The following is a 1,097,840-nucleotide window of genomic DNA, read 5'->3' on the forward strand; positions in this document are numbered from 1 at the left end:
CAGGCTTAGTCTTCCCAAATCGTTATATATTATGGGATAAATACAGTTTAAGGGACTTCTGAGCGACTTTCGAGCAGGAGCTTGGAATGAATTACTTCACTTTTAAAAATTTTCCTCATTATGGTAAATGATGGAAACTTAATTTCTCAAAAAACGCAAGGAAATTCCCTCTGACACAGATTTTTTTAATGAATTTGCACCTATCTATGTAGCTACTTTGCGTGTGAAAATGGACAAATCAAACGCTGTCTAAGGTCAGCACTTATTCACAGACCAGGCACAACACAGGACTACACAGTGAAAATCCTTCAGCACTGGAGTAAAATGGACCTTTTCTTGAGGGATTCTTCTTCTCACATGAGCAGTTTTAGTGTTACTTCAGCTGTTTCTCTTCTGAGTAAACAAGATTTCACCGTAACAAATGCGATTGATTCTACCTACAATAAAAAAGTATAGATTTTCTTTGTGATTACTGTTCCTAGAGACACAGAAAGACTGATTTGCAAGAATGTCCTTTGGAATGTTCCTTATCTTAGGAACAATGAGAGAGTGAACAATGTTTTGTGAATATGTTAATATATTTATTTACAGCTATATTACTTTGGTGAATTAACCTTTTATAGTGTTTTACCCTGGGGTGTAGAGAAACACAGTCTTTCTATAGGAGAACGGATCCCATAATCCCACAGGGGATCAAACAAAGAAGGTGGTACTGGGATGGTCTCTATATTCTTTGGCCAGAGGAAAAAACACAATTAGGTTTAAAACAGGGAATGAAGTTTAGATTAGGCACTGGAGAGAAAATTTATTTTTGCAAGGATGGTGAAATACTTATACAGGTTGCCTGAGAAGACGGTTGAATTTTCATCACTGTTGGTTTTTAAAAACAGGTTAGAAAAACACCTACCTGAGAATGGGGTAAGTGCTTCTGATAGTGCCCTGGGGTGGGGGAATAGACTAAATGGCCATTTGAGATTCCTTCAAACATGATTTTCTATGATTTTTTCCTGAAAAATAATATGTATTCTCTCTGTTGGAGCAGCTATATTTGAGGAAGTAACTTCAACATTAAAAGATAAATAAAAAGCACATTTTTTTCCTTAAGCGGTAAACAGAAGCAAAAAAAGATGCTGTCTTTCCTGAACATTTTTAAAATACAATTGTTATTAATATTTAAATCATAGTGTGATAACTAAATAAAATTGGAAATGTTGAGGAAAAGAATTGGTCAATTTCAGTCAAGAGTTATACCTTTGGCAACTTCATTGACATATACCTTATTACTATTTAATGAGGAAAAGAAGATGACTACAAGATTCTTGTATATATAGAAATACATGCAGTGAAAATTTAAGGGAAATGTTATCTCCTCTAACAGTTATTGTTGAAGTTCCAGGATGAAAATCTGGAAAAGAAAAATTTTAATAGGTATAACTGGTGTGTAATTAAAGTAATTATAAAATCGTATGGTAACCTCAGCTGGGTGACACACATAAGCTTATTAAGTGATTCTGTTGGTGAGAAGAATAATATGCTTTATGAATCATTAGATGGCTTACCACTGAAAATTCAATTCATATCAACAGTTGCTATGCTTTCATATACACAGGTTAACATTTCCTGCATGTTCAGGGAAGTACTATGACCTCTCAGAGATCTCAGTTTGGTGATGATTCCCTTTGTGTGGCCTCCCCAAATTAGTTTACAGTTAAATTTAACCCCTTTGACTGAGCTTTAAGGCACCATCAAAAGTGGTTCCTTATCTCTGCGTTTTTGGCTGAATGTCTCAAATCTCTTATATGTCATGAATCACATTATCCTTACACTCCTAAGTGGCTAGTTCATTGATTAATCCTCTTGCCATGTTAACTTTCATTATCTTGTGCTGATTCTTTTCAGAAATTATTATAAAATGTGTCAAAATATGAGACTTGCAAAAATAATTTTGAAATGTTTGTAATAATTTAGTAGTATTACTAATTATTCAAAGAAATAATTCCTCTTCAAATTGTATTTCACCTCCGTTCACTCAATTTACCTACACAGGTGACATGGGAGAGTATTTTTTTAAGATTGGTTTGGACTAACATGTCCAGATTTGTGTAACTGTTTATGATTAAATCACTGTACCGTTCACTGCATAAGCAGAAATATTAGTATACTAGAAAAATTTATTGATGTATGTATTTCTACTTTTTTTTTTTTAACAAAAAAGATAAAAGATTCTGACATTGCATTTGATCTGAAAAACCCCAAAACTTCTTTCTATAGCTTCTCTTTCTTTTTCACTGGATTGTATTCCTACTCTCTGCGTATTAAATTGGATGAAACATTTCAGTAAAAGAGTTGTCAGCATTTTCAGATACATTCTTTTTATTCCTACATGATCAAATGCTCCATGGTGATGATGTTGTTCACGCATCTTACTCATGATTTCTGAATCTGGTTCTTCATAAGAAAAAGTTAGACTGTCATATCTGATTTCCATACATCCTCTCTGTAGAATGCAAATAAAATGTCATAGCAAATCTGGTTAACTTTCAGGTGCAATAATGATTGAAATCAGTGTCTCCATTTATATTTCTAAGTTAGAATGATGGAGACGTGTCAGAGACATGCAGAAGGTGTCTAGTCCACCTAGTGCTATACTGGAGTAGTTTCATTTCAAGTGAGGGACAAAACCACTCGTAATTGATAGAAACTATGGCACTTCCTTTGTGTCAGTGATAACATGCAAGTTAACGGGGATCTGTCTGCTGGGCTTTTCTCTGGCTGGTCATTTGCCTGTTTCTGAGGCCAAGTTTAAGCTCCAGAGTTGCTGTTGGGACATTAGGCTTTGCATTCAGCTGAAGTACCGTTCTGATTGTCCCTAACTTTTGATCTGTCCAAATTCAAACCCATATTTTTTATCTGAAAGTTTCTATGGAAAAGTGAGGCAATAGATCACTTTCTACTCAGAAGTTGTTCATTAACGTTGTAGGTGATCTCTTAATTATGTGAAGAGGAACTACATTTCAAACTGTTGCAGTAGGTATTTTATAGTATGATACAATAGTCTAAAGTAAAGTTATAGTTAAAGACTAAAATAGGGATACAACTCCTTTTATGTCCCTTACTTGGTCTTGGTCAAACATGGTGCCATTGATCCCTTCCTTTATTCCAAATACTTAGATAAAACTCATTGATTGAAAATCAAATCACATTAATACCTGAGTTTTGAAACCCTGTTTCATTAACATGAGTAGTTCTTGTTCTGTCTTTTAGTGTGTACATTGTAGAGGACCAAGAACGCAATGCTATGATCTCCATTGCAGACTCTATGCTTTACTGTAAAACAGGTAATATGATTAGGATCTATTTCTGGTTTTATTTCTATTACCTGTTCATTTCAAAGGTTGCAGTGTCATTTAGAAGAACCCAAACAAAACATAACAAGTCAAATCAGGCATTGGAAGCTGCCTAGTTGCTGCATAAGAGAGTAGTTTACACCAATATGACTAGGAAGTAAAATATATTGAGTATAGGAAGTCTCATTTTATTTAAGAGTTTTCCTTTGGGAAGAAATTCAGTCACAGAACATCTTAAGAGTCCTGTATTAAGACATGCCACCCATGCAAGGTTAGTAAAGAGACCTCATTTTATAAGTATTACATGTCAAATATACCCATGCTTGTATTAACCAAGTTCCTTTTCTTGGGAAAGACCTGAAATGTCATGAGGGGTGTGGGCTGGGTCAAGTCGACAATAGTATTAGTATTGGCACAATAATGTGAGATTACCACAAGTTCCCAGGGTACCCCTGCACTGGTATGAGGTGTTTTCCCTGTAATAAAACATTCAGAGGTTGAACAGCATTGTTTTAGCCCATGCCTTCCTTCACACCTTTTCTGCAACTCCAGTGCCAAACTTCAGGTTGTCATTCACAGGATTTTTGCATACAGAATAACCCTTCTCATGACTGGCTGCTTCTGCCATCTGTATCATTACTGTTTCTTTGCTTCAGATCTACCTGCAATAAATGCTGCTCTGCATTCTTGTCTTCCTCTTCTTCTTCCAACGTCCTTTATCTTCTTCTTGACATACCCAGTTGAAGACAACTTGGAATCTGGGGTTTTTTTTCAGAGTATTTGACATTACGTACAATGCTATATGTTCAGAGTATGACTCCCATTGGTTTCAGCAGTAACTGAATTCTCAGCACTTCTGCATGTTCAGTCTCAGTGTTTCAAGCTGATTGTCCAGAAAATGAAGAATGCACAGTTAAAATTATAATCTGATATAAATCTTTTAGCTGACATCACAAATGAACTTTGTGGCACTCAAGGAGCTTGATGATACTGTCCTTGCTCTTTTCAGCGTTTCCCTCATTCAAATTCCCACTTCAAATTTAAGTTCTGCAACAAACAAACAAATAGACAAAGCAGGAAATCGTAAAGACAATTTTACCAGAAAGATCCCTCAATGCTCTGAGTAAGAGAAGGTTCTACAGAAAAAATAATGTGCATCCTGTCCCATGAGGCGTATGAACACAGGGGCCAGAGTAAGGTTTCCATGTTTTCTGAACACATCCAGGATATCTCTGTGTATTAAGGGGATAAACACTTAAACCTCTTTATAGCTTGTAAACACAGACACCGCAACTGTGCAATACTAATATTTGCAATTGGTATTATAGACTGAAACATTGATGCCCACACACATACTTGAGGATGTATTTACATTGTGCAGTGGTGCATGTTGCAGAGATCCCTCTGCTAGCAAAGCCAAGGTAATTTATAACAGGAAACAGTGTCACTATATTGATATGAAGTTGTAACTAAGGGAATTTGCCTTTCTCTGAAGCACTCACACTGCAACACTGTGTTTGGGATCTGAGCTAACATCTCTACCCAGGGCTATACTGTGCCATATGGTCATAGCAGCACTGCCTAAAGCCAGCTGAAAGCTGGACTCTGTTATGTGGTGTCATAGTGCCACAAAATCAAAAATCAGTCTTTAGAAGCAATTGGTGTTTGCAGGCTCAGAGAAATAAATGGTACCACTAGTAAAAAAGTAGGTGAAACAGAGTGCTGAGCTGAGCTGTATATCTAAACCCTCAAAGGGACCTATTAGTGATGCACAATCTCAAAAAAGTCTACATGTTAGGATATTCTGGTGGACATCATTCTGCTGAATGACACTCATATACGTTTGTAACAATATGCACAACAGACTGTGTAAGAAGTGGAGATATATATATATACTATTTCCACTACTGAGTTTTGTCAGAAGTACTATTATTAGTGGAAGTTGTATAGTTCTTCTTCCACTGGACCCTTGCAAATATATGCTTAGTTTAAATGTGTGGCAGACTTTCTTTATCCAAAAAGTACATGGAAAATATAATCAAATGCATGTACACAAAGACAATCATGGAGAAGGAAACAAAACCCTTTAGTCCATGTATGATTCAAGACTCTGCAAAATTAATTAAATTTATAGCTGTGGTATAGAAGTTAGCAGAAACCTCTTTAGTATTTCGATTCAAATATTGCCATTCATTTTAATAATTAAAGTTTCTGCTATGTCATCCTTCTTGAGGGGATAACATATTGCATGGTGTGTGCATGTGTGTTGAATATCTATTGTAAAATAACTTCTAAAAGTTCCTTTTCTATATTTAACATTTCAGTTTACAAACTTACATAATAGTACAGCAGAAAGACTGAAACTGATGGAAGAGGTTGGACAAAATACAGGGAGGTACAAATTGGCCACAAATTAATTTCACGTGGAAATTTGAATAAGATTTGTCAGCATCAAAGATTTCCATCAGTTCTGCAAGACCTTATTGCAGTAGCAGGGATCAGGAACCTAAGTCCTGTGAAGACAATCCTGATGTTCATTCATGTGGTTATTGGTATGAAGCTTTATATTAACATTGTCTTCATCCATTGTTTTATTTTTAGTTTAGTAAATTTTATGCAAAGCTTCTATTTATCTTTATAAAATGTAATTAAGTTTGCAAGGTTAAAACACTGGGAGGTATTGGTGTTAAGATCATCAATGAATTTTCATGAGATAGTCTTAAATTACATGAGTGAAATATTATGTTTCTTAGAGGGTTCTTGCTTTTTTTTTAGACAGAGCTTAGATAATGAGTATCTCTTCAGTCATTTGTTCAATTATTTTTAACTATGTGTCCTAACACTTTGTTACTGTGTGTTACTCAAACCTTACTCTGAATACAGGTGCATCAATATCCTCAGTTACTTTTCTGTGGTGCCCATCACTGGAGTACCTGAGAAGTTCATCAGTAGTAATGTATTGCTTTTGAAAATATGTTTGGAAATACTTTATTATCTTTGTTTTACATATTGCTAGATGAGGCATGGAAACGTTATAAGTATCCAGTAATTTTGGGTGAACAGTCTAACACTCCCAGGATTGATTTGATTTATGTTGAGATTTATTTTGATTTATACTGAGATTTATTTTGGTAGTATGCATGTTTACAGTATAAACTTCAAATAGAACTGTGAAGGACCCACAGTTCTGCAGCTGAGATGCTGAAGTGTCCAACATGGCACCTAGAAGAAAGCCAATCACTGAGTGAAAATCGCAGTTTAAACAGATATGTGCAGCATCAAAAAAGAACTATTCAAATTGAATGAGAAATTTAATCCATTTCAACATGGTGACATCTGTGTGCTACATTTACTCTGCAACGGACAAATTCTCCAAGCAATGAGAGGACTGTGAATAACCATCACGCTCACAACATGTTCTCATTCAGCCTTGAATCCGGGTTCACCCTCCCTATAGCAGGTGCTTGATGTGCACCCAGTGAAATAGAAACCCAGTGGAGAACAGCAGGATCCAGTCACATACTTGGAGATTGTGTAATACTGCATACGCACAAAGATGGCACATTACGATTTCAGATAGCTTGCACTCATTACTCACGTAAGTAATCCTTCCTCATTGAGTCCGAGCGGGTAGAGGAGAACTCATGAGAAATTCTCATTTCTCTGGGCTCTGTGTAGTAAGTTATCACAGATCGTGGTTTTTAGATATGTTCTCTGAATATGCATCATGGAGGTGACTAATTGGTCTACACGGTTTGTTAAGCTGAGCTGTCAGCCTCCTTATCATTTTGGAATGCCAAAGTATGATATAAAACAAGAATGCTGTCAAACTTGAGCAGCTAGACTTGTACTGTATTGAACATTCAATACGTCAGTGGATGAATTGTCTGTTGACCTTTTTTATAGTCAGTTTTCGGCTTTATTGATCTGAAAACTATGAAAATCCTTATCTGCTTTGATCTGTTGCTGCAAGTGGCTAAAAACTGGTGTTGCATGTTCATGTTTCATACATAAGAACTGTATTGACTGAAATGTCTTCCCTTGACCTGAAATGACTGCCAGAGTTACTGGATGAGTAGAAGATGATTCTGCTCCTTTCTATTACCATAGTCAGGCAAACTCTATCAACGGCAGTTTGACTGCCAAAGTCTTTGGTAGGAATATGATGTTGTAAACTGGTAGTGATTGCTGTAGCCACTGTTTTATTTTGACAGAGTACATCTTCTAACTCTGCAGCTCCTTCGAGTGTTAACAGTATTTCTGAATAAATGAAGGCAAAGTCTACATTATTAGTAATAAAGTGAACAGAGAGAATCCCACGTGGACTTCAGATCTGAAGCAGACTTTGGTGAGCTGATGATTAGGAAAGTAAGACTAAATTATAAACTCTTCATAGTCACCCTAGAAATCAAAATAATGGTATTTCTATATTCCCTGGAGAGTGTCAAATTCACCTAGTTTTCATAGTAAGAATGGTATTCAAATACTTAATTTCTAGAGGACAGATTTGCCTTTTCACTTGCTTCTCCAGGTTTTCAAACATTTGATATTCTTCTGTATCTCATCTGTCTCTTGATACAGTGGCCATTGTGGTAAGGTGTAATATGTGGAACTTTTTCCGTCAAATTTTATCTTCCTAATACTTTTATCCTACATTTTGTTATCTTAAGACTTACTCTGTGTGTGGTTAGTTCTAATACATGCTTGTGGGCTGAAGCCATTATATAGATACAGAGTAGAAGAGCTATGCTTCCTTTTGTATGACACAACAAAGCACATTTATCTCCTGTTTATATTGCCCCACAACTAGCTTTAGGGAAACACCCCTCGCTCGGTTGTTCTTGTGTCTTCTGTACATTTTTTTCTTTCTTTTGAGAATATAGAACAAGAGTAATTTGAGCTAGAATGTATTTAACTTATTTGCTGCAATATATTATTTGTGTATGGTTCAATTTCATGACTGAAATAATAGTAGATCCTGCTTATTGGTGAAAGCACTAAGCCCTGTTATTGAGTAAGTTGAAGAAATTTTGTGGAGAGCAAGCTTTTGACTGTTGACTCAAACTAAGCTCAACACTGTTATCCATTGCCGTCTTAATAAAATAAGAATGTTGCTACTGTTTCTGGGAAGTGTTCTGGACACTACGGGTAGAAAACACTGTATTAGAGCAAATAAGATATGCGATAATGAATGCATCAAATGCAGCTCTGAACTGATAATCTTACAATGTCTACGCAGTGGATGCTGAAGAGATCTGAAGAAAGCTTGTCAATTGCAGAATTAATTACATGATCGTGGAAATGGCTGCAAAACATATTTCTGTAAAAGGATGACTTTTTTGGAAATTGTAAGTGAAGTAGGGTTTCTATATGGAAGTTTATCTCAGATTAATATTGACACAAAGGGTTGTCTTCCGTTATTAGCCTTATCAATGCAATAACAATTTTGATAGAGAAAATGTCATGAAATGAGGAGACATTTTTCATGACTTTACAAGAAGAAACAAATAAATTAGTCTACTACAATCCTTAGAAAGAAATAGAAAAAAATGACATATGCCTTATAGCAGTGAGCTCTTCAGCTTTCTGAAACAAACACAGTCCAGAAGGCTGTCCATCTCCATTTTCTGTTTCTGTCCAACAAGAAGAGAAACAGGAAAAGTAAGTTTGCTTTTATGGTGTGGATCCTGAAGTTTTGGAACTCCTTTGTATGCTTATTTGTTCTTTCTGAATCATTCTTGCAAACAGGTGGGGAGCGTTTTCTTTTCTTACAGGTTTTGGATTGAATTCAAGACTCCAGGAAACTCATGTCTCCAGGAAACTCATGTCTCTTGTGCTGGTGTACTTTCAAAGTAGTTCAGCATAACTCAGTTGAGCTGCACAGAAGTAAACCTACATATGGGTTCCATGGTCTTTCAGTGATATTCCAAGCAACAGCTAGTACATTTCAAGACCCAAATATTTAAAGCCATCAGAGATCATTGTGATCATTTTTGTTGAACAAGATCTCTTCTATAACCCACACTACACTCTCTTTTATCCCGACAATTTTTCATTTAACTTAGCGATTTACATTTGATTTAGAGCAAATCTTTTAGACAAATATCCCTTCTTGGCTCAGAGATTCCCAGTGACAGAGAGTTGTCCGCATATGTTGATAAGCTGTTCTAGTTGCTATATACTCAACATTGTTTAATGACAGCCTGACTTTTCTAAGGGAAGAATCGAGGGGAGGAAGCATACATACATCAGCAGCTGAAGCTTTGCCCAGCTGAGCACTAAGTTTGCCGAAGGACTGATGTTAAAATTTGGCTAAAACAGGTTTGAATGCCTTGGTTTTTATGGAGAGTTTGGGCTCCCAGGAGCTCAGTCCCTTTTCATCCCACACGAAGTGAAGATCAATCAGATCAAGACAAAATACTGCCTGTAGGCAAAAAAAGTGAGAGAAGCCATTCACTGTGTTAGAAATCATTTGGATTGCATGTAAGCAGAGGTGTTTGCCCACACTGGAGCTGTACAATGGTCACTTCAGCATACTCTTTTAGGCTTTGTGGGCTATTTCGCCTTTGCTGTAACTGCTGCGTATCAAAAGGCTTACATGATTTTGCATTTTGTTTTACAATTTGTATAACGCTTAGTAATTACTGAGCTGTTTATGCACGTTATGACTTGAAGCTCCATTGAGCTAGACCCCTGTTTGAATGAACTTGTCATCCATAGCTCACATGAATTCATTGTATTCACACTGATTAAGCTAGCTAAGGAAATAAAACATGTTTTCTTACTGCAATCACTTTCCCCTCTAGTGGTTCCAAGCTGAACTTCTAAATATCACTAAGAGTTCATAACGCAAATTTTGTACATTTTCTCTCATGCAACATTATAATAGCCTAGATTCTTAGGTAGCAGAAACAGGTTTCAGTGCATCTGACCTATAAAATCTTCTGATACTCAATTAAATTTTGTCCACTGAAGGATTCCTTTGCACATATTCACAAACTTACTGTGCTGTTCTCAAAGCCAAAAGCAAAACCTTTGCTCATCTTGCCCTCAAGTCTACAGGAAGTAATGATTATCTCTGTGTTGTGCAATCCATTAAATCCAGTGGTCCTGGGAGATGATCCACCTGGGTAAACAATGTTCTTTGACAATCTACTTTTCCACTAAAGAAGCTAGGGGGAAATACCATGGGCTTGGCATATGAGTGTTTTTACCTTCTAAAATGCAAAAGGTGGGGATTTTTTTCTGTGGTAAGCAAAAATAGATATGCACAGTTGGCATCTAGCTTAGAAGTTTAAAAATCAGAGGCATTGAAGGGATGGTGATTTGTGCTGGTTCCTACCTCAGTAAATAAAGGGATAGTGTGGAAATGCCTGAGAAACCCGGTCAAATCCAGAATTGTAAATGAATAGGTAAACAAATGGGTCTAAGGACACTTTCCCTGTGTAAAGAGCAATGGTTGTTTTACACTGCTCAGTTCCAACATATGAGATTAGCCAGGACAAATCCCATTAAAATCTTAAATACACAACAAGCCTAGCTACTGTCTAAGGTGGTGTATAACAAAGCTCAGTATTTAATAACACAGGATGGCAGGCTAAGTGCTAAGAAAGGGTGGAGGCCAGAGCTATGGCATTGATGATGATTTTAAGTGCCCACACTCTGGGTACAGGAGTTCAATCACTCTTCCCATTGCCATTCCCTGAAAACAAGGCACTTAAAACCGAGCCACATTTCATAGTGTGAAAACAGTATTTGTTGAAATACTGGAAGTCTGAAACAATGCTTTTGTTGGCAGCCCTCTTGACATGTGCCTATTCAAACCAGGGAAGAAATGGTGTGGTACACAGTATTGGAGAAACAGCCCCAGATAAAGATCTCCTCTGCATTGCTTTTTCTCTTCATTCCAATAACCACAAAGAATAAAGCTGTCCTTGATGGAAGTGCTGCCAGCAGGCATGCAGAGACTTTTCCTGTGCCCCTCTCATTGTAATTTTGGGAGATAAAGGAGGAAAAGTGGAAGGAATGATAGTTGTCCGTAGTATCTTGTAGAATGGTAATGTTGTGCCTTAAGTTCTGGCCACAATCACAAAAGAGACTTGCTTACAGCAAGTTGTTTCTTGAAATATTGCAACACTGGTTAAGGTGAGCTAAAAGAGCACCTTCTGGAAATGCAGTTGAGAGGGGCTGAGCTGAACTGAAGGTGTTATGAACAGACGTCTTCCTTCATGTGTCGCTAGCATAACCTGCAAGTAACATCTTTGAGCTTAAAGAGAAGGTTTACCCTTACAGTGAATAATGTATTTAGAGTTCTGCAGCTATCCAGCTTATTGGCAATTGCTCCCCATGTCCCCAACACTTTGGGTCTCATTAGTATAACCTTGACTGCTTTATTTGAGGATAGCCATAAGTCTGATGGTGATTCCTGACACTCTACTGTTGCTAGCAGGAAATGTAATCATTGTAAGAACCACTGGTAGTTACAGAAAGAAGTCTGATTTGAGAATTTCTCTAATAAGGATGAAGCTGCAGTGTAAATTCCTGGCAGCTTGCATATGTAAGATTGTGCAGCAGCGCTCTGGAAACACAAGAGTTTCAAACTTACTCAATGGTAAACAGAGAATAACTGAATGGAAGTAATATGATGCTATTTTACTAGTATGCTAATTGGAAATTACAGCAAACTGTATGCCACTTTCCTGGATGTTTTTTGGCACCTAATTCCCTCTGCATTTCCTAAATTCCTTTTGTCAACCCAAAATCAACTGCTCAAATAGTTTTTAAGTTCTGGTCTTAATTTTAGATATTTTTCCAGTTTATGTGGATAATTTTGATGCCAGTTCTTTTTTCCAGAGTACTTGTTGCCTATCCAAGGTTGGTATCATCAAAAGCACTATTATCCAAATCATGAATGAAACACTGGATGGAACTATATCCAGAACAGAGTTCATACAAAGTACTAGAATGATTTGTAATATTAGTATAATGTATAATATATAATAATAATTTGCTATATTAGTTTAATAAATCACTAATTTATAGAATTCCTGCCTTAGCAATTTCCTGTTCTGTTAGTTATTAGTGCAAAATCTGTGCTGTTTGAATATGTCAATATTTTTTACTGGAGTGAAGAGGGAATTCTTATCATGACAGTATTTTTAAACAAAATATTTAGCAAGTACACAGCCATGAGAATGTACAGAACTGCCAAAAAAGTTGTTCTCTCTGGTGCCAAAACACTAAATGAACAACTTCGAGCCAAGCATCTGTGAAAAGAAAGATTGACTTGTCCAAACCATTATCTAGGAGAACAAGAACAATAGCAAAGAATACCATTTGTTGGTTGGTTTCCACCCAGAAATGTATGTTTAATACTAAGTTGTGCTGTGCAGACAGGTATCTGAAAGGAAATTTCTCGTGTTCAATTAGAACAAAGTACAGAGCTCCCACTTCATTTTATCCCAGATAAATACCAGGCTTTCTCTTGATAGTAACCATACAGCCTATAACCATACACGTCCCAGATGTGGAATTCTTGTTCAGCCAAATTTCACATGTCAAACACCACGAGGTTAAATCTGTTTTTTTCTTCAGTGGCTGCAAAACTCAAAATTGCAGTTTTACTTGAAGGGGTCTCCTGGTCAATCTCATGGAAATAGAAGAATCATTTATTCCTGGTGGATATTGGGGAGCAACAAGAAGTTTAAATTTACTGACCTGAATACCACACTCACACAACATATACGTTAAGCATGCCAGTTACATACGGCTTCTGGGGGTGTCAGATGGCATCTTTTACACAACAGGAGACAAATGTTACTGTATCTGCCACAGGTCCTTGGAAACAACCCTGAACATCAGCACGAGCTTCAGTCTTGACTGACTAAACAGGGAGAAACACACCTGAAAGGGCATGTTCTGGTTGATAGCTATGGTGCAGCAACAGCAGGAAATAGAGTCCTTGGAAATTTGTCCTGCCACTGCGCATGTCTCAGGTTCTTTTCGTAATTACATTCACTTGCACATCAATACAATTCAGTCAGGAAATTTAACTCTATTTTGAGCCAAAACACCGTGATCGGGTTAAACCCCAGACTGTGAAGTATATTCTGTCTTTATCTGTCGTAAAATCTACAGCTGAAGTAGTGCAACATATTGACCCTATAGTCCTTGTAATTAATTACATCAAACTTCTGTATAATTATCCTGTGACTTCTGATTGTTTGCTTGGCTGTTCAAGAACATGACTACCTGCACTGTGCAACATCCAGTTGACAAGATCACACATTTTCATTGCTTGGAAAAGTACTACTTTAAATTCAGAAGATACTCTGGTGCTGCCCCAGTGAAATTCTGTCAAAATCAAGCCTTGTTCCAAGTCCCATTTCCCACTTGTTTGGCAGAGATTTGGCTGATGTGTCCTGACTGTGTCTCCTAGCAGGGCTACAGGGAGGCAGCAAGACTCTGCAATTGGAGAAAATCAGAATCTCTCTTTAGCTGCTTTTCTGTACTGGGAAGGAGTGAAGCAGGAATTCAAGGAACAAAGCTCATGGAGAATAGTGATGATGCTGAGGGAGTTGGAACTTGGCAGTTTGGATGAAACAGATTCCTATGGCACAAAGGGGAAAAAGGTTATTTTTCTAGTTGGTAGGGTCAGAAAATGAGGGAGGAAAGTTCTGACCCTTCTCACCATAATTTATTTCATTTTCAAATACCATGTAAAGAGGAAAGTCTGCATTCACATAAAATTAATGATCGATGGTTGTGGCTAGAGGTGCTTATTCTGACAACTATTTGTTTCAATACACAGCTTCCAGATCACCTAGTTGTATCTACCATATTTGGGAGTTATAGAATATTTGTCTACTTTTATTTGTTTAAGTTTCTATATTTGTTCAAGGTGCCAGCTGGGAAGTGGCTTTTAGTAAGAACAGAAAATAACACCTACCTTACAATGGAAAAGTTTTAGATTACATTTCGAACATGGTTCTTACACTGGGAAAAAGTGTGAAAGTGGTGCTTTCCACACTATAATGCCATCTTGGGATTATAGGAGAGTTATGTTTAATGCTGTTTGAGAGAGAAACAGGATTTGCCAGTAAGATCCAACTCCAAAGAAGGAGAGGGAGCCCAGCAGAGATTTCCAAGGCAAAATCTGAATTGCCTGAAAGTGCTGCATCTCTCCACTCAGTTAAGGACACAGATGCTGGAGTACTTTGTGTTTGTGGCAAGGCACCTCTGTCTCTTGCTGCATGTAGCAACCAGTACTGCAAAAGACTGGAAGAAGAGCTCTAGACGCTCAAAGGGTGAGGCAAAAGAAAAGCTGCCCGAAGGCATATCAGTCATGCAGATCTCTTGCTGGAGGAGAAGGAAATCATCTTGGTCTCAAATATCTTGAAGGGAATACACAAAACTGTAGAGAATTTCATAGAAATGCAATTTTTCATATGAAGGATGGGATAGAAGTCGGGTTTTTTGCAGAATTCTTAAGGTTTCTGTTTCCATCTGCTGTTTGATTATTGAACCTTAACTAGCTGAAGCAAGGAAGGCAGTGTCCTGGACCTGCTAACACTGGCTTATTCTGCCAGCTCAGACCCTCTGGCTCCTCTGTCAAATTGTTTCCTGTGACATTTTCTGATCTCATTTAATATCTCCTTTGATAAGCAGCCTTCCAGAGGTATCTGATCACCGCACTACCTCTGCAGCCAGCAAGACAAGAGACAGTAACCTTTGAAAAGCTGCCATCTCTGAGACCATTGCTGAATTTTTACAGACAGCGGCTTAAAGGAAATCCTGCTGACAATATTTGCTTTATAATTGTGTAATAATGTAATATTTAAAAATAAGATATTTATAACTTAGATAAGTCCTTTGGAAAGACTGAAAAAGGAAAAAAAAAAAAAAAAGTAAGTCAAACTAGGACTTGAGGTAAAGTTCAGTTAAACTTGCAAGTTAGACCTGGCAGAGTAACTATTGGCCAGCTCAAATTTTTTATTAATGGGCATAAATCCTCTGACTTTGATTTACAAGCACATAGAACTAGGTTTGCATTTTGCCTGCTCTGTAAAGGGGAATGATTACTATATGAGTGTATAGACAATTTTTAAACCAGATATAATGCTTTAGAATGGATGGAAATTCTTTCCTTTATCCCAAATCCAGTGGATGTGAGCATCTAGCTATAAAAGACCTGCATTTTTAATATGTGATCTCCCTAAACAGGGGATCACATTGGTCCCTTAAATGACTTTTCAGAACAAAAGTTGTGCTACACTTTAGTCTCACACTTAAGCCCTCTAAATATTTAAGTTGAAGCAGGATTCTAGCAGGGTATATATTCTTTGCTGTCTATCTATGAGAATTAAATTTAAGACAATGAGAATATTCATACACCTGTGACAGTCCTGGAGTCTTGAAATACTGTCCTGGTACAAATTGTCCCAAAAATCCCCTGAAATGTAACATTAATTTAAATAAATATTTACATCAAATTTCATAGGCAGCCGTTGTTTGGAAGCATCTGGCTGGAAAATTTCTATTGTATTACCAAAAATTAATGGAGGTAAATTCTTGAGTACTGTAAATCAGCTTTCTTCTACTTACTTACATCTAGCTCTGTCAATTTAATGATGAATGTGGTCCATGATATTCTGTAAGAGAGGAGCACACAGCCACTAGAGCTAACCTTTAAAAGAGGTGATAAACTAGGATTCTCTGCCCTCCACTGTGGCCAGTCAGATGTACATCTGAACATTAACACTGGAGCCATATTTCATGTCTTCCAAAAGCCTGAGAAAGTTTGGATCTGGATCACACTCTTTTCTCTTACCTCTGGTTACAGATTGGGCTTTGCATATTCCATATTTATGGTAGGCAAAGGTCTGTTATTTTGTACTACATGGCTCAGACCATGCGTCTACTAAAAATGAAGTGTTTGTGAATTGAGGGACGATGACTCAGTACAGGAACAATGAACTGAGAAAAAAGGAGAAGGATTTGAATGACCTACAACCAGTCTTGAGTAAGTTGCTGTGGAAGGTGGTGTGAAGTCATGAACGTACAAAGAGAAGCTGAACTGCTGTCCTTCTTTTATATATAAGTCTCAGGCCAAACATCTGCACATACATATATATAGGTTTCAGGACAAACCTCTGCTCTGCTAGATGTGTGTTTACAGGGCAAAATATTTCTCTCTGCCACAAGTGTCTTGCAACCAAAGAACAAAAAAACAGACGACAAAACGGTCTGCGAATGGCACACAAGTAATAGAGTATAGGGAAATGGTCTTAGTTAAAAACAAGTGCAAATCTAGAAAGCATGGAAGCAGGGTATAGTGCAACTGTTGCATGGAGCATGCACAGAGGACAACTCTTTGAGTAAATATTAGCAAAGAATTACTGCTGATATTTATCCAGGCCCCATGGAAATGGATGTGTGTGTGAAATCAGCTGATCAGTCACTACACACCTGCTCTCTTGGAGGCATTCCTTCGATTGGAAGGAACAAGTGCAAGACTGAAATGCCAAAACACCCTGCCAGAGCCCGTTCTGCCAGGCTCATGGTGTTGCATAAGACGCTCATAAAAGGAGAAACTCATGAAACTGCGTGCAAAATGAAAATACCCTGCAGGAAAAATGTCTGCCCCCTCTGAACATTTACCCCCAATATGTAACAGTTAAGGCTGGGACTAGGTCAAGGAGGCAAATGAGCTGCATTTTAAACTTCTTTACCCTCCAGTTATTTGTGTTCAGTCAGTCACCCACAGCTAATGTTTTTCCTTTTTTCCTCTCCCTGTTATGACAGACCTGAGCTAGACAAGACATGTACCATTTGTAGAAACAGCTCTTCATTGAAGAGTTCCACGAGGACCTCCTTCAAGATGTATTCACTGTCTCATGGTGCTGATGGAAGAAGCTCTTAACCAGTGCTCACACAGACAACCACTGTTTATTGTTGATTCAACAGTCATGTCAACAGAGACCAATGTTCAGAGTGGAGAATGGTCTTGATAATGACCTTTTCTAAATTTTCTTTTTTTGGTAATATTTCCTTTAAAAGCATGTTTGACAGTGCCACACAGATCACCAGTTCCCAACAAATTTGCTGTGCCAATAGGAAAGATGAGATTTGGAACAGAGAACAATCATGATTAAGACTTTTGGTCTGGCTGGGAGGTTGACCCCAGGCTTCCAGGAATTTCTGTTGCACTGAGCTCAGAGGAGCAGAGAGAGTGTTGGACTGAGGGGAAGAGAGCCAGGAGGTGAGAGGGAGGAAGGAAGCAGTGACTGGGCTGGAAGAAGTAAGAAGAAAGAGAAGAATGTAGCAACAATGAAAAAGGCTGGAAACGAGCTTCTTTTATACTGGGGTGGGAAAGATGATGTGATTTAAGTGAGATAACGGAAAAGGTGCTAGGTTTTTTTTAAGTGTACTGGGATTCACTGATATGTCTTTAAACATTTAATTAGGATGTCAGATAAAAAAGAAGATTCAAAAGCTACAATGAAAGTGAAGTTCCTGGCTTTCCATGTAAGGTTGTTTGAAGAGTTGTGAACATGTGTTTTACTAGTGTGATGTCTTTGATTTGTGGCAAGCAGGTGAAAATATTTTGGAGAAGCTCTGAATAAATTGCTGAAAAGCTCTTGGATCTTGTTGGGTAGCAATCTGAAACAGCAACTGGAACAGAACAGAGTTCAGTTCAGGTAAAAAGAGTAACAGTATGTGATTTTTTTTGTTATTATCATTTTAAAGACCTGTAGGTTAGAACCACATAATGCTGAGCACTGCACACATGTAGAGTGAAATTTAGTCCCTTCCTAGTCCAGCTCACACTCTGAAGAGATGGGAATACTGAGAAAGAACAGTCATGTAGATTGTTCTTTGCCCTCACATAAGTCTGTGGTGGAATTTGGGGGGGGACAGAAGCAACACTTCAACCTTTTACCTGGCACAGCACTTAGTCACAGGTTCCTACTGTCCTAGAGGTTGTGGAGCTCACCCATAACAGCTCTCCATCTGGGCCTGTTTGGATTTTGTGTGTGTGTCCAGGAAGGAGGGATAGCTGCACCACCAGTAGTGGGAAGGGAGAAAGCAGAAAAAATCTTGAGGCATGTAAACCCTCCACTGAACAATTGTCCTTGCTGATGTGCTAAAATATCTCTAGAAAGAAAGAAGTTATGCTGCCTACCAGCTATGGTTCTTTCACCTGATTTTTGGGAATAAGGTGATTGTTTGGCCATTTGCATGTTAGAATTGCAGCCAAAACTAGAAGAGATATGAAGCCATAGCAACATGGACCCTTCATAGATAATTATAATGGGATGTGGTTTAGAGGAAAAAAGTGTCAACTTCTTTTAAGAAACAGGTAAACCCTTTTTAATATCTAATAAAACAAAAGCAAACTCATTTACTCTTCTCTTTGACACACTAATGTGTCAGAGTAGAGCTCATATTCTCTATCTGGTCAATAAAAATGTTAGCGGTGTGCAGAAAAGAGAGAAGTACTTTCTTTTAAAGAGAACACAAAAAATATATAAAGAAAGTAGAGTACACATATAGGAAACCCATAAATGTTACAATAAAGAGCTTGAGATAGGTATATGTATCTCAGAAGAAAGCAAGTCAGAAGCTCATAAAAAGAAAAAGAGACTTATAAGGAAGAGGGAAAAAAATTGAATGGCATTAGCAGAGAAAATATCAAGCAGAAAGTTGCCTGGTTTAAAATAAATGAGAAAAAGAAATTCTAATTTTTTAAAGGAAAAATATGGACAGAGGAAAGAAAAAGGGTAAATGAAGCTGAAATAGTTTAATTTGAAATAAATTCCTTTGGAAACAAAACTAACAGAAGTGGCTTGTGATAGACATTATTTTCATATTAACAGGAAGCAGAGAAAAACTAAAAGCAAATATATAAAAATAATGCACAAGGGTAAAGATGATAGTTACAATTATGATTATTTTTCATTTATAAACTTGCAAAATCCCCCATTCCTCCACCTTTTTCACCAGACTATATTTGAAGTACATTTTTTTTTTCTTTTTCACATTCAATGTTATCATATTGTAGTGCAAGCATGGACAAGTGTTTCTCCAAATGGTAGCTCTAAGTGTAGTGCTATGTAGCATTAAAAATGGACTTCATCACCCATTTAGAACTTACATGTCTCAATCTGCTGCTCATTCCATGTGCAGCATTTGTGTCCTTGTAACTGCCAAATTCCTTGGCTTTACTTCTGAGTTAGAGCAGGTGTTTCTCAAAGAAACATTTAGACGGAGAGCATCTCTGAAAGTCCCCTTTATAGGTTCAAAAGAATGAATATTCACAGCCAAGTCCAAATAGAGTTTCCCTCCCCATCAGTGGAATAAACCATTTTTGCACTAGGATATGAATGCAAATACTTATTTCCTTTGAATTCAGGAACCCCCACCATTTACTGTCTGAAAATGGAGGTGAATGCTGAACCAGGAACCTCAGAGAAACCTAAACTCTCCCATTGACTGATTTAATGACTCAACACAATCTTGGCTTCCATGACAGCTTAGTAAGGTAGGTGCTATATGTTGTTTTCCAGGCATAATAGATAAATGTGTAATATTCTGTTCACCTCTGTGACACTTTCCCCTTAAAACTCTGATCACTTTAAAGTAGGAACCACTGCTGTAAGAAAATTTGTACAGTGAGTAGAAACCATGGTGGAAAATCACCTTTCCACAGGATATGTAGTAAAGATGTGTAAGGGGTGTCTAATTAACATCTTCAGTACATTCTGCTCCTTGACCTTTCAGATGCTTATGAAAATGAGAATGGAAAAAAAGTAATTTCTCTTGATTTTTTTTTTCTTTTCATTTTCTTTGGAGTTGTTTTTTTTTTAAAGTGAATTCACATTTACTCAAAAAGCCATTTTTATCTTTAAAACTGATTCTGATGATAAATTTTTTGACTACATTATTGTATATTATACCTAGAGAAGTAAAAGAAGTAGAATCTTTTCCTATCCTGTCATTTATTTTATGTCTTTTGATCTTGCCTCTGTCCCGGAGATAATATTACCATGGAAAGTCTGTGGTAAATCACCAGGGTGAGAAAGGAGCTTAGCTCTTTGAAATGAATGTAGTCAAATTTGTGTTACACCCTCTGTGATCTGATAACAACAAATTTAACATGCAAACCATTTCACAGACATATACATGCAGGTAATCCACTTATTTGCAGACTTGAACAAATATTGACAGAAGAAACACCATACCTGTGGGTAATGACCCACCACACTGATGACAGATCACAGCCCTAACCAGAGCTTGTGTATGAAAATACTGGATGTACGGGGCTTAGTTCTGTTTTTCCAGCAGTATAATGTGTTTTCTTCTTTTGCATTAAAATTGATCAAGTCAGAAGAGCAATACTTATCTTCCTGGGTCAGGTGTGAGAAGCTATTCCTGAATGCTGCTTTAATGGTGTTTGCTACAGAATAGTAACTTCAGGTGTAGATATGCCACATGTTCCAGTCAGATTTTAGGTGGTGTGTATTTTGTAGGTGTGATGCCAATGTGCAGCTACGTAGTCAGCGTATCACACCTCAAGCATGGGCCTTTCTGAGTCTCCTCCTGAGCATCTCCAAGGTGTTAGATTCCTATCAATACAAGGGCAGCTACTACAAGAACTGGTCAGGAACATTATGCCAGGATAATTTTGCTAAAAAGACCTTTCTAGCAACCAGTCCACTCCAAAAGAGAAACAACTCTCTCCCTTTATCCCTCCCCCCAAGTCAAAAGAAGAGGCTCTCCAGCTGCTTGCTTGGAAGGCTCACTTTTGGCTGCAAAGGACCTCGATGCAATCAGCAAGTGAAGACATCATAGGTTGATTCCCTCCCCCATATATTTTCACTTTTTTTTAAATCCAGATTTGGGGTGAACATTTCCTCTAAGCACATTATACCTTTTCCTTTTCTTTTTTAAAATAGAGAAGGTATGTCTGATTTTCGTAAATCTCTAATTATGTTCCATAACTTGCTGAAGTGAAGCTAAATTTACACCTTTCAAGATGACAGTGAATCAACTTTTCTACCTGTTTGGGTGGATATGAAGGCTTGTGTCCTCTTGATGCCATTGAGTCAGAATTGCTAAAGGAAGTCTGTGAAGGAAAGTTTTCTCTTATCACTTGACATTTCTGACTTGCTAATCTGATTTCAAAGAAAAATTGTTTATAGAAGTTCCTGGTTCAGATCCTCTTCCTTGCTAAAGTCGATGTCAAAGCACGTGCAACAGTAACTGGATGAGCAAGTCAAGCTTGCTGAGTTCAGACCCAGATATGTTAACAATTTACTGATTTAGCAGCTCTCAGATGCCAGTTAATAACCAGAGAAATAGCAACTCATTCAAAGTCACTCAGTCAGACAATCTGACTTCTTCCTGTACTGGTGCCAAAAACCAGGTCTGGGTGATGTTCCAACTCAACAAATCTTTGTGTCAATGACTATATTTATCTGATGCCCCTGGCTAGATAAACTGATAAAAAAACCCAGTCTGCATGTTCTCCCCTCCAACCCCACCCCCCTTTGCTTCCCATTGCTACTTACCTGGTTTTATTACCCACACTGTCTGACTCTTGCAGAATGGTCTGAACAAGCAAGTGATGTGGTGAAAGAGGAATGCAACTCAGGCTACTTTTTGTCTGCCCATTCAAGCCCCTTCCTGGCAGCAAGTGGGGAGTATCAACAATGACAGTCTGCACTCAGCCACATCAGAGAAAATATCTGCTTGGGAAAATTGTGAGGGGGGACAAGCTACATGGTACCCTTTACAGAATCAAATGGTATAGTTAAAGAAGGTGATGGGCCCACCACACTTTGCACAGAATAGTTAGCGTAGTCCAGATGTTTTCCTTGTACCTCAAATCAAGCTTCCAATTTGGTTTTTAAAAGTGTGTATTCCTGACAACGTGTCAAATGTATTAAAGGAAAGAGACATCCATGGTCCCAAGAAGAAGATAAAAATTTTCATGAGTTTTCTTTTTTTTTAAACCAGCTATATAAAATCATCTCCCTAAAGTATTGACTTGACTTTTTCAAGAGGGAGAGGCCTTGGGAAAGTCAATAATAGGACTCACTTATACTTATTTACTCCAAAGTAACAAAGGCTTCAACTTCATGATACCTTTAGGGACTCTGTCCATGTAGTCGGTAAGAATCTTCATGTTGATACCCTTCGGCATGCTCATCAACAGAAATCCCCCATCATTCAGTGCTAACAGGGAGGTGGAAATCTTTTGGGACACTACAGGATTCAATTCTGCATGGCTGCTGTCAGCACTCAGAGGCCATGGGGTCAGTTGATCAGCTTGTCTGCACCCATGGCCAGTGGCAAGCCACACTCATTTGCACCAGTTATACATCAGTTCCCTGGGAAAAAAAAAAAAAAATGGTGTCCCCGGAGGTGGGCCACTTGTATCCTGTTGGCACCATTCATGTTGTTCCTATTTGGCTTCATTCCTTTGAAGAGACGAAGAGCAGCTGTGCACCCACACTGCCTAATGGCTTCCTCCTGTACAAACAAACGGTGAGCTACACAGCCTGGTTAAAAGCATGCACAGTGGTGCTGGAATCGATTCTCCTCATGTGCATGGCCACCACATGACACCAAATGAGGGCTGCCATGACTGGTGAGCAGGCTGGAGATGTCACATAGCTGGGATCTGATCTCCACAGCTGCCAACACTGCTGAGGCTTCTGAATGACAACTCAACATACCCATCTCTTACTCAGCAGCCCCACTGGAAAAAAAAAAAAAAAAAAGGGTCTGTTCTTCTTGTCTGAAAACAGTTCTGGTTTTCTACAAAAATATTAAAAAAATTTCAGTTCTTTAATTCCATTATAAAAAGCTTTTAAGCCCTTTTCCACTGATTATTTTAAAAGTATATGTAGGGTTGTTTATCGATTTTTCAGAACTTTCAAAAGGATAGTGAAAGTCCTTCTGTGCCACATCACTGTGCCAACACTGGGTAGAAATGTAAGAGAATGTAAACCCATAAATACAAGAGAAAATATGAAAGTAAAAGAACCTGTGTCTTCTTATCATTCTATTTGTCCTAAAGAAAAGAAGGGCTTGGCCATGCAGAAAGAAAGGGAAAGAAGTCAAAGGAGGAAACAAAAATCTGATCGTTTGAAACATTCAAAAGAATATTTTCTAAGTATGCTTGAAGGAATGAAAGTATGTTTGACTTTAGTATAAAACAATCTCAGACATCTAATTTTTGATAGGCTTGTATGTACATGTGTGTGTGTGCATGTTTAAAACTGTAGACATTAATATATAGAAAAGTAAAGTATTTGGCTTTAGAAAATCAAAAGCTAATATGAGATGTCAAGTTTTAGTCGTGTGATTATTACAGAGGAGAGTGAAATTAGTTTGTAGACATAAACACCATACTATGCCTTCACAGCTAAAGACATCATCCAAACAGTCTCTGACTACCAAGTCTAGTTTCCTCTGCAGCAGACTGGCTGCATTCATGTTGGGAAGCTCTTGACCTGGATTTTCCCTGGGTGCTATGTGGGGCTTCTCTGACACTAAAACACAATTATTCTGTGTCTTGTTTGGGTTTTTTTCAGTCTAAAGTGCACCAATCAATGAGAGGGGAGAGGGGTGTCTTAAAGCATGATGTCAAACACTTGAGTTGTGAACCTTAGGCATGGGACCACAACATTTGATGATTTAAGACCTGGTTGGATAGTGCTAAAGGACCATGTAGTTCAGAGGCAGCTGGTCCTAACATGAGCTTCTCCATTCTGCCTTGAGAGGAAGGTCCCAAATGGAGGTATCACTCAAACCCAGGTTTCACCCTGGGTGGAGCTGGTCTGTTTCTGAAAAGGACCTGGGAGTAAGCTGGCACACATGTAACGTGAGTGAGCAGTTGAAACCAGGACATAAGAATGAGTGTGTAGAAAGGGTGTAGAAACTCAGATTTCATGTAAGGGAGGAACTAACATCTGACTTCCCAGATTCATGGAACCAGGGATGTGGAATAATTAGACTTGACAATATATACTTTCAACATTAATTTTTTTCTGTTCTGCGTTGATTTTTTTGGCAGACTGCCCACCTGAGAACTTTTGTTGACCTGCGGAGCCCTATTAGTCTTTAGGCTGAACTGTAATTAAGGGCTTTTCAAACCCATGGGTGGATTTTGTCCAAGTGACAAACACACTGAACCATTAAACATAGTCTTTATTGCAACATCTCTCTGCTTGGAAATCCTCATTTGGTTTTGGTCAAAGTATGAGCAAATATTTGAAGCAATGTGGAAATGAGATACTATAGATTCTTACAACAGCTTGTTGCTCTGAATCACTGTAAAGAAACATACACTGCTCTACTCAAAAAAGTTTGGGTAGTGTTCATTATAAAGTGCATGAGGTGTGAGGTAGAAAATGGGGAGATATTTGTAGGATTGACTTTACTTTACAGTGTACATACCTGTAGATTTTTCTAGTGGCTGCAGATGTGGTAGTTTTCAAATGAGCAATTCTCATTCCCAGTCACTTACTGTGACTTTATTTTTCTTTGGTTTCTTACCTTGAGTTCTTTTATTTAATCTGCCTGCAAGCTGACCTGAAAACAAGAGGAAATTATTTTTCTTTCATAAGAATGTTCATTTTACCACTGCATGTTAGTTTCAAGCTTGAGATGCTTGCAATGTTCATGCCTGACAGTGGATTTCAGGATTCATTTTAGTAGGAGAAAAGTTCATAGTCAGATCCAGCACCTAATTGACCCAAGATGATATATGTGAACATAGGATTAAAGACCTCACTGAAATGCAGATAGGTTTCTAAAAGCTGAAGCTACTGCTTTTTGGTGGAAAATTGATTGGATTGATCTTTAAGAAACCATTACATTTCACACAGAGATGGGAATCCTGTCTTTGTTTTATGTGACTGGCTTTTCTAACGATGCAGTAGATTGTTACAGTTCCAAGAGCAAGTACGTTGTTTTGTCATCACATAAGAAGGTGTTGTCACAGAGTGATTATACGGAATTCATGACATCTTTTTCCATAAAGAGAGAATAAACACAGATAAGGGAAAAATAACAAGCTGGTGAAAATAAAGTTATAGATCCATAAAATGTGACTTCCTCCTTTTTAAAATACGCTTACAAGAGTCAATCTAAAAGAAAACATAGCATTTTTTTCACCAACACAGAGAATTTAAAGCATTAGTGGCCTGCTGAAGGTTCCCTCTCATATCATGAAGTCAGATATGATTTGGAAAATGTTTGTAATGATAGCAAAGGCAGATCTACAAGTAAGGTAGAATTTGGAAAGACATTAATTGCTCAGTTATATGGACAATGAATATGTCTTCAGTTCTATTAGGTAAGCTATATACACCATATTTCAGAACATCTGCTAATTATTATTTGACAGGAATTAGATAGAAAGTTACAGTGTGGTTAAGTTACTTTTTATTTGGCTGATGCGAGATTTTTTGCACCAGGATGTTGATTTTGTTAGACCGCTGTAGCATCTCCTAGCCACCTAATGGTGTGAATTTTAATAGACACCAAAGAGTGGAAAAGATACTTCAATCTTATTTATTTTCTGTAATATTAAAATGGAAACAACAGGCTCAAAGAATGGAACACTGTATATTCTTACATTCTTGATGTAAGAGAAGGGAAAAGGCATCCTTCTCAGCTTGCTTTCCATGAATGATTGCTTATAATTTCATTTTGCAAGCGTTGTTGATGTAAATACAATTTGTTTATGTTTTCATGGGATAATTACAGTAGACCATGGATACTATTTCAGTTCTGTCAGGAGTTGTAGAAGGGCTTTCCCAGACTGTACAGGGAGTGGGCTTGTACTTATGACAAGAAGTCAAGCTCAACAGGTATCAGGTCACTGACATACCTGCCCAAGTCAAAGTGGATTTCAAAGCCCATGGAAACTCACTGTGCTTGTACACCTAATACCTTCCAGTGAGGTAGAATACCAAGAGCAAGATTCCTCCTCTTGATGCACCCTCTAGTGCTATAAAAGTATAAATATTAAGCTGCAATAATTTATGTTTGGTATGCATCTTAGCAAGAACATTGGAAAGACTTCACATGTTACTACTCTGAAAAAAAGGTAGTGCCTGTTTCATTCTTCAAGAATGCTTCCTTTTAATCTTTGACAAATTAACTAAAAACAATTTTCTCTTTGTGTATCTGTTTATTTACTCTGTACCTATGACTATTAATAATTTAGGCTTAGAAATTTAGGCTCTTACTGTCCATATGGCTTGAAAACAGGAGCTGGAATTTTCCATGGACTCTGTTGACAATGTATCAGATGAGATTGGGCTTGGATAGATCTTGCACCATTTTTATGGTTGTAGACAATGCAGCACATCACATTTTTCCTTTACATTTTCGTACAATCTTGTGCCCTCTCTCTTTTCCAAATAGGGCTGAAAGTGGAACCTGTTATCCCTCAAGAAAACTACTTGATACTTTAGCAAGGAGTTGCTACTTAAGAACGAGAACAAATGCTTCTTCCCTCAGCACTTTGTTATGTTTTTGCATTTGGGAATGCTGGGGAGTCCCAGGCACAGCCTGGTTTTAGACATCCTTCTTGAGACCCCAGAAGTAGGATTTAGTTGCCTGTATATAGTGCCAAAGAAAAAGCCTTGTGGTCCTTTAAATGGCCCAGGACACCTGAGATGCATAAACAGGGAATTTGTGCCCTTCTACCTCTGCAACCACAAGCAGTGCCAGATACTTGGGAAGGGCACCGTGTGCCTGTGTTCATGTGGCTGTATCCCACCTCTTCCACTGCTAGGGGAGAATAGCAACACGCTAAGTTTGAGGCTGTAAATATTCCACTGGAGCAGCTTGATTGCCTCCACTGACTTTAGAGGGAATGTGGTCTTCCACCTCAGGTGTCTGAGTTGCAATGCTGAAGTTGAGTTTTGTGACTATTCACTGCTGCTGCAGAGTTGACCAGTTGGGAGAAGGCAGCAAACCTAGAACCTCACAATGGCTACTGCTGTGCAACTTAGCCAGCCACACCATTGCGGCAGCCTTCAGCAATGGCTCACTTTGTCCCATTGAGAAGAATTCAAGCCTGTGGAATGAGGAGGTGAAAGAGAGATTGAATGAGTTTTTTGCTCTTGTCTTACTTTGGTATCACCTGTATTATTTACCACTGCAAGGGTTATTCACGCAGGCTGTGTGACTTCCATTCAGGCAATGAGCAAAAATCTGCTTGAAATTCTCCAAAACCTCACCCATTGCTTCCCTGCTGGCATAAAGATGCTATCATAAAAATCTGTCTGTTAAGTACCTCTCTCAGTGTAATCTTCTGCATACAACATACTTAAAAATCTGAGCTGCATTCACCTCCTTGGAAATCTGGAAATTAGGTCATTCTACATGACTATATTAAGAGCTGCCTTCCTGGAAGGCTGTTAGCAGTGGTGTGGTTTGATGGCAGTCATCCTAATTGGAAGCCTCTGAACTATAGCATGGGTTGAAGAGTAACATGTAGCAGTTGGGAGATGGTAAATCACAGTCAATGGAGTTAACGCTCAGAGTTGCCTCAGTGTTGGTAGAAGTAAGACTTTACATTTCAGTATTAATTCTCTAAGCCATTCTCTTGTAACACAGTGCATTGTTTTCTCTGACTTAAAGCATTAGCAGCTAGATGATGGCACTAGTACGGAAATATTTTTTATGAGGGGGCTTTGCTAGTATTCTCCTAACTGTTACTTGAATGCCTTGGTTTTGTTTATGGACTCATTCTCTCTTAATTTATGGACCAAAAAAAAAAAAAAAAAGGTAGCTAAGAAAACTCTAAGGCATTGGTTTTCATGCAGAAGTACAACACCAAAGAGTTAGGTACTTAAGAGTTGTAGAAAATCAAAGCCAGGGCTTGCCAAAAGTCATACAAGAATTCAGGTATGAAACTAGGAGTCACCACGGCCAGATCTCCTAGATAAGAAGTTCAGTGCTGACTGGCAGCCATTCTGAAGACAAATTTTGGTAAAACTGCGAAATACTGAAATTTGTAATTTTCTTTACCTAATATGATTGAGTCGATTGCCAGTTTAACCACACAAAACTCAGTGTACAGAGAATGCATTCAGCTTAGCTAAATCAAAATCTCAGCTATGGGGCAGTTGAAAATCAGTGGAACCACAGTTGTTTATGAGAAATTAGGCCCTGGGTTCAAAATGTCACACAGCATTGCCAAGGCAACAATATCAAATCATGATTAGTAGAATTACTCTGAACAGTAGACATAGCTTAAAATGAGGTTAAAACAGCTTTTTCTGAAGGTCGAAGAGGGCCAGAACACTCACTAGTTGACTTTAAGTAAACAGCACCTACAATACCTACAATATCTTTAGCCTCTCTAATGCATAGCATCGCCTTTGTGTTAGATATCCTATTGACTCTGTGTGACTCATATTTTATGACCTCACCAATGAGATAACACCCTTATTTGATGAAAGGCTATATCAATTAAGAAAAGCCCTGCTGTCTGATAACCTGATTAAGAGCTGAGTACTCAGGGTGGTGTTGTGAGACCTTTCATTTCTAATCACTTCTGGCTTCTTGTTGAGCAGCTTTATGGAATTAGCCAGCCTTTGGCAAACTTTTGTATGATGCTTATTGAACCTAAAGATAAATTATTCTTTATTTGTTCAATATGCTGTAAGGTGGGGCCCATCTGCTTGTAAGGATCAGTATTCTAAAGACTTGGTATCGGAAGGTTCATTTTCCATTTGAGTGTCCTTAGGGCTTTTGTATTTTTGCCATCTTTAGAAGTCAAAAAAAAGAAAAATAAAAAAAAAAAAGTAATGCAGAAACAAGAGTTTTAAGATCATAGCTGTACATGATGGTTTATAAGTTCTCTGACCAGAAATGTCAGTGATTTATACCAAATTTGAGAAAAATTCTCAAATCCGGAACTGGAAGCAATATCTTCCTTGTTTATGTAATCCAGTAAGTGTAGATTATAAAATATATTTGTTATTCCCACAACGTGGTCAAACCCTTCCCTCAGTGAAACTATTGTCGCACATCACTATCACAAAGTAATGGAAAATTTGATACATATTGTGAGACATCCTATTAGGGCTTACGTTCCCTTTTCCATGGGTGGAAACTTCTATGGGGAAAATGCCATGTAGTTCATAGTTTTGTTCTCCTTTTGCTGCTCCCCTTTGGATGTCTAATCTTAGAATCAGTGTTGAACTTCTGCTAACATGGCCCTTAACAAAGCACTTGTGTAGGAAGGAGATGTGTCCCTTTTTTTCTGTTTCAGTTTAAACAAGAAAAACTTCTGATAGCACTGATGTAGATAGCAGTGAGGTTTTGCTCCTTGGTAACAAGCAGTGTTTTGTGGTGGCAGCAGGAGCTCCAGGCAGTTCTGGAAGCTATTGTAGGAGCAATGGAGCTCAGGATAAGCCTGCGTCTGCCCTGCCTAACAACATGGAAGCAAACCAGAAAACTCTGAAACACTGTGCTACTTTTTTTTCTTTTCTTTTTTTTTTTTTTTTTGAGATTCAAGCCCATCTGTTTAAAACCTTCCTGTTACTGAGCTGGCTTTTGCTGTCAGGATGACTACAGTTTTACTTCATCATCTGAGACCCTGTTTAGAGAGCGTTTCCCCTGATAGCAACCTTTCACAATTATTTTAGAAGCTACTAAACAACATCCCCTCTCTTAGCCAAAGACTGTTGGATCAAAATTCATTCCTCCCAGGATCAATTTCAAAGTCCTGTGTCCATTCTTAGATTAAGTGTGGATTAGGTCACGTCTTTTGTGTAAATCAGACCCTTTTTTTTTTACCTCTGGTCCCTTTCATATTTTCATGTCTCCTGAACCATGTATATTCACTTAAATGTCACACTGCCCAAGCAATGCTTAGGTGAAAATAGGTATCTGAAGACATCTGACACTAGAAACGTCATTTCTTGTATGAGACCTCCCTTAGCTGACTCAGCTGATCAGAAAAGCCATTGTTAACAGACAAGTAGTAGTTATAACAATATATACAATAATCTTTAAATATTTTGTGTTCATGCATCAAATCATGCCTCAGTAAAATGTTTGAACAGTACATAATTTTACAACAGTCTTCAGAATACTTTATGTGAGAGCCTGAAGGCAGAAAAGCTGATAGTGCCAGCAAGTCTTGAAGGAACAGAGTGCCTAGAAAAGCACTTGCAGTGTTGGGAGAGCATGATGCCAGATACAAACTACAATCCAGGCAGATCAGGCAGGGGTGGGATCAAAACAGCCACCTGTCACTGCTGACAGAAGTGCAGACCAAGGGAACATCTGTGGGATCTCCAGAAGTGGAACAGAGACTGACACCAAGAATGTGGATGTTGTGGTCCAACAAATATTCTACCGAAAATATAAGAACCAAAAAAGTGTGAATAACTAGGTGAATAGCAGAAGATGTTTACAGAATATTGTGAGAACAGGGCGTGTGTAAGATACATTATTCCTCTGAAATATCTCAACCATACTTTACAATAAGCAGTTTAGGAATTTCCTGGAACACGAAAAACAACAAAAAAAAACCCCATCAAATATTTATACACAAGGCTAAGGCACCTCATGAGTCTTCTCCAGGTTAACCAATCCCAGCTCTCTCAGCCTCTCCTCACATGACAGATGCTTTCTTCCCTTAATCATCTCTGTGACTGTTTGTTGAACTTGTTCCAATAGTTCCATATCTCTCTTGTACCAAGGAGCCCAGAACTGCACACAGCACTCAGCATGTGCCTTACCAGTCCTGAGCAGAGGGGAAGGATCCCTCCCCCTCTCAACCAGCTGGCAACACTCTGCCCAGTGCAGCCCAGGAGGTTGATAAGACATAAATTGTACTGGCTGTACATGGATAGGTGGGGCAACGTACAATAAAAACATTCTGAGACAGTGGGCAAATGCTAATTGCAAGCTCACATTGCCCCTTCTGGATGAGAGTACCACCCACTACTGGGCAGCAATGCAGCAGAAACTGGATTCAGCCTCATTGCATAGAATCATAGAATCGCAGACTGGTTTGGGTTGGAAGGGACCTTAAAGATCATCTAGTTCCAACCCCCCTGCCATGAGTAGGGACACCTTCCACTAGACCAGGTTGCTCAAAGCCTCATCCAGCCTGACCTTGACCTAAGGCACGAGTACCGTAATGATGGGCCTTGCCCAGAATTGTACCAGGATGCAAGGACATATGGCAAGGAGACGGTCTGAAGGACTTCTGAGATTATACTAATCGTATCACATCATACCATATAATATCTAATAGATACGCATAAATATATACATATATGTACAAGCAAAGGCATAGAGGAATGTACTAGCAAATCTGTGAAGAAGAGGAAGACTTGCCCAGTTAACATGGTCACACTGGTAAATTCATAGTCTGGTAGGAGCGAGAAATCCTCCAGGTATACCATGGGTCTGCATGGATCCCAAACTGCTTAATAGTTGAAAAGCAATCATTTGCCATTACTGGTAGATGTACTATCTGACTTATCCTGTGAAAAATGTCCAGAGAGAGTGGTGGCACATTAAGTTAGATGAACCATCCATGGCATACCTTCCACTTGTTATCAGCTGTGGGTGATAAACCGATCCCAGAGAGTTTCCAATGTAAACTGAACTAGGAATATTGCAGACATAAAGTTTCTATTATGCAAGAAGTGAATATCAAGGAAGAGTCAGGATAGGAACTTGTTATTAAACTAATGCGGTTCAATGTACATTTATAGCAAAAACAGCAAATGGAAATGATAGAGAGCTGAGACCATATTTATTGGCTCTGCAATTAAGCAGTAAGGAAAAGCTTAATCAAAACTAGAGGGTGGGAATCCAGAAGTTGTGGCGACCTTTACAAATTATACACACTACATTCTTGTCCTGCAGTTTTTTTTCTCCTGCAAATATTTTCACTTTTTGTTTTCCCCCTCTGGAGTAATATGCCAGCTATGCAAATGTTTGACCCCATGAACACTCAAAAATTGATTGTGTTTTCTGGCTTTGCTGAACACAATCTAACCTGTGTCTGCAGAAGCAGTATTTTCCAGAAGCAACAGTGAGTACGCACAGACATGTGCTCTGCTTTAATAAGGACACTTGCCAAAGCCTTGTGAATATGTCTAGAAAAGAGAAATGTTCCTGGTCATTCAAATCACTCCAACCTTTACCATCAGGAGTCAGCAGAAACGATCCCCTTTTTAAATAATGACCTCTTATTTATGCAATATGTGTTATACAATAATAATGCGTTCCCTGGTGTAAACATCTGTCTGTTTCCCAGAACATTTTGTAGACCTTTGTCCAATTTCAATCAATTTTGGCAGATAGTTAGATGTCTCAAGTTTCTGTAAGGCTGGAGAAATTACTTAGCCAAGTAAAAGAAACTTTATTAGGATATCTCTGTCAAAGACCTTCCACTGCAGGAGAAACTTCAGTATTAATTTACCCCTTATTGCACATGGAACCAACACGAGAGCTTAACATCAAAATGATTATATGTTGGAAACAATGCTTCATTACCCCACACTGTAAAACACCTCTGACCTGAGGGATGAGTTTTGTGATGTCTACTACGATGTATATACTGACCGAAAGCTGGTGCATTCACAGCATTCTTACCTTGGATGAATAATGTGAGTGTAGGTCAGTTAAAATTCCATTTAGTTAACTAAATTAAAGTTTCAGTGGACCAAGAAGAGAGAATCCTCTAGGAAACCAGTATTTATTAGGTCCAATGCTTGTGGAATTACTGTTCAGGAAATTTTTTGCCCGGGAACTGAATGAATCCACTGTGGTTGTCCATCATCTTGCACTAGTGTTCTGAGAGGAACGAATGAGCTTCCCTTTTAGGTGTAAAAAAAGATGTACTTTTTTATGCAATCATGTACTTTTCAGTTGTTGTGAGTCATGAAGGCTCTCCTGCCCTTTCTTCCCAATTCTTCTTTCTCTGCAACACTGAGAGCATCTCGGTTCTCTGAACTAGCTCTTGTGCTCTGTTCTGCCCTCTGTGCACACCAGGATAATGTTCTTGCTTGTCTATGACTTTGAGAGCTTCATTCATCTTCCTACTTTCAGGCCTTTGTTCCTGGTACCTTTCTTGAACTGCTATTCCTCCTTTATAAATTCAGTCTGAATTTCAAATTTTTCTCTTGTTTAGCAAACTGTTGTTAATTCTTTACTCTTCAAAATTGTTTCTCTGGTATTCAGTCAGTTCTTCTGAAGTTTTCTCTTTGGGTCACAAGATGAAAACCAGTGTATTTAGGAGGTTATTTTGAGAGATACAAAACTGGAGGAATCCCACAAAAAAAGCAATACAGTTTCAGAGCCAGCTTCGTGTACCTGCGCTCATGAACAGGGCTAAAACCCACACAGTGCATCAGAACTTGCCACTATCAGAAATAAGGTTGCTTTCTCATTGTCTTACTTTTCACTGTCAGTCATCAGTGGTAGCTATGGAGAGAAGTGCTCCTGAATCTCTTCTTTCATCTTCATAGAGAGTCTTACCACTCAGTTTCCTCGGTGGGGTCACTTTCTTTATTTCTATTTATTTTTCACTATGCATCTTATTTGGGAAACAGTTCAGACCCAAATGCAGTCAAATTCAGAGTGACTCTTGACAGCTGAACAGAGACATCTGTCATGCCCCTTCTCAGCTTTTTTGTTTCTTAAGCCATGTGTTGAAAGGTGCATTTCTCAGAAATACCATAGCGGCTTCTCTGCACAGCAAGTAAGAGGTTATTTGCACAAAATCATGAGGGTGGGCTTCAAAGTGAACTACTGAGGAACAAATTCCAGTGCATTACCATGAGGGTGCAAACTGTAGTAAGAATAATGATTGACCTAATTCGGGCATGAGAATGCTCCCTCAGGCCTGCCTGTGAGAGAGCGTGAGCACTGCTTCCCCTTACAGATGTGTGTTGAGACAGGGAGCTCTCGGCAAGTGTTCTTCCTCACAAGATAAGCGCATTGCCAACCTGGTCCAAAGTTTCTTCTCATGGACTTGGGACCTTTGGAGGTAAGCTTGGTCTTTATTTGGGCAAGTTTTGGTACTTCTGGTAGAGGTGGAACTGTGGGAACACGATACAGATTCTACAGCCTCTGCTGATCACAGAATCACAGAATCGTCTAGGTTGGAAGAGACCTTGAAGATCACCCAGTCCAACCATTGACCTAACACTGACAGTTCCCAACTACAGCATATCCCTAAGCACTAAGTCAACTTTACTCTTAAACACCTCCAGGGATGGGGACTCCACCACCTCCCTGGGCAGCCCATTCCAACGCCTAACTACCCGTTCTGTAAAGAAATGCTTCCTAATATCCAGTCTAAACCTTCCCTGGCACAATTTGAGGCCATTACCTCTTGTCCTAAAGATCTCCCAGGCAGCTTTTCCCAGGTAAATCCATGAACCTATCTACCATGGCATTTGCCCAAGCAAAAACCTGCAGACCACAGTGCTGTACACCAGGTTCTGCATCAGCCCTCCTTGTCTCCCTGCAAACTGGGGTCTCTATGAAGTTAGCCATAGCCATCTTCTGGACAGCGTTTTGGCTTTGTCACATGCTCAAAGCCCAGTCCCATAGATGACTTCCTGACAGTCCTTAGTTTTGTACAAGAAATAGCCCCCTTTAACATATTGACCAACTTTTTCAGGAAAGAGGGACTGCTCTGTCATTCCCATAGTGCACAGGAAATGACTTTACACTCTGGAACTTAGGTCTAAATGCCTGTAGGTGAAGAGGTACTATTTTCTCAGTCAATTCTTGATGGAAAGTGGGCAGGATGGAGGCATTTCTGTCAGTTTATCAGGCAGAAGAGGCAGCAAACCGACACACCTTCTCAAATGCATGTATAGCTCCTGGAGAAATTGGGAAAGCAAGCTGGGGAATTTTAGCTCTCCATGAGACAGTATTTTCATTTTTGTTGTTCCTGGTATGACATGCACATTTTCCCCTTTCCTCCCCTCTCCTTAACCCACATGATTTTCGTGAAAGAAAATCTGTTCATGAATGATTTATCAAAATGTTACACAAGGTTCAGTTCTTCTGGTGGACTTGTCAAGTAATGTGACATATTGTATTACAGCACATGAGTTACTGGTCTTTGTCATGCTCCTGGGCGGGGGGTGTTTGGTTGCATTACCAGCAGTGTAAATTTTACTGTAGACCGTGTGTGACATAGGGATTCAGATTCTCTTCCTGGTTCTGCAAAAGTAACACATTTGTAAGGGCTAACGCAGTAAGTCCTTCAGCAGCTGGGGAGACTATTTGTGTTTCAGTTTTTCTGGAAAATACAATACAGGAAATAATAAAATTAATTTGTTTTCATTTGCCTGGGGGACTACTTTAACTCCACAACTTCATCATGAGTAATGTTCAACTCCAGATTCCTTCAGTCCACTTCTCTCTCTCTAGCTGACTTATTAAAGATGTGCTGAAGAAGACATATTTCCAGATCTGGTGTCCTGATTTTCTTTTTAAAGCAGAGCTCCCTTGGTATTAGCACAGTAGCAGAGCATAAAGTCTGACAGCCTGTGACATTAGAAGGTGGGAAGGGGCAAATGGGGAATGAACAAGTGTAGTTGGTCTTTCTGCTTTAGGTGAATACAGATAAGGAGCAAAATGTGTTGGGGACCAGGTAACTGAGGACAGATGGGACAAATTCAGAGGCAGCTTAAAAAATTAAGAAAACTGTTTCAATACTGATTTGAATTGAAAGAAGAGACCAAAACCTGTAGTAAATGGATTGTGTGTTTCTGTTCCCAGAGCAGCTTCAGAATTCTGAAGTCTGCAGTTTCACAAAGTGAGGCACAGGGCCCTCTGCTCACTTGGCTTTCATAACTCTTCTGAGTCACTCATATTTAAAGAAAAGAGTAAGATGGTTATTAAAAAAAACCCCAACCTTTGGGAGGAAGAGTAGCATGCAAGAGCTGGACTTAGAATCGATCATGTTTCCTTCCATCTTCCCTGTTTTGGATTTTTTGTAAGCTATGGCCTTTGTGAAGAAAATTTTTTTCCAAAAATGGGATTGAGAAAGGCAAGCAAAAGAGTTAGAAGTCTGGTTTTCAAGAAAAGGACCTTCATCTTATGAAAAAAATAGGAAATTTAGTAGTGAAATGAGTTTCATTTTGATATGAAATAACATCTCCCTATTTCTGGTAGGAGGGAGGTGATTAATAATATTTTTCTTCTTAGTGTAATGAAGTCCAAGATTGTATTTGCCTTACTGAATTATAGCTGATGCCTCCTTGCCCCTGTATTTCATATAACTGTGACTCACTTATTAAATAATAATAACCTTATTTATATTATTCCTCTCAACTTTTTATATTATCTGTATGTTTAGCTAAGGAGGCAACACATCATACAAGTTACCAAACAGAAAACAAGTTCAACAGACGAAGATTGCAAAAATCCCATGAGAGAAGTAAACACAAGAAATATAACGATATGTAAAATGGGAGTTAATCTCCAGAATACTTAGGTGGATGCAACTCTACAACCTCTTTGTCCTTTGACTTTTTCTTCTTCCACAGTGAAAATAAATTATGTGGTACATGGAAATCCTGAAGATCCTTCCTGGCTTATATGACCTCTCTACCTCATTTCTGTCAAAAAAGTAAGAAGAAATGGTCATGCCTTGAAGGAAGCACCTGAACAGTCTGTATCTGCAATCTTGTCATCAAACCTGCTCCTTCAGTTTAACTAGGCTTACCTTGAGTATTAGCTAGTGGAGGATCTGGTCTATTAACTCTCTAACTTTAAATGTTTCATGGAGATATGTTCCATGTGAAAGTTTAACTCCCCATTGAGAGGTTTTGTGAGGTTTTACTGCTGATGGAGAAACTATATAACAGGAAAGTGCAACTTCTTTTCTGGTTCTAGTTTTTGTGTTTGTGTGGCTGTTAAGGTAAGTTCCAACATGGCTGTAACACAAAAATATGCACAGTCTCTAATAAATAATATGCATCTTAGAAATTGTGTTGACTAAAGAGAAACTCTGTGATGCTGAGACAAGTAGGGGAGTAACTCTGCCATCTATGTGATTAAATGTGCTCACAAGGCAGTACTGACAGACTGAAAAGCATGTTAAGATACTACTGAACTACGTCTAGATGGGCAGAAAAAGACCTATTATTTATGTTGGAATTTGGGAATATAAGCATGCCCTAAGAAACAGTAGAGAGGTGGGTTTTGAGGTAAATACAGGGAAAAAGGAGAAATATGAATAAGCTTTTCTACTGAAAATCGAAAAAACATGAAGGTTTGAAGAGCCTGGGATTTCTGATTAGATTAATTTTTCAAGATGGGTTTTCATTTTCTCATGATTTTTTTTAAATCTCAATGTCTCTATAGATGTGGTTCTGTGTTTGTAATAAACTACAGGCACAAGCAAAGCTTCTAAGGGACATCAGTGTGCATACTTCTTTAATTTCAGTCTATATGCCTTTGATCTGCATATTTTTAAAGCAATAGAGTATGAAAGGGAATATTTTTTATCCTTTACCTCTCTAAATTAGACATTGTTCAGATTTAAAGGAAACTGCTAGTGTCTCAAGGAGAAAGGAACCCCAATCTGAATCCAAAGTCATCTTCAGTGCTCAGAGAGGGAGATGTCCTCCTCCAGAGGGATTCAGTCTTCCACAGGCTGGAACTGCCTGTCTCTCCTACCCATGGTCTGGCCTCCCAGAACCTTCTTCCCTCTCTGCAGTTTGTATATCCAGGGTATAAAATAACCCTTCCTCTTGGAATAAGAGGAATTGGTGCTGGCAGACTCCACGTACAGTCTTCTCAAGTGCTGGCAGTTCAAGAAGCCTTTCTGTGATTTCTTGGGAATTGCTGCGGAGCTGTTATGGTAGGAGAACACCAAGAACATATTTACAAAGAGGTGTGTCAGACTAATTCTGGCAGCCAAGCCTGCAAATCCTGTAAATTGCCTTTGGCAATGACTGGCCAAGCAGTGCCTTCAAAGGAAAGTGCAAGAAACCTCACAACAGACAGTGAAAAGGAATAGCTCACCAATAAGAGGAATTTACTCCTACCTCTCCTCAGGCAATGGAGCCTGAAGGTTTGTGTAATGGTATCTTCAGTATCTGTCTACTGGCCAGAGAGACATGACCACCTGCTGCATGGGGTTAGGGGCTGAGGGGTGGACTAGCAGCTTTGCTTACTGCTGTTGATGTGGATGTAGCTGCCATGTAGCTGACTTGTGTAAAGGAGCTTCAGTGATGTTCCAAAGAGAGGAATATACATGGGTTTGAAGGATATCCAAATGAACAGTAGAGACACAGGGGGTGATGAGCTTGTGGCAGGGGTTGGTAATTCTGGTGGAGTTCAGGATGACAAGTGAGGAAGGATGGAAATGCAGCATGCTTTGTATGAACTTCTGTATGTACCTCTCATGAACCAAGGGAATCCCTGATATTTTACCCTGGGGCTAGACTGAGCTAGCTTTGTCAGTCTCAGAAATAATTCTGCTACAGTAGTGTAACGAAACCTCTAGATTGAGACCAATACTCCGGCTATAAGTAAACATGTTGGGTCAAAAGCATAGATGTGCTACTGTTCACGTAAATGGTGTTTTATCAGTTTGCTTAAGTGCTGGCTCTGAGCTTATAAAACACTTGAATTTACTGTATAATACAGTCAGCTTTGAGAAACTGCTTGTAAATAAACGTTTCTGATGAAGACTGATAAGTCTCAGAGCCACAAAACCACTTTTGTTTGCCAGTTAAGATACAGTGGCCTGAAGAATAAGTAGATAAGGAAACAGATATTTGTTCTCTACAAATAGCTTCTTTTTACTTTTGGTAGTTCACGCATGTGTGAGATAAACACCAGATAAACAGGGATAGTTTCTAATTCTTTCTACATAGTGTCCAAGGAAGGGAAACAATGCCTTCAAGATTTTGTGCTACCTTTTCGACCATACCACTTATTTAAGAAAATATTGTTGATGTGCAGAAACAAGCTGCTTTTTGTTTTAAATGAGAGATATGAGAAAGAACCTATAACATGATGATTTTCATTATGTAGTGTCTAGTTTGTTTCATGGCTTTATTTTCAGTTGTTCATATTACTTTAAAAGAGCATTATAAATTACTGAACAAGTAGTACTCAAGTAGTACTGAACAGTGTACACCCAGCGGTATTCAGCCTACACTCAGCTCATTCACTGTCAAGGCTTCAGAGCTCTCAACACCTCACATGGATCACCCAACAAACTGACATCCCATTTCCCAAAGGCATGTCTACCCTGCTGTCACTCCAACAGCAGCAAAGTGCATACATACCACAAAACGTAGGTAAAATTAATCTAAATTAGCCTGTGCTGCTGCAGCTGATTTATAAAAGTGTCTGTATTTTTTTATGTAAGCTAAAATCTCTAAGGATATATGCTGTCATGTTAAGTGGGACTCCTTTCACTTAACCTGAACCATCTGAAGTCAACTCTCTGGCCTTATGGGTTCATACAGATCTCTGTTAGTCCAGAGAGAGAGATGGTCACCTCTAGAAGATGATTCCTCTCTCTTAGGGTGACTAGGATAGGGGAAGAGAGGTGTTTATCTGGTCTTATGTGCCCAAACTTCAAATCCCCAAAGTTAAGTGAAAAGAGCCTTCTGCAATGTGGTTGCTCTGTGTTTCTATCCAGTCACTGTACACTTACTCATCCCTCCAAACCAGGACTCAACTGTTTTTACATGTGGCACAAGAGCCCAGTAAGGTCCCTTGTCATGTCCCCACTGAAGGTCCTAATGCAGTTCTGTGAAGAACAAAGTCTGATGCGATGTTGCAGATGTGCACAGACAAAATGAGAGCTGAAATTAGTAGACTGTGTCAGGCTTTTTATACACCAGTACATGAATGTAGAAGGCGGTCAGCCGGTCATATAAAGGTATTTATTCACTATATTAAAGCTTTTAACGCTAATGGCCATAGAGCTGTGCAAACAGAAACCAGTAAGTGTTTGAGAGGCCTTGCTAAAAGCTGCATAATTGCTCGGACAGACAAAAAAAAGTATGAACATTGAACATGAGAATAAAATATTATGGTTTACTTTAATGTAAGATTAATAATATGAGAACAGTCACATGGCTGCCTTTCAAGGAACAATAAGAACAATTAATCTTGTAGTGCATTCGTGTAAGATTGAAATGTTTATGAATGTTAGTAAAGTGTTTTAGCATCAAATATCCTTTTAAGTCCAGCGGAATTTTTCAAGACATTTACAAAGTTAATATTTGACTTTATGTTTCTAGTGATATTAATAATATGAAAGCGATATAAAGTTAACCAATAAAATAAGGGGTATAAAATACAGAACCAGTGCAAGCCCCTTCAAAGCAACTAATCAAATAATTCTTCCTCTCCAACATCTGCTATTCTTGCTTCTCTTAAGCAAAAAACTTTGTGAGTATGAGAAGAAAAGCTGTTGTGATATGATATTACTGAAAGCTTCTAAAGTATTAGGACTGCTTAGAATAGTTCCTATTATACTGTAATAAATATTCTGATTGTATTGAAACATGATACTGATTTTTAAAAATAGCTTTTTAACTAACTTGTCATTATTTAACATTGTGTGCATGTATTTCTATATCACTGGCTTTAAATAGTTTAAATAGTTTGAAAGCCTTATTTAAATTTTTAGCTTTTACTCCACATTTTCCATGTTGGTAATCTCTGATTTTTGTCAAAGTTGAATATCTCTAATATTCAATACGTATTGACATTGTGACCTTTAATATACACTTTAACAGATGTTTTTGTAAGCTTTCATGACCATTGTTAGTGTGTATTTGCAGGTAAAACTTTGAAAGTTTAACAAATACCACTTAAGTCTGTTTTTGACAAGCTTATTATCAAGAATTTGTATCCAAAAACAAACTCTGAAAAATTTTAAAGCAGATAGTATAGTATATTGTTTTCATGTAAACCTGAAACCCTTTGGAAAGACCCATCAGTGTCAGAGAACTGGCTGGGGGAGCCCTGCTTCTGACAAAGACCCAGGCTTAGAAGCCCAAAAGCTGCCAGGGGAAAATGACATTCCTGGATACAATTTTTACTGAGTAACTGTGGCATCCTGGGAATAGGCTAGTGTTTTAAAACACCATGTGCTAGTTTATGAACTAGAGTTTTCTTTGCATTTCCAGCTTGCTTTTCTTCTGATTGGTTTGGTCAAAAACTTCCCCTTTGTTCTTTATCAGCATTAACAGTTACACTGCAGTCACTGGGCTGATGATGAAATTTTTTTTTTTGCAGTATTTGGAGCTATTAAATTCGTAACTAGGTATATACAGTAGATACTAACTTGAAGTATTTGTGTTCTGGTGACAGCTGTGAAGGCAGATATTCGTAGTTTAGCTATATTTGCTGAAAAACAGAGACAGCAAAGTAGTAAAGCTGAGAACAATATAACTGTAAGTTATTGTATAGAGTATCTACACTTGGAAGAAAATATAGACCTGGTACATTTACATTCAATCAGTGTATATTCTGATCATTTCCATGCAGTCCTCTTTTTTTGAAGTAATTTTTAGACTTGGACTGTTCAATAAATAAAGCTGTCCATGTGATGGTTTCCTCTGTTTTATTTATCACCAGATGGAAGTTCAAGCAAAACTTTAATTGCCGTTTCAGCAGTGACCACCAGTTTTTGGTGACGTGCATTCTTAATGTCAGCAAAGTGGCCACTTTTAATGTTCAAAATGTTTTCACAGACAGGAAAAAAAAAAAAGGTCCCTTGACAATTGCACAAGGGTTTGTTTAGTCTTAGTAGAAATGTTGTTAAGTATTGACCAGAAAAACTCATCCCTTCCTTTCTATTAACTGTAATCTAACACCCCAGCAATACGTATGTCCTTAGTTGATAGGTTCAGCATCTCTGCAGAGCTTCATCCTTGAGACCTGTTGCAATTCTTCTAAGTCAAAATTCCAAATCAAGGTAATGATAATAGACTTTTAAAATAATTTTCCCACCCTCCACCCCTTCTGTCCTAAAGCTTGACAGTCCTGAAATCAAATTACAGCAATTGCAGCCCATTCCCCAGAAAGTTGTAAGATACTGAGACAATCACTCGTGGAAAATATGTTGCAGGATGGTAAAAACTCATCAAGATCTTATGGGTTTATGTCCCATTTGGATTTAAAAGACCTCATTCAGCAAGATCAACTTCAGTAGCTTGTACGCTGTGTCCCTTCTTAAAGCATCTGGAAAGCTGCTGCAAGTTTTTGCTCTAAAACCCGCATGGGATACATAGGGTTACTTGCTACTTCTGTACTCTAAAGAGATATGAAGCATTGGCAGGCTAAAGTTGTAAGATTTTTTTTTAAACCTAAATACTTCTAATTGATTTGCAACTGAGACAGCCCCAGATGGCAGAACACAAAGTGGTATCATCTTGCAGTTCCCTTGTCCCTTCTACACCTTGGAAATGAATGAGAAACTGAAGTTTTTTGTTGAAGATGGGTTGAAAGGAGTGGTCCTCGTTGCTGGGTCTGGCTTGCTTCTGTATCACACAAGACTGAAGGCGATGCTGGGATGCCACATTAAGCTGATTTATTTTGCTCCAACATATTGCAGTTGATCGTTGCCACTGTGAGTCAAGATACTGTCTGGGAACAAGGAGAGTTTGGAAGAGATGCACCCACCAGGTGTGCAAAACACGTGGCACAGAGCTGACTGTGTGGTCATCCTTTGCTGGGGAGTCTCTCATTCAAAGTTTTCCTTCTCTCTTTAGCAAGGCTTTTTACACCATTCCTTTGTGCTACAAGACAACTGATCCTGGGGGGAGGGGGAAGCTCGCTGTGTGATTTTCCAGGTAAAGGGACTCTGTATAAGTGCATGAAGTTCATTGCCCAAGGGAGGAAAGCTTGGACTCCCTTCTTGCACAGGCAAAGCAACAAACCTTTCATTGTTATCTTGCTTCAGTGTTCCACAGCCACCTCTAGGCTCCTCTCACCTGCTGCTCTCCGCAATGGCCTTAGGCTTGCTGAGAAAGCTGTGCATCAGCACTACACCTCACTGCTCATCACCCGTCACCCCTTCCTTGGCTCTGCTGCAGGACCTGTCAGAAAAAGTGAACTGCTGAAAGCCACAGGGCCTTTCTGGAGATTCAGCTGTGCTAAGGGCATTTTTACATCCCTACCTTTAAGGTCTTTTTCTACCCCAGGTTGTGGTGCTCCATTTCACTGACGATGACTTAGGAACAGAAGGAGGAACAGAAAAGCAGAATATTGGACAAATTTACATTTCAGTGAGTATAAAAACCCGCTGCTGCTTCCATCTATCTACCGTATTGAATAAAACCTGTCTTTTTTCTTCTTGCTTCAGGTTTTTATGTGGGAGTTAAGATCATTCAGTGATGCAGCGTGGGTCTGTCTGTCTATTTGTCTACTGTTCCCAGACAACACTTGAAGTCAGTGGCTGATTTCAGTGAAATCTGACAGAGGTATGTGATCCCAGAGGCCCTAGATTCTTACAAGCTCCATGAAAATAGGGAGTCAAGCAAAAGAAAAAATGTCCCTATTAAAAGAAAGGCCATTGTGTGAGCTCAGTACTTGTTATCTATCAGAGAAGCCATGAACTAATCACCAATAATGCAGATCTGCATGAAACCAAGCCTTCTTGTTCCACAGCTCATGCAGCATGTTGCATTTTTCCTCATAACCTTGTTTATTCTGTTAAGTTTTACATGTATTCCTCTAAGCAGACAATTTTTTTCGATTGGTTGTTTTTGCTACAGATCTGTAAAAGTCATACGCCTTTACCAGAACAGAAAATGTAGCATGGGTGTAATTTGAGTGCTATACATGTGGTGTGTTCACAGTGTTTATTTCTGCACTAAGGGGAACAACTTTACAATAGAGTGTAATACCTCTATACTGCCATAATCATGGTCACACTGCGGACTGTACTGGTGCAGGAATAACAAATCATACCACAGTAGAATATGGCCCATTACTTTTCTTATTTGAAGTGATAAATTCTCATGTGGAGAAATCTCCACATGAACTTGCCCACAAGTCAAATGAACAAATGTTTTATAAAAAAGGCAAAAGATTTTACATACTTACAAATAATGAGACTTCACCTGTCTAGAGGTTGCAGTGCAGTTCACTTGGGCAGTCACCCATCTGGCTTATCTTTACTCCTCACTGTCCAATCCTTGAGCTGGGCACTGGATTTTTATCTTTATTATATCTATAATATTTACTTTTTATTGGGGGAACATATTTCACACAATCCAAGAAAATCCTGAAAATGTGTTCTGTGCCACACCATCAATGTAGTCCATGTTTCAACTTCTATGCGATGAAGTCATATGTGCATTACAGACTTTTGGATATTTGTCAAAAATTTTTCCTAGTGGAGTAATTTAATATGGGGCTTTACAAATTACTCTGTGCTGTTGCAAACCAGATCAGCCAGATTCAGACCTGGTGATCCACTGAGCTAGGGGTGTAGAGGGGAAATATAGCTTCTCCCTCGCTTCTCTGACTGTGCATAACACTTAAAGATAGTCACATATAACGATCATTCTCCCTTTGGTGCAGTATTCACCTGATTGACTCACTAGTACCAAGAGATACTGTACCCATGCATGGAGGAACAAAACCATCAGGCTGAAGTTGCCTCAAAAAAAGCAGGGGATGAATGTGTAGATCTTTATCTTTAGTAACCATAACAAACCTCACTACATTGTATTGCATATTTTTATGTTAACAATATTGAATGAAAGGGTATGACGTAAAGGAGCACCTCCCAATAGATCTGTAACAATGATAACAGTTTACAGATATGGCTGCTATTTCTAGAATGTAATGAATTAGACAAAAAAAAATGGACTTCATCTTACACCCTGTTGGATACCTGAGGTGTTTAGATCTATGCCTCTCTGCGCGATGTCTGAACAGAAACGGGCTCTTTTTTAACACTATTCACACAACACAATTCGTAACATAGTTCTGAAAGAGAGTCAGATGAACTTTATCATAAAAGTTATGGTCTCAGGGCTCATGTAAAAGAGGTTGTGAAAGGAGTGAAGTACTGCTAGACCTTCTCAAAGATTGTACAATCTCGTTACACTTTTGTCCTACTTCCATATAATGCAAGAAACTGGAATTAGCTGAAAGTTCAGTTAAAGAAAAACTGAGATAATTTATACGCAATTATCTAGTTTGTTCTGATGATGATTTATTTCTCTTTTTCGACGATTAACTTTCTACAGTAAAAATGTTATTTTCACAAGAGTTAGACTCAAGCTTCATCAGCGTTTGTGGACATACTTCTATCTGCTTATATCTTTGACTAATTGTATAAAATTTATCACACTTTTGAGATTGTCTCCAAAAGGGCTTAAACTTCCATTTCCTCAGAGAAATCTGTCAGTAATTTATCCAGAGCATCAGCCCTCCCTGAACTTGTTTCAGCCTCCTGAATTTCAGTTAGGTCTTGTGAAACATTGATTGAAATTCATTGACAGAAAAGAGAAACTCCTCTAACATAGATAATACTGCAGCATTTATTAACTTCAAAAAAATGGCTGTTTGAATCCCTTTTCATCTTCCTGAGGCACAGATAGGAGGTCAATCTGTGTATGGATGTAGACAGAACACCTGTTAACTCTTTTTTGGTTCAATAACATATTAAAGGCATTGATCAATAAGTAGACATGTGGCCAATGAATGAGCGGTGTACAGTAAGTTCTCTGAAGTCAATGGAAAGATGCACAGTGATTGTTTTTTGGAGCATGTCCTACCCAAGGAAGCAAAGCTCGGTTTCTCACCCTTGGGTCAACAACAGGCAGGCACCTGAAAGTTTATTGTGAAAACAGGTCAACACAGTTGCAAAAAAGGTTGCATCCAGTAAATTCACTGACAGGTTACTTAGATTCAAGAAAAACAAACAAACAAACAAACAAACAAACAAAAAACCCCAAACAATAAAGGATCTTCCAAGTTGTTCAAAACACTATTTACTGTATGTGACAAATAAATAAATAAAACAATTACAAGAGGAATTTGCTGAGGCAAAGTAGGAACTGGTTGCTGTAAGAAGTTTCCAAACCAATGTTAGATTGCCCTTCTGGATAGAAATCTGGTAGGATGTTACTGTAAATCAAAAGCACTCAGAAGTGTACTAGGCATGGACCAAAACCTGTTGAGCCACTCTAGTACAGTCACGCAAAGCTCGTCTACAGTATCTCATCTGTGATTAGATTATGTCTCATGAATGTTTCGACTAATCTTGTTGTCTAGGTAAAAACAGTGAACCAGCAGCAAGGTCTAAATAAATATCCATAGAGATTATATGGCAGTGTGTGTTGGTCACAATGAATGCCAGTAGTAGAGAACAGGGAAAGGTCTTTAGGAGGAAGTTTTGACCATATTCCTCATTTGTCTTCTGGGGTCTCTAAGATTTAAACACCTGATATCTTCAAGATGATCTCTACATTCCTAAGTATGCTTTTACTATACCAGTAATACTTTAAAAATTTGGAACAGTACTTCAAACTCTAGAGTAATTTGCCACATAGCTGTTCTTGGGGTTTTTTTCCTAGTAAAGCAGCAGCTAAAAATACCAGGAGTCTTGACTTTTAAACTATCAAAAATTGGGCAAGCAATGCATAAGTGGCCATTGGCTCATATCCATTAAAAAGTCAGTAATGTATGTACAAAATCACATACTTTCTGATTTGTTCCAATGGAAAATACAGCAAAATCTTAGGCATAGTGATCTTGATAAAAATGCCAATAAAATAAATGGAAAGGCTCCACTTGACCTCACTGTGTTTTAGAACAGAGCCACTATGATAGGAACTGTCAATAAACACTAAATTTTTAAATGGAGTCTAGAAGAACAAAGACCTGAGAGGTATGTTTGGATGTTGATTGTTAAGAGAAGCCCGTAAGAGCTTTGTTTTGGATATCTTTTCATTTGTGTGTGTGTTTATGAGTTTCTTAGTGTCATGAAGAACATGAAGCTTTAATGAAAACATTACTAAAGGGGAAGTAATTACACTTTCAGGAGAGTAAACTCAGAGAACAATTGCATATCTGAATTTAGCAAAGATTTCTGATATTTTGCTTCTTTAGTTTTCAATGCCAGTAAGTGCACATGATATCTGTGATTCCTGTACTTACTTTTACTGGATCCAGTCTGATCGCATAATCTCAGCCTTTTTGTGTTTGAATAGCACCTTTCAGAGACCCTTAGTGGGTGGCATAAACAATTCAGTAGGTGACTCACCTTTTATCCCAGCATTAGACCATTGTTTCCCATCCATCATGCACATCATTAGAAGATGATGTTTTGCTGAAAGAACAAAATTATACAGATAAAAATTGATCCTAAGAGGTAACTTCAGTAACAGAGAAGATACTAAACCTGTGGTGGTCTGATTCCAGTTTGGAGGAATTTTCGTGGTTAGAAAACTTGCCTTATATTTTCAGCTAAACATAGTACTATTATTATCCTCTATTCTGCAGTGTTTCTCTGCCTACAAAGGGAAAGCACCCATCCACACAATATTCTTAAAGCAGCTTGTGAAGCCATAGAGGATGAAAAGCCCTGAATTAACCTAAGGTAGTGTTATTACTGGGGATGTGTATGTGCTTGAAGTGCAGTGAATGCTACAGGTTACATAGTCAAAAGATTTATTCCAGTACTTTTCATTCTTATTCTGGTTCATTTTTGTCCTAATTGTCTAGTATTACAAACTAGCAGGATTAAGGGAAGTGAAAGACCAGCGGTTTTTTTTTTCTCCAGCTATGTCAACAATAGAGATTATCACTTGGGGAAACTTTTCTGGAGGAAGCCATCACCTTGCTGCTTTGCCTAAAGCTTAACCACTGCAAAGAGTAGGGTGACTCTTTGAATGCATTTAGTGAAGAATCTGTGCACGTTTGTTCTTACTCAGTTTTGCACAATTCTGTTATGTCAGTAAAGCTGTAGCTGTAATCAAAATTACATTGCCCTTAATGTTGACCTTGGACCCCTATCTGCCTTTCATCTCAACCCTAAATTGTTTCACTTGACCCCAGACAGCAGTACAGCTTGACCGTGGTGGAAGACCTGGTCACCTTCACGTAGCAGACTGACCCGGCCGCTGCTGACTTTCCAGCCGGTGTCTGTGGGGTTGGAGTCTACCCACGTGCAGATCTTAACACAGAAAGCCGATGGACAGGAATTGCACAATTCCTTGTTGCTGGCTTCTGACCTGTCAGCATGCCATGTCTCACATTCTGCATGGAGTAGAGATGTATGGAAGAGAAACAAGTGTCTACAGAGATATTCCTCACAGGAATGGAGATCACATGGCAAGGTGATGCCCCTTTGGCATTATCTGTCCTTTGGCAGGAATCTTGGTGCTGACTTAAGAAATGCACATAATATGTGTGATTTCAGTACAGGATACAGGACCTGATGTAAATGGGGGAGGGTGGCTGGTAGAAGGCAAAACAAGCCAACTCTGAACATCATCAGAGACAACTTCTAAGTGAACTTCATCCTTTGGCAACTGCAGAAAGGGTGTGCATTGAAGCCAGGTTCTAATCTACTTCCAAAATAAGACTGAACAGTTCTGGCACACTGATTGCTTCTAGTCCTATGTTTATAAATTAGTGTATGCATCCTTAAAGGATGTAGTAAAAATAACTCAATTCTTTGGGACAAGTCAGGTCTTTTCAAACATGTAGCAGATGTAGCAGCTTCCTGTTCTAAGTGGTGCAAAATGAGTGAATATGGTTAGCAGCAGCTCCTAGGGTTGATGGAGATGGGGACTGCTGGAAGCTGTGTTATCAAGAAAGCAGTGAAGGTATATGGGAAATTTAAAGCCTTAAACAAAGCTGATAAAGGTAGTGGCGAGACTCCTCGGGAATGTGATATGCTTTGAATGAAGACAACAACCAGTTTCTTTCATGATGTCTCTTTTCTTTCTATAATAGAGAAGGTAGTGGGTGGGGAGTCTCACAGACCTTGCTCGTCTTTTCCAATATTCCTTGCTTTTAACTTCTTAACTTTTAACTTCAAAGGGAATTAGACAGGCTTTTCAAACATCTGTTCATATAATTCCTAACACAAAGTTAGAAGTGGTATTTCTAAACAAGTTAAAATTTACATTTGGATAATACCTTTCATCCAGGAGGATTCCTGAGAGGATTCACTGTTACATCTATGCCAGAAACATCTTTATTTAAACAGCAAAATGAGGCCAGAGAAACACATCAGACAAGTTCTCATTCCTTAGGCAGAAATATGCAGAGATTTAAACTGCATGCCACAGACCTCCCAGGAATTTACATCTATCTAAAATTTCATAGCAGGGGGGATATCGTAAAAGGTAACTGCTAAAATGATATGGAGAGGGAAGTAAAAGCTTAAAGGACACACTGAGGGCTCATATCCTCATCAAGCTTAACCATCTGTATTTAGCCGGTGTTACTGCTGCAAATAAGTTTGTGCCTTATCAGCTTGACTGCAAAGGTTAATTAAGCTTCTTTCTGGATTTGATATCTTTCCAAGAACATGTAGCAAATGATTTGTAGAGGCTAGCCAGTTTGCTACAGGTAATGCTGTTATACACAAGAAAAAAAAATCAATCAGGGCACAATGAATCTATCAGAAGTCTGCCAAGAAAACAAGGAAAAGGTTCCACTCATGTCAAAGAGACTATATGCTTAAAGCCACGCTTGGTATCATTCACTGTTTCATGACAAGCCTGAGAGTCCTCTGGTGCCCATCTTAAAGCAAACATAGCTGATGTTGAGAGGTTGCATGAAAATCTCAACTTTCCATTCAATGCAGTGATAGCAGGATAAAGCTCTAAAGTGAGCATGGAGCTGTCAATAAAATACACAGTGCTATGTAGGCAGAAGACCTCATGGAAATGCTGGAGCAGATGTCTGCTTGTCGCTATTGCAGCGTAAGGGAGATGGCATAAATTTTAGATGTCACTGTGCCCTACTGTATTTTGTTTCCTAAAAGCATTTGCCTCGCCTCTTGAATGGATATCACATTAAAGGCACAGTTTTGAAAAACTGCTTTCCTAGACGAAACTCACCTGGAGGACAGAAATCAGGAAAGCATAAACAAAACAGCCTAGCCAGAGCCTATATCTTTAAAGACATCCCATAATGAGGAACAGAGCAAAGGATACAGAAAAGAATGGATGTAGGTTTTGCTATGTACATGGACTTTGATGAATCACACCCATATCAGAGAAAAGAGAGGAAACCCCCCAAACCCAATAACCCCATCCAATATACTTCAGTGAGAAAAAAATTCCTCTCTGCTCAAGACCTGGTTTAACTCTCTGTGTGCAAACAGGTTACGACAGCTGGGTACCCGTGAGAGGGGAATGCCACACGAATGCTGCACCCTCTAGCTGTGCCAAATCTCCAGAATTCAGAGTCTGAAAAACACACCTGGAAGCCAAATTATGCATGAAGGGACATGGGGGAAATTATTGTTTTGTGCTCTGTCCATCAACACCCTCCCTGTCCCTGGAGCTATTGCGAGGATGGGGGAGGTATCACAAATGTAAAATCTATTTCCAGGATTTCTCCTCCAAACGTACCTCAACTCTTCTGTAGGGATTGAGCTCCGTCTTCAAGTTATTTAGTTTTCTAATAGTCTTTTGAAAGACCAGTGTTAAATCTGGTACTTTCAAGGTCATGACCTCTTTATCACTGATACTTTACTTACTTCAGTTTCCAGTTTGCATCATGGTCTTCGCATCATTCTTCTCCCCACTTCAGATTCAAATGTTTTATGTATACACAATGTCATAACCCTCTTTGAACCTTTGGTTAAATAAGCTATGCTCTTTTAACTTATTTTAACAAACTACTTCATAGTCCTTACTCCTTTTGAGCAATAGAGACACAAGAAGAAAGAGATCACATGCTAAAATACATGTGTTTTATAGAAAAAGAGAAAGATTGAGCAGGTCAGACAAGAGAATGTTTAACTGAAAGACCTAGGAAAAGAAATTAAGCCATCTGTATTTATAGTCATATATGTATATGTATGAGTACATTTATGCAGTAATTTGTTTTTCTCTCCATATATACTGAGATTTAACACAACTTTATTATACTGAAAAGCTATGAACAAGATGTTTTAGTATGACAAGGAATTATGTACATTTAAAATATTAGGAGACACTCAAAATCACTGCCTAACTCTTCATTACCCTTCAGTAATTTCTGTCTAGAGAGGAGCAGCTAGTCAAGAAATTTCTGATTTCATGTGCAGTGAGAAAATACCTACATGAACTAAACCATTTTTTTTTTCTTTCTGGACATGACTGAAAATCAGAAGCTTTGCTGGGTGTCTTCCCAGGAATGACATCAGTTGCGAGCACTTAGGGATTTGGCTTTTTTTTGCTTGCTTTTTTTTTTTTTTTCTGTCTTAACCCATATCATAGCCAGTAGAGTGTGAATCTGCGTTTTGGCTCTGGGTAGGTTTTGTCTGTTCATTTGTTTTGTTCATGGAGCCTGTCAGTGCAGTAAGGCAAATGAAACTAAACCCTTCCACTTCCCAAGTGTCTGAAATTCAGATCTGGTTTATTTTATGGCTTGAGCCCTTTCTTACCTTCTTGCAGCCAGCAGCTGGAGAGTTAGTTAGCTCTCTGATTAGATGCTGCAGCAGACATTTACAGTGTTGATATAGATCCTCTGACTTTTCCTCTGGTTTCTGCGGAAATCTATATAATCCCTATAGTGATAGTTTAGTGATTATACAGTGATCTACATAAGCTCCTAAATCTGCTCTTCACTGTGTGTAGGATAAACCTGAACCAAGTTGTATCTATTAGGGGGATTTAAACAAATCAACACACAATACCAATATCAACTTTAAAGGTTTGTACTTTTAGGAAAACATGTTCAGACATGATGTCCACACATCAGGTGGCTTCCTCCTATCCATGGGAAAGCTGCACAATGACATTAAGCTTTATTGCTCACTCTGGTGGACCCTGTACTAGGTCCAAGCTCATCAGAGCATTTTAGGGCACTATCAGAGAAGTAGTTACCCATGAATAATATTGGATAAATGAAGATGTTATCATGTTAAGTTGAATGAATGCATTTTTAAGGTATAAACCGTCTATTTTTCCATTAGGGATCATAATCCACGTCTGGTTTTTTTTCTAGTTACTGTTTCAGAATATCTAGTAGAATTTTTGAGCAAATATGGTGTATAGTAGTAGTATGCTATCATTTTAACCCAAACTGCTGTGTAAATACAGAATACTAAAGGCAAATGACTCAAAGGTCGTGAACTGAGATAATCTCAAAAATATTAATGAAAATCCCATTGAATCATTTTTGCCTTGAAAAGGAAAAATAAGGGAAATATTTTGCAAGACCATGTTAAAGAAAATTATAATTTTATTCAAGAAAAAAAATGTTTCAGCAAGTTAAAAATGCCACTTTAGAGCCACTTTTTGTGACTCTAACTTGCATTAATTTTTGGTTCTGTTTTATGTTATGGGAAAATATCAATATAAAATATGTGGACTGTATTTAATACTAAGATAAATGTATGTGTATGTTTGTATGCTTATATGTGAGGACATTTAAGTAAATTAGAGCTATAATACTATAACAGATAAACTGAAAGCTGAGAAAAAAATTACTTTTTCCCCCTTTTGCCATATCAGAGAACTCATTTTATACCAACGTGGATGTAGGGTATCTCTTGATTTAGTTTTCTCATCGAAATCCAAGCAGCTAAACTTGTCAGCTGTGTTGCTTATAAACTTTCATGGTTCAGAAGGTGTTGACAAAAGATAATTTGCTGAAGAGGGGTCTGTCCATTTGTCAAGAAAAAGGGGTGAAGATACAAGTCCTCTTTATCGAAACTGTGTGGGTAGTATTCTGCACAGACAGCTGAGTGATTTGATTTTATGATGAGCAAACATTGCTTACTAAAAAGGGATTTATTACGATATATAAGACAGCTTACCTTCTGCTTTCCTGCAAGTGTCAACATTGCTAAAGCCTGATATTGTATAGACTTTATTACACTCTTAACTGGCGCTTGTCTGATCTTTGCTATTCATAGACCTTGATAAGGCACCATTGAGGCATTTAACTTGTTATAAATTATTTATATTTTTTCACTTGTAATCTTGTTATGCCACCACCAGATAGACTCTGAAACGTATTTATTGGTTCCAAATGAATTTTCTGTTTGCTCCAAGAAAACAATCTGTGGTTTTCTGTTGGAAACATGAGAAAAATCTTCTTACATGGTTACCAGGTTTCTGAGAGCCCCAGTGGGAATACAGAGGCATTTGGTAGTTTCCAGAACATGCTATTTTTCCTACATGATCAAGGTAATCATATTTTTTGCTAGCTCTTTAACATCAATTTATTGCTTGCCTGTCCCATTCCCCCTCCCCGCCCCATGCACGCACATGCAGGGTGGCCTAACCCCTCAGGTAAACTACACTACCATACATTCAGCCAAATCAACATTCCCTCCATAGTTTTGAATTAAATCTGCAAGATACTTCTGATCATACTGAAATTTATCCTCTTAAGATTTCATGCAATTGCATGAACTCCTTAACATCTGCAGGACTAGGACTTTCACATGTGGAATTAACCCATTCGTTTCACATAGCCTCAGGGCAGCATCTCTTCCAGGAGATTTTGGGGTACTTTTTCTTTTGGACTACTACCTCCTATTAAGTTTAATAGCAAATAGGATCCTGCCTCTTAAATAAAGAAGAAAAATCCTTTGGGTAAAATTTTCGGCCACTCTGTAATCAAGGCTTTGCTGTTTTACCTTCCCCATCTCTCTGTGGACTTGCTAGTCCTGCTCCATAGTAGTGCTAAGACAGATCCGGCACAAACTGAGACTGGTTTGAGGTAAGGAACTACTTCCCCTTTGGGTTAATGATTTCATATAAATATTTGGAAAAATAATTTGGAATGAAATGGGTGATACTATCATGATGAATAAGCACCTCAGTTCTCTTTAGCTGACTAATCTGTCACCGTTAAGCCATTGATATCACTGGCTTTCAAAGTTTGAAATAGCTCCCATGACAACTCGCATTTAGCTGTAAACGAGACTGTTTTGAATATGGGGAAGAGAAGCTGTAAACATATAAAATCAATGACTCCTGGCCATTCCAGTGGTGTAACATTTTTGCCAGGAGCCTGTTTATATCAGATTTTTAAGCATCCTGACCAATAACAATGTATGATTTATGGTACTTTAACCCTGAGAGCTGTCACGTAAGTAGGTACTATGAAGCAAACAATATGCTGTGCATTTTAACTACTTAGGCTATGGGGAAGGGTTCCCTGGGGGAAGAAGCAACCTCCTCAGCCTACAACAGATCATGTTTCCTTCACTTCTGTTTTTCTGAGACACGTGTCTGATGGATTTTGTATAGCAGCTGACCATTGTCCCTACTCTTATTGATCTCCAGCCCTGCCTACTCTGAAGTCATTCCTGCAGTGGAAGCCAAGGATTTCCTCCTGGCAGAACTGTCCCACAGTGTGCTCCATATTCCTCTTTGCTGATGCTACTCAAGCCTTTTCAATCCCTTCTGTGTCAGTAGGATTTCCAGCCTTGACCCATTGCTGCAAGGGTCCTGGCCTTGAATGTCCATCCAGTGAATGTTGCTGTGCTCCCCATTGGCAGCACAAACATCATCTTAAAAACTAAGGAGATGCCTGCTAGGAAAATAATTCTATATAGAGATATTCACTACTAAGAGATACTTACAGCTCAGTAACTTCTCCCTCTCTCTTGTTCCTCACCAATCCCTGTGTAAAAACTGGATGGGTGGATAGGAGGGGTGTATCTTCAGGAAGATTAGGGGAGGTAAGATAGGGAAGGGACTCGAAGTGGTAGAGCAGACCTTACTCCACCTCCCTGGCCAGCTATAAGAAATGATTAGGTCTAAATTGAGCAAGCCATATCATCCCTTTGGGGTTACCTCTGGTTCTGCTTCACCCAGTCAGTCAAAACAGACTGTTTAACATAGACTTGAACAAGTTTGTTTTTAAACAGGTAACAACATCCCAACAAAGGAAACATTCTGGTCAGAGTACAGCTATGCAAACATACAACCATTGTTTCATTGCTGCGTAAATGTTACTCCCTTTTATTTACCTATGACTTCATCTCCCCCCAAAGGTGATTAACATTCATTAACGCACATTTAGTTTTGCATAACAATTTGGTGATCATGTAAAACTATAGGAATGTTTTCTTAAATTCTTCTTAATCAGGATGTTTTTAATCTAAGAAACAAAGTCAAAGAAAGAAGTGTTCTTCTGAAACTGTGGCTGGAAAACCAACAAAATCCTCACATGTAAAAATGGTGGGCTTTTTGTCTTATAATTCCAACAATTTAACAGTACCTTATACCATTATTTCTCAGAGATGATAGGAAAACTTAATCCATAAAGAATGGTTTAATTTTCCTGGGTCTTGTAAAATTGACTGTCCCTGCTATTTTACATAAAGGCTTTGTGGAAGGTTGGTAAACAGGTAGAGGCCAAAAGTAGGATAAAAATCTGGCAGCTGAATTTAGTAGGTGGGTCCTATATTTTAAAAAAGTATTAGGCTTCATTAAGTGCCACTTCGTAGAATAACATACAATATGAAGAACCTCAGTGTCCTGATAACATCAACAAAGGAACCTAGTAAGTGTAAGCTTGCTGTGATGGATGGGATGAAGAGAAAGAGCTGGGAGGGGAATTCACAATGTGAAGTTATTTGTGGAATACAAGGAGGTTGGATGAACTGATGTTAATAAAGGTGTATTTTTATTTAATATTTATTAATTTAATATTTATTTAATGTTACATTTTGCAAAAAGAAATATTCTTTATAATTAATTTTAGTCATGTTATAGGAAGTTCACAACCACTACCACTGTTCACCAGCAGTGGATATTAAGAGCAGATGTGGAGGCATAAAGCCTTATTCATACTGACTAATTTTCTTGCTGAGTTATTTCTGTTGTTCTGCTGAAGAAGGTCCTTTGATTTCCTGCAGCCCCGGCACAGGAATTCCCTCCTGGCACCCTGTATTACAAGTAGCAACAACTCTATTTTGGAGTGCTTCCTTTTGTGTCAGCTGATACACAAAATCACCAGAGGCAGTGAAATGAAGATGACAGATGGGATCCAAACACAGCTGTAGTCAGTGAGGATCTTTCCCTTGCCTGCTCTGCCCTTGAGATCTGACGCTTTGTATTAAATGGACTGGTTCACTCAGGATGCTGAAACTGTCTCCAGACGCTAAAATATGGTCCTTCTTGGAAGCTCACATGTCTGCTGGTGTGAGCTGACTTCCATGAAATGCCACTGATCACAAAAGCACACATGATGAGGATGATGCTAGGATGGGGCAGCTTTGCAGGACTAAGAGATGGAATCAGTGACTGCCTTCAGAAATCAAAGCAATATTTAATTTGACATTTGCTGACAGCACAACTGAACTCTGCTTCCCCAATGTTATGGAAAATTTCCTTGATCATGAAGTTACTACCATTTTTATGGTGCCTTTCCAGTCTTCACTGTCTGTAATCTCCAAGCAGACCCATCTCAGGATTTTTTGTGTCAATTGGTGTATGACCGCATGTAAATGCAGGTTAGACTGTGAGCTTTGTGGATAAGGCATTCAGGTCCTCCAAGGAGCCCACAGAGGAGTTGTAAAGTATCTGGACAATAAATTGCAGGATAAAGAATGGAATGTCAAATCTGGGGCCTGTTTCTGATGAGATTTCTCTCCATATCAAACAACAGACACTTGATGGGTTACAGATAGAGAGGCTGAGAAACATTTTGTGCTTGGAAAGTCAAGGCTGGAGCCCAGCTGAGCATCTTTAAATGATTACTGACAATATATTCCAGTTTTAATGGATGCCAAAAGCTTACATATCAATAAAATATGAGGGCCCTAAATAGTCTCAGTCTGACATGGGCACTTAACTGAGGTATTTAAATTAGGACCTGAGTCAGTGGAGAGTAACACAAGGAGATTTGTATCTCTAATGGGCTCAACTGCCTTGGTGGGTTATGGACTTGGTGGGCAACTAAGGGTCTTAACTCACTAAGACACTTAAACAGATGAAATTAGGTACTATAAGCCCAAGGTGACATTTGGGGTATTCAGGGTCTGACCTCATCTATACAGATTAACACTTGAAGAGATCATAGAAAGCAAAAGTTAATTTGATGAACTCCTGACACACAAAATTTGTATTTATGTCAAGTGCCATTGAACTAGGGAAGTCTCCTTGAGGTCTGTAGGTGTGAACTACTGCATAAGACCTGACAGCTGATCTGCTAGGAGTTTCTTTCATGCCTAAGCATTGTTATAATACATATAATAGATGTTGTCTCTTGTTTCACAGGGCTACGATACAACATGCATTTCCATCATGCTACGATACAGTATGCTTCTCCACCAAGCAAACTTGTGCTCCAGCTCTTCTTCTTAGGCACCTGGCTCAAGTAAACATAAGAACAGATGGAGCAAGGATCTACATGTTATTGTACATCATGCTCCACAAGATTTGTGACCAGTGTTGGTATTATGCCAACCTACAATTATGCAGGGTAGGTCAAGCAGCAGGTTATATTTTCTCATTAAATGAGCTTAAACTGATGTTCCTATGGAACTGAACTGCTGAGTACCTTTGTGAAGAATGCAAGTACTTAGAAAACATCTTAACTTGAGAAGAAGCAGTCATCTAGGGAAAGACAAAGCATGCTATGGGAGAAAAAGAGACTGAAAATTATATCTACTGGTCAACAAGTAAGCGGAGACACTGTCATGTATTGTTTGGTACTGAGGAATCTGCATAACAGTTTTTCTGGAGATATTTCTTCTAGCTGCACTCATTTCTTTTTCTAGAGATAAATTTTTTTTACAGATAGTTCTGCATAGCAGCTAATGTTTTATTGACCAAGTGGATAACATCATTCTTAGAAGAGGTATTTAAGAGGATGTTAATACAATGGATAGCCATTTTTAGTGATTTACTGTTAAGACTGGTTTTTCTATGTGTAACTCGAGGTGCTTTGGACACCCTTCTAAACACTCACCTCTTTCAGCTTTGGCCAGTCACTTCCTACTGTTCTCCATGTTTAGCAGAGCAGGAAGACTCAGGCTTACATATATCCATCCAGCACACTTCTCCTTTCCCATTGCTACAACTCCAATAACAGATGTTAAACACTTCATCTCTGATCACAGGTGTTAAATCTTCACCGAATGATATATCAGGAGGAAGTCTGACCAACCTCAAAAGTTTCAGTTTACTTGGAATTGTTTGGAGTAAATTGCTAAGATATTTTTTTCTAAAGGTGTGACCAGACTCTACCAATCCCAACTGCCTATAACAGGAAAAGTTTTGGCTTTCCTCTCCCTGTATGAGCCATTAATCCAGAAAACAATGCCTCAATTCTTAACTTCTCTCCCTCCTCTCAAGTTGCCTGTTGCCATTTACTGTTCATTAACTCTTCCAGCTCTACAAATGTAGTAATCTTGGGGCTATAACATTTCTGCTGTGAGCATGGGTTGTGAGGCTACGGCCACGTGCTGTTCCTGCAGTTGCATCACAAGCACATGATATAGGAAAGAATGAGTAGAGGAATGAAGATAAGCAGTGGGTGAGGCAATTGAAAAGGAGCTTAGTCTCTGCAATGCAAAGCCACATCCTTCTATTTTCTCATTTAGAGGACTTGTGAAGTAGGGAAACATCCCATATGGAAAAGCAGAACACAGAATTTGAACATTTTAAAGTTTGGTTGGTTTTGGTTCCAGGATCTGGTTTGAAAAATACTTGAAGTCTTTCTGGTTTGCTTGAGGGAGGAAAAGGGTTCTAGCCTTGGGCATAAGGAACAGTGGTGTACACATAAGGCCTTTGTTTATTTAGTAACTGAAGATGGTTAGTAGTGAAAGCTGTTCTAATTACTCTCACTTAGAACTTTATGAGTTTAGAATCTTTTCCTTCATTTTCCCAGAGAGAAATCCCAGCTGATACAAAGGAAGATTATCTATCTCATTTCAAGCTCCTTGTTGTTCTGCAAAGATGGAAGCTACCAAAACAACAGGAATGGCCGCTGGAGAACATTAATTGCATGGGGTGGGTGCGGGGGTCTCACATCATGTAACAGTAACAACCATGCATGAAATGAGTTGGGAAGGGCACTGCACCCTGAGGAGCCTTTCTCTTACAGCATAGTTTTGAACATCATTGAACTGGCCTATTTACACCAAAGATGGACAGGTCCCAACAAGGGCAGGGTCTTTATTCAAGAAACAAACTTTAGCATCTGTTTCACTTTAGGCCTAAGTTCTACTGGCTTCACATAAAGTCTCATTCAACTAAGGACCAGAAAAGTGACATTTTAAGTTGGGGCTTTTTTTCCATTTATATTGTATTTCAGTGACTCTGTGCTTCTTGCTCTGGTTTTCCTTTGGAAAGAAGGCTATAGACCAATAGCAACTCTGGTTATCAGCTGTGCTGATACTGTTCTTGGCAATGAACACAGGGAGACTGGAAAATTATTTTATTGATGGAATTTCCTCTATATCTTTGTCATTAGACACAATAGAGTGAACATGACTTTGACGTAACAAATTCATTGGGATATTTGTTTAAGATCAAACCCCCATTACTCTTGAACTTAACCTCAATCAAGAGGGGATGAGCTGGAAGTTCATTAATTAACTTTTTAAAGAAAAATATCTTTTTTTTTTTTTTTAGAAATATACACAACTTTAGGATCTATAAAGGCAACAGGTTGACAAACTAAGGATTTTTTATTATTAGGACAGACATGGTCCATCAAACACTCAATACTTCTGATATAGTATCAGCAAAAATGTAATCAATTTACTGGTACTGTGTGCATTTTGAAGTCACAGAACTGCATGCTGTGACCCTTTAAGAAACAGAGAAATTTCTCTATAAATTTGACATGATAGAATTTTTTTTTTTTGTCTTAAAACTGTCTCCGCCTCCTTCTACCACCTCCTCGTTCTTGCACTAAGCAGCAAAGGATTGGCAGCTACAACTCTGAATTTGAAAGAAACCAGCGTAAAGAGCTATCAATTAGCAACTGGTCCAAGATCGGACTAAACAATGACTAAAATTTAATGGTAACCAGTTCTCACTTGGTTTCCAGAAAATGGCTAAAGTTTGAAGCAGTGGAATTTTCCCAAAGTAGAACAAAAATCTGGAGATGTGTGTGAGATATAATACTGAATATCTGAGGATGGCAAGAAGGGCAAGAGGAAGTAAATTCTGGCCATGCAGAAGCCTGTTTCTGACTACAAATTCAACTAAGGTCAAAGAAAATTTATCTAGAGGGCAGTGAGTCAATGATTAAGAGAACATGGTAAAGAGATCAAATAAAAGATCCTGTACATGCTGCAGTGGAGAGGCACAACCTTTAGTTCCCCAGGAAGCCAGACTTTGATGACCCCCCAGCAGGACTGGCCAGACCTGTCCAGGGCCACAGAAGGCCCAACGCGTTCCACCGCACATGTGCCTTCTCAAACTGGAGTAGCAACTCTCTGCCTCTCCACTCTTTCTAGTCCTCCCTCCTTATGTTGCCTGACCCACACCTCCCTGGGGAAGAGGACACCAGTTCTCAAAGGAGAAATTTCCCCAATTTTCCCACAAGGAGTCCCACAAGATGTGAGCCAGTGTACAGGCAGCGGGTCCATAGCTGTGGCTTCAGCTGCACCACAACAATTTCTATCTGCAGGCATCTAGTCTGGGGGACATATGAAGTACACCAGAAAAAAAAACAGGAAGGGGGGAGAATTCTCCATGCAGGCGCATGCTCTGAAGTTGGTAGCCAGATGTAATTCGGTGAGGGGTAGAGATGGCCTACAGGACTGTCAGAAGGTCAGGACTCCAGGTAGTGCTTATGCCTGGAGCTGCCAGAAATTAATCCATGGCCTGGAAGAAGGTCCTTGGATAATCTTGAACAGTTTGCAGCTGCCACTCCCTTCCCTCCCTCTCCAACCCCACCAAGCACTCCTACCATAGGCAAACAAGGCAGCTGGGATGCAGGACTCATTCTCAGAGAGTGCTCCCAGCTGGTGAGAGAAAGGAGATCGGGCAATCCATAAATGTTTTAGCAATATCATTCAGGATGCACTCTCCCCACCCACCCCCCCGCCACGTAGCTTTTTGTGCTATTTAAAGAGGAAATGTGTTGACAAGTCTTAGCAAAGTCTGACTGGGATTGCTGTCAATCCAAAACACCCGTTGGGCTAGAGATCCGGCAGAGCAGATGGTGATGCCGAGGGTGGTGATGAAAAAGCAGCGCCAGAGCTCTTTCACTCCTTCTGGGAGAGAGGCTGTGCCAAGAACATGTAATTGAGGGACAAAGGGAAAAGCCGGCAGTAAAATCCCCATCTACCTGGGGAAGCTTAGAGCCAAATGGGCTCAGCGTAGGGCCCAAATGCATCTGGCTGAGGTCCATCTAGTTCTGTGACAGATGCATTCATTCAGAACACTGGGTTGCTTTTTTTCACTTACAGCAAGTTAAAAAAAAAGTAACCAAATACAGCAGAGTGAAAAAAAATGGCAACACAGGCTTCAAAAGGCTGCAGGACATGGAATAGAGGGGTTTTTCCTCTCGGCTCACATGTGCAGAAGCATTATGTAACTCTGTTTTGTAAGAGGCACAACGATCTTCTGGCACTGAAAAAATAGATGTTGACCACAAAAATGGGAGAGCCAGGAATGTATAGGAACAGGTCTTGCCAAAGTAAGCAAAGTCCAAACATCCCACGCTTCCCAAATTATCTTTCTTTCCTGCTTAATGCACTGTAAATGAAATTCAGTTGGACTTTGACATTATCGTGGACTGGATTCAATCCCACTTATATTGTGCATAGATAGGAACTGATGATAAAATGATATTGTTTGAAGAAATAGCTCACTTCCTTGCAACAATTCTTACACTTGTTAACATATTAATAATTATAATCACGTGTTGCATTTATAATAGAGCCTTTCTTCACCAAGAATCCTAATGCTCTTATGAAATAAAGTGATTGTACTGTGTGTGCTATCTTAACTGGAAACATATCCTACATCCCAGCACTGCCTGTAAATCATGATTTAAAATGTAAGTAGATTAAATTTCCTACCAATCTATTGCATTTTCAGTGCCTTTTTTATTGTTAAACATGCCTCTGCTCTTTCCTCCACAGAGCTTACAAAATGTTTTCCACCAAAATAAATGTGTAAGAAATCTGCAGCATTAGGCAATCTGTCTAGGGGAACTCTTCATTTCTTTTCAGTGCTACAGCCATTAGCTGAGTTAAGTTTGACTTCTCTTGATTTTCAAAAAAACAAGACAAAAATCAGTGGCTGAAAAAAGACTCCTTAATGAATAATATTAGTATTTGAATGGTTCTGTTCAGCCATTACCGTTGACACTCTGGCTGTGCAGAAAACATGAGGTAAGCCCTCATTGCCCAGTCTTGAGTGAAGCAGGAAAGTGCGTGCTGTTTTTACTCAAGAATGGTATGTGAGATCAACCCTGGGAAAAACCCTCTTAAAAGTAACTCATGCTGCTTAATGTCATTAGACTATACAACCTGGCAATTTAGGCTAGGTATCCCAGTTAAAAATAAACAAACAATCCCTACATCTTTATGTAGACGAATGAACAAATGTCTTCTTAATTCTTGATTCAGTAAGCACAGATGGGCTGCAAGGCTCATATAGTTTTGTTCAGGTCTGCAGGGATAGTTGCATCAGAAACTAAAACAAAGAAATGTTTAAGGGAGTTGGGTATGTCTTTAAATCCAAGGATTGCTCTTTCTCTAACTGCTCAAGGGTTAAACACAGATGGTTTGGAGGAATTTGTTAGGAACTGGACAGTGAAATGCTTACTACCATGTATGGCACATAGAGTCTGTCCCATCACTGCCTTCACTGCCTCAACATCTCTGAGTGATGGGGGCAAGAGCACAGAATCTGTGCTACTCTAAGAATGCTGAGAAATGATTAATTCTTTTTTCCCTCTTAGGATCTGTGACTATATTATTATTATCATTAGACAATGTAGATAGTAGAATTAGTCAATTTTGGCACTGCTTACAAGACCAGTGTCAAGATTTAATCAATCTCTATTCTTCTTGCTGTAGATTTTCATTTGTGATCTTAGAGATAGTATGTTAATTATACCTACTGGCCCTTTTAACGATACCTAAGGATCAGAAAATAGGGAAAAGAGAAAGAATGGCAATTACTCATGTCAGAGGAAGAAGTCAAACTGCATTTCTGAAAAAAAAAAAAAAAAAAAAAAAAAGAAATCTGGAAACTATTTTTCCAGTAAAACAAAACAAAACAAAACAAACTCCAAATCTCTTGTTGGCCAAGCATGGAAAATGCCTATTCCTTAGGTAAATGTTTGAGTAGTTAAAAGAATGAAGAAAAGACAGTGTTAGCTAAAATGTTTTGTGCATGGGTGATACAATGAGCTTTCTTTACCAGACAGATGTAATAACAGGGCAAGCTGTAGGAATGCCCTGCCCTGTGAGTCAACAGACTGACAACATGGATGTTATTTGCCAGTTTAGAAGAAGAAGCAAATGCTTTGGCTACAGGAGCTGAAACTACAGGGTAATCAAATTGGAAGTATGCATGCTGGAATATATCCAAGGTGCCATGATGCTAACATTTCTACCTCTATGAAAAATATTATGAATACTGTATTGCCCACGAAGAAGCAAGAATTATAAATGTCCAAGGTTCCAGATTATGCACAGAAGGCATATGGAGACTTAACAGCAGCAAATATATGTCTTTTGTCTCAACCGATATCAGCTCTTGTGGGTTATGGAAAAGGTGGCGTGTTCATGCTTGATGCTCTATAGGGCCAATAGCACAGCCCTTGTCTTCCAGCACTTCCTGCCTCTTTTGAACATCTCATGCTAGGACTTACACTCACTCCCTGTGTGACCCTATTATCCCAGTACTTTGTAGATGAAGGGAAATCAGAAAAAAAAAGCTTTCTGAAGCTGGAAAGAGCATCTTATTCTGAATTGGCTTTGTGCACAGACCACTCTTAATTCCCAGATAAGAGCAATCATCCAGGAAGCCAATCAATGACAAGCAGCACATTTTAAATTCATACACACACCCTTAATCCAAATTCACTTCCATAAAGAGATAAGCTTTCAGTAAATTCACTAATCAACCGGTATACGTCGAGAAAGAAGAACGGGAGGTGTGGTTTCACCACTTCATTTATTTTCCAGGATTTACATTCAATTTAAGTCAAAGGTAAAATGACAGAAGTACTCCCATACTAGTTTCCATCAGAAACATTTCTTTTTCAACAAGCCAGCATTTGCTGATAAACTCTGCCAAAAAAAATAATCTGAGAACCAAGACATAAAATGGTTGCAAAATTATAAAAAAACATTGACAAGGACAGGCTGAATGTAAAGGAAAGTAAAACAAGGTGAGGAACCTCATTAAGCAGAAGCTTTTCCAAAGCCAGTGGTGTCATTGGGAGTGGTTTTACTGTATACTTGAACCATTCAGGACATTGGGTGATGTGTAATACATCTGACAAGCTTAGAGGCAAACCCTCCAGTGACTATGCTAACATTTGGCTCTGCAGACTCACTCTTGGTCGGTCATCAAAAGAAACTGAAATCTGCTAAAAAATAAGGAATCTTTAGTAACATCACTAGGAGAAAACATGAATGCAGCTAGTTTTAGCCCATTATTTAGGAAGTTTGTTGCACAGGAACATTTCCACATTGTGAACCTGAGGTACAGTTTAAAAGGGAGGAGATGGGTCCATCATCTTTGCAACTAAGCTGATTCTTTAAGTCTGGGTCATTTTTACAGGAAAACGGTAGTCCTGTCTAGCAGACCTGGGTTTGTTTCATTCCTGCTTCATTAGCATCTCCAATAGCTACTTTAAAAGCCTTTTGCATCAGTACCTTTTTGTAGTATTGGCCCTTGTCATCCTCCACTGTACGTGTTTTGAGCAACAGGCCACAGGACTTCTCCAGACCCCGTGTAGATCATCTGCTGTTCCCAAGGTAGCTCCTGTCACTTACGCTGACATTGCAAATTTACTAAACTCCCAAATTTGTTTACCTTTGACATGGAGTTCACTGGTACATGATGGAAAAGACTTGGGGCTGGACATGGATAGGAAGAATGAAGTCTGTAGTGTCTTAAAAGCCTTCAAAAGCGCTTGCTCAGCTGCAGAACATAAGTTTTGTCTGGTAGGGCTTTGTCCTGTTTCCAGAAATGCAATGACTTTAAACTGAAGCTGCTTCCTCGTAATTAACTAAGCACAAAAGCTGAACCCGTGGAAATTGTACAGTAAACACTACTGCTTACTGGTACACGGGAAAGAACAATGAGGGCACAGACTCCTATGCTAAAACCTAAAAGCAACACAATATACTGTATTTTGGGGTGATTCCATTGTGCTGGCATTTGATTTAGGGAGAAAGAGTTGCTTTTGCCAACACAGAAACAAATTTTCTCCTGCCATTATGTTTGGGCCCCTTTTCACCTCTCCTGTGTACAGTGTTTGCTGAAGTCTGCCTGGCCAGTTAAGCAGGAGGTTAGCTGTGCTGCAGAAGACATGTGGAAAGCAATTAAATGATTTATTACCTCTATTGAACATGGGTTTTGAAAAGCAAACATTGTCCAGTGCAAGAACACCACTAGTGACACACAGGAGTTTGTTTCACTAAAGTTCCTTTGGGACCTCCCAAAGCATGGCAGTATACCACTGCAGTAACACTTGGTCCCACAGGATATGGTATCCTAAAAAGAAAATATGGCTGATCTAGGATGAAGGAGGTACAGGCACTTTTTCTGCAGTAGAAACACCCAAGAGAGTCTGAATTTGTGACGGTGAATTTCAAATAACTTGCGAATCATGAAACTGGGACAGTCTTTCAAACCTCCATATCTCCCTGTCAGGCACAGCAGAAAAAAAAAAAGTCAGGTCACTTGATTTAATGTCAGGCTTTGAGATTGGCACGTTCATGGTGAAGAAAGGGTCACAGATAAGACAAGGTGACATTCAATGACATTACTGCAATAGAAATTATAAAGCTAGTGTTAAAAATCCAGTGTGGGAGCTGAGTAAGGAACGTAAGCTGAGTTCAGGACGTAAGCTACGTTCAATGCTCAGTCTGGCAAAGGTCCTGGACATGCTGTTGCAGCCATGATTTATGTCATATCAGGTACTGAAAGCAAGAGGATGAAGTTTAACTTGGCTCTCTGGACAGAAATACACCAACGGTCAGGAACATGCTGTTCAAATAGGCAATATGGGCTTTAGCGTGCACTAAAAGCCTCAACATGACCCTCCTGACTTGTGCCACTAAAACTCATGTCCTTCGTCTAGCCATGAAATTTATTAAGAATCTCAAAGTGGAAGAGAGTTCTCAGGTCACCAGATTCCTTTCTTGGAGGTAGAAGGAATCACAGCAGGTAATCTTGCATAAATGTATTGATGTCTACCTTAAACCTAATCATTTTTTTGCCTTTGCCATTCGCTAAGAAAAATTGTTTCAGGACTTTTCATGTTTGATGGCTTACAAACTATGTCTGATTTCAAATTAAGGAAGAAAAAACAAATACCTCTGTAAAACTTGTTGATTATTCCACCCTTCTTGTATTGACTTTCTGGGTGCAGATGGTGTGTGCACCAAAATATGCAAATCAGCTCTTTATCCTTCACCTGAGAGAGCTCTGTCAGCATCAAATCTTTTTGGTTCTCAGCAAACATTCATATTTACAGACAGAGAGATTATGGTTGTAAGTAGGAATTAGGAGAACAGGATACATGCAATAAGAGGATTGGTATACAACCAAATCTCCCGAAGTGGTTTAAAAAGAATTTTTCTCATGTTTCCCTTAAATCCAAAAATAATCTCCAGTAAATCAAGAAAACATTTACCTAGGATTGACACATGATCAAACTGTAGCTTTTTTGCCTTAAAATTTCACCTTTGTGGATTCAGTTTAGTCTAATCCTTTATCAAAACATGAGGAAGCATCTTGGTAATTTGAGGTGTAACATAGACTTTTGGCTTTTAATTTGCTAATAGCTTCATTGTATTAATTGTGCTCCCTATATATCATAAAGGAAAGACCAAGGCCTGCCAGAATGAATGAACTGGCACTTTATAAAGTTTCATTTCTGGAATGCCTACAATACCCGTGGTACAATTTAAAAGCCAGAGCACAAATATATTATGAATATAGCAGTATAGCAATCTAACCTAAGTCAAACAGTTTTAAAAAAATTCATTTCTGGATTATTTTTAACCTTGACAATTTGCCACATTTAAAAACACTGCAAAAGGTTCAGATGAAGGTTATTTTCTGACACGGTATTTCAAATCTTTGCTCAAAGAAAACCAGGATTTATGTAAAATAAGCAAGATGTCATGCTGAGTGTTTGTAGTGAGTCCAGGAGTAACAACATCACTGAAGAGGAAGAACCGATTCACAAGAGGTTTCTGTTGCAGTGATGCAGCTATGCATGAAATTTTTTAACAGCAGAAATTACTACAACTTGTGGTTACTTTGCTAACATTTTTTTGGAACAAAAATCTGGGGTATGACTATGCAAAAAGGCTGACACCAGCAGCAAGTTAAACAACTAGAAAGCCAGCCGCTGTGCCCTGACAGGTTAGAGACAGGGGCCCAGAGAACAAGCAAGGAGGGATTTTTGGTGGTGGTGGGAGGTACAAGAGTGGTTTCCTCTGCCTAAGAGGGATGCAGAGCACTGGCATGCTTTTCACTGGTCTTTGTGTTTATTAAAAATAAAAGGCCCCAAAGTAACCAGTACTGATTTTCAGTTTGGTGAAATAACTGCTGTTTGTTGCACGTTCTGTTAAAGAGTGTGTCTCTGTAGAGAAGAAGAACACTTAGAATCATAGATTCATGGAGTGGCTTGGGTTGGAAGGGACCGTCAAAGCTGGTCTAGACCAACCCCCCTGCAGGGGCACCTTTTACTACATCAGGTTGCTCAAAGTGCTGTCCAACCTGACTTTGAACACCGCCAATGATGGGGCACCCACAACTTCTCTGGGCAACATGCTCCAGTGTCCTTATATCCAATTTAAACCTACCCTCTCTCAGTTTAAAACTGTTGTTCCTTGTCTTGTCACTACAGGCCCTGGTAAAAAGTCTTTCTATATCTTTCTTATAAGCCCATTTTATATATCATAAGGTCTCCCCAGAGCCTTCTTTTCTCTAGGCTGAACAATGACAAGTTTCAAGCTCTCTTCATAGGAGAGGTGTTCCAGCCCTCTGATCATTTTCATGAATCTCCTCTGGACCTAACAGGTCTGTGTCCTTCTTACGCTGGGGGCTCAGAGCTGGACACAGCACTGCAGGTGGAGTCTCACAAGAGTGGAGCAGAGGGGCAGAATCCCCTCCCTCAACCTGCTGGCCACACTGCTCTTGACAGTTGGCTTTCTGGGCTGTGAGCGCACATTGCCAGCTCACATCCAATTTTACATCCACCAGTATCCTCAGGTCCTTCTCCGCAGGACTGCTCTCAATCAATTCATCACCCAGTCTGCACTGATACCAGGGGTTGCCCAGTACTTGTTGCAGCCTGAAGTAGACCCTCTTGAGGAAGGAGAGAGGTCTCCTTTCCTGAGAGTAACTGCACAGGCTTGTTTGGGAGAAGATTTGGGAGGTCAAATGGATCTAGACTGGGTGTGAAAGATATGGGATGAGCCTGCAACTGGAGTGCAGACAGGGAGAGAAGAATCAGGGGCTTTCTGCAGCCAAGAGCAGACCCAAAGCCAAACATGAGAGGTGAGGGAGAGAAAGAGGCTGGATGTCACCTTGAAGAGATCTGGCAACCCCAGTGGTCTGTAGGGGCTGGACTGGGGGAAAGGACCCACTCTTCATGAACACAGTTGACAAGAGACCTATTTAATCAAACTATTTAAAATCAGATTCGTCCAGCAGCTCTGTAGTTCCTCTGCTGAGAGCCATCCTGTTGCAGATTATTATTTTGCACTCTGGTAAAATCCAGCTGTAGAGACTGGAAGTATCTGGTATTTTTTTGGCATGGGAGAACCCTTTTTGCTTTAAAAACATTCCACTTCAGTGAACTGGCTGGCTGACAGTGTTTCTGTCACATCATAACGCCGCTTTCAATGTCAGCTCGTATCGAATGACAGGTTGGGTTTTTCATGGAGAGTAAGAGCTTCTCTCACTTTCAGATTCTGCTGCTGTAAGCATATATTTCACTCTAAAGACCAGTACTGACCCATCTCATTTCTCCAGCTGTAGTGTAGATTGAACATATAATTAATCTGTATTTCAAAGAAAGCTGTGTAGACCAAGCAAGACCTGCTAGTCCAGTCAGAATCCATTAGCAACAAAGATTACATATTTCAATGTCTGCTGTGTTGTTTTGACTGTGGGAACAAGGAGAAACAGTTCTTAATTACTAATAATCCCTTGCATGCATTATTAACAGACTATTTTGTCCAAATAGTTGGAGCCTGCAGTGTTTTACAAGCTCCATTTACAAAGTATTCATCATGGCTGATGATAATGAAAAACTTTGTTGTTTATTGTTTTGTTAGGAGATTCTTTCTTAGGCAAGGCAGACCACCTTGTAAGGGAAATAAAAACTAAAAATGTAGTTCAGTTTTAAAGATGTAACAAAAAACTGTGATTAAAAAAAAGAAAAAAGATGATTCCTGAATTATTCCAGATCTATAAACTAGAAACTCGAAGAGAATCAGGCCCAAAGCTATTAAAAACGAGGGAATTGAAAGTGATTCAGTACCAGTATGAGTAACTATATTATGGAATTCCCCAGTATCTACAAGTACTTACACAGTGATGTAGAACTGTTCATCAAATAAAATAACGACTCATTTCTTTAGGATTTTTTTAGAACAGACAATTTTCTTATCAGAAGTGTCATGTTATCTCAGGACAAATATCAGTCAGGTAGACCTAAGACACAGTGGTAACACTCATGTCAAGGATGCAAAGAAACTCCTTTTACTGAGTCTTACTCTGCAGTGAAAAATCGACATCAAAATCAAGCAGCTTAATTCATTAGTTATTAATTAAAACATGCCAGGGAAGTTGAGCATTGCTCTGAAAGCAAAATATGAGACCACTGGGAAAACTTTGTTTGTTTTTTTAACTTTTTTTTTTTTCCCCAGATGTTTTTCAAGTCTTTGAGCTTGAGAAAAAGATTAATTAATAGACATAGCTTCTGTTTCTGCCAGACATCTTCACATGACCAGGAACTGAATCCTAATTATCCAATTATGAAAGTGTGGATGTTGGGTGAGAATGTGCTTGAAACTGGTTTTCCTTTTACAAAGGCTATAAGGGTCATTATTATAACCTAGTCTGAGCAGCACAACATAGGATACAAAAATGTCACACAATCAACTACGTGCTGCTGGAAAGATGTCCAGTCCAATTTATTTGGTGATGGAGAAGAACAAACATCCACACTGGTGCCACAGTGCTATTCTGGTTTTCAGTAAATAGCCTCCAGACAGGCACTTCACGGTACAGAGCAAGCATTGCAGGCTATAAAAATTCTTTGAAGGATTTCCCAAACTAGTTATTTAGGAAGGGTGTGATGAATTGTAGCAGTTCCTGAAAATGTTCCTGGGGTAACAGTAGAAGAAGACGGATTTATAGCATATATCGCATATGCAGGAAATGTTTTCCATGCCTAATCTGAAATGACTTCACCTAAAAAAGCCAGAGAACATCATCAAGAACAAACAGAAAGCATAAGTGGGCAAGCTAGAAGTAAATTGGGGTGCTGGTGGATCTAAAGGTATCTGCTGTGGTCCATGAGAGAGCTAGCCCTGGGGGAAAAACTAATTCCAGGCCATAAAGTAGCAGCTGGTATGTCTACATTGCACTTTGGTAGCCTTTTGTTTACAGAACAATGCTTACCGAGGGTCAGATTAAACCCTGGTTTTAAGCCAGGTTTTTATGGCGTTACGGGAAATGGATCGGTCAATATAGAAAAATGTCCGGATATGTAAAGATGTGAAGGCAAGATGCTGTAAAGGAGTGGCAATGCACTTGCCTCATGACCATCTTTGAATAACAGTGTAGGGACAGGTGGTGACATGGAAAAAAACATTTCAGAGCTGGAACATAAAAGGGTTTATGGACTTCTTCAGTGGCCTTCAGAAATTCAAGCTGAATCTAACATATAAAACACACAGGAATGGCAGCAAATTCCCTGCCTGCTAAGGCAATTTTAATCTCCCTTTGATTTGCTGGAGTCACGCTAAGGGACATTGCTGTCGGTCAAAATATGACTCACTCTGTGTCAGGGTGGAGAATGAGATCAGTTACTAAAGCCTACATTTAAAAAACCAAAAGGGAAGAAAGGGAAAATTCACAAGACCGCTATAAACGTTAAAAGCGAGTGAGAAGAAGTCCTTGCCAAGGAACCTATCAAAAATAATGAAACTGTTCTCAGCATCATATTTATCAGAAATCAGGGTGAAAGGGTCTTTCACTGGAAGTCCTGAGGATGATGGAGATGTTGAGGCAGGACATAGGGTCGTCAGAATTTTCAGTAAATAGCTGGTGCTTCCCGTTACAAATATATAAAATTGGCATTTGGGATCAACTTCTTACATTGCTTTTGAAGGATTTAGAGAAGATAGGACTGTACTTACCTTAGACTGCCTATAAAGTCAAGAGGGAGAGATAGGGGCATTTCTAGAAGACAGTTGAGCTCTCAGGTAAGATGCATAGCAATTTTCAGTAACTACACAGAAATTTTACAGTGCCTCAAGCCCTAATTTATACATATGTTTTTTTAGGTAGATGGGATGAACCAGAATCTACGCAACCAGTCCTCCTTGATTTCTTCACTTGTATCAATGGGACACCTCACTGCACAGGATCCTCTGGAGGATCAGTAGTTAAATAATTTTCTTTCCAATAAGGAGGTTATTTTAAAAGCAGGCCTCCACAAAAAGCAAGCTTTAGTGAAACAGGGGCGTCAACCTATAGTTACAGGAAGCCACTGGACAGATTTCTTTGAATAAAAAAAATCATTTAAATTAAAGCCAGTGATTATCTATTAACCTGCCTTAGAGACTACTGATGAAAACTGGGTCTTCACACCTAGAGAAAAGGAAAGTGCGTAGCAATTACAACCTCTCTATAGGTTCGGGATCAAACCCTGGCCTACTTTTGACACAAAGCCAATCGCCTGGGCACACTGCCGATGGAGTAGCTTTCCCGAGAGAGGGATTATGGTTGTTAAAGAATTAAATGGATGTGAGAATGGCCTCGTACAAGGTAAACTGAGACTCCATTGTTGCCCTAAAGATACTAAATAATCAGATCCTTTGAAGTGTAAAAACCAGAAAGATTTTCACAACTGATATCTTTGTCTTGGTGTCTTTGGAAAATTGTCACAGTTCTTTCTCCTAAAGGATGTTTGGGATGCCTGACAAAAGTGAGTCTAGCCGCTTCAGGTTTGCAAATAGCATGTTATACACTACTGCAAAAAGGCTTTATGAACTTAAACGTTACAATCACATAAAGGGAACAAAGGCCCACCTTCATCTTTATCTTAGATCAGAAAGGAAATATAAACAAGGCCAAGAACGTGTATTTGAGCACACAATCTGTAGAAGAGTCAGGCACAGCTCTCAGACCACCCAGAGCTTGGTCTCCCCCCTATGTGAAAGACGTTCCATCAAATTTACCTGGTTCATTACTAATCAAGATAACTTTCCTGAGTGATATTTAGACAAATTTTTTCATGTTTACATTGTAACTTTCTAAGTGTTAAACCAGTATGCTGAAACAAAATAGGTGCAGCATTCTTTTAAACAATCCCTTCTGTATTAGAGAGCATTTACAGTTCACAGTCTTTGTTTTCAGCTCAAGATTCTAGATACCAGAATAGATTGATATCGATACAGCACACCGTAGATAACACTAGAGTTCCGATTCCACCACCAGGGGATCTGCTCAGTGGAAAAGTTTGTAAAAGAACAGTGCCTCTCCCCAAATTAAAATACAGAGCACACCTTTAATTGTCTTTTCCTCCTTGCAAACACCAATAATTGGTAACAAAAGCCAAACAAAAATTTAGCTAAACTACGTCAAAGTAGTGATGGGAACTGACCTTTCCAAGCCACAAAACAATACGCAAGTCAGAGTTCATCTCATAATGCCAGACTCAGACTCAGAGCGCACTGGTGAAATGATAAAGTGTCTTAGGACTTGTTCACCTGACACAAGGCAGTATCTCTGGCAAATATTTATTTTTGCAATATGGGACAGTACTTCCTGGTGTGTTACCTCAGAACTGTTCAGTGAGTGGGAGTACCATCCTTGCATGATAAGAAAAGAATGGCTACAGGCTGAAACCAGCTGAGCCCTGGCCCAACTGGCTCAGCTGAACGCTGGTTCTCCTGGGGTTACCCTATTGAAGTGGATGCTGGTGTAAAGAATTCACGCAAGAGGAAGAAACAGTACTTGGAGCATTGCCACTGATTTTTCTTGAGTTACACCAGGGAAACATTTGACTTGCAGAGACTAGTCACTAACTGGAAGAGATGGCCTGGGGCTACAGATGAGGGCTTGACCGCACACACGTGAGAATCAGCCACACAGCAGCGGCTGCAGGATCATGGCCAAGTCAAGCTTTTACAGAGAAGCTTTCCCTGGAAGAGCTGCCTTTGTTTAACTTTGCCAGTTCTGGGGGTGTCTTGTGACAACAGCCTAAAGAAAGACACACAGACTTTAGCTGCAGTCCAGCTTGCTCCATGCAAGCAACAGTGCTGCTGCATGCAGAGGCAGAGACATTCAGTGAGAAGGGCCAGCTTACAAGTGGGTCATTACATCTATTTACTTCCAGTGTAACACTTTCCCAAGATTGAGCAGCTTGCAGGCTGGTTTTTGTTTCTGTGCATTTGTGTGTGTGTGAGGGGGCCAGAAATGTTTGACCCATTGACTGTCTGAGCTGAGGAAGCTGAAAGTTCTCATTAAAGAGGCTTTGCCTTGCTGGCAGCATCTCAGCTAAACAGGACTCTGCACCTTCAAGCAGAGGACCAACGAGTTCAGCTTAATACCCGGCCATCGGAGCTGCAAATCATATTGCACAGGCCAGTTAGATGCTGGACTGAGTGAGTAAATGAAGTGCCAGGTGTAACTGGGAATGGAGGAGCATGTGAGGTTTCACATAATCCTCTATTCAAAAGCAATCTGGAGATGAGAATATGCCTTTGGTTACAGCATTTCACTTGCCTGAAAAGCAAAATACATGCCAAAAATGAATAGGAAAGTATTCCTTTAAGTCGATGTCATCCTCAATTTCTGTATAAAGTTCATCATCACTAAAACACACAGGAGACAAGAAATCTAAGTACGCCGGGTAAAATTAGATTGTGTTTTGTGCCCTTCTCCCACCTGAAGTTAATGCAGAGATGGGAAAGGATGCTGATTGTGTTCTTGCTGAGCCATCCTGCTGAGAATGATTGATTTGCAAGGTTTACATGAGTGTGTAGATACTACTGACAGAGTCTGTTTATTCTTCTGATGACAAAAGCATGCAGGAAGGATTTCTTCCCCCTCAGGGAAAGGCAAAGAGGAAAGAAAGGAATGTCCTTTTTTGTTGCTGTTCTTTGCATTGTAAAAGCATGCATGCACTTGATTTGTATCAGTAAGAATGTTTTCTGGGCTAATGTGAAATTGGAAGACATGAGACTCACTGTCAAGCAATTGCAACACATGTCTTCCAAGGGAGTTGCATTGCACTGACAGTTAACAAAGATTCCTATCATTTATAATCAAGCAAACTGGTCCACTGACTAGTGCAGAGGCTGGGAATAGGAGCGTTAGCTTCAATTCGATGATCTTTATAGGTCCCTTCCAACCTGAGGTATTCTATGATTCTATGATTCGTTACTTCAGCACAAACACCTTGTTGGCTTTTGTCGTCCATATTTCCCAAGGATACCTGCAGTGCACCTATTCTCACGGTGATCCTTAGGTACACCCAGCATCTTTTTTATTGTTTATAAGGAAACAGAATAAAAACAAAGGATAAAATTCAGCTTCTCTGACTTCAGCTAAGCCAGCTACCCTAGCTCTCAAAATACCCAGTGCTGAGAAACTGATATCTTCCCAAGGGCTCTTACACCAGTCTTAGCCTGAGACAAATCATTCCAGAAAGGGGCTGGAGAATGGGTTAATTAGAACAATCTGAGCTGAATCCTGCATAGGTATAACAGACTGCCCTATTGCATCACAGTGATGACCCAATAAACGTGGGACTCTCAGGTGAGAGCGGAGAAAAACATGTACCATTCAACTCCTATGCCTATTCAAAGTCCCACAGTCTTAAGATTGGTGATACCATAACGAAACAGAACACATGAAAGTAATCTGATGTCAACTGAAATGATTTATTATGAAAAAGAATTAAATTAAATTAAAGATGACTTGGGGCTCAGTACCTGCAGCATTTTAAAATGGAAAGCTAAAGGTTAATGCACTTCATATCTACCTGGTCACTTCAAAAGTATTCCCTTCAAAAGAATTCCCAAAAGCCCACACAGAGCAGGCTGCAGGACACTGAACTCTAAGAAAGTCACAGTATTCAGTTCTCTTTCAGGTTACAAAAGACCAAATTCCTCAAGGCAGTGCCTTCTTTGCATACTCTGAAGGTATTGTTGGACCATTCTGATGCCTGTCCACATAAGATACTACCACCAGTACCACTGGACGTGCTAGCTGGGAGTCAATCATCTATAACACAAATCATAGTCATGTAACCAGTATTGAGACTGAACATCAGTCACCTGACATACAGCTCAGAGTTTGGTGTTGGCAAATAATAAAACACACCAGTGAGAAAAGGGCTCACAGTAAGGGTGCAAATATAATAATTTTGTAGTGCATGTGTAAAACGTGTTTTTTACACTCCTGATGTTGTGCTTAATGTGCAGAAGGAAAAAAACACCTTGCTGACTGAACTGCAGCTGTGGAAGTGATTGCTGTTTGCCTTCTAAGGGAAATGAAGCAATGCGAGTGGTTATGGTTTTACAATGTGCATTTTCTTCAGGGAAGACTTTTGAAAGGCATCATCTGTCTCTAGAGTTCTTGTAATAACCTTGGTTTATACACCACCTTGGGATTAAAGACATTAACCACCTTGCCCTGTTTAGCAGCATCACTGAAACAGCAGAACAAGTCCTCTTTGAAATGCAGTTTATTCTACAAACATTTAGAGTAAAATCTTGAGCTAATTTCCATAAATGCTTATAATACCAGAAGGAAAAGGCACAAGAGAGAAGTATGGTCATTTGAATTTTACTCACAGCTGTTTTCTAAACTACTCACTTGCTAGGGAAGCATTAAATGGGAGCTGAAATGTTTCCTTTAGTTCATGCTCATGTTGTCCTCTTTGAGCATTTTGTTTCCACACATGCACATTCATCTACATGCACGTATGTGAACTGGACTGTCTTATGCTCAGAGCAAACCAGTTCCACCTTCACTTTGTGACTCCTTTTTTCATGGCAGCAAATGCACTTGTGTTCCATTTCATTGGCCTCAAAGGAATACCTATAGAAATGAGATTTGCACATCAGTCTGCTGCCTGTTGTCTTCCCAAGCTGATCAGTATTTGCTGCTCCAAGTGGAGGTACTTCTAAGGAGCAGAGGAGGAAAATTTCCCATCTATTGTTCTGCTTATCCATAACAGTCTTTCCTCAGGATGCTATTAGCCACGCAGGGCCAGATCATCTGACACCAATGGGGAAAATCCCAGTAACTTCAGTGAATTTTGGATTAAGCCCATTCTGGCAAGGCAGAAAAGAACAATTCATGCAGAGACCAAAGAGCAGGAAAAAACTCCACTAAACACCAGTCCCGCATAAGGACATGTTTAAAAACAGGTAGTTAATAAATTTAGCTGATGCCTTATCAAAGGGACCTATTTTTCTAACTAACTCCTGTCACACTAAAGACATTTAGTCACATTGCTAAAGACTGCTGTTCTGCACACCCAGTTTCATCAACAAGGTCCTTTTAAACAGCAGAAAGGGGACAAACAGCTGCAGCCCATTGGCGACAAGAACCCAGGAAGACCAGACATGGGGGAGGACAGAGAAAGGTTTCCTACTTACACAGAATAGGTACTGCATGTCCCTTCACAAAAGGGCACTGGGACTGGAGCAGCTGACTTACAGTTGTTGTGGACAATAAACTGCTCTTTCACATTGCGTTTGCATTTATGCGGCAGGTCGATACCTGTGTAGGAGAACATTTCTGTTAGATTTCTTCAGACTGGGGAGTAAATGTTTTGAAAGGTATCTTACAGGAAACCAAGGGCAGATCATCCTACTAAAACTTTTTACAGTTCAAATGATAACCAGAAAAACGAATGAGAGTGTGAAGAGGCACTAATTCAGCAAAGCGATTTCCTGCTGGTCAAGGTACTTTTTTATTTACAGAACAGCTTAAATGAAAACTTATGTATAAGTCCATGTAAAGATTCTGTTCAACCAAGACCTAAAGGAGACATGAAGGATTTGTTTTTTTAAAAATTGTTATAAATTATATTTAAGCTTTAGAATTTTGACTCTAGAATTTTGACATTTGTGACTCTATAACAACCTATGATTTCTGGGTGGATGATACAGAAAAAAGACCCTTTTTTTCCATGCAGTTTCCAAATGGAAGAATACAGAGCATATTTGATACAAAACTTCTTATCTGGAGTATAGTTCAAACCAACAGTATATCAACTATTTAAAAACATAGAAAAAGAGATCAAAGAATTTTAGTGTCCTGATTGGAAGAATGAGGCAGATTTTTAGCCTCAGCTGTGAGTGGATTTTTAGCTTCAACTGTGAGGTAAAAAACAGCTCTGCTGCTCTAAGAACAGCCTTCCAGTCTGTGGAAACTGAAGACTCTCGGTGCATGCAGAAACAAAACTACAAGCAGGGAAGAAGCTAACAGCATTGGAATAGGAAATCAGTGATTTAATGCACTCACATGTTTTACAACAGCCATCTGAAGTCACATCAACTGTCCCCTGTATTGAAAGCAAGTGTAATCAGAACAGTTCAGATGCACGCATTGTTAAGCAGCTAGTAGCAATGATGAGAGTGCAGGTATATTCCCTCATCTCTAACCAACACAGATTCCTCATCAGACCCATTTGTGTACCAATTGTCTATAAAACTGCTTTAAAAAAAATCCAGCAAAGAAGGGAGTGAATTTTCTTAAAACTATATATCCTCTCAGAAGCCAATTAAGATGTCCTGCAACACATGCCTGACCTTAGGTAGGTGCTATTGAAGTCAGCAGAAAAAACCCAGCCCCAGAGAGTGACAGCTGCTTCAGGAATTGAACAGCCTGACCTGCACAGAACCTACGCCAAAGCTAATTCAAGTCAATGGCCATCTTTGTCCCTGCTTTGGTTTTCAGATCTGCTGCGAAGCCCCACAAAGCTTCTGAAAGTTACTGGAAACCACTAATTGCTGAAAGCCAGGGCTTGACGGATGCCCCTTGCTCATCCATGTACCACTTCTTTGCTTTGCCATGTACCAGAAGACACTGTGTTCATCAGTTCCCCCAGGTGTCCATGGTGAGTTACCATTTGCTCAATTGCATTTTGTAACACTGGTGTTTCTCAAATGATGAAAAATACCAGCTATTGTCCCAATATTCTTCTCTTTCATGTTCTAGTGCTTATCCCACAAATAAAATGCATAGGTTGTTTGCGAATAGTTTTGTTTTACTTCCATGGGACACTCCATTCAGGACAGAAAAAGCACATTTCCTTCAAACAAGGATGATCAGCTCAGAAAGATCAAGAAATACTGAAGTGGTTCATTCAAAACAGTAGAGAAAGCTCCCAGACCATCAGTCTTTTTTTCTGGCTCTAAAATACTTACTGGGACACAGTTTGATTCTTCAAATGGTAGGCAGACCTTTACTCTACTAGTCAAGGAAAACTGGCCCGCTGATTCAGTGCATGTGTACTGAGTGCAGTTATCGTATGGAGCTTTGTAACTCTTTCCAACCTGAATAAAAACCGGAAAAAAACCCCAACCCAATATAGTATAGCAATAAAAATAGAATAACACAACAGTTACACAGTCAATGAACTGGCAGAGGGACTATATAACTCTGAAAGTGCTGAGATGTCTAGAACTCACATCTGCAAATTAGGTACCAAGCTCACCCACTATCAGCCTATGCAAAATCCCTTTTGTGACCACCTAAGTGGAAAGAATCAAAAGCTGGTGGCAGAATGAGCATAGAGGTATGAACAGAAATGCCAGAAGGTAGGTGTGTTAGTGCATGTGGAATAAAATATACACAAAAGAAAAATAGTTATTTTAAAGGATTTCAACAGTTTTATTTTTTAATAGATGGAAGAAAAGCTAGAAGTGTGAAAGAGAAGTCTTCATAATTGAGGTTAATGAATAAATGCAAAGCCTCCTCATGGAAACATAAAAATTGTATATTGGCACTGGAGAAGTTAGCTTGCATGATAAATTATCAAGGAATAAAAGGATGAAAGAGAAAAGATACAGAATAGAAAAGATGCAAGAGCTACCAGAGAAGCAACAACATGTAAGACAATAGTCACTGGTTGAGAGAGGAGTAGCAGGCTGTAGTAAAACCAAAGAGCTACCCTGAGGCTCAGCCCATGTCTACACAACGCTACGCTCACAAGATGATGTATTATTACCTGGGCGTGTTACCGAGGCACACTACACTATAGCAGCTACCCCACTCCTGATTTCTGCCTCAGCAAGTTCAGAACTAGTGGTAGTACGGCTGTACCAGCTCGCTCACACTGCGCAGCCCTGTATCTCCAGGGCAAGATAATGACACTGTTTCCAGATTGGAGCAGTATGATGTGAAGGCAGCTCACGTGTCTCTGCAAGAGCATTACCACACAACATCATCATTCCCTCCAAATTCTTTCTTTCTGTTGCATGTCAGGAGGTGGGGGTGTAACATGATTTCCATTCCTGACAGAGATGTGTAATTTTCAACACAGTGGTGCCTGTGAGATGCACACAGCAGAGAGCAGCTGTATAAACATCTACATTTACTTTGGAAATACAGACATTTTTAAATCTCCTACAGGTCTTCTCAGCCTCAAAATGTATGACACTAGTTCAAAAATGCTGAGGTCTTTTTGATAATTCAGCTGTCTGTGCAGAGCAAGGGAGAGCTTACCTCAATGGTCACATTGCCAAATGGAAAATTTGCCACACACGCCACTTGCTGACACTGGCTGCAGCACTGGCCCTCCTCTTCCACGTAGCGGAAACCCTGTGGGAATAATATTTCCATTTAGCCATGTTATCTGTTGTCTTGTTCATGAAGCAACTTTGGATCAAAGCCACACTGGAGATGACAGAGGAAATGAGCCAACCTTCTGGTTTCATTTCTGTTGTCTTTAGAAACCTGTTGGAACAACTTTAAGTCTGACAATCAAAGATGAAAATTTCTTTCTCTTATTGAATAGTGACTTCTGGGCCCTTCATTTACCATGAAGACATTGTCACTGTCTATTCTTCTTTGGGCTAACACACAAGTCAGGCCAAGTAAATTAATTCAGCAGATGATTACTTGCACAATATACCACCAGTGCTTGGTCTGATATGATTATCCACAAGAATTGCTGCTGTCAGATATGTGAAGATCATGCATCAGTTATTTCCTCCCCTGTGTTTTAGGTATCCATTGGTCTCTTGGAGGGTGTGGCTGGCTTCAGGATAAAGAATAATGGTTTTATCCATTTTTAGGATTGGTGGTGGGTTTGGCCTTAACTGGGCAAGAATGGAAAAGAAACCACTCTTTTCTTACATTCGGTAATAGACTGAACAGCTTGTGTGCAGACTCTCAGCTGACTCTGTCTGGAAACATATAAACCACCGTGGAGTTTCTTCACAACCTGAATTTTTGGGTGGACAATGGGCAACACCAACAGAACGACACAAACACTGTCTTTCAGCAGTTGGACTTCTCTTTAACAGGTTCGCAATCATTCTCCCTCAGGGCATCTTTCCAAGAGCGACCTCTAAATTTGCTAGAGCAAAAGTAACCAGCACCCTAAAAAGGAATTTGCAAAAAATATAGTAGAAGATTGTATCCCGCTATCTTTCAGCGAGGAAGCAGTTATACTATCCCAGTTTTATAGTACATCCCCTCAGCAGCCATTGTTTGTGGTCGGGGAGGCTGAGCATGCAGCGCTGACCTGCTGGCAGGTGGTTTGGCATTTCACTGGAACACACTGGATGTGGTTGGTCCGTGTCACAACGTCCTGCTCATCTGTGCAAACACAGTCCTCACAAGAGCTTTTAGGCACCATTGCCCCAGGCTGGAAATACAGAGGAGAGAGGAGACAGGCCATGGCAAGAATTCACTGGGTTCTAGAATAAACATAGATCCCCTGGACTATGAATGCTTCTGTCTGGGATTTATTTTTGGAAGGACTTCCTGAAATGAATACCTCCAGATCTCTAAAACCTCACACTGTCAGTATCACAAAACAAACACAAGGCTGACACTCCCAAGTGCATCAATCACATTAACTGAGTTATTATGTTATCTCATATATTCCATGCACCAATTTTCACTCAGTTTGACCTAGTAATTAATCTTACAACATCCAATGAGATTTAAAATTTGTATTCAATCACAAATCTAACTTCTCAACTCTAAAACACAGGTAAAATCTCTAAGCAAGCTACTGGCCTCTAGCATTATTTATTCAGTAATGTTTCTAATAGTACATAAGACTACTGGCAGGGAAAAATTACAGGTCATTCTAAATCCTGTTTTTTATGTGAGTGTTGACAATAACAATTTCAGGAAACTCTGTCTCAGGCAGCATTAACCTGTGGAAAGAAGTGTCTGGAAGAAGACCTACCTTAAATTCAACTCCTTCAGAAACACATACACCTTTAGGTACTGTAAGAAAAAATAAAATGAAAAGGATGTGCTAGGAGTGATATAAACAGTTACTATACTCATCTCTGAATTGTGAGTGATTTAGAGGAGACAAAGAGTAGAACTAGGTTTATTCACTAGCCTTAATAGCCTGCTCAAAAGGAGGGGGAAAAAATACATGGTGCTAAGTGTTACTTGGAAGCCCACATGTAACATCTGCTCAGAGAACAGCCCTGAGAAGGACTTAGGAGTAGTAGTGGGTGGAAAACTGACTATGACCAACAATGTGCATTCACAGCCCAGAAAGCCAACCGTGTCCTGGGCTGCATCAAGAGGAGTGTGGCTAGCAGGTCGAGGGAGGGGATTCTGCCCCTGTACTCTGCTTTCATGAGACCCCCCTGCAGTGCTGTGTCCAGCTCTGGGGGCACCAACATCAGAAGGACACGGACCTGCTCAAGCGGGGCCAGAGGAGGCCATGAAGATGCTCGGGGGGATGGAGCACCTCCCCTGTGAGGACAGGCTGAGAGAGTTGGGGGTGTTCAGCTGGAGAAGAGAAGGCTCCAGGGAGACCTTTTAGCGGCCTCCCAGTACTTAAAGGGGCTACAGGAAAGATGGGGAGGGACTCTTGATCAGGGGTGTAGAGATGGGTGAGGGGTAACGGTTTTAAACTGAAAGAGGGTTGATTTAGATTAGATATAAGGAAGAAATTCTTACTGTGAGGGTGGTGAGGCCGTGGCACAGGTTGCCCAGAGAAGCTGTGGCTGCCCCCTCCCTGGAAGGGTTCAAGGCCAGGTTGGACGGGGCTGTGAGCAACCTGGGCTAGTGGAAGGTGTCCCTGCCCATGGCAGGGGGCTTGGAACTGGGTGATCTTTAAGGTCCCTTCCAACCCAAACCAGTCTGTGATTCTATGATTCTATGTTATGTATGAAGTGGAGGGTAATTCTATATCCTCTATTTTCCATATGGAAAAATTTATTTACCTCATGGTTTTTTACTTATACTTGAAATTAGTTGAGGCTTTCTTTATTGCTAAGCATCTTGCTAGTAACAGAGCCAATGGGAAGCTGGGTCAGGTATGTCAATCTGGAAATATAATTTGGCAGCAGAGCTTGTGGAAGGGTTCAATGAAACTGACGTTCAGTATCTGATCCATAACTTTGAATACTAGCTACAGAGAACCTTCAGCAGTTACTGTACCTCCACAAAATAAACCTCCAAATGTAAAGGCTGAGAGGGAAGGTGAGAGACTACTGCTTATGATTTTGACTCATTTAGAAAAAAATAAATAGTTCAAGGAATAAATAAAACACCTTAAGGAAACATGGTACTTACTACAAGAGAAGATAGGACAACAACCGTCCTCAGATATAGCAACCACTGGTTGGAAGCCTAAGTCACATGTTGTTTTGTTGATAATGCAGGCTTTTATATCACATTCTGCAATAGACAACAGAGATAAAGTAAGCCAAAGCATCATCTAGAAATAGATGACTCTTGAACCACCCATTTTTGGAGTTTGGGACATATTCAGGTGAAGTATCTCTAAGCTTTCTCTATTGTAAAGCTCTTCCCTGGACATATACTTCTGGCCCTTGTTCCTGCTTTGCTTCCCCACTGGATGTCATCTCAAAAAAACTCAAACACCCTCATTTCAGAGAAATGAGACATACAAGTTGGAGTAAAGGTAAATGACTCAGAGAGTGAAAAAAATCAAGAGGTAGTAGATGAGAGCCAAAGATGTAAAGGCTAGGGCACGCAAGGCAAAACACCATGACAGTGCTCACTGGTCCCTCAAGGCATCCAAGGAGCCTAATGGACCTCTGCCTGGCAGCATGAAGGGATGAGGAACAGAAAAACATCCCACCAGCATTGCCAGGATTCCCTGTCTTGCATCTTCCTACAGGTGTTGGGAATGGCCAGGGTTAGGAGCAGGCTGATGAGGAGGTCCTGTGCTATGGTGGACATTTTGGACTTGGAGAGTGCAAATGGAAAGGTGAAGGCAAACATATATCAAGAACCTCCACAGAAGGCCTTGGGTGAACCTGGAAGATGAGCACATCCTCCCTTACTGGATGGATCTCTGTGCAAGGATCACCCTCTCCTCTCAGAAGGGAGAAGAGTCGGAGGGTCCTGTGAAACACCTGGTGGTCCCAGTGATCCATGGGGGTTTTTCCAATGTAAATATCTGACAGGTCATGGCACTGGTTTAGAATACAAGCTGGACCAGAGGAGGTCTCTGCTGATAACAAGAGCTCCTGATGGAAGAAATGACCACTCCAGTGTGTTTATTTGAATCTGGTACCTGTGGGGTACCAGATCTCAGTTGAGGATTGCTGCTAAAGGCAAATGATGCCACATTATGACATCTGAATTATCTACTCACCACAGACTGTTTCTGTGCAGCATGGGTCATCCAGACGTGTTTTTATTTTGCGTACAAATCCCTCTTTAGTGCAGTTGATAGGTGGAGATTTAGCACAAGGGCGGGGGAAGCAAGAGATATTCAAGGTCGCTTCATCGCAAGCACAGTATTGACAGTTGTGCTCCCAAGCCTCTCTAGGCTGTGAAAACAATAGGGACTGTTCAGAGAGCAAAAACTAGCAACATTATATTAATGGATGCCTGTTGCAAGACAGTGTAGGGCTGGGTTGTCCTAATTTATTATGTAGGAAAATCACAGTTCAAATCCCAGAGGGAGGAGAAGGGAACAGTAAGAAAAAGTGCTATTATCTGCTACCTTCCTTTGCAGGTTTACATGTTTCCAGAAGGGAAGCCTGGTTCTACCAGGAAACAGTGATTCCCACAAACTGCTATTTCTGCTTCTGTACCTCAAGTGATTAATAAAGTTCTGGAGTTAATAAAATCTTCTGTTTTCTTCCCCGCTGTCATTGCAGTTCATTGATATTGAAGCTTAGAATTAAAAGAAGAAACTCATGCAGTCATTTTTACAGGAGGTCGCAGCACCCAGCTATAGTATAAAGACAGTATTTTCCTTTTTCTTACCTGTTTCACTGACCCATCTTGTGCAGTACAACCTATAAAATGAATTACAAATTCCTTTAGGGATAACTGAACTGGGGAAAACAACAGAAGCAGGATGACAGAAATAGAAGGAAGGTCTTGAAATCTGAGAAACAGTCACAAGGAGAGAGATCCAGAGTGCAAAGTCACATCTTAAAGATCCTCCTCTTCGTTCTTTTGAAAGTTGCACTTTATGCATAAGAGCAGGCAGAAACTGCCAATTTGAAACATTCCCAGCCTAACTAGAAAGAGTCAGTATCAAGGTCTCCCCCGTTTCCTCTGAACCCAGAACATCTGCCTTAATGTGCACTTCTAGCCAAGCTCTTATCTCCCCTTCCCATCCCACCATTTACATTATTTCTTACCACAGACAGAAACACAAATGCCATCATGATCATTCAGCAGAATTTTTCTATCAGGGCAGTAACATCCCTCAACAAACACTGGTGTGTTATTTTGGGAGCTGAAGGTGTCCATAACGACTTCTCTGCACAATTACAATGTAAACAAGAATGAATGAGAGGCAGAAATGTACCCCAGGGCAATCAGACACCCATCCCAAGCGAATGTGAACTTCCAGCCTTCCTTGGTGATTTTCAAATTATGGACTTGAAAAGTGCCTTAGGAAATGACCCACCTGTTGAAGCAAGTGTTTCTTTTTGCTTCCCCACATGGCTTGTAGACCTGATCCTGAGCACAACTGGCCTCTGTGGAGCATTACAACGCACAGGTTAGAAAGCCCAGACCCGTGTGTACCCTTTGATGCACAATGGAGGAACCACGCACGCTAACGCAGCCCACCCCATGGGTCCACAAAGCCCAGGCTCCTGCCCAGCGAGGGTGTCCCTGCAGCTTCAGCAAGAGCTGACAGTGGATTCAGCAAGGTGGTTGCGACAGTACCCCTGAATCCCTGGGTCCCCCCGAGCGGAGCAAAGCATGCGGAGAGAAGCTGTGCGTTGCCATCTAGTGATGAAGCTCTAGGTAGCACACAGGGTTCCTCAGCAGAGCTGCTCAGGAGAGACTATGGGCCCGTTTCCCCCTTGTTTTGCACCAGTTCTGGACTGGAACAACCACTCTGATTTGTTCTTGCTTTCTCTCAGGCCCAGAGCAGCTCAGGAAAGATTGAAGCCTGAGGAACACAAACAGGTGTGTAGGTGAGGAAAGAACAGACCGGAGTTGCTTCACCACCAGCAGGTCTTTCGCAGGCTTACCACACTGCCCATTCGCCTGCCTCCTCCAGTCCACGCAGACCCCGTGGAGCCCGCACAAGGCTGCGTACATCTGCATGCTCTGGCACTCAGTGCTGGGGTGCTGTTTGGAGCACCCGCTGGCCACACACGCCTCGTAATAGGGCTGGGGGGGGATCACACCATGGCACTCAGTCAGGTTCCTTTGCAAAGCAAGGAGACAGACATGGCATTTCACTTCCTTGGGCTACTTCCAAAGAAGAATTCAACTCAGAACCAAACCCATCCCCACCCAGAGAAAGCTTCAAGGTAAAGATACAACTACAATTTGCTCAGATAGGCAATACACGCATACAGCTTAAGAATGAGTTTTACCTCCCTTTCTTTACAATGCTTTGAAAAGAAGCAATTTTATGTTGGCCTGATAACTTCAAAGAAAAATCTCCTGCACAGCTCACAGCTATATTTCTATATGCTGACATTTTTACGTCAGCATGTTTGACTATCCTGTTTTAAACCACAAAATTATTTTAAAAACAGACACACCTTTGCTTACTATATTCTGACTGTGTTCCTTTTCCTCCAGAGCTTTCAGATACTGAATTATAGCTAGTTCCTGGTTGGCTTCTCCAGAACTGGCAGGCAGAGGGACTGCCAAGCAACAGACACTACTAACGGAGGACTGATTTTGATGACGCTGCTGGAAAATATCTGCCAAACTCAGGAACATACACGTATCAGTTCACTGCTCAGTTTTCCAAGGTATACTAGTCTTCATATTTTCATCATGTCCTATAAGCAGTTCACCCAAGTCATGCAGTGAATCACAAAATTGTCATGTGGACTTATTTTTCTGGCACTTTTGGGAGTTGTCTTACCAGATGATTTTACACAGATTGGAAGGCTCACAGTGTTGATGATATTCAATCTCAGCTGGTTCTAAGACACCTGGATTACAGTATCTGTTGGTAGGATCTGGGACTTTCCAATCTAATGCCATGTCTTTGAAGGACTCGATAACCTCACCATTCCTCTTCATAGCATCATCAGACTTCTGGTTGGTGCAGGTACCTGGTAGCAACATAGAAGCAAAGTGACAGTTCGAGAACAGTTGATGCTGATGAAGACACTTGTAGAGAAAACCTGGAGGGAAGTTCTCCCTGGGGGAAGGTAACAACATGTGGGGTCCTGGATGAGTTCACAAGAACTTTTTGTAGGAAGATAAGTCTAGAAGAAATAGTTTGCCAGTTACTTATGAAAACCAGAGCTGACATGTTGGTTGATGCATTTCTCGTGGTGGCTAAAGCAACTGAGATGGATCTGCCTAGCACAGGACTCTCCAGATTTCATATATTCCCATACTGAGTAGGTATAATCAAGAGAAAGGGCTTAGAAAGAGCCTATCTCCATCCACCAACAGATTGTGAACAGAACAAAAGAAAGTGACTTAAAACTCTGTCTCCTGACAGTCTTTCCACCAAACAGAGATAAATTTATCAAAATTAGTGAGAAATAGAAATCATTGGAGTTGCAAGCATTTAGAGATGTTTACAAGGGGATGAGAGAAAGAAGGCGGAAAACTTATTGCATTTGTTACTGTCAGCTGATGACGACACTCACCACACAGTCCCATGGTACTGTTATAAAACATTCTGAAAGGGAGTTTTATGTAAAATGTAAGTCGACTGTAGGAGACATAGACTTCTAATTCAGGTATTTCAACTATGACGTAAAGGCCAGAACTGGTTATCGTGATACCATTCTTGGAAATGTCTGGAACAACTTTCTTACCATTAAACAAAATCTGAAAATAAGAGAAACAAAAGGTTTCTATGGACATCCTTCCGGTTTGTGCCACTGGAAAGTAGAGGAGCACAAATTCAGACCTCAGGTGCACCAAATGAAGTCTGTTAAATGCAGTCATTTAAGCAGTTCTGTATGATTTCTTTTTAATATGTTGTAATTTATATTTGAATACCCACATCAGGAAGAAAACCACAATTTTAAATTATGTGATAATTTCCCAAGTTCTTAGAATATACAAATTTTTGTTGACACAAAGGAAAAAAGAGAGAGAAAGCAATGTAATTGCATTTCCTACCCATTCCATTTTTTACAAGCTTCATCCTTTGTCCTGACAGGACAGTTGGCAGTAGAGTAATATAACTACAGTGAAATAATATTGACAATTCATTTTAACACAATACTTTACCAAGTTTGTTTCTTTTCCATGTTCCATTGCTTGTGTCAGAATAACAACAGAGTTGGAATGAAAAATGAGAAGGGACATTGAACAAATTGCTCCATCAACAGCACCACAGTAGTAGTTGTCTATATGAATCCAGAAGTTGTGATGAATTGACTTCACAAGGACATAGGTGCAGTTTTCTTTAAAATGATAATATGTTCCGTCAAAAGTCACATAATGCTCATTTCCCCATCCACTGCAAATACCTGGAAGACAAAGTGACAGGCAAAAATTTAGCCTAGCAAGGACACTTATCTGCTCTTAACAGCCAATTTTTAGATGGGATTTCTGTTCCATTACATCTTACTGAATTAATATGAACGTAATATAGATGTTGACCACATAGACTTATGTTTCTCAAGGCCCAGCTGAACATAACGCAAGTTGCAGGAAGCCTCCTGCTGCAGTACTTACACTGACACTCAAAGACTTCACAGCAACCAGTTTCATCGTAGTGTTTTGTGAATGGGAAACCATTGACACAGAGTTTCAGTTGCTGAGGAGGGCAAGTCATACTGGACAGTTTAATATTGTTTCCTTGTCCCAGGCAAGTGGCAATCTGGCAGTTTCCAAAATTCCATGTTTCATTAAACTATTGATGGATTGAATAAGAAGAGGAGAGGCACATTACAAAGTAATGTAACAAAACTTGTAAAATCACGCACAGCTACTACGCTCCATTCAGTTAATTGCCTAGCATGGCTTTATTTGCTATCTACTCTTTCTCTAGAAACTTGGCAATATGAAACATATAACAATCAACAGAACCTTGATATCTAATTCCGTTCTACAACATTTTGTATAGGACTCAATATTAAGGTCCTGACCACTTCTGATGATAGAACACTGCCAGATGTGGTTTCCTAACCTTTTTTTCAGCTTAGGTAGTTCTGCCCACATACAATCATTTAGATGTTTTAGGAGAACAGAATAATCTTCAAGTTATTCCCTCAATTATTTGGGGGCTTCTGGTATACTTCTCTATCATCTGAATCATCTAATTCAACCACACCTACAGTCCAGCTGTAGCAGTAGTTACCAGCATCAGAAAAGAACACCAAATTTTGGCTGTAGGCAATGCTGTAACTGAAGAAAAAGTGTCTCACCTTTCTGGGAGGAATGAGCCCAAGACAATCGCTCACAGGAGTCTCTGTGGAAGCAGGAACCTGGCTTGTTGCACTGGGAGAAGATGTTGGTGGACAGGCTTTGGAGTCTGGATCACAGATCTTGAGGGCCTCAGCATGACCAATTTTACACTCTGCCCAAATTAATTCAATCTGACACGATGCATTGCAAATGGAGTAAGCACAATGACCTGATACATTCACTGGCAGAGAAACATTTTCTCCTGCAAGGCCAAAACCCAACTGTTAGTGCGGGACTGTGCATGAAAATGGTAACTGTCCAGGCCTGTGGGTCACAGATTGGACACATAGCCCTGCATTTAGCTAGCTGTGTCTGCCTGTACCCCATGGCCACATTCAGGTGTGACTGTCTGCCTGCAACTCCTTGAATTCAGTGACTGAACCAGGGCTCAATTCATCCAAATGGCAAAGGCTGAGGGAAGGCCACAGGTGCTCTTAAGTACATTAGTGGGAATTGTAAAACAGGAGAGAATACTGAATACATCACTGATTGCATCTGGTCTTTACAAAGAGCAGGAGATAGGTGGTTCGGGAGCTACTAAGACATGAAGAAGAGTCTTCCCTCCTTTGTTTTTGATATATGACTGTGGATTACAAGCCCATGTTCAGCAGTTTGGAATTCAGGGTTTTTGCTGGAGTCCACTAAAGGTAGCATCTAGTATAAGCTTCCTTACACCACGGATATCCAAACCAGGACAAAGTTATAGGGTATGGGAGAGTTGTAGCTCTGAAGGTGTTAGTTGCAGTTCAAAGTTGTAACAACTTGTGGTAAAGTGTAACTGCAGCAGGCTGAATGAGCACTTGCTGAAGCACCTTTATCTAACAGTACATCTTCCCACAGCAATGGTGCAGAAAAAAATTTGCTTGGTTTCTCACCCATTTGTATCAATTGTCCATTGTCATTGCAGAAGCAGGGAGTGGCTACCATTGACGATGGAGGTGCGGATGTTACAGGTTGCATATGTGGTTCTGCAGGAAATGAAATAAATTAATATTCAAATCCTCTGCTACTCTACTTTCAAGCCCTATGTCATCTATTACTTTCTCTACAATAACAAAAAGAGGAAAAAAATAATCATTTTTATGCCCCCACCACATTCTGTACATGTACACACTAAAACCATCCTCTCTGTATTTGTATACACTCTCTCTATTACACTGTATGCTACTAGAATAATGCACACACACTCCCCATTCTAGTTAGTTTTTTTCTATACAGACTACAATAAACCGCCCTTCTACTGTCACTTATTCATTCCAACTTAAGGTTTCTCTGAACTTTCTAATCCTGCAGGACTTAACCTGACTTTGGAGAGGTGATTTCCAGTGACACTCCATTTTGCCTTTTAATGCCTTGTTGCGAAGAATCTGTTGGTTTAAATACAGACAGTTCATTTAGACATTTTACTATGCCACCTACACTCTGCTTTCAGTAGTCCTTCCTTTCCTAGCTATTACTCCATTATACTTCTTATTCCACTTGTTAACACATTTAATAAATACCAAATGCGTGGTCTCACCATCAAGTCTTTAGCCCCTCCACTCCCTTGAGTAGAGAAGATAACTTTTAATTTTCCTTGTCCCCTCTGTATAATTTGCTACCAGGATAATACACATTTTCTTATGCACTTATTTTTCTTTGCTATAACCATGTGGCAAAACTCCACCTTTTCTTTATTTCTCTTTACATCTTATTTTCAGTTCATTCACATCCCCTTCACCCTGCAACTTCTCTTTTGGGAAGGGAGTAAACAGCCAGGCAGTTTTATTTTCTTGCTTCAGTGACCCATTTGAGACTGACTTATTCCAACGCAGAAAACAGTACAATAAGAACCACAGTGTGATATAGGTCATAAGAAGGAGAAAAACAAGGTTTAGAAGTATAAAATTCTGAGACTAATGCCACCAGTGTCAACTGTGATATGCCCAAAGTTATTGTAAAAGCTGTACTGAAAAATGGCCAAATATATCTCTTCTGTCTTTACCCCATTGACAGCAAGAATCTATACAAATTACACTTTTGGTCAACACCATGAGACCCACAATCTCTGAACCCTTGTTCCTGAACCTTCAGCTTCCTTAAATTCTGTGCTTAACATAGACATGCAGTAGGAGTCTTTTTCCAAGATGGAGGAATCTTATTACCATTACAGACATTCATAAAATCACCACCAAACCTCTCATAAATCTAGTACCTTGTGCTGGTGTGGATGCTGTTCTGCAAGGGATGGGTGTTTTAATGATCTCTCCGTTAGGGCCACAGACAGCATCACCACACTCGGTCCCATATACTTGGCTGTATACAGTTTCATTTAAGGCATAGGTCTTTCCATGGTAGCAGCAAAGGCAATCTGAGGCACCAAAAAAGCAAATGCCATGGTAACAGGGGACACTTGTAATGTAAATACAAACAAACAGAAAACCAAACTCTCAATTTACCCTTCTGTAACTAATCATCAAACATGATTTACCTGGCTGAAAAACTTTCTCAGTTTCTACTTGAGAAGTTGCACTGGGAGTCTACCTCATTTATTTAAAGTGGGTTGGATTTATGTTGGTGGTGGTGGTGTTTCTTGGAGTTAGCATGCATAGAGGAATTACTGGCTGGTGAAAGCATCAGAACTGGCACTGTCCTCACACAGCACAGGTGCGTTCCCTCTTGGCAGGGAATGTGACTGGGATTACTGCCTTGCTGAGTGATAAAACCCTGGCTCAGAAGGTGTTGCACAGCCATTTCCATCTACTAATGAGGAATGTGCAGTGATAAACAATTTCACTTAAATTTATGAGAAGTCCTCCAGGTTTTGGAGAATGTGCAGTCAGGAACCCAAGGGAATATATCTATTACTGTAACAAAATCAGCAAAACTGAAGATGTATTGTCTGCTGGGTCACCCTGCATTTTGGGATGTGGTTTCTCCCAGATATGGGAATGAACTGATACCATACCTTTAGGCACACAAACTTGTCTCTCATGATCTAGCTGTCTAGGCTTATTATGAGTTTAATAGACAGGAAATAGCACCTCTACAAGATTTGTCCTGTTTTAAAGGTGCTTATTAAAACAGGTACCATGAATGGCCTGCTTCAGACTACTTTCTGTCCATCTTCATTGACTCCAAGGAAGTATAAATCTGGAGAAGTGGCATTTACCTGGGTGAGATGAATCCCACATTTCACACCTCTCTACTTCCTCCCTGTGATTATCCTTTAGATAGTTCTTCAGGTCAAAGGCTGCATTTTGCTCATCAAAGTATATCTGTACACACATCCACCTATTGAGCTAGCTAGCTAGCTGGAGTCCTATTACCAATACACCTGCAGTAACATGTGTTGTTGGGTTGTTTCAGTCCTATCATCACTCAATGAAAGGTGAGGATGGTGAAAAGTTACCTTTGGAGTCTTCAATACATAGTTTCTCTTCAGGATTGCTGAAGATGAAAAGGAGAAGACTTGTTTTATTGACTTGAAGCAGTATGTGGAATAACGTGTGCAATGGTATCTACTTTTACATAAAAGCCTATTTCTGGAGGATTTAATTATAATTGCCATTGCTTGTGAACATAAACCAAACATTGCCTATCTTGTCCTTTCCAGTCTTCTTCTACCTCTCTCACCATCAACTGACCTACCATGAAGTGCAGTTGGGGAGGGAGACGCACTCCCTACTCTCCTCATCAAAATATGGCTTGTCAGGACTACACTCAGGGTAACAGCCTGGAAAGTTAAAGTAAACAAAGAATTCTTAGTCTGCTTTACATAGATCCAGGGAAAACACATAAATACCTCTATCAGATGCAGATTTGATCCCAAACTGTGGTCCCTGGATGAATGTTCTTCACCCTGTCAATTATTTTTCCATGTCCTCTTTTTCCCTCTATCCCAAAAGTTTTAATTAACTGTTTGTCAACAGATAATTATTCTTTGCAAATTTAGACTGAATGACCTTTTATCTATCACAGATTTAAAGGCAACAGGCAAATTATGCTATGAATGGCACCATTACATGGGGAATTCCTGGTGATGAATGGTCAATGAGTTTCTGGGGCAAATGGGATAGCCCTTCAGCAACTTTGATGCTTAAGACATTGAAAACCAGACTAATAGCTTGAACTCCCATAAACTGCATTGAAGTCAAGCAATAATTACCTTCTAAACTGTACAGCAAGTTGCCACACTTCCCATGTGGGTTCCTGCAGGTCTTTAGACAAGGGACTCCACAGGGTTTATAGAACCACTCATGTTTGTCGGGTGGATTGTAATAATCACAGAACACGGCTGGAACAGAAGAATAAAAAACCTCCAGTTCTCAGACGCCAGGCAGGGGTTATTTTCTAAATCTTGTAAACAAGAGTTTGTTAAATCACACATGCACAGCCATGTTAGAATTCTGCTCTTTATCTCCCATGTGCCTGAGTGCATGGAGCACTGCTTTTAGCTGTGCATTTTTAGTGCAATACTTACGGCAAATGGCAGGCGTTCTCCAGTCAATACAAACACCAGCTCTGCTACAACTTCTTGAATAAGCAGCAACTGAGGTACAAAAGCACTCGCAGTCTCCCACACTGTCACAGCCACAGAAGTCAGAAACACAAGATTCATAATACGGTATTGGGTTGACCTGTCAGAATACCAACAGATCTGTTACCACAGATGTACCTGGTGCACTGTGTTTTAATGAGAGAAAGGGCTCTGAATTTCTGCCATGAGCTGGCAGTTTCTTTGGCAGAACCAGGCCGAGTTTGTGACAGACTGGGTTTGTCATGAAGGAGCTATCATATTTTACAACAGGTAGTTTTCTATTTTCACCTGCCTGGTAGAATTAGACTCTAAATCTTCTCATTCTTGTGTGTGTAATACTGGCATTTACACCCAAAATGTCTTTCGAGTGTAATTTCTGCAGGACTGAACTACCTCACTTTGGGTTAGCACAGCTATATGGTATGTGCACTCTCTAATCACTGCGAGACAGTGATTAAGTGAGTATAAAAGGAAATCCTATTTCCACTGAGCTTCACTTCTGTTGTGTTTTAACCTGTGCCAACATGAACTAACCGAGGAAATTAAGCCAAGTTTGCTTTTGAAATGGCTTATTAAATTGCACTGAATCTATGCATAGACATTCTCATTAAGAACTAATAGCGTTGTTTCTGTTTAGATTAATTCAATTTGTGTCTAAAAAAAGACAAATAATTAATTTCTTCAGGTAAATTGAATAAACTTTCCCAAGGATTCCCATACAAACAGTCTTATGCTAACTTATATCTAGATTTTGCAAACAGATACCTAATGTTTTACTTCTAAAAGTAAAGTGGCCAACTATTATCCTCTTAGTCTTCGGTTGCTCAAAAGAGGCACTGTTGTTTCCTCAATACTGTGCAAGAGTATTCAACTGGTATAGCTGCAAAGTGGGATTTTGAAAGAGGTAGCTCTTGTACTTGAGGATGCTGTGTAATAGCCTTTAATATTAAAAATTTGTGTGCAAATGTGCTGCATAATAGCAGCAAATACCTAGTGTGAAACCAATGAGGAGGAGAGAACAGGCTTACCTTACTGTGACAGGCTTCAAAGATGTTACTCTTAATGATGCTGCAGTGCTTCTGTCCCAGGGCAGACTTGAAAGGTTGATCAGCACACAGGTCCGTCATGTTTAGATTTGAGCAGGTGCTTGTTATTTTCCAGCTATTTCCAAATTCCTGGATGCTCATCTCCATGGACTGCCCTCTGGTTGTGAAGTCATTCCTTGAGCGGCCATCAAAGTCCCCACAAAGGCCACAAACTTTTCCCTAGGTAATTTGTGTTGACAAAGTAAATGTCTTGGTTATTTTGAGTGAAGCCCACTGGTTGACAGAAATACACTACAGAACAGGCCAAGGCAAAATAGCTGCAAATTTCTAAGCTGCCATCAAAATACGGTTTAGAAAAAGCTGAACTTTGAGTGATAAAATGACTCTGTTAACCCTCCAATACTGCAAAGTCTCTGACTTCATTTCTAGCTCCAAATATTCTGGAGTGTTTCATACCGACTGAACAATGAAATAAAACACAAGACATGGCCTGCTTGCTTCCTTTTGTCCACTGAACTGAACACTTTTCCAAGCCCTGCTTTTCAAACTGGGACTCCAGTTCTGGATACATAACTTTGAGTTTAAAATCATAATTCTTAATCCATCTCATACGTACCTGGAAAGATGGTGCCACATGAACAACAACAGTAGTCTTCTGGTCCCACATGAAGTTCATCCCTTGATTTGTTTCAATCACAATATAACCTCCTCTGAGATCCACCTTGTAATTTTTCTCAGCTCCTGGATCAGTGGCTATCTCTTGAATTCTTCCTTCCAAGAGCCTGATTTCACTGCTCTACAAGGAACAGATACATTTCATGGAAGGAAGTCGAATAGAAAGCTTTGTGTAACAGCACTGGTATTCTGCCTCTTGTCCTTCATCTTATTTTTTCTGTAATCTTTGCACTACATCTTAGTCTATCACCAGACACGTGAGCCACAGATGAGACCCACTGAGTTCAATGGGAAACGTCTGCCCTTGTGGGACAAGTCTTACCTTGTGGCCACAGAAATTGTCTGCATTCTAGATGAAATCTGTTCTGCTGGCACAGCAGCTCCTGAGTGCACAGGCCACTGGGCACACTAGAACACCCTTTGTCGGTCTGCTTTGTTTCACCATCCCCTCACCCCCCACTATGGGAGAAATCTCTTTTTTTTGTGTACACTTTGGGGAAATGCTAAGCCTGAGCTGGAGGGAAGAAGCTCTTCCCTCTGTAGTTACACCTGCCCTGGGCTCATACCATGCTACAGAAACATGCTCCTCAAAACTTTGCTATCATTTCTATACCACTAACGTCACAGATGTAAATGCATAGGGTGCTGTTGACTCCCTGCATCTATGCCCTCACCTGCAGAAGTGTCCAGACCTGTTAACATCAAATACCTAAACCTTTCCCAGCATGCCTGCCTCTGCTTTCAGGCTGTTTGACTTCCATAGGTACTCTCTAGCAGCAACTGAGTTGGAATATAAGGGGATGCTACACTAATGGCTACAAAATCAAGACTACATCTCCTCAGTTATAACCTATTCTAGACAAACCTCAAAAATCAGTGTGATCTTCAGGGAGCAGATGGAGAGTGACTTCCCACAAGCGTTGTTCTGAATTACAATTCGGAAGGTGCCAGCATCCATGTTATTGGGGCAAAAATCCTTAGAAAAAGAGATAACATTGCATTAGATCTTTTCAAGCAACTAAACCAGTCTTAAACATGTTCAGGGGCTCTGAAGGAATGACACTCCAATATGACTTTTGCTATTTTGTCAGTTTTTTGTTCACCAAAACTCTGGGCATTTTTGAAGAATCTGATGGCAGCTGACCGGGTGGCAGGTTTGTATTTGACCAGGAATTTCAGAGAAAAGCTAAGGAAAAAAACCTGAGCTTTTTATAGCACCAGTCCCACGCAGTCAGAAAAGTAAAAATATTTTTTCTTAAAATTAACAAAACTGTAATTTGGGGATGACAAAATGTCTCACTGAGTACTGTCTCATTACATGTAATTATTATACATGAGGCTGACACGTTAATCTCTACGTGCTTCTGTCACAACAAAAATACTGTCAGTATTGGGTGGCTGAGAGAAACATCTAGCTTCTCAACACCACACCAATTCCTTTCCCTTGCAGATGCTGGAATTACATCAGGAAAGGGCTCTCCAGTCCAGGAGTTAATCGTTTAGGATCACACAGTGCCCTCTTGTGTCACTTCCGAGGGTTAATTGCTTGGCCTTTGTATGCAAAATCTCACTGTATCTCCTCTAGGTACAAGAGGAGGGCAGTAGGGTCTGCTCACCAGTGTTGACTATTTTTCATGGAATAGCCCTTTAATTACTCAGACTGAACCCTGCAGTGTAAGCTGTGAAAAGCATATGGATAGAAAAGTGAAAAAAATTGATACCTGAGCTAGGATATAGTCACAGTCTCCCAGGAAATCAAACTTCTCCCCATCAAAGCTCATGTAGTGCCCGTTTCCATACACAGTGCAGGTTCCCTTGCAGGGATTGTCTGTGCACTTCCACTGCCTTTTGTTACAGGTGCTGGGAGGCAAAATGAAGACAATCACAATGTTTGTATGAAACGTGGCTTTTCCTGAACCCCAAATAGGGGCAGAGTAATTCAAAGGTTTGTCTTCTGCAGTACATCAAAGAAAGCAATCATCTCTCACTCTTCCAGGCTTACCCTCTCAACTGTTTTGAGACCATGCCATGAGATGTCTTACTAATCAGAAAGTCCATGTTTACTACCAAGACACGTTTGAACTTTGTCTACTTTTATTCTATCTTTCCCTTCACATATCTTTTAAATCAAGTATTGGCAGCAGACAGTGGAGATTTAGGAGGTAAATTCAAGGTGAGGAACTGAATATTTCAACCATTTCTGAATATTAATCTGTGAGGTACCCTGTGGTCAGTTCTGTTCTTGACTACAGTGGCATGAACCAATATTATCCCTGCCTTCTCCTGTGGATTGGGTCTGGCTGAGATGGAGTTCATTGTCCCCGTAGCAGCCCCCACCGTGCTGTGCTTTGTGGGGGTAGCTAAAGAGGTGCTGATGACACCGCAGGGTGTTGGTTGCTGCCGGGCACAGCATCAAGGCTGAGTCTCCAATGCTCCCCCCTCACCAGTGGGCTGGGGGTGGGCAAGATCCTGGGAGGGGACACAGCCAGGAGAGCTGACACAAAGTGACCAAAGGGATATTCCATACTGTGTGATGTCTGCTCAGCAGTGAAAGCTAAGAGAAAGGAGGAGAGGGGGGGCATTCAGTATTGTGACCTTTGTTTTCCGAAGCAACTGCTACGCATACTGAAGCCCTGCTTGCTGGGAAGCAGCAGACATCGCCTACTGATGGGAAGTAGAGTATAAATCTTCTGTTTTCTTTTGCTTCTGCACATGGTCTTTGTTTTCATGTGCGACCTTTGCTTTTGTTTTATTAAACTGCTTTTATTTTGATCCACAAGTTTTTTCCATCTTATTTTCTGCCCCCAGCCCCACCCCGTCCTGCTGAGAAGGGGAGAGAGAAAGCAGCTTAGTGGGCATCTGGCATCCAGCCAAGGCCAACCCACCACACCTTGACAAACTTTATCTCCAGTTCAGGGGGACCACAGACAGAAAATTTTAGTTATACCCCTGACACAGAGACTGCAATTTTTTTCCAATGTGTGTCCTGTTCTCATAAGAGAACAAAGCCCTCACTGCAATAAAACTTCTTAATGTCCTCTGCAATATCAACAACTGCTTATCAGGGTTTGGCTTCACATGTTAGACTTGACTGCCTGTACAAGTGGTGATCTGCCCCTTATTTTCTGTGCATCCTCTTGGCAGGACTATACAGTCTCATCCTCCTAAATAATCAGTAAGGGTTCAAGGCATTTTACCCACCATGATCAGTAATAACAGTGAAGGCTATGGCAGAGTTATACCAGCAATTGGAGCAACTAGAGCATTCATTTATCTTATCTGAGAACTACGCACCCAGAAGCACTGCAAGTCACTGGAAGATTGTGGTTTTTTCCCTCCTCTAAATTCAATCCTTTTCTGAGGTTCAGCTGTGTCCAACAGACACAGACTCAATTTCCCCTTGTAGAATGACCAGCCACAGAGCAACCTGGATGAGGCTGGTACTTCTAAAGCTGGTGTGGAAGCAGTTTGAAGAAAAGGATGGAAATCATTTGACAGATCTTGGTACTTGTTCTCCCCAAGTGCAGCTTCATGCAGCATGTTGTAAAGAGGACATGTTTCCCCTTTTATTTTTACTAGAGGCCTGATGGCTCTAATGATGAAGAGGAAGGCTTCAAAATGCATCCTCCCCGATGGGTGCACTATGCACTGAAAATTTTAACAACCTTTGTAATAAAAAAAGGTTCCCTGGAATAACATACCATGTGTTGCAGTCCACTTTGATGGTTTCCCCAGGTTTATAAAAGTGTCCACCATGGACACATGGGCACTGATCTTTGGGAATACATCCTCCACTGCCATCCAATACCAGCCCATCAGGACACATGCAGCCAGAAACACATTCAGTGACATACTGCATATATAAAGACACAACACAAGGCAACTAATTAATGCACAGAAACTACAGGGAACCAGCAGAGATGCTAGCTCTGGATGCCAAACTTTTGAATTTTTTTTTAAATCCCATAACTGTAAGTTAATGACAGACAAACTACAAACATCACAGCTACATGGTTGAGCTGCTGTGTTATCAGTAAAGTAGTTGGTCTGTGAACAGTGTAACACGTTACCATCAGCATTTGTTAAGGACAATCATACATGTACAATCATGTCCCATGTTCCTGCTAGGAGGTAAAGTCCTTACACAGTGCATGTCCTGCGTCTTACAACTTTTCTGACATTCTGATCCAGTTGCACCGAGACCCGCAGAGCTGCAGTTGAAGTAATACATCGGAGCCGGGCAATCTATAGGAGGAAGAAAACATTTTAAGAAGATAATTTAGTGAAAGGAATAAGGATGCCATCAGCAATTGTAAACAGGAATAGAGCATTTCAGAGGTCAGCATGTGTCTCTCATTTACAGTTTTTATTAGCTTTTGCTCTGCCCACCAACAGCGTGGGGAGAAGGAGGCAGATACCTTCTAAGTTTTGGGTAATATCTTCATCATTTAAAGAATTCAGCAAGTCTGGTGACATTTTTACAGAGACAACTATTATCAATAACCAGCATATTTCAGGGAAAAGGCAAAAATCTGCAGAATACTAAAATGTTACGGAAAGTGAGAGATAACACAGAAAAACATCATAAATACTAATTGATACCGTAATGCCATTATTTAACAAAATCTTACCTTTTACCAGGACAGTTTCTCCAATGCAGTCTAATCTTCCTTGAATGCATTTGCTAAAGAGATTCCATAAAATGAAACACATCAGCTCTTTGCACATTTCTCTCTCACTAGAGAGAAATACACTGCAAAGCTTCACTAGACACACAAATAACAAATTCCTATCAAAATGAATATTTGTTACAGCTATCAGGTTCACAGACATGAATTATGATCCCCGGAAGGAAGATGAAGACACCCAGCTGTTAAATACTTTTCCTTCATCTGCCACTGCTTTACCGTGTATTTTCCTTGAATCAAGTTTTTTCTAAGCGTCTATTTTCTACTCCCTGAGATAAAACTTACACTTTCTTAAATAAGAGACCTCTTAAATTACTATGTGAATCTGTGTTTACAAAATAGTCTAGAATCTTCAGAAAAAGATATGGGAGTTGGAAGAAAGAGGTAGAGGATATGTAGATATTTAAAGATAGAAATAGTTTGAGAAAAACAGCCTTCCCCTGGTGTGTTTTCATTGTTGCCCTGAACTGACGGAAAATGAGAAAATGACAATTGTTTTTCCCTGCAGATGAAAATTAATTATGTTATTTTTAGTATTTTCCTCAAAAATTCTCTCTCTTTTTAAAAAACTCCTTTTAAAAACTGAGATTTTGGGGCTTTTTCCTGGATCATTTATATTTTTAAAACAGTCTGCAGGATAGTGTGTTGCTGTTTTTTTTTACTTTGGTTTTTCATTTCAAAGCCAGAAACTTCTGCAAGCCCCCCGTTTTCAAAAAAACTTTCTCCCACTGTGTAAGGATATTTTTTACACACAATAAACTCTGCATAGAGATAGATTGCAAATATTACTCTACTTAACATGTTTTCAGGTTCTTGTTTGCTACCAGGAACATAAGATCTTAACCTTTGCTGTGGCTGCACTTCCTGTCAGGGGAATATTTGCTTTGGTGTAATCTAGGAGAAATTTGTCATCATTCCTTTACGGTAAAATGATACCATTCAGGGATTAGAGCAGGGATTTCCCCAGTGTGCCCTGACATCCCCCAGGTATGCAGCCTTTGCATCATCAGAGCAGCTTACCACATCAATTTGTCCTCTTGGAAGGAGTTGCCAGGCTGAACAATCTTGCCTTTGTAGTAGCAGGGACAGTCATCTGGAGCTACACATTCCTCCTCATCATTGATGTAGGTCCCTTCAGGGCAACCACAGCCCTCCATTGGAGTGATCTGAACTTTACACAGCGGATCAGGTTCATCCAGCGAGCGGCAAGACTGGTTACAGTACTTCACACTATAGTTATAAACCATAGTCTCAGGACACTCCTCAGAGGGATCTTTGCAAGAGAAATAAAATGGATGTATGGCCTTCTCTGTGCAATCATCACTCATGCTGTTAATGCAGCTTTCTGCATGCTGGTACCCATAAATGTGCTTTTTTCAAACTAGAAGACCTTGTCTCCCAGTGGTCTGGGTGAAGTCTGCTCACATATCCTAAACTATGTGACACTGAATACTGAAATACTCAGCAGGGTATATCCTGACTGAATAAGGGAATCAGTATAATTTTGTAATTTGTACAATTAGCTATCTTATGCCAAGAACTGAAACCAATAACTTCTGTCTTGTCCTTGTAGTTAAAAATTAATTTTCTGTCCTTTACTAATAATTTCTTTGACTGGGAATAGTTAAAGAAATGAGCATATTTTGTAAAGGGCAGATTTTGACGTTAAATGGGTGGTACCAAGGAACTCTGTTAATCATTTGATGCTACTGAAGAAAGTGTGTTTGAATTCTCATAGGTGTCTTGAGGAAAACTCTTGTTGTCATCCTCTGGGGAAATAAGAAACAACAGTTTCTAAGAGCTCTGGGAGGACCAAACAGTTAAACACCAAAATCTAAAGAGCTCAACTGACTCTGTAAGACAGTGAAAAGCTGATTAATTTTCACAGGCTACCAAGAAACACCTTCAAAATTCTGCCATAAAATCTGCAGTAGTGATCCATAGGGATAACATCAAATATTGTCAGGAAATATCAGCCACATTAAGGTTGTGGCTTTCAAGAAAGCCTGACATCCAGATTCCTCTGAAATTCAACAAGAACTGGGGATCTAGTCATCTAGACCTCTTTCTAACTAACACCCATAGATGTAACCCCACGGCTCTTCTTCAGATACACAGATGTACTAGAAAGTACAGGGGAGTTGTTCATGGGTAATTGTGCTAATCAACTTTGCAGCAATGTTATCACCATATCGGCAACAGGTTCCGTGCTTAAACAAAGCTCTGTATGGCTTTCCAGTCCATGACCATAGTACACGTTCTTAGATTAATTAGTGTTCTAGGTTGGTGAATGCATTCAACTCCACCACCTCCACCAACAAAATCCAGCTGGTTTCCTGGTTTTAGCTGGAGCAGACACAATATGCTGTGTATAAATTGGGCAGGCCATATTCTCCTGCTTTATAGGCATACAATGAAGATGCAGCAACTGGTATTTGTAAATAAAAATAGGCCAAATAAGGAAGTTATTAATAAAGATGTTGAACATGAGTTGTCATAAGATTTACGTGAATGGATGTCTCAGTTGTTAGCTATTAATACAATAAAATAAGGTGTTTACTTTCTCCCTTTAATTTTTCATAGAGGAAAAAGATCAATTTTGGTAAAGCAAGATCTGGTAAGAAAAAAGTTATTTGATTGTAGTACTCATGGTCACAGATTTCTAATCTTAGATTACACACATACAGCTGGAGATGTGAATGCAGAGAATGTGAGCATACCAAAGATAGCTTCAAGCTAGCTTGCACAAGGAGCACTAGAAAAACAGACTTAACAGAGACTACTGACCCCAGTGGTCTTCTGGGTAACCAGTAACTCAAATAACAGCTCATGCTTCCACTAAAGATTGCATCACATAAGCACACTGCCAACAGTTAGCTAGTAGGATTTACTTATTTCATACACTCTGCTGACTGCAAGGTAGACGTGCCCTCAGGATATAACCTGCCTTGGATGCTGCCTGCAGCCCTGCTCAGCTGGACACAGCTGCAGGAGCTGGAAGAGCCCTTCCAACCCCCGCAATGGGACAGACCACAGGACTATTTATTCTTTCACTCATGAATAGCGCAACCTTCAATCTTATCACAGGCACGTCCCCAAAAGATTATTTCTTCTTAAATAAGGCCTGAAATATTTGCACTGATTAAGCCATTAGCATTTTTTTCCCAAGGTTACTGTAGTGCTTGAATCAATATGAACTGCTGTGCCATGAGTCCACAGATTTCAGTCTAACGCATGCTGCAAACCAGTCTTGTTTAGACATAAAAAATGTCAGTAATTCTATGTTGATAACAAGGCTTTCAATAAACACGGACTGTGTCTAGACATAAATCTTCTGATTATAGGATAATTTGCTGTGGACTACACTGTGTTCCCTTTGAATTATTTCAGCACAAATTTGTTAAATTGTTCTTACTGCAATTTTAAATGCCTTAGACAAAGCACCATAGTGGTTACATTGTTTGTCTCCATTAAATATCCCAGCTAGCCTCTAAATCAGGCAATTAAATAGATCATACCTGCATCAAATCTGCATTAAAATAATTGTTGTTATGTTTCCTATTCAGATGCTATTGGTCAAGAAACCAATATATCTATTTTCATGTCGATATAGACAAATCTCACTTGAACTATCTGATTGTCAGTGGAAAAATGGAAATGTTGAAGTAAAATTCAGAAGATGGGACTTGTGAGTTTTATCCTCAGCTCTGATACCATCTCATAATAAATTCTGGCTGTGCCAAAGATATATACATGTGGACTCCGAACCCAGGATTTAGTGACAGTGTGTGTGTCCAAGAAATTCTATTCATTTGTTAGCCAGTCCTGAGCTGAAAATGCCTTTAAACACTTCCACATTCTCAGATATCACCAATATATATTTACTAAAAACCATTACTATTTTACTGTAACATGGAAAAATACAGTTAATCAGAGTGATACCATTTGCATGGGAAATAGGGCTGACATAAACTGCAAAAAAAGTATCAGAATTAAAATGTATGAGGAGGTCCACGTGTTCAAAACTAACCTAATTGCAACTCCTTCTTGTGATTTGATTAATACACTTCATATTCTTTTGCTTCTCTGAGTACTGAAGTCACCTAGTATTTTGCACAAGGAACATGCATCATAAGAGCATTAAGTGGACATGAACTGATTTTGGCAGGCAAAAGTTTTTTATAAAGTATATGTTATACTGCTTTTCAAAGACCAACTAAGTTGATGACTAAGCACAAAGGTACTGACTGCCACAGGCTGCTCTCTCCTAAAGCTGTTCCCCAATATCCCTACCCAAGGTATTTTAGGATGCATACCACAGATGCCCTGCCTCCAGCCCTTCAGGGACACGCCTGCTGTAGCACAGTCTCTGGAGTAAGTAGAGAGCACACTACACAGTGCAACTTCACTCTTCTCAGCATTGCAGGTGTCATACATACATTTCTAGGGGACAGAAAAGGACATGGGTATTGTTATGCCCAGTTCACAAAAGAAACAGGGAAATACATAGCAATTTAAAAAGTAGCCAACCAATATATATATTTTAGAAAGTATTATTACCAATGAAACTTAATTTGTAATATCTCTAAGAGAAAATGTATGCTAATGAAATACCATGTAAACCTGAGAAATACGAAATCAATTACAGTCATGCAACAGCAACGATGTTATTTCTAACACAGACGAATAGATGAATAATAAGAATGATGAGGGCACCTATAATTCATTAATGCACTAAGAAATGTCTATACCAGCTTCCCATGAGGATGTACAATCTAGGACATGTCAAAATATGTCATGTGAAAATATACAGAGCTGAAAATACTGCACAGCGATGACTGGCACTTGTGTACCTATGTAGTGTATAGATAAGATACAACCAATCAAATGACAGGCACATAACAGTTTAATAGGAAATCGTATGTAATGACATCTAAAGAACTAGTTAGGTAAGTATAAAGGAGATTCAAAGCTCAAGTTCTTTTAACTGCGTGGCTGGACAGAAGAACCCAGATACAGCCAGTCACTCAAGAGCAGTAGGGTCATACTGCATAGGTGGTGACTTATCCCGCCATTACCGATGTTGTGGAGAATGCTTCCATGAATGATGGTTTAAAATCTGATGAGATCAGCAGGAATAACAGACATATCCATAAGAAACTGGTTTTTACTTTCCCTTAATTGAAAATTGCAAGTTCCTATTTTACTTATAGTTAAGATGAATTCTCAAGCAGACATATTTTCTGAGGGAAAGTTGGGAGAGGTGAAGCATGAGCCATATTTTTAAAAGTGCTTGAAGACATATTAAATTTTAGATAAAATTTCAGGCTTAGGTATTTTGTCAGTAAGTTGTATCACACACACCCACTCCATGAATTTTCTGTGTTTTTGCAGAAACTTTTTTACTATTCATATAAATGCGGCAACTCTCTAGCTCAGCCAACTTCCTCGGCAGCATTATAGAGCTGTACACCAAGAGTACTTATGGGCAGCTTCTTGCATTCTAAATATGAGGAGACTAACATGATTCCACAGTAATAAATGGGATATAAACAATGTAAATCTAGTATATATTCTCCCCCTAGATGTGACTTTTAAACCAAGCCAGAGGGAATCCATGGGGCTGAAAAAGATATCAGTTCAATTCCACACAGAAACACTGATTTGGCCTTTGAAAGAGTGAGCAGTTTTCAAGAACAGTAAACCCATTTTTTTTCCTGTTTCTGGATCATGCAACAGACCTGTCAGTGATGGCAGTCACAACATTTTCAGGGCTGCAGCCAAAAAGGTCCATCATATCTTGCATAAACTTTCATTTTGCTATTTTTCTCATCAGCATCGGTGAACTTCTTTGTAAAAAGGCATTACTGTAACCTATTTCACTGCCCTAGGCCAGACTACCTTCTTGGCAGATCAGTCTCTCAACTGGATTAAACCACCCATTTGGACCAGTGCCTTACCTTGATGTACACAGAAGTGTCTACAACAGAGTGGCAGGCAGCAAACACACTGCTTGTATTAGACAGAAGAGCACACCAGTGCTGGGCAAATTTTTCTGAAGCGGGAAAAAATATCATTGTCCATAGTCACTTAAACCACATTACTCTCTGAATCAATATTCTTATCAGGTATCACACAGAACTAGAATGTCTTGAAGTGTTCAGATAATGCCAGAAGGAAATACAGGGCATTAACATATCAAGGTGATAAATATAGTTGGATGGGTGAACAGCCACCTCCCTAAGAGAAAGGTTTCACCCTCCATGTACTAACACATTACTGTGTCTGGATTAGCAGAACATCTGCAAAAACTTCCCATTTTCATCATTCTCCATCAAACTTTCCTATTTCTTTGCAGTCAGGAAATTCTTTATAGTCAAGCAATAATACCAAGCATGTAATAATCAGTGAGCTGCGTGGCTCTGAGTGGCAGCTTTAATTACATGTGGCAATACCTAGAGAATATCAGTCTGAATCCTATATATATCCAAATCCAGTCAAAGTGAGAAATCAGACAGGGCACCAGGTATAGTACAATGCTTGCTGAAGTCAGTACTGTTGATAACTTATTCCTTTTGACTTCAGCACATCTGTAACAACCTAGATTGGATGACAATCTTGCCCAAATATTGACAACCAAATATGCTCTGCCTTAAACCTAAATTGTTCTCATTGATGCTGTGTGTGCTTTTCAAGTCATCAGTGAAGAAGGTGTTGGGTCTTTCTCCAGCAGTGAAGGTTTCTTTGTTTTAAAAGCAAAGCTGTCACCTTAAAGACCTGTAAAACCCAATGTGTTCTCTCTAGTAATAGCCTCAAAGGTGGTGGCTTTTGATGCTTGTGAGATTTCTAAAACTTTTTTAGTTATCTGTCATGTGAAAATTATTTAGCACTAGTAATCCAGAGACAAAAAGTCTGCTACCTCTATCCACACTGTTTGAACAAGGATCTTCAAAGCTGTCCTCAACATCAAAACAGCTGGCTCTAGTTTTCCATGAGTTACCAAAAGCAGAAGCTGAATCTTCCACAGCTCCAGTGACTGTTCTGAAGTCATCGGTTTGGATATTATTGAAATTGCCACAAAGACCTTGTGTGGGTAGAAGAAAAAAAAAGCAAAAGAAAAGAAGAAATCAATTCATGAGTGGAAGAGGAATGGCTTCTAGATGAACACTCTTAACTCTATAACGGACCTCGCCTGAGAGAAGCCCATTTTCTGTCAGACTTCCTGATGTTCCCACAAATCAGACAGGACCCTGTCTTTAGAGTGTAATTATTATTTTTCTGCATTACAGTAGCATTTAGTGAAGCACAGAGATTGGAAGCTGCTTAAATGTGCTTCAGTAAACACTGGCAGACAAAAAAAGTGCCTTCCCCAAAAGATTATAAGCAAAGGAAATTGCAAAAGCAAAACAAAATGGGTTGGAGAGACAGGATGTAATCCCATTACAGGGATAGCAAACAGAAGCACAAAAAGCTTAAATGATGTAAACAGGAGATTGGTGGAAAAATCAAGAGTATAGCTGGCATCTCGCAAGTCTCTGATGAAGGTCTGCTTTTACAGATAGAGTCTAAAAAACCTAGACACACTAAACATCACAGAGATTATCTAATTTTCTTCAGGAAATTGAAGGGTTTAGCCAACACTTTGTTTCAGGAAGGCTATAGATTTAACCAGGTGTTCTAACATATCAAAGTCAATATAAAATCAAATAATTTATTCACTTAAGGTGATAGACAAGCAGCTATAACTCAATTTAATAGTAAACTGAAAGAACATGATGTGTCCTACCAGATGTGCGATTCTGATAAGAATGATCGACTGTTAGGGAGAGCTGCATTACAGGTTTCATTTGCACTTGAATCCGTACTCCGGTTGAGCTCAAGATTTGGATGAAAAATGTAGAGGGTCTGAAGATGGTGATGCCATCTAAAGAGTTAAAAAAGAAAGAAAAAAGATGCATGTACCTGCAAATCTTTATGAAGCTGGGTAAATAGGAACTTCTGTTTACCAGTGCATCCAGTGTAACACAGGAATTCCCACGGAGTCCCAGACCTAGTATCCACCTGAGTCAAATGACCTAACAATGAGCAGGGTCGTGTGCTTTTCAAAGAAAGGAGCAGGAATCCCTGTGTAAATAGGTGTAGGCTAGTCTGGGGAAGATGTGAAGGACATTTACCTTTGCTTACTGGCAGCTTCACAATGAAATTGTTCATGTAGATATTTCCACAGGAACATATTTTTATAGTCTGCAGGGAAAAAGAAAAAGCCCACAGTAGTGAATGCATATGACATGAGACAGATAATAGTAACCTCACAAGCTTCATTAAGCATTAAGAAGTAGTGTCTTCAAAACATGATCACCTCTGGGGTCAATATAACTCAGTGTCTGGATGCCATACAGTAACTTGGAGCAAATCTCTAGGCCATTTTTATGGCCATTTTCATTTCATTTTTGTTAAAAATGAAAAACCCTCTCCATAAGCAACAGTTTTTATTGAGTGCAATCACATACCTAAGAGGTTAGTTAACTTTTTGAGAACAACATGTGAGATGTTACGTGTAGGTTTGGATCCACCCCATTGGAAACGTAACATACCCAAAATGAGAGCTATCTGACTCAAACTCCCTCAGTAACCAATGGAGGGAGACAGGCCCCTCCAGAAGGACTCGTCATACCTTGGGCTGACTTGTCCTTTGGAGATCCCCATCTTCCTTTATTGATTATAGAAGGAGATTAGGATGTTGGATCTCCTAACAAGGTTAGGACTGCACCAGTTAAGTTCCAGATGGACAGAATGTATCTGTATATCTTTAGGAGTGCAAAAATACCAGCCCTAACCCAGCTTCCACTGAATTAATTGAATCATGGCATAATCTTCAATAGGAGAAACTTCTGGCCTTCATTTGGAAAATTCCGCTATTTCACTCACTGCATTAGGAAAAACCTCTGGACTCAGAACTGTTGGAAAAAGAAGGGGATCTTTTCTTGTAGAAATATCAATCTTTCAAAAAGAAACAAGTGAAAAATTTTGAAGTCATGAAAAAGAGAGAGAAAGCCAACAAGGATAATTTTTAGCCATCTACCTCTAAAGAAAATGGGAAAACCAGAATCCAAAAGAACTTGAAAGGAAATAACTCTTGTAGAACAAAACTGAATAAACACATGCACTGCATCATCTGTTGGCATTAATCTTGCAGTCTCAGGACTGCAACAGATCAAAATGAGTCCGCAGTGTTAGAGAAATCCCATCTTTGAACCTAAATAAAAGTGACATATTATGTGTCACTGATTAAAGCAAGTTACTTACAGTTCTTCCTAGTGTGACTAATACATTCTTTAAGCAAGTCATTGTCTTTGATGTCCCACACTGGATGATCTCTCCAATCACCACAAATGTGTCATCAGTATTCTGAAAACATGTGAGAAAAAGGATGTGCAGACATTGTTAGTATGTTACAGGAAGGGAGCTAGAAGAGAAAAAAGGTGTCTCTGAAGAGCTGAAATGGAATAATGAAAGAACTGGAGCAAACTGTTTTATTTTATTGCCAAAATCAATAATGTTCACCGCCTTTCCTCTGTTTCCTTGCTATTAACTTGTGTGGATCACATATTTGCAGACTGCCACGTGGAATTCAATGTTTTTGCAGGAATTTTTGCTCATCCACTTCCTTTTAACAGTTATACATGAAGAAAGCTTCAGGAGAAATGCTTAAATCTACACTAATACATCCACTAAGAAAACTAATTCATTAAAAAATCAAAGATGTAAAATTACGTTGAAGCAGCAAAACTTTGATACTAAGCATCAAGCAATTGGCTTGCAATCCATTGCAAATGGGAAAATTTATGGGGTTTAAGACTGAGCATGTGTTGAAGTGCTTTGCTGGATTGGTGCCATTTAATTAAATTAAGCCATATCAAGCTCCAGCAGAGCTTAATGCCTCATGCTATTCAAGAGATTTAGGAATGAAATGGGAGATTGTTCATACCTTGGCTAAGACATAATGGCAGTTGCCATGAAAATTGAATCTCTTATTATCGAATGTTGTTATATGGAATCCTCCATCTATATTACAGCTTCCAGAACAGGGCAGAGAGATACAGCTCCAGTGACCTCCTTTGCAAGTACTGTACAAAACCCAAAAAGGAGCAGTTAGAATAAACATAGATTTAAAAGAGCAAAGGTGAAATAACATCTTGATCTGAATCTGCACAGATGACACCCTCTTTGTCTTTTTAACTTGTTATTTGGCTGCTTATTAAATTCCTGTGGGAGGAAGACTTTAAATTAGGCCCTTAAAGTGTGAAGGTTGAATGCTTCTTAGTGAGAGAGTTAACTGCACTGGGCTTTGAAGTAGCTACAGGGTCATCTCCAAAGGGAATCTTACAGTAAGCATCTACTACCGACCTCCAAACCAAGATGGTAAGGCCAACAAAACAATATTTCGGTCACTTAAGGAAGCTTTGGGTCAACAGAACCTGATGCTTCTGAGTGATTTCAACTACGCAGTATCTGCTGGAAGAACAATACAGCAGCTCACACGTCATCCATCAAATTCCTGGAATGCCTAGAGGACTGCTTCCTCATACTAATGTTAGCTGTGCCAACCAGGAATGAGGCACTGCTGGGCTTGCTACACACAAACCAAGAAAACCTGGTTTGTAATATCTTGGCTAGTGATAGCTTTGGCTGTAGTGATCTCAATATTGTGGAGTTTGGGAACCTGCTGAGCACACTGCAGGTTAGTAGTACTAAGACCAAGGATTTAGATTTTAGAAGGGAAAACTTCAGCTTGCTCAGAGCCCATTTGAGAGGGATTCTGTGGGAAGTTTCCATGGAGGATAGAGGAGCTAGCAAGTGCTGGGAGTTTTTCAAGAATGCACACCTGGAAGCACAAAAACAGTTCATCCCCTTTAAAGGTAAGGGAAGTAGGTGGAGCAAAAGACCCCATTGGCTTAAATATGAGCTTCTGAGTCTCTTCAATACCAAAAGAGAAGTGAACCAGAAATGGAAAAGCAGACAAATATCCGTTGAGAACTACATGGGCATTGCCAGGGCGTGCAGAGATGCAGTTGGAAAAGCAGAAGTTCATCTTGAATTGAAATTGGCCAGAGAATCATAAAATCCTTTAGGAGAATCATAGAATATGATTATCCTTCAGAGGGATACTGAGTTGATCAAGCAAGAAATGTTTTTCAGGGCCTAAATCATTTACTTGACTTTTTAAAGAAAGAACGAACTGCTTCAAGCAGGATCTTGCAACATTTTATGCTACTGATGCAACTGTTCAGCAAGTTGTTGATGCAGCATTTCAGCAACTAATTGTGAAGAAGCTGAGGTAATGAACAGGTAGAATTCTTAGAGCAGTGCACACAAGAGAACAGCCCAGTCATGTTAGCTCAGGCTTTGTGAGGAGTAAGAATGTGGCTATGTGGGAACCATTCAGAGCCCATCAAGTTCAGTTCCTCAAAACTGCAGGTTTTGAGGAGTATTACCTTAAAATGCAGGAAATATTCAATCCAGAGGGGTTTGCAGAACACCTGGCCTACCCCACTATGCACCACAGCATATTTCATTCCTCCCTATAGTAAAGGTTAGGCTATGTTCAAGAAATGATGCTGTGTCGCAGGAGCTCAAATAACACATACAGCTGTTCATTCACTGGATAACTATCACAGTAAGAAATAAAACTGTTTTGAGAATACTATACCTGAAGTCTTATCACCTTTCAGTAGTGTAGAGGGGAGATGGGTTCAAGCTACAGGGTTTTTTCTAAATCAAATCATTCTCAAGGATCAGGAATTTTGAGATCCAGGCCTTGAAAGAGCCTTTTGTAGATCTAGAGGTGGTTGGAACTGTAACTCATTAACACGGTATGGCTCCTTGCCTCACTTTAGTGGCCAATGCCTCTGAACTAATCATCAAAGAGTCTCATTCTTCTGCATTCTGAAATCTTGAGCTCAGTTTTTGCTGGCAGTTCCAAGTGAGGGTGATAACTATGTGAGGTTGTGGACTCACTTAAGTTTCACGTACTGTAGAAATTCAGACCCAGGTTTTGCATTGTTATTTAAGACAAATGTTAGGAATAGGGAAAAAAAAAAAAAAAAAAGAGCAGAATACAACTCATGAACACTCTGAAATAAACGCCTCTGCCTTGTTAGTGCAATCAAGTTCACAACAGTACCAGTTTTGGCAGGGAGTGGAGTAAGTCCCTCCAGATGAGTAGACTTTGCCTTGAAACATACAGGGGCAGCTGTCTCTAGGGATGCATGTTTTGCCACCGAGGTCATCAAGGATGGTTCCTGTTCGGACACATTGGCTAATTAATACGTCTTTGGTGAGTCTGGGAAACACCATCAAGGAAAATTAGAGTAAGGAAAAAACTCTAGAGTATTGAGCATTTCTGGATAGTGATATGTTTTAAGGAAAACACCACACCAGGCCCTTTCAGATGTTAATGGATGGGAAACATTTCTTACTAGAGCTCATACGAAAACAGTGCAAAACCCAAAGAATATCTCTTCATGCTACTGAAATTTGTCACTGCGAGCCAGTTTCCATCCTTTTCCAATAGTGAATCTAACAGAGATCAGACCCCCTATTTAGCCTCTACTTCATGTGCAAACTTACACATGCACAAACCTGGCGATACATTATTACGTGTGACTTCACCTACAGCAAGATCTAGCCCCATAACAGGGAGGCACCTCATCAGACATCTTCACCTGCATTCTTACTGTCTAGAGAACAACTCCCATTTTCCCACATCTGTACCATTTTTTTCTCTCTAGTCCTCAGAAACTTTTCCCTTCCCTCCTCCAGTGTCAGGATCTTGACTCTTTAGAGACCTAGCTCTTCCAGTAAGAAAGGGGTTAAATTATGCTAGAATAAAAAGTTTATTAATTGGTTTTAGTGTAAAATGTTAAAGGAAAAAAAATTGCCACTAGCTGAAAGGGAACAAACTCCCTCTTTGTCCCTTGATATGTGTGACCCATTGGAAGAAGCGCACTGCCTTACCAGGAGGACAGAAACAGCCATCTGTACATGGAGCTTTACAAATCTTGCTTCTTTCTGGGTCAGCGCATGTGTCAGCACAGGAGTTTCCACATTCCATGTACTCCATGTTGTTTGGGCATTCCTGATCTGCAAGACCAAATGAAAATAGGGTATGTTAATGGTATATTTATAAAAGCTCTCAAATCATTGTATCACCACCCAAATCCTTCTTCCTCCTTTCCCCCATATCTGGTTTGCTAAACTTTCTATCCAGATGTGTCATGTTTGTTTAAGCTCTAAAGGAACTCTTTATGGTCACTTTTACTTCATCTTTGGAGAAAACAGTACTGCTGGGAAATACTTCACATTATTTCACTAGCTCAGGGTTGGCTGAAGTCATGATACAAGCAAAGAACACTGGACTTATTTATGGAGTCATAATAGTTTATTTTTGCCTGAAGCATCAGTCATTCTGGCATTAATTTTCTATCCCAATCTACACCAGCAGTTTGGGAGAACTACTTGTAGTCTTCCCACTGGGTTTACTGAGTATGAAAACACAGGATAAGCTAAGGACAAACACATGAGACTTCTCAGTGACTTCTTCTGACTAGATGTCAACATTTAAAACAAGGCTATTTATGAGTTAACTGCATGGTAAAATTCAAAACAGAACTGGAGAAAACTTAGCCATAAGGAGGAGGGGGACAATATTAAGATATATTTGTAATTTAAGGAGCAAAGTCAAGTTGAATTTGTAGGAGCTTTTTCGTTAACAATATTTCTGTCAAAGTACTTCTATAGATTGATTCACAACAGTTAACAGATCTCCTAGTTTTGCTCTGCTGGGATCAGAATACATGCATATATGCCTAACCTGAAAGAAATCTCCAGAGCAGTAGTTACTCACAGCAAAGTTCTTTAGTTCTCCATTCCCCAGGGTCTCCCTTCCTGAGGACACAGTCTCGCGAATACTGGTTTAAAGTGCTGCATATGCAGCTGGAAACCAAATCAGAGTGAGAAGAATTAACTGCACAGTGGCACATGTCTTCGGTGCAGGTCTCGACATAGTCATCAAAAGCAACCACTTTGGGGCAATTACCAAAACGGGACATAAGTTTCTTGCATCTTTTTTTCTGTAAAAAAGAGAAGAATGAAAAGAAAAGTGACACTTGCCATTTTACCAGCTTTCAGATTTAAGGATGTGCACCCCAATTCTTGAAGGTGCAACTCCAGGGTTACAGGATAATTCAGGGTGGAAGGGACCTCAGGAGATTATCCACTCTTACTTTCTGTCCTGAGATCCTTTTTCTTGGACTGTAAACTCTCATTCAATTGTGCCTTTTCCCACTATCTATTTCTTTAACACTATAATAGGATATTCTTTCATCTATAAGATCAATATTTTTCTCAGATTCATGGGTAGACTCCCAAAAAATTCTGTTCAGTGCATGCTCTGTAATTAACACTTGCTTCAACACACTCTCTCCAGGGCTGTTGTTCAGGAAGGTTTATAGTTCTTGGCCATGCATACTTACGTATTTACTGCATCTATTGTCTTCCCTCCTAGGATGCCTTCCAGTGTGGTCATCTGGGCTCACATCAGCACACTTTTCTGATGGATCCTCTACTTTGTGAAAGTTCCCAAACTGCCTCGGATGCATTTTATACCCTGCAAAATCCCCAGATGCATCTGAGTAACTGCCTGCAATTCTTTAGATCAGTTAATGGGCTATAAAGATGCACTTAATCTTTGGGCTCTAAGGCAGTATTCTCTTCACCAAATGCCCCAATTTAACCACAGCATCCATATTGTAGAGGATGTCAGCCTGATGTAACTTCTGCTGAGCTAGAGTCAGGAATCTGGCACACTTCTATCAAGGTCTGCTGTCAGCCTGAGAATTTATAATCACATGAAGCCCTTAACCTTTCTATTGCTCCTTAACACTTCCAAAGACGTCTGTTTTTTATGGGTGTATTTGATCTTACAGAATTTTGTATTTGCATGTGTAATGGTCATACATTTTAGTTTGTCTTCTACTATCACAACCTAAAGTACAGCCTTAGGTGCATACGCTTGCAATCATCTGGAAATCTATTACTTTTTACAGGCTAGAAAAGTTGGGAAGACAGCGCAGGAGGAAGACAGGCACACAATACATGTATGTAACCATTACACTAGCTAGAGGAGTGCATTTTCCCAATGCATTACCAGAAACTCAATCCTGGATGTGAGAAATCTTTCTGACAAAGTTTGAAATTTATGTATTTTTATAGGGAGTATGCATTAATTGCCATTCTCAGATTATTTTTCTTTTTTTAAAAAAGGTTTAATAGACGGATTTCTGACCAGGTCTATTCTCTTATACTGGCTCCGTCCCTTAACTGAGTGCAGGCCTGAGAGAATGACTTCCACAAAAGCATTGTTTTCAGGTGCTTTACCACTAAGTTTTCTGGAAACAGAAGCCTTTCTAAAGCCCTGAGCTCTTGGAGCCAAGGCTCTCAACTGACATTAAATAATATGACGAATAAAGTTTCAAGAAGAGATACGCCACGCAGAAATAGGATTTTTCTTCCTAATAATTCTTTTCCTCGAGAGAAAAGAGTGTGAAAGCGAGAATAAATTTTGCACCTTTATGTGCAGTAGATCTCAGCCTGGGCAGGCAGACTGACTGCTGCCTGCTCAACCCAGGGAGAAGAATGTGTTCAGAGCAGAAAGGAGGGACGTGGGAGTCTACCTGGTCCACGGATGAAGGAACCTGTTATCTGTGGAACCAGACGCATAAAAGAAGAGCCTGTTTTTCTTAGAGCATTGCTTCTCAACAGCAAACTGTTTCTTCAGATAAAGTTGAGCCAGTTTTAATTTTCAGCTGTTGCGCTTGGGAAGTAAAGAGCAGAACCATGACTAAGATGTATCTAAAAATCTTAATATGAAATATGAAAATGAACCCCACTACAAGTGGTATTTTTAATGAAATCTCAGGATTCTTTCTGAATGGGTGAGATAGATGATAATATTTTTCTGGTGACTTAAGAAGCCCAAGCATTATATGAAGGGATGATGTTATAACTTTGGCTTCAGCTCTGCAGCTAATATCCCAGGGTGCAGGTTTCATTTCAGCTCATGCAATCTGCTGCGGGATTGTAGCCTCAGCTGTTTGCTGTGTTGGCCTCTTTCCAGTTCAGTGCAATATTTGAAGGTGTCAGTGGATGGCACCACGGTTTTTACAAAGATGCTCAGTGAAATCTCTCTGGCTCAGTGATGATGCTTTCATTTCATTACAGAGGCAAAAATTATCACACTTGATATCCAACTGTAAAATGATGAAAATGGAAGGACAGAAAATGCACTTGTGCCTCATTTGAGCCTACAAGTTCCTTAAAGTTTGCTACTATCAGTGGGAAACCTGGCAAAGTTGCTGCATGATAGTAAGGCAATTAATTTGGTTCAAAGAAGTTTGAGACTCTAGCGAGTTTGCAAACAGCAGAGGAATCCAAATCATCTCAGAACCTCTTAAAATACATCTCCTGTACATGGAAATGTTCATGTATTTCAGATTGTCTGTCAGAAAATCTGAAACCCTGCTTAGAAGAAGCAGATAGCAAGTTTTGTGTCATGTTTTAACAGTTCTGTTCTATGTGGAATACGATGTATTTGTGGCCTACCATCCAAAATCAAATCATTCTTCTCACTGCCATCATAGTTCCCACATAGACCACAGATTTTCTCTTTATATGTTTCTTCCAGGTCCAGCTACGAAACAAAAAGAAAGAGGAAACCCAGAGTTTAAAGGCTTTTCCCCACATCAGCAGCACATGTTACAAAGTGGTTCACAATAGAAAAGCATGGTAGCAGAAATGCTCATTACCAATTTGTAGCAGTCTCCTTTTCTGTTACAAAACTGCCATAAAACTTACCTGCAGACAGGTTGAACTAAATAGGAAGATAATCCGCTAGCAATTGTCATTCTTATCTACTAAAGAGCTAACTGAAACATGCTGAATACTGGACTAATCCTTTGACCTGTGTCTCCCAGTATAAAGAAACTGGTATATAGACAGGTGGTACCTCTTGCAAGGTACTACAGCTCCACCCTGGGCAGTTCAGATAATTGTGCTCTAATGCTGGATGCTGCAAAGAAGCAGCTTCTGGTCAGCTGCTAGCCATATCTAAGGCTTTTTCTAGTCCATAGGCTAAATGGGAAACTTCGCAGCATTTCAGGGGGGTGTCTGTCCAGCATAACTTGTTCTGCCCATCCTCAGGGGCAGTAAAGAGCCAGGTTAGCACATTATTGCCTTGCTAGATAAAATTATTGCACCTAATCACTCCTACATGCTTGGAGATTAGTACTGGCATCACTCAGGTCCACCAAGTCCACCAGTGTCTTTCCTACATGCGTGTCACCCTAAAACTGTGTCCACTCTACAGTGGTGCCTGTAATACTTCAGGTATTAATTAGTACGGGGGAAGGGGGGAAGCAAATACTTAATTAAACCAGAATTTGAATACCACTTGATTGCTTCCTGATTTTTTTTTCCTCTCTATTCACCTTCTGCCCTCTCTCTGTCTCTCTGAACTGCAAAATATGACATATAACTTTCATTTATTCAGTCTCAGTCCTGATGGTGGAGGATAAGTGTTCACACCCAAAAGTTTAAATACACTATTGCAAAAGAGGATATTGGGGGGGGGGGGGGGGGGGGGGGGGGGGTGGAGGTGGAATGTACAGAGGGGAATTCCCACATAGCAAGACTTTGGAATGAGAGAGGCCAAGGTCTGAACTGGCCACACAGATTAGTTTCCCACACAGGATGTGCATCGAGACAGAGGGTAACTAACAAGTCAGAGCTGGAGGGACTATCCATGCTGCTGCCAGTGCCCCATGGAGGAAGCAGATAACTACAGAGGTGCTATCTCCAGGGTTAACAGTGGCACCTTGTGTCACATAAAATTAGTTGGGAATTCCTGGGGGTTGTAACTCCATGCCCCTGCCCCATGAAACTATTACCTAGTTTAACATGTCCCTATCAGCTTGTGGATACAGTGATACCTGCCCCCCACAATCTCTTATATCAGCACGGTGCCTGCATCCAGCTCTGCTTTTCAGCACTAATGAGGTTCGCCAAGAGAAAAACAACTAACTGGCTGTTCATACTAGGAGAGTGTCAGCCCAGTTCCACTTGAGTGTCAGGCCCAGCTTGGAAGTGACTTGGAAGTAAGTACAGGTGTCCTCAATCAGGATGCTCTTCAAGCTGAAGGGCATGGGGATCCTGGAAATTGGAGGGAACAAAACAGATTGCGTTGAAAAAAAGACTGATGAAATCCTCTCAGAGATACAGGAAGAAAAACTAGAGTCAAAAGGAGTTAAATAAGCTATGGGGATGTTCTTTCCAAGGTCAGCCTTCATCCACACAATGCATTAAATTTAGGTATGATCACCTTGTCCACTGTGACCTTTTAACAACCTTAATCCGCAACACAATGTAGTATGGTCATGAGTGTGTCAATACTACATTAGCCACTTGACTGATACCAGTGCAGCTCTGTTTGTTTACATATCCCAAGGACCTAACCCAAAAGCCTATAAGGAACAAGTTCATGATACTGGGAAAATGACCCTCCACATGAGGATACTGCAGCTTCTCATCATCCCCTACAGCCTTTCCTTGGCATTTGGGATTCACAGAGGTGTGAAAAGAGCTCTGTTCTGTTACTCAGGTACTGACATGACTCAGACCTACATTATTTTTTTATCTCACCAAGGCACTTACAGTTCATTTTCCCGGAGTCTGAAAAACTTAGAAAATCAGAAAATTACTAAAAGATAGGAGATTTCTTGCTCCTTTTATTTAGAAGATACATACGGGCTTTGCTACTACAATTACATCTAAGTGATACTATTCTATATTTGGTTGTTTGTAGAAGGATGTCAAGAGAAGACAGCCCATATGTTTGCAATTTTCTCTCCAACAAGATTGTGAGGATTTTTCCCCAGAGTCAAAGCTTGTCTTGGCCCTTCATACCTATCTATATGCTGGAAGCAGGTCACTGCATTTCTCATGAGGGCTGCCCTTAAAATTGTGCCCAACTTTTAACTACTGTTGCATATGACATTTTACTTGTGGAGTATTTTTACCCTTCTGTTTGCAGTTTGCTTTCTGGTTCATTTCAGATTGGAATTAAAGGCATTGATTTTGACTTCTTGAAACTTCTGTCTTTTGTGTAAGAAGATCCCGAGACAAGCTGTGATCTGCAAAGCAGTCCAATTTTCTAGACTAATCTATCTGGAAACAGAAAACTTTTTCTAAAAGGACCATCTGTTCCTGAACAGCAACGTGTAACAGTAGGGTTAGAAATAATGTTCTGAGAAAAAAATACAAATTTTCTACAAAATCAAAACCTTCTATAAATAAAGTGTTGATTTCATCTCTTTCCCTCCACCCCTCCCTTCCGAATCAGGAAACCTAGACCTTCTGTTTTTATAACATAGACATTGCCTTTTGCTTAACATGTTGGTGTTGATCTGTGGGAGATGTAGTTTACATGCTTCTTGCCTCCTCTACCACTGAGGGTGGACTCTTCGTAATACCCTGTTCAAAGTGTTATGAACATATCATACACAGCCGTTTGCATCTCTGCAGAATAGGACCACCTTCTAGACAGACCACCTGTTGCTAATACATAGCAATAAAACTGCTGCACAAGAAAACAACAGTATGGTCTTTACTCACTTGTTCCCATTCACTGTGATGCCTGTCTCCTTCACCTCCAAGATCATTCCATCAATAGTGACAGTGAAGTAGATCAGGAAGCTATTCTTGTCACTGCGTCTGATTTGGATGTTAAAGTCCTGGTAGCTGTCATTGCAGTGTGAAGCGAAGACATATGTGCAGGTTCCAGGAAAAGTGAACTTAACATGGTCAAATGTATGAAAGTGGAAATTGCCCCAGGTGGCACATTCACTCCTACTGACGGTAGAGACCTGGACTAAAAAAAGAGCCATAGGAGGGGAGCTTAGTAATTCACCACACGTGAGGTGCTTAGCTTTTTTTTGTTGAAAAACATTAAAGGAGATATTTTCAAAGGCAAAAATGTCAACCCCTGGAAGATACTACCTTGTGGGAAGGAGTTTCACCTCACTGAACTTTTGAAGTCCATGCCAGAGATACCTCCAATGTGAGCAGGTGAGCCCAGGCTCCTCTGAAGTTAACAGTGAGAAGTAGAAGAGGTTCAGCTTCCCTATCTTACATATCTACCTAGGTTGAAGATGATCCAAGAGTGCATGTTTCTCCCCATTGTCTATAAAGGTTGCTGAGTGATGCCAATGTGGATGACATCCCTCGGCATTTACATTGTAAATACATTTCCACTCTAGATGTCTAAAATGAAGTGAGGGGAATCCCCTCCTGGCTGCCTAGATCTCATTTCTATTCTTGAAATCATGCTTCTTAACACAGGCAAGACTTTGGTCCAAAGTCTTAAACTGAGTCCCTTCCAGGAGATATCACAAGTGGCATGACTCTTCAGTAAAACGGCAGCTGCTGATCTCAGCGATTGAGGTTGCCACCAGATTCAGCAGTCAGCTCAGAGCTACTTGTTTTTCATCTCAACTAAAACTCATGCCTTGGATGTCTGACTTGTACCTCTGTCGAAGGTATTGATACATACTTTAAGTGCATATAAGACATGACTTCAGAAAATAGTTGAAAATGGGCAGAATTCTTTGTGCTGTTTATTGCAGCACATTCAGGAAAATCATCATAGCAACATCCATCACAGATCAAATCAAAACCAGTCATTAATGTACTCAGTGAACTCTAGAATATTATTAAATATTCCTACCTAAGAACCAGCAGGGGAACACTGAAAAATTCAGATCTTGATGTTAGAAATGTGTAACACAAACTCAAGTGACAAGAAGTCCTTACAGAAACAGCTATTTAGAGGGACTGTAATTTGCCATAGACATTTACAGCACTAAAATGGAGTAGGGTAATTTAGCACTTTTCTACACAAGGAGGGGAAACGAGGAAGTTTGGCTATTCTTGGAAGAGGAGTTGCTAGAGTTACTAAGACTGCAATAATTATCACATCAATTGTTTGTGTATTAAACAACTGGGAAAAGTGTAAGACATTCAAAACCAAACCAGGAGGTAACAGTGCAGCAGACCACAAAAAATGTGATTACTCCTAATGCAGTATTTCATACTGGTCAATCAAGCCTAGCAGGAATTATGGTAACATACTTCTATAAAGAAAATATGTGAAATGTGTTGAAAAGGGTGTCACCATTTTTTTTATAATGCAAACTTCTTCCAGAGAGTCTCCTCTTTAAGATTAGTCACTTAAGACATAAACCAGTTGATAAACTGCCCAGTAGTGAAAGAAAAAAATTAAAATACTTAAATGGTTGACATTAAAGATGACAATGTACAATGTTAAACAGTATCTGGCATGCCTACAGCTCTTACATGAATAAATTACACATTTTCATTTGACAACTCTATTTCTCACCTATGGGGAGCAATATGTGAGCAAATAATCTGAGAATGAGATTTTTTCTTACCTATCTGAACTGGTTCTTTGCCCTTGCAACAACTCCAAATTAGGCAGAAGATCCAAAATGACCTCCCCTTTTTCATTTCCATCTTGCCATGAAGCAGTAACTTGAAAATCCTTCCAGGGAAGTGTTTTTTTCTTGGCTTATAGGCAGATTTTTATAGTCCAGGAATTTGGCGTGAGAACAAAACATTGACGGCAGGGTCCCTGAAAGGTGGAGCTTCATTCAATTTTCTTTCAGTGGTTCACGTTTAGCACCCAGCAACTTCCTGTCTTTCAGACAAGACAGGTATAGAGTTCGCTCTTGCTTTATGTCAAGACAGAGAGCTGTCCTTTTCTTATTCCCTTTCTTTAATACAGGTCCCCCCACCCCCCACCTCTACACTGTTGCTTTCTCTTTGGCAACAATAGTTTTCTTTTTTATAGCGTCTGATTAGTAACAAGAAATCATTGCCCTCTTTCAGGGCTTTTTTCTGGCTTGCATATCAGCACAGTCCCCCAGCTCAAGAAAAAGTGCTGCCTCTGTTAGTTTGATGGTGACTTCAAAGTGTTAGAGCAAAAAATATTCTAAGGTCAGGTATAATGTATGGTTTATTTAGAGCAAAAACTTTTGGCAGGAGGGTAATGTCCTTTAAGAAGTGTATCCAAAATATCTTACCAAAAAGGCCAGAGATTTACTGCTTCAACAGACCAGGAGTGGCATTAGTGCACGAAGTGCAAATTTCTCACCTCTGCTGCACAAATGGGATTCAATTGCATCCGTCAGACATGGAAAGTTAATTTATTCTTTAAGCACACAGAAGTGGTGGTTTCTCCAAACACCACTTTCTCCAAACACCACTTTCTCCAAAAAGCAGGGCCCAAGTCCCACCAAAATGTAGACCACAATCCATTCCTTCACCTCCTAAATTACACTGTTGCAAAAGGGTCCCTTGGTGCTATCAGAGTGCTTTAATACCCTATCTCATACCCATAAAAAATTCAGTGGGCTCAGTCATGACCTGATCTACATTCCACAGTAGGACAGTTCTTAGATCCCCTGTCACAGATGTTTGATGTCAGTAATTTTAGGGTCTCTTTTAGAGATTTACTTGCTCTGTTGGCACAATCTGACCTTACTTGTGCCATGTGGGAACTGCTCCTGACAGAGAGGAAGCCTCTCACCTATCCCCTGCAAATCAAACACAGGGAACAGTCCTTCCCACACTTTCAACAGTTCCATGCCCCTTTGGGAATGTACTAATGCCAGAATGATTGCCAGTAGTAAGTGGGCACAAATACAGTTTAAAGTGGATGTAGTTTCACCCCTGTGGCAAGTCCTCAGGTCGAGTGTGTCCATGCACTCACTGGGGAATATGCACAGCCTTTTATCTGGTTGGCAGACAGCAAACTGGTCCTTGAGGACTGCGCCTTGCTCACTGCTTTACCAAGCTTTCTGGCATTTACTAAGTGTCCTAAAGCTGGCCCACTGTTTCTTTCAGTTGTTCCCCCTACGCAGTTATGACCTGCTTACCAAGTGACTTATAGAATTGCAGGTGCAAACATCTGCCAGATGAAGATTTGCTGCTGCTGTTGCCCTTAAGAAAATCCTGCACTAGCAGGCGAGAGCATTGTGCAGTACATGAAACATGAGTTCACGTTACCCCTTTCCCACTGTCTGTGCCCCATTAATCCCATTGTCAGTCGCACTTGAGGCAGGGCACTACTGGAAGGTAAAGTCTGTTCTTGAAGCCCTGCCAATTTGGCTGGAATACAGAACCAACAACCTTTACGACACCAGTAATGGAAGTAATAGGTTTCTGCTGGTTTTCCTTTTAATCACAACACATCTTCCCTGCTGATTGCCATCCAAATAGTTACAAAGTAAACCAGCAGAATATCTAGTAGATAAACTGAACCATGAGATATGACATTGTAGATATGAGAATGATCTGAAATCAAATACAGTGCAATAGTAACACTCAAATTTAGCAGATTCCCCATGGTAACTTTCAAATTGAGTTCTTGTTCATGCCACAGCGTTAATGGCAGGTGTGGGGAAGGGCTGTGAAGCCCAGGAGAAGAAGAACATAGGTCAGTAGACCACAGACACTGACAAATAGAGCTTAGTTGAGGATAAAGATGAAAAGCTGAAACCTATTAATTCTCCCAAATCAAAGATAGTGTCAAAATCCAAATGCAGAACTCTGCTGAGATAGAGTCCAATTTTTTTAATCATGGTCCTCTTCCTTTCCCATTCCCACCCAGTAAATCAAGACACCTATTTCATTCATATGAGAGCAGAAAGAAGAACAGGACTCTAGGAGTGTGATTCCTGACCCTAGAAAAAAATCCCTTTATTCCCAGCGGGCAGCACAAAAGCAGCAGGAACCGCATATGAACTACTTGCCAAAGATACCCTGTAGGTTGGAGTAGTCCTCAGATGACAAAGACATGGTGAGACTGACCACTGCAACTCCCAGCCCTTTGTCTTTTACATGTGGGGTGGTTCAGGGGAAACCCAGGGTGGGCAGGAAGGATGAGCTAAGGCAGGATTTCACCCTGCAAGCCCCACTTAGCACTTAGGAAAAACATTCCCAGCTTATCCTGGAAAAAACATGAACAGCACATGTTAAAATTGTGTCCAAGGAACAGACAGAATAAAACAAATAGTTCCTTGAACCACCATCCACTCAGCAGAGAAAGTAGTATTAGTCACCTGAGATACTCCCCTGAGAAAAGCAAGAGTACATCACTTGCTACTCAGAGAAACAGGAAACCCAGTCCTCTTGCTCTGTATCTAGCCAATTTCTTACCTCTGCTTGTCTGCTCTGTTATTTTTGCCATTCCTTTGCCATTTCTTGGGGAGAACAGTTCCTCTCAGTGACTAACCAGAGCTGCTTCTGACTTCTCCACAGAGAGTGCTAGCTACACTCCTTAGAAATCACCAGGTGCTTCAATCCCCTGCAATGATTTCAGGGCTACTGACAGGGGAAGGATATTTGCATTCAAATTATGTTTTTGTATTCAAGTGTGGCAACACTGAGGTTTTCAGAAGAAATACATGGTAGTTTTTCAGAAGGAAATTCAGACTGACAGGGAGCTTGTGAATATGTTGATCACTTACCACTGAATCACTGATATTGCAGGCATGCAAATTATAACTATTCCCCCTGCAGTGACATACTGGGATTAATAACTCCTCCCTTTATTGGGCCCTGCAGCATAAGAGGCCTTCAATCTGCTGCAGCTGTACTAGCAAAAAGAACAATTCCTCTTGGCCCCTTTACAGCCCATTTCATGGATCATTTGCCATTAAAGGGTATGTGATTTTAGTAAATACAATAGGTAAATATTAACTCAGCTTCTTTATCACCACTGACTCACTGGAGATAAACCACCATGAAGCTAATGTAATACACCAGTGACTCGCATCTCATATTTTTTAATACAGAATTGGTAAAGAGTCACTCAGATTGGGAGCATCTGGTGAATTAATGCCATTCATAGCCAGCCACCATACTGAAGCCTGGCAGCTGCATTTGTATCATACCCTTCTGTCAAAAGGTGATCCCATACGTAAAGTGTTAAGGATACCAAGACTTTTCTAACATACCATCCTGGGGCAGTCCAAGCACTGGTGGGTTTCAGTTTGGAAATTCTCTAATATTCTAGTTCATTTCAGGCAAAGCTGATACTGCTTCTTAAAATGTCAATCCACTATAAAATGGTGTTCTACAAGCACAGCCTAGATAATAACTCTAGAGAAATGCTGTCTCCTTCATTAACAAGATAATACTGGCTAGGAAAACAATATTTTGGGTTTGGTGTCAAGCCCTCTTGTGTTGATAATCCACATGATAAAAAAATCTGAAGTGAATTTAGCAAAATATTTTACATAATTGATGGTTACAACACTAATTTGCACATTCTAACTTGCCAGAAGAATTCAAGAACAATATGGATCATATTTTGACCCATGATATAATCACATAAAATTTAGTAAATTCACATCAAAGATTTATGTGATCCATCAGGTTTGCATTCACCACTCAGTTTGAAATGACTGGCAGTCAGGTGATAAGGTGATCTGTAACAGGCAGAGGAAAAGCTGGGAATGGATCTCTGTCATTAAATGTCAAAACATATGAAGAACGCCTTCAGTATTTTAATTTTGATAAGAGATGGTTGGGTGTTTTCTTACACTTTACCTTAGAATGAACACAAAGCTCCTTAACCTCTCATCTTGCCATAGGATTTATTGACTTTTCCTGAACTAATCAAGGAGATTAATTACTCCTGTTTGTAAGGAATCAGTTCAGCTGCTCTTTTCTGTTTTCTGGTGGAGTTTTTTGGGGTTTTTTTAAGATGTAGATCTTTCAAAATCCACATACAAGGAATAATGACATGGCTGATTTGTGTTTGTGCACACAGGTCTCATTGACCTATTGGCACTTCCTCACGTAAGAAAGACTCCCTGCATAGAAAGCCATCTCATCAGGAGGCTGGGCCCTTGAGCTTTTTCTACTTGAAAGATTTTTCTTTTTTAAACAACCTTCCTGATGAAAAATATGGAGTAGCAGAACAAAGGGAACCCAGGGCCCCGTGTTCCCTTTGGGGAAAGGATATGAACATTCTGCTTTAAGAATTTGAGCTTTATGGGTTTCAGTCTAGGGCAGATTCCACCCCTTCTTTTAAAAGCAACTTCTTATTTCATGGATGCCAAGACAATACAGAAAAAGCCACTGCATACTTAATACTGAAGTCTGTATGACCCTGAAAGTACATGAAATTTCATACGCAGTAACCACGTCCACCAAGACTGAAACTTATGGCAAGACAAAAGAAAAGCAGAGCGATAAGACAGAGAACAGGTTGAGGCGAGAAACTAAGCAACCTTGGCCTGGTTTTTCTTCTAAATTGGACTTACACTATGTCTCTATTAAGGATCTGATCTAAAATTCTGTCAGAGCATTTCTACTGGACTCATGAGATTATGATTCTTCCAGCATGAACTGTGGCACTTTGCAGTAAGCAACTGATTTTTTTATGTCATCCAAGTTTCAGAGCTTGCCTTTTCTTGAACACTGTAAAACCAAAGCTGTTTCGTAGGTAGCTGAATATCAATTTTCTTTTAAATTCAAATGACTATCCAGACTGAGGAAAAGCTAGACGAATGAGACCACAGTCTTTCCTCAGGCCTCTGCTTAGCGTGTTGCAGATTTAGCCACCCAATAACTAGCTGCCCTTAGTGTGCTGTGTTTAGCTCAGGCTCCCCGTGTTTTTAAGAAGAATGAGTGTACAGCTCTCATAGGTCCAAAAAATGCTCAACTGCACTAGTCCAAAGGTACAGGCTATGGAAATTTCAGTGCTGTGTCAGGTCACAGGCACTGTGTAAAGCCGTGTTCCTTGATCACAGTTCCTGTTGCCTTTTGTTACTGCTTGGAAGAGAGCTGCATGAAGCAAAGGTGCTCCTTCTCAACCCCAGCTCTGCCATACTTTCTCTCTACTTGATTTCTGCCAATTAGGGTAGTTGTATGCATGTTGCTTAATGTAATATCCGAAGTTTCTTCTCTATCCTGCTCCCCACATACATGTTAATCTTTGTATGATTTGAAAATCCGTGATGTTTTTCTTATCGTTAGGTCAGACTGAGATTAACAGCCTTGGTATGGTCAGGTGGTAGCTTCTATGTGCAAAGATAAGCATTTGTGTGACTAACTGAACTAGGATCTCATGATTAGTCCTTCTATTTAGCCTTCAAAGCAAATGAGAAGGTTTTCACCTGTCAAATATACAATTTAATATGACCAGGAACAAACTTCCAAATGATTCTTACCAGCTACTTTTTGTAAACCATTGCTTATCACTGGAAGATCCATGATTTCCTGGAATGAAGGAAACTCAATGGCAGTTGGGAGAACCTGTTTCTTTGTCAGATGCAGAGAGGAGGCTAGCCAAAAGGTAACATAAAGTGTTTTCTGTCTTTAAATCACTCTGCAACAGAAAGACATTCTGATATGCAAGTTGTTGCACTGAAGAAATTTCGAAAACACATTATGAGTTCTGCTATGTTTGGTGAGTTTTTTCAAAGTCTTGAAATAAGAAAAAAATTACAATAGTGTTTTTCACTGTTCTAGAGACAAATTTGTGAAAGAAATTCAAGAATATTACATGAGTGGTGAAAAAACTGGAACATTAAAGGAAGTCCAGTTTGAACATATCAGATTTTAAAAGGTTGACACTGAAAAAGATCTTAGAGGATTTTCTACGTTAGTGATGGAAATATGACTTACGAAGCCTGGTTGGAAGTTAGTCTGGGAGGTTGCCAGTTAAGAACACAGTTGTTTGTGGCAGCCTGAAAAGATGGAGTTAATTTAGTAAATCTGGCCTAGGAAGAGTGCTACTTAACTTGAAGAAGTTGTTCTGCCTTAAAATTCCCCTACCCCTCAAAACTTCTGCTGGGAGATGGAATTTCAGAAATTATAAATCAATGCTACAGTTATTTAGTTATTTCAGTTTTTGTGGGACCCAAAGTTCGCAAGAATTTTCTTTCCTATGATCTTAGAGTTTGTAAGTCTATTTCTGCCTCTTTTCCCAGTATCTGAGTTTGCTTTGCTCCACAAGTTCAAATAACAAGCACAGTAACTACATGATTATTTACTTTGGGTTTTGCCTTTGCTGGTCCTTTCATTGGGGCTTACGTGCAGAGTTACATGTACTTAGTTCAGTGAAGTGTGGTTTAGCAAAATACACTCCAACAGTAAACATACAGAAAATTTTATCTTCATCTTCCTCTTCTACAGCACAAAATGATAACGTTATAATGCATAGTTACATCACTAAACAAGGTAGTTATTAGATCAGAAATCTCTACCTTGATTATTCTGGGGAGGGTTTTTCGTGTTTTGCATGTGTCTTTTTCCCTTCTGAAGCCCATCTGCCTCACCTCAGATAGCAGCAGTGATTTTTCCATATTGCTAACAAGCATTTTTCTTTCTGCCCCTAGTGTTCCCAAAACGCTTGTCAGTAACAGTTCATACAGCTGTGTTCACTTTATCAGCAAATCTTCTGAGAACTCCTTTTTAACTCCAGAGGTGAGTTCTCACTGTATTACTGTAGAGTTATGTGAACAACACTGAGATTTCAGTGCAACTCCAGGTAACTAGGAAGAAATTGTCTGAGCTTCAGTCTACCTTGGAGAAGACTACAACTGGGAATGAAGCCCATGTACTTCCACAGATAAGGTGCATGCCACAATTGCCTTGCTTCCAGGGAAGCGTGTAACCTACCATAAGGAAGGCTTGGGGTGCATCTAAGGGAATACTCGTGTGTATCTCCCCTAAAGAACCCACACTGCAATGGGCTTTTTCTTTTTGCTTATTAGAGTGGCCAAGTGTGTCAAGAGCTGCACGGGAGGTCCTCAGCTGCAGTGCTCTTTACTCATGTGGCAACAGCACCCTCCCTGAGCTGCAGCCAACCCACGTGGGTTTGCTCCAGCATTTGGCAGTGGTCTCCTACAGCTAGCTCTATGCTGTGAGGAGCTTCCTGTATGACTGAAGCTGCCTGGGAAGGATTTTCTCGAGCTTCCAAATGCCTTAGAGGAGTCTGCACCTGAGGCAAGGACTCAAAATCACAGCCTCTGGCAACCAAGGCAATAATCATGCTACAGGTAAATCCCAGCTTCAGCCTGTATCTGCCCTTCCTTCCCTTAGGGAAAGCAGCAATAAGGCCATGATTTTGTTTTGTTTCGTTTTGTTTTGTTCACCAGAATGTCCAAGAGGGTTCAAGTCATTCTTTGAGGGCCTCAGGGACATGTTCAAACCCCATGTTTAGAGGAACTCTTCTCATCTGTTGTTTAGGGACAATGTGACAAAGTGAGGCCAAACCAAGCAGCTCTTGGAGAGCAAGACCTAGTATCCTGAATTTTGGTGCCTTCAAAGGCTGTGTGTCTAGAAGTCCCACTTGCCTCTCCCCTTTTTTCAAGGCAAAACTAAAATTGTTGAGTAACTGGAGATTAAGAAACTGGAGTAACTGGAGAAAAAGAAACAAAACAAAAAGAAACCCTTTGGCATCAACAAAAGTGGGAGGCTAGACAGAGTCTAAAGAAGAGATGAACACAGGACTTGGGCATGGAGGCATGACAATGTATTAGCCACTCTGCCACCCAGCTGAACTCTGCTGGGGCTCTTGCTACTGCTCCCTTCTTGCTAGACTCTAGAAACAAGGAAATTCCTGGAGAATGGAGTCATTCTTGGAGGCCGGTGGGAGTCAAGTACATTCTCTTCCAGCACCAATGCTTTTTATGAAGCTGCCAATGCCCTTTGCAGTAGGTCCTGCCTGGGACACAATGGGATCAGAAGGTTCCACCATCTCCTCTGAGCCCCTAAAGGGCTGACATTGCCTTGTGAGATATTTCTTCAGTTTGTCCCCTGGGTTTTTCAGATGAATCTCTGCTTGTGACCTGCAGACCCAACAGCTCTTTCTTAAGAAACAAAATGGTAGGACAGATGTCCATTTACTTCCAAGAGGGTTGTGGGAACAAGTAAAAGTGCTGCTCACTGTCACTAATACTCTCTTTGTAGAGATACACAGTTAAAATTTATTTCCTTCCTTCTCTCCAAAAGATGATTTGTGGATTTCTCTGCTGGAAAAAGTTTAATCTGTCCAATTTTGTCATCCAGTTCCAAAGGAAATACAGGTGTGAACTGAACTGCAAAGTTCTAGGTGACTAAAAGTGCAGAAAGGGGTGGAGGTTTGACATGTACAGTTTGACCTGGAACTGCCAAACACTTGTAAGCAAGAATTCTCTGACAGCACCCGCTTTGGAGCCTGCTTGTGGGCAGCACTGACCCAGCACCAAAAATGAAGCGGCTGCTATAATCCAGAGCACTGCAAGGAACACCAACACAAGGAACACTGCGCATGCGTGTAAATTCCTGTCAGAATAATTTTTTTTTTCAGTGCTTATTAAGAGCATACAAGTGTCTGCGGGGAAATACCAACATTCATTTTTCTCAGAGGTAGAACCCTGTACTTGAGGAAGTACAAACTCTCTTTTGGAGGCAGCTTGCTTTTTTGTGTCCTAAGTGATTTTACATTCTTAGCCATAGACTGCCCTGTAGTGGTGAAGCCAAAATCTGCAGCTTTACTGGCTTTTATGCAGGATCTTTTCACTTTCTTATTTAGAAGTAGTTTGTCCAGCACTAGAAGGGACAGAAAGAGACCATGCAAACTACAGAACAAACGAAAAAAATTAAGCAAGGGAGATTTTAGTCTTCAGTGTAAATATAGTGTGCAGCAAAATGCCACTACTGACTTGGAATATTTTAACTCTTTTTAATAGGAAACAAGACAGATTTGATCACACCTTGTATCTCCTTGTCTCCAGAAGGTATTTGCTGCCATCAGCCAAATTTAACTGCAAAAATTAAGATCTCAAAGACAGCTAAATGTCAACAGATTTTGAGAAAAGTGTTTTTTGCAAACGACTCAAGGAAAAGTATGGCTGTAGTGTCAGCCCAGAATTTGTTAGACAAGAAAGACTCTGCAGAGGAAAGTCATCTTGTAAATGGCCCAGGAGATAAGTCTCAGTCGCATCTCACAATGGACTTAGAGATAAAAATCCTTAGAAACTCATACTAAAGCAGAAACCGGGCTTCATTATTTCTGAAGCTTGCTTTGTAAGCTCACAAAACTTCCCCCCCTTCCCCCCCCCAAATTACCTCTCTAATCATAATATTCTAAAGATGCAAAACTTCTGTAGTTTCATTTTCTGTGCATTCCTACCAGTGTCTGCATTCTAAGTTGCAACACATTTGGCAGGGCTAGTAATAGCACAAAATGGTGCCATCAATCCTTTAGGTAGCAAAGATGTTTGTATTCAGGTTGGCTGTGGATCAAGCAGTTACTTTAAGTTCTCAGAAGGATAAAGCACAATTAGTGTTCATTAACAGAGCCAAAATAATACCAAAAGCATTTTCCACACACAACAGAAGGTGTGGATTACCCTCATTGTACTTCAGAAGATTCAAGAGAGATATCCATCCCTCAGCTAATCTCCTTCATCTCCCCTTACAGTAAGATCAGATAAACAGGCACTTTAGAATGCAATTCAGCTAACCTCCTTTGGATGTGTCCTTTATTGTGAGACAAATGAATGTCGAAAATGGCTATTTGTCTCCATTTCCTGTAAAGCCTTGTATTATTAACTTGGTGATGGGCATTTGTTTTGCAAACATTGGAATTTGGAGACCTCTTACTGTAGTACTAACTATACATCACTCAAACACTGACTGAACTTCATATTCTCATAGTTGAGGGACTACTTTCTTAGTGAAAATACATAATTGTGATGAACTGAGACAGTTCTAACATACACAGCTCTGCTAAAATGAGATCTAGTGCTGAACTAGAAGTTTCTCCAAGTCATCTGAATCACTTCATGATGCTTTATTCATCTTTGGCCTTGTTCTGGCAGACAACATCAAATCTGTCCCACCTTACACATTGGGTCCTCCAGACAGTAACTTCTGATATGTCAGTTTTTAAGGAGCGAGAGGTAGATGCCCCAGAAATTTAGGAAGTATGTCAGTTGACCTCCTATAACTTGAAAAAGAATTTTTCTTCTCTTTTAAAACTCAGGCTCATCAAGACAGCACGTGAATAAGTACAAAACCCGTGTTTTTTGAAATGTGCTTTTAATCATTCAGAGAAAATAAGCTGATTATAAAAGGATCCAAAAGGCTGTGCACTTGGAAGAATACAATTTTGTGTTCTTATTTTGTGCACAAATAAATAGAGCACTGTTAAAAACAATCGGAGAACAAACAGGATAAAGGAACTGGGAAAAGCGAAGTTCAAAAGCAGTCAAGGAAGATGGGAATGGTGCATAGTCCTTTTAGTTGAATGCTGGTAGGTTTTTTCCCCTTCATTGTGATGTTAAGCTGATGGCCCTCTTGATACGGTTCAAAGCGCTTGCCTTGTCATTTTCTTCTCTGCTCCGCGACTCTCTAGAGTGTGATGTGCTGCATGTGGTGTCTTGGCAGCTGCAGCTTTCCACATATATATACTTATGGGAAATTGAACGCCCATTGGGGCATTTCAGGTTCACTTTCTTCACAGTAGTCTTTGATTCCCTGCAGCAGGAACATCTGTGGTCCATGGAATTGGCCTCAGCAGAGTATCTGTTAACATGGAAAATGACAACATCACTCTGTGCCAGAAGCCAGCATACAGAAGAGAGGGTGAAATTAGGTACAAAACTCCTGGGAGAGGTTTGGAATAATATGTAGAAGAGCCACAGTTGTGGCTAATGGAAGTGTTAAGCTCATCTGAGAGAGCAGTGGTTATAACAATATGCTTTTAAAATTCATTGCATTTGCCGAGATTTTTTTCTGGTAAAACAATTAGTATCAAAGTCCTAGTAAAAAAACCCAGTGAGTTGAAGGAGCCCAGCTTCCTTAGATTCCTTTCCTCATCCCAGTGCTGATGGATGTTAAATACACCAGATCAACAATTAATGACAAAGCCCTGACCTGAACAAGAAAACTGCATAGACAAGTGGCTACAATGGCATCGCATCAATCAATTTGCTACAAGGGCTGCAATTGCATCATGTGAATCAAAATGCACATCCCAAACAGGCAGTGTTAACAGCAAGGGGAAGCAGCAGCAGCATTTTCTGTTCCTATCTCACAGCAAAGTAATTTTGCGGCCTTGTGTTCAACATCTTCCCAAACACCATTCCTAACATGCAGAATCTGTCAATATCAGGCTCCAAACTGTGTCAAGTGCCATCTTTTTCTTGTATTTGTGTGCAGAGGTCACCACAGCAAGGTTCTAAGATGATAAGGTATTTCAAAATACTAATAAACCCCCTTGCTAATTGGGGTTCAATCTGAGACTAAAGATCAGTTTTCTCCCCTGTAAGGTGCCCTGTGCCATATTCAGTGATAGGCATCATATCACAGTTTCTTTGGGGAGTTAGAATTATGTTTTTCCACTGTTTTAGTAGCTCAGTACCAGGTGTCCTACTAGCCACTTTCTTGTAGATTCTCTCATTTCACAGAAAAATGTACAGGCAAACTACTCTACTATCACCAACCCTAAAGCATTTGTTTTCTAATTTCTTTGCTGTATAAAAATTGTGTGTGTTTCAATCTTCCTTTAAAAGATGTATGTGTATTTCATTTTAGACATTAAATATTGAGAAGCAGCTTTTCAGCTTATGAGCATCAGATCTGGCTGATCTCTGGGCTCATTCCCATTACAGGAAATAATCCATTTTCTTCTGAGATGAAGATCAAGGTAGTCTGACACAAATGATAGCCAAGCCAGCTCTTAATAGATTAATAGACCTTATTATAGCTGTCTGAGTCCAAAGGCAAGTCAATACACTTTTCTGCTTTGTATTAGGATGAATCAACTGTTCAGCCACAGATTTCATTATTTTGTGCCCATGGTTTGGAGAGTTGATAGTTTCAGGTCTTCTACCATTCTGTAGTCTACCTATTCATTGTTCCTTTTATATAAACAAGCTCTCTGCCAGCAGAATTCAAATCTCATTGTCCGATCAGTTTACTTACAGTGAGAAGGTTCCACATGTTCCTTCACATTCAGTCATGACAACTCTGTCCACAGAGCGGCAACCGCGATGGACAATAAAGTCTTTTCTCTCACGGACAGAGCATGGTGAGGTACTATCCAGAGGTGCACCTATAGGGAAAGATTAGAAAATAGTTTCAGTGAAACAGCTTCAGAAGTTCCTTGCAGTTCAGCACTCTCTGAGCTTCACTAGTGCACTCAAAGTATTGTCTTCAGTGGTTTTTCTGCTTCAGTGTAAAATTTCCCAGAGAGATTGGACAGTGAATGCTTGGAATAACAAACATAAATACAGAAGTATCTATTTAAATACGAACATACGGTTGGAAAATAGGTTGATCTAAGAAGAAAATTAATTCTCTGTATTGTTGATTCAGGTACGCTGGCATACTTACAGGTTTTGCAACAACCGTTAGGTAAGAATGTAATAGTTCCCTAAAAGAACAAAGAAATAGGAAAAATAATATTATTTTCTTTTCCAGTATTAAAGAGGCTTTTAGACTAATAACCGAGGAGAGCAATTTCTCAATGACTGGAAATAACCAGCAAACACTGTAGCGTTGATCTGAATAAACAGAGATAATACTCTCTTCAAGACTTGAAATCTACCGATTTACAAGGGATTGTGGAAAAAAAAGAGAATGCTTGGAAGGAAGTCTACAGTTAACATCCTGCAATTTTTTCTCAGGAACAATTCCAAAAAATGTTTTCTCGGAGACTTCTGTATTTGCATGGGGAGTATGCACGGTATTACTAGCAGCCTACTGACTGAAGAGCTTGTGTTTCTGTCACATTCAAGAATACATCGTTCTTGTTCTGACAGGACACCACACAGAGCAGTCAGTGAGGACTTTATAGCTCAGAGCTGACCAGTGTTTTGGCTACTGAGAGACAGCTGCCAGTTATAAGCCTTGAACTCTCACCCAGATATCTTTTTTTATACACTCTATAGGTCTGTGCTTGGATGCAGCAGAAACTTTTGCCCTTGGGACTGAGAAACTTTGGTGAAAGGTCATCAGAGTTTAATTTGACTTTTGCTTCTAGTTAGATGGCTGAACTGAACTGAAGTAATCTATACATTTAGTACAGGGTAAGTTTTCCATATTTACTTACAGGTTTGCAGCTTTCCTCATTGAATGCTGGGCAGGTAATCTCAGATGTGGAAGAGACAAACTGGTTGTGGACTTTTACACAGCTATAAATGGTGCAGTTGTTGTAGGGATCATTTTTAAACTCTCCAGGCTGCAAGCAAAATACAAAATGTAATAAGGAAAGTTGAAGGGAGCTCAGACAGAAATTTTCCTGTCCTCTGATAATGACTTTCCTCTTGTTTCCCAGTCAATTATTTTTATGTTTTGGATACAGATTATTACATGTATTGCAGTATGCCATATGTGGATAGAATCTTCAATTTTACATGGTAATTCCCTTGGAAAAGAAAAATCCCTCTAAAGTGTTTAGAGTACGTTAGAGTTATTAACTAAATCATCGATGGATTTTGCCCAGGGAAAGCTAAACTGTTATATGGCAATTAAGAACAATCCTAACATTTAACCCTACATGGGTAATAAAATTGTTTCATATGCAGGTTTTACCAGTGTTTTTCAGTACACAGAAATCAAATCATATAAAAAAGCCCAAGCTTCCAGACATGGCAAGAAAAACCCTTCCAATGGCATTGGATTTGTCATTACAGGAAGAGCCTTCCAGAAAATTTGATTTAATGAGTCCTTCCTTCAGGCCAAAAAATTGTAGATAGGCTTTGCTTTAGGTGAGCCTCTGATCTTTAGGTGCAAACTTACAATAAGCCTTACATCTGACAAGGAGATGTTCCCTCTCTGAAAGGGGGAACTTTACAAATTTGATAGAGATGTAAGATGTAGAGCATACTTACACTCAAAATGAGGTGCGAATTATTTGCTGTATGTATAACACACTTAGTCTGCACACATCTTCCACAACATTCACCTTTCACTGGTTGATGTTCATATCCCTAGATATTAAAATTAATTAAGAATGAAAGCACGATACATTCATTTTTGAGAAATAAATGAAGACATACTAATGAATTAATTGATGATGCTTCGAAGTGCACTCTAGATTTGTGCCTTTCTATGTCTTTCTGTGTTCCACCCCAACGGAAGACAAGTAATAAAAGCAGGCTATGGATGGAATAAATTAAAGCACTATAAAAAATATTCCTAATAATTAAATATCACTCCATTAATTTCTCTACAGAAATTTCCCAGCTAATCATCCCAATGTGAACTGAATACTGTAAGTTACACAGTCAAGCTTCAAGCACTAGATAGCTCACAGACAGTTGGCATCAACGCTGGAGTTGGACTCTGGATTTCTGCTCCTGTCCTTCACTTATACCACTCATTGATCAAACTACTTTTAACGTACATGGGTATTTTGGTTTTTTGTTTGTCTGTTTTAACTTACCGGTTCACAATATGTGTTGCACGGAATATGTTCACATGAGATTATATTCAGTTGAGTGCTGACGTTAACTTCATTAGTGCAGAAACAATTCTGACATTTATCAACAAAGACTGAGGAATTAGGCTATAAATTTTAAGAAAAAAATGGTTCATATATTAATATGACACGTGTGACAGACATTTCTTACTTTTCAAAAAATCTGTAAACCAAGCAATAGCAAAGGAAACAATGATAAAGACTATTGGATAGCTATTTGTCTAGCCATTTATGAAGACAACATTTGAAATACTGGATTTAATTTAACATGTGTGTTTATTGAAGTCCTATATAGCAATTATAAACTCAGATGTTAAAAAGACAGGTGTACAAATATCTGCAATAAAACAATTACTAGACCCAACAGAATTTATTAGGAATCTAAGTCTGTTTAGAATAATACTTATTTACAAATCTTTTCATTTTTGAAAGCAGAGCCTTAAAACTGCAATAATGTGCTAACAGCAGATGTGGATTGACTTTTAAAATGTGTGCACACTTAACTCTAAACCCAAATCTCTTTCTGATACTGATATACAAACAACTCTTCAGTCTCTTTCATACACAACAACCTTTTCAGAAAAGATTTAGGCTTTGTGAAATTGATCAACTCCTGACAGGAATTAAAAAATTTCTAAAATATTGATTGTACTAGATAACCCTCCTCATAGAACTTCTGATAAAGTATATTAACTGGTCTTTTAAGCATCTTCAGAAGACTGTTGAAATAGAAACTTACCAAGAACTCAGCATTCTGATGTACACAAACCCTTTTGGGAACTGTTAACAAACAAGAAGTTAGGTGGTTACACAGGGGGAAAAAAAGAAAAGGTTTTCACCCCACTCTAGTCAAACTAAGTTCTTCCACAAGGAATCATATATGAATATGGTCAAATATATTGGTTATTCCCCATTTCTGGTAGCAGGTATGACATATATAAATACTGCATGTGCAAAAAGGGAGGAAGATTTGGCCCAGTATACACAATCCAACTCATAGCCAAGAATGTCCACTTAAAAGGTACAAGTAGTTCCTTGTTTCAATTACCTTTTGTAAAGCTATATTCTACTGAGGATGCTTACGGGGACATTTTGCTAGATTAAGGTGAGACTACAGTCCCAGTTAATTCTGTAGCTGTCTTCACATGTATTTACAACCAGGAAAATTGAACTTGAGCCACCTGAGCTATATCTGATTTCATAGCTGCTCTTCATAATCACAGCAGTAGTAACCAATGTTAACAGTAACCAATTTGTAGAATCTGACTGTGTTTAGTTCCTCTTTCAATAGGCTATTGCATACAGTCTTACCCTGATGCTAAATTATGTAATATACAATGCTAATAATTGTAATATATTTATATATTTTCAAGGGACTTACCACACTCGTACACAGGACAGCAGTGACCACTGGGAATATGAGAATGGACTTCAAATCCCAGTGTACATTTGGGGGCTTTAGTTGTACACAAGCTTGTATTGCATTCTGAAAAAAAAGGAATAAGCCAGAAAGTACACTAAATCACAGCTACTAGAAATGGACATCTATCTTAGTCTATCTTAGGATAGACTTTCCATTGCTAAGAAACAGTCCAGAACCTCTTCAAAGAAACAAATCGCAGAAAGAGAACATATTTTTCCTAGTGAATTCAGACACTGGACTGGAGGACTGCACTAGTTTATGAAACTTTTTCTACTATGTAATTACCAAGTGTAAAAAAAAAATCACAATTCTTTGCAGAGTAGAAGTGGACAACCATTACTGTCTCCAAGGTTGTAGGCAACTGTTGCAAAATGAAAACCCACATACAATTTCATAATCTCTCTGCATTTTACTTGAATTAATTGTGGTTGTGAACTCAATAACGATAGACTCAGTTACGTTGAATCCCATAATTGTAAATTCAATTATGCTGAGTCAATGCAATATTAAAACATATTTTCCCTAACAGTGGGCAAGCTGATTTTAAAAAGCGTGAGGAAAGATACTATTTTGTGACTCCCTGCTGCAGGTCTCTGGTGCTAAAATAGTTCAGTTCTCTTTTGCTTTCTATTTCTAAAAGGTATAGAAAGATTAGAAACAAAGTATAAACTCACTACAGGTGACGATGGGGCAGCAGAAGTCCTCAGAATTGACTTCATTGACCTCATAGAAGCCTTCTCCATCACAACTGGTCTTATTTTGTTTGGCACATACATGAGGCTCACACACAATGCCACTTCCACCTTCCAGGCAAATACAGTCCTGACAGTCTATAGTAAACTTTTCCCCAAACTGTCATTAAGGAAAACAAAGTGAGTGACGGCAGGGTTACCAATTTAAAAGAACAGAAGTAAAAACAAGAATGGGGAGACCACAAAACAAGACTGGATCAGTGGAGACCAGTCTCCTCTCCTCACCCCCAGCCTCTACTTGAAATACAAAAGTATATGGCAGCATACCTCTCTTGGTATCTTATCCACTCCAACACAGCCTGTGAAAATATAAAAATAAATTTCCATTACCACTCATAGAACAGTAGATATCTCTACTATTTGTTGTATGAGTACTGCATACAGTCAGATCTATGTTGCATACATTGAGAAGGAAACAACAAAGAGGAAACAAACATGCATCCAAGTGAAGCAGTAATACTCACCACAGGTTTTCACACAGACATCCACACCAGAGTCATACAGCATTGTTCCATTAGGACAGAAACAGCCTTCCACTTGTTTAGTTGAAGTTTCGTTTTGTTGACTGCACGAGACAAAATATCAGAGGTACACCAAGAGTGTCATGGGCATGGGGAGGAGGATTATGCCAAATAACCTTTCACTGGAGATACAGGGGCAAATGATCTGCACATTTGTGATTTAGGGATTGTCAGTGTTCAAGTTTGGTATAGCCAAACAACATAAACAGTACAGGCATACAGATTTAGGACAGTGGTACCAAATCTGACAGTCAATTTAAGACATGACAGGAGGCTGATTTCTCTCATCCACCTGTGCATTAGATGTGACTGAACAGTTGTATGAACTATAACTAACAGTGAAGAAATTATTTACCTTGATTTGCAGGTTGGCTCTTTAAGAGGACCACATGCTCTGTATTCTTTATCTGAGGGGCATTTATAAGCTGGAATGGGAGAATAAAAAGGAGGAAGAGCTCAATAACAATATCATATAAAAGCCCCATGACCTTATACCAAGAAATTAAACACTGACTACTCATTTTTCTATGTATCTTTGACAACCTTGAGAAGCGAAGAGGAAAAAAACCAGATATCAGACTCATGATTCTGAATGAAATTATCTTACTCAATTTAGCCATAGAGATATAGCACCATACTTTACGTTAAGGAGATAAAGCCAAGAGTCTACATCTTGATTACAATTTTTTTCATCATTTCAGTCTCTTTTGCACAAGTTCTCAGAGGGGAGTGTATTCCTACCCTCTGTCATCTTACTACAGCTGAAAATGAATTCATATGTCACTAAATACAGAGTGATCTGCTGATAGCTGCAAAGCACAAAACTGCCTGTGTACAAAAAAGTATCTACTGATACAGGTATTTCTGGCACAGTCAATAGATGTATATTTTTGCAGGCTGATTTATCATTTCCATTGTTAAAAATGTCACCTGTAAAATTACTTAAGTAGCTGGTGTGATTTATTGATGTCTTCATTGCTCGGAAAGCAGTATGACTTACTGTGACGACATTATTGCCAAAAAAGTTCCATATATGCTTCCCTAATAGTTCAAGATAAACAGCAAAATACTTACAGCAAACGCCATTGGTGTGACTTCTCCAGTCAATGCACACACTTTGATCAGCACAGGTGGCGGCATAGATCTGCAGACTTGAGCATTCCAGGTCTAAGTTGGGAAGCACACAACTATCAAATACGCAGGCTGCATAGTACTTTTCAGGCTCGACAAAGCCATGGCATGGCTCGAACACACTAGAGGCAGAAACATTTATCATTATTAGTTATTGAATAATCCATAAATTCTTCAATGTACATAACATGTGGCAACAGTGGTGCTTAAGGAGATGTGAACAAGGACTATTAGTGAGGCATTTTTACTAAGAGCACTTATCTAGATTGTAACTTTTCAACATAGCTTAAAGCATTCTCCCCTCGCCTACAAAACAGGCACCGATATTTTCTGTCCAGGAGCTACATGAATATTATCGACTCTAAACATGAACTACTTTTCTAAAGACATTTTGGTTGATTTTTTTTTTTTTTAAATTCTAACACAACACTCTAAAAATGAAGACCTCTGTTTTCATTGGACTATGGTTTCTGCTGAGTATGGGAAAAGGCAAGAGCATAGGACAATGGAAGGCAGACAGCACAGAATAACATGAGAACATCAAGAAAGGTTAATGTAGCAGCCAGAGGGTTGGAAGCAAACTGTCAGCAAAGAATGACATCTAGAAACAGTAAAAAGAATGGAAGCAACTCACAAAGCCACAAGAAATGGAGCGATAGTTAGAAACACTTTTTATTGAGAAATGAATCCTAAAATTGCCACTTAATTTGAAGATTAAAGCCTCATAACCCCCAGAGGAATGTGTACCTTCCCAGAAGAAGCTCGCAGATTAAAGATTCTTTGCAAGGCTTCACTGGGGTTGTGATAGGTGCTTTTGTAGGAGTTAAGCCTGGAGAGCACTGTGGTTTGGAGGGATCAACAACTTGCCAATGATCTGCCATGGTTTGACAGTTTTCTGCAATGTTTCCATTCGGCAACATGCAGTCATCTGCCGTGTTGTTATTGCAAGTACCTAAAATTGGTAATGGGAGAAAGAATTCACTCACAGATTTGTTATGAAATTCCATTCATCTTTGTGGCAAGGCTGTCATTTATCTGTTTGTGGTTTTCTGAGAGTACAAAAATTACAAGAGTAAGCCTTACCACACTGTCCATGAGTGTTGTTACCAAACAGGCTGTAGGGCATTCTGATGGAAAAGGACAAGCCATTGTAGGTCACATTCATCTTTAGTTCAGGGATTTCCACTACACGATTTATGCCTGACTCATAGATAGTCAAGCCAAATTTTTTATAAGGCAAAGCCACTGCCTGTTTGTTTACTGTCACCTAATAAATAAAAGAAAACAGAAAAGAAGCTTATATTTAGTTTGACTTTAGAAAACCATTGCCTGTTCATTACTTTGCATTGGAGGTAGAATGTAAAGGCAAATAATGTGCTTTAAGTTTGTAACAAGTATCCCTGTGTTTCTTTTTATTTTACTGGAAAGTCGAACTTTTCTGAGTCAAAGAATAGGCCTATGAGCTGCTGATAAACCAGGCTAAAATTCAGAGTTAAAACCAGCTAAATTCCAACACTCAACAGATTTATTAGGGTGACTATGGCATTGAGGACACCCTATGAAAGTGCAATATAAAATTCTCCTAAATTCCTAGTGCACACTGTTTTAACTTTCTTGGCATAAAGGGAACATGCTTGTAGGAAAATTAAATGAAAGAAATAAACCAAAATCTGTATCATTTATTTAAATACAGTAGCCATGATATATCTATGGAACTAACACTACTACTTTTACTCAGCAGTGGCAGTTTTCCTTGCTTTGGACAGGTCTAAATGTTGCAAATTTTCATAAATATGCTGCAAACTAACTTGTAATATACCCACACAGTAATGGACAAAAACTCCACAAAAGCCTGAAAATGAACTCTTCTCACCCAATTTTGAAGCCCCAAAGCTGGGCCATCATATTTATCAACAAAACAAATGCATAAGTGCCCCTATTCTGAAAAATTAAAAAGGTGACACCAATCAAAGCTAGCAATGGTACTTCTAAAAAATGCTTAAGCCCAGTACTTTATTGTTATGCCTAGTTTACATTGTATCCTCCCATTCAACATTTATTCTCTTCTTTTGTTACATTAATATTAATTATAAATTAATTTATTTTATATCCTTAACTCTTAGCAATTTGTCCATGTTTGTGTATTTAGGAGACATGAGGCAACTACTTGAGCTTAAAAAGGGAAGAAGTTGTAGAATTTTTTCCCCATATTCAGAGCCACAAAAGCAGTCCTTCAGAGATGTCCTATTTTATAATCCAAACTGATATTAAATCTAAACCACAGATTCCTTTTAAATTTTTTTCTAACATTGTGAATATGTTAGAATATGTTAGAATTGTGAATATGTTCACAATGTACAGGTTGAGGCTGTACTAGTATCTTAATCAAGAAACCAAAGGTAACATTATCCGATACCTCTACTTGTAGAGTATTAGGTTTGACTGTTGCCATGCGCACTTCCTGAGTCTCATGTCTCACAATGAGTGTTCGAGGACAGGAGACTACATCCCGTGCATCACAATGGTAGTTATCAATGTAGACACCAAAGTTGTCAACTTTCTTATTAATCTCCTCCACAAGGACGTATGTACAATTCCCTTGATAACTGTAGTACAGTCCATCAAAAGTCATGTAATGTGGGTCTCCCCAGCCAGTGCAGTAGCCTGCAAAAATGTACAGGTGGGTTAGCTTCTTATGGCAACATACAGAATCAGATCAGACTACAAACAAAATCTGTAAGCGTGGGATTCATCTCATCTAACTTAAATATTTAGATTTTTAGAGTGTATATGTCAATGCATGAGCTCATTATCTAGAACTCATCAATAACAGAGAAAAGCAGGCACTTTCAGGGCACAGGTCATCTGACATTTCTGATAGACAACTGAGAATAGGATTAACTGCACCCTAGCTGTAACTTTACCAATAGTCTGAACAAGTAATTTACATGTAGGCTTCCAGCCTGTAGATGTCTGCATCCGGACACTTAAATCCTGCCTTGGGAGACCAATTTATTCTACTAACACAATAACTATGTAGCAATGATGGTAATTTAAGTACAAGCCCCCAATTAGCTAAAAAGAAACAATTAAGCACACCAAACAGAACAACACTACAAGTCTGAGGGTCACAGCCTTGTGCGATACTTGTCCCTTGATAAATATTGTTGCTCTTGACAGTAATATTGTTCCCACAGGAGATAAAATATTCAACAAAATATATACTTACAATCACACTCCCAGTGCCAGCAGCATCCATCCTTATCAATGACTTGCACAGGAGAAAGCCCATTGGCACATGTAGGTTTAGGAGGTGGATTACAGACTATGGGAACCACCTGGATTATGTTGTCTTCTATACATATTGCCTGAAAGCAGTCACAGAGCCACCACGACTCACCTGGCTGTGTTTGGAAAGAGAAGGGAGGGGGAAGAGAGAGACAAACCTTATGAAGCAGTGGGACTGACAACAGTTATGCCTGCATAACTTTTGAAGAGTTTTAAAATGCCATATGATTATTGACAATTTTTTGCCCACCAGAAGTCTGAAAATGGGAAGGAAGTGCAGCAGTCAGCACCATCAAGGCCTGCAAGATGAGCTAGCACTACGGAGGGCTGCTAAGTGAAAAGCATTACTTATAAAAGTCAAGCCAGTAACCTGAAGTGGGAATTGACATTTTTAGTTTCAGCTACCTAAAAGTTAGATGTCTGATCTAATTTTATCCCTCTCTCATCAACAGTGAAAGACCCCAATCAATATCAGTGATCAATATATGGTCAATCCCCTTCCATGAATGCCTAGAACAGATTAACAGCTAAAGCTACACAGATAAATAAAGTTATTTGGGGAGTAATGTCTAAGGTGGTTATGTGCATACATTCTGACTGTATACAATTTTTCTACCTTCCACCAGTTTTTCAGCCATGTACAATTTTTCTCCCTGCATATCTACTGAGCAAGTTGGTAGACATTTAAGCTGTGAGGAGGCTTTAGAAATATAAAATACATTAGCTTGTCTGTCTCAGATGTGGAGGGTTCCAAAAAACTCAGAACTCAAATTTCACAAGCATTTGAATGTGGTGATCTGTTTCACAGTCCTCTCCTGAAACCAGACTATGATGAAGTATAACCTCATTCCAAACTCAGAATAGTACAGTGGTTTCTTGTTGGGCAGTACTGTAAACACACAAACAACTTTTCCCCACTCTGGACCTATTCAAAAGCAGAAAGAGAAATGATACTTTAGAACCACTTAGCCCTTAGTTACCTCTTCATCAAAGCCTTCCTACAATGAAGAGAAACATAGAGCAGTGATAGATTCTCTTGAAGAAAGCCTTTTTAAAAATATCCCTGAAGAATTCATAGCAGTATATAAGATATCAAACTGAAGATCATTGGAAGTCATGTTGATACCCAAGAAAACAGAAGGGAATAGAATGGACTGATACTTCCTTTTCTATCCAGATTAACACCAACTCTGTATGTTCCTAACACTGAAATATTTGTCTAGTTTCCATCCAAAGAAGAATGCTAAAAAAACTGCATGAAATCTACTTACTGCATAAGACTCATTAGGTAAAATAGAACAGTTTCTTCCAGGAGTGCTGGATGGTGGACTTGTAGTTGAACCAGGTGGAGTAACTGTGCTGTACGTAGAACTTCCTACAACAGTGACCGCACTTGATGTGGCAATTGGCCCAGAAGTAGTAGTTGAGACAGATGAAGTAATTTCCGAGGTGGTGGTGGTTGCAGTGACTGTTGTAATACTAACAGACGTTGTTCCTGAAGTGGTGGTAAAAGATTGTGTTGGAGTTGTACCAGAGGTGGTGACTGGCACTGGTGGTGTTGATCCTGTTGGTGGTGGTAGCGTAGTGCTGGCTGTAGACCCTGGGGAAGACGGTGCTGAGGTTGTGGTGCTGATGGTGGCAGTAGGTGGTCCTGTTGGAGGGCTCCCCGTCCCAGTGGTAGTGGTCTCCTGGGTAGACGTTTGCGTTCCTGTTGTGGTGGTGTGGGGAGTGGGTGGTGAGGATGTGGGGGTCGAAGGGGTGGTTTTGGTGGTTGATCCAGTTTCAGTGACTCCAGTGGTGGTGACTGGCACTGGTGGCGTTGATCCTGTTGGTGGTGGTAGCGTAGTGCTGGCTGTAGACGCTGGGGAAGACGGTGCTGAGGTTGTGGTGCTGATGGTGGCAGTAGGTGGTCCTGTTGGAGGGCTCCCCGTCCCAGTGGTAGTGGTCTCCTGGGTAGACGTTTGCGTTCCTGTTGTGGTGGTGTGGGGAGTGGGTGGTGAGGATGTGGGGGTCGAAGGGGTGGTTTTGGTGGTTGATCCAGTTTCAGTGACTCCAGTGGTGGTGACTGGCACTGGTGGCGTTGATCCTGTTGGTGGTGGTAGCGTAGTGCTGGCTGTAGACCCTGGGGAAGACGGTGCTGAGGTTGTGGTGCTGATGGTGGCAGTAGGTGGTCCTGTTGGAGGGCTCCCCGTCCCAGTGGTAGTGGTCTCCTGGGTAGACGTTTGCGTTCCTGTTGTGGTGGTGTGGGGAGTGGGTGGTGAGGATGTGGGGGTCGAAGGGGTGGTTTTGGTGGTTGATCCAGTTTCAGTGACTCCAGTGGTGGTGACTGGCACTGGTGGCGTTGATCCTGTTGGTGGTGGTAGGGTAGTGCTGGCTGTAGACCCTGGGGAAGACGGTGCTGAGGTTGTGGTGCTGATGGTGGCAGTAGGTGGTCCTGTTGGAGGGCTCCCCGTCCCAGTGGTAGTGGTCTCCTGGGTAGACGTTTGCGTTCCTGTTGTGGTGGTGTGGGGAGTGGGTGGTGAGGATGTGGGGGTCGAAGGGGTGGTTTTGGTGGTTGATCCAGTTTCAGTGACTCCAGTGGTGGTGACTGGCACTGGTGGCGTTGATCCTGTTGGTGGTGGTAGCGTAGTGCTGGCTGTAGACCCTGGGGAAGACGGTGCTGAGGTTGTGGTGCTGATGGTGGCAGTAGGTGGTCCTGTTGGAGGGCTCCCTGTCCCAGTGGTAGTGGTCTCCTGGGTAGACGTTTGCGTTCCTGTTGTGGTGGTGTGGGGAGTGGGTGGTGAGGATGTGGGGGTCGAACGGGTGGTTTTGGTGGTTGATCCAGTTTCAGTGACTCCAGTGGTGGTGACTGGCACTGGTGGCGTTGATCCTGTTGGTGGTGGTAGCGTAGTGCTGGCTGTAGACGCTGGGGAAGACGGTGCTGAGGTTGTGGTGCTGATGGTGGCAGTAGGTGGTCCTGTTGGAGGGCTCCCCGTCCCAGTGGTAGTGGTCTCCTGGGTAGACGTTTGCGTTCCTGTTGTGGTGGTGTGGGGAGTGGGTGGTGAGGATGTGGGGGTCGAAGGGGTGGTTTTGGTGGTTGATCCAGTTTCAGTGACTCCAGTGGTGGTGACTGGCACTGGTGGCGTTGATCCTGTTGGTGGTGGTAGGGTAGTGCTGGCTGTAGACGCTGGGGAAGACGGTGCTGAGGTTGTGGTGCTGATGGTGGCAGTAGGTGGTCCTGTTGGAGGGCTCCCCGTCCCAGTGGTAGTGGTCTCCTGGGTAGATGTTTGCGTTCCTGTTGTGGTGGTGTGGGGAGTGGGTGGTGAGGATGTGGGGGTCGAAGGGGTGGTTTTGGTGGTTGATCCAGTTTCAGTGACTCCAGTGGTGGTGACTGGCCCTGGTGGCGTTGATCCTGTTGGTGGTGGTAGGGTAGTGCTGGCTGTAGACCCTGGGGAAGATGGTGCTGAGGTTGTGGTGCTGATGGTGGCAGTAGGTGGTCCTGTTGGAGGGCTCCCCGTCCCAGTGGTAGTGGTCTCCTGGGTAGACGTTTGCGTTCCTGTTGTGGTGGTGTGGGGAGTGGGTGGTGAGGATGTGGGGGTCGAAGGGGTGGTTTTGGTGGTTGATCCAGTTTCAGTGACTCCAGTGGTGGTGACTGGCACTGGTGGCGTTGATCCTGTTGGTGGTGGTAGCGTAGTGCTGGCTGTAGACGCTGGGGAAGACGGTGCTGAGGTTGTGGTGCTGATGGTGGCAGTAGGTGGTCCTGTTGGAGGGCTCCCTGTCCCAGTGGTAGTGGTCTCCTGGGTAGACGTTTGCGTTCCTGTTGTGGTGGTGTGGGGAGTGGGTGGTGAGGATGTGGGGGTCGAAGGGGTGGTTTTGGTGGTTGATCCAGTTTCAGTGACTCCAGTGGTGGTGACTGGCACTGGTGGCGTTGATCCTGTTGGTGGTGGTAGCGTAGTGCTGGCTGTAGACCCTGGGGAAGACGGTGCTGAGGTTGTGGTGCTGATGGTGGCAGTAGGTGGTCCTGTTGGAGGGCTCCCCGTCCCAGTGGTAGTGGTCTCCTGGGTAGACGTTTGCGTTCCTGTTGTGGTGGTGTGGGGGGTGGGTGGTGAGGGTGTGGGGGTCGAAGGGGTGGTTTTGGTGGTTGATCCAGTTTCAGTGACTCCAGTGGTGGTGACTGGCACTGGTGGCGTTGATCCTGTTGGTGGTGGTAGCGTAGTGCTGGCTGTAGACGCTGGGGAAGACGGTGCTGAGGTTGTGGTGCTGATGGTGGCAGTAGGTGGTCCTGTTGGAGGGCTCCCCGTCCCAGTGGTAGTGGTCTCCTGGGTAGACGTTTGCGTTCCTGTTGTGGTGGTGTGGGGAGTGGGTGGTGAGGATGTGGGGGTCGAAGGGGTGGTTTTGGTGGTTGATCCAGTTTCAGTGACTCCAGTGGTGGTGACTGGCACTGGTGGCGTTGATCCTGTTGGTGGTGGTAGGGTAGTGCTGGCTGTAGACCCTGGGGAAGACGGTGCTGAGGTTGTGGTGCTGATGGTGGCAGTAGGTGGTCCTGTTGGAGGGCTCCCCGTCCCAGTGGTAGTGGTCTCCTGGGTAGACGTTTGCGTTCCTGTTGTGGTGGTGTGGGGAGTGGGTGGTGAGGATGTGGGGGTCGAAGGGGTGGTTTTGGTGGTTGATCCAGTTTCAGTGACTCCAGTGGTGGTGACTGGCACTGGTGGCGTTGATCCTGTTGGTGGTGGTAGGGTAGTGCTGGCTGTAGACCCTGGGGAAGACGGTGCTGAGGTTGTGGTGCTGATGGTGGCAGTAGGTGGTCCTGTTGGAGGGCTCCCCGTCCCAGTGGTAGTGGTCTCTTGGGTAGACGTTTGCGTTCCTGTTGTGGTGGTGTGGGGAGTGGGTGGTGAGGATGTGGGGGTCGAAGGGGTGGTTTTGGTGGTTGATCCAGTTTCAGTGACTCCAGTAGTGGTGACTGGCACTGGGGTTGTTGATCCTGGTGGTGTTGACTGTTGAATAGTGGTGCTTATCGTGGACACTGTACTTGTTCCTGTCGTTGTAGTTGTTGGAAATGGGGTAGATGAAGGGGTAACTGTAGTAGTTGTCTTTGTCGGTGTTCCTGGTTGAGTTGTTGTTTTCTCTTTAAGATGGAGAAAACACAGTAATTTATTTTAGTAGGCAAATTGCATTTATTAACTTTATTTCATTTTCTTATATGCAAATGAAATTCAACTAACCTAAGCATATGGTGTTGAGATAGGAATAAAGCAGAAAGTGTTTTACTAATGGCTTTTGCATAACAGATGGATTATTTAAAATATCTCCTGTCTTGAATGGGAGACATTGATGTAAACACTTTATGAACAGTTAATGCCGTATGGAACAGCTGTGTGTAGTTTTAACACTTTATACTGCATAGAAGAGTTCAGCAGTCCTAAATCCAGGGAACTGATTGATTTGATCAGTGAACTCTTTTGTTAATTCTGTATTGCTGTCATGCTATATTCTATAGATAAACCATTATTCCCTGTGGTACTTCATGTGGCATGTTCATACCAGCATTTATTGTGCTCAGAGTCATTTGATTCTAATGAAACTGAGCAGTTGCTGGATCAATTTGTGTTCCATATCTAACACCCAGGTCTGTAAGACTACTCACCCAGAAGCTATTTTGACATGCTAGGAACCCCATATTCACTTTTCTGCTTTTTCCTTCTCACATGAGCAAGACAGTTTTCAACTCTCGTGAGACCCCACCTGGAGGACTACCTCCAGCTCTGGGGTCCCCAGTACAAGGAAAGACATGAAACTCTTTGAGAGGGTCCAGAGGAAGGCGACAGAAATGGACAAGGAGCTAAAACACCTCCCCTATGAAGAGAGGCTAAGAGAGTTGGGGTGGTTCAGCCAGGAGAAGGCTCCAGGGAGACCTTATTGTGGCCTTTCAATATAGAAGTAGAGCTTATAAGAAAGACAGAGACTTTTTACCAAGGTCTGTAGTTACAGAACAAGAGGCAATGGTTTAAAACTGAAAAAGAGTAGCTTTAGATTGAACTTAAGGAAGAAAATTTTTATGATGAGAGTGGTGAGACAATGGAACAGCTTTCCCAGAGAAGTTGTGGATGCCCAGACATTAGAAACATACAAGGACAGGAAGAATGGGGCTTTGAAAAACGTGTTGCAGTGAAAGATATCTCTGCTCATAGCAGGGGATTTGGATTAAAAGATCCTTAAATGCATCCCTTCCAACCCAAACTATTCTATGTTTGTATGATTTTTTAGGAAACATGCATCAACTACACTCCCTCAGCTGCCAGTAAACCTGAATTTCTCCCATAACAAGGCAACAAATGACAAAGAACCAGAGAATTACTTATTTGTTCTGAAGTTGGAGGCAGAGGGGTTTTGGTGATTATTTCTGGTGTTGGGAACGTGCTTGCAGTGGTTGGAGTTGGTGCTGTTGTGCCAGTACCAGTCGTCGTTGTCCCTATGGTGCTGCTGGTGGTGCTGCTGGTGGTGCTGCTGGGGGGCATTGTGGTGCTGGTGGTGCTGCTGGGAAGCTCTGATGGTGTTGGCATGGGAGCGGTTGTCGATCCAGGTGGATGGGACACCGTGCTCATTGTGGACGAAGGTGGGGCTGTCGTGGTACTCGGGGTGGTACTTGGAATACACTCTGGTATGTCAGGAACGCAGCAGAGACTGATCTCATAGTTGAGGCAGACAGGCATTGGTACTATACCTCCTATGACCTGATCACTGTTGTTACAGATGAGCCCTGTGTTAACATTGCATTCCACTTTCTGCCCTAAATCTTCAATGCTAACATCAGGGAATTGCTCCGCTCTGCATGAAATATTCTCAGCTTTCGCGCATACCCAGGAGGAGTTGTGCTTCAGAATATTCTCAAAGGTTTCATAGTCACCACTGTTTCTGTCAGAACTATTTGGGTAACTCACATCAATCCAGTCCGTCCAGATGCAGTCACAGTCTGGGGGACAGCAACAAGAGGAACAGTTAGAAACAGACAGAAGAGAGACAACAAGCCGGGGCACCAGCACACTCGCGGGCGGTGCTCTGGGCGTCCACTGCACATAAGGGTGCCTCTCGTGCACTGCTACACCCGTCAGCCAACCATGGCCACAGCAAAGCTCACTTGAGTGTGCAGCCCTCCCCTTCTTGGCCCTACAAAGCATACTAGGGCCAAATCAGGATGCAGGCACTGCCAAACCATGTGTGTCTCCCCCTTGCACCTAGGGCACATTGCTGTATTGGGCTTCCCTTGTGCAAAAACACTCAAATAAGGGCAATATGTGAGGTGGGGAAGGACTAAGCAGGGACTCCTGCCATACTCTCACTTTCTCGTGCCACTCACACTCCCTCACTATCTCAGGGAGAAACCAAACACCAGGGAAGCCCGTGACCACAAAGGAAGCAGGCGCAGGATGCACAATACTGCCAAAACATCAGCTTGCTTCCCAGCTGCGTGCAGACAGCTGGAGAACAACCCTTGTGGGAAGACTGGGAGAACCTGTCTGCCCAGAGCCTTGGTCCGTAGCAAGGGGCAACCCACGCTCTGAAACCTTTTCCCAAGCCCTGCCAGGGAAAACCTTTAATGTTTCCTACAGCCAGAACTGCAGGTGAGTGGAGAAATGACCACACATGCGATGCAAGAGAAGAAAGGGAAGACAGTCCACACAACTGTGCCCAAACAGTGCCTGAAATGACAGTGCCACAAAACCAAGCCCCACTCCCATTGCACACCATGGGTCCCACTCAGTGCATTCTCTCCAGATGAAGGACGAGGTCCCACAGCAGCAAAAGCAAGATTTTCCCATCACTTCAGTATCTGTCTAAGCTGGGCAGAGGATGGAAAAGAGAAAAGGGTGGAAAACCTCCTAATGTTCCCAATAATCAAAGCAATAGAACCAAGAACCAGAAAGATATTGTGCACTTTCTCTCCTAAACGGAGAGCTCAGTACAGGACCCACTCTACTCCAGCTCTCGTGAGACCCCAGCTGGAGTACTGCCTCCAGCTCTGGGGTCCCCAGTACAAGGAAAAACATGAAACTCTTTGAGAGGGTACAGAGGAAGGCCACAAAAATGGTCAGATGGCTAAAACACATAGCAGGGGACTTGGATTAAAAGATCTTTAAAGAGGTTCTTTCCAACACAAACTATTCTATGATTCTATTATTTTTTTAGGAAACATGCATCAACTACACTCTCTCAGAGTGCAAAAATTAAGCCATACATTAAGTTGTCAATAAACCTTGATTTCTCCCATTATAAGACAACAAATGACAAAGAACCAGAGAATTGCTTATTGCTTTGAAGTTGGAGGCAGAGGGGTTTTGGTGATTATTACTGGTGTTGGGAACATACTTGGAGTAGTTGGAGGTCGTGTTGTTGTGACAGTACCAGTCGTCGTTGTCCCTGTGGTGCTGCTGGTGGTGCTGCTGGGGGGCATTGTGGTGCTGGTGGTGCTGCTGGGAAGCTCTGATGGTGTTGGCATGGGAGCGGTTGTCGATACAGGTGGAAGGGACACCGTGCTCATTGTGGACGAAGGTGGGGCTGTCGTGGTACTCGGGGTGGTACTTGGAATACACTCTGGTATGTCAGGAACGCAGCAGAGACTGATCTCATAGTTGAGGCAGACAGGCATTGGTACTATACCTCCTATGACCTGATCACTGTTGTTACAGATGAGCCCTGTGTTAACATTGCATTCCACTTTCTGCCCTAAATCTTCAATGCTAACATCAGGGAATTGCTCCGCTCTGCATGAAATATTCTCAGCTTTCGCGCATACCCAGGAGGAGTTGTGCTTCAGAATATTCTCAAAGGTTTCATAGTCACCACTGTTTCTGTCAGAACTATTTGGGTAACTCACATCAATCCAGTCCGTCCAGATGCAGTCACAGTCTGGGGGACAGCAACAAGAGGAACAGTTAGAAACAGACAGAAGAGAGACAACAAGCCGGGGCACCAGCACACTCGCGGGCGGTGCTCTGGGCGTCCACTGCACGTAAGGGTGCCTCTCGTGCACTGCTACACCCGTCAGCCAACCATGGCCACAGCAAAGCTCACTTGAGTGTGCAGCCCTCCCCTTCTTGGCCCTACAAAGCATACTAGGGCCAAATCAGGATGCAGGCACTGCCAAACCATGTGTGTCTCCCCCTTGCACCTAGGGCACATTGCTGTATTGGGCTTCCCTTGTGCAAAAACACTCAAATAAGGGCAATATGTGAGGTGGGGAAGGACTAAGCAGGGACTCCTGCCATACTCTCACTTTCTCGTGCCACTCACACTCCCTCACTATCTCAGGGAGAAACCAAACACCAGGGAAGCCCGTGACCACAAAGGAAGCAGGCGCAGGATGCACAATACTGCCAAAACATCAGCTTGCTTCCCAGCTGCGTGCAGACAGCTGGAGAACAACCCTTGTGGGAAGACTGGGAGAACCTGTCTGCCCAGAGCCTTGGTCCGTAGCAAGGGGCAACCCACGCTCTGAAACCTTTTCCCAAGCCCTGCCAGGGAAAACCTTTAATGTTTCCTACAGCCAGAACTGCAGGTGAGTGGAGAAATGACCACACATGCGATGCAAGAGAAGAAAGGGAAGACAGTCCACACAACTGTGCCCAAACAGTGCCTGAAATGACAGTGCCACAAAACCAAGCCCCACTCCCATTGCACACCATGGGTCCCACTCAGTGCATTCTCTCCAGATGAAGGACGAGGTCCCACAGCAGCAAAAGCAAGATTTTCCCATCACTTCAGTATCTGTCTAAGCTGGGCAGAGGATGGAAAAGAGAAAAGGGTGGAAAACCTCCTAATGTTCCCAATAATCAAAGCAATAGAACCAAGAACCAGAAAGATATTGTGCACTTTCTCTCCTAAACGGAGAGCTCAGTACAGGACCCACTCTACTCCAGCTCTCGTGAGACCCCAGCTGGAGTACTGCCTCCAGCTCTGGGGTCCCCAGTACAAGGAAAAACATGAAACTCTTTGAGAGGGTACAGAGGAAGGCCACAAAAATGGTCAGATGGCTAAAACACATAGCAGGGGACTTGGATTAAAAGATCTTTAAAGAGGTTCTTTCCAACACAAACTATTCTATGATTCTATTATTTTTTTAGGAAACATGCATCAACTACACTCTCTCAGAGTGCAAAAATTAAGCCATACATTAAGTTGTCAATAAACCTTGATTTCTCCCATTATAAGACAACAAATGACAAAGAACCAGAGAATTGCTTATTGCTTTGAAGTTGGAGGCAGAGGGGTTTTGGTGATTATTTCTGGTGTTGGGAACATACTTGGAGTAGTTGGAGGTCGTGTTGTTGTGACAGTACCAGTCGTTGTTGTCCCTATGGTGCTGCTGGTGGTGCTGCTGGGGGGCATTGTGGTGCTGGTGGTTCTGATGGGAAGCTCTGATGGTGTTGGCGTGGGAGTGGTTGTCGATACAGGTGGAGAGGACACGGTGGTCGTTGTAGACGAAGGTGGGGCTGTTAGAAACAGCAGGGACAGAGAAAACAGACAAAGGTGCAAGATGCATGAGTGGGACATAATACGCACTGAATACAAGTTACGCTTTAGGTAGCTACCAGAAACCTAAAGCTATCAGTCCACTCTTACCACAGTGAGTCACTAGGTCTACCTTTTTGCCCCTGGAAAGCAGACTAGTTCAAAATCAATGCATAGACAGTGTCATGACAATCCTTTCATAGCAAGGAGACTAGTAATGTTGTTGTAATACGCTTCTCACTAAATCAAAAATACCTACCAATTTTAAGTCATGAGGAGGAGTAAGGCTCTGTGAGGCTTTCTATCTCTACCTTATTACTTAGAACACCTTGCTGTCTTATGGAGTAAGTACTGAGAGGGCATGCTGTGGTCTGGGAAGGACCGCCTGATTGTCATGTAACTTCCCTGTGGTGCAATGTTGGCCTGATAAAGAGGTTCACAGAATATTACTGGACCTTGGCAGCTGAAGACCACACTTCACAGCAAGAGGTAGCCTGCAGAGTGAAACTCTTCCTGAAAGCCTGCCAGGGGAACCCTTCCTTCCTAGATCTATAACCACATGCAAACTTCAGCACTGACAGAGGGAAAGCAGGAGAAAGGGAAGGAATTCTGTATAGCCCCGCCCAGAAAATGCCTAAAATGATGGTACTCTTAATCAAGGCCTACTCTAATCCTGTACAATGCGTCCTTCTGGGAATTTGCTCTCCATCAGAAGGATAGAGCTCCAAACCAGCATCAGTAAGACTTCCTGCCAGCTCAATATCTGTTATGGAGGTGACATGCCTTTATTAGCCAACAGGCCTTTATTTCTCCTATGGCAAAGCAAGAACAGAGATTATTGGTCTGCTAAATACCTGGAGAGGTTGAAGTTACTGGGGTGGTGACTGATGGTGTGAATTCACTTGTAATGGTTGGGGTGGGTATGGGTGTGGTGGTACTTGCTGTTGGCCGCCTGGTTGTAGTGGTGATGACTACTGTTGTGCTGGTGGTTGTTGAAGTTGGTGTTGGAGTTGGTGTAGTCTCACAAGGAATTTCATACCACTCACAACAGTTTACCCTAATTTCATAATTATAGCAAAGTTGCCACATAGTTGGATCTTGGTCCTCATTCTTACAGATTAGTCCATATGTAACATTACATTCTACTTTCTGGCCAAGTTCCTCTAAGCTCACATCAGGCTTCTCTTTAGCCCTGCATTCAATTTTTTCAGGAGCTTCACATATTTTGTCTCCATGTTCATTTCTTATTGCATCGTAGGTTTCATAGTCACCACCATCTTCTTCAGGTTTACTAACATCAAACCACTCAGTCCAGTTACAGATTAATCCAAAGCATGGAGCTGAAAGAAAAGACAGAGATTCAGCATCTGAACTTAAAGAGAACATTCTGAGAAGATTAATTTTGTATTCTATTCCATCAAGGACGAGAGTAATGCATTGTAACTTGTCCTTTTTACCAAGAGAAAAAAGTTCTAAAATTGGTTCTATATTACCAGGTTTTTCAAAAGAAAGCTTTGCATCAAAATAAAATCACCAATCTGAAGCCTTCAAAGGTCTTTCTTCTCTCTATACTTATCATATTTTTGCAATTTAAAAAATGTATTTATTTGTGTTTTAAATATATTTTTCTGTAGTGGATGTGTTTAATTTACTCTTCCTTTAAATGTTCCTTTGACATTCTTTAACAACTTAGTTTTATATTTAAAACTTACTTGTAGTTACTGGAGGTCTTGTGGTGGTAACTGAAATAGAAAAAAAAAAGATTAATCCATCATCTCCAAGCTTTAGAATAATATATAATAATAGTTTTAAATATTTTAATTATCTTTTTTTTTTTTGCTGACACTACTGAGACAATTTCTATTATCCCAGCAGGATATTGAGATGTTAACCTGTTTTACAGAATTAGAAAGGCACCCTGTACATTTATATATTTATATTGTACATTTATACATTTATATATTCTCACTGAATCTTCTTCCATGAGAAGTAAATCAACTCAAAATGTTAAAAATCTTTCTTAGTATAGTGTGATAAAACTATTCATAAGTATCACTCTATCTGTGTCAACTATAAGCCCGTATACTTCTACATTCTATCTTTAAAGTATTTTCCTTGAAGAAAATAATTTTTAGATGTGCATCTCTGTTGAAGAGTTACCTGTGGTGGTAAGAGTACTGGTAGGAAAGGCGGTGGAAGTGGTTGTAGGTGAAGTAGATGTCGGACAAGGAAAAGTACTTCCAACAACTACAGAACCATTTTCTGCACAAATGTATATTATACATATGTTGCCATCTTGTATTTGTGCCACAACTTCACCCACTTCATAACTTGTTCCATTGATGACACAAGGACAGCCTGCAAAAAAGAGCAATTTTTCTACTACCAGGTAAGAGACAAAGGCAAAATACTTACGGACAAGGAAGCATTTGCAGGAATCATAGCTTTCAGAGCTATACCTGGAGTTAGATCTAATACATCACACTAATTTATCTTTATATTTAGAGGAATATTAAAACATATTTAATAAAGCCCTGCATAAAACACTTGGAAGAACAGACTTACAAACTAGGTTTTAAAATGTTCTGAGAGAAATAACAACTGCAATTTACTGTCTGACACTTTTCTATAATACTACATGTTCTGGGATGCAAAGTCTTGTAGTGAATTCCATTAGTTTAGGTATGGGACATGGGGAGAAACAATAAAAGGAAATGAGAAAAAGGTTGAAGAAGTACTAACAGCAAGGGTCAACAAAAGTGCTGATCAATTTTCTTTGGCCACAGCTTTCATTTGTACTGGAAAGGATTATTCCAAATCAGTACTAAGTGTTTTGTAGAGATGGACATAGCAGTTCCATGCATTTTTTTCTTTTTATCTGTAGAAAAACCCAAATGTTCTTTACCTGGGAGTGGTGTACACTGTATGGATCCTGAGGGTCCACAGACACTAAAAGCAAAATTTTCAAAAATTAAAATGTTTTATGGCACCTGTTAGCAGAGCCAAGAGCACAGAAATGTAGAAATTTGTCACTTGTCTTCAGTCATACTACTGGATATTTTTCTGGGTGTAATATTTTCCAATATTGCCTACCATTATTTCATTCAAACTAAGTCATCACTTTCATTCTTTAAGTATAACACCTTAAAACTATCATGAATTGCTTTGTGTCGCAAGTTGCAATAGTGCAATAATAAAAACTGTTTTTCAGAGCAGTGAATTTATAGCTAGATCGGGGATGGGGGGTGTTTGGTCACTGTGCGGAGTCATAGATGTCAGTGCTATCATTAGTAATGCTTTAGGAATGAGCAGTTAGGAGTCAACTATCTTTCAGGGCTAGTACAGATCATTTCAGATTACAATGGTTTTGAAATCCCAGTTTTAAATGAGAATGCAAGGCAGAGTAGCCCCTCTCTTCCTAAAGAGCCATGAGAATCAAAAGGTTGTTCTAGAGACACACCCAGGTTTCATGCCATTATATAATTTATGACACTTCAAAGACTATATATATATAATGAAATTGTTAACACACTTATTATAACAACACTATCATCTGGAAATCTTCATTATTACGGACTTGGAAAATTATGAATGAAAAGTTTAGAATCTATATGTATCGTAAGTGCAGCATTTTTTGTGTTTAAGTCTCAACTGGAATTAACAGCATTGTCCTCTGATTTGTGTAGATAAATGTTAGAATGAATATACCAGCTCTTCAGCTGAAGTTGCACATCTATTTGCTTGAGGCCCAATAAAATAAATGAAGGGCTCAGCATACATAAATTCTTTCCTGAACTACTGCAAATGTTTTTGCATTTTTTATATACCATTTTGTACAGTTGTCATCTGTGGGTATCTCCCCCCCAGGGGGCACATGGATTCCATTGACGTAACACCAACATAGATCTTCAGGCACACATTCCTTTGTCTCTTCATTATAATAAGGCTTGTCTGGAGGGCATCTGGGGTAGCAACCTGTGGATGACAAGAATAGTATACTGGATGAAGAAAAACTATAAAGAGTTAACTCAACGATAGGATAGCTTCTGAAGGTAAATGATTCTCACTGAATCAAGCACAGTGAAAGAAATAGAAAATTTCCAATGCAAATTAATCCTTGGACAATTAGTCTTTCCAAAAGATTTAAATTAACAGAATTCTCATTGATAATGCTGGGGTGTGGAGGATTAAATAAAAGTTTAGTCATGAAAACTAGGGTAGTTGTTTTTTCCTAATTTAAGATCTTGGAGAAAGCCCTAATTTGTATTAATTTCTATGGGCAGCTAGCAATTTTAAGACAAAGAAACTTCCTGATTTTTCTACAGATATTGAAATGTGATCACTATATCAATAATACTTTTGTGAAGAATATGGAAGTGGAATCATTAACAAACAGGTTTTTCACTACATTTATTGGAACACTAGACCTTGTTTATGTGCCTTTAATAAATGAGGTATCTCCACCCAAACAGATAATTTATCTGCATTTTTCCATACCTTTGGCCAGTGACCCAAACCCCACCTGCAAGGGATTGTCTGTCAATTCTCATTGCATTTTTCATGTAAACACACTTTTAAAAAATTATTGTGTCTTGCTTCCAAATAAACTCTCATGAAATCCGATTCTTAATTACTGTAACTCTACTGTACTGGAGCTCTAAATACCCTATGAACTGAATGACAACGTAAGTAACTGGTACTTAAAAGTTACTTCACACTGCCAGACTGTACTAAAGATGTCCTAACAAAAGTATGTGCTATATTTCCACTGAAGATGAAAATCAAAAATAATTTAGAAAGATAATTTGATATATAATAATCTGCCTTCTGATACTTCCCAAATTTTTCTAATAATTTAAGACAATTTATTTAAAAACATAGAATTAACTTGTTTTTAAAAAATATTTTGGCTAGGTTTTGGGTTTATTTTTGTTTTGTTACCAGAAGATCAAGGATTAAAATAGCAAAGTCAAACTCTGGGCATTTCTTTACAGTCCCTAAACTGGAGATAACTGCTTCCAGTCAAGACCAAAAAGACTGCATGGCCGAAACCATGGCTGTTTTCTCCAACTTTATCATGTGGTAAATGAAATATGTTTATAAAGTCATTCCATCCAATGAATGGATCGTTGGAGTCATGCAATGCAGTTACGACATGAGATTCCTTTTCAGTTATCAAGCACAAGAACTTTCACCTATTAATATCATATCTACAAATGAAATACACTAAAAATGCAGGTAGCGCCCTGTAGCCCTCTGACAACGTTTTGTGGTCTCCATTAAGAATTCAACATATAGCAGCATCAGTGTGTTTGATATCAAAGATATTTTCCATTGTAAAGATAGGAGGATGTTGCACATTAATCTAATAAAGTCAAGATTGATCTGATGCGTAAAGAATGATAAACTTAAAAACCCTCAACTATCAGTAACTTGCTTCTTTGCCATGTAAAAGGATTTCCTTCTCTTGAAATGCCCTTAGGATGGGATGCAAAATAACAATGGTGTAATAATCTTGCATGTTTCAGGATATTATCCAAGCAGAGACCTAGTTTTATGGTTCACAATAATGCAACTATCAGCCACTGATGTTCATAAATAATAAATTATATTATAGGAAACAGTTATCTAAGACTGGAGACAAATTCAACATAACAGATTTAGGAACAACTTGTCAAGCTGAGTGACTATTCCATATTTGTTAAATGATATGTGGACAAAGTTATACAAAATAAAATTTAAAAAATGGCAAGGAATTTATTACCTTCCAGGTATGGCACTGTAAAGTTGGTGCTGACATTATTAATCATCCTGCAGGTTGTGACATTACTGCCACAAGGCTCATAGTGCCAGTCGCACTCATTACGAGGGTTGTAGTAGTCACAAAATATCGCTGAAGAGAAAAAAAGAGAAGCTGATTAAAACCATGGTTGCCAGAATGCAGCTCTGATCAGGTCTTTAAAGGTACAAGCTAAATGAATCTACATGTTAAGACAGCAAGATTTCTCATGACATATAGGACCTGGACTTTCTTCTACTGTACTTAAACATCATCAAAATTTAGGATCAAAACTCTGGGGCCCAAGATTTTCATATTAAACACTCAAGCTTCAGGCTGAAAATGTTTGATCCAAATCACACAAATAATTAAAAAAAAAAAATGTTTATTTTAATTTAAAATTAAGGGTAAATTTCTGAGAGCATTTTTGTTCCCTAGCTACTAGCAAACACCTAAAAGCTCTTGCAGTATATTCAAAATAGTTCTGCCTTGCTGTATCACACGGGCTGTATCACATGGACAGGCCAAGAGCAAGCATATGAGATATTATGGATAAAACTTAAACCAGAATTCAGTTAGATGACTATGGACAGAGGAAGGAGCTTTTATAAACTTGTATCAGAGCTGATTGAAACTTATAACTTCTGTTTCACTGACTTCTTACACTTAAAAACTAAAAGTCTTAATTCTGAATCAGAATGAATTTTTTAAAAGAAAAATTTTATATTTCTGCCACTTAGAATCTCAAAATTTTGATTTGAGCACTTTTTTGGGAAATGTTATTTTAAATCTTATTTTACATTATTATATGACTACTGGTATGAGCATTAGCACTGCTAATGAACATTGCTTAATATACTCAATATTGGACACTGCTTAATATACTCAATACTGATTAGGTTCATCTACACAGGAGTACTTCTATATACTTTTGCTAAAATTAAATTCTGAAAGAAACAGAAACAGAGGAAGAAACAGAAAAAGAAAAAGAAGAAAAAGGAAAAGAAAAAAGGAAAAGAAGAAAAAGGAAAAAGAAAAAGAAAAAGAAAAAGAAAAAGAAAAAGAAAAAGAAAAAGAAAAAGAAAAAGAAAAAGAAAAAGAAAAAGAAAAAGAAAAAGAAAAAGAAAAAGAAAAAGAAAAAGAAAAAGAAAAAGAAAAAGAAAAAGAAAAAGAAAAAGAAAAAGAAAAAGAAAAAGAAAAAGAAAAAAAAGAAAAAGAGAAAAAGAGCCAGGCTAAATAAAAGATAATTGAAATATACAAATTTACTAGTTCTGTTTATTCCCTGATACGCTGCAAAAATGAATTACATTGCATGACCAGCGTAACCTTGCAGTTATAGTATTAATTTATTTGGTAGGCTTTCTGATAGCAGCCAGAAAGATAGAGTTGTGTTTAACTGTTACTCACGGCATATATCAGGAGTTCTCCAGAAAACACAGGCCTGAGCCTTGGTACATTCTTGAGCATATGCAGCAACTGCAGAACAGAAGCACTCACAATCTCCACCACTGTCACAAGAGCAGGCATCATGAACACAAGCGTCATAGAAAGGATTTGGGTCCACCTGTTGGGGAAAGAAACAATGCCCCAGTTCATCTCCAAAGTGGCTTTCAAACTAGTAAGCCTGAGAGAGCTCTTGAGATACGGGAATTGAGGTGGGCAGGAATGAGACTGTTTCTAAGAATTACCAAATTACAAACAAAGATATGCTTGAAGCTCCTTCATGTGTTTTGGATAATAATAGACTTAAAGGAATATAGTACCTTCATAATTTGCTATGACTGAAAAAATAAAATAACAGTTCTTGGAAGTGCCCACATTTTCTAACAGAGCCCTGTTTTACTGCTCTCATGCCAATGAAGTCTTATTTTCCAGCAAGCTTTGTCAACCAAGTGGTGAGCAAGGCCAACCAAGTGAGAAAGGCTGCACTTCACGGCAAATATGAAGCAGATAATTTTGTGCTTGCCAGTTTTTGGAGTTTATCCAATGACACATTAGCAAAAAATTTCCACTTTTTTGCTTGGGGTTGCAAGAGGAGAAACTGAGACTGGATTTTAGCTGCTGAAGGAATCAACATAGAAACACATACTAAGTCAATTAAATGAATAATTCTTTGTGACTTTTCCACTGTGAGTTAAGAATAGTTATATATAACAGAAATATAATAGTTTTTATATTACCATACTTTAGTAAAGAGACAAGAAATAGAGAGGAGTGCTCTCTGTGCACTGTTCTCTGAAAGCTGTGGGCCTGACACAGTGTATGCAATGACAGTTTGGAGGCACAATACTAGCAGCTAAGCCTGTCTAAACTGCACAATGTCAGTGGTTTCCAAGAAGATCCCTTCTGTGGGTTGAATATTACAAAGAGCAGTGGTCTCTTCAACAGCCGTCTTTCAATTATACTATGCATTTCTGTCAGAAGTGCGATCTCATGATCGCAAGGCCTTTTAGAACTTAAAGCAGTGACAGTCTCTCAACAAGAGATGGTGCAACGCAGACCTGTTCAGCACACACAGACCTATTCAGGCTAGATTTATGAAGCTAGCTTGCACAGCAGTAGCAGTGAAACTGAGTATGGGTTTGTACGGCTGTGGCTGGCACCACTACTGACACAGTCCCATTGCCACAGATAAATTACTTCGACTAAGGCTAGCTGAAATGTGATGACACCTGTAGCTGTACTGAAGACTTAATTGAAGATCACTCTATTTAACCATTTCTTCATCCATTTCTGATGGTCCCTCTGCTTCTGCAATAGCAGAAATGCCCTGTGCTGTGCCATCATTTGCTGCCCTCTACAAACCTTAGAGTGACAAATTTTAAAGACATCACTCCGGATGATGTTGCATTCTTTCTTTGCCCAGGACTCCCTGTGTGGTTTCACATCGCAGGGCTTAATCTCTTCTGTAACATCTGGGCACGTGGAAGACTGTTTCCAGGAATTCCCAAACTTCAGAGCGTTAGTCTCCTGCACCCCACTCCTTGTTGTAAAGTCGTTGTTAGACTTGTCATCAAAGTTGCCACACAAACCACACACTTTGCCCTGGAAAAGAAAATTAACAGCTTTTAAATCCACAGCTTTTAAATATACCATGAAAGTGAGAAACAGACTAGTAAATAAGAGGAAAACATTGACATTTAAAAGGACAACTAACTCTCCGTGTAAATTACATATTTTCATTTTACTTCCAAATCATTTCTACAGAAATTAAACCTTTATTTGTCTGTGTACTCAGTGAACTATTCATTGCCATGACTTCCTTCCTTGAAACCAGTTATATCTAGTGTATATATGTAGTGTATAATGTAGACACTACCATGTCTCTGTGGTGGCCCTTCATCCAACTCAAAACAGTAAAGGGTGGCTAAGCATCCTTCAGCTGAGCAGAATTGATTTGTTTTCCATTCTTCTCAATTTAGCATAACTCAGCTATTAATATAAGCCTGAGGGAATTTCATTCTGATCAAAAATGTTTTTATTAAAAGTTTCTAACATAATGAGTGCCTTTTCTTCACCCATGGGAAAAAAAATACAGGGACTCATTTTTTCTTGAAAGAAAGAATTTAGCAACTTACCCACAATAGTGAATTTCTGGTAGTGTTATTTAAGGTACATCAGCCCCCTCAAGCAACAGCATGTTCCTGTTTATACAACCCCACACCTCCTCATTCAGCCCAATGAATTCAGTACTCTATAATTCAGCATACTGATTTTCAGAAATCAGAACCATCTCCATACATTGCATAGGCAGTTGGGTTTTAACTCAGAGCTGAGATTCCATGCAGGTTTCCAAGTCAGTTCTCATCCCCTAAATTACTTTGGATGCTTGGCTCTTAATACTCACAAACTCAGAATGCCTTAGACATTTAGCTTTGTTGCAATCATACGCTATGCATCCTCTGCAATGCATTGTGATGGACTGTAAGGAACTCCAGCAGCACCTCTGCAAGCTGTGATAGTAATGACGCAAGCTAATGATCAGTGTGCAGAGGATACAGGGTTTAAACAGAGTCAGAATAAAAGAACATTTATGTTTCCTTATCTCATTTATCTATTCATACTACTACTTCAAAAAAAAAAGACAGACAGGTCCTAACTTTGTAATCAGGGGTCAGCTTGATGAAAACAGTAGTCTTCTTATCCCAGATAAGCATCACACCATTGCTGGCCTCAATAACGAGGTAGAGGCCTACTGTCGTGTTCCAATAACGCACATCATCACCAATATCTCGCTGAATTTCTTTATAATCTTTATCCTCCAATTTCAGTTCAGTTTTCTGAAAGATAAAAAGAGAAATAACACTAACTTTTATGATGAGATGAAATATTAGACGCTCATACGAATACAACTCATTCTGAATCCAAAACCTGCGATGACTTTCCAAGATGACAGAAAGTGGTGTAACACCTTTGATAGAATGAGAATGTACACATTTACAAATTAATTTGATAGGGCCTCTAACCTTCATTTGTTATATCTACTTTTTTGGCTGTGGCTTTGGAGCGTTACTTTTTTCGGAATACTTGAATGCTGATATATACTTACTGAGAATCATTACTCACCCCTAGAAACATTTTAATAGCCTTTGAGCAGGTGACTCCTGTAGTTCCACAAGGGACATTCTCTGTGATGATACTGAACGAGCCACTGGAATTTCTGTCACCACAAAAATCCTATTGAAAAAGAAAAAAATGAGCATAAGGAAACCAGGTAGAATATAAATATTCTACCTAGAATATAAATATTTAATTTCAAAATATTATTTAAATAATTTTAAATCATTAAATCTCCACAATGTATAAATTGTTATTGCTGCTTCATATGCGAAATCTTACATACACATATTTTTACAGACACACAAACATACGCACATGCATCTCTACATAGACATAGACAGTTAATATAGTCTCGTGTGTGGCAAAACCTGGGAAACAAGTGGGACAATAAACCAAAATGAGGAATATATCTTTAAATATAAATATCTTTGTCCTGTAAACTTAGAATTTTCATTTATTTCAGAACTGATAATGAACTCTTAGCTCTCACTATAAAATAGTCCTGTTACATACAATTTATGACCACTGTGTCAGAAAAAAAAACACATTCACACAGCTTGCCTGCACTGAAAATACAGAATTTATCTTGGCGGAATGTGAAAACACCTCAGGAACAGTGATGACAAGCAATAAGAAATGACAAAGCCAAAGATGAAAGTAGATCTTCAGGGCAATCAGATGCCATTTCAGCCCTCTGATGAGCATTACCTGAGTAGCCACATATTCACATCTTCCATCAAAGTCATAGAATTTTCCATCAAAGGTGATATAATGGCCACTTCCATATATTGTACAAGTCCCATAGCACACATGTTCAGTGCAGCTCCAAGATCCTTTTTGGCAGACACTAGAAGAGAGCAGAAGAATTTTATTTTCAGGTCTCACCAAGAGCGAACTCTTTGGAAAACTGCAGAACAAACCAAGCAGCTACCTGATACAATGTGATAATGTGCACAATATCCATTTCAGTGTTACAGACTGTCTTAAGTCTCAACTTCAATAGTTTAGCCTGCTTTTAAACCTATAGCATGACTTTTAAATCTTGCTGGATACACTTTTTAGATCTGATAGTGTTTATATTTAAAAAATGAGTGCACTTTCCCAATATGAGATGCCTACTTAAAACAGAAGTATTTATTATCCCAATATTTTCAGTACAATCTGCATTTCCTCAGATAGCAAAAAGTATGCCTGAAAATGTTTATTATTGCAGCTATCACAGCCACTGTAGTACATAAGCCTAGGCACGATTATTAATTTACTGCATAGAATATACTCTAGAAAAGAGTACAAAATTATAACTTGCCAGGTGTTGCAGTCCACTGTTATCTTCTGTCCAGAAGAATACCACTGGTTGTTATGAATGCATGGGCAGTCTTTCTCCTGAACACAGCCGCCTTTCCCATCATCAAATAGACCATCAGGACACACACAGCCTGAGACACACTCTGCCTGGAACTAGGGAATATAAGGAGAAATTGTTACTTTATGAAAAACACTGCACTTTAATTCCACTTCTTCATAAACATTCTGGTAAAAACTGCATTTATAACCAAACAGAATAATATTGATTAGTTTTATAAGATTCTTCTTTCTAGGCTTCTAAAGTTTTTCTTTATTGATTGTCTAAGAACCCAAATAATATTTCACTTGGGAGGTACAACTCTACTGAAGACACAGTAAAAAGAAAAAGGAGAAGGAGACCATAAGGGGAATCATCATAAAATTGGTAACAGAGTAATATCATTGGGGAGAAAAGACAGGAAGCTTTACCAAAGAGAAATAAACTGTTAGTTACAACTGCATTTTCTGTGTTGCACTGTGTCATTTAAAGCATAAAAAAATGAATAAAGGAAACATGACATGGGGAAAAATTGAATACATACATGATCAGTTCGAGGAGTATGACAGCTAAGTTGTACAGGTGTTTGCGAAGTCCACGTTGGGGATGTGTTGCAGTCAAAGTACCTCTTGTCAGAAGAACACTCGGTTGTATCTGAAAGGTACATTGTTGGTTTAGATGTATCAAGAAAAGACAAAAGAAATGTTCATGAAAAGTTGTAGTTACTGAGGCAGAAATTTCAGGGTATGTATATCCTTATGAAAAAAAGAGGATCAGAGAAGACAGAAGAAAGTGAAAATGCATAACTGTTTCACATAAAGAGAAAAAACAAACATGCAAAACAAGTGGAGAATTCAAATGGAAAGTGTAGGTTTGGGTTTGGAGGCTGGGTTATGGTTTTTATTTTATTTTATAGAATGTCACTTACTTTTCTTTCCTATTGTCACTGAAGTACAGTGGACCTTTGCATTTCGGCAAACACTAGAAATGAAATGAAGTAGCAGAAATTTTTTTTTAAAAAAGTAAGCTCAGTGTCTTCAATTTAATTCTGAGGATTTGTTTATATAAATTTGAAAGTATTTATCAGAGAGATCCTGCATAATTTCTACTGATATTGCAAGGTAGACTCTATCGAAGCGCACTCATGAATTTTCACTTGGAGAAAAGGTTATGTTGTAAGGAATGACAGCTACTCTATTAATACTTAATACTATGCTTTTTGATGACTCAGGAAACATATAATAATGAAACAGTTAATAATGATAATTTAAATCAAAGCCTTCATTTAGATACATAGTGTATTTTCATGCCTGTTCAACTCATATGCTGCAAATTTATTGGCCTGTATGCTTCATCTGCCAGATGAGAGAGGGAAGTATTTCATAGTTTGTACTGATGATTCATGCAGCAAACAGTTGTCAGAATTCATGATAAAAAATACCAGAACCATGAAAGTTACTTTCAAACACGTATGCTACAGTAAATACATATCAAGGGGACCTGCCTGCAGTGGAAAACAAAAGCAATCTGTCTCTTACAGAAAAGGAAACAGCAACATAACATTCTAGATGGTCTTTTATCTTCCTTTTACCCCCTGAACTATTAACAGTGCAGCTTCAGAGTAACATTTATCTGTGAAGGCCAGTACTCACACCTCCAAACAAAGCTGTACTTCTCAATTACTAATAAATTACACTGCAACAGGATGAAGATGTTGTGAAACATATTACAAATGTTCATTAAAGCACCAAAAAAAGCTAAGCAGCTTACACCTAATAAGCAAATTTAAAAAGGGCTTTTATTCCCACAAACAAGGAGCCACAATAAAACATACCAACGTTCTCCGTCTTTTCTGATGTATTCCCCCGGTTCCAGGTATGATCCCTTGTAATAACATGGACATTTGGAGATGGGCACGCAGGTATCCTGGTTATCCAAGTACGTGTTATACGGGCAGCCACAGCCATCCACAGGAGCAAAGTCTTGCAAGCAATGTTTTTCACCATCAGCGAGGGAACGACAGGTTTGCTGACACATTGTAAGATTGTAAAGGAAGATTTGATTTCCTGGACAGGCAGACACTTCATTAGCTGGAAGGAAAATAAACAAACTGATAAATAAGGGATGCAGGATGGACAATTTAACCTTGACATTTCTGGTTTTGGTTTCTCTGGCTGTGCAGCATGCAATGGTAAAAATACTCCCTTAGATTTTATTAAAGTACAAAAATATTGTAAGTCACAAGATAGCCTAACTTTGTTTACCAGTTGAAGACATCTTTTTAACTGCTACTAACAGTTTCTACTTTCACAGCCATATTTGTTTCACATGCCAGTAATCAGAGAGTACAATATAATGAACTTGTAGTCTCGACAGTATTGTACTGTTCATGAAAAGGAAGCACAATGATAAACAAAGGCACTGATAAGCAAAGACAAGGTAAAAGCTATGATGGCTGGGATTCCATTAGTCAAAGGTAGAAACAGCATTAGATATTTAAACTGGGGAAAGAAGGTGAAAGTGAAAAATATTGCTTTCTACTTTTAAATATGTCGTGAACAAATGACAGCTAAAGAATATAACGTGAGCTAGTAAACATTATAAGCATTGTCTCTTTTAGGTCCATTAAACGTTTCTAAGATACTCCAAATCCCTTAACACTGAGATCACTGACAAGCAAATTCAGAAGGTACTTGTTTATTTCTTATGACTAATGAATTCCATAGGGATTACAGTTCCACTACTTACTGCAGATACTTTTTCTCCAGCCTCCCAGTATGACCCCTTTGAAAGCACAGGCTCTTGAGTAAGAGGACAGGGCAGCACACAAGCATTCTTCATTGTCTTCACAGAGGCAGGTGTCATATTTACATTTCTGAAAAAAAACAAAAAAGGGGTCAGTAAGTCCACAGGAAACCAGTGGGCAATTGTAACTCAGTTGCTATGAAATGTCCATTTTTCTGATGTTGTTTTTATTAATTCCTATAATCAGAGAACAATAGAAGGAATGGCCACAGAGCAGAGACTGAAAGTGCTGCTTCATTTCATACACAATGGAAATGTTTGGATGCTTATCCTAACCTAGGCCAAGCCTCTTGAACCTTTAAAAAGTAGCCAGGCTCCTAACAGCAACTTTCTTAAAGGATTTTGGTACAATTCTTTCTCAGTTACAACTTAGAAATGCAGAGATCCATAAAAATTTAAAATTAAATTAAAAGCATTTAAAAAATTAAAAAAATAAAAATATTAAAAATCACAATGGCAAAATAGTAACCAGATCTATGAAGATGTTCACAGAATTTGAGCTCAGACTGAGTTCTAGGTATGAGCAAAGTCTTAGGAATTTCTTCTTTTTTGATCAGGTAAGCCTCACTTACCACTCAAAGTGATTAGCACAGGGGAAAAAGAAACCATGGAGATTCTTGCATGAAAATGATTTGGTGTTACATTCCAACCAACCCAGGAATTTTTTTTTTTTTTCCCTGGCTTAATAGCAACTAATGTGTAAGAGTAGCCTTAAAATTTCTGTGCACACCTGAATCTCTTGAATCATCTTTCCCGTTCAAATGTCTGGTCCAATAAAAATGCTAAATGCAAAACATAAGAAACCAGAACAAATTTACCTTTTATTCAGCAGCACTCTGTAAGAATCTCATCATAGGAGATACTTTGGATGCATGTTATGCTGCCTCAGTTAATCACTGCTAAAACTTCACTAGCTCTTATGGACAAGCTACTCAGTAATGTCTCAAAAGTTTGAAGAATGATAAATATTTACAGTCATCCATCTGAAATAAAGCAGTACTGAAAAGAATGCAAGATTACAATACCTTATAGTATTCTGAAGGATCAATGATTAAGTGACATCTTGCAAAAGGACCCTCTGGGTTTTTCAGCAAAGAACACCAATGCTCAGCATAATTTGCTGCAAAAAAAGGAGAAAAATGAAACGATGTCATTATATTCATTACATTCACTTATCTTTCTTGTGACATGTCTAGTTATGTTGTCACAGAATTGCAATGCAACAATACAAATGAGAGAACTGTGTGCACTTTGGGAAGTGGAGAAACTGCAGGCAATCACTGTACATATATTTCTATTCTCTAATCCAGTTATCTAGCAGTAGACATAAAATCAAAAACCATATCTTACTGCTGTAACTTGTCTACATGGAATTGTGACAGCTCTTTCTGTTTGGGGACCATAAAGTTAAGTTAAACATAGGGATAAATAATACTAGGAAATACAAGCTGCCTTTGTAGATAATATAAATGAATGACTTTGCTTCCCTATCTCCCAGCTCAGGCTTCCTCTACAATCATCCTCTAAACTTTCACTTCAATTTGATGGGAAATCAGTACTCATTTGTGTACATACTTGCAGAAATTAATTATTAATTTGACAGCCCTCTAAAAAAACTTCAATGCCACACTACAACTCTCATACACTTGTGGCAGTAATATGCAGCAAATGCTACTCATTCTGGCAGAAGCCAACCATCTGATTTAGTGTGCTTACCACTTTCAATGCTGAGACTGCAGGGGTCTTCCAACTTTTCTGCCTGGTCTGTACAGGTGGACTGAGCTTTCCATGTGTTAGCAAAGGCAGATCCTGTAGCTTCTACCAGCCCACTAGTTGTTTTAAAGTCATCACCTTCCATTCCATTAAAGTTTCCACAAAGACCTATTGAAAAAGAGGGTAAAAGTTTTACCTACTTATTACTCATTTTCATTTTAAAAGGTCAAAGGGAAAGGGACAACTGATCACAAGCATGAGAAACAGAAGTTCATATAGTTGATTATTCCACACTATTAATGCACACTATGAGTACGGAAGATTTAGGAGCCCTGTTTTAAATCTTCAACCTCTTAAGAATAGTCTTTATGAAGATATCTCTGACTCAGGAGATCACTGCCCTAATCTGTATTTCTTATGTTTTATGACGATATTAAAACCACAAAATGCACCCAAAAACCTGAGTTTGTGGATAGTTAAAAATTAAAGTGAATACAAAAGTAAGTCATATTGAATATATATTAATATTTTATATATATAATACACATATTCATGTACTGGCACCAGAGTGATAGGTCACTTCAATATGAAATAATAAAAAACATTTCTAGCTTGCTTGAGTCAATTCTCTTCCAATGTTTTGGTTTCTGCTTTTAGATTCCTCCTCTTGGATCAATAAGTAACACAAATGATCACTCATGTAAAGAATACATGACCCTTCAGCTGTGGAACAGCATGGATTTACTTCCATTTTAATAGACACTTGCCTTGAAGCTTTCCTTGAACTGATTGATCCACAGTTGCAAACAGCTGCATGACTGGAAACAACTGGATCTGCAGTTGAAGCCCAAAAGAAGTTTGTACAATAAGGTAGTGGGAAGATGGCTTGAATACTGAGAAGCTGGCTGAAAAACAAAACATGAATTGTGTAGTAAACACACACCTTAAGCTGCCAAAAGAAACACTTCTTATTAGATTCTAAGGTACCACCTGCAATGAAAACTCTGAGATCAGGATCAAATTACTAATTTTCTTCTAAAAATTGCTGGCCATCTAGATACAATGCTGGTCCTCGCTTACTTGATTATCTATAATGACCCATCCCTGGGATCAGAACCAACTTCAGATTTTCTGCAATACAGCTCCAGTGTTAACTCATTAATTCTGAGCAATTTGAAGAGCAAGAGATTTTCTGAGAAAACATTATCCCAGCACTGTTGCATGCAATAAGTAATAGGCATGACTCTACAAGCCAATACACAGCTAAATACTACTACTAATAAAATGTTAGATGCTTATACATAAGTTAATCAAGCCATTATAGAAAAATCAGCAGAACTGACATACAAAATCAGCACAGTAGAGGAACCAGGCTTCCTAATTAGAATCACAGAATCACAGAATGTCTCAAGTTGGAAGGGACCCATAAGGATCATTGACTTCAACTCCCTGCTCCTCGCAGGACTACCTAAAACCAAACCATATGACTAAGAACGTTGTCCAGATGCACCTTGAACTCTGACAGGGTTGGTGCCCTGTCCACTTCCCTGGGGAACCTGTTCCAGTGACCAACCACCCTCTCAGTGAAGAACTTTTTCCTAATGTCCAGCCTGAACTTCCCCTGACACAGCTTCATACCATTTCCTCATGTCCTATTACTGGTCACCGGAGAGAGGAGATCAGCACCTCCCTCTTCTGCTGGTTCACTTGAGGAAGTTGTAGACTGGCAGTAAGGTCACCCTGCAGCCTTCTCTTCTCTAAACTGAACAAGACAAGTGATCCCAACTGCTCCTCACAAGTCTTGCCCTTGAGACCTTTCACAATCTTGGTCACCATCACAGAATCACAGAATCATTCAGGTTGGAAAAGACCCTTGGGATCATCGAGTCCAACCATCGGCTCTACTCTGCAAAGTTCTCCCCTACACCATATTCCCCAACATCTCATCCAAACGACCCTTAAACACATCCAGGGATGGTGACTCCACCCCCTCCCTGGGCAGCCTATTCCACTGTCTGACCACTCTTTCTGTGAAAAATTTTTTCCTAATGTCCAGTCTAAACCTCCCCTGTTGCAGTTTAAAGCCATTCCCTCTTGTTCTATCACTAATTACCTGTGAGAAGAGACCAGCACCAACCGCTCTACAATGTCCTTTCAGGTAGTTGTAGAGAGTGATGAGGTCTCCCCTCAGCCTTCTCCTCCTCAAACTGAACAGTCCCAGCTCCTTCAATTGCTCCTCACAGGATTTGTTCTCCAGGCCCTTCACCAGCTTCGTTGCCCTCCTCTGCACTCGCTCCAGCACCTTGAGATCTCTCTCGTATTGAGGTGCCCAAAACTGGACACAATACTCCAGGTGTGGCCTCACCAATGCAGAGTACAGGGGTACTATCACCTCCCTACTCCTCTGGACACACTCTGATAGTTTGATGTCCTTCTCATACTGAGGCTCCAAAAACTGCACCCAGTACTTGAGATGGGGCAGCACCAGTGCGGTGTGGGACAATCCCCTCCCTCGACAGGCTAGCTGTACTGTGCTTGATGCACCCCAGGACACAGTTGGCCCTTTTGACTGCCAAGGCACACTGTTGACTCATTCCACATGCCGTCAACCCAAACCCCCAGATCTCATTCTGTGCAGCTGTTCACCATCCTCTCGTCCCCCAGTTTGTACTTATAACCAGTATTACCCCATCCTAGGTGCAGAATGAAGCACTTGCTCTTGTTAAGTTCATACGGTTGGTGATTGCCCAGCTCTCCAGTCTATCCATATGTCTCTACCCTTGCAGGAGTCCACAGCTCCTCCTAATTTAGTATCATTGGCAAACTTAATGAACATTTGACTTCTGCATCCAGGCCATTTATAAAAACATTAAAGAGTGCTGGCCCTAAAATTGAGCCCCTGGGAGCCCCACTGGTGACTAGCCGCCAGCCTGATGTAACCTCATTTACTGTAACTCTTTGAACCTGACCCATCAGCCAATTGTTCACCCAATGTATTTTGGACTTGTCTAACCGTATGCTGGATATTTTGTCCAGAAGGATGCTCTGAGAGACAGTATCAAAAGCTTTGCTAAAGTCCAAAAAACCAATATCTACTGGCTAACCAATGTTTTAGAACAAATCTATTACTATATGCTCTATTTATCTATTTAATCTACTTATTAGGTGGTCTATTTTACTGCCTAGAGCACTTTAATTTATCTAAACTTTCAGCTACACACTGTGATTGGCTTTGCACAAGCATTCATGAATGTATCATCCTGTGAATAATTGTCCTTTCAGATAAAGGATTATTTTCTTGCAAGTTACTTGCCATCTGCAGATAAGCCAGTAAATAAGAAGCAACACATACTGTGTCAGTATGCTGCCTAAACATATATAAATAGGAGTGATAAAGAGATGTTCTACATTCCTTTCAAAAGGCATTCCCAGAGCTCACAGCTGCTGTCTGATCATGACTTTCCACCACAAGTTAGTCTTCTGAATTAGGTGATCTGAGTCAGCCTCTGAAAGTGTCTGTCTAAATCCACTAATTATATAAAAAGATGCTGATGTCTCAAGTGATCTGAGAGATGAGAGGGTGCTACATAGTACATCCTTCTTTCCTGCCCTGGTTGACCAGAAAATACATCAGTTACTTTCTGCCAGGCTTTCTTCCCACAGGAAAAAAACCACAAGGAGAAGTCAGGTGGGGTAGACGTGCCCAAGCCTCACCATGACTGAGAGCCAGGGCATGCCCATATCATGTAGTCACACTTGGAAAGTGCTAAATACCCCTCTTTATAGGCAGGTTATCTACTTTAAATTTAAGCCATGACAATTCCTCTTTGCTGAGCTATGTGCTGAAGTATATTCAAGATGTATGAAAAAAGTGAAGGGATATTTTTTTCAGTCATCTGCCCATGAAATTCTCAGTGATGACTATTAAATCACATTCATCCCCAAAGTGTTCCAAAATCTGAACAAATTTCATATGCCTCTCTTCTACTTTTGCCTCTGAAAAAGTACACCCCCAGATGAGGTCAGGTATGTGACACATGACACACAAGGCTATGGCTCTTACCTGACACATGAGGCACGTTCACTGTCATCTCATTCAGTAACACACTGCCGTCTGATCTGAAAACCACCACCTGTATAATAGCAAATAGAATCAATGAGGCTCCAGGTACTGGGAGGAAAAGGAACTACTGGGAAAAAAAAAATTAAAAAAAAAAAAAAAGAGGGGAGACATTTTGTACATTTAGACTGTGACTAAAACTTAAAATCTTTGAAAGGAAGAATCTGTATGAAAATCGAAAGTGGCAGCAGACCTGTAGGATATAAGTAAGGTTTCACCTTGCTATTCAGTGTTTCACTTATACCTGCGTACAACAATTTATAGCAGTAATGAAATGTAAAGCTTGATTGTATTGGGCACTTTGGTTTCAGGAAGTAAAAGAAAATATTGGGCCTTCAGGATCTATAGCAAGTTCCTATTCCCTATAAAAGCATGTGCCACACCTTCAGTGGAATGGTTTAGTATGACTCTGGCATGGTAAGAAAGCAGTTTGCTAAACTTCCTCATAAAATTGTAGTCTGTACATACAGAAATGTAAAATGATGGATTTCTGGTTTGGTTTGGTTTGGTTCTAGTTATGCTGACAAGGACAAGGAAGACCAGAAACATGCGAGAAAATTATGTGTACGTGTATGTAAAATTATGTATAAATATATTCTAGATATTCCCATAACCAAACAGAATACTAAAGTGAATGCAAATATAAATATTTAAGAAGGTTGGATTGTACCAGCATTCAAAGATGGGATCTCTTCTGAAAAAGATGCAAATAGATCTATAAAATTAATTCTGAATAAAGTAAAATACTGTGAGGGGAGGAAGAATGGTGCTCTTACATCCAGCTAGGCTGGAATACAGTGAGAATAATCACATAGCACAGAGCAGAGAAGGGAAGAGGGGGAAAAGTCAGCTTTTTTGAATCTCATCTTTTTTCAGGTTAGGTCTATTTTGAGTGCTCGAGGCAGAAGTTTGAGCTGGTTTTCAGCCTGTCGGAGGCGCCTTATTTATCCACAATAGCGATTCCATAAGAATTAGTTATTGCTCCACGGTAAGGGAAATATGCTAATTTTCAACATATCTAGCAGAACCCACAGAACACTTACATTTTTTTTGTGATCTACTAACAACACAACAGTCTTCAAACACGTCTGCCTGTCTGTGGAGCCACAGGGAGCCAGCTCTGCCAGGAGAGCATGACTGTCACTCACAGTACCCTACAATCCCAGAGAAATACATGTCCATTAGTTGAATCAAAAATCTCACAGGATGTTTCCAAAACAAAGACAAGTAATCAGTTACAATAACAATTACTATAGAACTTAGCTATTAAGACCACCATTTCAGCACTAGCTCTGAAAGCTGAACCATCTTTCAATTTCAGTGGTATGGTTTCTAGTTCAACAAGATCTTTGTCATTCTCCAGAAGAAAGGCACCAGATATTTTTGGGACAGATGAATGAAATAGCTGCCTAGCTCCCTTTCCCAGCTGACTTTGACACTCAGACACAGAAACAGCTATTACAGATCTGGCTGAGAGCTTCTAATCCTGAGAACTGCCAATTTTTGCAGTCTACCCATCCATGAAGCCGGAGGGATCCTTTGATTTCTTGTAGATGAAGGACTCCACGGGATAATGACAGCATACATAGTCTGCTATCTCAGTGAACTACCCATTGCAGTAAGTGCCCAACTCCCCCCGGGGATATTACAGCCCATCCTGAATTTTTCAGTACAGCTTTTAACATTTCTTCTTCCCTCATCTCATAAAAATGGAATAAAACAGCAGTTCACAGCTGCTACGTATCAGCACACAGACACTTGTATTTACAAGAGAAAAGCCCTACAGTACACAGTACCTTGGCCAACACATAGTAACAGTCTCCATGGAAGGTGTATTTCTTCCCATCAAAGGTGGTAATATGGGAACCTCCTTCAACTGAACATGTGCCTGGACAGGGTAAATCTTTGCACGTCCATCTGCCTGAATTACAGGTGCTATAAACACACAAATAATTAAAAAATGCCTGTAGATTTTACAGATTTTTCAGAGCCTAGAGCACTGAAAGCATCTGTATACCTAGCAAAAAGCAAGATATCCCCAGGTGTTTTAAAACTGCATCTTTGACAATTTCCTTTAAGATTTCCCCTCTGCTATAGATATAAAAAACTTTTCAGAAAATTAGATGTGTAGACATGCAACATAAATGTTAAGTTTAGAATGTATTCAGGAAGTCTCCTATGACTAACTGGAAGGTTGAAAAATGCAGACCCATTTACAATCACTCAAAGAAAGGTGTATAAACAACCATGGTTCTTACCATTCTTCACATTCATTGGTAATGCTTTCTCCGGGTGAGTACTCCTTTCCATGGAGCTTGCAGTGGCACTGGCTAACAGGTATGCAGCCTTTTTCAGTGACATCATCATACACAGTTCCTGTAAAGCACAACAGTAAACTACTCCAGCTCTTTCTGAAATAAGCAATTTCCACAAAGGATAAACTCTCACTTGACACAGAAAGCAGAAACTGAGATTATCAAAACTGAATAATACAGTTTCTACCTTTTGTAACATAAAACACATGGAAAACCCTTTATCCACCTTTGAAAATCTAAATCTATCCATTTATATAACTATACACAGATGAAAATCTTAATATAAGTATACAAGAAGAATCTTAGAATTTTGCATGTTTAGATATTCAGTCCTTCTAGTATACTCTGTAGACTATCACTGTAATGTTTTTTCCTAAGGCTGACAGTAAGTCTGAGAATTTTATTCACTGTCCCTCATTATCACTCTCTGAGCAAATGATGTCCTTTGTCTCAGAATTATTCAACCTAGAAAGCATGATTTCCTATATATTAGCAGAAGTCCATTTGTTGAGAAGTAAAAAGCAGATTTATTACCTGTCATTGTGTTAATATGATTTAACTATAAAATCATTGATTACTTAATCAATTATGACCTCCTTTTTTAAAAAACTTATAATTATATTCCCCTAGAGGAGAAAATGATGAGTAACAGTACTAATTTTTAAGATATAATTTGACTACATTTGATATTCTAACCATGATCTCCTCTGCCAGAGCTCTTGGTTTTGTTCCATATACAATAGTTGGAATAACACTTGCCTTCAGGGCAGAAACAACCATCCATGTAGTGTTCCTCACAAAGGCTGCTGATCGCCAAGTGTGAGCAAGTATCCATGCAGGGTGAGCTGCTTTCTCTGTAGATCATGGTATCGGGACAGGACTTGGCTGAAAGAATGAGAAAGACACCAGCAGTTATTTGAGTGTAAAGTCCATCATTCTTGAGAAACCACAGATCATATCTCCTACTCCCCTCAAGTCAGTGGCATCCCAAGCCAGACTCCATCTGGTAAAGCATGTTTATTTCTGAACTGCTTCCCCTGCTTTTTATATTTTCTTCTTTTGGTTTTGAATAGATCAGATTATCTCAGTCATATGCAGCATCAGACCTCACATTTTTTCAATGGGAACAGAATTTCTACTTGATGAAAAACATCCATGAAATATTTGTTTCTTTGTAAAATTCATATAGTTGCTTACGGCAAAAGTACTGTGTCCTCCATTCACCCGGCCGGCCACCCGCATGTGAGCACTGGCGAGAATACTCAGAGATGGTGCTGCAGAGGCAGAAGGAGTCCTCATTTCCATTACATGCACACTTGTCCTGCATGCAGGCTTGGATGTATATTTCCGAATTAAGACGTAACCAACAATCAGCAAATGCAGAGGAAGTCAGCAACCTCTCACACTCGTCACGCTAAGGAGGAGGAGTAATAATATTTAAGAGATTTGTAAGCACGTAAGCTTCTAGATGCTTCCTGTCTGGTCATAAAAACTGTTGTCTTTTGAACAGCAACAGTTATTCAAGACAGGAAGAAGAAACCATTTGCCCTGGAAGGGGCAAAATCTTCCCAGCTCCTTACACACTAACTCCCCACAGTACAAGGACATCTCCATGTGTCTGTGCAAGTGAAGTTCACCACTAGGAATACTCACATGCCCATTACAGTTTGGAAGAGCCTGAGTTTCGTCAGGATCTTCACATTTGGAATTGGGTTTGCTGATCTTCTGTAAATTCCCGTATGTAATTGAATTGTAGCTTGCAACTATGAGAAAAAATTACAAAGACGACTTGCTGAGCCCCAAAAACTGACAACAAAGAGCATCTGATTCCTGGAACTCTACTGATCAAGGAAAACAGTTACTATGGTATCAACTATGCCTGTCAGACACAGATCTCTACTCTGAATTATGTCTATTATGTCTAAGTGTGCTTAAAAATTTAAAGTGGTAACAAGAAAAGAAGGCCAGTAGAGAAAAAACCAAGATGATTCATCTGGAATAAAATAACCTTAGACCAGGACTGCAGCACTGGAGCATAATGTTTATTCTGGGGCAATCACATAAATCTCTCAGGTGAAATTTGCTCTCCTGTGATGCTCCTATGCACAATGCTTATCAACCTATCTTCTGTGATAACTGTCAGTATGGTAGGATAACTCACATCCATCGATAAACTCATTGTAGATTGGAACTCCATTGTAATCCCCACAGAGACCACATGTATGGTTATTAAATTTGCTGTCCAGCTCCACCTAAGTAATGAAAAGAAATAATAATAGAAAAGAAATATCTGGAACATAAAGACCTTCCAAAGCACATATGTTTACTCAAAAGGGAAGTTGCTAAATGACTGAAGTGATGGTGCAAGTGAATTTGTAACATAGTTAATAAACACACAGTTAGATGCAAAAAGTAACATGGAAAATAGAAATAAGTGACTGAAGCTCCTGTATTTCAATGATGGCAGTAACCACCATGGTGATAAAGATGAAAAGGAAAGCATTCTTAAAATCAGAGGACTCTTTTTTTTTTCTCCTTTTTTCCCTACTAGGATTAAATTTAAGTCTTGCTATAAATTAGGAAAGTCAATGATGGCAGTCCTTTAAAAGACAAATGAAGGAACATGAAGATTGGATTGCAGGGGTGCTATAGCAAAAACATTAGCTATTTCTCAGAAAGCTCCTTCTCCCTTTCTTGAGGCCAGTAAGATCATCTGCATGCCATACTGTTACCTCCATCATATTGCAGAGACACACACCTTCTGTTTTTAAAATAAGGTATATTAGTGTCAGCTGGATGAGTCAGCCTAACACTCTAGCTCTGTTCATTTTGTGATATTCTACTTCTCTTCAGTATACAGTAGTCTGTCAAACCCAGGAAATGCCAAAAAAAAAAGACTTGGATCATACATACCATCAGTGAATCTTCCTGATTCCATATCAGAGTCAGGCCTAATTTGGCATAAACCTTAGTGTAAATGTCATCGCTCTCAATGAGCACACCAGAGCTGTAGTAAGGTGTCTTCACACTAGGAAGAAATTCAGACACTCTGCTTTAGTACAGAAGCATAAGAGGTGACATGAATGCCTGTAATAAGCCAAATACCCTACTGAACAGAGAAATCAGTCTCTGTCTACCTGATCCTATCTGCACAGGATGCCTTGTCTTAACGAGGCATAAAAACCTCTCTCTCTGACACTTCATGCAATAACTCATTGCCTTTAAAAGGCAAACCAATTTCAAAGGCCAAACCTCCCCAAGGGTATGGGTTCTTTAAGAAAAAAGCCAAAATTTCAGATGTCTTCAACTTAATCAAAGGAAAATCCATCATCATTCTGATATTAACAGAGGACATTCAAACACTCACTAATAGTTTACTTCCATGAAAGAAGAAACAACATAAATGGAAGATTTTCTTTACCAAAAGATCTGACAACCATTTCAGCAAGAATGAATGTTCCTTTGCAAGTATCTTCCCTCTCAAGAGAGAGTTCAAAAAGCACAAGCAGATACAGGGACTGCCAACAAAATTTTGAAAAGAAAGGAGTATGTTAAGAGGAATTCAGTAGTTTGTTTCAGTAGTTCATTGGTTTAGGATTGACAGGACCAAGTTTGTTAATGGTGGCACCAAGGCGTGTTAATGTGACAGAAGGTATTTTGCAGAAGTCTGAACATAAATGTTTTTGTTTGCTAAAGAATCAATTCACCAGATCTCTCTCCTGCTCTTGTACGTCTGTCTTACAGCACTATGTAACAAGTCACATTGCTGAATTTCATTCAGCAGTAAAGGGATTGTGGCAAGCAGCCTCATCCTATAAAAACTACTAGAGTCTGTTCAAACAGAACTAGTGTAAACTGGAATCCAGTCAAAATAACCAGTTCGTTTTCTACAGATTTGCCAATATAATTGTTACCTATCAAGATTCATGTCTGTCTATGCACATCTTCTCTTAACCAGTATCTGACTGGGAGAATTTTATCTCCTAATTTCCTGTCACTGGGATTTTTCCAACTATTTACCTCAGGCATTTTTAACATGGCCAAATGACTTACACATCTAAATACTAGGCGGGAACTCAGAAGCCATTATTGTTACTTTTGGCTGCATTGTTCATCCTCTGGCCAATGAGACCTTAAGAGATCATTGTTTTGGAGAGGGATTATAAAACATTGGGCAGCTTTTCACCTTTCAGCTATCACAACATGGAATATTTGGTTTTTTTTCTAATACTAAGACATTCAATCAATCAGTGGATCAGGTACCAAGAGGCAAATTCATACACTTTTCTACTTTACAGTTTTCACTTCAGTAGGGTAAAATAATATTTTACATGACAATGGATCATATGTAATTTAAAGAGCAAGATGGGAAATTAAGTTCTACAAAAAACTGAATTCCTCATGCAGCAAAAACCTGTTCACAAGGGATCTATTGTTTTGTGAACACTACCTAAGAAAAAAAGAGGATTGGTTTAAGCAAAACAATTTTAAACAATTTCTATATTTTTTTTCATGGATTTCTTTTCTGAGTACACTTTTTCAGTTTGGGGCAAGAATGCATTTTTTATAACTTCATGTCATTTTGTTATGCATTCTGGTTTAATCCTTGGAAAACAGAATGTTAGTTTCTATATATGAACAGATTTTCATTGCAGTGTCTTCCAAACTTCAGAGTAAAAGCTGAATTCTGGGCAAAACCCAGTCTTACCATGACAATAGAAAGGATTTTTCTTTAAATTATGCTAAAACAGACTAACAGCCAATTCTGTCTTCAGAACTATGTCTTAACTTATGAGTTACTTCACTTGTTTCAGTGTGTATATATACACACACTGAAAGGCTAGGTTAGCGATAGGAAAGGCTAGGTTAAGACACTACTTAGCACCAGTAGTAGTTCCTTGTGCGACCATGTTACAGGAGGACAAAAATACTACAGCTCACTCTGAAAAAGTACACATTGCCACACACAAATTAATGTAAATTTTGATCTACGTTATATCTGTTATAATCGCTTGAGGAATAGCCATAGGACCTTAAAGAATAATTTATGAAGATCAGAAAAAAACACCTCTCTTCTGCCACGACATAACATAAAAAGACTCTGGAGAAATGCATCTTCATTTTTGAGGATTTGCTAGACCTTCTGCTAAGGTAAACTCAAGGTGATGCCATAAAACAAATGAAGTTATGTCATTTTATGTCAGTGAAAGATCTGCTTCCTTAGCTGCATTGTTTCCTGCACAATCAGAAGAACAATTCATTCAAACCTCTTCCTGACTTGCATTTAAACAATCCCTTATATCAGTGTAGAAATGACGATTAATACTAAAGCTCCTCCTCAAAGTAGTTTTTATGCTGGATTTCAAAGGGCTTTTTTTTTTTTTTTCTTGTGAAAATGCTTGTAGCAGTTACCTTAATGGTAGACAGACACTTGTGTAAAGAATCAATTCTGCTTTTATCTTCCCAGCACATTTCCCTGAAATACTATTGCACTAAAGGTACTTACATCCGCCCATCCACCACAGCCACTTTTGGTCTGAGGTACATCGTAAAGTCCTTGATTGTTATCAGAATATACTGGATCTCAGGGTGGTTATTGCTATTCAGAGCACGCTGAATGTGGACAGAGAACTCCTTGTAAGACTCTCGGCAGTCAGAAGCAAAATTATACTCGCAAATGCCAGGGAACTGATAGATGTCTCCATCGAAAGTTTTGAAATGGTTGTTTCCCCAAGTGCTGCAGACATAGTGGCCATGGTTTCTTGTCCTTCCTGTTAAGTGATGAAAAAGATAAAGGCGTGAAAATAGTGAAATGAATGAGCTAACGTCAAGAAAAGGTAAGTGGTACATTTTACAGTAGAAACCACTTGCAATTATGTGCACAGTGATTCCACAGATCTCAAGCCTGGTCAAGTATCTGCCTATTAGGCAGAAGAGATGTGAATCTCTAGTGGAAAATAAGACATTAACAACTGCTGAGACCTGGGTATGTCTTCTAGTCCTCACTGAGGTGAAGGAAGTTGTCTGCATGAGGTGGGGAAACAACCCTCTGATCACTAACAAGCTGGGTACACCAGTGCAATGGAGCTGCTTTGCCAAACATGAATTTATCTGAATCACAGTATTATTTTTAGCAATATTAAATATTTCTAAGAGCTATTTTCTTCCCTGATGCAACATGCACTAGAAAGGAAACAGTTAGGAAACCAAGAAAGTACCACTTCTACTCTGGAAGACAAATAGGTTAAATGTTATGAAAGGACTTGTGCACAACAGGCGTTTTTAAAGAATTCCTTCTTTTCCTAACAGTGAATTAGTACAGAATAGAAATTCTTCAGAAGATAGATTAGAGAATAACTATGGTAGAAGCAAAAAAAAATTAAAAAATTTTTTTTTGCAATAGCAAAAGATGAAGATTATGATATTTGTTCCCTTCCCAGACATCTATACCAACAAAAAATACAAATTAATAGTATCTGATAAATCTCAAGATGCTGTAGATTAGGGGTGAACATAAAACCTGAGCATACTTGGGAAGCTTGCTAAGGTACAAAACCACACGTGCCACTCATCTTCACAAGGTTTTCTTGCAGTGTTTAATTTGAGAAATCAAAACTACCAAGTGGACCTCTAAGTTATTGTGCTTTGGTGGTATCAGTCATACCAGATACATCCAGCCAAGCTGGCATGCTTGTGTCCCCAGAGAAAAGGCTACATCAAGATTCTCCCAGAGCTCACAGCTGGGATACCAAATGCAAGAGAATGCTTTCCTCCTGTTGCTGAATTCAAGACGCAGAAGACCAAGACCAATACCCCAGACCTGATCACTGCACAAAATTCATCACCTATTCCTCCAAAAATAGTTTGCAATATGAGAGCTCCATTTCAACATTTCAAACAAAGTTGATAAGAAATAGAGTAAATTAGCGCTTTTATACAGAAGGCTTATTAAGTCTGGAATGACAAAATGGGCTTTGTCCAATGTTACTACATTCACTTCTGAAGAAAGTATTTATACATTCCAAAGTAACAGAAGGCATAATCATCCACTTTCTTCATTGCTGTAACAATGAACTTCCCAAACTCCTATAGTTGCTTTCTATCAAGTAGTTGCCATACCTAGAAAAGTATCAACACATGGAAAGAAAAGTAACACCGAAAATATTTTCCAGGCACATCAAACTAGAGATTAATGAAGTAGATATAGATATTAATATCTCCAAAGAAAGCGGTATCTATCTATGCTGGCTGAGCCATCCATGTAGCCTCAGTATTTGAAAGTTTAAGAAATTGAAGGCACCTTAAAAATCCAGTGCATTATTTAAATGCACTGTCTCCTTCTACCCCTGCAGTGGTATTTTAATTCTTTCCCTCTTACAGGAGGCAATCTGCTACCATTTAGTTTCTAGAGCTTACCTTTTCTTATTTCATTTGCATAGGAAAGAGCCAGCCAGAGCATAAAAAGGCTGGCAACTCTTAGCCCCATGGTGGCTAAGGTGGGTGAACTGGGAACTCCACTGAAAACTTTTCTTTATATAATATCCACTGCTGCAATTGATTCTATCACAGAGGAGGAGATACAAAGGGAGGAAGAAAGAGGAGGGGTAAAAAAATAGGCGTGATATTTACAGAAGATAAGGAGTAAACAGACAGGTATTTTTAACCATAAATTAAGGAATTCAGTATACAGGAAATGGTATAATATTGATTCAGCAATCATGCAATTTTTTATTGCTCTATTTCATCTACAGGATGCTATGCTTTTAAATCCTTCAAATGCTCACGTCAAGTTTAACCTTCAGTAACTCCTATAACAAATAGTGAATTTTGGAGTGGCCGAACAAAGAAATCCCTTGAAGGAAGTTTAGGATATGATACCCTCAAACAATGGCTTCAAAGCCAAAGGATTTTACGTTTTTCACCATCACATAGAATGATTTCTGTAAAAATTAAATGATGCGTGTGAAGCTCCTTGTAGACAACAGTAACTCTTACAAATAAAAAATTATACACCATGCATTGTAAAATTATTTTACAGGCAATTGTTGAATTCATTTCATTTGTAAATCACTGGGGAGCATCTAAAACAAGGTATAGCCCAGACTGCACATTGTGCCCAAAAGATAATTGAGATGGGGTGACAAGGTAAGCTCAAGGAATCTACAGCAAAAGAGATGTTCTGTCAAACATTGTCATGGTGCAACAGAAAGTCCATCAAAAAGGTTGTAGAGATTCTCACAACATATTAAGCTTGGGGGGGGGGGGGGGGGAAGGGGAAAACATCACTGTCCAGAATGAATAACAATTGTTTTCAGACAGAATCCCCCTAAACAGCTCATTCTTGCTTACCTTCTATGTGAATGATAAATTTACGGTCTATTGTCCCATGTCAGATCCTGCAAAAGCCATAGGGTCAGCTATGCTTTGTGCAGAGAAAGATGATGAGGGTCTTTGGGAGAAGAAGCATAAAACAGAACAAGGAACCAGTTTAGAATGCTGCTTCAGAAATACAAGATTTCCACACGCACTGTTTGTTACTCTGAAAAATTCCTTTGAGAAGGTGTTTCTGAAGCTCTCTTCAGAAGTCAAAACACAGACTCCTTGAGGTAAAATACACTTATTTCAACAGATCTTTTAACAGGGCTGCCTCATAGCACTAACAGGGTTTACTTTTTAAAGCTCCCAGCCCAGGCTCTGTATTTTCTCATAAAAAGTTTCTCAGTGCAGTGTCTAGAAATCTCTAATCCTCTTAATTGTTCAGAGTGTTCCTTACTTCATTGCTCAAATTACAAGTAGAACTTTTATATTTTGCAAAACACCAAGGAAACTCTTCACTTAGCCCTTTTGACAGCTCTAGCCAACTAGAAACACCCTTTTCTCATAAAGGCATGGTCTTTAGCTGTTGTTTTCTTTTATTTGCTATTTTTATCTCAAGTGCAGCCTAGCCTCAACCTGAATATATTCCTGTTTTTTCTCAATACATCTCAGAAGTTTTTAGACTTTCTGCTTTTTCTATTTGAGGATACAGATTTGCACTAATCTCACTCTTACATAGGTGGGACTCAACACTCATGACTGAAACTAAGTACTTGCCCTTTTCTCCTTTGGGAGTCTATCACTAGAAGAATAAAGAATTTATTTTCCTTCTTGGAAAATAAAAACAGTAACAACCAGTGAGAAAAAAAATTTAGAGAAAAAAGAAGAAACACTGTCTACAGAGACCTTTCCCAAATGGTTACTTTAGCAGGTCTACCTTCTTATTATACCTCAGAGCTATCTGCTGTCTTGGAATTTTCTGTCTTTTATGCCACCAAAACTCCTAGTTCAGAAATGTTTTCTAAAAATATTTAAGCGATTCCTGAAGGAATTTATTTTGAGCTTTTCTTTTCCTTTTATGTTTTTCCAGATAGTCTCCTGTCTGAAACAACTACTGCCCCAGAAAAAAGAGTCTCCATGACTTAATTCATATACAGTTTTTACAAACTGTGACAGCAACTCCACGTACACAGCAGACCTGACCCCTTTTTAGATTAAATTGGATGTGTATGCTCACAGGTGTAAGTTGGAAGCTTGCATATTTTCCTTTCAGGTTTCTTTGCCATGAAACTTCTAGATCTGGAACCAGCCTTTTTACCATTTGCTGGGACTGTGAAAGGTAATCATCCTTCACCTAAAGATGCACCATCCCTCAGTTCAATAAGCTGGTGTTTTTCTCCTATGCAGGTGAGAGATGTACCTTTCTTTGGGTGATACGGATAGGCTTAACCCCTTGTAGAGCTACTCTTAGCCAAGCACTGCTAAATTTTAATGACTGATTTTCTCTGCTCCAGCTCTGGCCTCCCTGTACAGCGAGCATGATTCCTTCTTGGGCTATAAAGTTAAAACAGGACTATTTTCCTTCTCCAGTCTTTTCTTCTCAGAGTAACCAACCATCTCTCATTGACCCTTCTTCTGACATATAGCTGTGGCATCCCAAACTGAAGAATAAGGGAAAGCAACATGCCTTTGAGCACTGAGACCACCCTTACAGAATTTGCACTCAAGCTTACATGGCTGTGCTGATCTGAGGAGAAGTGAGTACAGGTCCTTATCTTCAGAATTCATAAGTATTTGTACGTTTGCTTCATTAGAAAGTGTCCTAAACTATACCATCTCTGTTTCCTTATTGCCAGAAGGGTAATGATCCTGTCTACCATCTGCTTTATATAACTTTCAGAAATAATCAGTCTTTGAGGTAGACATCTTAGCCTGTTTTATTTCATGCTTAGTTACCTTACAGTTTATTGGATTACGCATTTTAATTCAGAAGAATCTTACTGTTAATACACAGACAACTCTGCAACCGTATGTACGTATTATTTATCTACTATAAATTGTTTGACAACCTGAAGTAATCAATCAATTTTGGAACAAAGATAATTCTGCTTTAATGTTAACATCTTTGCTTTAAGCTTACATCAGTTCTCTACATCTGAGTTGGCCTGTCTGTGGAACTTCATGCCATTCCTTCCTTCTTGTCATCTTAATCAGAAGTCATCTTCCTCTTTCCAATACGAGGTGTTCATTTGCCTTTAATACCAATGATACTTCTTAATTCTGCATGCACTTCAATCCTCTCCCAGTAGGGACACCACAGCTGAAATCGTATGGAATCTGAACTGGGTAAAAGCTATCACTGTGCAAGTGGCATCACCAGAAAGAGATGAGAAGGAATGTTTTCATATTTAGGTCCCACTGCTGAGTCTTAACAGAGATAGTTTTTTAAAAGTTCCCAAAGTCCATGAGTAGAAATACAAGTTCCCATAATCTTTCACTATATGCCTGACCTAGGAGCCCCAATACCAGTGCTACAGCGGCCAATGCTAAAATTCAAAGTTAAAAGAAAAAGTTCATTGCATGGCAAGTGTGTTTGTTATAGCAGCAGATGCAGAAGGAGAGATGAAAAATGTGTTTTGAGTCATAGTTGTGTCAATGCATTCAATGCTTCCCTACCCTTAAACTTTTATGAGACTATTTCTAATCATTCCATCAGCATAGCTAACTTTTAATGTTCATATTAATTACAATGTAAATTTATTTTGCAGTATACTTTCTGTTAAAAAAAGAACCTACACAGAAGATTATCTTCATTCTGACTCACACTGCAGAAGAAAATGGCCTATATGGAAAATTTCTATTACTTTAAAATAAAATTAAGCAGAGGCCTGACTAAGCTTATTGTTTTAGGAAGAATAAAATATTTTTTCAAGAATTTCGGGTCTGTTTCTATCTGTTAACATACCAAGAGGAAAACTCACTGCAGTCTTGTCACAGCAATCCCAGCATGACCACTGTACAACTACCTCAGAAAGAACAATTATACCTGGTGGCTCAAATTTTTTCCATATCTGCTTTTGTATTCCTGACTTGCTGTTGATCACAGGCTCTTAAACCAAGAAGCAATGTTCTATCGGTGGCGTTGCTCTGCAGAAGTAGCCACTGCATTTTGTTCTGCCACTCTTCTACCTGCCAACATTTCACCAGAGCACACAAAGCCTTCCACATGACCATCCAACTGCACAATATACACATCACTCCCTTTATCTCAAGCACAGAGATGGGTTGTCTGAACTCCCTGGCAGTCATTCTAAAATAGCTCTGGCAAAATATAGGCAGATTATGAATTAAGAGATGTCTGACACATAATCACAGTAGTTCCTTGACTGAGACACCAGTAAGCACTCCATAATACACCTTGACAAAAACTGAAGAAAGCACAGAGACAAGCAGCAGAATGCTGAACAGTACATGAAAGAGAGTTTTAAAGCAATAATGTAGAGGTAATGAGGATGCATTTCCTTTTGGTATGTATGCTGTCAACAGACTAACCTAAAATTATCAACACAAAAGGAGCCAGTATTTATATGGATGTGCAATTGGTATAAAATTACCAAAACTATTGATTTATAGGTTTTATGTTATTAAAGAGTTAGAAACAAACGGCAAAAACCATGGCTATAACCAATTTGTTGCTCTCTCAGACTTTCTAATGGGAAGTCGCTAGTTACTATTTTTACAAAAAGAACTTTTACAAAAAGTAAGGTATTCAACAGTCAAGCTTTTATTTAAGGAGATGTTACATAATTTTGATTGATCCTAGGTCCCTTCTGGAAACAGGTTAATATCGTGCAATTATCTATCCTATCATTTTACCCTAAGGTATTCAATTTCTGATTGGACTAATCTCAGCCCTACCACTAATTTAATCGTTGTGACCTTGAGCAAGTCTTTGGGTTATTTACATTCTTTTTTATTCAAACAAGTACAATACTGTAAGGTATCTGTTGATGCTAGCTGGGGTATAACATTCTCACATGCCCTTCCTTAAATGGTTTGGCATAGAAATTTTAAGATTAGCATCCATTTTCCACTCATAATACCTCCTTTTTGTCAGTAGCTCATACTCTGAGACTAAGGTTGCAAAACATTTCTTTCTCTTGCAGTTAAGTACAAATGGGGATAAACATGTGACACACAATTACTGGAGATTAGAAATGAATGTAATAAGTAATAACTTTAACTAGGAAACTTTCCTACTAACACTTACCTTCTAGAAAAGGTATGTCTGCAAAAAGCCTCAGCACGACAGCTTCTGTATCAATACACATGGAAAAATATTTGATGCTTTAAAAAAAGATTGGAACAGTTCTTTGCTTAAGCATCTATGGGATTTACAGGGCAATGGACAGAGCCAAGAAAACATGACACAGAAAAGGCATCAAGGGAATTGCACTTCACATTCCCTTCTCTCTGGCAATTTTGCCCCAGTGGAGTGGGATTTTCCAAATTTTTTATTTTCTCTCTAGGAAACACTGGGAAGAAAAATACTGGCAAAATGTGCATTTTTTCCTCTGTCTTCAGAAGAAGTTTTTTTTCTGAAAACACAGCTCCCTAAGAAGCTGGGAAACGTTTTAGGCAAAGCTTGTGTACCTAAACACGTGTTCTTTCAATGGAGCTCACATATCAAGGAGATGTTAGAGAGAGTGTGAACATGAAACAAAGTGAGCATACTTGATTTAATTGCAATTTTCCTCTACTAATATTTTCTACCATCTCCTTGTCCCAAAATTCCTATTGACACTGATGATGGAAATGAAGTAAGTTTGCATTTACTTAATATTTTCAGATGCCATATGGGAAATCAGACTCACCTTACTGTCACAAACAAAACTAGAGAGCAGACCCATCACTCTTTCCTTTTTGCATCAGTATACAGATACGGGCTCCAAGTCAAGAACTGCTACGAGTTATTTTTTAGCTTTCAAAACAAGAATTTTTGAATGACCCTCCAAATATTACTCTGAATGCCTGCTCAATACAGTATATCCTCCTATTTTACAAAATGTCCGGTCTGGGCACTTGGCTGATAGAATAAATTTTTCCCATTTTGTTTGACTCTTGATGGAATGGCTTTATTAATGGCATGCAGCCAATACTTCTACTGACCTGGCAGAATTTCATAAATTTAAAAGATTTAATATCAAATAGCTGAGTTAAACAATATTTTGAGCCATGGTATAACTATGGTGATGGTTCCACAGGACACTACAGAAACTTGAGTTCACTTGCATGAGCATTTAGCTAAGAACCTTTAGTCTTCCTCCTCCTACCATCAAATATTATGATTCTGCTGGTACAATTTACTACACTTGCCATAGTTATGGTAAACTAACTTTTTTTCTGTATGTTAAATAAGCAGTTACATAATTAATAATGCCTTCTGTTGTGTGTGAGGGGAAAACTACGTCAAATGCAAGAATACATCTGACTCATATCCAAGTCTTCCAGCTGCCATGCACATTTTCTAACCACATTACTTTATAATTAACTTTTGAATCATCAAAAAGATAACATTGTCAATATAGAAATCTGTATTGTGAATATAAGTGTATACTGAAGAACACTTTGAGAGCTGCTACCTCCCACACAGCAAAGGAGAGGGGAAGATGAATAAGACAACCTGAGAAATATTTTCCTTCACACACCTCCATGACATTTTGCACTATTTGTGTTTATTTTCCATTCATTTTCAAAACTTGAATTTGATCACTTGTTAAGGTGCCTTTTGAAAGGGAAAAAATAGAGAACTAAACCAGGAGGAAAACCAAAAAATACTTTTGAGCATTCCTTAATGCTGCTTCTTTTCAGTTACTGCTTTTTTAGATGCCCATTGTCAGAAACAGATCATCTGCACTATAAAACGCCAGCAGTGAGACTGACAGTCCATGTCATAGAGTGATGTATTGCATCTACTAGGACTACCTACATTCAATTTTTGGAAGGGCTGGATAAAAACAATTTGGAAAAAAAATTCTGATTATAACTTCAAATTGATGTCCAGAAGAACTGTTTCCCAGAGTATCGGGATACCTCACAGTTTTACTGTATGTGTCTCCACAAAACTCCTGTCCCAATATTTACAACTGCAGAATTAAACACACAGCCAAAGATACAGAACCACAAAAGTACTTAGGCACTATGCAGCAGGAGCTCAGAACAAGATGTACACATCCACCATTCTGAGCAAGGAGCTGCCTGGACCAGGTAAAAGGAAAATCTCGAAAAAAGGAATATATCTAAATTTTATCTCTTTTCTGTGGATCATGACAAATACCTTCATAGACATGACTCTCTTCATGAACATGGGTGCTTCGTGCCTGTCAAAAACCATCCTTTTCTCAAAATGATGGCAGAGGAGGACTCTTTTTTTCATTCTACAGCTCACTGAGTACTTATTCAGTGAGGGCTGACATATCTAAATCTGTCTTGGGGGACTCACATTCCCATCTCCTGTGAGAATACAGCTGGATTAGATGATTGTTGTAGGTCCCTTCCAACTAAACAATTCTATTCTAATACCTGAATCTTTGGGCTTAAGACTCCCTCCTCCTTTTGAAACTCTTCAACTTTTCACAGAATACTTAAGAGTTTCAATGTTCCAAAGACAAGGAAATCAGGAGTGAGCATGACTCTACAGCGCAGAAATTAGAGGGACTTGCTGTTGAGAAGAGGGAGGAGGGGCATGGTCTCAGTTAATCCAAACATTTGATATAAAATATAGCTCATGTCCTTGGAATAGGATCTTGGGTATGGATATAAGCCCAAATTGTTTAAGGTCATTTACAAAGATGTTTCTCAGTTTATGCAAAGAGAAAGATTAAAATAAAAAGTTAAATTCTTATCTTGACCTGGACAGTAAGACTTAGTTGAACATACCACACAGAATGTGTAAGAGCATGCAGAACATAGATAACAGAGTAAAATCCTCTTTCTCTGCCCAGTCTAAAGAACAGTTATTTTTCCGGCAATGCTTCCGTATGTTAGAAACATTACAGAGAAACAGTATTTCATAACAACTCTGTAAGAGATGTTTGCTGTAAGCAAATAGCTTAATAAAAAAGGCTAAGTTGAAAGCAGGTCCAGGAGATAAGTGATAATATCTTCTCTGTACTTTCCCAAGACAGAGACCAGAGTAAAGTTTCCAGTTCAGAACAGTACTTCATCAATACTGCATTAAGCGTTGCTCTAGTCAGGCAAACCTGTAATTAGATAAAAGGAGTATTTTTCCTGCTGTGGTGGGTTAACCTTGGCTGGCTGCGAGCCCTCACCCATCAGCTCTCTCACTCCCCCTCCTCAATAGGATGCCTCTTCCTCCTTTACAAAGTGTAAATCACACAGAATCACAGAACCAATCATCTAGGTTGGAAAGGACCTTGAAGACCATCTAGTCCAACCGTTAACCCAGCACTGACAGATCCCAACTACACCAGATCCCTCAGCACTATGTCGACCCTACTCTTAAACACCTCCAGGGATGGGGACTCCACCACCTCCCTGGGCAGCCCATTCCAACACCCAACAACCCGTTCTGTAAAGAAATACTTCCTAATATCCAGTCTAAACCTTCCCTGGCGCAACTTGAGGCCATTACCTCTCGTCCTATTGTTTAGCCATCATCTGAAAAATTATTGTTTTCTGTTAATGTTAAATACATTTGGGGGTAAACTTTTCCCTTTCTTTGCAGGAAATTTATGGGAATACAAATATGTTAAAGAAAAACCCATTTTTCAACTCTTTCACCTCTTGTCTTAAAGTCTTTGTTTTCATTTTGTCATCACAGGAATCTTTTCAGATTGGGTCATTCAAATCAAAGCAAAAAATCCCCCTGAATTGCCTGAGGGTGCATGAGATTTTAATTTGCTACTAACTATACAAGGGACAGTATTGATTATACACAAAACATATCAAACACAGATTACAAAACATGGATTATCTGAGTTTTAAGAGGAGCTACTCTGTAGCTGTTGTAGGAAAAACTTCCTCTTTTGATGAAACCACCATTTTCATGGTGTGACCCTGAACTTGCCAGATCTCTCTCATGCAAGCTAGTATGTGGAACATAGCCAAAATAAACTGCAAACAGAAAAAATAATTTTTAACTGAGGGGAATTCAGTGAACTTGGAAAGAACAATTCACCTCATCCTAAACTGGGATGGAGAGATGAGATTTTCATGAAGGGTGCAGGCAGTAATTTTGAACTAACAGATTTTTGTTTTATGAAGACAAACAGTATTTAAATAATCCTGTATGTTATCTTGATTCCTGTTATATAAATAATGTTAAAATAAGCCAGTAAACAAAGCACACCTGAATGAACTTGGAAGTGATTGATGCTTAACTCATGGTATTTACCTTCATAATAAGCTCTCTAATTGACTAAGAAGGTGTATCCTCTTTGTGTGATTGCTGAGACACTACCATACAATCTGGTAACTCCCATTTCACAAAGTAAATTTAAAAAATATAACAGGAATCTGATGTGCACATAAGATTAGTGCGTACTACTGAGTCACTGAGCGTAAGTTAAGTAAGAGTATATGCACAGTCTATGTGAGTCTTAGGAAAAAGCTTTCTTATTTGAACAGAGACAAGGATACATAGTGAAAAAGAAAATCATAGAAGATTTAAGTTTCTAACTTTCTACACAATCCATAAACAGATTCAATCCAAGAAAGGGATGTCAGAATAAGGATTGCCTAAATATTGTGATTTGGATAGAAAAATACACTGGATTTTAGTTCCTTCATATCTTTCATTGCCACCATTCATCTTCTCATTTCCTATTAGTAATCAAATATATCTCACATGTCTCGAACTGCTTCAATACAAAAATCACTAAACAAATATGAGTCAAAAGTTGCAAAAAAATGGTAAAAATCAAGATCTGTTTAAAAAAAAAAAAAAAAGTATTGTCAGTACTGTAAAATACCATGTAAAATACAGCAGTCAAGCTGTATTTCTGTTGTGGTTTAACCCCCGCTGACAGCTCAGCCCCACGCAGCCACTCATTCACTCCCCTACCCTGGTGGGATGGGGAGAGAATTGGAAAGGTAAAAGTGAGAAAACTAGTGAGTTGAGATAAAGAGAGTTTAATAGATAAAGCAAAAGCTGCGCACGCAAACAAAGCAAAACAAGGAATTCATTCATCACTCCCCATCAGCAGGCAGGTGCTCAGCCATCCCCAGGAGAGCAGGGCTCCATCACGCATAAGGGTGGCTTGGGAAGACAAATGTCATCACTCCAAACATACCCCCTTCCTTCTTCCCCCCCAAGTTTATATGCAGAGCATGATGCCATATGGTGTGGGATATCCCTGGGGTCAGCTGTCCCGGCTCTGTCCCCTCCCGACTCCTTGTGCACCCCCAGCCTGTTCACTGGTGGGGTGGGGTGAGGAGCAGAAAAGGCCTTGGCTCTGTGCAACACTGCTCAGTAGTAACAAAAACATCCCTGTGTTATCAACACTGTTTTCAGCACAAATCCAAAACACAACCCCATACTAGCTACTAGGAAGAAAATCAACTCTATCCCAGCAAAACCCAGCACAATTTCCCAGGAACCTTTTTCTTGACTCTGAGGAAAACCTAACGAAAATATTCAAATGATTCTGAGCATTGCTAGTTGTAAACATATTTCCATGGGACACAGCCTGATCTTTCTATACCTCCCCAGTGCTACTACTCATTAGTTTGTATACCTCCTCTGTAACATAGGTCCCGGACACAGTATTAGAAAAGGTAGATCTAGAGCACCTACAGGCCTAATACCTCTATCCATATGCTACATACATTTTTCAGAAAGTTGACATAGTAACCTCTTTCTTTTTGCAGGCTTATGGGTTATCCTTGTGGGATGTGTTGTTCAGATACTAAAACAGCAGCAGTTTTGAGTCAAGAAGTCATTTTTGTCTACATTATCAACATGTGTTTTTAAAGGTGACTTTTTTTTGCTTAGACTCACAAGTTCTATTATGACACATTTATAACATTAATTTATTTTTGCTTTAATGTTAGGGGGCAGGGTTGTTTGGGGGGATTTTTGTTTGTTTTTCTTGCATATGGGCATTAGCTAAGAATAAGATTTTCAGTAAGGCAGAGACTACCAGAGCTACAATGTTGGGAATCTGACTATCAAGTGCAGATAGAACTGGGTTTGCAATGTGTTTATGTGGGGACTTGTCTGCTATAGGTATGAATGGAAATATGAGATGCTATAATAATGCTTTAATGTACATAATTCAACACTTATAGGTATAATAAAGCCATTAATAGCAGATTAATAATTAACTTTAAAAATAGGAAATGCCCATGAACAAGTGAAACAGTCAAAATAAGGACTATACTGGTCACTGTTTGAAGGCATCATATTAGAGGCTCAGAATAGGTGGATACCACCAGTCAAAACAGACCTAAAAGGACTAGAAATAAGAACAAAAGCCAGCATGGCCAAACAACACAGTAGTAGAGACAAAATAACTTCTTAGTACAAACAAATAAAGGAAATAAGACCCAAATAATAACAAAAATATGAATTTTAATGTAAGACAGGCTTAAAAAGGCTTTAAGGAACAGTTAGTTCCTTGAGTCATTAGAAAACAATAACATAATATTCAATTCTATTAAAAGCAGGAAAATTGCTGCTTAATGAAGTGGAAGATGACAAAAACAATGTTCAAGGAAGAAACAATGACAGTAGTTAAATGATGTTTTTCTACCACTGTTCACTACAGAGGTGATAACACACTATGCAGAGATACTTCTACATAACAGCCACTTTTTATGGAGTATGAGTCAGGGGTATTCTTGCAGTTCAGGGTATGAAAACAGGAGATTTTAGAATAAATTGATAAAATGAACAGTAAACAAAAAGCTGGATGGCATTCCTTAAGTGTTCTTAAGAAGCTCAAGTATAAAACTGCTTCAACAAAAGCTCTTAAAAGGACAAGCTCCCGTAGGTGGTTACCTCCTGGATTAGCAACTTGCTTAGAGATTTAAACAAACTGTAGGAAAGTCAGTTGTCACAATAGACAGAATTAACTGACGGGCTCCATCAAGGTTCAAGAGCAGCGAAATGTGAAGTTACATGATTTGTTAAGATCCTAGATTATCCAGGAGAGCTGAAACTAAACTGGAAGAGAACTGCAGAATTGGCCTGCAATACTGAGAGGGAATAAAACAATAGACAAAAGTCAGTGACTACCAGTATAAAGCAGTGAATGCAAAAAAAAGAATTCCAGTGTGCCCACACTGTCTTCCTATCTCTCTCACACACACACACACACAAAAAGCACAATGTTAGTCATCAGCTCTCAGGAAAAATATCTTGAAACCACTGTGACATGTATCAGAATAATACCATCTGAGTGACCAGTGACAGTCAAAACTTTAATATAGTGTTAGTAAAGGCATAGATAACAAAACACAAAGTAACACTGTAATACTCTATATGCATTCATGGAGGGACCACATTTTAAAAAAAATTACCTCCCATTCTGATCAGTCTATTCCAAGAAGCATATTTTAAAACTAGAAAAGGTACAGAGAAGGAAAACAAGAGTCAGGATGGGATGCATTCCTGAAAGTGTCAAAAAGGTCACCTGTAAGGTTCTAGTGATGATCTGTTAACCACTTACCTTGGGTGTTTTCAGATGCATCTGATGGACTGAATATGGACAGTTATGAATGTGGACACTATGGTTGTGTGTCTTCTGCTACACCATTTTTTCCATTGCTATGTGTATATGTTATATATTAAGTGCCATTGAGTGAGGGTTAAACCATTAAAAGGCAATGATTTCCAGAACTAGATAATGGTAAGATCCACTAATGTTTTGGTAGACGATTCTAAAACCACAGCTTTGGTCTTTAAAGACTTTTTTTCTTAAAGAAATTTAAAATTGAATAAGTTCTCTTTAGCATAGGACACAGCAGGCTAGTAGGCAGAGACACAATCACGCGTCTGAAACAACATTACTAATTCATCGAGTAATGCCACTAGGACAAGAGATGCATATTAAACAACATATTTAAAATGAGGAAGTGAGAAGCATTAAGCTTTGGAAAATCTTATTATGTGCTTGGCTTGCTCACCATGAAACAGATCATCTCTTGTTGAGTACTCCTGAGATGCTTAAATGATGTTTCTATCCTGAAAGGTATCATAAGAGCAACATTAGCAACAGCCAACATTAACAACAATGTACGTGAGACAGATGAATTCTACAGCCTGACCAAACCAGAAACGTCCATTCAGTCACTAGTTATGACTCTGCAAAAAAACTGTTCAAGACGACAGATGAAAATAAAGATCCATTTCAGCCTATGAGAACTTCTTCAGAATTAATGGCACATGATTTGGGACTGGTATGAATGTGAATGTAATACGAATGGAAATGTGTATGTGTTTAAGTACTGGAAGAATCAGCAGAACAGGGTTGAAAGAACAGCATACAATTATAATGAAGAACACTGTTCCTAAGACACTGCTCCCTGGGATAAAGTGGAAGACTGTTGTTTACATCCAGAAAAGCCTGCACTCTCTTAAGACCACAGCACGGATGACGTGACAGAGGAAGACCATGCATCCTGATATCAAGGAGGATGGCAATGAAGCAGCAGCATGTTACATATACCAATCATTTTCCCATTAGTTCACCAAGAAAACAGACTAAAAACATATCATTCAAATGGAGAAAAACAGGCAATGAGCAGTAATTACATCTAAGATTTATGAAAGCTTAAATAAACCATATTCTGTGGCGAAGGACCACATCTTAACAGCCAATGACTACAAGATCTGTCCAAAGTAGTTTGTCAACACCGATCAAGAAGAAAAAAATGCAATGGGGACTTGACAGCAGTGTCTCTTGTCCTCAGCCCACCAACAATCCTGGGCAAACCTGCCAAAACTTGGTATCCCAGGCTCAATGCTTGTAATTATGTGGGTGTGCAAGGGCAAATGAGTGAAATTTAGGAGAGAAGGAAGGTAAAAGGATAAAATAAACTCATTTAGAGATTTTGTAAATAACTATCACTCTCCTTTACTGTAAGATCCCACATTTAATTTTATTACAGAAGTTCTCTTACAGAGTGATATGCTGCTGATTACAAACCGATTGGGGGCAGGGAACATAAGTTAAGAAGACTATTTTTATACTTGCGATTCAGAGACAGAAAGAGAAGCACAATCATGCACATCCTTCATGTACTGTATTCACTCCCTGAAGCTAAGCTATATGTTCAGATTCAGTTTTGAGTTTCTTATGCTTACTGTGTTTTTCTCACATATGTTTCCTAGAATAAACATTTGAACTCCTGACTTGTGGTGCTAAGAAAGAAACCAAGACACCACTGAAGAGGACGTGATTGTAGTTCCCTTTGGGCCTGATTTAAAATCTGGAAAAATCAATAACGTCTTTCATTTCTGATTAAGAGATCATAAATAATGTTGCAATTTACCTTACTTGCTGGTTGCTCTGATTTACAGGAGAAAGAAACACACTGTTAGTGGTGGACTATCAGGAGGAGGAAGAAATCAAGCAGTTTCATGCCTGGCAAATCTAGCTGACCATATCTTATTGATCATCCATTGAAAGTACAGCCAACAACATTTCCATGGTAAATTTCTTTTTATTACAAATGCTTTACACATTCTTGTATAAAGCACTTGCATTATGTATTCCTTGCCTCATGCACTGGCCATGGTGCTGAAAACAAAAACTAGCTCAGGCAAGTGTGTTCAGGGTTTTCTTTACTGCAAGAGTCGAGCTTAACTTCCTCACCTGTGGTGGTATGGGGCCAAAATCTCAGCTGAAGTAAAACAGTAGAGTTTGTTGGACCTAAACTATTCCACAACATGCTGCATTCAAAGGCCTTAAGAACGTATATTAACTCATCTGTAACCAATATTCTTCTGAAGGAAGATTTCAGAATAATGTACAGTCACTGGCACATAAAGAATAATACATTTCAAGAATAGAGGTAAGTCAACACACTCTGAGTACACTATATTGGCCATTTCTAGTTATGCAACCCCCAGAGCCTCTCAATAAAGGTGGTGATGAATACAGACACCCTAATAGGGTAACATAATATTTGGGATGGTCCTATCTCATATAACAATGGAATGTTTGATGAGTATTCCTTTCAAGTATTTTATTCAGCAAGCCAGAATACATCACTGTAGTATTTGCAGTACAGCTCCATAACTAGTTAGACTGACTGTCTTGAGAACTCACAGAGAGCACTCTGCAGAAAGCATGTTTAGTCAGTAATTCATTTCTCAAACTACTTTTAAAGGTTTTGGGGGTGGTGGTGGTTTTTTTCCCGCATGTATGTTTTCAAGAGTCCACAATCTTTGAAAAAAGAAAAAGTGTGAGAAAAACCAGTGCTAGTTCTTTTGAACATATAACTTCTGTGCGTGTACACTACAAAGCACGTACTCTGTTCTTTCAGTCTTATCTGCTTTCTCTCCTTCTTCTGACTCCTTCCTCCACTTCTGCCTCTTCCTATGTTGTATGTAAAATCAAAAGTGCATTAAAACAGCCCTAACATGTAACCAGCATCTTTCCTAAAGTAAGATAGGATTCTGTGTCTACAGCTAGTACCGTGATTTCTGTTAGTACAGTGATTTTTTGCTCGGTTATAAACACTGTTCAGTGCAGAAAAAGTTCTGAATTCTTCTTTGGCATTATCAGGAAAATGTATTATGTAGGAAGGAAAAAATACACCAATATTCTACACTTTCTACCAAGATTGGACTTGTGAAATAAAAGTCCCAGACTGACCCACAATTAGAACCACTAACTAATCCTCTCACTCTGAGGGCTTGACTGGTTATTACTGTCTCTTCCTATCAGTTTTGCAGTAAGATGTTATGTAATATGTGGGTACTTGGTAGACTTCTTTTACAGGGTTCATTTCTTAGACAAGACTTACCTTATCACCTTTATTTACCTACTTTATTTAAATGTATCCTTTTTATAAACTAAACTACTTATGTACACAATAGCTTTATAGACACTAGTTCTAGTTCCTTCTTACGTCATAAAAGTTATTTCAAGGTATTGCAAAAAAAGACCAACAAATAAAAGCCACAGTAAGAAAGAGTGAATATAAAGCTATATTTGATCAATCATGCACATATTGGCTTTTCCTGTCAAAGAATACAGACAAATGCGATTGAAAGATATTGCCTAACTTATTTGAATGCAGAGACACACACTTTTTTTATCTCTGCTTTTTGCAGACATGCTTGCTGCTGGAGTATACTTTTTATTTTCTTAAATCTAGCTGTAAATTATTCAAATGATGACATTTCCAGGAGCTTCCACTGTATAGTTTCCTTCTCTCATTTTTAAATTCCAGAAATAATTTATATTGCACTTCTTGACATTTATAGGCTTTGAGTAAGTGTGAGCAAGTATTAAATTTCCCTTGGTAGCTATCTACAGTTCTAAGTTTTCCTTATTCATGAGTTAATCATGCTGGCAACTATTAAACATGCATGAGTTATGCCCTTCTTAAACGTATGGTCATCTTTAGTGTGTAATAAACGTACACTTTTTGACAGTAGCAAAACTAACATATATTGTTAATACCTGCATTGCAATAGATTGTCGGGGACAATCTAATATTCCTCATCAAAAAGAGAAGGAAATACATTGATGTGGGAAGCAGAGTTTAAGGGGTAATAAATAAAAGCATGTCATTACAGCTTAACCTTTTCCTTTTATATGACATCTTAAAGTCACAACGAAGTCACTGCACACCCAGTTTGAAAAGAAACCTTCATAATTAAGGTAATTTTTCTAGTGATCACACATAAAAGTAAGCATGATTGAAAAAAAGGTCAAAAAATAAATACCAAGAAAGGTTGCACATAGGAAGTAAAAGCACGAAGCATGAAACAGGTATCATGGTTTGCATAGTACTGTACACTGCAGACAATTAATCTTAATATTTGTTAATGGGATTTAAAGCCTTTTTATAACTTGGCCAGAAATCGAAAACAATCTTAAATAATGGTGCTGAGTTTAAATCACTATAGCTTTAGTAGTATGCATATGAATGTGCTGTTTTCTTCATAGCTTCTGTAGGCAGGCATTCATCTGACTCAAATCATAATCAAATGCAACAATAATTCATATCTTTTTCATTACTGCCAGTGGTCACTCTGCATCAGCAAAACTGTGATGAGACAAGGTGAATCAGCACAAACTGGTACTGACAGTTATATCAACTCTGTGGTTATATTAAGTACTTTATGCCCCAGGCGTAGACATTTATTCTATTCCTTAAGTACTGAAGTATTTCTCTCAATTTAAAAATAGATACTTCACACCATGTTTCAGTGCACACATCCATTTTCAGAACAGTGAAAATTAGAAAACAATTACCATCTCTGTGCACTGAGTCTTCTTCCAACCCCACAAATACAGCCTGCTGCTTGTACAACTTACCAAACACCTTAAATCTATTCTCAATAAAGAATTTCTACCTTCTAGAATTGTATTGTAACAAGCTGCACTAACATGCAGCTCAACAGGTGAATGATATGTCATTGGACATAGCACATTTATTTTTTATTAACTGGATTCTCAGTCAAAAGATAAGGCCATTAATAGTCAGTGATTGCTCTTTGTGGACAAAAGCATCTTTGAAATTGGATCACTCTGATACAGAGAAAACTCAGACTGGTTCTGGGAAAGAACACTGAAGAGAAGCTGATGGATCTGAAGTAGTAGTTTTAAATTCTCAAAACACTGTAGTAATACTGAGATACTGAAAATGCAAACTCTTTTTACAATAGAGAAAGAACAGCACTCTCATTAAAGTAGCTGCCTGGCCCAAGATAAACATCCAGTAAGGACAGTCATTATTTAATCTCTGCCCAGTTTCTGAAGGGAACAAACAATAAACGTTCCGGGAGGAGCTGAAGAATTAACAACAGCTGCTTGCCACAGCTGATAAAAAAATAACGATTATGAGGTTGCATGTATGTGGAGTTTGCACACATCTTCACATTTGTGACCTTACTTATGGCAAGTTCCTGGTGCGAGGAAAGGGAGTTCCGGTTTTGTAAACAAATGCCCTTTTTACAGCTGTATGAATATAGGATTCTACTAACCATTTCCTAAGAAAATTAGCCTCTTCCTTTAACATAAAAATAGACAGTTCTCATACATGGTAACATAGTGACATTATATCATGTTTGCATGCAACAGAGCAGGTCAGTGAGTTTTGACTGTGACCATACCCTGAAACGCCACATATTCTGTTGCATGGTGTATTTTGTTATAATCATCATACTGAAATGAAGTGACTGTTAAAGCATCTGGACTGAAAACAGGGCTAGAAACCGAACTTTAAAATGTGAAAAAAACCCAATATTGTTTAGTTTATGTTTCTACGTTTAGGCTTTATAGTACAATATATTGTCCACTTAAATACATTCTATTTAATATAATTAAGTGCATAAGTATATTTTATTTTCCAACATTGCCTTACTGCTATTAATTTAAAATAATTTATATCCTTAAGTTTATGGGAGATTTGCCATTATTTTTTAATGAATGTTCTGTAACTACAGCTGTTGGAGCAGACTTAGACCAAGACAAAGAACTTTTAAAGATCTAGCCCTCCCATTTTACAGCAGTAGCATACATCTGTCCACCCAGACATGAACCTGTTTTGCTGAGCACTAAATAACCTCTCATTCAATTATATTCCTCAGCTCAAAGATCCTTTAATTCAATGTTAACCTTAATGGCATTCGCACAAATGTAACATTTTCATTATAAATGTGAATTCATTAATCTGATGGCAATTATCACCACTGAGTAAAAAACAACTTTTACATATTCCAAATAATCCAGCAAAAATCTTATCTTTCTAGAACAAACTATTTTGCTCAAGTAGGAATGAGTGCTGTATTTTGGTTAGATCTACCTAAGGCAGTTTAGCTGTTGTGGCCAAGACTGACAGCTGAGAAACTTCATAAAAGATTGAGGATGAATGCAACAAGAGAAGAAAAATGGAAATCTAAGGGCATTTAAGGAGCTGTGGTAGAAATGTCCCTAATAAAAATATAGCATATTTTGGAACTTCTCACATCTTATATAAAAAGAACATTTGTCATTTGGAGGAGTGACAATTTTGGCAAGAAAAACTTCTCTTAACAAGCCATACACTGACTCTAGCACTTTGTTTCACCAATTTTTTAAAAAAGGTGTTAGTGCCAATTTCAAATCACTCTTCTGTAGACTTTGCCTTGAGGTAGCATTCTGAGTGTTTGCATGCAATGTAATTAAATACTTATGAAAAGGGGCCAAAGTAAAATAAATCTTACTGTTCCACAGCTATGCTTCTACTGAAGTCCCACTTGGGACACAATTGTTTTTAAGCATCTGAGAAGTGTAATGGCAAACACAGAGATTTAATATGAATAAGAAATACATTCAGGTTGATATAGAAACTAAGAAAGCTGTTTCAGGTTATTTTCCGTAAATCACAATATTGATGGGTTCACAGAGTCACTTAGGCATTTGCCGTTATTGTGCATTACATTGCAATCACCAGGAGGCATTAGATCCAAAAAACAATGTAAGCTTTGTGTTCAGGGTCTCTCCACTTCTCAGCTGACTGGGCTCCCTCTTTCCTATCAGGGCTCCCTCTGATTGACTAGCTGACTTTCTCACAGTTATTTAGCCTCAGCAGGAAAGGAGGGATATCCGCCACTATATTCCCACAATTTTGGTGGTGAAGACACTCTCAAAATTCACATTGAAACCTTTTCAGGCTGCAGCAATATGTTTGGAGTTAGTGTTGGCCTAAGTCTGACTCAGCACAGTCAGATGGAGTTAGGTGTGTTCAGAGCATGCCAAACATGCCAGTCTCTTCAGAGAGTTTAAATGCAAGGTCACTTAGGTCCTGGATTTATAGTGCCAAGGAAGGAGATGGGACACATAGTAGACAGCTTAAAGCAAAGTTGCTGTTCATAAAGCATGTACATTAACATATCTTTAGGCACTTCAGGAATTTTCTGCTGGAAACCTCAGGCACAACACAGCATTTCAGGCAGCACTTTTTGGACTGATCTCATTTAGATGCCCCCGTGCTATTGTAGAGTTCAACTACTTTCTAATGTTATTTTCTAACATCACAACAAACCTTAACAAACTTTGGGTGTTGCAGTTCTATACTCCGACAAGTACAGTATTTCCCAAGAAGAGAATAAACCTATTTGCTGGCCTGCCATGAAAGAATCATTTAAAGTGTTGTACTTAAGTGATAACAAGTTCCCACACTGTTTTAACAGAGTGGATGATACTAAGGATGCTTTTACTGAGGATAGTGTCCTCTAAGTGTAGGTGAAGAGTCCCTGTATTAAACATGCTTGCTGTTGTCAGTTATGGATTCACTTCTGTGTCCATCTCTTCTCCCCAGTAACAAGTGATAGGACAAGAGGAAATGGCCTCAAGTTGCACCAGGGCAGGTTTAGATTGGATATTAGGAAAAATTTCTTCACTGAAAGGGTTACTAAGCACTGGAACATGCTGCCCAGGGAAGTAGTTGAGTCACCATCCCTGGAGGTGTTTAAAAGACGTGTAGATGTGGCACTTAGGGACATGGTTTAGTCGTGGACTTGGCAGTGTTAGGTTTATGGTTGAACTTGGTGATCTTAAAGGTCTTTTATAACCTAAAACCTAAATGATTCTATGATTCTGAGAGACACAGACAGAACAGGAACAAAGCCCAGCCAAAAGCTTAAGCATGCACCCTAGCTTTGCTAGCATTGGCATGAGATATAAGATAAAATACAAGGAAATTATGGAATATGATTTAACTGTCATTCATTCATATTAAGACATTTGGGTTGTTTCTCACAAGAATTTATCCTTCTCAAAAGATTAATATGGGGAGTCTGCTCACTGAGTTTGTAGTTCTCAGCCTCATTAATGTTATTGTTACTGTAACAATAGATATTACTACTGCTAGCTGTTGGAAAGATACATAAAAGTAATCCCATTAGACTTTACATTAAGGTCACATCCTTCAGTAAATTCATAGCGAGTGTCTCTAAAAGTTTAACTGTGCTTGAACGGGAAGGCAAGCTGAACAAACCTGAGTGACAAGCACTAATCCAAAACAGCTGTGCCTCCAGCTGAGACAGTGAGAAAATAATCAGAAAAAAAGAGTAAACATAAAGTAATCACCAGAAACTAAGCGTATTAGCTATGCAAGAATTTCAACTGCAGTATCACTTCACAGAGGTATGTGTTATTGTCAGTCTAACCTATTGAAAACCCAAGAGACGGAGAGTTCATGGATAGAGTTATAGAGTTTTTAATCACTCTTTTGGTTTATCTTTATTTTTCCCAAGTCCCCAGTACTCAAACTTAACATGGCTGCAGAACAAACAGCTCTCCAAAACATAGAGAAATAAGGTGATTTGGATTTTAATACAAGAGCTTTTAATATAAAATTAGGTTACAGGAAGTAACCTCGGTTACAGGAAAGTCCACCCTAGGATTCAGGGCATCCAACTCCCTCCCATTCCCCAAGTTCTAATTTATTCCCTTTGTGTTCACCTCACTCCACTCCTTCAACCCCCCAAATTAACTATACATGCTTTAGCTTCCTGCTTCCACTCCGATGCATGCTCCTATTATCCTCCAACCTTCCTCCTGGGCCTAGGTAAGAAATGGTGGGAGACAGCTCTGTGTCTCAACTACGTCCAGGGAGTCCCCTCTTCCCCTTTCCCTTCCTGGGTTATAAAACTGAGAGGATGAAGAAGCAATGGGAAGTCTGATGCCGTTTCAGCCACGTGGGGCAGGTAGGATTAGCTTTCAGTTTCTGCGTTAATCCTCTTTTCTTCTACAGGAGGTTTGACAAATACTTTCTCTCCAGTATACACTCATCCAAACACTGGTCTGTTCATTAGAAGCATGTCAAATATGCTCTGTTATCTGCAACAACCCAATGGGTTGCTTCGGTCTGGAGACAGGGAAGGAGGAAAGCTTTCAATACAAACAATGCCTGCAAGTCCTGCAAAGGCTGAGATCTGAGATCTATCAAGATCTGGCTACACTGGCATCAGCATAGGCCTAAACTATAGAGGGTTCTTTGCAAATTCTTATCATGTTTCCTTCCTCCTCCTTCCTTGAACTTAAGCAGAGTTTACTACAACTTGAACTTTAATTGCCAAAACCCCAGGAAGTCAGAATCTTTACTCTCTAAACATCTGTGCATTCACCATCCTGTAAGACAACCTTATCATACAAATGAGATTATTTCTATCTTATGAAAAGCAAGTGCTTCCTCTAGTCCAAAGCATTTGATCTCCAGCAGCAAATAAAGCACTTCTTAACATCCTTAGCATGAGACATAGCATTTGTTTACATAGAGGAGAAATGTATAACATTCCATTTCCAACCATAATGCACCTTGCTTCATCCTGAAGTTGGTGAAGGTGATCAACATCAGAAATATGGCTCTTCAGAGAGAATGGTGTAACATCACACAATCTTCAGAGCCCCTCTGTGGTTACTCATGAAAAAGCACTCCCATAGCCTTCAAAAGGCCTGGATTTTCAACCACCAGCATCCTGTGACCTAAATAAAATCTGTAAAATTAAGCAAGGTCAAAAGAGGAAACTTCTGCCATGTGTCTCCTCAGGATCAGCAATTTTCAGGAAAGAGGAAGAACAGTATCATTTACTTTGTGTTCAGAAGGCAGAAAGCAAAGACAAATGGGACTATAATAAAGCAAAATATATTTCAGATAAGGAAAAAAAGGCTGTTTACGAATCTTATTCTAGTGAATCCCTTTCTTTTTAATATAGTTCTTATACATTTTCTTTTCAATGTTTCCCAGATTCACCTGGTCATTTTGAGTACAACCTATGAACAGAACTTCAGATGTCCTCAGGTGACACAGTACTCTGGTGCATTCACAGGATTTTTTACTTCTTCTGCATTTCCGGGAGTTGTACTGAGGTAACAGTTAATACCTGGGGAAATAAGCAAAATGGGCTTATAAAATGGATCCAAGTTTACGAGTTAAAGACAGAGTCATTTTGCAAAGGACTTGAAAGAAAATATTTAATATCTGATGCTTTCTGTAAACTAAAGTGAAGTCAGTCTCAAGAAGTTTGCCTCAAAATGAGAAGAGTATTGTGAACTGCTCTTCCAAGATAAACTAAGAGAAGCCCTAGGATTGACCTGCCAGGTATGGCATCAGGCTATTAAGTGTCAGAGAGACAGTAATGTTTTTTCTGTGTCTTTCTAGACAGTGCCATGGGTCAGGCGTATCTAAAGAGTACATATGTCAATAGCAAAGAAGAACATGACAACTGCCATTGAATCAGTACCTTGTCCTGGTGTCCCTGTCCTTCCAAAGCAGCCACATAGTCACACCTTCCTGGAGAGCATGATACGACATTCATTCATGAACTAGGCATTGCAAGAAAGACCAGCAGGGTTTGAGGGACCTGTTGTCTCTTCCTCTTGGCTTTACTGCTGAGACCTCTGATTGAGGTTAGAACAGTCTGGAAATTCAGTTTACTATCCATGTGGTAATGAAAAGGACCTCCTGGCTTTACAACAAAGGCATAAATTTATTCCATTTTTCATTGGAAAAATTGTATTAACACTGTTTCACTCATTAATTAAATTATAATGAGGATCATGTTATTAATGTTTGGTTAAACTCCTTTATTAAGACAAAGCCAATGGGTACTTGGAAAAGTTTCTGTGTGCATGGTTTACTGATTCAACTCTTCATAACCCACAGACCTCACACAGAAATAATTGCCTCGGTGTGCTATATGTGACCAAGATCAATTAAGTAAACATGAAGAAAAAAAGGATTTGTAGCTCACCAGGGGAAGACACAAGCTGTATCAAGGAAGTACCAGAATCCAGAGGCAGTCTGGTGTCTGCCAGGAGATGGCATCATTACTTTGAGATGAGGAAAAGAGATCAAGGAAAAACATCCGTGTTCTTAACAAAAGCTATAGCCACTGCGTAGGTATTTTTGTTCTTTTATTTTCACATAAAATGGAATCCTTAGGTGCTGTTTTTGTATTCCAGTGGACAGTGACAGACAAAAGTAAGACCATACACAACCTGACCACACCAGGAGGCTGAGAGAAAGGGACAGAAAATGTTGAATCTCACTGTAATGGCAAACTAAAGATCTAGTATTTTGTGCCTGTGTAAAAGATGTGTAGAGAGAATTTGCAGAAACAGTCCTGCATCTAATTCAAAACCCATACATATTTCTAGATACTGAATAATTAGTTACAACATTTTCACCTACAAAAAATATTTTGTGCTCTTTTTTCTTTTAATCCTCCCATGCAGATGGACTCAGGCCCTGATTCACAACAATTTTAAACAACTCTTCTGTTTCTACAAATAGGTGGTGATGCAACTATTCATGAATAATTCTATTAAACAGAACTGCAGCCCCTACATAATACATAATGGTATGAAGCTGTGTCAGGGGAAGTTCAGATTGGACATTAGGAAATGGTTCTTCACTGAGAGGATGGTCGGTCACTGGAACAGACTGACCAGGGAAGTGGTCAGGACACTGAGCCTGTCAGAGTTCAAAGAGCATCTGGATGATGATCTTAGTCAGATTGTTTAGTTTTAGGTAGTCATGCAAGGAGAAGGGTGTTGAACTCAATGATCCTTATGGGTCCCTTACCACTCAAGATATTCTATGATTTGTATTAATATCTATTTAATATTTAATATTACATATTAAACAACCACAGCTCTCTACATCTAAAAAGGGTTGCAACAATCTTCTAGCATAGGTTAATTTTAACTGGAAATGTCTAGGTTTGGCTCTGTATAAAACAATGTTTTATAAAGAAATGCACACTAGAAAAGTATTTTTGTAAATAAAAATTACAATTCAATACAAATAGTTTATACATATGTATCAATGAAATAAAATAGGATGTCACAATCAGTTTGGTAAAAAAATAACTACAGTGCATAAAGTACTTCATTGTCTCCTTGTTTGGGAATTTTTGGTTTAAATGCTTTTTTCTCTGCTACTTTACAGAAGATATAGTATAACTGCAGATTTTAGCATAAAGGTATTTGCCACTCCATCTGAAACTTGACATTTTCTTATACCTGATAGATAGCAATTATTTAATATGTTCTGGGCCTTGTCCTGTACATTACAATAACATAATAGACCATTTAAAGTTGGCATACTGTACACAAAGCCGTATTTATTGTACCATTGCAGAATCATTAGTCTGTTGTTTTCTGTTTTATTCACTACATAACATTAAGCAAACTTTAGTGGTGTTCTGTACAGCAACTTTGATATTCAGTGCATAATGACAAACAGAGAAAGAGTAGGAAATATATTTGATTTAAGAGAGGTCATAATCCTAAATCATCCTTGTAAACAGTGGTTACAGAAAAAAAAACCTATCTGCAAGTTAGTGTTCATTAAAAAAAAGGCCCCATTTTTTCTCATATCTCCACAAATTTTGCATTCAGTATCTCAACTGCCTTATTTATTTTCAGCAACTACCACATCTACAGACTGAGGGCTGACATTTTTTCCTGAGGCCCTTAGAGCTCCTATGTTTTATCCTATATCTCAGTAATGACAACAGAGGGTGACTAAGCCGAACATTGGGAATAACTAGTGTCTTGTTAGGGATGTAGCCTCACAGTATTCCTGCAATATTCAGGATCTGTTCCAAAGCATTGCTTAAATAACAAACATACATTGCTGCTTCGTAGTCCTCTCCATCTCTAAGAACAGAACCCAGTGGAGATCAGCACACCCTTTACTACCTCATATTTAATTTTCCTCTACTGTAGATTGATCAGACAAACTACTGGAACCCAGCCTGTGAAAATACACAAAGCCATTCTAAAATGACTGTTTGACAATACTGTTCTGAATCTATTCAAATACTTGGCTAAGAGGTGTGAAGACCTGAGCCTGCCAAATTCCCTGAAAGACAGAATAAAAACAAACTAGTAAGCCAGCCTGGACAAAAAGGAGGTGGGAGAACTATGCTTTTATGTCAGGCTCTCCAGAAAAACATTTTATATTAATGCCGGCATCTAATTTGCTCTGATACAAACAACCAGAGACCCTTCTGTTTTTCAGCACTGAAGTAATTTCCCAACTGCACAATACAGAAGAAGTCTGCACGCATGCATGCAGCTGAAGAAATGTACTTCCAAAGCTGGATGCACACAGCTGCAACGAACCTTTCTGCTTACTATGTCTCAACATTGGGTGGGGCCAATAAATGCAGCTAATACAAAGGAAATCATGAGTCTGTCTTAGATTAGCTCCTAGATTACTTTTTTCTTTACAAGTGTGTATGTATATGTGTACACACCCACATATTCCTGCAGACATGTTCAATGAAATCCATTTACATACTACCTTTTATCCAGATAGCTGGAATTACTCCACTAGTACTACAGCCACTACTTTTGCTTAGAAATGTTAGAATAACTATCAAATAGGAAGACAGAAAATATTTTTTAAAATACTTCCTGCTAGGAGTAATTCCTGTATTATAAAATGATTATTTACCCACCACTGAGACATAGTCAGATCCAGTATGAAAAGTACAAGCTATTCAAGTCTAAGGAACAATAATACAAAACAGTTCTGGCAGTAATATGAAAATATATATCCATCTGCAGGATTAGTTAGACAGAAGAATATAATGCCCCAGAAGACAGAACCCTATCAGGCGTATTTTTCACTACACTACTCAGAGAGAAAACATGTTATTTGTGATGTTTAAAGATCATTCCAGGCCAAAGGTGCTTGAGCAATCAGTTCCATCTGTCTCCGCATTCCAGAGCATGAGTTTCTGCAGCTCCTCCATGGACTTCCTGCCTCCAGCCCCGAGCTCAGAGAAATGGTTCTCAAAGCCCTTACTGCCTCCTGACTCACAAACTGAACTCTCCTGTAACCACCCTGGTTTCTCTCTGCAAACTGAGAGGACCCACTGCACAGGTGGAGGCAAGAGCTGGGACTTCCAGTTCTGCTGAGTAAGAACTACAAGTCCCTCAACAACGGTGGCAGAGTGAAGGGATCCCTATGCGTCATCCACAAACACAGCAGTTCGCTGTGATTAGCTGTGCTCAGTTCACTGATTCACTGCAGCACTGTGTTTGCTGCAGCAGCTGCTTCCAGCTTCTCACTGCAACTGTGCTCACTCCATAGGCAGCTCTGCTGTCACCACTTCTCTCCATCTGCTCTTCCATCTCTCCCACACACACCACCAGCAAACAGAGTACAGGTGCTAGGTGACAGGATAAATTGAATGAGTGAAGCCGCAGTAACTGTCTGATGGAAAGCACACATAAAACAGTCATTTATACAATATTATAATTTATACAGTAAATTCTACAGTTTATGCAGTGCTTTAAGCTAATCTGTTTTACCTTGCATTGCCTCAAACTAGGAACATGATTTTCAAAGATCAGCTGATGTGGGCAAATCCACTGAATTGCTGAAATTACAACCTTATTTCTAAACTGTAAAATTAAGAAGGAAGTTCTTCCCAGCTTGGCACCCGATCTCCAAGAACCCAGGTCAAGCAGCCATGTCACCTGATGCTCTCCAGCATTCACATCTGGCAGCTACCTGCTCTGCAGTGCACATGTCTCATCCCACTAGATATGAAGAAAATGAGCACATGGAGCAAGACAAGATGGATGAAAAGGCTGACTGGAAGAAAACAAATAGCAAAAGCACCACTGTAGACAGAATCCTCAGTTTCAGCAGAGAATTACCTGGGGATGGAGTTGATTAGTGAGGAGAGGAGGAGCTTGAAAGGGTTCTTCTACGTGACTGATCAGAACACCATTACTTTCTTAATGAAAAGGTAAATTCCTTTCCTATAGGTACCATTTTCAGAGACAGTTCTGTACAGAGCTCTCGCTCTAGCAGCAATGCCAACAAGCTTTGTAATCTTGGATGAGTCACTTTTCCATCTCTTACAGCAAAACTAATACCACTTGTCTCCCTAGCCCTGTGAGAAAGTGCAAGCAGCAGAGAGCCTTTATACTGTGTTTCAAAGATGAAACAAACTGAATAAACATTAAGCAGTCATAATCCTGTCAAAATTCACTGGTAACATATGGTGGGCTGAAAAAATAGAGACGTTGCACAGGAAATGGAAAATAATAGGAAGGACCTTCCCCTGGTAGGAATTAATTGACCAAAGAAAGAGGGAAAGGACAGGAAGTCTGCAAACAGTAATGCTAGTCTCTCTTCATCATCATGTTTGCTCCCTTTATTCCTGGGCAAGTCCAAAGAATACAGACCCAAGCTTGTTCCCATAGGAGGGTGACACTTGCCAGTCTCATGCCCTGTGTGACCTCTAATGAGATTCTCTGTCAGCCAATTGTGCTGCCCAAATTCCAGAATACTGAAAAAAACCCAATAAAACAGCCTGTGACCTCCAAAAGTTTGCTATTTATTTTTCTGCAGTACATGAACTGCTGGTTTCCCATTGGGTTTTCCCTGCATATATTCCAACATACTTCAAAGTGGGCACTCAAAACAAGACACTGAGAACTGCTGCATTGTAAAGCATGCACCATGATCCAGGTCACTCACAATAAACTAACCTGAGGGCACTGTAACTTATTAACCAACTTTCTCTTTTGGCATTGTTCACAGTTCTACAGCCACAAACTGCTGGAAGCCTGCTGTAATCACCAGCATCCAGCTTATCTCAGGAAGTTAGTCTGGAGTACTACGAGTATGAAAAGCTGGTTTACACAGATTTCTTTGAAATAAGAGTAACAGGATGGCTCCAAATATGGCCTATTAAGGATCCACAATTAAGCTTTGCAGACACTTCCTCATGTAGTGATTCAGTGCGATGAGACACCTAATTAGTGTTCATTGAGAATTCATGATCTAATTTGGAGTGTTTTCTTTATATTATAGTATTTAAGTTAAACCAGTGCATTTTTTGTCCCAGATACATGGAAGAATAATGATGACTGGAAGGTTTTTAATTTCTCCTTCTACCTGACATAGTAGGCAGAAATACAGGATAGCTGTTTCCCAGGAGAGATGAACATGTCTCAGGGGAAAAAAAAAGGAGCCATCAACCTGTAAAAGCAAATAATGCTGGTTGTGAAAATCATGCGATGCTACTGTACTGGTTAAAGGTGAGACTGACTTTGCTCCAAAACAGAAAAGAGCTGCTCCTCCCAGAGGGAAGCGAGCACAAGGTTTACTTTCTGGAGTCGTGACATGCCTGAAGCAGCAACACAATGGCAATTCCAAAAGGGTAGGAACTCTACTGCAACCCAGTGAAGTTATAATTAAAAATCATGAGAAAATTAGAAGCAATGTGAGCATGCAGAACTAGCTCAGAGAGTGAGCTGTAGAAGGCAGAAACACAGCTGACCTTGAATGAAGATGGAAAGAAAATGGCATGAAGAAAACTCTACCACACTTTTTGCATGTACTGCTTGCTCTGGCATGTTACAGGTGGAAGTCACAGACATCACAGTGGGACTATTTAAATAACACAGAACAAGATAATCTATTTCACATAACTATCAGGAATAAGTTTTCCCTTTCTTTTTGCCAGTCAGTAAAACCTGCCACAGTAGAAAAACCACCAAGATAACTGCATTGAATTAATTACACAAGTCGTCTCTTACAATGTAGTCCTCAGAAGTCTGAAGTTCCAGTTTCCTGAGGTAAGCATTGGTGGAAAAGAGATATGCACATAAAAGTAAACACTGCCTCCATTCAGAATCGTCCACAATGACAAATTGTCTGTAAACACATCTTTCAAGTTATTGGTTTTGGGTTTTAAGCAGTGAGATCTGTACGCATTTAATATTTCTGTTTTTCCAAAGGACTGCAACAAACACAGGAATGTGGCTATGAACGTCCCATGAACCCTGCTGATCAACCTCCCTAGTCTGGGGTTATGCAAAGTCCACTAGGACATACAATTCAGTCCTTTCTAAACTGCATCCAAATATGTGTGAAATTATAATAACGCCGATGACACTGTAAAACAGGTACGAATTCCCCAATTAATGCTGGGTGTAAATGACAGCATAAAACTAGAATTTCGCGGGGCCAAATATGTAGATCTTTTCACCTCTCAGGTGAGTGCCCTATCTCAGGAAGCTACAGGACTGTGCTCCTTTGCATTTGTTTTATTTCTGTTCCCACGAGTCTTGCTGCACAGTGTCACAGCATCAATAAGACAGGAAAAAGGGGTATTGCTACACAGGCAAGGAGGCAGTGTAATGGTGACCAGTGCACCTCGCTGAACTGTAAGGGGTGAGGATTTGTATTCCCACAGGCTGAGGAGGAAACAGAACTGTCTTTCTGATTAACTTCTTAGAGAAGACAGGAGTTCCTCAGATTTGTTTTCAGCCACAAATCGTTCAGCAGGCAGAAAATATTCAGGGAGCATACTGAGAATTTATCTAACGCCAACATATGTACAGTCTGGCAATTGCAAATGACAAATGTTCCCATCAGTAAAAAACAACAAAGAGTTATTCCATGTCCCAGAACAGATTGCCTGGCGTTGCTTGACACTACGAACAGTCATTCTGCTCGTCTATTAGGGGTAATTATAATAATTGGATAAAATGATTTTTTCTGTCTTTTCCTGCATTCTTTTCATTATTCCCAAATCGCCATCACATAGAAAATAAGATACTGGTGTGGATTACTGGCCCTATTAAACCACAAGCAGAAATAGCAGAATATTGTTACTTTTATTATTTAGAAATACTATTTACAGTTAAAATCCTGTTTGGCTGAGCTGAAGTTAACTTCAAAATGTTTTCTAGTCAATAGGTAATAGCACAATTCTTACTAGCTGACAGAAATCTACAGTCTCCATTTTCAGAAGCTGTAAACTGCCTTTTAAAAAAATGCTAAGTAAGAATGCAGAGCAACTTGCCTGATTCAGACCAAGCTTTCCCCATTTATTCCATGCACATGGTATGCATTGAGAGAAGCGTTAACACACATCTGTGACCCGTCTCTTCTAGGTGTGGTAAGACTGCTCATTGGCCTACGTTTGGGAGTTTCTTGTTGTAAATTCCTTCACTTGCATTTCCAGCTCTGATAAATGAGCAGAGTATTTGTTGATCTGCCGTACTGCTTGGCAGGGGAGAGCCCATTCCCATTTTCCGCGAAAGTGTGACACACACAGCGTGCTCACTCAAACTCTACACACAGCAAGAGTTTATCCATAAAACTTTATCACTATGAAAACAAGCACAGTTCTTATATTTTCATTCTTCTGTACATTAAATCAGACTTGCAGGCTACATGACCAGGGTGGTTAGGGAAAATTAAAGAATCTTATCATGTTGGACTCCAAGATTACAGAACAGTTGCTATCTGTTAAAGCAATAGAAATAAACACATGGGGAAGAGGTTAAAACCCTGTCTCAGTATCAGCTCCAGATACCTAGTGTTGTTTTTAAGCTCTTGAAATCACAAGAAGAAATGACTCACCCATGAGACAAGTAGCATATTTTTCTTTTAAACCCAAGACATATTTCTAGCTGACATTTTTTATGCAGTCTACATTTTGTAACAAATACCTTAATTTATGGACAATTACAAAGCTATATAAGATCAGATATTAAAAACTAAAGAGCAGGTGTTTGGACTCTAGCCAGATATCATGAAATACCTGCTCAAACTGTGAAAAATCCTAACATAGAAACTTCCTATCTCCTGCATAATGGTGTGTACATCATATTATAGACACATGGGTCTTCATTATCCAATTGTCCAGAACATACTTCATGCTATTTATATAGCATTACACAACCATTCTCTTTGATTTTTAGCCAAGAATCTAACAAATTCACTGTGATAGCTCTACAGTCTGGTTTCTGAGAGGTGAGAAGAAAAAGGTAACAGTCATCTGGGCTTTCTTTTTAAAGTATACATTGACTTCAACAATTATTACGGTGGCTCAAAAGCAGATTTTTGTTGAGTTCTGTAAAAATCATGTTGGTGCCCCCTAACAAAAACTTTTCAGGCACTGAAAGACCACACATGAAACTCAGTTCATGAATATGATTTCTTTAAGTAATGTCGTCGTGTCTGCAATTCAAATAGTATTTTTTCTATCTAACTAATGGAGATGGTCTACTAGAAGTATCTATCAGCTTCTCAGAGCACTTTCTGACCACATACTAAATGAGATAACATCTCTGTTCTACAACTAGTCATGCATGAAAAATGATGCTTCCTCAGAAACAGAAATTGCAAAGGAATTTCCAGAATATAGCTGTCACTCTATTTGGATGACTGTCATTTCCTATCTCATCCCAAATGGGATTAACAGTCACCCTATAAAGCCCATACTATTTTAATTCACTAGCAGATATAAAGTCAATAAAAGGAAATGTTGCCTGCCTTTCCTTTGGACTGACTGGTCATTCTAGAGAAAAAAGAATACTAAGATACTTTTCCAGAAGACAAATGACTCATTAAATATTTTTCTAGCATTTGTTTTTTCTCCAGGAACATGGAAAAAGCATTTATATTCCTTCTATTACTAGTTTCCCAAAAGTATATTGTGACTTCAAGTTTTGCATTCAGGTATTTAAGCATACCATATTTCTAAGATTTGTTTAAGGTCTCATGGTTATAATTATGGTTTTGTTTTAGCAGTAATACCTTAAATTAGATACTAATTTTATTTTTCATTTGTTATTATTCCAGGGAGGCAATGGAGACAATACAACTTTTTAGGCCAACATCTCGCCATAAATGAGCATCAAAGAAAATAAGAAGTCAGGAACTGATGATGATCCATTCAGAGCACTCAATGACAAGGCAGTTCTTCAATTAATATGACACTATTAAAACACTATTATTGTTTATGATAACAAATATATTAAGATGTCTATTTTAAATTCAATCAGATGTTGGTAATGAAGTAAGGATCTTACTCCTGGGTTTGTTTTTAACATTACTAGGTGTCAAAACACACAATTTATATTTATATTCTGGAGTACTTATTCTCTCATTGTTTATTAGCATTCTAGCCTCAGCATCTTTTGCTTGTGGTGACATTTAATTGTGGTTTGTTATTGGTTCAGTTTTTTTCTGCATGGTTGGAAGACTTTTCATTACTTTTTAAGTTCTAAATTGTTTTACTTGTCTCATTCGCTATTGTATTTTAAAGATGGTTGCTAAACATTTTAAAAATAGAAATATCTAAACGTGAACAGAGGAAAAAAGTTTGTTCAATAACATCATTCTCTTAACATTACCTTTGGCAAATTCTGTTCCTTTATTTTTTAAATTTGCCACTTCCTCCTTTATCATCTCCATTTGTCTCATCTTTGCTATAACCTTCATTCTCCTTTTACAGCAGTAGGAAATCACACTGGATGATATTAATTTTAAGAAGGTTTATTTATGAGAGCAAATTATGTGCATAAACAGATGGATTTTGCCTTGATGAATCCCTCCACTGGCGCACTCCAATCATCTGAGCTATCCCACCATGTCTTCATTATCCCAGTGAGGTAACAGCCCTGTAACTACACTCAGACTTGTAACTTCTGCTTGTTCCCCATGCTGCATTCATCAGTGTAGAGGCATTTCAGAGAAGTGCCCAAGCATGTAATTTCCTCAGAACAGGCAAGACAGCTTTTACCATAAGGCTACTCTGCAAGCACTTTCATATTCATGTGTCTAAATCTAAGATTCCACTGCAGTTCTGCTCTGTTGATTACTATGCCCCTTCAGTTCCCACTACCTGGTGCCTTGGATTGCCTACCCTCTCCTTAACCTGTTTAGTTGATTTTTGAGGAAGCAATCCCTACCCCCTTGTTTCTCCTTTAAATTGCTGCCTACCAAATTGGCCATCTTGTTGGTAAAGATGTTTTTTACCCTATTCAGTCAGCTGGATCCCATCTCTTACAAGCAGCTGTGGACTCTCGAAGAGGGCAGCCCTGCTACCGACAACAGCTGCACAACTAGTTGTTAACCTGCAGGATCCATCAAGTCATCCTCAGAACCTTTCCCTCATTGGCAAGGAGAACATCACCTCCATCCCCATGCATTTGATCACTGCCCCAGTGCCCTTCAGTCATGCCCAATACTTCCCAGGTCACCCCTGGCAGTATTTTTGGCACCTACATGGAAGAGCAGCAGGGTGTAGTAGGTGGAGTGTGAGGCGAGCCTCAGTAGCTTCTCCACAGCGTCCCAAATTCAAGGACCCAGCAAGCAGCAAACCTCCCTAAATGACAGATAAGGTCAGCAAATGGAGACCTTTGTCCTCTGCAGTTGGGAGTCTCCAACAATGATCACTTGCCACTTCCTTCTAGTGGTTCCAAGGCTCAGGGTGAGCCACTGGAGATGCCTCATTTGATGGCTCTCCAAGTTCCTCAGCAGTTATGAGGGCAGCGAACCTATTCTGTAACTGCAAGTCATGAGGTGGAGCTGGAGCCTTGCTCTTGGTATGAGAAGTCACCAGCTTCCAGCCTTTGCCATAATGGGAGTTTCCACCTTCTGAATGCATAGACATAGGCTCTTCCCATCTCTCTGATACAGTTGAAGGTTGAGGTTTGTGAAGCTGCAGGGTCTCAGAGAAGTGCCAGTTGATAGCTTTCTCATCCTTTTGGATTCTGCACAGTTTGCTGACCTCCTCTCATAGCTCTTCCACTTGGAACCACAGCTCCTCAACAACTTTGCAACTCTTGGCAGGCCAGAAGACCAAGTGCCCCAGCCCCAGACACTCTGTGCTGCCTCAGATTTGAGAAGCTGCATCCTCTTTTTGAAGATCTGTCTGGATCCAAGAGTACAATAGTGAAGGGACAGTGACTCCAAACTTGAATTTGGATGTAAAATAGGCCTTGATTCATTGCTTTTAAGATTTATTTTTAAAATTACAGATAAAGAAACATGGGAATATTAAGAAGACATTTGTTAAAATCATAATAATAGATCACTCTAAATATCTAAAATCTTAAAAAACAGTAAAAGATAACTTTCACTGAAATTGTATATTGGCTTCTCTTAAAAATAATTAAAGCAAAATGAAAAAATAATTTACTTTTTTCCTCCAGCTATTTGTTTCCCTTTATCACCTGATTAACAATGGATACATTTAAATTAAATAAGGTAAATTCACTGTGGGCAAATTCAATGATTTGGTGATGAGATTTCTACAGATAACTTCCTCGCTCATGTACAAGTAGGAATTCAAAAAATTCCAAGCACTTAGCACTAGGCACACTTGCCCTTCAACTGCCAATAATGTACACAGTAACCTCTTGCTTACCACTTATCAGGAATGCGCCTGTCATGTCTGTGCAGTTCTTACATCAAAAAATATATCAATATGCATAAATATATATTTACAAGTAGATAAATGTTGACGTGCTACACCTGTGTAAATCCAGGTAATGACTCCTACGAAGCCGTAGAGCTTGTCTATGTATGTCAGGTCCAATTTTTTCCTGTTATATGTAAAGCCAAATGTGAAAACTTGTGAACCTTTTTTCCTAAATAATTAATTTGTACGTGGATCGAAGAAGAATTTTTTGGCTTTCAAACTCAGAAATGCCCAAATCACTTTGCACAATTGCATATAAAATATGGGCAGTGCTGTTACTGTGCTGTCAAATGCGACAGCCATTCTGTACTCAGCAATATTTCAAACACCATCCAAATGCCACCATACAAATGTCACGTCTGCCTATGGAGCTTTATAAATGAAGCAATATTAATCAATTAAGGGACAGCGGAGTGCATGCAGAAGCAGCCAAGTCTCCCTGAGGATTACAATGGGGAGTTCTGGGTGGGCAATCAAGTTTAAACTGCAGAACTGCCAAGGCACACGGATTCTCTGTAAGATAAAACGGATTTCCGGTCTCATACTGAGGGAAACCGATAAACTTTTGCCTATAGCCAGACAAGAGAAAATTTTGCTATTACACCATTTATCTACTATAAGCTATTATACCATCTACCAAATCTTTTTACTTCTGCTCACAGAAATGTATGATTAGGTATGTGGGAGGTCATCTACATATTTTCACTTCAAATTTCTGAAGAAAGCATCTTCATATGAATTGCCATGACACAGAATGATACTCCTCTCCTAGGCTACATGGTAAGGGAAAGTCCTGTCCAAGCCTTTCAAGCAGAAATGAAGACCCCCACACACATGAGCTAAAATGAAACTGAAGGTTCACTAAGTATGATTATAATTACCTATTTATCTTGTACCAAATAGACCAGGAGAGTAAAAATATGTCTTGCCCCTTTACATTTTATGTACTTGCTATGCTTAATGAAATTATTTTCTTTCCAAATTACCTCGTTTGGCATATCAGACCCCCTACTCCTGCAGCTTTAGGGGTTTCCTTTCACAGAGAGGAGGCAGCTGTACAGTATTACACACTCTTCAGAGGGGATGCTTTTCAGAGGGGGCAGTGCACACCAAATTAGTTTCTCTCCATCCGAGCTTTCTCATACTGTACAGGTTTATAAATTGCGCAGTGCTCTAATGATGTCAACCTTTCATTATAAACTAACCCAAAGAAACAGGATAATAGGTCCCCATTCATAAATGTTGTTATTCAGAATGACTGCCATCCTCCTTATCTTTAAAGTGGTCACACCTCAAAAGGGTTGACATTTCATCCAAGTTGTTACCACATATGAAGATGTGGGAATTATTTTCTAGCAGCATAAAATCGTTCTCAGGAGACATGGTTGCAGCTCTGTGGTGCCTACTCAGCCTACACAAAGGCCTACACAGCAGAAACAATGCAAAGCTACATGGAGTAGGTGACAGAAGCAGAGCATTGGAAGAAGATGTGAATCAGGATTTGCTTTTGGCATTGATAAAGTAGCCAGTCACTCAGAGTGATAGATTTTAAGGGACAATAAAACAACCAAAGACTCATATCTAGTTTTCTATAGCACAGGGTAGTGCAGAGGAAGTAGTCAGTTTGTGCTGGCAAATGGTTGTTAGGGGTACCCTGAGACACACAGGTCCTGCCATAAACTCTTGTCTGTTGAACAATCACTAAAGCCAGATCCAGTTCCAGTGTTATCTCTTCCTCCCAGTATCCTTATCTTTGGGTTGGCACAAATAAGTTTCTTCCTGCTTGGCAGAATAGTGTTAACCATAAGCCGCTTAGGAAGTATAAAGGAACAGTGCCATGGTAGTGGGAGTTAATAATAGAAGTGGGGAATAGAAGAGATTGAATGACAGCTCCCTACCTTAAAGTAGAAGTCACCTTGCTGTGCAATTCAAGGGAAGGCAGAGAAACCAGATCTTGCAAATTAGTAATAGCATTTTAGGCCTTGCAGGATAATCTCACCTTAAAACAGAAACAGCCTCTGCATCCCATGATTTCAGAGCTAGAAATCCAACCTAAGCTCTGTAGGAGACCTCTAGGTATGAACCGTCTGCAAAATGCTGTTTATCATCTCTGACTACCTCAAAAGTATCTCTACCTTGGACAAAGACATCAGCTTTTTGCCTCCTAGTGATTTCAGTCCTTCTGCCTGGCATTTGGGCAGAGCACGTGTGCAGTAGGCAGTAGCAGAGTGTCTAATATTTTTACGTGGTCCAGAACTAAGGGAGGCCATGGCACGTGAAAGGGATGAGGAGAGAGCTGAGGGACGATTGCTGGGATCTCAGCCATAAGTCATGTCCTCAGATAGCAGGAAGGAAAGATCACTAGAATAAACAGCAATTCGTTTTAGCTATTTGAACACTAACGGTTACCAACCTTAGTAATGATTCTCTTTAATGAACTATTTTTCTTATACTTAGCGAAGAATACAGAGACAATTGACAGGAGGCATGCAAAGAAATCAGAACAACTTAATATAATTCCTGAAATGTCTTGAATGTTGGAGATGCTAGTATTTTAAACAATACTTAAGAAATCTAAGTACTCCACTAAACCACAGAAAGAGATTTCTAGGGGTTAGGCTTTTCCAGTACCAAACAGAAGGTTAGCAACATTTATTTGAAAGTAACTGTTTCAAACTAATTGTAATACTTGACATACAAGGTGGGATCTTGGTACTTCCTCTAAGGGAAGCTCCCAGGAAACTAGAGGCCAGTCAGGCTCACCTCAATACCTGTGAAGGTGATGGAGCAACTAATCCTGGAAGCCATTTCCAGGCACATGAAGGACAAGGAAGGCATTACATGTAGTCAGCATAGATTCACCAGTGGGAAGTCACACTTGACCAACTTGGTAGCCATCTATGATTAAATTACTGGCTTGGTAGACAAGGGGAGAGCAGTGGATATTGTTTACCTAGACTTCAGTAAGGCTTTTGACACTGTCTCCCATAAGATCCTCATAGACGAGATGATGAAGTTGGCAGAAAATCTAGTTGGAGGCCAGTAACTAGCAGAGTACCCCATGGGTCAGTACTGGGTCCAGTTCTGTTTAATGTCTTCATTAATGATCCCGATGATGGGGTAGATGACAGAAAACTGGGAGGAATGGATGATATGCCAGAGAGTTATGCTGCAGTCCAGAGGAACCTGGACAGGCTGGAGAAGTGGGCTGAGAGAAGCCTCACGCAGTTCAACAAAGGGAAATGCAAAGTCCTGCACCTGGAGAGGAATAACCCCAGGCACCAGTAGGTGGTGCGGAACACCCAGCTGGATAGCAGTTTTGTAAAAGGCCTGGGGGTCCTGGTGGACACCAAGATGAACATGAACCAGTGATGCACCATTACGGCAAAGAAGGCTAATGACATCTTGGGCTGCATTAGGAGGAGTATTGCCAACAGGTCAAGAGCAGTGATCATTGTCCTCTATTCAGCACTGGTGAGGCCACACCTGGAGTGCTCTGTCCAGTTCTGGGCTTGCCAGTACAAGAGAGACATTGACATATTGAAGACAGTCCAATAATGGGCCACAAAGATAATTAAGGGACTGGAGCATCTCACATATGAGGAAAAGCTGAGAAAGCTGGGACTGTTTAGCCTAAGAAGAAAAGGCTGAGGGGATATCTTATCAATATATCTAAAGAGCTGAAGGGAGGGTGGTGAGAACATTGGAGCCAGGCTCTTTGCAGTGGTGCAAGGTTTTGGTATCAGGGGGGCTACAGGGGCAGCTTCTGTGAGAAGCTGCTAAAAGCTTCCCCCATGTTCAATGGAGCCAATGCCAGCCGGCTCCAAGACAGACCCACCACTGGCCAAGGCCAAGCCCATCAGTGGTGGTGGTAGTGCCTCTGGGATAATATATTTTAAAAGGGGGGGAGAAAAACCTACTGGGCAGCAGCAGCTGGAGAGAGGAGCGAGACTGTGTGAGAACAACAACTCTGCAGACACCAAGATCAGTGAAGAAGGAGGGGGTGGAGGTGGTCCAGGCGCCAGAGCAGAGATTCCCCTGTAGCCCATGGGGAAGACCATGGTGAGACAGCTGTGCCCTGCACCCATGGAGGTTAACAGTGGAGCAGATCTCCACCTGCAGCCCAGGGTGGACCCCACGCCAGACCAGGGGGATGCCCAAAGAAGGCTGTGACCCCATAGAGACCCTGTGCTGGAGCAGGCTCCTGACAGGAGCTGTGGCCCCATGGAGAGGAGCCCACGCTGGAGCAGGTTTGCTGGCAGGACCTGTGACCTCATGGGGGATCCACACTGGAGCAGTTCATGAAGAACTGCAGCCCATGGGAAGGACTCACGTTGGAGAAGTTCGTGGACAACTGTCCCCTGTGGGAGGGAGACCACACTGGAGCAGGGGAAGAGTGTGAGGAATCATCCCCCTGAGGAGGAAGGAGCGGCAGAGACAACGGGTGATGAACTGACCACAACCCCCATCCCTGCCCCCCTGTGCTGCTGGAGGGGGTGGAGGGAGAGAAAATTGGGAGTAGAGTTAAGCCCAGGAAGAAGGGAGGGGTGGGGTGAAGGTGTTTTAAGATTTAATTTTATTTCTCATTATCCTACTCTGATTTCACTGGTAATAAATTAATTTCCTCAAGTTTAGTCTGTTTTGCCTGTGAGCATAATTGGTGAGTGATCTCTCTGTCCTTATCTCAACTCATGAGCCTTTCATTGTATTTTTTCTCCCCTGTCTAGTTGAGGAGGGAGAGTGATAGAGCAGCTTTGGTGGGCACCTGGCATCCAGCCAGGGTCAACCCACCACATGTTCTTATTTCAGATAGACAATGCTTTACTCTGAAAGCTCTCCTATAAATTCAGCAACTGTCCCAAAGATGTCAAGCAACCATTTTCTCCACATCTGCTCTGGATTCAATTTGGTCCTTTGAACAAAATCTCTACAAATATCCTGAAAATTTCTTTAGATACAATAGGTACAAGATGAGATAAACTTGGCTGTTAGACCAGCAGTGTAAAAAAACCTGTATGGAACTTGCAGAGATATCACAATCTGGTATTAACATCATTACTGAATGCAAATATTACATAGTGACTCACTGACTGCTAGCAATATGTAAACATACTCTATCTGTTGATTGCATAGTTAAAATCCTGGAAACTTAGCTAAGAGTAAACATTTTAAATTTTATTGGATTCCTTGATATAAAAGTGATGCTGGAGACTATTAAGTTACTCAGAATCCTGGATTCCAGATATAGCAAAGTGCCTGTTGACCCTCTAAGATTTAAAACAATAATACTTACAACCAACAAAATTTAAAAAACTAACAAACAAACCCCCCCAAGCGCCCCCCAAATTATAACTGATCTACAAAATTAAAAACATTTTTTTAAAAAACCTATTATTTAATTTCCTACTCTTGGCCTAGAACATATGAACTGAACCTATTTCTTCGCAGGCTGGAGTTAAATTACATCAAAAAGATGACGCTTTTTGTTTTATTAGTTTTTCAATTATTGTGATGTACTTCAACAGAGAGTTTCAAAATTGCATGCTACAAATAAAGAAGATTTAGGTTCAAATTAAACTGGGGAAACAGGGCTGGGGGAGGTTTTCATTCACATGTAAGGATGTTGTATGCTTCAAAGTACAGACAGCTACAAAGACAACACAATCTTTGATAGCTGTAATAATTTGTTTTCTACCAGCAGGTACCCAATATTTACCAAGACTTTTTTTTTTTTTTGAGACACCAATATTCTCATTATTCACAACAGATTTTAAAACCACAGTAGTAAAATTTGGTGTTAAAAATCAGTCAGGTTGCCATGCTCTTAGAAGAGTACAAATGGAAGTGCTGCAGGCAGTGTCAGCATACACAACACTGAGACAGAAAACAGACCCAGGCCTGAAACAAACTCTACCGGGTTCACTCAGGCCAGCATCACTGACAGATATTTATACTTTGGTATAAAAAATGTTGGTATTGCCCAATGCTTACATGCCATTCCCACTTTGCTGCATGTGCCAACCAGCCAGCCAGGGTGCACCCAGTCCCACCACACACTCGAACCACTTACAGCAAGTGCCCCCTCCAAATGGTGGCTTCAGGGAGTTCTGACCACAGGTGTTACGGACCACAGGGTGATCACCGACCCCAAAAGTGGCGTCTGAGGGATACACCATGGGGATACACCATGGCTGCAGCGAGGTTTCAGAGCATGGCTTCCTTGGCCTGCTGACAGGGGAGGGCCCCACTCACCCTTCAGCGGTCAGGAAGTTCCTTAAGTGACTGGTGAAGGAAACTCGTGTTCAGGCAGCTCCCTGTCTTCTGACAAAACATAAATCTTCCTGACGTACAGGAACAGGAAGTAGATTTTAATACTAATAGTACCTCAACTCACCTCCCCATGAAACTCACCACCCAGACGCTCTCTGGTATCTGATGTGACATGTCACAAAACACAGTACTCATCATCAACAAGCTGTGTCAGCCTGTCTTCCCACTGAATTTTTTCAAAGTACAAGGGACAGTACATATTTTGTCCATTTATCTGCAACTTAGTGTGTATTTTATAGTATTTTGACATAAAAGAGGGCAGCTGAGTGGTAGAGGAGAAAATATTCTCCTCCTTCCTCATGGCAGTTGCCTCTTGGGTAAGATGTAGCCCTAAGGAGAGCTGGGACTTTCCCTGAGAGCACCCGGGCAGGTGGGAAGGGAAAGTTTCAGATGGAGGCTGGAGGGTTGTAGCTGAAATGGATGGAAAATGCTGTGAGAGAGCCTGCGGTACAGCACGCGTGGTGCTACTGGGAAGGGTAAGGAGCAGGCATGTCTTCCCAGGAGTGAGAGTCCTGAGAACCCACAAGGGACCATGCACAGGGTTGCTGAGACCATGGAGGTTTGCTGAGGGAAAGATGTGTTCCAAGTTAAAAGGCTGCACTGTGAGGATGCTGTGGGTAGAGAGCTGTGTTTAAAGTTTTCTCTCATTTTCTTCCATTACTTTTTTTTTTTTTTTTTTAAATCAACAGCATTTAGGGCCTTATCATTTATAATGGTAACTGTTCTAGTCTGTTTTTCAGGAAAACTCAGTTTTATTTAAAAGGCCATTGTAAGGCCTCAACATAGTCTGACTCCACTTACCACAGTGCAATGTTGAAGGCTCAGATGCAGCTGGTTTTGGTTAAATTCCTGAGTCCAAGAGGTGAAAGCACTCAAGTTACCAAAAAACCCACTCCATGAGTCACAAACAATTGCTGAAGGATGGGGAATGTTACAGCAGATGTTTGCAATGACACTAAATTCATAAGTCATTTCAAGACTACACTACCAGGAATTTGGGGGTTTTTCCCCCCTAAAAGGAGCCTACGAATAATCTAGAATCAATAGAGATCTTAGATCACAGAGTTCGGATCATTTCCCAGGGAAATACTGAAAAATTAGGTGACTCGCTGTATCTTGGGAAGTAATTTTGTCGTTTATCGTTTTCTGTGTGTTTGCAGTAGTTCTGAGTTGTTAGACATAACTTTTGGCTAACAATTTCGATTTGCATGGTAGCTGGATGTGCTACTTTCAACATAGCTGAAGTGATCAGCTAACCTCTTTCAGGATAGCCTGCCGTAAAGGCATTGCATTGTGAGTTTATAGGTAAAGGTTTGAGCTCACCAGATGGTTTTCTTAATCAGGCATCCCCTTCATGCCTGCATGAGCCTACATTGCTGTTGGAACTTTGAGAGTAATTTTCAAGACCTGAGTCTGTCTGAATATGGCACAGCAGCCAGCACAGTACAATCATGATCAATTTTCTTGGCTTGTAAGTAAGCCTGTCATGAATGATCAGTATTTAGTATAACATTCAATAACATGGGCAAACGGAAGAGTTAATTAGTTGTTGGAGAGGGAGAAATACTCTTTAGCACTGTGTTTCACTCTACGCAAGCCACAGACAAACTACTACAGTCATAATTACAGGGTTGGGTTTGTTTTTTGTTATTATTCCACTGATGAATGCTTCTGTGTCTGCTTCTGTATACTTCTGTTCAGTTAGTGCTAAAGCTGTTGGATAGTAGGCTTTCATTGCTTCAGGCCCATTCTAAGTTGGGCAAGGCTGAAAAGAGCTTCAATGTCATATGTCAAAATGTCACAGATAATCACCAGAAGTCTTGGTTTGTCATATTAGAAAGGATAGAACCACATCTCAGTAACTTCTTACTGGTTTTGAATGCTTCTGCCTATTTATGCAATGGTATCCATAGAACTTCAGTGTCAGAGAGGTAGGGGAGAACTTCAGCATTTTTTCATAATTTGAAATGGAAACCTGGTAAAGTTGAGGAATCAAAAAAATGTACAAGTCTAATGTTTGGATTTTTACTCCAGGGCATTATGAGTTGAGTTTATCTGATCTGTTCTCAGATGGATGCGATATAGCTCCAAACATCTTAAAGCTGCTCAGAAGTTTCTTTCTCAGGTGATCCCAAAGTAAGGATATCAGCAAAGCATAGTTCCATACGGAGTTTTGGAAACCAGCATCCACAGAGTACTGGAAAAAAAATCCCAGATAGAATGGGAATTTTGATTTGGAGGTGTCTGTCTCAGACACATGATTCATGAATATTTGCAGTGTCTTTACTGATGGTAAGCTGTTGGCACATTTGGACACTTGATCCTGATGAAAGCAGCAAGAAGTTGATTTGTTAAGATCACAACTCACAGATGCTTTGTAAACTGCCTTGTTAATAGAGCCTTTATAATTTCCACAAATTCTTATGTTGTTGTTCTGCTTTTGTAATGTTACATTGGGTACAGTGAATACAGCACAATTTTGTATGGGTGGTCAGACAAAGGCTCCCCAGTTCAGTGAGGTATTCCACCCAGTAGCAATCTTAAGCCACCAGCCTCAAGGTATGTTACTAGTCTTTATGTGGGTCATCGTTATTGTCAGATCCAGAAGGAGTTACCTTGATGATCTTTTATGTCTCCCCAGTCTGCAGAAGACAGCTGGGGAAACCATTATATGTCTTTTTTATTTCCTCTTCATTAATAATGTGGACATTTTAGATGGTGATACTTAATAATACATACTTTAGTGATGATGAGAGTTTCTTATCCCTCCCTCCTTGCCAGTAGCCACCAGTGAACATTCCCTTTGGTAGAACCAATAACCTGACTGCTCTAAATCCAAATGCTTCCAAATGGGCTGAATACCTGGAAAGGCAACATGAAAAGAACAGATGGATTGCATCTTCACTGACAATAAGCAATCAAAACCCCAGACTCAACTTCCATTTGTATATTCTTATATTTCTCTCTATTAGAGAACATTGCTGTAAATATCTCAAAGCCTCAAACCCCCAAGGATATCCTGATGTGGTGAACATGTTTATGTCATCGTTGAGATACCTGTTGAGTTTGATGCTTGCTGAGAAGAATTTTAATCGTGGTCATTTAACTACCTTCTGCTGGTCTCTTTAAGATTTGATTCAACAAATAGACAGTATTAAAGTGCTAAATCTCTAACATCATACACAATATGGTTTTTCAAATATTGTTAAAAAAATAATCTTGAGAATTATAATCTCAGTGATGCAACTCAATGTAGCAGTACAGACAGCAGTGTCCTAAGTGTTGTACTGCTGTTATATGAGAAACTGGAAAGAACTTTCATGCAGGGACAGGCAGTACAGGCAATAAATGTGCCTTCAGCAACCCACCGGTTTCCCTATCTGTCTTAGTGTTATGAAAGAAATTGTATATGAATGATCACATAAATGATGAATGCCCTTAGCACAAATAGTCAAGAGAATCATCAAGATTGTTTATCTTGTTCGCTCCAAGATAAAGTTCCTTCCAAGTGAGAATCCCATGATACAGGTTGTCTTAAGCCAACTTCCGTGATGTATTCTAGCATTGCCACATGAAGTTGCAGAAAACAGTGGAAAGCCTCCACCTCCTAACAGCAGCCGCTTCACTGTTCTTATTGCTTGCTCTCGGTGCTCTGAGTGTTCTCTGTTGAGAAACTAAGATCAGCAGTCACGGGCCTTGGAACAACTGTGATGTTAACTCAAATGGAATTACTGACGTCATACCAGAATTACATCTGTGAAACAAAACCTGGCCCTGCATTTTTTTCACATGCTTTGGACCATATTAAGCGCTTCGAATGCTCAAAGTTTTCAGATCTGTATAGAGTTGTCAGCAAATCTGACAGCAGCACAGTTCTCTGGACTCACCAGAAAAGGTCAAAAGAACAGTATGTACATACATATACATACTATATATATATGTATATACATATGTGTGTATATATATGTATGTGTGTATGTGTATATATGTGCATACGTGATATAAAATATATGTATACACTTATACACATAAAAATGTATATACACTGATATATAAAGTATTAGCAGGTGGAAAATATGTTGAGTCTTGTTATAATACTTAAGTCATCTAGCTTATTTGGATAAAATCTTAGATACATTTAACAATGTATGGTTTGACTTTTTAGGAAAATATCAGCATATTCTACCTTAGATAGAAAATACATTTGGTGAATATCTTGTTTATATTGTATTGTAGATACATAGCATACATGCATGTTTTTGTTACTCCTTCCTCTGTTCTTAAACTGAACAATAAGAAACTAGAGGCTTGAAGTCAGTAATTAAAGTAGTGGAGCATGTACCTGAAAGGAAAGAGAGTATAGAATAAAAAAGGTGGAGAAAAACTCATTGAGAGTACCTACTACTCATTTAGCAATTACTTTAACAAAGATCACAAGGGACTAGTCATACTCACAAGTGTAAGGACTAAAATTAAGTCTGGATTGTACCAAAGCTCTGTGAAATAGTTCTTTATATTTGTCCTGCACACTTGCACATGAGACACCTACCACCTGACCCAAGGGGAGAAAATCCAAGCTTGAGATATTAAAGATATCCACATGGCACAATGTAGCAATTCAGTGCTGTATTATGCTCAGTTTAAAAAATGAGAAGTGAAACTGCCAAATTGAAACTGTCAAATAAAGGTAATTTAATATATAGTTATCCTTTTCTGACTGATTCTTCATAGTTTGTTTAATATTCCTTAGGGACAAAAAAGTATTAAAAGTGCGTGTGCACTTAATTACACAGAACTTTCAAATAGTGGTTTTTTTTTTTCCTGATGAGAAAAACTATTCTTACTGTAACAATGTGACTGATAATAATAGCATATAGATTCAATTATATTTAAACGCACACGGAAGCAAAGAGCTTTCAGGTCTGAATCTGTAGCACATATTAGGGTGAAAAATGAGGACAAAAATGTCAAATCTTTGTGAAAAAACATAGTGCTGACATCTTTATCCTACACGAAAATAAACACAAAATGGCTGCCAGTCTCTCCAGGCAGTGAAGTCTTAATACGTTAAATGATCAGCTGACAGAAAGAAATGTGACAGAAACGTAGCTGTCTGGACTAAGAGGCCAGGCATCTGCAAATAATAGTTGGAAGCTTCAGCTGCAGTTCCATCACGTATTTGTACTAGTCAAAAGCAGATACACAAAAGCTATACAAGTTGTTCATTCTTGCTGCAAGAGAATGTATGATTTCTATGAATGCATTCTTCTTACGGTTCTCTATACATAGTGCTCTCTGGCCATGGGAAACATAGCCATACTCTCCTTTGTTCTTGAAACTGTATGCATGGAAACTACCTTCATTAATCCCTCCATGCTTTTTACAACCTTGTTTCATTCTCCCAATAGACTCATTTCTTTAGAATTGGAAAGAGGTTTCCAAATTTCAGAACAAGATATAACTCCTGTTTTTCAAATCTGTTCTGTCATGATTCAGAAGTCTAAAAGCTTTGGCAAAGTGAATATCTCTTTTTTGTTTGTTTGTTTGTTTTTTAAATACAAGTCAACCAAAATGCATGAAAAAGGACCAGAATGTATCAAGTAAAGGGTAAACAAAAGTATATGCTTGACCATATTATTTTAGCAGATACATTATATTAGCATCAGTTGGAGACTATCTGTTCTAAAATGCACACACATTAAAGGGCAAGTTTAAACATGTGATTGCCACTGACTTTCTGTTCCCAGCTCTTAATATTTGTGTAAATACAGGTTTTATTTTACTTCCTTACCAGTAGAGGTCAAAGCTTGTACTTAATGGATTCCTGGTTCACACAATATATTTGCTTTTCATTCTATATCTGGTCATAAAATCTGCCTGATTATTAAATTAATAGAGCTGTGATGTAACAAGTAGCAAATAACTTTATTTTTTCTAAGTCCGGTTTGAACATTAATTACAAACTATAGATTTAGCTCAGCTGCATGGCAATTATGAGTATAGCAATTAGGAGAGCTCAGGCTGTTTCCTGTTCATGTGACTTAATGAACTGAGTTCTAACTAAGCTAGAAACATTTGAACCTGCTGCTTTCATGTGTAATGCTCCCCATTCCTTTGCTGTATTGTATGGAGTCAAAATACCTGTTGCCCAGGAGAACTGCTGACATATAATTCAGGGTAATTCCCGAATTTCCCTTAGGAAAAAGAATACCAATTAATTGTTAAAGCCTAAAAGCTGGGGATAAAAAAAAATTTACCTGTGCTTTCCCAAATTTTTGCTCATAGGATAAATGTTCTCCATGCTAATACAACCTGGAGGAAAAAATTATGTCAGGAATTTAAAAAAAATAGTTGTATCAACATTTTATTTGGGAAAAAAAGGAGCACACCAAATTGGGATTCAGTTCAGCATAAAGTCTAACCTGTCTCTAGACTTTAATATGAGGTCATCATGAATAGTTAAGAAATAGCAGGAAGGAATACCTTTATTCTCTCTACTAGAAGCAAATGAAAGTGAGAAAATCGATGTCTTCCTCTACAGAATCCTTAAGTACTAGAAGATAAATTTGTCTTTAAGAGATACCGCATAGATTTTGTTCACAATTATAGTGTTTGAGGGAAATCTTAATTAAAAAGTCATAGACAAGTATCAAGAGATAGAAGACAGGCATGAATAAAGGAGACATTCCCTCTATGGTTTTTCTAACCACAATTGTATCGTTCTGTTCTTTTCTGTCAGCACTGTAGCTAAAATGACCAGAATTTAGGATTAATGTTATAGAACAAACTGTGCAGCCCAGACTGCTCCAGAGATCAGCATGAAAACCAGTTTGAGTCCAGTATCAACAACACAATTCAGGAGCAGGAGAGGAGAGTGTGGGAGATGAGAGCAAGTGGAGTTTGCCTTCCCTGTGTTCCTGTGCACAGCAGATAACATGGTATCGCGTGAGAGCGCACTCTCACAGTGGCAAGCCTTGCTTTGGTGTGGGTTTTTTTTTTTTCCCCCCACATGTTTTACTCCAGAAACACTTCAAATATTTTGTCCAAGTTTGTCTTGAGGGCAGCGGATATGCTTCAGAGAACTGTGGGAGTGGCAGGCTTTCTCAGCCTCTCATGTTGGCAGGATACAAAGAGTGAATGACACCAGCTGAGGTCCCCACAGTCAGAGTATCTGAGATATTCATCAGAGTGAATGCCAGAGGCATGAAGCCAACACAGGGAGGTCTCAGGCCATTGTCCCCAACAAATTATAATTAAAAGTTAAGTACCAATTGATTAAGTCTTTACCACTTTTAGACGCATGTGTTTTAAATTATTTTCTACATTTTTTTCTTAAGAAGTATATGGGAAAGACTTGACTTTACAATCAGTTAAGAACAAAAGTACTTTTGGAACTGTGCAAGTGTTACTTCTGGAACAGTGAAAGAGTGCTGTTAGTTATTTCTTAGCTTGTATTCACTTTTTGTCTATATGCACTATAAACCAAGAAATTAAATCCTCCATAACACCTACAGCCACTGCATCTCTGTACGTTGCGACAAAACATAATTTACATTGTTAAATTAAATTTTACATTTAAATACCTGTAGTCAGATACCCATGCTCCAAGTGAATGGCAGCCCTAACAGTCTACTTGGTAGCATTTTTTTTTTTTTCTGGTTGTGTGTGAGGTATCTCATCTATTTTGAATACTGTATCTGATAAATTCCAGAATTATGGACCATTTTCTAGGTACCAAAAAAGAGAATACTTATGATTTTGGTGTCCAAAAGGAAAACAGGAAGTGTGGATTTCTAGTAAAACCATAAGAGGTATTATTTAGTGTCTGATGGCACTATTACGCTGGGCTTCTTTTAGGTACTGTTTGGGGAAGAAGTTTAAGTGTACAACAAGCATGAAGAGAGGTGGATAGAAAGGCACACAGAAGGAACATACATATCAGGGGATTCTAAAGGTGAGACGTAGGCTGAGGATAAGGGCATAGCTGGTTATGATCTTTTGTGAATATTTTTCAGCTGAAAATTTCTCATTTACCACAATTGGAACATTCTCAGAATCTGTATCGATTTCACTCTCAGTTTCTTTGGGAAGCATCTTGGCATCAGGGACAACCAGCTGGCTGCGTGGTGCCTGCCTGCCTGCCTGTCTGCCTGCCATCCACTCACAACTAGACAGGCGCCCCTGATGGGTGCAGTAAGCTTAGCCTAGAGAAGCAGCAGTGTGTGATCCTTTGCTCCCTGGCTAAACTACCTGAAAGATAACAATGAGAAACCACCGGACAAAATGGGAGCTTGTTTTCTTATGTTTAGCACAGCCAGTTACGTTGGTCTTCTGGTTTATTTTAAAATAGTAGAATGGTAATGAAATTACCTTGCGTAAGGTGAAGCACTAATGCTTTCCCTTTTCATTCTGACTCGACTAGTCATTGCATCCCTCTTTTCCTTCCTGTCATATGTTCACAATACTGAATTATCTGGCCTTTATTTAAAGAGTCTTGTGTAAAACACCTAATACTGACTACTTGTCTTCCTTTCTTTAATTTTTCACTTAAGCTATTTTTGTGAGAACAGAAGACCAGGACATAAAATATTCAGTATGTGTTACAGCATAGGAATATTTCCTTTTAACTCCTTTCCACTGTAGTGAAGAAATCACAAATACTCCACTTTTTCCCACAACAGTACAGAGAAAAAGTTATTCAGTTTGGTGGTTTTTTTTTTTTGGTTGTCCATGTCCACAGCACAATTCTCATTCATTCATTTCTTAAAGCTTTGTTCAGTCTGTAGCTAAATTCTGTTTATATTAATAATTTGCAAATTTTGCATGAGAGATGCAGTCAGCATATATTTAGTTTTCCCTATAGGAATTTAATGTTTCTGCCTTATACAGCAGAGATACTACTGCTCAGTCAAAATCTTGTGTGATACGGATGTGCTTCTGCTCTTGTCCAATGCAAAATCCTTTAAGCAAGGCGAGATATTTCTGAGGACCTTCCCCATTTGTGACTATTGCACAGTGTTTAATTTTCCACAATGGGATCTTACCAAGATTTAAAAATGGATTTGATACTGAAGGAAACATTCTGTCGTACCTATTGTGAAATTTCTAAGGTAAATTCGCAGTGCTCTTTTGGACAGGGTACTGGATAAAAATTGGCCTACAATCTCCTTCATGTGGCAATCCTATTTTCCACTTTCATGTCTGAAGGATTTCAAACTTCTTTCCAAGTCTGTATTCATACCAGATATATTCAAATGTGCATGTAGTTAAGGTATGCTAATAGAGAGCAAATAGTGTTACCTTGAGACAGTCTATACCAAAAAGAAACCCACAAGTTTGCCTGGAATGTCAAACTTTCTTACTGAAATTTTACAGTCTGTTTGATTGCAGGTAGAAACTGAGATTGCCCTGCCAGTCAGTGAATGTCTCAGTCATAAAGAATAAAGATAACCCAGTTGTATTAAGAGCCTTACTTTACCTAATTCTGGTACAGCATTTTTAAGATACTAAATTTTATGTTCATTGTACATAAATGATGCTATCATGAATATTCTAAACCGTTTGTTTGAAGGCCAGTCATCTACAAAAATCCGTAAGTATGCATGATTTTAATAGTCTCAAGTTAAACCAATATATCTTACAATGATTCAAAATTTGAATAAGACAGAAAATCAAACATTGGAGCTCAAAGAAAAAAAAAAAAAAACAACCAGATCAGCTGTTCTGTCAGATTGTTATCAAGCTGAGGCCAGTATCTTTGCATAGCAGAAAGAGCAAAGGAATCTTACAGGCACAAGCTTCAAAAGTTGGAAATTAACTGAACACCCACGAGGCCTACGGCTAATCAAGTGCTTTGTTTTGGTTCGACTCTTTATATTCATCCGAATATATGCAAAGCTGCTAAAATCATACACAAAGACAGAGTATATTACTGGAAGTAGAGTGTTTTCTTAGTCATCTTTATAAAAGCATCAAAATATTCTAGAATTGATATATCTGTAATTTCCTAGATGAATTAAACTGTGCAAGATGGTCTGTTATTTAGTTGAAGGGCTATGACTATCTCAATATGCATAATTTCTGGCTTAACACAAATTCCTTTGACATTTCAAAATCTTCCAGAGGTATACATGATACTGGAAGGCAAACTATACCTAAATACTGAGAAACTTTTACTGGATAATGTATATGGCCACAATAATCTCTATTCACCAGTTTCTGGCAGTTAATAACATTACAGAATCAGTTATAATTATGACAAGGAAAAAACCCATTAATTAGAGGTGTCATTGTCTCACTACAGCTGGATAGACAAATTTTCACAAAGCTCTTCCACATAAAATAATTCGCTATGTACTGCGGACTTAGTCACTTCTCATAGTCCTGCAGCAAATGCTTTTTTTTGATCTGGAGTCTTGACTGAAATGTAGCTGTAGATGGATGCTTTTGATTAGTTGTATTAACATCATCATTGGATGTCGTCATAAAATAACAAGTTATTTGCTGAATCAGAAGTATTTAGGCTGATGAAATTCATTCCAAGGTAGCCGAAAGTAAAATCTTTATCCTGACTTCTCAGATAGAATGAGTGTCAGCTGAGAACATTGCTACAAATATGGGGAATTGGACACAACAATATTTTGGATAAGTATTTGTAATGACTTTTGCCAGGATTTGCATTTCATGAGTTCTTCTTAAGGTTCATATAATAAAGGCATGAAAGTTTTTGGTAAACATAAGGGCTAGAGAGTAAAGCTTGAAGCCATGGTGATGGAAGAGAAAAATTAGCTGTTAGATGGTATTTAAAGGCTTTGGTACCTTCTCACGCATTACTGGTGACCTTAGTTCCATGAGGTGTCAATCTGGTCCCTTTGATACCAAAAATGTTGCTCCCAAGTGCCCAGCTCTGGATATGAGCAAGTCATGGAATGCTCATTGATATCAGCTGTTTTAATTTATTACCGCTTGACAGAAAGATTATGTAAATCTGTAACAAATGAAAATAAATACCTATTTGACAACAGCGCTGAAATCTTTTTCATCTTTTCTGTCAGAGAAAGGTAAATTTCTGTATGACACCATCAGTGATCAAGTTTGAGTTGTTAAAGAGCACTACAGTTCCTGATCTTCACAGAGTGGTTTTTTCCTAAAAATGTGAAAAATGAAATACTGTTTTGGATTTCATTAATAAGAACTTAGAGCTGATTTTCCAGAAATTAATGATACATGCAGTTGTGAAATCTTACTAATTATAGATTAGTAGTATCAGTCAAATTATTCAGGCTGTGTTGAGGACTTCATATTTTTGCGCTTTGATCAAGACTTTCAGGAGTGACCAGTGATAGGGGATTTTTCTGTTGACACCTTTTGGAATAAGGTCCTTTATATTCAGAAAGTGCTGAGCAGTTATCATGCACTTTCAATGTATATGAACTCCTGCATCCCAGAAGGGAGGTATGTAAAAGCCACATACAAGATTTAAATATTGGAGTCGAATTGTAATTCTCACATTATTACATTTAATTTTAAAAGGATCAGTAAACAAAAAAATGATGCATCAAGAGTGACAGTCAAAGGTGATGAGATTGTTCTTGTCTTATCTTGTGGAGGATTTTAATACTAAATGTTCACAATCCAGTTGAAACCATGAGATATGCTGATGTATGTAGATGTGGTCAAATACTTGGTGTAAAATTCTTTCTTAAGCATCTGGGGTTTAACAAAACAGATTTTTTTTCTCACTGAAAATAATTTTTCTTGATTTTGTTCATTTACTTTGTTTTGTTATACGGCAGATGCAAAAAATTTTCAACAGAAATTTTGGAATTTAGGGTCACAATTCTATTATCAATAACCATATACTTTACCTGTCAGTTGTTGGGGAGGAAAGAAAAAAAGAAAAGGCAACAAAAATAAGGCAGACCTTCATTTCAATTAAAATTTGATGGGTTTATTTTAATTACGACTAGGTTGAGCCAGGGTTGAAATCACATTAAAGGTGGTTACTGTCTCTCCTGTGTTTCTTCCCACCACTCAGAAGGGATAACGCTGAAAACATGGTGAGGAGCCAGTTTTTAAGCAAAGGAATGATACCAGAGAAGGACAAAACAATAGAAATCCAGGAAAGTAATGAATTATATAAAATAAGTATTGCATAGGTGAAACACAAAAAGTTGAAGGCATTCATATGGAAAGGTAATCCATAACTTCTATATTTTATGGAGAAAGCTGACTTCTAATTAGACTATTTTTCCCTGAAGTAATTACTGTGCTAATGAAAAATGACAGGATGGAGCAAGCAAAGCTCTTCTTGTGTTGTGCCACTTCGGTGGTGTCAGTGATACAGCGCATTCAGCGTTTTACCTCTGATTCAAGTGTTGTGACAGAACTGGAACTGATCTTTTGGGATGTTGGTGGGAACTTGTCAGAGTTGCCAAAATACCACAGTGCAATAGTCTTTCCCATTTTGTAGCACAAGTTGCCCTGTGCCCTTGGCAGTGTTAAGGTGGTAGGGAAGGTCATACTTAGCTCCCTTGCAAACTCAGGAGAGAAGTTGTACCATAGACAGCCCTTTTTACTGAGTCAAAGTTTATCATTTTGTTTAAAAAGTCACACAAGGGAGAGATGAACACAATCACTCGGGAGAGCAAATAAAAGTTAATGAAAGAAGATTTAATTCAAAAATCTGAGATCTGTATCTCTTATCATCCATGCCTTACCATCTTTTATCCACAGATTCCTTCCAGCAGTTCCAAAACTTCTGCACTTCATTCTTCCACTTTGTGTACTGGTCCAATATTATTTCTCTCCTTATCAAATAGTGATCATAATTTGTGTATTATTTGTCTTTATGCATATTGCTTTTGGGTATAACACCAAATTTGTTCAGTAAATGAAGTTAAATGTGTTTGAGTTGTTACAAATAGAAGCCATTATAAAAACCTTGTAAGAATGATAATGAACGGGAGGAGGTTTGTGTTTTCTTTTTTTTTTCCTTTTCTTTCTAAATGCCATTTAGGTGTGTTAAACTTGATAAAGAGGAGATCCTGTTTGGCGGGTACTCTGCTGTTGCAATTTCTGAAAGCCATGGGAATGAGGGAGGGCATTGCAATTCTATATATAAAGCATCCAAGCTTGAAGAGGGAAGCCTAGAAAGTGGCAGCAGCACCACTGCCCATTTGGAACGGAGAGTACTGCAAAAAACTCTCCCGTGAGGGCATGCATCATGTTCCCGACAGTAGTACTGCTCATCTTCTGCAGTTTCCTGCAATCTGCTGGTAAGTCTAAGATGCCTGTCTTTTTCTTGGTATATGATTTGAAGGAAAATACACATGTACTGAAACAAAGTGGGTGACTCCATTTTAATATTAAAACACATGTCTTGCTCTCCTTTCCCCCATCCACCAGAATTAAGTTTACACATTTTCTTCTCCCTCACTGCATCTTAAAACACAGCTGCATATTTAATGAATACGTGACTGAAATAGAACTATTTATTCTTAAATTTTTTTTTTAGAAATATGGTTACTGATTTGTTGGATTGTTCCCTGAAACTGGTTCCCTAGATACAGGGAATAATTTTTTAATGGACTTATGTTGTGTTTCCAAGCTGCTAAGTGCCTTCATCTTTCATATGTTCATGATGCAGTGCTCTAGTGATGTTGTATACTTCAGTGTAGAGTTTGTCTACTTCTGTGTAGAGTGGTTATCAAAACTTTTTTCCTTTGTTATGCAAACTGCAAAAACTATTACGTATAAGCTATGTGGTGGCATTATTTTTTTGAAGAATGACATGATAGAAAGAATCCTATGCTGGAAAACAGGCAAATGATTCCAGTCTAAAAATTCTACATGACTCTTAAAGTATTACTCCATATATTATTCAATATAATTCTTTAGTCTTTTAAAGGGCTGTGTCTTACTTTTTCATCCAACCCATCTTAATATCAGGTGACTGTGTAATTTTTTAAAAAGATTTGACAAGTAAGTTCATTGACTCTGTAGCTACTCTGTCTTCTTACTCATTCCTCTTCCTGTAGTGTTTTCAATGGATTCTTTGAGAGTGAGTCTTTTTTTGCCATTTGGCATTGCTTAAGATAATGGTTTCTTTTTATCTCTCTGTATATTCTCTGTTATTATCAATTGTTACAGTTCTGATTCCAAGAACAGGTTACAAGCTGCTAAAAAGCATACTCCACTTGCTTTAGTTTGAACAAGGTTCAATTTATTTCTTCTGTATTGTGTTTACCACATTCAGTGAACCATATAGTTCAAATTGCATGAGGACATGTATTACTCTTAAATCACTGACTTAAAGTGTAGCGCTAAAAAAAATTAAAATATAAGGAACTCAACCCTTTTGTAGACTCTCGGAGCCAATTTCTAATCTCACCTATATTGTCATAAATCAGATACAACTCCATTCACTGTGTTAGCACCATTGTAACCAAGATCAAGACAAGTACCTGAACATGGGTCCTAACCATAAATACGGATGCCTGCAAGTTCTTAATCTACATGACTTCACATGTTATATGACCAGATATATTACTATAAATACTAATATTCATAATCAAATGGAAAATTACTGTTGACCCATACTCAGCCACAAGCCTCATGTATAAACTTGGCAATTACAAATAGGGCCTCATCTGTAAAAGACTGTGATGTCTAGGATCAAACTTCAGTTGAACTTAAACATAAAAGCTTAAAAGTAGGGTCTAGAAAATTCTTATAGAGCAGTCTTCTCACTTTGGGATGTATCAACATTTTGGGGCCTTGAAATGCCATGCAAGGTTGGAGACTGTGAAAACAAATAGAGATATCATTCTGTCAAGTAAGATTTTAAAATCAGACAATTTTTGGAGGCATAACGGAACCACAAGAGGTTGATCTGTATGTTCTAAAGCTGGCCAACATGCAGGATGCTCATTGTTTTGAACTCTAGATCCAAGTCTTGTCTCTTTACAATGAGTTAAATCAAAGCAAGGACTCCAATTGTCCTCTTTGTGATTCTGCATCCAAATTCCGTACCTTGAGCCTGTCTCTAGATATGTTAATATTCATTGTAAGGACATATATTTGATGTGAAGTCTGATGGAAACGGGAACACCCACTTCCTCTTTCCCTTGATAACTCATGAAAAGCAGTAAACATGCATTAGCCTGGTTTAAAAAAGCTACAGACATTTAAGACAAGATTGAAACTGTTATAACTTTCACTTAGTAAACTGAGATGCTGATGCATCGATTAAACTGAGGCTTCACCACTGTAGCTATTACAGTAGTCAAAACTGTGCATGGATCCTTAAGAGATGTTTATGTACAGTTGTGATTTCTTTTTGCTATGTAACTAGGAAGTCACCTTGATTTATGTGGTTCAGCCATCTTCTTTTGCAAGAGACAAAGGTAGTTAATAATTTCATATTGAAGAGAAATCATCACGAATATGTGCAGCTGATTACTAGTATTACAGCTAGTACTGCCCTTGCTGCTAAATTTCATTTTAGGCTTATATAACTTATTTTAAAGCTCTTGTCTTTTCCAGAACTTCTAACATTTCATCATTACTTTTTGTCCCAAATGAGAAGATAAAAACTGAACCGGGAAGATAAAAATGGAACACTTTACAGAACAGAAATCCTAAATTATTTCTGTTTGGAAGTACAAAAATTACTGCAGTTCAATGTTTTTCATCAAATGGAAATGTTTTCATTCATTTAGCTAATGTGAAATACTTTGATTGAAGTCATTACATAATAAATTTTTATTTTCCCATAGGGATGTCTCATAGTAACAGTAGTACAGGAACAAAACTACTTATTTCTTCACAGTAAATCATGTTTCTTGTTTGGATTGTATTGCTGTCATGAACTAGACAGATTGACCACACAGAAACTGCACTTTGACAGATATAATTCTCAAGGAAGTCGGGCCAGCTGGAGTAGAGTAGGAATTGAAAGTAAAACTTTCTTTATCTAAGAAAAGTGAAAGTCTGTTTAAAGTTCTTTTGAGATATTTCAAATTTAAGTATTTCGTGTCAACTCAGAATCGTTCCATTTCTCAAAGGAAAACAGAATACTTGCAGTAATAGTACAATGTATGTAAGGAAGATTTCAGTAGTTTAGAAATCTCATTTACCACTAGGACAGCCTTTCCAATGGAAAATTCCTAAATGGTTGGTAGATACAACTTCTACATGCGGTCATAGCATTTGCTGCATCTATACAATCTGCCATTTCATGTGGTTGTGAATGGTTAATAACACTGCCAGGATGATTTTACTAATCTCTTCAGAGTTAAGGGTGAGAAAAAGAATGTAAATGCTGAGAATAATTACTGTACTGTAATTAGTTTAATAGTTTGATCTGACACGATACAGACTGATTGGCAGATAGTCAGCAAATGTCTCTGTAGTTGTTTTACTAGCTATTCTTTGAGCAAAACATTAAAATGGATTTAATATCCTTAGTTATTTTCAATATAACTCTTGCACACCTCCATGTAATCCAGGATGATTCTTAAATTTGATTTTTTAATCTAAATACCAAACCTAGAGTATTTGTAACATTTTTTCACTGTTTGGCATGCTTAGACTTGTGAATTTTGAGTTTGAAAAGCTTACAAATAAGCTTTGTAAACCAAACTGTCTGTTCTGATCTAAAATATTTGTCCATAAAATATTTTTCACATCAAGCTCTCTAGATAGATATCACTTGAAATAATGTCTTAGGCATATCTTCAATTCCTGCAAATTTAATATCTTCTGAAGACAGCTGTTACACACTCTTAAATCCCATTAACGTACTGTTTGTAGTTTGAGATTAAACTGTGGCGATTGCAAAACTATTAAACCAACAGTAATAGATGATTGAACAAATGGAGATACCAAAATCAAGGGGTTCAAAAAAGGCAGCAGCAACTCTAGGTGTAAAGTGTGTTAGCTCAATAGCCACACAAACTGACTCTATTATGTTTTGTGGTGTACTTACTGTGATACGTGGTTCGCTAGGAACTTGGAAGGACAGGAAGAAACATGCTGTATTCTGGAGATGCCTGCTGAGTTGCAGGCTGACCATGGAGGTTGTACTGAAACACTGGCAATGTTTCAAACAATTATTGGCCGGTGCTGACAAATTATAGAGGGCAAGTCAGCGTGAGTGAGATATACAATGATTTTCTGATGAATGTGTCAGACAAGTGTAGAAGTGGAAGTGTTGGCCATGCAGTGAGTACAGCAGCTTGCAACTCAACAGCTAATGAGATCACTTTGTGCTGTTTCTTTCTTGTGGAAATGTTCTTGTTTAGTTTATCAAGAAGTTATTATGCTGGTAACTTACTCCAGTTTAGAAAAAAATATGTTATGTTGTACTCAAGTTTCATTTTTTGTTTGTAGAGCAGTGTCTCATTGAAATGGACAAAGTATCTAGGAAGAAGGATAGAGGGAATACATCTCACTGAACTTGTGCCTTGACATTTGCAATGCAGATAATCACCTAAGGTTTCCTTTACACCAATGAAGAGAAATAAAATTTTTATGTATAGTCCATTTGTTCCATGTTAGACACATATTTTGCAAGACAAACTGTACTCAGCAAATTTGTATTTGCTCTCACAGCCTGTGAGAACAGTCTAGAACACTGGCTGAGATGAATGTCATTTAAAGCTACTAGAACAACAATTGGGGTGGGAGCATGTCTGTCACTGAACTTACATCCTTGATTTATTTCCTTTCTGTCTAGATATTCATTGTACACAATTTTACCAGTGTTGTATTTTGTCTCTTAAAATCTTAGATTAGTTTATCCAGATAACATCTTTTTCAATAAGTATTACTTCAGAGAAAAACTGAGGCATAGACTGATGGGGAAGTTGGAGACATCTGGATCTCAGATACAAAGCAAAGACATGTGCTGAAACTCTTATTCTCCAAATTGCCCTTTTGTGCCTTAATTGAGCCTCGCATACAAGGCAGAACCTCACCTGTTTTCCTACAATCCTTGAGGTACCACATGATAAATATTACCTCACATTCAGCAGCACAGCATGGAATTGGCTGGAGAGTCTATTACAGTTGGTGAGCTCCCTAGAGGCTTTTATTCTCTTCAGTATATAAGGAAGCAACAGAAGCCTGCAGAGCTGTAGTGTGTATATAGATATGTATGTAGACTTGGACTAGTTTATGTGAATAAAGAAACCTTCTGCCATAACATTTTCTGTGTTACAAAAGATCCTAAACATATAATAGAGAATTATATGGTTTCTATAGGATATTTGCTCCTGCTATCTAAGAAATTCTGGACCTGACAGATGTTAAAAATGAGTAGCACATTTCTGAAGCACCCCAGGTCCTTTTTCTCAGAGCTTGCTTTGGTTGTTACCACCCAGCTATTGACTCAATGAAAGCTCAGTCCATGCATGCACCACCTCTGTCCCTGCACAGGGCTCACTGCTTGTAGGTTGGCTGTGGTGGCCCTTTTCAACATCTATCTTACTTTCTTCGCCCTTTGGGCAGGAAGCAAGCTGCTGGGCAAAAGACCCTTTGGGTACGTATGAGGACACAGTGCAGTTGTGCACATGTAGTAGGTCTGGGTTTGTGATGGAAGAGGGACCATACTGTACTCCACATTTGCTAAACATTCCTTGGCTTCTCACGACCAGAACAGGCTTTGTGAAGAGGTGTGTGAAAGGAAGCAGGTAACAGCTTTCATCATTCTGCCATAATGTGAACAGCAAAAGCAACAACCAGGCCTGGGGATTTCCCACTCTTCAGCTACAGATCCCATGATTCTTGTAAAGAACACATGGGACATTACTTTGCCCATATTTTCCCAGTTTTGGCTGTTCCCTCCACTACTTCTACCCAGATGGTGGAATAAGAATTCAAAAACATGAGGAAAGATTTATTTCACATTTTTTTAACAAGGATTTGAGGATGAAGTACAGAAAATTCCACATTGTATAGGATTTCTGGCAGGTTTTGGTAACATTTTACCAGTTGTAGAAGAATTTTTTATCACAAGCTGAATGATTTCAGTTCGGTTTTGTGTGGCAGGACACAACTCATTTGTGTTGACCCTGCTTTGACTTGTATCATGTTTAAAAATAAACAAATAAATATACAAATATTCAGCTTCCTTGTGCTCAGAGGATAACTTCTTCCTGTTGTCTTTTTCCTTTCATAGCTTTTGAAGGAAATTATTTGCCCCACTTTTTTCTCCAAAAACAGAAAGAATCTCTGCAAAGAAGTAAGTGCCTGACCTGGTATTTCATGTTCATGTTACAGCTATGAGTAACATCTCCATTCAGCATCAGTTCTATATTGCAGAAGACACTGTACAAAACACATAATAAAAATAAGTTCTTGCCTCAAGGAGCATATGTTTTAAAGCAATAGTTTTAGAAATTCTGAATTTAGAGTTTGCCTATAAAAAGACGGTAATATATGTTGTCTCACTCCGGTAAGTTTTATACTAACCTGAACGTGCTTTAGTGTGTCATGCTGAGGTTTTGATGCCTAAGGATAGAAACTGTGAGCAGTTTAGCAGCCTTCCACATTTAGAAATTTGCTATTGAGGTAATGCATGTAATCTGTTTGATTTTCGTTCCTGCAGATTACTTCCTAATAATATCTAAGAATTTAAGAAATGGATTCTTTTGATGCTACAAAATCCAGGAAATTAAATAAAGCTGATTCTCCATGTAGGCTACATCTATGAGATTATTTTTAAAACTGCAGGTTAAAGCAACTTTATGTGCAAGTGAAAGATCAGAATATGGAATAGTTCTTCCTCACCTTTATAGCCAGCAGCCAGTGAGGAGTCAGGGTATGGTCAGGTCTCAGCTTTAACATCTGGCTGTGCCAGCTGAAGCTACTGTTGCCACAGTTTTGGTAGTTTCCCAGAAGTTTTCCTTCTACGAAGAATGGCTTGTGTGCATGCACCCAAATCTGCGAGCAAAATTAACTCCAGCCACCTACTTACTGCAAATTTGCGCTAGTCCTTCTGAGTCTGCGAAATACAAAAGTTAGTAAGATACTACTATCTTACTTGCATAAAAATGTGTATGATGCCAAGGCACAAAACAATTAATATGTTATAGCTTTAAAGTACTAGAAATATGAGCTACCAGAAGTACTGTTAGAAAGGCGAGTATCATTAAAATGTTAACTCATAATTAAAACGGTAACTTTTGACAGCTGTGATTGTGGTATTTTCTGTTACAAAGAAATTTCACTTTAGTTCAGAAGGAGGCTGGACAAGTACTTGGAAGCCAGAGCACAATGGGGGTAAGCAGACAAATCCCAATAGCCTCACAAAGTCCCCGGAATTGAAAATACTTGGAGACTGAGAGAGTATCTGGGGAAGTATATGTGCTTGACCGGATGATACTCTTCCCTTGGGCAGTCCCTTAATGATCACTGCTGGAAATAAAAAACTGAGCTACCTCAACCCTTGGTCAGAACCAACACAACTTTTAACATGTTCTTTTCTGAAGAAATGTGAGGCACTGATTTTTCAGTTTAAATTTCATTCATTAAACATGTAATTTTCCACATCCATGACAAGAATGAATAAATGTCATCATGCTAACACGGTATACTGTATTTTACAAGACGTGTTGTTCCACTAAGACAGTATACAGAAGGCTATAAACCTTGTGAAAACACACAGTTTTTGCTAGATCCTTTCTAAAATAAATACGGCTCTCAGTCCTAGTATTCTGAACAATTTTTCTATCATATTCTATTTACAGACATCCTTCCTAGTAATCCATATTCTTAATGTTTTACGTTACAATACCGTGCTTTACTGCTGCATACCGTTAAAAGGCAACTCTGTACTCCAGAAGTTGCTGCATTTTAGTGGTTGACAATGAAATTCTTAACCCAGTTTGGGGAAAATGCAGAGGTGTAGAACAAAAAGAATTACATAAAACACAAATTTATTATAATGAGAAGTATTTCTTTAGGCAGAAGAAGCAGAGAGTGGTTTGAATTAGGTGAATTCGCATTTAGCATAAGCATCAAAAAGCTACATGAAGTTCATCCTAAATGTTAAAAATAGTTAAGTACTTGTGATCAGCCCAAAAAAAAAATAAAATTCAGCAATGCGTCGCTGTTTTCTGTTCTTGCACCAAGAGGAACACTAGGGCATGAATATACACAAATTAAAAGAAAATTACTAGATATGACTTACTAAAAACTGAATTGAAAAGACAAATATATAATCTAGTTTTAAAATTTCTTGAGTTATTGACATTCCCATTTGTTATTTTTCTCTGGTAAGCTTTAGATAAAAACAAACACACTGAAGACGCTCCTATATTTATAGAAAGGGACATCTAGCACACTCTGACTATTTTGCAACCCCAGGCAATCATTCCTTGGCACACTCTGAAAGAGCTGGGGTTTTCTGGTCAGTGTCACTTAAGCACAACATATTAAACTAGCTGGAAATGGGCATGAAGGATCAATGATAACAATTAGCCGATTCCTATTTTCCAGTCAGACGTTCTGGACAGCACAGAAGTATGGAAGAGGAGTGCTTTTTGCCAACAGGTAACACCTCATTGGGAAACAGTATTTTCTACATGACCTGAATAAAACCAGTAGCATTCTGTAGTCATTTGGTCACTCTTAAAGGGTAAAAAAAATTTTGTGGCTTTAAAGCAGTGAATATAAATTTCAGGTAGACTTTGCTAAACTTACCTGATACTTTGTGCTTCTAAGATATATTCTAAGATACCTGAGCTTCATATAACTCCATGAGCAAAAACAATTAAAAAATTCAAAGTAACGATCTGAGTCTGGAAGTATATAAGCAAGGACATGATTTTATTTACTTCAGTAGTTCCATCAACTTCAGAGGGACTGTTCAAATGCTTTAAGTAGGTATAGAAATATCTAACATCAAGTGCTGGAGTTGTATCTCTTTTTTATGATTCATTTCAACCTCCTAAAATTCGTCCATTCAGATGAAAAGTGATTACTTTTTAAAAATGAAAACTGATCAAAAGACTCCATATATTTACAAAGCTGGCTGGAATTTTGTCACACAAAAACAGAGCCAAAAAGGTGGGGACTTTTACAAGTTGGGCTTTGAAGACTGTGGTGTTAAAGTCTCTCCAGTAGCAAGCTGTCACTTTTGCAAACAGATTGAGCTGACTGAAATAAGAAGGTAAACCTTTATATGACCCAAAAAGAAGATGGAAGAGTGTTTCCCAAGCTAGGAAGCTAGGGAGCTCTCCTCTGCTTACAGTAAATTACAGTAAATTGCTCTGACTCCAATTATTGTTTCACTCTCCTGATAAGATAAAATTTTGAGGTTACCAAAAAAAAATTGGTTAGGGTGTTGTTTACATAATTAATCTGAGTAGAAACTTACTAGCTTTTTCTGCTATTTATATTTGAAATGGCAATCAGAATGAGCAAATATGCTGTTAGGAGACCTAAATCCATTTTTCTCTTTCACTTTTATAGTTTTGAGCAAGGATTCCTGTTCTACCTGGGGTGGAGGGCATTTTTCAACCTTTGATAAGTACCAGTATGACTTCACCGGGACCTGCAACTATATCTTTGCAACTGTATGTGATGAAACCACCCCAGACTTCAACATTCAGTTCCGGCGTGGGCTGGACAAAAAAATTGCGAGGATCATTATTGAGCTGGGACCTTCTGTTGTCATTGTTGAGAAAGGCAGCATTTTTGTCAGGAATGTTGGGTAAGATTATGGCATGAAGGGGTAAAATGTGTTTAAAGAAGGCAAGGATTTATATAGCAGTTGCATTAAGACTACATCATATCAAAAATTAATTAACAAATTACAGAGGTTAGCATACCTAACTGGACTCTACTCCCATTTCTTCCTATCAAGCATTCACACTTTCTAGATGAGCATTTAATTTGAAGTTATTTGAATCAAGTTTAGAGCACATTTGTGTAGGCAAAGGGATAAAATAACCTTCTCAGACTAAAACAGTTCTCACATTGAAACAACAGTCTCCTAGATACTACCAGTCTGCTTATGCTTATCTCTATTACAAGCACAGATGAAATGGCTTATACTCTTTAGCAGATATTAGCTGAAATTCCTGTGTTTTGCTTAGAGTTTGATTTCAGACTTCGATAACTCTGAACCTCTGTGCTAAAGATAACACATATATAGGCTATAGGAGAAACTTTGATCTATACAACCAACAGAGAAGTATTGGAGAGGCTTACAAAGAAGTCTTTGTGTATGACACCACTGACTGTTCACATTATTCCAAGTATGTCCAGAAAACAGCTGTTTTACTGAGGAATTACACTGATGGGAAACTTTGGGTTCGGCATCATTCATTCTTCTAGACAAATTGCTCCCATACAAGGAAATTTCTCCAGGGAAGTTTTCAGCATTTTTATCAGATAGACAGTGTTGAATTTTTGTCTGCAAGAACATGCAGATATGGGAAATAATTGACTGTGGATTGTCTGTATCTTATTATACTTACCTGGGTACAATAACCATCACAACAAAAAGACAACTTGCAGCTGTACCTTGAATTAGCAAACTGTATTTAGAAAAACTTCCTTTATTAATTTATGTTCCAGGAAAGCTATACAAATCTATGGGCCTAACCCAATGATCTGCATTTTAAATTTTGGTCCTACATTCACAAGAACTAAATGCCATGACCGACCTGCTCTAGTGTTGCACATAGCCCTGCTTAAGGTGGAAGGCTGGCCTGGGCAACTTCAGAAGGTCCCTTCCAACCAACTTTTCTATCATTATATCACATAGTTACTGAGTACTTAGCAAAATATATTTGTTCTCTCACATTGTTAGTTTGTAGCATTAGAATTCAGCTCAAGGATGAAAACCTAATTCTGCTACAACACTCTGGTCACGGATTTCTCTAACCTTGTCACTTTTAATATACAGCCCATATTAACAGGCTGTACTCCATAGGAAGCTCTTCAGGATAATCAACAATAGTCCTACCACGCAAACTGTATAATTACAAGTTCTGGAAACACATAGCTACACCCTAATAAAACCAAACCAAGTGAAGATGCCCAGTCCTGTGCAAACGTTTTCACTATGCAACCATCTCTGGGTGATTTTTCTATGAAACCACTGACATTGATTTTAAATCAACAGAAATTTTAATGTATCTTGAAATGCTAGTTACAAAGAAAAAAAATTCTATTTCATGGTGCTGCAAGTACTCAGACCGCATGTGTATTGTATCTAAAAAAGATAATACCTGCATGATATTGGCATGAGAAGGTCAGTTTCTCTTCTCGACTTATTACAGTGTCATTCAGTTGCCTTACACCAGCAACGGAATTCAAATAGCACCGTTTGGACGCAACATCCGTCTGGTGGCCAAGCTGATGGAGATGGAGCTAGTTGTCATGTGGAACAATGATGACTATCTCATGGTTAGTCAAATATTCTCATAAAGCAGAGGAGAAAATTCTCACTGACTTACTGGAATGACAAGATCTCTTTAGACTTAATGGGGGCTTTTTGCATGTGTTTACTATTTGAATAGGTATTCTTTTCCTGCTTCATCCGTTCCCTTTGAAATGCACTACTTTGCTTTTTATACCTTCATGTTCCTTTCACTTCCAGCGTTGGCAGTTAACTAAAGTCACCAATGCTGAGATTTGTGGATGCTTTCACAGACTTTAAACTTTCCTCAGGCTATTCCAGCAGCTACAACATTTTGCTAAAGGGATGTTGAAGTTGTTCAAAGTTGTGTAGAATTTAATAGTGTATGCCATAATTTTGTCATTTTTACTGTGCTTCCCCTGGACATCTTTTGGTTTCAAACACATGGTGCTCCTATCAACTCCTTTGTTTCTTTCCTTTTTCTGAATCTTTTCATGTTGCCCCTCCAAAATCCCTGATATTTTAGAGAAGAGGATACATTTTCTCAGCGTAACCTGTGATATTAATGCCATAAAAGACACTGAATTCTAAATTGGTAAGTTTGCTAAAACAGGGAGATTGTTATGTAATAAATTGGGAGATTTACCAGCATTACTATCACACATATAACAGGAAATGTTACTGTGATGGGTGCACACTATATTCTTCATATAGTCAGATTATTTCCTCTGATCTAAGGTTTTCATAATAAATCACTGATTGTAGCCAGTAGTAATATTACCACTTTACTTTCCAGAGCAATAGATAATTGAATAACCTTCTTCTGAAAAAATATTTTCTTCCTGTAACCTTCAATTTCTTAAGAGAAAAAACCTGAAATTTGTGCTCTGTCAACAATGAGCAAGGAAACACCATCATTTCCTTTTCTATTTTTTCTGGTTCCTTAGAATATTATCCTCCCCTAAATTCTTTGCAAATGTCTTAGAATCTTATTCTTTTATTACATCAAAAAATTGCAACAATCACTATTTGCCTATTGGGAAAAGAAGTTACTGCTTCCAAAACTTTTCCTCCAGTCAGGTCAATGAAATTAATGAGAAGGATCACCTTTAACTGCATCCTTGAACTGAATTTGTTTGAGAGAGGTGACGCTGTATAGATAATTTTACTTAGGATGATCCCTTTAAATGTTTTGTTTTATTTTATTTTAGGTTTTGGCTGAAAAAAAGTATATGGGGAAAACCTGTGGAATGTGTGGAAATTATGATGGTTATGAATTGAATGAATTTGTGACTGAAGGTAAGATCTAAGGACAGGTCAATGGAAGGAGAGCTAGTTAAACTGAGTCAAGGTGGAAATTTAATACTGTACTAACATTGCTCACTCAGTTTCAGAATTGAGTAAAGCACGTCCATAGGTCACCAACATACCTGTCACATGATTATGCACACTACTATTTGCTATGATAATATTGTGGAGTCCTCAGACAAGTGATAAGAACTCATATTTTAGAAACAGGTGGTAAGGATCACAGTCTCTCTCACCTAACTTTCAGAATAGTCTAGGCTCATAGCAAGACACAGTGAGGGAAATTATTACATTAAACAGAAGCAAGAATGAAGCTATAATAAAAAAGACATAGTGGACAATAACATCAACAAGTAGTGTGTCCCAATAAGGGTGGATCTTTAGAACAAAATAGTTGGTGCTGAGGTCTTGACCTCTGCACTCTATGTGGTTTGGGGTTTCATTTCAGAGTCACTCTAATCTGGTCTGTTGAACTCAAGCCCATGAACAGTTGTAGCTCATTACACATGCTCTTGGAGCACATCTGGCTTGGTTTCATCTTAAAGAAACTCTGTAGGCCAAGACCACTCCACAGTAGAAATCAGATTGTATGGAGTGGGGGTGTTTGGAAGATTTACTTTAAAAGCACACTGCTAATATGAAGTACAGTATTACTGTGGAGACATTAAAATGCACAGTAAACTAATCTCACCTCATCACAGACAGATGCAGTTTTCTGTACACATCACAGTTCTAAAAAGTATACAATATTTTTGGGGTTGTGATGAGTTTTCCCATGTAGGGGAAAATATAAGAATGAGGGATGAGGAGAAGGGGCATAAATTAACAGCTATCAAAAGATAACACAGCTCACAGAAAACAGTAGCAGCTGGTATCATGTAAAGTAGTAGATGTGATAGATTAGGAAACAACTCAGAGAAATGATCAAGGTGATAAAAGTATGTTTTACTGAATAGACTCCAGGTAAAGAGCAAAAGAGGTAGTTGTTATCATCAGGAAGATTAATTAGTAGGACCTTTCACAGTTAAAGAGTAGAATCTAAGTTTTGCTACATCACAGCAACAAGTAAACAACCATGTGGGCTTTTTCCTGACAAATTATAACCCTTCAATTTACAGGCAGATTGCTGGATACATATAAATTTGCTGCATTACAAAAAATGGATGATCCATCAGAGATCTGCCTGTCTGAGGAGATATCAACTTCCACCATTCCTCACAAAAAATACGTAAGAAAGATCTTGGCTTTTCTGCAACATGATTCTTAACAGAGGTGGAAAGATAGGTAGAAACGAACCAGAGAGAGACAGTGGAAACTTACTTCCATGAAAATGGATAAAGTCAAAATTTATATAAGATGATATGAGAAAGAATAAGAGTTCTTTGCATTTTGAAAAAGGCCCATGGGCATTTTTAAGGCTGGATTTATATTTCTCATATAAACCTACCAGCATTTAGCTCACAGCTTTCTGAAATTTGATGCAGGTCATCACAGGAAGTTCATCTTCACTGGTTTCCAAGCTTTAAAGAACTTTTTATTGAACAACTAGAGACCTGACATTATAAGCTATACAGACTTGAAGACATTCAACAATGCTTTAAACATACTGCCATATAACAGCGTTCATAACAGGGACAACCACTATCAACTGTTATCACTTCCAGTCCTAGATGAAAAGAAAATCAGTGTACCTGAAACATGATGCATCCATGTAACTATGGTTGAAAGAGGAAAATTGGTAGAAGCAAAGAACAAAAGGGCTTCTATTTCTTAGATTTTGCAGATACAGGAATCAAATCCTACTTAGTATGATCCTGTTAAGTTGTTTCACCAGGGAAACTCAAATTTTGCATTCCCACATTGATTTTACAGAATCACCAAGTGGTTTATCTTGGAAGGCATCACTTCAGATCATCTAGCCCAACCCCTCTGTTCAAGCAGGGTCAACAAGAGCAGGTTGTCCTGGCCAGTGTCCTAGGAGGTTTTGAGTAACTCCTGAGTGGATCTTCCAGGCTGAGGAGATGGAAACTACAATTTCTCTCAGTAACCTGCTCTTTTTTTCTGCCTAGGAGGTCATAAAGTCACCATATACCTAAAACATACCTAAAAATCACCATATACTTAATGTCAACCCTGATGGCTGTCCTCTGGAAAGCATTTCACTTTGCACAGATCATGCTCTTTCTTTGGTTTCATTTGTTCTTCCTCACAAGAACATGATCTTACTTTAGTAATTCTCATGTACTTATTTGTATACAGTATATAGGTTACTAGTAATTACAGAATGCTGAAAAAGTTTTCTTTTGAAATAGGAGATTTTTCTTCTTTTTTCCTTAATAGTTTCATCTTATTTTTCTAGCAACACAGGAATTTCTTAGGTTGAACATAGAAACCATTCCTCTTGCTAAAATGTTTAGCTTTCATACTACAGAGAAAGAGTCAGCTAGAATCCTTCTGAGATTCTCCTTTTCCCAGAACAGAAAAACAGGGAAACATTAGTTTTGTAGCATCTCTTTTACAAGAGCAGCAGGAGTAAAGGAGTTTCTGTGGGCCCTGTGAGGATGATACTTTTCTGAAGAAGATGGTTGTAAATATTACTTGCATTCACCCCGAAAAATTGCTCTGATCTAGTGGAGAACTTCTGTTGGTTGGGAGGTTTAACCTTTTTACACTGTTGCTCTCTTACACTGCAGTAAGCAACATGATAGGCAATACAAAGGTATCGATGTTTGCCTAGAGGGGAATGACTGTTGTTATCTTCACATTAAGGATGGTTGTTCTGGAACTGATTTCCATGAGACAACATACTTCCTGCCTGTAATGTTCTCAGCCATTTTTAAGGGTCCTGAAAGAATGACCGAATTTTCAACTCAATGAGAAGTGGAATTAATTCAACCTATCAAGATCCTTCTAGTATACAATGGATTTATATTCCCTTCTATTCATGAATTTCTCATGTATTTTAAGTCAAATACATATTACTAAACTGTAGGGGGAAAAAAGGCAAACTAATCAACAAGAAAATCATAACTAACAGTGATACTGTATTGTGTTTTCCATAGGGGGGAAACATTACTAGGAACAATTTTCTTTCTCCTTTTATTTAGGCCATGATCTGCTCTCAGCTGCTTAACTTGGTATCACCAACCTGCAGTGTGCCAAAGGATGGGTTTGTCATTCGTTGCCAGCTTGATATGCAGGACTGCAGTGAGCCGGGACAAAACAATTGCACTTGCTCTACGCTGTCAGAGTATTCAAGGCAATGTGCTATGTCGCATCAAATGGTGTTCAACTGGAGAACTGAAAACTTCTGCTGTGAGTTCAGATGTTTTATTCACAGAAGATTGTACTTAGCCTTGCTGTGTCTTACACAGAGAGAGAATGATGATTAACTGGAATTTAAATCAACTGATAGAAAAATTTCTACTGTCTTAAATCGAACAAATCATTTTCTTAAGAGAACAACAGTGGTCTTTGGTAAAGCATTAATAAGGAGAAGAAGGAAGCATGAAATGTATCTCCTACGACTAGATCAGTGACCATAAAAGAAAGAAACATCCACCAAGCGAAACCTTGAATTTCTCAGACTTCTGACAGGAGGCTCTTCTCTCTTAGTACATTTTTTTCATTATGGTACTTAGCAAATTAGTCAGTGAAAAGAGACAACTTTTAAATGGCATCTGAAGTCTTTGAACGTTTTTGCTAAAAATTGCCATAGCCCCTTTTACTCACATGAGATTTTCAGTGGTCCTTTTTCAGATGCTCAACCTTCTTAATTACAACTACTAATTGGAAGTAAATAGGAAGCAAATCGGAAGCAAATCTTCCATTACTCTCCAAGTTGTACATGACTGGACACACTTTTTTCGAGTGCCTGTTTGTTATCAAAGTTCTGATTCACTTTTTGCTGTCTTTTTGAACCTACCTGAAACTTCAATCTGCAGTCAATGTTATGTAGCAGGATTCATTGTTTTATAGAGAACATGGTGATCATAAAAAAATTCAAAGTATCTTAAACTGACATTGTTGTTTCTAAAACAACTCACACATTAAATTACCAGAGATGCAGCTCATGTCAAAAAAGACGACCTTTCAAAATTACCTTGCTTAATATGATATTGTCCTTCAGAAGCATATCATTTAATCATATTTTTATTTATCCTTTATATGAATATATAGTGATGGGCAGCAAATCCATAAAATAAATCGCTTTGACAGGAATATATTTCTCCTTATCCCTTTATTCTTATTCTGTTCCAAAAATCTTTAAGATTGGCTATCATTTAGATTTTAGCATAAAAATAGTGAAATCCCATGTGAATTATACTCCTGAAGTCATTGTTTACTTTGCCATAGTCTATGGTCTCACCATTGCTACTTATGAGGCCTTGCATCATTTTGCCATCCCTCTATCTACAGTGCCATATTCTATTCTCCTCTTGATCTTCACATACTGGTGCCACTCTTCATTTTTTGTTTTGTATTTAGCATTGAGTTTTCTTTCATTCTTTCCTCATACTTACTGAAAATGTTCCCTGCTAAGCTCCCTCATTATCCCTGGCACTTTAAAATTGCACCTCTTTCTAAAATAATTTTTCTCCTCCTCTTCTCCAAGGTTACCCATCTTACATCAATCAGCAATCTATTTTATTCTTTGGTTGGCCTGCAATTGGTTTTAATCCTTAAAAACTGTAAACTCCTCATGGCATTTTATAGATTCAGATAAATATTAGTAAGATAATGTGTGCATTCACAGAACTGTACAATAATTCTTACTAATTGCAGTAAAGTAATAGCCTAGTTTTCTTCAAGTCATACCAGTTTTCGTGTTGCCAGTTGACCACTACTAGAACTGGTAGTAAAGTGATAAAAGGCAAACCTTAAAAAAATAGGGGAATGGGAACCTTTGTTTCCCAGAAAAACAAAGGTATGAATCTAAGAATTGGCAAATAAATACCAAATATACAGAGGTAATTAACTTTTTAATCTTTATTGTTTCTTTGTCAGCCTCATCTCTAACTACCTTTATTTCCCTACCTCACTTATTTTTACTCTTCCAGATAAGGAAAAAAATCTCTGCTTGAATTTATTACATAATAAAACATGTTCTGAGTTTCATGTATTAGAATTGCTAGGTAGCTGCATTTTGAAAAGCAGATAATGTCTGAAAAGCAGGAACTATACAGAAGATCAAGAGTTATATTCTTTAAATCCTTCAAGTACTACAGGAAGTCTGATTTGTGGTAGTTTATTAGGCTGCAATATAGCCTGTTTGCCATTCTTCAAGCTTCTGAAAGGAGTTTCTAATAAATAGGGCATGAAAAATGAATAAAAGCTAGAGTGAATATGATGGTAATGATGAATACTGAGATGATGAAATGAGTATTGAGGCAGGATAAGAGAATGTTAGTGCCAGAAATCACAAGGTCTTCTCCATCTTAGGTGGTAGATGAGAGATTATTCTGTTTACACTTTAAAAATCTTAACACTTTCACTGTTTGTTGCAGCTGTGGGAAAATGTTCTGCTAACCAAATCTATGAGGAATGCGGTTCTCCATGTATTAAAACCTGTTCCAACCCAGAGTACAGCTGTTCCAGTCACTGTACCTATGGTTGCTTTTGTCCAGAAGGTACCATTTCTGTATTCATCATATCCTAAATGGCCCATACAAATGTTTTTGGCATATATCCAGTCAAGTGGAATAGAGTTCTTAATAATGAACTAGCAGTGCATTTCAGGGCATTGTGCTGCTAGAACTGCCATTTCTCAGGTAACAGAATATAACTGGAGTCTTGAATAGTCATGGTCCTTAAAGATCTTTGGTCACTATTTGCATGAACAGAGCTGTGAAAGCATTTTTCTCACAAGACTGTGATACGTGATGGGATAATTATATGCTGCCTGCCTAAAGTTCTGTATGATAATATACAGTGAGTAAGCTTAATTAATTTCCTATCCCAAACAGGTATCTAGCCTTTCAGGGCACCAGTAAGAGGTAGCATACCTCAGAGAAGTTCTGCAATATTATGGGCATTTTGTAAAATCCCTTTAAAATAGTTCAAGATTAACTTCCTACAAAAATTACAATTATGACTATCATTTGTATTGTTTCTTGAAATCTCAGAACTGAAATATCCTCCAAGGTTACTGTGACATGGGTATTGACATCAATATCATCACCATTTTATAGCAGTCAAAAGTAACGTGTTGTGAGCTACATATTTAAAACTAGACTTAATACTCTAGGAAATAGAATGTGTCCATTCTTCAAAATTCCCAACTTAATTGGAGTGTCATGGCAAAACCAAAACAAAAAAAACAAAACAAAACAAAAAAAAAAAAAAAAAAATCATTGAAGCTTACTGTTATTTCAAATTAAGTTCAAATTTCAAATTAAGACAATTGTCTGTACTTTCATGTACTGAAGTAGCCAAACACTGTTATCACTTGTAAAGAGTCAAGTTCTATTTCAGTTAAGAGAAAATGTCCTGCATGTTATACCTCTAAGTATGGGCACTGGCTGTGCAAGAATAGCATTCTCAAGCTAATTTTGGAAGGCATTCAAGCTCTAGTGCTAAGTAAGGATACAGAAAATATTTTGTTTATCTTCTTTGGCAGGAACTGTTCTTGATGACATCTCAAAGAATCGAACATGTGTTCACATTAAGCAGTGTCCATGTACATTGAATGGCAAAACCTATGCTCCTGGTGAGACAATGAAAGCAGCATGTAGAACCTGGTGAGCAGCAACAGCTACTTTCATGAGAGGATGAAGAGTATCCTGACCAAGCAATTGGAAAATTTAGATCAGTTTTTCAGAAGGCAGCTGCAAATGTGCATACCATCTCTGAGGCCACCTTCTCTGAGTGCCACAAATCATATATTTGTAACTGAAGATTTATAAGTCTCATTTCCTGATTAATCTGTACAAATATATATGCTCCTTCAGGCCACGCAAAACAGTAGCATTTTTATCTCCTTTGTGAAAGTGGATGTAAAATTAGTACAAAACAAATATCCAGTATTTACACTTTATTTCTGGCAATCTCAACATTTCTGACCACCAAATCAGTGCTGAAAATGAAATTTCTGTTTTGCAACATAAAATAATTACTTAAGATTATATTTTTTAAATTTTGAATTTTTTTTTTTTAAAAAAGTGGAATATATTTTTTTTTGGTGCTACTTCTCTTGTTATCATAATTCTAATAAATAAAATAAAGGATAAATAATGGAATTTGATCCTCAGGACTGTAACAATGAACGCACTTTCCATGATTAATCTATTCAGGAAAGTTTACCGATAATCCATACAAGAGTTCAGCAACTTTGAATTAAGATGAACAACTTCAACTGGTACAGATAAACAAAGAAAATCAAAGCATAGAAAGTATAAAGGGAAAAGTGGTACAAATGACATCTTCCATTACTACGAAGTAGCTGAGTTTTTAGAGCATAAAGAAAAGACATTTCAAAACAGTGGAAATAAAAGTTCAGAATGTGTATGTAAGTTACAATCTGTTCACTAACCAATTTTGCATGTTGATCACCTACAGCAAAACCTCCAGACAGGAGGATCAAATCCTCTGCTGGTAAATAGTGCCTTAGTATGAGAATAACCTTACACAGAATTTCTTGTTTTCCTCAGCAAATGTACGATGGGTCAATGGAACTGCAAAGACTTGCCCTGCCCTGGAAGGTGTTCACTGGAAGGAGGCTCCTTTGTTACCACATTTGATTCTAGATCATACAGGTTCCATGGCGTTTGCACTTATGTTCTTATGAAGGTAATTTCCTGCAGTCTAGAAACTATCAACACTATCAAATGGCTATATTTTAGTCTGCCTTTGGTTTCCTAATGGAACAGAAACTGAGGTTTTCCTACGATACACATTTATTCTAGAAATCTTTGTTATTCTGACACAAAATTCCTTTTTCACTATTTTCCTCCAGAGTTCCAGCCTGCCACACAATGGAACACTGATGGCTGTGTATGAAAAATCTGGTTATTCTCATTCTGAAACATCACTCAGTGCTATAATTTACATATCCACAATGGTAAGTATTCCCTCCACAGGTTCTATCCAGCATTTCTGTAACCAGATTAGCAAAATATTTAAAGCCATTGTTAGTAGCCTGAACTGAAACATTATTGGGGGTAGATACTAAAGATATGTTTCAGTTCACACATACACAATAAAGATCTCAGTTGCCACATCAACTCAGGAAGTTAGAGTATTTTCAAAGTGAAAACTGAAAGCAGCATGGAATAACACGTGAGAAAAAGCCTGAATCAATCTTTTCCTATTGTATAGGTCATTGACAACACAGTTACTTAAGTTAAAAACCATATAAATACCATCAGTACAAATAATTACTTCTGATTCCACGTCCTTTTCTTACAGGACAAAATTGTGATTTCTCAGAATGAACTCCTTACTGATGATGATGAACTTAAACGGCTACCTTACAGATCAGGTAAAGAAAAAGGGAATGTACATAAAAGTCAAATTACATAAAATGTCTGTTTTACACAACCCAGCATCTTTTCTCTTACAATTGCCAATAGCAGAGGTTTTAGAGGAAGGTTAAAATATTCCCCATTGCACCTGTTCCTCTATGGAGAGTTGTGTGTGGCAGGAGAAGGCCTGTAGACAGAACGCTAGAACACTTACATATGCATTAAAATCATTACTTTGCAATATCCTATGCATCAAAATCTCTATTTCTAAATATCCTTGTTCTTTTAGGAAACATCACTATTTTCAGACAGTCCTCAATGTACATCCAAATGTATACAACCTTTGGGCTGGAAGTTGTAGTTCAAACATCACCTGTGTTCCAAGCCTATGTGAAAGTTGGATCACAGTTCAAAGGAAGAACCCTAGGTAAGAAATCGAGTCCCCATGTGAAGGAGAAAATGTAGGTAGTGTAATTTTGAAAGCTTAGTACTTAAGCTTTAAGGAATAAACTTTCTTATTGGGATTCAAAGAAAAAAACCAACAAAAATACTTGCGTTAGAAAACCAATTATTTTTTGCTAATAACTTTAAAATTAAGCAAAGAAATTAGATGGGTGACACTTTTCATATGTAATATAATACTGTTTTTCACATGTTTTATGTGTGTCTTTTCCAATATGTGCTCTACTACACAATGAAGGGGCAACAAATTAGTCTGTGTGGTCTCTACGTCTTGGAGCACACGGTTCTTTGAACATAGTGCACGATCACTGTAAACACAATGAGCCTAAGAATCTAAAAGCTTCTCAGCTGATAAGCACCAGATGGAGATGTTTATGCTTATTGCACAGCGACATTAGCCACAAAGGCATATCCTGCATTCTAGTTATCTATGGGGAATTACAGAGACGCTTTAGTTTTTAAAAAAGTCTACATATATGTTCTTTGTCATTACAGATTTTATATACACGAGAAAATATGTGTAACAGTAAAAGTATTTCATGGTCTTTCTCTTTTACATGATTTGAAGCCACTAAAAAACCCTTCATTGAATAGAAGTGGACAATCTTAACTTGAGAAGGCAGAGGATCAGTGACTGAATGTGTACATAATTAAGATTTTCTGGCTATTTGATCTATAGAATTCACTGACACTCCATGTAGAACATTTGAATCAATTTTTTCACTATTACAGAATGAAACACAGACCATTGGGTACACATTCTTTAATTTTCAGCCATCCCTTGCATTTCTATGCTTTTAGGTTTGTGTGGCAATTACAATGGAGACACTACAGATGACTTCATGACTAGCATGGATATCACTGAAGGGACAGCCTCCCTGTTTGTAGATTCCTGGAGGGCAGGGAATTGCCATCCTGCTTTAGAGAGAGACACTGACCCTTGTGCTTTGAGTCAACTGAACAGTAAGTAGATGATCCTCTTGTAACTGATCTTTCCAGCTAACTTTGCCATAAGTCCATACCAGGGAAATGAGAGAGTTTGAGAGAAGCAGAGGCTGAGATGATTGAACATCACAAATTCTGTCACCAAGACATCTCTGATTTCTAGAATACATACCTAGTGAAAGCTTATCAGATCCTGTTTTAGAGATCTGGGATTGAGATGATGAATGAGAGGGTTTTGGTGATACTTCCAGTGAAATTGCAATGTCCATGGATGTCTTAGTGTTGCCCAGCAGGGCTATGACTGAAATCCAGGCTTTGCCTTCTCAAGTCGCTATTGCTATTGGTCTTTAAAAAAAAAAAAAAAAAAAAGCCCTACTGAGTTCTTTGAACTCTGCAAGCTAACAAGGTAAGAAGTTGTCCCTCCTTTTGTCAATCCATCATTGCCAAAAGTTCAGCTAGAGTAGTGTGTCCAGAGGTTTTTTTTTCATTTCTTTTTTTTAATTTTTTTTTCATTTTTTCATTTCTTTTTCCTAAATTTCTCTGTTTAATGTCCATTATTTACTTTCATCATTAGAAATATCTGCTGAGACTCACTGCTCCATTCTTACCAAGAAGGGCACAGTGTTTGAGAAATGCCATGCTGTGGTGAACCCTATACCTTTCTACAAGGTAGGAAATTATGATAGACATTGTACAGAGGGCGTTCAAGTACGGACCAGAATGTGCTCATATACACTATCCCACTCCTTTGGATCAGCAATGCATAGCAGCTAAGGAACAAGTGTGGTTTTGAGATTTATGTCTCCACAACACTAAAGGTCTGTTTGTTCATAGGCACCAGTCCCACCCCTATGAATCAGAAGGTATTTTTGCTCATGTTGTAGTTCTCCATGTCGACAACTTTAACTATGCAAAGTATTAATTTTCCCATATAACTGAGCTCATTATATTTGCCAATCTCCATAAAACATTTTGAAAATTAAAAATTAAAAGCAGTGAATCAAAGGCATTTTTTAGGTACTAAGTATATTTTATTCCTGTCAATCAGGCAATTATCTGATCTTTTTCATCAGTTTTAGTAATGCAATATATGTTTTGCATGATTTCCCTCTGCAATTCAGCATAGAATCATAGAGTCATTTAGGTTTGAAAAGACCTTTAATATCATTAAGTCCAACTGTAAACCTAACACTGCCACGCCCACCACTAAACCGTGTCCCTAAGCATCACATCTACAAATGTCTGCTCCCCAGTAACAGAGTACTCTCCATGTATTGGGTTTCAGAGATGTGTCTACCAAGCCTGTAATTACGAAGAGACCTTTCCCTATATTTGTTCCGCTCTGGGATCATATGCACGAACATGCAGTTCAATGGGTTTAATCCTTGAGAACTGGAGAAACAGTATGGACAATTGTAGTAAGTAACTGAACCAACTCTTAACAGTCTGCTATCAGATGAATGCACGCATACAGGTCTATCTGTTTCCATTTAGACTATTCCCATGTTTGATTCACCTATGACCAAACTGAATAAGAGGAAGAACATATTTTAAAACTACTTGTCAGTCATTAGAAAATAACTACTTACTGCTCAAGTTGTCCAACCAGCAGGTATAAAAGTCATATTCCCAGGAGCTGCTGACTTCACAGATGTGTCATAACACAACAAAAACCATAAATGGTAAAGTAGTGTTCTAGACAGTGGGCAAATAATTAGAGTAATGAGGAAAGCAGTGAACAGAAAGAAGAGGAAAGCAGAAATGGGATAACAGATAACTGAATTTTGAATATCCTTCTAGTCTGTTTCAGAAAGGATTGCTATTTTAAAACTACATGAAAAAGATTACTCGTATGCTTTGATGTGAGCATGTGGATGCTTCCAGGACTTGATAATTAAGTGAGAGAATAGACAGATAAATAAACCTATACTGTATAAGATGAGAAAGAACTAAGAAAAACTCAGTTTGCAGACGTAATTTTGCTATTAGACAACTTAGACATTGACAAAAATTTTCACAGTTACTCAAAAATACGTTGGTATTCCTGCAAAGCTTCTCTTTGCATTATTTTATTCCAAGATACACAAAGAAGCAATAAGATATTTAACCTTCATAAAACTTCCAAACAGCTACATGGTAGGTGTTAAGCCCTCATCTGCAATATTTTTTGCTAAAGCTCCACATCCATAGGAAGAGGAGCAATAGGAAGCATTAAGCATTGAAGCTGTTGGCACAATATATGCAGCACATTACGAGCACAGTTATCTTTCACAGGGAAGAGAATAAGTAAATGAAGTTTAACATACACTCTTGTCTTGTTCTACAGCCATTACTTGTACTGGCAATCAAACATTCAGCTACAACACTGAGGCATGTGACAGGACATGCTTGTCACTCTCCAACCGAGCCCTGGAATGTCATCCAACTGACATCCCTATTGAAGGCTGTCATTGTCCTAAAGGAATGTACTTGAACCACAAGAATGAGTGTGTTCGTAAATCTCATTGTCCCTGCTATTTAGAAGATAGGAAGTACATCTTGCCTGACCAGTCAACAATAACTGGTGGGATTACCTGGTAAGTGTGTCAATTTTAAAGATTACAAACTGAGAATGGAGACAATGGGTCTTCATTTGTCTCTGTTGAGGGTTAACGGCAGGAAGCAGCTAAGAACTACACAGTCACTTGCTCACCCCACTTCAGCCAGATGCAGAAGAGAATCAGAAGGGCAAAAGCAAGAAAATTTCTGGGTTCAGATAAAGACCATTTAATAACTTTCTTTGTTGTTAATAAGCAAAAATAAGCTTATTTAATAAGCAAAATGCCATGCACAATCAAAGCTAAGTAAGGAATTAATTCACTACTACTCATCAGCAGGCAGATGTTTAGACATTTCCTGGAAAGCATGAATTTGGCATGCACAATGGTTACTTGGGAAGACAAGCACCATAACTCTGAATATCCCTCCTTCCTCCTTCTTCACCTGAGCTTTTATTGCTGTTGTATAGTATGGAATATCTCTTTGGTCAGTTTGGGTCAGCTGTCCTGGCTGCGTCCCCTCCCAGCTTGTGCACTCCCAGCCTCCTCATTGGCGGGACAGCATGAGAAGAAGAGAAGGCCTTGACACTGTCCACCAGTAGCTAAAACGTCGGTTTATCAACACTGTTTTCGTCACAAATCGAAAACATAGCACCATCCAGCTGCTAAGAAAATTAACTCCATTCCAGCCAAAACCAGTATGATTTCCTTTACTTTTAATAGCAAAGGTTTATTTTTTAAGACATCTTTTTTTCCCTTTCCTAAAATACAAATATTTTTAAATGGGCAAAAAGCATTTGACTTACCTTAAGCTTGGAAATATTAAGGAAAAAATCAGAAAATAACAGGTGAGATCTGATTTCTAGTAGGTTTTGTCAACAGCATCTGGACAGCTATATACAAACCTCTACAAACCTCAGGAATTATTTGGTAGGTAATCATAATAGTGAATGGCCTACTATTCACTTTCAAAACTGATGTTATTCTATGCTAAAAAACTAGAGACAAGTTGACTCACGTTCCATTTTGAAGGATGGGGAGGGGTTAGTAACATAAATGAAACATTTACAATGATGAGAAACATGAAGCCATTTTGCAAAAAATTAAAACTTCTTTCTTAGGAGAGAATTTAATTGAATTTTTTTTTTTCCCCTAGCTACTGCGTTAATGGGAGGCTAAGTTGCACAGGCAAACCTCAAAATCCTGCAGGTATGGGTCTGATGTGGTTTACTTAGAAACATATTCTTTTCCTCTATGTTGTAAAATTGCTACGTCACAGTTTCTCTGATGTTTGTTTTTCTTCCTTTTTCCTAGAAAGCTGCAAAGCTCCTAAGAAGTATGTGTCATGTTCTGACAGTTTAGAAAACAAGTATGGAGCTGCATGTGCCCCTACCTGTCAGATGCTGGCTACTGGAATTGAATGTGTGAGTTTCATAGCTCTGGAATATTTATCCTCCTGAGAGAAGAAGAATGTTCTAGTTGTTACTTAGAACTTGGCTATGTTCCTTCTAGTGAAATGAAAGGAGATATTTGTTCTAACGTGATACAGCTAAACAGATTTCCTTCCACAGACTGTGGGCACAAAAAATTTACATATATTCAGGAAGCGATTAAAGTAATTAAACTGCATGAATTAATGAATTAAATTCTATTAAATGTCTAGAATAAAAATCCGTTAAGAATTCTTAACTACATGGCTATCGCTTCTGGCTCAGGTACTCCATAAGCTACATGTCGCTGGAAAATGACAGAACATGTGGTTTATGCTTTGTCTTCTATTCTTCCCCATCTGTTGTTGATGGTCCCAGGATGCAGGAGACCTAGGCTAAGTGGACTTCTGGTCTGTCCTGACAGGGTTTGCTTATGTGTTTATATTAAGGAAACAGACTAATTGGAAGAATTGCAATAGGCTTCCTTGATATAAAGAAACTTCTGTTGTACTCTGTCTGAAAGATTGGTAGCAATGAAAGATAATTTTTCCTGATGTTTAATATCTCACACAACAGGTATATCTTACAACTTTAGCGAAACTAGTTCAATTGACTAGATATTAGTACAGGGAAATATCACAAAACTGAAACCAAGTCTAAACTAGAACTTAGTACAGGTTGACTCTTGACACCATTCAGATAAAAGATAAAATGCATCTCACGTTTCTTCTCATTTTGCAATCTGTTGATCTTTACCAGATACCCACTAAATGTGAATCAGGCTGTGTCTGTGCTGATGGGCTCTATGAAAACCTCGATGGCAGGTGTGTTCCAGCTGAGGAGTGTCCATGTGAATATGGTGGTCTTGCTTACGGAAAAGGTGAACAGATCCAAACAGAATGTGAGATCTGGTAAGAATCACACAGTTTTCTATTGTGGAAGCTCTGTTTCACTAAACTGTACAACTATGTAACAAAAGCATTTAGTTGGCAGGAGAGTAGGAAACAGCAACAGCTGAACAAAAGGAATACAAAGCACAGAGGTGATAAAGAGAAGCTTAACATTTTGACAGTATATATGTACAGATAAAAGAGTCATGGTATTGGCTTCAGGGATAATTTCTGACATATCCAGGCATAAGGGCATCCAGTAGGGCCTGTAACTGGAAACTACATAAGGTCCAGGGTTAACAGCTCCACCTAAATAAAGATGAAAACATGATCGTAGATAAAAGCAACCCCCCAAAAGATTCCTTCCATCTCTTCAGCAGCATTCTCAAATTACTTTATTCTCTTTCCAGTAACTAACCTAGTATTAAAAAACCACCACCCCCTAAACTACACAAAACAGTGACATCTGTTCTCATTAAGAGCAAAAATAAATTAGTTTTATATTCTTTCTGTCTTGAAAAAAGAAAGGAAAAATTACTTAAGATTTCTTCTTTATCATGAATCAGTTTTCTAGTCAGTCCATAACTTTTAGTTATGGTTCTTATTTTAATTGTGACTTGGTCACCATGTACCCAAGTCAATTAAATGAACATCTTATCTATAAAAGTGTATGTATAGAAAAAGAAACAGGTTAAGGTGACATTTCTTTGAAATATCAGTATGGTTTCTCTTCTCACTCCCAGCACCTGCACTAAAGGCAAATGGAAATGTGTTCAGAAATCGAAGTGTTCCTCAACATGTAATCTGTATGGAGAAGGCCACATCACCACTTTTGATGGACAGCGTTTTGTGTTTGACGGCAACTGTGAATACATATTAGCTATGGTAATCTGCCTCTTACTGCTTATTTTGGCAGTCTCTTCACATGAAGAAATAGCTTGATTTAAATGGCTAATGAAAATATCCTTGGATGTATCTACAACTAATAGAGCACTTTCAATCTTTATAAATGCTTAATGTGTTTTTATATTTTCTGTTTATTTCAATACTTAAGATGAAAAGACTTCACTTCTCAAAACACTTTTTTTTCACACAGTTACATCCAATTTTAGATTTAGTAACATGTTTAAGTAGTCATTGATATGTATTCTGTACCAGCCAACTATATCCTTTAGAGAAGTGATATCAGTTTGACTACCAAATCAGAGGTCATGACCTCCCAAAAAGGCACAATCAAAGTCATGACATGTTTAAGCTTTCTTTACTTTTTTATGCTTTTATGTTTTGAGTTGGAAGACTCCAGACACAGACTCTATTGGGGTTTTGTGCTTTTTGTGATTTGTTTTGGTTTTTTTAGGATGGCTGCAGTGTTAATAGACCTTTTTCGTCTTTCAAAATTGTTACTGAGAATGTCATCTGTGGGAAATCAGGGGTTACATGCTCCAGATCCATCAGCATTTACCTTGGGGTAAGATGTTCATTCTGCTGTTATCCAGCTGAATAGCTATTTTAAGCCCATGTTTGCTTCCCTTTTGGAAGCTTTAGCTGTGTCTTTGAAGTAATGTTTTGCAAGTGAATTTATGCGCTAAACCTAGAGCTTCAGTTTTAGTAGGAATTGCCATCAGGTTTTTTTTCAATTCTCATGTCAATGTTTCATTCCCTGAACTTCTTGCCTACACAGAAGCCAAAAAATTTTGAACTTTACTGACTCAGCAGTGAATTGCTCAGTCAAAAGATAGTGATTTCCCCACTCTACCAAACTCAGGAAAACAGTAGTATAAAATTGAGGAATTCTCATCATGGATGATGAACGAAAGCTCTCGAATTTTCTCTAAGTCCAGATAATATCTGCAATTCAAAATATATCCAGATCTTACCTGAGATATATCAGTGAAACTACAGCAATAAGCAGTTATCCTCATTTCCACTGCTGTGTGGTAGGTTCCAGACTGGGTAAGTTTTACTGTTCTCAGTTCTATGGAACAGTAATGCTCAGTAGTATCAGATCATCTTACAGTCAGTCCTTCATTATCTGACAGAGAGAAGAATACGGATGGATGATATTTTAACCCAAGGAACAGTCACTAGGAGCAGTACACATTTGCCACATTACTGACTAAATACTGGCAGTTTCAGCTGGTCAGTGCTCTGGTGAAAAAGTTTGTTTGCTCAGGATCCAGTTTCATAAATGCATGCTCCAGACAAACCTTTTTGTTGATTATCTAGACACTGAAACACTACAGCATGACCGGAGTAAAGTTGTAAGAGTCCATATGAAAGTGGGAAATAGTAAAATACCTCAACACAGAGAGCTATTTTCTCTAACTTGATTATTCTTAGGAATACCTGGAAACATACTTCCTCTACTCTGCTGGCTGCATGTAGATGATGATATTATTTCCACCAAATGCAGTCAAAATGTTAGCACACCTAAAAATGAGGGTGGAATAATGACAGATATTTTTGTTTCCCATGAAAATTTGCATATGCATACAAAATAATTCCAAGGGGGTAAAAAAGCCTGTAAAATAGAATCATAGAATAGAAAAGAATTATAGAATGGCTTGGGTTGGAAGAGACCATTAAAGCTCATCTAGTCCAACCCCCCTGCAGTGAGCAGGGACATCTTCAACTAGATCAGGTTGCTCAAAGCCCCCTCCAACCTGACCTTGAATGTTTCCAGGCATGGGCCATCTACCACCTCTCTGGGCAACCTCTGTCAGTGTTTCACTACACTCACCGTAAAAAATTTCTTCTTTATATCTAGTCTGAATCTACCCTCTTTTAGGGGTAAAACCATCACCTCTCGTCCTATCGCTACAGTCCCTGTTAAAAAGTCTGTCCCCATCTTTCTTATAAGCCCCCTTCAAGTATTGAAAGGCCGCTATAAGGTCTCCCCAGAGCCTTCTCTTCTGGAGGCTAAACACCCCCAACTCCCCCAGCCTGTCCTCATAGGAGAGGTACTCCATCCCTCTGATCATCTTCGTGGCCTCCTCTGGACCTGCTCCAACAGGTCCATGTCTTTACTCTACTGAGGACTCCAGCACTGGACACAGCACTGCAGGTGGGATCTCACGAGAGTGCAGTAGAGCAGGAGAATCCCTCCCCTCAACCTGCTGCCCACACTTCTTTTGATGCAGCCCAGGAGACAGTTGGCTTTCTGGGCTGTGAGCACACATTGCTGGCTCATGTCCAGGTTTTCATCCACCAGTACCCCCAAGTCATTCTCCCCAGGGCTGCTCTCAATCCCTTCATCCCCCACCCTGTATTGATACCAGGAGTTGCCCAGACCCATGTTCAGGACCTTGCACTTGGCCTTGTTGAACCCCACAAGGTTCATACGGGCCCACTTCTTGAGCTTGTCCAGGTCCCTCTGGTTGGCATCCCATCCCTCAGGTGTGTCAACCGCACCACTCAGCCTGGTGTCATCTGCAAACTTGCTGAGGGTGCACTCGATCCCACTGTCTATGTTACCTATGAAGATATTAAACATCACTGGTGCCAGATCCCTGAGGGACACCACTAGTGACTGATCTCCATCCATACTTTGAGCTGTCAACCACTACTCTCTGAATGCAACCATCCAGCCAATTCCTTATCTACCAAATAATCCGTCCATCAAATCCATATCTTTTCCAATTTAGAGAGAAGGTTGTGTGGGGATTGTGTCAAAGGCCTTACAGAACTCCAGATAGATGACATCCATAGCTCTTCCCTTGTCCACTGATGTAGTCACTCCATTGTAGAAGGCTGCTAGGTTGGTCAGGCAAGACTTGCCCTTGGTGCAGCCAGGCTGGCTGTCTCAAATCACCTCCCTGTCCTCCATGTGCCTTAACACAGCTTCTAGGCAGATCTATTCCATGGTCTTCCCAGGTACAGAGGTGAGGCTGACAGGTTGGCAGTTCCCAGGATCCTCCTTTCTCCCCTTTTTAAAAATGCCTGCAGTATTTTCCTTTTTCCAGTCACCGGTGACTTCACCTGACTGCCATGACTTTTCAAAAATAAGTGGGAATGTCAAGACAGTCTGTAATAGCACAGCATCTGATCTTCAGCAATGTGACACAGAGTAAGGAAAATACTGAAGCTTGACAAGTTATAACATCCAGCTAAATTTTTTTCTAGAATTTGACATTCGTACTGCGAGATGAAACCTTCGCTATTTCTGGGAAAAATCCTGGAGTACGATATCATGTGAAAAAGAATGCCCTTCACCTGATGTTTGATATCATTATCCCAGGAAAATACAACATGACCCTCATCTGGAACAAGCACATGAACTTCTTCATCAAGATCTCTAGAGAAACACAGGTATTGCAGAATAACTTCCTCAGTAAACTGTCCTTTAATTCGATTGAACTGCACATTTGATGATGGTTGCCTTGACTCTCTATGATGGCAAAGGTTTTCAGAGATGCTACTAGCAATTCATCCATCATTATCTTCAAAACAGCAGAGATTTTCCTTAGAGGCTGATTTTTAAGTGATTACCCTACTGCATTCAGCTAAGTGCTTGTATTTTATACAACTGCATGGTCGAATTTGATCTCTAAAACATCAGTTCACTGTTTAGAGGAGAAACACATTCATCCACTGATGAACAGAACCTCATGCACAAAATGCTAAGAATGTGTGAGAGAGTATTTGTAGATCGCATTCACTACTAAAGCACACAAAACTGTCATTAATCAAAAGGGAAGGTGAGTAATTGTTACTTGCTGAACTGACATTGCTGCTTTCATTTAATCTAGGAAACTATATGTGGTTTGTGTGGGAACTATAATGGCAATATGAAAGATGATTTTGAAACTCGAAGCAAGTATGTGGCATCAAATGAATTGGAATTTGTCAATTCTTGGAAAGAGAATCCTCTCTGTGGGGATGTCTACTTTGTAGTGGACCCCTGTAGCAAGAACCCTTATCGTAAAGCATGGGCAGAAAAGACATGTGCCATCATCAACAGCCAAGTCTTTTCTGCCTGTCACAGTAAGGTAAGAATTGATTTGGCCTTCTTTTTTTAATAGGCATAATCTGTATTCTTCCAAAACGCTCACACTTGATTTTCTCTTCCCCAAAATGTTTTAATAAAACATATAAAAAATGTTTTATGGCTCTCATTTATGTTAATCTTCATCCTTTCTTATTTGTACTTCACCAGCCCTTCTTTAAGCACAAAAGCTAAGTATGACATTAACTGATTAGTTAAGAATATCAAAGTGAAAAAAGAATGAAGACTTAACTATCAGAAATTAGTCAGTCTGTTGATGGTGCCTGATACTGATCAATGCACTGTTTACTCTTTCGAAACCATTTAACCTTTGTTAGAAAACCAAACTTAAGAAAAGCCTCGTTCTCAACAGTAAATCAATAGCATTACTTAGAAGATGCAGATCAGCCCAAGAGCAAGATATCATCAACCCTTCTATTTGTTTTAAGTTGCCCACTTTGTAGAAACAAGAATATCTCAAGGTTCATCAGAACCAGGCCTTCTGAAGGAAAATCACTGTTTTCAGGAGGTGAAAACAAGTGAGAAATGAGGATAACACTGCAGTGCTCATGTAGATCTCTGAAGGGTATACAGCTGACGAACTTAGATACTTGTGCCTGAATGGATGTGGGGGTTTGGGGGTTTTCTAGCTGACGATACATAATATGTTCAGGACTAGTATGAATTTAGAAATACATATCTAGCAAAACATCATCAGTTTCTATTGTTGATGTGGAGACAACTACGTTCTTGCTAAAAAGATTTGAATGAAATGGGATTGTAATTCCTTTGATAAGTGTTCAGAGGAAATACTAGTCACTCTCACTTAATGGAACACGTATTGTTTAGCCCAGGGAAAAACACCTTCTTAACAAATAGGCACAAAGAATCCTAGAAAATTCATTTCTTCATTTTCCAATGCAGGTGAATCGTATGCCCTATTACGAGGCCTGTGTTCGAGACTCTTGTGGTTGTGACATTGGAGGGGACTGTGAATGCATGTGCGATGCCATTGCAGTATATGCTATGGCATGCTTAGATAAAGGGATCTGCATTGACTGGAGGACCCCTGAGTTCTGTCGTAAGTTTCTTTAAGCTGTCTTTAAACAGGTTTAAGAGATTATTATTGTTATTGTGAGTATATTAATATGGCAACATAGGTAATTGCTTAATAAGCACCTCGTAAGTTATATTTTCTTTATGGAGAAATAGTTGACTTCAGTCACATGGGTTTTGAAGTCTGTCGTTTTCATCTGTGCTAAACTAATCAAAATATTATATCTCTTTTTACCATGGAGTAATGAGAGAGCAAAGAATGTGGTCATAAAAGGCAGACTCTTTCCTCTGTCGCCTCTGTATAGTGAACTGTCAGTTTGTCAGCAGAAAGAGTATGAAATTTTTTAAAAAAATGTTTCATTTTAGCTGTGATGAAATCAGCTTCTGTGTGGATGTCAAGGAAATAAAGACAGCTGTGTTGGCTAGAACCCTGTAAAACAGGAAAAACATATCAAGGTGTTTCAGAACACTGTATATGGAGGAAAAAAGTGTGTTATAAATCAATGCTAGAGTTATCATCTTTGATGGTTTCTTTTCAACATTTCACTATTCTATGCATTAAAAGTTGTGGAAATGTCTGCGTAGTGCACTTGTGAAAAAGAAACTGACTTCACTGGAGTGTAAATTTCAATTTACATCAGAAGCCAATAACTTCAGCGACAAAATTTTTTCAAACATTTTTTTTGTCCTCCCTTTAGTCCTTTGAAACTTTAGTCCTTTGCCATTAATTTGAAAAATTCTGATCTCTCTCTTGCTTTTCCTTTTTTTTAGCTGTCTATTGTGAGTATTACAATTCTCATACAAATACAGGAAGTGGTGCTGCTTATTCCTATGACTACAACAACGACAACTGCACCTGGCATTACAGGCCTTGTAATTGTCCAAATCAAAACTACAAATATGTCAACATTGAAGGTAATAAGCTACAGTAGTGTAAACCAGGAAACAGTAACATAGTAATTATTTTAAATGGTGGTTTTTAGATCAGTCATACCACAGTTAAATAATGGTATTCTAACTGATGCTATCTTTGAAGCAGTTGTACTGATCTTTACCTTACTACTGCTGCTTTAAATACATAATCAATTCACCAGATCAAAAGAATATGCTGTACTTAGGCAACAGTTAGGAGTTAATATTTTTATTAGACAAATAGATGTAGTTGGAGAAACCAAAAAAAATTACTACATAGACAGACCCTTCTTCTGAGGATGACATTGGAAATGCTTACCTGAATAGATGATGCTGCAATCAATGCAATTTTTACAATTTTTTTAATAACAGAAATGTAAGATATTAGATTATATATAGTATAAATTAAATGTTCTTCTCTGAGAAATGAAAAAACAAACTGTTCCCCTTTCTTCAGGCTGTTACAACTGCTCTCACGATGAATACTTTGACCATGAGATGGGAGGATGCATGCCATGTGGTAAGCAGTGAGCTATATACTCATTTTCTTTCTCTACAGTAATTGGAAAACAATACTAAAACATTTGTGTATTCTCAAAGAAGGTATTTTTCCTAGTACCTCTCAATTAATGAGTGTTCATCCAAACATAACTTTCCTTCAAAGTAACCCCATTACTGTACTACCAGTATATAAAACTTCAGCTGACAAATAAAGGAATGAAAAGAACTAAATAAAAAAGGGATTAGGGTAGGGAATGCTATAATACAGAAGCTGGATGACCCTGACTGATTGGAGTTAGCAACATGAAAATTTACATTCATTGTAAACGTGAGTACTTTTCAAAATGTGGGTCTTTCTGAAAGTCTATTGGTGTTCTGATCTGCGTGAGGGGCTGCCCCAGCAGAGCTGTGGGTCTCAGATACATTCAACAGCTTTCATAAAAAAAATAGAATATATAGAAGAGGCTCAGACCTAGCTAATAGAATTACTTAGAAAATACCTTTTTAGAGGGCTTTTTTAAAATGTTATTTTAACTTCAGGTTTTGTACCATATGGTTTACTTCTATGAAAATCTATCTTATTAAATAACGTTTTGGATAGACTCTAGCTGCACATTTTGGATTTTCATGCAGACATAAAAACATTCAAGGACAATTTTTTTCATATTACAGAATTCTAACTTGTGTAACTGTGATCTCAGCTAGTGATCTCATTTACATACAGAAAACATGTTTCCATTATCCCTGAAAAGTGAGGTGCCCTTAAGCTTAAAAATAATAAGAAAGGTAGCAAAAACTTACTCATGTTCATTATTATTATGAGATGTATTCATTTCTTTGTTGTAGTTTAAGTCCTTTGATGTGACGTTTACCACTGAAATATATAATATTAAGCATTTTCAGGAATATCTCACTAATTAATACAATCCTTTGAATCCAATCTGAAATTTGTCTTATTTGAAATATTTTAATATGCTTTCATTCACACACTTAACCTATTCTACCTTTACACAACAGGACATGAAAGCACTAGTACCACACCAGAAACATCTTCACCTTCAACAGGTTAGTTTATATAGTTGACCAAACTAGTACTTACACACTGAGATATGTCCTGATATGTGTTTATGAGGTAAGCAGTATCCTTTTTTGCATGATATAGTAGCGTCACCAGTTTCAAATGTGTAAGATGCAAAGATGAAAAATAACTTGGTATCATAGTTATCACAAAATTTTTCCCAGAAATATTTGTTAGACATCTTAAGAAAAACAAATACTGAGAGAACAGTGTTTCCTGGGTATACATAGGCACTTCCAGATATCATAATGAAATATCTCTGTTAGTGAATAAGGACTTCTGTCTGGTCTCTGATGGACAGTGGGATCAAGCGCACCCTCAGCAAGTTTGCAGATGACACCCAGCTGAGTGGTGCGGTGACACACCTGAGGGATGGGATGTCATCCAGAGGGACCTGGACAAGCTCAAGAAGTGGGCCCGTGTGAACCTTGTGGGGTTCAACAAGGCCAAGTGCAAGGTCCTGAACATGGGTCCGGGCAACTCCTGGTATCAATACAGGGTGGGGGATGAAGGGATTTAGAGCAGCCCTGGGGAGAACGACTTGGGCGTAATGGCGGATGAAAACCTGGACATGAGCCAGCAATGTGTGCTCACAGCCCAGAAAGCCAACTGTCTCCTGGGCTGCATCAAAAGAAGTGAGGGCAGCAGGTCGAGGGAGGGGATTCTCCTGCTCTACTGCACTCTCGTGAGATCCCACCTGCAGTGCTGTGTCCAGCGCTGGAGTCCTCAGTAGAGTAGACATGGACCTGTTGGAGCGGGTCCAGAGGAGGCCACGAAGATGATCAGAGGGACGGAACACCTCTCCTATGAGGACAGGCTGGGGGAGTTGGAGGTGTTTAGTCTCCAGAAGAGAAGGCTCTGGGGAGACCTTATAGCGGCCTTCCAGTACTTGAAGGGGGCTTGTAAGAAAGATGGGGACAGACTTTTTAACAGGGACTGTAGCGATAGGACGAGAGGTGATGGTTTTACCCCTAAAAGAGGGTAGATTCAGACTAGATATAAAGAAGAAATTTTTTACGGTGAGTGTAGTGAAACACTGACAGAGGTTGCCCAGAGAGGTGGTAGATGGCCCATGCCTGGAAACATTCAAGGTCAGGTTGGAGGGGGCTTTGAGCAGCCTGATCTAGTTGAAGATGTCCCTGCTCGTTGCAGAGGCAGATGGACTAGATGACCTTTAAAGGTGCCTTCCAAACCAAACCATTCTATATTTCTACTATGTACAAAATCCCACAAAAATTTCATCACAGTTCTTGGTGGTGACTGGCCATATAACACTTTGACAATTTAAGGTCTTCATGGAAATGTAGGAATGAGCATACCAAAACTCTATAGCCTGATCCAGAAAGGAATCTATATATACTGACCTTAAGTTTTTTAGAAATTCCATTAATTTCCCTGAAGACAAATGGTATTGGGAAAACATTACACTCTCAGCTGTGTGAATAATAAAACATTATTCCATCTCTACTGCTATGCACAAGTATTTATGCCAAATTCACTTTAAGGTAATGAAAAAAAATGTATAAAGTTTCTGCAAGAATTCCTGTTTAATATATTTACTGCACATAAAAGCAAAGGAATAGATAGAAAGCTTATCTCAAATGTTTCATCTAAAAGCTAATGGTTTTCAATAGTAGTTACTACTAATAGCTATTAAGACAGTGATTTTACTTCAAAAATAATTTTCAATTTATACAGGTATATTATAAATGGATTATCAGGAGCTATTTCTAATCTTTAATTTTTTTTTCTCTTAGTAACAACTGTGCAGCCTGAAGTAACAAGAAGCTCTACCACAAGTACCCTACCAACAGTACCTAGTATTTCTTCTTCTGTAGCTACTGAGACTACAAATCCAACAATCACCTCAAAAATCACAGTTCCAAGAACTTCACCAGCATCACCTCTTGTCACAATAAAGTCAATAACTGGTAGGTTTTTAGTGTTACTGTCTAAAATAAATTCGAGTAAATAATATTCTAAATATAACTCTATAAATAGATATCACTCCACTAGGAAAGCATTGCATGCTGTCTCAACATCCAAGCATAAGAATCCATGAAGTAAGCAAAGCAGGCTTCCAGGAGGAGTCTGTAAACCAAAAATGTTCAGAAGTAGATTGAAAGTGTGTGGAAAGAGAAAGCACATAGACACTAGCTTAAAAATACAACCAAAAATCACTTGTGTGACTCATCTGAGAAGCACATTAGAAGTTCTGTAAGCAGTGAGCCAGCTCAGCTGCAGTTGGATTTGTTAGCTCAGTTTCAGCCTCTTTTCCACAACCAGTTCTGTTATGCAGTAATAGTCAAGGATCACCCAACCTATTAACTCTGAATAATATAAGCAGGCCCCAAAGCAGAATCACACAGGTACCGGTGCAGCAGCTTTGTCTAGGATTCTAGAGTCCTGCTCTCAGGAGGATGACTCCTCCAACATAAATTATTTTCTGATTCTATGGACTGTGGACACTCATAATAACATGTTGCTTCCCATCAACATGCACTCAACTAATAAGCCATCCTGGAACCAGGCTATCAGGGAAAGCAGATTTAAAAAGAGGTCCCACAGGAGTCAAAACACAACTTCAAAGGCTGCCATTGTAACAGATGATTTGTGCACTGGGACAAGGAAAGTCCTATAGTACGATGTTATTATCTTTGTAATACAAATTGTGGAAAGCTGAAACTGTGGCTGATAAGAATAGACAATGAAACTGTCATTTGGGCGAAGCTCATACAGACTTTAGCCAATGAATGACAACAAAGATAACTTCTTTAAAAAAGCATATAAAAAATAATCTAATACAGGAAAAATACAGAAAATGAGAACAAAAATATGAGATAACAGAAAACAAATACCAGTAGAGAAAGATTTGGCAAGCTTATGAGAACATGAATGTAAAAAATTACACAGAAAAAGAACAAGGATGAAAACTGGGTCTCTGGAATATGGGTAGCTTCTTCATAATTTATCTATTTTTAATTATTCAGTTGATTACTCACATTATATTATTTACCTTTACTCCAAAAGAACATACAACAACAATTTTTACCACACCGAATATGACTACAACCATCACTACTCCTTCCATAACTACCTCAACAAAAAGAACCATGACCACTCCACCAAAGCCTACACCTGTTGTCTCATCAACCACTGCATCAACAGAGACAGAACAAGTAAGGTTCGCCACACCACCCTTCAAGACCACTATCAAAAAGGAAACAACAGCCGCTTCAACACCTACTGAAACCACATCTCAGATAACAACTTTCAGCAAGCCTAAACTAACAACAGTAGGTAAATATCACTTTTTGATATCTGGCAGGTGAGGCTATCACTCACAAGACACATGTCAATGTATTCCTTATTAAAAAAACAGGTATTCTTACTAGTTGTCTTAACATTGCATATAGATAGGAAAGGACATGGATAACTGAAGAAGTGTGATAAAAATGGGAATTTATGTGTCTTGCCAATGGAGCAAGAATCTGACATCCAAATATCATCTTAAACCTAACATTTCTCTTCAAGGCTCTTCTTCCCCCAGGAAGAGGCAGGAAGTGCTGAATTGTCAGAGGGCACCCATCAGGCCCAGTTCTTGACCCATATTTGGGGGGGGGATCCACTGGCCCATTTCTCGTTCTTGCCCAGTAAGACTCAGTGTGGTCTGGTCCTGCCTTTCTTACCTCCACCCATAGCCTGGGCATTCTGTCTGGGAATTGCCCACTTCCTTTGCTTTCCCCTCTTGCCCTGCCACCCTCAATCAACCTCTCCTTTTATCTCTGTAGTTGTCACCCACAGCAGACCAACAAAGCCACAGCATCTTATCACGCAGACCACCTCTGCCACATCTGCCAGCAGCACTTCTGTCCCGAGAGAGGCCAGTCCTGCCAGCAGCCCAGAAGTCCCACTGACAAGGATAACTCCAAGCCCCAGCTCTTCACCTGCCACCTCAGCCTCATCTGTTTCTTCCCCCTCCTCAACTGTGCCCTCAACATGGTTGAGACCATCACATCCTGGTAAGACTCCCTCCTGCCCTTCCTGCTGCTCTGCTTGCTCCTTCCAGCTTCCACCATTCTCTCCTAAGCCATATGTCTCACATAGGCTTCAGTTTTAGTATTCATTCTCAATTCCCACTGCTCTTGGCATGGAACACCTGAGAGCCAGGCAGTGTGGGACTGGTCCACATATGACCCTGACTGCAACCTCCTCCCTTGCCACTTCAGGGGCTTGGCTCTAGGGCACAGGCCTTTACCAGGGTACAGACATCTGTGAGATCCTGCCCTACAACTAGCAATCAGAGACAAGCTAACACATTCCCTCCCCTTACAGTTTTGTCCTGAGAATGCACGGTGGGGGGGAATAGAAGGCAGCGAAACTGGAATCTCGTCTCCCATTTACACCTCAGGACAGTTTTGGGTGAGAGACAGAACACAAGGCATGCTCCCCATCAAAAGGATGCCCAGTCCCTAGAACAGCTATGACAAGTGTGGGTCAATAAATACCACCTCATTGGCCAATGCTGACCCTGGGTGTAAAAGAGTCACCAGGGGAGGGTGGGAAAGAAGGTGTACACTCAAATCCAGGCTAATATTCTCCCATTTAGACCCATCAGGCTCCACAGGCCTGGATTGTCTTGGTGTTGAACAGGACAGCTTCCTTTGAGGAGATGCTGAAACATGCTTCGACTAGAATCCTTCCCAAGACTCAACCATTCTTTTCTCTCATCCCTTTCTTTGTAGCAAGGGAGCCAACCAGAGCTAAGACTCCAACTAGTAAAGTAGTAACAGGTGAGTGCTCTGGTCAGGAGGGAGTTAAGAGCCATCCATGGGCAATGCCCGTCGCTTCAGTAGACTCAGGTCTCCCGTGGATCCTTTCCAGCAGAATCTACAGAAAGTAAATTGTAAACTGCCTGTCAACCAAAGAAACTGAACATGAAAGTAGATTGCCACTCAAGACCTGCAGGAGGAAGGAGACAGAGAACAATTGCTAGAGGACATCCTTCAAAACCATCACTAGTCTAAAATTCCCCAAAAAGGCAGGACAGGATGGGATAAGTTGCTGGTCAAGGCCCCATTCACTTATCTTTAAAACACAACAGATTAGAGGGACCCAATTCTCATTTCCTTACCCATACACTAGTACTAAATTTATACCCCAAAACTGCTACCAACAGATAGGGACCCAAAATAACTCATAAGCTTAAAATGACATGTACTTTCCTCCGACAGCCTTCACCCACAAAGAGACAACCGTGCCACACATTGCGCCGCCTCTGACCACGCAGAAGACCAGCGCCGCCACCTCCGCCACCAGCACCTCCAAGACCTCTGTCTCCAGAGAGGCCAGCCCCGCCACCAGCACAGAAGTCCCTCTCACAAGGACGTCTCCAAGCCCCAGCTCTTCGCCCGCCCACAGCAGCCCGCTCACCACCCGCCTGCCATCTCCCGCCACTTCCACACTCTCCTCCACAGCGGCACCAACCTCCAGCCCCAAGCCTACGCCTACAACCCTAACGCCCAAGCCTTCTTCCACCAGAACCGGTGCTCCAAAAGAGTTGCCTGCAACACAGTCTTCCGCACCCTCCACAGCCAAAACCAGCCCCCTGCCTTCACCTGCTTCTTCTCCCTCCTCAACTGTGTCCTCAACATGGATGAGCTCCTCACACCCTGGTACGGCTCCCTCCTGCCCTTCCTCCTGCTTCTGCCTGCTCTTACCAGCTCTTACTATTCCTTCCTTCCTTTCTGCCTTCCTCCCTTCCTTCTCTCCTGCCCTTCCTTCCCAGAACCATACACCCATGGGAGGTCGGGAGGGACTCCCTTTGCGTCTCATGGCTGGGTTTTGGCTTGTTTTCCCTTGCGTTTCTTCACTCTGGAAGCCCTCTGTCTCTGGAAATGTCGGCTTTTCTTGGCTTTTGCACTGCTGGTTCTCTCCCCCTTCCTGCTGAGGTGAGGGCAGGCCAGCGAGTGGCTGTTTGGTGGCTTAGTGTCCAGCCAGGGCCACCCCACCGCCCACTGCCACACACAGTGGCCCCGACGGCGTCTCGGCAGGACAGGGAGGCTTAGGGAAGCAGTCAGGAGCCCAATCCTCTCTCTCGTGCTCAGTGAGACTCAGTGCGATACACGGCTGTTTCTTTTCACCAAGGCCCTAGCCCAGGGCTTCTGCCCACCTCCTTTGCCTTCCCCGCTTGGCCTGACACCCTCAGTCAACCTGTGCTTTCCTCCGGCAGCCTTCACCCACAAAGAGACAACCGTGCCACACATTGCGCCGCCTCTGACCACGCAGAAGACCAGCGCCGCCACCTCCGCCACCAGCACCTCCAAGACCTCTGTCTCCAGAGAGGCCAGCCCCGCCACCAGCACAGAAGTCCCTCTCACAAGGACGTCTCCAAGCCCCAGCTCTTCGCCCGCCCACAGCAGCCCGCTCACCACCCGCCTGCCATCTCCCGCCACTTCCACACTCTCCTCCACAGCGGCACCAACCTCCAGCCCCAAGCCTACGCCTACAACCCTAACGCCCAAGCCTTCTTCCACCAGAACCGGTGCTCCAAAAGAGTTGCCTGCAACACAGTCTTCAGCACCCTCCACAGCCAAAACCAGCCCCCTGCCTTCACCTGCTTCTTCTCCCTCCTCAACTGTGTCCTCAACATGGATGAGCTCCTCACACCCTGGTACGGCTCCCTCCTGCCCTTCCTACTGCTTCTGCCTGCTCTTACCAGCTCTTACTATTCCTTCCTTCCTTTCTGCCTTCCTCCCTTCCTTCTCTCCTGCCCTTCCTTCCCAGAACCATACACCCATGGGAGGTGGGGAGGGACTCCCTTTGCGTCTCATGGCTGGGTTTTGGCTTGTTTTCCCTTGCGTTTCTTCACTCTGGAAGCCCTCTGTCTCTGGACATGTCGGCGTTTCTTGGCTTTTGCACTGCTGGTTCTCTCCCCCTTCCTGCTGAGGTGAGGGCAGGCCAGCGAGTGGCTGTTTGGTGGCTTAGTGTCCAGCCAGGGCCACCCCACCGCCCACTGCCACACACAGTGGCCCCGACGGCGTCTCGGCAGGACGGGGAGGCTTAGGGAAGCAGTCAGGAGCCCAATCCTCTCTCTCGTGCTCAGTGAGACTCAGTGCGATACACGGCTGTTTCTTTTCACCAAGGCCCTAGCCCAGGGCTTCTGCCCACCTCCTTTGCCTTCCCCGCTTGGCCTGACACCCTCAGTCAACCTGTGCTTTCCTCCGGCAGCCTTCACCCACAAAGAGACAACCGTGCCACACATTGCGCCGCCTCTGACCACGCAGAAGACCAGCGCCGCCACCTCCGCCACCAGCACCTCCAAGACCTCTGTCTCCAGAGAGGCCAGCCCCGCCACCAGCACAGAAGTCCCTCTCACAAGGACGTCTCCAAGCCCCAGCTCTTCGCCCGCCCACAGCAGCCCGCTCACCACCCGCCTGCCATCTCCCGCCACTTCCACACTCTCCTCCACAGCGGCACCAACCTCCAGCCCCAAGCCTACGCCTACAACCCTAACGCCCAAGCCTTCTTCCACCAGAACCGGTGCTCCAAAAGAGTTGCCTGCAACACAGTCTTCCGCACCCTCCACAGCCAAAACCAGCCCCCTGCCTTCACCTGCTTCTTCTCCCTCCTCAACTGTGTCCTCAACATGGATGAGCTCCTCACACCCTGGTACGGCTCCCTTCTGCCCTTCCTCCTTCTTCTGCCTGCTCTTACCAGCTCTTACTATTCCTTCCTTCCTTTCTACCTTCCTCCCTTCCTTCTCTCCTGCCCTTCCTTCCCAGAACCATACACCCATGGGAGGTGGGGAGGGACTCCCTTTGCGTCTCATGGCTGGGTTTTGGCTTGTTTTCCCTTGCGTTTCTTCACTCTGGAAGCCCTCTGTCTCTGGACATGTCGGCTTTTCTTGGCTTTTGCACTGCTGGTTCTCTCCCCCTTCCTGCTGAGGTGGGGGCAGGCCAGCGAGTGGCTGTTTGGTGGCTTAGTGTCCAGCCAGGGCCACCCCACCGCCCACTGCCACACACAGTGGCCCCGACGGCGTCTCGGCAGGACGGGGAGGCTTAGGGAAGCAGTCAGGAGCCCAATCCTCTCTCTCATGCTCAGTGAGACTCAGTGCGATACACGGCTGTTTCTTTTCACCAAGGCCCTAGCCCAGGGCTTCTGCCCACCTCCTTTGCCTTCCCCGCTTGGCCTGACACCCTCAGTCAACCTGTGCTTTCCTCCGGCAGCCTTCACCCACAAAGAGACAACCGTGCCACACATTGCGCCGCCTCTGACCACGCAGAAGACCAGCGCCGCCACCTCCGCCACCAGCACCTCCAAGACCTCTGTCTCCAGAGAGGCCAGCCCCGCCACCAGCACAGAAGTCCCTCTCACAAGGACGTCTCCAAGCCCCAGCTCTTCGCCCGCCCACAGCAGCCCGCTCACCACCCGCCTGCCATCTCCCGCCACTTCCACACTCTCCTCCACAGCGGCACCAACCTCCAGCCCCAAGCCTACGCCTACAACCCTAACGCCCAAGCCTTCTTCCACCAGAACCGGTGCTCCAAAAGAGTTGCCTGCAACACAGTCTTCAGCACCCTCCACAGCCAAAACCAGCCCCCTGCCTTCACCTGCTTCTTCTCCCTCCTCAACTGTGTCCTCAACATGGATGAGCTCCTCACACCCTGGTACGGCTCCCTCCTGCCCTTCCTACTGCTTCTGCCTGCTCTTACCAGCTCTTACTATTCCTTCCTTCCTTTCTACCTTCCTCCCTTCCTTCTCTCCTGCCCTTCCTTCCCAGAACCATACACCCATGGGAGGTGGGGAGGGACTCCCTTTGCGTCTCATGGCTGGGTTTTGGCTTGTTTTCCCTTGCGTTTCTTCACTCTGGAAGCCCTCTGTCTCTGGAAATGTCGAGTTTTCTTGGCATTTGCACTGCTGGTTCTCTCCCCCTTCCTGCTGAGGTGGGGGCAGGCCAGCGAGTGGCTGTTTGGTGGCTTAGTGTCCAGCCAGGGCCACCCCACCGCCCACTGCCACACACAGTGGCCCCGACGGCGTCTCGGCAGGACGGGGAGGCTTAGGGAAGCAGTCAGGAGCCCAATCCTCTCTCTCGTGCTCAGTGAGACTCAGTGCGATACACGGCTGTTTCTTTTCACCAAGGCCCTAGCCCAGGGCTTCTGCCCACCTCCTTTGCCTTCCCCGCTTGGCCTGACACCCTCAGTCAACCTGTGCTTTCCTCCGGCAGCCTTCACCCACAAAGAGACAACCGTGCCACACATTGCGCCGCCTCTGACCACGCAGAAGACCAGCGCCGCCACCTCCGCCACCAGCACCTCCAAGACCTCTGTCTCCAGAGAGGCCAGCCCCGCCACCAGCACAGAAGTCCCTCTCACAAGGACGTCTCCAAGCCCCAGCTCTTCGCCCGCCCACAGCAGCCCGCTCACCACCCGCCTGCCATCTCCCGCCACTTCCACACTCTCCTCCACAGCGGCACCAACCTCCAGCCCCAAGCCTACGCCTACAACCCTAACGCCCAAGCCTTCTTCCACCAGAACCGGTGCTCCAAAAGAGTTGCCTGCAACACAGTCTTCAGCACCCTCCACAGCCAAAACCAGCCCCCTGCCTTCACCTGCTTCTTCTCCCTCCTCAACTGTGTCCTCAACATGGATGAGCTCCTCACACCCTGGTACGGCTCCCTCCTGCCCTTCCTACTGCTTCTGCCTGCTCTTACCAGCTCTTACTATTCCTTCCTTCCTTTCTGCCTTCCTCCCTTCCTTCTCTCCTGCCCTTCCTTCCCAGAACCATACACCCATGGGAGGTGGGGAGGGACTCCCTTTGCGTCTCATGGCTGGGTTTTGGCTTGTTTTCCCTTGCGTTTCTTCACTCTGGAAGCCCTCTGTCTCTGGACATGTCGGCGTTTCTTGGCTTTTGCACTGCTGGTTCTCTCCCCCTTCCTGCTGAGGTGAGGGCAGGCCAGCGAGTGGCTGTTTGGTGGCTTAGTGTCCAGCCAGGGCCACCCCACCGCCCACTGCCACACACAGTGGCCCCGACGGCGTCTCGGCAGGACGGGGAGGCTTAGGGAAGCAGTCAGGAGCCCAATCCTCTCTCTCGTGCTCAGTGAGACTCAGTGCGATACACGGCTGTTTCTTTTCACCAAGGCCCTAGCCCAGGGCTTCTGCCCACCTCCTTTGCCTTCCCCGCTTGGCCTGACACCCTCAGTCAACCTGTGCTTTCCTCCGGCAGCCTTCACCCACAAAGAGACAACCGTGCCACACATTGCGCCGCCTCTGACCACGCAGAAGACCAGCGCCGCCACCTCCGCCACCAGCACCTCCAAGACCTCTGTCTCCAGAGAGGCCAGCCCCGCCACCAGCACAGAAGTCCCTCTCACAAGGACGTCTCCAAGCCCCAGCTCTTCGCCCGCCCACAGCAGCCCGCTCACCACCCGCCTGCCATCTCCCGCCACTTCCACACTCTCCTCCACAGCGGCACCAACCTCCAGCCCCAAGCCTACGCCTACAACCCTAACGCCCAAGCCTTCTTCCACCAGAACCGGTGCTCCAAAAGAGTTGCCTGCAACACAGTCTTCAGCACCCTCCACAGCCAAAACCAGCCCCCTGCCTTCACCTGCTTCTTCTCCCTCCTCAACTGTGTCCTCAACATGGATGAGCTCCTCACACCCTGGTACGGCTCCCTCCTGCCCTTCCTACTGCTTCTGCCTGCTCTTACCAGCTCTTACTATTCCTTCCTTCCTTTCTGCCTTCCTCCCTTCCTTCTCTCCTGCCCTTCCTTCCCAGAACCATACACCCATGGGAGGTGGGGAGGGACTCCCTTTGCGTCTCATGGCTGTGTTTTGGCTTGTTTTCCCTTGCGTTTCTTCACTCTGGAAGCCCTCTGTCTCTGGACATGTCGGCTTTTCTTGGCTTTTGCACTGCTGGTTCTCTCCCCCTTCCTGCTGAGGTGAGGGCAGGCCAGCGAGTGGCTGTTTGGTGGCTTAGTGTCCAGCCAGGGCCACCCCACTGCCCACTGCCACACACAGTGGCCCCGACGGCGTCTCGGCAGGACGGGGAGGCTTAGGGAAGCAGTCAGGAGCCCAATCCTCTCTCTCGTGCTCAGTGAGACTCAGTGCGATACACGGCTGTTTCTTTTCACCAAGGCCCTAGCCCAGGGCTTCTGCCCACCTCCTTTGCCTTCCCCGCTTGGCCTGACACCCTCAGTCAACCTGTGCTTTCCTCCGGCAGCCTTCACCCACAAAGAGACAACCGTGCCACACATTGCGCCGCCTCTGACCACGCAGAAGACCAGCGCCGCCACCTCCGCCACCAGCACCTCCAAGACCTCTGTCTCCAGAGAGGCCAGCCCCGCCACCAGCACAGAAGTCCCTCTCACAAGGACGTCTCCAAGCCCCAGCTCTTCGCCCGCCCACAGCAGCCCGCTCACCACCCGCCTGCCATCTCCCGCCACTTCCACACTCTCCTCCACAGCGGCACCAACCTCCAGCCCCAAGCCTACGCCTACAACCCTAACGCCCAAGCCTTCTTCCACCAGAACCGGTGCTCCAAAAGAGTTGCCTGCAACACAGTCTTCCGCACCCTCCACAGCCAAAACCAGCCCCCTGCCTTCACCTGCTTCTTCTCCCTCCTCAACTGTGTCCTCAACATGGATGAGCTCCTCACACCCTGGTACGGCTCCCTCCTGCCCTTCCTACTGCTTCTGCCTGCTCTTACCAGCTCTTACTATTCCTTCCTTCCTTTCTGCCTTCCTCCCTTCCTTCTCTCCTGCCCTTCCTTCCCAGAACCATACACCCATGGGAGGTGGGGAGGGACTCCCTTTGCGTCTCATGGCTGGGTTTTGGCTTGTTTTCCCTTGCGTTTCTTCACTCTGGAAGCCCTCTGTCTCTGGACATGTCGGCTTTTCTTGGCTTTTGCACTGCTGGTTCTCTCCCCCTTCCTGCTGAGGTGAGGGCAGGCCAGCGAGTGGCTGTTTGGTGGCTTAGTGTCCAGCCAGGGCCACCCCACTGCCCACTGCCACACACAGTGGCCCCGACGGCGTCTCGGCAGGACGGGGAGGCTTAGGGAAGCAGTCAGGAGCCCAATCCTCTCTCTCGTGCTCAGTGAGACTCAGTGCGATACACGGCTGTTTCTTTTCACCAAGGCCCTAGCCCAGGGCTTCTGCCCACCTCCTTTGCCTTCCCCGCTTGGCCTGACACCCTCAGTCAACCTGTGCTTTCCTCCGGCAGCCTTCACCCACAAAGAGACAACCGTGCCACACATTGCGCCGCCTCTGACCACGCAGAAGACCAGCGCCGCCACCTCCGCCACCAGCACCTCCAAGACCTCTGTCTCCAGAGAGGCCAGCCCCGCCACCAGCACAGAAGTCCCTCTCACAAGGACGTCTCCAAGCCCCAGCTCTTCGCCCGCCCACAGCAGCCCGCTCACCACCCGCCTGCCATCTCCCGCCACTTCCACACTCTCCTCCACAGCGGCACCAACCTCCAGCCCCAAGCCTACGCCTACAACCCTAACGCCCAAGCCTTCTTCCACCAGAACCGGTGCTCCAAAAGAGTTGCCTGCAACACAGTCTTCCGCACCCTCCACAGCCAAAACCAGCCCCCTGCCTTCACCTGCTTCTTCTCCCTCCTCAACTGTGTCCTCAACATGGATGAGCTCCTCACACCCTGGTACGGCTCCCTCCTGCCCTTCCTCCTGCTTCTGCCTGCTCTTACCAGCTCTTACTATTCCTTCCTTCCTTTCTGCCTTCCTCCCTTCCTTCTCTCCTGCCCTTCCTTCCCAGAACCATACACCCATGGGAGGTGGGGAGGGACTCCCTTTGCGTCTCATGGCTGGGTTTTGGCTTGTTTTCCCTTGCGTTTCTTCACTCTGGAAGCCCTCTGTCTCTGGACATGTCGGCTTTTCTTGGCTTTTGCACTGCTGGTTCTCTCCCCCTTCCTGCTGAGGTGAGGGCAGGCCAGCGAGTGGCTGTTTGGTGGCTTAGTGTCCAGCCAGGGCCACCCCACTGCCCACTGCCACACACAGTGGCCCCGACGGCGTCTCGGCAGGACGGGGAGGCTTAGGGAAGCAGTCAGGAGCCCAATCCTCTCTCTCGTGCTCAGTGAGACTCAGTGCGATACACGGCTGTTTCTTTTCACCAAGGCCCTAGCCCAGGGCTTCTGCCCACCTCCTTTGCCTTCCCCGCTTGGCCTGACACCCTCAGTCAACCTGTGCTTTCCTCCGGCAGCCTTCACCCACAAAGAGACAACCGTGCCACACATTGCGCCGCCTCTGACCACGCAGAAGACCAGCGCCGCCACCTCCGCCACCAGCACCTCCAAGACCTCTGTCTCCAGAGAGGCCAGCCCCGCCACCAGCACAGAAGTCCCTCTCACAAGGACGTCTCCAAGCCCCAGCTCTTCGCCCGCCCACAGCAGCCCGCTCACCACCCGCCTGCCATCTCCCGCCACTTCCACACTCTCCTCCACAGCGGCACCAACCTCCAGCCCCAAGCCTACGCCTACAACCCTAACGCCCAAGCCTTCTTCCACCAGAACCGGTGCTCCAAAAGAGTTGCCTGCAACACAGTCTTCCGCACCCTCCACAGCCAAAACCAGCCCCCTGCCTTCACCTGCTTCTTCTCCCTCCTCAACTGTGTCCTCAACATGGATGAGCTCCTCACACCCTGGTACGGCTCCCTCCTGCCCTTCCTACTGCTTCTGCCTGCTCTTACCAGCTCTTACTATTCCTTCCTTCCTTTCTGCCTTCCTCCCTTCCTTCTCTCCTGCCCTTCCTTCCCAGAACCATACACCCATGGGAGGTGGGGAGGGACTCCCTTTGCGTCTCATGGCTGGGTTTTGGCTTGTTTTCCCTTGCGTTTCTTCACTCTGGAAGCCCTCTGTCTCTGGACATGTCGGCTTTTCTTGGCTTTTGCACTGCTGGTTCTCTCCCCCTTCCTGCTGAGGTGAGGGCAGGCCAGCGAGTGGCTGTTTGGTGGCTTAGTGTCCAGCCAGGGCCACCCCACTGCCCACTGCCACACACAGTGGCCCCGACGGCGTCTCGGCAGGACGGGGAGGCTTAGGGAAGCAGTCAGGAGCCCAATCCTCTCTCTCGTGCTCAGTGAGACTCAGTGCGATACACGGCTGTTTCTTTTCACCAAGGCCCTAGCCCAGGGCTTCTGCCCACCTCCTTTGCCTTCCCCGCTTGGCCTGACACCCTCAGTCAACCTGTGCTTTCCTCCGGCAGCCTTCACCCACAAAGAGACAACCGTGCCACACATTGCGCCGCCTCTGACCACGCAGAAGACCAGCGCCGCCACCTCCGCCACCAGCACCTCCAAGACCTCTGTCTCCAGAGAGGCCAGCCCCGCCACCAGCACAGAAGTCCCTCTCACAAGGACGTCTCCAAGCCCCAGCTCTTCGCCCGCCCACAGCAGCCCGCTCACCACCCGCCTGCCATCTCCCGCCACTTCCACACTCTCCTCCACAGCGGCACCAACCTCCAGCCCCAAGCCTACGCCTACAACCCTAACGCCCAAGCCTTCTTCCACCAGAACCGGTGCTCCAAAAGAGTTGCCTGCAACACAGTCTTCCGCACCCTCCACAGCCAAAACCAGCCCCCTGCCTTCACCTGCTTCTTCTCCCTCCTCAACTGTGTCCTCAACATGGATGAGCTCCTCACACCCTGGTACGGCTCCCTCCTGCCCTTCCTACTGCTTCTGCCTGCTCTTACCAGCTCTTACTATTCCTTCCTTCCTTTCTGCCTTCCTCCCTTCCTTCTCTCCTGCCCTTCCTTCCCAGAACCATACACCCATGGGAGGTGGGGAGGGACTCCCTTTGCGTCTCATGGCTGGGTTTTGGCTTGTTTTCCCTTGCGTTTCTTCACTCTGGAAGCCCTCTGTCTCTGGAAATGTCGGCTTTTCTTGGCTTTTGCACTGCTGGTTCTCTCCCCCTTCCTGCTGAGGTGAGGGCAGGCCAGCGAGTGGCTGTTTGGTGGCTTAGTGTCCAGCCAGGACCACCCCACCGCCCACTGCCACACACAGTGGCCCCGACGGCGTCTCGGCAGGACAGGGAGGCTTAGGGAAGCAGTCAGGAGCCCAATCCTCTCTCTCGTGCTCAGTGAGACTCAGTGCGATACACGGCTGTTTCTTTTCACCAAGGCCCTAGCCCAGGGCTTCTGCCCACCTCCTTTGCCTTCCCCGCTTGGCCTGACACCCTCAGTCAACCTGTGCTTTCCTCCGGCAGCCTTCACCCACAAAGAGACAACCGTGCCACACATTGCGCCGCCTCTGACCACGCAGAAGACCAGCGCCGCCACCTCCGCCACCAGCACCTCCAAGACCTCTGTCTCCAGAGAGGCCAGCCCCGCCACCAGCACAGAAGTCCCTCTCACAAGGACGTCTCCAAGCCCCAGCTCTTCGCCCGCCCACAGCAGCCCGCTCACCACCCGCCTGCCATCTCCCGCCACTTCCACACTCTCCTCCACAGCGGCACCAACCTCCAGCCCCAAGCCTACGCCTACAACCCTAACGCCCAAGCCTTCTTCCACCAGAACCGGTGCTCCAAAAGAGTTGCCTGCAACACAGTCTTCCGCACCCTCCACAGCCAAAACCAGCCCCCTGCCTTCACCTGCTTCTTCTCCCTCCTCAACTGTGTCCTCAACATGGATGAGCTCCTCACACCCTGGTACGGCTCCCTCCTGCCCTTCCTACTGCTTCTGCCTGCTCTTACCAGCTCTTACTATTCCTTCCTTCCTTTCTGCCTTCCTCCCTTCCTTCTCTCCTGCCCTTCCTTCCCAGAACCATACACCCATGGGAGGTGGGGAGGGACTCCCTTTGCGTCTCATGGCTGGGTTTTGGCTTGTTTTCCCTTGCGTTTCTTCACTCTGGAAGCCCTCTGTCTCTGGAAATGTCGGCTTTTCTTGGCTTTTGCACTGCTGGTTCTCTCCCCCTTCCTGCTGAGGTGAGGGCAGGCCAGCGAGTGGCTGTTTGGTGGCTTAGTGTCCAGCCAGGGCCACCCCACCGCCCACTGCCACACACAGTGGCCCCGACGGCGTCTCGGCAGGACGGGGAGGCTTAGGGAAGCAGTCAGGAGCCCAATCCTCTCTCTCGTGCTCAGTGAGACTCAGTGCGATACACGGCTGTTTCTTTTCACCAAGGCCCTAGCCCAGGGCTTCTGCCCACCTCCTTTGCCTTCCCCGCTTGGCCTGACACCCTCAGTCAACCTGTGCTTTCCTCCGGCAGCCTTCACCCACAAAGAGACAACCGTGCCACACATTGCGCCGCCTCTGACCACGCAGAAGACCAGCGCCGCCACCTCCGCCACCAGCACCTCCAAGACCTCTGTCTCCAGAGAGGCCAGCCCCGCCACCAGCACAGAAGTCCCTCTCACAAGGACGTCTCCAAGCCCCAGCTCTTCGCCCGCCCACAGCAGCCCGCTCACCACCCGCCTGCCATCTCCCGCCACTTCCACACTCTCCTCCACAGCGGCACCAACCTCCAGCCCCAAGCCTACGCCCTTATCCCTTACTACTTCCCCTTTTAGGTCTGCTGAGAGCACTACGTATTTCTCCTTACAAAATACCACATTTTCTCCACATGTCAAAACATCTTCATCTGTAGTTCCTACCAGTATCTCAAAGTCCACTCCTCTTTTTATCCCCACGGTTTTATCTACAACCATTACTTTTGCTCCAAGTGTTATCACTAGTGCTTCTACAGAGTCAGTGGAAAGAACTTCTTTGCGAACAACAACATTAACCACCACTCGCACTACATCATCTCCTTTGACCTCTAGACTTTCAACATCCTTGTCTTCTGTTGTACCATTAACAGTGCCACAAGGTAAAGTATTTCCATACAGTTTCCTATATTATGTTTTCGGCTTTAGCACATCTTTTCTTTCATGAGTGTATGAACTTACATTACCTGTTCTTTGGTTGTGATACCATTTGTATGCATTGCCCCCATCTTTTCTTTCTGTAGTTATTTTTTGTAGACTAGTCATTATGAAATCAAAGATTTCAGACAACAGGTTCCCTGCTACACACTAATGTAAACATTAAAAAGTGCGAGTTAAGGAGGCTGACAGGATGTGTATCAGGAGATTCACAGAATTTTTGGGGTTTTAATCTTAAAATTCTAGTTAAGCAGTGTAAGTTATCTTTTATTTGGACAGGCTATCTCTTGAATTACCCTGCAGTAATAACTACCCAGAATTACCTCCTCTTAGCTCTCATATACTTTCTGCACAGTTGATCATTTTTGGGTATCTTTTCTGTAGGATACTGTCTTCTCAGTTTTCAAGGTACAGTGATGTTTTTTAGCTGATATGCGTAATTAAAAGCTAATATGTTTTGACTGAAGGAACAGCACATTCTACATACAATTTCTGCACAATTTCATGTGAAGAGAAGCACACAAAAAACCATCCTTTCTACTGGTTTTAAATGGAACCATCCTACTTTAGAAACCACAGTACAGGAGTCAGCAACACTGTCATGGATGCACAAGAGAGATCTATACATTTTTAACTTTTTTATGTATAGGTAGCAGAGCCTAGTTTCTAGTCCTAGTTATTAACAGTGAGGCAGTTTTTATTCCACAATTCCCAGGATATTAATTAACCTTTCTAAGAATAAACCAGATATCAACCATTCAATCTGTGAATGGAAGGTGGATTTCCCATGTAGTTCTTTTTTGTATGTTTGTTTAACCACTCTTTGAGGACCCAGGGAAGAGTTAATATCTCAATTTCAGCTACTTTGCATTCTCTTTTGGGAGAGTTCAATATACAAAGAAGAAACTATCTGGAAAATGTACTTCAGCCATATCATACTGCCTCTTTTCCTATTGCCTTCTCCACTCATATACCAGTTTCACTGTTCTCCTTTTCTGTGTTTAATTCCTAAAGAAAGTACAACCTCACCTCCACAAGTTACAATCTTCACTTGCCTTATCTTTGTTAAGATTTAGGAGGGATATGCAGCATCCTAAGAGGCCTGCTTAGTAATGAGATTATAAGTATTTGCATCTTCTGATCTTTGAAGCACGTGTTCAAAATTTTTCCAGAGACCTATATGCTATTTCCTTAGCTGTTGTGAATCTTCACACAAAATCCTCCGTTCCATCGTTATAATCAGATCAACTGAACCAGAAACATCTCCAACAGCAATAAAAAATGAACGAAGTCGAAGACCACACTCAAGTCATCCAAGACATCACCTACTGAGTCTTACTCCAGGAGACTGATTTACACAAAGGGTCCCAAATAGTCAACTAAGGAAACTGTGGTTGTGGTTAACTACTACTCTCAAATGGTGATGTGAGAATCAATATATAATCGATATATAAAAGTGGGTATAGTCACCTGCAGGAGAACCTTTCATCTCTGTTTTCACTGCTAACCTTGTCGGCAGAGTGCAGCTTGTACAGGTCAGTCAGCTCAGCCACAAGGCACGGCAGAAGGAGCTACCTGCAGAGTAAGCAATGGAATGTAGAGTCTGTCTTCCCTCCCACTGTTACACAAGTAATGCAGTACATAGACACTGGTTTCAGGTTTTTCAGCAGAAAGAAGGCTCAAATCGACTGATTACATGAGCAACAGGAAATGATAGTTTGACCCAAGGAGATGGGATTCTTTCTATTGTCCCACTCCCTTTGATCCTGCTTTCCCTTCATCCTCATAATTTGCACATCACAGAATGGGAATCCAAGTAGCAACTCTAATAAGCAGAAGGATTTCCCCCCAGTATAATTACACTTTTGGTGCCTGCTTTAGATTCTGTTCGCATTCTTTTTCTAAGAGAAGTGCTTCAGAACACTATCTTCCCAACTATACATTACCAGGTCTGTTCCTTGGAGTTAACAGGCGGTACCTCCCAGTACTTATTTCACGAGTTCATAAAGTCGAGAACAAGTTCTTCGTTCTCTGCACATTTTTCAGCCCTAAACTGAGCAATTCTGGTACTTTTCAGTCTTGCAGAATGTTAACAATACCTTCCAGTCCAGAAGGAAAAGGTAAATACTAGCCTAGCTCCTAGCTCTTCATTTATGACATAGAAGTATAGTGTCCAGTTATTAGTTGCTTTGTTTTCCAATGACAAATTCCCAAATTCCTACTACAGTATTAACTGAGCCTTCCCTGCAACAATGTGCAGGTTTCATCCATAACCTTTCTTCAAGCAGGGAACCTGAATGTGCTCAAAAGCGTGTTGTACAGGAGCAGCATGAGAGATGCATAAATTGCCTTCACAGTACTATTCAACACTTTTTGTTCTCCTTAATATAAACTTCAAAAAACAGTCTTTAAGCTTGTTGGAAAACCTGTGTTTTAAGTCAGCTTTTTGGTTCATAAAGTGTTTAGTGTCTTGCTTCAAGCCAGGAGAAAATGCAAGATCAATATACGTAATCATTACCTGCTATGTAGCATCACGCATTCTATCTAGTAAGGAAAGACAGACTTCGGGCAGGCATTTAAGTTGAACTCCTGGCTGCCTATAAATCAATCAATCCTTAAGATGAGTAAATGAAGCATTTTTCAATTAAGTAAAATCTATTAAAAGTTTGTCAACCAGAAATAATTCCACCAGACTTAGCCAGCTGGTTGTTTGATCAGCATCACCGTGTTCTCAGCAGTGGATTAGTGTTTTTTCCTGCTGGACTGAATTTGCATTATTTTCTTAACAGGAAATTTTTTTGCTCATTTCTAATTCCAGTAACTTGCATTTTCTTAGTTGTCCTCCAGGGTAACTATCTCAAACATCTTCAGTGCCTAGTTTAAAATCTTCTCTTGCTGTCTTACTTGTGACTTGTTAACTGACTCATGCAATAGGAATGGTTTTCCATGAAACCAAGTATGGAGGCTTTTGGCATCCAGCAAAGGTCCCTTGAGAAGACTAAGAAAAATTTCTGCTATAATTTTTTCTTTTTACATTTGACAGAGCGTTGCAGAGAACTCAAGTATGAAGAAAACATAACTTACAAAGGCTGTTCTACAAATGTCACTTTAAGCCGATGTGAAGGATCATGTCCATCTTCAACAAAGTAAGGATAGTTGAGAATGTATAGTACTGAAGTTGTTTCTTTTTCTTATTTGGCCATCTCTCAAGTAGTGATATTTGTTAATTATCAGTCCTTTATAACTCAGGGAGAAAAATGTGGTTGGCATCTACCCAGCAATACAACATTGCAGTATAAGCCAGCTAACTAGAAACAACACTAGTAAGGTCATTTAGTACATACGGATTTACAGTTTGAACAAGGAATGTTATCTCACTTCCTTAAGTTTTTTTTTAAAAGAACAGACATCAGTGATGCAGTTTGGGAGCTTTTTTGTTGTTTTGTTGGTTTTCTTCTCGTTGTTTTGTTGTTGCTGTTGCTTTTCTTGTTTTGGGGTGGTTTGTTAGTTTTTGGTTTTTTTTAAGATGGAAACATCAGTTAGACTACAATACTTTTTTTCAAATAGCCAAGACAGCAAAATAAGAAATTTATTTCACCTAAATACATGATGTCACTTCAGTTGTCTCATAATGTTCTTCTAATAGCGTAATTCAGGGATATTTTGTAGTTACAAGTGTGCTGTTTCAGTCTGTGCAGTTCTGCTTGCTCTCTGGGAGACTATTCAGACAGGGAATCAAGGCTTCAAATAAAACAACTCACTGTAGCAGTGTTACAGAGTTCACAGCTATCTGGGAAAAAAAATGTAAGTTCTTGTATTCCCAACAATCCAAGCAAATACAATGTCCAAGCAATGTTCATTGCTTTTACAAAAACTAATCTAAATTAATCCTGAGGCTAAAAGTTATCCCTTCAAAGTGAGTTCAGGTGTGCCTCAGCATTTTTAAAACCAAGTGACTTACTTTGCATTTTGAGAGTTTTCAAAAGGGGTGTGAAGCCTGGAGGAAGATTTTTAAAGTTATTAAGGTTCATCACAGTCACCAAGAAAGTTGTGGTTAAAAAACAGTTTTAACTGAAACCAAGCAGACTTGTCTCCCCTGTGTAGAGATTTTTACAAAAATATTTTTTCTGTAACTCTTGTTCCCATAACTGAATTCTAGCCTACATTTATATAACTTCCCACTGACAAAAAAAAAAAATAAAAATAGGAGCAAGACCAGCAGCAGTTGGCTGAACATGGTCAGAAAAGCAACACTATAATAGAACAACAGTATTATCAGAAGAGAACCAGGTGAGACCTAGATTATTCAAGCTATCACTTCACCAATCTGTGCTTTATTCCTGTTAATTCAGCAAGATATATGCAAGTCTACTACTACTTTGTTAACTGACCTCAGAGCCCAGAGTTGACATTACGCAGTCAGCAGCTCAGACTCTGGTGCTAGCAGTTCCGAGGAAGAAAGGGAACTTACTTCCTCCATGAACCGTGCAAAAGGAACATGCAAACTTTAGCATCCTTGTTAACAGGTCATACCAGAGACCTTTTGCAAACTCTTCAGTAGTCCGGTGCACAGCTTTACAAAATTTTAAATATATATATTTATATAAATATATATATATATCATAAAGTAACTACTTTATGATTTCCAGAAGTGCAAAAGGAGAACGGGGAAACTAAATCCTATTAGTTTCCCAGTGAGGTCTGAGGAATAGCTAAAAAATAGTTAAATATAGCTAAATATAGCTAAATAATAGCTAAAAGCCCTTTGAAAATTCAGTCTTAAAAAGGAAAGCAGCAGCTCAGTACACCTGAACTCCTGCAGAAGTCATCACGAGAACTTAAAATACTCAGTTGCTGCACTGTTTGTAGCTCTGTAGTTGACAGAACCTTAAACTCTAAGGGTTGTGCTCTTTCCTCTAAATGTTCTACCATTAGAAAAAAAAAAAAAAAGTGTTCAAATACTTGAAAAGCTGCAAGCCTAAAATGCTGTATACTAATCCTCCCTCTCTTCCAAACAGGTTGAATGTTGAGAAGATGGTGGTCACAACAGCATGTGGCTGCTGTAGGCCACTTCAGCTTCTTAAGAAGGAAATCCAACTACCATGCCAAGACCCAGATAACCCTGGAAAAAGGCTCATTACAGAAATAATTGTATTTAGTGGCTGTGTTTGTAACTTTGACAGTTGCATACACTAGCCAAACCTCCAAATGGCCGCAGATACCAATTTTTTTTTTAATTAAACACTGATCATAATTGAGTACTCCCACAGTGACTGCTCAGTGCTGGGAGTTCTCCTGTACTGATTATACAGGACAGCCTTGCAGTGAGGCTTCCTGAGCAGCTGCCAGGAGTGTCAATGAAGTTAACTGATAAATTATTCCTGATCAGCAGGGGGTTGGGGTGTGTGTGTGTGTGCAGGGGAGAAAGAAAAGAGGGGGGGGGGGGGGGGGGGGAGACCACGTCAGAGACTGTTTGGCGTTGCTCAGGGTGATATTTAACCAGTGGCTAAAAACTGGCCTATACACTGTGCAATAACAGAAATTTGACTTTCAAATAAAGTAGAAGGAATTGAATTTGCTAACTTATTTGTCATTATTTGACCAATTATTTTAACTGAAAATAGTCCATTAGGTTCACTACAGTTGAACTAGGACCTGTGGAATAGCCCATTACTGCACTGGGAAAGAGAGACCAGAGGTGACCTGTTCCCTTTCCTTTGAAAGCCTGTGCTTGTCACCCATACCCAGCTGCTGTCAAAGCAAGGTGCTCCATGAGCCAAAAGCTAATTGTGAGGTTTCTACGTGCACCCTTCATGTGGCGGGACATTTCTAGAAACATCATTAACGCAGACGTGTAGTGGCTTTTGGACAAAGCCAAAATTTGCAGGGCATTTCTCTGCACAAAATCAGCTCGTGTGAGTCTAACAGGACACAGGTAGTTCGCTCACAAGCCATTTCTACTTGCTGCTAGCAGAGAGTATTCTTTGTGTGCAATTCATTCAAGAAAAATTTGTATGAATGCACAAAAGCTCATAGAGCCCAGGTTTTGGCTTGGGTTTTTTTAGCAAGTTTGAGAGAAGTATTAAGAATCTGAAGCATACATTTAAAGCTTGAGTGAGGTTTTTTAGCAGTTTAGATACTCTTACACAATGTCAACTTTTTTTTTTTCATAAGTCCTGCCTGTGTGTAATACAGGTGTGTGCTTCATAGCCTCAACCATACCCCACTGTTACACCGGTTTGTAATGTTACACCAGCATGTACTGTTAATACAGTTACTGTTGTTAAACACTATAGGAAGAAAGATTTTTACATTGTTTTTTCTTACAGCAGAGTATTTGTAACATGTGACCAAACACACCAACAAAAAAGCCATAAACAAACCTACTGAGGAAGCAGAGATCTGCAGACTCAACTGAACACAACCCACCAGTAGTTTGCAGAAAAGAATTTACTATTACACATAAACTCATGTTCCATAACAACCATTCCATGCAAGTATTTTTTACACTTCCATGCCCCCAGACAAAAAAATGACAGTTTAATTACTGTTCTAATCATTTATTTAGTCTTAATACGGTCTTCTGATGAATATAGTCTAATATATAGTCTCCTATATGAAAATTCTCCACTTAATTTGACAGAACTTTGTTTTATACAAATAAGACAATCACCATAAATGTTACATACTGGAGTGTAGATCAAGAATGAACATATGCTACCTGTTTTGCTATTCAGTTATTTTCACATGTCAATGCCTGAAAATACTGTACTTAAAAACAATAACACTGTTTACTGCAGAAATTACTTGTCTGCTTGACAGGATACATCACTTTGGTAAGTTAACCATCATTCACAAAAAAATAATCAAGTATTTGTCTGAATTTGTTCACTTTTCTGCTCATGGCTTCATTGAGCTGACATTTAATACAAAGTGTGAACAGTCATAAGCTTAACACAGTCACCACTGAAAAGACACTTTCCCTTACCCCCCTTCTTCGCACATTTTTAATGCACATTTTAGCACAGCTTGAACCAAAGCAAAGTGAACTAAAGTAGTGCAGTGTCTCAAGGTGTCCTTTAATGAGGGCACAGAACATTTTCAGGGGGACAGATATACAACAGGATTTGGAAAAAATGAAATATAAGCTCCTCCCCTGTCTTTGCTAAGACTCCCTTTAGTTCAGCACATCAGATCTGTAATGTAGCAGCCAACAGCATGGTTAAGATAACAGGACTAATAGAGACATACGGCATCCAAAGGACAATTAGTATTTTGCCAGCTGCCCAACCTGACTGCAGGAACTGCTCATGAAGATTTTCAAAGACAATGTTTGTGATCAAAGAATCTTGATTAGCTACTTGAAAGGCCATAAAAAGGCCAATTGTTCAAGAGAACTTTTGCAGAAAGACCAGGACTATAGCCAAGTTTTCAGTCATAACATCCAGTTACCAGCGATTTCTGGAAAAACTAAACAAAAAAACCCTCCTGAAACCCACACACCACAGCCAAACCTTTGTTCTTCATTTTGCACTTAAGTATGATCACTAGCCTTCAACCGAACCAAATTATAATCACCCAGTTCCATCGTTTAACTCAAAACACTGAAGAAAAAAAAAGCAAGGCACACTCAATCATGTAGAATCCCGTCCCCTGCTGTGCACTGGGCAGCATGACAGGAGCTTCATTTAAATGTATTTTCAATGTCATCACTATATCACTCAAAACCTTTATTTCATGGGCATACTTGGCTGTGTGTGCTGTGAGACAGCAGTCTCAGGCTTCCTTTAAATAATCTTGAGGAAATCTTGATCTGAGGTTCACTTCTCACGTCAGCAGCAGCTGACTTCGTTCATCATGACCTACAGTACTCGCTGACAACTGCCCGCAGTTTCTAACTGTACGACCTCACCTGCTTTGTTTTAGCAGCCTTTGTTGCACCAGGCTTAAAGAGTGTGAGCCAAAATTGCGTCCACTTACTTCTGCAGAGAAGCTGCAAAGAGTTTGCTGACGTGAAGCAAGTTACAAAGGCTTTGGTCGTAAAAGCCACTACAAAAGCTGAACGTTTTTGGGCCTTCTATTCTTGGTCTCAACACAAGTCTCTACACCATGTTGGATATTTTTACCACCACTGACAGACAGGAAACTGTTCAGATATCAGTTATTCAACCTCTCGAGTTTTAACATTACTCTACACTGGGGAAAAAATAGTTTAAAATTACATTTTTGTCTAAAAGAGTACATGCCTTACAGCCCTTCAAGGGCCTATTACTTCCCACTCCTCCTTTTATACAACACCAGACTCTGCAGTTAGTTATATCACATCATTAGGACTATTACTTGCTAAGTCTGATGGGAAACAGAAAAAACACAGAACAGAATATTTAACTTCAGTTTGACTAACAATGAACAAGCATGTACTCATTCACCACCTACTAAACAAGCTCACCTCATTATTTGAGATAAGCAGAAGGCTTAAGAATAGCTTTTTTGTTCAATCCACTTTCCAAAGTTCAGAAAACATTAAGAAGTAAAGGATTACAAGATTAATACTCTAAGACTCTGGTCCTGTGGCATTTTTCAAATACAAAGATTGATGACAATCAACATAAATGTTCACTTGAATCCGATTCAAACACATCTTGGAATCTGCCATTCCACCCAGTACAAGACTTGTTCAACTTTACAAAGTTTTGACTCTACATTAATATCTGAACTAACCTTACTGAGCAGCATTACATTGGTTACTTTCAACTCAGAACAGAGCAAGTACCTGTTAAAGGCACTAAGGCAGAATGTTACTAGCCATTTCCAGTTGAAATCCTTGGTTACCACATCTAAATCAATTTCCTTTAGCAAATTTAAAAGCCTGACCTCTGCAAGAAAAAGGAGCACAAGACAGCCCTCCCACCCTTTGTGTAACACACTAAAAGCCATTTTTAATGTAAAAAGTCACTTCCGTGTACTGTACATTTTATAGTCTTATTTTCAAACAAGGGTCAAGTCCTATTAAGGCAGGGAGCTGGTATTGGTTAACATTGCAGTACTCAGACAGTGATGTACAAGATATTTATTTGCAGTATGATGACAGTGATATAAATGGAAAAACCAAAACTGACATGATTAATATTAAAACTGTTCTGACAGCAATTCACATAATCTCTGAGATACAGCTTCTTTACTTGTTCGTAGTGTGAGCCTATACATCTGAAAAAGAACATAAATATTATTTACATTTTAAACAGTTTGGCATTAAATGAATGCACAGTCAACTAGTGAAAGCTACCAGTTATCTCTTACCCGTTTTATTAGATTTGGTAGGAAAAAGACCTCAAGTTAAAACATTCAGAAGCAGCAGCCACTGAGTAATACAGCTTTTTCAAACCACAGGCTGGAGAACATATTCAAACCCTTGTTAAGAGTTACCATTGCTCTCATATTTTTAGGCTTTAAGAGCAAGGCATTGTCCAAAATTTTTCTTTAAAAGGAGTAAATGTTGTGGAAAAGTCTAAAGACTATCACCACTTCTTCAGAAAACAGGAAACTTACCACCCTAAAATTATTTTTAGTCCTCAGTTAACTTTGATAAAACCTCTATCAAAATGCTTGAGGAAAAATATTCTTTAACATTGTGTTCATTTGCTTACGTTTTCTCTTTTAGCCAATCATTCTTTTAGTAATTTAAAATGGCAAAGGGAATTATACTTAATCTTTCCAAGGTGCACAAAACAGAAACATTAAATGTTTCCAGCGTTCAAGAGAAGATGAGACTCCATGAACTGTCTGGAATAATACAATGATCTCTTCCAACAGGAAAGAGAATTGCTATGAAGCAGCAGCTTACCAAACTGGGCCAGGACCAGCTGCTACAATTCCATTTCTTGTTAGAGTCTGCAGTCACAATTAGCTATTGCAGTAGTGATTTTAAATAAATATCTTAAGGAGTTTCAGATATACACAGATAATTAGTTCAAACAAGAATCTGTATTTAAGCTGTAGATGCTTAAACAGATACCTGTGCCTGGAGGTTGGGTTCAAGGCGCAGCAAGCATCCAATCTGAGTAGTTTTTGTATGTATGATACCAGCACCGACAAAGTTAGCAGGATTGGGATCTACCTCCTCAAGCAGGGCTGATCCAAAGCCAATTATCTGTGAAAGAAATCCCGAAGACTTACATGTGGGGACAGTGGGACACCAATACCAAGTCTACCCAAGCACAGCCACCACCAACTAGCAAAACAAGTAGGAGACTAATTTTTATTTGAAGTGTTCAAGACATTAAAGAATTATCCCATACCAATTTTATTACAACAAATTTTTGAAGTGACAGAAGTGACCCTGATAATGTTCCTGAAAAAGAGGTTCTCGAAAACAACTGAGAAATAAGTTAGATTCAACATAAGTCTCCTGGTTTTGATAAAGCCATTCCTGTCTTACATTAGTCACTTCTGTTTTGCCTAAGGCAGCCAGTTCTATAACAGGTCGCTTGTTTTCTTTTGTTTACTTTTCTAACTAGTAACTCTAGTATAAATTAAGGCTTGAAGTATCTTTCAATTCAGTTTTAAGCACTGAATTAGTGTTTTCTTAAATACTTTCAAGTTTCCAGCTGCTATTGAAGATTACATCTAATTCAAGCCACATTGAGAAACAGTCCACTCAACCCGGCACTGCCAAGGGTCTGTTACACAACATGGACTCAAACTTTAACAGGACGATCCAATTGCCATGTAAACCAAGACAAACAAAGTTTGTTTATACTGCTACCCTTACACTCTGAATCAAAAATACCACACAACACCCACCTTTGCTTTTGTGATCTCTGCATCCATTGGGTGTTTTGCTTTAAAGATATTCTGTACTTCTTGTTTCGGACTGCAAGACAAGGCAAGATGAATACATGGTGTAGCACATGTATTGTGTACAGCACTGTTCAATAGCAACGGATTATACTGGGAGAGTTTATAACTCACAAGATTAAGTATGGGATGAGGCATTGCACCAGCTACATTCACAGTGTAACCTTTTTCTTCCCTTGGCCCACCACAAGAGCCCCAAGCCCAAATATAGACAAAGTCTTACTTGCTCAGTTGCTTCCAACGCTGAAAAAAGTCTTGAGAAGACATCTCTGTTGGCTGGAAAAATTTATTCAGTGTGATGGGTAATTTTACTGAAAGATTTTGAAATGTTCCGCCATACCTGCATATGGAACAGAAAGAACACTGTGTATGCAGCACAGTGTCAGCAGTCTCTCAGCCTAAATCAACCAAGGAATTGTGTATGATTAGCATTATCTGCAGTTCACAAATTTTATTTCTAAGGTACAGTTGTAATCCACTGTTAAATAAACGCATTTGCTCTGCTTAGATGGCAAATGAAAATGAATTGGCAGAACTTCTAATAAGGATCTCTCAGTTTCAACATAGGTTGTTATCCTTCTAGATAGCCCGCATCAAAGGTGTGAAAATACATCCCTGTGAAAACATACCAGGAAGAACCAGTTTAGACTAGAACATCAGAATGTAGCCCAGAAATCAGAATTTCCTCAGGGCTGATGTGAGTGGACATAACAAGATTCTGGTTATGGCTGCATGCATTTCCAGTCCAAGCTGTTTGCAGAAACGTTCTTGGTTTCCAGAAGGGAGAAGTTACTACGTATATTCCTATCAAGATTTCTTAAGCAAACAGGAAGACTGCTGTTTTATATGGATAGTAGAAAGAGAAGTCATGGAGACATTTTACCAGCAGCTGCTTCTTGATTAGTAAACCACATTGTTCCAAGTGGATTCCCTACCTTCCCTAGTAACTTAAAGCTTAGTTAGATCAATGTGTCCTTATTCTACACTTCAGTCAGAGGACCAGGACAAATTCAACATCTTCCATCCAATTAATTCACTAACATTGGAATCCTGTGTTTTACCTGAATTGAATGTTCAGGATTGGAGCTTCCATAAAGTCTGACACACATTCGATGTTTACAACCTGCTGAACCTGTGCACCTCCATCCACGGTGGGGTCAACAGGTTTTGTCTGAAGATTCAGGCATAAGAACTGCTTAAGGAAAGTGATCAATGAATTGGTAACTTTTTTTAAAAAAAAAAAAAAGCAAATCCTCCAATAAGATATATGAGGAATTACCATCATTCACTCATTCTCTATATGCTACTGAATATTCAAAGGCCAATTCTTGTACAGCAAGTTGTTTGGCTTTTTTTCATACTGACACACCTAGAAGCAATAACCCCCCACAATTCTCAGTTATTTGGATACTCTTAAAGAAAGGTGCCCTCAAAAAGATATGAAGGCACAGACAGACTTCACAATAGACACCACTGGATGTGAACGTCACAGTGATGCTTTGAGTCAAACAAGCTTGATTACACAGTCTCCCAGAAATCCTAAATTTGCAATACCAAGTGTTAAGGATGAACTGTAAATTTAAGAGCTTATTTTATATCACCATCTTTGTGCACATATATTCTTCTATCTCCATCTCGTCTGAGGTTATCTGCTAACACAGGACTTGAAGGACGCCACACCTATACCCCTGCTACTTCATGACAGTGGAGAAAGTTAGTTACATTACATATTTATTCAGCCAAATTTCTCCTTATTTCAACAGTAAGTTTGTGTTTGTAACAAGAGCTTTAAGGAGAGAATGTTCCCTCTCTGCTCAAGGCATGTTCTTTCCCCAAGAACTTTAGAAAGTTATCAGCAAGTTTCTCATTTCTTCATATTCAAGGACACCATGCCTTGATCCAGCAGCTTTACTATAATTTTGTGTGGCATAAAACACAAAACCCAAATAAGAACACACATGCTGCTTCATTTAAGGATATTTGACTGTAGGTCATCTGAGCAGATTACTGTTGGAGTAAAATTCAAGAACTGTGTTGATGTCTTATTACCATAGAATATGAACATACGTCCTAAAAAGAAAAGAATAAAAGACATCAGAATTTTTAGGTACATCACATATAATCATATTAAACTCTCTGTGCTTCAATTATCTAATACACTGTCTTTCTACCTTTCTTTAAAGCAACTTTTAAAAACAAAGCATGATTTACATGGTTTATCTTACCAAGATATTCACAGTTCAAAATGAAATAACAGATTAAAGCAAACCATGCAACTTCCCCCACAGTAGCTGTCACACAGGCAGTTAAAGAATCCATGGAAGTCTTTCAGAGAACATTACTTTTTATGTAAAGAAGCTGTTATGATACCAAAAGTGATGCAGAAGGGAGAAGCAAGCAATCCTAGTGCTGGCCTGTGTCTGATTCCCAGCTCTTTCCTAGATGTTTTCAGTACCTTGTGCATTAATGTATTATGATAGACATGTCCAAAATGTACTGTGTATCATATTATTACAATAAGCTATACTGTAAGATATAAAAATTGAGGAGAATGGTCCTTTATAACCCTGGCTGTACCAGTCTTACAAAGAGGCAGCAAGAGCTGGAGCTTACAGTACCACTTAACACTCCCAGTTCATCTCAGCTACCAAAACAACCCATAAGTTTAAGGAAACAAGAACCCACACAGAAGCCAGAGGCACACAAACAGTGAAGATCCTAAGACAGGTTAGGCCTGAAATCACATTTCCCTCTTAAGCAGATGAAAAGTAAGTCCCATCCATAACATCATGCTGGCATCGGGGTTGATAATGCAGACAGCTAACCACTTGGCCTGAAAGATCTTACCCAGGTTCTGTCGAAATTCAGACTTCAATCCAATTTGTAGCAACTGATTTTCAAATAAGACTCCATTATTTTTACACACAAACCTAGGGGAAGAGAGGGAAAACGTGTTTTAAATTGAGTTATATTAAATAATACTTAGAACCACAAAATTCAGGGTTTACACAGAGGATGAAGATTGTGGTTAACCTAGAGTGCATCAGTCTGTGAGAGAGGTCTTTGCAGAAAACTGCAGAGTTAGAAAAGACAATTTTACAACCAAAACCACCACTTGTAGGACACTAAAAGAACTGAAATTTTTATTTGATAGGATGTCTGAGAAACTATGAAGGAAGCCACAATGTGCTACACACACACACACACACTGTCTATAAAGGACCAGGCAACAGACTAGGATTTTTCTTATGCATATTCTTGACAACTTCTGAAACTCATTAGGTTGGTGCAGAATTGAAAAGTTTGAGGCTTTGACTGTTTAAACCTGAAAGAAAAAAGAATCCCTTGTTTTATCAGTTCTGTATCACATAAGTCAACTGAGAGCTGTATTATTTTTTTTTCCATTTTGAGAGAGGAAGCCCATTCTACAGTGATTTCAGTCCTTTCTGTCACCCTTCACATAAAAGTAGAAGAGGTGGTCAGCAAACATCAGCCTTTTGCATACAAGGCACTTAAAACATACTCCCAAGTATCAGTACTTTTGACAATTTACTCTTTTACGACTTTCCTTTATTTGTGAATAGTTGCAAAACTTAATCTACAACTGGCATTGCCTCATTTTAGAGCAGTGTGTGATAGCACTGACTCGTAAAGGCAACTCTAACCTGTGTATTCATGAACTTGTCATAAAATCCACAGCATCTACAGAGGTGCTCTAGTCACAAGTCTGACAGTACATGTTTCTCTAGTTTTGCTGGTATTAAGTTAATGCACAATAGAGTTTTGCTTTATAACTATAATCTGGAAGTTGCCCAGCCTTGCAAGGTTTTAGTATTGCTTACTTGTGAAAAAGCTCATCAGCATCATGCACAGTATCAGCTGGTTCCTCAGAAACTACCTCAGATGAAGCCAGGTCAGGGCTAGTTCAGGCAGCACAAAGGAAGAAAGGCAGTAGCGACAGAGATAGCAGGAGTTAGTAAAGACAGCTTAGTGCTTAGTTATTTCTTTTACCTCCTTCCTCAAAAATGGCAGTGCTGAGTTTAATGCATGAAAAATTTATTAGCTGCCCTAGCTCAGTACACCTAGAAAGGTTTTAGGCATTAGGCAATGTTTTCCCCCACTTCTCTCCCCCACCCCACCCCTCCCTGATTGTCAGGAACCAGCAATTCTTCCCCAAGACAGGAGACAGATGAAGGTGTTCAGTAGCTTAAATTTATACCTCTTAAAGAACCAAGTCCTTTTAGGTGTTTAATTGTGACAGCAGAAAACTTTTAGTTCAAAACCGTAAAGGGAGACGTATATTAACTACTACAAAGGTGCTCTTTGAAGCAGAGGCCTCATCAACCTTAGTGGCACTTCTAATTACAGCTGTACAATCTGTTCTTAAAAACACGCAACTATTAAGTGTAGGCAAGGATATACGGGCACACAGAGAATGACTTACCCGAAGTATCAGATTAGAAACAAAAGTGACAACAGCACTAAAAAGAGGCAGGAAACTGTAAAAGGCAACTTCTCAGTATCACTAGAGAAGCATTTCATCATCTACAGACAGACCAAGGGGTTGGGCAATGCTATACTTTCTTCTGCAGAAAGAGAAAACTCTTTTTAGGTAACTTTTGCTTATGAAGCTACTAGCATTGGTTTCTTTAAAAGAGGGAAAAAAACCAAAAACCTCTAACAAGCTTGTGTAGCTTCTTAAAGTCTTGGTATTGTATAGCATGATTAAACATCACTTATTGACTTCCAGGAAAAACACAGGATCAAGTCCCAATCACTGCAAACCTGCAACAATGCATTGCCTAGTATAAAATTTTGATGAAAGTCTCAATGATCCAGGCAGATTAGTTTCACTAATTATGTCTTTTATATTAAGATGCATTGTAAATCTGTCATGCCATCATTCAAAATTTGGTCCTTGACAATAGTAACACATTCTTTGGCCAATAAGATGAGATATTTTTAAAAGGCATTCTATGATTTTATACTATTTATTTCCAAAATTTTAGCCAAACAATTTTTGAGTGTAGCCACAGTGGCTTTTAATATTAACAGAATTAAGAACACCCTGCACCTACACTACACTTGGTAATGTAACTAGGAAGAAGATACTTGTATCAAATACCCTTAAAAAAAAAAAGCAAAGCACTTGTTTTTTTCCCCTTTTCACACCTGTTTGTCAGACAGTAGCAGAACAATTTAAGTGTATCTTGAAATTCTGAGAACCAGTATCTCTGGACATAATCCATCTCATTGTTCCAGTATCAGCTTGCCATAAGCGGAGACACACAAGAATACTTTATGGAAATAAGATAAGAATAAACATATTCATATCAGGCCAGATAACCCCCAAATTCAGGATGTATTGAGATGCACAAGCAGCTTACTTTAAGAAGCAAAACCAGCATGAAAACTAGGCAATATTGTGTGGCTAATATCCTCAGGTTGATTACTACAGACTCAGTTTTTCCATGAGCAGAAGTATTCAATAAAGATAGCACATCCAGCACAGAGTTCAAGAACACCTCTCTTGCTGTGCTACTACCACCCAGGAATGCATTCCATAAGCTGGAACAAAACTGGAAGTTATTGTACTTTTTTTCCTCTAATCCTGTTTTAAGAGACAAATTCTTCTTCAGATTCCTTACAGGGTGACTTAATTACCTCGCAAAGTTGTCATCAGAACCAGGAGCAAGAGGTGCAACTGCAGAAGCTGAATCTGAAAATACATCCACCAGCAGGCTACCACTAGAGGACGGTGGGGGAGCTGAATTGGTGAGAGGGGCAGCACCCAGACCCAGCAGATCCGCAGATGGAGAAGGAGTAGACTAGGGAAGACAAGACACTTTGGTGTTACACTACAGCAAAACTAAAACAAAGCTGTCTCTTTTGCATAGACAATTAAGCTATGGCAAAGTGTCTCTCCCCACCACAAATCAAGCTTTGGATGGACGTAGTAGGCCTCATGAATGCAGCTATCACCTTGCATTTCAACTTAAGCTCATTAACAGATGTGGGGTTTTTTTCTGTTGAGGAGAGTTTTATGTCCATCTAACCATTACATAAAAAACCAAAATTAATCTGTCTGGAATCTGATTCTGCAGAAGAAAGATGACACTTTTTCCCCCTCTCTTCTCACCTCTTAGTTTCAAGGGAAATTAAGTACTGTAGGGAACAAAATTCAAATGTGCTGCTTTTCTTTCATGAAGAATCCAGGAAGAAATGCAGTAGCTTTTACACAAACCTAAATTAAAACATCACAGCATCTTTTAAAATTGACTATCAGTTTAGTCCTGGGTTTTTGAAGCCTGGCAAACCTTAGAAACAATGTAAGACCTAACCAGCAAAAAAGCAGAGCCTGTAGCTAGTTCAAGCTGCAAACACTAAAGGTAGAGGTACAACCTTTGAAGTTTTTTTTTCTCAAATAGAACAAATCAGGTAGCCAGGACACAGAATCATGCAACAGAGGCTGCACATATGTCCCCATGTCACATGCAAGAACAAAGCACAGACTGTTAAACAAAATGTTCATGTATTAGACGTTAGCTGCCTACAATACTCCAGATACACTCAAGATGAGTCATGAGATGCATTTGGCTTGAGCCTGAAATTTTGGTTTTGTAAACTCAAAGTTATCATATACTCCAAAAATGGAATTTGATGCAGTGAAATGAAAAATTCCCTGGCAAAAAATATTTCAGAAGCCAATCGGTAAGAACTACTGAAAAAAAACAGCTGAAACTCCAATTTGGAACATATTCTTGGCATTTAAACCAGGGTCACACCAAAGCCACTGATGACAGTAACAGAGTGGAGTTTCTTACATGGCTGCAACCCATAAAGTGAAGCTCATAAAAGCATAACACAATTTTAACTGCCAGTCACCTCAGTCAATTTGGCATGCAAAGAAAACTTGGCAACTTTTCTGCTGGAAAGGTATTTCTGTCCATTCAAAGATTTTGCACTTGGAACATCTACTCTTACATACTGCAATGACTAAGAGTTAAAGGATTACACTTCAACAAACTGGGCAGAGAGTGTGCTACAGTATTTCCTCCTCTTAGGTATACTACTACTATGTCTCAAATGTAATTACAAGCTATGCTAGTCATTAAAACCAGAAACAAGTATTACATTATGGAAACAATTCATCCTCCCAGCTTTAACTGACAATAAAATGAGAACTTTCAGCTCAGAAGAAACAAGACTGTGGCCTTGTCTACCATAACTGAACTCAAATACTACTGTCAAATAAACAGTAACAACATTATATTGATTTAAGGACATCCATCTTAGTCAAGTGTCATCCACTTCTAGTAAAAACAGTAACAATTCAAAACAAGAGGCAAAATATCTACCATGTTAGACAAAGCAGAACAGCAGCTGATATATTGAAATTCAAGTCACTCCTTTTAAATATATGTTAATCTTATCATCTCGCCTTCAACTGCAATTTCACCAGCAAGAAAACTCCCATTTCTAAGTTTACAGCAATATTTTTCAAAGTAACAACATAAAAGGGATTCTTTTTTAGATAGTTTGTCCCCATTTACATAAGATTTCCAAAGAAAAACTGCATCCAAGCATGTGGTGGGGGGAAAGAAACTGTATGTTCCCCTGCTACTTTACAGCAAATACCCATAGTTTCAAACTCCTAAGAAGCCACTTTAAGAAAAACATTATTTTCTCACTTGCAGGCCATCTAAATTAGTGAAGTAACAGCTTTTAAACTCACAACAGCACTGGCATTGACAGAGGTGGGTTCAGCACTTCCATTCATATCGGAGCTCCTCTCCTTTTTGATCTCTTCCAGGTCAGTAACTGTGCCTGGGCCTTTCTTCTTCTTGAGTTTAGCCAAAATAGAAGATTCCCTCTCTGGAAAGGGAGGCATTTCTTCCAGCACTGTAGCCTTATCACAGAAAAAAAGTATTAGCTAAACTTACAGAAAAAGCCAAACCATCTTCTTTGAAGAGATACACCCTTACAGATTGCATGAGGCAAAAGCAGAAGTAATTATCCACACAGAAAGTGACGATGCAGTTTATTGTACAGTGATAGAATAGACCTGCTTTTTTAAAAAAAAAAAAAAAAATATTTAAAACTTTCTGAAGTCCTCCCAAAGCAGTTAAGAGAACAGGAGCATATCGATTCTCTGGTACAGTGCTGTTGAATTAAAAAAAAAAAAAAAAAAAAATTAGATCACAACAGGTCCTTATGTCAAACAGATCTAGACTGATACCACAGAAGATTCCCCAAGGGTCTAGTCAGACCTAAGCATTTATTAGCTGTCAAGACTATGTGTGCCATGCTCTGGCCAGACCTGAGAGTATCAGGTTAAAACACTGTGAACTTCTGGAGACAGAAAAAAAAAAAAATTAAAAAAACCCAAAATAGCAGAATTACAAGTTACCTGCCCACCATCAAGTAAGTCAAAACAAAGCACTACCTTTTGGTATCTGAATACTGTAGGACCCTGTACTATGCCAGCTTTCACTGGCTTCCCAGCTCCAGATTACCATGCTTCAGTGGTCATTTGTACCACTAAAGCAATAACAACTTGGATTTTAGCTCTAAATCAAAGGTGGCTGCAGCTGAGTTAGGCAGACTAAAAGAATAAGTGCCCACATTGTGGATCCTTAATCCTGCTTTAAGACTTCTGAGCAATCAGGTAAGGTTTAGTGGAATTTACTTGTTGACAGAAGACACAGCTACAGAGTTCCACACAATAAAAACAAATGATCTTTATACCTACCAATATATCAGTACTGGCAATAGTACTGAGCCTCAAATACTCAACAGCTCTCTGCTGCAGCTCAACATCAGCATTCTTTAACTGACTGTCACTGCGCAATACATCTTGAATTGTGGTTTTGATTTCTGGAAACAGGTTCACAAACTTGATGTAGGTAGACAGAAGCAGAGCTCGGGTAGGAACACTACACAGATGAAACTTGGAATGTAGCAAGTTGAACTGGATGAGGGGACTTAAAAGACGGGAAGAAAAAGAATTTGTTCAGTTCTTGTAGACATGATCATTCTTAATGCATTACTAGCAAGAGCTGAATCATTTGTTAACTGGCCTTTAGGAGTATTAAATAGACATTAGATTCTTAACAGAAAGTGTTACTACTTCAACTCAATATTTTAGAAGGTGTTTTACCTTGATCTTGGATCACCTGCTATCAGATTTCCAAATTCTCCCAAGATGTAGCCACCTACTTTTACAAGATTCTCATGGCATGCTGGAGCTTGAAGGGCCTGTAAGAACACATTAAATAGTCATTGATCAGCAGTATATCAAAACAAGATCTTTTCTGTCCCTTCCACGTCCAGTTTCCTAGTCTACTTTCCTGTAAGAGCAGACCATAGGTGTAGGCACTATAGAGCACTTACAAGAAAAGCATGATAGGTGGTATGACTTTACAGAAGAACCTTTAATATAAGTATTACTTGCTTAAGAGCTCTCTTAGGCCCACCTAGCAGCACTGTGGACTTCCGAGGACAGACACATCTGCTTAGGTTTCCCCTTACATCTTTAGGTGTCAGAAAGATATTAATATACTTAATTTAAACCTTGCAAGAATGTGTTGAAATTGTCCAGGATAAAAATACTGTCTTTATTGAGCATGAAGAAAAACATAGCAGGGATGAGTTCTGAAAGTCAACTTAAACATTCAGGAAAGGAAATAAAAAAAAGTGGAACGCCCATATGAAGAATCCAGTCAGCGCAACAAGGCCAGACATTTGGAAGTGTTCTCCTTTAATAGTTCAAATTCCAGTTTTATCAGAATGGATATATGCTTCCAGAAGGATCATCAAGGTATCATTTTGAGTGTTTTGGATTCCCCCATGCAGAAAACTCAAAAAAAAAAAAAAAAGCAAGCCACCCTGTAAAAAGCTTCTGTTTTTACTACATTTCAGTAATTTTCCAGGTAATGCAATTTCCTTACTAAGCCATCCATTCAATGCCATCCACCAAAATAACAAAACACCAGCATAACCTGCCCTGCCCTCCCTCACCAAAACCAGTACAGTACCAGGTGTATTCTACATTACTTAAGCCAGAGAAGCTTCTCCTCAACTTAATATAGTCTCTGACTCTGAAAATCTATGATGCTAGTTTTACAGAAAGCTTCAGCAGTCTTTTATTGAAATATTCAGGATCGTATTTTAACTCCTCCCCAACATGGGGAAGCACACAAATCTGCTAGATCATGTGGTGTTTACTTAATTCCTACTTCATTTTGACAGTGAATTGAAAACAGTTATTCTCACCTCAAAAACAGTCTTTGCTGCATACCCTTGAACATCATCCCTGTTGATGACAATCTGAATAACTCGATACCACACTTCTTCGCTGACATAGTCACCAGCAATGCGAATCAGATTCAAGATTGTGTCCACATACCAGGTATAATCCACTGCATACTTCTCAGCTAGAATTGCAACTTTCAGAACCTGAACACACATAAGAGAATAAAGAAGGTTGACTAGCTTCTACTATAAGCTGTGTATCAAGATTCACTTTCATACACACCTAGTGATACCCCATGGTAGCCCAGAAGCCTGTTTCAGATGCCCCCACAGCTAAGGTGACAGCTGAACATTGAAGTCTGTGCCAGGTACACAATGCTTTCCCCATAATGCATTTGAATATGTTGTGCCTGTGGCTTTCAACTGTGTAGCTAAGCAATCAAGAGCAATTTACTGAACATTTTTTGTTTGCTATAAATACACCATCTAAACCATCACCAAGACAGGACCAAGTAGGAAACTGGACACCTCTTAAAAAAAAGAAAAAAGTGGAAACTCAAGCCAGCAGAGAGAGACCAGAGTCGCCAAGACATAGCTGACTTTTTCGGGTCATACTGATCCCTAGATCCTGAAGCAAACAATCAGCATATGAAGAGACCTCCACATAATTTGTTATCAGTTGTATTTATACTGACATTCTTTTAGGAGTACTAAATTAACAGAACGAAATTCACACTATCTGCCAAGTCAGGGTAGATTGCCAATAACAACAAGACAGTACAAGAGGTAAATCACCTAACACTGTATTCTATGTTAACTTCTCTGATCAAGAAACTTTGGCACCTAACTAAGCTAAATGACTACCATAAGCACAGGTTTTGGCTACCATTCTAAGAAGGCTGTTGTTTTTTTCCTGCTGGGAGGAAGGAGACCGATACCATGCCTGTCTTTTACCTGATTATAAGGTACTGTTTTGGGGGATCCTTAGACTAAGAGAACGTTCTCACAGCATACACAGTATAAAGTTCTACCTACAAATAAGTATTTATCACACTAATTTTTGAAGCTATTAAACAACTAACTAGAGTAGGACATAACCCACAGATCCAGAGATTGTATTTGCTCAAGCATTGTTAAAATTCACTTCACTTTCTACATGCAATGCCCCAAGACAAAGACTAGTTTTTAAAATTCCTGGATTCCAAGGGCTTTTTTTTTCCCTTCTCCCATTAGTTTAACCTAAATGAAGAACATCCTTTGCTATTAAGACTACAAACTTAGGGGGTTTTGTTGGTTTTTTTCTTTCTTTGTTGGGTTTTTAAACCACTATGAAAAAGAATCTCTATCACAGACTATCCAGCATCACAATCAATAAATAAAACATAAGCTGCCAAAGCCAGCTATGAAAAAAATAAGGAAACACAAATATCTCACAATTTCTTCTCTAATAGAATAGTCAGCAGTCTCCAAGTAATTCAGCATTTCAGCCACAATCTGTTGGGCATTGCTCCGGTCACACATTGCGTACAGGAGATCTACAGCTCTTTGTCGTACGCTTACATCTCTTTCAGTCTGCAAAAGGACACACAGCAAAAGATCAAGATGATTTCATCTTTATTGGGAAAGCACATGCAACTTACTGAAGAGAGAAATCTTATAATCCACAGTCAAATTTAAAAGAAATATATTTTCATAATCTTTCAGATACAGAATGAGTTTAGATATACCCTTCACATAAGCTATGAGTTTTTCATGTCATTCTCACTTTCAGTCACCTAGAAGGAAGTCACTGGAGACTCAGACAGCTTCCTGGTCTTAGATAATATTATAAAAATAATCAGGTTTTGTTTCTGTAATATACATATTCAAATCTGTGCAAGCGTTGAAAGGATGGAGGAGTTTGTACAGAATACTCCACTACTACCGTAACGAGGGTGAATGAGTTTGTGGTCCACTGTGCACTGGGTAACTGGCACCACTGGCCACAAATGCACTAATTACTGGCTGAAACTGTCAAATCGTCACCAGGCCAATGGGCAATTGGCTACCTGCAGGTTTAGTGCTGGGCTTGTCTTGTATCAACAAAAGCCCAGGCAGAACAGATATGTACTTTAAAGTTAGACAAGTGTATTAAGCATGAGCTTGAAAGAAAACAATACACGTAAACACTGAAGTGTGCAAGTAAATTTACATGCAAATCAGCCTTTCTCTTTTGACTTCTGCTTTTTCACATAAACATGGCCTGGGAATGTGTCTTTCTGGTTTCTTGACTTTCTGATTCTGCAGTAGAAGTTGATCTGTTTTACTGCTCCCCATAAGCTACTGCAGTGAAGGAACAGCATCAGATACCAGCAAGACACTAATAAAACAAAGTCTTCCCAGTATTCTCAGTTTTGAAGTTCCATGTTTTGAAAGAATTATTCATCTTCAGTCCACAGCTTGACAAGATACTAAAGTGTTACAGGGGCCACAGCTACAAGTATCAGATTTAATAGTAAACTGCAGAAATAAACTGAAGCTGACCTCTATCGCTGCCAGCACAGCAAGGTTTTGAAGGATTGAGGAAAAAACCTAAAGCAGACTTCTGAGAATCACTCATTTGGTCCCCAAGTTTATTAGCTTAATTGGGGATGGGGGGCTTGGGGCAGTGGGGGGAGAGGGCATTGAGGCAGAGGAGAAGACAACACTCAGAACAGACTGCACACTTAAATATTTACCTTCAATGCATTGATAACTGTTTCTATGTGTGTTTTCACAGCCTCATGTGAGAATTCAGAGCTGGCAAGCGTGCACATGCTTTCCAGTGCTAGGTAACGCAAATTAGTTTCTCGGTGCTGCAAGAACTGACCTAGCTGGTTACAGGCACGGACTAGTAGATTTGGCTCACTGCACAGAACAGAAGAGAAAGTGAAAGGGTTAAAAGCAACAGGTTTGAGAACACCCAATACAGAATACTACTTCTGCAGTTGAAATTTCTTAAAATGCTTCAAAGTGTCTGCTAAAATGCCCTGATGACGAAATGAGAATTCAGATACTGTGAGCAAATACTCTCTGTTGGATTAGAGTGGTGGGGTCAATATAAAACACCAAAAAAAGAAGCAGCAAGAAACAAAGCAATAAAAATTACGCTGACAGCAACATGGTTCATTAATATTGTTGAATTTCATTGCTGTGGTTGTGTTCCAATCTAGCAAGCAACTTCATATTCTGTTCTCCCCGCCTCCTTCCCACCCCGAGAACCCCATTTAGTCTTCAAGACAAAGCTACAGCTTTTCACTTAAAAAAATCCTCTCATAATAGAAGTGTGACAGCTCACCTGTCATGATGTATAATTAAGCTTATTGCCTCAAACAGCACAGCGTTCTTTGCATTTGAGTGTTGTACTTTTTTTGACTTTGGTGGCTCCTGCGCTTTGTTAAGAATAGTTTCCAGACATTCTGTTAGACGACCACGTACCGCCGGGTCTTCTGGAGAAGAACAAGCCGTTGGACAACTTCATTTTGCTCACCACCCTAATCCCTACCTTAGGCCTTCCACCTCGCTAAATCTGAATAAACTGAAGTATTCTGATACATTAAAACCAGTTCACTGTCCCCCAAAATACAGTTGGCAAAAGAATTCCAAGCCACAGTTCTATCTGGGTGAGAACAAATGCCAAACATGATCTGCACTATAATATATTCCAAGACTTTAATACAGTTGATAACATTAAAGAATATTTAAAATGGCAGCTGCAACTGGTTTGTAAGATGCACACTGGTTTGACACTTTGCTCTAAGCTACGTGGCCTTTTGAATTATGTTGTGTTTAACAATCTGAAACACTCAAGAACACAGACTTCAGAATCCTTGTCTTAAGACAATGTGCTTGTGCTCTGAGTTACAGTAATGCTACTGCACCGTAGCTCTGTGGAGACAGCGTACTGCGTAAGAGAGGACCACTGTTGTGATTTGTGCATTACCTGGAGGTGGATAGCACTGTAACAGCCTCAGAAGTTTCACAGATAACCAAGGAGCAGGAACAAAGTAGTACGTATAGTCCTGAAGATCTGTTGATGCAGAAGTTACAATCTGTAAAATAAGCAGACAGGATGTTAGCTACTGAAGTTAAGTGATGCGCAATCACGAGAAGCACTCAAAGAACACTGTAGGTCAGCTCTGACAGAAGCTTACAAAACTATGTCACTAGTAATGTTTAATGCAGTACATTAGTTGGGTGTAAGTTGTCATACTGTGAGTATACCACCAGTCTAGGTTCCCTAGCAATAGAAATTCAGTTTTACAGATACATTAGTCTAGGAAGTCTCTTCCTGAAAGCATATGTGCTTTTCTTAAGAATGAAGATCACCATCTTGTAACACCAATATATTTAACTAGATGCTTGACTTTCTTTAGTTCAGCAATTCATAGATTCAGTTAACAGAACACCTAAATATAGTGTTATAGTTGACTGTTGATAGGTGAACTTGGAGTTCCATCACAAGATGCTACGACAGACGGAACTAAAGCAGGACCAACTAACACCTTCAGTAACATTCATACTCCAGAGCAATAAACAGATAGCTTTCACAGAAGAGGTTTATATGCATAGTGAAATGTGATACGGATTACATTAAGTTTTAGAGGGAGGAGCCCTCTTCATGGATTTATCTTCTCCCTTTGATTCTAGGGTAAGAATGAGTTTGGCACTAGCTTTGCTCAAAGAAATTCTATCTAATTCTTGCTGCTCCATTATCAACAGCCATGCACTTCCCCTAGCACTCTCTTACTTTTAAGTATTAGACAAAACCTTCGTATTTGAAAAGAAATTAAACTTCTCTGAACTACAAGTAACTTTGGGTATAACACCGCATAAATCTGGGTCTAAAATACATTTGTGAAGTATCCTCCCATGTCTTGCGTACCTTCCAAAAGACAAAAATCAAACAAAACAGTAATGTAAGTTTTCCAGCACGGAGATGCTAACTTACAGAAATGTCTCTCCACTCCTCTCTGTACCCTCTGTCCGGGTTTAGACCCCTACACCCATTTACAGAATATCAAATGTTTATGATTATTAAAGTAGCAGCAGCTCAAAAGAGAGAACAGGAAGAAGCCTCATCTTGTAAGAAGCTCAGATAAAGTCAGAAGTACGGGCTGTATTTTTGAGGGTTCTGCGCAGAAGTTTGCAGAATTGGTCTTTGATCCAAACACTCTGATGTTATAGTAACATAAAATGAAGACTAAAAACTCAACAGCATCATGGTGATCCTTTCAAATACAAGTAGCTGAGACAGACAGACAGACACCTTTTTGCTACATAGACTTGAAGCAAAGCAAGGATTACAACAAGAAAATTTGGGCAAGCTTACCAGTGTCCTGCTCTGGTAAGCAACAAGTGTTAAAAGAGGTTAGCTGAACCAGCTGCATGAAGTGAAACTGAATCATCTTCTCCTTTAACGGTACGCTAAACTGATCTGACCTAGGAACCTGAGTAAATTAAGCAACAGTGAAGTATTATCAGGGTTATCATTGGACTCACTCTGCTTAATCTAGACACTGCCAAGGAGACTGAAGTTTTAAACTCTTCTGGGTTCTTCTGTGCCAAAGTGGTGATCAGACTTGTAGCTGCAGTAACCACACCCTAGAAAAAAATCAAAGCAATACATTCAATTTTGTCACACTTTAAGAAGCTGCCCATTAACACCTTTTACTTCAAGTATTAATATACAATAAAACTAAATTTATCCCCATGACAAAGCCCCACATTAAAAAGCCCTTTATTTGGCTAGCAGCTAGACTAATTACACATCTTCAAAATCCAACAGGATTTTCACCAACATGATACACTGCTTGGCCCTGGAGGGAAGAGGAGCCCAAGAAAGCTGGTTAACGTTCAAGAATCACCTCCTCCAAGCTCAGGAGCGATGCATCCCAACAAAGAGGAAGTCGGGCAAAAACACCGGGAGGCTGCATGGATGGACAAAGAGCTCCTGGACAAGCTCAGACACAAAAAGGAAGCCTACAGAGGGTGGAAGCAAGGACAGGCAGCCTGGGAGGGATACAGAGAAATTGTCCGAGCAGCCAAGGATCAGGTTAGGAAAGCTAAAAGCCCTGATAGAATTATCAGGCGTCAAGGGCAACAAGAAAAACTTCTTGGTACATTGGTGATAACAGGAAGACTAGGGAAAGTGTGGGTCCTCTCCAGAACGAAACGAGAGACCTGGTTATGTGTGATAAGGAGAAGGCTGAGGTACTCAATGACTTTTTTGCCAAAACCTTCATTGGCAAGTGCTCCAGCCACACCACCCAAGATACAGAAGGCAAAGGTGGGGACTAGGAGAATGAAGAACTGCCCACTGCAGGAGAAGATCAGGTTCAAGACCATCTAAGAAACCTGAAGGTGCACAAGTCCATGGGACCTGATGAGACACATCTTCTGGTTCTGAGGGAATTGGCAGGTGAAGTGGTCTAGCCACTGTCCATCATATTTGAGAAGAAATGGTAGTCCAGTGAAGTTCCCCCGACTGGAAAAGGGGAAAGAAACATAATCCCCATTTTTTAAAAAGTTTAAAAGGAAGACCCAGGGAACTACAGGCCAGTTCCACCTCTGTGCCCAGTAAGATCACAGATTAGATCCTTCTGGAATCCATACTAAGGTACATGGAAAATAAGGAGGTGATTGGTGACAGCCAACATGGCTTCAATAAGGGCAAATCATGCCTGACACATCTGGTGGCCTTCTATGATGGAGTTACAGCATTGGTGGATAAGGGAAGGAACAACAGATGCTGTCTTCCTGGACTTTTGACACTGTCCCACATGACATCCTTGTCTCTAAATTGGAGAGACATGGATTTGATGGATGGACCACTCAGTGGATAAGGAATTGGCTGCATGGTCACACTCAGAGTTGTGGTCAATGGCTCGATGTCCAAGTGCAGAACAGTGACAAGTGCTGTTCCTCAGGGGTCAGGGTTGGGACCGACACTGTTTAACATGTTTGTCGGTGACATGGACAGTGGGATCGAGGCACCCTCAGCAAGTTCACTGACAACATCAAGTTGTGTGGCCAACACGCTGGAGGGAAGGGATCCATCCAGAGGGACCTGGATAGGCTGGAGAGGTGGGACCATGCATATCTCATGAAGTTCAACAAGGCCAAGTGCAAGGTCCTGCACATGGGCCAGAGCAATCCCAAGCACAAATACAGGCTGAGCAGAGAATGGACTGAGAGGAGCCCTATGGAGAAGGACTTAGGGGTGTTGATTGACAAGAAGCTCAACATGACCTGGCAATGGGCACTTGCAGCCCAGAAAGCCATTTGTATCCTGGGCTGCATCAAAAGAAGTGTGGCCAGCAGGTCAAGGGAGGGGATTCTCTATCTCTACTCTGCTCTCATGAGAACCACCCCTGCAGTGCTGTGTCCAGCTCTGGGGGCACCAACATCAGAAGGACATGGACCTGCTCGAGCAGGGCCAGAGGAAGCCACGAAGATGATCAGGGGCTGGAGCACCTCCCCTGTGAGGACAGGCTGAGAGAGTTGGGGGTGTTCAGCTGGAGAAGAGAAGGTTCTGGGGAGACCTTAGAGTGGCCTACCAGTACTTAAAGGGGCTACAGGAAAGCTGGGGAGGGACTCTTGATCAGGGGGTGTAGGGATAGGATGAAGGGTAATGGTTTTAAACTGGAAGAGTTTTATTTGTATTAGATATAAGGAGGAAATTCTTGACTGTGAGGGTGGTGAGGCACTGGCACAGGTTGCCCAGAGAAGCTGTGGCTGCCCCCTCCCTGGAAGGGTTCAAGGCCAGGTTGGACGGGGCTGTGAGCAACCTAGGCTAGTGGAAGGTGTCCCTGCCCATGGCAGGGGCGTTGGACTAGATGATCTTTAAGGTCCCTTCCAAACCAAACCATTCTGTGATTCTATAATACTGCCATGCCTACAGAACATTTCATGCTATTTTTGTATTAGCTCTGTCTCATGTTTGGATAGTACATCTAAAATAAGAGAGCTATATTAAAAAAAGCCTGGATGCAAATTATCTTATTACACAAGAGAAGCACGAGTAGAGAAACAGGATGCAGCAGATTATCCAGGAAAGAATTCTGACAACCCAACATTGGGAAGAAAAGGCTTTGCATAACACAAACATTTTATATTACTGCAGAATAAAGCACTCTTATTACTGTGGAAGCACGGGTCTTAATACCCTTACTTTCTTTAAGGAACTAGACAGGGGGAAAAATAGAGTCTCTTATCTAAAACAATAGGTTTTTTGGAACCAGCAAAATAAGAATGACAACAATGACACCACAGGAAGTCCAAGCACTGCGAAATCGGGCCTTGCATTTTTAGTGCACATCTAATCTTAAAAGGCCTAGAAAATTTGTATCACACCTACGCAATTATACTTAGGATCACAACACACAAGATTAATTTATTTGCAGCCAGAGCAAAAGAAGAACTTGTGCACTGCATTTTTATATCTCCAAGAAAAAGGTAAACAAAGCTTTATTAAACATTAATACATACAGCGACTAAGAAAGGACAACTCATTCCATCTCTTTCCCCAAGCCTGAAGAAAACATCAACCCACTTGCTTGAAAGACTCGAGAAGAAATAAATTAATCGTGTATTTAACTGCAGAAGTGACATCATTCTCTATACGGAGTAGGCCTGAGAAGCATAATGAAGCTGATTTACCAAGTGCTGGTCATTGAGGAGATGCACCACTCTAGATGTCCAGTCTCCCATGGGGACAAGGTCAGGAGAGGTTCTATATAAACGCAGCAAGCAAAGGGCAGCACTCTGCTTCACACTATCCATAGTATCTCTGCAAGACATAAATATGGATTTAAAATACAGTGGCTGAGTCACAGCAATACTTGCAGGCCAGCATTATGCTAGTCTTTGCACTGACTCAGCATCCCCAGCCAGGCAGCATCTTTTCAACAGAAGTTGAAAGAGAAGTTCACTAAATTCATCCTATGTTACAGTATTTGTTGTTCTTAATCTTGTCCAGCAGGTTTAACTAGTTTTCAACCATTACATATGTCTAGTAGCCTCTATAATGATATAATGATACTATAATGCAACTTAAAGTGACATTTCACATCTTTTTATCAGAATTGGTAAAAATTGGCTTCTTCATAAGAATCAGCTTCTTCCAAACTGACTCAAGACAAACACTTAAGGGACACTATTACGCATGTGACCAAAGCTGGATCTCCTGATATGCAGGACCTATCAGATACAAATCACTAACTACTCAACAGTTTCAGTAGCTACAGCTAGCATGCAAGTCAGCTAACTATCACCAAGCATGCAAACCACAAACCTATTCTCCTTGCCACCCGTGCTGCTGGAATAGAAATGGACTATTTTAAGCGCAGCATGCTACTATTCTAGTTCAGTGAATTCCCTTTCACAAAGTAGTCAATTAAGCATTTTGTATGTTGCACAACCAACAGCTAAAAAGTGTACAGAGCATTGTCACTGGAAGTTTTAAGAGGTAGTTTATGCTGTGCAATCTTGGTTAAATGTTCAGAAACCTCCACATTCCCAGTAGAAGTTCAGTCCACCTGTTCTTTACGAATTTACCAATTTTCCGTAAGATCAAACTGTACCTCAGTTAAGAAAAAAACCAAACCAACCTATTTCTCCCCTCCCCATCCTCTCTCTCCTTCCAATTTACATTCAAGCCAACGGAGCTAAAGTTGCAAATGTATCTGACAGTGCTCATTCTGCACAGGTCACTTAGATATAACATGTACCTATACATATATTCTCTTAGAAATGCAGAAGGAATGAGGCCCTGAAGACTGATCTCAGAATATAAATACAGCTCAAAGTTTAAACAAGTCTGAACTGAAGATGCTGTGCTCTGTCGGCAATTGATGACCCTAAGTAAAATTTGTGGAACTTTTAAAGGTTATCTTATTAAAACCCATGCCTCAGCATCGCAGTGTTGTCTCCACTATGCTACATGGAGAATAGCACCTGGCAAGGGCAGTGCAGGACAGTCACACAGGGCCCCAGAACGTTCCCATCTCTAAGCATGTGCCCCTACATAGGGAATTCCATGTCTGAGAAAGGTGGAATTACAGGATAGATTCTCTACCATTTCCTCCACCAGACCAGACCCATACTGAACATCAGGTGCTAGCTGCTCATTCTTCTCTTTCTGGCCCATACTACATTTCAGTTCTGCTAAACATTAACAGTGTTCAAGTGTGGCATTATAGAGACACTATTTCAAGAGTTCAGAAATATTTCCTAAGACTTTTGCCACAACTAGATATCACGTTATATCCTTCCTCTTGTCACCAACTCAGACAGTAGGCACAATAGACACAGTCAGAATTAGTGTTGCATAAGCACATCTCCAACATTTGCAAGCTCCAGTGTTTGTCATTTAGAGTATTACTGCAGTTCTTGCGCAACATGTTACTTCTTTATATTAATATAAGACATTAGTTTGCTATAAAACAAGATCTATGCATGTTCCAAAATATTTCATGTTCATAAGAGAGTTTAAAAGCAGTTTGCAACTTGGCCATTTTAAGTTTCAATATAAGTTAGCCCTGTAATCACAAGTTTTATTTTAGATTTACTTGACTCCAGTTCCAGACGTTTGCCAGGTCTGCTTAGAGACATCCAGTTATACAACAGGAAAGTTAGAAAGTTGGAGGTGACTATTTGCCATTTACAGGAATTGCTGTTTACATGACTAGTAGAGGAAGCAAGAAAGTTCACACAACAGAATATTCTCACATTCCTTATTAAGTCAGAACCATTTAAATAAGGGCTTCGGTTTATAACAAAATTTGCAGTGTACACATCTATTTAGGTTCATTTATTTCTTCTTTTCGTCAGGAGGGATAAGGGAAGTAAAACATACACAGTTCAGGGGTATTCACTGCCACACATTTATACAGAACTGGACCACAACAAAGCTGTAAAAGCCTATGCAAGATACTGCCATAGTCTGAACTTCCATGTTGTATTTGTACACTTACACAAGCAACTCCATGCTCAGGTATATCAAGGTATCTGCAGTTACTGGAAATTGTCACTATCTGTACTGCAAGCCCAGGGCTGTACAGCTCTAAGCATGGGTCAAGCTGCTGCAATGGAACTCAGTTGCTGAGAAGGTTTATTGATGTTGTATTTGAAGGGGGCATGTCATACCTACCCAGCTACAAGTATTTTTGGGATTTCTCCAGCAAATGCTTCCGCCATCTCCCGGCTACCCACATTAGCAATACAATGCAGAGCAAGCCCCATGAAGGTGGGGTTGCGGCTGGCCAGATCATTCTTGATCGCGTTGTTTATTAAGCGAATCAGCTCACTGTTAGAGTTCACTAGTACGGAGATGAAGAGATACCCCTGTGATTCAGAAAAAGGAAAATGAAAATTGATTTTAGCTGACTTAAATTATGTTTTAAGTTAATGCCACAAGTAATTCTTTGAAACATACAGTTCTCCTCCAATACCAAACATATGGGCAGAAATTAGATACTTAGATAGCAGAGCAAAGTCTAGAAAGATTGAACAAAAATAAATAAGTTTAGTGTTATCCTAATTTATCAGTTTTTAAGCGTTTCATCAATCTATTTCAGCATTTTAGATGAATGGGAGTAAATGAAGAATTTGACTTCTTATTCAGACACTAGTAAGTTACATGTACCTGATAAACACAACCTTACCTAAGAAGATTTAAAGAGATATTCTGAAAATTAAAAGGTTACTTACCTTTTAATGCAAGACTCAAGGCAGTTTCTTAACAAGAGTAATGATTTTATCCAAAGTGCACGTTTTAGCTTTTACAATTAATACAAGACTCCCTGTGCACAAAGGTGTTTAAATTTCAGAACCACTGCTAGATCCAAAATAAGGCTTTAAGATGGGGGCAGAAGGGTGGGAACGAAGCAAAGTGCTTTACAGACTATACAGCTGAGGTAGGATATTAGACAGAACAGCTTATCTTTTATAGAGACTGAGTTACTCACAATTTGTTTCTCTGTATATCTGTTGGAACTGAGCAGGTTTACAGCCTCCATGTGACCAAAGTCAATGTCATGCCCCAGGAGAAAGATGAAAAGCAGTTTGCAGACATATTTTTTCTTACTGTAACCATCCAGAGCCTTGTCACCTGGAAAGTAAGGAAACAAAGAACAATTAAGCCTATATTGTTCCTGTATCTGGTTCCTCCTGCTCCTCAGTTCCACTGAGGTATCTCATCATATCTTACAATAACAAGACTTACAGTTGTACCTAACAATTAAGACTGACATTTGATTCACTACGCATCACCCTACAGAAGAGGGATAGAGGGTTCAGCTATTGCAGTACTTGAATTTCACAAATTTTAAATGTATTATTTCAGCTTTTATTCACTATACAGCGAGCAAAATGCTAAATATATCCACTTATCTCTGACTTAAAGCACCATAAGTCTTTACAACATTTTGTGCTAAACACATGAAAGTTATCACAAACCATCATCATATGTCAATCAGATAACTCCTGGGTTTTAAAAAAAATTTTTTCCCAGTCACAGAACACAGGTAGCTTCCTAATGGTTCAAGACAGAAAAAGGCATAACTGAAAAAGCTGTGCTGTCGCTGAATCTACAAGACATTCACATGATACTAGTTTATCTAAATCTGAAATTCATGGAATCACAGAATCATATAGGTTGGAAAGGACCTTGAAGATCATCTATTCCAACCTTTAACCAAATTCATTTATAAGGAAAAAAACCCCACCAAAACATGAAGATTTTAGTGTTAATTCCATTTACCATTATCTACATCCTAAAGGACAGACATGAAATAATGCTATCATCTAGTCCCTGAATTATCCTGCTATGTCCTTAAAAGTATTTTCTTGTTAAGAGGCAAGTACATTATGTGTTTATTCAATTTTGATTTTCCTATTTAAGAGCAGCTATGTCTTCCATACACATGTTAAATCAATTATCAAACCTTTATCACAGTAAAATGTCTTAAGAAAGAAGAGAAGAAGATATTGAGAAGAAGGTCTTAAGAAAGAAGAAAAGAGAAAACTCAGTCGTAACAAAATAAAAACAGCAAGTCTTTTAGATAGATGGAATGATAGAGGTGTATCCCAAAGCCTTGAAAAAACACATGAAATGAGATTACCAGGAAAGCTTTCAAGTGCCTGTAAAATGACAGTATTCACAAGTATCTCAGTTTTAGAAGAAAAACGCACCCTAAATAGCTTTGGCCTTATGTTGCAGTATTGCTGTATTTTAGAAGCTTGTAAAAGCTACATGGAACAGTATGGCAGCTTACAGCTCATCAGGCAGACCACTTCTCCTGAAGAAAAGGGGTACATACGAACATGAATTTTTTGCAGAACATTCTCTCCCTACCCCAAATCAGGATATAAAGGAGTATCCACTAAATCAAGCTAGAATGCTAGAGAGTTCAGTCAGGGTAGCAGAATTTTGATAGATGCTGCTGCGTAAAAGGCTGCATAAGCTCCTTAGCCTCTGCATTCTGGGCCCGGAGTAACTAGTCTAATCAGTGTGTACTCCTTAGCGATGGGCAGGTTCAGCCAGAACAGTACAGCATAAAGTAAAGCTTAAATAAGATATCCCTAACTCATTGGCCTTACCAAAAAAGCTCTAAGCTGCATCTTTTTAAAACTTCAGATCTATGTAATAGGCAGCTAAATATATAATAAAGAATCTTAATAGTATAGAAGTTTCTCCTCCTTCCTTCTCATCCACTGGTGCAGAAGCAGGCCGGATTTCCCATGCCACATGCATCTAGAGTTCCCATAGATTTCACACTACATTCACTGACAGCATAAAAACAATGGAAACCTTACCACTACAAATTTACAGTTTGTGAAAGAATGAACCATCAGTGTGTGAGGCCACGTCGCGTTAGTAAACCAAGAGAAAGCATACTGGCACACTGAAGTAGACAACGATAAAAGGTTACACCTACAGGCTGCAATCATGCATTTTTGAAGGTTGCTTTCTATTTTGGCTCTAAAAACTTACTTTATTGAGTTTTATTTCAACTGAGAAAAAATAAGCACATGATTGCCATTTTAATATGAACAACAACACCCTTCAAGTCTGAGTTTTTAGACACCTGTTGATTTGTTTGGGGGTTTTTTTTGGCGGTTTTTTGTTTTTTAAAGTGGCACAGACAACAGCTGCCAACAACAAGAAGCATTACGTTAAAGCTATTTTTATGCCACACAAAGAAAAGTTGCCTTCAGGTCCATACCACAGAAGCCAATATGTGTCACATTTTACTTAGATATATGAAGCAGTGTTACTGAAGATACTCATGGCAGTGAAATCCTGCTATACCAGATCCTGACAAGATCCTCTGTCAACAGCCAGCTCTGCAGAAAGCTGCCCAAAGACATGTTTTCTTCAAGTCACATTTACAGTTTGCTGCCATAAGGCTATTTTCCTGTTGAGTCAGCCAACGAATCCAGGGCAGTGCAAAGCATTCAGACTGGAGCAGGAGAAAGTTGTGTTTTGGTTTTTTCCCCTTCTTTAGAAGCAATATGGCCAGAAGGAAAAGTAGATATTCAGCCATGTCTATTTATCTGCAGTGGCCTTCAAACTATGGCTTGAGCAGCAAAGGAATAGTCTTCTGTATTTATAACAGGGGAAATAATTACCTCTTGTTATACTATTTTCCCAATAAAATGGTACTCGAGAGCAGAAGCTTCCTCCCATACCATCACAGTAGGGAGATGCAGAGCAAAGATACCTTCCTTAGGAAAGGCAAGAAAAAAACCAACAACACAAAAAAAAAACAGAACAGGAAAAGGTAGTGACATCTTTAGTTTTTAAACATTAAGCTGCTGAAGAAAAGTTTCTACAAACTCTTAGGATTTTATTTTCAATTGATCTCCTCCATGAGATCTGGAAGGAAAAGAAATAATTAGTGAATAAACCAGGGGGGCTTTATATTGCTTAACAATAAAATATGCCAACTCATGACAAGCCAGCTGTTTCCAGGTGACCAAATAAAGGAACAGGTGATGCTGGATACTATTATGATTCACAGAAGGGGACACTAAACAAGCTGAATCTATTTTGGTCAGTGTTCCTCTGCTGGATGAGATCTACACAATTGAGGACTTGCTATGGTATTTAATAGCATTAGTATCATTACTTGCCTCTCTCAGAGATACAGACACACCAAAGGACATCAGAAAGTAGCTTTCACATGAACTTTACCGTAAGTGAAAAAACCCCAATCAGTCCCCAAGACTGAAGCTCCCAGGAGTCCGAGAGATTGAACTGCAGTGGCGTGTTAACTGTGCAATCCATCAGCAATACACAAAAGTCACAAGTATAAACCTTATTCTCTCATGTTCTCAAATGGCTCTGAATGTCGACTTTGTGAGATCAGAAGGGAAGAGGGAGTATAGAACACTGCAACCCAACTGCTTAATGAAGAAAAATGCAGATGAAAGTATACATACTCTGAACCACATCAACTTTCACAGCAAAGTATTTGTCATGGTTTGGCAATTCCTTTTTCCAGTTTTAGGACCCAGGTATTTAAAGCATTATATCCTTCCAAGATACCAGTATTTTAAGAGCTCAGATTAGCAAGGTCCTTGGATCTTGGGGTATTTGAAGCATTTTTGATGGAAGCTATGCCATGCAATCAAGCTCAAAACAGCACCATCCTATTGACAAGGAAAAAACACCCTTCTCCATCATGAGCTATCCAAGGACAATATTGTAAAAATCAGTACCTGAAACTTTTTCTTAAGACAGAAAAAATAGTTCACTGACTGCTTTCAAAAGCTTCCATCCTTTGTATGCAGAACTAAAGGCAAAGTGAAGGTTCTCAACAACAGGCAAGCTTATGAACTAAGTCAAGTAACAGTTACTAGAACTCTTCTTTACAGCCTTATTAGTTCCCAGCAATAATAGAACATCGTTGCCTTTTTGAAAATTTTTATTTAATTAGCTAGGCAATTTGAAAACAAGAGCATTGCAGTCAAAGGTCTTACTGTAGTTCTCTAACTCCAGCTATGTTTTGAAGTAGTCTTTGATTCAGACTCTTAGTGAAATTTCAAGTTTAACTATCCAATTCCTCTCCCTTCCGTGTAGCATTTACCAAGAGATAAAGATTCTATTTTAAACATTACTAACAAGTTTCATTGCTTAAGTATGTGCTAAAATAGTACAGCTTTCCCCAGCCTCAAGCAAACATCCGAACAGAGCAGAAGGAAATTTCACATGTTCTGTTATCTTTATTGCAATACACAATCATTTCTTTTAACTCAGCTCATTTTTAAATGCTTTTGGGAACATTTGCAAGTACTGCAAATCAAGTCAGCAGAAACAGGAAGGATTTGGAACACATCAGCAGGTTTTGAGCACAGTGGGCATTTCAAAGGCTACTTGCTTTCCCTGGAAAGTTTATTAGTCATTCTGCTAAGAAAAGAATTATTAACAGCTGATCAGCAAATAGTATTATTATTAAGAAGGAATTACTACCTGCACATTTCTGTGCATCACCTTTCTACCATTTCAACGGGGAAGTTTCAGTTTTCATTGTTCATACATATCTTTCACACAGCCTTCCAAAAAGGAAGAAATTAGGCATTATGAGACCCTTTGGTTCCCAGGCACAATCTTCTCTCTCTAAGTTCAACCACGAGTTAAAAAAACAGCACCTACTTTTGAATCTAATTCAGTATACTTCAAAACCAGCCTGCTGCACAGTTACAGAGCCTGCTACCAGCCAGGGGGGCAAGAAGGCAGTTTAGTTCTGTGGGATGTTCACTGGGGCACGGAGTGTGAGGAAGCCTGACAAGTCTAGTCTCACTAGCATACAGATGGTTGATTGCTATCTCAAATCAAGACAACCTTCAATTTAAAAACTGCAGTAATGACTTAGGCAAAACAGGATGGACAACACCCTTAGCTGTTTCTTTGCATTCAGCGTACCTCCTTCCTAGGTTGACACTGACCTACGTTCACGCAGCTGACAGCAATCCAGTGCTATACTGTATCACAAGGCCTACTACTAGCTTAGATGTTGAGACAAGATTTGTCTTTCTGTAAGAGTGACAGTCCAAGACCTCTAAATGGAAGGCTGAAAATTTGTGGCAGACAACCCATACAAAACCATAAGCTAGTATTTAGTTACCAGACTACTATCACCAGAGTATTACTAGAGCAGCCCCAAAATTCATGTGATATTTGAAGCCTTGTTTTGCTTCCAATAATTCACTCTGTCAGTGAAGACACTTCATTATTTTACTGTCCAGTTGCCTTCATACATCTCTTTGATGATCAGAAGACAACTTTCATAGACTGACAGGAAAGCAATTTACTGGTATGCAGCTCTGTTTAAAACAGGTATTCAGAGGCTTATCTTGAACTTCCTGCAAAGGGTGTAGTTTGAGGCAATAGAGAAGTCTTGCTTGAATTTGGGAAAAACAAGTGAGCTGAAGTTAAAAAAAAAAAAAAAAAAGCAGAGATTATCAACTGACATTGGGGAACTTCTGCACAAGCCAAAACTAATATACACTAGTATGTCTGAAATCTAGCAACTGCTCTTGTAACACAAACCCTACTAAGCAATTGGAACAGAACTAAAATCTAATGCCAGATCTGGAAAAAAGAACAAGCCTGAATCAAGCAGAGAACAAAGTTCCTTTGACTGCAGAAACAACTTATAGATTTGTGGGCAGTTTCATTAGTATACAAATTCTGCTATGAGAGATCAAAACAACAAAACAAATTAATAAACCAGATATTTTTTTCACTCATTTACAAAGCAATTACTACTCTGACAACCAGACTTCTAGTTTGGCTCAAGCATGGAAGCAAAATCAACTTACAGTCTGAACACATAAAACAGAAGGAATAGCATTCTCCACTTCACACTTACTTCCTACAACTTCTGCTTTATTACACTGGTGCAGCTTCTCTCTGCTACATGCATCTTATCTCAGTTAATGCAGAAGCATTTAAAGCAACTGTCAAGGACACACTGACCTCAGCAATGGAACTTCCTCATGCTGAAACAAGAGACAAAGTAACCTTAAGTACAGAGATCCTAGATTCCTTCTGAGCTTGCAGCACAGAAGCCAGATTAGAACCCAAAGCCATCGTGTACGTTCCATCAGTTCAAGAAAAGTATGGCTTTACTAGACAGTGCAGCCTCCTCCCAGCCTATTAAGTACAAGCATATTTTAAATAGCAGTTACCAAAACATAAGCAGGTAACAGGCTTGCCAGCTCTCGCATGACAGAACAGAAGTAGAAATACTTATACTCTATAAAAGAATGCATCTTGCAAGTTATATAGGGTGGGGGACTAGACACTACAACACTGTATGCTGAAGAGTGTAAAGGTTCAGAGGAAGGAAAGGATACTTGTGGTATACCAGTCTCTTATGCTAGTCTCAAGCAAGAACATATCTGTGTCAAGAGGCACTACTATTGGCCTTGCCTCACAGTCAGACTGCAATGCAGCCAGTTCAACAGGGGCATCTTCAGCCAAGCGATTAACCCAGGGCACCAGTACTCCCCACAGTTATCTAGCAAGGGACTCCATCTTAAGTTCACAGTCACACATTTGTCTCAATCCAAACTATTTAACACCATTTTTAAAAGTCAGAGCTAAGTAAAAAGAAACTGGGTTAAACTGATCTCCACTTAAACCAAGAATAAAATGCATTATGAAGGTCTGTTTATTTTTAAACAGCCCTTCTGCAAGAAAAAAACATGCAGCACAAAGCTGATGTAGAACTTCTGCAGTAGAAAGATACACAGCTATCACCTCCTCACACTCTCAAGGCCTTAAACAGTTACACAAGTTGTCCAAATTCAGCTTCTTCCAAATTGTGACATTTATGTCTAGTTTTTGTTCAGGCTACATCAAGTTATTGTCTTCAGTTAAGTAAGATTTTTTCACCTAAAATCCATACAAATTCATTCATAAAGTAGCCATAATAAAGATCAGCTTATGGGAATGTTTAGTTATCTTTCATTCAAGCTACTCAAAACTATTTAAACTGTGCTTAAAGGATGCTACTTTAAGTAGGCTAAAGTTATTGCAGGCTAAAATTATTGCACAACCTTGCTGAAAGCACTTCTGTTCTCTGATCATTGCCAATTCATGGTTCTACACAGCCAAAGCTTCCTACAGTCATAAGGAGTTGGGCTAGTAAGCAGCAAGTGAGATACTAACTCCTGTCTAAAAAGGATTACTTAGTAGGATTTGATCCCAGCCAAACAGCAAGAACTGGACTATACCCCTGCAAGTCAGTACTTAAACAGCCTTAACCATTTGAACTATCCTGCAATCCCTTACTGCATTCCTTTACAACAGCATGCTTAACTCCAGCAGTGAAGCGAGCAGGTCTGACAGAACCTTCTTCGTGCTTCAAGCACACTGGAACACACAGTAGGCACTGAGGTTCTACAGCAGCTTCAATAACTTTCTTTTTTTTACACCTTTTGAAGTTTGCAGACCTTCACTGCAGACCAAAGACTTAGTCTGATGAAAGCTTCTGGTTTCATTAGTGAAAAATTGATTAGGTTTTGTGAACAAACTAAAGCTTGCCCATCAAATCAAGATAAAAAAAGTGGTGTAGCCTGAAGTTAAATTGCTGAAAGAACTAGATTTCTGTGTTAGTGTGACTGCAGCAAGCTCTCCAGCTAGGCATTAACTGCTAGTTGTTCTTGATGACAGAAGGGGATAGGTGGAGTCACTTAACACATTTACAGGGAAAGTGACATGATGCTTTCTAGAAAAACCTGTCCTGTCTAAACAATTAAGTAAAGAATTTAGATGCTGACATGAATTTCAGCAATAGCTGACAACCAATAATGCCACTATCCGACAGCAAGTAGTTTTACAAACACAGACTAAGGGAAAACAAGCAGTCTTTCTGCCTGTGTCTTCCTATTAATCAACTTAAGATTAGTTGAAAGTGAAGTAACACAAAACTTTGACTAACTTAAGTGTACAGAAATTTCTTAAACAGTTTTTAATTAAACTCAGTCTCTATCTGAAAGATAATAAAAGATAATTAATTTGTCTAGTACAGATCTTGCTTGGAGATTAAACTGCTTTATTTAAGAGTTAAAATTTTATCCTTAAACTGACTAGGCAACAAGATGATCCACTTCGATCATACCGCTGCAACTATGAAAAATGGCTGTTACTCTTGTATGCAGGTTTCTAGCAGACCTCGAACAATGTGCTAGTTGCTCAGTGTGCACACGTACTCAGTACAAGGCGGCAGGATCTGCTGGTCACTGTCTGGAAAATGGACACAAGTTTTAGATTTGGATCGGGTGACAGAGAACAGTCTGTAGCACAGACTGTACAAAGCCTGCTATTTCTAGTAAAAATCAGACCAATGTCAGTGTTAGATGGAAGCTTTGCCATGAAAAGGAATTGAAAAACAACATGACACCATAGGGAGGTGACTAAATTAAAGTTCCTTTTTCTATTTACCCTAGAAAAATAGTCATTAAAATTTCCTCAGTTACCCTATGACTGACGTTACCAATCTGGATAAAGTATGCTGAAACTTCTAATAGAAAAATGTTAGACACATGTGATGGCTTCTAATTTAGAAGAATTTCCTAACTTTGAGTGTCTTGCACTGTGATCAACTTTTCCCTTCCAAACTGTTGTTGACACTCAAGTTTTTGCAGGTCTTCATATGCCTTTAAGAGATATACCACTTAAAAAGTAGCAACAGATCCCTGAAGTTCAAGAAAGTTATTTCAGGCTTTGTTAATGCATTGAGTGTTCCAAATAGATACACTAGTCTAAGTCATGATAGATAATTAAGGTAAACAGGTTTAATCCGAATACAAATACAGTAAATTCTGAAGCCACGCTCCACACTGCAATGCTTTATCTAGCTACACACACAGCCCCGTATCTATTTAAACAGAATGTTTGTCACAGCCACTCCTGGTAGAGCTCCATTCAAAAGCATCTAAACTTCCCTTCAGAATCTTTAAAATTTGAAGCCACACACACAACTTGAATACAGTTACAGCATGAGTTTTACCCCATGTTGTTTAAAAGTGAATTGCTGCCTCTTGGAATGCACAAGGATGGAATTGGTCACTGCATATCCTTTGTTTCACATGAATAGTTTGTATTGCTGTTGCTTATGAGAGTGGTGAAGATGTATGGCTTTATCAGCTACACATTTTTATCTTAATTTTGCTAGAAGACAGCCTAACCTATCACTTTGGTAAAGGGGACAGGGGGGAGGGGGAGAGGGGGAAATGAGGATAAATTTAAACAGATTCTCGTTTACTGGGAAATAATTACATCCACTCATGTTTCTTCAAACTAGTTCATGACCTTCTGGAAGAAAACAGACTGAGTAGTCACATGGTTAGGAGGCAAAGTATTAGAAAAAGTTTGTGAACAGTAGCTCAATTCTTTGATATAGGAGGGAGTTTTCTTCTGTTACAGCCAAGAATCACAGGACTGTCAGGAAGTTCTGTAGTTAAGAGAACACTTTGAATAGTTATTCTAACAGCCTGCTCTAGCATTTTGTTTGCAACAACAGTTGACAAAAAAGTCTAAACATATAAAACCAAAACAAAAACCTATAGAAGAATGTCATATGAGGAAGTATGCATAGTTTAATATGATCAAGTCACTTACCTTTAAATTTTGAACGAATGTTTGCTAGTTCTTTATTTATCCTCTTTATCTCTGCTTCTTTACTTTTGCCTGAAATCAAAAGAACACACATCAGGATACAGTGCTTTGGACAGCCCTCTGCCACTCTAAGCTTCTTTCCACCCAACCACGCTGTGTGAACATACAAACGTCAGGAGGAATTATTATTCTCCCTTTCCAGTATTAGGACTAGATGAAAGCAAACATCACAGAGGTAACTTAAGCATTGCTTTATAGAGGAATTTGAGAAGCTAAAGGACCTCCCTGTTGCAAGCAGCTTTGCAGACTTCAGACAGTATCAGTCACATACAATTAATCTGAAATGCCTTTATTACTGACTTTCACAAATCCTTCAGTTTTTATATTCCTTAAACTTGCAAGAGAAAACTGAATTTTACTTCCAATTTGATTACTAGGTTGACAGTGCTCTTAAGGAAAGAGTCTTCTAAACAAACATCTTGTGTTATCCCTCACCTTAAGGACAAGCCAATTTACTGTTTCTCAATTGAATGGTCATTCAATTCAACAACTTGAAAAACATTCTTAACAGACACTGAAGAGGAAAAGCAGTAAATCTAAAAGAAGCCCCAAGACTTAAAAGACCTCAGCAGATAGGATACATGTATAAGTTCAAACTTTCAATATGCCCCATGAAAGCCACTTGAAAAAACAGAAACATTTAAAATTCACATTTTATTAAGTGACTTTACCACCTTAGGCTTCTCAGTACAGTCTATATGAAATCAACTTTAGATTCCAAGAATAGGTGTTTGGAATTCTAGTGTCAATTCAAGTTAGATATTCAGAGAAATAAGCTGCAGTTTAAATTCTGATAATGCAAGCTTATTCGAGTAATACTTGCACTGTCCAAACCAAAGCAGCTTATTGCTCTTCACCATTTTAGTTTTGGGGGATTGAGATTCGACAGATGTCTCGGTCCATTATCTCCTGCATGAGTGAGCATGGTAGGGTAATATATCCAACTCGGGCACTATATTCAGTTGCTTGAAGTTGGGGGAAGCAAATTAAGTCCACTTCAGCAATGAATAACCAGCCATTTAGTTGTGTTGGAAATTCAGACCTGTACCTACTCAAACTTTCAAGCAGTTTCCAAAACATCAACTAGCAGCAGAAAAAAAAGACAGCTTCCTTTACTCTTCATCATATATATTTGGCTACAAGGTTATGAATAAAAGATACCTGACCCTGCTTGAAAATGGCCCAACCTTATAAGTAGTGGGGATCAGATGCTCTGCTTTCACACCCCACTTTCCCCCATACCACTCCAATCATGACTACAGCCATGTCACTGCATCGAGGGCATGTGACAAGACTTGAAGAACAGATCAGGAGCAGCGTTCGGATGCACCTCTAATCTCACTCGTTTCTTCCATACAAACAAAGCAACAATTCACAGCATTTAAACATCCTACTACATTTGCACGTCCGAACCCAAGCCTCCTGTGTCACCCAATGACTGTTAATCATGCCTTTACCATTCCAAAAATGATCTGACAGCAGGCCAGGTGAAAGATGATTAAGTAACTCAAGGAAACAAGTGCCTCATGATAGGTTAAAAGCAAAGTATTTAAAGTATAAGGGAATCCCATGACAAATACGAATTAATCCAGATTTTTTAATTTCTCTTTTTTTGAGTCTAAATCAAGAAACTGAAATTATGCACTTCCAAAACCAACTCTTCCATAAGATGCAGAAAACTGCTTTATAATAATATGCCTATAATGGCCACAAGAGTACAGACATGTAGCAAGTCTAGCACACTGTACAAATAGAAACATGTTAGGCCAAAACCAGAAGCAACTACTTTGCTTTGCCTTGCTATTTTAACAAAATACCTACAAATTTGCTTAAAATGGATTTTTTCCATTCTACAACCCTGTTTTATAAGGGACTCTGCTCAAAACACTGAAGTGCAGGGTGCCTTGGCAGGCACTCCACATGGCAAAAAAAACCCCTCAACTTCCCCTATACCCAACCCTGAAAACCTACTTACTTGTACCTACTCATCTACTTACTGCTTTTAAGTTAAGCATTTTCAGAGCTCAAGAATTCATGGTACCTGTTCTGAAACATAAATTGTAGCTGCTATCTGTAGGCATCTTGGTTTTCAGATAAAGCAGGAGATATGTCCACAGTTTTAATTTGACCTAGAAACTCCAATTAACTTCTAGAATTACAAGGCTAGAGATCACAGTTTACTTCCCTCAGTTTGTAAGATGCATCTGCTGGGATCACAAAGTTTACCCCGTTTTCACTAATATATCACGCAACACATTATAAGTTTTCTTCTAATTTAACTTGCCAACCTAAAGTAAACTGGTTTTAAAGCAGTAACACTATTTACTGTATAAATAAGCAGCAGCTTGTACAATCTAAGGCTTCAACTGTCTTCTACCATAGATCTTAGATTTGTCTTAATTGGATTAGATTCTTTGTCCTGTGCACATGGAAGAGACAGTCAAGTGTTCATGTCTAAGATACTTACCAGCACTGAGAATTCACTACTAGACTGAAGCAAGTCTTTTTGCTCCTAGGTCCGTACTCTACGAACAGAGGGCCACAGTAACATATGCCAAAAGTGTGCAAGTGTTTATGTAGATAGACAACACTCCCATTTTGTAAGCTATCACATTAGCACTCTTTTAAAAAGAAAAACACTTCCCTTATTTTCAGCAATTCATCTGCTCCAGATGAAAATATTAACTTCTAAAACTATTAATTTCATTTCCCTTTTACCAAGCAAAGAGTACACCTCATTCAAACGTTACTACCGAGACTGGAGATTTTGCACTTCATTTAGATTAACAGGGCAGAGAACACTGACCTCAGTCCGGGATACTGCTAACCCGAGTAGGATATTTAGTTACCTAAGTTTGGAAGTTAGGTCCTTGCTCTGTATCTTTAGGTTCTGTTTGTAAGGAAAGCACATTGCAGCATTTACTTTGAATTATTAGCAATTGTCTCTCTGACCTCAACAAGCACGGCAACAATCACCAATGTTAAAAATGGGGGGAGGAAGGGGGAACAAGAGTAAGTCAGCCAGTTTTTCTTAACCCAAGATGAAATCAAGGCCATCTTTTTTTAAAAAAAAAAAAAAAAAATCACCAAAACCTCTCCGCAAACTTCAAGCAGCATTATCTACTCGTTATGCTCACAGATTATCAGTTACTGCTAGAAACTGGGTTCTTTGTGTCCTCAGCAAGCAACTGAGCATTAAGGGAAGCCTGACTAAAATACTTCAGGAATCTGTGAAGTCAGCACCTTTGGTGGAAATGGACTGCAGCCTCAGCAACACAAAAATCAAAATCCCACCCCCTCTGCACACAGCTGTAGCAGTGAGTTGACAGGAACACCCACATTAAACAGCACATTCACATCTGAAGGTTCATTCTCTCAAAGTTAAAAACTTCCATAGCATATGAATAAAAGCCTGTTCTGAATAATTCCTTCAGGCTGTTGTATTTTGAATGCAGTATATAATCGCATCTAGACCTCGACCAAACAAACAGCATAGCAACTAGCTGGTGATAAAAGTTTAACTCCATACACAGTCTTAAGTTGTCTTCTTATTACCGATTACAGTCTATATGTGCCTGAAATTGCAGTTTTAGAGAGCAAGACCAGCACATCGAGTATTAAATGTCACTGAGGACAGTCACATAACAATGCTTAGGATAACACATGAGAGTTAAAACCAGGCTGAAGTATCTAAAAACAAATTTCCTGAACTCCAGCAGTTATACTGCATGGTAACCTTACTCAAACTTAATTTATTGTTTACATTAGAGGATGACAAAGCAAAATAAAATCTCACAGTGGCAGGTAGCTTCAGTTTGTTCCATGTACTAGGAAAAAGAAAATAGGAATATCAAAAACTAAGGACCAATTTATGTAGAGGTGGGGGGTGTGGGCAGGGGCTGTTAAAGAAAATGCATTTGATTAACTGAGAAGTTTTCATCACATTATTCAGCCCTGGTGACACTCACTGAAGAATTTCTACATGCCTATTTGATTTTTACCATCACTAGAAACACTTAAAAAGGAAGGCAAGACCACTACTGCTGACAGTTGAAGGATTGCTGTGCTGCAGAACTAGAGGCTTACATTTCAAAGCTTGCAAAGGCAATTGCTCCACCTCACTTCCAGGCTGTTACACAGCTCCCACTTTCAAGAAATTATCAGAGTTGTATTCCAACAAAACATGCTGTAGCCAAGCTAGTCAACTTGGAGAGGCTTAATAAAGGTCATGTCATGCACACAAACTGATGGGTAGGGCAGTATTTAAGCCAGAGCACAAGAAGATTATGTTCCACATCAGTTCAGGCCACATCCTTCTCACTTTCACTTATTCAGGCTTTTTCCACTTCAGCAAGACAATGATTAAATATCCATAACAAGTTATTAGAAGAGGTGATTGCAAGCCAGTAAGTTCTGGCTGGCTTTTTGCAGAAAAGACACAAACTGTTAACAGCCTTACAGCCCTAGTATGACTGCTGTTAGCCTTCTCCAAGATGAGCACCTGAGCAAACAGATACCCAGCCACAACACCGACCAAGGCGCTTGTGAGCGATTGCTTCACGTTTGTCAGTTTGCCCAGCTTCAGACTCCACTGTGCTGCCTACTGCCTTCATTAGGCAAGGTAAATTTAGTCTGCAATACACCATTATCTTTAATTATCATCTTGTTTAACAAAGATAGACTAGAGAACATCAAAAGTCATCCAGCTGTTGAGAGAACCAATTACTATTCTTAAATCTCCTGGTAATCCAGGCTAGAGTCAGAGCTTCAGTACTGCAGGAATAACACCTCCATATCTCAGTTTGGAGTTTTGCATTATAACCTACAGAAGAACAAGAAAACAGATGTGACAAAAAGGGGATTTGTTGAGTCCATTCATTTGAAGAGAACATTTTACATACCTTAATAGGAACTTGGCAGCGGGGTTGCAAGACTAAGCGAGTGCTTCCAGGCTGGAACTAGCGGGCTGCTTGTGGCTCACTTAAACAGTGACCTGCTCCATCAGGATTAACTTGTTACTATACTAACTGTAGACTGCCTAAACCAAGTTTGAGGCATGAAGTGCATCTGTGCTGATTAACTAGAACTGCTACAAGCTCTTAGCTTTCATACAAACCACTTAAGAGTCAGGTGTGTTTCTGAACCAGTCTACACATTTATTTCCCAAAGGAACAGAGAAGCACTTTTCTGTACAAGTGTCTACACAAATACTGAGCAGAGTAGATTTCTGCAGGCAAGTTCTTGAGATAGGTGTACTAACAACATTTAAAGCAAAAAAAAAAAAAAAAATTGCTTCATAAAAGTTTAGATGTTCCCAGTACTCATCTGACTCCAATCTGCTTATGGCCAGCAGCCAGTGGAATTGAGCCCACCAACAATTCATTTATTTTGAACTTATGCACAGGTCAGAACTGTTACATTGTATTACCTCGTAGCCTTCCTTGCCCTGTGGCCCTCTGACAATCCTATGATTATAGATGTGCCATTATTAGTGTGAAGAACTATAAAGCATGTTGGGTAGAAGGCTCTATTAGCATAAGAAAAAGCTTGCGAGCATTTTGTCATGCTTCTTGAAGGCAAGCAGTAGTGTTGGCTACTATGTGTGGCACTACCATTTGTCTAACAGAACATGCCTCTCTGTTCACATTCAATTATCGAACAGGCCTTGAAGACAGGACAACTCTAGTTTTCTGTTTAGGAGAGTAGTAATACAAATACTGCCAAGGTTAAGAGCAGCAGCTTCTCCTCTGAACTCTGTAGTGGCTAGGAACATCTATTTGGGAAGAATACAGTTCTTGCACAAAAGATAAACTCTCAATTTTAAAGATGTTATTAGATGTTTTCCTTGAGAGCTGTGAGTCATTGTTTTCCAAACATAAGAATTTTTCTGTTTTGTTATGTTTTCATTAGCCTCCACATTAGGAGCATCTAAGCTCATTGGCGAGTTAGGCAGGAGAGGCACCAGTCAAACTGCTACTAGCTTCCCTTCAGCAAAACACATTGATATAGTTTCATAATCAGCTTAATTCAAGGCTGTGCTTCTTAAAAAACAACTCCAGACTCTTCCTTAGCACTGCTCTCCTGGCTTATACATTCCTGCTACTGCCTTGCACCGCTGCAGGTCAGTTAGGGAGCCAAACAGCCAAAAGCAAGATTGGTTTATTATATTGGTAAGTCCTATCAGCTTTGCTACAAGTGATAATGCCAGCAGAAGATAGCAGAATACATGACCAGGTAGAGAGCAAGCTCACTATATTCACCTTCCAAACACACTTTAGTTGGCATAAAACAATCAAATTACCCATTTGTCGTTCCTCTTGTTAGAACAGCTTACAAGCATGATGCTAAGACTACACTCCATTCTTAAACCCTACTGTCAGGGGACAGAGAAAGAAGCTGGTTGAAAGAGGGGGCCCAAATCAAAACAAACACTAGCAACTCTACAGTAAAAATGGTGTAAATACTTATAGGAAAATATTAATGTAAAAGTAATCAGTGCATCCATTCCTGCCTTTGTGAAAGAGATTTTATAGTACTTACATCTCATATCAGTAAATTAAACCGCTACTTTACCTGCCAGCAGGACAGATCTAGAGTATAGATTAGCCATTTGCTATGCAGATCATTAGCTTCATGAAGTAAAACACCAAATCCATCCTCCACCTCCTCCTAATATCTCAGCTGGTTACTTAGCAGAGCAGGGAAGAGGGCCAAAAGGGAGGCAGGTGACACAGCAATACATTCGAGTGGTCTGTTTGCTGTGTGCCTGCCCTCACATTATGCGAGTTTGTCTGTGTAGCTCCTCCATTTGGCTGAAGTATCTAGAGCACTACCCTAGAGGTGCAAGTTCCAGGTCCACCTGAGTATGTCTGAAGGAGGATGCTGGTGCTATTGTTTACAAACTCACTGTGCAACTAATCCAAAGAGACCACTGTACCTTCCCAAGACATTCATTAGTAGGGCTTCAGTTTGGTTCAGAAATTGACCTGTTCAAGGCTGCAGAACAAGAAGCTTTTTGCTTAATGATGTATTAACATCCTGTTATGAAAGAAAACATGAGTGCATGCTGTTCTTTCACAAGATACATTTGATCAGAGGAAAGATGTGCCTGTCTGTCATGTTGAAGATCATGAATGGCATAAAGGCAGTCGAAGATCGCTGTGCCTTGGGCCATCCAGTGGTGATTAGATATCCATTACTACCAACAAAGAGATCAGTGACCAACTGATCACATTTATGAATGTTGTAGAGTACATTTTCTAAAATTCTGCACAGTAAGTGAAGTACTATCCACAGAACTGACTTCTTCCTCCAGTATGCTGCTAAAGATTTGACCCTGTAACACCACTTCTCATGAAACAGCAGGGAGTCACGGGCTTTACTGTAATCCAGTAATCCATTAACTCCTTGCCTCATAATGGAAGGGAAATAAATGCAAAAGAGCACACAGCAGCTTCCAAACACTATCACAATTGAGATACTCTAATTGCAGCAATTTAATACAAGTTTAATAATTTTAGGTGCCTACCATGAATGTTTTTTTCCTAACTAGGCACCACAAGTTAAGGAAAAATGCTACAGCTCAAACTGTGAAAGAGTTGGAGGAGTAACTAGGTAATAGGGTCTTAGCTTAAGACCACATATTTCCCCAAATGAACCAAAAACTTACTAGAAGCTCATATCCGAGTGACTCTATGACATGTAGAGCATCTATTTGGCAGTTTAGTTGACAAAAAGACTGACTCCTATCAAAAGAGAAGCTTTACGCTAAGAACATATGCAAAACCAGAAGTGCAAGGTTAGTCTACTACATAAAGCAGCTCTTCCTCCTTCATTAACTGAGCAGCATTTAAGCAGTCACTTCCTTGAACAGTATTTTCACACTGTACAGTTACACTTCCTTCAACAGGGTAAGGCAGTATTTGCAGTGATTTAGTACAAGTCACTGTGGACTCTCTTGTACCTTAGTTCACATTCAAATAATAGAAGAACAGTTTGAGGCTTATCCAAAGTCTCCTAGTTTATAATTTCTAAACTACTGTTTCAGGGGCCTTAAAAACAAATACCCTATATGAGCACATTAATTGATGCAGATATGTAATAGTCTCTGCAATAGTCCTTAACTTCCTCACCAGTCCTGATGGGCAGCCTTTATCCAAACAATTTCAAATTAAGCAGATGTTATATTTTCTAATGTCTCTAATGGAGAGGTTGGATGTCACATGAAGGATTCTAGCTCTTTACTACCTCTCATCTATTAATCATCATCTTTGCCTACTCTCCTCTTTTCTCAGTCAAACATGCAGAAATTCAACAAGCGTAAAAAAAAAAAAAAATAAACCCCAAACAAACAAAAAAACACACTCCAGAAAAACCCTCAGCCCCTTCGGGTTCCATGAAATGACCAGAAGAAAGCTAAGACAAAGAAGCCATGGGCAGAACACCTCTGGTTTTACACATCCTCCTCAGATTAATCTCATGCTAATTGTGTTTTCCCTAAATCACTCTCCTGCAAATAGTAGTGAGTGATGTAAGACTTACTGCTTATTATAGCTCTAAGCAGCACGACCTTAGGGCTTTTTCAGGCCAGAAACTGTCCACATTAGATGAGCGGCCATAGCCTTGCAAGAGAAATAGGAGAGCAAATCAAGATGCCTTGCCTTCAAATTTCTTCTAAGAGGTAAGTAATCTAAAAATACAAATAAAGTCATTGACTGTCTACAAAAGTAACTCCAGTCCTACTTTAAAACTATACCCAAAGCAAATGAGACTCTGCGCCTCAGAGGAGCGATGCAGTAGCTTTAGCCTACACGCTGAAAGCCATATTTTTGACATATAGCACAAAAAACAAGCTGTATGTGCCCAGCTCCCCCATGTGAAGTTTGTTTCACTGTGTGGCTGGCCTCACAGAGAACAAATAACTCTATACATATCCATCTGGTCATTTAATTCATGTATGTGCCCCTCCCACATACACAGGTAATGCGCTCCATTATCTACCATCCAGTCAAAAGGGTGATTATATGACAAATTTAATGAACCAGCCTTTTTTTAATCCCCACTTGCTCATCCATAACCTGATGCACCAGTCCCAATTCAGTGAAGTCTGACTACAGTAGCTTTGCTTCAAGAGGCCTCAGCCTCTGGACACTCTCCCTGTTCCGTACAAAGAATTAATGCATTAATTTCTATAAGAAGCGATAATCCTTTGTTCAATATATCTGTTGGGTTTTATTTAAGGAAAAAAAAATAGCCTGAGGAGAAAGGAACAGTACCTGGGAACAGAGCATATACAGAAACATTTGGAGAACAAAATAAAGGAATCCTTCCTCCCTCTGTCCAACTTCTAAGGTGACACTGAAAAGGTAAGGTAGTTATCTAAAGCAGTAAGGGAATTAAAGAACTGTCTTGTCCTCCAAGACTGTGGCAAAAGCAGCTTTTGCCTCTGGCAGATCCGTTTCATCAACCCCCGAGTAGATGACTTCCTGATTTTACAGTGGAGGACGGGGTTACCAGTCGTACACTGAATATTGTAGTAGAAACTGTTTCTACACTACCACCTCCAAAAGAAAGAAGAAAAGCAAGCTTTCCTAGTTTTCTGGGCGAATATCAGATAATACTGTTATTGCAACAGAATACGTTGAGGGTTGAGTGATAGATGACTTACAAGTACTTTATCACCAGATAAGCATAAAGCTATTCGAAAAAAAACCCAAAAAACCAAAAAACAACAGACTCCTGATGATGTATCTGTCAGCTAAGACAGCTGGAGAGTTTATAAAATACCATCTTGCATAAGCCAAATCATTTCATCATCTCTGCAGTACATACACAAAAAAAGATTTAACATACTATTTAAGAATTTCTTGCAGGAGTCCATTTGCTTGTAACACATGCAGATCTTGTCAGGTTTTAGTTCACGAGGAACTTCATTCAAGCAGTGACAAGGACTCTTCCTGACCTGAACTCCTAAATCTGGACGGCACTTCAAACCACAGGATACAGAGCTTTCCAGCTCCACTACCACCACCATCTATTTTACAGCATGGCCTCGCCTTGCTATTTTCTCAGTGGGCCACACTAACTAAGTGCTGATTAACTGGGCTATTTTAACCAATTACTTCAGCTTTCAATCTACAGTTCTCTTGCCTCTTCTCTGGTGTCTGCAAAAGATAAGACAAAAAGATATTTGCTGTACTATTTCATATATGTTATAAAACAATTCAAATGAGCAAGCTTCTAGAAAGGCCCATACATACTGGCAAGTTGTCAGGCATCTAAAAGGGTTATTTTCTTAACTCTTTTTTTTCCTGCCATCTCCACTAGGACCTCTATATGCAAAATAGAGAGGCTGCAACAAGAAGCTGCACTGAAACAAAATTGTGGAGAGCTATCGGGAACTGCAGTATATAATTTTCTTATATTACTGAACTTTGAAAATTCACTTGATATTTGTATGAATAAAGAACATTTCGCTTTAAAATATTACAGTTTCACAGAGACTAGAGCAAAGTCAAAGAGTTAAGAAGCACTTTTGGCCCTTAAAATATTTTACAATTGTTGCTACAAGTAGTATGCTTTTTTATGAAAAGTTTTACAGACTTTTGAGAAATCACCCCATTTTAAGCAGACCTTTTAAAGTCACATAGAAAGTAATTGTTATATTCAAAGTCATATGTTGCAGAGAAGCATTTAACACAGAGATCAAGAAGTTTAATAGATAACCCAAGTGCCAAAAACATGACTAACCAACACAGAAGTGACAACCAACCTTTTAACTCTTAAAGACAGACCAGCAGTATGAGCTGTTCATTCACTCAGTCAACTAGAGTTGTAAGCACTGAAGCTATCAAGTAAGACTTTTTTGAAGCCTGTAACAGACTGGTAAAAACAGACAGGCAAGACAAACATCACTCACAAATCAGAGAGCGATGCGTTATTTAGTGCTGCAGATGTTGTAGGTTAAAATGCCCAAGAAAGAACATTTGATGCAAGAAGATGAAGCATTTCCAAAGGTAGATGTCTAAATTTACATAAGCATTCCCCTGAAGTCACACGCACACAACTGCATTTTCAGTTTTCAGCAACATATATAAAGCAGATGCCTCATTTATGCAAAACCTTTCAGAAAAAAAACCCACACACCATGTTTCAACATTACTCATAATCTGGAAGGGCTGCAGGCAAACTAAAAATGTCAGGCCCTTATAGTAGTATTACAAAGAGATGAGTGCAACAAAGCCAAAATTAAGACTGAAATTCAGAATGCCAGCAGGCATTTTGCACATCAGTGCAACTGTCAGATATTTAGGTCCAACTTTAAGCCCAGAAACAGGTTAAGAACTGCAGTTGGTGTCTAGCTTCCCTCCCATCTCAGAACAGGAACATTTTTTTAGATTCACAAGTCAAAAGATTCTGTTCATCTAAACAGCTGTTATTCTTTGTTCTTGACAAATATCCAGTTCTCCACTCTGACAAGGGAAAGATGGATCTTAAGCCAATACCAGTGCCTACAAAGCACAGTCTCTAGAGAGTGCTCTCAAGTATTTTTGGGAACCTTAGTCAGCGTACACCAGCCCACGGTTAGCTGGCAACACTCAGAGCTCTCTTAAAGTAAAAAGATTCAAATCCATTAAACAGCTATTTGGAAGATGTAGTTACTTACTTCATTATGAAAATGAGAAAGACACAAAAGTAATTACAGCTCCCAAATAGCTGTCTGGACAAGGACAAAACATCTGAGAAGTATCAGTATTTGTTTAAACAGTGAAAGTGTTAATGTTTTATTTGTTTCACAAGCCAGTTCCATCTTTGTCTTTCTTGCAGAGACTGAGAACGTGAGAGGTTTGTTGTCCAGTCTGGACAGAGAGGTGGTTGTTCCATCAGAGTTCTCACACTGTCTATGCACTGGCAAGCTTGTGGGGAAATCAGCAGTTAATTTGTTCTATCCTACTACCTTAAACCTTGTTATTCCACATCTCTAAACATAGGTTAGGAACCTAAGAGCTTGAATGTTTGTTTCTGCTGTAGTGCATTCTACTGAATTCCACTGAAAACAAGAGTGGACAAATGTGTTAACCAACTGCAAGACATAAGAAATTGAAGAATAAATTCATACTACTTCCACCTAAATGAATGAAAACAATCATTAAAAAAATACCGGGTAGATACAAGAGCAAGTCTTCAATGCTATGACACCAGGTGAAACTATGTTACAAACACACCTTGCACAGAATACCAGGGCACTGGAAAATTTTTAGTAAATAGTTGGGCCAACCAGACAAAGCACAAGAGCATTCACGTAACCTTGAACTGATACCAACACCTTTTATAAGCCTTCTTCTACACATACAAGAGTGAAGTCTGAAGAAACCTCAGGACCTGGCAACTCTATTCTGAAAACATATTGAGACAGCTTCTGCTGTAAGGAAGATTAGCAACCTTGAATTTTACATACAAAGCCCTTGTTTACATGGCTAAACGTCCATATCATCTGAATTTAGTTTAAGGAAACTCTGCATTCAAATGGTCTAATATTATCAGTATAATTTTCTCCCCAGCTTTTTGTATTAGAAGTCAGAAGTTTTCCAAGCCAATGTGGTTATCCCAATACAAGCCTAGTTAGGTCATCATAATTCACATCAAAAAAATTCTCCAAATCCACTTTCATCTGTTAGAGAGGAAACCTTTCTGCCATTGCGTTCAAAGTAGCCTCAAGTAATCTACAGAGACACACAGGTGGACAAAATAGACCTGTTTCATCATACCAACCACAGTGACCTTAGCCCTTCCCCAGGCAATTCCTGCCACATCATACACTTAGATCTCTAACTCAGATTAATATTAAACTGCTATCACACGTAATTCTTAATCAAAATGTAAAGCTGGAGGTGCCCCCAGACATACATCTTCCCCCTGCCCCCCTGCCAAGCAGCAGCACATTTGTACTCCTCCTCTCTGCGCTGCACACACACGGTCCCTCCTCTCCCCTCAGGGGGACACTTACTCACACCCCTCTCGATCCCCTTTTTAATTACACAGATTCTAACAGCTGATTTCCGTCAAAGCAGAATTTTAAAGCAAATTTTAAGCCAAGCCTAGGCATAGCCACAGAAGGCCCTGCTCGCAGGCAGCCTTACAGAGGCCTGCTTTCCATCAGTGACGTTTTGAATTGAAAGCCGTTCAGGGATTTGGAAGGAGACCAGAGACGTTTCTCTCTGGCCCGCCACAGACCCACCCGCACCCCGAACACACCCCGACTTCGCCTCAGCGCCGTACAAACAACGGCGGCGGCGGGCACCAGCCTCTCGGCACCCCCTTCCGCCGGGGCAGCGACCACAACGCCGGGCACCCCTCCGCGACAGGGAAGGGGAACGGGGGAGAGGAGGTAATACACCAATCAACCCACCCAAAACGCACAAACCAACCCAAACCCACAGCCCGAAGCCTTCAGCTGCGCGCCCCCCCCCCCGCCGCCGCCGCGCCGCCTCCCCCGCCGCCCCCCAGGGCGCGTCGCCATTTCGTGAGGCAGGAGCGCTCCGAGCAGCCCGCTGCGGGGGGTGGGGGAAAGGGGAGAGCAGTGGGGAGGGGATTGAGGGAGAGAAGCCCCAGCCCCACGGGGCAACGGCCCATGGCAACGGCCGGCCCTGCCCAGGCCCCAGCCGCACCGCGCCTCCGCCGCCAACTCACAGTTCCGGATATCGGAGATGAAGACCGCCAGGCCCCGCATCCCATCGCCCTTCGACACCGCAGGCATCGTGGCGCGCGATCACGGCCGCCCAGCGACGCGACAAACCACCGCAACCACCGGGGCCGCCGCCGCCCGCTCTCCCCGCGGCGCTCTCCAGGCCGCGGCCGCCTCTGCAGCGCGCAGGCGCGGGGACGGCTCCCGCGCCCCCGCGAGCGCCCGGCGCGCGCGGCTCTGGCGCCACCTGCCGCGCGGAGGCGGGTGGGTCTCTGCGGGCCGGGCCTCACCCCCACACACCGGCCTCTCCCCCGGCGCCGCGCCCCGGGTGTCCTCGCAGGGGCCTGGGCGGTCCTGCGGGCCGGCTGTCTGGAGGCTGGGCCCCGGAGATCGGCTGTGCCGCTGCTGGGACACGATTACCAGTCACCGCCGTCAGGGCAGACGGGCCCAGGCCGAGGTGAGGGGCGGCGGGCAGGCGGCCCGTCCCCGTGAGGGGTCGGCAGGGCGGCTCAGCCGCTGGATCCGCGGGTGAATCCGCTGTATGCTCCCTGCGCAGGGACGGCCTAATCCCTTCCTCTCCCCGTGCCCCTAACGATCGAGAAGTTTTATGGTTTCTCAAGGAGAAATATCGGGCTTCACAGGCGCCTCAGAGGGTGTAACTTCTGACGGAGAAGGAGAGGGACGGCAGATTGGAAGACAAGAAGATGTCACTTCATCAGCAAGCTCTGGGCAGTCTGTTAACCTTGGATGTTATTTCTAAAATGTGGGAAGCAGGGTACAGACCTTCTGGTATGGTACGTAAGATCACACTTTCCACAGGGTAGACTGACAAAGGCCATGCATTGGTCATCCGGCTCAAAACGGGCCCAGAACAGTGCACAGGATCTACTTGACATACCCTGCAATACTCTGAACATTTGCAAGCCCAAGAGCTGCTATATGCAGAGCCATCCTTTGTCACATACCCCTCGTGAGCCTGCTCTCAGTTGCATAAGTGCCACAGTTGCTCTGCATTACATGTGACAATTCACACTCCTTGACTCCCTGGGCGTGCAAACCCAGGGCCACGTGTTTCTCATGAAGGCTGAGAACATGCAGAGCGACACAGTCCCACGCCACATTTACTCCTGAGATTGAAAACATTTCAAGGTTAAACTGTCTTAAACATGCCAAAGCGGTAGGACTGCACAGAGCGTTTAATCTCATCAGCTGAAAATAGATTCAAATGGTGTCAAAACTGGCCTAGTCTGCCCAACCAAAAGTATGCTGAGAGTTTCATTCGTAATGCAAGTGATTAGTATACTTAGTGGATTATAATGACCTGTAGAATCATGGGGTTTTAGGGCTACTGGAGATCAATCAGTCATTTCATCTGTTTTCCTCTATACTTCAAGCCATTTCATTTCACCTGTTTTGTTTTTTTTTTCCCCTGAATTGAGCATTTAGCTACAGCCTATCTTCCAGAAAGGCACTCAGTCTTGATCTGACACCATCAAATTCACTGTTTCCCTGCACAGTTTGTTTCCATGGTTAATCCTCCTCATTTAGAGCTTGCATCATATTTAAATTTATCAAGCTCCAGTGCCTTTAAGCTAATAATACATTTTTCTCTCATAGATAAAGAACTAATACTTGATACTGTATCTCTGATAGTGGCTGTACACCCCAGGTAGGCCACCTCTGACCTGTCTGTTCTGCATGTTTTCAGGATACATTGTTACATGAGTGCTTTTTAGTTGTGGAAGTATCAATTAGAAAGACAAGATGGCAGTACGTGGCAAGCACGCATCTATCCGTTTCTCCCTGGATCCATTTTGTAGACCAAGTACAACTACAAGCAGCCATGTACAACTTATATTCAACTCTGATACTCTGCATCTGCAGGCTTACATGAAGAAAGCTCTCCTTTTTCATAGCTTTACAAACAGATTTTGATGCTTAACTAATTTCCATTTGCCTTTGAAGCTGAAAACTGAAGATGTCACTAGGTAGGAGTTTCAGTTTCAGAAAAAAACATCTTTTTTGAGCTAGCCAAAATGTTGAACTAATTTGTACTCTTAAGAGCACAGTGACACCTAAAGGCTAAGTGTATCTGTCCTGTGGCTGTCTGCCAGTCAGTACTGCAACTGCAAGTCATGCAGGTACATGTAAACTATCTTTTAAGTGGTGGCTTAAATACTGCTAGCAGAATAGCTGTGGCAGCATGGGCTGCAAATTCTGCTTGAGAACTGGGGTAAATACTCAAGTAGTTAACCCGTATGGAGCGCTTTAGTTTTGTAACTATATTGCTAAATATTTCATTTGAAGTGGCCCACTATGCAGTACACATGCCCAGGTTATTTTAGGTCAACCTCCTTTGACTTTTGAGGCTTTACTATAGTCATCCTTGTTCCCTGTCTTCTTTTTGCCTCGACAAAGGCTCATGCAATTATGACAAACGTGTAGGTATACATCTGCCTTTACTGCCTTATAATTTAGAACTTATTAGTCCATTTCAGAGAGGGAGAGGATACAAATTTTATGTGAATAGTTAGCTAGAGGAAAGAGAGCCTGTAATGGTCTCTATATGTGTCCTGACTGAAAGAAACAGTGTAATGCTGTTATTATACAGCACAGAGTTCACATTAGGCACAGCACAAATGCACTGAGTTAATAAATGTGGAAAACATTTTGGTTTGAGCTTAACGTCTATAAAACACTGGTCTGTGAAAAAACAGACTTCACTAGTTCCATACATCCCAAGATGTTGTGATTTTTAAAAAGATTTCTTACTGTAAAACCAGCATTAAAGGGGAAATAGTCTCAAGAAATGCTTTCCTATTACACAAAATGTTTTGCAGCACATTTGTTTGCCAACAAACCCACAATGTCTATCCATTCTTTCCCATGTTATACATTAGTTGCTTTAATCATTTTCAGAATTTCATTGTACTTCGGTACAAAGACTTGAATAATTACACTGACCTTCCAAAAACTATTAACTGAATGAATTCAGCTGATGAGTATCCATTTGTGGGAACCACAAAGAGGAATTGTTCCTTTCCCTTTGTTACTTCTGTTAGATTTGTCCCTCACCCCATCCGTTATTGCTTTCTTCTGCTCCTCATTGTCATTCTAACCGTTACCAGAAGCAAAAAGAGCTAAGGAGAACACAGAATTGGTGGCTCCTCATGCACACTCAATCGTGTTTCTCTACCTGACATCTAATGTTCATTAGCCATTAACAGAGAGCACAGGTTTATCAGCAATGCCTTCTGCCATGTATCAGATGTGCTGCTTTCACGATTAAGAAACACAAAGTTAGGGTAATACCACCAGCATGAAACCCCAAACTTCCAGAAATTTGGGATGAATTTGCCTAGATCTTTTCTTTCCAGTGAGCTCCTCAATGACCAGAAGGGTTTTACACTCAAAACACAAGGTTTATATTAAAATGTAGAATAGAATACTTAAGCTTTAAAATGAACTCTAAGAGAGTAGATGAGATAAAATAAGGGTGAATAAAGGTTTTACAAACAAGATCTCCTTTGCCACCTGCATGCTGGCAGAGTAATGTCAGCCAGCTGGGTGGCTTTGCGAGTTGCACTGAACTCTGTATAACTCACTTTAGTTCACAGGAGTTTTTTTTTCATTTCATCTTTGAGGTTCTTCTGCTGTTTCTCTTAGCTTGCTTTCTCCTTAACTACAGGCTTCCACACATTTCTTGCTGCCACGACATTTTAATTTTCTGAGTACGCACAGTTACTTGCGAGGAAATCAGCACACTTCTACTCTCCCCCAGGTGTCCTATCTTGCTCAGGTACTGCTTTTTAAAAGGAAGACTGGTGTACAAACTGAAAAAAAAAAACAAAAAACAAAAACAAAAACAAAACAAAACCAAACCAAAACAGGAATAAAACTGATATGGTCTATCACAGGCAACCATACCCCATTTTTAAATTTATTCATGCCTATTTGAGCTGGCCACAAATGCATAGAATTAAAGCAAAAGATGACTTGTCAGTAATAATAATCAAAATCAGTAACTGCTAGAGTATGAGGAAAAGACAAACAGAAAACTGATCAGTATTTCATGTAAAATACCTTCAAAGCTCGAGGCCTTTTCTAGAAAAATTAAAAGTTAAGAAGCATAATTTCAGGAAAAGCAAAGTGAAATTTAATGAGTTACCATTAGTTACACAGGGGGAACTTAGGTGCTGAGATGCCCAGCATTGTGGCACCCAGCCTTCAAGTACATGGCTCAAGGATAGGAAGTCATAGTGCCAAGTTCAGTTACTGAATCTAGCAAGTAGTGCATGGGGTAGACAGTAGGAGTTAAGCAAGATATATTCATGATTCCCAGAACAGACAGAGATTCCTGTCTCTTTGGAGAACATTGAAAATGTAGAAGCACAAAGATCCCCTTACCTTTTAGTCTTGCTTAGTGGAATGCCAGTCTCTGGTGAAGACTGCCCAACACCTTGTAGAGCTGTTAAAAATTTGGGTGCATCCTTACATATAAGAGATAAGATCTGTGATTCCCTTACAGGTCTCCTCAATGGCAGCATGCACCCTCCCTGTCAACTATTTGCAGCAAACCTTTGAATCAGTCCCACTAAGGCTACAAGAAAGAGAGTCAACAGGAGAATATGATGGGAATGCAACACAGGAAATGATAGATTTCATTACAGAGAGACTGGAAACAAAACTGATTTTTCATGCCCTCATGCCTTCTCTCTGTTGTTCCTGCTACTTAGAAGTGTAACCTGGAAGCATTTAAAGTTTGTGAGAGATGAACAAGATGTTATGAAAACAACAGAAAATCTGGTACCACATTGACTGTAAACTACTTTAGGTACTGTAATTTACTTTAGGTACTTAGAAATTCAGGGCAGTTTATATATGAAAATGTACTGTGTTTCAAACACACTTATCAAGCAGTCCTACGAGACGGAAAAATTCATCACTTCTTGAGTGAAAGCTGAAGGATTCGGAGGTGTTTTGGTGACACTAAAGAAGTGGGATGACACATTCCTTTTTCCTGCTCTCTAGTCTGTAAGTGTGTGGGTCCAAACGTGCTAGTGAATTCCACTTTCCTTTCTGAAGTCCTTGCTAGAATTTAAATCTGGGTGATTTAGTGCAGAGAAACTGTACACATTCTCAGCACTTGCCAGAGAAACCATACATCCAGTTCACTGGCAAGACTTTTGTTCAGAGGAAAAACATTTCTATTTGTCTTTTCAGTGCTAAACAATGTTAACGAGGATCTTCATTACACAAGAGGGAATGAAAGAGGAAGACAAATCAGGAGAAAATAAGGTAACCTCTGCTTCAGGGAGGTCACACCAAGCTGTAACCAACCCAGAAAGCTGGTCACAGAAAAGCTTCTGTTGGGAAGCGCGCTGTCAGGGTAAACTAGGCTTGCCACTACATCACGACATAATGCATCTGTTTTTATCGAGTCTTTTGATATGGTATTTAGTCCCTGCGAGCAGCCCATGAAATAACAGGGTTACATCAAAATGTCCGCTGCAGTAAAAATAGCAGCAGCACAGCCATGTTGTATGTAAACCCACAAACTGCAGGTCAAAACAGGTAATAAAAATCTCAATTTAAAACATAAATTTTTATTCTCTGACCCCTCCTTTCTGCACACCTGGAGTCAGCAATACAGCTTGCTGACCCTCCGCAGCCACGCCTGTACTGTCGCCGTGTCTCCAGGCCACTGCACGGATTTTAGCCCCAACTCCCCGCTTACGTACACTATTTGCTACAGCCTGGAGTAAACCCAGAGGCCCTCCAAGGGAATTTACAGTTAGGCCGTGACTAGCACTTGCTTTCTTGGGGCGCTGAGAAGCCTCCCGCCCGCCCCGGGGAGCCGGCGCTGAGCCACAGCGCCGCCGCCAGCGCGGCCCCGCCGCCATGTTAGCGCCTCCGGCTGCTGGCAGCCGCCCGCATCCCGCCACCACCTCAGCGCTGCCCCGTCAGCCGGCGGGGCGGTGCCGCCCGCCTCTACTAACGAAGCGGCGGCGGGCGGTAGGTGGTGGCAGCGGGCGGCGGAGAGGGAAGGGGCGGGCGGTGGCCCTCGGCCTGCACCGTAGCTGCGGCGGGGGTTGACCCGGTAGCGGAGGGCGACCGGGGCGGCCCCCCGGGGTCCGAGCTCGAGGCGGGGCCCGCGCTGAGGGGACCCGCGCTGAGGGGGCCCGCTGGCTCGGCGGGCGTGCAGGCTCCGGCGGCCCCTCAGGTCTGCGTTGGAAGGCTTTGGGATCTCCAGAGTCAGACGGGTATGGGAGGCGATTCTTACTGTCACAGTAGAGCATCTTGCAAGAGTGGAGGGAGTAATGTTTACACAGGTTAAAACCGGTTTATTTTCACTCCTGAATCTAGCTTTTGTTGATTAAATTTAAAAACACATCAACACAATGCTTCCTGGGCTTCCTTTGCTAAGGGATGCAGGCTCCTTCTGCAGCAGCAGTTAGAATCTAGTTCCTTTAGAAATACAAGTATAAACATTAACTCTGATTTCCAAATAGTTACTGTGCCAGACTCCGAGATTACTTAGTTTCTTCGGTTGCTTCTTTGTACAGCCTAAATCTATGCTAGTGTTTCTCTCTTAAAAATAAAGCTGCTTTTAAAACACCTGACTAAAAGTATGTTACCTCATGTGGAGACTCAGGTTAAACAACATTTGTGGCCTGGCATAAAAACCTGTGCTTCAGATCAGTTTGTCAAAAGATGTTTTAAACTTTCAATTGTCCCTAGTATGAGTTGAACAAGGACACAGTCAGTCTTCAATTTTGCTTGTATTTTGCAATGATACAGGAAACAAATGAGTGCCAAACTCATACAGTTCTGCTCAGTTTAGTTAGTTTGACAAGAATTACACAGTGATGAAGGAAGGTTTGCAGAAAAAAAAACTTGACAGGGAACTAATTTTTGTAAAGCTTGCGAAATCCACGCTTATAGTTTCCATAAAGAGCATTTAAATTTTGACTAATTCATCTTCATGTAGTTGAGTGATGCTGTCTACTTAATTTTCAATAAACCAATGTTAGAGAACAAATTATTAAACGAAGGTTGCAACCAAGAGTCAATATTGGACTGTCACTGACAGAAACCATTTTGCACAGGTTCAGTACTTCCTATAGATCTAGGAGTGGATGTTGTCTTGATAGTAACTGGCAGATGGATATGATTGTGTCAAGGAAATGAGCACATTTTGATGCCTAATTAGAGTTCAGTGATGTTTTTTTAAACTTCTGTTCTTCAGCTGTTAAATATTAACTTTTCTTCAGGGAAGTGGATGCTGTTGCTAATTGTTTCTGAAAGTGAAATCCAACACCATAAAATCTATATATACCAGTTTCTGAAAGAATTGATATCCTGTCCAGATAGTTAAGACTTGTATTGACTATTCAGGCTCTCAATTGTTCCTCTCTGCAGTAGTTTATAGATCCTGCCAAGCTAGGAACAGGGTAGATGCTATCAAGAGCAACCTGCTTTGTCTAATTTTTTAGGATGTGGAAAACAAGGGGGTTACCTGTGACCTTGAAGTCAAAGTAGAAGCATAACACCTTAACTATTAATAATAGTGAATTTTAAATGGTACAGCAATTTAGCTTTTACCCCACCTTCTGGATCTAAGAGGTATTAGAAGGCTTTCTGCTTTTATCCTGCAGTCTTTATAAGACTTGACTAAAGCCTTCAACTCATTTTGTACATGAGGTCTTTGATGCTCTGTTCTTTGGTGCTAGTGGCATTGGTGTTTTCAAGCCCTTCTGGTGCCATCATCCTTCTTTCTTCCCTTATCACGTACTCCTCTCTTTTCCCGCAGAATCCCTAACTCCTGCAGTAAATATCCCTGCTTTTTAAAACCTCACTGCTAAGCTAGCCACATCCAAATATGTGTAAGTTTATCGGGTTGTTGATCTCATCTCTGCATTACCACTGTTAGCCTCAAATAGCTGCCGTTTCATTGAGTACACTTCCATGTAACCTTTAAGGTTCCTTCTGCCACCATGTTACTGCCACAGTGCTCCTTTAGAGTGCTCAGCCTGCTGTTGTGGGATCCCTCACCTGATGTTTTGTACAGAAACAAAGTACTCAGACTTTGGGCAGCTCTTGTTACCAGTGCCAACAGAACAAGTCTTATAAATATGACTTGAAGAAATGAGCTCATAAGTCTTTAAAGTAAATGGTAGAAATGTTAATTCTTCAGAGTAATACAGGAAGCATGAGAATTTTTTAAGTTTGACTGAACTTTAGAAAATTATGGGAATGGTAACCTTTTTTTCTTCTCCATTAGGATCTCATGAGAAGCAGCCTGATACGTTACCTAGTTTATTATAGATGAAAGCTAGTCCCAGTTTGATACTTAGGACTTCCAGAATTAGTAACAGGTTGCTTTTCTTCATTTTGGTATTCTACCTCCTTTGGCCCTGGTTCCCCTAATGCTAAATACTTGTTTTCTTCTTACCCACTTCTGAGAACTAGGCTGCAAAACCAGTGCAACTCATGAATGGGGAGAGGTTGAAAAACAAGCTCTGGCTGTATTTGAAATTTTTTTGGTAAAGTCTTTCCTCTGACAGAACTAAAGTGTAATAGATAAATAACACTGAACAGAACTGTTCTCTATTAAGTCTCAATTCTTTCATCTGGAGCTGGGACAAACTGTTAAAGTCATTCTTCTAGACCAAAAGGGCCCCTATTTTTTTTCAATTCTGTGTGTTTCACTGACTTGGCAAGGAATTGGAAACAAAGTTCTCACCTGTTAGGGTAAAGGCACATAGCTATAAGCATATGCCTATAATTCTTCCTGTCTCTTAATTAATTTGTGACTTGCTGACTGGGTTAGGCAGGAGCAGAAACAAATGGTATCTCTTATTTGCTATAGAAAAGGTAAGGTGGTGCTATCAATGTTCTGGGCAGCAAACATTTATCTCAGTTTCAGCTGTAAACAGTTATACTTCTTTAGGGATTCTTTAAAAGGGAAGCTTCAAGTGTCCAACCCACTTTCTCTATGATACACCTACTGAAACAAGGGACAAAAAAAGTCTAGCAATTTCTTAAAATACTCTGCTATTTTGCTGTCAGAGCAAAAGCACTATTAAAACAGTACTGTCTTAATAAGTCTGATTCTAGAGGACAGAATATAAGACAATTGCTTGACTTTCCTTAGACAAGAAAACTGAATTAAACTGTTACATTCTTCTGTTCACAGAGATTTGAAGCCTTATGTTTTCAGGGCAGAGAAACTTGACATGGGGAAAAACACCATGAGGCTTCTCTATGCTTCACTTTCTCTTACTATGATTTGTTGGCTAGTTGAAGGTACCCTGTCAAAAACAGATGCAAAGAAAGGAGCTGCAAAAAAACTGGAAGAAAAGGTAAGAGAAGTAACTGAAATGCTCATCTTCTCTAACATGTGCAGTGAACTAATTGAACTTTGGTAAATGGACTCTCGCTCTGCCAAAGCGGTATTAAAAGCAACCATGCATCTCCATGCTGAAGCTTATCCTCACAAATAATGCTACCTGAAACTGTCCTTTCCTTCAGCTTTTATGAGTGTCACACATTTGTTCACTCCTTGAACCAATATGCTGTAGACTTCTGGAGTTTTATCCCCCGTGCAAGCTGCAGAAGCAGGAAGTTTTTGCCCCCTCTTGCATAGCTAAAGGAGACATACTTCCATCCCTTTGGAAAGGGGGGTGGGGACAGTAGTTTGGGCCAGGAGCACTAGGTCATTTACTGGTGGAAGGGAAGGTGTTCTCAGCCTTGCCAATGGGAAGGCTGTGTCCTCATAGAAGAGTTTGAAGAGCCTTCTAACCAGCAGTTCTTTTGCAGGCAGAAATGATTCAGAGTCCTGTAGCAATCTGAGCAAGTGGAGCCAACGTGCTCAAGTCTCTCTTACCTTGCTGAGCATGTCCTTGTTTCCTGCCTGTTTTCTTTCAAAACTGCAAGAAGGCACAGCAGTGTAAGAGAAAGGGTGTGTATGGAGAGGAAGTATATTTACCAGTGCATATACCAAGTGTATGTATGTAGTGTTGCTAAGCATGTTAGGTAAAAAAGTAGACATGTTCAAAATCCTCTCCCATAAATTATAAGTATAGTTAATCCTTCATTATGCAGATACATCTCTCATTGTCTGTATTACTTGTTCAGTGTCTACCAGGAAGAAAATCTAGTCTGCAGGTAGTGAGGATAATACAAAGCGTTAAGACAGGCCTTATCCCTAAAGTCCTTCCACTGCACCAGTAGATGGTTTCTGCATACTTACCACGCACACTTTGTTAGGCCTTCTCACTCTGATTCTGTCTGATAAAACGATTTGTGCTGTTTTAGTTGAAGCAGATGTTCCTTAAAGAAAAATGTTCAGAACCTTGGCCTTCAATGCAGCATGCTCAGTCTAAAATATATCCAGTTTAAAAACCATCTTCAAATTCTTGGTTAAGAACTCCTAATCCCTTTTTGTCATTTTGAGGATAACACACCAGAAAGCATTGACTAGAGAGCAGAGCGCCATCAGCTGTGGTAAATTATGTTCTTTAATTTTGTCACTTCTTGATTTTTTTTTTTTGTTTGTTTTATATGCTTTTTGCCTTGCAAACAAAAATTTACTGATGATGACAAATAATTTCTGAGCACTTTCCTGTTTCAGTTTTAAATCGAACTGCTCTACATCATTTAAAAGGAGTGCTCAGAGTTTAATGATGTGATGGTTTTTGGGGGTTTTTTTTGAAGTCTGTTGCTACTGAAAGTGGCTGCTTTGTATAGCTGGTTCTAAAAACTGTCTTCTTCCCCCAGACACTGCATTCTGATAAAAATGTGCAGGACCGGGGCCTGGTAGTTGTGGATCCAAAGGCAAAGGATATTATACTGGAACACAGAAGTTATTGCTCCAAGAAGATGAAGGAAAGACATTTCTCAGGAGATGTTCTGGGATATATTACTCCCGTAAGTTAATAAAATGAATAAAATTGGTGTTTTGAATGAATATGCAGTGGACTGTGCTAATCTGCAGTCTGGCATCTGTGGTTTAAAAATGTTTTTATAATAATGGGAACTTCTGGTCAAATACAGTCAAATAGCCAGAGGATTATTGGAGAGCCGGCTTGGGATTCAGGTGGTCTCAAACCCTTGTTCTCCCATCCATTTCTTGCAGGATGTCTAGGTCATACTGTTTTTTTTTTCTCACCAGTAAAACAGAGGTGATAGTATTCTCTTGTCCTTGATGGGCCATGTGAAGTTGCAGTAAAATTAGAACAGGAGGGTGACTAAGTGTCATCATACCATGCAGCTACCAACTTGAACCTTCTAAATAAACAGTGCAAATTTTATGCTGCTGTCAAACTGATCTCTTTTGCTATTCAGTCTATTCAGAGCATCCTTTCTTGAATAATAAATGTTTCTTCCTTTTGTTTAGAGGATGCTTTTCACTTGTTTCAGTCTTACACTGCTCAAAAGAGAAATAGGTGCCCTATAAATTTTCACCTTTCTCAAATTGTCTTGAACATAAATGCAGAGGCTGTAAATTCAAAACTGTGTTGGCATCTACATGCAAATTCCTGTAGTTCAGGTGAATTTGCAAAATTTGGAGACTGCCTTTCATGTAGCTATCAGAGTTTCTAGAGTACTTTCTTGTTTAAATAAAAATAATGTCCCAAAAAGGTTTCTTCAAACTAACGAATGGGGATCTAGCAAATGATTAGATTTGTGTTAAAGAATTTATATTGGTCAAAAGTAAAGTGAACTGTTTATCTTGCTTTTGAGCCTCTCACTTTTTTTTTTTTTTTCCTGCTTTCTTTTGCAAGTGGAACAGCCATGGATATGACATTGCTAAAATATTTGGAAGCAAATTTACACTAATCTCACCAGTCTGGTTACAAGTGAAAAGGAGAGGGAAGGAAAGGTTCCAGTTCACTGGGCTCCATGATGCTGATAAAGGTGTTACTTTCTTTTTCTTTGAATATGCATTGCAAGTAAGATTACTGGTGTTGTTGCAGACTAGGTAACATTGGCAATAAATGCATGTGGGTTTTTCTGGCTCTGCCTCATGGTGAAGTACTTTAAACCGTTCCATTTGGGGAGGAGTTTTCTTTAGAGTGAACTTTCTTCTGTCCCCACCTAATCCCATATGTGTACATAGTTTATCTGTCCAAAGAATAAGTAGAAAGATTGGCTCTTCCATCAGGCTGTCTGCAAAGCCCCTCTTAAAAAAAGGAAGGGACAAAGCATCTGTACAGGCAGAAATAGTCTTTGGTGTTTGCGCTGTGCAGTCGTTTACCTACAAACCAAATTGTGGTTTGTTTTCCCTTTGCAAAAACCTTTGGGTGAATTTGTTCTGGGAACGGAGGTTAAATTTAATCTGAAGAGAATTTTTTCCTTCACTGTCAAGAAACTGGCAGCAAGTTCAGATTTCAGCTAGTATGTTCTTAAATAATAACTAAGTACTTTATGGTTTTGTACTTGATTGAACATGGAATCTCATTTGAAACAGCTATAATTCTTACCATGTTGGTACCTACTAACAAATTACTTTTAGTACAATGACTTCCAAGAGGAATGGATGGGACGCTTGCAAGTACCAACTTAAAAAAAAAAAAAAAATTCCTCCCAGGTAGTGCTAGGTGACTAGAGAAGTGTTGTTCTGAGTAGGCAGTAAGAAAGTTTCTATGATGAGGCAGAACTGTAAACAGCAGGGAGGGGTTGGGACTATTGTAAGGTTGTAGTAAATGCTAGTTATGCTGTAGTGGAGGTGAATAGCTTCAAATTCTGTGTGTCAGAGAATGTTTTGTCTGTGTTGGTTATGACTAGTAGTCTGTGGCAGGAACACAGATACAATGAAACTATGCTACATTATTTGAAGAATGCTTGAAAACATGTTGTCATTGTCAACATCATTTATATTTTAACAGTTGTTCTCTTACTTTATACTGTTTGACAGGCTGGATGAAAGATGTCAGAAAAACCTCCAAAACTGTCAAAATAGGTGAGCCTCTGTTTTATGTTTGTTTGGGTTTTGTTGGCTTTAACTGCTAGCAGAGCAAAAGAAGGCTTTGTTCCAGGTGTATATGGGAGAAGGGGAGGTTCCCTTAGCATAGTTGTATGAAGGAGGAAGTTCGTCAGAGTGAAGAGCAATTATATTAGTCATGGGATATGTTGTTTAGTGGCATCTCTGCTTGTATCTGCTGTATTCTACTTCTGCAGAAATAGTCCAGTGTAGATAATAAATGCTTAATTTTCACTACTGATTGACGACTTTGCTTGATAGTGCCTCGAATTTTGTTTGATGGCTGGACCTATCAGGACTTTGAGAGTGTTTTTGCCAGTGAGGATGAGATAGAGGAGCTTTCCAAGAACATGGTTCTGCTAGCCAAGGTAAAAAGACTTTCTGCTAATGCCTATAAAATAGTGTGAGATGGTATTTGATTCTTTTTGTAATCGGTGTTTTCTCATTTCCAGTAGAAATATTCTAGAAAATAAAATTCTGCTCAGCACAATAATGAGGCAGGATTCTTAATAGCATGTCCTAGTATGTGTCCAATTCCTGTAAATACAAAGTATAGCAACATTTAAGTGCAGTTAACTACAAGTCTAAAATGAGACTACGTAAGTCTGATCAACATAACCATATTAAGTTCTTGTTGGCAGCTGCACTGGTGATTTTTGCCTGATATAAATTGTGATTGATAACACCTGTGGCAAACAGCTGACAGGCTGAATGTTGCTGAGGCAGTAGTGGGTACCTGATAAATTTCTTATGGAGGTTACCTAGTGAACAGGCTTTTCTTTTAAATTTCTATTAAAAAACCTAAATCTATTTAGCAGGGGCTAAAGTGGTTAGTGGTGTTTTTTGAAAGAGGGTCACATGTCAATGAGTGCTGTTTTCTGTGTTACAGGAGTACATTCATGCTCAGTGTGCTAGAGCTAATGAGTCACTTCTAATACCAAGAATAGCTCACTGGGTATCTGTTACTGTACAGTTTTGCTCTGATAAACCAGTTTCCTTAAAATGTTAAGAGGCTAGGGAGAGGAGAAGAGGATTTCCTTTAAGGAATGGTTACTGTTTGCTAAGGTTTTCTGGGCAGCCCCTTAGCTAATGGCTTTAGAGCTATGCATGCATACAGCTTGACAAGTTGCACCCAAAAGACCTTCAACTTTAGTGGTTGATTCATGACAGCCTGCTTAATTATTGTCAGAATAAGGTTTCTCACTTGCTACATGATGCAAAGAAGTCTTAATGTGCTCTAGAGGAAGATGGATGTAGAGGTAAACTGGATAGTTTCTTATAATTGGTAGCCAATACATCAATTTTAGGTCCTCAGTAACAGTTGGCCTCTTGAGGAAAGGATACTCTAGTACAACAGTATCCTTGATCATGCTAAACATAATTATCACAAGTGAGATTAACTGTGGGAGATGTTTGGAATCATGCCTATGCCAAGTTAGTATTTACATCTTTAGACTCAAGAGCTCATGAATTTTTTCCCAATATACATGTAAATGTGTGTCAAATGATTTGCTTAACATCCATCTTTCATTAATGGCTGAATTTTCCCAATCTGATACTGGTTTATCCTGTAAGAGTAGAAGTCATGGATAACTAATAGAGATTTTCAACTTTTGCATGTTTGTTAAATAATTTGTGCTTCTCTTTGACTTCTTCATGAAATGCTGCATTAAAGACAAAGCTGGTATAAGAACACAAAGCATGTTCAATCTGTAACATTACAAGCAAAATTACAGTAATTGTGTGCTTTGATACTGTATTATCATCTCTGATACAAGCATAATGAATAAGCATGGTGATTAACTGTATATCGTTGTCGATTCCCTTTAGAATGAAAATTTTGATGGTTTTGTAGTTGAAGTTTGGAGTCAGCTGGGAAATCAAAAGCAAACGTGAGTATGAGTCTGTAGGATGTGATTCCTAAAAATTGGCTCTTTTAAAGCATCTTTTGAATTTGTCCGAGTTGATTTGAATTTGTCATTATAAATAAATACACTTCATTGTGGGACAACTGAAGATTGTTGCACTTAGAATGAAGTAGAAGAGTCTACTCCACTCTACATGAGCTCAAAGATTATATAATAATCTTCACAGTGGACCTAGCAGACCACATTAGCCTTTCATATTTGAGTTCTGCAAGATGTTGCTGTTGTACAAGGGTGAAGAGGGTATCTCAGTTGCTCAGACCTTGGCACTAGCCTTTATTATAACATTGATTGGTTTGGGTTACTGGGTGAAGCTTGGAAGTGTGGGATACTTTCAAGACCATCACATTTGAGTTGATTAGGAAACCTTCCAAACCTTTCTAGAGAGATCTTTTAGACATAGCAAATCTAAAACCAAAATCCCCAATCTGAAGCAAATCTAGGGAAAAACTGTCTTCCAGTTCTTGCAAGCACAGTATATTTTAAACTTTGGATTAATTGATTTACCTTTTGATAGCTCCACTATGAAGTTTCAGTGAGTCTGCATTAGTTGTAGCTGCTAAAACTAAAGGGCTTATCCATATTAAGTTGTTTTCTGACATTCTAATCTGTTTTCCTTGAGTAAAAGCCCCTTGGCTGCCTTGGCACCTTGGACAGAGTCAGGGTAAGGCGAGCTCCGAACTGCTGCTTCAGGAGGAAAAGGCAGAATGTGTGGTGAAATGAATGATTCAGTGCAGCAGTCTGAAGATTTTGTGTTAGTTCCCTCAGGAAATTCAAGCATCCATTCCCTAAAGCACAGTATTCCTACCAGCTCTCTATTGCCTAAAATGTGTGGGGGAAAGTTGTTTAAAAGAAAGCTCCACAGAATGCAGACTTCATTATGGGAGAATTTAACCTTTCAAAAATGGTTGCTTCAGGTTATTCTGTTTAGGGAAAAAGTTACTGTCTGATGGCATATAATAATTACTTGTGGAACTGAGTGTTCTATTAACAGAGTCCTACATTTTCCCTATAACATCAACACTTGGGAACAAAGAACTGAAACTGCAGAATCTTTGTAGCCTTGTCAGGGGCTCCACTATTTGCACTGGAATGAATAATCCTTAAAATAGATGCTCTTGCTCATAATTAGGTAATTTGCCAGGTTGTTCCTAAGAGTTAATCTCTATACTGAGTTCTGAACCTATTGCAATGTCTTAATAAGACAGCCAACGAGGTGATTTAAGCAATTAGTAACTGCCAGCCCGAAGCTGGGTGTAGTGGACAGTTTATCTCTTGTGCTTACTGTATTTTAGTAAAATTGATGCTTTTCCTATTAGTTATCTTAGACAAATGTAAGACACACTGTATTACTGTAATTTTAAGACTCACTGAAGGCCAATTTAAGCACACTAGTGACAACGTGCTGTATTGCAAATGACACACATGAACAAAGCATACATTTTTATTCGCTCCAGGGTGAGTTTACTTATGGCATAGTAAAAATGTTACTCTTTGCCAGGAATAATGCTGGCTCAAAACAGCATGGCTTGTCCCATCTTACGTGGTAAGAACTGTTTGTACTCGTGGAGGGAACTGCTGCGTAGTTGCTCTGGCCTTCAGTACCTGAGTGTTATTTAGGTGAAGTGTAGAAGCACCACTTACATATTCACTGTCTGTCTGTCATTGATAGACAGGAGTTGGAAGTATTTTCCATAACTTTGGAGAAGAAAAGGGTTATTCTCATAGAGAGAATTGTAACTGCCTCCTTTGCTCTGAGTCAGTAATGTTTGATCATATGTGGCCACCTGTGAACGAGACTTTAGGATTATCCTAACTAAAGATGTGAAAGATGATGTTTGGCAAAAAAACTGAATAGAAATAAAAGTTACAAACTGCAGATTTTCCTCCTCTTCAAGACCAATTTTAATTTAAGTGCTGAATTGTAAATTCATCTGTGTGGGGTTTTTTTTCCCCTCCCTTTATTGCCACTCCCCTAGAAATGGGTAGGGTGTTTAAGTTGCAGAATACCTTGTGTCAGGCTTGCCTCCTCAGAGACAAGCGTTCTGAATAAGGCTAATCTAGGTAACAAGCTGAAGCTAGACTAGTGTGTAGAATAACAGCTGTTTTGTGAAAATAGAAGTACATCATTACATTAAAATTTTTTCTCATGATGCTTGTAAGTTATGGGACCAGGGTCTTCATTTTAAGATTAAGTCAGTTTGTCCATCACTTGCTCTAAAACTGAGTGGCTTGGCTATCCGGTGCCACAGGGGTTTTCCCTGTCAATGTTTTTTAGAGTGAACAGGTGCATTGAACAGTTCTTAAGGGGCAGAATTAAGTGAATTTATCACCTTGCACATTGAGTGCCGTTGCTCCGGGACCTGTTCGTTTCCTTTTGAATAGCAGAGCAGAGTTATTCCCGAGAAACCGGCAAGCATGGACAGTCTTTTGCTTTGCTTGTCCCTGCCAGAAAAGACTTGGAGCAGCCCATGACCCCTCTAGCCACGGAGTGGCAGTGTTGTAACGCGAGTCACACCTGATCGTCCTGCTCAGATTGTCTTCCGAAAGCGACAACCACCAGTAGGAAAGCGCATTCTTAACCTTGGAAGGGTGAGGGTCAGTTGACAGGTCGGTGTCAACACAGAGATGACCCCTAATCCTTTGGAGATGTTCACAGAACAGCAACTGTGTATGCTCCGTACGAAGCGTCTGTATTAACTGTTAGGTACATAGTGTGGGCTTTCCAGATTAAGATCCTTCAAGGTCAAACACTTGAAAGTAGCTTAACCTACTTCTAGGTAAGGGAACAAAAGACTATAATGATGGTCCTGGGAACAGATAGTCTGCCTTCAAATTACTTCCAGAGCTGTCTGACAATATAAGGAAACAATGCTAACACAATTTATTCCTATTATTTAGTGTGAACATGTTTTAGTTTAAAAAGAAAATAAAAGAATCAGATGGACTCTTTTCTGAAATACAAGGACTAGTCTCACATAAGCAGTTAGCAACAGGTTATTGAGACTCAACACAGGTGCATAAAAGTACCTGGGGATATGCTGCAGCTGCAGCTTGCCTTACGAAATGAGAGAGCAGTGGCATAGATCTAAGTAAAAAATACTTCACTTGAAATCATTATGGTTTTCATTTTTCAAAACCTAAAGTAAGTGGATACCTAACTATTAATAAATAATAAAATGGCACTCAGTTATTCTAGTGCATCCTTTCATGTATCTGTGTTGAGGGGAAAGCTGTGGAAATGATTCCTGTTATTTTTTTGATAGTGTTATGGAAAAGATCTATGATCCCATCCCTTAGTGGTAGAGGAACACAGTATAGCACAGGTTTCTTTATCAGACTTAAAATGACTAGAGAGTGGGATTTGCTTATGGAACATTTGTGCTTGATACGATGCTTCAGCTATGAAATCAGCATCCACTGTCCAAAGACAATGTGCAGTGATACATCTTGGCAGAGTGCACCAGTATTTCCTGAGGCAGGTGAGTCTGCAAAAGAATCTGAAAACCTGCAAATTAGTGTCCTAACTAATAAATTGGGTTATGATTTAAGCACTACTTCATATATCAGAAAGCTGGATTAATTGCAGCTGAAGCTCTCTTCTCAGCAGACCTCAACTGAGCAAGTGTCCCCACAAGATACCTTTTTTTTCCAATAGCTGAACATGAATTTTGGCTGGACTAAAGAGGCATGATGACATCTTCATAGCACATGCTTCCCCCCATTTTCTTGATGTTGGGGCTTGAAACACTGAATTGCCTAAAGACCTTGTGACAATTTTTGTAAATATCTCTGTATAACAGGGTAACAGTGTTAGCTCTGTGCAAAGCTTCTGTAACCCCTAAATCCTGTGGCCAGCTTTTTCAAGAACCTGTGATCACTGAGCATTTTTAAAATGAGACAAATTTAGACACTTCTCTGTCAACCCTTTACATGTTTCTAGAAAATCTTGATTTTTTGGGTACTCATTTCAACATCAGAAACGAATGAAAATTCTCCCTGCAAGGCCTGAGGAGTTATCTAGAAAGAACCTTCAGTTTCCTGTTTATCCTAGCTGGCATTACAGATGAGGTGATATGTTGCTAAGAAATTATGTTGCTGGCACCCACTAAGAGATGAAATTCTGTGGTTTCAGGCTCACCATATATCTTCTGTTCTATACCTTCTTAAGCAGAACTAACTTAATCTGGTTTTGTTTGGTTTCAAGAACAAAAAATTTTCTAATCATTCTGGTTTGGGGTTAGAATTGCTCTGTAATGCTCAGCAGACTAAAGTCTTAGATCAATCCTTTGTGCTGCTTTCTTTTGCATATTCATTTAAATGTTGATTTTACCAACAGTATACATTTTATATAAGAGAAATATGTGCCTAAATATAGCTGCCCAGTTTCATGTTAGATATCCTAAGCAGCCTGGTCTCTGGCTGTTCATGTAGGGTCTTGAGTCTTACACAGCAATCCTGTATTCATGCTTTGTATACCTTTGGATGTATAAAATGGCATTAGGTTCTTATATTTAGATGCCCAAATACCACCTGTTCTACCTGAAGAATCTGAACTGTCTTGATATGTGTGTGTGGACCTAAGTTTTAGGGGGTTTATACTGACCAGTTCAGGCTCCTGTAGACGTCTGATACAAATACTTTGAAGTACCCTCTATAGTTGATACCTACTTCATTCCTGTGATTTCTGGGAATAGAATTATTGATACAGAAATCACAGTGAGGTCAAATTTAATGTGAAGTGAAAGACTGCATCTAACTGATTTTGCCTCCTCTCATGCTGACAATCATTACACAGGGAAAAAAGTATTCAGCTTCCCATCTTTTATCCTAACACAGAGGAAATTAGTCTCCTAACAAAAATCAAAATGAGCTAAGATATCCTATGTAGATACCACCTCAATTCTAATGTGTTTTGTTGGGTCTTATAGTTTAAACCTGCTTCTTAATTAAATAACTGTCTTTTAGATAAAACTTTCTTGGCTGATTCTGCAATAAAATATTCCAAGTTATTCATGCTGTGGCATTTAAGTTTAGAAATGTACATGGCAAAAATATTGAGATAACTGAGCAAGCAAAGGTTCTCTGTTTCTTTAGTTAACAGCTAGACAGGATGATGTCTCTCTTGCTAGTCTCACTTGTGGGTTTATTGGTTTTTTTTTTTCTCCAGAGACCTGGGTCATGTTGTGAAAAAGGCATGAATGTACCCGTCAGAATCTCACAGCATACATAAAAGTGCACACATTATTCTGATCAGTCTGGCATTAGCTGACAGATGGCACTGCCATCACACAGAATCAATCTGAAAAACGTGATTTTTTTTGTCACCACGTGCTGCAGGCACTTGGTATCATGCAGAAGATGACCTTCAGACATCTTATTAATGTTGGTAGGAGTATAGGAGCAAAAAACTCTTCTGGCAGTTCTATCCTTCATGTTAGTCCCTGAAAAATTAATCTATTAATCAAAGATTTGCCATAATTCACTCCAGTTTCTTGGTATTAACTAGGCAATGAAATGGCACAAAAGGGCAATTTCTTCTTGAAGTAGACAGCTTTATTCTGTCCAATTTTCTTGACAAGGCATAAATTTTAGAGAGTACTGACTACCAACTTGAGCAAAAAAGTGGCTGAAGTTGGAAAGTTGCAGAGTTTTGAAGGGTCACGTAACTGAAGGGAAGGATGTAACAGCATTATGTGTCTTCTGCAAGGCTTTTCAAATACACCTACAACCCACGCTTGTGCACTGAAGTACAGGGTGTCCCAAACACGATAGACCGGCAATGCTGGAAAAAGGGAGTTCTGTAAAAAATAAGCTTCCCTCAAACTTTGGTTGATGAAAATTTGGAGGTCTGCATACTTTGTAGGGAACAAGATACTTCAAAATCATGAACACTTGGAAAATTGACCTACCAAATGGTAGTGATAATAGAAGGCTTGAAATAGTAGGAATGAAGTAGACCTTAATTAGCTCAAGATAGAGTCTTAAAGCTGCCAATGTTTTAGTAGCTACTCTGAAGTTAAATTTGACAGTGGTGAAGTCTCTGGTAAATATTTAATGAAGCCTTTTCAGGAAGACTGATTCTATTCCCACTTTCCTTCACCTCATTATAATGTTTAAAATGTCTAGCTTTGCTTTCAAAATTACCTGTGGTAATATGGGAGGATATTGTGTTTAAAACAGTGGAAAGCACTGTTGGGACACCGCAAAGTTTTAATTTATAGAGCAATAAATGAGCATTCTGCTATTGCTGTTTGGGGGAGAGGGGAAGAGTGCGTATTTGATTTACATAGTCTGTCTTGGCCGACAAATGGAAGTGAGCCTAAATTAAGTGTTTAACCATTAATTGTATCTGATTGCTAGAATGTTTTCAGTGCCCAGAGACCTGGCTTGACAGGTTAGCGAGTAGATGTTAATCTGGGTTTCTTGAGCAAGAATCTGCAGTTGTCCAGCTACCACTTTTCTTCCTGACCTTCTCCAAGTTGAAACTAATTATTTTTTGGCCAGAGCTATGCTGCTTGGATTTGGTGGCAGGAGGAGAGGAAGTGCCTGTCTTGATGGAGTCTGTTTTCAGTCCTGTCTGCTAGCTACAAATTAAAACTAGCAATCTAAATTGCACTCCTGCCCCTCTATCAGGCCACAAATCTCTGTCCTTCGTTTACAGTTGTAGGTTGTAGTTCTACACTCTATGCCTTTCTAGTTTTAAAATATGACTGCTTTTGTGCAGTCACTGTTTTTGTGGGTGCATCACTGCTTTTGTGGACACATTTTTACCTCTGCTGGCCAACCACCAGTGTCTGACATTGCCAAGGAAGGGGGGAACCTTGAATTTAATATTCACTTGATTTATTTTTTTCTGCACCTGGTTCAAAATAGTCCCCGCTGCTTTTCTTCTTATCCTTCAGAGCATTGCTATCTGGGTAGAAAAATTTTAGGAGCTGAGGCAGATATGTGAAGATGCAGAGTGGCAGCGAGGGTGTTAGCCTTGTTTCTAAATGAAAAAGAAGAAGACATTATCTTGCTCTGCACCTATGTTAGGTTCTTTTGTGCTATTCTGCCCCTCCTACCCCCTCACCTTCTAAATAATTAAATTTAAAGTCAGCGAATATTTTGCATGGTATAGAGGTCTCAAAGTTCCTACAGCTAACAAAGGCAGCCAGGCAGAGAAGAGAGATCCCTGCTGATGAACAGTGTAGAATAATCTCAATGCCAGAGGAACTGATTCTTTGGTCAAATTTATCTTATATGTAGCATTTCTGACATCTAATAAAGGGTACACTCTTATTGCAGTTTGGGCATAATTAGTTAAAAAGGTCACTTAGCCTTGAGACACGAGTCAGTAGGAAAGAAGCTTAGCTAGTTTTAATACTGGTTTTGGTAAGATTTTGTCGTGTTGGAGCCGTGATGTGTATGTTGGAGTCAATAAATGTCTGTTTAGTTTAGTGTTGTGATTTTTTTAATGCATTCCTATGGCAAAGGATTCTTCTTCGCTATAATTGTTTTGTCTGAATAGTTGCGCTCTTAATGTGGAACGCACATGAAGGAAATGGGAGGGGAAGCACTTTTGCGCTACTGGAATGGGTCATGAAGTTGCTTTCTATTTGGTTCATGTTTAAGCATAGTTCTGAACAGATCTGGAATTCTGTGCTAATATCATCTGTCTGACTGCCTTCGTGGATCCATCTTACCAGTGGGTAAATATGAAAGTTGACTTTGTTCTGAAAAATCAGATGACTTAAAGAAGGCAAACAGAAGGGCCATATTTCTAGTGCAAATTTAAGGTAATATTGGACGCCTCTTAAAAATAGTCATTAAACTTTATTTCTGCAGTCTGTCTCTGAAGGATTTTCTATTAACATTGCCCTTCAAATCAGGAAGACTGGAAACAGTTTACATGAGAATTTTGGAGTTTATTTTCCTGTTGAAGTGTTTAGAATATGGGTATGAAAATCAGCTTTTGTGAAAGTCTTTAAATTATGCATATGGAAGGTGATACTTCCAGATATGACATTGTCAAACATTTATTTTGTAGCTATACAGTAACGTATAAACAAAAGAATTGTTCATACAGAAAAAAACAGCAGCAAAAATGTTTCTAAATACAGGCCTCAGAAATATCCCTTGAAGATAGCATGTCTTGCTGGGAAAGCATCTTTACAAATTCTCAGACCTCATATCCAGTAATACAGTGGCAACTTGAATTTATTCAACAGCTGCTTGTCTCAGAACAGTGTTTGGTTCTTCTATTGATCTAATTCTTTTTACTGAATATGATCTCAAGAGGTGACCTGCTCTGATAAAATATGCTAACAATGTGTAGTTAGATTAAAATAAAACTCGGAAACATTTTACCCCCAAGGTGATCACCAGTTCCAATAAAACTAAGACAGTCTCCAGCAGTTCAGTGTTCTTTGTCTTGGAAAAGGGTAAACCTCTGATGAGTCTTCCTAATTTTTTATTTTTTTTTCCTGCTATGGTCATTTCCTACAAACTGTGTTTGGCTCTCTTGCCAGCTGCATCTTTCAATTATTTCTACTGTTACTTGTTAACTTGTTCTTGCCAATATATAGCACCAGTTTTACTGCCTTTCCCTCTAACAATATATTTATATTTCAGGGAGTTGATTCACTTGCTCGTTCACCTTTCTGAAGCTCTGCATGAAGCACAACTTAAACTCATACTAGTCATCCCTCCTGCAGTTGCAGCAGGGTGAGTATTCCTATTTAGATGGCAGGTTCCAGATGAGAAACACTTTCTTGTTTGATATACAATAAATTCAAAGCTTTGTTTATAGCTATGCAACTTAAATGAATAAGAAATTATTTGAGTTTGATTGGTAGTCCTGTCTTCATGCGTGTTGCCCTGAATAGTCTTAGTAACTATGTGTGTTCATATATACCTCATAACATTTGATGTCAAAATAACTTGCAGAGGGACCTCCTATTGTGGTGTTAACCCAAAATGTCTGGTAAGAACTTCCAGGAGAATAAGAGCAAAAACAGTTGTGGAGCTTAATGACTTGTTGCCAAGGAGTGAAAAGGGTGTCATCAAGGTAGCATACAAAAGAACTTTGTGAGCCTTTGGGCACAATTTCAGCTATGATAGATAATAGTTATTCTTTAAGTAAGAAAAACAGAACTACAGGAAGGAATTATGTCTATAATAGGGCTGTGGGTTTTTAAAATTATTTATTTTGACTTGATAGTTCATATGTGCAGAAAATACATTTAGTAAGAGGAAAATATTTAGAATTTTTAATGATTCTGTTTATTTGTGCAATGATTCGAATCTGATGGATGTACCAGTTTATATGTTCTTCTGGCTCAACAGCAGCAAGCAGTTCGTATCCTTCAGTGTCTATAGCACAGAGATATTTACTTCCTAAGATTGTATTTATTGAAAAAACAAAACCTGTGTGGAAAATGAGACTGTAATTTAATTGTATGTGGAAGGAATTTGAATCCTCTTTAAGTTTTTACATTTTTAGGAAAAGATTCTACATTGTCTTTAAGTGATGTATAGTAAAACCAAAAAATCTCTGTTTTACTATATCTCTAGTCTTTTTCTGGGAAAAAAAAAAAAAAAAAGGCACTCCAGTATTCTGGTATTTTGGGGAGAGTGTGTCTAGGCCTTCTGGGTTTTGTATGATCAATCAGTGATTATCTCCATGTGAGAGTGAGCAGGTAGAGCTGAAGACAAGGGTGGAAGGTGATTCAGAATACCAGCAGAGTGATGTGACTTCATTATTGTAATTTCAATTTGAAATGTGGGCTATGCCAGTGTTATACAGCTTTATTAGCAAGAGTTTTGCCAGTATCCATCAGCCATTTGGTAACATTTGTTTGCATTTGGGTGCCCTTCCAGGTCAAAAGATGCATGGTATCCTTGCGTTGTAAACATAGCTATCTGTTGTGCTACCTTCTGGAATAGTGTTTATGGTATACAGTAGTGCTACAAGGATATACAAGGAATACATCATGCCTTTCAGAGAATTGTGGTAATAAGTGTTACCTTATTCCCAAAACTACCGGGTTCTGAATCTCTGTATTCCACCCTCCACTTTCCTTGCTTCTCAAAGGTAATGAGTGTCCCTGTTACACTGTGGATAGGCCGAGTGTTAAAGTTATGTATATGTCATGGATGATGGCCTTTTCCTGTCAGTTAGATGTTCCAAATTCCTATTAGTTGTTTTTAAGAGGTTTGGTGGGGGCTCTTGTCATATGGGACTGCAGAATAATGAAGCATAACCTATTGTAGAGGATTACATACCCAAAACAGTCTTCATAAAGTAATTATGTTGCAGTGGGTTCTGCTGCCTGCAGACGACAGATGGGACACACGTCCTAATCCTCTGTTTTGCTTATTCCATATCTCTGAATTTTACCTAATGAAACAGGTGCCTCCTCCTGGTTATGCAGATATTTTTGGCTTACTGGCCTTGACTTGCTGATAATGATAACTGGGGAAGACTCGCACAGTTGGCAATGCAAGATTTTTTTTTCCAAGTTTCCTTCTTCCTTCAAGCTCTTCAGCAACCTTACGCCTGCACATGAAAATTCAGTAATATAAGTCAATCTTAAACAGAGAGCTATTATTAGGTATTTTTCAGATGACAGTTAGTAGACAGCTAAAGAAAAATATTACAGCGTCTTATTTTTCTCACCTTGGGCTGTATAACAGTACGGACAGGCTCACAGCCACTACAGTTTATGACAGTTTAACAGCACAGTTTCAGGATGGTGGTGTACAACCTCCTAAATTTCTTGTAGGCTGTCACAATCTTTCAGTGTATATTCATTTTCAAGGTGCCAAAAAGGCTGAGAAAATGGAATGCCTGAGCAGGCTTGTAAATGTGTCTCTGCGGTTGGACTTTTCCCTATGATGGTCTCAAGTTTTTGTTGAGTTTTGTGGGGAGGTCCGATGGCATGAGGGGGAAACAAAGCATTTCTGCCTACAGATATCTGTGCAGACCTTAAATGCTGCCTGCTGAAAAGATTCAGGGACCCTGTAGTAGGTGACTAAAAACTTGTCTATGTGCTGAGATCAGTTAGCATCTGCACTGTAACTGTGATGTCCCCTCCTCTGTGGGTTAGTGATGTAACTCCATCCAAACCAGTTCCTGAACACAGGATATCTACTTTCTACCATCGTAAGACTGTAAGCTCAGAATAATATCTACCTGTAGTTTTGTTCTTCAACAGCTGTATGAAATCTGATTGCACTTTATTTTCTGTAAAACCATGTACTTCAGGATGGTTTTTGTTGCTTTTTTCCGCTATTGCACAGTATAACTGTTTTACATCCTTAAAATGAAGTAGCTAATTTAATGCAAAAATCCCTTTGCTTCCATGTGTGGCTGGCCACCAAATTTTGATAGGCAGAAACAGAAAAGCAATGTGTTGAAGAGTATGGCAAAAGCAAACAAAATAAATTCCATGTAAATTGGTAAAGTAATTGTAAAGTTATTGTGAAATAGTATCTGTGCAGAGCCCTTTTCTTTAGGGACTGAAGGTCTCTTGACAGCCTAGCTGCATTTTGAGGAGATTCCTTCCTATCACTCAAGCCCCTCTGTTTCTAACTCAGTTCTGGTGTTTTTTGCATCATGTTTTGTGAGACACGTTAGTCATAGAACAGAACTAATTTCTGGTGCATTATGGTATTAAGAGAGTAGATCCAAGTCTCAAGACAACACTAGACTTACGCTGTTGTTTCTTTTTCTCTAGACATGGTGTGGCTTGTTCCCTTTTCCTCCCTGTGCTCTGTATCTTCCATGGTCTTCCCATGTCAGAATACACACTCTATGATCCCGAGGCAGTTTGGCATGCTGCTACACTCCAAATCGTGTAATGCCCAAAATTGAATGCACTATATAAATGGGGTCAAGAATTTATTGTTTGTCCACTTATGTTTTAATGGTCTGATAGTCCCAATTATCTAGTTAATACAGAAAAGCCTCATTAACATTACAGCTAGAATTGTTATGCAGAGCCTTCCTGCTTTCTAACCCTTTTTTATGGTGTAATGCTCCTGTGGGTCCCGAGGTTGACACTCAGTATTCCTTCAGCAGAAGGATGACTCATCAGCATGGTGAGGTCTTTCTCAGGAGCAGTGTTTCATGCTGGAGGTTTCTTCTTTGTCAGACTTGGGTTTCACTTGGGGCTATTTCACATGTTTTCTAACAACGTGCTTCCTCTCCGTTGGCTCTCAGCCAAAGTTTGAAGTTTGTGCAAACTCTCCGGTTGGTCAGACCTCTTCTGTATGTGGCATTCCCAGAGCTGGAGGCAGTGGTCACTTGACCACTGCAGAATTACTTGAAAGAAAGTTCAGGCCATAAGATGCAAAGGGTTTTAAAAAGGAGGAAGCTTTTAATCAGCACTGTTTCTCAGGATGAGTCATCACATGTGTTGCAAGTAATCAGAGCTACAGGGCAGGTATGTTGTTCCCTACTGTCGTGGATGTCTTTGCGCAGCTGTTGAGAGCCACTTCTGTGGCTGGTAATACTTGAGTCTCAGGAAGCCAGCTTTCTCTGTCGAGAGAAGCTTGAGAGTCATTAAGGTTTGCTTCAGAATATAAATGCTTAGGTACTTTTTCTGACACATGGATGACTTTGCTGGTAAAACTTTCTACTATAGGGAAGGTTCCAGGAACTGAACCACGCTTTTTGCTATTGCCCTCTGAAATGCTAACGTGGCTCCCAGTAAGCCAAAGCGTTATATGCCTTGCTGTATTAACTCATTGCACCACAGAGCAAGAACTGTAATACTTCTTTATAAGTAAAGACATGGAAACTAAGTCCTTAAAAGTCTATTCCTAGCTCATGAGATAACCTTTGCAACATTCACAGACCATTAATACTCTCATTTCTTGCAGATTTCTCTGGAAAATTGGGGGTTGGTATGCCATGGATGTTCAACGGTGATAACAAATACTTTGAGATTCTTGTGCTTTCGTTAAGTTAAAAATAATGAGAAATTACAGTGTCTTCTCTCCTGTCATTTATTGCAATCTTTCACGCTGCCCTCTTATGATCTACAATTCATCCCAAATGATAGTTCCTTTTTAAAGCAATTTTCTCTTGCCATTAATTGTAGGCTCTTACAGATAAAGCAAAGGAGAACACTTTAAAACATTTTTCTAAAATGCTTTATCAGACACTTCATCACACAGATGCTTTTTAAAATGCTAGTGCATGCTCTGGTAGAATTTAAGTAATTGCTGTAAACAATGTTCACATTAAAGTGTATTTGCTCCTTTTGGTGGTAGAAAGTGGAGAATAGTATAGACCTTAAGATTCCTGTTCATTGTGATGCCTATTGACATTACCAGATTCAGTCTCATAGCCAGAGGGACCTAAAGTTGTTTTGTTTATATACAGTCACATGGGGCTCTACAGTCTAGTGTTTGTAAATCCTGAACAAGACTTGAAGCCACTATAAGCCCTCTGGATTCCTGACCACAGTTTGCCTTGACCAGAATTTGCTTTGTTATGGTAACTGTACCTTTCAGGAGTATTTCGCAGAGGAACACCACACTGAGGTTTGGACCTTGTGTTGTCATTGCCCCTCCTGCTGCTGTCCTGCACATAGACATGATAGTGGGCTCACAGTTCCAAAACCTTTCTGAACTGGGATTTAGAGATGTTCTCTAAATTAGAGAGCTGGGAAGAGCAGTCTGTCTAAAGTGAAATTTTTAACCTGAAATATGTATTGTGTGCTTGTCCCTAAATGACCTTATCAGTAGAGGAGTAGTGAAGTATTCTTGTTTTCTAGCTGTGGGAAGCAACTCTCATGGTTTATATGAAAGAATCCAAAAGTCTTATTCTCCTAAACCAATTATTTTGTTTCTTTATGCATTCCTAAAGTTTCTGGGATTTATTCACAAACCCTTATTGCCCAGGAGAATGCATTAGTCACTTTCTTTTCAATTAATGCTGTTATATAAGCCACCTGTCTGTCTTCCATGTATGTCTTCCTATTTCATTAACTAGAAAAAACACTTTAACTTCTTGAGTAAATAGGTAGCTGAAAGTACATTCATAAGTTAAGGAAACATCTGAAAACTTTCACAATGTCCATGCATGCTTTGAAGTTTAGAAGTACAATAAGCAGAATCCTGATATTTTTCTTTCTGCCTTACTTGATTTTTTAGACAGTAGTTGTACTTTAAAATTTTTGATTTGTAGGATAACAAGGCTTCAACTGAAAAGTGCTTCCTTCCCATTATGTATTAAATATCTTGTGTCCTGAAACTCACTTTGGGTTTTAACACTTACACGTGGTTGAAAGTGTGCTTAATGCATCTTATATTCTTTATTTTTTGGAATCACTGTAGACTGTTAATCAAAAATACAGCAAAAGGCATGGAAATAAGTACCATCAAGAATCAAATAATGTTCTAGAGTTCAGCAGCTGGCAAAAGACTGATAAAGGAGACATGAGCTGTGTGTGGAATACCCTAAGCAGCTGGGATGCTAGGAGCTGAAACATTGTTCCTTTTGTGTTCTACCCTGATTAAAATTTAAAGAGAGAGCATAGTTAAATGTAAGCAGTTTATTTAGGATTTGTAATTTAGACTTCTTTGATATGCATTAAGATCAAAGCAGTCTAGCAGCAAATGCTGTCTGAAAGGAGACACTTTTAAGAGCTAAAAATACTGTTTTGCTTAGGGAAAAGCAGTCTCGAAAATGCAGCATTGCACATGAGATCAAGTGCATGATGCAGGAAGGAAACATACTGGGTCATCTGTTTTTAACTTCTTGAATTCAGCTTTTGCAAGCAAAACCCGAGACTGATCCTCTAGCTGAAGCTTGTTTTCGTAACTAAAGGATCCAGGGAAGACTTTGGTTTTTGGTTTGCTTGTGAAATGTTCTGGCCTAAAAGAAAACTTCACTTGAAAAACAATTTAAGTTTTTTTTAAATTCAGACATTTTATATGTTCCTTTGCAGCATTTTTTTATGTATCTGCTTACAGCATTGTCCAGCGACAGCTGCACTAGCATAATCAAGGGGTGGGGACAGGTGTGGAGGCTGATTGGGAGGCCGGAATCTCTCTAGCAAGCTTTGCTGTCACAGAGAATGCATGTAGAGCTACCATGGTGGCAAACACAGATTGAGATACTTAGTATTTCCATCCACCTGATGTCCAGGAATTGCCTGATTTTCCTGCAAACATAAGTGATTTGCAAGAGAGAGGAACAGCAGGAGCCAAAGCTATGCTCTAAAAAGTGTGTGTGTTATGCTGTGACTCTCCTTAGGGGATGGGAGACTTGTGGTTGGGTATGTCTGAAGAGAGGTGCTAGGATTGCTGTGTTATGTAAATGGTTTCTAGAGCAGATGGTTTGCTGAAGAATTCCAGCCTGTCTTCGAACAGATTGTCTCAAAATGTTAGAGTGTTGCTGCTTTTAACATGCATGGATATGGATATGGATGCATGTATAAACTATATGAGTACCATTTCTAAAATGGCAATGGGTAGCCAGGCGTATTCTGGCCATTGGTGATGGTGGGTAACTCCATTTGTGCTGACTAATCCTGGGCTTGATTAAATTCCTGGCTTAAATATGTGCACTTTAATGATTATTGTACTGCAGAAATTATACTGGTGAAAACTGTGTGGATGTTTTTATACCGATACCACAAGCTTCTTTCTGAATAGGATGGCTGTGCTGGAGTGAGCTACCTTTATGCCTAAATATGCTGTCAAAAAAAAAAAAAAAAAGAGAGATGGCAAAGAGGTCTTGAAATTTGGATGCACCTGTTGTCTTAAATCTGTAAATCAGAGGGATTGAGCTGGTTACTTTATTTGTTTCTCCATACTTACATGCTTTATAATATGTTACGGATGCTTTTTCAAAGGCAAAAAGTGAGGCTTTGAATAGTAACGTCTTTCCTGTCTGCAAGTAAATTGAATTTAATGTGACTAGATTATTACATATTTTGTCCAGGTTCAACAACTGTTTTATGCATGGTGTTTCTCACTTACTGTGAAGAAAACAGTAAGTAGAGAAGATTCTTAAGTTTATTTAGATGAGCTATCATAGGAAAGAGCATCAGTAATACTCCTGTTTCCTGCTGTCCTGAGACAGAGCAAAGGCAGACAAAAAGCTCACAGGAAATAGCATGTTGTCTTTGCAGGGATTCTGAATCTAGCCTTGGTTGCATAACCATGGCCTTTCTGGCATTTGTGGTTTATTACAGACATTAGACACATGGTATAATTTTGTTAAGGATCAGCTTGGTATACACTAAGTAGTTAAAAGCTCTTAGTTTTGCTAAACACATTGTTAAATAACTCCGTATTTACAGACAGGTTGTTAGTGGTTACTTTTCTTGGACTTTTATTTTCCCCTAAAGTATAATCCTTTGCACAAAGTAGCAATAAAAAATGGCACTGCTCTGTCACTTCATAATATAACACTGTGCTCTTTACCTGCATTTTGATGGTTAGGATATGCACCAAGCAGTTTGTTCTGTGTGATGGATATGCTTTTAAAACACCTATCTTTAGGTTACAAGACAGTAGCCGCTCCTTGAATAGCAGATGATTCTTCATCTCTTGAAGTTGTATGGAATCTGTAAATGAGAAAAAGTAAAATCTCAAGTAAACAAATAAACTCAGTCACCGAGGCAAGCAGCTCTGGTGCCGGCACGATCCGCAGCAGGTTGCTCCAGTGGTGCACGGGGCGTTCCCGAACCGGAGGAGGCCCAGGGAAGCTGAGCAAGGCGCCATAAGCCTGCAGCTTGTGCCAACCTGGCTGGCGGGGCCTGGACTGGCCAGAAGCAATGGTGGCCAAGCCCCGCCACACGTATAAAAGCCCCTGGGGGGCATGGTGTGGCAGTTTGTGTGAAGGGCATGGAGGAAGCTCTGCCAGCTCAACCAGGGAGCAATGGTATCCATCTGGCAGAAAGCTGTGGCCTCTCTAAACTCTGCATCTGCCATGGCCGACACAGCTTCCCAGGCAGAGCTCTGGTGGGAACATGCTGGTGCCCCGGTGGACTTGCAGTGTTAGGTTAACAGTTGGACTTGATAATCTTAAGGGTCTTTTCCAAGCTACGTGCTTCTGTGAGATATCTTGACTTATCTGACATGCCATTGAGAAATTTTTTGGGGTCTTTTTTAAGGAAGATCACATTTTAGACACTAAGGGCTTGTTTTGTCATACCCTGAGTATATGATGAAGCTACAAAAAGCACTGGTTATTTTGTCACTGTTAAGAGTCTTAGAATTACAGACAAAAATCCTGTTAAAGTAGTGATTGCTGTGTTTCTGGGAAAAAACCCAAACAGATACTTAAAACCTCCAAAACTTTGCCGTTTTGTATGTATCAATCATAATTAAAATGCATGGAAGACAGTTTTAAAAGCAGATTGATTCAATTGTCTAAGCCCCAGGTAACACAAGGCAGCTTTATACTTCAGTAATTTTATCAAGTCTAGCATGATACTGCTAGATGTATATCAGACCTTGATCCTTGGTTTAAGTACTAGTATGCAATATAGCTGTTGTTCTTACCTGTGTCTTAATAACATGCTTACCAGTACAAAGCAGGGGACATTGAGCAGTATGTTTTCATTTAACCTTATGGGATGTGGTGTTTGGGATTGTTAGCAAGAATGAAGTACATCGTAAACAAATCATTGGAGGTATTACTGTCCTCATGAAGTTCTCGAAAATACTACTACTGGTAAATTGCATACACTTTAGCTAGAATAAATTGTTATCTCCTGGCCAGTTTCTGATAGTATATATCAAACTAGTATTTAAATTAAAAATAAGCATGTTTGTATTTGATAAAAGGGGCACTTAACCTCACAGTTTCACATCTGGCAGAAGGACTGGGAAGCATTAGTGGAAATATGAAATATGGTTCCTTGTCTCTAAAACAAAAGCTCTCAGTATGAATTTGATGTAAGTGCCAGCTTTCTTAAAATAGTCCACTCTGCAAATGTACGACTGTCAGACTAGGATGGCGTTTCAGGTGGTACCCATCAGCAAATCTTGTATGGAATAAATAAACCAAAGTCTGTTAATGTTTTAGTATGGGTCATATTTTCTAGACCTTGAATCGTTCTTCTCTGGATTATCTCTAAATCTCCTACATCTTCCTTAATATATGATTCCCTGAACTGTATATTTTAAGCTGTGGCCCTTGGATTTTCCGGGAAGAAATATATGTCCCTATGATACAGAGCAGAATATATAGGACAGCGCAAATCAATTGTATGGCACATGCCTAGCAAGTCTAGTATATTCTGGATACGTTACAGCTGTTTTATATGCAGTATAAATATCAATCTTTGCTGGTCCTCTGCAGAGGCTGCTGGACCTCTGTAAAATCAGGGCCAAAGAAGTGCTAGGGCAATATATCTCATATGAAAGTGACCTAAAGCATTTTCCTGAAACAGTAAGGCTGATGGATTGGTTTTAAGTATGTGGGAGATACAAGATTGGTCAGTAAACATTTAACAGGAGGTGATCAGATCTTGAAGTTATTCCAGAAACACTGAAAATTGCCTGGGATTAATTCCATGAGATTAAGTAATGATGGATATAAAATACTGTTTTAAGGAGGGAAAAGCAAAACATGGAAATGCATAGAAACTTTCTGGACAGACCTGTGTTGAAAGAGGATGAGACAATTTTAAAATGCCGAGGCAACAGTGCTGTGAGATGTAGGGAAAGGGACACTTTTCACTTTGAGATGATTGTCAGAGAGCTTTCAGGGTGATAAAAGGTAATTATTCTGTTCTCAGTGCTGGGTAGGTCTCATGGAAAACCGAGTCTGGGGTACTATATTTATAGGAGGATGTAGAAAAATGAGAGTGTTCAGAGGAGAGCAAGAAAAATGGCTAGAAGTATAGATAATGTCTCCTTTGAGGAAAGTTTGAAGAACTGTATTTAGTATATTAAAAAGAGGAAAAAAGTGTCAGGAGACATAATAAGTCCTCAGATGTGTCAACAGAGGCTGTACAAGTGACAGTGATACATTGGTCTTTACATCAGCTTGGAAGAAAAGGATAAAAATACTCTTAGTTTATGGTAAAGAATTCTTAGGTTGAACACTAGAAAGAGTAGTCAGGTGACAAAACATTGTAGAAACACCTAGGAAAATTTTGGAATCTTCATACACATTTTGAACTTACACATCTAGGTAGCAGGTGATGCACAGCAGTTTAAGGAGAAAAGGGAGAGCAGCACCTTTATTAATTTCTTTGGGTGGCAGAATTAATGCTCCATAATGTCTATTTGGCAGAAGAGTGCAAGGAAGCAGAGCTGAGCCAGTGGGAGAAAGAAGAAAGAGAGTACTCTCTGTTGTGAAACTTTCATCCTCTGTCCCAGAAACAAAGCAAACATTCACAAATACACCTTCCCTCTGTTTCTGTTGAAGAGCTGTGGGCAGGTCTTTGTGCAGCGGACTAAAGCTAGCCTTACTCTTTTTTTAATAGATACTTTTGAAGGCTTTCTTTGTTAAGCCTTCCTAATAAAGTTTTAGGTAAGCTAGAAATCTAGAGAAGTTTTTCTTCTAGTTGAGATTAAAAAAGGGTGAGTGGGGCCGACACAGCAAAGGAATGGAGAGAGCTGAAGATACCTAAGTCAGGTTTTGGCATCCTGTTCTTAAATTGAGACTTTATAGGCTTGCTTTTAGCCTCAGTGAATTAAAATGACAGGTAAACATTTCCAAAATAACGTCTAAAGCACGTAAGAAGCCCATACTGTTAAATTTATAACCTTATTTGAATTTTCATGAGTTGTCTAAATTTGACAAAACATGCCTATGACAAAACGCTTTCTGTCAGATACCGTGCTGGCTGTTTTCTCCTTGCTCTGAAAAGCTTGCCACATCTGTATGTGAAGCACAGAATCTCAAAGTGTGTTGCTGCTACCCATCCATTCTCAGCTAAGTGCAGTTACATCCCAACCATCATTTTTAACTGCTGCTTCTTCCTGTGGCTGATCTCTAGTTTGATTGGAGAAAAAAAAGTTGAAAATCGTAACACTTCTTACATTTCAAACAGTCTGAAGTCGTAAGATTTGGTAACTGATTTGGGTTATGCTGAGGTTAAGTGTTCTTGACACTACATTTTTTTTAAAAGCAATGAGAAGTTGTTGGCAGAGGGTATTTTTGGTTTATGTGTGTATTTTGAGACAAGGGACTTTGAGAAAAACTGAAAATATCTCAAGAGTATTACTGTTTTTAGAGTAGGGAGATTATAAAGCCTTAGCAGTGTTTTACTGTGATTCAGCAATTTTCCTCTTCTCAGCCTCAAAGTGATTTTGATTTAAGCCATTAAAGAGAATGCATTATATGTTCAAATGGCGCTTACTACTATTTTGAAATTTTTCATTATAGTATACTCGTTGTTCTAGGAGCTGGATCTGTTGACATTCCTGAACAAGGTCAGGAGGAATGTTCTGTACTGGTTTTGCTTTAGTTTTGTAATAGTGGGGGCGGAGGGTAGACAAGACTGATTCTAAATTCCTGTATTTTTGTCATGAAAAGACTAGCTGTCTTGTTTGGTAGCTTTGAAATGTCATTCTTCATTCACTGAACAGTAGGGTTTGCTATGGTGATACGTGAATATATGGAGCTAACCTAGCTTCTTTTAGGAGATTCCTGAGGAAAAAAAAGAGGCAGTTAACACAGATTCCTGTTTAGTGCCATGCTTTTTAAGCAGAATTATTCCAAGACTGATAGTAACCTGGACAAATACTTAGTCTTTTCTAAAAACATGTAGCTGAAATCCTTCCAGGACTATATGGGGGCTGTAAAGGTTAGAGTATACTAATCCTTTCTTTGGGAAGGAAGAAATTGTATTTTCAGGAAAGCAAGACTTTGTCTTGTTAAAAACACATTTTTTGGTGGAGTAGAAAGTGAAGAGAAAGCTTTTCTGTAGAAATTGGGAAGCTTTTCATAGTGTCTCTGCTGTTTATGACATATTTGTGTAACAGGGTTTTCCTCCTTTAGACCACTAGTTGACTGTTCAGAATAGATGGCTGTTTCTTTGTGTTTTTTATTTGTTGTGAGAATCAGCTGTCTCAGGCTTGACTATAAGTTTTATGGATCAAGATCCACCTTTGTATTAGGGGGAATGCTAGAATTGTTCTGTATGCTGTCAGCAAGGTATGTAACAATGGATTTGGGGCACACCCCCCACCCGAGTTTTTAAGGGATTTATCTATTTAAAATGTTCTTGCAAAAGTTCAAGTTATTACTACCTTTGTTATGCTATATTTAGTATAATCTCTTAAATGAAATACAATAAGAAAATGCTCAAACAATATACATTTGTTGTCTGAAGTTTAAAAGAAAGCCAGGCAACTGAATTAATGGACGTTACATGTTAAGCAGCTGGAAACGGAGGTGGCTGAAAAGCAAGATTTCCAATTTATGCCAAAACATCCTGCAAACCAGAAGTTTTTATATTCAGGTGCTTCAGCTTACTCCACTGTCATACTGTTTTAGTACCTGTTTGTTCTTTAGAGAGTTTGCAAAACACTTCTCTGCTATGCAGCAGTCTTGCTCACAACTTTTTACTTGCTTGTGAAACACATGCAGTTAAATCTGTAGCTGAGCATGTATTTCATTTTTCACTGTTTTAGATTCTAGGTTTTGAAAAGAACATATTAAAGCTACTGCAGTCTTGGCAAATAATCCATATCAAATTTGTCTGTCTTTATTGCCTCCTTTGAGATGCACAGCAGTAGTGCAGCTGCTTTCATTTGAAAGCTGCAGGAACCCAAACCACTTTTCTCTCTTCAGATACCTGAATGTAATGTATGCTCCTCATTCAGAATGCGGCAAGCATCCCTAACTTTGAATGTTTATATTTGCATATGTAAGAGTAAAAAAAAAAACAAACTACAGCCTTTCTCCCTGTTAGTTAAAGCTTCTCTAGGTACGTACGGTTAGTGTTTTCCACACCTAAACTTCCACTTCTCTAAAATTAAGATTTTAGCTACACAGTTAATTCTTTATTCTTGCTGCAAAAAACATTGTAGACGTGAAGGACTGTCTTTAGTAGCTTCAGCTCTTTCTTTCCAGAGCTGCTGTGCAATGAAAATTACCAGAATCTATGCAGTCTTCATTACTGCTATCCAGTAGCGGTGGATATCAGCTCAGTTTTGCTACCCTGCCTCTTGGGAAAGATTGGCAGCAGGGCAGACAACTTGTCCCTCATTTTACTTTGTACTGTTGTGCTCTTGTCCTCCTTTCCTATAAATACACATTTGTATTTGGCTGAAAAGTAGGAAAAGTACATAATGGGAAGTTGCTTGTTGGCCTCACAGTTGCCCAGTTCAATGGATGTCACAATTGACCAGTGTTTTGTATGTGTGATAAAGGAAACAGGTGTTTTAGTCTCTTAGAAGTTGATTATGAATGCATGCTTTTAATAATTAAGGTAATCTGTGTTTTCCACTAGGAGTCTGTCATCTTTAGAAGTTGCTGCAGATTCAATTGCCTTGCAATAGCTTTGTGTATACAGAATGATATGTTTGTGGGTTCACTGTTCCAGTATATATGCACAGTTTTCCTTAGGAGCATTTCTAGAAAGTAGTAATATGCAAGTCAACAGCAGGGTAATTTTTATGATAATGTTTGGTAAGCAAATTCAATTAAATTATAAACAGCTTCTAAGATGTCTCTGTTTTAGAGTGAAATGGGGACTGTCACTTACTTTCATCATCATTCTCAGGCAGGACTGTGTGGACCAGAATGTAAAGCCTTGAAATTTTGGTAAGTAAATAATGCCAGGGATCAAAGCAGCAAGGAAACCTAATGCTTGTTTCAGATGGAGTTTTAAGTTATCAGATTATGTCAAATAACAGCATACTAGAAAAAAAACTCTGTAGAGTAGTGTTTATTAAGTAGGATTCTGTTTTACCAATACTTACATTTGACGTTATGCAAGGTTAAAATGTTTGAGAAACCTGGACATAATCTTATTTTATTGGAATCAATAATACTCTTGCTGCACTTTTCTGATCTTTCTACATGTCTGATTATCTTCCTTACTTTTCCTTCAAATTTGACAAATGAGGTCACATAAAAGCAAACAATTCTAAAAGTGACCAGTGTGTATTCATTGTAGAATTAGCTAGTATATACACCAAGTATGCTCTCCCATGCTTGCTGTTGCTAATAAAAAATTTGATGCTGGAAGACAATCTTTTTTGGCAAGCGATATACAGAAGACGGGAGTTGGGAAGGAATATCTGTTTCCTCTTTGTTGTGCCTGGTTGATAATAGAACATTGCCCTCCATTATTCCTGTAGTCATCAATCTTCTGGTGAGTATCCTAAAAAAAAAAAAAAGGCAGTGTCAGGAATATGGAGAGTACAGTTACATATCAAGAGATTTTGAAATCAGGCTCAGTGCATAAAATTCAGCACTCAGAAAAGCATAGAAATGGCTCTTAAGTGGGCTGTCTAGGCTAGCTGACTGGCATAATAGTTTTTATTGCATATTAGAGAACCTGGAAAATACATGTGACTTGGATCACAAGATACAGCTTGAGATACGAGTTTATATTGAGTGGAGCAGAAAACTGGGTAGGCAATGACTACTGACTACTTCTGAGTAACAGTTATTGGAGAAAGTATAATAACCTTTTCAAATTACAGTAATACTGTTGAATCATACTCAGAGTCATGCTGTTGGGCTCATGGGTTTTGTTTCTTCCCTGTGTAAGTAAAGGCTTAAAATATAGGTCTGTCAGTCACATCTCTTTTTAACTGAATTCTGTTAGCTGCAGCAAATCTGGATGCTTGTTAATGGCTCTAAAATACATCTGTTTCCCTCGCCAATGACTTCCCTGGTTTTGCTGCTGTTTGTTGGGCTGCCAGCTCGGTACAGCATGGCTCTGACTACAGCCATGAAAGGTTCCATGCCTTTTGTATAGATTTAGAAAGGACTTGAGAGGAAGAGCCACTTTAAAAGTGGCTTTTTAAAGACTATGCCTTACTATATAAAATTAATGTAGCCAAGGTCTGACTGCACTGACACATGCTGAAGCAGGTGTACACATTTGTTTTTGAATTCCCACTAGGGGGAATCATTAAAATAATCTGTAGGTCAACTAACAATGGTCAAAGAGAAGAAAAAGTGGAATGTATTCCTCACCATGTCTGGCGTTTGTAGCTCTACCAATTCTGAGCCAGCTGCTGTAGAGCAATTACTGCGTAAGTTTCAGTGTGAAGTTGGAAAACTTTCAAAAAAAAAAAAAAATTATGAGCATTTTAATCTTTGCAAGGCAGAATTAAGCCTACATTTGGTGTGTTAGAGTTTTTAAATTAAGCTCATATGCTCCAGGGTGCAAGGCTGTTTTGTGTGATGTTCTCTATTGGAGCATGGCTTGCCTGGGCATTAAGCCCTGGCATGAAAGGCACTAGAATAGTTTGGAAATTGGGACAACCAAATGGTGACACAGTGGATGTTCATTTATGCATAGTCTTGCTTAAATGACTCCTCTGAAGAGTCTGAAGCAGCATAACAGAAACAGCATTAAAGGAGAGCAGTTAACCTCCCCAAAAATGGAAACACTAAATACAATGACAAGTATCAAAGGAAACTTTTTCTTCTTTGCTATTCAGATTGTCTGTTTTTGTCAGACAGGTGAATTTCTTATTTTGGCTTAAGAGTTTCAGATACAAATTCTTAAATTACTTGAAAAATACAGTGTAAGTGGTGCAGACTGGTTTGCCAGCATGCCTCAGCTCTGAGGACAGCAGTTTTCAGGCTCATTTGTCCCTAGGTGTCTGCTGGGATTTTATGCTTTCTTTTCAGGTTATATAATTGTTGGCATGTTTCTCCTTCTTGACTTCTGTTACTGGTTTAAACCAGATGGGCCACAGGTAATTAGTTTGGCTTCAGGAAACTGTGTAGGCTTCTCCATGACAAGAACAGATCCCGTGTTTCTCCCCATTTGGAGAGCAAGTACTGCAAAGGCAACAGCTGGGATGGGATGTGTATATTAAGGAAGAGTGCCAGCCCTCAATGTTCTGTAAAAATTTCATTTGGTACATAAATACCATTTTGTTTCCTAATGAAAATCCAGCAAGTTTTTACTTGTCAGTCTGTTATCATTTACAGTCCCTTAGTGATGTGAAGCACTCATATTGTGTGAGGTAACCACTCCCATCTCTTTTGTATTGTGAATCTGTAGTACTCCGTTGCAATGTTCTTGCTTGTCAAGCTGGCTAGGTTTTGTTGGTTTTTAAATGCCTATCCTAATCTAATCTGAGAATTTGGTAAAGAGATTATTGTCTTTAAGAAAATTTGAACATGGTTAGTAATACTAATAAAACCAGTCAGGTTTGTGTTCTTAGGATGCACTTGGTAGAGGGGTTTTTTTGTTTTAATATTTTGAATTGTGGTCTTTTCTGTGGACAACTGACAGGTAGCCCTTACGCTCTTTGAAGACATCTGAATTTTACTGTTCCTATCATGAAAACAGTGCAGCAGACAAAGACAGTGCACAAGTAGGGTTGTAGGCTTTTATTTCTGAATTTAAGCTACTATTCTGAATAGTAGAGAATAGTATTGGAAGGTGCATTATCATAAGGCAAAATAAACTGTAACTATGTGACTTTTGATATAAGTTTATTTAACAAGCTCCTAAAATCTACCAATGAATTAATGTTATTACAGTGGTCCCATACTACCTGCACCACTAGAAGGTTCTTCCTAATGTCTAGCCCAGGCCTGCTAAAGTAATTATCTTGGGATATTCAGGCTGTTCCAACTCATTAGAAATGAACTCTGAAATTGTCATGTTTCCATTAGAATTCCCCTTTTTTCATTTGCTCATTCTTTCATAATTTTTATTACTTGGAATGATGTTTCTCTGATTTATCAACAATAAGGTAATCTTTCGTATTACATGAGCAAAATGTGATTTGGAGATGTTAAGAAGATGGGGGTTAGTTGGGAGGGGAAGGAACTCCTGCTTTTTTCACTACTTTCATCTGTGCCAACACTTTTAGTGTGTGGAATTGGGAGTGTTCTAAGAGTTCTAAGAGAACCAGATGAAAAGCCACGCCTGGAAGAGTGTATGAGCAGTGGTGATTGCACTGGTTTTATGGAGTTACCTTTCAGTCTGATTTTTATTTCTAAGATGGGACTTTCATACAGATTGTAAAAAAAAAGGCAGAAATTTATACTAACTTGGAATCTGTGTTATTTGTTTCTCCCCCAACAGCCTGACCTCAACACTATGGTTCAATGGACTAACATCTTTGATTTTGCAATGTACAGTCCCTGATTTGTCATATTGATCTAGGTTTGAGGACACAAAATCAGATACTGTGTTTAAGCTCTGATTTAACTGAGATTTGGATCACATCACATCACTGCATGCAATTCTTCAGCTCTTGCAACTTTTTGTCCTTAGAAAGGAAATAGAGAAAAAGAATGCTGTATTACAAATACTTGTGAACATATTTGAATACTAAGTGTGCACATTTTCCAAAATTCTTAATGAGTAACATGCATCTCTGTAAAAGCCTTTATATGTTGTCTGCAAGTATGTTCTCACTGAGGGAGAGGTCAGAGATGGAGATCATGCCATGCTTTTTAAAATGTCCAGTCAACTGCATGGAATTCAGCCCCTACTATGTATTAAATCTGTTTTAATCTGTCTGAGAATCCCTCTTTTTTTGGTTAATCATTCAGTATGGTCACGTTCTGGTTTTGACAGCAAGGATTAGATCTGTAATTATTGTTCATGGCTTTGAACAGCAGTATTGTGTCAAGGTCCTGTTGTTGACTCGCATGCCTTATCCAATACTATTGCAGGCAAACCTTAATTCTATTTTTAGCACTTTTTCTGAGGAAACAAGGTGTCTGTAAGCTTTAGCTCTTCCATTCTTCATCTCTCTGCAAAAGCTTTTTTAGCATTTGACCAATTTAAAACAAAATTGACAATAGAGTTTTAATAGTCTCTGCCACTTCATGAAAATAGGCAGCTGGACAGATGAAGATGACCCATCTTTGTTTTCCAAAGACCCAGCAGTGAGAGGGCATTGTAAATGGAACATCTGTAAGACACTAGAGAATCTAGTTGCAAAACATCCATGGACACTAGGATCCATGTAGAACTGTTTTCTAAATATTTATAGTGGAGAATTACTTGAGTGAGCCGTCATCCTTACAGAGTTGTGGAGAACCTAACAAGAGAGAGGTTAGTTACAAAACTGCCAAGAGGATTTTTCCTGAAAAGAAAATGGTTTCAGATTTAACTTGTTTATGCACTTGACTGCTTCATTATCAATACTTATAATTGTGCGATGCACAGGGTAGAGATTTTAGCTCTTTCTCCTATTTTCTGTAGAACAGACTGGATGCAGGAAGAAACGGTGAATTTTTATTCAATGATTGTGCATTAACTGAATTCAGTGGTGTGTGTTCATAAAACACAATAGCGTTATACTTTAGTGCAGCTAACTGCAAGGAGCTATGAAAACCAATAATATCTGATGGTGAAGAAAGATGGGAGAAGGGAAGATTTGCAAACAGTTGCTTTACAGAGAAAACAGAGAATTATATGCAACAAGAAAATTAAGTCATTACTGAGAAGATGCCTTCTGAAATAGATATATACAGGAAACAGAAAATCAATCAGTTTTCCATTATGAAGGACTATTCAAAGACCCGAGGATACAGAAAACTACTCTTTTATAAGAGAGAGAGAAGGTGAGGTAACCAAACAAGTATGCAGTTCGAACTTGCAGGGAATAGCAGTCAGTTACAAGACTTTTTTTTTTTTTTTTTTTTTTTCCTTACCTTATTTCATTTTGAGAGTAATCATAGTGAGACAAGAAGTAATTGAGAATGTAGATTCATTAGAAAATAAATGAAGGTGGCTTGCATGGTTGAAGTATTTTTTCCAGTCTTTCAATATTAAAGTCAAAACCTTACAGAAATACTTATCAGTAAAGCACTAATGGGAATTTTGATACATATGACCATATGCTGTTTGAAAGATTCAGGTAATAGACATTCTAGGCTATAAAACAAACTCCCCTGCACTTATTTTAGATGTGAAAGGAGTCGCTGAGGCAATCAGCTCAGATGCAGGCACGTTCTACAGCAGAGCAGGGGGATCGTGGCATGCAAGGGGAGGTTTCCTGTGCTGGGGAAACCCCAGGAGAGTGTGGAGATCCACAAGGAGCCAGCAGCTCTCATGGGAGCAGCTGTCGAGGCGTGGGCAGGGCCAGGGTAACAGCAGCCACCCCCCACTCCCACAAAAGGCAGCCCTGGGGAGCACCAGCCACCAGGATGGGCAAACAGGCCGTGACGCGGCAGTTTGCACAGGAGGGTGCACAGGGTGGGTGCCTCTTCAAAGGAGGGACATTCCACTGGTCGAGTGGAGAGGCTTGAAGTACACAAAACCCAGCAACAGGGCACTGTTCTGTGACCATCTGCACAGGTCAAGGGCACTCATCCTACCTGATCTTCAAGGCAGGATGGTGGGCACTCATCTGAGAGCAAAGGCTGCAACTCCAGCTGAAGGTTCTGCACCATCTACCCCAGCGGTGGCCAATGTCTCCACGCAGATGGGGCTGCTGAAGCGGATGGCTGCGGTGCAGGCCTCAGGCTGCAGGATGTGTCCAGACCTTTCTCCCGGGGCAGGGACGGGTGGCAGACCTGCCTGCAAAAACTGTGCCCAGGTGGAGGAGATCCTGCAGCAGGTGGCTGAGCTGAGGAGGCGGTGAGAAGGCTGCGTAGCATCAGGGAGGTTGAGAAGGAGTTACATAGCTGGTTCCAAGTGCAGTGTGCAGTGAAACCACAGCCCACGGCCAAACAGCCAAAAACATCCCCACTGGCACGCACAGAAGGGAGGGGGCCAATGTTGCACAGGAATGGGACCTTGCATTGGCAAGAACCTGAAGGAGAAAGAGACTTCCCGCGAAGCCTGAGGTGCCCTTGCAGAACCCCCTCACCATGCTGCAAACTGAAGAGGAAAGACCCGTCACATCAGGAGAAATGCTGGAGCTGATCGAGTAAGGCAGCCTCATCTGCTCCCCGTATAACAACCAGCACAACTAAGAAAAGGCGATGGGTGATAGTAGTAGGCAACTCAATTCTGAGAGGTACGGAGGCACCATCTGCCGACCTAGTGCACTCTCTAGAGAGGTGTGCTGCCTACCAGGGGCTCGAATCAGGGATGTTGCCAAGAGACTACCAAGCCTTGTACAGTCCACTGGTTATTATTTCCTGTTGTTGTTTCATGTGGGCACCAGTGAAACATCCAGGAGCAGCCTGAGGAGTATCAAAAAGGACTGTAGAGCCCTGGGAGCAGCAGTAAGGGACTCTGGAGCACAGGTAGTTTTTTCATCAACCACCTCTCTAGGAATCCTGTTCCAGTGTTTGACCACCCTCCCGGTAAAGAAATGCTTCCTAATATCCAGTCTAAACCTCCCCTGGCACAGCTTTGAACCATTCCCCTACATCCTGTCACTGCGTACAGGGAGAAGAGCTCAGCACCTCCCTCTCCACAAACCCTCCTCAGGAAGCTGCAGAGAACAATGAGGCTGCCCCTCAGCCTCCTTTTCTCCAAACTAGACAAGCCAAAGTCCTCAGCCACTCCTCACAGGACATTCCTTCCAGCTCTTTCACCAGATTTGTTGCCCTCCTCTGGCAACATTCAAGGACCTTCACACCCTTCTTAAATGGTGGGGCCCAGAACTGTGCACAGTACTCAAGGTGATGCCACACCAATGCTGAATACAGCAGATAATCACCTCTTCTCCCCAGCTGGTCATGCTGTGTTGGATGCAGCCCAGGATGCTGTTTGCCCTCCTGGCTGCCAGGGCACACTGCTGGCTCCTGTTGAGCTGCTGCCCACCAGCACAAACACCTGGGATAATGTCCTATACACATTATGATGGACATTATATCCAGACCCCAGCTGAAATGAATGATTTGTTGTATATATAGTACCCGAGGTGTTTTTTTATTGCAGTTAAAGTGCCATAAATTTAATCTCTGTGATGAAGTTCTCCTCATGGAGCAACTTTTACAGTCCATATAGATACAGATTTTGCCAAGATTAGGTGGCCATTTCCAAACCTGAATAATTGGGGTTTTTGCTAGTATTTAATAAGTTTCAGAGGTTACTGTGTTGAACAATGATATAAGAATCACGTAAGAATATGAGTGCATTTAAGCAGAATGTTAAGGAAACTGAATGACATTTGCTTAAGGTGTTGAGTTAGAAAAATATAAATGCAAATATCATATGAAGTGTCTGGCTCTTAGAACAGCAATAAAAAGGATTTAGTGTAAGCTAACATAAAAAGAACACCCTTTTCTGCTTAAATTTACTTCTTGAATCCAAATTGTTTCATATTTATAGTGCATGTTGCATAATTTCAGTATATTTTTAGGCCAGTAGGAGCAGATTTCTTTAAACAGCAGATTTCTCTTGTATTCAGTGTTCAGCTTCACTATTTTAATGAGTACATTTGTTAGACTCCAAATCAGATATAATTTTTGAACTGTGTCTTACCATGAACTCGAAGATAAAGCAAACGAAGCAGTTCAGAGGTCAGGGTTAATTCCATGCAAAGAGACTTTTCAGATATATTAAATAATTTGCTTTTCCTATTATTCATGTTCATACACCTGACTTCTGCTGCTTCACATTGTGATGTTGATAGTGAGCAGATAAAATGACCAAGGTTTTAGTCATCTGACAATTTAATATCAAGCTGTCTTCAGTGTGTATATTATACAGTGCTGACACATGATGATGACATTTCTGCCACATTACTGCGTATTTTGGAAATGGTATTCAAGGCTTAGAAGAATGACAGGGTTTTGGTTTAGACTTGGAAACTTTTATTCTTATGGACTTTGCATATTCTGTGCCAAGTCTCTTGACTTTCTCTGTGCTAGTTTTCTCAACGATGTAGTCACTAGAACATACTTGCCCTTGAGTTAAGTTTACAATTAAATATACATTACACATAAAGATACAATTAAATATCAGAATGATTGGAAAACCTCAAAGGAGAAGCATCGTTGTTGAAAATATGTAGTTTTTATCCTTGAGTGCCAATTTTCTTTACTCAGAACAATTCTCAAGGCACAAATCAAATAGTCTTAATTTTGATCCGGTGGACAGTTTCCCAGAGTGCATGACTAGAGCAGAATTCACTGGTGGTGCTGCCTGAGCTGGTGAGTGGTGCTTGCTTTCTGTGAAGAGTGGTGGTGTTTTAACACTATCCATAAATGGACAAAGCATATTCATTGCTGCTGGGTTTGTTCCAAGTTGGAAATTTCCAAGTTGGAAAACCTTGCTCCTCAGATGGCACTCCTTTGTAGCGAAAGTAGTTCAGTTACAAGCTTGCTTTGGAGAAAATGATGACAATACCCATTTTAACCTGGGATTTTTTGTTTCTTTTTTTGGGGGGAGGATGGGGGGTGGGGATGGTGGGGTGGGGGTTGTTGGTGGTTTTTTTTCTATATTCCTTGACAGTATATATGAAAAATTGATGTAGAGGACAAGTCACATGTACAAATTTCATTAAAGTATCTTGATCTGTAAAGCAATCCAATTTGCCCTAATATCTAATACACATTATAATTACTTCTTATGCTTTCCCTTCATGAGTAATCACAATCAATTTACTGAAAATGTGTTTAGCTGGAATTGCGTTGGGGAATTGCTTTGCCTACAGACATCCAAGTTGCCATGACATTGTTTCAAAGATGTCTTTCGTTTTCTTTATTCTTGTAGAACAACTGTAGTTTGCAATGGCAATAAATGACAAGGAGATAACTATCCAAAAAGCTGAGGTCCACTAGTAGGTTCCAGAAGTGAAAATTTGTTTTAATTTGTTAAAACCGTGGAACGAAAGGGATGGAATTTCTCCTTAATCATTGTATATCATTGGTTTTGAAAACTTAAGACTTCCAGAACACCACTATGCTTCATACAAATTACAGCTACATAATCCAATGTATGTTTGGTCAGGTTCATTGATCTGACTTGCAAATATCATTCATGCTTTGCTCCCTTATAACATGACAGGTATGTGAAATGGTTTAATCTGCCCCACTTTGTAACCTGTACTCTGTTAACCTCTTTCCTAATGTGATGGAACAGAAAATGTCCTTGTAAACTGATAAATGAATGCTGTTACGCTCTGTCGATCCACTCAGCACATATTGTTGGAGGGAGAATTTGTACACTGATCCAAAAGTGATAAGGGTCAAAATAAGTGATTTTTCAGTTTATTACTTGCATCTGTCACTGATCATCCTTTTGATTTTTACATTTAAAATGGGAAGTGAGTGGTTTTAATGTGTACCCTGTCTAGACAAGGGTTGCCTACTAATTTCTAGATCAAGGAGTGGTTTCTGATATTACTGGGAAGGTGCTGGATTCTTTAGTCTCTCTGCTCTCTAGAGAAATCTTATACAATCCTCCTAAGTTTGCCTCTTGAATGGCAGGGCTGCACCACAGAGTTTGTAGCTGTTAAACCACCTTTTTTTTCTTTTCTTTTATAATGTTTCCCTATGAACCCTGCTCTTCCAAGCTATTTAGGACAATATGCTACTTCTCTACCTGTCTGTCTCATCTTAACGTGCTTCAGAGCCCTCTGGCTGAGGGCATGGTTCTCCTGGCAGCAGCTTCTGCTTTTTAGTTCAGTCCCATCTTTGCAATGTGCTTAAGGCTGCCTTATGTCCCCTGCTGTGCTATGTGAGCTGCTAGTTTGAAGTTAAAAATTCTCTTCAAACAGATTCAATGTTTTCAGGCAACTTGTGTCCATTAATTTTTTCCAAGTTGAATGGTTGAAGGAAGTCAGTAGTCTCTATGAGTTCCAAACTGTCAAAAATACACCCCCTCACCCATGAAGCTAAGGTAGATATTAACCCAGTGCTAGATTTTGTAAATCAAGGATAAGCAGAAAAAGGGGGAAGTAAGAATTGTGTTCCATATTTTATACAAAGATATGCAAAAGGCATAACTAGACTTTTGGCTAGAGAAGGTCACAGAATGGATTTCTTCCCCCCCCCCCCCCCCCCAAAAAAAAAGAAAAAAAAAAAGATGTGGTTTTGTCTGCAGAAAAGAGGTTTGTATAGTCTTTTGCTAAAAGCCAGCAGTTATATTTGCCTTCTGCTTTTTAGGACTTTTTTGTAAGGAAATGAAAAGAAACTAAAGTGTTTTTCACCAGTGAGACAAACTTTGAGTACAGTGCAAGCTGAAATTATTGTTCTTTTTGAGATTAATAAAAAAATTACCCTCGGTTTGTGTTTTTGTATCAACAGCTGCACCCATCCATTTATTTAAGTATGGCTCAGATAACTTAGTTTTATAAGTATCAAAAAAAGTTTGACAGGCCAAGCAATTAAATGTTTTGTAAAAGCTTTTAGAGTTCAATTGATTGCTACCTAAGGCAATTTGATTAGTCCACAGCCCTTATAATCACTATTGTAGCTGTGCTGGAAATGTTTATTGGGTAAGTATGCTGTGGAACTGGCAACATAAGTAGCATTGAATATTTTTTTTTCTTAGACAGTTATTATAAGAATGGCACTGAAATATCTTTTCTTGCCACTTCAGAATGAAAGATTTTTCTTACCTGATCAAATCATATGAAACCTGAAGGAGAGAATAAGCCAGGTTATTGTAGTAATTTATGTCTTCCTGTTGTTTTTGTTCTGCTTTGTTTTAAAAGGACTAACCAGCCAGGAATGTTCACAAAGAAAGAATTTGATCAGTTGGCCTCGGCAATAGACAGCTTCAGTCTCATGACATATGACTATTCTACACCACAGCGGTAAGACTCCATCTAATATTAGAAAAAAATTGCTGAAGGAACTGGTTCCCAGTTAAGTCACTATTAAATCTACAGTATGAGTTCATTTTTTTAGTAAAGTGGATAGTGTGTTTTAACTGTATCAGATACTAAAGTTTGGTTTAGTAATTAGGATAGGTGGTTTTTGCACAAGCCAATAGCTCATGACATTGTTTAACTGCAGTGTACCCAGATATTGTGAAAGGCTTTGTACTCAAGCTAAAAAAAATCCTTTTACTAGTTCCATGACACTTACTCTTCTCCAGGCCAAGTTCTTTTGGTTTTAGTTATTGTCATGGTTTAAACCCAGCCAGCAACTAAGCACCGCACAGTGGTTCGCTCACTCACCCCAGTGGCATGAGGAGGAGAATCAGGAAGAAAAAGTAAAACCCTTGGGTTGAGATAAGAACAGTTTAATAACTGGAATAAAATAAAATATGGTAAGAATAGTCATGAAAAGGAAGATAGCAAGAGAGGGAATTAAAACCCAAGAAAGACAATTGATGCACAATGCAATTGCTCGCCACCCGCTGACCGATGCCCAGCCAGTCCCCAAGCAGCGATTGCCCCCCCCCCCCCCCACCAACTCCCCCCAGTTTCTGTACTGAGCATGACATCCTGTGGTATGGAATAGCCCTTTGGCTGGTTGGGGTCAGCTGTCCTGGCTGTGCTCCCTCACAGCTTCTTGTGCGCCTGTGTGCTGGCAGAGCATGGGGAACTGAGAAGTCCTTGACTTAGGATAAGCACTGCTTAGTAACAACTAAAACATCAGTGTATTATCAACATTATTCTCATACTAAATCCAAACCACAGCACTGTACCAGCTCTTAGGAAGAAAATTAACTCTATCCCAAATGAAACCAGGGCAGTTATTTAGCACAGTTCTGCAGGATAGGTATACGGATAATCTAGCACATGTCGTTGTTGGTAAAATTAGCTTTAAAGCGTAACTGACAACTCATTTGCTTCCTCCTGAGGCAGCAGACTGCCTTTTGGCAGCACTGCTAATGTAGACATTCTTGAATATGTTTTTCCATTCTTCCACTAGTTCCTCCCTTGTACTGATACAGCTGCTCATGCAGCAGTTTGTCAAACCAGATCAGGGAGCTGATCTGACTGAAAAATAACACAAAACCCCACTCTTGTACATGAATATTAATTCTCAGGAACTTAATATTTTTAACTGTGTGAAAGTGGAACAGCAATTATAGTTTGAGAGGTCCTTAAACTCTACAGAGACTCTTTACGTTACTGTTCTCCAAAAGCATGGTTCATTTCACCTCCAAATTGCAGGTAAGGTTATGCTTTTGGAATTCCTGGGAGATTCCGTATATCTTGCTTCAAGGTGGCTGTCCAGGGTTAATGTTTGTGGTAAACTGGCAGATTTAGAAATGCCATCATTTTTGTGTTTATTACATCACTAAAACCTTTGTCACCTATAGTATATCAGCATTCTGATAATGTCTAGACAGACGTAACAGAAAGGAACTTTTGTCTCTTCTGAAAAGAATTTATATACCTCCTTCCTATCTCTCCCCAGGTCTGTCTCTACACCTTCAAGCCTAGCAACCTAGGGGAGAACAAACATAGGCAATAATGTGTACTGATGTTAGAACAGGTTTTTGTTGCTCCCCTGCTGGAATATGCAGCATAGATGTATCCAGTTTAGCTTTCCTCTAGGTAAATCTGACACCATGAAGATGAGGTGCTAAGGGCTTTTGTATAGGCTATACAAACCCATCTGGAACCCCGAATGCATTTTAAAACACTGTGCTGTAGGCTGCATCTTTCCTGTGTGGCAAAGCTGCACCATGCTTTATGCCGTGTTAAAATCACAGGTTCTGTTATGGTACAGTCACATCTTTATGCTTTTACTGGTGCTTTAAATTGCTTAGACCTGAATTGGGGCTGATAAGCTTTTTTACTTGAAAGGAGGAGGGAAGCACTCTTCAGTTCACACCCATTGAATTTGAAATAAATGTAGTTTGAGATGTAATGCTGATGTCTGAGAAAGGATTTGATAAAAAGAATTCAAATCTTTTTCACTTGAATTTGCTTTGATTGGACTGAATTTATGAAATACAGGATAATACATATGTTTTCTCACAATTTTTTTGCCTTTAAATATGAACACAATTTCCAGCAGCATTCCTGTACTGCACATTGAGTTTTAATGGCACAGATATCCCAAAGGCTTTGAGACAGATAATTAGTAGGGAGTAGAAGATGTTGATATTTGTAAGACTAGAATATGCTTTTCCTTTTATCATGTTAGTGAGTGTTTGCAATAAAGCCTGCTCTCCTCTCTGATGAGATAGGAATGGAATGAGGACAATATCCTGATACTATTATGTATGACAATTCAGTTACTCTGTGTATTAAAGCTCTACTCTTTTTCTTAATGTAGCTTTTTGTTAGGTAATTGCTTGTTTAGGGTTTTGTCCATAAATAAGTGTTAAACAATCATTGAAACCTGTCTTGCTTACCAGTCATTGATTTTATAGTTCTTTCTGTAAGTAAGTGGTGGATTTTGTCCCAATATGTTGTGCCAGTTTACAGTAAAAACATTCAGGATGGTATTGGAAAACAACTGAAGTCACAGAGAGTTTAGAGTTATTGTGTGGCCATCATACCAGGCCCGGTGACAGGGAAAATGTGCTAGGTGGAAACCTTTTCTTACCCACTGTAAGAAGTTTTGTGTCCCTTCACCTTAGAAATTAATCACAAAGTCAGAAGTGGGGCAAGCATGTTTTGTGCATCAGTACTTCAAGCCCCTGAAGAAATGTGTAGGTTAACCTTCACAATTTTTGTGTGCCATAATTTGCTCTGTACAATTACTCTCGTCAAAAAGAGAAGGCTGAGAATGAATGTGTACTTTTTCTGACAACCTGTTTGATTTTTGCTAACTTGACAGACCTGGTCCAAACTCCCCTCTTCCCTGGGTACGAGCCTGTGTTCAAGTACTGGATCCTGATTCCAGATGGAGGAATAAAATACTTCTAGGGCTGAATTTCTATGGCATGGACTATTCTGCTTTGGGAGCCTCTGGGGAGCCAATCCTTGGTGGCAGGTAAGACTTCTCTGAATAGTAAGTACTTATGTATGATATATTCTCACAAAACTCAGAAATTCACAAGTATTCTTGTTTAGAAATATGGATGTGTTAGTAAAATAGAAATGGTGATAAATCTGCACATGAAATAGTAGCTCACCAGATAGAGTAAGTCCTGTAACTTCTCTTCCCTGTACAGAAGTGCAGATAGATGGCACAGTTATCCTGTCAGAACTCCTAATTTGTGGTTTTCCCTCTTTCCTCTATCCCATGTTTGTACATGCAGTTTGCCATCTTTGTGTTCAAATGTTCTGCAGTATTCTCTTATGCTCTGTATCATTTTTGGGGTTCATACAATTGACCTAAAGATTGTTTCTCTCAGCTCCTGAAGTTCTTACCTGTTACTTTGAGATTTGATACTGGTTTCAAACACCAAGTTTCTTTTGAGTAGAAAAAGCTGCAATAAGCTCACCTGGAGACAAAAATCTATAACAAGATAAAAAGAAGTATTCCAAAGCGAGCCTGAAATTTTGTATTGATTCTCAGAGAAAAATGGTTGTTTTAGTTTTGGGTAATAACCACCTATAATAACAGTGAGCTTTGCAGAAATACAGTCAGGATATAGTACATCGAACTAGAAGAAAAAGCAAGAAAAACAGTGTGAATTTGGCAGGAAAATCAGGCTTGTCTGAAGTTTGTTACTAATTTATAAAATAAAACCAAGCTAAGGGGAAACAAACCTAAAGCTCAAGAGGTTCTCACTTTCACAGGTTACTAAGTTCAGTACACCAGGATATTTCAATATAGTAACCGATTGCTTGGTAGGCGTTGAAATACTATCTGAGGTGGATTGTATAAAGTAAGGGCCTGAATTTTGTGTGTCCATGCCTTCAGTTACACAAACACTTTGTCATCATTGCACTTGCCTCTGCTGTCTTCCTGCTTCACCTTGGTTGTTTGCAGAGGTATAACACCGTAGACACAGTTTTCTCCCAGTGCTGAATTGTGTCTGAATCTGGGTGAATAACAGAAAAAGACTACAGGGTGGGGAAAATAAAGCCATTGCCTACAGTGAAAGGTATATAGTGAGTATATCAGAACAGCTTCTGTAAAATTAGTTGTAGTGATTAGGCAGGAAAAATGTTCAATCATCAAAGCATTGTTGATTTACAAGCCATATTATACAAGCTCAGCACAATTACTGTAGCTTCACTGTAATATTTACAGTTCCTTTTGCAGGTAGGAATATAGCACTATCTAGCAGACTAAAAGGATCTTGTTTTTCTCTGAACTGCAACTTTTGGAATAATTTTTCCGCTTAAAAATATACTGCACATTAGGATGGCATCTACCTTTACTTTTCATAGCTTCTTCTGGACTGTATTATAGTATTCATTCATGCTGCTTTTTGATGAATGGCAAAAATGTCCTAGCTAAGAGTCATGTATGATTAATCTAACTTTTAGCAAAAGATGCTATGTTTACCTGTATGTAGGGCACTGGTACACAGTATTGGACAATATGTTTTACACAGAGAATAGTCCTGTTAACATATTCTTTATTGTCAGACTATGATATTGTTATTTTTCAGATATCTGCCAGAAGCAAGGTTCTGGACAAAGTCTTTAAGAGACTTTGAGTTTATACATAAAACATTTATTATCACTTTGCTGCCTTACCTATTAAATCTCAGTCAATGGTTAAGTTTATTTTTCTAGAAATATATTTTTGAGCATGCACAGTTATGTATTAGTCTTTGCTGTATACGTCATGTGTAGTAATGTAATAATACAATAGGTTCAAGGTCAACCAGCTTCAAAATAGGCCAAGTTTCTGACCTAAAGAAAACAGAAAAAAGGTTATTAGTGTAAAATAAGCTTTCTGCTACTTAATTGATAACAGGCTGTTTGTAAGGAAGTCTTTGAAAACTATCGCTATCGCTGTCCAATTGAATCCCAGAATGGGCACAGCTTGTTCAGAGATGCTCTTCCCCCCTTACCTCCAAAAAAGCTTCCCTCTTATTCTGTTATTAATACTCTGGCTACATCAGGATTTTTCATTCCCTAATAAGACACATGGCTGAGGCTGATCCTATTCCTTCTCATTTTCCTATCTGCCTCATACTACATAAAAAAGCAGCCCAGAAGCTGTGTCCAGTGTAAAGTGGATGGCTTGATTATTTATTTTTCTCACCTTGACTCTGTAGTGAATTTAAGCTTCCAGTTTCTTGATGACTGCAATCCAGTGTTACTCATGGCCTGTAAAAAGTGTTAAAGGATGGAGTCACAGCTCCTTTAAGGCACCCTCCATATGTTGTGGTGATAGTGATGCTAAGCTAAAGTACTGGTATTAAAATTAATTCAAAATCTATTCAGGTAAGCGCAGTATGGTGGGTATCAACTTTTTTGTTGTAGGTTTTTCTTCAGGTTTTTGCATCTGAAATTTATTACATGTACAAGTCTCCAACATGCCGGTGCTCCTTGGCACATTGTAAGGTGCACACTGTCTTGTTGAAGCATATTTGTCGGAATCTTACCAACTTTAATGAGAGAGCTGGAGAATTGTAAGCTTCAGTGACAAACTGTGTGTTCTCAAGTTGTTTGATGTAAATGTAGTATGCACTTAAATTGATTATTAGTATGGCTTATATGTAGGATTACATGCAGAGTGCAGAAACCTTTGCTGGGCTCATGTTTGTTTTTTTTCTTTAGGATAGGACTTATGTGATGGAAACAGGCTCTGAATGTAGGTAGATTTCATTCACTGAATTTTTTTTTTCAGTTCGGAAGGTCATAAAACAACTTTCAGTAAAATTCCTATTTGCATAAAATATTATCTGGTAGTGTTTTTTTATTGCAGAATGTAATCTAAAGGTAGAAGTACTTAGTCACCATTTTGCTGAAAAGATATACAACCTTTCCATGTAATATCTTTTTTCCTTCATACACACCATAAAAAGTAATATGTATATATGTATGTGCTTATGTACGTGTATATATATCTATACTGGGATTAAATTAAATGAAAACAATTTTTCTTTTACAGCACAATGTAGTTTGTCTTTGGCTGTTGTTACAGTAGGAACTACAGTTTATATTTGTAGTAACAATGTGTTTGTCTTGCAGCTCAGTCACAAGTATTGCTTGTTAATACAATGAGTCAATCTCAGAGATTACAGAACATTCTGGTGCTTTAATCAACCAGGTACCATTGTAGTTTAGCTGTAGGGAACCTATGTTCCTGTGTCTATTTAGTTCTGACATAATTTATATGAAATGCTAAGCCTGAAATAAAGGTGTTGGGCCTGTGATTCCCCAGATCACCTCTAGTGCTTCTGGCAATGTTTTCTGCCCTCTGGCTGTCAAGAATCAGGTGTCTGAACGGCTAAGATGTCGTCATTAAAACTTACCACTGTATTAAAATCCTGTCAGAACATAACCATCTGGTGTTGCTGATGTGCTGCTCTAATGATCAGTTTGTTCCAGCAGGTCCTCTATTGATACGACAACCTGACAGTATTTCTTCTTCACCTCAAAAGTGTATGTCTTGGGTAAATAATTCTTCAGTATACCCTGAAGCTTAAGAAGTTGTTCAACCTTTCTGCAGAATCCCTACTTTTGAGTCCATTTTGAGACCTGTAGTAGGTCAGCAAGCCCCTCAATCTCATGAGATTCTAACTTCGAGGTACTTTTTTTGACTTTAGCTATCTGCTCTTCAGAATCTCTCTTAATCATTGGGACATTATATTTCAGTTGTGGTACCCATTGTTTTCTTTTACCTTCTCATGGGAGGTTAGGCAGCAGTGCAGTGGTGTTTTCCATTACATGCCATCTAAAATCTATAGAATCTATGACCTGGGCCAACAGGGAACTGATAAACTTCATTGCTAGCTGTGAATTAAAAGCAATGTAAATCAAAGGCTATCATGTGGCAATGGTGTCCCTTACGTTTAATGAATCAGCCTTCTTTACTGAGCATATCCATGCTAAGTTTAATGTGTTAAAGACATTTTGTCCTTTTTTTGTGTAGTGTTGAAAAAGGGAAGATAGATCTCTGATGTTCCACCCGGCTGTATATAACTTTTGAATATATTCTGCATCCAGGCTGCTTTTGTTCCAAACGTAGCTGTTGAAAATAGATATGTGAATAACTCCATTGTTGTGGGACAATGCTGTGTGTGCTTGCCTTTTATTTAAAAGAATCTGAATAGGGATTTTTATGTTTATTTTTAAACACTTAAGAAGATTGATATAATAAATTGCCAGTTGAAGCAAGGGAGAAACTGATTTGACAATGCATTGTGCTACCCAGAGATAGAAAATAAGATGACTTGCAAGCTATGTGAGGATGTAGAGTTCTACTGAGAATTTTATTGGCTGCCTGCCATTCTGTAAATAGCAGGTAATAAAAAGTGGTACTTAGAAACAGTTAGAGGGGAGCTTTTTTCCTGAATTACCATGGCAGTGTCTTTATTAGCAGCAATTTAAGAATATTTGGGCCAACTGTGACTCATGATTTTGTCTTACAGAAAGTAGCAAAAAACTTGTGCAAGGGATGCTTTTACTCTTCAAGCTTCAAGGCTTTCACAACATTTCTCTTCATGCTGTAGTTCTCTCGGGATTTTCATTGCTTCCCTGCATACCAGGATTCTGTCTCCTGATTTCATCCATTTTGCTCATAGTTTATGTAACATTGGGGTATACTAATATTTCAAATAAACCAATGGATCAATTAGCTCTGTAGGATTGAACATCCTCTTGTTCTGTTGTCCTCCTCTCTGCTTCATTGGAGAAACTGTTAAGCTCTTTCTTCTTAAGTTGTACGCTGGATCAGATGGTAAAATCATGGAAGTGATAGGAGGAAGTTACAAATGGGCCTGGAATTGGAAAGAAGTTATTTCTATATTACAAATGTCTAAATAATTCAGGAGTGTTTCAAGAGGTTTATTCTATTAACTTCCCTCTGGGATATTCTGTTATGTGTAGCTTCCATGGTATATCTGTCCCTCCCTCCCTTTAGGAATGGAAGGTGAGCATAAGGTGTTACCCGAAAGTGGAATACTAGTTAATTAATATATTTTTTATGTATAATTCATAGATAGAACATCTTATGAAGTCAATTATTATCATATTTCAGCTTGTGCAAGTTGTAAATATGATGTTAAATACAAAAGCTGTTATAATTGGTTTTTATGTAAAACACATTCCTTATTTCTTTTGAAATGAAGGAAAGGTGCCTTATATTTATTAGGCACGATTGGTTCTGAAGTTCAGTTTTACAATGGCATATTGCCTGTGGGTGAGTGTGTACATCTCAGTGCATCTGTTTCAAAAAAATGTAGTTAGTTGAAAAAAATTTAGTCAGTTGTGATGTGCATTTTAAATGGTGGGCATATTGCTGTGAAATGTGCTCTTCTCTGTCTCTCAGGATCTTTTTTAATAGTAAATTTGCCACAGGCAATATTTAGGCAATCAAATGTTGTCTAACGATTAGAAGATAGCATGATGGAATTGGGAAAAATACTCTGTGGTTTAAAACAAATAAAGGGAAAAGCCAGAAACCTTTAGTTTAATTTAAATTTACTTAGGTTCATAGATTTGCATGTGAGTGTCTGCACCCAGTGTAAAGTGAAAGAAACTAATTGCTTTGGAAGCCTTATTTGTGCTTGTGAGATCACTAGTGGTGGATCTAAAACCACCACTAGCCCTGACTGAGTCTCTGCAAATACATGGGAATTAACAAACAACATAGAACAGGTAACACTATGTGTGTGTCCAGATTCCTCCGCTGTTAGTCCCTTACTCCATCCTATCTCATGTTCAGTGCTGAAAGGATAATGATTAATTTTTGCCTGGTGTTGACTGTCTCTCACAACATACTCCTTGTGTTCAGTTCCACTGCAAATCAATTGGGAATGAGTGTGAAAAGGGCCCCCTGAAAGTGCTTAGTGTCTTTATATGAGTTATCCCGGAGGTGGCTAAGTGCACTGTGCTGACCTGTTGGATCGTGTGCAGTTTAGATTCCTCTGGGAAGCTTCTGGTTCTGAAAGCATGAAGTCCTCCTCTTTTTGAGCCAAAAGACAGCAGCCTGGATGAAGTTTATCAGTTGCCCTGGGACCTAGCCACTACTGACAGGCAGCTGGATATTTTTCTTTTATTTCTAACCTGGGAGAGTTTGTGACCTTTTCCTGAGAAAAAGACATCCTGGGGTTTGGGTTTGGTTTTTTGTTTGTGGTTTGGTTTTGTTTTTCTTGGGTCTGTGTCGTGTCCCCCCTGTCCCTGACTGTTTTATGTCTAAATTACTTCCCCCATTGCTTTTGAGGAGGTGGACCACTTCTTTGTTGATGAGTGTGTCTGATGATTGAAAAATTGGGCTGGCTTGAAAAATAATGGAATGCATGTTTCTGAATACAGATCCTGTAAGACACGGCTTGTTTATCTTGCAACTTAAATAGAGCCAGACTCTGATTGTGTGTTCTCTTTACTAGAACATTGACAGTAATGAGATCATTTGTATTTTGTTGAAGGAGGGGCATTGTTTGATGTGTAGTGTATGCTTGGATTTTTTAACAGACAGGCTTTTCTTTTGTCTTGAAAGAAGCTTGGCGTGTTTGTAATCTTAAACTGATTTTGCAATCTTCATTACCTAATTTTAACATTAGTCCGTTCAGTGAATTGAATTGCCATGATTGCTGAGGAAGCGGTCAGAATTAAAACCAAGATATAGACCTGTTGAAACTAATCTGAATATCATCAGCATAGGTTTAAAAGTTGGAATGAACTTTCTCAGTAACTCAGATATAATTTCAGTTGGTTGAATATATAGGAAGACAATTATATACTCCTTCATTTGCTGAAGAGCACAACTTTCAAAGCTTTATTTAGCAAGCTCTAAAATTTAGGGTAAATCCTGATAGAGCACAGTTCTTTGCTTTTTTTTCCTGATCTGCTAAAGTTATGTCTTCATTGCTTGGCTATGTGTATGATGTCAAGCAGACTGGCACAAAGGTGGTGGCTGGGGACACAGTGCTGAGACAATGGGTCTTTGGGGCTTTTTTGTTCGGGATGACTCTAGTCTGGTCCTATGGACTGAAACTCACTAGCAGTTAGAGTGCCTCTTCTGCTGCTGTTTCATCCCAAAAACCCCGTCCATTTCATGCACTCTGAGACTGCTCCATGATGCAGACCAAAGTGTGGTGTTAGTTTTTCTTGTAAAAGCTCAATCCTGATGTGAACTAGAAGTTTGATGTGGGCAGAATCATACAGTCTAAATGCCGCCTTTCATTTTGAAACAATGCTTTTAAACAATACAGTTACGAAAAAGGTAAAGTTATAAAACATATTGATTACTCTTTTTATAAGGCAGTGGAAAAAATTCTGTAAGAATATTGTAACATTTCTCAGGGCTGTTTTTTGTGCACAGTTGTTTTGGAGGGCAAGAATAAATGTGCATGTTTATTACAGTTTTAGAGAAAAGTAGCAATGCAGCAACAAAGTATGCGGAGTGATTTAATACCTGATGGAAGGACTTGGTAACTGAGTCAAGAGCCAGCATGGAAATATGTAAGACTTAGGAATAAGCTTGGAGCCTTGTAGTAGTACTTACAGTAATAGAGCGTATAGCTACACAGTCTTTGAAATATTGGAAGTACAAGTATGTTCCACAACATTAACAGCTTTTGATTTGTGCAAACAGCCTGTTTATACTAGGAGTTATACAGCAGGTGATTGAATGAGGTTTCTGGTGATAACATTCAGTAGCAGTATAAGTTCCAATAAATTTTTTCTTTACATTTTTATGAGATATAACACCAGGAAGTAGAGGGAGGTGAGGTTTCCCCCCCCCCCCTAAATTACTTCATGCCTATTTTGGGAAAATGGATCTAGAAATGCTGAGTAATACATTTTAGCTAAAATAGTTCTTTGATTTTATGCTCTAAAAATAGGAGAGATTCATTTCAGAATGGTACTGAAACGTAGTGTTGTTCATGGCTAAAATGGAACTCAAGGCAGACTCTGATACTTAATCTACTTTTAGGAAGAAAATACAGTATTATAAAAATTACTACAAATGAGTTATTTGGAAACTCAATGAAATTACAAGATTATGCCCCAAATATATCTATATATCCTAAGTAGTTACCTCTTTCTGACAATTTTATGTATGTCATTTACATGTTAAAATCAAATGTTGGTTTTGTTACGCTATTTGGGAAAGAAACTGTCTTTGAAAAACCTAAAAATCTCTCCATATACCACATCTTTGTAAACCTTTTGCAAATAACTTTTGCCTTTTGTAATTTACCTGACATTAAGGTTGGGGAGGGGAAAGAAAATTCCTCTAGAAAGGTATTTCATGTAAAGTTCAAGGTAGCTGTATTGCTAGGCTTAGAGCAGGTACATGCACTTTCCTCTTTGTGAGTGAGGACGCTGATTGGGCAAGAGGGTTAAAATGGAGTCGGTAAGTTCTGTGACCCAATTTCTCTAAGACTGTGGATAGTCCTACTGCCAGCCTCAAATACAGGGTGGGGGTGTAGATGGCAGCTGGTGCTTGCAGTCTTGAATATAAAATTATCTACTATAGTGGTTAAAACCCAGGGGAGGTCGTCTTATCAAATTTACCAAAATTTAGGGCCAGCCTAGAGAAAAAAAGGCTTTAGGGAGACCTTATAGCAGCCTCCCAGTACTTAAAGAGGGCTACAGGAAAGCTGGGGAGGGACTCTTGATCAGGGGTGTAGGGATAGGATGAGGGGTAACAGTTTTAAACTGAAATTACTTAGACTAGATATAAGGAAGAAATTCTTGACTGTGAGGGTGATGAGGCACTGGCACCGTTTGCCCAGAGAAGCTGTGGCTGCCCCCTCCCTGGAAGGGTTCAAGGCCAGGTTGGACGGGGCTTTGGGCAACCTGGGCTAGTAGAAGGTGTCCCTGCCCATGGCAGGAGGGCTGGAACTAGATGATCTTTAAGGTCCCTTCCAACCTAAACCATTCTATGATTGTGATCAATGTTTTACAAGATTAATTTTTTCCTGTTTGAGTGAAAGCAAAATTTCCCTGAGTCCTGGGCTTTGAGTCCCAGTAGCTTATTTTCTTAAGTTGTTTCCAGCTTAGGAGCAGTTGTGGGTTAGAGGTTTGTGCTTAATATGCTGATCACTTGGAGCCATAAACCTGGAAAGGTAAAAGTCAATGAAGCTGTCACTTCCTATGTTCTTGCACTGCTTTGAATTAGTTTTAATGGATTTAGATATAGTTACTTTTCACTGGATTCTACATTTTATAGTAATGAGGCACTAGATAGTTTGAGAAAACTCAATATAGAAGTGGAATATATTTTAGTATTGACAGTGCAAGTGAAGTTATAATTGCTGTTGGGAATAATAATCTATAGAATTGGTCCTAGATTTTAGCATTTGTGGATTATGAGCATATGGAGAGAAATCAATGAGACATACATCCTTAGGGAGACCTTTATGTACCAGACCTGGGAAACTAATGTGATCATTGCAAACTGGCATTGCTGAGCCCTCATTATCCAGTGAATAAACGATGAAAGCATCATGGGGAGCATAGTGTCTCTGCAGTTAACACTGAAATTTTGAGCTATAAATATGATGTGAGTGTCTCATATCACCTTGATTTGCTGCTTACTTACAAATTAAAAACCTCATTTCTTCTGTATTGGTATTGCACAGTCTTTAACAATTTTTTTTTTTTTTTTTTTGGCATTAAGTCTTAGCTGGGTCCAGGCATTCTGAAGTGTTTAGTTTACCCTGGTTTTCTGTCTGTACTTGAGTTTGCATATTGAAGGCCTCCTGAACAATTCTGGTTTTGCTGATGCATGTATCCTTGGGAAAATGAATTAGAAGACAGGAGAATGGGTAGAATAGTTAAAGATGAATGGTAAATTGTTTGTCATTTGTAAATGCTCTTACATTTGACCCTGGGAACCAATATTGCAAGCATCTGTATGTGTAAAGTGGATATCATGTTGCAAAGGTTTAAATCTTAAGTGTCAGTGTCTCCATAAGCCTTACTTGAAGATGCCAACTGCAGGATTTTTAGAACGATGAGTTGATAAGGGCAGCAGACGCAGTGCTTCCATTTAAAAGCATAGCCAAGTGTAGCAGTGTCTGTGTGATTCTTTTTCTGATCTAGAAACAATTATACTCAAAAATATTTTAGCTGTTATGCAAATCTAATAATGAAAGAAAACTGATCAGTCTGGTGATGGAAACTGTAAAAGAAAACCAGCTTTGTCTTAAGAAAATCAATTAAAATCTAAGTCAGGAGAAACTAAGGTGCTAGATAAGTGTAACGTAAATTTAGCCTCTCCCCAGATAAAAAAAAAAAAAGCCCTGTACCACTGGTGGTAATATGTCAAGCTTGCAGAGAGCCACCAATAAATTTCAGTCAGGTCTGAAAACCTCTCCAAAAATGACGAGTTTTCTTCCTGCTCCTTACCCCTAGAGTCTTCCTTAAGAAAATTCATAAAGGTAATATTAGGCATAAGGTATGCCTGGAACTTGTAGTTGACTGGAGCATTTATTTAGCAACTGTATTAAGAATAGTTGAATATCTGTGGGTTTTTAAAGCAAAAATCTGATATTGAATCATGAGCTTTGCCTAAAGTAAAACACTGATAATTTGCAAAGAAACCGTTTGCCATTAGTCTTTTGTGAAATGGTCATTATCAAGCTGCATAATAAAGGAGTGATGGCATGCATTACTATGTACAATGAGATCTTCCAGGATAAGTAATTTTTTGTTAGAATCTGTTTTATAGTACTGTGAGAAAGAGATAAAAATTAGGAACATAAACTTAAAATCTTCAAGTGCATTAGATAGATTTAAGCAGTAGGGAGTCTGTGGCAACAGGTGAAACAATTTGTTCTGAAGGACTCCTCAGTAATCTTGTACTTGAATAGGAAAAGTAGTGATCTTTTAGCTGCAGTAAGGGAAAATAAATGTCTTCAAAAATAGTAGTAGTTTTGGAGCATGGAAAAAATTTTGTTTTCTAGAGCTGACATGGAGCCATTTGTTTCAAATGACATTAATGTGCGTATTTTGACACGTGCTGTTCAGAATTACATTCTAAATAATTTATTTTTCATACACTTTCTCCAGGTTCACTGCAGTTAGTTACTGGAATTCTCCTCTTAGCAATGGACACAATTTAAGATCACCCTCTCTGCTCTGCTATATGTTGACAGCTCCTGATTTGAAATTAGAGAGTTTCTGTTCACATGGATCTGATGGGGAGTTATGTTGGGAATTTTAACATTGTTATTTCAGTACATTCTCTGTAGAAAAAACACTGAAACAGTCTACTGCAATTCACTCCAATACCTATAGAGGGTTTAAAATTTTAAGAATGGGTTATTTCCAAAAAAATTTTTTTTTCCCTACCTCCTTAGTACCCAAATTCCAAAATGTGTGCACGGACCACTAGAGTAGTATTAGCTAATCTAGGTCATATTTTCCACTTGGCGGTTTGTATTTTGACCACTTTTCTGAATCTTTCTTGGATTCGACATCTATTTATCTGCTGTTTAAATGTGTCTGTTCCTCCTTGCATGACTTTGGGAATCTCTGCAATTAAAATATTTTGGCAGCTTTAATTTCTTTGGTATCTGAATTCTGGTTTCTTGAGCTGAAAATTTTTAAAAAGCTGCTGATTTATACAATAAAAAATTTTTGTTCACAGGATAATAAATTTATTTTCAGATCCTATTTTCACATTAAATTTTCAGCTTGAAATCTTTGTTTTGATTGTTATTATGAACGAGAAACACATTTTAACATTCATCTATTTTAGCATATTTTACACATAAAGCCTGCAGCTCAGATAATCCACAGCCATTGAAAAACTACTGGTTCATGAAAATGAGTCCTCAGCTGGCACAAAATCAGACATAATGGCAAGAAGAATAATGTGAGAGAGAAGGCTTTTTAAATTAACTTTCCCTCATTTATATAAATGCATAATGTGAAAAATGCTGGTATAGTTATTTATTCAGTGCTATTATGTCAGTTTTAAAGCTGATTTTACTTTCCACAGTCTAATTGTATTCTCTGGTAGCCAGTAATAGATACGTTGAGCTAGCAATATTTATAGAAATATGGGAAAAAAATCCTTGCAGAAATAAGTCTGAGTCATATTTAAAAAAACCCGAAAAGTAGGTTGACTGTTTCTATGCAGGTGCTGGGCCTTGAAGAAAGAAAGAAAAAACATAAAATTGTGGCATAAGTGATAGAACTATATACTTATTTACTTCAAAATGCTCAAATCCGAATTTCCTTATAAAACTGCTCATTTTGGCGTGTGGAGCAATGATTCTCTGCACGTAATCTTTCATAGCTCATGAAGGTTGGAGCATCTTGCCATTTAAGGATGCATAAAACCCAAGTAGTTTTAGTATTAGGCTATTAGGTGTAACGTACGTTGTAGATGACCATATTGTAACACTCTAGTGCAATGGCACAAAATGTCCTCAGTTTCCCTTGTTCTCTTCCCTCGGTGTTTTGTCATGTTAATCGATGTAATGTACGGACTACTTTTCTGTAGCCATGTTTCCAAGTTTAATGGAATAATAAAGCAATCATTTGATCAATGGAATCTTTATCTGGAATTATTGTTCCACTGTTTTTAACAAAAATGAGCAGCTTCTAATAGTCAGTTTGTCCTGAAGTAGCCATCTAATTTAAGGGATGCGTTTGTGACCTTTGAGCAGAACTTTCGAATCCCATCACCTGAAGCTATGCTTTTAACTAGATGACCTGCCTTGCCTTTTGCACCTGCATTGAACAGTTTATGTTTAAATACAGCTTTCATTCAAGATGAAGCTGTCCTTTAAACAACTTGACCGTGTGACCTAGGACTTTCCACCTTCAGAATGTTTTTTTGCTGGGACTGTCAGACTGAGGCCTACATCTTCCACCGCTGGCTACTGCCAACATGGTATCTGAGGAGAACAATGCTGTGTAAATGTTTTCCTTTCCTTTGTCTGTATTTTTGCTAAATCTGTATATTTCAGTCAATATGATAACTAACAGTGCTATGCCAGGGGGGAACAAAGTCCCCCATCCCCTCCAAAGCAAACTGTAGTATAAGACTAGAATGTTCTGGAGTTTGGAAAGCAAATGATAGGGAAGCTTATTCAAAACAGTCAGACATCTGTGGAGACAGACCCTTGCTCTTTTGGCTAGCAAGATAAAAATTCAAGGTTATGTTTCTGAAGGGAAAGGAAAGGAATATGATGGTGAAGAGGCAGAATCTTTAATAGAATTAAAACTATTCTTTTTCATTTTCTTTCTCAACTCTGCTGTTGACTTCACTGTAAAACCTTAGCAGTTTATTTAACCTCTTCCCGTTTGTTTGAACTGTCAGAAAAGCAAAAGTGTATGTATTTTAGTTCTAGGAGTATTGCTGGTAAGAGATCTGCCTTTGAACTTTGGCAAATACTGAGGTTTTTTAGTACAGGTGAAACAGCTTGGAATTAATTTCAATATGCAGTTTGTGCATTTGTAGCAATTCTGTATCTAAAATTGAAAAGATACCACTTAACATAAAAAGACTGGTACATTGTCCAGAGCAATGATGACTATAGGTAATGCAAAATTCAAGAACACTGGGGCAGTAATAGTATAATAAATATTTGGGTGTCAGCTAGAGACCTTAACTGGGCTGTGCTTGTGTTTTGGTTTGGGTTTTTCTGAGTTGTTAGAAGGAACATCTGACATTTTCACTGAAAGCAACTATGTGTTTTGCCTTATCCAATAGTAACTTTGTATTTTCCAGTTTCCTGAATTACATTAATCATATACATTTAATCAGTTATTTAATGAATCATAGACATTATCTCTTCTTCTTGATTCATGATTCCTCTGATTTCTCTTAAAGGCTTTTCCTATTACCATCACTTACTGCCTTGTATCCAGCACCTTCAGACTCTTGCTAGTTATTTGTCTTAATTTATTCCTAAATACAATCTTCATGAATGGAATTGCTTTGCCTTTTCTGTCCAGACAATTTGTCTGGAGGATAGATTTATGACAGTGAGAAAAAATGGCAAATGTGGAGTCTATTAAAAAAGCAATACCTCCACCAGGTTCGCTGTAAAGTTGGGGGAAAAAAATAATTCATTCTCATGGGAAACAAACTGAACTTTTCTTCCTAAACATGTGGTTCAGGTAAATTATTTTTATCATGCAAGTGATGGTGCAAGAATCATCTCATGAAATAAGCCAGAGAACTCAGCCTTTCTCCAGCCCTCCAGTGGATAACAATTCTGCCCTCTGTTCCCTTCTATTTATGGTTGCCAGAGCTACTGGGAGAGAATAAATAAAGGGAAGTCATAGAATATTCTACCTTATTTGATAGCCTGCTGAAGGGAAACTGTTTTGACCATTTTTTACAGCCTTTAAAAGAATAAGTTTAGAGTTTGGCAAGTGAGTTGCTTTATTGTGGAGTGGTTTAGGCCTTTATTAAGAATGATCCTGGAATATTGTGCAACAAGGGATCTTGGTTTGGATTTTGAAAATGTGTTTTTGAAAATGTTGACATTTGATACTTTGTCTTCCTTCACAGTATTAACTGGCAGCATTTTCCTCCATTATAGCTGAACAAGGAAGGTCATTTTATAGTGTCCTCTTTGTAGCAGGAGAAGATTGTCTCAAAACTGTATGTTCAAGGATAGTCTGGGGATGTTATAATATTTTCACTTACTTTTAAGGGACTTTGAGGAGATTCCAAGTTATTTGTCTGTCTTTTTTTTTTTTTCCCCATGTTATATTAGTGTGCAGAGTAAAAGTTCTGAATGTTGTCCATTCAAGAAAGATAATCTTTGTCAGAGAAGGATATATGATACTGTCTTGCAGCAGTACCAGAGGCCCATTGTAATGGGTTTCTTCTGTGCTGGAAACAAATAACAGTCCAATAACTTTGTCAGTGCTGTAAATCTTGTTATACTTGCTATGTTGTTCTATTCAGGCTTGTTATTTTTTCAGCTATTTATTCAAAATCTTTAATACTTCTACTACATATTTTTAATTTACCATTCACCTCATGGGAAGTTCATCATCCCCACAAATGATCTCTTACCCTCACTGTGCTAAAGACTGTGTATGTTTTTTAAAAGTGATTCTGTTTATAATGCCAAATTCTACTTTTTTTACAAACTTTGACACATTGATATAAAACTTTCTCAAATAAGAATGCTTCAAACTGGTATTGAGTGTGTTGTTTTCAGAGCAGCTTAAACCTTCTCCCAGTGTTGCAGCACCAAAAAGAGACATTCCTGGTGCCAGAGTTGGAATTTACCTAACCCTAATAAGGAACCAGAGAAAGTGAATTAGATTAACATCTGAAATTCAACTCAAGATCTGGTGAGGGGGGCAGAAGAGCACATTAATCTTAAAATAAATTGGAAATATAAATCAAATATTTGAAGTATTATGGGACTTTTGATCACCTTGACCTGCTTGTATTGAAAAAGAGCTTTATTTTAGGCAAGAACAAACTTATAAGGAAGCTAAGCAGAGAGGGATGAGGGAGGGATGCTAATCATTCACAGTTGCATAGTAGAAATATAACAACACTTGAAAAGCAGTAAGACTGGCTGAATAACTTGCATAAAATGTTTTTATTTACCCATGTTATGGCACTGTTAAATTCCAGAATTGTGCTTCCAACTGCTGAGAAATATAAAATGTATAAAACCAAATTCCAATTATTCATTAGAGTAGTCTGCAAAAAAAAATGGCTGTTTTGAGGACAAAGCTGAAGTAAATTATGTATTGAGATGCCAGGGAGTGATTTTTGAACTAGCAATGAATAATAATATCTCTTTACAAACTGCTTGAAGTTTCACTGAGTTCTATTTGCTTTTGAGGTACTTATGCATGTTTCATATATATTAGTGTTCAAACATTGTTTGGTTTTACTTTGATAAATTTCATATCTTGACTATTCTACACTCAGTCATCCACATTATTACCATTTTTCTTAATTTCTTAAGGAAATAAGTTTTATGACTCATGTTGTCCCTGCTGGTGAGCTTGATTTCTGCAGTGCCTTTTGGGTATATAAACTACTTTAAACGAAATTTGACAAAGACTGAAGTTCTCAAAGATATGAAAACTTTTCTGAATATAGGTGGCTTAGCAGTGCTGTAAATTGTAAGTTATGGTTGTGAAGAGAGTAAGCCTCCCTACCATAAGCTGATTGCCAGAGAATCTGTGTAAAGCTCAACTGGGAAAAGTTTGCATTTGATTAGGTAGAGGGAAATCCAGCTAGAAATAGGCAATCAGATTTCATGAGTTGTGCTGTGCCTAGAATTGCTTGCTATAGACCTTGATGTTTTGAGGGGAGAAAAGTTGTAGGAAATACCACTGTTTACAGTACTTCAGTCTCCTGTCTGCTGTGAACTGTGTACTCAGTTGGGCTACAGTAGGTTATGTGTGTGCATTTCTCACTGTGGTTCTTTGGATGTGGATTGCATGGAATATTGCAACCACTTTTGATGGGTAAACTTGGCTGCTTGATCATACATAAATTTGGGAAAAAGAACCTTCTTTGCTTTACACTCATCTGAGACTCAGAAAGATGATAAAAGTGTATTTGCTGTCAATTTGCACAGCAAGCAATATTCTGCCGGAAACAAGGTATGTAAACTTTTATTTTCTTAATACTATTTAAACTGACAGAAATGATACCCAAATCTGCAAGCCTGTCTAAATGATAACTGGTGTCAGTAATCATATTTAAGATTACCTCAGTAACATCCTCTATTAGCTGCTGTATCAAACACAGACTTCATCTTTCAATGGTTATTACTAGCTTGTTCTGTATCCTGAGGAAGAAAGTCCTTATATGTTACTTCTGCCAGTTCTTCCTGGTACTCAAGCTGAGCAGAAATAGTTTATCCGCATGAAAGTTTCAACAGTGAATAAAAATAAAATTTTATTCAGTATTAACAATTCTGCTCAAAACAAGTTATTTTTCAAAGCTGATTTTAAATTATAAAACTTGTTGTTAATGTACTGTTACTGTCACATTTGGGAACTAGGTCTTTAAAATGGCTTACTTCATAGATGCAGATGTATTTGATAGATACAGATGTAATATTAGGTAGATGTCTAATAATCAGTACGTTTCAGAGGAAACAACTTTATGTGTGCCTTTTGTTTTTTCTTGCATTGGTAGTGCTGGTCTTATTTCATTTTTCTCTTTATAGTCTTTCATCTCTAAATCCCACCAAAAACTTAAAAAAATAATCTCTGAATAGAGAAAAAGATTTTTTTGCCAGACTTCTGTCATACATTATTTGCACTGCAGTAGCATGTAGGAAACCCAGATGTGGACTCCATAAGCACAGTATAAATTAAAATTACACTGTCTCACCCTTAGCGATTTCGGTCCTATATAGATGCTTCATTACCCTAAGTAATCTTTCAACTGTCTTTCATATTTTTTTCCCCACAAGGTCTCTATTTTACATGACTGCAAACTGTTACTGGATTTTACACTCCTTAAGGAAAGAATTTGGAAAAAGTAGAGGTTTTTTGGGAAATAAAAAAAAAAAAAAAACAGGAAAAGAAAGACTGAGAAAGGTATTATTGTCACATTCAAATGCCAGGTAGGCGGAGGGATTTGTCAGTGAAGAATGATTTAGCTGGGTTACATCATTTCTGTTTATCAAAGATACTGTTCTCAGAGAACTAAGGCTATTGATGTAGTAGGTGGTTTTCTGGGAAACAGGTAGAAAGTGGCAATCCTGTTTGTCTCAGGCTACTGTAAACAACCCTTCTTTTTTTCATTTCTCCTTCTTCCTTTCAAAACTGTTTGGCAGATGCTAAGGTTAATGAATTTTAATTTTAATTTGGCCTTTTCCTTGGGTTGCTGACAGTTTCTTCTACACCACAGGGACCTTTCTTTTCCAACTCACTTCATGTTTTAGTAGGAAGTGGAGCATCTGATGGAAACTTCTTCATGAATAAGTGAACCCAACTGGAACACAGCCAAACACTGTCAGAACTGGGTCCCTGAATCCCAGTCTTGTGTTTTACTGTGGTATGAGAGATTAGATTCATTAACCTCTCATTAGAAACATGTCAATGCTGAAATCCCACAGTATGCTAGATTCAGCCTATTAGACGTCCCAAAAGAGCAGTTAATGTTAAAGAATTAACATTTCTTATTCCAGAAGTTAATAGTAGATTCCTCATTTGGCTCCATTCCATTTAATTGATACGGTAACTTGTTAGGTGCTTTTTCTTTTAGAATTAGCAGAAACGTTATTAATCCAGACAGAACTGTTTGATAAAAAAGCTTTTATTATAGTGGAAATACAAGCACTTGCGGTATAAAAATGTTTATTTCATTATTACATTTTCTACATGTGTGTATAGAGAGTATTGCATATATAGACTACAGTATATATTTTACCTATAAAAACACTTGCAAGAGTTATCTCTGTACCAGTGATGGCTTAGACAGAACTTGCTATTTATAGAAGGATATTAAATCCTATTTGAGCAGATCAAAATGCATCCAGATATTAAAGCACTGTGTTTAATTCCAGGTAGAGTTCAGAGTATGAGGTGGAATGAAACATCTTTTTCATTGCCTTTTGACCTAAGGAGCTTTCTCCTCTAATGAGAATAAGCACTGCAAAATATTTTGAGTAAGATTGAATTCATTCTGCACCAGTCGTATTACACAGCTTCTGCTCAAGCCTGATGTGAATGCCAGTTAAAATCCATAAAACAAATAGCAAATGACCCTTTACTAGCAATACATTTTTGTGTGTATTCATCTGCTACTGTGAGCAAAAAAAAAGAAATTTCCATTTTGTGTGGTTATTAGAAGAAGCATAAAATAATACTTTTGCATCACTTAATGTCATTGCTTGAAATGGAAAACAGTATTTTCAAAGACATTGCACTTTGTTATACAGAGCTACGCTTATCAGCCACTATTATTAGGACATTTGGCTGCTATTTCAAAGTATGTAGGAGTTGAACACTGGACCATTAGTAGGGAAAAGAGAATGAGTTAGACTGGCGGAACCATGCTCAGCCCTCCCTTAGACAGAAGCAGAAACAACCACCAGAAAAAAACACAAGACTGAGGGGACCCCGTATCCTCTCCCCACCAGGCAGAAGGCAGTAGCTTAAAGGAGAAGAGGGAATGGAGGCAAGTCCATGCTCAGGGCAGCAGATGAAGCCCTTCCTTGCCCACATCACCTCCCCAGGTGCTTCTATACAACAGGTATGAGGCTCTGGATGTGGAAGGTCAGTCAATGGGTGATGTGGATGATGGTCCATTGACACCAGAGGTGTTGCCAAGGTCAGAAAGGACTACCCCCTGTACCATGACCACCTGCATGAGGAAGAAAAGATGGGTTATAGTGGTGACTCCCTTCTGAGAGGAGCAGAGTCCAATATGCTGGACAGACCCTCCTCTTAGGGAAGTGCTGCCTCCCTGGGGCCTGACAAGGGAAGAGCTATGGATGTCATCTATCTGGAGTTCTGTAAGGCCTTTGACACAGTACCCCACAAAACCTTCTCTCTAAATTGGAGAGATATGGATTTGATGGTTGGATTGTTCAGTGGGTAAGGAATTGGCTGGATGGTCGCATCCAGAGTAGTGGTCAATGGCTCAATATCCAGATGGAGATCAGTGATGAGTGGTGTCCCTCAGGGGTCTGTACTGGCACCAGTGATGTTTAATATCTTCATCGGTGACATGGACAGTGGGATCGAGCACACCTTCAGCACATTTGCAGATGACACCAAGCTGAGTGGTGCGGTGACACACCTGAGGGATGGGATGCCAACCAGAGGAACCTGGACAAGCTCAAGAAATGAGCCCGTGTGAACCTCGTGGGGTTCAACAAGGCCAAGTGCAAAGTCCTGCACCTGGGTCGGGACAACCCCTGGTATCAATACAGGCTGGGGGATGAACGGATTGAGAGCAGCCCTGAGGAGAAGGACTTGGAGGTAATGGTGGATGAAAAACTGGATGTGAGCCGACAGTGTACGCTCACAGCCCAGAAAGCCAGCCATCTCCTGGGCTGCATCAAAAGCAGCATGGCCAGCAGGTCAAGGAAAGGGATTCTCCCCCTCTACTCTGCTCTGGTGAGACCCCCCCCTGCAGTGCTGTGTCCAGCTCTGGAGTCCTCTGTACAGGGAAGACATGGACATGCTCGAGCAGGTCCAAAGGAGGCCATGAAGATCCCTGGATCCTCTGGAATCCAGGGGAGAGGAGAGGCTGGAACCCCTTTCCTGTGAGGACAGGCTGAGAGAGTTGGGATTGTTCAGCCTGGAGAAGAGAAGGCTCCAGGGAGACCTTATAGTGGCCTTCCAGTACCTAAAGGGGGCTTATAAGAAAGATGGGGACCGACTTTTGAGTAGGTCCTGTAGTGATAGGACAAGGGGTGATGGTTTTTACCCCTAAAAGAAGGTAGATTCAGACTAGATATAAGGAAGACATTTTTTATGATGAGGATGGTGAAACACTGGCACAGGTTGCCCAGAGAGGTGGTAGATGTCCCATCCCTGGAAACATTCGAGGTCAGCAGGGGATGATAGGGTTTTGCTGAACCAAAGCATTAACACGCATGTGGCATCCATTAGTACACACATGCCTTAGTCTATGCAAACTCAGTTGTTTTGTGAAACATGCTGCTGTGCATAACCCATATAGATCATTAAACGAAAATTCAGCTTCCATAGGTCAGGAATTTAGGACCTAAATGTACTTTGTATCCCAGCTTTGATTCAGAGATTGCTACTAATAACAGCAGTCTTAATTCATCTCTTATCTCATGTATTAACCAAAAGGGAATCCAAAATATGTAAGTTAATTCCAGAAGATGTAAAGCAAATCAATTCTGCAGATTCACTGTTTTCCGTTGCACTGGGATTAATCCTAAAACACTTTAGATAATTTCAACCATCCACCTTAAGCAGGATATGGTAAGGTTATATTTGACTGGTGATGTAACTTTTCATGCCCTCTGAAAAAAAAAAGGCAAATGGAAGTGGCATTGCAGGACGTTTCGTTTCCACTGAAGTTTCTAAACATCCTTAAATACCATTTTATGTTTTCTGTTAATAAACTTTCACTACTGCAGAGAAGCAGAGAGCAAAAGAGACAGTATACCAGACTGGAAGTGTATTGTTTTCATAGTCCAAACTAAGACATGAGAAGTAGTATTCTTAAAAAAAACCCCACATGAAACTTGTTTGATAAGTCACTTGTAAAATGGCTGGAGAAGCTTGAATTTGCATTTATTGGCTTATATCACTTTGGAAACCTATTTTATAAAATAAGCAGACAGATTTTTGTGGTGCCAAGTTTAAGTGTTAAGACTGTTTTTTGTATTTGTGGTTCATGGGATTTTTTAGAATCATTAAGAAATAAAATAAGAAACACCAAAACCCTGGTAAGAATCAAAACCAGACATTTATTTAATCAATGAGGGCCCCTTGTCTTAGTTTGCAAAGTGAAGTGAAATCTTTAGTTTCAAAGGCGTGCTCAGATCATTGGGGTTCTTGGCTTCTTTGAAGTAACTAGTATGTAGGTATATAGAATCATAGAATCATTTAGGATGGGAAAGACCCTTGAGATCATCGAGTCCAACTGTTAACCTAACACTGCTAAGACCACCACTAAACCATGTCCCTAAGTGCCACATCTACGTGATTTAATTAGCTGTTAGGTGTGGAGGTAGACATATATGTTTTGACTCGGAATCTGTAATTTGTTGAGTTAAAACACAAATGAGGTGGCAGAACAATCTTTTAAAGGAACTGAAGGGGTTTTTTGCCTGTAGCAAGCTCATCAGACTGCCCTAGAAATTTCAGCATTACTCAGCGGGATTTCTCCATGCCAAGAGGTATTTCTGAGATTTCCAGTTAACTTGAAAAATGAAACTTCTAACAGATGTTGTCTTTGAAAGAGAGCAAAGAAATGTAGGACAATGTAGACTTTCAAAGTTTTGACTAAGGTGATCAAGCACTACGGATTTGTAATTATTTTGATTCTCACCTTTGTATAAACAGATATATTTTTGCTCATCCATGAGCACGGTTTTCTTCTCTGGTTTTCTAGGGAAATGTGACACCTGTACCATGAATTCATGTCTCAAGACAGCCTTTTCTTCTTGTGTTCATATTCAGATGAAGAGCTCTCTACGATTCTTTCAGTGCCTCATATTCATCAGATTTGCAAATACTGTTAGGAGAATCAGATGTTATTGGGATTGGCATGCCTCGTATGCTGGTAATGCTTAACTTCCCTGTGATGGTCAGCTCTGAGACAGCTGAGAGTCTTGGCATGTCTTCTTGAGGTTGTGGAGTGGGTGGGAGCAAACCAACAGGCACTGAGTGTAGAAGAGGATGAAGTAAGGACAACAAAAAGGAACGATACAAGATGATGTCAGTACTTCAGTATCCATTAATAACATTTATGGAATGCTGTTTACCAAGAATTGGTACAACTGATGGCACACTTGACACTTTCTAGTGTGTTGCATCATTGTATTTCAGTAAGTCTTTTGACCACTGGTCCCAGAGGTTGCATTGGTCTCCTTCTGGGTGTCAGTCTTGCAATCGTGTGTGTTTTAGTCATGTCAGGACAAGACCACTACAGTCTGCTCTGAGGAAGTTTTATCTTCAGTCACTGGAACAATGTAGAATGTATATTTCTGTGAGATTACCAAGTAGGGCATATATTTGGAAGGGCAAGACTGAATCAACCATCTGAACGGAAAACGTAAAAGCAGTGGATTTATGGAAGTGTTTTTCACAGGAATTGAATGTATCATCATCACTAGAAAAATAGGTTTTTAAAATACAAAAGGATAACCACCATGGTTTCTGTAGGAGTAAACTGTGACCTTTCACTTGTCAGACTTGTTTGAAAAAGGTATTTTACAAGGAACAATTTCATTTGTATTTGGATCTTTCTTTTTTTCTTTTGGAAACCATCTGATAAATTGCCTCAAAAGATCAATAAAGAAACATAGTGGTACAGAAGTTAAACTGTCCTTGTTATGTATAATGGCAGTCACTGAGGTATTAAGAACAAAACAATCGATGTATGGAATAAGAAGTTATGGGCAGCATGATTTCCTTAAAATACTTTTTAAAAAAATGCTTGAGTGATTCCAGAATCACACTCAGTAGAGAAGAAATGTTTTAAATATATACCCTTCAGTTACACACTGTTGTCAGTATAATTTTAGGGGTTTGTTGTCAATTTAAATTAATGTTTTATTTTGAATAGATGCATGTTAGAATATTAGAAGTTTGGGCTATGTTTAGAGTTAAGATATTAGAGAAGCTTTCTTCAAAGAAAATGCAGGGCAGGAATTCAGTTTGTTTTACAGATTTCATCAAGCAACACAGGGCTGATTTCTGAAACAGAAAGTTACACCTGTCAACAAAGCAGAGTAAGAAGATCCATCTCAGTTGCCTTGGTTTTTGAGACATGTTTGAACTCTGTTGTGCACAACCTAGAGAGTTCTTTGTTCAGTAGTTTAGGGTTTGTAGTGGGATTTTTTTGGATGTTTGTTTTGGTTTTGGGCTTTTTTTTCTATTATTCTTTACATAAAGCCAAGAAATTTTTTCCCAGAATATTAAACTGAAGAGCAGCTGTTAGGTTGAATGGCATGTGTACTTTTCAGTATGTGGAATTCCCGACCTGCATAATTTGAAAGTCACCTGTGAGATGTGCCCACTTGTACACCCAAGTGGAACTACCATAAGATTTGTGCTGTTTTAATTCAAGAGATTTTTGCTTTCTCTGGTGCTAAATACCAGAGGCAATGTAGCATATTGCTTAAAAATAATGACATATAAAAATCATACTTGTCCACACTATAATAATACTTGTCTACTTTTATGTACAAACAGAAATTTTGGTTCACTTTGTAACTTTCTAGAAAATGCAGTTTACCAGGAGCTTCCATTGGACCTGAAAAGCAAAGCTGCTTTCCATGCACACCGAGTATCCTATGGCATTATGTGGGCAGTTTTTTTTCCCCAGAGTTGACGTGATTTTGTGTGTTATTCTGAATGTGTTCATTTGCAGAGATGTGCTGCCTTTCAGAGTTCGATTTTGTAAAGCTCCTTGAAATTTGATGTTGAATGACATTATCGCTAATATGGTTTTAAGGAATTTAAGTCTCAAAAGTCTTTAACTGTAAACATCTGCTGGTACTCTGCTTCTGTATTTTTGGCGCTGAAGAGATACCTTGGAAGATGACAGGCTTCTCTGGGTTTCAGAGGTTTAGGGTTTTTTTCTTTTTCATATGAAACAAACCAATGTACCACTGATTAATACAGAACTTGGTTCTTAAATTGCACTGAGTATTCTCACAAGGGACAGTGTGTACTAGTGATACACTTAAAAAGATGCAGTAAATGTCTGGGTTCCTTAAAGTACTCTGTAAAAAAAAAAAATATAAAAATTGGCTATTTTTCTACTGCATCATCTTCAGGGGGTAAGGTCTCCATTATACACAGTATGTTTTGTTAAGGGGCTGGTTGAAAATGAAAGGAGGTTGTTCCTAACCTCTCTGCTCAGTCACAGTTCAGCTTTAATTTTATATCCTTTCACCTCCAGATAGCTTGAACTTCTGGATATAGCACTGATGGTGACACATGCTGATTAAATTTGCCATGACCTCTGAATATCACAGGGCCACAAAATATTCTTTCTCCTTCTAACACCTTATTCTTTTAGTGGCACTTTGTTGCAGCTAGGAAGTTTCTTTAACTGATGATAGTGAAACAATGAGCAGTGTCATTTGGTGAGAGTATAGGTTACTGATCATACATTGCATCTGCTGGTACTAGTTTCCATGAGAGATGTGTCAACTTTACATACACATGAGTGGGTATCACGACCCCTTATATAACAATTATTTTGAAAGGTTTGAGAAAGTAGAGTTGTCCTCTGGCAATATCTTTTTAGTTTAAACCATTGTCAGATCAATGTTTTCTTTACTTACATACTCTCATAAGTATTAGGCAAGCCTAGAACATATTGATGTTAACAGACATGATATTTAACTTAGTAGCATGGAACACTTTTAAGTCACTGTATGACTAATCCATGCTAGTGAATCCATATATGATATTGAACACTGCAAACTTAATGCTAGAGGAAAGACATTTCCTAAGGGAAACTTCAGGATACTTGACATTCTACCTGAAATAGCAGTAAGCACTTAAAGATGTCTTTGTCAGGACTTGTGTGTTAGCTGATTTTCTGTTTCTATTTCTGGTCTTACTGAGTGATTCTGCTAAAATTAATCTTGCTTCCTTCACCTGCAGGAGAACTTACTTTTAAAGCAAGTGATGGGTAATCTACTTCTGTACAAACTGTGATGACTTAGCAGGCCCCTGCAATGTTTTTTGCCTAGCTGAAAGTTGAAAACTTCCTAGCTGTTTACAGTCCTTTAGTTCTTTGCTTTCCAACTTTGGCAAAATAATTCTTGCAACTTTGGAGCTTTAAGATGTCCAGTATTTCCATCAGTGATGTTTACTGGGTGATTGATTCATAACCTGACATTTGTTGCTAATCCACTGGTTCTGTATAGTTTCTGAACATCTCTTTTACTAAGCCAAATTCATATATGCTTACAGTAACTATCTCAGTAACCAGGTCACATGCAGTGTTTATAAATGGATGCATATCAGCTGCATGTCCTTTACAGCCACTAACCAGCAAATACATTATTGTGTGGTTTTAGAGCTAAGGCAAGTCTAGCCTTCCAGTGGCTGCCTACAATCTCATTTTCAATTACTTTTACATCCAGTACTCATTCTTCATAATAGAAGCTTATGTAAGCTTCCTATTTTTGTCTCATTCTAGCTGTGGCATATGAATAACTTTTAATACACTCTAATAGCAGTGAAATTGCAAATACACACTTCAGGGCATTTTCTTACTGAGATTTGCTAATGTCTGCAATTCATAAAGACCTCAGTGGTCAAACTGACTGTTCCCTTCCTGTCATTCAGCCCTGCGTGGTGAAATGACATTCAGAAGCTTGTAGCTAATTACACTGGATAATAAGTATACTTACTTTAACAGTGGCTATTAGCAGAGAGTATACTTGGCATTTTATGTATTCTTTCAAGATGATGCAATTTTGGAAGTGGTATCCAGGGAAAGGTCAGTCAACATTTCTTAAATTATGTTAAACAGATTGTCCTTGAGTGGTGCCAAAGAGCCAGTACTAGACAGAAGGGCATAATCCTTGTGATGGACCAACAGAAGCATAACCGTCTCACATCAAGAAACTATTTCAAGATCCAAGAGATATTATTAAGGCTTAATATTTTGACTTCTGAAAAACAAGAATTAGCTTGCTTTCAGGTAATAAGTGGTTTACAGAAGACAGCAAGTTCTTGTATCTGAATCACCGCCTTGAATAACACTGGACACAACATTTTATGTAAACTTTGTATGTGTCAGGACATTTGGACTTTCATTGTTCATGTGTCTGAGATGCTTATTAGGTATTGGAAGTGTTTTACATGGTCACACAGTGGTTTTTGTAAGCCAACCTTTGTAAATTAATGGGCTCATAAAAAGACTCAGGAGACAATTACCTGTTGTTTTATGATCTAAGGGTGATGTTTATCACCTACAAAGAATTGATGTGTACTATATCCCTGTAGTTGCTGTGGTCTATCAGTATTCTTAGTACCCTCTTGGCTGCCTTGGCAACAATTGTGCAATGCACTGATGCTTGACTACTTTTCACCAGCATCCCCATCTCCTCTGTTCCTGGGTGTTTTCTTTTTAAACCACAGGCTTTAAATGCCTTTTTTTTTTTCTTTCTTTCTTTCTTTCTTTCAAATTTAATAGCTACAGTGAAATACGTAGCAATCATCTTGGGGCTGAGGACAAGTGGCAGGACATGTATGCCTAGGATTTAAGATTGATTCTTAAGCAGCCTTCCTCTCTGAGGAAATATAAGCTGGGCATGGGGGTGCTGGATGATAGAATGATATGGACTCTATTAACCATGCATGAGTGCGCTGTGCTGATGACGCCGAAGCGTAATGTTGAAGGGCTGAGGGGAAGGACAGAGGTATACACCACCATTTACAGCCATTCTTAAAAGTGGACTGCTCTACACTTAAATTTGAACTGTTTCAGTGTTCAGTTGCAGTATGAGTGCAGGGTAGCGCATGCAGCTTCCTTTTTTTTCCTTCTTTTTTTTTTCAATACTTCTGTTGGAGTGCTGTGATGTTGCTGTATTTCAGCTATGTGCAGAGCTTTTTGTAATCTCAGATCAAGTTACTGTTCCACTGTCTCTAGTTCTGTGAGCTATTATTGCAAGAGACAGACACAGTCCTTCTTACTAAGCAGAAGACTGTAGTTAAATTCTTGATGATGTTTCTTCAGCAAATTTGACTTTTTCCATCAGACAGGTTTCCTGTACATCATCTTTCTTGTCTGTCTTCCTTTGTACCAAATACTGCCATAATCAGTGAGTCTCAACAGCAAAGAATGTGGAGAAGGAGACCTCATATCTGGTAATATAAGGAATACAAGCTCAGGGAGGCAATGTTTCATGAATGACAATCCATTCTTACATTATTAACCCAAGCTGGCTGTTGTGAACACTCAGTGATTTACCTTTTTTTTTTAAACAGATGTTCCTTAATTGCCTTATGTATTGTATTACACTGTAATGGAGTGTTTTTGCAGCTCATGCTGCTACTGGCAAAGTTTAGTTGTTGTTTTTAATTCTTAATGGAAAAATTGCTTCATGAAATAAGTGTTTTCCTTGGCCAAAGCTATTCTTGAATTGTTTATTATGTATGAGATGAGAACTTTCTGTATATTCTGTACCTGAAATATTGCATACTATCAGTGCAAAGGCAGAATTTGTAAAAGAGGTAAGTTGAATGCTGTAATAGCAAATGTCTATTTCAGGTGTGACTGGGACATTGCAGATGCTGCATGTGTTTTAATGTTAATGTGTGTAATTTTGCCAGGTAGCACAGTAGGGTTTTTTCAACTGTTCTATGATATTTCAGTGTGCTTAGTTTAGAATTCATGTGATTCTCCCATTCTTGCACCACTTAAAAACTTTTAATGAAATGACCCATCTTGTACCAGTTGGATACTATTGTATGGAAAATATGCTTGTGTAGCAGTCTGCTAGATTATGAAAGTGTAAGCCATTTACTTGCAAATTTATTGAGGGAAGCATCTTCTAGACTTCAGTGTAACACATCAACCTTTTGATTTTAAGCCAGAGAAATAACAGTTCACTGTCTCATTCTCCACACAGAGACGAAAAATAAGGGGATCAGCAGGAATACCATCATTGCTTTTCTCCTTAGTTGCCATTGAAAAAAGCTGTATGAAGCTATGGCTAAACTATACTTTATTAATTATTTAGGATTAATTCAGCTTTCAGTTTAAAGATGTCCATTATTCTGATCTGGTTTAATGAAACTGGTCAGGGTAGACCTTCTGATATATTTGACTTCATATTTGGGAGTCTGGTTTACTGCTTTACATTGGTCAGCTGCACTCATCCTTGTGTGCCAAAAAGATCGTATTCATAGAAAGATGTATCCATTTCCCTGGGAATAAGTGCACTGAGCTGGGACAGTCAGCTGGCCAAATGAAGCCAGTGCCATCCTTTCTACTGTTCTGTGACAGCTGTAAAATTTTCCCTGAAGTGTGTATCCAGCTGGAGACTTCTCATTATTCGTGTGCAAGTGTATGGTCAAAAAAAGGAAAGGTTGGCTGGCAAGTAAAATAATTCCAAGGTAGTAATGCTTAAGGGGCAAGGGGAAAAGAATGTTTATTAAGAATGCATGCACCAAGTTCATCTACTTTCTGGGATTTACAAGATAAGTCCTATGGAACAATGCATAAAGGGGTGAACTTGAACACTTTCTTAAGTGGAACAGGCAACTATACAGTATCTTTGGGTAGAAAATAAGATAAAGATGACTCTACTTTTATAGATTTTGATGTCTCTTTTTCAGGAAGCTTAAGGGGCTGCGGTACTGTCACATTGAGTGTGTGCATGTATTTATATATATTCTGTCAACATAATTTCTGTGCTTATATTAGAAATATGTGTTGTTTGCCCTGACTTTAAGAACTTTACTGATTAGCAGTTTAATGAATTCGGTGAGGAACTGGACTCTACCGATGATTCTCTTATTGGTTTGTGTAGCCTTTGGCGAATTACCTAATATTTGCATTTCTAGTATTTGAAAAATGTTGGTACTTATTCTTGTATAATGCTTCTGGGGAAAACCAGCTTTAGAGTGAAAAATTGCTGGATAAATTCATGTTTATTTTTATATATTAAACCCATCAGTCTAGGTTTTCTTCCATATTTAGTTCCTCAGGCAGATGCTCAATTCAATAATATCTTCTTTCTGGTACAGTTCTCAAAATTATTTTCAGGGGACTGTTTATGGTATTGAAAGTAAAGAGGAGGTAGAAGGCAGGGAATCACATATTTTTTTTCACATACTCATACTTTGCCCCAGTGGAGCAGAATTTAGCTCCAAATACAGTGGTACTTCTGTTTTATCGCACAATGTCCAGACAGGCACGTGGCAACGGAGGGAAAAGGCGATGTGTTATGACTCCAGAAACACACTGGGAAATATATTGGCTGGAAAGTAAGAGAATACCATTTTTCAAGGAGGATTTTAAACCAAATATTAAAGTATTGGCATTTGATTTTTAATTGGAGTAAAATATGTTCCTCATGCCTGATCAGCACCGTGGAAAGCAACTGACTTCTTTGCTAGAAAAGGTGCTAATCATTTTATCTACATGAGAGAAACATATCTCTGAACAAATATCTCTGAAACACTATTTTGCATGATTTCTGAACATAAATACCCAGATAAAGGCATGCTGGGTTTTTACATCATGAAAGTTAGTGGGTCTGTAGAAGCAATAATGCAAGTACTTCAGTATTTTCGCCATAGTGTTTTGAATTTGGTTTCACTAGAAGTATACAGAACGGTAAAAAATAGTCTTACTTGAGAATACTTTTCTTAGCTATTTCATTAAAAAATTACCAATCCAAAAATGTATAATGTGCATAAATTAGGATGGGAATGTAAATGAGAGATTTGAGAAGTTCCCAGTGCAGCAATTATAGTTTAATATTATGGACTACTGATGGATGCATATGCATGAGAGATATATATATGTGTAAAATCTATTAAATTTGACAGTTCTTTGAGAGCCTTCCTTTTCAAATTTCCTGATGCTTGTCCATTTAAAATCTATTTGAAATCTCATGCCTGTTGAAAAACTATGATACCAGTTCAATTTCCTTTTGCAAATAAACATAATACTAATTTTGTGTATGTATGTGATCTTGTAAAAGAAAAACGACAAAATTCTATCCAATATACGGTGAAAGGAGTGGACAGGTTTAAGAGAGCTTAATCAGAATTATCAAAATGAAAGTGTTATGTATAGAAAGCTATTTATAATCAAGTAAGATAACATGTAGGCTACTCTGTTGAAGAAAGATTTAAATGGGTATAGTGAGAATAATGTCCTACAAATTTGAGTCTATAATAAAAAGTGTGGAATGACAGTGCTTTTCTACAAATTCCACGTGTGTGTTAGCAGCAGCGATCTGCAGGCTTGCCAGGCTCTGCATTCTTATGAGTGCTTGTAAAGACAGGCTCTGATGTAACTAAGTATTTACAGAAATACAAACACACAAGGTGTGGTGCAGTTCAGGAGTCAGACTTGTACGTTTCTGTAAATGCCCACATGTGATCTGTCTGCCTAAAATACCATTTCAGTACGTGTTTTAGTAGTCAGGCACTGGGGGATTGCTAGTGAGATCAGTAGTCCTCTGTCTGAGGGGCAGACTGCTGCCTGCCTTCTCCAGCAAGCTGTCTCAGGGCAGCCGTGGTGCCAGCATGCAAGGATATGTGGCTCTCCATCTCTTTAAGGCCTTCTGCTCATGAATCAAATTCCTTCACATTGTGCTATGAGAATTGGTCAATTACTGTATGTTAGCAAAAATTAATAAAAGAGTAATAACTGAAACTAGCGAAGCAAGGCAGTAATGCTCAATGAAACATTTATTTAAACAGTGAGAAGATCAAATAGTAGGAGACACACTCAGACACATACCTCGCTCACACATGACTCATTACAGTTATTTGCTGTTTATAGCCCATGCCATGGCTACACCAGAGAAGTTGTACTCCCGTTCACCTTCCATGACAGCTGACTGCAGGAGGGCACCCATCTCATCTGAGACCCGATGGCGACGTGGTGGTGCTGACCACTTAGTCCATCAAATTACCTCAGCCTAGGTCCAGCAACAAGGGCGAGACTCCAGAGCTGCTTCCCTTGGGGTTTTGATGCAGTCTCCCTTGAGGTGGTGTTTCTGCACATAAGTTGTGCCTACTGGTGGCTGTTCCTCCAGGTTTTTTTGGAAGGATCTTGGCCAAAATAATACAAAAAGTTTACCTAGATTATGCAATTCATCTGTCTGATTTCATTTGAGTTTTTGTTACTGCACATTTTGATGCCCTTTGATGAGGGGGCATTTTTAGTCTGTTTTTGCAAAAAAAGAAAACTGTACATGGCAGATACAGACAGGAGGGGTCACCTCAACTAGCAGCAAAATTAATTGTCAAATTTCTCTCAATCAGCTGTTTCCATCAAAACCAGCAACTGTTTCAAAGAAAAGATTACATTCTCTGTTGTTTTGTTTTTTTTAGTATACATCTCTCATTGCATTCAGATAATTAAAATGCCGTAACAGTTTTCACATTTCATTGCCTAATTAACAGCAATAAAGGCCACACTAAATCAGGATGAATCTGTAATTTCAGCACTAATCACACAAGTGTGAGTGTCAGCATCATAATGAGATGCACAAATCTGGAGGTAATGAGGCTGTGGCTGTCTGGGAAATTAAAGCAAGTGCTGGCACAAATTGTACAGCAAGGTTTATTCCCATTTTATTAATTATATGCTTGCACAGGGAATTGTAACCAATTCAAATTACTTTAATTTGTGAAATTCATGCTTCAGCTATGAACTTGACATCTGAGCCTGAAGTTGGGTTCCCCATCCCTCCCTCAGTGCAAAAATGACAACAAAAACCCCCAAAGCCCTGAAATGTTTGTTTAGATGTGAAGACTTTGACATTCTGGCGTGCAAGGGTATTGCAAAGCTGATGGCAGCACTGCTGAACGATGATCATTTAGTGGTGATAGTACTGTCCTACTATGTAGGATGTCAAGGCTTTCTAAGGTGGACAGAGGTTTCAGTAATGCCAAAGTTAAGGGTATGACAACTAAAAACATTTGGGGCACAGTTAATGACTGGTATGATGTAATTTCATCTCTTACCCAGTGTACTAACCCTCTTTGATTGACGTACTGAAAAAGACCAGCTTGACTGTTTTCAGTTAAGTAAAAGTATAGTTTTGCAGTCTAACAAAAACTGTTGCAGTGCTACAGATGAAAAAATACTAATTCAAACTTGTTGATTTATATGAGTTTGACTGGTTTTATGAACAGATCATGCAAGTTCATCTGTGTTTTACATCAAGGTGATTAAATGATTTGTGCTGATTCTATCCTGAGGCTGCATTACTTGTGTGTAATTTTCAGTGCCTGAATTAAATATTTGAAACATATACGCATTTTATGTTGATAGCCAGGGATGACAGTGATCTTTCTCACACTGTAATCTTTTATAATTAGTTAATACTCAGCTCCCAAATATCATACCTTAAACTTTCATTCTAAATGCTACTTGACTGGTACATGGAGAATTTTCTGTATCATGCTTACAAAATCACTGCTCATGGTATCTATATTCAGTTTTTATATTGCATTAATGTTTCAAACCAAATAGATGATATCAAATATATTGTCATTGCCAAAAGGATTGTTCACAAGGGGTTGAATGAATTATATTTCCTGGGATTTGTTTGTCATGATGTTGAGAAGTTGTAAAGGTGCCGGTGAGGTTAATGATTATCTTCAGTAGCATGATAAGCATTTTACAGGAAGAACACTGACGATTCCACTGTGGGTAACACTTAATTTGTTCTCTTTCACTAGATAAAGGTTGTTACTGGCAAGTAACTTCTTGTATCGGGAGTTAGTAGCTAAAAAAGTTATTCCAAAACTCATGGATTCTTCCCCTTCTCTGGTCATGTTGGATGCAGTGTTACTTTTTTACCAGTCAACAGTACTATATTCATTAAGTTTGAGAGATTTCCAGTTTCAGATATTCGCCAGGAAGAGCTGCTGTATATTACCTTATAATGGATCAAATTCTTGGTAAAAGACTGTATGAGCAGCCATCTTGTGTGTGAAACAGCTATATGTTGTTTTAAATGAGAACTATCTTTCAGTCAATCACAACAAAACCTTGAAGCATTTGATTGCATCTTGGCTTGTGGTTTTGCTCACGTTTCCAATCTTGTCAAGTCATTTAGTTCTTTGTATTAAAGGAAAACAGTAGCCTTTTAAAACCTACAATAGTACAAAAAGTTGCTTCTCCATCTGGGTTTTCTTAATCAGCCCAGCTGGACTTACTCAGTACTCTGCAGATAGTCTGTGACATTCACTGCCATGTGGGGTTTATCAAGGTACAACTGAAAACATACTAATGATTGCCATCATGAACCCAGTACTCACATCTTCATCTGGTATTAACAGATGGTATTAGAAGAGGTTCAGTATGGTCTTTCATAAGACTTGCTGACTGTTACTTTAGAAGAAAATTTTCTCCACTTAGTTTCCTATTTGGCAAAACTTGCTCTTAAGAAATTTGACAAAACCATGATTCTGTCACATACCATAAGGCTGGCTGTTCTGTCTCAAGATGCCATCTGTCATGATCCTTGTTTTTAGGTTTCCATTCCATGGTGGAAGATTTTGGAAACCACAAATGTCTTAGAGATTTGCCCTAAAAGGGCAGGTGATAGACTGCAGTGTAGCCTACAGAGTCTGTAGTTGCGTGCTCTGCTCGGCGCTTATCCATAGTCTTTGATGCATAGCAGGCATGTCCTTTTGACTCTGTCTTAGAAGAAAAACTTTCAATGGAAGTTATGTCTTTTTCTCAATTTTTGTTCTCCTTTAGATTTCCCCACAAAGCAATTAGGTATTTTCTGAATTCAGCCTTGTTATATAGCTGTACATCTTCTGTGACCTTTTCTTTGGCTTTATGAATGCTCTGTTGACCATCATATTGTTTCAGAATTTATTTATTATTTGCATCCCAGTACTGATGTGCTATAATCAGGAGCTGAGACTCATTTTTTTTTTTTTTTAAAGCTTTGCATATCTGTGAATATCCAGGAGACTTATGAGGCTTGGAAACAAAGCACAGGGAGAAGGGAAACTTAATGATATGTTTTACCTTAATATTTATTTTGTATACCAATTTAAATCCTCTTATGCAACATATTTTTTTTAGTCATTTTGGTTGGATAAAACAGAGGATGATTGATTGACTGAAATATCCCAAAAGCTGTCAAAAAGTGCCCCATGACATTGGTACCATGCACAGGATAAATTACATCTAGCCACCATCACAGCTCCCAGGAGCTTCAGGAGTTTCTGTTTATCTCAAACATGGAACTGAGGACCAGGATTGTGAATTCTCTCAAATCTCAGAGAGGCAGAACTGTAGACAATATTCTCTTCTCAGGTTCTGATATGTTGTGTCTGTGCAGAATTAGTGTTGTAAGGATCTTCGTAAATTTGTACACTGCACTGGTGGATTTCTAGGAAATGATCAGAAAACAAGAGGGTCTGGAGTGGAAGCAGCAGCACAGCACTGAGAAATGAATCTGGTTTTTTTATCCACAACTTATAGATGGCAGTGCTAATCATATATCTGATTATGACATCTTTTCTTCCTCTTCCCTTGCCCTTCTATGTAAGTAGGTTTAAAAGATGCCTTTTTGAAGGGTAAGAAGTATTAGAACACAATTAAAAATTGGTAGAGATGATCTAAAGTAATATGTGTAAGACACTAAAGCAGTATATGAATTGCAGTGGACCTTTTTTTTTATGACTTGTTAAGCTCATGCTGGCTTTGAAATCACTGAGGCTTTTGTACCATAAACTGTTATTCTGAAAAGTGATTATCCTGTTGAACTGTGGTTAAAATTTGTTGTTCCTTCATTCATTATTGAGAATACTGTAGCCTTAATAGTAGCTTAAGATACATGTCATGTCTTTGTAATGCATTAATTCACTTTCAGCATTGATCAACACTTACTGTGTAATTAGCAAGCAGATTTAACAATCTGCTAGGACGATACTCTCTGTTGCATGACTGTTGTGCTCATAGCTCACAAAATCCAGGGCAGAGAGAGGCCACAAGAGAAAGATTGTCATAACTGCACTGTTGTTGTTCAACAAGCAAAAATAGTGTGTTCCTGGATTTCAGAGTGTAGTATTTGTGTGTTGTATTAATATCAAGTTGGTGCTGGAAGGCAAAGTAAAATGGAATATGCTGTGTATAACACTGGCTTTAGAATTTGAATGTCAGGAATGAGTAGGTGTGCTGCATAAGGGATATGCAGTTTTAAAATGAACCTTAGATGATCTATAGAAATAACTGAAATTAGATCCCTTGTGTGTGTGTGTATATTTTGCTGTCTTACAATACCCTTTGGCAGCAGGATAATTGAAAGGTCTAGAGGAACTTGTTGCTAGAAACACCCCTCTCCCTTTATTCAGCTTGCACACTTATAAATAAATTCACAGGCATAACAAGCTGTTCTCAGCTGTTGTGCTACTGCTCTTCACTCAGAACTTTTAAGGAGGAGTACTGTAGAAATACCTACTTTAGAGCAGTGCTTGAGGGCTTCATCTCTTCAAGTGTATAGTGTTTGAATATCTACAGAAGGAATAGATGAATGAATAAATAAATAAATAAACACTACATGCATCTGCTTCTTAGGAATTTCTACGAGTATAACCCTGTTTCGGAAGAATACTTGGCCTGTGCTCTTCACTGGTGAAAGCCTGGGCACTTCTGCCCAGAATGCATATTGATAGAAGAGCTGTGCTTGGTTAGTGTAGGTTTGAAACCCCAAAATATATACATTATTCAACAGATTCTAACAGGCAAGATCTTGATGATATTCCTTATGTCACATTGACTTTCTGGGTTGCTCTGAGAACATTGGAAGAGTTGATAATCTCATGCGGACATCTGCAGTACAGCATGGCAGTCAGCTGTTCATATGCAACACTTAAGAGCTGTTTTAGTGAGCAAAAGTACACTCTTGATGTATTTAAACACAATTTTCATATTACAAGCAATTAGAATAAGTTGTTTATGGAGAAAATGAAAAATTTCTGCACATCAAACATGATAATTTTATCTCTTGAAATAGAATTCAAATAAAACTACATCATATCTAATAATAATTGTGAAATACTGTCATTCGTATAATTCCAGCTGGCCAAATGTTTGGTTGCTAGATGATTTTCAATGCAAATACTTGCTTGGCCACGTGAGATTGTGAAACAGCTGCAATAAAGGCTTGAACAAAGATACTGTAGTAATCCCTAGTCAGCCCACCAGAGCACTGACTTTCTGAGGTCGCTACTTATCAGACCAAGACATTTGAAAGGCTTTTAATTTTTTAATTTTTATGTTTTAAAAAGATTCATCTGGCTGCAGCTGTAACCTGATCTACTGTTTCTCATACAAGCTTTTAAGGGGTAAAAACTGCTGCATTATCACACATATCTTCAATAAGAGTCTCCCATAAAAAGAGTATCAAGACAGGTAGTGTTCAGGAGTAGATGCTACTGTATACATGGGAAGAATCACTGACAGCAGCAGCTGTAGCAATTAGCCAATTAAACAGTTTTTATTGATGGTCTGCGATAGCTAATAAACTTTTAACAAGCTATAAAACACCCCATGGATCAATCTTGCTATTAACAGGCTGGATCATAACCAATACTTACTAATTCTAACTAACATTATTGTTTGGAAATGGAAGGAGTAAGTGGACTGTATGCCAAATGTAACAGTGGAGACATCGTTCTCAATAAATTCTGGTAGTTTAGGGAATATTTATAATTTGCTTCAGCAGACAAAGCAATCTCTTTGAAAAGCAGGGTTTGGGGGCATCTTTTTAGCTTTCCATGTCGTTAAGCCAAGGATGAGACTTTCAGCCATGGAGTTACAGCACAATCACAGAAAAGCTGATAAAGAAAACCAGGGAGGTTTGGAGGGGGGGGTGAGGGTTAGGGAGTTGTTTTCTGTAGTTCCATGTGACACAAAACCATCTTTGGGAGAAACACTGTTCAAAACCATGGGGCTTAAGTAACTTTAGTAACTATTTGCCTGGTACTATATTTTTTTCTGATTGGCTGAATGTTATTTTTCTCAATCAAAATGGTTATTTAATGTTACACACTGGCATTTTGGTTTTTTTAAGGATAAATAAATAGGAGGCTAATAGGGAGAGATTTAAGGATTAAGAAATTGTAGGAAGTAAAATGTTGACAGATAAGATATTGCTTAAAGTTTAAATTACCATAGGTAGTAAAGAACTCAAGAAGTATTTAGTCAGCCTTATTGTTATAGGCTAAATTCACTGGCATTCCTGGAATGTCAAATGGGTGACTGATATAACTGTGAATTCTTGGAAGGTTCTTGCCAAATTTCCAAACAGTGCCAGTGTTAATAGTTTGCATTTTTAAGTTTCTGATGTCACATTTACTTGTGGTTAGTCCAGCACTGTTCTTTCAGTGATACCATTACTGAAATGTCAGTTCAGCTGAAAATTCAGATTGTTTTTCAGGGGAACTGCCATGATACATCTGTATGCATGTATGTCCATCCAATTATGCACTTAAAGATGGAAAATAATTTTGCTTAATTTTTGTCCTCTTTTTAGCTCTACACATGAAAAGCACTTACCTCAATGTAACGTAAAGCCCATACATTAGGAGTTCAACCATTAAATTCTTGCACAAAAATGTAAGCTTCATATGTAACGCATGATTTCTCTAACACAGAGTTGTCCCATGTCCTGGAGGGTTTTTCTTTGTCTTCCTCATTAGCATGCAGCACTCTAAGAGAAATTTTCTGCACCTAAAGTAACTGATGATTTCAGAGTATTTTTGTAAATATTTGCTTGAATGCTATATAAATATTTGCTACAGTCTGCAAATGTTTGTAGTTGGCACTAAAAATATTTGTAGGTATAGCTACCAAAGAAAACACTCCCCGTGTAAAGTATGTGAAAGACACTGTTACAAAAAAAAAAAACCACCCTCACTTACCAGATAAGAAATACTGCAACAAGAAAAGAATCACACCTATAACCATCATGTCTGTCCAAGCAAAAACTTCACTTAGGCTGCAGTTGTTGCTCAAAAATTACCTCTGGTTTCTTGGCAGTAAGGTAATTGAACATATAAATAATTTATAAATAAAAGCCACTCTACTAAGAAATGTTTGGAGTGAAATCTGTTATTACAATAACTTCAGACTTACCTGCAGGATGAACAGAACCTATACAGAGACTGTAGGTAAACCAATAAAGTATTGGCTTTGGTTAACTTCAGCACGTCTTTCTTGTTCCAAAGTCACTATAAACACAGTCTAAAGTCAAAACAGTAAAGCGTGTAAAATTACACTTGATGGTAATTATGATTCCATCTGCTATGCAGTCAAGTACTTAAACTTTTTCATGTGAGCCACAACCAAATCTTTTATCTAGTGTGAGTGTGTTCCAAGAAATACTGGAATGAGTGGCTAGGTGGAGTAAAAGAAGAAAACATCTGTAATAGCATGTCCCTGTGAAATACAATGAATACACAGATAAATTCTGCTGAACAGCTCACTCAACTCTTGGAGATAAGTTGAGGTGTTTATTTTTCCACTTGCAGCAGTTCTAATTAATCTAATTAATGTGGTGAGATTTCCTCAGGGTTTTCACAGGAAAAATTTGTTTCTGCAGTTGGGACTTACCTCTGAAACTCTTTGCAGGAGCTGGAAACAAAAAGCCTGGGCAAACAATGGAAGTGATGGCACAAGCACTGCTTGGTTCTGTTGCTGCATGTGCAGATTGCTGGGTTTGAAGTTCACCATCATCCTTGTGCTCACACCTTTGCTGGCTCTCGGTTACAGTGCTGTCATTCTCCTTGCCTCCCTGAGAGTTTTCTTGGAGGCAGATCCTTGTCTGTTCCCCGGTAATGGACTGTACCTTGCAACTGGCTTATTTAAGTTCCCGGATGAGCACAGATCCTGCAAATTCACTGTTAGCACACACTCTCCCTGAGCAGTTTGTCTTATCAGGTATTTGTGATACTTAGAGGAAAAACAAACAAGTAAATACCCATTGGGACTTGCTAATGGGTCCAAGAAAACACTCTTCACTCTAGCTAGAAAAAGAAATACACAGAGGGGAAAATAATAAATGTTTATTTCTTATGGTTTTACTTTCCTCAGTAAGTATTATTTAAAGTTACCATCAAAGCCTCTGAAAGTTCATTACTCCTCTCCTGCACATAGTTTTTACTCTTCTGCTTAGAAAAAAAAAAAAAGTCCCTTTGCTATTTTCTCCCCAAAGAGCCATTATGTAACCCCTCCTTTTATAATCCTTTGTCTCCCTTTCCCAGGCAGCCTTGTCAGAGGATCAAAGTTCGTTCATTTATTTAGAGCCTGTTAAAATTTAAACGTACAGCGAGTTTTGTCTTGTGTAGCGAGCCCTCCTCCAAGGTTGCTCCCTCCGAACAGCTGGTCAGCAAATGATTCTTTATTGCATCTGACCTGGGAGACCAGATGCTGCTCTGATAGAGAACTGCAGAGTGTGTGCGCGCTGAGCCGTAAGTGGTGCGACATTTTCATAACCTTAAGAAAAATTCATAACTTAGTGACATTCTCTGAATTGTCAGAGGTAGTTGATGGAAATACATCTTGAAGAAATGAAATTTAAAAGATTTATTGGGGGCTACATTCTATGACCTATACTGCAGAAGTAATGAGAAAATATTCTGAAAAGCTTACTGTGATGTTGCTTTTGGATAGAACATGGATGGAATGGCAATGCAGAGCCGGTTAACCCAAGTGAAAGCGATACATGCAAAGGCATGGATGTGAAAGAAGCAAATGAAGACACATCTCTTTATTATTCATAAAATGAAGTTCGTCAATGCAAGGATTCTGGAATCCATTTCTGTTTAAATCTGTAAATATTGCACTTCATTAAGAGGAGACAGACTGCATGCATCATAGTTTTTAATTGCTATTAAACAGCAAAAATGTGCTTACAAAGCAGACAAAAACATGAAGTGCACTGGATTGTCCAACTTCTGTTTTTCGTTTGGATTACATTTGTAAATCCTATTTCTCTACTTCAAAAATCTTCATTTCCTATGTTTACATAGTTAACTATTTTTGTTATTCTTTTCGTTTGCACAAAATGACAAGTGGCTTCAAAACACTGACCTTATAGTGAAATGGAGAAAATGAATTGTATTGACATATTTCAGTTTTACAGATAAGACATAGTTTGAGTTTGTTCTTTTTCCTGTTCTATCTACACTGCACAATCTGCGCAAGGTAGGACTGCTGCAAAAATTGTTACTCGAGGTGACGTTTAAGATGTAGAATGTTTAAGCTGGTATTTGCCTAAAATATTAGGAAGAAGAGTGATGAAATTTATGCTCTTAACTAGCAAAGCTTTATGCTCACAAACCCCTAGTGCAGATTCCTTTATCTTTTTACCCATTTTACTTATTTTAATTGAGTAACTGATTTAGGCACTGCTCATAAAAACTGTGTCAGTCCTATAGGTGTGTTTTCATTTTGGAGGGATGACAAAGTGGGCTTAAATCATGACATGCTAGATACTTTGAGTATTTAAATATGTACCATTTGATGGATTGGCCTGGTCTTCTTGACAGGGAAAACACTTTTAATATTTTATGGTTTTATGTCTCATCTGGAAATGTTGCTTGCATTAACAATTGCAGTAAGCTGAAAATTCGTGGGATTGTACATTTACAGGAACACCAGGATTATCCTATGCTATAGCCCAAAACTGCAAAGTGGCAAGAAGTATGCATGCTTTATGATCTCTAAAGTGTTTGTTATTTACGGAGTTTTTGTTATTTTCATTTCAAAAGTAAAGAATTCCCATCTTTCAGTCTCTCTTGCAAGTTTCCAGAATTTTCATCTTTTTTGAATCCTTAGATTTCACATCATCATCTTAGGTATTATCACTCACGCTCATGATCTTGCAGTTGTGAGATCTCTGAAGCATATCACAACGAAGTTACAACCATAATGTTCAACCATGGTACCATGGTAGTACTGCCTCCGTTTATGATACTGGCTTGCTACAATTACGTTCTTCAAATGATCTTTGGAGTTTTGCAGATAGTGTGTTTGCCGCTTCATTATCACACCAATTGGAAAATAATTTTGGTGTTACTGTTTGTTTTTAATAAAGGAGAGAAGTTAAAACCATTGTAACAAACTTCTTTATATATTAACTGACATTACATCGGCATTGACTTTTTTAGAATCAGTTTTTGGTGGTAACCAGTCTGTTTTGAAACTTGGTAATGCTCACGATGGGAGAAGTAAAAAAAAATAGCAAATGATTAGAAAATGTAGCTCATCTCTATCTGCAGCTGACTTGCTGAAATACCATAACAGTGATTAAAAATAACAGCCGTTTTATCAGTGATCTTAAATTCCAACAATTAACAGACTTTAATGTGGAAAAAAATATGATCATGTTTAACTCTTTTTGGCATTACAGAACCCATATACAAATGATAAATCAGGAATAACTCTCTTTTTAAGGTGTTTCTCAGCATATTTACTTGGTGTATGTTTCTAAAAAGCAAGTGTTCTACCAAATTTCAAAACCCTTGATCCTTTAAGTATATTGTACAATCAAGTTGGCAAATTATATCATTAAGATGCCAGGTCTGCTGCAATCAAAATTAAGAATCTGTTTTTATTTCTAATGCTTTTCTAAATACTGTAAAATTAACATGCTTACTTAGATTTACCTTGGAATTTGGTATGTCTCCTGGCAAGGTTTATGCACCAAATTAGCACTTGTTGGAATACAATTCAATATCTCATCTGCTTTTTTTCTAACTCCTCCCCAGCCCACAAAATTTTCTGGTGATTGACAGGTTCTATTAGTGCTTGTTCAGATATGGAGATTAAACCATGACTAATGGAACTGTGCCCCAGACTTTTTCATTTCCTAGATGTCTCCCTCATCTACTGCAATGGCAACTACTTGCCCTGTGGGAAAACAAAATCGAAAGAGGTGCTCAAACCAAGATTAATTTTACATTCACCTAACTGATTGCAGTATTTATGGGCAAAGTAACACAAATGATTTTTGTTTGTTATTTATTTCTCGGTTCAAGGGGATGTATAGCAGACAGTGGCATTGGCTGGAGACTGGTCAGACTCTGGTTAGGTGGGAGCCTTAGCTGAATGTTGCTGTATGATTTGTTAAAACGTACTTGATACACACCATAGACTTCCAAGCACCAGACCTGAGAACTGCATTCAGAATATTTTGTAAAGTGAGTGAAACAGTTTATCACTTGTAGTTCAGGTTTCTGCAGTCCTTTCTTACTAATTTCTAATATTCTGTCTGACTTCTTGACAGCTTTTGAGTGCTAGACTGATGTAACAGAAAACAACCTATAGAAACACCAAGGTCATTTTTCTGGGTGATAACAGCTTATTCAGAACCAATACTGTACTTTTCTCATAGTTATTATTTTGTGTTTATTGGCATCGGGTTTTGGTTGCCATTTTACTGTCACATAATTCATTGCTGTGAACTTCTGCAACTTGTTTCAGTCAAGTTTGGTTTTAATTGGCTCTGAATATTTTCATATCACCAGCAAATTTTGCACCCTTGCTAATTGCTCCTTTTTTATGTGTATAGATTGAACAGCAAAGGTGACAACACAGATATTTGTGAAATGCAGTAGCTTACTTCTTTCTGTCGTAAAAACAACCATTTACTATTGCCAGATAGTCCATATGTCTACTAATTTGATGAAAAAGCCTTATTCAGTGAAGAACTATGGCTTTCTACTAGTATCTTCTTTCCATCTTGAGAGGGTTTGAAGTCGGAAAATGACAGGCTTCTGAGATGTCAGAAATATAAAATTATGGCAAAAGTTCATACAACAGCTGTTCTCTCTTTCAGTGATGCATCAGTATGCCCAGTATTACTTGCAGTCTGCCTTTGTATGCCCTTAGTAGGAGAGAAATGTCCCCATCCTTGGGTCACACAGCTTAGTCTCTTTATGCTAAAGCTATTGTTGCCTTCCACTTCTGCAATTTCACTTGCTCACAATTAAATCTACACACCGTGCTCTGCTCCTATTTTCCTGCTGGCAGAAAACTGTATTCTGACAGGCCCACGCATTGCAGTTCTTTGTAAGTGGCATCATGTACCCATTGGGTGCCGAACTGGGGAATGCTCAGATCTCTCATGATGCATATGCAGCTCTTTCCTGTGTGTGGGCTGGGCTGAGGACCTTGGGGAAACACTGCCCGCCCATCATAGCTTTGCCATACTCTTTCTGTTGATCCCTCTGTAGGCTGCAGATCAACGTGTAACTGGAAGTAACTAGACGGTGTGCAGCTGTTTCCCAGTGTTCCACTGCCAGCAAGAGCAGGTGACACGCAAGTTTTGAGTTTGAAACACCTTCACTCCTCCTCAGGCTTAGCGTTGCACAAGGGCATGAATACCATCAGGCAATCTTTGAATTAATGATTTTTTTTCATGAGTGAATAATGTATAAACCCAGCTCTTAGTGCCACCAACAATCCATGTTGTTTTGTAATGAAATATGCATTTTTTTGTATTTGAAAAACGTAAAGTACGTTCATTTTGTGGGTAGTGTAAAATTTATGATCTTCTTAATTATTCATTTCAACGCTTCTTTAAGACTGTAGGTATATTTAAATGACATGATAGATGACCACCCTGTCCCTTACCAACCCTTGAAATAAGATATGATAGATTTGGAACTCTTAAGGCCTGAGCCTTCTCTTTTCCCAGTCACTTTAGATATGAGCTCTAGAGTCTGCAAGGCAGGTTGCCAAAAGCATTTGGGCACTTATACTGTAGTCTTCTGTAATGAAGGATCTTAATAGAAGTGAAACCTGTGAAAATGTTTGAGCATCTATGCTTCACCACCTGCAAGGCAGTGCTCAGTGTGTCAGAGGATCAGACCTGGCATGCAAGTTTTATGTTACTGTGCCATGTGCAAATCAGGGATAGAAGCATTCAATTTGTGCCATTGGCCTTGTATATACACCTTGATAGTCAGTATTTTATTTATGTATTTTCACATTGAGGATTCTTAAAAAAGAAGATTTATCTTGGTAATTGACACAGAGGAATAGAAATTTAGATTTAAGAAAAAACAGTAATAAATCATGGTTTATCAGATCTGGATTGTTACATCCAAGTGATAAACAAGAGCAGCCGTGTACTACTTCTGACTTTCTTCTGGGTCTCCTGCATGAACACAGCTCTAGATCCTATAACTTTGTTTTGTGCAATTTATATGCTTTACAAGTTATATTTGTTGATGACATTCTGAACAGGACACTTGGGAAAAAATTTGTACTGACTACCATTTTGATTAATCAAAAAGTGAGATGAAGGGATGTATGTTTGGTTTTAATAGGGCTTCAGGTTTTTCCTGAGAGAAATTCTTAAGTATGTCTTTCAGACACTGTTTTCTAGATGTTTCAATTTAAAACATTTGATATTTTTGACAGTCAGTTCTTTGGAGGCTGTGCACATAGGTTTTGAAACAGTCAATTGCAAACCAGAGGATACAGTTCTTTCAGCTTGCCACTGCTCGCTTTTTCCTTAAAGGAACCAGCTTGACCATGCATACACTTCAACAACCACATATTTGAGACTTACCCATGATGATTATAGTTGATTTGCCTGAAATAACTTAGCAAGAGATTTTTCTGGATTTAGGGAGGTAAGAATGTACTTTAACTTTGTTACTGTTTCTAACAAGATTATATTGTTTTCTGATTCAAAGTTGCAAACTGCACACTCCTTCAGTTAATAAGATTCTTCCAGCATGCTTGTACTTCTCTCTCTCCTAGGTTAGACTGCTCTCTGGGCTTTGAGAACCTGTACAGCTGTAGATTTCTTTGTTCACTTATTCCTGTACATCTGATTTTATGACATAAATATTTCTTTTTTTTTTTTTTTTTTGTAAAAAATTTTAGTAATGTTCCTTTCACTTAATGTACTATCACCGTAGGAAGGAAGCTGCCCAGTATTTTGATGTACAGGTAGTTCAAAGGCAGCAACTAGTCCTGTCACAGAATCAGTGTTTAACACAGTGTAACCACTAGACTACAGTGTGCCCTCCCAAGTAGTTTTTTATTTCCCCTGAAATCATATTTAAATTCAACCATTGTCCTGTCTGACACATCAGTCTTAACAGACCACATATTTACTTTTACAGGGTCCTCTTCTGCATTTGACCTGATTCAGCTAGGGACCATTCCACAAATTACTTAATTCTCTTTGCTCACATGGCTCACCAGGATGGCCAATGCCAGGATGTCACTCATCAGCATTTTCTTTGATGTATTTAATGTTCTGTTAGTGAATCAATGCTGAGTTTGACGTTCAGTGCATGATGAATGTCTTGGGGGCCACTTTGAGGTACTGTAACAAGGCTCTTGCTGTCCGATTCCATTTTGCATCATCTGGGAGACTTGCTGAGGATCAGACTTCCTTCCCTCTGCTGTGGAAGTGAGCTAAACCAGACCCCTTTACTGTTCAACTCCAGCTGTGAAAGACTTGATCAACAACTGGTAGCTTTTTCTTGAATGATAATTTTAGAGATTCTCTAGTTAGCTATTTGTGGCCAAAGAAAAACTGAAATGCTTTACAACCATCAAGTATCTTAACGTCAAGCATTACCTTAGGTGCCTCACAATTTTTGCCTTTTTTGTGGGGTATTTAACCTATTCCTAATGCCTTTGAAAAGAAGATAGAAGGTAGTACAGTGCAAGCAGGTAAATTGTTGGATTTAATTTTTATTTTCTGTTGAACCTTCTATACTAGGATTCTGTTTCAGAATTTTAACCATATAATTCCCATGTCTCCGTTATTGGCTCAACTGGACTTCAGAATTGTATAATAATTTGCTCATAACTGGGAAGACTGATCTTAGCCCTGCTGTGTCCAGCGTTGTTCTTGTTCTTTGTCTTCCAAATGTTTGTTTGCTTAGTTCTAGAAAGAACTGGGAGATGGTAGTGCTGGTGTCCATTAGACTGTTGATTTTTCCAATGTCTTATTTTAACTTTGGAATTTTTACCAAGTTTCAAGAAAGTAGCTGGTATTTCAAGAAACTGAGTCATGGATTTATTGAAGTGTAAATATCAATGAATGCCTGCAACAAGGTGACTAAAAAAACCCCTTTGTATATAGATCAGTATCAGTCACATTGTTTTTATAGAATAGAATAGAATCATAGAATTGTGTAGGTTGGAAAAGGCCCTTAAGATCATCAAGTCCAACTGTTAACCTAACACTGCCCGGTGCACCACTAAACCATGTCCCTAAGCACCACATCTGCACAACTTTTAAATACCTCCAGGGATGGGGACTCCACCACTTCCCTGGGCAGCCTGTTCCAGTGCTTGACAACCCTTTCAGTGAAGAAATTTTTCCTAATATCCAATCTAAACCTGCCCTGGTGCAACTTGAGGTTGTTTTCTCTTGTCCTATCACTTGTTACTTGGGAGAAGAGACTGACTCCCACCTCACTACAACCTCTTTTCAGGTAGTTGTAGAGAGTGATCCAGGTTTCCCCTCAGTCTTCTTTTCTCCAGAATAAACAACCCCAGTCCCTCAAACACTCCCCATAAGACTTGTTGTCTGGATCATTCGACAGCTTTGTTGCTTAGTTGAGAGTATTTTCTAATGGTTGCTATCTTACCATTTACATACTGCAAGGAGTTTTAAATTATTTGGCTTATATAGGTAGAAGAACAGGGTGAAATCAGACTTTTGCTACTCAGGGATTACTGTGAATCCTTCATGGTCCTTTCCTATGTTAAAACATGCCACAATTTCTTTATGAACAGTACATACAAGTTAGGCCTGACACTGTTTATGTAAGCCTCTAAAAGAACCTTGGAAGTACTTCGTGTGGGTATGGTATTCAGTCTGAAGTTTCAACGTGTCTAGTAAAAGCAGATATAGCCTTGTTTTATGATGGGGATATTCCATGTTCATAAACGACTTGCCTGTAACCATAAAAGAGAAGGAGGAGTAGCAGACCAGCAGCAGTGTTTAACTCTGATAGCTGTCCTGTGTGCTAACTCCTAGGTCCTGCTCCCTCAGGTTTTACTAAACTGATTCAAGCAAACTTGCTCTCAACATCTAGTTCAGCCTTGTAAAATCATCACGAACTTAAGGAAGTTTCAGCACACAAACTAGGTATTAATGTTTCTTATGAGTAATATAGTGAAAAAGATATTTTATTCCTCTGTCTCTACAAATATAATCCATGATGTAAATGGAGTCATTTTTGTTCACATCTGATATGAAACAGAATTTGAAGAATTTTGTTATGTATTCCATTTTTAATACATGTGGGTATGTATATTGCCTTTTTTAGTACTGATATTTTAATCACCATGCTTATTGGTATTTTGATTATTTTTCAATCCTAATGTTTCTATGGTGGTCCTTAAGTCTTATATACCATTCATCTTTCCTTAATCTATTCTGAGTTCTGAAGATTCTTATAGTTTTCAGTCTCCCAGTTCTATCTTTTCCTGATCTCTTTTTCCTCCTTCTCCTGCCATACATAATGTCCCTCCATGAGTTTCTTCTCTCCTTGATTACAGGCTAGTAATCCCTCCTAGATTACTAAAGATGTAATGACCTTGGTTTTGTACTGTGCTTTTCTCTGTGTTTAAGAGTACACATTTTTTCCAAAATTAACTACGTGCAAAATTTAACTCAAAATAATTCAGTCACACTGTTTTCTAATACATGCTTGGTTTACTAATGATCTCAATTCTTAAGTTCTTCCAGAGGTTTCCCAAGACATGCTTAGTGATTTTTGAATTTTAGCTTTAAAAATACAATCATTTTAAACATAAGGTTGAAGTATCACACACATTCTTAGAACTAGAAAATGTATTTTCTTTAAAAGTAGAAAAACACTTTGAGAAAAATCCTTAAGAGATTTAGCAAAATTCTTACGAGAAGAAGCTAGAATTTTATGGAACACTTTAGAATGTAGCTGGAGTTGTGAGAATGAAACTTGATTTTGTTTAAAAACAGGCAGAAGGAACGGGAGAGAGAGGAGTGTACCATTACAATGACATCTGTACCCTGCCATATTTCACTTTGGTTTTTGCAGAAGACTCAGACTAGGCACCAGCAAATAGTGACTCATATAAATACCCACTTGATTTGCAGAAATAAGCAGGAGTTCAAAATTCAACAAAAATACTTAAGCATTGCAAAGGTAGAAGTGGGTGACTGAAAACTTCAGGAATCTTAAGAACTCAGAATAAATTAAGGAAAGATACATGAAAGCAAGCATGTATTAAGGCCCTTTTCAAATTAAGTTAATTCGCAGAATTAATTTAGTAACTAATACATTTAGGCCAAATTATTTCTATCCATGAATGGATAAACTTAATTTCGAAATCAGTGAGGTACACACTCATTTATTTTACAATAGAGCATATCTAAAATATATACTACCACCCTTGCCCTGGATATTTTAATTTCCAAGAAGTCAGACTGCCTTCTTGTAAGTACAAAACTACTCTTTGAAATTACTCTTTGACCCTTTTTGTGAGGCTTTTTTTCCTGAATTAGAAAGTTTGTGTCTGTCTGAAATAAAACATAACAGCAAATGTGCCCAGAACCTACTTAAATTTTTTTCCTGTGGAATAAGTGAAATAGGTATTTTTGTATTGTATGTCAGCACATGCATTTTCTATATAATTTCTGAACTTTGTAGAATCTGAAAGTGTTATGAGCTACTGAGAATGTCCCTCTTATTTATGAATATAGAATTTACTTGCCAAAAGCAAGTATTTTAGATGTACTACTGTATCGCCATTGTTGTGTGTGTCATGTTTCCATGTACTGAAGATAAACCTGACTTTTCAGCTTTATTTTGGAGGTACCCTGAATTCTGACACCATTTAGCAATAGAATCAAGATCTTACATGTGCGTATTTAGGATACTTATCTCCTCGGATACAAGTAACAATCCCAACTCAATTAGACTTGACACTTGGCATATAATGTTCATAATGGTCTTTTAAAAATGCAGTAAGGGGAAGAAAGATAAAGATATACTGCATATAGACTGCAAAAAAACTAACCAACCCCCACTGATCATTCTTTTAGTAAGAAACATTTAAAAATATTGCGGCATATTTTAGTTTGGTTCTGGAGTACACTTTTTAAGTCAGTCTTCCATATCACCTCCCAGTTCTGTTATTTTAATTCACATTGTAGAGCAGTCCTGGAATATACAAAATTATTTCCTTTTGGACAAGACTGAAATCAAAGCTGAGCTGTACTTTCCTCATGAACCCTGAGTCTGTGAAACCAGATTAGGGATAGGCCAAAGTAAGTCCTTCTGAAACACACACTGTGTGAACATCCTCAACACCAATTGTTTCACTCTGCACATTCACACAGAAGGAAGGAGGAGCCTATTTTTTTAATGAAGCAACTGTGTGCAGGATGTTAATGTGTTGGTGACAATCCTACTAAAGAAATCTTTTTCTGGGAGTGTGTGTGGAGACCCAAGAAAAGCAAGAGCTTTGGTCTGAGGCTCTTTGCATCTGAACTCGGGGCAAGAACAAGGTGACAAGGCACTTGGCATTTCTCACGGCTGTGCTCTCAAGCATGGTAGGTAAAATACTAAATTACTTCACAGTCATCTACATATATCAAAGCAAGTTAGCCCTTTGAGGTTCACAGATTCCAACTAATTTGAAGATTTGTATGTCTTCTTCTACCCACCTCTCTCCTTAATACAGGATTTCAAAGAAAAGTAAATTATGGCTTGAAAAACTGTCTTCAAATTTACAGCCTTTTGTACCTATAAAGCAAAAACTTCAAATACTTTTTAGTTTTGGCTTCTGCAGCGAATTTAGTTTGCTACATCTATTTATTTTTACTAAATGTATTTACAAGTTATCATCAAAGCTCTCAAACTTACCCAAAAGACTAAGCAACTTTGTTGTTTAAATTGAAATCCACCTATAAATTTATCTATAGAACATGTCAACCCAACTACAGACTCCTGAAATTTCCATGGCACCTATTAAACTTCATCCTCATTTAGTTTCAACAGAAGGAAATAAACTTGTTCTCTAAGTTGGAATAATGGTACAACCTTGACTTCTAATGTGGTTCTCAAACTGGTGAGCAAACTGGGGATTAATCAAGAGTTGTGCTTCTTGTAAATATTGAGGAAGAAAAGTGTTAATCAAGTGGGCAGTTACTTTATTTTTTACTGGTTGTATTAAAATTGTGGATTAAATCTGCTTCAAGAAACTATTTTGATAAGAATCAGTCATTTACCAATAGAGACCACCATTTTTTACACTGGCAGACTTCTGTTCCTGTGATGATTTTGAATACGTGGCTTTGGCGGGTGACATAAGTTAACGTCTCTGCCTTTTCCTCCATGTGGAAGATGAGGTGCTCACAAGGTTAATTGGATAATGCCAGTGAGACATTTAGAAGATGCCAGAGCTTTATGAAAATAAGAGTTACTCTACCTGTCCTTGAAAAAATCTGGGGAGACCTTTGACAAATAATTGTTCACACTTCTGAATTTTTCATAATTTTATAGAAAATTCTGGAATGGGTAGAGTAGTCTTTATGTACATGTAAGATGTATTTTATAGTACTTTTTCCATTAGCGTAAACTTCTATTTTGTGTTACGAGAAAGTGTCTTCTTAACGACTGTCTAACCAGGTTATCTTGCATGATAAATCAAAACAGCAAGGTTCATTAGCCTTCGTAATGCTTTGGAATACATAAATTATGGAAGTTATTAGTATGTTTTACATACAGTGATTACATAGTTATATTAAAATACACTTTCAGTGCAGTCAAAGTTAAGCAGTCAATTAGACAAGTCTAAGAGCTGCTGAAGTTAAATTACTCTGTGTTTGCTTGCATTAATGAAAATCATCATCTGGACTATTTTCAGAAAAAGATGTAAAGCTCCAGTTTCAATTTTTCAGTACTGGCCCTTGCAGAAAGATTCTTTCCATACGTAAGGACTATGTGCTTCAGTGTAGGTGAGGGTGGAGTAATAGCATCAGTAATAGCATCCTACAGCCTAACAGATCTCACCTCTGAGATGTGAATTTCCATTCTTGACTAATGAATGTATTGTTTTCGTAGTAGCTTTGAAAATAAAACTAAACAGCAAATCACATAGCCTTCTATCCCTCTTTGAAAATACTTTAAGAGGCAAGTCAAATAGTAGTGGATACTTGATTAAATAGTGTGGAAATCCTAAGCCAGTAGACTTCAGTAGTGTGTGGAAAAATTGAACATGTTTGTATTATATGTAGCTCTTTTCCCCTCCTGTAGAATGGCAGTAACATTGGAGGTAGAATGTAATGTCCCATATGCCTGTTTCTAGCAAAATCTGGTTTGTGTGTATAAGTTGTTTTTAACCCTAATGTATTTCTGTCCTTCTAAAACACTTCTTTGATCCTTTAAATTTATTTTCATTTCTGTAAATATGATACATGTATATGAATCCTTTGATTAATTCTGACACACTTGTTCTATCAGCTGTTCTTCTGTATTAATGCTGGAGTGGTAAAGATGGTGATATTGCCTTAATTTTTACCCCCAGAAGTTCATGCAATATGTCCTCCTAAGAGCTTTCATATGAAAATACTCAAGTATGTTATACTGAAATACTTCATAGAATTTAAGGTATGAATTTTTAAAACTCCATACACATTTTAAGAATAAAATAAGTTTAAATTTATGTAAGATTTAAAATCTTTGGCAAACAAAGCAAAACCTTGATCGGGGTTTTTGTTATAGAATCAGAATGTTATGCTTAATAATAGACACACAATTTTACTTGGAAATTCCCTGAGATGCATCTGAAAATCAAATTGCACAGCAAAAAACCACTGATGCTGTTTATGCAATGAAAGATAACTAGTTTTGACTACTAATAAACATTTTGTGTTTATTTCTGTATTTTTTGTGTTTCCTAAATGTTACTAAAATATCTTAATGTTTTGAGTAGTTTCTTAATTTATGATTTAGCTAAATTCTCTTTTGGAAATATTTGTGGAACCAAATGCAAATATTTGTGTTCTGCTAACACTGACTAGCAGAGGAGCAGAGGTAGGTTTTGCCTATTTGTTCAAGGAAGGAGAGATATGATTGATTTGATACTGGCAAATTGGTCAGTGTATGTGGTTTTCTAAAGCACTTGTGAGGCTGGGGTTTACTCACAAGTTGGACTGACTTGCTAAAGAAGTTATAAGGTCAAGAAGAAAGGTTTGGTGGTGAAGGTGAATATCAGACATCAGTCAAGAATTTTTTTCTTCTGTTATGTTTGAGGTTGTAGTTAGGGACAGATAATACAGTTATAAAATTCTAGTGATTCCCATCAGTTTTAATTATTGGAGCTGAACTTTTTCAAGAAATTATTTAGCCTCCGTGTAAAAACAAACACAAATACCCTCTGTTAGCTTTAAATTTGAGTATCCAGTAACTGAAGTGAAAAGGTAAGAAAACTTGGATATGTTATTTGTATTTTATTATAAACAACATAAGTCTATTTGCTGGAATTAAACAGTATCTCTGGTTCTGTGAAGCTTGTGTATGTATTGTCTTTCTGCATTCAAAATTACAGAACCAGTTCTTTATGGAATGATGTTTCTGTACCTGTAAAAATTAAGCACCTTTCTGAATTCCCTTTGAATTACTCATCCTTTCATTGTGTTAAAAATAAAATTTGAATCTGAGTGATTGTCCAAATTCATATGGTGAACAGTAATTTTCATTAGCTATAAGCTAGAGCAAAGTGCTCCCGAAGTTACACAGTCTTGTCATAATATACTTCCCTAAAACTGCTCTTCTGTTAGCTTGGTAACTTCTTAGCTTCCACTTTCCCTCTGTGACCAGGCATCGTTTTGGGGAACACAGTGAACATTATCTGGAATCATGTAAAGAAATTTCAAGAGTTTTTAGAATTTTCTGATATCTGTCATATTATTTTTTTCTACACATCTGCTAATGCTGTTGCAAGATTTCTTAAGAAATATTTATACATCGTGACATATTTAGTTGTTGCCCTCGCAAGGAGAAGTCACTGTTTTATTATACAAAATTGGAACTGGAATTGCTTTTGTCTAGTTTAATTTATAACGTGATCCCAGACTTATGTCTTTCAGAGGAAGAACTTGTTTCCAGATAGATTCTTTATTTTAATCAGTAGCCTTCCCACCTCTATCTTAATTGCTTAACATTTATACATCATCCTGAAGTGTGAAATACTGTGACAAATTGATGGGTTTATGAATTCTTTCAGCACTCTTCTATTCAATATATTCTTATTTTATTGTAGGTACAAACTGCAACAAAGATGATAGGTTTGAAAGTGGGGGTGCAGTTCAAAACTGTTGTGCCATGGGGGGAGAATCTGTAATACCTGCCAGTCAAGTTCATTAAATTATGTTGTTATAGCAACTGGTTAGCCTCTTCCGTACTTAAAATATCTTGTGTCAAATAATTAGTAATGCTTAATTGTATTTTATTGCAAAAGAGCCAAGTAATTAAAGAGGTTCTTGCAATGACTGTGAGGCCAGAAAGGGTCAGAAACTACTAGTAATTGGAATATATTTTGTGAATATAAATTAATAAGTTTAATAATCTGTCTCTTCATTCCCCAGGATCCAAAAAAATATGCAGCATATTTGAATTACTGTTGCTTGCTCAGAAACATTAATGGATAAAAATTAGCTCTTGCCCCCACTCTTTTTTTTTTTCTTTGTTTCTTGTCAGCATAAGAAACCTATAACGTGTACGCTGTATTTAGACCTCCCCTGATGTGACAGCCACATAGACAATTGGCCCAATAAAATCCATTTTGGCCTTTTCAGTGTGTTTCTTTGTATTTTGTCTGTCAGTCATGTGCTGGTGCAGATTCTTTTGTTTTTCCTCCTAGTTTGGTCCTCTGCATGGAAACTTTCTGAGCATTCAGTCGAAGACAGCAGTCATCATAATACACGAATGTAGAGCTTGCGGGGGGGGAAAAGATTGCTCACAACATAATATTTGGGATTGCAAGTCAGCAAGTGCCAAAATCAGTCAGAAAAACTAGCTCAACCCATCCCAGTTATGGAATCAGAGCTTCTTGAAAAGTAAAGAAACTGCATTTTTATCATAGTCTGAGGAGGTAATTTTTATTTCTCTTCAGGACTTCTGGATTTGATTCACCAAAAAAATTATATACATACCTGTTAGAGGGAAAATATTACTGCACTTTGAAATTTCCAGTTAATTTAAAGAAAGAAAAATGTGGTGGCCATAATTTTGTCCCTTGATTTGCACTCCAAGTGTTGCCATTTGTTTTAAGTAACAGTTCTTTTGGAAGTCATTTTGAGTAAATATATATGTATTGGGTTTTGCTTTAAAATTTAATCTTAACCTTAACAAATTTTAGCAGGTGGCACAGATATGTTTGTTCACCAGAAAATAAACAGATAAAAATATACAAATATTTGTCAGAGTTACAGCAAAGATACGGAAGATGTTATGCTGGTTTTTTCATAATGAAAATTGCCAGGCTTTTCTTTAAAAATGAACACTGCCACATGAATATGTATTAGTTTAACTAAATATCAAGAGATTTAAAATCCATGTTCTCAAGTATTTACTTAACTGCCCTGATGAAGATAGTTTCTTAAAAAGGCATAAATCTCCACTTTCATAGCCCATCTTCAATTCAAGTCATGCCAAAAAAGGAGGAATTATATGCCATGCAGATTATTCTAAGGCATGTTAAAAATGTACTAACCCTCTGAGATTGGCATTATTTATGAGAGATTAGTAGTCATTTGCATGAATTTGTCATCATTCTATCTTTTCGAAAAACAGAGGCTGAAAGTCTTATATGAGTTCTATTGGTGTAAATCCAGACTAAATCTATATAACTGTGACTAAAACATGAACAATTGAGAGGAGAAAAATCCCTCTGCCAAGTATGAAAAATGAACTCAGAAGTCGGTAGAAATGTTCTTTGTTCTTCACTTAATTTGGTCCCAAAAGATGGAAAAGAGTATATAGTTCATAGCTTCATAGGACACTGGAGGTTTGTAGAGTTTACTGATCTGCCATAGATTTTCCTTTAGGGTAGTTGCCTTCTTCACTTACAATACTCCCAGTCAGGCGTTGAATTTATGATTTCTTTCATATGAAGGTAAAACTATCTGTTATATTCTGCTTGATCATTTAAATTTATTACTGCACATCCATAACTACTTCATGCCAAAAACCCATCCCCGAACTGTGTTTCTTCTGTCTTACAGAAAGCGTTTGGTGTTCAGGTCTTCAGAGGTTGAACTTGAGACATGACAGGTGATAATTAAAAGACATAGAGTAGCTTTGAAACATTTTTCCGCTTTGTGAGAGCTAGGTTGAAATACCAAAATTTAATTGACATGCCAGCTAATTAAAGTAAAAATGGGAACAAAACAACCCTGAAAATTTTCAAAAACTGTGTGTGTGATAACCTGGAAATCCTATTTCAGTCAGATTTATCAGCATTGAGAGTATGGCAGATTAAACTCAAATGTAAGAGCAAAGCTGGCTGGGTTTCGGTCTTTGCTACCTCTAAAAGTCAGAGAATACCACAATGTGTTTCCATTTAGGAACATAACCTGAAATAGGTTTTGAATGCATTAGTGCATTTACTGGCAAATTAAAGCAGCACAGTAAGATACATAAAGCTTGAGCGACTCTGTACTTTTGTAGCTTCTTTTAGATAGTTTATCACAATTGTTCTTATGGACTTTAATTTTTTTTTGTTAAGGAATTATTTAAATACCATTATTTTAATAAGTATTCTTGCATTTTGAAAACATTTACTACATACTTTTCAAGAGAACAGAAATAGGTACAAGTAATTGGTGGATATTTTGTCCTTGTTTGTCATAGCAGCATTGAAAATTACAGTCCTAGGGCTCTGATAGCTGCAAGTATGGCAGTGTCCCAGATGGAGGAAATAATACCATGAATTTGTTGCTGGACTGACATTCAGACCATTCACAAAGGCATTCAATTTGTTGCATTCAGGAGGATGCTTGGAATCTCAAGGACCTGCAGCAGAGCTGCACGAGGCAGTGATGAATGCTATCTTCTTGCTTCTTGGACTGTTCTTCCTACAGTTTAAGAATGAAGCGTGTCTTATATGCCGAAGTGCAGGGCCACAGTAGCAGAGGCTGCCTTCAATAAATTTGAAGGATATGGATATTCCCACTGCTTTGAAAAGAGGGGGCTGTTCAACAACTGGATCATATTTATAAACCATAAAGGTTTAGCATTTTGTATTGGCTTTGCTTTCAGAGGTCATGTTTTAGTGAAAACCCACTTGTCATGAGGCCAGGCAGCGGTACTGGTAGTGGAAATTGTAGGCCTGACATGATTGTCAGCTAAGGAATCTGAACAGTCTTCTGAGGCTACTTGGAAGTGGAGATCTATTTCTGTGTCTCATTTTCAGCACCTTGTGAAGCAGATGGAATCCAAATAGTGGTCAGCTTTCTCAGGTGACAGTCTCCTACTGTAGTTAGTTTTGTTCATCACCTGAAGTTCTGGTTCCTTACAGACAACACTTCTTCTGTCTGTCCTAAACTATTTCTCCTATTTCTGGAGAGAGAACAGAGCTAGCATTTGTCCCCTAAGGCTGTTGCTGACCCGGGTCAGTTTTACATCCCCAGAGTCCTGCAGCCTGCAAGTTTTGTGCTGTGCCTGGCTAGAGAAGGTGGTCAGGGAGCTACGCTGCTAGCAGATCTTGCCCTTCAGTCACAGCATCCTTCTCCCATTCTTGGCGCCTTCTGCTGCTTTGCACCAAACATATTGCCTTTCATTCTTCTTTGCTACCAAGTGTAACCTTTCCGTAACTGTGCCCTGCATGGGGCTCAACCCCTGCCCATCTGTCTCAGCCAGGGCCTCTTAGCAACCCTGTGGAAACAGCAGCCCTTGAGTACCTACCCAGCACAGGCCTCCCGGCAGCCACAGAGGTTGTCCTCTGGTACCCCAGACCCAGGTCAGACAGGGCTGAAGTGGAGGCTTGAAAGAAGAACTGTGCTGCTCCTTTCCTGACACAGGGTGAGGAAAAGATGTTCCTGCTGGCTTTTGTGAATGTTAAATCCGGTGGGTGACGTTGTTATTGACCTCATGCTTGTATTGGGATGGTTTTAATTCAGGAATGGTTGAAGAGAGATGCAAGAAGCATTAAGATCATCAGACCTTTTAGGCAAGGATGGAAAAGAAATGCGATTTTTTTATATCTACCTTTTTAAATGAAGTAGGCATGGAAGAATTAAGAATATCAAAGTAGATGACTCTGCACTCAACCTTCATTTTCATAGCTGGAGTGGATCAAATTTCATCTCCTACACTGAATTAAGATCATCTGTATCTGCCCAGGCTCCAAGTCCGGTATAACACAGTTTTTCATAGCTAATCTGTGTAGCACTGTATGAATATGGCTGATTTGTATATTTTGAGCAAGAGGAAAGTTTGGAAAGCTTTTATGGTGTGTGTAAAAAAAACCCAACAAACCCAACCTGACATGTAACAGAACTAGCATAATTTTAGTTTCTGTTATTTACAACTGAAGCTGAACAGCAGATATATTAGTGTATGTGAACTTTGTTCAGCCTCACATCCAAAGATATACAACCTCACTTTTTCATATGCAATTGCTTATTATGTCAGTTCTTGGAAGAATGGAGCACAGTATTATACTTAGAGTAAAGTATTTGAAAACGCTTCAACCTCAATTGAGTGTTACTTAAGCGTTTCAGAAAATGTACCCTTAAACTACCAGTTTTATCTTCAAAGATTTTTTTTCAAGATGAGCCTGCTGATTCTTGAAACAAGCCTGTAGGTATAAACAAGCATTAGTTTTTGTCATGTTGAGAAGTAGTTTTAAGCAGAGAGACTGTGTCTTGTCTCAGATTCTGTAGTAAACCAGATTATTGGGTGAGCTAGAGCAGAATTTAAGCTTTTATCTTATTCGGTCTAGGAAGGACTAATACTTCTACCATTACATGATGATACAATGCCTTATAAGAATTTATTAGGACCTGTGTTTCTTCTGTGAAGCATGGACATTAAGCTGCAGTAATGTCAGTGTGGTGGTCTGACCCTGACTGAGGAAAGAATCACCTATGGCTTCTCAACAATGTGTATTTTCAATTCTCCTTTAGACATAGTCATTCTCTTAGAAGCCTGGCAGCACTTTTAAATACTTCAGAATTCTGTAAGGATAACATTTCTGTGACTAAGTTTGTTCCACATAGTAGATGCTTGTTCTGTAACTTATACATTATGTGTATTTAATTTTGACAGCACGATTATTTATTTATTATCCAATATAATTTATTTAACCTTTTATTTACTACTACTAGCCTCTAGTGCATATTCATACGCAACTTTGTAAACAGTTGTTACCAGAAATAATTTGCACTGTGAAAAAAAGTTCACATTTTGTAACCCTGGGTGTCTTGAAAAAGAACAGAAAAAAAAAATAAAAATCTGTATCATTACAAAATAAAATGGAGCTGCTGAACAGCAGTGTGTTACTGAAGGTATACAAACAGATACGCAAACCTTCTGCCTCAATCTAATTATGTATCCACTGTCTGAGAAATAATTATTGGCTTAGAAATAAAGATCTTGGTTTTTTCATGGAGATTTTAATATGTTCTTCTCAGTTTGAGTCAAAACCTTAAATATGTAAATGTTCACATCTTTTTCTGCCTTGTGTGTGATTACTTCTATTCTTTGATAAATAACTGTAACTTTGTTTTCTTTTTTGTAAAGAACCACCATTTTGGTTATATTGAGAAAAGTTAGCATGCACTGGAGTACTTTCAGCTGTACTCACAGTTCTCTGGGGTAATTTGCCCACATACCATTGCATACACTCTCAGACAGGGCTTTTTCTTTATAAAACCTCTGTGAAATTGAGAATAATGGGCACTATTAACATGTAAACCTGTATGCATAGAAATGCTGTGATGTTTGTGGTTTCTTTTGTGGTCATAGTAAAGCACTGAAAGATTTTAATGCTTGTTGCTTCCCTGAGACAGGAGCAAGGTGAGGGACGCTTCTGAAAAGCTTGACGTTGTCTTCTGTGTCTCTGGAGTTCTATAAAATAGGAATACTTGGCTGCCTCTCCGCAGTTGTGTCCACCGAAGTATTATTGTTTCTAAATTACTTTGAGAATGCTAAACAAGGTGCACTTCTGAAGAGCCCAGAGTAATGGTAGAAACGTTGCTGAGGTTCTGCTTATTTTCATTGGGCTGGTGCATCATGGATTGATTGGCCTGTGCATCGTGGCAGAAGGTAGAAGGTCAATAGGTTTGTGTGAGGTTGATGTGAAAGTGTCATCTGTCAAGTCAGTGATGAAGTATTGTGGAGAAATCAGGGAGAATGACTTCATAAAACTTACTGAGAGCAACATACCCACAGAGAAACTGCTCTGTTGGAAATCTATTACTATTAAAATAGTAAAAATACTATTATTGCCTTTTAAAACTGACAGAGCAAAGGTGCAGGCAACAATGAAGAGAAGGTTAATAGAGCAAGATGATGCTTGCTTATAGATTTTTCGTTTTTAGGCTGCCACTTGGATACTTTAACAGCTTTACCCAAGACACCCCACAGTAATAAAAGTGAACAGATTGGTTGCTCTCTGCAAACTGGATTTGGTTTCAAGTTGTTTTACATGAAATAATCTAAATAAAGATTGTAACAGAACTATTTTTGAATAACATAACCTGAAGACAGAATAAATAAGCATGTGCTCTTCACTCCATGCAAATGCATAAATCCTCAGAGTAAAAACTGTTTTAATGTTAGTTAGTGTGTTCTTTTGATTCTCTAGAAGATATGTACTAGATGTCTTTTTCTTGGATAACCTATTTGCTTTTGAAAAAACTGGTGGGATTTGTGTTAATAAAATCCAGATTCTTTAATGTGCAAGAAAGGGGTATTTTGGTATACAGCTTTACCACCTTTTAAAGTTGGAAATTTATACTTATATATTGTAAATATGGTGTTATTGGGTATTGAATGGTGAGAGGAGATGAGTAAAAAGTGATCCTGATGGGACCAATGTGGTGAAAGCTTACTTCATTGTTCAGTCCATTACCGACCTTTATTATTGCACACTATATAATACTATATATATACACACAACATATATAGTATTATGCATTTAGTGACTCTGCAGCTAGACCCTTCATAAATTTATGCATGCTCACAAAACTATTTTAAAGGCTAATATCTAAAGATTATTAAATTGCAAGACATCTCTACCTTTTGCAAGCTACAATTTTAGGGATCAAAATCTCTGTATAATCTTTTTTCTTTTTCAAATTTTATTCCTTTTGTATTTTCATTTATTACCATTGAAGGCATCCTTTATCAAAAATGTTAGTTTCATGGTTGAATTATTTAGTATCTTGTAGTATGTTCAGCAATTTTGCAGCAGTTCTTTAGAAATGGTCTTCCAAAAAGCAGAGAAGGCCAAAAAAATTCTCAGTTTTAAAACCTTTTAAATTTAAAGTTTAAAAATGTCTCCAGATTGTATTGTTTCTTGACATTTTCTTCCACCAAAAAGGAAACAGCTTAAGAAAAGCCTAAACAGCCAAAGTGTTAAAGTGTTGTGGTAGTTGAAATTAAATAAAAGGGGTTTTGACTTACAGGCTATACGTATATCCCCTCTGAAAAATCTTGTTTCGAAGATGGGTATTTGCCCTTTCACAGTATCCTGGTGTACACAGAGCAGTTGGGGGACTGACCAGCACTGTTTGGAAGATATGGACCAAGACAGGGAATGTCCTTCAGAGTACTATGCTGAAAACTGTTTCAGAGGTATTTCTGTATATTTGTTTTGCATCACTGAATCACTCAAGTTTGCTATAGTGGAAGATAAGCTCAGTTTGCTGCAGCAGGAGCAAATGATCCTTCCTTCTTATTAGAGACCTGTTGCTTCTAGTCAGAGTTTTGTTCATGTGAGAACTGAGGAGAAAATGTAAAGTGCATCATCAAAGAGCATCAAAATGGGATGTATGCTCAGTAGTGGTTTTCTTTTCACTAAAGCTTTTTTGTTGAAGAGAGACTCAGGACAAGTAAAGCAAAAGCACCTGAGGATTAAAGAAGTTAACCTTCGTAAATAAATCCTAGTCTATAAATTATATATGAAGCTATATATTTTCCTAGAATGTATATTTGTGTTGCAAAAGATATACTAGAGACTTGTTTCTTTATATTCTTCATGAAAAAGCATTATCCATGAAGATAAATACCTTCTTCAGGGGGACTATAGATCGTGGGTTTTACCTTAACATATTCCAGTGCCATACCATTTTTCACGTTTTGGAAGAAAAGTGTCTTAGAAACTGAACAGCAGCCATAAAGCTGAGAAGCTTTATTCTGGATCCTTTATTTATTAGTTGAATGTGCAGCAAAGTGCAATAGTGTGTAGGTGTAGCCATATTAGTGTTGTTCTTGTTCATACATCTTTGGCAGGACTGACTTTACAGGTACTCCATAATATGTATGTTTGGCTTCTCATTTACTCTGCAGAAGGGAATGCTTGTTTTAGTCCAACCCTGCCCAGTGGGTTTGTAGCCAGGAGTATCAGAGTCATAAGAATAACAGTTGGTGTCTGCAGACCAAGAAGTGTCCTTTTTGACAGAAGTATGGCAGTAAATTGCTGTAAAACACTGCAGGTGTGAAGCCTTGTATGAAAGGTGGCAGGCAGACTTAAAATTGTTTCCAAACACTTTTGTGTTATGTGGCTGTGTTTTAACTAGGTTGTAACTTTTAAACTTTCAAAGCCCAGTTGCGACAACTGAATTGATACTCTAGCTGCTTAGCTGTTAAGGGGAGGGAATGTTCTGGGGAACAGAAATGTTGTTTTGGGTTAAGTTAAACCAAGGCCTATTTAAATGAGCCAGAATCTCTGTTTAAGAACAAGTATTTGGAAGGTGGATATGCAGGTGACATCTGCCTTTTGTTACTATGCCTGATAATCCATGCAAATTTATCATTTCTACATGCTGCATTGGTGCTTCATTAGAGACTAGCATCAAGACTCCAAATACTTCATCCATGCTGACCTTGTTTCAGGCTAGGACCAGAGAAACAGCATGACTTTCTCTGCAAATGGCCACAAAATTCCCAGGAAATATGTAGTGCAAGGCAGTGAAGCTGAGTTTTCAGTGTTTATCATACTCTTAACTGCTGAGGCAGCTTGGTAAAAGAAGAAAGCTAGTAAGGAGCTGATGGGTGAGGAAGCAAATAAATTATTCTGGATAGGAGTATGAAAGCAGATTCAAACTGGGACAGTGGCAGTAGAAAGAGAGATAAATTAGAAAGAGAGAAAAACAGCAATAAATATGAGTCAAAAGGAGAAGAGTGAGGTGAGAAGTGGAAAGAAGAAGGAAGGCTGGCTGTGTCGAGCTCCCTGCCCATCCCTTTTCCTCGTTGAGAACCTGGAAATGAACCTAGATCTCTTGTACCCCAGGCATATCGATATCCCATGCTTGTCTGGTTCAGTGTGATGGAAAATTTATCTTTTCAATTTAATTTTTTTTTTTCTTAAATAACTGTGTATCAAATATTTGTTGAGTCGAGTACTGCCTCATCTAGGAGATAATACATTAAGAGTGCCTGGGTAAGCTTTAGTTGAACCCATCGACGTAGTAGGATAGCACAGAGGTAATAGGAAATATGGTGTATCTGGGAGATGGTGCCTGTAAAGCTCCTGTGAGTTTTACAGCAAGAAAATGAATAGTGACTGGGGCAGATGACTACAGGAAGGGAACGGATGGTTACCAGCTTTGGGCAATAGAAAGCCTATGTGAAACAGCTCTGGTTTGTTGCTGTACCTCTTCCAGACTCCTCACAGCAACCTCGTTGTCTGATTGAAAAATACAAAACTTGACTTTCAGAAGCGTTGAGTATGCAGTTACAATTGAAGTAAATGGGAGCTTATGTTTTTGAACATTGCACTTTGAATTTTTGTTGTCCTTAATAGAGACAATGTAAAAACCAAATTAATATGTTTCAAGTAATTTCCCCCAAAATTAATGGATAGTAGTGACAATTTTGGGCCTAATATTAATTTTTTCCGCAACTCAAGCTTGGAGCTGGTCTCACCACCATAGATGTGATTTGAAAATGAATTTGTTAATTTTTGGTCTTACATATTGTGGTGATAAATGCCTAGAGGCAGGAGAAAGGGAAATAAATTCTCTGTGCCTGGTCAGGATGGGTTCTCATTAAATGCAGTGCATGCCTGAACGGCTTTAAAATAATAATATACCTTATACATAATAGGCTATAATAATTGCTTCAAGTTGCATTTCTAATTTTAAAGCTTTTTTATATGTATGTTGAACAGTTTTTAATTGTGTTGGGATTTTTAGCAAGCGAAATTAGGATTTCCCATCTGAAGTCATACGTTCAGGAATAAAACTGCGTGCCAGGGTGTCTTGGCTGGTAATTCTTGTCTTCTGGGCCGTAACTTCTTGGTCCCATGTTCTGTGTGAGTGTTGTCTCCTGACATAACTGAAGTTGCCATTCTGGAATGGGGCAAGGTGTTAAATGTTCAATATCTAAAACTAGATCTCTTTGCATATTTATCTAGTGGGATGACTTAACATTTTATATATCTTAAAAAGGGATGGGCAGGTTCCAACGTTTAATTTGCATTATTTGAAAAGGTGCGTTGTTCCAGGGCATGTGTGCATTGAGGAAGAGTGCAGTAGCTGCTACCATGTGTTTGCTTATGTAGATACTGAAATAGCATGCCTGGCTCAGGTTTGTTTGACTTAAATACAAAATGAAAATCTTTTCTAAAACAGCTAGCAGTAGGCAACACTTTACCAATATCTGAATGAGCAAGCCACAGCAAAGGAGAGGAGATATTCCCTGTGATGCTGAATGTTGTAAATGCATTTAGAATAAAACCAAAGGAGAAAACAAATCTTTTTCAAACTAATACAAACTTTTTCTCTTTTTTTTTAAGAATATTGTGAGGTAGAATTTCAGCACCGATGGAGTCAGGATAGTGGCTGATGGAAATCAGTTATAACATCTTTTACATAGGAGATGGAAATTTCTTATTTAAAAATAAGATTATTTGAAGGCAAATTTCTCCATGCAAATCCTGTCATGAGCAAAGAAATTGCTGCAAGAATGAGACATTTTGTGGAAGAGATGGTTTTGGTAGATTTTGCAAAAATAGAAAAATAATTTTAATGCTACCTTATGATCACCATGTTTGCCTGTGATGACTTTATATAATCACGATAGGGTACTGATAATGGGACTTGGAATTCAGATTCCTGATACAGTCCCCAAGGAAATAAAGAAACTAGTGGTGCTTGGCCTGTGGTGAGATAAACACCCTAATATTTAGTCAGGAAATTTGTCAGTAGAGTTAAGTTCAGCCTTCTTGCCGGCCAAAGATGCAGGTTATTTCTTATTTCTGTGACACCCATGTGGCCTCTATCACTGGCAGTAGCTTGCCATCTTCTGGTCTTCCTACATGAGGCAGCATGCAGCTTTGTTTCCGTTGTGCAGTCAGAAATGCAGACACAAGGAGACACTGTCTCTACACTGAGATGATACTGTGAGCTAACCAACAACATAAATTAGAGTCTGATTCCTGTACATGGAATGCTAACTATTCCACACCAGTTCCCTATGCAGTTTTTTGTGTACAAGTAGTATTCTGTCCACACTTTTTTTTTTCAAGTAGGTATGAAGCAGGTCATTCCACATTCAAAATGTCCATGCAAGAGAATAATGCCAAGAAGCTAGTGGTGGAGGAAATTCATACGTAGATTTACTTAGCAGTAACTTTTCCTGGAAAACGAGCTCTTTTTAAATTTCATCTTTAGAAGGTTAACTAAGCCCCTTTTATAGCAGAACTTTTCTGATCACATAACAGTGGCTTATAATTAAGAATTGCATTGACTAGCCTTGGAGGACACAATTAGGTACAGCCTGGGGATGACTTCAGTTCCTGTGCTTTGGCATATAGGAATCAGACTGTAGAAATATTGAAGCACAGCCTTCATGTGCCTTTATAGATTTGTCAACTGATGAATGTTAATTAATTCATTGCTTTAAAAAGAAAGGCCTAAAAATGCAAACATGGCAAATTGTAAAGTGACTGAGTAAATTAATTGTCAGCAAGAAGATATTTCTGTTACAGTGTTCAACATCTAAACATGATAAAACTGCTTTTTCAGAAATTTCTTCAATGTAATTTCATTACTGCTTTTTAGAAAAGTTAATTCCATATCTGTGTTTTTAATTTGTAGGTACATTGAAACCTTGAAGGAGCACAAACCAAAAATTGTCTGGGATGAACAAATTGCTGAACACTACTTTGAATACAAAAAGTGAGTTACGTTTATTAATTTACATTCTGCAAATATTTTTGAGCATGGCCTGGTACACAAGGATTTACCAGTTAAGTATAGAATGCAACTGAATTCAGCAAGTGGAAATTCTGCTGTTTGTGATCTGTGTGTCAACAGTGAACTGCAGCATAAAAGAGTGCTTCAAGTGAGAGAAGTAAATCAGAGAAGGATTAATGAAATAACATAAGCCAAAACAATCTTTAGAAGAGAGAAGTCTGATGAGTCATATCTTTAGAAGTTATCCATCAAAGTTATCTGCTGCGTATCGGTTAATCAGAGGCTCTGAGATTAGCACTGTGAGCTCTTGGGTGATTACCAATAACTCAGCCAAAAATAGTTCTGAGAAAAATCTGTGGTACAAGACCCTGGTTTTACAAGTCCCAGTGATAAGATTGGTCAAGCAACAGACTTCCACTAAATGGAATGGACCATAGAGAAATGTAATGAGAATAATATCTAGTGATAAAGTTTTTTAAAGGACTGAGAGCATGAAGGAAAAGGGTAATAACTTCCTTTGTCCTCCCTTTATCATCATGAAATGAAAAGAGGATTCCTGATGCTAGGAAAAATCCCATCTAAAACAGATTTTTTAAAAAACCCAGCAACATCTTATTAAACCTCAGCGATAATTTGCTTTTTTTGTATGCAAATAGACAAAAATGTGGTAAAATTTTACAAACAAAATCCTACTACTTCTACAAAACTGTGTCTTGTATATTACTCAATGCATTGGTAATGTGAAGACACACCACTGAAAACAAGAGCAAAACACATTTTAGGGTGCTTTAAGAAAAAAAATCAGAACTACTTTGTTCTTTCCAAAACACCTTCTTGGTTTTAAATATTTAAAAAAACCCCAATAACCCCACGAAACCTCCAAAACTAAAAATGTCCTACTCTTATATTTTTAGTTTAATTTTCAAGGTTTCTCTCAGTCTGTAATTTTCTCCTGACTTCTCAGAGACATGTATTTCTTATCAGGAAAAAAAAAAATTACCTGTTGGTCAGCAGTGTTTGTTTGTATGAAAGGACTGGGGTCTATGTTCCTTCATATTTAATTCTTTGGTATCCTGTTGCAAAATTACTCTGTGCCAAACAATTACAAAGTTTTTCATGATAACTAAAGAGGAATAAATCAGAAGCTTTGTTTTACTGATCTTTAATGCACAATCCAATTGGAGACACAATGACTGCTGGATGAAAACTTGCTCTCAGAAGAGTAAATCCAAGGGCTCTGTTTGAATGACATGCTTCTGGGATTCATTTCTGAAACGCATTTCCTAAATATCTCCTTGCAAACTGACTGTGTGGGAAAGAGATAGCTTGTCAGTAGTACTACATCATTTGCTTTTGAAAGCCAGTCTTGGGAGATTCTTGTTTGTGGGCTTCCTGGAGGACTTTTTTGATGCATTAAGCACACTGGATCTGAAAATCACCATAACCTTCACTTACTGCACTGTGCTTGGCAGGCAGCAGCGTGACTCAGTGTGTCTGCAGTGGTTCATCCAGCTGCGGCGGAGGGTTATTCAAGTGAACTCTTTTTCAGTTATCAGCTTTGGTTTGCAAAGGTTCAGTTACATTGGGTGGGGATGGCAGCCAGGCCTGAAATATGCTTCACTGGTAAAGCATCTCACCTGGACATCTTGCATGTCTGCAGTTGCTAAGAAATCAAATTATGAATCTTTAAGCAACGCACAGCTAATGATTTTCATGTAGCAGGCAGAGACTAATTATTACAAGTAGTTACAGAAATCTGTTGTCTCTGAGTGCTTGTCCCAGTGCACTTTACAGGTAAGTATGCATTTATGTAAGTTGGGAGATTTTAGGAGCAATTCCTACTTGGAATGCTCTCTGCATTTCCTCCTAGCCTAACTGGTAAAGTGGTGCTGGGAGACCACTTGTAACCCATCCTTCTCATTATTAGGAGTTTAAAATGCAGCCTTGGTATCTGTGCCCAGTGTAGCTTGTCCTGTCTGTATATTTTATACTGCTAGCATTTAATTTAACCTGAAAGACAGTAATTTAGGCAATTGGAGAAAATTTTTCACAGTTTGCATTGGACAACCAAATATCTTCTTTTTTTTCAGATGCACATTTAGTAGGTGCAACTGTCTTTTACTATCTGACAGTTTTATAATCCAGTTGCAACAAGATATCTCAGTGTGTTTATTTAGATCTAGTATCAAACCATCTCTGTTGTGAGATCTCTTCTATTGGTGTCATCCTTTTCACCTCTTTTAAGAGTTGTCCTCCTTAAAGGCCACTACTATGGGGTAAATAAATACCTTGTCTGACTGCCTGTATTGTATTTCATTGTAACCAGTTCTTGGATGAAGTGTTACGCCCGAAGAAGTTTGGTATTGTCATCTTAATCATTAAAGTTACCTGATTTCTTCCCAAACTTTGTGTTAGTTATTAGGAAGCTATGCTCTGTTCTTTAGATGTTTTGAAAAGCCTTATCCTGAAGCCTCTTAAGGAATCCTTTAGATAACCAGGGATTTTTGTTGTTGTAGTTGTGGCATGATGCAATTGCTATGCAAAGACTCCTCTAGCAGGACCAGCTGCTAGCGTTGTCAAAGCCCGTTTAAGTAGGATGATTTTGTCAGGAGGACCTTTCTGACAAACATTCCTGTAACTGATACCTGCAGGACAGTGACAGGGTTGCATAGTTGACTTTTGGATATGTTGTGTACCTTGTCTTAATGGTTTTTCTTTCCCCACCACTTTGGATTTATGTGCTGTGATATGTTTGTATCTAGTAGATACAAACAGTAGAAAAGGGGCAGGAGTAGAAGTTCTTATCTGCAGTAGAAAAGGAGGAGAAGTAGAGAAGATTTTGGCGCTACCCTGCCATCAGTAGATAGAGTAGCCAGAGTGCAAGTATGGAATGAGTGGAAGTTGATAGCAAAAGTGTCTGACTTCAGAGGCAGCGTGCCTTAGCTTCCCGAGTGGTATGGACACTGGGTAAGAAATCTCAAAGATACAAGCTACTAACTGGCAAGTAGTCTCTGGCTTTGATATGGGCATATTAATGCTCATGTGCTGAACATACTAGTGAATCTTATTTTTAATAGAAATAACTTCTTCAGGATAAAATTGGCAGTTTTCTTCAGCACTGTCTTTGTTCCCTTTTAGTGGGAAGGAATAAACTGGTTTTGAATTCTAACCTCAGCTAAAAATCCTATGGGAATCTGTCAAAGCTATTGTGACTGTTTGGTTTTCCTGTTTTGCAGAAATAAAGGAGGAAAACATGCTGTCTTCTACCCAACACTGAAGGTAGGTGCCACTTTTTCATGTCAGAGGTCTGTAAGAGGAAAGAGATGTTTACTTCACTTGTTGCATTATTGAGACACTTCAGAAAATGCTGAACTGGGCTTAGGCTTTTGTGAAAGTTTACTCTCATGTGGTTGTTATGATTCGGTGCTTCAGCTGCCTGTACAAGAAGATTGTTTTTTCTGTCTTGTGCATAATGGGGTTTTGGGATCTTTGAAGATTAGCCATGTCTAGAGATAAGACACACCAGGGCAAACCAGTGCTCTGAGAGGATCTATTCGAGTGCACAGTTCATGTGCTAACAGACATGCTGATTGTCAGACAAGGGACCAAAGAAATTTTCCTTCTGATCATGTTGGCTGGAAGCTTGGGAAACTTTTGCCTTCCCCTGTAACAGGGTCCTGATTCTCCCTGGCAGCCTGCATCATCCTGTTTTCTTCAGTTCTGTTCTGTGGAACATATTTTAGTGTTTTGAAAACTTAAGCGTTTGGCCTTACTAAAGGCCTCTGGCAGGACATAACGACTTCTGTCTACACAATAGTCTGCAATACACCAGAATACAGGATAAAATGATTATTTGCAGCCTTAGTTCCTAGGAAGCTATCTTTAAATTTTCTCAAATTAAACTAAAGGCAGTATGTTAAGCCTCTGCTGGCTTTTAATATTGGAAGGGAATTGCTTCTGTAGTGAAAATATATCATATTTACAGAGAACAGAGACATTCTGCATGGTTAAACTAGTGTGAAATGATCCAAGTATCTGGTTTTCTGAACAGAATTGTTATCTTAAGCTCCGTTAGTACAAGGATATTTCCCTTCATTAATCTAATATTGGTGGAAGTACTAGCACATATGAGATATTAATTACCACATCTGTGTTCTTGCTAGTAGTACCTGTCTTAGAGAGTTAGAAATTTTCATTGCAAACCTATCAGAGAAAAGATAGATCGTGCTGCATGTTGTTACACTACATTCGCTTTGGCCTAGTGGAAGTATTTCACCCTGCTATTGTCAGTACTAACCAGGTTAAGAACACTATTTCCTGTGCATTTCATTCATTACTTCTTCTCTAACAGATACTCGACTGTGGTAGTTGGTGAATTTATGGAAACGGGTTTTCTTTCCAATTTCAACAAGCTTGTAATGAAATATTTTGTTATTTGTATGCTGGGGAAAATCAAAGAGTTGTTCATATAATGGTGATGAAGATGGTCAGGGAACACTTCATTTTATAACCCCATGATGAGTGTGTTTCATCCCCTTCTTAATGTTATAATCACTGGCAGGTTGCTCAAAATTGGTTTGTTCATGATTAGTTAAAAGCAGTCATGAACACCAGGCCCAGTAGATCTGTTAATGATGCCTTGAAACTTTGTTCTGCTTCCTGTGGAAAAGAGTTTTAAACAGATCCCTGGTGTGAGCAGTTTAAACGTTGCAGTGCTGCACTTCAAAGGAAAAAAACCTGAAAGTAAAAGATTAAATAATAATTATTTTTATTGTCTGAACTGAAGGAAGTGCAGAAGATTAATTGTGGCATTGCTTCCCTTGTAAACCAATGGCTAAACTAACTCCAAATCAATGGCTGGAGCTCAAATAGGGATACTTTTAAATATGAATCTCCCAGAATCTCTTTAAAATAGAATTGTGATAATGAAAACTGTGACTGGTCCTGACAGAAGGCAAGGGTAGGTAAGAGATCTTGATGGTATTTGACAAGTTGTTCCAATTGTCTTCAGTGATAAAGTTTTATTTTACCCCTGAGACATTTCTGGGTAGAGTTAGAATTTCTGCACATTGTGAAATGATAGCCTGAATTAGAATAGTCCTTTGCATACTTCATAAACCTGATTTATTTCTGTGGCATTTTGTCTATTTAGCTGGTTATCTTTTATTAGGTCATTGAATTAACTGGTGCAATTAACTGTCTCTTACTGAATGATTGCTTGCTAACCAGAGAGTATTTGAAATACAGACTAAGTTTTTCAGTATCTGGTTCAAGGATAGATGTTTTTAAAAATCTGATAATTGCATGAAGAAATGGCAGCATTGAGCATCTAATGTCTCTGACTAAAAGGTAATTGCTTTATGTGTCTTTGTCTTAGTCCATCCAGTTGCGCTTAGAGCTTGCAAAAGAATTGGGCACTGGAATATCCATCTGGGAACTGGGACAAGGCCTGGACTATTTTTATGACCTGCTTTAAAATAAGAGATGATCTGGGAAAGACTTTATTTGCTTCACTGAGACTCTACCTTCAATCAGTTTGGGTATACTGGAGAGGTGATTTTTAAAACATTTTTTGTAATTTATATCATATCTGTATTAAACTTTCATTTTTCCCAATAAAGAGCCTTTTCTGATTTGCCACACAGATGTGATTGTTGATATCTGATAAAATTCAGAGAAAAAAAACCCCAGAAATTTCTTTCAAAGCTCCTGAATTCAGATTCATTGAAAACAGACCAAAATAACTGGGATGGATGGTGCCAGGGTTGAAAATATTTTCTGAAATGTTTTCTACAAGAAATAAAATGGACAAGTTGATGCCATCTGATCAAGGTTTAAGACTGAGACCTCTCAAACAATTGCTGGTAAGAACCAAAGTAAGTGAACAAATAAATTCATCAGATTATGTTCAGCAAATCTAATATCTGCTGGACTCTGCATCTTGCTGTCTTCTGATAAGGTAAATCAACATAAAATGTTGGGGGGAGACCAAATAGATATCTTTCCATCAAGCTGGTAGAAAATCAAGCACTGACAAACTAAGCTGTTAGCTCTGTTTGTTTTTTCGTGTTAGTAAATTCCTTAAGTAGTTCAAAGTCACAGTAATTTCAATTTATGACTTGTTTCGAAATTGGTTTTGTTACAAGAGATGTTCTGTGATTTCTCTCTGCTTAGCCTGCTTAGTGTCTCAGTTTACAGTAATTAGCACTAGTGCATGATGCATTAGTGGTTAGTTTGTGGGAACTATAATGTTTAGCACCCAAGGCTCTAATGGTAGTGATGGATTACATGGCTGGCCCCATAGACAGAGCCCCACAGCAGCTCTGACAACCCCTTGACTTAAATAGGTGCTGTGAATGTGACCAGCATCTTTGTGCATGAAGCTGCTGTTCTTTAGCTGTATACACTGGTGCTTTCATCTCCATAATAGAGAATTTTTATGAACCCAAAAGCTGTAACAACCCATCAGTTTAAAAACAAAGCCAAAAAATTGTGTCCCTGCTTTTTGATTTACAATATTTGTGTTTGTAGAAATGCACAGGCTTCAAGGCAGTTTCTCCTGAGGAACAGAGAGGTGCTGGGAATTTGATGAGGGTGTCATTGGTCACCAGCAGAGACCCAGGCAATAGCTCTGTACTCCCACTGGTGTTCTTCTTGCCACTTACAGTTGTCACAAAGATAACTGCACTCCTCTGTTTGCATCCACCCTTCCCAGTAATTAATCTCAGTGGGGAATTTATCTGCCCCTGCTGCTTTCAGCAGAATAAATCCCACTGTAATCCACCATTGATTAAAGAACTATTGATCTTCACCTCTCTGATTTAGTTCTGGCATCTCTCAACATCTCACATTGCAAGTATCCAGCAGGGTTTACTAATCAGGCTTTTTTCTTCCATACCATTAGTAGTAAGATAATTTGCTACGTGAATCCTTGTGTTCAATTAACTTGAACTTTCTAGTTCGTTCAAAAGCAATTTAAAGTCACTCTGGCAATGGTATCTAAAATAGCACAAGAATTAAATTGTATTACAGGTTTTTTTTACTTTCAGTGGCACTACTGAACCAGAATGTCTCAGAAAAAAAATAGTCTGTAGGAAATGGAGGGACTTGTGATGTGAAATGGCGTCCATTTTTATATTAGCTAGTAGGTAGCTTTCAAAACTGGGTATGGGGAAGAAAAGGATATTTCATTTTAGCTTGTTGTTTCCTCTCTAGAAAAGATACATGTAATTTATCATGTTTTTCACAATTTTTTTATATTCCGTGATGATTCTTTATGAAGGTCAGGATTCCTGTTTGTCTGTGAGTACAGCTGTGTTAGAAAGAAGTGTCTTTTCCATCCTTAGAGATAGAATGAATACCTCTGTGTGTCAAAAAGATCAAACTAACCATTGCTGTGCCATGAAAAATAAATACCAGGTAAGTACACTGTGATTTTGAGCCATTCATGGTATATAGGTGCTTGAGGCCAAGGATGTTGCCTTTTTTCTCTAAAGGCAAAACATGCTTGTTGCTTTAGAGATAATATTCCAAAAAAACCAAAGTTGGCATAATTCTTTATTGTGAAGTTGTCTGTTAAAAAAAAAAAAAAAAAGTGAGTACCAGAAGGCATGTAAGCTCCAGAATGAATGAAGATCAGCTTCTGACGGATTAGTCTTGTGTTCGCTTAATTTTTCAGTGTGTGGGAATGTCAGGTTGTCTTTTATTAGATAACAGAGAATCCACAAAGCAGTGTGCCATCAAGCGAGACACCATGAAAACAGGTTTCTTTTGAAATTTGCACCTCACCACATGTGTGAAAAGATGACACAGGAGAGAGACGCTGGTATGAAAGTGAGTTCTGCAGAGCATCTGTTTTTATGACTTTCCCTCAGAGAAGTGGGGAAAACTGAGCGAAGGGCAGAAGGTAGGTGGGAGTGCTGGAGTGGCACTGCTGTAAGGACCATGGCAGGTGACTTTCATTCCCTCATCTCAACAAGACCAGAAAGCACTGTTTTACAATGCAAAGAAACATTTTTCTGTAAGGCAAAAAAAAAAGTATGTGTGTTTGTTGTTGCACAAAAAAAAGTACTCCTTAAATGCAGTACTTGCCAGGCAAGGCCAAAGACATTATACTTGAAGAATTGAGGTATGACTGGGGAGAAATATCTAGGGTTCCTATTAAAACAGCTTACATCTAGTAGAGCAAGCAGTGAAATCCAAGTGTGTTTATTTCAACAGAATATTTCATCATTCAGTTTTCTAAGATATATTAAAAAAAAAAATAGCTGTACTCTATAATCTGCTTCTGTTGCAAGAAAAATTTCTGTATATTAGGGTAAGATCTCAGGTGCTATAAATGTAAGGATATCTTTTATCTACTTGATGCCAAGGGGAGCTTTCTTCCAACTGACCTTTGCTCTTGTGTTTCCCCGTGGTTTAGTTTTTTGGGTTAGACTCACACAGGGCTAAGATAAATACATGTTTCTGCACAATTTTTATTGCATTTACTGAGAAAAAGAAATAGCAGCTGATTCTGTTGTAGCTGGCCTTCGATATGAAGTAGTATTGGGGAGGGACTCTTTATCAGGGAGTGTAGTGCTAAGGCGAAGGGGAGGTTGGAACTGGGTGATCTTTAAGGTCCCTTCCAACCCAAACCAGTCCATGATTCTATTTTTATTGTCAATTATTGTCAAACACATCATTTTAATAGTTAGCAAGGGGTTTTTATATATGTATACAGCTAAGTATCTTACCGAGACAGAAAAGAGGACTTATCTGACTACTGCAGGATCACATGGACCATACTCCTGGGAGAACAGCATCGCATCTTATCTCAGGAAACGTGTCTCTTGTGGTAAGTGTATCTGTCTCAAAAACCAGAGCTGCCGTAGAGTCTTTGTAATGAGAAACAGTTTTAACAGAGAACTGTGGAAAATAAATTGTTTTGCTTGTCTCATTGTGAGATGCTACTTCTTCAAGGAAAATTGTTTCGGTACCTTTTTGAATAGTTCGGTTTTGTTATCATATGTAGGTGTCAAACTCCAGAATTAACAGTAGCTTCCAGGTAAGAAAGTTGGGAGTGAAAGAGAAGTAAGGTAGACCAAAGAATGACGATAGGAAAACAGCTTCTTTAACCACTTCTTAGTTATAAAGAATTGTTGAGCAAGTTGTAACAATTTAGTGTTGTTTATGGGCTCAGATGAAGATATAAAATACATTTTCCATTTCTACTATGAGCTGTTACCGGTCATTATTTTTAAGGGTGGGGGTGGTGTTTTGTGCATACTTCTCTGTGGAGACTGCAAAGTTAATGGATGTTCATGGGAACTGTAATTACAGTCTCTCCTGAATTTGGGACGTGTCTCTTGAAGTTTATTGTTTTGATTAATACACAGTGCCAGCTGTTTGACTTCAGTTAAACAAATGGCAGCACAAAGCAGATGGATTCTACCTCTGCAGCTTGAAGAGGTTGCATGTAGCTCTTTCCTGAAAATCCCATTCCCTCAGTGATCTCTTTTTTATGTAGTAAGTGCAAATTAACTAAGCCTGAATTGGTGTTTTGTAGTCTACCAGGCAATCACTTTGATACTCCGTCTTGTGGAAAAATACATCTTTTCTTTAGAAAAAAAATCTTTAATATGAAAAATAACTGGAATAGAATTTGATTAACATTGCTCATTCAAAAAGTTGCAAAAATAAGTAACATCACTTAAAAGCTGAAATATGCCTTTAAGAGTATTCTGTTGGAATAAGAACATTACAACAAAATGTTATTTTGCAAAAAAAAAAGTGAATGAATGGAATCTAAGACTCGAAATTGAAAACAATTAGTCATTTTACATTCCTACTTTTAACAGTTATCTTTTCTGGTTATATTTTAATGTTTATTTGGTGACAATATAACTTCAAAAATTATTTAAAAAAAAATACTATAGAAAAACTGTATGGTATTTTCATAGAAACAAAAAAATATATTTCTTACAAGCTCTTAATGAAATCAGCTCTTACTCTGACTTCCAACATGTTAGAACTAATACTCCAGTCAACTGCTGAGAGCAAAGCAGAGGGAGACTTTTAAGTTGCCTTCATGTGGTACATAGATTATTGTATTTTGATCCATCCATTATATGGAGTTTAAATAAGGTAAAATTTAGCTATTGTCTAGTGTGGGAAAGCAAAACATAAACTAAAAGGCTGCCTCTCTGTGTATGAATTCTCATCTGGCTGCCCAGGTGGAAGTAGAACTTAATCACAGGGCATTACCTTGCCCACCTGTTTTTTCAAAGAAGAGTAATGAGGCTCATGTGAAAATATTCAGTGTAGATAAGCAGCATATTGACTTTCTAGAGACTTCTTAACTCTCCTAATTTCATTTACCAGAAGCCACTAATCACACCAGACATACGTGGGGTGGTAGCAGGTAGGGATCCTCCAATTTCTAGATTGCATGCTATGTGTTTTTTGCATAAGTGACTTGCTGTAAGGCTTGGAGGACTGTTGAATTTTTCTGTAAATCCAGGTGCAGTTTCTTGGAGCAGGGTTATCTAATGTTCCAGCTCTGTCATTTTTCACTGTGAAGTGAAAGCCATTGTGTGTATGGCTGCAGCACGGATCGCCTGAGTGATATACCTCACCTTCCTCAAAGGTCAGTGTGCGTGGAATAGAAGGCAGAAGATGAGGCTGTTTCACCAGTTGCCTCCAATATGTACTCTGCACATTATGGTACAGGGTGGCTGCTCATACAACTCAAAAAGGTAAGACTGAATTTTGTTTTCTTTTGTTTATTGCAAGTGTTAAAACAGCTCAAAAAACCCTTATAGATGTGGCTAATTTTCATTAAATGTTACTTTTCTATTCTTCCTTACTACCTGTATTTAGGAATGGTCTATGTAGGCCTTTTGATATATTTCAGTGAGCTTTAGTCCAGTGCACCAGTGGCGAGCATATACCCTTATATGTGCTTTTTGCTTGGCAGTTGTGGAGGGTAGGACTGTGACTAAAAATAGCCAGCAGGCAGTTACTGCCCAAGGTAGGAAATTATTTAAGACTTGTGCACATCCATTTTCACCCAATCTTTAATGTTTCTTCTGTGATTTCTCAGGTGAACTCATATGGGGCAGAAAAGTTAAGTTGCTACAGATTATATGACTATTATTACAGTTTTTGCAACCTTTTTGTGTTTTCCTATGCTCCTTTTGGGGGCTGAACAAAACAAATGCTGTGAGTGGACACGCTTGCATATCATGAGTAGATGAAAGCCCAGTAGTAGCAGTGTCAGCATTCTTGTGCTGTGGAAGTTGGGGAAGAGATGCCTGGGCGTGTTGTGACCACGCAGAGAGGAGAGAGTAATTTATGTCACTTGCAAAGCTGGCTCCCTAGTCCCTGTAGTTTCTACAGTGATACTGTGGTAGGGTGGTAAAGCTCAGCTCTGCTTGTAGCAGCTACCTCTGGGCTGATTTCCCCCTTTATGCAAGTGCTGTTTAAGTTGCCGTGAGGGGAGCTTTTGTCTAAAACCAGCAGTTAAGTTATTTTTGCTCTGCTATTTCATGTCCTTATGTGAAAAAAAACCTCTGCGCGAATAATCTTTTTCATTTTGCTCTCATTAAAACAACTGATAAATCTGGTTAAGTGAAAGCTAAAGTGCCTTTGTTTTGCACTAGAGCTGGAGCTAGTGATGAACCAGGTGGAGGTGTTTGGAATAAATAATGCAGACCAGTTCTGCTAATGCAAGTAGACAAATAGTTTCTTCATAAATGGTAAGCACCCCTCTTTGCAAATATGTTGTCTCTTGGGTTGCAACTGCAGATGCAACTTAAAATCAGTCAATATTTTTGGGGGGTCCAGGTAGCTTACTGATATCATTAGCTGGAATTAACATTGGAAAGTGTTTTATTCAATGATGCCTTTAGAATCACAGCACTAAATGGTTGTCTGCTGTATCAGGCCTTTGCATGCTGCTTCTGCTTTTTAACTTGGAACTTTCTGTTAAAATTAAATTGATTTTGCTGTTAGCTTGGAATTGTTTTAAATGGACTTTCTGTGTCAAACAGTGGGCTGGGATTCTAAATTCTATCCAATTCTTCCTTTCTTCATTCATATCAACCCTGAAATTGTGGTTGACGTAAGGATGCAATTGCACACAGGAGATGGCTGAGGTCGTATCTTGAAAGCCTGGTTTGGAAGTTTATTGATGATTTTAAAGCACTGAGGGTTAAATTATACTGTTAGCATTTGCTTTAGGATTTGGGATTACTGCCTTTAATACAAGAGGGAATGGGCAGTAAGTTTTAAGAGTTTTGGTTTTTATTGAACCAGATTTTTCAGTTGTTTTATTAAGAGGGTTAAAAAAAAATATACAAATGAAGTGGCAGGAAGAATGTTCATCATCCCCGGAATGAAGACTTTCCTGTTCTCTCTAATATAGAATGCTTAGACCTTTGGCATGAGCCTGGTCCCAGTTTTGTGTTCAGTTTTCATCTTCTCCCCTTGGCAGTAGCTATTGAGTTTATCTGCCTGTGTCTCTTAAGGTGGTGGGCAGGAAAGGGGAAGAGTGCTTGTGGCTGCTTGAGGGAGATGAGAGGGAAGGAATGGGGCAAAGCAACTGCTTTCAGACAAAAACACACTTTCTCCTTTTCTCCCTCTTGTAGGAGCAGCAGAGAGCTAGACTTAGCAAAGCAAAACCTAAACCCCTGTGTTCCCAAGATCATCCGTGTGCATTTTTGAGCCTTGTCTGTCTTGCAGCCAAGAAAATGAAATATTTTGGCAGAGTCAGTGCCATATCCTTGGCATATATATTTGTAAAAACTAAGGTTACTGTTCTGATGGCTTCTCCCACCGCTTTTTGGCAGAGAAATAAGTTACTGAGTGAATTTTGCAGATGACAACATGAATATTGTAAATACTCATTGCCTTCCCAGGTACGCGTCTTGGCGTATAATTTGAATTTCAAGTGTGTGCAGCATTAAACTCAATTTATCAGGTACATGAGAAGCCTTTTCCCTCTCCCTCTCAAGAGCCCTTGGTTGTTAGGGATAATAACTGCATTGAAAAAAACAGGTAGGATTCCCAGAGTAAAGAGTTAGAAGAGGACAGTGTTCTAAAGAGCACACAGCCTTAAACAGACCTGGCAGACAGAGGATGAAGGGGAAACAAAGAGAAAATTGCTTTTTCAGCCTCAGGTAGTAAGTCTATCAAAGTCAAATGGGAGCCAAGGTTTCTGACTCTCCCATCACCTGCTGGCTAGACCCTGCTGCCGAGTCATCAGAAACCAGAACGGGCCAGAGCAAAGTAGGGTCCCTTCCTCATGCACAGTGTCAGGGTCTTCTCAGAACAATCTGTTGACAACAAGTTGGGGCTGTGTGCGTGCCGAAGGGAATGGAGTACGCCGCTGTTCTGAGCGATACTGTTGGAAGTGATGGGGCCCTCCTCTCCCCACCACAGATTAAGGGAAAACAGCTTTGCTTGTAGATATGGAGGCAAGTAACTCTGCAAAGGATAAATGGAAATAGTAATTTGCACAGCATGCAATCAGGTGGAAGAATTAACTACTGCAGTAAGTCAGAAAGCCACAGACAGTAGCTGGACCTTTTAAAAGGCCTGAATATTTTCCTAGTCATGAAATTACTGATTGTACACTTTAAAGGGAGTGTAATGGTGGTTTAGTCCTCCTGCCATTAGCTAAATTGTTACTCCTGTGAGTCATCTTCTCTCCACCTCAACCCCCCTGTGGCTCCCCACCCCCCAGTATTTGAACATATTTCCAGCACCTTGGTACTTCTGGCATTTTCTGCATGTTACCTGAATAAGATGGGGAGGGGGGGGAGAGGATCTGTAGTGGATCACATTTGCATGGCTAACCTTGTGCTTTTTAATCTTGCTTGTGTCCGCTCTTCAGGGGATGTATGTGTCTCCTTTGACAGTGACTGTGTGGTCTCCGTGTTTGTGTGATGTCTGAGTCAAACTGCTGCTCAGCTTTCATTTCCAAGCTGTTTTCTTTGTAAGTGAAAGCTTTTTTTTTTTTTTTTTGCTGGCATTCAAGCGCTGTTGGTGTTCAGGCACCATTGCTGCTTAAAGATTCCACAGGCCCCATTTTGCCACTGACTTGCATGTCTGGGAGCCCATTTGTTTTCTAGGATTTTTGTTGTTGTTTATAATTAAAACTGAATTTAGCAGTGCAGCTGCAGGTTGATTGCAGCTCTTTAATTAATCTCAAATGAAAACATAATCCTGCTTCATCTCCTGCAGTTGTGTTGACTCAGTGAGAATGGGAGGAATCGAAAGAAGTAATAATGCCTTTCACTTGTCCTGCAGAAAATTTAAAACCATTATTTGGAAGAGCAGAGTAGATGGTGGTTCTGAATGATGAAAAGGAGAACACTTCTGAGAACAGAGCTATGCTGTGAAGTTTTATAGCTCAGCCAAGTTTTTATTGATGATACTACTTCTGTAATAATACCCTTTTGCTTTTTAAGGTATTTCTACTGGTAGCACCAAATAACTCACTTGGGGCTTTTCTGGAAGTAAACAGTTGCATCTGAAAGAATTTACTTCAAATTTCAGAGCAAACCCAAAATAATGAAAGCTTTGCTTAGTGAGAAGCATTCTACAGTGCAGGTGTCAGGCACTTAAATTTGGCAGTTTCTTCATGATGATGGGGAGATGTCACCCAGACTGACTGCAGCCGCTAACAAAGCAGGAGGGTAACAGCATGACTCACTGCACATGAAAATGTTTTTGAATTTCTGATTGTATTGGAGTGGTCTGGAAACACAGCACTGGAAGTGAGGAGCACCTGGTAAGCCCTCCGAGTTCTCTAATGGCATCTCTCTATCCAGCGCTTTCCTTTCACGGTAAAGCTTTGCTTTCTGTCAGACAGTAAAACTTGTGATGCTCAGCTGAAAGGCAGGATTCATAAGTAGCCCCTCGAATCTGCATCACCCTGAGGAAGGATGTTTGGTTTAGTTTCAAAATTATCTGTCCTGCTAAATGTCTCATCTTTTTGCCATTCCTATTGGAATAGAAGAGTTCCAGCTGGAAGGCACCTACAATGACCATCTAGTCCAACTGCCTGACAGCTATTGAAAATGTGCATCAGAAGTGATTTGGGAAAGTGAAGCTGAGAGGAATTATTTGCACAAAATTAAAGATCCCTACAGTGCTGTGTTGAATTGTCTTTAAAAGTACCCCTAGTTTTGAGTCTCCATCAGGGGCTGTCCCCCATATATGGTCTATCTCAAAATGCAGATTAGGTGCTAATAGATCTGTCGGCAGGATCTTGGTCTGAGGACTGGTAGGCTTTGGAGAATAAATCCCTTTTATTTTCAGTATTTGGAAGTGGCTGGTAGAATGTGCATTCATAATATTGGCTGTTCTCCACTTAATTTGAACTATTCCCGCTCATTTCTGTCAATGTTAAATTAAACTTGGAGCATTAAGCAGGGTAAGGATAGAAGTTAAATTATGATGAGATAGGTCTGCCGTGCTTTATACTAGGGCACATAGAATTTATGGCAAGGCAAACTTGGCTTGCCTAGCAAGAGGAGGTTATAAAAGAATTTTAGAAAGAAGATGAAATGCTTATTTTTATTTAATGTCTTGTGGATTGTTCTGCACATTATCAGAATAATTACTTCCTGTACTTATGTAAGTAACACATTATTTTTCTTCAAACTATTTTGCACCTCAGATGTTTTGTCCATTGAAATGATTCTGTTCTGGTCTTGTTACTTCTGCAGAAAGAGGCATTTGTAAGCATGTGTAATGAGTATTTTTAAAGACTGTTTTTATAAAATAGATGTTCAAATGGATTAAAGCATGAACTAAGTAGTGGACACACAAAAAGAATTGATAAGTGGAAGATCATTTTATTACCAAATCTGCAATTGTTTCAAGGGCTGGTCTTAAACAGTATTCAAATTCTGTTGTATTAAATGAGTCACTTCTCAGACCTTACTGTTTCCCTGGTATGGTCATATGGCCACTAGTGGAAGAAGGACAAAGATTCATAGAGTTCTGCGTAAACGTACAAACCGTGTTCCTCTGGGCTCTTGTGAAGAGCCACGCTCTGCAGTAATCCAGGACAGGTTTAGAAATTTAAATCTGAAGTACTAACATTCTCCTAGATAAAAAGCTTGGGGGGGTGGGGAGAGTACACTGCAGGAGTGTATCAGTGAATTGAGTTTTGCACGTGTAGGAGTTAATACACGGGTTATGTTTGTGTGAATGATACCAAATGCTGTGCTGCTTGTAATCCCCTGTTAATAAAGGGATTGACTTGCAGTACAAAACGACTTACATAATTCTGCACGCTGTATTATCCCTTCCAAGGGTTTTGAAGCCTTATGTGTTTTGTAGCCCTCAGTACCTCCTTACTTTATTGCAGTACCTGCAGAACCTGTTTTTATGAAATGTTAATCATAGTCCTCAAACATGAATAATGAAGTACTTTGTTCCATACTGATGGGCCTGTAGATAACATGGGTCAAGGAAACACGAGGCTGAGCCCCTGCTAAACCTCTAGCCAAATACATCCATTTGGATGTTGAGATCTGACAAAATCATGGTAAATTTTTGAGAGTATATTGGTTTTGCAGCTACTCTCTTGTGTCCATGTGTAAATAGTGTAAGGGGAATGGCAGTGCCCACGTGCTACCTGTGTCAAAGCGGTGTCCCCTGGCACAGGGCAGGACAGTGTCTCCGCCAGCCTGTGCTGAGGTTGCCAGTATAGGCATGCTGGAAGAACCTGAGGTGGGTGCTTGGTGTTTGCCTCATCGTGTTTTACCTCCACACTAGACCCAGTATTCTAGTTTTGATTCATCTCTGGGTTTGCACGTGTACACCCAGACTAGGCTCCTTATTTCTTCCATTGTTTGGCAACATCCAAGTTTTGCCCCTGTGAGTGTAATGCCTTTCTGACCACTGTTTGATATCTGAGCCTGTCTAAAGTCTAGAAAAGGAAATTCAAGTTTATATTTCTGTTTGTAGAGAAGCTGCTGTGCCTCTGATTCCTGGCAGAGTGGTTTCGGTGTGCCAGCCCCCAAGGGAATGGTGATGCTGCGCAGAGAGGAGTGGATCTGGCTGCAGTAGAAAACTTGGGTTGGAGAGAAGGGCACAGAGAAAGAAGACAAAAGGATTAGCTAATCTGGGAAGGTCTTAGTTCTTCAGTGTAACAAGCCACAGTCCCCATTAGCTCACAGGATTGCTTCAGGGGGCAGCAGGACTGCTTGCACTACAGGTCATCTGTCGAAGCAGGTGGGGTTTTGGCACCCTTGTGGGTACTCCCCAGCCCCTTTCCACAGGAGAGGTCCCAAACAGGACCCTCATTTGCTGCTGACTGCTTTCCTGGTGACGATCTGTTTTACTCTTGGGTCCGGTGGAATGCCTTAACAGTATGAAAAGCTAAAAATCTCAGCTAAAAGCTTTTCTGTTTTCCCCCACCCCACCTGAAGTGAATCAGCTGAAATACAAGTAATCCATCTGACTAGATGCTCCCCCTTCCCTGTTAGGTAGAAAAGGATTTTTCAGAAAATCTTGTGTTGGTTATGTGTCCAGCTTATGCATTTTAGTTAGCCTAATTTCTAAGCCAAAGCTATCTTGGCTGAATGCTTTTTAAAATAATGTAATGGAAAGTAACAGAGATCAAGTATCAGCTGTGCTGCTGGTCCTGCTGCCTTTAACCAACTGTTTATCTGCCTGTCTCTACCTCTAGTGTTTCTCATCAGTATTATCAGAGTAGTGTGAATCCTGCCATGAACCTCCTTCTAATTGCTAAGCTGGCATTTCAAGGCAGGAGAGAAGTGTGCTTTTGTCCTTCAGAGAGAAGCCTGTGAACCCTGGGTCTAGACGAGTGGGGGAGAATGTGACTGCTGGGACACATGGGCTGCCCTAAAATGAATGGATTTATTACACAATTCTCCTGCTAGTGTGGAGACATTTGCCTTTATCTAATACCAGTGTGTGTATATATATTTTTAGTGGGAAAATGTTTATCTTCTGTGCACTGTTTAGGATTTCTTAGTCATACAGAAGTACTTAAGATTAAGACTTTAATATTTAATAAGCTCTCTATTGTTAGAAAGCGAGTGAGCCTGCCAGTGTGAGATTGGGCTGGCAGCTCAGTGGATTAATGGAAACATAGAGCTGGATTTAAAAGCCCTGAATGATAATCTTTAAATATGCTTAGGCATTGTGGTTGTGCAGTTTCCCTGGAGAATCATCATATTCTCTGCTTCAGAAATTGCACCGAAGACATAACTGAAACTACAGCACAACCTTGCCTACTGGCAAATCTACTTTCATTCCTGAAGTTTAAATTCCCTCTGTGTACATCTGTCCACCCAGACTGTCACTCCGTGTGGGTTTTCACTTCTTATTATATTGTTGCTACAGGAACAATTTTACACAAGCCTGAAAAACAGGAGTTGCAGAGCTGAACAACTTTCCTACCCGAAACAGAGATCTTCTTAGGCTTTCAAATAAGCAAATGTTGCTATTTGAAAATACTGAAGTGAAAATTATATTGAGGCTTGTGATATGTGCTCACAGTAAGGTAGCCAGAAGAAATTTGAAAAAGACTGGCTTGGCTGGCTGCCTGACTTTTTTTTTTTTTCTTTTTTTTTTTCTTTTAAACTCCTGTCTGTGAAATTCTGTGGTGCTTCTGGTTCATGTAACCCATTTCAATAGCACTTCATTCTCTGATAGAGATCTGAGTAGTCCCACTGCAATGACAGTGTAGACACAATGTGATGCATTCTGGGATGTCTTCAGACAAATTGAAAGGCTTGAGAATATTTTCTGTGTAGGAGATAGCTTTTTCTTATTTATATAAGAATTTACCAGTCTGAAAGGTGTTTGGACTTAGAGTTGCTTTACTTGTGTACACATTTCTGGGGATTATCTCAATTTCAATTTAATTTGCCACTTCATGCTATAAAGCTCTCAGGGAATCTTTAATTTTCAGTGAGAGCTCACTAAATTAAAATGAAAATTAAATAAGCTTGCATCATCAGCACTGAGAATGGCAGTGTTATCCTGGATTTCTGTTTATACTTCAGCAGAGCTGCTTGTGCAAATAAGGCAGCAGGGCGCTCATTTGTTTGGTACTAGATCTGATTGTGTTAGCTGAACACCCTTACGTTCTGTGTAATTACACTGATGTTCAGGAAGCTTTTTAACTTGCAGGACACTGTGCTCCATGTGACCAGTGACACATCCGCTGTGACACGCTGAGTTCTTTTAAATGTCACGGATCTCAGCAGTTTTCAGTAATGTTTAAATTGCGTATAAATTCACCCCCACTGCTCCCTGGATTGATCTCCTGTGAGGCTGGAAGTACTGAAGGTTGGGGGATATATGAGAAATCAGTGTCTACCCCTTGTAACTATTTTCATCATCTGAGTATTCCTGTGTCCTTCAGTAGCTCTGTGAACCTGCAGCACCTGGGAGGGGAGTAGATGAGATTGCAGTCTGAAGAGGACAGGGAAGCAGTCAGAACAGGATGAAAGCAGGATCAAGGAAAAAAGGTAAACAAAATTGCACTGAACATTTATATGCATACCTTTGACCTTGTATATACTAGATGGGGTTAGTGATTTCCCCCCATTCTCCAGTATCAGCTGCAGTGTCTCTGCTAGGAAGTTTCCTGTGTGACTGCCAGGGTGGCAAGAGGAAGACTATCAGAATGCCCCCGGCTGCAGAACATCACAGCTTTTGTCATACAGGTCTCTGTGTGCTACAGAGAAGGACTGCTTTAGTCCCAGAACCGAGAGAACCACCATCTACACAAGACTCAAAAACCCCAAATCTGCTAAATCACGGGGACTAGAAGGAACAGTTTATAGAGAGGCTTTATACATGCTGCAGCCCTGATTCAGTTCTGGGAGCGTCTTTCTAAAAGAACGCTGTGGCTGTTGTGAGTGAGCTGACTGTGTATTTCATAGGATACTCCTCTAATTTTGTTCCTTATGGTGGGGAAAAACAGCCTGCTCAGGTGCCAAGTGTTGTCTGCCCAGGTCTCTTGTCTGTTTCCAACCTTCTCCCCTATTTTTTACCTATGTTTTTTCATACCTGTCATTTTTAGTTTCCCTTTTCTTCCTCACCTTTCCTGGTGGAGAAGTCTGGATAAACTGGAGTCGTGCGTCATCCACAGCAAAGATTGCTTGCATTGGAATATTCTAGTTCTGAGAACATACGTACATAGATTTTTTTGAATGTACATTAACCCTTGATTCCATCAGGAACGAGAGAGTGTGATTTACAGCAAGCTTTTAATTGTGCTGGTTTTTCATGTGATAATTCTTCTTTTAAACTTGCAAGCACTTATTTCAAAGGACCTTTTGATAATGAAGATTGTATTGTGTCAGGGTAACCAGCTGTGGTGCACAGTTAGGAGTAAGAAGGTGTTTAATAGGGAAGAACTTTAATGCACAGACTTCACAGGAAGGAGATTTAAAACTTCAATTTTTATTAGCACCAAATATCAAGCAAGTTCCATGACAACAAGCTGTACTTCCAAGCTGGTGAGTTATTTTGCTTAGGGAGAGCGAGTTGATAATTATATGACACATCAATTCAGTCTGTGTACTCTCTTGTGTTTGCATTTGCAAATCCGTAATTCCATCAGTTGTGCACAGGTCTGAGTTTTCTGTTCTTTCCCCAAAAGTAGGAGTATTTTCAACCATGAAGTTTTGAGGCGTCTCTGTTCTTGAGAGACCAAGTTGCATAATTTAGCTGCTCACCGGGAAAACAGTCAAAGCACCTCTGGCTTCTAGGGGGAAATATTTCTGTTTCTCTTTCTAACATACTTGTGTGTCCAGTTTCTACAGCTGAGCTCAAAGCATGAAGAATTTTCCCAAATAGCTTCACTTGTAGCTCCACGCAGCCTCCCTGTTCCACTAAAGCCAACAAGACTTTCAAATGAAGTCAGGACAGGTACAAAGACAGTGGCTATTGGTGGGGAGGAAGGAGGGCTGTGTGGCACTCTGAGGGTTATAAAGAAGCTTTTAGTGACTTTGACTGTCATAAGCAATCTGGTGGAGGCTCACAGGGTTCCAAGAAAGCACCAGAAGCAGCACCATGGTGAAGTGCTCTTTTCCTGGAGTACTTGCAAATGCTTCATCTTAATTGAGTTTGTAAACAGCTTTAAGTCCCTCGGGGGGGAGGGTTCAATTCCTTCAGAAATGAGAGCCTGAAAATAAGAGAACTGAGAATTGCTTTTTTTTTTTTCTTCCTGGTGGAAGTTACCTTGGACAGTTAGGCTGCCACAGTACAACGGGTGGGGATGCGTATGCTGCTCCAGTCGCCTCAGCAGTGTGTGGATGCACGTGAGCACTTCAAAAGAACAGCAGTGGCAACATTTCCAAGCTGAGGCTTTTTTTAACCCAATATTTTGGGTGCTTATTATCCAAGCTGAGATATAGTATCAGAATCAATTAATTGCATCTGTGGATACAGTAACACTGAACAAGTTTCCAAGGTAAATTGGGTTAAAAGGTGGGGAAAAAAAAAAAGGGAAGGAAAATAATCCCTGCAGCATTAGTCTCTGGAGAATGCTAAACAACTAGTGACAGTTCTGCTTGGTAACAGTGCTTATCTAGCCATTTGCAGGCTGGCATCAGGAACTGCGGACATTGAGAGCAATTCAGATTTAGTCACTAGTTGTTAGGTCCATAACCAGGCCTACATGAATTACTTGGTTACAGTACTCGCTTTTCTCTGCTACGTAGGGACTATGGTCTCCCATGTCAAACCTGAACTTCATAAAGCCGTGTCAGATGTCCATCCTTGGGCACTTTAAAGTTATAAAATACAAGTAACTGAATCCTCTCTGCATTTGGCAGACTGGAACCTTGATTAACCAGGTACCCCTGCGTGCAGAACAGCAGATTTAAATGGCACAGTGGAGGTGGAAGGGCTGGAGCAGGCATGGGCTTGAGCTTTACAGCCAGGGGAAGGTATCTGATGAGGAGGGAGATGATGAAGTGCATCTGAATAGACTTTCACAAACCAGTTCCTGAAATCCCTTTATTTCTATAGTAATTTTTAGTATCTTCAGGATGAATGCTTTACACCTGAAACTTGTCACTGTCCATATGGAAAAATAAACACATAAGCAATACACTTTAACAGTTGTTTTATATGCTGTACTTTGTTTTATATAGATTTAATTATATACAGTTAATATGTTTTGTTTTGTTGGCTGTGATCTGAACCATATCCTGTAACAGCAGTGCCATGGGAATGTTAAGGGAGGCTGATAGTGGATAATGATCCCATCCTTTCAAGTTATTTTTGTAACCAAAAGTATAGGAAAGTCTCTGTTAAGCAATTCTGTAGTAACAAAATGTTCTGCCTAAATTTCTGCATAAAACAAACTGATTTCTCAAGCGACTCCCTGGTATAACAGATCAGCCACTTCTTCATTAAAAACCGATGCATTGCAAGACGACTTGGAGGCTCTCTGTGTAGCTGTCTAACATGCACAGGTGTAGATTTGTTAGTGAATGCTTTCTGGCTGTTGGAGGAAGAATGTGAACTAAGCTGTTCTTACTGGTCACCAAACCCCACGATTTCTAGTGAACAGAACAACGTACAGTATTTCTATGGGGAAACAGTTTTAGTACGGGGTAGGGGAGCAAGGCCTAAGGTAAAATGACCCACCTAGGCAACTGATGGGATTTCAGAAAAACAAACAGCCTTTCAAATTGCACTTGCTAGATGGGTCAGTAATGGTAGATTCCTGATTTGTTTGGGGTTTTTAACACATGGGAAGGTAAGAAACATGTATTTTGCACTTTCCATGTGTCAAGACAAAACCTTGGATGAAGTTTCGTAGGTTACCCTTAGGTCTCTTTGAAAATTACTGCCATGCAGACAGAACCTACTTTGTGTTACACAGCTAGTATAATCAGCTAAGCTTGATATTCCCAGGTTAAGTACATTTGAGAAAATAGCAGGATGTCAGCTGATGTACTAGGCTAGTTGTTCATTAAAATAGAAACAACACCTCTGTCTATGCCAACATGTAGTTCAAAAAGCAAAGACAACTGAGCTAGGATAGCTGCTGGGGCAAGGTAGACTGGGCTTAGTTTTCTGATACAATGGGATCTTGAAAATCAATAGCATACTCTATTACCCAGGTTTAAGCTTTAGTGGAAAGACAAATGAGGCTGTAAATGTAATACAGCTGCTCTGTGCCCATATATTTCTGTAAGAATCATTAAGTTAGCACTCCTGAATTATAGAACCAATGGTGAATAAATGAAATTGAAAGGCAACATGTTAAAATCCATATAAGAAGGGTTCTTTGAAATGCTTATGGCATGATGAAACTGTGAAATTCACTGTTACAATCTAAGACTGAAGTGGAAAGTTTCACTAAGTCAGGGAAGAAAGATAGATGTGGCTAATGAGACCATCTAGTGGTACACTTAATCTGATGAAGAAAATTCAAGTAATGTAACTGTGCCTACTGAATTGAGGGAGCTGCAAGAAACTTCGACCAAATGTTTGGGTTATCCTTTATGAGCATTCCTGCAACAACCTCTAAAACCCCTGGGTCTGCACTTCCAGGCCGTGCCTGCCCCTACACTTTCAGCAGCGTGCCTGTGGTGGTGGGCAGAATGCACCCAGCTTAGAGGCAACTGCACCTGCGAAGCTGTGTGACCTGGAGGGTACAATAATTTGAATGTATTGAAGTGTACTGAATGTATTGACAACGTATTGGAAAAGGCAGTGCTAGACGTGACTTCAGACAAGGTACCCAGCTAACCAGACCTTTTTCTGATCTGACATAGTGGGACTTCCTAGCTGTTGCATTTTAACACCATCTGGTGTTAATTTTCAAAGTTTTTGTATGTGATTTCTGAATCTAAGCAACTACCTCAGAAAAAGAGAAGTCCTTTTGTTTCAAAATTATCAGTAACAGACAAGCTCTAAACAGAAAATTATTAGTTTGGGGCATAAGCCTTCTGTTACACTGTAAACCTAATCTCCCAGTATTTTTTGAATTGTTATTGATTATCATATAATTTCAGGTTGCCCTGAAGAGGAAACCGGAAGGGGTGTAAATTTACCTGGGAATGAGTAAGCCACTTAAATAATAATTATAATTAAAAAAACTCTATAAGGAAGGATAGGTCAAATCAAAGACGAGTAATGAGAAATGACAAAAAAGTATGCTGTGGATTTTTTTTTTATTGCGTACACTGTGTGTGTGCACACCTGCACACACATCTTTGGGTATGTTCTATACTCGCTATAGCTTGTAGTGTAGTTGATTTATAAAGAATACAGAAGACATTCTGTTGTAAACTTTAAAGAATATTTAATAACTTTTAAAAAATAAGATCTATATTTTAAATTTTGTTCTTTATATGAATGCATAAAAATGTATCGTCGTTGCAGTGACAGAATCCAAAGAACTGAGGACACCTGCCCGCTGTGTAAGATACCGGTGACAATCTGGGAGAATTCACAATGGAATCCAAACAAAATTTCCCATGGCGAGCCCTGACTTGTTTTCTTACTGTGAATTGTCCAACTTTGTATCTATGAAGATCATTCACACCTAGCAAGAATCCTTGCAGTCAAAGTTAATAAAGAGTCTGGTTTTAAAATAACTGCTGGTTTCTGTTGCTTACCTTTGGTGCCACCTTTATAGCACAACGATGAAGCTAAGGGGTGAGCGAATGGCTGGGACTTTCTCCATGCCAACAACCTCCTGCCCTGCCTGGGGATGGGGGAAGAGGCTGCCTGGAGCCGTGTGCACTGAAAGATGTAACCAGCTCTTACCCGGTTTGTGAGAAGTTTGGGTGCATTCGTGTAGCAGCTGTATTGCTGATGCAAGATTAAATATTTTTACAGTTGCTGTGCAGTTCCTTCCTCTCCATATTATCATACAATGCTGCTTTCAAATGGTAATTATTAATATAAACTCATAAAGGTTTATTCTTCCATTTATTTGAGGGGGAGGAACAAAGAAGTATTCATAGAACAGAAACTGGAGTGAATTTCAGTGATTGTGGTAAGTATAAGATGTGGAGCTAAATAATTCTGTTGTACAAGCAATAAGATTTGGCTGTGACTGACAGTTACTGTACAGGAAAATAAACCATATTCTATTATATATATTATTATAATTGTGAAGATAAAAAGCCAGAAGCTAAATCCTGATGTTGCTGAATTCAGTAGGTCCAGCCATGCGTCCTGTGCCTTCAGATCTTGTTATTAAGCAGAAAGAGCAATGACTGTAAGTTCAGAAGGCTTTCCTTCAATGTCTTTGTTGCCTTTGGTTCTGTCTTTAATTTAAATGTATCGAGTCATGTTTAAAGATAAAGAAGTTAATATAAAAGACTTTACTAAAAGTGACAAAATGCTAACGGAAGCAATTGGAATGACTTCTGTGTTGCTCTCCATACATGTGATACAAGCAGCCTTTTAAATGGCTATTATGTACTACTGGGTATTTAGTTATAATGAAACAGTTCAACATGGAGTTTTATGCATAATATGGAACTACCTTTTTTTGTTTTTTTAAAAAAAATTTTTCTGTTGCATATCACAAAATATTCTGACTTTGTCAGCAGTGAAAGGATGCAATCCTTTTAAAAAGAAAATATGAGAAGTTGTTATATGCAGTATGTTCAGTGGTTTGAAATTGGATTGTGCTGGTGATGCTTTAAGCACCAAAACATCTGTTTGGCCTGTGTGAAGAGAGTTAATAACATCAAATATAGAAAACAGTCCAGTTCAAATTATAAAATTATAAACTAGTTGCAGTAGTGTTTCAGTTGGCAGTGTAAGGGTAGTTTTTAAAAAACTAATTATTAGCAGCAATGTGTGTTCTGTTTTTTTTTTCCTTTTTCTTTCTTCCCCTTTATTTTCAGCAGTTAGTGCCGTATGTTTCTGTTGCAGTGACTGGGATTTACAGAGTGAATATTGTTTATACTCCCTATAGATACATGTTTTAGAATACGAGGCAGGATCTTGTTGTAAAGACACCTAAACCATGGAAAATTATTAGATATCACACTTTGTGGTTCCTTGTCTTCAGTCTCTGTTTTTCATTTTGTTTGTTCTGTAGGTTTAGCTGAAGTCTAGCAGTCTTGTCTAAGAGCTCAGCACGTATCATTGGGAGACTCACAGGATGAGGGTTTGTGATCTCTCTTCTCCCTACACCACCATCAGGCAAATTGATGAGAGCTGCCTTCTGTGGGAGCTCTGCTGCACAACAGTTTGCTCTTATCAACTGAGCCATCATCAGCCTGCTGTCTCTGTGTTAATTTTTAATGGCAGGGATCACTACAAATAGACTTGTCTACCTTTTATCTTTCTTAAAAAAATCAATGTTTTATTAATCTATTCATCACTCTGTTATGCTGCTTTTCAGTGGTGGAAACTGAGCTGTCAGCAGGAGCACCTGTGTGCACATAAGCTGTGGCAAGAACTAATCTGGACATCTAACCTGCAACTGTGCCTACGCAGGTAGGAAAGGAACAGAGAGGAGAGAGGGAATGAACGAACTTACACCATCTTTCAAAGAGCAGGACTGTGGACAGGTCAGCCTGGGCTCGGGAAGCAGAGGGCATTGAGGCTGTGGCGAGTGTAACGCCAAGAGTAAGTCTCCTTCTTCGACGATTGGGGTGTCTGGGTGTGGGCTACTCACTCAAAGGTCTGTCTTGGGTCGAGGTGAGTCTGTTAGCATTTGTCAAGGCTTGTTAGCATGGCAGTAAAATCCTTCAGTGGGGGTGATGCTGCTGTGATGGGGTATTGGGAACCACATAAAATGCACACAAGTAATATGTTATTTTCAATTTAGCCTGCACAGCTAAATGCCCCATGCTACAGAGGTTGATGCATAAAGGTGGGGGGTAAGATTTTGGAAGATATTTGCTGTTTCACACACCAGACTGTCCTAAGCACTTCCCCACAAAACATGGAGTAGTTCAGGCCTGAGAGTGAGAAGAGGAAATTGGCAAAGAGGGGAAAAAACCCCCAGAACCTAAGCAGTGTTTGTCAATGGTGCAAGTCCAGAAGAGGGTTCCTTATGGGTGTTAGGGAGATTGTTCAATAGGCCGTGGCTTGGTGAGTCCAGCTTTACTGCTGGAAATTGCTTTTAAATCAAAGTAAGCAAAATGTCACTCATAGCTGAGACCTGTTGTAAGCACTAAAGGTACAGGGTAACTTTTTTGCCCAAACTTGACGCGTGCTTCTAGTCTGTCACAGAAGCAATGGCTGCCTTGAGCTTTCTGGGAAAACAGGGCACTGTGATTGTACCTCTACTCTGCTGTCCGTGGCTGGGGGGTCCCAAAGGCTGGCTGCGGGCAGCCAGGCAGCTGCACTGCTGTTTGCTGATGCTGTGTCCTCTCCCCGGGGTGCTTCTGCTTCTCCTTGTCACATGTGTGTTACCTGGGGCTGCTTTCTGATGGGGAATTGCTTGAACGATAGAAACATCTGATTCTCAACCTCATCACTAGAAGGTGTGCACAGAAGGATACTCAGTAACTTCAGTTACCAATGCAGGGTGGGGAAACTGGACAATTGGTGGCTGTTTTCTGGCTAAGGAAAGTTATGATTTTGATTTCTGCAACTTCCAGGAAAGTGTGGGGCATATTATAGCCAACAGCCAGGCAGAGGGAGATGGGTCTGAAAAACAGAACTGAGAGGTGACTCCAGTTCTAACAAAGACTGATGTGCCTTGGCTGTTGTAAGCGTGCAGCTGAAAAAAAAAAAGCTAAGCATAAACATCTGAAGTCTTAATAACTCTCAGAAAAATGAGCAATGTGCAAAAGATTTTTCCTCAGCAAGGCAAACTCTATCATACCTGCAGATGATGATATCCCAAAGTAAATTAATGAAATGGTGACATTCAGGGAAGGAACAGCTGACAGCTTTGTACGGATCTTCAAGTGTGGAAATGAGTGATATTTTTTGGCAGACTAACTTGAAACAGGGATGATAAAAAATAAAACCATAGTAGAATGACAGAGCCCACTCACAAGTTGTTTACTGAAATGAAGATACAGCTGAAAGTAATTACTTATTTCCCAGAGGTATAAGTGATAGTGCCTCCTACAAGAAATAATGCTCAGTTATTTCAGTTGGAATGTAAAATAGGATAGAAAGGTTCCCTCTTTCTGAGGTTAGATGCTGGGTATTCTCACCTCCTTGCAGAACAGTATGTGTATATGAATGTAATATATATTACATATACAGTAAACCATCTATATGCCCCTGGCAATTAATAAGTGAGACAATGTCCAATATTGTTTTCCCTTAACAGCCAGATCTCACTGTACAGGTTCTGATTAAAAGCCTGACTCTGCAGCACATAGGATTAAAAATACTCCTTTAAAATAACATATTTCTGAAGATGATCCTCTCTCCTGGCTACAAAATTGTCTCGAGACACTTGGAGGCAGGGCTGCTTGATCGTGACACTTTAGCTGTGTGCAAACTGTAGTAAAATTACAATTGCATTCAGTGCTAGCTACTCTGTACCTTCTTCCCATGCTGAAGAATACTCACTTTCTATGCCCTCTCTTCCAGACCGTGAAATGCAGGAAGGCAACGTGGCAGGTTTCGCAGAGGTTGCCTCAGTGCAATCTTTTCCTATCATTGGTTTGCAGATCAGCCCCTCAAACAGCCTCCTTTGCCAAAGGCCATGGAAGAGGAACCATTGCTCTTTGGAGGTTTTCTTCTGTTTAAAGACAAGGCTGCTTCTTACCTGTGCCAGTTCAAGTACTGACTTTTTCTTTTCTTCCTCCTTCAGTAAAATGGGGTGATTCACAAAATCTTCAGAAAGATAGCATTATACACAGTTTATAGTACAAAGGGGAAAAAAAAAAAAGTCAGATGAATGAGCATGAAGGAGATTTCTCCTGTGTCCTTTGGAGGAGGAGCAGAAAGATTGGGAATGGTATCTATGCACAGTAGGTGTCTGCCTTGACTACCTGACAATACATGGTCATTGCAAAGGTGAGTCCGAGAATCTAAGAGAAAAAAAAAAATACAATTGATTTTCAGTAAGTAAAAAAACCTCCCCTATTTATTGAAACAAAAAAAAAAAAGAGAAAAAAATATTTACACTGGTTTTGTTCACACACAGGAAGACACATGACATACTGCTTTTCCTGCCAGTTCACGTCCTTGTTCTGTTCCTGGTTTCTGCCTGCCTTTTGTCCTTATCTGTATTGCTGTTTTACAGAATGAACAATGAGAGCACGGGAGAGTTGATTTCTCCGTGAAAAGCAGCCACCAGGTACTGGGAAGAGGTACACTTGAAAAGAAATGTTTGGATGTCTTTTGCTCAAAAATATTTTATAGTAGCAGCCCACAGCTGTGGGGTTGTGTGGTGATCCCTGTAGCTATTGCTTTGAAAGTCAAGCACGTTCATCCTTGACCCAAAGGATGCTGTGGTTTACTTTACTGTGCTTTACTTTTCCAAGTGTATGTGTGCACAGGTCCCCATGGGGGAATCACTGGAGACTGTCCATGCATTAATCATAACCATCAGTGCCTCATCAACAATGTGTGTGTCTTTCTGCTCAGCCTATTCAGGAGAAGCAGCAGGGAGGTGGTGGTCCTTCTCCCAGCCCAGCTACTGACCTGCTGTCCTGCCTCTGGTAGATTCCTTCATCAGGAAAGGGGAGGGGGAAGAGACTCTCATTCTCCTTCCAGTTGACGTACGTACTTACTTAGTACATTTGTATAAGTTTTTACTAGTCCTTTGAAACACCACTGTAAAAATTGTCATTGAAATAAAGGTTTGCCAGGTAGAAACATTTTGTATGAATTCTGTATTAAGCAGTTAATCTGACTGCTTCAAATTTAATCTCTACATAAATAGTAGTTCCTGTTAATGAGTACTGTGAAAGAGTACGTGAATAACACACATACTACTTTATTTATTAAGAGGAAAAAAATGGTTATAAAGCTGTTACCTTCTTCCTTTCCCCTTCTTCCACAGTGAAATGATTGTTAAGCTTTAGGTGTGCTGTTTTATAGTAAGCATGTGCCTTTTGGAAGCATCCCCTGACCACTGCCTTCTACTTCCTAGCAAAGGAACAACCTTCGGGGTCAGCTGCGTGATAAAACCTCAGTGGCTGGATTTGTTTTATAATTTTGAGCATGCATGACTGAAGAAGATTCCTCTGCCACATGTGCTGTATGTCCTTCAGGTTGTGTCACTGTATGATTCTAATGATAAGGTGGTTAACGTGAAAAACAAAAGCTGTCACATGTTTTGGGCCAGAACAGCATTGTAACATCAACAATGGAGGGAGCCCAATTCATTTCAGGTGACAGTGCATCAAAATTTTTGTCATCAATTGGATTCAATCATGTAGTGCAGCTGGAATCTTGTATTTTGAGATGTTTTCTCGGTCTTTCACAGCATTTACCAGGAATATTAATTAGCATTTTTAAATTGTCTGAAGTGTTTTCTCCCATGCAAACTAGTAATGTCTTTGTCAGAAACACAGTAGTCTCTCAAATCCCCTAAATGTAATCAAGGTCTATGAGGAGGACTCCTTAGATGCTAAATAGATGCTCAAAAGCTTTTTTTTTAAAAAAAAATATGGTAATATATTAACAACAGTCTTAAATCCTATCTCTGCCATGTGATCTTGTTGTGCTCATCTCTTCCTAAGTGTATCTGCCTACTGTACTGGGCCCATGAGAAGTCAGGTATTTGCATTAATGTAGCCAACATGTGACAGGAGAGAGTAAAATACATGCCATTCTGCCTAATCTGAGATTAGTGGGAATGAGTGGAATTCTGATCCCAGGCGCTCTCTGGCTGCTGCTAGTGGTATACCATGCAAAATTAAAAAAAACCCCTCATGAGTTAATCTGGAGTTATGTGGTAATAATTAGCTCAGTGATACTATCCTTTCTGCTTATATGTTGAGTGAGAGAGAGAGGTGGAGCTGGAAACTAAAACTCCATCCTCACTGCATTACTCTAACATCATGCAAAATCTGGAACCAGCTTGGGCAGAGTATATCTGGATCTATGGTTTAGTTATGATTAATTAGGATTTGAAAATTGATATTAAACTGTACCTGCACCATAGCTGTGCACAATCCAAAGATTCCCACTGCTAATAAGTTTTCCTGGAGCCATATTTTCACTGTTTCATAGCAAGGCTGAAAAAAAAAAAAAAAAACCAGAATATTCTATTAGCCATAAACATGCAGCTCTGCTCCCCTGGGAATAAGAGCCAGCTCAGACTAAGCTGCTAGCTAGGCTGGCTAGGTTATCAGTTCAGCATTGGAGCAACTACTGTGTACTTCTGGGTTGAAGCATAAACGTGGAGTACTAATTGTAATGACACAAAGTGGTGCACCTCCCCCATGCTGCATGAGCACCCCTCCATAGAAATTGGGCCAGGAACTAAAAGTAAACAGGCACCACATCTGGGTCTTCTTTGTCCTCTAAAAAACAACTAGAAGCAGTTAGAACTTCAGAATGAGCCTTTCATTTTCTCTGTATTTCAGGAAAACAAATATTTATTATAATATATATGTATATCAAACCCAAAAGTTCCAGTGAGAGCTGCTCAGTAGCTGCTCCTGCTGCCCATGGGCCCATTTCATACCATTTTCCAGCATTTCAAATTGCAGTCTGGGTGCTCCTCCATTATTCTCTCCTGCTTTAAATTCTGCATTAGCTGCAACCTCATGTTCCTGGCCCAGTTGCGGGGAGGGTGGCATTGGCTGAAGTGAAACCTTTCTTTAAATAATGTGTAAATAATAAATAATGTCTGTGAGACAACCTTGTGCAAAAATTGTGCCCTCTGTCTTGTAAATGTACAAAGCCAAGAATCATTTAGCCTTTGCTTAGTGGTTTCCACATATGTATAAAGGAAAAACTATTAATGCCCACCAAAAGACACAGTGTTAATCTGCACTGATCTGCTTGGTACCCCAAATAAAATAGAAGAACTTTTAAGTCCTTAAATTCAAAATTTGACTTGGAGCTACTGGCAAGGTAGAAGGGAGCCATGATTGGGTGGAACTCGGCCTCTGTCAGTGCCAATCCATGAGTATGAAATCTCAATAGAAAGTGGCCAAGAGAGCTTCACTCATTGTCTTCACAAACCATTAGAACCAGCAAAACTTCCTCATAATTCCACTTCCTCAGACGGTCTTACTCCCCCTGCCCCTCCTGGGTAACTGCACTACCTGTAATTAGCACAAAGAATCACTGAGCTGATTTCAGAGAAGAATTTAAACTCTGAATATGCTCTGGAAAGATCTTGTTGAGGACATCATAGGGAAATTATCCCATGGAGTTTTGAATGTGATTACAGGCAAGTGCAGAAACTCCTTGTCAAAAAAGTGCTGCTGGCAATTCAGTGGGCCAGTTCCCACCCTCCGGCTGCGCCGCGGGAGCCCCTGGCCAAGGGGGCCTGGCAGGAGCAGAGCACCCCCGGCGCCTCACGGCTCCCTGGGCCACCGCAGGCTGTGGCTGCTGCACCCGGGCTCGTGCTGTGGGCATAGACGAGCCCTTTGCCTGGCTCCAGTAGGTGGGACATTAAAAAGGACAATCCTCATATTTCCTAGCCAGCTCTAGCTGGCCCGTGCTCTGGATCAGTGTCAGAAGGTACTTGTCTGCAATGTGAAAAAACAGCTTAGAGCCTAGGGAAAGGAAAGCCTTCAGCTCGTAAAAACAATTAAATTGGCAGTTTCACGGGAGGCCAAATGCCACAGCTCAACCTGAGCCTAACCTAATTAGTGATGAGTAAGGGTAGGGCAGCCCTTCTCATCTGTACAGCCCTGCACGTGGCCGGCTGCCTGTCCTTCGCCTGGGCTGCTCACCGCTTTCCACCAGGTCCCTGGGGAGTGGAGGCCGCAGTTCTCACTGAACTCTAAGCAGCAGGAGTCCGGCACCCGGGTTGCGTTGTACACTTCAAACCAGTCAGTGTAGTTGGAGACTCCGCAGCATCTGAACTGGAAAAAGAAGAACCGAGATGATACCGTAAGTATGATCTAGTACTGAATTCTGCCTCCTGGAGCTGGACACTCAGTGCATTTCAATTACACCAGCAGAGGCTTGAAAATTTAAAGAACTACAGTATTTCCTCAGCTTTACCCAAATAGACCCTTTCTCCCACTCTCCTATATATTATGTTTAAATATGGTCTTGTACGTAGCTAATGATGATACAAGAAGCAAAGGCACCTATTTGCAGTGGCAGGACACTGTGGGAGCTGAAACAGGACAACACCAGCCAAGTACTGAGGTTAAGAGTTGATGTGACTGAGCAGGTTTCTAACAATCATTTGCAGCTTGTTGTGAGGAAAAGGTATTATTTAAGATACAGCACCCAGGAGATGAAGATACTGGGATCTCTACGGCACACTACTTCTGAAATCATGATTGAAGTTAATAAGGCAAATTTCTCTCTAAGCTCTTAATTACTGATCACCTTCAAAAGTCTTTGTCAGTCAGGAAAAGATACATTTCCTTCTCTCTTTGGTGCAGTTCTTTAATGTCATTATCTGATGCTGCTAAACAGGGGTGGTTTAAGTGCCTGCATACAGTGACTATGGTAGTGCTAAATCGAAAGGTTTGGTAGCAGGATGAGAGGTGTAGGAAATGTACGTTAACAGTAAGGGAACGGCTCTGTGACCATCTCCCCCCGTGGGAACTGGTATATCCCTGGGATACAAAATAAGCTAAGACTCATTACCATATAGATGTACACACCATCTGTCACTCCTATGCTAACTCAAATTTGTCGGTATTTAGACACTTTACCACTAATGAGTAAAACAAGACGACACTGGGCTGCAGAACTGCTCTCTGGTATTGGCAATACTTCACACTTTTTCAAGGCTATGCCAGCCACCTACACAGCCCCAAAATTACTTGCCAAGAGCTTATTTTTTAAATGCGATTTTATATAAGCCTGTACAGTATTTTTTGCATCCCTACAGAGACCGTTCCTCTTGTTTCTGATAGACTCCAGCCGTCTGCACCGCCAGGACCAAGTACCTAATTCAATCCCGATGTTTACACTGGCCCGAGGGAGCGTTTTCCCTACGTGTATGTCAAAGTTGAGGAGTCTGTGGACGAAGTGGGCCAGGGCCCAGGGGCATGCGCAGGATCCGCCACACAGCACCAACAGAGGGCAGGGGCCTCCCGCGCTGCCTCACCCCTCAGATGATGCTTCAGGCGCTCACAGAAAATAGTCCACAGCAGAGCCATTCCAGAGCTCACAGCACTGTTTTTCTGCTGCCAAGCAAAATTCAGAAATCTTTCCCAGACTAACATCTATCCCCACAAGGTTCTGCTCAGAATCCTCATTTGGCCCATGGCAGGAATCAGTCCTTGGCTTGCAACTGTTTGATTTGTGAGTTTACAGGCTTCGTTTTCTACAAACTGACTTGAAAGTAAAAAAAGTTTGTGCCTTTCTTTTTTTCCTCTATGTTTCTGCACATATGACAGGAGCTCCGTGCGTAACAGGTCCCAAAAGCGAATAGGAGCGGCATGGAACACATGGCATGCATTTGAGGAAAGCTGGTTTATCTGGAAATCTAACAAGAAGGTCTTTCAGGCTGTCATCATTAGAGTCAGGAGGCAGCTCTTTGATAGACAGTGAGAAGTGACAGCTTGTAAATAGCAAGCCTTGAAAATGTGGCTCATCTGTGATGTAGAGAGTGCAACAGTAAGGGCTGAGACATTTGAGTGATGTTCTGGCCAAATACAAGTGACACAAGTTTGCATAAATCGGGACTAGACCCCTTCTCCCTGTAATACTGCATGGCTGAGCATGTCAAAGCCTGACAGACTAAGGAGATGAAGACGAAGTACAGGTTTTGGAGTTAAGGGCTCACTAACAGGTTGAGGCCAGCGGCTCCTATGGAGCCTGTGAAGCAGAAGGTGGCTAGGTCATGATCTAGGGTTGGGACTCCAAAGAGTAAAGCTTCCTGGTAAGCAAGAAGGTAGAAATGACAAGGGGATGCAGTTGCAAAGACAAGCTGCAGTTGGATACACATTGCCTGCCCACACAGATCCTCTGTGTGTTGTACAAGAGCAGAGGAATAAATATTGATACTTGCCTGCCGCTGCTGACAGCCGAGGCAGTCCCAGAAATGGGAGAAAGGGCTAAGAAAAGATCAAGGGTAAAAAAGAATGAAGTAGTATGAAGATCAAGTCTTAGGACTGGAAGAAATAATGTCTGGAACTACAGCTGGAAGAGATGTCATGTCTTTGGTAGACAAATGAAGAATGAGTGATGGAATTAAGCAGTGGATGATGCACGATCCTAAAGGAGAGGAGGTGAAAAACACGGAAGAGTACTAACACCACAGAGTCCAGAGTGCACGACTAAGTGAGCTGGCAGTGGTCAATGAAGACCAAGTCCGGTGAACAGCATCTCTAGGGAGCAGAGACACCGACCCATGGCAGTAGGTCAAAGAGGCAAGAACAAGGAAACAAGCAGCAGTGGGATTCAGTGGGTCACCAGTATAGATTCCGCAAAGGGGTCCAGCTAGAAGCCAAAAAGACGGATAAGTGAGAGCTCAGTAAATTCAAAGACTTCATTACGGAGGCCCAAGTAGAGAAGAGGGAGTGTGGGAGTGATTTCTGGATAATGTGACAAGCGACTGATTTATCCTGTGTGCACGAAGCTGAACAATAAGTTGAGGGAGGTGAGGGACTGTTAGAAGAAAGGGGAATATTGAGGACAAAGAGCAAAATAAGAGGATTTTTTAGAGTCCTCTTAGATTTGACAGCAACGTTCTCTTTTTAAAATCTACTAGGTTTCGGAGCAAGGATAGTTGGAGACAGTCCTACACTTGGAGGATGGAGAAAGCTCAGGTCACATGAAGGGTAATTTCTGTCACCAGCAGTTTGTTGTAGCCAGTTATACCAGACTTCGTGTTCCTCCACAAAGGTCGATGTTCTGCCAGCGCCAGAAAGTTAAACTGCCTGTCATGAAGCAATTGCAGACTTGATTCTTGCTACAACCACGTTCATTTTTTTGGTCACATTTACAGCCCTGTCTTGTTCCCTTCACTAGTTAAGTGATAAAATTAGACAAGGTTGCCTAATAGTTCTGTTCCTAGTTTAAACAGGGAACAATACACTTATGTTTTTTAGAAACAATTACGAACTATTAGTGCTAATTTTGGCGTACCCAGACTAACACACTTTAAAAGGGAGTAGTAATCTGTTAAAAACGTCAGCTACTGTCTTGAATAGCAGTAAGTTTAAGTCACCTTGACTTGGACACCTCAGGCCCCTTGATTTTGACATAGCACTGAGGGATGTGGTGTAGTTGGGATCTGTCAGTGCTGGGTTAACGGTTGGACTAGATGATCTTCAAGGTCCCTTCCAACCGAGATGATTCTGTGATTCTAGGGCTCACAGCTGGGAAGGAGCATGATTAGATGCGATTGTGCCTGCCCACATGAACAAACGTGGGTACTTACGGCATGAGGTGACAATCGGGTAGTAGTTCTGGGGACACTCATGCAGTGTTTGGCAGAGTTGCTCAAACAAGCAAAAGATTGTTGAATGCCTCTGAATATCCAAGCTCCTGCTGCTGAACATTTCCAGGAATACTGACAATATGCTGCTGTTTGTTTCACGTTTCATGTGGGAGGCTCTGTCTCGCGAGATGTCAAAACACTTCTTTCCCTTCCTTTGTTAGAGAGACATAAATGAGTCCCCTACTGATTACCCGTGGGGTTCTGAAGTGGCTCGTTGGTTCCCAAGAGCTTGGGACACACAGGGGCTGCTCAACACAGCGATGCAGCCAAAGGTCATGCTGCATTCGGAGCGTGTTTCCCAGCCAAGCTGCACCGAGCAGCTCTGAGGTCTCTGTCCTGTATTTATAGAATGCAACGCTGCTTGCAAGTAGCTTAATTTTTGTGTGAACAAGTAATTGCTGCTCTAGCGTGTGGTATCTAGGGCTGGTAATTAGTATTAAACACCAAGTTTCTATCTTTGTGCAATAGAAATGTTGTGGAGCTGATATTCTTGTATGTATTTTGCAGGCAAGCCCAGTTTTGAAGGCTAAGTAGGGCTTATTTGCCAAATTCCTGCAAGATCAGACAGGCTGGGATAGGGTTCATGAAAATAAACAGACACCCAATCCTTGTTGCAGACTGGTTTTAGCAATTCCTGATCTTCTGGTTTTGTGAATGTGACAGAGAACTAGGGGATGGGGTAGGTGCCTTTTATACACCTTTTTCCTCCATCACTTCAGAAAGTGGTGAATAAGATAGTTTTATTCTAAAATCATGTTTAATGGGTGGTTTGGATTGCTTCAGCAGTAATCCTAAAGTATAGTTTGATCTAACAGAATCAATGACTGGGGTAGAGGGAGATGGGTCTAATTTGTTCTCAGTTACAGTGGTCTAAATAGACATGAAAGGCATTACACAGCAGTAAAAGCGAGCTGAATTTGCTCACTTTAGTGAAGCTAATGCGTTCTCTGCATGCCTCTCGAATTACTGCCTGGTTAGTTAAAAGGAGAAGTGTTCAAATATTGATCACAAAGATGTTGGGGATGAAGCAAATTTTAAAAATTAATGCCTACTTCTCATTTCCTAATGATCTCCACCTGTAACTTTAACCAGTCCTGGTCGGTAAGGAGTGTAATGCATCTCAGGGTAACTTACATCCTAAACTATTAGAATTTTAGTCATGTTTAAAATCACTTTGTAAGCTTTTGTAATCTTCAGTCATGACATGCAAAAGTCACCTGCTTGTGTTTCTAATCCTTTTGAGGTTTGAAACACTATTGAGAAAGGCTGTGAGTTTGGTTAGCTGAAGGTATTAAAAAGAAATCAATAAAATGTTCTAATCTGAAACAGCTCCCTGACCTAGAGGCTTAATACAACTGCAAAATGAGTCTAGTGCTTTTCCTCTAACATGCGTTGCATGTGTGCAGCCCAGCCCACCTCCTTCATCCTGCATGGATGAAATTATACGACTATGCATTATATGACTGCATGGATGAAAACTGCAACTTCCCCCTAAGAGGGGCCCAACGGACCCTGTTTTTAACTTGTTCCCAGTCACTTAGGAATTGTTAAAAAGAGGAAAACCATTTCTCAAGGCACAAAGGCTTCAGAGAAGAAACTGCCCCCCAAAAAAGGTGCTCAGGCCTTTCACACTTGAAGAAGAAATACAGTAATGGCCACTCACAGGTCACTGTGTGCACACTGGGTATCCATGCTCCCAGCCAACGCTCCCCTTGGATTTGGGATCAGCCAGTCCCACAGAAATCAAATGCCATCTAAGTGTGGTTCTATTTCTGGAAAATTTTTTTCCCCTTCTTTAAGCGAAAGTTGCCATAGACAGTCATACTTTGTGATCTCAGGGTGGGGATGGTCTCTGAGCTGATAGTAGGAGAAATGAAGAACTATGCCAGAGCTTAGATCCCTCACGTCTGAGCCTACTGCTTTAACCGTGGCATCATCCTTCTGCTCAAGCTCTGAAAAATACTTTTGTGAAGAAAGGAATGTGAATGCAGAGAGGAGAAGCAGAAGGACTCATGATTTCTGTTACTGTCACGTTTTCCACGTCATGTTTTTTTCTGAGGCTGCTGTCATGGTCCATAGCTCAACCAAGGACTGATGTCTACTGAGCCTGTTAGAAAAGTCAATGTTGAGATTGTCCTATATGGCAACACGGTTAGCTCTCATGTGGGGGTTTCTGAGAGCTGTCTTTTAGGAGCCAGAATGCAAACAGCAAGCCTGGGCTGGGACTTCCCTTTCAGGAAGTCCCCTATATGCCCTAATCCTCCTATCAGTGATTACACTCTACTGATTAGGCATGTAAGGGATAATGATTATTACTGAACACAAAAAATAGTACTTGGCATTTACATAGCACTATTCAACTGCAAAGTGTTTTACATAATTAACCATGCTGGGACTGCCTTCTCTGCACCACTGCAATAGTCTATTCCTAAACAGTTTTGAAAAAGACATGTGAAAACTAATTATGCAGAGCGGTAAAAATGGATCTGTGGGAGCTCTTTGCTTTTCTCCTCAGCGCCCAGCACAGGGAGCACAGAAACTTTAACACTACGGTGCTGTCAAGACAGCACATGGTAATTTCATAGTTGCCATGTTAGAAAAGAGAGTGATGTAACGTGACTGTACATGGCTTGTGAGATGGCACTTTCCTATTATCATCTGGGCTCTTAAGACCTAGCTAACATTAGTTTCATCTGAAACTTATAAGATACTCTTTAAACTGTAATAGGTTTCAAGGCCAAAGGAATCATTAAGACAACTGAGCATGATCTGTAGCACTACACAGACCACAGACTATTGAGTCCTGCCTCAAACCCAAGCTTGTCACTAACAAGCCTGTTTCTTTTAGACAAAAAACCTGTCTTGACTTCAGAGAAAAAGAATCCACCTGCTGTACAATGGCATCCTACCATCAGATATCTGCATCTTGAGTTTTCTGCACTTGGATCCATTACAGAGCCCTTTTCTTTCAGAGCCCTTTTCCCTTCCTGCTGTCTTCTTAAGGACTGCAATCACATCACTACTTCATTTTTTCCTGGTTATATAAAGCTTTTAAAATTTCTCACCATAACATAAATATCCAAAATCCTCATTATTTTTTACATCTTTTCTGAACCCAATCCAATTTGAAAAACATCTTGAAAAAATGTGACTAGGTGAACTAGACCTATTGTTACCCCCATTTACAGAAAGGGAAGCAGAAGCATGGGGTTTATATCCCATGTGTCCTCCAAATAATGCTTTTTTCCCCCCACCTTTGCTATATGCTTTTATCAGTTCTTGGGGTGTCACTGAAACCAGATTAATACTTACTGCAAACATCTTAATATTTTTACTACATTTTTACTAAGCAGAGTTAAGTTGTTGTAAAAGAGTAAAACTTCTAATACTGTTTGATATAAGCAGTGATATTAAAAGTTTTATCTGTATTTCACATGGCTTACTCTTGGGCCAGAACCACAAAATGAATTTCTCTTGTCAGTAATTGATGCCTTCTCATATTTGATCATAGTACTGGAAGAGAAAAATATTAACAACATTGCAAGATGCTGAGGCCTTTTAAGGGTAAGTGAAAGACCACTCCACATGCAGTTGTCAGCATGCAGGACTGGGAGGCTTATTAGCTTGTTTGCTGGACTCGAGCTGTCTGTCTTTCACACACAGACAGGGCTGTTGCTGTCAACCTACTGCCCTCAGTACAGACAGCTCCCCCAGCCCCAAATGGAGTCTGTTAGTGACCCCAAATTTTTAATTTCTCAGACCTTTTCTTAGGAGCCTGCTGCTCCTGTTATCTTGTATTGTACAGAAGAGTATATGTGAATCTTGACACTACCAGACTGAAAGATGTTCAGCATCTCAGCCCAAATGGCAACAAAGGAAGTAAAGCATAAATGAAGAGGTTTATCATATCAGAATGTGGTAGGTAGCCCATCCATCATTTCGAATAGTTCCTATAACCTTGGAAGCATTGGGAGAGGTTATCATCTTTGGCCGATTTAAGACATCTGAGGCAAGACTAAAGCCCTGCTTGTCTGTCTGTACCACGCTAGCACCTCTGGAAGAGAATCTGAGAAAGCTATGCAAGATTTTATGAGTGAAGCCAAGGCAGTACAACAAGTGCTTCTTCCTAAAGCAGAAGAAATGTTGGAACTCTTTTCCTCATTCAAGAAGCGGAGAAGATCAAACCAGAAAGATCACCCCCAAGAGAACTGAACTGAATATGAAAAGAGAAGGACAAAGCTAATAAACCTGAGCTGTCAGTGATGGTGTTTCCTCAGCAAGCCAGACAAGGACAAAAGGAGGAAGCCAGCTATAGTGTTCACCAGTCCCTACGAGACAAACACTGGCAGAGTGCTGTCAGCATCAGAAGGATGCAACAGCGGTGGCAACATAGCAAAAAGCATTCCCAGCCCATCTGTGATGGAGGATGATTGAATTCTGCTGGGAAAAACGTACTGACTGTAAGGAGGAGGTTGTAAACACCATGGCTGGTTTCCATTTTGACCGCACTAGTGGAAACCAACAATAGCAACAGAAGGAGACAGGACAGAAATGAAAAGGGGTTGAAGTCATTCTTTGTTACTGCACTATTGCTCTTCATTCCAACACAAGCTGTCCCTTTGACTTTAAAGAGAAGGTACTGCTTGTTTCCTGGTTGACCAGCTCCTTCAATCTCCACACAGCACAGAACTATGTGATATTTAGGCATCAACACAATATAAATTTTTAAAAGAAATAAGCTAATCTGGTCAAAGGATAAATAAATAAAAATTCATTTGTTACAAAAAGCAGAGAGTTTACTTGCTAATGTGCTGACTGGGTGGAAGAGATTGGCTTGGGATCTGGAGGTTTAATTAGGTTCACACCCAGAACCTGCTGTTACAGAACTCAGAGGGCAAAGAGGAATTAAAAAAAAGCTCAGACTTACATCTGTTTGAATGATGCTCCATGCATTAGTTAGGCCAATATTTCCATCTGTCCCATACAAATGAAGCCCTTTCTTCAGATCCCGCTGAGCATACTTGTCAATCTAAAACCAACAACAAAAAGACACAAAACTCAAAATTTGCCGAGTACCACATTTCAGAAGCAACGTGCGCGGAGCAGGGAGGTGTTGGACAACAGTCCTATACTGAAATAAATAAAAAGTTAACTGACATTTCCTAACGCCTTTCTCCAGTGGAGCTGGTATCTGTTATGGGTATCTGCATTTTGCAAAGAACATGAGGAGTTCCTGTTCTGAGTTAATGTTCATGTTTTCCATCACAGACCTCCAGGATATCTTTTCCCTTCTCACTTAACCACCAAAGTACTATAGAGAGACTAGATTCAGTTTAATCACTCATTTTTTGCAAACGAGGCCTGTATATGAAAACATTAATCTACCCACAGCATTTCCTTTTAGCTTAATATCTTTAATTGTGACCAAGTACCCCTCAGCACCTTCCACATGCTTCCTGGGAGATCAACAGTGGCATTAACATTGTACTGATGCTCTGAATTGTGTTCATTATATCAGGCAGGCTACCCCACTTCTTACAGCAGGATGGACATCGTTCTATTGAAGCAGCAGGCAATGAGCTACCCAAACTTCAGGACAAATAGGATTTAAGAATTGAGTTACTAAATGGAGCTGCTCTTAAATAAATGCATTTCTTGATGATTTAATGGAAGCACAAAGTTCTGCTTTAGAGACTTTTGCAACTAAAGGTAACGTTTTCTTGTTGAGTGTCTCTGCTGGTAAAGCAGGCTGCTGTTGGCTCCACTGATCACCACCAGGTAGCATCCAAAATGATGGCAAGTGCCTCTCTCCCAGTCTAACCACACATACACATTTCTACAGAATCCAGCAAACGCAAAAAAAGAAATAAATAATAAACAGATATTCACGGTTTAACCTGATTTTTCTGTTGTAAATGAAAACCACTGAGTAGTGCTGCTCAAATACGCCTGTATTCCCCCTTCCCCTGCGTGCTTGTCAGTGTTACTGCTCTGTTCAACATCAGAAGGGTGAGCAGACCTGTCCCATTTTCTTCTCCATCAATCTGCTACAAATCTGACTGCAAAACCCAGTGCCACTCTGAGATATTTCTGCTGCAACGGTCAAAAGGGAAGCCAAAATTAAATTCACAAGTTGCTTCGTGGGGACAGTCTAAGTTAATACACAACTCTATTCCATACTGGACAACAGACCGAGATGGTGTATTCTCTCCCTCTGACACTAGTCATTCCTGCTGCAGGAGGGTCTAAAATGAAGTAAGCAATGCTAATTGTGAGTTAACAGAAGGAACAAAGGCATTCTGCTTCTACCAGATGCTTGGATTTTCCTTTTGTTTTGTTCAGGCAGAATCATTTTCATTTGCTCCTGGAAAAAAAAGTGGATGCAAAGCATCTTCCACAGTGCAAAAGAGGAATTTTCAACCCACTACATCATAATCATTATGGCGTAAATGTAAAATGAGTCCACAAAAACCGATGACCTCAAAAGTTCATCATGTCCAAGAAATCTCTGCTGTATGTGCAGAGGGTTGTCCTTGGTCTCTCCAGTTCTTTTGTTTCCTTCCCAAAAGTTTACCACCGTCATGCTGAGCCACTAATAAAATAGCTGTGGGACAGTACAAGAAAGATGTACAATTTAATCTCAGCACCTTAACTGTCAGGCAAGCACTTTCTCATGGATGACTATCTTGAACAGTAGGTGCTGTGCTCCCACTGTAATTATCAGGTAAGTTGCTTTTGACTTTCCACAGAGATTATACATAGTCACTGGTATGTTAATTAGAAGAGGAAACCAAAGCTGAAAGCTATCATTAAATTTGGAGTTAGTTGAGAAAATTACAGGCAATAAATGATAAGCTTGTATGTGTCAGGGATTCCTAGCATTCATTTAAGAATTAGATGGAACTGGGTTTCAGCTCTTCACTTATCCTCTGCTCCCCGTGTCTCAGCTGGACCTGCGGTGGTCTCGAGCAGAGCCATCAATTAGGATGGAAGGACATGGTTGTGCTGCTAGCCTGACAGAGGCTTTGAAATTTAGTCAGTGTCCTACACAGGTACTGAGGTAAACTCACTGTTGAAAACCTAATTCTTATTCAGAAAGGGACAGAGGTGAAGAGGAACAGCATAGCTGAGGGCAGGCGGGGACAGAAATCTAGCTAGTAGATCTGTTGCCTTGAAGATGAAAGTTCTATTTGGAATATTAATTTATCACACCTGAGAAAAATCTGCCCTGTAAAGTGAGAGAACTATGCATCAGTCTACAGTGCATATCACCACTAATCTGGAACAAGGGAGATACGGCCAAATGAAACAGTGATGCTTATCTGAAGGGCAAATGCCATGCTACAGAAAGGATGCAAAATGCAAAGTTCACATTTCCTCACTCAAATTTTGTTTTGCAAACCAATGCAAAGTGGCACGAGCCCTTTTACCAGAGCTCACAGGCTGCCCTTGTTAATGCAATCTTCATGTCCTGTTTGAGATCAATAATAACTTAATAATAATTTAATAACCTACAATCAACATTTATAAAGTACTTCAAGATCAGGAACAACATTTTGTTAGTCCACATGTGCTTTAGCCTGGTCTCAAGAGATTGCCTCACCAAGCGTTCCTGCTCCTCCTTTGACCTGGAGAAGACACACTAGCGAGCAACTTGCTGAGGCAAAATGAAAGCAGGTCCTCTCGTCCTCATCAAATGAACCCCTTGTCCCTGCCCAAAGAGTGCAAGACCTGGGATCACAACTGGCAACAGATTTCTGTATTCCAGAAACAGTAAATGGCAGAGCATTACTCAAGAAAACAGGCACTATGTGACCAGTTCTCTCACCACTATTTCAAAAAGCCTCAACATCAAGCCATGCACATTGTATGACCCATTATTTTTTGTTTTTAAAAAGGGAAGTGCCTGTTTGAATCTTGCTTGGAAGAGGATATAAGCTTTTTATAATTCCACACCACGTGTGTGTCATTTCCTTATCTCTCTCATCTCTATGCAGGTTGCTACTCTGAAAGAGGCGCACACATGCTGTGAAACGGTATCTCCAGATTTCTCTACTTTTTTACTTCACGTCCACTGCCATGGGAAGGTATCTGGAAATCTCACAGTTTTATACATATATAAACACACACACACACAGAGCTTTGTATTTAATTGAGTGCCTGTAAATTTAGAATTTTACATAGTTCTCCTTCACTAAAGTTTCTAATGGAAAGCATGCTGTTAATGCACCAAAGAGTGCGATTCTGTGAAGAGCAGCTGATTTAAAACCTCTTTTTCACAGTGGTATTCCTTAAAACATTCACACTCTCCTGTTTGCTTACGCTAGGGACAAAAAGGTTCTTCATCATCACCTAGAAATAACCTTGTACAGCACAGCTGAGTCTGTGGACCAGGAGAAAGGGGAAGCAGCATCAGCTTTTGATCTCCTGTCACCTCTGTCTGCAGCTGAGGTACCAGCATGAGTTCACAATCTGCACACATCTCCTCTTCTTAGTTCTCTTCATTTTTGGATTCTTCCTTGGGTGCTTCAGGAACCAGGATGACCTTTCCAACATTCTTCTTTTGTATCTGCCTTGTGGCATCTGCCACCTTATCAAAGGGCCCTACAGAGTCTATTTGGGGCTTGATCTTGCCTTGACTGAACAGGTTACCCAGCTTGGCTACAACACCTCCGACAAGCTCAAATTCTTCATCCATATATCCAAGGTGGTAGCCACACACAGCCTTGTTATGGTGTAGGAGCTGCAAGGCATTGATGCTGAACTGGTTCCACCAGGTTTTAGCCACAGCCACGAGGTGGTGGTTCTGTCCAGTGAGCAGGTTTGCTACCACCAAGTGAGTCCCCCACCATCTGCATCTCTCTTGTTTCTAGCCAGTTAGGTAGAGGTGTTTTTCTTAATGTGTTATCTTGCATGAATTAATCAGTCTTGATGCAGAAGTAGCCTTGGACTTCTAAGAGCACAGATGATAAACAAGACCACTTCTCTCATTGAGGCTCCGATGAGTTCAGTGTCTACGTGCAGTCCTATTAAAAGCACATTGACCTCTACTTGAATAACTCGTGTAAAAGGTTATAAGATGGATATTTTTTCCCCTAATTGAAGCACTGCTTGAAGCCATAGACATATGATTCCTACCGGCTTTGACCAGAGAGTGGTAAGTAAAACTCAGCACCTATTTGTGGAGCATAGCTGGTAAATGCTTCTCCAGGTCATTCTGTTTCCTGCTAACCTCAATTTTGTTTCCCCCTCAAAATATTTTTAGAATAGCAGGAACTTTCCAATATGCCTTTATTCTAATTGTATATTTGATTTAAATGAAAACTCACAAAACACCCCCAGCTGTCTCTTCTGCCTTCAATTTGAGTTTTACAGAAAATGATCTTTCTGAAAATGAAATGCTGCACCACAGTGATTCATTACGTCTCCTGACAAATGATCTCACCCAGCATTCACCAATCTGTCAGCTTCTCTTGTTTGTCTCTGTCCTCAGTCAGGCAAAATGTCTATTGCAAAACAGGGACTGTAAGTACTATATTAAATATTCTGCAATTTTAATCTGCTGCTTTTTCCCATACGCAAGCCAGGCCCTTCACAAAGCACAACTCTATCTAGTGAAGGAGCACAATGAAGCATAATAAAAACTCCCAGCAGGCAAACCGTTACTCTAAATGAGATGCCTATTTTTAGACACGTGGAATACCAGAGATTTCCTTAGAAGAAAGTTTCTGAAAGGTTAGGTAGTAAGAACCTTTTATCAGTCTGGAAGTGAAGCAGAGACAAATTCTTTTCCTCCTTGGGATTCATTGGTCAACAGATGAGAGGTGTAAGCTTCAAGCCTGCACCCCACCCATGTTAATTCCTATGGCTTCTGGCTTCAGGCACATTGGAGGCTTACTTATGCTTATCAGCACCACGGGATTTAAGTTAAATGTGTCCTGTTGCTTAGTGTGGTAACCCACTACAATCCATGACTGCAGGAGAACCACTTCTTAGAGTGGGGCATGCATACTACTAGCACTTTATCTAAGGTAAGATCGAGTTCCCACTGCAATAGGCACAAATACTTTCTCACTGACTTCCATCAGGCCCTAATTTGGCTCTTAAATCTCTCATTGAGAGATCCTATTAAAAAGACTTTCTAAAAAACATGTACTACTCCAAGGTAGGCAAGTCATGTGCAGAGAGTTTCAGGCAATGAAGGAAACTCAGTGTTTGAACTAGAGAAGAAAAAGCTACAAGAGCTGCAGCAGGACTGGAGAGTAACTGCCACAGAGGTCAGGAAAAGTGGCTGGAAGCAGCTGATGCAGTGAGAGGGCAGGGATCTGTCTGGGCCTCATCTAAACTACAGCTGTGACAAAACACCCCTTAAAAAAACCTTACTTAAGCCTGTGTATAAATTCAGGCCAAATTAAAAAGTGGTTCCTTCTTAATCTGTATTCCCCCGACACAGCTACTTAAGCTGTAGCTATTTACACGTAAGGCTTGTTTTACTGTCAGCTTTGTGCCCTCACTGCTTCGGAAATCCGGAGCCTCCAAGCAGAATTGTGGCTGGCTGGCTGACAAGCCCAGCTGCAGAAGCCAGCATCCTTCAAGACGACCACGAGCTGTCAGACTCCACCTTGCCTCCTTGAGTAAGACAACCTAGGAATAATTGAGGCTGAGATAAAAACTGTGTAACAGCAGCAACAACAAAAACCCTGCTTAGCACGGACACAGACAATGCTGAAAGCACTACACAAACGTTCTGCACTGCAAAAACCCAGCGAGGCTCGTAATTATTTCCATCTCTGTATTACAGATGGGGGATTGCAGTAGCCTTCTCAGTTCCTGGGGATGGTTTGACAGATCTCTCACTCTCTAAGTGAAAGGCTTTGGAGTTTATCTACTTACTTTTAAGGCATGAAACAGAAGGCAAGTACTGCTCCCTGAAAAGCCCAGTCCTGTAATTTTGCTGCTGGTAAGGAGGAGGAAGTGCTTTGGAGCAAAACTTCCTGAGCAAACAAGAAAGTTGTATCTGTGCAGAGCACGGGTATTACCAATATTTACAGCTAATATAATGCAAGACTTTGATTGAACTGAAGCTATACCAATACTGAAGAGACAAAGCCCTTCTACTGTCCCAGCACGCTGAGAGGGAAGGTGGCTTCCTCTCTGGAAGAAAGGCCAAAAGAAGGCTCTTGGGGAGATCCTTATTAGCTCCTTTTCAACTTGCTGACAGCATGAGATGTCGCTTAGATTCTGGCATAGCCTTTAGGCAAAGACTAGAGGATCCCAGCAGTGTCCCCACCTTTCTAACCTGCAGGTAAATAGAGACTTTTAATTTCAAGCCTCAGTGCTTCCCTACCACATCATGAACAAAAATTCCATGAAACAACCCCCTAAAGTGGACAAAACCTCTCAGCAGCGTTTCAATATAGGTAAGTAAATATTCTTGACCTTTCTGGTGATTGCTTCCCCTACCTCTCTGCCTCTCCACCAGAACAGGAGAGGCTGTAAGGAAATGACAAAATATCCAATAGTTTCCCACCGGGCAAAACTTTTCATTTAATGCCTTGATAATCATTCTCTACAAATAGCAGGGAGTGGGAAATCGAATGTAAACAGAAAGTGCCTAATCTATAAGGTCATTTGTGGGAGCCCTCTTGCCTGCTAAGAAGAGATGAGATTGATTGTACCAACAGGTTAAGGCTTGTTTTAAATGAGATATCCCCAAGCCTGCCTATAAGAAGCTGAGAGCAGTATGTGCTCTCCTTACCACTGAAATCTTCCTTATACCATCTGCCTATAAATAGAAATCTTGTAAGATTTTAGTAAATAAGAGACATTGCATGAGTTTTGCTGATGTTTGGCAGTTAAGGGACAATATGCTAACTTCTTGTCAGCATCATCGGTGTCACACAGCATCTCCAGGATGCTTTGTTCAGCTCTGTAGGACTCCCTCACTACCTCCCTGACCGTGAAACAACTCCAGGACTTACCATTTTTTTGTAATTGCTGCCTTAAACACAGCAAACTACTCGCTTAGTGAATTCTCTTTCCTAGTTTGACTGGAAAAGCCTACCTCAGGAGTCAAACATTTTACGGATCTGCCAAGCTTCAGTAAGTTAGTTGAAATGCTTATTGGCTCTAGCAGTGTTTGATACCAAGAGAGATGCACTGGCACTGGCTGTGCAGCTTCAGAGGAAAAGAGGAGAATACAGGAACAGAAAACTGTAGGAAATGGTCTGGGAGTGGGAAGAAGAATGAACATTTCTGAAACATGCTGGCTTGGGTCAACTGAGGTGAGACCTTTCATCTGTGCCATAGGCTTCCTACATAGTCTTGAAAAGTCACTGTTTCTCTTGCGTTTCAGTCCTCTATTTGTAGAACAGGAATAACCTGACTCCACTCATGCCATAAAATTAATAATATAATTTGGAGTAGTATTTGAATACCAAAACCAACCTGGGACATGAAGCCCTGTACAGAATCTGAGACAAGGAATGGAGTTACTAACCTGAGAGGGTCAGTAACCCTCCTGGCACAGAGAGGGTAAAACTGAGGTTCATAAGGAAGCAAAAGGAAGGACAAGTACTTCTTGCATTGGTCTGGAGCAGGCAGCTGACAAAACTACAAGAGAAAGAGTCTCCCACCATGCGCTCTGACGAGAACAGGAACTTGCAACAGTTTCTATAACAAAAAGCTAGTAAGAAAGTCAAAGAACCTGGGTTTTTCAAATCAGTTTTTCCTGCATCCATGGTTTGTGCATACACTTAATTGCAGTTTCAGTCACTGTCTTCCACCCACGAGCACCTGCCTGTGCTCAAAAGCAGGCGTCAAGGCACCTGACACAGCAGACAGCTGAGCCTGCAAGAAAGGAGCCACTGAAACATTCCCATACTATTCATGCTATTAAAATGCCAATGAATCCCAACAGCAGCTTTAGTGCCGCTTTGTTTTAAACAAGAGATCACAAGTATGACAAGTCACTAGGCTCTGCAACTCAAAGTTTTTCATGCAAGAGCAAATTCAAGTGCTTTCAGCAAACTGCACCTGATTTTGCTCAAATGATTCCTTTAAAGTCCAAGGGAGACAAAGGCACTTTATAATTATAATAATAATTATTTCCATATAAAGTGAACATTTAGGTTCCTATCATTGCTGGTATAAGGGGAAAGTACACTTTTCTGTAGCCAGAGAGGCAACTGCCATCTAACCTGTTCTTAGGCACAGCAACAGCTGAATAACTTGTGCATCAAGTCCCCAAGCTTGTTTAAATAAAGTACATCATAACTAGCTCAGAGATGCGGGCTCACGATGTTAAGGTGCAGCTCTGCACATTCTTTCCTTGCACACAGCATGAAGCCAATAGCACAGCTGACTGCTTATTTAAGAGGATGCATACATCCAGCTCTCTGTCTTGCATGGCACCCTGTGCACGGGCACTTCCCAATGAGATAGTCCTAGATCTCCTTAATGAAACCCAGATCTCGATGCTTTTTAGTGAACCTCAGAACAAAATCTTTAAACACCAATTCTTGGCTTGCCGCTTCTTGTTTCAACGGAGTTTGAATGCTGCAGCAAACATGAGAAAAGTGCTGGGTAAAACTAGGCGGGTAAATCAAATCAATTACATACACAAAAGGCTAACGCTGCAAACTCATTACCAGGATATTAAGTCAATTCTTCTTGGCATTGCACCTTCTGAGTGACAAAAGCCTCGCCAGCACGTTGGAGGAATTTCAGGTGAGTGAACACTGAAATGCATGTTTTTTGTGACACACCTTATTATTTATACAGCATTCAGGACACATGCTGATTCCACAGAAGGAACCTTTTGTTTACATATAAATAAACTCTTCTTCAGATTATTAAGCTGGTTGTGAAAAAAAATGATACTAACGTCCTCAATAGCAGTGACACCAGCAATGTTGGGTGCCATCATGACCTAACATTGCCATTTCTTTTCCAGAATGAAGCTCCCTTTGTAGTAGGTTTTCTGCATATACTTGCTTCAAAGATGACTGTCACAAAAGAGCTTCTATCCCCTTTCTCCAGTTACGTCTCCCACCAACTACCGTTTTCAGCAATGCTCTCCTGTCTTCACATATAAGCCTTGTGTCCCATAGATCTCATAACTGATCCTCACAGCCCCCGCCTCCTTCCATCCCTTGCACTTCCTCGAATTGTCTTTCCCCAGCCATGGTCCTGGAAGAGTCATTCTTTCCCTGCATGTCCCAGTAAACAGTAGTTTTGCCTTGATCTCTAGTGGCTACAGGGCCACACCTGTGCCAGGGTGTAAAGACTCCCCTGAGCTATGCTCACCTATTGAAATCCCACGTACATCAAATCCAGGCCAGCAGAAAAGGGAAATGCCATTCTTTCAAAAGCTATGCTTACGCTGAGAACATTCCCAGCATGTCTGTATTCAGCCTCTTTGTCTTTTTTTTTTCTTATTTTTTCCTTCCCCCCCCCTTTTTTAAAAAAAAAAAAAAAGATAATCACTTTCATTTGTCCTCAACAACCATCAGTATAACCTCAGATAAGTAAATTGGGAAGGGTGCTAATTAACATGATACATGCTGTTGAGCCTTTGTTTGCCAAGAGACATGAAAGGTGGGTTGCATTTGTGTTTCAAGTGCTAACAACCTGTTATCTCCATCTATACAGACAAAAAAAAAAAAAAAGGCGCAAAAAACCTCCCAACCACCTAGGGACACACATGTCAATAGAGCTTGAGATCCAATTAGCTGCCACAAAGGCTTCAAGACGTGCAGAGGCAATCAAAGCAGGGAGACAAACCACTTTCCTCGTAGGAACTAATGACCATTGTGTGATTATATATTAGGTGGAACAGTGACATTGGACACAGACTCCTTCCTAGATGCTGTGAGCTGGGAAAGGGGAAGCCAGCAGTTTACTCACAGAGTATGAAGGACTTGGCCGTTTGCCCACTAAGCCATTTGCTACAGCCATCCCATGGGATCAACCTTTGCTTCAATTATTTACAAGAGTCATTTACTTAGTTTAAAGGTGAATGAGAAAGCTTTCAAATAAGAGAGAGCACTACTAAAATATCAGGGGAAGAGGGATAGCAAAAGCAAACCATACCCTATGCTCCCACTGTTGGAGAGAGGAGATGAATGAGTCCCACAAACCACGTAAGTGTGGGCTATCTGCAAATTCATTTATCCAAGTAACTTCAGTTCATTTCCTCTTAAATTCATGACTTTGGTAGGAAAGTATGAACCAAAATACAGAATTCGTCCACTGCTGTAAGGTAAATACATCTCAGCAAAAGTCAAGACAATTACCCCCTAACTAGATGAGGTCTCTGGAGGCACCTGAGCGTCGCTGGGGGCCGTGGGAAAGCCCACAAGCTCCCCCCGGTTAATCCCAGGCACTGGCATTGCCACCTCTTGGTGGCAGAGCTGCTCTGCTGAACACAGTGTTGGCAGCTCCACCGGCAGCCAGGGACAACCAGGGTAAACTGTAAAGCGAGTGGGGGAGAGGGCTGCTTAAATCATACCCTCAAGGGGAAGAAATTTTCCCGATTCCTTAGTACAAGGGGAACAAATGTTTGCGGATAAGCCACCTTTCTCTGTGCTGGAACTAAAAGACCCATTAAAAACCAAACCAGCCCACCGAAGGGTTAAAATCTGTTACTCTGCCTGGAAAAACTTGCCTGGAAAGAGCGAGTCTGTGGAAACAGATTGAAGAAGCTGTGTCTTCCTAGATCCAGGGAACGTTAATCCTTAGGGGAAAGTGAGATTTGCACACAGCCTGCTTTATTATTCTTAAGATATGCTTTCTCTGAAATTAACTCATTTTAAATAAATAATGCTGTGAGGAGAACTGCCGTTGTCTTTGGAGGGAACAGACCAGCAGGCGAAGCCAGGCTCACCTTGGCAAGCCTTACCCTGCCGCGGGGTGATCCCTGCTCAGCCGGGGAGTGGGAGCAGGGCAGAAGGCACCCCAGAAGGCACCCCCGGGGAGAGGGCAGCACAAACACAGATCCAGGGAAGAGCCCGAGTGCTTTGCAGGAACAGCCGGCTGCTTCGCAGAAACTCAGCAAGACCACTGGAAGAGTTGCCTGGCTTTATTTTGAAGAAAATGGAACAGGATCTCAATATCCTCCTGGCTAAACACTGGAGGAGGCAATTATCTCCTTACCTGTATTTTCTTCCCTGAAAATATGTTCTTTTCTTCCAACCACATAGACATGTGTACTTGCAAGAATCACAGGTTATGCTAAATGCCAGCTCCTCAGCTCATAGAAATCTGCCTGGCTCCACTAAAAGGAATGAAGTTGCTCACATTTGTAGCGACTTGGCATCGTCGCATGGTGTCTGCAGTGGCTCAACACCATGTTTCTATTAGGGTACATGCAAGTTTGTAAACCATTCCCTCTCCAAAACAACATCGCTGATGCAATGGGAGTTCTGACCTTCAGCAACTGGAATTACTGTTTTTAATCCTCAGGTAAGCTTTTCAGTGGAGATATTATACACTAGTAAATAAAATATCTTGAAAAGCTAGTAGATAACAAAAGCAACAGAAGTAACTGCTATTAAATGCTTCCCTTGTTTTAATGAAACAAACAATTGCAGCTCTTCACCACACTTCGTCGAAAACAGATTTTATCGTGAATGGAATGATCTGGGACTCAGTCACTGCAAATAAATAAACTACATGGAGATTGCTTTCCATAATAACAGAAAACAAGCAAATAAACAAACTGCCAGTCACACTTATATGGCACAAAATGCAAGTTTTCAACACACTCTCTACTTTTAATCATGTCAGAAAAAAGCCACATTTCTCACTGGAAGTCACACAGGTTGAATGGAGAAGGAAACCTGGTTGTTTCCCCATACGTTAAACAGAGAGAAGTGACAGTACCTTCACTGAGTGAGGTGCTGGAGGACTGCAATATTTCCATACAGAACAGAATTATATATGCTGTTTTCTCACATAGAAAGTGGCATTTACCAAAGGAACAGCAGACACCCTGCTAAATGGCAGCAAAGTTGGATGAAAAGAGAAGCCAGAAATCTTGAAGAAAGGTTCACCTCAAACTGCTGCTACTCGGGGATTTTCCCTCCTATATCTCAGAATAGGATACGTGCACGTCCCAGCTGCCAAACCCAGCTGCAAACTGGCAAGAGGTTTGGCTCCCCTCCCAGACCCCACTGGGGTGAGCAGTGAAGGACAGCATCAGCACCGCCACCCTGTGGCAGAGGCAGTGTTTCAAACCACCCAAGGCACATGTCATCTTCTTTTCTAATTGCATCATCACGTAAACGGTGACACACAGCCTGTATGTCTAGATATCAGCTGCCATGCACTCCCCATCAACAGTTAGTGGAGTCAGAAGAGACCAAGGAGTCTTAGTTCCTCAACTACCTGGTGGTCCCAAAGGAAGGGAAAGGACACTCAGAGATGCCAACTGGAAAAGTCAACAAAAGCCAGCACAAAAAAATGCACATACTGTTCACAGCAAGGGATCTAATAGTGATTATGATTTGAGCCACTCTCACCTAACCCTGTAAAAACCAGCACATTAGTAAAGCATCTGGCGATCACAGACGTGCGTAAGCAGACTCCCCAGTGAAAGGGGATGCCCATGTTGTGACAGGCATGAATCCCATTCCAAATCCAAAGGAGTCACTGTTGAAGAAAAAGGAAGGAAATTTTGCAGAATTGGTCCCTCTCAGTCTGCCTCCCTCATGAGAGCTCAACAAGGTCACATTTGAAAGTATACAGAGAACTGTCTTACAATAATCCAGACTCAAATAACTGCTGGCCACACCACCACCTCCTTCAGATGGCAATCACTTTTAGTCAGTTCTAAGCACAAGCTACATCTTAATCAGGATCTTTAGAGGGCTTATCTCCACTGCATAATTTCACCTTGACTTAGCTGACTGCCAGTCACTCAGAGGTCACTGACACATCTGTAAAGGTTAGTCTGGACAATCTCCAAACACCTCTGGTTTGCCTCTGAGATTAAACTACAGTAGTACTAGCTTGGCTTGAACATGTAGCCAGTGTCCAGAATTACCTTTAAAAATGTGCAGATCATCTGAAACTTATTGTCAGTTGACTACACCTCAACCTGCCCCCCCTAGTCAGTACAAGCCTACGGTATGGGCTGTATCCTGTTACCAACCTGCCATGCTAAACCATCTCCTTACTCTCACAAAACCTCAAGTCTTAAAAGCTTTCTGTCAGGAACAAAACCACTGCTTTATTTATTTTTTTAATTTTGGTTGTCGTTTACACCTACTTTGCTTTCAGGTGACTGACTTCACCCAATATACAAGCCTCTAGAAGAGGCGCTGTTGTTTCAAAAAGGTAGTGTTTGAGCTAAGGACCTGAAACAAGTTTCTGCCACGTGCAAGTGCCCCTTCTAGAAATGGCATCAAGGTCCTGGAAGTAATCCAGGCACACTGATCAACTGCCAATGTTGATCTAGTTTATTCAGAAACAGTCTCTGTCAGAAGGGTGAGTTATCCCTTGGAGAGGAGCAGAAATCAAAGTGAAAGGTTAAATCTGCCACATATGACAATGGTCTCAAGAACACCTCTGAGGATGCTCCTCAGCTGCCTCTGGCTGGTTTTGTATTTATTGCTCACGCTTCTACCTTTCAAAATAAGCCCCTCTTTCCTAATTAAGAGACTGACTTTTTGCCAAAGAGAAGCATTGATCCCAAGTCTCTTTTTAAAGCTGGAAACTGTCTTCTCCCTTTCATCCCCCTTGGATTCTCAGGTGTCTAATAATACTGGTTGTTGAGCTAGCCCTGAGACCTTTTTCTCCATAGGACATTCATCTGGGTCTCTCCACCTATCTAAACTTACTGCTTTTGACATCTCTAAAGACCTCAAATTTGACTGAAATTTGCTATTAGGTTCAAGGTTTATGGGGGCATAAGAGAAAGAAAAGTCAGTGCGGCCACATTGAATGTATTTTAAAAAGTAAAATTTACAACTAAGGAACATTATTAAAAATAGGAGATTCGTTCAGTGGGGTTTTTAGTGGGTTCTTGACCCAAAGTTATTTGGTATTATTCTCATTGCTAGGGAAGGAAGCATAAAAACAAAATTTTATAGATAACACACAAAACTTGCTGTGCATTAAATAAACCACTGATATCACTTGGCCTGCTTGGTTACAGAGCCTCATGGCTTACCCAGCCAAATAAACAGACATTTAGGAACAAAGATGAGAGGTCACACTACAAGACTGGAAACCATATTCTGGAAAACAGGAAATCTGTGGAATGACCAAGGAAATGGAGATGGACATGCTCTGAGAGCAACACCTCCAACTTGCAGAGGAAACAGAGTCATGGGTATATTCGACATAGGTTATATAAAGGTTGAGTTGTATCATTACCTCTATACTGCAGAACTGATACCCATTTTTTTAGAAATCCACTGAAAACTTGAAATTATTTTAGAGGAGAAAAAGCCAATCACGGAGAAGCATGCTTTACTTCACATGACTAACACTCTTGGATAAACTGAATAGAGTGACATGGTTAAAAAGCTGCCTAATTGAAGTTTTTAGGTACCTAAATGGAGAAGCAATTCTCAACAGTAGACAGCACTTTAATCTACCAGAGAAAAACATAATGAGAGTTAATGGTTAGAAGTTTAAGCTAGACAAATACAAGATAGAAACAAGGCATAAATTTAACTGTGAAGAAAAAAAAAATCCTTGGAACAAATTATTGAGGAATGAGGTACAGTCAGTGATGACTTCAAATCAAGGCTCAAGAACTTTGCGAAGTTATAACTCAGATGTAATTAGTTTGATGACAAGAATACTGATTGGAATGCTATGGACCATAGATGACCTTAACCGTTTCATCTGGTCTTAAAATTTATAAATCTTTTCCAGAAGACTACAAGATTTTCCAAGGATAGGGACTTTGTTATTCATGCCAGATTATGTCCACTATGCCCTGCACCTTGAACTTTGCTTCAAATCCATCCTGAAAGAAAAGTTGACATAAAACATATCAGTCTATTTAGTACATCCCATCTTGGAGATTGAGGCAGCGCTCCTTTTAAACTGGCACTGGTGATTTTGAGGCACGAATTCTCCTAGATCACAGCCCAAGTTCTTTGCATGAGCTCCCTATCTGCCAAATTCACATCTCCTTGCCCATGTCAACACTCCAAGGTGCTGGTCCCATCCCTGCACGGGCTGCTGCTGACTGTGTGACAGAGCAGGGGTCCTCTGAGAAATGGGACATCCAAGTTAGGGAGGCCAGCTGCTCCACAGTCACCATCCCCAGGCAGGCTCGCTCGCCTGCAGCATGTTCACAACATTCACCTTAGAGGCTGCTTTTACCTGGCTTCATTCACACGGTGGGATGTGGGAGCCAGCACACAGGCACCACCCAGTGCTGCGGCTGCTGAGCAGTCACAGGGGAGCAGCCCTAAGCTATGCTGCCTGAACTCCCTCAGTACAAGCAAATGCATTTTATTCCCTCTGATATAAAGTCAGGACTCCTAAATAAACAGCAAAAAAGTGCCTTCAATTTAGCCTTCAGTAATCAGTGCCACAGAATGATTTCGTCAGTCCAGACAGCTGGGTCCTTTTGGTTCCTTTAATTTCGTTAGTAGTAACATCACCTCTGTCCCTTACCTGTCCTCCCAGATAACTACCCTGAGCTATCGCAGCGCTGGCTTGGCAGGGTGCAGCATTGCCATGTCCATCTCCAGTCTATACCCAATTAACACTCATAAAGTCAGAGGGCATCTGGCTTGAATCCCAGTCTGCAGAGACAGGGCTGCGCTGAACACAGCGCGCAGCAGCAAAGGCCCCGTACAGACACAGACTCTGTGCTGTTTGCTGCACTCACCTGCTATCGGTGCTTTAGTTCTGCAGTATCTTTCTTCCAGAGGCAGACCATGTGTACACCCTGCTCTTCAGAATCCCATTAACCTTTTATTTGAAAAACTTCCATCATCTAAACTGTAACCATTTCAGAAAACATTGCACCGTGATTAGCTGCAGTGACACTACCTGCCATTCATGACCCAAAACACAGTAAAAGCTCACATTCACTCAGATGTGACTGTGACATGCTTTCATACTTATTTCAAAACTTAATATAGATAGACCTGGATCGATAGCAATAAATCTCCTCTGGGATTCAAAGATGTTTGGAGCTGGGATCACAATTTTTCTTACATGATCCTCGAGGCCTAAAAACAACAGTGAAGGCCCACAACTGTTTCTATAGTGAAAATAAAATGTATACACACAGAAGTGCAAAGTGCATTTTTTTGGTGCCTTATGAAGTTTTTTTGAGGTGCTGAAAGGCTGTGAGTTCATAACAATGTTTATAAATGCTGGAAAAGGCAGTTTTAATAAGAATGAAAATCTCTCTGAGACTACTTGTTCTCCTGTTTATTCATTATTCACCATTGATCATTTTCCTTTAATACATTTTCTTCATTCTGTCAGGGGAATCCAAAACTATTTGGTCAGAATGACAAACTGCACAACCTAAATATTAAATAGCAAAGAGTCAAAGAGAATGCTTTTTAAAAAATCTGTAGGTAACAAAAAAAGCCCAAGCTAAACCAACAGCATTAAAGAAATTACAGGCTGGGATTAGTCTGCACGTGGGTCACATGAATCCAAAGGAGCAACCTTGCACTTTTACCAAAATTGCCAGCTTTCTGGATTCTTTGAGAAGTCACGTAGTACTTGCATGGGGGTTTGTGTAATACTGCAGCTACTGAATCCAGTAGCTATAGCTGAGAATTTTGGCTTTTATTAGAAAAGGGTTTATTATAAAATGTTGAGGCCTCATGGTTTATGCTAGAAGTCTGAAAATATTAAAAAGCAAAAGGCAACCCCCCTCCCAACTTAGTAAGAAGAAAGTGTTGTATTTGTCATTCTGCCTCACCACCGATGTTATCTTGCATGACTTCACACACTGAACGCTGGCAGCTTCTCAACTCTGGTAAAGCTCTGGCATAGCTCCATGGGCTGATGATATGAATATTTAACAGATGCCACAGCTATTTAGACTATTCATACTAGTTGAGAATCTAACAAAATAACCAGTACTGGCTATACAGTGCCTTCACCTGAGCATCAAAAGGCACTTAGAATAACTACTAAATACCATTTCCTCCTTACGATACACCTGTGATATTTTTTTCCCCTATCAGATCCTATTTAAATCTCATTTTTCTACAAAGCATGACCACTTTTACAAGAGACAGTGACCACATCCTCTCAGCTGTGTCCCCCTGTGGCCAGCAGAAGTCAGTGGTCCTCTCCAGTGACCTCTCCAGTGGTCACACAAGAACTGCTTCACCATGCAACATGGTCTGTTGGGAAGTCTTTGCTATGCCAACTTTCACCTTTCTGGGGTTTGACTGCTGGAAAATGCAATAATAAAAAATGCTCAGAGTCTCTTTATCTGTGATATCTTTTCCAAAACAGAAAAGAAAGTTACAGTATCAGGGTTTTTTCCCTACTACTAAACTTCTTGAGATAGTGTTGCTGAAATTTTTGCCATCGCATTGTGAAGACAACTAGAGCAAAAAGAAAAGCCAGTGGCTCCACTTACCTTTCTAATTAACACAGAAAATATGTTGACTATGTAATTTCAGAAGACCTTATCCAATCTAGTATTGCTTTGGGACATACATACATTAAATACTCTTTTGAGTGCTGCTCAGGTCAGTGGTCAGAGTCCGTATCTCCAGATTTTGGAAGATTTGGAAGTCATCAAGAGAACTAACAACAGTGAAACACAGTCAGAGTCACTGGAAGTGCTGCAGCATATTAACAGTGGAAAAAAAAAGCTACAACTCTCAAACCGTGTCGTGTCAAAAGAGCAAGGTGGCAACAACTCTGACAGGAGGAAAAACTCAGAAATCACCAAGACAGAATCTGGGGCATAAATACCATAGGAGTCAGAGCGTACCTGAAGGATGAAAGGCTTTGAGAAACTGGTTCTGTGACCACCACATGCAAGCATGCAAGTGCAAAATTCTCCACTGGAGGAGAAACGTGACGGTGCTCTCTGCTGTCGACACAGACAAGGGTCTTTCGAAGCTCATTAGCACCACTGAGATTTGCACAGCTGAAATGATGAGGACCACAACAGCACTTCAGAAAGTCTTGAGACAGGGGCTGGATTCCAATCTTTCTGAAACTGCAACTACATCCCCGTGAACAGACTTCACTGAGCAGTAATGATTTCTTTGCTAACCTCAAATTAGTGGTAACAACTGACCTTACAGCCAAATCCACACAGAAGTCTGTAAGAGAAGCATTCAGTCAAGATTCACAAGTGCTGAAAGCTGGAGGCTGAGCTACAAAGAACAGTATCCATCTTGCAACAGGGAATGTCTCATCACGTAGACAAACAATTTGTTGATAGATAAATGTGCCACAGACCATCTAATCTTGGAAACAGAGTTGAAACCATGCAAATCAAAAGCAATGGATATTCAGCTTTTGCATAAAGCAGCTTTGCAGATAAAAAATGACACCCAGCATACATGGAGTAAATGAGTCCTGGCATCCCTAACTGAGAGGGCTGAAACAAGTTTCAATTACTAAACCCATTGCACTCACCTCTCTCTACAACATAAACAAGACAACAGAAATACTTAGACTAACCAGCCAGGGCTGAATTTCCTCCCACCAAGACAGCTTATGCAGACACATGGGGGAAAAAAACCACCCATCATTTAACAAATTAGAAAAAAACAGTGGAAAACTGTGAAAGTTGGGTATTCAGTGGATGACTGTTTCACTAAAACTATGTGAGGGCTTAAAAAATCCACAATTTCTGAAACAACCAATGTAAATGTTAATAATGGAAAAGATGCACCAGAAGTTTGATGAAAAAAGGGTTAATTTGCAGGTTCAACGCAAACAAAATTAACAGAGAGAAGAATTCGTATTATCTATTTATGCCACATCTAAAGAATATATACCACTCCTGTTTGTTTCTTAGCTGTACTAGAAAGCTTTTTAGCTTAAGTTTGTAAAATTATAGCTCCCATCCCCAAATGGGAGACTGATAGCATTCAGAAACGTGCCGACTCCCACTCTGTTACCACACAGCTCAGAGAAAAACACCAAATCTAAATAAAGTTTATAGGCACAATTATTAAAGCATAAGAAGCAGCAGTCACCAGTGCTTTTGGGGGGGTGGGGGGGTTGACTATTTATCTCCTTGGATTTGGGCGAGAAGAAAGACAGAAGAGAATCAATGGGATAACTGCGGTTCTTCTGGTTAGAAAGATTTACAGCCATTTCCAAATTACATTAAATATTCTGAATTTAGGACAGGAAACTTCTCATTATCTTCCACAAATCTAATTAACTAAATGAATATGCTCCAAGCAACAGCAAATTCCCCATGTGCACTTTTGAGTAAAGGGATTCTCTTCCTCATGAAACTGCAAACCAGCATCAGGCGTCTTCTCCTACCCAGGCAAAGTGGTTGCCAAAAGGGACAGTTTAAACCTGCAAAGAACACTCAGGGTTATAAAAATATAACCCCGTTTAGAAACACAACGGCTGAGAGCCTCGGGGTATCATTTCTGTCCATAGCAGACAAGCAGTTTGAGCAGTCTAGTAATGAGGGCACAAGACTGGGAAGGGGGATTAGAAACCATTGTTCAAACCAATGGAAGATACAGAACAGAAGGACACCGGTGCTCACAACAGCAAGTTGCAGCAGAGGTGAATTTTTTTCAGCAGGAGCATGTCACCCACCCCTCTACACACCAATAAGAGAAAGCGACTGCAGCAAGAGACAAATTGCGACTTGCTTTAAAAAATAATAATAATTCCTGCAAAACCACCTCTGTTTTGACCTGATACATAATTTATGGAGGGGAAAAAATGCCACCCTTGAAATTACTTTGGCCCTATAGTTTTTAACTGTCAGAGACAATTTCTTTGAAATCTAATTCATGATTTGCAGGCTTCATTAAGTTTCCGCAAGTAATTTTAAACTTAAATCACCATTGGCAAATCCATCATTTATTGATAGAAACATTAGGACACTAATGGAGTGTGACTTGTGATGAAACAAGATAGGAAGGGATGAGGGTGGAAAAATGTGCTCCCTTCTGCCACAAAAAAACATTTTGTCAGGAAAAGAAATGAGATGGGAAAAAATTAGGTTTTCTTTCCCGCCACCCCCTAACAGGCAATTTAAGAAGAGTTGTTGTTAAAATTATCAGCTAAAACTTGGGTAAGAAGATACAAGCTAAACTCAATAACAAGTGTAAGTAACAAGTTTTCTGTTTTCTTCTTTTTTACAGCGATATTGTAAGGATGGAGCACAGTAGAACTCCATCCTCTGAAAGCGAATGGAGTTAACAAAAGCATGCCAAAACAAGTAAAATACAACAGAGAAGCCCAGATATTTGTTACCAATTTAATCCCTCACCATGCTGAATCCCATGATTCTGACTGAGGACATGTTGAAACAGTAGAAAGATGATTACGTTGTGATTGATATTTAAGGATTTAGTATACAGTTAGTCCAAACTTTACCAAGTAGATAGTTTTCAAACAAACAGCATTCAAGTACACGTCTCAGAGGCCCGTTATATTAACAGAGGCCTGTATATATCTGATCCTACCAAGAAAAATTTCCTTCATGCTTTATAGCCATCTCCCTTCAGTGCAACTTGCCAGACAGGAATATATTTCTTTTTATATTCAAGATAGCACTTTTATTTACTGTACTTTATTTATCACACCATCATTCCCCTAGTCTAGCAATTATGATTTCTGGCCACCCATTTTGAACAGATGTGATAAAAAGTACATTTCACATATTAAGTGACTGCCATGCAACTCCCAAAGCAAACCCAACTCCTAAAGTGGTGCAAAGCATGTTGTCATGGATAGGTGGGCCATGCACAAGCAGAAGTCCCTGCATCTTCCTATCCTATGGCAGAATGAGGTTGTGCCACAGCAAGAGTTAACACTGTAAGGTCTGTAGGTAGTGGCAAAGAAACCTCCACTGCAATCAGATGTGAGCATGCTGCAATCTGCAAGTTGACTGACACAGCCCAGAAGAAAGGATAAGAAAAAGAAAGATGAAAAAGAACCACAGCTTCCTACAGTGCTAGCCCTATGCAGCAGCATGAAAAATTAGGAATATTTGGTGCAACATAAAAAGAGAGGATAAAGAGGTTGCTCTGTCTGGGAGAAGCTCTCTGAGTTCTGTGAGGTTATTTCTAAATTCACGCAGAGTTCCTGAAATGACTGGCTGGTTGCTAAGCCAGATTTTACCGTATTTTAGAACAACTACCCTCCTCACTTTGAGGTGTATGGGTATTTCTGTGACTTTTTTTTTTTTACATATACATAATGAATAAGAATATATGAGAATAAGAATAGTAAATAAGCTGTACGTAATGCATTTTAAATAAACCTGCTACTTTTTTTAGATCTAAATTAAATGCAAAGTAAGCACCTCTTGAATGCTTGTGGCTAAATTTACCACTGGGAACTTAATGGGTGTGCTGATGAAACATTTACATGCACCTGTTTTGTCCATAAAGAGAGAAAATTTGCACATCCAATACATCCAGCTTTACATCCAACTTTACACCCTCTGCAATATGTTTGCCCGCTTAATATGTACAAATGAAAGATTAAATGGGAAAAACTGGCAAGGTTCAAAGTCTGGACTCTTTTTCAAAAAAAAAGATTTTCAGACAGTGTTTAGGCCACCACGTATGAGCTGAGATTGGTAAAGTTCTGCCATTCACATTTCAGTTCTGTTCTAATAAATGCCATTATAAAGTTTTCAGACTAGTAATAAAAAAGCTATTAATGTGTTTTCTCCATGTTAATCAATTCACTACAGGGATTGTGATGTTAACACTACTTTATATTACTGCCTTCATCATTTCTCATTCTTACAATATATAAAATAAACAAAGGGGTTTTGGATTCCTTATAGATTCATTTTTATCTCAAAGTGAAAGCTGTGCAAGATTTGTGGCTTCAGACTCATAGTTGGTGATAAGCTTCTCCTTCCTTCCTCTTCCCAAACTAAATATATAAAGAGACTTTAACAAAATTAATTGCAGTATTCAGCGTTCATGAATTTCTATGCTTGTGTAATTCATTTCCTTGTAGATAGCAAAGCAAAAGGAGGTTCTCTTGCTGCCAAGGTTACAGGATTCATGAGCAAGCCTTCTCAGGACTCATGAGGAATAAGTAAAGAATCTCCCTCATCACTCCTTTCACTGGGGGCTAGCTTTTAATCACATTAAATTACTTGTGCCGTTGGACTGCATTCCTTAGGCTAGAGGGACAGCCAGAGAACAAATGCTGCCAGGAGACTCCTGAACAGCCATTTCTGCCACAATTTGCATAATGTTTAGTAATAAACATTACTCCCAGCTTGGGGACCAATCATATTCATATTAATCTCTGGGCAAAAGTATAGCCCCTCACTCAGTCCCTTCATCAGCAACCCCAATCTTCAATCCAGGCGTGACGTGGGAAGGTGAAGCAGCCTGTGCTCCGTAAGAAAAAAGCAGCAGCATAAAACCTTTGCTTTCCCCCCACCTAATCCTGCTGCCCAGAGCCGCTGACAGCAGAAGTCAGAAAAGGGAACTTGTCCCTGATGAGGGTCACCAAGGAAGACCCTGTGGGTGAGGTGAAGCCACAGAGCGCTATGGGAATCAAGCTATTTGTTTCTTCTCTTGTTGCAAATTAACAAATTCTCTTTCAGGTGCCGTACATGCTTCTTACAAGAACTAGCTTTATATGCAGGAAAGGACCAACCCAGCCACCCTTACCAAATCCTAAAGCCCTTCCTGTATGTTCCGAGACAGCCCAGACCTGGGGACCGATATTGGTACACCCAGAAAGTGAGAAATATTTCCTGACTTTTCCTGGATTTTTGAGTTAGAAGGTGGAAGGACAATTTAATTTCCTACTTTACAAAATGCAATTCATCTTTCATTCCCCACTCACTTTTATAAAAGTCTGCTGAGATAAAAGACTTAATTTATTCTTCCATTTCAGGTTGAACTGGAGGACCAGGTGAGCTTCTAGTTCCTGATAAACCAAAGGAAGAGATCCAAACCTATATCCTTGTTCATACAAATGCATCTTTACCCTCCATGCACAACCACATTCCAAAGGGAACACAAGAGGCTCAGCACTGTGGTCACAGAACACAAAATTTATTCTTCCCTTGTAAAGTGTGTTGCTGTAGTAGGCAGTGCAGTGAACCATGTCCCACCACTGTACTGCTCTTCAGTGTCACTCTACCTCTGAGGTGACTTGCAGACATGAGAGGGGATTCAGGACACCCCACTTAAGTGGTCTAATTTTCATGAAGTGTCAAAATTCAAGCCTAAAAAATTCAAATAATTTAATTTAAATAATTTAGGGAAATTATCTCAAAGTGGGTCAACAAGGGAGAGACACCCAAATCACTCTCGGCTTAAAAACACATTTTTGTTATGCAGGATGTAACTGTCTGTTAAATCTCATTTTCCTTTAGCATTAATTTTTCTCTTTATCAGGTTCCACCACCACCACTTAAAAGAACACTTAGAAGTTGCATAAGAACAACCTCTATAATAAGTGTCAAATTCTTGGCTACTTAACTCCCCTTAACTCTGTTCAATCAGAACACAAGTTGTCTGCGTGTAACCTAAAATTCCCACCGGATAATTGTTTCAAGGACAGAAGGTGAAGTGATCGGCAAGTCAGAATTGACATGGGGACATCTCAATGTCCTCTTCTCTTGGAAGGTTAGAGTAACCAGGGTATTGCAAGCTTTCAGAGATCAGAAACTTGATCCTCTTAATTCATGCTATTTAAATTCTGGATTCATGATGGTAAGCTGAATGAAGCAAACAGTCTTTGAGGAGAAAGAGAATAATTGTGTGACTGAAGAAACACGCTTCAAGTAGTGCATTTTACGCCCTCATCAGCTTTGTTTCTCAGTCCCCAAACGTGTCACTTTTCACAAAAATCTATATAGAATCTGACTCCTTAACCGTTCTCTCATAAATTAATCTCCTCTAGAAAGTTTCACATGGAAAAAATCTTGAGTAAGAGTGATATTGGAATCCTTGAATTTAATATGCTATTTCAGAAAAAAAGGAGATTAATGAGATGTATCAACTTTAAACATAAAAGCTGTGGAATAGATAAGGACTTACCGAGTGACCCTTACAGGCTATAACTCTGCACAACATCCTACTGGGACCAGAAAAAAACCACACACAGTCTGTGAAACAGTGATTTGAAATGGCATGTTGCTTATTTGCATTGAAATTGTTTCATAAGGGCACATGGAAAGGGTTCATTTGTCCGTCTCTAAACCTGGCTGTTAGCACCTATCTGCTAAACAGGACATAGCAGGGACCACACACAGGCAAATTCACACCAGGACATGCCATGAGTGTCACTCCAGCCTCCCAGAGAAGCCTATAGCTCTTTCAGGCATACAGCAAACAGGTCTATTCCAAATGGCCAGCTACTCCAGCAGAACATTGCTCAAAACATGTCTGGAATGGGTGGAAGAAGGCCTTTAGATCAGAAAAGTGCCTTTGTATTTCCTAGATCAAGCAGGAGAGTAGTTTTGCATCTCAGAACCTGATCAAATCTCCTCAAAGAGCTACACAGTAATGTGGATGGTTCTGTGGTGTCTAAGGGGAGTGCTCGGAGCTACCCCTGGATCAGGAGCAAGGAGCCTGAGGAATCTAGAATCTGACTCCTGTTGAATCTGCATGGCCCCACCAAAGATGTGGAAGCAAAAAGTCAGGTTCTCCATTTTACCATACATAGCACTAGCTGATCCTTATGGGATGAATACAAAAATATAACCATACCCAATCACAAAATCTAATAAATGAGGCATGTGGAAAAGGGACGTATTAAAGCCTCAAAAAGTTCAGCTCAACGTGGAATAAGGTCTCTCCCTGCCGCCCTCTTAGCAGTTTGATATCAAGCACATTCCAGAAATTCAAAGTAAGTATTCAGAAAAAGTAATTTCAAACAAATGACAGTGAAAGGCTAATTGGAAAAGCACTCATTCCAATAAGTATCACTGAGAAAAAGCTTTAACTCGCATATTCACCTTTCACTCAAATATCCTCCTTTTGTTTAATCGCTGCAAAACTATGGAATTCACCAGTGGCAGCATTTTGTCATTGGAAAATTCTTGCCATTATATACCTTCAACAAATAATTCTGAAGCAAAAAAATGAAGTCAAATGGTTGGTAGACACACAGATTTCTGACATGCTCAATTTCCATAATTTTTGTGAAAATTGGTGACTAGCTGCAGCAGATACCCAAAATTAGTACCCAGAATAAGAAAAAAAAAAGGCTGAAATGGGAATGTAACAGATACGCATTTTGTCTGCTCCAGAATATATAGTGCCCTGCCAGTCAGCACTTGGGCTGCTTTTTTGCCAGTGCACTGGTTGGAAGTACTGGACAAGAAATGTCAATACCATACAAGACAAGAGAGGACTCTCTGTCCCACTAGAGGATGGTAAGAAGTTCATGAATGTTGGAAGAGAACAAATACCACTCCTATCTTCAACATGGGCTATAAGGAAGTTCCAGGAACTACAGACCTGTCATTCTCACCTCAATCCTTGGGAAGGTGATGGAGCAACTAATCCTGGAAAGCATTTCCAAACACTTGAAGGACAAGAGTAAGATTGAGAGTAGTCAGAACGGAGGGGAAATCATGCTTAACTAACAATTTCCACAACAGGGTAACTACCTCTGTGGATGAGCAGAGAGCAGTGGATGTTGTTTACCTTGCCTTTAGTATGGCTTTCGACACCCGTAGCTCTGCAGAGAAAGACCTTGGGGTCTTGGTGGACCATAAGCCAGAAATGCACTCTTGTAGCAAAGAAGGCCAACAGCATCCTGGACTGCACTAGGAGAAGCACTGCGACGTTGTCATAGGATGTGATTCTTCCTCTCTACTCAGCACTGGTGAGGCCATATCTATGTCCAGTTCTGGGCTCCCCAGTACAAGGAAGAAATGGACATACTGGGGCGAGCCATGCACAGGGCTATAAAGATGATTTCACTGGAGCATCTTTCATACAAGGGGAGGCTGAAAGAGATGGGACTGCTCAGCATTGGAGAAGAGAAGATTCAGAGGGACTCTTATCAATGTGTATAAATAACTGATGGGAAGGAATGAAGAAGAGGTAGTCAGACTCTTCTCAGTAGTGCCCACTGAGATCACAAGAGGCAATGGGCACAAATTAAAAAGCAGGACATTCATTCTGAACACAAGAAAACACTTTTTTACTGTGAGAGTGGTCAAACAGTGCAACAGGTTGCCCAGGGAGATTGTGGAGACTCCATCTGTGGAGATACTCAAAACCCAACTGGACACAGTCCTGGGCAGCCTGCTCCAGCTGTTCCTGCTTGAAGAGGGGGTTGTACTACCTGACCTCAAAGAGGTCCCTTCTAACCTAAACAAGTCTGCAATTCTGTACCACAGCGAGGATGCCGGACAGTCATTGAGAACATGGATGGTGAAGCAGCAGAGATTACGAAACAAATATCCACAGGAATGTAGATTTCATTAATTTCATTTATCTTGGAAATGTGTGATTTTTCTGTAGCCAATGTTCAACCAATTTCTTAGCAGGCAGCAGCATCCCAGACATTGTGCTTTGCGAGTTTAAGACATTATGCTAGAGAACAAAACTGCCCAATTATTGCAGTTGCCATGCAGTGGAATCTCACTGTAATACACCATCTCACACACTTAAGTGAACATTATTTAGATCACCATGTGGGGAAGTGGGAAGGAGATTTCAAAAATCTTAAAATTAAGGATAATATCTTGGCTTCATGGAAGACAACACACAGCTCTCACTGACTTCACTGGGGCTAGGATTTTACCACATAGAAAGTGGTAACTTGTGTGTTCATTCCCTGCTTACACCTGTAACTAAACCCCTAAATGGCTTAAAATGGATATGGCAAAACTGTGATATCCAGCAGCAGAGAGCCATTCCAGTGTCCTAGTCTTACTCAGCTGATCGTCTCTCACCGATGCTCTTACATGAAAACTGACATCTACATGAATAGAGTTGAAAGAAAGAAAACCTATGGTAGGCAATCAGAAAAGCAGTCCTCATTGCTCAGTGCTCTTCTGCGATAACAACAGCCATTATGAAAGAGCTGCCCCTGCCATTTGTAGGTAAATCAGTGTCAAAGACAGCATGAACCAGGTGTCCACTGAGAACACCCAGCTATGGGAAGCCACACCTGGCCACTGAATGGCCACCAGCGGTGGTGGCAGCAGCAAGGGCACTCCACTGACATTTACTTAAATACCAGTCCGATCTCAACACACTTCAAGGTATACAACACATTCTCTTCCTGCTTTCTTCATATTCCCCAAAAGAAAATAGATGTATTTTTTTCCCCAAGCCACCTGACCTTGAAAAACCCATTGCTTCTCTTTGTTTGAATATATTCAGCTGCTTTTCTGCCAACTACAACGCATTCCCTATTCACCGAGAAAAAGGTGGACCTGAAAGAAATCTGCAGGATATTTTCTTGTGAGTGCATGTTGTATAGACAGTAATGTGATTCTCTTCAGACCTTTTAAATATCCCTTCAACAATTTTGATTAATTCAAATCTTATTGCAGCTCCTTTGGTCCTGAACTTTCAAAAGAAAACCAAATGTCTTGTGTGATAAATCTAACAAACATCTGGTTTTGAATCAAAATGTTTTTCTCTTACGTGCCTCATGACTTTCCACTTTCATTATTCTCTAGAGAAAGACTTTTTAGTTGTTTTCTTAAATATCTTCAAATGATCTTTTGAATCTTTTTCATTTTGCTTCATTTACATAATTTACCAATTTTTAACATGCAATTCAGTTTGCACTTCAATATGCCCTTCAGGGCGACTTCTGAAAAGGTCTCCTAAATGCTGAGGTTAGGACTTTGTCAACAGAGGCAACATGAGCACAGCTAAAGATGATGACATGTATTGTTCTGCTTTCCTGTGGTTCAGAGTGGCAAGGTGCAGATGGCAAAAACGTCTGGCAGAGCAACAATATCCTTGGCTTATGGCAGTAAAGTGCAAAATGGAGCAAGCAAGAAAATCAAAACATGTATTGCTGTATAATAATTCAATAATCTATTGCTGAAAAAACTCATTAAGAAATTGTATCAAAGACAATTAGTAGCAGGAGAGGGAGTGGAAGTAGATGAAGGGGTTTCAGCAAGAGAGAACTGAACCTATACAAGAATTCTGTTCTCAAGCAGGTCTCCCCTGCAATTTAAAGGGTACATAAAACAACTGCAGCACAACAAAGTGAATTAAGATTACACCATGGTTAAAACAACATTCATACATACCTCATTCACTGCTAATGCCAGGACACTGTAGCAAAATTGTGTTATACTACCATCACCCAAATTATCAGAGGCATTGAAAGCATCAAGTAGGAAATGTGCATCCTCAGAAACTGTAAAATAAAGTTCTGTTTCTGCTTCCTGTTAAGTTATATCCCTTTACACAAAATCTACTTCTCTCTCTTCCAGCTCAGTCATTTCCTATTGTCAAGTCAACCACTGATTTTGGTGCTCATTTGTAAAAAGATTCAGGGAGTCGAAGATTCCAAATGATTAAAGATAATTAGTCCATATTAAAGATGATTACAGATATACCTGATTGCTATTTTACTGGCACAGACAGTAAAACATCACCATTGATTGGTAACAACCATTGATTATGTTGGTTTTGTAAGTTTGGGGATATAATTCCAAAGGTACAGTGGCTGGTGTCTAGAACACTTGCTGTACCTCCTTCCTACGCCTGAACTTCACAGCAAGGATTCAAACCCACAATTAACAGCCGGAAAGACAACACCCTCTTGCAGTGCAGCAATATTTCCAATGAGAAGTTATGCTGTGCAGTGGATGCCTTGTAGGTATCATGGAGATTGGGTAATATAAAGCACATGAACAGGATTTTTGGCCTTAAAGTCAACACGCTCCACCCTAAGAGAACCCAGAACCAGGAATGGTTTAGAGCTGCTGATCGACAGATCTTGTCTTTTTTTGTTTCAACTAGGAGTCATTCTGTGTATACATCCCATTGCTGAGGAAAATAAAAAGAAGGGGTTGAAGGAACTTAGGCTGCAAATTATACCTAATAAAGTGGTCTACCCACCGCATTGTTCTTCAATCGCGGCTGACAAATCCGAGACAAGGACTGTATGCTATTGGCCTGCTTACGGTCTGATAACACAAAAAGTCATCTTCCCTTCCCTTTCCGTGTATGTAAAAAGTGTTAAACACTTAGTTTACTGTCATTTTCTAATGTTGTCTGAAATACATTGTGACACATCAAAAATGTTTGTAGAATGAATAAAAAATGTGCTGTCTGTTTCAATATACTACCTCAGTCATTCCTCTGCATTTGATGTTGCCTGTATTTAAATATCTAAAACTGCCTTAATTATGTATTTTATCACCTTTCTAAAACATCCTTTTCTCTTTCTGCTATTCTTCCCTTTTGCAAATAGAATTGTACAAACTGTGTACCAGCAGTTAGAACAGATGCAAAACTGGGGGTCAGTTACCAGCTAAAACTAGTGCTGATCAGGTAGGTGTATGGAAACTAGTGCTGTTCACTGAGCTCTGTCAGCACCGAATGCCAGCGTGCATTCAGCTCCTCATCCACCTAGATACTGAAATGGCTTCTTATTTGACCACAGATGAGTCACGTCAAAACTTGCCCTCTGCAACGGCAAGGTCCCGTTACATTCATTCAGACATGAGAGCACTAAGTATTTCCCAGGAGACGCTGAACCTTCAGCATTTTGCCTTCAACATCACTTCTCCCAGTCAGCAAAAGCAGGGCTGAACTACTCACCACTTGTAACATGCTTTGAGATGCCTGGACAATGTGTTTAATAACCACCATCACTGTATTCTAGAGTTTTCCTTTGGAGAGCCTGGCTGAAGACCTGCACTATGAATATTTTGTTTACTACTACAAAACCTGAAACTTGAGACACAGGCAAGGAAACAAATCATCATAAGAGTGCTCCCACAACAAAGATATACTCTAACGTGGTCCTGAGGTTATGAGTTAACCTCTAATCAGGGATTACAAACCAGCATGAAGGAAGCCCGGATACATCTCCTTCTGTTGTAGGCTAACTGATACATTGCCAAATATTCATCAGGAGACCCTCACATGACTTTAGTGATGTCAGGAAATAAAAGATAGATCTGACTGGCTTTAAGCCAGGCATAATGGCAGCAGCAGCTGTGTTTGATTCATCTATACAGATGGGAATTAATCTCCCACTCAGCCAGGTTAGAGGTTGGAACTGGATTTCTCTCGAGAAAAAGCACTATTCCAAATTGAGGAGTAGGACAATTTAAAAAATACTGTACTCATTGCAATATGAACAAAAATCCATACTGACTAGGATGAGACACCTACATTCATCTTCATTTCTGAACTCAGCCAAAATAGGAAGACACGCGGCATAAAGAGCTGACAGGCTACTGCATTATCTAATCTTTACAAAAGAGTATTTGTGTTAGGCATGGAGCTTAATTTAGGAAAGTTTGATTTTCCTTTCTGTGCACCCATTCCCCTGATAACACTTTATTCAAGGAATCAATTAGGCCTTGATCAACCATTGATCAAGAATTCTCAATGGGGAGCCCTAATGCATTTTATCTGCTGTTATCATTCCTAAATAACACCTATTTCTGAGCATGCACTTAATTCTTTTCATCAATACCATGCTACCCTTCAACAAGCCTGTTAATAGCATTTTGGAGGTGTACTTTCAATGAAATCCTCCTTTGACAAATGAATTAGTGAAACTATCGGGATTTCCTTTGGTGCGTTTGCTTTTTTCAGCCACACAGGCAAATAAATTCCATCCCTCTCACCTCCTCCTTGCCTAAAAAAAAGGTTAAAGTGATGTGTTGGAGTTCAAGATACTAAATGGAAAGCTGTTCAGAACAAATGGAAAAGATAACCAATAATGCTTTAAAGCAAACATTCATTATTTTTCACTGAATTCCCCATGGAGTGAAAGATGTGATGCATCTTTACAGTCTCCATGTTTTTTCAGTCATTAGCATTTCCCTAGCAGTATTTCTTTTAAAGGAAAGACACAAAAGGTGCATATCAACTTTGACAAGACTTCAGTATATGATTAAGTCAGTCACATGGATTTAAGCATGGACTTAAGTTATCTGCTGAATAGGAACAGATTTAAACCTATGCCTGAATGCTTTGCTGAAAATAAGCCAAAACGAATTGGTTATAATTAAATTCTTTTGATGAAAATTCTGCAACTCCCTATTGTGTGACACCAGTACTGAAATGCTAATAAACTATTTAAAATTAAGCTTATTACCAAGTAAAATAAACCACAGAGACACTTCTGTCTTTTCTTATTTTATATCACCATTTATATAACATTTGCATTTTTCATTAGAGAAATAAAATACTTGACCAGAGCTAACACATCAGCCTCACAGAGCAGCAATTGCAGTGCGTTGCAGTCCAGGAGACGATCTATAGATTCCTCCACATACACCTGCAATGCTACTCCTGTTTATCTGAGAAATAGCTTTTAGCTATGTCAGCACTTTTGTAAAGCCCTAACTCCAGGACACTGCCAGAGAGATGCTACATGCCAGGAACTGCTTGACGTGTGGAGAGCTCTTTTAAAAAACAAAACCAATGGAACCCTAACTGAAAATTAAAGCGTTAACGCACAGGCTGCTCAGAAACCATTGCATACACATACCAGGCCTTGTACACTCTGAAGCACGTTATGTTAGTGCAGCACATCCCCACAGAAATACCACAGAGAGTTGAAAATGGCCTCGTCCTCTTGGAAGCCTTCTGCACGCCCACAGACGCACATACTACCCGCCCAGATTATTGTCTGAAATTCTGCCAGCCCTGCCCAGCAGCAGGAACAGCTATGTTCAGTGGGGCAAAGGAGGATACAGGGACCCAGTATTTCTACCACCACTCAAAGGTTTCAACAGTAAGAAGTTTTCCAACATATGACAATGGGATGGTGTAGGCAAAGTCACATGCTGACAGAGCCACACTGGTAGAAGAGGCAGGCTGTCTGACTGAAGAGGGGTGCCGAGCGACCACCCTGTCAGTACTGCAGGACATTCCAAAGCCTGTTGTTTTCCTATAATTTAAGACCATCTGTAAACTGTATATAATTTGGAAGACCTTGTCCCTTTCACTTTAGCCTCCATTTCTTCATTTTCAAAAAGATTAACACCTGTGTGTGCACCTCGGACAGCCCTGTGTGCTAGGCTGACTAGGAACACGGGCATTTTGTTACCTGAACAGACATCCTGCTCTGCCAAAGCTCTGTCAAAGACAAACATGGAAAACTTTTAAGGGCTCTGGACAGAAGCTCAACAAGAACAACTTTCTGCAGTAGGTTTGAACTAAACTTTCTGTATGAATAATTTCTTCAGTTTGATTGTGAACCCCTTCCTCATACTGGCGAGTGGCTCAGCAGCATCAGATCATTTCTATGAGTAACTGCTCATAAGCACAAAAGCTGGATAAGATTCAGTCTTTCCACTTTGTCTTTAAAGCCAAATGTGAAAGAGGTCGTGAGGACTGAGCTATACTTGAAATCATACCCACTACATTCCAGTCTGCTGTTTCTAACCTGTACGGGACCAGGCAAAATACCAATCAGGAAATATAATAATTTATAAAATGTTTAGAGAAACAAAGCAAGAAATGCATCAATCTACACACCATATTTTTTATAAGCTAGCAGTAAAAGCTATAGAGGAACTCATTACAATTTACTGCGACACGAAAAACAAGAGCATTTTCACACATCTCATGAAAAACAGAAGTAGCCATTATTTTTCAATCCTCTACCATTCTGTGGGCCATTTTCAACACAGCTAAGCAGGCATGGAATTTAGGCTGTAATTTTCACAAGGACCCCAAGTGAGTTAATGGCCTTAATCTTTATTGAAAATTCTGGTCTTAACTTTGAGTTGCCAATAGCAGTAACTGCTCCCATAATCAAATATCATAGTCAGTGATCCTTCAGTGCTTTTGTTCCTTAAAATGGCTTATGTTACTCAGTTTAACATTTCAAAAAGAAAAGAAAAAAAAGCACATTATGGTGGTTTAGTTATGTTCTTCCATTTGTGGGCATTAAATAGCAGCACCATAGCTCTGCTCATAAATCAGAAAAAAAATGCAGACAACTGAACAAACAAACCTACTGAAAAAAAACCATGTATTACAGCTGCAAAAAAGTAAATACGGATTTTTTTTTCCTGTGCCTCCAGGAGAATCATCACAGTAAAAATAAATACAGATGCTAAAACTAGAAGGATTATACAAGTTAGAACTGGTACAAGACTATGCATTTTATTATCATAGTTTATATTCTAACAGGGTCCAATCTGGTGTTGAGAAATATAAGGAGTGTCCAGCCTCTGACAGGATTGGGCCCTGTTGCTTTCTCTTTATCACAATAAAATTAAGGTTAACCCTATCAGTACTCCATGGAGTCTTATAAATACATATAGAGCCTCACATAGAAATGATCAACTTATAAAAATGTCAACTGCTGCTCTGTATTAATGGAATCAAAATAAAACATATTAGAGAGAATATTCAAGCTATAGATGGGTGGCCATTCACATAACCATTCACATGACTCTAGCTATGTCACTGGAGTTTGGACTGCTTCAAACGGGGGCACAAACAGCCTGAAAAAATAGTGCTCTTGGAGTGATATCAACCTGTCCTAGTTCTCATAATCACACAAACTCCATTCAATACCCACATCTCTTGGGCTGATATTTCTGCCCTCAAAGAAAAAAAAAAAAGCTACACTTTAGGAACTTGCATATGAACATGCACAAACACCAGTAGGTCTCAAGTCCCTCAGGTGCCCACTTTGAGCTGAAGACAGCCTATGAACCAGTCACTGCTGCTCTGGGAACAGCCAGGACAAAATAAAAGTGCTATGTATTCTTCCTGACAATCATCCCGTAGGAATGCATTTCCTCATCCTATTCCCACAGTGCCCACATTTCACTTCTGCAGAACTCAAGGGATTCATATTTTGCAATGTAACCAGGTGGAGGAATAGTGAACAAAGCGTGAGCTCAGGCACTGCCAAAGAGATCCACAGTGCAGCTCCAAGAAGCAAGGCATTACCCCTTTTCCTTCCTACATAGTGTATTCCTGAGCTTTCTCCAAGCCCCTCTTTCTTTACAACATCAGACCGCATAGCCAGTTCAGAGAAAGAGTTGCAAAGTCCAGGGCAGCATTTATCTCATCAGATCAAGGCAAACATTTCTCCCTCAAGAAAAGGGAAGATGACATTCGAGGGCATGGGAGCAAGTTGGCTACTTAAAAGCTCAGTAGAACGAGAGGCAGAGGCAATTTTTGGGCTTCTCCCAAGCTGATGAATGAGAACGGGTCAGTCTAGGCTGCCTCGAGTCCCAGCAGCCTGTCCTGTCCACCCCCACCACTGCACACTCTTCCACAGCAAAAGGAATAAACAGCAGAAGGAATAAAATGGACATCGTTCACTGGACAAGTGCTATTAAGTCAGCTGCAATACCCAGCCTCGCTGTCGGCACAGCTCAGTCTCTCAGATCTCTTGCCATCAGCCAAAACAGCAAGAGCTCTAACTTTAGAATCAGCTCAGAATCTTGGGCAAGTCTCAGCTCCTGACTCTCTGCCTAAACAGGGTAAACACCACCCTGCTTCATGGAGAGAGGAGAGCATTGGTTAAGCTTTGTAGCAAGGGGTGAAGTATCCACTCCAAAGTCTTTCCACTTGACAAAGCAGGAGTAAATGAAAACTGCAAGGGAATCCATTATTCCACCTCTTCTCAAGCCGGAATCAGAAAATAAAGACTGGCCCCCATTTTATCCTGGGAAGAATTTTACATGATCATGCAGCACTACTAATTGACAGAGGGCTACCAGGTACTTGAAAAAGCTTCTAATTTTTTATATATTTATATATATATATATATATATATGAATGATACAGGAGCCCTCAAAGTCTTAATCTGCAGGGTCCTTTTCTGCTTTTGCACACAAAATTAGTGTTACTTTCTTCTGATGTGCAAGTGTCAGTGTAGATTGTTCCTTCAGTAATTGTCCAAGGAACTGCATTAACTGAACTACTGTGGTGGACCTCTCCGGGTTAGCTACTTTCCCATACCAACACACGTGGCAATACTGTTCTTCACATCCGGAAAGCCAGCACACAAATTCTAAGTACACTGTATGAAAATACTAGTTTTAGGTTGCTGCTGTTTTATTTATTCTGTAGGCAGGACTGTAACACAAACTATAGATTTCCTCAGTATAAGACCATGGATTTAAAGTCATACAGCAACATTAAAAGCCTCAAATTTGATCATTCGCAATACACAGACTACAGCAATTTCTTAACTCAGTCAAACTGCACTTGAATTAGAGCCCGTATTTGAGACTCTGTTTTGATCTTACAGACAGCTGCAGTGTACACCTCCTGCATCAACCTTCAGTGTGCGACTCAGAGGAAAGCTAAACTTCTGGATCTCTTTATTAAGAACAAATAAAAACCACTGCAAGCCAACAGGCTGAAGGAGGGAGAGAATCCTTCCTGACCCTTTTTCACTACTTTTACTTCTGAAGAGTGAGGGCCAACATTCTCTGTGACACACTTGTCAACATAACAGCACTGATTTCTTTATGAATAAAAATGTTTCATGGGTTTTTTTCTTTCCTTCATACCCACGCATTTATCGAACTATCAGCTTCAACAACAGCCAGCAACAGGGAATGCTACAAGATGATGATGTGGAGCATAAGAAACATTTATCTTATAAACTTACTCCTTAATATTTTCAAGTACTACTTCTGTGTTTATGACAGGTCCTTAGTATGTCATTGTTTTAGAAACTGCTATCATTTCTCTTAAAATCTCTTAAGCAGAGGATCTTTTTCCTTCCCCAAACTGAATCAGGGTAGTCTCCATAATCCCTCTTCATGATTGGTCTCTTGCACCTAACACGTCTAATCAGTTCTGCAACCAAAACTCAGTATTAAATTCACAGTGAGGCAAGTCCATCAATTTATACAATGAAATGATAATATTTTCTAACTGATTCCCTTTCTAAATATAGCCAAGTGTTGTATCTGGGTTTTGGAGGCCCATTGCATGTTAAGTAGATGTCTTTATTAAGCTGTCATGTATGACGTGTAGATCCTTCTCCCAAGAGTTTACAAGTAATTCAGAATCCAATAATGCATACAAGTAATTTTAAATTGCCCCTTCTACTTTAATTACCTTGCAAGTTAATTCCATGTTCCAGCTACAGCATGCCATCCGGCAACCTAGCTCTTTTCAGTCCTTCAGAAGTGCACCTGACAATCACTGACAGTGTTCATTAATTAATTCAGAGCCTTTCTAGAAAGTAATGTTGACATCCACTCCTCATCCAGGTTATTGCTAAACATACTGAATATAAATACCTAGGTGTACAGTTAATCTTCATTTTGATATTTTGTGTAGTTATTTTTAATTTGTATTTATTTTTTGCTATTTTGTCCTTCCATTCCAGAATAAGCTGTTTATTGGTCATTTACCTGATGACTGTTAATTCATGGCAAAATTTTGCCACCTACCTTGTGATTTTCAAGCTCCCTTAGTCTTCAGTTTTAAGAGACTTTGACAATTTTGATTGAATAGGCAGGTTACACACAACTGTGCCCTTGGTTTGGGTTTATTCATATAAGATTTTTTTAAAAGAAAAATTATTTTAAGGATAAAGATAATTCAGATAGGCAATCTTGTCCTTACAACAGAAATACCAAGTAAGCACAGGAACAAAGGTCAAACATAAGTAAAATCTGAAGTAACAAACAAAAGCTTTCTTTATTAAACTTTTATACATTTACCTTGGCTTTCCACTAGAACCTAAGTACACATGTGCTACAAGGAGCAACTTGGAAAAAAAGAATTGTGTGCCCTTGCCTGTGCTAAGGACACCTTCTTTGTAACAACATTAATGTGGCTTTTAAATTGTAAACATATTTTTTAAAAATCCTATTCATTCTGATGGGTGTCTCTTTCTACATCTTCCCAGTAAGGCTCGTTGGCTTCTTAGCTTTTATTGTTTTTAGTGTTTGGTTTGTGTTTTGTTTTGGTTTGTTTTTTTTTTTTTTTAAATGGCAGATGTACTTGGCAGTATCTGTGACCTTGAGTTGTACACATGAGCAAGCAAGAGAGCCCAGTCCTGCAAGGCTGTTTATGCATTCTGAGAGAGCTCCTTCTGAGAGGGGTGTCTCAAGGAAGACAGAAGCATGATATGCATACCAAGCCAAGTACTTCATGATTTATTTATAGGGAAAAGGGGCATAAAAATTTGCTGAAGGGGAAAGAAAATTGAAGAATCTGACTTACCTTGTCGCTGTAGACGAAGAACAGAATCACAACAGTGAGCTCCAACAGAAATATAATTAACAGCATGATAAAAAACTGTCAAGAGAAAAAGGGACAGGGGAAAAAACAAGAAGCAAAACCCATCAACATCTATTTCAGCCTTTTCTGGATGCGCAATAAGTACATTCAGCAGATCATGCAGAATGGGAAGTGGGAGTCATACAGGCAGCAAGATGCAAAGCTGCTGTGTTACAGCAGAACAGAAGGCACGCGACATGCAGCAGCTGAAACAGCAGGTAAAGGACTAGTCGGGAAACACAACAGTATCTGGGCATACGTACAGCTCATTGATACCACTGATTTCAGTAGAACAGTGTAAAACCCCACAGAGATCTGTCCCCCCAGTAGGCCAGTGCTCTATTTGACTGTAACCCTTGAGGATTCTTCCCAGGCTAGGTTTTCTTTAATTTTTTTCCCCATCAGATCTTTCCAATTAACATGATATCAGCGAAGTCCACAGCTTAGACTTCCCATTGCAAGAGAAGGTAGCCTGGTCCCATAAACCACAAAGTCATAGCTCCTTACAAGGGAAATCGTAGAAGCGAGAGGCACACCAAAAAGCTTCTATACCAAATTAGCTTTACGAGCAATTTCAGGTAGCTACACAAATGACCCATGGGTTTCAGCTGAAAGGGGTGATTTATACTGAAGACATCAAAGCAAAGCCGGTCCATCTCTTCTTCTCCTCATAAGCCATGGAACTATCTAAAATCCAGTAGTCAAAAGCTCAAAGGAGCGGATAAAAATTTTTTAACACGGGGATTTCAGGTAGAGTCTCTAAAGCCCTCAGTTCTGATTGACTTCAGCGAGAGGAACTGCTGGCAATGCCAAACACTTCTGAAAAATCATATCCCCTGCTTTTTGTTAAGATGCTGGATGGGTCTGCAGCGCAGATCTGCAGTAGCGTCCACACAGCGGTTGCACGGACTTTAGAACAAGGCCACTAAATGAGACTGAGTTTTGCAAAGATCTCCCAAGGAGAGAGAGTAATTTTGGAAACTTTTTAGGCTCAGGCAAAGGTCCTGCTCCCTATAACACAAACTCCATACACTTAGCAGCCTGCAAGGCTGAAATTCTAATATGGAGCAACACTGACTTAATTGAAATCCCATCCCCAGGAGAAAAAAAACAGTTACCATCTCTTTAGCTTCAACCACAGGGCTGCAAACCTATGAAAGTTTAATAGCTACAAAGCCTTATCAGAGCTTCTTCACTGCTTGGTAAGTCAAAATCAAACCTTTGAACCCATGGATTTCTGTGATTGAATGGAGGGCAAAAGGTCAAGAAGGGGAAAATACCTTTCTCCACTAGTACAATTACACTGTCTACAGAACTCATTGCATTTTGCCCTGTGAGTCTTAAATTAAAATTTGTTTTCAAATCTTCATCACTAGTATCTTCACACCTGCCTGACCCTAATACTGGATCCTATTACTGCCCAGTTTTGAATCACAGAACTCATTCATGCTTGTGATCCAAGCTGATTTCCATATCATTACCATCCAACGCTGACCTTCTGTATGGCTTTGCAAACCAGCCTTGGTGCAGCTTGCTTATTTTTTACATTTATGATTTTAGCCTGCTGCACAGCATTAATTGAAACAGGACAAAGGATATCTATCACTCTTTTCAAAGATGCACAGACACTTTGCTATATTTTATTTGGCTGTGGGGTACTTTTTTGCTCATCCATAAAGCATGGCTTTACCAAAACGTGCATGCGAACACCACAGTCTCCCTGGATTACATTAAGCAATTTCTAGAACAAAGAAAGGACTCATACCCATTATAAACAGTGATCAGCACTTCCTACCACAGGACCCCAATTTCATCAGCTTATAATTTAGCCAAACCTTAATTGTCTATGCTTATATATTCTGAGCTTGTTTCCGTCTAAAGGATGAAAGCTTTTCGCAGAACTTCAAAAACAACACTTCAATTACTTCTAAGAATGAAGCAGGGCAAAGTATGTTATTTCACCCAGGTTAAATTTCTGGTGGCTTAATTTGAAATCCTCTCACACGCCAGTGTTTAGAGCAAGGACCTGAAACAAAATGTGGCTCCATTTCAGGCACATGCCTTTTGTCTTACCCAACTACGAGCGGATTTTTGTGGGAAAATTATTAGCCTTAAAAAAACCTGCATTTCACACATCCAGTAGAGATACGAGGGTTCAGCAGCTAAAACCTTCAAAGTCTACAACCACAAAAAGCCTACTCGCATCCTTCCCGCAGCTCATGTGTGACCAGACGACTCACAAACCATCCCACAGAGCATCCTCCCCACTCCTGTGGTGCCCACACGCGCCTGCAATGCCCTTCTGGTGTCCCCTCAGAGCCGATGGCTTCCAGTCCCACTTCACAGGACATGACCTGGAACAGCGGGTACGGCCAGGAGCCGGAGTAAAATTCAGGGACTTGTTTTTCCTGTGCTCTCAAGAAACCTTTTCCTCCCTTCTCTGCACTCACCAGCATGGAGACAGTACAAATGAAGCCAGGGAAGGACTGCAGGAGAAAGGAGAGCCTGAGGAAGAACGTATTTAAGAGCAGATGGGTAATGGTTTGGTTTAAGATACAATCTGGCTACCCGTTTTAGAGAAACTGGACCTACTGGCAGCAGCCGATTGGGGCAGGGGACACCAGAGAAAAAGGCAAGACCTGCGCAGCGGCAGGGGATGCACATGGAAACCCAGGAGGAGCTACGCCCTTGGGAGGTGGCAGCCTGGGGAGAATCCCGTGCTGGAGCCGTGGAAAAACAAGAGCAAGAAACAGAGTGGCAAAAAAAGGAAAGCATGCTGCACCGACCCCCACGACTGAGGATAACGTGTGGGGAATGGACTGAAGACTGGTAAGGGCAGAGGAAAGGTGTCTGGAGGGAAGTTGAGGTGTTTTCTCAAGCATGTAAGTATGATTATTTCTCAATACCAGAATCAGTAATTAAAAGTTTATCACAATTTGCAATAAAATAAGTTACATTTCATGACTTGAGAGTGTTTTCCCCTGCAACACCAAGTCACACAACTCTGCTAAAACCCCCAGCTTAGGACTGGAGCAGGCAGCTCCTGTTGCCTGCTGTGCCACTGAGACCAGTAGCAGAAGGCGCTGGGGTGGATCTTCTAGCGAGACCATGATGGTGATCCTGCCTTCTTCAGTTCATACTAGAGAAATAGGTATGATGTTGCCATCATAAAAGATGCTAAAATTGTGAAGTCAAGCACTCAAAATTTAGGAAATCTCAGAATAAAAGTCCTCTCAGTGATGGTTATGAACCATGTCTAAGTCCTTCCCTACACAGGCTCAGACGTTCCTCCAAGCTATTACTGGTGGGAATTTGGTTTCATGCACTGCAGATTTTGGAAGTCATACAGTGAGCCAAAATTAATGTATACTGTTCAGGAAGTCCAAACCTAGATAAGTAGGATTATGCTTTTTCTCCATAGGAAAATATTTTTGTTTTCAAATAAAATCTCTAGTTTTATCTTTCTTACTATTTGCAGTCATTGACAAAAAGTACACCATTCTATCACACGTAACTAACACATATTAGTAATCCCACTGTGTGCACAGTAGAAACATGCACTGTATGTTTTATTGCAAAGGTAAATTAGGTGAGGTCAACCTCAAGGTGGAGGGTTCAAATTCACCACCTGGTAAAAGCTACATGCACTTACATGTCAGTACATTTATCATCCCCCTCTAAGAACGAACCCTACCTGAACCCAAACAAACCTGTCAGAAAGTAAAAATCAAGCTTCAGACCAAGCTGGCTGTAAAGCATAGCCTGCACACTTCAGCACATCTTCTGACCACCAGAGTAAAGCGCATGCATGGATGCATGGACAACCTGCTCCTCTATTCCCATAGCACTTTCCAACAAAAGTTCACTTTCAGTTCCATCCTCAGTTTCATCCCAAAGGGAGTGATGCCCCATCTATGGCCAGAACCAGCTTGGCATATCCCATTCAAATTTAGAAGGGAGAAGCATAAGCCCACTGAAGGCTCACAGCACCTAAATCCCCACCACGCCTGCTGGAAACTCTCACAGCTCCTTTTCAAATGAGTTCTCCCACTGTGGTGATAAATACTGAGAAGAATAAAAATGAGTTTTGCTTTGGTTCACTGGGGCTGCAGGCTATTGGTATAATAAAGATTTATGCATGGAGAAACAACAATCCCAACGCAAAGCATTCATGTAAAACTCCGTAAAAAAAAGATTAATCTGACCTTGTACAGAGAGATGCTTTACCACACTACTTGTCAAATAGTGGGATGCAACCGAGTAGAGGTTCACTGGAGAGGTACCTACTGCACAGCTTTTCATAAATTACACCTGAAATAACCCCACAGAAGTTTTGATGAGAAGGAAGGTAAGGCCACGCCTTTCTGTCTAGCTACCACTGTTGATTTCCAACCCTTAAGAAAATTAAGGCCAGTTTCTCAGCTGTTACCTTCATATTCTACAAAGCCCATGACTTTCCCACAGGTTCCCATTAAAGGAGTAAAGAAAAGAAAGTATGCAACTGCTATCATGCCTACCTCATAGCTACGCACCACTCTCCTGATGTCAGAGAGCGAAAAATCTATTAGAGAAGAGGTCTCAACTTGCAGCTCCATCCCCATTGGAGCTGTACTAGGCTTCTGATCCATTAGTCCTGGTTCCCTTCATCCACCCTCTTAATATCAGTAGGAGAATCAAGAACTGTTCCCCATGTACATCATATAAAGCACATCTCTATCACAGCTCACAAAGGCACAGAGCAACAAGTTAATTATATTTTCTTCCCAAACAAGATTCTCTGGTCTCTCAGATGTTACAGAGACTTGCTTCTCTGCATGATAACTGAGCATCACACACTAATACACAGGATTGGGTCTTTTGCTTCCCCACTGCCTCTCCTTCCCAAACCTTCTCAATAGTTCTATCATGTTGCTCAAACCACCCATATCTCCATGTCAGGAGTAGCTGATCTTCTCAGTTTCCCAAAGACAAAAAGTGACCGAGCACAATGAAAACCAACCTGTGATTGTCTTGTTAGTCTCCTAACATTTTGCTATGAGACCAAACACGATATAACTGATGGCAAAATCAAGAATGCTTTGTTTAGACTGATCCCTGAAGTAATTAATGCTTTTAGGCTGATGGGAGTCTGTCTCGGAAGGAGACAATAAGATCTCAGCGTGCCAGACCCTCCTCTCAGCTAATGACAGGAGACAGAAGTTTCTTGCAAAAGAAACAGCAACACAGTAGCAGAAAGACCCAAATGCCAGCAGCCTCTTTGGAATAGTGACACATTCCAAAACAGTTTTAATGTTCATGGCTTAGCAAATAATTTGTTTAGACAAAACAGCCTACAAATTAGCATAACCTACCTAAGAAACTGGACAAATAACTTCAACAGTCAGCCTGTGCCATGTTCCCTCATGTAGTATGTACCTACACTGTTAATCTGTCTGCAAGGGGGACAGTTAGCTTCTCTTCTGACAGAGACAATATGAAGTCAAACACATGAGCAGGGAGGTTGCTCCTGTGAAAGTACTCCAGCAAGCTAACTGCTCTTGGGCTGCAGCAGCTTCCAGGATGAAGAAAAAAAAAAAAAGAATATTTACAGTCAATCATTCCTCTTTAACATCAACTGCAAGCTTGATACAGTCAAGCATTTTGCCTTTTAGTTAGGCTGGACTACCAAATCCTCACTGATCAGCTTTAATTTCAGTATTACATTTCACTTCCTAATAAGCGCCTCAGGTAGTAGGAATTACAGAGGATTTGTTGGGCTAAAACTGTTTGTCTTCCAAGAGAAGTCTAACTTCATAGCCTGGGAGGGATTTTAATTTGTCTGCCTGCTCCTAACATGTACATATATAACTTTGGTTTCCAAGAATAGCCCAGTTCCAGCTGCCAGAAGACTACCTCTTAGAATCACAGAACCATATAGGTTGGCAGTGACCTCTGGGGATCATCTGGTCCAACCCCTTGCTAAAAGCACAGTCAACTAGATGAAGCTGTGCAGAGCTATGCCCAGTCATCTTCTGAGTGTCTCCAAGGGTGAAGATGGGCAGCCATCCACACCCTCACTGGACACCTTTTTCCAATACTTGACTATCTTCATTATAACAAAAATATTCTGTATCTCTAATAGGAATTTCTGTTGCTGTAACTTGTCTCTTACCTCTTGTCTGATCCCTGTGGATCTTTCCAAAGCTGCATTTTCTTTAGACTCTACCGTAAGGTTGTTGAAGACAGGAATAAAATATCTTCCTTACTTTAATTTCTTAAGACAGAACAAACCCAGCTCTCTCAGTCTGTCCCTGCGCATCATGTGCCCCATAATCATCATGGTGGCCTTCCATTGGACTCCTCCTCCTCTGGTATATATGTGTTTTTTCTCCTGGGGAGCCCCAAATTGGGATAAGCACTCCAGATGTAGCCTTATCTTATTCTGGAAGAAGGTGTTATTCTCTCTCAGTGTCAAGAAATTTAAGGGAATGTGGGGCCTGGTATAACCCACAACTACCCAATTATTACAGTCACCTTTTTATTCTGATTTAAGACAAATGAACATATTAAAGTGCAGACTCTCCACACATTCGAAAAAGCTCTGCTTGTTCTGATCAAAAGGAGAAGGTCCTTTATTTTTGAGTTAAAAGGAGGATTATCAGATTGTGTTACTGTGATTTAGGTCTAAACTATCTGCCCAAAAGATTTTTTTTTAATTGATTTTTAGATTATAATTTGATATGAACAGAAATACTATCAAAAAATCACATCACATTCTGCACATAACCTTCTCTGCAGGGACAGCATCTTATCTTTAATACTGAAGGTGTAAACAGTATCTCTCTTCTCTGAATAAATGAAGTCAAACCTTTACCTACAAATTCACAGAGCTCCATTAAAGTCAAAAGAACTTAATGGATTTTATACCAGCCACACTTTACCAAGCTGCCTGAAAATGAAGAAGTCTCCTTGAATTTAATATGCTTTATAGTTTTCCTGTTCTCTTATCATAAATTACATTTATATTGAAATAACATCTAGTAGACTGAGTGGAGATGCCTCATTACTATGGTTGGCCATGCAGCCAAAATCTTAAATTTTCCCTGCAGAAGTGTAGCATCCCCATGCCTAACCAAATTAAAACTGATGCATCAACAAACTTAGGTGCATAAAGTCAAGCACCAAAAAGAGTAGCACTGTCGGAGATCCCGAATGCTATAAACTATTGTCAAATTTACTGCACATTCCACACTTTGGAAAAAGTCAAGCCATCTATGACAAGTCAAAAACAATGCAGGAATTCCCACTGAGGTCCTGGGAAACAGAACTCCAGGTACTGCAGAACCACTTGCTCTTTATAGGGGTGTGGTACCTGCTTTGAGGTACCAATGTTTGCCAATGCACAGCAATACAAAGATCATCCCCAAGCATTTTAAAAGGTTTCCCAGAATAGCTTTTTTATTGCATACATGACTTCCACAGAATAAAAACTGTTATGGTACAGATTTTATCAGCACTCAAAAAAGAAAAAAAAAATAAACTCTTCCACTTCTGAAAGCAAAACTGTTTAATGTATCACTAGTTCTCACAAGAAGTTTGATTTAACATAATTCCCCAAAGGCATTTTGATCTGATATATTAATAGGGAGTAGGAACATTATGAAAGGCTCGCTTAGTTTTTTAAAATTCTCTTTTTCTTTCCCAAGGAACTGAGCAAGGAGAGGAGAACAGAAGAAAAAAATACAATGGGAATTATACTTGCATCTTAGAGAAATGACTTCGGCAGCCTGGAAGACTTGTACAGAAAGAGGCAGAGCAAAGAATAAGAAATCACAAGACAGTGACCAGACAGTAACAATAAGTGGAATTACAGTCAATAGAATCCCAGTGTATTGATCTACCACATGAAACACAACAAAAGGAAAAGGGCAGCTTGCTTCCATCAATTTCCATCACAGTGGATTCTGATTCCACATCTCAATACCAAAGCTTTTGCTGACACTTGGTTTGAATTCTCCTTTTGTTAGCTCCATACCATCGCTCCTACTTACCACCCTCATAGCATCATGCATGCTTTATTTCTGCCCATAATATTTAGACTCCTCAAATATTTGCAGACTTATGTCCCATCTGAGCCCTCTCTCTGCCATGCTGTGCATATTTAGATCTTTTAATACTTCCTTGGATGTAAATCTCTTTAGCCTCCTGATCTTTTTTTTTTTTTTCAGCATAAAAATGGTAAGTTTGCTCATAAACTGTAAAAAGGCAGTAATGTATATGAGCAAACTTATGAACAGAAACCCTATTATGAAAATGGCATGTATCTAAATTTGGTTCATCAGCTATTATTCTCTAAAAGCCTTAATAGTTAATTCATTGTGATTGTGACAAAGTCGTGCATGCTTTATGCCTGCCGGATATATAGTACAGCTCTGTTTATGTTTGGACTATATCTTTTATGAATGTGCAAAAACTCCTGCTGATCAGTAAGGCTCAACGAAATCTGCAGTAATTATTTCTGGGAAGATATACAACATATGCAGCTTTAACACATTAACAGTGTTTCATTTTAGTCTCATTACTGCTTTCAGTTGGAATCATTCAGTCTTACTGCATTAGTAAGTGAGAGCTGAGAGACTTGACTTTCCCATACTATGTGTCGTAGGATTTTAACTGGCATTTTGTGGCATTTCTAGTCCTCTTCCACCTTCTCCAAAAACTGACTCAAAATCAATGACATGTCATCAAATATTAGCCAGGTATCACTCTCACATCACAAGAGCAGGTGGGTATAGGCCCATTTAACAAATTATTATTCCTTAGCACAAATAAAGGCCTTGCTGGCCTTCGACTCTCTTTAACGGTTGCTTCATCTCTTCTGCAAACATAATGCAAAGGTGTGATGTGATCTGGTGTCAATCTTTATCCTAGTCAAGACAGAAACTCATCCTGTTTGTGAAGTATGATGAGGCTGAAGAAGAACTAAAACATCAGACTAGCTCTTACAAGTCCCTGCGCCACTCCATTAATAATGAAGCAGTTGCCCGAGTCCATCTAACATAGCTAATGAAAATACCAAATACAACTAAAAGGCTCTGGTTTGGGATTAATCCAGTATTCTCCATCTATGGCACAGACATACAATGTTAATTAGTGTCTAAACTTAGACCTTCTACTCAGACTTTAACATCACCTGTGTATTTAGGAAATAGAGCTTCTTCCCTGAATCTACCATCCCCAGGATATTTCTTGTCATCTGGAGCTCCAGCATGAAACATGATCAGACAGGTCGGTGCCCCAAGAGGAGGAGGAGAGCAGCAGCCAGTGGTCCCCACACACCCTGCATGGGGAGCGAGTGACTCGGCAGGGCTGGCTTCACACTCATGTTCACACTGAACGTCTGGCTGACCCCAAGTGCTGGGCAAATTGACAGAAGCTCCCCCAAGATAAGGGCAAATGACGTGACTACGCTGCTGAGCTGAAGGGGAAAAAAATTACTCTGAAATTCTGCAGTTCTCTCTTTACACATATTTGCAAACTCTAAGCTAAGCTTGCAATGGGATCTCGCCTGCTAACTATAATAATAGAAAATTTCTCTTATTTCTAGAGTCTCAGAACAGCACCTAGAAACTGCACTGCATGTGTAAGTGAAGGAAATGGTGAGAAGCAGATGGTCAAGAAGAGAAAAAAGGACAAGGTAGAGTATTTTGTCTGTATTTAAATTCTACTGCTGGTTTTCTCCCCAGTTTGCTATTCCCAAATGTGCTACACAGAGGCTGCTGCATCAGATGCACATGGGTCAGCCTTGCAGCAGATTAAAAAATGAACAGCAAGCCAGTTTGGTTTACCTAATTCTGCATTTTGGCTGATAATATTCTCCTACTGAGGAGCTGAAATGTCTTTAGCATCAAATCAGCTCTGGCTACAACTTGTGTAGGCATCACTGATTTACACAAATTAGCCTCCATTTCTTTACCCCCAGAGTTAGATTTTTCTGAGATTCAGGTAATTTTAGTCCTTTAAAAAAGCCAATGTTGCTCTTCAATTTAAGTGTTAAGGTGGCTAAAATAGCAAACGAATGATGGGGAATATAAGCACACATGCTGCTTTGGTAAGCCTGTGGCTTTCTATCCGAGGAGATGATTTTATTATTAGGAAAAAAAATTATCAAATGTTATGCTCAAAAGTGACATGAATGTCTGGGCTGGCAAGGAGCACACAGGTTACCTGTTCTTTATTTGCAAAATGGGAGCAAAATGGGAAGGAAAACGACTTTATTGTTTCTCTCCTCTGTTGCCAGGTCCTTCAATTAACTGCTACCAGAGCTGAAGAAAAGAAGGGAGGAAGGGGAGGACTCTGACAGGTCCCATCCACTCCTTACTTTCAGTATCAGCCAAGCAGAAGGAGCTAAAAACTGAAAGGCAACGAGGAGCAGATTCTTAACGAAGGAGAGGCAACAAAACTAGGGGAGTGTGGTGCTCAGTACTTACAGTCCAAACAGGCAGCAAGTTAGGGCTTTCCTGTGCAACACAGCACTACACAGAGAAGCGCTATACGTGATGTACAATGCTCTCCGTGTGTCTGGTATCTTCCTGGTCTTTGCATCACTTGCTTGCTGCCGTGGCTGCAGCCACAGTTTCCTTGGATTTTGCTATTCGGATTGCTAAAAGAACACAAGCTCATGTGCTAAGCTGGAATGAGAATCTACTGTTTGGTCTGTAGCATTAAATTACTGAGAAGAAGTCATTCACGGGCTATTTCTTTCCCATTTAGTTGCTTGGAAATAAATTCCCTGTCACCAATGGAATTTCAGCTGTCAGCTCTCTGATTGGATCCAATGACACTAGTGAAAACAGTAGGTTTTTTTATTCTCCTTTTCTTCCCACTCATTAACTTTTTACTCATTTTCTTTATTGCTATTTCACTTACAGATGAGCTAGCTGAAGTTCAGAAAACTCTCAACAACACAGTACAAAACATCATGGGCACTCATTTTCCCCTTGGACTATTCCATAAATAAAAGCCTTTTGATGTCTAGATAGTCATTCAGTTACATATATGGTATCAGCTCTTTCCACAGCTGGTCCTGACCTAGTATCAAGGTTTAATTCTGATCTTATTCATTCCAGCAACTGTCATGAACTCTGTGCTTATTAAAATGAAGTTCTCATTTAAATTAAGCTGAACACAGATCTCTCTTAATTATTATTTTCTTCCTCCTTCTCATTAACCAGCTTTCCTACAAAAAAAAAATAAAGAAAAAAAGGGCTTATGCACAAATCAGGAATAAGGGGAAAGAGGGTGTATCTAAGCCATCATCTTATTTACCTAATTCTTGATCTGATGGAACATACCCAACCTTGGTGCTTTATAAGAATGCAACTGGCTTTGGGTAATCAGAGAGGAATCAGCATTTTGTCTACTTCAAGCCCTTTCCCCTTTCTAATACATTCTTGTATGGGCAATATGTGGTGATGAATCCCCTATGTCAACTTAAGGTTGTTTTAGCCCTTAAGGTCTACACAAGCAAGATTCATCCTCTACCTCTTTTCATTGGATCATTGGCCATGTTGCTCATCCCAACCAGGAGCAGAACATGTTCTTTGTACCAAATCATTGGACAAAAAAAAAAAAAAAAAAAGTGTCACAAAATCAGAAGGTGAAATAAAGAGCTGCCTTTGGATCTTATTTCCTTCTCGGACATGGGTTATTATTTAAGTTGCAAGTGTCTGGAAACAGGGTATCTATACATGTGTGTTGTAACAACCAAATAGACATAAAAATCCTTCACAAAGGGCCTGATACTGTTCTTTAGCAGTGTCTATGATTTCCTGGACCAAAAGTAAGTTCCTATTTGCAAAAAAATTGCATTAGACCATGTTCACATGCTCTTTCTGGCAGCTTCTCTGAATGTTTCCCATTTAACTGAAGGTAATGTTGCAATTCGGCTGCTCGGCTCAGCTGGGACAGCCTGCAGCAGAGCTCATGGAAACCAGCTAATTGTGCCAATTAGGCACTTTCAACAAAATAAAAATTGAGAACTAACTTTGCTTTTGGTATTTATTTATCATTTGGACATAATACATATGATGAAAGAAATCAAAATTGTCATTACTATTATGGAAACATAGACTAAATACTTCTTAAAGGTCATTGTAGCACGCAGGACAGCTAGACATGTTCTGCTGTAATCAGAGAAAGATGACAAAGGCACTGAGTTGAGATTTAGACAATTTGGGTGTGTTTCATAGCTCTCCCACTATCTCCCAGTGCAACCTACACAAGGCACTTGGTTTCACTTTGCTGCAGCTCCCCATCTGTCTAATGAGGATAATAATACTTTCCATTTGTCTTTTCTATTTAGATGGTAAGCTCTACTGGTCAGGGACCTCCTCTTACTGGGAGTTTTACACAGAACGAGCACCCTGATCTCATGGGCTGCCTGCAGGGGATACTGTAATACAGATAACAAATAACATAATCCATCATGATTTAATGTCTAAAACAGATTTTTAACCCAGACTACCCATGGAATAACGACCTTTCTCAGTGCAAGCATACAAATACAGATCTCTGCTAAACATGTATGAAAGACAGAGAATTCAGGCAATTTTGCTCCTCAAACACAGATCTTAAGCAATTAACCTAAAAGACAATGTTTACACAGACACTTAAGGATCAGCTAGGTTAACATTTGGGCATGAAAGAGTAAAAAGTACTTAATCAGGCACAAATTTCTTTAGCACAGAGCAATGGCATGTGCACATGTCTAGAGTGGTACAGCAAGCTGGTGCCTCATCTTCCGCAGGAACCTGCCCTCAGCTGAAAAGCAGGTGTATTGCAATGGGGTTAAGAGCACACAAGATAAATGTTTTGTTAAAATTCACGAAGGTGATGGATACAGCTAATAGCTCCAATGGACATTAGAACTGTGACGCATTTGCAAAGGGGAAGGAGCAAAAATAGATTTTCAAGATAGCATATAGAGATTCACAGAATCACAGAATCATCTAGGTTGGAGGGGACCTTGAAGATCCTCCAGTCCAACCATTAACCTCACATTGACCGTTCCCAACTACACCAGATCCCTCAGCGCTGGGTCCACCCAGCTCTTCCACCCCTCCAGGGATGGGGACTCCCCCCCTGCCCTGGGCAGCCCATTCCAACACCTAACAACCCATTCTGTAAAGAAATACTTCCTAATATCCAGTCTAAACCTTCCCTGGTGCAGCTTGAGGTAATTCCCTCTTGTCCTATCACTTATTACTTGGTTAAAGAGACTCATCCCCCCTCTCTGCACCCTCCTTTCAGGTAGTTGTAGAGGGCCATGAGGTCTCCCCTCAGCCTCCTCTTCTCCAGACTAAACCCCCCCAGTTCCCTCAGCCGCTCCCCATCAGACCTGTGCTCCAGACCCTGCACCAGCTCCGTTGCCCTTCTCTGGACACGCTCGAGTCATTCAATGGCCTTTTTGGAGTGAGGGGCCCCAAACTGAACCCACTCATCGAGGGGCGGCCTCCCCAGTGCCGAGCACAGGGGTGAGATCCCTTCCCTGCCCCTGCTGGCCACGCTAGTGCTGACACAAGCCAGGATGCCATTGGCCTTCTTGGCCACCAGATTTGCAGTACAGCTACGTGATCCTGCAATGCAGGACTAAGTACCAGTTAAAAAAAACCAATGGAAGTCCATACACTAACTTTCTCAAGTCAGACACAGTTTATTACCTCTGTCACCTCTTCAGGACAGTGACCCAACTCATCAGAACAAAGCTGCCATTTTCTAATTCCAGCTGAGCTTGTAGCAGAGGGACCTCTGTTATACAGTCTTGAGCAACAAGAATAGCAGAAATGTCAAAGGAATCTTACTGAAGCAAGAACGCATTGTTCGCCTGCTTCACTCCTCAATTTGCATCTACATTCAGATGCAAGATTATATACACCAGGTTGTATACTTATTTCAAGAAATGCTAGTTGCTCTGATTTCCCTAGGGAAGTCTAATGATGGAAAAGTTTATCGTCTTTCACATTGTAGCTGGAGCAAATAAGAACCATTGCAAATATCCATTCTTTGTTCACCAAGATCTTAGAATAACAGCTGCACGACTCACCCCATCTGTGTATTTTTGCAGAACACACAGGATGGTTGGGGTTTCCTTTGAAATATATTTTTACACTCTATTTTAGATTTTCATACCACTCTATTTCTCTGAATGCAGAGGAATAGGAATGGGCTTGTTTCTTAAGAGATTAATGAGGTGTTGTCCTGGCTATTCATTGCCACTGAGTAAATAATATCTGCCAGCTCCTTAGCTGGCAGACACCAGGTTAAGTCCTTTCAAGTCAGTAAAACTGTGAAGCTTTAGGCTAAGTGCTCTTATTCAGAGAGTTAAAGTGGATCATTCCTGACTATTGCACACAGCTATGCAAAAATCTCATTTACAAATTAAACTTTACTTCTGCTTTCGACCTCTTTTCTCCATCTGTCCTCCTTTCTTTCAAAAGTTGTTGGCAAATGTGAGGTAAGCAATTATTATCATTTACACCTAACATCACAGCAGCCTAATACCACAGAGCTTACAGGTTTGCTCTGACAACCCAATACAAATGTCATATGTGAAGAACACAAAGATACAGGATCAGAGTCTCATCTGCTCTGCAACCTAGTGTATGAAATATAAATAGATTGACATGTCTCTTTGATACTGCTCATTTCTAATTCACTCAAGCAGACTCCTTAGGAAATCTTATCCCTTATCACATTATCTAACAGTAGCATTATTCATAAGACAAGACCATGCACAAACACCCTGCTGTGTCTTAACACCACATAAAATTCCGCTCCTCCAACACAGGTGGGTGGAGCTAGTAGTTCTTCCTGCCCTGCTCCCTCCCAGCCCATTTTAGGATCTCAGAGGTGCTCCATGCCTCCTGCAATATTCTGTAATGTCTTGCTCCAAGCCACCCATCCCAATAACAGCAGCACATCCTCCCAACTACATCCTTCCCCAACTTGTAACTGCCACATCCTTTCCACTGTCTTCTGCTTTTAGGAAGCAGAACAAGAGGTGCTCCTGTTGCACGGGAAATTTGTCTTTCCAGTCCTTTCAGGTTTAAAGACTACCACCAACCTACCATTAAGACAGGGTGCACTTCAGAGCATCTGGAGAACCAGATGACTTTCACATCTTTATTACTGTCTATGGTCATACTTAACATCCCAGGCTTTCTCTCAGACTATATCAAGCAGAAGAAAGGGGGAGGTCAGCAAACCTGCTACTCACTCAGAGAGACACAGCAATGTTCTGGTCAGTGAAGCAATGTTTGATCTCATATACGTGGGTTATAACTTGTGTATCTGCCATCCCAGCACAATAGCATCCCTGGGTACTTCTCCAGATTGGTTTATTCCATTTCCTTTTCTTTTTGTTCATTCCAAGCCTCACCACATCAGACTATTGCATACAGACTACTGAAACACGCAAGGGACACGACATCCTAGCTTTTACTTCTTGCTTTTATTCTAGTACTCCATTAATAGCTTTTCATTGCTTTTAAGCCCACTACAAACCTGTTTCAGCTGCCTGCAGACCTTGTCTAACTCCTGTCCGTCCCAGTTCCCTAAGTTTGTTTAGCACTTGCTTCTTTATTGCTCTAGCACTGAGGCTGGCAAAATTTCAGGAGGTGAGGGTAAACTAAGAGAATCAAATACATTACCCAGTGAATAGTGAAACAGAATATACTATCCATACAATCGAATAGCCTCTATCAGCCCGTCCTAAACACCTGTGAAATAAGAAAAGGATGAAGAGATGTAGCAACCACAAACCCTAAGAACAGCTTTGGTTTGATATTCAGCCAGTCCTTCTATTCAAGCATTTATTTTGCTACCTAAGTTACACAGAAAAACAGGAGCTGGCCAAAACCAAATGCCCCAGCGCTGAACTTAAAAGCACTATTTCAAACACTAGTCAGATAGAATCAGCAATTTGGGGAAAGGAAGACTAAGAAAAAAACCTACACGATAAGGCTTTGCTCCCAGAAACAGAAGGTCCTACCACCATCCATTTCCCTTCCAAAAAGACAGACTCAACGGAAGAACTCATAAGAGCTCAAAAATCTCACTGGTATTTAATGAGGGTGAGTAAGTACTGATGCATATTGTGCAAAGTTACTCTAGACTAAACAAAAAGTGAATTCAACATAGACTTATGAAACTGCATTTCAACCCTCTGTAGTGGAGCTTATTCAGAATTAAAGTAGCTGTAATCAGCTCTAACATAACTCAATTTTGAAGAAAATTGAGTAAAATAGAGGCCACACTTAATAGCTATGGTACACAAAGGTAAGGAGAGGCAGACAGAGTGAAATGCTGGTACCAAATCAGATCAAGCTTCCCAATTCTCCCATGCAAAGAGTTCCTAAAAGAATTTGGATTCCTTTGCATTACTTAACTTGATCCATCAAGTAGAGTCCTTACATCATGCACTGAAGAGCATTAGATTCTGAGTATTGTGCAGTATGTGTTAGGAGGTACCTGCAATCATTTGTGTCTCCTGAAAAGGGAGTGGGCTGGCCGAGTACATTCCCCCTAGCTGCAGCAGTGGCAGCTGATCAAGGGAGACTTTGCCCTTGCCAAAAGGAGTGATGAGGGCCAACAAACCATACGAGATAAAAAGCTGAAACTCTTCCAGTACCGAGGACTGACTGCCAGATCCTGACACATAAGAAGACACCGCTCATTGCTGCTCACACCTGAGTGAGGACTTTAATCAAAAAAAGCACGAAATAGGTGATTAATTTTGCACATATAAGCTATACCATTAGACTCAGCACCCTGTGGACTCCTGCTGCATTAGCATTGAAGCTGTAATACAGTAATTACATCTGGCTGGTCAGACACTTCCTCCACAAAAGGGGTATTTATAAGACTGTTAAAGCTGTCAAGGACTTTCAGCCTCAGATTCTGCCTTCCCAGTGTAAATTTCCATTCACAAAACTGCCTTAATTTCAATTGATGTTGTTCATTTTAGTTTTAAACCACCTACCTGCCACATAAACAGCCCTTACTAGCCTAGACTGACTAGTCCTGACTTTTACTCATTAAAAATCAGCAGAAACAACTGATTAAGGCAGGGGTCTGGAAAGAGTCCTCTATTGAGGCATGGAATCCCACAGTCACTTATTTTTTTACAGGGTGAATTTTTCTTGGGGGCTGTGTGCCTCAATTCATTTTGTAATTCCCAGGGGAGCAAAATGAATGTGTGAAGCACAGTGAGGAACAGTCTTTTATAAAGGAATCAGCAGCTCACCAAACTAAACCCCAGCTTCACTTCACTCTGAGGTTTGCCAAACCTCACAGTGAAGTCCTGGACTTGAGCAGCAAAAGCAGCTCACTTCCTGGTCTTCAGCTGAACAGGACCCACAATATACACTAACACCAACTCCAGCAAGCACTCACTACTCAAAGTCCAGCTTTGAGTGGCATCAAATTACATTTTGATAAAATACATCAGGGATGTGGCTCAACCCTCTGCCAAATCATGGACACCTGGCACCTTATTAATCTTTGGTTTCACAGCAGTCTCCTTGTGCTGGCACATTTGCTTCCTGACATCTCAGCCTTTTGAGAGTTAATGACTGGCAAAACCAGAATTGCCAAATCTGAAGGATTTAATTTCCAATTTAAACCAAATTCAACCTCTTACAATGTTTCCTGCCTAAATTTATCTTTCTGCTCCAGACTTCAGATCATCACTCTCACCAGGGTAGGCATTTGGAGTAGATAGCTACCAAAGTTGAGTAAAAAAATAATTCAAGGCTACCCTGCAAAAGATGTCTTCACAAACCTCTCCCTCTTCTCTGAAGAGTTCAGGGAAACCCACACCACCACTAACTCCCTTCTCAGAGGTCTCATTCTCCAAGGACATGTTAAAGCATGGTCAGGAATGATTGGCAGCTTCTTAGAGCTGTTAAAGATTGATTCAGACATGACTCACACCTCATCCAAGTCAGGTGGGCAACTTCTGCTGCAATACAGGACACTGTAACATGCATTGGGAATAGCACCAGCACCTTAAAAAAGCAAACACTGCAACGGCATAGTGGCTTAATACTCACACTCAGCAGGAGGCACTTGTTTTCTTTGATGGCACCTATGCAGCCCACGAAGCCAATGATCATGACAAATGTCCCTGTGACGATCAGTAGGTTGGCAGCTGACAAGGACGGGAAAGAAGAGGAGAGGGTGGCAAAGTTTCCTTGGGTAACAGCCAGCCAGATGCCTACTCCAAGGATTCCACAGCCTCCCAACTGGGAAAATAAAGAGAAACAGAGAAACTCAGTTATTGTATCCAAGCAGCCCCAGATATTAATCCATATCAATATGGCAGCGGTAGAATGGCTCTGCTGGGGTAAATCCCGCAGTCACACCTTACAAGAAATACAAGAAATCTTTCCCTAAGGCACTTTCAGTTGGGAAAACAGACAAAGGAGAAACCAAAAAAAAAAAAAAATTATAGAGGGGGAACTCATCAGTAAGATGTAACACTCAAGAAAAAGACCCAGATTTCCTAAATCCAAGACATGACTTCAAATATTGGGTCTCTTCCTTTCTAGTGAAAAAGCAGACACTGAGTAAAAGAGAAATTCCCAAAGATTCAGATCTCAAAGGGATTGAAAATATCCATATCCTACTTAGGTACCTCAGAGAGCTGCCCAGAATGGCTGAAGCACTTTTGATCCCCTGTTCTTCCCATCCCAATACACCATCTCCCATCCCTGGCACATGCCATAAACAAATCTTGACAGACCATCCCCTGGTAGGACACCTCACACCTCCTCTTAGTTCCTGTCCAAGATCTAGCCTCCCTTGGAAGAAAGAGCATTTTGAATAAGGGGGCCAGAGAAGGAGGGAGAATCCTCTTGTAACATTAAAGAAAACCCAAACAGATGTTTACTCCTAATGTGGCCACTGGTTTGGTAATTCAATCCCCAGAAGAGGACTTGGCTGGTTTAGGAAACGTTTGAGAGGGGAGCAGTAGTACAGGCTTCCCAGGCATGTGAGCAAGAAGGGAGGATGCCTGTGCAGGCAGCAGCCACAACATAAAATTTACAATTATTATATACATAAGGAACTTTTAAAAAATGCAAACATTTATAGGTGTGCTGCTTATAATTGTGAGAAAGCCTGCACAATTGTAACAATCTGAGCAATTAAATAGAATTAAACCAAAGGGGATTTTGCATTATTATACAGTCACACAGCAGAGCATCACTTAGGTTTCTTTCTTTCCCACTCTCTCTTTAAAATAACCGATTTTTATTGAGTTTTATAATTGCACTTGATTATCCAAATCAATTAAAGGCTAGGAAAGAAATTGTGTTCATAGAGTAGTAAGCCAGACATAGGAGCGTATCAATTAAATGTCTGCATAAAGTGGATGAACATAAGGCAGCTCATGAACCAGGGAAGGAAAAAGACAGAGCTAATCCTGGGGCAGAGCTAAGCCTCAGAAATGAAACACAGAAGAGAAACACAACAGCCAAAGTAATTTCTTATACTAATTGCTAAGGTTGCCTCTGCATGCCACTGAATTCCCCCTCAATAAGGGACAATAAAGGCAGCTGTGTCTCAAGGCAGGGCTCCTCACCCCAGTTGCAAACCAGCCTGTTTTGTTCAGAACTAAGGAGCCAAACTGTACCTCATTGTAATGTACCTCAGATGCATCATCCTGCGTGTCTCCACTGAGAGAAGGCAGACTCCAGGACACAGGACTCAAATCATCTCATTCAGCAGCCTTTTCGTATACAGGCATCCCATATCACCACACTCACCCTTTTGCAAGCACTATGGAGGGACAGTCCATGCCCTGACCACATACATACACTGGAAATACCTCCCCCACTTACGGACCATGATCTTTAACATGGTCTAAAATAATTGAAGAATAACCAGGGGAGAGGAGGGGAAAGAATACTTAAAGAAGGTAACCCATAGCAAATCATTTAGGGCAACTGAGGGGATATAAACTAAACCTATCAAGATGACACAAAGAAAAAGATGGGAAAAAAAAAAAAAAGGAATAAATTCCCTAAAATAGGAATAAAATTCTGAAGGTCTACTGGACTACAGAACAGCAGAAGAGGTGGCAGACACCCAAGCTAAAACTGAACTAGTCAGACCGCTCAAATACAGTCAGGAGTAGCACTAAACTGGCTGAGGAATACAATGGAAAGCACAACTGCGCTTCTGCCTCTGCAGCCTGGAGGATGTTCTGCCTCAAAATCAGCCTCAGAGCTGCAGGCACAGCGAGGCCACACAAATGGCCCAGTGAAGCCTAGCGAAGCAGATGCCCAGCAGCAGCAGAGGCAGCACCTTGCAATACATTTAGTTATTATCTTCAGTTCTTTGTTCTGAAGCAATTCAACAGCACCAGTAAGAGGCAGCTCATTCCATCACCTTTTGCCCCTCCCTGTGTTGCTACACTGCTTTGGGTGACAGTGACACCTACAACCATCATTTGTGTTATGGGAGGTGGATCCCGCCAAGGATGCTGCTGTGTTTGGTAAGGGCAAGACCTATTTGCCCGCTCCTCCATCATCCATTAAATTCTTTATGATGTACAATGCATAATGCTTGAGACATTTTTGCCCCTAGGACATTTGATTCCAGTGCCTTCTCCCTTCAAAGTCATTCTTGTCTGTGGAAACTGGGAATTCACCAGTGGCACAAACCATCACAAAACCAGGAGACGGTTCACACAAAATGCCGTGACTGTGGCTGTACGCATTTAGATCAGGGAGAAATATTTCAGGTCAGTTGGCCAGCAGGAGTATCTCACTACATTGCCCTTGCTTCAGAGATACTCTAACATACATCAGGCTCTCTAGCAGCTCATTATCTTACTATTTTTGAATTTCCTTAGGTTGATTAACCAAACCCTGAAACGCACAAAGGGATCCTTTGAGCATTAAACCATCTGGCTCAAACTGGATTTCACAAAGCACTGCTTAGGAAATGTCAGCACGCAGTACTGAGGTCTCCTCCACTTTAGTTTAGCTCTGTTCCTTTTCCCACACCAGAATGTTCCCCCTCATGGTCCTTGAATAAAGTCACTAAGCTGTCACACCAGGCCCTGGGAAATGGAGGCTGCCCTTAACTCTAGTCTAAACTGCTCTTCCAAGCCCCCTTTCTGCCAAGGAGTGAAGCACACCTGTAGGTCTCCATCCAATGACCATAATAACACACAAGCACCTGGTTAAGGAAACGCTTAATGGAACCAAGACCCACCAAGACAGCCACAGAAGCCTTTCCAATGAGAGCAGAATATTTTCTGTTCCCAAATATTCAATAAACTCACTTTCTCCACCCCACCCCTCTTTCGGAAGCGAACAGCAGCGTAATTGCCAGTCTAAGATACAGGGATCAGAGGGATCACGTTTATTTACTCTGCATCAGAGCGAAGAGAAAACTGTTGTAGTTGGTTCTACGCTGCCTGTCTGTTTTGATTTCTTCATCTTGGTATCTAAAGAGCTGTTAAGTTATGGATAATTTTACGGAGTTATTTATGATGTTCCCTTTCCTCCACTTTCTCTCTCTCTACACCATCCCCAACCCCTAGTCCTTGTTTGTGCCAAACAGTCAGAAACAGAGTGATGAGATAATAAGTCTTGACAGCTTTCAGGGCTTGCCGAGATGTGAAATTAAACAAAACCAAAACCATTAACAGGGCTACTCTTGACAATTTGAGGGCTTCCATGCAAACAGTGAAGCTGTCATGGTTAAAAGAGAAAACATTAAAACAAAAAGACTAGTGAGAAGTCTACAGCTTGAACCTGATCTACTGACAGCCAAATATGAGTCTGTATTGACTCCATGTGGTGAGTGCAGGGTTGACTTTTTGAAAAAACAAAACAACAAATCCCGCTCAAAGATGTCAGGCTATTGACAACAGCATTTTTTTTATCCCCTTGTGAAGGGATTAACACATTATTTGCCTAATTGTTCATGATAATCCTCTCTGTTGCAAACAAGGCAGGTCACAGCAAAATCTGAAACGAAACGTAGTTTCCTCTAACATTTTTTTTCCCAATAAATGTTGCAAATTTTTGTAAATTCTTTTATTCTAAGGCTAAAACAGAGGGACATCAGAAGGGATAGTGTCATAGTCCTAAAACTTAGGAGGTTTGAGTTAAGTGTCTGTTCCAGGACAGACCTCAGTGTAAATCTCAAACAGGCTGTTCAGTATGGCTGTGCCTGAGTTGCAAAATCATGAATGCAAAGACACAAGTAGTCGGTTCTTTGCAAACCCTGGACTTTGCAATTGGCTGTGGAAGGAGCAGTTTATTCTGCTCAAGACAAATTGCTCACAGGCATTTATACAGCAGAGTCAAACAGTAAAGCGGGTGGCTTACTCTAAAAGCATAGATTCAGTCTGTCTCTCCTTCCCCAAGAGATACACTGACACTTCTGCACTCACTCTCTTGGCAGAAAAGCTGCCTATGGAATTAGATCCTCCAAATTCTTCTAATGGGTTGGAAAATAAATTATTCAGACTTCAGTGCATATATTTAGAATTGATCTTACAGTATGGTAAACAAAGTAATCCCAAGCAGGCCCGGATATATGCATGTTGTTGGAGAAAATTATTCTGAAGTTATAGCTACGCACTTAAAATACTGCGGGACCAATTGCTTCATTGTTCATGATAATGGTGTTGGTGTCTTTAAGTGGGTTTTTTATTGGTTTTATTACACAGAAAATGCATCTAATCAAGGCTTCTCATATTGTATCTGATCAGGATCTACCCATCATACTTCCTCCTTTAGGAAAAAAAAATTATATAAAAAAATTTTTAGAAAAAAAATAGGGCACTCAGCTAGATGAAACTCTTTCAACATTACGGGCATTTGTACGTTTTCCTTAGTTCACCCTCCTCCGCTCTTTATTTTTAATGTTCACTTACGGTTTGAATTTCAGGGGTTTTTTGCTTGCTTGCTTTGCTTGGCATCAGCCTATTTTCAGAGACAGGGTTATAGATACAGACAACAGCCAAAGAGTTAAGTCCTTGTTTCTCCTTACCTATATCATACTCTTGGATTTGTATCAATGAAAGCATAGTTTATTTCAAGTTTAGAAATCACTTCATTCATCAAATTAATCAAATTTAGAAACAAATTCAAAATCTCTTCCTCTCCCTCGGATCCATTGGACTTATAAAAGCTGTGTTTCTTTCCCAGTGGGTGTATGGATCCTATCTAGACTCTTCTCTCTCAGCCTTAGCAAATCTGGACTAAAGATCTGCTAAACTCTACACACCCAGTCCACTTGATCTTTTGCAGTTTGATACTCAATAGTTGCAGGGAAAGCCTAGAACTTATGCCTACACGTGACAGGCTCTTGTGTTGGTGCAATCAATAGCTAAAGTAGAAACAACTCAGTGCTTATGCTATAGTACATTTAAAAAAAAAAAAAAGATTAAATTATCTAACTGCCCTTCCAAAGCAGAATAAGGATGCCTCCACTTCAGCTCTTCGCACACATGCAATTCCTTCTCTGTAGTGCTGCCTTCTGCTCTTGCAGCCATGGCCCAGGTTTTCAGTATTGCTTAGGGAACTTGGGCAGCCGCCAGCAAATTCTCAGCTGTCATCACTCCAGAGCACTTGAGCTGTCTCATAATTTGCATCAAAAAATCAACGAGAACTGGGCTTACAGATCCTCTAGAGCATTGCAAAAAGTCTCCCTGATTTCCCACTCTAAGAACTAAGCATGTCCTTTCCACCCCATACTCCACTCCATCTACACATCTTCAGCACCTTGATCATCAGGCTGGCTGAGTCAGCACAGTCCCCTGAAGTCTTTTCAGAGAAGTGTTAATACAGGCAGAAAAGTCTCCAATCTATTGAGTCCTGGGATAAACCTCCTAAGTTTGTTGAGACTTGGGATTTCAACAGTAGGGCACATCATGAGGTTTGTACAGAAGGAAAAAAAAAAGAAAAGGAAAAAACCCACAAGCCTACAGGCTGCAAACCCCCTCTGTAAAAGGGAACAACTCAGAAAATCCTTTCCTCATCTAATTCAGATGGGCTCTCAGTTGTGTTGCTCCTCAGACAGACACGTCTGGTCTCAACTCCTAAGAAGTGCTAGCTCCACCCAGACAGACATTACCCCACATAAATTACACACCACAAACAGATGCTGCTCTACTCCCAGACTCAACTCTTTCTTTTAGAAGAACATCTACTCACTGCAGTATATTCTCTCAAGCTGAAATTTTATTTTGTTCTGGTGTCATTTAATTCCACTTTTGAACTCTTTCACCAGTATCTCTATGACTTATAGGAAGATGCTTTAAAAGAGCGCAACTAAGTACGAAGCATTTCAAATGCCAATCTCTTCAGCTCTGCATATAAGCAGTTAAAAATTAAAAGCTCTAAGAAACTAGCTGCTTGGCCCTGCCATCCCATATTCTTTTAATTTTGCTTAAAAATTAGTTTCAAATACAAAAATGTCATCTTGCAATATGGGCTGTTACGTACATGGGCAGCAGTCAAACACCTCCAAGAGTTGCAGGCCTACATTCCTCACTGGTGTCAACCGGCATGACTGATCAGTCACCACCCTGATCAACAACAGCCAGGGATCTGTCCTGAATGTCATACTAGAATTTTTCTTACAAATTCATTAACATGCTGTCTGCCTCTCCTTTAAAAGCCACTGTCTTGTCCACGGTGCAACACAGTGTATAGCACTCAATGTGATTTCAAAATAGACACGATGTGCCATCTTCCACGGGCCAGAACTTGATATCCTGCATGACAGGCAAGCAACTGGTACATGCACACAGGTAGCTGAGGGCTACAACCCCAACTTGTGTTCTGCCAGCCAGCATGACATCCTGGGATTCGTATCCTCACTGCCCTCTAACTACACTGCAGTCTTGTCACAGGTTCAAAGAAACACACTTCAGTAGTTCATGTTGTTGTTTCCTTTCCTTTTAGACACTTCTCTCCTATAAATAGGCTTTGTTTTAGATTAGTCCACCCAATGTGTAAGCCTGAAAAACACCAAGAGCATTTTTATCAAGCCTAGGAAGTCTACCAACAGGACTTTGGAGCTCTATGTGGGCAAAGAAGCATCACAAGAAGGGCATTCATTTCCATAGTGTCAATAATGGAAACAAATAAAACGCTGCTTCTTCAGTTACCCTGGTGAGGATTGAGCCTCAAGAGCTTTAAGCCTTAAGAAATTCATTATTCTTCCCCAGTTGAGTTCCACCACTAAACTGCAGTCTCATACAACTAAAGTAAATTTGGGGACAATTGAAGATGTCAAAAGACAGAATATCATGCTGACGCCCCGCTAATGGAAAAGTGAATAAAAAGTCATTCCGTTAATCCCTGCTGTTTTATGAGTAGCATTCTCCTACACACTTGCTCCTCTAAATCATAGTTTTCTATCAACTACGGTTACAAAAGAACAGAACTACAACATTTGTGAGTGATGTTTTCCTTTCATGGGCTCAAAATTCATTGAAACACTTAAACGTGTGCTCAACTGCATCCTTATCCAGCAAAGCATTTAAAGCATGTGCTTAACTGCCACTGACTTTCATTAGTCACTTCTGTAGTGCACTTAATTGCCCCATACTGCAAAGTCATATCATTGAGGATGCAGAAACAGAACAGGTGAGGATGACCTAGTAAGGCAGCATTGCTTATAAAAGATTAAACATGATCACAGAATATGAAAAAATGGTTATTATCAGTGTCACAAGCATCTAATTTGGAAACTTGCCTAAACTCGAATTCAAATTAAGGATTATGAGTAAAGTACTGAGTTAGTGACAACGCACTGAAACGCAGAGCAAATGCACGAGTCAGAAGAGGGAAAGGGATGAATACATAACAACGAAAAGAATATGTCTCTTTTCAGGTTCTAGTTTTAACTGCTGCCAAATTGAAAGCGTTAAAGTTTTTTCATCTGCTTCTCAAATGTAATTTCTAAATCCACCTGGGATGACTGTAATGAAATTGATACAGTTGTAAAGAGGAATACACGCGTGAGGTCTGGAATCAGAATCCATCAAATCAAGTTAGATCTTTTAAAAAAGAAGCAGAAATGGAAGAAAACTGGGTGTGCTCTGGAGTCCAAGTTCTGTCCCATCTGTAAAATAATACACAACTTTTTAAATTACTTTGCAGCATAAACTTCTAAAAGACTAGATCTGGAGCTCTTGACACAATTTTAGTCACCTGTCGTTACATACATAGCACTAAATACTGAAAACAGTAGAAACAAGGGAAATGGTAAAATTTGGTCTTTTATATAACACAAAGCCTGTGATTTCTGTAAAGGACGTTGTTGACAGATAATTTTACCTAAACCATTTCGTGAGATGCTGAGAGAAACTGAGGATAATGAGCATCAAACAATGACTGCAGAAGCCACAGCTCAGTTCCCTGGTTTACCACAGATTTCTTGCATTGGATAAAATCCAGATTATTTGGTCTTTAGTGCTTTTCTCTCCCCTAGAGGCATTGGATGGGTTTAGAGTAAGAGGTAGTAAAATAATAAGATGACAAGGGTCATATAAAAAGCAAAGATAAATAAACAGGTTTCTTAAGGAGTACAAAGATGACAGTGATGGTCCTTGTATTTTGTATTACTCAAAAAGTTTTTAAAACGTGCTAACAGGCACAGTCTGCAGAAAAATAAAATGAAAAACATTTTTATATTGCATGTTTAATCCATCCATAGAGGTATGTAGATAGCACAAGGCTGGTTGCTATAGAAACATCCATAGTGAATATAGATACTATAGTTGAAATGCAAAATTAGTTGTGTATCTAAAAAAGAAAATTGCTGATACTGTGAAAAAAGGGACGACAGCTAAAGCTGATATCCTCCCTCACAAAAGCTTTCAAAAAGTAAGTCTTGACTATATAAACCAATTGATTAAATAGTCTGAACAAAGAGTCTCCTGCAATGCACCCTGGCAGAAGCTGAACTTAGGTCTGGAAGTTGAGTCAGATCACAAGGAGAGTCTCTGGTTTCGGTCCTGGAATGGGGGCAGGTGGCTTTTACTAATGTGTTTGGCTCTTTACATCTTGAGGCTGATTCTAAGAGCATCCTTCACCTAGGCCCAAAATTGTGCTGATGCATTCCACTGTGATAATTTTCCTGACGGAGACCTTTTCAGAGAGAAATTGGATTTCTTTGCAAACATACAGTCTACACAACAGAACAGCTCTTCTTGAGTCCCTCCAGTAGCAACGCAGCTATGCCACGTTCTCCTCTCTCATCCACCTTTCTGAAGTTCACTCAGCAGCCAGTAATGGTGCCAACAAGGATATACTGGGTCACCATTAAACACTTCTCTTATACCTACCAGCTGACAGCAGAGGCCTGGAGGTGCAGGCCATGGGAACACCAGCAATATGGCACTCCCTTCTCTCGATCCCATCATAAATACTGTGCCTGGGAGCTGCTCCCTCTGGCCAGGTGCTGGCAACACCTGAGGACAGGCACATCTGTATCGCAGGAAGTCCCTCCCCAAAAGCACAGGACTCTCAGGCTGATTCCTGGCATGCCCAACTCTCTCGCTTGAGGAGCTCAAGCCCTGCTCAGGAATTGAGCCCATCCCCAGCAGGGACAGGAAGGCTTTGGGAAGGAGTAGGATGTCTACACAATATCTCAGCTCCTAGAAAGCTGTGGGACATGACTCCAGCACAACTCTCCTATCTGAATGAGTCACAGGCATGAAAACCTTCTAACTGCTATTTATTAAGAGGCTACTTCATATCCACCCTTCCAGTAAAGCTAAAGACACATTCCAGTCCATATCACAGCAACACTACAGCATCAATCAATGGAAGTAACATAAGGTGTGAGGTTAGTGTTGGGAATAAAATGAACAAGAAAACAACTGCAGTACAAGGTGGGGGTGCTGAGGCTTCACGAATAAAAGAAAATTGTGCAATGAAAGACTGGTTCAGATTGCTCCAACACAATTTTCCACCCTCTCCTATCTTTATTTCCCGCCGCCCCCCAGCCTCTCTGCCACATTTCACAGTGAAAACCTGTTACTCTCTAAGGATTCAGCTTAACCCCTTGACTGTCATAACAGCTCACATGCAAAATGGAGATTCATTGCCTTAATATTCTTTCCTGTATTAAAACAACCCAACAAACACCAAAACCAAGTGGAGTATCCGAGATGCAAATGCAAACTTAGCTCCATGGAGGACAGCCAAGCATACCAGAAATAGCAACACTAATAATGAAATGTGAAATACATCAAGATGCAGGGAGACCTCCCTTTTCTGACGTTTAGCTTTCCACAGAAATGGGGAGAATGACCAAACTTGTACACCACAACTGGCTTTTAATGAGAAGTCTTTTTTAAGCAGTCCCATCAATAAGCAACTCACGTGGTCGTGGGTAGGGTTCCTACCACGTTCGGTATTGATCTCCTGATCAATAACAGACTTGTAAGCAATAATCACACCCTAATAACAAGCAGCCTCACATCACAAAGCCCATCTTCTTTCACTGAACACCATCAGAAAGCTGAGCAAAACGTATTCTGGATCTTTTATGGATTCTTTTTAATGGACTGTTAATAATATTTGCACAGGTAAACAAAGTATTTACTACCATCACAGCTGCCTAACAATACCATGTAAGCAGTCCCTTGTAACAAAACCAGCATTATGACTGGAATAGCAGCTCTCGCTTCAATAGTTCAAATGCCTTGTCAAGAAAACTATTCTAATTGGGTGGGAGTACAAGAGAAAACAAAGATTACTCCCTTGTTTTATGTTAGCAATTTTTAATGATTGTTTATTTATATTAGGGTTTGCTATGCAATAGCACATCCGAGGCTTTTCTGTACTCTTACTAGTTCTATTTATATACAATTGCCTGTATCCCAAGCCACTTCCAAGCACGGGCAGTATGCCATCAGTAATGAATGCCACCTCAAATAATCTTCTTTTCTGTGCTAGTTATCCCCAAAGGAAACACTACAGTCCTTTCCTATCATCAACCAAATATCTGCTATGGAAGCATTTCAGATGCTCTGGAATAAACACATTTAGTTAAACAGATCTGTGATCAGCAGCTTCATTGCAACGTCCAGACAGGAGAGCCCACAGAATCCCTTGCTTTCACATTTTATTTTGCTTTTTCTGTTTCAGGGATCTGAGGAAATGAATACAAAGACTATGGAGTAAAAATAAGCATAAACATTCCCACTGGGACTGTCCAAACAATGAGCTTGCACTAAGGGCTACCTACAAGTACCCCTCTGGTCATCTAAGTACTGTTGAAACTTCTGAACTGCAGAAGGTTTCTGGACTAAACTCTATCTTCTTTTGTCAAATGCTACAGGATACAGCAAGAAAGACTGAAAATACTTCTTCTAACTTCAGGTCTATACAACCAGCTTTTAGACATCGAGAGTGGGATTCAGGTCCCCTGACTTTAGATGTCAGTGCTATTAGTGGTGTCTAGAAATCAGTGTGGCTCATCATAACCTAAGCCTGCCTTTGGCTGGCTGAATAGCTTCCTAGACACCATTAATGGCATTGATTAGAATCTCCCTGACTGCAACAGTAACCCGGACATCTAGAGTTAGGGCAAGCCAGATCCCAGCTCAAATCCATCTGCACAGATTCTCCTTCCTTTGTCACTGGAAAGAAACAGGCATCTGCAAAGGTCGCTCCAGCCTATGCCAGAATAGGCATCCAGGCCAAATCACCCTTTGGGAAACCTACTCTATGCAGTGATTGTAGGGTAGCCAGAGCAAACAGTACAGACTTAAACATAAATCTCTTCCTTGCCCTATTACCTAAAAGACAGAAAAGATGACTCTCTCTCCAAATGTCAGGTCATGAAACTTCACAACCCTCCCTGAGGTAATTTGGAAATCAACTCATCTACCCTTATTAATTAAAAATGATTGCTTTTTTTCTTCTTTATGATAAAAAACATGCTATCACATAGATACTAAACCCCCATGTGTGTGCAAATGCACACAGAGAGCTTGAAGAATCAAATTATCCGTTTAGCAAGTCCCTTCCAGTCAATGCTTGTGAAAGCATTCAGCTACCTTTACACTCTTGCACTGCCCATTACATGTATTGCTTAGTAGCTCTTAATAAAGGAGTATGACTGACACGAATGTCTAGCTTTTTTATTACTTTGCCTCCTCATGTTATAAATTCATGAAACAGTTGTAGTTTATCTCATTTTTATGTTTGTCAGTTTTATTTACACACTCTCTCTTGCCATTAGAGGGGAAAAAGCTTTTGGGTTTCTGCAGATCCTCAATCATTCTGTGCTGAGGCTTGAAATGAGATGGAAACAAAGACTTCTGGCTCATCTAAAAATAAACCGTCATCTCAAACACTTTCTCAGCACAACCTTCCATCATAAAGCACTGCTACATAAATATGGCTTTATAAATTATATATCTTAAGTCTTTGCATGCTCACAGCAGTTTACCAATAAATGTTCTGCAATACCTGCTAAAAAAAACAGACATAAAATCATTGCCAATGATGATAAATGATTACAGCTTAATAACAGTCAAGCTGACAAAGCTGAAATGTCCACAGGGTGTATCGCATTTCAAATGCCACAGGTGGAAAAATAAAAAGCTTTCAAATATAAATGTTACAGCCTTCAGCAAAGAGAGGAAATCTAGAGAACGGCCTCATGACACCAGGCTGCGTACCAATGTCCCCCAAAACAAAACAGTGGAATGCAAATTTAATAGGCAAGAGAATAAATGAGCTTCAGTTGCAATGTGTCTGTGCTAGGTGGGACAGGTCTGACTAGAGAATAAAATCAGAGAGAGACATGGGAGTGAGACATTGAAGGAAGTCAACATTGAGAAGCATAACTTTATCCAAAACAATAACAAGAGGATATTTTGGATAGTGAACCATATTCTTGGGTTAAGTACAAAATTAGCTTCTCTGGACAGAAAGGTGGAAGGTGGCAACAAGACTCTCAGTATGAAATCTCTCAGTTAAGTTCAGGCTAAAAATCACGTTTATAAATCAAGGGAAAAGTCTTATTTAATAACTCATCATGAGGGCACTTGCAGTCTGCAGCTGTACTGTAGAGAACCTGCTCATAATTAATGACCTGTAGCCACTTAAAGCTAAATGACTGATTTCAAATTGTAAATGAGCAGCTCAGTAACGACGTCTCGAGTTGATCTCAGCAGTCTCCATTCCCATTCCATTAACCATTTAACTGGCAAAACACAATCAAAAGGACAGAAAGCTCTTGTCACCAGAGCCTGCCTTTAGCAGCTTGTCTTCAGACGATGAAGTGAATCCCCAAGAGGTGTTCACTTCAGTAATTTTTCTGGCATTTCAGTTCCTGCGTGGTCTCTCACTCTCCCAAGGGAGAGTGAGCTTTGCCTACCAAGTCAACAGCAATACTTGGTGGTTAGTCTAGAATGATGAAATCCTGCCTGGCACGTGGGACACCTCAAGAACTATTCTAATGCAATGGGCTTCTGCCAGGACAAAAACAACAAAAAGCATCCAATTTTCAGTCCACCTCCTCTCTTTCCCACAGCTCTGTAATAGTGTGACTGTCCATTAAGAAGATGCTCTCTCACAAGAAAGATGGGTATCAAAAGTGGTCGATGGCCCCAGCCTGTCCGTGTTTAAGAGGCATTTGGACAATGCCCTTAAGAACATGCTCTAACTTGGTCAGCCCTGAACTGGTCAGGCAGTTGGACTAGATGATCGTTGTAGGTCCCTTCCAACTGAAACAGTCTATTCTGTTCTAAACTCAGTGAAATCATTTGCATGCATTTGGTAGAGAAAGCCAGCAGAAAGCTCCAAAGCTTCCAGACTAAAGCAACGTGAGACTAAAGGCATTTCCTACCTACACTCTGTGGGCTTTTGCCATCCAAGCTATTGGATACTACACATTCAATGATACGTTACGAAGAGATCTAGAGTTCATCCTTCCACTTTACTTGCACAGCCTCCAAGACAAACAGACCTGCTAACAGTCTTCTTATCTGTCATCCACATCACGACTGTTGGTGAAAATACACTCTCTACACAGTTGCTGACATGCTGCTGCTCTCTCTTCAGGTTCAGGTATGTTAACTCTGAGTGGGATACACAGTCTCATTTTTCATCAAGTACCTCTCTTCCCATCACAAAACACTTCCCTCCGATGCCACTTGCACCATCTATATCCTATGTCTGAGCTGTCCCATGCTGGATCTCAACATACGATAGAGCAGGAAACAAGGTGTAAGTGCCAGTGCAGATGAATTTGCCCAAAGCAGCATGAAATTTAAGAGAATGTCTGTCTCTGTTGTTCTGGTACAAGGTGGCAGGGAATAAAGTGTGTTCAAGGACATACAGTAACAAAGAAAGTAGAGGTTTAGAAGGAGAAAAGTCAGGGGAAAGGTCTGGAGGAAGAGGCAGCTTTCTCAGACCTAGCCTGTGCCTTTCCTTCACTGCAGCAGCACAGGGAGAGCTGATGACAATATGATGTCATTGTGCCCCTTTATTTTGAGGGAGAAAGTTGCTGTTGGCAAGCTGCTGTCTGGGTAATTGCTTCCTTCTTGGTCTGATGAATCTGAGATTTGTTGTCAGCCTTCCAGGGGCAGTGAAAAGCTCATCCATTTTCTCCATTTTATCTGGATGAAATGGCCATGGGATTTGCTCAGTTGGGCAGCATTAGTGTGAATGATTATGAGGAAGTGCTAAAGCACCACCAAGACACACATGGTGCTGCCACGGCCGTGTATTAGTCCTCTCTAATAAAAACTAGTCCTTACAAAGAATAACTATCCTCAGTTCTAATCTTTAATAGCTATGGCTGGTGCAAGCAGCTAGAGCTAGTTTCTGAAATACTTAAATAAATACTCCTGTCAGGACCTCCAAGGAGCTGTGATCAAAGTATGACACTGTTTTCAGCGAGCTCAATGCTGCAGCAAAGTCAGGTCTCTTCAGGCTTTCTACGTAAAATACCATCCTGCTGTCCCAAGCCCAAGGAAAGCACGGGCAGGCTTACCTTGACAGCTTTGTAAGTACAATTATGCACGTTCAACATGCTTATGTGAACTCACATGTTAGAAGAGGCAGAGTAGAAGACATTTTAGAGAGAAAGCAGAAACGGCTTGCCCTGCAGTGAGACCCTCTTCTTCAGAGGTGAGTTCCCAGCCATTGTTCCCACTGAAAGAAGTTCTCATTTGGTAGAGGTCCTACTCTGCCATGCTTGCTTTCACTCAGTACAGAAGTCCAGCAGAGGCTTCCAGGCAACATCATTTTTCAGCTGGCTCAGGCAGGAATCTTGCTGCTTTGTTTTACTCTAGATTCAAAGTCAGGTCCTTTCTCTTTAAACCAACACAATCCAGGGCAAAACACGCAGTGAGCCTGCAACAGCTACAAGTAGCTAGAACATCCCCAAACTCCAGTGGCACAACAGCACCTGGCACTTAGCATACTGAACACACTTTCTCCTAAAAGGGGGAAATTTCCCCTAAAAGGGCCTTTGACAAGTAGAACTTTCAGCTTCCCTTACTATTAGATTGACAAAACAAGAATACTGTTACCTTAAAGCCAACTACAAATGGGAAATTTACTCTGACAAAGGGGACAGGAGGCTCAAAGTGAAACTTTTGTGTCTCCTACCCACGAGCAGCTCTCAGAAAGCCAAGCTTATTACAGACACATTCAACTCACAATAAAACTTTGCTATAGGGCAAGAAAACCAATGGCAGAGAAATAATTTCTCTCTGCAAAGCATCTGCTTGCTGACTTTATTGCTGTTGCCAACTCAAACTGCAGAATAGTGGCAATATTTGTATGAAAAGGGGAAATGCTCAGCATTGCCAAAGAGAAATAGTTCTCCTCTCTTGACATCACCCTCCTATTGCTCTCCTTTGTAAAATGGACCCTCTGAGGGTCTAGCAGGAAAAGAGTCCAATGTTTCTCCAGGTGCCTCTCAAAGTATCGACATATACAACAGCTCTGTACAGAAGCTAAGGCAGAAGCATTTGGATGTGGGGTTAAACAGGTGCCAAACCCTTCTGCAAACCCCAGGCATCACCTCTCGCAAAGCAGTGGCCACAGGGAAGCGGGAGGCTGTCCCAGCTCTGCAGCTGGAATGCCGACCAAAGGGTGCTTGTTGCCTGTCCCCAGGCCTTAAGGTTATTATCCCTGAGCTGCTCTGGGGACATTACAAGACTGTTCCGCTGCATCCTGTGCAATATTCAGCCCCAACCATTAAATTGTACCTCCAGAAATGCTCACTACAGTCCGTTCCTGATAGCACTGGCTATAGGAAAGCTCATGCTTGGGGGCCACAATGGCTTACCACCACCTGTCCCACAGCAAACAGATTGATGCAAGGGCAGCCAAAGTCCTTCTGGCAGAGGCTGGGAGAAAAATATCAAGCCAGGCAGCAGATAGAGGGAGTTTGGAGCAATTCCAGCTTCATCTGGCCCATCTGAGACACTTCAACAGGTTCCACCCCAAGGAGGTGATTTCTGTGTGATGCCGGATGGGCACAGCGAGAGGGAAGAACCACTTACACACAATGCTCTGCACCAAGACATGCCATCTACCTTTCTGAAGTCAGAGCTTGGCTTTTTTTACAAGCGTGCTATTCACAGCTAAATTCCACACAGGTGTTGCTCATGCCTTTCATCCCTGTGGTCTCTTCTCTGGACCAACTACAGATGAGGAGTTTGTCAAAGACTTTGCATCCACACGCTCTGTTCTCTGCTTAGACTTCGTGAAAACCTGCCAATGTGGTGCTATTAATGTATATACAGACCACAAGGTTTAGAGCTCACTAGGTAGACTTTGATCAATGAAATGCCTCTTCCCTGGGGCTGCAGCTGCTTCATAACAGCTATGTGATAGGATTTGAACATGCCCAGGAAAGTTTATCCAGTCCTAATCTGCTAGCAATGGTCTCTGCTGTCTGTGTTAAAATGGGGTAAACCTGCAGTCAGGCAGAGCAGATGAGGGAGAAATAAACCAGTTTAAGTCTGTCTGGGCTGCAGAACACATCAGATAAAGCCATATCTAATACAACAGGAGCTAAGGGAAAGGAAAAATAATTGCTACAAAAAAAAAAAAAACAAGCTGCATGCCCTCATACATGTTTATTCACATGCACATGATATATAACGCATCCCCTTAATGGGATACTCACTAGACAAATCTCTGATGTAATTTAAAGTATTTCAGTTGCATAAAAGCGTGAGTCACATGACACACCCAAATCCAGCTCCTACAAAACAGCACAGACCCACAGACATCTAAGAAGCTATGCAAACAGGCAGAACCTTCTCCCATATGGTACATGTCCCTCCCCCACCTGATGCATAGGGAACATAGTGGCTAGAAACGTACAGAAGTGAAATACAGACCCCTTAACTGTCTTCAATTAAAAGAACTATTGGCAATTCCATACAAGTCACTAACTTTCCGCACATAAGCCAGAAACAAGTCAGCAGAGCATTTGCAGCGAGATCAGTGGTTTGGAAAATTTGGTCAACTCATACAATCACACTCTGTAAATGAGAAGAGGCTGAAATGGCAAGAGAGTCTCTCCAGTGCTCTCCAGGGGGAGGAGCAGCAGCAGCATGAAGTGTAACGAAGCTAAAATAATTGAATCCCTTTTTTTGTTTCTAAATTCCACTTTCCAAGTTTGCTCATGAAGAATATCAATCCAAAACAGAGGCCCAATTTATAATGCTGAGCATAAAAGCAACAGCAAAGCTGTCTCTTGATAAAGTTTTGTCTTTTGAAAGACTCCTGCTTGGATTAGCCCAAGCATTTGTATAAAAGCAAAGAATAAGGCAGTTCTCTCTCATTTCTCACATTATCCTCTCTTGCTGTTTCAAAGCAGGTGTGAAAAACTGACACACATACAAATAGCATATCTGAGCCCGTCAGGGAGAGCAACTAGGAACAAACCTTTTGGTGCTTTTCACCAATTGTGCCTCTAACTGAATTACTGAATTACAAAGAGAGGAAGGGAGGAAAAGGCAACATTGCCACTTTCAGGTCTCTTTTGTATCATGCTGCAAAACCTTGTAGCAGAGGCCTTAGTTTTGACTGGCATGGCAACAGTGAGACACAAAAATTCTGACTGTAAAATTTTATTTCTCAGATTAAACACATGTTTTTTAAAGAGGGATGCTAAAAGCATACTTCTATGTGGATGTGTCCTTCTTACCCAGTGCCATACTCCCTGCTCTTTATGGCCATGAGCCATTCCCAAACTTCCTCTGATTTCAAAGAGTTCTGGTCCAGGTTCCCAGTCATTTAACCTTAGCAATATTTTACGGTCCTAACACCACTATGTAGTATTTTCAAAGCAACCTCTTTAAAAATAGAAGGGTGTCACTGAAGACAAATTCCTTAATTCTGAAGAAATTCCTTAGTTGTGAAGAAAACTGCTTGAAGGGTTTGCTTTCTTCCTGCTGCCATTTCAGACATTTTCAGCTGGTAGGGCTGTTTTTCAGCTATAGAAATGCCTCCAGATAACTGAACAGTCAGGCTCCTCTGAAGTTTTTTACGATGAGTACTCCTACCATCATACAAATTCTTGTCATTTTTGAATACAGAACCTACTTGCAGATAAATACGCTGCGTTCAAGCGCTTTATGACTATTTACTGGTTGCTATAAAAGCGGCCGGGCCCAGAAGGCTGCCATGCCTCCCCGCAGCAGGGAGCTGTTCAGCCTTGGTTCACCTCTTTTTTTTTTTTTTTTGAGAGAGAGAGAGAAAGAAGGAAACGATCATGTGGTTTTATTCCTATCTCGTATTTTCACTATTGTTGATTTTGCTTCTAATACTTATTTTGTTTCCTTTCTGGAAAAAGTATAATTCAGTAAAGGAAGGGCAGAAGGGCTCTTCATTTTGTTGCCACAACAATGGCATTTAAAAAAATAAAATAAAAAAAAAAACAACACCAAAACTGTCAGCTCACAGAATATTACATGAAAATAAAACTGCAACAGAATTCACCAAAACTAAAGCTGAGGTGCAGCTTTTCTCTGCACACTCAAGCTTTGCAACCTAGTGCTTCTAAAGACAGATACCAGTGTCGCTGAGCTGTGAACCCCAAAGTATGCGGCTTTACATGAAGAAAGGTGTAACAGCTGAGCCAGTCAAAGGTCCTTTCACAGCCTTGGAAAAGCTCTCTGCCATTCAGTAAATGCCACACTCTCAAAAAACTCTCTGATGGTGTATTATGGAAACCAGCAAGCCTGAAATAACTGTGATATCCTTCAACACTTAAGAACACACAAACATAGAAAAAGAAATCCAACTGAAGGGGGACAATGAGTAAGAGAAAACCTGTATGACATTAAAAGCACGAACCTGAAATTTATGCATGTGCAAATGGGTGTCATGGTTTGAGCTCAGAGGGCAACCGAGCACCATGCAGATGCTCACTCCCCCCTTCCCCCCCAGCGCTGAGAAGGAGAAAAACAAAAGACACAGGAACTTTTGATAAGGACAAGGAGAGATGATCTCATCCTTTAATGCACAGGCAAAAACCAGACTCGTTAGGGCAAGAAAAAAACCATAACTAATACAGACTAATAGCAACAACACTTAATGGACAGAGTAGGGCAATGAGAAGCATTACCACATCTTGAAAACACCTTCCCCCACCCCTCCCTTCTTCCCAGGCTCAGCTCTGCTCCCAGTATCTCTACCTCCTCCCCTCCAGCGGCGCAGGGGCCAGGGAATGGGGGGTGCAGTCAGTCCTGCCACTTCTTCCACCTTGGGGTGGGGGGAACTTCTGCCATTCCTCCCCTGCTCCAGCACGGTCCCCCTCTCACAGGACAGTCCTCCACAAACCAGCTCCAACATGAGTCACCCCCACAGGTGTCTGGGTCACCCCCACATGTTCCAGTCCTCCCAGTGCTGAGCTACAACAGCGGGGCCTTCTTCCCACAGGGTCCTGGCCTTCTTTGGGCACGGTCACCTGTCCCGGTGTGGGGTCCAACCCAGGCAGTAAATCGGTCTCTGCTCCCCTGGGGACCCCCATGGGTGCAGGGGGGCGGCCCTGCCCTCTCACCACGGGGTACAGGGGAGTCTCTGCTCCGGCACACCTCCCCCCATTCTCCTCCTTCCTTCCACTGACCTCGGTGTTCACACAGATGATCTCCTTGCAACTTCTCCTCCCAGGTTCCCCTTCTTAAATACAGCATCGCAGAGGCGCAGCTAATTGGCCCGACCTTCGTGCAAAGGTGGGTCTGACTTCGAGCCAGGGGAGGTTCAAGAGGCTTCTCACAGGGGGTCACCACTGTAACCCCCTCCCCTGCTACCAAAAATCCTCACCACTCACTCAAACCAGGGCAATGGGAAAAGAAAAAGGTATACATAACACGTGAGACCTTCCACACGTATAAATCACACAGCTCCATGGACTTCATCAGATTTAGGTCTGGCACTGTTGTTTATCAGCTCCCCTTCACTGAAGACTTCTATTCCAGGCCCACACTTTTTCCCTTGTCCATCTCAGTGAGTGGTTCCCAGCTGTACAAATGAGCTTTCCCTGCCATCTCCTTGGCTGTTTCCCTACCCTCTGCATATACAGCTGTCACCTCTTGGCTGTTCTGCATCCTGTCCAATTCTTTCCTCCTACCTGCATCTTCCTTAGAGCACTGCTCAGGTCCCCCTCCTCTGTTAGGAAAGGAGAGGGGAAAAAAAAACAAAAGGGCAAAAAAAATCCAAACCCTTGCATAATATTTAATTGCCCTACTCACTAAGAATCATATTCACTCTTCCTCATTCTGGACATCAGCAATTCTTAGAACTCTGATTACATCCTTCATATGAATTGTCTTTTCAAAGGATTTTAACTTCAGTCCATCAAAGATGGATGTTTACTTGTCGTTATTCTTCTTAAAATCCCTTTGTCCTGGTACGTGACAGAGTCTTCACCTAGACAGCATATGTCCTAAAAAACTCTAGCATTTGTTATCATCCAAATTGGAAAGCCGAAAGGTTGTCAAGCAAATGCAAAAGGTGAAACTGCTGCTCTTCATAGGGATCACATACGATGTAAAGGAACTGCTATACCTGAAACAATCATATCTGGGAATTCAGAGTGATCAGCCTGCTGTAGCTGGCCAATGCTATATTGTGATAAAGCACTTCTCTACGAACTCCCTTGTTCTGCCCAAAAGGCCATTTGCAGACAGCTGTATAACTCAACAGATCACAGCAGAGATGTACCAACAGTCTGGTCGTGCTATATAACTTGCTGTTTTGGTATGTGATACGTGAGTGTGCTAGTGATGAAAATCCTCAGATCACTCTTTTCTCACTCTGCAAGTTTCTCTGCTTCTAATGGTTTCATCTGTCTGAATGTATCTGGAAGAAAACTGTTCAACTGGAAGGTCAGGAGGGCAAAGAGGTAAATCAATCTAAGCCTGAAGGAGCAACACATCCACATCTTTCTGCATGCTGCACCCTTCTTGACCCATGCTGTAACTCCAGCTTTTATAACTGAAAACAAATGACCTTCCTTCTATTAAAGCTCCTTTTCTATTAATCATTCACCTGTCTAAATTAGAAGTTACTCTGCTCATACAGCAAAGAAATCATATCTGTTAGAACACCATCTCCCTGCTAAACTAATGACTCACTGACAAAGTGGGCATCTGCCATTTGGCTACAAGGTATTTTATTGCTTGGGATAAGCCCAAGAGGTTCAAAAATGCTGGCTACAGGTGCTTGTCTGTTCTGAAGCTCCTGTCTCAGGTCTTGTAGTAATTTCCACTAGCTGACATAATTACAGCAGATGCAAAGGTTAACCCCATGCCTGCCTAAAGACCTCAGTATCCCAAGACTTTACATCTCCAGGAAATGACAATTGTGGTTGTGTTAATCAAATGTCTGAAGTAATTGCAGCGCACGATGGGACAAGGGAGCAATGAACATGTGTCAAGACTGTTGACACAATACAATAATAACCAGATGAGTAAAGGGATAGAGAATGCTGCAGAATTAGAAGCAATTTCCCTTATCAGCTTTTTCTAGTAGGATTCCCTCAGGGACCTGCAGAAATTAAAAACTGTGATTGTGCTTTCTGAAAAACAGAGGTAAGCACACAGATATCCTGGCTGATGTTTTCAACATCCAACCTACTGCCTTTTGGAAGGGTTCAACCCTGGATCCTTTTCTCAAGCAAGAAGCTAAGAGCATAAGCTGTCTCAGTAAAGGTTTCAGAGCGTAAATAAGAAACACAGATTTGCAAACAATAGTATTACAGCAGAGAAGCCCAAATGATGCTAAATGGAAAGATACCAGGGAGGGAAAGTCTCAGACCCACTGCTCCAATAATATTCCTACTACAGTCCACCAAGAGCTCTCCAAGTCATTTTGTGAAAATGAAATACCACTGTTGTCTTGTGGGTTGTTGGTTTTTTTAAAAAAACAGAATGTTTATGAAATGGTTTTGAATTGTTATTGCTCATTGTGGGATGATTGCATTCTCCTGCAGAGCAGTATGAGATGTGTTTATTCAGGAGAGGCACAGGGTACAGACATTGCTCTGCAGTCACACATCACAGCAATTACCCACCCTAGCTCCCTGTCCCTATGCTACAGACACTGGCAGTAACTTTAGCTGAGGGCCACAAAGCCTGATGTAGGGCAACCAATGATTGTGTAAGGGTACCACAGTATAGAAATACACCTCGCTCCTGAATCTTTCAACAGGTAAGCAACAGAAAGCAGGAATTTCAGTGTTACGACCCTATTTCAAGGTTGCAACTCTCCCAGAAGCAATGCTGCTTTTGCAATCATGGTCAGCGCTGCGCCAAACCCACTGCAATAGCAGGATACCTTTAACAGTACAAGAAAATCGAGGGAAGAAATGTATCTTCCCCAGAAATCATGGCCTTATTAACCAGAAGGGATCCATACTTAGCTCTGAAGTTTCAAAGGCACTTGCTAAATAATCAGATGAAGCTTTGTGTGATGGCAGGTTTCTTCAGGAGACCAGTCTCATCACTGCAACAGCAATCCCAGGTTTTCACTGGAGCACACCAATATAAGTAGGCACGATGGCAGAGTATTACTAATGCACCAGCACCACTCCAAACATCTAGTGACTACAATCATCAGTGTATTTTTATTACCTTTGTAATCGCTGACTCTTAAAAAGCTTCCCACAAACAAATGAATGGAAATAACCCCCATACACCACGTGCAAGATCTATATTATTGCAGCCATTTGGGGGAGGGAAAAGGTAGAAGGATAAAGTGGTAGAAATGAGCACTCAGCTCTCAATTCCTGCTCTGGTATTTCATCTACAAGGCTGTTCTGCTCTCAAAAAGCTGTAGCTACAGGCTTGTTCAGGCTGTCTCCATCACTCCCTTAGCTGGGTAAAGATCTACACAATACAAACTTAAGGGAGTAAGTTCAACCTCAAATCCTTTTGCCAATGAAGATTGTGTAAGCCTAAGATAACATTATGTTGCAGTTTTTTGCCAGCTATTAGCTGGCTGGGATCTGAATGGGAAGAAAGCTAGTTAAACTGACAGACATGATGCCTAACATTGATTTTTCAATTGATTTCACTAAATTGTTGTCCACACAAACCCCAGTGTGGACATTCCTGAATTGGTTTAAAATTGACTTATAATGATTTAGCTTATGTTGACTCTTTATTGACTCAGGTTGTGGCCACAGTAGGGTGGGGGGGGGAAGGAAAAAAAAAAAAGGAAAAAAAAAAGAAAAAGAAAAAAGAAAAAGCGTTCTTTGTGTCAGAACGCAGTAACATATCCTGTGAAACATCTTAACAAGAACAAGGTTGTCCAATATACGCTCTTATCAACATCAAGGTTTACAGATTTGTCAAAGACAAGACGTAAAGCCAAGGGGATGCTCATGTAATTACAAAGGATTCATAGATTGTATTTTAAAGAAAATAACACATTTTCATCTGGAAGTTACTTCTCAGCTGAGGCAGCGAAGCCAAACGTCTGCATTCTCAGCCCCAGCTGTTTGCTTCAGTTTGTCCACTTTATTCTGTGTTTACTGGATAATCAGTGTCTGTGCTGGCAGCTATCACACTCAGATGAAGGACAGGCACTTCTTAAAATACCCTACTCTGACTGTTTCCAAGTGCTAAGCCACCAGGAGATGCTTATGCTGACTTAATGTGCTTTGAATGGCAGTCATCCCGTAACACACGGAAGTCCAGTTGCATCATAACGTAACACCATAGCCAACTTTACAACTCACTTTCAGAGTGAGGACAGTGGCCAGGAAAGACCTGTTGTCTTATGTCAGACTACACAGCAACCTCATTGCCAAGACTAGACTCCAAACAACGGCCCAGCATGGGAATGGCACCTTGACTGCTCACTAGTGGAAGGCGGCTCAAGAGCCACAAGTCTACCATTGAGTCCTGTAGCAACATAAACCATTTTCATAATGGTTGTGGAGCATCAGAAGAGGGTTGCACATCAGTGTAAACTGGCTTAAGCAGAACCCCACCTTCACTGGAACAAGGGCATGTCTGAAGCTGGAACATCTGCATTCCTGGTGGGAAGATTTAAAGGCAGGTGGTTGTGGATCAATGTGAGTTTATTAACTGACAGGCATGCTCTATACTGACAATTATATTGAAAGAAAAAAAAAAAGGGTACTTGCCTTTTGACAGTGGTAAAAACCATTACAGACCTAGTGCCTGACACAGGCCAAACAATTCAAGTTTGCTCATTTCTTTTCGACTTTGAAATACCCTCTATACAGATGTATTTGCCTTCATAATTGCAGATGCGAAATTAAAATCTTCTTCCCCTTCCCTGGACAATCATTTTTTTCCTCTCTGCACAGTTTATAGAAGCTCACTCTTTGATTTTTTTTTAATAACTTGTGTTGTGCCTGGCGCTTTGGGGAGTGCCTATGACAGAAAGCACTTTATTACTTCTCTGTTTGAGTTCACTGCAGAGCGCTCACCAAGCCCTATCGCTGAAAGGACGAATCTAGGCAGCAATTTAATCAAGCAGTGATTGAAAAATTAAAGGTGGCGGTGATTAATATGGATTTAGGACTTCTTTTGTTTGAATGGGTTTTAGCTAGATAACATGACAGTTGGGTGGGCTTTTTCCCCTCTGAAAGAAAGAGAAGGGTGAGAGGGGGAACACAAAAGAAGCCTCTTTGGGCGGTTCATTTGTTTATCTCCTCTTAGCATTCAGATAAAAGCCAAGGAAGGAGGTTAAGCACAGTGTGTATTATTATCCTTAAGTAAATACCCATTCAGCAATCTCAAGTGAACCTCTATGTATAAGCAAAGATCCAGCCATAGAAACTCAGCTTGGACCAGCACCAGAAGGGAAAAATTCTGCCCAAGACATGAACAAATCTTGAGATTGAATCGTCAGCCTGGCTTATGAAGAAATAGATAGTTTTTAATAACCAGATGCATACTCTAAACACACACAGAGTAAGGGTGTTTTACATTCAAAACAGAGGAACCAAGATCTTTGAAAGCTGATAAGAAACAGTGAAGGAGTAACCACCAGAGAGTCACACAAAATCAATCTGAAGGTCCAGCACAGAAGCAGCATCCACGTCTCTGTTCCATTAAAGAAGGGATTTCTACAGACCCAAACGTATATATAACTCCATATCTATTTATATGCGTCTCTCCCTCGTAGAAATTTGGGTATGCATTCACTGTTCCCTTGCACATTCTGCAGCCATTTACAACAGTACAGGAGGTGGAACATACCACCATGGTTTGGATCAGATTTCAAATCAAGTCTTTGCATGGTAAAATGTCTGCATCAGTCAACTTAGCTGAGGTTATAGACGCCAGAACTTTGGTCAAACCTTTTTCTATTGCCCCCATTTACTGTAAACGTATAGAGTAAATTAATACTAACGCTGGCTCAAAGTTACTCTGTTTTAACTTTTTGTAAACACTTTTGTGTATGCACTTCAATTTAAACAGTTTATAGCACTTTAGATCATCTAAGAAATAGGAACAAACCAGGATAGGAATGACCATGCAAAATTTCCTTCTGCTTAATTATGAATACTTTAAAAAAAAAAAAAAGTCTTAGCCAAACTGACACAAGTTGCATGTGATACTGGCCTTCATTTCTTCCCCAGCCACAAGTAGCTCCTGCCTAGGCATCTTTGCAAAAACATCAGACACACCTCATCCTCCGTAAAGTGTTGAAAAACTTAAAAGAAAACACAAAGAAGCATAGGCAAACAAAGAAGATTATTTGTGGACTAATAACAAAAGCCCTGTCTGAATAAGGATTACCAGAGCTTGCACTTCAGCTAATAGACTTATTTTTCCCAAAAGACTTATTTTTCCCTTTTCCTTTTTTCACGCTTGGCCAGAGTAGGTGATTCACATTTTCCCCAGATGTTTCTTGTCCTAGCATGCAGAAGAACATCTTCATAAGAAGTCACTTGAGCAGAAATTTAAAGCCCATATTCAAAGTATTTAGACTAATAAAAAGAAAAGTTACCTACAAAATGGCTCTGGAGAGAAGTATGTTTGTATGCAACTTCAGATGATTTTTGCTAACTAACACTTATATAATTGCCTGGTTCCCAAAGGACTTGTGTAAATTAAGTACGGGGTGTCTGAAAGAAAGTAAGTGCTGGAAGGCAGATACCCAGTAATTCAATCCCACACGCCCCTGGGCACAAACATAGTTGTATTATAAAGTAGCTCTGCCAAAAATGAAAACAATTAAAGCACAATACATTACTGCTTACAGTTAAGAACGGTGGTTTCATTTTTCATGCATACCTACACCAGTAAACACAAAATAGAACAATTCAATGAACTCTGCTTGGAAATACACTTATGAAATACTGCAATGTCATGTGTGTACCAGAGATGTTATATAGACAGAATCAAAGCTTTGCCAATTCATTGGCAAGAGAGCTCTAATTTGATCAGGGTTCTTTAACTGTTTTGTTAAATGGACTTTTCTAACATCAAGGATAGCTGTGAATTCAAATTCTGCCTGAACCCAGACGAGGGCAAACAGCTCTCAGAGTGCTGGGGTTTCTCCTCTCTTCTGCAACTCTAAAATGTAAGAGTCAAATACACAACTTCATCACATAAGACAGGGAAGACACGGCCAAGGCAAACACAGTCAGCATCTATTAAAAATATATAAAGAACAATCTATGGTAGAGCAGCAGAGAAGCAGGAATCGCAGCAATGTCCAGGATTCCTACTGAGCGCTTTAGCCCAAGGAAGTCTCTTAGGCCAACGTTTTCCAGAGTAGCCTCAGATTTTGTCCAGTATCAAATGCTTTCCAGTTTCATAAATGCCAAACACTTTAGCTGATGCCCAGAGAGGCTCCACATAATCAGCATCTCTGAAAATCTTGGGAAATGTCTGTCTCGTAATACAAGACACTTCTGAAAATGCTGGACTGTAGTTTTCTGCGTGTCAGTCTCTCCATCTGCGAACGGAGCATGAAAATATTCTCCCACCATGAAGTAGCATACGGCTTCCTCGCCATTTGCAAAAGTTCTTTTGAAAGGGGAGAATAAAACTATAAAAAACTATAAAAAAGAAATACCATCATTATTGCTATCCAGATGCCTCATAGAAATACAGCCTACTTTCAACAACTCTAGGGACTGCCTCTTCCTATCAAGGGTTCAAAATCATGACTGGCCAAAAAATAAACCTAAAGAGAGCAATGGAAGGCTGATAAGTATACGGTTAACAACTGGCCAGCAAGCGTAGAAATTTCTTTTTGCTGCTGAATCACACAGGCTTGGAGAACGTCTAGGGCACTTCATTTCCTGGCAGATCGCTTGAACCAGTTACCTATGAAGCATTACCTCCACAGCTCCTGATATGCAGTAACTCTCCAAGTCTGCTGTCATGCACACTAACAGACCTCACATTAAAGCACTGCAGAGTATTATCCCTTTATTTTTCTGCAGTCAACCTTTACCCTTAACGAGATTTTTTTTAACCACTGCTTCCTCTTTCTCTTTCCACCTCTGCTTCACAGGACAGCGAGCCCAGGCAGCACAGATCGCCTGGTACAATGCTTTCAGTGTCAGTCTTAGTGTCCCATTACATGGCAGAGTTTAATGTGCACACGCTGGGTCTGTCAACCCAGCAGCGACTCCACGGCTCTTCAGCACAGCTCTGCCAAGCAGCTTATGGAGCTGATGTGTCCTCCCTGCCTTCTCTTCCCTTTCTCCGCACTTTGCTCAAAACAGGTCTTCTGCTCCCCGCCGCCAAATAACCTTTCTCAGCCCCCAGGGGCTCAAAGGAGGGGCCACGTTCGTTCTCAGCCCAGCAGCCCACATTACTGCTTCAGTATGAAAAACTAGTGTATGGCATAAATTGTTACTATCACTCCCTTCCTCTCATAAAGCAAGCACTGCCGATACCAGACTGCTGTGCTTCATGCATAATTCATCATGTTCCTTAATGTGCAAACCTCTCCTCTGCAGCTTTTTTCTCTGCATTAAAGTTATCTGTGGGAAAATAGGGTCTGTCCAGCCCCTGCTTGAAATATTAAGAGGACACCTGAATTTTAAAGTGTCTGTTGGCTTCTTTAATTTACCACAACAACAAAAGCATCAGCAGTGTCCCCATGAGTGCAAGGTCCGGGGTGGGACAGAGCCACAGAAGATCACAGGGATGTAACTCTGCCACGGGAAATACAGCTATGGCTGTACTGCCTGGCACTTAATTCTGTTAAAAAACAATCCTTCATAAAAGCCTGCGCTGTCAAGATACACAGGGCAAAGGAGAGAGCAGTGCACTCCCAGCAGCATGTTCTGTATCTTTCCAAAGGCTCCAATGGAACAATATTGTAATGCAGAGTTACTGCATGACAGTACTGTGCACGTAAAGACCCCCATAAACTTTTAACTATTTTTAGCCTTTGGTAGAGTCTCAGATTGCTTTTGGACACTTGCTAACCGCCAATACAGCCAACTGACAATTTCTAACTGCTTCCTTCTACTCACCTGTTCCACCCCAGCCAAACAGCACACAATCTTCATGTCTACCCTCACATGCACGCAGCCTTCCCATGCCCTTCAATTGAAAAAGCCTGGAGCTTTCTACCATTCTTCATCCAACACCCCTTCTGCATCTCTCCTCCAAAAGCTCTAAATGTTCTCTCTCTCAGTTACTGCAGAAAATTTGAGGTTGCAGGGTGATGAGGAAGGGACAGCTTTGCTAAGTCCTCTCTAACCCCTACCCCACACCTTTAGATTTCCATCCCTCCAGGATCAGTACATAATATATTAAACTAATTAGTATTCTATTATTCACCATAAATAAGACCACACGTGTCTTACCAGCACTGCAGTTGGGGCTGCTGGCAGAAAGCCATTCCTGGCTGGGATCTATGGCCTCTGCTACACAGCCGGACAGACTCACTGCTAATACCAGTCCCTTTCAGCAGCTAAAATCTAGCAGCACCAACACCACTCTGTAAACAAAATTAGTCTCACATGCACCCACTGATGCTGCCTTCTCATGCCGCCCTGTTGCGGAGGCAGGGCCAACAGCCAAAGAAGACTCCTGCTGCAGATTTATGGATCTGAAACCACTAGCAACTGAGAGAGTAGAAGGGTAAACAGAGTAGAGGACCCCATAAAACACACCAGGGCTTGCATTCCTCCCTGATTCAACCAGTAATGACTAGAAACTGGTACGCTTTCAGCTGTGCAAGCCTCCAAAGTATTCCTCAGTTGTTTAATCTGCCCTGGTTCAACCTCCCCCCACCCTCTCCTTTGTAACTGCAAAGCTGGGTCATTTTGGCTCACAGCTGAGTTTAATATTGATGGGTTTGTTGATGTCAGCTGAGGGCAAGAAGCAAGGCTCTTCCAAAGCTAAGGCAATTTCTCAGTTTCTGTCTGCTGTTATACAGTCCTTTTCACATTTTCCCTGCAGCAAATATCTGTAAGAAATGTTCACACAATAACAGGGTGGAAAAAAACCGAACACCATGAAAAAGTAGCATGACAACTACTTCTACAGTAATGAAACAATTACTAACTACTAAGAACCAAACAAACCAAGCAGGACACAAACACAAGGAAACATTTTCTAATAAAGCTTCCTGCTCGCTGAAGTGGCAAAGAGATCTGTGGCTATTTCCCTTTAGAAGGGTAAAAAAAAATGCTTACAGCAGGCTGTAAAAGAGTTCACTGGTGTGTAAGGTTTTGCCCTTGTCCTGATACTTCTAATTCACGCCACGATTACAGTTTGGTTTTATGTACAGAAGTGGGTTGAATGCAAGAGCTTACTGCCTTCCCCTCTCCGTACCAACCCAACAAATTCAAGTGAGAGAGGGCAGACAGGAGCCTAACAAAGAGCCAAGGTCTCTTCTCCGTAGAGGGTCCAGAGGGGACCTCCAGCTGCTATAATGAGCAGTGATGGGACACAGCTGCCCCAAGGCAGAGAAGAGCTGTGGGGTTGTGCTACTTCTGAGAGGAGAGGTTTTGCTTCTTATCTTTGCTTAAACTATATTGGTACCAAGAAGGAACCTCAAGTGAAAACTCCGCTTGACAAGAGATTTCAAAAACACTGGTGTGCTGCAAGTCACCCCAAGACAGATGATACAAAGTGCCCATTGTGCCCGCTAATACAATACATCCCCCTCAACACCCTGCACGCTGTTACATGGTGCAATTCAGCAAAGCTAACTTTCAGTGAGATATTACAGGCATAGGAAGGCTGCTACACACTGCTACAGCATTTCAATCGGGCTAACACAGTCAGATTTTTAGGAAAGCAAAGCTACTCAGAGGAAGTATTTTACTACCACAACCATACTACTCCCTGTGCCTTAGTCCTGGAGTAATCTAAGCATTATACTGGGCAGACATGACCTTTCTGCCTGGCCACAGCAGGGTCTCTACCTTTTCCAAACAACAAAATCTCATACCATATAAACCAGCACTGGAATTTTCCCTTTTCTGCTGCTTACTTGCCTCCAGGGCTGCTTCTTCCCCTTCTGCAGGGAATGGGAAGCCCAGCCCCTCCTCTGGCTTCCAGCCCAGCAATTGTGCATTAAGCACCAATAGCCCTATCCATCCCTTGTGAATCTTCCTAACTGGTTTTACTTCTCCCCTTCTTACCTTTTTCCTTGCATAGCTCCTCTCAGTCTGTAGCTCCAAAACCTGCACCTCCAGCTTTCTCCTGGCATTCACCTCCTCCTTAGTAGTTTGCAGTCCCTAGTTCTCATCAGCTAGTTGGTTCCAGCTGGGGAAGTAGGAAGGCCCATCCTTAACCATTTCTGGTGCACCACGCTGCCCATTTAATATGCCCAGCAGAGAAAGCAACACTGGGATTTGGTTCATCTTATTACAAATCTAGGAAAGGGAACCTTCAGAGACTTGGACCATACTTACACAGTCATGACCCACCACCAACCTAAAGCCCACATGAGACAGTGCAGCACTCTGTTTTAAGCTGACAACAAGGGTCTAGAGAACAAGTCTTATATAGAGTGGCTGAAGGAATTGGGGTTGTTTAGTCTGGAGAAAAGGAGGCTCAGGGGAGACTTTATTGCTCTCTACAACTACCTGAAAGGAGGGTGTAGTAAAGTGGGTGTTGGTCTCTTCTTCCAAGTAACAAGTGATAGGACAAGAGAAAATGGCCTCAAGTTGCGCCAGGGAAGGCTTAGATTGGATTTCAGGAAAAGTTTCTTCACCAAAAGGGTTGTCAAGCACTGGAACAGGCTGCCCAGAAGGTATTTAAAAGACATATAGGCATGGTGCTTAGAGACATGGCTTAGTGGTGGACTTGGCAGTGTTAGGTTTACAGTTGGACTCGATGATCTTAAAGCTCTTTCCCAACCTAAATGATTCTATGGAAGTCATATACCCTTGCATGAGGTGCAGCAACATTGTTGAGGCTGGCACAGAGCTGTGCCAGGCTTGAGAATGAGCAGATAGGAAGAGTTTGACCCTTGGGACCCACAGAGCTTGCTCAGTTAGTGAGCACGCAGAAAAGCTGATTTCTTTTGCTGCCAGCCATCGTGCACCTGAAGGATGATACCACTTAGAAAGGTCTGCAGGAAAGAACTTTTTTGCTGGATCTAGGCTGAGCATATGGTCCCCATAACAAACGTAAGAACCAGCTACTGCCTAGAGGGAGGAAGGTGACTTAAGCCGGAATAAGAAAGCTGCAATGCCACTGAGTAATTTTGTGCCCTGTGGAGGTAGAGTTCATTTTAGGCAATTATCTCATACGCTCCCTACCAACTGCTCTCCTCAACGATGATGGGCTGCAGTCCATACTAATAAAGACAATGAAAGTGATCTGGACACTGGAGTGATTCCAGGAATAAATTCCCACCTCCCCAAAGGCTGGAACAATCTAGCAAAGAAGGGCATCACACAGCACATATGGCATGCCAGGAGGGGAGAGCTAGAGCCAATCTATTGCATCACCTATGGAGGAAAAAGGAAAAGGAGCAAGAAAAAGGAACAAACGGCATGTTAGAAAGACGCAAGACAGTATTTCACGTTGCTTAGGATGACCTATCGGGCAGCACAGGCATGATGCAAGCAGTGTCTTCTTTTTGTCCCCTTTCCCCTAAAAAAACTGTCAATTTTGGACAGTAAGAAAAGTTATCTGTTTCACAAGTCTGACCAGTCGCTTCAAGTACAGACTGATACTCGTCTGATTCTTAGGAGAGGTTATGTTTCTATTGCTAATGGATGCTAAGTTATACTCACTGCCTCTATTCAAATCAGAATTCATAAGGTCAGATAAGTTTCCAGATCTCTATAGTTCTTTTCACCTCCACCAGGTTTTAAGAAAGTTACACCAATCTGAACCACGTGAGCATTTGGCTCTGCTTGAGCATATATGAGCAGGTGAAAATAAAATGAGATGATACGTTTCAAACTAGTAGATGTGTGACAGAAGATGTATTAACTTGCTTTGTGGCAAATTGGCTAAAGCTCTTTTTCCACCATGTCTGATCTCAGTAATGCCAAGAGAGCAGCGAGAGTGCACAGAGATCATACCAGGCTTAGATGCAGGAGGAAATCAATATCTATGCTCTGCCCTGGTCAGCCACGGGGAGCCATGAGAGGCGACATGGCAGTCAGCGGGTGGGTGTCTGCAGGGCTCCGGAATCGGTGCTCACCTTGGACCGGAGCTCGCTTTCACCAGCTGCGATGCAATCATGGGACATCTTGCTCAGATTTGCTTTCCTGAGCCATTCTGTGCCTTTACGTGGCCAGTCTTCAGAATTTAATTCTCACCATAATTCTCTTCTACTTATATATATATAGCTTCCATTGCTACAGCCCTGCAATCACAGGGGAAACAAGGCTTTGGACCTGAGTTTTATCTTAATTTAACCTATTCTGAAGAGGGGCCTTAACAAGTGCTACAGCTTTGTTTCATTGATTTCCCTTTGCACTTCCAGGTTTACATAAAGGTGCCTCAGTGGAAACTGGAATCAAGCGCTCTGTTTCTAAATCCTGACATATAAAATTCAGAGCTTCTAAATTCATGTGCCTTTTTCCCATATCCCCCAGTTTCAGTGTTCTTCTGTAAAAAAACCCTGTCATGGAAAAGGAATACATTTAGCTGGATCATGCCTAGTTCTGTGAGGCTGGTACTAAGTCCTAAGGGACAATTGCTTTTTCATTTTTTTTGGCCAAGTTTAAATACACTGGATCTTGTGCAGGTTTCTGCTAAGATGCCTCTGTAAACCTGAAATTCCTTTATCTTTTAAATGGCTGGAAATGTTCATCAGTCATCCCCCTTCCTCACTCACCCCACAAACTTCATATATTATACAAACATATGGATACTAAAATTATACGTTAACTTTTAAAGTAAGTCGTATCTGCCTTTAAGACATTGGGCAGGTAAATTATAGCCTCAGAGACTAAGGAAAAGATTTGGGGACCATTAGATGTATGGTGCCATGAACATCAAAAGCAGAATAAATTAAAGCTGAGGTAATTTTAAAAGTTGGACACTCTCCAAATCCTCTGCAAGAAAGTCGAATGGAACAAGGGCACTGGAACAGAGTGTCCCAGTGGGAACTGAAAGCAGAAGAGGCTTGGACACAGAATCTGCATTTAGTTTATTATTTCGTTGGTACTTAAACTGTCAATCTAAATTGGCTTTCTGCCTCCTCAAATTAAAACAGCACAACTTTACAACCCTAGTGCTTTGCTCTGTCTCTAGGGATCTCTTGCAAACATTTACACCCTTCCGAGATCTCACAGAACACAGAAACACGGGGCCTGCAGCTTTTTAAGGTGACAAGGATAACAGAAAAGGAAAACACAATGCTTTGATAATATTGATCTTGCCTTTTGTTAAACTCTCTCTTAACATTTCCAAACAACCGCACAAACCAACTGAATGGATTTAACATGTAATCTATTTTCAGTTATCTACATCTGCGTGCACTCTTGTGCGTACCCGGTGCCGTGTAGGGTGCTGAGCTGCCAGGAAGCAAATGGGATGGCACCGAAATGAGAGAGCCCTGCCCAGCAGGTAGCCCTCCCTCCTGCAATGCCCACTGCAGGAGATGGCTGAGCAGCACCACTTCCAGCAGCACAGGCACTGCTGGGGCTGAACTGCTCCTTGAGCACCGAACACCATTCTGAATTTCCCTGTCCCCACAGGATCTGCTTCATGCATAACCCTGCACACTCCTAATAGCTTTGCTGATTTTTGTGTTTTGAGTTGCAGTCCACATGCTCAGGGGAACTACTGAGCATAAGGTCAAAGCTGTTTCACTTTTCGCTGCATACAGACCTTTATCCCTTTCCACCTTGCCCTTTAGTACTTCCATGTGGCAGAAGGCAGGGATGGAGATAAGGATTAACTCATATTTAATGTGTGAAAAGATCCAAAGCCTTCTCTTTACAGACAGTTCTGCAAAAAAGACCAAAGAGCTTTTAAATGAAAAAAGGCAGGTTTTGCTAAAGTATAAAATAAAATAGTTAACATTTAAATTAAAGAAAAAACCTCAAAAAAAGACTACTGCAGAGAAAAGAGACATGAAAATGGGTTATAACCAATACTCCCCTCACCCATGGTCTCCTTGCAAGCAGCTCCTTACCCCCAAGCTTTATTCCTGCCATCAGTCACTTTCTGCAGCAAACTGTGCCCACTTCTTAAGAAGTCCTTAAGGAACATGGTCCTTAGGAAGTTTTCTCTGTCCCCCGAGTGGCTGTTCTCAGCTCCATGTAGTGACTCTCCCGCCGCCCATACTCAATGCCTCTGAAAGTCCCTTCCCTCACTCCTTCTGAGCTAGTGTCCAGGGAGGGTGTGACGTCCCTCCCGTGCCCGAAGGGTTGCCCTGACTCAACCATCCCATTTACAGGAACACAAGCAAAATAGTTGAGACTGCACAGATCAAACACACAGCCTGTCACAAAGCATGATCGCCAGGCTGTTACCCTGGGAAATTAATGGAAAGTCTTGACTACTTCTTTCAAACAACTGTCAAAGGTCTGCTGTGCAGCAGACAGCGTTCAGAGGTCTTTTTTTTGCAAATAGAAACACAGTGAAAATCTGAATAAATGTGACCTGTGGGATCTGAATATGTTGTCATCCGATGTCTTCATTTTTAACCATGTGGTATAGCCTATGACAACTTTATTCCCCAATGAGCACTGCTTGGGCCTCATCACCATGACCTTCTCCACTGGTTTAATAGCTCCGCAATTTATGACACTAATAGATTGTGCTGCTGGCAACCAACACGGAAACTTGCTCCTAATACCTGCAGAGCACGTATGGATACAAGGAAACTGCAGCCACAGTACTAAAGGACCAAAGGAATGACAGACTGCACTTTTCAGCCCCCCTGGCTGTACTGCGGGCCTGTTAGGGATGAACATGGTTCCTCCAGGCTTGGAAAGTCTCACATGTTCTGTGGCTCCATTATCTGGTGCCTAGAAAATGGGAGCCCAGTGCTGTGCCCTACTACCAGATATCCTGCACCAGTGTTGCTGATGGGCTTTGCTGACTAGCTATGGCCAGCACATGGAGGCCACCGCACAGAACGTGATGGTCACAGCCAGCAGCCAGGCACAACTTCGGGGGACTCAAAATGCAGCCTCACAGGGAAACCTTCCTCTTCTCGTGAGGCCAAGGAGGAGAGGAGTAAATGGCCTTTGTTTTGTGTCTCAGCATGCAAGAAGCCTTACGTGGGGCAATAAATATACCCACGAAGCCTTTTCTGTGAAAATGATGACGTTGCTGCCACGTGATTGGTTTTGCAAGCTACGTGGCACCTTTGATGCAAGAAAGCATTTAAGCCGGGGCAAGGGTCTGAAGAGAAGTGATCAGAGAAATAGGTGAAAATGCTTAAATCACAGCAGTATCTTAATCCTGAATTGCCAGGGGAGGAAAAGGAGGACTATCAAGCACAGTGTTAGGCTCAGCAATATACAGAAATCCTATTGCCTGACCAGGTGAGAAAAGCTGTTGACTTTAGGTATGATATTTTCTCAGTGGTAGACAGGTATGTAATACTCTGAGTAGGTTAGCATATATAATCCAAAACCACTTTTCTCCCCATCTGCAGATTCAGTGAAGCTTGTAAAAGATTCCATATAAGTAATTTTAAATATTCATGCAGTGTTCATCAACCATGTGTCCCAGTAAACCTACAAGGACAACCCTGGCCTTTGCAGGCAATTCCTGTTCAAAAATAGTGCTCTTGCATGCAAACATTTGCCTGTGTGCTGCAATGACAGCATATGCTGCTGCTTGCAACATTAAACATTATTCAAAGGAATAATGTTCATGCTATTAACACAACAGCACACACACTGTGAAAGGCCTTATCCCCCCTCCTAGAGCCAAGGGGAATACAGAGTTCTGTTATCTGCTTCCCTGAAGCGTCCTGTCAAACAGCATCATTCTAACACCATCTCCCCCTTTCGCTCATCACACCCAAAGACTACCCTGCAAAGACATTCCCTGACTCCTAACAAGACTTATTTTGTCAAGTCTTCATCTTCTGCTGAGAGCTGGAGATGTCAACGTTGTCCTGCATCTTAGCTCTAGTGCCTTGCTGTGGAGGGAAAAGTATCTCCCTTATGGACAGAATTATATATTCTCAGCCTGACAGTAACAGATATCACTGTACTGCATTGGGTAAATTACATCAACTTGAACTAGACAAGGGATATATCTTCCAATATGAAAAAAGGCAGCCACATCTTTCTTTTTTTTTTTTTTTTTAAAAAAACATTTTCTCTACATGACAGCGGGAACACACCAAAGGAAACAGAAAATGACTGCAAGAGGGTATCAACTAGAAACTGTAATTTTGATCTTCTGCTTTGAATAGGACTTGCTACTAGACAGTAGCTATCCAAAAACTATTCCAGCCCAAAGAGTTCACAGTCTAGATGTTTGGGGGTTTTAATTTTAATTTTATTTTGATGTGTCTTTACCATTTTGTTGCTCATTTCTTTTCCATCAGGTCTGCTCACTCTCTGTGGCCCAATCTGAAGCCCACTGAAGTCTGTCTCATGATATTAGAAGACTCCATTACTCAATGATATGCAGCAGGGAGGAAACAGCCCGTGCAATGTAATACACAGAAACATTTTACCGAACTGTCTGTCCACAAAATACAAAACCAAAAAATCTAGCAGCCTGTTTCATATACTTCACCCTCTTGAACTATACAAGAACTAATTCTTCTCAACTTCTATTGTTAGTATCAGCTAATTCCTGAGCATTTATAAAGATTAGCTAATAAAACCACTAACTTACGAGCAAAATATGTATTTAGAACAAGAAACATTTTAAATTGAGAGAGACCGAGCAAAAGAAATAAGACACCAACACTGTCCAACTCAATTTAATCTTCCATCAAGTACAAAGAACTTCATCTCAGGCACAGGACATTTTTGAGCACTTCAAGATGGTTTTCAATTATTTAAAAAGATGTTACTTCAGAGTTTTTAGTCTGGCTATAATAGCAGTTGTTCCAATGACCAGCAACTTCAGTTAATTTATTTTGCTAATAACCCCATCCCTTTCAGTGTGACCTACTGGGTCTGGTACTCATCTCTACTACATTACTGAACTTGATGTGGCAAAAAAGCAAAGGGAGTAATTAAAGTTTAAGTAAAATACTGCAATGGAGGAAAAAACCCACATGCTTCACTTTTTTTATTCCTCCACCAAAAGAGAATTTGAAATTTGCCTGACTGCTTTGTTTTATACCCTCATTGCTGATGACACTGGGCCTCCACAAATCTGGCAATAATGTTAACGATTTAGTAGTCTATGCTTATACCAAACTGGAGCTGAGAGGTGGGGTGCAGAGACATAAACTACAGCTGTTCTGGGATATTTTCAGTACTACAGTATTGTGGCAACAAGGAAAAGCTCTGTAAAATGTAATAGACCATTATCACAGACTTACCAAGGAAAGATTTTTGGAGACAAATTGTAATACTCCTTTTGCAAACTCCAGCCACTGCCAATCCAAGTCTCTACGATCTGTGATGAGTTGTTTGTGCTTGTGGCTATGTGAAAGGTTCCCAAACTATTGTACAGAAACAGGAATCACGATGACCATCTTTTTCTCTTGAGAAGACTGGGTATTGCCTGAACAGCTAGCCATCTGCCTCTGTACGCAGCCTGATATGGAATCAAAAGCTCTTTGCAGCCACTACTGCTGTCACTGCCACATGGTACCCCATAATCTCTGCTTCTGGTATCCCAGCAAGTTCAGTATGCAAAAACCCCAGGCTATACTGTTAGTACAGTGGGATGTAATAAGACAATATCAAAGATTATGAAAGGATATTTCAGCAGCAGCTCCTGACCTCTGAAAGGCAGAATTAGGTATGAGGAGAAGTTTAGTTATGCTGACCAGTAACACAGCAGAATGAAGACAGCTACTGCATGCCAAAGTAGCTGCCCAGGCAAAACAAACCTTCTGATACAGAAAAATGAGTGTACTGTGATGTGGCGCACACATGGTCTGAATAGCAAAAGTCCCAGAATTTATAGATAAAGCAGCTGATTCTCCTGGTGCTCCCAAGGAGTCTTTGCTCCTTCTCCAGCATCAGGAGGAGAAGTCCGTAGCTGTATAAAATAGGATGGCAGTGTCCTCTGGAAGCTGATTTAGCCAGACTCTTACTCATCTATGATTAACCAGTTTAGCAGTAGTGAGCCAACACCTATACTTTGCAACGATAGGTTTACAAGATCATGAGCTTCCATCCAATGGTACTAAGCAGAGCTAACCCAATGCAGTACCTTATTTAAGAGAGCAGGCACTTTATATTCTCTTAGTTTGCCAACAAGGACACTGTACTGAGATCAGCAGCAAAGACTCCACTCTTTGCAACACAAAACAAATCTTTTGTAGTCCTCGGCCCTAGAACCTGTAATTCGCTTCCCACAAACACAGTCAAAACCAAGAATGTGTAGTCTTGGTATCTGAAAAACTACTCTGTTCTTTAGTGTAAATTCCATAGCTACAGGTGAAACAATACCATCCCCCCACTCTTTCCTATCAGAACTGCTGTGGAAAGGTCTCCAAGAGCATATACTTATCATACAACTGAATGCATAATGTCAGGTAACAACCTCTCCAGTTGTGAGTTATTTATATGTAAAGTTGCCACAGTAAAGCACCAGATTAGTTCTGCTCTATTTCAGCATTCAGTAACTAATGCAGAGGTGAGGTGACAGCATCAGAACAAATACCTGAAAAGAGCAGGACTGAGGGAAGCCAAGTTCATTTCAAGACTTGGTGTTTTGAGAAAAGTCCTTGTCTCAGCCAAAGCACAAGTGAACCAGGGCTGAATTATGACACTGGGTACAAATTCTTTGAAATATTGCCACAAATATTTGCTTGGTTAGATGATTTCAGGCTTCGAGCAGGTGTTGGTACATAGGAACGTCACAGTCAATCCATTTGGGGAAAATGGGAGGTATTCTAGGACAAAACATCAAGAACAATAATACAAACCCTATGGCTAAAAGGAGTTTTCAGGGAACACTTGCTTACAACTTAAGTTGTATTCATGTCCTTTGGAAACATACCATCCAACTTGGAAACCTTCTCTCTAAGCAGTGTCTGTTACCACTGATAAAGGGAAATATATTCACTATCTTTTAAATAAAAAACGCATTTTGTTTTACCCTTCTTGATTGCTTTTCCTCCGTTGTCATTACAGTGAGAAAGCACGACAGCTTTCCTATTGTAAAACTGCTCACTGTTGTCTTCATCTTTTCAAGGGAAGAGAGAACTGATACAAAAATACTGTGGATACACAGTAAACTTCATCTCAGGCTCCTATAAAGCTACTAGGCACATACTGGTATGAGATAACCCTAAATGGGAGTGCTTTATAAAAGATGATGTAATAGTAGCAGTCTAAATGCAGGAATTGCTTATTATAAAATCTGTATTTTTTTCTCCTATTAAAGAAATACTGCATTGTCTCAAACACAGCTCTTCCAAACTGAAACTGCCACAACAGAATGCCCCAGCAAGCTTTTCTGATGGGTGTCCTTGAAATTTTGCAGAGACAAACAACTGCAGCACTAAAACGATCATTTGGCAGCTTGCTGTTTGCTGAATCTCTCTCTGAGCCAGCTCCTGTTTTGTTTTCTTCTCCCCCTTACAATGATCTCATACAGCTCAGAGACTGTAGTGTGAAACTGCAGTTCCAAGGGTTTTTTCCCCCAAGACAGAGACAGGTCTTTGCTTGAGATGAACTTAAATACTCTGTCCACTTAACTCCACTGCAGTTCAGGTGTGAAAGCAAGTGGCCCCCCGTATCACAGGGTTAGCAAACTCTATCTTTGTTTCAGACTAAAGCAAAGAGCATTCAAATGCTCCAGAAATCTGAATCTGATGTTGTCTCCTCTCTAATTTGCACTGCATGAGCTCTGATACTGTAAAGTGAGAGGGGCAAATCACTTGTCTTCTTTAAATGAAACAAGCACAAAAGCTTTTGCTTCATTTCCTTTACAGTAGCAAAGGTTAGACCTTATAGAAAACTGGTCCACTCTTATGGCTTACAGGTATTTATCAGGAAACATTTTTGCTCCTTTAAAGATGTTCATCTGCTTCTGCTACTTATCTGCCCACTGTATTTACACTGAGCTTTCAAAAAAAAGGTCTCCTTGATTCTCTGCAATTCAACTCTGTAAGTGATAACTGACCAAGCCAAAACACTGCTGAAAAATCTATCAAATATCGTAATTTGTGCCTTTTCTACCTGCCTAGTTCCATCCTCCTACTGTGTAACTGAAAATACAACTTAACTCTTCAGAAACCAGCCAGCCACATCTTCAGCATTCAAGCTCCCCCTTACAAGGAATATACTAGTCCTTACCATCTACCTCTGAGACCGTCAAGGTGTGCATGAGAACAGGGAACCTGCACCAGGGCCTGCCTCTGGTTTTCAGCCTGGAGGTGTGTCAGCTCTGCAGGAGAGCCCCCAGGGGAAGCTTCCAGGACCATCAGACCCATTTCTTGTGTTTCCACTGGCGAAGCAGCAGTGGAGATACTAAAATAGACATGGTGGTCCTGAGGTATGTTCTGAATGCAAGTGTACGTGGCACAATATAAAAGTTTTATTGGCACTTGTTAAGGCTGACGTACATAACTCAGTGTGGATGTAAAACTTTAGCCAATAAAATTTGTGGCCATAAACTTTTGCTAATAAAAACCTTCTATGCTATATCATGAAATATTTTCTCATTCTCTAATTACATAGAAATACAGTAATATGGGGATGATGAACACGAAGATACAGGCTTTAGGCCAGTATGAGATGCTTCTAACTGTGGTAAATCACAAGATATAAACCTGTCCAAATCTGACTGGCAGTAAGTTAGGAAGGTTTAAAACTTATCATGGTCAGCAGATCTATGATTACCACATGGGAGTTGTTGCCTGCTGTGTAATTAGCTTGTCCTCACCAAGCTAGCCCGTGGCTTACAGGCATTTTGAAATGGTGTAAAACACCCTAGAGAAGGACAACTACTGCTGATGGAAAAGCACTCTCCATTGGAACGTACAGGCCAGGAGAGCCCCGTTAGCCCTTTGTGCAGAAACAAATGCCTTCAGAACTGAAGAACCTGGTTTACATCCTGCTGCCTCCACTTGGTGCTTTACGCGCACAGCTGGCTAATGACCATGTTGTATTATGTATAAAGCCATTTACTGTGATATGCTCGTGTTGTTAATAGGCTGTAGAGTATTTTTGCTCTGTTTAAGGGGCAACTCTGGAAACATTAATGCCGGATGGTATGAAAACAATGGCAATTCCAGTCCAGACAGCAAGAAGAAATCCACAAAGTGGCCAAACATTTCCATCTGCTCAGTGAGCAAAGAGACTTGCGTGCCTCAATTTATGCCTTCTGCTGTGAGCTGCCATCACAGTGAGCAAGGAATCCTCCTTGCATTCGTAGGAGCCATGTTGCTGAATGCTGCTAGCGATGCTTCCCTTGGGTGGCCTCCATGCTCCTTGTCCCTCAGTCCATGCATGAGGCTTTTAGGCTGTTTTGACTAGTCCTAATCCCTTTGCAGCTTTCCCCAGAGAAGACGCTTAATACGAGGAACCCACTGCTACACCAGAAGAAAGCAGTGGTCTGAATGGATGAACGAGGTTTGAGAATTTGCTGCTGCTAATTGCACTCTCTTCTGAAATCATCAACTTATCACACACTTTTTGAAAGTGTAAAACAGCAAAGAAACCTTTGCTTCATTCTGTCCTGCATACTTAAATTATCTCTGAGTCTCCTCATCCTAAAAGACCCTTGTCTGCTCAATATAAAAGCAATGATGTTCAGAAAGTAATGTAAGCCTGTTACCTTCTCAGTACGACTTGTAATTACAACCAACTTCTTTCCCCCTTTTTTTACTGGTTTTCTACTTGCACTGATGCATCTCTGGAGTATTTGGCTTGAAGAGCCTATCAGAGACTTCAAAATATTGAAAAGCACCATAAAGGCACCTTAGAGAAAGCCCCTAGTGACCTTATTCCTTAAGATCCCAAAAAATTACGGTTGATACTTCAGATGTGTGGATCCCTGTGTGTCTCCACCAGCACACAGATGCAGTGCACAGTTCTGTTGCTCACAGTTAACATCTGAGTGAGAGTTCCAGGTCATCAACCTGTTAGTATCAAGCGGCATAGAATGAACTGCACTTGGTAAAATTTCTCAGCTACTTCCTCACCTTCTCCTTTTCCATCTTCTTCCTGAGCAGGATTTTTCTCCAGAATGAACATAACAGTGATGGAAGAGCTCTGGCTCCCTGGGGTGACCAATCTGTCACACCACTGATGCTACAAGGATGACTCAGCTCACCTTCCTGTTTTTTACCTTAACAGAGAATGCCCACAGTGTCTCTAGACTCCTCCAATGCTTCACCTCTCTGCTGGTGCTGAGGGATGCTGAAACTTGGACCACAATATGGAAATGAAATATTGCATTGTGTGACTGACATCAAGGCTTAGTTTATGCAAAATGCTTAAGTTCCTTACTAACGAACACGTAGTGTTTCCTGAGAGGCTCAGATACTGCCAGATGCCCAGGTACTCCCTAGCAGCCTTGTCACCCCTTGCTGTACTGCATCCTCAACTCCCTTTGTTTACAGCACTGACAAGGTCAATGATTGACTGCAATAATCGTTGCAATGTGCTGCACACAAAGGCCATTCAACAATTTCAGCTCATTCAGAGGGAAGCCACCTGTTAATGTTTCTGCAGAGTCTTCATTATACCTGGGTCTGCACAGCCTTCCAGATAATTGTGCTCTGCTCGGATTAATTTGTTCAATAATTCTTCTGTTGGTTTGGGCTGCTGATACATCCACCTTGTTCATGAAAACTTTAAAGATCATCCTTCCCTTCTGCAGAAGCAGGAATGGGTTTATGGGCTAGACACAGTGGGAGATACAGCACACTGCAGCCTGAATCACTGTTTTGCAGGTTTGCCACAAAGACTATTTTCTCAGGCAACTCTGAATAGAGAAAGAATGCCTGGCATGTGTTAATCCTTATCAGGGGAAGACAGACTTAAATGTGTTTGTTTATAACAGTGTTAAAGTTTGCTAATGTATTTTAATAAGTAGGTATAGAGGCTCTCAAAAAAATCTAGTTTTCCTTTGATGGAAGGAAGAGGAGAGAATCTAAATTAAAATAGATATGTTTTCATACACAGAAGGTAACATAGTGTGAAGAGTTGTGATATTTTTCTCTGAATAACATCCACAGAAGCAGGCTACATTTTATGATGTTACTCTTGCTCTGAGGGTAGGGGAAACTTGTTATCATTTTGTGTGGTGTCGTGAGCAGTTTTTCTGTAGAGTTTTCTCACTCACTGATCCTAACCTACGTAAGAATCACTATGAGATTGCACTTGTAATCAGGACACAAAGGGCATTAATGGGCAAGCAGTTAATCCAGGACAGGTGAAATCTGGAGGGTGTACACAGCATTTGGTTTTGACATACGTTTTGCATCTCTCACCATACTTACACACACTGATGACAATAATGGCATTCATGCTTACATATACTTTTAGGCTATGGCAATTCATCCCTAAAGAAATGAAGAGCAATACTTCAGTTAAAAGTAAACTCTATTACAAGATTTGTCAGGAGAGTCTAAAGCCATTGTTCTTTGCAACATTTTATTTATGAAAGTGTTCTGGTGAAGTAGATTGATTTTCTTGGCTCCATATTTTAGGATCTCACCTGCCTGGAAGTAGAGATTGCTAGTACATTGATTAATGAATTGAAAGTTTCTCCAGTTACAGTGCTGCTTCACTAAGCACTTCTCTCTATTCCCTGCTGATAAGCCCCAAAGGTCCCCTCAGTGAATCACAAAGTGTTCCTACACAGACTTTGCCCTCACAGGACTCCTTTCTTCTCTCTCTTCCACCAGTGATTAAGAAATGCCAATTGTGAAGTCTATATGCAAGCTAGGTCCAACTTCTGCAGGACACTAGACTGATGCAAAAGCCTGTCTAGAAACAATATTGAGAATCTGCCAAGTGCTAGAATAAGTAACTGATAAAATGCAAAACTGTTGATTCCAGTATTTTGAGCTTTTGCCTTTATGTTAAATTGCAACCATAAAGACAATCACCATAAAATTTATTGGGGCAGTTACCAGCCATTTAGTTTTCTATGTACATATTGTAGATTCAGAATGGTTTTGACAGCAATGGCTGTTTCTGCCTGAGGGACACCACAAGTACCAGGATTATGACACTCTGTAATGCCCAATGCCGATTATTGCACAAGTGAGACAGCTTTTTTACCATGCATGAAATGTTTTATACAGCCACGGCCGGAAAAGTTACTTTATATTCTGCTATAAATATGAAGAAAATATCACTTGGAGAATCTTCTAAGATATAGTTACATGAGCTGAAGCAGCCATTTTGAAAGAGCCATCTGTAAATAGAGGTTGTGACTTATTTGGCTGGTACATGACCAGTTGATCTTCCAGCAGGCTATTGCAAGGGCAGATTAGAACTAGAGAAAGAACAGGCAGTCTATAAAATACATCAGTGTTATGGCAGACGTTGTTCTACAAGTCCCCAGAAGACTGTAGCATCTCATATGAGCTATCATATTATTTTATTGTACTTGACATGATACTGCCACTAAAGAGTTTTCCAAAGTAAAGAATATTTGTAATTTAGGATGCTCCATAAGTAGAACTTTGTGCAAACAACAAACTAGGTCAGGTCATCAGATTCAGACTGAATGACATGCTTAATGCACTGTTTGTCCTATTCTTTTGAAATTAAATATTTATTTAACTGACAGATAATAGAGTTTTGCTTTGCTTTGATCTTATTTGGAACATAGTGGATGCATACAGTGAAGACATAATGAAGGGATGCCAGAGTAAATTAGTATATCCTGAAACATTAAAATATGTGCCCTTAAAATTTGTTTTTTACAAGGCAAACCGATCTTGCCCTCTCCCTCTGTACATTTTATTTACATAGGATAACTAGCATTTATTTTCAGCAAAACACTGTGCTAACATCAAGTTATAGTATAGTGTGTGTGTGTATGTGTACATATATGTATGTACACATATATATACCTGCACTCTAGAATAATTTAATTGTGCTGAGATCCACTGCAGCAGGCACCCAAGTCTCTCCTCCTTTGACCCATACTCTATTTAGGTACTGTCAGCAGCTACCCTTCTCCATCAGTGACCCAGAAAATTAGACAAACAGGTGACACATGCATAAGTGCTGGAGGAACTAATAGTTTAGAAAAGAAAGGACTCCTGGGGAACACAATCACAGTCTATAAATATCTTCAAGGCAATAACATAAATGTATAAATGAAAGATGGGAATTACTTGCTCTCAGAAGTTGGTTGGCAGTGTAAGTTAAGGAAAAGAATAACTGGTAAGTGAATAGTGTCTCCAGGGAAGTTGGCTAGGAAGCATTAAATCAGATACTAGTGGGAAAGATGCATTGAGCGGACCTGCAAGATCCCTGGAGCTAGACTAGATGTTTCTAAGGTGTCTGTACTTTTGCTATCAATGACATTAGGGTAAGCCCTAGACAGAGAAAAGCTTACATTCACCCAACTAAATGTGGCTGCTTAAAGTACAATTATCTGTAAGCAGGTGTTTCATTGACTCGGCACCTGCCATCTACTTCCTAATAGTGATAGCTTTTATGACGTGCTAATGTAGACGGTACTACACAACATCGATCCAAATTCATAGTTGCTAATTATACTATTAATAACATTGAACCTATCTGCTGCTAATCTTATTGATATAAATAGTATTATTAATTCCATCAGGCGTCAGCAGTGATGTTGAATGACACTGTGTACAATAATGTCCCTGAATGACTCATTAGGCTCAGAGAAATATGAGCTCCTTACATAGCTGCACCTGGCCTGCCTGAGGCATTAATGGCTCAGATGTCTTTATTTCCTGTCAAACAAATAGCCAGTGAAGTGCAGTGACATATTTTTATTAAATTAAAACAAACCAGAAAACCCTCCAGCACATGAAAGCTAGGACTGCAAAGCCAGACAATAACAGGTTGCCTGTCGCACTTCAAGTCTCTTTCCAGTGCATGTGCATTGGGGTGCGCTGCCAAAAACCATGTTTCCATAGGAATTATGGCTCATTTAGTGACTCTGTATAGTTACTTGGTATTTCTTCTCAACCTCCATTTTCAGTGCATCACACCACATCTTATTTCTGTACACCCATAAACCCTATACCGATAGCAGCACACTTCCAGGCCTGCCTTTGTTACACTAACTAGCATCAGAAAATTTCTCATTTTGCCTCAATATTCCTACAACATTTGGCATTGTTACAATCTTTTTCTGGCAGACATGAAACTAGGCTAGCCGTGAGTAAAGCTGAAGCAGCTAAAACTCCACATTTAAGGAACAAACTTGAGATCCCCAAAGTGTGATTTTCCAAAATACTACTCATTTTTATGGCACCCCATACATGCAGAGCACAGATCCAAGCAGCCACGCTTGCAGCTGGGAACGCTCAGCATTTATGCAAATCTGGCCTAACATACATTCTACCAAGTACCCTCATAATTAGGAATGTGCAAACTGCGGCTCAGAGTATTTTGGCATTGCACAGACTTATCCGTTGCCTGTCAGCAATCCCTGGCCACATTCACCGCGTAGTTTCCAAACAAGACAAGATCAGACTCATTCCTGCACAACCTTGCAACTGTGCGTCCTGTATGAGGAAGGCACTCCGTGGAACAAAAAAGTATGTGAGCACCTAGTTAAAGATTATATCATAATGCATCACCACAAAGAGCGTGAGCTAAGACTGCAAAGACAACGAACCAGAATTCCTGTGTCTACTACACAGGAGGGCTCCACCTGTTAACTTCTTAAAAGATTGCCACTTTTGAAAACAGCAAAATAAGCATACTTTCCTAGGTAATAATTTAAGAAACATCTTCCTTAGAATTACAAAATCACTGTCCTACAGCTTCCTACAATTCTTCAGAAACCCACAAACATTGGCTGGCATGGTAAACACGTGAGGATGTCTGGGTTTAGCAATAACCATAGAGTGCCTCCTGTTCCCTATTTAAAAATTCAGAGATGAGTATGAACTACCTCAGTCAGCCAGTCCTTTACTCCAGACCTGCAACCATTCTCTCCCACTATCACATAATGAAGAGATCAAAAAATTCTTAGCACAGACATTTTTTGCTCAATGTTAGTATTAAATCTGGCAAACTATGTCTCTGCTTCATCGTTGATTCCAACCATGTGTTATCATTGCAGAAATGGTGCTTAAAGTTTTGGGTAAGTCAATTTGAGCAGCAGTTAGTTTTCCTATCTGCTAAACCTTTGAATATTTGATTTGCAAAGGGGTATGATTTTTCATCCCAACTATTATCCCAATGATTTCACCTATTTTTTAATAAGTTATAGATATATTTTGGAAGATAGCCTTACCAAGCATCACGCAAGTGCAGTTTTTATGTTTATGGACTTATGACGTGTTGTTTTGTATTTCTGTCCTTACTATACTTTACTCCCTACATTCTTTCTAGAAGAAACAGAACAACCAGTTAAAGCCTCACCTGAGCTCCCTGCTAGGAAGCCCTGCTCTAGGCATAGAGGAAAGCAGAAAGTTCTCCCAGCCTCACTCCTGATGAGGTTTTCTGGCTCTATTTCTCCACGCTTCACTTCACTCTTCACTTAACACTTCACTGAGCCAGCAGTGTGCCCACGTGGCCAAGAAGGCCAATGGCATCCTGGCTTGTATCAGCAATAGCGTGGCCAGCAGGGACAGGGAAGGGATCTTGCCCCTGGACTCAGCACTGGTGAGGCCGCCCCTCGATGAGTGGGTTCAGTTTTGGGCCCCTCACTCCAAAAAGGCCATTGAATGACTCGAGCGTGTCCAGAGAAGGGCAACGGAGCTGGTGCAGGGTCTGGAGCACAGGTCTGATGGGGAGCGGCTGAGGGAACTGGGGGGGTTTAGTCTGGAGAAGAGGAGGCTGAGGGGAGACCTCATCGCCCTCTACAACTCCCTGAGAGGAGGGTGCAGAGAGGGGGGATGAGTCTCTTGAACCAAGGAACAAGCGCCAGGACAAGAGGGAATGGCCTCAAGCTGTGCCAGGGCAGGGTCAGACTGGCTCTTAGGAAGGATTTCTTTGCAGAAGGGGTTGTTGGGCGTTGGAATGGGCTGCCCAGGGCAGGGGGGGAGTCCCCATCCCTGGAGGGGTTCAAGAGTCGGGTTGACCCAGCGCTGAGGGATCTGGTGGAGTTGGGAGCGGTCAGTGTGAGGTTCATGGTTGGACTGGAGGAGCTTCAAGGTCTTTTCCAACCGAGATGATTCTGTGATTCTGTGACTCTCAAGCTCAGCACAGGCCGCCTTCTTGGGGCAGTAATTTTGCCCAGACTGCTGAGAGCCTTGAGTTGGCTCTAACCAAAATAAACAGTCACTATTCAACATGACTAAAGTGAAAGACTGCCTGCAGAAATAGTAACTAAGCAAAGAATTCAGTGGTTTTAATAGATAATTATTAGATGACAACCTGTGAGAACACCAAACTTACAAAAAGGGCAACTTCAGCCCTAAAGAGGGTAAGACCCAGGGAAGTAACTCCTGGCTCTGTGTGTGCAGCACTGGAAAGATCATTATTAGACTAGTGTGTGTAGTTCTGATCCCTAAGTACCAAGGTGGCTGTGGGCATCTTGAAGCAAGTGCTAAGGAGGATTGTGTAAGTGTCCCAGTAACTGACAAATTCATCCTGACAAGGACTAAGAAGCTTTTGATACATTTAGGCTATTGTAGAGTAAACCTAGAGGTGGTGTGAACACCATGAAACACTGTTTTCATAGAAAAGAGATCAGATAGCATAGCAACATCCACTGACTGGAAGCTAAAGCGAGACAGATTTAACCTTGAAATAAGGCAAAAATTCTTAGGGAAAGTATAATTAGTATTATATTAGACCCTGACCTCTATAAATCCTCTCCAAAAAGTGGACCAAGTTTAATTCCATTGTCCTCATCTTGTAGTTCTGTATTGCAGCATGGGCCAAGTCAAACCTCACTGCACAGCCTTGGGTGCCCTGTGGCCGGAATCAGAAGGACTTTTCCACCGTATGCATGCTGTGGCGTTCCCTTGTCCAAATATTTCCTCCCTCTCCAAGGCATCAGAGCAGCTGCAGCAAGAGCTGTGGGCACTGGCTGGAGAGCTGCTGCTATCCTACATGGACTCCTTTTTCCTGGGGACTGGCTGGTGAGTGTTACTTGGACGCTGAAGAGCATGCAGATCACTTGATGTGAAGTTGAAAAGGAATTTTCTGGGGGCCTCAGGGGATTTTTTTTGCTTATCTCCCTTGCATAGTGCATAGCTTGCCTGCTAGAATCATGTGGACATACTTCAATTAATACATTTCTCATCTCTGCTGCTCTCTGCCAGGAGTATAATTTAATGTCCTGAGAAAAGCAACTCCTCAGACTACCTGGTCTTTGGGCTTAATATAGGGAACCCTGGTTGAGCAGCTGAGTACAAATTTATTTACCATAATATTTATTGTCTCCTTTTCCTTTAGTGTTCTTAAGAACATAAGTAAAACTCAATTTACTGTACAGACAGCATGAAAAACAGACAACAGATTGGGCTGAGTAGAATCACTGTTTCACAATTCAATTTATCCTCCTCCTTTTGGGTATTTTATTTGTTCTCTGTATTAACAAAGAGTGTAGGAAGAGCAAGGAGCAGTTATTCAGGTCTGATGTACCAATCACACAAGTCCAGAAGGTATATCTGTTTCTGCAGGCTGACAGTCCTTTTTACCTCCTAAGTTGTACTCATGGCCTACAGAGTGAAACACTGTGACCTTTCCGCTCTGCCTGTAGGGCTGTTCACGCTGTCTGGCTTGAGGCATGCAAGTGCTGAAGTTTAGTCTTGTAATCATGTATGTACATCTACCATGATTAACTCCAGTCTGCCTGTATAAAATCATCTCATGTTAATTAGTGCGTGTGTGTGTGCACATGTGTATATTTATGTACGTACCTGCAGGCACAGGCATGAGCTTTGGACTCTTGGCTAGAGCATTGTAGTTCACACCAAGCCAAAGATAAGCTTAAAGCTATCACAGACAGGTTAAGTGCAGCCAACACCAGACTGTACATATTAAGGGTTCAATTTTTATTTTTCATTCAGGATCTCAGTGTCTCTTTCACACACACTTTCTGGAGCTGCCAAGCTTTCCTGATATGAGTTCTTATCAGGAGATTATTCTGTATCATCATTTCCCTTGTGACTGACTGACTGGCAACATTTCCCCTAAGAAGTGTGGCAGCATCAGGAACACTCTCACCTGCGGAGGCCCCAGAGAGCTGCCGTTGCAAAGCTGACACTTCCACAGTGTGGAAGAGCAGGCTGCGCTCATCACTGGCACAGTACAGGGACCAAAAAGGAAAGACAAACAGCTTTTCAGGGAATCCTGGCTCAAAATCCAAATCCTGCTTCAATAAAAAATGAATCTGTGAGAAAAAACACAAGGTGTGGGTGATGGCAAAGATAAACTAGAATGCTAAAGAGCTTAAGCATTCAGGGTCACCTCCAGCCACAAAAGATACTGTGTTTTTTCATTCTTAAAGTACAACAGTAGATCTGAGAGGCAAAACCCAGGAGATACAAGTAAGGTTTGATTCTGATTTCTGTATTTGGAGGCCTTCACTGAGACCTTTCACCTGGGACAGCCTTTCTCCTGCAAGCACGGGACCCTAAGTATTCTTCCTTTTTCAAGTTGTTGAGCACTTTCAATGGATTCTCGCTATCTGAGATGCTCAAAGGCTCTCTCCAGTCCCACTGCTCCACGCACACTTTAAAGCATCCCTTTTCATGTCTGCTCATGATCTGCTAGACTTCACTCCTTCATTCCCATTATTGATATTCATGCCATTTATACTCCACCGGTTTGATTATAGTGGAGATGCAGTCCAGTTCTTCCACGCACACCAGACGAGGTTTGGTGATGTAGTTCACTTAGAATGAGAACAAGGTCACACTTACCAGGAAATCATTTCAATGGACAAAATAATACTCTAGCCCCCAGATACCACCAAACACATCACATGAAAAAAAATACAAAAAAGGGCATTTTTAAAATTCCAATGCTATGAGATAGCAGTAGCAAGTAGACAATCAGACAGTTTTGTTAGTCAAGTCACAGAGCAGAAGCTGTGTTTTGCACAGGCAGGCACAACACCAGTAGGGCAGTTCACCCAGACCTCTGGTTTCAGAAAAGTTTTATCTCCATTCTATCAAAATATTAAAATTACATTAGGGAGAAAACTTGTTCTAATCCACTTGTGTCTTCCCTTTCCAGAGGAAAGGAGCACCATCATAGATGATTATCAGCACATCCCCAAAGAACAACCACATCCCCTGGGGTTCAGCTGTCTGAGACCAAATACCTGGTGTGCTGCAGGACAGCCATGAGAAACTGGCTCAGCTTTGTTGTAAAAAAAGGGTTATTGAGTTGTGAGACAATCTGTAAGCTAAAGCCAAGCAAGACACAAATGTAGACAGAAATTAAACCATTGAGATAGTACCAGTCAGTGACTCAAGAGAAAAACACTGACACAAGAAGCTATAAAGCTCTAAGAAAAAAATGGAGAATCAGAGACAACAATTCAACACGAATGGTCAAGGATCAGCTTGACTGAAGGAGCAGTAGAGGTCAGCCCTTTCCCACCTGACTGATGACTAACTGGCAGTTAACCCACCACCCATCAGGTCTCTGCATCTGCAATGGAGAACACATTAATATTCTGCTAGCCTGGTAGCACTTTTGTCCTAGCTGACCACTATATGCATTAGTCAATAAATTACCACTGTGTACTCTTAAATTACATATATCCTGCTTGCACAGTCTCTCTGCACACAGTCAGGGATGCCCAAACAGAAGTGACCCACTAGAGGAAGGGTTACAGAGAGTCTCTCAGACTGCAGAAGCAATTTGCTAGCACATTAAAATGATAAGTATCACAATCAGACACTTCCATGTGGCTGCAAAGAAGCAGAGAACAACACTCCTTGTTTTGTTCAGGGCTTGACAACACAGAGGCAGGCAACATGTTGCTACAGACACATGAAGGCAAGGGCATTGGTTCATTCTACCTTTTTGAGCAGCATGCCAACAGCACTATAATCTTTCTCTGAATATCCAGTATGTATCTGAAAATTATATCCCAAAAGCACAGTAAAAGGGGCCCAAGAGAAAGAAAATGAGTGATAGTGTTGCTGCTGCTACTGCCATTGCTGCTGCTTACTCTGACTGGTGATATGAAAAGAAAAAGCACACATAGATGACAGCTGGTTTAGAGCCAAGATTGTCAGATCAGGTCTCTGTTTTCCACAAAGCAGCCATACATCTAAATTTCTGTGCTCCGGAATGGGCACCTGAGAGATCATTCTCCAAAACCTCCACTAGTAACTTGTCAATTCTTAGGTACCTCTTTAGGTCATGACCCACAAAGTTCATCTGTATCTAACAGGATCAGACTGTGAGCAAAATTAGCAATACTAATGCAACCACCTCAAGATCCAGACAACCTGATTGCCCAGTTGTCTTCTTTACAGAGCCGACACATGTTCATTTCCCCTATGTCACAAGAACTTAGAAGTTTTAAAAGAACATAAAGCTTGTGCACCTGTTTACAGTATCAGAATGTGGACAAAGTACCAGCCAACATACTCTGTTTTTTTGCCTCGGTGTTGAAAGGAAGGAGGGAAATAACATAATAGGCAGCTATCGAGGAAGAGAATTGATAAAGGGAACCAGAGCAAACACTGTGAGCACATTTAAATTAAAGCTTATACTGAAGTTCTGTGACACTACTGGGACTTTAAAACAAGCTGAAATGGGGTGTAGGTGAAAGTGTATCGTAATTCTGAAGAAATCACAGAACACAGCAATGTTACCTTTAGAGCTGACTGAAAAATCAGGAATAAAACAAAATAGAAATAATTTCCTCTGTTTTTTTCATGTGTTGAAAATCTGTACTGAAATGCAGCCCGTCTCATTTGGCTAGGCAAAAAGTGAAGGATCTTTAGCACTCGTCCTCAGTGGACTTTATTCTTTTGCACATCACATTCTGCCAGTGAGGTGCTCACTGGGACCGAATATGTCAAAACCATTAACAAAAGCAGAACAAAACACTGCACTTCGCAAAAATCTATAAACAGTTTTTGGATATGAACAAAACCATCCCCATTAACGGGACCTTCATGTCCATACCTACCTGGGGACAGAATTCAGTGCCATGTATCCCTGAAGCCCTAACAGTGCACAGTATCTCTTACATCAGAAAACAGAAATTACTTGAGTTTCTCTTGGTCTCAAGTACCCATTCCTATATGACCACATTTCTTTGTAACAGCTGAAAGAATAAAAAGATTATAACTTTATAATATATTTATTACTGGATGTAAACAATCATACTGTATATTTAAAATAAAACCAGACTCTTTCTGGATAGGATTCAACTCTGTCTCCTCCCCTATACTCTGTTGTTTCCTGAGATTTTAATCCTTTCTGCATCTTCTCTCTAATCCCAGACAAATGAGACTCCAGACCCAGTTCACCTGTCCCCCAATTTCTGACCTTAACAATAAACTGACTGACTTCAGTTATCTTCTTCCACTCACTTTATCTGTGCTACTTTATCACTTTTCTTCCCTTTTCAACTTCCCCTGGTCTCCATTCCTGGTGCTTATCCCTCTTCTAGCTCCAATGCAGTTACAACCCAAAGGGAATGATGACCAGGAAGATATGGAAAACCTGTATCAGGTCAGGAGGAGCCAAGGCATGAGTAAGCAAGCAACTGGAAGAAAAGGACTGAGCTGCCTCAAGTGTTTTCAGATGGACAACCAAAAGATCCAAAAAGTGGCAACAGGGACAAGACATGGAAGCCCAGAGGTTACATCAGACCTATACTGCTGTTTCAATGTAATGAAAATATTTCTTCTTGAATTTTTGGTTCTGCTTCCACTTGATAGTATGCCATATACAGTCATCAAAAGCTGAGTGGATTTTTATGGCTGCTATTAGAATTGAATTTTACCTTCCTCCGAATAGATTCCCTGTTTAATAAATTAAATTTCAAAGGCAAAAATAATTACTCACTGCCATGTACATTCCCCTATTTTCACTATAAAACAAATTAAACAAAAAGAAAGTTTTCATCTGATAATCAATATCCATCAAATTCTGAACTTAGCTTCAAGCCAAAGGCTAATATTTGGCCAAGTGGCACACAGCAACATGTCCCTGTTCTCCCTGGGTGCCAGTGCCTAAGCATTTGCATGAATCACTAATGCACCAAATTGCTGCTCCAGATCAACAAAGCTTTCAAATGTACTGTCTTGTTGATAACGTCTATAAAACACAGCCATAGCTCAGAAATGCTGATCCACACTAATGCACTTACTTCCCAGTACTTCACTATACAGTCCAATAAAAATATTAATACACTAGAAGTGCTGATGCAGCCCCATTAGAGCAAGATTTCTTTACCATAGAAGCATCCTGGTTTTCTTTTTTCTCTAGGAGCCATGCTTTCAGTAAATGTTAGGCTAGAGCATCCCAAGGAGGAGAAAATAGTAAGCAGTTCTGTCCTCATCAGCCAGACAAGGTTATGGTGATTCAGAAACGATGACATACTTCTTGCCAAAAAGGCAGGGCAAGAGAAATAGGACAAAAAAGGCAGATGAAGGAGAGAAGGGACAAATGATGAGGTAACTATGCTCTAGGATAAGAAACAATTCTCTTCTGCTTTAATTCGGTTGCATAAGTCAGGTTGTAGGTCCGACAGGTCTAAAATAAGTGATTCCCCAGGTGTGTCAGGAAGGAACTTGGCAGTTTGGGGAAGACGGTGAACTACTACCACTTACTCCAGCTGGGGTGACACACATTGGCTCACCCATTCCTCTCCTCTGTCACAAAAGTTCTGTTCCCAAATCTACAGAAGTTACTTATCATATAATCTAGAGCACTGTTTTAACTACCAGTGGGGATCCAGAGCCAGGCACAAGATGTTAAACTACAAACCTGACGCTAACAAGATGGCCTTTATATCACAGATACTAAGAATTTCCTAATGTGCAAAGTACCCCAGAAGGACATTGTATGTCCTTTTGTGATGACATGATGTGGCAGAAGAATGGTTGGTTGTAAACCTGATCAGCTTTTCTAAAGTCTAAAACTCTTCATGTGAAGAATGAATGACTTTAAATAGGCAATTCCACTGTTTCCACTTCCAAAGACACTGTTTATTCATCACCTTGAAAGGTGATAACAAAAGCAAATGCAACTGTCAACATCCCAGTTCTGTTTAACAGTATACTTGTGATCTCTGGATGTATACATTTGCAAATAAAAGATAATTTATTAATCAAATAAACATGAGGGTTAATCTAAACAAGTAAATTGCTTCTAGACAGTGTCATTAAGGTAAGTAAATTGGACACAATGAGGTGGTCATCTCTAAAGACTTCACATATTCTAACCAAGATCTGTACTAAAAAAAGGCAAAGCATATCTGAAGCAGCTCAGGAAGTTAAAACAGCTCTCTGTGACTTAAAATACAGCAGCAGAAACCTGGCTGTAAGATTTTCTATATGAAAGCAAAAATTAATGTAAAATATTGTTTTAGCATAAACAGGTAAATACCCTAGAGGAGTCTTGACACTACAGCACAGTGTAATCTACGGCCAGAATGAAGTACATGTTACGTACATTTAGAAGATGTCAAAACTGCCAGGTGAAACTCCTTAAGGTCAGGAGATGAAAAACATTTGATTTACAAAACAGTTTTATAATTAAATTACTACAGTTTAGTCAGCTTGGTTTCCTAAGAAGATGAGGCTTACACAGTGATCACGCTATCTACCTGTCCATCTATTTGTTCCTCCTTTCTAGCAATTTCTAAATCCATTCACTTCCTGATCTTTCTGTCAAATTCAGACAGCGAGTGCAGATGTTTCTAAGACAATAAAGTTCCTGTAAGTTTTGTAAATACCTACAGCTGTGGACAGAAAGTCATACTTGTGGCACTGAAGGAAAGGAAGGAAAAACAGCCATTAGTCAATATTTTTGGCAGCAACTAATCGGTATGTGCATATAATGTGCCCACTGGATAGCCAAAAAGTATGCATTTAGCTCTGAATTTTATCAGATGTGGTCTCTTGAGACAGGACAGAGCCTTCTGCTGCCCTCCAGCCTGGTTCTCACACACGCACAACCCACCCACTCGACTGGTGGGCAGGCACTGTATAGGGATCCACAGCATATATAAAATCACGCCAAAATTTTATTTTCTAAATCACTAATGCTCAGAAATCATATAAATGCAGATGGTATAAAACATCAACCATTGGCTGCAAGAATAAACGCCTGGGGTCCTGAATATTTTAAGCTTTTCAATCCATTTTCACGAAGTCACCTGGGTGTGTACTGGCTGCCCCTGGTGTGGTGCTGGCAGCGGGGGTGCCCAGCAGCCCCTGTGAGGAGAGGCCAGGCACAGCTGAGCCCATCAGCCACAGTGGTGGCACCTCTGGGAAAACACAGTTAAGAAAGGGCAGAAAGCAGCCAGGAGGGGGGAACAAAAGGGGTGGGAAACAGCTGAGGGAGCACCAAGGCTGAAGGAGGAGGAGGACAAGCTCCACGGCGGAGCAGACATTCCTGGCAGCCTCTGGAGGACCTGCACCGGAGCAGATTTTCCTGGGAGGATCTGCAGTCTGTGGAAAGTCCATGCTGGAGCAGAGAAAAAGCCTGAGAAGGAAGGAGTGGCAGAGAGAAGCCACTACGTCCTGACTGTACTCTCCCCATCACCCCCCTGCACTGCTTGGCAGGGAGGGGTTGGAGTCCAGAGTGAAGTTGAGCCTGGGAGAGGGGGGAGCAAAGGTGTTTTAATGTTTGTTTTTTTGTTTCTCGGTGCCCGAATCTAATTTAATTGGCAATAAATTAATTTTCCACAAGTCGAGCCTGTTTGGCCCACAACAGTAACTGATAAGCAATCTCCCTGACTTTACCTCAACCCACAAGCTTTTGTGTTCCTATTCTTCCTATTTTCTTGCCCTCTCCCACTGAGGAGGAGGTGTCTCTGAGTGGCTGGGTGACAGCTCGGCTGTTAGACAAGATTAACCCACCACACTATCTCTCACCCCAAATCTATTAATTTTTATGAAAATATTCACATCATATTGACTGTAGAATGGCCAAACCCCAACCCTGAATATGTAGGTGACTTAAGTAACGTAGAAGAACTCGGCCTTCATAGGAATTTGTAACATTGAGCTGTCTTCATTGCAAGAAAACAGTCTTTGTGCCATTATTCAGCAAATAATCAACAGACATTTCTTCCAACCAGCTGGATGCATGTGGCACACTGAGAATCCAGCCCTCTGTCTTGTATTAACTTGAATTTCCAGGTAGTAGAGAAATGAAAAGTTAGACAAGGAACAAAATACAAGGAAGTAACAAAACCACAGAGTAATCCTTAGAGTATGGATTAAACTGATAATGGAGATTTAGGGGCTTCCTGCTGTTAGGTGGAATATGCCTGAAGACCAGTAGGTGGTCATTTACAAAAATATATTAGTGTTTCTCACAATAGCAATTACCACAAGCAGGAACTGACGGTAACAGGTAGAATAAACTCTGAATACAGGATATCTACACACATACATGTTTATTTACCACCCCCTTTTCTGCTTCTCTGCAACACTAACAATTCACTTTTAAATGAATTCAGAAGAATCACCACAACATTTACATGCCACCGAAGTCCCAAATTATACTGGGTTTTGAGCATGCAAGGCAAATGCAGACCTTGGTTTGGCCTTCCACCTAAGGGTGCCAGTTAACCTCATCAAATTGGATTCAGAAAAATCGTGAAGACAATTTTCAGTTTTAGAGACCTGCGGAAGAAGTAAGAGTTCTTTTTACTCCAGATTCGATGAGAGGTAACTGCTCTAACACTTTACCAAGAATTACCACATTGCCACACCAGCACTAGAGAACACTGGATCAAAAATGATCTAATAACTACCAACATGTTCTAATATCCGACTTGGGCTTCTTATACATAACAAAATTTAGTAAGTTACTCCCAATTTATTAATCTACTTCGCCTTTTAATGCACATCACTTTTCAGCATGTGTTTGTACCTGCTGACCGAGGACAAAACCCTCTCCTGAAAAGAGACAAAACTAGTCCTGCACAGGACTGATGCCTTACATTTAGGAAAGGCAGAGCTGAGACAAACATGTAGCAGAGTAAACACTAAGGCCACCACAGCAAGCACAATGTATGGGCAATCTGTCCTTCTATGAAGCCATTCCTGTCTGTGGAACACAATTAAATTTTATTTTATTTGAGAGTGCTCCATTGAAACTTCAGAGTAATACATTTCAAAATGCATTTATGGAACAAATTATGTATCTTTATAGGTGTTCATACAAATTCTTTTCCTATGCAGGTTATCACTGAACAGATAAAGTTGGGGGCAGATCTGTAATTACTATAAACAAGTATATTTTACTCAGCTGAGTTTAATGGAGTTTCTATTGAAACTGATTTATTGACATTACAATTTGCTTCATTGACTGGGTAATGACTGGCAGGACGACACCTGTATTTTTATTTTTTTGATGCATTCCACAAAATGTTAAAAATACAACTATATAATCAGAGATGGGCAGAAGAAAACTTTAATATCACTCTTTACTCTTGGGTAATAATACACAGGATTCTGTTGGAAAGACAGGAAGGAAAATGGACTGTGTTCCTAGAGTATACTCATCATTAAAACGCTCTTCTTCTGTATGCTCCCACAAGCACAACTCCTCACTTAACAGTCCAGTAGTTCCTTTCAAAGGAAAGCCTTAGAGTATTTTATAAGAAAAATAGATTTTGTAGCTCACATATGAGAATCAGTACTGATACGATAAAAAAACCCAACCCTAAAAATCCTAAGCTAAAAATAAGCACTGTCACTCTGTAAGCCTGAAGAATTTTCATACTCCAAGTAAATGGTAAAGCTGAAGAATTCAAGCAGAAGAGACACTGAGTCTACAAAACAAACACAACGCAAAGCCAAAAAAAGGAAGTAAATCAAATGCAAGTAAGGATGATGGAAACATGGAATTATTTCCAAATCGTTATGACTGTCCTTTCTCTAACTTAGAGCTTCTTTATCTAATAACATCTGCTGATTTCAGTGTGAATTGCATACTCTGGTCAGGAAGTGACTTTTTAATTCCACACTGACTGCTTATGCCCTCTTCAAGACCTCTGGTCTGTCAGGCAAACAATAAATGTCTCAGGGAATAGAGAACTGATCGAGTCCAAAATGATAGTTTTCTGTAAAAGGCCAACGTGATATTTAGCCTTATATATTTAGAAAGGTATACAGTAGCATGTGTAACAACTTTAACTAAACAAAATCTGCTTTATTAAACAATGTCTGCCCTATCAAGTTGATTCCTGACAATGTCAGCAGCAGCAATCTCAGAGGAACTGATGATGAAAGGTTTTAAAAGGCTAGCACGCACAGGACAGGACTGTTTCTATCACCAAAGCAGAAAACAGTCAAATCCCAGAGACTTTAACATACTAGGAACATGCCTCTAGCTATGATGTTTTAGAAAATTTCAATCTCCACAGTTCAGACATTTCCCAGAAGGAGGTTAGAGAAAAATAGTTTTGGGGGATACGTAGCTACCTGGTATTAGAACTCCTCCCTTATTGACCACTACTTTTACAGGGCTTTCCTTAGCAATTTTGCTTTTATTGCTCATGTTTAAAAACAAAAGACAATTCTTTAAGAAGCTCTAGATTGGCAGTGTGGAAGTGCACCTTGGCAAAGAAATAGTTTTCCAAGAATAACAACAACTCACAAGCCATTAGAAAAACTGGAGCCAAGTCCTCCTTAGCAAAGATACTCAAGTTTGTTGCAGCTGACTTGCTGAAGACACCATTCACCCTGAGCAGGCTGCAGCCAGGGCTGCAGGAGGCCAGCCAAGGTTTTTCTACAAATGCAGATTCCTCACTCAGCCTCAGCATCAAAAGCACATAAACAATTTCTTATTTCTTCCCAGGTTCTGGTGGGGTGGAGAAAAAACCCATAAGGTGTAAAGGTGTAAATAATGGCACAAGAAAGTGGTCAGCGGGGAAAGCAGAAAAGCATCCAAATTTATGGAGATGAGATAAGAAGTTTTTACATGTTAAAAAAAGCCTGGAATGGAATCTAAAATTTGAATTGCAGCATTTCAGAAATACCCTTCCTGTTAGTAAACAGCTATGTAACATATTTGAAATTGTATGTCTTATTCCTATTTCCATTAAAAACCCCAACCTACTATTATTTCAGTTACTCCATGAATAAAATTGGTAGAAAACTGATGGGTGAAAGTGAAGAATCTTCCTCACTAATACACAATAGGATTGCCATTAGTATAGGATACAAGTACTATATCTTTACCATAAATCATCTAACATAGAAATGCCAAACGAATGCTACATTGGTTACTCCAGTTCTGGTGTTTCCTAATTTGAAAGCACTCTGAAGTTTTATTAAGATTCTTTTGGGAATTTTTTTTGGCACATAAATACATATGGAGATTGTCGGTATTTATGCACAGTTTTATGACAATAATGAAAGCATCCCGTTTGTTTTTATTCTGAGACAGAATATTCACCAAAAAAAATGTGTCATTCCAATCAAAAGGCAGGAGATGAACCAACCAAAGGATTGAAGCGTAACCCAGAAGTCAAACCAAAATCACGGGACCCAGAAGATCTTAATGTTTTTTCCTCAAGTATTTACAAAATAGGAAAACTGGCCACCTCTGACTTACCTCCAGCTCATCCGCTGGTGTCTGGCACCCAACTGCTCAAGCGTGCCAGCCACACGTACTCAAGCATTTATGGTTTTTACACCTAGAGTTAATGTGAAAGGTGCAGCTGGTGAAAGGCTTAAGAGCAGGAGGTGTGAAACAATAACAATGTCACATTCTGAAATTGCCGTTTATGCATTAGTTTTTAAAAAATGATATAATCCATTCACTAACTTTTAGAAAGAGTTGAAGTGCAAGTCCCTTCTACCATGCTTCCAATCTTGAGGCAGCTCTTAGCAGTTCTAAGTGCTTTTACGGTTCCACATGTGCATATGAACACTTGCAAGTACACTGACAATTCAGTGCTTGACTATAGCTATGCAGCCACTGACTAATATTTTATAGACATTGCTTATTTTGAAACAGAGAGGCTGGATTAAATGTTGTTTCTATCTTATGTGTTCAAACAGCATGTTTTAACAAAAACCTTCAAAACAGAGTACATAATATTCAAAGGAATATAAATGATTAAACTGGTTCAGTTACAAACACGTTTTTGAAAACACTTACCAAGTGTGCTTAAGTTATGCTCTTGTAGCCTCTGCACTGGTATATAAATACAGCTGACTTGGTTTTCAAATGGAATCAAAATCCAAAAGCTCACACCAAAATCTCTGGTTTTACAGCAATTCATTTACTATGGAAAGACACCTACAGTTGACTAATGGCCAAGTTCCTGAGAAGAAACATTACTTTCTGTGAAGGACAGGAAAGATTCCCCTGGTTTTCTGATGCCCCCCCAATGAACAATCTTAACCAGGACAAATTTGGAAACTGAATCAAACTGAATGGTTTGACCCAGAGAGCTTGAGATCACAACTGGAACCACAGAGACACCTGAGCTCTAGGGAGGAAGGCAGTAAAGCAGTGTGTCCACCACCAATCCAGTTAGGTAGTTGGTTGAAAATGTATGGACAAACCCCACCTCTTCTGTACACAATCCTCTACCCTGGAATGTGGGTATCTATAAGCATGGAAAAGGACTTCTGACTCTTTCTACCCTTATATATAGAGTGAGTTTAAAGAGAAGACAGACAACAGTCCTTTGCCATAAATAGCTGTCATCAGAAAGGACAAGGGCCTCACCGAATCATCAAGAAGACCTTAACTGCTGCCTTGCATGTACAGCAATTTTGGTAAAAGCAAAACTATATTCCAGATGTCAAATCAGATCGTACTTAGGTCACTTTTATGTTAGGATATCAAACTTGTTCAGAAAAGAAGGATCCTTGAAATTACTAATGAGGAAACCTAGAGCTGTAAGGCAAGTCTAGACCAAACTCACTGGTCCTCTCCTCTTCCCTCCCTCCCTCCCTCCCTCCCTCCCTCCCTCCTTCAGGCAACAGATTTATTAAGGCACAGCCCAGCAGTCTAGGTCAATTACTGGGAAAAGGCCAGGGCGCAATATATCAATTGAATGACTTTCTACCTCATTAAAGGTGAAAATAAAAGGGATTTGAGCAACAGCAGCCTCTTGTGCGCTTGCTGATGGGATTTGAGATTTGCTATTGATTTTCCAAGTGGAGGCACTTAGTTCTCCTTACTTTACTGAAAGGACATTTTGTCATTAAAATGAACGACAAAAAATCCACCCCTACAAACCTCAGCCATAGTTGAAGTTTTGGGGGATACGTAGCTACCTGGTATTAGAACTCCTCCCTTATTGACCACTACTTTTACAGGGCTTTCCTTAGCAATTTTGCTTTTATTGATATGGAAAAATTAGGCAGAGCACAAGGTCCATGCGACTTCCAAGCTGGAAGGTACTCTAGCACTTCAAAGACAATTAAACCAAATAAAGTTCTAAAGTTCTAGTATCTTAATTCCTGACCTGCGCCAATTAAGTATGGGATAATGAATATGAAACATAACCCCATTAACTGAATTAAGTTAGAGCCCATATGCCAAAATAAACAAATATGTAGGGGGTAACATGCATGTTAGAAACAATCAGAGGTAGCCCTAAAGCAGAACAGGCAAGTAAGTCAGAATTTGAGGAAGAAAAAGCAGGAAGATCTGAAAACTCTTATTTCCCTGGCCAGAACCACTGGGCCTTACAGATCTTCCTCTCTGGCTCAGACATAAAATTGCTCTAACAAAGTTCCCTCTGAAAAACAGACATAGCGTTTTTGTCTTCATGATCCCTGTTTCCATAAAATCAAGCTATTTTCTTATAGAGCAGCCCCCTTCAATTCAGAACCTGCATATTCCTTAACCGAAGAAAAGAGCTGAAGTACACAACATGATACTATCAGTCCTGTACTGCGTATCAGCCCACCAGCCAAACTGCTGGTCTGAACTGCTGGGCCAAACTCTTAATCAGGAGTCCTTGAAAACCTCTACAGAGCAAAACCTCACTCTGCTGGAACATCCTGGAGTATTTTTCATTTGCATTTATTTTTAGCTTCCCATTAATTAATTTAAAATAATACTTTTGCTCTGTTTGTATTCAATTAATTAGATTATGAAGTTTCTGGCATGCTCAAGCATGAGCTTAGTAACAGACAAAATAGCACTCGTTTGGGCACTACTTTGTCGCAGACCTAAGTAACAAAGACAAATACAAACAACATCTAAACTCTGGGTTCTTTAAATGGCTAAGAAAATTACAATCTTAAAAGAAAACGTAATATGAAAGGCAACCACTGAGCAGAAATATGCCTGGCTCAACGGGACCCAGCAGCTATCTTGGGCAGAAACAGGAAACTTTCTTGGAGCCCTTGGCACTCTCAGGAACACCGCACACATTTTTCTGGCTTGGCTTCCTTTGTCACCACAGAGCTAATTGTAAAAAGAGGTCAAATGATTTTTGTGGTATTTCAAATTCAGAGCAAAAGCTAGTACATGTCGTTAATCAAGTAAATTGCTAATGCCTCATTCTGCAAAGTAAATCGCTTAAGTTATATCTTTTTTTCCGTAGGTCTGGTTAAGGACACAGAAGACAAATGGATTTTCAGCATTAAAAAAGTAAAAAAATATAGTTTTTCATAATTCATGTGAGGCACTGTGAGGGCGGGTTGGATGCTTGGTTGCTTTTTAAAAGGTCATGCATAGACGGGCATGCACCTAATCTGCTATCCTATAAGCTATCCTAATTCTGAAGTTTGGTTTACAGCAAATGTAGCTCACACAATGCACAACTATTTGAATCCTCAGGAATAAAGTCACCAACTAAAATCCACAAAGGGGCACCAATTGTTGAAACACCTTCAATGCATAGTGAGACTTGGCAAAATGCCTTTGCATTCAGCTGAGATTTCGGAAGTGGATGAAGTAAACTAAGCATCCGAATGTTCCTGATGTTCTGTAGGAGCTACACACTTTTCATTTTCTTGAGATTAGTGGACGAGGCTGGATTTAAAACAACAGCATAGGAGAAAGCCACATTTTTTCACATGTAAGACAGCTAAGATACTAAGATAACTGAAAGGTGGGAATTTTCTCACTTATCCTTACACTAAACTGTGTTTCTTGACCATAGACATGCTTTACTCTTTCCCAGACATACATCACAGCAGACAATGGCAAATCTCAAACCTCCTTTAGAATTTACTGTTCTAAATTGGCTGATCCTCACCTTGAGTGATCCAGAGCATTGAAGGAAGCCAGTCAGTCTTACCCTCCTTTAAACAGCCATTACACATTTTCAGATCTAATTTGGAATCACAGAACTCCTTCAACCTTCTCCCAGTACTAAATCCAGAGCATACCTGTAGATAGCAACTTACTAAAAGACTTAACACAGACCCACCACTTTGTACACCGAGAATTCCACTTGTGTGCAACTGACAAAAGGTAAATTGTAAATCTGCTTGCTAAAACAGTTCAACAAAATGGATGAAAACCCAGTTTGCATCTGAAGAGCTAAACAGATTTGAAAAATTTACTGTCATTTCAAATGAAAAGAAGCTGGAGCAAGAAAGACCTCCTTTCCCCTCACGTCAGACTTCAGTAAAGAGAGATGTCTGTGAGTGCAACTTTCTCACTGGAGGCTGGGTCTGCACCAGCCTTTCTTGCCCCTAAGAGTAATAGAATAGTGCACTTTCTCCAAAACAGCTGAAGTTTCTGCAGAATTAGCCAAGAGCAGGTGCTGAGCAGTATATGAGCTATCGCTACCCTGAACAGTAGTAAAAGTCTAGACATAGTTTTCTTGTATAATTTAATCTTTATGTCAGCCTCCTCACTTCCTTCTATTTCTTTGCTCATCTGCTGCCTGCTCTCCCATGCATAGTAAGTACACCATTAAAATAACAAGGCCTAGGCTCCATGACCATTCCCACCTCTTTGCTTTCAAGTCCGTCCCATCTTTGGACCATCTGTACTTTCTGTCTCAGCAGAAAATTAACTCTATCAATAGCATCTGGCACAAGAGGATGAAGCAACTGATGGGAATTTCAGTTGCTTGTAAAGTGATGGAGAGACAAACTAAGACCACCACAAATATATGATCCTTACTGCTCCTGATGGGTCTTAAAGTGAGCAGAAGGAAGCACATCCTAAGTACAAAGCAACTTCATAGGCTAAGATATTATGAGTCTTAAAACGTATCAGTTTGCAAGCCTCTTTGGGTAGAAACACACACTTACTCCACAAACTCACGTCTGCCTAACATTTGTAGCCTGATGTGACATTATCTGCAGATCTCCAGCCACTAACACCATAAAAATAAGTAATTACAGTAATAATACAGAGGTTTTCGGAACAGCAGGGAGGGAATAAGCTGAGATAGATGTGAAGGAAGAGCGCTAGAAAGTTCTGTAGCAGAGACTCAGCCACCTGCTGACTGCACAACAGAGAAACCTCTTAAGAGGCAAATACAGTCAGAAAGCCAGTAAGTGCAAGTTCAGTTAAAGTGAAGTTTTCCTGCCTTCTACAAACCTGTAAATATTGCTTTCATTACTGTCCTAACCACCACCTACATACACAGGCAGGAATCCTTTAATTCACAAACATTTGCAAGAGTCAGTGCATAAAATCTAATAGGAACATATGTTCAGACCTTGAAATAGCCTGAGCAGTTCCTCTTCACGACAGCAGTGATAGTCACATCCAACTAACAGCTTCCCTACTGCTAAGGACATCGGTCCCCATCACTGTCAGAGACAAATCAAAGCCAAGCAGATTAGAGAGGAGCTGCTTAGCTTCTGTGAATGCACAGAGGCCCAGCTCAGTTTGCATCTTAGGCAATATAAGCAAGGAAAAAAACATCAGCAATAAGAGAGAGGGAAGGATTGAAGATGACGACAAATGAAGGAGGGAGGGAGAGATAGATACTGCATTCACAGGTTTTATATTGAGTTAACGCTGTCCTTAGCTGGCTTACAGAGGCAGCCGCACCTGAGCCTTGCTTCCCTCTCACAAGACAGTGTCCAGGAATATTTGTCAGGTACCAGAGATGAGATGGATTTTATGGAGCTTTGAAGGGAGGTTGTGAGGGCAGGAGGAAATGAGGTGCTAATGCTGATCATAACAAAAACTGCTGGAGCCAGCCGTAATGGGACAGTGGGAGCGTGTCTGAAGTGAAAATGAAGGCGTTAAAGGATGTACCACACTACATCAATGTCAGAGACTGCTTGGTGCCTCTGAGCAACTCAGAAATAGAAACGTGGCATGATTGCCCTGCACGGCTCTTTGTGGTTACGGCAGCTATCTGTGCCCTCTCAAAAATTATAAAGCAAAAGCTTTCATATTAATGAGACAATTGTGTGGCAAGGTTGTGGGAAGTACAGTCAGAAGACAGAGATGCACTTTGTAACAAAGGCATTCTCTTACCAACTTTGTTTCCCATTTTCACTCAATATATTCTAATTGGAGGGAAGGAAGCTGATGAAAAGGTTAGGAGCTGTGGTTAACACAGCATTTCCCAAGCCTCAAATGACTCGGCCCTCTTCAGCAATACAGAACCAAGATATATACTCTCCTCTCCACCACTTGTTTTTAAGTGCCCCGTCACCTGTTTGTATCCACAGGCCCCCAGCCACTCCCCTTTGGACAGGGTGGTAAGGAGAGCTTAAAGAGGCACAATAACACTCCTAAAACATTCCAATTAAGTAAAATGGCTGTTTTATAGAAGCTTGGGCAGTGATTATTCTTCACTGGGTAGCTTTTATTTCTGTTTAGATTAGCCTATGATTTTTATTATGCTGAACTGATTAAGGGGCCAAACCTTATGTGTGTCCTGTCTGTCAGACAATAGAGGACCTGATCTCACAGATCTGCACCAGCCCAAGCCCCTCTGCATTTCTGAAGAACTTTCAACAATATTTTGTAATAGTTGTGCTTTTGAGGGAACACAAGATCTGTGAATCTGTGCAGTTTTGCTTTGCCGTCTCCAGCGAGTGCACGACTTCTTACAAGACAATACACTATTGCCAGGAGCCCAGTCTTCCTTTACTCAGACGGCACAGTGTACTTCGATGGTATCCATAACTAGTTTTAAGGGAGTATGCATTGTATCAAAATGAGACTAGTTTGTCTCATTACCAGGTTTTTGTACTTGGTGGGATAGAGGAGATAAACATACAGGGTTAATACTTTACACTGTGAGGAATACGTTTTCTCAAATGGCATATCCCATTACCTAACACAGAGTCATAAGGGACGCTGGTTCTCAGGCACATGTTCACTTGCAGAGTCCACACGCCATGTTTTGCTCACCTACTTACCATGACCCCTAACCACCTCACCACGGGACTAGATGCCAAGTAGAAAGGACACAACCCGATCAATGAGAAATATTAAGTACAGCTGAAACCTTATTCCTCATTAGAAATAAGAAGCTTTAAGTTGCAGTGAGGTAACTACCACCTTAGCTCCCTAAAGATGAATTTCTAACATCCCCTTCTCATAAAACACAGCATGCCATAGCACAGGAACTGGCACATCCAAAGCCCTTGAGATTCAGAAGAGAACTGAGCTTCGGCACCCTGGGCAGGAGCTGTGGCCACTGAGCCCCTGGGTGAAGGGGCTGCAAGGCACTACCAGCAGTGGGTGGTGGTGGACTTTTCTGATGGGTGTGCTCGCAGAACGCCTGCCAGATGCAATGTGAGATGTGCCTAGACTATAGATTTTGATAAACGTAAGCTATGAAGTATAAAATATTGCTTTCATCTCTGTATTACACCAACCTTTTATTCCCTTTGTGAACTGCCCTTAATTTAATAAACTGAGCCTCGAAAATTTGTTGAGGCAGATACACTAGCTTACTGATTAATGACACCTGTACAACTGGTGGCATGTGGGATCTTAATGAAGTCTGGAAAATTATTATTTTGCTAATTCTAAGGTGAAGAATTAGTTAAATAGGTCTTTTTTTCAGGACTACGCATTTCCATGCATTAAGATGACTTTAATGCAATTGTCAGGCCCAGCCTTTGTAGTCACTGAGAATTACACTTGTTTATTGTGTCTGAATAAATTTGACAGAAGAGTGCTCTCAGGCACTGCCATAAGGTTTATGTATGCTTGGGTGGTACAATCTGAATTTCTATATTTTGAAATATTTAGGTTCATCAATAAAGCTAAAGGGCAGTGAATTAAAAATCAATACAAAGGCAGACTTCTTAAGGCAACACAGAGGGAGTTCATGGACTACATAATTGCTAGAATTCATTAAAGACAGGTGCGGGTAATGAATTTTAAGAAGGATCCAGTGTTATCATTATGCAACCTCACATAAAATGGGTAGTAAAAAAAAAATCACACTTTGGAGTATGAACTGACAGATACAAAGGTCATGAAGTAACTCCTCTGCCTTTTCAACCTTAAGTAAATTACTGCACAGTTGATTAGATAAATTACTGAAAGGAGCTGCAGGTCACCTTGATACGGCTCCATCGCTGTTACAGGCGGTGTGCTGATACGCCACAGGAGGTAATGAGCTAATTCAATATGGCAAAGTCTGCGTTAAGAAAGCATTGTTTCGTCTTATATTCCTAACATAAGGAAGCTTGCACAGCATCCCTCATCCTTCCCAAAACATAGAGAGGGAAACAGTAACTTTTTGTGTGCCTTGTGAGAGCAGTGACCTTGGACAACCTTCAGAAAAAGTAACTGTACAAACAAGCAGACCTGTGACATAACGGTGATGGAAAGGAATTCCTCAGAGTTATGCTTTCGGAAGACAGAAAAACATGGACAAGAAGGAAATCCTCTGCCAAAACAGGCAGTGACAACCACATTTCGTTTCAAATTAAAGCCGTCTTTTAATCTCATCTGAAAACTGGTGTCAGCACAACATTCAAAGCCAACTTTCAACAGAAAATACTGGACTGCAGCTCGTTAAGGGAAATCTCATCCCAATTACTTATGGCACTCTGAAAATCTGTTAGGATTTTTTTATCCACCATCCCCTGAGTGTGTCTTGTCCTCTGGCCAGTGCCTTGTTTAAAAAGAGAACTCAAAAGCAGCATCCACAAAAGAAGTACAAAAATTTTAAATCCCCAAACACTTCCCATGATACATTCATAGGACTGACTATGCTAATACCTAAGCTAAACTGCTTAACAAGGCCAACGTTACACCTAATCAGGTGGTAGCTGTTTTCTCCAGCCTCTTCCCTAACCAGTCTGACTCTGGGCACTTACTACTTTAAAACCCTGTCCAGTGAAGGGATGGAGGGTTAGGACTACCCTCACCACCATCCCAGCACCCTGTTCAGCAGGTTTTTTTATGATTTCTTCTTTCTTGATTTGACAATGGTAAAACAAACCATTTTGTTTTGAATCTTAGTGTCAATCTCAGAAGGCAATGGGAAACTGGATAGCACTTCCAGAAGCTCTATAGCAAAATTTCATAGGGTCTGACTGGTATATTGTACAGTCATCAGCAAAGGGAAGACCTCAGTCACTGAATAAAACCTGTAGAAATACAAATAATCAAATATGCAACTTCATAAAACCAGCATTTTCCATGTGAAAACGGATTTGCTGAAAAATACTAAATACTATTACTATCACCACCTAAGAAAAATTTAGCTGAAATATCTCATTACAGAGTTCCTTGCCCCAAAGGTGTTTGTAGGGTTTTTTTAGCGTGTACTTACCCAAAATGTTTCCTTGAACTTGGATTAAGAAATTACTAAACTGCATTTCCCTAACAGCATGTTGATTTTTGTAAACTGAAGTATGGGCCCACATTTTCTAACGAAAACTGAATGGCCCAGAAGATTACATTTCCTATAATGCAATGCAGATCTTCCTCTGAGGGATCTGTATAATATATTATAGAAACTGCGTAATTCTGAATAATCCCTGGAGATGTAGTCCAGAAAAGCAGGCCAACCCAAAAGGGAGAATGGAAAACACATCATGTGTCTCAACTGCAATCCCCATTTCATATGTAGCTTAAATACTAAACAGGCTCAAAATTAAATACTGCAGAGCCAATCAGTAATAGAAATTAAGCATTTTCAACCTGAAAACTGTTAAAATATTTCATGTGATTAAAGAAAAGTCAAATGGAGTGTTTCGGAATTCCCACTCTGTTAAAATGTCCTATTTCATATTTTAGTATCAACCTGGAACAAACTCAAATATTCAAATGCAGGCATTCCCACTGTGATGGAAACTTCAAGTTTTGCCCAGCTATAATCACAGCTGATTCCCTTCTTTAATTTCAAAGGCAACCCTGAAGTCATGTATAAGAAGAGTAATTTGCTCTTTTCCTGTGGGATTTTGTTTTTCTCCTTTAAAAAAGTCTGTTTTCTGAAATGTGAGTGCCTTCAGTGAAGTTTGGAGAGCTGCTATTTAGATGCTAATCAAATGTATATGGACACATCAAGGCACTGAGCTCAGACAGAAGTCAGCAGGCTATCTACAGAAGATGAAGCCACATTAATGAGTCATGTCAACATTGATCCATGTAAACAAATGCCAACACTTACATGGAAAAATTATGATCATCTGATCATCATTCCCCTTGGACTGCAGAAGACAGCGAAGACAAATCTCAGTGCAACTCTGACACTCAAATCCTCCTCTTCTGAACTGACCATGCACCACCATTCACTGAGACATGCTTTTCTGTGTGCATCAGGTGGCTCCTTCCCTTCTTGTCCCATACACGTACATTAATTTCTTTCAGGTACCAACTGACTTGCTACGTACAAACCTACAACAGGCAGTCACGTTCATGCAGCTAGGGAGCCAGCAGCAGCTGTAGGCAGCTACAACACGTGTGACAAGCTGGGGTGCTCCTAACAAAACATTCAAGTGTTGATTTCAGGGAGGAAAATAACACTATATATTTCTCATAGCCAAGCAGAGAGATATGCCAGCTCTCCAAGCCAGCAACATATCTTTTCCACTCCTCACACCAGTAATAGCACAAGATCTTTTAGCATTAAATAGAAGACTCCACCATGTCCAGAGGCTATGATTACTCTTACATGGAGAGACCAGAGAGCTTCTGCTAGTCTCTTTCATGATGATGCTCCTAAACATTATATTAAACACTCTTTCTTGACCCCTGTTAGATCTCACAAGCGTTTAAAGGTTGATGCCACGTTGACTAAAATACAAATCTGTAATTTTCATATTACAGAGAATAAAACTTTCAGTTGTGCAGTGCTTAGTCCCATGTTCTGTAAAGCTTTCTATCTTCAGAAAGTCGTGGCTTACTTGAAATTGCTACCCAGGGTGGCTTTGTGACATTTTAACGCCCACTTGGTGGGTACATAAAAGGAATATGAAAGGGATGAAAGATAACTGTTGGCATCACAGCCCATTCCACACATACCATTGCAGGGACACTCTAGGTCCATTCAGTTCTGCATGGTTGTGCTACCTTTATAATGTATAGGTAAATTTGTCAAGTTGAACACAATTTGCCATTGTTTTGTGTATTTTGGCAGAACACAAGGCAAGATCACGCTAGCGAATCAGGCCTTGCATGTTACCCATTAGGTGTACGAGCTGCAGTCATCCTTATTCCTGCATCCTTATCCTTCCCCACAGTAGCATCAGTGTGCTGAGTCAGCCACTATTGCACTACCTGATGTCAAACAGTCCTGTGTAATACTAACCTGGGTGGGAAAGTTCAGCTTGATCCTAGCTGTTAATCAGATTATGATCTGAAGTATTTATTATGCTAAGGTTTGCACTTTTATACACGTTTGCATCATCAGGGGACAGTGCCATTAATAGCCTGTCACACACTCAGCAGCTTAGGGAAAATCTTTCTTCTGGCTGAAGGAAATATCCTTTGGGGATTTTAATGGCTGTGTGGCAGGTTCCTCGTTGCACATTTCTGCTGACAGGCCATGCTCAGGAAGCACCACAAGAAAGAGTACTGCTCCCATATCTCCATTTACTCATATATTATAGCCTAGCTGTGCTGCACTGACAACATTTACCTTTTGCCAAAAAACATCCAACACAAAATGGTATCGCATGCGCCGTGAGAGGACTGGAGAAGCAAAGAACTGAAATTTGAGGCAGTCAATTAGCAAAAGCCAACAGTGACTCTTAGTCTTTCCCTACTTTCTTGAAAAGCCTGGGGGAAAGGCATGAATCAGGCTGATAAAACAGGAGCCACTCACCTTCAGGTTACCAGTTCAAACAAATCCCGAGTCTAAAGCAGCAGAAAGTCTCTGTTATCCCCTGGAGGTTATTTGGTAGTTTATAAGAAACTTGCTAGAAGTAAGTCATACTGTATGGAGCATTTATTTACTGCTAACTAAATGCCCATTGAAAAGCAGCACTAATGCGAGGATAAGGCACATGGGACCACCACATCATCATGGTCCAGCTATACCAAAGCTATCTCACCAGCAGAACAAGGAAAAAAACCAACCTCCTTCTGAAGGAGGCAGCATTAACATAGGACTAAAGGCTAAAGGGCTGCTAAAAATTCCCTTTTTTTCTTTTTACAAGCCTGACTTCAGCAGCTCCTGTTTAGCTACCTTCTCACAGAAATACTTCTATTTTATAGAACACCCTTTCTCCTGTATAACTTTACTCTGATGTATTTGCAGCTCGCACTCCTCCCCAGTACATGGTCACTGGACTCTTCTTGCAAATGGGTGGAAAAATGCATCTCCTGAAAACAACCATGCCTTTATTGCATAGCGGGCAGTACAGTTAAACAACATGACAGCCACAAAGGGAGGCTTTCAGCAATAAACACTTCTGATGCTGTAACAGCAACGCTAATTACTGACAGGCACCTGAGGCAACACCTGAACAAATCAGCTATGTCCCATATTTGAAGATCACTGAAAGGTCAGAGCCTCAGGGGTACAAATATACATATGCATCCATGGACAGGAACCCCTGACAAACTTTATTTTTACCTGTTTCTCGAATATGACATTTATTGAGCACAATGAAGGCAGTTTGTGGTGTGTGCACTGCAGCAGGGTGCTGCGCAACATGAGCTGGCACTGGCCAGGAGACCCGGGCAACCTGACTGGAGCCAGACACTGCTCTCAGCGCCATCCCACCGTAGCCCAGTGGGGTGGGCAGAGAGGACTGGGAGCATCAGCAGGTGCCACTGGCCATCCCCAATGATTTGAGGTGATGAGAGAAGCTTGGGGTCAACTCAGAGTCCAGCCAAGACCTGCAGGAGATGAGCTGAAGACAGGGCACCCCATTGGGCTACACTGAAATCAGGACTGGGGGACTTCTACCAACAGCGCCCATACAAGAAAACCAGTTTCCAGATATGAAAACCAGTTATCCACCTGGGTCCCAGGCTGGACACTGGTCTCCCTGTGGGGCGGCCCCAGCCAAAATGGGGCCGGGTGGCTGGGCAGGGCCTCCTGGTGCCCTCTGCACCCACCCAAATGCCTTGTGCACACGTGTAGCAGCTTTGGTCTCAAAATGTCTATATAGCATGTGATAGGGAGAGATTTTAGCTTCCCTCCATGTTTTGCACACACACTGAGAGGTGTGTTACAATTTTGAGCTGTTTAGAGCAGGCAACAAGTGCAGCAGCAGGACCAGAATTGAAGTTATTGGATTAGCGGCTCAGTAATTCTCCTTATTGCCTTCAGCCATGTCAGAACAAACTTGTATGCTTTTCTGAAAATTGTATTACATTTGCAGGGCACCAGGCGCAGGGCACCAGGCCTCGGCCACCGCCTGCTGTGCCACCTGCAAGGAACCCACGCTGCACCTCAGCCTCCAGTCGGGCAGGTCCTGAAGGCTCTGCAAGCCTTCCCTGGGCACCAGGCTTGCCAAGGATACTTACCTGTGAAGAAGAATGTAATTTTTACCTTGCCTTCATCTGAAGCAGACCCATTTCAAACATCTTTTTCTCCCCCAAATACTTAGTAAGAAGAAAACCGTAATAATCAATTGCTGGTGATGCAGGTTTTTTTGCATTCATACTTCTAATCAGGTTTCCAGCCAGACTGCTAAGCCCCGCTGGCAACAGCACGCCCTCTCAAAATCTGTTCACAGCCCTTTCTTTCCAACCTTTCCTCCCCTCTTTCTACCCATCAGGATTACACACAATATTTATGACCATAATTACTCTGTCTCTTAAGACAGTAGCCATCTGTGAAAACCACAGAATACTGATTCTATATTTAACATTAATAAGTCTCATAAATAAACCTGACTTAATTTACAATAACTGGTTTCTCAGAAATACAAAACTTCCAGTCCAGTTAATGATTTCTTGCTGGCTGTTTAAAACACTGGGGTGTTTTTTTCATACTAGTGCACATATTTTATAGCTACTGCCGCTTCATCCTGTAAAAAGAAAAGTAGAGAAAAGGTTTGATTTCCCCCTCCCCTAATTCAGTAGTAATAAGAGTTGAAAGAAATGTAAAGTAGCAGCAATGAACTTACACTTGCTTGGAAAATTATTCTTGCTCCCATTATGCTTTGAAAGGCGTATTAAAAAAAGTCTCAGAGGCTTCACTCTTACTCATGCAATAATGTGCTACACAAGAATAATTTCTAATATTGTCTATCTGGTATAAAGCTAGCTGTGGTGACATTAACAATATTTTGTGGTCAGAGAACTGGCCCGGGGACTCAGAAAATTAAAACTAGGGCTCAGTATTTGACTGTTATGGATTTCCTGTGCTTTGCTGCATACAGAATTTCATCCATCACTCTAATTAGTTATCGCCTACATAATTCCTCTTTCGTCCTTACTGAGCAGCCATATAGCTTATATATATGAATGCCAACCAAACTATCTCTTGGATTACACTCTCTCTCCACCTCCACGAAAGACCTCACCTACAAAATCAAAATGCAGGGAAACATGTTCACATTTCCCCGCGTTTCTGCCAACTGCATGTGCTCAGCACTGGCTCACTCGGGTCAAACAGCATGGGCACAGCCTCTTGGCCTTCCTGAAAACCCACCTGGTACACAGCCACTGTCTGGCAACCTGTCTGGCACAAGAGTGTTTCTACAGCAGTTCCCAGCTCTTAACCCCTTAGCAATCCTATCTTCAATGCTGCTTTCATAAAGGGGTTGGGATACATGCTAAGTAACAGGGATCATTTAGAAAAGTAAGGATTTTCCAACATTAGGTACAGTTGAGGAGACACTGATAACAGCATTATTTACAAGGTGTCTGTATGTCTGGCTGTATGTTGGGTGTGACTGCAATATGCATGTCATACAGACCTCTTGTGCTTTCCCACTGAAGCAGGCATTTGCAGGTTTTCTAAGAGTAAGGGGTACATAGCGCGGAACACCATGTGTGATCCAAATAGTAAATTTGTTCTATACCAACACAATAATCTATGGATTCCTACTTAAAACAGATTTATTTGCACTCTATTCAGTGCATTACCTGCCAAGAATTTCTAAGAGAGAACATTCCGGCAATGTATCATTACATTTCAATCTTTCATATTTCCTCCTGTTTGAAATAACTCTGCAGTGCAGCATTTTATCTCATTTACACTAGTTTGCTTATGCCTGTGAGATTTTTTTTTTTTTTTTTAAAAGAGGACTGTTAAATAGCCACCTCTGCTATTCAGTCACGGCTCTGGGGCACTACATGCAAATCTTTCTTACTCCAACAGCACCTGAACATGGAAAGGCAGGCGGGGACTGAACGGATGTCTTATTCACATTCCCCATTATGTTTATGCATCCAAACAACAATAATTTCAATTACATTTAGAAACACAGGTTCAGATTCTCTCTTAGCTACAGATGACATCACTAGCAGGAAACAGTATAACAGCAAGAGTCACTTATAATAAAGTCACTCCAACATAAAGGGATTCACAGATGATATGGGCGCGCATAGCACTATCTGTGTAAAAATACAAATGTCCTGTTTTTATTAACTTATAAAACAAGTACTTGCAGCTTATCATCATCAACATCTGCAATCTGTTTACTGTTTTCCTTACAGTTCTAGCTTCTGGAACCCTGGATAACAGCAGAGTCTCAGCTAACAACAAAAACCACTCGTGGTCATGGTTTCAAAGAATAGCTAGAAAATATGAGACTTAACAAACTAAGATGGGAACAAAAGCATTCAGATCTCTGTTTAAAGTCTGATAATTTTCTAGGTAGAAACTAGAATGTTTGACCCCCCAAACAAGTTCAGCCTTTGCTCATCACCGTATGATAAAGAAACTGCAACATAAGCTTGTGATCAGCCTTGTAGAAATGTAAGTTCCATCGAGCAGCGAAGTATAAAAGAACCTGAAGTTCTACTTGCTGCATCTTTGGGTCTCAACACGCATTGTCAGTTTTAAGCTGCAGATTGAAACTTAAGAGAAATGTTATTAAAGTTCGTATGACCAGAAATATTAACATTTTTCCCTCCAGATGAGAATGGAGTTTTTTCAAAATACAGTCTTTCTATTCCCAGGAGTTCAAATAAACTGTACTGTGCCAATCTAGTGAGACACAAAAATGATAACTGACCCACTAGGTTTTATTATTTTAGACTAAGAAAAGTACAGAAAGCAAAGCAGCAGAGCAATTTTTTAAAAACTCCTTTTTTCCAACAATATCTTAATGACTGATAATAATGCAGACAGTCATTCTAAAACTTAAGTAAGTTTTAATATAATAACTGTAAGAAATATGTTTTAATATAAAAACTTCTATTTAAACTATAAAAGTTCCACCCAAAGTTGAAAGAAACAAAGAGGAGAGTGTAGTGATGTGCAACTGCTAGTTTTCTCACCTGCTTCCTTCCCTGGGACCATCTGCACTTTCCACAGAGATGCTGAAGTAGCAAGTGGAACAGTTAGGTGTGTAATGACAGGCCTTACCAGAGGCAGTAAACACTGGAATATCATGAGAAGACTTGAAATTTTCTGGCAGACGCAAAAATCAGGCACTGAATATAGTCCCATTCTATAAAGACAATATCATCTCCAAAAATATTTTTGCATGTTGCATTTAATGGAGGTCTGCACTAACCTCCCTGGTGCTTCTCAAAGGTACACTTCACTGCCAGTGCTTTGCTGAATGCAAGACTGAGTGCTCAGATGGAGGCACAGTACCCCAAAGACCTGATCCTGACCTCACAGCAAACTCTGTAACAACACAAGCCATCTCCCTGAAGTTAGCAGGTACAAATCTCAACCCCTGTGAATTAAGTAGTACTACTCCAATTCAGTTCAGATAGATCAAATGCCACTCAACTGAAGTAAAAGTAGTAAGGGAGAACAAAAGTAGACTTGAAAAATACAAGTGACTGGTGAATGAGGTAGCAGACAAACTGGAAACGAGCTTTTGAGGTTTCTCCCTAATTAGCCAAAGCAAAAATAGGAAAGATAAATCAGTCAAGACTATAAGGTCAAAATTAAAAGAGAAAGGTGAATACTAGAAGGTTAGCCCTCCTTTAAAATGATTTAGCATTTTCTTCTGGTGACTTGGAAGGTAAGCATTTCTGAATAAATTACCCTTTTTAAGTCTTGATTCATGCTTCAGTACTTCTTTTGAACATGTGCTTAAGTTCTGTTGATAGGGAAACTTATTTAATCACCTGCTAAAGTACTTTTCTAAATTGAGACCTAAATCAGCATCTATAAAAGCTTCGTTCAAATCAATGGGAATCTTTTTATAGACCTTACTAAGAGCTCTATCAGTCATTAAGTCAAAGGAGACTGAACCAAGAAGTGGAAAAATCCAAGCTGCTTCTCCTGGAAGAATAAGCTCCAAAACCTCTGTACTTAGTAATAACTTTCTTTCATCCTCTAATATTAAATGACAGCACTAATAACATGCAATATCAAGTTATTAAGCATCTAGTCCCGAGTCATCCAATTAGTTTACTGCAATGTAATTAAAACAAAAACAACATTAACTCAAAAGTGAAATTCACTGCAGTTGAGATGAGCAAAGCCAAAGAATAAAAGTTCATTAGAACTAGATGAAATTCATATCCAGATTGGTCTAAACTCTGGGTAATTAGCTTGAAACAGCTTGGCATTATCCAAGGAGGATACGGATAATTGGGTTCAACATCCCTGAAGATCTGCTATGTTTCTTGTGACAATAAACCATTTGTGCTTTGAAGCTGCTTCCCGTTTTCTCAGTCAGCCTCATCTGACAAGGGCTATTGACCTGATAATTTACTTGTCAAAACTTGTTAGTTGAGGCAGGACAAAAGCAACAAGGCATGTAGGTAATCCAAGAGATTAATTTGTCGTAATGACTTTCAGGGATCCTAACCATTGTAGAGGAGATCAAACACATCTCTGAAACAGTTTAGTCTAAGCTAGGGATCACATGGTGGAAGAAAATAAGCAGGCCAAGAATTATTACATTATTTTATGCGAGGTGGCTAGAGGAAAATAAAACTAGGTGTAAAGTTTGCAATTTATTCCAGAAGATGGGACATTTTCTCCTCAAAGTTTTAAGAAGGAATAGCACCTTCCAATTATGCTTCACATTATCAGTCATGTGGCTGACCCGAAGTAATAATAACAGAGCCCTGACAACTTCCCATTATGTCCCAAATGACCTCTGGGCAATCCCACTACTTCCCACAGTTCCTTCTGATTTAGAGTTGACTAAGGTTGAGTCAGCTCGCTGTATTTCTTAAAACAGTGTGTTGTAGATACAAAAGCAATAAAATCCAGCTCAGTTTAATACTGCTAATCTTATACATACAGAAATCAGGAATGAAACTCCTAAAACAGTGAAGATGTATTAAAATGCAGGATGCATTTCTTTTGTTAAATGCTGGGAGTCTGAATCTTCTACAACATTTAAGTGACTCTAGAAAGTGTGACATTTGAGTGACACCTTTTCTTTCAGAAAAATGAAGTTACAAATGTGCTCACAGAAAAATGAAAACTAATATTCTGAAGTATTAACATGAATATAGAAGTTGAGATTTTAGAAAAAATAGCAAATATTGTAAGTACCACAAGAAAATTCCATGAGGACAATGCTGTCATTTTGCTACATTGGTCTTGTAAGAATAACAAGGATAAAATGAAAAGTAGTCTCTTTGCATTTGGCACCTCAAATTCTGATGCCACAAGCAATACAGTCCAAAAAGTACAGCCATGCAAATTTTACACAGCTATTTTCCAGAACAGAAACACAATTTCAAAACCCTATATGAATTGGAGAACACATTTGGTTTTATCAGCTACGCCATCTCCTCCAGCGCTACCCTTGGCAGTAGAGAAGGGAAGGGACTCCAGAACTGCATATCACCTGGGGTTTCAGTTCACGGGGTTCACAGGATAGTCAGCTTTTAGAATGCAGAATTCAATCCTACTCCACGTCACAACTCCCTCAAGCAGCTTCTCTGCATCTCAAAGTCTGACATTCACAGAGAAAAGGCACCAGGGGAAACAAAAAATAACAAACCAAATATGCAAGGCCTTTCACATCCTACTGATGAGCAGATATCACCAGCTATGGCAATAAAAATGTTTCCTTTCCTGCATGCACATGGGAGAAGGAAGTAAAATTTAATTCTAAATGCAAATCTCAGAAAAAAAAAAACTTGCAGAAAAGGGCAGTAGGGAAATCCTAGAAACAAAATAAAGAGAAAGCATATGAGAAAACATCTATAGAAATCAGAGATAATAGCTCAAGGATTTTTGCTTGGTTTTGTTATTGGCTTTAATTAAAGATTCTTCATTTTTTCTATTCACACGGTTCATTTTCCCCCCTCCCATCAGCCAGCATGAAACCTGGCCCCTAAAGGTTATTTTTCACTCATGATAAGGTTCATCATCAGTCTTTCCATCTCTCAGTTCTGGTTGTGGGTTTCTAGCCTCCATCTTACTGGGATCATTCACCATGTTGCATAAGATCACACATAAAATCAACACTGGATCCTTCTCCATGATAACGCAGGCTTATTGTCAGTTCAGACAAAAAGTTGCATGCTAATAAAGTCGCTGTCCATGAGACCAAAAAAACCTTTAATTCCACAAACTAAAGATACTGTTAATCAAGCTTAACAGGTTATATAATTAAATAGGTTTGCAAGCAGATCTATTTTAAGTTGTGTGAAAGGAAAGGTCATTTTATGTAAAGTGGAGATGTAAGGGAAAACCAGAGGCTTCAGGATTTGCACAACATTCTCCAAAGGAAGGGGAAAGCAAGTTGTTGAAAAGGCTAAATGAGAACAATTTAAAAAAAGAGTGACTGAGAATATTAGATGAGGCACTCCCTGTTCCTGTGGGCCACCACAGAACTGAAAATGCAAGACTCCCAGAAGGCCTCCCACCATGTTGCCTAAGGTACTTCACAGCTGATTTACAGAAACACAAGCTCAAAGCCAGACTACCTTGGTGAAATTCTTCAAGGTGAGATATACAGGAGATCAGATCAGATGATCCACTGTTCATTTTTTAGCTTTGGTAGATACGAAGCTATCAACAATTACTTCAGAGGCACTCCAAGCAGCGTGACATCCATGAGAAAGCCAAGACATCAAAAGTTAAGTGATTTGCCCATAATCATGGGGAAGGTTCTTGTAGTGTGAAGAAGAGAATATTCTGCTTCCACTGATTCTGTCTCATTGGTATAAGCTGCAAGAGCTTTCTCCCCTCTTTTAACCATGTATGTGATTCTGTAGAACGGATGGGAAAAGAATATAGTGACTGTAAAAATCATCCAAGCCCCTTTCTTGACTCTTCCATCCAATTAAATGGTGATGAAAAAAAAAGACCATTTTGCAGCAATGAATTAGTGAAGATATTGTGAATATTGTGACATTTCCCACTGCCTCATAGCCAGCTTGTTACTACTTGTTTATAACGGAATAAGGAGAGCAAGAAAAGTCATTTTGTGCTCATTAGATTTTCAGATGTCTCAGATCAAGCTCTTCCATTGCATCACTCTTTTTGTAGTCGTGTATTTACTGAATAGAAACAGAAATGAACGTGTTTGAGAGCGGTCAACCACTGGAAGAGGTCCACAGAGAGACCAAGGAATCTCCAGCCTTGAAGATACTCAGAACCGAACTGGACAAGCACCTGAACAACCTGATCTAGTGAGACCTGCTTTCAGCTACCAGAGATCCTTCTGAACACAAATTATTCTGATTCTGCAATTGATTATCTTACATTGCTCTTCTGCAGTCCAAGGCAGCTGAGAGCACTTCTTCCTCAAGCAATCAGCTTCAGAGTGCCAATGCAACTACTTCAGCACGGGAATGCAGCTGTTATTTCTGTTGATGGAAGCCCTGAGGTTGCCTCCATTCTTTAAGTCGGATTCTACTGGAGTCATTCAATGCTTCATGTAGAATTCAATTGGACTCAGATCTGGTTCCCTGAATAGGAAAGACTATGAAATCTGCTGATACTGAACATAAAACCATTTTCAAAAATTGCATGGACAAATCAAAAATAATAATACAAAAATCTGAAGATCTCATAGACATAAGACAGAAACAAACCCCAACATGTGAAATGAAAGAATTTATATATAGTGCCTGAATTATGACTCTAAACTTCAAACTTCTTACATATGCCTTTTGTCTGGAAAAGCAACAAATATAGAATTCTAAACCTTCTATGTGTGCAAACAACCTTATGCTGAATATTATAAACTGAAATTGTGAATGCAGAAACCATAAAGAATAGGTGGCAAATTCTCTTAGTTCCTTTCACATTTGTTCTAAACAGGGAGGAAGAGTTTATCTGAAGCAATGCTGTAACATGTCTTCTGGTTTTATCAAAAAGTTTTTATACTTTTAGTAGAGTGACACCTCCTAGACATTTTTCAGTGCATGAAAATTTATCAGTATTTAGGATAAATGCAAGCGCTAACATGATGTTTCTAACGTAGCAGCACTACCCTTTTGGAGTTTGTGGAGACTGAGAAGTGTTCTCAGACTGGGACAGCACACAAATGCATGTAATGAGCTGGGAGTTATTTTAAGTTACCAGATCTATAGAAGGTAGGTCACAGCGTTCCAGAGTGGAAAATGATATGCAATTATTTCTGCCTCTTCATGGAAAGGCAAGACCCAGTGCCCTCAAGTCAAAGTCAAAAACAAAGACTCAGCTCAGAACTAATTGTTGTATGTAGATAGCGAGGTACACATCTTGGATTTGTTTATTCTTCTCTGAGGCTTGACTACTGCTTTCATTTTGAACTTACTGTTGAACTCATTTTGCACTAGCTATTTAATTCACCCTAAGTGACTTCTCAGCTGCTTCAGAATTGCTAAGTACACTTTACCTCCTAGTCAGCCAGCTTCATGTTACTGTGGTGGCACCATCAAGACTTCCACAGATGAAAAGGAGATACTTTTCCCCAGTAAGTTATCCTTTCTAAAACTCATTAATTTACTGTTAAAGAATTCCTTTTTCTCTTCTCTCATTTTACCCTCCATGTTATCACACTTCTTTTCCTCCACTATGTTCTGCCAGATTCTCACAATTACCACCATACTTTTTCTTACCCTCCCATTTCTCTCCTGTAATTTTACATACACTGTCTGAACCTCCAATGGTATCAGAGGATTCAGAACCAGATTTGATAGATCTTATTTGAAAGGCAGGTAAAGAAGTTGCCACTTCTTTCTTATGGCACTTAATTTATTCAACAAAACCAGCCTGCACTCCTGCTTGCTGTGGCCATACCATGCTGTAGACATGTACAGTCTGATATATCCTGTGTACCACTTCTGAAATTACTTTTTTCCTTCAAACAAGTGCAAATTATTTTATCAGACATATTCACTTGACTTTTACCATGATGAATTTCATTCTCATTCCTACCCTTTCTAAGTTTCTTTAAAACACTTATCTTCCTTACTATTCAGGGGATCTCACAACTTCTATCTTTCTTACCACTTCTTCCAGATAGTTAATGGAACTTCCAAACAATACTCTTCCAGATATTAAATAGCACAAATTATTTATTAAGAAAATAGGAAAACTTCAGGGAGACAGCAGATGTAAGTCATACCAAGCTGCTGCTTATTAGCTGTTAGTTACATTTCTCTCAACAATTTTTATTCCAGCTAATAACAGTGTAGCAAGCTGTCTTGTCTGAAGTACTCTACCAACTGTTACACTATAATATAGATACCTTTATCTGGGTTTTTCCCCCCCCAATAGCATCCAACACGCAATACAGAGATAAAAAGACCTAAAAGGAAGATACGATTTTTACCATCATGACCTCACTGAAATCAACCAAGCTATGGTGGTTTAACCAAGCTGAGAATACGGTCCTATTTATTTTTGTTAAAGATACATTTCTTCTTACAGTACATTAGTAGTCTAATCAACTGACAACTACACATTTTGCTTCAGCTGAAATTGCTGGTCACAAGCACCATTAAATACTTGAGCACAACCATACTAAAGCAAGGCAAGGCATTCTGTTAACTCTATCCTTGAACCATACAGTCTCTTGGAAGTTTCAAGAAGCACTGAAAATCCAGGAAACTTTAAAGACTGAATCACAGAAACCAGAGTTTACCATGGCCAGTGGAAATTGCGATGTATCAGCTTACAACTCTGTATTTTTAAAAGCCCAGTGGTACAGAAATTAAATGGGGGCGGGGGGGGGGGGGGACGGGACAGGGATGTAAAGGAAACAGAAAACAAATTTACAAAGCCAGCTGATGGCAAGAGGTGGAAGCAGGGCACACTGTCAGATGAACCAAGGGCCTCCTTGAGGGTTTTTTACTAATGACTCATCCAGAGGCAGCAACAACCGTGGCTTGTGTCAAATAAAGTGGCGGGAAATGCCAAGAGAGAACACACACCTTCACCCTGTTACCAGCTGAGTCAGTGACCCACCTTGAACAGTTCAGTGCTCCAAGATTGAGCCGAGCATGACTCCAGTGATGCTGCTCCCCACTTCATCATAGTTCTGTAGATTACAGGGCTGGCCAGGAGTCAGGGCTTACACAGACCTGCAGAAGTGTTGGTGGGCACTCTGAAGGTCTCTAGCCCAATGTCGTTCTTCAGGAAGGACTACTGCCACCACTAGATCAGCTGAGCCATGGTTTGGTCTATCTTAGTCTTCAAAATGCCCAAGGATGGAGACACATCTTCCCCTTATTACAGAGCTGCAGTACCAAACAAATGAAAAAGCTCTTCTTAAGTAGTTTGAAGCTTCCAAGCTGCAACTTCTGGCCACAGCACCCTTGACACACCACCTTCAATTACTGGGAAGGGTTTGTCTTTGTCATTTTTGCTACTCCCTTCAAGTAGTTCTAGGTTGTTATTAGATGGCCTTTGTTTCCCTTCACCAGAGTACACAAACCTGTTTCTCTCAAAGTCTAACCATAATTCATGTGCTCAGCCCCGTGCCATCCCAGCAGGTCTCTGCGGGACCTGCTTCAGCTTCTTGACATCCTTTGTGAAGTGGGAGATCCAAAACTAGGCCCAGCATACCAGGCAAAGCCTTGCCAGTCTCAAATAGAGAGGGATAATAATTTTCTTCAACCTGCTAGCCAGAGTTCTCTAAATGTAGCCCAGCTTGTAGTTCCCCTTATTCACGTTTAGAGTGCGCTGTTGGTCAATATTCAGTTTGACATCCCTCCCAACTTGCATGGCCCTCACAGCAGGATTGCTACTCAGCCCCCTGGTTCCCAACCTGTACAGACACACAGGGTCACTCCGCTGCAAGAGCAGAATTTTGCACTTGTGGTTAAGGGGTCTCCCTTAGACCATCTTCAGGCTTCTCAAGGTGCCTCTGGGCTGAAGATCTTCCCTCTGACACACCATCAACAGAAGCACATAGTCTTAATCTCTCAGGCTTTTCAACCAGAATTGGTCGCAGTTATAGATTTTCCTTTCTTTTCCTTTTAAAAAATGGTTCCACACTTCAAAGAAAATAACAAGAGCTCCATGGTATAACTGCCATTCCCAAATATGAGGTGTTAAGTGCTTCAAGCATCCTTCTCAGGAGCAAATGTTTGAAGGGAAAGATATTTTCCCAAGGGATGGCAATATTGCTGCTGTGTAAAAGGCAGAAAAATATTCCCATACATCTAGCTGAAGGTTCAGCATCCAACTGAAATGACGTGCTATAAAGCAGGAAAAGCCCCACACAGCAGCTGGTATCTAAAACGTGGTTTGGGATGCCTCTGAAGCATTAAAGAATGTCTCACAAAAATATTGTATTTCTGCTGATAAACTCTAGCTTTCCTTTCCTTTCCAAAGGTATCTTTGCAAAACCAAGTAGCGCCTCCTTCTGAAACCACTCAAACCATGTTCTGTGCACATAATTTTAACATAACCTTATCTTTTAGAAACTGAAAGAACGTTACTGTCTAGCCCTTTGCATTTTAGGATACCCAGTCATATACTAAGAACTTTTACATCTTACTGAGTAGGTAAAGTAAAAGGTACTCCTCTTGGGATTTTATTCTGAGGCATTCAACAAAATAAAGAAGTGTCGATTCTGCTTTGGTTCACAGAGACATATTTTTCCCATGATGGTCTGCAAAGACACAGAGCTTACCTGCCATCCTGAATCAGGCAATTTAAGCCCAACAGGCATGCAATGGTTAACCATTTAAAACACTAACTGATGGTAAAAGCACTGGACCACAGCAGAATTATTCAGTTAAACCAGAATGATTTCAAGACCCTGAAGAAACAGGGATGGTGCAAGTACAGTTCTCATTCAACATCATCCCTCTCTAATAAACATTTTATTTTAAGTTGTAGCCATGGAAGGAGAAGGTTTTTAGCTCTATTCCCAGTGAATAGTTAAATTGGATTTGGAATTGAGATTCTTATGGCTAATGCAACCTGACCTGTGACTGTACCTGTAACATGACTGCACTGCCAAATATTATTCCTTGTCAGGTTAGTGCCAACACAGGGCAGACTTCATTGCACACTTACTTTAACAAAACACATCTGCAAACCACAAGAAAACATCTTTCAGATCCACCCATGGATCCCTCCCAGTTTCCTTGTCCATCTCTGCATTAGATGTCAGCAGATGCTCATCATTGGGTTCCCTGTCCCCTTCTTGAATCCCTGGCAGATGGAGGGTTGCTCTGTTTGCAGGTTCCACCACCAGGCTCAGATAGTTAGCATACCAACTACTGTGCGTACCTATGGTGTGAAAAGAACTATTGGTTCAGGTCACATTTCCAGCTGACGAGTCTCTACAGAACCTCCCCCCCATAAAAGAAGAAAAAAAAAAAAAAAAGTGATTTGCTTTAGTAACCCTGAGGACAGATTCAGCAAAGGCACTGAAGAGCAGTGGCTCACAGGCAACAGTCTACCACTTTTCCCTAAGCTCCTCTATTTGCCCACTGCCCCTTGAATCACATGTAAAAAAACCACTGAAGGCAAATGAAATTTGTGGGGGACCCCTGGAAGAGTAACTTTTTAAGAATGAAGAGTAGTGAACGTAGGCCAGCCACAGGCTTGTAAGTAGCACAAAGTTGTTGCTGACTGACTCTTTCAAGGTCACCCGTCTGTAGTTTCCTTCCCTTCATCTGAGGCTTGTAAAACCTGTGCAGACAGCTCCTGAGCAACGCACAGCAAAGTGCAAGTTGGCATTTCAGTCCTGAAAAAGGGCAGTATGTCTCTGTGCTACAGAAACAGTGTGGCATAGTCCCTGCCTCCTCATGCCCCCCCCCAAGATTCTTTGAAAAAAATTATGCAAAAGCAGCTACTCTCTGAAAGGAAATCAAGCAATTTATAGCTGATTTATCTCTGCCACACACCACTTATCTGGAGTGCATGTTTTCCCTTTCTTGAGAGATTGAACAGGATGAGGATACTGAATGGCTCTAAAAAAAATACAAGCTAAAGCCGTCAGCCTTCAGAGCCAGCCAAAATAGTCATCAGCATCTAAAGCAGCATGAAACTGCTGGAGATCCCCAACCAGGCAGCACACACACACACTTCCATTCAGTCTATCAACTTCCCCTGGAGCAAACCACAGAAATGCTGCTTTGGCTGCTGGTACAGAGCCTGAACTGCTCCTGCATTTGAGGGAAGGGTGAATGGAAATGGAGGAACAACTTAAACTCTTGCTTCAGCAGCACATGAAGGCATGTCAAAGCTACGCTCAGATCCCAACGACTGGGCAAGAGCTCTGTCAGTCCCACTATCCTGACTATTGCGAGAACAGATTGGAAGGTGGTTTGTTGTTTGTTTGTTTTTCTCCTATGAAAGAAGCAGCAGCTTGCTTACCTCCCTTTCCAGCTGACAGTGCAAGGTCCATCCCAGCCAGCAGAGCTCTTCCAATCTCACTGTCTGTGTAAGGGCAAGGTCCCCTCCACAGTCTGAGAGTAGCTACACCACTGTGGAGTTTGTACCAACTGCAAAGGCCAACAATTTACTTTGAACCTTTCTTCTTCCCCTGACAGTGATGCAAAGACAGCATGAAACGCAGCTTTTCTAACACAAAATGCTGCAATGCAAGGTTGAGGCCAAGGTCTAAGTCACTCTGGCAGCACCCTCTGCCCCTCTGCCCAAGGTGCTTGCTCTAAGCTCAGCTCTGAGCCTTCAGTCCCTGCCTCAGCTGTTGTAGAGATGTGCCTATCTCCAGCTCCAGCCCTTCCTGTGCCTGGCAATGGAGCTTGTTGATCTGGACCCCCCTCTGTGTACTAAATTCCCAGCTTGATCTCAGACCTGCCTGATGTTACTGGATGTGGTCCTGGCCCTGACTTGCGTTGACTTCAGACCAGCCTCATTACCATGGATGTGTCTAATGATCTGGACTCTCAGGTGACCCTGAGTGCCATCCCCAGGCTGGCCTGCTTGCCTTGCTGGGGTAAAGTCATATGCACTCTGGACAGCCAGACCCCTGCCCTGCCCGCTGTGTTACCGTACTCGGATGCCGAGCCCTCATCTCTTAAGGAGCACAGCCAGCCTTCATTGCACCCCAACATTCATTCATGTCAGAGGTGGCATATCCTGAACTTACCTATTGCATGAACAAAGCAAACCCAAGCCATGTGCTGAAAAAGAACTGGATAGAATAGACATTCACATGGCAGAAGGTGAAAAAGAAAACCTCTAGTATGCCTCAGATGTGATTTTTGCACTAGAAGGAAATTCCAAATTACTCTGTCGTATGAAGTTTCTGTGCTGCGTTCTATTGCAGGGAGTTGGTAGGGAGGCAATCAGCTACCTGAAGCCAAGACACAGTCTACTGCCAGAGAAGAGAAAACTACTCACACATTGGAGACAAGGGAGCTTCCTTAGAGAGCTCCTGTTTTCTCTAAGTCTTTGCTGAACTTTAGAAAATGTTCTTTTTGTGAAGAGCAGTAGCTTAGCAGCTGACAGAGATTCCAACTGTGCAGGTCTCTGTTATAATAACTGCATGAGCTGAGACTCATTAGCCAGTTGTATAAAAATACAACCAAAAATAGAGAGGATAACCTTCCCTCTTTCCAAAAATGCTCTTCCAGCACACAACTACAAGCTGCACATTTTGCACAGCCAAGGAAACTGGGAAGCAGATCTTCAGAGACTCTAACCTAGTGCTGGTCAACCTTACTTCAAAGGAACTGAGATCAACTTAAAACCTGAATGCAGGAACTTGGGATTTCTGGGGTCAGGCTTTGCTGGGTCCGCAGCAGAGCATAGAGACACATAAGGGAATTCATCCCACAGTCGTATGTATCAAAGGGATTATCAATATACTTTCATTTTCTCCCTAAAAATGTGCCCTCTTAGTTTGTTGCTACTGTGTATTTTATACTCCCTGAAGGAAATTATGACAGACCTTCAACTTGTCAGCACTGGGAGAACCTGCTCTGATTATTCAAGTAGTCAAATGAGGGCTTTCCAAGTTGTGGGTGACTGACATGTTTAACATGCATCTCTCCACCAGAGCCTATTACCTGATTTCATAAACTTCAGTGCCATCTGTCCTGCTGTCTGTGGAGTAAAGAGCACGTTTTGATTGCAGTCGCTCACATGCCTGGCCTCATTTGCTGGACAGACTTCCCTTCTTGGACCCGCTGCCTTCTGAGCAGAACATCGATCTGGCAGATCACACCACCAAATGTGACCTCGGAAGGAGGGCTGCATTCTGAGTAGGTAGCATTTATCTCTGGAGCACTCTAGGTATTTCACTCCTCTCCCAATGGTAACAGACTCTTCATATGTTCACTAACACTGACTTGTAAGTAGGCAAAATATGCAAAGATTGAAGCATAAGCCTCAAAAGAGTATCTGAAATCATCCTGGGAACTGCTTTCCACACAAGCTGAGAGCACCCACGGTTCTGGATAAAGCTTCCATCAAACTGGGTATCTGGCAGCCCAAGGAAACATGCCCAAGCGTTGAAGTTCCCACACCCAAAAAGTAGGAAGGGGCTTTGAAAATACACACACTCCTGCACACAGACAGCAGAGAACAGCAGGAAACAACTCAAATCACTTTCAAGCAGAAAATAAGAAATTCACCACCCATCAGTTTCTTACTTGGGTGTAATTACTGAGCATTACAATAACCTCATTGCGTTGCTTATTATGCTAATCTTAATTGGCTTGCTGTTTCTATGCACACCCTCCCATCTGTTTGTCATTTGGGTCGGTTGTCTCTCCTCTGACACTTTGATTGCAAGCTCTTTTGAGTTAAGGACTGATTTTCTGTAAAATGTGTAGAAAGCCTGGTCTGAGGAGGTCTTGGTCTCTGACTCGGGTTTTCAGAAACTGTCAAAACATTCACAAATTAGTTGGCATCGAACATATCTCAGGTTATTTTTGTTTTGCCATTAAATTAACTTTCACCTTAAAACAAACAGTACTAAACTAAAAGGGACTCTGTAAGTATCAGTAAAAATATAACAGCTAGTAGCAGTCACAGAATCAAATCTGTAACATCATTTCCTTTTCCTTTAACTCTTTCTCTCCCCTTGCTTTTAAATATTTATGGAGTGATCTGAGTGAAACTCTGTCTTCTGTTTGGTTTCGCCAAAGATCCAATGCTTCCTAACAACCAAAGAATCTGTGAGCTGCAGATATACAGGCTGTTAATGATCATGGCAAAATAAACACCCCAAATCAGAGGCTTCTTTAGAAAATACTGGCTTCTATTTTGGTGTTTCTCTTTTCCTAAGTTTGTTCCCTGAATACAGCTTAAATCAGTAAGGTCATTTCCCTGAGGTAGCACTAGTGACTACAGGGACTAAGTGTCATCTGAATGCTGAGCCCTGGAAACCTCCTCCCAGAAAAAGATTTCCAAATCCCTGCATCAGGATGCAGTCAGAGTGCCTAAAGGACTAAATACCTGTTAAATAATGAGCATGCATCTCAGCTTGATGGAACTTCTGTTTCTATAATTGCCTGAAGAGGATTTATGTTCACAACCATATAGATGCAAGAGTATCAGGACAGTAGTGTCCATCTATATGAGGAAGGTAGCAAAATTATATAGGAGATTTCATTACTAGTTTTTATCTTAATACAGCAAAGCACTAAGCCACAGTCTAAACAAAACCTAAAAGCTTCTCCCTTTTTAACAAAAATATGCACACACCTCTTCCAAAAGAAAACTATAGGAAAGAAAATGTAAATGAAAACCCGTTTGATCTATACTGAGACTGTTCCTGAGAACAAAAACTGATTCCTGACCAGCTCGAGCAAACACTTGTTAAGGGGGAGTTCAGATGGTGCAAGAAGCACGGATCCTCTCCGTATTATCTCCAAATGCTGATAAACAAGCTGCCAGCCAGCTTCAGAGTACGGAGTCTAGGGCTAACACAGTAGGTAAAATTAAAATAAACAGCTCCTCTTCCAAACCACTTTACAGCATTTTGCCCTAGTTTGCACTTTCAGTTACAGTGTTGAGTTGGCTCAATCCACACTAAGATTCACAGCCCTGCCTTTCCCCCAGCCCCTGCAAAATTTTCAGAAGCAGTTTGCTAAATCAGTAGAGAAAACACAACAAACTTCTGTTACCAGAGACACATTAAATGAGCGCTTGTTATTAGTTTCGGGAAGTTTTGGATGCAAGTTTCCTGCCAACAGCACACAACTGCCTCCCTCTCAGACAGGCAGAAGGGATGCACCAAGACTCACCCCCAGAAGCCATTTGGACATTCCAGCTGTATCACATCTGCACATGGATCTGAAACAAAACCCTTGATGAACAAGGGCGTCTCAAATTCCTGGAGCTTGAAATCCAGGCTGAAATTGAGATTTTACATTTCAGCTCCATCTCGAATTAGCAATGCAGCAGCTAAGCCTCAGCATGCCTGAGCAGTATATGGTAGGAGTGAAAAAAGAGCACAGTATAGAGTCTCCTGCTCTGCTTACTGTCAGTATAACCACTGGACACAGATGCTCATTCTCCAGAAGCACAAGGCTTCATAAGGTGCAGAAATATCAGCCTCTGTGACAGCAGCGAGAAGATAACACACGGAGGAAGAAACAAATTGTTCACCATAGATGCATATTTTATGCACTGCTCTGCTCTGATAAGACACACCTCTTACCTTTATCTTCTGATGTGGGCCCATGGTGAACCCTGTGAGCACCAACAGGCCCACCACCGGAGCAATCCGTTTATAAAGAAGTGACAGCAGAGAGCCTGCACTGATTCCATTATTGCTCAGTTTACAACTCAGTGATGGGCTTTTTCTCCCCTGACAGATCAGAAATTTCATTCTGAGATTGGAAAAATCATGCTACATTTCTCCTGTCTCTAACAGCAGCACAGGTAATAAAGACTCTGAATTGCATATTCAGGACTGTGTCTATGCGCTAAAGTAGCAGATGCTCCAGGCAGAAAAGACTGCAGGCCACTCTTCCATAGTTTTACAAGGTCTGCAGGGAGAAGCAGCATAAAGTCTTGTATTTGTCAAAATAATCAAACGTCTTGAAAATACACTAGGGAAGCATTCTGGAATAAGGATGGAGTTATTTTTACTTAGTCACTTCCCTGATCAAAACAGCACTTTAAAATATATATTCTCTGGCTTTAAAAATCTTTGAAATATAGCACGTAATTCATCAGAGAGAGCAGCACTGAAGGGAGACTGCACCAATATCTAAATATCTGGACAGAAAGTCGATAAACACAAATATCAACACAACCCTGCAATAACAGGAAACAGTGGCAGGTGGGAAAACTGGCAGAAGCCAGTTTGGACCCAGCGTGTGCACCTCTAAGGTTGCTTTTCCAGCCACACTGCCCAAGCAGTGACACAACAGATTGCTGTCACTGTCACCCCACAGTGCAGCCCCATGCCTTCAAATCTACTCTGATCCAGGTTGGAGACCAAGAGGTTGCCTCTGCTAGCATCACAGCAACTTCAAAGCTAAATTGTTGTAATTAATGATCCACCTTGACTTTACTTCTGGGTAAGTAGATACTTCTTCCTTTCTCTCAGTTGCATATTTTTCTCCATGGGGATGAATTTAAGTGTTCTGCAAAGTTTGAGGCCAGAGTGGCTGTACCCAGGCAGAACATGGAGAAACGTTTGTGCAGGGCTGTAAATACAACCCTGCTGACAACCCTCAGTGTAGCTTCACAACTTTTCCCACCACTTCAGGTTCTCCTGAGCAGAGACTGCAGGTCATAGCAACCTGTCAAAGACCTAAGGAAAGTGCAGAAAAATGCTGCAAGGAGAGGTGCCAGGCCAAGCACTCCTTTGAGCCTTTGGGATGAATGCTGGTACTTAGATCTCTAATGTAAGTGGTTCAGCTGTAGCGAGGTTACTTTGCCTACACCCAACAGCAAACATGAAACAAGCACTTGCCTTTTCATCGCACTCAAATCTTGTATTAAAGCTGCCTTTGGCACATGCTCCTCCTTTGATACTTAGGCAAGAAACCTCACAGGGCTCAGTTTCCTGTGAGGGAAACCCCTTTCTAATTTTTCTTGCCTTTTTACATTTTTGGGGGGCAGAAATTCTCTTCCTAAGTGTTTGTGCTGTACCTTTCACAACTTTGCCCAGTTTTGGCTGAGACACCTCAGAGATGCTGTAATGCACAAACCAAAAAAACCAACTCTAAGCTAATCTGCTCCACGCATTGAGTTTGCTTCTAACACAAGCAGGTACTGCACTGCACAGGCATAACCCTCCTGTGGAGTAGAAGGTCAACAACCAAACCCCAAGACAAAACGCCCAAGAACACGTGAAATGCTTTCTCCTAATCTGCCCCTCTTGGAAAGTGAAATTTGAAAGAACCAGAGACCTTGAGCATGATGTCAATCCAAGGGTCCATCGTCTGAGCAGGCGCTGGTGACAGACTGACTCTCCTAAGCATTTTGGCTGCTGGGTGCTATGCAGGGAAAGCTCCATAAGCCTGAGGGCAAACCAGGCTGAACAGAGCTGGGAACTCTCCCAGGAAAAATTAGAGTAACCTTCACCTCTCCTTTTTCATGTTTGCCTAAAGGTGTGAAGACAAAACAAGTTTATGCCTTGCATATTTTAAAGGAATTGCCTTTCTATTTCAAAAGATATTCCTGTCATCAGAGAGCACATACATAGCACAGCTGGCAATAGCTCCTTCGCATTTAAGTCTTCAATCTAATTGTATAAATATGTATACTGTGGAGCAGAAAACACTCTGACAGGTACACAGGAAGCCTGACAGGATAACCACTCCTCTGCCTACATGCACTAAGCCATCGGGTAAATACCTATTCAAGCTCATGAGCTTTTTTCTTTCTAAATACATTCTATTTACTTGATCGTCTGTAATGACTCCTCTCTGAAATTGTTAAGGTCTATCATGTAGAACCATATTTAGATGCGATTACACTTAGACTCATATCAAGAAATAAGATGGCATCACTCACCTAACACTGTCACTTAGCATAAAGTATTCTCTTTTGCTTAAATAATGGCTAAATTCCAATCCTTGTGCCTGCAGCAAATAATAGCTTAATCTACAAACTATCCCATATTCCTGGGGTCAGGCACAGAGCAAGGTGATATTCTTTACATTCTTCACAATTAATGCTCTGAAATCTGGCATTTTATGGCCTGAAGTGCAAAGAGGGATTTGAAACCATCTATTTTTTTGTGCCTAAACAGAGATGTTTTTACACAGCTTCTTTCTCCGGAGGTGAGAGCCCAATATTTTACTCAGAAACGGTTGCATCAAGTCAGGACAAGCTTCCATCCAGAACAGCGATGAATCGCCAACTACATCCTACACCAGAGGAAAGAAAAAGTGCAAGGACAGAGGCAGCATACAGGAAGGCTTCCCCAGAGCCCTGCCTCAGGCCCTCGCTCTTGCGCACTTCCTGAGCCTGAAGAGTCTTCGTATTTCATAGTCTTTAATAGGTTTTATTCCCGATTTACTCATTCTTCACAGAATCACGGAATCGTCTAGGTTGGAAAAGACCTTGAAGATCACCCAGTCCAACCATTGACCTAACACTGACAGTTCCCAACTACAGCATATCCCTAAGTGCTATGTCAACCTTACTCTTCAACCCCTCCAGGGATGGGGACTCCACCACCTCCCTGGGCAGCCCATTCCAACGCCTGACTACCCGTTCTGTAAAGAAATGCTTCCTAATATCCAGTCTAAACCTTCCCTGGAGCAATTCTTGAACTCATGCTGCCCACAGTATGTCCTGTGGCAACAACATCCACAGGTTTAGCCACATATTCTTCAAGAAACTGTTCCTTATTCACCCTTTTCCATGCAGCTACTAATTTTATGCTTACAAAATCTGTCAAGTCCATCCTCAGCCACCTGTTTCCTTTACTGAAGAGATCTACTCTATTTAACTATTCCTCATCTAGCAGCCATTCCCTATCTCTGATCTTCCTGTCTCCCTTCTCTGGCTTCTTTACAGTTGTTCTAGGCTTTTTGAGATGAGAGGCACCAGAACTTTCCACAATATTCAAGATACAAGTGTCTTATTTTTGAGACATCAATGACCTTCAGAGGAGGCTTACAAGCTAAGCACAACAGAAGCATCCAAAAATAACTTGTGTTTTTAAAAGTCTTGGCTTTTAATTTATTCGTGTTTATAGAAAGACACTTTTTTTCACACTGCTAGCTTTACTATCTTTTTAGACAGGGAAATTTCAAATTAGACCACCAATTCACCTATTTTTTAACTTATCTCCAACAGGTGTAGATGCTTCAGAGAAGGCAAAGTAAATTCTAAAGCACACAGTGAAACAATATATGCCACATAGAAACCATCTTCCAAACCATCTAAGTGTTTTAATTCTTAATACACTAAGATTTAAATTTTTATTATGTGCAGGAAACTCAGGAATTGAAGAGACTCAAGAAACCTAAGTATCTTCAATGTCAAAGTCTTTGGAAAAAGAAGAGGAACACAGGATCCCAAATTTCACATTTGGAAATGGTTTTTCTATCTTCGTTAAGATAACAAGCACAAGTAGGTTAATTTTCAAGTATTTTCCTTTATCACTGCAAAAGTAATCTTCCAGCTTTGCTGGACATCATCTGTTCTTATTTTATGGGAAATAGAAAATAGAAGCACATGATGCTGCATTCATCATTCTGTCCTACACATCAAACTGTGTTAAGTAAGTTCTTCGCACACCAGAATGTCTTTTGACCTCACCAATATGCATTATTCATCAATAAAACCCTTTTTGAGCTGGATGGAAACGCCAGTTAAACAGGACCAGTGGACTAGTCAACCCCAGCCTCCCTAGAGCCAAGTGGCCAGAGATAGCTTTCAAGGAAGATAAACTTCAGGCTTACTCTCACCACTCTTTTCAGCAGCTCAATTGCAAATGCTGTTAATAGACTTGAAATTTTGAGCACCTTTCAGGAATTTTGCCAACTTCAGTGCAGTAGTGAATTTCACAAACTATCTTGCTTCTAAAGTAGATTTCTGACTTTGATCTTATTTTTTCTGACCTTTCATCACCTAGAAACGTCCTTTGTTCTTACGTCCTGGAAGCTGGTAAGAGAGAGAGCCTAATCACCACATCTTTGCTAGGAGGACTGAAGGTATGTGAATACAAACTTTATGCAAAATTCACAAGGAATGGTAAGGCAGCATCAAAAATGAGAGTTATTTAAAATTAATAATAAGGAGAGGGGCATATTGGGAGACTTGCAATTTAAAAAGCAATAGCTTGTTAAGCTTGCTTAAATACCAGCTTAGTTCATTACTCGTCAGAGAGTGACAGGGAAAATAAAGCTGGAGGAATTGCTAATGATGCCAGAAGTCTGTATTATGCATTTTGTAGTTCCTAATCTCTTAAAACTAAACCAAAAAAAAAAAAAAAAGCTAATCATCTGTTCCTAGTCCCTTGATTTCATATCAAATTGCCAGCAAACAAATCCACTTAAGGAGAATTTTTTAGTTCCTTTCCTGCAGTAGTTTAATTAGATTCCACCAATAAGTCTCTGAAAGCAACATAATTTCTTGTCTCAAAGCAGTGAGAGGAGGCTTGCTCTCTTCATGTGAAAACGGTCTTTGCCATCCTACCTCCTTCTGCTGAAGTACTAGACAGTGGTCCACGCTGCCCTGGCACAACCACCTTCTTGCTCAGTGCCTTCCAGGGTTGTGTATCACCATCACCTCCTACAGTCAATGCTTTTGAACCTGCCATTCTAAAAACTTAAAAGCCCTTTTTTCCCATTTCTGTTAGGGATGCTCTCTCTGCAGTCACTAAGGTGAAGCAGACCTTGGGTGACTTAATCAATGCCTTTCTAGAGAGTTCTGGTTTCATTCAGCTGTTTCCCAAATCATCTATAACAGTGTTTTACCCAGCCTGATTAATTTTGAGTGCTGGAAACAGTGAGAGCTGCAAGTAGAAAACTCTTCGTACATGATATTATAGCATGATAGCTACTTCATGCAGCCAAAGACACTGCAAGATGCAGCATGGTAGGACTGTAAAGTACACTCCCTCTTACTGATGGCAACCAACTCTTTCTCAAATCTTTTTTTCTAAGGATCCAGTCAATGAAGACAATTCAAACAACGCACAGAGATCACATATACATCCACTACAAGGTCAGCACATGAAACACTGGAAACATGTTTTTCCTCTAATAAAGGCAAAATATTGGTGAGATTAGTCAATTTGTTATCAACAACAGAAACTTGCCAGTCTCTGGTTTTGTGTGGAGGATGTTCACCTGGAGCTCTGTTTTTTCGATGTAACATCTAGAAGGACACATAGCATGCTTTGGGAGGATCAAAAAATTTGCTTTACACCGACAGGTAATTTATTGCATGAGCCTCTTTGAAAACAACAGGGCTTAACTCTTGACAAGCAATTCCATATGCTTGCTCCATGCACGTCTTCGAAGCACCTCTGCTTACTTCACAGATGCAAACAAGTCTTCATTCATTACATGCATTAATGCACAGCTAAATATAGCGCTCTCAGAGCAACTGGATCTTCCTTCTGCCTTACAAATTTCTGACAACTCCTTAGCTGAATTCTGATGACAAAGACATTAGGAATACAATTGTGTAAGCAAAATTGTCACAGCACAAATGTCATCCCACTGGAACCATCAAAATGTCTACCTCCACCAAATGAGCCTGCTCCTCTAATAATCCTACTCCAAAAAATGGCTGGTATTAAAATGTAATCTACCTCATTTAAAATGAGATCATAAGGTCTTCCGGAGCTGGTAAAGATTCCCACGTGCCCACTCATGCCCTTTTTCACTATTTAGAACTGTACTGTCATAATGGGAGGCACTAAAAGGTATGAGCAATCTCCGAAGTGCTGGAAAACGGAATCTAAAGGCTATGTGTAATTGTGCATCCACTGAGGCATTTGAAAAAGGATCTTTGAAATCAGTGGTGCAACACCAGGCCCCAAAATAACTTCCTTGATACTTCGGTGCAAGAAACAGAATCCTTCCTTCCTGCTGGCAGAGAAGATGCTCTCTTACCAGCCCTGACAGTTCTGGCTTCTATGGACGTGTGCAAGCACACAACTAGTTTTACTGACTTGCAGGATCAAAACTGAATGTACTTGTCCCAGCAGTTCTAGAATATATGAAAAAATCAATTAAATTAAGTGAAACAATTGTCTTTGAAGTATTCACTGAGCATTTCAGAAGGGCCATGTAAAAGAAAGTGAATATAGTGGTTTACATTGCCTTTACTTGCAGAGTTTCAGCAGGGGGGAAAGAAAATCAAAACACCTCCTGCAAGTTTGTGTGTGGTTTGGAAATCCTACTGAAAAGAAGTGACAATGAGAAAGCTGACAATTGGGACAGGTAGGCACTTGCAAATGATGGCCAAAACGAAAAAGAAAGGAGAAAAGAATAAAATAATCTGTAAGTGCTTTTGCTTACCACTTCTTATTTAGTAGATTGGCAGACTTGGAGAAGGGCTTGCTGTAAAGCTAATTAAGTCAGCTTCCTTCCAATTGCTTTAACTGGCTTTTGATGAGGCTTAGCTTTTAGATCTTACTATTCCTAGTAGTCGGGAACATTACAGTAGTGCTTGAGGACAAACCAAGAATGAAACCCCAACTGCTTTAAGCACAATGCAAACAAAACCAAAAAGATTCTTGACAAAGCTTTGTATGTAATTAAAAAAAGGAAAAAGATAGGACGCTAATCTACAATGATCTGCACCGTATCTGCTGTTTTGCCACCTAAAAGCCAGGCATGGCCAAAGGAAGATGAAACATTTCTGCTCTAGCTGCCTTATGCTATCGAAGAGCTGCTCAGAGAAGCTCTGCAATGAATGGTGTGGAGCATAAAGTAAAATACAGTCATTGTGATCTTGCCCATTCCCTGAAACTGCACAGCCAGGTAAAGGATAAGACCCCATGAATTTAAACTATGCAGAACAGTCTTTAAAGAGCCTGGGTAATCTGACAGAGCAGTCCCAACTGCTTCCAGTTACTGCAAGGTAATACAAAGTACATTCTTTGGTAATACCACAGAGAAAAAGTGCTTTCAAGGGACTTGAAAATATTTACATGCCAATCTCTCTAACCAACAAGAACAAATCAAAATCTAAGATAGAGCTGATGAAATATTAGTGAAATCCTTGATATGTCATGAGACCTTGTGTTGGTTAAAATATGTGTTAATATGCATTAAAGAAGCCCCGGGACATTCTTATTTCCAGTTCAATTATTGGCTCACAGCAGGGCAACCACTTGTGAAGACCTCACAGGAAATTACCCTGTATCTTGGGAGAGGAAAAATTAAAAAAAAAAAAAAGGAGTATGAAATGACAGTGTGTCACTGTAGAACAATGCCCCAGTCAGATCTAATCAGAGAACTGGAGAAAAACTGAACAGAGTACCAGAAAAGTTAGAGAAGATTAGATTGATCTCTAAGTCAAGAAAAAGTCTAGGAGACAAGAACAAAATCAATCCACACTGCACAGAATGAAGACATAGTTTGCTATAGTCCACAGAAAGTCCACAAGATCTTATCTGGAGTGGATAACATGCACTTATACTGGTATTTATTTTTATACAATAGAATAGGTTAGAAGGTGAAGGAAGAATGGAAAGTAAACCAAAAAAGCACACCCAACCCAGACTGTAGAACAGAATACAATTAATTTTTATATAACATGCTCATTGCAAAGTGTTGTAAATCACCTTGCTGCAAGAGAGTCAATCACACCCTAAGGGAACAATAAAGTTTTACAGCAGGATAAGTACAGAGGAAATAGCTTAGAGAGGAGGAGAGAGAAAAAGTATTGGGAAAAGAAAATCCAACAATGTCAAACATGATAGGGTCAGTTTGGAGGAATAAGGGAATTAGTGTGTGAGCTACAAAAGTTGCAGGCTTGAATGCATCCTTGTGTGGAGATTGAAAGTTGTTTTCCTCCACAATAATAACAAGGATTCAACCAGATGGAAATAATCTGATGGCATCAAAGTATCAATAGAAACAATTCTATCAGAGAGGAATACTGCTTTCTAGCTCCCCTCCCCTTCTACACTAGATGACCTGTATCTTAAACAGTTATTTCAGTGAGCATGCAGAGATTTATTTTTAAAGGTCAGAACAGATCATTACAACCACCTAGAACCTGAACTCGTGTGTAGTGCCAGGAACAAGCAGTGCTGTACTCTCCAAGGTTCACATCCACAGACACCATGCCAGCTGTGCTAAGAAAACAAGTGCCTCTTGAATTCACTGCAGCGCTTGCCCCAGAATCCCTACCCAAACCCCTACCCTCACACATACCTATACCCCAGGAGCCTGATGCCAGCTCCTCTGTAACAATTTCTGAAATAAAACAGAGTCTCACATGCTAGGTGGTTACATATTCAAATCGACACTGCCTTGTTTATCCCTTACACCTACTGACACTGATATCCACAATCCCCTCTTTTCACCCCAAACAACAGCCTTTCCTAAGCCTTTTATTTTCCAGCCACATGAATATAGTCTGTAAATCCTCCTCATATCAAGGGACTTGCTCTCCTCATCTGTATTCACTGCTGCCTTCACCTGAAGAGGGCTGCCACACATCAGCTATCGATTTCTGTAGGCAGTTTCCTGTCATCAGCACTAAGTGATTGCTTATTAGACAGGCCAGGGAAAACTTGAGCATGTGGGCAGCGTTATTTATCAAAGAAACTAAGAGCTTGGCAAGGAGAGGTGAGGCTGGAGAGGAGGAGGAATTCTGCCAGGGTTGAAGGATGCCCGCGCCCAGGCAAAGCGCAGGGTTCTGGAAGGGCAGGTGAAATCAATTCCTTGCAATGGCTGGATTCCCAGAGAAATCGTCTTTAAGCTCGATCTTTAACCTGAGAGTGAACTTGGCCTTCATGATTAGTGGGGAGCAACAAAAGATAAAGAAGTTGTTGGGTTAAGTATCTCTTACCCTTTTTGGATTAGGTCAGCGGTACCGTAGAGTGCACTAGAGCTCAGAAAATGACTCTGGCAGAGGAAACACAGAGCAGTATTGATTCCCTAGCATTGCTACAGACACTTAAGGTCTGTAATGAAGTTTAATGAATGTAATGAAGCAGAGAACAGTGCCTTTCCTCTAGAGAGCTGAGCAGCCCCACACCTTCCAGGTCCATGCAAAACTGCAGTACAAGCAATTTTCTTTCTCCCATCCATGAATAGTTTCCAACTGGCAGAAACCACCAGGGTATCTACAGGTGTTCACTGGTTAATTAAGTAATTGGAAAGCATCATACTCCTCCATAAACACCTTGAAGAGTCATTTGAGAGTTTGTCACCTTTATAGAAGATTTTCTGTCCTGGAAGTTAGGTCAGCTTCCCAGGAACAGCAGTCTGTAGAGAATAGTGTCACAGAAAACTCTTATGGGCTACAGTCATAATCATGTTCTCATACCCTACAATACTTCTGATCCTCACAGCATCCAGATCAGTAGCAATATTATTTAATAGTATGACTTTAATGAAATGAAGGAAGGGAAACAGAAACACCACCACAAACAGTTAAATAAATTACGTTTGGGATATCAGGGGAAATATCCTTAGTAAGATACTTCACATCCCCCTAGGCTGCCTCTCCTCTGCTTTCTTATACACTACCCTATCAAGGAGAATAAATTGGTTCTGATTACTTGCTAAAAATAGAAGACATCAATAAAAGTCACTTCCAACTTCTTTACCCACTTCATACAGCAGAAAACGTGCTGTTATGGGAAGAAGGTTTGAGCATGCAAGTCCATTTCCATCTCTTGGTCATCTGCACTCTCACAGATAAACAGGGAAAACACAGGTGGTTTACTCCTGCAAGATATCATTTCAAATGGGCTCATCATTTCCCTCGCATTGTGCACAAGAGCCTTCACAACTAATTCAGAGCAGAGCATCACTGCTTTCAAGACCATGACAGCTGTGCACATTGCTAGGGATTTGGCTCCTCACACTCTTTGTCCAGATCTGGGGATTTTTTTCTTGCTGATTCCTCACCATAAAAAAGGAACAGATTTCTTTGAAGTTAAAAGTATTACTTAACTCTGTCATCACTACAGGATAATAAGCATCTTTCAAGAGTAAAAATGGGTTGCTTATCTGAAAATAATTATGCACCTAAAGATACATGCAGACACAAAGATACCTGCTTTGTATTTTGGTTCCTCAACACCTTTAAAAACCTGGCTTTCTCTCCTTTGGGCATCCAGCAATAAACTGGCCTCAATCTCCTTTTTTTTTTTTTTTTAATCTCTTTTGCAGCAGCAATCTGACAGACCGGTGCCCAGTGGTGATATTAATCACTGAAACACTCTTCTGTTCCCCCAGCTTCTCTTAACCTGAGAATCTGTTATGTAAAAAGAGTGGAGCTCTGAGAGCAGTTGACAAAACACAGTTCTTATAGCTGCATGAATATCAGACCGAAATTCTGCTACAACCTTCTGCAATGACCTGCTGGCCACACTTCTCTTGATGCAGCCCAGGACACGGTTGGCTTTCTGGGCTGTGAGCACGCATTGCTGGCTCACAGTCAGTTTTCCATCCACTAAGACCCCCAAGTCCTTCTCCGCAGGGCTGCTCTCAATCCATTCATCCCCCAGCCTGTATTTGTGTTTGGGATTGCCCCGGCCCATGTGCAGGACCTTGCACTTGGCCTTGCTGAACTTCATAAGGCTGGCATGGTCCCACCTCTCCAGCCTGTCCAGGTCCCTCTGGATGGCACATCCCTTCCCTCCAGCATGCCAGCCGCACCACACAGCTTGGTGTTGTTGGCAAATTTGCTGAGGGTGCCTCGATTCCACCGTCCATGTCACCAACAAACATGTTAAATAGTGCCGGTCCCAACCCCTGAGGAGCAGCACTCGTCACTGCTCTCCACTTGGACATCGAGCCACAACTCTGAGTGTGACCATCCAGCCAACTCCTTATCCATTGAGTGGTCCATCCATCAAATCCATGTCTCTCCAATTTAGAGACAAGGATGTTGTGCAGGACAATGTCAAAGGCTTTACACAAGTCCAAGTAGATGATGTCAGTTGCTCTTTTCTTATCCACCAACGCTGTAACCCCATCATAGAAGGCCACCAAATGTGTCAGGCATGATTTGTCCTTGGTGAAGCCATGTTGGCTGTCACCAATCACCTCCTTATTTCCCATGTACCCTAGCACAGTTTCCAGGAGGATCCATTCCACAATCTTGCTGGGCACAGGGGTGTGACTGACTCCAGGTCTTCCTTTTTTCCCATTTTAAAAATGGGAGTTATGTTTCCCCTTTTCCAGTCAGGGGGAACGTCACCAGACTGCCACAGCTCCTCAAATATGATGGACAGTGGCTTAGCCACTTCATCTCCCAGTTCCCTCAGAACCAGCAGATGCATCTCATCAGGTCCCATGGACTTGTGCACCTTCAGGTTCCTTAGATGGTCTTGAACCTGATCTGCTCCTGCAGTGGGTGGTTTTCCCTTCTCCCAGTCCCCACTTTTTCCTTCTATATCTTGGGTGGTGTGGCTGGAGCACTTGCCAGTGAAGACCGAGGCAAAAAAGTCACTGAGTACCTCAGCCTTTTCCATATCACATGTAATTAGGTCTCCCTTTTCCTTCCGCAGAGGGCCCACATTTTCCCTAGTCTTCCTGTTATCACCAATATACCTGTAAAAGCTTTTTTTGTTGCCCTTCACATCCCTGGCCAGGCTTAATTCTACCAGGGCTTTCACCTTCCTGACCTGATCCCTGGCTGCTCAGACAATTTCTCTCTATCCTTCCCAGGCTGCCTGTCCTTGCTTCCACCCTCTGTAGGCTTCCTTTTTGTGTCTGAGCTTGTCCAGGAGCTCTTTGTCCATCCATGGAGCCTCCCGGTGTTTTTGCCTGACTTCCTCTTTGTTGGGATGCATCACTCCTGAGCTTGGAGGAGGTGATTCTTGAATATTAACCAGCTTGCTTGGGTCCCTCTTCGCTCCAAGGCTTTATCCCATGTTACCCTGTCAAGCAGATCCCTGAAGAGGCCGAAGTCTGCTCTCCTGAAGTCCAGAGTAGTGAGCTTTCTCTGCGCCCTCCTCGCTGCCTGAAGGATCTTGAACTCCACTATTTCATGGTCACTGCAGCCACGGCTGCCCTTGAGCTTCACACTCCCCACCAGTTCCTCCTTGTTGGTGAGAACAAGGTCCAGCATGGCACCTCTCCTTGGTGGTTCCTCTATCACTTGGAGAAGGAAGTTATCATCAGGTCATTCCAGGAACCTCCTGGATTGCCTGTGCCCTGCTGTGTTGTCCCTCCAACAGATATTGGGGTGGTTGAAGTCCCCCATGAGGACCTGGGCTTGTGAACATGAGGCTGCTCCTATATGTCTATACAGGGCCTCATCTGCTCAGTCTTCCTAATCAGGTGGCCTGTAGCAGACTCCCACTATAACACCTCCTGTCCCTGCCTTCCCTTTAATCCTAAACCATAAGCTCCCAGTCAAACTAACATTATTATTGTTAAACCAAGATGCCACCTAGGTTTGGGGGGTTTTGTTTCTTGATAGGACCACCATACAGTGACATGAAAATGTGGGTATTGCCACATAAAAATTATGATTAGCAATGCTGGTGGTGGACTCTGCAATTTAAAAGCTGCTTTTCAGTGAACAGAATGATACAGATTGTCACCAACCCCCTGCTCAAAGCAGAACCAGCAAAATGGAAAATTGGATGCAAAAGAAAGACTGAAAAGAAGGAAAGAAGAAATGAGAAATTAATGAAGGAAAAGCAGCAGGATGGAGGGTAAAAAAAAAAGTACAGAATAGTGCTGGGTCATTCTGAATTCTCATCATGATACTATATAGACTTCACAGACCACAACTGCTGCTAAAAAGATACAAAGCGTAGGCAGGGGAATAGATGGATGATGGTGAAACACTCAGATTAATGTTAGGACAGAAGAAAAAAAAAAAAAAGAAAAGACGAAGTCAAAGAGGCAGAGAAAGGAGAGCTTTGAACTGGCCTTTATTTTATCCCATAGGTAAACTCTGAATGCAGGAGCATCTCTGGTAATAATTCCTACCTGCCAGCTAGCGCCTACACATGTCTAGACCTACAGCCGACATCAGATAAACTCTCTTCTAAATGGGTGATAAGGGAAAGGAATCTGAGAAAGTCAACACCAAAGAACTCTACATCACATGTTTTCCACTGCCTTCTCCCACTTCTTTGCTCCTGCTTACTCTGATAGGGAATGTACCGACATCTCTAGAATGAGTGTCCACCTGGCACCTCTTCCAAAAAGCAAAGGCAAGTTATCGCAGCATCCGATACCCTACCAGCTCTGTTACACTTTCTCTGTAGAAGTAAAAGCAATTATTATAGCAAAAGCAAGTATTTCATTAATAGAAGCTTCCTAACAATTTGATGAAGCAGGGGAAAGTGTAAGCTTATCTACAGCTGAAATGGAGTCCTGCCTGCACATATTCCATGGAACAAACCAACACAGCAACACAAACGAATGAAAAATTCTGTACATCATTGAAAGACACAAGGACACTGAAGTGATCAAGCTGTATCGCATACCGAAATTCATCAAGGATTGAGATCATTCTTTTACTAAAAGACTGCCACTTAAGAATCTTTGAACTGCTCTAAGCCAGTCTTATATTTCAGCCAAAGCCTTCACTTCTAATGACTTATTTGTCCCCCAGCTGCCTAACTGGACGCTTTACACTGTCTGTCTCATAAGGATGCCTCTGCTCATGACATTTGATGTTTCCTGACATCCTCCCCAGCTACTCTAAACTAGATTTAGTTTCCTGGTCTGAGTAGCAGCAGAAATGGTGCTGCTATTAAATGAGATTTGGTGAATGTTTCTGCTAACACTGTTTCCACGTAAAGCTCTGGGAGCAAGGTTGAGAAAAGCGAACACAGCTTTCCTCTGAATTCTGGTTAGCAAGATACAAAGCACCAGGCACTGTGGGTTACTCAGTACACTTCACTTTAAACAGAGGGTTTGCCATCTGTTCTGCCCTCTAATTACAAAATATAAACCAAATATAACTCACTACTGAATCATAAAAAGTAAGCTATAGGAGATTTAAATTCATGGGGAAAGCTCTTTATTTAATGCAGAAAGCATCTGCAAGGTTTGGTTGTTCTTACGTCATCTTTCAGGCAACAATCTTGGGAAAATGAAAGGAGAGTCCTTCTCCAGGATGCTGCCAAACACGTTCCTGGCAAACCTGCATGTGTCCCTGAGGAGAGGGGGCTTCAGTTTAGGAAAAACATGTTGCAGGAAAACTTCTGCACTGATCTATGCAGTAGCAGAGGTTCTACTATACTAAAATGGGTAGCACAGTCATGACAGTCTAAGCACGTAACTGGGCCAAGAAAGTAAAAAAAAATATCAGCCTGTATTAGAGCGATTGATAAAGTTGGTCAAAAAAACCCAAAACCAAACCAACACAGATTAGTTTTTGGCTATGCAATCTCTTCAGTAGGGACTTACATGAAAAAAAGGCTTGTTCACTTTTTCTCCAACTATATCCAATTATAGGACTACAGGATTTCAGTTTGTTGAGTGACAATGAGTCTCACTGTAATGGGAACACAGATATAAGGAACAGCTGAAGGTAACACCAGGGTTTCTTAGAAGCTGGAATCACTTTTGTGGAAGAGCAGGAAGAAAGGAGGAGTCTGGGGCTTCCCTTTTATTCAGCCTGTTGTGGCTACAGGCAGCTCTGCCACCTCGGGTTGTCTGTGCTGCAAAATCTTAGTGAACCTTTGCAACACCCCTGTGCACTCTGACACGCAGTTTCATTACAGAGCGAGATGTGATGAGGACTGGCAGCTGCCATAGAAAAGTGGCCCTTGCGTCCCCTGTGTGACCAGGCAGCAGCCAGCACCACCAGAGCATCATGACAACAGGGGCTGCTGCCGGGGGACTGGCAGTCCTTGCACGACCTGGAATTTCGCAGACGTGCAGCATTGTGCTTGATCAGGAGCTCGTTGCCTTACCAGATGAATGTGCCTAATTGCTATTTCCTGAATAGACGCATATGAGCGAGATTTAATGAAGGTGGAGATGTGGGAAAGGAAAAGGCAAACATAAGGAACTGGCTTTGGATTTTGCAGAGTCAAACATAACCATTGCTTAAACACATTTTAATACCCATCATCTTTCACTCTAACTAAGCACATTTAGTGAAACCATATCTGATGATAGCAGGGGAAGTCTGACAATAGAAGCCTGCACGGACAAATGCCTGCATGGACTCTTACACATAAAGAACTACAATATATCAATCACGACCTCCGTTACAAAACCAAGCTAAAAAGCATGTGCTAATCAGACCCACAGTGGACAATATTCTCTGACCTGACTCTCACGTCCATCCTGGATTTAGACTCCAGACACGCGGGGTTTATGTCAAATCAGGTCTGATTAGTTTGAAGGTGAGGAATGTAGCAATTGGTTATACCAGCTGAAGGATGCTTCTGCCAGATAACTCGGTCACTAGTTCCTGTGTTTACCAGCAAAACAGTGTTCATTAAGGAGTTGATAAAACTCCTTCTAGCACAGGCGAGTGCTCACTTTAAAGGGCCAATTTGGTAAGATATTTGAATGGGTTTATGGGTAGAGCATCCTGTTTGTCAAAACACTTCCTACTGTGCAATGTTAAAAAAAAAAAAAAAAAAAGACAATTTCTAAAATTCTGAGCCAGTAATCAAGAGATAACTGAAGACAAGGACAGAATACCCACAGTGAACTACAGGGAAAGCAGACCAAAATGGAAGTACGCTTTGGATACTTTCAGGGTATTAGGGGTCTTGAATTAAAAAAGAAAGGCGGGGGGGAGCAATAAAAGGCACAAGCTCAGAAATAGAGGCAGTAAGGGCCTGTATACCAATATGAGAAGCTCAAGTACTAGAACAGATGAGTTGGAATACCTGCCAGTAAGAGGGCTTTGACAAGAGGCACTTACAGAGCATGGCAGAGTGACAAAAATCAATAGGCTGCCATTCAGGAAGGGCAGAATAGGTCATAACCACTGGGAAGCTTACACTACTGAAAGATCCCTGTAACCTACACCAAGACAACACTATTGACTGAACAAGAGGGAAATGTATCTTCAAAACTATAGAGCTACAAAGTTGCTGAGCTATAGGAGTACATGTCTTCTAGAAAAATTACTATCTTAACCTCCAGAGCTGGCACAAATTGCCACAAAATCCTGATCTTACTGGAGCCTGTGGAGGTTCTCACACTGATTTCAACAGAGCTGAAATACCATTCTGGGCTTTATATACATGATCTTAATATCCCCAAATAAGACAACCATCAATGATCTGGAATAATTGCCCATTTTAGGTTTTCTGCACCTTCTCCTGAGGTATCTGACACGGACTTCGGATTAGACAATGTTTGTCTGGTCAAGTGCAGTAATGCTTGTATGATGAAAAATGAATGCCAAACAAATAAAAGGAAAAATGCTGAGGATATAGCTGACGTGGATTCAGGACAATCATAATAACAATAATACAAATCAGTTGCAATAAAACCATCTAAAGGAAATGTTTAAATCAACTCCTGCCAACAAAGAGAAGGGAGACATTCAGATGAGCAACCACTTCTGCAAGGGCAGAATCAGTAGCACACCTTCCTTAGGATCTTTTCCCTAAAGAAGGTAAGAAGCTGAAGTCAATAGGGAGAATGCTGGGTAAAAGATACAGAATCAAGGCAATTCAGAGCAGTGAGCAGGCATCCAAGCAGACTGCAGCAGCAGCACTGGTTCTGCTCAAAGATCTCCTGAGAGGAAATCACTGTGCAGGCAAGAGCTGTAATAAGTACTGTTGATGAGAGGTTTGGAGATGATAAATAAGAACGGTGCTTTGTAAGACATACCAATGAAAGTTACACTTCCTAATTGTGAATGATACATGCAAATTCCCACACAGGTCCTCAGCGCTCTTGTCCTCCCTCACTGCCTCAACATATATGTCTGTGCACACACGAGATCTTCCTGCTACCCAAAATTTCTTCAGGCAGTGAGTGATGGCAAAAGGGTCTGGCTCCAACAGCCCTAGCTAGGACATAATTTCCCAGTAATCAACAGCCGCATCATACATGCAACTAAAAGAGCATGGTTTGGTATCACAGTCCTCTCCATGGCACCTCCACCCAGACTTGACATGGCTAAAAGGAGCAGGAAGAATGCTGCACAGGAAGTGGCACGTTTAACCCTTTAAAGACAAGACAGATGTCTTTCACAGCTCAGTGACCCATAGCTTCTAAAAATTGTACGAATCACATCGGAGGGGGAATGGAAGCAGCCCTGGGCACATCACCAACCGCTTTGACTTGCAGAAAAAAAGAGCACCTGGCAGTCTGTTAATGCTGCCAAAAGATCAAAATTAAGCATTTGTTAGGGACTTGCACCAAATACAACAGTGCTGCTGCCTCTGGCTCTGGTACTGTTTAACAGGCATGTGCTCCTCTGAAACACTCAGTTTGGAGTAGGGCAACAAGGACAGGGGTTTCCAAATTTATTCTACATTTTACATTGTTTCTGTAAAGCTGCTTCCACATTTTATGAATTTGGTCAAATAACTCATGAGTAAACATTTTTAATAGCTTATTCAGCTCTGTCTGATACCAGAATTAAACTCTCCCAGTTGTATGATCCTTCTGTCAGGTTTACAGGTAGCAGATTAGAAGGAACTGTTAAAAACTTAGGATCAAAGGTAATTAAAAAAGACTGCCATGTATAAACAATATCTAGATCACTGCACAAAACCTCCGGAGTGTCAAGGGCAGCTATAAAGTTCAAGCCGATAATACAACTTCCTGCTTAATTAATAACATTTTCAAAAGAAGCAGACAGCAAGTTTAGGGCTCCCTAGAAGAGTGCATCTACCAATTACAGAGACAAAAAAACAGGGCAGAGTGGAAGACTTAAGAGACAGCTTATTAGTAACATTTCCTTGGTGATAAAATGCTCTTGGGGATACACAGGTCCTCTGGTTCAGTGGCCTCAGGTGCTTCCTCCAAAGACTCAGGAAAGTACAGTCTACACAAATGAAGTAAGGAAAAAGAAAACCAGAAAAACCCTGTCAATGTTATCTACACAATTGCAACATTCATCTAGAATGAACCCAGCAGTGCATACCTGCATGGTGACTTCAGAGACAGAGTAAATTGCCAACAGAGGCAGAAGAGCAAAAACTGAGGCTAGAAAGGGAAAGTCCCAAAGCAGGGACCCCTTAAGGGGTATATGGATGCCTGCCAGCCCAGCAACACCCACAGAAGCAGTGCAAAAGTGGTATTTCTCCACTGTAGGTCATTTTGTATAACTGCAGATCAGTTCTCAGATGATAAAAGTTACTCAAATTAATCAAGACACAAGAAGCCCAAACCCTCTGCAGCTGTTTTTTAAGCAGAGCCTATTTTCTAGTTTTCAAAAAAACCCATCCCAATATGAGGTGCAGCAGTAGGCACAGAGGTAGGAGCTGAAAACTAAATGCAATCTGCTAAAAAGTTATCACAGTGTTACAAGAAAACTCAGTCTTGCTGTGCCGTTCTCAGGGCTTTGCTCACTTGGAAGAAGGGACTTACCAGACTACTAGAAGCAGAGCATCTAAGACTACTGAAACTACTTCAGCCTTCTGCCTTTCACATAAATCCTGGATTATATGACACCACACATGACATAGTTAACGCTTCTGCTCAGTCTTGACATTTGGTAAGAGAATCACATGAGTCTGGAGTGTGAGAGGTGGGGACCCGCTTTCTCGGATCCGTGTCACAGATGCCTTGTTCAAGGGCAAAGCTCCTCCCATGTTCTGTAGGCAGAAGAAGGGGGCACAGACTGGGAGAAGTTGTAACTGACTGAAGAGTCTGAAGAGAGAGACTTGAAATAAAACTTCAAAGGGCCTAAAAGATGTTCCGCTGTAATGGAAATTCCACAGGACATGGATATTTAAGTCGTATTAGTCCATTCGAACACACCAGGCTCAAAATTGTCACCATCATAAAATCTCCCCAATACACACGACTTAAGTCATTCCCAATCATACAAATTACATAGTAATTAATGACCAAGTAGTGGAAATTTCTTGAAGAAGAAACACAGGGGCTATTCAAACATCCTCTTTTTTTCCTTCCTCCTACCATTTGTATATAACTATACACTCATAGTCAGAGACCCAAAGCACAACTCTTTTGGAATCCTTTCATTTCCAGCTATAACATTTGACAATGCTTTTTCTTTTCTTGCACACCTATTAACCACCTAATAGCCTGGAATGGCTGCTATTAGATAACTGAGTTTGTAAGGAGATACTGTTTTCTAAAAGACTAAAACTTCTGCTCTGCTGAATATGTTCACATTTTAAATATAAGAAATTTTTAAAAATCATGTCTTCAACTTTTAAGTAGAAAAGTAAATGAAGAAAATCCTACAAGTAAAGCCAGTCTAAAATATTACTATATTTTATTTTTATTTAACCCACCTTCAACTTTTAATTAAAAGTAATGTCTGTATTAGACAACACGATTTTACAGTTTCACACCTAATGACCTGCAGTGAAGCTATCTGACACAAGCTAAATGCCTCTCCAGCGAGGGTGATGAGCACTGGGTCCTGCAGCACAAGCAAATGTGGTGATGCTGACTGTGCAGAGGCCCAGACTGAGCTCACCGTATTGATTTTAAAGCAACTATATAGAAACAAGTATTTTCTTTGATAATATTGTTCAAGTGATTTTGTGAGAACAAAAGTATTTATTTCCACGTGTCAGGCATTGGTTTTAATTGGATAAGAGAGGGACATTGCTTATTTCAAATCTTTTGAGACTTCCCCAGTAATGTTAGAGATAATCTACTATTTTATCAAAAACAGTTTCAAATATAGTTCCACAGTAAGTAAATAGCCTGGTTTGTGAATTCCTTCCCTAACAGGTATCTTGCCAGAAAAAGTCTACTGAGACTTTCTATTCCATGATCTATGAATTTTGCTAAAGGAATTATTTTGTACTGTGTCCCTCTTATATATACAGTGCCTCTTGCAACTCCCATCTCTTATCTTGTACTATTTATTTCAAGACAATTGATATGATTTTCTCTTAATAACCCTAAATATTCATCTAACGATGTGTATTTTTCCCCCTTTAACAAAATACGCCTGTCCAATATATACACCTACTGTTCTGGTGCAATCATTGTAACTTCCAAACCTGATAGATCTTTAAGTCCCACAGCTGTTGTTATTCCAAATTCTAAGTGAAACAGGATCTTGTTAGCCAAAATTGAACACCCACTCACAAAAACTTAGAGTTATCTCACTCTCTCATACACATGCACGCAGCAACAAAATCGTTCAGATAAAACAAACGATTCTACATTCCACACAAAACAAGAGTTATGTCTGGGGTGAACATCCAGCTACTGTTTCCTATAGCTCTTCATTTTTTTTAAGCATCTGCTTTTCCAGCTCAGGAGAAAGTCAGCAGCAGGACTGAATTGTCACAACAAAGTTTTTGTAAACGTTTTGGAAGGCTCGGGAGATCTCAGAACATGCATCTAAGACTTTGATAACCTTGTAAAAGCTTCTTACTGTGCCTTTTATAAAGCCCAGCTTTACCTTATGAATCCCACTTCCTTGTATACTGGAAAATAGCCTCATTCCACAATACTTGCATATACCAGTACACACCACTACATTCCCACTAACACCTCCCAGTGCAAACGCCAATGATAACATCAGTGCCAAGATGAGTGAGGTTGTACTTGGGCCTGTACTTGCAGTACTGCAGGGAGGCTCTGTTTCCTTTCCTTCTTGCCATCACCCGCATGCAGGTACCCGTATCGACTGGCACAAGGATGTGGTACCAGCCTGGAAGCCACAACACATATGGCACCACCTTCCACAGCAATGGCATAGGTTTCCACTGGTCCCATTGCTTCCTTGGAGGCTGGGGCTGAGCTGAGGGTATACAGGGGTCCCAGGGCCAGTGCTGGCATCCCTGCTGCCCCATGACAACCCCTGTGGTACAAACTATAAGGCACCTGAGGCTGTGGCTCAAGAGCTACAGGCTGGACAACCCAGTGCAGCACAGTGACAGGCTTTTAAGCACCATCTGAGCCCTCTGGCACTGTCTGCCCTGTCTTCTGCAGCAGAAGCCACATAAACTTTGCAGCAGAGTCCGTGGGTAGCTGAGGCTTAAAGGTTTGCATCTAATTAACACACGACAGCTACTGGGAAACCAACTGTGCCCCTGCAGCTTCCCCACTTTACGAGTACTGTTTAGAAAGAATGGACAAAGCATTTGGCAATAGGAGCGAAAGCCTAATTTGGGAACAGAATAAAGCAGGGTGTAGCTGCAGAGACAAAACCAAAATCAAACTAAAACTACAGTGTGCAGCGCTGGATCTCTGACCAACTTGCCATGTAGACAGAAAAAAAGAGTTAAATTGGACTGATATTTGGGGAAAATGGACCTGTTTGGTAATTAAGTGGAAGATTTGACAACTCTATTGAGCGACTGAACCAGTACATAATAGCTAATGATATCTGTGATGAGAAAAAGATGGCTGTTTTACTGAGCATAATGGGGACTGAAGCCTGTAACTTGCTGTGCAACCTAACAGCTCCTATTATACCAGCAGACAGCAAAGCATGTGCCAAGGCTTGTGAATCCTACAGAGTCCCCAGCCCACAGACACTGTGTGGCCACAGAGCATTTTCACTTGTACAGACATGATAAAAGGCAGGAGAGAAACCCCCAAACCTCAACATTTGGCTGGAATAAAAAAAAATTAACAGAGCGCTGCCAGTTAGGACAAAACAAGATGATGCACAAAGAGGATTAACTCGCAAGCAGTAAGCAAAGGGAAGCAATCCAAAAGCAGGTATTGATGGGCACAAATGTGACTCTGAAGCATCAAGGTCTGGCTGAGATCTCACCAGCACGATGGAGCATTTGTGCAGCTCAGCCATGTGATGGAGGGCAAGCGCATATGCTGCATCAAATGGTTTACAGTACGTCACTCCTTACTGCTTTCAACTTTCATTTTCTTTCTTCTCCTTAGCAACTTTTCACCCTACATATATGCCAGGGAGTTGTAATATCATCACTGAAATATGCCCACTGTCACATGCATGTCTCCTGAACAAAAGCATGCCAGGGAGAAAACGATGTGAGGGTGTGCTTTCGGTGTCACAAACAATGTCATAACCCAAATGAACCCTGGGTCAAAGGCAAATCACCGTAGGGACTGTGAAAAATGGTGATGTTTACAAAAGATGTAAAAACCTCATGAAATGAAAAGGAAAACCATGTTCTTTTAGAAATAAATAGAGTGACAGGACAAAGTACAACTAGTTTGAAGAAGAATGTGCCAAAAAACTTCAGACTTCTTATTTGGCCAGTTCCGTTTGGAGTCCATGGAAAACAGGGTACAAGTGCCCAGCAGAGGGGACAACAAAGTACTATATATATATATAGATATATATACTCCTCCAGCTAGTAGGGGTGAGATTTAAAATGAAGGACCTTCTGCTGTGTTCATAATTTCACATCAGAATTACCAAGTTACTAAAATGGATTAGGTTGCAAAAGGGAGTGCTCCTAACACATGCACAGGGAAATCCACACTGCTATTACAGAGAAGGTGACATGTAACTGTAAGCAGCTTGTGCTAAAAATACTAAGCTGGGAATGAATGGGTTGGATATTATTTTGGAGAGAGAAATTTCAACTGCAGTGACAAAACGTGAAGTATTTCCAAGCTCCAGCCTCAAAATAATAATTCATTGTAACTTTCAGGTAGTGCAAGTGGAATCTTAGAGGAAGGTACCAGCAGCTACGAAAGCAAAGGAAAACAAAAACCTGTTGGTTGAAGAAAGACCAATTCCTTAATTTTGAAAAGGCTATGGAGTATTAGCTGAGAAATGAAGGCAGAGAGAAATTGAGTACTTAGAAAATGCCAGAATTTCATTTAAGGTTTTACTAGGGTAATGACACATACCTTTAGTGTCAGCAGTGGAAAAAAATGGGGCTGTCTAGTCTGTGCTTTTTCAGGATTACAATTTACCCAGGACCATAAGTGGAGACATACACTCTCCTTAGGAACAGGACATTTTTCTCAGTGATTGGTAATCGATTTTTCTCCAAGAATTATCTGCCTAAAACCCATTTACAAATGGAAATCGGAGAGTGAGAAGAGATACATGTTGTAACTAACACACAAGAGCATATTCAAGAAGACAAACTGGTAAGAGTATGGTAAAAACATTTCAGGTCCTGGGTAAATTTACCCAAGGAATACAAACAGAAGTTGTCATAAATTACGCAAAGGATTTCAATGATGCTTATTTCAAATAAATAGATCCTAACTCATTATGCTGTTTCTTTCCTTCTGACTTGAACCTGAGACCTCCCTGGGGCACTGGGGCAGTAATTTTACCTGCCATATGATCCCCCCGAAAGGCCTGTTGTTATCACACCTTTGCAGAATCCAGCGAGGCTGACATAGAAAAGGGGCACAAGAGTTTAGCCTGGAGTGTTAAAGACACTTCCCACTCTGGGTACCAGAAACACTATGATCATATATACCCCTAGTTCCAGTTTCCACAGTGAGGAGCACCAGGAAGGCAACAGCCTGACTACACAGAGAAGGAGTATGCCTGGGTGCTCCATACCGTGACACCGAGCTCTAACACACCAACCAAGATGCAAATAGACATCCCTTATCACATCTGCCACTGGGAGAGAGGAGAGCAAGGGCACCAAAGCAGCACCACGTACAATCAGCATGTTCTCCACAGTACAATCTGACTCCCACCACTGACAAAAGACGTGGGACAACAAAAACCTGAAAATGAGCTCTTACTGGTTCTAATACATATGGCTACAATGAACGGACTCATGCACACTCACATTGTTCCTGGTTTTCTTTGCACTGAAAGGCCACCCAAAAAACTCTTAAGGTTGCCGCCTTTTTTGCACCAGACTGTTATCACTACACAGTTCAGGGCTTGCAAAGATCAGAAAAGTACTAGTACACTACAAAAGTGAAAAAGTCTCGTGGTTAGAGGTCATGGAGTGATCCACGAATAAACAACAAAACAACATCTGCTTTTTCATGCCCAAAGATGCTTTAGTTATCCTTTGGTAGTGGCAGCATGTGTACGTAGGATGCATTAGACCATTTCTGGGTTCTTTATTTTAGTTGGCAAAGTCATTCTAAAACAACCAAGTATTCTGCATGGATATAACAAGTACAAAGCAGATGGTGGATGTGTTAAAAACTCTGGCCTTCAAGCATGGGAGCTCGTAACAGATTGCAAGTGGCAATGGAACTCAATTCACGTCCAGAGTTCCAGTTGTTTTGTTGAAGAAAATGGTATCAAACGTGTCACCTCAGCTCCTTCCCATGCTGCCACAAATGGATTAGTGAAAAGATTTATTCAGACATAAGTAAACAATTTGTGCTACAACCCTGGATAAATGTCACTTACAAAACAACAGAACAAATGTTCAATTGGCCAACATGAAGGCAGTCTATTTGCAAACATTTACAAACTTGACAGGAGCAATGTGGTGGATAGGATATAACTTAAGGTCAATTTATAGAGGGACTTCAGAAAAAAGTAATGTAATAAAATGGCCATGAATAACCACATCTAAAAGTGTAGTTTCCACTGGGAGTGGAGATGTTAAAAAATTGTTACTGAAAGACAAGTGGTTTTGGACAAACTGGAGCTCTGGTTTATGTTTTATGAAAGAGCCATAAGTCCATCTCACCCAGTATACACCTTCATAATAGCCAATGGTGAATACTGAGGGAAAAAAGAATATCAGCCATATCACAAAAATGCTCTATAGAAAGATGAGCTAGAGAAAAATCCAGATGCTCAATAGAACCCAACATGCTCATGTATGGTGTTTCCCAAGGAGACTTGTACCCTTGCTGCTACTACAGGTGACTCCCAGGTTGTCACAGGAACTGTAACCAGGCCAGAAATTGCAGATGCCACTACTGGGAGACCACAGCATGGGAGGGGGAAAACCCCTTACGAGGTTTGAAGCCCACAGGATTGTCTCCTATGGAGGAAGCCATCAGATGAGGTACCTGGTCTTGGTGCTCATAGAGAAGAGAATGAACATAGTCACTGAGAATCTAGCTCCTTCTATGTGCTCTCCCTTCTAAATATTGTGTAGACAGCAAGGGCAAAACAACTGGCAATTAAAAAAGGAAGGAGGAGGTATAAGATAAGCTGGAGCCTCTAATTTTGCCACAGCAGCTGCTGGCTGCTACCTTTCCTTGGAGATTAAGGTCTCACCCCTCCTTTCTGCTCCTGGGGGAAGCACCTTGCTCACAGCTCAGATGATAGTGCCTACTCGTGCTGTTGCATAGGCTAAGCCTACAGTCACTGAGCAACAACAAAATCTCACTTCCTACAGTCAACATTCGCCTTCCCTTTACCTGGCTCCATTCTGCCTCTTCAGATTCAGTGCTGTCTGACAGCAGCACAGAGACAGCATCACTGCTGCCTTGTGGGCTAAGAAAAAATTGTCAGCATGTTATACCAGCAAAGCCCCTACTGGGGGAACAACTAATACTAGTAAAAGCACTTCTTGCCATTACAGTCTACAACCAGTCCTCTGAACAAAACAAGTTTACTTGGCACGAACACAATTTTGCTGGTGTAGCTGCAGTTTATGCAAAGGCTTTGTAATCCCACCGTAGGCCTGCCACATAGTCATTTGCTAAGTCAATCAGATTTTTGCTCCTAAGTGCTAAGCCTGTTTTAAATAAGAGACTTAAGTTGTTTAATTCCAAGTATTGCACCCCATGATGGCTGTTTGATCATTAAAGCTGTTCACTGTAACAAAAAAAGCCACGTAGGGAAAAAGAAAGTGAACTTCACGTGGGAAAATAAAGTGCAAGCTGACATCTGCAATAAGGGCAGGTGGTTGGTTGGGTTTCCTTTCCTCACAGCACAGTTATCCTTGTTCTCCAAGTCTCAAACTAAACCCTGTTAGGTGCAGGGGGAAGACAGCTGTCTATTTGAATAGAATGGGAGCAGACACTTGGTAGTTTCACCAACAAAGCATCTAGTAATGACTACAAGCGGAAGCCAAGAAAGCTCATCGCCACTGTAAGTTACATCCAGAGGGCTCTACATTATCAAAGTCCCCATCAATAGAGCCAGGAATGACATACAGAAAAAAAAAGGTTCCTCCCTGAACACCTCATGTAAAGAAATGTGTAAGCTTGGGGTGCTGGAGGAGGAAAAGCATTAAATAAAAGCCAGCACAGATTAATCGGTACCCGCAACAAACATGTGTAATAAACAAAATCAGCACTAGTAAATCACTATCATTTCACGGTCATCAGATGCAGTGTTTACAGGCCTCACAGTGGATGATTTCTCAAAAAGGAGTTTACAAAATACAGCTGGAGGGGAAAAGGAAGCTGTAGTAACCAGGATTTTCCTGTAAAGGATGGATTGGGGTGAAAACATGAAGATGCTTGTGAGAAGAGCAGATAATCAAATACGGCATAACACGCAGAGCAGAAACAAGAGTAGACAAAGTAATAACATAATAAGCCAATATGGATCAAGCTGATCTGGATTTAGAGCCACCCCTAAAGCATAGAGCTCAGGGGGACTCCAAGAATAAGATGACACAGAGCAATAGCTGCTGCTGCTGCATTATTTTGAAGGTACTTGAGAACAAACAAAGGTATCATGGCCAAAGAAAGAATAAAAAGGGCTCTATGAGCAAACTTGAAAAGCAAGCAGAAAAAAAACAAACAGAAAACCCAAACAAAACAAACATCCAGAAGTCTTGAAAGTCTGTGTATACAAAGTTACAAGACCAAGTCATTCTGGTCCTTTGTCCTTGTACATCAACCTTCTGTCTCATCCAAACTACTATTTCAAATGTATGGCATCTTTAGAACAAGCCTCAGTTGAATCATGTTAAATTATAAAGCTCTGCATGCATTCACACTTGAAGCAGGTCGGGAGGGTTTTTTGGAGGGTGTTAGTTTTTCTGTTGAAGACAGATTTAAGATGTGTTACAGTATGACAGTCTAATTACAGACTGCAATTTCAATTTCATTTACTTCTGTTGCATCTTGTGATGGTTTAACATTTCCTGGAGAAACAATTACAGGACAGTACTAAGAAATACAATTTACTGTCTCCAATCTGCATGAGTATGCAGAAGTCATTCCATCCAACTCCACATTTCATTTTTGACCTAGCATTGCTCATTTTACACCATAAATACCTGAGAGAAGTGTCTTTATACATTTTATATAGATACCGTACATTATTCATATAGTAACTTGTACAGATTTGCTACCTTAGCCAACAGTTACATTCTAAATAAATAAATCACATAGCAGTATTAATAGCTATCATGTTTGAAACAGTAGTGTCTGGAGACAAACACAGACTGGGATTTTATTCTTCTAGATACTCTGTGGGTACAGAGCTGCAAACAATCCCCTGGCCAAAAGGTTCATATTCTAAAATAAAGGTGAGAAGGATCTAATACAGGGGCAGAGTGAACTGTGAGGTGACAGCCTATGTTGTGGCAGTTACTCTGACTTTGATCATATCCCCCCCTGATGAGAAATCATGTGTAAGAAAGAAACACTGGCTAGCCTTCAAAAATCTTCAAGCCAAGATATGGAGGAGGAGGAATAATGATGGAAATGATCTCACCTGCCTTTTGTCTTCCTCTGTATAGTTCAAAGTATTGGCTGCAATAGATTTAGTATCTGTCATTGTCCAGAAGAAGGAATAAAATTTGCAGCCATTTCACTCATTGTTTTAAAAAGGCCAGTTTCTCCACAACTGCAATGTGCTGTATCCTGTGGGCTTATCCACTGATGGGTTTCCTCAGTTTTCTGTACTGCAAGTAACTGAATTAGGTACAGTGGATACACTTGACAGCAAAACTTATAAGGCAAGGTGCTTAGTCCTTGCCAAAAAGCCTATCAATATGTTAGCAAACCTACTAAAGCAATGAAGCTACTCTTTCTCATGGGTAACGGAAGCAGGAACTGACCCACAGCGAGCAATTTGAAGATGACATCTATTATACCATCAACTTTAAGGCAATTTTTTTCTCTTCTATTAAGAGCCTTCTGAGCCTGGTTTCCTAAGGAAGATTATGAAACTGAACTATGTTGGCTGAGTATCCCACGAATAACTCACGAGTCCATTTGTCACTGTTAGCCTGATTCGACAGATATGCACCCTTTCAAAGTCATTAACTTCCTACAGGTCTTCAGAAGTTATGCATTTAGGTAGCAAATGTAGCCCTCAGCAATGCCTTCATATAGGGACTCCAGCATGATCCCCAACCCCTATTAGACATCAGAAACCACACAGGAAGAAGACTGTATGAATGGCACTGCTATGGGAAAAGCTCTAATTGGTGCCCATATAAATCAGACATCAAGTAATACAATCATCTCTCTCACACTTGATATCAGCCCTCAATAGTTCTGCTTCTCACAGAAATGCCATTTTTCAAAGTCTGTAATTCCCATATCAAATGACTCTCCTTTCTTTAAAAGCAATGCTCCTTAAAAATACATCCTCAGAGAGTCCTCACAAACTCAGAAGCAGAGATAAGATGTCAATCAGACTGAGCAGTTTCTGGAGGAGGTAAATAACAAAGGAGAATCAGAGACTCGGAGGCAGTTAGAGAAAATGACATTCTGGGGTAAACTTCCCATGTTTTAATTGCACAGAAGCAACGTCTGTATTGCTGTTTAATCAAATTTTTGTTTGTCATAATTACCCACCTGTTATACATATGAAAACACACAGCCTGTCTTATTTCTAATCAAACTGTCTTCTCAGAGCACCACCCAACTGGCAGACAAGTCTTCCCTGCAGAACAGCATGCAGCAGCTCCAACTGATAAGCTCGGCTCCATGGGATGAGTGGCAGCCCTGGCCCATCAGAGGAGAACGTGTACAAATAACGATGATGAGGCAGTGGGTCTGCTTTTAAAATGGCTTATCGCTCTACTGGTAATTTTTTTCCACCAACTTAAGACGGCAGCCAAGTATAACCACAAAATGATTGCTGTCCTCAGTCACTAACAATCTGTAGAGTTTCTGGCTGTTTTAGCCATCAATCTCATTCAGCTGACTGATGGAGGATGCAGATGAAGGACAAGGAATCCAATTCAACAAAATCAGCTTTTTCTCTTGCAAAATTCCCCACCTTTGGGAATAAGCTCAGCTAACAGCTCTCCTCAAGCTAATAATGTCAGATGGTTTCCCAACAAGGTACAAAGAAATGAAGAGACACTCCTCTGCCTCCACCCTCTTGCCAAATTTGGCCAGGATCACTCAAAAACCATCCAATGCCCCGTGGTACATTTTCAGATCAAGCTGTGCCTGTTTCCAGCTGCCCTGCACACCCAGTCTTCCAATTATTATAAATATTTGCATAGTTCTTACAAGACATACCTGTGCCACTGAAGTTGAAGTGCAAGAAAGGAAAATTATGCCAGTAATGAGGGATTTCTCATCTTCATTACTTCCCCTCCATCTTTCCAATTATGTCCAAGTAATAAAGATTGACTGCTGGCGGTATCACTAGTGTGCCAGGCCAGCAGTACTCATTAGCACAGAGCTTCCCAAACTGTGGTCCACAAACCATCAACAGCAGCAAAGCCAGAGCAAGAGACCCACAGCTGGTCCCTGGAATCAGATTAATTAGGCTCTTGGTTTTTTGCACACAGATCCTAATGCATTCACTAATGCTACCTGCCACTCTGTGTTTCCATACATTTCAGATTTGCACTTTGTGTCTCAGAAGCCAAGACACATCATTCTCAGGGCTGTATCAGCTGGGAATTTTATATGGACCAAAGGGCAGAACAAACCAGAGTGCCTTGCCTCACCTCCTTAAGCAGGGAGGTGGAAAGCAGAGCTCCAGCTGCTCATCCCAGATGGCAACTCCCAAGTTCTCAAGCTACAAGAGAATATTCCCCTGGGTCTTTGGGAGCCTACCCACTGGAATTAGATCTTCACATACCATTTTGAAGACTTTGACTTCTTTACAGTGCATACAACTTCAGTATGTTTTAACAATGGAAATGAGACACATGCATAGAAAGTATTAAGGGCAAGTTTGATAAATAACAAACTTATTTGTCACTTTCCTTTTTGTTGCTCTCTTTCTGTGCTTTACTGAATCTCTCTGTTGGCTAAAGCATTACCTGAAGAGTCAGATACAGGTATTCAGTTCTCTGATGGGCAACTTGCCACCAATCTAACTAGTTTTCTCTAGCATGGGATGTCTTAAGAAAATCAAGAGCCACTGAAAACACAAGTACCGTTCTGTGCATTTCCTTTTTTTTGAGTCTTGGAGGTTTGGGAGTTAGAAGTCAAAGAAAGTGGGAATGCTGGCATAAGCCAAGGGGGATTAAGCAAATGACTTTTTTTATAGCACTCTCTCAGCCCTCAGGATATATCCTACCCTTTTTTTTTAAACAAAAAAATAGAAAGCAAGCAGAGCCTTGGATTACAAGCACAGAAAGAAAATAGTTCATTTTACTTACTGTCATAAAGAAACTTTGGATGTTTGGAGGACAGAATGTAGAAAACAAATGTTCTTCCCTGGGTATTTCACAGTGAAATACAAATATTTCATTATGAAATAAAAATATTCTGCTTTGCAGAGGTGATCTTTATTCTCGAGGGTTCAGCAATTCAACAAAAGAAAATCGAAGTCCATAAAAATGAATGAAGTCAGGCAAGTATTATGTATCAGGTGAAAAAAGTTATTTTGGGAGCTTACCAACCATTGCAGTGACACAAGGATGGCTCCTCTGCATCTGGCAATATTCCAGGAAATGGCCTCTAAAAGGCAATTCCCATTAGAGCAGCAGCGCTGCTGTCTAATAATGTTTTGCCCGTGTTTCAGTACCTTAATACCCCAGAGTAGCTACAAATGCACCAAGAGCAATTTGTACAGGACTCTTCATGGAGAAAAGAGCTATTCGAGGACTATCAGATTTTTTCTCTACATTAATAGCTGGCTGGTTTGCTGTACCAATGGACTGATTCAGCACAGACACTGACAAGGCACCTCAGCGTCTGACACTTGTGAAGGAGCTTTGTGTTCCCTTCAACTGTCATAAAGGGGAGGAGAAATTTGCTCTGTTTTCACAGTTATATGACAGCTTTTAAAAATTTTACAGCATGAGTGCAGCACCTAATCCAATAAAGCTTGCCAGGAACATTTAAAATCAAGGTCTCTGAGATTTTGTTTCCTACAAATTCACCAGACTTTTCTGAGGAAAAGACCCTTTTCTGAGGAAAAGACCCTTTTCTGAAAAACAGCACCAATCTCACCAGAGTTGCACAGAGCTGAGGACTGTGTTTCTGCCATGCTGTGGGAAAAATAGCTGAAAGTACTGGGAAATAGGCTGTAGGGCTGCACAAAATGGACTGGAGTTAATGAATAGGAACAGGAAGAAGAAAATGAAAATATGAGTTATGAAAGAAATCAAAGCTTTTACTCAAAACAGAATAAAAAGCAGGAACAACCTATAATAGGCATCTAATTCACTTAATACAAAGACTGCTCTCTATACATGGAAATAACTGCAGTTTTATTTGGAGGTCGAAGCGTGAAAAAAACAATTCCTCTTCCTACCACTATTGTCTGTCACTAACCAACTACCTAGAGAAGGGTGGAGGGGAAAGGTGGAGACAGCAAAAGTTCCCTGAGAACATATGCAAAGAGAAATCCTTTCTTCTGGCAGAGATGCTTCTCCTTTAATTTCAGAAAGTAAAACATGACCAATAACTGACGACAACTTGAAAAACAAAACAGCATCATCATCAACCTGCTCACTAGAAATGTAAATTTTTTTCTGCTTTTACTGAAGACAGGTCAGCTTAAGCCAGTACTTTCTAAAATAATCTCTTTTTAGTTACTTTCTTCACTGTGAGAAGGTGAAGAGCTGCATCTATTATAACTACATGCTGTGCAAACCTCATTTGGACATGATCATCATCAATCACTCCTGCTGTGCAGGTAGCATGTGAAAGGGAAACAAAACAGAAATCGTGCTGCAGTATTTGACACCACCCACTCCCCTGCTCGCATGCTTTAGTTCACGAAGAGCCCAGCTGGCATATGGTTATTCTGGCTTTTTGGGACCCCTGTCTTTTCTCTCCCTCCAAGCATTTGAGAACAGCTTTGATGGTTTCGGGGGAAAGACAAAAACCTTTCCTTCTCTCTCAAAGGATTAAGGCTTTCCTACTGAAAAGCAAGCCAAAGATATATTATAATGTGCCATCTTGCCTTTGTAAATACACACACATTATGTGCAGCAGTACCTCTTCTTATCATATGCATACGCTTCAGTAGAAGATGAATATTGTAAAAGGAATCAGAATGCAGTGAGTATCCTTTGTGGTAGTGTCATGCATAGTCCTGAAAAGAGCTATTAATGTCAGCATCCTATTGCATTTCTCTAGCACACACTTCAACTAGCTGTCAGTGCTATAATCTCGACTAGGGACAGTCAGTAGAGGCACAAGGCTTAGAAAAGCAAGAAAGATAGTGTTTGTCTTTTTCAGAAAGGTCTGGAGTAAGCTGCAATAAATATCAGACAATATTTAGGAATGCAGAAGCAACCAGGGTCAGAGTTGAAAGACAGACTGCAGTCTTACCAACACTCTTTCTACCAGCTTATCTAGGGTGTAAGGAGAGCACCCTCCTTGTGTTTCACAGCTCTGCTCAGCACCATGTCATTTCAGTGGACTTGCACTAGTTCATCACATCCGGACTCCTTGGTATGACTCAGGTCAGCAGAAGTTGCCTGCACTTTGTGTTTTCTGATGCACCAATACTGCAGCATGCCTGGTTTTAAACAGCTGTACAGCAGCACACACTAGAGAACAGCCCTTTCCATCTCACTCACAGCCCTCTGTGTACCTCTGACAGCTCACGAGAGCACAGACAATCAGCAATACAGACATGGTAACATCCAACTGCAAGCACACACCCCCTCCTTAAGTGCCAGGACAGAAGTGATGTCACTTCACAATACCCCTTATTTCCCTCAGCATGTTAATAAACCACTCTGGAACTATGAGGCATTTAAAGGCACCTCCTGAGGACCTCGCAACAGACCCTCCCATGTAGGAATCAGGATGGGAGGCTTTGAACTAGAAATCACTTCCTCCCTTCTCCTAGCAATCACGCTACTCCCTTTTTTACAGGACAAACAGAATTTGTAACCTGAACCCCCCACTGAGCTTCTTTAGTCTTCGGCTACAGCCTGTGCTTCATTTCACGGCAGTGAAATGCCCAACCACCCTGCTGTTGACAGCCACCTCATTTATTAAAAAGACAATGCGGAGATGCATGCCCATATGTCCCATCAGGGTGTCCAGCTGGCACACACATGCCTCACAGTGATTTGATAAGCTCTTGCCACAGAGTAGCAACCACAGAAGAAGTGAGGAGGGCTCTGGTGTCTCTCCACCCTTCAGAGCCACGTCTTCAGGAGGGAATGGCAAGGCTAGGACCCATCGCTGACTGGGACGGAGAATGATCACCTGGAAATTCCTGATACAGGCTTTAATGCTGTGATGTACCGAGCGTGCCATCCTCGACACAGCAATAGATGTGAGCATGTGCTCAACCTTAAAATCATGAATGCCTCAGTGATTTCTCTAAGACTATGCATGACTTTTGAGGCAAGCACACATGAGAATGAAAGATCAGGGTGACAAAAGGAGTGTATGGCTCTCACAGGAACAAAGTGATGAAGGCATTCATGCAACTGGCCTCTATAAACACACTTTTTCCTTGTAGCATGGTTTTGAAACACAGCTGAAGGCCAGGAAATAAGAGGGTGGAGGAAAGCCTCAGTAGGTTGTCCACACAAATTACTGAGGCCACAGAAAGGGTAGCCTAGGCACCACTTTGTTCAGCTTCCAAGTTTAAACTTCTAAGTTTAAAAGCAGCAACAAGTTCACCTTCCATCTTAGTAAGCAGACACAAATGCAACCGTCTTGCAGTTTCAAACATGTACTCACCCAGAAGAGAAGGTTGAAGACAAACATTAGGTACTTGATACACTGCAGGCAGTTGTGAGCCATGCTGCACCTCTTCAGTTCTAGGAGAAAAATAAATGAGAGATCCAGGTAAAAGACAACGTACTTGTTTCCCTTGGGGGACGTGTACTTAGCCTTGGTGGCCTTAGGGCCTGGATTGGTGTGGAATCCAAAAAAAGAGTTGCTGGCAGCCCCAAACTGGCCACCATACATGCTGCTGTAGCGACGAAAGGCGCCATTTGGGAAACTGTAATCCTTGCTGTCCAGGGAAGGGCTCCTGTGATAGGTCGACTCATCGGTGCTAGACCTGCGCATGGTGGCTTCAGCTCGTCCCGTCGCACTGCTGCTCTGACAGTCGTCGGGTGAAAGGTTTGTGATTTTCTTTCCTCCTCCTTGCTATGAATCCCCTATTGCTTTGCACCAGCTGTTCTTTTGTCTGCCATCCTGTCAAGGAGTTACATGTGCTGTACGGCTGCAAAGTTGGTGAACTGAAGTCTGCTTAGCCAGGAGTTAGGGAGCAGCGTGCTTCCACATGAGAAAGACTTCTGCACAAGTAAACATTCCCTCCGGTGTCACAATCGTCCCTCCCGGCCCCCCCCACTACCAGAGGAGAAAAAAAGAGAGAGAGAGAGAGAGATATACTGTACCCAAAGCAACGAATTTTAAAAAAAGGAAGCGTGACCTCGCTTGGATGGCAAATGCCACACCAAAGCCCAGCTCCACATGCCGCGCACGGGCGGGAGAGTGCCGCCGCCCCGGGCTGGCGGGCAGGGGCAGGGCTTATCCCCGGGGCAGGCAGCTCCCGCGGCCCTCTCCTCCGCGCCACATCGCCCTGCCCCGAGCCGCGGGGCTCACTTGAAGGGTCCCCGCACCCCTCTCGCGCGGAGGGAGCCCGCGCCCAGCCGGCCCCGCCGCTCCATCCCCGGCGCGGCCGCCACTCCTCCGGGGCTCCGCGCCAGCCCCGCGCCCCGCCCCGGCCCGCCCCGGCAGCGGCCGCCCCGCCCGGCGCACCCCCCCCCCCCCCCACCCCCCCCGCGCCTGTCGCAGCCCCCCCGGTACCCCCCACCCCCCCGTTGCAGGAAGAAACCTCCCCGCGGTTTCGGGGTGCGGCGGCGCTGCCTCAGCGCGGGCGGGGACGGCGGCGGGAGCCCCCGGCCGGGGCAGGGAGCGGGGCCGCCCGGCCCGGCCCTGCCCGCCCCGCTCCGAAACTCTCAGCACGGAGCAAGCGGCCGGCGATGCAGCCTGACGGGCAGCTGCCCGCAGACACCGGCAGCGCTGCCGAAAGGACCGGGAGTAAGGAACTGTTGTAAAAATGCCTTACGCGTAAGCGCTGGGGACGCGGCGGGGAGCGGGGTCAGAGCGGGCCGCGCCTCCCCGGCCGGGAAGCTCGTTTGTGGCGCTGCCGATCCATCACCGGGGCTTTCCTACTTCACTCCGTCCCACGGAACCAGCGCTCGGCAAAATGTGTCGGCAGCTCATTTGCTTCTCCAGCAGCCTATCTCCCCCTGGCAGGTAACTCACGGATTGGCATCACGCACCGTACGGTGGGGAGCGCTTCCCTAAAAGCTGGCTACTCCCACTGGCAGTAACGAGTCGCAAAGCTGCCTCACACAACTTTTTCAGAAAGGAAAAATCTGACTGAACCTGGGGTAATGACAGTGTTAGCTCTCAGGAAAGCAAGACTCATTTACCCTCAATCTGTGCCCTAAATTCCCTGGACAAGTAACTCGCTTTGTCTCCGTGTGCGCCACATCCTTCGCTGTAGAATGGGATGGCCTGTCTCTGCCTTCATTCTCTCATCCTGCCTTACAAATTTGACTGTAAGCTCCTGGAGCTCACCGAGAAGATGGCTGGCTAATGTTTGTTAAAAGGCTTGCCCCAGCAGAGAATTAATCAAGAAGAAAACAAGTTTCTTGCATGAAGCATCTTGCCAGCCTCAGCACAAATCAAGAGACACAGGCACCAATTAATTAAAGAACAAATTAGTAAAAGTAAAATGAGCTGCTTTTGCACATAGCCTGAGCAGTTCACCCTTGCAAACCACCCTTTAATTCTGTTAATTTACAAACTGCAAAGCTGGTCTAATTATTTCCCTTCATTTCCTCTGCAAACTATAAATACGCTGGGTATACCTGGTGCAAGCTTTAGAGAGAAAGAACTTGAGCACAAAACACAAGGGTAATAACTTCTGTGCCATCTGTTTCAACAACTCTGGATGACTTACAACTTTTTCACTTTTTAATTGCCGTACCTCTAAGAACAGAGATACTTCGTACCCATGATAGAGCTCGCTCTTCTCCTTTTCCTCCCTCCCTTTCCAGCATGGTATAAACTCTGTCCCCAGAAAGAAGTCCTCCTTTCCTAGGACATAAAGACAGTCCCATGCAAGCAGATCTGTTCTCGGTCTGAGTTTCCAATACACCCTTTATTTTTCCTATGGCACCAAACAATTCTGCCTCCAATCTTCCTCCTTGTCTGTATGGCAAGTAGACCATTTTGGCAATGGAAACCCAAAGCCAATTCAAATATTTGATATGTCCGCTGTCAGTATACAGAAATGCCTATGCACAAAGCTCCATATTAAATGGTAAAAAGAAAAACTGGGAACAGCTCAGTACACAGATTATGTTGAAACAGTGTCAAGTCAGATAATCGTTATTTAGCAAGGGTGCAAGCATGTAACAGAGGCCAATTTGGCATATTTACTGTAAACTAGACATCTGAAGGCTCAAAAGCCGCTCAGTTACTGCTATCGGGATAACAAAAGGGGTAGAAATCACTTGATTTCACCTTTCCTTAAGGCAAGAAATCATCAATTCCCAAGAGAATTCAGTCCTTAACATGGGTGGAATAATTTCTATAGCCAGGATCTGAGGTAGAAGGGAGAGTTTCTAAATGCTGCTCTTAAATAAAAAATAATAAACATCAACACACAGTGGGTATATTTCAGACAGATGCAGAAAAACGCATAAGGAAGGCAGAGGTCCCACATGACCCTTACAATAAAGGGTACTTTTACCCCCGCCTCCTTTCACCACCATCCCTCAGCACACCTCATTGAAATGACAACTTTTCAAAGGCACTTTAGTGTAAAATTTAGCTCTCAAGTCATCGCTGTTCTTCTTTCTCATGCCAATATCAACAGCTAATTAGAAACAGAGTCATTTGGGATACTGACATTATACAGCTCTGGAATCATTCTTTTTATTAAATCTTCCACGCTAGGAAACCCAGTCAGAGTTGCTAGCCTAAATGGAAAAACGTTGAGATAGCAACACTGCACTGGCAGGCTAACCATGGCTTGGATGACATGCTTATATGTAGGAGTCGGACCCTGCATGGGAACTGGGGAAAAGCAATAAAAAAGAGAAAGGCTGATGTACTCTATTTTTTCCCATCCCTGGTGGGAAGCGGATGAAAGGGGCAGTGACATGCTGGGACCCGTATCAACATTTAAGCTGTTACAGTGAAGTGATACTTACATGAACCAAGAAGAATAAAGCTCGGAAGCACTGCGCTGCTACGCTGTTATGGGCACAAGGGTGACTCGAGGGGCAGGTGAATTACAGCTTTCACAAAACTTTTAGTTAATGACTGAGCCTAAAATCACAGCCTGGACCTAGAGGCCTCTTCACCTCAGCTTTCCCTCTACTTTTTCTCTCCCCAACTGTATTTGTGTATTCCCATCCTGTGGCCAATTCATATTGATTCCTCTGCACAGGAAAGCAAGCACTGTGCAGCCTCGCCAGCAGAGGTTCAATTTGTATTGATTCTGGTGGTGTGCTACCATTTATGTTGTAACAACTCTGTCCCTGCCACTTTGAGTAGAAGGCTGGTAATGCTTCCACGTCTCCAGCCAAAACCCTGGCCCCAAAAGAGTAGAGGCAGCACTCTAACGATGTCAGATGAACGCCAGGCAATAGATAGAAACTGTAAAAGGTCTGGGCATCAGCGGCAGATCCGTTAACTGCGTTTTCCCTCACACTCTTTCTCAGAACAGGCTCATCCAAGGCTTCAGCTATCTCACCTGAAGACACGCACCTACTTGTTCAGCCCACACTTCCCACCTGCCACCTCACCCTGCACTTGCAGTCGCCACAGGCCCACGCCATGCTCCTACCTGCCTCAGCCAAACCCAGCCCCAGTTCTCTTGCTTGTTCCCGTTGCTGTGACGGGCTCTCCCAGCGCTCGCCATGGCACACCACCTCGGGGGGCAGGTCCCGGCCCCGCTCTGCGCAAGGGGCAGCAGCCGGTGCCAGGTGGGGCTGAGGCCGGGTGGTGCTGCCGGGCCCTGCTCGCCATGGCAGGGACACCGCCGCTGCCGAGGCCTGAGCAAGCTTCGAGTGTGTACTCTGAGCTCAAGTGATGGTTAATGTGTCAAAACACACTACCAAGGATCTTTAAAGAACCTGACTGCCCCCGTGGTTTGGGTGAGACCTGCTTTCCGGGCCTCTTTGGCCCCCTGCTCACCTCTGGCTCCTCTTTCAGTGCACTGTGTCTTTCCAGACCCAGCTGCTTCTCTCCCTGTTCCATGTCCAGGGCCTCCCCTCCTCATGCCTCTGGGCCCAAAGGAACCATCAATTGAAACCAATGGGTATTTTAATACTGCTTTGGATCAGACCTTCCATTTTGAATACTGCTTTCTCTTCCTGCTCCATGATTTAACTCTCATGAACACAAAAGACCAGCCCCTTCAGGCCACATAAAATGCAGCCACTAACTCACCTCCTCATTAATTTCATCTCATCAGTCCCTCAATGGTTGCACTGGCTTTCCCTCTACTAAGCCTCTAGTCACTGTCTTCAAAACTCTGCATACCCACTCCATCCTCCTAATGAAATAACCCACTTTGCATTAACTTCAGTAGCCTGTTTGTGAGCATCTCATAAAAGCTGTTAAGAAGTGACCCACAAAATAAAATAAACTTTAAAAAATCCTGCTATAAGCTATTACTGAAATATACTATATCAATACAGTATGTATGTGACAACTGCTCCTGTTCTGCAACAGCAGCTTGTACAAAGGCATGCACATGAGAGGTGATAGTCTTGCCCAGTAGTTTCCGCAAACAAAATGTCTAAGATCAAATATTACTACAAGAGTGGGAGCTTTTTGTGGGTTATTAACTTTACTCCACACCACAGCACTACAATCAGCTAAGGGTGATCAATTGATAAATACAGTCCAAATGGTTAACTGTTTAATTTCACGCATACAGAGATCACCACATAAAAGCATTAATCAAAATTGTTTGGCACTGCCTGTCCCATTCTTCAGCAATGTGCCCAGCAAGCAATCCCTTCTCTCCCCTCCAGTGCACTCTTTGCAGCTACTGTGTGGTTACATTTGATTCCAGGATGCAGGCTTTGTAAAAAATGGACCTCTTCCAAAGACTAAGAGAAACATTACCTCTTCCGACTGGAAGGTGAATCAAAGTTCAGGGCCAGGCTGGCTGTTTCAGCTAAGAGAAAAAAAACCCCTTGTGATGGAGTCTTTGATTTGTTTGCTTTTGTATATTCATTTTCCATGAATATAAATGACTGAAATCACAAGGCAAAAGGGAGTGAGAATATTATTTTTAACCTGACAGCTTCACACTGCTGTAGGTCTGCAGTTTCTGCTCAGCCCTGACCAGAACTGTTTAGTATCTTCATCAACGACACAGACAGTGGGATCAAGCGCACCCTCAGTAGGTTTGCAGATGACACCAAGCTGAGTGGCGCGGTGACACACCTGAGGGACGGGATGCCAACCGGAGGGACCTGGACAAGCTCAAGAAGCAGGCCCACATGAACCTCATGAAGTTTAACAATGTTAAGTGCAAGGTCCTACACATGGGTTGAGGCAATCATAAGCACAAATATAGGCTGGGGGATGAAGGGATTGAGAGCAGCCCTGAGGAGAAGGACTTGGGGGTACTGGTGGATGAAAAACTGGACATGAGCTGGCAATGTGAGCTCACAGCCCAGAAAGCCAACCGTCTCCTGGGCTGCATCAAGAGGAGTGTGGCCAGCAGGTTGAGGGGAGGGATTCTGCCCCTCTGCTCTGCTCTCATGAGACCACCCCCTGCAGTGCTGTGTCCAGCGCTGGGGGCACCAACATCAGAAGGGCACGGGTCTGCTCAAGCGGGTCCAGAGGAGGCCACAAAGATGATTGGGGGGCTGGAGCACCTCCCCTGTGAGGACAGGCTGAGAGAGTTGGGGGTGTTCAGCTGGAGAAGAGAAGGCTCTGGGGAGACCTTATTGTGGCCTTTCAATACTTGAAGGGGGCTTATAAGAAAGATGGGAACAGACTTTTTAACAGGAACTGTAGCGATAGGAGAAGGGGAATGGTTTTAAAGTAAAAGAGGGTAGATTCAGACGAGATATAAGGAAGAAATTTTTTACAATGAGAGTAGTGAAACACTGGTGGAGGTTGCCCAGAGAGGTGGTAGATGTCCCATCCCTGGAAACATTCAAGGCCAGGCTGGGTGGGGCTCTGAGCAACCTGATCTAGCTGAAGATGCCCCTGCTCATTGCAGGGGGGTTGGACTAGATGAGCTTTAAAGGTCCTTTCCAACCCAAGCCATTCTATGATTCTATGAACATGACTGGGACCTAGGTGTTGAGCCAGCACTGTACAATTACCTCCCAGCATCTCCATCCACAGGCTAAGCAATGGAGAAATCTGGTGACAGCGTCCCTGCATGTCAACCCCCTTTCTGACAGCCCACACAGAGCAAAGAATCAGAAGAGAAAGGGTTTCCTCCCTAAATCCTGTGCTCTCCTAAAAACTCACGTGGTTCAAAGAACCTGTGCTGTCACGTGTTGCCAAAGGCTTTAAGAGAGGCACGAGTGGGTCAGACTTAGAGCCATAAAGCCAGTTCCTGAACCAAAAGCAAGGCATGTCAAAGCAGCCCCCTAAGAAACAGGTAAATCAACCAACCATCAGTCCTACTCTGGGCATCAGGTCCCCTAGCTCAAGGAGTAGTACTATAGGGCTGTAAACTGAGGATCTCTCAAGAACCTTTTATTGTAGAAAGAAATATGAATAATTTTTTAACTAGTCAAGCAGAAGAGAACATGTTTCACTGAAACCTCAAACTTATCACATACATTCCACACCTTCCCTTTTATTTCCAGGGTCCTTGCTCATTCATTAGCAATTTCAGTATGTGTAAAAGGCTGTATTTGCTGGAAAGCGGTTGAGCCCTGGATTGCATGGGCAAGAGGAGAAAGTCATATGTTCTAGAGACTTCCATATCTAATAAAAAGATTTTTTGATATTCACAGCTGTACCTGCAACTCCTTTAAAGATTTACTAATGCCTCCAACAAAACTTTGAAAAAATACTCCAGTCAGAAGCAATTTCACTTATATAGCAGACTTCAGGGTTGGGGTTTTTTTTCATTTTCTTTTTTTTCTTCATAAATAAGGAAATTTACATGGAAAAAAAAGGATCTTCAATACTTAATAGCTCATCTCCTTCTGCTCACATGCCACCTGAAGTCATGATCTTTGGTTTATGGCATAATTAGTTGCTATAGAAATAACATAATCATAGACACTGAGAAAATATTTTGGGTATGATTTGCAATGCTCTTTATTTAAGCCTGTGCACAAGTTACTTTTGCAGAAACCTCACCGCTTTTTACATCCTCTCATCTGCATAACGGTTTTCATCACCTCTGTCTGTGCATTCAGACACACTGGTATTGATACGTGCACTACTCACACTAAAGGCATATTTGAGCATCTACATGTTCAAACAGTGATGCATGCATACATGCATGTACATGTGTGCAGAAAAGCTGGTGCCAAGTTAGTCTAAAGAAAAAAAAAAAATCTCTTTAAAAGAATGACTTGGGTTGGGCCCCAAAACCCTGTGCACCAGAGCTCCCTTGCCATTTGTGCCTTCTGGGCTTTTGTCATCTTATTCTTTGCTAATGATTTCTTTTGTCCAATAATAAAAATTTTAAGTAAGGAGATTCCCTGTTTCCCCAGCAAATTCTGCATATTTAAGCCCTAGACAGAGAGGATTATTGCTGCAGATGAAAGACAAGCAGTGCCAATCACTAAACTCCGGAAGAAGCAGAAGCCCTGTCCCTCTGCCAATGCCCTCAGTAATAAAGAATGAAAGAAGAGAAATAAAGAATCCATCTGACACCCTATACAAGATGAGTTGTGGCCCAAAGAAAATCTTTGTCAAGACCTATCTTTGCGGCGTCAGCAGGTCTTAGCAGCACAGATGTAATTTATGTGCTAGTTTTCTTAAAATCAGGTTACTTTCTCTAACTTAAGAGATCAGCTGACGTTCAAAGAAATACCACTTCAAACACACACGTGCTGCTCAGGATCTTTCTGTCAAGTATAAAGCAATCAATCAGACATGAAAATCTTTAAACTGCACAGCTCTGATGGTTTGTGAAAAGAAGTATTTTAAAGCAGAAGCAAACAAAACAATGACTTAGAAAAATTCAAAGATTCATTAATGTTCCCTAACTGGTATCTGCCTTTTAACATCTTCACAGATTTTTTCCTGGAAGAATCAAAATGGATTCTCTTCTTGCATCCTTAAAAACAGGGCTAGGGCTTTGCAAGCATATGAGCATGAAGCAAGTTCATATGAGCATATTTCAGCTCCATTTCCAAAGCAATGAAGGCCCAGCAGCATTCACTGACCTCACAGGGATCCAAGTGCTCAGCAGTTTTGAGAATCAGGTCACGGAGAGCCCATTTCAGCGAAGTACTCAACCAGAGTTTTCACTGCATTGAGATATTCATGTACTTAAATAGTAAGCACACACTTAAATGCTTTCGTGAGTGGGATTGTACATAAGCATGAGAAATGCAGTGTTTAAAAGGCTGCAGATTGAGCTGGACTCTGTATACAGCTGCTCTAGCGGAAGGAATTAGTCCCTGAACACACATCTTTGAGGCTACTGCTTCACAGATCTACCTGCAGAGCTGGCTGGGAGGTGCCTTCAGCCGAAACATGCAAAGTTAGTTCAGGTGGTTTGAAATGGAGTAAGGGCCTCTCCCACCAGCAACTCAGCCAACATGTGAGTGAGCACACCAAGACCCCAGGGCAGGCCAGAGAAGCAATCTCTGCTGCTGCACTGCTGGGTCTACATCTTTCTCTTCATAGCCAAAAGACCTCAATTTGCTCCTAGGTCCCTTAGGCTCCTTCCAAAATCCCAGCTTAAAGATAATATGCTTCTTTTTCCATAAAAGGACTGAAAATAAAACCACTGAGGGAGCAATAAATGTCCTTTTCATCTTGAAAGATAACAACTTCTTGGAATAAGCATTGTTTTTTATGACATGGAAGTTCTGTCACACCAACTCAATGCATTTCTTATGACGCAAGCTGTGCTGCAGAGAGTTTAAAATTAAAACTGAGGTATGAAAGAGCTTGCAGCAAATTAAAAGAGTATTTGAAAAGGTATAACAAAAACACTAGGTGATGATTAAATATTGATATTAAAATGGAATGGAATTGTACAAACGAAATGCAACTGGCCATATATATTTTATATATTATGTTATAAGCTATTATTCCTTTGCTTGATGCTGTAAGGAATCACAGGGCTTAGATCATCCAACATAGTAAACAGCAGTGAATCTCTTATCTCTGACATCTCTAACCATTCAAGCAAAAAGAGAGGAGCTTCTGCTATCAAAAAAAAAAAAAAAAAATCTGGGTACAAGCACACGCTTTGGCTTTCTGCTTTGCCATTCTGAGCATTCATAACAGTAAACAGTCAAAAATAACTTCAGGAGTGCTACCAGCAGACATACTTTCAAATACATTTTTTGAACAGATAACACATACAGGTAAACAATTTAAAACAACAGCCTAGGATTTACACTCCTAAAAGACATATTAGTGAGCATAATAGTGATAATGCTTGAAATAAAAATGCTCTTTTGGAAGAAAAAGTATCACCTGCACTGGAAACCATACATCTGTATTTACTTTTTCACATCACCACAATATGGCTCTTTTTATATTTCACTGACAAAATCTGTAAATAAGCTCATTTTCCTAAGGAAGGGTACATCTACACAGAAAGAAGAGGCACCTGTATTTTAAGGTCGCATGGTGTGATACCCTTTTTGCAAAATATACCTAAGCTCAGTTACCAAAGATAATACAGAGGCCCTAATTCAGCAAATTTGAGTTGTCTAAAAAAAAAAAAAAAGAAATATAGAAATTTATCCCTAAGGCGCTTAATGCTATTTAACTTTAATCATGGGGCTTTGTTTGGACAGAAATAAGGACATAACTTAGAGCTTTAATGATAAAGAGTGAAAGATAATCAGTACCTGAATTTAGATGGTCTTACTGAAAACGTACTTCCAAAGTATCAGTTTAGTCTTTAAAGTCATCGCTCGTTTTGCACACTGGCTAAGATGCTGGATTTAATCAAAACCACATTTGTGCCTAAATTTCACCCAAGTGTTTGTTCCCAGTGTTTCCTATTGGTCTGCACTAGGCTTTCAGATATTCCTACTCTGTAAAAAACACTTGGCACAGGACCTTTGCAAAATTTAATCCTGCTAAATCTAAGCCCTAGCATACATTAAACTGCTACAAATGCAAGGTCAACCTCTTCTGCAGTCTGACCTCCAAACAGTTTGTTTACTATGTTATATTTATGGGGATTTTTATGAAGGCAGATTTATATACTAAAAAATTATTTCTGCATCAGATCACCAAGAACCCAACTGAAAAGTAATTAGAAGTGTTTCCACAAAAAATAAAAAGAAGGATATCTATTCCATGATGGTTTTCAGAAATGGCAGGGAATGCAGAAAGAAGAACCAGCCTTCCTGATTTCTGTATTCTGCATTTCTGCCTTTAAACAGGATTTATTTGACGGGGAAAGAGGACCTCCTTAGAAACATCTTTATTTTACACATATTTCCAGGTATCTGAAGACCATATTAAGTTTCTGCATAGCTCTGGTATTGTTAATGATATTTCTCTCAAATAATGCATAATTATGAGCCTATAAAACTTTAATTAACATGCTTTATAGCCTTTTATAAGTGTCACCCAAACCTACGCTGTAGGGTAAACTGTACTTTTAATTTCTATTTGTTATGTTTGCACTGTGCAAAGAGATTCATTACGGTAAAAGCTAGTTATTATTTCCTAGAAGACTACACAGGTTCCTTGGTCAAAGTCTGTCTGGATAAAGCAAACAAATAATCATTTTTGTATGCTTCCATTTTGCTTGGAAATAGAAAAGCTAAACAAATTGTAATACAACCCCACCAATTCCTATAGGGGTCAAACACTACAAAGCCAAAACTGTGCCTGCTGCTTTCCACATGCAAAGAATCAAGACGTTGAATGTATTTGCAAGAACAAAAGGTGAAAATACCCAGAAGATACTCTCTTTGGAGCCTGATCCAAAATACAGTGAAATCATTGCAAGGTGCTCTTCCAATCTCAACACCTCAAAAGTCTGACTGCTCTTAACCCAGGCAAATCTTGGAGCAAGCTTCTGCCCCTGATGATGCCTGGATATTGTTGTGAGCAGGACTGCTATAAATTGGTCACACTCAGATGAGAGGGCATTAAATTTTTTTATGCAAGACAGAGAGGCAGGAAGGTTGAACCCAGGACTCCCTTCACCACTGTGGAATAGGATTTCTTTATTGATCTGTTTAAGACAGGCTAGGTATGATAAGTATGACAGGACAGATATAACAGGGTTCCAAGAACCAGGAGGGGAGAAGGGCTGACGTCCTGGCCAGAGCCTGCAAGCTCCCCGCTGGCCTGCCGGCTCTGTGGGTCAGGTCAGACAAGTGGTCCCAAAGGCATGCTGGACACTTGTTCCTTTGGCCAGGTCTTAGACCAGTCCTATAGTGAAATGTGCAGCATCTTTCTTGCTTCACAAAATAACTACAGGAAGAATTTCAGCAGAAACACACCCCTTTCAAATTTTAAAAAATGCAACCCAAAAGAAACCAGCAAACATCAGCTTATCAATAAGCAAGTGAAACTAGAAAAACACAAGCTCTAGCAGTGTGAAACTGCCCTGTCTTGGCACAGCGAGGACATGCGTTCTCCACACCTACGCTCCTTGAGAAACAAGGACTCACACCGCTGCAGTACACTGCATCTGACAGTCTGATGGCAGTTATCAGCCCTGCTAAGAGTCCTAGCACAATCCCAGCCTGGCCTGGCCTTAGCTGCTCCTCCAACAGCAAACTCTGCTAGAAAGGGAACCAAGCCAAAGTTGGCTTTGGCAAGACAGAGGTGCAAATCTGATTTTCCTTCATGGAGTAAGTTACAGATCCTGCAAGCTTGTGCCTCATGCAGCTGGAATCTGACAGCTTCAGATGAGAGGAATTTATCATTATTATTTTAGTATGAGAGCAGCTCACTGATTGCAGCTTGACAACTCAAGTTAATTAGTTGATGAAGGGTCTGCTGCACACTGGCTGGCTCCACATCTGTGGACAATGACACAATCAGCAGAATGAAATCCGTACTTAAAAGGTCTTTGGTCTTTTTAATCCTAAACTACAAATCACAAAATCCACATAACAAAACCTGCAGATCAGAGGAATTACACAAGAGGTTCCCCTTTCCCTGGCCCTCGGGACAGTCTAGTCTCTGCTGCTTATTGAAGCTCATAAACAGACAGAGTTGACTTCAAAAGCATCCTCTTTTCTTCCTGGAGTCCCAGTGGTTCTCAATAATAAGATAACTGGTTTGAGCTCAACCTGGCAGTGTTCACTTACAGCTGCTTTCCCCAGAAGGGAAATACCAACTTGCAGGTTTTCCTCCACTCCTGCCAAACAGCAGGTGGGATTTACCCACCTTGCCAAAGAGATTATGTCAAGATCATCTGGCCCCACCTATCAGATCAGTGCACAAAGCCCACGTGCTAGTTTGCATCCAAGTTTGCAAAATGTTAAGGTTCTTACTAAGCAGTCAGCTAAAACAGTATTTGATGCCATAATGTCCCAAGCACATGGGAAGTGGTGGAGAAGCACAAATGGCAGGGAAAGCTGGCTGGGAAGTGATCCACGGGGGGCTGGAGCCACAGAAAGCCACGAAGCAGGGACAGACAGGGGAAGCACATTGTCTGCTGGGAACAAGAACAGGCCATTGCTGGTAGACCAGGAGTCTCATATCAGTGGGAGCTACTGCAGAAATTCAGCCAGCCCTCTGCCAAACTCCACCTGTGATTATACAGCACAGCTGTAAATCTCTCTGTGGCCCCAGTTCTTAGCAGAGAAAAGCATTTTTTTTCCTCTGCCTTTCATACCACATTTTGCGCTTTTCAGGGCACAGCCTGCTTCCATCTCCCTTTTTTACTTATCACCTAGGAAGATGAACTGCACTTTTAGATGCTCTCTTAAAACAAATCAAAAGCAAAAAAGGGAGCTCCAGGAGTCACCAGGCATGTCTGAAATGTGGTCAATCAGAGGTTGCTGGAGAGCAATCAAGTGAAAGGAGGCCACTTCCTTTAGATGAAGACAACAACATTTCAAGACAAGCAGCTCTTGTGACCAGAAGCAAGAAACAGAATACATAACTCAGCAGTCATCTCACCTGGGCCTCCTGAGTCCTGCAAGGCTGCGGAGAAAGGCACACAGCTATGGGCACAGGAGCCACTATTTAGTTAAATAAGAGATGTACATGACAAACAGAAAGGGCCACGATCAGAAGTCACTACAAGGCTTTACTAGTTAAATTCTGGCGTGTTTTTATCTTGTTTTATTCATCCACGCAAGGACTCTGTTGATGGTGTCTGCATTCCTCTAACGGAATCCCTGGATCCCTGCTTGTCTACACTTCTTGAAGTACCATGAAAGCAGATGAAGATTTTTTTGTGTGTGTTATAGCACTATTTCCTCACAGTCTGAGAGCAGCTCAAAAGAACTGGCTTCAACAACTTTGCCACAATTTAAGTTTAATTTTTGACCATGCTGAGCTCTGACAGAAGAGAGGCTCCAGTGAGAGCCATGCTTTATTCTGCCTCCACTAGGATGCTACTGAAAATCTGGGGATGAATCAGGACAGCACAGGTGCTGCACACAGAATTTAAAAGCAAAACATTCTGCTGCAATAACGTTTTGAGTATTTAGGGGACCTCAAAGATGATTTTTTTGTTATTACGCTCTAAACAAAAAAACACTTTCCATGTTGACATTAATTTCTATAACACGGCTTTAAAAACAAAACAACCCCAAAATTCAATAGACTGTACCCAGGATGGCAATGCCTCAAAATTAGAAGCAGCATGTTGGCATTTTTCCCAGAAAAAAAAAGTATATATGTATGTGTATACACAAAGGCACTTTTTATTTTTCACAAGATCAATGAAGCTCTGGGGCTTATTCCCACCTCACTCAGCCAGAGGCAGGAATGGGCTGGTCTTTGCAGTGCATGAACACTTAGGCACAAAAAGCACTCTGTTTAGCCAAACAACTGTGTGCGTGCATCAGAAGTGGCATGGTGCCCTCAAATCCATGATGCTGAAGCCTTCCTATCCAAGACAGAGACCTTAACTTGAGAGCTGCTTGTCTCATCTCAGTGCTTCCAGGACAGAGTTGTTAGGCTCTAATAAGCAAGCTCCCAACAGCAGGTTGATGAGACAGAAAGAATCCCCCTGGTCATCCCCTGCCAGTTGTGAACAAATCCCTGCACTAGCAGCAAGGTTAGCTAGGATTTTTCTGTGGGATCAAGTTACAGAAGCTCCTAATCTTAAATCCTCCACCAAACCTACCGTGATGATGTCTGTAGCTCTGTTCGAACCAGCGTGAGTCAATTCTTGTGGTGACAGGGCAGAAGCAATGCAGTTCCACACATACCCTTATGCACTCTTGAAGAGGCATCTGAATGCTGTCCAAAAATTAATTATGTGGCATGACAAGCTCTGACAATTAGCTAACTAGGTTGCTTGATGGCTAGGATTTTAAATAAGGATCTTTCAAGGGGGAAACTCTGGAACAGGCAGTGTTACTGTCATAACAGTCTGAGCTGTCATGAAAGCGTAGCACCAACAAGACAGCCCTACGGGCTTCACAACTGTGACTGCAAAGGAATGAAAAAATCCTGGGGGAAAAGGACCTATTTAACTGCACCTGTATATAATGTCCTTCATCAGGACACCCCCCCCGCCTTCTAAGAGGGCTGGAACAGAGGAGGACTTGGGTTTTCTCCAGACTACAGCTGCCCTCCACGAAGCAGCAAGGGAAGTCAGGACTGGGGCTGGAAGAGGTGCACTCTGTCACACCACGTTGGGCAGAGGTCACAAGCCAGTCCCTGTGCGGTGTGACAGCAGGCCCACCACCCTTGACAGTGGCTAGACCCAAAAATGCACTGCTCCAAAATCCCCCACACATCCACAGCAAGCAACCCTGACGGTTGCTGCTCCTCCACCTTGTCACTGAAGGGGAGTTTTGGCAAAGGGCTTTTGCTGCCACACACCATTTGTGCAAATTTCTCTGACGGCTGCTCATGGAAATCAGTGTTTCGCTCACACAGCCCTCACCTCTTTTGGGTAAGAAAACAATGCTCCCACTTTCTCAGTTGTCTTCCTTTGTATGCAAAGGGAAGGGATGAAGAGGCAAGGATTTCGGGATAGTAAATAACCAGAGTGACATGACAGCAAGTAAATCAGCACTTTGTAGTGTTCATGGTAACAGCTTTTGGCATCGCAGGAGAAGAAACAATTCACTACACAACAAATAAACTACGATCTTGTATTTACAAGTCAGACTTTCAATGCAGCCAATTACTGTATAATGTAGTGGTGACTAAAAGTCTTACTTTACTATTTACAGATCATCTATGAGATGACTGGGTGTTATCAGTATATCATTTTTTATGAAAAAGGATCAGGAAATGTATTAAATGGGGAGGATGGGTTTCAGTGGAAGCTGGGTGACTGTTTCCCTTCTATACATGCAAAAATCTGTCTCCTCACAAGTCTGTTGCAAACATATTTCAGTCGCAAAAAATGTTGTTTCAAGTATTTGCTTCACAATTTGCTAGTCTCCTCTGATATGACTACCTACATTAGTTGGCATTTTCTTTTCCCTGACTGGATTACTCCCTGGGCCTTCAGGAGGTTTCAGGTTGGTTATGGTATGTACACTTAGGTTGAATATATATTAATAAGCATGGGCCACTGTAGACACTTTCACAGAAAACCAGAATCTTAAGAACTTTACTGATATCCCTGCAAAATGGATAATTTCATGGTTTTTATGTTTCTTTTAAAACTTTTTATTCTTGGGTTGGACTTTGTCAGGGTTGAGCTGAGACCTGCCAGCTCATCTTTCTTCTTTAGAATCAAGGATTAAATCTCTGTCTAGATAGGTGCATTGAAGCACTGTTACTTAAACTAGATCTGCTTTTAACACCATATGCTAATTAACCATCGGGTTTTGATATGAATCCCTCAGAGGCTCACGCTCCTCAGTCACGATTCAGATGTATATATAAGCAAGATTCTCAGCCACTGCAAAACAACTTAACTACAAGGACCGGATGGGTTTACACCAATTGAGAACCCAGCCAACCATCTTAAAATTGCAGAGGCTTCCGCTCAGGCAAGCACCACCGCTGAAGTATTTCTCCCCCATGTATATGCTGCCTTTTTCATTCCTGTTGCTGCTGTGGAAAATATCTGCAGCAGCATTTCTGAACTGCGCCCTGGGATTTGCTTACATTTCCCCCTTTCTTTGAGAAGGGGCTCTGTTTTCCTGATTCAGTTGAGCTGTGTGTGCCAAGGCTCGACTCGCATAGTTTATGCTGCTATGGCACAGGTGAGATGCCGTTCCCTCAAGCTGTCACCAGCCTCATGGAGAATCAGCTGCCAGCCGGGCCTCAGTGTCTACAGAGGAACCTCACACATCGTGAAGTTAGACTCCCTCTTGCTCCTCCATCTGGGAGCACGGCTGGCTCCTTTCTCTCTCAAGGCGAGCCGCCAGTAAGGGCCAGAAGTCACTTCACACTGTTATTTGCTACCTGCCAATCCACATACCCAAGCCAGCTTCGTTTGAGAATCTGGCTTTTAGATTGATTTTTCCTTGCAAGCAAAGGGGTAGCAGGACGCTGCTGCCAATACACGTTTTGTTATAGCCTCCCATTGCTGCTGAATGCCATAGTTTATTCTGTATCGGGCTGTTTATCATAGCCCTGGTTTATGTTTTTCAAAGTGGTTTTGGAAGATGGATGGTCTGAATGAAGACTGCCCAGGACAGAGGCACAGTGCAATACTGCATGAAAATTTCCTTAAAGCAGATGAGAGGAGATGAGGAGGCAGAATGGCTCCCTGGGGTAGGGACCCACGCAGTCACGGCAGTGAGAAAGCTATTGGGATTTATCTGCTTCAGCTAGTGTTTATTCCAAAATTCAAATGTTCTTTTCCTTCTCCCTGTGTGGGCCAATCCAGCGCCCACTGAAGTCAGTGGGAGGTCTACCTATGAGTCTGAAGAGCACAGAGGCAAACTTTTGATAAACTTTTTCATTTAGAGAATAATTTAAAGGTCTCTCTGTAGATGTGAAAGAGCTAAATATCAGACATCTGCAGCTATTTTACTGACAGCTGCTCTTCTACACTGAGCCTGTAGAGCTCAAAAAACTTGATGTGACTCCTGATGTGCTAAACAAGAGGATTAAATCTAGCCTTTTGCTAGGAGAAGGGAAAGATGGGAGTCAGTCTACTTTGCAAATGAAACAACAAGAAGGACTAAGACTTTGTCTCTAAAAATTAAGTAGACTTTCAGACTGAAGCCAGAAACAAAGTTTCCATTCCACCTCTGACACAGACCTCCAGTGCTGGGTAGATCATTCAATCACTGTGCTTCAATTTTGCTCTCCAGCCCTTTTTCTTATACCATCTCTCACCAGCTTGTTAAGGTTTCTAGCTATCAGTGCAGCACGACTGGCGATGGACGTGCTCTATGCTAGTAGTAATAACAGCATAATGATAATGATAAGGAGGAGGTACCCAGCACAAACCTGAAATCCAACTATGAGCACAAGGAACATGAACCTGAACTCATCAATACACAACATATGCTAAAATGCTTTTTAATGGTTATCAGTGGGTACCAGGAAAGAGCTTTTCCGAGCGAGAGGTCAACTTTACTATTACATACCATTTTAACAACTACTAGTCTTCACTGAAGTGTTTTTTGCTTTTACTAGAAGAGCAATTACGTGTGGCTAGTCATTCCAATGTTACTTACTTTGTGTCAATCATTACACTGGCTGGATGAAAACTCATTTCAACCAGAACAAGTATTACAACCTATGTATTGACTTGATTCCTCTGAGACAGGTCTGCAAATGGAAACAGAGGTCTGCCACATTTCTAGTAAACATGGCATTGTCCTGTAGTAGTTCATAACAGATAGCACTCAGTATATGCAGGGGAAGACAACACAGAAACAGGGAAATACAGTACGGACAGGTGGCGATAGTGAAAAGGAGTGAGACACACTGTCATCACATAGGGAGTATTTTAGCTTTGCTTAAAGAAATCACATCTTACACACCAAAAGGAGCTGCTAGCCACACAGTCGGAGCCAAGAATTCCATTGGATTTGGGCATGCAGTACTGAACAGCTTTGCATTTCCTAAACATACAGCTTTTCATACTGGTAACCACTGCATTCCCATCATGCAAAACTACAGCATTGGACCCACTTGTTCAAGGGCTGAGTAAATTGTTCCCCTCTTCTGTGCTCCTTTCACAGCAGACAGCCCACCCCAGGCCCTGCTCTCCCTTCCCTCTCCTCCCAACAGCCCTTCTCTCAACTTATTCAAGCATGTTTGCAAGAAGGGAAGAAGTTGTTTTTCAGCCACAATGACAAGTCTCCACAAAGGAAGAGTTCATTTTTTATAGCTGACAGATATCTATGCTGAAAGGGTGCAAGCAAACACCTTTGAAACCAACCACCCAAATGTTAATAATCAAGTTTTGGGGTTCTGCAAGTTATCTCCAATTAAGTTAATGAATTCTTTTTTAACATGTGCATGCGGAAGCACAATGCAACGTAGATAGGTACTGCAGCACAAACTAACATTCACTAACAAGCCAGCATTTTCAAAAGGCCTAAGGAAAGCTCTGCCACAGGGATACAACAAAATATAAGGACATGTCAGGTGGATTTTGTTAGCAGATGTTATAGCAAGTAAAGTATATATGAAATATATATCAATAAATGTACCCTTCAGCTCCTCTTTTTTTACTCTGTCTTTGCTACTGACACTTATATTATAAATCAATATCTTTTTGGCTCCCAGAAAGATCTTGTTCCATCCACTTTATCAAGACATACTTAATAAATCATATTTGGCAGCATAAATCATATCTTACCACAAATGAGATTTAGAGAAACTAATCTCCAAGTGTACTTGCTTAGCATATGCAATAAAGCCACCCCTTATATTAAAATTCACATCTGTAATATTTTAGCATGCATGATCGCAAACAAAGGAACCACAAACAGGTGCACTTAATGCATCTTTACACAGCTCTAAAAAATACCTTTCCCTAATTTTCATTAACATTTTTCCAAAGAGCTAAAAAAGCTGAAAGCCTTAATAGCCTCACAGTTCTGGAGCCGTATATCATATTAAGAAATGCACTTCAGTTGGTTTCACAAGCACACCCCACATTTTAGCAGTGTACTCTGGCTTTCAAAGAAAACCAGCGAAGGCTGATTTCTAACCGGGGACCAAAGCAGAGCATGCAGTGATCTGAGTCCTACTGCCACTTCTGCTACATGCTTTACACAAAACACAGTGAAATTTTCCTATGGGGGTATGGGTTTAAGATCTAAGCTAGATCTGTTTCCATCCCTTCAGACCTCAATCTGTAGAAACAAGAAAGGGCTAAACCAGTCTCAAGGTTCAATCCTGTCCTCACTTACTAGATGTCTGACACTGTCTTTTTAAAAGTCCAGTGAAAGCCTCTTGAAGAAAGATGCTGCCAGAGCCTCAATCAAAGCTGATAGATGGGAATCACTTGATTCAAAGCCCCAGAACAGAAAAGCATTATTATTAAATGCTCTCATGCTTTAATGCTTTTGCACAGCTTTAACAACAGCTCTCTTCAAATGTATTGCTGGTGAGAGACCTGCTCTGTACTGCACCATGTTACACACCCCGGTGCAAATAGCAAAAGCCGTGATCAACAGAAATGGAACTGGATTTTTGGTCATGAATACAAAGAGTCACCATTTGGTCTTTTTTAACTATGACAGACGTGCAATTTTCTTGGTACTCAAGACAGAGTATTGGAATAAAGTGGTCACTGCTAAGAGCCTTGTGCCAATATTATATATGCCTATATATGTTAATTTAAAAAACAAACAAACAAACAAACAAACAAAACCAAAAACAAAACACAAACCCCAAAACAACAAAAAACTGACTTTTGCCTTCACCATAGGCCTGTACCAACACAGAAGCCACCAGCACTGCAGGACATCGGCCTCACACAGAAATTGCACAGGGGCTCTCATCCCTAGGAAGATAAATGAATAGAAAAGCCAAGTTTCCAAATGCCCTCTGCTGGCACCTGTCAGTATTACTAAGAATTTCACCCTATTTCTAACGAGCCCTTCAGAAAACTAGTTCTGAAGGTTTATCATTTGAAGATATCCCGGATTTACATTTTCCTTAATAAATTTACCTTCTTCCAGCTTTGCTTTACTGCCCAAGTTTGCTTGGTTTTAACCAAGCACAACAGAAACCCAAATGCTGCAGTTCTCCTTGTAAACATCACTGGTAGATTGTCCTTCAGTTGGAAAGTATGTGTGAAAAATTTTTCAAATCCACTAACTTCTAGGGATCATCGCCCTCATTATTTTAACCAGCTGCTTTTCAGGAACCTGCTGTGAAGTTTTTCTTACCTTCCCACCAAGTACTAGGGATGCGGAAACCAGCTGTCTTCCTGCCCCGGGACCCAGGAACGGAGTGCTTGGCCCCCCTGAGTTTTCCCCCCCAGCACTGTGCTGGTCACAATGCACAGCGCAGCAGCGTCACAGTGATGGCCACCACAGCGAGCGCCATGGCTACCGCACACTCACAGCCACCCAGCCACCAAGGCTGCCACTCCCCACATGCACCAGTCCCCCAGCACTGGATGCGGTACAGAGCTACAGCTGCAACAGCATGAACAAAGTGCTAGGCATTTTTAAAATTATTTTCTCTGTTTTGCCCAAAATAACCTGGATCTAGTGGATTTCCAAGCATGATGGGATGACCACCTTATTTCCAATATCCCCCTTAACCATCCACTAGGAACTGAAAAAGTCATTAGGAACTGGTAGAGAAGAAAGCCAGGTTACAGTTCCTTGATATTCTGGCTGTGAATTACTATTCCTTTACTATTACCTTTCAGTTACGTGAGGATATTGTGTCTGATGATATTTTAAAGTTATGTTGCAATTACATGTTAACAACTAAGCCATTGTATCAGAAGAAACCAACAATTAATAATACATATCGGGAATACACATCCTGGAGTGATCACTGACTTCTTGAAAGAGATGATTATGTGTTTGCACGGCAGAGCTCACTGACAGGAATAGCTGTTGAGGACACAGGCCTGACAAAGCAATTTATATTCCATGAAGCATTCTAAGGAATGAAAGCATTTCAAGCATGTTTGTTAACAAGTGCTGCTGGGAGAAGGAACACTCCTGCATCTCACGGTGTGCACAAAAACGGACCATGTAATAAAACACCAGTAGCTAAAAATGTTGAAACCTGCTTCATGAAGAAATGGTCACTGCACTCATGAACTGATGAGGATGGACACAGCACCCATCTGGTTTAGGACAAAGAAGCAGCAACCCCTTGTTCAGGGTCTTTTTGGCAGTCTGCTCCTCTGTGCTCCCTTCTCTGAAACACCATGGGACTTGAGGATGATGCCTTCCTAGGGATACACTTTTGCTTTCAGGCAGGCATAAATTTTTATTAGTCTTTGCCTATTACCTTCACCTCACTTCCTCTGCTCTTTGCAGGCAAATAGAGACAGAGCTCCAGCACTCTCCCACCCAGCAGTGAACTTCAATAATAACATTTTTGCCATCTACCTGCCTAGTCAGGAAAAGAGGTGCCTCTCTTGGTGTTGTGAAGTCAAGTTTAATAGGACAGTTTTTATTATGTTTAAGAAATCATTTACGAACCAATAAAAAAAAGCCTTATCGATCAGAAGACCAAAGCTGTTAAATCATCTCTGATTAACCGAAATATATATTCAGTAGAACAGATTGCTCTTACTACTCTGATTGCACAACTGAACAAGGCTCTGCCTATGTAGGTGGGCGATGGCATAAAGTACTTTGGGGTTGTCTGTTATGGACACAGCCCTTAGTGGAACAGGACTGCTAACATGCCATCTTTTTTTCACAGCTGCCTCTAGGCTGGCAAATTTAATTTCCATAATTTGTCACCACTGCAGCTCTGCTAAACTTGGTTGGGGTTTTAGTGCACACAAAATTCAGCTTGACTTAACCCAGAAAAAAAGGGTTCTAATAGTAAAGGTGGGTCCCATGTTTAGCAACATGGATACAGCCATAAAAACACTGCTTGTGTAACATATCAGGACATGAATGACTCCATGACATAAGTGACTCTCCTGATGACAGACCACCTCAGCCTGCCACTGCTTCAGGACCAGGAACTGACTGTATCTTTGCAGACTGGGATTCCTGTTCTTGCAGTTGATCCGTAGGGTAGGGAATGCTGTTTAAAAAAAAAAAAAACAACTCAGGCCATCCATGAAAAGCTGTTTCAGCCTACTGTTTATCGTTACTCCTGTGGAATAGATACAGTGACTACTGGGTTATATTTTTGATTTTGCACTAGTTTGGCATCTGTATGGATGACAGATTTTAATTTTGTCACCCTTTTGCCATATTTACATTTAAATGCTTTTGGATCTAGAAACCTGCAGGGTACATTGCTTCCAGAGGGGAAATCAACTGGACCTTCACATTCTGGTCAAATGAGACCCATAATCATTAGCACGACACTAGAAAGACATTTAGTTTTTGAGATGGAGAATGTCAGGATGCAAGGGATGGCAGGAGAGGAAGAGCTGGCACTTCAACATAAGAACAGCAGCATGCCTTTCTTTTGACACAAAATACATTTCAGTTCAGTAAATACAACAGTGGTAAAGCAGAATAATGACAGAGAAGCATAGAATGGTTTGGGTTGGAAGGAACCTTAAAGATCACCCAGTTCCAAGCCCCCTGCCATGGGCAGGGACACCTTCCACTAGCCCAGGTTGCCCAAAGCCCCGTCCAACCTGGCCTTGAACCCTTCCAGGGAGGGGGCAGCCACAGCTTCTCTGGGCAACCTGTGCCAGTGCCTCACCACCCTCACAGGGAAGAATTTCTTCCTTACTTCTAATCTGAATCTCCCCTCTTTCAGTTTAAAACCATTACCCCTCATCCTATCCCTACACCCCCTGATAAAGAGTCCCTCCCCCCTTTCCTGTAACCCCTTTAAGCACTGGGAGGCCACTCTAAGGTCTCCCCAGAACCTTCTCCTCTCCAGCTGAACACCCCCAACTCTCTCAGCCTGTCCTCACAGGGGAGGTGCTCCAGCACCCTGAGCATCTTTGAGGCCTCCTCTGGCCCCGCTCAAGCAGGTCTGTGTCCTTCTGATGTTGGCGCCCCCAGAGCTGGACACAGCACTGCAGGAGGGGTCTGATGAGAGCAGAGTAGAGGGGGAGAATCCCCTCCCTCGACCTGCTGGCCACACTGCTCTGGATGCAGCCCAGGACACGGTTGGCTTTCTGGGCTGCAAGCGCACATTGCTGGCTCAGTCAGTTTTTCATCCACTAACACCCCCAAGTCCTTCTCCGCAGGGCTGCTCTTAATGCAGCCAGCCTGTATTTGTGTTTGGGATTGCCCCGGCCCATGTGCAGGACCTTGCACTTGGCCTTGCTGAACTTCATAAGGTTGGCATGGTCCCACCTCTCCAGCCTGTCCAGGTCCCTCTGGATGGCACATCCCTTCCCTCCAGCACGTCAACCACATCACACAGCTCAGTGTCATCAGTGAATTTGCTGAGGGTGCCTCGATTCCACTGTCCATGCCACCAACAAACATGTTAAACAGCACCAGTCCCAACCCCAATCCCTGAGGAGCAGCACTCGTCACTGCTCTGCACTTGGACATCGAGACATCGACCGCAACTCTTTGAGTGACCACCCAGCCAACTCCTTATCCACTGAGTGGTCCATCTGTCAATCCATGTCCCTCCAATTTAGAGACAAGGATGTCATGTGGGACAGTGTCAAATGCTTCGCACAAGTCCAGGTAGATGACATTGGCTGCTCTTTCCTTATCCACCAACGCTGTAACCCCATCATAGAAGGCCACCAAACGTGTCAGGCATGATTTGTCCTTAGTGAAGCCATGTTGGCTGTCACCAATCACCTCCTTATTTCCCATGTGCACAGCTTCCAGGAGGATCCATTCCACAATCTTGCTGGGCACAGGGGTGAGACTGGCCGGCCTGCTGTTCCCCGGCTCCTCTTTATTTCCTATTTTAAAAATGGGGGGTTTGTTTCCCCTTTTCCAGTCAGCAGGAGCTTCACCAGACTGCCACAGCTTCTCAAATATGATGGACAGTGAGTTCCCTCAGAACCAGCAGATGCATCTCATCAGGTCCCATGGACTTGTGCACCTTCAGGTTCCTTAGATGGTCTTGAACCTGATCTGCTCCTGCAGTGGGTGGTTTTCCCTTCTCCCAGTCCCCACTTTTTCCTTCTGTATCTTGGGTGGTGTGGCTGGAGCACTTGCCAGTGAAGACCGAGGCAAAAAAGTCATTGAGTACCTCAGCCTTTTCCATATCACACGTAACCAGGTCTCCCATTTCCTTCTGGAGGGGGCCCACATTTTCCCTAGTCTTCCTGTTATCACCAATATACCTGTAAAAGCTTTTTTTGTTGCCCTTCACATCCCTGGCCAGGCTTAATTCTACCAGGGCTTTCACCTTCCTGACCTGATCCCTGGCTGCTCAGACAATTTCTCTCTATCCTTCCCAGGCTGCCTGTCCTTGCTTCCACCCTCTGTAGGCTTCCTTTTTGTGTCTGAGCTTGTCCAGGAGCTCTTTGTCCATCCATGCAGCCTCCCAGTGTTTTTGCCTGACTTCCTCTTTGTTGGGATGCATCACTCCTGAGCTTGGAGGAGGTGATTCTTGAATATCAACCAGCTTTCGAGGGCCCCTCTTTCCTCCAGGGCTTTATCCCATGTTACTCTGTCAAGCAGATCCCTGAAGAGGCTGAAGTCTGCTCTCCTGAAGTCCAGGGCAGAGAGCTTGCTGTGTGCCCTCCTCACTGCCCTAAGGATCATGAATCATTCTCTAAGAAAGCCTGCAAAATAGTGTTTTCTACTCAGAGACAAAGTTGCTGCATTTTCAAGTCTTCCGCCCAGCATGGTGATACCTGGAGATTTTCAAGCTTTACCTCCCTACAAGCAACACAGGGAGAGCCCCTAGAAAAAAGACTGAACTGAGAACTGAAGCACTCAAAAGTCATTTCAAAAGAAGAGTTCAGACCAAACCCTTCAGAAAACATTTCCTTAAAAAGCCTTCTCATCCAAAAGCTGCTTCTAGAGCAGTGCCAGGGTATTCTCCTGCTGATGATCTTCACAGAATTTCAAATAAAATAGCTTAAATTTGCAAGAAAGAATATCTTACTCCCCAAATCCTGCAAATTCACTGTGGGAGTCCCAAAACTCCAGCAGGGTTCTTTCCTTCTTGCTGACAGATTTTAAGGGACTTGCACAGAAACAGTAGATTAGAATTTAGGAAATAAACAAGGAAATGAACTGCAAGTTATACCAAAATATATCTCACTTCTCTAGTTCCATTTGTTCTGCAGCGATAACAAAAGCAGGGGACAAAACTCCAATAAAATCTGACACTAAGATTCAACGCTGTATCTTCAGGACATTGTTACACATTCTGAAAAACAGGCCCTGGTAAGTTGCCTCACACTGGGCTGCAAATATTGAGAAGCATTAGTTAGGTATTTCTTGATACTGAGCTTTGCAGAATGATTAGTAGTGCCTGGAAAATAAAGACTCTAAAATAATTTATAAGAGGATAACAATTGTTCTGGATATTACAAGCATTTACTAAGCCTTGGGTTAAAAATGAAAATGTAAAGAAAATCCTGAAAAAAAGGAACATGGGAGAATAATAATCTCTTGAAAACAGATTTCAAAAACCCAAAATACGGTTAAGACAATAAACATATAATGCCATCCTATTATATTCTGTATAATTTGCCACAGTGAATTATTCTTCAGCCAAAGAAGAAAATGGCTTTGTGGAGATGGACCTGGGGTTCTAGTGGCCAACAAATCAAAAATAAATCAGTGGTTGCCCTAAAGGGTGAAGATGGGCTGTGTACTGGGCTGCATTAAAAGAAAGGAAGCCAGAAGATCAATGGAAGCGATTAGCTTGCTCCACTCAGAACTGGCAAGAGTGTGTCTGCAGCAGTGGGGCCAGTTTAGGGCTCCCCAGTACAAAACAGACATTGACACACTGGACCAAGACTAACAGAGGGGCACAAGCATGTGATAAATAAAAGGCTGAGAATTGGGCTCAAGCAGTCTTAACAGAGGGTTAAAGGGATGGTACTGCTGGCTTCAGCAACATGAAGGGAAGGTATACAGAAGATGAAGCCAGAGTCTCTCCAGAGCTGCACAGTAGGAGGAGGAGAAGCAATGGCCACAACTTATAATAAGGGAAATTCTCACTAGATATTGGGGGGAGGGGGAAAGAAGGAATCACTGTGAGGTTGTCCAACATTGGAACAGGGGCTCCTAGACATGGGGAATCTCCCTCTTTGGAGATGAGGACAAAACTCAAGATTTAAAAAGGCCCTGAGTGACCAACCCAATATAACTTCAAAGCTGGTCCTGCTTGGCACAAGGGAACAGACCAGATGACCTCTTGATGACACTTCCAACATGAATTATTCTCCAATTCCATGATCTACAGGGGCTGCGTAACACAGTGATAGAACTCAAACAGGCTGTATATTGAGAGCAAGGCAGGAGGTGAAACACTACAAGAATCACAGAGTTTTGGAAGGAGAGCATGAAAAGACAACAGGCTGCCTGACAGGCGGAAGATGGACCTACTGTGTCTCAGATTGCATTCCAAATATTAAATGAGGAATATATTTTTACTGAGAGTAAGTCACCTGACAGACAACAAGAGATACTCTGGCAGACCTAAGCAGTAAGGGAAAAGTATACGGAGACTTTTTACAAAAATTCATAGAAATGTGGTTACAAATTATAAGTGGCTTGTCACAGAAGGGACACAGAGAGTTTAAGTATGGCCACACAAGCACAGGGTATTTACACACTTATGTTAAAAAGGAAGATATATGGTGGAAAAGCTGAACACCCAGAATCTAGGATGAGGGGCCAGACCCAAAGGACTATCGATCATACTACAAATGGATGTACTTTAGTTGACCTGAGATGTATATAAAGTACAAACTGACAAAGTTAGAAGTATTGTTCACTGATAGCTCTGCAAAAGTATGACCTACAAATAGCAGAGAAGTAATACCACCATAGATCAGAGAGTTGTAGAGGAGAAGAGAATACAAATATCACGGATTTTTCAGTCATTTCCACTCCTGAAGCATCTGTAAAAGACCAGACACAGTGACCGTAAGAAATGGAAGAGAGAACACTTCATCACAAACTCTCCTCTTCTACTTGATGAGAATAGTGATTCAAAACACAAGAAAAGGCCATCAGATGCAACCAACCGGGGGCCTAAAATCACAGTGACAGTTGCTTACAAAGCACTGAAATCTTCTGGGGAAATATCATGGTAGCACAATACAAATTGGTATATTATCTGACCTCAAGTCCTCAAAAAAGCGCTGTGGACAGGGCAGCTCTAAAATCCTTCAGAATGCATTTAAAGTCCCTGTTGCTCATCTTTCAGGTAGCAACTATGTCTTTCCTTTCTCTCACTCCTGGCCTGTGGTGAAGAAAATAAAAAGACGATTGTGTCCAGATCCTATGTATGCTCTTCACTGGTATAGCCCAACAAGCTTTAAAACAGAGATTATTATCATTATTGCCAACTGACAGATATAGGTAGTGAAGCACAAATAAGGAAAGATTACTCAGCAGAGCAGTGAGAAAGACAGGAATTGAGTCAGTCCCTTGTTATCTCAGCAGCATCTCTTATTCATTAGGTCAACACACATTTTATTGTTCATTGCTTCGTCATTAGTCTAGACCCATGAAGAACACAGACTGAAGACAGTTCAACAACAGCTTACCTTTTTGGCTTGCTAAAGCTGCATTTATGTTTCATCCAATGCATACTGATGATATCTCCCATATGGCTAGGCTCTTCCCTCTACTGCTGCACTGATACTGAAAAGCTCCATAGCAGATAAACAACTGCTTATTTTCAGTATCTTTCCTGTAACCCAAGAACCATTTCCACCACAGGACACTCAACTCACATTAATCCATAGACAGAACTTGAATATCCCTCTTGATTTGGCTTAGACTCCTACCAATGGAAGGAGAAGGAGGGGAATTTATACAGCTAAGTTTCTGGTGACTAGCAGGAATTACTAGCAGGAAATGCTTTGATGGCAGGAGAGAATAACAGAAAATAGCCTAAGCAAACACAATCACTGTAGCAAGCAGAAGGCAGTTTTACATACCTGTGAGCTTATCTTTTAATTGCCTTGAAAGCTGAGGCTTGCAGTCAGAAAAGTGATTGCAATAAAGATGGTCTTGTTCACAGTATATGCATCCACCACATCCTCACTGATTAAACAATGTAAATCACGGGAAATGTATGACTTCTGGAAGTAGATGCTGAGCTACATATTAGCTTACAGAGTGCAGAGAATTCAAGGCCAAAAAGGTAAAAGGAAAGGAATGTGGTGCTCTTTCTGACTTCTGGCATTAAGTAATGAAGCAAATTTGCCAGGCAAGGGCAAACTACCGTGCATCTGCTGCCTGTGACAGGAGTTTTCTGGTGTTAATACTTGGTGCATAGCCACTTCCACTTAAGAAGCCAGAGTCCTAGGATCTCCACAAAAGCATGGCCCAAAGTATAACGCAACCGGCTACATTTTAGAGCCACTAGTGATCTAAAAATCCAGGTAACATAAATAATGTGCCTTGCTCCAGTCTCATCCTCGCAGCAGGCATTTCTGATGGTACCTGCCATGAGGAGAGGGTTTGCAGCCATTCCCACCCCACCAGTGCTCCCAGGGGGGACAAGTTTTTCTGGGAAGGCGCTTCAGCCCAACAACGTGTTCCCATTCCTTAGCAAGGACAACTCAAGTGTTTTCAAATTTATCAAATAGTTTGCTTTCTCTTAAGTAACTTGTTATCTGCTCTTCTGTGCAGCTACTTGGAATCTATTGCTATTGAAAGGTACCAGATTGATAGCCCAGACTTTGATTTTTCACAGTGCTAACATTGTACCAAGGCAGTTCCACCACCCCAGCAGCACTAAGAGACACAAGCTAACAGGAAATTATTGATCCTACCACCTAACTCAGCTCTGCAGTGCCATTTACTCAAAGTCCTACTATCCTGTGTCTACAACCCATACAGTACAGGCAGCCACAGTAGGAAGCTCCTACTCAATGATCTGTCTGTTAAATTGCCTCCAACTTGGTTTATCAAAATCCCTGTTGGTAGAGTAAGCTACATCCAGTTTGATATAGCCACTGGCATACCTGCTAAGTCTGCCACCCACAAAGCTTGATTATATTGGAGTATTTCATGAGGTGAACACCTGATGCACTACAACCAGCTAGAAGCCACTAAATTCATTTCACATCCCCAAAGACACATTAAATCCAACAACTGATTTGCAGTGGCTTCAAAGCAGCTGAAGTAAGAGACTGTATTTCATTATAAGCTGCCTAAGCCCATGCATTTCTATCACTGGCCACACAGCCTGTACTTTGAACTGCACAAATAGATTAAGGTCATTGTCAAAACAAGAGGACAATGTCACCCTGGATGAGCTGAACAGTGACAGCAAGTAAGCAGTAGCTGCATGGAAGAGCAGACAGCAGAAAGTTACTAAGGAGAAAGCAAACTATTTTTCACAAAGGTAAAATAACTGATTTCTTTATGCTAAGAACAGCAGTGTTCTGGGATGTTTTAGGCAGACGCTAACCAAATGGACAGCATTAAAACTCCCTCAGTGTCTGCTGCAGCGGAACAGAATCGCACACTGCAGAGGCCAGCCAGCACAGCTCTGAGCAGTCACCATTATCGCTGTACATTAAAACATGCCAAATAGAGCCAACACCTTATAAAAGGAATCTGGCTGGTTTTCTGAATTTGTTTTTGTACCAAAATAGAAAATTACTGGCCAGACCATATTATAAAAAGGAGAATTGTGACTGCCTAGGACCCTTGCTCTGTGCTTGGGTTACTATCTCCTATGTGACATTTTTGAGTGAAAATCCTGGCCCTTGTGCGTCTGAGGATTCGGCTGCAACAGACACATGGAAATCACAACTCAGCAACAAATGGCTACAGAAAAACACAACAGCAACAAAACAAACGCCACTATTGGGCTGCCAAAGCATGAAGAAGTACAGAAGCAAGATCTGCTTTGATATAGCCACACTCAATTAGCAATTTCATCCCCTCTATATGCCCGGTATGTGCATATAAATAAAGTGTTCATGAACATGATGCCTTCCTAATGTTCAGCAACAGCAAGACTTTAGATTGCACAGAGAAATTTCCACCCAGGTTTGGGCATCGGAAAGATGCAGCCAGCAGCTGTGATGCTATAAACCTCTCTCCTTGTGAAACCCTGCTGCTGTCTATCATGCCCCATGCAGCCATCATAACCACTTCACATTCCTCCACATCCAGTTTTATCTCTTCATTTGCTGCTTTATACCTACAGCAGAGGGTGAAGAGTGACTTCTTCATAAAATCAAATCAGCTAACTCGTATTTAAATTGAAACACTGGAGAAAAAATTGCTTTCGGAAGCTCGCTTAAGATGGCCAATAAACAAAAAAGTGTGTTTTCTTCTGCACTTACTGCTCAGTAAATCCCAACCACATTAGTATCATGGTAAATTGTTCTCATGGCCCTTGCACCAAATAATGAATCCAGTGATTTCACAGCTAGATACTCTGGCCAGAGAGTACAAATGCTTCAGGTGGATATACCCACACGTGGTGTGTGTATCACCTGTTATATTTGCTACAGAAGATAGACAAGTAAGTAATTCAAGAAGTAACAGAGACATGAGGTCTGCCCTGTCATAGGAAAATAAAAAAAAAATGGTGGTATGCAATGCTTGCAAGTATGTGTGGGAATCCCTGCATGGTAAAGTGTGTTAAGAGATCCTTTGTGGCTATATTAAGAGAAGTCCACAGACATCTTGGTTCCCAGATATAATGAAGTCTTAACACCTGTACAGGGCACAGTAATACACTTTGCTGCATACTAAGCAATATGGCAGGAATCTTCACTGAAGCTTACTTAGACAAGATCCTGTGAACACAAGTGTTATTCATGACCTGGATCTCAACCAGTTAGGCCCTCTGGGATTAGGAGTCACACTCAGACACAGTCAAAGCCATTAGCAGCAGCTAGGAAGGTGGGAAAAATGAGGAGATGAGAATCAGAATAGGAAAGATATATCCTGTTTTCCAACAGAGAAAGCAGCCAAATTTCACAAAGGAACATCACTCTGAAGCAATGATGTATATATTTCTTTTGGAGGAGGTGATGGGACTAGACTGGCAGGACTACCTGAAGTGTCTGGAAAACTCAGCAAGCAATGGAGAATGAGAGCACAAACAAGTCTCCCGGTCTGCAGAGCTGGCGATGGGAGTGCTGGGGAAAAGGGAACAAAACCGCTGCTGCTGGGAAGCCAGATGGAGAGAGACGAGGGGCAGCAGCTTAGTCTGAAGGTAAAGAGCGTGGAGGTGGACCGCGAAAGTTGTGAACAGGCCTGTAAGGGACAGAGAGAGATTCTGGTGGAAGATTTCAGTCCTCTCTGCAGAAAGACAAACCAAAAAAATACTTGTACCAAAGAACCACACCCACAAGCCTGATACCAAATTAGTTTAGCAGAGGGTTCTGTTAATTCTGCCCAAATATTTTCTGTTTGATGACATACTGAATTGCTGCTCACTGAACCAGGGTTATCTCCCCCATGCATTACCAGCCTGGCAATCAGAAGGGAACCTGGCAAACAGGACTAAGAACAAGGACAAAGTAATCTTCTCTCAGAGGCCTGCTGCCAAGCGGCAGAGCTGCCTGCCTGCCAGCAGCAGCACTTTCACCAGGGACTTGGTACAAGAGCTTCTCTTCCCTGCAGGTAAGTACGTGTCACCTTGGGGGAAGCCCATCTGTTAACTTCACATGACCGACATGGAGGGGGATGCAGCAGGGGAACAGCAGGAGTTAAGAAAATAGCCTTTTGGCTTGTCCCTGCCATTAGCGCTCAGTGATGCACTCCCAAGTGCTGGCAACTTCAAGACACAAGGCATCAGGAGGTCTGATAACATGCTTTCCCTACCCTGCTGCTCCAAGCATCCATCCCATGTTGTAAATAAGACTTAGCGCTAAGTTCCCAAGGAAACCGGACCTCCTTGGTACTGCTGACTGAGATTTTCCAGTTCATGCAAAGAGGGCAGACCAAGTTAGGTCCGACGCTGTAAGAGACCTGACAAAGCACAACCAGTCACCAGGATTGCTCCCAGGACCCCTGAAGAGCTGACAGCGCAATGGCTTGGCCATTATGCTCCAGGCTCACTACTGAGTCATAAGATTTCATTGCTGTCCACCACCCCCCAGAAGTGGTTTATTCAAATACAGCTGTGTGATAATTCTAGTGGTGTTCTCCTTTGGCGCTGCACTGTGAGTCCCAGGCAAACATCTGGAGAGAGTGCAGTAGGGTGAAAAAAGCCTGACAGCTGCAAGCACATAATAAACCATGGGTGAAATTTTACACAGAAGCTCACTGATAGCTGCTCTGTGGGTTTGGGGATTTTCCATGCTGATGTTTAAATGCCTCACTAGAGCTTGCCAGAGTCCTCACTCCCATCCTGCCACAGGCTAAGGCCCAAACTGTTCCTCAGTACTTAGGAAACTCACTGCTTCCCAGACAGTTGACACCTGAGTACCAACTAAATTTCTTTCCAGACTGGGTTATATATTTAAGGATATTCTGCTAAAGAGTGGGAAGTTTCCTTCTAACACTCATAACATTTTTAGTTTCTTTCCCACTCTTTTTTCCATAGCCTCTGGCTTCTTCAGCGTGTAGAGAAAAGGGAATCATGCACGTGTTCCCCCAAATCAGGCAGTCTAGGGCAGCACCCCACCTCAAAGTTGCTATCTCAAATACTTATTTAATCTTCTCCACAGTAGTTGTGTTACAGAGACCTCACCAACACTGGGTTTGCATGTAAAAACAACTTGCTTTCTGTATCCTCCCCTCTGCCAAACCCCACTGCCAACTCTTTAAAAGGCAGTAATCTTCATAGCCACCCACAACATAGCGTACATTGAGAGTTTTGCAAAAGATTGCTTTTAGCTTGGAAATGATACTGAATTTAAATTATAGTTCTAAGTGGTTGCAGAACGTTTTAGCAACTTTCTGCTTTCTGCCCCTACCCTCATTCCCCACTCCTCCCTTCGCATTTCCCCTTGTCTCAGTCCACTGCGGTGTTTTGGCCTCTTTGCAGAATATTCAGCTCAGAGGAATCAAATCAAGTTTTAATCAAGCATTCAAATCACTGCAGGTAGGCTCATTCGACAGCTTCAATAACCAAGCACTCTTGTGACAAAAGCCACCGACGCATGAAACTCACATATGCTCTGCAAAAGCTGAAGTACTAATGCAACACAATCACCAGGGGACTCTCCACAGAAGACTACAAACTATACTATGCTGATAAACTGAGTATTAATAACTCTAACGCACCACAAGAGACACTAAGTTGGGGAGGAAGAGGGGGGTGCTCCAGAAAATTTCCCAGCAGCCCAAGGTTGGTACCTCTTTTCTGTACGCATGAGTGAGTCTCACTGAACTGACTCTTGGAACCACAATCTTCTCGAGCTGTGTGAGTAGCTCTTCTCGGCATTGCTGTCCTGCATCAAAGACCTCTCCCAGTTATTCTCTGGATCCTCAGATAAGTGAGGTTGTCTCCTGCAGTTAGCCAAGGGGCACAAAAGCTAAAGGTGACCAAGAGGTAGCAACCATGCAGAACAACTTGGATGAATAAGCAATTTGGTGCTGAGCCCTGACAGCATAGTAACACCAGAGCAAAGTTCACTGTTCCAGAGGTCTAAATCTTTCTGCTAAGCATGAGGAAACAAAGTTGTTCTCGTGTGACAAAAGTCTGAAAACAGGTGCCACCTGGAATCAGTGTCACACACAGTTTCAGGTTCAGGCAAAAGCTTAACTGCTTCTCTGTGCTCATGCAACACTACGTTTCTAGAACTACACCAGGGTCATAACATTAGTCTATCTAGTCCAGACTTGATGTTGGGGATGCCTCCCCCATTTGGAGAGAGGTGGTATACAACTGGATTTCTAAGGAGTTAATTTTCCAAAGTACTGAGCACTGACACAACTCACTCTCTTTGACATCCACAAGAATTTTACCACTAACTTTAGTGCAAAAAGAGTTTGGGACAACATGGGTGCACTTAAAAATTCCACCTGCGGAGATTTGTTACAGAAATATGAAGAGTGGCATAAATGCAGTCTGCAGAGAAATGTGTAGGTGTAAGCACCAGAAGAAACAAAAGGACAAAGGGTTAAACAAAGGGCCTGCACTGCTAACAAAGATCACACCAAGGTTGTGGCAGTGTCACTCCACCACTCCTACCCTCCTTAGACCACAGGAAAACAGGAAAGGGGTGGTAACCTGGCCTAAAATCTATGGAAGATGGAGTAAGCAAGGCTCTGAAGAAAAGCACCACCCTCCAACCACTGCTAAATCCTAAAGGGCACAAAAGATCTGTCCAAAAACACGCTGCTTACATCAGGAAGAACTTCCGACACGTGACATCTGGCATCCTTTGTCCTCTGTGTCACACACAAGGGATCCTTGCCAGAGCACTTGGATGTACACCTCCCAGTGCTTGTGGGCATGTGGGTACAAGTATACAGATGAATGAAATCTATGACAAAATGAGCGTCAGCAGGTAAAATCAACTTATTTAAAGATTCTTTTGAATAAATACTACTATCCCCTTCCATAAAATCTTCCACTGAATTTTGTTATGCTGATTCTCCTACACACCCACAATTTCTGTGATACTCAGCCCCTAACTGCAGCAGCAGATGACCCCATTTAAGTTTCCTTCATAAATTAAAACTCTTCTGCTTCTCCACCCTGTATTCACAGCACCTCACCATTCTCGGAGTTGCTCAGGCCACAGACCCTCTGTAGGTTATCTAAGTGGGAGACTTCTCCATCAAAAGCTACTACAACACTTCATGTGAATTCCTGGTTATACAGCTCAGGTAGTAAGGACTGAAAATTTAGTCCAAGGATGTTAACAGGATAGACTATTCTATAACAATTGACAAACTATTTATACTAACACTCACTGTGCTGATACCATGGTCAAAACTTTAATGAAAGATGATTTTCTCCACTTGGGGGAAAGGGGAAACACTTCCAAATCTAATGGTACTTTTAGGAATCTTAAAGTAAATTTTCCATTTTATAGGAAGATTCTAGTCCCAACATGTCTCTCCTATTCTTCATTTATGATAAAATAGAAATTACAGTTGTACAGTTAACAAGCCACTTGTATAAGCCACACAAAGGAGAGATGCTGCAGTATCAAACATTTTAGTGTCTGAGTCCATTGAAGAAAATATCTTTATAATTCACACGCATTAAAAAAAACAAAAAAAAAAAAAAACAAAACAAAAAAAACCAAAAAAACCCCCAAAAACTACACTACAAGTAAGATCAGACATTGAAATTCCTATCTGCAGTAGGCTGTCTGAAAGACATAAGGCTCTCCCAGCCCAGCCTCTGCTAACAAACACTGAGCACAGGAATTGTATCCAGCTTGTGCTGGAATGATAAATTTCCTCCTCCCACTTTCTTTTCTTGACAAGATTAGTTTCCCTGGGATGAAGGGAAAAGAGGAGCATGTGGCAGTGATGCATGCGGTCCTGGTTCTGTGATAAGCAGAGACTGCAAACCCACCATGCTCAATCCTGCCAAACATCTGCTCATGTGAACTAGATTATGGGACTTTCTGCTGGTTGTTTATTTAAATTATACCAGGGAACTGAATTTATATCTCTGAACCCTACTTTGCTTTCTGCATTTGAAATTGTTTATGCTACTTTATTTGGCCATAAGATTCCATTTAGAAGGAAAAGAAAGCTCCCCAAACTCTGTCAGGATTCACATGCATTCTAATGTAGGAAAAAAATGAAACCCAATGAGAATCTCATGAAGAATTTGCAACACATACAACACTTGAAAAGATGGACTTCTGTAAAGGTCAGATTTTACGAGCGGATGGATAAAACCTGTCCTAACTTGTGGATGAACTTACCATTAAGAATGCTGTTACTTGCCTTAATGAGACACCCCTAACATTTGATACTCAGTGAAAAGACATTAAGACATTGATCCTTTTTGAGTTCAATGTAGTCATTAATAGAACTTGTGGGAAGAATGGGATATAGATGCACAAACAAATGCTACTCAACAGAAGACCAACGTGTCTGAAGCTCTAAGCAGCCTTTATAAATAATGCTTCACTTTCAGCAGTGATTAGTCACTTCTTGCTCCTCTGCCAAAAGAAGGCGCTCTCTCACTTATGTCCTTTATGGAAAACAACACTTTGAGATTGGACTACTGGGTCCAAAATCTCAGCTACAGGCTATTTCAGGAAATAAAACTTTCTCCTGAAAAAACAACAAAGACTATTATCACTAGGTAAGCATCAAACCACCTCAAACTACTTAAAAGCACAAAGAAATGAGGAAATCAAACTTTATTCTATGGGGGATCCTGTGCTTCAAACACAGTCAGAACTTGGCTATGAAAATGAAAATCCGACTTTTCTAAAATATTGAGCAAATTAGAATTCAAATCTTTGTTTCATAAATCCAAGTTATTGTGCTGATAGCCCTTTCACTTTAGGGCATGAAAAAATCAATAAACCAAACAATTTCCGTAGATATTACCCACACTTCCCAATTTCAAATAGGACCAGGAAAGGTTATACAAAGGACAAGGAAAAGAACATTGCACTGGCATCACTGTACAATTTAGAAAAAGTTTGGCTATGAACTGCAATTAAACTGGGCTGTAGGATTTAAATCTGGTGCCCCGAAGTTGATTTCTAATTCAGCTCTGGCTTTGCACAGAGAGTGTGGCAGAATCACAAGGTGATACTGTTTACATATTTTCTGTGAAGGCCAATCTGATCATCGCGTGGTTTACTAGTATGATCATACTGCAGGTTCTGAGCTCTTAACTGTATTACTGCATACATGCCACAGCTTTTTGTCCCATGAAACACTTATGAAACCTCACCATTTCATCATCACTTTCATCCTCCTATTAGGCTTAAATTGTTCCCTGCTTGGCATTCTCCGACCTCCCCAGCATCACTATTCTGTCACCAAGTATGTTTAGCTCACACTCAACTTCTGAGATGTTTCCCTACTGCTGTCTTATGTGCATACAAGCACTGATGTAAGGAAAAGGCGCCTCAGCTGTCCTTCCCATAACACAGATGCTTCTTACGTGTGTGGCTGCATGTTGAGAGAGCAGGACACAGCCTCCCAGCTCCTAAACCTGCACCCGTCTTGGCATTAGGATCTATCCTGGGTTTGAGCAGTGTATACTTCTAACCAAAGGGGCTGTCTGTGTATGTGCATGCCTCCATTCAGACTTGCACGCTCCATCCTCATTTCCATGCCTGCTGATGACAGTATCTATTGCTAGCAATTTGTTGTTAATTCTATCATTGTCTGCTTTGTACCATTTTCTTTTCCTGTAAATTAGCTCTCTGCTAACATTTCCACCCTCTGATGACATAGAGCATCCCTTCGTAGCCATTTATCATTTCAGCACTAGCACACATGCTCCTGGGGTTTGTTTACCACAGCTCCAGGCTCCCTCCTCCCAAACCTGGCTACTTCCTATCCAGCTACACATATGCAAACTCATGATTTTTGCTGGTCTCCAGACCAGTCTTGTCAACGCGGGGCAAAAGTTCAGACAGACATCAAAACTCAGCAAATCCTGCCGCTCACTAGTCAGTAGGCATCAGCAGCTACAAGTAGTAAAGCCAAAAACTTGGTGGGGGTGGGCTGGTACAGTTGCCCAGTACAATCTGTGAAGCAGCGCGCGCTGCTTTTAAAGCCGCCTGCCAAGGGAAGAATGCAAATGTCCAGTCTCTGCTGACGGCATGACTAAATCGGCATCGTTTCAACTGGAAAAAATCCATATTCACTTTTCATCCCTGTTCTTCCTGCAAGTGTATTCCACCCCACCTACCAGATGGCCCCCCTCACGCTGAACTTGTGCTCCCACCTCCTGCTGAGACATGGTGTCCCACATTTGCTCTCCATCACAAGCCACAGAGAGGACATTTGGTTTTTTATACTTAATCCTGAACAAAGTAGAGTTGAAAAGTCCACCTTTCCAGCTTGTTTGTCAGCATAGCCTCTTCCCCTCCCACAGAGTGCACAGTTCTTTACACCACCTCCCACAGCAATAAAAAAGAAAGGCTTTAGCATTTCTCGGCAATCACATTAACTTTGATGAATTGTCTGGCAGTGGCACCTGCTGCTAAGGATACAGATGTACAGGATGAACTAAAAGGCATTTCTCCATAAAGCAGATGATATCACTGCAGATATGTCACTGTACACATATGTATTTTTCCTCTCATCTGATCAGTGATTTTTGCTTTGGCATAGGCATCAATAAAATAGCTTTGGGGGACAAAAAACTCCAAATAAACTTTGCAGAAATGTAGTAATGAAACTGAGAATATAAGGAAGAATTTCCTTATGTTTCACTGAGAGAAGCTGTTCTTCATTTTGAGTGGAAATTTGCTGTATTTAATACATCATTAAATACAGCTCCAGGAAAAAAGAAAACAAACAACCTGACACCTATTTCACAATAATAACTTGAGTATTATTACAAGCCAGTCGTGCTCTGTGGCTACCAGCCCTTTCACATAGAAACACATAAACATTCATATTATTAGTTCAATATCAGGAAGGCAAATTCTTCTGCAGGGAAATTCCATTTCAGCAAAGCAGATCAAAAGTTCAGAAGGAATTAGTGTGCACCAAGTACAACATCCTGCAGAAAAATCTCCAATTCCAGTTGGGACTTCAGAAATAACTACAGTAGAATAGCCACTAGAATATTCATTATAAGGTATATGCAACACGCAATATACATTGCAAACCCTGAGGGCATATTTGTCACTTCCACAAGGACTATCAAGGGACTTAGAAGTGCTGCATAAAAATACTTTATTTTTTTTATTATTTATTTCTTTATTTTATTAACCTTCAGGGTTAATGTTTTTTTTAAGGTGGGCACATGACAGGAACATAAAGGGTCAGTTATTCACTTCCTCATCTGACTGATTTGGCTGTTCAGAATACACAAAGCAACTGTAAAGCTGCTATCAAAACAAGTTGGGGATTTTCCAGCACCAGGCGCATTCTGTCCCAGACAGCATCATTCTGGTATAGATGGTCCAAAATGGATATAGGGGCTGCTAAGGGCAGGGATAGGCACGGAGAGCCACATCGGATGCCGGAGAGTGTGCTGTTCAGGGGCGTTGAATCAAGTAGTCTGTGATGAGAGCCCCTCACAGGTACTAATTCAGACAGCATTAATTTAAATTATCTCGCAGGCTGCTCTAAGTTCTGCAAAGGATAAAAATTCTGCTTGTGCAACATCAGTTCTGGCTATAGCTACACCACCTGATCACAACCAAAGGCCTTCCTTTCCAAGACCTCTGCAGGATGTGCGCTAGGACTGGACTTCTGTACAGCTCATAAGAACATCCGCACTTATGTTAAATAGGATTTAAAATTTATTTCTAAAAGATGAGAGAAACCAACCACTAAATGAGGCGCTCCTAAACTATGCAGTATTGGCCAATGTCCAGATTAGTTGAGTCAATGCCTGGTGTGGTAATTTTTTGTCATGCCTATGAAGTACAGCCCGTTTTGAAAGTGTTGCTGCTTTTCAATTCAGAAGACTTATGAAATTATTTGGGAATGATCAGCAGTGAAATCTGATGAGGAAATGTTAAAGTGATCTTTTTTCAGTTTTAATTTGCGGAATGCTTTTTCAGGGTCTGTAGATTATGGGATGCTTTTGCTTTGTCTTAAAAGGTTTGACGTTAGAAAAACAGAACAGAGGATCTTGAGACAATACCTAGAAAGACAATAACAAAGTTTTGAGGAGGATTTCACAAGTATGCTATTTTTCAACTTGAAATAATGATTTCTAACCATTATTCTAGCCAAGTACAACTGCCCCACAATGCAGCCAACCCTCAAAGAGCTCTTGTCTCCTATAGCTTTATTCCAGACTTGTAAAGGTACTTTTAGCTTCCTAATAAGAGAGCTAGCTACCACAATACCTTTCCAAATCTTAACACCAGTCTTTTTGCTCACTGATCAAGGCATTGTGCTCTAGAACTAGAAGACACTCTTCCACATCAGTGTACGCCTTACTGGACTTCTCATACGCCTTAAAGGACTCCTCATGTGGACATTATTCTGCCTGATTTCCATTTTGTTATCAGTCTACACACACTGTCTGCCAGGAATATTCCCTCTAACAACGTGCTCCAGCAGGTTGGCCCATCAAGATGCTATTCTGTAACAAGCTGACTGTGACTAGAGGTGCTCAGCTCTCATTACGGCCTTTCCTGGCCTTGTGTTCTCCTACCAGATAGCCTCTGCCATTGCATTCAATCCTCTTTTGTCAACGCTTTGAAATGTTTGCCCCACAGGTAAGATTCATAGCTCACTCTTGTCAACAGTGGTTTTAGTGTTGGCAGAGGAAAGCTTATAGACAGAACAGCACCAAGAGTCTGCTGCGTGCACGCCACCTCCTAGCATACCAATTCCATATAGCTATGTCCTCACAACACATAATCCTAACAGAATGGCAACATGACAGATACAGAAATTATTTTAGGATTATTCATAATATCATCCTGCTAAAGACAGGGCAATTTTGTGAGAGAAAAAATTGACACATAGCATTTATGCAGTTTTTATCTGACCTTGCTCACATACTTCCTGGCTATCTGCAACTGCTCCTATAAGCCATGCCAAGCTTCATACTCAGAAATGTCTCATGATGGGGCTTCCTAAGTCATCCTTAACAGCAAAGACTTGATACTTCACAGCACAGATCTGGCTGGAAATAATCTAGGAAGCACATGCCCTGAAATTCCCAGCAAAGGCAGGAGAATGTCTAATGCCTCGGACTGAATTTTTGCTGTCTCTTCCCACTCCACCCCAGCTGTTCCACTGCACTTCTCGGATCGAAGTGGGAGTGCTGACAGAATACTTCTCAGCTGGGAACAGAAGTTATCCCGGTCAGGGCTCTTCTCAGATCCTGACAGGCAAAAGGCTATTTTAAATGTGCTGATTATCAGGCATGTGGATGCCTTCACAGGCTGTGCACTGCAGACTGGAGAAAGAGAAAACCCTCCTTCAATAAATTTTGGACCTGGCTCCCCCTTCAAACTCTGACAGACACCACTTGCAAGTGCCAAGAGTATGAGAACAGGGCACAAACATAGTGATAGCCTCCACGGTATACAATCCCAGCCTCCAGCAACGTGTGTCTTGGACAATTTCTGAGCTGGAACTCGTATATTTATGTTTAAATGCTTTTGACAGATCTGCTGACATAATATTGTCTAATAGCTTTCACCATCCAACACATCTAACAGCAATATATTCCTCAGGTTAATTAATTCTGGTGTGAAAAAGTCCTTCCCTGTTTTGCATTTACCACCTGACAATACAAGTGGCTATCCCACAGCTTTTGTACCATGAGAAACAGAATAACCAATCATTCCTGACTCATGTCTCCACGTTGTTTATGACTGCTGAAAGATTACATATCCACCCAACCCCTTCTTTCTGCCCAGCTACTATTATCTATAATAGCATCAGTCCTAGTTGCAGGAACAGGTTCTCCGGGAGACAGTGAGCACATTGTCTGCTGCAGAGGATTAAGGACATTCATTTCCAACTCAAAGCACATAATCATGCAGAATTACAGAATCACAGAATTGGGAGAGACTTGAAAAGACCACATGGATGACAGCAGAACAGGTCATATCTATGTCACCCCAGACAGACATTTACTTCATCTATGAACAAACCTGAATCTTCTATTCTGTGACTGAAGCCTATTACTTCTTACCCTATACCTACAAAGAAGAGCTCTTCCCTTCCTCTTTCCAGCAGCCATTTACACGTTTGCAAAATGTCACTAAATATCTTTAGCAATATCTTCTTTGCCAAATAACTTCAATTCATGCAATCTTCCCTTCAGATTTTATTTTGACCTTGATCATTCTCACTGCGCTCGTATCAAATTGTCCAGTTGATCCGCATCTTTCAACTGCAGCTCCCAAAATCCGAACTATATCCCAGCTGAGACTGTACTAAGTGCCAAAGAGATGGATCATTTCACAGGTCTCACGGGCGATAATATTCTGGTTTTGCATTGCAAGATGGCTTTGCCTTTTGAAGCAACACGGCATTCCTGACTTAAATTCACCTTGTGAACCACAATAACCCCCAGATCTTCTTTTATAGGCCTATTTGTACTTATGCAGTTGATTATTTCTCGGGTGAAATATACTGCATTTAGCCATTTTTTTCAGACTGTGATTCCAATTTGACAAGATCATTTTGGCTACCAAATGCATCTTCTCTATTTCCTGCTCCCTCAGAAAAAACAGATCAGCACTGAACACTTACTTGTAACAAAGTACGTGGGGATGCAAAAACTTTCAGATTCTAAGAGAGTATTTTTTAAATTGAACTATGAATTGGAGTCTGAACTACCTTCAAAATAGTTCCCTCTTAGTATCACAGGTGCAGTTCATCTCTAATGAGGTTTCACAGGATAATTAAATCCAGACAGCTTGGGCAAACATCCAAATCTTCAGTTACTCACCTTAGCTGACAACTCTAGCAGATTGCTTGAAGTGTTGTAATTCCTAACACAAAGGGCACATAATATCTGGGACCACTACCTGAATATCTGAGATACCTCTCATCGCTTTATGCACAGTAGGTGAAAATGGCAGTGCTACAGTTAGAAAGGACTTTCTTGTGTTCTTGTTATTTTAGGCAGCTCTGCTATTGGTTCAATTACACCAACAGTTTTGCCATGTCACTTCTTTAAAATACTCATTCAACTATTTTTGTGCAGTGCTGATGACTAACCTAATGTCCTGCAACATATTTCTATCTCTTACTGAACCTCCCAAAAGGGGAACATACAGTGAGGCCAGCACATAGGACACCGGTAGGCAGGATTACAGCATCTATTCTTGTCCTAGGACTTTATACAACTCTTGGAATATCCTTTAAACTACCCGCAGCCCATATTCACCCTCTGTAAAATGGCATTAGTGAGAAGAACACAGAACTCCAGTTTCAGAAGTGGGATGGGCCTCCAAGGAGTGGTGCATTGACAGTCAGTTTGGCAGCTCTGAAGGGGTGAAGATGGCATTTGCGCTTACATTTGTGATAAATGGATTTTATTCCCATAACCCCTCAGCTGTAAAATCATCCTCATTATACAGATTGGGAACTGAAAAGCAAGAAAATTAGGTGACTCAATTCCATCAGCAAGGCTGAAATAGAATCCAGGTCCTGCATCCAAGCCCAGTGCCTTACACACTAAGATGTCTCAAGTAAAATAAAATTATGTAGATTTAAAAATTCCTTATGTTTGTTAATCATCCTATAACTGTACCTAACACCTCACTAATGTAGCTTACGGCATGGAACTACTTTGACTTCTACAGTTTTACTCCTCATCTTAGAGCGATATGCTTCTCACTTTACAAAGTTGTTTTTCCATGTGAGATTTCCCAAATTCATTTTGGTTATCTGTTACATGTTACAGATCAGCCTCCCAGTGTGGGAGCTGCATGAGAAAACAGTATCCTTAACTCTGAATATCAGCAACCTTCAGGGAAGTAAGCTGTGCCAGCACACTAGAAGAGGAAAAATATGAGGCGCACATAGCTTTGGCAGTTGGTTTGCTAAAGCAGGATGACTGGTACCCAGCGCCATGCTAAACTATCCACTCCTCTAACACAAGCCCATCCAGCAGCACCTGGAGACAGCACAGCTGGAGGTGCCACCTTACATGTAAAGCACCATCAAAGCAAAGGGCAGGCGCTGCCGCCGCGCCAGACACGCAGGGCAGCGCGGAGGATCAGCACCAGCAGATACACTGAGAGTGCCGGGCAAGCGTGTGCGGCTGCGTCCTGGGGCCTAGAAAGAAAACAGATGAATGCACTTGAATGCTGTGCCTGGCTGCAAGGCTACCGTTTGTGGATTTGCAGAGTTTTGCCCTGGGCACTACTGGAACAGACAAGCTGCACATGCGGCTGGCATGGGTACTTCTAGCAACGTGAAATCTAGCAACTCCCTCTGGAAGGAGGATCATACAGTTATTCAACTCACAGGGCATGCCAAAAACTGCAGGAACATCAATTTCTCAAGGTCCTACTACCAATGGCCTGGAGGATACATATTTTAAATGTCTCAGGGACCAAAAAAAAAAAACCCCACAACCCCAAACAAAAAGGTTTTTGTTTACTACTTTCAAAGATAATGTTGGTCACAAAAACTTGGTAGCATCCTAGCAACACTTTCAACAAAAAGTCCTGACTGCAAGTACAAAATTCACTCTTCATGAAATTGTGTCACGTTTTAAACTACTGAGGAATAATCATCTGAACTCTCAAAATGGGATTTAAACCTGCACAGATCTCATGCCACAACGCTGACAGAGTTTGAAGCTTTAGAGAGATCTTTGAGTTAAGCATCCATGTTTTAGGTACCATTTTTAAAAATCAGTATTACAGGAAGGCTTCAAAAGGCTACTAACTATGTATCTAAATTCCCAGGAATTTCCGGGCTAGAAAATTTTTGGAAAAAAACTGCCATGCAAAAATCAAGGACAAACACCATCACTAAAATTGTTCAGGTGGGAATGAGCATCACACCCTTTCAATCACAATATATCATCCCAGTTCTCTGGAAGCTTGTAAGGTATGAAGCTACAAGTCTCTGTGAAACAGACACTTCTTAAAAGTCATCTTTGGTTTAGTGGGAAATTTTGCACAGTTCAGTAGATTTTTAATTACTCACACTCAAGTAACTACACTCCTACTGGAAAGCAAAATATTAATGTACGATACCTTGCTGAGAGTGTACAAGCAACACAGGTCCCTCCCAGAGTATCAGCGGTACTGGGCTCGGACTCATCTCAGCTAGCTGCTCCCCTCCTGTGTCTGTCTGCAGAGCTCTCGCAGTTGGTCTCGCACAGACCGAGAGCTGAGCCCTGATTCATGATTTCAGGCTCCAGCCATGGAATGCAGCCATTGAAAACCCAGAACTATTTTTACCTCTGAGCAGCCGCAGCATTTCTGCCCCATAAAGACTTCTACAGCTAAAGCCTTACCCTAAACACCCCCCGCCCCGAACCTGACCAGCTAAGATGCATGGTTCCCTGGCATTTAGCGTGGTTTTTAAACTGCGCAGTTGCTATCAACAGGACAAAGCAGCTCAGCCCCTGGCATTATTGTCAGCCCTCAGAAGTCAGACATTTGATCCCAGTTGTCAAAATTAGAAATTCCTCAGAAATGCTTTGCTCCAGGAGATAAGATTAGCTCAGAGCAATGACTGTCTATATGGTTTGTTTTGTACACCACTAACCCCAGCCTGCATTTAACAAATATATAACATCATCTTCGGCTAACTGACAGACTGCAGACACAAATAAAAATCAATACATGTCCAATGGAAATCACTACATGTTTTAAGGAAAACCGCAAGACCAAGGCAACCCCAAAAAAATTCTCAAAGCCGACAACAATGGCTTTTTATATAGAACATATGGAATTGTCTTGAATAAATAACTAGCAACAAATCAGAGCTAGACACCTGAACTAAGTTTTCAAGATTATACAGAGAATACTGACCACTAGAAACTTTTACAACTGTGCTGCCTTGAACCTACAGGATTTTGCAAGTGTACTTCAGAAATAAAAAATGCAATCTAGTCTTACTGTGGAGGAATAAATAACAATAAAGAATAACTAATCAGGTTTTTGCATAATTGACTTTAATCAACACAATATACAAGCACTTTGGCAGAGAAGAGCCCATGAGCAAGCGCACAGCTGGACATACATAAGGGGTCCAAATACCTAAGAATCATCAGACTCACTGACTTCACTTGCTCATCTGTTGCTTTAGACAATGAAAAATAACGGTAGGCATTTCTCAGAAATACATGGTTAAAACACAAGAGGCACAACACAAATATGACAGAGCTACCGACAACAGTCCATTATTAGTTCTTAACTTGTGGAAGCATGTGGAGGCTTAGGTAAGAATCAGCAGATCAGCAGTATCACCTCTTGTATTAAACAACGGTCCCTGCCATCTAGAGTTTTCAGGATGATGAAAGAAGCAGTATGCAAAGGGTGAGACTGCCAAGTTCATAGGAAAACAGTTAACAATCACCATTAAGCAGCAGATGCCATAACCCGCCAGGCTTCCTAGTGAGTTTTAGGGGCAGCAACCCCTGTAAGGTCCCTTCAAAGAGCCACTGCAATGGAACCTATAGTACACACATATACCTAGAGTAACTTTAACGCTACATGTAACTTAAAGACAAATTCTTGACCAGATATACCCAAAGCTGTGGCAACTAGCATTCTGGAGATACTCCATTTATGAAAAAGGACCGGGATAATTACAGGAATGTTTCTCAAATCACTCACAACTGAGTACCTTTACCACTATGCAGACTGATTCTGCAGCTCCAAAGGATCTGGCCCTTTTAAGCAAGACCTTGTACTGGGAATCCAGCCTTTGCTGTTTCATACACACAGACAGTGTAGGGGGAAAGAAAGCGTAGAGGAGTGTGAGGAAAACAGCAAGGAAGGAGACCCGTACAGCAATGAAGGAGACCCGTGAGGAACGAGAAAACTACGATTAGAATGTGTAGAAGAACATGAAACATATCTTAAGTGGGCCAGATCTGACATCAATGCCCTAAAGCTCAGAAAAGGTGTTAAACAAACAAGCCCGTAATGTCCGGAAGGCTGAGCCACTTTGGCCTAGTGCTGTGGGAAATAAAGCAGAAGAAATGCTGTTGCTGTGAATTCATGTCTCTATGAGAGATTATTCTCAGTGAACAGCCTTCTGCTATTTCTGCAATGAGCTGACTCTCCAGAAGTCCCTTTCACATTTGCAGTGAGACACCAGAAACCCCATCAGTCACAAAAAGTCAAGAGAAAGTCTAGCTAACAAAACCCCTATGCAAGTAGCTTCACAATTTCTATCCCTTTTCACTAAAAATTAGGAAGTATTCCTACCTGCTAAATTACTACCAGTTCAAGGACAGTGTCTCAAATTGTTGGCTCTCACAAATAAGTGTAAAAGACTGGTATAAAACCCATTCCTTGCCAGCAGAATATTGAAGGTTCTCCTTACATACTACCAAATAGAATTCAAAGGGGAAAAAAAACCCTACACTAATACAAACCTGAGGCTGTCTGATAATACCTTCTGCTTTTAATACCTTATTCAGCAAGCTTCAAACTTTTTGAAAACCCGAAGGTGAAGAGCCAAGATAACCTCCATGAATTTTTAACCAGGCTCCCTTGGAGACTGCCAACACCAGATAGGAAGTTATTCACCATTCTCCCAGCTGAACTCACTGGTTCATATCGTGATGTTGAGGGATAGTCAGAGGAATGTCTAAAACTGGGAGTAGCAATATGAGACCATCTGTGAGGGCCTCAACATTTGCTGAGTTGCTTTTAAATGAAGAGTTTAAAATACTTATTTACACACTTGATTTTAAAAGAGAATCTTTTTCCCTCTGTCCTCAATTTTATGCCATGTGGAAGTGGCTTGGGATTAATGGTCAAAAGAAAAAAAACCCACAAACACAAAACCCTACACAAAGCGCACAAACAGTTTTTAGGTATCAAAAGAAGAAATTACCAAAAGTAATGTAGCAGTCACCATGACATTACCAAAGAGGCTTTAATATATAAGAAAGGAGGAAGGAGAAGAAACAAATTTTAAAAGTAGCAATTTAGGGTGTCAAATTCCAACAAGTTTTAAAGCTTTTGTTCTCCCAGAAAATCCACACTACTCATCTCACTTTTGAGAATTAGCACCATGCAAGGCATCTTTTAAGACATTTTCAGGCATAATGAAGAAATCCTAAATCACTTTTTCATAAAGATCCTATATGCTTATAGGAGAAGAGCAATAATGAAACTATCGATCACTGGTGTTAAAACAGTCCATGCAACTGAAGACCAACAGAAAAAAGAATCTGAAACCAATTCATCAATCTTATAGCTTCAGTTTTCAGGGAGAATATCAAATTATTATAAATAGCAGCTCTAATGCACAAACTCGGAGGCATCTTGGGTCTTTCTGTTACTCTTCAAGAAGTACAGCCAGGCTGTGGATCCTGCTTAAAAAGAAGGTGAGGGAATGACCTGACAGCTGATATAATTGCTGCCACTTTCTAGCAACAGGTGAGATTGCACAGGAAGGAAGGGAAAGGAAGAGATTCCTAAAAAGGTGGTGTCTTTCTACTTTAGATCCCAAGCTAACTGCCTGGTAAACCTCTTGCACTTGCATGCAGACAGAAACCAAACACAAAGACACCCACAAACATGCATTTCTTTCCTCTTCTTCAGCAGCCTCAAGTGCTAATAATCATAAATAGTTATCATCATAAATAGTTATCATCACTATCCATCCAAAATGCACATACATGAGAGAGACAAACACCTCTACAGCTACCCAGAGCCAGGTCTGTAAGCACAGTGCAGGACAGTTGCTAACTGCAGGCTTGATTTGTGTTCATGTCATTGTGATGTTATGCCCAGCACTGCAAGAAGTCTCACCCACTTCCCAGGGGTGAGATGTTTACAGAACCAATGCCCAGCTGGGAGGCAGAGGCCAAGAACTGATCCACCTGCACTGATGCAAACTCAGACTGCAAACAAGGAACACTCAAGTTGTGACATTTGCACATATTCCTATTTCAGGAGGAAAACTGGAAGTAGTATCTCTCACCTTCTGCTTCGGGCTTGCACTGATTCAGCCATATTGCTCAACAGCATCTAGGCACAGACAGGACGCTCATGAATTATCACTATACATCTTATTTATTTACCATTTCCTGAAGCATTTGTTCTGAGCTACTGTTGAAAAAGGATACTGTGCTAATGTTACTCTGACTCAGAACTGTCTTCCTTCATGAACTCAAGACCTTGCAACACAGGTATTTAATATATAAATTATCTGAATGTATTGCCAAAAGGAGGTGCGACTATTGAAAATGAATGTGCCTGTAATAAGAGCACTCATTTTTGTGTTCAAAAGAATTTTCTGTCACTGAAATCTGCAGGTGTGCATGTGGTGCTGTTGCGTATGTTAGCAGGAAAGCTTAATTCTACTTGCAACAGAAACACCAAATTCCCTGCAACAATAAAATGTCAAATCAGCAACAGGAAATGCCAACATTTTAAAATCAGTACTGAAGCCCACCTCCCATGTGTTTACCTTTAATTTTGGCTTCTTTTACTGTCATATGTTACTTGTCAGATAATGCAAAATGCATCAAATCAGGGGTTTCTTTTAGAAGTTCTTGTAGATACTCTCCCTCTCCCTCCTAAGATCACAGATTGGTTTTTCCCTCTTCGTTTCTTCCCTTATACCCTCTATTTCCCTCTCCTACATCAAGAGCTAGAACGTCAGCAACCTCTGTAAAAGCATATATGGAATGTCATGGTGCCTACTGGACAAAATAATAATCTCCTGTGTTACTACATTCATGTAACTGCTCCTAGTCTGGTTCCTTAGAATGCAAATTGGGAGGAAATGGAGGGCCAAATATAATCATAACAAGACAGTAACATAAATGTTCAGCATTTTAACTTTTCTAAATGGAATCACACATGCAGCATTCAACAGAAAACAAACCAAAAAAAATTACTCTTCTTAGTCAGATAATTCAATTTTGAACAGTGCATCTAAAAAATGCTATTTAGCTTGTATGACTTGTAGCAGGTGCCTTCCTTACCATAAAGTCTCCTTTTATAAGTAGCAGTGGCTATGCTAAAACATTTTTCAACACTTCCAGGCTTTCCAGAGGGAAGACTAAGAAAGCAATACATTTTTTTGTATTTGTAAGAATCAGCCATTGATTCAGTGTAGCATTTCCATACTTCAACTGTTCTCCAGGTATATCCAGTAGAATATTTCATATTTACCCAGGGCTGCCACACATCTGGGAGTCCTAACCATGTCCAGCGTGCGCAGTAAGTACCGCAGCATGCAGTTAGCCCAATATTTTTCAGAGTAGGCTAGAGGACTGAGGACAGCTGTTACTGTGTTAGCTCAAAGCTGCCATTTTTTTGTGGTTTATCAGCTATCCTTCTCAAACAGGACAGCTAATGCCCTCAGTTCTGACCAAAGGGTACCAGAATGGTAGCTGGTGCAAGATGCTCTTATCTGGGAAAGCTAAATGGTTCATGTACAGCATAGACATAGGGATCAATAACTGACGCTGTGATCCAAAGAGACAGCTGAGCGTTGATTGATCACAGCAGGACATCTTTTATCTGATGGATCAAATCTGGAAAGGGTATCTCTCTAAAGGGATAGGTTGGATCCCACCAATTTCTCAGCAGCACACTTAGTACCCAAGAAAGAAATCTGAGAGACATATCCAACATTCAGAAGGACCCTGAAAAAATCTGATCACCTGTAGGTGGGATTCGAGACAGACCCAATAGCAATCAGTTTAGGTGATCAGAGGGGCAGCTGTTACCTGAAGACACCAGGTCCCTGGAAAAGGGCAGCCAGTGGGAGAGGCAGACACTGGAAGGAGTACCTAAGGGTGAATGTCACTGCAGGAACACCACACGGTTCCAAGGGCATGACAGCCTCACCTAGACATGCACTGTAGCTACCAGCAAAACAGCAGCTTAAATACTATTTATTCTGATATGTATGTATGTACATGCTCTTGTCTTCTGAGTGTTTACCACCTGAATCAAAGTGTTCTTAGGAGACAATTTCACAATTATTCTCCACTGATTTTTTTTTTCCCTGAAGTTTACTGGTTCTCAGAGATTGTCTGTTTAGGTGTACATCAGCTGATTTACTAAAACATAACACCGCTCCCCATAAATCTTACCTCACATATCTCTTTAGACCACCAAAGCTACCAAAACACAATTACTAAGGTGTTAGTAGTAAACACTATTACTAACACAGGGATTCCAAAGGCATTATGTACCTAGCTTATAAGCTTTGGAAAAGCCACTAACAGCAATAAAATACACATCCAATTTCTTTAGCTTGTGCAGTCATACACCTTCTCTGAAAAAAATACATAATTTTCACGGGAGTGCAGAAAATACTTTATTATTATTTCTTCATAAAAGTAATCTACAGAGAAGTCTATGGATTCAGGAAGGCACTTCAGCATATACTTAACTAATGAATAACCCCATCTCATACACAACCCTGAAGAACAAGAGGTGAGAATCAGGGAGCTCTCTATTGCTGTCTGATGAGGCTAGCCAAGGCTATGCTGCATTTTTTCCTCAACTGAGACACCCAAAGATAAAAAGCAGGATATTTGCTGGTACACTAACTGCAAATGGGAATACTCCTCTAGACCAAATTGCTCTCCAGTATGAGATAAACAAGCAACCTCTATCAAGTATTAACAGTCCACTATTTCTGGGGTGTCCTGCATACCCAGCAACATGCTCTCTACAGTTACAAAGATCATTAATGCCACCTTAGGTTCTGTGCAGTTCTTGGCCTCAGGAGAAATAAATTATTTTCTCCTCTTACTTCAGAATACACAAAAATAAAAAGCAAGTAATACTCCTGCAGGCCAGCAGAAGAACTTCCAAACATGCCTGTTTCTCCCTCCACTTACAAAGCCCACATTAGGTATCGGTGAAAACGTGCCAAGGGTTGTTCAGCCCCTGTTCTGGAGAAATAAGAAACAGAATCGACAGTTAATGAAAGCTGGAGCCATCCAATGTTAAAGTTCTGCTACTGAGCCAAGCTTCTGCTACAAACTGAAATCAGATCTACATGGAAGCAAATGCACTTTCCCACTGTGTGGATCATAAATGAACAGCATTAGTCATTTTGCCATTTGGAATAAAATACTTCTGTGCATTTTCTCAACTACTATTGTTCTATTTTATCACAGAGGCTGGTATTTAAATTTTCCCTCAGTTCCTTGGCATCTAACAAAGATCTGTCAAATGTAACTTCTGGCCCTGCTTCACAGTTCAGCATTAACCCATGCATGCTTGACTCCTTGTAAACACTCGTTTTTCCTAAAAGTAGTAATTTGCATCGAAGAGGCATCATTGTGCTCAGTCTCCAAGCACTGTAGGTTGTCACAGCTCCAGCCACTTCTGAGGAATGCCATGGATTTATCCATGCTGAGAAGTCAGCCTGGGCATCTAAAGGCTATGAGGATTGTTAGGCTCATGTAGTTTGCATCACACCAGCAGTCGAATTTAGTAATCCACAGCCATAAACTGGATCAAGTGTTTCTTGAGAGAGTCAAGACACATATAAAGATGACAACAAATAAGCACGGAGCAACATGAAGGTGCTGAGTAAAGAATGTGAGTGGATTTCACGAATACTGCCTACCTTTTCCTCTGGCACAGATAAAGACTCACTGTCAAGATTTTCTATTAAACCTTTACAACACTAAGATCTGAATGTGCTGGAAATAACCCAATGCAATGCATTGGAAAATTGTTAAGCCATAATCATTTTAGCTAAGAACATCGTATTTATGACAGCTCCACCATTTTCATTACAACTTTGGCAAACATGGAGAGCTTTTTACTCCCCATTTAACAGCTATTTTTGTCAAGGCCAGAATCGCTATTAATACTACAGTATTAGAGGCTCTGGCTGCATTTTAATCAGAACTAGTCTCTCCTTCATTTTAGGCAGAAGAAAAGTGTTGTGACCTACCAGTTTGTCTGGCTGCTGCTGCTGTGAGCGTGGAGAGGACACCCATTTGCATCCAGAAGGGCAGCACAAGAAAAAGGGAATTCTATCTGTGGCATTTAATTCACAGATTTTCTCTCAAGGCAACAAAATATCTAACCAGGTAAATGAATCTGGGGGAACCAAAAGGCAGAAAATACAACAATCGCTGACTAACGTGATACATCTGCTGCAAAACAGAGCAGGCATTTAAGCGGAACTCAAGGTGATGCTGGAGCCCCTGTTGCTGCCTATCTGTAATTTCCTACCTGCTACTGCCATTTGAACAGCATCTCCCAACCCAGAGATCCAGATGACAAGCAGGCCAGTTAATGCAGTTTTAAGGTTTCCAGAGTCTGAGCTTTGTTAATCGCAGTAAAAAATTTAGTGTCAGGGTTGGCACCTCCAGTACCCCTGCTGGGGACCCTTAAATGACAACATATGACTTCAGACATATGCGGCACACAAAATGATGCTCCTGCATAGTAAACAAACTCAAAATGAAATATTTTAAAAGGAGGAAGGAAAGCTAACTGGAACGGCAGTTGTGGAGTTCTGCCTAGCTAGAAATTATTGGTGAAATTCATGCTTAAGGTATCAGATGAGTCATTGTTTCAATTTGCCTCTATTTATTCCCTTGTTCCCCTTCTCACATTCTTCAGTAGCTCCTAGCAGCAAGTTTATAATAACATATCCATAGCTGATGTGCATACATCTCTTCAGCCTGCCTAACACACACATAATGCAATACTACAAAGCCTAATAATACAACCAGTTCTAAGATTCCTAACTTGCAAAGATCTTCCACAACACAGTATTAAGCCTTGAAATATGCTCTTCATTCTATAGTCAGAGACATTAATAGCCATATGACTACGTGTATTCCACTACATTCTCAGAATTGGCAACAGCTGATCCATACTACTTTTTTTAAAAAAAACTACAAGCTTTCCCCATAAATTAATCTGAAATATTTACAAATATCTAGTTAACACTACAGATACCTGGTTAACACATGCATGCTTTGGTAACCCGCAGCTTTTACTATATGGGAAGCATCAATTTTCAGATGCTGAGCTGTCTTTGTAAATGTTTTCAAGGAGATGCCCTTCCATCATCCTGGCATACCACAGCAGAGAGGGTTCTGATAACTATGCATTATCCCAAACAAGCAACAACGAGGAAAAGAAAATATCAAAATCAAGGCAGAGCCAGAAAGGCATAAACTGTCAAGGGGAAGGGAAGCTTCTGCTGCTTGCTTATGCCTTGCAATACATTCTGTGCAAACCTCTGTAAAAGGACAGGGGGAAAATAAAAAGAACTTTAAGACACCAAAAATAAAAAATATGCCACATAAGAAAATTCCAGACAGGTCCAAATATATGTTTAAATTTTGTACACCTGAATATCTGCAGTGATGTGAAAAGTACATAAAAGCTATAGCCATTTGGACCCAGACCCCAGTTTGAATTTGTGTATCAAATACTGCATTTCCAGCTCTGTTTGAGAATATTTGCAATGACATCCTTTGCCATGTCCTAAAGCTGTAAACAGCTATAGCTTACACCTCAGGGTATGGCAGGGAGTCAGTGCCTTTCTGCCTAATGCAGAGGGTGAGAGACACCTTTTATGAAGTGCCTTTATTTTGGAGACCTATTTCATAGGCCAAACCCCTGACCTGAAAGCCTCTTTGGCAAAAATCCTTCTTTCTCCTTGAGCTGAACCATAGAAATCCCAAATCAAGGGAACTGGGAAAAGATCACAGAATCATGTGGGTTGGAAAAGACCCTTAAGATCATCAAGTCCAACCCTTAACCTAGTGCTGCCAAGTCCACCACTAAACCATGTCCCTAAGCACCACATCTGCACAACTTTTAAATACCTCCAGGGATGGGGACTCCACCACTTCCCTGGGCAGCCTGTTCCAGTGCTTGACAACCCTTTCAGTGAAGAAATTTTTCCTAATATCCAATCTAAACCTGCCCTGGTGCAACTTGAGGCCATTTTCTCTTGTCCTATCCCTTGTTACTTGGGAAAAGAGATCAACACCCACCTTGCTACAACCTCCTTTCAGGTAGTTGTAGAGAGCAATAAGGTCTCCCCTGAGCCTCCTTTTCTCCAGGCTAAATGACCCCAGGTCCCTCAGCTGCTCCTTTTAAGACTTGTTCTCTAAACCCTTCACCAGTTTCATTGCTCCTTGGACACGCTCCAGCACCTCAATGTCTTTCTTGCAGTGAGGGGCCCAAAACTGAACACAGGTGTGGCCTCACCAGTGCCGAGTACAGGGGTAAGATCCCTTCCCTGTCCCTTCTGGCCACACTATTTCTGACAGAAGCCAGGATGCCATTGGCCTTCTTGGCCACCTGGGCACACTGCTAGCTCACATTCAGCTGGCTGGCTCCCCTCCCTCAGGGAAGCCTGGTCCCACTGCAGCTGGCCTCTTTGGTTTCTAGGAGCCTTGTTTTCTTAAAGTGCAGGAAACTTTCCTAACCATAGGCCTATATACACCTATGCATATCACACAAAACAGAGAAAGGGCCTGAAAATCTGCGAGGGGAAACAGCAGGACTCGAATGCTCTTTCCTTTCACAGAAGCATTCCTGAGCATGTCTGGGGCTCAGACTCTTGTTTATACTACAAGCAGTTATTTTTAGTGGTAAAAAAGTGCCATTTTGAAACAATCTGTGTCATCTGACCCCCTTAGTGGATGAGGGAAAGGTTGTGGATGTTGTTTACCTGGACTTCAGGAAAGTCTTTGACACCGTTTCCCACAGCATTCTCCTGGAGAAACGGGCTGCTCATGGCTTGGAGGGACGTACTCTTCGCTGGGTAAAAATCTGGCCGATGGCCGGGCCCAAAGAGCTGTGGTGAATGGAGTTAAGTCCAGTTGGCGGCCGGTCACAAGGGGTGTTCCCCAGGGCTCAGCACTGGGGCCAGTTCTGTTTAATATCTTTCTCAATGATCTGGACGAGGGGATCAAGTGCTCCCTCAGCAAGTTTGCAGGTGATTCCAAGCTGGGCGGGAGCGTTCACAGAATCACAGAATGGTTTGGGTTGGAAGGGACCATAAAGATCATCTAGTTCCAAAAACCCCATGGCTTTTTACATGTTTGCATAAAACAAGTCTCCCCAAGACAGGCTCCTCTCAGTCACAGAATCGAAGAATGGTTTGGGTTGGGGCCTTAAAGGTTTAGTTCCAACCCCCATGTTTTTTACACGCTTGGATTAAAATAAAGTCCCCTCAAGGACAGGCTCCCCTCAGCCCGCCAAGGACAGGCTTTTCTCAGTCACAGAATGGTTTGAGTTGGAAAGGACATTAAAGATTTAGTTCCAACCCCCATGTTTTTCACATACTTGCATAAAACAAACAAACAAACAAAAAATCCCCTCAAAGACAGGCTCCCTTCAGCCCAGTCTCCCTGCAACACTCCAAGGACAGGCCCCCTCAGCCCCCCACGGACAGGCTTCCCTCAGTCACTGAATGGTTTGGGTTGAAAGGGACCTTAAAGATTTATTTCCAACCCCCATGTTTTTTACATACTTGCATAAAAGGACACTCAAGGACAGGCTCCCCGCAGCCCAGTGTCTCCTCAGCCCCCCAGTCCAGTCTGCCCTCAGCGGGCGCAGCCGAAGGCGGGAAGGGCGCAGCCCAAGGCGGGAAGGGCGCAGCCCGCGCTCCCCCGCCCTCCCTGCATCGCCCGGCCGCTGCGTGCTGGCCGCCTTTCCCCCCGCCTCCCCCGGCAGGGCCGCGGTGCTCCGCGCTGATCTCATGGCCGCGCGGCACACCACCCTTCCCTGGCACCTTAGTGCCGCCATCTCGTCCCGGCCCGCCGCCATTACGCCAGGGGAACACACGCCGGCAAGGCCCGGCCAGGCCCCCGCCCGCCTCGCTCTCCGCGCCGAAGATCTGCTGGAGGGTGGGAAGGCTCCACAGAGGGGGCTGGGCAGGCTGGAGCGATGGGCCGAGGCCAACTCTATGAGGTTCAACAAGGCTCAGTGCCAGGTCCTGCACTTGAGTCACAACAACCCCTGCAACGATCACTGCCTTGTGAAAAGGACCTGGGTGTGGTCTTCACAAGAAGCCACTGCACTTTCAACTTCTGCTAAACTGGTCCAGGTTGTCCAGCTTAAGCCCAATTTAGCTAAGAGATTCCCAGTTCCAGCCCGCTGCTATCTCACAAACCTTCTCTAACGCAGCAGGCTTCTTGCTCCACAAGCATCACAGCAGCAAAGGCCACCCCAGCAGGAAAACATGACGAACCAGCTTTCTCAGGAGACAAGCTTCCCACTTCTTGACTCCCACAAACAGTAGAAGTCACTGATAAAGTTGAGGAAAATGGTCAGAGCTCTACATAAAATACAGCCTGGTATGTAATTAGCAAAGTGATAGAAAGCATTCAAAACCAAATGTATTCAAATCAGCTCAGCCACCTCCAGCAACGTTCCAGCAAGAGGTATGCAGAGCAAGGCCTGGCCCTCTTTTCAGCCTAGATGATTCAAGGTTTCCAGTGTTTCTAGAAGTGCAAATTTATCTTGACAGCCATAAATTCATTTAAAGAGTGATGACAATTAAAGAAACGTAATCTGTCACACTGCAGGGTTTTATTTTACTTGATAATGCATTGATATATATATACACACACAAGAATGAAAAGCGTATTTTGACATTTAAAGCCATCCTAGCTTGCCTGTGCCACACAGCCCAAGCTGTCAGGAGAAATGTGGGAGTGCTGCAAAGTTTTTAGATAACAACTTCTAATTAAGAGATGAAGTTGAATTTTTACCAAATTAGAGCACGCACAGGTTCTCTCACACAAACACAAAATTGAAAAACATTTGGCTAACACTCATTTTTCTGGCCAGTCACTTCCCCAAAGCTGCAACTGTGTCTGACTGCAGGCTTTTCTTCTCCAGAACAACAGCCTACTTTGGAGGCTAAAGCACCAGTCTGCGCTTCAGATGATTATGATTCAAACCCTGGCTGTGACACAAGCCACTTCTCTAACTTTGGGTAAATCATTTAACTGACACTTAGTCTGCTTCCAATCTAATGTGTAAAGTCAGGATAATTCTTTCCTTTGCTTACACTTTGGGAATAAGGTAGCATAGCTTGGATACCAGAAGTTAGCTCTCTGGAGGCTAATTTCATCATCCACAAAGCGTAACATATTTTTTGAAGCTGCCTGCAGTTTTGTGGACTTCTAGTGATGCTCATTCTCCTCACCTGCTAAAATGACCATCATGAATGGATGGCTCTAATCCCAGGAATTATCACTGTATTTACTAATAACCAAGCTTGTATGAAACTTCTGTAGGAGGAAACTGTGGACGTTTCTGCCAAGGTACGTTCCCCACGGGTACAAAATGGAGGAGGAACATGGTTCTCTAATATGAATTACAGACCATGCACTACAACCACATTTCTTAAACTGGAATCATGACATACGTGTCTGATGAGAGTATGATAAGGGAAACATTTGAAAAGCATTGAGATAATCCCATGCCTGTACAGCTGCAAGAATAGAATCACAGAATCGTCTAGGTTGGAAATGGCCCTGAAGATCATCCAGTCCAACCATCAACCTAACATTGACAGTTCCCAACTACACCAGATCCCTCAGCACTATGTCAACCCGACTCTTAAATACCTCCAGGGATGGGGAATCCACCACCTCCCTGGGTAGCCCATTCCAACACCCAACAATCCGTTCAGTAAAAAAATGCTTCCTAATATCTAGTCTAATGGCTAATAATGGCTGGCAAGGGTAGTTATCACTTGCCTGCCCCACCCCCAGACAGCATCTGCAGGACCCTGCACAGCTATGGACCATTCCACTCCCTGCAATGGGAAGGAGAGAAATATAGCTAGCTGCAGTCATGACCGACTATTTCTGTCAGCTATCATCATCTCCAGCAGCGGCTTAATTAGTGGGGGAAGTACAAACAGTCCTTCAGGTTATTTGCTGCATGATGGAGTAATGGGAGGGGGAAAGTAACTACAGCCATGTCCTCCTCCTCCCGCTTTTTTTCCTCTTTCTTTCTCAGTGGTGGAAGACACAGAAAAGTAGTTACTCCCTACCTGTTCTCTTCCTCTCCTTTCCTTACCTGTTTTGTATTTCTTATCTTGAGAACAGCAAGTCATATATATAAATAAGAGTGAGGTCAAAGGTGTTACAAAAAAGATTGATTTGACCTAGAAATATTTTGCGAAGTACTGTGTAACCAAGATTCCTGTGGAAAGCACCAAGGAAGACCAAAGACATTCATAATGGCTCTTTCCCATAGGGACATCTACAAGGAAAACATTTCCTTTGCCCCCCAACTCTCCCCTCATTCTGAAAACCAGCAGTGTGATGCATATCTTGATACTAAAAGGGTGAACAAGTGGTATATTTCAGTCCCAAGAGATTGTCAGCATACAGAATGAAGAGCAGGAGTCACAACCACACCAAATGCAGAATTACATACATACCTATATAATTATATAGGCTTGATTTCCCTATACAAAGGAAAAGAGACTTTCTCCAAAGCAATTCCCTACAAGAATTCATACGGAGATTCGCAACTTCTGCAGCCTCACTCACAAAGTACAGAATTTTTGTCACTAGGGAATCTGTGGGGTGGTTTGCTGGTTTGTTTTTTACAGATGACATTTACTGACACACCTGAGAGGGGTGCAGGGATTAGGGTTTTTAATGGATGCTTCAGCACTTACAATAAACTGACTCCTGAATTAGGTGGTTCACAAGGCTTAGGGTGCTGGCAGAAGCCTCTAAAAGGAATTAAATAGCACTATAGGAAGTTCATTCATCAGTTGTTTTGTTATTTGTCTAAGGGCACTCACTATGAGGCTGTCCTAAATCCCTGCTTCTTCATTAACTTCCCTTGCTGCAATTTAGCACCTCAATTATGCACATATAGATGTCTGTAGGGCCATGTTGTCCTGCTTTGAGTGAGTGGTGAGGATTTTTGGTAGCAGGGGAGGGGGTTACAGTGGTGACCCCCTGTGAGACACTTCTTGAAGCTCCCCTGCCTCCAAGTCAGACCCACCTTTGCACCAAGGTCGGGCCAATTAGCTGCGCCTCTGCGATGCTGTATTTAAGACAGGGAACCTGGGAGGAGCAGTAGGAGTCGTGAGGAGAAGTTGCAAGAAGAACATCTGTGTGAACACCAAGGTCAGTGGAAGGAAAGAGAAGATCAGCTTAGACTAGATATTAGGAAGCATTTCTTTCCAGAAGGGGTTGTTGGGCATCGGAATGGGCTGCCCAGGGCAGGAGTGGAGTCCCCATCCCTGGAGGGGTTGAAGAGTCGGGTTGACCCAGCGCTCAGGGATCTGGTGGAGTTGGGAGTGGTCAGTGTGAGGTCAGTGGTTGGACTGGAGGAGCTTCAAGGTCTTTTCCAACTGAGATGATTCTGTGATTCTGTGAGAAGGGGGGGAGCTGTGCCAGAGCAGAGACTCCCCTCTATCCTGTGGTGAGAGGGCAGGGCCGCCCCCCTGCACCCATGGGGGTCCCCAGGGGAGCAGAGACCGATTTACTGCCTGGGTTGGACCCCACACCGGGACAGGTGACTGCACCCAAAGAAGGCCAGGACCCTGTGGGAAGAAGGCCCCGCTGTTGTAGCTCAGCACTGGGAGGACTGGAACATGTGGGGGTGACCCACATGCCTGTGGGAGTGACTCATGTTGGAGCTGGTTTGTGGAGGACTGTCCTGTGAGAGGGGGACCGCGCTGGAGCAGGGGAGGAATGGCAGAAGTTCCCCCCACCCCGAGGTGGAAGAAGCGGCAGGACTGACCACACCCCCCATTCCCTGGCCCCTGCGCCGCTGGAGGGGAGGAGGTAGAGATATTGGGAGCAGAGCTGAGCCCGGGAAGAAGGGAGGGGTGGGGGAAGGTGTTTTCAAGATGTGGTAATGCTTCTCATTGCCCTACTCTGTCCGTTAAGTGTTTTTACTTTTAATGTCTGTCTTAAAGTTATGTTCTTTTTTTCTTCCCCTAACGAATCTATCTTTTGCCTGTGCCTTAAAGGATGAGATCATCCCTCCTTGTCCTTATCTCAAGTTCCTGGGTCTTTTTCTTCCATCCTTCCCAGCAATGGGGTAGAAGAGGGTAGTGAGCGGCGTCTTTGCTTATTCTCCCCTTCTCAGCGCTGGGGGGAAAGGGGGAGTGAGCAGCTAGCTGCATGGTGCTCTGTTGCCCTCTGAGCTCAAACAACGACACACAATAAACTGGGTCACTTAAAGATCAAAAGACCCCTTCCCCTTTCTGCCATGTTTCTGACTCTCCATCATTTTGGTGTTCTAGTTTCATGGTGCAGCCCCATTTACAGTCACACTGATGTACCTATAGGGCAGTAAAGGGCAGTGTAGGGCAGGTAAGTGCTCACGTTGGCTTCTTTGCCGATACCAGTATTTATCACAACTTTTAGAATTCAGAGTTGTCTGAAGCTACCTGGCTACAGTGACACTTTCGTAAATCAGGAGCCACAGTCTAACCTGCAGACAGTGATTTCATCCTATGGAAGCTGCACAGCATTTTCAGGAGAGGTGATTTTCACCTCACAAACTCTGCAGCCAAAGATAAAGCTTAGAAGAGGTCTGGACAGTGACGGCAGCGTGTCAAGAAGCCTTCCCTTGTCTCTCTTTAAGCTAGCAGAAAGTAACAAAGCTCTCTTTTGTCAGCCTTGGGTTGTCTCACTGCAAATTAGCTCTCATGAAGAGAGAAGCAAGACAAAATACCCATAGAGGGATGGGGTGGATTTGTTTTTACAATGGTTTTTGTTCCATGCAGCAATATGGAAATGCAAGATAAGGGTTTCTATTGCCCAGAGGCTATGGGGTGCATTGCACTCGGAGCACATGTGTAAGTCCCGTTAATGCTAACAGGCGTTGAGCACACTCAGCAAGAGGAGAACAGAGTCACTGCATTTTCACAGTGGTATTTATGGACAGAAAACACTTGCTGTCTACTTGTCTTCCAACAACTTCAGGGACAGTCCATTACTGCATTTGCTTGCAGAAAATAAAATGGAACAGAAACACAGGTGCTAATTAGCTGAAACCATTCACATAATACCATCATTCAACAAGTCCCCATCCGCATCAGTATTAATGCCTCAGTTGGCCTATCTGAACACAGCAAGCTGACCATATTAAGAGGTGATGAAAATTTTGGTTAAATCTCTGCAAAACATACTTTAAAAAGGACAACAGCAGCAAAATAAGCAATCTAATTTGTACCAGTGATACTGCACAAGGGAGTGCAAAACTGGCTGAGAAGAACCAGAAGCATGTGTCTCCTGGGGCACAGGACAAGCATTCTCATCTAAGGCACGAACGCATGCCTAAGATACCAGAAAGGCATGGAATAATTCCTGGATGGTTAAGAGCTTCATGTGGCATTTGCAGCAGCTCAGCCTGTCCCATGCAATATTTGATGTATGACATCAGGAAGACACTGCTCTCACCCTGCTTTAGCCCTCAGGATCTCACGTACATGTCCGTCATACCTACCAAATGCCAGAATAAACGTCTTTTAAATGCACCCAGAGTTAGACATACATGCGCTCAAACAGATCACGAAAAGTAGTCAAACTTGTAGGGCTACATTCTCATTAAATGTACGTTGTAGACCATAGGGTTACATGACTAGCCCAATATGACTGTTTCATTTACAGTTCAAGTCATTAATCTTCTTGTTCAAGGGATCATTCATTGATGATTGCATGAAAAGGGTCTCCTCCTCTAACCAACTCTATTCACGAGGGTGATTGCTTCTCATTCTCGGACCTCTCCCACAACCAACCTTCTCTCCTCCTGGCACTTCCCTTCATAATACAAATAAACTTCAAATATGCTTTAGTCCCTCCCATTTTGAGAAATCCATACCAAAACACATAAGCCCCTCTGAGATCACTACAGTAATTATCTAGCATTTTTTTCAAACAAATCCAGCCTAGAAACATCTTGTTTATGCGCTTACAGTCAATGAGAACAACTTCTAACAATACCTTTACAACTTCTTAGTTAGGCCCTTCAGTAGCTTTGGCCACGCTCCCACTGTTGAGCTGTTTCTTTCCGCGGCTTCAGAGGTACCATCCCCTGAATCCTTCTCCTAGTTCTCTGAGTGCTCCCTCAGTGTGTCTTCTACTGAACTCTTCTCATGCTCCACATCTTTCAGTTTTCTTCTGTAGTTCCACTGGCCTCTGTCCTTTTTTTTTCCTTCTCTTTCCCCTCCACATTTCAGCTCATTTGAAAACACAAATTCAGCTATCCTGATGACTTACAAAATGACACACCCTCTGTTCAAATGGGAATCTCAGCTTGTTTTCTTATATTTTTATGTGTGTGTTTAGCAATTACCATGAACTCATCATGGCTAAAGCAGATATCTTAATTTTCTTCCCAAGACTTTCCTGCCCATTATCTTCTTTCCTCATGACTTGCAAACAGTAACAGCATCTTCCTGTTGCACCAGCCCATAACTTGAATGTCATCTTCATCTTGGAGCTTGCTCTTGATTCTTGTATGTAAGCTATACCTCAGCCTGGCAGATGGCTTCCACATAGCGTCGCTAATAGGCCATCCATAGCATCCTCTCATCTGCAGAGATATAACTCTCTTGACAAATGCAATCTTGTTCCACAGCTATTTATCCAAAAATGCTGCTTTAAAGGCCGTTTTCCTAGACCATCCTTTTGGCAATGTTATTACTTTCTATGCAAGGCTCTGCTCGTTCCCTTCTCTCTTTCACATCAATAATAAGTTACATATCGTTGCTAAGTTTTCCAGTTTACCCACAAGTCTCTCTCACCTCTTCAATATCAAAAGATAAGTTTCTACCTCTGCTGTAACCCTAGGGATTCTATCAGCTCTAGTCCAGAGTTTGAAAATGCTTTATACCCCATGGATGGCTTCTAGCTCCACTGAAGTCTGGGGAATGCGGGGACAAGATTTCATCTTACAAATAATTTCTGAAATCAATGAAATTATTTGCAGTATGTAAAGTTAAGAATGTGCCTCGGGCAAGGTCTAATTCAGAAATGGTTTGTTGGTATCATTATGCAAGTACGACCCATGTTGGCACAGCTGAAGCAGCTAATTCTATCATAGGCACAGCCTATAGCAATGACATTGTCTTTTGTTGGTATGACTTATATTAGTGTACAGAACTTTTTAAAAAGTCAGTTCTTTCAGCAAAAGCATTTCTGGCAATAGAAATGCAACTGTAGTAAGGCTGATATTAGTATAGAAAAGTTATAATAAACAAGCAAACAAACAAACCACAACAAAACTCATTTAATCCAAGAAACCTTTCTGACAATCTCATCTAAGCTTTTTCTAGGACTGAGACATGGATATGAAAAAAACAGCCACATTATAAAAGCCAAACCAAACATACATGTGTATGATCTATATATGTATGCAGATATATCGAGATCGATCTAAAAAATACATAGTTTTTCTTGGAAAGTATTTATTTCTACGCATGAAGTTGAAAAACTGACAGCCCAAGAAAAAAAACCCATATAGCTTCAGTGTAGACTGATTCTTCACACTATTGCTGAAACGCATGTAAATCAGGACATTAAAAGATACGTCTAGGATTAAAGGACTGCTTAGACATGACATCATCCTTTGGCTTCTCCTGAGACTATCTGGAAGAGTGATGATATCACTTCATGCTTATTGCCAGAATTACTCTTACAGATGCAGCATCAGTGATGGTATATATGCAACACTGATGTAAAAGCATCCAATACATCAGTTAGACACCACTATTAGATCTCTACAGTGCCAAGGATATGAAAAGAAGTCACACTGGGTTTATAGTATGCTAATGTTAAAAGTTTTAAATACAAAATATTGTCATTGATGGACCAAAAATACCAAACTTCATGCTCACACTAAAAGTTTAGGTCTGAGTTGGTAAGTAGCACCACTATGCTTGTTTCCATTATGTCATACTTATTTTACAACACTGCATTGTTACTGATTTCATTAGAATTACATCAGTATAAAACTTCTATAACATACTAAAAGAATGAGGATATATTTCTTTTTTTCTGGCTAAACTCAGAAATCATCGGGAGACAATAAATAGGGACCATGTTGCTGTCATTTTTGCAGCTACTTTTAAAACTCAGAGCTCCTCTTTAGAAACACTTTCTCTGCCTACTAAAATCTTCAGTCTGCACATAAACCAGCGTAGCTGTTGAACTTGGAAGAAACATTTTGCATCTTATGTACAAGGCAGTGGGAGGCGCAGAGAAACTGCAGAATGATGAAGTACTGCTCTGAAACCAAAAGCGTTGCTGATGCACTCTTCAAAGGAGCAGAAAACTGAGGTTTCTGGAAGTGAGACAATAATATAACTAAATGTAGATCAGCATCTCCTAATGAGAACTCAGGAAACAGATGTTGCTGATAGCATGTTCGCAGCATTTGATGCTTTTTAATAAATGTGGGACATGAGTGGCAAAGTGTGTGTGTATTTCTGTAGCATTGTTTTTCTGAGGGGTTTTGCAGTTACTTATTGTCTGATATTTATCTTGTTCCTACAAAGAAGCTCTACTTAATGTTAGTTAAAGTTGCTTTGTTCTACTTTAATAGCATTTTTTATGTTCCTGAAAGGCTGGCAAATACACATTTATGTTCACTAAATGCATATCTCTTTCTTTACCTACATTAATGGAAAGTTTATCTATTCTTCCATTCTTCTTCCACAACTCATTGTAAATATTCAAGGCTTCAACAATTACTATTCAGCCCTTAAGTCCAATACACACACAAACGGAGGGTACTCAACCCCACAGGAATCTAGGAATAACACCGTATACTTTATAGAGGACAATCTTTCATTGCAGCAATTCAAAAAGCTTTACAAACACCCATGAAGTTTCACAGCTCTGTGTATTAACATTTTAAGACAGGAGAAAGGAGTTACAACTGACTCAAGGGAACAAGCCCTAGCTCTCAGCTTCTCACGCTATGGATCAGACCAGCTCCTAGAAATGATTAGCTCCATTTATTCTGCAAAGCCCATTGCTGCTGCACATTAGAAAATGGAGATGGATATGTACAGCCTTGTGGGCTATACCCATTTTTAGGCCTCATGAAATTAAAGAACCTCCTTTATTTCACTGCAATTGCTTTATGTCTGCATAAAAACCATATCACTGAACTTCACATGCCTGTTCTTGGATTTGTAAGTACACTAGAAGCTGTAGACTGACCCTCTTCCTCTAGAATGTATGCTAAAGGCAAAAACCCTCTCAGACGAATAACCCAACAGGGCCTAACTTGCCTCTGTATAAATATATACATCCCATCCATCACAACGAGCTTATTCCTTTCCTTTCACCCACATTCCCCTCTGCATATCTTTTTATTGTGACTGCTGAAAGTCATGCTCAGCAACTGCCTCCTTTGCTCTGATCTCTCCTGTTCTGGTGGATAACAACAGCAGCGTTGTTCTTTACTCCCAAATCCAGCACCCTCCAGGCACATAACAGGAAGAAATTTTTGAAACACATCCCAGGGGACATCACCATCGAGCACAGCATGACTAATTACAGTGATTAGACTAATGGCAGAAGATTATCTCATTGAAACAACAGGACATTTGTCACATCCTACCCCCTGGGAAAGGCTGACTTCCTATCCCAGGCTGCTGTTCACCTGCCCTACACAGCTGGTGCCCTGGCACATCTGCCCATGAGCCTTCCTGCAGCTGCTTCCTCAGCAGAGAAGACAAAACCACCCCTGCGAGGCCAGGGCGCTGTGAGTCTGGCTGTTCAGTAGGTTGCAATCATCAGATGCATCACCCACATCTCCTCTGAAACTCCCTGGAAGACCCGCTGAAGGCCCAGCAGGACACAGTACAACCCTGGCAAATGGAGTGAAGCGCATTTGCTGCTTCTGCCACACGACTCCCTGTACGTTCCCTACGTGTAGCTATGTGCCTGGTCCTCTTGGGTGGCTGTGCTGCTTTCAAATGTTTCTTCTGCTCCAGGCAGTTCAGCTTCTCCTATTTCTGCCTGAGCCCAGAAACCCAAAAAACCTTCTAAATATAAAGGCTTCTCAAAACATCCACTCCCCCTCCACTTTCTTTCCTTCTTTTTCACCATCTTGCTCCCATCCTGATTTCTTCCTTTGCTCTGCCTGGATCTCTGTGAATCTCCCTCTAACTTAACCCAGTTGTTCAACATGTCATGGGCTGTCTCATGCTCACCTACTCCTCTGAAGTCAGACAACAGCTAAACTAATTATCTGTGTTTGATATCTCCTAATGCCCTCTGGCACTTAATATTAGTAGGAGAAATGCATGTTTAGTATTGGCCAGCTCCCAAACAGCAGTAAGGCAACTGTGTTCCAACCAAAACTACTGGGTCTGATAAAGCTTCATCTGCCCGTTCAGCCACCTCTTACTGATATATGCTGTGGCACACACAGGTCCCTCTGGGATTTTCCTTCTTTCCTTGATGAATCTCAGCTTTCTGATGGTTTATGTTTTCCCTGATAAAAATAACCGATCCAGTGTGCCCCACTGGGTATTTTCCCATTCCAGTGCATGACGCTGCTCACAGCTTCCACATGAGCCCCAGTCCTTCATTGTGAGTCTGAGACCTGCTTTCAGCGCATCACTGCACTTGCTTTGTCTCATTCTTCCCATTTCTATAATAAATGCAACAGCTACAGAAGGGTTTTACAACTTTGCTTTGTAGTCTCACTTTAGCAGCCTGCTAACTTTCCATGTTTACACTGTTTATTTTCTTCCAACCCAGCATGAAGAGTCATGAGTAAAAGTGAAATTATACATTCCCAGAGGGACTTTCTTTTGCTTATTACTTCCCTCTTTTAATGCATTTATTAGAGCTTCTGAATTAACAGTGGCAGATGCAGGCAAAGAAAGAAAATTTTAATTTTGCAGATAATAATGGATTACAATACATTAACATTACTGTAAAACCCACAAAGTGGAAGCACTCGAGGGATGTAGGAGCAATTAATGTAGTTAGTTTATTTACCTAACTGACACACTGCTAGGGCATTCAGAAGCAACTAGAATTGTGTTTACACAGGCAGAACTGTAAGGCTTCTTCAATATCACAGACAAATATGCTGTTCAGAATTCAGGGGGACAGCAGCTGCTTCAGGCAAAGGAATATATGAAAATGTATACTGAAATAGCAATTTTAAACACATCTTTAAAACTTTAAAAACAGATATTCTCCATTAAAAGAGTGGGCAGGGACAGGGCATTAAAAAGGACACGGTAATAGGACAGTTCTCAGTTCTCAAGAGCTCCGTATTTCTGGTGTTCTGAGAGATATTCTGTACCAGTTACAAATAATCTCTGTTTATTATATGCTTTTATCATTCTAAACCAAGAATTTTCAGGAAGAAATAAGCTAAAGGTAGGCATAGATGTCTGCTCAAGTTAAAATAGATATGTAAACAGAACTGTGTATTTACAGGGTGAAAAAAAATGTGAACACTTAAAACCAAAGCTACCATGAGGGTTGGGCTTTTTCAGCAGTACTGGAAAAATTAGCAAATGCCTCATTTAAACACATTGTCGATGTGTAACTCAGAGAGCTGCCTCCTGCATATTTCCAATACTGATCAAAAGCCCTAAGTCCTGTGCTGGGAATGCAGCCACAGCCTATGTGGAAACAAAAGTACCCAGCCAGACAGTGTCCAGTTCTGGTTTATCTTGAGTGGCAACCACCATCTGAAAGACAGGGCATCTTTCTAACTCCCCAAATGAAGCTATTGCAAAACATGAGATTCACATGCCAAATTCAGCATGTCCAAATGAAAGCAACGATGATGCTAAGGATTTAGAGTCCTTTGTTGCAATTGAAATGGGTTAAACTAACTTCAAGTCCAGCCAGATGGCCTCTGTTGATAGCCAAAGGGATGAATATGCCATCCCATACTAGCAATGTACACACTGGGAACTAATTTCTAACAAAACTCCAAAACTTCAACTAATAAAAATAAATTAGCAACAAAAATCAAGCTTCTCCATCAGTAAAAAAGACAAAGTATCTCCAGTTGTAACCAGAGATACACGTCTTGATGGATTTATTACAGAATTCAGTTGATCCAAGAAAATGGTGAAACTGAAGTCTGGCAAAATAGCCGAAACCCCTGGATGTCTTGAGAATGACAAGGTACAGCAGAAACCTCCAGCAGCTGCAGTCACCAGCAGCACCTTCTTCTGACCAGCATGAATGGCCACCAGGCACAGAAACTCCAGCAACAGCTAGACACTCTGGAGTACAGCCAGGAAAAAGTAGGTTTGGATGGCAATGTTCTCATCGAGTGCTGGGCAGCGAGTCAGGACAGCTGACCCCAAGTGACCAAGGTGATATCCCATACCCCATGACGTTGTGTTCAGCAATAAAAGCTCAGGGAAAGAAGGATGAAGGAGGGTCATTTGCTGTTACTGCATTCGTCTTCCCAAGTAAGCATTGTGCTTGCTGAGGCCTGGCCTGCCTACAAGAAATGGCTAAACATCTGCCTGCTGATGGGAAATAGTGAATAAATTCTTTATTTTGCTTTGCTTACACACAGAGCTTTGCTTCACTTATTAAACTGATTTTTTCTCACTTTTGCTCTTTCAATTCTCTCCCCCGTCCCACTGGGGGGGGGCAACAGACAGTGAGCAATCGGCTGGTGGGTGTTTAGTTGCTGGCCAGGGTCAATCCACCAAATGTTCCCGCTATGTAGAATATGTAATTGGACTTCAATGAACAATATAAATTTAATTGACTGAATTTTCTCCTTGCAATAAAAGATCATGAACACACACACACAAAAATGTGTTTAAAATATTCCCATTAATCTGCTCACTCTTTCCATGCACAAATACAGGCTGGCGAAGAGTAGACTGGGAGCAGCCCTGCAGAGAAGGACTTGGGGATACTGGACAATGGAAAACTGACTGTGAGCCAGCAATGTGCGCTCACAGCCCAGAACGGCAACCGTGTCCTGGGCTGCATCCAGAGCAGTGTGGCCAGCAGGTTGAGGGAGGGGATTCTCCCCCTCTGCTCCGCTCTTGTGAGACCCCCTCCTGCAGTGCTGGGTCCAGCTCTGGGGGCACCAACATCAGAAGGACACGGACCTGCTTGAGTTGGGCCAGAGGACGCCACAAAGATGCTCAGGGGGCTGGAGCACCTCCCCTGTGAGGACAGGCTGAGAGAGTTGGGGGTGTTCAGCTGGAGAAGTGAAGGCTCTGGGGGGACCTAGTGGCAGCCTCCCAGTACTTAAAGGTACTACAGGAAAGCTGGGGAGGGACTCTTTATCAGGGGTGCGGGGATAGGATGAGGGGTAATGGTTTTAAACTGAAAGAGGGGAGATTCAGATTAGATATAAGGAGGAAATTCTTCCCTGTGAGGGTGGTGAGGCCCTGGCACAGGCTGCCCAGAGAAGCTGTGGCTGCCCCCTCCCTGGAAGGGTTCAAGGCCAGGTTGGACGGGGCTTTGAGCAACCTGGGCTAGTGGAAGGTGTCTCTGCCCACAGCAGGGACATGCCCAACCCACATATTGGACTAGATGATCTTGAAGGTCCTTTCCAATCGAAACCATCCTGTGATTCTAGATCTGCTTTCCTTACTGTGAATGTTGCACCTCTTATTTTACTTCCTACTATGAGTTGATGGTTTGTTTTAATACTATGAACCTGGTTCAAACTGATTGATTTTCACTGCTGGATGCTGCAGTGACATTATGAAATCTCCTTTATTTCTGTTTTTAGTGCTTATGTAGAGCTAGCTGAAAATTACTTTAATTTTATTTTTAGCGCTCTTTCATTTATATTATTCTTTCTATTCAGAGGCTGTGCTACATAGTTTGACTTGAAATGCAGAAAGAGAAGTCTCCATTTTTTCAGCTCAACCAATGAAATAAGAAGAAATCCAAACATTTGTTTTAGGCAAAGGAATTCTCATCCACATCCCAGTTTCGACGATCATACCACTACTCCTCATTACATGAAAGGGACTCAAAGGGTCTTGGTGCTACTATTCTAGCCAGATACATTTTTCCCTTTTCCTTTTTCAGAAGTGCCTTAAATGCATGATTTTCAGAAACAAGTACAGTAGTAATATGTGTCTCTATTCTTCATGTACCATTTCAAACAGTTTACAGAATTCAACTTTCCAAAGTGCTATTTCCTTACCCTTAGAAAATTGGGTCTCATTAAAAAGATTCAGGCCAAGCATCAAAACAGCATCTTCGAGGCCCTCAATGACATTTAAGTTTGTTCATTCCACAAAATATCTACCTGGAACTTTACATACTGCAGTATCTTCATGAAATTGATCCTAAGTACTTTGGAAACACAGCAACACTTATAATTCACATAGCTCATTCGAAACTTTTATCCAGGGAGAATGTTTTCATTATTTTTAAACTGTCTATATAATGACTGGCCCATGGCAGACTGAGAGTGAAATTTTATTTTCGACTCACATTTTCCTCCCATAAAAGGTGCCTGCAAATGTATCGGCCAAGTTGCTCATTAGAACTCAGCTCTTGTATCATAACAGGGTTTAACGAACAAGCAGAATTGAACCAGTGTTTTGATGTTTTAATACCAAAATAAAAAACAGGAATAAAACCAGATTTAATGGTAACTCTGTGCACTACCTTATACAAAAGTATTAAACCAAGTGGACCAGACTTCCTACTGTAGTTATACAGCCATGTAAGACACGGGGGAAAGCTAAAAATTAAAGCAGCCAAGGCCAGTTAGTGGAGCAGAGTCAGCTGGATGTAACTTGCCATCCATTACATGGGTTTAATCAGCAGGTGAGAGTCAGAGGTGACTCCAAAAAGTCACTCCAGTATGACTTACTGGCGTTATTTTTGTCACTTGCCTGTTCCTACGTAAGCACCATCTCTTGGCTGTGACGAAATTCTGGCAGATCTATTTGCAGCTTCCCCTGTTCTTGCCGATGCTCTGCCAGTGGATGCAGAGGCAGAACGTAAGACTGAGATGATCTCGTTCTGCTGTTGAACATTCAGCTCTCCAATTTCAGTAATAAAACTGTTGAAGTGTTAAGCCACTTCCATGCTCTTCTATTAACCTAATGTGAGGTCCTGTAATGACTTGATCTGCAACAGCCACCTCAATACTTGCTGAGGAACAGGAAGACTTCTTCCCAGGAAAAGCAAATTTTGGTTTGGTTGTCATTTGTTGATATATGGGTGAATAAGGACAAAGACACTCAGCAGCATTTCTCTCAGCCATAATGTAAGAAGGGACCAAAAAGTAAAAACATGCAATGCAAAAAAGTCAATCATGCAAGGCACTTATGAGTGCCATAGTCATGCTTCCTCAGTGTAACGTATTCTTGCTGTTGCCCCTATGTTGAAAGTTTTCAATCTTGAGAGATATAATTTTCTCTTTTTTTGCTAAAGAGAAGTGGAAGGACAAAATATTTGTGCATGACATAAAAAGATTTTGGATGAAAATGAAAGACATCCTTTGTAATCAGGAACAGAGAAGGGCTTTCCAGAAGATAGCTTGGCAACTAAGCTGATGCAAATAAAATAAGTTTTCTCTGAAAATTCCCTCTTTACGCTTATTCTTAAGGTTTTATCATTTTCCCATAGGAGATGAGTAAATCCTGCTGAGTTCTGTGGAGGAAGGCCAAAGTTTGCAGTAGTTAAGATAGCTGCACTTTGTTCCCTAGGAATATGAAGCTGTCACTCTCTTTAGAAAAGCTGCATTCAAGATGAGTAATCAGAACTGTAGAAGTCCTGGTTATTGTCCCGTAACATTAAATACAGTGAAATCACAGCACAGTCATGTATTACACACTACAGAGCCTGACATTTTCATTGCTAATGTCACCTACAGCTTAAGGCTTTTTTTCTCCATAAATCAAGCAGGATTTTTTTTCTCCCTTCAAAAAGAAGTCTAAGGGCTATATTTCACAAAACAATGCCATAGTTGTCACACACTAACCACATTCGTTTAATAAAAAAAGAGAAGATTGTTTGGTCCACAAGGAAAATCTGATTCTGAATCACATGCATCTCCCCTCTCAGACTTCATGCTTATTTGCCTCTTTCTCTGGGCTGGGATTTCCTTTTACTTCTACAATACTGCTAATTTAAACCAAACCAAACAAAAAACCCAAACAAAGACCCAAACGAACAAACACCTGAATAAACCTGAAAAACCTCATTTTCCCCTTCATTTTGGATCTCCCTTTGTTTCTGTTTTTTTCTTTAAAATAAATTGTTAAACAAAACTGATGACCAGTTGAGGAATTGTTTCTTTTCCCCAAAGCCAGCAAAGAGTGATTAAGGTGTAATGACTCTCCAGCTCCCAGCTGACACCAACTCTATTAGACTCCTCCACGTATCAATAAGCTTGGGTTTACAAGGCATGGAAATGTTTTCACATTTCAGTCCAATTCTGGCTGATCTTTCCACAGATCTTCCTTTACCTTTGCCATTGCACTAAAATCACTGGATTTTTAGCCAATGCATACAAGAGAGCAAACTATGAACTATAACTCTCCAGAAAATGGATATTAAAATACATATTGACGGACGAGGAAAGGGGAGAGTACAGGGTTTTCTCAGAAACATTTGCTGAACATATAGGATTAAAATGGCTCAAAAGATACCTTTCTCCACGAAACCTTGATCTCTCATGTCTCTGTGTCTTACACTTAGTCAGGACACAGGTCTGGACAATTCATTTGCTGTTTCCTCTGGCATAGCCTTCATGTGTGTTTATGGTTTGAAGAGGATTCCCCAGCTGCTGTAAGGCGTTTGGGTGACTCTCGAGACAAACAGCATGTTTCAAGGATTAAGGCACTAGACTGTATTCTCTCAAACCATTTTGCTCATTTGGTGACTGTGCACATTTCCTCATTGCTTTTGTTTTCTTTTCCCATTTTGGACCATCTCTAACAGTGTTTCAAAAAACAGACAGGGTGAGCCTCCTGTCGTCTAACTTCTGATGTCCAGCCTAAGCTTTTCCCCACTATTTCCCTTCCGCTTGTCAGCACTGAGAAATAAGCACCTTCCAGATAATTCATCCGATCTGTTCTTGATACTCTCTGTGAGAGGAGAGAGATAATATCCAAGGGGCACAGAATAGACTAGACTATTTCAGTTGGAATGGACCTACAACAATCATCTAGTCCAACTGCCTGACCAGTTCAGGGCTGAACAAAGGTTAGAGCATGTTCTTAAGGGCATTGTCCAAATGCCTCCTAAACACTGACAGGCTGGGGCCATCGACCACCTCTCTAGGAAGCCTGTTCCAGTGTTTGACCACCCTCTCGGTAAAGAAATGCTTCTGGTGTCAAGTGTAAACCTCTCCTGATGCACCTTTGAACCGTTCCAATGCGTTCTGTCACTGGATACCAGGGAGAAGAGCTCAGCACCTCCCTCTCCACAAACTCTCCTCAGGAAGCTGCAGAGAACAATGAGGCCGCCCCTCAGCCTCCTTTTCTCCAAACTAGATGAGCCAAAGTCCTCAGCCGCTCCTCACAGGACATTCCTTCCAGCTCTTTCACCAGATTTGTTGCCCTCCTCTGGACACATTCAAGAACCTTCACACCCTTCTTAAATGGTGGGGCCCAGAGCTGTGCACAGTACTCAAGGTGATGCTGCACCAACGCTGAATACATCTAATCCTCACCCAGAGGCTCTCAACCACATCATCATTAACTGTAAGGGCTGTACAATCAAACCTCTCCCTTACGTACAGTGTGACACCCCCACCTCGCCTGCCCTCCCCATCCCTCCTGAACAAAGTTCTTGCTTACTTTGGCAGAGGCTATACAGATGGCTCACATTAATTCCATCCTGTTGACCCAGGAACATAAGATCCTTGTTCAAAATCATGCAGGCATCCAGGAAATCAAAGCATTAGATATCAATTGCATTTACTCACTCTGTGAGTGCCTGAATCTGCTCACAAAATGAGATCTCTGAAGCAAAGCTCTCCCATAACTGTACAGTCCCTGGTACAGTAGTGTCTAGCACAGGTGGGAGCTACAACTGTCTTTGTAATCTACAGGATCAAAGGCTAAAAAGTTGACAGATTCCTCTACAGACTCAAGAACACAGAGAGATCACATAGGTTCACCAGAAGAAAAAAAAAAATGCTTATTTTATTAGCATTCCAAACACCCAAACTGTCTTTAGTGTCTATGCTGGGAGAGAAGATATGGTTTGCAGGAGAAGCATTTATTTACTTAGCCACCTCCCTCACCTCCACTCTACCTACCAACACAGGTCATTCCCTGCAGCTGCATCCCCAGATATTAGTCCCTACACAACAGGAACGGTTCTTCAACATGGCACAGTAAAAGCTACTAGTAAAAATCCATAACACCAGGAGCCAATCCAGCCTTTTATCACAAACCTTCCGCTCAAACCCATTCTCAGAGAAATGGGTAGAAACACCAAATATTTTAAACTTTTTTTTTTTTTTTCCCTAAATCGTTGCAGTGAATCTACTACTGATTTGTGGTGGCTATCCCATACCTTGTAAATGTTTACCAACCCTCACAGGAAACCAGCAGAAGAATGCACAACTACTTTTTAAACCACCTCACATAATCCCCTTTCAAGCACTCCCATCTATCACAAATTAATAGCTCTTTCCCTCTTTCTCTTGTCCTGTACTGTTAGCCTATTAACAAACCCACTTTGTACCTCCTATATCCACATCAAAACTGGAACGAGCTGCCATGCTCAAGAAGATGCACAACATGCCAAACAGTAAAGCAAATTAAACCCCATAGATTATAATCTGATCCTGACACTAGGGTGTAATCTCCATCAAAAGGAAGATCAAAGTGACAGCATGCAGGATTGGAGTTTTACTTTTTACCTAAATCTACTTCATGAAGGGTCTTCTATATCCATTAAGTTCTGTTTCACTTTTTCAGTGTCACCTGCACCCACAATGATGCTGCATTTAAATTTCCAACTTGCAAGACAGGGCTTGAAAAACACCTTCCCCCGTACTGAGTAGGAGGTTTTTCCTGCTGAAAACAGAGGAATGTATCAAAATCAAAACACAATCTAAACTTCCACTGAACATCGCTTTTTTCCATGTCTCTCCCTTTGTATTTCTCTGCTTTGTTTTGATTTTTTAATTAAAATCTAATCTTGTAAAATGTCATTTTTAAAGCATTATCAGAATCCGAAATGGAACCATCTGCATTGCAAGTAATTACTGCTTGCTTACACAAGGGGATATCACTGGGGACAAGACTCCCAGGAAGAAGACACTGGTGGACAACCGTTGTCCTCACTGCAGCTACGTCATGGCCAGTGCAGCTTTTTGTAGGTAAACGTCTCATTTTGTCATAGAAATCAATACTTCAAGGAATATGATTGCCAGAATTGGCACGCTTGCATGATTTTTTTGAGGCAGATTGTGACTGTTTACTCAGCTCCTGCTCGGGTTTTGGCTTAGCACACAGCTCACACCAGGGCCTGGAGCATGCGGGGAGCAGTGCCTTTGGGTCAAAGCAAGAGCAACAGGTCTGCTGGACACAGTGGGCAGGAGGAGGTAAGGGCTGTTCTTACCTGCAGCGTGCTGCTATCCCCTGCAGCCACCATCTCCTGTAACTCTGCAATGTACCTGCCTGGCAGTTTCTTCAAAATCCCCTAACTGATGGAAACGGTACAGACCCAGCTTCCAAGCTGGGAGGTACAAATGTCTCACCTTACCCAAAAAGCTTCTGATGCAGATCCAACACAGCGGCCAGACTGCTGAGGCTTTAAAAAAACAAAACCAAACAAAAATCCCCAAACCCTCCCCCCCAAAAAAACAAACAACAAAAACCCCCAAACCAGTATCACGTTTATAAACCTTGACCACCATTTCTGCCTGTTCTGGCTCAATAAGTTCATGAACCTTTCCAAACTTGGGGCCTTTTAATTCTAGGACTCAAAGCACTACATGAAAACTACAAGACAGAATATTGTATCTCAACACTTTATATCTTTCTCAGCACTCATCACATTTTTTTTCCCTCAAACTAAATTGGAAACGCCCTTGAATAGGATCAGCATTTGAACTGAAACATGCTATGAAATGTAGGAGGAGGTTTTCACAGGGAAGAGAGGAATGCGATCGGTTAAAACTCATTACTCTCCACGTCTTACATTTGTTTCAACACCTAGGTTGTAAGTCCTCCCTGCAGCAAAGTCACCTTTATGGACACCATTATTTTACTTTAGGAGATAAAAACAACCTTGCCACACAAAGGCCACTTCTCTGCATCATTCAAATACATGTATCTGACTTTTGGGCTCCACTGAAGCCTCAAGCCTCAGAGAATCTGGTGTTCATTTTGTTCAAAGTTAATGCCACGTGTCTGACAGTTGGTAAATTGAGTCTCTCGTGTTCCCTGGGCAGGATTTCTCACTTGTTATCTTTCAGTGCCCTGAAAAAGATTGCTTTCAAAATTGAACTTGTCAAGTCAACCGGTTCACTTCTGAACAGTCTCTAGAATGTGCACCTTCTCACTCGGTGCATTTTCATTCATTCATTTAGGGCACCTTGAGAATCAGTGCAATGAAAGAGAACACTGGTAGCCCACTCCCACAGATGATGGCAACTCATAATGCAATAGAATGGTGTAAGCATGTAGTATGTATACATACATGCTTTTAAACACACATAGATGCCTATAAATACTCATGGCTGTCATCACCACTTGCAGACCAGGTGTTAGCCTATCTGAAATTAAATCAGAAAACTAGATGAAGCCTAATAAAGACCAGTCAGTGAGATAACTGGATGGCATTTCTGTTGCCAAGCCAAGGATTTACACGGCAGCTTCCACACCATCCAGAATACCAAGCGCAAGGGGACAAGGCAAAGGCAAGAGCCAGGACCTGCTGGTACTTCATTATGCCTGATGGATTCTGTCATTATAGTCTATATATAGTCATATATGTCTAAAACCTGCAGTGGAAGACATAAGTTAAAAAGCAAAATTAAAAGCAACTATTCCCCACCCCAAAACTTCCCCCCTTACTCCACCATTATTCTCACAGAAATGTAAACTCTTAGAAAAGTATGACTTTTCCTTAAGTCTAGTAAGAAGTCTTATACTTTCAAGGTACTAATTTTTTTTCGGGAAAAAAAAGTAAGTAAAAATCTGCCCTGCAATTCTTCCTAAAACTGACACAGCACTCTGATTTGACAGGTACTCAAGCCTACAAGCATGTTCATAAAGTTAAGTGCCTGGTTTTGTGCTCTTTCAGGGAAGTACAAGTTTAAACACCAGTTCAAGGTTAAGAAATTGCATATACAGCTTCAATGAAACCCATATCTGAAGCCACAGGGACTTCAAAATTGTCTAGAAACTGAGTAACAGTAAGTCAAGTGAGCAGTTAGCTTGTGGAGAGTACATGAGAGACTGACAAAACCTGTAGGAAGCTTTATTTACTCCTTCAGTGAGCCTAAGTATGCCCAAGTGCCTCATCACACCAACGACCGTAGGTGGACAGAGATGAACAGGAGATGCACCCTGGGAGGGATCTAAACCCCACTCCAAGCAAGAGGTAGGAATTAACACTATACACAGAGAGAGTAACTCTGCAGCTGTGTCCAAGGGAAAGAACTAATCAGCCAGAATGTGCTACCTAGAACTGTATTTCCCTTCATATTCAGGGCTTTCCCAAGAGGAAGCTAATACTGGACCTGGGACCAGCATTTTCAAGGAAACATAACGCAACAGGTCATTAACCATTAGCAAACATAGTCTTCTTGTTAGCAAATTAGATATAACAGCAAATTACTCGCTCTTCGTGGTCCCACCTTGAGAGGCATTTCATATGAGGGAGGGTCTCAACTTGCTCAGCCATGTTCAAATTCAGGCTTCACACCAGGCCTCCTGGAGATATTTACTGCAAAGCATCTTTGCACTTGCTGCGTTCTTCGCAGCACTAGGAGATGCTGGAGATCTTCCCACTTGGAAAGCAATTCTTCTAAATTGGAAAGAAGGCACAACACCTTCCCATCATGCTGTCATGTTGGAGTTTGAACTCTTTTTGACACTAGATTGTGTCAAAAAGGAAAAAAAAAAATTAAAATGCAAATTGACAGCTTCTGCAAATCTTGGGAACTTTCTTTGAACTCAATTAATCTGGTTTAGAAACTATCCCATAACACCATCTGACACACAGCAAAGAACAGAGGTTCTCCAAAGGAAAGTGGTTGCTGCCAAAGCTGGCCTTTGCTCCTCTTCCTTACAGGCACAAGAGAGTATGGAAAAAAGAAGAAATAATACACCCAGAGATCATAAGGGGTATGAGGGACCACTGTACTCAAGGTTTCTAAGAAATTCACATGTTTTCACAGTTTGCTTTTCTATAGGAATAAAGGAATAAAGGAATACACACCTACATAAATACAAATATACTGTGAAGAGAGTATGCCATCTACAGATTTTCACACAATGCTTGCTTGACTACAAGTAAGGCTGTAAAGTGTCTTGACTTTTCTCCAGATGTGATATCAAACTGGTTAAAAACTTGGTTTTGTCACAATTAGCTCTATCACAGACTCCCTGCAAAACAAGGAGACAGAGAGAATACTTGGACTTCTCCCTGATCAGAATGACTGATCTTGATGAGTACATTCAAAGGTTTTTTCTGTGTCCTTATACTAACAAATGTATTTCTGCTAATGTGCATCTAACAACGTGCCCCAAAAAGATTTTAAAAGAAGTGGTTCAGCTGGCAGTAGCCGCTCCATGGGCTGCCCTCCATGGATTACACATTACCTTTGCTGATTTCATTGTCCACACGCACTAGGTGAGGTGAGACAATCTGCACCCTCCTGTACATGCTATAGCTTCTGTAACCCAGACAGTGCAAGAGAGCTCTCCCATGGCTGGAAAGACTTTCTAGCAGTGAAAGTCTTCCCTTCCATGACCTTTTCTGTGTCATGGAGTGAAGGCATGGTATGAAGATAGCCAACCTTAAAGACTCTCTGCTAAATAATCTGGCCATTCTTTTCTCTCTTTCCAAAGAAGAGCTATTTCCCTCCTTCAGCTCTGCTGGCAGGCCACTTCATTTTGACCTTGGCGAATCTTCTAAAATTGTAGAGATTACCCATTGTCTACAGGATATAAACACTATTATTAATGTGTTTGGCAAGACAGGGGGCAGAGAATCAGTGACCAACCAACATATGTTAATGTCTGTGAGGACATTTCAATTTATGTCCAAGGACTTTCCAGATGTACCTCAAGGGACATGGCTAACATCTGTCATGAGAATCTCCATTTTTCTATCCCTCCACATTTGTAAGAGAACAATACAATGGCAAAATTGCTTGTACTTAGCAAGACTTTGTTACTCAAAGTGCTTTGGAGAACACTCTTTAATACACATGGAAAGCTTCATAACATGCTTACAGTCTATTTTCTGTATTTAGGTTGGAATATTGTGTCTTCTGCAGGAATACTATCAAAAAAAAAAAAAAAAAAAAAAGAGGTCAGCAACTGTTAAGCAGAATTTCATTTGCTGTCATTTATCGTACCAGGCTGCTTTTTGAAAAGCAATATGAAATCAAGCTTGTTGGAATTCACCCATATGACAAATGCCTATTTCCTGTCTCTGCTTCAATTTTATAGTGACATGCCTGCCCTTATTAGATTTAGTACCTGCTGAAGTCAAAAGAAACTTAAAAGAAATTCAAAATGGCAAAGAAGATCTAAATCTTTGCCACCTACATGTCCAAAACTCCTAACTAAGAACTGACTAAACACCAGAGCCCCGGACAAGCCTTCATCTCAGATAAAGTATCTTTCACATACACTATCAAAAATTTTAAAAATACTGTTAGCTTCAGTCCTTCAGGTAGTTTCTATTAAACTATAAAGCAATTGATAAAATTTGCAAAATTAACCAAAAAAAACCCCTACAGCTCAGAGACTCTAGAAGCATTATTCAGTTGATATGAAGGAATTGCATAGATTTAACCTCAAACTAAATTCAAAACAGCTCTGTAGCAACAGAAAGACATGTTGAGACTGAGCCCATAAACAGAACTTGCATCTTCCAAAACCATTACAAATTGCATCTCCACACTTTCAGAAAAGTTAGGCTTAAATTATTAAAGGTTAGGCTTAAAAGTTAGGCTTAAATTATTAAATTAATAGAAATGCAATATGCACTTGCTCTATGCAAAGGACTTCCAGAATTTTAACTTCCTTTTATAATTCCACTGGCAGGAGATAACCAGCTTGTGAATTCATGATACAGAGCATATGACGTGCTCTTGCCCTGCCGTTAGTGCCCTCATTCTGATAACTCTTAAGGCCATTTTCAAATGAGAGGATCTTTCATGATTATAATACTCAGCATGAAGAGCAGGCAGTGGTGGGTAAATTAAAGTTTAGCTACAATTTACCAGTCATATCAGGAGCTGGTATAAAATTGCATCCCTCTATTAAGGCTGTAGTTCCACATAATTATTTTTACTGACAGCACATCTGATTTAGAGGGTTAACTCTCCCCCCCAGTGCATCTCTGCTCTCCTCACAGCAGAGTCCACTGCCACCTTACTTAAGCTGATTCAGTTACTGGCATTGCCATGCTCTAAATTAGAGCTGTGAAATCAGACAGCTAAAAGAATGCAAACATAAATAAATAAAACTTTAATGAAGCTATGGTAACTTCCACCAGTTTCAAATCTGACCATGAATGGTAACTACTTCTTGATTTCAGGAATTTATTTGTGTTTCTGTCATTTGGGTCTAAACAGTGACTGCAGGGAGACAGCGACGTCTAAACCGATCACCACGTTCATCAGCTGCTCACGGGGTGCAAAGTCTTGGTGTTATTTTAGTCAGTGCTATAGTCTAATACATGTATTGTATTTCCCCCTTAGCATAAATGAAAGGTGAGGGTGAACTCACATCTGTTTGAAGGCAGTTAGTTTTAACCACCTCCTATCCAGCCAAACAGTCCTGGACTAGGGAGACCTATGGAAGCAATCAGGCCCAAATAAAGATTAACTACTTTCTGTTGATCCCAGAAAGAGGAGCAATGTCAAGCAACCTGGGACAGCGTGGCAGGGAAGGCAGCAGAGCTCCAGCTCTGAAGAGCAGGGAGCCCGGCCTATCCAAAGTCACCGAGCAATTCCTGGGTATCAACAACTACTCATTTCAATTTCATCAGGATCTTGCAGCCTCTCCCTGCATTTTCTCCTTTGCTTCCACTCCCTTTACTTCTGTTTTTCTCTCCCTCAGTACTCTTCCCTTGCCTTTTTCCAGTCTCTTCCATTAGACACGTCTCATCCCCTCACGTCTTGCTTCATGTGACGCACTGACCACCTCCTCTCAGTTTCTGAGCCAAATATCCTTGTCTGACTTAAGAGATATTTCCACATTTAAACTCCACTGTTATGAAAGAGATGGAGGCAAAGGGTGGGAGTTTTATAGAGTCAGTACACAGATAGGCAGTGCAGTGTTTCAATCTGTGGTACACATTTTTAGATGAAGAGTCGAGAAGCTTGTTTGCTTCTTCTAGTTTCAAATGAAAGGGCACAATTCTGAACCTGACTCACAACTGGGGATGCTCTCTGAGCTCCTTTAAGCAGGCAGTGAGGTACAGAAGTAATGCTAACTGTAATCACTGTAGGTCCTGGTACGCTTAGAAATTAATCAAAGTAGCTACTGCAGAATAAATACTTTCAAGTGGTTTCAAGAGTTCAGTTTCTACATAGATACTCTTACTCCAGAACAAATGTCCTCATAGGGGATTATATCTATGTAATTAACCTAAAATAGTTTATCCTAGGAAAAGTCCAGGAGTAGACAGATCTTAGGATTTGGTTGATCACACAGAGAAAACTTCCCAATCAAATTCACTTTCTCTAAAGCTTTGCTCATTTTGTTTCAACTTCATTTCAAGTCTTTACTGCCTGCTTAGGTCACTTCCACTACAACTTGTGATCTTACATAAGAAACCAGAGAAGGAAAAGTATCCACTGCATTGAGGAGAAATCGGGATAGGAATAGGCAGGGCTATGAAGAGAATATGCCATTTTTCCCTCTGGTAACCAGCCATAACAGTTTGGGGGTTGAAACCAGAGGAAGATCTCTCATTACACAAGGCAAGAAGTGTGACTCGATGCTGCTAAACACCACACAAGGAGAAGACAGGGTATGTATCGCTGAAGGGGCATGCTTCGGGATAATACTATTCTAATATCTCGTTTTTTCTGAGTTGGTCAGCCAACAGTACTATGAGCTGGATTGAAGGAGATAGGCTTAGAGCTTGTTTCCAATCTCTTGGAACAGATGAGGGTCTTTGACTTGAAAGGACTGTGGATCAGGACTTTAGTGTGGCCCCTAACCCTCACTGTGAGTCTAAACCCACCAGCCAAGAAGGAAAAACAGAGGTTCTGCCTCTTTACTACCTTGCTCCCTCCCTCTCTGTGCCTGAAGTCCTAGCCAAACTGAGGGGGGGAAAAAAACTTACCTGATATTGTAATGGAAGAAAACCACCACATCTCATGTTTATAAAGCCCTATTACTTTGAACACCATCAAGAAGTTCAAGCTGCCAATAACTGCCATTTGCTTTTAAAGAGGGGTTCAGGCTGGGCTTTGTAGTGAGGAGAGGAAGAATTAGTTACACTGCTAATCACCTTGCATGACTTGTTTCCACCACAGAGTGTGCTTTATGCAAACTTCTCTGCTCACAGCACAGAGCTCTTTTGCTTCCTTTATCTTTTCCTCAACTCCAGGAGAGACTCCCCATCACCACAACCTCCTCACGCTACACTGGCCGAGCTCCAGCTCGCAAACACGTGATGGTTCAAAGCAGTCTCTCTTGGCCCCTTTGCTTAAGGGAAAAAGTTTTCATGGTCTGTCCATTAACTGTAGAGTTAAGCAGGAAAAAATATAACAGTGATAACCCTGATCAGGTTGCGCAATTCACCTGACTTCCCAAAAGCTCACCAAATATGGAAGCAGATGTGTAAAAAGCAGAGGCTAGAGATTTTTTTCTGAAACAGATGTTCTGTGTACTGCAGTCCCACTTAACCACCTTTGGTAACATAGGCCACTAGGAATTAGGAACTAACTGAGCTGGTAATTTTTGGCTCATTCTTCTAGAGCCATCAACACACCCTAAATCAGAAAGCAAATACCCAGCACCATCTCTGACCATATGAAGTTGTTCCTATTTCCAGTCTCCAATCTTGTCACCACTGCTTTCAGAAGGCTTTTTTTATCTTTTTATCACTGCTCCTACAAGATGGCTTGACTTCAATGAACATGTTTGTAATGAAATCAGTTGACCCAGAAAAGAAGTGCTAACACCAGTCTGGATTAAAAAACAAACACAAGTAAACGCTCTCTCTGACTGTAGGCAGTCCATGCGAAAATGCTGCAGCAATACAGGGAAAATCTGTAAAAGGAGACTGGAAGCAAGGTCCCCTGGTTCTGCACTTATGCCAGGTTCCTAAGCTTTCCTAAATTTTCCAGAGCTTTAAGCATGTGAGTGACCTATTTAAGATAATGTAATTAAAATAAGCAAGAGTGTAATTACCTTTGCTTCAAGAAGGTCTAAAGTTTCCTATATTTTTTTCACAAAAAGCAGAGGCTTTCTTGGATGTTGTATATTATTAAGATAAAGCAATTTTTTTTTTTTTTTTTTTTTTTTGCAGAGCTTAGTTTTAGGCTCATTTTAGAACTGTGGATATTCATTTACTCACACAAAATATACTTAATAATATATGCCTGCTCTACTTGCTTGTTTCATTTACCTTACAGTTTTCTCTAATATGAAGAAAGCTCCTTCATAAAGGGACAGCCTTTTTGGGTGCCAAGCCAAAACCACTATAACAGCACATCTCCTTCATTCAAGCTTCTATTAATCAGATGCTTTTCATCATCTTTGACTCAGAATGGCAATGCAAAGTAAAATAGTGCACTCAGACACAGAAAACTGCAAATCCTCTCTCAACTGGTTTTCTTTGCTTCTGATCTGACTCTCTGAGCTTTCTCCTAGCCACTCAAAAAAAATCTTCCTACTTATAGTACTCCTCAAAGATCATAATCAAATCGAATATTTAACTTGTAATCCCAAATGGAGAGTGTGTGTGCATGCGTGAAGGTGGAATCAGGAAATCATGAAGCACTGCAGAGAGGACTGGACACCAGAACACCATTATGAAAACACCCCAAAGCCATTAAATTTAAGAGCCTTCAGCTGATGTCAAGCATGTCTGGACTGGCTGAAGAAGAAACAAGTTCAGTTTTTTAAAAGATGACCATCTAAAAATGGCTCTTACTCCACCAGGTAAGTGGATTCCTTGTTAACCTATTATAGTTACCATCACAGTTCACATTATCAACAGTACACACCCAGCAGCAACCCCAGTGGGTATTTTAAATTACATCTATCCTACTGCTTACAGCTAAGTCTGCTCTGGGAGCAGGAACCCGACTCCACTCTGGTGGGCTCCTTCTCTGCAGTGCCTGTTCACGCTGACTGCAGACGCTGGGATGCTGGCAGTGCCAGAGGAAGACAAAGCTTAATCTGAATTTCACATTTCAGAGGCAGCGTGTGCAGGGCTTAAAACTGCTTTGTAGGATTGAGGTATAAACAGGTTACCACAGAGGGTCTGGGATACTGTTTGTAATCAAATCGAAATCTCCTGAGCACCATTTTGTCCCAACCATGAGGCCAGATTTCTCCTTTACTGCAGAGCTGATATGCCAGTCTGAGAGTTCACATTTCATAGTAAAAAAGCAATGAAAGGAGCTCCCATATTTCCTGTTTAACATCTCAAGGGTAATAAAACAAAATCTCCCTACAACAACAGATAAGTCAGACAAATAAAATGTCAAACTACTTTAGAAATAAGCTAGTCAAGATAATAGAATAAATCTCTTGGGTAGCCATTAATTGCATTCTTTTATGCATTTGGCAAAGATGCTTCCAGAGGATGTATGATAGCTAATACAAAAGGATGTGCTATTTTTGTACCTCTTCTTTAAAATGAATTTAGTGCTGACAAAAAGATACCTGATTAATATCTAGGGAACCTACGCCTTCCCCACATCCTTAGAAGGAATGATACCACTGACAGTTCTATTAACGATCAAAGCAGAGGTTGCACGGTTGGACAGAGGGAGCCCTGTGCTGAGACTCCAGGGCAGGGATCCTCATCCCAGTTCTCCTGCCAGCCAAGTGACCACAAACTTGTTTCTCTGTTACATATCTTCAGCGTGAGGTTAATCATACTTCATGAAACACTGAGGTCTATCAGTACAAAGCCCATTGCAAGAACTCTGTATTTTTATTACCACTAAATTCCCTGTCTGCACCCGTAACATAAAGACAATAAAAACTCCGTATTAACCAAATAAGCAGCTAAGTTGTGAGTAAAAAGCAATATGGGATACAGCCATATCTATTCGCTGGCATTGCTTCCTGCAAAACAAAGATGACAGTAAGAGCCCATACTAATAGTTACTCAACATCACAAAACAAGAACATAACAGTTACGACTTAACTTTTCCTATTACACTTTCCAAATGACTTGCCGTTGTCAACATAATACAGCGTGAAAAATACTGCACTCCTCAGCCTCTAGTTTTGATTAACCAGGTGCTCTGGGAATTTCTGTCTATCCCTTAATCATAATTAAAAGTTGCTATTCCCATTTTCCGTTGGCTTGCTGACAATTACATCTATTTGGAAAGAAACAATTTTTTTTTTCTTCCATAGAAATGATTTACTTGTTTTTAAAAATAGAGTAGACCTGTTAAATTAAAAGCTAATTCTGATCCCTCCTTCTGCCTAGATTGTTATTAATGAAGTTTCCTCATCTCCCAGTGACTCTCACAAAAATTAGAGAAATTCAGCATCTCTCAGAAGGTGAGCAAGACCTTCGGAGACGACTGCAATACAATACTGATAGCTCTTGCAGCAAGCCCTGTTTCTGCCCTGAGAGCACAGGGATGTGCTAAGCAAAGCTCCGGATTATGAGCTGTCTGAGGACAGAATTTTTGAGGACTGTCTGACACAGTGTGGTTCTTTCCTTGACTGAGGTGCACACAGATGAGCAGAGAGAAACTCTTGGTTTGAAAATCTTTTCCCTGCGCTCAAATTCCTGGTCCTCTGCTTTCACAGTTTGGTCTAAAATCAGGGTTTCACCTTCATGACTTTTGTTGCCATTTATGGTTGGAAAAAGGCTTCTCAAAGTGAGATTTTTCACTTCTTATTGATTACAGCTGTCAAAAGGAGCCTGTAGGTTTTCTCCACCCTGTCAGCCCCAAGGTGTTTAGCATGGCAAACCAGTCTCCCTGTCAGTAGTGAGGCAAGAAGCAGGAAGAGCTAAAGAAACAAAAACTGGTGGGGAAAGCAAAGCTTTACTCCCCTCCACAATGACTTCACTCCTACCATCAGGCACGTGGGCAGAAAGGCTTTTTGTGGCACAAAGATCATTTTAAATCCCTCAGAGTCCACAACTTGGCAGCTTCTGGTCTAGACTCCTTGTCTGTGTACAAGCAGTGCACAGACACAGGCAGACATTTCCCTCCCTTTCTGCCAGTGAAAGGAAGATGACGGTGTGCCATTTTTCCACCACTCCATTTCCTTATCTGTACAGAAGTGACTGTTTTGCCTAAATCTCACCTACCAGTGATGCTGCATGAGATGACAATTCATACTGCCTGATTTCAATGGGGAAATACTATTTTGGAAACTCACACTTCTTTCGGATCATTTAAAGTATGAACAATTACTATATCCATAATCAAATATATTCACTATCAGCCCCAACAGATGCCCCCAACACTCATTCACTGTGTTTCACTAGAAGCCCTTACACGACAGATAAAAGGGGTTTGTCCTTAGTTTGTAAAGAATCTTAAAGACTCAATATAAAAATTTTCTGCAGAGAAACAGGTTTTGTTTGGGTTTTTTCCTGCACACTTTATACGGCAGTGCTGTGCACAATGCTGTAAGGATGAGGGAGTAAACGTGGCCCTAAGAGCTTGTGGCGATACGCTCCCGCCGGTGCCCCACCCTGAGCTGGATTTCCCATAACCCTACTCAGGTGATAACCACCGGTGGCAGTCAGTCGTAACGGCTGCAGTGGTCGTGATGGCAGCATCCCACTCAAAGTGGATCCAGGGGAGACAGACGACAACACCAGCCGGGGGCTAATTTCAACAATACGCCCACCCAACCACAGAGCTGATCACTGTTATCACTCAAGGCAAATCTGGAAGAAACTAACACCCGTAGTCAGTACGTGAACATGACTACGAGTCAATTATCTTACTCTGTAAGCAGTGGACAGCCCAAGGCCCAGTGAGTTCTCCTGCACAGCAGTGGGCTGCACGCCAGGATCTCCCCTCGAGTAGGGCCACCTCTCAAGGTTACTCCGTGAGGCTGAGAGATTCCTTGCTGCAACAGATTCTCGGTAAGAGATTAATAGCATGCTAAACTTTGAAATCTTAGCTAAGTGACATGAAGGACTGATTGCACATATATAATCCTTTAGATATAAACCATTGACCAAGTCTGGGATTAGGACTGGATCCAGCTGCAGCTAGACTCCTCTCTGAGAAGCAGTTTAGAAAGCAAGGGGGTCCGTTCTGAACTTCATGACTCAACGGGAGGGTCTCCCTGACAGTTTTGTCTGACCCTGTCCTCTGTGCAGTACATAACAAGTGAACCTTGCCATCGAATCTTGTTAAACCACTGTCACATTTACTATCAAACTTTCTTAAATTGCTGTTTTATATCAATAAACATATTGCTACTTCTCTTATGAGTGAAGTGCATCACTCCATCCACGACAGAGCTGTATCTTCTAAATTATACAGTGTGAATATTTACAGTAACAAAGCAAGTAAAGAAGCCTCCTACTCTTCTTCTATCCTTGCCTATTAGAAGCTCTGCTTGAGTTAAATAAATAATCACACAAAACCGACAAAATTGTCACTGGCAATGCAGAAAATTGGGTCAGTCCAGCTGCTGAAAGCCTGTGTTTGCTGCATTTCCTTGGCCTAAACCTATAATTCAGTTCGAGAATTGAAAGCAAAGTTGCTCAAGTTCTGACACAGTAATTCAGAAAAGGAAACAAATCCCTAGTCCGATTACAGACTCTATGAGGTGGTAAATTATGGCCACTCTATCAAATTAATCTGCTCGTTTAACTGTAAAACCTACATGGATAGAATAGCTCTTCTGAGGGGGGCCTGTCTGTAACAACAGATATTTTAGTCTTCACAAGACAACACAAAGGGTGAAAAAGTGACAAAAAGAGTTATTTTCTAGCATAAATTACTGAGCTTTAATTGATTCGATTCAATTGACCCAGGGTAATGTTAACTATATAGCACAGATCTTAATTCTGGTTGTAACTAATATGGAAGTCATAGATACATAGTAAAGCAAAGAAAATACCTTTTCCCACAAAGAACCAGAGAGCTCGGAGCTGAAGGAGAAGGGTCACTGAAAATCAAGCAACATAAAAGCTCCTGATAGACACTAGCTTTTGAGAGCATGAGAATAGCCGAGTCAGAAGTTAGTAGCAATTAACATCAGATGCCCAACTTCAATTCCGCTTTACACTACAGACCTTGGTCAAATCCTCAGTTTGCATGTGCTGCAGAAGTCCACAGACCTACACAGATTTAAATAACCACCTGCAACTCCCAGTTAAAAGACACACCATGCAGTGGTAACTACTTTTCTGAGTGTCTCCAGCAGCCTATCAACAGTGAGTGCTTGCCATTTGCTATCACACAGATTTTTGTTTCAACTGCAAACCAGAAATTATTTTTCTTTCCAGATTTCTGACAAAATCTGACTTTCAACTGGAGGTTGGGGCTGGTCATTATGTCCACTGTATCTGTTTAAAGGAGACCAAAATAGGAAGTATTTAAGATAAATAAAAGGGGAAGACTAACCCTCTGTTTAAATGCTTCGTCACTTCAGATCTACCCACTTGGAAGTTATTGCAGTGATTTACTTGTAGCTTTATTCTTCCAAAAGATTCAGAAATATTTTTCCCTACAGGGCTTTAGAGGGGACTGAATATAAACTCCAATATATGGTCGTCTTCTTTTCTCCCCACTTCAGGGGGGCTGCACTCTGTGACATTATCCTAAACATATCTCCGTGTCTTAGTTATTTGTTGCTGGGTGATCAACTATGTACTTACAGAAACTGTGCCAGATGCTGCAGCACCTCCTTTTTAATCTGTTTATACGTCCTTCCCTTACCACAGAGTGTTCTTCAACACCTCCACCATTTTTATAACATGACTGGAAGGACTGGGCTGGTTTTCTTCCCCTATTCAAAATACATAGACTGTGCACAAAAGATGCAGGTTCAAGGGGAAAGAATCACAGAATCATCTAGGTTGGAAAGGACCTTGAAGATCATCTAGTCCAACCTTTAACCTAGCATTGGCAGTTTCCAACTACACCAGATCCCTCAGCGCTGGGTCAACCCGACTCTTAAACACCTCCAGGGATGGGGACTCCACCACCTCCCTGGGCAGCCCATTCCAACGCCCAACAACCCCTTCTGCAAAGAAATGCTTCCTAATATCCAGTCTAAACCTTCCCTGGCACAACTTGAGGCCATTACCTCTTGTCTTATCACTCATTACTTGGTTAAAGAGACTCATCCCCCCTCTCTGCACCCTCCTTTCAGGGAGTTGGAGAGGGCCATGAGGTCTCCCCTCAGCCTCCTCTTCTCCAGACTAAACCCCCCCAGTTCCCTCAGCCGCTCATCTCCGAATGGAGATGGACAGATTTCACACATGACTTTGGTAGAGAGGATTTTTTTTTTTTTTTTTTTTTTTTCTTAAACAGTTAAGTCTCATAATATATCAGCTTTCACCATAAATGGAAAAAAATGATCTGTTCTCTGGGAAGAACAAGAGTTGCTCTCACTATTCAGGTAAACAGTACCCACATCACTTGAAGTAAGATTAGTTTGCCAAGAAAAAAAAGAGGATCCAGGGATAATAATTCAATGCCCATTCCGTCCCCTCACCCAAAGGGCTCAGCACAATGTCTTTCCAGGCCATCCCACTCTGAGGGAAACAAGGAAACACAATCTACATCAGCAGCAACAGCTCTGTTACCAGCCTGGTTCATTATATTAATTATAACAACTTCTGCAAACTGTCTTTTCTACTCTTTAGAAAGCCATTCATAGAGGCCTTAAATTCAAATGCAATTATTCACTCCGAACTTTATTTTAGCTCAATAAATTGATGACAGCCATTCACATACCTGATGCAGGAATGGGAGCTCAGAGCACCTGATGTGATCCCAGTTGACGAGGTGGCCTCTCCGCAACCAGCAAACCGTGGACCTGCAAAATAGGAGCCTGTGTGTCAGAACCCATGTGTCTTTCAGAAAGGGAAGAAGACACCCACTCATTAACTGGACTAAAATCACTGGATTGAAACCTAATAGAGAAAAACCTGACAATGTATAAGAGTTTTCATTAGTGTGACTGTAAAGGGAATGTGCATGAAACCCCCAGCTTGGCTCACGAAGTCATCAGAATGAGAACACCCGCCGACAGCCGCGGGAGCAGAGCATGGGGGAGACATCACGTTCTCAAGCTGGTGGGATCATGCTCTTCACTCTCAATGGGACTTAAGCTCCTTTCTCCCACGGGCACTTATGAACATCCCACACAGCATGTTTCCACTCAGGCCCATGTTCAAGCACTTAATTAGAACAGGGTAGCATTATCAGATTCTTTGCATAATCTGAATCGTATTAAAGAGTGGATCAGATACAAGCACTTCATGGACTTGAGGCTAAAAAAAGATGCATACATAAATTCTACACATCCAAGATACGCAATGTATAAATCCATTATTTTGGGGGGAAAAAAGTTTGTTGAAGAACAGAAAATACAAGAAACTAATACTGCCAAGTCAATCTAAAGAAAAATCAAAGATCAGCTTCCCAGAATCAAAATGTTTTCATAAAACACTGAGCATTAGAATCTCTTTATTACCTAGTATTTTGGCTTTTTAGAAAGCTGTGCTTTTGATCTTTTTCTATATAATCACAAAGGCTAAATTTTATTTATATTTTTAAATAAAAGCTGAGATCTCCCCAAAATCTCATGCATACAGAAATTGGAGGGGTTTTAATAAACTAAAATAAAAAAAATCAATAGAACAGCAAAAGGTGTCATTAGTAGGACAAAAGAATGAGATGACTGCCCATAGCACTGGAGGACACAAGACAGCAGGAAAATTCAACCTCCATCCCAGGTCAGGTCATTGCCCGCTTGATGCTCTGCGTTAAAACTTAGCTTCACAGAATCACAGACTGGATGGGGTTGGAAGGGACCTCTGGAGCTCATCTGGTCCAACCACCCTGTTCAAGCAGGGCCAACCTAGAGCCAGCTGCCCAGGATTGTGTCCAGACAGCTTTTAAAGATCTCCAAGGATGGGACTCCACAACCTCTCTGGGCAACCTGTGCTGTTACTGTCACAGTAAAAAAGTGTTTCCTGATGTTCAGAGGGAACCTCCTGTGTTTCACTTTGTGCCCATTGCCTCTGGTCCTGTCACTGGGCACCACTAAAAACAGCCCAGCTCCAATCTTCTTTGCACCCTCCCTTCAGGTATTTATATACATTGGTAAGATCCCCCAGAGCCTTCTCTTCTCAAAGCTGAACAGTCCCTTTCCCAAAGCTCTCTCAGCCTTTCCTCATACGAGAGATGCTCCAGTCCCTTAACCATCTTCGTGGCCCTTCACTTCCATCATGGTAAGACTCACATACAAGTGCATACTGCTTCTAAACTACACAAGAAGTCTTCTCAAAGCCCACAGGGCACTTGGCAGGTGCAGATGTTAGATCCCATTCTAAGGCAAACCGCTTGGGAATCAACATTCTGCCAGCTTGCTACCAGCAGGATTTAGTAAAAAGGTGGCTTGCTGACACTTCCCGTCCTCCAGGGCCCAGAGAACTTGAGAACAAGTCATTTATCAAGTGCTGTTGCTCTGCTCAGCTTCACCCAAGCTGAGCTCTGCTCAGCCAATTATGGACTGGCTGAAAGGCTCTGAAGGGAAAGCTTTTAAGTGGAGAATGTTATAAGCAGAATAACAAGAGGTTCTATGCCAATGCAATGACTGCCACAGTTATTGTTTAAGGTAGGATTAGTGCACTTGGAGTGATAGAAACCATCAGGAATGGACAGTTAAGAGTTCAGACTAATCCTCAAAGGCAAGATGCTTAAAGACGTAATAGCCTGTCTGAAACCAGTGGGATCAGAGAGCGATTTAACTCTTTCAAAAACCTACAAGGCCTTTGACACTTATTTTCCCAGTAGGCTTTCCTCGCCTTCAGTTCAAAGTCATCCAAAAGGGTGAACTTCAAACACCTGTTTCAAGTGAAGAGGATGACACTCGGAGGATGTGTTTTATTCAACCAGACAGTCTCTACAAGAGCAAACAGATGTTCAGCACTCCCATCTTCTACTTCATGAGTTAAAAAAAAATAAATAAATATATTAAAAAACTGTATGTTCTAATTACTGAATAAATGAGATAGATTAATTAGATTAGACAGACAGAAGAAATAGGGCCATTCCTTCCCATTTAAGCACACACTCAGTTCAGGAGAAGTATTGAGAAGGAAAAAAAAAAAATCTATTGCATAAATTAAATAATTCAAGCACAGCATTAGAAGATCTTTCAAGTAAGAAGTAATCCTATAAGAGAAAGGAAACTATGAACCACTGATTGCACTGATACGTCTTTACCTACTTTTGAACACTTTTGCTGCTTAAAACAGCATTACTGCATCAGGTACAGAGCTTAGAGTGCCATTTGAGATAGAAAAATCTGCTTTCCACCATAACGTCTTCAATCCAAAGTGCGTTCATAATACAGGAAGAGATTATTCACAACTGGAAAAATGTGTCCAAACTATTTCCCAGCAGCTCTCAAGAGAGGATTTTATAGAAGTGAGGCATGAACAGGAGGACATCTTGGGAGAATGCTACATATTAAAAAGGACCTCTTTGGGACAAATGTGTCTTTATTTTAATTTCCAGTTTATTAGAACAAACAGAATTCCATGCTTGTTCCATTTTCAAATGGCAGAAGCAGCAAAACAAACAAAAATTTGAGTAAAATTAAACTTGGAGGAATTGTTTCTACAAGGTACCTATCCAAAGTTTCTGCCTTGTTTCCAATCCAAGAAAGTGCTTGTGTGTCTTATGTATCGCTTGATCTAGCTTGACTTATGTTCTTAGAGACAGAATTTGCTTAACTTATAGTCTTAGAGACCACCACAACTTTAACTCCTCTGCTGTAAATCCTTTTGCATTTTAGCACAGATATCTACATATAAAGATACAACTGACCAGGCACATAGCCCAGAAATAAATTCTGGACTTTTGCCTGAAGCAGAGGAGCAGCTCTACTGCCCACCTAATGAAACATATCTATAGGCAACATTACTAAAATGGCTTCTTCCCTTTTCACGGTTTTTAATCTTTTTGTTTTATGAACTTATTTTCTCATGTCTGCCAGAAAACCAGACTAATAAGAAATGTCAGCATCCATTTTGTTGAAAATTTTTAAAACCATACTGGCCCCATCAAAATATTAACCACAAAGTTATTCTTTAAACTTTTTCATTTAACTTTCAAAGGGCAAAAAACCCAGGATCTCTTTGTTGTCGTCATCTACATTTCTTTAAATCTGAATGCTCTGTTAGCACATTACTAGGGCTGTTGATTGTTCACTGAGGTTAACTCACATTATTGCAGATAACAAGCTCAAAGCCTATGCAACTTCAGGCTTACTTGACATCAATCACACTGTGACTTTTCAAACTCCTGCTACAGAAGTTCCCTTCAACAAAAATTAAGCCTCTGAGCTTATGATTATGTATTCAGCCTAACTAGTCCCAGTTAAAGCAAACGACACATATGATGTAAGGTCAAAAAACGTTTCTGTCCCCCTCCTTTGCTTGGTGTTTAAATTCTGCCTGTCCTGGAAGGAAGAAGTGCTGAAAATGTTTTGATAAATTAATTGAAAGGTTTTATTTAATACTACTGCACCCAATACTTCATTTAACACTATAAAATAACATCCTAGGAACATGCTTAGCTGATTTTTTTGTATGAGAGTCTCAACAGCACTCTTAAAAATGCGTACCCAGTGCTGACACTGAAACACATCCAATCATCTTAGAATCATAAATAATTTCTTTAAAAGCCTGGTACAAAGGCGGAATTCATTGCTCTTCAGCAACCACTCCAACTGATGAAGCAAGCTCAGTTTCCAGGGGGACGAAAAAAGTATTGCAAATGCAAACCAGAAATCTGAAGGGCAGTGGGAGTATGGCCAAGGTTAAACAGATCAGATTAAAAGAATAATATTTCCATCATACCCTAAAGGCAACAAACAGGGCACACTGTCTCCTGGGAGGGAAGACATTTCTAGCTTAAGGCCTCCCTGCCCTGGTACCCAAGGTCCAGCCTTGGCCAAAATTCAGGATTGAGAGCAGGTCTGAGCCAGCTGATGGGGACAGCCAGGCAGCTGAAGGGAGTGGGGAACACTGCAAACCTGGATTATTAAATATGTGAACACCAGCAACGTGAGCCACAGTCCTTGTTCTTGCAGCTGGAGAGAAGCTCTAGCTAGCAGCATTTGCAGGGAGCTCCCACCTGGGAGTGTGTTTTTAAGCAACAAGGATTAAGTACCCCCACCACCAGTCTTTCACACACACAGACACATCTAACACAACGGAAATAGTCAGTACCTCCTCGTCTCCCCTGATGTGCGAGACCCCTTACAAAGAGAAGGCTTGTCAGAAAACAATCTAAAAAAAAAAATTACTGGCACACTGAAGGCTCTATTTTTCACCAGGATTCAAAATGGGTACATTTTCCAGTCTTTTGTGACATGTTGCCTTTCAGCATTATTAATTGGATTGTTTTTATTTCAAGGAGGGAACAATTGACAAAATGTTTGTACCACCAATAAAGAATCATTAAATCTGTCATTTCTGTGGAAAAGTGACTATCAAAAAAGTAATTTTAGTATAAGAACTTGACTGCTCATTGACCACACACCCACCCTGTGTTCTTGGAAGAGCCCGCACGGTGCTGTCTGCTGCCTGAAGACAGCATCACCTACAGTGCCTACTACCAAGAGACAGCTTAAAGCCTGAGGTATCAAAAGTCAATTGAATGTGGAATTCCTCAAGGTATGGCATCCTGTAGCTGATTTTCACCTTCTCTATATATTTTCTTCTTACTGTCTGCAGAGATCCTCAGGGATCACATTTCTCTTCTCTGCATCTCCTGGAGCACCACAACAGAAAGGGACTGAATTTTCTTTCTTTCACTTGACAGAAATACATCTACTCCTGATGGGCTGCATGGTACCAGAATGCTGCAGTCTACTATTTGCTAAGAAAAGGCAGGAATGATGAGCTTCGCAGACTCCCAAATCCAACACAGCCATCTAAATATGTTTTCCCTTGCCCTGCATATTAGCTTGGCATAGAAATGATTTGTGTCACAAGTAAATAAGATTAGAGCTGAGGCTGGAAAACTCATTTTACACAAATAATAAATTCCAGCAGCTCAAACAGAGATGCAGTACCATGGAGAATAGGACCGTACTGATTGACAAGAAGTCACCCAGCTCCACCCTCATGTAACTCACGTAGCTGAGGTATTCCAGAGAATAACGCCACATTTGATCTTTTCATATTTCCTCATCAGATAAAATTTAATAATAGGTATGCCTAAACTGTCCAGAAGCCAGCGTGGTCCTCAGGAAAACAAAACCTTACAGATCAGGCTCCTGAAGGTCGCAGGACCAGATACAGAAATGAGACTGCAAGGAGGTGAGGATATTACTCGAGTCCGCAGAGACCCAGCAGACTTCAGAAAAATGACAGGGGCCTTTTGCAATACATTTAAGGTTCAACATGCGAAAACAGAAAGATTATAAAATGTCAAGACAATTCAATCTTTTGCTTTTGCTTACAAAGAGCAAGCCATTTATCTAAAGAACACTTGAGGTTTTTTGATCTTAGCTGATGCTTAGAAGACATTTAAAATAACAAGACAAGCCAGGTAAATCCTACACTCCAGCACATGGCTTCAGACCTCTGAGAGCAGGGACAGACGCACAGGTGAGAACAAGGAGGAAATTAGTGTAGGACCACGCTTGCCCTCCTCTCCAGCTTCCACTGACAACTGACCTATTGTGATTCATCCCCAACAGCAGCAGCAGCAGCAGCAAGGACAAAATTACCAGGAATTCACTGAGCATCAGTCCCACAACACCCAGCACCGCTGCTGGCAACAGGAGTTTTCAGGGAATTTCTCCGACACAAGGCACTGTGAAATGAAGGAGTTGTGATGCTTTCTGCTTGTGCCTGGGGGACACCCCTCTGGCTGGCCTCTGCTCAGCAAGACTGGTGATAAAGATTTCATCCTGCCCCAGCCACTCCAGCTATGCCTGCTTCAGTCTGGCTTTCTTTTCTCTGGGACTAGATACAAGCACTTAAAACACAGAAAATATCAAGCTATGGTTGAATGCCCATTTTTCACTGACATTACAGTACCACGCCAGAGATGGACACGTTCTTTCCTATGATGATACACAACACTCATGAACATTGAGATAAATTAAGAGGGCTTTGTCATTTTCCCAGCTTTCATGAAGTTTTTCCCGCTCCAGGCTGGAATTTCAGGTGTGAGAAAAGGGATGGGAAAAACAAAATCCCTGCCAAGTACCATCAAAGGCCTGGTGAAATATTCATCTCAGGAATAGCAAGACAGTAGTTTTGGGACTAGAAGACAGATTCAAGCTGAGATCTGTGAGGAGAACAAGCAGAGTCTTTAATGTGGTTATTCCAATCCCAGAGAGTGCCCTGGCCAGCCTGCCACCAGCAACATTAGGTGAAAAGGCTTCAGCTCTCTTTCTGTATGTGAAAATCTTAGGGTTTTTTATTTAACCTGGGTGCAGAAGAGGCTCTGCAACCTCTCCCCTCTCTCCTGAGGGTCTGGCTGCCCGTGCTCAAGCCCAGCCCTAGAACAATGTAACCATAAACTGAGACTAGACTGGTGTGGAACAGCTAAGCATGAGAAAGTTCTGTGAGATACCACCAGCAGGGCTCTCACCCCTTTGCTATGGAGCTGCACTTAAGCTCAAGCCCTTGGGCCTTGCCTGAGTTCACACAAGCTTGTGCCTGGCCCTCTACCTTGCTGATCCTGACTGCAACAGCCTAGTTTGATCTCGGGCCTGCCTCATCTCCTTCCATTGGATCACTGCACTCTTGGCCAGCCCTGGTTACTAGCACTGAACTTGCCTGCTCCTCTTGTTCAGGTGCAGTGGGACTTGCCAAGTTGGCAGTGAGGGCACTGCCCTGCCTGTCTTGCAGTTGCCCTCGGCTCCCCTCTCCTTGCGAAGCAGCCCATGCTCAAGCTTGGAGCCAAGCACCATGGAACCTGGCCCTGAACCTGCCCTGAATTAGAGCTGGCCTTGACCCCAGGCAGTTAAAACTCTTTAAGGGAGTAGGGGAGAGACCGCAAACTGCTGGGGCACTTTGGGCAATGACACAACCTTGTAAGTACATTCAAGTTTTTGAAGACTTAAAAGCTTTTTGAGACAAAAAAACCCATCCTCCCTCCCAGCCCTAACTATAACCTGCCATACAACCTTGCAGAAGTATAAAAAGCTTTCAGCACAAGTCTAATATGCAGCCACACATACTGCAAGGCGATCCCTTTTCATTCAAGTTGTTCTGTAGCAGTATTTCCCAACGCTTTCTTTGCCACAAAGTAAATCACTGAAAATTCTGCCCCAAACCCAAAACAGTTAAATTACCAACTTACCTTCCTCTATTATCTAAGTTGCATTAATTATGTTCAGCTTAATGGAAGCAATTATTTAATTAGTACGAACTGCTGTTCACCTACATACTCCTGTAGAAACATTTTGGGTTACACACAGGCCAATTACCTGCTGAACTGCACAGCACCTCATCACAAACCTATTAAAAGTTCAGCAGAAAACTCCCTAGACAGTACAAGGCTTTCGTTTTCAGAAAGCTGTGACGCCAGTGGAGTGAAACTGAGAGGGCTGACACGTACAGCTTTGAAACAGCTGCCCTTACATTAAATGAGTTTAACTGTTTTAGAAATCAATAAAATATTTCCCACTTTCCCCACCATCATTAAAACTGTGACTACTACTAATATGGGCATAGTGCTGGACAGGATGAGATTCCCACTTTACTGAGAGCTGACTACCCTCACACACGCACACAGACTCAGAGACAGCGCTTTCTCTGACAAGTACACAACTACATGGCATACACAAAAGACAGGAGGAAGAAGGCTAGCCTAAGTGCCTCTCTTAAGCTAAGCTTTGAACCTAAGCACTTCAGACACTCGCCTAAAGCTCCATAGCATCAGTGTGGACCTAAGTGATTCATTCGAGCTTGTACTGCAGTGTGACTCTGGTCCTCGACTCCTAGATTTCTGCCTTTCTCACTAAATCATCTGGCCGACAGCAAGCAACCCCTCCTAGAGAAGCAGCTCCCTGCTCCCACAGCAGGGCATTCTCTTACCTGTACGCACACACCCCCACTGAGCTTCTCCTGACCAGCCGAGGACCATCGGATGGCACGGGTCACTCACTAGGCACCACTGAGGAGGAATTGGACCATTTCCCTAATAAACACGGAGAGCTCTGCTTGAGGTGCCATTGCCTGTGACTAGATGGGGGGCTGAGGTTGGTGCACTGCCAGCCTGGGAGGAAGCCCAAGTCCCAGGCCTGGAGGTCTGGAGAGCCTCCGGAGCACAGATACGAGAGCCAGGGACACAGAAACTGTCGCACTGTTTCCCATGAAGAGGGGCAGGGAGGAGTACAGAGGTACCTCAAGGCCCGTACACCACTGAAGGCTACAGCAAGGCTGGCAGAGTTCACCGCCTCAGGGCAGCCAGAAACAGAGAGTGCCTGGGGAATGGGAGGTCTCCAGTGGGCATGGAAGACCCAGAAGCATTGGGAATCCGTATGTAACCGATCCAGCAGGTCACTGAAACGGGAATGTTAGTTAATGTTGGCCCTGGGAGTCACTTACTGAGCAATCCTGAGAGTCATGACGTCTTATCTATACAGACACTGAGGACAGTTCACTGAAATTAATGAATTTTGTTAGGGAATTACTTTCATTAATGCCTTTAGAAAGAGATTTCTCCTACCCTGTGTAGGTAACTGTGCCTGGGAGGTTTGTGTAGGCAGACAGAGTTTAAAAACACCCTCTTGAAAAATAGCTACCTCGTATGAGAGAAAGAGAGGACAACAAAAAGCTGAGACCTTATCTGGCTGAATTCAGATTGACAGGAAACAGAACGACTGCTCTTAAGGATCATGTAGAACTGGTCAAAAATATATATACTTCAAACGAGCTACTGGCCATGCAGAGATCCCCATGGAAAGGCCAAGATGTTTATCAAACTACTCTGCTGACCTGCAGAGAATTTATAACCAGATCACAAGACACAACCTTTGCCTATTTACAAGCAGAACAAATCCACACGTGTTGCTGGTGCTCCCACCACCCTCCTACAAGGATGGATCACAGCATACAACGTACAGAGCTGCAACAGGCCTCCTGGGTGACAAGAAATCAATGACAAACGAACCCAGGCCACAGTTTTTAGAGGGCTGAATGTCAGCTGTGGACAAAGGGGGAAGGGACTGCCCAAGTTTAAAAAACAATTCATACTACTTGCTTTGCAAAGCTGCTACTCACACCTCACCGGTAATTTCTCATTAGCACTTTCTGGGAGGACGTGGTCATTTTGCATTGCACATGTGCTGAGCACAAAGCTAAAAAGGTCTCAGCCCCCAGGGGTCCAGGCCCTGGTGAGATGGCATTAGTGGAGTCCCCAGACTGAGGAAGCATTAGAGAGGGGGAGAGAATGAGGATCCTGATGAGGAGCATCAGAAGCACCAGTGACTGGCCCTCCAGACTTAAGCCAACTGAAGCACAGTAGGAACACCAAAAGGCTGCCTCTCCTTTCTTCCCTCCCCTTCTCCTTAAAGTGATTTCTAGGAACTAGCTGGTCTCCAAGTGTCTGTTTTAAACAGCAACTTCTTTACATTCCTACTAAAAATACAGAAATATACAAAGCATAAGTGTCATTCTGGGCAGAGGGAGCTGAAAAATTAAAACCCTTTTCTTCATCATTGTGAACCCAAAATATTGTCACACCAAGTGTGGTTCTAAAGATGCAGACAAGATAAGTTGAATAACATACACTACTGCAGCGTAACACTTTAACAAACTACAGATATATCTGACCTCCCGTTAATTGACTAACAAATCATTGAAGATCTCGGAAATGAAGGCCAGAATGAGGAAATTTCTTCTCTCATTTCCTATCACCTTCACCAGTGCATCTTCTGACAGTCCCAGGGTTGCATTTTACAGGATACTAAAAAAGGAAAGGCAGCCACTTTGAAATTTATGAGGAGCCAAGGGAACCTACTGAGTGCCACCTTCCTCGTTCCATTCCTCATGCCACTGGCATAAATTGGGTTCACAGTCTGCTCCCTCACTTAACAGCCCTATGTATCTTGCATTCATATATCTCGCCCTGTCTGCTAGTTTTTAATACCATTTACCAACATTCATTTCTCCTCAGCTGCCTTTCTCCCTCCAGGGCGCTCTCTACAGCCCTAAGGGAACTCGGGAAAACACATATTCTACCGTTTATGTTCCCAGGTCCTTAGGATAAGGCACTGCACTCATCCTTCCTCAGGCTGAAGACGACTAAGTGGGACACTCTCCATTAGGGGCTAAAAAGGCTGCTATTTGAACTTGGATGTCTACAATAATCGAAGTGACTTGGTGGTACCACCAAAGGCTCGGGAGCACAAAATGAAGGTTAGTCAAAGCCAAGTTTTTACCTATACAGGAGTGCTGCACACAGGAATCAGGCCAGAAGGGTTGGTTTTTAAGAGATAATGACAGTATAAAGATGCAAAAGTGGTTTTTTCGTGACAGGTATTTGTTTCTCGTTTCCTGGGTTTTCTGTATATGTTCTACAGCATTTAAATCTAGCTGTTGGAGCCTCAAAAGCACAAAGGTATCTAATACAATATTCCAACTAAATTCCTGTAAGAAATGCCTCAAAGCCATCTGACTGAATGAAGAAGCAGAAACATTTACCATCAGGTGGCCTTCTCAGCTACAGAAATTTGCACCACAAGCATAAGCACTCCAGTGCTATTTGCAAAAGGTAAGTCTGCCAAGGCTGAAAATAATATTCAGGAGCAATAAAGCCTACTGACTGTGGCTTGTAGTGAAGGCAAACTTTTTTGAGAACAACTTCAAGGCATGGTTGAGGTACTGACTGCTGTATGGAACCAGTCAACACGCAGTGTTTGTTAATAGTCAAGAGGCTCTGAGCAGACCCATCTTTCACAGAGGTTTCAACCTTGCTGTCCCTTCAAAGCAGGGAAAAAAACTATAGCAAAACTGAATTGAAAAGGTGCCAAACCAAAAGAAAACTGAAGCTCGAGAGAGATGACCACGCAACTTCCTAACATTACCAGAACTTGGGACTCTGCTAGGTGTCTTATACATAAGGTAATACAAAAATGTGGGCAAACGAAGCAGCATATAAATCTAAGTAGAGCAGTACACAAGACTTGTTCTGAGACACTTTCTAACCCAGAGGCTAGCCTAGACTGGGGGTTACGCAACTTGTTTCTATTAAGAAGAGAAAATAAGGACAGATATGGCATTTCCTGGATAATATTTATTCACAAAATAGTACTTAGAAAATCTACTTCCTCAAATAAAGAAGGAACAAAACAGCAAGTGACAGTTGTTTGGATTCTATCTCAGTTTCAATGCTCTTGTCAACCTGTCCTGTACACAAAACCTTTTTCTGGACCCTTGCTACAAGTAATTCCCTGACTACCCTTAGGCCTTCTTGCCAGTACCAGCTTCAGAAATGCTTCTCATACTTTTTTCCCCGCTCTGACACTCTTTCAAATACTCATTCCAGCAACAGATCTCAGACTCCAACTGGCCTTGCATAAGGAGCAAGGTGTCGCATAAGGCCAGTTCTGCAGAGCGTTCAGCACACCACCACGATTCCATACAAAATGCACTTAAAACTACTGCAGTAAAGCACATTGTTTTATATAGAAAGGAGGAAAACTGCCAAGTTCCTAAGTAGGTCTCTAATAATAGCACGATGTAAAACTAAACCTCAGGAAAGATGCAGATTATGATCCTGGCCTTTAATGTTACAAACAGTGCTAAAATAGCGTGTATCTTCAAAGTATGAAGTCACTCGAGTATTTAACAGCACTTGAAGAGCAGTAAGCCCTTATTTTGTTAGAAAAGAACAACATCTTTAATTGAGCTTTTAAAAAGTGACCAGGACTTTACAAGGGTAGATTCCTAGCATTACTTGAAATGAAGACCTTTTAAATAATTTCATGTTCTACATCATTAAGCTGAAGCATTCAAAAACCAAGGTGGAGAACAAAGCACAGAGATAAAGTGATCTGCTCAAGGTCAGCTGAAAAGTTTTCTGGGAGGCAAGACCAGAAACTAAGCTTTGACAAACTCTATAACCCGACCAGGAGAAAAGACAATCTTTTCTCCAACACTGTATCTTGGGGTGCTTAAGATCATATGCAGGTACAAATACGTATTAATGTAAAAGCTACATTTGTCCCTGAAAAAATGCAAGTGGGCATCTCCTGATTTACCCAAGCAAACTACATACCATAGTAAAAACCGGGTGTGCATAAATCAGAACGGAGTCAGTTTAGTGCTAAGGCTGTGCTCTGTCCCTAAAACAGCATGCTATCTTGGGTGGAATAAATGTCCCCATTATATTTATAATGAAGCTAATCAATTTGGGGATTGTAAAATAACCCTGTTCAGAATTTTGATGAATCACATGACATGTCTTCCAAGGACTCTATTGTTAAAGATGCCTTTTTTTACTGGAATTTCAATAATTAATCAGATTTTGGGGTAGTTTTATTTCTGTGTGGCTTATCCTTTGATGATCTAATTTACATTTATAATGATCTATTCCCTTGCGGATTAATTGCTCATGTTATTTTCTCTATTAATCAGACACCAACATTTGCATTACAGATGATTTTGTGTTATTTTCATACTACTAAATCTGGCAGCATGGTACTAATGATAAATACTTTCCTCAGTTCTAGGGGTGAATTAGTGTCTCGGTCCTTTTAAACAAAGGCATTATTAGGATCTTAACATTCTTTTGAAGTAGTCTGGTGGTTCTGTGGTACTATCCACATATATTTATTATGTCTAAGAATTTACTTTTTTTCTGAAAACTTTAAATGCACAAGTATTTAGTACACCCGTTGCTGCCAAACAAGCCCTGAGCAAAGGGCAGAGAGTTACAAATCAGAGGCTATCACAGACTTCTTTCCTAGATCCCCATGTACCTTTACAAGAGTTTCACACCTTCCAGCTACTCACCGGATGCTATCACCCACAGTGCTGCCTGAAAAGCTGTTTTTGTCCAAATTGCTTACTTACATTTAGGAAAAATAAATTATCAGTGCTAGTATAAACAATACAAATTGCTGATCTGACCCAGGCAACCTGACTGTGCCTGGAGCAGACACGGGAGTACTCACACACAGACTGGGGAGCGGTGACCTTTGGCAGGTGGCTGTGGACAGTCACCTCCCTCCCGGCACAGCTCGGTGCAAAGGAACACCCCTGAGCCCTGGAGGAATCGCAGTCCGCACCCCTGCTCTGCTCCCAGCTGGGTGGCATTACATCCAGCCCTGATGGGTTGCTCAGGATCCTTTCCCCAGATGTGACTCAGACATGCAGCCCAACCGGGAGAGGAGGAAGAGCCAGCTTACTCCACTCCCCACACTTTGCTGCTGCATCCTCACCTGCTAATAGGGAATAGGAAGCAATAGCGGCTCCAGTGATGCTCTCCCTGGGCTGCTACTCTTGACATGGAGGTTTGGGCATGGCACTAGTATATTTGTTCTTTGCACAGGAGCAATGGAGCTCTTCACAAGTCCCTAACACCCTCACACAGAAGCACAGTCAAAGTCACACGACATCAGATTACTAAGAGACATGCTGCTTCTGCCTAGAAGCCCCCCTGGCCCCTCTGGGTCAGCAGCTTCAGCAACAGACTCAGTATCCTCTGAGTAAAGACTTGCTAAGCCCTGCTGGTTTCCAGTTTTACAGTGGCAGAGAACAAACTAGACATGTAAAATACTTATGCTAGTGTCAGAAGAATAAACAAATGGTGCATCACAAGCAAACATGTTGGAAACCATACTTTATATAGCATGAGGAAAACTTCCCAGAGGATCTGTCACATACGTCTGAAATCCCCCAGCTGTGGGCTCTTTCTTCTTCTCAGTGTCCTTTAACCAGTACTACAACTGCTGCCTTGAAATTTGTCAAGGAGGAAGCAGTTCTGTGCTTGCCACAGAGGTTTCCAAGCCAGCTCTTTCATTCTGGGATGGTTAGCACTTCCTCCATGTGACTCCAGTCAGACAGGGAGGGATAAATACCTCCTCTTTCCACTCCCACTCGGGAACCTTTTCCCTACGCCATCAAAGGAAAAAATCCACACTATCTCATGGCAGTCCACACTGCACTGTCTGCACGGGCAGGACTGTCAGTTGTGGAGTTCAAGAACAAGTGGCTCTTGAGGAGGTACCTGGAACCTGCACAGCAACACTGGCAGGCTGTATCAAAACAAAAGACAAATTGAAGGAGATCGATTACATCTCAAAGTGATGAAGCCCTTTCTAACACCTCTTTGGTTCCTCACTCAGCTCCCGCCTTCGGGCCAAACTACAGTCTATTCAATTCCCAAACAGCATTATTTTCGTCTGCAGACATAAGGAAGGCTGCTTATGGTGAAAAGTACTTTTTAGGTAGGTAAATTTCTGAAGGTGGTCCTCAGTGAGAACACCTCCAAATCAACCAGCTCGGCATAAGGCATCTGCTGCAAGACATGAAGTATTAAAGTACTGACTGACAGAGGCTCAACTTGGCACTAACTGGGAAAGTTACTTCAATAACCCATTCATGGAATACCCTCATTTTCCAGTCCATGAATATGGTCCCTCCCTTGACTTCATGGTCTGGCTAGTAAAGCTCAGAAACTCTGTTCATTTTGGACACAAATAATTCTTTCACATCCGCTGGCAGATGTTGTGCAGAAGGCTGATCATTTGACAACATAAAGCTTTTCATACATATCTCATTCCTTACAGCATATTGTTGGATTCTGTCATTCCCATGTTGTATGAGTTCTTCCCCATCTCCTCATACCCTTTAAGTTACACTGTTGGTCTTGCATCATATTCCTGGGGTCATTAAGTACCTGAGCTGTAAACATCCTTATTCTCTGCCACAAGAGATCAGGGAGAAAATTGTGCAAGGCAGGTCAGAGTAGCCACCTCTAACAAGAAATGAAAGCTTGGACTTGTGCGCAGCTCCGAAACTTGTGCTATTGAGCTGCCATAATGACATACTACATCCCATTAATCTGCAATTACACACTGACAGCGACTGTCAATCTAATACCATATCCATTCAGCTGAACTAAATGTACCATTTCTGTCCCCAACACTGTTCCTATGACTAAAACTCTACAAAATAAAGTTAAATATGGGTTTAATGGAGCAGGGAAGAGTCCAAATTCTGAATTAAGAAGGAGAGAGATTAGAGCGTTTATAGCCTTACCACATCTGTGACTGTAAAGCCTGAGAAAACACAATGAATCTGCAGGAATACGTGCAAGCACAGAAATCATCTGCTACCGTTCACAGTAAACTTGTAGTTTGTTCTCACAAACTCCCCTGGCACCACCAACTTTTTGTTATCTGTAGGTGCTCGCTACATCTGAGAGAGGCAGTCCCCGCAGTGCTAGCCTGTCTGAAGTCCCCCTTGGTACCGCCTGCACCTGCCCCCAAAGCACACCACATTCCCTGATGGGTCATCTTACTCAGCTTGGCAGAACCAGAGAGGTCAACACTCCATCAGGCATCCACAGCTGAGAGACAACAATGTTTTAACATCACTGGAGGCTTAAGATGAGACATGAGCTAGGGAACAGCACAGTCCATTGGATGGAAAACAGGCTGAGACTCCCAGACTGCAGAAAGACATTCCCTCTACACACTGTAGTGCCGCTGAAGTTACTGTCCAGCGTTGCTGCCTTCTCTCTGCTGGTGGAAGCATTCGTGCAAGCGCTGCTGGGTCTGCTTTGGGTAAAATCCATCAGGACAGATCAGATCAAAAGCTGCAAATTGTTTACAATAAACTGATAGATTCAGCTTCCCGCAGACTTCCCTGCTGTCCGATCCCTGTGGGATCATCACCGGCCCCGAGAAGCAGCGACGGGTAGTGATATCCTCACTGACACAGCTGGAGCGGGAAGGGGACATCTGGTAAGAGCTGGAGGCCTCATTCCAGGAAAACATGCCTGCTTGGGGGAAAAGAAGAGGGTACCCCAGTGCTGTTCTGAGCAGAAATTGTATCAACACCAAGAGCACAGAAATGCCGTCTGAAATGACACCATGACCCTGCGAGCTCTCCCGGGCTGAGGGGCTGCCCCAGGGCTGAACTCAGCACAGCATCCAGACTAGTTCTCTACGGACCCTGCAGCCAGTGGAGACAGACATCGTCTGAGCATGACTTACCCACCCTAAAATAGGCACCCAAAATAGCTGGACTGAAGCACTTTCTGCCCTAGATGCTTTAAGTTTAGCTGGCTAGAGACAGACGAGATGAATTCCATTTTGATGAACTGAGCCCTCCTATGATGGGATTCAGCACTCAGGTTGCAGCAAAATATCTACATCCACTGAGTGACTTTAGGTTTCCTTCCCAAAACTATTTTAATATATATTACAACATCTAATTTCGGTGCAACTCAACAACTTGCATTGAAAGTATTAATTTTAAAATTCCAAACAAATTAAAGGACCACAAACACACAAATGACCACAGTGTTCTTTAGAACGTGTCACTTCTGCAGCATTACAAAGCACAGCAGCCACTCCAGAAGAGTGTAGAAATACCTAAACCATTTTAAATGCTGTTTCTGAAAACTGTCTCCTGCCCTTCCTGCTGTCATACAGCTGGTAACTCCGGGCTCCTGCCCCAGGTGAGAATTCAGTAGGAATGGTTTCCTGGGATAGGACTGTGACTTTGCCAACAGCACAAACATGGCTACAGGCAAAATTAACCCCAGTAAATGAGTTTGCTGAGTACACCTGGTTATCTGAACAACTATGTTCCTTCTCTCTTTTATTCAGCTCCAAATCTTAGGATTTGGGGGTTTTTTTAATCCTCAGTAAGCACAGAAAGAACATAAATGCAAGGTGTTCAGGGCTTACAAAAGCACCTGCAATACTTGGCAAGTGAATTTTCACACGCTTGAGATGCTTACAGCTGCCTGCTCACTTCAAGTGCTGTGGTCAGAGTTCAGCACCCACCAAACCCCTCACAGCTAAGGAACCAGCAGGCAGACGATGCTGCCAGACATGGGCACAGCCAAGCCTGTGGCATCCAAGCATCTACTCAAGAGTCTGAGTCAGGGAGGTGCTGTTTAGAGGGGACCACAGGTCTGGGAAGAGCTGGACACCTTGAATGAGGGAACACTGCCTGCAGCATCAGACCCCGCATGGAGGGGCTGGTTAAAGAATGACAAGTGGTGCTGCCAAGTGCACAAGGACCTGACGTCTAGTCCCAAGTCTTCTCGCTTGGTAAGCTCCCTTGTCCATCTGCATGGTGTGGAGGGACCCTCTATTCCCCTCCAAACGTATCCCCAGCTGCACCAGCTTTACAGTAGTCTCAACATGGCAGTTTCTGCTCCCTAGGTACACAATGTTAAGGCCACCTACATCCTTGACCAGCCTCTTTTGGAGTAGTTTGACACAATACACGCATATCTCCACTCGTTTGGGTTTTTGTTATAAAAGGAAAGTAAAGGTATTAAACCAAAAGGCCTTGATACTCCTTCTGCAACAGCCTATAAACTCTCCGTGAGATCATAGAGCACTGGCCACTAACAGAGGACAGCAAGGAAACTAGCACCATTTGCTTGGTCTCTAGGAAAGGCAATGTTTATAAAGGGTTAAAAGGCAAAATAGTTTGTTTCTATATATATATATACACACACATTAAGGCTACATTATATAACAAGCTGCCTGACTTTTATGTCCTTAAAAGAACAAAGGTAGCTACACAGCATAGAAAATGAGGACGTGGAGCCCAAAGAGATTTACTTTCTTCCCTTCTCATACCAACTATCTACTTCAATAGATGTAATTTCATTTCATTTTCATTTTTGTGTCACAAAAATCCCGGATCTGTAATGCTGCCAAGGAGGTTTTAAGCCATTCAGGTCTTCCTGGGTCTTGTAGTCATGGTCTACCATCCCAAGAGGGTGAGTGGCATAGAAATCTGCTAGAAGGAAATTCAAAAGGCATGTTCTCCAATGTGAAAGATACTTTAAAATATCTTTTTTAAAAATAATTAATAAAAAAAACCTGATGATAGTTAGTCCTACTGGAAACCTATGAAACACATTCTCCTGTATATGAACCTTAATACTGAAAGCTTAATTTACCAGGCATAATTACCCATATAGGAATATGATTTCCAGTAATGGAAAGGAACTGTTAAAATAGTACAAAGGGCACATCAAGAACCATTCAAGCTAAACCTGTGCAAAATGCAAACTGAAGCTGAATAATTTATTACAAAGAGTAATTAACCACTGCCACAAATTAATAAACCACACAGCATTTTGTCTGTCACTTTAAATCCTCAACAAAAGCAGTATGGTTTGTGACAGCACACTCCAGCAGAAGTCAAGAATTAAGGGCTAGACACAGGACCTGCTGAATGACAGCCCTTCAGCCCAAGTTAACCAGGAGGCCTAGGTGATCATAACGCTTCCTCCTAGAAATCTGTTAAGCCTCCTTATATTTATTAGATGATAAAGATAGTCTACTACTAGGAGAAGCAAATTCTGCCAAATAGATCAGTACATTATTATCAGGACAACAGAGCTGTCTTAACATACAGAAAATACAGAACCAGCCTACAATGGTCCTGATTTATAGTCTACAAACAAAAATCAAAGGTCACCCAACTCCTAGCACAATGTCATACTGCATGCATTAGCTACAAGGACACAGACAGCTAAATAAACGTATTTTTAGAATTAGCAGACTGTGCTAATTGAGTGCATATTTACAAAATCAATATAATTCACCAGCAAAAAAAAAAAATGCTGTATTTGGATGTGGATCATGTACATGGTTACTTTCTCCTGCCAGCAGGGTCACAGCTGGAAGGCGGGGTAGGAAGTAGAGAGACCATGACTGATATAATCGCGTAACAGCATTGCCAGCTCTCACAAATAAATCATAGATCACAGCATTTAGCACTTGCAGGACATTGCAAGAGTCCTTGATGTGAAGTCAGCAGCTCCTCCAGCTCTATTATTTTTAGGCCTGCTAATTCAAGCTGAGTTCTGTGTAGGACCCTGAAGCAAAATACTCCCCAATTATCTGATTTGGGGATTTTTTTTCTCCACAAGGGACTAACAAAGATCTTTTCCTCCACCAAGACACACCAGCACCCACCACATTCAAGCTCTGTCATTTCTTGTTCTGCAACTTCCATACTGTTCTCAGTTTTCCTCCAGCATAACTTTTTATTCCACATACCAAAGGGCTATACAGGAGAAAAAGTGCAAAGGCAGGAGAGGACAAACCCGAGATCATAAGGAAGGTGGGTGGCACTTACTTTAGTGGTAAAGAAAGAATAATGGAGGAGTCACTGTCTCAGCACACAGGGAAGTCTATGAAGGTGAATGCATTTTTATGTGCACTCACATCACATTGTTGACCTCCCCCTCCTACAAAGATGGCATAAAAGTCAAAAGAGAAATTAAATTCAAGATAAATTGGCTTGGTCTTTTAAGAATTTATATTTTTTAAGAATCCCATGATTTAGTTTGATTTGATCTCTTGAGATCAGCAATGTTATACGGAGCCCAACTCCCGTCTCCAAGTAGCCAAAGACAGCTTCTACCCTCCCTCACATCACAGAGGGCATCTTACCAAAATATCTGGCTGAGAGATGCATCCCTTCCGAGCACAACTAAGCCAGCAAGTTCCCATCTCCTATTCGCAAGTGCAAAAGACTATGAGCTTCCCATCTACATCCAGCAGAAGACCTTTGCAAGAAATACGTTTGCACGTACATGGTAGAATACCATAAGGAAAGCTCAGTAGATATAGACCTTGTCAGAAGTATTTTGTGTCAACTGTGAGGAGGGGAAGAAGGGTGAAGGGGCAGGCTGCTTTCATTAAAAACCCTCTTGGGACACTGGACAACCAACCAGGTTGTTGCACAACCAGCTCAGCAACAGCTGCAGTGCAGAGCAGTGTACAGGTGTGAGTCCTGCTTAGTTTGATATTGAACCTCTTGCTCACTGTGGTGCGTTAGCCTTAGCTAAGAGCCAAATGCCCACCCAGGCTTGCTCACTTCCTCCCCTCAGCAGGATGTGGAGAAAATAGTAAGAATAGGAACAAGAAAGGTCTCGATAAAGACAGGCACATTGCTTATCAATTACCGCTGCAGACAAAACAGATATGACTTGAAGTAAATGACTTATTGCCAAGTAAAATGGATTCAGGTAGTGAGAAACAAAAAGACAAAACATTAAAACACCACATTTCCTCTCCCAAGCTCAACTTCACTCCTTTTCCTCCAGACTCCACCTCCCACCCCAAGCAGCACTGTGGGATGGGGGCTACAGTCAAATAATCACAGAACGGCTTGGGTTGGAAAGGACCTTTAAAGGTCATCTAGTCCAACCCCCCTGCAATGAGCAGGGGCATCTTCAGCTAGATCAGGTTGCTCAGAGCCCCCGTCCAACCTGACCTTGAATGTTTCCAGGGATGGGGCATCTACCACCTCTCTGGGCAACCTCCACCAGTGTTTCACCGCCCTTATCCTAAAAAATTTTTTCCTTATATCTAGTCTGAATCTACACTCTTTTAGGGGTATAAACCATCATCCCTTGTCCTATCACTACAGGCCCTACTCAAAAGTCTGTCCCCATCTTTCTTATAAGCCCCTTTCAAGTACTGAAAGGCCACTATAAGGTCTTCCCAAAACCTTCTCTTCTCCAGGCTGAACAACCCCATCTCTCTCAGTTTGTCCTCACAGGAGAGGGATTCCAGCCCTCTGATCATCTTTGTGGCCTCCTCTGGACCTGCTCCAGCAAGTCCATGTCTTTCCTGTACGAAGGACTCCAGTGCTGGACACAGCACTGCAGGGGGGGGGCGGTCACGAGAGTGGAGTAGAGCAGGAGAATCCCCTCCCTCAACCTGCTGGCCACACTCCCCTTGATGCAGCCCAGGAGGCAGTTGGCTTTCTGGGTTGTGAGTGCACATTGTCAGCTCATGTCCAGGTTTTCATCCACCATTACCCCCAAGTCCTTCTCCTCAGGGCTGCTCTCAATCCCTTCATCCCCCAGCCTGTATTGATACCGAGAGTTGCCCTGACCCATGTGCAGGACTTTGCACTCGGCCTTGTTGAACCCCACGAGGTTCACACGGGCCCATTTCTTGAGCTTGTTCAGGTCCCTCTGGATGACATCCCATCCCTCAGGTGTGTCACCGCACCACTCAGCTGGGTATCATCTGCAAATTTGCTTGATCTCGCTGTCTATGGCATTGAAAAAAATTTTCACAGCAAGAGTGGTCAGACAGTGGAATAGGCTGCCCAGGGAGATGGTGGAGTCACCATCCCTGGGTGTGTTTAAGGGTCGTTTGGATGAGATGTTGGGGGATGTGGTGTAGGGGAGAACTTTGTAGAGTCGGGCTGATGGCTGGACTCGATGATCCCGAGGGTCTTTTTCAACCTGAATGATTCTGTGATTCTATGAAGATATATGGCCAGTACATAATATTACCTCTCTCCTGCACCTTCCTTCTCACACCTTTCCTCTGCTCCAGCATGGGCTCTCCACAGCCAGCAGTTCCCTTGGGAATATCCCTCTGCTTGTGTGATGCTTTTTGCCCTTTCTTAAACATGTTTTAACAGAGGCACCGCAAACTTAATTGGTGGGCTCAGCTTTGGTGTGCAAGTGCTCCCCTGAACATGTCTGGGGAGTAAATTTGATAATCTCAAATAAAGCAACGTAAAATAGACAATCAAAAAGCATTCTAAAAGATTTCAAAATAGTAAGAATATTTTCCTTCTTTAAAAAAAAAAAAAAGCCATACTTCAGTTTTTTTAAACTTCAAGCAAATTAGTTTTGCCACTGTCCATAATCAGAATGTAGTAAGTATAAAGTGTTGACTGCCAAACAGGATTTAAAATAAACAAAAATAAATTAGAACCGTATTTTTCATTTTGGGAACACATCCTGCCAGAGGACTACAGCTGTTCAATTGGCCCAGACCAGATAACTGAAACACATGGTCCCTGGGACACACACCATTGTCAAGCCAACACAAAACACCGTGGCTAACCAAGGACCCATCAACACAAAGAGAAAGAAACAGCAGCAGCAACCAAAACCTCAGGAAAAAAAAAGGTAAAAAGCATACAAAACCCAACATGCTGAACACTCTCATTCATTGTTAAAAACTGCCAAGAAATAATTAACTCAAATATTTTTTTTTTCTAAACATTTTAAATTAAGTTCTCATTTGAAAAAATGTTCCTATGCTCCACCCAGTCCTTCTCCCATGGGAAGACTGTTCACAGCACAAGCTCTAATAGCTGCAGGGAGGCAGTCTTTACAGAAATAAAACAGCAGGCAGAAAACCCAGGCCAGTGCTGGGGCTTTCCCCCCACCCCCAAAAGGACATTTTCCCCAGAAACCCCACTTCTCTCCTAACAGCAAAGCTACAGCCATTCCAAACAATTACAGGCCATCACTGCATCCCAAAGAAGCAGCACTTTAAGAAAATTCAAAGCAAGAATCTTTTCAAACTCACCGCATCTTTGCTTGCTTAAATCCCCTATAATCCCCATCCATGCTCAAAGGTCCTGAGCCCTGCAGAGCTGCTCCAAAGCTCACCCAACATGATCTTATGACAGAGCCAACAGTAATGGAAGGGCTATCTAGAGAAAGAGCCCAAGACCAGCGAGTTTGTACTCTGTATGCTCTTCTACTGCCAGACATCATGACTGAAACGACAAATGATACCTGCAGAATACTGTATTTAAATGCCTTTTCCTCTGCCTGCTTCTTACCTTCTTTTTCTCAGCACAAAGAATAATTCAGAGTGCTATCCTGAGAGGTTTTGATGCCAACGTTTTAGTTTACAGCAAAACCTCAGCAGTTTTGGCAAGTACTTGCATGTGTGGACAAATAGACCATGTCAGGAAGAGCCCAAGGCCCTGACTCAGCAAAGCATGGCAGCGAACGCTCAGCACCTCCTAGAAAGAGCCGAGCAATCTCCTGCTCAAGGATTTAGTGTAGGACTTGGATATCTGTGCTTCGAAAAGCCTGTCTGGCTAGGGGCAAGTCACTCCATCTCCATCATGTCCTACCTCCCCATCTGTAAGATGGAGACACCAATCTCTTCTGTACTAGGCTGTTGCGAGGCTGGACAGTACGTAGACACGTACTTAGGTCATGTTAGTACTTTGGAGAGACAGATTCAGCAAACCCTTGGGGGAGGGAAAGAAAGAAGGCCTTTTAAGTACCTAAAAAGATTAAAGAGCACAAAGTCTGACCAGAAGCCAAAGGGAACCACGCTCTTAAATCATTTAGGCACTTCTGAGAACCATCCCTTGATTCAAAGGTTTAAGCACCGCTTGTCCAGCACTTTAAAGAAGAAACAGTACCAAAGAGCAATGGACCTGCTACAATTTAGCACTGCCTAGACATTTGCTGAAAACATGCTTTTTGTGCAAGGACGACAACAATTTGGTGAACAAGCAAATGCTGTCAGTGCAGAAGGATGAGGAGGACACAATAGAGAAGTATTTTAAGAATCCTACCCATCCTCTTTTTCTCAGCATAATGCTAAGAATTTACTGTCAAATGTTAAAACCCCTGAGATGGTCAATAAACATGACCAAAATTCGGAATTTAATCCTGTGAAATAAATAAAAACTATTACCCTGTTTCCATTTGGCAGATCAGGCCTATAACTCTGTGATGTTCAATTAACCAACAGCTTTGAATAGGCATTAGCACCTTAAATAATCCGTGGCATTGCACACAGAACACCACTATTAATTTTCTTACTATGGTGCAAGCTTCCCCTCCCCCCCCCCCAAAAAAAACCCACAAATCAACAAAAAACCCAAACAGCACCATAAAGCTGATTTTACGGTCAGTAATTTTTTGGTCAAACAGCATACAAGTAGCTCTCCACCGCAGATCCTATCCATGACACCAGGAAAAGAATCCCAACATCTCACTGGTATTCAGCAAACCAAAGGGATTGGTTTGCAAACTGCTTTTGAATTGTTTAACCAGCACGAACTGTGGCGGTGATTGTGGAGGAACACCAAATCCCTGCTCTTTAGACTGTGTTCTAGGTCCCCTTGTATTCACAGGAGACACAAGGTCATTGCAGCTCTTTTAGTTTGGTTTGGCTTTTTTTTTTCCCTGAGCAAAGATTATCTGCAATACAGTCTTTTAGCTCAGACCAGAGGCTCTCACTAAGCACTGAAGTTCAAGCTCTGGTGTCAGCCAAGCGGACAGTCATTCCCCGAGCAATGAGAAGCATGAACAGTCGCAGCTCCTCAGAGCAGCTTACTAACCCTGAAACCCAAGGAGTTCTCTTCAAACATAGGCATGGAGAATGTGAGTGCTGACACAGCCTTCAAGAGATAGAAGAGCCAGAAGAGAACAAAGCTAGATTCTATTATGAAGATCTGACATAGCAAGAGTGGCTCCTCCCTGCAGCTTCTCAAACTGGGGATGGAGGTAGAGACAGAATAAAGACAGCACTAATATCTTCCTTCCACAGTTTTCTTGTGACCTTTGGTAGATCCCAGCAGACATCTCTCCCATCTGTGCTGGATTCAATGTGCCTTTTCTGTCTCCAAGACAGCCAGGCAGGGACAAAAGCAGAAGTCAAAACATCTGTCAGCCTGTGCTACCTACAGAAAACAGTGGCTTTTTGCTTGAGAGACCACAGCACTGCAAAAGCATTGGCAGGAGGCCTAGACCTGCCAGGCTCTGTAGCTGGCTGAATGAGAGGGACAGATCTGACAAGGGCAAACATTTCCAGGACACTAGCTGTAAGCACACAAATGGGCTTAGGGACAAAAACCAGTTGTCCAGGAACTGGACACCGAGCAATAGGGGGACGACCCTGAAAGGGAAAGATGAAGCTGCGGCAAGATGAAAAGGAGCAGGATGGCTGGAGCTACGCAGCACAAGACTATTAGCATACCTGGGATTTAAAATTAGCCTCATGCTGATCTAACCAGCCTCAACTGCATTTCAGTTCTCACACAAACACCGTGGATGCGCTTGGCCAAGGACAACCCCTGCTGTGGGCATGTAAATCAGACAGCAGCACTGCCCCCACCTTCTCCTCCTGCCTGTCACCCTGCAGCCCTCGGCACCCAACACACATCAGCTCCTGCTGGAGGAGATACCCAGAAGCAAGAGCGACCAGAAGGCTGGGGAGGACGACAGGGCTGGCCAAGTACTTGCCTCATGCTCCTTTCTCCAGGGTACGCTCTCGCTCCTGACCAATAAGAAAATCCCCTACGTGCCCTTCTTCCCTCCTCTGCCAGCCAAGGTCACAAATCAACCTTGTTTGAGTGGCACAAGCAGCCATCCAGGCCACGCTGCATTCATCTGAGTCCATGTCAGCTCTTGTACACAGAAAGCACTGCTAGTAAACAATAAGAAAAATAAAAGAAGATTGTCCTGCATATGCAAGGAATAAAGCATTGAGATAGAGATTTTCAGGCAGCGATGTGTCCCCTTCCCTCCCCTCTTCTCTCCTCCAGCCCTGTTCCTATTGTACTTTCATGTGCCTATCACTGCAAACGAAAGATATATGCCAAGCTAATGAAATGTCTGAGCTGTGGTATGTGGGTGTATAAATGAGCCAGCACGGCCCCTGTGTGCACGGAGTAACTGCGGGAAACACATTTCCAGACCTGTCAAGACTCATTTCTTTTAGAAGGAGTAGAAGATAGCTGACTTATTTTTCCCCTTCAAGCAAGAAAGAAAAAGAAAAAGAAAAAAAAAAGAGAGAGAAAGGAAAATGTATTAATAACTAAAAGGTAAGGAGATATTTCTCACAGGTGCCCTCCTTCCTATAATTATTAGCGTGATGGATGTGCTGGGAGACCCCAGCTGCTCAAACAAGCTGGTGCTGTACAAACAGAGGGCACAACGCATTCCCCTCCCGGCAGTAAGACGGGAACAAACAAGAGAGAAAAGAAATATCCAGGGGGATAAAGAGATCTGCCTGAGGTGGCACAACAGATCTGCAGCAGAGCCAGAGATCCTAGCCACAGGAAATCCAGATTTCCTATATATGCTTTGATGTTGCAGCTGTGAGACGCTCTGCTTTCCTGAAGTATCTCCATCAGCTGCCTGATCTCCTCCTCACAAAGGCTGCCCAAGCTCGTAGTAACACTGCAGAAGCTGAGAGAGCAAACATCCAAGCCGTGGTGAGGGACAGGGATGCACTCTATGTCATTATGAGGTCCAGGTACCCAGACCATAGAATCATAGAATCATGTGGGTTGGAAAAGACCCTTAAGATCATCAAGTCCAACCCTTAACCTAGTGCTGCCAAGTCCACCACTAAACCATGTCCCTAAGCACCACATCTGCACAACTTTTAAATACCTCCAGGGATGGGGACTCCACCACTTCCCTGGGCAGCCTGTTCCAGTGCTTGACAACCCTTTCAGTGAAGAAATTTTTCCTAATATCCAATCTAAACCTGCCCTGGTGCAACTTGAGGCCATTTTCTCTTGTCCTATCCCTTGTTACTTGGGAAAAGAGACCAACACTCACCTCACTACACCCTCCTTTCAGGTAGCTGTAGAGAGCAATCAAGGTCTCCCTTCAGCCTCCTTTTCTCCAGACTAAACAACCCCACTCCCTCAGCTGCTCCTCACAAGACTTGTTCTCTGGACCCTTCACCAGCTTTGTTGCTGTTCTGTGGACACGCTCCAGCACCTCAAAGTCTTTCTTGCAGTGAGGGGCCCAAAACTGAACCCAGCATTCGAGGTGCGGCCTCACCAGTGCTGAGTACAGGGGGACGATCACTTCTGTCATCCTGCTGGCCACACTATTTCTGACACAAGCCAGGATGCCATTGTGCCACCTGGGCACACTGCTGGCTCATGTTCAGCCAGCTGTTGATCAACACCCCCAGGTCCTTTCCACCAGGCAGTTTTCCAGCACTCTGCCCCGAGCCTGCAGCGTTGCAGGGGTTGTTGTGACCCAAGTGCAGGACTCGGCACTGAGCCTTGTGAACCTCATAGAGTTGGCCTCAGCCCATCGCTCCAGCCTGCCCAGACCCCTCTGTGGAGCCTTCCCACCCTCCAGCAGATCAACACTCCCGCCCAGCTTGGAGTCATCTGCAAACTTGCTGAGGGAGCACTTGATCCCCTCGTCCAGATCTTTGATAAAGATATTAAACAGAACTGGCCCCAGTGCTGAGCCCTGGGGAACACCCCTTGTGACCGGCCGCCAACTGGATTTAACTCCATTCACCACAGCTCTTTGGGCCCGGCCATCGGCCAGATTTTTACCCAGTGAACATTATACTTATCCATAACTGATCTTAAGAGGCAGTGAGCATTTCTAATCTCACTGGAAACCACTGCAATTTTCCAGTGCATCTTCTGCCATTTCAGGGCCCAAAAGATCCTATCATCACTCATAGGTCCAACACTCCTGCTCCGCACCCTCTGCATGTGGTCAGAGCACACATGTCAGGGCTAAGGAATGAGTTGTCACCACACCAGCTACACTTTGGCTTAGACAGAAACACCTCCTGACTTCCAGCACAAAGGGCTTAGGTCAGCATCTGCTCCACCACAAAGTAGGGGCACCCAGGATGATGAAGATTTGAAAAACTACAATGCAATCAAGTCCAAGATATAAATTAACTGCCACGTTGTGGCTCCTTGTTCTTCTTCAGAGGGTAGTCTGAACACAGACAGTTGCAAGCCTCTAGCTAATACACACATATTCATTTAGCACAAGCAATGCAGATTTGTTCCTTTTGATCCAGAACTCTCAGGTTCATTCCCCAGGGATGCCCGTACTGGGGGTTATGTCCTTTTTAAGAAGCAGCAGAACTTACAAAGATCACATCTGTCCATATTTTATGAAGATCAACTACTTACCGGAGCTGTGCAAAGCAGCAGTCAATGGAAGATAATTTCTCTCCTGAATTAATTTCATGAGGGCAAAGGTTTCTTTTTCAGTGCCTTGAAAGGTTAGGCTGGAATTCTTGTTGGCTCTCCAGTAACTTGAGTAGATCACAGTACTTGTCAGACCCAGGCTTAAAGCAAGCAAGACCTAGGGTACTCAGTGCTAGGACTGAATGCTGGGGAGCCACTCAGCAGCTTTCTGTTCCCTTGCTGGGATTTTCCACAGGTTGCAGGGGACTGGTTTACAAAAGCCTCCATACTTTACTTGAGGAAAAGAACATAAGCATCTTGGGAATGGGCAGACATACTTACTGGCTCAGATAAAAGCTTTTCTCTTTGGATATCTCACCAGTTTCAATACCTTTATCATCCTGTGCCCACCAAGTCAAGTAGTATCACTTTCTTCTTCTCATTCCTGGCAACCTGAGGCATAGAGAGGCTACTGGACTTATTCAAGGCCATATGGGAAAACCTGAGACAATGCAAAAATGTTAGACTGGGGTTCTTGTATCACCAGCACTGTACTTGTTCTCCTGAGGCTGTTTTCTCCATTAAGTAACTCCCACAAAGGGACTCCCTGGTAGTAAAGCTCTACTGTAAGTAGTAAGAGGATCTATTTAAAGTGCGATGGAAACACAGGACTTCCATCCAAGTGATAAATTTCCCATGACAGGCTGATGCTGTGTGTTCTCCAGTAGGAAGCCCTCAAAGGAGGTTTCTTCAGGGTTCCCATCACAGCCCAGGAGTCTAACCCTGGTACACCAGCAGGAACAAACAACACAGGTTCCAGTTCCCCCTCTGCCTCACACATGCACTCACCCAGTCTCTCTCACACAGATCCCTTTTCTTACTTTTGTTTCAACAAATACAGAAAAAAACAGCCAGAGTTTTCCAACAATCTTCACCAAGGAGACTTATGCAACCCTTCCCAGATCATGGCAAAACACAGTCTGAAGCCAGCTAACACCTGATTTCCCCTGTATGACATGAAACACCAGGATTCTGTCTTCTTTTTACATCTGCTACACATTGCTGACAAGGATTCATTTCTGGAACACTTCAGGGTAAAAGTTTGGTTGTAAGAACAAAGAACACAAAGTTACACATTTCTCACCTGTCTCTAATTCTTTCACCTCCTTTTTCAATCTGCTGATTGCAGATTTAGGGAAATGACTGTTCTTACGTTATTAGAGCAGTACCTGGAGGACTCAGCCAAGGTCACAGCACCATCACACAGCATACAGGCAGGGCACAACATTGGTACATCGTTGGGAGTGGAGACAAGACAACACAAGGTCCTGTGCTCCTGAGTAGCCCTCCTACCCTCAGGGCTGTGCTGCCTCACCAAAACTCTCCTTTCTTCCACTATGTAATTCATGTATGTACTTAAAGGTAGGGGTTGTTTGGGGTTTTCTTCTGGACTATCACACACACACTTCCCCACTATCTTCTGGACTGAGACCAAACTTGTCCTCTTCTGCCACCATTCTCCACTACTTCTCATTTGCCTTTCTCACCTTCTCCCCAGTCATTGCCTTAACTCCTATCTCTTCTGTTCAACTTTGACCCTGTGCTGCTCTATGCTCTCCAAATGGCCTCAGAAAGCTTGCCAACACTCTACCCTCTTGAGGCTGTTTCTTCTGTGTAATAATGTGCATAATGCAACACTTCTTTTAAGAAGGATCAATAGGTCTAACATAACCTACTGTATGACAGCTCTTGGTTTTCAAGAGTCTGATTTGCAGAACAGCTGAACTACCACCACTCCAGCAGGTTTCCATGGGAGCTAGTGGGTGTTCAATGCCTCAGAAAAAAAAAAAAACAGTTTTATTTGTTCAACTACATAAGCAAGGGCAGAGCCCAGCTTAATAGTTTCATTGTGGCTAATTTCTGTTTGCATACTTGACTGGGAGTCAGAGCTCCCCTTCAGTTCCTACCTTTGACAATGACTTACTAATTCTGGGTAAGCACCTGAACTTTTCTTCCTCAGTTTCAACTATAGAACAAAGGTGATTGCATCTCCTTTCACAGAATTGCTGCAGATTTAACTCATTTGAGTTCACAGCGCTCTCTGAGGTCTTCAGATCAAGGGTGCTGGAAAGCACACAGTGCTACGGTTATAGGAGACCTGCTCTTGCATGACCATGTGCTGAAAAGCAATCAATCATTGAGGGAAATGGTGCTTTCCTGACACTCCTGTCCTTTAACATTTTCATCTTTGAACACAGCCTTGTTCACATTTCATTGCTATCCTCTGCTTTCCCTCTCTTCCTGTTGGAAGCAAGCAGCTAGGTACAGCCTTTTCTGATGAGAGCAAAGAAAGTGTCCTCGTTTCACAGTGACCTATTATCCCAGAGTCTTTGCCAGCAAGCCAATCATCCAAGGAAACACAGGAAAGCACTGCTTGTGCCACTACTATCACAGAAATAAGCACCAGTCTCCAACAGCCACAGGGAGGATAGCTACACGAACAAATTAAACTACAAATTAAAGAGAAGAACATTCCTGCAAATCCTTATGTCTGAGACAAATTTTATGCCTGTGGGAAGATTCTGTAAGGCAACGAAGCTACCCAAAAATTTCAAGTTACCACCATGTGTAATTACCTGCATTTCAGCTTTGGCGTTGCAGTGATTCCTACAAGGCTGCTTCTTTCACATACATGCAGAGGAAACAAGACACAGACCAGGCTTGCCTGCTGGTCTCCATACCTTGCCCTCTGCAAACTCAAGAACAGCTTCCATCAACATGTAGAAGTCCACATGCATGTTTCAAACATATTTCTGGCCTGAGAAGTGACACGTAGTATTTACTACTTTGACTATACTCAGCACCCCCAATCAAGTTCACCATCCTGTCCTGCTAGGCATGATAGAGGCACATGCAGTAAAAGACAATTTCTGTACCTGGAAACTTGTGAGAATCCCACTAATTTCTGTGAGGTAAGGCCTCAGCATGCTGGTGATGGAAAAGGAAGTTTTTCTTTTCTTGCCTGTGAGTAAAGGACAGCCTGCAGTGCCCAGTGCTGACTGGCCATCCCACTAACCCAGGTAACAACCCACTGCTCCATCTGTGTGCAGATCCAGGCCCTAAACACTTCAGGGTAAAGAGAAAGTAAAGGCAGAAGCTGAGACACTGAAGGGGTGGTAAGAGAACAGAAAAAGCACAAAACCCAAACAGGCACAGAGCAAAGACTATCCTTGAGAAAGAATACTTTAAGGAAGAATAGCTAAAAAAACCACCTGAGTAACATGACATCTTAAAAGTTTGTTAGCATTTAAAAAAAAAAAAAAAAAAAGTCCAGGCTTCTTCCTAGCTGCCATCTTCTGGTAAACTTTACCTGGGCTAGTTTCTGTGCCCTTCTCCTTTTCTGTTGTTTATAACAGCAGATGATGATGAGCTGAACCCCCTTCTTTGATAAAGATAAGGCTTCATTCCTGTGTCAGTTAAGGTCACTTGTATCTGCTCCTTCTGGTATCTCAAGGGCTTCAATTCATCATTGCCAGCTCAGCCAGAGACTGGGCTCATCCTTTTGCAATGGCTGAGAGTCTGGTTTGGAATCCCAATGCAGGCAAACGCTTGCCAAGCTTTCCCCTGGTGCACATGCAGAAAGGACTAGAGAAATATCCAGGCTCAGGCATGTCTGTGATCGCTACCTGTGCACCTCCAGCAAGGCCGATGTTTTTCTTCCAAATCTTTACTGAGAAGCTAACTCCTCTCTGCTGTGTATTAAACTGTGCTATACAGGGAGGAGGCAGGGTATTGCAGGCTGATTTGTAACAGCAAAATGCTCTGTTGTGCCATATGCTAAGAGCACATGATGGATCTTGTGCTGCATGATTTGCTTCAAAGGCTGGGTTTTACGGCCAGATAGAAACTGGCTATAGGGTCTTCTGCAGGCTGATTCAGAAACAATGAGCTTCAACGTGGAAATTCAGGTGCCTAAAACATCCACACTGGGCATGCAAATCCCCCTTTGATATTTTTTAGAAGTGGCATGGATCCATTCCTCTCTTTGGGGTAAATTCCTAAAGACTTTATCAGCCAAGATGGAAAATACTGCTCAAAACCATCAGGTTACAACCTGTGCTCATCCTTAGCAGATTAACACGACTCCCTTGAACCAGGTTGCTCTATTCAACTCCCAGTGCTCAAGATTTCAAAACCTGGTCAGCTGTTGTAACACACTGACCACACACACAAAGCAGCACAAAACAAGTCCACAGATTTCACGCCTCGCTATTTAAGAATTAATGTTAACTTAGTGGATTAGCATAGCTAGAAGGGACAGAGAGGGAAAAAGGGGAGAGGAAGAAAAAGCGTGAAGAAAGTAAGATATGGCAAGTCTGATGCAGCTCAGCTGATAAATGTTCCAGAGAAAGCATTCAGAAAAAAACATGCATCAAAAGCAAAGAAAGTCGTGGAGGGGAAGGGGGAAGGGAAGGTTGAGGCCTCTCAGCTAGCTGTCTCCCTTCCTCAGACACCCTCAACAATCAGCACAGAGAAAGGAACTGCAGGAGACTCAACACCTCACACTCTGAATAAAGGAGCCCTTCTCCCTCAAAAGCAAAGGGAGGCAAGGGAGATGTGGTGACTGAGTCACCCTGACTAATCTGAGACACCCAAGCTGGGTATCCCTCAAAAGAACAAGAAAGAAACAAAACAAAAAACAAAGCCCAAACCTAGCCACAAGCAAGCAATTGCAGCTACAGCATTTCCAAGGTATTGTGGTAACACGCAGACTCAGAAGTCTGTGAAGATTCAGTCAAGTCCTCCTTGACTTCCTTGCTTGACTCATACCCGGTTAAGGGAGAACTCATTTTCCTTGATTGTGTCCAAGACAGTGGTGAAGGAAATGAGAGGTCCCAGGCTTTTTCATCCTTACCCTGCTGCTTGCTGGCAAGCGATCCCGTGAAGTCCTCTGTCCTGGGAAGCCTCCACCCAGAGCTACCATGAGCAGACACCAAAGCTCTTCAAACAGGACATAACCTGCTCCAAAGGAGGGTCCTCTGAATCCACAGCAGCAAGACTTTAGCCCAGACTCTGAAACCTAGAAGACTGTATTCCTTCCTAGCATCTTGGTGAGCTATAGTATTCCCCACTACCATCTGACATGCCTGTTACCCACCACGGTTTAGTGACTTCCTGAGTTCTAGCTATTTGGCCTCCTTGTCTGGTGGTGGCGAGGAGTTCTAGAGTCCAGCTGCTTTGCAGGGCTATGAATTTCTTTACATTGTTTTCCAGTTTCTTATTTTCACTGACCATCCCCTTGTGTCAGGCAATGAGGTGCCTGCATTCATCCTATTTACCTTCTTTATTTACCTTTAATTACTGTCTTCTGCTTTGGCCAGATCCCTTCTTATTTGTCCTCTTAGAATAGTCTATAAAATTTCCAAACCTACCACAGAAGGATTTCTTTCCTTGGTTGCCTTTTTAGCATGAGAATGAGCTTTGTGAGCAACACAAGCAAATTACATGGCTAGGTAAACAGTACTTCTTCACTGGGGCCTCCTGGAAATTATTTGCCAAATCCTGATGCATTATAAAGGGGCATTATTTTGGCAACTTCTGCTGCATGGGCTCCTAAGTGTTTGCGCACATTGAGAACATAAGTGAGCACAAAGTAATGCTACCCAGGAAGAAATCTGGGGAAGCATGACATTTTGTTTTTCTACCAGATTAACCATTGTCATCCTACCACATTCACCCAAGGAGCAAGCAAGAAAATTGCCTCTAAGCAGCAACTTAGTAAACGCCAGTGCAGTAGAATCCACTCATCACTTGCCCCACTTCCATGAAAAGAAAAGCTATGCTTGAGGAAGAGGCAGGATGATAGGTCAAATGAAAAAATAAAATGAAAACCCAAGGCCGATAGACAGTGAATAATCTATCCCTCTGTGAGGTACAGTAATCCCTTTGAAAAGCACAGCCATAATTGGACACATCTGCAGTGACTTTCTGAAAGCAAAAAGAGCAGCGAGGTAACTTGAAGAATTTTTTGTACTACGTCATTGTGAAAGGCTACTGTTGAAAAAGACACTTGATAAAAATGAGGTGGTGCTGCCTCAGTTGTCAGCTGAGCAGCAGACCTGGAGCAAGTCCCTGAGCTTCCCACTGCCCTGACAGTGCTGCCCCACATCCTTACTATGCCCTGCTGCTGTGCAACACACCCCGCCCCTCATCATGATTTTTTTTCCCTCAAGAAGTCTCAACAAATAAAAAACAGGAGGACGGTTACAAAAAAAGCTGTCAACAAAGGATCCTTAGTGCTGAAGCCCTACCAACACTTACACAGGTTACCAAATTAGGCTTCAGTTTCCCAGTACAATTCATCGCTTTTTGAAAATACTGGTTTAAAACCGTTCTACCTCTTCTCCCAGCCCACAGGTATGCCTGCCCTCAGCCCAGCCCACTCCTCTCAGGGGATGCCAGGCCAGCTCTTCACAAAGCCAAGTAGTGAACAGGACCTGCGAATTGAGTAGTTAGAAAAACTACTCTCTATGTCCCTTCCCAAAATATGTTTTCTACTGGTTTTTTCTCTAAAAAGGTGAGCCACGTTGGTGCCCTGAGCAGGGTGGCACCATGTGCAGTTGCACAGAACAACGGCTGGAGATGCCACTATACCTTAGAGGTGCAAGGTAGCAGCAGTGATAGCTAAAACAGGTATTGCTGTCAAAAAACCTGTATGATGGAACCACAGCCTTAATAAAATAGTGTTTTACACTCATTTTGCAAAGGGTTTGATGACTAAACAAGTGGCAAGACCAGGTACAAAGACTACTTGTCCTCCTTTGTCATGATGATTGATGATAATGTTAAAGTTAATGGCACTTTATTCACCCATCAAAATATTATCCCCCCCAAGAGGGTACAATGTGGCAAAGATAAATGAGGAAGTGAGAAGCCTAGCGCTGTATATTTCCTCCTGAAGTCTCCTGATTTATGCTGCACAGGAGGGATGCCCTGCACTGAGCTGATGTGTGGCAGAGTCGTGCATCTGTTCAGTTATTTCCAATACTTCCAAGACAGCTGCCTGCTTCATCAAAAGCACCCGTGTGTGCACTAAAAGTGTGAAAGGCCACGTATATATAAAACAAAAGTGCATGAAAAATATCTATTAAGGGTACCGCATCAGCTTTTGTAACAGATTATTTTGTGAACACAGGAGTCTGGGGAAAGCACGATTATTAAGATTTAAAATTACTGGTCATGTTTTTCAACTAGTGATTAGCAATTAGAAACTTCAGAGTTTTTACAGTACTATAAAGGAGCCACTCATGTTAAATTTCAAAAATCCTTCCCCCATAATACTGGCATGAAATGAGATTTAAAAGGGAGAAAGATTAAGTGTATGCAGAGTTCTCCACGGCTTGGAAAGCACTGATTAGCTGGCTCCTCCCAACAGTCACTTTCTTCACCTTCCCATCCCAGCAGATTTGAGGAGCTACATGAACTCAGGCAGTCAGTCTACTGGCATTAATCATCTCCAAGATTACTCTCCCTATAAAGAGAGGTACACTTGCAATACCTATCTTTATATTTTCACAGAATTTCACAGAATCATCTAGGTTGGAGAGGACCTTGAAGATCATCCAGTCCAACCGTTAACCCAGCACTGACAGATCCCAACTCCACCAGATCCCTCAGCACTGGGTCAACCCACCTTGAACACCTCCAGGGATGGGGACTCCACCACCTCCCTGGGCAGCCCATTCCAACGCCTAACAACCCGTTCTGTAAAGAAATACTTCCTAATATCCAGTCTAAACCTTCCCTATTGCTAGTATCTCCTACGCTGAGGAGCTAGGTTAGTCTAACTGGTGTCAACTGCAAAACCAGCTACTCAACCACGTATGTAGGTGGAAAATAACCCTGATCAAAGCTGGTAGGGAAGCTCAACAAATCCGTATCTACAGTAGTTTCAGCACCCTAGATAAGTGCTGGTTAACTTTTTTTGGACTCTAATAACCATGAGAAGGAACAACATAAGAAAAGAGAATGAAAGATCTATAAGAGGTGCCTAAAGGCAATGAAAAATGCAGTCTGTGTGAACTATTCAAATAGACCCAGTCCTCACTGCTCAGCAGCCAGGAGGGCCCATTTATCTTGCATTAGGTTTTTATGGCGTGCTTTTGCCTTGAGCAGGACTTTTGAGCTGTGACTATCTGAATGGGGAAGATTTAAATTTAAAAGAAGAGAGTGATTGTAAATGTGTCGTTTAAGTACTTTACAAACGTTATTGCAAAAGGTAATGCAATTCAGAAGCTGCCTCTTTTCAATTAGTACAGAAGGTAGAAGCCAGGAGAGCCCACTCCACTGTTTTAAAGCTTTGGCATAGCAAGCGGGGGAGCATCCCTCCATGAAGCACAGTCTGTAAAACATGAGCCCCAACTTGCCTATCCTCAAGTTCACCCATTGTCGTCTTTACTGGAGTTGTCCGGGGACATCCCAAAGAAGTCAAGTGTAATGTGTGCTCAAGTGTGTGTAAGATTAAATTTCACAAAACAAAACATATAAATAAGATTTGTGTTGATTTTTAGTGCCGAAGAGACCTTGTAGGTATTTCAGTCATTTGCTACACCCCAAAACTGAGATTATACCTCGGAGTATAATACTCCAAGCTCACATCCATATTTTCCACATGCAGTACACACAGAGTGCTTGTTGGAAAGAGATGGGACCTATCCCTAATTGGCAGTTATCTTATTAACAGTGGCAATAACAGAAATCATTCCCTGGGAAATACGTGCTCCATGAAAGAGGATATACAGTCAGCCCAAATCTGGACACAGAGGAACAGGTGGATATGTCCTCACCGTTTTCATAACAGAGCCACATTAAATCTGTCATGCAAGCCCTAAGCCTTCAAAATGGTTGCAAATCAGGAATTAAAAACAGCTCTCGCTCTCCCTAACTTCAGTTGCACTGCTGATGACAAAATTACACATCGGTGCTAGAAACCATCCCTGTTAAATGTCCCATTTCATGCCAGAGGGGCAGCACACGCTCTCTCTAAGCCCAGGGGACAGCAAGGCTAGTGAACGGTGCTGGGTATAAATACAAAGCATACCAGAAGGCATCACGGGCAAAATACATGGGGAGGGTCCAGATGTATTGGTCTCACACGTGTGATAAAGTTCTGGCTGCTGCAGTAGACGGTGCTGAGAGCCTGTCACAACTAAAAGGTATTGGTCCCATGGCCTGATTTGCTCTCCAAGTCCCAGTCCCTGTCTTTTGTTTGCTATTTATAAAGGCCTTTCAGCGGTTACACATCTTGAGTGAGAGACAAGGTGAGGTAATACATCAGTCCTGCTGCTGAACCACACCAGCAGAGTATTAGCATCTGGAGGATTGCAAAGTCTCAACATGTGTTACCTTCTTTAATGTCTCTGCTAAAGACTCTCCAAGAAGAAATATCCGTGATAGGCAGCTCTCGAGAAACTGTAGAATCAGCTCAGAGGGAATTTGCTGTCATCATTACCTGAAAACAGCTATTGAAGGCAACCCAAAATTATGTGAAGACATGAACTGAAATGTTCCCTATCCTTTGAGATCACTCCCTTTGAACAAAAGCATCCCCTTTTCATTTCAATGAAGGTTGTTGTTCTGTTTCCTCTTCCCCCTCTCACAAATAAAAGACCGGATCATTACCGACTGCTACTACAGCTGGTATCAGTGACGCTAAACTGCTTTATCCCAATTAAGCACAGAGGAAATAAGCCCTAGATTTTGTGTAACGCTTGTAGAGTGATTCCCAGCATATGATTTTTCTGTGATCTCCACCTTCCATACCTTACAGCTTTCCAAACCTTCTCTTCCATCTCAGGTTATGTGGATATAGTCACAAATGAGCCAAAACCCACCAAATTCTCTCAGGTTTATGAAAAGTCAGGTTAAATATACTATATATTTTTACCAAGAAACCTGGGTATGAGAACTTAAATCAAGCATAGCATGCAGCTAGAGATGTGAAATCATTATCTTCCATTATTGGTATGGTACAATATCACAGATATTTCTCCATTTGTAATTCAGCAACAGTGCAAAAATGCAAAGCTAGGCAGCAGACTGTGCATTTGGGGTTGACGGGCTTCTAGAAGAAGGCAGCCCCCTTTCCTACTCCTTCCCATCCCAAAACCTTTGCTCTGCAGCAGTCAGGTATGCTGCCCATGTACCAGAATGGAAACCAAAGACATGGAAAGTGGTTCTCCCATTCTCCCCAAAGAGGAATGCTTTGCCCCGGAATCTTCCACATTGACAACACATCACAGAGTGCACACACCAGCCCCAAAAGCATGCCAGCCTTCCCACAACCCTTTATCAAACAAGTCCCTCCAGTCCAGGTGTACTCTGTGTCCATGAGCACGTTTCCCATCTGACGTTTGAGACGTCGGAGCAACTTAATTTTCTTATGGCAAGTTGGGAAAAAAAATTTCCATCTCCTCTGCTTTCTGGTCAATGTTTAAATGTCCAGGTATGCTGTATCAGTGATGAGATTCTGTGTCATAGGAATGACAGAACTAGCATGGACCAATGGCCAAGCAACAAAGAAAAGTAGGATTGTCTAAAAAGTCTGAGAGAAACAGCTGATCTGTCTCCTATTTATACGTACTTATACTCACTGTCAAGGTATATTGTCATACAAACTCTATTCCCCATATACACACACTTTTAAAAACCACCTGTACATTTAAAATGCTGCCCATTGTCCACGAGTTTCTTCCCAGGAAAGACTCATCTACCGGGCAGATATGTACAGATCTTCACTCACTGCCAGGGCTCCTATGAATAACGTCACACTTTTTCTTCATATCTATTAAAGCAAATAAATATATAAATCACAGCTCCTATTCTGTTTTCTGTGATGGACCATAAATTCCTCTGTCATCGATTGATTTATTTGTTGTCAGCAACCTTGTTCTGACTTACATTCTCCCAGCGAGGATCCAGCAGTAACAAATCTATGCCATATAGGGCAAGTGTTTAGATGAGAAGCAACCTGCCACCACCTCTACCATAAACATCATACACCTTTAAACTTCACAGGACTAGAAGACCTCAGCAATCAAGGGAGAACCACCACTGGTTAAAGGCAGACCCTAGGTAGGCAGATAAAAAGAGCTCCTTACAGTTTCATTAAACAACAAAGCAACATTTTAATGAAACACTGTTCATTAGAATTGAAAACATTTAATATCCTGGTATGCAGCAATACCAGGGATACAACTAAAACCTGCTGCAGCCTCTCAGTTTTCTATTCTACACTTCTGCACCCTTGTCAGTGTTAAGCACGTACGTCAGTCCAGCACAACGCCTGTTCCAAGCTTAGGAGACATGAGACAGCGCAGTTACCCAACACCACTCTGGGACTGCCTTTCATGCACCGGGTGCCCTGTCAGCACAGCTCTGAGGGAAAACAGGAGCTTCCTTTGCATGACAGAAAAGAGATGATGGCAGGATGTAACATGGATGTAGACAAGTCCATCTGAACTGGCTCAAATAACGTGAAGGGGAACAGCCTCCCTTAACTGATTGAAATCTAATGCATACAACAGTACTGAACGCCCCAGACATCCAAAGCAGAGCATTTCCCTACCCTCTTGGATATTCCGAGTAAAAAAAACTTTATGCAGTGAATCCCACTGTGGCCACCAAGGGTTTGCCAGTTTAGGCAGGACCACAGTACACTCGTCCTAGGAAAGCACCAGGCAGATGTGCTATATACATCATCCTCTCTTGCTTTGCTACTCCCAGGGGACCACAGTGAAGTTCTCTGCTGAAAAGAGGGTTGTGGGAAAGAAGCTTCCCTGTGAACAGAGAGGTGTTAGCAGGGGGCAAGGCTATTGGCCCAAGGAAGAATCACAGGGCATGGGGGAAGGAATGAATTGGGTGTGGGGTATTCTGAGCCTATTATGCACTTTCAGTCAAAAGGAAAGGATTCACTAGACCTAGGCAAAGGTGGCTTGCAATAAAGAGATGCCAAATGAAAGGACTGTATTAAAGTGAGATGGGGAAAGGGATAGATGAATCAACAGAGACCACAGCAGCTATGGGAAGCAATTTGTGGTGTGAGGGAACAGGATGGGGGAAAGGAGCAGGTGAAGATCACAATAAGCAGAAAGTGTGAAGGCCTGCAAGAAGATGCTTATCCTGCAGAGACAGCAAAATGTTAAGTGAACGCTATCCACAAGAGTGGTTGGGAGATTCTTTGCTTCTATAGTCTTGAGGATACGACGACTTCTTTACAAATGTCTAAAGCAACAAAACTAGTAATTCCTCTACTGTCCAATCTTTGTCCTGAAACATCAGCATATGCTTTAGAGCTACCTCTGCTTTCTCTTGTTCTTCTCTTTTTTCCTTCTTAAGCACCTTGGACAAACTACAAATGGCTCAAAAGCGATGAGCTGGGAATGGCATTTAACCGAAGAGTCATTAAACACTGGTACACTGAACAATGCTTCTTGAAACAAGGAGCCGTAATTATTTTCCTCCTTTGAATAAGTCACAGCAGATAAAGATGAAAGGCCTACTACATTTTCAGGAAATTTATTACTACTTACTTAGTTCACAACTTAAGGCATTGAAAATGGCTAGAGTCAGGAAGTTTTAAAGTCTGTGCTCTCAAAAGCAGAGCCACTTAAAACTGTCTTTTGCACATTTAGGACTAAAATAAAAGTGCACTCCATGGGCTATTGATTTATTCCGGCCAACTGCAACTTCAGAGAATACATCTCATTATAAAATGCTCGTGGACGTTCTCCTAGTTCGTGGTTCATTTACAGATTATTATAGCACTGTTATTTCATACACCAGTGCTTCATAATAAACAAAAGCGTTGCCCTGGAGGGGCTTCAGTTTAATCGACAATTCTTCCAGTCACGTTCTGTTTGAAGATGGTGAGAAACTGCTGGAACTCCCTCAAGGACAATAGGCTTACAAGGGCACCTTATCAATTTTATGAAAGCCTGCACATCAATTTGTCCATGTGAGGCCAAATGATGAGTTCTCCTCCCACTAAGAGGACTTGCAAGGCTACAGTGTGTCTCATCACTTACCTATTTCTTTGAAAGCCAAGTTTCACAGGGTGATTTCAAGCACACAAATGCCTGAAAGAGAAATATCCTATTTGACAGATGTCACATCAACGAGCTCACATTTGATTAGGAAGCTCTAATGCTTTTTAGCTGGTAGGGATCGTCACTGAGAGCTACTGCACAGGTACAGTGTGTGATTCCTGTTCCTGCGGGCTGGGGTGCCAGGAGTGGTGCTGGCATGTGTCATCTGTCCTTAGCACAGCAGGGAGATAAGGCCCAGAGAGATTTTACCTAGGGTTATAAATTGTGGTGGGGATGGACCACATGTCCCCAGGAAAAGAGCCACCCAGGTGGACAAGCTCTGTGATCTAGGGCAAGACATCCCTCTGCAAAATTAGAGCAAAAGATCACACTTTGTTAAGTGTTTTTTACAGCCTTAGACAACAGGCATTACATAAATACAGATTCATTCTATAATTAACACATGCACTGTCCTATAAAGGCACTTGACACCACTAAAAGCCTAAAGAGAGCACCTGGACAATTATTTTTACATCGCTGTAGGGTTCTAAATTTTTATCTTGTTTAATTTCCAGTGAAAGCACTCCTCCCGTACCCATTCTCTATTTAATTTTAGTTCTGGTCTAAGTGCTACTTCTAAGATGCAATAGATTTGAAAGTTAAGTGGTTCCCTACCATACAACAGCACAATTCATGTAAAAAACACACCCGACAAAATTATAAATTCCAAATGACCCAGCTGGAAATCACAGGTCAGAAGAGAATACAGGACACTCTCGCAGGTCTCTGTAGACCTCTGCATTGGAGCCACAGCAAATACGCACGTATTTTATGGACCAACACAAACAGCAGCTTGCAATACAAAACTCAGACAGCAAAGTCCCCAACCTCCTAATTTTCTTACATGATCCAACTGCTACAGCCAGCTCTAGCAGAGAGAGTTTAGATTGAAATGCAAAAAAATGTAGCAAAAGAAATAATGAAAACTAGTACCACATTATAAAGTGGTAAGGCCCTCGTTCTTGAAGCCTCTTTGGGAGGTTTCCCAAATTACTCCACTGATCTGAAAGACAGGTTGGTTTTTTTTTAACCGTTCACCTTCCTAAAAGCCCTCTATAAAAGCAGTTTAGTATGAGTGATTACATGCAGGCCAGCTCCATGATTGCCCAGGTTGTATTACATCCAAGATCAACTAGCAGTAGCATTCAAGAAAGTCAGGGGAAAACATGGATTTTTTTATTCAAACTTCTCCACAGTTTTTGTATCAATGTAAGCTGACATACATGGGTGCACACCCAAAGCACTACTGAAGGTGAGGGTTGAAAAGGTCTCAACAGTTTTTCTGTCCAGCTCCCCGACAATGTAAACACAGGTACATATGAGATCATATACTAAAACTGTGTCCTCAAATAACAGCAACAGCAAATGCTTGTCCTGGAACACCGTCAGGGAACTTCAAGTCCCCTTTGTAACTTTTATTAAGTGTCTGAAATTGGGCACCAGAAATCATGGCCCCACGTAATCATTATACACATTCACCATGTCTGTGCCTTTTATGTATACATTTAGTATAATCTCTAGCAACAGACAGATGTGCTATACACATTAATTGACTACTTATTTTTGAGGAGCAGGAACAAGTTGCAAATTTCATAGAAATGCCTTCTCTCTACACATCAAATTCTCTCGTGAGTCCGTATCTCCACTCTCACTCTACTACAGTTGGATTCAAATAGTTTAAACACAGCTTCCAGTGATGCTACATCATGTGCTAAGTGTTACACTGAGCAGCCGGAAGCAAAGATGTAAAGAGGAGGAGGAAGAGAAGGAGGAGATGCCACTTGGCTAGAAAATGAGCCAGGAATCAGATGCCAGCCAGGGAAACAAATTGACTTCTGCTGAAGAGGGTTTTTTTTTTTTTTTATTAAAAGATTAAAAAAGCAGATTGTCTGGCTGAAAAATGAACAGGTGGTGACTCTACTTAAATTCTGTTTTGAACCACAGCCCAGGTTCAAGAACGAATAGAAATGATTGCCGCACTGTGAAAACATAGCATCATCGTCGTCATCAGTTATACTCATCAGAATAACAGCTCACTGCGAGTCTTCGCCTTATAGTTACACCAAGACACAGTGATGCGAGGAAGTCTGTTGCAGCAGACAGAAGTCTATAAAGAAAATCAGACAATGACAGGTTGTGGCCTGATGCTAAATTTCATCAAGCTGGTCTCTATGAATTCAAATGGGCCTTAAAGAAGATCTCCTTCCAAAACTCTTTGTATGGAGTGAGGGATGGGGGATCAGTGCCTGTGTTCTTCTTCAACAGGACAATGCTATGGATCTATGGTCAGATTAGCAGTGGGGGAATTTATATGTCAAAGTGATGACCCAAACATCCAAGAGCGACATTTAAGTGTCCTTGCCAAAATCCTCCATTTAAAAACTAAGATTCCATGCAAACCAGACTGGCTGGAGGAGACTTTTGTCTTAAAACATCAGTCTGATCAGTTGTGAAATAAGATGGCCAATGCTTTAGCCAATGCCCACATTATTCAGGATCTCAGGAAACAGATATACAGGTTGAATAAGGGAAGGCTATGCATGACAGACCAGCAGGCACTGAGTCTTTCTAACCACCAAGGGTCACTGTTGATTCACTCAGATGAGGAAACAGTGGGGAAAGCACTTTTGATTATAATAACAAGGAACTGACTTTGTCTGCGAAGGCCTTCTAATCCCTGAGATGCCTGTCAAGGCTTGATGATGCTCTTCTAGGATACTTCCCATGGCAATAGCACTCCTGACTGCAGCGCACAGCCACTAAGACAGGATGCAGCTTGGTTGCAGCTGCCCCTCAATTACAATTTTCTCCTCAATTATTTACATCTCACTCCAGAACAAAGTATGCTAGCAAGATCCTTAACATATACATGTCCACGGACACCAACAGCAGTCTGGATATCTGACCACTCATCCCCAAAGCATATATTAGCCACTAGTAAATCTCAACCTGGAATCTCTAAACTTTCATCTTTCTTTGCACAGGCTAACAAGGGGTCACAGGACTCTCCCCTTGGTTGCCACAGATAAGGACATATAATTTATCTTGGGAATAGCCTTCTTGCTGGTTTCTGACTTTTTTCCTTCTTTTAAGCTGGTTGTCAAAGCTCTGTCCACTGGGCTAATATCAGCTGATTTCACTACTCAGACTTACATTATCTTCCTTCTTGTTCAAAAAATTGCTATCATGTCATCATCTTATTTAACAAAGAAGGAAAAGATGATTTTAAGCACCAATTTACTGTATCTCAGGCCCTGTCTCCAAATGCCAGGGAGAAAGAACTCCAGTGTTAATGAGACAACGTGCTAACGCACACACCAGAGTGCTGCATTACCTCAGAAGGCAGCAGCACGTCTTACATACATGTAGCATTTCAGCTTTTTTTTGCTTTTAAAAAGAAACAGCGTGCAGGCAGAAACCACCCAAATATGACTAATTTACATGGTCTGGAATAATCCAGCTGCCATACTGCAGCTTCGCACCTGCCATTGTCTGCAGAGGCTTTGCAGTCAGTCATTAGGTTTTAGGATATCTCATACCTAAGAAGAGTCCAGCTGCAGTGAGCTGGCACCAGGCGGGGGAACTCAGCACGATGCTCTGCAACGGCAGCTCCAGGTTGAGCCATAGTTGGGTCTTGACACTGCAAAGGCGAGAGAAGCATATGGGAGTACTCCAAGCTCTCCTTGCTGTCACCAACGTAGGGAAAGTGGCACATGAACCAGGGAAAGGAGTCAAAGCACCAGCCATGGAGAGAGACAGGCGGGTGAATGAAGACATAAGCATTTTTCAAAGTTTGTACAAGGCAGCAAGGATTGGGGGAAAAGCAAACTAAGATTTAAGAATAAAGGGGAGAGCAAGAAATTGCTACTGGCTGGGCAAAGGCAGGGAAACTGATAAGAAAATACTCTATTTGATGGAGTCAGGAGAGAAACTGTAGGTTGAAGGTACACAAGAGATCAAGGGCACAGGGACTGAAGCAGAGCTATTGGGAAGGGGCCTGACACTGGCTGTAGGGCCACACTGAGAAAAGACAGGCTTGGAAAAAGAATAATCTAGAAAAAGAGGCAAAAGAGGTTGCTCTTGGGAAAACAGGCATATGCATAAATCCTGCACTCCGATGAATATCCACCTCTTGACCAGGGTGAACGCTTCCTGAGTCTTACTGCTTCTCTGCTGTCAAACTCGTGTGCAACCTGCTGGCAAAACATCTCAAAAAGAGCACTCAGTTATATAAAGATGAAGAAATGACAGAATTTGTGTCTTACACTTTTGCTGATGTGAAGTCACTCATATGGGCCTCCATCTCCACCAGAGGACAAGTGGCTACTCAGCTGCAGATAAAGGCACACAGCACCAGCCTTTAGGAAACCTGCTGCAGGAACTGGTGTTAGTGTGTATGCAGCCACCTGGGATTATCGGTCAATCAGGAAGATTGGCTGGATGAATATTCAAAGCCCAATACTCGGAGGACAGCAGGGAACCAAGCCTCTTTTGCTGTAAATCTTCAGAAGGAATATGAAGGCAGCAAGCTATCTTTAACTCTTCAAATTACATTACACATTAATTCATTACATTAAATATTCCCAGCGTATTTTAGCTATAAATTACATCACTTATTTGCATCTCTGTTGAATTAGGGGACAACTCACTCATGGGTCAGGCACAAAAATCCCATTTACCCAGCATCAGCATGATAGCACCTTTACTTGAGAGCACCCCTTACGAAAAGGTGTGGCACGTTAACTCTGGGGCTTCAGCACAGAGCATGTCCCTGCCCTCCACACATCCATGTGCTTGCTTAATGTCAAGACCCTCTACGGCCATTAACAGGAGTCCTCATGAGAGGAAACCATATCCCTGAGTATGGACCATATTGAAGCTTAGCTGAGGAAAAAAATGAGTCCCCATGAGTCCTGGGGAGCCAGGGCCAAGCAACTGCATGATAAAACAAATACAGAAATATAGTCTTGTTCAGGCTCTCATACAGTATTGAAACTTCCCTCTCTGGAGAGAGACAGCTGGCTACAACCTCACGTCCAGAAATGGAGCGAGGAGCTGTGGGTCAGGAGCCCTCCCCTCGTAACTCCTGCTCTGGCACCTGGTCTACACTGCCTGCACAACTCCTTGTCTGGGATTCAGAGTTGCTCAGTAACAACACAGTCCTTGAAAAGGAGCTCTGACAGAAACGATAAAGTAAAATGTGAGCAAGACGAGAGCAAAGGCTTAATTAATTTGCATCCATTTACTAATGGCAGACTATTTGCACCATGCTGGGAGTGCTCCTCCCATTTAACAGTACATGTAGAGTATTTCTGACCTGCTGACAAGGTTGTAGCTGACCTCAAGCGTAACAGACCTAAGTAAAGGAAGGAAAAACGTTGCTGTGGTTGTTACCACAAAGACCTGAAAGGTCGTAGCCAGCAGCACAGCAATACTCTGAAATGTATGCTCCTGAGGGACTGCCACCATAATAGTTCCAGCTGTAAATATTGCCTCTGCAGTAGCAGAAACAGAAGATGTTTTGTGTTCATCGTCCAAACTGAATTAAAAAAACCTGAAATATCAACCATTCAGGCTATATACATATACACACAAACACGCACACACATAAATCTTTCATCAATTGGGAAGTTTTCCAGCTTTTGATGCTGTGTCTTGAATTAACATTGCAGTTTCTCTCCGAGTTACCTCAAAGCTCTAACAGATTGTGTGGCGCTTGTATTAGCACCCACCTGGAATGAACAGAAGGGGAAGGTGGTGAGGGAAAGACAGCAAGGAGCATAGCAAGCTCACAGTGGTTTAGGTAATAAAATAGAAAACAACTGAGGCCATTTGACTCTCTCACCAACTGCTGCCACTCAGCTTTAGCACAAGACTGAACTAAAGTTTGCCTTCACAGTCATACATACACAAGTCATCATCTTCACTGTGAACGGTTCACATGCACGTGATGACAAAATCAAGCCCAAAGCGATACAGAATGGCTGTGCCAATCACTCTAAGAAAATGCCTGGCCACATAGTACTGAAAGCTGCATTTGAAAAACACACTGCCCACCCAGACCCAGCTGCCATCATCCATCCAGTCCCCACTGTCATGATCAGCTGGTCTGTAACTGGCGGCATCCTGCCATGAGCTGGTTCTCAAAACACATCTGAAAACAGAAGATCAATGAAGATACAGAGTAGGCAGCTTCTGCCTCTGCACCAACATTCATCAGCTGAAGCAAGGAAACACACGTCAATCATTTTGTATAAGAGTCACCTTAACAAAGCTTTGTCACAGCATCCATGTCTCTTGCTGTCAAAATAAACACTGACAGTCTGAATGCCCTTTATATAGGTACAGAGACATGAGCCTCTGACAATATTTGATTTGACTAACCTTATCTCTTAAGCTTATTTTGGATTTCACAACACATCTACACTAGAAATACAAGTGACTATCAACACTGTCAGCTGTTCTGGTGGACACTACCTTGGTGCTTTCTACGGAGGGAAGGGCGGAAGGGAAGAAGTCCCAGAAACGACATTTGCTTTAAGGCTCTGCAGCAGTCACATCATCTTCCTGATAAAAGCCAGTAAAATGTGCATCTGCTTGGAAGAATGAAGACTCAAGTTTCCACCTACCAGTGCAGACTACTTCTACAACTGTGCCCCCGACATTCATTTATTTGTAGTAATATGACAGTGCTGAAATAGAAATGAAGAGTTGTGCCTAACTTTGAGATCAAAAAAGCATTTCCTAAGGTTCCAGGAGAAAAAAAGACCCAAAACAACACATACCAGACTCCAGCCATGAACCCTTCCCTGTTTCTGTGTGACTTTGTATAAACAATTTGGTGGTGTTTAGAGGCAGTAGCTCACCAGCTTGAATACAGAAAACTGCTGGGAGGCCAGAAAAACAGAGCCCAAGCAGCATCTCTTTGCTATTCTGTTCCAGTATGTCTGCATCTTGTCTTTCCTTCCGTAAGATGTGGACCTTCCACAAGATCATCAGCAAAGGTTTATGCATAACATGAGCCATCTTGACCAGTGGATCATGCCTGCTTTAGGAGCTCAATAATGCTACTTAGATCTTTAATGCATCTCCCGGTGAATAAGGTAAAGAAATCAAGAAGAGCCTCTTACTGTAATCCCATGAGAAACAAACTTACTGACCACTCATTCATTCATTCAGGGCCCCACGATGCAGACACATGCCCTTTCTAAATAAAAAGATCACCAAATCTGTTGGTGAAGGCCTTGTAGCAGCTGTTGGGAACTGATAAGTCTAAGTCATTTAAAGGTAAAATGCATCTGAAAAGAGCAATTTGAGAGTAAAATTTGCTACCTTCTAAGCACGAGCCCCTGTTTCCCCAGCAGAGTGGTTAGTGTTCCTTGAGGCAATGCCTGTGCACACCAAGGTGGGCAGATGTCTATGCTTACTGAGTGCCTGTCAGAAAAACTCACTGCTGGTTATCCCCTGGGCCAAATTCTGATTTGGAGAACTACAAAGCAAAAGTGAGCAGGCAATAATCCCAAAAGATCTGTGAATGAGATGGACTATTCTAAGTCCAGATAGACCTGGGGGAGCCATGTAAATATATTACAAGCACCAAGATTTATATCAATGCCTGGAGCTGACAAGGTCTCTCTTCCTATTTAATTGCCCACTCCAGACTAAGTTAAGTGATTCCATGTGGGACCATGAGGTAAAGATGAGTGGCTCTGTCTAGCCTCAACACTGAATATAATACAACACTAATATAAAGAGCGAATCTCCCAAGCACAGATCACTATATTATCAAGCATTTGCTGACAGCTAAAATAATTCAATTTAGGGCAGAAATACACCTTGCAGTGCACAGACAGACTGGCACACTAATCTGGCAACAATCTTGCTAGGAAATTTGCTACTGAAACCTCTTCCTCTTTGCTCTTGATAAGTGCAATCTTGTGCTACTTACATTGTTTAAAATGCGGCTGTAGAGATTCCTCCCCAACTTAAAGCTACAATCACAAGAACTCCTATGATTCTCTCAACCTGCTCTCAGTTACTTGTTTCAATGCTGAGGGTCCTCCCTGGCTTCTTACCACACTTACCCCCTAATCACACACTGACCTCCCAGCTCCACTATACCAAAATCAGTCTGTATCATTCATCTGCAAAGCTTTACATGAACCAGTTCTGTCCTCTCTTCTCCCCTTCCCTGGCAGTGCTTGTACATATGAATATCTGTTAAAAATCCTCGTGGCCTCCTCCTGGCATCAGAAATCTCATCAGGTAGAAAGGCCAAAAAGTAACCACAAGCAGCAAACTGTGAGTGGTTGGGCAGCTGTATATATACCTACATCTATATATCTATATATAGTGTACTGCATTGCCATGTTCTCCCCACTCCCTTGTGTTCCACATGTCCATTTATTGCCTCTGACTTGACTGCAAGTTCTTTAGGGCAAGGACTCCTGGATAACAAGCCTTTGTGTAATACATTATTGATGTCCACATGGGCTTCTAGGCACAACTGTGATACAAATCCTAAATGACAGTAGTAAGACAACTACTGGCATGAGCTTAAAAACCAAGCTGAGCCCTTTAGAAAAGTCTGGCTTCAGTGATAAATTTAGGTTTTTAAATAACGCATAGTCCCAGAGCATCCGCGTGACTCATCTACACCAGCTAATTTATTCTTACAACACCTAGGCTAGACAAGGAAATTTAAGCTCCGTCACTTAATGACTTTGGGATACTGAAGGATACACAAAGAGAGGGACTGAATTCAAGATTTGCAGCCTTTGACCTTAACCACAAGTTTATATTTTCTCCCTTTGGGAACTACAGCCTGACTCCTGATCTCAAGTCACCCAACATCATGCTTAACACACTCTCCTCATAAATCAGAAGTAGTATGAAGAAGTTGCCTTCAAAGAGCAACATCCTTTCCTATACTTATGAAACAAGGTCAAAGAAAGTTAGAATAAGCAGGTGTTACCCTGTGCAATCCAAAAGGGATAACGCATTTAAAATGTGTGTTACTTAAATCATTAATGGGTGCAAAAACTTCAGATACACAGTATACATGCAACACTGGGAGAGAGGGAAGAAGGAAAGATTGGATCTGAAATATTTATTTTCATCTTTAAACCATATTAACTCTCTTCCTGACACAGCGAAAAAGAAATGAACCTCTTAATTTATCCCCACAGCACAGTATTAAATAGGAAAGCTTTAGCTCTGCTTTACAGATGAAAAATTGACATATATTGACTTAACTAAACATAAAAGAGTGAAACATCCAGCAAATCAAACAGCCCATCTGGCTGAGTACTTTTTGAAGCTATGCAACAAGAAATAGCAAATAACCACTGAAACAACACATAGAGGAAATGTCTACCTCAGAACAACCAGGAGATCTGTGCAGAGGATGGGCAGCCTTGACCCTCTGCCCTTTGTTTAAGACTTAGAGCTGGGTCCAGCTGCCACTTTCACATAGAGCTGACCCGAGCCTACCATTTTTAGAGTCCTGAAAGGAGTATTTCTGGGAAGAGTATAATAATAATTCCTTTTTGCCTTGCCCATCTAGATGCTAAATTCTTCAACATCACTTAAGAGTGTACTCAGAGGGAGCACAGTACAATGAGATCCTGGCAGGGCATGAGGCCATCAAGCCATGTCATGGCAAGTGTGATAATGCCTTCAGGTCAAAGGGACAGTAGAATCACCCAGTTCTCACAACTACGTAGGTGCACAATTACAGTTTACAATGTATTTGTACAGTCCAGGTGTTCTGCCCAAACATCTTAGGGTTAATTAAGATGCATTAAGACAGCCTCGCCTGCACACCCATTAAGACCACATTATGAGTGCTAGGAAATGCTATGGCACTTTTCAAGAAGAAACTGGCACTTGCACAGAGCAAGCATGGATAATATACAAGATGTTGTTATAATCAGGCATCTTGTAACTTCCCAGATAACTGCGCCGCTGATCATAAGAGCCAGCAACTGCATTTAACTTGCTGAACGCTATTTACTTCTAATAGAATTTTTCTAAACAAGTCTCAAGAAACACAATGAAGTCGTTTATTTTAAGCAGACTCTTCACAGAGCAGAGTTAGAAATCCATAATCACGAGTATTTACGCAAAAAGTTGTAATTCTCCATTACTGCGTAACAGGCAACAACAACTGCCTGGTGTATGAATATATGATACAGTGCAATACAGTTGCCAGCACAGAACACATACACTTCGAAGAGAAACAGCTGCAAAAAATTACAAGGGTCATGAATCCCTCTCCAGTGTTTAAGACCAGTCAGAGAAATTCCCCCAGGTAACCCAAGAGACACCTGTACCATGTAGGAGAGGAGTGCAGGCACACTCACGTAGCAAAGACCGTGTCCGCAGACCTGTGATGTACACAGCTAGACAGTCTTAGGAAACCACCACCTTTCTGCAGGGCACATGAAGCCACGTCAGTAAAGACACAGCCACACCGATACCGTGATGTGACCTCCAAATCCTGCACTACCTTCAGCCAGCACCAGCTTAGTTCCGTGCCACAGTTTTGGATGTAGAACTCATGGTTCAGCCTTCACGAAATTGTGCATTAATTCTGTCCTCTCCTCAAACGCAATCAACACCCTGAAAAAGGAAAAAGAGCTCAAACATAAAACAGAGCTTCCCTTTACTGGCAAAAAAATAAACTCTGGGATAGAAGAGGGCTTCCTCTCTTCCAGAGAGCCTCAGCTGGTACCACAAAGCTAAAATGACAAGTCCAGAAACAACACAAATGATAAGAAACAATAAATTTTTTTTTTTTAAGCATTTAGGCACTAAAGGCATTGAAATGGTTAACCTTGTGTGAAAGGGACTCCTCCTGGAAAGTTCCAGAGTGTTTGACTACACAGAAATAATACCCAGAGTTTTGTTGGTGTTTTTTTTTTTAAAGTATAGTCTAGTGGGGCTGAAAACTTTTTAGATTGTAGATGAGATCCTCTCTGAAGAGGCTTCAGATTCTTAACTGCTATGATGCTGAGGAAGTGAATGAAATTGGTGGACTTGTTGGGGGGGTTCATTTTCATTTATTTCTAAAACAGGTATCATTCCTGCCTCCTCCTGACTTACACACACTGCATTTGGACTCCATAGTGAAGGAGCAAAGCCCAGCAGAATAGGAAAGAGAAAAAAGATATGTAACAGACGTGAGAAACTGGCATTTAAAGCAAAGCCTAAACAAACCCAGATAAAAATCACTTCGTCAAGTGCCTCAAAAACAAAGGGCTTTCAGCTTAGCAGAGAAAGCAAAACCTTGAATCATTCAAATGAAATCCTCATCTGTGCAAAGTTCATTGTGGTTTTGTCAATGACATCAACAAGGTTCTTCTGTGTGTTGAAATACAGGAACCTTATTGGGATGCTCTTCATTGCATGGATTCCAGTTAGCATCGTGAAAATCTCATCTGAATTCTACCTCTGAGCATCACAATAATGCAGTGGTAGCAACAGCAATAACAGAAAAAGACAGCATTTCAAAAGATCTACAACTCATCACAACAAGCATTTCTGCTGAAATCTTAGCGTTCAATAAAATCAAAACAATGTTGACAATATTAAAAAAAATAGTATACAAGTCATTCCACTCCACAACATTTCCAGAAGAAAGAGGTTTTTGCTCACTTTTCATTTTTAAATGACTTTCTCTTATTTAAATTCCATACTTTTTTCCTGTATATTACGTTTACACTTCAGATGTCAAAATCTAAATGAAACATTTCAGTTTTGAAATTTGAAACAAAAAAACCCACAGACTGTAAGTCAGATATCTCCCTGTACACACATGTGAGGCTCCAGAGTTTTTGTTTGTGGAGTCTTTCAACATTTTTAGGTTTTGCTCAAAGTCAGTAGGAAGCAGCATCCTTAACAAATTTCCAACGTCAGGGAAAACTGGCCTTCCACCCTCCACATGGCTATTTCCACATCCCTTTGCATCAACTGATTATAAATGAGGATCAAGAAAGGTGGGACAGTTTCTAAAGCTAATTAAGGAGAAATTCCAGAAATCCAAAATTTAAAGGTGATTTTTTTTTTTTAAACTAATGGTATAACTGAACTCACACATACAACACTACAAAAGACACTTCCTACTGACGAGTAGCATCCAAGGCTCAGAAGACAGAGTGCAGTTTCCTTGAGCTGAGCAGCCTGCGAAAGCTCCAAGGGGAAATGCCACATTTAACAAAATAAACAAAGCTGGCAACTGTGAAATGAGAATGCTTCACATTCAAGAAGAAAAATTTAAATTAAGAAATTAATTACGAAAAAAACCCAAAACGGTTAATCAACTAAATTTAAAGTTTTGTGTTACATTGCAATGGGTCTGTCTCAGAGATGACTGTTTGCATCAGCTGTTGAGTAATTAGGACTGCAGCTAGTAACGAGCATCTCAGCAGTTGCTGCTTTGTCCAGATACACGTTGTATAAACGTCCACAGAGAAACACGGCAGCGCTATCACGAGCTGCCTGTCTGAAAACACCACCCCTACACGGTCACTGCTCCCATTCAGGCATGGATTATAGCCACACAGATTGACGAGTAATCTCAGTAGACAGTGCAAGGTAGGACATCGTGTTGGCAGTCAGCAGAGCTACAGCTAGAGCCAGTCCAAAGTAAACATCCCTGAAACACGTATAAATGTGGGTGTTGAGTCCTTTAGCACTGTCTTGTTCTACAAATACACATCCATGAAGCTGCTCTACTAAATTTTTTATATACATATATAAAAATACATATATATATTCTTAAATACCTAAGGAGTATGGGAAAGGCACTATGGGAATCATCTAACATGAGACCTTGGAACCTAGAACTCAGTGCTTATGACTGTGTTTATGGGATTCATAAACAGTGCGGTGAAAACTCATTAATCACTTTAATGACTTTTCCTCGCTAACCCTTAGCACACGGAACTAATCACTTTTTCTCAGTATATGAGCTTTAGTCATAGAAAATACATATTTATACAAATTATTAATTAATCCCTTTTTGACATCTACTGTACCCGAAACATCTGGCATTTTTCTCTCTTAATCAACACAGTTCCCACAGGCTTGGTGTTTTAAACACAGTTATTTTAAATAACTCCAATTGTCAACACCAAATCAGGTTTTGTGCCTTTAGATGGCCGCAAACGTAATTACTAGAGACAACCCATCAATTGCTAACTCCTGAACACGTCTATCGAGAGACAGAGGCTCGGAGAGGACATGCATCCCTCTGCTCCTTGCCATCTTCTGCATACTTATACTGGTCTGCAGGACTGGTACAAAAGGCTGCTTGAAAGCCATCATGAGATATGAAGTCACCTGCTTTATACAACCCTCAATAGGCAGCATGCATACATACCAAGCAAGAAGAGTCTTTTTCGTATTCCTTGTCAGGAAATAAACTCCTGATGAAGGAATCACATGCCATAAGAATGCCTGTTTTATTTTATTCTCTATTATCAGAGATCAAGGACTAAGGGAAGGATGAGCTTTTTTTTTCCCCTCCCACAAGTAAAGGTTCCCTATAGGTCTGGGAACTGTGACCATGGTTCACAAGAGAATCTAATGTATATCTCTTTATAGGTTTCCAGTCCAGTGTTTCAAGCAGACCTCAACCCCTGAATTGGGCTAATCCACTGTCTTTTCCAGTTCAAGGTGCAAAGCAAGAAAGGCAACCAGACTTGAGAAATACTGAGGACCAGTCTGGTATCCAAAGGGATATTAAAAAAAAAAAAAAAAAGCGCTCCACATTTCAAATTGGACTGGGCCTTTCAGGGCTATACTGTGGACTTCAACCCCAAGATACTCCGGTGTAAGAGTGGTGGTTCACCAAGCAACCAGAGAGCAGGGGGACAACGGGAGAGAAGGCAGGGCTGGGAGAAGCAGGTCACACACTAGAATAAAAGGCAGACACTGTCCCAGAGCAGAGAGATCAGGAGCTATATGACATTGGTGCTGGGCCCATAGCTGTTGTGGAACCGTCAGGCTCCCGCATCTGCATGAACGCTGGCAGAGTCTGCAGTAGAAACAGTCTCTACCCTTTGCTTTCACACACAAAAAGTTCTCCCACGTAGTATAAAGCTGCAGTGTTTTCTATAAAGCTCCCTCTGTGGGGACCCTGGTGTTGGCCTTTCCATTACACACAACAAAAAATGTTTTCTCACCTCTGACACCAAAATGGGTCCTATTTCTAAAACAGCTGTCTCGCACCGTTTGTTACTTAAGAGAAAGCCCTGAATAAATGGAGAGTACATTGACCTGTGGCTAAGAAAAATGTTGCTAAGACACACAGCTTAATTGCATCTGTCAAAAATGTATTCGTGCTCACTACACCTGATGAATCATCACCACACACTTTCCGACTGCCAGACTGAACTCTTTAAGGACAACAGAAGTCTTGGAACTCAGCCACCTAGAAATCTTTAAATAAAAGTCTATAAATAAATAACAAATGTATTATATAGGTCTTCATGCAGGTACTTGGACAAATTCCTTGTCATGGCACTAAAACCATTGTGCTTACAGTCTTCCTGAAGTTTCACAGAAGGGTCTTATCACTTCCTCTTCCCACCCTTCAAATGTGTATTGTATCCTCTGAAATGGTTATCACAGCCCTCCCCTCCTCTTTCAACTTTTCAGCTGGAAGATAAGCAAATTTTATTGGCTGATATTTATTTTGTCTCAGGTTCAGTTAATACTTGCAGTACGTGATTGGTGATTTCATCTGCAGGATTAGGACCATACAAAACACCATCTTAGAAATAAATGACATTTCAATGACCTCATGATGAGCTTTCTTGTGGAAAAAAAGCCAACTTAATGTCTAAAATATGGCAATTCTATTAATCTTGTAATGGTGTTGCGATGGAATTTGCAAACCTAGAGCTCAGAATAAGGAAAACCACACGGGTATTTGTCAGCTGCTTTGACTAAGTGGTTTAGTCAGAATTAGAGATAGACTCATCACAGCAGAACTCCAGATTACTTCTCTAAGCATGATTTGGTTTTCCAGGTACAGCTTTGTAAGCAGGAAGTCACACAAAAGCATACCAGAATATACTGAAGAAGCAGGGACTTCTGTTAAGACTAAATGGAAATTTCTTTCAGTTCCTTCCCTCCTCTCTTCAATCTCATCAAGGTTTGCCTATAGTCTTTCAGAGTCTATATCAATATGTAGACCTGGGCTATATAACCCCCAACTCCTCTTCTAATGTCTCCCCCGGCATTCACCTAAGCTTAAAGGTGGGTTCCAGATACAAGTTTCCAGGGGTTTATGTGAAATGCAATTACATTTCCATGAAGGTGAAGGAGTCTTTTACGTTCCACTTGAAATACTTTACAATGTGCAGCAATTATTTAATTCTTTTCAACTAGACCTTGGACATGCTCCACTTTATTACTGATCTGACTGCTTTCAAGTATCCTCCTTCTGCAATAAGCCATTTCATACAGCATGTTGATATGGTTTACATTCTAAGTAAGGCTCTAACATGTGTTTTTAAAGTGCCCTTATACTCTTGATTGAGGAAAAATTTCTTTCCTTAAGAATCAACAATCAGTTCTGCTCTTTAACTGATGAAAAAGATCCATGTGAGGAAGAAGTGAGTTTACAGCCATAGCACCTTCTCTTTCACATCAGCATAAGACTCTTCAGTTCTTCCATTGAAAGCCTCTTGATCTCTCGTTGATGGACAAGTTCCTAAAACTCATATTCCACCTATGCCAGGTAAGACTTTGCTCTACCAGTTGTAATAACCGTGATTGCATGTATGGAAAGAGCTCCAACAATAATGTTAAAATCTTGATCAAAGAGCTTTGCTTTGGTTCATTGCATATGACTAGCAAAAGTTGTTTGACACTTCTGTATACCTGTCTCTGTAAAATGAGAGATATTTATGTTTACCTCCTCATAAGAACATTGAAAGCTTGTTAAGTATTTAAAAATTACTGGATGGCAGATGCTAAGTATTTTCAGTAGGATTTCACACCAGCAAGATTTTAATTACTGCAGTTCCTCATTTGCTTGATTCCCTGATGAACTGATAGGCAGACTCTCATTTATTCACAGCTGAATACCCAAAATGTCAACTAGGGCTGAGACGGTGTTGTACATAACTTCAAACCTGAAGTGTGCTACACTGCTCTTTTTTTTCTTTCAGACACGCATACAAAGACAGCAGATCATCTCTGCTTCTCCGTGCACGAGAGAGGAGAGTGACCCCATATGAGATTGATCACCATGAGGTACTAAACCAAATTATATCATGCTCATAGCAATGCCTTGAGCTAAGCTACTTACGTGGGTCTTTTGGCTAATGCTAACCTTTGCAAAAGCAGATTGGTTTAGGTGTGTCAGTCAAGGAGATGCAGGCTCGTTCTGCTGAGAGCTTAACTACACTATGTGAAGATGCACTTCCATTTGACTAATCCTGCAGTGGTGCCCTGTCAAACTAAACAAACATCCAGTGTACTGGGCAAGCTGGTAAAACCTCCTTCAATGCTACTGCAACTTCCCAGGCTTCTCTCACCTTGCTACCAAGTTATCTAGATGCTGTCTCTGCTCGGACCTTGTTTAGAAAACTTACCTGCTCCTCAAACTTCTCTTCAAAGTGATCCTTCAGCTTTAAATTTAGTTAAGCAGCTTCACTTCAGACTTACTCCCAGCTGTAGTTTAGCATGTACTTTATTCTTCATGTTACAGTGACTCAGGAATTTTTCACTTGAGCTCAAGGTCTGGTTGTGGTACAAACAAACTTTGTGCAACTGTTAAAATGAAGAGTCAGCAACTGAGCTGAAAGACCCCCTCCAGGTCAGATTACACCTGTGTCACACAGAGTACTAACTCAGCTCCTGAAGCTCTGGTCTTGGCAGCAGCACCATCCTCTCATGCATGCAGGCGGGTGGTGAGTTGTCTCATAATGCATTGATCCCTGCCTCAGACTTTGCCACTGCAGGAGACATGATGTAAGCACCTAAGAAGTCACTGTCTGGCACCTCTGATTTTATTACAAGATGGCTTGGATCAAGGAAGCCATCAAATTGGCTAATAAACATTCTGAGCTGTGCAGCATAAACCATGAAAATGGTCACTTTATGAGTGCAATGATTATCTCCAGGCTAGGCTGCTCCAACCTCGGGAACTTGTTTCCTACGTGTTGAATAAATTTGGGTTTTTCCTCTTGTGCCCCACAGCTTCCCTGAAGCTGGCCCAGGTGACAGCGGAGAAGCAAACCTCATCATGTGCTATTTGCTTACATTAGTAAAAATCCTCCTTGCCAAGGCAACAGCTACCAAAAGCTTTCCCAGATGCTGCTTGTGCAGGATTACTAAAACACTTCCTGAACAATACCCTTAATGAGGAATGGTGAGACTTAATTAAAGTGTAAAATAATTAAAAGGCAATCAAGAGCAATAAGAAGTTTCCCTACATTTAAAATGTAAGACATGGGGGAGGGGATCGTCCAATCTCCGTGATTTTCAAATGGCTTTTAGAAAATGAAAGAATAAAGAAGATATTAGACAAAGATGTGTAATAAAGGTTTCAACAAAGCAATCAAATTATGAACAAATATAATAGATATAAAAAGGCACACATTTCTCATGCAAATAAAAATCCCCATCTCGCTTATCTCAGGATATAAATGAAACACAGTAAGTCCTGGGATATAAATGCATAAGTGCCCTGCCCATTGGTTTCAAACAGTCCCTTGTTCCCTTTGACAGTCATTTTGATGGCCTGGGCTCATGGCATTTCCAAAACATAATTATTTCAAAGGAAATGGGTAGCTGGAGCAGGAAACACTAACCTTGAAGAAACACCTTGAGAGCAATTCAGTTTGAGCTGATTTTCTTTCTTCCTTTTCAGGAGGAGAGAAGGGATTGAACAATAGTTTCTATTAAATTTTATAGCAGTAACTCAGCACAACACTTTTACTGTTAGAATGAAGAAGTCCTTGAAAAACAAATCCTTTCAGTTTCATTATATTAAAAAGGGAATTTTGGTAAAAATAAAATCCTTTTCTTTAAATCCTGAAAAACGCGAAGGGTTTGATTTTTGGTTTGTGGGTGGGTTTGGGGAGTATTTTTTTGTTGTTTTGGTTGTGTTTTTTTAGTTTTGTTTTGGGTTTGGAGTTTTTTGTGCTGGTTGTTTGTTTGTTTGTTTTTTTAAACACAGCTTCACCTACTACTTAAGCACTGAGAGACTGTAAACAACAATTGATTTGTAGGAAGAAGCTATGCCAGACCTTTCCAGCCACATAGCTCAGGCTGCTTTGCTCTGTATCCCATCCTTGCTCCTGGAGAGCACATGGTAGAGCACATAGTACTTACAAAGTGAGCATGCCAGAGAAGGGTAGAGGACATCCTAATTGCTCTCGCTCACCGACTCCATCATTGACTACAACCTCATATAATATCTGTTCACTGAATCCAAAGCATGTAGAGACAGGAATGCTTTTTCCTCATGAGTCTGTCAAGCAGGCAACTCCTTGTCCATCTTCTCCTTCCATAGAGCAAATACTGCCTGCACTGATGATACAGCTCTCCTCACAGTGATGATCTGCATCACCCTAGCTATTATCAGCCAGGTTTATGCTTGCACCTCTTTGAGGAACGGGGCAGACCAAGCACAAGTCTAGTAGAAGAGAAAAAAAAAATCACAAGACAGGCTTGTTGCCCATCAAAACAAAGAAGGGCAAAAGAATTTTCCTAAAATAATGAGAAATTAAAAGCTGGAATTGTGACATACTTGCATTTTCCTGTGATTTACTCAGAATGCAAACTCTTCAAGACAATCAGCATCTCTCCCTTCTTAAGTTCACAGCATCAAGCACCAACCAGTAGAGAAGATGATTTGTTCAACACAACACTACCTCTAACACAAACAATAAAACCCGCGTGCTCTGAATATGAACCTGTGACAGGCAGAGCTAAAGATGGAGAAAGAAATAAGATGCTTATCAAGTTTATGAATTTATTATTTTTGTCAAACTCACACTGGCTTTGAATACAAGTAACAAAGAAATAAAATCAGGGAAAACGTGCCCCTGTAAAACAGTTTACATTCACAATGAACAAGCACATGGATTTTTAACTGAAAGAAACCAGAGAAAGGAAACAATCCTGGGAATAAGCTACATAACACCTCTACAGAGCTCGTTCCTCCTCATCATTGCCAGCACTCTTTTGCCGGACTCCTGCTAACTTCCACCCAAGAAAACATTGATCAAAAACTAAACCCAAGCTGACTGAGGTGGTGCCACTGCCCTTTCATTCTTCTGTAACTTCTCCTCCTCCTGGAGGGAAGATGTCCATTGAGATCATCACCTCTCCAGAGAGAGGAGATATCAACAGTACGCATACAGCGGCTGACACACCAGGCCCCAAACGAGTTTGGACCTTGGACAACATGCTGTTAAGAATAATTATTCAGAAAGCCAAAACCCACGGAACAACATTTGCAGAGGCTACCATCTCTTGGATTTAAACTGATTCCTACTACCGTGTTTCAGAAAGACTCCGTGGCAAAATTTGTCACAGCTATTTGTTATTTGGGGCCCAGGACATCAATTTTATAGAAGGTAAAAAGAGCTCGAAGTGGTCTTGAAGTCAGCTTTAAAATAGGGATCGAGTGACAACTAGTGGAGATTTTCATAAGTGCATCTCCATCGATTTCTCTGCAAATCTACATCAAGATCCTATTCATTGAAATAAAACAGAAAAATGTAGAAAAGCTTTCCAGAAAAAATGTGTACACGTATGTGAAGACATGGGGAATGTGAATGTGCTCATGTGACTGTAAGCTGTTTCTTACCAACCTGGTAACGCTGCTCAGATACACAGACTTCCACAAACCCAGGAACTAGAAAGCAGCCGACCCCACAGGAATACACAAGCCTTAGCAGCCCACCACCCGCTCCCAAATAATGAACAGGTGGGAGTGAAGATGGAAGGAGTCAGGAGAAGGTAGCATGACCTTCCTCCTGGTGCATCCCTTCCCTCAAGTGTTCCAGCTATTAGAAGCTTATGGCTCCTCAGCTAGAGGCTGGGATTGAACTATTCTGTTTAAGAGCCCATGAATCTCTCCTCCATGAATTTCTCTAGTCTGTGTATGCTTTTAGCCTCAACAACATGATGTAGCAACGAGTTCCTCAGCTCTGTTCTGAGTTGCAGGGAAATACATTATTTACTTAAAAACTACTACTTATTTCATTGGATGGTTTCTAATGCCTGATTTATGAGAAGGTGAACAATCATTCCCTAATTCATCTTCTCTCCCTTCTTCATGATTTCATTAGCCTTCTCCCGCGACCTCTCATTTACCTCTTTTCCAGGCTGACGAGTCTGGAAATTGATGAATTCATGCACAGTAGAAAAAAATCTTTCATTTTATTTGCCTCTTTAATCATCTCTGAACACAGAGCTAACGCTGCCAAAGACTTATAAGGAGCAACTTTCCCAAAACAGCATTAGTTGAGGTATGACTCATCAGCACTACCCTCAAGTACTTTGTGGGTTTTGGGTAGGGAAGGGAATACTGTTATTTGCTTTTCACATGCAATACTTTGCATTCACTGATGATACATTTTAACTGTCATTTTATCACCTGGTCACTAAGTATTGAACCTCTGCAACACTTGAAACTGCTTTTAAATCTGGTTACTCTGATTATTTTTATAACACCATCATCTTTTATTAGTATCAGGTCCTAGTACAGTTCTACAGCTCTAACATACCATCAAAATATTAGGAAAATAATTTTCCCACACAAATGGCTAGAATCAAACAAGGTCAAGAAATTGCAACAGGACCTTTGAGGCAGTTTTCAGAGTTTACCCTGCTCAGGTTTCCTGTCCAAAGCGCTGTGGTCCTGGTGCATGGACACTGAGAAAGTGGTGGCTGATGTTATTATAACAGTTTCTGAATTTCATAAAAGGGGGAAAAAAAAATGAAAGATAGGATAAAAAGTGCCAACTATACATCTGTTTCAAGAATCCTCAATTAACATTATTCATTGCTTGTCACAGGGAGCTGTTTCTTTAAGGTGCTTTAAATCACAACTGAAAGGATACAGATAAAGTTGTAGATCTGTCAGCTTTTACTATTATTGTAAGTCTCCTCTTGATCATAAGTGCCTTGTCTTTAAAAAAAAAAAAAAAAAGGTACAAAGCTAAGCTTTTGCTCTTCCTGATTGCAGAAGAAAGCCTGGCAATACTAACCCTAAATGTTCATAAGGGAGAAGACAAATTAAAACCAAAACCTAACACTGTGAAATAACCTCATGATTTAAAAAATATCTCCTGCTTTTGAAGGTATGACTCATCATTTGACTGCTTGTGGACTGGCTGTATCATTACAATGAGACTAGCAAACGTGTCAATTTATTAATATTTGCAGTTTCAATTTTCATGGCAGGCAGAGATACACAAAATACTGAACAAGAAAACAGTTTAATCTCTCTCCAGAACACTTCATGTTTTTAAATCATCTCTCCATTCAATTGACATACTGAATGCAGCCTGCTCAATACATAAATGCAATAAATTAATGTGGGCTACAGATAAGATTCAGATTCTGCAGAAGCTCAACTTCCTCAAGAAATAATAAAGACTTCCTAGCCCAGAAATATTTCCCGGACATGGCTCCAAGCAGCAAACAATGCAGCATTGTTCCCACAGACAAAAACACAGAAAATGGGCACACAGGCACGTGTTCAGCCCTTCCAGAAGGTAATGATGTCACCACGAAATCTCAGTGGAGATACTGAGGCTCAGGTACCACTGAGGATAGGTTCGTGATGTGGGGCAGTCACTCAGACATTGATGGGCAGATTTGCCAGCACAGGGGAATCACAAAGGCAGATTTGGAAGATATCCTGACCGCAGGCACTGCCCTTCAGCCGTGAGCAGCACACTAGGGTACCTGATGATGGTTTCTTTTCGGGTAGAGGCATTTGTTCAGGAATCAGGACAGAAAATTTGCAGACCTACAGCAAGCAGTCACGTAGTCCAGGTCAGCACACAGCTAGTTGCTTTCCATACTTACAATTTTGCAACCTAGACTGTCAGCTAGAAGGAGAGGGTTACATGAGGCAGTGCCTGGTGTTTGAAACAGGAGCAAGGACCTTGCAACAAGGCCACAAAGCACGTGTTGCTGGATCTTGGTTCTGCATCAGTGTTTTTGCTCTAGCTGCTTGGTTCTTCAGGCCCACCAGGCTCTAATCTGTTCCTGTGAACACTCACCTAAACAAGTGCCTGAATTGTGACTATATTAGTGACCCACGCTCATACAAATCCTGCTCCTGTAATCTTCCTTCTGACTGTCAGGGAAGACTGAGCTGATGATCTTTGTCTAGCTGGATGCACACCCAAAGCACCCACTCAGCTCCACAGAAAAGGGCCGGATGCCTGTCCAGTGCTACATGAGATAAAAAAGCCATAAAACATCAAGGAACAATATAGAATGTGACATCCACATAGCTGGGAGTAGAAACCACTGGAAAAAAAAATGGGGACAGAAAGGCCACGCACACAAAAAGAAGTTGCAAAAATATCAGTGGGACACAAGGTGAAGAGGTGCACAGAGAAAACCCACAATAGTAACTAGGAATTGCAAGGAGGGACCATAAAAGATGGGCAAGATAAGCAAAGGACAGAGTGACACTTTATCCCTTCACAAAAGTAATGTAGGAGTGAGGAGCGGCTGAGGGAACTGGGGGGTTTAGTCTGGAGAAGAGGAGGCTGAGGGGAGACCTCATGGCCCTCTACAACTCCCTGAAAGGAGGGTGCAGAGAGGGGGGATGAGTCTCTTTAACCAAGTAATGAGTGACAGGACAAGAGGGAATGGCCTCAAGTTGCACCAGGGAAGGTTTAGACTGGATATTAGGAAGCATTTCTTTACAGAACGGGTTGTTGGGCGTTGGAATGGGCTGCCCAGGGAGGTGGTGGAGTCCCCATCCCTGGAGGTGTTTAAGAGTCGGCTCGACATAGCGCTGAGGGATCTGGTGTAGTTGGGATCTGTCAGTGCTGGGTTAACGGTTGGACTAGATGATCTTCAAGGTCCTTTCCAACCGAGATGATTCTGTGATGTAGATTGAGGGGGCAGCCACAGTCACCCATTTATACCCTGGCTGAGAGGAACATGCAAGACCCGAGGGCACAAAGGTTCTGCACTACAGCAGCCTTGTCTCCAAGGCACAGCTAACGCCGCAGCACTTCGTAGCATCAGGTTGCTGAGATATAAAATGATCATTGTACAGGTGAAAAAAAAAAAAAAAGACGACTCCTGGGAATACATCTCACAGAGTGATCCTTATCTCATCAAGCAAAGTAAACAGAGCAGCACAGATTCACCGAGAACGATAGGCAATTAGAGGTACAGTCAAAGTCTATCGAAAAATCAATAGAAAGATTCACAGTCCCATGCAGATTCTCAATCAGACCCTCAGTTGTGATGCACATATATCAATAACAGAGCTGGATACATCATTTTGCCACAGTAAAAGGAAGTAATTCCCAGGTTAGAACAGAACTACAGCGAGCTAAACAAAAAGCATTAGAAGCGGATTCTGGCTCTTCTAGGGGAGTGCAAGCACTGGGAGGGGGTATAATACACTGTGTCCTGTAAACAAAGATTAAAAAAAAAAAAATCCATGTGAAGCCAGCCATGAGAAACACATGGGTCCAACATTAGGGTGTTTATTCAATAACTCTACTTTAGAGGCTTTATAAAGTATACAAAGAACTGAGGCATATAAAACATAATGAGATAAAAATAAGTCCATAAAATTGTCTGCCGAGGGAGAGGGAGGGAGAAAAATTCTCTTTTAGGGAGGCTTTGGTTGCTATTAGTGCTGAAACCACAGCTGGCACTATTTCTCTCATTGATGAGGAAATGTGCACTCCCTCTTATGCAAAATTTAAATTTCACTGTGCTTTTTGGGGAAAGAGAGGAGGACAGCTGAATCAAGCATATAGTGATCGGCAGTAGAAGTACTGAAGAAATTGCTGAGCATTTAAACCACAGCAGCACCTCAGAGTTCCTGAATATTTTGCTAAGCACCTTACCAAAGACAGTGGGCACACAGTTATGGGGACATCGCCCCTGTCCCAAAGGGCTTGTCATCTGAGTCTCCAGGAGAGGAACAGATTCAGACAGCTGTGAGGGAGGTGTATGAAGGAGACTGTCATGATGGCATCACTTGCTCAAAGCCTCTTAGCAGGGCAGCCCTTACTGAACACTGAGGAGAGCTGGGCGAAGGCAGCCTTGCTGCTGCGGGAGGAACAGGAGCAGAGCGGCTTGGCAGGGACCATGCTGAGGGACCCGGACAGGCAGTGCTCCACCATCCTCCACACCTCTTCCTCTCCAGGGTACTGTTATGGGCACACAGCCAGCTTCAGTCACCCTCAGCAGCTTCTCCCTTAAGCAACTGCTTGCAGGGCCATGCCTGGAGCTGACTCTGCAGGTGTTCCCCATGCTGCAGCGGTCTCATCTCCTAGCTTGTTGCTGGTAGAGGAAAGAGATAAGGAAGGATTGAGAATGAGAAAAGTTGTCAGCTTTGTTGACCTTTAACCAAGAGTCCTCTTGGATGCCAGATGTGACATGGAAGAAAACATGGAGGAGGCTTTGTGGAAATGCATAACAAATAAGCACACAAGACTGACAAAGTAGATGCGGGGTGATGTCCAGTGCTGCACTGGACAAGATATGCAAGGCAGGGGTAGGATATGAAGAGCTGACAATGAAGACGAGTGCTTTGCACTTGGGTGGTGGAAGAGGAAGCCTTGTGAGGTGGCAGGAAAAATGTTCAAAGCAATAAGCCAGAAATACAGTATTTGTAACCACATTCTTGGAACAAGGAAAAAACATGCAGCTCTGACAGACAATGAACTGCCTCGGGAGCCACACAGACTAGAATGAACTGCACAGCCAGAAGTTTTGCAGATCACTGTTGTAGAACTCTGCCCTGGAGTCTTAACTTTGGAAAACCTAGGAGGATTGCATTTTAAGCCATGTCTGAGCTTGCAGCCAGCCAGCCACAATGGACCAGAAGGGCACAGTTGCCTTCCAGGCAGCCAGTGACAGCGCTGAGTTCTTTGTTGTCCCTCCCTGACACAGAAAAGAAACCAACCTACATTCATCTAATTCACAACAATGGAGTATCTTCCTCAAAGCTCACTATTCCCCCATGCTCCCCATTCATTTCCCATGCCACCCAGGGCTGCACAGAGTGAGGCTCAGGAACGAAGCCCATCTGACACTAAACTCAGGAGTCCTTGGTCGGGATGAGACATGGCTCAAGAAGCATAAGAACAGCAGAAAAAGCAGTACAGTCTTTCCTGCTGTTCATTAGCAACATGACTACCACATCTTGGCAGCTCTTCATCCCGAGATCAGCGGACCACAGGTTGCACAGCAGTCCTGCTACCAATCCTACTCCAGAACCCTGGCACAGAGACCTCCAGCTTATAGGCTGATCCCAATGCCAAGCTCAGAAGTCCTCTCCTTGCTGGCCACAAGTACATCATGCTGTTTCACAACAAATCCACAGCCAGTTGAAAAAACTTAGAACAGAGCGTGAATATGTTTTATTAGAAAAGCAATTCTACCCACTGGGATTTGTTGCTTACTCCACACCTAACCGAATGCAGTTCTGTTTTCTACTTCATGCAAAACCACTGCAGAACTGCTGGTTTCCACAGTAGTCCCAGAGCTTGCAGCACAATACAGATGTGACTGGCCAAGGGATGTGTGTCAGGGTGTCGGATCCATCAGAAAATTACAGTAAATCAAGCAGGTTGCAGAGTGCTGAGTCATAGTACCTGACTTTTCTCATGTGTTCTCTCAACCTGTTGCAACCACAGGAGATTTAAGCTATGTAGCTAGCTACATCTTACAGCCAGGCAAATCAAGAAAATTGTTACCACAGCTCTAGCCACAACATGCCCAAGGTCCAAGTCAGACAGAGACTGCATTTCACTCCTCAAAAGGCTTTGTCTAAACACCATGCAACGATGCCACACCAGGAATGATGTGGACCACAAATTCAATAAAAGACATGAGCATAAGTTATTAATTCATTACAGATATTCAAGATTATTGATGAAAAAACATGTATCCTAATAAACACAAGGTACACCAGTTAACTCCACACAGATTCATGAAAACCCCTCAAATATTTCAAATAAACATAGATTGAGTGAGAAAAAGCAATGAGCGTAGGGGTGGAGGGGGAAATAAGCAAAACATCCTACTCTGTACCTCAAAAAGTGTAAATGCTAGGGTGAACACTTTGCTTCAGGACAAAAAACCAGCCATCGTATCAGACCATGTGGTTTTCAAGTTTAGTTTACAGTTACAATGCTGGGACAAGACTTTATCAGTCACTGGGTAAAAACCAAGTTGTACAGAACAAAGAATATGGACCACGACTGGGATTACAATCAGTGTCAGCAATTGAAAAAGATGAGTTTTGTGAGCTGCAAGGTGATGGCAGCTTTCTTCCTTGCAAGCATTTGGAGAAATTTAAAATTTAACCCCAAGCTCTCTGTTTCCTACCTCTTTAGCAGCCAGCTTTAGTAACTGGCAAAGCCAACTGCAAGTCTCCACAAGTGTCCTGGGAATACATTGCAAGCTCCTGCACCTTACCTGGAAAGGACACTGAAACAAATAAAGGGTTGTTTTTTTTTTGCAGAATGTTCAACTGAGGTGGACACGAAAGAAAAGGAGCTTGACAAAGAAACTAATTTTACAAGTCTCAAAGAACTGCATGGATCTGATATTTGGAAATGCTGGGGAAGTGTCATTATTTTAGTAGTCCTTCAGCCATCACTGACTCTGTCAAGAAGTATCTGCTCTTCATGCTCTCTTTATCCATTGTATGATGAAAAAAGTCACAAGCCAAACACATACTTGTTTTCTCTTACAAGTCACATTTAAGATTATAATCCATCCTGACACCAGGACAAGGAATTCATTTTCAAGTTTAAAGTAATTCATCACTGAGCTAGAATCTGAGTTGCACCAAAAGTAAATGTGTTTCAAAAATATGTAGTTCCCAAGTCTTTACACAGCCATTTGAAACGTCTAATGCAATCACGCAATCCTGCGGTTTGCTTCCACTAGAAAGGCTTTTACATTTACATTAATCTCTGGGAATTGTCCTACACTACAGAAAACCACAGAGTGTTCACATTATTGATTTGACCACACATTACTTTGAGCTGCAGACTCTGACTTTCGACTGTGTGCTTGAGCAGAAATCTTTGAGTGACAGCTCTGTATTCTGGCATAAGGCAATAATTACCCTGGGATGAGAGCCCCAACTGAGAGCACGTCCCTGCTGTTTCGAAAACAAATCCTCAGGATAAATCCCTGGCATCTTTACGCAGCCAGGCTGGGAAGCAAAAAGAGGAGGTAGAATTTTATTGATTTTGCAAAAGGAGAACTGAAGCAGGTAGAGTTTTGATATACAAAGCCATGTAGACACCTAATCCTCTTGAGATCAGTGGGAGTTAGAGAGCTAAATGATTTTGGCAGATTTGGCCACGATAGGTATGTCCACAGTCACACCAACGAGATTTATGTCTTCCTCGGTAGTTGGGGATCACCCTCGAGCCTCAGCCCTGAATCCTAAACTCTCAGCCTATGGCTTCAGTCTTAAGAAACTGTGTGGCTCTGAGGGCTGGGAAGATTCACTAGTACAGGAAAACCAGCTTATGCCATGGCTCTGCCCCTCTCTGCAGCACTGACAACTAACCAGTCCCTGGCTTTCAGGTGATGTATGTACATAGTTGCCACAATGTGTATCAGAGCCCCTGAACCCTTGCCTGGGAGCTTTCATGCTCTCTTCTCATACACATTTTGGAAAGCTGCAGGGCACTATCCCCTTGTTAAACAGGCCACGGAAACCTAGCTACTTCCTTACTCTGAAGGAGGAGCTGGAACAGCTCTAGGTCAGGATCAGGCATATAGGTGGACTAATGTGGGGAAAAACTGCCCTGTTATCATCCATCTGTTACATCAGCTCTGCCAACTCTCCCCATTTTATTTATACTTGACACTTGACTAGGAGCCTAAGTTTCTCAAGAGAGATCATTATGCAATAATCACTCTTTTATTGGAGCTTACGTTTTAGATTAAGTTTTTGTCCTTCATGTTTGTAAAGAAAAACTAAGTGTGACCTTGAGTAGGGTTCAATGCATGATGACCTGAAGAAAAGCAGCATGTTGTGATCTTGTGAGGCCTGTAAATCAGATTTGGGGATGCTCAGGGACCACAAGAGTGGGACTGAGGGCTTCAGCCTCACAGGTATCTATAAACAGTCATGCACCTAAGAGAACACAAGAGGCAGAGTTCAAATCACTGGGCCAATTTAGGTGGGCTTCTAGTCTTGGACACTTCGTGTGCACGCAGTAAGTCAGCCTTGCTGGTTTACCACACCTTGTGCATGATGAGACCAGGCTCAGTGCATACAAACAGATACCATGACATTCAAAGTGGCACTTCTGAAAAGGGGCTCCAGGACACAGGCTTAGGTCTTCTGGTGACACGTCCAGAAGAGACAAGAGGTACACGCAAATACTTGAACAAATGTCAGTGCTCCTGTCTTGTGTACTCGCAGCCTTCTTAGCCATCGAGTCCTTGTGACACTGCAGGAGATTGCATCAAAACATTGATTGGAATTTAGTCATGATAGCAATGTGACAGCATTCTGATAGTAAATGCAAATGCCATTCAAAAAATTCAGGAAAAGACAAAATTCTCACAGCAACATTAAAAATAACATATGCACCATGTGGATATGTTAATGTGCTGCCTTTCGGTCTCACCGGCTGGGCTGGGGGATGGCAGGGGTATTTTTGTGTGTGTGTTCCAAGAATAGCTATGACCTTAAAAATAATAATTCTTGCTCACTCACACTCCAGAGTTCACACCTGGGATTTGCTGCCTCTAATGGGAAAGAAAACTTTTTGTCCTCAGAATCTTAGCAATACCATTTCAAATAATACAACGTTAAGGCAGTTATGCTACCAGTGAAAGGTGCCACCTCCACAGCCACGTCAACTGAAACCCTCCCTACTGCAGCTTCACTCCAACGCCCGTAACACACTGCCCTTCAGCCACTCTTTGGCCCGATTTAGCATCACAGGTGATTTGGCTCCTCTTAAGGACCATTAAACTGTTGACCTCTTTCTCCAGATGACCCAAGGTGGCTGTGCCAGCTCTAACACAACGTGCCAACCAGATGGCCCTGGCATCACAGCACTTCGTTAAAGCCACTGAAGAGCTTGGACATGGCAGGATTAGACAGCAATGCCATGTTAACAAGAGGGAACGCTGACTTCTAGGGCTGGCAATCAGGATAGATGCATGAGTTGCTCTGGAAAGTATGTTGTCACTAAACATAAAACACAGCACAGAAATGGGGTGATTTCATGCTGCAGCATTTAACTCTGCCACTACCAGAGGATATGTTCCCCCTCCAACCTGGCACAGCATAGTACAAAGCCTCAAGAATCTCCACACTGATAAACGGTGCCCGAGTGGCAGATTTACGCCCTGGACACTCCACCATGGTCTGACCTTGCTGAGCAGCTGTGAAATCTCCCCTAAATCTCCTCACCTTCATGCCCTGGTCTGTGCTATGGAAAAGGTCTCAGCACAGCCTTCATCCTTGGTTTGATCGAATGACAAAAGCACAGTTCTGACTGCAGACACTAGTCTGCCATGAAGTGGATTTTGCAGCAAACGACTAAACAATAGGTAGCAGTAATTTCAGAAAAGTACCACTCCAGTCCTCATACTGGCCAGGTACCGAATATTTAAAGACTATGTGGCTGGTCTTTGATTGCTCTTATTCAACACAGCGCTGAAAAACAAGTACTGCATTGCTTAGCCTCAGCTGAACCTTCATCCCCAAGTCCTCAGTACCTATAAGAGCAGTGGTTTGATTTAAGTACCCTCCCCCAAGCCAAGATTCACCATTTCCAGCTAAAGGAAAGGACAGTATATTTGTTCTGTGCTGAAGCTCCTGGGACTCAGAAGACAGGATGAAATGGAAATTTTCTTCTTTTTTTTTTTTTTTTTTTTAAACAGGTTTATACGACCGGTATGGGCCAGATGAGACAAGACGGGTTCTTAAGAGGCTAGGTCCCCTGGTACAGAGCACAGACTGAATGTTATCAAGATGGTACATGCCAGTCATTAGGATGCTAATTGGCCCTGACAGGGCTCTGGTGACTGAAGTGAACATCCTCACTGTCACTACCTGGAAGCATTGCTGCAGGGAACAGCTCCAAGGAGCCTAAAGGAAAGAAGTGGGTGTGAAGAGGTAGAGACATGGGGGATGCTTATAGCTCTCTACAGCTGTCTGCATCACATATTTAAAAAAGAGAAAAAATACTTCCATCTTTCTACACCGTGCTGCTAAAAATTCCACTAAAAAAATCACTTTAGGTAATTTACATTTAAATGGACTTTGCACATGAAGTAGATTATTTTGCTGATCATGTTTACAATTACCATCCCTCCCCCTTTCCCAGGACTCCATGACTCTTTGTCTCCAGCACCATCTTTTCTCTCCCTGTCTCCCAACCTATCCAATTAAAACATCAAAAATAAATTAACTTGTCATATTTCCCCACCACCAACTCTCTCCGACTGCTCTCTTCCCGTCAGAGCTTTACTTCATCTTGAAATTCTGGTGTGTTGAGTGGTTTTGTTTGTTTGCTTAGGTGGCTGGATTTGTCATCGATATACTAGATTTCCAGCACTTTCAAAGCAGAGAATCAAAATTTTCTGAACAGCTCACTGGTCACAAAGAGGGACTGTTTCCAGTTTTGATTGGACAGCATTCTTGTAAGGCTGAGAGAGCACTAATGGGCAGGTGCAAAACTGAGACTGGATTATCTAGAAATTAAAGAGAAGGCGTAGAGTCATCAAAATACGGATTGCTGAAAGATAAATGTTATTTGAAGGTGTGTTTTGTACTTCACCGCAAATAACCAACAGCACTGAGTGAAGCTCTTGAACCAGTGACTCAGTGGCCTGGATGTGACAAGTTAGCTGTATCCTTTAGAGACCAGTTGTGAACAAGACAAGTCTGCTAACGAGATGCCAGAAGAGACACTTACAACACTGGTCCTCAACCCTGAATCACAGGTCAACATTTCATCCAGGCCCTGTACACATGAGATGAAACCCAGAGAAGCTACAACCATATTTAAACTATGACAAAAGCAAGGGGGCTCTGGAATAATGTGACTAGACAAACAAAAATGAATGTTTCTTCTGACAGCCACAATCAGCTGTCCACTTTTCTTAATCCCTCACTACTGCAATACCTAGGCAACCCAGCGTATTATCTCCCTAGAACTTCAGGGGGTGTAGACCAGAACCAAAGCGACAGGTAACATCCCCTCTCCACCCCAGCAATCTACCCAGGTGCTCCTCCACAGCCTATTATGCCCCATAAATGTCACTTCTGTGGTCCAAAAATCTGCTGTGGATGAGAAGATCCTGGCAGAAATGAAACAAGAGCTTCCACATGTGAACATGCTGGTAAATACTTGCAGGTAAGTCACCCTTCCTCCCTTGCATGCCACGTGAATTCCTAGCCTTCTAAAACACGCATACAATAAGACTGTGTCAAGACTATATGACTAAGGTGATGAGGGGAGGGAGGGGGAGAAAAGTAACGTGAAAACTAGATTCAGTTACTGGAATTCCAACAGCGTCTCCTGAAATGACTGTAGAACATGGAAGGAAAAAAAAGCGGGGAGCAGGGCGGAAATCGGGATGCAAGTCTCCATACACTATCTTTTGTACTGGCGTTGCAGAAATAAAGTTTCTTCTTGAAATATTTTGCAGTGCAAGCAGACAAAGAATGGTGGCGGGAAAAAAAAGAGACACAGATGTGACAAAACAGCTGGGATTTCCACTCGCCTAGCACCAGCAGGGAGAAGAGGACCACAGCTCATCGCTCTCTCTGCTCAGCTAAACCCTTTCCAGCTCAACCAGCCTCAGCACAACTCTTCCCAGACAGACTGTAGAAGAAGACACCTGAACACAGCCAGAAGGATCCTGGAGAGCCACAGAATTTGTGCGCCTCTGCTGCATGCCAGACCTCATCTATACAACAAACATGACTCGCGAGTGTGTGCTTCCTACTGTCACTTCCATCAAGCCCCTGCAACCAGCTTCGCTTTCCTTTGTAAATAGGTTTCAATTGCTTCATAAAATGGATGTATTAGTCATGAATAAAAACCAAAAAATTACTGGGGAGGGAAGCAATACTCAATGTACTACAGTCAATAAAAGGCAGAAGAAAAGAAAAATATTAGCTAGAGAGTTCCAAGAAGGTTAGTGTTACAAAGAAACAAAATATTGGCTCTGACACAGGAAAAAGCTCTTCTGAATACCAATGTGTTCCATATAGTGACAAAGAAGCTATACCTACCTCAAAGGAGATTAAGTAATATACTGTAGCACCTGAGGAAAGGGAGGAAGGTAGAAAAGAGAAGCAAGCAAGCATAAACACAAAGAGAATAAGGCCCCTGAAGTCTGTTTCATATAGCTGCATCTCCTTCACAAAGGAGATTTATATCTTTTCCTTGGAAATTCAGCATTCAGGAAAGTGGACTTAGAAGTATAACTCCATAATAATACCCTCTTTTCCAGTCCCCAGGAAACTATAATACTGATTTACTGGTCAAAGAAATAAATGTGCCTCAGAGTTCCATACAAGGCACTTCTGCCTTTCTGAAGTTAATCCAGCTCTAAGATGGATAAGCAAAAGGCCAACACTAGTGGAAAAATACTGCAGAAAGTATTTGTGTAGATAAAAGGAGCTTTCTAAAGGCCAGTGTTCCTGTCATGATGGAATAATTTTCATTCTCTAGATAAAGAGCTGGAGAATAAAAGTAGAAAAAAGTTACAGCACACAACTGGCTCCTTGGGTACCAGGACGTGTTTGCTGGTTGGGGACTACGCTTTACCAAAAATGCCTAATCAGTTTAAGTTTAAAACCGGACATATTTCATACGGGATTCATTTGAGCAAATGTTGACATCAGTGTCTGCACTAGTTACCCAGACTGCTGCTACAGTCGACGGAGAGAAATAGGCACCTGCAGGGCAGGATTCATCTATTTCTAAAGCAGTTGTCTAAAACAGGGTCAGATGAACTGTGTCCTTCTATTATTTCCTATCTGTTTTTCCTTCCTGGAAGGAGAGTCCATATAACTCTGCTAGATGCAGACAGCTGGTCTGTAGGCATCTGAAGCTAATGGTGGACTCATTTCACTGAGCATCAAAATTATTGCGGGACCTCCCTTGAGACTCAAGTACAGACACGGGGTTTGCAAAAATGAATCCACTTTCTTCTCACGGTGACAACTAGAAATCTTACTCTGGAGAATGCAAACACAAGTCTCAAGCTTCTATACAATCTATGTTACCAATCAAAATGCAGCCCTTATAGTTGCAGAGATAGCCTTTTAAATGCAAGCAAAATGCAAGTGGGAGCAACGCTGTATTCCTGAGCCTGCAGATTGGTACAAACAGGACTTCAGTGATGCTCAAGAGCATGAACAGAGCCTTCAGAGGAAAATTTGCAAGACTGACAGTTTTGCTTTTACAGAATAATTCTCCCTTTGATTCACGTAGACAGAGCTGTCCCTCGGCTCCTAATCCTGGGTTTAAATGCAGCTTCCAGGAGCAGAGGGGAAGACAATAAGCCCCAGATTTCTGTTAGAACAACATTTTTAAAATTGGTGAACAAGGCAAATGAGTCCTAAAATAGAACTTAATGATACAGACTGCAAGTGTCCAAACGCATGGCCTGATCATATAGCCCAGAAGAGATCATATAGCCCTAATTGACCAGCCCCCGACAGAAGGGGAACCCTAAGCTCTTCCCTTACTCCTTTCCTACCGGGTGCTGTTGTGCCTCCCAGGTGGCTGGCAGCAGGTTGCCAGAACAATCCACGCAGCCCACAGCCCCTCTCCCTGTTCACTTGCAAGGGGTTCTCTGGGAAAAGCACAGACAGGACTAGGTCACCTTCACCAGGATGCCAGCAACCCACTGCTGGTCACCACCATTCTCCACGTGCTACTCAGGAAGAGAAGCATCCTCTGTGCATGTTCACATCTGGCAAACATTAGACAACTACCACAGACAGACCAACTGTACTGTGTATGCAAGAAGTACAGCTCTCACCAGCTTGTAGTATAAACTGTGTGTTCCCAACCCGGAAGGGTTGGGCACAACTAGGATGAAGTCTCTATTCAGGCAGGAACATTTACTAATGCAGTGGTCTTTTATTCCCCATGGGCTGAAATCTCTCTGATTAGGGACCATTTTCTTGTCCCGCAGTTGTACAGTGCTTACACAGCATGAGTTGCCAGTTGGGGCTCCTGAACACTGCTATGGTACAAACAAATAAAATCAGCCTTATTCAGACCAAATTCCAAAGCAGAGGCTGTTTGCTTGCACGCATTCAAGATTAAATACAGAGGGCTGGGCTAACCTCTCAATTCAAAGTAAACCAGACACTGACCTTCTCCTTTGGCAAGGACAAATAGCTACGGAGAAGCTGCTTCAGACCTCAGCAGTAGTCATTTACTAAAACTGAGAGATTACTCCTACCAATGAAAGACAAGGGGACTCCAGAAACATCTTCTCCAGCACACTTGAGACCCTGTCCAATCTTAACCTCCATTTCAAATGCTAATTACTTTCCAGTATACTCACCTGAATTTTTCCTAGCTTCCACGGAGGATAAAAAAAATAGACTGGTACTGAGATCTTCATCTTTCCCTTTCTAAATTTATATAAATTATGTAATTGTGCTTTTAAAGGACTATAGCAAGTGACTAGAGAACTGCACAATGAATTAACACTGCATGTGACAGAGCAGGAAAAGAATACTTTTAAAAGCAGAGGAGCATTTTCTCCCCCAAAATAACTTGAAAAGAGAAGGTAGAAGGCACTATAATTGCACATGTGAAAAAATTATTCAAGGACAATGGGATGTATGGCAAGTTACTGTAATTGCTGAGTTCATTATATACTTTAAATGATGTAAAGGATGCCCAGAGCACAAGGATAACTGCCATCTTAGAGAAGATGAATGCACTTAAAGATATGTGCTTTCTTAACATACATATCTGATAAATTATATATGTGCACTGGCAGTGTAACCTAGCAGGAGGAGCTCACAGGCATTGTCTAAAGGCAAAAGCTTATCATTGTGAAAGGATTTATTAAATTATTATAAATAAATTATGATCGTGGAAGTTAAATGTCCAAAAGTATTTTGCCAAAATCATTTAGCTCTGGACTAAAACTCCAAGTGAAGAGGAAGGAAAGAGCAATTCATTTTCTGATGGTAGGATTTCAGTTAAAATCCAGAAGGCAGCTTATATCCATTGGTATCTGGTTTTTTTAAAGAGGTATGGGGCATTTACTCAATCGATTTTAGGACAAATGCATTTGTATTACTACACCTTTATTCAAGACTTTAGTGCAAGGCACTGTGAAGCCGAAGAAAAACAGTCCATATGCTAAGAGTAACACGATGGTTCCCCAGCAGCAGCTCACAGAGCCACAATAAATATTTGCAGCCTCTCCAATAAGCAAAATTAAGTGCATCCTGAATGCAAGAATAGTGATGTATGATAAACAAGGAGCTCAGTCTGCCAGAAACTTCATATTTGGCAACAGTCCATTGTTCCAAAAAGGTCAGAAGCCACTGAATTAGAGTATATTACAAGAGACAGTGTGAAACAAAAACCAGAGCCTGGGAGAGCACAAGGAATGAAAAAGAAAACCACAGCCAGCCTGAGCAGCATCCTAACGCAAGCAGTCCCAACAGCGAGAGCGTTAAGCTCAGCCTGATCATCACTTCAGGTGGGTTTTGGGGACCACGAGTTGATCTTCGCTAGCAGCCCTGTGCTACCACCTCTGTAAGCCCAGTGGCTAAGCAGTCAGAGAGAGTGTGTCATCAGAAGGGTTTAGGAAAGCACAAGAGCTCAGCTGGGCCAGGCAAAGTGTCATTGCCCCCAGTTTAAAGGCAGATACAGGGAGCAATTGTGCAGTTCACTCCTAGGCAGGCAGAGCGCCTGCAGCACCGCCAGGTAACAAACCCTGACTCTGTGCACAGCAGGCTGTGCCTTGCTCACAACCACATCCCCTATTCTGCAGTGCCAGGGGAAGGAAAACGGCACTACACCAAACAGTGGGCAAAATCCCTCAAATCTTCGTGATAAACAAAGCCTGAAGGAATGCGCATTATAGAAAGATTTAGATTGCTGGCATGAAATCAAACGTATAAGCCAAAGATTATTCACAAAGATCAAGACAACCTTCAAAGAAGCCAGAAATCCAGGGGGAGGCAAAGTATTTCCAAGTAGTTCCACTTTCCTCACACAAGCCAGGGAAACTCAGAGAGAGGGTCATAAATAATGGACTTGATTTTCAATCTTTGCATATACTCTTGCTGGTGCAGTGCCCAGTGTCATCCAGAGATGGAAGCTGATAGCGAGCTGTTTGTGGATACTCAAAGATACCTTAAAAGGGACCTTTTCTTGGAATAGGCATGCTGGGTTTCTGAAATTCAAACTCTTGTAATTTACTAATTGCTTTACATAGTCTGCAAGTATAAGAGCACTTCTAAGAAAAATCAGATTTCTGATAATAAAAGCCTCTGTAAACTAACAAAAAAAGGGCATTTCAAGATGCAGTGGCTAAAGGTAGCCTATTCAAATTAAGGTAGATATTTAAACATCAAAGTAACCAACCACTGACAGAACTCCCCTAGAGCAGAGGAAGTCACCATTACTGGAGGTCTTCAAAGAAAGACCAGAGAATCCTTCTCAAATATATGATCTAGCTTAAGCTACAGTTGATGGTTAAATGCTGAAATTAGTGCTAATGAAAGCAGGCCTTTCCCAGACACTCTTATTGTGAGCAGTTCTGGTCACACCAAAATTCAAAGATAATTAACTGAATCAAGAATAGGTGCACAGAAGTGCTGGTAAGAATAAGAAGCCTATCTCAGGAAAACTTGGTTTGTTTAAGTTGGCAAAACACAGCCTGATAAGGGACAGGATCACTGCCTGCAAATACACTTGAGGAGGGGAGCAGCAAGAAATGAGTAGAGCCACTTAAACCACAGGATTATCTTGGTGCAGAAATGGCATAAATCAACCATGAACACTTCTAGGCTGGACGTCAGAAAAATCTGAGTAGGGAGTAGTTGTGATCTGGAGCAGCCTCCCACTGGGAGAAGTGGAAGAGGAGAAGAAAGCAGATAAAGAGAGAACCTGAGAGTCCACAGAAAGGGCTCCTGCCCCATGTTGATCCCTCAGCAGCAGAGTCTCTTCCCTGGGACTGAGGCTTGGAAAGTCAGGTTGTCCTTTCCAGCTCTGAGCTCATACACAGAGTTTAATAACTTGGTAAACAGTTATTTGTGGAAGACATGGATTTGCTTGGGGTTTTTTTTTTTGCTGTTTATTTCTAAACCAGAAAAGTTTCTACTTTCTTTAGACACAAATGTAACCTCTGATTTTCATTAGTTCTTCAACAGCTCTGGAGAACACACAGCAGGAGCAACACATGGCAACGAAGAGATAATTTAGGATCCAACCTTGAGTAGCCCGTGCAGTCAGAAAGGCCAGCATGAGCATCTCCACCACCACCAGAGGTGGACTTCACAGACGTTCCATTGTAAAGGTCCTTCAACTCTTTATCAGCAGAGGGAGGGAAAACTAACTGGTACTGAAGAACCAACATTAAAGCCCAAGAGATTCAGAGAAATAAAAAAAAAAAAAGCAGCAGTGTTCTGCAATGGCCAGGCAGCACCGGCTGCTAGGTTGTCAATCAATCTCAGTGTCTCCTTCCTTCTACAGACTGGATCCACAGGCCCTGGATCCAGTAACCCTTTCTGCAGCACACCAAAGTCAGTAATCATATGAAAGTTAAAGCCAAAGTCACATCAACCTAGTAAGGAAGCTGTTGCTCTTGCTCTCTCTACTTCAGAAGCAGCTTACCATAAAACCATCAAAACATATATACTGGGACTCAGGAGAGCTTGGTTACCCTTCTGACAGTTCACTTCCTACCCTTACTCTCATCTCTTTAGGTCAGGTTCCATCTCTTACCAGATATACATGGGGATCTCAGGGAGAATATCTATCATTAGTGGCTTAGCAACATCTAAATGACCTTCCTGCTTATACCAAAATCCTTCCCTTCATCTTGCAATACGAGGTATTTGCTGGGAGTTGGGAGCTATGAGAACAAACTATCATCAAGCTGCACCATTCCTTGGAAATAACATACTAACCCTAACAGAAATAACTAGAAAAAAAAAATATTCAGGAAGCAAAAGTCATAAGCTTTCCATAACCACTTCATTGTCTCAGAGGCTCTCACTCTCCCCCTCTGTACACACAAAGCTCCCCCCCTTTGGAAAGTGAAAAGAGACTCTTGTGTGCTCAGAACTGTAATGTGAAAACAAAATTGTGTGTTGATGATCTTGAAACTGATTTAATGAAGCGGTTTCAATTCCACCCTTCCTTCCTCCCAACTCCACCCTCTCCTCCAAGAGGGAAATTTGTTTGGGTTAATACAGAGGGGAAAAAAGGCAAGCTAAAAATAGCCTCCTTTTTGCCTTAAAAAAGTTAAAGCTATGAATAAACAGCCTGAAGCAGGAATGCAATTAATCTGTCCACCAAATTCCTACACTACTTTTTTGTTCAGTTCTTCAAAACATTTTCATAAGGATTAAACACACAGACCTATTTCTGCAGAGCCAGTGGTATCCCAGAACAGCCTGCTTCCTTGCAGGTAGGGCTTTGGCATAAGGAGAAACAGGTTATGGGACTGGATGAACTAAAGATATAACCCAAGATCGTAGAATACTGAGCAATATCCTTGCATCCTAGGAACCAATATGGAAAAAAAAAAAAATAAGAAAAATGCACCAAGAGAACACAAAAACATTTCTGTTGTTTCCCTTTACTGTGGAACGACAAATTGCATTATCTCCTGTAATCTACCTTTCCACTAAAAAGCGCTCACACTGTTATCTCTATCTTGGACCCAAGTCACATCTGTCCCTGACAGCAATAGCTGTCAACACTGAAAGAGCAGGGTGATCAGCCATCCTTTTCACCTTGGGCTGAGAGCCAAAGCAAGGTTGGCTTATGTATTTGCGATGTAAAGCCAAACAAACTACTTTAATCTATTCAGTTCCCCGTGCTATGCCATTAGCAAGCAAGCAGACCAAACCCCAGGGAGCAGCCTAGCAATCTGAATATTTGAACTCTAACTTGATTTTACCCTATTCCTTTTCCGCTGTATCACCAGTGAGATTCAGGTGATGCCACAAGTGTCACATGTACTACCCTATCAATGCAGACAGAACCTCTTGGCAGAGTTGCCTTTCATTCCCATATTCCCAGTTTCCCATTGCACGAGGCAATCACAGCATGCTGCTGGGAAGCGCTATAGACACTGCTATGATACCTGATATGAGTTACATTTTAAAAAAGCAAACCACCTCCCTCCTCTTACAGCAGATGAGCCCTCCGGAAGGAGAAAGGAAATGCCTCGCTTTCATCTCAAAGTTCAGAGGGAATGTTTTATAGCTGTCAATCCTATCAAGATCCTATTCATTGACACACCAGGGACAGCAACTATTCTGAGGTAGGCTGTGCAAGCATGAAACAGCCAGGGTCTGAAAACAACTTCACCCAGTGACATTTGGAAAGCAAGTTAAAAGACTTTCCTGCAACCCTAAAGTAAATGCTGAAAGCCAGCACACAACAGGCAGGCCAGCTGAGTTCAGCAGATGTGACTACACAAGGCAAAGCCATGAGAAACAAAGCAGCACCTGCTGCTGGACCCCCGGTGAGGAACGTGAACCCAGGCTGTTCCCAACCTCTGGTGTCCCAGGTCCAAGCAAGCGCTTTCACTCGGAGAGGTGAGACACACTCAGTGATCAGGGTGGGACAGCAGATGTTGGCTTCTCGTGCTCACACCTGGCATCACTGGCATGGTATACAACCCTCCCATTCGTACACAGTGCTCATGATCTCATTTTGACTGCTAAAAAGGCTTCAGATACTATTTGGGCTGTGTACAAATATGAGAGACATCCTGATTAATACTTACATTACTTCTTCAACCACTATACTGGAGCATTCACCGGCTCCTTGCTTACCCTCAGTTCCCATCCAAGGTGGAAACTGTCCTTTAACAGAAAGAAAACGGCACAGAGACTAAGTCACGCTACTGAATTCTCAGAGGGAACCTGCAAGCAGACCACGGAGCTGAAACTGGATTTGCAGAGCTCTAAATTAGCTACCAGATCACTCTCCTTTCAACAGGCATACCAGCCAGCGTGCACGTGTGCAGCCTACTTGGAAAGTCTGGTGGCTAAACAAAAGAACAAGCAAGTCAGAGCAGCAAGTCAAGGGTGGTGCGGGTCAAGGTTAGAAGCGACTGCATCAGCAGGGCTGCCAGTGCAGCATCTACCATGCACCCAGCGTCACACCAGGGCTGGCCTGTGCCCCAGGGAGCCTTGCTCAAGCAGGTACAGCTGCAGACTCCTGCCTTCTCAAGGGTGCAGCAGCCACATGTCCTAGCACAGAAAAGACCTTCGACATCACTCGTCTGCAACCTCACCCTTTGCTGCCAGCTAGTTTTAACAGATGCAAGGAGAGGTGGCTTCTATGGGTTCGACGGGGATTCAGCTTTCTCAGGGCACTGTAAAGAATCCGAAGGGAATGGACATTGACTCAAGAGAAACACAAAGCAGGCTTAAGTGTGTGGAAGCAATCCTGCTTTTGATCTGAAAGCCAAGAACTTCAAAAATAGTCTAGGCTGTTTCTTTGCAGAAACACGAAAGTCTAGGGCTCCTTTACAGCACTCAGCTGAGCTGTGTGTACAGTCACTGTTCCCTGTGACACTCCTTTACAATGACTCTCTTCAGAAAACACCCACAATCGCTACAGATGATTTGTCAGGAATGCTAATTGATATGAACTGGCACGTCTTTGCCACAGTCAGTAGATTTAGTCAACTATCTCTCCATGCACCAAGAAACTTCTCCTCGGAGTAGCATTCTCTGTCAGCTGACACAGAATCACAGAACTATCTATGTTGGAAAAGACCTTGAAGATCATCTAGTCCAACCATTAACCTAACAGACACAAGACATCTTAAACCTTTTCTCCTTCCTGCATTTTACCCAGTCAAAATTCATGGTCCACAGTAAGATCCATCCATCAGTGACAATGCCTGCAGTCAGGATCAAGGATCTAAGTGATTAACAGGAAAAGGGAAGGGGGAAATCAGAGGCAGCTTCTGTGACAAGTTCACGTTACCTTCAGCAGAAGCAAAGCTGGCTTGCAGATTTATTAGAAGACCTCAGAGGAGAAGAGAGTGAGCTCCCCACAACTTTTTAGCTTTTTTTTAATGATTAAAACAGTCACTTCTGCACAACACTAAATCAGAAGGGAAGAAGGGTCAAACTAACCACCTCAAAGTGCTGAGCTGCCCATCACACCAGCACCAAGTGTTTGTACTTGGTCACAGAGAAAGGAGTGGAATTCAAAGAGTTAAAAAATCTTGATCACAATGATCGGGAAGAACAGTGTTAATGCAAGGTACAACCATGGCCTTGATCAATATTTCTAATACATAAAATATGCATCTCAGGGCACGTCTGCAGCACTAGAAGCACTCTTCCAGCTGAGCAGTTGTTCCTTCCTTCGACTCAGTCTCACTTTTAACTACTTTTGATTAAAACGATTACTTTCACTCAATATTCAATTTCTGACAGGTGTTATTCTCTACATATGCTGCAAGCTGGCTCTATCCTTCCAGGCAAAACACAACAGCTCACTAGAAGCAACCTTTATTTTACAAGTCATATATAATTTATGCATCTGCAATATTGACAAAGGCTAGAAACACACATTGCATCCAATTCCCTTTCCTATAACCTTTCAAAAGAGATTTTGGGGTGTGCTGGGTTCGTGTGTGGTGGGGTTTTTGGTTGCAGGGGAGGGGGCTACAGCAGTGGCCCTTGTAAGAAGCTTCTCGAAGCTCCCCCAGCTCCAAGTCAGACTCTCCTCTGGCCAAGGCCGAGGCAATTAGTGATGGTGGCTGCGTCTCTGCGACAATATATTTAAGAAGGGGAACCTGAGAGAGGGTTGGGGACTTTGAGGATGAGTTACAAGAAGGACACCTAAGTGAACACAGAGGTCAGTAGAAGGAAGGAGAAGGAAGCGGGGCAAGTTGTGCCAGAGCATGGACTCCCTTGTATCCCATTGTGAGATGGCAGGGCCACCCCCCCACCCCGCCCCAGCCACCCATGGAGGTCACCAGGGGAGCAGAGACTCGCCTGCGGCCTGCGGGGGACCCCTGGGACTCTGTGGGGAGAAGCAGCCCCTGTGGTTGTAGTTTGGCACTGGGAGGACTGCAACACGTGGGGGTGACCCACGCCGGAGCATCTCAGGAAGAATGTACCCCATGGGGAGGAGTCACGAAGGAGAGAGTTTGTGGGGGACTGTCTCCTGGAGAGGGACGCACGTGGAGCAGGGGGAGAATGCAGAGGAGTGCTGCCCCCTCCCTTGCAGGAAGAAGCAGCAGACTGACTGCACCCCCATCCCCTGTGCCGCTGGGGGAGGAGGTAGAGATATTGGGAACAAAACTGAGCCCTGGAAGAAGGGAGGGGTGGGGGGAGGTGTTTTTAAGATGTGGTAACGCTTCTCACTGTCCCATTCTGTCTGTTAAGTGTCATTATCGTTAGTGTTTTGAATTAAAGTGACATCCTTTTTCTTCCTCTAACGAGACTGTCTTTTGCCTGTGATGGCTAATGGGTGAGTGACCCCTCTCTGTCCTCATCTCCATTCCTGAGCTTTTGGATTCATTTTTCTCCTTCCCAGCACTGAGGTGGAAGGGGTGAGTGAACGAGTGCATTGTGCCCAGTGGCCTTCTGGACTCAAACCACAACATGGGGCCTTTTCCTTTTAAAACATTGCTTCCTCCTGCTATTGCCATTAGTGTTTAGGAGAATCAGTTACCTGAGCACAATTACTTCCCTTACACCCAACCCCATAACCCAAAATCTAAACCACGTCAATATTCAATGCCATTTAATTGTACAAGTGTCCTACACTCCCTTAAGCACTTACCTTTTTTTTTTGTTCATTGAGTTCTCAAGTTTTCCTCAAAGCAAACACTTACACATGCATACATTTGTTCCTGCCCTTCTAGTCTTGCAGATGGATTCCACACAGGAGATACACGACCGACATATTCAGCTTTCCCAACCAGCGCAAGACAGATAAATAATTGTCTGAAAACCAGAGGTGGTTTTGCAAGCAATTGCTATGCCATCGTTCTAAAGGGTCTGAAATATCAAAATCACCTGAGTATATTCTACTGAGGTATCACTAGAAGAGAATTATTGACAAAAGAATCACAGTCAGGTTATATGGGCATTCAGAGATAGCTGGTAGGAGTAGGGACGCATTTTCGTCACTGTATTTCTTTTAGGTAGAAATTAAGAGAGTTTGAGGGAGTGAGGATTTTCAAGAGTTTTCATTTGGTATCCAAATAGCACCAAATTAGCTGCTCTTACACTGTTGAGAAAATTCCAGCCTCTCATTTTAAGAGTATACCTAAGGAACAGGCTCAGGGACACTCCAGCACTGAGACACCCTCTCCTTCCACCTGCCACTGCCTAGGACTAGATGCCACACAGGTATGATGTGTTTGCTTCTGGCACTCTGAATGACTAGGGTAGTTTAATCTTCTTTGCCCAAGTAATCATTTTCACTCCTCTTTTTATTTAAATACGTTTTTCTTTCTGAAGCTGTTCTCAAGAACAAAATATTTTGTCCAATTCTCATCCTGGCCGTTGGATGAATAACCAGAACACACACTCAAAGCACATAGTCTTCCATTGTCCCCCCCCACCACAAGGTGTGCAGGTGGCCAGAAAAGAAGAGTTTGCAATGCTGAGCTTCCAGTATGATCTTTTAGGGGTGTGGGGAGGGAGAAGGTATGTATCCATTTGGCTTGGGATTGGTAAATCAAATCTTTTTGCAGTATTAAGTGAACTGACAAAGTATAAATAGAGAAAAAGATTATTATCACAGATTACAGCTAACAAATGCTCACTGGGGAAAACAGAGTGCATGTAGGAGAAACTCACTGTGACCGGTGGTTTTGCAGATGACACACAAGACACGGTGGGAAGTAGCTTTTGATCTCCCACAGCAATAACAGCCAGCCCTTCAGTGATGCCACTGCAAGACACAAACCAACAGATTCATGAGTAAAACAGGCAGGTGGTGATCAGGAGTCACTTCAGGAACAGACTTTTCAATCCAGGATTACAAATCCCTGCTTCACAATCCCCTTCCCCTCTTCTCTGTACTTCCCTACACACTCTTCAACCTCAATGAAGTTTGTTACTAAAATGAAACTTGTTGAATAAGGATTAACTCGTTGAAGAAAATTTTGTGTTGCACATTTCCAATACAGAATTAAAAAACATTTTAGAGGTTACTTTTTCTCATTGAATCCACACACAAACTATTAAAGTGAGAGCGAGTGTGCAATGGGCATGCAGAGGAAAGTCCAGGTAAAGAGTGCCTACAGAACAGCACCCTCTAATTTATGGTCCACCAGCATCCCACCAAACGAGCTTTGTTGTTCCCAGGGAACAATGCACAGAAAGCATTAAGACAGCACAAGCTTATGTCTCCTATGCAGAGAGAAGGTCATGGTAAGGGAGAGTAAAATTGATAAATACTTCTAATCATTCAAGTTTCTGAGACTGACAAATGCTAACGAAGCGAGCTCAGCTGGTGGAAACTGTTTATGCAACAAATACCCACAAATGAAAAGCACCTTCTGCTGGGAGTGGTAAAATTGCACAAAGTGATGCTGCACAGGGAAAAGTAAGGTTATAGCTACACTGAAACGCACAGCAACGTTCCAACACATCATCAACCAACAGTTTACTTCTAACTACAGAAGCAGCAGTAAGGTCTGTATTGTAGACAAACCCTTCTGAAAAACACAAACAACCCCTTTTCCATTGCAGCTTTATAGCGGATAATGAATTACACCACTGTTTTGTGCCTCGAGATTTTTACTAGTGTATACACCTCCTTAGCATTAAGTTCAGAACTGTAGCTAGATTTTATTTAGGCACAATGCAATTAGCCCCACTGTCAATTACTTCGAGTTAAAAAGCCAACCCCTACAACAGAACTATGACATCTTTACTGACCACAGACAACCAAGATTGCAGCTTATCTACCCTCTGGAAAGGCCTTTGGTCTGTAGATCAACTGTGCCTGGTTTGCCATACTGTAACTCCTACTTTTTGTTTGGTTTGGGTTTTTTTTTTTTTAAATCTTTCTATTTCAGATGCTTAATGCCGCTAATTTCCTGATGGTCTAGAAATCTAGCACAACAGAAAGCAGGCTACATCCCTGTTATGTGCTGGAGCGTTGCTGTCTGACATTTTGCTGCCACATAAATCAAGCAGGCCCCAAAGGAGAATCGGCAATGCATTCCCTAAACGTTGCTTTATTTTGGTTTTTCTAAAATAAAGAACTAAGAACTAATCAAGTGTTTCTTGAGAAGAGAGCTGCCTGATGATTTTTAGATTTGGATTTTCTTCCTAAATTTGACAAATACCAGAAGCAACATCACCTTTTAAGGCAAAAGGCAGCTGAAAGCTAAATCCTTCCTTTAAGCCAGAGTGACTCATAACAGCAAAGATTCTTCCTAGAAAAACAAATTCAATCACGAAGCAAGAACAAGCTAGAAACCTTAGTAATAACAATGCAAACGAATCCTTCTTTCCCCGTGACTTTTGTGGGCTGGTGCTGGCTGGTTCAGCAGGTGCTCTTGGCTACTGCGAAAAAGAAAACAAGCCAGACGGACTACTGGCCTGACCCAGTCTTCCCGTTCATTTGCGTTCCTAGAGAGTACAGTGCAGTAGACACAAGCACAGGTGCACAGGAACACATTCCATGCCTTATCTTTTCTGTAAGAATGCAGGAGGAGGCGTGTATCTGAAGATGTATCTATGCTGCAGTCACACGTGCTTTCACCACAGGTGACAACCAGCCCAAGAGATAAGGCAGAGAAGATGCAGCAGCGTGCACACAACACTGCCTCCAGCGAGCACGTGTAGTCATGTATAACCCGGTACCACCATAGCACCATCGTGCCTGTTAAACCTTAACGAAGCTTAGGTCACAGACGGCCATTCAGACTGCAATCCTGCCTCCTGAAACAGAGGTTGTTGCTGTCATCAGAAGTGGCAGCATTACACTAACGAGAGGATGTGATCTCAGTGGGTTGCATCTACTCAAGTCCAGAAGAGATCCAAAATCCTTGTCTTTGAGTGTCACAGGCATTGCACAGATTTCCCTTGACCCATCCAACGTGTCAGCCCAGGCAACTACAGTTTCAAGAAGGTGCTGGCACCACCATCAGAGAAACCAGGGCTCCACTTCCCTCTTCACAAATGACCTGTTGTATAACCCCAGGCAAAACATTTTGTCTGCTTCTGTCCCACTTCCATTCTCAGTTTTTGGGTTTTTTTTTTGTCTCCTCTTCTGACCAGAGACCATCTTTTACAAGATGTTTATGTCTATTTATCATGTGTTGCTGAGCACAACAGGGCCTCTAAGCATTAACTTTAATAACAACAGGAATGTCAACTGCAGTGTAACTCCAATTAGTGCTACAAGGCTCCCCTCAAACCCAGCTGCACCAGACATCCTGCTCCAGAGACCAGAGACATGTGTTTAATCTTTCTGTCCTGGCTTGTGTCAAATGTTTCCTGGCTCTCTGGCGTGCACCACACAACCTGGAGTCCATCTAAAGAGAAGTCTCTGACAACCCCCAACTGTTAAGATTTTTTTTCAGGCTAACTTCACAGGTTCTTAAGGGGGAAACTGCAGCTTAGCAAGAGGGTTAATTGAGTCCTAATGCCTAAATTCAAACCGTCTGATTAAAGACCTGTCACAGACAGCTCAGCTTTCCAGGAACTTGGACACCCCGAGCTAGACAAGAGTCCTGCTCTCTGATTTTCTTGCTTTGAAACACCTGTACTTGCTCTCCCCACTCTTGCATTCTTCCCTGGGCACTGCTGTCAGAGGCAGAGATCAAGGTGATTTTCTGCGGTGACCCACGACAGCTGTTCCTTGCAGCTTATACTTCTTCACTCTTTGGTCAAGGAATCTGGTTTCTAGATGCAGGACATGCCCTAGTACTGTCCAGAGCTTGCTGCTACTTCATAGAATCACAGAATGGTTTGGGTTGGAAGGGACCTTAAAGATCACCCAATTCCAAGCCCCCTGCCATGGGCAGGGACACCTTCCACTAGTCCAGGTTGCCCAAAGCCCCGTCCAACCTGGCCTTGAAGCCTTCCAGGGAGGGGGCAGCCACAGCTTCTCTGGGCAACCTGTGCCAGTGCCTCACCACCCTCACAGGGAAGAATTTCTTCCTTATATCTAATCTAAATCTGCCCTCTTTCTGTTCAAAACTGTTACCCCTCATCCTACCCCTACACCCCCTGATCAAGAGTCCCTCCCCCCTTTCCTGTAGCCCCTTTAAGTACTGAGAAGCCACAATAAGGTCTCCCCAGAGCCTTCTCTTCTCCAGCTGAACCCCCCCAACTCTCTCAGCCTGTCCTCACAGGGGAGGTGCTCCAGCCCCCCAATCATCTTTGTGGCCTCCTCTGGACCCGCTCAAGCAGGTCCGTGTCCTTCTGATGTAGGGGCCCCAGAGGTAGACACAGCACTGCAGGGGGGGGTCTCACAAGAGCAGAGTAGAGGGGCAGAAATCCCCTCCTCAACCTGCTGGCCACAATTCTCTTGATGCAGCCCAGAACACGGTTGGCTTTCTGGGCTGCGAGCGCACATTGCTGGCTCAGAGTCAGTTTTCTATCCTCCAATACCCCCAAGTCCTTCTCCTTGGGGCTGCTCTCAATCCACTCATCTCCCAGCCTGTATTTGTGCTTGGGATTGCCCTGACTCATGTGCAGGTCCTTGCACTTGGCCTTGCTGAACTTCACGAGGTTTGCACAGTCCCACCTCTCCAGCCTGTGCAGGTCCCTCTGGATGGCACATCCCTTCCCTCCAGCGTGTTGATCGCACCACACAGCTCGGTGTCATTGGTGAACTTGCTGAGGGTGCACTAAATCGCACTGTCCATGTCACCAACAAAGATGTTAAATAATACTGGTCCAAATACAGACCTCTGAGAGACACCACTTGTCACTGATCTCTATCCAGACGTTGAGCTGTTGACCACTACTCCCTGGATGTGACCAGCCAGCCAATTCCTTATCCACCAAATGGTCCTTCCATCAAATCCATGTCTCTCCAATTTAGAGACAAGGATGTTGTGCAGGACAGTGTCAAAAACTTTGCACAAGTCCAGGTAGATGACATCAGTTGCTCTTCCCTTATCCACCAACGCTGTAACCCTGTCTTTGAAGGCCAGCAGATTTGTCAGGCACAATTTGCCCTTAGTGAAGCCATGTTGGCTGTCACCAGTCATCTCTGTTTTCCATGTGCCCTAACAGAGTTTCCAAGAGGATCTGCTCCATGATCTTGCTGGGCACAGAGGTGAGAATTATTGGACTGTTTAAAGACAAAGAGTGAATTTGGCAGACAGGAGACACTTAGTACCGTGATATGCTAATATTGCCTGAGTTTTCATTCATCTGAGCCCAGACAACAATATTTTTTTTCTTTCCCCTTAAACCGGAAAATAGCTTCACCCTCCCTATTTTGAGGCAAGACCCATAACGTGATAAACACCAAGCTGCACCCATTTGGGAAGCAATCCTGAGAAACAGAACCGCTCTCAGCAGAGACATCATCAACAGCGTTCAGTGGTGGCCCTAAAAAGCAAGAAAGGCTCTTCCGCGTGGGTCTTCCCATGAGGCATTCATTACAAAGTGACCTCTTTTTGCCAGTGCCCATGTAGATACCCAGGGCTAGATATCACCAGGGCCAGCAGGCCAGACGTCACCACTTTTACCTAGGCTGTACAAGTCGGGCTAAGGAGCTCTGCAAACACCCAGCACTGGACATACAACCAGAGATAACAGCACCAACTCAAATAGTCGCTTGTAGCACAGAGCCACCATGGAAACAAGGAGAGGAACGTTCTCTGTGGGACATGCTACATCTCGCCAGAGAGCACAGGAGCAGCTCCCACGACACCTTCTGCACCTGCCAGGAGGGAGAGGCTGCCTGATGCTGATCATTCACTCATAATTCAGACACTATTATGACCTGCACTAATAATTTAATAGCTTCAATATTCATAATTAAATCAAAGCGATTAGAGGTCCAAAATATGAAACCTTGATTAATGTCAGCCACTTTAAACTTGGTTTCCATTTTTAGCTGTTATGCCTGAAAAAAAAGGGTGATCCTCCCTGCTTAGTAACTATGAAAACATACAGGTGCTTAGATTGAAATACCCCATACACTAAAGTTCAGCATGCAAATTCATTAAGGAAGATACATCATCATTCATTTAACCAAGCAGTTATGCAATAAATGATACATTTATTGAAGTTTCAATTTTTGCCATTTTTAGATGAATGAATGATGGATTTCCTTTTTACTAAAGTTGGGGTAGGGTTTTTTTCTTTGTTTCTTCTTTTGTTTTGTTGTGGCTTTTTGTTTGTTTGTTTAACATTTACTTTATGTCAAGCTGTCCTTGGAGGAAAATTCAACCCAAATTAAAATCTGCAGAAACAGCATTTATTTACTACCTAAACTGCCCTAAACTTGATGGCTCACCAAGAAAAGAAGGTTTAACAAACTTTACATTTTAAATTGTTTTCAAAATAGTATTGTCTACAGTAAAAGAAAGTAAGGAAATGTGACTGGCTCCACCAGAACAAAGAGAATGTCTCACCACCCTTCGTTTAGTCTTTCTTCAATCCAGCCCTGGCCCAAGGTACATGGCAATCCCAACTCCAAATCAGTCTCACAATCTCCTAAATTACCCATTGTGGAACTGATATTGCTGTTCAACTTCAGTGACAAGTATTCTCCCTGCACCTGCAGAACAGGTTATTGCTCTCCCAGGTTATCCTGGCACTGAAGTGAACTCTTTTTCCAGACAATTGAGCCACTGATTTCCTGCGGTTCAAGCACTTATATTTTCCTTTAAAGCCCTAGCCAAACCTGCACTGGTAAATACTTTTTAAATTTAAGTGCTATTAAACGGTTAAGGAAAGTTTAAATCTTAACCTGATTTGTCATTATTTCAAATCCACGACTGAAGAGGTTTCTTTTCAAAGAATAGACTGAATTTCATATATCTGATTATACATACACACAAATATAGGCATAGCACTGTTTAAATGCCTTGATTCCAATACTCACCCAGTAATTCTTAAAACTGTGCCACGGCTTTCGGAAGCATAAGGTGTTTTTAAAACATGACAGGCACTTATCTGCTGAAATATATTCTCAGTGGACACAGCCAACTATCTCACACTGTAAGCCTTTAAGTAGAGATCGCAGGTATTTTCTGAAGCAATCACTCCAATTCCCAAAGAGCTGATACATCTCTTCTAGTATCACAATATTGCATACATTTGTCTCTGTCACCCTTACAAGCACAAAGAGGACTGTCCTTCCCATGCTGCGATGGGTATGGACGGGAGACACTATGCGGAAGGCAACACCAGCAACAGGAGGATCCTCCCCACTCTCCAAGCTCTCTCTGAGCAAGGGTAATGCAGCACTGCCTGAGCTAACTAATGGTTTACCAGCTAGCTCCAGGGTCACACTACACTCTTTCAGAGGCCCACCTAACTTCGGCCACAACAACCCCCAGCAGCGCTACAGGCATGGGGAGGAGTGGCTGGAGAGCTGCCAGTCAGAGAGGGACCTGGGGGTGTTGATTGACAGCCGGCTGAACAGGAGCCAGCAGTGTGCCCAGGTGGCCAAGAAGGCCAATGGTATCCTGGCTTGTGTCAGCACTAGTGTGGCCGGCAGGGACAGGGAAGGGATCTTACCCCTGGACTCGGCACTGGTGAGGCCGCCCCTCGATGAGTGGGTTCAGTTTTGGGCCCCTCACTACAAAAAAGACATTGAATGACTCGAGCGTGTCCAGAGAAGGGCAACGGAGCTGGTGCAGGGTCTGGAGCACAGGTCTGATGGGGAGCGACTGAGGGAACTGGGGGGGTTTAGTCTGGAGAAGAGGAGGCTGAGGGGAGACCTCATGGCCCTCTACAACTCCCTGAAAGGAGGGTGCAGAGAGGGGGGATGAGTCTCTTGAGCCAAGGAACCAGCGGCAGGACAAGAGGGAATGGCCTCAAGCTGCGCCAGGGCAGGGTCAGACTGGCTCTTAGGAAGGATTTCTTTGCAGAAGGGGTTGTTGGGCGTTGGAATGGGCTGCCCAGGGCAGGGGGGGAGTCCCCATCCCTGGAGGGGTTCAAGAGTCGGGTTGACCCAGCACTGAGGGATCTGGTGGAGTTGGGAACGGTCAGTGTGAGGTTCATGGTTGGACTGGAGGAGCTTCAAGGTCTTTTCCAACCTATATGATTGTGTGATTCTGTAACACTGTGGCATGACACCAAGGCACAGCAACACTTTCAGCTGCCCTGAGATCATCCACAACACTTGACATCATGCGGGAAGACAGAAGTGACCTTCCCAAGGAGCCCGCTGCAGAGCTGGGAGATGAACCGAGTATCCCCGCTCCCAGTGAGCGCCCAGCTCCGTGGGGAGCAAACACCATCCCACAAGCGTGCCCTGAGCAAACACTCAGAAGCACCCATGGAGGAGTAAGGTAGGCAGGAGAATCAGCCCGTGTACACAAAGGAAATTTTGGTGGTAACAACAGCTTACATGTCATTTGATTTCCTACTCCAATCAATCAAGTGAAGCACTTAAGGACACAGCACTAAGTTTTCTAGTGCTGTAATCTCTGCAAAGTGCAAGCTTCACTTTTTTTTCTTTTTTATTTTAAAGCTTTTCAACTTTTCCTTTTAAGCTAGTGACTTAAAATGACTGTTATCTTAGTTTTGTTGCTGTGGATACACCAGGACACAAATTTTGCTCCCAGAAAACCTCCAAGGCAGTAAACTACATCGTAGAATTTTTAACCGTGACATTTCCAGGAAGAAGACACACCTATCCTATCTTTGACCTTTGTGGTAACTTCACAGAGTTAAAACAACACATTCCCAACTTTGAGACGAGTCTAGAACAAAAGGCTCTCCTAAAGCAACCATCCAAAACACACAAACCAAGTTAGTTTTCCATCTCAGGCTGTAGCAGTTGCCTCTGCTCTGATCTTCCATCTGGCCACAGAGTAACTGGATCTGGCCACTGGCCCCACGCTGGCAGAGCAAGGCAGGATCGGCTGTGAGCACGTCAGCCAGCTATAACAAAAGAACTCTCTTGCTGGGCCAGAATGGCTGCAGATATGGCAGGCACTTCGTGGTAAATGAAGAGCTGCTGTGCAGTAATTTAAGAGCACTGGTGTTTGGCAACGGTGTGAGCACTGGATGTGACCTCGCCAGTGGGTGACGTAAAGCACAACTCAGATCCATCTGGGCCAGGACAGCAGCATTCATTGTCCAAAGAGTTCTTTGCTTTAACAGGTGTTGCTCGAAGCAACTTTCTGACAGTCTTAACCGCTGGATTTCCCCACTGACTTGTGGTCTCATGTCCCCTTCTGTCCGGGGTGAGCACTCACATTCAGTTTGCTTCCAGCCAAAGCCCTTCAGGCACACATTCATCCCCCTGTCTTGTCACGGAGCATCCCCAGGACTTCACAACATGCTGCCCTACCCTTCTCAGGTCCTGCAAAAATTTGGATGCCTTGGGTAACACTCTCAAACACATAGCCCCATGACAAGATGAGAGCTCATTATAGGATAATCGCACAGAATACATTGAAAATTTATTTGTGGTCTATACAGGAGTCAAATTATCACCTTTCAGGCAGGATCAATAAGTTTCCAACCCGCACTTACTTGCAAAGCTTAGACAGCATCTAAACCAGCACCTAGGTATCTGTACCAAGGATACTAAACAACTATATACATCGCTGGTACCTCAAACACCTTCTCTCTGGAGAAGTATTTAAGAAACCCCTTTAATGAGATCACTATCACCACTAGGCCTTGGGAAAACCAAACACATCTCATGAAGAATCAACATGGCTTTCTGTGTTTGCTTTAAGTTCCGCTGTAGAAATGAAGGTTGGCTTAAACCACTGCAAATATTTTGGAATACTTCACACTCAAGTCAAGAGACCCTAAATGGCTTTGGAATCAACATCTTTAAATTATTTAGAGGTTTTCAAAAGTTTTGTGCCAAGTTAGCTACAGTAATGCCACATCACACCGTATTACTTAAAGCAACTTGACAGCAGATGCAGTTCCTTACCTCCTCTCCAGATCCCTGCTATCCAGGCAAAGCAGTCATCAATGGGACTCGAGTCTCCACTTCTCTGCCCCTCAGTTATCACACACAACATAGAGAACACTCTCAACTAATTGGTCCATCTTGAGACCAAAATCCACCCTTTGATAGCAGAAATCATCTCTCACAATACCTATTTTCTATGTCTAGTTCAGGAAATTTCTGATTCTGTTTGGGGCATATTGGGCAGCACCGCATACAAATAATTACCTGCCTATACCTAACAAAAATGGGGGAAAACAGGAAAAGATACATACATATATATTGTAAAAATATGAAAAAAATAAATGCAAAGCCCATACAAGTCTATGACAAGATAGAGCCCCCATCTGGAGCTTCAGAAATGTATAGAAGACAAAAAGCAGGAAAATACAAATTTAAAGCATTTCACTTTGATTGTCCTTCTGTCTTGTGGTTTGCTACAATCACACTAGAATTGGTGTCCTGGTTTCAGCTGGGAAAGAGTTAATTTTCTTCCTAGTAGCTGGTATAGTGCTGTATCTTGGATTTATTATAAGAATAATGTTGAAAATACACTGATGTTTTCAGTTGTTGCTAAGTAGCGTTTATATTAAGTCAAGGACTTCTCAGCTTCTCATGCCCTGCCAGCGAGGAGGCTGGAGGGGCACAAGAGGTTGGGAGGGGACGCAGCCAGGACAGCTGACCCCAACTGGCCAAAGGGATATTCCATACCATGTGGTGTCACACTCAGTATATTAACCAGGGGAAAGCTGGCCAGGGGCCACTGCTCGGGAACTGGCTGGGCATTGGTTGGCAAGTGGCAAGCAGCTGCATTGTGCATCACTTGGTTTGTCTATTCTAATTATTTTATTATTATTATTTTCCTTCATTTTCTGTCCTATTAAACTGTCTTTATCTCAACCCACAAGTTTTACTCTTTTCTCCCAGTTCGCTCCCCCTTCCCACCAGCGGTGGGGGCAGCGCAGAGTGAGCAAGAGCCTGCGTGGTGCTTAGTTGCCAGCCAGGGTTAAACCACAACAGTTGGTCAAGTAGATGAAATGCTACAGGTGGAGATTAAACTTGCAGGGATAACAGCTGTTCACTGGCCACTGGTATTCTAACAGCATTATGGCTAACCAGCATATTTCTGGTTAGAACCACACCAGGCCCACAAGTCAATAACAACCATAATGTCTTTCTTTACCTCCCCCCAGCAGTTTCTGCCATCTGCCTCTGCTCTTCTGTCTCATCTCCAGCCTGGCACAGTCTAAAACCGCTTGCTAGTTTATACTTCATACACATGTTGCTATTCACTTTGTACAGCTAGTGCTGTACTCTCTTGCAAACACAATGCTTGGCTGATGCCCACGCGTTACAACTAGCGTGTGCTGCTCTAATGAAGACAAAATGCCTCTCAATCCAGAACCCAAAAGCAAGCAGCCCCCTTACAGAAATGCCTGCTCGTACAGCGCTGTAAGCACCACTGATGCACTGGGGTTGTCTGAAGCCCATGAGTTAGCTGGTCCCTGCCCTGAGCAGATGGCCAACCAAAGCACATATTTAATTTTCAACTAGGAGAAATGCTGCTGTTGCTACCTACGGTGAAACTGTATTTAAGAAATATGCTGTGGCTGTATCAAAACTTTGTATCACTTAAGATATAAGTAAACTCCTGCTATGAAGATAACATCGTCTCGCTTCTGGTCTGCTTTAACATTAGGCAGTCCATGGGAGGATAAGGCAGAGGGATGATACCACACAGCTGGATGGGAACAAGAGCCACAAGTCAGCCACAGGAAGTCAAGCAAAGCCTGGAACCAGCTGGAAAAAAAGTAATTCATCATTATGAGCAGGCTGTGAAGTATAAGCTGATAAAAGTTTCTCATGTTCTACAGAGCAAGAGAGGCTTAAGAAACAACACCCGAACTTAGAAATACAAGTTGTTTCTTGTACCTGGTCCATGCTTTCTGCGATATGCCAATGCCACAATATTCCCAACACTAAGCCAGGTACACAATTTCATCTCCAGTCAACACAAATCCAGCCAGCAGTTCCGCACTACCTCCTTTCTATACCTTAATCTCTCAACATGGGTGACTCGTATCAACCAGTACCAGTTCCCACAGACTTCCACTTCCCTGCAAATATGACTAAGACATCTACAATTACATGACAGTTCCTGATACAAGGAACTGGTGATATTTCTTCACCACACAAACATACACATAGCTGTATCCCCCTGGGACCCCTCCACCTGGAGGGAAATCCAACCACTGAGGGGGGCGAGTAGGAAGAGTGTGGTGAAAGAGGAGGATGAGAGACTCAAACAGCTTCAGCCTAGGGAAGAGAAGGCTCCGGGGAGACCTTATTGTGGTCTTCCAGTACTTAAAGGGGCTACAGGAAAGATGGGGAGGGACTCTTGATCGGGGGGTGTAGGGATAGGATGAGGGGTAACGGTTTTAAACTGAAAGAGGGGAGATTCAGATTAGAGGTAAGGAAGAAATTCTTCCCTGTGAGGGTGGTGAGACACTGACACAGGTTGCCCAGAGAAGCTGTGGCTGCCCCCTCCCTGGAAAGGTTCAAGGCCAGGCTGGACGGGGCTGTGAGCAACCTGGGCTAGTGGAAGGTGTCCCTGCCCGTGGCAGGGGGGTTGGAACTGGGTGATACTTAAGGTCCCTTCCAACCCAAACCATTCTGTGATTCTATGAACTTGGAAGCCATCCTCCTTCCCAGCAAAGAAAGCACAGATTACCCTGAAGATTCATCTGTACCAGTCCGGCACATTAACAAAGCTACCATGGACCTCAAGCTTCCCCTCAGCCCTTCCCAGCTCTGCCACACTCGCTAGAACACGGGTTCTCAGGTGGGGTGAAAGGCCTGAAACCCCTCCCAGTTCCATGAAGCAAAGCCAGTTTATACTGACTAACAATCTGGCTCAACGTATCCAAGGAACTGACACACTCATTAGTTATCCTAAACAGCAGGATATTACAGTAAATTATGACAGCTGCTCTCTGTAGCTTTTCAAACTCTCTTCTATGCCTTTAAATACAGTTAGCATTGGAGATGTCCTTTACTAGGAAAAAACCATCTATAGATCAGCGCCCTGTGCAGAGTCCAGCAGTCTATAACAGTATTACTTGCCAGCGTTTACAAAGCAGTGACGCACATGGTGTAAAGGTTTTGCTAACACCAGTTCACATGTACTGCTTTCAGTAAAAGTAAACTCAAAATCACTCTCACCATCACCCCCAAAGTAAAGCACAACATCCTCCCTCCCTCCTCCATGAACCACCTGGTTCTCCTTGCTGCCTTCATCATGTTACGTTTCACTTTTAAAAGGCACATGAATAAAGGCTGAATTCATGAGGAAACAAAAAGTTTTCCTACACTTTCTGAAATCTCACAAATTATAAATATTTCAAGATATTTTCTTATGCCCCTCTACACTACTACGTCTTTACAGTTCTGAGTATCACTCCATCTCTCCATATCTTCCAGTCTCTCCCACGCCCTTGCAGCTGTACTTACCGCAAAAGAAGGGAGCAGACAGGAAACTCCTCTACATTTGCACAATGTGTGCTGTCCCTGCCTCACAGACATCACCATTTAAACAGATGAGGTTGGGAGAAAAGAAAAACAATTTATCTCATTTACAGGTTTTCAGGAAACTAACAGTCTTGCTCATGATCACCCAAAGAAGTTTATGGCTGAAGTAAGAACTGAATTTGTACATGTGCATTCATTAGTATGACTCCAATAACACCTTTCCTTTCAAGAGCAGTGCGCCCAGTCATTCCTCACCATGAGAGGTCAGGAAGGATTTTGGCTCCAGACAGACATGTTTCTCTCATTTCTCATTCTCCCCCACCGGAGAAGTGATCACAGAATCGTCTAGGTTGGAAAAGACCTTGAAGATCATCCAGTCCAACCACTGACCTAACACTGACAGTTCCCAACTACAGCATATCCCTAAGTGCTATGTCAACCTTACTCTTAATCATGTGATCATGTTTTCCTGCACTTCATGACTTGAATGCACAGGTAAATGTCACACACATAAACATTTACAGCTCTATCTGCAACAAATGAGGTATGTCCTGTTCATACTGATGGTAACAGTTCTCTGGAGTACTGTAAGACATTCCCTCACAAAAACACCCCAGTGGAGTCCCAGACTCGTTTGCCTGACTCTTTGCCTTGTGAATTAATGGATTTGAATGTATATCAATACATGGAACCTTAGGCACATATAAGAAAGAGGACTAGCAAAATTAATTCCTGTAGACCCATTCCTCTTGAAGACTCCAATTGTGTCTGCAAGATAAACTACCAGTCTACAGGTTCTGGGGAGAAGAAAAAAGCAGTTGGGGGTGGGGAGGGCAGAGGGGCATGTGGGAAAAGAATACAGCAAAAGAAGCTGAGAAAGTCCTGCATTTATCCCCTCATGGAAGCTATCTGAAGGGAGCCCAGGACTGATACCTTTTTGACTAGAAGAATCAAGTAAGAAAAGGAGACTGAAGCCCACTGTTATAATGCTGATGGAACACAGAAGGAGGTTGGTCTCACCAGCTCAGGACAGCTTTTCCCATCTTGTGCCCTCACAGAACAACAGCAGCGTCACAAGACTAGTGCAACGGTTCATGTCTCCATACCCCAGTCCCCACAGTGGCAGCAGCAGATACTCTGAAAGCATAAATCCCGTCCTATAAAGCTATGGTTGCAAGGCAGCATGCTACAAGAAAGAGGAAGTGTAGTCTTCATCTCCACACCCAGGAGCCTCTCCACAACTTTGCTAGTCACAATTGCATATAAACTCCTACAGAGGACATGACAGGCACTTTTGAAATGGGAAGCCAGCAAATTATCCAACTTAGGACTTCCATAACCTCCCAGTTAGCATCTCCTGCACATGATGTGCTTCTTCAGAGTCCTTCCCTTTTTTAGAGGCTTTGTCAGAGTAACAGTCCACACACACACACACCTTGAGTCACCAACTGGAGACACTTCACGTGCCTCTGTTCTACCCTCATGCCAACAACTCCAGTTTAAAAGCCACAGCAGAGACAAAGAGAGAACATCAAAAACAAATTCAGCAAGTTCGTCTCACCTCTCACTTGCTAAATGGAACTCTGTTTACACTGGTCAGCAGCATCTGTCAGGGAATTAATAAAAAAATCATTGTTTTGGCCAATTTATTCAGTAGCAAGGATATTTTCTGAATGAACACTTCCCTCAACCTGTTAGTTGCACTCATCTAACCACTGTGCCAGTAAAGGCACACAAAAGAGTCTCTTCTCTTCAGTAAGGAGAGTCACAGGAATGAAACAAAAGGGTTGCAATGGGTGCGAAAAATAGCCCTTTCAGAAAAGCATCAGTATGTTTAAATGAAGATACTAGCATAACAAGAGCAAATAAACTGCAGTACTTCCCTTCAGATAAGAAATAAAAGATGTTTAATCAAGGTAGTAATTTTGCCCTGACGGAACCAGTCCAACTACTGAAAAACAACATTTTACTGAAAAAACTTTCCAGTTCATAGCCACTGGGGTGATTATCCCAGAATGAGAATGCCCAATACTGGTATAGTTTGTATTCGTACAAGAGCAAGTTAAGCAGTACATTTCTACTACTCTAACAGGGCTAGTAAATGTAATCTATTTACAGAATCACACAATCATCTCGGTTGGAAAGGACCTTAAAGATCATCTAGTCCAACCTTTAACCTAGCATTGGCAGTTTCCAACTCCACCAGATCCCTCAGCGCTGGGTCAACCCGACTCTTCAACCCCTCCAGGGATGGGGACTCCCCCCCTGCCCTGGGCAGCCCATTCCAACGCCCAACAACCCCTTCTGCAAAGAAATCCTTCCTAAGAGCCAGTCTGACCCTGCCCTGGCGCAGCTTGAGGCCATTCCCTCTTGTCCTGGTGCTTGTTCCTTGGCTCAAGAGACTCATCCCCCCTCTCTGCACCCTCCTCTCATGGAGTTGTAGAGGGCCATGAGGTCTCCCCTCAGCCTCCTCTTCTCCAGACTAAACCCCCCCAGTTCCCTCAGCCGCTCCCCATCAGACCTGTGCTCCAGACCCTGCACCAGCTCCGTTGCCCTTCTCTGGACACGCTCGAGTCATTCAATGGCCTTTTTGGAGTGAGGGGCCCAAAACTGAACCCACTCATCGAGGGGCGGCCTCACCAGTGCTGAGCACAGGGGCAAGATCACTTCCCTGTCCCTGCTGGCCAAAAATTCAGTAAAGTATTCAGTAAAGTATTTGCCCTCCCCCTCAATCACAGATGTAATCACCATCACAAATTGTGGGAGAGTCCCACTGCCAGGCAAGGGAATGCTGAACAGCACGGATGCCAAGAGCTGGATTCCACAAAGAGAGTGGCCACTGGGGAAGAGAAGCAAGCATGCTTCACCCTCTGGTTCCTGTTTCTTTTTAAGGGACACGCAACTTTTGTGGATCTTGCTACTGGGCACATTTTGTAAGGCAGAAAGTAATTCCATTATAGATTTATCTCTCTCTTCTGCTAACGCTTCCTTTGCAAGACCAGCAAGTAAGTTTCCGTAAGGTCAAAATTGGCTTTTCACTCTCTAGAGACCCAACTGGTCTTTTCAAGCAGTTTAATAGCCTTTATCTCCTGAAAACATTTCAGTTGTGTGGGTGGCTCCTCTGATTCCCCTTGCATTATAAATATATCTGCAAGCCCTGCAGACAGCACCAGGCACGTATTATACAGCATAGCCACCAAGTGACATTTTTCTGTTGAATACACATAGATGACAGGAGCACAAGCGAAGGATAACATCTATCCTTTAATACCTATCAAAGCTAAGGAGACTCTGGACCAGCTCACAAGTCGGCCAGGCTGATTCTGTGACAATATGCAACTTCAGCTCTGCTCCCCCTTTAGATGCATCCCAGCACAGTTTCCAAGCCTGTTACAGTAGTCGCCAAGCAGAGCCAGCCCTGCCTAGGAGTACCAGAGAGATTCTAGGCTGAACTAAACTTTCACCTGAGGAGAAGCAAAATTCTGGAAGTCCAGCAATTAAAAACACTCACCGGGTAACAGGACTTGTCTGCTCTATACATGGGGTGCAACATGCTTCAATGAGACCAGCTTCTAACACAGAACAGTCCTCAGTCTACAATACTTCAGTTATTTCAGACAGCAGTGAAGAAAGCAGGCACAACAGTGTGGAAGTGTGAACTGACAGTGTGCACGGTCATGGGTATACTCATACACACACATTAGTGTAATCTCTTCTTTATTACATAGAAGATCAGTATCAAGAAAGAACATGACTCCTTCACACAAGGCACTATACCTGTCCACCTCTTCTCTGGACATGCTCGAGTCATTCAATGGCCTTTTTGGAATGAGGGGCCCAAAACTGAACCCACTCATCGAGGTGTGGCCTCACCAGTGCCGAGTACAGGGGTAAGATCCTTTCCCTGTCCCTGCTGGCCACGCTATTGCTGATACGAGCCAGGATGCCATTGGCCTTCTTGGCCACCTGGGCACACTGCTGGCTCCTGTTCAGCCGGCTGTCAATCAACCCCCCCAGGTCCCTCTCTGACTGGCAGCTCTTCAGCCACTCCTCCCCACGCCTGTAGCCCTGCTGGGGGTTGTTGTGGCCCAAGGGCAGCACCCGGCATTTGGCCTTATTGAAGCTCCTCCAGTTGGCCTCAGCCCATCGCTCCAGCCTGTCCAGGTCTCTCTGCAGAGCCTCCCTACCCTCGAGCAGATCAACACTCCCACCCAACTTGGTGTCACCTGCAAACTTACTGAGGGTGCACTCGATCCCCTCATCTAGATCATCAATAAAGATGTTAAACAGGAGTGGCCCCAAAACCGAGCCCTGGGGGACACCACTCGTGACCGGCTGCCAACCGGATTTAACTCCATTCACCACAGCTCTTTGGGCCCGGCCATCAGCCAGTTTTTACCCAGCAAAGCGTGCGATCATCCAAGCCTCAAGCAGCCAGTTTTGCCAGGAGAATGCTGTGGGAAACTGTATCAAAGGCCTTGCTAAAGTCAAGGTAAACTACATCCACAGCCTTTCCCTCATCCAATAAGCAGGTCACCCTGTCGTAGAAGGAGATCAGGTTTGCCAAGCAGGACCTGCCTTTCATAAACCCATATATGGAACTTCAAAATAAAGCTCTTATGCCCAGGTCAACACACCTACACCTTATACAACAAAGAAGAATAATCACAATCCCTGATATATAAAGGTTACAACTCAAGCACGCAAACGTAAGAATATATAAGTATTCAGTGAAAGCACCAAACTTACTGTCTGAAGTATAAATCAAAGCATCACTTCAGATTCAAAGTTAGTGCTAGACTGTGGTTTGTTGTTGTCATTGTCACTGCTTCAGATTTCAGAAAAATTCATGTGTGCACTCAAACTCTGTCTTCAGGAATTCATCAAATATTTTTGAACAGATTAACAGACGTTTAAGAAGTGGGTCAAGCTTTTCACCTGACAGCCCTACCAGCGTCCCTTTTAATCCACATCAACTACTATTAGACACAGTAGCAACTGTAAATTAATGGCCTAATCATGTTTAATTCCTGACATTTATGACAATAACATGATCTTGATGGACTCATTTAGCATTAATAGAGCCATTGGTCATTAATTCAGCTAAAAAATTTCTCTTTGCAACTCAATATTAAACATACCAATTGATAGTTATAATCTTCAAATATTACTGACTTTTCCTACACTAAAACTTACAATTGAACTGTAAGAAAATGGGACTTTCTGGCAGGTAAAAAGGGAATAGCATGAAAATAGCCTTAAAATACCATGCAAAATAAGACAAAAAAAAAAAGCTGAAGTGAAATAGGAGAAAAACGTGTCTTCAATTAATCCAGAAAATGAGGAAGCCTTTAGAAGGCTGTAAGACACACAACCTGGGTTCAACTCTGCTGGTCTTCACTTCCATTCATAATTTAATTATCATATGTGGTGCAGAGACCACTGTGTGCCTTTCAGGTTCCTACACAAGCTGCCAGAAGGAAGACAGATCTGTACTGATACATGGAAATGATACTCCCTGTGATCTCTTTGCTGTCTAACTCCCTCTGGTGCTGCAAAGCCAAGCACCCCACCAACCCACCCCCTTTGCAAATTACACCACTAATTCCTTAGTTCCCTTCTTCGCATTTTATTCATATACTGTGGATAAGTTATGCTTCCTTTTCCACATCTTTTCTCTGCTTAAACTGTACATTGTCTTGGGGAAGGGACTGGCCCCTCTACATGTGGCAGTTCCGACCTGCTGAGCACTCTCGCAATTCAAATGACAGGAACTTAAAAGCTGTTAGAAAAATGAATGAATGACAAGTCTAACCTGCAGTTTTTGAGCTGTACATGGCTAATGGAGCACATTTCTGGGGCTTACAAGTACTCCTGGAAGAGGTAATTTATAAATTCAATCCAAAACATTAATAACTCCAGGGCAAGCACCACACAATCCTGGCCTGGGCAGTGTCCAAACATTCCTTTTGGCAGGAGCCTCCTCCTCCAGGTTGGCTACTCCAACCAGTTCCTGCATCTCACGTCTGAGGTTGAAAATGATAAGTGACTTAGTCTTAAGGGAAGGTGCATACTGTAAAACTTAGCATATCAAATCCATGCCAAGAAAAACTGGGAAGGGCTGCCCGGGGCAGGGGGGGAGTCCCCATCCCTGGAGGGGTTGAAGAGTCGGGTTGACCCAGCACTGAGGGATCTGGTGGAGTTGGGAACGGTCAGTGTGAGGTTCATGGTTGGACTGGAGGATCCTCAAGGTCTTTTCCAACCGAGATGATTCTGCGAAGAGCAGCGGAGGGCACACAGCACCTTGCAGGTAGATCTGGATCTTGCTGCACTCTCTGTGCCAGCTGTGCCTGCCTGAGGCAGAGGATGAGTCCTTCTGCAGCTCTGCCTACCACCACTTCCACAACACAGGAATGTTTCTGAGAAGAGGGGTGAAGAGGTTCGATTTTGACACACAGGATCAAAGACACTGATAGTTGAAAGCAGCAAATTAAATTCATTAGGTGAAATTTTATGCAGACGGTGAAGGAAATTCTTTCAAACACAAACTGGATAGTAAGTCTTAAAAATAAATTCTGCTGCTTTGTGTGCTGGTGCAAGAGGAAGGGCCTGTTCTTCTTCCAAAGCCTCTCTCAATCCTCCTTTTTATTGCTACGCATTGCTAAACGGCAGGTTCAGAATCTCCAGTTAAGATATGCAGAAAGAAAATGAGAAATAATTTTTACTAAGCAGACATCAATTATGCAGAGGAGGAAACGAGATCCTTCTGACGGAGATTTTTCTGTAACCAGGTCCAACACCTCAGAGCTCAGAATTACAGAAAATCCCAAACCACACCACTGGCACGTTAAGGGCAAGATTTTGTGATCCAAGCAAACAGTTTTAAGACACCTACAGAACTGGAGCAGTACAAGATAGTTTTGCAGATTACATCCTGCTACAGCCATTGTGCGTGGAGTGTTCTAAGTATATTACTAGGAAATATTTGTCCCTGCTGAGGAAGTGTGGCTTCTTCCCCTACACACCTTAATAGAGCCCGAAAAATAAAATCAGATTCTCCCAAGCTTATATGGGCGCTGAGTATTTCAAGCTCTAGGTACCTCAAAACTTTAAATACAACAGAACAAGTTGAGTGCTGTCATCTCACTTAACTTTGCTGACTGCAGAAAAACATCCTGGAAACCCGTTTCCTCACTCAGCTAATTCATCTTCCCCACGTGGCCGTACAACAGCAGAACAGTGTGCCAGTGACAGGCACATCATGATGCACTGCCTGTTAATGTTGATGTCATATATCTTGTTGGAGCAAAGCCATGACAGAGGCATTTGTTATTCCTTCTCCTTCAAGCTTGTACCGAAACATAAACAAACAGGGTCTTCACTGTAAGATGGGTAAAAAGCAGTCAGTTTATTTCCTTAAAGCAACATGAAGTATCTTTACTTGATTCTTATTTTTAGAATGCAAACCTCGTTTAAAATTTATTTTTTAAAAGGAATTACGTTACAGCCTAGTTGTGCCATATTCTACTCAGGGCATTCAAATAACCTTTCAAGTACTCCAGAAAACAATACCCACCCCAAATTTCAGTGTTAGAAGGTTCTTTTTAAAGTTGCACATATAATACAGCTTTGACTTTTGAGGTTAACTCAAGCTTGATAAATATAGCACAGTGTCAAGTACTGCTTTCAGTAAGTACCAAAGAGTGAATGCTCCTATTTGCATTTCCCCCAAATGTCAATACTTCACTTGAAAAAATAGAGTTGAAAAATCAGGACAGTTTGTTTCTCTTTCCTGCTCTACAGCTACAAACAAGGTGGAAAAGTCCGAAATCTACTTGTTCTAGAAGCCTAAATGTCATAAGACCTGTCTTTTCTTTAAATTAGTGCCTAGCTGCATCTTTTAGTGTCAAAATGGTTTTTGTAAGTCAAGCTCCCAGTGACCAGAAACAACCACCTAGTAATGGCTCTGTTTAAAAATTTAGTTAATGTTATACACAGGACACATTATCATAAGTTAATCTTCCTCCCAGCCTCCTTTTCTTAACCTGCATTCAAAATATGAAAGTCAGGGGGGCAGGGAAAATAGAAGTGAAACAAAAGTACTGTATGGGTGTCATTTCAGTCTCTATACTGGTGATTTGAATACATCTGAAGACAATTCTGCTATAGTAACCGATTACAAAGCTAACTGATAAAAAGCATACAACACAAGATTTAAAGGGGTTGTTGAAGTTTTCTATTTGCCCAAACAGATCACAGTCACCATCAGGAATCTGTGTGTCTGGCTTGAATTGTTATCCTCAGCTCCACACTACAGCCATATGTTTCACATTAAAACCAAGGACAACCAAGAGTCCTCTGAAGGATCAAGCACAGTTGTCTTTTTAAAAATCACGCAACTAGTTATGTTGCGTAACTAGGCACAAATGGAGCTCTGCTTCCCCATGATTTCCCTGCTGCTGCAAGCATCTGACAGCATCCCTACGCTGGACACCAAGAGATGAGGAAACAAATGCAACATCTCAAAATAGTGAAGAGCAAGTGTCATCTCCAAGACTGGCAATAAGAGGACTACGGTAGGTGAACTGGCTCCCACGCTGCAAGCAGTTTGGTTTTGTCAGACACTAGTGATCTGGCAACCTCTGTTTGTTACCACAGACCTCCACTGGTTCAGGATTGTTGTTGACCTATTGAGAAATATTTAATGAGCACCACATGTTCCCCAAGTGGTCTGGGATGTAACCTAGCACAGCAGAAAAACAAGAGCGCTACACAGACAGCTTAATAAATGGCAATACAAGTATTTTGGCTTTTTTGTGTGTCGGACTAAAACATGCAGTGACCCATGCTCTCTGCCAGCTTTGGAGAGCCTCTGCCATGACTGTGACTGATAGCATTGCCACCAGTAAATCTATCACCCCAGCTGGGATGAAGCACTCCTGTCTTTTCAGCTGGAGCCCTGATCTGCAGCTGGATTAAGATATACAAACGTCTCTCTGGTGTTGCAGGCCACATGCAGAATTTCTAGGCATACTATGAACATATTACGCAGCCGTATCTGAAGACTTACCATCAAAATGAAGATAGGTAGCATAAGAGGAACGCTATCAAAGGGCCCCATTTTCAAAATGTATTTAGAAACTTTAAAGAAAAAAAAAAACTACACTGATGCAAGAGTTTTCAAATCAGCCCTTAAAAAAAAATTTATATTCAAAGAGAGCAAGCATCCCACACCTTAGTTCACAGAGCAAGTTAGCAGCAGAGCTCAAAGTCTCCTCGGCCCCCACAGAACACCATTCTCACCACTACAGCTGCAGTTATGCAAAAGATATACACAGCCATATGTATTTACAGCATTACACAATAAACCAACATAAAAATCAATGCTAGGTTATATTATGGGAAGTGCCATCCAGATGGCAGGCAGATCTCGAGTTATTGCTGCAGGCAGCCAAGAAAAAGCCCCTGGATGGAGGGAGGCTGCACTGGCAGGCAGATGAGCCAGAACAGCAGGTCTCAATCAGCCAGCCCAGCCTCTGCAGCAAGGTGCTGCTCTAGTAGAGGTGAGCTACTAGAGACAGCCTGCAGTATCCCAGAGTCGGACTCCTGGCACCAGGATCTGAAGCCAAGGCATCTCCACAGAGCAGTTCAAGGTAGAAGGAAGTGGATTCCACCAAGGGGGGAAAAAAAGGAAAAGAAAAAAAAAAATTACACTTTTTCACCAGAAAGGCTACAGGAAACATGCGAAGCACTGGGCAGAAGGATCTGAAGAGCTCTCCTCTACACGAGTGAGCTCCCAGAGAAAGTAATACCTTTGCACATGCACCAGAGCAACCTGCTTATCGGCAACAGCTACAAGCAACCTGACATGCAGAAATCAGATGAGACTTTATTGAAATACCATGTCACCCTTAAGATACAAATATCTGCTCAAAATCAATAGATCTGACAGAGCTGGCTCAAAATTCCCATAATCTCTTTCCCTCCCCTCCACTGACCTACATTTACTGCCCCTTGCAATCACAGACACTTTTCCAGCCTGGTTCCTCACCATACTGTAGAATCACAGAATCGTCTAGGTTGGAAAAGACCTTGAAGATCATCCAGTCCAACCATTGACCTAACATTGACAGTTTCCAACTACACCAGATCCCTCAGCGCTGGGTCAACCCGACTCTTAAACACCTCCAGGGATGGGGACTCCACCACCTCCCTGGGGAGCCCATTCCAACGCCTGACTACCCGTTCTGTAAAGAAATACTTCCTAATATCTAGTCTAAACCTTCCCTGGCGCAACTTGAGGCCATTCCCTCTTGTCCTAAAACAAGAACAGTCACGTGCCTTCACAGTTAAGGGTCACACAACTCCCAAGACCTAGCTGAGACAACACAAGTCTAAGTGGCACAGAGTCCTTTCAGTGCCAAGATTTAAACCCACCTTGTACAACAATTTAGGAACAAGGGCAGTGGTCCCACCAGAGACCCCTTCCAGGGCCTAATGCAAAGCTCAGTGGAGGCAGGGGTCAATGGAAAGTTCCAGCTGGTTCAGGCACTTTCATCGTTTTTTTCAAAGCTGTCAAAATAAACTGTCACCACCTCTCAAGAAAGCCCCAGTGTTGGACACTAGAAATAAGAACTGTTATGCAATAATGGAAGTGGAGAAATGAATACACTGCATTATTTCAGAAAAAGAGAGAGACCGAGAACTTCAGAAGTAAAACAGACTACAGCATCACTAAATTCAGCCTCTAAAGGTCCCTCCTTTTAATCATCTAGTGCATACTCTAGACAAGGAATACATTACTTTTTACTGCTAGCTGGCTGAGGGTAATTTCATTTTCTATAAGGAGCACCCATAAGACACGATGGAGCAAATGTCAGGAACAAAATAAGTAGCATGTGATACACATTTCAGAGACAATTATTTCCAAGCAATCATTTCATCATTTGCAAGGTTTTATTGCATTGGGTTAATAGTCATTTTTATTACATAAACAGAGCCCTGCAAAATGCAAAAAGAAAAAATAATCACTGTGAAAAAGTAACAACTTAACTGGTTCTCAAAACAAAACTGAAATGGCAGATTAGCTTTCTCAAGGAGATTTATCCATACACTGCTTTCATTTGACACTGAAGTCTTTAGCATTTCCACTTAAAAATGAAAATTCAAACTGCAGACTACAAGGAGAGATCCTTTACCCTATTTACTAAACTATTAAACTTGCTAAAATTTCCTCCATGATCCAAAGTGACATCCCCCTAATACTCATTTACCAAAGGATGAAAAAAATGATTTGGCAATAAGAAATACCAGAGACAGCTTCTAACATGAGATGCAACGTCCTTAAAGCAACGAACCAGTTCACAGCTATCACACCAAACCTCGTTATGCTCACTGCTTGGCATGCAGTATTTCTTGCATATTTATTCTGGCAATTTCTTCCAAAGCTTACCGGAGCTAACAGGCTTCAAAAATCAGGTTCTAAAATGGAGTCGGGTCCTAAAATGAGCAGCCCAAATGCAAGTTATTCAAACTGAACACATTGTGGGAAAGAAATCCATCAACTTTTTGTTCTGTCTGAAACTTAAGAGCTCTCTGCCTCTACCACTGAGCTATCATCGCAACAGGACGGATTTCAGCTCTGAAGCACAGGGGAACATTTCTGAGTAATCTCAGTGTGCGTGCTGGATTTCAAGGACAAATTAGCACGCTTTTTTTTTTGCACTAGCTCTGCCATCCATCTCCACTGTAAATTATTCACTTAGCAGCAAGAAAGAGAGATACAAACACTAAGGTGAATCCCTCCCCCTAAAATACACATCTGTTTACAATCATGTTTCCACTGGCATGAGAAAGTGAGGTTGTAATTGTGTGCAAGCTGTATAACGCTATAAATCAGCTAAGTATATTTTAGCAGTCAAGTAACCTCTCTTCTCTACAAACTTTGTTTGAAGGGATTTCCTCAAAGAATGGGAGCAGGATCCCCTTTTTGCAACAGGATGGATGCCGATTACAAAACCCACCAAGCCCTCTGCGTCTAAAACAATTATTCTGAGAACATCATACATCTGCACTATTGAGGGTCAGATTTAAAACTGGGATCCATTTACATTTACACAGTTACAGTCAGCATGCAAGTCTCCCAGCTGCAATAAATATACCTACAGAAATATGGACAGAAGGCAGAAACTCCAGACCTTGATCAAGTCCTGAATGCTGAACAACAGGCTCTATGGATTTGCAAATTTATTGAGGAGATTAAAGGCACACAGACACCTAAAGGGATTTTCAAAAGCACCTAAGCAAGTTAAAAGCCTTTGAAAATTTTACTAAGCATCTGTTCGCATCTTTAGAAACTTAAATACATTTGAAATCCAACCCCAAGAGCATATTAAAGGCAAATTCAATCTGGGGAACTTAACAAGCATGCTAGACCTCATATTCTCCAAAAATTGTGTTTATTCACACTTGTCTTCGTTGAGGAAAGCTTTTTAGATGTCTCTTTTCTGGACTGCCTGGCATGAGAAAACAGGAAAAATTGTGCATGTGAATGAGTGATGAATCTAAGAACAAGAAAAGACAGGTCGGTCTAGGGAACAGCATGCTTAGCAGGGGTTCAGAACAAATGCAGTCATGCAACGTGACCTGGACAGGCATTTTCCCACTCTGAGCCACAGTCTTCCCAACATTTTTCAGTCTAGTGAGTTTACATGCTTTTCGGGTCAGAGAATCTCTCTTACTATATACCTGTACAGGGACTAGTCCATAGCCATCGTGACCTCTGTCAATGCCTTTCAGTACTGCTATAACTCAGATACATACAACCCGATTTCTAGATGATGGCCCTCAAACCTCCCCAGCTCTAGACCCATTTTCTGATGGAAATCTCGTTAACCACATAACACTTAGAATAACCTGAGCCTACCACTGGCTACAGTTTTTCCACATGTGTCTTGTATGTAACACCATTGTCCAAATTAAAGGATCCTTAAATACTTTAAATGCCTTTCCTTATATACATATATATACTTTTATATATATATATAGACACAGAAGAATGCAAGCAGCAGGCTCTTGGGTATGTAATTGGCATTTTATAAAGGTCACCTTTTCATGCAGAAAGAAAGACTGCTGAAGGTTAATTAAATTAAATCCTACATTTATCCAAACTCTCCAAAGCAAGGACTTTAATAACATCCTTAAATAACAGCCAGCATTTTTAAAAGAACTTTGAGGACATGATGATCAGATACATCTTAGAGCAAGACAGAGAAAATCAGCTGCATTGTAGATGTTTTATTCCTCAGTTCTCTTAGAGATGTTTGCTGTGGTTTTGGTTTGTGGGTTTTGTTTTGGTTTTTTAATTAAAAAAAAAAATGTTGAGAGTAGTTTACTGCTTCTGAACTTCTGCTTGTTACCATTCCAAAATGCGTGTAACAATAATCATTCACAATTTTGCCTATTCAGGCCTTCAGATGGCAACGTCAGCCTTTCAGTCAGGACCTTTGTGCTGATGGGTGTTAGCACAAAACCCAGCAGAAGAAATCCTGTAGTAATAAAATAGCCAAAATCCCAACAAAGAGCAAAGTAATTCCAACCATTACACTTCTGGGTGCTTGTTGTGAGCATACACCAACACAAACAGGGTGAAGCACGTGAGAGCTTATCGCTCTCTTGACTTCAAGGCAATGCGTAACACATGCATCCCAACTGCGTTAGGATGCTCTACCCTGTACGTGGCTATTTAGGCCCCAGGGTTGTCACGCACTCTGAACAGGGCGCTCCTATCCCTGGGAACTCACGTGAAGAAGAGAAGAAAGTATGGTTGGGAAAGCAGCCCTGCGGTGGCATCTGCTTTCCACTGGCAGGCAAGCAGGAGGATCAGCTCTCAGGGTAGCGAGGACAAATGGTTACACATTCCCAGCTGAAAAGTTTAGGTGTCGCCACTTCCTCCACGTCATGTAAGTCACATGCTACAAGTTAACACTAGACAGCTATAATTTTTAGTCAAGCTTTGTTACGCAAAGCTTCTGATGCATTTTCTGTCACCAGATCTGCAAAATGACACAAGGAGACAGTGCCCTGCACTGACATCAGGACAAGAAGAGAATCTACAAACATAGCTTTTCAGCCTCGCAATTTAAACATGTTGTCCACAGAAACGGAATGAAAGGAAGGTAACAGCCTTGTGCAAAGGACAACTAGCGCAGCAGAGAACTCATTTTCAGGAAATAATGTTTTAAAGTTCCTTGCTCTGGACAAACCTGACAGATAACCTACAAATAGAAGAATGAGCAATAAGCAGCCACTTGCCTCAGGGTATCCTCTCCAACCCACAACGCTGGGCCAACTTGTCGAGAAGCAACGGCCCAGATGGCTAGTGAGCCAGGAGAACAACATTCCCCTCTACAGATTTTCTTATGAATAGCATACAACAGGGTCTGGTTTCATAACAAACTTCAGAGGAGTCGGGGGAACAGCTACAACCTTTTACCACCTACAGAAGCCCTGGTAACAAATTGTGTTCTCAGGTACCCAGCTGTTCCCATCTAACGCACACACACACAAAGTCCATCAGGGTCTATGCTCTGTACATAGGGCTCAGAGTATTTAAGTTGTTACAGCAGCACTGTTAAAAATAGACTACTTATAAATAACAATTCCCCATCACAGATTTCATTAGCAGCAGACATACCAGTAGAATCAGAAATCTACTGTCCAGACCAATTAAAAACTCTTGTTTCTGCAAAGAACTACATAATCTCTGGCTCTCGGAAGCACACCACCCTCTGTGCATAGATCCAGCCTAGGCCAGATCCCATTATATGAATTATTGGGGTTACTGATTTCATTGGGAATCTGCCAATTTACACCGAAATGACAGCAGGGGAAGCCTCATTTCCCATGTTGCTGCAAACACTTCTGTCCTCCCACCAGCTCTATGAGTTTAATTAGATCCCTCTGCACAGTGAAGGAGTTCACTGCAATTCATTGAAATGTTGTAGCCAAGACACCAACATCAGCTCCTGTTCTAAACAGGAGACAACAGTCACTTCTAAAATTTGTCCCCTAGGACCTGCCCTTCCTCAAATGCTGCAATGCTCTTTTCAATCTGGTGTGACATATCAGAGAGTATTTTGGCATATGACAGATTCCTTGCAAATGAGGGGGGGGGCGGAGTGGGGGAGATCAGAAGCGATCTACATATCTCCCAACATACAACATGTACACATATAAATCTTCACAAAAACCTTGTGGTTTACAAGGAGTTGAAGATGATCCATCACACTAGTTGGTCAATCAGGTAGAGAGAGAATACAGAGGTAGTCTGTGCTCTGCCCAGCCCAAAGTCTTCAGCTATTCCCTCCTTCCCCCTCTGTTACTGTTTCATAGCTTTTCTGCACGTCACAAAGATATTTGCAGTAATGGTTTGGCTGACCAAACTACGTAACTTCATTAGCAGGCATTGACTCCTGAAAGCAGATTTCCCACAGTTTACAAAAGTTGAAGATATAGTCTCCTTTAACTAGAGGCTGGATTAGTTCATTAGATGGGGCTTTCATATAAATTTGTAAAAGCTGATTTTTGTATAATAAAAATGAGTATTTGTGAAGAAATATAAATCCTCCCCTAGTATTTTCTAATACATATCAATAAAAAAAAATACAAGAGATACATTTCTAAGTTTACATTCGTATTATCTTTCACATCCCTGTGCACATTTGTCAGTCTCTTTACTTGTCTGGAAAAGTTATCTGCAGACTTTTCTCTCCTAAAGAAAGAAAATTATCTCTGAGGATCCTTGTCAGAAGCTAAGGATGAGAATCCTTGTTATTCCTACTAATTCCCCTTGTGCTTGTCTTCTTCGAAGCTCTCTCCAGAGAAGTACAGAGACAGCATAATCTCTCAAGTTTTAGGCAAACAATGTTTCCACCAAAATAAAGTGGTAAAAAACCACCTGATTAATCTAAAACTATCAATGCATTTGGATTAAATTTGCCAGGCTTTGCTGGCTTAGAAAAAACAAGCCCTGGGCAACAGAGCCTCTCTCTCTGTCCCTGTTGTGCCTCGTAGTTTGATTACCAAGCATCTCAAAGCCTGAGCTCAAGCTGATGCTTTTCTCACAGCCAGGACAGTCGTAACATCTAGGTCAAATCCTTCCCATATCAACACAGAGCCACAGTCTACCACAATTTAGGAGAGCGCATTAACAACTGGGCAGTCTGGAGCAAGCCTCACAATTGCTCCCAGAGAAATTGTGCTATTTGGCATAAACAACTCTATACTTGGTGGCCAGAGGAAACAGGAGCGAAAAAACACGAGTGCATGGCCAGCCATCAGGATGTTCATTTGCAAGGTAAGAATCCGCATTGCAATCTCTGCCATAGATGACCGCTCTAATGTGGAGGCAGATGTCATTTATGCAGCTCTAGTCATGCTCCCATTAGAATTTAAATTGAATTTGCAGTGCCAGATCCTCACATATGAAAAAAAAGGAAAAAAAAACCCCACACACACTCATTTGAGCCAATAGGGTAATATAAACACTTAACACAAAATTTGTAGTTGTCTGCTTGGCTAAACCAAGAGTGTCTCTGTCTTCTCTGGAGCTCTGGGTGTTTACACCACTTAAGCAGCTGACCCCTCATTTTCTTCTTGGGTCAAAAAAAAAAAAATCTCTTCAATATGTCAGCTGGAATAAAACCACATTAGTCCTAGACACAGAAGAGAAACCAATATAATCTCTGATGTTTACTGTTTATCTACATGACCTAAGATGTTTATAGGATACGCTCCCATATTTCTGCTCCTTATTGGGAATCCTAATATTACTCCCGGGAGCCCTGCTTCACTAGTAGCAAATGCTTCCCAATGAGTTGCGAGAAGACAATTTGATTTTAGAGGGATTGCCAACCACTCGCATTTGGCACAAGGCCAGTTTGCTTGTTTGTTGTTAACCAAAACACACACAGAGGAAAAAAAGGGAACAAACTGCACCAAGCTGCATGTTAAATCATGTCCCTTGACGTGCTAGTTCGTGCTCGGATGCTATACTGACAAGACATACCAAACAGTAATGCAGTTACTCTAAATGTACAACTATAGGGGAAATCCCAGAAACAAGAACTTCAGCAGAGCTACCATTTCATCCAGCGTCTTCATTTTCTTCAAATACACCTGCCCTTAATATAAAAAGAAACCTTTTCTCCTTTATCACACACTCAAAACATCAGCAAACCTCAATAGCTAGCACAGTGCTCCAATTAAGCTCCAAATCAGTAAAAGACATTTAGTTCTCCTTTTAAACACACACATTTAACCACTCTTCTTCCTATACACAAACGAAATCAATTCTTGTGGTGTTTTATAGACTTTTTTTTGGAATGGGATGATTTTTTTTTTAATGCAGTTGTAAGAGTTATACCATTACTGCAAATATCTTTGTGACGTGCAGAAAAGCTATGAAACAGTAACAGAGGGGGAAGGAGGGAGACACACAGGGCACAGAGGGAGCACAGAGAATGTTATGTAGCCAAACATGGTTTAATTGTCTGAAGAGAAAAAAAAAAATATAGAAGTAAACAACAGAAGAGTTCTAAAAAGGTTTTCAGATAACAGAAGGATAGCCTTTAAGCACTAATGAGTTCAAACGCTTCAAAAGGTATGAGTCACTGGGGGCAGATTCTCAATACTCTGACAGTATCTTCTTAAACTCATAGCCTGACATTGTGCCTGCTATAGTACGGTTTCCAGGCTTTTACCCACCGCAAACTTAACTATGAAACGGCATCTCATATTTAGCAATGATACTTACGAAATTATTTTTTTAAAAAAAAAATCTAACTACAATAACTTTAGTGTGGTTTCGTGAATGTTCTCATCTGGTTAATATCAGAGCACAGAACAAAAGAAAACTAACAAAGCATGCATCTTATTCTCAAATTAAGGATAATCTAGAAAATACACTACACAGTTATATAGTTCACCTTCTCAATTCCATTCATTTCAAACAGCAGATTATAATAACAGCCTTGACATGCACCACAGTGTTCAATGCTGAGGCTTCGCTGGCAAGGAAACAGATGTATGTGGTGAACGGTTGGAGAGGAAGGAAGGAAATTTTCTAGCATTGTACAGTTTCATTTATGTCTAGACTATAAGTCTTTGAAAGCATAATATTGTTCTTAAAAAGAAGGGCTATTCATATGGTGAATAATACTTGGGAGGGGAGGAAAATAACCGTCAAAAAAAATCTCACCCAGTGCAATCATATGTACTCCTCCCACCCATCTTTCTCATACTAAGGGGAAAAAAAAAAAAAATCCACTTGCTAGTACCGCAAACCACAGATGGAAGTTTTCTCGATGTATCCAAAATACCGAGTGATCCACTACACGAAAAAACAATCCATCAAAGCAGCTTCCACATGCCTATAGTCAAACAAGCAGGAATCTGATATTCTCAGTTCTACTCACGGCTCAGCCATCGACTCACCTTGACCCTGGGAAGGTCACCTGGAGCAAATGAGCACAACACTCCGCGACAGCTCACAGCACAGCTTGTGGAGGCCTGGGAAGAATTCTTTTCCAGAAATTTGTATGGGCAAAGGCACTTAGAAAACTAGGCCAAAAGAAAGCACAGCAGCAGCACTATCATGTGTGCCAATTCTGACTGCAGAAAGAGCACAAGTCCATCAGAAAGGGTTTCAGCTCTTCTTTGCCATCACATCCCATATGTCTCCAGATGCCAGTTTATCTCTACTTCTAGTGACTAGGTAAAAAGATATCAAAGGCACAAAGGGTCAGAGGCATCTTGCCACCTAAGCACAAACGGATTTAATAAGTAAATCCATAAAGAGATAAGAATTGGGAGGTCAGTATGAATTACACAGTCACTAAAAGTGCAAGTCCTAGAGACGCACAGATGCATCTCTGCCATTTCAAAAAGCCTCTTAGGGACAGGGTTTAGTGGTGGGCTTGGCAGTGTTAGGTTAACAGTTGGACTCGATCTTAAAATTTTTTTTCCAACCTAAAGGATTCTATGATTCCATGACATTTTTCCACCACCCACACAGCACTTCTGGATCCAATCACAGTAAAGCATACACAGTTGTGCATGCTCACAGCGGGCACTGTAAGAGCTTTGCAGTGGCAGTGGGGATGGTATGGATGGACTCTCTCAATCAAACATCCAGAATGTACCCTGAAGAAAAGCTAGCTACTAGACAGCACAGTGCTTCTGTGAGCAGACCAGGTCACTGGCACTGTAAATACCTTGCAACCCTACCAGCACTTCTCTGGATCAAGACACAAATTCATTCATGCCTCTAGTATACACTTTGTGTCCTCTCCCTACAACACTCCGGTCCTTTCAAAAAAGAACAAGCATTAACTTAAGTTCTACTTTAAACAGTGGAGAGGCTGTTAAATATAATACTTTGTACTTTCAGACCCAAGTCCACAGGCAGTGATTGGTGACCGTGCTATTGGGAACAAGGCACCAAGGAGCCTCACCACCTTCAGTAGAAAGCACTTCTAGAACAGCACAGAGGTGGGTATAGGCAATGGAGCTTAATCTCTCATTCTTGAGGGCAGAAGACACCCCGTGTAAGTGACAGGGTGCCCTGCAGATCTGTGCCGTAACCACCCTGCCTGCAGAAAGCTATCAGGAACCCAGTCATGCAGTGGCTGGTTGGCAGACCCCACCTGTCTTCCTTCCTACAGGCCAAAGAGGCAGCAAGTTATTTTGCCCCGACAGCACCTCCTTTCTGTAGTCACCTCAATTCAAGGGCATCACAGGACAAAGAGCATTGCTGTACACAAACAGAACTGTGCACTACCAAAGGATCTCTGCCACTGTTTTTGTACTGGAGAGAAGAGGGGAGCAAAAGTCAGCAGGAGTCATGCATGAGGGAAGGGGGGAAATCCCGCAAGTGAGATGAACCTACTCTCCAACAGCTTCACCGTAAAAAGTCAAACAAGTCTGGAAGTGAAATGATCTTCAGCAGCACTCACCAAGCAGCCAGTTACCTGTAACAACCTTCTGCAGGTCTGGGCAGCTGAGGTGGAATGAGCAGACACATGCCCCTCTCTTTGAAGGCCTTCAGCACTGCACAGCAGCAGCACTGGCCTGGAAAAGCAGGTCCTCCTGCACTCCACATGCCACTGGTCATTCTCAGAGAATGGGGAACCCATGAGCAGACTGGGAATCACCCAGACCTCCTCTCAGTCCTCCCCTCCTCAGTTCAACACCACAACTGCATTTAGAGCCTCTTCCCCTCTCTCACAGAACAGTTGTAGCTTGAGTTCTCAGTGAGGGCTCGGCAGCCAGAGCAAATCAAGTGCATGTCTAGGTTTGCTGCCCTTTACGCTCACGGGAAAATATATAGAGTCTTGACGACAGTACTCACACAGTTCTGTGGAGACTCATCCCTCGCATAAATGACATATGCTGGGTGATGGCCCTTAGTATTGTTAACCCATTGCACATATTCCCACGTGTCCGTACAAAAATCTCTGTGCCCACAGATGCCCTCTACTTCTCCCAGTCAGGGTCTTCTACTCAAAGGAAAAAAATACAGAGCCAGCATTCTCCCCCTCTCCTTTCTCTGTTCTTCAGTTCTACAATCTTTTTACCTTCTTTTCCTTCAGGGAGGAGGAGGAAGGTACATACAGTCTCTACATAAAAATGCATGACTCTAAAGCAAGCCTCAAAATGACAAGCAAACATAAACGCTGCTCCCTCTCGAATGTGCAAAAAGTTTAGAGCTGCCTTGTTCATCTCGCTTTCACAACTTGTGTGTGAAGTTTATTTCACAAGCAGGCCTTGGTAGACCACTGCCTCACTCCTCGCCTCCAGTTTGACCTCTAGTGTGAATTACTGTACCTGTAAACCAAGAACAACAAATGGTAAGACAAAGTTATCGGGCACATAGCACCATGCTGAAATCCTGCATGACAAAACTGAAAAGCTCGGGTGCGAGGTTTTGAAATTCCCACCTCAGTAAGTTTACTCTCAGCAGAAAAGGAGCTCTCTTCACGTTGTCATTTCATCCAAACACAAGTCTGTGTGTACAAGCCATCAGACTGCCTGAACAGATTCAACAGGTCCGTAGTGAGCACAACAGCCAGTCCATTTCTGGGCAGCTACGTAACACCAGAGGTGGTGGAGTCCCCATCCCTGGAGGTGTTTAAGAGTAGGGTCGACATAGCGCTTAGGGATATGTTGTAGTTGGGAACTGTCAATGTTAGGTTAATGGTTGGACTGGATGATCTTCAAGGTCTTTTCCAACCGAGACGATTCTGTAATTCTGTAATTTAAACACTTCAGGCTGAAACCAAACTGAGGTGCAGAGTAACAACAGCCTCTTCAGAATGGCAAATAGTCTTGGAGAAACTTGCTGGCTGCGTTCTCCATTGATGGCGTTGCACATGCCACCTGATGACAACGTGGAGAAGAGACCAGGGGGACTTACTGGGTGTTACAGCAACAGATAAGAGAGTCAAGGACAAAGTACTACTTCTGTCCTGAGTTTTAAAGCTATTCGTTTAAATAGATGCTCATTATCACTAAACTGAATGATGTATCTGAGAGGGCAACTACCAGTTTTTTAAGCAAAGGTAATAGATTAATTTTACAACAGCTATTATATAGATCCTACTTCCATTTAGCATTCACAGAGTACATGAATTCTATTCCTCTCATTTGTACAGTTCCATTGCTAATGGCAAATAGAGCAGATAAACAATACTTCATGATTCTTCCCTCACACAAAACTCCGTCTTCCTTCTATGTGTTTGACAGAAAAGAATAAGCTCCAAGAAGATACTCCATTTTGCTGTTTTCTTTAGGTTTACTACATTTTAGACATACAGATTAAATCTATCTTTACAAAGACCTTAGAAATAGCTGCATTCCTTCAAAGGCAGATGCATGGACAACTGCCTCCTCTCCCTATTTCTATGAATGGCATCTTGTGGTGATATAATACATTTATTTTTAACTTTAACAGCCACACCAACTTGTTCCAGCTGAAAATACATTACCTAACATTGTATAGCAAAGAAGCCTGAAAAATGACATCTGCAGGAACAAGGTGTAGCAAAGCCTGCTTCTGTACAGAACAAGCTCCTGGGGGTTGAAGAGGTAAGAGTGATGCACTGTTCACACACTTTTCTATCAGGGGAAATTGATGGCATTTGGTTGACCTAGAGTACCAGTCAATCAAAAGTCAGTAGAGAAAAAGCAGAGGGAGAGGGGGAGAAATGAAGCTTGAGCTGCAGCAGTCATTTGCAGAGAGGATTACAGCTGAGAAGATGGTCCAATCTTTTGGGGATGCCTGCCACAAGCTGGCTTGGGGCAGTGCTGTGGGCCATCCTCTGTTCCATGTCACAGAAATCTTTCCTTCTTAAAGGAAAAGGCGGCAGCTCGTAAATAAAGCATCAACATGTGCATGTGTGCAAGAAAAACAGAACAGGACTGGCCTGTGGTCCAGATCGGGCCCAATTGCTGACACAGTTGAACCTCTGAATTACATCACTAGTTCATACCCGTTTGCTGCACCTTATCTGATTCCCTGGTCTTCACATTACAATACTCATTTTAAAAAAAATATATCTATTAATACCTACCAAGTTATAACTCACTGCAGAGTTAAAGATACTAATCCTTGCTCTCTGAAAGCTCGTTGCTAAAGCTCTGCTGTATTATCTGGAGTCATGTACTTCGTTATGAGCCACTATCACATGCACCGTGAGCACACACTCAAGGAAACGTGCAGAAAGATGAGACAACAGGATCACAAGAATAAAAGAAGCAGCTGTTAAATATCTGGTCAGCGTGCTTCCCCTCGCCCTCCCTCACTATGGCAGTTTGCTACTTTTGAACAATCGATGAAGACCTGCAAGACCCCCATCAGACAGCTGAACACCACGGCAGTCAGATACCAGAGCCTGAAATTCACTGAAATCTAATGACTAATCACCACCGACTCCAGTAAACCTTGGATCAAGCCCAACCTCCAAGTCTCATTAAACTCATTTTTATATAAAAATCAACAGCTCTTTTGCCTCCTCCCTCAGCTGGGAGGGAAACAACAAAAGCACTTCTACAGTCGGACTTACTCTTTTAGCCTGTGTAAGATGTAAAGAGCTCCACAATGAGATTAATCAAAGTGAAGGAGTTATAATAGGCTTAAAAATGAGAGCACATTAATAACTGCTCCCTTGTGGTAAACAGAGCTGGTAATCAAGTGAGGGTTCAGCAGAATTCCTTATCCATTGCTGAAGTAGAATTAGATCTGTAGCAACATGAATGAGCAAGTGATTGGCCCAGACAGTCACCAGTCAGAGTGGAAAGGCTCTGCAGAAATTCAATTCATCTGTCAAAAACCCAGGAGAAGAGAAAGACACTCTTCTCTTAGAAAAGAGATCACGTTTCTTGGTTATTTCAGAGCAAAGCTCAGGTTTCTCCAGCCACCATGAAGACATTTTGCACTGCCAGCACCTAGCACAGCAAGGATGACAGTCCCTGAAAGCAATCCTTTCTCCACTATTACTCCAGGCCTAGCACAGGGCCCCAGGCTCCAGCTGGAATGAGCCATGCTTCTTCAGAACAACTCATTTGTGAAGACCAATTGATAGGTGTCCAGTTTTCTTCTTCTGTTCCTGTGACAAAAATGTATCCTGACAGTTCTTTGCTGCCTTTATCTTGGGTCAGGAAATTTGCCTGGAGAAACCTGCTCTCCCACTGATCTTTCTTTTGTCAGCCTAGCAGCCTACAATGCTGTGATGCTCTTTGAAATTTAACAGAAAAAGTAAAACAAATGAAGTCTCATCTCTATTCAGAGTTATAATTTGTCAGTGAAATGTTTTCAGAACTTTCAAGCTAAAACACTGAAGTGGGAGAGGAGAAAAGAAAGCAAGACTGGCTGTATGCAACTTTTCACTAAACGTTCTGGTTATGCAGGAACATGCAATACCTTCCCCTTCTCCATCCTCCTGTGGGCACTCCATATATGAACTCAAAATCTTGACTGTACTTACATTCAGAAGCCCCTTGGAGATAGCTGTCTTTATTTCACAGATGGGTAAGTAGTCTGACAGACAAGGTGGCTTAAAGTCACACAGTGAGTCTGCAGCTCAGCACTGAACTGCATGAGACTGGGTTTTGCTTTGATTTATCCACCAGTTTTAGCATTTTTCGATTCATTTGAGGAAAAAAAAGGTTGGATGAGAAGAAAGCAAAACCACACCATTACAGAAGGAAAAGCCCACCATGAGAGGCTAAAAAACCCTTCAGAACTTGCTGGAGTCTTTACAGCAGGGCCCCCCATGCACTCTTTAACCAGCTCCAGGACACTAGATCTGAAGTGAGAATATACCCACGTTGACAAAAAAAATGGCTACTTAATGGCTAGATAACCACTCACTCCCATAGCTATCTTCCAGATGAGCGACAAGCTACCAGGAGGAATGCCAGCCAGACCCTGAAAGGTCTGTAAAACTTGGACAACAGTGGAATTACTCGGTGAATTCAGGGAAGGAAAACACTCCGAAACCCAAAGAGTTGACTCACAGCTCTAAAACTTTCGATTTTACATAACATAAGCTTCTACTTTAAAAAGCCCTCTTTTAATTTATGTTCCCACTGGTTTTTTATGAAAATTTTGTTGCGCCATGCTGACAAAATCCACCCTTCATCATCATTACTACAGTAAGCAGTTAACTGTCCAAGCAAACAGATTGAGCTTCTTCCAAGCCTTTGCAAATAGACTCTGCCTACCCAAGAGAAGCAGGTTCTGAAGGTGGGTCTCCCTCACACAATTACCATCACACTCAACTAAATACACGTAAGCTACCAGCATGAGAACTCCACAAACTGAACATCAGCCTCCAAAGTAAAATATCTCTGGTTGCAAACGCTGCATGATCTCAAGGTACATCCCCTGTAACAAAGTCAGTTGTTCTAAGGATGATGCTTGGGATGCAAATCACACATGCAAACACCTGTGTGCAGCTTGAGCCGTTTAACTGCCAGATGCAGTCTCAGAGGGACATCCTGGCTCCCTGTACAGCCAAAGCAAAGAAACAGCAACGCCAATATAACCCATCTTGGGGAAAGCCCTATTTGAGGTGGGATAAACCTCCCTCTCCAAGTTCCCCTTTTCTTTCTTTTCCCCTGTCACCTGCAGAAGGAAGCCCTAAACGACTGGTTAGGTGTTTAATTCTTAGACAGCTTTAGTTACACAGAATTAACATAAGTTAAAGGTTTTACCCTTGACCAGAAAAAAATTGTGCCACAGCTGGAGCAATCCCTACAGCAGCCAAGCATCTCCTTTGCAGGAAAAGCAACTTGTTGATTTTTAAATTTAAAAAAAAAAAAAAAAAAAAAGGATATTAGGCAAAATACAGTTTTAGGCTCTAAACAGATTTTGCTCTTAACCAGACTATTCCCCTCTTCAGCAGACTATTCCCCTCTTCCCCCAAATGCAGGTTTCAGACTTCGATTCAGGACATTAGAATAAAGATTTGGGCCAATTACAAATATGATGTAAAGCATGGAGTTTCCTTGATCTTCAGAGATTTTACTTATTACCTGAATTGCCTTATTTGCCTCATTCACATAATGAAGGTTTTCAAAACACCACTTTGTTCTTAAGTGATAAAAAAGTAATCACTGTAAACAACATCCTCAAGTGTTGTTTCACCTACTGACTAAGATTAGATGCCAATTTAGATCACAGGAAGCTGTAACACTTCAATTTCTGTGTACTATGATATTTTTACTAGGTTGCAAAGATTTCCTACATAATTCTCTCTTCATTTTTTAAACCATAAAACTATCTTCTGTCATATTTATGTGATGCCTTGAACAAAGCTTTTCAAAACTAAGCTACTGGTGCTTGTTCACACTGCACTTTGTCTCGTTGCTTCTGTCATTTTTATGTTGCCCTTCCAGCACAGCAGAGAAGATCATACGGTGTCCCAATTCAAATGCATGACTGCGACCCTTGAAGAAGAGTTTCCATAAAATAGGGTCAAACAAAACAGAAAGCAGATAAGAATTATACTGCTGACTTGTTCCTGCACACAGGACAGGAAAATAAAGGCAGAGGAATTTATCGAAGAAAAAAATATCTCCAGGTAATTGTCGGTTTGAAGACATTATCATATTTTATGACAGTACTGGCTTCAGGCCTCAAAAAGAAGTAAAAGTCTCTTTGAACAATATATAGGGAAAAGCCTGTCTTTGACAAGAAATCAGCACAGGAACGTGCCCAAAGTGCTAACATACAGTGCCCATGCAGACATAGCATTTTTAAAGATCTAGTTTCTTAAATTAAAACAGTGCTTCTAAAGCTCAGTCTTTCATGGCTAGGAATATAAAGTTCTCTATCAGGAAACCCTTTTAGAAATGAATTCAAAAATCAAAAGCCCAGATTGAACAGAGTAGCTTTGTTATGGCAAAAAAAAGAAAGATGGAAAAGCCATAGTCTTTTAACATCTTTCCTGCTGTCCAGAAAAGTTAGATAGCTACAGTTGATTTCAGAGTAAGCATGTGAATTTTACATAAGAATAGTGACCAAACACCTGGTATATAAGGCATGTACTCTGACACCAGCACCCCTTGCAACATCAAAATACTTTCTTCAGTTGGTAGCACTTTCCACTGCAAATCCCAAACCCTTGCTAGTTTACTCTGTAGGCATTGTGGAGACTGCTTTTTTTCTCCCCATAGATACAGTTGATGCATAAGTAAATCATTTCTCTCCCTTGTCTATAATGCCTTATGAATTGCTTATACAGCATCGCTAACATTTGCAGAAGGATGCTGTAACAGCAGCCAGATAGCCTCAGAGAATCAATACTCACGCCCCAAAGAAAGTCAGTGACAAGTAGGTTCCTAAATCCCAAAGAAAGCTTTGGAAAAGTCCTGTCCATAAAAATCTATCAAGAAATTGTACTGTATTAAGTTCATGGATTCACGCTTTCTTTGATCAGCAAACAGCACAGGGATGGCAGGAGCTTGCCAGTTATGCTGAGGTAAGTTTTCCTGGCAGAGATGGCTTGTTTCAATCTTTAAAAGTGCTACCTCCCTACTTTCCTGCATTTACTGGAGCCACAAGGTGCTCTAGTTATATTTACAGAGTAGTTGGAGGCTGTGGAGCAAAAATGTTTTTGGCTTAGGTGCTTAAACATAGCTGTGCTCTAGAGAAATACTGTAGTGAACAAACACATAATCTGCTAGCACAGACACTTTCTCTTCTGTGCTGCATCGCTTCTGACACTGCCTATATCACTGTGGTATCCAAGTGCCTCCCAGCAGTGCACTAAGTGCTGCAGCTAATATCTGATGTTCAGTTTATTCTCTCTCTTCCCCGAGGGAGAATCATATGCACTGCAGTATGAATCGTTTTGAGAGAGTATAGGTTTTGAACAGGTACAAACAGCTGCTTTTTTGAAGCTGAAAGCATGTGCCCTGAGTGAAAGGTGCTCAGGCACATCCTGCGCAATAAAAGTTCATTTCAGAGACTAGCGCCAATTAAAAACAGTCTTTTCTGCAAAAGAATGGCTTTATCCTTTTGGAACAATGTTCTACTAAACCAAAAGCCATCAACCATTCTTCTACCATAAACATCTGTGGAAGTTTTTATGACATACTAGTGCTGAAGTACACCATGCCTGTACAACCATCAGTCACTGATGCTTGTAAAGTCTTTTGGAATCCCTGAGTAAGAGGAACTATCAGTTTATTATCTGATATAGGATACCAGTCGTTGTTTCCTCTCTGTTTTGCGGACTCTCATTTTCATGTCATCTGCACCAAATGCTTATATTCTCCTTGAACTAGAACAACTCTTTTCCAGTTCAGTGGCAATACTCTGTTTCTCTAATTTGGCTTCCTCAGCTGTGCACATCTTTATCCTTACATCTGGTTCCTGAAACAAGCCTGCCTAGAATATTTGATAAAATTTGAATGAGATCGCCTGAATTATTATTATTATGAAAATGCCATATCTCTAGGGAATGATACAGTTAAGTTTTCCTAATAGCTTGTGCACTTCATGGAAAGAAAACACTTCCTCCTTAGAAATGAGCAAAACAGATTAAACAATTGCAGTAACACTGGAACAAAGAACTAGATTTTTCAATGCAGAACTTTTGCATAGGACAAGAATGGTTTCCATAGGCATTTGACGGTTTTGTTATTGGTTTTTTGACAAGTCAAAATCTACAGGCCTTAATACTAAAAATTCTTGTTTGCAGACTAGAATTTTTTCTGTATTGAGAAAAAGACAAAAAACCAAGAACAATTGAAAAATTATTCCTACAGAGAATGCATAAGAAAAAACTAATCAGTTCTGCTCAAAAAGAGCTTTCCTATAATTCCCCAGCGGACCTATAAACAGCAACCAATAAAACAGTTCCTAACTCTCCACCTGTTAATGTAGCTTTCTTCTTCATGAAAAATTAAGAGTCCACACTACCAGCAGAAAAAAAAAAGGAAGTTACAAGAAAAGAGACAACAGTCTCTCCCTGTAGTCTTAATACTATTTCAGATTTTCAACAATAAAAAGTCTTCTAAGAGCCAGAAAGTCACATTTGAGTCCCATATGTAGGTCAAACTGTTCTTTCTAAAAGAAATTAGCAATTAAAATTTAGAGATTTGATTTAACTTCACACAAAAAAGTTTCCAAAGAAGCACATCTGCCATCTCCGCTGTGCTGGTGGACTGAGATGCTCTGAGTGCTAGAAGCACTGTCAACACAGGAACCTAGAGATCCTGAAGGTCTAGAGCTCAGCCCCCAAGCTGTTAAGTCCAAAGTCACTGAACAAGTTCTGGTGACAAGCAGATGTTTTAAACTGTAGGGGTCCAGCATGAACAACCATCCGATTTTCCTGGATGAAAAAACAAGTCTGAGGTGCACAGCACATTGCTGTTATCACAGTGGTCTTCTCTAGAACGAGCACCTCCAAGTCTCACTGATGACTTTTCTCGAGTATTGCAGCAGGCAAAAGTGTCAGCCAACATGAGCTGGGCAATGGAAATGGAGATATAAATATGTAAGGAAAAAGACTCTTCCTGGATTTTGATGAGCACACTACATGAATGGGATCGGGGAAACTCAAAAACACTACAACCAAACAGAACAATTCCCAGGGGAAACTTGTATCCAGAGTTAAAATTCTTCTACCTGTAGTAACTTCAGGCTGTCTGACTTGTTTTGCCATGCTGTCCTCTCTGTCACAGAGCTCGTTTGATTTCAGAAATGCTTCACACACAAAACTTACATCCCCATGTAAAGAATAAAAATACTTTTCTCGCAAGACATTCTCCAAATCCCAAACCTCTGCAAAATGCTACAACAGAATTTGCACGTCTTCTAGTTCTGATGGCATGACAATCCACTTTGAATTGGCTCCCATGGTAACCACAACATTGAGGTCCCCAGAGAGCCATCACACACAAACACACAAGATTGGAAGGGATGTGTCTGTAGCTTTGCAGTTGAACACAAACTTGATTCAATGCAGGGAGTCTCGCCACAACAGTACCCTCCATTCAGCTGACAGGGTTCAGCAAGACACCATTTCTTTCCCTTAGGAACGGGGATTCAGCTCTCATGTCATCTCCAAGACTAGAGCACGTGCTTCTCTTTAGGAACTGACCCTTGCTACCCTCTTCCCTCACACCACAATGCAGCCTAACTGTAACACGTGAACTTACATCATTTCACCAGCAGCTTTTTGTTCCTCAGCAAGATCCTGCTTTGTAATTTTTCTAGTTGGGTTGGTGGAAGCCCAAGGAAGCCAAGAAAGCAAGCTCTGAATATTTTTCAGTCAACTGGAGAGCTAGCTGCTCTAGAGAAACACTGCAGTGTAGTCAGCCCAGAGATGCAGCCCAGGGGAAGTCCCCTCCTTCCTTTGCCATACAGATGACTCCAACACTCCTGAAAGCAAAGACATCCTTTGCTCACTCATATCTCACCAAATTCCCCTTTCCAAGGGCATGCCTCATCTCACAGTTTCAGCTCCCTCACTAATGATTTTTTCTTAATTGGCGAGTCTAAGCTGCTGCAGGATGACACAACATCATGCTCCCGCAGCACACAGATGCAGGAGCAAGGGAATGAAATACATCTACTTCATCAGCTTGAGAGGATGGAGCGGTAATGACTAGACTGCGAGCAATGAGGCAGCGCGTACTGTTCCACTACATCACTGCCACACACGTAAAAAAAGTCTGAGTCTCATTTCCACCTGCTAGCAACTGCGAGGACTTGGTCTAATCAGAACTCAAGAGATCCCCAAGAAAGGGAGCCGATTTAAAAAACAAAACACCATGCTTACCCTGTTGGTACCTTTCTGACCTCTAGCTTGCTGTGGGGTACACACTATGAGAGGCAGCACAGATTTTTAATGCAAAAAGATCTCTTTGTGTAAGGAACATTTATCACCCTTTTCATGGAACTCCCCTTAAAAATTCAGATAAACAGTCCTAGAAGAGGCACGTTCACAACATCCCACTGACAGACACAACTCCATTCGTGTACATCCTTTCCAGCCCACAGTAATTTATTAAAGTGTCACTATTTGCGACAGCAAGACAGAAAGAGGCAGGAAAGGAGTTTGAGCAAGACCTGTAGCAATAAGAAGGAAGTGTTTTTCAGGAGAAAGACCAGAAAGTGATGGTTCACTCTTTGACCCGAAAGAGGTTATGTCTCGCAGCAAATCAAATCCTTCTGGTCACCTTCCAAACATATTTTGGCAGAGCTTCCAACTTCTAGAAAAGAGGCAGGAAATAGCAAATGAATTATAGTATCATTATAAAGATAGGAGCCTAGAAGTTCATACAGCTTTTATTTAAGGTTTCTGTTGAAAATAAGGTTTTTCTGTCTATTATTTTCTGAAGTTGTTCTCCTTAACGTTTATAGAACTTCAATTACTTGTAGATAAAAATAATGCATGCTATCTAATGAAAATGACTACGAACACTACCCTTCCTTTGGGAAAGTGTCTTCAAGTAGATGAGCCAGAGATACTTACGCAAGCAACAGGTATTTTTGATTCAGTTTCTCAGAAGTGAGAAACAGAAGAGAATTTAAAATTCCTGCCCATTTGGCAGAGCACAAGGCTCTTTCTGCCTCCCTCTCTCTCTGAGCCATGACATGGTAATTCACAAAGTGAATTCAAGTCCTGAATGTATCTGCTATTCTACATCTGGTTCCTGTTATTTTAACCTCAGAAGCAAATTGGGGGGGGGGGGAATCCGATTTCTGCTGATTGCTTATACTTTCCTAAAGATCCCTTCCTTTGTTCTATCAGCCAGGTTACTTAGCGGATATTACCCTAATCCAACAAAGAACTTAAGAATATTAATATTTCCAGTGAAGGCAAAGGCTCTAATGGATCAAAATGCTTTATTTATTAGAGTTCATCAGCTCCTGCTTCATATCCTAACTACTCCACTGAAATACCCTTACAGTTTCATTATTATGACTGTTGTATTAGTGATAAGTCAGGCACAGAGCACGTATGCTCACCTTGGGAGTTCAGTTTTACCCTCCTAGGGGCAATTTTTCATACATCACCTACCAGATTCTTCTTCCTCTAAACTTTTACCACAGCTATTAACAGCTGCCTCTGAAGAACAAGCGGTCAGGACGCACACACAACATCCTGTCTGCTTCAGGGAATAACCAGAAAACTAGCAGTACACCACTTGTATAAAAACCAACCAGTCTGCTGCTGCTCTCTGTCCCCAGTACAGTCATGGTCGCCCAAAGCAGACCTACCATCAGATAAAACAGGACCAGGCTCTCCTCAGCTACACCTTGGCAGTCCTACTCACTTCACTGGGAGTTGCTCATTTAAATGAGAATAGCATGCAACTTTGTATGACCACAGACTTATCCAATGCAGTTAGAGAGCAGTATCTGCAAGCAAGTTAATGAGTTTGTAAGGGCATGTTAGTCACTAAAATAAACACTGCTCAAGGAAATTCCTACTGCTTCATTTGTCATGTCTAGTATTGCCTGATAGAAGATCAAATGAGTTAGGAACAAATGGCATTAGCATTGCAACATTCAAGAATTCAGGAGAAATGCATGATAAATCAGACAGAAGTGTTGTTCCTGCATCACTGCTTGCTTGCTGTGTTTGACGCCAGCTGTCAGCACTTCCACAGAAGCTGCTTTATTCTACTTTTGCTCCGTCCCATACCAGTTACCCAGCAGGCAGGCCAGGAAACATCACCTCTGAAACAGAGGAGAGAGAAGGGGGGCAGAAGGGAGATACTACATCCCCTGGCACCTTCTTTCTCAAAGTCCATATTGCAATACTTCCACAGTAGCTTCTGCTTCTTGCTCTCCCTCTTCAAAAAGAAAAAAAAAAAACAAGCATTACCTTTGCCTGTGGGTGTCAAGGAACTAAACAATCTCAAAGCTCAAGAAAAGCAAGATGCACCCTCCTCACTCGGAGCTCCCTGTAGTCAGTCCTATAGCAAAGGGACTGTAGCTAGCACTAGACCGCTGCTAGTACTGCTGGAGCCTGGATCCCTTTTACCAGCTCTTCACGAGAGACACATCCTGCTCAGACGTGGCTGTGGCAGGGTCACAGAATCATCTCGGTTGGAAAAGACCTTGAAGATCATCCAAGTCCAACCATCAACCCAACATTGACAGTTCTCAACTCCACCAGATCCCTCAGCGCTGGGTCAACCCGACTCTTCAACACCTCCAGGGATGGGGACTCCCCCCCTGCCCTGGGCAGCCCATTCCAACGTCCAACAACCCCTTCTGCAAAGAAATACTTCCTAATATCCAGTCTAGACCTTCCCTGGCGCAACTTGAGGCCATTCCCTCTTGTCCTATTGCTTGGTACTTCATTAAAGAGACTCATCCTCAGCTCTCTGCAGCTTCCTTTCAGGGAGCTGTAGAGGGCATTGGCCCAGGTACCAATGCAAGCCAGCACTGCTATCCCAAGCAGAGACCCTTCCTTCCTGTACTGCACCTCACTCCTGCTCCCAGAACCGCTCCCTCACGTGGCTGTTTGCGTGTTCCTGTTTGTTAAAATTAGCATCTTTCCCAGAATAAAACTCCACAAAGAAAGGGCCTTGGTAAAGAAATAGTCAGTCATTAGCACGGGACAACCTGACTGGGGCAGGGGTGGAATACATCTCCCTCTAGAGAGAATCTTCTAAAGCCAAACTGCAAGTCCACAAGTCAGCAGCAGCACACAGATACCCCCAAAGCTAACAAACATCTGCCTCTTCTCATAGTTCTCAGGTTCCTGAGATTTTCCTGTTACAAAATTGTATAAACATTCTTGTTTTCTCACATGGGAAAGGAATAGAAGCCCAGAAATTGAAGGAATATATTAGTGCAAAAGATTTTCAATGGGTTTCTTTGGACAACTGATGAAGAATTCACATATTGGTGATGGAGTGACAAGGTACAAAAATATATCAGTGCTCTTCAGAAAGCAGGAAGGCAGCACTTACCCTCTTTATTCCAGCTTGTTCATTTAAACCTAGGCAAATGGGAACTTTAGACATTTTTCAAGCATTTCATAAAGTAATAGCAATAAAATATCTAGGTAATGAATCTGTTTTACATTAAATGGGAAAAAGAAAAACAAAAACAAACAAAAAACCAAGAGCCTGGACTTCCTAGCAAAAAGATTCAAGTATGCAAGTAAGGGAGTGGGGGAGGGCAAAAAATGGGATGTCACTGCAAAGACAAACTATTTGTAAACCCCTGAGATTCTGAAAGCCTAACCATTTCCCTCTGTGATGCAAGGGCAGAGCCACAATACAGCACCCCACCACCCCTGAGAAAGGACGCACCTCCTTTTCCAGGGGAACTGTATCCCCATTCTACAATAACACGCCCTGCAGTTTATTAGGCTCTTCTCAACTAAAACACCAAAACCAAACCGAAATTCCACACTTTGCCAAAGCAAGGAGTAACAAAGAGTCCCATCTTAGAGTCTGTACTCCTGTGTCCCATGAAGCCTGCAAGGGAGCAGACGTGTCTGCATTAGGAAACACGCAGATCCTGCAACTCCTGAACTGTTTGGTTGGCCTCACTGATCTGGCTTCAGTGTTGGACTACACATGCTGTCTGTTGTTCATGGCCATACCAGCCCAGTAGTCTGGAAGAAAGGAAAGTGGTGGTGATGAAAATCAGAGCACATTCTTTACCTCAAGGAAAGAGGAAGAACTTTATTCAAGGCAGTGCAAGACAGTCATTGTCACTCACCAAAACAGCTTACAAACTTCATTAAGGCACACAGTCTGATCCTGGTGTGAGTTTTGAAGAAGTCCTGACAGCCAGGACCGGATTTTGAAAAGTAGAAGAACAGGAGGGCAGAAAAAGTCACACCACGCATTCACAGAACATGACTCTGACCTGTCTGAAGGAAAGGCCAAACTTTGAGTCTCTCCTGTCCAAAACAGACAAGGACACTCACACCTACTAGGTTTCCTATGCTAGAACCAGTGCACTAAAGTCAGCTCTTTCACAAAGGTAAAGGACACAAAAAGGGTACTTGCGTGGGAAGGTGGAACCTCCACCTTCTGACAGATTTGATTAAAATAGGCTGATAAGAGTCAAACATTATCAACATGGGGTGATCGCATGTGCCCAACAGCCTCATACATAGCATGATCACGTAAACTCATTTTTTCAAGTGTAGTTTCCTAAGGAATCATGGGAGGGAAAGGCATTTTCACTGGCACTCCAAGCAAAAACAGAGTTTAATCTGGCACCCTTCACAAGTACTCAATTAATTTCCAATTCAAGAACTGAGAAGAACAAATTAATTGACCGGCAGAGTCTTAGAACAAGCCTGGTACTGTGCCATCAATCAGGGGAATCGGGCTACAGACTGCCCTGCTGCAGGCATCCGAAGCCCTCCTCTGCCAACACTTTTCCCACAGTACACCTTTGGTTCTCATCAAAAAAGCCAACATAGTAATTGCAAGAAAGACAGTAGATTTGAATGTGTGTACCAAGAGAATTTCCAGCAGTCAAAAGCCACACACACAGAACCAGGGAGCTGACGTACAGACACGCACACAGATCAGACTACCAAGTGGTCTAACCTACACAAACGTTAACTAAAGCACAAATCAGTTCTGTAACATGCTAAACAAAAGTGGATGGACGAAAACCACCAAAAAGCTGCATTCTGAAATCCACCTTTACACAGGAGGTTAATCAGCACGTGTGAGTGAATGTTTTCACTCCTGCGTGTGCAACATTCCCCAATGTCATTACAGCAGGAACTCAAGCCTTTAAAGGTAGATCTGCCGAAGAAGCTGAACCACTTAGAAAGCAAAATTAACTTGGTGGTTAGCTTCCCTTCCCAATGAATTGTATTAAGACAATTATCTACAGAAGTCAAAATCAGGCCAACATTTAAGGGCCACAGGGGGAATAATACAATGATTGCAAAGGAAAAAAGCAAACAATGGCTAGGTGCTCATATTTGTTTGAGTCATATACACAGTGGCATTCATAATGAATACTAATTTTGAGTTCTGCTTTATAAGGCATATTCCTAAAAGGAACTTATTTTCTAATTATGAGCTCCAGTGACCATGCACATTAAACAATGAAAACAAACGGCAGTAGATATTAACGTTGTGACAGTCCTATTATCTCTCAAGCAATGCATGAGGATAAAGCTGTTAGCCATCCTCATAGGCAAAATTTACTTCAAGTGTCACTTCAATCCAAGCTCCTATGGCTGTCAGTTTACTCTCCCTCTATCGATACCAAAAGGAGGCAAGTAGAGAAAGCTGAATTAAAGATTAAAATTTTTACTTACCAAGAATATCTGTAATTTAGTGATCACATCCTTAAAGTGTTCTTGCTAGCTTTTTTAAAAGCAAAAAGCCAAAACGATCACCCTCAACAGAGACTGGGAAATGACTGGAATTTTTTCCTTCATGATGTTGAACTTCTAAGGGACTCCCTGCTCATTGTCCTCCTTAAATATGCAGGGGCAGCAAAGACTTGATCTTCTAGGTTACATGTTCTTCAGGCACACGAGGCATTGCTATTTTGCCACAGAGCACTCAAGGTGTCTAACAGCCCTTCATTACCTCTCTAAGAGCCTTCATTGGCAAACATATCAGTACTGTATTTCTCAGCTGAAATCACCTTCTAGATGTCACCTCAAGTCAGCTGAGTCCAACAAGCAAAAGCAGAAGTTTGATGCTCAAGAGCCCCAGCATACACAGCTCCCTAGACAGGGTTTTATTTCCTATTTTACTAGACACATTAAGCAAGGAAGAGAGGCATGATAGTTTCCAAAGAGATTCACTTACAGCTTCAGCCTTGCAGCAGGTGAATTTCAAAGCCAAACGATATCACCAAGAGCAAGAAAACACCATCTGATTTAGAAGCGTCAGGAAAGTAAAAGATGTGCAGCCTATGGCAAAGTTAAAACACCCCCTTGTAAGATAAAACCATGTCACTTAATGGTTTTCTGCCTGCTGCATTACTGCTCTCCCAGCACCACAAGTGATTCCAGACAGACATCAAGCCCATAAACAGAATAAAGCCCAGAAGCCTCAGAGGAGGTAAAAACCTACTGTTTTATCAGTGGCATAACCTGTAGGTATTTCCTCATGTGGCTTTTAGCTTAAACATGCAATAACAGGCACAATACCATCATTGCAGGGCTGAAACCAAAACCCAAAAATAAAAAAAGCTACAAGACTGCACAGAGAAACCACAGGCTTCTCCCAGGACAGACAGACGGACAGTGAAGAGTTATGTTTGGAAGACATTTGAGTTACCCACACACAGTGCAAGAGACTTGCACTGAGAGAACAGCCTGGGAGAGCAGGACTGCTCAGTTACTCTCCAATAGTGTTAAAGATTAACCTCTAGCAAGTCTTCCAGTGATTATACAGAATAGACTTCCAAGGACAATAGCGTGTGATGAAAGAATACTCAGAGACAAGACTGCGTAAGACTTTTTGTCTTCTAAGCGCTGTTGTATCTTCTTGCCGGGGTAAAGGATGCAAGCTGGCCCTCACCTTAGTCTAAATTCCTGAATAGAGACACAAATAGCAGTAATACAGGCGTACGGTTAAAAACAGGATTCCTATGCTGATTCATACTGAAGCTAGGACAGAGAATGACACATGTGCTGTATAGCACATTTCAAAAGTTTTGAATAAGACATCCAATTTACATTCCCTTTAATAAAAATAGATCTGCTTTATTCTGAATTGCAGCTATTCCTATTGTAGTTCGTAAGAAATGCAAATTCCCAGAAGAAAAATGTATTATTCACTTCCAGTGTGTGAATCAAGAAAGATTTGCATATATTAGACTGACTCAGAGGTAAGTTCAACTAATGCAAATCACGTGAAAAATTAACCACAGGATCTACTCATTCACACAATAGCAGCGACTGACATCATGCACCAAGAGAAATATTTTGACCTATCATGTGACACTCCCAACATACAAGGATTTCTTTTTCTATGTGAGCACATAAGTGTAACCTAGCAACAGCCAGTCTGTACCCTCCTTCACACGTATCTGACCTCAATAAAGCACATCCTTTGTCCCAAACCCCAACAGGTTTTTCTAGCAGAAAGTAGTAAAAGAACAGTGTTCCCAAGAAAATTATGAACTTCCCACAAATACAGACATATTAAAAAGAAGAAATCTATTCCAGTAGATTAGAGGTTTTGCCAATTTAGTTTTTAGTCTGATGTTCTTTGGGTGCTCAATATACATAACCAAAACCCTGCTTAGCTCCAGGAAGATTAACTGGCACTTCAAGTCCAGGATTGTGATCCTGCTTTTTGTCTTGTTTCCTCCACTCAGGATCCTGAGCTCCATCTCATGGCCACTGCAGCCAAGACTGTACCCAGCTTTCATATCCCCAACCTTCCTTGTTTTTAAGTATGGATGTAAGCAGAATGCCTTCCACTTTCGCTCTACACGCTGCTTGCTCACAGCGCTTTCCTTCCCCTCGCCCAGTCCCTCACGCACACAGCCCAGATGAGCACCACTAGCCTTACCCAAGTTATTTCCATCCACCAGAAGGAGATGCAAGCTGTCCAAATGCAGCCCGGGAGCAACAAACCTGTAAAGCAAATAAGCTGTTCCCAAGGGCCCCCATCATCCACACCATTAGCATTTTGGGATGCGGTACTTTGGATTAGACTATAAGCATCATATACGCTCCTGGAACACAGCTTCCAGTTCAGCTTTATCCAAAAAGGAATCAGATATACACTCTGAAGCTACTCCATTACCCAAATTGAAGTGCAGTAAGGTGGGACAATCAGGAGAACTAGCTTTGAACAACGCGCTCCTAACACAAACTAAGCGTCCAACATCAGCACGCACAGAGAAGCCCACGGTCTAATTCACACTCAGAAGATGCAAGATGCTCTGCAGAAAGCAACACGGGCCAACCTGAACCCAAGGAAATCTTGCCCCAATTCCCAGAAATTAGGTATCTCTTCAAAACTCCCAAAACACAAAAGGCTTGGTATCTCTACCAAAATGCTTGTTTAAAAGTGACTTGAAAGAAATTATACGAAGAGGTATATTTTAATCATTCTACCTCAGTAGCATTTGAATTATTTTCATTGTTAAGACATAAAAGTACTTGGTTTTGATACACATTAAAGGGACACAATCAGGTTAGAATTAAGCAGGTGCATTAAGTGGAAGTCATGCTGAATAAAGATAAATCTTAGGCCATCAGTCCAGTGTTTTACTTGCAGCATTAGGCAACACTTCAGCAAGCACAAAGGTGTATATGCTAATATACAATGTCCTGTCCTCCAACCAGATACATTGCTTGGGTTCTTTACAGGAAATTCTGCCAAAAGAGCTTTAAGGCAAACGTTAGTGTTTTCTGTGAGCATTCTGACCAGACAAAAACTAACATTAACATACATTTTCCTAACTATCCAAAGCTTAAGGTTAGTAGGGAAAATATTTCTGTACATATGGGGGGCAGTGTTTGTACTCACATGTATAGCATTGGGTGTTATACAATTAACTGAAAATCAGGTACCTGTTTCCATGCTCAAAGGTTAGGTCTTCAAGAGTCCTCACCATCTACTGGACAGACTTTGTACAACAGCTAGATCCAGCATACAGAGTGCTTAAGTTACACACTCGAACAAGAACATCTATCTCTGAAAATCTAAATGCCTCAATGTGGAGGGTTGACATTGGCTGGATGTCAGGTGCTCACCACGATGCTCTATCACTCCCCTCCTCAGCTGGGCAGGGGAGAGAAAATAGAACAAAAGGCTTGTGGGTGGAGATAAGGACAGGGAGATCACTCACCAATTACCATCACAGGCAAAACACACTCAGCTTGGGGAAATTAGCTTAATTTATTAGCAATCAAATCAGAGTAGGATAATGAGAAATTAAACTAAATCTTAAAAACACCTTCCCTCCACCTCTCTCTTCTTCCTGTGCTTATTTTTATGCAATTTTCTCTCTCTCTCCTCGCCCCCAGCAGCACAGGGGGTAGGGGATGGGGGTTGCAGTCAGTCCATCACCCTTGTCTCTGCCGCTCCTTCCTCCTCAGGGCGGGACTCCTCACACTCTTCCCCTGCTCCAGCGTGGGCTCCTTCCCACAGGAGACAGTGCTCCATGAACTTCTCCAACGTGGGTTGTTCCCCCAGGGCTGCAGCTCTTCCCCAACTGCTCCAGCGTGGGTCCCTTCCACACACAGGGTGCAGCCCTTCAGGTACAGGCTGCTCCAGCGTGGATCCCCCGCGGGGTCACAGGCCCTGCCAGCAAACCTGCTCCAGCGTGGGCTCCTCTCTCCATGGGGCCACAGCTCCTGCCAGCAGCCTGCTCCAGCGTGGGCTTCCCACGGGGTCACAGTCTCCTTCAGGCACATCCCACTGCTCTGCCATGGGGTCCCCCACGGGCTGCGGGTGGGTCTCTGCTCCCCCGGTGACCTCCATGGGTGCAGGGCACAGCTGCCTCACCATGGTCTTCCCCAAGGGCTGCAGGGGAATCTCTGCTCCGGCACCTGGACCACCTCCACCCCCTCCTTCTTCACTGATCTTGGTGTCTGCAGAGTTGTTGCTCTCACACAGTCTTGCTCCTCTCTCCAGCTGCTGCTGCCCAGTAGGTTTTTTCCCCCCCTTTTTAAATATATTATCCCAGAGGCGCTACCACCACCACTGATGGGCTTGGCCTTGGCCAGTGGTGGGTCTGTCTTGGAGCCGACTGACATTGGCTGTTGGACATGGGGGAAGCTTCTAGCACCTTCTCACAGAAGCCGCCCCTGTAGCCCCCCTGCTACCAAAACCTTGCCATGCAAACACAATACACTCAAAAAGCAAGTGGTTGGTTTTATGTATGTGGTTTTAGATGAGGAAAATAAAAATAACTATAAAGCCTCCTAAGTATAGCTCTGTTTATCTAGAAGTCAAGCTTACCTCCTATCTATGGATACACACAAACCTTTGAGCAGCAGTGGGAAATACCAATTGTAATGAAGGAGCATCTATTCTTAATGACTTGGGCTAGCTGTTTCAAATGCCTTGACCCAGTGTGTTGAGAACTGGTCAGTAACTCTACATTGATTAAGAAATGAGTTGTTGGTACTTTTCAAAAGAAGTGGTTGTAAACCAAAAGGGCAAGAAAAATCCTTTATGAGGTCTTCCTCACTCTACCCTTTTCTGGTTTTCCCTAACTATTAAATGGCATAAGGAAAAATAGATGTCAGCTGCATTAATGGTCCCTCTGTATGGGAATTCAATACTGAAATACATTTTTTAAAAACAGCCTGAGGCGATTTTGGAAACCTAAGGTTTACCATTTGTAAACCTTTCTCCTCCAGACTTTGTGTCAATCCACAAGCATCAGGAAGAGAATCCCAGCTTCTACGAGGAACCTGGGGTCTTACTTATTTTCATCCCATTTATTTGTACACCCAAGTACAAAAATTCTCCAGCTGAATAGCCACAACAGAACAGCTATTTCCAGAGAGCAGCAGCTAAAATATATAACACACCAAAGATGAAAAATCAGCAGGCCAGCAAAGAGTGCCACACAAGGCTACGCACCCATCAGTAGCTGGGAGGCTGGACTACGTGCTCAGGAGACCCAAGCTCCATTCCCAGCTCTGGGTGTGCTAGAGACAGTCCCTGCCCATCTTCCACCATTTAGAGGACTCGTTCCTGAGAACAAGAGCTCTCTTTCCTTGTGCAGTGCCTTAATGCTACGGGGTCTCTGACAACCAGCAGAGCAAAGACTAATTCCCTCCTCTTCATGCCTGCAACGGGAACAGGCTGACACAAAACTGCAAGCCATCAGTAACTGTAAATAAGAGAGAAAAATACATAATTGAGGCAAATTAGATTTGGAAGAAAACATTGAAGGGAAAGGAATAAAACAGCACTCTTCATCAGCCGAGACATCACTTAGTCATGATCTGGAGTGTTCACACCTGCTCCACTGTCACAAACTCCCACAGCTCTGAAACGCACTGCAGCAGCACCCCGACACCTCTCCTTCTGCCAAGCCTAAGCAGCGTAACAGGATCATTTTGTCATTCAAGTTCCCATTTAGTTAATCGCTGTAACACCTTCAAATCTACAGTGTATTTCACGCAGAATTTCTGCACAAAGTGAGGCAGCCTCGCGGGTCTGCCTCCACCAGGCCCGCGCAGCTCCTGAGCTGCTGAACACACGGGCGATCTTGCCACCAGACAGCAGCTGAAGGATGAATAAATGATGAATATAAATATAAAATAAATAAATAAAACACAGATTAATAAATCTGCGTGCTTACACAGGCATTTGGGCCTACTAACAACCCTGTTCTGGTCACCATTTCCCATCATTCTTATTTCGGTCTGTTCTATCATAAAGGCCTCAGTGCAGAGCAATACTTTGACACAGGCTGCTCTGCCTTGGCTAAGCCAGACCAAAGCAAGACAGGTCTCAGAGCCAAGGTGTTGAAGGAAAGAAACCAGCAAGGATCTAGGAGGAAATCCTCCACTGACTCTGTAGGTACAGGGCATCTATAACACATACATTTTAAAAGCCCTTTGAAGTGCTGCTCTCTGTGCCTTCATAGACTTGAAACCCTTTGGAAACACACCTCTGAATACTTAGCTGAATAGGGATTTGTCAGTACTTTGCTGAATAGAGACCCAGATTACAGGAGAATAAATGATACAGGATCTTTATTTTCTGTATCTTGAAAATTCCTTCCCAGTTTCCCTTGCTTTCACCCCCTCAGTAGTGGCTATTTATCCACATTACATCCACGTGGACCTGTTTAGTTCAACTTCCACTCCATTACCATGGGTTTGGCAGGTGATACAAGGAATGATTTGTTGTTGTGATAAATATTCTTTGTCATGATGTGATATTTTCAACTACCTAAACAAAAAAGTTTATATTGTCCCTTCCAACACCTAAATCAGTCCTTTATTTGAGATGCAGTGGTGACAAGAAAACTCAGCAGCATAACCCTTCCTTCCCAATTACAGCTGCAGCCAGCCACATGGGTTCATGCCAGTAAAACGTAAGCTTCTGCCTCCATGGAAGTGAAAAAACCTCTATAGACTGAAGACAGAGGAGGAATAAACAGAAAACAACATCAGGTCTTGTAACTCATATTAGTGCCTGCATGTGATGGTGTTGAAACTTCCCAAGGCAAGACAAAGGGCAGATTTAAAAACATCTTTTTGAGACTGGTTTTTGCCAATTGCCAGATTCATGGTTTTCAACCCTAATTATTCCAAAAGTCCTGGGTTCCCCATCTTACTTAGTCAGACATTCTCTTCTGACTCTGTGGTATGGAAATGATGGCATTGCCGTGATTCCCAACTCCTGGTCTTCTGCCACAGACTGTGAACCTCTATCCTACATTGAAATGGTCTGGGTAAGCGCAGAACCACCCCTCCCACGGATCCAGAACTGGGGGATTTATCAAAGCCAAACACTCTGGCTGCCTCCACATACCAACTTCTAACCAAGTTTGTAATGAATCTTTGGCAGGGCCAGCTATGAACATGACGCATGTCCACACATCACAGCTAAGTGACTAATTTATGAACAGAGCTCCAGTTCATGTTGTTGCAAGCCTAAGCCCTGTACACAAGCCACCAAGCAGGTGTCCAGAATTATTTTGTGTCTGTACAGTGAGGCAACTTTCAGCTCCCATACAACTGTAAAGCACGCTGCTCTGCATGGTATAGCAAGTTATTACCCAGCAGCTGGTTTGCAGTGTGTTTTTCTATCCATTGCAGTAGTTGAGTGCTGCCATCAAACCAATTCAGAAAAAAAAAAAATTACTACTATTATTCAGTCATGAACGTGACATACCCACCTTCACTCATCTTACTACAATCACTACTGGTAATCTACAGAATCAGTTAATCGCAGGTCCAGGGCTTGTTCCACCAGACAACCCTCAGCAAAGCACTGCGTGACTAATATCCTGACCACCCCCAAAACTTACCAATACCACCTCAGGTAGGCTCAAATCCCAGCCTGAGTCCAGCAAAATTCTATCTCACCATTTATGCACCATAAAGGTGTGCTGAAATCTGTGACAAACAGCACATCAGCAAGTGATGGGAGCAAACAATGTGTCCAGCTGCTGGCGAGTTTACCTATTTAATGACAAAATGCCATTCAGCATCACCAAGTACCCTCTCAAAGCCAAGTCAGCGGGAAAGAGCTCCTGGTACCAGTCAGCTGCTTCACCAGTTATTACACCTCAAATCCTCCCTCAGGTAAGTTTGTAACAGCAGAGAGCTGCAACATGGATACCATCACCTGCGTACCGCTGAGATGTCAACACTCCTAAATGCCTGCAAGATGGAAAGAAGGGGAGACCTACCTACAGCAACATACATTCATATTTTGGTTTTTTTTCTGGCCTAAATCTATGACAGAATTAATTCAATTATTTTTCTATACTACTGATTAACCATCCAAACACAACATGCTGGCTATTACAGCTGTGTTCTTTCCTTCTCTTTCAAAAGATATTAGCCACAGTTCAGATACTTAAGCGTATAAACTCAGCCAGGCATGTTTAATGAAAGCTTTACCTTCTATCATGGCATTTTTAAAGCTGAGAATAGGCTGCCTTTTACCCTTCCAGCATCATAATGAAAAAGTAACTATTTCCATGGAATTGAAGAAAATACTGTGGCCAGCAGAGCCCTGTTGAGAGACAGATTAATTATCTACTTGAGTGTGCATGCAAGAGTAAGCTTGTCACAGCTAAGGGAAAAAAGTAAAAAGCCAATCAGTTAGGGAAAGGTAGCAAAGCTGCTACACTAACGTTCTCCTGCCTAAGACCTTCTGCACAGCTCAGTGCAATGAGAGGGGTACAGTGTCCAGAAACAGCAATAAAGCAAAAGCAGGCTGGGGAAATCACCACCCTTGGAACGGGTCAAGACAGGTACTACTTGCAACCCACAGTGCTGCCTTACCACACAGTGCCACCCCACTCCATTTCCAAGAGTGGAGAAGCCACATTCTGAGTGGCCAACCTAGAAGGGAGCACAACGCCCTTCAAAGCAAGAACAAAACTGCAGCCTAAAGCATCCCCAGAGTGCCAGCTTTCTAGGGACTAGCTGTTGCCTGGAGCTGTGCATAGCCCAGAGACACCCAGTGGATGAATGGTACATCACAAGCACGTACCATCCATGGCAAGGTTGGGGAGAGGGTCCTCCCAGTTCATTTACCGAGTATCATCTCAGATTGACATGATGCTTCTCTGCTCGCTTCCAGCTCTCAGACTGGGGGTGGGAATGCATAGGGAGGGCGAGGAGAAAGACCTGATTCTGAACGAGCGACAAACAGCAAGAAAGTTCAGAGAAAGGAGGAATCTTCAAGGTTTCACACCAAGCTTTAGCTTGCACCTGTGGATGTTACTGACACCCTCATACCCCTCCTGTGCTCTGCCGTTCCTGAAGAAGTCCCTGCAGGCAAGGCTCTGCCTTATTTGAGGTCTCTGGCTGAGTTTGGGTAACCATGACCTGCAGTCTGAGATAGGGGCAAGTGCTATGCCACACTGAAGGTCCAATGGCAGCTAAACGCTCCTTGTCGAGCTGCTACCGTTGCCAGCAGCAGCTACGCTTCTTGTGTAGCTTCCTTAAAGGAGACTTAATGACCCACCACAAGATACATGTGCAAAACAAAAGGCATCACCCTTCATGTTACTAGCAGCATAGGACTAGACTCTATACTAGAAAAAGAGAAGGAAAATAGATCCAACTTGAAACAAGCTTTTAGCAGCTCTACAAAAGTATAAGCAGAGTTTCCTTTAACCCAAATAGCAGCAAAGCTGCAAAAGGTGGCACGCACAATGGGTTTCAAATGCATTTCATGGGCTGTCCAGCACTAGGCTCGACTCCATCCAACCCAGCTTTAGGCACTCGGGAAATACTCAAGTTAGGCAGATCATCATAGTCAGCTTCCTCTAAGGTCAGACACCTCTTCCCACTAAGGTGGAAGTCATCATCTAGCATAAGCATCTCTCCACCTCTTTTTTAGACACTTCAATTACGTGGCATAAATCCAAGCCCAAGTGTATTAGGAACAACTGGATTACACAGGGCCAACTAAACAGGATTAATATTACGCTGCCTTACTTGTCCTACACTATTATTAAATTTGAGCAGCAATGCTCAATTCAGATGAAAGTAAATGGTGAAAGCACAGTAATCTCCAGAGACACACAGAAATGCATATTTTAAGCTTCTTTGTGGCTCCTGGGAAACAGCAGGGCAAACTTTGTTTACAAGCCATACCACATGCACAATGACAAATGCAACCTTCAGCCAAGTTCCAGCAAAGACAACTCTGTTTTTTTCTAGAACTGAATTGTCATTTTTCTAAGGAAGCAGTGCTTTACGGAAATAGCAACTATATTGTAGCAAGGGACAAACATCAGGGAAAAGTAATAGGTCAAGTGCATGAATGGGTGACCTTACTGTGATCATTCTACCATAAGAGACTTAAGAATAGTTTCATTCCCTGACCGAAAGCTCAGAAATGCAGCAGCACCAGTAACCCAAAAACACTATGGTGACCCACTTGTGTTCAACCAAGAATCAACTCAGATGCTCAGGAGAAACAACAAAGGCATCGACCAGGACACAGGCTAGCCGAGTGGATGCAATACGGCAGCACAACCCAGACTCGAGCCACAGCTCCTTTCACTGACTTGCTGGGCCCTTTCTGCGTCACTTCTCACACCCCATATTCGATGGGGATCGAGTGCACCCTCAGTCAGTTTGCAGACGACACCAAGCTGGGTGGGAGTGTTGATCTGCTCGAGGGTCGGGAGGCTCTGCAGAGAGACCTGGACAGGCTGGAGCGATGGGCTGAGGCCAACTGGAGGAGTTTCAATAAGGCCAAATGCTGGGTGCTGCACTTGGGCCACAACAACCCCCAGCAGCGCTACAGGCTTGGGGAGGAGTGGCTGGAGAGCTGCCAGTCAGAGAGGGACCTGGGGGGGTTGATTGACAGCTGGCTGAACAGGAGCCAGCAGTGTGCCCAGGTGGCCAAGAAGGCCAATGGCATCCTGGCTTGTGTCAGCACTAGTGTGGCCGGCAGGGACAGGGAAGGGATCTTACCCCTGGACTCAGCACTGGTGAGGCCGCCCCTCGATGAGTGGGTTCAGTTTTGGGCCCCTCACTCCAAAAAGGCCATTGAATGACTCGAGCGTGTCCAGAGAAGGGCAACGGAGCTGGTGCAGGGTCTGGAGCACAGGTCTGATGGGGAGCGGCTGAGGGAACTGGGGGGGTTTAGTCTGGAGAAGAGGAGGCTAAGGGGAGACCTCATTGCCCTCTACAACTCCCTGAAAGGAGGGTGCAGAGAGGGGGGATGAGTCTCTTGAACCAAGTAACAAGCGATAGGACAAGAGGGAATGGCCTCAAGTTGCGCCAGGGAAGGTTTAGACTAGATGTCAGGAAGTATTTCCTTACAGAACGGGTTATTAGGCAGTGGAATGGATTGCCCAGGGAGGTGGTGGAGTCCCCATCCCTGGAGGTGTTTAAGAGTAGGGTCGATATAGCGCTGAGAGATATGGTGTAGATGGGAACTGGCAGTGTTAGGTTAATGGTTGGACTAGATGATCTTCAAGGTCCTTTCCAACCTAGTTGATTCTGTGATTCTGTGAAATCAGCCCTCTCTGAGCAGAGGTTTGACCCATAGGTGAACATCCCTGATAACCAGTCGGTGCTCTCAGAATACAAGCTGATCACGGCATACTGACAACAAAGAAAAGAGTATGCGCAGATTTCACATTCCAACACCCCCAGCCCTAACAGACATACTGAAGGCAGAGGGGAAAGAGGGAAACATCCCAAGTATTCCAGGAAAACAGACTGAGCAGCTGTATAAACCTGAGAAAACAGAGAGCAGGCAAGGCTGGTCACTGAGAACAGCACATGGCTAGTGTGAAATGAGACAGCACAAACAAGCTTGGAAGGCCTGAGGTGTTCTCACGAGCAGAGGGCAGCATTCAGAATCCTGCTAGCGCCCTTAAATCACACCCTGTATCTGCTCTTGTGCTCTGCTATCAGAATTGGCAACAAAAATAAGAAGAAACAGGTAGGGGACAGAGCTAAGTCAGCTGCAGCCCCCTTCTCTCAGCTGCTTAGAGTTCCAGCGTCCAGTATTTGCCTCTCTTCTTCAGCCCTGCCCATGCAATCCTGCTTCAGCTATCCCCTGTATGACTCAAATCTGAGCACTTGCTCCACACCACTGTGTGCACAGAGACACTGACACTCACACCATGTTCTACTTCGTCAGTGACACATAAGCAGCAAAAAATTAAGAGGGAAGGTTCCTTCTCCCTCCCTCCTCCTGCGTCATTAGAGCCTCATCTTCTGCTCTGCGAAGCTTTTAAAAAGAGAAAACAGAAATGGGAGGGGTGTAAAAACTGTCTGGAACAAAATACCATATGTGCAATGCCTCTTCCCCTGTTCTGTGAGCTGCAAAAAAACCCAGCACCTTCCCTGATAGAAGCAACAGGGCTATCTTAAGTAATTGGGGGATGGGGGAGAGGGGCAACAAAAAACCCACGTTTTGTCCACATTTCAGAGAACAGCCTGTTTCAGCAGCCATGAGTAAGAAAGTTGCAGAAGTGACAGCTCCACTGCCACTGCCCAGCTGGCTCTCCAACCTGCCTAGAAGCACCACAGGAAGGGCTGGCTTTGTTTTCGACACTGTTGGCCAGTGGCGTTATACACAGGATTACAGAATGCTGCTTTCCTCACAAGTTACGATGGGGCAATTTATTTTCATTGGCATAAGCAGAGAAGGAAAGACAGTCTGATCCACTCTGCAGCAGCAGGACACTGTGAAAGGCAATTTTACATGTGTACATCATACAGCCATAACACAGTATGCACATTATGCACACCCTGTCTTAGAAGGAAACCTTTCAAGAGAGACTTTTGACTTCTGAAGATAAACACTGAAGCATCTACAGCCAGCATCTTCAGCCTTCAATCCCCATCATCCCTGTGCTGCTACATCAAAGTAAAACCTTGTTTTGACTTCCTTCATGATATCAACTTCCCATTCCCTTGTATTTCCACAGTCCGCCCTATAAAGTCATAAGAGGATTTTCCCACCCTGTTGACATCATCTCCTCCTCGTTACACCCAGGCCAGTCCATGCCACTCAGCGCAAGCTACAGGCTTGGTGCTGGGTAAACAGTACCAGATCCCTCGCGCTCCACTGATCCTTGCTGATATTGGCTCATCGGCAGCTCTTTTAAGGCCAGACTAGTGAGCAGCAACTTTCTGTGCATCTGTGGTGATGCAAACCGTTCCACAGAAAATCTAGAAACTACCAGTCACACTCTGCTCTCCTCATCTGCACACACACGTGCACTTACACTCACAGGTGCTCAATACCAGCCTGGCTTTTTGCATCCTCTGTGACTTTCCTCCTTACCCAGTCCCTCAAATTTGTTGTGTCCACTCTGACCCTTCAGACTTAACAAACACAGCTTGGCCTATCAGATTTCAGAAAAGCTTCTTTTTCTCCAATACTTCCAGCTTTCACCCCAGCTCTTCCAAACCATGGCTTAGAAACACATCCCCTGACTTGTTTCCCAACATCCATGCAGCTGACCTAATGCCTAGCTCTACTGTAGTGCTATCATATGTAAATCTTCAAATACTTCAAATCAAAATGAGAAGTTCTAAATTTAAAAAAAAAAAAAAACCAAAAAAACACAACAACAAAAAACCCACCAAACAAATGACTGCTAAAATCATTAATATATCAGCAGCAAATAGCAACATTTTGGAGAGGATTTTTCTGGGGCTTTTTATTATTACTATTATTTTATCTGCAGAAAGCAAGCCAAGAAAAGAGAGGAATAGACGGAACCAAGCCCTGCATCCAAGCAAGATCTCTGCGAGCAAATGCAGACACATTTCAGGGCTGGCAGAACATTGTGCTGAAACGAAGTGGTGTGGGTTCTGACAGAAACACAATTTTTCAGATCTGGTATGAAATCTGTAATGCATGCCACTGAATAAAAGCTTCCATAGGCTGTACAGCAGCACCTAAATATTTGTCCTACTGCTGTTCATCCATAGCTGGCACACATTCAGAGACTGCAAAGACAAAGCCAAACCAAAGCTCAGACTGACTTTTCTACCTCCAATTTGCATTGCACTTTTCCCTCCAGGGATCTCGCATGGTTTGGTTTGGATTCCATCCCAGCTCACTCCTGAACAGAGAGATGTATCAAACAATTTCAATGCACCAACACATTTAATTTTAAATTTAAGTATTTGAAATGACTTTGAATGCATATGCTTGACATTTCAATACTGTTCTGGATAACTTTTTAATCCACTCATTTTTCACTAAGTGGTTAGAGTGTAGGGCAATTGGACCAAACTAAAAGCAGAAGATTGCACCAAGGCAGACATCCACAGAATGAAAGCTGTTTGGGTGGAGGACCACCCTCCCATGGGAAATGAAAACTTTGGCACTAGCTTTTCAAAATTCAGTTGAACCAAACACTGTCCACCATGAAGCAGGACAAAGCCATGAGCTAGCAGCAAAAAAAGGAAACGCCACGAGGCAAATAAGCTACTTGTGACTTCACCCCTTTCACTGCAGAGGCACATAAGGGGGCAACAAACTGCCAAATGACTTGAGGATGCGGGGCAAACGTGCAGGGTCAGAGCAACTCTGCAACTTATACAAAAGCCTGCCCAACAGAACTAGTCACAAACAGGCAAAGGCAGGGTTAATACATACACTCTGTGTGTATGAGTGTATATAGTTATACACACACTAAGGAAATACTACAAGGAGGGGTCATCAAAACCATTTTCTTTATTATAACAAATAACTTTGGCAGCAGTAAAGGACAGTTGGCTCGTCCACAGCAGCACTTGCCATCAGAATCAGTATTGCACAAGGTAAACGGGGCTTCCACTTGCCAAAAGCCACAGGCTGCCAAAGCAGTCTGACTTTGGATGGATCGTTGCTAGGACTGAACCTGCAACAGGTGAACTGGGTGCATAGGGAAAGAACCCTAGGGAGAGGAAAAAAAAAAAAGAGCTAGAAAACGAGGCTTATTAATCTGTAAATGCTTTGATACAGAGAATCTTGTATGTTCTTACATTGGCCAAAACAACGGCCCAGAACTAGTTCTCCTTTCACAATACAGTACAAAGGAACCTGAAACCATTATTGTCTAGCAATGGCTCATCATGACTCCCATGAATAAAGGACTTGGCAATAACCCAGCAGCCACAAGGCTTACGACAGCTTTCTCAGGAACTTATGAGAATCTGACTTCTTTCCAACAACTCCCTTAGGCTCCCAGAGGAATCCCCAAACAGCTTTTCAAGCCCTAGGAGTCAGGCCAGTTGACAGCAAAGAGGATACCCAAAAGGCACTGCAATGACAATCCCACAGCAGAGCAGGAATGCAGGCAAGCAATAAAACTGATGCTAAACAGGTCCACAATAAACTGGCCCTACCCATAATTTAAACAGTAGGGCACTGCCAAAATTAAATGGTCATTTACTGACAGAGAGAGCAAAGAAACCTAAACCCCCAATAGAACAGTAAGAGATCACAGACAACTTTCAGAAAACAAATGCTTCTCAAGCCTACCACTGCATCTAGATGAAGAAACCTCATCTTCTACTTCCAAGCGTAGCTCTGTGTCCTTACCTCTAGCAGGAGAGTAGGATCTTCTGGGCAGTTCTTGTTTTCTGGTATAAAGGCATTCTATTATCCATTCTCCAAGTACAAAATCTTCTTGCGTGTGTGACAGAAAAGTCCTAGTCATCCCACAGTCCCTTTCCTCCAGATGTCCTGATTCACTCTGACAAAGGCAGAATGCCTAAGCAGCAGTAGCAGTACAGGCAGAGCCACTGCAGCACAGCCCTAGCCCACTATCACTGTGGCTGAAGCTAGGAATGCTTGAAAGAGGGTATCGAACCAGCACTTCTCTACAGCAGGAATAGCTCTTCTGTGCTCCACAAACCCTTCCTCGATCCATAAAGTGGCTGCACATGTGCTGGGGGGAAAGCCATTCTTTCACCCACATACCATTTTGTTCTGCAGGATAGAAGGGAAAGTGTATTTGTTCAGCATGCATTTTAAGATGATAGAGCATCTCTGCTTTAAACTGAACCCACACCTTGGGGATGTAGCTCAATAGAGAAGCAGAAAAATACATCTCCTTTGCAGAAATGCAAATACATCCAAATACACCTCTGGCCCAGATGCAGACAGGTGGCATCCTTCGTATAACACCATTCACCCACATTACAGATAAACCACTGCACAATTCAGTTATTAGAAAGCTAAGCAGAATCCACACACACATTCATCTTCAGAGGTTTCTCAATACAAACAGAAAAAGCTATCTTTCACAGAATACAAGCACTTTCATAATATTAACCTTTTTAGCTTCTCTACCGAGAATGGCAAATGTCATAAATCAAGAATAAAAACGAAGCAGCTTGACAAAGTCATACAAGAGGCCTGCAGGGAAAGGCCCTGGCTGGGGGGACGTCCCAGGGAGGGGAACTCACGTCCATTTGCTCAGCATGCAGCTCCTCAGGCAGGGGGGTGTAAGGGTGAAAGGTGGAAAGATGTCTTTGGTTTATGCCTACTTGGGAGAGAGCCAATTTAAGGAATCAGAATAATTTGGGAGTCCTCAAAATACTCAGCATATCCTAAAGGAGATGGGTAAAGTGCTTTCCAAATATCTTGGGGGAGAGCAGAGGTACGTACTATTTTAGATCAGGCAGGGATTTGAAGGCAAACTGCAAACAGAACTGGAACCCTGATCTCACCATTCTTTTTACTTAGGCCAAAAATGAATGCAAAGCCCCAACCAACCCCATCAGTCCTTGGGCACAGCTCAAGCAGCCTATTGTTCCAAGAGGACTTATCAATCACTACAGACAACCCTCTCTGATCAGGCCATATGATTGAAGGCTTTACTTTATTATTCCCTCACACCAGCACCAAGCAAAGCAGCAGTGTATCACATCAGACAAAGGAACTGCTGCCCTTCAGAACAGACTCCTGACTGCTCCCCGACGCGCACGTGTGTGATTTAGCTGTGTGCAGTGGGAACACGAGAGTAACACACCACGTGTGCCATTCCTTACCAGCTTTAAGGAGGCCACACAACCGAAAACAGCCAGGATGTTCAGAAGTCAAGTTGGTCTTGTATCTTGAGTTTACTAAAATTTCATGACTATTTAACCCGGTATGTTGCAGCATTCCAAAGTACTACCCACATGCTGAAGCACGCTAGAACTGCTGGGTAGAGGCAAGAGATGATGGAAACCTCAGTGAAAGGTAGCTCTCCACAGCTCAGTCCCAGCTCCAACATGCTGTGTTTTACCAGCGTGCAGCCTCAGGGCTTCTGTGCAGTAAGCTGGAGACCCTCCCTCAGCTTTCTAGTCCTGGGGCTACTACATCCCACAGTTTCCCAACCCTCTGCTACTCCAGTGCCACTGTGATGTGATTAAAATGCTGGAACTGGCTCGTGAATGAAAAAAGTTCACCTGCAAGCAAACCAGCTTCAAAATCCATATTCATAAAGAGCATTTGAGGAATATAGAGGCTTCCCCGCCTTTACCCACTGAAACATAACAGTCCTTGGTCTTTCATACAAAACACGTTGTAATTTCTTTCTTTCCTGCAGAGCAGTCTCTGTGCATGTGTCTACCACTGTATTACCTCAATATTTTTTTCAAGAAACGCTTCTCTAACAAAAAGGAATTCACTCGTACAAAGCAAACTGTATTGCTTCTGCAAAATTTCATTTGAGAATCCACAGTTAAAGTGCAGGACCCCTACGGTTACCAGTTCTGCAGTGTGATAGCTTCAGCATCCCTTGTGAGATGAAGCATGTCACCTTAATGCATCCTTAAGGTGAGAGAACAACCAAGCTGATTGGCTTCATCACCCTAAGGACACACAAAGTGACATACTTAATCTGATGAGAGACACTAAAGCAGTGCCTCTTAATATTTTATGAAACATTTGGCTGTTTTTAATTTTAAAAACAGCAGCTCAATAAACAAAGCAATGGAATGTTCCCTGTGGATGGCACAATGATAGGTGCACAGCAGCCCACTCATCTGAGTGACAACATGATATCATGTGCCTCGACTCTGTCCTCCTCCCCACATCCATGCTGGAAGCCCCGTACGCTGGAAGGTCTCAGGCTCTGCACACCAACAGCGACTTTTCTAGAAATAGCTGTCTTTCCCCAGGGTGCAGCACACAGCAGGGGCCGCTTTGGAGCTGGTTTAGGACATCCAGCTTCCATACAGCACCTTAATCTGGACACAGCAGGCTGACATGCCCAGGCTGAGTGATGGTTTTAATCAGAAAAACTGCATTTTCTTCCCTACCTGGTCAGTTCTGGAACAAGACTACAGTTACAGACTTTCATGAAACACAAAATGCAAGCATCCCACTGCATTCCTACTGCACGCTTGCTTTAAGCTTACCTGCTTCCTTAAGTAGCCACTGCTGACCACTGTCAGAGACAAGGTACTCAGCAAGATGGATCTTTGCTCTTACTTATAACAACCATCTTTTATTCCCACTCCCACAAAGGCTTGCAAGACGCAAAACCGGACAGAAGACAGATGGAAGGAAAAGCCCAAGCATCAAGTTTAAATACAGACATAAGCATCCCCAAAAGGCCCAAAGGCTAGTCTTCAGCAGAGCTTGCTCTTTAATTCTTTGTTCCAAATACATCCATCATCATTTATGAGAGCCTCAGAGATAAGACTTCAAAAATAAGTTAGAAAATCCCCCCATTCCTTTTCACTAGAGTTCAGAGACTCGTAGATGCCAGGGCAAACTACTACAAGAGGACTGGCTTGCTGCAGTCTTTTTAGAGATAAATCTTGACGGGAGAGGACCTGAAGTGTATAAACACGCAGAGAAAAAAAGTTCCCAGCCAAAGACAGGAAGTACATCAGAAACAAAAGCACATCCGTAAACTCAATGGGAATGCACATATTGCTTTCACCATGGACCACCTTGGGGCTCCTCCCTTCAAGCATCAATAATTAACAAGTTCTGGCCTCACCTCAACTTCACAGTCCACCCTTTACTCTGGAAGGAAAGATTCTGCAGAAATGAAAAGCATTATCCCAAGAAAGAAGATTATTTTGTCATCTGAGGATGCTTGCATGGAAGAGCAGAGCTGATGGGCAGCTCCTGTGATCTTTCTGATTAAAATGCTGCCTCAGGATATTATTCTCCCCCCCCCTCCCCATGAAACAGCCATTAGGCTGTGATATATTCATGTAATAAAGGCTTTTTCTTATAAAATATGTCAATCCAAGACTGGCAAACATTATACTTTTGCCTTGAAGTGACCTTACTGAGAACAAACATCACAGATAAAACCAGTCCTAAACTACTTAAATACTGACATCTGAGGAAGCACAGAAGTGAGGGAGTAGACAGGTGTTTTTTCCAACCCCATCTCAGTGCTTTTAAAAAAAAAAAAAAAAAGGGGAGGGGGCTAGGGGGAGTTAAGGATGATAAGCCATTTCCGTGAAGGGCTATCTTACCTTTTCATGATCAATTTTATATACGTGTACATGTATACACATATATATGTACACATACACACACAAAACTACACTCACCTGCCACCTACAGCAACCTCTACAGGTACAATAGCATATAAACCAAACAGCACAGAATTCTGTTCACGGCAGACACAATGGTGTCTGATGATCATCATTATGACCATCAACAGTCTCGTACACTAAGGAACCTTACACCACATCTACAAAGTCATTATTAAAGCAAGAACTGCCTTGGTGGAGCACCCAACCCTAGTCAGAACATCTCGGCTCTCACTTCTAAGCACAACCAGGAGCACCTTGAAAATACAGATGGTCCAGCTGTGCTTCTCCATAGCAATGCCCTGCCTCCCAGGGAGGGCACCTGAAGTGGCACTAACATACACGAGCAGCAGGGAAGGCTCCAGAAATCTCTGAAAGCTACAAAACACCACCACGGCTCACCACCTCCTCCCAGTTTGTTAGCAGGAGCAATCGCTAGATATGCCACCGAGATCATTGAAGATACCTTTACAAATACACGTAATGCTGTCAGACCCAAGCACAGAGCACCATCCCAGCATCCTAACTCCTGTCCAATGAAGCAGAACAAAGTCTCTGCCCCACTCTCAAGTAATAGGCAGTGACCTTTCCATCTAACACAAGGACACCTTAAATCGTTTTATGGAAAAACAGTTGCATTTTTGGACACATCTACGGGACTTCCTCATACACTCTATTTAGCAGAGACATCTGTTACTCAATATATATATTTCAAACAAATCCCACCCTTCAAATCCTTTCCATCGGTTGTCACTAATGAAGCTTTGTGTGCAAAACCAAGTACATTCTGCCCCCATTAGGAAGCCAATTACAGCAGGAAAAACAAGCAATTAACAAGGTGTAAAATAAACATCCTGCCACCTGCCTTTTAATAGCAACCCCACTTCAAACAAGTCACAGTCTCAGCACAGCTTTCAGAATTGGCAACTGATATTATATATGTATTTATGCAGCAGCTGCTCTTCATTGCAACAAATATTACAGGCTTACCAGATAAGGTCAGCATATGTAAAAAAATATATAGCAAGTATTAAACCCTGCTTTGAGTCCCCGAATGTTGCTTTTAATGAAATCAGCAGCATCAGGCTTGTCTGGTATTACAGTGAAGCTGCAGGCACATCCCCAGCTTAGAGAGGTTTCTCTTCATTTCTACTTGCTTAGCAGCTTCTGCATTTGTTTCACTAAATCCAGGGGTCTGAACAGCTATTAAACACCATGCAGGGCACCTAAACAATGCAAAGCTCTACAGAGTAGACAGGTCCTTCCTCCTTCCATCATCCCTGCCTCTCCTTGGTTTTCTCCACCTCCCTACCATCCCATGTAAACCTATATGCAATTGCATGGGGGGCACATAATGGGGCAGAAAGCCACCCACTCAGAAAAATCAAGGGGAAAACAAATCAAGATTCCAGCTTAGTCTTTGCTCCTTAAGCCTGCAAGCTTCAGAGGGAAAGGAGGGAAGTCCTTCCAAAGTCACACTAGCTAGCTCCAGAGGGAGCCACTTTTCTTTCTCTTTTGTGGAACGGGATGAATGACACACTTCTGAGTAGTTAACCTGAACTAGAGAAAGCCCAACAGTAAATCTGCAAGATGTAACAAACTTGGGAGTGGAGAACGTGCCTGAGAAAACAGCAGCCAAGCCTCGCCTTGCATGTTGTGGTTTGGTTTTTTTTTTATCATCCCCTCTTGCTCTGGCTCTCTACTTGCTACATATTTATTTGTTAAGTCTTCCATGTCACATTTCAGTTCCTGACTAACGTCCTATTTAATCACTCATTTCAAGATTCATGCAAGTCGTCTCCTCTTAGGGTTCTTCTCTCTCTGGCTTTGTTGAGATCTGAGGTACTGAGTGAAAACTGGTAACACTCTGTCTCTCAATGGCCACAGGAAGCAACAGGAAACAGACCTTTTAACTCCAGAGCCAAGAGGGCTATCCACAGGTTTATAGCAGGTTGCAAATCATGATCAATAGTACCAAAACAATCCCTCCCTGAAAAGTTCTTCTAAAAAGTCCTGAATTTAAATAACAATTCACTACCCCTGAACACAACTGCTACCTAACTGACAAATCAGATCTTACAAGACCCAAGTCTTCCGTTCTGGTGATGATCTACATCTACGCAGAAACGAGTAAAGTCAGAAGAAGGGGAACAACCACAGAAGGTGAAAAGCAATGAAAGGTGAAAAGTCTTCAGACTTGTGAGGGTGCATGCCTAAACTTAACCTACTGCAACCCACAAAGTTAAAAAAAAAAAAAAAATTTCTCAGCCACGGGTTTCTCACGCTACCAGTACGAGGGCAGAGATCCCACGACTCCTTCCTACAGCCCTAATTACAGAGACAAGGTCACAAAAGACACAATCTGCCAACATGAGCTGCAGGAGGTCATATGGCCACTCAAGCTATAAAAGTATTTTAAGAGTAGTTCAGTCAGGTCACTTAACTGACTTTTTATGGGTTTGTTTTTTAAACAAGCAGCAGTATTTTGCCTTACATTTTGTGGATGGGAGAACAGGAAGCGGGATCTACTCCTTAGTCACCAGTCTAGGATTTCAGGACCCATCACTAACAATGCCATGGAGCAGGCATGCCTAGCTACATTTGGTAGGTCTAAATCCACAAAAAAATGCCAAGAACAAGCCTCAACCACTGATGATGGGACAGAACACTGTCAGCTTTCAAAAGCTGTTCAGATCACAGGAAGAAGTCCTGTACTGCCTTAACCAAGTGGGATATATTATCTGCAATGCCCCACAGCAAAACCTCACATGACAGCAGCTGCTCCAGAAGCACATTGAAGAGCAGTCCACAGTTCTCAAACTTGCTTCAACTTGATTAGCTCTAGGGAAGTCTCTTCTGCTCAATGCTGAGGAGTGCTCCAGTTTCCTGACCACCAGGCTGTCTGAAGACCCAAAGAACCAGTAGTCTGGGGACTGCTGCTTGTTGAAGGTGGCAAGAGACCAGAAATGGGATGAGAACTTACTGTCAGAAAGACCCATGCTGTTCTAGCGTTAGCTCTAAGAGATAGGACTCCAATTCTTGCAATTCTTCTTCAAAGGATGCTTGAAGCGACCTAACTCTCCGATTCTTCCAGTCCTCATCCCCCTTCAGAAGGATGGTTGAAGAGACCAAATGTGACTAAATACTAAACTGCAACAGCTGAGTGTCAGCAGTACCCAGCTCACCTGAAAAAGAGAGCTGAAAGGTGGCATGGCACAACGCGCTCACTCTGCAGAGTCACCCTGATCAGCCTGAGCTGCAGTCCAGAAAACACTGACTCTGATTCCTATTAGTCACATGTGTGCACATCCCCCCCAACTCTTTTAAACAAGCTCCTGCGGTTTGGCAAACAGTCAGATTAAGCAGAGGATACATGAAGTTGAGCGGAGAATGTTCTCAGTATGTAGCAGTCTCTCCAGGTCGTAGATCATAAAAATCCTTACATTTTCTAGGATCAAAGAAGCTACAACCCTAAAAGACCTGTTAGTTCATTAAGCCCGTCACCCAGCCAAAGCAGGTTATCCAGAAAAGACGTAGCAAAGTTAAAGTAATACTGCGAGAACTATCCGAGTTATTTTTTCTTTGAAAAAAAAAGATGTTAAGCAAAGTCAGATATAAGAACTAGGTCTGAAAGTTAAAACTCAGTTTTGTTTTTAAGAAATAAGCAAGCACATTTCTACAAGGCACCTATAAGACGCTAACCTACATCTAACGATGTGGCTCTGCCACGAAGCCCTGTGACAGCCCCTCTTTCTCACTCCCAGTTGCAAATTTCCATCTCCAAACACAAATGCCTTTCACTGCACAGTTCAGTAAGAAAATTACTTTGGAGCCCTGGTGCTGAAAATGCATCAAAGCACAATCTCCAAATTCTCAACCCCACAAAAAAAAAAAAAAAAAAAAGAAATCAAAGGAGAAAAAGAAAAGACACAGTTTGGCTCCCGCTGGCCTACAATAACAATAATGATAATAATCTAGAGATCGCAGGAGGTTCAGCTACCCTCCATGCCAAGTCAATTTGCCCGGTTCACAACTGCATATAATTGTTCCTGGGACTGCAAAAATAACCATCTTTTCACTAGCGATCAGAACTGTAAAAATGCTTTCAACCAACCTCAAACCCTTATTTGTTAAAACAAAACTATTTGCTCTTTTACAGTTCAAGTTAGGTCTGGCGTTTCTGTGCAGAGGGTCAATAATCCAGCCGTTCAAAAAATAGTCACGAAAGACGTATTAACATAAACTGTGCATTAAGACACAATTATTTATATGCCTGACAGTAATGGCTCTGCGCTGTGCACTGTATCAACTCACAGATACTTTAGCAGGAAAATAAAACACTTTTGGAGAATTTCTGCTCTGCCCAAGGACAATTAGCATAATGCTCACGCTGTCACAAGAGGACAATAAGGACTGACTAATGCTTCATCCCAGAGTCTCCAGAACAGCAGTGTCTGTCCCTAAAGTTTGTAGCCATCGCAGCACGCTTTGCTCAGCACACGGAGGCTGTGCCTAACGCTTCCCCGCTCCTTACATGAACGAAATACAAGGAAACAGTTTCAAGATGCGTTATCCTCTGCTACCAAACCTCCCCCGCTTGGGGCACCCTATAAAAGCGGCTGCTTTGCCTGCAACCAGCCTCCCGAGCAGGGGGAGCTTCCCCCGGCCCCCCGAGCCCGGGGAAAACGCTCCGGTTCTCGAGCCGCTGCTTTTTTTTTTTTTATTATTTTAGCCCTAGCACAGGTCACAGCAATACGTTAAAAGTTAAACGGGACGGCGTCAAGTCCAACCTGACCCCCGAGTTTAAAAACTCTCGGCAAACCCGCAGCCACGATAGCGCCCGCAACTTGACCGGGACCGCGGGGAGAGTTTGGTTTTAAAGAAATAAAACACTGTGGCGCCGGGCAGGACAACGAATAAAACCCGTCACCCCCGCGGCGGGACAGCAGCGGGGCCCGCAGCCGCTCCTGCCGCCCCCCGCCCGGGAGAGCGCGACCACGGGCGGGGAAACAGCCCCGCGAGGGGCCGCGGCGCCGCGCTCCCGCAGGCACGACAGGCGACACGGCGGGGGGGGGTCCCGCCGCGGCCGCTCCTCAGCCCCGGCACAGCCGCGGAGCCACCGCGGGCACCGGCGCGCCGCCCGTGAGGGAGCGGACCCGCGCGCTGCCCCGCCTGCGCCCTCCCGCCGGGGTCCCGGCACGCCCGCCGCCCCCCTCCCCTCTCCAGCCGGCGGGTGCCGCGCTGCAGCCACCGGTTGCGCGTCCCGCCCCGGACGGCTCCGGTACCTCAGGCAGGACGGGATGAGAAGTCCGGTCGCTGCAGAAACCCTCTCGCAATGCAACAAGTGCCCACCCACCCGGGTACGGCGAGGGGGAGGAGCGGGGGCGGGCGCCGCGCTCGGTGTCTCCGCCGCCCCGCGCTCCCGCCGCCCCAGCTGCCGCTCCGCACGCGAAACGCGAAAACGAGCCCGCCCCGCGCGCGCACTCTTTTGGGCCGCCCGCGCCGCCGTACAGCTCGGCCGCTACCATCCCTGCCCGGAACCGAGGGGGCGCCGCACCGCCGCCCGCCGCCTCGGCCCGCCCGGAGGCGCCGCGCTCCCCCTCCCCCGCTTCGCCGCACTGGCAGCGCCCGGGCCGCCGGTGGGGGAGCGCAGAGGAGCCGCGGCGGTAAGAGGCGCCTGGCGGGGCGGCGGCCTGGCGGGGCTGGGGGGATCCGCGGCGCCTTAGGGCGCGGGGCGACTGGGACCGGCCTCCTCCGGGCCTCGGGGTCGGCCCCGGCGAGCGAGGCCTCGGCCTCAGGCTGCCCCGGCCCTACGGCCGTCTCACGCCGGCGCTAGGCCCGTTTCTGCCGGCCGCGGGGCAGCGGTAACGCGGGCCCGGGCTGGTTCCCCGAGCCGGAGGGTGTTGGGTCTCCAGCTCCCGGTAGCGCGCCGCTGCCCGCCGCCCTGTCCGGAAGGCGCGGGGAGGTGGTGCGGGACGGGTGGCGGGGCGCGACACCCCCACCCCCCCCCCGCCTTGCGCCGCTGCCTTCCGCGGTCTCGTTGTCTGTTGAGCTGCCGGCTGGGACTTGTACAACTCCCGAATTTGCTTTCTCATGTCTGAATATGGTATTTAGTCCTTTTGCAGAGGTGCGATCTGTGTTTTTTAATGTTACAGCGCAAAAATGATCATCCCGGTCAGATGCTTCACGTGCGGCAAAATAGTTGGAAACAAGTGGGAAGCCTACCTTGGCCTTCTGCAAGCAGAGTATACAGAAGGGTGGGTATTATCTCTGTACTTTTGAGATTTTAGATGAGATTGCACAGGGTGTAAGATACAGCTACTTCGTGATCCTGCACTTACGTAAAGAGGCTAAAAACTGAGGCTAACTATTTAGCCAGAGATTAGAAATGATAATGGGTAAGAAAGTACTCATTTCCGTACTGAATCTTTCTGGGTAGTAATATGGAAGTTGCCAAGTCTTAACCTTTATACCCAAAACAGTCTCAAATATTTAACTCTGTATGGAACAGGAGGGAAAGGAACAAGCAGGACAGACAACTTTGATACCCATGTGTTATTTTTTAAAGGGGAGAGAAAAGTTACAAGTGTAAGAAGTAATGAACGTCATTAACAATATATATATATCCCTCTTAGTCTTTCTTAAAAGCATTTCATCTTCGATACCCAGAGTTGCTAACAGGGGGGAAGGGGTAGTTTAACTGCTCTAGATACCTGACTGATAGTCCTAACAATTCTATTTTAAGAAGTCAGTGCATGCTTTGCATAGCCAGAATTGTCTTTTAATAGTTCAAGGAAGGCCTAGCTGTGGTGGGCCTGCTTCAGAAGGGTTTGAGAAGGTAACTCTTGAGAAATATTTACATTGTCATCAAGTTTAAGTATGAAGAAAAAAAAACACATATGTTTGCAATTTAAAAGAGTGGGAAAAAAAAGTTAGAAGTTTGAGAGACTTCCCAAAGCGATGTTGAAACTCTTAAGTAGAAAGAAAAGAGTATTTGCTTTGCATTCAAATGTTAGGGTTACTAATAGGTTTTTAAATGGACTTATGTCTGTGAACTGTCAGAAGAATGTATATTAACAGCACAGATTTCGCTGCCTTTTCTCTGAAGTAAATCTGAAAACATTCTTATGGTTTAGAACTGTCCAGAGAAAATCATTCAATACTTTTCCTAAAGCTCATTACTTCTGTGAGTGGCCTTTTTAGAGTGAGTTTACATCCCAGAACCTGTCAAACATAGCTGAGTAGAATATTGCAGCTGCTAAACTAAAGGTATTTGGAAAGTTCCAACCAAAAAAATGTTGGTTTTCTTCCATTTATGGAGCTAAAAGCATTAAAATAGTATGGGCTGCTAATCATTTCTCAGTAATTCTGAAATTTATCAGAGCTGTTCTGGTAGCACTTCTGACTTATTTTCCAAGCACTACATTTTAACATTTTTCCTGTCCTCGTTACTCTTCAGCTTTTGTATGGGACAGGAAGATGTATGTTGTTACTGGTAAATGCTCACTTGAAAACAATTGCTATGGTCACTGGTGTGATCCCAGGATGCCTGTTCGAGCTGACGCAGTTATGGTACTGTCAGATCAGAAGCAGAGTTTACAGGTATCGAACAGTTAAAATCTTACAGTGCAGTGTCAGAGTCACTATTAATGGTGGCTTAGGTAAGAAATGGATGGACAAAATGGAAGAAATAAACTTGTCTGAACAATTTGTGGTTACAAAAGACCCACACCTTTCTGTTTGCTCCTTAAAATTGCTCTTTTTCCACAAGTTCTTGGAAGCTAGATGAAAAGGGAAATACAGCTGAAGTTGTTTTAGCTGAAATGTATATTATGACATCTAAAGATGTGATTCCTGTTAGTATTTTGTACCTCTGATAACTACATTTGAAAGTTCAGAACTTTCCAGATAGCTCTTAAAACTTACATATCAACAGACATCAGATGCTTTTGTTCTCGAGTGTTTTGGAAAGTTTAGAGATCATGTGATATTATTGATAAGGGTTTTTTTTAAAAAAAATACACTGTTCATATACTTAAATAACTTCTGCAAGTGCTAGCCCTGCTATTTAAGCCCTTGAAGGACTGTTGATAGGTACAAGGACTGATTGACATCCTCAGAGAAGCTGCTGGAGACTCCATGCAGTTAGGCTGTATTGCTTGAAGCCAAACAACCTTTTACCATGGTCTGGCTTAGGCAGAGGCTTCCTCTCAGTCCTTTGTACTTTAGAAAAGTGTCTGTCAGCTTCTTCCTACAAGAGAATTACAGGTTTTGGGAAATGACATTTGTTTTAAGCAAATGCTGGATTGTTGCACTGCATCATACAGATCTGGAGACCTGAGATCAGTTGTATTTCATGAATGCCAAATTCTGAAGGAGTACCAGACTGGCTTTATGGTTAATAGGCTGGTGCTAAAGAGCTTGGATAGTGTCACTTAAGAGGTCTGATAGCAGTAGCCATTGAAGACACACGCAGGGGTTTAGGCTAAGGCTGACTCGTACGTTCTCTACTCAGCTGTAAGAACGTTGAGCAGTCACTCAGAAGAATTAAGTGGAAAGACTGTATGACACAAATTTCTTGTTGAGCAGTGTGCGCATCCCTATTTGTGTATTTGTGGGGAACAGGTTGTGTAACTGAATGCTTTTTTATATGGGAACTGGAAAGGGTTTTAGCCTTCCTCAGAATTAGCCTCCCATCCATGTGTGGGCTAGTTTGCATTTGGAGTTATTTTAGTTTCTATATATCTCTCACCCTTTTAATGTGGCTTAGATCACAAATTTATCTTGTGAAGTAGGCAAGTATCATCCTCAGTTTACAGAAACGTTGTGTTATAACGGTGCTTAGAGATGCTAATAGCGTGGGTAACAATGCTCAGAGATGCAATTCCTTATTCCTGTGTCAGGAGATTGTCTAGTGCCTTCACGCTACCTTCTACCCTACAGTTAGCAGGAGCTGTAGCCAGCACAGGGAATTAAGGACTGTCCAGGATTGTAAGAGCAGTGGAAATGGCTTCTCACCTTTCAGAACTGTGTTCCTATGACTGCATTCATACCTCTTGATTGATCAGATTTTTAACCAGATCGGCTCCTCTCTTTTCTAGAGACTGGTGTTTGTAAAAGGAAGACTGAGTTACTGTAACTAAATCATTGAGGTTAGAAATGAACCATATTTCAAGTCTCTTTCCAGCTGTAAAGACTAAAATTTTTGTTTCCAATACCAAAACACTTGCATCTCTCACTTAACCTTGCTGTTTCATGACCAAATATGCCCTCACGAGTGGGGTAGTTCAGAAGAGGAAATTTATAAGAGCCTGTTACAGTTCTGTTCCTGTGGGAGTTCTGCAGACTGACCTCTGAAAGTCCGGTAGTGGTGTCAGCTAAACACCATCGTCAACAGAAGATGGTGTGTTCTTGCAGGCCAGCGAACAGGCAAACACCCCGTCAACAGCAGTAAATGGAAAAGAACATTAGCAGCACATGCTGAATTTCAGTTTCTTAATTTGAACTGCAAACAAGGTTTCCTCTATGACTAAGCTCAAAGTAATCAGTATGTTGCTTAGGAACGCTTACAAGTGGTTCTGACTCACTTCATCCATTATTTTTTTTTATTGTTGTTCTTGTTCATTAATAGAGATGCCCTGGATGCCCTTGGTTTGAAGAGATACTGCTGCCGCAGAATGCTCCTAGCCCATGTGGATCTGATTGAGAAGCTTTTGAATTATGCACCCCTGGAGAAATGAGATTAAAAAAGTACCATGCTGCAAGCCATGTGGAACGTATCTCTAATTCTAAACTTGAAACTGGACTTCAGGCAGTAAAGGATGAAAACCACCTGTAGGGCAAGCTTTGACAGATGTTTGCCTTCTGGAGAAAATACTGCCCCGAGCCACTAACCTCTTTCCAGGAAACAAAGGAAAGTTGAAGTCCACTTAACCAAGATTTTGGAGATTAAATTAGAAGTTTGGATGCTTCTTTTCAAACCTGTGCTTGAAGTTGTTTTGTGAACTTTTAGATGCTTCTGCCAGCAAAAAGAATTGTTTGCTCATGTAGAAAAATTTTATTATTTTTCATTAAAATGTTGAAATAAAGGACGTCTTTCCCTGTAGCATTCCCACAGTTTCTGGGTAGAGTTATGTGTGTGCTTGGAGCTTGCCATTTGCTCGTGCTGGTTGTTTGAGGTTAGGAGCAGTATTAACTAATTGGTTCAGTGGTTTGCACCAGGCAGGCAAGGGGGTTAGAAATGTGGGACTGAGGCTCAGGGTTCCAGCAACAGGGAAGTGGGAAAGTTTGTTTGGTAGAGCTTCTGGAGCTAGCAGAGTGCGCTCCCCGCTGCAGTTAAAGTCAACTTGTGGTCTTTACCCCAACTCTTACAAAACACTACGGCTGCTGTATTATAAAAAACAGTGAATCAGATGGTGCAGTGCCCTTGATTTCGGTAAAACATGTGTGAGCGTTCCCACGGAAAGCACTGGATGTGAGACTTCACGCATGCTGGTGTGAACAGGATCAAAGTCTTGCTCTTGCCAAGCACCTGCACCGCTCTGTAGCTGGTAGGCAGGCAAGCTTTCCACTTGTTAGTCATTTCTCTGCCTTCACGTTGCGCTGCGCGTGCGGTGTGGTACTGCCTGGCCAAGCGCGGAGTGCTGTGTGCTCTCCTGGTGGAGTGACACACAGAGGTCAGCTGGACGTGCAGGGCTCGTGGAGGTCACCCACCCCGAGAGACGGGCACTCACCCTCCCCAAAGGTCTCACCCTCCCCAAAGGTCTCACCCTCCTGTTGCAGCAGCAGCTTGAAAGCTGGGCCGTGTTTCACGCTGGTCTCTGACACCCAGAAAATGCATCAGGCGGGGTGGTCTGTGAGCAGGCAGACACACCCACCTTACCTGAAAATGAAGGAGGCCAGTTCCCCACATCTGTGCACGCTCAGGATCTGTTCAAATGCAGCATTAGCCCATATGCCAGCGTAGGACAAATCATCGTTACAGCAGCCTTGGAGAAAACGGGCTGGAATGGATGATAATCCCTTGTCTTGCAGTCTCTTACTCCTTGGTACAGTTAAGTTTTGGCACACGTATATCAGCTGCTGGGTAAGAAGTATCTCTGTGGATTCTTTCCCGTAGTTGAAGAACTACAAGGAAGTTTGAACAAAAGCTGGGTTTTCAGAGATGGTAATTATTTAATGTGCTTACTGGGTCAAACTTAAACCTTAAAACTAGATTGTCTCCCAAAGTAAGTTGCAGGACAGCTTGCCTTTGGCTATCACCCCACCAATCTTTACACTTGAACTTGCTTTTCAATTTAGTACAAGGCAATAGTAGACGTTTCCCATATTCAGCAGTTCTTCACTGAAGACATTTTAAAACCATATGCTTTATCCTAATGCAAAGAGAATTAAGCAATTAATTCCAGGTTTTGTTTCATAGCTGGTTGGATAGCTTATGTTCTGCATGCCTGCTGTATGAGCTAGCTAAATGCACTTAAAAAAAAAAAAAAAACACAATACCTTTCACTTCTCTTTCAGGGTATTTTTTAAAAGGGACACTGAAATACAGGATGACCTTTGGTGGTGGGTTGACCTTGGCTGGACACCAGGTGCCCACCAAAGCTGCTCTGTCACTCCCCTCCTCAGCTGGGCAGGGGAGAGAAAATACAACAAAAGGCTCATGGCTGGAGATAAGGACAGGGACATCACGCACCAATTACAGTCATGGGCAAAACACACTCAGCTTGGGGACATTAATTTATTAGCAATCAAATCAGAGTAGGATAATGAGAAATTAAACTAAATCTTAAAACAGCTTCCCCCCACCCCTCCCTTCTCCCTTAACTGGGCATCTGCTCCCCCGGCGACCTCGGGGGAAGCTTCTAGCACCTTCTCACAGAAGCCACCCCCTGTAGCCCCCCCCCGCTACAAAACCCTTGCCACGCAAACCCAATACACCTTTCCAAAGTGAACTCCTGTGGGAGACGTCTCCGTGTTGCAGTGGAGCAGTACAGGGAGCTACGTGCCAGCTGGTTCCCGGAAAGATCAAAACACGGGGCCCAGCGCTTGCGGCGGGAGCTGCGCTGTGAAAGCGCAGCAGCCCGGGCTGGTACGTCTGGCAGAGGCAGCCGTGCATTCTGGCGTGCAGAAAGCTGTCCTCCACCAGTGCCAAAGAACTGGATTAGACGAGCCGACAGGACTTCGTTTCTATCTGCAAAAGCAATTTTCTAATCTCGTTTTCTGCTTTAGAATAACATGTTTCTTCTCAAAGCTGATGCCAGCTTGTCTGATATGAAAAGCTATGGCTCTTAAATACTTATAACGAAGATGCAATTTGCAAAAACACAGCAGGCCTCATTCAAAAATTCAAGGAAAAAGAAAAAACACCTTGGTTTCTCTCATTAGTGTTTCTGACAGAAAACCGGCTGCAGTGGAAGCCAATGACAGTCTGGTATCGCTCCATCAGACAGATGTAACACAAGGAGCAGCAAAAAAACCCCAAGTAGCAAGACTAAGTCACAGCAGGCATTAATATTAGCTCATGCAGCACTTGACAACCTGTCTGCATCTCAGCTTTTCCTCAGGAGTTCACAAATGCAGCATTGACCAAAAAAAGCCGTTTCCGTAATGTGGCGAAGCAAACAGTTTATCGTGTTCATATGAAAGGTGGGCTCAAGAGTTTTGTCCTTGCAAGGGTTAGGAGAAGAAGCAGAGCTTAAATCCTGTTCCATAAAGACTCAGTGAATTTTTCAATGGATTTCTATAAATCCCAGCTTTCACCCCTGCTCTTTGGTAACTAGGAAAGTAATTCCCTTTTCGCTGTCATTTCTCCTGGGTTTGCTTCTGCAGGTGTTAATAATGTTAAGTGTATTGGATCTGCTTTCTAACCTGCCAGATCTCTCTGAGAAGAGCCATTAAATATGCTCACAGTAACCGTACTTTTTAAAGCCAATGTAAAAGACACATGTGTATACACAGGGGAAAAAAAAAAAAGCCTCGGTTTTCCCTGAATCTTCCTAAAAAGCACCCCTTAGCAGAATCAACAGATAAGCAGAAGTGGCAAAAAAAGAGAAGTACTAAATATGCAGCCCTTAATTCCACGCAGAAATACGCCAACTGGAAGACTGCTGAAAAAAACAAAAGTCCCACCACTCCTTTGCAGCCGTTTATTCACTTTAAAGCATTTTGGAAATTTTTCAAGTCTGTTTTGAAAGACTGTTGCAGTCCTGCTAACCTGGTATCGGGCAAGCACAATCAAGAAGCGTACCAGAAGAACCCCTGTCACCCAGGCAGGACTTTCACACATCGCTATGATATAAAAATAAGAAAGTAGTGCCTGAGAAGCACGTGGGGAGAGTTGAGGTCATGAAAGTACAGAGGAATCTGCTTGTGGAGTCCAGCGTCCTGCTTCTACCTGGAGCATCAGTGCCAAGGTATGTGTGTGCTTGGAAAGATTTACGTTTCTTGAAATGACAGTTTTAAACAAAAAAAACACCTCTTGATCACAATTCTGAGTCTATCTGCAGGAAGGAAGTGAAGTGCTTTCATGCCTATCCATAACGAGCCTCAAGTCTTCAATTTCAGAAGGAGTTTTGCTCTGAAAAACAAACTCTGGCGGGGATCTCACCCCAGGGTGAGCTGGGTTTTTGTTCTTCCCATGACCTTTCCCCAAATGCAGCCTGGAATTGGACGCTGAAGTCTGACTTCTTGTATATGCTTCTTGTCTACGTGAAGAAAAATGAAAACTCTGAAAACCCTGATTACAACCAGTGCACAAACCCCGTGGCTGTACGTTTCCATAGAGATGCCTAACTAGCCCCATGGCTACAAATCTACATTTCGTTGGTAATAAACTATGAGGATCTAGAACACGAGCTACCTCTTTCCCTGCAAATAGCAAATAGCTCTACAGGAAAAAATATCCCACCCAAAAAAAACCCCACAAAAGCCTATTTGCCTCTAAAAGCAGTTTAATTCCTAGTGAGAAAATAGCACTTCTACTTAATCCCCTCTCTGAGCAGCCCATGGACATCCATTTGAGCTTAATTAGTCAGCGAGATTTTCTTACTCCTGGAACTTCTTGGTTGAGACATCTTCAAAAAAAATGTTGTTTCCACCTGGCTCTGACTGCCCACATGATGAACACGGCTTTGATTTCCCCTTCAGCGCCTTTGCACCGTGATTTATATGGTGGCTTTTTTTTCAGATCCGATTTTTATCCCATTCCTCCAGCCGGCGAGAAGGTATTGTCCGGGGTTCAATGGGGACAGCACAATAGAGATGTTTGACAACGAAGAACAGGAAGCACGTGACTGAGCCTTCGGCTCCGCGGTGCTGCGTGGTTTGATGTGGTGCCCGCTGATCTGTGGGAGTCTTTTCATTCACTTCAATGTGACTTAAAAATGGCCTGGTAGCATGTGGTGCCTTACACCACTCGAGTGCCCAGGATTAATTCATTTTTGTTAAGTTCTGCTAAGAAAAGCTGTTTGAGGTGCCCAAGCCTTAGATACTCAAAGAGCTTTCAGATCTTGCTGCAGACCTCAGCCGTGCGCACCTCCAGCGTGTAAGGCCATAAAAAAAAAATAAAAGGTAAGAAGTTATCAGCGATCCAGCCTGCCAGGGGGAGCTGCAAGGCAACCGGCTTCGCTTTGGGCTGGTGTTTGGAAACAGCACAATATTTACATGGCAGGAGGTCTTGTTTAAACGCTCAGCTCTTTCTCCTTGACACTCCCTTACAGAAATACATGGGGGATATAGAGCCGAGACATGCAGAGAGCGTTTTGCACCCCCAATCTTATTACTCCCTCTCCACAAATGCACATCTTCCAGACTTTGTCAATCCCCCGTTTTGGTGACCTACACCTTCTCTTGTGCTTGTAGGTCTCACGTAGCTGGGGTGAAGACATGGAGCTCCCAAGCACCACACGAGTTTCCCCACAAGTTCCTTCCTGATGCATCTTCTCCCATATCGAACATTGTGTCTTGTAACAGCCAAGCTAGAAAATTCATGCAGGAAAGTCTTTCATTTATTCCTCCCAAATACGAAACAAGTGTTTTAATAAAACGGATTCATTATTTCCTACTTTCAGGAGCTGAACAAATAGTGATCAAAGAAAGGCATGGAAGAGCAGACAAAAAGCTAAAAGCCTGTATACTTTGGGGAGTGCAAGAAACCAGCAGTTAACTGCAAACTTCAAAGCAAGCAGCAAAGGCTGTGGTCAAGACTTTCCGTAGGCACTGATGATTTGGAATTAACCCGTGCCCCACCCCACAGGCTGGATTTGGAGCTAGGAAGAATGAATGCTGAATACCCACTCTTTGAGAAGCAGACCTGCTTCTTTTAAAAGCAGGTCTACTTGGAGCACTCCAAGAAATTAAATGCTTTAAAAAAAAAATTCAATATATCAGTGCCAGCAGTAGGACAGCTGTGCTCAGCACCCACCTTTAGGTGCTGACCTTTCCTGAGCTGCTGCTCTCCGCATTTTCTAGTGGTTCACCACAGTGGTATCTACAAGCTTTGAGTTACTTCAGAGATTAACATGAGTGTCACTGACCTTACCAACGTCTCTCCAGAGACCAGAGCCAAGTGCATGAAGCTCAATGGGAATCTTTCCTATAATGCTGGTGTACTTTGGGTCCACACTATTGCACCTTCTCTTTGTTTTCTCCAGGCTGGTCACATCAGCAACGGAGACTCCCTTTGGCCATCTCCATGTAACGTCATTGCTCATGTCTTTCAAAAACAGAAAACCACTTCACCTTAAGATGTGTATTTAGGGACAGGCTTTGACAAGAACAAATAGGCTTGTTACACAAGCCTTGGGCAAGCCACCGGAGCAGTGCCTCAGTTTCCCTGCCTGCCCCTCTGAGATGTCACTCATCCCACTCTTCAGAAGCCATCAGAGATGGGCAACAAGGAGAAGCCTAATCTCACCCAACCTCTGGTGTCTTCTTGCCTCCATTTTATCAAGGAGCTCTATCATATACTACCCTCAAATCCTAATGGAGTATCTTTAAACAGATAAAGTGCTTTTTTGATTGTGAGCAGAGCCCAGTGCAGGAACTGCTGATGCAAAGCTGCTGCGCTGAGCTTGTGCAGCAATTCAGAGATCAGCAGCATCACTGTCCCAGGCAATCCAGAAGGTATGGGAACCTGGCTAAAGCCCAATTATCTCCAGCTATTTACTCAAAGCTGCTGTAAAGTTCTTCCCCTCTCCTTTTTTTTTAATGTTTAACTAAGTCTTCCTTACGGTAGTATGTGTGAAAGTGTGCTCCTTCCCAGACAGTGCTAGGAGAGGGAAGAGAGAAAACATCCACTTAATGGAACAAGGGGGTAAATGGTGATCAGAGCAGTATCAGCTATCGCAGGTAAAGGCTGCACTGATGAGATAGGATGTGAGCCTACCAACATTGATCAGCCACTACCCACCAGCTGACAGGCTCTGCCCAGCTCTTCATCAATACAGTAACAGTTTGTGATACAGCCAAGCCCTCAAACCTCCCATTTCCAAAGACTGTGGAAACGCAGAACTTTTATAATTGAGTTTATAAATTTATACACAGCAATGGAATAGCTAACACTTGGGCTGGAGGTATAACAAGAGGTTTTGCTGAACTTCCCCCTGAAAATTTAAAAACAAAACCAAGAAGATGAGTTCTGCTCTCAGCTGTAGGCCTTTCCTTCTAATGAGATGTGCAGCTGAAGCAATTACTAACTTTAGTTTTTTAAAGGAGCAATAGCAGTTTGACTAGGAGGTCTTCCTCCAGGAACAAGCTAGTAAATGAAAGCATTAAGTTAATAAGGGCTTGAGTGCTTCAGATCATTACAGAGACGGCCTACAGCTCCACACTTCACCAACTTGATTTTTTTTTTAATTATTATTGTCAAAACAGCTTGAAGAAAGCCCCCTCTGTAACCACTCAGCATTAAATGCAGCCTAGACAAATGGCTGCTTTCCTCCATTAAGCAACATTTTAAAAAGGCAAAAAAGTAATAATTAAATTCCACTGATGAATAACTACTTCTAATAAATAAAGAGAAAGAAATGCCATTGGCCTCAGAAGCTTTCATGTCAGCTCCCCGAGCTGCTACCGAGCACAACGAACACTGTGTGCTGCAATAGCTGGGAGCAGCGACATGGAGAAACTCCTGTTTCAGCTACAGCAGGAGACATCTCGAGACACGGCTCGTGATGGTTGAGCCACCTCTGGAGCAGCTGATGGTTCCTGAGAGCCTGGCATCCCCCATCCACCCCGCAGCCCCGTGCTGAGCACAGTTAAACCCCTTTTATCCTGCCCTTGGCTCAAACCAGATGGGCAGACCTGCTTTGGGCCAGGTCCGGGGCATAGATCTGCCTTATCGGGAGCGAAGCTGGAGCCTCCACCCAGGATCAAGGTGGTCATGCACTGCCTGAGTGAAGGTCCTTCATGGAGGCTGTGGCCATACTGCCCCAGACCCCCCAAGCCAGCATTGTTTACCGTGCTCCCTGCCAGTGCAGCATGTCCAGGAGGCCAACAAACTCCAGCCACCTCCACGTTTCAACCTAGCACAGATTTTTCACAAAAGAAGGTGAATCTCCCAGAGGACACTTGGTCAGCAGAGCTCTTCCTTCTATTGGAGGCTTCTTCTAAATTATCCTTATCCTTTTTCCCTCCCAACCCACCTCCCCGAGGCGTGTTCCCAACTCAAAATATCTGAAACTGATTCTAAACTCTGAATGGGATCAGCTAAGCGTAACCAGAGAGAGTTTCAGGCCTCGGCTCCCTTCTGCACGTCCGCTTCTGGGGGTGTTCCGCCGGCAGAAGCGGGGAAGTCATATTGCATGTGAGGTTACTGCAATATCACAGACTTAAGCTGGTTATTTCTTTCTTCCTTATTTTAAAAGCTACAATATTCAGGTAGCTCAAGGAAAAACAACCTTTGGATTTTGTCTGCTCATAAATCCATCACAACAGCTTGGGGGAAAACAGTAAATAAGATATTGGAAGAAGAGCACAAGAGGCCAAAAGAAGAGTATCTGCCTCTGGATGTGCTATTTGCAACCGAAGCCAGGTACCAGGCTGTGATATTAGTATGTGGTATTGATTTGTTCTTAATCCAGAGAAATGCCCCTGTAATGAACTCTGCTGTGCCCTTAATGATTTCATATTGAAGGATGTTAGGTGCCTTGCTCATAACAGAGTAACAGCAATTCCAAAAATAGCAAGCCTCATAATAAAATGTTATTGAGGAGCCTGAATTTCAATATAAAAGGGACTCTGCTGTACTCAAGGGCTTACTAGATACAAATGCATACTTTAAAAAGTTGTATTAAAGTCGTGTTGGCGCCTGAGTTACAGAGGCGATGAGATGATACTCCAGGGAGCAGCTGAGCCCCAGGTCCCCAGGAAACTTTTAGGCAGATGTGATACAGGCTGGATTTAATCCCACCAGATGACTGGGGCCTAGAAAGCGCTGAGACACTTTTGAGAGCTGCCTGTGAGGGTGGGAGCGTGCGGCTGTGGTGATTCTCAGCCACAAACAGGGACAGCACCTGAACTGGGCGCTGGACCAGATGCCACGGGCCTGATCCTGGCGCTGCCACTCAGCCCCAGCCTTGGGCAGGAGCCTCCCGGAGGGCCACCAGTGAGCTGCCACTGCAGCTGGTGCAAGTGAGCTTGCAAGAGATGGCAGCCATCGCCAGCTTACCAGTGGGAAGAAGCCGACATCCCCACCCAGCTCAGGGCCACCGCAAAGAGCTCAGAGCTGGGAGCACCAGGCCTGAGGTTGACCTCGCTTGCAGGTGAGTCCTCAGTCTTAGTTTTGGCAGCGCAGCAAACAGTAGCCCCAAATGAAGCCAGCGAGGCTCCCTGGCCTCTGGGCATGGACCTCAGTGGCTGGGGAGGATGGTGGCTGCCCATCTCCCACCAGAAGCAGCAGGGAGCAATGGCCAATGTACAGCCTGGTGTCGAGATGTGCAGTTGGCAGCGGGTGTGAGTTATGACGGGGTGTATCCATGCATAAAATCAACACACCAGCCCCTGTGGGGAGGAAGAAGGCGCCTTCCCAGCTTCAGGAGGTCAGGTGACCTCTCCAAAGCAAGGGGTGGATGATCTCAGGGGGCTTGGCTCAAAACGCAGAGCTGTCTGTCTGCACCTAACTACACTCCTGGCCTTGGGGAGGTCTTCTTGCTTAGAAGAGGTCAGAGATAGCGAGCATGCCACCTAACTTCATGCCCACCTCTACTGAGGGGCACTATAAGGACCCATTTGCACTTTAAGCCTTGCTCACACTCCTGCTACCTGGATACTACCTATTTCTGCTGACTTATTTCTGCCCATCATTTTGGGCAGCTGCAGCCCAGGATCCAGAGCAAGTGGTCCCCAAGGTATGCCAGCAATGACAGGAGGGAAGCACAGGGAGGGGGCAGCCCTGCTCCCCTTCAGGAGGAGACCCCACCCTCGCCCCAGCATGGCCTCCCCCTTTGCAACCCACTTTTTCCATTTGCCCTTTTCCAATCCACTCTCCCCAGACCTGTTTGGGGTGGCATCTCTCACCGTGTGAGAACAGATCGAGATGAGGTCTCCTCTCTCCAGGAGACAAAGATTTTCTATTCGTTGAGTGTGATGAGAAGAATGAGTCAGGCAAATGCTCACCAGCAAGTTCAAGTAGGTGTTTCAGCCTGGCTGCAGAAGAGGACAGCTGCAAAACATCATCACGAGACAGCCACAGCTCCGTGAAATGGATGAAGCAAAAAGCATCTCCGTATTTCCTCCCCCTTCACTTCTGTACCACTTGCCCAGCAGGAGCAGTGTTTAGTTCTGGCCCTGGGACCATCTCTTGCTCCCTTCACTCTTGTGTCAGAGATGTCCAAATTAGCACTTACCTGCATAACAGGGTTGCTCTTGGAAATAAAAACTGGAGCAACCCACTGGTGAGAGGACGTGACGTTTGTTTTGTTCACTCCAGGGTTTATTTAATCCTTGCTCACAGCATGCAGGGTGCCTCCCCCATCCCTGCCTCATCCTGCCAGCTCCTGCGTAGGAAAGAGCTCGTTGCAGAGCTGCTGGAGGTAAAGCCAGTGGTGCGGCCATCCCACTGCTGCTCCTCACCCTCTGCAGAGGGTAAGAGCTCAGGCCACCTGCACCAAAACCTAAATCCCCCCCAAAAGGGGCTGTGGCAGCTGCTGCTTCCCCCCGGAGCGGGGACAGGGATGCTGCGATGGTTGGGATGTGCCAGGCAGGGCCAGGCATGGATCTCACCAGGCCACGGCACCAGGGAGGAGGCTGCTCCTGACCTTGGCCGTGTGAACCAGGTGATGGTGGTGGCACATCAGGGACACGTACTTGGCTTCCTCCTAGTGCTTCTGCAGCGTGGGATGGGCTACAATGAAAACAAAACATGCAGCTTCATTTCTCCCATCCCGCAGCCTTTCCTTCAGCACGCAGCCCTGCACCCGGACCGCTCTCGGGTCAAAGCGCATCTCCCCCGCCCGCAGCTCAGCCACCATGGCAAGGGCAGCGCTGCCACATCTGTTTTGGCTGATGCCAGAGGCCCTCTCCAGGGCTAGAGAGCCAGAGGGGAAGCCCAGCCCTGCAAAGAGCCGCCTGGGAGCCCTTCAGGCCTTCAAACAGCCCTCATGCACCAACTGGCTTCAAGAGCAACTCGGGGATTCTCCTGCCACCTCCGGTAGGACTGGGGCCAGGATTAATTAGCTGGAGGAAACAAGGGATGAACATTTGACTCCTACAAGCCCTAAAAAGGAGCTTAGAGTTTGGCTCATAGGTTATCCCAGAGAGGGGATGTGGACTGGAAAAAGAGCCATTAGTTTATGCCTAATTAAAGGCATATTTGCCTTAACTATAGCCCGTTGTGTGTGACCCGTGCCCAGGAGGTGGTGTCAGCAGGGATGCCCCTGCCCACAGGGTCCACATGCTGGTGGAAGCCCCCGGGGGGGCTGTGGCTTGCTGCCTCCTCCCTCCAGGACCCTTTCCTGGGGAAAAGTGACATTAAAAACTGGGCCAGAAAAATGAATCTGTTCCCCTGAGCTGGCTCTAAGCAGGCGAAGCGGGAACTGCCTCCCTCTCCCCAAACCCTAAACTCCCTCTCTGCTCTAGCCTAGTTCCTGCTTCCAGTTAACCCGCAGGCTGGCAGCACGTGCTCCCCCCCGGGAGATGCCGAGCATCCTTAGGCCCTGTCGCCGGGAAGTACTCTGAATCCTAAAGCAGTGAAACAAGAGCATCTCTCCAGCGGTGCGTGGAAAGCAGAAGTTATTTGCATTCACATTCCAGAAACCTCTGCCTGCAAGAGCAGAATCGAGTTTACTCGAAGCTCCAGGCTATGCAAAACCAGAAAAAATTGCTGATGCTAAAGCAGAGGCTGCAGTTTGACATCGATTTGCATTTCCCATTGTTGCTTTCAGAAGAAGAGTACCACCACAGTTCAGAGTTTCGTAGGGTCATAACTCCTTTGGAGCAATATTTTTATTGTTACTTAGGTTACAGGCAGAACTTTAGTGCTGCAGCTGCAACCGGGGCTGCGTGGAGCTCAGCACAGCTTGTACAGACACTAAAAGAAGTTTCAATCTAAAGGGACAAGGAAAGGTAATATGATTAGAGGGGAAAAAGAAACACTGATAGGAATTAATTCGTCTGCTGTGGTTTGCAGCGGGCTGGCAGGTGCAGAGGAGCTCAGCTCGCACTCAGCCGGGTGCAGGATGGATTGCTCCTGCGGTGCTGTGTCGTCGCCCGCTCCCAGCCAGCACCAGCACCACCGAGCTCCGCCAAAAACCCCCATGCAAGGGGTGTCCTCAAACCCCCCAGGCAAACCAGGGACGCAACACCAAGCTCCTGTATTCCCAGTCAGCACCTTAACCGCAGCCCCGGCGACCCAGCGCTCAGCTTGTGAAACGCTGCCTCTTCTCACCCACGTTCGTTTAAATTCAGTTCACTTCCAGAAGGCAGCGTTGGTGTTTTGGTGAAAAGGGCACCAAGAGCCCACATTTGTTGACACTGAGATTTTAATAGGCCCATCCAGTGCCATTAACTATGGTAAGCGAACAGTAAAATACATTTGAATAACATTTGGGTTTGGATTTTTTGGGGGGGGGGGTGAAAAAAATATTTAATACATATGCAGCCTATGATTTAGGGCTCCACTCCCTGCTCTGGGGCTGGGATTGCTCAGCTTGGAAGTGTGGACAAACCTCAGGATGTTTCCTTTGAGTAATTCTGCCACAGCTGCCAGCTAGAGCCCAAACAGCGGAATCATTCATGAGCCCATCCGCAGAGCACGAGGCATTCAGCAAAGGTCAGCCTTCAACTGGCTGCTGTTAAAAAGTTTCATTAGAGTTCCAGAAGAGAGCGGTGAGAGAGGGAGAAAGGAGGAAAAGGAAAGAAATTGTAACATTGATCACGTTTGTGGATTGATGGAGGAGGAGAGATGAAAAATGCAAGGAAGGACAAAACGTGAATCAGCCTGGAATATCTTAGTGTCAGGCACATTTAAATAGGACAAGATTTAATTTAGATAAATATAAAATAGTACCTGACATTGCTCAACATATAACAGAGGAATAACATGCAAGAGAGGAAGGAGCCGTAAGAGCTGGGTGTGGAGGGACATGCCTTCAGGTGTCATTTTGTAGTGATATGAGCTGTTATTTCGGTCTGGGGGGAACTGAGCTGACATCCTCCAGGAGTGGGGACAGCGGTTGGAGTCCCAATCCCAAAACTTGAGCCTGGTGCCTCACACCTCAGGCCATCGTTGCTTAACGCTGCATCCCAGAAGGGGCAGCAAGAAATAAAAGCGTGGAAAACAACCTGAGAAAACTCGTCAGTAAAGACTGCTGGGGCAGGTTAAAAGGCAATGAAGCAGGCAGCTCTCCCAGGAAAGAGGAGGCTTTGTCAATACTTAAAATATGTGCTGTGGGCACAGCGTGCTACTCTGCAGCTCTCTGCACAGGCGCCCCCACGCTGCAGGACCCCAGCACCCATCACGTACTTGCTGTGTGAGCGGGGATGAGACACTTGCCTCAGTTTCTCCTGTAACACAAAGCAAGGGGCTTAAGCTTTTTGGTACTGCCCAGAGGTGCTCTTAGGCAGACGCCTGTTTATTTACCGCCAGCGGCAGGCAGAGAGATGTGCAGCTGAGCCACCAACCATTAATGGGGCACGGCGAGGTTAATGAGGAAGCCTTTGCTGTGTGGCACGACAACATGCCTTGGTCCCTTGCTAGTCTGGGGCTGGGAAGCATTTTAGAAGAGGAGAGGCTGTGGCTGGTGGCAGGTTGGGGGCATCCCCTGCCCCACTGGGGGAGAGGACGTCCCTTCCTGGGAAGGGGAGGGGGACCATAACTCTGGAAGGAGTGAAGGTGTTTCTAAGGTGGCAGGTTCCTGGGATATGAAGGTCCCAGCATTTCTGAGCAAAATAAGAAAGTGTAAACCTCACCTGTGAAAGTTCCAGCAGGGGAAATCCTCCAGCATGGCAGGAGGAGACGCACAGATACAGCTACATGTACACAGACATACGGTCAAAATTGTGACACGTCGCTCCACACGCCCTGCACCCCGGGGTCAGTGCCTGGTTTGGGTTGGCCTCTAACCACAGAGGGGTGCAAGGGGCTCAGTGTGACCCCCACGCTCCCCGCCAGCTGCCGGAGACACGTGCTGCAGCCATCAATGCCACTTCTGGGACTGCACGAGGGGAGGGTTGGGTGTTGTTGCCCCAAGGGGGGACACAGCAGCCATTGGCAGGATTGGGCCCTGCTGGGGCACTGGGCTCTCTCTATACTCTGTGTAGGCAGAATCCCAGAATCATCTCGGTTGGAAAAGCTCTTGAAGCTCCTCCAGTCCAACCATGAACCTCACACTGACCGTTCCCAACTCCACCAGATCCCTCAGCGCTGGGTCAACCCGACTCTTCAACCCCTCCAGGGATGGGGACTCCCCCCCTGCCCTGGGCAGCCCATTCCAACGCCCAACAACCCCTTCTGCAAAGAAATCCTTCCTAAGAGCCAGTCTGACCCTGCCCTGGCGCAGCTTGAGGCCATTCCCTCTTGGCCTGGCGCTGGTTCCTTGGCTCAAGAGACTCATCCCCCCTCTCTGCACCCTCCTTTCAGGCAGTTGTAGAGGGCCATGAGGTCTCCCCTCAGCCTCCTCTTCTCCAGACTAAACCCCCCCAGTTCCCTCAGCCGCTCCCCATCAGACCTGTGCTCCAGACCCTGCACCAGCTCCGTTGCCCTTCTCTGGACACGCTCGAGTCATTCAATGGCCTTTTTGGAGTGAGGGGCCCAAAACTGAACCCACTCATCGAGGGGCGGCCTCACCAGTGCTGAGCACAGGGGTAAGATCCCTTCCCTGTCCCTGTCCCTTGGTGGCAAGACAGTTCACTACTCAAAAAAGGGAAGCCTGGAAATGCCTGACACTCAGCAGCTCCTTTTCAGCAAGCAGGAGCAGTAGTCAGAAGGGAGAAAGGTGCCGATCCTGAGGGCCGCAGCACACACAGTGTCCTTCCTGCTAATGCAGGCAGCCAGGCGAGCAGGAGGAGCAGCCTCCTTAGCAGGGAGTGAGAGGAATTCAAACCCCCCCAAGTGTCTGATGAGCTGCTGTGCTGGAATGAGTCACGGAATGAATCTGGTGGGCACCAGCATCCCTGCTGTTCATGTGATTACAGCTCATTTGAGAGCATCGTGCCCGCTCCCCACAAGGAATTTGGTATTCCCGAAGGCACCACATCAATGTGCTCCCGCCGCCTCCTCGGCCGCCTGGGAGCAGCCACCACCTCGCCTCCTGCCCGGGCTTTGGTGCAGAGAAGCAGCTCGCCGGGGAGGCATGGCCCGGCCACGTGGAAACCTGGGGAGGCTTCACGGCAGGAAAGGAGGGAGCATCCCCCCTTTGTCATTTCCCAAGCAGGGTGCATTTGTCATGTCTCACCAGGGAGGAGAGTATCACTGCTTGCTCCTGCTGCAGCAGGAAAACAAGGACATTACAACCAAATGGCAAAAGAAAGGGGCACAAAGGCCTTCCTGGGGGGAAAATTCCTCCCAACCAAACATCATGAGCAGAAAGGGCATGTTCGTGAACTGGTCTGGGGTTAGAAGCAGCCCTGCAGGGGAGCATGAAATACTTACGTTGTTTGAAACTGCAGGAAAAGGGTGACTGCCCCAAAGCTGGATCCTTGCGGAAACTATTTACTGCTACAACTGTCTTCCCTTTTAATCCTGAGCAAATTTTACTGAGCACCGAGGCACCCCAAGAGAGCAGACAACCCGCCGAGCTAATTGCTTCGAAGGGCAATTAGCACAGCCCAAAGCTCCAGGTCCAGAGGGGGAGAAATCCGCTCCCAGAGCGCTGAGGCTGCGCGGCCCTGGGGATGCTGTAAGATGGTAATTGCACCCTGAGCACAGACACTGCAGAAGTCAATTCAAAGAAGAGAAATTGCTTTTAAGCAATTGCTTCACGCAGAAAGACACTGCTACAGCCTTCACAGAGGCCACCCCGTGACAGTCCCACAGAAGGGGGGCTCGTTTCCCTTTGGGGGTGGGAAAGGGTGACGAGGCACACTGCACCCCTAATGACACACAGGGGAACGGGGTGAGGCACGAGGAGGGGAGTTGTGGACATTTCTCTTTCTGCCACGGCAGCACAGCTGAGGTGGTCCAGGGGCTGTCTGAGACAACACCGAGCCACCCATGCCCCCTTCTGTGCCCCCACTGCAAGCGTGGGGGCAGGAGCCCAGCTGGCCCAGCTCCTCTAGCCCCACCTCAGTAAACAGCCCTCCAGGACGAGCCCTCCCTTCCTCATTTGTGCTTCCCCTTCAGCTCGCCTCTCCTGAGAACGGGTGGCCAGCTCCTGGGACAAGGTCTTACAAATGGACATGACCCCATCACAGAATCATCTCGATTGGAAAAGCTCTTGAAGCTCCTCCAGTCCAACCATGAACCTCACACTGACCGTTCCCAACTCCACCAGATCCCTCAGCGCTGGGTCAACCCGACTCTTCAACCCCTCCAGGGATGGGGACTCCCCCCCTGCCCTGGGCAGCCCATTCCAACGCCCAACAACCCCTTCTGCAAAGAAATCCTTCCTAAGAGCCAGTCTGACCCTGCCCTGGCGCAGCTTGAGGCCATTCCCTCTTGTCCTGGCGCTGGTTCCTTGGTTCAAGAGACTCATCCCCCCTCTCTGCACCCTCCTTTCAGGCAGTTGTAGAGGGCCATGAGGTCTCCCCTCAGCCTCCTCTTCTCCAGACTAAACCCCCCCAGATCCCTCAGCCGCTCCCCATCAGACCTGTGCTCCAGACCCTGCACCAGCTCCGTTGCCCTTCTCTGGACACGCTCGAGTCATTCAATGGCCTTTTTGGAGTGAGGGGCCCAAAACTGAACCCACTCATCGAGGGGCGGCCTCCCCAGTGCTGAGCACAGGGGTAAGATCCCTTCCCTGTCCCTGCTGGCCACACTAGTGCTGATACAAGCCAGGATACCATTGGCCTTCTTGGCCACGTGGGCACATCCCCGTCTCACCCACCACAGCTCAGGAGCGCCTGCCTGCCCCACGGCGGTACCACTGCAGTGGCCATGGCTCATCTCACCACTGAGCCTCCCAGGTCTCGCTCCTTGGCATATGCCAACACATTTGTGGGGGTTTTTGCAGCAGAAGCCTGTGCTCCGAGCCAAGGGCAGGCCAGGCCAAGCCCTCAGTCTCGCATGGCCAGTGCCTTGCTGCAGCATGAAAACCAGGGGCTGGAAGGTGCGACCTTCCCCATCCAGGCACGGGACCTGTGCTGCGCTTCCCTGGGGCTTGGCCACGCCAGGGCCCTGCTGCCCACAGAGCCAAGCAGCAAGAATCGAGACTCACTTGAATTGCCAGAGCTGAATCCACAGCGCTGTGCTGAGCCCCGAGAGCCACCGAGTGGCCGTGCCTGCCAGCTGCACCGCGCCTGGCCAGCGGGCAGACACCGGCCTATTTCAAACTTGTAATGGGCCATTTTCAACCTTAAATCCTCAAGGGCAACAAAAAAGGGCACACAGCCGCTCCCTCTTTTTCTCATCTGTGATAGAAGGTGGCTACAAGCTACTCCCCAGCACATAGAGCAAGTACTCAGCACGCAGCAGCACGCACAGCCGGCTACCAGCCCCGCTGCGGTGGCCCTTGTGGGCAAGACAGAAAGATGAAAGACTTCCCCTGTCTTTGGGGTGAGTGGAAACGGTGCAGGAGAGCAGAGCAGAGCCCTGAGTCAATTCATACCCTCAACTAAGAGCACCCTGGTGCTCTTAAGCAGACCTGCCCGGTAAGCACAGGCAGCAGCAAGGTGAGGCAGCTCACGCCACGGCAAAGGCCCAGTTGTGTCTGCCTCAGCACCCTGCACGGGACAAGAAAGCGCAGCCTGTGTGACAAGGGGGAGATGTCACCCGTGGTCAGGTGTACCACAGGCCCGGGAGCCGCACGGGGTAGGCGCTGAGGTTCTGCGCCTTCGGCTCTCCGGGTGCCCCACCGAGGAGCAGGCTGCAGCACCCCGCGGCAGCAGACCATGACCAGGCTGGCAAGGTCAGCGACACGAAGCGGATCCTTCCCCAGCTTCCTTCTCAGCCTGGTCCCTCCGAGCAGCATCTTTGGGAGGAACTGGCTCCTCAGCAGCAGGATCTGAGGAATCCCTAACACCCACCCGGCTCACGGTACCCCTTAAGTTTTGCTACACAAAGTACAGAACCTTAAGCTTTATTTTTCTATTGGCCAGCAACTTAAACTGGGTTAAAAAAAAAAATGCAATGAATATTATTACACAGAGAAAAAGTATAAAACAACTCAACGGATACAAGCCAACTTACTGGTCATATCTCATTCTTCCTGGCCTCTCCCAACCCTGTACAGTGTATTTGAAGGGAATGGGTGAAGGCAGCTATGAAGATATGCTTAAACTAGAAATATTGCTTCAAGCAACATGCTCAATATTTTCTTCTCAGTTAGTAGTCAATACTTGTCAGGAACTTGATTCTAAAACAAGAAATAATTTAGAGATTTCTCCTTTAGATCATTACACAATAATTTAGATTTCTTTCCCCTCTTTCCTACTGCTGTGGAACCGAGGATACACCTCAGTTCCTCCACCTCTCTTTCTGCATTAGTTAAGGATTATTTCACGGGGCTGATGTTGATGGGGGAGTTTCAGATTGACCTGCTCTGAATTTTAACTTGTCACCCTTTAGCGCCAGTCCAAGATTTCCGCTCTGTGAACTAAAACTCCCACGATGGGAGTCTGGGTGATTTTGCTCATGTTAACTGTCTGCTGTCAAGGGACAGGGCTCAGCCAGCACCACTGAAAGGCCAGGAGAGGGAATAAATGTGTGTGTTTATAAAAGGGCTTGTCTTCACTGCTTAGAAACACCAAAACCCCACAGCTCTTTCTGCTTCGTGGGTGTAACAGGCCTACCAGGAAGGTGAGAACAAGACAAGAGGCACACAAGATCCTATGAATTCAGGCTAAGACCTGTTGGCATCATGATGGCACTAAGTCTGTGGCAATGGTGACGTCTGTGTCCTGTGTGTATCCAGGACTCCAATGCAGAGAGAATACTTAATTAAAACCTATTCCTCTGCAGCAAACAGACAGTTAACCCAGCACTAACAATTTGCCGAATACACTGGGGCAACTGGTTGAAGCTAACTCTCCTGACCTTCTCGGCAGTAACCAGTAAAGTGGGCTTCCACATCTCGTTAAAGCCAGAAAACCCTCAGCTGATTAATGAGCTCTTTGGAGGCTGATAAAACATTCGTATGTATTCATCTCCTGCCCAAGAGAGACCAACCTGGAGGTTTTAATTAGAAAAATCAAGCCAAGGGCATCTCAACACGTAAAGAGATGTGAGAAGGTATTTCCACTAACTGAACAGGCCAAGGGGTAGGAAGATATGCCAGCCCCACAAACAGACCAGTTCTTCACCAAACCTCAGCAGGGGATAGGTAGGGGGAAACAAAGTTCTCTCACTTGCACTGGAAGCCACTCAGTAAAACAGACCAGATCCAAGAGTCCATCGTTTTTGCTCCAGAATCACTAGGAGGCAAAAGGCCTCTTGTGGCTCCTAATGGCGCTGTGCTGGGGGAAGCTTCAAGGAGGAGGAGGAAGGATTGCTGAGAAATCCTAAGGCACCCACATCTTGGCAACATCAGAGTCATGACAGGATTTCAGCTGCAGCGCATGGTGCTCCCGATCAGCAGGGAGAGCAGCTCCTGCTCCAAGCAACCAGGCAGGCATCCTCTCAGGCAGAGATCAGCTGTGGTAGGACATTGGTGCACACTTGTGAGGAGGGAGAGAAATCTTCCATGTATGAGACACTCAGCTCTGGCTCCAGCTCAGCGCAGAAGCATCATCTGTCCTCAGTCAATGCCCGGTGCTGCTGAGCCGCTTCTCAGAGAGCAAACCACCGTTCTCGTATAGCATCCAGATACCTTCACAGTGGCTCAAGAAAAGCCTCAAGAGAAATGGCCCTGGATAAATCTTGCTTCGTAGTTCTATCATGGGACTGTTTTGCTAAAATTTCTAGCAGAAGATCCACAGCTCTTTGTTTCTTGACAGTGAAGAGGACCCGCTGAACTCCTGGCTGCCTTGTGCACAAGGAGGGTGACTTTCCCCAAAGGGGCAGGTAAGGCGGTGCACGGTTCGAGAAGCATTTAATTACAGAGCCAAGTCCTCAGGTTACAGACACTTCTGTGGTGGTGGCGAAGAGTAGTCAGGTTGGCAGGCGCTAAGGGAAGTGGCAGAGGGGGAGCGACAGAGTTCCCGCAGCTATTAATATGGTTCTGGCTTTAAACTCTTGTACAAGCAGCAGGTGAAAATCATCCCAAAGATCTACAGGGTGTAAAGAGAAGAGAGAAATGCATGAAAAAACAGAACGGATGCAGTGGAGGCAACAGCTTTGCAAACTAACAGTCTGGACCCAGACCGGAGTGGCAGCTAGCTCCTGCCTGGGGATACTGCACTCCAGCTTGCAATAAGCAGCAGGAGAGAACATAATCTGTGCTAATCCTTGTAATTAATCACCAGCGGCTTCTCTGGGGTGTAATTTGGCTACTTGCCAGAAAGAAGGGGAAGATGAGGAACTCCCAGATGTCTACATCTAGAAGAGAAGAATATCCTGTGCCCTCCCCTCTAAAATGGGAGCAGGGGGCATCCATACCCCACCCCTTTATTCATCACCCTCTCCCAAATCCTTTACAGACCCACAGTGCTGTTCTTCAATATGACACAGCCAAGGGAGAAATTCAGCATGACTTAAAATAATCCTAAGGAAGGGAAGTAGGGAACTCCTCCAGGCTGGCTCTTCAGCAGCGCGGGCAGCCACGGCAGGTCCCCACAAGAGGTCCCTCTCCAGCTGCCGAAGCGCCTGCCAGGGCCAGCGCTGCTTTGGACCTAGCAAATCCTCGGGTCCCCAAAGTACCTGGCAACTTCTCCTTGCCAGGCAGGGAAGAGCCTAAAACATCTGATTTTTTTTTTCCATCCCTCGGGTCTGGGGTTCCTTTAACTTCTGCCCAGCACCCCCAAAACTCCACTCAGCCCTTTTACCTGCACACAAGCAATGCTGATCCCTACTGCCCCGATAATTTTCAGATGATCTTGAATGAAGTTTTCCAGCTTGGTAATGCAACCGCTCTGCAGGATGAAAGGAGGGACATGGAAAATCAGCTTCATTTTAACCTCTTCTTCACTTTAACCCAATGGTTGTGACCCTTGAAAGCAACGCTAGAAAAAGCAGTGTCTGTGAGCAATCTCTTTGCCTGTGGAAAAGCTGCACAGATGATGTAAACCGCATTGCTCTGGACCTACTGGCTCAGGAATTGTCAAAAAAACCCAAGGTGGCTGCTAGCTGAGAAATGCAGAAGAAGAACCGGTCACATCACACAGAGGGAGAGTGTCATTTTTCTCTGAGATACATGGAGAAAGGTTCCCTCACTCACTGCCTAGCACACGCCTGGAAAGGGTATTTACTCCTGTCAGGCCAAAAGGCTGAGGAAATGCTGCTGAGTGGATCCGCTACCAAGAACTGTAACGTGACAGGAGCTTTTTAAGAGTAAATTCCTCCCACTGCTATTTATGACAGCAATGAGTTTCGGTGTGAACCTGGAACGCCAGGCTCTGCCTGCCTCTGCCTTGCAACTTGGCTGGCAGCATGACCTTTCCCCTCCCTGTTTTCGGGCCAAGTTTTTGTTGTCATAAAAGCAAAAATAAATTGGTAAGAGCATTCTCTGTCAGTGTTTCTTTTTTTATATAAAAAGAGTTCCCTTTAAATAATTAAGCTGTTTAATCTATTGAGGCAGGTTTTCCATAGTAACATCGGGGGGATATATTGTGTAGGCTACAGCAGTGCCCCAAGGGTGCTGGGGGCCCTCCTGCCCCATGTCACGGAGAACATGCACGCAGGCAGAGGGAAGGAGCAAGCACACAGCCCTCCAGGGAGGGATGGCAGAGGCCTCACTTTTCCCATGTCAGCGAGAGGTTTTAGAGTCAGCCCCAGCTGCCCTGATATGAAGCACTTACTCCTGTTCCCTCATCTGATCCTTTTCTAGGTTCTTCTTCCCCAAAGCCACTAAAATCCTTTCTGGACTCTGACTGAGACCTCATACCATGACATGCAGCATCCGACTGTGGATCCAAACCTCCCCTTACAGCTTCTTCTTCTCTAGAGCTAGCCCAATACATTTGGCAGCCTACAGGGCCTCTCTTAATAATGCAGCTGGGCAGCTGCCTCCAGCTCCACGCAGGAAAGGAATTGCCAGCCCTGCCCCTCAAATGGTCGTGGGTTTCCACTCCCAGAAACACCTCATCAGCCCTTGGACTCTTTTCTGAGCTTCCTCCTTGGGTCTTGCCTGGAAGGCACAAACCTTATGGGAAAGGCTTCTTTCTGAAGAGCAAAACCCAGCCAAGCAGCTGAACATAAGAGGGGCTTTAGTGGATCAGAAAGACTGGACTTCACCTCCCTGTTCATTTCACAAAGATAGATGGTTGGTTTCCTTTTAGCTGTTTGAGTTGCTCAGCTTAATGCAGATGTTATCCACACTCCTGTTCCGAGTCCTGCTTAAAGCACAAGCTGTGATAAGAAATACCTGCTCGGAAGGGGGCCACCTCTTCATCCACAGCCCTCCTTAACTGTCAGGGGACAGAAACAAGGAAAAAGCTCCAGTTGCTGCTCCCCAGGCTCAATACAGCCATCCAAGGTGCTGGTTCCACTGATGAATTAAAGGACTATGCCTCCCCACAGAGAGCATCACAGTGAGCAAGTTAAAGCCAGGTGTCAGGACTGGAGGGTACCAAAATAAACACAACTTTTTACCAGCCTTACACAAACTGGATGAATAGATGGTCTGAGAGCAACCTGTTTACTTACTCAGCTAGTCTGGGATTCAGTTTGCTTCTTCTAGAAAAGAGACAAGCCCCTCTACCTCAACTCAGCCTGAACTGCAGCCCAGTGGAACTGGCCTAATTTGTCTTCTACGGGGTCCTCTTTCTTCCCCATATGCTGTTTCTTCATGCTGTAGGTCAAATCCCACTATCTCAGTCTAGTACCAGAAGTATCTCCATCTGCACCTCACCGAGTAATTCCAATGACAGGAAGCTGTGTCGAACGTAGGGCTCACATCCAAGTCTCTGGCCAGAACCAACCACCTCTCCCACTTCCCCCTATCACTAATATACTCTGTAGTAACAAATATAATTTATTTTTTCCTCTATATTTACAAACAAAATAACCTAGATGGCTGAACACTCAACCAGAGAAATTAATTCTGCTTTCTAAGGAATCCTACACACTTTGCAGCAGTAACCCAACACCCTCACTCCCTGCCCGTGTCCTTTACATACTTTGTGACAGGGGGCTCTGAAGCCCTTTTGATCTTTACCTCCTTGTAGATGTTGGAAGGATGGTCTCTTCGGCCACACAGGTCGGTTATCGTCTTACAGCAGCTGTCTGGGACCTTCCGTCCATTGGCCTCTGGAGATTTGATCCACAGGCTGTCAGCCCAGTCTGTGTAGTTGTTGCTCCCACAGCACTTGAACTGCGTGTACACAGAGCAAAGCCTGAGCCTGCAAGTGCCACAACCTCCTTCTCCCTCCAGCCTCCCACACCAAACCCTGGGCTTCACCCTCCAGCTATTGCACGGGTTTGATTTTATGGTTTTCCGTTTTTCTTGGGCAGGGGGCACAGGGAGGAGAACTTTTGTGTTAAGAGTCCCCAAAACGGCCATTAAATATCAGCTTCATCCATCTTTCAGCAGCTGTGACTTTTGGTTACTGCTGGGATGAACTGTAACCAGAGCCCAACTGCAGCTGCCTCAGCTCTGACCCACCAGACTGGAGTGTTGATGATGATAACAGGGTAAGTTTAATTACCAGTTACTATCACAAATGCACCTGCTATGGCAGTATGCGTGTAGTAGGCCCCATGCCTTGAAAGTGCCTGTGCACAAGGGTCCTTTCTGTGGGAAAGCCTGTCAGAACTGCGGCAGCCCTAACCCAAACCACCCCTGAGCCAGGCACAGCTAGCAACAGCGGCAGGAAGGCTCTTTCATTACACCTTGCTCTCCAGGGTACTGAGGAGCTTAATGAAAAATGTCAGCAATTTCTCCAAAGCTTTGAAGTGTGAACTAGAAACAGCTGTCAGAGTGACTTGGCAGCTCCAGTTCACTCCAGGAGCAATTCAGGTGTTGTTTCCACAGTGCTACTGGGCGTGCAATTCAGAGATCCCACCACACAATTCTGCCGGTTACATGGCCCAGGCCCTGCACCCCATCCAACCATGTCTTGAATCAGAAGCAGCAGAAGATACACTCAGCACACAGAGGAAAGTCAGAGAGGGACCTGGGGGTGTTGATCAATAGCCGGCTCAACACAAGCCAGTAGTGTGCCCAGGTGGCCAAGAAGGCCAATGGCATCCTGGCTTGTATCAGCAATAGCGTGGCCAGCAGGGACAGGGAAGGGATCTTACCCCTGGACTCGGCACTGGTGAGGATGCACCTCGATAAGTGGGTTCAGTTTTGGGCCCCTCACTCCAAAAAGGCCATTGAATGACTCGAGCGTGTCCAGAGAAGGGCAACGGAGCTGGTGCAGGGTCTGGAGCACAGGTCTGATGGGGAGCGGCTGAGGGATCTGGGGGGGTTTAGTGTGGAGAAGAGGAGGCTGAGGGGAGACCTCATGGCCCTCTACAACTCCCTGAAAGGAGGGTGCAGAGAGGGGGGATGAGTCTCTTGAGCCAAGGAACCAGCGCCAGGACAAGAGGGAATGGCCTCAAGCTGCGCCAGGGCAGGGTCAGACTGGCTCTTAGGAAGGATTTCTTTGCAGAAGGGGTTGTTGGGCGTTGGAATGGGCTGCCCAGGGCAGGGGGGGAGTCCCGGGAACCCTGGAGGGGTTGAAGAGTCGGGTTGACCCAGCGCTGAGGGATCTGGTGGAGTTGGGAACGGTCAGGGTGAGGTTCATGGTTGGACTGGAGGAGCTTCAAGGGCTTTTCCAACCGAGATGATTCTGTGAAATATCTGTATGTTGGATGTCAAGAGCCCATGATGCCTTTTGTGCATTTGATTTTAAGCCCTCTGCAACTGCATTAACTCTCCCTGCCTCTAGAGATTCCTACCTCCTGCTGCAGTTTGTCTACCGCGCTGGTGACACTCTCTTCTCCCTCCTTCCGGTACTTCTGGGTCATGGTGTTCTTCAAATTTTGCTTCAGCTCCATGCTCAGCTGAATGGGAGAGACAAGTGGGATAAAATCACAAGGCAAACTCACCCCTCAGAGTGACCCAGAGCCCTGCATACATTCCATTGCCTTTGCTCCAAGAGGAAAGCAGAGAGCCTAGTGGAAGCTACAGCTTCCTTCAAGATCATCCTCCAAGGCTGGAGTGCACAGGCCTATTTCCAACTGACTACAGACCATGCCTCCATTTTAATAACTGGAAGGAGGTGCTTCAGGACCAAATTTCAGCCTGTGTACACATCACCATATGGGTCCTCACCTTGAATATGTAAGATTGCCAAGACACGCCTACAACAAAACAGAACACAAAACTGTGCCTGCTTAAATATGAATATGCCTATGAGACCACGTGCAGCCGTTTTCCTCTGAAGCCTGTGACAAAATGCTAAAAACCAAGTCATTCTGACCAGGAGCAGGAAGAAATTAGAGTCCTGTGCATGCTGGACTGACGCCACACAGTCTGAACAGCTCTTGTATCGGCACCAAAAAGTATGCCACACAAGAGAATTAAGTGTGAGACTGCAAAAGCACTGCAAGGCCTTTCTTGGTAACAGTGACAGAGAGACAAAGTCTGGTTTTGCAAGTACAGAATTCCTGAAAGCATCATCATAAAGCACTGGCATGTTCAGGTGATTGGACTCAAACATTTATTCCTGTGAAGGCTCTTTCAATCCAGCTGAATTCTTCTCACCCATTCAGGTGACAGCCAAAAAGTGCCAAAGAGCTGCATCATTTTTTTTGGTCATACTGGTTCATACAGCAACACTGCTTTAGTCCAACACCTGTGAAATTCTAAGTTCCTATACCAATAAACAATGTCAACATGCATGTTAGATGGGGTCAATGAATGAAACAGGTGGGCAGCCTCTCTGTACACCTTTTATTCTACACAGTAAGTAGTAAATGAGAGGTCAAACACCTGGTTATGCTGAACTGTGCAAAATACACTCTGCAGTTTATTCTCCCTTTGAAACAGTTTTTTTCCAACCCCATGTGTCAAATGGGGACAACACCTACCTCACAGAGATGATATGAGGCTTCATTCATTAGTATTTGCAAAATGCTTTGAGATCCTGGGCTGGGAAGCTCTACAGAGGTGCAAAGGACTTAGTGTAATAAAAGGAAAGCAAAAGGTTCAGCAGCTGGAAGGCATCAGAGGCAAATAAAGAGGAGAGTCCATTAGCAGAATTATTACTTGGGAGAAAAGCAGTTACCTGCGGGCTCACGGGGAAGAACTGCAGCATGGAATAGAGATAACAAAAGAAACAGTTTAGACACACATGCACGAGCCTTAGACACCAAAGCAAGGGCTGAAATAAAAACAGTGGCAAACAGAGCAAGCAGCCTGCAACCAGGAAACAAGGGGGATTTGTCAGCCAGAGGGCAAGGGGGAGTGCAGCTATTGATCAGAGGCACCCTCAAGTGATCTAAAGTGCTCAAGGGAATAGCTCTGAATCTGTTGTCCCTTATTTCAACCTCAGGATCAGCTCCTCTTCATCCATTGTCACATACGAACCTCGTGCCTTTGCACGGATAGATGGACTGACCCTGGCTTCCTGCCAGGATTGATCTTTCCCTGTTAAACACACACATTCGTACCACTGATCCTCCTGGCAGGAGCCAGCACGGTTCTTTGGCTCCTCACAAACTGCCAGCGCCCACCTTAGGGAGGCAAAGCACAGAAGGCCCAAGAGAAAAAGGAATGGCAAGGAATCCTGGCAGTGAAGCCAACAAGATGGGACGTCCAGCTGCTTTTCAGACAGCCACTTGACAACAATCCTAATTTGCCATTTCCAATCAATTTCCAGACATGAGAGCAACTTTGCAGGTGGTTCGTGCCTTGGTGGTGAAACTCCCTTTGAAAACAAAGTGATGACTTAAAGGCTCTGCTCTCTGCAACTGCAAAAACTGCCAGGCTAGAACTGCAGCTCTTGGCAGCCTGTTCTCCAGCCCCTCGGCTGGGCTGGTTAAGTGAAGCTCTCAAACTTCTTGACCTGAAAGAACCTCTCAGCTGGACCATCCATTATCTCTGCTAGTTCAGAAGTATGGCAGCTAGCTTGCTGGATGCAGCAGGGACTGTTGCTGTGTCCTCAGTATACTAAGTGTCACTAACATGATTTCAGGTGCTTGCACTATGTTTTGAAGGGCGTTAGGAGAGTTCCTAGATCTACACGGCGTCAAAAATTGTCTTCTACAAGGCTCTGCAGAAAAACAGTGCACAAAGGTGAACCACAGGAAGAAGCTGAGCAGCCTCCCTAGAGTAATCACCACCACTTTGTCAAAAACAGTAAATAATCCAAGGTCTTCTGTATGGGGGGGGAGTACAGACATGTGGAATGTGAACCACAATCAGACTGTAGGTCCCAAGCCTCCAAGCCCAATTCTGGCTGGAGAAATGGGATGATAACCAGCTGTTTTCTCTCCCTGGTTTGAGTCTCTGAGGACTAATGTCCACTCACCTGTTGGTAGTAAATATAGGCCAGGATTCCAGCAATGATCTCCAAGAGAAAGATGCACAGCAACAGTATGAAGTACTGTAAAAGAATGGGAAAAGCAGGATATTAGAACAGAATGTGAGGAGATGCCGGGAGCCAGCTGTTCATCATCTGATAAAACACATAACTGTCTTCATCGATGCTTTTCTGCAGCAGTGTTCAAAGGCAGGGGCTGGGATTAAGACCTCAATAGAGTAGGAAAAGAACAACCCCACAGGTTAAAAAAAAAAACCAAACAACCAAACAACCACAGGATAACTGAAGACAAGCAGCAGCAAGTGTGAGTTTAACTCACAGACCCAGAGGGATGTAGAGAATGGAAAAGTGCAGGCAACTAAGATAAGATCACTGGACAAAAGAAAGTGGTTGCTGGATAACCTGATGACTACACTCAGTATCACAGAAAACATCTGATTCTGACATCAATACCAAAAAATTTGAAACTTTTGCTTGTTCTGATATTGTTTAGGGTATTTCACCACGTTACTAAGGAGCAATGTATGTTATAATGATGATTCAATAAAGCAGCAAAGGGCCTGTTTCACCAAGGACAGAGCAGACCAGCTAGGCGTATGTATAAACCACGGGTTTATGTTCCCAGTGACTTGTGTGGGGCTCCACCACAGGCTGAAGGGCACTACTGAAGCAGATGGACTTTAGCACAGATTCATGCTCAGGACTGTGACTAAATGTTCTGCTGAACTAGGACGTAGAGGGAAAAGCTCAGTATCTCAAAACTAAAGTGAGAAGAGCTCTTAGAAGACTAAGATGAGAACATGACTATTTCTTAAAAGGGCTTAACGGCAATGAAATGGAAAGGGATGTGCCCTGCTTACCACAAGGAGAATCAAATGGACAGTACAGAAAACTGTTTGGGAACACTGTTCCTATACACACCAAAACTACAAGGAGGAACATATGTACTAGATTAAAAGGACTGGGCAGGCCTGAAGACAGAGGGTGATGTGGCCAAAGAGAGCTTTTCAGGGAGAACCCCTGTCCTGACACAGCCCCTGCCTTGCTCCTGGTCAGCAATGAACGGTTTCTTTACAGATCCAGGGTGTTCTGCAGCTTAATAACTGCTATTAAATTCATCTTTTATGTAGATAAAGCTGAAGAGACACCAGTTCCAGCCATAACAAGGACCTCATGCTAAGTCCTTGTAAGAGTTGGCCTCCCCAGGAGAGAACAAACGAATTATCTCCCAATTTCTGTTTTAATCCTGACCTTAAGAAACGGCTGTTCCCAAGGGACAAAGCAAATGTAACTGGGTATCAAACCATCTCTCTTTCTCCCTGACACAAAGGACTGTGAAGACATGGACATGGCAAGCTGACCTACACAGCCACAGATGCCTTTTGTGGCACAAGGGTTACGTTCCCACTGTGCACCCTTCTTCACTAGGTATTTCCAAGCCCCTTTGCAGGAGTAAAATGACACAGACATAAACACTCAGGCTTCCTCTTTCACCCCCGTTGGGATTCAGCAGCTGCAAAGGATGGACAGCTGGGTTTTATCTGCAGACCGGGCTTTAATCTGAGCAGACAATCTCAGGCTTTCACTCCCCAGCCACACACTCTCCCCCACGGCCGAACACTGACCATCTCTGCAGACGCCTGTACAAGGTACCCATTCATACCAGGGGAATGAGTCACCCAGCGGAGTGCGGGATAGCTAAAGGCTGGTCCCAACACAGGAGGTTGGAAGGGGGCAAGAAAGGATCGGCATGCCTTGACACAAAGGCTGGCTTTCTTTTGTTGGGACCCAGTTATGTCCTAACTGCTCTGACATCATCTCTCTGCCAAGGAGGGGGCAGGAGAGCGGCAGGATGCTGAGAACAACCAATGAACTGGAAAGTTTCTTTTATTTATTTTCCCCTGCTCTGTGTCGTCATGTCAGAGGCATTCAGGTATGAGCTGTGTCACCACAGCTTGGCTCATTGCGCTGGCTTACAGTGGAGAGAAACAAACACGTATCCAGCAGACCTTAAAAAATTTGAGTCACAAGGTCCGTGTAAAGCCTTGTAAAGGAGGTTACTGCATCTGCCACCCACGACTCCAACCTGTCTCTGCTGATAGACTGCATCATTATCCTTATCTCAGTCTCATCGTTCCCTCAGGGCCACTTCCAAGTACCATGCTGACACAGGGGAGCAGCAGCTTTCACTCTGGACACACACAGAGCCCAGGGCTGCGCTCCTGGCTCTTCATCAGGAGTTGCAGGGCTTTCTTACAGAGCTCTGCTCTGGGAGGAGTAGGCCAGCTCTGTCATGGAGCTGCAGGGACATGCCCTACTTGCTTCCCAAGAGGCTGCAGAACAAGTCAGAAATGTGGTATCACCCCAAGGCCTGTAGTAGACACATGCCTGGACCTGGGTGGGCTTTGGGCAAAATCTGCTCTTACTCTGGGGCCAAGCCAGAGTCAGGGCTACCTGGTGTCTCCTCAGGATCTACAGGGTCCAGATTTGTTCCATCCAGCTTCAAGTGTTTGAGTGAAGCACCAAGTTTTAGTTTGTTTTCTCTGAAAAACCTAAAGAATAGTTCAACCCTCCTACAATCCAAATCACTACCTGAAGAAGGCATACACAGCAACTATACTCCTAAATCAGCGATCTCACTTCAGTGGGAAGGCTCCTGGCTGAAATGCAGCACGGATAGAAATCATAACAGATGTGTGTTCCCTTCTCCCTATCCAAGGTAGCTAACCAGAAGTGGCAGGGTGAGGGGCCAAGCCTGCAGACAGCCACCTCCTTTCTTTACATGCAAGGTTTTCTATTTGATAGGTGCTTTCCTGAGACTCCTGCTTGCTTACTTTTGTGTATGAAAGCATGCATCTTGACTGAAGTATAGTATGGTAGTGGTTTGTGTGCTTGTAAAGAGCTGGACTGCAGCATCACAGCCAGCCAGGCTGCAGATCCGCTGCTGTGCCTGCTCACGGAGCCAGAGAAACTCCACATCTGCTGCCCAAGCCTCAGCACATCACCTGGCTAAAGGGGGACGCTAGGAAGGCAAATAAGCAATGACAAAAAAAAAGTAGCACAGCTGTGAGTGATGAGCGATGAAATACTATGAAAAGCCTTGAAGTGGGCCCATAAAACTGAGTTAGGTAGAAAGGCAGTGAAAAAAATTCAGAGCTTCCTGAGTCTTCAACAGAAGAACAAACTAAAAACCAGGTATGCATTTTACAAACAGCACCCAAAGCTGTCAATAGTTGATTTTTAAAAGTACCAAGGAGGCACTGGGGAGAGCCGAGAGTGCTGCTTACAGTGCCCCCTCCCATAGTTATGTGGGCCTCTGGTACAGAGAGAAATTGGGACAGGCTGGCACAGACGCCGGGACACTGACTGTGAAGCTGTCAGGATTACTGAGCTCAGAGCTGGCAAAGGCCCCCAGCCAGGCTCACCCAGCCCTGGCAAGCACAGCCCTCTCTCTTGTGCAGATTACTCACCCACAACCAAAGCGGAGCGCAAGCAAGAAGAGACAATAGGCCTGTTGCAACCAGCCACTCCCAAAGGACGGGTGGTGTAAGGAGACAGAGTGACCTTTTGTTCCCAAGAGACAATTATTAGTTTTCTGTGGCAGAATAACAAAGAAAACCCCACCGGATTTTCATCCATAGCTTCTGGTTGAGGCAAAAAGACAAAGGGAGATCTCTTTGGCATGGAGAGTAAGTGAAGCAAGGCCAAAACAGACTGCTACAGACCAGGAGCCTAATGAACAAGCATCAGCAATGCACTCACTGTGTCCTCCTCTCTGTTTTATTCTCCCTTCCTGGCCCTACTCTGCCTCTCGCAGGGATTACCAGGCCTTCAAAGCAGTTCTACAAGCATCAGGTTTGCTCACCGGCTCCTATTTCTGCTGCTCTATCCAAACAAAAGAGGGGAAATGGGACAGTCAGGTGAATGAGGATTTGCAAAGGAAGGAGCTGGTGAAGAGTTGCTGAAGTATCCTCTTCTGTAACTGTGAAAGCAAAGAGCCACTGATTGTTATTTCAGTCACTGCACTCACCAGTGTAGCCCAGATACTAAAAGGGACTCCTACCACACACCAGACTGAAAGGGAGTTTTGAGAGGGAGGAAGTGGAACAGAAACCCTAGGGCTGGTCAAAAACTTCAGCGTAGGTGGGTGAGCAAGGAGCTCAGGAAGTAACACAGGGAAAGGTGTAAAAGAAGCAGCAGATTATCAAAACAGTGCAGCCTTTTCTGTGGAAGTGGAACGAAAATAATTTTTTTTGCGACTAAAGAAAATATTCACTGGAAACGTTCCGAATTTTGACAACTGTGTGAATTAAGAATTGGTGGTTAGCAAAATGTAAACTGACCTTGAGGTTGGAAGAATGATTGTGGATAACTGAGGCAACATTACGGAACACTGTGTTGTGTGAAAAACAGCAGGAAAAAACACCACCTGCAGAGTGTGGTGAGCATGTGAGCAGTAAACTGGCAAAACCTGAAGGTCAGTAGGATGTAGAAGTAAAAACAAACCTATGTAAACAAGTGGGAATAAACTGGGAGCTTGCAGACAGTGCAGCAGCATTTGCTCTTGGCAATGCTCCCCCTTCAACAAACTGGAGTGAGTTTGTCATGATTCAGCGTGTCGCCATGATCCTGGCTGGTCCGAGACCAGTAGACAACCAAGTGAAAAACCACGTTAATTTGGCTTGAATCTACTGTCATTAAAAGCCAGTTTTGTTACAGGTCTCTCATTTTCCTCTCTTTTTCTATTTTCCAAAAGAGAATATGGGATGGGCAGGGAAGAAAGAAGAGACAAAAGCCAGGAGATTTTGTTTTGAATAGTTTCCAATAGATGTTCTTACACAAAGTATAGGTATTATGACTCTACTCTGTACTTCTGAACCATGCAGTGGTAAGCACATTCTTTGGGCAGATGAAAGGCAATGCTCTGCGGGAGAACCTGCCCCTAGGACAAGGACAGCACTGCTGTGAGGAGCTGGAGGCCTTAGTGGTATTTGCTCTAGGACAAACAAATAAGGTCAGTGCAGAACATAACCAAGATATTTCCCTCCCTCCCAGCATGGTTCAAGACAAAATGGGATGAATCCACCCCCAAACAAAACAACCAAGAAAAACTTACCACTCTTAGCAAATTCCGACGCTCTTTGAAGGTGGCACAGCAACCAAGGATGCCAGTAACCATGACAACCACCCCAGCCACCACCAGAATATAAGCAGTTGCCGAATACGTGCTGGAGGAGAGCAGGCTGATGTAGTCACTCTTCTCAGCTAGGGTCCAGGTGCCCACTGCCATCACGGCCCCACCAGCCAGCTGGGCAGAGAGAGAAGGAAGCAAATGAAGGGCATCGTGAACTTCCTCACCTCCCAGAGCAACTGGGCTGGGATACCAGGATGTGCCTCAGCTCCGTAAGCTGAGCCAAAGATGACCTGCACTAAAGGAAGGACTCCCAAAGGTCTCACTGGGACCCACAGGCCCCAGTGCACCAGGGGGGGCTTCAGGGCAGCCAGTTTAGCATCCCAGTCAGCCTGAGACACAAGCTACCTGAAGCATCTACCTGTGCACAGCAATTCGGACTTGGACCAGAACCTTCCCAAACGTAGCCACACCGTTATCTGGGCAAATATGAAAAAATGTCAAATCTATCGGGGTGCAGCAGAGGGGAAGAAAACAGCTTTACATCAGCAAGCTTTCCACTGGAGCAGTACTACCAATAAATGACAACCATGCCCAATATCTCCTTCCTAGACCACTCATCTGGGGAGAAAGAGTCAAAGAGCTAAACAGCCTGGCTGGCTAAACTCTGACCCTTGCAGCGAATGAACGTGGAGAAGCCCACCAGACTCCTACCAGTCCCTTTTCTCTTTGCAAGCCTTGTGTTTCTGGAGGGTTTTATGCAGCTTCTAGTAAGCTCAGACAGTTTTTCTTAAAGGTCTGGCCTGGACACTCTAATGCTCTGTCCCAGGCAGCAAAGGGAAAAACAATCCTTTGCTATCAGTAACTTTCTGGTGGAAGCATGAGTGTAGGAGGCTCTAGTGTGGACTCAGCTGCAAGAAGGTGTTTGTGGCCTTGCTCTAGCTGTCCCACTCCACTGCCCTTGCTCTAGCTGTCCCAGGACTCCCTCTGCCATTTTGAGAGGAGGAATGGCAAGACAGTGGAGTCCTCAGGCTCCCTGAAAAACCAAGACAGGTGAAAAAACAAAGCATGTTTTCAGGCTCCCTGTTATTTTCTATACTTGGTAACATGACCTAGAAACAGCCAGAGGCTACAGTATCAAACCATAACTTCTGCAGCCTGGGCAGGCAAGCCCAAGGGATGGGATTTCACCCCACAGGACAAAATCTGTGTCCTCCTGACATCAGCAGTGTTTGCCAAAGACTTCATCAAGCTCTAGATTTCTGCGCCCCTGACACCAAAACTGCAGTGCCATCTCAGTGCCTCTGAAACAGACTGAAGTTTCTTACCCAGAAAAAGAAGTTGAAGATGAAGAGCAGGTACTTGAGACAGATGGTTCCACATGTTTCCTTCTTTTCCGTATACTCACGCATCTTTCTGGCTCAACAAGTTCCTGGGGGGGGCGGGGAAAAAAAAAAAAAATCAGAAAAACTTGAGTCAGTCATCACACCCCTTCTCCTAAAAGACCAGCATTACTGCTCTCCTCCTGCAAGAACTCAACACTTCTGACCTTTTGCTGAAATAGTCCAGTGAGCAAGCCATTCAACTGACTGCAGGAATGCTAGGCAGCGCTTGCTTAGATAAAGAGCTCTTGTATCCATTTGGGTGACCTACACAGCACGAGGCCTCGCACAGTGTGAAAGGGAGGCAGATAGTACCAGCATGTGGCCTTCCTGTACCGCCTTCATCCTCCTTCGCTCTCCCCATCCTGCTGTCACTTCTGGAGACTCACTCTCCTTTAGATCAATACTTGCAGTGGAGGGATCAGACCTACCATCGTGCGAGCGGTCAAGCCAAAACCATGAACTGTGATCAATGTCACAGTGAGGAAGCTTCGGTATAGTTCATGTTCACTTCTTCCTATCTGACCCAAAATAAATGAAATCCCAGACCTGTTATCCAGAAAATCCCAGTATCTGGCTCCTGACCGCAGCCTGTAACTGCTGCTTCTGAAGGCAGCGACAGAAACCTCTGTCTTTGACATTTACGGAATAATCTGTCTCCAGAGAATGTTCCTTCCTCACTGGCATTAGTTACAATTGCCTTAAATAGATCTCTCTCTAAGTTTGGTGTATTTTTAGTCTTTACAACTGTAACTGGGAACATACTTGTTATCCACTCACATGCCCTATCCTTTTTGAACCCCAGCAATATGCTGGAGTAATTAATTCTCTTCTCCACTCTGCTCATTTCTCATGGCCCTTCTCACTGGCCAGCGGACTCCTAGGGCAGCTGTCCCAGCTACTAAGAGGAAGAAACATAACCACTGGCTTCAGAGGATCTGACAGCATAAAATGCCACTGCAGATACATCACGAATGGGAGCTCACTGTGGGTCAGTCCTGGTGCAGTGCTACAGATCTGCTATAGTCCTGAGCAGGTTTCTCAGAAGCACGTCTGCAGCAAGTGCAGGTCTATGTCACTTCACTCCCTCCTGTTGATGCCAGAAGGTCTGAAACTCTTGAAAAAAATATTCTCACCACTGCTCGACTAGGCAGACAGGCCAAAGGCACTGCCCAGAGCAACACTGCCAGCACCACCTGTGCAAGGCAGTTTGCAGAAGTGCAACTAAACCCACACCACCTCTCCTGCATTCCATTAAAAAAATCATCCCTTTCCTCCCCTACCAGCCAGTCAGGAATGCTGCAAACATCTTGCACCCATATCAGAGCAAAACGCTTTCCTAAAGCAGCAATCTCCCTGGAAGTGGGCAGGCAAACAGCCTCTCCCCTCTTCCAGAGGCATGCAGTTCATGCTCGCTTACATTACAAAACCTCATCCCACAAGTGATGTGAGCTTCCTCGGCAGACCCACTGCAGCTGCAACCCGGCCACGCAGTGCAGACGCCCATCCACCTTGGCGAGCCCACTGCAAAACACCTGACAGCACAGAAAGAGAGCCATGGGGATGCGCATCACAGAATCATCTCGGTTGGAAAAGACCTTGAAGACCATCCAGTCCAACCATCAACCCAACATTAACAGTTCCCAATTCCACCAGATCCCTCAGCGCTGGGTCAACCCGACTCTTCAACCCCTCCAGGGATGGGGACTCCCCCCCTGCCCTGGGCAGCCCATTCCAACGCCCAACAACCCCTTCTGCAAAGAAATCCTTCCTAAGAGCCAGTCTGACCCTGCCCTGGCGCAGCTTGAGGCCATTCCCTCTTGTCCTGGCGCTGGTTCCTTGGCTCAAGAGACTCATCCCCCCTCTCTGCACCCTCCTTTCAGGGAGTTGGAGAGGGCCATGAGGTCTCCCCTCAGCCTCCTCTTCTCCAGACTAAACCCCCCCAGTTCCCTCAGCCGCTCCCCATCAGACCTGTGCTCCAGACCCTGCACCAGCTCCGTTGCCCTTCTCTGGACACGCTCGAGTCATTCAATGGCCTTTTTGGAGTGAGGGGCCCAAAACTGAACCCACTCATCCAGGTGCAGCCTCACCAGTGCTGAGTCCAGGGGTAAGCTCACTTCCCTGTCCCAAGTGGCTATCAGGTTGGGTCAGTCACTCACTTTGATCCTTGCCGCTAGCGCTGCTAACGTCTGGCTTTAGAGCCAGATGAACCAAGGCTGGGAACAACAGCTGCCCATTCTGCAGCATAATTGTATTTTATTTGCAAGGAACTGTTTCCTTTTGCTTCATGCCAGCCCACTCAAAAACCCCAGCCAGGCCTGTGCTTTAGAAACTAATAAATGAAACTAACAGGGAAGGGTGAGAATATGCCAGCAGTGTCACCCATGCCTGTCCCCTGTCACCATTTCAGAAGAAAACATTTTTCTCTAGAATAACATCTGGCAACAACAGTTGGCAGCAGAAGGCTGTTTCACTGGCAAAGGGAGCAGATCCAAGATGGTGGCATATATCAAGAATAACTCTTTGGAGTTATCTTCAGAAGAGATCAGAACCTCCAGCAACGCTCAGATTAATTACCGTGTTGCAACACAAAGAAGCCCGGGGCAGTGAGGAGGAATGGATGCTGGCGGTACAGTATGCACCAAACAGGCCTGTAAATTCTCAATGAGAATACGCCCCGTGAATGCAATGTTCACGGAAGGTGACAGATTTACAGCTCCCAGAGGCTTCATTTAGCCACAGAACAGGAATGGCAGCAGAGACAGGCTCCCACAGCCACACACGCCTGCACAACCCAAAACAGAGAGATGCCCTCCAGTAATAAGATTCTGAGGGCTGTACTTGGATTTTTTGCCCACCCCTTCTAACATCGGGACATAAGTAAAGGAAAATGCACTGCAGGTTTGCTGAGAGTGACCCTGGTCCTCATCACAGATAGCCAGGGGACAGTAACAATGCTTACTGTCCTTGGGCTGGCTCCTTGGCCCAGTTTCCCTCTTCCTCCAGAGGATTTCAAGAACCTTTCCCTCTTCCTCTTAAAGTATGTCCCCTGCCAAAAAAAAAGCCACTACATGTATTTCCACATATCAGCATACAGCAGGTGCTGGGCCCTAGCGAGGGATGCTAACTTGTCCCTTCTCCTGATCTGAGAGGTCAGAAATCCCAGCCCGAGCTGCATCTCGTTCTGGGTGAGGACTGGGCAGACACACAGCTGAGACTGCACTTGCACTCAGATGACAGAGTCTGAAATTCCCCTCAAGACTGCAGGTCCTGCTCCACTGAGCACCACGTACAGGCCTTTCAGGCAGCTCAGCTTCGCTGCTGCAAGGAAAGGATCTGTTTCCAGAAAGCTGGCAGGAAACAGCTGCAGGTTTATAAGGCACCGTGATTCACGCAGGGATGGCAGGCCATGAATCAGAAAGCAATCAGGGCTGTCTCCTGTTTGATCTATCCTTCCTAGCCAGGAGCAGAGCTGATGGCACTGGCTGCCTCTGCGTGCTTAATGACTCACCCAGCAAGCTATTCAGGGAGAGGCAGCTCTCTCCAGACCCTCCTTTTGGAAGGTGTGTGTTTGTGCTCCTTGCCTCACACAGGGTGGCCTGCCACCTCCCATTGCCTGCAGAGACAGGGTCCGGCTAAAGCCTAAAGGGAGCTACGCTGGTCTTCAGGGGAAGCAAGTGAGGGCAGGAGATGGCAGTGAAACGCCTTTCCCAAAGAGCCCAAGCAGTGCAGAGGGGAGCCACGGTCTGCCTCGCAGGGTAAGGGTGACTTCTGACTTCAGGCTCTGAGCCCCATGGTCCCAAAAAGCACAGAGGTGTTGATCCGCTCCACAGTGCCCCAATGAACACGGGGGCCTCATCCTGAAATCACTGACGTGACCAGGGTCTCTTGGCTTCAGTCATCTTTATAACAGACCTCAGAAGTGACACGAACCACTCTTGCAACCAGACAAGAAGCAGCAACATTAATTAACACACAGAGTTATATTCTATTTTAAAACACCGAGGCAAAGGTCTATTCTGAATCACATCGATAATTACGAACAAGCTCTCCACTGGACAGAAAACGGCCAGCCTTGCCACAGGGGTGTGTTTACAAATGCATAAAACCATAGTAATTAGACATGAGCTTCATAACAGGAAGTGCTTTGCTAACTGTAAAAGCGGTTAGAAGACCAAAAGCACTTCCATAACGGAGTTCACTTGGTCCAGTCCAATAGCCAGTAACTTCATCAGCAAATTAAATTTAAGCAAGCAATCATGGGATACAGGCTGTGAAATTTAGTCATACAATGATGAGAGGTATTTTTATGTAATCCACCAGAAATCAACAACAGGTTCCTACTATGCCCACACACCTGCAACATAAGTGGGAAGGAGGAATAATGCTCCAACAAAAACAAAACGCACAAAGATGGGAGGAAAAAACAAGGACAAATTCAGTGTGACAGAACCTGCCCATGAAAGGGAGGGGTAACAGTTTGAAGATTAATTCAGGAAACTGGGACTTGAACAGCTTGAATGCAATTCTCCACTCTGACACAGACTTTATGCACGGCCTTGGGCAAATCCCTTAGTCTGTCCCTTGCCTCTGCCCTTCTTCCCCAGTGCAGGACCCTCATCTTCTTCTAAACCCAGTGATGTTGTCATGATCTGCTCTGAGAACCCCTGCTGACAGAGGAATGCCAGCTGCGAGGCATGACAGGCTCCAGGTGACTGGTGTATTGGCAAAAGCCCTACAGCCACACAATTTCACTGCCTCAAAAGTGCTTTTGCCAGTACAGGCTACTTTGGCCAGTGAACTGGAACCACCTCTTTTGGGGTTAGTAAAATCCTTACTGAGGAGTATGGAGTAAACTCCATAATGAGAGGACTGTCTGGTAAAATAATTTTGGCAACCATTTACAAGGCGTGCTGGCTCAAATACATCAAGGATTGCAAGATGCCAATAATGAAGTACGAGAGAATGGAGTAATAACGAAGCACCTAGGTGAAGAGCAAGAAGGAAAGGATGATCCACCTACACAGACATCTCCAAAAAAAGAAAAAAGAAAAAGAGATTGAGCTCATCCTGCCCTGGGTGACTGCAAGCCACAACCTCCCAGCTGTGTAAGAACACACAGAGCATGGCTGCCAGGCAAGGCAGGGGTCCCTTCAAAAGTCAAACCATTCCCCAGCCTGATTTTCTTGGGCTCTCATCCTACCACGACTGAACTCTTGGGACAAGCCGGACAACAGGAATGCACCACCAATTGAGCATTTTGGCTCCAGTTCTGGGTGCTGAGCACCCTGGAACACAAGCACTGCACAAACAGCTGCTTTGTTGTGCTGAGCCACCTAAAATCTCAATAGCAGGACTTGCTCTGGTTATCCCCTGTCAGACCACTGTATTTTTATTTGCAGGCCCAAAGGCACACAAAGGCACACACCCACATCCCAGCTCAGAAAGCACGTGGCATGCACACACACACACTCTCCTGCTGGCTAGACATTCATTTAGTCATCACAGACGTTGCTTGGTACATTTGCCTCAACTTGCACAGTAACAGTACTTAATTAAACAGCAAAGAAAGCCAGGCCTGCAGGCTTTTTCTGCACAACCTCCCCTAAAGCAGTGTCTGACAGATGGGGAAGAAACAATGCCAAAACATGAAATCGCTCCCAGGTCATTAAAAACATCATTATTTTTAAGTATTGATTTTTGAACGATAGCAAGAAAATTGGTATCCAACACATCAGTGACGTCTATTTCATAGAAAACTTGTATGCCAGAAGTTAGATAACTTTGGACATCTTTGCCAACACACACAAGAAAGACTTGCTGCAGGAAATCCCGCTGCACCTATGCTGCTATCAAAGTGCAGCTCCCAAGGGCTGCAAGTCCAACATCATCAGCTGTCTGCTAGGCTGGAGTCTCTCTGAGCTGGACCAGATAAACCCTGGCCCTGAGGCAGCTCTTTGGAAACAAAGCAGATGTCCTCCCCTTGGTACGTGCGGGCCAACAGCCTATTACCTTCAGCAAACTGACTAAAGACCTCATTCTCCAGCAAGGCTAAGCTCCAGCCTCTGAAAGTATGACCTAAGTTCCCTCTCTGTAAGATGAAAATATTACCAGTGCCACTTTACCTACCCCACTGAACGTGCTCAGAAAAAGCCTCCAGCTGCTTATCAACTTGCCAGCACACCTCTCAGCCCAGAAAGCAGGCAGCAGCCATTAAGTAAAGCCTTCCCAGAACTCTGAAGCTTGCAGGTGAAGAGCTCGTATTTACACAACTACTGAGGGCCATTATCTACCCCAAATCGAGAGCCCACATGGGTCAACAGTCTTGATGCTGACCTTTCCCCACCAAGGCAGCTCACAGCACCACTGCAAGTCACTCGTCTTTAAGTGCTTTCTTCCACCCCCTCTCTTCTTGCTGACTCTGGTCCTCTGCTGGATTCAGGAAAGCAGAAAGCTGAAAAAGAAAAAAAAGAGAGATGAACTATGTCAAAGATTATTCTGGGAATCAATATTTGATAATATGCTTTGCCACCAAGTTCTCCTTTTAACAGAGAGCGCATGATTTCAGAATACACCTTATGAATGCAGTTGATTAAACTGCAAAGTGGGCACTGGATAATGGGAGAGAGCCAAACCACGGCCGTGGGGAATGCAAAGACCTTCTGATGGTAGGAAGCTGTCGGAACAGGTTTATATTCACCACTGCATCCTCTAAATGGTGCTATGGTTTCTGTCAAGGCTGCGGACACACCACAACAGCAGCTCATTCTGGTGCAAAAGGCCCAAAAGTAACCCCATGAGAAAGCTCAGAAGCGGACCCTTCTGTGCAGTGGGAAGCGCCAGCTGGTGTTAGTGCCTCAGAGATCACTGCTCCGGGCCCTCCCATAGGAACTGCTGGGGAAGAGGAAAGTCATGGGCAGACAGTACCAGCACTCATTGTATATGTCCATCCTCTGCTCCCAGGGCGTACGAGCCCCAGGATATAGAGCATGAACCAGAGCAGGGCCCCTGCAGAGAAAAAGCGCGCTAGGAACTCACTGTTTTCTTCAGCCTCTATCCCTGCTGAAGCATAATCAAGACACAGATCTTAAGCACCACACTAGGCTCTGCTGGAAAAGAGCTCCCTGAATTCATCTGCCACTGCCAGCCCTCTCAGAGCAAGGCTTCAACTTCCCAGTGTAAATGCACAGCACCTCCCTCAAATAAGCAAGAAGCCACAGGAAGGTGCCTTCAAACTTAACAGGAGTTACTTCTCTACAACCATACTACATTTATCATAGAATGGCTTGGCTTGGAAGGGACCTTTAAAGCTCATCTAGTCCAACCCCCCTGCAGTGAGTAGAGACATCTTCAGCTAGATCAGGTTGCTCAAAGCCCCATCCAACCTGACCGTGAATGTTTCCAGGCATGGGGCATCCTCCACCTCTGGGCAACCTCTTCCAGTGTTTCACTACACTCACTATAAAAAATTTCTTCCTTATATCTAGTCTGAATCTACCTTCTTTTAGTTTAAAACCATCACCCCGTGTCCTATCACTACAGGCCCTACTCAAAAGTCTGTCCCCATCTTTCTTATAAGCCCCTTTCAAGTACTGGAAGGCCGCTATAAGGTCTCCCCAGAGCCTTCTCTTCTCCAGGCTGAACAACCCCAACTCTCTCAGCCTGTCCTCATAGGAGAGGGGTTCCAGCCCTCTGATCATCTTCGTGGCCTCCTCTGGACCCACTCAAGCAGGTCCATGTCTTCCCTGTACGAAGGACTCCAGCGCTGGACACAGCACTGCAGGGGGGGGTTTCACAAGAGTGGAGTAGAGCAGGAGAATCCCTCCCCTCAACCTGCTGGCCACACTCCTCTTGATGCAGCCCAGGAGACAGTTGGCTCTCTGGGCTGTGAGCGCACATTGCCAGCTCATGTCCAGTTTTTCATCCACCAGTACCCCCAAGTCCTTCTCCTCAGGGCTGCTCTCAATCCCTTCATCCCCCACCCTGTATTCCTGGACTCATGTGCAGGACCTTGCACTTGACCTTGTTGAACTCCATGAGGTTCACATGGGCTCATTTCTTGAGCTTGTCCAGGTCCCTCTGGATGACATCCCATCCCTCAGGTGTGTCACCGCACCACTCAGCTGGGTATCATCTGCAAATTTGCTGAGGATGCGCTCGATCCCACTGTCCGTGTCGTTGATGAAGATACTAAACAGTTCTGGTCCCAGTACAGACTCCTGAGGGACACCACTCGTCACAGACCTCCATGCAGCCACTGAGCTGTTGACCACTGCTCTCTGGATGTGACCATCCAGCCAATTCCTTACCCACCAAATAATCCACCCATCAAATCCATATCTCTCCAATTTAGAGACAAGGTTGTGTGGGGATTGTGTCAAAGGCCTTACAGAACTCCAGATAGATGACATCCATAGCTCTTCCCTCGTCCACTGATGTAGTCACTCCATTGTAGAAGGCCACTGGTCAGGCAAGACTTGCCCTTGGTGAAGCCAGGCTGGCTGTCTCGAATCACCTCCCTGTCCTCCATGTGCCTTGGCACAGCTTCTAGGAGGATTTGTTCCATGGTCTTCCCAGGCACAGAGGTGAGGCTGACAGGTCGGTGGTTCTCAGGATCTTCCTTTCTCCCCTTTTTAGAAATGGGTGCAATGTTTCCCTTTTCCCAGTCACTGGGGACTTCACCTGACTGCCATGGCTTTTCAAATACCACGGAGAGTGGCTTGGCAACTACATCAGCCAATTCCCTCAGGACTCTGGAACGCACCTCATCAGGTCCCACAGTCGTATGTATGTTCAGGTCCTCAGGTGGTCTCGAACCTGATCTGCTCTTACGGTGGGAGGGACTTTGCTCCCCCAGCCCCTGCCTTGAGGCCCATCCACTCGAGAGGTGTGGGAACAGAGGTTGCCAGTGAAGACCATGGCAAAAAAGTTGTTGAGTACCTCAGCCTTCTCCTCGTCCGTTGTTACCAGTTTGCCAGTCGTGTTCATCGGGGGGTAATACTTTCTTTGCCCTTCCTTTTCTGGCTGACATACCTATAGAAGCCCTTCTTACTATTCTTTGCATCCCTTGCCAAGTTCAGCTCTGGCCGCACCTTGGCCTTCCCGAACCCGTCCTTACACAACCAGTAACGTCCCTACACTTCCCAGGATACCTGTCCCTGCTTCCACTGCCTGCTTATTTCCTTTTTGCCCTTTAGTTTGACCAGCAGGTCTTGACTCATCCATGCTGGTCTCTTACTGTCCCTTCCTGATTTCTTACACCTGGGGATCGAGAGCTCTTGCACTCTATGGAAAGCGTCCTTAAAGATCTGCCAGCTCTGTTCTGCTCCCTTGTCCCTGAGGGCAACTTCCCAGGGGGTCCTATTGACTAACTCCTTAAACAGCTGGAATTTTGCCTTCTAAAATTCAGGGTCCTGGCTTTACTCTTTGCCTGACCCATATCCCTCAGGACTGTGAACCCCACCAGTGGGTGACCGCAGCAGCCCAGGCCGCCTGCAGTCCTGCCATCGCCGATTAGCTCACTTGTGTTGGTGAGTAACGGGTCCAGCAATGCAGCCCCTCTGGGAGGGCTGTTTATTACCTGCCTTCAGAAGTTATTTATCCTCAATGCACTCCAGGAGTCTCCTGGATTGCCTACAGCTCGCCGTGCTGCTTTTCCAGCAAATGTCGGGGTGGTTGAAGTCCCCCAGCAGGACAAGAGCCTGTGAGCGCGATGCCTCCTGTTGTTGGGGTAAGAAGGCTTTGTCAACAGGCTCCCCTTGTTTGGACAGCCTGCAGTAAACACCAACCACAAGGTCCCCTTTGTTGGCTCGGTCTCTAATTCTTACCCATAAGCTTTCAACCTGCTCATGGCTATTCTTCAGAGACAGCTCTTCACAATCTATCCATTTCTCGACAGAGGGCCATGCTCCCACCTGTCCTTCCTCACCTGTCCCTTCTGAACAGCTTGTAGCCATCGACAGCAGCACTCCAGTCTTTCTAGCAGCACAGTGGCCTCCAACTCCTCCTGTTTGTTGCCCATGCTACGTGCAGAGGCACTTCAGGTGGGCTGTTGGTCGGGTCACCTTTTCAGAGGAACACACCTGAATTCCTTTGAGGTATTTCACTGGTGTTTCCCTGCTGGCTCCTATTACCTCAGGAGCCCCTGGGTCCTCTCTGTAAGACTTCAAGTGTGCTCCAGTGTACCCAGCAGGTCTCAGAGCAACAGGCTGAGGGCCCTTGCTAGCACCGCATCCCTCTAACCTTGATGTGTCGTCCCACAGCCTGTCCTTTCTGTGGAGGCAGCTAGGCTGCACAAGGCTGCTGTACTGGAAAATGGCTCCTAGCATCCCCTCTGTCTCCTACTTTTCTAAGATACAGGGTCCCAAACTTTTTGCAATCATTTGTACTGCCACATCCTCAGCCATCTCACCCTCATCTCACAGCAGGCAGGTTCAATTGTCTCTACAACGTTTCCACTGGCATTGCAGGCAGCAGGATGAGGAGGGGAAGAGAATAGCAATTCTTCCTCCCTTAACCTGTTTGGATACTGAATTAGTGATCCTTTGATCTACACCCCGACACTAACTTACTTCACAGCCTAGGGCTTAAACTCTTATCTACCACGCGTACCAGGATATGGGAGCAGTAATACTTCCTGACTTGCCCAGGTGGGATAATGGGGTGTTTGCAAACCACCAGGGAAGAGAAAGCATTTACTTTTTATTAACAGCTCAAATTTAATGCAATTCATAAGCATTTTAACTTCCTATTATCTTCAAGGAGAGGTTCCTGCAGGCCTTCACCTAGCATAGCATGGGCGACACACCTTCATTTATAATCACCTTGGATTACCCCTGCTGCCATCCCCTATGAAAAGGAATGCTCTGGTAAGAGCTAGAAACTTGTTGATTCACATTACTATGTAGCCTCTAGACCACAAAATCATCTTGAGAGAAACAGTGGAAATTCCAACATTTGAGCCATTGAGAAGCAGGAGAAAGTCCTGGAATCATTAATTAAAGATCAGACAAGGAAGCTTTCTGAGAACTGGGGAGAGGAGGGAAGGCACTGGCAGTGTGGTCACCTGCAAAGCAAGCAATAGCTCTGAAGCATCCTCAGTCCTGGGGCTGGGCCCAAACTCAGATTGAGTAGCCCTTGTGCCTTACCATTTATCCATCTGCTTCATGCTGCTCCCGCACTGCTGCCCTTTCAGAAGGGAAAGATGCCCCAGGATGCAAAGCTGAACGCTTTGCTTTCCATCTCAGCATGCTGGAACGTGCTGGAAAGTCAAAGTACTTGTGCCTCTAGGGCTGGGGAGAAGGCAAAACACAGGCCAGACATCCAGTGAAGCAAAAAAGCTCCTTCTCAGGAATTGTCATTTCTACTTATGTGTGGGGCAGGCACACAGAACAGATTTTGGCCCAAACCCCTCCTCCCTGACCCTTCACATGGAAGCTGAACTCATTTGGCACTAGTGAAAGAGATTCCCCAGACCACAGGTTGGAAACTGCCTTTATCTCCTTCTGCCTGTTGTCTAAACTGACTACATACTCCTGAGGGCATGGAGACATCTTTCTTGACTGTACAGTACCTGGCACAAAAGGATCTTGCCTTCAGCCTTTTAGGGGCTGCTGAGAAGTGAGGAATACAAACCAGTGTTTTCCAGCCACACCATCTGCGCCTACCAGGAATGTGCACAGTGGTCCTGGGACAGGTGGAGACAACTTAGAAAGCCACCTACATTCAACTCGGCCATCTTTGGCAGACCATGCTTGGCTCCACCTCTCAAATGGGAGAGCACCTTTCTGAAGAACTTGAAGAGAAGAAGCAAGGTCCCATCCTGGGCATTTGGGAGGATCTCACCTCAAATCCCTCTGGGTCTAGGTAATATCTCCACAGGCGCATCACAATCCTGCTGTCGCCCCTCAGGACACTTATGAAATCCCTCCCTTCTTCTACCCTGCTTCTTTCTGAATAGACCCCTCAAGAGAGATGTAGATCCTTAACTCCTGCGAATTTTGATGAGCGTCAGGTATCCAGTGAGGAACTGTGTGCCTAATACACCTGAGGAGCTGCCTGCTCTTTGAGACAAGAGCTGTCTCAGAAGAGCACTTAGCCCTTCCGCTCATTTTCTGAGACTGTTTACTCCCCAGGGGAGGGACTTACTGAAGCATAAATAACAACGAGCATAAATTTCAAACTCAGCCAGGATTTACATGCTTGGCATCACATACATACCTGTGAATTATGCGTTTTACGAGGGGGTTAGTCAAACCTAGGCGAAGTGATGGCTGGCTTCAGGGTCCTTGAGGATAAAAGCAACCTTAGTGTAAAACCAATTTCACAACCGTTAGTTAAGAAAATGTAAGAGCGAAAAAGAGTGACCAAGCATGCCCGGAACTGCACGTGTCTGTGCTCTAGCACTACAAAGCAAACAAAAACCCCTTCACAGGGCTTTCTGGTCCTAACAAAATACAGAGGCAGCCACATCCTGAGGGCAGGAAGGCCCCGTCTGCTGCTCCCACAAGTGGATAACCAGGGAAGCAAACGGCCCCTCCACACACCTCGTCCCATCAGGAGCTGGAAGGCCAGAGACCAGCACGCACTGCACGACCAACGGGAACTCCTTCTGCGTCCAACAACATCCTCTTGTATCTCATAAGGCCTCCTTTATCCTAAAAGATCCCAAAGCACTTCACGCTATTTATACACAGGAACCACTTCACCAGTCATTGAACTGAGGAGAGGAACAATAACCGTCTCTTTTCTGTCACTTGAAGCACCAGAAATCAGTGCCTGGCGCGTGTTTGCAGAGAGCTCATAGCAATGAGGGTTCGCCATGACAAGGAACAATAGTTCAGATAGGTCAGGGTTAGCCAACAGACAAGACAAACTCTTCACTGCAGCCTGATATTGCTATTTTAAATTCTATTTTCCCAACTCTGTTCACAGGCATTGTGGGCTTTGTGATTTTTGGGGGGTTTGGCTTGGCTGGTTTTTTTTAAAGCATGGCTTTGTCTGCGCTGGAGAACTTACCAGTAGCATTAAGTCACATTCCTAAACAAAACAGTTTGTGCAGAATCAGCTTTCTGCCTGATCCCTTCCTATTCATTATGTTCATTTTCAGCTCAGCTCTCAGAGGCGAAGCCACTGGGTCCTCAGCGTTTTCAGGAACTGCTCACAAAACCTCCCTGCCCTGTAGCCATGCCAGTACTAGGACCAAGCCAATAAGCGCTAAAAATCCTGGGAGGATTAAAACCCTCCCAGCCCCACAAAGCCTATTCAGGCAATTCTGTACATGAATTCAAAGCGCTCTCCAAATAACGCAGCGATCATAACCGTTTGTTCACTCTCTACAGATAGCTGGTTTTTTACACAGTGGTTTGAGCTCAGGGTAAAGACTAACCTAAACACGTGCTGTGTCGTAGCTAGCACACAGTCACTCAGAATTTGGCTGCAGTTTCATTGCACAGGTACTTTCTGTTTCATTCCCTATAAATCCCTGCAGTGAAAAGGCGACTAGCTAAAAGCCAGTAGATTTTCTACCTGCCCACAGTATCGGGTGCATATCCCGTGGCAGGCCAACATCTTCACCTCACCAAGCTCACGAACAAATCGTGGGACTCTAAATCCCACTGTCAAAAATACGTGCAGCAGTTTTTGGAAGAGAGGGCAGGCAGCTGGTGTGTCACCATGGGGTATATTTCTAGCCTCTCAGTGACACAATGTTCTATAATCTCACTGCCTGAAAGACCCTTTGCCTCCTCAAAGCATCTCAACAAAGAAAAAAAGGTAGCACATTATAATAGGAGCACAGAGAGATCAAGTGACTCTCCCAGCAGAAAGAAGGGGTGGATTCGCCCTCCTCACACCTCAACATCCATCCTCCATCCACCATTGTTAGCACTGCCCTGTCGGTGCCTGAGACACCTGTCTGCAGACAGCACTAAAGCAAGAAGTGCAGAAAAAGCTGGCACCAGCTTTAGCTCTTGTACAAAACTTGTTTTGCTTCGAGTAGGCTGTTCCTGTTCACACATTCTGCGATGTAAACAAAAGCAAGGCAAAAGTCTCTGGAGTCAGCCCAGATCTCTCCCAGGCAGTCTGCCTCAGTTTCATCTCCACAAAGATTGTATTTTAAAAGCAACTGAGAAGATATTTGACAGTGGAAACTAAGGTTAACAGTCTTACTGCTTCAGCCACGCTGCTGATTAGCTCAGAACTGGTACCAGCCATGTCAGAGAAAACCTCTCAGCCTGTCAGCGACAGAGCTGGCACCTGTGACCTTAGGAACAGAGCAATGCACTCTGCAGCACCCCAGCACACCGACAGAAAAGGGAACATCACGCAGCCACCCAACAGGGCAACAGCAGCTCTCACCTCAGCGTGGCAGCTAGAGAGATACCGGTGACATTCTCAGGAGCCTCCCTTCCTACTCAGGACAGCCACCTCATGCACCTGGAATTACCCGCTTTGCTAACGGCAGTGCCAGGAATGGCCATGAAGTCTCTTCTGACCATCAATCCTTATATATCCCCGACGTCCGTGTCTCCGAGGGTGTTTGGGAGTGATCGCTGCACGCTTTGAGGAGTTATATTCCTCTCCAGAGCTAAAAACACTTTACTAGAGTCAGATCAAATATCAAGCACAGTCAAGGGCAAATTAAATGACATTTCATTTCCCAGAGCTCTAAGTCCAAGTTCATAGGAGCTGTCTCTCTCCTGTTGCTATAGGAGCAATGCTGGAAACAATGCTCAATCCACGCTGCTTAAGGCTGCCTTGAAAAGGACCATTCTTCCAGTAAAAATTAAACAACCCCCAGCCAAAAGTAAAACATTCCTCCCCCTTCCGCCTCGCTCTTGTGTAGCAGGTTTTAATGACTCCACCAAAACCATTTACACAGCCGTTTATAGACCAGCCTGCAAACTTGACAGGGAGGCACCAGCATGTGAATTAATAACCCGGAGGCGAGGGCTGTCCTCAAGGCAATTACTTGCTGGCCCTTCGCCAAGGCTGCAGGCAGGAGAAAAGATAAAAAGAAGTCCCTGACCCCAGAGCACACGCCAACAAGCTCTAAAGAAATCCCCCAGCCCCAAGCCGTCAGCCACTTCCCTGAAAACACCTTGCTCCACTGGTCTGTACACAGACCTCCAACGCAGAGGCACCGGGAGCTGCTCAGGTCCTCTCTGCTGCTTCATAGAGACACACGGGCAAAGGGCAGCTCCTCGTGAAGGGTACAGAGCTATGGTTAGTACAGAAACTTTGGCAAGTCTGCCTCAGCATATCATCCACTTCGTTTAGAGGTGGTAGGAAGGAGTAACTGGAAAAGGGTTCCTCTAACAGATGCCAACCCACCCTCAGGTTACCCTGAACAAGCTTCATTAAAACAAAACCTAAAAGGAGTTTGAAACTTAATCCTCCACACCAGCCCCCCAAACCTTGGAGGTCAATTTTTAAGTCAAGAGGGACCATACCATCTCATCTGATCTCCCGTTATTTCAAAAGTTAAAATTTTAAAGGCCAAAAGTAGTCCATTCTACAACTGTGGGACACACTGAATTAACCCTCAAATACCAGGAAGACTAAAAAGACTTCAGGAGATGTGAGAAACCACGTACTTTGTTCCCTCGGGAGCCTCTCCAAATGTCACTGACACGCACTCAGTGTTCAGGATACTTCAGGCTTAGCAGAAGGCAGCAGAGCATTTTCCTCTGCGTGTAAGAGCCAGGAACTCAGCAAACATCCAGCGTTGGGCAGACTCATTATCCAATGCCACCCCATGCCATTAGCGAGCAGGAGGGGAAAAGTAGTCCACACCATGGTTCACTTGTAGGTTAAGACACTCAGTCAGTCCTTAAACATTAAAAGTATAAAATACTCAGAGAAAATCCAGGGACAACACAGCCAAAAATTTCTGAAGAAACTGAGTAACTACCTTCACTTTGACCTGAGTTTTGGTCAGTACTAAATGCCCCCTGGGAAGATGAGGTCCCTCTAGAATATCCAGGGATAGAGCAACCCAGGAAACAAGAGTCACCCCTTGCTTTTGAAGAATTTAGAGAAAACTCTAAAATTCATGCTGGGAGTAACCAGGGCAATCCTGGCAGAGAAAATAATCCTCATATTACTGACCTCAGACTAAAGGGTGTTTCAGCACTGACCACTCTGGTGCCAGGGCCACCTTCCTGCCGCTCAGAACACTCCCCACTGCACCGGGGTACGCGTCTGCAGCAGCAGCAGCATCTGACTTGATAACCACTACCCTGTGCACAGACACAGGAAAACAAAAAGGACTATTTGGTCAGGGTGATACAGGGAGAAGGGAGCTGGGCTGGCCAGAGATGGTTATCAATGTCAAAATGGGGAGGATACTGCTGATCTGCAGCTGTCATGCCCTTCGTACACAGGGAAACCAGCTTCCCACTTACACACTCATAAATATACTGTTGATAAGTATTACACTGATATAACTACAATAATTTAATTTGGATACTCTCACCTCTCTCATCTAAGTTGGCTTCCCCTCCTTTCCTTTTTTCCTAAAAACTTGTTAAAATTTCTGATGAAGTAGCAAACAACAAAACTCCTTTTTTTCTACAAGGGCATTTTCTTCCACATGGAGACAGATGCAGCCTGTAAGTAAAGCTTGTGACACCAATGAAAGCAGTTTTTTCCTCTGCCACTGTGTCCGCTTTTCCTTTTTTCCAGGCTTCCTGCAGCACACCTGAGAGTCAGGATCCATGCTTCCCCAGTGCCTGACCAACTCTGAGAGCAAACAGCCCAGTGAAGTCAGCAACCAGGATTTTTTCCTGGTGTAAGCACAGTGGTTTAAATTCCCTTTCTTCCTGTCTCGGGACACAGTGCACACACTGGAGGTAAGCCCTGAGAAGCACACAATGGACAGAGCAGGCTTTTGTTAAGCTCTCCCAGAGCCCATCTCCAAGGCTGAGCACTGCCTCCTTCCCCATGTACAGCACAAGAGCCCAGCGGGATGCTTGTACTATTTCCCCACTCAAGAGGAGGAAAAAACCCAGCAAACTAGGACTCAAAGGCACAGAAACCAGCTGACAGTTCCTCCTCCCCAAACACAAAAAGAGGTCCTCCTGATAACAGGAACTTTGTCCCTCCAAAAACCCTCCCAGTGGACAAGGTAACTGGAGACCACCTCAAATCTCTCACCTCACCTCTGGCAGACCTCCCACCTACGCCAAGTCTCCCGACGAAGATGGAAGAGGGCTCCTCCATACGGCAACGAGGGACCTGCAGCTAACCACAGCTTCCAGATCGCTGGCAGCTCAACTCCTCAGCAAGTTCTACCTTCACACAGGACAGGACTCATCCCTCTTATGCTACAACAGCCAAACCCACATAAGCTCTGTGTGAAGTTTACAGCAACCACGGGGAAAAACAACAAAATCACCTCTGCTTCCAGGGCAATGTAGGGGGAGAGATATGGGATATGAATTCCTTCCTTCCAGAGTCCACCAAAGCTAGGAAGAAATACTGACATTCACAAGCCATGACTCACACCTGCCTCGTGTCCGGCACTCCAGAAGTCCCGCTCACTGACTGGCATGCCAGAAATACCAGCATGGCTGGCATCTGCCAGCTGGCTGGAATATAAATTCGACTGAAATCGTCCTTCCCCCTTATTTTCTTTATTGTTGCAGTGCGGTGGTCACTGAGGATCAGAGCACTCCCTGAAACCACAGCCACACAGGCATTGCGGCTGTTGCTTTAGCAGATAACAGGTCAGCGAGGCTCAAAACATGATCCACTTCACACAAAACAGGAAACCTCTCCCCCAGAAATTCCCACCTCAAACCACTCTTGGTCCCAGTTTTAACTGGGTCTCAGTGAACGTGCCAAAGAATCTGTTGTTGGTACTCCAGCTACACTGATAACTCATACACTTGTATTTAAGGAGCTGTCAAGGACGCTGCCGTTAGCTGACTGTCCCTCCTTCGCCCACTAGACCAGGATCCTGCCCCCGCCAGCAGCTACTCACGCTGACGCCCTTCTATAGATGAGCCAGCTACACTTTCAGGCCCATGTCGAGCTTATTGCACTGCTGCCTGAAATGCACCTCCCAAGCTGTACAGCGCTTTTCCAGCTCGGGCTGGAGAGCTGTAACCGCCCAACCAGCAAGAGGAACTTGGGTTAGAAACACGGACCAAGCTGGTCATACCCAAATGTGGCTCAGACCCCAAAACCTCCTCTTATTCTGCCATGCAATGCCAGGAGTGCAAAACAGTAATTATCTGCTTGGCCTTTCTCCTGCCTACGTCTCACCCATCGGGACAGAAGTGTTCCAGTGCAAGGTACCAGACATGCTTTCACCCTACCCCCTTGTCCAGCACAGCCAGATCTTTCTCCCACAGCATCACCAGAATGTGTTTGCTCCTCTCAACCTGTCGCTCTCTTATGGTGGCAAAGACATCTGGGAAGCATGCTGCAGATTTCAGCCCAACTCCAGAGCTTCTTAGGAGCGTGCACTTCTACTCTGCAGCTACAGGGACAAATCCCACCGAAGCACAGGCACTTGGAGCCTCATAACTCTTTCCACTGCCCCAGCTCCCCACTGCTCTGTTTAAAACCAGCTCCCTGCTGCTCTGTTTTCTTTCCTATAAAAGGAAAGAGAACCTGGGTTGGAAAAGCGAACTTTGCTCCTTTTGCATTCAGATCTATTACCAGCAATAGATAACAAACAACGGTTGATGCCAAACATTTTGTCACCTACTTCTGGCTCGGCTTTTCCTTACCAAGCCTCGGCTGCCAGGAACAGCCTGTGGGTCTGAGCAACATCCCCTCTCGCACCTCCCACACATCTCATTTCCACCTCTCTTAAGAGGCTGTGCCACATCCCCCATCCTCCACGCTCCCTCGCTTCGATGCACTCACCGCTGACACACATGCTCAGCAGGTAGAAAAAGTGACTCTGCAGCAGCCTACGTGGATGCAGGCAACACACACTGCACGGTTGAAATTGCATTTGGTTGGCTGTACCCCGCTGACAGTGGGTCAACTCCCAAATGAATTTAAACAGCTGCCAAGGACCCTCCCTTCACCTCCACAGAAGGTAATTCCTGATGTCTGTCCTTATCCCATTAAACCAGTACCCTGCCTCCAGTAGTGTCCAGCACTGCTGGCATCAAAACTAGGCATGAAATACACACACACAAATAGATATATATATATATTTGTATGTGTATATATAAAGAAGTCTATGAAGACCGCAGCTGGCATGTCATGGCAGCTACTCATGCTCGCATCCAAGGAGCCGGCTACACTTTCAGGCTCGTGTCAAGCTTATTGCTTGACCGAAATGCACCTCCCAAGCTGTACAGCGCTTTTCCAGCTCGGGCTGGAGAGCCGTAACCACCCGACCAGCAAGAGGAACGTGGGTTAGAAACACGGACCAAGCTGGTCATACCCAAATGTGGCCCAGACCCCAAAGCACTCCTCTTATTCTGCCATGCAATGCCAGGAGTGCAAAACAGTAATTATCTTCCTGCTCATTCTGCCGAGAGTTTTATTACTGTGCAGCAGCCAGGACGCAGGACTAACAGGGCTGCCAATTCACTCCCCGGGATGCCAGGCTGTTGAGATCACAAGCAGAGGAGTCTGGCAGGCGGGACAGAGCAGAGCACTGGGGAGAGAGGCGCCCATCAGCAGTGCTATTACAGTGCTGATCCTTGCCAAGAGGGCCTGGCAGTGAACAGGTTCTGCGCCACGGATGGTATGGAGGGATGGTACGAGGTGCTCTCCGCAGCCCTGACAGAACGCCTCACCTCCATCCTCCAGCCCTGCCGATCATTTCTCCCTCCACACCCTGGCTTCAGGCATGGGGTGGCAGGGAAAAGCCCATTTCTCACAGATTGGGAAGATGGTCACCATCCTGGGGGAAAGCTCTGACAAAATGCACATGCAAAAATGCATGGGAAGATAGGATGATTTTACAGTGACACTGTTCATTCCATTCTGGCTTTGCTGTGGCAAAAGAAAAATCACATTCAGGGTCTGAAAGGCAGGATGAGCAAGTGAGACAGAAGGAGACCTGCTCTTCACCTTCAGGACCTTGAAGGTTTTTAAACAACCAGGGAGACTAAGCTTTCTGTTCCTCACAGCCAGGGAAGCCCAGACCAGCTGTAATTTCCAGGAGTCACCCTCCCTCAGGCTTTCCATGACCTCAGCTGTCAGTGCACATGCTCGGGGAGAGCTGGAGATAACCCCAGGTGGAGCCTGAGAGCAGAGGTGGGGAGTGGGAGAGTGTCTTCTCAGGAGGTTTCAAGAGCAGGACTGATGAGGCCACTAGGGATAGTAACAGTAGACTGGGACATGAAAAGCGAAGCTCCCCTTTTTGTTTTTCAGAGCCAGTTCATCCACCTTCTATTTTTCCAGGCTTCTGTCTTAAACAGAAGGCACAAGATAAACAGAGGGACAGCACGATTGCTTTGTAAGTGACCAAATCACCTGGAAACATCAGACAGGACAGTTTGCCACATGCAGGTATACATGCTGATAGAGATACTACGTGTACAAATAAATATAAATATGTATTTTCCTCCTATGCAAAACAAGTAGCCCAACGCACTCCTGAGAGCAGAAGCCAAACTTTGTAGAAGCAACAAGTGAATTCACCCATGAGATGACCCAACTAAAGGAGACACAGCTCACCAGTCAACCCCTTCGGGGCTCTCTCAAGAGCAAGGGATTTGTTGCCTGGTCTATGTATGTGCAACAGGAACAGCTAGAGTTGTGCTATAACTTTTATTAGCTGGGAATAATATAATATGCCTGCTGGAAACTTCCTAACGGGCATAGATAGCACTCCATCTGCCACTCCCACCTAGTATTTTTCCTTGACAAGGGAATACAAGCAGCTTGCTTCCACCCCCTTGCTGAAGAATCTCTCACACCCATCGACACAAACTTTCAGAGGCTGCACTGAAAACATCCTTCGCAGAGCCAAGATTTCGGCTGTGCGTGCCTTACTGTACTCAAGAGAAGCCTCAGAGTCCTGCCCGCTTCCAAACTGGCATAAGACTTCCCTTCTGCACAAGGGGACCGGGAAGATAAAGCGTTGGAGAAAAATCTTCTTGGGTTGGTATTCCCTGCTTACTCAGAAGACGGCTTTTGTATTTGATCCAAGAAGAGAGCCACAGACCTGCTGAAGTTCCTCTTACTCAGGGCTCTGCTCTCTGCACGAAGAACAAACCCTCCTTTAACACACCTGCCTTAAGACAGGAGAAAGAAAACTTGACTGTTAAGCTCCCACAAAACATACTGCAGGATGGACTAACCACCTTAGACTCAAGAGTAAAATGAGGTGTCATACATGGGACATTATCTCAAGCACATAGAAAAGGCACGTTCTTATTGTTTACTGGAGTCAATATACAGCAGGGAATGTCAGGACTTTTACCAGGCAACTGGGGGAGTCATTCCCCTCCACCACAGAAAGACTCCACCAAGAAGAGAAGCCATTATTTTAAAAAAGCCACAGACCAGTCAATATATGCAACAGCTTGGAATAAAACATGCTTTTTGCAGAAATATAGCCTATGGACAGAAAGACATCCAGGTCGGGAACTCAAAGACATCATCAGGAAACCACAGAGCAAGGATGTGATCTCAGGATAGTTACAGGAAGGAGCTCAAAAGCTGCCAACTCCTCCAACTCACAACCCGAGCTTTCAGCAAGGACATCTGACTCAAAGTACTGGCACCTAAGAGCAGCTGTAGCACACCAGAGCCCGGACCCACCTATACAAGCAGCATTATGCCTTTGACAGGGACCTGTCACCAGATACCTCGGGTGATGCATAAGTCCCAAACATTGCCCAGCTTCCAACAGTTTGCAGACTGAAAACTGCCTGTCCAAGTCACACAAACTCCTTCAGAGAAACTAAATAAACTGAAACTTTTGCATCACTTTTCTAGTTTCCATTGAGCTCAGCAACAGCTCAGAAGACAGATGCTCTGCTCTCCCCACCACAGGCAGTCATCCTTGGTAGCAGCGAGTCACGCAGGAGGACTGGGACGGACCTGGTCTGACTGATAACATGCTCAGAGACTCTTCAGCCTCAACAATACCAGGCGGTAGAGATCCCTTCACACCAAAAACTTCCCTAAGAACCTCGGCAATGGCCTTGCAGATGGCAAAGGAAACGCATTCTGGCAGAAGGGACTTGTTTCAAAACTGTTTCAACAAAATGGCCACCACAGGGCACTACCTCTGAGGGGTGATGCCATTTGAATTAACCCTCGTTCTAGCAGACACCACACAAAACTCCCAGAGTGAGCCAGGGAAGTGCTGTAGGGGGACAAAGGAAGCGAAACAGCGTAATTTAACGGATGCTATAGAGTAGCCTGAGATGGATATATCATTGCTAAAATTCAACAGGATACTGCAACAGGTTGATTACAAAAGCCCTCAGGAAGAGGCAAGATTTTTTTTAAATTTACAGCAGTTTACATTCTTCATGAGATGACATGGAGCAAAGGCTACTGGGAAAGATTCCTCATGGCAAGCAACACCGCAGTGCAACAACAGCCCATCGCCATCAGCTTCCAGAAAACGAAATGGAACATCGCCTGGATTCTGTGGTAAACAAGGGCTCGCTCTCCCCCTCCTCCGCCTCCAAGGGTGCTACAAGCCCAACATAAAGGCCAAGTCTTATTTGTACAACAGGGAGACTTGGCTGAACAAAAGGCAGAGGGAGATAAATATCGTTTCACAAGATTACGGCGACATTCAGAACACCTTCCCTACTGCACGGGCTGCGCAAAGCTTCCGACACCCTCCCCGCAACAGGTTAAAACACCTTTAAGAGAAGCCGCCGGGAGCTGCACAAGGCCCCTGGCGCCGGTGGGGAAGCGAAGCAGCGCGGCAGCAGCGGCCAGGTGCCTCACGGCCCACCGAGCCGGCACGGAGCGAGGGAGCGGCGGGTGAGGAGAGCGCCGGAGCCCGGCTGCAATAAACGGGGCCCCGGGCAGCGCTTTGCCTCCCTTCCCCTCTCCTCTCCCAGGCCGGGCTGTCAGGCGCTGCCGCACGCAGCCCCCGCCGTTGCCCCGGCCTCCCCACACCGTCCCCCAGCCCCTTCTCCCCCGCCCGCCGCCATTTCGGGGCGCCCCGCCTCACCCCTTCGCAGCGACCCGCGCCGGACCGCAGCGCTCCGTGCTGCCTCACGCCCCGACCTGCCGCGCTGTGAGGGGGGCGGACAGCCCAGCTCAGCCCAGCCCAGCCCAGCTCAGCCCGGGCCGGGCCGCCCCGAGCCGGCGGGGCGGTGCCTCGGCGGGGCCGCCTCCCTCCGGCCCCCGGGCCCTCACGCCCGGCCCGGCCCGGCCCGGCCTCGCCCTTGTGGTGTTTTGCGTTTCCTGCAAACCAAAGCGCCCGGGAGGGCGGCGGGGCCGGGGGCTGCGGGGCCGGGGCTGTGCCCGTCTGCCACACCGCGCCTCGGGCACCGCTGAGCCCGGCTCTCCCCACCTGGGCCTCCCGCTGGCGTTTCCATTGCCGCAGGCAACGCGTTACAGCAAACTCGAGCTGGAGCTTCTTTCTCTTTTTTTTTTTTTTTTTTTAAGGCGTCAGACCTGCTTGTTAAAAGCGTTTTCCATGAAACATCCTGTAAATCAAGATCAAGCCCTGACTGGCACGTTGCCTCATCCTTCCATTACCTCATTTCAACTCCAGCCCAAATACCCCTGTGCCAAGCAGCAGCCCCGCACAGAGGCTGGTCTGGGAAGACAGACCCTCGCCTGCTCCCCTCAGTGCCTGAGTGGCCTCGCACCGCTTTTAGGGGTGAGTGAGAAGAGGGGAGATCACAGGGGGAGGGAAAAGGCCGGTGTAGGACCTGCTGGGTGTTTGCCTCAACTGTATCGCTTAAGCTCTCCCGCCTATGTGCCCAACTCAGACATCACTTCATCCTCCCCAGTGAGTAAATCAACTCCTCAGCCCGTGGGGATCCCACCTGAGCTTTAGCTTAGAGCCTCTGGAGAGCCAAGTGATGACACGGAGCGTTAGGGGACCAGCTCTCCCTTACACACCCAGAGGGTTCTCGCAGGGAGCGTGTGGCAGAGCCAGGAGGCAGCCAGAGACGCCAGCCCCTACCCCAGGCCCCTCTACCCCCCTACCCCTCAGCCCTCCTCGGCAGAGCCCTGGGTAACCAGCCACGCTGGGCCGCTGCCTTCTTGCCACGTCCAGAGACTCCGTGTACAAACAGGGAACAGCATAACCTCCCGTCCTGGCAGATTTGGGTCAGCAAACGGGCATGACTAGGCACAGCTGGTGCCTGTGAGGCAGTTGTGTGCTTGGGAAAGCCCGCAGCTGGAGGTGAGATACACCACAGGACCCCCCAGTCCTCAGCTTATTACTGGAGATATGTGTTTATCTTGAAAAAACTAACTTTACATGGTCAGGTCTCCTGTGGACTAGTCATTTCAGAAGCAGCGCACAGCTACATTTGTGTTTGCAGGATCAGGGCCTTATTAAACCACGTAGCTTGATGTGCATATAAAGCATGCCTTGCAGGCTGAAGAGCGGAGCCGGACTATTGTAGATGTGCCAACTGAAATTTCCGTGTGACTCATAAACAGCCAGGTAAGTAATGATCAGACTGACGGTGGCTCAAAGGGCTAATGAAGCTCTGAACTGCAGGACTGTGGATCTATTGGTGCTGAGCAGGAGATTTCCAAGTAGAGCATTTAAAGGTGTATAGCATGAGCTATGAGATACGCTTATACTGGGAGCGTAAGTACTTGGTCAATATATATGTGGACGAAGCAATTAACAACTAAAAAGAGCATGAAAAGTTACAAACAGAAGAAGGTGACAGGACAGAAAATAATGTGTGAGAGACCATGATCCCCACAGCAGAAACTGATTAAACATCTGTAAATGGAAACTGTCCCTTGGAGTTCAGGCTGCTGGAGTAAGGAAGGTAGCAGAAAACATCCCAAACCTTTGCAATTCCTGCATTTGTCCTGTGGGAAAGCTTTAAAGTTAACACTGGTTTAATGCTCTCCCTTCAGCCCTGTTTTGGTTTTTCAAAGAGATGCTGTTAGGCTAATCCTGTTATGCTTATCCTTAGCACATTAACATAAAGAGACAAGCGAAACCCAAGGCAGAGTGGGGTCCCTTTGCCTAGGTGCAGAGCTTGGTGAGACCAGGACTGCTTATCAGAGCAGCTGTTTTTCTCGCCTTTGCCCTGATTGTATACACAGCTGCACTGTTGCATGTGCCAGGATAAGGTTTCCCAGGCTATAAGGAGAGTATTTTCTTATGATATGATTCCAAAATGCCTTACAGGTTATGTGCAAAAAGTCACCTGTCCACTAAGAGGCTGCAACCAATATGGCACAGGAATAAGACCCTGGGCAGAGTCCGTTTTGTGTCCTCCCTCGGCTCATGCCACCTCAGGATATCCCCTTTATTTGCTTTTTATTTACGCTGCAGTTTCCAGCAGTCACTTACAAAGGGTGGCTGCTCCCAGGGCTTCCATTCAGAGGCAGGAGAGATTCTGACAAAACCAGGGGGATGTAGTAAAATTAGGAATTTTGTGGAAAGTCTGGTCTAGTGTCTGGGTCTTCCAACAGGACATTTAAATATTGTGCAGAGAGACAACAAAAGACCATCCAGTAGTAAAACCCGCCCTGGTGCTTACTGCTGTCCAAGTGCAACCTGCTCAAACTCTGTGCCACTTTATCATGGCTGAAACAAAAGTCCACCCTGTTCCTGCTAAAAAAAGATGTTCCAATGAGCTACCTGTGTTATCAGTTTATAGCAGGGGAAATGAGTAATAATTTCTTTGGTCAAAGCTGCAGAGAGATTCGTTCTGTAATGCACAAACATCCAGCTGGAGCCATGCCAAGGCACAGGGATTAAAAGCAACCACATTCCTGACTCTAGTGAAAAGGATGCCTGGGACATTATTAAAACAAGTGTTTAGTTCTACAAATAGAGGTACAAGGTGAGAACGTGCCCTCTCTAAAAGCACATTGGGGAAGCATCTCCCCTTTTTCTCCACCCTGCTCTGCCTTCCCTGATCGGCTGGGCTCTGGCTGCTTGAAAGAAGTAAAAAAATAAGACTGGAGATGAATCGCTCCTGCGCTGCCTCCAAGACACGGGTTCCTGATCAACTCCCTCCCTGTGTACAAACCACGTTATTGGTGGGGGGGGACAGGCTTCTCGGCCCTGCCTGAGCAGCGAGAAGGGGAGGTCACGCTGCAGTCACCGACTGAAGAAGGGAGGCTGAATCTCCCTTAGCGCCTGATGAAAATCTCTCAAAACAACCATTTGCAAGACAGCATTTCTTTATTGCCTGTACTCTGCTTGCACACTAAGAAAACATGCTTAAGGTTGTACATTACAAAACCCACGATAGATCTTGCCGTTGCAATATGACAGCACTGATAAAGGTAATACACAGGCTGGCCCATAGTTGTGTGGCAGCTGTATTTCACGCTTTTATCTTTCACTTCGTCTGTACGCAGTGTGGGAGGTACACGTTCAGACCACGGTAGCAGACTGGCTGCTGCTCTCTTCCTCCTGCAGCAACTTCCCAAATCCTGCTGCTGCGGGTAGCTAAACTTTAGCAGCACTGATGTGCCCCGACCAAAGATGCCAGTTCTTAGTCAGCGTCGCTCCTCATTGACCCGCAACTGGAGCATGATGCAGAGGAATCACTGACAGCAGCTGGGATTGACCTGTTCAACAGGTGAGAACGTCTGTGCTCCTTCATGCCCACGTTGGCTAGAAAGCCACATCTGTGTGCAGATTAGCGGTGCTTTCTGAAAACAGAGAGGATTTCCCTTCCCAGACATCGTTTCTTGCAAACACAAGCAGCACTGCTGGGGTTACTCTAGACACCCCACCAGAAGCCCTGGTTCCTTCTGGACCTCTTCCAACGTTCTGATTCCCAGTCTCTGGAAGGCATTAAAGCAGTTAAACACAGCGTAAGCCACAGCCAGCCAGCAGTAAGGACTGAGCAGAAGCTTATTACTTCTAGCTATTCCTTTTAGTCAGGAATCCTGCTCTTCCAGAGAAGAACTTCCTCTTTCCTGTCAGCAGTAAAAGGCACCGGGAGGAACCACGGAAATCCTTTGTACCACTGATGGGCTATAGGTGACTCAGAGCACTTTTCCTGCATGGGATGTTCCCAGAGAAATTCGTGCAATAAACAGACGTTCAGAGTGATTGCCTTGTCCCAAGAGAGGAAAACAGTGGGTAAATATAGGCCTTCCCTACGCTGCAAGGCTGGGGCACTGCTTCACAGCTGCAGGATCGCGTGTTGTGCCTAAAACGTCAAAGTCACGTACAGAAACAGGCTCAAAGAAGAAGGGGAACAGAGCATTACAAAAAAACCTCACTTAGTCCCACCAGGCTTTAAGAGCAACAGTGGAGTGACACAACAGAAAGCAGCTCACCCCAGAGCACAGCAGGGGCTTCATGCCCTGGCACAGCAGCAGCTGTGCCGAGCGACGCGCTTTTGGGACCCGTTCCTACATCAGCCCGTGCCTCCCCTCACCCTGCTTGGCCCCGCTCCTCAGTGACAAGAAGGCCCCTTCCCAACCAACAGGTTCAGCCCTGCTCTTTCTCAGACCCTTCACCAGGCAAGCGAGGTTATTGCACAAGGTCACCGCAAGAGGAAAAGCTTCACTAGGAAGGTTTCACACAGGCAGGTGCCTTGTGCTGCCAGCCCTGGCAGGTTTGAAAGCACTGTGGTCCAGCTAGCAGGGTGGGATCTTTCAGTACTGCACATAAGTAGTTCCTAGTTGCTGGAGCTTCTTCGGGAAAGGATAAGAGAATGGGAGGAACCAGGCAGCAGTCAGCCTTCACACAGGCTGTATATGGCCCCCCGGGAGGTACAGCACAGCTCCTGCAACGGGTTATGAATCAGCAGCACAAGCCAGCGCCTGCGAGTCCCAGGGCAACTGCTCTGTGTTCTGTAAACACTGAGAGAGGGACAGTGAAGAAAGCCATCGGGATGACTCGTTTTACCAGTTCATACTACATCCACATATGGAATCGGTTAACTACAGTATTGGCAAGTCCAACCAAATGTTGTGGGAAATACAGGGCCTGATCCAGATCTTACAGGAACTGATGGAGGTTTTCCCGCTTACCACAGCAGGCTTTCAGCTGAGCTCTACTGTTACAGAACCAAGAGCAGATGCTGCTCTGAGAAGGATGGATGACTATCTAGAGCTAACCCAAATTTAAAATACTTTCTTTATCTCTTACACTAAAATTCTATTTAACACAGCGCCCACTGTGTCCTCCACTCTCTGCTGCTAGGCCACTTCTTTGCCAGAAAGAAAAGGAACAAGGCTTCATCCTCTTACAGGGGAGTGACCTCCCCAGACAGAAGACCCAGTCTGTGCTACTAGCCAAGAGCAGATGAATTCCCCCAAAGCAGCAGAGGCCCCCAGAGACCAGGGCTGCACGCAGAGTTGGGAAATGGAACATGCAGATCATATTTGGCCTGATTTAGTGCCCTGAAATTCCCAGGTGGGGAAAAGCTGCAGCTTCCCCAAGTCTCTGCAGAGCTGATACCATCAGATGCGGCTAGCTCGAAAGGAACCCCAGCTTCACAAAACAGTGTTGGCACATGTCTCTTGCTGACACATTGATGTGCCTTATGTGCAGCACCTTTTCCTCCTGCTGACATCTTCCAGCTGCAGGGCATTCTCCCTCTGCCTGTCTTCTTGTGCCGTCAGCAGCCTGGAACAAGCAGCACAGATCAAGAACACAACCCAGTTACTGAGATCTTCCTGCCAAGGCATTTGGCTCTGCCCTTTGCTCCCCATCACCCAGGGACATTTAGGATTGTAAAAAGTACCTGGCCCAAAGACCGGGCTTCTCTGAAAGCTGGGCTAGATAAACCACACACAGAAAATGAGCATGAATTTCCAGGGAACAGGGAAAGAAACTGGACACGTACAAGAGGGGACAGCATGGCTTAGTAATCAGAGCACCAGACCAGGGCGTGAGTGGCCTGTGCCTTCTCCCCAAGCACCCACACTGATGGCAGAATCCCGGGCTGTTTGCTTCATCTGCCTGGGCCATCTTGGGCAGCAGCATGGCAATAAAACATGCTGAAGGCACGTGCTATGGGAGACATGATTTACCTAGCTAGTAAGTAAATCATCCCAGTTAATGAACAGCTAAGTCCTGCTGTGAATTTAACAGAGATGATGCAGCAGGAGGTGAAGGGATAAAAGAAAACAAAAGGATATTCTTCTTGCAAGATTTCAAAGATTTTTTTTTCAAAACTACTTGCTTTTTTAAAATCTGAAAATCTTAGATCAAACTTCTTTCAGCCTTACAAAGTGTCTTATCGCCCTTTAAAAATATTGCCACCAAAATGTCACGTTCTGTATAATGCTTAATAAGATAAGGAGGAAAAAACCCTTAGAGATGCGTGCAGACTTCAAACTAAAAATGTCAACTTAAAATCTGGGGTAGTACACAAAACTTTTGTGATGAAACATTCAAATTAAACTCCCGATCTTTCAACAGGTAGCTCTGCCAGACAAAGCTTTGCATGCAGTAAGATCCAGTCTACACTTGGTGCTCTCCAGGCACAGAAGACAAGGACCTGGAGTCAGGGGGAAGAGCGTGTTACTCCAGGTCTTTTTGGTGACGTGGCTGGAAGTGAGTCTCTGACAACCCCCTCTCCCTGCCTGTTCCCCAGGAGAGCCCACACCAATCACCTCCAGCGGGGGAGATACCCCAGGGTGACTGTTGCTGTTCGCTCACCTGGCCATGTGCAGCATGGGCTCCATGATGTTATAGCCAGTCATCGCGCTGCACTCGTAGAACACGGCCTTGTATTCCTGCCAGAGAGCACAGCAAGCACCCGCGTCGGCTGCCAGCTCTCCCCTCGCATTCACCCACCCCCGGGAGCTGGCCCACCCTCGCCGCCGGGAACTCTGCCGAGAGCAGCGGGGGCCAGGAGGGTGGCTGCTACCCCCCCGCTGGGGCGCACACCCTGCTCACTGACCCAGGAACAGGAGATGCTTCTTCAGCACTGGGGGCCCAGCCAGAACATGCATTAGGGGAGTCCTCAAAGGGAGAAGAGCCGGGCGTGCTCCCCTCAGAAGCACTGAGCAGCACTGCAAGGAGGTGTCAAGCCTCAAGAGGCCATTGTCTGCCACATGCTGGCCACCATCTCATCCTCCCTGGCACCAGAGGGACCTCAGCACACAGTTACATTGGAGAAACAGGGAGCGGGAGGGGAGAGGGAAGGTACCATACTGGGAAATGGCTCCAGGAAGGGCTTCCTGCCAGCCAGGCTGCCCTGCTCACAGCTGGAGGGAGGCTGCAGAGCAGGTCGAGCAGCAGAGCAGAGTCACACCTTCGCCAGCCTTTCCCCCTCCACCCTGGGCACATTCCGGGTCTCTCTCTGTGCAGCATCCATTTTATTCCCAAGCAGAAAGACCACAGCTCCATCCTCGATACCTTCCTGCAAAAGAAACCGAGTAAAGCACCCTAGAGACTCAGCTGAGGGAGGGAAGTATCTTGAAGCAGATCTTGTTCCACCTTCGGTGGCAGGAGGATCAGGCCCTTTAGCGCATTAAAGGGCCATTCCTCAAACAGCCCCAGGGATTTCTGGAAGCTTAAATTATAGGAATGTATTTCAGGTGTTTGGTATGTACAGCTGGGATGTGGAGAGAGGGAGACAGGACATAAGTTCCTCTCTGGGAAATAACAAGCCTAAAGAAAAGCAGTTTGCCCCATAGGCTGTTGGGAATTTAAGTTCAAGCAGAGCTTCTTATTAAGTTCAATACTTTTTGTGTGCTATCCATCTGATGCGCTGTCCTAAACTCAGCAATCCCTTGCTGAAAATCCAGGGGCCAAGCGCACTAAGCAACTTCCAACTCGTGTAGGGTCTCTGCAGGAACTGTTATTCCTAGATGATTCCTGGAGCCCATTACCTTTGGTAAAACTCCCTCTAGTTGCACTGGCTCACTAGAACATCACCAGCATAAGGACTGCAGAATGGGGCTCGAAGTTATTTCCAAACTTGACTGCCCTGCATGACTTACAGTACCTGAACAGCTTCAAAGCAAGATAAATACTAAGACGGGGAAAGGAAACAAAGAGAGATTATTAAAAGTTACAAATTCCAGGTGCTTTGATTTTCTGTGTGCTCAGTTTAACCTTTCTGAAAGGAGCCTGATTTTCAGAGGCTGGTTAGTTTTGAAAAATCTTAACCTTTGATCTTTTAGAGTGCAAAGAAATACCTGTTTTATTTGGTTTTTTTTCCCCCGAACAGGCCTGTGGAAGTTAATAATATTAGAAACCTCCAACCTAGGCTCTCTTAGATCTTGGTTCTTGGTTTTTGAGACCGGGCACAATCAAAACAAAACCATCCTTGACAATTTGGCTTCAGCTCTGAGTCATCTACACACAACTTATTTAAATTATACAGACAGGTATTTTTGTCTCCCCAAGCAGATACAGGCCACAGATGAATGCTTTTATTGAGAGTTTGGAAATAAAAAGCAGGGGATAGACTACAGTATTAATACACAGTCACCAAATAGAAAAGAAGAAAAATCAGCTGTTAAAGTTGAAGCAAATGAGGACAAAAACTAAGCTATTACTAATAGGTTAGCCTCATTGAGAAATCTCAAAGCAGAGTCAGGATGTGATCGTGCAAAGCGCTGTGCGTGCATGCTGCAGGTCTGAGCCTACACGCACCAGGGCTGTCTCCCTTTCCTGAGCATAAGCTGGACACCAGGAGATCTCCTGAGCACAGGTGGGATGTGACCATGTTTAGGAGACGTTGCCAATGCACACGGGCTGCTTACAAACACACACTACTGCTTTGGCAGGCCCCACCACCTTCTGCCATAGAAACAGCCCTCCCTCGTTTAATGGGCTACCACTGGCTTTGGTACCTTCAACAAGAAGCCCCTGGTCCCAAACTGACTACCACAGGCAGCACCCATGGCATCTGCTTTGATAATTCATCTTCCCAAGGTCAATAGGACCTCCTGGTGTTGCTCTCAGACCAGCCAGGACCGGGGCGACGCGTTGAATAGTAACAAACTCGCACCAGTTTATTGAAGGGGGAGCATTGTCAAGAACAAATGCCGCCGCACTGTGTGCCAGCTCCCAGTTTATTCCCACTTGTTTACATAGGTTTGTTTTTACTTCTACATCCTACTGACCTTCAGGTTTTATCTGTTCACTGCTCACCATGCATTCTGCAGGCGGTGTTCCGACCTGCTGTCTCTGACGCTCGCAACACGACGTTCCGAACGTTGCCTCAGTTATCCACAATCATTCTTCCAACCTTAAAGTCAGTTTACATTTTGCTAACTACCAATTCTTAATTCCCACATCCTGAGGCATCGGAGAACGTCGCTCCCAGACAGACTGTTGGAGCTGGACTGGAGCGAGGCAGCGGCAGCACCACCAGCGTTTAGAGAGCCGAGGCCCCCCCTGCTCTCACCTGGACACTGCTCATCCAGTTCCGCACCGCCGTGAAGGAGCACTCGGCCGTAATGTCATACATCACCAGAATCCCATCCGCCTTCCGGAAATACTGCTTGGTAATGCTCCGAAACCTGAGCCCAAACGAAACCAAAGGCACTCTCAGAACCACGGCTGTGTAATGACAAGAAACAGAATGGGATTATCTGTCTTTTAGTGCAGGCTCTCTGCAAGGCCTGGCAGCCCCTGTGCGTGTGATGTCTCCCCGGGGTCTGGTGTGCACAGACAGGTGACAGGTTAGATCCTTGCACCCCTGAGGCAGCCAGGGGCATGCAGGAGTCTTTCTAAATGCAGAGTGCTGAGAAAGCAGGAAGACCTTTGCAGGTCAGGAGGAAAGAAACAGAAGAATCTGTTAGGTGGGATAGGAAAAGGTAATTGCCTATAAAAAGTGAAATGGATGGAAAAAACCATGACCTTTCTCTAGAGTCTGGAAGAATCTGCAGACTAAGCTGTACCACAGTATAAACTAGGCGTGCATAATGTCCCCAGTGCTGCCAAAACAGCAATTAAGATCTCAGCATCAATACAGTCTGTTTCCAGTTTTGAATCTATAAAGCAATGCCATCATACATAAAATCAGCAGTTAGACACAATTTCCAGGAGGAACTCCCACCAGACATCTACTTTGTCCTCTGGGTACCAGTTAGAACCACAGACTTGTATTTTGGGAATAAATTTCAGCAAAAAACAAAACTCAAAAAACCCCACAAACAAAACACCCTCCCCCCCCCCCCCCAAATCCCCAAACCTTAAAATCTGTAAGCATTTTGTGACAGGGCCATGATGGAACCACATTGATTGCAAACTGATGGAATTAAATGCGAGACAAGTACTGAGATCTCACTGGAAAGCTGTGATTTACAGCCCTGCACAGGCTGGCAAGATCTCCTATTCTATTAAGAGCCAAGAAAACCTACAGCAAGTAGTGACCCTCCTGAACTCTTCAGATGATTGCCTGAAGCCTGTTCTTTCTCACTACAATAAGGGTATGACATTCTGGCAACTACCCAACTGAGAAAGCACAGACTCTATCTTTGGCCGTCAAGGTGCACCTCTGCAACTACAGGACAGGCTAGATGCTCCAGAAGGAACATCAAATATAGGTTGCACCAGTCTCAGGGACGTCACCAAGGAGTTCTCCTTGCACGCTCCGAGGGGTTCCTCTACCTCTTCCATAGGATATTCACAGCTGGACACCTCCAGTTAGAAGTGTGGAAGAAAGAAAAGCTTTTGCTTCTTCCCAGGTCTCCTATTCAGTATCAGCATTGAGCCAAGTTCTCTCTTGCACGTACACGTCTAAGACTTCCTGGTGCTGCAGGGGCCTACGCTAAAGGTCCTTTTGCTTGAATTTGGCCTCTGATGCGATCTGGCCTCAGTCAAGTGTCACATTTCATGTCATAACAACTCCCCTTACTGCTCAGCTTCAGCACTGAAATAACCACAAGAGTCCCCTCAAAAATCATTATTTCTGCAGCATGAAGCTTGATTTTGGAAGAAATAGTTTGCTTTTCAATAGATATTCCTGCTTAGTACATTCCCACCAGGTCTGCGTGCCGATTGAGGTAGCCAGCATCATTACTCTGCTGGCACAGTTTAGGATTATAGTATTCCCATGACCTCGGCTGCCTCCTAAAGGCCTGTCCCCATAACATATTTAGCCCAAAATACCCAGTACTTATTTTTGCCAGGCTCTTGAGGTTAACGGCCCCCTTGAAATAGCTTTTCATCTTCAGCGTCAAAATGCATCCTAAACAAAATCTAATTTACATGAAGATAGTGGTGGGCCTCCATCTCTAGAAGATGAGGGTCAAGTGTGTCCTCTACTACTCTGATCCTCACCAAGAGTGCTGGTAACATCTAGTGATGGCCCACGCTTTTGACACTAGATGCCTTCAAGTGGGGAACATGTATTCAGAGTCACAAAAAGCCACACTGCCCCTCTACCAAGGATTATCACTTCCATGAGTCTATCAGCAGGAGGGACAGTGGAAGAGGCCAATAACCTCACTGACAGAGGCCAGCAGGGTAGTTCAATCACCTTCTGCACAGGTCAAGCTAATTCAGCTGGCTTTGTCCGAATCAGATCTGGAAAGGTTCACACACTCCTTTCTACCCTCTGAATAGCAGGTGATGGTGAGCAGCTGGGGACAGCAGTAGCATAACTGAGTCTGAGAGCAGGATGTCTATCCAGAGCCTTTGTTTCTATCCTAATCTGCAGCCCTGTCCAGCTTTTCCCAGAGCAGGCTGATGCAAGAGAGATTTGAGAGCTAGAAGAGCTTCGAACCCCACACCATACAGTTATTTATGGAGAGACAACCTGAAGCCACAAGCGTGCAGGTCAGACATATGGATAACTACTTTTCCGTCAGTCCTCAGAGCGACCTCCCTGGGCCCTGCTTTGCAGCCACAGCTTCTAGAAATCTCCAAAACAGACCTTTGCTGCAGGCTCAGCGCTGGAATAGCTGCTGTGACCTCTCTGGTCCTTCTGAAGCTAACAATTTTCCCAAAGACAGAAACCAGGTGCACACACTCTTTCCCTTTCCTCCTGTTTCCTCCACTGAGCCTGGCAGTAGGGCATCCTCACAGAAATTGCTTACCTTTCTTGTCCAGCTGTATCCCACAGCTGTAAGGCAACCTGGGTGTTATCCACCATCAGACTCTTCACCTGGTAATCGATACCTGTCAGGAAGGTAACAACAATCATAAGATAGGATGGGGAGGAAGCAGCTTGCCATTGAAATGGCCAAGATCAACACTATTTAGTTCAAGAAAATTGCAAGATTGATGGGAAATTGGGAGAGGGACCATCTTTACCTTTAGCTGGGCTAAAATGGGGGCAAAAAGCAAGTGTCCAGGCTGACTTACCCACCCTTCTTAGCCAGATGAGTCAGGAACCCTCTTACTTACCGATGGTTGCGTTGAGCTCAGCCAAGAACCTGTCATAGCAGAAGCGGTGGATGAAGGAACTCTTCCCAACGCCGGAGTTCCCTACAAACACCACTTTAAAGATGCGGTCTGGGGAAGGGCTGGCTGCTTCCAGTGCCTGGAGCTACAATGGAAGAAAGGAGTGCAGTTTTGAAAAGCCCAGCTGCACACCGTGCTTTGGTTTAGGCATCGGATCCCTGCACTATAAACCGATAGAGCTGGACTTAGGTGGGAAGGGTCAGAAACCCTCAAGTCCCTGGTAGCGGGTGTTTGAGGAAGAACCCCGAGTAATTGGACTCACCCTGGTTTCGGTACCAACAGGCTGTCCTCTAGGAGGCAACGGAGCATCATCTACTCCATCTGCGTTTTTTCTACAGCCAGCATCCCCCTTCAGAGTCATCTTCAACCACTCAGCATCTGCTGCCAGTGACCATCTCTCCTTGTCTCTGCTCTTCTCCCCGAAGTTTGTGTTGCCTCCTTCTCCTGTCTTCAGCCACGTCCCGTTGCCTGGGAAGTATTTACAGTTCTTTCTGTTGGGTTCCTCCACTGCCACATCCACCGGGAAGGTGAAGGGAAGGTCCGCAGAGGCCAGTTGTCTGTATTAAAGCCCACAGGCACCACAAATAGGGTGGGAGGGTAGGGGGTGAGGGGTGAGGTTGCAAATTCCCAAAACAATCAATGTGATCCAATTAGTGCATATGCAGCACTTGCAGGAACTCTACTTCATACATACACTCCCCATACTCCCTGTGACTAAGGCATCAGCAGCACCCCTAGGGAAAGAGAGACAGCTCACCTGAATGCTGTACTCCTATGTGCTGACATGTATTTGATTAATTTTAACAAAAATTCCCACCTTCTGGATTTTTCAAGGATTCTTTGCCTCCCATTTCCCCCAGTACTGAAAAATGAGGCAAAGCATACAAAAGGTGGCAACAGGAAAAACATTAGTTTTTTAAAAAAAGAAGCAACAACCCCCCTCTATTTTTGTTACCAAATACAACACAAAAAGAAGTAACAAAGGTTTCAAGGTTAGTGAAACCCAGGAACCCAGCCTGTCGCTTCCAAACACCGCTGGAGCAGAGTCTGACTGAGTTCAGGCCGCAGAAACCTGCCACGGGAGTGCAAACTGCTGTGAACACACTCACACCAGGGCCACTTTGCTTGGAGCTGGCTCTGCTCTGGCCTGAATCTACTCCTGGCCCAAAGGAAAGGAAATCAGGACCCAAAAGATGTTTATTTTTTAAAGCTTCCAACCAGACATGTTGTGCTCCCAACAGCAAAAAATCCCCAGGACTCCTGTGCAAGCTGTGGCAGTGGGGAATAGGTGTTGCACGGACCGTGCCTACACAAGAGCAGGTTGATGCACTTTGTTCACTGGGGGTAGAACCAACAGGGTAACTGGAGGAACAATCTTCAAAAGAACAGCTAGAATAACTGATTTAAACTACTGGAAATCATTGCTGAGGAGCAAGGCAGCATCATAGCTCTGCCTTGGCTTTCCATGGTTAAAGAACTAGACGAAGGGAGTGAGAAGGCTTAGAACTCAACTGAAGGACTTTATCCACCAGAGATAGCTCTGTTGCCTTCATTGGCCAACAGATTGCATTTGGAAGCAAATTAGACCAGTCAATCTCTTCAGAGGCAGCTCATCCCACCTCTCTCTGCAACACCTGTCTTGCTACTAGTGCAGGAATCAAGGCAACAACTCTCCTCTCTCACTCCTGTAAGTACACCTCATCAGGGCTGCAACACGCCTACACTTTTCCTGAGAAAGGGAGCTCACATTCCTAGTTGTCCTCCCTGCATCTGCCCCAAATGCCAGCCCAGAGCCAGGCCAGCTGGAACCTCTCCCCACTGAAAACAGACACATCCTCCCAGGCTCAGGCTCTGGGGAACGGCCCCCATCTCCCCGGGCTGGCAGCAGTTGCAGCAATGAGGGGCTGAGACTCAAAATCCTCTTCAGGTGGGGAAAAAAGGGACAAACAAAACTTTCTAATCAGTGACTCCAGATCCCATGGATTTTATTCATGTTTCTCAAGCAATGTGGTGTGACACAGCACTGGGACAGAGACAGGACCAACAAATACTTCTCCCCTTCTCACATCACCCTCATGATGTCCATGAGCCCAGAGCCTGAAGCTCAATTCTTAAATGCCACTACCAGAATTGCAAGCATTAAGGGTGCGCTGAAGTTGAGAGTAACTCCAAGCCTAGATCTATGTCTCTGGTTGGCACCAGGAGAAACTGGGAAGCAGTGAAACCTTCTGCAGAGACCTGGTAGGAAACAGGGAAGCGTGCCGCCCTTAAAACTTGTTTGGGGCCAGCAGTTGCAGGGGAGACCCAGCTCCAAGGCAGTTCAGGGCTGGGCTGGCCTCCCCTGCCTCTCAGACAAACCAGGCTTTTGGCATATGTGGGTGTTGAAGGCACTGTAGTGTCTGCATGTAGAGTGGAAAAAAAAAAAAAAAAAAAGGGCCTTGGCCACACAGACATGTTTGCCTGCCCTGGCTGGAGGGGAGGCCTGGTGTGCCAGGTGAGCATCTGTATAGGTGTGGAGGGAGATGGGCAGGATGAGCCCACCTGGAGCTGAGCCCTCTCCTTGGGGCTTTCAGCTGCCAGAGACAACATGAGCCTTGTGCAACTCCTGCCCTCTCCCATGCCCCAGGGATATGGGCTCTGGCATGAGGTGCCAGTGCACAGGATTTCTGACCGAGGAGGAACTGGCACACTCAGGAGATGATCCAGTCATTTTAACGGAGCTGCCTGACTCGGTCAGAGGCAGCCTTCATGACTCCCATCCCATGAACACCCCCACAGCTTCTGATGGCATTTAGGTTTGCTCCTCCATTGCTGCATGTAGAAGCAGCCCAGAGAGGGGCCACCCCCCTGCAGAAATTAGCTAACAGCATCCTCAGCTTCACGCTGAGCCAACACCCCCTGATGCCAAGAGGCAGCTGGGGCCACAGTCAAGCTGCAACCCCTCCCTTGCTCCCAAAACCAGCCAGCACCCAGGCGGGAGAACTAGCCACAGGACACAGCTTGGCTGACAGGGCACTCCAGCGGGCACAGACTGACACCACGAACACAACACAGACACCCATCTAACCGTTTGACTGACTTGTCGTCCAGCAGGTAACTGCCTAGCACTGACCCTTTCTTCAACAGGGGCTTTTTGCTCTGAGGCGCCTGGAAGTTGAAAAGAGAAGAGATGAAGAACGAGATTAGGACCCAGGAACCCGCCCAGTCCCAGCTCAACCACTCTCCACCTCTGCAGCCAGCTGTGGGGAGGCAAGGCTGGAGCCCTGGCAGCCCGCAGTGTCCCGCAGCAGGCTGAACAGAGGTGAGCACAGGGCTTGCTTTTCTCAATTCAGCTTCTTTAACTCATGCAAGAAGGCATCACTGTTCCTGTTTTCCCTTTTGCAACAAAATCCACCAAAAATGGTGGTGCCCCAAACTGAACTCTTTCTCTAGCCAGCCAGAGCTTTTATTTCTGTGGCTTGGTCTCCCAGCTGAATCTGTTTCCCCACCTGCCTTTTTATTATGCTGATGTGTTGTGGGACAGACTAGTACCCCTCCTCTGCTGGTACTCACCCAGAGCTGCACATGCACCATAGGGAAGGAAGGAGACCGCTCTGCAAAGGGCAACGGCACATGCTCTGCCCCACACGAACATCCCCCTCCATGCTTTCCTCCTACTTACCTCAGACTCCCTACAGCCAGTGTCTACCAGCTCCCCAGAGAGGGAGAAAGCAGGACAACTCCTCTCACAACCCTCTTTCCCCCACACAGCAGCTTTGTAATCCCCAGCAGAATAAAAGGTGAGCAACTTCACAGAATCACAGAATCATCTGGGTTGGAAAAGACCTTGAAGACCATCCAGTCCAACCATCAACCCAACATTAACAGTTCCCAACTCCACCAGATCCCTCAGCGCTGGGTCAACCCGACTCTTCAACCCCTCCAGGGATGGGGACTCCCCCCCCTGCCCTGGGCAGCCCATTCCAACGCCCAACAACCCCTTCTGCAAAGAAATCCTTCCTAAGAGCCAGTCTGACCCTGCCCTGGCGCAGCTTGAGGCCATTCCCTCTTGTCCTGGCGCTGGTTCCTTGGCTCAAGAGACTCATCCCCCCTCTCTGCACCCTCCTTTCAGGCAGTTGTAGAGGGCCATGAGGTCTCCCCTCGGCCTCCTCTTCTCCAGACTAAACCCCCCCAGTTCCCTCAGCCGCTCCCCATCAGACCTGTGCTCCAGACCCTGCACCAGCTCCGTTGCCCTTCTCTGGACACGCTCGAGTCATTCAATGGCCTTTTTGGAGTGAGGGGCCCAAAACTGAACACAGTAAACTTGACCGAGATCACACCGGAAAGCCCGTGGCAGAGAGAGGACTGACCTGCCAGCTCCTCCAGAGGCCACGCTAAAGCCCAGCCCCCCTCACCCCCATGGACTGGCTAACTTATCTGGCTACGCACCCAAAACACAAAGTGAGAGACAGTGTGGCAAGGTGCCCTTTGCCTTGGTGCTGGGGGAAAGGGAGATGGACTCGCTTTGGACGTCTGGAGATTTCTGACACGTTCTCACAAGTTATTTCTGGGGGTAAAGGTGGGGAAAGAAAAGCTTGCAGCTTGCCAGCTCTGCCTCTGGCAGCAGTTCTGAACTGACCAAACACCTGCAGGCAGCACTGGACAGGCCTTCTTTAGTGCTGCCCACAGCCCAGGGGAGGAATACGAAGATTATTTCTTCAATAACCCCTGCTTTATTTTAAAAGGCAAAAAATTAAGAAGCTGCTCTGTTGGCCAGAACTCCCAGGACACCTTTACTGCAATGCAGTCCCACAAAAGGAGACTGGACGCCACAGAGGGTCTCACCCAACCAGGAACTTTGCGAGAAAAGAAAAAAAAAAACCAAACCCAAAACTTTTTTTACATATAAAGCTGGTGTTCAAGAGAAGCTCCAGCCACAGAAACAATCCAGCACCACGAGGCTCACAACTGTGGAGCACATATCCTCCAAGGCAAAGGACCCCCAAGTGCGTAGCAACCCTTCAGTCAACACTGGCATCAGGCTATGGTTCAGCCAACTAGTGGTTCTCCAGTGGGGATGGAGGAGGAAGTTGTCAGGGTTTGAGCAGGTTCACTGAAGGGCACTCTCTAGACACACAGGAAAAAAAGAAAATTGTGTTACAGCCCACTGGAGCTGAGTCGCAGCCTTCAAGTCACCTGCGGAGCAAAGGGACTCCCAGGCAATCTGGTATGGCACCACCCTGCCTGGAGAGCAAACAGCCTGCGGAGTACGTACCTGGGTAAGAAAGGAGAAACAATGGGGCATGATTTACCATTGGTTCTACCATGCTTTATTGGCCTGCCAGCTTTGTGTAGCACGTGGCTTTTCATCGGGATGGTAAAAGGACAGACGTGACATCACAGCTGTACAACACATGATGGCAAGGACAACAGCACACCTACGAGCATTTTGGATGGGAAAGATTCTGGCTTATCAGTGGGATAGGAAAAATTCTGGCTTATCAGCGAAATACGTGTCCAATGTAGTCAGAGTCCCAAAACACTCTTCATGATGAGCAGACATGAAATTTGCTGTCAACATACAGCATGCAAACATAACTCCATAGCCAGATGGGTCATGGGTGTGAAACTGAACCTGCAACCCCCGAGTCTCAAAAGCACCCAGCAGTGGTTTGCACACAGGCAGGAAGAGCCACACGCTGCTATCTGTGACCTAGCCACTGGGGCAAAACAGTGCCCCACAGTGCCGTGGGGCCAGGGTCTGCCCGCCCTGGCAAGGCCAGAAACTCTTACGAAGAGCAAGGTATTAAGCTGAGCACGGAGCAGTGCAAAGGAGCAGCAGCTGGGTTGCTATCAGCCACGTACAGCCCAACTCCTCCTTCCAACCACTTCAAAATCTTTGCTATGAAAGAACCACTGTTATCACAACGTCATTTCACAGAAATAACACAACTCTTCCCAGCACTAACAGGGGGTATTAAGGCCTTGGGGTTTTTTTTCAGCCTGTAAGAACATTGATAGTCTCTGGCAGAGTGTGTCACACACTCAGGAGGCTGGACTCTCCTCTTTGCTGCTGCAGGGAAGTACTGCTATTTTCTCTCCCCCTTACAGTGGGACCGGCTGGACAGCAGATCTTCTCCAGGTGTATGATGATAGCAGCATCTCTGCAATCCCTCAGGGCCCTGCTCTCCTCTGGACTGAAACCAGAGTGGCCAACAAGAAGTCCTGACAAAGGAAAAAGCCTTACTCCGGTGCAGGCTTCCTCTGCCCAGCGTGACACAGCCGCGCCAGACGAGGGGTGGTGGCAGGAGGAGTTCCCCCTGCTGCCAGCACAGGGAGAAGGAGAAAGCAGCTCCTCTGTACTCTGACTCTCTCTTAGGTCCACCCACAACTTGCGGTCATGTTTCAGAGCAGCCCTGAGCAGGTCCTAGCAGGCGACAAGGAGAGGAGACTAGAGGAGCAGGCGAGCTTTGAGCACACAGAGGTACATACCTGAGCTGTGGTCTCCACGGGCCACCCGCCCCACCCACAGGAATCCAAGAGCTGATGAAACACTATGCATGGAAAGAGGAGAACAAACCATTTTCTTTGCCTGCTTGCACTGGACTCTGCTAGAGAGTGACTGTGTTTATTACTTATCCAAGAGGGAGCAGGAAGCTCTGGTGCACATACACATACTTAGCAGCTTTAAAAATGGAGTGAGGGGGAAATAAAATCTTCTTTCAGATTTCAGAAACACGCACACAAATGCACATGCACACACACCTCACCTCCATCCAAAACAGTTACTGAGTTATTTTATACAGCTGCTGCTCCACTTGGAGAAGAACTCCAGCCTCTCCCCCAGCAGGGCATCTCGTCCCCTGCCTGGGCACGATCCCTGCGCTTCCTTCCCTGACACGCTGGCCTGCCACTGCCTGTCCTCACTGCAAGGCAGCTACTGCCAGATCTTCAGGTGGGGCACGGTGGCAGAGCAGGCAAAGATACCTGGTGGCAGGGATGGGTCCCAGAAGAGCACAGAGCAGCCTTGCCAGTGACATTTGGGAACACAGACTTACTAGTGAAAAAACAATGAGAACTAAAACTAGACCACGTATTTGTACTTATCTTGGAGACTGGGGAAGGCCTGAGGTGGAGTTGACTGTTCCAGTGTCAGAGGCCCCCTGCTTTCTCCTAGCCCTGACACAAGGCTCACTGCTGCCCCTCCACCCCAGCAGAGCTCCCAGGAAGGGGCAGTTGCCCCAGAGGAACATCTGAAAACATCTGCCACAGACTCAAGGGGTCAGAGAAACTCCAAAACCTTCCTGTGCCCCTCCACCCCCAGTCAGCCGGCAGCACATCTGGGAATCCATCTTCTTCCTCACCACCCATCTCCAGGGACGTCTCCCACTCCACTCCCCTCCTTGCACATGCCCGGTGCCTGTCACAGCGCAGAGACCCCCGTGTGAGCAGCAGAGCCACCACAGTCCTGCACGGGGCCGCGTGTCAGTCACAAGCTAACACGCCTTGCGTTAAACCCGGGCAGTTGGCAACAGCAACCAGCAGAGCTTGTCTCCAGCACGGGCAGAGAGGTGCTGTAAAGTCTGTATTAAGCACCACACCAGGCCTCGTGAGCTCAGGTCATTGTCCCCCGTGGAAGTGACAGGGCCCCGAGTGGTGACAGCAACAGCCGCAGATGAAAGGAGGGTGGTTGGGAACTAGGATTTTCTTTCTTAGACTAACCAGCTTCTTGGCTTCAAAAGCGTCTCGCTCATCTCGAAGCTTCTTGTTCATCTCTCTGCTCCAAAGGAAGACACAGGAGAGACACAATGAAGAGCTCATCAAAAATGGAGTAAAGACCAACATTTGAAAGCTAGAACAGAAAGGGAGCTTGGGACACAGATAAAGATGTTATTTATTGCCAGAAGGGTTGGGATTTCCACGTATCCCAGCTCAGGCAATGGGCTCCACATGGTGCCCTTAGCCAGCAGGAAAGACTAAATTTCTCCAGTGGAGGGATTACTTGGTGAAATAACACAGCCTGGACTCGACAGAGCTGGCCAGATTGCACACCTCTGTCTGGACCTAGAAAAACAAGCAGTGTCTGAGCACTGCTGGAATACACACCCATATTTCTGTGAGAGAAATAAGCGCAGTGCTGAAACCTCAGCCCCTTACATGCACAAGAGCTCAGCACTTCTCCCAGCCCTGTTCTTACCTGAGGAGCTCCAGCTGCCGAAGGAGGCTTTGTTTCTCTTTCTGCATGTTCTTGGAGACTCTAAATACATCCCTGGGTAAAGAGGATTTTAAAAGGAGAAATGAGTTAATGGGAGAGGAAATACAAAGATCCCTTTCTCAGGGACACTTAGGGTATTCTCAGAGATCAGGGGCTGCCCTACGCTAGGATGATTGAGAGGCAGCAGCACTGCCGCGGGAGCTGGGATGGCTGGGTTGTACCCCAGCTCTCTCGCCCTCCTCCAACGTCAGGGCAGGCAACCCATTTTCTCCTTTCACACTCCAGGTTCCTAGAGATGAGAAGGATGCTCACTGCCATCTGGAACTGAAACACCCCAAAGTTTTAGCTAAGTATTATTAGATTAAACCCAGAAACAGGAACACAAGTGATAAGAACCTCTTCTGGCTGTAGGAACTTTATAGAGGTGATGGTGAACTGGAAAACACATGGAGGAGAAGCCTCCTTTAGGCTGAGGAACATCTGTATTTTTTACAGATTTTTTACTGCTTTTCTAGCCAAATATCAATGAACATACTAATTTCCCACTAAAGGCAGGTGGGAGGTAGCAGCATCACTCCCTGTTTCTGCCCATAAGACCACCGGGATGTTACTTTTTTCCCCTCAAGACAAGACGGACAACCCTCTGATGAGACCAAGGCTTCTAATTAGAGATCCTTATTCTTAAACTACTCTCCCATCCGTCCTTCCCTGCCTGGGTCCCTGCCCTGACACCCCCTTCCCTGCCCATTCCCACCTGTCCTTCTGCTCTTGCTCAAGCTGAGCCTCTTTCTGGAGCTTCTGTAATTGCCCCTTCACCGCCTCCAGCTCCCATTTGCTCTTCTCCAGCTCTTCCAGCAAGTTTTCATTCAGGTGCCGCAGCCTTTCGTTCTGCACACGGGTCTCCAGCTGCTCTGAGTTCAGCGACTGTAGCTGATGTTCCAGCTGCAGTGGGAGAGGAGGGGTTAAACACAGAGAGGAAGGGTTTTGTGCTATAATCACAAACAGGCTGAAAAAGCAGATGTAAACACGGAGGCAGAAGGGAGGTAAACACAACTTAGGTCTACCAGACCACCAGTGGCATGGAGAAGGTGAAGTGGAAGCAATTATTTCTCATCGTGCCAGCAGTGGGGGGCAAGCAATGCAATTAGTCAGGCATAGCTGAGGAAGCGCTTCAGGCAGTGTGAGGAGCTCACTGCTGTCAGGCTTTGTAGAAATCAAAGTGCAAATCAGGGTCAAACGAGGACTGGAAAAATCTGGGTGGAAGCAGGGGTGTGTCTGTCTGGACATACTAAGCACAGTTGTTGAAATGCATCCTCTGGTTTGGGAGCTTCCTGAGCCCGTGGCAGCTGAAAGGGGGGCATATCAAGGTACCAGGGGTATCTCACACCACATCTGGGAAGTCAAGCGATCTGGTGGCCTTTACTACTGCTGCAGACAGGACCTCGGGCTAGAGATGTTGTTTAAATGCCACTGGGGCACATCTGCTCTCTAGGCAGCACAAGACCCCAGCACAACAAACAAGCCTGATTTGGGAAGTTCAACGCCTGCTGTCATGTACTCAACCAGTGATGCGATTCCTCACAAATGGCTGGTGTAGTCTGGGGAAGGTCAAAGACAGATGCAGCAGCCAAACCCACCCAGCTCAGACGACAAGCAGGGCATTGCAAGAAGGATGGTACTGACACAGCATCTAGCCAGCCATACCAGCTAACTGGGGCCCTCTGCTGAAGCTGGTGCTACGCAGAAATTGTGGTACCCGACTGAGAACTTACAGCCCCAAAATAAAATCATGCAATTCATGCTTGCAACCAGAGAGGAGCACTAGGAACCAGTTCTGACCAGTGTAGTAGGTGGCAATCAGCCTCCACATTTATACCTTCAGCTTTTGTCTTTTCTCTCGGCCTACCTTCTCCCCCTCTCAAAGGGAAAGTAAAGCAGCACACTGAGGCACAAGATAAAGTGCTTTCTTCTTGCCACCCAGCTCTCTGCCAGCACACATATACAAGTCGTGAGCAGGAGTGAACAGAGCTGACCTTTCCTAGGTTCCTTGAAACACAAGCCCCACATCTCTCCCCGCTGAGCCTACAAGCACAAGTCACACCCAGCTTTATCTGCAGAATTCCAGTCCTTTGGACATCAGGGAAAATTTGAGCATGAGCTATGGACTTCAGACTAAGAAACAGCAACACCTCCCCACAGCCTTTGGATCTTTCAGTAAGCCAAGGGACAAGCTTTAAGCAAAGCACAGCGGCCCCTCCCCAGGAAATCTCTATCACACACAACTCTCCCATTTATGTTGCCCGTACTTGGAAGCGACACCGTAGAACAGCACAGTCACAATACCGGTCTTACACCACAAGAGGGACCTGATTATCTGCCCAGCTTAGTACAAGCCCCAGAGTTAAGAGCATCAGAAATGACCATTCAATTAAGATTAAGTGTCCATGTAGCCCAGTGCAAGAGGGGATGCTACCTAGGAAAAGCATGCCTGGACACCTAACTGTGGTCCATTGCCCTCATCCAGCCCCAGCAACTACGGTCCCTGGCCTAGGGATGTTAGAGATCACATCCCTGACTACACCTCCTTTTAATAAACATTTACAATCCTGTTGTCCATTTGTTTGTCCAGTCCATTTTTGAACTGCTGATACTGCCTGCCTCCTGCGGCAAAAAAATCCAGCACTAATCTCTGGGTAAATCAAATTCATACTGGTCTCACTGAGTGTCCCTCAGCTCTGCTGTTGCAGGATTTAGGGAATAACAGTTCTATGTGGACCTTATCCACCACCTTCCTGAGTCCATAAAGGTCACTTATATCTTCCCTCAGTCTCCTCCTCTCCAAAATCAAGTCTAAGCTTTCCTAGTTTCTCTCCCCCAGGCAGATGCTGATTTCCTTAATCATATTAGTTCTCTGTATCTTGATACTCAAGGAGGACACAGTGGAGTTAGAGGAGACCAGAACTGCACACGCCAATTGAGGCACATCAAGGGTGTGGGCAGCAGGAAAATTATGTCCTCTATCTTATCCTCAATATCCTTCCTGACAGGACCGAGGTTTTGCTGGCTTTTCCAGCTGCTGCACAAAGAGCTGATGATTTCAGAGAAGTGCTGTTTCATCCACATCACAGCTAGGTATCCAGCCTGGATACCCCCAGTCGCCAGCATCTTACAGGTGCCTCCCATGACTTGATTCTGCGGGGGTCATGTCTCAGTTCTTCAGACAAAAAGGAAAAAGACATCGAGAACGGACCAACCCATACAAACGTTCATGCCAGGGACTGCAAGCTAACAAAAAGTTTCTCCTTTGATCTTTTCTGTGACTGATTAATCAGTACGTCATTAGGTGCTGAAATGTAAATATACAGTACGTACAGCTCTAAGTCCCACAGAACTGTTCACTCTGGGTTATTTTGGAGCGGCCAGAAAACACAAACTAGAGAAATCTGACTCTTGTACATCCATACACATCTTTCTTACACACCGCAAAAGGCTCCAAACCCACAACTTCCAAATGTTTACCCCGTCTTCCTTGTCAAACAGTTATTGTACAACTGATAGGAAGATTGCGGCAAGAGAAAACAAAGCAGATAAGGAAGTGCATAGACAAAACATTCACAGGAAGACGTTACAGTTGAAGACAAATCAGTCACTTGACAAACCACTTCAACACCTTCAGAGACAGGAGAGAACTAGACTAACTAGTACCAGATTAGCTAGCACCAACCCTCAGCAGACAAAAACCATTCTCAGACAGAAAAGGCCTTAGCAGAAGGACAGTAGAAGGGGATGTGCTGCTTTAGAAAGGATTTGGGTCCTGTTACCTTCTTCTGACGGTAGAGGATTTTCTCCAGCTCCTGCTCTTTGCTGCGCAGTTCCTTCTGGAGCAGGTTGCTCCTGTCATGTCTCAGTGCTTCCTGCAGAGGTAAAGATACACAGCTGTGCATACAGCACCCAGCACGGAAATAGCTGTTCTGTGGCCAGGTGAGCTGCCACCTCTGCTTCAGACCAGAGGAAGTTTGACTTCAGCCAAGAGAGATGAGGTACCTGGCAGATCAGCCTCTCCCTTTCTGCTTTGATCTGTTGCTCCATTTCTTCATAAAGGCACCTGACTTCTCGGTCATGGTCTGTCTCCTTCCTACAAAAGGCAGGGTGCACACAGGTCAGGAGGGAGAACAAGAATACAGAAAGGAATCAGGAGAGGAGTGGGGAAGCAGATTCCCACTAACAGCTGCGTGGCATGAGTGGGATTTTAACCCAACCAAATGTTATGGGTGGGCACCGATGCAGTACAAACCCATGGGGATCAGATCAAGAGTCATTTTATTACAGCAAGAGAAATCTCTGCATCCTGCAACGCAGTCTCTCCTTGCATTTGAGGCAGCATCCAAGTATTGGGTGATTCCTGACAGCAAATGGCCATGAAGTTCTCCTTACCGCTTCAATGCCTGTTCCATAGACTCCTTCTCGTGATTCACCTCCCTTATGTATGATGAAACACGCAACAGAAACTCTTCAAAACTGGATAAGAGCTCCGGACGCTCCTTTCGTAGCCGAGCCCAGAGCTCCCGAATCTCACGTGGACTGGAGCAAGCATACAAGTGAGAAGGAAAGCAAATGAATTTCTGTGTCATCTTATGGACTGTTATTCCAACTCCAACATGCACTGGGGACAGACAAACTGCCCTTCTGTGACGACCTCCATTGCACCATCATAGCTAAGAGGGAACTTGGACAGTGCCAGAGCATGCATGTGGAGTGAGATCTACTGCAAGGTTAAAATAAAGGAAGTCATCTGAAAGAGGAAAAGAAAAGTCATCTAGGAACCAAACCTGGAATGATTATTTTTCCAAGTATTCAGCAATAACACATTTCGTGTCTAAATCAAGACTCGAAGAGATGAACATTCAGCAAATTTGCTGTGAGCTATGGTCAAGCAGCAAACTGCTATAGCTCAGGGATTTTAGCACACATCACGTAGGTGTTTTTCTCATACCAGGGCTGTACTAGTCCTTCTTATTTTATTTTACAGGTTTGGAAACTGAGGCACAAAAAAAAGAAGCAAATTTGCCCAGGTGTCACATCAAGATAATAATGGAGGAAGCCCTGAAAACCCAAAGTCTTCTTTTTAATGAACCTGCAATAGTGATTACACTGTTTTGGCATTTAATTCATCGCAACTTGAACTGAGCACTTATTAACTTACTCTTTCCCAACAAGTCATAAGCCCGCAAACATCACTTCATGCCTCTTTTTAGGGAAGAGCCTTTCATTACTATTTTAATTTTTTTTTTAAATCCATGAAGTACTTTGGAGGAACTGCCTTGAAATATACAGAATAATTATACCTGTAGACATTATCCAAATAGATATTTTTCTTTGTCTACGTATCTGTCTCCCTTGATAGTCTTTGTGAAAAACCAACCAAAAAAAACCAACCAAAAAGCTCTTGATTCCCCCTGCCACCATTGCATGATAGCCTCCTTTTTCTGTCCCAAGTTGAAAAAGTTACTAGCACTTCATCAAAACTTCGTGTTTTAGATAAAAGAACATACTAAGTCCCATAAATAAACAAAACCATTTCTTTCTAGCAAAAACAGTGAAGACAGTTCAGATTCCTGCTCTGACCCCAATTAGCTTCTGTTTTATATTACTTCTTTACAACAGCTGGCTTGGCACAAAAGCATGACATGAAGTAGCTACTGAACTCACTGCATAAAACTGCAAGTAAGTGGTCAAAATAAATAATACCACTTTAGGACTTGATGCTTCTCAAAGCAGAGTTATAAACAGCAGAGACTGTTTTTCCAGAACAGTAACATGGCCTTTCAGTGCCACCCCATTATTTGAGGCATAACAGCTTTCCAGAATTTTTCAGGACAGGAGAAGTTGTGTAACATTAAAAGAAACACGCAGGTGCATTGCATCACAATGCAAATGAGACAAAAAAAACCTGTTTCATGACAGATGCAGCTCTGAAAGCAGCAAACTCCTTCACTCTCAGCTTTTGTCTCCAATGCTGTCTGCCTCCTGTCCCTACCTGGGCTGCTCCCTGCAAACAGGCAACACTGTTGGACTACGATGCTTGAAAAAAAAGAGCTGCTACAGATGCAGTTGGGCACCCCAGTCCCAGCAGACGTGAACCAGTAAGAACCAGTATATAACCATAATGCTTCACTTGGGAAGGCCCTAAAAAAAGGCTGGATGACACCAGGGCCGGCAGACTCTACTGGGGCCACACGCAAGGGCATTCATATAAAGTTTCAAGGCTCATGTGAGCATCCCTTGCCCAGTTTAGCCTTTCACACTCTTCAAGATCAGCCCAGTCCCAAGCAGCCCCTTGAGCTTGGGACTCAAAGTCTCTTTCACAGAGACTCTTAGAACTAAGATTGTCTGAACATATGTGAACAGTCATTTTGGAACAGACAGCACACTCATCCTCCTTACCTTGTCTAACCCCCACATGCTTCTTTTCATTTGCTGCATGCAAATGGGCTTCCATGCCACCAACTGTTACATTTTACAGCTGTGGTATGAACTCTAGCTTGGGAAAATATTTGCAAAAAGCACGGCACTAAAAGTAATTGATAACTGATGAGAAAACCCAGACTTCACTGCATTTGTTACCAAGCATATGAAAACCTAAGACGGCAGTACAGAAAGCCCAAGCAGCTCAGTTCGCATCTTTGGTCTTTGCTGGTACTTTGAAGCTTTGGTATTGCAAGATCAAAACAGGGTAGAAGTAAGGCCATGAGACTCCCCTACTTACTCTTCAAACATTTGGGCTGCTCCGAGCTGCTCCATCATGGAACAGAATCGTTTCTCTTCATCATCATCATCTGCTGGGTCCAAGTCATCTGACCAGCCTGACTCAAAGGTCTCCTCGTGTCTGGAGTGATCCATTCTCCCAGCCCCTTGACACAATTCAATCCCTAGTAATTTTCCTGGTGGAAGGAGAAGGGAAGAAGGAGAATAAGGAAAGTCAAATTGGATGTCACTTAATAAGCTGTTATTTAAACAGCAGCCTGACAGAGCTCCACGAGAAGCTGCCTGCACGCTGCTGGGGTAGAACACAGCTCCTGGTCAGTAAAAAGCCTCCATTCTGATGTCCCGAGTGATGTCAGTCCAGTCTGCAATGCTGGGACTGAAACTGGCTCCCAGCCCGACAACAGGCTGTAAGGTCTCTGCTCACATCTGCATGAAGATGATCTACCCCCACGGCCTTGGGTTCTCAGCATCAGGTCACTTCACTCCCAGGGAGCAGCGCTGTGGGTTCAGTCGTCAACGATCCCACAAGCTCCTTCTGGGACCGCAAGCCCCGCATGGAATAGCACCGTGTCTCAGTTCCTCAGCTGAAAAAAAGTGAGGAGGAGATCATTGCCCCTCCCTTCTCATGTGCGACATCTGTTCTGATTCAAGTGCTACGGGACAAGGACCGCCTCTTGCTGGGATTGTGTAGAGTGTCTGAACAAAATGAACTTAACCGCTGAGCAGCCCCTCCTGCCCCATCCCACGTACTTCCAGCTTCCAGCTATCTGGATCCTGCTTCATGCTGAGACACTAATGCCATGAGAACTTCGTGCTGTGCAAGGCATGTGACAGATACTGGTGCTGGGAACAGATTCTTCTCAAAGAAACAAATCAAGCCATCCTATCCAGAATGCAGGCCCCCATCCTGTATACAGAGGTCAGACCTCCATCAGCAGCTACTCTTCCTTTCCAAAACATATCTGTTCAAAAAGCAGAAATTACATCCCAACTACAAGGCCGGGAGCCAAGGATGTTCAGAGCACAGATGAGAACATGAAGCTGCTCTAAGGGGAAAAATATCCACTCTTTGTGTACCTCAAGAGACTTAACTCCACCACTTCCTAGCTCTGTATGTCCAGAATGTAGCCACTTCTCTCCTGCTCTTAAAACGTGCTGTAAAAAAGCTTGCAGTGTGGAGATACAAGCCCTGCTCAGTTTAAAGCCTGAGGCTCAGACAGTTAATTAAGGAGATGGGCTTAGACTAGGCACTTTGGATGTCTGCTTTAAAGAAAGATTCATTATGTCTCATTATGTCACTTTTACAGCTAGGAAAATTGAGGTAGAGAATGATCTGAAGATTGTTTTGACATCCTAGAAGGATTTCAGATTGCTTTAAATTGAACAATTTAGATGTATGTTCTTTTGTCAGTTGTGCAGATGCACCCTGTAACCTCTCAGAGGCCACGCAAGGAGCCCTCTCAAGAAGCAGACTTGATTGCACCTTGAATCGCTTCCTTTGATTTCCCTCCTGCACACTCCAGAAGGAAGACAGCAATGTGCCAGGTGAAACGCTTGAGTTAGGGGCAAAGTCTGAGAAGGATTTCAATGAAGCCAGACACGAAAATGACCATAAAGAAAAGAAATGCTGAAATTAAGTGTTTTGCCTAGACTGGAGCAAGTCCCACACAGCCAGGTTGCCAGCGCAGGGTGGCACCTGACAACTGGTGGCTCACACAAAGAGAAATCTCGCCTACCTCTCCCAGCAGTGGCACTGAGGGAGGTACCCTATGGTCTATGGCTGGGACAAATGCCTCAAACAATGAGATTTGGGGATAACCCAGTTGTAACACAGAGGGCACTGTGGGTGCCAAGGTGCCCAAATGGTGCGTGTTCACCTTCTACACAGTGCTGGGCAGGAAAGCCCATGCTCCCGAGGTGACTCTTGTTTCTGGCAAAGGCAGCAGAACCAGCCAACAAGGCTTCACCCCCACAGGCAGGGGCACAAGGCAGAAAGGGACATAGTCAGCAGGCACGCAGGGCGTTAACACATTCCCTGAACAGGCTGGCCTGTTTATTCCAAGGAAAGCTTTACAGCTTCTCCTTTCAGGGGTGGCTGTTTCCGGCCTTCAAACTGAAGCACCAAAAAGTCCCCTCTCTCTAAGTTGTGAGAAAACCTTGAGTAGCCACAGTCTGAGCAATCAGGACACTGCAATTCAGGAGCCCCCTCAATCACTTCTGAAAATCCTGAACCACCTGGTTCAGTTGCTTTGTCCTGATCCAGTTAACACCTCTACATGTCCAAGGAAGCTGCTAACAGGGTGCAGATTTTCTGAGAGCTTACAACCAGCTAAGACAACTAAGCACCTACAGCAAAGGTTATTAGTGCTAAGGCCTTTCCTCCTCCTTAACACCTCTTGCACTGCTTGTGCCACTGGATAACGGCTCTGGTATAGAATGAGCATTCTCCTAGTGTTTGGAAAAGACAACAGTAAGAGGAAAACAAAAGCTCATTTGCCAGTGTGCTAGCCTACTAACAGGACTCCGACTAAAATCCTTCAACAGCACTGCTGCCAGCTGGAGACAGTTGCCAAGGGGGATATTTCTGTCCCCTCACCCAAGGAGGGTCCTTATCCAGATGAACAACTGTGGAACAGATAGCCAGATACAGGCTGCAGTATGTACCATCTCCAGCAGGAGATGTTCAGAAGCTGGCTCTTCCAGGGTAGGCGGGAAACAGCTGTGGAAAAAGGCAACACAAAGCCCAGGAAAGGGCATAACAGTATTGCCCACACACCTCCTCCAACGATACTCACATAAGCATGGGGCATTGCCTTGCACAGCTGGTACAGCTTCAGCAGAACCACTGCACTTTCTTTCTTACCAACCTAAAACATCACAGGGGGGATTTTTCCTTCCCCTGCCTCTGTGCAGTCCTTACCTAGTCCCATGCTGAACTCCACAGGTGTCAGGTATCCATTATTGTTCTGTTCCAAGCTGTCGAAAACAGTCTCCAGCTGCTCAGGGGTTAGGGGCAGTTCACTCTGGAGCCGCTGCAAAAACAAAAGAACGAACAAAATTAAGGCATGACTCGTCTTCCCTGGGACTAACTCCTGTCCCTGCCATCCTCAGCTCTGACCCGCAGCAGTGTGCCCTTTCAGCACCGCATCCTGGCTGACAGTCTGCCAGCACAGCTGAGTGGTGACACAAAGACCTGTCTGGGCCCACTGATACAGCGACACTTTCCATTCAGTAATGGTTCAGGATGGTTCAACCAGGACTTCAGAAAGGGAACTTTGCGTTATTTTGTTTGGAGGGAGCTCAACCCTCTTCCTCTCTCACATCAGAACCACTGCCAGCCTCCTGGCACCCCTGCTGCTCCCGAGAGCTCTCTCTGGGCACATCAGGTACAACTCCATCTCGTTGGCCAGAGAGGGAGGACAGAGCTGTGGGTGCCTGGGTTCAGTTCCCAGCTCTTGCAGGAAATCTTGCAGATCATAAACAAAACGTTCAGTCCATAACAGAGAGTTAGCTTTCTCCTGTCATCTTCTGCCTGTTGGGACCGTATTATTATCCCCACAACACAGACAAGGAGCAAAGAGATTTCCCTTCATAATACATGTGCAAAGCACCTAGTGCGAAGGGGCACCTGAAGAAGCTTCCAAATAACAAGAGGTGTAGGCTAAAACCTCATTACTTACAGCTTTAAACATACAGCTTTAGATAAAAGCCTAATAAATATTTATTAATGTAACTATACAAAATTAGGCATCACGCAACCCAAAACAAAGTGAGTCAATATTTAAACCAGCATGGACCTGCCAAGTGTTAATTACAGATGGAGGGAGAGATGGGACAGGAGGAAAACAATCCACATGTAACCTTCCTGATAAACCGTTAAAACAAAACTCACAAAGGACTATAGAGATTCTGCTAACAACTAAGAAAAGTTCTTAACAGAAAGCAACAAACCACATTATCCTAGAGCAAAGTTATAGTTCAGGCTTATAGTGAATTTTTGTGATCAGGCTTTAGCTATGATTGAGACAAAAAAGTTATACAGATGTTTGTGAAGAGGTTGGTGGATTTTTTTTCATTGTTGACTGTGTGGGTTTTTTTGGGGGGGTTGTCATTTTGTTTTTCTCAATTAAACTGAAGATTTTTTTCCCCCAGCTTTGCCATCCACTGCATGCTTAATGTTTGTAGGAACTGTTGCAAATTTTTTCATTTTATGCATTCCTTAAAGATTTGGAATTGCAGTCCCACTTGTCCCAAGAACTCCCTGGAGGTCCAAGGCCCTCCTGGGATTTTCAGTTCCTATCAGCTGGCTGTGGCAGAGTTTGGCTCCCAGAAATCTGAATGAGACAGAGCCCACGTGCACACCCACACTTGCCAGAAGTAAAGACATGATACATTCTCCCCTCTTCCACCACCCATGACTTTACAGCTCCTTCCAGGAAAGGGGAAGGATTTATTTCCCTCACCTGCATGTCCACCTTCGTGATAAAACCCTTCTCGTCCTTGTCACACAGCTGGAAGAGCTCCCTTGCCTTCTCCAGCATCTCCACCTGCACATCTTCCAGTTTGCCCATTTGGCTGGAAGGGGAAGCACCAGGAGCCACCCCATCCTCCTCATCCCCGTCCTCTTCTCCTTCCCAGCGGACATATCCCGAGAGCGCTCCCCTCTGATTCTCCATCTTCTCAAAGTCTTCTCCCCCAGGGCAGGGGCAAACGAAAGAGCTGCCAGACAGGAAACAGAGAAACCCCAGTCAAACATGACCCTCCACTTCCACCCCACACACCATCTACTCACATGCCTTGTTGGTTTGAAAGAACAATATTCAGTATCTGCACCTGGACTGGATGACCTTTAAAGGGCCCTTCCAACCCAAACTACTCTGTGATTCTATGCTCTGTTACTGCGGGGAGGGGGGGAAGGGAGGGAGTTTGTGTCAGAGGTACACAGCACACATAGGCACACACTGCACACACGTGGGTGTAACCAAGCCTACCACACTGCCCTAACCCTCCACGCTGTGATGGGCTCCAGACCCTGCACCGAGCAAGGATGTTCTTTCGCCATCTGTCCTCCTCTGGCTCAGACCCACAGGCAGTCAGAGTTCTCTGCTGGTGAAAGCCAGGTCCCATGGGAAGGTTTTAGCAGAGATGAGATGACGGGAAGGGAATATTAAAGCATACAGGTAAATCTGCATGGGAGCATGGTGAGACAAGGGGTTTGAACACCGCGAGCAGGGCCAGCTCCCAGCTCCCGCACAGCTCCCTGGATGCCCTGGCCAGGATGCTTCTCTCTGGTCCTGGTTCCTCTGGTAATAACACGTGTTTTTCCTCCTCCTGTTGCTTTTCTGTGGATCTCTGAACACCAAACCTGCATCACAACTGCAAGAACTCAGAGCAGGATGAAGGCAGACAGGAAGAAGATCTGTGCAAGCGACCAAGAGTCTCTCCCAGCCCTCTCCCGCCCAGGTCCCCTGGCTGGCCTTCCACCTCTGACATTTTCTTGTTACTGCTTCCCAAACAGTAACTCCATCTCCTTTCATGTTACTACAGCACAAAGAAAGGCCAGACAATTCCTACACTGGGAAAAATTTAATAAGCTGGGTACTCCTACCCTCCTTGCCTTCCAGCCTCTGTTTTGAGAGCTCATAAGCTGCCAAACAGAATTTTAATCTGAAATGTTCACCTTTATAGGAAGGAAACCACATGACTATGGAGACATTTCAGAGGCCAAAGAAAATAATTCCCATTACTTACAAGTACCGAAACCAAAAAGGCTAGGAAAGACAGCAACCCTTTAAGCTTTACACTGTGAGTGTAAAGATGTGTACAACACATCCCTACCCCGACCCAACTTGTGACTTACTGATGCCACGTAGCACCCTCCAGACAGCTTTTCTTCAGCAACACCACCACATTTTTTAAGCCTTGTTGCACTGACTGCTTTAGACTTCTTCTGCGGATCTGTGTTCTGCATTGCAGGGCAGAAGTGAGCTGTGCAAGCAGGCTGAGAGCAGATTTAAACAGTACTAGACAAAAAGGGCTTGAGGGTGGTTGGTTTTTTTTTTTTAATCTCCAACAAATTAAAAGCCACATACAGATGCTGTGATAACAAACAAGTTAATTCTGTTTGCACTCTTAGTACAATGGGAGGATAAAGAGCATGATGGCCAGGAAAAATGTCACATGCAAGAACTATATGAAGCTGACATAAAAGCAGAAGGCAATTATGTACCATGCTATCTGACTCCATTTATTACTGCTGGTTCGTGAGCCAGAGGGTGGTTCTGCTTCAAAGAACAAGCAGAACGCTTCACTCCACCCTTCAAATCAGTGTTTTCTCAGGGCACCACCATTTAGTGTCACTTGAGAGGATATTTATTTGAAACTCTTCAGAAGACTGCCTATAAATGGGTACTATTATATGTTTCTAGTCAAGCAGACATCCCTGGCAAGCAATGGACACAGAGCTGGACCCAAGCTTTGGGGAATACTGCAGAGGAAAGGAGGGAAGAAAGCATGAAAAGCAAGAAGTGTCTTTCTCTCTTGCTCTTCTTCAAATAAACCCTCCTACCAAACTTTTTTTTTGTGTGTTATGGAGCCAACACTGCAAAATTTGGAGACCAAAGCTTGATTCTATCCATTAGCTGGACAATCAGCTTGCTTCTGATGGCAAGTCTGTACATGGTAGTAGTAAAGAAGTTGGAAAGAACTCCAGCTTACTTTTCACATTCAAGTAAAAGTTGTAAATCCAGCCTTGAAAGAAAAAAAGACCCAAATATCTTATATTGCATAAATTTTACACATGATTACAGTGAGGAATCACACAGCCACACTGATGAATAATTATTGGCTGCTACAGGCCACCTTGCTGAAGCTTTTTGCCAAACCCATTCCTTCCACGAAGCCACAGACTCAGCACAAGTAGCACCTTGTACCTGTGAGCGCAGGGGAGGAAACAAAACGGGAGTTCAAAGCAAGAGCCATGACAGGACTGTAGAAAACAGACAGAATAAGTGTAAATAAGAAATAAGTTTTCTGAAACGTCCCTCTAGCTGCCTAAGAGTCACTGAAGTCCCCAGAAATAAAGTAAGATCTTACTTTCTTATTATCAGCTTCATCATTTCTGTTTCAAAAACGGGATCAGTCCATGCAGATGACGTTTGCTGCAGCAAAAAGGTTGTACAAGGAGTATGTTCTGTTCTCTCTCTGAGACATATTTGCAAGCTGAAATTGGACCCATTATGTCCCTACCTCTAGCATTTCCTCATTTTATCAAAAGCCCAGCTGTACTGTAGCTCCCAAACCTTGGCTGAGCTAAAAGCCTCTTAATTAGAAGAGCTGGGAGCCTGACATGGACAAGAGTCTGAAAGGATTTCACTCACATGTAAAAGACCAAGCCCATTAATTCAGTGTTCAGAGCGCAGAGTCTCTTATTCAAGCTGCTTCAAGTGGCTTCAAGCCAGATGTGGCTCTTTCATGATGAGACAGCACTTGTAGAGGAACAAATCAGCAAATAAGAACGAGTCCCAGTAAGCAAAACACACTGCAGCTCTGGTGGACTTCTCTCCCAGAGGGCTTTGACTGAGAGGCTTGTCCCCATCCCTGTTTGTAAGGGCATTGCATGGTATAAATGGACATGAGGCACAAAGCAGATCTCAGTCTATCAAGTGCTGTCATACCTTCCCCAGTTACAGCTCATCACTGCAAACTACTGGGGAAGCAGCCTCATCAGCAAGATGCAGAACATCACTGAAGGACAACTTTGAAAGAGGCTGCGGTCACTAGAGTACTAAAAACTGTGGACAGGTACCCAAAAGTGAGGCCAGCAGAGCTCGCTTGGGTGCAGAAAGATCAGCGTGGGAAGAGCCATGCTTGCCTGACACAAGTGGAGAGCGCAGAGAAGATAGGTACGGGCAGTTAATGCTTTTGGTCAGGCAAACCTGCCAGGCTCCCCCAGTGAGATGTAGCCAAGCCACCTCCAGCAGCAAAGCCAGGGGCTGTTACCAAAACCTGTCAGGAGACAGGATTAATTTTTCCGGGTGTCTTCAGGCATTACAAGGTAGTCAATGAGTCAGCACCCGTTATTTCCACACCTAGCCTGGAGTCAGGACAATCTCTGTATCTTGGGCTGTTGATTTCCATCATAAGAACATCCGCAATAGGACACAGCAGAGTACTCCTAGCCCAGAGTCTTGCCCTCAACGGTGGCCATAAATGGCTGGTGAGGGAAGAGTAACAGCAGGGCAAGCACAGAGAAGGCTTCCCTGAATAGATCTGAGAGCTTCCAGCCACTGTCAGCCTGGGGCAATTCCTGAGCCATGTGGTTCCTCCCTCGCCTTCCAAGGCACTTGTCCAGCCTCCCTTTGAATCCAGATGAAAACACTCACCATTCACATGAATGTGCTGATAGAAACAGGGTGCCTGCTGCAGTCAGTGGGTGCTGACAAAGCTTCACAGGACTATTCCAGTTTTCTGGGTACGTGGTTTGACCAGCACCCACTCCATAAGAGACGGAGTCCCAGCTTCAGCTCAGACAAGTGTTTCTTGCCACCTTCACACCTGGGAACCATGGCAGAGACCAAAAACTCCTCTCCCAGGGCCTGGGAGATCTACCAGAAAGATGGAAGTGCCAGGGACACAGGGGCACCAACAGACTCCAATCACCCTGGCAAGCCTCGGTGCATAATGTTCTCTCTTCCCCCCCACCCAGAGGTTTGGCTGCCTGTGCTCAAAGCCAGCTCTGATATTGCACAGTCCAGATTCGGGTAGTATCCAACATCTGGATAACCCGATACAGAGCTCAAGAGAAAGTCAGTCTTCAGGACCTGTGGATTAGACCAGATATCTCCTGCCACAGTGTATGCTGGGGCCCAGCAAGCAAAAATTCACCTGTTCCTGCAAGACAACTTTCCCAGAGCCTGGAAAGCAAACACAGATCTCAGACACAGCACAGGAAATTCAACTGCCAGTGAAGACAGCTAACACCAGGTCTTTTATTTCCGCACAGAGATAACTCAGACCAGTCTTACATGCATATTTTAACCACCTGAGGCATAAACTGAAGTTTGTCCTGTGCAAAGCTGGGCCAGAAAGTCAGCTGGATCCCATGGGCATGGCATTCTTTGGGGAAATCATAAGACCTGAATTTTAATCCTGACTCAGCTTGCCATATGGCCCTGGGTAAGTCACGTCACCTGCCTATGCTAATAGATTGTCAGCTCTTCCAATTTGGTTCTGATGCTTGTGACAGCTGGCACTTTATTTTAAGACTCAGTTCCTGGAGACTGATAATTACATGTGAAACTCAAGCATCAAAATAGTTTCAAAGCCTCAAAGCTGAAGAATGAAAAACTTCAACACAGAACTTGAAGAAATTGCAAATTTCAACAAACAGAAGAACAGACCCAAGGTGCTCTTCCTGGTAAGGGGAGATACTATTTTCAAGGTAGCATTACAGGGTCATGGTTTCTGATTTATTGTCTCGGAAAGCTTCTTGTTGTAGCAGTATTAAGGAGGTAAAGAAAAGTCATGGCTAAAATGCTATCAACAGCCAAGCACTTATCTATGTGACCGTGACCACCATGTGCCCATGACAACTTCGGGGTGTTTTTTTTCTTTCCACAGCCTGGTGACAAGGAGGAAAGGAAAGTGGGGAGCGCAGCCAGATTTTTCCACAGCTGGTCCTTAGCTGATCCCAGTCACCGCCGGGCACTGTACACGCACTGAATCCACAGCATTCCTAGCAGTTCTGCCCCAGTGCAAGACAATGAATCAACAGTTAATGAAGGAGGAAAAAACTAAGCACAACGGGCTAAGTGGTTTACCCAGGATTACAGAGCAAGTCCGGTGTTTGGGTCCTGTAGAGTTATAAGGGAAAGTTTTCGCTTTCCTGTAGCACTGAATTTTTGGTGACATGGTGGTAGAAGGGAATATTAAAGAAAGAATCATTGTAGGTACATAGTAGGTGTCCAAGGTGTACCACAAACTAAAGTGCTCAGATACTTGCTGGGCAGTTTCTCAAAAGACATCCTCCTCTATCTTTGCCTTAGAAAGAACAAAAACACCCCCATACTAAAGCTAAATATTTAAGCCATTTATTTAAACAGATCAGAAGAACACACACCCTTTCCTTTCTACCCCTGGTGCAGAAAAAGTCTTACAACTTTAGAGGAAGGAATTCATGGGGTGTTTAGGTGTGCGTTGATCATGCTCTTGATGCATACTCTGGATGAGACAGGTTTGGTCCTGTGCGTGAGAAGACATTACACAAAGAGAAGGAGATGAAGGGCTGGGGTAAGGGATCCCTGCAGCAGAAGCCTGTTGCTTCAGCAAATAACAAAATCACAGCAAAAGCACGCCAAGATGCAGTAGGACAAAGCATTCATTGCTTGCTCATGGAATGGGAACATCACTCAGGAGCCGCTGAGTAACGTGTACATTTTAAAAGAAAAGGGCAATAAAAGCTTCACAGGCCCTTATACCATTTTATATCAAACATCTGTCACTTGCTTTGTTTGTTCTACCTCCTTTTCCTTCCCAATGTTTTGAAAGCCAATAATTACTAGAAAAAGTGTTTGTTGTAGGACACAGTCACATCTACACATCCCAGATTTTATAGTACTGTGAGATTCAGTATCAAATACACATATTTAAAATTATTATCCTAGTTGCATACAAAAAGCACATATTCTAAATGCACTGACAAAATTACAGCCATACAGATCTGAGCAGGTGAAGGTAGAGCAGAGATCTTGCCAGGGAATGACACCGACCCCCATGTCAGACTGGCTTCCACACAGGCTGAATTTCCAAAAGCTGCTCAAAGGCACTGGGCACCCATTTGATGGAAATTTTTTTAAAAGGCTCTGCCACCATGCCTGAAGAGGCTGAGAGGAGAGCAGAAAGAAAAGAGTTATTTCTCCGTGTGCTTTGTTCAAAATTAATTTTGCTCTTTCCCTTCTCTAGGAAATTTGTTTCCATTGTTTGGAATTTGTTTGGGTGGTTGTTGGGTTCTCCCTTCCCAAAGGGAATGGCAGGAAAAGAAATACACTGAAAAATTAGAAAAACATCAATTGTTTTGTGAGGGGTTTTTTCTTTAAAAAAACCTAAGAAACCCATACACACCCTGGGCAGAGCGCCTGAAACCAGGTGTAATATCTAGAGCTGCACTTCACTCTCTCTCTCTTTTAATTGCCTGCACTTGATTGTATCCCTTTAAGGGAACAGGAACGAATCCAGGAACCTTTGTGTTGTTTACTCAGCAGGAGATTAGCCCAGCTTGATAGCCCTGAGCTAACTCAGGCTGCAATATCGATGGATGACTTCATCAGGAGATATGCCAGTAGCATACAGAGGTATATCCCAGAAACACAGACAGCTGCACGGGGCTCATTCTGAATAGCACCTTAAAAAAGGTGCTCTGCTGCAATTTTCCCTCACCCAAGTTCATCAGAGGAACCCTTCTTTAGGACTTATCATACCAACTTCTTGATCTTTGCTAAAAAAACTTGCCACAGCGAAACGTGCTTGATGCACACTCTATGCTCCTATCTGCAAGCAACTTGAGATTGGTAACTTCTCTTTTTTTTATTTCAAGAGGTGAACAAATAAACTTCTTAAAACTGCAGTCACTGACGCTTCCTGATTCAACAGCACAACAGAAAGCACCAACACGTGCCAAGAACCATCAATATAATAAGGCTCCAACACAGATAGGTATCCACAACATACCAAAACAGTATTCTTTCCCCCAGAAATTGCTACTAACCCTCTCCCACACCCCCAGGCTGCTCCCCAGCCATGCCCACCGCAAGGCAGTGACACTCTGCAGCTCTCTCACACTGGTGCAGTGTCACGGCGTTGGCACCGCAAACACCGAGGGCGCGTGTTTGCACTGGAACCGCTCCTACTAGTCGGGGTTTTGGCTTCGTTGGGTTGTTTTGCTTGGGGAGTGGAGAGAGAAAGCATCAGTTTTTCCTCTAACAATATTTGGGCCAAGAGTTAATTCTCAGCAATTAAAAACAAAATCCAAACCGCATTTTTTCCATAAACAGCTAATGGTCTTGGATCTGTTAGTGTAACTAGCACGCAGCTGATTTTTCAGAAAATAAAGAGTATGCCTGCAATAAGACATGACAAATAGCAACAGCTAGTTTAAAAACAATGAACTTTTAAAAATTCCTTCACTTTATAAAGACTTACAGGTTTCCTGCAACTTTTTTTTTTTTTTTTTTTTAAAGAAGAACAGAATATTGCAACATCTCATACCATACAACACGAGGATTCATCTTATATACCACAGCGGCAGAGGAATGGAAAAAACAGCAATATTGTACCCTTCGGCTTCAAGAAGAAGAATTCATTGTATTTTCATAGGCTGGAGATCATGCTGCACATCCACAAAGGACATGGTTAGCCAGCCGTGAGTAAACATCATTCACTTAGTCAAGTAGAAAAGGCTCTGAGCGGTATCAAGTTTCCCACTGATGCCACTGCTGTTAATGTTCTACCACAAACGCGCGGTTGTTAGAGGACAGAAACAATTAGCTCAAGGACATAATTGAGAAAGACAGGATATTTTAGCTGTGAAGAGATAATACAGCCTTTATTCACATTAGCTGAACACTGCTAACAGTGTTGTGAAGTTGGAGGTAGATGCTGCTTTGAGCTCAGCAATCAGTAGGTAGATTACGTCAGCGTAACACCAAGCATGTTGACTGCACTGATACCTACAGGCCAGGCAGGTAGGCAGGAGGCAAACAAACTTTCTTTGCCAGCCCAGATGTGGGAAAAGGAGGAGAGAAGGCAGAGGACTTGGCACTTGATGTCAGATGTGCTGGATCACTTTTGATTCAAAAAAAGTGAGCACTGGGAGCCCAGGCAAAGGAGATCCCTGCTCTCTTCTATTTCTCTTTTCCAAGGGCTGGTGCAGCGGGCAGGAATGCCCCACAAAGAAGACAAACTCCAGACCTAAGCTGGCATTTAAAGCTCTCTTTGAAGTCTTTACAAGAAATTACAGAAATCCAGGGCAGCTCCTCAGCTTGTTTAACTGAACGTTGCTGGCCATTTCCTCCTGCCTTACCTGCCCCTTTAGCAAAGGGAGCACTTGTGTGCAGAGCAGGTTGTAGCAGAGACAACAACCCAAAGTCAGCACAGCACGCTCCTGCTGGGCTCGTGCCTCTAATTACTGAACAGCAAAGATGCAACCCAGGAAAACTCAACACATGTCGAGCACCACCTTGGCTGCGGCAGCTCTGCAAGGACACGTCAGCAGAAATGCTGCTGCGGAGACTCCTTCCACAGCCCGAGAGCAGCAGAGGCACCAGGACACAAGGTGCTTCCCCAGTGCTCAGAAATGTTACCACAATTGGTGTCCTGCTGAGAAAATTTAGGCTAAAAGGATGCATACCTCAGTCCTGTGCTGGTGGAGAGCAAGACACGCTCCAGTGTCCTTGAAGTACTTCAAGGGTAAAAATATATTATGCAGAAACAGCCTTTTGTTGAATAAAGTGGATAAAAGGTTCTAACAGATACACAAAGCTTCAAATGCAAAATTGTGGGTCTTGTGGAGTTGTCTATGTAATCAATTCCCAAATGGCAGAGTTGGTGAAGAATTGTCCCCCATCACTGTCTTCTTTAAGAATCCAGGAGCCTCAGATAAAACTGGGTGGTGGCAGTTGCACATCAAACAGGAGGAAGCAATTCTCTGCAAACCATTAAAGCGTGGGACACAGGATGCTGAGGATGTCACAGCTGTCCATGGGCTGCAGAAGTGGCTGTTTTTTTCTTCCCCGAGTTTGTCCATAAAGGACTATTATACAAAATGTCTGTTTTGGTGAATATTTTCTGAGCCACAAACAGCCAAAAATGTATACTAGGAAAGTATCATTACACATTTATGCTGGGAAGACAAGGGTATCTGGAGACACAGTGCTGGTTCAGCCTGGCCGTTCCTCAGCACAAACAGAGGCTGCTTTTTCATCAGCAGGAACCACCCTCCAAGCACACAGTCCTCCGCCGAAAGGACACAGCATTTGGTGCATTTGCACCAAGGACAGTCCTACGAACTGGACTTGGTACTTCAACAGCCAAAGGTCAGGCCTCTCCCCACAACTATCACTGCCACCAGACCCATAACTTGGGTGCCAAACTCAACTCAGACCTCCCTTTGAGTCCTCAGATTCTACCTATGAAATACCAGAACAAAGATTTTCCTTTCCATCAAGAAGCTGAAACTCCCCATGGCAGCCACGTACCTTGCCTGACCTCAGCAGAAACTCTCCTGGGCTGCTGTTACCTACGTACACTCATCCAGCAGAATCCCTGTTCAAGTCTGTCACCCTCTCTAGGCACCTTTTTACTCGTTCTCACCTCTGTTGAAAGAGAGAGAAACAACTGGTGTTAGCTTCACGGAGGATGATTTTTCTGCCACTCAACCTTGGGATGCTGAACAAGAAAGGTGTTGACTGCTGCCTCTAGTTGGCTCCCAATCTTGTTCTGTCACTTCTTGATTAAGTTTCCCAACAGTCACCTGAGTCCTGAGCTCAAGCCCCTCCTGGCAAGTTTTCCTCACCTGCCTCAGTGCCCTCTTTGTGCAAAAGCTAAAAATCCTGTGACAATCCCATCTCATGTGGAGTACCACAAGTGTAAGATCACAGAAGTGGGCAAGAGCCTTATCTTTGTTGAGTAAGATCCTTGATCTTGCAATCAGCCTCATACAAACAAAAAAATCACAGCCTTATGTTGTCCTCAAATAGCTCCCCCACCACACACACACACGGATAAAATATCAAGCCAGAACATCAGACCACCCAATCCCCTTTCAAAGGAGAAACCTCTTTTTGGTAAAGCACCCACTCACGCTGCTTACTGAATACATGTGACAGACAGTGTTTTCTTCTCCAGCTGAGCCAGCAAGTTCTCTGCAGCACTTGAAACCTCCTTATCTGGAGGGCTACAACTGCAGGGGGGGTGCATGAAGTTCCAGCATCTTTACCTCATCCCAGGAAATTCAGCTCCAGTACCTTGAGAACTGGACACAGTGATCTCACCCCCATAATCTTTTCTGGGCTGCATGTTAGCAACAGAACCAGGGGGAGGGAGAAGCTTTAATTTGCTATTCTGAATCTGCAAAGGACAAAATCGGTTTGCAAAGATTAACAAGTAGGAATGAATATGGAGAGGATTTCTAGGCACCACGACTCCCTGCAGAAGCTTCTCCATGGCTGGTGCTGTATTGGTGTTGCCCAGGAGCAATGTATGGGACCCATGGACAGTTTGACCTTTCTGCAAATGCTACTAAAACAACAAACAGAGCCAAGGCAGCTGGGTGAAGCCAATTTCCAAGAAGATGGTTAACCCATTCTCTGCCCCACAGAGATGAAAATGGCCATATGCACAGGTGCAGGACACTTGGTTACCTTCAGCTAAGGATCTACCCTGATAACAGCGGGGAGAAAGGTGAAAATTCACCCCTTCCTGTGAGCTAAGGACGTGTTGGCTGTGCTATGCAAAACACCTTTCCTGAAACGCCAGTGTAATCTGTGCACTGGAAAAGGATGAAATCCATGCCCTGAGTAAAGACACCTCTTGGCTATCTGACCATTGAGGGGGCCACAGGGGAAGTCTCAGATCCAGGGAGTCAACACTCCCACTCCCAAAAGAGAGAGGATTGCTCTGAATGTCCAAGAATTCCAGGATCTCGTACAAGGTATCAGAAATATCCTCTCCCTTTCTCATTCGGGGGGTACAATCACACCAAAATACGAAAAGCCTCGGATTCCTACACGACAGAAAACTAAAGAATGTTTTGAGCAGCACAAGCCCTGAACTGCTCCTCCAGAAAGAGGGATAACACGTGCAACTGAAGGGCACGTGTTCCCTGTGTACCAGGCACAGCCTAGTGCAGGGAGCAAAGAAAGCAGATGCTGTCTGAGAGGTGCTTTTGTTCAACTTGTACAACAGTTCTGGGAAAGGTGAAACTACTCGGAGCAGGCAGAAATATTCCCCTCTTTGACAAAAGCTGTCACTGAGTCAGAATTGATGCAGGATTGATAAGCAGCAACACTGATTTAGGATTACAGAAAAGGAGGGGCAGGGGGAGTAGGTGTGCTTATGAGAGATAGTGGAAAATTTCCTGACAAATGTTTTTAAAGAAAAATTTCTAAGTCTTCACAAAGTATGCAGCAGAAAATCCTTAGTTTTAATCTAAATAGCTCAAGACATCTGTTTCATAAGAAAACATCAGAATCCCACATATTCTAAGCATGTACTTTTTCCCCTTGACTTTTGAAAACATAACCACTGCAGCTATTACTCTAAATCGACAGTTTCCCAAATCAATAAGTCACTAGAAATAGTTAAGCAACCTGCAGAATCACATCAGAACAGAGAGCAAGTTTCTTCAGTTCAACAAAGACCTTGGGTGATCCAAACTGAAGCATTAACCATCTGTTAATTAAGCACCTCCAGGCTCTTGAAAACCAAGGAATAAATTTTCCTTCCTCCATCAGGGGAATAACGACTGTTGTCTGCAGTGATACACAATGCCACTGCACTCAGTGAGTTCTGCTGTGCTGCTTTAAAGCAAAAGCAGGAAGTCAGAACAGAAAGTTCCTAGGGAGAAACTCTGCTGAGACACAGCAACTCACAAGCTCCTTCAGACTTCCTCCTCAAATAATTTCTTGTCCAAATGAGACAGACTTTCTTCCCTCCCCTCCACCCCATTGCACAACCTTGTTTTCTCTCTCTGCAGGTGTCCCCAAATACCTCGAGCGGCAGGACAGTATCGCTCCCCTTCCCTGGAACCAGCAGTATATTCCACAGCAGAAAGCTAGCGGAGAACGAACCCTGCCACTGTAAACAGAGTATCAGAGCAGGTCCAGGCTAGGAGGTGTGGTCTGCAATGCTCCCTACGCATCATCCCCTTTCCAGCAGAGGCTAGTAGCCATCAGTTCAAAAAGCTGCACAAGAAAACCTGCCATTAAGCTCCCAAGGTAAATTCCTTGTAATCCTGCCTTGCACACAGCTGTGAAGAAGCACTTGTTTCGGAGCTTCCTTAGGCAAGAGGGGAAGAAGTGGTAAGCAAGCAGATGATCCCTTGTCTCATGCTGAACTTACCTTCCCTGAGAAACTCTAGCTGGGCTTGTAGGTAGCTCACTGCCTACCTCCCATCCGATTTCAACAGGGCAAACTTCCCCTGTGAATCCTGCCTCAAGTTTGATTCCGCTTTTAAAGAGCTGGCAACCTGTTTCACAAAGAGAAGCACAGAGAGCTTAGAAAAAGAGAAAGGCAAAGCGTAAGGTAACAGTGCAAGGAGCATCTTTCCAAAGCACCGTAAAACACACCCCGGGGGTAAGGTGCACACTTTCTCACTAAAGGATTTCTCACTAAAGCAGCCAGAGATGCCACCCTCTATCCTGCCACTGACCAAAGCGTCCCTTGATCCCACAGCACCGCCGAAAGGAAGCTAAGACACCCCTGCCTGCTGACAGCTGGAGATACTGAGGGGGATTTGTCACTCAGGGGCAGCTCCAGGACCTCCAGGCAGCATGAAGTTGCCCTCAGCTGTGTCAGCTCCCCCTAGTTAAGCCTGAGGACTTCTTGGAAGGGGACAAAGGAAAAAGAGAGCATGTTGAGATCCTGGCAGGTTGGCTCTTCATCACCTGGTATGGTTTTGTCCCCTTTGCTCACCCCTGCCCCAAATGCCTCTTTGTGTCAGCCCTCAAGGATAATATTTGCCCAGCAAACAAGCTTTGCCATACAAGTCAGGAGCGGGCAAACCCAGACTCTACAGAGAGCAAAAACCACTCTTCCACCGATTCCCACTGAGAAGACTCCAGCTGTGTCTGAACAGCAGAGACCTCATCAACCTGCAAAGAGAGGAGCTGCAAACAGCCCCATCTCCCTAGCAGCCAGCGAGGATAGGACCTGCAGAAAGCAAAGGTAAAATACATGGGGCCCGCCTTTAAGACCGTTATTTCAAAACCCAGACTAAAAAATGGACATGAAGACTACTACAACCCATCACGTTTTTCTTTAATACAGGTTTAACAGCGCCAGTGAGCTCCCTGAGCCATCTGGGAGGGCTCTGTGCTGCCGGAGGGCAGCTCTGCTCCTCTCAGACCAGGACAACCACCTCTCCACTCCTCACAGACTCAGCTTTGCCTCAGCCCCAGGACCACACATCCTTTGGGGCAGGCTCTAGCAGTGTAGCTGAGGCAAAAACCCCCAAACAAACCCATACCAAGTGAGGTACCTGTCTCTGAGCAAGAGAGTTTACTCACCATTTTGTTTACCGTTGCTGCAGAGGCGATGCTTAACACTGAACCATGGTCTCAGCTGGGATGCTGCTAGAACAGCACAAATAAGGGAGCAAACTGCTTTTCTGCACCTCGCAGCCTGTCTCACCTCTAATCTCCTCCTGGGGTCCTTTATAAAGCTTCTCTTAATACTGACCAGAACAAAAAAGCTTATCAAACACACAAAAATAAATAGCATTTTGGAGCTACATTAATGAAGCCTTAGCATTACATGGATAAAGGTCAGGAAATACAAAAAGTTACGGTTCCCATAGTAATGCTAATTCAACCATACTGCACATCCTGGGTGTTTAGTGGTACACGTAAAGAAAAAGGCTTCATCCACCGAAGCCAAAAAGGTTTTTGATTTAGTAAAGACACTTGAATACCACCCCCCACACGCAACATTTATTGTTCAGAGATGTGGATTTTCAGATCGAATTGGATTAAGCCAATCTAAGCATCATTACAGCTCCCCATATCTAGGGCAATAGCGAGAGCTCTCAAGCATGATTACAGACTGAACATTATTTGCCCAGCCTGAATAAAGGAAAAGGATCCAGGCGTCAGAACGTGTTGAGTCACCAAATCGCAATCGGCACCGATTCTGCACTTGGATGCAGCAGGGAGGTGGTAAGGAGAGATGGGAGAGAATAACCGACCAACCCCCACACACCCCTAACTAGTAAATGTTAATCCGTTTCTAGAAACGCTCATTTCTTTGATACAACTTGAAATATCCCCCTGCCCAATATCCCACCTCTCAAGTCTAGAAACAGGTTATGAATGAACTCCAGCCGTGCTGACCTCTCTCCAGCACAAATCTGTGTATTGCTCTACTCTCTGAGCTCCCGAGGTCTTCTCTTCATGCTTTACATAAAGCCCACACCACTCTTCCCAGAGGAACAGCTACAAGTGGTCCATTTGCATTTAGCAGCTTCGACTGAGCAACCAGATTTGCATGGGAAGCAAAAGACTCTTTTCTGTGCCATAGGAAACACATTGAATCAAAGGGGTTTGTGCATCTGTACTGGAGCAGGGGATTACTCCTCTGGCTATGTGTCTGGGAGGAAGGAAAGGTAGAGCAGAGATCTCACAAACTCCTTTCAGAGGCAATGAGGGTGAGGAAGAGGGAAGGCAGCTCTCAAGCACAGGAGCAAAGCGTGCAATGGAAGAAACACGTACATCCGGGGGGCATCCGCATGTGTCCTTTTTCCCTCCAATAAATCTGAATTCTTTTCCTGGGTCCCATGCTTTCAGACAGAAGGGCACAGTTCAGGACAACAGACACCTTTGAACTTCAAAAACCTGACAGGTGAAGAGAGAGGCTCTGGCAGAGCTGCTGCGAAGAGGTGCTCAGCCCTGCTAGACCCCAGGGCAGCCGCACAGCCCTGCTCAGAGGGCACCGAGCTGATGGAGCTGCTCGTGAAGCAACATCGACCCCAGAGTCTGCAGCAGGACACAGGAACACACGGCAGAAGTCCTCTGCTCCCAGGGTTACTGGGTGGCTGTGCCTTCACTCACCCCCCTCAGGGCCTTGCTGTCACCACCCCTTGGGGTGCACTCACCTTCTCTTTCAGGCTCCGGCATCAAGTCTCCACGTTTTAAAGAGGCTTTGCAGCCCTCCCCACAGCTGCAATGCCTGGCTATTCCTCCGAGCTGCACAAATGCCAGCCAGCATCTAGCCACACCTGCCAAGGGTAACACGGATTTGGTCACGCTTTATCTTATCTAAGAGATGATGACGCTCGTCTTTCTTCTTGGGCAAAGCTCAGCAGCTCTGCACCTGCGAGGAGGGGAGCTGGGCAGATGCCAGGAGCTTCAGCCTGCAGCAGTTCACACCAGAGTGGGATGGCTCTGCTGGCCTGTCCCACAAACAACCCGGCATTTAGTCCACAACCAAGAGTTATGGGGAAAATAAGGCTCGGCAATATTTACACATCTCATCTCACCTTCACTTCAGCTGCTAGCACGGGCAGAAAGCTCACCCTCCCTAGACACAGTGTAGCCACGCCAGTCCTTGCCAATAGATAAACCAGTCAATTTTATTTTACAGGGAGTCAGACCATTTGTCCGGAGAGAAGACTTCAACATCCATCATGTTGTCAACCTACAGGTCCCCTACAGCTTAAATGCCCAGCTGGAGATGAGCTTGGTTTCCTCCTCTTCATTTTACAGAAGGGAAACTGAGACAGGTAAAAGCACTGCTCTTACTCAGAGATGTTTTGCTGAATGAGATGGAGGGATATCCAGATACTGTAACAGTGAGGGCACCAAGTCTTCCTGTTAGATCAGGTGTTAGATCTGTCTCTCCACACCTGCACCTCTCCCAGGCTCCTGCTACGCCCAGCCAAGGGCTCACAGCTAGCCTGTGGTCTGCTTCTAACCTGCCTTTTCCAGAGGCTGGACTCACCAAGCTATGCCCAGACATAGCTGGATTTTTCCCGAAAGGTTTGCTTGCCATAGCCTAAATAACGTATTTAGACATTCCACAATTTTATTTTTAACACCACACAGCTACCAGTGCTACTCCTCCAAAGGGCTGCAGATATCCTGCTTGTTATTCTTTTGAAGAGCTTGAGATGGAAGCAATGAACAGCCAGACACTGTTACCTTGATTGTACAGCTACAACTGGAGCCTTCACTGCATTGCTTTAGCCTCATCCAGCACATGTGCTAAAGGCTAATTCTTTCAAAACTCTGTAGAAGACGTCTTAAGAGCTCTCCCCTTATTCATACTCTCATCTCCTCTTCAGAAACGCAGGTTGCCTCAGCCCATCATCTGCTGTGAACACCAACATCTTTGCATCTGCCAGGATCTTACCAGGGTCACACGCTCGGGCCAGCCCCCTGCCCAGACAGCGCAGGACCACCACAGCGCAGATGTCAGGAGGTTCACGGCTCCCAGGCACATTTTTAGAGGTCTCCTGCCATCCTCAGAACAACACAAACTTTTCCTGAGGGGCTTTCAGGTGTATGTAATCCTCAAACATCCCTCTGAACCAGGCAGTCCCTTCCACATAAATGGGGCCGTTAACTGGTGCAGAAAAGTGATACCAGCACAGAGATTAAACCAACAGAGCGGGGACAAGAGCTCCTCCTTCAGATGACATCTCTGCTAAATTAACTGCAATCACACACTTCACTAGATAGAAAGCAGGGATATTACAAGCCTCTTTGCTCTCAATCTTATTACTTGACAGATTTTCCTGCAGTTATGCCAACCAGATGAGAGCACTGTGCCCTTCCAGAGCGTTGTACCATACCCCATGTCCCCCAAAACAAACCTGTGATTAAAGTCACAGCCTCTAAGAGCACAAGACAGTATTAGTTCCTGCTGTAGTGCTCTGTGACACATGGTTAAGAGAAAAAAGGGCTTCCCAGTCACGCTACCTCAACTCAAATGAAAGCCAACCATGGCTCCAGGCTTCGTTTGAAAGTTCACAGTACCACAACCTATGCACAACCCACAACAGCTATTAACCTGAGGTTTGGCACCATTTTCTCCCAAAGCTCACAATATTTGTTATTCTACTGAAGTCCTGCAGTCAAGTGAACTACTGAGACTCAGGCATTCCTGGCAGCTTATACAAACATGCTGAAATCTCCAAGACAATCAGAAATCAGCGTGAGAAAGCAAATTAAGAACATAATTTTCAAAAAAACCACTTATGTCATCCCATGGCACCTTTTTTTTTTTTTTTTTTTTTTTAAAATGTCTGGCTGAGGGTTTTTAAAAGCTTCAGGCTGACAAACCTTTTGAACATATGGCCTGAGGAGAGCACATTGTGCTCCCTGCCACAGCACAAGCACACAGGGAATACGTAGTGGATCCACCCCGGTGCTCCTTGCACAGCTGCAGAGGTCAGGTTTGCTTAGCAAAATGTGGAATTAGGTCCATGCATAGGGAAATCCTTCTCGGTATCAGCTGAGAAATTAAAGCTTTAGGATGCAGGATGGGGAACTGCCAGAGAAATATTAAGAGGGGTAATCAGAACATCAGCAGCATCTGCCTTTCAAGCCTCTGGGCTATCAATACCTCAAAGGGTACACAGTGACAAAGGACAGAAAGCCTTACTAATTGTTGCAATTCTGCTCTTTTGGTGCAACAACAAAGCAGACCATTCAAGATTCAGATGTTCAAGGTAAACCAAGTATTTCCACCTCAGACTTCACATGGACAGCAAGCAAAGGCGCCTGGCAAGAACAGGGAAGACGCTGCTCTGCTCGGTGGAAGATGACACATTTGCTACAGCTGAAGGTTCCTGCCACTGTCTTTAAATCCGAGATGAGTTCCTGCAAGCAGGCAAGGAGAGGTGGGAGGATTTGGTCCTCAGAGCAGCCTTATCAAATCAAAAAGATTTAGACAGCAAGTAACATGTGGGTTATATTATGGAAACCAAACCTAGTTTATTGTACATAGGGATCAATATCTGCAAAGCTCTCTGACCATGAAGAACGTTGTGCATGGAGCTGTGCCCAGAGCATTTATGTCACCACCGACTGTCCTCATCCCATTAGTTTCTTCTCCAAGGCTGCCTGGCAAAGCCACGAGTGACAGCAGACCCCCAGCACTGCCTGTGTGCTGCTGCAGACAGCCCTGCATGGCGTCCCCTCTGCAATACCATCTCCAGATCAGTGGATGGTAAGGTCTTAATTCATTAGATGCATCAAATTGGGGTGGGGGGAGAAATTTTCCTAGTCAATGGCGACAGAAAAGCCAAGCAGACTTTCCGATCAGAGAGTTTATACTAGCCAGCTTAGCTCGCCACAGCAGAGAGACCAAGAGAAGAGTGATGCTCAGGAGAGTGAGAACATTGTTTGCGCAGCAAGGTAGCTTTGGAGAGATTTCATACCATCTTATGAAAGACCCTAAAATTTCATGCCTCAGGCCTCGTATCAGTCTCTGCAGCAGGATGCTCTGGCAAAGAGAGGATTCGTCCATTCCAGCCCATTGCAGTGTCTCAGAACCTCCTCCAGACCACCTGAATTGGCCAGTGAAAGGACAGACTAGATTGTTTATCTGCTTAATCTAGAAAAGCAATTTCCGTAGCACTGAGGAGATGTATATATATGCATCTGTATATACCTGCTTACATGATCCTCAGAAATAAATACAGCTCTAGAACATGAAAAATACGATGCACTGCCCGTGAACCTGGGTAAGGCAAGGCTAGAAGTTACTGGTTTTCTGAGCCCCACGATGCACAACAGCCATCATCTCTATCAGAATAAGCAAGGACTCAAGGGGTCACGTCTAAACAAGCAAGCTGTGTTTGGACTGTCCTGCCTCCTCAGGACATTCCTGAGCACGGCCATCTCAGTGTCCGAGGCTGGCGATCGCTGGCCTCTCTTCCCCTTGGCTGTTTTCAGGAAGTCCTGGAGGAAGGACCTGAGGTTCAACACAAGTTCACCCGAGTGCATCCCATGCGCACGGGATGTTAAAGAGAAAGACGCTGCGCTCTTAGGAGAGGGAAAGCTCTGGTATTTTTTCCTTCTGAAGAGGAGAAGCAGCAGTAACGCAGCTGCCATAGGGACCTGCAGCATCTTTACTGTGCAGTGTCATCTGCACCTGGATCGTGGCAAGAAAGAACATTCCCCAAGCAGAGGATGCTAAAAAGAGAGAAAATACAAGACTCCATTCAGGTCCAGCATGCAAGACCAAAGCCTCTGGCCCTCATGGCGAAGGAGCCTGCAGACTTCAGAGCCCCAGAGGAGGGGAGATGGTGGGAGGGGCGGCAGCGCCCCAGCCCGGACCCCACCCGGGCGGTGCTCCCCAGCCTCAGGAGCGGCGGGGGGGGAGAGAAGGCGACTTGGCACAGGAACGCGGATCCTCCATGCCCGCCCTTCGCCGGCCAGGGACCACCCACAGCCGGGGGCGAGCAGGTATGTCGCGCTGGGCGGGCGAGGCCCCCCCGCAGCCTACTGACCCCCCCAGCCCTCCGCTCCCCTCTCAGCCGCAGGGGAGGGACCGGAGGGGCCGACGAGGCGAAGGCGCCGGCGGGGCCCTTCGCTGGGGCGGCCGCTCCCCAACACCTCGCTGCCGGGCCCTCGCCGGCTCCCCGCGCCCCTGAGGGGGCCCTGCCCGGGCGCCACCGGCCGCACAAAATGGCGGGGGGCAGCCGCGCCGCTGAGGGGCCCCGTCCCTAGGGGCAGCGCACCCTCGGCCCGCCCCGGGGAGCGCCTCACGCCGCTTACCTGACCCGGCGAAGGCGGAGCGGGCACCTGCGGCCGCCCTGCCCGGGGGAGCGGAGCCGCCGTTAGCGCCGGCGGCGGCCCCGACCCGGAAATGAGCGGGGCGGCGGGAAACCCGCCGGACGGGCACCGGGCTGCCCCGCCGGCCGCCGCCTCCGGCCCCGGGGGGACGCAGCGACCCCGGTCCCGAACACCCCCCCGAAGGCACGAACCCCCCACAGAGCCGCGGGCATCGCCCGGGAGAGATCAGCTTCGGCGATCAGCGGCACCGAGCTGGGGGGTCGGTTTCGCTGTCATTAGAGGTGAAAAAGCTGTTCGCGTTATCAGCTGCATGCTATAACATTAATTACAGCACTTCTGCCGTCCTGGGATGGCGCCTAGCGGAGCAGCTTTCTACAGTTTACTGCTGTCAAAAGACTGGGGAAAGAAAAAAAGAGCCCCAGCCCTGCAGCACCTCTCAGCCAGCTCGGGGCACTGTGATTTCCCCGGCCCTGGGGCTCCCCGGGAGCGATGCCCGGTGCCGGGGGTTGCCCCAGGCAAGGCCCTGGCTGGCCCGGAGTCCGGGGGCTACCGCCTTCCCCCTGCCCCAGGCAGGGCAGAGCGTGGTATCTCACCGGAATAGACACACGACAGCCACTATCAGCTATTGCACCAGCTGATGAAGCGTTCAATGTCCCCAAAAGATGCCCCTGATTTGGAGAAGTTTCAAATTTGTGGATAACTTTTTACTAACCCTTTCACAGGTACCAAGCACCTGCAGTTCCCAGAAAATGGTGTTTAACGCCTCCTGGAAACCAGGATCTGTTCAGAAGCTCCAACAAAACAGAGGCTAATATCATTCAGGGCATCTTGACTTGGGCCGGAATGCACCATTTTTCACCTCATCCCATCCTGATATATGTTTACCCTGAGAGGATTTTAAACAGGATAGGGCCCAGCAAAACAAACCCACATCATACAGTGCATTCAAAAAAATATTTAATAAACCTTTAAAGGGCAAGGCAAGCAACCTACCACAGCCAGGTAAATATATTGAGAAAGTTTTTATTAGAAGGTGTATTTCTGCCAAAATAAATAGTTACCTTTTCTTCAGCAAAACATTAGAAAAAAAGAAACAAGAGGGAAAAAAGCATAAACAATTTAATACTGAACTTTTAAAGTGACTGTGAACACTACTTAGTGACATTGCCGTGTAAATACATGACTTGTGTATGCTATTGCTGGTCGAGTTGCTGCTCTGACATCAGTAATTTCCACAGGATCTCCACGTGCGTTGTGTGCTTAAGGGTCTTCTCCAACTCAGCGACAGCAGTGGAGCCCCAGACACATTTAGCTCAAAGAGCTGCTTTAGGTGCTGTTTTTTCAAGAGCAAGAGAAAACCCCGGAAGAAAGAGGTATTTATTTCAAAGTTACGTTTCTAAGTCCTCTGTTTGGAACTAGAGGTTTCCCCTCCCTGTGCAGGAGGGCTGATGTGGATGCAGTGACAGACTTGCTAGCAGAGCTGCCTGCAGGTTGGAAGCAGAGCCCTGGCCCATCGGTAGGCACAGGGAAGGAGTGAGAGGAGAGTGGAGCGAGTATCGCTGCGGGCGGAGAGGCAGAGACGCAGGGACATGCACGGCAGGCAGGCCAGGGCCCACTGTAAAGGCACAGAGTGTTGTTTGGCACAAATGAGCTGGCTGACGTAGCAGCCAGGTGAGGTGGTCCATTGTCTTATTGATTTAAGGGGAAGATGAAAACTTGAGGAAACTGTTGGCAAGGCCCTCTGACTCTGGCAAGGCTCAGCCCTGCCACCCACCACATCTAGCACGTGTTTAGCATAAATGGACCCCTAAGGAAGACACACACACACGGAGTTTTAGGTATTTCTCCCACAACCACTCTGGCAAAAGTGAAGGCTCTTCTCTCAGAGGAATGAGTGAATTACTAGATTAGTTTTTAAAAATGGATTAAAACACTGGGGAATATACCAGCAGTACTAGGGACACCCCAGTGCTGTCAGACAGCAGATTCTCTTTTATTCTCAGGGGTACACAGCCCTCCAAGAAGTCATGAGAAAACAATTCCTAGGTCCTATAGACAGTGGTCAGAAGGGAATTATTTTCTCCTACCCCTTGAAAATCAGCTTGCAACAGTATTGGCAGGCAGCAAACCAAACCCAACATAGCACACACAAACTGTGGCTTACGGAGCGTGCCATAGATGTGGACTGTTGTACACAACATAAAACAACTCTACAGTGTTGTACAGGTTAGGGGCTGGTTAGATGCACAAGAAGTTCACTATTAGCCTTAAAAGCAGCAAGTAGTATCACAGGAAAGAAAAAAAAAAAAAAGTGGATTCCTGAATGCACAGACCCTTTATGTGAAAGAGTGGAAATAGCAAGGGTTGGGACTCCTCCAGAGTTCAAGTGAATGCTGTAAGGACAGTTGGACATGGACTGCAAGATGAACAGAGGTCCAGGAGCCTGACCTCTCAACCACCAGGCCCTGGCAACTACCCGCTGGGCTGCCCAGCCACACATTTTGCTGAAGAAGGGACTGACTGCTGCAGACCTTGTTCCTATGAACTTGACACGTGTAGGTTAATCAGTGACTGCTGCCCAGAAGGTAACGCATGCCATGAGGTACATGTAAAACAAAGGCTTGAAGAATTCCAATTAGCACCATCGCAACAAACCTCTCCATATCCAATCCAGAGCCTATCACGAGGTTTCCAGGGATTTTAAAGTGGGGTCTGATCTAGAAAAGGCAGCACTGCATAACAAAAACCTGTTCTTCAAAAGCAGCCAAAGCCCTTTCTCTGCATCAGCAGGCAAGATGATCTTCCCTACTTTCTTCATCCTTTGCAATCTGTGATGAATGAGCAGCAAGAATTTCAAGCAAATGTGTGAAACTTCTCTTAAGGAAGAGGAGGGTAGTTTGAGGTATTTTTGTCAGATCTGCAGTTCCTTTATCAGAGCTTAAATCTATAAAGCCAACAAGCTATCACCCAACAGCCATTGCATCACTTGGGGAATAAACACAGGTGAAGAAAGAGTTAACACGGAGTGGTGCCTTCCCAGTATCCGTTCACACCCTGCAAATTAGCATAGGGAAAACAGGAGTTTCCTCCCTGAAGAGTTAGACCTTTATATTTAAAGCCAGGCTCTGGTTTGTGGTTACAGTTTGAAGTGTACAAAAGCTCCCCTTTGAGAGGTTAACATAACCACCTAAACAACAGAGGCGGCGAAACACAGAATGGAAGTCAGGCCCTTTTACCAGGCACAGCGGTTAGCCTCTTGAAATGCACGGACCAGAACCAGCAAGCCTTCTGGATCCCAGCACTGGAAGACAGTGGCACCAGCCCAGTCAGTTCTGATGCAAAAGGAGAACAGAGGAGATCCAGGGAATAAGGGTGCCAAGCTGCAATTTCTTAGCACACTCTGTTGCCAAGAGAATTTTGTTTCATAGTTTAGTGGTTTACATAATCACTCAGTAGTTTTACCAGTCCAGGAAGAAGGGATAAAAAAAATAGTTGCATCATTTTCTCCACCCATATATTAACACAAACAAGGCAGAGTCAAAAGGGCAGCAGCTTCTAAGCACAAGATTTTCCTTATCCAGCTTTGCCCCTCACAGATGTTTTGCTTCTGGATGAAATGCCTTCATCTCTTGCCACTAAATATCTGTATGTTCTTGCCAATTGCTCTGTGTGCGTCAGGGACGAGAGACATGCATTTGGCAAACTAAGCAGCTGTGCCTGTGCCACTCTCCCAAAGGAGGGAGCCCAAAGCAGTGGAAGAAAAGAAATCCCACACCAAACCACAAAATAAACCCCTTTTCTCAATTCCAATTTTCATCAAATTCACCCTGCTCCCACTGACAGTAGCTTGTGGCTGGTTCACTTCGATTAGAGTTATATCCATCTAGCAGTAAGCTTTTTCTACAGGCTTTAGACAATCACAAGATTGACTTGTTTTATAATCCAATATTCCTATTCTGGGTTCAGAATGCTCCAATTTCTTCTCTTCCTGTAGCGACTTCCCTGTTCCCTAATTGCCTAAACTACGTGAAGCTTAAGACTAAATCTGACTGCGTAAGTGCAGGCCTGCTTCATAAGCTATGCAGGCCCTTGTGTTACATAGGTAGGTTACATCCAGGAAGGGCAGTGGGGGGACGCTGAGTCCCAAGCTTGTATTTGCACTGGCATCTCCCAGACAGTTGGTTAGCACCACAGCTGTCCAGTCTATTGCCTCCCTGCTTGCAATGGCCACTGCAGAAGAGTCCTGATACTTATCACAGTCTCCACCACAAACACTCAAACCCATACCCAGTGCACAGTTGTGCTGGTAGGAAACAGCACCCACCACCTCACCCACACTGCTCATGCAGATGTGATCGAGCAGATTCACTACTTCCTCCAGCTAGTAGTAGAACTTCTGGGGTTATTTTCCCTTTCTATATCAAAGGTGCAAAAGAGAGTCTATTATAAATCACTATTCCACGTATAGGCTATGTATCAGCTTCAGATACCCTGTCCTGCTCCCCAGCAAAGACAGCGTATGTTTGCTTTGGCCAGTTGCATATTGTTTGTGCTAGGAGAGGTAGAAGACGCCTCATGCAGCTAGACATGCTGCAGAAAAAAGATACCAGGAGCTGGTTTGGTGTCATAGTGCAAGGACTTAAGCTGAAGTACATGCAATCCCCAGAGGAAGCCACGTCTCACCCTGTGAAGAACAGAGTTCATGCTTCTGCACTGCAGGTCACAACCAGACCAGCACCAAGAAGGCAGTACCTCACAAGGCACAGTCCTGCCCTGCTACAGACCCACTAGCTCTGGTGTTTTAAGGGACGAGGCAAAAGTAGCCCCTTCCAAACAGGCTGCACGTGCACCAACACTCCTAACTTCACTTCCACTTCTCATGCTCCTGCTATTGCCAGCTGCAGAGCCATACCTGCGAGCCACGACATGAGACAGGCAAGCGGTGAGGCTGGTATGGCTACAAGCCTAAACCCTTCTCACTCCAAAGCTTCAACATCCAAACTCTTCAAAGCAATAGAGCCAAGCCCCAGTTTGGCAGGAGATGCCTTCTGTATCACCCACTTGGAATTCCCTTCAGTTGTACGGTCCCTTAAGGAGCAAAGCCTGACCCCTGACAGAGGCAGCCATTTCCCCAGCACTTGCTGTGACACTCCACCACAAGACACTCAAAAATAACATGCCCTGCACAATCTCACCTTCCTACAAGCATTTCACATTGCTTCAGCTGCTAAGCTGATCCCAAGATAGTCAGGCTGAGCTTTTCCAGGGCAACCCCACACTAATTCCATTCACAGTGACAGGAATGGGGCCTCAAATTCAATGCTTCCCTGGAAAAAAAAAAATCTGCCTAAATTACTTCTTTAAAATAAACTCAGTGACTTACTTAACACTCAGAGTTCAAGCTGCAGCAATTCCATGAGGACAAAAATCAAAAAGGGAGAGACCAGGACAACATGAATCAGGGTAAATATGTAACTTCTCTTCATTTCTGCAGTCCCAGTGCAGTCTGAAGCAGGGCCAGCTCTGGCTTCCAGTGGGGATGCAGTTAAGGGACAGAGGGAAGGATGAGGCTTCAGCAAAGAAAGTCAAGAGGAGATTTGGAAGCCATGAGAAAAATTGGTTCGGCAAGAGGCTACTTCAGCACAAAGAGTTAAGGGATGTCAGATGATTTAAGAAAAAACAAGACTCATGCTCTAAAAGACAAAGGAAGCTAAAAGCTGTGTGAACTTGAGAGCGTCATCTACATCCCAATTATTTGGCGGTAAAAAGCCAACGGCAATTCAAAGTGCATTATTTGGGAGAGCCCAGCTGAGTTCGCATCAGCCTGGTCACGGGCAGTGCCCAGGCCTCAACACAAGCCTAGAGCAAGGTATCAGCCCATGTGTGCCTTTGAGCACAGAGATCCCTTGCCTGGCCCAGCGGGCAAGAAATGGCTACAGTCAATTCCACCAGTCTCCATCCTGGGGAAATCCCCTTTGCAGCATATTCAGGAGCACAGGGCAGCCCGCTGCTGAGGGATGAGACTGGTCCCACCCTACATCCGCTCCCCTTCCCACCCACCCTCATCCCCTCACGGCAGCAGGCTCAGAAGAGTGGCAGGCACTCTTTGGCACAGTCTAGAGGTGGAAGCTTTATCTGAAACCCTTCCCGAGTGAAGAGGGAAGCCTGCATGTCCACGTTGATGCAGAGTAAGCCCAGCATGAGCTGACGCTGGTACTCCTCCCACTTCATCATGACATCAGACAGGGAACGGTTGCTTCTCATCCACATAGGCAGTGCTTCACCACAAGCTGACGCGGAAGAAATCGGCAAGCTCTGAGGCCCTCCAAGCTCGAGGTGATAGTAGAGCCTGAAAGGCAAACACATGCAAAGAATCAGTACATGGGAAGGCTTGAGCAGGTCACCAGACCAGAGCTCCAGAACCACAGAGCTACTTTGTTCTACCACTGACTGCCTGATCACAGAATCATTCAGGTTGGAAGAGACCCTCAGGATCATCGAGTCCAACCATCAGCCCGACTCTACAAAGTTCTCCCCTACACCACATCCCCCAACATCTCATCCAAACGACCCTTAAACACATCCAGGGATGGTGACTCCACCCCCTCCCTGGGCAGCCTATTCCACTCTCTGACCACTCTTTCTGTCAAAAATTTGTTCCTCGTGTCCAGTCTGAACCTCCCCTGTTGCAGTTTAAAGCCGTTCCCTCTTGTTCTGTCACTAATCCCCTGTGAGAAGAGACCAGCACCAACCTCTCTACAACGTCCTTTCAGGGAGCTGTAGAGAGTGATGAGGTCTCCCCTCAGCCTTCTCCTCCTCACACTGAACAGCCCCAGCTCCTTCAATCTCTCCTCACAGGATTTATTCTCCAGGCCCTTCCCCAGCCTCGTTGCCCTCCTCTGCACTCGCTCCAGCACCTCGAGATCTCTCTCGTATTGAGGTGTCTCTCTCATAGTGAGGTTATCTTAGTCATCAGTCTCTGTGTGTGCCCGTTTTTCCCCCCTTGCATCTCTTGATTATTCTGACCATGAGCTCTTGTGGGTAAGAATCACCCCCTTGTACTAGGATCCAAATCACAACTGGGACCCTCTGTCTACTACTGTAACACACAGTTTCCCATTCTTGTCCAAGCAATGCAGTCTTGCCTGAGCCTCAAGCCATGGCCTACTGCAGGGAGTTCACTTCAGAAGCACAGGCGCACACGCAGACCCAAAGACAGTCTCATTTGGAAACCCTCTGATGTTTCCTGGCCACCCTAGTGCCTCCCACCCTAAACCAGACCTAGATCTCGAGGCAGAAAAGATCATTTGAACACAAGTACCTCTTGGAAAGAGCTTTTAGGAGACCCTGGGCCTGCAAATGCCATGCAGACAAGCACCTTTGTTTTCTACCATGGAAAGAGACCATGGAATAAGCTAGCATATTGTTTTAATCAGACCTACATCTTCTGCCCTATTGCTATAGTAACAGCTTTGTTACAGGGTCTGCCCTGTAATGGGAAGAAGGAAGGAGACCGTGTGCCAAGTCTATCCAACAGTTAAGGAAGCCAAGAAACCAAGGACCAGATTTGCATTTAGGTTGGACAGTAAATCCTTCTGGTCAATTTGTGCCTTACTTGCTCTGCTCCAATGGAAGAGAGTCTGTAGAAGTCAGAAGGTGAAAAGGGAAATGGAGAGCTCCTCCAGACCAGTGCTGTGGAGGAAAGCAGACATACCTGGCTGAAAGATGGCTGCCCAGTTTCTTCTTGGCTTTCTTCACAAGATAGTTGCAGATTTCAGTCATCTGCTCCCTCATCCATCTAATATCCTCAGGGATATCTGGGAGCCATTCCAGCAACCTGGGAGAAGACAGGAGACAACCATTAGTTGGGCCACACAAAGGACAGGATGAAAAGAATGCCAGTTTTGCCTCCTATCAACGGTTACTCATTATTTTTAGTGACAAATACATTAAGAGTCATTTACAGTACCATTCACAGAATTAAGGGGGACAATCTGTGAAGGCTGAGAAAAGCCCAGGAACTTATTCTTTCCATTTTGCATCTGCACTTCCCATATTTTTCACATATTTCCAGGTTTGGAAAGAGTCTTTCCCCTAAGTCTACCTATCACAAACTATCTCCTTCTGGACACTTTTCATAGGGTATTTCATACTAAGAACAAGTCTGACAGACCTGTCTTCCCAGCCGTGTAAGTGTAGAGCTGGAGATGGCTAGGACTACTCTACCCCTCACTCCAGAGGGGATCCACCTCTTGTGTGGTTCCTACTTTCATCCCCACACTCCCAGTTCAGAAGTCTCTCTCCAGGCTCCAAAATTTATCACCATTTTCTGGGGCAAGTTCCAGCACACAGCCGTCTTCCTTCAAGCTGGAACTACTGACTGTAGCTAAATGACACACGAAGGTAGGAAAAGTTTTGGGTTTTTTTGTCATAGATCTGCTAAGCGCCAGGAACTCTTTTCCCAGGAACTCTGGTACTGCAGAGTTAAGAGAGGATCCTACTCTCTGTCCATTCGTGCCCCACCAGCTACATCAAACCCTTCGCTGCGCTGAGAACACCAGTGAGGGAACCAGCTGAAGGCCTACCTGACAGTGAAGGAAACTGCAGACTCCAGAGGCAGCATATAGGGAACCATCATTGCCGTGGCCACGCGTATAGGCAGCATGTTGGTGATGCCAGTCAAGAAACTTCTTCTTTCAGCACAAGCTTCCAGAAGAGCTGAAGACAGAAGATAACATGGCTGAATCCCCCCAGTGGGACTATTCCTTTCCTTGCCATACCCCAGAATATACCCAGCCTGAGGTCTCCCCTCTCCACTTCTTGAGGAAGTCTTGCTCAGGGTAGTAATTCTCTGAGCACAGCTGAGAACAGCAGCTTTTAGCTTTATCAGACTCCCAAAGGAGTGAGCAACAAGATCCACTCCTCTCCTTACCATGCAGAACACTGTCAAATGAGTCAACCTCTCCCAATTCAGCATCCATAGGGCAGGCCACAGCTTTATCTCAGAGGCCCCAACTCCATCTGACCATCAGTGGGTGCCAGTTCAATCCCTGGGGATGGCCCAGCCCAGCCACAAGCAATACCCACACATTCCAGTAATCGTCTGAAGTGGACCAGAACATTTCTGAGAAGATTACCAGGGCTCTCTCCCTTGGATCGTACCTTGGTTCAGTCTGGGAGGCAAGTGTTCAAAGATGTGCTCTTCAACAGCAGCAAGGGCAGTATTGTCCTCCAGTTGGTCCTCAGCTTCTGTTTCTTCCTCTTTCTTCTCTCCTGGGGGAGCTTCTATGGCAAGGAGAGGACGGGCAGGACTTGGAGGATGAAGGAGACCTGAGAAGAGAAGTCATGCCATAACGATGATACAAACTAGCTGCCCTGCCTTGCCAGGCCTTTAGAGTGTCAGTCCTCACTTCACCCCAACCCACACAGACAGACACCACACCCAGCCTCTTTAGCTTACATCTACTGTAATGCTTACCACAATGAGTTAGAAACCTTGCTGCTTTAAGATCATCCTCTCTTTCCCCACCAGGAATTTTAGGTTTTCCCCTTTAAATACCACAGGGTGCTGTTTGGCAGTGTTTTGTTGCTATAATCTGCCAGTCACCAATCTTGCAGGCAAGATTTCCCTCCTGCAGCTTAATCCACAAACACAGCTGCATGACAACTCTTATCCCAGTAAGGTATGCATCACAGTACAAACAAATGGGCTTGATCTGCTCTAAATTGACACTAGGTGGCACCAAACACACACTCAAGAGTTGGAGGCAAGAAAGTCCAGGGCTTGCACCTAGAAGAGTGAAACTAGTGTCAAACTGCCAGACGCTGGGGGCTGCTGAGGGCATGCCTGCACTCTGCACCACTGTGCCACATTAGACACACCCTGGCTACACATAAAAAGCAGCAGGGTATTTGCAGGAGGTCCAAATGGCTCTGGTGCCTAACTGTGTTGGTGTAGCACTGAGCACGTGCTAAACAGCTTCACTCAGTGCCAGAACCACTGTGCTGGTGTCAGAGTGGTTACAGTCCTTCTGTGTTGAACTGGAAAAGTGTCCACTCCACCTGTGCTTCCTGAAGTGCTAAAATAGACTTATTAATGGAAATTCCATATTCCAATATCTGAAGTACAGCTCAGTTCTGCCCTTCCACCTTTCATATGCACCACTGACTATCCTCAAAGCCAAGGTACCAAGCCTGGCAAAGAGGCAAGTCAGCGCACCCTACAAACACCCAGTGCCTTACCGTTCCTCTTCAGGAAGTGCAGTGCGTCCCGATAGCCCTGCTTGCACATATCCCGCAGCACCTGTGGGCAGAGGAAAGCAAGAGCAAGTCATCTGGAGATTGGCTGGCTGAGGAGAGCCAACACCCAGCTCAATGCTGGCTTTAGAGCAATTCTCCTGAGGTCTCCCAAGGACGAGTCTCATCCCTGCCAGCTCTTCCTAGGCTTTGAGCAGGAATGGGAAGTATAACGTGAATACATTGGGTAGGGGAATCACAAGATAATTCAGATTGAAAGGGACACCTGGAATCCTACCTAAGTACGGGCTTAGAGTTGCAGCCACCTTATTGCCCCATCTAGAGCTGACGCTGCTGTGGGCAGCCTTCAGAGAGTCACTCTGACAAGCAGCCCAGAATACTTCCCAGCAGATGCCAGGAAGGGCCACTGCATTTGCAGATAAAGACAGCTAAGACTAGAGAGGGAGCAGGAAAAAACTTGCCCAAGTAACTCAGCACACAAATGCATGCTTATTATGCCCAAACACCAGGGCTATCTGAGGCTGCATTTGCTCAGAAGCACGCAAAACGGTTTGCAGTGCCACCTGCTCCACTGGTACTTTTTAGGAGACAGTCACTGGCTGCAGGCTGGCAGCTCCATCCTGACCTTAAAGCACTCAAGAGCTCATTGGTTGTGATGGCTGATACATCCTTATTTATGAGTGAGCCTGACTTCCTGGCAAACACTACCCTAGAGAGAGTGACATGGGAATACTTTCCAAGCAACTGCTACCACCTAAATTCCAGATCTTCCAGTAGCAAAAGAAAACCAAGCCACCTATAGAACCTTGCATGGATGGTAAAGGTTTGCCAAGTCACTGGGTTGATAATGTCAAGGTTAAAAAACAGACAAACAAGTGATACAAAACTAACACTGGAATCTTCTGCTAAAGTGCAAAAATATAGCCAATGCCTATATATTGAACCCAAGTTCTGGTGCTGCCAGGAGACTCACCTGTGGCTCCGGGGGGAACAGGGCCTTTGAGAGGCGGTAGAGGTTGCGAAGGTTGAACTGGATGCTTGTATTGGTGACTCTCAGCTCATGCATGTTTGTGGAACTGTCCCGTGGACAGATATCACTCTCTCCTGAGAACGGAGACACTGTGATTGTGTTCTTCAGCTCATATCGTGGCAAGTTGTCAGAAATCCCTCCGTCAACGTATCTCTGAAATCAAGACAAATGAAACACTCGTCAGTCTCATAACTAATCAGGTAGCTTTTTTACTCTGTGTTGCTGTTCATATTGGTGCCAACAACTTGAGAAGAGAATGGAATACATCCAGCAGCATTGGAGGAGTCTAAACCAGTGACAGCACAGCTGTGTGGTCTATAATCCCCTTTTGCTATGTGCCTGCCTTCCTTCCTATGGTCAAGTGTGTTGGTCACAAGTGTTCAATGAGAAAGGCATATTCACTTGTGTGACTGCTGACTTACATCTCCTATGGTGTTTAACTGCTGTCCAATTAAATAATATGACACACCAACAACCACCTGCAGTGAAAATTAGCACTGATCTAAGCTGTCACACTGTGACATTGTGCCATTTTTCACTTGTGTTTAAAACAAATAAGCTCAGACACGAGTCCCCACTGGCAGAAGGTTTGTTACCAAGAGTAAAACCAGCTGACTTGTTGCTAGCAGGCTTATCAAGCAGCAATCCCAACTCATGCATACACATTTGGAATCTACTTGCTGCGGTGTGATAACAGAGCACAAGGGACTTGGGTTTTGCTCTTAACAGGCACCCTCTTATCAGAGAATGTTCTGTACCTATGTACCGTAACACATTCGTGTTATCCTTGCAGGAAGGGCAACCCCAGTAGCATGTACTCAATTCACAGTATTCGTTGGAGCACCACAATTGCACAAGGAGCTGAGCAAGACAATCCCTATCACAGGCCTTTGGCAGAGTAAGCAACACGCAGAAGATAAAAGGAAGGGGATGTTGGTCAAGCCAAAAGAGCAGGAAATTCGAGACCTTTGCAGAGCAACAACTCAAGCTCTTGTGACCCTCGGTTACAGAATAGTCCTGCTGATTTTCTATTGGGTTGATCCTGCCATTTGCTGCCTGGAACCCTTCCCTTTGGAGGGGTTCACACGCAAGTCATCGTACAGGAGCTACACAGCCCTGTAAGCAGCAGCTGTAACATCTTTCAGCTCTCTGCTGGGTGAGGAGCTGAGCTGGCAGAGGCTGAACCCAGGCACAGCACAGAAATGCTCATCGGAAGAGGAGGTGCTCCAGTCTGTGTCTTGCTTTGCCTTGTCTCACAGGCAGACGGACCACCAACATCGGTCTTTTGCTGCACAATGCCTAGGAAAATGCCAGCTGCTTTGCCTGGAGGGTGCTTTACACTTTGTTCTCTCTTGCTCTGGATGGCAGATAGGCAGAGACCTCTTCAAGCAGCTTCTCTGAGCCTAGGGAACAGTACTTAGGCTGAAAGCAATCAAATTCAGCTATAGGAATCCAGCTCCCATCAAGCCAAGACAGTCAGGGTGGACTGACTGCACAGTAGGTTTCTTGGGGGCAAACTAGACCTCAGGGCTCTCTCTGCATACAGCCTACAGGTACAGGTTCAAGGGAGATGGCTTGTGATTACAGTTGTAGGCTACAGCAGCACTAACTCACAGGACAGGGCATTTTATCCTCATGCCAGGCCTTGTTCACCAAACGCAGTATCAAGACAGATGTAGTTAGGGACTCCTGCACCACCTGGATTTGGGCAGTGAATAAAGTGGAAACTCAAGGAGTACACCCTCTCAAAAACAGTAACAGCTTGCTTACAGGATGCTTTCTAGACAACAGAGGTGCCAAAAGTCAGTTGAGCCCTTTTAAAGTGTGCATCAGTTTTCCCCAAGCCAAAAGCACCCACAGCAAACTGTCATTGTCATCATCTCCCCAGAGCTGCTCCACGAAAGCCAGACTCGGCACAGCTGGAGCTGGAGCCAGCTGGCTGACTGCCTCTGCACGGAGGAGACCACGACAGGCTGAGTGGGGCGAGGGCAGAGCAGAGCAGGCAGCACCTGCTTTGTTTAAAGGTGGAAGTGAGTGTTCTGGCCACTTAACTAAGACAGCACCGCTAGTTTCGAGGTAAGGATGCAGAAACATGCATTTCCCTGAGGGTGGCAGCCTGAGTGCACAGATGCCATTAGAAGGCTTAACTACAATAAGGCTGACAGGCAAAGCCTTCTCACTGCACGGAAATCTGGGAATACACGTGCAGACCCTGCTTTCTGGTCCACCATTCCTTAGTCAAGATCAGCTGCCACTCTGGATTTGCCTGAACCTCCAGCCTTACCACTCTCCAACCTCCTGCCAAGCCCCCAGCAGCACAGAGCCATGGGCTGGAGCCACCGGCTGCTTGCAGGCATGAGCAGCAGCTGCTTTTGGGGATGGTTCATGGACTGGGGCAGTTTCTGGAGTGCCCAGTTCCATTCCCTTATTGTGTCCCCCCCGTGCACAGGGCCCCTTGCTCACATGAACTGACAATTAGCTTTTTGACCCTTGTTAAGGGTTCATCTCACCCACGTGCTGCAGACAGCTCATGGCTAGAGCGTGTGTTGACAGGTCAGTTATCAACCCTTCCACTTCTTGGTATTTGAGAATTTTTTTTTTTTTTTTCCTCCCCCACCCATCTTCATCATCCACTCCATGGGACTACCAGAGCTCAGAGAATTGAACACTGAAAAAGATTAGGAGGAAGGCAGAATGTGGATTTTACAGCTTGCACACAATGATGTTGCCTTGAAAAATGTCCTCATGCCAGGCCTGTCAGTCTGTCCTGTGGCAAATACAGTCATTGCAGGCATGCTGGGAACCATGCAATCCTGTTTCAAAACCTTCTCCCAGGCTCATACCCAACCTCTTCTCTCACCAGCCCCCACTTCACAGACACAAAGAGCCATGACTTTCTGGGGAAGAGGTAGGAATTAATTTCTTCATCTCATATATTCCCTCCCGACGTTTCCCCATGAGGAATCTTGACATGAGAAGTCATCCCTCATGTGCCCTGTGCCAGGGCAGCTGCACATTCCAGAAACCCCGATGTTGTACGCACTTTTGGAATTTTGAGATTCCGTCTGATCCACACTGACCTCAACTCGCCCCAAAGCGGTGTCAGGCAAGAGCTACTGCTGTGCTCCCACCAGCTGTGGGACAAAACCCTGCCTGCAGTCGCTGAGCAAATGCCAAACCATTACTGGTTCTGTCACCTCTCTGAAGGGCTGGACATTGGACATTTCTTGTGGGTCATTTCCCTGCCCAACGTGCTTGCACAAGACAAGAACAGCCAAGTTGTATATTATGCAGGAGCAAAACTGACCTCGCTTTTAGCGGACAAGTAGCAGCGGGAACAGATCTGATGCTGTGCTCTGACAGACTGAGGCATCCTGGTCAGGTCACTTATGGGAAACATATACATTAATAGCAGTTCTCCATCTCCCTTCTGACTATTTAGTTTGCAAACAAACTGCCTTTTAATGTGTGCATTAACCTATGTAGCACAAGGGGAGTCCAAGCTCAATGGAGGCCCTTAGGCATATTCAGAGATGCTCCAGCTCTGCACAGCTTTCAAATGTTTTAATTTCTAACATGCAAACACGGAAGGGAGAAATTGCTCTGGTCAGCCTTGGACGGGATGTTAAAGAAAGCTCCAACAGGCAGCAGAACATTATTCTCAGAGGAAGGACAGGAAGAACTCCACAGAAAAGAGGTCTGGTATCAGCACGACTAGTTAAAACCCTGTAGAAAGTGTCAGGCACATGGGAGAGAGACTACACTCATGATTTCTAACCTGGACCCAGGTTCTTTCCACATGCAGAGGATTGGAGCCTCAGCGATGGACAGCATTGTACCAAGCAGCCAGGAGAACCATCTGCTACATCAGCCAGCACTTGCCCAGATTACTGTACATTACTACCACGTTAAATCCTCTAGTCCTCAGGGCATTTATAGCCAGCTGCAAGCAGCAGTGGAAAGATGGCACATCCACTGTTGGAAGTTGTTTATTTGGGAATTTCTCATGCCTCTTCTGGCTAATTGCTGCCAGCAGACCAGGCAATAAGACTGCCAAAATTGAGTACCAGCATTTCTGTCTTCTTATTCATTAGTACATGATTTAATGAAGGAGCATCTTAGAGTCTTACTCACCACTCCACGCAAGGTTGGAGGTATCAGCCCACAGTAGACAGGGATAAAGGTGCTGCAGACACAGGCCTGAGAGGGAAAGAGATCCAGAATGTAATAAGCAAATCAAAACCTACTGAAGCTATTGCTCTTCTCAGAATGCCACACTGGCACGTGCTGGCAATTATACTCCAGTACTAAGGACACTTGGAAAGCAAGGCAAAGCAAAATTGCACACAGGTCCTGCCTAGCCCTCTGCAGTCAGTTTCCATTCACCTGGATCAGCTCCTCCTTGGAATTGAAGTCTGACAGTATCACATTTTCTCCATCAGAGACCCGTGTTAGGGAAATACCCAAACGTCCCGCTGCAACCTCATGCCCATTCTCTGGCACGGTCTTGGACAGGCAGATCCGAATGATCTTCACCAAGTTGAACGATGGGTGGAGAGGGCCCAAGAACCTCTTGCGGGCTTCTTTCGACACTCGAATAATGCTGGCACCAGCCTCACCTGCAATGAGAGAAAGAAAAATGCACCATGAAATCCTAGAAAAAACAGCCTTCTCCTTTACAAAATAAGGCACAGGAAAGCCTCGCTCACAGCTTTACTCAGAGGTTTCTCCCCACCGGCTGATATATAATTCAAGACGAGAAGCTATTGTGGGCAGTGTTACAGAAGTCATGAAAGTTTGCTGTCTTGGCCCTCACACTCCCCCATCACAAAGAGCTACCCTCATCTTACATATGTTTTATAAAGTCAAGGAAGATCACATGCATCTGGCTAAGGCCTCACACTTTTTCTTAAATCCTGTTTCACTGGCCAGTACAGGGCTGGTGAAAACACAGACTAACAAAGAAAACAAGGGAGATGCTTTAACAGCTCTAAGCTTACGGCTAAATCCACTTCAAAACATCTTCAAGTAAAACTTTTCCAGTAAGCACCTTCTTTTTCTGACAGGAAAAAAAGTCATCTGCCTGTAAGCAAAAGTGCCAGCAAAGAGGAATGTCAGTGCTTTCCAGCTAAGTGATCCCAGCTCTGCTGTGAATGTCAGACCATCTCAGGTAAGACAGACACTATGCTCCATTAGTGAATCAGTGACTGCAGAGTCTTTGGTGTCCCATCCCTTCCGTGTCCAATTCCACAGCACTAAACTAGGCCCTGATGGCAAGCAGGACTCACAAAGGCATGCCTGCTTTACCCTTTCACACAGTGACCCAAGCTGGGTTTGGAGGAAAGGAGACATGCCATCTGCACAAAAGGGAAGGGATCTGCTAAGCCCATTATCTCATGGTCACTAGGAGCCCAATCTGGCAAGAACATCAGAGCTCTCCAGTGGGAAAGGAGGCATGGGAGAAAACAAAACAAAAACATCAACCCAAGCCAAACCCTCAACGCCCAGCATACTGCCCTTTGCACACACTGACTGCCGTTTCCACACGCATCTCCCAACCACGGTGAGATACAAGACAACAGTTCCTCTAAGTGCCAGCCCAATGCACTCCCAGTGGCATCGGGAATATAAATGCAAGATGAATGTGAGGGGAAGAATTAAAGAAACGAGGAGAAAAAGAGATATGCTTTCACAAATTAAGACTTCTCTCCAATCAAACTGAAGTTCAGTTCCTGGAGAAAGATGAAAGACTATCACCTCAAGCCAACTGGAAATCCCTCTGTTTTCCTCTCCCACCCAGTCTTGCAATTGCAGAAAGGAGGCAGCAGAATGAAAGGACCCAAGTTAGATCCAGGCTAATAAATATAATGGAGATAAGAGCAACCCTCAACGCTATGTTGACATATCCCACTCTTTTGCAATGCACGTGTGCCAGCAACATGTTTTCCATCACACAGCCTGGGAATGTGATTCTGTGCTTAGGAAACCCATCAACATCAGTAGCTGAAGCACACACAGAACTGAACCCCTGAACACGACCAGGAACTCTGGGGTCTGGATTTCAGGCACTGCGAGGTAGCAATTTTGCAGAAAATCCGAGTTTCCCCCTCTGAAGCAATTATTAGCACTATAATCCCAGACTTTTGCTCTGTCCTAGAGCAATGTTTAGCAGTCTAATTCTGATCTCACTCACCCAATTAGCAGTAAGCCCAGCCTGTTCCAGATAGAAGCCACATGGTTCAACATCCTTCCCAACATGAAGGAAGTCAGCCTTACATTTTATCAGCAGCATGACATTAGCACTCTTAACGCTCCCTAAGACACCTTCACATCTGACAAGGGGAGGAAAGACACACAAAGAAACTGCAACAGAGCCAAATACCAACCAAATCCCAGCCCAGCACCTTGGCCACACCACCCCAGGGAACTCCACTGCACCGAGTGCATTGCAGGGAGTCTCTGGCTTAGCTGAAAAACCCATCGGGAGGGTGGGAGTTGAGCGTGCAGCTGTGGGGAGACACCCTGTGTGCAAAGGCAATGCTGGGGGGGCGGGAGCGAGTGCGTCACCCAAGACTTAGAGAATGATGCTTTCAGACTTGGCGTCTCAGTGTGCAGAAAGATTTGATAGCAATTCTGAAAACAACTGCAATTAAATTGAGCTTATCACTGTTTGAGCTAAACTGTGAGTTGGGACAAACAAAACAGCAAAGTCCCAACTATTCCAGGAAACAGACTGTCTCAGCATTTGAGAGGAGACTTCAGCTGCAGCTGCCTGCTCTATCACCATTTCACAGCCAAGAGAACAAAGAATTAGTGACAATTAGCATTTTCATTCTCTGAATACTTTCTGGGTGTTTGTTGTTTGGGGGGAGTTTTATACATGTATGCATACATGCATGCACACAGGAGCTTCTGAGGTATTTCAGTGTAAGGTACTCGTGATTCTGTTGGACTTGCTGGCTCACTTGCACCAAAGCTGAGTGCAGAACGGCTCTCTGGGAAGAGACGGGCACAGGGTGATCTGCAGCACCACCACCTTTCCTGGAAATAAGGCTAGCTGAGAGTTCAGCCAGAGGAGTCAGGTTTACGTAGCTAGATCCATGACAGATGACAAGCCCAATCTTGGAAATACATTTGGAAGGAAAGAGAAGAGGCAAGAGTGTTTTAATCCCGTTACTACCAGAAGTGCTGTTCCAGGAAAACCAGCTCACATTCTGCTTGCAGCCTGCCAGAGGGAGCAGCTGAATGAGAGGTGGTCAAGAGAGACATGTCCTACGGGGGTCAGCCACAAGCTGTCAATTATTACTAGGACTAGTCCAGTGCCAATTCCAGTCCACAGAGAAGTTTCCCAAGGTTTTTGATGGATCTGGTGATTCAGGACACGGGGTCATGTGAAAAAGCTGAATAAAGTTCCTCTTCCCTTATTGAGGTATCTACCGATAGGCAGAGACAGTCCCTCATAGTTTGGTATTGCTTGTTGGGGAAAAAATTTCATTCTTCTCCCACCAACCAATTAGTTCAACACTTCTCCCTATACAGCTTTATTAATCCAATTGTCCTCTAAAAATTATGTTAAGGAGCAGAATATTCAGTTTTCATTAGAAAAGCCATAATCCGCCTTCTTCCCTGTCCCCACCACTGCCCCAGTGGGTGTTGTTATACATGAACCAGAGTATTGCAGGGCCATCGTCCTTATCTGAATTTCAGTTGTGATGACGCAAAGGAGCATCAAACAGTTGTGTCCTGAAACACCCCAACGTGTCCCTTGCCAGAGAAGGGAGGCCAGCTGCTCCACCTCTGCTGGTTCACCCTGTGATCTTCCTGCAACAGCTACAAGGGGCAAGTTACTGTTACCCCGGGGAAAAGACCTGAAGGAAGCTGCTAGTTTGCATTTCATTTTTAAGCTGTGTCAAACCAGCTTCACATTAGCTTACTGACACAGAAAGATTGTTCCCTTAAAGAACTTTTACCCCCACCAGTCATGCCCGACTCCAAAATAACCCAGTATCTAAGTTGCTACTGCCTTGTGTCCCCTAAACTACCCTTCTCTAACCTGAAAAGCATTCAAGCAGCACATGCTATTTATAACTGTATACAAATATACAAACACCTCCAGCCACAGCAGGCTGCTGCTACTCTGCCTCTGAAAAAGAAGAGCTGGAGATCATTCACCTAGAACTGATGTTAGCCAGGCTGCTGGGAAGACTTCAAGTGCAGCTAACAGCTCTGAGATGAAACAGAAAGGCCACTTCAAGCTTGTACAATGCTTGAGGATGAGGAGCATTGCAAAGGTTAAACACCCCATGGCAGGAGGGGTGACAAGTGAGGAAGAAGGGCCTCTTCAGACCCATATATTCAGCAGCAAGGCTTTTGCACCAAGAGCATCGTGATGCTCTCCTGTTGACATTAGACCACAATGATACCCATTTGCCAGCCAGCAAAAGGACAGCTGACCCATAAAGTATTTCAAGTGGGAAAAAAAAAAAAGCCTAAGACACAAACAAAAATAGGAACAGAGCAGGCTGAAGAGGGAGAGGGGCATTCTGGACATTCCACCCAGCAGCTCCTGTGACTGTGGCTCACCCATGACACCGCGGCTCCCTCTGGAAGAGCTCCATGTCAGCACAAAGATCACCCTCTGTGCCTGGGACATTCCCGCTCCCCGGCTAATGCAGCAGTAAACAGGACGCAAGCTTGAAGTAAAGGTTCTTCCACAGGAATGGAGAACAGAGGACGGCACAGACAGTTGATGGACGTAGGGACAGCATCTCCTGTCCCTGCTGGTAGGAGGCACAGAGGGGTCACACCTCAGACTGCAGATGCCATACCTCACCTGGACAGCTGGAGCATGCAGGGAACTGTGCAGATCCTCACCAAACCTGCCTCTCATTCAACACCAGCAAGAATTCAAACGGACTCCTTCCTTCACATCAGCAACCCAGAAGGCACCACTCACAGAATCATCTAGGTTGGAACCTCGAAGACCTTCAAGGTCTTTTCCAACATAGATGATTCTGTGATGATCATCCAGTCCAACCACGAACCTCTCACTGACCATTCCCAACTCCACCAGATCCCTCAGCGCTGGGTCAACCCGACTCTTCAACCCCTCCAGGGGTGGGGACTCCCCCCCTGCCCTGGGCAGCCCATTCCAACGCCCAACAACCCCTTCTGCAACGAAATATTTCCTAAGAGCCAGTCTGACCCTGCCCTGGCGCAGCTTGAGGCCATTCCCTCTTGTCCTGGCGCTTGTTCCTTGGGTCAAGAGACTCATCCCCCCTCTCTGCACCCTCCTTTCAGGGAGTTGGAGAGGGCCATGAGGTCTCCCCTCAGCCTCCTCTTCTCCAGACTAAACCCCCCCAGTTCCCTCAGCCGCTCCCCATCAGACCTGTGCTCCAGACCCTGCACCAGCTCTGTTGCCCTTCTCTGGACACGCTCAAGTCATTCAATGGCCTTTTTGGAGTGAGGGGCCCAAACTGAACCCACTCATCGAGGTGTGGCCTCACCAGTGCCAAGTACAGGGGTAAGATCACTTCCTCTCTCCTCAGCCCCATTACCCAGCTAAGTCTCCAGACTGGCCAGACACACCAATACCAAAAGCTCTGACAGAAGCCAGCTAGCAGAAGGACGTGCAGGTGCTTTTGACACTCCTCCAGCACCCTGAGAGCCCAATGCCTTGTTAGTTTGGGATGGCATAACCAAGTTATTTTGACTGCAAGATTTTCAGGACAGGAGCCAGGTCCTGCGTACTGTATCCAGGACCTCATTCAGGAGCTGCGTAAGTTCTGCTTCGCTATCTGTTTGAGCAAGGTTTGTGTGATCCTGGGCACGGATGCTCCCTGCAAGAGTCCCCAGCTACAACCTTCACACTTCACTTTCAACTCAGATGGTTGCTGAGCATCACTGGACTTCTCGTGTTTCCCACTGGTAGATCCCAGTCCAGACCTGAATTTAGGAATAGGCTGAGTCAGAAGGAATTTACTATCATGATCTCAAGGTTAATTTATCTTGCTTGCCTGCCCCTTGCTATTTCAGCTGTTCCTGTACCTCATCCATGGAAGAGCTAAAAGCCAGTCTCTAATGATGAACACAGTTTCAGGAGAGCTGTCCCATGTTCTTACTGGGCACAAATCCCCAGGCTGCTCCAGCTCAGCACACACAGCTCCCACACCTGCCTCCTCTCCGAGTACTAAGAGCAAGCAATGCACATGCTTTCCCTGCCTGGCCTCTCCCAGGAGATGATACGGTCCTAACTATAACAGTCCTGTCACCAGCTCAAAACCACAGAGCTGTAAACAAGAGGCACCGAAACAAAAGTTTGCAAGCTGATATCTAGAAAATAATTAACAGAGAACTTTATTGGATGTTTCCTCACAGGTAGCTCAGACTGCCAGAAAGTGCCTGTTCATTCACCCCAAGCAAGTGCATAGCAACACACCGGTGACCCAAGGACAACCTCAATTGTTGTGGGCAGTGACATCAGTTTGTGAAAGATCCCACCGCCTGGCTGGACTTCTCTTCCTCTTCCTGCACTCACGCTGAAACCAACTGGTTTCCACTCCTTGTTCCAAGACAGCAAGAACCAGACAGACCTTCAGGTGAGCTAAGCTGAACTTAGGCCAACTTGTTCTGAATGGGAACCTGATCCAAGATGTTCTCTGACTGCCTATCAGCGAGGCCAGAGGGACATCAAAGGTGGGCCCAAAGACAAATTAATGCCAGCAGGAAATAAAGTGAGAGCAATGTCTTATGATCTGCCCTTATAAGACATCTTCAGGTGACGGGTCTTTAATTTCAGTGTGAAATCCTGGACAGGTGTCTAAAAGCATTGGGTGTGGAAAGGATATCTATCCCTCACTTGCCAGAAGCTGTATAACTCCCACTATTTAACACAAAGAAAAACATTTTAAGACATTTGAGGCTGGGGGATAGCAGCTAGCCTTTAAAGACACCAGTTCTTTTCACATCCGTGCACATCTTCCTGTAGGCCAGTAATATTGAGTAACACCATGTACTGGAACACGCTGTTCTTCTGGGACTTCCCTAATTTTTGTTGTTCTGAGGTATACTTATTTTAAGGTTTTCACTCAATCCTTCTCTACTACTATTTTGCTGTCAGATAAAGAAACAGCTCAGCTGACTTGGCTCCAGGGAAGAGATACAGGAAGGAAGCTTTTTTTTTTTGGTGATAAATAGGTAGCAAACACAACTCCCCCCACAACACACACCCACTCAGTCTGCAGACAGCCTGGCTGCTTGACTGGCTGTTTCCTGTGGCAGGTAACCCTTCCCATCAGGGGGTCTCTGCAGGGATTTAACTCCAGAGCTCAACAAGCAGATGATTTTGCAAAGGAGATTTCTTAGAAAGCCTGGCCACTGGCTGTAAATAATGGTCTTTCTCCCCCTTTGCTCAAGAGTGAGATACATACCCGAGATACGTACCTGCTCAGAGTAACTCCTAGGGATCCCTATCAGACTACAGTAAGAAACACCTATTCTGACCTTACAGGTGGGGCAGGTGGAAACACCAAGAGGAAGAGACAGCTTTTCAAGTAGGGCCAGCTCTCGCAGCCAGAGGCAGACGTTGAAGGAGGGGCTCAGCCCACAACACCTTCTGGCTCAGATTCTCAGTGCTCAGTATTGCAAAGTCTAGACACAAGCAGCGCCAGGACGCAGCCTGCAGCAGGAGGACTAAGTAAATCCAGACCACCTGCAACTGCTTCAGAGCCAGAAGCCTCCCTCTGTGTTTGTCCCCAAGATGTTTGGTTTTCTATTTCAAGTAAAATTTGGGAAAAAAGCAAAAAGCTGTCGATCACTTTGTTTAAATATTTGCCCCCCTTGAGCCAAAAGACATGGTTATTTCCTGTGCTCTAGATACCAGTTAATAGAGAACTATTGCCACATCCTAGATATGGGGAGCATAAGGAGAAGATCTGCCTTTAAGTTGCCCAAGTTTTTTCCTCTTGCACAGAGCAGCTCACCAGGCAGCCCACAGTCACTACTGCCTGCCTGTCCACCCACTAGCACCTCCAGGGCAGGACCCTCATGCGAGCCAAAGCGCAGATGCACAATTCATACCCCAGCTCACCTTAAGGCAGATTGCTCTGCTTTGTACAAAAAGACTTTGGGAGAACAGGCACAAGAGCTGCCAGGCTTGATTACATCTCTAAGCTGAACCTTTGCACCGGACTTAATGTAGTGCTGGCACACCAAAGCCTCACCAGGCAACTGATGTTCTGCAAGCGGAGGCCTGGTTTGTTTCTGCAGCCAGGATAGGAGCGTTTATTTTTGCAAAACAAATCAGAAAACAGTGCAGCTGCTACTGTGAAACAATCAGTAGGAAGGTCCAGAGGCAGCTCAGTTCAGGCAGACAGCCAGGATCATTCTGTCACAACCACAACAGCAATCCCCACTAGCTTAATCTTTCTCCACTAATTCCCTAATACGAGGCTTAATGCTGCATTCCTGTTCATTGCATTAGAGAGAATTTAAATGGTATAACAGCGCATGAAAAGGAAAAGTTGCTCAGAACCCCAGGCAAGCTGTACTGAAAGCCGTGTCCCATCCTCATCCATCCATCCATCCCTGTCAATGATGTAACGCAACTCAAATTGCATGGGGTGACAAGAAAAGGGGATTCGCAGAGTAAGAGAAGGTGCAGCTCAGATCCCTGCTGCTCACTATTAGCCAGAGCAACGCTGGGTTTGGGGTAATTTTTTAAAAAGTACTCAGTGAGAGAAAGCTAGTGGAGGGGAGAAACAGACTGAAAAGCGTGTTGTAATAATGCGAAATTGCCTTTCTCCTCTGCCCTGAACAGAGGCAGAAGTGGAACCGCATCCAACTCCCACTTTATTCATCCGAGTGAAAACCACCAACACAAAGCCTCCAGTGGTGGCTGTTCTGAACAGAAACTGGTGCAGGAGGATCAAGTCTCACCCACGCGCACAATGTTACACATACACTCCATACTCACTTCTCGGGGTTGGTTTGCAGGATGGCACCACACACTTAGAGAAAGAGAGCACTGTTTCCACTTCACAGGGGAGGGATCACTAGAGGATGCTTTGGAAAAAGAGATCAGTGCTACAGGACAGTAGATACCTTTGCCAGGTACCTGCACCACAGATCCACAAAGACAAAAAGTGGAGTGAGCAGTCATCATTTCTATTTCCGGAGCCTGAAGAAATAGTTGCCTCTCGAGCATCCCTTCAGCTTTATCACACACTAGCCATTACCCTCAGCTGGCTCACCAACACCAAAGCAAGGCCCACACACAGCTTTCGGTGGCTTTCAGTCTAACCCCTGCTGAAAGCTCTCCTACGTGCTTGCAGACAGCGATTGTTTTGGGTTCACCAGAGATGTTACCAGAGACACAGCCAGCTCTGTCAGGCAGAAGAGAGCAGCCTTTCTCCCCGTCCCTTCCCACTGTACACTTGTATGGATGCTAAAGCTCTGGCACAGAATGAAAGGAATAGCCCTGAAGTCCCCCACTGGCCCTCAGCCTGCATCGTGACCAGCTCCCTCGTGCTTGCGCACAGGTAGCCAAGCGCTCCAATCCATGCCAAGCACGTCCCCACACACATGCGAGCACACTGCTTGCTGCGCCCGCTTCGCCCTTCCATCTCACCCAGGCACACTGTCACCTTACACCCCTGAACTCTTCCCCACTAGCCGTGGCATGAGCGGGGCAGGCTCCAGCAAGGAAGTGAGAATGAGCAGCTTCGTTCCAAAGCAGTCCTCAGAAGAGAGGCACGGGCATTTTGCTCTAGAAGGAATCTTGTTTTGACGAAGCAGCTTATCTGGGAAGCGTCTTCAGGCAGACAAGGCAGGCTGCATTTCTTGGGAGTCATGACACAAGCATACCTGGAGACTGACGTTACCTTTCTTCTACAGACATCAGCAGTGGTCCCCCAGCCACCAGTCCCAAGCATCAAGATGTTGTGGGTTCTGAAAACAATTGCGTGAGCAGGATGGGAGCTACTCACAGAGGGTTGCACAGACCCCTGCAAGGGAAGAGCCTCTGCTCAACCCTTCCTGCAAGGCTGAGCAGTGCACAAGCAAGAAGAGCACAAGACAGATGTAGCAACATCCACCTGAAGCTCACACCCACTGAATGAACCCTTCTGTGTGCAGAACTATGGCAGTAGTTAAACAGTTAGTTTGTTCCCATGAAGAGGTTTCTACCAATCCCACTATGTAAGAACACTGGACTAGATAAATCAATGTAAACTCTCACTGTGCTGACAGCCCACTCTGAAACAGGGCTCTAACTTTCTCCATGCATGACATAACTATGACAGCCGGAATCCACACCCTGCTCCATGATACACTGGAATAACTCTTCCCAGGCCCAGCCCTGAATCAGCAGCGTTCAAGGAAGCCAGCAAGAGCAGCCCTTGTAATTAACATATGTAAAGGGCTCCCTGATTCATTTACACCCTCAGATGTCACCTCCTCTACTTCAGGATGCTAAACTAGATAATCCACAGGAGTGGCAGCTCAGAGACACACTGCCAGAGCCTCCAACGCTAAAATGGTACTCAGTCCTTTAAATCCTAACCCAAAAGGCTTGCAAAACCAGTATCCCTCCAAACAAACTGCGGTGTATGAAGAGAATGGTTCATTCTCAGAAGAAATCCTCCAGGCATGGCATAGCCAAAAGCCTGGCAAACAGCTGCAGAAGATGCTTTATGAAGCTTGCTGATTCCAGAGGACTTGTCAGACAGAAGCCATCAATGTAGATTTGGCCTTTATCTGTACCAGAAAGCACCCCAGTTTCAGGTCTGGGCAAGTGCCAGAGGGCAGCACAAAGCCCTTAGTTCTGCTAGAAGTACCAGCTTCCACCCCTGACATGTCCCAAGCACCAAAAACAAAGTGCATGCCACCTGCCCAGACTCTCCCCCACTGGGATCACATGGAGCTTGGCGTGTTCTGAGCCTTTCCCCCTTTCTCCAGGAACACTGAGGGCAGCTCTCTTGTACACACTGTACCACAGATCAGCACAACCCCAAGGACAGGATCAGGCCTGTCACAAGCAGCTACTGTATCAGAAGTGCCAAACTCTCTCCTCCCTTCCTCTGGCCTTTGTAGCTACAACAGCCTCCAGCATCATTTCTACACTCCCAGGCTCACCAATTCCCTCCCTTCTATGTACATCTTGAAAGGGATTTTCTACTGCCCCCAGACACTACCACTTCCTGGACACATTCTTCTTCCCAAAAACATACTTATTTAGGGCCTTCCACACAGAGTCATTTCCTCTGCCCCTCCTTTTCACCAGCTCTTACTCTCTCTGGTGCCTTATGCCTGCTTGACAAGGAAAACAGCCCCAGGCAAATACACATACATGGGCTCCCTCAACTCCAAGATTCTTGAAGGCACATCCTGACTTTCACTTCAAGTCCCAGGAACACTTAGCAGAAAGAAAGAGGCCTAGTGTTAAGAGCTGGGCAGTGGAAGTGTAGAAGTGCAGAGGATTCAATGGGAAAGTGGTGGCCAGCTTAGAACCCAACCAGCAGCAGGGTTTGCCTCGTGGAGAACAAGATGGACAGGAGTCACCCACTCACACTGCTCCTTGGAGTAGGAGATTTCTGAGCTTTTGCAAAGGCCCTGGAATTAGAAGGCTTGCCCATTCCCAGCTCCAGAAAGAAGCAACGCTGACCAAATTACCATTTTTCCAGCACTTGCATGGTCCTCTTCAAGTACAGTACAAAGCAAGCATAGCAGAGTCGAAAATCGTTCTCCAGCCAAGCCAGTGAACATTTCACCCCTGCTTCATGGAGGGCACTGAGGGAAACGTGGAGAAAGCCAGAGCGAGCAGAGGACTAGCATCAGAGTACAGTCATTCCCAAGCCCACTGCGCTGGAAGGCAGCACGGCCCTCGGACAGGCAGGAAACAAACACCACCAGCTACTGGATATGCAGGCAGAGCTGATGTAACCACTACAGCAGCAGGAGTCTGGAACTGGAAGACAGAGCAAGAAATCTGAGGAAGGTTTTTGATTTAGCAGGACTAAACTTCCAAACATTACCAGTAACCAGACACAGGACCCTGAAGGACACATGACAGCTTCTCATAATTTATATGGAGGACTTGCGGGTGCCTTGAAGAGTTTTGGGAGATAAGAGGCAGAAAGAAGTGGAACAGCCTGGACATCTTACAAGTTCAAAAGCAATGCTGAAATTATGGGTGAGAAGAATGACACGCAAAGACCACTTGTGCTGTTGCCACTGACACTACACAGCTGCTGCCATGGCTGAGGGAGCAAGGCTGGGCACCAAGCTGCTCTGCACACCTATCTATGTGGGGTGTCCTGATTTCAGCAGGACAAAAAAACACACACAGGCATTGCTATGACTATGTTTTTCACTAAAAGTGGCTGCTTGGCTTCCCTTGCACTCATCCAACGAGATGCCTGCAAGAGCACCTCTCCTCAGGGGAACTTCCTCGTCAGAGCCAGGCAGACAGCAGAAACAAGCTCCTTCCTTCCCTCCCAGCAAAAGGTATTGCAGGGTTCTCCAGGGGCTTGGCTGCCAGCTCACTCATCAGGACAGCCGAGCCTGCAGCCCTGTGACCACTGATGGCACCGATCCAGGCACAGCAGCTTCTCCACCAAGCCAGTGAACATTTCTGACTATGTCAGCACAGAACATCCCCCCCACCTCTATTTTCCACCAGAGAAAGAAGCAGCAGCTTTACCGCTTCCAGGAAGCGCCAGAAGGTTCCCCATGAATTACATCCATGTCTCCATGTATGTACATAAGGGTGCCTCTCCTTCCATTGACCGGGCTCAGGCTGCTGAGCTCAACAATCTTCTCTCCAGCAAGGGCCTCTACAGGAATACAGATGACAATCTCCTGTGCAGGGGGGGACTTGAGTTTTGAGAGGCCACAGATGCTATGAAGCTTTCCTTCATGTACCTGGGGAGATCTATAGATCTCTTCACACAGCCACACAAGACATCACATATGCTTCCCTTAGGATATGCTTCACAATTCACACATTGACCAGCATAAACTGGGATTGCTCTGAGAAATCTATAGAGACCAAGCGGATTTATTTCCCTTTCTCAGACTGGAATTTGGTGTTAGACCCCTCCCACACAGAGAAAATCATCTCTGTGACCACTCCTTAAGCCTTTGCATGCACATAATCAAATTTCAGGAGCACATTTAAGATGCTGCTATTGTTCATTATCTCAGTTTCAAAAGGTAGAAGAGGGTTTATTTGTTGGGTTTTTTCTTCCTGCTACCCAACAGAAAAAGTCTCTACAGTTAGCAGTGTATTTCCTGGTGGTCACATGGTGACAGCTTGACAAGCAAACCTGAATGCTAAGTAACTGTTACCTCATCTCAAGTCAAGTCTGAGACAGAGTCCTGGCTAAGACAGTTGTTTAAAAAAAAAAAAAAATCCTGTAAACAACCAAGGAAGAGCTCCCCAAAGAACACCCCAAACACCACCGCTCTATCTAGCATATATATGGTCTCCTTTCTGTATTCTTAGTACTAGAAGCCTCTCCTCAGCTTGCTTTATCATTTTCTGCTCACATTGTCACGCTTAGGGAAAACAGCTAACTCCCACAGATGGGGGTTTGATAGCCAGCTTTGCCTCTGACAGCAGAACCCACCTCCTCCCCCCTAAAAAAGCAGCAATTCAGCAGTTCCAACCCACCCTCAGATGAGAGCTGCATACCACAATATTCACATGCTACACAATTGAGATGCTGTTGGTTAACTATGAGTCACAAGCACAGTCCAGGACCTTAGCATCAGCTTGAAAACAGCTTTTCGGTGATTACAGGTTCACATCCCATCATTCATCTATTCATGCTGCAACACTGCAGTACGCACAATCAGTAACTTGTAAACACGCGAGACTTTGCCCAATGCATCCTGATAGCCACACAGACTATTCTAGTGGAAAAACAGCAAAGTTTTGTCACGCCAGTGAACAGAATAACCTCAAAGCGAGAGAGCACTTCAGATGTAGGACAATACCAATGTTGCAGCCCTGGAAAACAAATCCAAGATCCCTTCAACTCGGTGGTAAAATGCTTAACAAGAGCTAGGTGAGGTTGTATCAGACCATAAATACCTCCTGGAATCTTACTTAGAAATAAGGTCCTCTGCCTAGCCAATATGGATGCCCAATGTTGTTTTATTTGGTATTCTCAAATATGCCTTTGAAGCCCACAGTGAGATCTCAAGACTGCAAATCATTTGGTCAGGACTTTCAGTTCAGTGTTAGCCTACAGTGAAGCCTTACTGCCACATACGAATGATGACAGTGAGGTCTTAATTCAGGGAGAAGGCAGAATCAGCTCAGAAGCAAGCTGAACAGATGCAAAGACCAGAAGGAAAAAGCTGGGAAAGAAACCACTAAGTGGGATCTTACACTCTGAAGTCCAGGAAAATTTCTGTTCTCTCCAATCAGGGTCTCAAAGGATTAGAATTACAGAAAAACCACAAAGGAGGTATTTACCTTTGCACAGTACAGTCTGAGTTCAGCGCCAAGTACACATGCATGAAGGCACTAACCTTATCTACACACAGCCAAAGCAGCAAGGCTTCTGCAAAATTCCCCTCTGCTTGGCATTCAGACACTATTTCACATTCCAGTTTGATGGACAGGGCAACAGACAGTGCAGGGTAGCAGTTGCCACAAGCTTTAAAGCCCACGGGCTATTACACCTACTCTCAGACAGAAACCAGATGCACGGCAAACACAGATACTGGGGATCCTACAACAGCCTGTGCTAGGATGAACTGCCCTCCCAGTACAGGCTGCAGCTGTACCTTCTGCCCTGTCTCCTTCTTCCCTATGATTTTATTCTAACCCCTGGACTTCAGCCTGGAATCTGCACTGTCAGGAGGGTTTACGACAGGGACAAAGTGCAGCGATACCATGCCCCAACCAAGCACCCATCTGCTTTTACTTTCAGAAGTCAGCTCTGTTGCCTTAGAGTTGCTCTCTACCCAAGATATATGCCAGCCACACAGGCAGAATCAAAAGAAAGCTATCCCAGAGAAGTCAAACTTAAGACAGAGTTTGAACACCCCAAATCCAGGCCTTGTCTGGCTTTAAGCAGCACGGTTTGTCCTCTTTCAGCAGGGAGGTGCATGCTGCCTAGAAGGTGGCCCCTAATCAGCCCTCATTATCATGCCTCCCCTTGTACCTCATAGGGAGTGGGAAAACCTATCCTAATCCTGATTCACAGAAAGCTCTCTACCAGGCTGGCTAACTCCCTGAGGACAATGCTTAGTGCTCCATGGATGCTCTGGGCATACAAATAGCAAGAACAGGGTAGACGTGACAACAGACTTGCTCAGCATTATAATGGCATCTGAGCAAGGCAAGGATTTGGGCACTACGGCCCAGCCTGTCTCATGTTCATGCCACACCTCCGAGTAGCACAGGGACCACTAGGTTCGGGCACTAATTGGGCAGCCACCTCTTCACTGGAAGCAAAGCAACCAAATCCCTGGCACCTATCAGCCAATGATCGCTGCAGGAGAAGGGATTAGAGGCCTTTTCGCTTATCCACAATAAAAGCTAGCACCATGGCATGACTACAGCCTTGGAGATGCCAGACCAGGGTTTGAACAGCTGTTAGGAGCTTCCCATCAAGCTCCAGAAGCAACGGTTGCCCTTCACAGGGCATTTCTGTAAATAAAATAGTAAGGAGGGGGAAACTTCAAACCCAACTGCACAGAAAAAGCTAACTTTTGCTGCATGAAGGCTATATCTCAAAACTCTACCTGTCCCTAAAGAACAGGGAGTGCTGTGGAAAACACCTGTGATCAAGGTGAGAGGAGTTCAAGCAGTAAACAGCTCTGGTTTCACTTGGCTCTAGGAGAGACTCGTAATTCTCAGACTAAATAGATACACCCGATTCTCCCACACCACCTTCCCAAGTTTAAGATGCTTTTCTGCATTTGTTATTCTCAAAAGATTCCAAGTACAGACTCTAGCATGTGCCTGTTGACTTTTCCGCCCATATGCAAAACAGCTGAACTTCAAAACAGCAAAAAACCAGGAAGCACCGCACACCATTCTCTTCAGCTGCTCCCCAGACATGCCCTAAGCAGGGACAGACTACACTGTGTGCCTGCTTCAGAGACAGCTTTTTAAGGTTTCTTTTCTAACTTGAAAACAGAGGTAACATCTAGCTGAACTGGCAACCTAGCTCTTGCAGAGGGCAAGAAAATTCCCCAGTGCCCTCCACCCTGAGAAACAACCCTCTTCCAGAAACAAAGATGCCAAGAGAGATTTCCTAGTTACTCAGAGATGCTGTTCAACTCTAACCCGTAGCGGTAACACGCTGCTTGGTGTCTCCAGTCGCTTCGCCTCCCACTCGCAGCCACCCAGAGCTGATGGGGCATGAGGTGCCTCCGACACCCTCAGCTCGAGGCACGCAGCCTCCCCCAGGGACCGGCCGGCGAGGGGGCGAACCCTGAGGTAAAGGCCTTAAAAACAAAGCGCCGCGCGCATTTAGGCAGGATGAGGTGGAGGGCGGAGCGCTGTTTCCACCACCCCCCCCCCTCCCTACCCGCTGTTATAATTAAAGAATTAATAACAACGAAGGGAAGACGCGAAGGAGAGCACCGGCCCCTCAGGCCGCCCGCCCGCGCTTACCGAGGCAGGCGCCGCTGACCAGGGCGGTGGCGGTGAGCGCCCCGGCTGAGGCGCCGTAGACCTTCCTGGCGTTGGCGACAAGGAAGGGGGCATGTTCCTGCAGGCAGCTGGCCACCCCGATGTGGTAGACCCCCAGGAAGCCGCAGCCGGCGAAGGAGATATTCCAGGTGGAGTCCGGCGGGAACATGGCCTCCGCGCCCCGCTGCAGGCGGGGGGGAAGGATGCAGCCGCGACGGAGAGGGGAAGCCGCGGGGCTCCTCTCACATCACACCGCCCCTGGGCGGGCGGGACGGAGGACCGGAGCCGGGAGACGCCGCTGCCGGAGGAGCGGTTCGTTAGCACGGCCGGGACTGCCGCTGGGCCGCCGGTGACAGCCGCCCAGCTTATATGAGGCGGCTCGGGCCCGCCCTCGGCCTGCGGCGGGGCCGCGCTGAGGGGCGGCGGCGCTGGGCGGGAAGCGGCCGGCGCCTCCTCCCAACCCTTCCTCCGGTGAACCCCCGCTCCCGGCCGGCCCCCGGGGCATTGCGGGCGTTCGCCGCCGGCGGAACCGCGTGGAGGGGCGGAGGCTAAGCCGGCTCCTTCGGGGAGGAGGGGGAGAGGAGAGGGTTACGGCTCCGCGCAGCACCCCAGAGCCGTGTACCGGGGCAGCAGCCTGTCTCCCCCTCACAAAACACCCTGTTTCTGGGAGGCCTCTGCTCCAAATTGTTGGAGTTTCCCACAAATACAGCCCTTTGCTTTTCGGGAGATGGGCAAGAAACATGAGAGGAAGGGAAAAGCTTCCCCCTTTCACACGAAGCTGAGGAGCCTGAGGGAGGCAAGGCTCAGCACAGCCACGGCAACCCCTCTCTCTCAACAGCTTTCTCTGCCTCTAAACTCACTAGAACACGCACAGTTGCTTACCTTTGCTAACCTTCTCCTAACAGTTTTCTCTACATGCCTCTAAGCTCACCAAAACGCTTACTTTTGGTCAGGGCAACTGCAATTTTCTCTTAGCGCCGGCAAGCGCGTGGCGTATCGGCTCACCACAGAGCAGCGCTGGGTGGGAGGCCGGTGCTGTTAGGAGATCAAAATAGATTTCAGAAGATGGAAAGATCCCCTTGTCATAAACTATACAGACTGTAACCATTCAAGCAATTAGATAAGTGTGCAAGTTTACAGGGGCATCGAAAAGATCAGCATAGCAAGAGAAGCAGCTGCTCAACTCAAAGCAGAGAAGCAAGCTCAGCAAGAGGGAGGTTGGGGGGGTACAAAGCAAAAAGCATAAGTAGTTTTTTAATTGAATCAACATAAAGCAGAAGCACTTTCTACCAAAGCTTGTTGGGTTTTGGATTTATTTTTTTTTAAGTCTTAATTCATCTTGGCATAAGTCTATTTGCATTAGTTTTCTTACAACTGGTCAAAAGTTTCTCGTTTGGGACACTGTTATACCTATCCTTAACAGCTCTCAGACTACACAAAGCTAGGCCTTCCTCCTCACAGAAATTTCACCAATTATCTTAGTGGAGGTCATCCAAGTAGCCCCTCTCCTGTTCCTTCCACTTCAACTGTCCTTTCAAAGGGTACAAGGGAGGCTGATACCCTCCCTGTAGAGGGGCCATCCAGGTTGTAATAACAGCTACTGCCTCACAGTCAGATGACCAAAGCAACCAAACTCAGCAGGGAGCCCTTGTATAAATCCAATACTTGAGTTTAAGTTAGGCCTCATACTCCAGGCTCTACAGAGTGCTTTTTCATTAAATATTTGCACTTTCCATCCATCAGACAGACAGGAGTCCAGCCTTACCTTTCTTCCAAGTCCTACCCTGGAGCCCACCACCTCACCTAGCTCACAGGAACTAACCTTGATACAGATTAGCTCCATCCTGGAGCACCTAAAGAATTAGCCCCACTTATCTCAAATCCTCTGTTTATGCCCTATACACACCCTTCTTTCTCTTCCTCCTCTACCTCTACTTGCTTTTGTAATTTCCTTCCTCCCCGGTGTTTGACATTGTTACGTAACCCTTGTCAGCCCTCATCTCCTCCACCTGAAGAGGTGAGCATTGGCACACCTGAGCCTTGACCCTCTTAAAGGCCCTTAGCACCAAGACAATCATAGTGCTTTCACCCCGTGCTTCTGGTGACATGGAGAGGTATTTCCAGGTAGCCAAACCCAAAGAAAACATTGTGTCTTGCATTTTCCAGAACAGGGATTGTGCTGCAGAAGAACTGGTCAGTGGGCTGTGACTTTAGCGGAAATGTGTGGCAAAACTGAATACTGAACCTTGTTTGCAGATACCTCCCTAACACTTGTAACCACAAGAACAGCTTCATTCTCGAGCCAACGCTGCTTCCTCTTTTTTTCAGCATTTCACAACGTTAAGGTTCCTACTGTGTCTGGAAAATAAACAATACTGTGACAATCACTTGATTTCTCAACAGCAATCTCATCCTAAATTGTTTACATCACTCTGCCTTGGCCCTCAAGGTTACCTATTTGAGGAGGTTCAACCCTGTTGAACCAGGTTAATGAAGTAAGCCATGTGAACAGTAATTTCTGCAGAGCGCTGCCTGGGTACTGACACTAGCAGGCTGGCAAACAACTGTTTTTTTCTCAAAAATAAATTATCCCCCCCAACTAATCTTTTTCTCCTCAATAAGAAAGTACTGCCAGAATCCTGTAATTGCTCTTAATGCTGCAATAAACCAGGTCAGCAAGATTTACATGGCAGCTTTTCATGTGTATCAAACTCCTATCAGGACACTGCAAGTTCACTCATGCCCTTACATGTTGTGATGCCACTGAGACAGCTTCTCGTGCAATCTCTCTTTGTTGCATTTATTTTCTAGTCTAACAAATGGTGAGCAGTTAGTACATATGAGATAATAACGTACAAGAAAATAATCTGGTTTTCTGGGTAAGACCTTGGCTGTTGGCGGCCAACGGGAATTAATTTTAAAGGGAAGCTGAGAGGCAGTCTGTTACACTGTTGTCTTCAGCATGTTACTTTAGCAGTGTTGCCTGTAGTCAGCAAGACTGGGGCACTGGTCATGAAGAGCAACCCGAGTGCTGTTAACATCACTGGAAAGCCTGACCGATGTCTTTTTCTTGACTGTGATGTTTGGGTATGTTGGACAATTCCATGGCAAACTCTTGGGACTTGCTTCATAGGAGTATCTCCTGAGGCAACAGAGCAGTCCCCTTGTCTGGCTCTCTTGGGACTGAATTTTCCTTCTAGGAGAGCTACTACAGATATCTCTGCCCTACATAAGTCAAACCTACTGAGTTCAGCAGGGCTGCCTGCATGTAGCAGCTTGCAAAATCAGGCCTTAGTAGTAAGAGTGAAACTCGTTAATTTGACAGTGGCCCCAGGGAGCCCTTACTTATTACTTTTCAGTAGTATCCAGGACATTCACCCCGCTTTCCAAGTAGTGAAGATGTCATGTTACTCTCCCTGCCCCATGGTGCTTGTGAGGAATGACTTTCAGTCGGAGTTGATTTGAGATGGCGCAGATTTGTGTCCCAGTGAGGAAAGCTTGCATGTTTCAGCGTCAAGCCTATGACTAAATCACTCTTCCCTACCGTCAATTTAGTAATGATCAGTTACCAGTGTAATCTCCAGGCGCAAGGCTATCCTTTCCTTTCCCTTCAATGCCTTTGAGCCTTTCTTTATGAAGACGTCAGGAAAAACCTGTCCTAGCTAAAACTGATGCTGCAAGGGGACAGACTAGGCCACCACTCCAAGCTTTGGCAGGCACCAGTTTTCTCCGAGAGCATCATGGAATACAACACATCCACCTCACTGCTGCCCTTGCCTTTGGAAATCATTGCTAAGTCTGAAGAGGCACCAGTGATACTTGAAAATTCAGAATAGTGTCCACAGAGCAGGGCAGGGATCCCATCTCCTTCACAGCTGAAGCTCATTGAGATCAGCAGAAGAGAGTGGTGAACAAACTCCAGCCAGAGCACCCAACTTCCAGGCACATCACTGCTCATGTACAAAGCCATCAGGTGACAACTGTTTTGTGAATAGATATGAGGGATAAAAGCTTAAAGTGCTTTGATTTTACATTCACAAGGAATACCTGTGGGCTGGTTGTGTAGAATACATCGGCTCCCTGTGGCAGTGTAACAAATGCCGTTATTTTCAGTGCTTTCTCTGAGAACTGCCCCAAACAGTTTAGCAAATGAGCTGTCCCTCTCTTTCTCAAAGCAGATTGAGCATCAGGAGCGTTCATTAAAATTATGCACTTTCAGGAAGGCATTTAAAGGTGGTAAGAGGACACCCAGCACAGGATCAGGTCCATAACTCAAGGTTTAACAGGTCATAGGGAGAAGATAGAGAAAAATAGGGGGAAGAAAGAAGTTAGTCTAGATGTAGCTGTAGTCCTCCCCTCATCACAGTAGCCAGGCAGCTGGCACCATAGGTCTGTCTCATCCCACAGGCCTGGGCACAGCAAAACTCATGGAATAGCTCAGTGCTGCTGAAACAAATCCCTTTGTGCATGGAAAATCCCTGTGGAGTGGTGTGACAGGGCAGTTCCTTCCTGTGAAAACATTGACTTTGCTCTCGCAGCGGCCAAGCAAGGCAATATCACAGGGTGAGGGTAAAACCACATCCAAGAACCACTCTTCTTCAGTGATCTGGAGAAATCAGAAAGGAAACACAGCTATACCTGCACCCCTTCCAGTGCCAAACCACAGCCGTTAGGGGTCTGACAGAGGATTAAGAGCAAACACGAGTGGTTGTCGTTCCTGCCACAAAGATCACCGTGCTAGGCCTTACGAGATAAAGCAGATGAAAGGTATTGGCACTGTTACCTCCTGTAACTCACTCTTGAAGCAGGCACAGAGGGCAGCAAGGGTTAGTTGCTCCCATCACGGCCATTCCGAGGACCTAACTTTCAACTGCTCTCTCCCTTGGCTGCTGTGAAGTCATGGGCGTTTTCTCTCTCAGTACACCACAGGGAGTTAAAATAGTTTTTCCTACTTGGATTTCACCCATCTCTCCTCCTCTCAGAAGTACTTGCCACGCTTTGTCCAATGACTCATAACCAACATAGTTTCAGGAAAAAAAACCAACAAGAGCTATGTTGGAAAAACTTCAGTGTAGGCTGCTCCAGGACACCTCTTTTTGACACTGCCTGTGGAGACTGGGTATGGGAAGAGCATCACATGTGCCACTTGCACTCTACTTTACGGTGACAGACAAAGACTGCTGTAGAAGTCAGGGTAAGTTGCCTGCCAGAACCATCTCCTAGCAGAATACACTTTATAAAAGCAAAATTTACTGTCCTCCCAAGCTGATGCATTCTTCTGGTCACGCTAGAGATCAGTTTCAGTTCTCCAAAAACACCATTCTCCTCATGAAATCGTTCTTGTTCAGATCAAGGTGATTCACATCCAGCTATGCCCAGGACAGCCATTCAGTAGGACGGGCACCTCTGCACTGGTCTGTGTCCTGTGAAGAGCAGGATGCAGTAATGCTTTTTGTTACAGATTCTATGTTAAGCATACAGATGTCACATGAAATCCAAGCAGAGTCAAGCACTTCACTGGTATTGTCCCTAGATCTTGGAAATCTGACATAGCAACAAAATTGGTGCCTTTAGACATTTTCAAAAACTAATTGCTGTGAGCTCTGAAATGTTAAATGTTTCTGGGCTAATTCAGACCTGCTGTCCATTCAGTTTCACATATTTTGGAACTGATTAAACAGATCCTGAAAAATAAAAAGCCCTTTTATTGCTGAATAGATGGGACTCTTTCTGAGTAACTGGGATGGCAAAATAGTAAGGGGAAGGTGAACTTAACATCAGGTAGATTCAGCTTCCACATACTGTTTAAGAAACAGCAGTGTCAAAGCAAGCATCCAGGTTCAGACAAGCTGAGCCATTTCTTAAGCACTTCAAGCGGGTTGAGTCCCATGGCTTGTCACAAAATTCACATACCTGTTTGAGACAAAAATCAAAGCTTTGTTGGAACTATTTTAAGAACAGCTGCCTGAATCCAATAGCACTTATTATAATTATTATTATAATAATAAACTCAAAACACATTTAAAACAAAGATTTTTTTAATATTTTCTCTATAACAAATAATTAATCAAATAGGCCGAATCCCATGTCATCGTCAGATTCTTCAGATTCCTCCTTCTTTTCTTCTTTTTTCTCCTCAGCTGAAGGAAAAAAAAAGGACCAATGGTCATTATTTACATTTTTCACACCACAGATTTTCAAGATACACATTTTGGTGTTCTCAGCTTCCATGTTATTGGTATTTCAGCCTCTGCAGTTCATCTCATTCCCTTTCAACAGTCAGATACAAACACCAAGGAGACTACTGAAGGGATAAGCTTTACACAGCAAAGTCCATCTGGTTCTCAGTTCTAAGCCAGACCAATCTCAAGGTGGGTAAAAAGCAAATGCTTCCGATTGCCCGAGGAAAAATAACTGTTCAGTTTACACTTCAATCACATAGTGAACTGCAAAAGCAGAAAAGCCTTGAAATTTGGACTGAATTGTTCAGATTTTAACAGAGAAAAACGGAGCTGCCCTGTAGCAGTGCCTCTGCACTCGCACTCACCGGCAGCAGGGGCAGCAGCTGCAGCAGGAGCAGCAGAGCCCCCTCCAGCAGAGACTGCCACAGCTCCCCCAGCCGGCATGCTGGCAAGTTTTCCGTTACCTGTGTGGGACAGAAAAGGAAGTATTTAAATGCTCATCGCAAGCACAGAGGTAAGGTGAAAAGGAAGAAACACAACGGTGCAGAAAACAGATACTATGTCCCATGGACTGAACCTGTCACTATTAGCTGAAAGGAACACGAGGCTGCACCCATGGTAAGAAATTATAAACTATTCTGTGAAAAAAGCCTCAAGAATTTAAGATTCACAAAGGCTTACCCTGAGAACACTGACAGCACATTATTAGTAAGTTTTCTTCTATACACAAGTCCCCTATTTTTTTTTCCCCGAAACTGTCATATTAAAAAGTGGCAAACGCATCCATTTTACACATGCAAAAAACCTGTACGTTCTCTAAATACAGCACAATCACCCAGAAATTCATAATTTCAAGATACCTCAAAAATAACATAGGCAGCACTGGCTTCCCCCTGCCCTTTAAGGGTACAGAGAACTGTGAGGGCATGACTGGATCACACTTACAGGAGAAAAGGGGGTGAGGGGAAAGATCTATTTATGGCCAAGAGTACAGTATTTTAAACAACTTCTCTAGCACCCTATGAACCCTATTGCAGCTCCTTTGAGATTAGTAAACTGACTTCTGATTTATGTTCGTCTTTGGAAAGCTAGCTAGTTCTCTGGCATCTGCCTTTCACATACCAAGGCTCCCACAGCATTCAGAGGTCGCGTACACAGTACGTTTGCCTGTATTCCAGTTTCTGGGAATCAGTTTCTAAATAATTCTCTGTTACTTTAAGCTCTAATAAACTAGCCAAGTAAACAAACATGTTTCATATGCATGTCAGTATGTTCTAGAAAACAACTGACTTTCAAAAGTATTACAGAAAGAGATGGCCTAAGTGTGTTGTAAGCACATGCATAATGGCTCTCTTAGGTTCAGACCGCATGGCCAGAAATGTCCAGTTATTGCTCATAACAGCAAGGCCAGGCAAAGTCCTGGCAACCTTTAAGCAAATATATGCCTAAAAGTTCCCTTGTGCCTATGCACTTGCAAAAAAAAAAAAAAAAAATTAATTAATCAGAAATCTTTGCACTACCTCAGCTCTGCTTTATTTCAGCCCTATGACCCAGTGAATGAATGTTAAAAGTTCTAGCTCTGGTGAAAGCCAGCAGGTAAGAGCACAAGCTTCTGCAGAAGTCAGCACTCAGAGTCCTTAGAGTAAAAGAAACACCAAACTTGGGGGGCTCTAGAAGAGATGTGTACTGGAGAGGCTTGTGTTAATCACAGAGGGTGTAACTGTACCCTTCATGTGAATTGACGTTTACATTTAATGGTCTCTTCTTCCTGTTTTACATAATTGGTGCACACAAGTGGGTAAATACAAAGTAAAAAACTCCCAGATAACTTGAAGGACAGCTAATTCATTCTCTGGTCAACATGTCCAGAAAACTACGTCATGAGCGTACTACCAGTAAGCTCATACATGCTTAAGCTTTCCGGTTTAATGTGGTCCACAAGCGAAACCCAGCAGGTACTGGCACCGACCTGCAGAGAATTAGAATGGACCTGGATTTCAGTCATTTCAGCTGAGATCCAGCATGGAAGTCCACAGCTGCGAAGCTAAACTGATGAATAATCAGGGTGTTGGCAGCTATTCTACACTCTCAGGACTACGTTACCAAAGTAGTAGAGGCAATTATCTGTGACACTCAGAGACACTACTTACCCTGAGCAATGACATCCTCAATGTTTTTTCCATTCAGCTCACTAATAACCTGTGTAAATTAAGTTTAGAATGTTAATAGTTTCAAAACAGCATGAGTATAAGCTATATTTAAACAAGTAGTGATTAATCATTATGTGCAGTGCCTCCTGCTGCTTATCTTGCTGCTTGTACAGCCCCATTCCTTATTTCTCAGTGGAAGAAAAAGGACACTGAAATGGAAGCTTCAGCTAAGTCTCTTACGCTTTCCTGAGAAAGCATTTTCATGAAATCTGTTACAATAAATTCATAATGAATCCAAGAACTTTGCAGAAAGAAGGATACACAGATGTTGCAGAGCCAATTAGGAAACCCCACTAATGGTCTGTTAGTCACTGAGGGACTGTTAACATATCTTGCTTAATACCCAGCGGGAGGCTCTGAAGCATTGGGCCCTAGCCCAAACACCACAGGGTCCTGTCCCTAGCCTCACCACATGTTACAGCCAAGCTGGCCATTGTATCCTTGCACTGGAACAGAGAGTCCCAACTTCAGTTTTACTACCATTGTTGTATAACCAGGGATGAGGAAAGCAAAACACAAAACCAAAAATTGCTAAAGCAAGCAAGCACTTTAAAAACAAACAAAAAGAATGCCACAGACCTTACTGGCGAGTCCCTCTACCAAGAGTCAGTGCCAAACACTGCCAAGTCGCCAAAGCCAAAGGACTTTAACCAAGAGCTTTTCAACAGGCACCTTCTGCTTACACAGAGCGTGCGATCTGCAAAATGCCGTGCCCGTGTGCTCGCTTCATCCGCAAGGAAGGTGTTTTTAAGACTTCACTAGATTTACACTGGCATAAGATACAGCCCGTGCAAATAAAAAAGATTAATTATGACCAAAACAAATTCCAGACAAGCTTTCTGGATATTGGAGGATCAGAGAAAACAACTGATGGAAGGTATTAAACATAAAACAAGCCGAAGCCAAAAGACCTGGTGTTTAAACCACGAGTTCAAACCAACATCCCAAACCGTAATCAGGATGCTGTCAGCTCAGTCAACCCATTGTTTGGTTGGGCCTATGGCAAAACGCTGTCTCCAGCTGGGAAAGTAACCTGTTCTTCCTCCACCTCACTGGAAGCACTCCGTATACAAGCATGGGTCAGGAGATAAAACTGCTTTTTTGGTTTTTTTGTGTGTTTTTTTTTTTTTTTCCCATGGCCATTTATTTTTAGGTCCACAAGGCTGAAAGTCTATTATAATCACAAGAAACATTCTAAATAAGATACTCTCTTCTTAAAAAAACTGCTTTCCATCACAACCATTTCAGCATTAACTTCCAAAATCTTCCTACATCTTAGTATTGAATACTTTTAATGTCCATGTTATAATTTGCCTACATTTCTTGGTGAAGGAACAAATGATTCTTTGCAGTACACTAAATAAGAATTTATTACTGAACTTCAGGCCTTCTAAAGTGTTAGCTTTGAATCAACACCGACCAAAAGCCAAAATTAAATGTTAAGTGCAAACTACATGTTGTGTCAGACCAGAACTTATTTTCAATTTTCAATGCATGTTTATCTGCAGCCACCATCCCACTGAAAATTATTAGGTTGAACAGTCAGAATTCAGCCACAACTGACAGACATCTTTGCAGATGACAGCTGTTAAATAGGAAAGACAGACTTCTACAAAAACGTCGTAAAAACAGTTGATTGGTTAACCAGTGTTTTAGAAATCACACTAGCAAACATCTGAACAAAGTAAGACTAGATCAACAGCAAGGCAACTAAAGAAACACCAAAGCCAAGGAGCAGCTCCCGTGTCTGACGTTGATGGGGACATGACCATCTGGAGTAAGAGGCAATGCCACCTTGTTCATGCGCTCATCGTCCGTCTCGATGCCAACGCTGTCGAGGATCTTTTTCAAGTCCTTTGACGTGGGAGACTCATTGCCACCGAGGACCGCGAGAAGGTAAGCTGCGACGTAACGCATCCTGGAAAGCAAGAGACGTGGATCTTCAGCGCTCATCATCTCCTTGCGTGGCTAGAGGAAGCTTATCTCCTCACAGCGCGAAGCAAACCTCGCCCTCCCCGCTGCAATTGTTTTGCTTTATTTTTCAATGAAAGCCCACGGCGCTGAGGCCGTGTACCGGCTGCCCGCCAGCACGGGGCCCCGCACAAGGCAGCCCGTTAAACACCGCCGGGCTCCGGGGCGCCGCTGCCCGAGGCCCCGAGCAACCGGCCCGGCCTCACACCGCCCACCTCTCCCTAAGGAGGTCGGCACCCGAACGCCTCCTCACCGCCGGCTCCCCGCGGCGTTCGCCTAAGCCTGTCCCATCCCTCCGCAGGCCCCGGCCCAGGCCCAGGCCGGGAGAGCACATGGCCGCCATTTCCCCACTCCCGCCCAGCCCCCGGCGGTCTCGCCCGAGCCCCGCTGGCGGCCGTGGGCCGGAGCGCGTGGGCCGGGAGCGCCCATTCCCGCGGGGGAGGCGGTGCGGGGCCGCCGCGCGCTTACTTGGGCGGAGGCGGCGGCGCGGGAGAGAGGCCGAGGACGTGCGCTCGCGGTGGCAGCGCAGCTGCGAAAGGGAAGGGGCGGCGCCTCGGCAACGCCTTCTTCCCGTCACCCCCCAACAACGAGCGCTGCCATTGGGCCGGGCCGGGGGGGAGCGGGCGGGCCAATGGGGAGCCGCAGGCTGGGCTGCCGCCGCCGCGCGCAGTGGCGCATGCGCAGAGCGGGGCCGGGGCAGGGCGGGGCGCCGCCGCTTCAGCGCAAGGCTGCGGCAACTCATTTTCCGCTTTAGGGTTTTTTTTCCCC

General features: G+C 42.1%; 11 protein-coding genes, 1 long non-coding RNA gene and 1 other non-coding gene across 33 annotated transcripts; 4 read left to right on the top strand and 9 right to left on the bottom strand.

Annotated features, from left to right (window-relative positions):
• Positions 1-76,646: 76,646 nt before the first annotated feature.
• LOC141950002 (mucin-5B) lies at positions 76,647-122,576 on the bottom strand. 2 transcript variants are annotated; one of them, XM_074884265.1, is made up of 48 exons: positions 122,472-122,576; positions 120,637-120,892; positions 119,061-119,175; positions 117,571-117,658; positions 115,443-115,576; positions 114,815-115,040; positions 113,926-114,051; positions 113,093-113,210; positions 110,897-111,035; positions 110,215-110,316; positions 109,083-109,152; positions 108,695-108,832; positions 107,828-107,992; positions 106,869-106,963; positions 105,225-105,351; positions 101,929-102,181; positions 100,852-100,904; positions 100,365-100,465; positions 99,922-100,073; positions 97,942-98,080; positions 97,086-97,196; positions 96,162-96,341; positions 95,528-95,764; positions 94,443-94,599; positions 94,128-94,256; positions 93,611-93,695; positions 93,372-93,409; positions 92,175-92,330; positions 91,282-91,347; positions 90,856-90,948; positions 89,941-90,182; positions 89,249-89,426; positions 88,799-89,040; positions 88,207-88,390; positions 87,465-87,657; positions 86,611-86,789; positions 86,037-86,106; positions 85,765-85,886; positions 85,382-85,413; positions 84,762-84,939; positions 83,711-83,815; positions 82,359-82,399; positions 81,684-81,806; positions 80,660-80,755; positions 79,360-79,488; positions 78,455-78,494; positions 77,584-77,707; positions 76,647-77,020 (listed from the first exon to the last, which is right to left on the bottom strand). In XM_074884265.1, the coding sequence occupies exons 1-48, from the start codon at positions 122,551-122,553 to the stop codon at positions 76,846-76,848; spliced, it is 6,384 nt and encodes a 2,127-aa protein (XP_074740366.1). In that variant the 5' UTR covers positions 122,554-122,576; the 3' UTR covers positions 76,647-76,845. The 2 variants fall into 2 exon arrangements, with proteins under 2 accessions (XP_074740366.1, XP_074740367.1); XM_074884266.1 differs by lacking the exon at positions 91,282-91,347.
• Positions 122,577-133,261: 10,685 nt separating this feature from the next.
• MUC2 (mucin 2, oligomeric mucus/gel-forming) lies at positions 133,262-185,247 on the bottom strand. Its single transcript, XM_074884491.1, has 53 exons — positions 185,178-185,247; positions 183,268-183,532; positions 180,675-180,789; positions 179,923-180,013; positions 179,415-179,524; positions 178,959-179,175; positions 178,521-178,646; positions 177,705-177,822; positions 177,243-177,381; positions 176,490-176,600; positions 175,390-175,459; positions 172,094-172,231; positions 171,330-171,494; positions 170,639-170,733; positions 169,557-169,683; positions 168,643-168,898; positions 167,737-167,789; positions 167,353-167,462; positions 166,773-166,924; positions 166,175-166,313; positions 165,473-165,583; positions 165,007-165,186; positions 163,712-163,951; positions 162,314-162,470; positions 160,892-161,020; positions 158,955-159,102; positions 158,033-158,076; positions 157,288-157,485; positions 156,840-156,869; positions 156,026-156,467; positions 154,920-155,110; positions 153,147-153,525; positions 152,986-153,059; positions 151,253-151,591; positions 145,917-149,746; positions 144,587-144,761; positions 143,774-144,021; positions 142,441-142,624; positions 142,105-142,309; positions 141,301-141,479; positions 140,767-140,769; positions 140,582-140,651; positions 140,170-140,270; positions 139,973-140,004; positions 139,628-139,805; positions 138,912-139,016; positions 138,270-138,310; positions 137,495-137,617; positions 136,941-137,039; positions 136,160-136,288; positions 135,442-135,481; positions 135,031-135,160; positions 133,262-133,629 (listed from the first exon to the last, which is right to left on the bottom strand). Exons 1-53 carry the CDS (start codon positions 185,245-185,247, stop codon positions 133,374-133,376), a joined length of 11,457 nt encoding a protein of 3,818 aa, XP_074740592.1. The 3' UTR covers positions 133,262-133,373.
• Positions 185,248-248,384: 63,137 nt separating this feature from the next.
• Positions 248,385-280,698, top strand: MUC6 (mucin 6, oligomeric mucus/gel-forming). Its single transcript, XM_074884492.1, has 31 exons — positions 248,385-248,412; positions 249,334-249,574; positions 251,151-251,277; positions 252,442-252,529; positions 253,657-253,766; positions 255,646-255,853; positions 258,046-258,168; positions 259,158-259,278; positions 260,188-260,326; positions 260,493-260,597; positions 260,945-261,017; positions 261,290-261,427; positions 262,264-262,425; positions 262,982-263,076; positions 263,693-263,825; positions 264,734-264,983; positions 266,101-266,153; positions 266,259-266,368; positions 267,134-267,285; positions 268,008-268,149; positions 268,622-268,732; positions 271,387-271,572; positions 272,013-272,252; positions 273,173-273,329; positions 274,076-274,219; positions 274,674-274,736; positions 275,735-275,782; positions 277,553-277,726; positions 278,826-279,095; positions 279,587-279,817; positions 280,541-280,698. Exons 1-31 carry the CDS (start codon positions 248,385-248,387, stop codon positions 280,696-280,698), a joined length of 4,380 nt encoding a protein of 1,459 aa, XP_074740593.1.
• An 18,396-nt stretch (positions 280,699-299,094) lies between these two features.
• On the bottom strand, positions 299,095-349,364 carry AP2A2 (adaptor related protein complex 2 subunit alpha 2). Of its 6 annotated transcripts, XM_074885092.1 has the most exons (24): positions 337,953-338,022; positions 335,429-335,497; positions 333,927-334,051; positions 325,761-325,903; positions 324,944-325,137; positions 322,453-322,582; positions 319,294-319,395; positions 317,735-317,843; positions 317,090-317,240; positions 316,491-316,659; positions 315,208-315,345; positions 313,795-313,977; positions 312,680-312,777; positions 312,272-312,503; positions 311,255-311,428; positions 309,184-309,347; positions 307,362-307,439; positions 306,367-306,449; positions 305,500-305,589; positions 304,581-304,704; positions 303,743-303,859; positions 303,466-303,535; positions 302,678-302,812; positions 299,095-301,869 (listed from the first exon to the last, which is right to left on the bottom strand). In XM_074885092.1, exons 4-24 carry the CDS (start codon positions 325,809-325,811, stop codon positions 301,792-301,794), a joined length of 2,670 nt encoding a protein of 889 aa, XP_074741193.1. In that variant the 5' UTR covers positions 325,812-325,903; positions 333,927-334,051; positions 335,429-335,497; positions 337,953-338,022; the 3' UTR covers positions 299,095-301,791. The 6 variants fall into 6 exon arrangements, with proteins under 6 accessions (XP_074741193.1, XP_074741189.1, XP_074741188.1 ...); XM_074885088.1 differs by lacking the exons at positions 333,927-334,051; positions 337,953-338,022 and adding an exon at positions 349,175-349,364 and having other exon boundaries at positions 317,090-317,237; XM_074885087.1 differs by lacking the exons at positions 333,927-334,051; positions 337,953-338,022 and adding an exon at positions 349,175-349,364.
• Positions 349,365-355,227: 5,863 nt separating this feature from the next.
• Positions 355,228-472,396, top strand: CHID1 (chitinase domain containing 1). Of its 7 annotated transcripts, none has more exons than XM_074885327.1 (14): positions 355,228-355,432; positions 358,369-358,534; positions 359,952-360,101; positions 360,959-361,091; positions 362,092-362,136; positions 362,419-362,525; positions 363,988-364,049; positions 368,881-368,953; positions 372,697-372,791; positions 397,770-397,871; positions 400,804-400,959; positions 466,658-466,747; positions 470,001-470,035; positions 472,134-472,221. In XM_074885327.1, exons 2-12 carry the CDS (start codon positions 358,409-358,411, stop codon positions 466,740-466,742), a joined length of 1,134 nt encoding a protein of 377 aa, XP_074741428.1. In that variant the 5' UTR covers positions 355,228-355,432; positions 358,369-358,408; the 3' UTR covers positions 466,743-466,747; positions 470,001-470,035; positions 472,134-472,221. The 7 variants fall into 7 exon arrangements, with proteins under 7 accessions (XP_074741428.1, XP_074741427.1, XP_074741425.1 ...); XM_074885324.1 differs by having other exon boundaries at positions 355,234-355,432; positions 466,658-466,738; positions 469,993-470,035; positions 472,134-472,396; XM_074885326.1 differs by lacking the exon at positions 397,770-397,871 and having other exon boundaries at positions 355,231-355,432; positions 466,658-466,738; positions 469,993-470,035; positions 472,134-472,396.
• Positions 440,260-941,619, bottom strand: TSPAN4 (tetraspanin 4). 7 transcript variants are annotated; one of them, XM_074885334.1, is made up of 10 exons: positions 941,464-941,619; positions 868,217-868,310; positions 782,655-782,736; positions 690,956-691,035; positions 563,878-564,069; positions 545,729-545,803; positions 508,165-508,266; positions 499,558-499,689; positions 497,800-497,883; positions 487,179-495,726 (listed from the first exon to the last, which is right to left on the bottom strand). In XM_074885334.1, the coding sequence occupies exons 4-10, from the start codon at positions 691,016-691,018 to the stop codon at positions 495,658-495,660; spliced, it is 717 nt and encodes a 238-aa protein (XP_074741435.1). In that variant the 5' UTR covers positions 691,019-691,035; positions 782,655-782,736; positions 868,217-868,310; positions 941,464-941,619; the 3' UTR covers positions 487,179-495,657. The 7 variants fall into 7 exon arrangements, 5 of the variants coding, with proteins under 5 accessions (XP_074741435.1, XP_074741432.1, XP_074741436.1 ...); XR_012631035.1 differs by lacking the exons at positions 690,956-691,035; positions 941,464-941,619 and adding an exon at positions 440,260-440,381 and having other exon boundaries at positions 495,462-495,726; XR_012631034.1 differs by lacking the exons at positions 690,956-691,035; positions 941,464-941,619 and having other exon boundaries at positions 487,179-487,922; positions 495,462-495,726.
• On the top strand, positions 474,803-490,809 carry LOC141950482 (uncharacterized). Its single transcript, XR_012631036.1, has 4 exons — positions 474,803-475,592; positions 477,384-477,492; positions 486,153-486,258; positions 490,771-490,809. It is a non-coding gene; the product is annotated as an uncharacterized LOC141950482 (long non-coding RNA).
• An 85-nt stretch (positions 941,620-941,704) lies between the features above and the next one.
• On the top strand, positions 941,705-946,283 carry POLR2L (RNA polymerase II, I and III subunit L). The gene is made up of 3 exons (XM_074885337.1): positions 941,705-941,844; positions 942,334-942,435; positions 945,810-946,283. The coding sequence occupies exons 2-3, from the start codon at positions 942,341-942,343 to the stop codon at positions 945,916-945,918; spliced, it is 204 nt and encodes a 67-aa protein (XP_074741438.1). The 5' UTR covers positions 941,705-941,844; positions 942,334-942,340; the 3' UTR covers positions 945,919-946,283.
• Positions 946,284-963,836: 17,553 nt separating this feature from the next.
• On the bottom strand, positions 963,837-1,003,116 carry CD151 (CD151 molecule (Raph blood group)). The gene is made up of 9 exons (XM_074885134.1): positions 1,002,975-1,003,116; positions 986,189-986,306; positions 979,799-979,902; positions 978,456-978,647; positions 973,328-973,402; positions 970,752-970,856; positions 969,025-969,180; positions 966,695-966,781; positions 963,837-965,980 (listed from the first exon to the last, which is right to left on the bottom strand). The coding sequence occupies exons 3-9, from the start codon at positions 979,880-979,882 to the stop codon at positions 965,921-965,923; spliced, it is 759 nt and encodes a 252-aa protein (XP_074741235.1). The 5' UTR covers positions 979,883-979,902; positions 986,189-986,306; positions 1,002,975-1,003,116; the 3' UTR covers positions 963,837-965,920.
• Positions 1,003,117-1,006,123: 3,007 nt separating this feature from the next.
• On the bottom strand, positions 1,006,124-1,055,482 carry CRACR2B (calcium release activated channel regulator 2B). Of its 3 annotated transcripts, XM_074885132.1 has the most exons (19): positions 1,047,022-1,047,083; positions 1,034,721-1,034,976; positions 1,033,178-1,033,289; positions 1,030,259-1,030,433; positions 1,027,927-1,028,073; positions 1,027,537-1,027,627; positions 1,027,314-1,027,406; positions 1,024,247-1,024,434; positions 1,023,475-1,023,546; positions 1,023,000-1,023,054; positions 1,018,366-1,018,445; positions 1,015,561-1,015,855; positions 1,015,242-1,015,383; positions 1,014,932-1,015,013; positions 1,012,294-1,012,408; positions 1,010,188-1,010,295; positions 1,009,590-1,009,666; positions 1,008,480-1,008,551; positions 1,006,124-1,006,753 (listed from the first exon to the last, which is right to left on the bottom strand). In XM_074885132.1, the coding sequence occupies exons 2-19, from the start codon at positions 1,034,931-1,034,933 to the stop codon at positions 1,006,690-1,006,692; spliced, it is 2,181 nt and encodes a 726-aa protein (XP_074741233.1). In that variant the 5' UTR covers positions 1,034,934-1,034,976; positions 1,047,022-1,047,083; the 3' UTR covers positions 1,006,124-1,006,689. The 3 variants fall into 3 exon arrangements, 2 of the variants coding, with proteins under 2 accessions (XP_074741233.1, XP_074741234.1); XR_012631026.1 differs by lacking the exons at positions 1,006,124-1,006,753; positions 1,008,480-1,008,551; positions 1,009,590-1,009,666; positions 1,047,022-1,047,083 and adding an exon at positions 1,054,752-1,055,482 and having other exon boundaries at positions 1,010,192-1,010,295; positions 1,012,294-1,012,448; XM_074885133.1 differs by lacking the exons at positions 1,006,124-1,006,753; positions 1,008,480-1,008,551; positions 1,009,590-1,009,666; positions 1,010,188-1,010,295; positions 1,047,022-1,047,083 and adding an exon at positions 1,054,752-1,055,482 and having other exon boundaries at positions 1,012,251-1,012,448.
• A 227-nt stretch (positions 1,055,483-1,055,709) lies between these two features.
• Positions 1,055,710-1,087,064, bottom strand: PNPLA2 (patatin like domain 2, triacylglycerol lipase). Its single transcript, XM_074885394.1, has 9 exons — positions 1,086,692-1,087,064; positions 1,070,443-1,070,675; positions 1,070,191-1,070,256; positions 1,066,000-1,066,209; positions 1,065,012-1,065,072; positions 1,063,932-1,064,099; positions 1,063,355-1,063,487; positions 1,062,484-1,062,606; positions 1,055,710-1,061,118 (listed from the first exon to the last, which is right to left on the bottom strand). The coding sequence occupies exons 1-9, from the start codon at positions 1,086,876-1,086,878 to the stop codon at positions 1,060,854-1,060,856; spliced, it is 1,446 nt and encodes a 481-aa protein (XP_074741495.1). The 5' UTR covers positions 1,086,879-1,087,064; the 3' UTR covers positions 1,055,710-1,060,853.
• Positions 1,087,065-1,092,729: 5,665 nt separating this feature from the next.
• Positions 1,092,730-1,097,678, bottom strand: RPLP2 (ribosomal protein lateral stalk subunit P2). The gene is made up of 5 exons (XM_074885375.1): positions 1,097,541-1,097,678; positions 1,096,896-1,097,019; positions 1,095,042-1,095,090; positions 1,093,257-1,093,355; positions 1,092,730-1,092,849 (listed from the first exon to the last, which is right to left on the bottom strand). The coding sequence occupies exons 2-5, from the start codon at positions 1,097,016-1,097,018 to the stop codon at positions 1,092,773-1,092,775; spliced, it is 348 nt and encodes a 115-aa protein (XP_074741476.1). The 5' UTR covers position 1,097,019; positions 1,097,541-1,097,678; the 3' UTR covers positions 1,092,730-1,092,772.
• LOC141950502 (small nucleolar RNA SNORA52) lies at positions 1,094,751-1,094,883 on the bottom strand. Its single transcript, XR_012631042.1, has one exon. It is a non-coding gene; the product is annotated as a small nucleolar RNA SNORA52 (small nucleolar RNA).
• Positions 1,097,679-1,097,840: the final 162 nt, after the last annotated feature.

Source organism: Strix uralensis, chromosome 15 (genome assembly GCF_047716275.1).
Source record: "Strix uralensis isolate ZFMK-TIS-50842 chromosome 15, bStrUra1, whole genome shotgun sequence".
Taxonomy (NCBI): Eukaryota; Metazoa; Chordata; class Aves; order Strigiformes; family Strigidae; genus Strix; species Strix uralensis.

Bases quoted from the DNA above. Each gene is read 5' to 3' on its own strand.
- MUC6 (XM_074884492.1), top strand. From the start codon at position 248,385: ATGGAAGAGGAGTGCTTTTTGCCAACAG. The intron at 249,575-251,150 runs GTAAGATTATGG...GACTTATTACAG, and splicing joins ATTTTTGTCAGGAATGTTGG to TGTCATTCAGTTGCCTTACA. The intron at 273,330-274,075 runs GTAAGTTTCTTT...CCTTTTTTTTAG, and splicing joins GAGGACCCCTGAGTTCTGTC to CTGTCTATTGTGAGTATTAC.
- CHID1 (XM_074885324.1), top strand. From the start codon at position 358,409: ATGGGGAAAAACACCATGAGGCTTCTCTATGCTTCACTTTCTCTTACT. The intron at 360,102-360,958 runs GTAAGTTAATAA...TTCTTTTGCAAG, and splicing joins TTCTGGGATATATTACTCCC to TGGAACAGCCATGGATATGA. The intron at 400,960-466,657 runs GTAAGACTTCTC...TTTAATTTGTAG, and splicing joins GAGCCAATCCTTGGTGGCAG to GTACATTGAAACCTTGAAGG.
- TSPAN4 (XM_074885333.1), bottom strand. From the start codon at position 691,288: ATGCGCAGGTCTAGCACCGATGAGTCGACCTATCACAGGAGCCCTTCC. The intron at 508,267-545,728 runs GTAAGTCAGATT...TGTTGGTTTTAG, and splicing joins TCTTCGTCTACAGCGACAAG to ATTGACAAGTATGCTCAGCG. The intron at 499,690-508,164 runs GTAAGTCTGAGC...TTCTTTTTCCAG, and splicing joins GGAGCATCATTCAAACAGAT to TTCAGATGCTGCGGAGTCTC.
- LOC141950002 (XM_074884265.1), bottom strand. From the start codon at position 122,553: ATGGAAATGAAAAAGGGGAGGTCATTTTGGATCTTCTGCCTAATTTGG. The intron at 93,696-94,127 runs GTAATTATTGCT...TTAACTTTCCAG, and splicing joins CTTGCTGTACAGTTTAGAAG to GCTGTTACCCTGAGTGTAGT. The intron at 93,410-93,610 runs GTAGGTCAGTTG...TTTCATCTTCAG, and splicing joins CTCCCCAACTGCACTTCATG to CAATCCTGAAGAGAAACTAT.
- AP2A2 (XM_074885087.1), bottom strand. From the start codon at position 349,241: ATGCCTGCGGTGTCGAAGGGCGATGGGATGCGGGGCCTGGCGGTCTTC. The intron at 322,583-324,943 runs GTAGGTATGACA...TATGTCTTGCAG, and splicing joins CCAAAAATACTTGTAGCTGG to AGATACTATGGATAGTGTGA. The intron at 306,450-307,361 runs GTAAGCAATACT...CTCTTCCCCTAG, and splicing joins GCTGATGAGCTTTTTCACAA to GTTTGTGTGTAAAAATAATG.
- CRACR2B (XM_074885132.1), bottom strand. From the start codon at position 1,034,933: ATGGAGAATCAGAGGGGAGCGCTCTCGGGATATGTCCGCTGGGAAGGA. The intron at 1,018,446-1,022,999 runs GTTAGTCTAAGA...TTCAACTTCCAG, and splicing joins CTTTTGAAGCCAAGAAGCTG to GCGCCTCAGAGCAAAAAGCC. The intron at 1,010,296-1,012,293 runs GTGAGAGCAGGG...TTTCTTTTGCAG, and splicing joins ACTGGATGAGCAGTGTCCAG to GAAGGTATCGAGGATGGAGC.
- POLR2L (XM_074885337.1), top strand. From the start codon at position 942,341: ATGATCATCCCGGTCAGATGCTTCACGTGCGGCAAAATAGTTGGAAAC. The intron at 942,436-945,809 runs GTGGGTATTATC...GTTCATTAATAG, and splicing joins CAAGCAGAGTATACAGAAGG to AGATGCCCTGGATGCCCTTG.
- CD151 (XM_074885134.1), bottom strand. From the start codon at position 979,882: ATGCGTGAGTATACGGAAAAGAAGGAAACATGTGGAACCATCTGTCTC. The intron at 978,648-979,798 runs GTAAGAAACTTC...CTCTCTGCCCAG, and splicing joins TCTTCAACTTCTTTTTCTGG to CTGGCTGGTGGGGCCGTGAT. The intron at 966,782-969,024 runs GTAAAGATCAAA...TTCATCCTGCAG, and splicing joins CTTCCAACATCTACAAGGAG to AGCGGTTGCATTACCAAGCT.
- RPLP2 (XM_074885375.1), bottom strand. From the start codon at position 1,097,018: ATGCGTTACGTCGCAGCTTACCTTCTCGCGGTCCTCGGTGGCAATGAG. The intron at 1,095,091-1,096,895 runs GTGGCATTGCCT...TAATTTACACAG, and splicing joins ACGATGAGCGCATGAACAAG to GTTATTAGTGAGCTGAATGG. The intron at 1,092,850-1,093,256 runs GTGAGTGCGAGT...TTTTTCCTTCAG, and splicing joins AGCTGCTGCCCCTGCTGCCG to CTGAGGAGAAAAAAGAAGAA.
- MUC2 (XM_074884491.1), bottom strand. From the start codon at position 185,247: ATGGGGCTAAGAGTTGCCAGCCTTTTTATGCTCTGGCTGGCTCTTTCC. The intron at 179,176-179,414 runs GTGAGTATTCCT...CCTCCTCCTTAG, and splicing joins TTCCAAACTGTAATGGGCAT to CGTGACGAGTGTGAGAGGTT. The intron at 142,310-142,440 runs GTAAGGCTTACT...TACCAATTTTAG, and splicing joins CAACACTCATGGACAGTGTG to GTACTTGCAATAACAACACG.
- PNPLA2 (XM_074885394.1), bottom strand. From the start codon at position 1,086,878: ATGTTCCCGCCGGACTCCACCTGGAATATCTCCTTCGCCGGCTGCGGC. The intron at 1,065,073-1,065,999 runs GTGAGTCTCCTG...CTCTGCCCACAG, and splicing joins TGTTCCCCCCGGAGCCACAG to GTGCTGCGGGATATGTGCAA. The intron at 1,063,488-1,063,931 runs GTACGATCCAAG...TTCTGTCTTCAG, and splicing joins GCCTCCCAGACTGAACCAAG to CTCTTCTGGAAGCTTGTGCT.